Consider the following 1,153,433-nt stretch of genomic DNA (forward strand, 5'->3'; position numbering starts at 1 on the left):
TGGAGAAGGGCTCTTTAGCTCTCAGGTCACTTTGAGTATAGAAATCCTCTTACTCTCTCTGCACTGGATATTAGGATTCCTGACAGAGGCATAGATTGTACAATGCTGTGTATCCTGGATAGGAAATCTGGGTTCCATTCCAAGCTCTTCCACTGGCCTGCTGGGTGTCCTTTGGGCAAATCACTTAACCTCTCTGTATCTCAGTGTCCCCGTCTGTAAAATGGGGATAATGATACTGACCTCCTTTGTCAAGGGCTTTGAGATCTACTGATGAAAATCCTATAGATAAGTGCTAGGTATAACATTATATATCTCTATTAGGCCCTCTGTGAAATGAGTTTGGTGGTTCATCATCTGGACCATGGGAAAAAGGACCTTGAGGAATTCCACCAGGATTTTAACAATTTCCACCCCACCATCAACCTCAGCGTGGACCAGTCCACGCAAGAGATCCACTTCCTGGACACTACAGTGCCAATAAGCGATGGGCACATAAACACCACCCTTTACCAAAAACCTAATGACCATTACATCTACCTACATGCCTCCAGCTTTCATCCAGACCCCATCACACAATCCATTTCTACAGCCGATACAACTGCATTTGCTCCAATCCCTCAGACAGAGGCAAACACCTACAGGATCTCTATCAAGTGTTCTTAAAACTAAAATACCCACCCGCTGAAGTGAAGAAACAGATTGACAGAGCCAGAAGGGTACCCAGAAGTCACCTACTACAGGACAGGCCCAACAAAGAAAGTAACAGAACGCCACTAGCCGTCACCTTCAGCCCCTAACTAAAACCTTTCCAGCACATCAAGAATCTACAAGCTATCCTGAAGGATGATCCCTCACTCTCACAGACCTTGGGAGACAGTCCAGTCCTTGCTTACAGACAGCCCCCAACTGAAGCAAATACTCACCAGCAACTACACACCACATAACAAAAACCCTAACCCAGGAACCTATCCCTGCAACAAACCCCATTGCCAACTCCGTCCACATATCTATTGAAGAGACATCATCATAGGACCCAACCACATCAGTCACACCATTAGGGGCTCATTCACCTGAACATCTACCAATGTGATATATGCCATCATGTGCCAGAAATGCCCTCCTGCTATGTGCATTGGCCAGACAGTCTCTACACAAAAGAATAAATGAACACAAATCAGATGTTAAGAATTACAACTTTCAAAAACCAGTTGGAGAACACTTCAACTTCCCTGGACACTCACTCAATAACAGACTTAAAAGTGGCAATTCTTCAACAACAAAACTTCAAAGAACTGCAGAACTGGAATTAATTTGCAAACTGGACACCGTCAAATTAGGCCTGAATAAAGACTGGGAGTGGACGGGTCACTACAAATACTAAAAACTAATTTCCCCATGCTAATTTCACCCTACTGTTATTCACACCTTCTTGTCAACTGTTTGAAATGGGCCACCCGATCACCACTACAAAAGTGATTTTTCCTCCTTTTGATAATATCCCACTTTAATTGAATTGTCTTGTTAGAACTGACCCCCCACACACTTGTTAAGGCAACTCCCATCTTTTCATGTACTGTGTGTGTATATATATCTATCTTCCTACTGTATTTTCCACTCCATGCATCGATGAAGTGGGTTTTAGCCCACGAAAGCTTATGCCCAAATAAATTTGTTAGTCTCTAAGGTGCCACGAGTACTCCTCATTGTTTTTGCTGATACAGACTAACACGGCTACCACTCTGAAACCTAGTCTCAGACGGCCTCTTTGGCAGACACAGCAGAATGGCTTCAGCTCAAGGTTAGTATGTATTGGTATGGTAGTGAGGGGGAAGCTTATGCTGCTGCTGCCTGGGCTAGATCTGTACCTGTTATAAACAAACACTTCCACCAGCTTAGCAATCCTTTTCGTCTAGCAGTTTTAATAAGCATGAGGCTCCTAACATTTTCAAATTAAATGAATGCTTAGGAGAATGTAATTATACACATACACACTTTAGATACCCTAGATCTAAATATATATAGGGTGACAATTTTCATGCACAGCTCTAGCTAAAACTGTTACATGGATTCTGCTAGAAAAATATTTAGAAGTTTCTGTTTAAATAAGGAGCAGCAAGGGTCATCTAGTTCAACCTGCCTTTGAGCAGGGGGTGGGACTAGATGACCTCCTGAGGTCCCTTCTAACCCTGATATTCTACGATTCTGTGACCCTGCTTGCATATTGATAGTTTACTCTTTGCTTTGAAAAAAACCTGTCTGCTCTAACAGCAGAAGCAGAAGGGGATAGGGAACAAGTAAAGGAAAATCTGTCCCTCTAGAACATCTTATCTGAGGTTGAATCTGGTTTGTAAGTTCAGCAGTATGTTCAGGATCACAACCATCAGAGTCTAGAGAGGAGTGTGTGTGTGTGTGTGTGTGTGTGTGTGTGTGTGTGTGTGTGTGTGTGCACGTGCGCACGCACATGCATGCGTGTGTGTATACACAGACACATGCATGCAGGGGTGGGGTCATGTGGCCATTCGGAACTAAGGAGAAACAAAGAACTTCTGAAAAACCCACTAGTTGGTGAAATTCATTTTCCCTTAGATTTCTTTACTGCTTTTTAAAACCAGGATAGTTCAACACTCAAGCATATGACCCTTCAGCCCTGTCAGGAGACGACCCAGGGTTGACAACTGTCTTCATCCCTATGCATAGAGCATAAAACAAAACAACAAAAAGTACTTGGGTAAAAAGTAAAAGATAAAACATTTGTGACTAAGGTAAAAATATATCAGCTTATTGGATTGAGGAATCTGCATCTTTAGAATTAGTTAATTGCAGACTGCAGTCGGTTGTTTTAGATCTTAACACTGTTAACTAAATTAGTGTTATCTGACAAAGACAAAATAGAAGCATTAAGGAGACACACAAATGGGATTTATTCTCTTTGCAGTTATGCATGGATCTGCCAACAGAGGGAGTCCTTTATCTAGTGTAGTTCTGGACAAATGATTATGAGTAAAGGTTTAAAACAACACCAGTTGTGTCCCTACTGTGCCACTACCATGGCAGTAGTAGCAAAAAAGGTTTGTAAATAATGTCACATCATAGTGTTTAAAAGACTAACAAACCATGGGGTAATAGTAGCCATCCAATCACTTCAAGGGGACTGCAGAATTCAGTTGGTAAATTATATCTAGGGGCACAACTTGAAAATAGCTGAGAGAATAAACACTTTTATACCCATTTTAGATAATTATGCCATATAGCCAAAGAGCTCTTCTCTCAGTTGGCCAACACATACCAAGAGTCATTTGGGTTCTTTCCAGATGTAATTTGATCTTGTCCAACAGCTACAATTCAGTTAAACCACCTCACAGGCTGTTGTGAGGCTTAGTTCATTGATTTTTGCAAAGCACATTGTGATCCTAATATGGAAGGTGTTCTCTGCACCTAAAGACATATTATTCTACAGTCCTCATGTCATTATACAGGCTAAACTCACATTGACTTCACTGGGAAGTTTGCCTATGCAGAAATTCTGGGATCATACCCTAAATGATTCATTGTGTTTCTGTATTAAAACCACTGAAGCAATGGACAGACTAGTTCTGATCAAGTAAGAGCCAACTCTAAACTGAAACCAAGCTGGAACCAAACCTTTGAGAATCTAAAAATATCTGTTCACCTTTTCCCTCTTCAACAAGAGCAGCTCTTCACTTCCTGGTCTGTGTCAGGACCACAAACTGAAGTTACAAAACACAGCATGAGCTTCAATGGAAACAAGTACACAACACAAACACACAAGTGCACACAAACACGTTTCCAGCCCAGTTTTTGCAAGTCTGGCTATTTTGGATCAGCGTTCAAACTTTTAGATGCTTAAAGATAAAGATAAACTGCAACACTGAAGCTTTTGGTGTTTCACTTAGCACCATCATTCCCATGTTTAATTGAAAGGCTGCCAGAAATATTCTTCCCACAGGTAGATGCAGAAAGAAACCCATGCACAAATCCAAGTCTATCAAAGGAATATATAATTATAAGTCTCTCTTTGAATATTTAGCACACTGCTGTCTAACTAGTGGGATTTATAGTTGGATTATGTGGGATTTCCAAGTTTTAAGAGGTTTCTCTGTCTATTTCAAGTCCATTTAAGAAGAATGACTATTGATAGAACTCAAATGATGAGTGGAGCTTGGCTTTGGCGTTCCAAACTAAGATTTCCCACCAAATTCCAACACAGTAAAAAATCAAGTATTTGACAGAATTTCTTACAAGATTTCTACCTGCTTATGGTTTCTAGTCCATCACTCACTCCGTGCCCTCTGTTATTCAGTGTCTTGTCCAGTCTGGATTGAAACAACACAGATGTTGGGCTACCATCACTTTACAACACAAAGTCTGATTTTCCTCCGCCTTGTACCTTGTGACGACACCTAGGGCCTGATCCAGAAGTCAGTGAATTCAGTGGAAAGACTTTCATTGACTTCAACGGGCTTTGGCTCTTCCCTTCACACCTGCGCAGTCAGAGTGTAACATGTATTTTGATGTGGTAGCATTTCTTCACTCACTGTGTGCTGGTATAAGTCACACAGGCATAAGACAGTAGTGAATCAGGCCCAGTCGTTGGATACTAGGAACAATTTTCTCACCATTCTAATAGTTAAGAACTAAAACAGGCTTCCAACTGAGGTTGCAGAATCCCTGTCATTGTTTTTAAGAACAGATTGTTCAAACACCTGTCAGAGATGGTCTAGTTTTACTTGGTCCTGTCTCAGCACAGGAAGATGGACTAAATGACCTCTAAAGGTCCTTTCTAGCACTACGTTTCTCTCATTCTATTTATGCAACATCTAGAAGCACGCAGTGCTGGGAAATTTTGAGCATTGAGTCTAGCATTGTTCGGTTTCTTCTCTTTGCTCCTCGTTCAGACCAGTCTGAATTGCTCTGAACTAGACCTCTCTCTCTCCCTGGTGTTTATGTCACTCAGATCCTTTTGAGACAGTTGTCCTATTTGTCAGTATATAGACAAATGAAAATTAAAAGGCAAAAGACACAGACGGACCTAATCTAATTCATAATTCATTGAAAAAGCCAGTTCATTTGCAGAAAGAAAAAGTTTACTGGCCTATGATGCTGGCTGTCTATTTTGTTTTCATCTGTTTATTTCCTTTTTAAACGCCCTCAGGTACTAGTTGCCCGCATGCTGTGATTTGCTGCTCTGCTTTTATATAGAAGCTTTTCTATTTAAACCAGTATGATGCAGGCAAGGAAAGGGCTAAACGTCCACAGGCAACTTGTATGTTTTGATTCCATTGCCGAGTTTAGGGACTCACACATCCAACTGAATGTGCAGGATATTTAGCTCTAGAGCTTCCTTTGGGGCTCACGCCATCACGTTTCCTATTTTGTACACAACACAATGAGCTTTTTCAAATACACAGTTGTATGAATGGAGTTAGGAGTCCATGCTGGCAGCTGAGATGCATAGATGAGAAGAAAACACTGGGCCTGATTCACCACTCTGCTACCCCTGCAGAGTTACTCAGGGTAAACCTGGAGCCTGGTGAATCAAATGTGCTGATCTCTAATGAGACTAAGAACCAGATCTGAGTTCACAGCTGAAAGGGGCTGAATTCAAACACTAAATTTGAAAACATTGGTCACTTTGAGCTTCAGATTTGGATTGCAGATCTCTAGGTTCGGAGTGTCTGTGTCTGGGATTTTGGACTCAATCATTTTACAGGCAAGCAGCTGAACTCTGATCTCAGTTACACCACAGTAAATTCATGGCATCCCTCAAAGTTGGTGACATGGGGGCTATATTCAGACCTAGTGCAAGCACCTGCGTTTCATGGTCTAGTGGATGGCACTAGACTGGCATTAAGGGGATGTAGGTTCTAGTCCCAGATCCTGCCACTTCCCTGCTGTGTGACCTTAGTCTAGCTAGTTAATTCATCCTCTGCTCTTCGTCCCATCCTTGTCTGCTTAGATGGGAAACTGTTTGGGGCAGGGGAGCCTACAGGTCTGTATAGCGTCTAACACAATGGGACCCTAATCTCAGTTGGTGCTTCTATGGCGCAACTCCTAGACAATTAATAACATTCCAATCACTTGCACTAGGTCTGAATTGAGGATTCTGAGGTGAAACCTCTGAAACATTTGCTGAATGCTACCTAGCTGGAAGTACAAAATTCCAACACTGTATACAATAAAAGTGTATGCAACGATGTACAAATCTGCAGGATTTCATGCTAACTATCGTATTCTTTAGGTCAGGGCTTTGGAGCTGTGCTCCAGCTCCAGGCAAAAATCTGCAGCTTCACTGCTCCAGAGCTGCTCCGTGCTCCAGCTCTGTGCTCTGCTGGAAAGCCCTGCTTTAGGTAGTTAATTCCTAATAAGGGGTTTCAGAGCTATAGCAGTTTAAATTAGAAAAAAGATTGGCCAGAGTTTCTACCACATTTATAAGGAGAGGAAAAAAATATACCACTATTTTAGCCCATAGGAAAACTATCTGGGTTGCCGTTTTCTCATTTGAAATGATTCCAAGTGATAACCTATTTAGCATTGCCACTAGCTAGAATCACTGTTTGAAGGGTAAACGTTTGGCTCTGGGAGCACATTAGCACTGCTCCCTCTGATCACGTTGGGGAGCATCCAAGAGTTGACAAAGAACAATCTGAAATTCTCCATCTGTCCTTTTGTGCGATAAGCAGAGTTTCACACATATCTAAAGGCTCTGGGATGGGACACTGATCACCATGCAGCACCAGGATCAAAAGAGCAAAAATTCTCAATAAAATCAGTGGAATATGAGTGCACCAGAAAGCATGCCCAAAATGAAAAATCTTATTAACTGAAGTTAAATTTTAGGCCCTTTGTGAAGGAAAATACATGCAGTACCTATGAAAGAACACCAGGAGGAGATAAAAAACCCTTCATCTATAGGCAGCTGAGAACCTGGATATTTGGCAAACAGTGAATATCTGCTCCTCAGTAAATTAGGTCAAAGAGTATTCTCTCATAGTGTGTTCTTTACTACACGATAAAACAAGGAGCAAAATCTATTCTGCAAGGGAATTAGAAACTGCAAGGCACACATTTATGGGCGTTCTACAGCCAGGGAGGATGAGTTTAGGCAAAGCTACATGGGAAGCAAGACATGGTTCTGAATTACAGTGTGCTCCGAGCTCATCATGTAGGAGCTTAATTCAAAGACAGGGAAAAATAGGAATTCCAACAATTCTTGCTTGACTGGAGATTGGACTGGCCATTGGATATAGAACCTTTTCATCTCTAGGCCCCGAGTGTAAATCCAGCTTTGGCATGGACTACGAACCCATCTCACACCCTAAACAGCTGTCAGGCACACATTGATCTCAGCTCTGATCCTGCAATGGCTCTGGGCAGATGAATTCGTGAATGGGACTCTGTGAGGGTGCAGAGTCTGCCTATGCAGTGCTCAGCGTAGAATCCTACATCTGTTTTTTGCCTGACAGCAGTTCGGTGATGTGAAAGTGATGAGCTGATAGGTGTTTGCTGGGGAGTGGTCTGAGTACCTCTGGCAAAAGTTAGTCATTTCAGCAGAGAAGCTGCAGAACAATGTGCCATGGGGACTTCAGTACCATCTTACACCAAGTACTGCCATTGCTTTTGTACTATTTGTTCAAGGCAGAGGGCTTCATTTGCCAACGTTTGTGCAGTACTGTATGGTTAACTTTCTGTCCTTGCTATGGAATAAGGAAATATACCACAGCAGTGGAATTCTCTTTCTATCAAAGTGCTCTCACAAGGAAAGACAACACAATTACAGAAGTTAGAGATGGGGAAAAACATTCTAAATCATCTAGTTCTACTCCTTGCCAGTGCAAGATTGTTCCCTGTTGTACATTTTCAGGTGCTACAACCAGTCAAATGGTGTGTCCAGGAAGGAAGTTCGACAACTTCCACATTCTACAACCTAATATCAAGTTCACTGTCAGTGTAGCTTGATATTTAGTGTAAAATCTTTCCCTTTCTCAATTGCGTCCCATTATTCTTCATTATGCTGCCCTAAACAATACCCTCTCTCATTGATGTTTACACTCTTCAAATATTTGCAGGCTGTTACTATGAACCTTCTGCACTTTAGTTATTGCTTAATCAAGACATACATATTTATTTAGCCGTTTCAGGGCTTGAACCTGCCAGTATTCTATAGGAGACTCTCCCAGTGACTTCAGGGGGAATTGTGCACCCAACAACATCTGCAGTAATGGGCCTTTAATCTTTCCTCAGAAGACAATTCCTCTAGTGTTCTACACACCTTGATGCTCTTCTCTGGACATCCTCTAGCTTATCTCTATTCTTCTGGCAATTAGGTGCCCCAAATTGAATATAGTGTGCCAATGGCTCTCAACCTTTCCAGACTACTGTACCCCTTTCAGGACTCTTGATTTGTCTTATGCATCCCTGTCATAAACAGATAGCTAAGGGTTAATGTCTCTTTCACCTGAAGCACCTGACCAGAGGACCAATCAGGAAACCGGATTTTTTCAACTTTGGGTGGAGGGAATTTTGGTGTCGGAGGTCTTTGTCTGTCTGCCTGTTTTCTCTGAGCTTTGGAGAAGTAGTTTCTGCTTTCTAATCTTCTGTTTCTAAGTGTAAGGACAAAAAGATCAGATAGTAAGTTATATGGTTTCTTTTCTTTGGTATTTGCATGAATATAAGTGCTGGAGTGCTTTGATTTGTATTCTTTTTGAATAAGGCTGTTTATTCATATTTCTTTTAAGCAATTAACCCTGTATGTGTCACCTTAATACAGAGAGACCATTTGTATGAATTTTTCTTTCTTTTTAAAACCTGTTCAAGTTTTCTTTACTGGGAAATTTCAGGGAAATTGAGTCTGTACTCACCAGGGAATTGGTGGGAGGAAGAAATCAGGGGGAGATCTGTGTGTGTTGGATTTGCTAGCCTGATTTTGCATTCCCTCTGGGTGAAGAGGAAAGTGCTTTTGTTTCCAGGACTGGGAACGGAGAGGGGGAGTCACTCTGTTTGGATTCACAGAGCTTGTGTCTGTGTATCTCTCCAGGAGCACCTGGAGGGGGGAAGGGAAAAAGGATTACTTCCCTTTGTTGTGAGACTCAAGGGATTTGGGTCTTGGAGTCCCCAGGGAAGGTTTTTCAGGGGGGACCAGAGTGCCCCAAAACACTCTAATTTTTGGGGTGGTGGCAGCAAGTACCAGGTCCAAGCTGGTAACTAAGCTTGGAGGTTTTCATGCTAACCCCCATATTTTGGACACTAAGGTCCAAATCTGGGACTAAAGTTATGACAACCCCAAGTTTCACCTCACTAAAAAACTACTTACAAACCAAACAAAGATACAAAAGAGTGTCCCAGCACACTATTACGGAAAAATTGTTTATTTTCTCTTTTTACCATACAATTATAAAATAAATCAATTAGAATATAAATATTGTACTTACATTTCAGTATACAGTATATAGAACAGTATAAGCAAAACATTGCCTGTATGATATTTTAGTTTGTACTGACTTCGCTAGTGCTTTTTATGAAACCTGTTGCAAAACTAGGCTAATAGCTAGATGAGTTGATGTACTCCTTGGAAGATCTCTGTGTACCCCCAGGGATACGTGTATCCTGGATTGAGAACTATTGTAGTATGCCACTCGTGGTCACACCTGAGTCATCTTAACTCCTTCTTTCATTAGTGTAACACGTCCACACACACAGCCCAAAATTGTATTGGCCTTTCTTGATGTCATAATGCTTAGCAAATTAAAATCTAGTCTGCAGTCTGATATTACCCACAGTATCTTTTCAGATTTCTAAGCTTCTCCTTCCCATAGAATACTTGCCTTTCAGATTCCCCTCCCCACCCGCAGCTGTTGTAGTTGCTATTATCCATATTAAATATTATTTTATTATTCCCTGCTCATACTACTAATTGCAGCAGAGCTCTTATTTCTCAGCCCTCCATGGTATTTGCAACTTACTCCAAATTTAGTGTGATCTGTAAAATTTGTTAACTTGCCTCTTCTGTAGTGCCTCAATAATGTTATTCATTTCCATTCTACATTTGCCAAGTAGAAGTTTATCTATATTCTAAGGATTTAAAAAACAGAAAAATGTTTGCTAAGTGTTAGCTCTCAGTGTTCCTTGCATGTGAAATTATTTTAAATCCAGAGCTTAACTTCCCCATTATTGTATTCTGTTTTATTTTACAGCTGTTTGAAGCTGATCACTGAACTTCTGCAATTGGAGTAGTAATAGTAGCTTTAAAAAGCATTCACTTACTATCTGTGTCACACTAGATTCTCACTTCTAATTAAACTCTCAGAAATGGAAGAGTTAAGCAACTCTGTTTTTAAGTCTTTTAAATCAGGAAATGTGGGAAAAACACACACGGGCAACAGCATTGCAAACCAGTCTTTTGATATGCGATACCAATGGGAGTTAGCTATATAATAGCTCGATAAAGAATACGGTTTAAAAAACACTAGCATTTATAAGGCCAAATCATGCATGCAAATTAAGCAAGACTTCCACTGATACTGAGTCAAAAGACCAGGAAAGGGCTGCAGGACTGGGCTCATAGTATTTAGGAATGTAGTTCCAGATTGTTTCAAACACAGTTTTATCTTGTGAAATCTGCTTATAGCTCCAGCCAGGAGAGGCCTAGTGAAATTGTAGATCTCCCCTGGAGACAGCCCTTTTACAGTCCTCATGTGGAAATAGGATATGCAGGGGGTGGGGCTGGGGGGAATTAAGCACCAGGGAATGCATGTTAAGAAGTCTATTGTGGAATAAAATGAGAGAAAATACTAGCCAATGCTACAATGTAATTTATTTTGATTCATGGGAGTCTGTCCTGGAATCACAAAAAGCAAAGCGAACATTAAGCTCTTTATCTTTTGTAACTTTCTTTGTGAAAACAAAGCATCTGCCTACCTATCTATTTATAATTTTAAGTACTACTGAATGAGAGAGAAAGTGAGGGCAACAAATCATAGGAAAGCCATAGGGATTTGGGGTGGGATTTTGAGCATTGGCCCACCTCTGCTCCCACTGAAGTCAATGGAGGACCTAACCCTTAATAAGTGAGCATTTAAATTCCCACTAAGGCCCCGATCCTGCAAACAGTTATGCTCGAGTCAAGAGTAATTTTGCCCACATGAGTCGTTCCATGAGCACTGAACATTCCATTGAACGGGACTAATCACGCATGTGTTTGCTTTTAGAACTGGGACTTTGTAATGACTGGCAGAAAAATCCCAGTCCTTTCACACCAGAGTAATTTTAGGGTCTTGCAGTCAATTATTAGGGTATTGTTGATAATGAAAGCCCAAAGCAGGGTGGAAATAGGAGGAAGACCTACCTCTCTGTTCTAGGATAGCTGCAGGAAGACTCCTGAATAGATGGGTAAGAGAGGGTTCTGAACCCTTGGATCTCACAGATTTAAAGGGATTGGAGCATGAAGAGATCGTACTATGTGGATTTCTATAAGGCTTGTGTTGGATGAGACAAAAGTTATTCTCCTTCTCCCATGAGATGCACCCAGACAAGTGAGGAGAACACTGCCTCCTAAAGCAGCTGGGACAAAGAACCACAGCTGCCAGAAACAGGGAAAGTTTCCAAGGAAAGGGAAAAATTAAGCAAAGTGTAATCATTTTATCAACAAAGTCCTTAGGGTAGGGAAAGGAAAACCTATATGTATGCATCCAATCTAGTACACAGAACAGTTCAGAGATAGGGGAGCGTCAGGGATTTCAGCAACAGCACAGGGTAAGGTTTAGAACAGGAAGTGAAGGGAAGAGATCACATTACCAGCCTTTAGAAATGCATGGTTTTCATTTAGGGCCCAGCTGGACAGTAAAACAGTCTCCTAATTCTCTTTAAACTATCAAACAGGATTAAAACTGTAATATATAAATAGGACCAACTAATATGATTCATATTGTGCCATCCAAACAAACCACTCTCTTGTGTATTCTAGATGCCCTCCTCCTTGCTGTTCTCTCACCTAGGGCCCTGTCCTATTTCATTGTGGAAGTAACCTGTGCAGGAGATCGAGTACTTTACTCACTGGTAAAGTGCCATGAACCCCTATGAACCAACATGCAAACATTAAACAGAATCAGTCAGACAAATACTAGGTTATGGGTTTTTTTGATAACATGCGTATAGAAATACCAGATTGCTGAAGCTTGCATATGAAACTAACACACACTATTGTGGTGCTTCTCAGTTTTAACAATATCACTTAGAATTTTTTCCCCTGGTTTCTAAATCCCAGATGGGTGGGAAAAGTCAAAAGGCATCACAGACTCACCATTTCCAGACACCTCTGCAGAAACCAATCTGACTTTAGAAAGTGTAGGGTTGGGAGAAATTTCCCTCCAGATCAGATTGGCAGAGACCCTGGGGTATTTTTGCCTTCTTCTGCAGCAGGGAGTACAAGTCACTTGCTCATTTAAATTAAAGTAAATGATCAATTTTCTGTAACTTCAAATCCTTAAACCACGATTTGAGAACTTCAGTAACTTGGCCAGAGGTTAGGGGTCTGTTACAGGAGTGGATGAGTGAGGTTCTGCGGCCTGCAGGGGATCAGACTAAATGATCATCATGGTCCCTTCTGGCCTTTAAGTCTATGAAGGCAAGTATTAATCTTTGCCCCATGCCCCCTTCCCCCCCCTTTTTCTTTAATATTCTCATGGTTTGTGCATGTGGGTTTTTAAATAGAGCATGGGGGGTGGGGGGGGGAAGAATAATGTTGTGGAAATTTCTTTAGATTGTTTCTACTCTCTGCTTGTGTAAGCAGGACTGACTTCATCAAGAAGCTACACCCATAATTCCCAAATAACATGTTCAAGTAATCTCTCCACACCCTTCCTTAAAATACCCTGGAAGCCCACCTGTTCTATGACACATTTCAGCTATAATGGCCACATGGCACTCCCTGTTCTGTTCTTGGTTTGCACTGTATTTTACCACTGCTGGCTTTCCTTCACAAAGTTCTTCAGGTCAAGGACTGAATCCTGAAGCAACCCACCTCCCTACCCCACCAACCTCTCTACACTATATAAATAAGATTACATAGTCTGCTTTGGGACCCAGAAGCTGTACAGAGCAAGCCCCCTGGAATATGCATTGACTAGTAGGATGATGCTATTGAATTCTATGATATAAATGCAATCACCCCACCTGCCTTAAAGGTATACTGATTTTCAGAATGATCAGAGGTGAACATAGATGTTTAGTGTTAAGGGATCAATCTTACCTTGGTTTTATTTCTGTTAGGATATTTAGTGAGACATAGCTAAATATTGGGGACTGGGGATATTAAGTATTGCTGAATTTTAAAGAAGTTCCTTACCCACTTATAAGGATTTATTTTTTATTCATATACAGATCCATTTTTTTTGCAAAGTTACGCTCTTCCTTGAATTTGCAAAACACCTGAAGATTGTGCCCACACAGCAGAGAGCCTCACATGTGCAAAGGCAACAACTCTCACGCTTTTAAGATATGGGTTAGAAGCATATGAGGTGCTTTAGAAATAAGCCACTCAACCCAAAATTAGAACAGGGATGTAGAAAAATGGCGTTGCTGAAGCTGCGCCCCCTTGTGGTTCTCCTGGGCTAGCACCCCAGTCAACAACTGGTCTGCCTTTTCTCCTGACCAGGTCTCACTTGAGTCCCATCCCTCTGGGGAACTCCAGTCCCAAGTCTACATAAAATAAAGTTTCAGTCTGTTCAGTAACCCCCAGGAAGAAGACCCATGACACCTTGAATGTAGACCACTCAACGAAATCTCAGTTCGAGTATTTCTAGTCTCACTCAAATCCCAATATTTTGCTGAACCCTGTTTCGGGGTTGCCATGGCAAGAACTGCTCACCTCTCACCACCTTGGTACTTCCTCGGTTTCAGCTCCATCCTGAGCCCTCTTTCAAGGCCAAGGCAGTGAGAATCACCACCTCCTGTAGCCTTGGCGTTTTTAGCTCTCCCTTCCAAGGGTTTTCCCTGCCTCTTTGGCCTCCTCTGACACCCTTTGCTTCCCAGGTTTCCTTTCCAGGCCCCCCACCATCCTTCCTCAGGGCTTCTTGCTGGAGCTCAGCCTAATACCTGCAAAGTACTTTTCTGATCTTATTTCAGAGCACTGCCTCCTAGGACTTTCTCCCTGGGATCTCATTTCCTCAAGGGTGGCCACAGGAGCCAAATCCTTCCTGAAGCTCCTTGCCCGGTCCTGAAGACTTCAGTCCAAAACACTCTTAGACTTTACCCTAGCTGCCTTTTGGGGTTTACGGCCTACTCCTGGCTGAGGACAACATACCTTTTGCCTTTCCCTAGTTGCCCAGGCTTCCTCCTGGCTCCCTACTCTAGTTCTGGCTCTAAACCTCCCAGGCTTCTGTCAGCCATTAGCCCAGAAGAGGAAACTCACATTTACCTTTACTCATAGTCTCATAGACTTTAGGGTCAGAAGGGACCAATATGATCATCTAGTCTGACCTCCTGCACAAAGCAGGCCACAGAACACTACCCATCCACTTCTATAACAAACCCTTAACCTATGTCCGAGTTACTGAAGTCTTCAAATTGTGGTTTGAAGACCTCAAGCTGCAGAGAATCCACCAGCAAGTGATCCATGCCCCACGCTGCAGAGGAAGGCGAAAAACCTCCAGGGCCTCTGCCAATCTGCCCCGGAGGAAAATTCCTTCCCGACCCCAAATATGGCCATCAGCTAAACCCTGAGCATGTGGGCAAGACTCACCAGCCATCACTCAGGAAAGAATTCTCTGCAGTAACTCAGATCCCATCCCATCCAACATCCCATCACCAACCACTGGGCATACTTATCTGCTGATGATCAAAGATCAATTGCCAAAATTAAGCTATCCCATCATACCATCCCTTCCATAAACTTATCAAGCTTAGTCTTAAAGCCAGATATGTCTTTTGCCCCCACTACTCCCCTTGGAAGGCTGTTCCAGAACTTCACTCCTCTAATGGTTAGAAACCTTCATCTAATTTCAAGTCTAAACTTCCTAGTGTCCAGTTTATACCAATTTGCTCTTGTGTCTACATTGGTACTAAGCTTAAATAATTCCTCTCCCTCTCTAATATTAATCCCTCTGATATATTTATAAAGAGCAAGCATATCCCCCCTCAGCCTTCTTTTGGCTAGACTAAACAAGCCAAGCTCTTTGAGTCTCCTTTCATAAGGCAGGTTTTCCATTCCTCGGATCATCCTAGTAGCCCATCTCTGAACCTGTTCCAGTTTGAATTCATCCTTCTTAAACATGGGAAACCAGAACTGCACACAGTATTCCAGGTGAGGTCTCAGCAGTGCCTTATATAACGATACTAACACCTCTTTATCTTTGCTGGAAATACCTCACCTGATGCATCCTAAAACTGCATTAGCTTTTTTAACAGCCATATCACATTGGCGGCTCATAGTCATCCTGTGATCAACCAATACTCCAAGGTCCTTCTCCTCTTCTGTTGCTTCCAACTGATGCGTCCCCAATGTATATCTAAAATTCTTATTATTAATCCCTAAGTGCATGACCTTGCACTTTTCACTATTACATTTCATCCTATTACTATTACTCCAGTTTACAAGGTCATCCAGATCTTCCTGTACAATATCCCGGTCCTTCTCTGTGTTAGCAATACCCCCAGCTTTGTGTCATCCGCAAACTTTATTAGCACATTCCCGCTTTTTGTGCCAAGGTCAGTAATAAAAAGGTTAAATAAGATTGGTTCCAAAACTGATCCTTGAGGAACTCCATTAGTAACCTCCTTCCAGCCTGACAGTTCACCCTGCAGTACGACCCGTTGTTGTCTCCCCTTTAACCAGTTCCTTATCCACCTTTCAATTTTCATATTGATCCCCATCTTTTCCAATTTGACTAATAATTCCCCATGTGGAACCGTGTCAAATGCCTTACTGAAATCGAGGTAAATTAGATCTACTGCATTTCCTTTGTCTAAATAATCTGTCACCTTCTCAAAGAAGGAGATCAGGTTGGTTTGGCATGATCTACCTTTAGTAAAACCATGTTGTAACTTGTCCCAATTACCATTGACCTCAATGTCCTTAACTACTTTCTCCTTCAAAATTTTTTCCTTTACCTGGGTCTCCTCTCTGGCTTTTCCTACTGTCCTCTGCACCTTCCTTTATGAAGGCCCAGCTTCTCCCCTGATGGGTTTGATCACCAGTTATGCCTAACAGGTGACCTAACTGGACCTGCTAAGTGGTAAGCAGGGTGGGGTTTACACTCGTGTTTTCACAAGGTGTTTGCACTGGTATAACTCAGTTTAAAAACTGATTTAAGTTAAACAGTGCACATTTTTAATGTAAACAAAGCCACAACAGGGGTCTCTAAACACTACAGTAATTGAGAACCTAGATCCAAACACCTTTCCTAGCCCCCTAGATAGAAATTGCTCATATGATTGTAACAAGAGCTTTTTGTGATGTGTAATGTAGTGTATTTGCAATAAAGTATGTGCACATATGTCTACATGGTATTTAATGTCAACATGATAGCTCTCATATGCAACCTACTACTGAACCTCAAGTTTTCTATTTCAGGGTGAGGAACACATTCTCTTAACAGCATGATCCTGTTTTATCAGACAGAATATATGGTGTGTAAATGAAGAAGGGAAGTGGAAATTACATTAGTGTGTTTGCACATTCTGTTGACTTAGCCCAGCACCCACTTGCCGCATGCTGTATGGAAGAATACAAAAATGTAGAGTAGTTGGCACTGAACTCTATGTGGCAGTAATGTACCAGTTCAGTTTGCACAGCTTGGGCCCAGAATTATAGGCATGGAATACACACCATCAAAATGCAAGGTAATTGCATGGTACAGGTCCAGCTATCAGTATTAGGACTGAACCCCAGCAGATATATGAAAGCAAGAACCCAATAAACTACAGTTTGCCATCCTTTCGGGGAAATTGTAACCACTCTCTTCTGCATTCAGTCTGGCAGTAACTGCCCTTCACTTTTCCTGACTCTGTATTCATGCCGGGAAACAATAGTACAGTCTTAAAATCTACTTATATTTTGAGGTCATCCTGCCTGGCTTTGTAGGGGCTGTTGGAACAGAGCTTTACAATTTTCCATTCTAAGATACCTGATAGCTACACTAAAAATAGCCATGGACCAGTTCCTATGTTACGACCTGCCTTCTAGTAGGCATCATGTTGATCACAGTTTAGGATCCACTTGGGCCATCAAGCAGGGCACCCTGGACTGTAAATGACCACTCACACCCTCAAACTACAACAGTGTCATTCTCAGTGTGCACTTTAAAGCAGGGTGACCAAGGCAGCACTCCTAACCAAGAGATGTGTCTGTTCCTCTGCCTCAAGTGTATGTGATTTACAACAGTCTCTGACCAAATGGAGGGGGATGCAACTCAAGCAGGGAGAGAGGGAGTGCGAAGAACATCTTAGCATCATTTGCACAGCTGTAGTGTCATTCCTCCTCCTCCCCTGTCCGCATTACAGCTTCCAGCATTCATGTTCCAACCAGTGAAATACACAAGGAGATTTAGAAATGTCCTCCTGTGATTTGTTATGTGCTGGCGGTTAGAACAGTCAGACAAAAAGCTGTTCTATAAACATCCTTGGAGACAATTTATGGAGCTTTTGAGGGCTAGTCTTCCTTTGATGCATGGGGGGGGGGCTTACACAGATAACCCCCAAACAGGCTATTGGGAGGCACAGATTGCGATTCCCTCATAAGTACATCAATGGGAGAAAAGACTCCTTTGTATTCACTCTGTGGGTGTTAAAAGCAGAAATTCCTGCTTCTGACATAGGAACGTTTCTAGACAAGTCTCATTTTACATTTTCATTTCATCTGTACCAAGTGCTTGAATTCTGAGTGTCAGTGGAATGAGAGAAAGAAAACGAAAAACACATACAAGAAGTAAAACTGCTGATCATGATTTCACCCCAATGGAGGCTTCAGCATATGCTTGTCACCCTTCCGCCAGGAGGTGTCAGCAGCAAGAAGGGTTAGGTTCAATATTTAGGGGTTCTTACTAGCATTACAAAACAGACCCAATTAGAACCCACTCTCTCCCCAGGAATCTGGGGGAACAAAGCACCACTCCGAGTGCCTCCAAGAGGCAACACTTCCCCTCTCACAAGCACTGAGTCTGCTGAGGAAACAGCATTCATTTAGAAAAACACCATGACTCATAGACTTTAGGGTCAGAAGGGACCAATGTGATCATCTAGTCTGACCTCCTGCACAAAGCAGGCCATAGAACCCTACCCACCCACTTCTATAACAAACCCTTAACCTATGTCCGAGTTACTGAAGTCTTCAAATTGTGGTTTGAAGACCTCAAGCTGCAGAGAATCCACCAGCAAGTGATCCATGCCCCACGCTGCAGAGGAAGGCGAAAAACCTCCAGGGCCTCTGCCAATCTGCCCCGGAGGAAAATTCCTTCCCGACCCCAAATATGGCCATCAGCTAAACCCTGAGCATGTGGGCAAGACTCACCAGCCATCACTCAGGAAAGAATTCTCTGCAGTAACTCAGATCCCATCCCATCCAACATCCCATCACCAACCACTGGGCATACTTATCTGCTGATGATCAAAGATCAATTGCCAAAATTAAGCTATCCCATCATACCATCCCTTCCATAAACTTATCAAGCTTAGTCTTAAAGCCAGATATGTCTTTTGCCCCCACTACTCCCCTTGGAAGGCTGTTCCAGAACTTCACTCCTCTAATGGTTAGAAACCTTCATCTAATTTCAAGTCTAAACTTCCTAGTGTCCAGTTTATACCCATTTGCTCTTGTGTCTACATTGGTACTAAGCTTAAATAATTCCTCTCCCTCCCTAATATTAATCCCTCTGATATATTTATAAAGAGCAAGCATATCCCCCCTCAGCCTTCTTTTGGCTAGACTAAACAAGCCAAGCTCTTTGAGTCTCCTTTCATATGACAGGTTTTCCATTCCTCGGATCATCCTAGTAGCCCGTCTCTGAACCTGTTCCAGTTTGAATTCATCCTTCTTAAACATGGGAGACCAGAACTGCAAACAGTATTCCAGGTGAGGTCTCACCAGTGCCTTATATAACGTTACTAACACCTTCTTATCTTTGCTGGAAATACCTCACCTGATGCATCCTAAAACCGCATTAGCTTTTTTAACAGCCATATCACATTGGTGGCTCATAGTCATCCTGTGATCAACCAATACTCCAAGGTCCTTCTCCTCCTCTGTTGCTTCCAACTGATGCGTCCCCAATGTATATCTAAAATTCTTATTATTAATCCCTAAGTGCATGACCTTGCACTTTTCACTATTAAATTTCATCCTATTACTATTACTCCAGTTTACAAGGTCATCCAGATCTTCCTGTACAATATCCCAGTCCTTCTCTGTGTTAGCAATACCCCCCAGCTTTGTGTCATCGGCAAACTTTATTAGCACATTCCCGCTTTTTGTGCCAAGGTCAGTAATAAAAAGTTTAAATAAGATTGGTACCAAAACCGATCCTTGAGGAACTCCACTAGTAACCTCCTTCCAGCCTGACAGTTCACCCTTCAGTACGACCCATTGTAGTCTCCCCTTTAACCAGTTCCTTATGCACCTTTCAATTTTCATATTGATCCCCATCTTTTCCAATTTAACTAATAATTCCCCATGTGGAACCGTGTCAAATGCCTTACTGAAATCGAGGTAAATTAGATCTACTGCATTTCCTTTGTCTAAATAATCTGTCACCTTCTCAAAGAAGGAGATCAGGTTGGTTTGGCACGATCTACCTTTAGTAAAACCATGTTGTACTTTGTCCCAATTACCATTGACCTCAATGTCCTTAACTACTTTCTCCTTCAAAATTTTTTCCAAGACCTTACATACTACAGATGTCAAACTAACAGGCCTATAGTTACTCGGATCACTTTTTTTTCCCTTTCTTAAAGGTAGGAACTATGTTAGCAATTCTTCAGTCGTACAGTATAACCCCTGAGTTTACCGATTCATTAAAAATTCTCACTAATGGGCTTGCAATTTCATGCGCCAGTTCCTTTAATATTCTTGGATGAAGATTGTCTGGGCCCTCCGATTTTGTCCCATTCAGCTGTTCAAGTTTGGCTTCTACCTCAGATGTGGTAATATCCACCTCCATATCCTCATTCCTGTTTGTCATCCTTCCATTATCCCTAAGCTCCTCATTATCCTTATTAAAGACTGAGGCAAAGATGACAAAGATTCAAAAGCATGCCAACATCCCCTCAAGACTTAAAATTCACTAAACTCCAAACAACCAAAACTGATCACTTTGACAAAACAGGTAAGCAACCAAGTAAACAAAGTAGGTGTGTCTATGCAAATATGGTCTGCTCCTGGGGGATTTTCTCCTCAGTTCATCAGCAGATGGCAGGAGGGAGTTCATTCAGATCACCAGCTTACATACCCTATGCCATTCTGATATAAAGGTCTCCCTCCCTCTAAGAAACTGAAGAAAGCAACTTACTGGGCACAAAACTTAGGTATTGTTCATCCAACATTTTCTGCCTCATCTGATTGTGCTCCACCATGGTAACAAACATTTTGTCTCCCTTCCAGTTTATACGATGAAATACCTGGAGCAAACTTATCTTAGGTTTTTTTTTTTTAAATGTTTCTTCATTACTTTACAACCCCCATATAGGTATAAGGTATTAATGCAAATGGCTGGAGGCTAGGTTCAAATTAGTTGCCTGGTACCTCCACTCTAGACCCTCATTCAAGTAATACTGGAGTGATGAGATTGGACACATGAAATTACAGGGATGGGATGGACTGGGTTTTTGTGAAAGGATGACTGAGGAAAGACCACCAAATTAAAAGGCTTTCACCTATCCAGTGGGCTCTCACTAGATGGTCCTTTATTTGAACCAAGAGTAACTCTGGAAAGGGTTAACATGAAATATGGAGGATTAGTAAAAGGCAAATAAAAAAATATAATTACACATGCTCATGTCTTGTCTAACAGATGCACTGAACCAAATTCAGAGCTGATTTACAGCTGTTCTCTGTTTGAAAGCAGAAGACAGTGCTCCTGCTGGAAGGAGCACCTATTCTCCAGTCCATAATCCTTTGCCTGTTGTAGGAGAGGCTGAATGAGAGGTTATCCTGTAGTGGACAGTGATGAGGGACAGTTTGAATACAGCTTTACGGTGGTGGGATAATGGGACATAACCCTGGGCTGAAATGCCTACTTCTCTCTCCTTGGCAGTACAGGAATATATTTGGCTCCCTTCCTACTAGCAGTCTACCCATGGCATATAACTTCCCAACATTGCTGTGATTTCTGGAAGGAAGAAAAGGCAAACAGAAATTCCCTGCCAAGCAGCCTGCCCACACCACAGTTTTCCATGCATTTCAACCATCAAGAGTCATGGGGGTTACATTGTACTGTTCTTTCTGTGGCAGAGTAGGGTGTAAGTCAGTGCTAAATCTAGTCTTCTACTTGTCTGGCTATCAGAACTGATAACTCTGTGGTAACCTGGCATCAGAAACCTAAGGCTCCACAGGAACAGTACAGTCTAAGCTGAGCATCTTTCATTCCAATCACATACTTGGTGAAACTCCCAGAGACAGTGCAGTCATTGCAGAAGAGAATTTCTTGCATGGGGCCTGCAGAAAACAGTTCATTGTGACTCCTCAAAGGCTAGGACCCCTGTGGCCTATCATCTTTTCTCAGACACAGAGCAACTGTAGGCAGCTTTGTGTAGGGATTGGGGAATGGGGAGACCTGAAAATAAGTTTACATGAGAACACAAGGGAGACATAAGCCAAACAGTTTACAGGTCATAAGCTAAATCATTTTGAAATGTAATACGCAACCAAGTATGGAGAAAGGAATGGTGTGGGCAGTGCATGGCAGGGGCATGCTGGAAAGTGAGAGTGGGTCATTAATAAACAGAATTGTATCCGTCAGCATCTTCCTTTAAGGTGTAGAATGTCACTTCTATACCCCCGAACCTCACAACAACTCTCTTCAAACCTGAGTTGGGGGAAGTTCACCCACGTATATGTTAGGTTGATTGATTTTCTTTTAAGAGTTGCCTTGATTCTATATAAACACAACCAGCACAAAGTTAACAGTTACATGCATTTAAATACCATTAATCTTTCTATTTTTCCATAGGACTCTGGCAAATGTCCTGTGTTATTAGATAATGTTTGACTTTGAGTTGACACCATATAATAGTTCTGTCTCAGGAGTTGGGATTGAGGGGGAAGGGATAGAGAGCTAGGGAATGAAAGTACATGGAGGAGGACAAAGGGTTAAATTAAGGCTCTTATGCTTTACACTGAAATAAAGAAAGGGGTTTTTGGGGTGGTTGGGTTTTTTTGAGGGGAGGGGAAGGAGGGAAGTTAGGAGGGAGGGTTCTTGATATAGCTCCCATACTACAGCACTTTCCAATCTCTCTCCACCCACTACAAACTCTTATAAAAAGGAAACACTGAGACTCAAAGATTATGCAAAGTTACACATGTAGGAACAAGGAGTGTAGGCCACACCTACAGAATGGGGGACAGTATCCTGGACAGCAGTAGCTCTGAAAAGTAATTTGGGGTCACAGTAGACAAGAGACTCAGCATGAGCTTCCAGTGCAATGCTGTGTCAAAAAAGTGGCTAATGTGATACTTGGATGTACAAAGAGAGTAGAGAATAGGAGCAGGGTGGTTATTTTACCTCTACATACAGCACCAGTGAGACCAGAACCAAAATACTGCATTCTTCTCTTCTGTTCATATTTTAAAAGGGAAAAATTGAATATTTAAAAAAAAAAGTTGAGAAATAGGTGGTTGCAGAAAAGAGCCACAAAAATTATTCAAAGGCTGCAGACAAATGTCTTACGTGAGAGATGTAAACAGCTCAATCTGTTGGATCAAAAAGAAGATTGAGAGGTGACTTGATTACAGTATTACCTTCATGAAGAGGAAACACTGGACAGTAAAGGACTCCTTAAGCTAGTGGAGAAAGGCATAACAAGAACCAGTGGTTAGAAGCTGCAGATAGACAAATACAAAAGATAAATAAGGGAGACATTAACAACATTGAGGGTGATTAACCACTGGAACAATCTACTGAGGGAAGTGATGGCCTTCACATCAAGACTGGATGCCCCTTTGAAAGATATGCTTTAGACAAACACAAGTTGGGCTCAACATGGGGGTACCTTGGGTGAAACTGAATGGCCTGTGTTGTACAAGAGGTCAGATTACATGATGCAATTGTCCCTTCTGGCCTTAAACTGTATGAAGAATTGATTCTCAGCACGGTATTCTGGAGTGAGGTTCTGATTGAAGCTTCTACCACAAGTCACCCAATAAGGTGTCCAACTGGTTTTACTTTGGTATTTAAGACCACCCTAAATGAAGCTTGTGATGCTGACAGACCAGGTGCCTGCACATGCGAAGGCCCCTAAGCATCACTGAACACTGACAAATGCATAGCTGGAAACCAGTCTGTCTCACCAGTGTGTTAGTATAGTTAAGATATTGATATAAGTGCAATACCTATGTATAGTGTTTAGATTTTATGCAATGCCTGTAAGTTGCTGCATACATCATTCTCACTTTCACCTTTATATTCCATGCTATAAGGCGATACTTTAGTGTTTGTTTTATAACTGTAAATGTTTGTTCTGAAGCTATGTAACACACAGGAAAAAAAAGTAATCTAATAAAAATTGCTGGATTTCTACAGAAGGCGTGATCTCCTGCCTATCAAAAAGAACTATTGAATCCAAAAGGGCCATTGTGGAATAAAGACTTTGTTGATTGCTTCCCCTACAGCCTGAAGAGGGTACTACCCAAGCCCTCCTTCCATCACAGCTTGAACATTGAGGAAAGGAGGAGAACTGATTATGCCTACGCTGCTTGAACTCTGAGGGGCAATGATTTTTAAGCATAAGCAAGTGGTCCCTAGCTGTTTGGCTTGGGTTAGCTTTAAAGGACACAAAAAGTTTGCTTATTATAGAAGTTTCTATTATCTTTTGGATCCTAACACTCATTTGTTTGTGTAAATTACCTGCTTTAACCTTGTAAATAGCCAACCTCTTTTTTTGCTATAGTTTCCTATAGGACTGTCTACCAGCATTGTGTTTGGTGTACGCTCTGAGATGCAAATTGACCTTGAGTAAGGGACTGAACCTTTGGGAGTAACCCAAATATTTTGTGATCTTTGGTGTAAAGTGACCGTCTATCACAGAGTTAAGATTGCCTGGGCAGCAAGATAGGTCGGAATACCCAAGGGTACTGTCCATGTTAAAGATGCATAGTGCCTGAGGAGTTTATGCTTGTTACTTGGTTGGTGAAAAGTAAGTATAGAACTCTTCACACAATGCCAGAGGATGTTGTGAAGGCCAAGACTATAACAGGGTTAAGAAAGGAACTAGACAAATTCATGGAGGATAGGTCCATCAATAGCTACTAGCCAGCATGGGCAGGGATGGTGTTCCTAGCCTCTGTTTGTCAGAAGCTGGAAATGGCTGATATGGGATAGGTCACTTGATACTTACCTGTTCTGTTCATTCTCTCTGGGGCACTTGGCATTAGCCACTGTTGGAAGGCAGGATACTGAGTTAGATGGACCTTTGTTCTGACCCAGTATGTTCACAGTCAATTTGGGGTTTGTGCCCTGCTTCTTAACTTTCTAGCCTGAGTTTGGTATTCGCGTTCGTGGGCCACTTCAGAGATCATGACAAGGTTTATACTTATCCCAGGCAAAGAAGAAGAAATCTGACTAAGTGTCATGAAAATGGCTAACACACGGGGCTAAAACATGCAAGCATTACCCAGCTGGTGAACTGAAACATTTGTCATTCACATCTACAGGGGTGACAGGTCAGATCATTAGTTAACCTTTTCACTTTGTCTGATTGGGTCAGTCACACATGAAAACTGGGCTTTTGGACTCACCAGAAAAAATCTCAAGTGCCCTGGAAGGTAAAACAAGCTACATACAGATGAAAAAGACACACTGAGAAATACCCCAAAAAATGGGATATCTGCAAATCGCATTCTGTGTCAAGAGGACGTACAAGGTTCTGCAGGAAGAACGAAATACATGCAGTGTAAGACTCAGTTCTGGAAAGGACACTGATGAGACAAATACAAGCACATGTGTGCCACACATCTTAATCTACACATTACATTCGTTTCCAGCCTTGTAAACTCATCTGCTAGGCATTCTGATACCACAGTGATAGGCAAAGTATAAGAATCTACATAGCTGTATACACTATCCAAGGTATTATCAGTCATGTGGGGCATAGTAGGCCAGTCCTTGATTCAAAGAGCTTGCAAAGATGGGGGGAGACAAAGGATGGCAAAAGGAACAGAAGCAACATGGCTGAAATTGGATGAGAACACAGCTCCTCCTAACTCTCAGCCATTGCTCTAAACTAGCAGCTATTCTTCAAGAAAAGATTATTGCTTTATTCTGTATCCAGGGGCTGACAAACACAAAAACAGTTCAGAAGTGCAGTAAGATATCAATGGACCATTGTATATTTCTTTCCCAGTATCCATTGTGCTTTATGAGATGCTGTGGTACAAGATTTACGGGAGAGCTATAATCAACAATGCAGCCCTTCTTTATCAGAGCAGTACCATGCTTTTCAACATTTAATTTCAATTAAGATACTGTAGCAACTGAAATATTTAAAATTGTTTCATTTGCTAAGTGCTTTTGAGAAAGAAACAGATTGGCAGTCACAGGGGTGCATGAAAGAAATTCTCAGAGCTTCGGAAGCCGTCTGTGTAGGGAACAGTGAACAAAAAGGTAGACTAAATGTGAGTGACAATCACTTGCACTTCTAAAGTGTCTTCCCATCAAGGATCTCAAAGCTCTCTATGAACTCGAAGAAATTTAGATTCCGAATAGCCCTGGGAGGGAGGGAAGTATCCTTTTTCTAAACAAAGATTGGGAAACTGAGGTGTACAGAGGTTAAATACCTTGCTCAGGTCCTGCTAGTATTCTCTCTGCAACTTGCTGTCACTGCACTGGCTGAAGAGGAAAAAAACAAACAAAAAAAACCACAAAAACACCCCAAGCTTTATTCCCTATCTATCTATAAGAAAATATAACAAGGCACCCAGAAAGAGAAAAATTTAAACTGTTTCAGCCATCTGTCTTTGGCCTAAGTAACTTCATTGTTGGTATGAGGGGAAGCACACAACTGTTTATGTATGCAGTGTATTGGTAGCCACATTGGTCCCAGGATATTAGAGAAAGTAGATGAGGTAATATTTTTTATTGAAGCAACTTTCTTCTGAAACCTGTAGAAGAGCTCTATGTGGCTCTAAAGCCTGTTTCTTTCACCAACAGACATTGGCCCAATAAGAGATATTACCTCACCGTGTCTCTCTAATAACTGTTTATGGTTAGTTAGGAAACCCTCCTAAAAGGAATGGGCCAAATAATAGCTCCTTGAACACTAGGCTCAAAGACATGAACTGAAGAATAATGAAAGATGAAGGATGTCTCTGTCTCGGTTACTGAAGGGTGACCATGTCAGTCTGTACCCACAAAAAACAACGAGGGGTCCAGTGGCACCTTAAAGATTAACAGATTTATTTGGGCATAAGCTTTCATGGGTAAAAACCCCACTTCAGATGCATGTTTGAGGGGATGCATCTGGATGCAAGACTTGAGGACAGCGTTGACTTATGGATGTTTTGGGCCCTACCAAATTCACAGCTGTGAAAAGTGCATCATGGACTGTGAAATCTGATCTCTCCTGTAAAATCTGGCTATTGCAGGAGACGACTGGGGGTGCCCCAGCTGGAGGCTCCTACCGGGTGCCAGGCTCCAGCTGCGCCGGGCCAGGATTTCCTCTTCCCCTGCGGGGGCCACTCTTGGATCCAGGTCAGACCCACGTCCAGGAACTTCCCTTGGCTGCAGGAAGCTCCATGGCTGCTGGCTGAGAGCTCAACTCTGAAGGCAGCACAGAAGTGAGGGTGACTGTCAGCCCCGAACCCAGGTGGAGAGGCTACAACTCTAGCTGTCAGCCTCCAACCCGAGGAGAGAGACTGCTGGGAAAACCTGGACGTATGGTAACCTCCCCATCCCCCCACACCCTGCGACCCTCACTTCTGCACTGGTGCTGGCAGTAGTGCCTGGCCAGCAGCTGCTTCTCTCGCTGCCCAGCTCTGAAGGCAGCGCCCCTGCCAGCAGCAGTGCAGAAGTAAGGGTGGCAATCCCACAACCCACCTACAATAACCTCGGCTCCTTTCTGAGTCAGAACCCCCATGGTTACACCACCATGAAATTTCAGATGTAAACAGATCTGAAACCATGAAATTGACTATTTTTAGAATCCTATGACCATGAAATTGATCAAAATGGTAGGGCCTATTAATATTCATACATATTTGAGGAAAGAAGAAATGTATGTTAGCCATAAGATAAACTGAAAGCTGGAACTGTTACTGAAAAAGCAAGGCCCTTTTCTTCCTTGCTAACAACATGAGGGAAATTACTGTTGTGGACCCTGATCCACAAACTTCTCCAAACAGGTGCAGGGCTCCCATCTGTAGGGAACACTTTGCAGTATTAGACCTTGGGCTGGTCTTGAAGGCAAAGAAAGGGTAACCAAGCCTGGCCTTGGTATCTGTAGTATTTGACTAGACAAGTTTGTTCATAACTGTCTTCTATTATATATCATTTTTTCTATTTTTGTAAGCTAGCCAAACAGACTTCTATTTAAAGACCAGCTAGCTGGATCTCAGAATTGTTTGCTTCTGAAAGGCACTTTGGAGAGAGAAAACAAACATTGACGCTGAGGGAGGCTGAGCAAGGTACAAGTAATGAATTGGTTATGAGGCTCCAAAGACAAAAAGACACTTTGATTGTACAGTCCACTTCGTGCAAAAGAACAACTGGTGTGGGCAATTGTGGGCCTGAGGAAAGCCAAATGATCTAAAAGGTACTGAACATAATTACTGTGGTCCATCCAGAACAATGCTGGTGGGGCAACAGGGGAAAATTTGCACTAGCACTGCCCATACCATACACATTGTGCAGATAGAAAGAGAGCTTCCATTTTTAGGGCAGTCAATCTGGCTACAAATCCACATGTGCAAAAGCTTTAAATCAAAACTATTCAATAAAAATAATTCAAACACATTCTATGGAAAAATAAAGCAATTAAAAGGGAGAACTGAAAAGTGAGCGGATCTGTAAAAATAAGGTAGTGCTCAGTGATCAGGAACAGATTCCTACACTGGTAGAAAGGAAGTAGTAGCATGTGCCAACAGGTAATCACATGAGGATTTTACTGCATTAGCAAATATTTTGCAGTGTGTGTTTTAAGGATTTATAGAAATAGATACCTATATTTAAACTGTTTTGGCCAAAAATGTTGTATTTGTAATGTCTTTGGTACTGAAGATTGACTCCAACCTGATATTTTAAAAGAAACGAGTAGCCAGAACTCCAGAGCACAAGACCACCTACATACATTCAGTAAAATTATAATGCTGTGTGCATTATATGCACTAGACATAGTTTGGATGAAGACTGCTTTATTTTCATGTCTGGAGAGTTGGTCCTCTAAGGTTAGGGCTGAGATCAGTGGTATATGACAGCACTGGGGAAAACTCACTATGTTGCTAGCTACACAAGCTGTATTGTGAGCAGGTCAGTGAATAAACTTAAAACTCTGGTCTAGTGTCTCAGTCTCTTAATGTCCATAAACATATATACTTACAGATTTTTTTTTCAAATTTACAACACATTTCATTTTTCTTGCAAAAACATAGAAGATTCTTTGATGAGAAAGGTGAGTCTGGATGAAAGGCTAGAGTCCCTTTTCAAAGAAGACTGTAAAGCAATGGACATTAGGATATCCGTTTCGCAATAGTCTCAATCATTACTGAAAACCTTATGATTCATATAGACTGAATCCAAAACACCTCTAAAAATTGGGTTCTTTAAAATAGGAGCCTGGTTCTGAGTTTTGCAATTAAGTGTCTTAAAATTTATAAAGGAGCCATATCAAAACCTCCCATTTGAACACCGATGAGGTTTCATCTCTGAATTAAAATTTTCCAACTTCTGTAGAGTTAAATGAAATTACTAAGAAATCCAACTACTGGGTATTTTTGAAGTAATGGAGAATAGAGGAGACCAAGAAACTAGGCAAAAAAAAAAAAAAAAAGACCTGTTCCTGGATAGCGAATCCTTTTGTATACTCATACAGCTCACCAATCCCTTCTTCAGGAAGCCAGCCTATTGGCCACCCAGAAACATGCAACAGAACAACTGGGACTCGAGAAACTATTGTGCAAAGTGAACAATCATATCCTAGTTTGAAGGCTGCACTGGTCACACTTGGGACCTCTGTTTATCCCTCGATATGAAGTAAATATCCATGTTAGTGCTGTTAGGTCTTTCAACATCATTCAGCCAGTGAAAGCACTTGTGACTTACCTGATTGGCCAGGCAGAATGAAAAGAACTGTAGTAAGTTGATCTATTCAACCCTCTTAAATCCTGGAGTGTTGTCATCTGTAATTATGCCTGAGAACTCTTTTGTGGGGTCTGCAAGGCTCAGGCTTCTCCAGTCTCAACTTTATTGCCAGCATCATGCAGGTGACGCACTGCTTCTCCAGATCAAATGCAAACAGGCCCAACCCCTCAGGGAGAACAGCACTTGGATGAAGAACCGCTGCTTTGAACTAAACCTAAGCATTTTCCCATTAAAACCTTCATCACCACCAAGAGCATCTGACCTCCCATCATCAACATGCTGTGGAGTCTGAATCCTCTTGGACTCAAACCATTCTCTGGAAACTCAAACAGTAATTCTCCAGAAATGCCTTTCCACACCTTGGAGCTGGTCACGGGCCTCTGCTTCTCCTTCTCATACACCCACCTACATGCAGTGGTGCATATATTTATCATCTACAGGCTTGACCTGTGCACAAATGATAGCTGAGGTGAAAGAGGAAGCCATGAAGAAAGATCAGCTGGTTCCACAGACAGCAGCTCATCTACTTAGCAATACAGGTTGAAGAAAACATGTCACTCCATTGCTCCACATCCCTGTGATCAGATCAGTAAAATGGGGATACCTACTTACCTCAGAGGGATGTCTTGAGACTTTAATGCCTGTAAAGTGCTTTGAGATCTCTGGGTGAAGAGCTTTACAGTGCATCAGTGAACATTTGTAGACCCTTTTCTAATTCCTTCACTGCTAGTTACAATTCTGTTTTGTAGCATGTATGGGGAGTGGTCAAAATGGAAAGCTGTGGCACAGCTGCTGTCCAGTGGAGCTCCACAGGAACTATGATCCAATGCAGATGCCACTGTGAGTGGGAATCCCAATGCAAAGCACTGACAGTTGCTAGTAATTGCTAGTCTTCACAGTTGGAATTAGTTTCAAATCCACCTCCTGAGAAAGGCAATTCACATCTGGTGAGGTGGTGCTAGAACAGCACAGTCAGCCCACACAAAGCGCATGTGGGCCCCTGCTTTCCCTCCTAGTAGTGGGACCTCTTGTTGAGCAAAGACAGTCATGAGACTCTTATTCTAGTGAGAACTGCAGACTGACCAGAATGCTGGGAGGATTCCAGCAGCCTGACTGGCTAATGATGGTGAGGGTCACTCAATGGTTTCTGGCAATGGGCTGGGAGCCAGGGGTGAATGAGTTCCAATCCCCACTTTGACACTTACTCTCCCTGCGGGCATGGGAAAGTCCCTCTCTCTCTGCCATAGCTCCCCTATTGGCAAAATGGCAATAATATTCCTCCTTTCTATACCCTCATAGGGCCGACATGAAGATTAATTAGATCTTTGTACAGCATTTTGAATATGAATAACGGAATATACATTGAAAAACTCCAGTCTCTAGCTTAAAGAAGCAAATAAAAGGCTGTTTGATACCAGCCTTGTACGGAGGTTACATTGCTCCCTCTGAATTCTGGGCTTAGCCAGGCCCCAGAGTAATTCATCCTCAGTGGCTGCTTGGAATTATGGCAGCCTTCAATCCAGCCACCCTCTTTCTCCTCTATCCCACCACATACCTGCTCTGCCAGATTTACAGTGGGAGAACCCTTTGACCTGAAGCGCTATTCCCTGAGGGACCATTCACCCCCCCTTTACGCTACCACAGTGGTATACCGAGGCCAGAGAGGAGAGAACTGAGTCCATTCTATGTACACCTACGTACTGAGAATGCATAATCTATTAAAATCCAAAATCATATGAAAGCTTCCCCCTCGCACATCTCCATTTTCCAGTTCAAAACAGCAGGAGTGACATGGGCAGCAGGCATCCCCAGAAAGAAGTGAGAACTAATAAGTTTTAACACACTCAGGGGGCCATCCAGTTCATCTGTCATTCAGCTCCAGGAAGTGATCTGCAGTGAGAGGGCTACTGCCTAGATAATGGATGCGTTTATCTCCTCGCACAAAGAGTTTACACAGCAGAGTGCCTTTAGCTCAAACTCTGTTTAGGGAAGAAACAAAGCACAGCTGACCAGAGGATGGAACAGACGGTGGAAGGTAAATGACAAGGGAAGGATGAGAACGTCACCTTAGCTGGTGCTCAATAAATAAAGCCATTTGCTCAACTCTTTTGAAAGATAACAGCAATGATCACGCCTTCCATAATGTGAGAAAAAACAGTTCCCCATCTCCCTGCCAGGCATCAAACTTGGAAGAAAAAATAACATAACGTAGACTCATAGACTCTAGGACTGGAAGGGACCTCGAGAGGTCATCGAGTCCAGTCCCCTGCCCTCATGGCAGGACCAAATACTGTCTAGACCATCCCTGATAGACATTTATCTAACCTACTCTTAAATATCTCCAGCGATGGAGATTCCACAACTTCCCTAGGCAATCTATTCCAGTGTTTAACTACCCTGACAGTTAGGAACTTTTTCCTAATGTCCAACCTAAATCTCCCTTGCTGCAGTTTAAGCCCATTGCTTCTTGTTCTATCATTGGAGGCTAAGGTGAACAAGTTTTCTCCCTCCTCCTGATGACACCCTTTTAGATATCTGAAAACTGCTATCATGTCCCCTCTCAGTCTTCTCTTTTCCAAACTAAACAAACCCAATTCCTTCAGCCTTCCTTCATAGGTCATGTTCTCAAGACCTTTAATCATTCTCGTTGCTCTTCTCTGGACCCTCTCCAATTTCTCCACATCTTTCTTGAAATGCGGTGCCCAGAACTGGACACAATACTCCAGTTGAGGCCTAACCAGCGCAGAGTAAAGCGGAAGAATGACTTCTCGTGTCTTGTTTACAACACACCTGTTAATGCATCCCAGAATCACGTTTGCTTTTTTTGCAACAGTATCACACTGTTGACTCATATTAAGCTTGTGGTCCACTATGACCCCTAGATCTCTTTCTGCCATACTCCTTCCTAGACAGTCTCTTCCCATTCTGTATGTGTGAAACTGATTGTTCCTTCCTAAGTGGAGCACTTTGCATTTATCTTTATTGAACTTCATCCGGTTTACCTCAGACCATTTCTCCAACTTGTCCAGATCATTTTGAATTTTGACCCTGTCCTCCAAAGCAGTTGCAATCCCTCCCAGTTTGGTATCGTCCACAAACTTAATAAGCGTACTTTCTATGCCAACATCTAAATCGTTGATGAAGATATTGAACAGAACCGGTTCCAAAACAGACCCCATGCGGAACCCCACTTGTTATACCTTTCCAGCAGGATTGGGAGCCATTAACAACTACTCTCTGAGTACGGTTATCCAGCCAGTTATGCACCCACCTTATAGTAGCCCCATCTAAATTGTACTTTCCTAGCTTATCTATAAGAATATCATGCGAGACTGTATCAAATGCCTTACTAAAGTCTAGGTATATCACGTCCACCGCTTCTCCCTTATCCACAAGGCTCGTTATCCTATCAAAGAACGCTATCAGATTAGTTTGACACGATTTGTTCTTTACAAATCCATGCTGGCTATTCCCTATCACCTTACTACCTTCCAAGTGTTTGCAGATGATTTCTTTGATTACCTGCTCCATTATCTTCCTTGGCACAGAAGTTAAACTAACTGGTAAAAGCAAGGCATTTGAGAGGAAACTAGTACCCCAACTTTACAATACTTTGCCCTTTGAGGGCACCGCCCATCCAAAGCAGTCAGAATTCTTCTAGTCCAGAACTGGAGCGGCTGCCAAACGCGCAGATGGAGGTGTTCACCAATCACACCAGTGATGGTGCTTACTGCTCTGGCTCTACAGAGGGGAGGAGGGTAGGACAAGTTGCTTTATGTTGACAGACCTGGAAGCAAGAACTCAAAGCCCTTGGGAAATCAGAACCTCTCTCTTGGCCCTCACTGGGGTCCATAGTAGATTTCTTCTCCCCTTTTAATGCCAAAGCTCCAGCACTATTCTCTTTCCCCACAGTAGTTCTGGACATAATCCATTTTCACCTCATATTACCCCCCTTTCTCCTCAGCCAGCAGGATAGAGGAGTAGGGATACCATGGGATGTAGATGGTTGCTCACTGAATCACAACCCTTGCAGCCAATGCGCCCAGTCATGGCTTCACAAGAGGATGAGATTTGCTTGACCCAGCTATGGTAACACTATATTTTCTTTGCTTCAAAGGGTGGGGGTAACAAAAGCTGGTAAATAATTGTCCATCTAAAACAATATTTTCCATTGAAACAATGGCTTTTTGACAAAACTATCAGTTTCACTAAAAAATGGGGATTTTTTTTTAACCACACACACAGATTTTGAAATCCCGTTCAAAAAAAAAGTTTGGAAGTAGTTTGTGGCAACTTTTCATTGAGAAAATAATGATATTTCCCTGACCAGCTCTAGCAGTAAGCCCCATCCCTATGTACTACTGTTACTCAACTTAACATTTTACTTCAGCAAGTGGATGTCATAAGAGTATATGGCACTTTAATGGGATTTAAGTAAAATACATATTTTGCAAACGTTCGCCAGAGTTTGGCCACAGTCAGTTCAAGTATATATTCCATTAAAATATTCCCCATTAATCCTCCTCCCTCCCCGCCTTGCAGTTACATAGAGTGTATAATAAATTGCTCCTGTGTAATAACAATAGTCATTTTACAGGAAACTGATGGAGACTGTAATTAAGGAGAAAGTAGTACAACACTTGGATAAAACTATAAACTATTGGGTCAAAGCAGCGTGGCTTCTTTGAGGGAAAGCTGTGCCCCTCTATACTGCTAGAACACACTGAAAAAAAGTAATAGAAGAGTTGACAACAGCAAGCCACTGGACATAATTTATGTGGATTTTCAAAAGGCCTTTGAGGAGTTCGCTCTTAAAAGATTATTAAGGAAAATAAATAACCCTAGGGTTAGGTGCATAATCCTGTCATGGTTTAAAACCTGATTAAAGCGATAAGAAACCAAGAGGTATGGTGAACGGCTGCTCCACAGAATGAAGAGAAATAAACAGTGGGATAGTCCAGACACTACATTTATTTCATCTATTTATTAATGATCTGGAAGGGGAAGAGGATAGTGCGCTCACGAAATGCAGGGTTCTTGAAAGAAAGACTTCAGAGTAAAGCTGAGCAAGTTATTCTAATGCTACCAAATTTTGCCTATTTCAATTTGCTGCTAGTTGTCTAAACAGAACAGGATTTTCTCAAATATGTTCATTGTTCAAATTATTTGCCAAGTAATCTCCACAAATGTAAGTCATGTGGGAGCAGTTTGTTGAAGTTACTGGTTACTCATAGTTACAGCTGTTTCATTGGCAATGCAAACCATTTGGTGTTTTTTCTAATACATGAAGGAACAGGGGGGTTCTTGAGAATGTTGCAGAATATTAATAAAGCAAAATTCAATCTGGTTTTTCCCCTCCAAAAAGAGTCTCAGCAATATTCTAATTAAAATAGTAACATTTACCCAGCTGATGAACAGGAAGATACCATGTGACTCACACTGCCAGTCAAAAAAGACATATCCTGCTGCGCACTGCAAGATCACTTGCTGGATCAGAATCTACATCAGCTATGACTTTCTCAAAGCAGGATACTAAATAGGACTAAGGACCCTTTATATATTCAGTAAAGATATTGATCAAGAATGTAGATCATGTTTCCATAAAGACAAGCTGATATGAAAATGAAACAAACCCAAACACTTTAGCAGCATACACCAATCGATGAACACCAATGTATTTGGCAATGCGTATTGGGACAAACTCCTCTGAGTTTGCAGGACTGGATTACTAGTTCAAATTCAGCCTGTATTCAGTGGCAAGGTGCAACCCTAAGTCACATTCTGTTGGCTATTTGGTATCCCTTGAGAGATAAGTGGTGGTCTCAAGCCATTTCCCAGTGCCCCATCTCCTAAGAGTTCCAATAAGAGCACCATGTGTAATGCAGACAAGGACTGGAGACACATGAAAACTGAAGTGCCTACCTACTGATGGCCCCCTCAGAACAAAGGTTTTCCGGCAACTGCTACATATTCTGTGTACAAACAGAAGAAGTCTGGTTCTGGGACCATAAATCTGGTATCTCTTGTGACTCAAATTCTCATATTTAAGTTCCTGTTACAAATAGGAGTTGAAATCGGTAATTTTGCTTTGATATAAACTAACACAACTTAGCAACTCATAACACTTTTCAACTGAGGATTTCAAAAAAAGTCAGCATTATCATCAGAAGAGCTCTTAGACATAAAAATGTGGAAATACTTGTACCAAATCTTTTGAACAAATGAGCATAAAGATTTGTAAAGAAAAATAAAATAACCCTTGTACAGTATTAGGGAGGGGAGAACTAAAGAAAAGAAGTTGTACCATTATTATTGGGCTGTCCTAAATGAATAACATTGCACAAAGAGACAATGTTTAGGGCTGCTAGTTTCAAGTTTGTGAACTGATTGAACTAGCCAGTATGCTAGGGGCATCAAGAACAGGGCAATGAAAAAATCCTTGCTTCACAAACTAAACAGTACAGGGTGGTTGGAACCTGTGAATGCAGGGAAGTATTTTCCAGCAGGCCAAGGACTCTCATACTTCCACTAGCATATCTGGGAGAGTAAGTGCAGTGTGTTCAGAAGCCGAAGGTCTGAGCTGTGGTTTGCATAGCAAACAGTGTCCTCATTCCTGGAGATGGAAGTTCTCCAGGCAGATACAGGAGGCTAGGAATGATTAGTGGCAAACCTAAAAGCCATCCTCTTGTTAGGAGAAAGGAAGGTTTATTAGCTCTGGGAATGAATCACAGCCAACTTATGGAGGAAATGGGGGTTGGAGGTATTCCAGGTGGAGATGCAGCAAAACAGTTTGCAAACAAACACCTTATGCAATGAAATTTGCAAATCTAAACAATATCCCACAAACATAAAACAATACCTACTTGAAGTCTACTTGAAATACACTGCAGAAGGTGGTCAAATAAGACAGTAAGAGTAGAGGTTTTCATTGAAAAAGTATTTGAAGTTGAAAGCTCACAGTAAATTATTAGCTTATGTTTAGAACACGAAGGCCTGGACAGACACTTAAATACTATGAGCGCACACACACGGCGAAGCAAACCCAAATTTATCCTAAACATCCAAAACCACTGTTTCAAGATATGGATTTAATTACTTTCACTTGTTGATTTTGAAAACCCTTCAGGTTTAGAATAGGTTTTTAATGAAACCATAATAAGAGAATTTTGCATCCTCAGGAATGGCAGGAAATGCATTATTGGTGTTTACCACAAATATTCCAGATATAAACAGTCTGAACATTCTAACACAACTTCCTTCCACCTCACCCCCACTGATTGAGTGCCAAATGACAGCAAGGTTCTAGCTTTAAAGTCCCTGTTTGCAAAGTTGCTATTTCTCACTCTAAGTGCCACTTTTCAATTAAGTCTAAGCAGTGTGAAAATAAAGGAAGAATTTGTGTTGAGGCCTTTACAGTTCCCCAGTAGTGTCTGTCACTCAAATGCAGCCAGGCTTAATCCCAGCTCTGATAAACAGTGAAAACCATTCCTCTGGAGTCCATGATGAGAGGCAGGGCAAGGGGGATGGTGAAAGAAAACTACACAGACTACGATGTGTGCCAGGATCTCTAATCAGGCCAAGTCAGCTAACTAGAAAAAAGGGAAGGGGGGGAAAGGGGGGCGGAAACTGGCTCCAAACTAAAATATTATCATGGAATGCAGAGAGGATTTTTTAATATAAATGTTTGCATTTTAGACTGCTCTCTAAAGCAGACGAAAAGCCGAAAGGGCAAATATATTTTCATAAGTGGGTTAATCCTCAAGGATCCTGTATTGAACACTGTTCTTACATTTGACCAAATGACTCTTTCACCCTCAGTGCAAAGCAATGTTAGTCTACAGAAGGTATTTCTAGAGCATCCATCATCCCATGAGAACACACATCAAGTTATTGCTGTGGTTTTAGTGGTGGGGAGTGCAAGAGTGGAAGTCTACATTTCTGGGTTCCATTGCAGACTCTACCATTTATTCCCTCAGACCTGGGGTACAACGTTTTGTTACTCTGAGCATATGCAGCTGGAAAAATGGTTTCATACTATCTACCAAATGCACACTCTTTGTCTTAATTAAAACAAAGAAGTGCTTTACAGATATTTCTATGGCACTTTTCTCCCAAGGATCTTAAAAGAAAAAAAAAGTGTTATTTCCCTCCCCACACATACAAAAAACAGAACCTTAATCAAATTCAAATACAGGCAATCAAGTAAGGAACAAATTTTTCCTTTCTTTGACCTGTTGACCTCCTTTCTGTTCTGTGCCAATTTCTATTATGTTTCCTGCACATGGAACTCCCATTAAATGTCAATGTGGAATCAAGTCCAGAGAGTTTGCATGAAACATTCTCACATAGAAGAATTCTATCCAGATTCCTTTGTCCTGACCTTAAATTGAAGGGAAATATAAAGTTGAATACACTTCCAAGAATGCACTATCCTCATTTATGCTGAGCACAACTCATAATGCTATTATATGGGGGCAGGGTTAGGTATGGATAGGCTGCTGAAACCATTTCCAAAAACAAGTCATGAATAAATAACTAAGCACAGCCTATCTGCATATATATGCTGTGAGATTATTGCACTGTGAGTGAAATCCTTGTTGCACTGACCTTGACTTCAAGTAGGACTGGAATTGGACTTATGAGAACAGGACTGTGTGCTGGGAAATACATAAATTTTTAGTTAAAGTGAATTTTCCCCCCTTATCTTGTACTGTTTCTGAGAAAAGGCAGGTGACTTGTGCAAAGTTTAGCAAAAGTGAGGATTTGATGGCAAAATTTTAACCAATTTATTTTTCAATTTTGCATATTTAATCTTTATTTCTCTGAACTTCACAGCCTGGTTTTTTTTGTGGGGGGGGATAGAGGGGAAATAGTGTTTCAATAATTTATAAGAAAGCTTCAGTTTTCCTTAGAACACACACACACACACACACACACACACACACACAGAGCGCTTCAGTTTTCCTTAGAACACACTCACACACACACAAAATTACACTAGTAAAAAGTGAAAATGTGAGGTGTGCAAGGATATTTATAAAACTGGCAATGCTCAGAGCAACTACTAAATGTCTTGTTCAAGGGAGCCAATGGTAGAGTCCACAACAGAACCCAGATTTGCAAGTTTCAGTCGAGATGATGAGTTTGAAAAGAAAAAGAAAAAGGAGCCTTAAATTCCTCAGGCTGTTTCTGAAGCTCTCAGAGGATAATAAAGACTTTTTGGAAGAGGAACTGGATGATTTAGGAATATTGCTACGTATCTCTCCACATTGCTGGTTTACCTGGCCCAGATCAGCAGTGAATGAAAATTAGGACTGGAAGGCTGTTTGGTGGCCTCTGTCATTTGACTGGTGATGGCAATTCAGTTCCAAGCAAACATGTATACACTTGACAAGTAATGCAACCCCCTACAGCTGTCACTTTTTGGAAGCCTCAGTAGAGAAGGAATTAATGGGCATTTATGGACAATCATTGGGGGTGAGAGAATGGCAAAGGGGAACAAAAATATATTTGGTATCTTAAGGAGGACACAAAAAAGTGTGAACGTTTTACTGGGCTGCTTGTCCCCTTCCTAGCACAGGGCAGGGAGTAGGGAAAGCCTTGGATTCACTGTCCACAGCCAGCACAGAAGGGGAAATAACTGGTTCGGTTTATTTCCATATGACAATGGGAAGCAGAGTCACAGCATGGTTCATTTTCTGCTTCAGGGTTAGCACAGCTATGAACTGCCCTATACTTGGTAGATTGTTAGTGCACAATCCAGCCCTGAAAAAAAGTAAGTATTCAAACAAGGCAGAGGACAAGAGTGCAGGACAAGAGAAGAGACATGGGGCTTACAGATGAAACCCAGGGAGGAGAGAATGCTTTGAAGAAGTGGGTGGGAAGGAGGAGTGAAACCTCCTTCCATCTCTAGGAATCATTGGTGGTCATGCAAAGAAGGAAAAAGGAACCAGGTCAAGATATAAAATTCTTCTAGTTTTACATGAAGTCATAAATTGAACAGTTTCTCAAGCTCTAATAGGACTATGCAGGCACCCTGATTAAACACCCATCAAAGATTATAATGAGTGTGAGCTGTATCTAAATTAGCTCCGGCTAATTCAGTGGAATTTAATCACCCATCCCAGATTTGGTGTCGTTGTAGTCAAAAGTAAAATTATTTAGTTTAAAGGATGACGGCAGACTCCATGAACACAGTTCATGGTTAGAGGCAGCCCAGAAAACAATCTAGAAATCAGAGCTTTACAGCAGTATTCAGTGAAATTATTTATCATTTTGCTTTCAACAGCCATTTTACAATCATAGAATTACGATGGTGGAACAAACATATGAATCTTTAAAGTGTAGTTACGCTCCAAGATGTGACTCTGCAAAAACAGCACTATAATGTTCCTCATTTGTGTCTCAAAGATTTCTGGATTCAACTTGCTCATATCCCAAGTAAAACTTAAAAAAACAAACAAACAAAAAAAAACACAACACCTGGTGCCCAAGGGGCTGAACCTGGGACTTGAAAGTCATGCTGGGCTCTTTACTCGTCATATATCATTATCATCCTCAGAAATAAATTGCTCTGCAGACTAAGTAAGTAATACCTGTGCAACACTACTGTCTTCAGATTATACTCTCAATGATAACAGTGCAGCTCAATCTGGGTTTGCACAGGAGTAATTTGAGCTCAGTAAACAATTCTGCTGATGCAAGAAAAAGAACAGTCCAGCAAGATCTTGCCAAGCTGCAGGGGGTCTGCATATCTCATCTCAAAACAATATGGTGCAATAGGAAAGAAGTTTCAATAGGTCTGTACCATTTCCATTCAAGTCATTGTGGAACATGAGAGAATCAGACTGAAAAATGTGGGCATGGCTATTGTAGTGCCTCAGTATGGATTCAGAAGTCAGACTATTACCTAAATTTTGGCCAATATATACTGAAAATATACATGTTCAGACTGCATTGTGTGCAAAGTGAATGAAATATGTAATACTACACACTAGTCAGTGAATTTGAACACTGATTTTCCCCCCTCAGAAGCCACAAACATTATTTTAGTATTCCTCACTCCAACCTATAATCCCGAGTGACCCCAAAAAAAGACAAGACCCCACATCCCATCCTCATCATACAGCACAGAATTCAGATCTGTTTCTCAGCTTAGTTTGCCCTGCGCAGCGTCTGAATGCTCCAAAACATATGGATAATGGTGGGTTTGCAACTAAAAATACTGATTGTGCATTCTCTCTATTGATTTTTCTTTGCCCTGAATTCATGGAAAGGAAACATAAATAGAGGTCACCTTAAATGCAGCTCAACTCTCATCCTTCACCATGATTTTGATTCTTGGTACGTGACTGGCTGGGTACCAGTAGACTGCTGATATAGTGAAATGGTCCAATAACAGCTTCATTCTGGAAGTCTACCTAATCTAACTCTCTAGTCCAAAAGAAATAAGAACCTTCTTTTAAATTTAAAGGATGCATGTACTATAGAATTCCCATTAAAAAAAAGTGATGCAGTCATTATTTAATAGTCTAAAAAAATTTACCCTTTAGCCCAACTATGCACACCCATCAAAACCTTGCTAATTTGCTCTAATGATCACCATTTGCACCATTGCAAATTAGCAGGTAAGTGGATAAAAAAAGCAAAGATTCTTCAACCTGTCTTATCTGTTTTTCCCACTACGTATATTTTTTATTTTAACTATTTCAGATCAGTGTTATGTATAATACAATAAATATTAGAACTATTCAGGAAGTGATATCTTCCCCATCCCCTCCAACAAATTTTTTAACACTTTAAAAAAAATTTTTGGTGAAACTTCCTGTTTGAGAAACTAAAAACCAAGTTTTTGGTTTAAAAATGCTTTTACAGTGGAAACCTGAACATTTTCAAAGAGAAGCTTTCTTGCAAAAAATTCTATTTAGTCTAAGAACTTGACAAAAAAACCACAAAAACAAAAATATACTACTTGGTAGAGATAATTAAATCTTAGTCAAATTGAAACTTTTCTATAGCAGCCTGCTATTAAATTTCTACTGCAAGGTAGAAAAACTTTTTGGTGCAAATTATAATTAGCGAGTATGGCATGTGACAATGGTTTAGGCATGCAATACCATATGGACATAATCAGCATGGCATTTGCACACACACACACACGCCCTCTAAGAAGTTCGGCCCCTGCTGCTGATGCGCTTGTCTATTACACCTGTTTCCCTTTTTAGAGAAGGTTATTGAGAAAGTGATGGCTTCATAGTGCCAGTTACACCTTAGCACTATCATCATTCTAAGCATGCTCCAGTAAGTTCAGGCTCTTTTTTGAGACTTGAGACCATGCTACTCAGAGTCAGGTTATAGACTGGAGTCAGCTGGCCATGCTGGTAGCTCTCAGCAGCTTTTAAATGACAATGAATTCTAAGGGAGGTTGGTAGTGAACTGGGGAGGTGCTCTCCAGAGAGAAGTCACATTTAGAGGATCACAGTCAATTGGTGGGGACAGAAGTCATCACAGAGGGATGCGAAGTACAGGGTTCCTCAAGCATCAGTCTTACCTTTCCTGTTTTTTTCCAGGATATGACGAGCCTTTTCTATGTGCATAATCTCTTAAAAAAAAAAAAGTGTATCAGGACTAAATTGTTGTCCCTCAGTGGCCCAGCCCCATGGATCATGCTAGTTTGTGCAGCTCTCCAAATGCATAATTGGGGACGACAGTGAATTTTACACATCAGATCATACAGTCAACATTCTGGGGCAGTAACACTGTGGTAGGTATGCACTGGCTGTAGCATGCATCCATAGATGATCTGGAAAAAGGGGTAAACAGTGAGGTGGCAAAGTCTAGATCAGTGTTTCCCAAACTTGGGATGCCACTTACGTAGGGAAAGCCCCTGGCGGGCCGGGACGGTTTGTTTACCTGCCTCGTCTGTAGGTTCGGCCGATTTCAGCTCCCACTGGCCCCAGTTCACTGCTCCAGGCCAATGGGAGCTGCTGGAAGCAGCACGGGCCGAGGGACGTACTGGTCGCCGCTTCCAGCAGCTCCTATTGGCCTGGCGGCAAACCGCGGCAAGTGGGAGCCGTAATAAGCCGGATCTGCGGACGCAGCAGGTAAACAAACCGGCCCAGCCTGCCAGGGGCTTTCCCTAAACAAACGGCATCCCAAGTTTGGGAAACGCTGGTCTAGATGATACAAAATTACTCAAGATAGTTAAACCCAAAGCAGACTGCAAATAATTACAAAGGGATCTCACTAAACTGGGTGACTGGGCAAGAAAATGGCAAATGAAATTCAGTTTTGATAAATGCAAAGTAATGTATATTGAAAAACATAATCCCAAGTATGCAAACAAAATGATGGCATCTGAATTAGCTGTAATGACCCAAGAAAGAGATCTTGGAATCTTTGTAGATAGTTCCCTGAAAACATTGGCTCAACGTGTAACAGCAGTCAAAAAAAAGCTAACAATGTTAGGAGCCATTAGGAAAGGGGTAGATAAAAAGACAGAAAATATGCCACTATATAAATGCACGGTATGCTCAAACCTTGAACACCGCATGGTCACCTCATGTCAAAAAAGATATATTAGAAATGGAAAAAGGTACAGAGAAGTGCAACAAAATTTATTAAGGGTATGAAACAGCTTTCACATGAGGAGAGATTAAAAAGACTGGAACAGTTCAGCTTGGAAAAAGAGGCAACTAAGGTGGGAGATACGATAGAGGTTCATAAAATCATGAATGGTGTAGACAAAAAAAAAAGTGTTATTTACCCCCTCACATAACACATGAGCCAGGGGTCACCCAATGAAATTAACAGGCAGCAGGTTTAAAAACAAACACAAGGAAGTACTTCTTCATGTAATGGACAGTTAACTTTGTGGAACTTGTTGCCAGGAGATGTTGTGAAGGCCAAACTGAAAGTGGATTAAAAAATGAATGAGTTCACGGGGGATCAGTCCATCAGTGGCTATTAGCCAAGATGATCAGGGATGCAACCCCATGCTCCGGTGTCCCTAAAATTCAGAGAGATCTTGATAAATTGGAGAATTGGTCTGTAGACAACCAAATGAAATTAAACAAAGACAAACACAAGATGCTACACATAGGGAAGAAAAAGCAAATGCGCAAATACAGAATGGGGGATAATTGGCTTGGCAGCAGCACTGCTGAGAAAGATCTGGAAGGTGTGGTGGATCACAAACTCAACATGAATCAGCAATGCAATGCTGTTGCAAAAAAAAAAGCAAATGCAATTTTAAGTTGCATTAACAGAGGCATAGCATGCAAGTCATGGAAGGTGACAGTACCACTCTACTTGGCACTGGTTAGGCCTCAGCTGGAGTACTGCATCCAATTTTGGTCACCAATGTATAGAAAGGATGTGGAGACGAGTGACCAAGATGATCAAAGGGATGGAATGAAAGCCAGATGAGAGAAGACTGAAGGAACTAAGTATGTTTAGTTTGGAAAAGAGGAGATTAAGAGGGGAATATGATAGCACAGTCTTCAAATACTTGAAAGGTTGCCATAAAAAAAGATGGAGAAAAAGTTGTTCTCTGTTGCCACAGAGGGCAAGACAAGAGGCAATAGGTTCAAACTACAGGATAGAAGATTTAGAAAAAAGCTTTCCAACAGTAAGAACAGTAGGACAATAGGACAGACTGCCTAGGGAGGCTGTGAAACTCTCACTGGAGAGTTTCAAAAAGAAGCTGGATAGCCATCTGTCTTGAATGATTTAGACACAACAAATCCTGCATCTTGGCAGGGGGTTAGACTAGATGACCCTTGTGGATCTAACGCTATGATACTATGATTTAAACCTTTGACCACCAGATGCTGGGAATGGATGACAGGGGTTGAATCACTCAATAATTGCCTTGTTCTGTTCATTCCCTCTGAAGCATCTGGCATTGGCCACTGTCAGAGACAGAATATTGGACTAGATGGACCAGTTGGCTGACCCAATATAGCCAATATGCTCTTATCCATTGCATTCTGAGACATTTCAATAGCCATGTTCTGTCATGCTCTGTGGCACAACTTGGTGTATGATTATCCCACTTCTCATGCAACAGTAACATTGTTATTAAAAACGTTTAAAAAAGGTTATTTTCCAGTTTGTCAGAAAGTCCACATTCTATTCACTGGTTTCTCAGGCAAATAAGATATCCTGTGACACAGAAACATTAGAAAAAGTTAATTTTAGAGCAATGATAGCCCCACAGACTTCGTCACTCTGCACTTTTATTTTTTGTTTAACAGATGAATAATGTTGATACTTTTGGCTAGTCTTCCTTACAGGACCAGTAGGGCCGGCCCATGACGTTTTGGCACCCGAGGAGGGGTGCTCAAATGATGCCCCCATGTCCCCTCGCTTGAGCCAAAACTTTGAAAGGTCTCAATTCTGCCTTCTTCCTGTTCTACTCCTCTCATGGTACTGCTCTGCTACCTACCCCAATAAAGGAGAACTAACATCTTAAAATGCTTTGTTCAAAAAAATTAAGTAACACTTAGCTTTCAAAATGCCTGAACAGCAAATGTAACTTTTCTTGTCTGCACAGTAAACACTGGCATTTTTATCTGTTTGAATAATCAAAGTGGTGCTTTCCGTGCCTTCTTGGTTGCAAAGATTTCAGCTGCTTCCGGAAGGTCCACAATCTGGGCCAGCTCATGCTCTATTGAGATGGTTGCAAGGCCAGCCAGTCTCTCCTGTGTCATTGTGAAATGTAGATGTGTTATTAACTTCAGCTTGGAGAAGCTGCGTTCTCCACCGGCAACTGTTACAGGAAGTGTTAGAAGTGTGCGCAGAGCAACAAGAGCATTTGGAAAGAGAGTGGTCATCTTATTTGTGCACATATTTTCCAGAACAGACTTTGGAGTTGATCCTGCTGAAATACATCTTGAAAGGGCTTTCAGATCATTGCCTAAATCACTTGCATCAATATCACGCATGCGATCACGTGTCTCTGTCTCTAGTGCCCTGCATTGCTGGTGTAGGTCTTCTTCAGGTATAGTGAGGAGTTTTGGGATATATCATACAACATCCCAAATATACTGCTGTGTTCCTTGAACTGCATGAAATGTTCTTCAACTGACTGTATTGCACAATCTACCACCTGGTTAAAAAATTCAACTTTGAATTGTTGTTTGGGGTCTCTTATGGGATTATCCCGTGCCTTGTCATCAAAATGTCTTCTTCAGTGACTCTTGTATGGGTGGAAAAATAGCTTCAGTGTGAAGTTCCTCCGCCAACTTCTGTGCACTCTTCAGAATGTTTTGAAATCCCACATCTGACTAGTAAGACTATAGGTATGACTTCGCTTTGTCCCGTTGTTCCATTGGAGTCTCTTCCTTACAGCATTTATTTCCAACAGTATGTCATGCCACAACTCTAAGCCACACAGAAATTTGAAGTTATGTATGTTTCTGGTGATTCCATTTCCCTCTGCCACTGTTCTCCTACGAATGGTTCCTGTCATAACATTATCCTCCATAACGGCAACTATGGCAACACCTATCTTCCCAATTTGGTGTTTGATAGGCTTTATTGCCTCCACTCGACTGTCCCATCATGTGGCACTTAGTGGTTTCAGTGTCAGAGAAGATGTTCCCAGATGTTGCTTCAAAATTTGCCACTGATGAGTTGATGCAGAGAAAAATATATAGATGCTTTGAAGTACATTAAAAAATGCAGCAGCCTCACTAGAAGCTGATGCTGCATCACTGACCACCAGGTTCAATGAATGAGAACTGCATGGGACAAAAAAAGCTTGAGGATTTAACTCTCGGATTCGTGTCTGAACTCCTCTGTTCTTTCCTCTCATGTTGGCACCATTATCATAGCCCTGACCTCTCATGTCAGCTATCACAATTCCCATATCTTCCAACTTTTAAAGAAGCACATTTTTCATACCAGCTCCTGTAGTATCATCAATGTCAATAAATTCTAGAAAATGCTCTCTGACAGTCACCATCACAGGGACATTTTCACTAGGATCTCTTGTTGTTACAAAACACACCATTCAAGTCATTTGTTCTGTATGGCTGATGTCAAGTGTGCAGTTCAGAATACCAGAGTAATATCTTGCTGACTTCAGATCTGCCACAATCTTCTGTTTGACTTCTGTTGCCAGTAACTGTGTGATCTCATTTTGAATTGTTTTTCCAAGGTAGTGGTGTGTGTACATTTCTTGGGTGGTGACTCTTAGATGCTCCTGGAGTAAAGCCTCAAACTCAGCCATCAGCTCCACAATTTTAAGGACGTTTCCATTGTTTGGCACATACAGCTGATCTGAAGTGCCACACAGTGCTAGGTTTTGGGTAGCAAGCATTCTCACAATGGAAATGAACCTTTTCAGAACATTTTGCCAGTAAAGAGGCTCTGATGCAATCTTCTCTTGATGCTGATCATCTATGGTGGCATTTAACCTTAGTCTCATCTCAAGCTCTTTTCACCTATGGAATGCTCTTTGGTGATTTGCTGCCTTCTCATGGCATGCCAGATTTCTCCACTCCTTTGTTTGCAACAAAAACAGTATGCAGCATTTTGGGTTTTTGAGTGCATAAGCCATGGCCTCTACACTTTGTCACCACTGGGGATTTCACGCCAGTAATGTGTTGGATGGAAACTTCTATTTTCATTGTCTTTGGAGAACATGAAGTTTTACACTTGCTGTGGCCCACCCAGTACAAGGAAGTCCCTCAGGCTACTGCTCAAGTGGGTCCACAGTCCTGGATCATCTAGACTTAAGGAACTAAACTCAGCAGCAGCTGTTTCTTGCGCCTCCACACACACTTCTCAGGTCTACACTTTTCTTCAGGAGTGTGCATGGTTACATCCATTTGAGATGGAGATGTGGATGCTGCAGTAGCTGCCAGGTCACCTGCACTCTGACTAACTGGCTCAGGCATCTCCTCACCACTCAGATCCTCACTCGGGCCGGTAGGCTCACCATGAACATTTGTGTCTATGTATCTCAGGAGAGCTCCTTCCTGCTTAGATAGAAAAGCTTCCTTTTGCTTTCTTTCTTTTTCTGAATGCTGCCCCAGGGGGGCGTTTTCTTCTTTCACTCATGACTGCTGTTCTGTGCCAGCTATAGTGGCTCTCAACACTCAATTGAAGTAGGCTGGTAGCAGGGCCTGAGTGAGGGAAGATACCAACATCTCAAGGGCCTGAGTGGCTCCTACTACTTCAGTTGACTGCCTGTCCTCCTCAAGTCAGTTCAGGGAAGCAGCAGGAAACAGGAAGGTCCCTGAGAAGCTGGTATTAATCAGTCCAGGCTCCTGGGGGTGCCAGAGAGATATATAAGAGGCTCCTCATCCTCTCTCCCCCTGCAACTCCTACTGCTTTCTGCAACTCCTACTGCTTTCTGCAATTCCCTCTCATCTTTTCTCCTGCCTGCCTGCCTGCCATGTCTCTTGTGCCTTCCTTCTTCCAACACAGCACTCCATCATCTGTGTGCATCTAGAGCAGAGAGAATACATATGCACCAGCAGCAGACACAATTTTCTACACTGAGTCCTAGCGGTGCCCCCTCCCCCCTACATTCTGGCACCTGAGGTGGCCACCTCAGTTCACCTCATGATAAGCCCAGCCCTGCGACCAGGTGGGAGATGGAAATTGTGGGTATGTTTAAACTAGAGGCACTAGAGAGTTGCTCAGGACATTACACCAGATGAAGCCACTGGCCTAACAAACCAGGAAAGAGTAGTCGTCTACTGCAAAGTGGTACCAGCCTAAACAATATTGCAAACCCTTGTCATGGTCCTATTAAAAGTCTGGACTAACAACAAGTCAAAATAACGGAGAAGGTTGCTAGGGGAGCAAAATTTTCAGAAGAAGCAAGGTCAAGCAAAACATTCAGGTTTTACAGCAGGAGACTGAGGTGTATTTTTCCTTACATCAGAACTACCATTTTACTTATAGCAGGGTTCTCAAACTTCATTGTACCGTGACCCCCTTCTGACAACAAAAAATACTACATGACTCCAGGAGAGGGGGCCAAAACCTGAGCCTGCCTGAGCCCCACTGCCCCAGGAGGAGGGGGCAAAGCCAAAGCCCAAGGGTATCAGCCCCAGGTGGGGGACTTGTAACCTGAGCCCTGCCGCCCAGGGCTGAAGCCCTCTGGCTTTGGCCCCACGCCCCATTAAAATGGCGTCCCAACCCACAGTGTGAGAACCGCTGAGTTATAGTAATCCCCTGTGTAGATTTTATCTTTCCTTTTAGGGCTCACATGAAAAAGATACAGGAAACCTGCCTTGATAACAGTTCACTATTTTGCCTATGGCAGGATAAAACAGGACACTCATGCTGATGCAAACACAGATTTCATCAGACACAAGAAATCTGGCACAGGAGAATGCTTTGGAATAGCATCTTCAGAGCCTTTATACAGTGATACCATGGTGTTGCTTTCCAAAGCCCACTCCATGCTTACGGGGCGGCACTGTGTAGGGTACGTATAGCTACACACCACAGTGAAAAGCTGACTGTGTGCACACTGTTGTGTGTAGCTACACACGGCAGTGAAAGGCCGTGGGACACTATGCTGCTAAGAATAGCAGGGTAGAGGTGGGAGGCATCTGCTTGGGAGTCTAGAGAGCCATGTAAATAGGGTATATACCTTAAGGTTCTGGCATGTCTTTACTCATGCTAGCAGTCTCACTGTCTATCCTAGTACTTATACGTGTGCTAGCCAGGAGTGCAGTATATGCACTCTACATGGCACTGGTAGCATAGACACAGCAAGGGTACGTTAACAGAGAAAAGAATAGTGTTTTTCAATCAATATACCTCAGCTGAATTAACTTAACTTGCTCTAAGTCAACAACATGGGAGACAGATTTCAACTCCTTCTAGCCCTTGTCTACATACAAGAGCTATACTGTTTTAACTATACCAGTGCAGTTAAGTGGTGTGATGTCCCCTAGCGTAGATAGTTATACTAGTATAGAAGTGCTTATACTGGAATAGCTTATTCCACTATGGGAAGGGAAATAAGATATACTGGTGTAAGGCACTTTTATACCTGTATAACCACATCCATACTAGGGGTTGTACCAGGATAACTATTTTACCAAAATAAATTTTAAAAAACACCAAAAAAAAAACAAACAAACACCACCACCAACCCCCTAGCCAACTAAACTTCACATGTACGTAGGCCAGGCCTAAGACCATTTTAGACGGTTGCACTGTAGGCTAGGCCAAGGGTGTTTAGGTGAGTTTTCAACTGAGTTAAGCTAATTCAATTACAAATATTTTTGCTGATGTATACGTGGCCTCACTGGCATGATTAACATGGCCTAGGTCAGGAATAAGAGGACAAAGACAATGCCATTAAGAAACCCTTAATTTTACTTTCCCTTTTAAAATAATAATTAAAAAACCTAAGTGAGCCAGTAATTCAGAGCACCTCAGCAACACTGAGCTAGTCTGAATGGAGTATTCACCAAAACTGGAATGTTTCCATTCCTCTCCACTTCCTCACAAACATCAACATTCTCTGTCGGCCAAACATCTTTCACTAAAAACATCCATTTTCTGTCACAAGAGCCTTTAATTAGTAACCCCTCAATTTTATCTTTTAAAATTCCTTTAGAAAAAAGTTTCTACTCCCGTACTGATATTTGGGAGCAGTTTGGGGGCTGATCTGAGAGCATCAAATGTGACAGGAACTACTGCTTCTGCCCAACTACCTGCTGCTTTGCTACTTCTGAGCTTTGCTACTTCTAAGCAGGGGTGGCACTAGGTATTTTGCCGCCCCAAGCACAGTGGGCAGGCTGCCTTCGGCGGCTTGCGTGCGGGAGGTCCCTGGTCCCGCGGATTCGGCGGCAGGCCTGCAGGTGGTCCGCCGAAGCTGTGGGACCAGCAGACCCTCAGCAGGCATGCTGCCGAAGACAACCTGCCTGCCGCCCTCGTGGAGTGGGGGGGAGGAGAGAGAGAAGGGGGGCAGCCAGGGCTTCAGCGAGGCACTTGCCACGTGGCCCCTCCTGCCACACCACCTGCCTGGAGGGCTCTGTGCCACTCTGGTCGGCTGAGAGGGAAGGACGCGGGCTGCCCTGTCGAGTATGCTGCAGGGTGCTCCCCCTTCTCCACCCCCTACAAGCTCGCTGGAGCAGCAAACCAAAAAAAAAAAAAAGGGCGGCTGGAATGTCACCCCATGGAATCTGCCGCCCTAAGCATGAGCTTGCTCAGCTGGTGCCTGGAGCCAGCCCTGCTGGGATGTATTTGCAGGAGTGTTGTAAACAAGACACAAAAAGTAATTCTTCTGCTCTACTCCATGCTGATTAGGCCTCATCTGGAGTATAGTGTCCTGTTTGGGGCACCACATTACAGGAAAGATGTGGACAAATTGGAGAAAGTCTAGAGAAAAGAATAATTGTTCTTCTTAACCTCTGAGGCTAGGACAAGAAGCAATGGGCTTAAAAGTGTAGCAAGGGAGGTTTATGCTGGACATTAGGAAAAAGTTCCTAACTGTCAGGGTGGTTAAGCACTGGAATAAATTGCCTAGGGATGTTGTGGAATCTCCATCACTGGAGATTTTTAAGAGCAGGTTTGATAAACACCTGTCAGGAATGGTCTAGAATAATACTTAATCCTGCCATGAATGTGGGGGACTGGACTAGATGACCTCTTGAGATCCCTTCCAGTCCTATGATTCTAAGCATCTCTCTCAAGCTGCCCAGGCCCAAATGTGGGACACTGTGCGAGACAAAGACCCAAAATTAGGGACATTAAAAAATAACCCATTGGTGCAAGGAGTGGGGGAGCACACACTTTGGACAAAGGCATCCTTTAGAGGAAGATCTATTATTGGGGTTTCTCTATATCCAATAAAGAAAAAAGGATAGAAGTTGATATAGTACTGGTAGGAACTGAAGAGAAAACAGTCAAACGAAAGAGTCCCATTCAATTACATCACATGAAGGCAAACAACAAAATAATGACAAATTTGATAAGTGCTTGAATATTAATGCTTGAAGTCTAAATACTAAGATGAGTGAACTTGAATGCCTGGTATTGAATGAGGATATTGATGTAACAGGTATCACAGAAACTTGGTGGAATGACAATAATCAATGGAATGACAATAATCAATGGAACATGGTAATAAAGGGTACAAAACATATAGGAATGACAGAGTAGGTTGCACTGGTGAGGGAGTTACACTGTATGTGAAAGAAAGCACAGAGTCAAATACAGTAAAAGCAAATCAAACTATACATAAAATCTCTAGAGAGAGAAATTTCAGGATTAATAAAAGCATAGCTCTAGGTATATACCTCCGACCACCTGACCAGGATGGTGACAGAGAAACAAATGCTGAGGGAGATTAGAGAGGCTACAAAACAGAAGATCCAATAAATAAATAATGAATAATAATAAGGAATTTCAGCTATCCCTATATTGACTAGGTATATACTCATTCCCATATGCATAGGTAGACAAAATTTCTAGACACTATTAACAACTGCTTCTTGGAACAGCTAGTCCTGGAACCCACAAGGGAAGAGACAGTTCTTGATTTAGTCCTAAATGAAGCACAAGATTTGGTACCAAAAGGTGAATATAGTTGACCCACTCAACTATATTCACCACGCTGTAATTAAATTTAATGTTGTGGGGAGGAAAATACCAAAGAAACCCACCATAGTCGTATTTAACTTCATAAAGGTGAATTACACAAAAATTAGGAAGCTAGTTAGGTGGAAATTGAAACCAGTCACAAGAGTGAAATCCCTGCAAGCTGCATAGAAAACTTTAAAAAACAACAACAACCCACAACAGAGGCTGGAACTAAATGTGTACCCCAAATAAACAAAAAACAATCACCAGTAAAAGAACCAAAAAACAAAACAAACAAACAAAAACGCCATCATGGATAAACAGCAGAGTAATAAAGGCAGTTTGAGACAAAAAGGCATGCTTTAAAAATTGGAAGTCAAATCCTACTGAGGAAACTAGCAAGAAGCATAAACTATGGCAAGTCAAGTATAATTACGCAGATCAAAAAAGAATTTGAAGAACAAACTACCAGAAGAACTCCAGTGAACAGCAACTTTAAAAAAAAATTGCATCAGAAGCAAGAAGCCTGTCAAACAATTATTGGGGTTACTAGATGATCAAGATGCTGAAGGAACACTCAAAAAAGACCAGGCCATTGCAGACAAGCTAAATGAATTCTCTGCATCCATCTTCATCGGAGAGGATGTGAGCAAGATACTCACACCTGAGCATTCTTTTTAGGTGATGGATCTGAGGAGCTGCCTCAATCGGAGGCAAGAATAGAGGTGGTTTGGGATCAAATTGATGAATTAAACAGTAATAAATCACCTGGATCAGATGATATTCACTCAAGAGCTGAAAGACAGACAGACAGACAGAACCACTGTGGCTAAACAGCAAAGTAAAAGAAGCAGTGAGAGGCAAAAACGCATCCTTTAAAAAGTGGAAGTCAAATCCTAATGAGGAAGATAGAAAGGCACATAAACACTGACTAACAAAGTGTAAAAATACAATTAGGAAGGCCATAAAAGAATTCAAGGAACAGTAAGCCAAAGACTCAAAAAGTAATAGCATTTCTTTTTTTTTTTTTTAAGGAACATCAGAAGCAGGAAGCCTGCTAAACAACCAGTGGGGCCACTGGACGATCGAGGTGATAAAGGAGCACTCAAGGACGATAAGGCCATTGCAGAGACACTAAATTAATTCTTTGTATCGGTTTTCACAGATGAGGATATGAGGGAGATTCCCAGATCTGAGCCACTCTTTTTAGATGACAGATCTGAGGAACTGTCCCAGATTGAGGTATCATTAGAGGTGGTTTTGGAACAAACTGATAAATTAAACAGTAATAAGTCACCAGGACCAGATGGTATTAACCCAAGAGTTCTGAAGGAACTCAAATGTGAAATTGCAGAACTACTAACTGTAGTCTGTAACCTATCATTTAAATCAGCTTCTGTACCAGATGACTGGAGGATAGCTAATGTGATGCCAATTTTTACAAAAGGCTCCAGGGGTGATCCCAGCAATTACAGCCTGTATGCCTGCCTTCAGTACCGGGCAAACTGGTTGAAAATATAATAAAAAAAAATATTTTCAGACATATAGATGAACATAATTTGTTGAGGAAGAGTCAACGTGGTTTTAGTAAAGGGAAATCATGTCTCATCAATCTACTAGAAATCTTTGAGGGGAATCAACAAGCATGTGGACCAAGGGGATCCAGTGGATATAGTGTACTTAGATTTTCAGAAAACCTTTGACAAGGTCCCTCACCAAAGACTCTTACACAAAGTAACCTGCCATGGGATAAGAGGAAAGGTGCTCTCATGGATTGGTAACTGAATAAAAGATAAGAAACAAAAGGTAGGTATAAATGGTCAGTTTTCAGAATGGAGAGAGGTAAATAGTGGTGTCCCCCAGAGGTCTGTTCTGGGACCCATCCTATTCAACATATTCATAAATGGTCTGGAAAAAATGGGTAAACAGTAAGGTGGCAAAATTTGCAGATGATACAAAACCACTCAAGATAGTTAAGGCCCAGGCAGACTGCAAAGAGCTACAAAAGGATCTCTCAAAACTGGGTGACTGGGCAATAAAATGGCAGATGAAATTCAATGTTGATAAATGCAAAGTAATGCACATTGGCAAGCATAATCCCAACTGCACATATCAAATAATGGGGTCTAAATTAGCTGTTACCACTCAAGAAAGATCTTGGAGTCATTGTGGGTAGTTCTCTGAAAACATCCACTCAAACAGAAAAGCAAACAGAATGCTGGGAATAATTAAGAAAGGAATAGCTAATAGGACAAAAAATGTCATATTGCCTCTATATAAATCCATGGTATGCCCACATCTTGAATACTGCGTGCAGATGTAGTCACCCCATCTCAAAAAAAAAAAAAAGATATTTTGGAATTGGAAAAGGTTCAGAAAAGGGCAACAAAAATAATTAGGGGTATGGAGCATTTGCCATATGAGGATAGATTAATTAGACTGGGACTTTTCAGCTTGGACAAAAGAGTGACTAAGGTGGGATATGATAGAAGTCTATAAAATCATGACTGGTGTAGAAAAAGTAGATAAGGAAGTGTTATAACCTTCCTCATAACACAAGAACTAGGGGTCACCAAATGAAATTAATAGGCAGCAGGTTTAAAACAAATAAAAGGAAATATATCTTCATACAATGCATAGTCAACCTATGGAACTCCTTGCTAGAGAATGTTGTGAAGGCCAAGACCATAACAGGGATCAAAAAAGAACTAGATAAATTCAAGGAGGATAGGTCTATCAATGGCTATTAGACAGGAATGGTGTATATAGCCTCAGTTTGCCAGAAGCTAGGAATGAGCGACAGGGGATGGATCACTTGATGACTACCTGTTCTGTTCATTCCTTCTGGGGCACCTAGCACTGGCCACTGTCAGAAGACAGGATACTGGGCTAGATGGACCTTTGGTCTGATCCAGTAGGGCCATTCTTATGTTTTTGCAATTTCATATTTAAGACTATCAACCGTGGCATGTAACCCATTGCTTAAATCAGCCTCTGTACCAGATGACTGGACGTTCCAGGGGCAATCCTGGTAATTACAGGTCGGTAACTTAAGTACCAAGCAAAGGGGTTAAAACTATAGTAAAGAATGAAATTAGCAGACACAACAGAACACGCTATGTTGGAAAAAAGTTAACACAGCTTTTGTAAACTGAAATCCTGCCTCACCAATCTATTAGAATTCTTTGAGGGAGTCAACAAACATGTGGACAACAGTGATCTAGAGGATATAATGTACTTGGACTTTAAGAGCCTTTGGTGAGGGACCTAATCAAACTAAGCAATCACAGGATAAGAGGGAAGGTCATCTCACTGATCACTAACTGGTCAAAAGACAAAAAAACCAAAGGATAGGAATAAATAGTGAGTTTCAGCAATGAAAAAAGAGGTAAATAACAGGGTCCCCCAAGGATCTGTATTGGGACCTGTGCTGTTCAACATATTCATAAATGATCTGGAAAAAGGAGTAGACAGTGAGGTGGGAAAGTTTGCAGATGATGCTTAAATTACTCAAGAAAGTTAAGCCCAAAGCTGACTGCAAAGAGTTACAAAGTGATCTCACAAACCTGGGAGACTAGATTACAAAAATGGCATTTGAAACACTATGTTGATAAGTGCAAAGTAGTGTACACTTCAGTTGGAGATTTAAGTTCCAGCCTCAGGTATACATAGTCATGCTCGCTCTGATTGAGCTAGCATGCTGATAACAGAAGTGTAGCCCTGGCATCAGGAATGGTGGGACAGGCTAGCTACCGAAGTGCATGCCTAGAATCTCTGATGGGATCATATTTGGGGTGGCTTGCCTGTCCTAACATTCACGCCACTGCAGCTACACTTCTATTTTTAGCATGCTAGTTCAATCAGAGCTAGTGTGGGCATGCCTCCTTGAGCTTGACGTTATACCTCCAGCTCCAGTGTAGACGTTAGTTTCTATTTGGGGCTCTCCTCTGTTTCTTACCTTGTGATTGCCAATGGTAGTGGGAGCGATGGCAACCGCCCCATACTCCAGCACCCAGACTTACCACAGAGCTTGGATGTACAAAGAATGAATCTACTACTGGTGAGGAAGGGCAGAGAAGTGGTGGATGAACTAGGGTGTTGAAGGGGCTGCTGCAACTGGCAACAGTGGGGACGAATGGAGGAAAGCCTGCGGGCAGAGGTGACACAACAGTCAAAGCTTTACCACTGAGGCACTATCCCCACTTCGAGAACAACCAAAGACATTAAAAGTAAAATAAACAGAGCCCCTAGCACAGCTGCTCTAGTGCCCTAGTCTGCATGGTTATATAGGGCATCCAAGGGGCTCCAGAGAAGCAGCAGGACTTCATTTAACAGCACTGAGGAGTCTTAAAAATTCCCTCATTCAAGTTACAGAGCCACAGCTCAAATTTTCTACCTAAACCACAACAGAACAACCTACAGGCCATACTCCCTTGAGGTGGCATCATCTCCGGGCATAGAGGGCTCCTGTAGTGTGGCAGGTGGGATGAGGATGGGCTGTCTCTCTTGCCACTACGACCCTTGCTGCTTTGTTCTCTAGTTCCTGGCTTTTCAGCTTCCCCATACTCTCGTCCCTGAGCTTCTTCAGTCAATGAGACCATGATAATGCAGAGGATAGAAGGGGCAATAGACTTCCCTGATTAACATTCTGGCCACCGCTGCTGATCAGAAGATACTATCAGTTGTCAGAATCCAGTACATTTCTGAACGAAGCCAACAACCAGCAGAGCACCTTAGGAGCCAGTGCTGTACTGGACAAGTCATGGCAATAGGAAGGTCAGCTGAAAAAGCACAAAGGGCTGCCCCATGAACCCAAACTAGTGTTTATAACCAAGCTCTATTTAGATCCGTGGCAGTGTCTCATTGCAACTGTAAAGTGATATGTGGACAACTTGACATTGTAGTTTCTGTATAGTTAGGTGACATCTCAGCCTGTCAGATGCCAGGGACAAGCCGGGAGGGCTCCCTGGGAAGCCAGTCAGGGCAGGATTTAGTTCCAGAACCCTAAATGCTACACTTTAGTCTGCTAACGTCCTTCCTCCTGGTTAGAGGCTTGTCATTGGTGTATGAGCTTTGCCCTGTAATTATCCCATGCAGTGTATGTTTGTTATAATTCATTTTATTAATCAGTTATAAGGAGCTTAATTTATATAAACTCAAGCACCATAAATCAGTCACAGTAAATAACACCGGTTGTATCTGACACTCTCCTGATAACCTTTGTATGGCCTCTTGTGCTTGACCATCTGGGTTACATTTACACAGGTTTGCCACTGACTTGTTTTAAGATGGGGGTCATGTCACTTAAGCACTCTGTTCATGCTTTGATTTCAGTGGGACTACTCAAGAGAAAGGTAAGCAGGATTTGTCCCTAAAGGGTTCTTAGCTATCTCAGTGCAGCAAGGCTACATTAACATATAATATAGAATCAACATGTTTAAGTTTTCATCACACAACCAAATGAAAGAGGGGAGAAGTGTCTAGAGGCCTATAAGGAATTAAAGTGTCAGGGATGCAAAGCTGATTTTGAGAACCTGAGGGGAAGGGGAAAAGGGAAATGTTAGCATCAGTCATATCATTTAGGCCAGGGGTCGGCAACCCTTCAGAAGTGGTATGCCGAGTCTTCATTTATTCACTCTAATTCTAATTTAATTCGCCTGCCAGTAATACATTTCAATGTTTTTAGACAGTCTCGTTCTATAAGTCTAATATATAACTAAGCTATTGTTGTATGTAAAATAAATAACGTTTTAAAAATGTTTAAGAAGCTTCATTTAAAATTAAAATGCAGAGCCCCCAGACCAGAGGCCAGGACCCGGGCAATGTGAGTGCCACTGAAAATCAGCTTGCATGCTGCTTGCCTACCCTTAATTTAGGCAAAACCTTGTATTGATGCAGCGCTTCCCAGTTCCCATGGTGAGTGAACCATCTTGATATACCATTACAGAGAGTGTAGCAAACTCGCCCATCACCCAAGGAGGAGAGATGCCATAGCAGTGCCTCATCCCCACACCTCAAGGCCCCTGCTTCACTGTCTTGCGCCTCAGAAGAGGCAGAGGCACAAAGGGAGCAGTCCCTGTAGTCCAGAGAGCAGAGGGGCTGTAATTATACCTCATTTCTGTATAGAAGTGCAAGGCAGGAGTCCTTGCACCGTCCCCTCCTTGAGCACCTGGACACAATCTAGTCCCTATGCACCTGCAGCAAACAGTTTATAATGAGCTAAATCAAATGCATTTCTTTCCAGACAAGGAGTATGTCTGACTTGCCTTCAGTTGTTGGAGGAGAAAACTGCTGTATCTACATATCAAGGACTCTTGCCACTTGTATGTCAGACACTCCAAAAGCTACATATGAATTTGTTTTAAGGACTTAGATGTGTTTTGGAGAAGTCTTACAATTTCAAGAATTGTACATGCCCTTCCAATAGCATAATTAAATCATTTCATAATAAAATGAGAACTCCTGTCACATGAAACCCACTCGCTTGGAACATTCCATGTACATTTTGGCTGCAAAGCCTAGAAGAAGTGCCTAAAATCATATGTTTTATATATGCAAGTCCACAAATCAGAGAATTACTTTGTATCTTGTTTCTGTATTAGCACTGCTATGCTCACTTGCACATTTCAGGGTGCTTTATCCCCACCCCATTTTGTGAATCTGGTCCAGTCTGGAGCCAGACTAGAAATATAGATTGTGCATATTACATTTGGATGAGCAGCTCTTGTAAAGAGACTATAAGAATACTGCAAATGATCCATCTACAGCTGCAGATTTTTATCTATCATCTGTCAAAGCACATATAAGAGGATTAGCCTAACATTTGTAATGTCACAGTTTTGTATAACAGGCTGCCTAGAGTTTAGAGACCAGGATTAGAAATCCCCAAATCGTATTCCTGGGTCTGCCACTGACTTGTTTTAAAATGTGGGTCATGTCACTTAAGCACTCTGCTCATGCTTTGATTTCAGTGGGACTAATCAGGAGAAAGGTAAGCAGGATTTGTTCCTGAAGGGTACTTAGCTATCTCAGTGCAGTAAGGCTACATTAATGTTTGTTAAATTATTGCAATCCAAGGCTCAGACACTGCTTTCAGTCCACAGAATCATAGAAGATTAGGGTTGGAGGAGGCCTCAAGAGATCATCTAGTCCAACTTTCTGTTTAAAGCAGGACCAACCCCCAACTAAATCATTCCAGCCACGGCTTTGTCAAGCCAGCCCCTAAAAATCTCTAAGGATGGAGATTCCACCACCTCCCTAGGTAACCCATTCCAGTGCTTCACCACCCTCCTAGTGAAACAATTTTTCCGACTATCCCACTTAGACCCCCCCCTCACACTGGAACTTGAGACCATTGCTCCTTGTTCTGTCATCTGCCACCATTGAGAACAGCCAAGCTCCATCCTCTTTGGAACCCCCTTTCAGGTTGTTGAAGGCTGCTATCAAATCCCCCCTTGCTCTTCTCTTCTGCAGACTAAATAAGACCAGTTCCCTCAGCCTCTCCTCATTAGTCATGTGCCCCAGACCCCTAATAATTTTTGCTGCTCACCGCTAGACTCTCTCCAATTTGTCCACATCCTTTCTGCAGTGGGGGGCCCAAACCTGGACATGATACTCCAGATGTGGCCTCACCAGGGCCGAACAGAGGGGAATAATCACTTCCCTCGATCTACTGGCAGTGCCCCTATTTATACAGCTCAATATACCATTAGCCTTCTTGGCAGCAACGGCACACTGCTGACTCATATCCAGTTTCTCATCCACTGTAATCCCCAAGTCCTTTTTCTGCAGAACTGCCACTTAGCCAGTTGGTCCTCAGCCTGTAACAGTGAATGGGATTCATCCATGCTAAATGCAGGACTCTACACTTGTCCTTGTTGAACCTCATCAGATTTCTTTTGGCCCAATCCTCCAATTTGTATAGGTCACTCTGGACCCTATCCCTACCTTCCAGCGCATCTACCTCTCCCCCCAGCTTAGCATCATCAACAAACTTGATGAGGGTGTGTCATAACCTTAGTCCCAGATTTGGACCTTAGCGTCCAAAATATGGGGGTTAGCATGAAAACCTCCAAGCTTAGTTACCAGCTTGGACCTAGTACTTGCTGCCACCACCCAAAAAATTAGAGTGTTTTGGGGCACTCTGGTCCCCCTGAAAAACCTTCCCTGGGGACCCCAAGACCCAAATCCCTTGAGCCTCACAACAAAGGGAAATAATCCTTTTTCCCTTCCCCCCTCCAGGTGCTCCTGGAGAGATACACAGACACAAGCTCTGTGAAACTACACAGAGTGACTCCCCCTCTCTGTTCCCAGTCCTGGAAACAAAAAGTACTTTCCTCTTCACCCAGAGGGAATGCAAAATCAGGCTAGCAAATCCAACACACACAGATCTCCCCCGCTGATTTCTTCCTCCCACCAATTCCCTAGTGAGTACAGACTCAATTTCCCTGAAGTAAAGAAAAACTCCAACAGGTCTTAAAAGAAAGCTTTATATAAAAAGAAAGAAAAATACATACAAATGGTCTCTCTGTATTAAGGTGACACAATACAGGGTCAATTGCTTAAAAGAATATTGAATAAACAGCCTTATTCAAAAAGAATACAAATCAAAGCACTCCAGCACTTATATTCATGCAAATACCAAAGAAAAGAAACCATATAACTTACTATCTGGTCTCTTTGTCCTTACACTTAGAAACAGAAGACTAGAAAGTAGAAACTACTTCTCCAAAGCTCAGAGAAAGCAGGCAGACAGAAAACAAAGACTCAGACACAAACTTCCCTCCACCCAAAGTTGAAAAAATCTGGTTTCCTGATTGGTCCTCTGGTCAGGTGCTTCAGGTGAAAGAGACATTAACCCTTAGCTATCTGTTTATGACAGGGTGCAATCAAGCCATCGCTCAGATCATTAATGAAGATCTTGAACAAAACTGGCCCCAGGACCGACTCCTGGGGCACTCTGCTTGATATTGGCTGCCAACTAGACATTGACCCATTGATCACTACCCATTGAGACCGATGATCTAGCCAGTTTCCTATCCACCTTAGAGTCCATCCATCCAATCCATAGTTCAACTTGCTGGCAAGAATACCATGAGAGAGCGTATCAAAAGCTTTGCTGATGTCAAGCTATATCATGTCCACCTCTTTCCCCATATCCATAGAGCCAGTTATCTCTTCATAGAAGGCAATCAGGTTGGTTAGACACGACTTGCCCTTGGTGAATCCATGTTGACTGTTCCTGATCACCTGCCTTTCCTCCGAGTGCTTCAAAACGGATTCATTGAGAACCTTCTCCATGATTTTTCAGGTGACTGAGGTGCGCCTATAGTTCCCCAGATTCTCTTTCTCCCCTTTTTAAAAGATGGGCACTATATTTACCTTTTTCCAATAGTCCAGTACCTCCCCTGATCATCACAAGTTTTCGAAGATAATGGTCAATGGCTCTTCAGTCACATCAGCCAACTCCCTCAGCACCCTTGGATGCATTGGACTTGTGCATGTCCAGTTTTTCTAAATAGTTCTTAACCTGTTTTTTCACCACTGAGGGATGCTCATCTCCTCCCCATACTGTGCTGCCCAGTGCAGCAGTCTAGGAGCTGCCCTTGCCTGTGAAGACCAAGGCAAAAAAAGCATTGAATCAATATGCACCACTCCCATGGGGAATTGTGCACATGGGTTGAAGACCGTCCCTTTCTACAGTACTTTCTAGCAAAGACTGGGAGTTCCATTTTGAAGGGTCATGAAAGCCATTGCTCTTATTAATGAAATGTTGCTCTCCTTGATACTCCCTTTGTCTCCTCCTCCCACTTGTGATCAGGGTGGATTTATTTAAGTCAAGGCAATTTAAATCACCAAGTGGAAATTCTCCATTTCAATCACTGATTTAAAATAAACTTTTCCATTTGCACTTCAGTTATTTCCTAAACAAAAAGGTACAGTATCATTGGTCAATATAACTTCTAAAACATGTTGATTTACAGCTAAATATAGCCTTTACACTAGATGCGGTGCATCTTTTTGTTAACTAGGAGGGTACACTATATACACACACACAATTTAGCAATTATAGAGTTTAATATTTTAAGATTCTTATTGTATATTTTTAGTATATTAGAAAATGGCAAATGATATATTGCTTATTTACTAGATTTTTTTTGTTCATGATCTGTATGAAGCTGCATTAGGGATGGTAACTGGAATTGATTTAATTAAGATAAATTTTATGTGCTATTTGATGTGTTTAAACAAAACAACCTTAAGTGTTTTGGATAAACTTCTTCTATCAAAACATGTTGCACATTTACAACTAGATGATTTATTAAAGGAACAGAGGGATTAACTGTAGTCAGTGAATTAAATTGATTATTTCAGGTCAGAGTAAAAAACTTTCAAATATGCCTAAGTGAAAGTGACTGGAGCTTAAGTGCCTATTTGCCTAAGTCTCTTGAAAATGAGACAAGAGTCTCCTAAATTACTTAGGTTGCTTTCTGAGGAGCATTTTTCATAAGGTTGTTTCATTCTGACAAACAGGCCTTGCCTCTCTTTGCTATACAATTTACATTTGGCATGGGCTCCTTTTTACCCAGAGGTACAGGAATTTCTTGAAAATATTTCCAAATAGGGTCTTTTGTGACCTGCACCCATGGCAGTCTCTTTCTCCTGTTCCCAGGTGTTGAAATGAACACTAGAAGCAGCACGCTGAAGAATGTGATCCCTTCTTCCCACTGTCTTCTGCTTTGCCACCAGAGGCACTCCTTTCTAGTGGCACATTCTGCTCCTTCTCCCTTGTTACATAACTCCCCCACCATCCCACTCTACCCCAATCTCCTCCCCCCAAAAGAAAGAATTAATTATCCAAGATTTCTGCTCATGCAACTCACATATCTTTTGGCACTGCAGTGTTGAGATATCGATGATTCCAAGTGGTTTGTATCTCTGCATACACAAGCAGAGACTGCACAAAGCCATTTACTTCAAGTGCCCAGAACCATCCATAAGGAAGAACTGGTAGTTAGTGGGCAGATGAGTTTTCCTCATGATCTGGAGAGTAAATTTCCACAGTGGAGTTACAAATATTCATAATTTGAGAACTGAGCCAATCAATGCTCAGGTAGGGAGAAGCTATAAAACAGGAGTATGAGACCACCCAGGTGGACTCAGTAGATAATCCTGAGGATGCTGTATCTTTCTTCATGTCGCTGTGTAATCCTGGAATAGTCTCCTTTCTATATGCCAGGAACAACTCCTTCCCTCACGGAATACTCCTTCTATTTCCCTTGGAGAGCTTTGTGCATGTACTCTGAACAGCCACTTGATTGCCAAAGACCAACATTCTGAACAAGCCAGAAAAAAAGGAAGCCCTAAAGAGCCAGAAGATGACTGCAGTTGAATCTGTGTGTCATGGCATTGACTCACCAGTAGGGGATTAGCTCCTTCCAGGTCTGCATCCCTCTTCTGCTGCTCATTGCACATTCTTCTTCTGGTCTGTCTCTGCAACCCCAGCTGCTCTTCTTCATAGAGGAAGGCCAAGTCACTATCCATATTTCCCACTTCCGGGGTATCAAAAGCCTTCTGCACCAGCCATCTCAAGCAGTCTTCCCATGCACTGCCCTGATGATGCCATTACATTAGTGGCCAGTAGGGGAACCCTGGCCTGCCCACCCACTACTCCAGGTTCTAGTCCAGGGACCCTACATATGGCAACTCTGGCCTGCTTCTCCTCAGACCCTGTTGCTGCTTCTCTGGACTCCTTCCTGCAGCTTCTGGCTCCTCCTGAGTGTATTGGCTCAAACATCCTCCTAGGGAGTAAGTGCAGACAAATGAACTCCATTGACCTTCAAACACAACTCCCCACTCCCAGGCAATAACTACAGCCTACTTTGGAACAGCTCCTTTCTGCTGTCAACTTCCTGTCTTTATAAATCCAACCCAGTTCTTCCCCTAGCTGGACTTCATCAGCAAATTAGGCCTTAGCACAACCTGGAGGGAAGCCTTAGCACAACCTGGCTTCCCTCCAGGTATGGCCTATAGGTTAATTAGCCTAATTTACCCCTGTAGGCCTTGTGTGAGATGGACAACTCACCACACTGTACTACTCAGTCATATTCACATTATAAATACTACCATGTTCTATGCAAGGTACAGAATGATAGGCAGAGGAACAAGGTCAAATACTTGCTTCACCCAAAGTAATAGGAACTGACTTTGTCAAAGTGAAAGGAGGAGCCCATATATAAATATGGTTTGATTAAGAACAATGCAGATTCAATGGTTATAGCAGAATGGGGAAAAAAAACACCTCACTTCATTATGCAAGCTAGATTTTCTATTGTTCTGAGAACAGTAGGAAAATGACAGCAAAATAAGGGCAATATTATCCTCTCTGATCCTCTAGCAAGGGGACAAGATCTATTTCCTGGAATACATAGGTTCACTGTATATTCTAAATTCAGTACCCAGAACTAGCACTGACAGTAATGGGAGCTCAACTCAGGGAATAAGTGAAGACTGCACAGGGGAAAGAGTCTGGGAATGATGAAAGAAAAGATCCAGAAAGCCGATGTGAAGGGAAGATAGTGATAATGATTTGTATTGCACTTGCTGGAAGAATAAGGATAATGCCCACTGGTTAGGATACTAGGATGTGATCTCCACGATCCAGGTTTGTTTCTCAGCTCTGCCACAGGCTTCCTGTTTGACCTTGGGCAAGTCACTTACTCTCTCCGCTCACCCTCCATACAACGGGAATAATAGCACTGCCTTACTGTATGGGGGTTGTGAGGACAACTACATTAAAGATTGTCTGGGGCTCACACATTACAATAATAGGGGATGCCTAAGTACCAAATATAACAAATAAGCTGCCAATTGGCTCATTGTATGCCCCAGTGTATAATGTTATTCTATTATTTGGTTTAAAAAACAAGACAGCAGAGTTAGTGCAAAATTAAGTTTGACAAGCAGGTCAGGACACAATAAAAATTAAACAAGTGCAACATTAAATCAGTCACACTTGATATTTTTGATACTCATCACATGAACTATGTTGTATCCATTTTTGTTAAGGACTCTCATTACCTTCAGTGAGAGGCCTAGATGCCAAATGAGGGCTGGATCTGACCCATGAACAAGATCTGATATCTTTTATTTATCCAGGAAAACAGGGATTGAAAATACTCCCTTTGTGACATGGCAATTAACATGAACCAAAAAAGGGAGTCCATTACACCAAAGACACAATTTCAAGCCCTCATCTGGGCTTCCGAGCGCACCGCTCTGCCTGCCTGTTGAAGTCTGAGCACTGGAGGCAGGGACAGTATTTTGTGTCTCATTCAGCCTTATCAGCAGATCTCAATAATTCCTTATTCCAGAGATAATGGTCTTGCAGAACCACTAAAGCCTGCTTTTGTACTGGCATACCTATATTGGTTAAAGTGTGGTGTTTATCAGTACAACTGTTTGTGTGAACACAGTTATACTGGTATAAACATTTCTTATACCAGTATAGTTTATTGCTATCTTCTTAGAAAGGAAAAAGTTATACCAACATAAACCATTTTATACTAGTACAACTTCATCCAAAGTATGTGGGGGTATTGTTTTAAATATATCAGCACAGCAAAACTGATCCAACTTGTCAGCAAATGAGGCCTTTAGCATCTTGCTTCCTTTTACAAATTCCACCATCCATTGCTCCAAGTTCTGGACTTTACAAGCTCCATCTTCAGCAACTGAGTTTATAAATTCCTGTAGCCAGATAGTCGTGCAGTTAACTAGTTACTCCCATATGCAAAATACATCCATCTTTTGAGTTTGTAGCTGACAGTTAATGGTATTTTCTACTGTGCACAGTCAGCAATGCATTTCCAAAACACTTGTAACTTTGCTTTTTCCGAGCAACATTTTTCTTCCATGTGAACAGCACACATACCGCCCATTAAGGCCAACTCATGAGCCAACTCTGAAAGGTCAAAATATTGATGTTTTTCAGTTATCTAAGCAAAGAAAATGATGAGATTCTTAAAAACAAAACAAACCAAATACATGCTGGTAAGTGTGTGTGTGTTTTTAGCCTCTGATAACTCTATTAAGGGGTTTTGCTCAAATGTAAAAATTTACCTTCACATAGAGACTCTAGCTTTGAAAAGAAGTCTTGGTTTTATTGCCATGGGATTTCTAGTAAGAAATAGCTACAATCTTTAAACAGTATAGGGAAAGCAGGATGGAAAAGATTTGGGAACCGTGATTACCCACTCAAGCATTTTCCCAAAAGAATAACTCCTCTTCCTCTTTTCTGCTGTTGACTCCTTAAAAGGCCTAGGTCGTTATCCCTTCATTGTATGCTAACTGCACCAGGGCTCTTCAAGAAGCCAATCCCAGTCTACCTAGCTGGCTTTCCTAGGGGAAGCTCACACCACTCTCCTGCCTTATTTGGGAAACCTTCACTCTGCAAGGTCTTGGCACAGCCTCAATAGCCGAGGAACCTTTTGCGGACCTGGAGTTTTGACAAAGATCGAGTGAGACAGGCCCTCAAATAATGAGTTCTTAGCTCTAGTGAGAAACAGAAATAAAGAGGGGAATGCACGCTACCACGGCACCGTGAGAACACCCTCATGGGACTGGAGTCCTGGCTGGGAGGCGAGTCCTTCTCCAGGAAGACCACAAAGGAAACCCAGGCAGCGAGAGACAGGCCCACAAACGAAACGTAAAAGTTTGCACATACGATGCACTAACTCCCGCACTTCGAAGCCAAGCGGGGCTGTGTTCCGCTCTGTTCCGCAGCCACTCGTGGCGCGTCCCCACCCCGCAGGGAGGGAAGGAGGCGTCGCCGTCCACTGATTGGCCTATAGCCTAATACATATTCAAATTAGCCAGCCCATTGAGCTTTCCAGGTAGTGCCGGACTTCCATCTCCCCGCCCCCGCGCTCCATATGCAGCTAGCAGACCCGCGGACTGGATCGGCTGCTGTTGCATAGTCAATCAGCCCCGCCCCTCCAGGGCTGCCTGGGGGAGTGGGAATAAAGTCAGATAGCGGATCTGGCAGCAAAAGGAAAACGAGGGGGAAAAATACTCGCAAGAAAGTTTCCTGCTAACTTTGCAGCCGCGGCAACAGCTATGCCCGTGCGGTGCGGTGCCTCGGGACTAGGGGGGCTTGGATCGCCTTAGGGAGGGGAGGGAGGGGGAGAGACAAAAGTGTGGGGCTGGCCGGATTAAAGCAAAATAAAGAGCAGCACCCCTCCCCCTAAGCGAGAAGAACCCAGCAGAAGCGTGTGGGGTGGAGAAAACATCCTGGGGAGAGCTGACCGGAGGCAGTGAGCGAGGAGCGGAGGGAGGGGGCACAGAGAGACCCAGGCAGGCGGCAGAGTTCGGGGGAAAGATGAGCTTGTTGTCAGCCATAGACACCAGTGCTGCTTCTGTCTACCAGCCTGCCCAGCTCCTCAACTGGGTCTATCTGTCGCTGCAAGACACCCACCAGGCCAGCGCCTTTGATGCCTTCAGACCCGAGCCCTCTTCTTCTCAGCACCCCGATCTCAGCTACACCAAGAACAGCCCGGAGCTGGGCTCGTCCCTCAATTCCAGCTATCTGAACAGCTTCTTCCAACTCCAGAGGAACGAGGTAGGTGCCTTTCCCCCCGTGCCTGCCGAGTGGGATCGCTAGATTGGGTTCAATAGTTTCACACAGAGTCTGAGCTGAGCCAGGAGGGGGGACAGTCTCTCTGCGGCCAGAGGAGCCGAGCTGCAATCTGTGATCGCTTTGCAAAAAAATCGCAGAAAGTTCACTCTGAAATTTAGCCCCAACCGCCATGATGTTTGAGAAGTTTTTCCCATTTTTCTAGAGTTGGATTCCTGTTTTTTAAACAAAAGCTGTCCGGACCAAAGGGAGCCTTTGCTTTTAATAGTTTTTGTAAAGTACAGGGGGAGTACTTAGGAGCTGGAGAAAGAGTTCCCTTTTTTTAAGTCCGCGAAAAATAATCAGTGCAGGTTCTTTAACCAGTAATCCTGGTTTGTCGCTCCAATTTCGGATCTTGCCCTAAACCCTCAGTTTTGTTGGAAATGGCTTTTTATTTTTCCAACCAGTAAAAATGCAACTTTAGCCTGTAACTTTCTGCTGTTACTGATGTTGCCAAGTCTGCGCAAATGAACCGTGCTCGGCATTGTGTTCAGATGGGAATTCAACCAAAGTTGTAACAAAGTTTATTTCACTTTGAGGTTGGGGGGTGCGTGGGGGAAATTACCGTTTGCTTCTGTGGGGGAGGTATGGCCTATATTTAAATTTTATATATATTTAAACCCCCTCCCCCCGGAGTGTGCTCGGCACACAACTTCTGTTGACAATCTGGTAAACGATTACACTGATTTATTTGCATTGCTATCACGGAGCTGAACCAGATACGGTAGAACAACTAATAACAGGAGGGGGTGGGGGAGGTAGAGAGAAGGGGAAAGGACAGCAAATACATTGTAACATTTTAAGTGAGTGAAATTGCTGAAGTTCAAACATCCCTCTCATGCTTAAAAATAGGACTGGAAATAAACTGGTAATACAGGATAACATTGTTAGATACAATGTTTAAATAAATACCTTGCAGATGGTAGAACTGAACATTTTAATCAATAATGATGGGAGACTGAAAACATTGGGATTGTTTACTTTAGAAGAGAGGTGATGAAGGGATGTGATAAAAGTACATAAAATAATGGTCTACAGCAGAATCTTGTGTTCTCCTTGTTAATACCACAAGAAAAAGGGAACAGTCAATGACATTAAAAACTGATAGGGGAAATCTGTTGTGTGGGGGAAGTATTTAAACTGTGGAACTCACTGACACATGGAATCCCAGAGGCCAAGAACTTAATATTTAAAAAGGGTTTGGCAATTTATATGGGTATCAGGAATATGGTAAAAATTTGTTAGAGATATAAAACCTCCTGTTTCAGGTTTTAAGACCCTCTCTAATTACTAGCTATCAGAAGAACTCTTAAGGTGGTATCATTCTTGCACTTTCACCTGATGCTGGCCACTGTAGAAGACAGGATACTGGAGTAGATGGACATTGAGTCCAATGCACTATGGCAATTCTTAGGTAATGGAGTTTCAGAACATTCCTGAAGCCTAGGAACAGGTTAAAATGAGCTCCCACTTTAAAGTATAGGACTCTTTTTTATTTTGGCACAAGGACCAAAGCTAAGGAATCTTCAGTTAAAGTCAGCAGCCAGTTTTTGGCATAATTTTATTAATGGGTTACTACTGATGCAATTAAGAACCACCACCAAGGAAACAAGTTTAAAAATCAGTCAGACTTTATTCAATAATGGAATGTTTTGCAGAAGCACTGCAGTCCCAAATGGACACGTCTGCTATTTTTCAAAGGAAGTTATTCAACATTCAGAAGTTCTATGTCCAAATTCTTATTCAGTGTAATTCCTTTAAAAAGGTAAAAAAAATGCAGAATTCAAAAGCACGTTCTGTTAGCAAAGTCATCAGGCTGTGGGAGTCAAACACAGAACTGCACACCTGTCAGTTCCAAGTTGACAGATATTGTTATTTTGCATTTGAGTTGCACACATTCTGGTTTCGAGACAGAGCTAAGAATTCAGAGTTTCAGTCTTCGTAGACTTTCTCATTAGGGGGTTGATAACACTGTGCAGCTCAGCATTTGCTAATGTTAGAATCCATTCTGTTCAGAGTCAGATATTTTCCCCCTAATGTAAAACTAGCCAACAGTAATGTGTGGCTGCAGCTAGGGAGCCTGGGAAATTCTGTCCCAGGAACAGAGCCCGTGGTGGAGATTTTTGGTCTTTCTAGGGTTCCCTCTTTCTGTTCCCACTGTATGATTTGTAACTAGGGTTTCATCCTTCTATCAGAAACATCACCCTCTGCCTTCTGGGAAATATTTCTCTCCAGTTCTTTCTCTACATCCAAAACTTACTATCACCAACTCTACTTCAAGGCTCAGTCCCTAGGTTTACTAGGCCACTTCCAGATGGCTGCTTCTGTTGTATGTTACAAACCACAACTTTATCAACCCTATCCAGTGGTTTAAGCATTAACCTGCTAAACCTAGGATTGTGAGTTCAATCCTTGAGGGGGCCACTTAGGGATCTGGGGCAAAAGTCTATCCAGGGATTGGTCCTGCTTTGAGCAGGGGGTTGGACTAGATGACCTCCTGAGGTCCCTTCCAACCCTGATATTCTATGATACCTTTGAATTCCCTCAGAATCATCTCCAGAACAATCCTCACTAAGCACTCATCGTGAGTCTGACAGCTACATTTACCTGTGCTACATGTCTAAGGCCTCCACTCAGGTAGGGCGCATGCAGGGAAAGGGATAGTTCAGTGGTTTGAGCATTGGCCTACTAAACCCAGAGTTGTGATCTGGGGCAAAAAAAAAATCAGTACTTGGTCCTGCTAGTGAAGGCAGGGGGCTGGACTCAATAACCTTCAGGGTCCTTTCCAGCTCTATGAGATATATTATTATTAGATGCAATTGTGTTTTACTCCTTTCACTCTTGTAACAACTTCCTAAAGCACTTCAGTCACATCAGCTGAGAATGCAAACACTGTACCAAGTCTGTAGGATTCAACATCCAGGTAACATGGAGCCATGATTCCATGAGGATACTTCATATTTACAGAGGATCAAGCTTGTTTGCAATTTTCACAAATGCATTCTCCTGCTTCTAACTGCAATAGAGCAGAGCACACAGTTGATCTGAGGCACTTTTAAAATTTCACATTAGTGTGTCTATTGTACTTGTTAATCAATAATTTGCACTTCTACAGCATCTTTCATTTAAGATTCACTAAAGAATTTAAGCATGCTGTAGCTCAAAAAAGCGCAAATCAATACACTTCTCCACACAGTCCAGAAGTTGGAAGCTTGAATGTTTCTTGGCAAGAGAGACCCCAAGAGGATTTCTTCCAATGTCATATTCTTAATTCTTGAAGTTCTAATGTCTGTTTTTGTCAACAGTTTCAAATGCCATTAAGTACATACTTAGTAGTTAGATTGTTTACAATTATTTTTGGGAGTAATGGTGCCGTATATTTCTTTTACATCAAGTGGGTATGTGTGATGCCTTTGGAACACAAATAGCTTTCCAAAGTTAAACTGTTAACTGTTTTTAATATAGTGCTTACTTTGGTTGGCGTTTTTATCTCCTAGTTTTGAACTGCCTTGGCTTAGCCACAGGCTGAGCTGTGACAATGATTGACGCATAGCTTATACACAATATTTGGAAAGTGACCTAATGAAAGGCCAAAATAGCAACAGATTGAGAAATGACAAGATCATAGGGAATATAATAAGCATGTGTACACCATGTTGTCATGCAGCTGAAAAATTGTCAGAGGAGAGTGCTTGGAAAAGTAGACAGCTCATGAAAAGTTGCTATTATACAGGACTTGCAAGTCTGCATGGCAGTGCCTGTGTATGTGACTTGCATACTGACCAAAGGAACTGGACAGAAAAAAGATGCAGGCATCCACAAAGTACTCTTGCACTTAACCAAGATTTTTGTCCTCCAGACTTTTTTCCACTACACTGGATGCCTTCTAGATAAACATGATGAATACAGCTGTTTGGTGCATAAAAGCCCCTTGTACCAACAAAAAGGCAACAATAAAAGGTTTAAACAGTACATTGACAATGAATGTTTTGTTCCAGCTGGGAGACTCATTTTACAAAACAGACCTGGTTTAAATAAAATTTTACTGGAGCATTTATTGCCCAAGATATGAAATAAAGGCATTTTGGAACACAACGATGCTATTGAACTCAACTTAACTTTCATTATAACCTCATTCTTTGGAGCCAAGTATTTGAAGTTTGTTGTAGGATTGCTTACAACTGATTTAATGTATTTGAGAGTCAGCCAGGTAACTGTGTCAGTAAGTGGTATAATTGAGAAACCTAAGATAATGGTGTGTGTAATCAGGTGCAGATTCACCCGGCGGCACCTCTTGCTGGTCATCTCCAGGAAGTAGTTCTTTGACCCAGGCGCATCCTCTGTCAGCCGATGATCCGCTGCTACTACTACTGGCCCCCTGTGTCCCTCCCAAGACTACAGTGCTCCTTTAACTGGGTTCTGCCCCCTGGCAGTACCCCCACAGTTCTGAGTCTCCCCCTCCCAGGGGAATCCCCACCCACTATCTCCACTTTGCCTCAGTCTTGGCTACTGCCCAGTCTCCATCTAACCCCTGTTCAGTGGGGCACACTGCAGTGTAAATGCCACTCATCACCAGCAAGGGGGGTTTTGGACCTGCTGCCTCTGCCTACTCATGGGCTGTCCCTGCAACCCAGTACCTAACAGGCCTTACCAGGCCTGCAGCCTGGGGCTTTCCTAGGCCAGAGCTCCCTGGCTCCCTTGGCCTTTCCCCTGCCCTGCTCCACTCCAGATACCTGGTTAACCTCCCTGCAGCCAGTCCCTTTTCTCTCTGAACACAGAGAGAGATTGTTGAGCTCCTAGCTCCCAGCATCTTACATAGGGCCAGCTGAGGCTTGATTGGGGTGTGGCCCAGCTGTGGCTGCTTCCTCAATCAGCCTAGTAGCTGCTTTCCCTGCCACAGCCCTCTTCCAGGGCTGTTTTAAGCCCTTCAGGGCAGGAGCAGGGTAACCACTCCGCTACAATATGGCAGACCATTCACTTCCTCACCCTTGTGTCCCGCCCGGACACAAAGTGGCGGGACCGCCTGCCACAACTGGAGGGTGAGGAGCCCCGGTGGGCCAGCCTCTACTCCACCCTGGTCCCAAGGCCCACTGGGGATATCGGTTGGCGGCTCCTCCATGGGGCCGTGAGCACGGGCGTGTACTTGGCGCGGTTTATTCCTGTCCCAGACACCTGCCCCTTCTGCGGCGTGAGGGAGACCCTGGCGCACGTGTATTTAGAGTGTGCCAGGTTGCAGCCCCTACACCGGCTCCTCACAGCCATCATCTTACGTTTTTGGTTACACTTTTCCCCTCACCTCCTTTTGTATGCACTCCCTATCCGTGGCCCCACGAAGTCCCGGGACCTCCTGGTCAACCTCCTCCTCGCCCTGGCGAAAAAGGCCATCCACGCGACCAGGGAGGGGAGGTTGGCCGACGGAGACTCCGGTGACTGTGGGGCTTGCTTCCGCTCCATGGTCCGATCACGCATCCGGGCGGAGTTCCTCTGGGCGGCGTCCACTGGCTCCCTTGACGCCTTCGAGGAACAGTGGGCGCTGTCCGGGGTTCTCTGCTCGGTGTCCCCGTTAGGTTCCCTCCTTCTGACCCTTTGACCTCACTCCTGTCCCTGTTCTTTTATTAGTTGTCCCCCGCACTCAGTGGGTTCTGTGGCCCTGTGGTTCCTCCCCTTAGGCTGGGGGAGGATCCTTTAGCAGTGGGCGGGCTTCGCCCGCCCACTTCCCAGACACCCAATAGGTACAATATGGCAGACCATTCACTTCCTCACCCTCGTGTCCCGCCCGGACACAAAGTGGCGGGACCGCCTGCCACAACTGGAGGGTGAGGAGCCCCGGTAGGCCAGCCTCTACTCCACCCTGGTCCCAAGGCCCACCGGGGATATCAGTTGGCGGCTCCTCCATGGGGCCGTGAGCACGGGCGTGTACTTGGCGCGGTTTATTCCTGTCCCAGACACCTGCCCCTTCTGCGGCGTGAGGGAGACCCTGGCGCACGTGTATTTAGAGTGCGCCAGGTTGCAGCCCCTACACCGGCTCCTCACAGCCATCCTCTTACGTTTCTGGTTACACTTTTCCCCTCACCTCCTTTTGTACGCACTCCCTATCCGTGGCCCCACGAAGTCCCGGGACCTCCTGGTCAACCTCCTCCTCGCCCTGGCGAAAAAGGCCATCCACGCGACCAGGGAGGGGAGGTTGGCCGATGGAGACTCCAGTGACTGTGGGGCTTGCTTCCGCTCCATGGTCCGATCACGCATCCGGGCGGAGTTCCTCTGGGCGGCGTCCACTGGCTCCCTTGACGCCTTCGAGGAGCAGTGGGCGCTGTACGGGGTTCTCTGCTCAGTGTCCCCATCAGGCTCCCTCCTTTTGACCATTTGACCGCACTCCTGTCCCTGTTCTTTTATTAGTTGTCTTCCGAAATCAGTTGGGTTTTGAGGTCCTGTAGATCCTCCCCTTAGGCTAAGGGGGATCCTTTAGCAGTGGGCAGGCTTCCACCCGCCCACTTCTCGGACCCCAATAGGTACAGTATGGCAGATTTGTATGTTGTTTTCCATACTCACTTTCAACAGGCTGCCTACCAAATTGGTACAGAATTTGATCATGTAGTGATAGCCATCATTATGTAGGGAAAACTTGACTTATCAAGTTCAGTGTCCGAACTCCAGCAGAGGCCAATACCTACACTTGAGAGGAAGCACCATGTCTTTACGATACACCATCATGTCTTTATGATACACAACCATTTATGCAGTGCTGTACATGGCACTGGAGAGAGGGGAATTCCTTCCAGTAACCTCTGCAACAGCCCTGCTACATCTGGTCTATTTACCGGTATTTTAACATGCATAACTGCAAGTATTTACTGATTATAACAGTGTAATTAGAGGATAATTTGATACCCTGTGACCTCCCAGAACAAACTTCTTACAGATAAGGAAGAACCAATTGGTAATGAGAAAACATAAGCTACATGAATTCACCATTGTAAGGAACAGATTCACCAATTTAGAAAGGCAGTTTATTTGGGGGGAGGTAATGGATGTCCTGTGGGAAGTAGTACTAACACCTATTGTAATGAAAGAATGCTAGATGGCTGAAGACCACCAGCCCATCCTCACATTAGTGAGGTTCTCAAGAGAAAAGGGCTAATGTTAATGAAATTAACAGGTAATATTAAACTGGGAAATGTGAATGACAGTGAGGACAGAGACAATACAAAGGTATTTGAGGCCCTGTTTGCTTAAAATCTATTTTTTCTACCTAAATATCAACTTAAGTTGCCTCAAATCAGTCTGTATGTGCCTAAACAGAGATTCAGGTGCCTAAGTGTGGCTAACAATATGAGCAGAAAGTAACAAAATGAAATTAAACTATCGTAAAAGGTAAGTACATATACACTGGGAAAAGATTCTCCCATGCACTGATATTCAGTGGGAGGAAGAAATACAGGCATGATGGAGACAGTAGATGAGATGCAAACTGAAAATGTTACATGGCAACAAAATAAAACAAAAAAGCCTTTGTAATTTTGACTCCATACAGACAAGCTTTAATTACCTCAGGGAGTAGGAAATAGTCCTGTATATCGTGTCAAACCAATCTGATAGCTTTCTTTGATAGGATAATGAGTTTTGTGGATAAGGAAGAAGCGGTGTATGTGGTATACCTAGACTTTAGTAAGGCATTTGATATGGTCTCGCATGATATCCTTATCAATAAACTAGGCAAATACAATTTAGATGGGGCTACTAAAAGGTGAGTGCATAATTGGCTGGATAACTGTACTCAGAGAGTAGTTATTAATGGCTCCCAATCCTGCTGGAAAGGTATAACAAGTGGGGTTCCGCAGGGGTCTGTTTTGGGACCGGCTCTGTTCAATATGTTCATCAACGACTTAGATGTTGGCATAGAAAGTACGCTTATTACATTTTCAGACGATACCAAACTGGGAGGGATTGCAACTGCTTTGGAGGACAGGGTCAAAATTCAAAATGATCTGGACAAATAGGAGAAATGGTCTGAGGTAAACCGGATGAAGTTCAATAAAGACAAATGCAAAGTGCTCCACCTAGGAAGGAACAATCAGTTTCACACATACAGAATGGGAACAGACTGTATAGGAAAGAGTATGGCAGAAAGACATCTAGGGGTCATAGTGGACCACGAGCTTAATATGAGTCAACAGTGTGATACTGTTGCAAAAAAAGCCAACGTGATTCTGGGATGCATTAACAGGTGTGTTGTAAACAAGACACGAGAAGTCATTCTTCCGCTCTACTCTGCACTGGTTAGGCCTCAACTGGAATATTGTGTCCAGTTCTGGGCACCGCATTTCAAGAAAGATGTGGAGAAATTGGAGAGGGTCCAGAGAAGAGCAACAAGAATGATTAAAGGTCTTGAGAACATGACCTATGAAGGAAGGCTGAAAGAATTGGGTTTATTTAGTTTGGAAAAGAGAAGACTGAGAGGGGACATGATAGCAGTTTTCAGGTATCTAAAAGAGTGTCATCAGGAGAAGGGAGAAAACTTGTTCACCTTAGCCTCTAATGATAGAACAAGAAGCAATGGGCTTAAACTGCAGCCAGGGAGATTTAGGTTGGATATTAGGAAAAAGTTCCTAACTGTCAGGGTAATTAAACACTGGAATAAACTGCCTAGGGAGGTTGTGGAATCCCCATCTCTGGACATATTTAAGAGTAGGTTAGATAAATGTCTATCAGGGATGGTCTAGACAGTATTTGGTCCTGCCATGAGGGCAGGGGACTGGACTCAATGACCCCTCGAGGTCTCTTCCAGTCCTAGAATCTATGAATCTGTAGCTCATCTTAGATTGTAAAATCTTTGAGGCCTTTGATTATGTTTGTACAGTGCCTAGTACAGTGGGGCTTGGGCCTCTAGGCATTACTATAATACAGATAATAAACTGTAGCTGAAGTGTTGCATTTGCTGTAGTTAGGTGGCTCTGAGCCCCTCATTCATTACCAGACAGATAGCCAAAATGGAGTGAGTTCAGATGATCAGAATGACTAATTGTACTTTTAGCAAAGCAATGACTAAAAGGCTGGAGGAATATTACTGTATATTAATATGTGAAGGATGTAAATAGTAAGCATTGAGAGAAATTACTTAGGTGGTACACAGAAGAAAGTGGGATGAAATTAAAAAAAAAGGCAAAAATCAAGGCAGAATATCAAGAACAGCTTCCCCATAGTAAAATCTAAAAGCTGGTGGATTAGCCTTCGAAGGGAACTGATGGGAGCCCCCTAGGTTGGGACTCTTAGAATTAAACTGGACTGTGCAATAGTAAAAACAGTGTAGGGACCTAACTTGTACTTGCAGGGAAATGGATCAGGTGACCTGTTATCCATCTCTCATTTCTAGGAATACCACACACTGACTTCATACTTTGTGAAGAGAGATTTCCTTTTCTTCTAAACTTATCAATTTTGAGGGAGATGGTAAGAAAGGAGACTGATGGATTTTCACTACACTCTTTGTATCTTCTGAACATAAGAACTGCCATATGTGATCATACAGCACTGGTCCAGTAAGTTCAGTATCCTGTCACTGACAGCAGATACCTCAGCTCAAGGTGCCAGAAACCCTTCAATAGGCAGTTCTGGGATAACCTGCCCCTAGGGTAAATTTTCTCCTGATTCCCAATAGAAGTTAGTTTATGCCCTGCAGCATGGGAGTATATATCCCTTCCAGATTTCGTTTATTTAAAATGGTTACTATTCTAAATCTGAATATCCTCATCATCCTTACTAATGTATAATCCCTTAAATATTTCAGTCAGATGTGATAGCCACAGCCATGAAATTTAAAAAGGTTGTTTTCAGAACTGCAGAGGTTTGGTTTAAGACAACAAAAATAAGTATTTTTATTCATGTCAAATGCTTGTCATCTGTGAAGCAAATGCAAGAATTACCATTAGAGCAATGTCTTCAAGGCCCTAACCATAAAGTACCAGATTGACTTCAGTAGGGCTACTCATGTGAGTAACAATTACTTACATAAATGAAGACAGCAGGACTATGCCTTGTGTTGGGCCATGGCAATAAGCCTCCTTGGCTGCTCTTCTCTGGAGAGCTTTTCAAATTTCAGCTATGCCCATAACCTGTCTGTCGAGCCAGAGTAGTTTAGCTCTCCTCTGTGGAAAAAGAAATTTAAACGGCTGTAAAAAAAACCAAAACAAAACATGTTTTCACCTATTTCCTCTTTAATCAAATAGATTTGCTATAATTTCCAGGGCAGTGTGTGTGTGTGTGTGTGTGTGTGTGTGTATATATATATATATATATATATATATATATATAAAATTGTGGATATATTATGTTTATAACCCCAGAGATATCAGTAAGATTTGTAATACATTAAAAAGGCATTTAACACTGAAACACAGTCTATAGACCGACACATAGGAACAGGCCCATGTGCCCAAAATTATACTTTAACAAAACATACTGTAATGGTGGTGGTCTGTTTCTTATGCTTGGTTAATTTCCTCATTGTCATTTTTCTCACTGTTGTTCATGTAATTACTGGTACTTGGGAACTGCACACTTGACACGATAGGCAATAGCTCAACAATCCCCTGCCCTCCAACTCCTTTAAGAATAATAGGAGATGATTAACCATCATTTTTTTTGTAAATTACAAGTAGTTTATGGCCATTTAAAGTAACAGTCAACTTTAATTCTAGCCAATTAAAAAAAAAGTTAAAAATTTTTTCAAGTACACCCTTCTAGTTACCATCGCCTTCTATTTTCTATTTCCCCACATAAACAGGGGAATCTGACAACACAGGTGAAAGAGTGAACCTGACTAGACACACAAAGTATTGTCAAATAAACAAAGCAATCAAACTGGAACAAAATAACTTTTTGACCCTAACTTTTCAATTCTATCATTTTTATCTGTTACTTGTAACAATAGGTAAAAAGTTCCAGAAGGAAGTGATTGTTTTATACTGACTGTGTCCCTTTAAATCTTTCCTTTCAGTAACCCTAGGAATACTGAATTTGCTCCCCCCAAATTTTTTAGATTCCAAGAGACCAATCCCAATAATGCAATTGGGGTCCAGTATAAAGTTTATTTTTAGATTTTCTTCATCAATTAATGCGTGTGAAAGATTCCATTTTCCACATTAAATCCTCTGTTTATCCACAGGCATTATGGGGAAGGAGCCAGGAACAGTGCAAGCTTTCCCCCTATTGCCCCCAGCATGCCCCAATACTCTTTAGAAGAGATTACCTCAAGGGTGAGAAGGTCAGATTTCATAGTCTGTTCAGTGCTGAATATCTTTGTTGAGTTTTTGAACGAAACTGCCAATTAGTGCTAAATGCAGTTGTAACTTCTGTAGTGTAATACAAACCTGAACAGGACTACAACCATTCTACTTATGCCACTGTGTAGGGTTTGGGATGGTAAAGGATTTTGGTCATTACCAACTCAGAGCACATTTAAAACAACAGTCTAGAGATAGAAGGCTCCATACCCATTAACAGTTCCTTTACTTCATATTCCTGTGTTGCTACTTTGTTGTTGTTGTTCTTGTGTAGTCTCCTATGAGATGTACCATCCAGCCATGTTAGAGGGAGGCAGTCAACTTCACTTACAAAAAAAAGAGAGCTTGAATGAGCATGTCCTGATTTAAAAACAAATCTCTTAAGAGATTTATAAGGGTGTGTCTGTTTCGCTGTTGATTTTCAGAAGGGTGTTTAGGATGGTGGGGCAAAACCACAGCCCCAAACCTGCTCAGAACCATCTTACCTCACCCCCTCTTCATATGTTTGCTGCCGTCAGTTCAGTTTCAGTTTTGCTGCTGCTATCTTGGTAAACACCATCTTACAGAATCTGGGAAGGAGCATGCATGCAAACACCCTAAGGAGCATTACATCGGGGTCAGGTCATCATGCTGCTGCATGAGACAAGAAGCACAAGTGACCAAATTACTTATTATGGCACATGCCAAGTCTTCCTTATTCTTAAAGTAATGCCAGAATTAACCAGCAGAGTAGTTTGGCTACTAAAAGGAAATCCTGCTTGTTTTACTCAGTGGAGTTATCCCACTGAAGACAACTGGATTCCTCATCTGAGTAAGAACAGCAGGACACAGCCCTAAATTGGTCCCACTGATTCCGAAGTAGCTTCAGCTGCAAAAGCCCTTCCTCTGTTGCTCCTTTATCCTCCCCGTTTCTGAAACTAGCACTGCTGAGTTAAACAGTGCATATGCTTTTGCTTCATTATCTAAGCAGTTAAAGTTTACTTACAGTTGGGCATTTACATCATGGCAACAAAGGAGACATCCATACAGTGTTCCATAGCCACTTAATATCACATCAAAGGATGAGCCACATTTGGAAAACTGGAAAGGGCAAGAGAGAGCAGAATTAATTGCAAAGCCTAATTCAGCTCCCAGGAGAATAATATGGAACCAATAATTTATAGTAAAGTTCTTATTAATTAGCTTTTGAAAAGTCAGCAGTGGAGAATAGCCCAGTTACATGTATTTTCAATCTGACTGGTGGAAAAATCATTGGCTAACTCATATAAACGATTTGGAATTTTACATTCCCAGAAACCCCTCATTGATGCAGCCTTAGCACTCATTTTCTGTCCCAACTCAGACTCCCCAAGATAAACCTCATAAGATTTTTTAGTTAGGTTTTTCGCACAGAATATATAACAGTATTTATCTTACCTTTCATTCCAAAGGACCTGAACAAGCTGTTATTGTAGCTAAGTATCATGGAGTGATCTTTCTTTCATTCTTCCTATGCAGATCCCTATGGGGTGGAACAGTCTACAGGAAAACCACTCAGTTGTTTAGAACAGCAAGCAAAAAACAAGTTTGCTGATGAAATAGCACAGGTAATTTGGGTAGGCAGGTAGGAATTTGACCAGGACACTTGTTAACATGCCTGTTCTTGTGGAAAGTAACATGGATCTCAAATTCTCAAAACCAGATATAAAACCAAGGTCCTATCTCTTCCAAGATATGAAAACTTCTCCCCTGTTATTGTAAATGTTGGGGTGTGAGGAGATGAATGAAGGGAAGGGTAAGCATGGGTAATATGCAGCAACTATCAGTAGTTGTACTGGTCCTCAGGAAGAAAAATGGACTTTATCTCTGCGTACTAGGCCAGGAATATTGCTAAAAAAAAATGTTTTCTGGTTCAAAGTTTCTGGGCAGTGAAGCAGAGAGGACACTTGATTTAACACAAGTACAATGATATTGGATGCTTCCTTAAAACTGCTGGGTAGTTCCACAAGACACAAAAGTTAGTATTTGCACTTCCCTCTTTATGTGAAATCTGAGAAGCAATTTGATACCCATTTTGCCACACTCAGGCAGTTTTAAGAGGACCCACAATGAAATGCTTACATTAGGCAGAGAATATTAGGCTTTGCTCCTTTGACATTATATGAAGGAAACTTTATTCAGCGATTGTAGCTCCTCTTGAACATGAAAGTATTTTGAAGTTTTGCAAAACTATTGAGAGTCAAAAAATCTAGAAAGATAGGATTTCACTAAATCTGATACGATTTAAGCAGATGATGTTTCATTAATGGCATGAGTTAGATAATGCTTTGACATGTGAGGTCAGTCTAATATTTCATATGATACAAAATATTGATATCTACTTACAGTGGAACCTAATTAGGATTCACCTGGGGAAGATAAGGTAGAGAACTAAGAGTCTGTGAATTTTTATTTTTAATGCCCTAACCTATCAGGTCTGGAAGCAGATGTTTCATACTCTTGGGAATCCAAGATTCTCAGCTTTCCAAGGATATGACAGTTGTTTCTAGCCTTGGTGGCTTGTGAGATATCACACTTTAAAACGGTCACCGGTCTTTCATGGCCTTTTTGTCACTGGTTAAGTCTGAATATGTATTAACAACTCCCAGATTTAGAACCAGAGAAATCTGAAATCCCTGCAGCTCTTCAGGTCCCATTGAACTGCTGAAACTTACTGCATGCTCTTTACAACTAAGGAATTATGTTCTGCACTTCTTGAGACTGATCGTGAGCGAACTAAAAGCATTCTGCATGGCTCACAAAAGCGCTGCAGTCTCTTTGACTCCTACAGCCTATTTTGAGGACTGCTTCTGCCTTGTAGCAGCTGCATAATGCTGCTTTAGTCATTGCATGACCACCTACATCCATAACCTTCAGAGGGCAAGAATCTGTGATTTTGCCCCATCTGACAACCACATAACGGAGCAACATCTTAAGAGGATGTGGAGGCTGGTTCTATCTCAGCGACCTGCCTGCCAGCCAAGCATTTTAGAGAGGCTACATGGTTCAGAGAAGGCTTTTCCCCAAGCTAACAGCTCCCACCCCTCAAACTCTCCAGAGGGTGGGTCAGTGTGTTTGCAGGGGGAGTCCACATTTTTTCAAGTTAGATTAACTGCTGGATAACCAGGGTACATGTCTCAGAGCCACGGACACCTTGGGCTGGATAGACCCAAAGCAGCAAAAGTTACTCTGTAGTTATCAGAAAGCTATTTTATTTACTGCATCTTAAATTGTGGGAAGCCAAGCAAAAAAAAAAGAAAAAAGAAAACAAACAAAAAACAGAACAAGATTAAGATGTAAATGTGCACTTTCATCCACACTTCCTCCCCCAGCACCCCTGATAATTAGTTTCCATTTAATAGGACAGACTTCATCCCTCCAACAGATATAGAAAATAAACCTAGATTTAAAAAAAAATCTTTAAAACCAACTTGAAAAGGAGACTGCTTTTTTATTAACATGTAAATTAAGTGTTCGAGAGAAATCATACGGTAAAGGGCTAGCTAACTTGGACTAAAACTATGCAAAAACTGGAGTTACCAAATTACAATTCCAGCCTACAGCTTCGTAAACAGTTCTCTTTCTCTGTGTGTTAATACAACATTTATCTTACTCAAGAACTGGCATTAAACCCCAAACATATTGTGAAGCTCAATCTGGCCGGACGATATATTGTTTTCTACCACTGATAGTGACCTGAGGTTTGTCTCTTAAACTTTGGCAGCCGTTGTACAGGTTGCTGTGCCAAGAAGGCATTATTAAATCGAAAGTATATAAACAAAACTGTCTCAGATTTATGGGTTAAATTGAACCGTAGCAAAAAGTTTAACCATCAGATAACTGCACAGGAGGTAAATGCCTTCCTTAGTGTGTCTTAGAGAGTAATTATTTTTCTTGCATTTAGAGTGTCAGAAGACCCACCAAACGAAAGGAAACCTGATCCTTGTTTTTTTCAGACTATAGGTCAAATTGAGACAAAATCTCCTGCAGTAAGCAGAGACGTTAACAGAATGTGACCATGGGTATTAAAGTGCAAAAATCAGAATATGTCCATCCACTCCCCATATCACTTTTTAACCTCACATCTTTGAACAACCTGTCTTGATACCCATAAAACTCTGTGCTTATTTTTAACAGAGTAAGGAGGCACTTTTGAATCAAGCTGTTGGCCAGAGGTCTAATATGTTGCAATCCCTCTCCCCGCCCTAAAAGGTCAGGAAGATTAGTAGTCTGTAACTTGGGGAGATTCAGCTGCACGCAGTCCAGAGACAGAAGGAATGAAAGCTCCTGTGGGGATGCGTAGCAGTAATTTGCAGTGTGAATGGTCTCCCTTGTCCCTAATATAGTGCTCATGTGTTAGAGCGTCTCTTCAGTATAAGTGGGCAGTTGTTTAGCATTCAGAAGATGAAAAGGCTCCCTGCAGAGCTTGGGACAAGAATTAGAAAGCTCCTCCAAGACTGTATATCTGACCAGTGGAAATCTTTATAGTTGCCTTCTCATCCCTTACTCCTACCCTGAGGGCTTTTCCCGGGGTTACTGCTACACTATAATGGTATTTGGGGCTCAGTGCTACTCCCACTGACAGCAAAGGGAGCAGGAGCAGGCCTTTAGGTAGCAAGGGAAGCTACTTGGACTTGTGAGACATTCTGAGTACAACAAAATTTGTCAGAGGAACCCCATGTAGTTTTGTGGCCTACTAGGCTGTGCATTTCAGTAGGCCCCCAACCTCCCCAGCTGTTCTCTAGCCATTGGCACAGATTTAGGGGAGTTGGGTGATGAAATCTCATGCAACTCTTTGCATGCCTGTTCACAGGATGCACAGAAGTGACCAGTCTTGGGTAGAATATTTAGCTAGTCTTCGCCAAACCAAGAATATCACCCCCTTTGATTTACAGATGAGGAAACTGAGGCAGAGAGGGATTGGGTGGCTTCCCTAAGGTTGCACAGTGAATTATCAGCAAATATGAGACTAACTTCCATGCCCTTGCTCAGTGCATTAGGCTATACTACCCCTCTAGCTCCAAGTCTGTGTCTGAAAGCACCATCCCTCTAGAGAATTCTTACAATTCCTCTCCTCAGGAAAGGTATATCTAATTAGACACTGGTCTAGAATTCCTTTCCCCTCAAGCTGAGAAGCTAAGGGGAGGAACAGCTGTCATAGTTTTGGGTCAGACAGTGGTGCACCAGATTTGATAAAATAAGCATCCGCCAGAATCTGAAGGTAGACAAGGCCTCCTCCTTTCACCCAGTTAAATTCACACCTTATTCACTTCTGCATTTCAGAATTCTGGAAGAGAGAAACTATGGGAAAGGCTATTGTCACAAGAAGCACAGCTCACTAAAGAGGTTCAGATCCAGATATTTAGGTACTTCTCTGAATCCAGACCTGCCAGCTTTCTGATAGACATCCCTTGGGATCTACAGTTCTTATGCAAAACTGTTTGCCTGAAAAGGACCTAATATATCATTTAACAAGGATGTTTAATACCAGCAATACAGCAAAGACAACATTTTACACTTTACTCTCCCTCTCCCTCACCAAGGCAGCTGGAGCAAGATGCAAAGAGTACACATCCTTCCCTGTGTCAAAGTGAAGGCTCATTTGGGGTTTAGAATTGTTCATTCAGATGGTTCCCTTCCCCAACCCGCCTTCTGTATTCATACTGACTATTTAAACTAAATATTAGTTTCAAAAGTTTCTGGAGGTAACAGACCACCAGTGCATACTTTTTTTAAAGGGACACCAGCACTTTGTTTTAATGTTGTGTACATCTTGGTTTTGCATGTAGAGCTTGTCAGGGATTAGGAAATGGAAGTCATACCTAGTGATCAGAGCAGAAGTCAGGGGCAGATGCCAGAGACAGGAGTCAAAACCAAAGCCAGGAATCAGAGATGAGGGTCAGAGCTGGTATTAGGAATCAGAGGCCCATGATCAGAACTGGAGTCAGAGCCAGGTTACCTGGAGTGTGTGAAAAGAAGAGCAGGGCTGGAAACAAACAAGCACAGACACTATCAGAGTCTTAGGGGAATGTTTTGAGTAGCCAATGCCTTGTTCCTGCTGCTGGTCTTAAGAGCAGGTCTGCTGATTCCCTCAGCTAATCAGGCAGTTTGGCCAATCAGGTATCTCAGTTGGGGTCCAACTGTTCTTATTAGAGCACCTGGGCATTAAGCTAGCAAGTAAGCAGGCTAGCTGTGGTTCCTTATTCCTGACAGAGCTTGATTTCTGTCTCATTCCATTTTCATACTCATCAAACTGATCATGCAAAGTGTGGGAGGTAGGACAGGCAGTTTAATGGGACAAATTGAATGTTGGTGTAACCCCACAGTTGTCAACAGAGTAAGGCCAGGAATGAAGTTATCCTTGTCTTATTTTGATAACTTTGTTTCTGTTGCTTAGATGCACAAGCAACAATCACATGTAAGTTTAATCATGTTAAGTTATGAAGAGTGGGGGGTTTTTGTGGCCACTGATTCAGGGACAGGAAATCCCTCAATGGTTAATTGACCTGCATCAAATTATTCCAAATAGAATTCCAGCTGAAATTATGTTCATTACAGTACAGCCACAGAAAAATGCCATCCTGAAATACACTTGAGAGTAATTGATATAGCCAGAGCCAGCAGCCAAAGAGAAACTGTGAAACTCCTTTAAAATGTCTCCCCTGGCTTTTTTCTCATCACTCCCCCAGTACCATCTGATTGGACAGACTCTTAATATGTCATTACTCAGGTGTTTGTAAGCAGGTCTGGGATGATAAGTAGCTCTCCTTCTACAGAATAAAGAGTGGTTTCTTTGGATAGGCAGCCTAGGGTACCTGTGTAAGTTCTATATAGCATTAGCCATAGAGGTGAATTTCTTCTGAAACAAAACCTTAAGGGTCAGTTAATCTAAAATGAGAGTATAGGCTCTAGCAGATAGGGCACCAGACTTGGATTTATGAGAGCTGGATTCTATCCCTGCCACTGTCTGGCTTTGTGACCATAGACAAGTCACTTTACCTCTCTCAATTGCTCTCATGTGTAAAAGAGGCTAATGATATTTGCCTTCTTTTCTTTGTAAAGGGATTTGAGACCTACAGTGAAGAGCCACATAAGAGATGGATGTTTTTATGGATAATTATTAGGGAATTACCTCAATCACCTCTTGAAATCACAGCACTTCCAGGAGTGGCGCAGTGATTTAGGGGTAATTCTTCAAGAATCTGGTCACTCCTTGAATCCTATTTAGTGAGTCCATCTGCCTGCTCTGTTAATATGTATAGAGTTCTATGATTTTACCAAGTAATGGAGTAAAATTTGGTGAGTAATTAGAAAGGCTGCTGTCTTGAAGCCCATACTGGAGAGCCAGGTCATGCAATAAATCAGGCCACACAGAGCTCATTGCATGATGGAGGCCTAAATCTTCATTCAGGTGCAAACATTCCTGCTGAAGTCAATGGAAGTTGTGTATGCTTATCTGGGGCCAGAATCTGGCTAAACCCAAGTAAGTGCTTTCAGCTCACGTATTGCCAAATGTTTATTACTACTTCTGAATGAGAGATCTTTTTAAAAAATCTCTATTCTGACACTTTTTTGGCCTTGATAGCTAACATATCCTATTTTATTATTCTAGCCTGTTTGAACTGCTGCAGTTATGGTGATGTCACAATTTCCATTAAAACCCCTATGTTCAGGGGTTTATTACTTGGCTATAAAAATTCACTGTCCACTGAAAATTGGCATAGGAAAATGGAATAATCTCAGCTATTAAGAAATAGTAGGTGCATAAAGTCACAGGTTTGAGGTGCTGTTCCCCATATGCCAGTATTTCCAAATAGCTCTTATTTTTTTGTTGGTAAAAACAAGTTATTTTGGCTGTTAGTCCTTGTTGTGAGCAGGTGTTATTAGGTGAAGGTGAGGACAGTTACAACTGGTGAGTTAGTTCATCCCAAGAGGCCACTTGCATGCACAAACCTTCCCATCAACAAGAAAATCCAAACCAATTTGAGCATCTTTTGGCATTCAAGACATGTTAGTATAATCCTTCTAACTTCTGTGACATGTTATTCATCAGTTTGTTGGTATTTATCATTTTCAGTGTATTAGAACATGACAAGTGACAGGAAAAAACTTGAAGCTCTTTATTCAGCCAACCACAAGCATCAAATAATCCAAGTGGAATGACTTGCTGCTTGAAATTAAGCATGTGCTTTAGTATCTTGCTGAATCAGGACAAGGATAACATATGACAAGTGTTTTTTGCTTTTCAAATTGTAGTTTATTTTTGTTTATAGTGGAACAGGTAGCACACTGGACTATATTTTGTAGGAAAATTAGTTTTGACATCTCACTACAGCAATTAAGTCAAGCGTGCAAAGAGATTGCCAGTATTGATTATAAAATGGGTTATTTAGTTAGGTGCTACTGGAGTTCCATATCAGCCTGGACAGCATAAATCAATGGTTTTTAATTTTCACCCCCCAGGTTTCAAACTGCCACAGTGCATTTGTAGTCAAATATACCAAGATATGAGTACTCAAATCCCACCCTTCAGAGCATAAGGTGAGCAGTGCAGGAGTCAGGAGGTATTTTACCGCACATATATCTTAGTGCACTCTGGTGGATGAGGGGGTTCACAGGCAGGGCTGCCCGAAGTGGGGCAATTTGCCCCAGGCCGCACAGGGGCCCCGCGAGCTCTGGCCCGGCAGCGATTCGGGTCTTCGGTGGCATTTCGGTGGCGGGGGGCCCTTCAGTGCTGCTGAAGACGTGGAGCGACTGAAGGGCCCCCCACCAAAATGCCGCCGAAGATCCGGACCGCCACCGGGTGAGTACAAGCACTGCAGCTCCCCCGCCTCGCCCTAGTCCCCCTGAATCCTCTGGGCGGTCCTGGTCACAGGATCCTCTGACACAAGGTTTGGCCTACTGCTGGGGGCAGGATGCTGACTTGATGGGGTCACTAGCCCAACGGAATAGGGAAAATCCTATGTTCCCAAGTGCCCCACTTTTTTTATTTTGAGGAAGCCATTCGAGCATGAGGGAATTGCTTCTCTCCATGCTGCTGAAAAGATGTTGGTGCTTCTCTCCAATGTCAGCTGAGGAATCAGCAGTAGTGGTTTTCAATATAGTTAATGGTGCAGCCTGGGGACAGATGTTTTAACCTTGCAGCAGCACTTCTACAATGCAATGTCCAGTTTCACTTCTATCTCTTTCTGTATAATCAGATCATTGCCCTGTGGAAACTGTATTCTTATGATGTTGCACTGTAACTTCCCTCAGCACTCACATTTTCACTGAAAAATCCTGCTCTCACTCCTTCTCTGCTACCTGGGCTGTCGGAGAGCGGCTCCGATGATCTCTCAGCAGTGCCAGTTCCAAAAGGAGTTTTCTCATACTCGGTGACCTAACAATATAAATGGAATTGTAGGCAAAGTTATTTGGTCATCTAAGTGCAGTTCTTCATGTACAGTAGTTCACATTACAAAAGCCATCATCCCAACTGGCCCTAATTGGACTCGTGCTAGTCTTGGAAGATGATTGAATGTACATGGAGACTGAACTGCAATCTCGTTCCTGGAAATACTCCTCTAGGTCTGATTTAAGAGAGATTAGTGGAGAAGGGGAGGGGATGTTTGCACTGCCACTGCCTGTGCTGAACCTGTTCTGCAGAAAAAGTATTTTCTCGTCTATAGAGCCATTAATCTAGAAGCATTCTCAACAGCTACAAAATAAGATACTATTGTTAGAAGATTTTATTTAAGAAAAATAAATACTATACCAAAGAGAGAGAGAGACACCCTGGCAATGGTTTACACTGATTACAGCATGGGTGGGCAAACTTTGTGGCCCAAGGGCCACAGCGGTGTGTGAAACTGTATGGGGGGCCAGGTAGGGAAGGCTGTGCCTCCTCAAACAGCCTGGCCCCTGCCACCTATCTGCCCACTACCACTTCCTGCCCCCCGACTGCCCTCCTCAGAATCCCTGACCCATCCAACCTTCCCTGCTCCCTGTCCCCTGACTGCCCTGACCCCTATCCACACTCCTGCCCCCTGACAGGCCCCCCCGAGACCCCACCCCCTATCCAATCCCCCTTATTCCCCATCCTCTACCCCTCCTGAACCTCTGCCCCATCCAACTGCCCCCAGGACCCTCTGCCCCATATCCAACCCCCTGACCCCTTACCATGCTGCTCAGAGCAGCATGTCTGGAGCCGTGCCTCCTGGCCGCAGCCAAACACGCTGCCCTGCATGAGTGCACAGCCCTGCCACCCAGAGCGCTGCCCGTGTGGCTGCGGGGGAGAGGAGACAGCAGGGGAGTGGTCAGGGACTAGCTTCCCTGGCCGGGAGCTCAGGGGCTGGGAAGGATGGTCCCATGGGCCGGATGTAGCCTGCAGGCCATAGTTTGCCCAACTCTGAATTAGAGAGAATACCTTCACTAGTCTTAGATCTATTTGGTGCTCTTTAAACTGGTCAGTACTTGAGGGAAACATTAGTAGTAGACAAGTCTTCTGTTTAGTTGATATGGTTAAGATGTCCAGATTTAAACTTTTCATGACATCCAAAGTTCTATTTCAAGAACTAGTATTGCACCGAACTCATGACTTGAGACGGAACATTCCTTTGGAACTTTGTACGTGTACTAGGAGAGCTAAGCAATATAATAGGTCTAATAAATCCCAGAAGAATGTTTGCTGAGAGTCTGTCCAATAGCCAGAAGTCATTGGAAATCTATGGCATCAAATGGCCTAACTGCTGTAGGCTGGCATAGGAATCAGAATGTGCTGGCAAGTCTGGACACTTTAACAGTTTACATAATCAAACAGTGGGAATATTTAAAGATATGGTAATTCTTCTGGGAAGTCTGATTAGTACCTTCTTGAATTTTGTTCCCAGGCAAGATACTAGATATAAACTTCAGCATCATCAGATTTCGTCCACAGAATGGGTTCAACGCAAGCACGCAGCAACAATGAAAGCTTCCCTTCCTCTGTCCTTGTGACTCAACCCTGAGCTGAGCGGGTACTTTAGATTCCTATTTACCCATTGTCCGTGCCAGTGAGACTTCTAACAAAGGAGGTCAGTGTGAGTTGTGTGACATGATCACTTACACAGTAAGAGCTGGCCTAAACCAGACCAGTCTGACACCACCACCACAGACCAAAGAGACATCTAATGGTAAATCTACTATTCAAAGTGGACCTGACTAACAGGTGATATGAGACAAAAGGCTTCAAATCTCATAACCAATTCTGAGCTGTTCCAGACTGTGAGCCTTTTTTTCTCCTAAACAGTTATGGATGTTTTGTAGCATATCTATATATTTTGGAAATAATCCTTCAAACCAGCAAAAATAGACAGCTACAGTCACATAGGATCCCACTTGCCCAATATTCGCAAGGGAGAGAACCATTCCCAGTTCCCCATGTGCTATCCCATCCCAGTCCTGCAATGTGCAGCAAAGACCTAAGTTCACTACTTGCCCTAGTGCGGTGTTGGGCAACCTGCAGCCCACACTGCTTCCCACAGCTCCCATTGGCCAGGAACGGCGGAAATGTGGACACTGGGAGCTGCAGGTGGCCATGCCTGTGGACGGTCAATGTAAACACACTGTCTCGTGGCCCGCCAGTGGATTACCCACTGCCCTAGTGTCTTCCACTTCTCAGTAAATTGTGCTTTTAAACTTTTACTTATTCGCTCCCAGCAACTTTGGATCATGAAATGGCTGCTGGGGAGCACAATCTGCCTAGTGTGCCAGGAGCCAGCACGGCAGCCATGTCAAATGGGGTGAGTCAGTCATAGCCTCAGTGGTCAGCAGAGTTGTATCTCAGAGGTAGCAGTGACAAACACTGCATAGGCTAGCTAAATTTAAGACTATAAGACCTTAAAAAATGGCCATATGGGCCAGACCAATAGTCCATCTAGCCCAGGGGTCTCAAACTCAAATGACCATGAGGGCTAGTTCATTGGCCCAAAGGACCCGCCCCTCGCTGCCCCCAGCTCTGCCCCCACTCTGCCTCTTCCATGAGGCCCTGCCTCTTCCCACCCCTTCCCTGACCCCATTCCGACCCCTTCCCTGAAGTCCCCACCCCAACTCCACCCACCAGAAGGTGCATGAGGTGTGGTGGGGGCTCAGGGGAGGGAGTTGAGGTGCAGCAGGGGGTTGGGGTGCAGGCAGGGGGCTCAGGGTGCAGAAGGGATGTGGGATGCGGCAGGGTTGGGGTATAGGGTGCAGCAGGGGGCTCAGGGCAGGGAGTTGGGGTGCAGGAGGAGCTTGAGGTTCAGGCAGGGGGCTCAGGGCAGGGAGTTGGGGTGGGTGCAGCAGGGGGTTGGGGTGCAGGCAGGGGGCTCAGGGCAGGGGACTGGGGTGCAGTAGGGGGCTCAGGAGGGGACCTATCCTCCATGAACCTATCTAATTCTTTTTTTTTAACCCAGTTTAGCCTTCACAGCATCCTCTGGCAAGGAGTTCCACAGGTTGACTGTGCATTGTATGAAGAAGTGCTTCCTTTTGTTTGTTTTAAACCTGCAGCCTACTAATTTCATTGGGTGACCCCTGGTTCTTGGATTATGTGAAGTAGTGTAACGGGGTGGCACTCACCTCTCATGAGCGCCCCCTAGCCAGGTGTGCATCTGCTCCTCTCTCAGTCTGTGGTGATCCCTGCTGGTGGTTTCTCAGACAGTTTCAATGACTCAGCCCTCCAGCCAAGTCACACACATAGTTTGAGGGCTTTCAACAAAACAAACCTCTTCTGGGATAAACAGTAAAGTCTTGGTCCGCAGTCTTTAAATAGTCCTGGTGCTGGTATCGAGCCATATCTTCCCCCCCGCCCTTCTCTTCCTCCCTGGAGGCAAATCCCCTTTCTAGCCCAAGCTCTCCAGCTGAGATGCTAAATAGGCTAGGCCCCCTTCCTGGGTTATATCACAGTTCCATGTTCAGTAAATTGCTACGTCCTCTCTCTGGGATTAGGTTCAACTCTCTTCTCAGGGAGTAATCTATTCCACCTGTGGCTGGTAGTGGGATACTGGCCCACCCACTACACCAGGTCATGACCCAGGGACCCTATGAATAGCAGCAATGGGCCACAGCTTACTTTTCAGCTGCTCACTATGCTGCTATGATTCCCTGACTACTTTCCTGTTGTCTCAGGAACTTCACCAACGCTTCACCCTTTACTGTAGGGCTGAAGTTTTGTACTCAACCCCAGCAGCCAGCCAAGAGCTCCTTCTTGCTCTCCCAGTCCCTGCCAGGAACTGCTCTGTCTGTGATCCTGCAGCTCCCTCAGCCACTCACACTCCTCCAGCTCCAAACAGCAACTGCCTGACTCTAGCTCCTTTTATACCGGCCTGCAACCCTCTTACAGTCTCCCCCTGATTGGAGACTGTACCCCCCCTCCCCATTGCAGTCTCCCCCTGATTGACCATGTCTCATGCAGCCTCTCTGTGCAGCTTGGAAAACTCCTCTACTACTTTTTTCCTGGGACAGGTGTGGCAGGACTCTGAGGTCTCTAGCAGAAGGGCCTCTTGGGCCTAGTCTACCCCATCACAAGGAGTAAATAACCCTTATTTTTTTGTCTACATCATTCATGATTTTATATAACTCTATCATATCTGCCTTAGTCATCTCTTTTCCAAGCTGAATAGTCCTAGTCTTTTTAATCTGTTTTATACCATTAATCATTTTTGTTTCCCTTCTCTGTACCTTTTCCATTTCTTATTTATCTTTTTTGAGATGGGGCAAGCAGTAGTGCATGCAGTATTCAGAATGTGAGCAAAGCATGGATTTATATAGCGGCATTATGATATTTACCATCTTATTATCTCTTTCCTAATGGTTCTTAACATTCTGTTAGCTTTTTTGACGGTCGCTGCACATTGAGTAAATGTTTTCAGAGAACTATCCACAATGACTCCAAAGATCTGTTTCTTGACTAGGAACAATTAATTTAGACCTCATCATTTTGTATATATAGTTGGGATTATGTTTTCCAATATGGATTACTTTGCATTTATCAACATTGAATTTCATCTGCCATTTTGTTGCTGAGTCATCCAGTTTTATGAGATCCATTTGTAACTCTTTGCAGTCATTTGGGATTTAACTATCTTGAGTAATTTTGTATCATCCGCAAACTTTGCCGCCTCACTGTATATTCCTTTTTCCATATAATTTACGAATTTGTTGAACAGCACTGGTCCCAGTACACATCCCAAGGAGACACCACTATTTACCTTTCCTTCCTTCTGAAAACTGACTATTGATTCCTATCCTTTGTTTCCTGTCTTTTAACTAAGTACTGATCTATGAGAGGACCTTCCCTCTGATCTCATGACTGCTTAGTTTCCTTAAGAGTCCTTTGAGTGGGACCTTGTCAAAGGCTTTCTGAAAGTCCAAGTACACTATATACACTGGAGTACCCTTATCCACACGTTTGTTGACCCCCTAAAAAATTCTAATAGCTTGGTGAGGCATGATTTCCCTTCACAAAAGCTGTGTTGATTCTTCCCTAACAAATCATGTTCATCTTTGCCTCTGATGATTCTATTCTTTACTACTGATGATTCTATTCTTTACTGTTTTAACCAATTTGCTGGTACTGGAGTTAGGCTTACTGGATTGCCTCTGGAGCCTTTTAAAAAATGAGATTCACATTAGTTATTCTCCAGTCATCTGGTACAGCAGCTGATTTAAGTGATAAGTTACATACCACAATTAGTAGTTCTGCAATTTCTTATTTGAGTTCATTTTGAACTCTTGGGTGAATACTATCTAGTCCTGCTTAATTTTTTAGTTTGTTCCAAAACCTCCATTATTGACACCTCAATCTGGAACAGTTCCTCAGATTTGTCACCTAAAAAGAATGGCTCAGATGTGAAACTCAGCCTCAAAGCCTCTGCTATGAAGACCAATGCCAAGAATTCATTTAGCTTCTTCACAATAGCCTTGTCTTCCTTGCATGATCCTGTAGCACCTTGATCATCCAGTGGCCTCACTGATTGTTTGGCAGGCTTCCTGCATCTGGTGTACTTAAAATTTTATTGCTATTAGTTTTTGAGTCTTTTGCTAGTTGTTCTTCAAATTCTTTTTGGCCTGCCTGCCTGCCTTGTACTTTTACACTTGACTTTCCAGAATTTATATTTCTTTCTATTTTCCTCAAGAAGATTTGACTTACAATTTTTAAAGGATGCCTTTTTACCTCTACTTGCCTCTTTTACTTTGTTGTTTAGCCATGGTGACACTTTTTTGGTCATCTTACTATTTTTTTTTTAATTTAAGGTATATATTAAACTTGAACCTCTGTTGTGGTGTTTTTAAAAATTTTCCATGCAGCTTGCAGGCATTTCATTCTTGTGACTGTTTTTTTTAATGTCTGTTTGACTAGCTTCTTCATTTTTGTGTAGTTCACTGTTCTGTGGTGGGTTTCTTTGTTATTCCCTCTCCCACCAAGGATGTTAAATTTAAATTATATTGTGGTCTCTATTATTGAGTGGTTCAGCTATATTTACCTCTTGGACCAGATCCGGTGCTCCACTTAGGATTAAATTGAGAATTGCCTCTCCCCTGGTGGATTCCAGCACTAAGTACTCCAAGAGTCATTAATGGTGTCTAGAAACTTTTTCTCTGTATCTCGTCCTGAGGTGACATGCTCCCAGTCAATATGGGGATAGTTGAAATCCCCCTTTGTTATTGAGTTTTCTATTTTTATAGCCTCTCTAATCTCTGTGAGCATTTCACAGTCACTAACACCATCCTGATCAGGTGGTTGGTAGTATATTCATACTGTTATGTTCTTATTCAAGCATGGAATTTCTATCCATAGAGATTCTATGCTACAGTTTGACTCAGTTAAGATTTTTACTGTATTTCATTCTATGCTTTCTTTCATATATAGTGCATTTTCCCCATCAGCTCCACCTATTCCGTCATTCCTATGTTTTGTATTGTTTTGTATTACCATGTCTCATTGATTATCCTCATTCCACCAGTTTCTGTGATGCCTGTTATATCAATATCCTCATTTAATATGAGGTACTCAAGTTCACTCATTGTATTTAGGCTTCTGGCATTTGTAAATAAGCACTTACAAAATTTGTCACTTTTTAGTTGTCTGTCTTCATGTTATATAATTGAATGGAACTCTCTTTTATTGACTTTCTCTTCAGTTCCTACCTGTACTTTTCTCAACTTCTATTATCTTCTCTTTACTAGCATATAGAGAATCCCTGTTAATAGATCCTCCTCTAAGAAATGTCTGCATCTGAACCGTGTGTTCCTCTGTACCTCTTGGCTTTCTTCCTGCCCTAAGCGTAAAAACTCCTCTATGACTTCTTTAATTTTACATACCAGCAATCTGGTTCTAGTATGGTTGAGGTGGAGCCCATCCTTCCTCTACAGGCTCCCCCTTCTCCAAAAAGTTCCCCAGTTCCTAATAAAGCTAAATCCCTCCTTCCTACACCATCATCTCATCCACACATTGAGATCCTGCAGTTCTGCCAATTTAACTGGTCCTGCGTATGGAACTGGAAGCATTTCCAAGAATGCTACCATGGAGGTCCTGGACTTTAATCTCTTGCCTAACAGCCTAAATTTGGCCTCCAGGAACTCTCTCCTACCTTTCCCTATATATCATTGGTACCTACCACTGGCTCCTCCCAAGCACTGCAGATAAGTCTGAGTATAAGTTTTGAGAAATCTGCAGTCATTGCACCCAGCAGGCAATTGATCATGTGATTCTCCCGGTCATCACAAACCCAGTTATCCATATTTCTAATGATCAAATCCCCCATTACTATTACCTTTTTCTTCCTAATAACTGGAATTCCCTCCCCCAAGGAGGTATCCTCATTGTGAGAGGATACCATGGCATCATCTGGAAGGAGGGTCCCAACTATGGGATCGTTTCCCTTCATTCCAGTTTGATGATATCCTTCCCAAGACTTCTGTCCTCCTCAGCGGCACAAAGGCTGTCAGACTGGGGGTGGGACCGCACTATGTCCCAGAACGTGTCATCTTGTACCTCTCTGTCTCCCTTAGCTCCTCCAGTTCAGCTACTCTGGTCTCAAGAGCCCACACTTGGTCTCTGAAGGCCAGGAACTCCTTGCACTGAATGCACACATACGCCACCTGGCCACAAGGCAAGTAATCATACATGCTGCAGTTAGGGTTAGGCTGTCCCCCTACTCTGCTGCTGGACTTCTGCCTATATTATTTTTACTCCTTCAACGTTTTGGGGGGGAAGGAAAGGTTGTTTATTGCCTTAATGTTAGGTGTATCCGGATCTCATGCTTCCTCTCTAAACTCCCTCACAAAAAACTCTTCTGTTTGATAGCTCCTCTGGTTGCTTAGGACAGTGGTCTCCAAACTTTTTTGATCGCGCACCCCTATCAGTAAAAGATTTTTGAGCACACACCCCCTACCGTGCCAAAGCAAAACAAAAAAAAAACCTTGGACTCCTGCCCGAACTGCTGAAGCAAAAAAAAAAAAAAAAAGCTCCTCCTGCCGGACACCCCCAAGGATCCTCTTGCGCACCCCACTTTGGAGATCACTGGCTTAGGAGCTAGCTTTTTAAACCCCTGTTCTCCCTCAGTAGCCTTGCCCCTGGTTAATGGATCCTAAAAGGATGGGGGATCAAAGCTTCATCAAGAAGCCGTCAGCCTTGCTCAGAAGGCTGCTATGTGCAGGCACTGCCCCCCGAACAGGCCACACAATATGCTAAAATCAAACAGTGAGCACACAACAAACAAACAAACTAACCTCAAAGGTCATGAAGTCATTCTTCCTTCACCTGGCAAACTCTCTCGCAAAATTCCCCAGCTTGCCACTCTTGTTCACTAACTCTGCTGGTCACTTAGAAGCTGGCTTTTTAAAGTTAAACAGGGAGCTACTCTGGGGAACTCTGACTGCTGTTGTTTCATCTGCCTGACTGTTTCAGTCCCCAGGCCTTGACAACAGCAGGTTCTTCTCCCATGGCATTTCCCATTGTTTCTAGAACTGGCTCAGCTCCACCAACAGATGACAGGGCACTACTAGCACTTTAGCCACTGTGTTGTCCAGATCTGTTCTGAGCAGGACTAGCTGACATCATGGTACAAACACCAGTGCCTTGTCTATGCCAGCATTCCCATCTTCCCTCACTGCCTTGAGATCTGAGCTGATACTAGCACCAAAAGGAAGATTTAGAGGGAAAGTGCAGCATAGACACTCCGAGCGAAGGGCCTATTGATTATCGCCAGATAAGTATGCCCAGTGGTTGGTGATGGGATGTTGGATGGGATGGGATCTGAGTTACTGCAGAGAATTCTTTTCTGAGTGCTGGCTGGTGAGTCTTGCCCACATGCTCAGGGTTTAGCTGATGGCCATATTTGGGGTCGGGAGGGAATTTTCCTCCAGAGCAGATTGGCAGAGGCCCTGGAGGTTTTTCGCCTTCCCCTGCAGCATGGGGAATGGGTCACTTGCTGGTGGATTCTCTGCAGCTTGAGGTCTTCAAACCACAATTTGAAGACTTCAATAACTCAGGCATAGGTTAGGGGTTTGTTATAGAAGTGGATGAGTGGGGTTCTGTGGCCTGCTTTGTGCAGGGGGTCGGACTAGATGATCACATTGGTCCCTTCTGACCCTAGAATCTATGAATCTATTTTATTTTTATTATATATAACATAAATTAAATTGTGTTGTTGTGTCAGCCTGTTCTTATTGCTGCCCTGTCTCCATTTTTAAGTAACTGGAGAAGCAAATTCAGATTTAGTGGTTCCCTAGTCTTCCTTTTGGCATGGGGATCCTGAAAGAGCAGCATAGGAGGTGGTCTCTGCCAAGCAAGGAGCAACCCACGTAAGATTTTCAAGTGTGTCCAAGTGACATAGTAGCCCAGATCTCATTTTCAAAAGAGACTTTGGCTCTGAACACCTAAATCACGTCGGCATCCTTGAAAATGTTACCCAACATGTCTGTGTGGACTTGAATAAGGAGGCTGGATAGGACTACAGGAGGGGTGGGCAAACTTTTTGGCCTGAGGGACACATTGGGTTTCAGAAATTGTATGGAGGACCAGTTAGGGGAGGCTGTGCTTCTCTAAACAGCCAGGTGTGGCCCGGCCCCTGTCCCCATCTGACCTCCCCTGCGTCTCGCCCCATGATGGCCCCCCCCCCATGGCTCCTGCCCCATCCACCCCCCCGTCTGTCCCCTGACCAACCCCGGACCTCCCACTCCCTGCTGCCCCATCCAATCCCCCCCTCCTTCCTGACTGCCCCCGGGACCTCTGCCTCATCCAACCACCTCTTTTCCCTGACTTCCCCCAGACTTCCCGCCCCTAACTGCCCCAGCTGCCCCATCCAACCACCTCTTCGCCCTGACTGCCTCCCCCCAGAACCCCTGCCCCATCCAACCACCCCTTCTCCCTGACCGCCCCAGGAACCCCCACCCCCATTCAACCCCCCTGTTCCCTGCCCTCTGACTGCCCCCACCCCTATCCACACCCCCGGCCTCTGACCACTCCCCGAACTCCCCTGCCCTCTATCCAAACCCCTCGCTCCCTGCCCCCTTACCGCGCTGCCTGGAGCACCAGTGGCTGGCAGTGCTACAGCCGCGCCTTCCAGCTGGAGCCAGCCACGCACAGGGTCAGGCCGGACTCTGCAGCTCTGCTACCCCAAGTGCTTGCAGCCCTGCTGTCTAGAGCACTGCACCAGCGGGGGAGGGGGAACAACAGGGGAGGGGCCGGGGTAGCCTCCTCGGGCAGGAACTCAGGGGCCGGGCAGAACAGTCCTGTGGGCCGGATGTGGCCCATGGCCCGTAGTTTGCCCACCTCTGGACTACAGCCATCGTTCTCACACATGGGGTCACCAAATATACAGAGTTAACTCTGCTTCTTATAGCTGAGGAATGCACTCAGTTAACAAGCACTTTACAAAATAAGTATATGAGAGTTCTCTGACCAGTGAAGAAAGCCACACAACCAGACAGAACCAGGACACAAGGGACTTGAAATCTGATTAGACGGTGCCTCCACACTCTGAACACAAACTTTTCTCAAATCAGGGACTTAAACTAAGATTTCAAAAGCTTCCTGCAGCTTAGATCCCCATGATTCAACTAAAACAAGTCAAAGCTTTGCAGAGTCATTGAGGGAAAGAGGCAGACAGGTTTTGCCAACTAGCATTTTCATCCTCTCCCAACCAGAAGACACTAATTCCTAACACCAGTTAACCCACATCCCTAATACAGCCTGATAGGGAACTCCTTAATTCCCACAGCTGGCCCAGCCCTCCTACCCTCACAATCCTTGTAATTAGGACATGCAGCTGTGGTCTTTCCTCTGCTTGCAGAGTGAGAGTTAACCCTCTCCCTGCCAACATTTGATGGATTCTATACATCTTGGTGCAGCTCAAAGGGAATTTTCCAGTGATAGGTAGTGTTCGGTGATTACAAGGTATGGTGGTCAGTATTAGACCACTGACTCACTGTGGGACCCAGGGAAAATTGTATGCTCTTTCAGTGATATTCACTGTTGCAGCAGAGGGTACAATGTGGTGTTAGGGGAGTGGCCAAGTAGGCACCCTCTGCAAGACCTTCATTGGCCTTGAATATGTCAGGAAGGGTAGCGCCTGCCTTCGCCAACATAAAATATAGTCATGAGGCTCCAGTAGCTCATGGATGGGGAATGGAAAGTGGCCACCGTTGCAATCTACAGGCCCAACCCAATGCCCATGGGAGTCAAATGAAGGACTCCTCTTGCCAAGAATGGGCATTGGATTGGGTCCTATGAGAAATAAAAACACCCATGTGCAGATTGTACTTCAGCCTCATGTCCTGCCCATGTGTTGCAGAGGACTTGCATGCGACTCAACCCAAGGAAGATCTGTGGCTTTCTCCAGTGGGTGGCAGGAGTAGAATTCTCACTCTCCATATGTAAGGTCACTGATCTGTAAAATGGGGATAATATAGATATTTCACAAGGCAGCTGTGGAGCTTAATTACTTAATTCACGTGAAACACTTTGAGAGTCCTCAGTCAAAATGTGCTATTAAAAACATTTTGTATTATTCCAAGTGTGTGTAAGTGAAAGTGGATACTCAGGAGAGAAGAGCTTCTTGAAGTCTCTTAATTAACAACAATTTGGGTTCCATGGCACTTCTCCTTGCTCTTACCAATCTGTTGCCAAGATTTTCTCATTCCTGTGGAATTCCATAATTCTAGAAAATAAATGCTGATGACTGTTGAAGTATCTTTAGTCACTTGATGACTGAAGCAGTTAGAACTTTTCAGTCACTTGTTGAGATAATTTTCATTTTCAAAATGTACAGAATTAACCACAAAGACAAAGGTCCCAATTCTTCAGTCACCAAATTTATGCCATGTGCTATTACACTAATGTAGCTCCTCCTGGGTTAAACTGGTGTAAAATGAGGGGAGAATCAGGTCCATCAGCTAAGTATAGATAGCGATCCCCAACTGAGATTAGGGCTCATTGTGTGGGGCATTGTGCAAACACACAGTACAGACTGTGCCACCCCAAAAAGCTTCCAGTGCAATTGGACAAGACAAAGGATGAGAAGGAAACTGAGGCAGAGAGAGTTGCAATGACTTTCTCACGGTCCCAGAGCAAGTCACTGGTAAAGTCAGAAACAGAATGCAAGTTATTCTGCCTCCCAATCCAGTGCCCTATATACTAGACCCTTCATCAGTTGTGTAAGTTGGTCACTTTTGCCTCTGGTGTGGCTAAAGGAGACTGCAAAGTGTGACACCACTGGCCTGTTGTTTGCACCTAATTTTCACTTGCATATCCAAAGCCACTGTCCTAGGATGCAGTGATAGTTTCAAATTATGCAGAAATCCATGTCTGAGTCACCCTCATTCAGCTATCCCTACGTGACTCCTTTATTATTTGAGCAACACATCAGCTGGAAAGAAATCCTGAATATCTGAGGTTCTCAAAGATTAGTGGATTCATTTTACAAACTCACTAAATCTCAGTTTCTAGCATCTATTTATTTAAAGGATTTTTTAATTCATTTTTTTGGCCCTCATTAAAAGTTTCTGATTGACAGCACTGAAAAAATATAGCCACAGAACAGGTCTGATTCTGGTTGCACATCAGTGTAAATTAGAAGTAACTCCACTGAATCAGTGAAGTTACAATATCCGGGGGTAGCCATGTTAGTCTGTATCCACAAAAACAAGGAGTCCAATGGCACTTTAAAGACTAACAGATTTATTTGGGCATAAGCTTTTGTGGGTAAAAAACATGTGTCCAAATACATCTGTTAGTCTTTAAGGTGCCACTGGACTCCTTATTGTTTTTGAAGTTACAATAGTTTGAGAGGAGAACCAGGCCTAATAAGTACAAGTGCAAATTCCTTACGTTACCCTGGCAAATGTGTCCTACCCATACTTTGGGTGGGAACAACTGTCCATGCTGTGGTCCTGTCTGCAGAACTGCCATGTCGCAAAACCCAGAGAAAAAGGTGTTTTTTATGTTGTAAAGCTCCTATCAACAAGTTACTATTCTGTTGTGCCCCAGGGTATTAAAGAGAATGAATACTTGTTATCATGTAAAAGCAGCAAAGAATCCTGTGGCACCTTATAGACTAACAGACGTTTTGGAGCATGAGCTTTCGTGGGTGAATACTCACTTCCTCAGATGCATGTAGTGGAAATATCCAGGGGCAGGTATATATATATGCTAGCAAGCAAGCTAGAGATAACGAGGTCAGTTCAATCAGGGAGGATGAGGCCCTGTTCTAGCAGTTGAGGTGTGAAAACCAAGAGAGGAGAAACTGGTTCTCCTTTGGTCATACCAAATGGACTAAAGGTAAAAAATCCACTGCTATCTACATACTACACAGACCACAGTGAGAGATTATGCCACAGTCTATCAAAAAAACTGAGGAACCACCTGATCAGCATCCTATACAGCAAACAGGAAAACATCAAAAAAGAGCTCTCTAACCTGGAGACTCTCATTAATAACCAAACTTCTACACAAACGGACTTCACTAGAATAAGACAGGAGATCTACATTACTCACTTCACCTCTCTACAAAGGAAAAAGAACTGTAAGCTGTCTAAACTCCTACCTGCCACATGGGGCCACAATCGTGGTACCCCTAACCCACCCAGCAATATTGTCAATCTATCCAACTACACACTCAGCCCAGAAGAAAAGTCTGTCCTATCTCGGGGACTCTCTTTCTGTTCTGCCACCCCCACCAACATGATACAGTTCTGTGGCGATCTGGAAGCCTACTTTCGCCGTCTCCGACTCAAAGAATACTTCCAGGACAACACCGAACAGTGCACTGATACACAGGTGCCCTCCCACCAACAGCACAAGAAGAAGAACTCCACATGGACTCCTCCTGAGAGTCGAAATGACAGTCTGGACCTATACATTGAATGCTTCCGCCGGCGTGCACAGGCAGAAATCGTGGAACAACATTGCTTGCCTCACAACCTAAGTCATGCAGAACGCAATGCCATCCACAGCCTCAGAAACCACCCTGACATTATCATCAAAGAGGCTGATAAAGGAGGTGCCGTTGTCATCATGAACAGGTCTGACTACCAAAAGGAGGCCGCCAGACAACTCTCCAATACCAAATTCTACAGGCCACTTCCCTCAGATCCCACTGAGGAATACACTAAGAAACTACAGCATCTACTCAGGACACTCCCTACACTAACACCAGAAGAAATCAGCATACCCCTAGAGCCCCGACCAGGGTTATTCTATCTACTACCCAAGATCCAGAAACCCGGAAATCCTGGACGCCCCATCATCTCGGGCATTGGCACTCTCACTGAAGGACTGTCTGGATATATGGACTCTCTACTCAGACCCTATGCCACCAGCACTCCCAGCTATCTCCGTGACACCACTGATTTCCTGAGGAAACTACAATGCATTGGTCACCTCCCAGAAAACACCATCCTAGCCACCATCGATGTAGAGGATCTCTACACAAACATCCCACACACAGATGGAATACAAGCTGTCAGGAACACTATCCCTGATGATGCCACAGCACAACTGGCTGCTGAGCTCTGTGCCTTTATACTCACACACAACTATTTCAAATTTGATGACAATATATATCTCCAGATCAGTGGCACTGCTATGGGCACCCGTATGGCCCCACAATATGTCAATATCTTTATGGCCGACCTGGAACAACACTTCCTCAGCTCTCGTCCACTCACGCCCCTTCTCTATCTACGCTACATTGATGACATCTTCATCATCTGGACCCATGGGAAGGAGACTCTGGAAAAATTCCACCACGATTTCAACAGCTTCCACCCCACCATCAACCTCAGCCTGGACCAATCTACACAGGAGATCCACTTTCTTGACACCACGGTGCAAATAAGTGATGGTCATATTAACACCACCCTATATCAAAAACCTACCGACCGCTATGCCTACCTTCATGCCTCCAGCTTCCATCCCGGACACATTACACGATCCTTTGTCTACAGCCAAGCACTGAGGTACAACCGCATCTGCTCTAACCCCTCAGACAGAGACCAACACCTACAAAATCTCCACCAAGCATTCTCAAAACTACAATACCCACACGAGGAAATAAGGAAACAGATCAACAGAGCCAGACGTGTACCCAGAAGCCTTCTACTGCAAGACAAACCCAAGAAAGAAACCAACAGGACTCCACTGGCCATCACATACAGCCCCCAGCTAAAACCCCTCCAATGCATCATCAGGGATCTACAACCCATCCTGGACAATGATCCCACACTTTCACAGGCTTTGGGTGGCAGGCCAGTCCTTGCCCACAGACAACCTGCCAACCTGAAACATATTCTCACCAGTAACTGCACACCGCACCATAATAACTCTAGCTCAGGAACCAATCCATGCAACAAACCTCGATGCCAACTCTGCCCACATATCTACACCAGCGACACCATCACAGGACCTAACCAGATCAGCCACACCATCACTGGTTCATTCACCTGCACATCCACCAATGTAATATACGCCATCATATGCCAGCAATGCCCCTCTGCTATGTACATCGGCCAAACTGGACAGTCTCTGTGGAAAAGGATAAATGGACACAAATCAGACATTAGGAATGGCAATACACAAAAACCTGTAGGAGAGCACTTCAACCTCCCTGGCCACACTATAGCAGACCTTAAGGTGGCCATCCTGCAGCAAAAAAACTTCAGGACCAGACTTCAAAGAGAAACTGCTGAGCTTCAGTTCATCTGCAAATTTGACACCATCAGCTCAGGATTGAACAAAGACTGTGAATGGCTTGCCAACTACAGAACCAGTTTCTCCTCTCTTGGTTTTCACACCTCAACTGCTAGAACAGGGCCTCATCCTCCCTGATTGAACTGACCTTGTTATCTCTAGCTTGCTTGCTAGCATATATATACCTGCCCCTGGATATTTCCACTACATGCATCTGAGGAAGTGGGTGTTCACCCACGAAAGCTCATGCTCCAAAATGTCTGTTAGTCTATAAGGTGCCACAGGATTCTTTGCTGCTTTTACAGATCCAGACTAACACGGCTACCCCTCTGATACTTGTTATCATGTAACTCCTGTGTAGGTGATTATGGGTTTCCTGCTGTTCTGAAGCTTCAGAATGGCAAATTGGGCTTCCTTTAGTTTTGATTTGCCGGTTGAAGAAAGTGGAGATCCCATGCAGGTGAAAGACAAAACTGGGTATTTCCTATTTATCAGGAAATGGTTAAATCACAGCAGTTTTCCCCAGATCTGTGCACTTCTTATTGTTTGACTTTAAAACTCAGGACACTATGTTTATTGTCTTATCAAACAGCCTGCAAATGAATGTTTACGTTTTTATTGGTGTTCGTTTCCTTTCTTTGCTTTCAATATAGTCCTTCCAAATAGTTGTGGACACCAAAAAATGTTCCTTTTTGTGGGTCACTCTTCAGCACTTTGCTTGGAAGCTCTAACCACTCCATGACTGTGGTAGAGTATCACATAAGAAAACAATCATCGCTTAGTGGCCAGGCTGGGATGAGTGAATTGCGTCGAGCTCAGTACTTTCCCCACCAATGGGATAACCCAATCCATCGTGCCATCTTTAGGCTTACAATCAAGGGGCCTCTGTATTAATGACCCATATATTGCTTTCACAAAGTATGCAGCCCTTCTCCTAATGAAAATACTCTATTCAAGTTCCTGCTGCTATTTTTAGCCTGCTTCTGTTCAGCTCACTCTTAGAAGAACCTTTAGCACAATACTGTATTTCTTTCTTTCTTTTTTTGCAGGCGCTGAGTAGCAGTCTGTATAAGAGCGCATCTCCCTATGGCTCCCTTAATAACATAGTGGATGGGTTAAGCTCACTTACTGAGCATTTCTCTGACCTATCCCTCTCCTCGGAAGCCAGAAAACCCAGCAAGAGGCCACCTCCTAACTACCTATGTCACCTCTGTTTTAACAAGGGACACTACATCAAAGATTGTCCACAGGTAAGTGATGTGTGATGGTCTGTAAGAGTTTTCACCGCACCACTCGTCTAATGAGACAATTTCCTGAACTTGACTCACTTTTCTTTTTCAGAGTAGCTTTGCAGAAATGTCTTGACAGTTTACCAGGGCAGGCCAAGGTTCTTTTCATCCACCTGTTATCATGGGGCCTGTTACCATGACATTTTACTTGTGTGTCGGCTCCACCTACCCATGGATGCTGGAACTAGGGATGCGGGGGATGTCGCCTCACCCCCCGCCTCGAAGTGGTTTCCATCATATACAGGGTTTGCAGTTTGATTCAATAACTCTCAGCAGCCCCACTATACAAATTGTTCCAGCACCTCTGCACCTATCCCAATGCAACCCCACCCCCAAAAAAACCTTACTCCAGACACGTGAGTGGGTAGATTTTGGCAATGATAAAGGTTGTTACTCTGTAATTTTCCATTTTGAAGATTAAGCTAAATTCATTTTAAAGCTGCACATTTCTTAGTTATCTTGGATATAACATTTAATAAAAAATATAGCAAGTAATGGAAGTACCCAGCACTAAACACTGTAAGGAAAAAGAAAATGCTATATCAGATGAAAACCTTAAGTCACTGTTGCAGAAACCCAAGTTCCAGGCATAGCTAGTGCAAAATGTCCCTTGCCTGGTATATGAGACGTTTATGCTACTTGACTAGAGTTCATGATGGTGCTTAGCTTAGCAGACTGCCTTTGCAATAGCAAAACTGGTAACATTATTTCCTTAAAGATGTGGGGTACAGTAACGTGCACTAAAACCGTATACTAATTTGCATTTCTCCTCTGAAGAGTCAAATCCCAGCATGCCAGGTTTTCCCATCTTCTCAGGTTTCAGTTTGGCATTACTAAAGTTTGCTGGTTCCCATAGAAGTAGAGACGGTTCAAACTTTTCCAACAAGCAATCTACTTAGAGTCCTGAGGCAAAAAAATGCTGATGGTGTTCCAAAAATACAGACGTGCACATTAGTGGCATCCTCTAGACCACAGTTTTCAACTCCTGGCTTCTTAACATGTAACCTTTGTTCTCTCAGTAAAATTGACTACAGTTGATGGCAGCTAGGGGTGTCAGACATATAAAAGCCAGAATTGCAGGCAGAAGGAATGTTTGCCAACTAAGCAAGGTCAGCATGAAATTGAGCTTTAACTGAGTGTGTTCCTGTTGCATTTGGTCACAGAGGTGTGAACCAAAGAGGGGGTTATCTCCATGAAGTTTTAGCTGCATAGCTCCTTCTGATTTTAAGGGAAGTTGTAGGACAAAAACGCCTCATGCAGCTCTGCAATTGCATTTCAAAATATTGTACATTGTATTGTTTCAGAATACACTGAATCGAGCTTTGTGTTTAGGAATGAGACGAAAATTATTTAGAAATGTGTTTTAATTTTTAATTGACTCAGTCTAGCATATTCTTGCAAAATACACAGAAATGATCATGTGATAACATACATTGTTCAATACTAGGATAGAAATATACTAACTGTAACTGAATATATCCAGCAGTGGACTCCAATGCAATATTGTGTGAGATGACAGTGCAGTTCTGGGTATGTATGAGAGAAATGCAACAGGTTCCCTAACAATCAATACATATCGGGCAGTGGCTTGTGTAGATTGTCCCCAGTGAACGTATCAGTAATATCTTGAGTGGAGATTCAGGGTTAGTTAAGGAAATTAATTAAAAAAAGAAAATCAGTTAATGCCAATTAAAGCACAGCATATGCAAAAGTTAAGGTTGCTACAGCAAGGTTTACGTGACTGCATTGTACACTCTATCCAATTTTTGTACGCATGTTGGCCCAGATCTTCAAAGGTATTTAGGCATCTCACTCCCATTGAAATACTATTGAGGATCTGGGCTATTACGATTTAAGCAATAATATATTAAGCTATCCGTTGAACCAAAACAGGAATGGAGAATACTACCTACAATATGTGCTCTGTGGCTGAATTGTAATATTATATAAACAAATACATATATGTGCCTGTGTGTTTATGAGTACGTGTGTGCTATATATCAGTGTATACTTTCCGGGGAGGTAGTATGAAATTAGGTCAGTATTGTGTGCAATATCAAAAATAAACCCTGATTCAGGAAAGCACTTAAACACAAGCACTTTACTGGGACTCAAGCCTGCAGCTGAGTGCTTTGTTGAATAATGATGTACTTAAACCTGTGCTTAAAGTTAAGTGTGTGCTTAAGTGCTTTGTAGACTCAGGATCTTATTTTCAAATGCCTTGATTCTGGAATTGGATCCACATGGGCCCATATGGCACCCCACTGACTTCAGTGGGACTCAGTGCAAGCTTATGGGTCCAACAGCATGGATCCAGTTGCTGGATCAGGACCCATGTTATAAAATCCCTTCATTTTACTAATCCCTCTAACTGCAACTGATTTTGTTTTTTTAAATTATTAATATACTGTGTAATAGCTGTAGGGTTTGGTGGTTAATTCCTCCCAGTGTCATCAAAAACAAAAGCTATTTTGAATATGGTACAATGATTAAAAATATTACTCCATATTTTAAATTATGTTTTAATTCAGACGGGGGAGAGATAAAACAATCAGACTTGGACAATATGCGGAGCAGTAAATCACATGGTATTTATATTCTCGTTCTTTCTTTTTTATGTAATCGCCTAATAAGAAACAGGTTTTGTCATGGAGTTTATTATGAAGTTTTTCCTACATAATAAAAAAATTACCTAACATCAAGACTTTTTAATCCTCCCTTATTCTCCTTGTTGCAAACATAACAACATACTGTTTGCTTTTCCTGCTGCCATATGAGTTGACGTTATACCATTCTGACAGAAATGTAAGTACTTATTTCAGATCACACCTTGAGAGATGACCCAGTCCAGAAGCATAAATCACAACAGGTAAAACCTAATTTTCTAACACCTCAGATACCTAAAGCTTCTTTTCATTTGAAATTCCATCTCAGTGCATTTGTATCAAACCTGAAATATGATGTCATAAAGCTCTGATTTTACAAAGGTTTTTGGGATCCCTAAAAACTGTTGTAAAACCATGATTAATGTCACTTTTTTAGAGCATGTAGAAATAGGGTAATATACCTTTAAATAGTCTGTGAGCCATCTAGTGGCGCTCAGTGTATTCTATGTTTTAGAAGCTCCCTGAAACCAGTAAGAGCAGTAGTATGTATGCAGCTACTCACTGCAGATTTGTGTATATTTAGTAAAAACAATTATTTGGGACCCAACTGTTTCTGTGTGGTTTCATCACATTGTAATTGTGCCAAGAGGACAACACTTTCAACTAATCACTTTTTTCTGTATGCTCCTACACTTGCTCTGAACTAATTTTTTTAATCCAAGTAGCCAAAACAGTTAAACTTCCACTCCAGTAAGGCAGGGCCAGCTTTAGGCCAATTCCACCAATTCCCCCGAATCAGGCCCCGCGCTTAAGAGGGCCCTGCGCCCAGTGAGAATCTCTTCCCTGGCTGGAGGCACCTTTTTAATTTTTACTCACCTGGCGGTGCTCCGGGTCTTCAGCGACACTTGGGCGGTGGGTCCTTGGCTTGCTCTGGGTCTTCAATGGCACTTTGGCGGCGGGTCCTTCAGTGCCACCGAAGACCTGGAGCGAGTGAAGGACCCGCCACTGAAGTGCCGCCGAAGACTCAGAGCACCGCCCGGTGAGTAGAAGCCCCATGTGTTATTTACATTTTTTTTTTTTTAATATATATAGTCATCGCTCCTGGGGCCCCGTCGAAACTGTTCCAATTGGGCCCCGCACTTCCTAAAGCCAGCCCTGCAGTCAGGCATCTACTATTCTTTCAAATGCAAAACTCTCACTGATTTCAACAGGACTTTCAGTCATAAGAATGACTATAGGATTGAGGCCAAAAACATCACACCTCAATTTAATTTGGATCTCTGTAATTCTATCTAACAAAGGCAAACATTCAACATATTTAATTTAATTTAAAATGATAGGTAATGTAAGGAGTGAAATAATACACTTTTTTCATTGTTCACGCATGGGCATATGCAAACATATATTAATTAGTGTAGAAACTTCTTGTCCTTGTCATCAAGGTCCTACACAATTCCACCCTAACCTACATGTCAGATCTTGTCTCTGACCTCACCCACTACATCTTCCCCAAGACAGGTAATATTCAGTCTTGGACCAGTAACAGCTATCATATAGATAAAACATCATGATTTTCTAGTCAGATATCTCACAGCCCTGCAAGGCTAGAAGTGGGAGACAATACTCACTTTCCAACAGGGAAGATCCAGAAATACTGGAATTGAAAATCAGTCTGGGGGGGATGGGGATGTATAGAAAATCTATTTTAGGTCATTTTTAGAAGGTTTTATTCCTTCCTGTGTGGTGTTAGTTGTAGTCTCAATATTTTTTTTTTAATCTACAATATTTGTAAAATGGCATTCCTCCCCAGAGATATATGTGGCCTATACAAAATACATGATGGCATGTTGTGATATAAATACCTTATTGGCATCCATTTGGGATAACCTGGGTAACTCACTCACTGCTTCACCATTGCTGATTTATGCAGCTACCCCAAACTTAAGCCAATGAAACCGTAAAATCTCTTTACCACATCACACTATCATGTATTAAATATACTGGTTTTGTGTGTACTTTCACACACTTACACACACACACACAAAAGCATGCTATCCCAACTTCCAGGAAGTCACAAAATGCTTGGGCTTCTGGACTGTTTTAATTCCTTGGTAGGAGAGGAATGAGTGGATGCAGATTCAGGATAGTCTTTCCTAGGCTATATTTATAAAATGCATAGTTCCCTTTATTGCTTTGAGCAAGGGTGGATTAACAGCAAAGGCAGCAACAAAGCTAACAGAGATACAGTTCAATCTCAGGGCTCCAGCAAAACAGATCTGTGTTCAAAACTTCCAGCCAAACCCCTTTTCTGTCTGCTGCTTCTGCCAAGCACTGATTCCAGCTGCTGGGTCTCTGAGTTCCATCCCTACCCAAATGCCTGCAAGTCCTTTTGTAAGAATACATCCATGGTCTGTCAGTCAAACATCATCCCACATTTATGGCCTCAGCCATGTGGTTTTGAATGCTGGCCAAAGAGTTCTTCTGACCCCTTAGTCACCTCATTTCCAAGCTGTCTAGAATGGTCTTGTCAACAAAGAGGGAACCATTTGAACTCGTTTGAACTGGAAAGGAACTCGTATCATGGAGACACTACATAAGACACCCTGGAAAATATAGGTGGAGGTCTTAATTCCATACTCAGATACTGTAAACACTGAATCATTAATCCCACTCAAGGAGAGTTGGAAGGTACATAAACTTGTTTTTGAATATCTTCTACCACTTTGTCTATATTTTTGTGAATATATATGTATGTATACATAGATGATAGGTATATACATGCAGATGTGTATATTTATGTAAATATATACACACATGTACCAGTATAGACACAGGCATAGTGGATAATGACACTTGCCTCCTTTGCAAAACATCTTGAGATCTATGGATGAAAATCAGTCTATCGGCATGATTCAAAGTCATTGCAACTAATAACAGGAGTATTTCCATGGGTTTTGAATCAGACCCTATACAAGCTATATACATATTCAGGTCCATGAGAGTGACACTCAGTATATATAAAAAGGTGACAAGCTTTCAACCTAAGTGGTTCTTAGGCTCTTCATAGAAGAGAAATGTACTTTTGTTTTTAAGTGAAAGATGAGATCCTCCTTTACCTTTATAGTTCCCCAGAATCAGGTCAGGAGGTCAGAGACTGTGTGAGACCTTAAAACCAGCTCTAGGTCATGGAAACATCAGCTAATTTAAGGCTACAATCACCCACACATACCCTGAAGAAATCCTAAACAATTACATGGAGTCAAAGAATCACAGATTTTTAAGGCCAGAGGGGACCATCATGATCTCCTAGTCTGACCTCCTGCACACTGCAGGCCACAGAACCTGGCCCACCCACTCCAGTAATAGACCCCTAACCTCTGGCCAAGTTACTGAAGTACATGTTGGCAATGCACTGGGGTATTTTTAGGCATGATCATAGAAGGATCTCCTTTTGACTTGGCAATATATGTGTGGCTTACAAACAAATGCACACGTTCTTTCTGGCAAATCAGGGAGTGCAGCCCTGGGACTGTTATTCAGTCACGGGATTTGGGGATCAAGTACATTATCCCCACAATTCTGCTAATCCTCAAATGCAGAGCAAGGGCTTTCAAAGATAGCTGGCATAACTCCTCCATCTTCTTGGGTTGGAGACCATATGTGTGGGCATTTGTTGTTGCATAGGTCTGGATTTCACAAGCTGCAGCCCCCAGAATTTGAGAATCACAGGATCTGGATCATGCAAGCTCTAGTTAGAAACAAATGGCATTTGAACCACCAGCCCACGTAGTATTTTACTTACATTGGGTAAGTGGACATTCTGTGATATACATTCTACAGGAAGATAACAGTCCAAATTCAACCTTGGTATAACACTACTGACTTCTTTAAGACCAGGGATGATTTTGGTCCAGTACATCTCTATCCAGAAATGAGTGCTCTTCACCTGTACTTTATGGGAGTATATTAGCATTCTGGCAGAAATTAAAAAGTAATCTCCAGATCTGATTCTCTCTTCTACACAAGTCTCTGCTAACAAGCCTCTTTATGGAAAGCTGGGATATTTAAATGTCATACACGTGTTTGTATATAACGAATATCTGGTTTGTAACATAAAAAAAGTAGCCCCATTTTACATCATATAATATATGAGAGAGTCAAGGTGGATGAGGAAATCTCTTTCATTGGACCAACTTAATGATAGAAATAAACTTTTGCGCTTCACAGAGCACTTCTTCAGATCTGGGAAAGGTAAAAGAGAGCTTTGTGAAGCTCAAAAGCTCGTCTCTTCAACGAATAGACTTTGGTCCAATAAAAGATATTACCTCATCCACTTAGTTTCTTTCATATATCAGGGACCAAAATGGCTCCAAAACCATGCAAACAACATATATGGTAAGAAAACATAGCATACACTTTTAATAATGTGAATTAACTTGTTTTAGTTGTATATGTTATGGACCAGATTCCCAGCATGTCTAAATCATTGTAGCTTCACTGAGTTAAACAGAACCAAGCCAATTCACATCCGCCAAGGATCTGGCCTTATATCTTTAAAATATACTGTAAGCAACCATTTATGTAAGACATTTTCCTTCACATTTATACATCTCTGGAAGCAGAGATTAATTTGCAGATCGTGACCTTGAAAACACTTATGCACATGCTTAACTAAATACTGTGTTTACAATATCATGTCCTAGGTTTGTACATTTTAATGCACTGGAACAACATGCAGTTTTCAACCTTAAATTTCATTATTGCACATTAACTCTGTTCCACTTTATATCTCAATCATACTGTTTTTGTTTTAGGTGATTTGAAATTGGTTAAAGTTTTTTCACATGTATTTCTTTAAAATCTCTACTTGACAAAAGTAGATCTTAGTTTATTTGTTTATTTTTTCTCATAGGCTATATTTAACTTTGCACTGTGAGTTTTAGAACTGTTTCGAGATTGTTACAAGTTTTGTTATGAAGAGCTGCAGATGTCTTGTGTACAATAACTCAGTGCAGTGTCTATGATTTTATAACATCCCTTTCAACACTGGAAACTTAAGCTGGTTGAGGGTCTGAGGTATCGAAGAACACTCACTGATGTCTGCATTTTGAAATTCTAAATAACTTGTGTGTGTTGTGCCTTCAAACCATTTAGCAGCACAGCATGTAACTCAGAATTCTGTATGCAAGCAGAGAAGGGCCTATCATGGCCACATTTGATAGCACATTAGTCCAAACAGTCTGTGCTTTCATAGTAAGCTCACCGAGTTCCAGTTTGAAAATTGTATCTGTAGCAGGGTCCTTGAAATGTGGATTAAATGTTTGATATTGTTTTGAGAAAGGATAATGGATCCTAACACAAGCAGATGAGAGTGACTACACAAAGCGAAAGAGAAAATAAAAGACATCTCCAATCAACCCCTTTGATTTTATTATGCCACTTTCCTAACATACTTTTTGATTATGTGCATGAGTTCCAAAAAGTGCACAAAACCAGCTGAAAACAAACACTTTCTGATGTGCTGTCTCTCATACACCCACCTTACTTTCGTTCTGCTATTGCTATGAACTCTTTGTTTTGGGAAATGGAATGTAAACAGATATTACAAAGGCAAATGGTCTAAAAATAACATATGCAACTATTTTAGAATTCTATTTTTGAATTCAACGACAGGTTGTTCTAGCTCTTCCCTTGTTGGTTATGGTGCCTTTAGACTGGAGTTTTAGCCTTACATCTTAGTCTCTTTTTATTAGATTAGATTAGAGCAAGAGGCTACTTCACGGGCCCATTGTCACTGCCCCAGGATTTCCTTGGGGCCGGCACTGTGGCATCACCCATCATGGAACTCCCATTCATGTCACTGGAATAGTGAGTTCCATAATCACAATTTAATTTCAAAGCCTATTGCCCATTGACTGAAATCAAACGGGATGTCAGGAAAAGGACAGTGTTAAATGTAGGCCCTAATATATGCATCGTATTTCAATTGAGTAAGAGTGTTATCGTATGTTAATAAAATATGTGGTTACCATAAACATGCTGAATTAGATGTAAAAAAATCATACACCACAGGCCAGATCCAAATTCCATTGAAGTCAGTGGGAAGATTGCCACTGACCTCAGTGAGCTATGGAGCAAAGCTACAGGTGCATATCCATTGCACAATTCCTAACACTGTTTACTAACAAAATTATATTTGCTCAGTGTGCAATAAATGTCTCAATAAACCTGAATTAAGTATCCAGCTGGGAACTTAAATGTAAGCATTCCCTCTGAAAGGCACAGGGTTTTATCTGGTAGAACTGAGAAGTATCTGTTTTCTCACTCTCCCATAAGGTGACCTATAGACAAAGCATGAGGAATATGAGGGCAAAACCATGGCATTTATAAGTTCCTTATTAATGTTTATAAGAGAGATCAATATGAGCAAGGTGGAGTAGATCAGGCCTTCCTGCTGAAAAGCCTGTGGGATAGAGCTGGAAAGAAAAGCAACTCCTCCAAGCAGACTGTGGGGAGAAGGGTTGGGAATTATTGAATTCATTATCAGCATGAACTAATCTGTTTCAAATTAATCACAGCAACATAAAACAAGCACTTTCTATGCAACACAGGCAGGATAAAACATAACACAAATAGCTGCCAACACCAGAGGAAAAACATTCCATGGCTTTTTACCAAATAAGCAGTGGCTTTCTATGTATTTGTATGGACAGTGTGATGTATTTTGGTTTACGTTCATATTTAAATAACTAAATTTTCATACCTCAGTACTGGTAGTATGGACTGTTTTGAAAGATCTCCTCCTGTATCAGATAAAACTTCCACCAGAGCCTGACCCCTAAATTACACCCCTAGATGATAGTGCCTTTATATATAATAATTAATTACAGCGCAATATTGCAAAAACATAAAAGAGCAGCAAAACCCCATAAGCATTATAGCAAAAACACATAGACAGTAAATCCTGTGAAGAAAGTGGGTTGAAATTTTTGAGACAAAATGTTTTTCCATTAGAAATTGTAGTTTCCTTGACATTGACATTTAAAATGTCAATGAAATTTTCCAACAGGAATTTTCCATGGGAAAATGGTGACTTCAACAACATTTTTCAATTTTCCAATTGGGATAGCAAAATGAAAAGAGTTTGTTTTAAATTGATGCGGGGAGGAGTAACACTTTTCATTGGGAATTGAAGTATCATTTTGACTTGACAAATTGTTTTGTTTCAATTGAAAATGTCAATATTTTTGTTTTGATGGTTCAGATTTGAAACTTTCTGGAATTTTTCATTCATGAAATTTATCAGTATTTTGACACTGTTCTGATTTGGGATGGAAACTAATTTCAACATTTCTTATTGGATGAAAACTCCAATTCTACCCACAGATAAAGAACCCCAACGAGGCTTGGGCTTGGTTCAGATTAGCGTCATACAGCCTGGCTGTTTAAAAGGCGGGGTTGCCTTTTTAGGGGTGCCAGGTTTGTTTTCTCTCTCCTTTTCAGACTCACAACCCTTCCCAGAATCTCCTTTCTCTCATCCCCATCCCTAGTAACTCCCTGTACTGTGGACCATTTCCTCACTTCACCAGCTGTAGTGTCTCTCCCCTTTCTTCCCTCCACCCTAGTATCTCCCATCTGCATGGTCCCTCTTTACTTCTTTCCCTACTGAGTGACATCACCAGGATTTCAACCCCCCCCCCCGTCCCTGTGCCTCCTTTCTTCCCTTATCTCTTCCCCTGCAGGCTGGAGCTGCTGCCAAAGCTGAGTGGATGGGGGTGGAATGGACTGGCGCCTGCTCTCCTTTCCTCCTCCTATGCACAGAGCAGGAAGCTGGGAAATGGGTAGGGAGAGAACAACAGAGAAGCAGCAGAGGAGGCAACACCCCTCTCCTTGTCAGCGGTAGGACCAGCAGCTTCTAGTGGCTAGAGCTGATAGCTACTGCCCAAAACTTTTGTTTCCTTTCTGATTTGCCCAGGACAGTCTGGGAGATTCCAGGGACAGAGACAAAACCTAAACATTCCTCTCTATCCAGTTATCATCCCATCCCAGTGGGAGTAAACACCAAATAAATGAGTCAGTCATACCCCTCCCTCCTGTTGCCCTGTCCTCCCTAAGCAATTCAGACATTAAAGGTAATTCAATCAACTTTTTACCTCCTTCCTGATGTCCAATCTATTCAACCAGATTTTGAAATCAGAGGTAAACAGACACTCATCCAGCACTCTCCTGATGTTCTGCCACTCTACCTGAATTTGTGCCATTGGGACCCACAGACAATCATTCCCGTCTTGTTTGTCTGAAGCTGCACCACCCTGTCTGGATTATGCCATTAGAGGTAAAGGGAGCCACCACTTGGATAACCACCACTTTAGCTGTAAAATCCCTATTAATAATGGACATCAAGCACTAGTACATTAAGTATGAGATGCATCATATAATATACACCATTAATGCAGTATTCGAGGCAATGCTGTCTGGAGTAGAGGTATCACCTGTGCAGTGCACGTTTGCTCACATGCCAGTCAGCCTTCTTGTAGTTACAGAGGGAAACTCAGGGATTAAACTTTTTTTGAGAAATCATTGTCGATATTAGAAAATAAATGCTCTTGGCTGTGGCACTTCAAGGGCTTGTTTAATGATCATAATTTATAATCTTAAAAAGTCACGGTACATTTAAATAAAATCCTGGTCATCGGTCTTTGTTACAAGTTTGATTTAGCTGCAGCTTGCTTCTTGCACTGTGAAAATCACACTTTATAGTTTTAAATTAACAGTGTTCCATAGCAAAGACCTGATTGAAGGTTCTTTGGTGCAGCAGCACCACTCAGTGCATACCTTTGAAAAGGACAATGTCTCTGTAAACTTGCTGAAATAGATCCTTGAAGACCTGTCAGCCCAGCCATACTAATCTTCTTGTAAATCCAAATGCAATAATTTCATGAGAGTAGCTCCCGAGCTTGCTCTGACTGATTTTCAACAGAGGCCATTCTTAGTGCTCTGATCTGTCTTACTAAAATATTTGACGCCATCTTAATAGCGTTAAAAGAGTCACTCGTACCATATTTTTGCTTATATTATGGAGGGTCATTGTGCATGGAGAAGACTGAGTTCTATTTTGTACGTAAAACAGGGATTCAACCTCTTTGTTCTGTATGAAAAATACAATGCATCTTCCCTAAACTTACGGCACTTACTCTTTGAGTACGGAATGAATTTGTACAAATTTACAAGTCACTCTGTTAATTGGTTTGAGCTAATTAATTATCTGTCTTCCATCAAAGGATCTCATAAGCATTAATTAATTAATGTAACATCACAGCACTCCCATGGACGAGATATGTATGGTTATCCTTATTTTACAGATAGGCAAACTGAGGCACAGAAAGGTGTAGTGATTTGTCCACTCACCAAATGAAAGAGCTGGGAATAGAATACTGATTCCAATCTTGTGGTTTAACTACTGGACTATGTTTCCTGTTTGCATATTTAGTGAATGAAACTTTGGCAACAAGTCTGTCTGTATCTTCAAATTCCAGAAAGCAATGCTTAATATTCTCATAAACATCCTTTCCTGGATCCCAAGTAGCAAAAGTACACTAAGCAAAGCTACTAATCAAGCTTAAATTATAATCATACTGAGCAGTTATATAATCTTTTCATTAGCCTTTAACGCTACGTACTGGAATCAAAACTGATGTATTGTTAATGAAATATTGTAGTTTAAAAAGCCATTACCAAGGTTCATAGGCCCAAAACTGGGTCTACCTTTCCTTCCCAGATCTAGTATTTCCTTCTATACGTCTCTCCTCCCTGTAGAAGAGAGAAGCTACAGTGTTCTTTTGATAATTAAAGAAAAGTAGGGAAAAAAAGTTTATACTAGACACTAATCAATGCCAATTTAATAGCTAACACACCAGAAACTTGGGAGTGAATACTGATTAATACGCTAGGGAGTTTTACCATTATTACTGAACACTCTGAGGGTAACTCATTCTTGATTTATGAATTGATTCTTAAGCTTTGGTTCTTGATTTTCTATTAAACTGTTATGCACTTTTTGTTTCTAACTCACTTTCTGGCTGTAGCGAAATCTGAATAAGAGTGTGGCAAATTCTGCTGAGATCTTCATCTCCATTAAACAGAATTCAGTAGACTATAGACTTTTTTTTTAAAACACATTACAAGTTATAAGGAATAGCCATATTTTAACTAGACTTGGACCTTTGGATCTCAACTGAGTTCAGATCAGAATCAGAATTTTCCCCAGTTTCAGGGGCTTCAGATGCAAAGCATCAGCTTGAAGCTCACTGTTAATTTTAACCCATGTTGCAGGTGTCCCTACAAAGAAATTGATGAAACTCAGCAGTGGCCCAGCCAGTCAATATTGCCACTTTAGCGTGTGTATCTACCCACTTATGCAAATGGTGCAATGTCAGGCAACAAAGTAAGAGGCCCAAACTCAAGCCGAGATTCCGTCTTTCACCCTCACAAATATTTGTAGCATGGGTTTCTAATCCTGCCACAACACAGGGAGATGGGCTACATGAACTCAAGGTCCTTTCCAGCCCTACATTTCTGTGATTCTGTGATCTGCTCCGTCTGCTTCGTAAGGGTAGGTGACAGTTGAAATGGTCATATAAAAGACATATGCATATTCCTGTCCCATGCAATCACTACATGGTTTGGGAAGATCGGTGAAACAGTCGGGCTGATTCTCGGTAATCATGTGCATCAATGCAACCATTTTGATTCGGTAGCATTTTACTCTCACTTTTCACTGTTGCAAATGACTGCACAAGGCACAGGACAAAGGAGAATCAGGCCCAGTATTTTCCACTTTGTGTCACTACATTACATAGCATAGCTGTGTAATAGCTGCTTCATTTCAGCCCAGAGGTCGTTGCAGGATTGTGATGATTGAAGTGTTCTCTGTGTGCATGTATATAAAATAGCATGTCATGAGTTTTTAAAATTTGTTCAGCTCTTTGGAATCTGTGATTGAAAGGTTCTGTCTGTTTTTTGTTAGCATTATTATTGACATGCATGTCCTTGATACGATGGACTGTAGTGGTTTCCTCTGCTCCCATCGGTACAGCTGCCATGGATGCATGCACACTATGCCAAGGTGCAGAAGATCCTTTGGAAATGCTTCCTTCTGAAATGCATAGTGTAAACTGCAGTACAGGGTTGTTAGTGTGGGGTTCAGGCCTGAGCTTTTCTCCAAAATCTATCATTTGACCTTGTTTCTTTGGTGGGGCTTCTTTGGGGATTTGGTTCCTTATTCTAGACCTGTTTCACCTTTTAAATCTGGAGTGAACTTTTTGTTCTTGCCTCTTTCTCGGTGTGCTTCAGCTTGTGGCTCAGTCAGAAGCACATCCTTGAAATCTTCCCCCTCTCCTTCCCCAAACACACATGCTGATAGCTGTCTTTAGAAAATGGATCTCTCTTGATAAATGGCATAGTCAAAGGTGATGTGTTTGTTTGGGGGGAGGGACATGAATGTTGTATATCTGCAAGCATCAAAGTGGTTGACTAATCAAAAAAAGAAAAGATATAACAAAAGACGAAGGATTGCACAGAAGGAATGTTTGCATAGCATCACATACAGGCCTGACACAAAGCTCCTCTTTATATTACATTGCTGTTATTCAGTAACTAAGGTTATGGTGATTAGCAGTACTGTGACTATAAAGGCACTACTAAAATACCCCACGCTGCTGCCCATTACACTTTTAATTGCACAAATCCACCCTATTAATGATATCCCGTGGTATCATTAATATCCAACTCCTAAGCAGCAAGCCCTAGCCTAGTTTGGCAAATTAGTTCCTTTCATACTGTACTGAATCCATTTCTACAGGAGACAGGAGTTCGTAGCTACAGACTTGGGCATAAGCTTTCGTGGCTTAAAACCCACTTCATCAATTGATGGAATAAATTCGTTAGTCTCTAAGATGCCACAAGTACTTCTCATTCTTTTTGTTGATACAGATCAACATGGCTACCACTCTGAGACTTGAAAGGTGCCGCTATTAATATGAAATTGTGGCAAAGGCTTTTTAACAGTGTCGATAATAAATAAATAATGTAATAGACTCATAGACTTTAAGGTCAGAAGGGACCATTATGATCATCTAGTCTGACCTTCTGCGCAATGCAGGCCACAGAATCTCACCCACCCACTCCTGTATCAAACCTGCGTCTGAGCCATTGAAGTCCTCAAATCATGGTTTAAAGACTTCAAGGTGCAGAGAATCTTCCGGCAAGTGACCCATGCGCCACGCTGCAGAGGAAGGCAAACCCCCCCCCCCAAGGCTTCTGCCAATGATCTGCTTTGGAGCAATTTGGGGGACTGTATCCAAAACAGGCATAAATGGGAGCAGCTGTGAGGACGATTAGCTGGACCTGCATCACTTGATGGCGGGGCTGAATTTGGCCCATACAGTTGTGACTGTGTTTGCTGACTAGGTGGGGGTAGGGAGGGGATAAGGCAGTTTCTTCAGTGCTTAAAGACTTTTAATTCTCAATTGCGCTGGTCTGAGCTCCCATTCCTGATTCAGCACGCATGAGACTGCTAATAAAATCCAGATGTCAGACAAAAAACCCAATAAGCTGTCCCACCCATCTGGTGGCTCAGGTTTCTTGGAGATTGAGGAGGGTCGGGGGGGAGGGAATCAGGAGAGATTCCTAGAACAGCTGAAACTTTAGATTCCAGTATGTAAATAGTTTTCAAGGAGACGGAGCAGCTGGGGGAGGGGGCGGAGGTAGGCTGACAGCAAATCAAGTTTTCCCCATGAGGCAGGGAGAGAGGAAACAGAAAGGGTGATGGTTTTAGTTAATGTTATGAACCCTAATAGGCACAAATTGCCCACTCCTTTTTGTTACTCAATTTCTCTTGGGAAAGGGAAGTTTGGAAGTGTTGTAGGTTGGTTGTTGCCAGAGTCCTGGAAAATTACAGTGAGCACCACAGATGGCAATTTTGAGTCAGAAATAAAGGAGCAACATGAAGTAAACTAGTCCAACTATAAAACTGGCAGCTTGGCTCTTTTCTTCCTTCACTTTGCTGGTCGTGGGCCTGAATGCATGAACATGCTTTATACTCTACTATATTTCATTCCTGGGATGGTTGAAACTGTCACATCTTAAGCATGGCTGTGAGAAAAGCCCAGAAAATGTTGTACCAAAACTCTAGTAATGGGGGCGGGGGGAGATAATGGGGAAATTTTCTTCCATTTTTTCGGGGGAGGGGTAGACAATGCAAAAAAATCAATTTTACTTTAGTCTGGTGTGAGGCCACCACTTAACAGAAAGGAAGTAGGAGAAGACACCTTTTAGGAGGGGGCACCAACTTCACACATAAAGTAGGTGGGTAATTAAAACTGAAATCTTTGCTTTTGACTTTGTGCTGATGGATTTCCAAACAGGCTACAACAGATCTTCATAAGTATACCTCCAGCACATGATTGTTTATTTCAGTGGAGATCTACTCACTGCAGAAACATTCCAAAAATTACTTTATGCTGCTTTTAGAGTCCCTGTACTCTGGAGCTAGTGAGAGGCTGGTTTGTATCCTGATGCAATTGAAAGAAGTCTCAGGGCTGCTCAGACTTCGGCCTGGCTTCCCAAAGCCACCACTCTGCCAGCTGAGAATAGCCAGAATTCAGCAGAGTTCTGACCAACCTGATGGCCTCCTACTGGGTGAGATTGAAAGAGAGGTTGGCAGAGTTGCTATGCCAGGTCTCTTCTAGCTGGAAAATCCTCCTCTACAAGGACGTTTCCCAGAAAACTGGGTAAGCCAGCCTTACCGTGCCTTTGTATGTATAGCGTCGTATTTTTTTATGGGGCTTATTTTTTGTAGTGTGAGAAAAGGCAGGTCAAAGAAATGCCCTTTGCACTTGGCATGGAAGATGTTAATGTTTGTGACAGTCCACAGTTCATTCCCCAGTCTTGACAAGCCCCCAGCTAAACTTAGTCTCCTATACCAATGGGCTTTACCCTGCTGGTAGAAAGTGCCATTGTGCCTGAGGAGCAGAGCTGTTGACCACTGTGCTCTCCCATTTAGCTATGTTAGGCCCAGGGCCTTGAAGCAAAGGACCAAGACTTTGAACTTGATTCTGTGGGAAGCCAGTGTAAAGATCAGAAGGCAGGTCTGACGTGTTCATGGTAGACCATGTTGCTGAGGAGATGCACTGCGGCATTCTGTAGTAGCTCGAGTTTCTGAGGGCTGATGGCTTCCTGTCCAGGTATATTACATTGCTGTAATTCAGAGAGAACATAACAGCGTATAAGGCCAGGTCACTGACTGCCAGGATGGGACTGAGTCTCCTACCCCACTAAAGATGGTAGAAAGTGTTACCTGTGAATGCTGCTATATGAGAGCTTAGGGTTGGGGAGAAATCCAGAAGCACTTTTAAAACTATGGACTTGAATTGACCAATGGGGGGTTCCTTCAACCAAAGGAGACTGCACTGGGGCTGCAGTCTCTTCAAAGTGCTTTTCTCTGCCCACTAGCATCATCTCTGACTTGCTTGGGTTTAGCTTCAACCAGCCGTTCTTCATCTGAGCTGGTAGTTTATGGTGAAGATGAGGTAGATTTGTGTCTCATCTGCATATTGCTGGCACTTGAGTCCATGTTGTCTGACTGGTCTGTCTAGTGGTTGCATACTGATGTTAAATCCTTTAAGGACTCTGCAAGTGATGGGGCTAGTGGCGGAGGTGCAATTTCCCATCATTACTTGTTGGGTATGTGACTCAGACTATTTTAGTTCATTCCTTTGGAACGCTATCACCTCTCTCAGGAGGAACAGCAGTATCTCATGAGTATCTCTCTCACAAGCACTTCTTGGATGTCTTCTCCCTCTGCTTCCAAACCTCCTCCCATGTACACCCCTTATATGTTTGGTTGTTGTGTAGGTTCAAGACCAGAAACTTGTTGAGATAAGAGTGAGGGAAGTGTGAGGAATGAGGGGAGAAGGAGGTGCTGAGAGAAAGCTGCCGCTGACCAATGGCTCTGCACTGGTGTTAATTCTGTGTGTGCCTGAAGCCAGAAGATGCAGGCAGGTCTGTGTGTAACATTCATTCCCCAATGGTTACCCTCAATAAGGGCCCTACAAACTCCCATTTAAGTCAGCAGAAAGACCAATTGATTTCACCGGGAGTTGGATCCGACTTCAAGACAATTCTAGCTGGGTTAAATAACTGAATTTGGATGCAGGTAGTGAAAAGTATCCTGTTGTAGGGCACCCAGAAACAGAGCCTCATTGAGGTGACTTTTGATTTAAACCCTTCATTGCTGCTGTGCTTCCATCACAGTGACGATTTAATTGGATGAGTGATCAGGTAGACACATAGGTCTGGTCTACAGTGGGGTAGGGGGTCGATGTAAGATACGCAACTTCAGCTACGGGAATAGTGTAGCTGAAGTCGACGTATCTTATTTCGACTTACCTCCTGTCCTCATGGCACGGGATCGACGGCCGCAGCTCCCCTGTAGACTCCGCTACCGCCGCTCACCCTGGTGGAGTTCCGCAGTCGGCAGGAGTGCATTTGGGGATCGATCTATCGCATCTAGACAAGATGCGATAGATCAATCACTACCCGCCGAATCGGCGGGTAATCTGGACGTACCCATAGTATCATAGAATGCAGAGCTGGTATTAGGTCACCTTCGTCAAAACCCTTCTGTCAGCGCAGGTTTGTCCCAGCCAGGTAGAGCTGAGAGAACAGCTTACTGCAAACAATGTATTTGGTGAATTCAGCCTCCTTCTCATGGAATACCTGAGATCAGATTTTGATTGCCTCCATTTATTTGTTATTTGAAGAATAATAATTTTAGAGTGGAGGGAGTCCACCTCCCTGTTTAGGCTTTGGAGCCTGAGCCACAACTGCAAAGCACTGCCCAACACAGCTACATTTAGAGCACGAGTTGGAGCAGACAAGCCCAAGCCCGTTGTCCGGGACTGGAAAGCTCACTCCCGTGGGCTCCAAAATGCTGTTTAGACATACCCTAAATGTACTGCAAAGTAGGGAAAAAACCATGAATCGCATTACCAGATGGATGGCTTTCTCCTGGACCGGGGTATGGCCTTTGGGAGACGGTCTCCAGGTCAAGCCAAAGAGCTGGCAGAATTCAGCCTCTTTATATTGCTGACATGGGAACTTTTCTCTAGGCATCTAGTGAATCTTAGATCTTTTGGTAGGTGCTCCTGACATGCTGGGTATAACCAGAGGAAATACACAACTGACCTTGAGTAAAGTGATTACCCCAGGGGAAGTTTGGCCACCACAAATTCCACTTTCCCTGTCTCCCGTGTGGATTGAAAAACTCCACCACCACTCAGTTTTAACTTTTAAGTCATAACAGCTGCACTGGGGTTTGAATTTTAACAGCCTTCCTGTCTGTTCGACTCCTGCCAGAAAAAAAGTGCTTATGCTGCAGTTTTCAGACTGCAGGCACCCAGTTTTCAACTAGTTCTTCATTTTAAATGGAATCACAGGGCTAGGATTTCTGAAGGCTACTCCTCCATCACACCTGCTTCTCCTTCCTTTCTTCTACCTTCTACTGGTGTTACCTCAGAGCCTTCCCCACTGCCAGAGTTTTCACAAAGCTGTCTCTGTTCAGCCTTGACATGGCAGACTGACAGCTCTCACAGGAGCTGCTTCATGGGATGGTGTATATAGGCACAGTTTTATTTAAGTCAATGAAGGTGCATCTGTTTACACCACTTGAGGATCTGGCCCACAATTTGCATTACAAATAGAAAGAAAATTCCAGGTGACTCCTTCACTGAATGGGAGTCCTTAGCCAGGATGTATTGCCTTTTTTTTTTCCTGTTGTGGTTTAGCCATTACCCAGCTTCACCACCACACCGAGGGCTACATCCTAGTGGTGCTGTATGTATATAGTTTGTGAAGTGCTTTGAGATTGCATGTGAAAAGCGCTGTACAAGTGTAAAGTATGAATACTACTTCTATGAAACAAGCCGCCTTCAAAATTGTGCAACTAATACATTAATCTTATATCAGTTAAAAATGGCTACTTAAAATCAATTGTATTTTATTTTTTGGGTGGGGCATAAGCCTTACTTTATCTTGTGCATTCTCACCCATTGCTGCATGAAGCATAGCCATGGCAACACCATTGTGGCTGACACCAGGGATCAAAACAGGTACTTCCATTGCTAAAAAAGCATAAATTGCTACAGCTTGAGCTTGAGCCAGACTCCTAACCTGAGAGCGGAAACTGACTCGCATTTTCTGTTGATGAGACCCAGAGAAGGATGTCTAACGCATACTGAGTGCATTACAGGAGCGGGTCAGTGATTGATGCTCTATCCCTTTTCAGACATTTCCCCACCCGGTCTGTTTGTGATTTATATTTTACTTAAGTGAAGGTGGCAGGCTCAGTGTAAATTGATTGAGAGAATTTTCTCTGGCCAATAGTCTGCTAACAGGACTGGTTTGTGCCTTATTGTGGCTGCTGCTCAATATCATCTTTCTATAGGAAGCTAATGATTCAACCAGAGGACCAGATTCGGTGATGAATCCCGGTCACTTGCCACCTGAGGCATGTTACATATATGCCAAGAAGTAGTGAAATAAAGAAAAAATGTTGCCTCAACACTAAAATGTTCAGAACCAGTGTTAAACTTCTGCTTTAGGATTTGCTAGCCTCCCAAAAACTTCTTTAGGGAGCAGGAAAGGAGCCCATTACATCCAGTTCTGGTCTGTGTATGAATCCGGGAATGATTAATATTCGGCGCTGGACGAATCATCATTGACAAATCCTAAAATTGGCTGTTATTGCATCTTTAAAAGCTCCTGTATCTTAAAGTTATGATGAGAAAGGTTCAAAAGTGTTCTGGCTCTTTTCTTTTCAAAAGGTGTGAATGTTAAGTTGTGATTTACTGTAGCATCAATAAACCTCTTTGCACTCCATTATTTAAAATGCTGCTAACCTACCCTTGGTGATAGGACTTGGGCTTATATAAGCCGCTAGTAACAATATACCCCTGTAAGGTATGACCAGGAGAGCCAGTGAAAAAATGCATTTTCCACAAAAGAATTTAAATGAAACAAAACACTTTTTATTTTGTTCAACATATTTCATGGAATTTTTCCAGTGTCAATGACACTAATAAAAACTGATATTTGTATTTCCTCTGGATTTGAATCAAAATGAACATCTTCTGTTTAAATGGAACAAAAAAAATTGTTTTTATTTGTTATAGTGAACACTTGAAAATTTAGAGGGAAACAAAAATTTCCGCTAAAATGTTTTGTTTACTTTGAAAAGTCATTGTTTGTTACAAAAATCTTTTTAGATGAAAACATTTCAACTGGCTCTGAAGATCAGCTAATATGGCTTGGTTCTCATGATGTAATGCTTGTAACTTGATAGTCCAAAGAAGACTGTTGGTAGGTTGAGTTTCTCTGGAATTAGAATACTCTCTTCACCCCCCGTACACTCGTCTTGCTAATGCAATTTCAATCAAATTGGGTAGACTTAGGGGAAATCCTGGCCCCACTGAAGTCAAAGGCAAAGCTCCCATTAACTTCCCTGGAGGGGCCTGACCCTGCACACTTACACACCTGAGTAACTTCAATCACATGAGTAGCCCCAATGAACTAAATGTCAACACACACTGGTGTTATTTTTCTAACTTGCTTCTGGTCTCTAAAATACTATTAACACAAACCTAACATTCCTTTCAATTTTGTATCTTAATGAATGGTAGTTTAAAGGGATTAAAAAGCTCTGAGGACTGGGCATTGGGGAGTGGTTACAAGTAATTGTATTTTGGGCCTTCCTCCTCTTTTCCATCCCCTTTTTGGTTACAAAGTGCTATTTGACGTCTCTCCCTTCTTATTGCTCCTCCCACATCCCAGCTTCTCTTTTTACTAACACTGTTCTACAATACAGAAAAATGCCAAGAGAAAGAGTGAAGAAGAAAACTCAGAAAGAGCCCACCTGGAGCTCAACTTCAAGGAAGAAGTATAACTCAATTCAGTGCTTGCAAAAACCATTACAAACTAAGCATCTCCTCCCAGCATGAATCTGGATGTGTGCTCTGTTGAAGCCTTTTGCTCCTGAAGTTTTTTCTCACCCCTCATTCAAGTCAGCTCTTCAACCTCTAGTTGCTAGCCCAGTCCAGGTGAAGAAAGATATACAATCTTAGAACCTCTTTGTGGGTTATATAAGCCTGGTCTACACTGGGGGGTTGGGGAGGGTGGGATCGATCTTAGTTGCAGCTTCAGCTACATGAATAACGTAGCTGAAGTTGACGTACTTAGATCTACTCGCCACGGTGATCATGGCGGTGAGTTGATTCTGCCTGCACCTCTCGCAGCAGGAGTACAGGAGTTGACGGGAGAGTGCTCGGGGGTCAATTACTGCGTCTAGACTAGACTCGATAAATTGACCCCCACTGGATCGATCGCTGCCTGCTGATCTGGCGGCTAGTATAGACATACTCGGAGGTTCTCTGGGTGTGGTTAAGCCTGAAGCCTCTACAGGGATTCCTCTCACAATCTCCTCTTCTTGGAGGACTGCCCCTTTGTGCCCAAAGTAGTTGTGGACTCTGGAGTCATGACTTCAGCAATTGTGTGTGGGATTACAACTCCCTATGGTGTATCACTGATAATGCCACTTTTAGGGGTGGGAGGCACATTTTGGGAATTCCTGTCTGCAGGGACCCTGGTCAGTGGTGGAATGTGTTCTCCTCATCAACCTATAAAAAAGCAAGTGTCAAGAAATGGGGGGATGACCCACAGTAGCTAGGCCCTGACAAAGCTAGTCCGTTCTGTTTGTGTTCGAAATCACACTGGCTCTCTCTGTGAGCTATGTACCTTTAGACGAAGGACAGCTCTTGGGCAGCTATGCTTGGTCTTCAGAAACTCTTGCCTGGAGAAAGGAGTCTGAAGCCTTAGATATTTTCTTACCTGGGAGTGCGCTCACTTGGTTTTCCCCTACAATAACTGGTTTGCAAAGGGATGGTCGATGAAAGCCTTTGCAGTTATGTGCCATCATCTAGCACTTGTTCTGTTCACTCTCCAGGCAGGCAGAGACAAGGTCATCCAGATTCTTAATTAGGAGCAGACCCTGGTGAAACAGATCCACAGTGACAGGGAGACTCCCAAGGATCCTGTGATCTGGGTGCATGGGGTATTGGGTCAGACAGGAGATTGTAAATCACCCCCATTTCATCCTCACCCGTCTTTTTCAGTGTTCTCATCAGTACGGGAACATCATGTACACCACTTGTCTTTCCCTGGATGGTCTGTCTCTGTCTGCCTAGAGAGTGAAAGGGACAAGTGAATAGCTAACTAGTTTTCCTAGAAGGGGCAGCTCTTAACAAACCACATACCTGTCCTAGAGCACTCATTTTTTTCAGGGTGCTCTGACCACCTCTTCTTGTCGAAGAAAGCTGAATACTGAGGACACTTGCTGCAGGGCAGCCATGTTTTATCTATTTAAAGCTTTGTTTCCAATCACAAGACAGGCCTCTTTCCCATCTTCCCTTTACAATCAGATCCTCCTGAATTCTACCACAGCTGCAGTAGCATTTGCCAGATGTATTGTACAAGCAGCTAGTTTGATAAATCCCTTTCCTTATGTGGTTTTCTGCTCTTCCCACCCTGTGTCTCTTCCGTCCTTCCTTCACAGTGCGGTTTCACTGAGGGAGTATTTTTCTGTATTACTTTTCTGGAGTTGAGGCTGCTGGGGGAGTACTCAGGTTGTAGGGCATTGGGTGGAGCATAACCTAATGTAAAGCGGAGTGACTGACAAGTCTTTTGCTTCCTGGAAGGAGGAGTCATAGCAGCACTCTGTAAGTAACAGGAAAGATGGAGAAGAGGAGAAAACAACAGCAACAAAATTCACCAGTAAGTTACTCACCCTCCTTGGAGAAAACTACTCCAAGTCTCTTTTGAAACCCTGGCTCTCCTATGACTCAACAATTTGTTAATGGCTTCTGGAACCGGACCCTTGTAGACTGTAGGCTCCTGTGCTGCTGAACTTTTTGAAAGCTACAGCAGCCCTTCCATTTTGTAGGCTAAATGCATTTATTAGCCATCTTTATGAAACACAGTCTCTGACTGTCTCTCCTCCTCTCCCTGTTCCAAAGTAATCTCCTACGATAGTTAAGATCTGCACCACGTCCTGTTTTGATGATCCTCCCTCAGAAGTTAATTGAACTGGAGCACTTCTAGAGCGCTCGGGGGAGCGGGGAGAAATATAGTCCCTCGCACAGACCATTCCATCAGTGAGTCAGTAGGACTTTAAAATAATTCTGGGTCCTCAGTTCTCAGTGAAGTGGACCCTAGACATCTTCTGCTCCTACCCTTAGTTTGCAGGTGTTCTGCTAGCAACAAAGCAAGATGGGAGATGACTTCTGCGCTGGAGACAGGAGTCTTAGAATAAGATTGCACTGCAGAGAATCGTTGAAGTCTTTGGTGCCCTGTACAGTGGGAACAGTATTTCAGGCTGTGTCACCAGGTTCATTAACTTGTGATTAAACTACACAGTGCTCATGTGGTTTTACAACAACAAAAAAGATGATTTCATTATGATTTACCTGCCTCTAATGACATGTTTCTATATTTCGTTACTCTCTGGAATATTAAATATCAGAAACAGAGTAGGCGGAGTTCCTTCTTAGTTCACTTTAAAGAAATAAGTGTCCTAAGAAATGTAATTGTTTGTATAGCACACATTTTCATAAATCTTGCATGATTTTTGACTGTTAGGATTAGGATCAGTCACTGTCAAAGTAAACAAAAAACTTTAACAGCCTTATGACATCAGACTTTCAACTCTAACTGCACTATCTTACAGCCCAGGTTTGTTTATACTTCCAGTGACAGGCCCAAGTGGTTAAAATCTAAATTAAGAAAATAGACGACACCCAAGGAAAGTGGGGGGAGGGGGAGAGGGAGGCGGAAAAGGCAAGGGAGGGGGTGGGGAGAGAGCATGTTGACTAAACTTCCTTAAAAAGGAAATCAAAAGTTAAGAGTAAGAGAGGGGTTTCCTGCCAGCTGGGCTGAGTTATATAAAGGGGATGTAGCCTTCCTTGCAGTTTGCTGATCTAAGAGTCAGAGAACTTCCCTTTGGTCTAGTTCGCCAGCTGAGATTGACCTGCATACAAATTTGACCTATCTCCCTGTGAGGTACTTCAGTGCAAAACACAAAATTTCAGGGGAAGTCAAATTGGACTATAAAACATTTGTTGATATTGAAAAAAAGTGATTGGGATCTGATAGTGCTCTCTGGTGAAATAAGATTATGGTCTCAGTCCAGTTCCTAGTGGTCAGGTGTCCACATCACACATGCCATTGTCATGACTGGCACAAACTGATACCCTTATTGGCAGCCTCAATAGAGAGCCAAGCGTGGATCTGGGGCACAGAAACCCTTGCGCTTATAAGGATTGTCCAGCCAAGCTAACAGGCCGGTGTGGGGAAGTTTGCACTACCACAGCCTGTGCTGTACCTGTTATGCGGATCAAGAGAGAGCTTTACATCATTCCTGCACGTACCAGTCTCTCATTGCCAGCACTGCTGGGTATCATGTTACATTGTTGGAGGATGAAGGATTGATGCTATCAGATCTTTCTGGGAGATATATCTGAAATCTCAGGTACATTAGAAATGAGGTCAGAGCATAGCAGCAGCACTACCAAGAAGGTGGACTCCTAAGTGCACTGGATATTTTGGGATAGGGTACGTTCGAGATTTGGCCATCTAGTTTCAGTTATCACTGGAAAGGAAATCCACTTGGTTCAGATAACAGTGTGACCGGCCCATTGAAACAGTCTCTCCATCAAAATGATACTAGCTCAACCAGTACATCCCTCCCGTACTTGTGGCATCCAGCCACAGGACTTGATGGCACGAGTGAGTCCCATAGCCGCTGAGAGAAGAGATTGTGGAAGACATAACTGTTTTCTGTTTAGTCCATCAAAGGCAAATCTTATTTGTTACTGGCTTGGAGAAACTCTGCAGCTTTTTAGCAGGATCTAATGAAAAACATAGAGGTAACTGAGGGCCACATTGGAAACTGAAGGAAACTAAGGATCACACATAATTTGTATCCTGTTGCAGGGAAACTCCTCATTATGTGGAAGTGCACCCTGGGAAGACTATTATGATGATTATTTATTTGTATTACAGTAGCACTTAGAGTCCCGAACTAAGATCTAGGACCCGTTGTACTAAACACCATCAATATACATACTAATGAAAGTCCTGGCCCCAAAGAGTTTAAACTAGACAAATAAAGGACAGGAGAGCGGGTCCCTATTTTACATAACGGGAACAGACACACAGAAATTAAATACTTGCCGAGGATACCACAGGACATCTGCAACAAAGCCAAGGGATTGAACCCAGATCTCAGAAGTCCTAGTCTTAGCCTTAACCACAAGATCATCCTTCCCATTGACAGATCCCTGTCAACAATGCTTTAGCTGGCTACTTGAATCAAAGTGGGACATTACATCCTTCGATCTATGTGGGCTATCCCTCTGTTGAGGAGATCTGCAGGCCACAGAATAGAACTCCTTCTGGCTGCCTTTGGCCCTGTAACTGCTCTTTGAATTCCACTCACATATCAAAGCGTAGATGCTGTAATTTAACGGAAGCTATTGGGCTGTATAAAGAGGTATAATTGTGAGAGGTATGGGACAGATATACACCTAAGGAAGATAAACTCATTTACTATTCAGTGAAGATAGTTCCAGTTGTGTCCCATTCAGCTATTGTTTCTTGCAGTGTCACGTATTTGCCATAGTAACACAACAGAGACATTGTGTGGGGGCCTTTCTGATTTAGCTGTAGAGGGCAATATGCTAAGGAATTTCAGTCACAAAGAGCATCCTTTTTTTTTACAAGAAGGCAGGAATGTGCCCTTAGAATCCAGCCACATCACGTGAAACAGAGTCGTGTTTGTTCTGATTCATGGACTTTGCATGGGCATCTTTCTAGCACAGTCAGAAATATATTCCTTGGCTCTCCCAGTTTGCCCTGAGGTGTTGTAGTGCCCCTCACATTCTTCCTAGGCAGCACACGCTTTTCAAAACTGTAGCCAGCTCCTCCTTGGGAAATACTAGTGCCCAGGGAACTTCGGTCTATCCTGTTGCTACTGGCTACAAGTCCTAGCTATGAAATATATACTGGAAACAGCATGGGCTTTTTGTGTTGTTTTGTTAATGTAAAGATTGACTGGATGTGTTTCTGCAGTTCCCTCAAGGCTGTCATCTTTGTTTGCTGCTTTGAGGACTCCAAGGGGAAGAGACCTTTAAAGATTGTAGCAGTTCATTATAGCAGTCTCCTAACAGGAGCAGAACATGGGTTTCAGAAACTGACTGTGAAGTTATGGACAAATTCCTGTCCTCAGTCCCTGCAGAACTGAAGAAAGTGACTTAAATTGCTGAGTCAGCAAGCTGTTCTTTTTCTTTCCCCGTTTTGCAGCTCCAGTAGAAATTTGCAGTTTGACACTTTACAGAACTACAAATCCTGGAAGGTAAAAATCATGTCCCGTCCCCCCCCGGCAGGTCAGGTGCAGTCTTAGCAGGTTTTGGACCTGAAAGTGGCATAAGAATTAATGTTATGCATGGTCATTTCATAATGGGTTCTGCTTACTTTCCACCAGAGACACAACTTGAGAGCAGAAAGCTTAAATTGTTGAAAGGAGCAGGGCTAAAAGTGAGCTCAAAGGTAAGAGGCTGGAGCCCAGCCTGACTCCCTCAGAACTGAGTTTTTAAAGGTGTTTCCAGTTGACAGTTAGACATCTCACAATGTCTGGGTCATCTGTTTTGAGAAAAAGGATGGTTTTGGGTTAAGGCACCAGACTAGGACTCAGCCAATCTCGGTTCAATTCATGTCTCTGCCACGACTTCCTGTGTGACCGTGGGCAAGTCACGTCATCTCTTTGTCTCAATTTTCCATCTATAAAATTAAGGTAAATATAGCCTTTTCCCTACCCCTTGTCTATTTAGACTGTAAGTTCTTCGCAGCAAGGAGTGTCTTTTATGAGTTGAGTGTACAGCCCCTGGCACAAAGGGACCCCATCTTTGGAATTCTGTGCCCTACTCTAATATAAATAATGATAATACAGTATTGGGACAAAGGAAGAAAATAGCTTCTTCGCTCCCTGATTTTCATGAGTTTGGGGACAGTAGCAAGAAGTTAGTACATTTCACATCTCACCGATTTGCAGCAAGCTGACTGTTTACAGGAGTGATGGTGAACCTAAGAAAAGTTCAGTTAAGGTTCAAAACTTCCATACAGAACCTCTCTCAACCTTTTGGGGTTGCCAAGCAGGGCTGGAAGGCAAACAGGAACACACTCTTCCATGAGATTTTCCTACATCTGGTCCGGCCAGAAATTTTGCAAGAGCTGCTTTTCTCATGGTATTTTGGCACCTCTGCTTCTGGTCCCGGCTGGAACCCAGAGGAGCGGAGCCATGAGAAACTAAAAACTCACTGAGGAAGCAAATTAGCCAAAGTTTTTTGATCTTCAGCTACAGGCAGCAAATTTCACTCTAGTTCTTACATTTTATCTATACCCAGCCCTCATTTGCAGGCTCAAGTCTTTACATTCATGTATCTCCTCTTACAACTGGAATTATGGTACCTCCCTGGGGGCTTGATCCTGCCCCACTGAAATCAGTTGGAGTTTCACCATTAATGTCAATCTTTAGAAAAGTGGCTGCCTTTGGAGAACTGAATAGTTCTGGCTGTTCACCTAGCTCTAAAGCTGTCCTGCTAGTGTAGTGCCAAGGGAAGAAAGAGCTGGCAGAAATACCGCTTTGAAAACCAGTATTGTGCAACCCGGCTAGTGCATATTGCTAGACCACAACATAGGCTTCGTGCATCTTTTGCCGTCAATGGGAGCATTGCCATTGACTTAAATGAGCAGAGGATCAGACCCCAAGTGTACTAGCCAGCAGACTTGTAAAATGTGGATACTACTACTTCCTTTTTCTCAACCCTTAGTCCATCTTGTCTATCTAGCACAGCAGAGACTGTCCCTTAATATGTGTTTGTACAGTGCCTAGCACAGTGGAGCCCAGATCACATGTGAGACCCCTTGGCACCACGGTATTACAAACAGTAAACAATGAAGGTAATATCACGACTTTGTCCCCTTGGCAACTCAGTGGCTGGTCACCCTGCTTAGTCCTGTCAAATGGTAGGTAGGAATACAGCTCTGCTTCTGCATGAGTGAGCTAATGAAGGAAATAATAATTCCCCTCTCCCAGCGCATCCGCTTTACAAAGGACAGGATCTGGCCCCTGGTTAGCAAGGCCAAAAAAGATAATTTAGACTAGTCTGATCTTTTCTTAGGAGTACTAAATACACCATTCCCATGAGCATCTTATCTAACCTGTTCATTATTATCTGTAGCGTTGCCATAAATGCAGTGATGTTTTTGCCAGCGTGCCTGCCTTATTTCTCTCTGTCACCCCGTCCTCTCCTTTCTGTGCAATAATCTGCTAAAACAAAAGCTGCAGCATATCAGGTTTTATGGTGAGCTGCCTGTGAGTTGATCCCTTTTTTTCCTCCACAGCCGTTCTGTCTTTTTTTCAGTGTAGCACAGAGGGTTGTCCTCACCTAGGTAGATTCACCCAGGAACATATGTGCACATATCTGGATCCACCACAGAGACTCTCAGAGTGCACTCTGGAGGCAGGTGATAGTCAAATACCAGGCTACTGAAATTTAATTTGGTCTGTACTTTTTCTTAACTACAGCTTTTTCTCGGATGATAAAAATTGGCTGCTGCTAGTGGTACCTCTGTTATCTCTTTATTAAAACAAGATGCAAAAAATGGGCCCTCTGCTCAGCTGTGATATCCAACAGAGGGGAAACCAAAGCTTTTTTTCTTCACAATTTATTTTTAAATGTAAGCACAAAGCAAACTTTGAGGGCTCAAACCAGCCAACCTGTTCACAGCCTTATCTAGATGTGTGCTACCAGGCTGGATAGCAGGGATCAGAACATAGTGCAACCTGCTGAAGTTTACACTAGGCTCTCGTTTCTTTGATATGTTTAAATGAAACAACAATTTGTTCAGCAAGAAATCTGTATCTTAATGGGAAGAACAACAAAATAGTGGCTTCTTTGCAGTCCTTGATGACTCATGCCAGACAACCATTGCACATTCAACATGATTGCCAGTTTTCTAAAGGGGAGGTAAAGACTGGAATAAGTGGTGATGCTGTGATAGCTTTGTAGAGTAGTGTTTACACAACATAGTCACTGTCCTGGTGTCTCCAAAGGAATCACTCTGATTTTCTCTATTTTTTTATTCCTTTATTTTAAGAAGGCTTGGAAGGACCACATTTTTATCAGTAAATGTTAATTTCACTGTACGCACAAACCAACAAAAAAAATTTCCATTGATGATGATAGAAATGTACAGATAGGTGAAATAAGAAAAATGCTTTTTGAGAACTTATTTGAGCTTGATTTAAAGAATATTTATTTTGTATATTTTGACACACGATGTTGACAAGTGGTGTTTTAACAGCTCTAGAGCTTTAACTTTTTTAATCTCAACATCTTACTAGCACTAGTTCTTTCAGTGGGGTTCATGTTTCCTTAGCATAGTGAGCATCCTTTAAGATTATTTTGCATTATTATGGGGGCTTTGTAGAAATCTCCGTGACCCAAAGAAGGGGTTAAAGTTCTGGTTTAGACTAGCAATGAGAGTGTGTTCCACAATAACAGAGATTTCTGGTGACTTCAAGTCTCAGATGACAATATTTTTGTCTATCCCAAATATCATTAGCTGGCATGAGAAATTCTTCTTTTAAATTGGCTGCTGCCATCATTGAGGACTGTGCCGGGGATCAAGGCTCAGGAGGGAGTTTGGGGGCAGGAAGCATTGAGGAGTCTCTCACTTTTCCAGATTGTAAGGGTGGTGCAGCTCATGCTGGTTCCTTGCATCACTAGAAGATGGCTGGGGAAGCATTTCTTGCAGCAAGATGAGCCACAGCAATGAGTGTAGCATTAGGAGTTGGGAATGGTTGATGAACAGAATCAGGTAAAATAGGAATGTTTCTTCAAAATCTCTGTCTGAACCAAATCCCAACTGACCTTTTATTGAGGGTTGAAAAAGTTTGAGTACTTGGCTTTTTCTCATCGTATTTCATCTTCTACACCTCTGCTGTATTGTTCCAACAGGAATAAGAAGCAGACCTGCTGAGTACAGGAAAAGTTATTATGGTATAATCATCGCAGAAGGCAGGAGGTACTGGAAATCTGAAGAGAGTCCATCATCTAGACATCTCCATCTTACTTTTGCATATTTAAGGGGAATCCAGACTTGGAGGTGTTAATCTGAACCCAACCTCTGAACCTTTTTTGAATTTTGCCCACCATCAAATAGGATTAGATGAGGGAAACAGGTCAGCCCAGACTATAATAGGAGGTGGCAGTCTCATTACTTACCCCTGCCTGAGCTGGGCCAAATTCCTTCAGTCATTACTCTAGGGAAGAGAGTACCTGGGATGGCTTGGAAGTTAGTTTATACTCAAATACTAGAGCCTCTTGACAAGACGCATTAGAAAAAATGTAAACTGTTTTCTATAGACACTATACAAGTTTGATGTAACTGGAGTTCTTTTATCAGGAAGTACTCCCTGGCCCTGGAATCTGGATTAGTACTAAATATGTAATGTTGGGAAGAACGGAATGCATTTTTAAATCGTATGATCTGTGTGATGAAACTTAGTAGTTCACCTACCTGCAGTGTCTTTTGCCTTAGGCCAAGTCTACACTATAAATTTACATGGATATAACTGCATCACTCAGGGGGTGTGAAAAATCCACCTCTCTGACTGATGCAGTTATACTGACCTAACCCCTGGTGTAGACAGGGCTGAGGTTTTCCTATCAACATAGCTACTGCCCCTTGTGGAAGTGGATTAACTTAGCTGACAGGACAAGCTCTGGAGCAGCCGCACCACTGCAGCATTTTAAGTATAGACCTGCCCTTAATCTGGCACAGTTTTATCTAAAAACAAAGGTGTTAAAACAGCCATGAATGTGTGCACAATTGTGATGTCATGTCCCAGGCTGTAACAATACCTCCATCCTGTTGGATCACTGAGATCTCCCCTTGGGTCATCAGTAACTTGAAAAAGTTCTATACTATACACTGGAATGTTTTGTTTCACTTTGAGTTTACAGACAGCTTTGGCAGGTTTGTGGAATCTGTTTTAGAAGCTAATTTGTCTTGCAGAGTTACAAGTGAGCTGATCAAGAACACTGGATAAAGTGTGTATTTACAGAAGGCTGCATTAATGGATACTCATGGAAAAGGCTGTAGTCCCACTCACGAGGCCATGTCTACATCTAAAATTTTGCAGCGCTGGTTGTTACAGCTGTATTAGTACAGCTGTATAGGGCCAGCGCTGCAGAGTGGCCACACTTACAGCAACCAGCGCTGCAAGTGGTGTTAGATGTGGCCACACTGCAGCGCTGTTGGGCGGCTTCAAGGGGGGTTCGGGGAACGCGAGAGCAAACCGGGAAAGGAGACCAGCTTCGCCGCGGTTTGCTCTCGCGTTCCCCGAACCACCCTGCAAACCGCAGGGAAGGAGACCTGCTTGCTCGGGGGTTCGGGGAACACGAGAGCAAACTGCAGGGAAGGAGACCTGCTTGCACGGGGGTTCGGGGAACGAGAGAGCAAACCGGGAAAGGAGACCAGCTTCGCCGCGGTTTGCTCTCGCGTTCCCCGAACCACCCTGCAAACGGCAGGGAAGGAGACCTGCTTGCACGGGGGTTCGGGGAACGAGAGAGCAAACCGGGAAAGGAGACCAGCTTCGCCGCGGTTTGCTCTCGCGTTCCCCGAACCACCCTGCAAACCGCAGGGAAGGAGACCTGCTTGCTCGGGGGTTCGGGGAACGAGAGAGCAAACCGGGAAAGGAGACCAGCTTCGCCGCGGTTTGCTCTCGCGTTCCCCGAACCACCCTGCAAACCGCAGGGAAGGAGACCTGCTTGCTTGGGGTTCGGGGAACGCGAGAGCAAGCCGGGGAAGGAGACCAGCTTGATTACCAGAGGCTTCCTCAGGTATGCTGGGATACCTGCTTATTCCACGGAGGTCAAGAAAAGCGCTGGTAAGTGTCTATATTTGATTACCAGCGCTGGATCACCAGCGCTGGATCCTCTACACCCGAGACAAAACGGGAGTACGGCCAGCGCTGCAAACAGGGAGTTGCAGCGCTGGTGGTGCCCTGCAGATGTGTACACCTCCTAAGTTGCAGCGCTGTAACTCCCTCACCAGCGCTGCAACTTTCTGATGTAGACAAGTGAAAACAGAGATCATGCATGCTCATTACAGGTTTGGAAAGGAGAAGTTTTTGCTTTACACCTTTTCGTTCCATTCTAAGTTACTTGCAAATCAATTCCAATTACCTCCCAAATTCTCTATTAGACTTTGTTTTAATGGTTTGGTTTTTGTTTGTTTGTTTGTTTGTTTTTGGCTGTTGTTTAGGAGTTCCAGAGTCTGCAGTTCAAATTCTCTGCTGTCATAACTCCCCTGAATTCACTGAAGTTACCCCAGCAGAGAATTGCCGCTTCAGTTTATACTGTAGTCTTTTATTATTAAAGTGCTGCTGTCTTGTGCTTGGTGATGTATATTACCAGAATATAAAGACAGTACCTGTCCAGAAGAGCTTATATTAGAAAAGAGAAAAATAACAAGATGCCTGAGGAGACCGAGAAATCTTTCTAACCAATCAAATGTCCTTTCCTGGGGTGTGAATGAGGGTACAATCCCTTTTGAGTTGTTTCACAGTATCCTCTTGCAAGGTGTGACAACAGTAACTATGGCTGTAAACAGCAAGCTATAGAAACTGTTTCTCCAGGGTAAATTAAATACCAGTCAGTGTTGTTTGGCTGTCTTTCTCATTAGTTTATACACTAACATGAAATTCCCATTAGAGAATTACACAATGGTTCAAAAATGCTGCATTTTGGGAGGATGACCACTTTGAAGTGTTCATGCTATTCTTTAAACTCTCAGGTAGTAAAACAGATTCCTGAGTGTGTTACTATTTCAGTGAATCATAGATTCCTCGAAATGCTAAATGGAACATATTTATTGGGTCATCTAGTCCATACTACTTCCAGTAGTAGATTTTTCCCTGAACTACATTCTTTAACAATGTCCAGTTTAAATTGAATCATTGGCAAGGTTTCCACAACTACATTTTAAATCAATTCCATAGACTAATTAATTTATCTTTTTTGCTTTTGGCTTTCTACTGCTGAAAGAGAACTGCTTTTGTAAACCATAGCACAGAGCAACTGCACTATTCTGGCACGGAGAGATGGAAACATTTCTTTCATAACCTCTCTCTGGCTGTGGAGGTCTTTGATCCTGTAACACTTGCACGCTAATAAAAATAAAAGCAGAGGCGGGTTCAAACTAATGGGCACCAATACAACTCAGTAAATTAGATCATGCAAATCAATGTGACCTCAAAGACAGAGAAATTTTGATATTTGTACCGACAAACTTTTTTTAAAAAGAGCAATAGAAAGTTTCTTTGGTTTTGTTTTTGGCTGCGTTATGAACTTGAAACACAATGCCATGGTATTAGTGCAGAAGAAACTGAAAGTGTAATTGTCTAGAACAGAAGGTGAACCTGACTAGTCTATATTCCATGTCTAAGGCTCCATTTCAGCAAGGTACTTAATCATGTGTCTGAACTACACATTTGCTTAAAGGTTGGCACTTGCTGAAGTTGGACCAAAGCTGAGAGAAAGGCAGAAAGTAAAGAAATGGCATAAACAATGAGACAGTAGAAGAAATCCTTTCTGGTTTGTATCTCAAAGTGTTAGCAGTATAGGTAAGGAAATGTGTATTTCCTCATAAAAGACTGGAATCTCCATGACCCTTGTTGTGGTCATTAACACCAGTGCCAAGTAAGTTCCCTCTCAAATACCGAGTCTGGTGTCTTGGAAGTTAAAGCATGATCCCTAGCTTCTCTTGTCAGATTAAGTGCCATTTTTGGCAGCTCTTCATCTCTCTGCACTCATTGTGATATGGGGAAGCAAGGGGAAAACAAAGTATCTACATAGAATTTAACTTCATGTAGCCAAAGTAGTGGTTTAGCCACAATTTATGTTTTCAGCCAATGGTGCGGTGTATGTCTGACCAATATGGCAGGGAAGGGTGCAAAGAAGGAAGAGGAGAAAGAGCAATCACAGTCAGAAATGGAAAGGTCCTATTAAGTTATTTTGACTTCCTCTTGCTGCTGCCAAACTATTCCACATTTATTCTTAAGTCCCTTGTCCAGTATATCATAAGGAAGGGTGATTCTATCACTTCCTTTGGGAGATTATTACCCTAATTGATCTCAGTTATGATGAAACTGAGCAAAGGGAAATATAGGTTGAACACCAGAGTGGAAAAGTCCTGTTACTCACAATTGTAACCCTGGGATTGTCTTAAACAACTCCTCCACCTCCATGGAGTTTATACCTATAAATATATGTATAAGGGTACCGTAGCACCTCCTACATCCACTTTTTGTTTAGCTAATCACTGCATATTTAGACTGGAATTTTTGTTGCTTGCATCTAGATCCCCTCTAATATGTCAACAAAAGAGGTTCTAACCAATAGACATCTCTTGTAGCAACAAATCTCATCATTGCCAAATTCCCATCATCCCAAATAGGGATCACCAAGATGCTTTTTAACCAGCGGATCCAATAAAGTCACATGGCATTCCACTGTTTTGATGATGCTTTGGGACTCCATTCCTTTTGTGACTGCAAGTTACAAAGTTCCTACTTCAGTATTTATTTATATTCCCTGTTTCAACAGTATCCTTTCCCAGCAGGCTTTGTTTCTTAAATGATTAAACAGTCTTTATAGTGTTTGTTGAATCTCTGGCACAAAACAAGCAGATATGGTCTATATTCTAACATTTTACAGACAATTGCAAGTTTTCGCCACCCAGAGTGACCAGATAGCAAGTATAAAAAATCAGAACACTATTCCCCTCCAGGAGGGTTGGGGGAGGGGTAGAATAGTTGCATATATAAGACAAAGCCCCTAATATCAGGGCAGTCCCAATAATACCAAGACATCTGATCACCCTGTCCCCATCCCAATGGGTGAGCTTAGGTACTGAAGAGACTGGAGAAGGGTGAGAACAAAGAAGTAGTGGGAGAACTCACTCTTAAAACACAGCTGCATGTGCTTGGTTCTGAAATCACCAGTGATGTAGACAATAATACAAAAATAATTATGAAAGCTCTTGCTGTGAAACCTCTTGTCCCCATGTGTTTCTAAGAGTATATTCAGCACTGAAATATTTATGTGATGGCCAATGGTAGGCTGCACAGCTCCATGATCCAGCCAGAGTATGCAACTCTGTATAAAGACTTTTGTGTTTATTTCAGGGCAGTCTTTGGGGTCAGTGAGCCATATTTATTCATGGGGGTGCTGGCGGCTGCTCCTTATTAGGGCCCCTGCCTCTAAAGGCATATTTTTTCAGTACAGTCAGCGCAAACATTTTTAAACTATTACTTACAAAACAGCAATGACTTCCTAAAGGCCAGATCTTTGTTTCTTTGTACAGTGCTTTGATTGTGTAAATGTTCTTGTGTAAGCATTTTGGCCCACGCTGGAATTCATTTTTTCTCCTTTATGGTCTTTCACTGTTGTTCTTGTATGGCGTATTTGTCAATTCACTGGCTTCAATGGCAGAAATCCATTTCTGTTACAGGAAAGAACATGGTTAAGTCTGACCTTCGAGTTTGCAAGGGGTCTAGACTGGTCATTAGTTTCCTCTCTTCTTGGTGCTACTGCCAGAGACAGAGAGGTGGACAGCCTGTTTCTCAGTATTGTTACAGAACTGCAGGGCTCCCAAATGCATGTGGTTCAAAGAGATTGCTTGCAAATGTTGTGTCTTAAGACCAGCCCTGGATGTGCCTCATGGCTGAACAAATTATCCTCCAGATTTCTTTGTGATAATGCCATTGGGAAATGAGTCGTCATTAATGAATCCAGTGTGTAGCACAGAGCTGTGATGCATTATTTATGCTTCTCTTGGTATTATTTTTCATAATATAATTGCATTGCAATGTCAGCACAGAACCAAAATGATGACATTTAACTCATGACCTTTAATCACAATGTCTCATCATGGTTGGAGTTTGGATTGGCTGAGCTTTGCAACTAAAGCTTGAGCCCAAACTTCAGGTTTCCCCGCCACTTACAGGCTACCGATCTGAATACAGCACCAGAGCCTTCACAGCTCCTTTTGCAAGTGCAGGATTATCATTAAGTCTGCAAATCTTTCATGGAGGTCACAGAACTCACGGATTCTGTGACTTTCCGGGACCTCTGTGACTTCTTCAGCTGCAGTGGCTGGTGCGGCTGACCCGGTGGCCTACACAGTTGGTCCTGGGTGCTGTCCCGGAGCAGCGGTCCAGGAGCAGCATTGGCACTACAGGCCGCCCCTTCCCCGTCTCCCCCAGAGGAGCAGCAGCAGTGGTAGGGCCCCTGGCCACCCCCCACCCCCAGAAGCAGCAGCATCCGCTGGGGCACCGCCCCCTTCCCCCCCCCCCCGCACCCCTGCAGGTAAGATTTAGTTAGGGGTATTTTTAGTAAAAGTCATGGACAGGTCACTGGCCGTGACTTTTTGGTTATTGCCTATGACCTTTTACTAAAAATATCCGTGACTAAATCATAGCTTTAATTATCAACAGCAATAAAGATTCTTCAAGCCTGATTCTTCCATGAATTACCCTTCAGCAACTCCATTGTTTTCAGTGGCATTGCAGAGAACTAATGAGGAGCCAGATTAGTATCAACTCTGCTGCTGCTTTGCCAGAAGGAATATCATCCAGTTCACTCTCCTGTAGGTGTGTTGGTTGTACATTACAAACAGGAGCAAAAAGAGGTAAAATCCTATTGCTGTCACTCAGTTAACCAGGCATGCCTCTTAATACACCCATAACGTGTGATCCAAAGCCCATGGGAAGTGAATAGACTCCCATTGGCTTTAATGGGCTTTGGATCAGGCCCATTGAGGGCAGACCTGCTGAGTAAAGTACTATTTGAACATGGTAGAATCACCTTAACTATTGCAGCTACCATCCAAGAAACAGTCTATTCTGTGTAAATACAATAAATTATATTTTATAAATAAATGAGTTCTACTAATTAAGTTTCATCTGCAGCATTTTGGCTAACCTACAAAGAAAATCATACATAAAAAGTATGAATGCTCAGAGTACAGGTCAAATGTCATAGAGCCAGGGCCAGTTCTAGCAGTTTTGCCGCCCCAAGCATGGCGGCACACCGCGGGGGGCACTCTGCTGCTCGCCGGTCCTGCAGCTCTGGTGGACCAGCGGACCCTCCGCAAGCACGCCTGTGGGAGCTCCACCGGAGCCACCTGCTGCCCTCCCGGCAACCGGCACAGCACCCCCCGTGGCATGCCGCTCCAAGCACACGCTTGGTGCGTTGTGGCCTGGAGCCGGCCCTGCATAGAGCTTATTGAAACTGTATGGAAAATGACCTTTTCATTAACATATGGCATGATCGTTGACTCTGAGTAGTTTAGGAACACTTTGCATCAAAATATTCATAAATTATATAATATGATTATTAACAACAACCACCAGACTGGCTGATGGTGCCAAACCAATGTTGGGTTACGTTAATCTTGTCAAATGCAGAGGCATTAAGAAGCTTGAAGTGGGATGGAAATACTTTTCTTCTCTTTGAATGAGGTCACCCTGATTTCATCACTAATTCTCACACCTTTTTTTGGAAATCAAATCAAAGTGGTCAGCTTAAAGCACAAATACTGGATATAAAAGTAGGACCCACTGTTAGTAACAGTTGCGGACAGTGGGGTTTTTCAAGTTTTGTTTTGGTTTTTAATTATACAAAAAATTGCTCTGCATTTGTTTCTGGTGTGCTGAAAGAGCCACAATTAGCGTTTCCAAAATGCTTATTGAGACTCACAGTGAGAAATCCTCTTGCCAATAGAATTAAAACTGAGAAGAAATATACTGACCGGCTCTTCTGGCATATGTCAGCTTGATTGACCTTGAATAAATAGCCATGCTAAATGTTTTTGGTTCAGAACACAATCTGAAATCCAACATGATGGCATATCCCTTTAACTGAGCCCTGGTCTAGGTTAGTGTTTGGCACTGCTACATGGGAGACTTGAGTTCAGTCCCCAACATGTGGGACTTACCTCAGTGGGAGAAAATGCCTCATGCTGTTTATTGACAATCGTTCAGCACATCAGTTCACTGAATGTTATAGAATACTTGCTCTTAACTGACCTGATCATTACCTTAATCATGACAAGTGTCCTCCTCAGACACTGCCAACTAGCAACATTTTCTCACCCCAGATAAGCACCATGATGACAACTTTCCTTCACAACTGCTGGACTTTTCTGCTAACAACAGAACGACAACAGTTGTGGTTATAAAACACTGAGATTTGTTTTTATTTCTCTATCTTTGTTTGAAGCTTGGCCTCCTGTGATTCCCTAGTAGAGATTCTCACTTCCACAATTTGGGAGAGGGGGAGTGATTGGAATGTCTCAGGGGTGGGTGGGGGAAGAATTGGAAAAGCACCCATTTGGTCCCAATATGTTCTCCATAATTGTGAGAAGTTTGGAAATCTTCATTCTGTATATTAAAGAGACTCAAGCTACAGTAAAAATTGTAGCTTCTGGTGTTCATCTCAGTGCATAGTAAAGGCAGGAATGAATTTAAGGAAGTTGAAGTTGAAGATCTAGACTACACACACAAGAATTGGGGGCTACTGTGATTAGAATGATACTGAGGCTTTTGAGAAAACCCGAGGTGCCTATAACCAGGGGCGGCCCTATGTTTTTTGCTGTCCCAGCACGGCAGGCAGATGGCTTTCGGGCGGTCTGCTGTCACGCGGATTCGGCGGCGCTTCTGCAGGTGATCTGCCAGTGCTGCACCATCGGCATCCCCGCCACTGAACTGCTGCTGAAGCCGCGGGACCGGCGGACCTCCTGCAGGCATGCCGCCGAAAGCCAGCAGGCTTCCCCTCGCGGCTTGCCACCCCAGGCATGTGCTTGCTGCGCTGGTGCCTGGAGCCGCCCCTGCCTATAACTAACTAGTGACACGATCCCAAGACATGACGTGCAGAAAGCCCATGGAAGACAGAAATGTAGAGATGATAGGAGGATACAGGTCCACCAGAATCTGTTTCTCACTGCAGTGGCAGGAATTGGATACCATTTGATACATCTACTTAATCCTAATGGCTGCTATACAAGTTAGAGAAAGCAAATGCAAGTTGCACTGTCTCAGTAGTGCATTCCCCCTACAACCAGTTTAGTTTGGCACAGAATGGAACTGGGATAGCCTCTAACCCTCGCTTGGCATGCAGTGAGTGCAATGTACCCATGTACTAAATAGCTGAGCTAAACAGTGCAAGGGCAGTTTGCAAGCAAAGGTTTTTGAGCTCCTACTTATGAGCTAAAAACTGCCATCCAAGTAAATGTACAAAGCTGATTCCTGTATGTAACTGAAAGGAGGACCCTGGAATCGGGGAACTGAACAAAATTTCTTATCAACTTAATGGTCAAGTCTTTTTGGACTGAACTCAATTTGTGGATAAAGATGCAGTTGTAAAAGAGGCATTAGCACTTTTGATTGCTAGGTTGACGACTTTGCAGGTCTGTATTACAGAAGGGAGCTGACAGGAATGATGACATCTGAGGGATTTAAAAGGAAAATGCCGGCAATAATTAGGTGTTCTGAGGTATCTAGCACACAGTTTACATAATCAACTGCTGAATAGTTAATATGGTAGGTCACTATGCGAATTTTCCAAGCAGCAGAAAGTTGAGGAGTTAGACCCCCATTTGTGACAAAGAGCAGAAACAGATCTGCATGTTTCTTTTTTGCAAAATTAGAAACTCAGTTAACCCTAAAACAGATCTAAGTTTTCCAGGGTTCTTTGTCAGAGTGGTGTCCTGGAAGCTGTTGTAAAGAAATGGGAAGATTTTTCAATTTATGGGTACAAGTGGAAATTTAGAAAGTGGTATTTAATGTGACATGAAAATAGCCTGGTATAGAAGACTCTGCACTGATTTCAAATACACATGGCACTTTTTCTTTTTAACAGTCTAGTGAGACTGACTGTAGAAATTCTGACTCGTTTATTGTGAATAATTGAACTTTGGAAAAAGTAAGAACGCTGCAATCCGTTTTAGCAAGCAGTATGGTCATGATAACTTCAGCAGATAGATTTCTGTAACACTGACCTTGTTTAGAATTCTACTGCATCTTTAATCATTTTAAACATTTTACTGTAATGTTAAGTCAAGATTTTTGGAGGTCTGAGGTTCTCTTTAACCCCAGGCCCTTCCAAAATGTCTCGTGTGTGAGAGCTGGAAAATCACTGCTTTCTGTTAGGAAATACAAAATAGTAACCAGAGCTGATTCGTGAGCCACCAGTCCAGTGACCGGCCACACTGAGTACACTTGCAGGGAACTTCAAGCTCAGCATTTGTTTAATGTTTGGGGTAATGGTGAGGGAGAAGAAGCTGCAGATGCATGTACGTGTACATACATGTAAGCCTAAATTTCCAAAAGGGGTTGCTGATTTTGGGTGCTCACCTCAGCGATATCTGGGCCGTGGTCTTCAGCTGAGCTCCCATAGTCCTCTACCATGTTGTGGCAGTTTAGCACTTTGGTGGAGACAGAAACAAAGCAGACAGTGTTTTAAGTTGGGCTCTGAAAAAAAACACTCACCACTTTTGAAAATTAAGGCCTTAGGAGGCGTTTATGTTTTGTAAAGTTGGTTTGGTGTAAAGACATTGGCTGATTGGCATTTGGGAGGGTCGTTTAAATACAAAGGGCACAAACCCCATATGAAGTGACTGATTCTTCATGCAGATACCTGCAAACTGAACCTAGTGAACTTTGCACAGCTCTCATTCTTTACTGCCTCTGAAACGGCCCATCTTATTTGCAAAAGAGTGGCTAACAGGACAGCTTGCCAGCCTAAGCAACATAGAGAAGGATGGACATTTTCACATGTTAAATCCGCATTCTTGGAAACCCTGTAGCATTGCAATGGGTAGCACAGTTATCAATCAGTGTGCATCACCACTGCTTTGAATGGAGCATCAATTCTTAGAAATGGTTGGTGATTAAATAAAATCATTTCCTGCATGTGTGCACGTACGCAAAACAGAGCTGCCAACTGCCACACAATTCCCTCCCATGCCCATTGTGTCCACTGTGTGTAGGTGTGATTCCAAAAGGTATCAAACCCAAGAGCTGTACCTTCTGTCTAGATGCAGAGGAGGAGAATTGCTAGCTATCGCTTTCTCCTTGCCCAACTCTGATGCTATAATCTCTACACATGCTTTGCTTCTTCTTTAACATCCAACTGAAACATCCAGATGTCAGCAAAACCCACAGATGAAGCAAAGGGCTCAGAGCTGCCCCAAGGATAATTCCAACCCTCCAGGGAGCTTTCATTTCCCCAAACACAAATCTCTGTGTCTGGCCAGAGTCCAAAGGAGGGGCTTGGGAGGAACATAAACAGCACGCAGGAGGCTCGGCAGGCCTAGGGAAATGGTGGTGTCCTAACAATCTGTCTTAGTTGTGAGTAGCGGGGCTACTCCCTAGAAAGGCGAATAAGGTGACTTTGAGATCATGACCTATCAGCTCTTTTCTCCACTCTCTCTCTTTCCAAGCAGAGACTTCCTTTTAACAACATTTCACCTTCCAAAAGAAACAGTCCAAACATCCAGACTCTTCAAAAGTAATTTCATTATTGCATTGCCTGAGGTCTGGAAGAATACATAGTAGGCAAAGGTCTATAATCCAAGGGGAAAGTGGGTAATAAGATCATTTTAATTAAAGGGATTAACTCGGTGATGTCAAACATCTGTAAAATAAGTAAAGTGCTTTGGGGAATCAGGGCCTAAACTTTAGGCACACAGACTTCAGCTGAATCAGGTCCATGAGGACGTGAAAGCACTACGTGGGCATGAATGAATTAATCCTCACAACATCTATGTGAGGCCAGGGAAGTGTTGTCCCTGTTTTACAGATGGGTTAACTAAGGCATAGAGAGGTAAAGTCTCCTGCCTGAGGTCATATAGGAAGTATATTACAGAGAGGGGACCAGAAACCAGCACTCCCAGGGGTAAGCCCATTCTTTCCCCCCTAAAGGGTTTCCCCCTCATTGTAATATAAAAGTTTTATGTAAAATCATAAAAGCGTCTGTCCTTTGTAAACTATTGCACTTGTCTAACACCAGCCTACTGGCAAACTGAACAGAACAAAGAGGCCGGCAGGACAAGGAGACCACGGAGAAACTGTTGTTGTTAGATTCAGTGTTCTGGCTTTAAACCTTTCTTGAATGCCAAAAACATTGATAGCAGACCCTTGAGCAAGAACTCCAAATGCTGCAGTAAACTAAAGAGCCTCCAGTCCCTTTTTATACTGCAGAAACATAGGCAGAACTCTAAATATCTGCTTGGAAACTGCTGCATGCCAGAGTTAAGAGGGTGAAGGGAGGGGACATGCACGCTTATGGATACCTGCCTACCAAAAGAATGTTTAATACACAGAGGAAATACATCCCATTTCTTATTAAAGTCATAATCGTAGACACGGTGGTGTGCAAAAGCTTTTTGTACTATAATTTGGGCCTATACTGTGGCATTTCTATAAAGGATCCTCTCACTCTGGAATTGGCAGGTGGCCATGTAGGGATTCTTAGGGCTTCACAGATGAGTTAAGCTTACAAAGCACTTCCTTGTGAGTCCTCTTCCCAGTCTGAAAAGAGGACAGATATCTCCTCTTTTTGTTTTGTTCTCAAGCCCAAGCGCCCCACCTGCTCCTGCAGCTCACATCCCCTGAAACCAGACCCTGTCTGGCAGCTGCATAAATCATTAAAAACAGGCCTGTACTGGGGTGTCAGCTTGTTAGCAAAACATGGGGGAGGTTACACTCTTCTCCCTTGTACTCCCCCATCTTTCCCCAAAGTAAACAACCGCGGTCCCCATGGACTTTTAGCATTGTGACACTGCACAATGCTGAACTGCAGCTGTGTGCTCAGAGCCTTGCAGAGAGCTCACTTGAGAGTATCTAGCATTTTCTCTTTTCCCTTCCCAGTCTCCAGTAACAGAATTCTTCACACAGGTCATGTGTCCAGACTAGGAAAAACATCATGTTAACTAATATGATGTTAAACACTCTTAGCACTTACTGTAGAGATGGCCAAATTGTGTGTGGAAATGCATTTACCATGAGCTAACACATTTTTAAACATGACTGCCCTTCTCAACACTAGCGCATTTACTAGAGTTGTTCAGATGTGTTAGTTAACACAATTTAAAACATATTTGTTTTTTTGTTTTTTTATTTTAGCACAACAAGCCCTTAACAGTAAACAAAATACAAAAAGAAGCACCAATCAGTCAAGCTGCAAAGTTCAAATCTGGATCACTCTTAACTTCCCCATAGTTTAGTGATGTGAACAAAAATTTTCAAGTCCAGCCTGTTTCTAAACAACATGTTTTAGGGTTTGATGTATTTTTAAAAAGCTGGACTGTCCCAGGTTATCAAGGGCTACCCTCTGTCGCATCTGAGGAAACCATTCCCTTAGTGAAGAAATGATGACACAACATTAAAAAAAAAAAGAGAGAGATTTCTGTTGAATTGGTGGTCCAGAGATCCACGCTGGATCTGTGCATTACTACCCTGCAGACGCTTCACAGTCCCAGTCATGATTAGAGGAATTCTTCAAGTCTCACCCTCACAAGAAGTCCTGGGACAGCCAGCTCCAGGAAACAGCACTCTGCAATATTTCTTTCACATAATGGAAGACTTCCTCCCCTCCCCTTTCATTATAATGATTTTTGCAGTCAGAGAGAGGACCAGAAGCCAGCTCTCCAAGCCCCATGCCTTAACTACAAACCCATCCCTTTCTCCGAAAGCTTCCCCTCACCCCTATTGGCATGTTAAATCAGCATTGAAGTTTGTTGCACATTAATTTCTTAGACTATGACCAGAAATTAGCCTGCGCTGTTGGGTTTTTAAACTCTATGCAGGCCCAAACCTCCCCAGAGTGAGATGGGCACCAATAAGAACACTCCATCCGGAACTCCTCCCCTCCCAAAGTTTGAATCTAGATCTAAACTTCTCAGCTCAGGTCTATCATTGTAATAGGCTGAACCAAAACATCCCAGATTAGAGGAAGTTTGGCTCTGAATCCAGATCTGACGTTCATCACTTGGGCCTCTTTCTAATCTATCTGTCTAGAGATGAATATCTCTGCATTCCCAGGCTCTAAACAACTAAAACTAATGTGTGTCAAGGAACAGAACCTGGCAGGAAGAGCAAAAGAAGTCAAGCAGAGCTTGGAACAGAAAATGTAGCAACAGGCGAAGAATAACATCCTGTAACAATGCAAGTGTGAGCTCTCAGGAAAGTGTAGCAGTGCTAGTGGAATTTAAATTTTATTAGTGTCTGAAGCACAAATTCTGTGTACTGAATCTGAGCTTTGGTAGGTTTGAAAGCTCAGTAGTTGCAGGGTGTTCTGCTGACAGTGTCCTTTGGGCTTTGTGGAGGAAAATCTGTTTAATTGTAAGTGTCTAGACATTTTCTTGATATAAACTGATTGCAAAAGTGGATTGAGCAAGGATCCGTTCTGCAGCAGTAGCTAGGGGGTGGGGTGAGGAACGTAAATATTCCACCCACACACATATACATGCAAACATGCTTTTATGTAAATATGGGTTTGTGAGTCACCTCCAAAAGAACCATCTCACTAACCCTCCCTCAAATGCTAAGTGTGTACTGCATGCACACACAAAAATTGTTTTGCAGGCCCACTCCAAAATGCCAGCTGTTAACATTTATTAAATTGTTAAAATGTCCAGCCCTCTTTGAAGGTGGAATTAAGCCAGCTGCTGCTCATTAATACCCTACAACCACCACCACGTTGCTTCACTGGCAAAAATCTGCCTTCCCCCTTCACTGGCAACTTCAGTAGTGCAAGAGGAGAAGGGTCAAGATGCTGTTGCACTGAGTGGAAGCTCTGCATGCCCCAACACCATCGACCTCCGTCTAGGGAAACAACCCCACTAAAACCACCCCCTCTTCCAGACAAGAACAGTGCTGCCCTCACTGTCCAGGAGGGCCAACTCCTTAACTGACCCCATCAGAGAGGAAAGAGAATAGAACTGAGAGATCTTTTTCCCTCCTCTCAAGCAATTTCACCTTCACTGCCACTCAAGAGGGATAGTTTTTGAGGCAGCCCTTGTTAAAATGTTAGCCACACCTTGCCAAGTATCCCTCACCAGCTGCGCAGTCATTAGTTCTGTCATGGTGCTATGAGATCTTTGGCTAAAAGTCACTATACAGAGCCAAAGTATTGTCTTTATGGCATGTGTTACTCCTGCATTTTCTTTGATCAAAGCAATCTCATTGAAGGGCACTCCCCTCCTTCAGTCCAGTATAACGACTGACTGGCCACAATGGCTATGTGCCTCCAAGGCATGACCTCTCACTTGCTTCTAGTATATCATTCAAGGACTTCAGCTATTTTTGGAGCGTAACCTAGTATCAAAGATTACAGGGTACTCTAGCAAGTAGGCCAAAATGATCCTCTCTAACTTTGTTTTCCTCAAGGAGTTGTGGTTTCCATGTAAACACTTCTGTGAATAGGCCTCTTGAGATGGGCCTGGAAGAATATATGTTCTGCTAGGACATATCCACTGTGTCTTAGCAGTCTGGAATCCAAATTCTGCAGTCAAACTAAACATCACCTCAGCCTGACTGAGCTGATCGTGAGAATAAAGAACAAGGAAGTGTGTGTGTGTGTGTGTGTGTGTTGGGGGGAGGTGGTGGCTGATACCGTCATACCTTTGTTATTTCTTTGCATGGTGACAGTTTCAGTGGTAGACATGTTAGTCTGTATCAGCAAAAAAAAAACAAAAAATGAGGAGTCCTTGTGGCACCTTAGAGACTAATAAATTTATTTGGGCATAAGCTTTTGTGGGCTAGAACTCACTTCATCAGATGTATGAAGAAAAAGATACAGCATACCTGCTCCGCTTATGCCCAAATACATTTGTTAGTCTCTAAGGTTCCACAAAGACTCCTCTTTGTGTGTGTGTGTGTGTGTGATTTCTATATCCCTTCCCAGCCTGCTCTCAAGGTTAGTCTTTTAGCTTTAGAAAACACTGTGGTAAATGAGGCAAGAGATATCATAACTCCTTATGGTGCTGTTTCATTGCAGTGGGCATCTTATAGTCCTGGCTGAAGTTTGAAAGCAGAGAACAATTAAAAAGATGACTAGAGAAAGGTTGCACATCTCTCCCACTGAATTCTGAGGTGCTAGACATGCTCTTATTAATGAATTGTTCTTCCTGCAGTGAGTAATGTGTTTCATGTCAGGCATTTCTTTCACTCTTGCCTGTGCGTGAAACAGTATTTTCTTGATTGTACAGCACACACTGTAGATCAGATTTTTCACATTCCAGGCTCAAGATGCGTCTGTCACCTGATGTGTTCCACACTTGAGACAGGCTACAGTGCCCCAAAACAATGGAGCAACATCTAATGTGCATGCTGTACTCTGAAGTGACATGAGTTAACCCACTGATTGATGCAACTGATTTATAGAGGAGCCTCCCCACATCTGCTGAGTACTTGAGTGAGATCTCTGTATCATTGTGTACTGTACAAGACGATTAGTGCTTATGCCAGCATCTGTGAGCATTAACTGCCATGACAAAGCTTGTCCCTTGTCTTTGATTATACTTATTCTGATAGTCATGCAAAGCATTTCCCAATGAACTGTTCTCCTGTACTTAAGACTTTCTTTGTGCATGTCTGTACTGCTGTTATCTGCTACCCTGCTGCTTAGCATAATGGAGGTCTTTCCACTGGAGCTGACCGCTATGGATAAGTGTGACCTGCTGCATGTGTTTCCAGAAGCTGCATTTGCAGAGGCTTTTACTGAGATGAACATTTGGATTTTTTTCACAAACTGAAATCACAACCAGAATTTGCTGTTCACCTGGAACTGCTAGGTTGACTTTTACATGATGTTTCAGCTAAAATGATCAGCAGTGGAACTGTGAGTGTTGACATTTAAATTATCATTAGGTTTCAAAGTCAACGAACGGGGCAGTTTTCACCTCTCTGTGCTATTGTTTCAGGAGAACTGCACATTCAGGCAGTTGACACTGAACCATTTGACATTAGTTTCCTATTTGACAAGTTACCTTTGCAGCCATAAGGACTGTACAGCTCTTTCTTTTTAAATTGAAGCTTAGATTTTGCAGCAGAAGGAAGGTTCAATATAATATTCTGCAGCACAGTGAAAATTCAGGGGCAACATAAAATCAAATTGTTGAATAATACAGACAATACTGTCCCGGTCATACAATTCATTTTCATACTTAATTCAACACAAATCTGCAATTTTAAATTGTATCAGAAGCCAGTCTGTAGCACTAGAGTACTGCACAAACCAGAGCGCTTGGGGCCGAGTTCAGGCAATCATCTCACAATGTATGCAGGGCTTTGTTCCTACACATATATTGGGTACGGTCTGATATTACATTTCTTACCAGACATTACCTCCTTTGAAGCCCATAGGTGGTTCATATGCCAGAGCAATACAATCAGACCTATAGTGGATAAAAGGTGAAATCTAAATGCAAGCTATTGTCTGAGATGAGTTTAAAGCAAAATCCCTGATTTGAATGTCTCTGAACTTTGCCGGGTGAGGGGTTCAGAATCAGAGCCCTGACCCAGGTCTGAATTTCACAGCTGGCCCTGTCTATCTAATGGTCTGAATCTAAACCCTGGATTTGAATGCCCATGGATTTTGGAGCATTCAGAATCTCAGGATTTGAATTCTGTAGTCAGGGCCCACTTCTAATCATTTCACCATTATTCATACAACTCATATCACTAAATCTGTTAGTTGTTTTTTTTTCTCATGTGCACTCGGTCATAATCTCAGCTTGCTATTAAATATTAGTAATGCTTATTAAGCTAACTGGCCAGCTGTACATAGCTCCCATGACAAGTCTGGAAGAAAGCACTGAGCTCCCATCCAGAAACTCCCAACTGCAGCGCAAGGGAGAAAAGGCAACCCTGGGATTTACAATTGCAGGATGTTTGTCTTTAAGGTGTGCTCCTGCAGCAGGCAGGTTCTGAATTCATCTTGCACATAACCATTGACTTTCTTCCCTCATAACAGAATAGTAATTTCTTACGCCAGTTGCACAAAGGGGGACATATATAGGGCAAGAGATAGTGAGAAAACATGTGTTCCTGCAGTGGAAACTGAAAAAGCTCACAATCTGGCCATCAAGAGACATAGGGACTGCAGAGGAGAAGTTGAAGCCTAGCACTATGTTTCCACTGTGACGGGTGTGTTAAAGGTTCACTTTTGAGAGAGCAACATTTTGAATGTGAAATTGTTGTCCAGACAATGGCCTTTTGGCAAGTGACTAGGAAAGTTCATTTCCGGAGTGGAAGCACAAGCCCTGGTGCAGCTCAAATGGTCTATATTTCTTTTTTCTCTCTCTCTCTCCTGTTGGCCTCTGCTTTGCTGCTTCCTGGCAACGGCATCTCCGAGCAGGAAGCTGCACTAAACGGTACAGGGCAGGGGCAGGGTTTCCAAAAGAAAACTCACTAAGGCCATTTTAGGGTTTGGTTGTTTTCAAAAGAATGAGAATGAGAAGCTAATCCTGGGCCAAATCCTGAAACCCACTGAGCCCCTGGGCAAATGAGCACTGCTCATTCCTCATGCAGTCTGTGGAGGATGCAGGAACTGAGAATCTCTCAGGACTCGGCCTGTGAGCTCCAATGAAAGCTAAAGAAGGACTAAGATCCTGAAAGGGGTTGAGCACCTACAAACCCCAATGAAATCACCTGGAGGTGCATGTGATCACCATCTCTCATTATCAAGCCATGAGCAAGGACTTCAGTGTTTGTCCCTCCTCCTTACATTGTTTCTCTGATAGCGATTATATGCTTGGGAAGCAGGTGGAATGTCACAGGAGCTGACAATAGATTGAGCTGAGATTTTTCAAAGGAACCTGAGGGAATTAGGCTCCCGAGTCCCCCTGAATTTCCCACATTCCTTTTGCCTTCAGTTTGTCATTCTTGTGATTTATATGCCTCCCCCCCGCATCTGTGTTGTGCTCTTCCTGGGGCTCTGGGCATTTCAAGTAGCAATGCCCTTTCCTTGCACTGCATTGCACTCATCCATAAACAGAACATTACATGTGTTGCTGTAGTCACCAGTGATTTTATATCTGGACCTTCAAATCAGAAGTCTTAATATAATCTGATGAATCTATTGTAATACAACTCAAGACAGTTGTGTGACGGGTTGGATCACAGCAACCCTCTTGGGAACTGCCAACGGATGTGCCAAGACTACTTCTACCCCTGCTTTCCCTGCTAGCCTGGGGATCCAGCACCCTGTCTTGTTGAGCCAGACACTCCAGTCTGCTCCAGCACAGACCCAGGGTCTGAACCATGTACCCAAAGCTGCAGACTTAACTGAAAGCATCTTACGGAAGTGTTCCTGTCTTTAACACTCAGATGCCCCACTCCCAATGGGGTCCAAACCCCAAATAAATCTGTTTTACTCTGTATAAAGCTTATACAGGGTAAACCCATAAATTGTTCGCCCTCTATAACACTGACAGAGAGATACACACAGCTGTTACCCCCTACCCCCAGGTAGTAAAACATACTCTGGGTTAATTTATAAGTAAAAAGTGCTTTTATTAAATACAGAAAGTGGGATTTAAGTGGTTCCAAGTAATAGCAGACAGAACAAAGTGAATTAACAAAGTAAAATAAAATAAAACAAGCAAGTCTATGTCTAAGAAAACTGAATACAAATACAACCTCACCAGTTCCAGTAAGCTTCCTTTTACAGACTAGTCTCCTTCTAGTCTGGGTCCAGCAATCACTCACAGCCACTGTAGTTACTGTCCTTTGTTCCAGTCTCTTTCAGGTATCCTTGGGGGGGGGGGTGGAGAGGCTATGTCTTTAGCCAGTTGAAAACAAAATTGAGGGGTCTCCCAGCAGCTTAAATAGACTTTCTCTTGTGGGGGAGACCCCCCCTCCTCTCTCCTATGCAAAGTCCAGCTCCAAGATGGAGTTTTGAAGTCAGATGGGCTAGTCACATATCCATGCATGATTGAGTTTCTTACCAGCCAAGCCACATTCCTGGGAAAGCTCCAATGTGGACTGGCGTCTTCGAGTTCATTGTTGGCTTAAGAGGTTCTTACTGGGCATTTAATTTGCACATTCCTTTCTTAATAGAAATCAAGCAAGTATAAAGCCAATATTCCTAACTTCAAGTACAAAAATGATACATGCATACAAATAGGAGGAATGTATACAGTAGATCATAACCTTTACATAGATATGTTACATGGCATATGTAGCATAAAACATATTCCAGTTATATTATATATACATTCATAACCATATTCCCATGAAGCCTTACGGAGTACACCGTCACAAGTTGCATGTAATGTTAGCACAGAATTGGGCTTATTATCGGTCTGGTTTATTATCTATGTCTTTTTTTCTAGAAACAGGTACCTATCTGTAAAGATACACACTACACAGCTATAAACTCTTGCTTTCAAGTGGTGCATACATCCTGCTGTGTAACTACCCTTTTGATACTAAAAATATTTCCTGTCATATTTCCTTCATTGCCAAGTGTTGATTGTTGACATAAGTGTTTCATTTATAAATATTGCCAGTGTGTGTGCATGTGCGTGGATGATTCAGCAGTGTCAGGGGGCATATGGCACTAGTCTAACAGGAACAAAAAAGTGACTGCTTCATAACAAATAAATCAGTTGCCACATCTAGAGGAACAAGGGAGCTCACTGGGTTTTTTTGCCTGGGCTAAGTATAACTCAGGAGCACACACATAGAAAAGAAACCATTTTTCAGGTCAGGCTACAGTCCTGTTAACTTCTGGGCTTGTTTCTTAAACTCTAGACTGCTGTAAGTGACAGTGTAGAGATGGCCTCCTCCCCAGAGCTGAAGATTAAGCTGTTTTAGTTCATTTTAGTCTCATTTCCACTTCACTGCACATGACTGCAAGGAGTTCCGACAGGAGAGCAAAATCCTTGTGGGTGGTGGATTGCAGATGCAGCACTGCAGATGCAGCACTGTGAGAAAGTCACAAAAGTGGCAGTCTTCAGCCTCTGTAACCTATGCACAACATTCCCACAAGATAGAGAATTGGACATGGGTCTCTGACTAGGCTGTCTGTCTGATGCCAGCAGCAAATCATGAATTCTATAGCTGTCTCTACAGCTGCTTGCAAAGTTTCACTTTAGGACCACGCACTTGCTCATGGCCCACATTTAGCTGGCACTAAAAGCTACGCAGGTTAGAGGGCTTGCTACAGCTTGAGGGAGGTCACAGGCAGGTGCGAAGGGGCCAGGAATGCGTGGGCAACATGAACATGGGGGAAAACCTGTCACATATGGGTAAGGAGCTAGAGGAGATTGCACTTCTTTTATTTTGCATAGAGAGTCATGAAGCCAGTTCTACCCTTCCCTTCCCTCCCCCACTCCACACACACAGCAGTGGGAGTCGTAAGCAGCACCCAGCTGTTGAAGGAATTCATTCCTGAGGATCTTCTTCATGTAGGTTTACTCCACCAAAAGCTAGGTTTTAAGCACCAAAAAAATCTACCTAGGCTTTGTAGAAGAACAGGCCCACAGATAAAGATTCATGAAGGAACCTTCTGGAATTCACTGAGGAATGAATATGTGTTGGGCACAAAGGTTTTCGAGTCATTTTTTTCATTCTGTCAACTATAATTACTAGGATTGCCAATTTTGTTTGGATGTATTCCTGGAGATTTAATCACATGATATAATCTTTAATTAAAGATTAATCTTTAATTCCTGGAGACTCTAGATCAATCCTGGAGGGTTGGCAACCCTAATAATTACCAATGTTAACTAGTGCGTTTTCTTCCATTGGCCACAATCTTAATAACAATTTTAAGAATCTTTATTTACCAGAGACATTGGCCTATGCACAGTCCGTTAGGTGTCACAGAGGCTGGTTGTTTTTAAACCATTCTCTACAGTTAGGGTGACAGAAACCAGTTTAATTGGGACCAAGGCTGATGTGGCCTTTCGGACGTAAGGAAACATGCTGGACTTGTGGCCCACAAATTCATGGGCCTGTTGCTTTAGGGCGCCTATTGGGTCAGTAATGCTTAGAAAAAGGGGAGAGGCTATCAGAAAGAGAGGGTTACTTGAAACTTACTCATCCTGACAGCATTATACCAAAAGTACAATTAAACATGGGAAAACAAGTGTGAAGATGAGGCTACCCAAATATATTTAATACTCCTGAGTTCTGTCCCTTATTCTGATACCTGCAACCCCAGGGAAGTCACTTAATTTCTCTTCCTCCATTTCCTCAGCTGCAGTAGAGGGATAATAATATTTACCTAACCCCCAGGGGTATTATAATAAGAAATAAATAATTAGTTGTGAGGTTCTGTGGAGATGAAAACAACTACATAGGTGCCCAAGGATAAGTTATATGAAGGGCCAGGTTGTGAGCCCCTTACCCTGGAGAGCTGGCGCTCATACCAATAATCCCATTGACATCCTGGGAGTAATTGCTCACTAAGAGGGAGGGAGGTATTCATAAGCTGGCCCTAAATGAATCCCAACATTTAAAAATGAATGTAGATTGCAAGCTCCAAATGCATCGTAGAGTTTAAGGCCAGAAAGGCCCACCAAATCATCTCGTCCGACCTGTGTGTCACAGACCACCCAGCACCACCACCCAGGATCTGCATGCTGATGAGATGAAATACGTGAGTGATAAGGGTTTATTTCAAGATCATGTAAGGTAATTTTGCTACATTAACGTGGATTAAAGTTCCATGAAATCCCAACTGGAAAGTGGTTGAAGAATTAAGCATTGTTTTTATTAGGCAAATATCTGGATAAATATATAGCTGAAATCCTAACTGTTCACATCACCATTCCTCTCTCTGGTTCTTTCTTGGCATAGCTGGGTTATATTTGCAGTAGTGTTTCATGATTTAAGATGTGTTTTGTGTATTATTCTGTTAAGCACTCTGAAAAGTTGCAGAGCATCCATATTTGTTACCTGATGGAATTTCTGAAGCACCAGGGACTTTCTGGTCCAGCTTATTGTCCTGGAGGCGTAAAACATTCAAATCTGTTTTTCCAAATTGCATTCCTGCCCCCAACAGTGGGAGCCAAGTTGGACCTGTAAGATTACTCTGTGCTCTTACTTGATGAAAGTTCTGTTTTTAAAATTGATTTAGATATAAATATTTAGCTACAGGCTTTGGAGAGTCTTCATTTGTTTGGGTTTGTCTCTTACTCCACTGCGTCACAGTGTTTGGCAATTCTTGTTCCTTGGGGGTATCTTCCTACTTACAGTATTTCACAAAGAATGCATTTTCAGGCTGGCTTTCCAGTAAATTATCCTCTGGTTCCAGGATATGGACTAAAATAGAAGCATGCATGCAGTACAATGCCCCTCCAATTGAGTTCAAACCTTTCATGCAACCATTACTCTCTTTCACTATTCTGGCCACATCACCCTCCTCTTCCCCTCCCCCCACAACATCTGAATCTTTTCTGGCTTCCTCTTACTTCAAGCATCAAAGTTAGGGCTCCCTGTGCTCACAACTCCATCCTTGCTAACAGCTTTGCTCTCATCTCATCTTGCACCCAATTTTCGCTTCTAATGTTCTTCCAGCTGTTTCCAAAGTCACCTTTCTCCCATGCTCAGCTTTACATCTTTCATGTTGGCCCCTGTGTTTTGGACATCCCCCCACTTCAGACCTGTCAAACATCTTCGCTCAGGGATTTTCCTTAGAGAAAGCCTTGTTTAACATGGAAACATGGGAATTGCCATGCAGAATCAGACCAGTTTTCCTTCTAGTCTAGTACCTGACAGTGGCCACTCCCAAATCATTCAGAGGAAAAGGCAAGAAACCACCCAGTGGTCAATTATGGCATCATCTGAATACACGATAAGTTTCTTTCTAAAGCCCCAACAGTTAGTGGTTGACTTATGTCCTGAAGCATGAGAGCTCGCATCTAAAAATGTTTTTATCTTGTCTAATATAACTGACTATTCTCACTAATATAAATGTCAGATCCTATTTTAAATCCTACTAAGCTGTTGGCCTCAGTGATGTCTTGTAGCAATGAGTTCCACTGGTTAACTGTGCATTGTGTAAAAATTTATTTCCCTTTATAAATTGAAAACCAACACTTCTGGAATTTAATTGAATGTTCTGATATTTAAAAGGGCCAATTGGAGCGTGTGATTCACCTTCTCTGCATTATTTTATGTACTTCTCTCATATACTCTCTAATTTGTCATGTCTGTAAGAAGTTCCAATTACTTAAATCTCTTTAAAGTCATTCCAAGCCTCTAACCCTTTTTGTTGCATCTCTCTGGAGATGTATTTCTGGATGACCAAAACTGAACAGAATATCCCAGGTGAGTGGATCCCATTGATTTATACAATGACCTAGTCTCAGTTATTTTCTATCACACATTTTATACATCCTATCAGTTGGTTTACTTTTTGCAGAAGTTTTCATTGATCTGTTCACAATGGTGCACTGATGTTTTGTTCCCTAAGATGTTACAGTTAGTTGGGACCCAGGCAATGCGTACGAATAGCTCAAACCAATCTTTCCAATGGACATTACCTAGCATCTTAATTAATATGTAGAAGAGTGAGTAATCAGCAGGCCAATGAACTCTAGAGGATAATAAATTGGGCCACATTGTCAGCATCCAGTAAAGACAAAAACATCAGAAGTGGACCTCAAGAAGTTTAAAACATTGGTAGAAAATAACAAAATGAAAATCAGCTTGAAAAAGGGAAGCTAGTAAGTCTAGGCAAAAGCAATCCACAGCATATAAACTGGTGGTCTAAAGGATCTGGTGGTCCATTCTGGCCTAAAACTCTACATTTCAATGGGAGGCAGAAGCCAATATAGTACCAAGTTGCGGAGGGATGTTAAGAGGTGAGTGCCCCATTACGAGTACCTCTGAGCAGCTGGGTTTGGTTTCACAGTCCTTTTCTCACCCCTGATGCCCGTTGCAGACTGCCAGCCAACCTTGATGAGTCTTTATGACTTGGCCAGATGACCAAGTCACTAAAGTCCAAGTGATTCCGTTCCAGGGCAGTCAAGAATCCAATAATGGGCTCTTTAAATTCAGGCCTTTGTTTGGGCTCTCATAAGCCCTGTCCCTTTCTTGGGATTTATGCCACTGTGGCTGATCGCAGTAGTGGGAGGGCCCTGGTTCCCTTGTTTCCAACCCAGGGACCCCGTAAACAGCAGCTACACACTGCACAATTTCAGTTTGTTGCTACTTCTTCCCTAGGCCTCTTTCTGCCTGGTTTCTTTTAGCTTCACCCTTGGTTCAGGGTTAAGGTTCTCAGGTCTTCTCTCTTCCAGTTTAAGCAAATGCAGCCAGAACCAAACCCTGGTTATGCCTCATGCTCTTCTGGCCAGAGAGACACACCCTTCCTCACTCCTCTGGTTCCAGACAGGCACTGATCTGCTAAGGCCCTTCAGCTCCTTTTATCTGAGTCTGCTTGGCCTCTGATTGGCTGCTTCCATGAGGCCTCTCTAGGCATGCTTGGAGGACCCATATTCTCTGCTTCTTTCCCTTCACTTTGTGTTTCCTGGGATAGTAGGACCACGGGGCTTTCTGTAGGGAGCCAGAAAGGCCAGGTACACCCCATCGCAGATGGTAGCAGATAATAATGAGGCTGCAGATCAACTACTAGGGGAAGGAAATCTGCATAGCCAAAACAAGATGACGGTAGGCTGTTATCTAAAAGACTGTGATGAGCAACAGGCAGATTGTCAGCTTGTATAAAGTGGTGTAGCTCTTTGACAATCAGTGAAGCTATGCTAATTTGCACTGGGGATCTGACCCATCACATTTTTTTTCAAACTCCTGAATTTTGAATTTAACGAAATAAAATGACCCCTTGTCCCAAGAGAAGTCTTGGTCATGGTCAGTCTTTTTATGAGGAGTGAACATTTAAACTCCCCTTGCTTTGTGTTTATTTCCTTGGTCTCTCTCCCCTCCCTTTTTTTCCACCACTGCCACATGCATGAATATTACTGTTTAAAGAGAGTAGAAGAACTGAGTTTGAAAAAAGAGACATTACACAGATATTCCTGCCTAGCCCCACTAGCCACCATTCACTGAGTCCCTCCACTCAAACTTTAGCATAAATCTTTTCACATCCAGCTGGAACCCAGAGAATGGCATTGCATTGCTCCATTCTAAATGGAAGAATGTCACTGAGACTCCTTGCTCCTGCTGTTACCTTAGTCCCAGAGGTATGAAAAGAGAAGAGAAGATCAACAGGGAAATTGATTGGATTGCTACACACATTGCTGATAAAGAGCAGTAGAACTGCATGTGAATTGCTTTTACCACTGCCTGTCAAAGAGATGTGACAGCAGTAGGGTTGGGTGATCCACAGGCATCGGACCTATTCTGGACAGAGCAGAATGCAATTTCAAATGGGATGCTTGGCCGTTCTCAAAGCCAAAGTGAGAACAAAGCAGCTCGCTGTACAGCCAGACAGGCTATCCAGCCCAAAATTTCCACAATGGTCACAAATGTCTGCCTCACATCAGTAAACCTACAGGATACTGTATGACTACCCATCTCACCAACTGTTACAACTCTGTTTTTAATTGCACCCTATGTATAGTCAGCAGAAAAGTCTCTTATCTGAATGTCTAGCCAACAGGGCAAGGACAGCTTCTATCTGATACCAGCAAGTCTTGTCTCATGGTGTTGCTAGCTCATCCGGAAGCAAGACTTACAAGTTCAGTTCTTGCAGGCTCCCTATCCCAATGACCCGAACTCAATACCATGAGATACCTGGATCATACATTTCAGGTAGGCAGCCACATTTCTGTGGTTCTCAGAATCATAGCATCAAAATGTTCGCCTACTAATAGCATCCATTTGAATTTAGGGGATAACCTGACATGAAATATAAAAGCAGGCTTATCTTCAGTTAAATTCCTAGCCCAGTTTATCTCAGACACATTTATGGACTCTCTGTAGCATTTTATAAACTTGGCAGCTGTTCTTAAATGGGAACATAGATGCACATTTGTCTTGGAAGTTCCCCACTCCCCACATGCTGCACAGGAAAGAATGGGACAGGAAATTTCAGGGTTACTGGGCTCTCTTTGGTTGCAGCTGTCTTTTTTTTTTTGCTTTCACACATACTTTTATAGCAAGACTAGAGCTGTCTTGAGTAACGGAAACAGAGCCCTATTCACTTCTGATTCTTTTCTCTCTTGTCTGCTCAAAAACAAAGAGAGTATTAGGAAAAGTAACACACACACACGCACACACAGCTTAGATAAGGCTGTTTTCTTTTTTTTCTTTTTTTGACTATGTGAGGAAAACAAGTTCTAGTTAAAATTCCTTAAAATCAAATCTTCCTTCACAGCACTAAGGATATGAGCCAGCAAAGCACATAAGCGCATGCTAACTTTGACATCAGTGGGACTTCTCATGTGCTTAAAGTTAAGCATGTATGTTTAACTGCTTTGTTGGACAGGGATCTATGGTAGGATGGTTGAACTAGTTATACTAGACCCATGCATGCAAACTCCAAGTCGCTTTTAAATTCACATGGCTATAAGGTGGTCTAAGCAGGGCTACATGTGTATAACTTATTTTCACCTCCCAGAAAAATCGTAGGTGCATATAAGATACAAAGCCAAATTCTATGATTCTTAATTCAGCACCATGGGAGCTTTGCTTGGACAATAACAGAATTTGGCCCAAGTATGTACCTATGGTCTCAGGTAGGTATGGATTCAGTGTGGCTAGCCCCCCCTGCAGCTTGCACCACTGAGGCTACACTCCATTTTAGCGCGCTAGCTGGATTGCCATGGTATTTAGCACCTCACAATGATTAATATAGTTCTCCTTATAATGTTTCTGTTAGCCTGTACTGTTATCTCAGAGGCAGCGCTAGCATGTGCTAGAAGCCTCAGATATGTACCCCCAGGGTTTAGGCAGGTTTGTAATCAGGATGGCTAACATCATGCCACCACTCCTGTGGCCCATGCAACAACATTACTGTTTTTAGCGTGCTAGCTCAGATGAGAGCTTGTATGAGTGTGTTACATGAGGTGGGACTTGCACCCCTAGCTTGTAACACAGACATAGCCTAATGGTGCCCAAGAGGGCAGACTTGAGTATTGAACTGAGTTCTCCTAAGTCCCAGTCCAGTGTCAGCGATGTCAGTTTGCCATAGGCACCAACTCCGCGGGTGCTCTGGGGCTGGAGTACCCACGGGGAAAAATTTGTGGGTTCTCCGCATCCACCGGCAGCCAAGAGCCCCTTTCTCTCCCCTCCCCCAGCGCATCATGTCCATGCTCCTCACCCTCTCTCCTAGCACTTCCTGCCACCTACCAGCTGTTTGGTGGCGCTTATGACCTTCCAGGAGGGAGAGGGAGGAATGGGGTGCGGTTCAGGGGAGAAAGCAGAAAGGAGGAGGGGCAAAGGCAGGGACTTGGGGGAAGGAGTGAGATAGGGGCAGGGCAAAGGTGGTGCAGGGGTGATGCCAAGGGTGGGGGGCTGGGGTCAAGCATCCACTGGGAAGAATGGAAGTCAGCACCTATGCTGGTTCATGATCCCCCATTAAAATATTTTGTACTGTGCATCCAAAACAGATTGTAAATGGTTAATATGGGAAGTGGAAGATTATGGCACATACCGAGATGGACATAAGTCATTAGCTTTGGGCTTCATTCTCACAGTAAAAGAAATATATCATGTTGCTATAACTGTTCGTACATTAAATGTGTGATATGTCCTGGGGACAGACCTGGCTTGTTACTCTGGAAAAGGATAAATGACCAAGATTTCCAGACGTGATCAGTGATTCTGGCATCTCTATTTATGAGTGTACAGTTTTGGATACTTTAAAGGTCCTGGTATTCAGAGGGACAGTGCTCCATATTTTCCCAAAAACAGACCTTTTGGAGGCCTCTGAAACAAGATATCCAAAATCTGAGGCACTCAAATCACTAGTCACTTTTGAAAATTTTGACCATTAGTCAAACTTATTCTAATATTTTGTTAGGCCACTCAAAAATATTTATGAATTGATTGTGATATTTGTACAATGATTCAAAAAATACTGTGATAAGAAGTGCAAAGCATTATTATTTATAATATCTAAGTCAATTCCCAAACCCACCCTGGGACGAAAAATGTAGAGCCTCTAGGTGTTTATGGACCTATTTTCAGCTCCCCTCAAAACTAGCCCTGATTGTGAGCTGAAAAATTTGCTTGCATTTGCACACACATAAGGAGTGAAATCTTGGCCAATTGAAGCCAACAGCAAAACCCCCATTGACTTCAGGGAAGCCAGGATTTCACCCAAAGTGGGTAGTTAGATGATGCTCCCTTTCCTGATTTGTTCATGCACTTAGTTTGATGCTCAGATACATGATTTGCATGCACAATGACCAGTTTGCATATCTAAAATAGGAAAATGCACACTTCTGTAGATGCAAAATCATGGCCACAGTTGAAATGAACAGGACTTTTGTGCAAGACCAGGCCCTTATTGTGTTTGTGTGTTGTGAAACTACTAACGTTTGCAGTAAACAATTTGTTTGTACACCACAAAACACTTTAACACTTTCAGCAGAGATCACAGATTTCTCCATTTTGTGCACACTGATCAGACTGATTAGCATGAAAGCTTATTTTGTGCCCATCAGCCTAAGAGGAACCTGGAAGCATGAAATTAACCTGATTAATATGTCAAAATTGCTGACATTCTAACTGATGACATTTTGACCGCAATGTGCAATCCAGGGATGCGTCTCATATTGTGTAAAAATGTTTAGAGCCAAAAGGACAGAAGACTCCTCAGAACCATGGCACTATTACAGAAGAACATGCATTGCAGAAATCTGCTGCAAATCCTCCTCTAAATCTATGCTTGCAGCCAAATCCACTTCACTTCCTATGATACTGAACATGACACAGCCCTTTGAGGTCCACCACTAGCCATAAATCCTAGAGAGGAAACAGTTCTGAGGCCTAGGAGGAAAGACAGCATTTCATTTTCTAAAGACAGCCCAGAGCAGCAGGGTCAAGCAAAGCTTGGCATTGAAGCTCTCAAAATGCAGGATATAATTTTGGATGTTTTTGTATTTGTTTTGTTACCAGTGAACCATATGCAACAACTGAAACCATTTTCTGTTCTTCTCCTGCTATAACTGTCTCTTTGGGAGCTGATCCTTCTATAAACTATAGCTCCCTAATAATGAGGTGAAGATATCTGCTATGTCATTTGTATGTGAAGAGAGTCAGATGCTTGTGAACAAGCACATTTCCAGCAGACTGAAGTCATAGACCAGTGCTGAAGATAACCTCTCCCATTCGCTGCCTGTCACAGTGAAACTGTGCCCTCTCATATGCACCCTCACTTAATCAGACCCAGGTCTGTTGAGAATGGACCCAGAGCTGTAGGGCTGGATATGTGGTGCTGTTCAGCAGTTGGCTGCCTGCAGATCTAAAATGTTTAATCAATGCACAACGTTTAAGCTGTAAACTATGATCATTGCAGGAAAGTTGATGCGAGATAAAATGCTAGTTTCACATTCAAGGGATTGGGTCTCAAATGTGCCTCCTTCCCCCCCCCCCTTTGTAATTATTTTGTAGCTGTAGGGCTGGACATGTGGTGTCTAAATCATACAGGCCCAAATTTTCAAGAAATGAGTGATTTTGGGTGCCCAACATTTATATGAGGAATGGGTGCTTAGCAATCCCTGAAAATCAGGTCCCTTTAAGGTGTCTCAGATTGGGCACCCAAAAACTGACACCCAGATTCGCTAGTCCTGTTTGAAAACTTTGGAGACAATTTTTTTCATGTATCTTTTCTAAACAAATCAAATGTTTTGGTGATATGTGTATTAAAAAAAATGAATGCCAGCATTCACACGCAACCCTACAATAACAAAGCAGTGTGTATAGGTAGCAGAAGAAAAACATTTTTGGTAAGGAGACATAACTTGCTTTCAAATCTCCTACTGGTTATTCTGTACTGAACAGTGAGAAAAAACCCCTTCCAGACACCCTTTTAAGTAGCAAAAAGGAAATGTTAGTTTGAAATAGCAGCAGAAGAGCAGTGAATTTTTACAGTTAGGAAAATCTGCATGGAAGAACCACACAGTTCAGAATTCAAACCTTGCACACACGAGTGCCAGCTTGGCAGCTGTTAAAAGTAGAATGGAATTGAAATTTCCACACTGCCTTTAAGCTTTCCATGCTGTGTTTTACATGTTTCTTACTAGGCTGTCAAAGACAAGCAGCACCAAGCATACCATTCATTAGAGCCAGAGGGGGATGACCCTTATCCTGTACATGGACATGCAGAGGGCATATGCTACTTTCCACCATGTCTGGCACAGTGCGCATAAAGACCAGTCATGACTGCAGTCCCTGCACTTACAATAGCTCAGAAACTACTCCGTCCGTGCATCTAGTTCACTATCTTCCGTTTTAAACTTCCTTGGTCAGATCCTCCGCTAAGAACCAGGCCCCAAACACTTCTACCGCTCTTCTGAGCTTCTCACGTGACTACAGTACCTTATATTAAATATCCTTTTACATCTTGTCCATTTTATCCCCTATCCTCCCATCTGCTTTACTGATTCTCTTACACGTGTACCAAACTCCATTTTGAGTTACATACCTAGTTCATTTCAACACTGCCAGAGAAAACGGAAAACGTTAAGAAGGCTAGTTCAAAAACTCTCCAATCTGCACTGTGTCCCAGTGGGGCTATAAGGCTGTCTGTAACCACATTTACTGCAATAAACAAAGTTTAAAAAAAAAAGAAAGAAAGGAGAAAGAAAGAAATGTTTAAACAGATTTGGTGTGTTAATTAAAGCATGAATTATGGTCTCATTTCCAGAGTATTTTCCTGTATCATACTTTATGTCAAGCTACCAAGTCCAAGTACTTTCTCTCAGTTTTCTTTTAAGTGCTGGTGAAAGATGTTGGCTTGACAGCCTGGAGAATGAAGTCTTCTGTTTATTCACAGAGAAGGTATAACACAGACAGAAACTTTTCAAGTTTCCCCACTTCTCATGCCTGACCTGAAGAGACCCACCATAGGTGTCTCAGGCTCCATTCCCATTCTATCCTTGGCCCCTATATTAAGACCACTACAAAGGGAGATATTTATAGCAGTGGCTTTTGCCTTGGGAATGCTTGTCCTCTGGGAATTGGACAGAAACCACAATTCAACAGGCCACGAAACCAAGCAGTATATTTAAACCAAATAACGACCTGGTTGAACCTTTGTAGAGAAAACAGATGCCTCTCTAAACAAACTAGTGCTAAGCTGTGATCAAGTATACCTCTTGATCCCACTAAAGCAGAAGTCTAAGAAGAAAAACCTTTCTGCCCTGATTCTAAATAAGACACATTCTGTTTTGATCTGCAGCCTACTGTGTTAGAGGGAGGTAAGGTGAAGGAAAGAGATAATGATTGTAGGTGTTTTGCTAATTGTTTGGTACTGAGGACTTGGCTACACTGGAGAGTTGCAGCGCTGGTGAGAGGGTTACAGCGCTGCAACTTAGGATGTGGCCACACTTGCAAAGCACGGCCAGCACTGCAACTCCCTGGTTGCAGCGCTGGCTGTACACCCGGTCGAGCCTCAGGTGTAGGGATTCCAGCGCTGGTGATCCAGCGCTGGTCAGCAAGTGTGGACGCCCACCAGTGCTTTTATTGACCTCCGGGGTATAAGGAGGTATCCCAGAATTCCTGTCCACAACAAACCGGAAGAAAGTGAGAGCTCGGAGTTCAGCCAAACTGCTTATTTAAAAAACAAACACAGCTGTTTGCTGAGCGAGCTGAGGCAGTGCAGGGGAATTACTTTGGAATGTTCACACCTGTTTGCTTGAAGAGAAAAACAGCACTCTCACATGGCAGGGGGGGAGGGGGAAGTCCGTGTTCAGCAGTTGCTGATCTGGTCTGACGGGTATTTAGCAGTACATAATTTGCATTTAGTGAATGAGAGAGGAGTGGGGGAAGGGAGTGAGAACTTTTAAAATGATTGAAGATAAGCACAGTCCTTAGAACTTGCAAGGCAGGGAGCTGAGAACAGTGTCAACTCCAAAAATCCATTCTGTCTGTCTCCTCCACGCTCCCTGTCACATTCCACCCCACCCCCCTCTTTTGAAAAGCACGTTGCTGTCATAACCTTAGTCCCAGATTTGGACCTTAGCGTCCAAATTATGGGGGTTAGCATGAAAACCTCCAAGCTTAGCTACCAGCTTGGACCTGGTACTTGCTGCCACCACCCAAAAAATTAGAGTGTTTTGGGGCACTCTGGTCCCCCTGAAAAACCTTCCCTGGGGACCCCAAGACCCAAATCCCTTGAGTCTCACAACAAAGGGAAATAATCGTTTTTTCCGTCCCCCCTCCAGGTGTTCCTGGAGAGATACACAGACACAAGCTCTGTGAATCCAAACAGAGTGACTCCCCCTCTCCGTTTCCAGTCCTGGAAACAAAAGTACTTTCCTCTTCACCCAAAGGGAATGCAAAATCAGGCTAGCAAATCCAACACACACAGATCTCCCGATTTCTTCCTCCCACCAATTCCCTGGTGAGTACAGACTCAATTTTCCTGAAATTTCCCAGTAAAGAAAACTTCAACAGGTCTTAAAAGAAAGCTTTATATAAAAAGAAAGAAAAATACATACAAATGGTCTCTCTGTATTAAGGTGACACAATACAGGGTTAATTACTTAAAAGAATATTGAATAAACAGCCTTATTCAAAAAGAATACAAATCAAAGCACTCCAGCACTTATATTCATGCAAATACCAAAGAAAAGAAACCATATAACTTACTATCTGATCTCTTTGTCCTTACACTTAGAAACAGAAGATTAGAAAACAGAACTACTTCTCCAAAGCTCAGAGAAAGCAGGCAGCCAGAAAACAAAGACTCAGACACAAAATTCCCTCCACCCAAAGTTGAAAAAATCCGGTTTCCTGATTGGTCCTCTGGTCAGGTGCTTCAGGTGAAAGAGACATTAACCCTTAGCTATCTGTTTATGACACGCCCCCCAAATTGCAGACAGTGGGGAAGCTCACTGGCGGCGATTTCCTTCTAGAACTTGAAAATAAACAGATTAATACAACACATGCACCTTTACATATACTCCTAAGTATATAACTAACAGACTTCTACATTTTAAGAACACTTTTTAACTACTGAATTCTGGGAAACTCTCACGGGAGATTGCATCAGCAACTTTGCTAGAAGCTCCTGTGATGTGTTGAATTTCAAAATCAAAATCTTGGAGAGCTAAACTCCAACGAAGAAGTTTCTTGTTGTTCCCCTTGGCAGTACGAAGCCACTTTCGCGCAGCACGGTCAGTTTGTAGTTTGAACCGCCGTCCCCAAACATATGGGCGTAGCTTTTCCAGGGCGTACACAATGGCATAGCATTCCTTTTCACTGACTGACCAGTGACTTTCCCTCTCAGACAGTTTCTTGCTGAGAAACACGACAGGATGGAAGTTGTGATCTGTTGCTTCCTGCATGAGCACTGCTCCTATACCACGCTCAGATGCATCTGTGGTTACTAGGAATGGCTTGTCAAAGTCCGGGGCCCTGAGCACAGGATCAGACATGAGCGTTGCCTTAAGTTGGGTAAAGGCCTTTTGACACTCATCAGTCCACTTAACTGCATTTGGCTGGGTCTTTTTGGTCAGGTCGGTCAGTGGGGCAGCGATTTGGCTGTAGTGTGGTACAAATCGCCTGTAGTATCCGGCCAAGCCTAAGAAGGATTGGACCTGCTTCTTGGACCGTGGGACAGGCCACTTTTGGATAGCATCCACCTTGGCCTGTAGGGGGTTTATGGTTCCTCGACCCACCTGGTGCCCCAGGTAAGTCACTCTGTTTTGGCCTATTTGACACTTTTTGGCCTTAACAGTTAGTCCTGCCTGCCTGATGCGCTCAAAGACCTTTTCCAGGTGGAGTAGGTGTTCGGGCCAGGAGTCTGAAAAAATGGCCACATCATCGAGGTTGGCAACTGCAAATTCTCCCAGTCCAGCTAGTAGACCATCTACCAGCCTCTGGAAGGTGGCGGGTGCATTTCGAAGGCCGAAAGGAAGGACATTGAATTCATACACCCCCGCATGGGTGACGAATGTTGACCTCTCCTTGGCAGGTTCATCTAGCGGTACTTGCCAGTACCCCTTGGTTAAGTCTATTGTAGAGATGAACTGGGCACGTCCCAACTTTTCCAATAGCTCATCGGTGCGTGGCATTGGATAGTTGTCCGAACGAGTTACAGCATTTAGCTTACGGTAGTCCACGCAAAAGCGTATTTCCCCATCTGGTTTGGGTACCAGAACCACTGGAGATGCCCATGCACTGGTAGATGGGCGGATTATACCCATCTGTAGCATGTTCTGGATCTCCCGTTCTATAGCAGCTTGGGCATGAGGAGACACCCGGTAGGGTGGGGTTCTGATTGGGTGAGCATTACCTGTATCAATGGAGTGGTATGCCCGTTCAGTCCGTCCTGGGGTGGCTGAGAACAATGGGGCGAAGGTAGTGCACAGCTCCTTGATTTGTCGCCGCTGCAGACGTTCCAGGGTGGTTGAGAGGTTCACCTCTTCCACGCCACCGTCTTTTTTCCCGTCGTAGTAGACACCGTCAGGCCACTCAGCCTCATCTCCCTGGACTGTAAACTGACAAACCTGTAAATTTCTGGAATAGAAAGGCTTGAGAGAATTAACATGGTACACTTTAGGCTTTAGTGAGGAACTGGGAAATGCTATGAGGTAGTTTACAGTTCCCAGGCGCTCTTGGACCGTGAATGGCCCTTTCCATGATGCTTCCATCTTATGGGCCTGTTGCGCCTTCAAGACCATAACCTGGTCTCCTACCTTGAAGGAACGTTCTCTGGCATGTCTGTCATACCAGGCCTTTTGCTCTTCTTGAGCATCCTTTAGGTTCTCTATAGCAAGGGCTAAAGAGTGTCGGAGGGTGCTTTGTAGGTTGCTTACAAAGTCCAGAATGTTAGTTCCTGGAGAAGGCGTAAACCCCTCCCATTGCTGCTTCACCAACTGTAATGGCCCCTTAACCTCGTGACCATACACAAGTTCAAATGGTGAAAACCCTAAACTGGGATGTGGTACAGCCCTGTAGGCAAACAGCAACTGCTGCAACACTAGGTCCCAATTATTGGAGAATTCGTTGATGAATTTTCGTATCATGGCCCCCAAAGTTCCATTGAACCTTTCCACCAGGCCATTGGTTTGATGGTGGTACGGGGTGGCAACCAAGTGATTCACCCCATGAGTTTCCCACAGTTTTTCCATGGTCCCTGCCAGGAAATTAGACCCTGAATCTGTAAGGATGTCGGAGGGCCAACCTACCCTGGCAAAGATGTCTGTTAAGGCCAGGCACACAGTGTTAGCCTTGGTGTTGCCTAGAGCTACTGCTTCTGGCCATCGGGTAGCAAAGTCCACTAAAGTCAGTACGTACTGCTTTCCTCTGGGCGTCTTTTTTGGGAAAGGGCCCAGAATATCCACAGCTACTCACTGAAATGGGACCTCAATTATGGGGAGTGGCTGGAGAGGGGCCTTGATCTGGTCTTGAGGCTTTCCCACTCTTTGGCATACCTCACAAGACCGGACATACTTGGCAACATCCTTGCCCATCCCCTCCCAGTGGAAGGACTTCCCCAACCGGTCCTTGGTTCTGTTCACCCCAGCATGGCCACTGGGATGATCATGGGCTAAGCTTAAGAGTTTCCCCCGGTACTTAGTTGGAACCACCAACTGTTTTTGCGGCTGCCATTCTTCCCGGTGTCCACCAGAAAGAATTTCCTTGTATAAAAGTCCTTGGTCTATAACAAACCGGGATCGATTAGAAGAGCTGAGAGGCGGTGGGGTGCTCCGTGCCGCCGCCCAAGCTTTCTGAAGGCTGTCATCCACTTCCTGCTCAGTCTGGAACTGTTCCCTTGAGGCTGGGGTCACCAGTTCTTCCTCAGACTGTGGACTTGGGCTTGGTCCCTCTGGAAGCGATGTAGGTGATGGGGTTGTTTCCGTTGCTGGTGAACCGCTCTCCGCTGGTGCACCTGAGGTTATTTCAGGCTCTGGCTGAGCCTTTTGGGTATGGCTGTCTTGTGCTTCTGCCAGTTTTGGCTCGCTGGCACCCTCTGGCGTTGAGTTTGAAGATGTGGTTGCACTTGCTGGTGCTGGTTGCTGTTCCAGTTCCGGGCCTGGGACTGGAGATGCTGTGGCTGTTTCAGTGGTAGGCATGGAATCCGGGTCCACTACCTCTGTCTGGGTCTCTGGTAACACAGACGGGGTCTCTGTGGACGGCTCAGGAACAGGAATGAGTCTGGAAGCTTGCCTGGTTTGGCTACGTGTAACCATTCCCACTCTCTTGGCCCGCCTCACCTGGTTGGCCAAGTCTTCCCCCAGTAGCATGGGGATAGGATAATTGTCATAGACTGCAAAAGTCCACATTCCTGACCAGCCTTTGTACTGGACAGGCAGTTGAGCTGTAGGCAAGTCTACAGCTTGTGACATGAAGGGGTAAATTGTAACTTTGGCCTTTGGGTTGATGAATTTGGGGTCAACGAAGGATTGGTGGATAGCTGACACTTGTGCCCCCGTGTCTCTCCACGCAGTAATCTTCTTTCCGCCCACTCTCAAATTTTCCCTTCGCTCCAAGGGTATTTGAGAGGCATCCGGGCCTGGGGATCTTTGGGGTGATGGTGGTGTAATGAATTGCACTCGCATGGTGTTCTTGGGACAGTTGGCCTTGATATGTCCCAGTTCATTACACTTAAAGCATCTTCCATCTGATGGGTCACTGGGCCGAGGTGAGTTACTGGAGACTGGTGAGGTGGAAGGCTAGGGTGTCTGTGGCTTTACTTGGGTGGTATGTGGGGTCTTTGGCTGTCCTCGGTTGTAGGGTTTATGGTCTGTGTGCCCCCTGGGGTAATCGTTCCCCTTGACAGTAGCTTTCTTGCTTTCTGCCAGTTCCATCCATTTGGCTCCAATCTCCCCCGCCTCAGCGAGATCTTTGGGTTTTCCATCTTGTATGTACCGTGTGATGTCTTCAGGAACACCATCCAAGAACTGCTCCATTTGTATGAGGAGGTGCAGTTCTTCCAAGGTTTGAACGTTGTTTCCTGTTATCCAGGCCTCATAGTTTTTTGCAATGTAGTAGGCGTGTTTGGGAAATGACACCTCTGGTTTCCACTTTTGGGTTCTGAAGCGCCGACGGGCATGATCTGGGGTTATCCCCATTCTGTATCTGGCCTTGGTTTGAAAAAGTTTATAGTCATTCATTTGCTGCTTAGGCATTTCAGCTGCCACCTCTGCTAAAGGTCCACTGAGTTGTGGCCTTAATTCTACCATGTACTGGTCTTTGGGGATGCTGTACCCAAGACAGGCTCTTTCAAAATTTTCCAAGAAGGCCTCGGTGTCATCCCCTGCCTTGTAGGTGGGAAATTTCCTGTGCTGTGGAGCAATAATTGGCGCCGGGTTGTTAGGGTTGGCTGGCACATGCAGCCCAGCTTTTGCCAAGTCCAGTTCATGTTTTCTCTGTTTTTCCTTCTCTTCATTTTCTTTTTGTTGTTTTTCCATTTCTTTTTGGTGTTTTTCCATGTCTCGGCGGTGGGCCGCCTCTTCTTCTTCTTGCTTCCTTCTGTGGGCCAACTCATCTTCTGCTTGTTTCCTTCGGTAGGCCACCTCTTCTTCTTCTAGTTTTCTTTTGTGTGCTGCCTGTTTGATTTGTTCTTCTCTTTCTTTCATCTCCATCTCTTTTTGTTTTATTTCCAGTTGTTGCCTGTGTTCAGCTTCTTTGAAGTGCCCTTCAGCCTCCATTTTTGTCTTGGTAGACATGGTTCCTGTTTTCTTGTGTTGGGGTGCCCTCCGGTGTTTATCTTCTGAACTGCAGGTTCTCTGTTGCCTCCTGAAGTCTGCCTAGCAACAGTGCCTTTAGCTAATCTTCAGTGTTAAGTAAACCTGAAAAACCACTTTATTTGCATATATATAGTGCTGGTAATGACTCTCAATGGGAGTGCTATTGTGTGACAAAAGACTCTTAATAGTACCTTAATGATTTCTTGCTTAAGATGCAAGCTACAAACTGCCAGAGAGAGCAGAAAAAAAAATTCTCTCTGGTTCCCTTTTAAAACCAACTGTTTCTCTCTGCTAAAAAGCCCTTAGCAGAGAAAAGAAAAATATAATATTCCTACTGGCTTCTGGATTCTGTCTATATCCCACCTCTGCTACACCATGTCATAACCTTAGTCCCAGATTTGGACCTTAGCGTCCAAATTATGGGGGTTAGCATGAAAACCTCCAAGCTTAGCTACCAGCTTGGATCTGGTACTTGCTGCCACCACCCAAAAAATTAGAGTGTTTTGGGGCACTCTGGTCCCCCTGAAAAACCTTCCCTGGGGACCCCAAGACCCAAATCCCTTGAGTCTCACAACAAAGGGAAATAATCCTTTTTCCCGTTCCCCCCTCCAGGTGCTCCTGGAGAGATACACAGACACAAGCTCTGTGAATGCAAACAGAGTGACTCCCCCTCTCCGTTTCCAGTCCTGGAAACAAAAGTACTTTCCTCTTCACCCAGAGGGAATGCAAAATCAGGCTAGCAAATCCAACACACACAGATCTCCCCCCCCCCCCCCCGATTTCTTCCTCCCACCAATTCCCTGGTGAGTACAGACTCAATTTTCCTGAAATTTCCCAGTAAAGAAAACTTCAACAGGTCTTAAAAGAAAGCTTTATATAAAAAGAAAGAAAAATACATACAAATGGTCTCTCTGTATTAAGGTGACACAATACAGGGTTAATTGCTTAAAAGAATATTGAATAAACAGCCTTATTCAAAAAGAATACAAATCAAAGCACTCCAGCACTTATATTCATGCAAATACCAAAGAAAAGAAACCATATAACTTACTATCTGATCTCTTTGTCCTTACACTTAGAAACAGAAGATTAGAAAACAGAACTACTTCTCCAAAGCTCAGAGAAAGCAGGCAGCCAGAAAACAAAGACTCAGACACAAAATTCCCTCCACCCAAAGTTGAAAAAATCCGGTTTCCTGATTGGTCCTCTGGTCAGGTGCTTCAGGTGAAAGAGACATTAACCCTTAGCTATCTGTTTATGACAGTTGCAGCCACTTGAATGCTGGGATAGCTGCCCACAATGCATCACTCCCAACAGCGCTGCAAGTGCTGCAAATGTGGCCACACTGCAGCGCTGGCCATACACAGCTGTACGAACACAGCTGTAACTACCAGCGCTGCAAAACTGTAAGTGTAGCCATACCCTTAGCTTCCTCATTAACTCCTAGCATTGGAGCCGGAAAGACATATTGGTTGATTGTGCCTTTTTTTGCATACATCTGAACCATGACTAAATGCTGCCATTTAGTCAGTATATTTTTAACACCACTATTTACTCACTCATTCATTTCTTTATAATTTGTGCTCTCTGCCACCAGCACTCTTGGATGATATGCAAATGCTATTCCAGAATGCTGCACAAGAGCAAATGTACAAAATGAAGTTCTAGGGCCAAATTACTGCTGTCCATTACACTGGAGTAAATCAGGAGCAACTCCGGTGAAGTTAATGGATTTATAGCCGAGTAACTGAGAACAGAATTTGGCCTGTATTATATTGTAAAGTGGAAACCATATTAATGATTTTGAACTCTCTGGGGCAGTGTCAGAGTGGACTCACTGCTAGTATGTCCCCTCGTGGCTTCACGACATAGCAACCTCTCCTTTTCAAGTGCCCCCTGCCGACAACCACTCCCTGCAGTGGTCTGCCTCTTCTCTCTGGCCAGGTGGCTCAGTCCCACCCCTTCCAGGTAAGCCAAGAGTCCAATAATCAAACTCAAACTTCTCCCTCCCTATGCCGGCTCACTCCTCCACAGACTCCTCATCCCTTCCTAGGCTCTGCAAGGTTGTCCTCCTGCTCTCATGCGGAGCAGTACCTCCCAGGGCTTTCTCCTGAGAGGCCAGGCTCCAAACTCAATAGTCCTCCTCCACGTGTATCAGGGTGTTTCTGCATCACCTTTTCCAGTAGACCCGAAGCCCTTCATCATCCAGTCCAGGGACTCTGTGGCAAGCAGTTGCTGTCTGCCCCCTTAGACTCCTCACTGCCTTGGATTTCCTTCAGACCCTTTCCCACAGGCCCTCCCTGGGTTTACTATACAACTGCCTCTCTCTAGGCCTCTCTAGCAACTAGAGAGAGACTGCAGCCTCCTTCTTCCCTTTATGCTCACCACCCAACTCCTCTCCCATCTTCACCTTCACTTAGGCCTAGCCCACCCTCCAGGTATAACCAGGCATGCTAATTGCTCTCCATCTCCAGTTTACTCTTTCATTACCTCTGTGGGATAGATGGTCCCTGCCTGCGATGGACTATCTTCTTGTTATATCTTTGAACAGCACCCAGCACAGTGGGAATCTGATCTCTGATGGTGGGTATGGGGGTCATCTTTAGGCACTACTGTACTTCAGAAAAATAATAATAGATTTGCTCCACAGCTTGGGTGCAGAGCAATAAGTTACCAGTTCATTTACTAAATATTGTTTGAGCGCCAAGAAAGAGTCAAATATAAATCCCAGAAAACTCCCTACTTTCGAATATGGTTAAGGGTTGACGTGAACACACACAGTAAAAAAAAATTCAAGGCTGTGGCTGCCTCCCTTTGCCTTTTTTTAACTCTCCCTGTTGAGCTTTGCCATTTCGACACATGATGTGCCTTTGTAAGAGGATCACACACTTTTGGAACAGGGCTAGTTATGCAGTTCTGACTTTCACATAGAAATTCTTTGATGAACTCAGACCTTTAAAGTCCAATTTTCACATGTGGGAGAAGCGGGTATCCTCTACAAAAACCAAGCACATGCAGCTGCAAATTGGGTAACTGTAGGCCTTCTGACTGGTTTGTGAATGTGTTTACCTGGTGTGTATGTGCAAATACCTGTTAGCACATGCATTGATCTGGCTTGCACATACAATTATGAGGCTCACATTTGTCAGTGCACATGTGCCCAACTGTGGGCTTTTGAAGGCGCAAAGATGCATCCCACATTTTTTGCAGAGATGCCTATTTTGCCTCTTTTTGGAAATTCCATCTCTCATATCTTGTACTGGCATGTAATTTTCTTAGTGTGAAATACTCATTAGCTTCAGTGGGGCCAGGATTTCACCCTTTGCATGCTAGTGTTAGCACACATGAAGTAAGGAAGAATAATTCCCTTTTCATTGGAGGAATGAGTGGATGAAATGAGTGCCTGTTCAGCAGAAAGGTCAGCGTTGGTGATGATAATGGTTCCTTCTGGCCTTAAAAATCTATGAAATCTTAATGACAAACAAACAGAAAATCCTCAGAGGTTAATGTGTTTACATTAGTCCAGGGGTAGGCAACCTATGGCATGCGTGCCAAAGGCGGCACGCGAGCTGATTTTCAGTGGCACTCACACTGCCTGGGTCCTGGCCACTGGTCTGGGGAGCTCTGCATTTTAATTTAATTTTAAATGAAGCTGCTTAAACATTTTAAAAATCTTATTTACTTTACATACAACAATAGTTTAGTTATATATTATAGACTTATAGAAAGAGATCTTCTAAAAATGTTTAAATGTATTACTGGCACGCGAAACCTTAAAATTAGAGTGAATAAATGAAGACTCGGCACACCTCTTCTGAAAGGTTGCCGATCCCTGCATTAGCCCCTCTCCCTGTGGAAATTTGTCTCCTGCTGTCAAACAGATAGCTAAGGGTTAATGTCTCTTTCACCTATAAAGGGTTAACAAACAGTGAACTGCAAACACCTGACCAGAGGACCAATCAGGAGACAAAATACTTTCAAATCTTGTGGAGGGAAGCCTTTGTTTGTGGGTTTTGGGTTTGGCTTTGTTCTCTCTGGGTCCTGGACAGGACTAGAGGTGCAACCAGGTTTCTGCCAGTCTCCCTGCTACAGTCTCTTATCTATTCAGAATTGTAAGTAAGAAAAGGCGGTCATAGTCTTTTAATTTGTTTTTTTTTTTTCCATTTGCATATGTGTACTTGCTGGAAGTAGCTTAAATTGTGTTTCTGCTTGAGAAAGTTTCTATTGTTTATAGTTGAAAGACCCTGTAACTTTTTACCATCTAAAGTGCAGAGATAAACCTTTTACTTTTTTCTTTCTTTCTTATTAAAAGTTTTGCTTGTAAGACCTGTTTAATTTTTTTCTCCTAGTTAAGGTTCAAGGGAATTGGTGGGAAGAAGGGAAGGATAAATTTTCTCTTTGTGTTATATTCACGCAGCTTGTATTGCCTCTGGGTGAGGGGGAAGGTAACACTCCTCTCGGTGTGGTGATTCAAGAAGTTGAATCAGGCGATCTCCTAATGTTCCCAGGGCGGGAAGGAGCTGGGAGGAAGAAGGGAGGGGGAAGGGAATGGTTTATTTCCCTTTGTTGTGAGACTCAAGGAATCTGGGTCTTGGGGTCCCCTGGGAAGGTTTTGGGGGGACCAGAGGGTATCAGGCCCTAAAAATTCCTGATTGGTGGCAGCCTATCAGATCTAAGCTGGTAATTAAGCTTAGGGGAATTCATGCTAGTACCCATATTTTGGACACTAAGGTCCAGAATTGGGAATTATACTTGACACCTGCAGTGAACCACTTATATGAATTTCTGAGGCATAGACTGAATGAAAATCCATTTTAAACGGAAAACTATCAAATTCCAATAGGAACAGACCTGGGGTCCAGTCTTAAATGCTATATATCCATGATCTGTGACACAAAAAGAAAATCATTCACACTCTTACTGTACTTCAGTTCTTGGCTTCCTTGTTTTTGCTAGAAGATTATTTGGAGAACCGAATGACTGGAGTAGGACAGAGATATTGCAATAAGCTGAAATCTGCTTTCCCAGACTTCAGATGAGGGCGGAAATGAATATTGAATCAAGAGGTTGCTTTTACACAGGTGATTTTACCCACAGTAATGAATCGAGAATCAGGCTACAATACTCTGGTTAAAAGGCTTTATTCCATTTTGGAGGGCGACGTTTATTAGAGCCTGTTTAATGGAGACGCCTGACAATGAATGCTTGCAGGAAGAGATTTTCTTCCAAAAAGACACAACACTCCCTCTGTCTCAGTTGAGGGCTGGGAGAACTGTAACTATGATGTCACTATAGCTGTTCTCCAAAGAGGTCCTTTCAGTGTAACAAAAGAAAGGTCAAAGTCTGATATTCCCATTGAGTTCTATAGGCTTTGGCTCAGGCTCCAAGTCACCACACAATGTAGAGTCTTATACGTCACAAAGACTAGTGAGCTGCAGGAATCAGACCAAAAAATTCCCTTTTCCCTTTTTGTTCATTTTTCAGGCTCCGAACCCGTAAACAATTACCCAGGAGTAACTTTACTTCATCTCACATATTTGTTTGTGGGGCAAGGGCATTCAGGTGTCAAACTTAAAGGTTTGTTTCAATATAGTAGAGGTGGAAGATATGCTTTTACAGATCTCTCTCAGTAACCATGTAATGAGTTGAAGCAGTTATTTACAGGAAATTGGGATGGCCAGGCTATGTGGAGTTCACACTGCCTTGTCTCCGAACAAAATAAAAAATATGTTAAGCACATTTAATATAAGTGGAGGTCGGGAAATTGTTATTGCATGTTACAAGGCTTCATGAAAACCTGATGGTATCTGAATGATGCACAAACCCCAGCACAAAGTATTTCTTTTCAGAGCCATTGCAATGTAAGCCACGAAGGCAGATAAATAATAGTACGCACTCTGCATGTTCATAATATGGGTTGTATTTGGTATACTAATTTTAATATGCATTCAGCAGCATACAGTACATTGTCAGGGGGTGGTGCTCAGAATACATATTGATCGAGGACACATGTCTTTGTAGGGCCATAGTTCGCATTCACAAGTATCATGGGTACAGAAAGCGGAAGGCACAAAATCAGCATCCAACAAAGTCACTGCAGAAACTGTGACTGACGCTTTTGACAACACATTTTATAAAATCAGTTTTATGTAAGTGAGACTCACTTCCCCTATGGAAACATGCCCTAGGAGGTGGACATCCTCTTGAAGGAGAAGGGTCACAGCCGAACAAGGCTTCTGTAACTGCAATATAATCAGGAGCTCATAGCCAGCCAAGGCAATCAGAAGGGTGAATAGGGCGTGACTGATTCACAGGCTCTCCTGGGCAGACTCCAACAACTGGGCCATCACAGAGCCCTGACGGCAATTTAAAGTTGCCCCCACCACTGTCCCATGACACAGCAGAACTCACTTCAGAGGGAAAGGGTGCACTAAGGTGCAAATGGTGCATCAGGTCCCATTAACCTACAATGTGGACTGACGGTCATTTTCATTTGCAAATACTGTGCTCTTATTTAGCTTCAGGAGGTGCATTGTGGTCTAGTAGTCAGTGCAAGGGACTAGGAGATCATGTTCCTGGTTCTGTTTCCTGCTCCACTAATAACTATTATGTGACTGAGCAGGCCACTTACTGTAGCCTGTCTATGTATCCCTCTGTAAAATGGATGTAATAACATTTTCCTATCTTATGGGGATATTGGGTGGTTAACTTAATGTCTGTAAGATTCCTTGAGACCCTAGAAATATAAGTGGAAGATATTACGGTCTAAAATTAGATTATGAACTTTTCAAGGTGTCTTTCTGTCTTTAAAGCACCTAGCACACTTCTGCATGGCATAAAAAGAAGAAATAATAATACACAGGGGAAAGTATTTGAAATGGGTAAATGTTTCTTTCTTCCTGGACTCATGTAAGTTAAAAGTGGCTAAATTAATTTTGCAATAATAGTAATAATAATAAAATACACATTACCCTAGGTTGAGACCTTCCTTTCTGTCCTCCTCCTGAAGAGAGATTTTGTAATGTTTACTCTAAAAATCTTGCTTTGTAACATAAATCCATAGCAATAGCATGCTGCTGGCTATTCCAATAAAACTGGAGTACCTAAGTAAGGGCAATATTGATTGTACTGGGAAGATCTTTTATTGGTAGCCACATAAAATTCCAGCTTCCAGATGGAGATGCATAATTAACCTTTGTTTTATGTTTAAGAAGAATAAAGGATTTATCAGTCCTTCCTTATTCAGATCTTACTCAGGTGACTACTGTCATTGAAGTTAGTGAAGTTTGATTGGATTGTAAGCGCTTTCATTCAGAAGTTGCACTGGTTTAACTAAAGATGTATTAAATTGATTTAGGGAAACTGGTGCAGCCTGGTACACAAACACTTTTACATTGATTTAAACCTGGCTTATAGCAATTTAGCTCACACTTTATAAATTACAGGAGCAAGATGTACTGCTGTAAACCAGATTTAAATCCATTTAAGAATGTCCCCGTACAACACCAGTTGTACCAGTATAAATCAGTTTAACATCACAATTTTAATTAAACCAGTACAACTTGTGTATAAGTCACTCCTGTGACCGTGTTACAGACTGACTAAAGCAAATAAAACCAGAGTTACAGTTGATAAACTAAGAAATGTGAAATAACTAACAAAATCATCCAAAGCCCAAGATTTGGTGGTGATGGGGGACTTCAACTATCCAGATATATGTTGGGAAAATAACACCGCGAGGCACAGACTATCCAATAAGTTCCTGGACTGCATTGCAGACAACTTTTTATTTCAGAAAGTTGAAAAAGCTACTAGGCGGGAAGCTGTTCTAGACTTGATTTTAACAAATAGGGAAGACCTCGTTGAGAATTTGAAGGTAGAAGGAAGCTTGGGTGAAAGTGATCATGAAATAATAGAGTTTACAATTCTAAGGAAGGGTAGAAGGGAGTACAGCAAAATAGAGACAATGGATTTCAGGAAGGTGGATTTTGGTAAGCTCAGGGAGCTGATAGGTAAGGTCCCATGGGAATCAAGACTGAGGGGAAAAACAACTGAGGAGAGTTGGCAGTTTTTCAAAGGGACGCTATTAAGGGCCCAAAAGCAAGCTATTCCGATGGTTAGGAAAGATAGAAAATGTGGCAAAAGACCACCTTGGCTTAACCACGAGATCTTGCGTGACCTACAAAATAAAAAGGCGTCATATAAAAAATGGAAACTAAGTCAGATTACAAAGGACAAATATAGGCAAATAACACAGGAATGCAGAGGCAAGATTAGAAAGGCAAAGGCACAAAATGAGCTCAAACTAGCTATGGGAATAAAGGGAAACAAGAAGACTTTTTATCAATACATTAGAAGCAAGAGGAAGACCAAGGACAGAGTAGGCCCATTGCTCAGTGAGGAGGGGGAAACAGTAACGGGAGACTTGGAAATGGCAAAGATGCTTAATGACTTCTTCGTTTCGGTTTTCACTGAGAAGTCTGAAGGAATGTCTAATATAGTGAATGCTTATGGGAAGAGGGTAGGTTTAGAAGTTAAAATAAAAAAAGAGCAAGTAAAAAATCACTTAGAAGAGTTAGATGCCTGCAAGTCACCAGGGCCTGATGAAATGCATCCTAGAATACTCAAGGAGTTAATAGAGGAGGTATCTGAGCCTCTAGCTATTATCTTTGGGAAATCATGGGAGACGGGGGAGATTCCAGAAGACTGGAAGGGGACAAATATAGTGCCCATCTATAAAAAGGGAAATAAAAACCACCCAGGAAACTACAGACCAGTTAGTTTAACTTCTGTGCCAGGGAAGATAATGGAGCAGATAATTAAAGAAATCATCTGCAAACACTTGGAAGGTGGCAAGGTGACAGGGAATAGCCAGCATGGATTTGTAAAGAACAAATCGTGTCAAACTAATCTGATAGCATTCTTTGATAGGATAACGAGCCTTGTGGATAAGGGAGAAGCGGTGGATGTGATATACCTAGACTTTAGTAAGGCATTTGATACGGTCTCGCATGATATTCTTATAGACAAACTAGAAAAGTACAATTTAGATGGGGCTACTATAAGGTGGGTGCGTAACTGGCTGGATAACTGTACTCAGAGAGTAGTTATTAATGGCTCCCAATCCTGCTGGAAAGGTATAACAAGTGGGGTTCCGCAGGGGTCTGTTTTGGGACCAGCTCTGTTCAATATCTTCATCAACGATTTAGATGTTGGCATAGAAAGTACGCTTATTAAGTTTGCGGACGATACCAAACTGGGAGGGATTGCAACTGCTTTGGAGGACAGGGTCAAAATTCAAAATGATCTGGACAAATTGGAGAAATGGTCTGAGGTAAACAGGATGAAGTTCAGTAAAGATAAATGCAAAGTGCTCCACTTAGGAAGGAACAATCAGTTTCACACATACAGAATGGGAGGAGACTGTTTAGGAAGGAGTATGGCAGAAAGAGATCTAGGGGTCATAGTGGACCACAAGCTTAATATGAGTCAACAGTGTGATACTGTTGCAAAAAAAGCAAATGTGATTCTGGGATGCATTAACAGGTGTGTTGTAAACAAGACACGAGAAGTCATTCTTCCGCTTTACTCTGCGCTGGTTAGGCCTCAACTGGAGTATTGTGTCCAGTTCTGGGCACTGCATTTCAAGAAAGATGTGGAGAAACTGGAGAGGGTCCAGAGAAGAGCAACGAGAATGATTAAAGGTCTTGAGAACATGACCTATGAAGGAAGGCTGAAGGAATTGGGTTTGTTTAGTTTGGAAAAGAGAAGACTGAGAGGGGACATGATAGCAGTTTTCAGATATCTAAAAGGGTGTCATCAGGAGGAGGGAGAAAACTTGTTCACCTTAGCCTCCAATGATAGAACAAGAAGCAATGGGCTTAAACTGCAGCAAGGGAGATTTAGGTTGGACATTAGGAAAAAGTTCCTAACTGTCAGGGTAGTTAAACACTGGAATAGATTGCCTAGGGAAGTTGTGGAATCTCCATCTCTGGAGATATTTAAGAGTAGGTTAGATAAATGTCTATTAGGGATGGTCTAGACAGTATTTGGTCCTGCCATGAGGGCAGGGGACTGGACTCGATGACCTCTCGAGGTCCCTTCCAGTCCTAAAGTCTATGAGTCTATAAATATTAAAATTAAAATATTTTGGTTAAAATTAAAATAAAATACAAAAATTTTGCTCTTCAGTAGCAGCTTAATCAGAGGCTGTCAAAGCCTTTACCAAACATCAGTTAAGTCTCACAATTTCCAACACTATGAGAAAAGGAAATATCATTCCTGTTTTACATAGAGGAAATTGAGGCACAGAAAGGTTATGTGATTAACACAGGAAGTCAGTGGCAGAGCTAGGAATACAACTAGGGTTCCTAATTGCTAGAGTCTTGCTGTAATCAAAAGACTTCCTTCTCTGACTCGTCAGTGTTCTGGGGCTTATGAAGCATTCTCCTAGTTGTTCTCTGCCCCATTTTTTTTCTGTTTCACTTCTATGCGTCCTGGCTGTGCCTGGACCAGACGTGAAAGTGCCTGAAATCGTTTGTGGGGAAAACCAACTCTTTGTTCTTATGAGATTTCAAGCCTCCCCTCCCCATGCCCCCCAATTAAATGTTTGGGACAAGCTTTCGTGAGTATCTGAACTTCTGAGATCTTTGCCAAACCAAACTCAAACTCAAAGCTTACAGAGGCTTTCCCATCACTATTAACAGAGACGTGCCTGTCTCAATGTTTTACTGAGATTTTCAGTTCTCCATGATGTTGCACATACATGACACTACAATACACACACGCAGCAGGATAAGCTAGGGAAACGTCGCAAACACTTTGCATTGTCTTGGTTAACTGCAGTACAACTTTGACTACGCAGCTACTTAAGCGCAGAGAGGCCTATAAATGAAGGCGTTTTTATTGCAGTACTGTCTCTTTAAAAATAGAAATAAAACCCCCTCAATGTTTTCTTTAGTCTTTGCCATTCTTTGGCAGAGTCCCAAAGATTTCACTGCCCTTGTCTCCAGCATCTGGAAACCATCAGTGTAAACAATAGAGTGCTAGGAACTGGAACCCCTGCCTCAGCTCCCATGGGACTTCACTCCAGAGAACATGAGAACACAAACCGTTGGACACCATGTGGTCAATTACTTCAAACTAACAAATCTGTGCGCCTTCCTATTTTCTGTTTTGCTTGGCACCACATGACCCTTTCACAATGGAACCCAGCTGTTGGAAAAGCCAGCCGTTTTCTGTTTTAACCTCTTGCTGACTCTTGTGCTTTCTGTCCATCGCAATCTGAGGATTAGCATGTGCCCTAGGTAAAAGTGTCCCAGTTGTTAAAATTCTGGCTAGGTAGTAATGTTTGGCCGTATTAGTCAGTATAAAGGTTGACAGCATTAATGTAACAGGGCACTCAAACTATGTCACACTAGAGCATCGCGGGTGGTCATCTTGTGTGACATTGCATGCCAGCCTAGGTGAGATTAAAATAGAGCCTTAAACTGGTAGAGCAATTTTATAATCTAGCTACTTTATTCAGTCACTGTGTAGTGCAGTGAGCTATACATTTCTTTAATTAATGGGATTTTAGCATAAGCACCATACTGATGGCATCAGGGGATCAAAATCATCTCAACATTGGCAGGGTCAGTGCAAACTTTCCCTACACCTGAGCTTTTCCCCTACTCAGGAGAGCCAAATTCCAGGGCTGAGAGGGGACGTCAGTTTCTTTGCTCAGTTTTCCCATGCAAAAAGAAAAAATGTGTGCATTGCTTTGAGTTTTACTTAAATATTAGGTTGTAGCCTTTAGGGTGGTGTTATTCTTACATTACTTAATTTCCACTGGGGACAGGGAGACCAACTGGAAGTGACTGATTATTCTGAATTAGGGCCTCATCCTGTAAATTGCTGATTGCCCTTAACGCCCACTGAAGATTGAATGAAAATTTTAAAAACAGGAGCCTAGCGAACACCATATTTCTGATACAAATGATCATACATGGAGATTTTGGGATTTATAAACATTTTCATTGATACCTGGTAGTTGACTGAAAGCTTGCAAATAACATGACACCTTGAATAAAAAAGAAATGAATTTGCTCATTTGATTTGGAAAAATATAAGTGAGTCAGTTTTTTACTACTCATCCAGCTCCGAAACCTACTAGATTATTGTTCAGCATTAGGCTAGTTTATGAGTTGGTCACCTTGACAGATTTCATTGTGACACATGATGCGTTATTTACATATGGACCTATATTAATATATTTGTGCAATAAAAATAGCATATTATAGAAATTAATGTTACAGGCAGAAGCCAACCATAAAATAGGCGAGTGCCATACAAGTATAATAATCCAAAATTATGCAGCATGGCTCTCTGTTCTCATCTAAGTTTTCCTCATACCTTCTATGGGTCATCTCAATTATCACTTCAAAGGTTTTTTTTTTTGTTCCCCCCCCCCTCCTGCTGCTGATAGCTCATCTCAGTTGATTGCACTCTTACAGTTGGTATGCGTACTTCCACCTTTTCATGTTCTCTGCATGTATAAATATCTTCTGTCTGTGTGTTCCATTCTATGCATCCGAAGAAGTGAGCTGTAGCCCACGAAAGCTTATACTGAAATAAATTTGTTAGTCTCTAAGGTGCCACAAGTACTCCTGTTCTTTTTGTTCTCATCTAGTGTCTGGAGCACAAAGATTGATGTCTACTTTAAGCTAACAGAGTAGGATCTTTCAGCTCATGCAGTAGAGGCTCACGGTTTTAGACTCAGCGGTCCCAAGTTTGATCCCTGCTACTGCTAACCCACCCAGGCATGTGGTCTGACACATGTTTTGTCAGACAGCTCTATCAGGTGTGATCAGATAGTGTCCCCATAGTGACCCTCTTGTGCTAGTCTTCTGAGAAAAGGCTGCCAATTATGCCAGCGTGGGCAGGGCCCAGTGTCCGTGCTGCTGTGAGGGGCATGACTGTCCTCCAGGGATTTGATTGAGGGATTTAGTACACAAACAGTCATACTGTTTGTGTATTAAATCTAGTTTACACTCAACTCTCCAAACAAGAAGAGCTATTTAATTAACTGCTCTATCAATATTATTAGCTGAATTTTTACCTTAGATATGGGCTCACCGTAAATTACATAATACATTAGGGGGTAGGGAAGTCCTTATTTTTACATGTTTATTTCAGTGTTACAGAATGTTACCGAGGTGGGTGAATCTCAAAAAAAATTACCCAAAAATTTATTATGTCATTTATGGACAGCCCTGTAGGTTCAGGAAGACCAGCAAACCTGATCTCCAGGAAGCCAGTTTTGAGTTTTGTTGATATTGCATCACAACCCTGCTCCTGTGTCACTTTAATCCATCATTGTTCCCACCAAGGGAATCGCCTTTCGTTGCTCTTTACCAAGAGTTTAAACAACTTCTTACAATAGTGTTTTTCCCCCCTCAGTTAAAACTATAATTTGTGATTTTTTTAATAATCATCCTGAGTCCACTGGGAAGAGCAGTTTTGATGCAGTTAACGTTAGCGAATCCTGTGATTTGTGTTGTTTTCATTAATGCTGCCATCCTGCCAGCTTTAGGTGAGGCACTGTAAGAAAACAGTGAGCTGAAGTTCTAATGGGGGCCTCTCACAGCCCAAAATACTATGCAGCAAAGGGGCTTGAGAATTTCTCACTTTGCGGGAGGCTTGTATTCTCTTGCTGCTCTACAGCACTAAACACACTGGGCCAGCTTTTTGGCTGGCATTAGTCAGCACAGTTCCATTGACTCTAATGGTGCTACATCAGTTGCATCTGCTGAGGATCTGGCCCATCATTGCAGCCCTCAACAAATAGTAAAGATTTTCTTCCTCTTTCTTTCTTTCCTTAGTACAAACCACCAAGAACCTCTCCAGGGCTCTAGGCACCTTGGCTGTATGTTAACAATACAATCCAGCTAACATAAACAAATTAAACACAGCAATAATGTAATACACGCACACACATGCAGTATGAACCGCAGCTGTTCACTACAATCAAAAATGGGGGTAAGTCCAAGTTTAAAGAAACAAAGAAAACAAACAAACAGTTCTCTTTGGGAGACTGAAATAAACAGGGACAGTTGAAATGTTACCTCTGATTTTGTGAGAGCAGACACAACACTGACTGTGGTGGTGGTGGCTCCTATCTGGATATAGCCCTGGCAGCCAGCCTGCTATATTACAGTGGTGGCCAAACTGGCTTGTGAACCACATGTGGCTTTTTCACAGTTAAAGTGTGGCTCATGGAGCCCCTCAACCCCCCACCCATTCTCTGCCTACCAGACTGGGGAGGGGGAGCATGAGGCTCCTGCCCTGCAGCGGGGTGGTGGGGCTAGGTGTTTCTTCCTAGGGGGGAAGGGGGTTATGGGGCTTCAGCACTGCAGGAGGCGTCTGCCGAAGCTTGGGGCTTCAGTCTTCAGCAAGAGCAGGGCTGAAGCCCATAACCCCACCACTGTACCACAGAGCAGAAGCCCTGAGCCCCAACAGGTGCGCCTGACTCTCGGACTTCTGAAGCTTATTGTATGCAGCTCGGCAGATCAGTAAGTTTGGCCACCCGTTCTATATTATATAATCTGTTTTCTTGGTTGGATCATGTTCCCCCTCAAAATGAAGTGTAAAGTGGTGTTTACAGACTTGTTTTTATATATAGTTATGTTTCCTTTTAAAAGAGAGATTTAGATAGACCATTAAATTTATTTGCTGGAGGAACTCCTACTCCAGGAGCTAGGCTTTGAGCCATTTTGTTTGTATCTAATAACAATTTTCAAGATGTGGTTTGCAGTTCAGCAGTAATACTAAAGAATATTTCTTCCTTTTTCTTCCAGAAGTTGTTTATCCCAAGTGTCTGATTAGGATGACACCGAGGCAGGTTGAGACAATGCAGTAGTAACTTAAAATGACAAAACGCATATTTAATCTTTTTATAATTCTGGAAGATTTGTTAAATCAGCCTGATCAAATGTTTACAAGTGTATACCATGGATTGGACAGATTGAGGTCCGGTTGACAGAGTTCAGGTGCTCCACAAACATACATAGATCAAAAATGTAATTGCTCGAGGGAACATTTTGTCCATGGCAATATGTAATTTTCACAAGAGTTAAGGCTCTGTTCATTTATTTGACACTAATATTCTAGACCCAGCACAATCGGGATTCAGGCCAGGACATAGAACTGAAACCGCCTTTATGGTACTCAGACTTTAAGGCCAGAAATGACCTCTGGCACATCGCAGGCCACAGAACCCCTCCCATCCACCCCTGCAATAGGCCCATAACCTTTGACTGAATTATGGAAATCCTCAAATCTTGATTTAAAGATTTCAAGTTAGAGAATCCACTGTTTACTGTAGTTCAGACCAGCACTGATGGATGATCTATATCCAGTGGATAAAGGCAACCATCCATTCTCATCCTCCTGGACCTCTCTGAAGCATTCCGTACTATCTGCCATAAGGCACTGCTCTCTTACCCTGACAGAGGTGGCAGGGGCATTGCAGTGCAATGGTTAGTCATGCCTGGAGGGATGCACACAACGAGTAGTGATGGGAAACTGCACCTCCGGCTAGGCTACACACGTGTTGAGTCCCACAAGGATCAATTTTCTCTCCAGTCCTTTTCAACATCTAACAAAGCCAGCAGGTGAACTGGTCAGATGACGTTGACATAAGTGCCAACAATAAGCAGAAAATCCACTGCTGTACATATCCTTCACCACATACAACCCTACCGTTACCACCAAGATGGCCCAGTGCTTGGATGAGATCAGCTTTTGAATAAAGAAGAGCTGACTGAAGCTGCGCAAGACAAAGGTGATGATCCTGGGCAGAGGAAAACATCCTGAAAAGCTGAAGGTACAAACCTACCTGGGCATGGAGCCTTCAGCACTTAGGTAATTTCAGCTAGTAGAAAACATTGCCATGCATCTCGTCAGAAACACAGGCTCCCACACGCACATGTCTTCTGCTCCCTATGCTGGCTTCCCGTGTAATATTCAAGTGATTCAAGGTCTGACTCCTGATCTTCAGGTGCTTCATGCCATAAAGCTCCTAAGTGAACAACCCTGGTCAACAGCTATGCTTCTCTGGCACAATGGCACTCTTTGCAATAAGGATAAAGCTCATCTGGGTGGGAGACAGAATTTTCTCAAGAGTCTGTCTGTGACTGTGGAATCAACTCTCCCAGGAAGTGAGAAGCATTGCAGACCTTACATCCCCTTCCACTCCGAGTGCAAAGCAAATTTCTTTTACCTGCCTTCTCTACCAGAAATAAATAGCAACATGTATATTTATAAAAGGAAGAAAAAACTACCAAAATAAGATACTCCACTGCACATGCTTCTTTCACTGGGGAGAGAACGAGGGAACAAACCACATGTTACAGATGTTAGTCACATTGCTTCATGCACTACTGAAAGGTGCTTGGATACTACAGTGAAAAGTGTGGTGCAAAAACCTATATAGTACAGAATAAAACAGAATATGTAAGTATTTTTGTCCTATTCCTGCTTCTGAACAACTCCTCCAGCTTGCATACTTTTTTATACTGTGTATTTTAAAATGTGTGTTAGATTGATATATGTCTTAGCTGAATAAATACACAGGCATTTGTCTCACCAACCTGCTCTGAAGGAGACACTTTTCCATAAACTGAGAGCACAGTTTCGTCTCCAGCCAGGCCTAGGGAAAAGCTTGCAACTAGGCTGTTGTTACAGAAGGAGAAAAGCAGGTGCCCTTTTCAAGTTCCCTGCAGGATGTTTTTATTATAAACAAGGCTTCTGTCTACACTCGTTTAAGGACTGAAGTTCAAAAAACCCAAAGCTGCTGCCGCTGTGCTTGTACAATATTTCTCCTACTACCTCAGTTTCCGATTTCAACGAGAATCTCTTGATAAGTACTTAGTGGAACCGGGTGAACTATTCATAGCAAATAGCTTACTCAGTGGATTTTGGCTTATTTTTTCCCCTATTTGCAAATTGTACAATTTCTTTTGTGAATTTATTCATTATTCATAACTATTAGTCTACCCATGTATGCAAACAAATTCCAGTTAATGGGTTGTTGCTGAACGACTTTACTAAGGATGAGCTTTGAGTACATGCAAGTAATCACCAATCTGTGATTGGTGCTATAGCTTCTGTTTCTTAACTGGATGAATGCCATTGTAACAAAGAGAATGGGATATGATCAAGTCAATGGAGTTTTGGTTTTTTCAGGGTCAGACTGGGAGCAGCACATAGAGTTATGTTGACAGGACATGGGGATTTAAGGAAATGTTTAGTCTTTTTTCTTTTCTGGGCCACTTGAGTCAGACCTTATGTGTGACAACATTGCTACAGAAATATAAGGGTATGCTGATGGCATAGTCTGGAGCCACATTCATACAAATTAACTGCATGTGCCTGCCTGGTCCCAGCCATTGTCACCGTTCCTTCCCTGGGTTACTTAATCACCTCTGACTTGGGAAGCTAGTACTAGCTGAGAAGTGTGCAGTTGCATACTCTGGTTAGTTACACTTACCTACCTGAATCCCAGGGCTCTAACCTGAGGTTGGGGGAGCAGAGTCCCCAGATTGTTATATTGGTGCTAACCAGGTCCTGTAGATAGCAGAAATATTGCTGAAGGGAATTGATTGAATTTACCCATCTGAAGTTTCCTGTCCCTGATACCCAGTCACCACAGTCATTGTTCCAGACTAATGAATATTTGCACCATGGCTGTCTGTACATGTATGGTCCAAGTTGGTGGGATCACATTCTTCCAACAGCCTACATATCAAGACTCTGGCCAAGAGCTTGAGGAGTACTTTAAACTGTCTGTCCTCCTGTTGTATTAATACTCATTGTCCCATTGTGACAGCTTTTACTCATCATTAGCACAAGCAGTAAACAAGAGCATTGGCTGTGGAGGGAAAGAGACATCTCCCCAAAGGACACATTTAGGTCCTGTCCAGAGACCAAGTGACAGTCTAAGCATCAGAACTAGCAACCTCATGTCACTAGGGTGACCAGACAGTATGAAAAATCAGGACAGGGGGTGGGGAGTGATAGGAGCCTATATAAGAAAAAGACCCAAAAATCGGGACTGTCTCTATAAAATCGGGACATCTGGTCACCCTCCGTGTCACCCTCCCAGCTGGCACTTCTAGTGCTACACCGCTGTTAGTACCACACCACAGCAGTGAGCTGCCAGGGATCTGCCTAGCACAGTCAGACTGATATCAGCAAGTGATCAGAGATGGGGGTTCCGTAGCTAAGTATACAAGATGTGATGCAGACTGTTGTCTAACTGGAGAGAAGGTTTCACTTGCATGAAACGCATGTCACAGTTTTTCCACAGAGTAGAGCTGATCAAAAAAGAGGGGAGAGATTGTATTTTACTTTTATTTTTTTCTCCTTTTTTACATTCTAAACATTTCAACCAGCTCTGCTGCTGAAGAGGAGAAGGAAGAGGGGAGGAAGGACTGTGAGCATCACAGCAGGAAAGAACAGGACCCAGAATAGGTGCTGGAACTAGGGATGCTCCCGCACATCTGGCTTGAAGTGGTTTCCATCATATGCAGGGTTTACAGTTTGGTTCAGTGGCTCTGTCAAGGTTCCTTCCGCACTCTGAACTTTAGGGTACAAATGTGGGGACCTGCATGGACAGTTCTAAGCTTAATTATTAGCTTAGATCTGGTAACTCTGCCACCATCCAGAAATTTCAGTGTCTGGATCACTTCTTGTCCTCCCTCCGTCCCCAAACCTTCCCCTTCCTGGACAGCCTTGAGAGGCTTCACCAATTCCCTGGTGAACACAGATCCAAACCCCTTGGATCTTAAAACAAGGAGAAATTAACCATCCCCTCTTCTTTCCCCCCACCAATCCCTAGTGAGTCCAGATCCAATCCCCTTGGATCTTAAAACAAGGAAAAATCAATCAGGTTCTTAAAAAGAAAGCTTTTAATTAAAGAAAGAAAAGTAAAAAAATCATCTCTGTAAAATCAGGATGGAAAATACTTTACAGGGTAATCAGATTCTTATAGCCCAGAGGAACCCCCTCTAGCCTTAGGTTCAAAGTTACAGCAAGCAGAGGTAAAATCCTCTCAGCAAAAAAAGGACATTTACAAGTTGAGAAAACAAAAATAAAACTAACCCGCCTTTCCTGGATGTTACATACAATTTTGAAACAAGAGACTGATTTAGAAAGATTTGGAGAACCTGGACTGACGTCTGGTCCCTCTTAGTCCAAAGAGCGAACATCACCCAAAAAAAAAGAGCACAAACAAAGACTTCCCTCCACCAAGATTTGAAAGTATCTTGTCCCCTTATTGGTCCTCTGGTCAAGTGTCAGCCAGGTTTACTGAGCTTCTTAACCCTTTACAGGTAAAAGAGGCATTAACCCTTAACTATCTGTTTATGACAGGCTCACAGCTCCCCCACTATAGATGTTGTTCCAGCACCCCAGCCCAGAGGAGAATAACTTGGAGAGGCTCAGTGAGCACTAATATATGCTTTATTTTGTGGAGATTATTTAGTTTTGGTTTGGTGGGTGTCCTTACTCAGACGTTAGCACTTGGCAGACTGATAGCACAGAGATCAACCTAGCACCAGAGCCAATGAACATGTCAGAATTTTCTGTCCTTTCTCAATTCTCTCTCAATGTGTATGTGAATTTTTGTTGCTGGTTTGTTTTTCCTTTAACCACACAAACATCTTCACCTATGAATCCACAGAAGATCTGCAAACAGTTTAGTTTATGGCCTGTAGCATGAGATTGAAATGTATTCTATTGGAAGAGCTGGAGTCTGCTCCAGCAGTGTATTTGCCTGGCTTAATAGGCCACGCCACATTGGAGCTAGGAGGGAACCAGACCTTGAAGAAAAAAGGGTTTTGTGAGTGACACCTTCCCTGTATGAGGAGGAAAAATAGGATGTTTGTGCTGCTGCTTCTGCTGTCACATAATTAGGGCCTTCACAGTCATGAAAAATGCATCACAGACTGTGAAATCTGGTCTTTTGTGTGCTTTTACCCTGTGCTATACAGATTTCACAGGGGAGACCAGCGGTTCTCCAATTGGGGGTCCTGACACAAAAGAGAGTTTTGGGGGGGTCACAAGGTTATTTTGGGGAGGGGTCTCGGTATTGCAACACTTACTTCTGTGCTGCCTTCAGAGCTGGGAGACTGGAGAGTGACGCGTCTTGGCTGAGCGCCCAGCTCTGAAAGCAGTGCCCCACCAGCAGCAGCACAGAAGTAAGGGTAGCAGTACCGTGCCACCTCCCCCCCACAAACACATAGAACGCCTTTTTGGGTTAGGACCCCTACAATTACAACACTGTGAAATTTCAGATTTAAATAGCTGCAGTCATGAAATGTATTATTTTTAAAATCCTATGACAGTGAAATTGATGAAAATGGACTGTGAATTTGGTAGGGCCCTACACATAGTATGGTGTAATGTAATGTACAGTCCTTGCCTTAGACGGCAATCTACTTCCACCTGAAATGACCTTTATGTAATTGCAAAATGAATTGCAGCTCAGGGCCCAAAAATCACAAATATTCACCAAAAACCTGGCTCACAAAAATCCAATGCACAACCGAGGCAGATACTGCAAAGTGAAATTCAGGGTCAAGTTGGCTGAAATGGTAATGGATCATTAACCTTCACTATTTGCCAAGCTCTTGTACTGACAAACTCAGGGTAGAGTTTTCAAAGGGAGTTAATGAAAGTTCCTGGGACTTGGGTGCTTAATTCCATTTGAATATCCCATCCTCTGTCTTCATTATAAGGTTCTGTGTTGAATCTGTCTGTCACTTGGGTGTAGGTGTCACCACATTGCTTATAATTATATTAAAACTCGATCTGAACTCCCTAAAAATTCTACCACCTCATTCAAATACTTGAAATGCTCTGTGCTCCCCAAGAATGGTGTAACAAAAGGTTTGGTAATGTCTATTTGAATGTCTATTTCCTAGAAAGAAAAATCCTTTCTGTCTGCTATTTATATGCTTTTTACTGGCAATATCCCATTCGTCCCTTTCATTCTCCCCATTCACTGATGCAAAGGCTAAAATGATCTACTCCCAGCTGTTAGAATCACCAAACTGCTCCCAGCATGATCCACCTCAGGAACTAATTGCTTCTACCAGGCATGACGCAGCCATTGCAGTCTGAATTCCAAGCAATCTTGGTCATTGCTTTTCTTGGGATTGGCTTTAAACTGTTTTTGAAAGAGCTCTGTATGGCTAGCCGGGAGCTGTGTATGTGTTTCCACTTTTGTTCTTTGTACTAACCATGAGATGAGTTAGCCAAAAGAGATCTTTCTTGGTTGTTCGTTAATTGTAGCTTAACTTGCTTTTTGTGAACTCTGATATAGCAAAACTATTTATAGTGAAGCAGAATGCAAATCTCACATTGCACCAGTGCATTTCAGCAGGCCAATCACAATTCCAGTTAGAGCCAACTTGCACTTAGAGGGAAGTTGTTTGGTGAGGAGAAAAATAAAGTGACTTCAGTGTAACAGAGTTGCCTTGATGAACACAAGGCCCAGTCCTCCCTAAACCATGTTTAACATGATTGTGGCTAGCACAGTTTTCCACTTCCCTTAACTGAGATTTTTTCCTTGCCAAACAATGTTACACTGTAACCTTATGTGGTAGTCTGCAGCATGAATCTGTCCACTTATTCTGTAACATCGACTGTGTCAGGGTGGAAACTGAGTTATAATACAATTGTACCCTAATACTGTTAAAATAAGGTTTGGTCTTGTAGTATGGATAACTGGATTCAATACGAAGTTTAACAGTTGGGTTTAAACACTGGTCCAGGAAGGAAGCCATGCCAAACTCCTGCTGTATCCAAATACAGTTATGGCTGGTGCGGTTACCACCTTTCTGTAGACAGAGCCATGCAATGTATTTGCTCTAGGGATAGAAGTGATCTGCTTGTTTGCAGGCAGCATGATACAATGGGTTTTGTTTTAAAACTGGAAATCAAACAGCACAGAAAGGATCAGGGCAGCTGTTCTCTTTCCTTGGCATTTGCTGTGCATATCTTCTCTTTATGAAGCATTTTTATTTATTTTGTTGTCGCTTCAACAACATTTTGTTGTCAGAACCTTCCGCCAAATATCATTGCATCTCTGCCCTCCCATCACAGCAAAAAAGTTTTAATTTCTAACACACTTCTCATAGCACTCTAATGATTTGGTACAAGTGACATGCTCAATTGTTCACACCAATCTTTGAGGGAATCCGCTGATCTTGGCTTTCTGTACCTAGGGTGATCAAATATCTTGTTTGGAACAAGACAGTTCTCTTGTGTTGGTACAGTTTTCTGGCATCATAATTAGCTTTTCTCCAGTGTGATAAAATCCATCACAGTAGAATGCTTTTGACTGGCACAGATCCTCGGGGAGGTAAGAGAAACAAACCAATTAAGCAGTCATCTTGACTTAATCAGGGACTCCCAGGAATTTACCAGTCTGGGAGATGTGCACTTTATTTCACTAGCCTTATTCAGAGTCTGAAAACATTTTTAAAGTATAATAAAGTAAGATCAGCCTGTTTAGTAACTCCAGTAAAGCATAGAAGCAGCCCAAAGAAAACAAAGAGGGGCACGGTGGGAAATGCATTCTGGTAAACTCCAGTTCACACAGTTACCCGTGATTTGGTGCATACAGTCTAATCATTTAAAAGGGACTACACGCAGGCTGTTTATCTATTGTTTAGTGCCAAGGAAATATTTTTATACCACTCTGCAGCAATCAATGTAAATAAACAGATGTGTTGTTTATCAGGGGTGAATTCATGCTGTACTCCAACCTTGCCATCTCCTTACCATCTATCTTATAAACATATTTGGCCCTTGTTACCTTAGTATTTGAGCATCTCACAGTCTTTAATCCTCCCAATCATTGTCATTAGCTTCAATGGGAGTATAATTGGGCCCTTAATCCTTTGCTGTTAATACTTTTCCTTCTGTCTAGTTTTCTCTGTCTGTTCTTCTTACATCTCTCTCTTTTCTTCAAAGCACTGTTTTCTGATACTATCACTATTCATTTTCCCCATAAATATATTCCCTTCTCTCACTCCCAGTTCCCTATTTCCTTCTCCCCCTCTTTTTTCTTTTCCTATCTTTTTTGCCTCCTTTCCAAATGTTCTCATTCCTTCATCCACCCCTGTGCAGAGCTTAGAATGCGTAAGCATCAGGCTGAGAATGCATAAACTTCCACAAACGTAGGTTCAAATCTGATTAGGGTTAACCTGGCCATGCATCTTTTGCCAAGCAGATAAGAGAATATCAGGCACTGTATGTGGGTCTTCCAGACATGAGACCTTCTAAACTGAGGATTTCCCAGTACTACTGAACAAAATTTTCCCTTCCCCTAGGAGCGTGCAGGATACTACACCCTGGATGCTGACTGTTCTCTGCCCTAGACGTGGCTGCATTTCAATAGAGATGAATGTATTCTGCATAGTTTGCGAGGTGCTATGTAAGACTGAAATATTACTGTTATTATCTCAAAGTGTTTTATTTGCCAAAGTAAGAATCATTTGATCGTTCACTGAAATGCAGCCACCTCTGGTGTGAACCAAGGCACCTGTTTAACAGAACATAGCACCACTACACAACCATTTAGAACAGGAAGTCAAGAATACCTTAACTAGCAGAACCTGCAAGGGGAACACAGATTGCAACCTTGACTACCTTATACATGATCTCCTGTCATAGTATCTTTCCCCAATCTGAACCTTAGAGTCCAAAAGTTGGGGTACTAGCATGAATTCCTCTAAGCTTAATTACCTGCTTAGATCTGATAAGCTGCCGCCAATCAGGAATTCCGGTGCCTGATACACTCTGGTCCCCCCAAAAACCTTCCCTGGGGACCCCAAGACCCAAATTCCTTGAGTCTCACAACAAAGGGGAATAAACCATTTCCCTTCCCCCTCCTTCCTCCCTCCCAGCTTTTTCCTGCCCTGGGTACACCAGGAGATCACCGTGATTCAAACTCCTTGAATCACCACACAGAGATCAATGTTACCTTCCCCCCCCCATTCCCTTCACCCAGAGGCAATACAGATTCAAACTCCGTGAATCTAAAACAAAGAGGAAATACACCTTTCCCTTCTCCCCACCAATTCCCTGGTGAGTACAGACTCAGTTCCCTTGAGCCTCAACAAGGGGAAAAATCAGACAGGTCTTAAAAGCAAAACTTTTAATAAAAAAGAAAGAAAAAAGGTAAAAGTTATCTCTGCAATTTAGATGGTAAAAGTTACAGGGTCTGTCAGCTTATAGAAACTGGAGAAAAAGCCTCCTCCAGCAGAAATACAATTTAAAATACTTTCAGCCAAATACACATTAGAACTCTACCAGCCAGATACACATTTGCAAATAAAGAAAAACAATCAAAAAGACTAAACCGCCTTTCTACCTTTTGTACTTACTAAATTTGAACAGAAGATTAGAGAGCCTGTAGGTATGTGTGGTTACTCTCAGAACCCAGAGAGAACAAAGCCAAACCCAAAAAACACAAACAAAGGCTTCCCTCCACTGAGATTTGAAAGTATCTTGTCTCCTGATTGGTCCCCTGGTCAGGTGTTTGGTTCCCTGTTTGTTAACCCTTTACAGGTAAAAGAGACATTAACCCTTAACTATCTGTTTATGACATCTCCATTGTAGCAACTCTACTTATACCATCCCCACCTCAGGATAACACACCGAAGTGACTGGCCTCTCAAGGGTGGTGATTTCAAAGAGGACACAGTGTATTATTGTACCCATACCACTCTCAGTTTGAGCATTTTAAATTCCTGGCATCTGCTTGTAATACAACAGAATACTGCTGCTAAAGCATAATGCTAGCTTGGGTCATTTACTGTGATTCACAAGCAGCTCTGAACATTGCGTGAGAAACATCTGGTACTCTTTGTTAGAAGAGGGTCTGGTGATGTATGGAGAAAAGCTTTAAGAAGGCCTACATCTCTCTCTCTCTCTCTCCCCTCTCAGCTTAAGGTTGATGTCTTTGCAGTGGGAGTTCTCTGCTCAAGTTCCAGCTGTGCACATGCTTTTAAGCACTCTTGAAAGTATCTTGGCAGTGGTTGCCAGGTTGTTCAAAGAAGTGCAAGCAATTCTCCTTCAAGTCCTGCTCCCCATCACTGAGGTGTTGCTTTCTGAGCCCTTTTTATTACATCTTAGCCTATAAAGAGACAGCTGCACTTGTGATCAAGGAGCCCAGAATGCTGGCTCAGCTAGCTACTCTGTTTGGACCCCTCATTGGGGAGATGCAAGCCGTGTCAGTGTGAATAGAATAGGGTTGATGGTAAATCCATTTTACATTGCTTTAATTTTGCAGAGTGAACTAATTCCAGGGGTACACCAATGGTGGAACCCCTGCTGTGCATGTGATTTCCCAGAGTGCATCTGCCCTGTGAAAACAGAGACTTTGTTGCTAGTACTGACTTTCTGAAGGAGTTAAACCTCCGTTAGTCTTGCTGAAGACATGGTCTGAATGAGACAGCACACTGTCTTCAATTCAGTCAAACTTCAAGACAAATGGCAACTCCTTTGGAGTTCAGAGTTTGATAGAAGAACTTTTTTTTGTTTCCTCTTGCAGGGTATTTCCGGAGGCCCTTTTCTCTGTCTCCTGGCTAAATGAATACTCTCGTTGTTCCCAACAACTTGACAAACACCAGTCTTGCAGAATAATGATGACATTTCTTCTGTGGCATTAGGTTTTGAGAGAGGGGATTATTCTGACCAGAGCTGGCTGGGAGACAGTGCAGAAAGGGAGACTACAGGATGAGATTATTTGTGCTGTGACAAGGAGGCCCTTGGAGGAAGCCAAACACAAGACCTGTGTGTGGAGAGATGCTTCCCCCCCGCACCTCCAACTACCACACACAGACACACACACAAATGCATTATCTGAGGCCAAATTTCTAACTTCATGGCACACCTGTCATTTTGACAGTCTCCTTCTGAGCTCTTTTTATTACATCTTAGCCTATAAAGAGACAGCTGCACTTGTGATCAAGGAGCCCAGAATGCTGGCTCAGCTAGAAAGACCGGAAACCATGGCTGGCTTCTCCTTTTGTTTTCTTTTTTCAGTCAAGGGCTAGAGTTGAGTCTCTACTGGATAACGAGCCACTCGCTAAACACAAATGAACTGTGCACCACACTGAAACTTGCAGGGCAGATCAAACTAACCAGTCCTCGGAAACACAGAAATGTAAGGGATTTTTTTTAAAAAAGCATGAGTGCTAGTGACAAGCCATAAGTCTGGATTTCTCAGTGTGGATGCGGAACAAGTTCAGTGCCCAGGAATGCTACACCACCCTGTTTTGGAGGGATCACCCTTATGACTGAGAGAGTATTTCCCTCTTCCTGGACAAAGAAATGTGGGCTTCACTGATTGCCATTCATTCCCCACCACCCTCTCAACACGTTTCCTTGGATATGAAATGGTTTGGATTCCATGAGGCTTTAGGAAAGTCTCCTGTCCTGCCGGTAATAGCTAGCTCAGGAGGCATGTGTGATGCCAGAAGCCTAGGAGGCCAGCATCAAGCCCTGAAAACATTCTTCTCTGATATGAGCGAAACAGTCAGAGAATAACTGTGTTGCTCAGTGCTTAAGCGAAATCGTGAAGGTGCTTTTTTCAGACTATACCTCCTATGCAAACAGAACAGAAGGAGGTGTAAAATCTCAGACATCGGGCTCCAATGCTGTGATGTTGGGGAATGAAGTGCCCCAGTGCTGCAGATAGAAGGAAAGAGGGGCCCTTAATGTGAAAAGTGTGATCAAGGGAAGATGGACTCCTTGTTTTAAAGCAGAAGTCTCGCCCAATACCAAACATGGTTCTGGATGAGGAAGTGTTTATCAAAGATTTAAGGACAAATTCATTCCTGGAGTTACCACGGAGGCCAATAGAATTATTCCAGGGATGAATTTCACCCTTGTTTGGCATAGTTATAAAATCAGGATGTCCGAGTGAGACAGAGAAGGGAAGAAAAGCAGGTAAAGGCCAGAAGGGCAGGGGCTCATGACTCCCTTCTGCCTGCATCTTCACCCCAACTTCCCAATGTTGTTTTGTTTTCCTGTAGCATTGCTCTGACCAACATTTCAGATTTCTCCAGCTGAGTCCTGTGCAATGTCATTTCTGGTATATATTCTGGCGTTAAAAGAGAAATAACATCTAGTGTGGACAATGTGCAGTGGTCTGTTCAGTGTCTTTCTCAGAAATAAATGGCTTTTACTTCAGAGACGCTGGACTTGTTCTTGCTCAAAAACTTGTTCCCATACAAGTGCTGAATAACAACAAATGACCTCGTCATGCTTCCAGAACCCTGCAGTCATCTACTAGGGTCCTCTTTTTCAAACTTTTGTTATTATAAACATTTATTCATCTTTTCCATTGTTTAATAATGAAGTGTGCATGTTATCTGCTGACTGCTCTTCGGTAACAGAGCTGTGGCACAGTACGTAAATACAGCAGAGTGGATGAAGTATAATTAGCTGCTCTGAAACAAAACGAAAGCCTCTGGAAAGTTTATGATGGCTGACTAGTGCAGCTGTCCCTTGAGCTTTTTCAGTGCAGCATGTTCTCAGCTAGCAAGACCAGTACCAAGTTGTATGTCATTTTGTTCCTTAATAAATAGTGCGTTTTTCCTAATCTCTATGGCAGATTTACCTCCATGGTTTGCAGGGTGCAGGATAGAGCCATGAAATTTGCCATTGTCTTGAATTTTGGGGCATTTGGCAACTCTAACTCACAACTGCTCTTGAATGCCTGGGGTGTTCTCAGAATGTGGCATAGCCTTGGGTCAAGCTCAGAGGGGATGGGCACAAAACAGGAGAAGCTTCCTGGCATCAAACAGATCTTTCTTTCTGGCCTCCATTAATCTCTGCTTTTGGTTGTGTTGGGCTGTAGAAGTGACTCCAGTGTGCTGGGCTGTAGAAGTGACCTCTGAGTGCGATAGGATAGCTGCAATCATGGGTAAGGCAGAACCACACGAGAACTGTGGATGGTCACTTCCAAATCTCATGAAGTGTGCGTAGGAGACAAAAGGCTACAGGCAGGATCAGCATAAATCAGATCCGCTTCCCCCACACTCCTGTGGCCTGAATCAACAGAGGAAGCCATGTAACCTGAGGGAGCCTCTCCCTTTTAAGTCTGTGGTTACCAGCCAAGTTTGTAATCTTTGCCTAAGTAATGTAATGAGTGCGGGCACCAAAATCATCATTCCTGTTTTCATCAACCATAGGTCCTTAAAATGAAGGAAGTGAGGAGAGCCTGTCTCTCACTGTTTTATCAAAAAGACTCTAGTGTTTGCGAAGGGTGCCTGATCGCCACTGCTGGAGAATGAAGTCCTCTGGGTATCTACAGAACAGGTACAGCCAGACAGCTGCACTGCAAGCTGGCCCACAGCTCTGGCACGGAGGGGTGCCTCTTGGGACGACAAGGCTAGTTCATTCCCTATGGCCCATTTAACTCCCGGCTTCAATGTGTTTGGAACTAGACAAAGGTATTCCTACCACTACCAACTGGCCTCAGACCAGTGGCCCATTTTCACATAGGCCCCACAAAACAGTCATCAGCTGGCAACAACTATGGGTCACTACCACCAACGAAGCAGATTCAGAAGAGTGACCCAGTGGGTGACAGGCTTCCCATCTGTTTTGAAAGAAATCATATAACCTATGCATAAATGCAGAGTGGGGACTCTCATGCGGTCAGATTCTAGGTACCAACGGTAAGGAAACTATATGTGTCTTTGGGAAAAGTATGTTTATTTAACACAGGAAAAGCAATCTGGGCTACTGTCCAAATATATTTTGAAAAGTTAAGAGGTGCTGAAGTGGAGGGTTTTTTTTAAAAAAGGAGGGAGTAGGGAGAATAGCAGATGAATAAAAAGTACTAATAAGGAAATCTCAGCCCACTTGCTGCCAGGGTCTACAACTCAAACCTTTATCCAGGAGACTGAAGGCTGGTCATTAGTGGAAAGACTTAATACAAAATTGGTTCATCCCTTCTGTTTAATTCCTTTTCTGTTCCTTGGCCGTCTCTCATCCCCATTCCTGCAAACTCTGGCCTCCTCACTTCTCACCTTGCTCCCTTTCAGTCCATCCAGAATGCTGTTGTGAAAAATCACCTTATTTGCCTGCCATTTTGATCACGTTGCCCCACTCGCTACAGATCCTCTTACTAGCTTCTCTCCCTCCCCCTTTCCCGCCACCATCCACAGCTTCCTTCTCCTCAGCTTCAAGGCTCTCCATATCTCTGAATGTGACAGTGTGTGGAGTTACACTGGGAATTAAATTTGACCCATTGCCTTTTAACAAGTCTTTTATTGAAATTTTAAGAGTTCCTAAAATTCTATGGCTATCAAAAATTTTTGATGGTCAGAAAGCTTGATTAGTTTATGCAGCTGTCAGTGGACATTAGTAGCCTGACACAGACAACTCCTCAAAGGATACAGGCTCATTTTGTATCCATGCTGTGGTAAACTGTAGTAGAATATTTAACCGCAAGAACAGGAAAGGATGGGACAGAGTCTCCCAGCACTATGCTTGCATGCCTAGATATGGGCAAGTTTTGAAGACAGGCAAGCTTTTGAGACAGGGTGATCTTCTAACTAGTGCTGATGTCTATTGCTCCAAGCCTTTGCTGATGCACTCAACTAATAAGACGGTGAAAACCTGCCCTGCCCAACAGAGCAGTACAAGGGAATGAAGAGTGGAGAGTTGCCGAGCCAGCTGGCAACTATATGAAAGACGGTTCAGATGGGCTGGGGGCAACATGCATCTTGTTGCTACTCCAACAAGGAACTCCCTCCTAACATCTGCACCAGAAGGAAACATGCACTGGAGTCCAGGTTCGCCAAGCCAGTAAACCATGCCCATTAGTGTTGTCATGCATGCTAGCCATGACCAACTGCTAGGACTCAAGAAACTTGAGTTAGATTGTAATCATGCCTGGCAGCTTCACAGGGGGGGTTGAGTTGTGAAGGGAAGGGGCTTCCACTCTGAAGCACACTGTTGTATGACAGGACAAGGTTTTTCCAGAAGAAAGAAGTTAAGGGTAGAGGAAGATATGGAAGAAGTACTTGACTTGCATTGTTAAATGCCATAAACATTTACTCATCTCAGGATGATGGCAGGAGCCAAAGTCAAGGTTCAAATACTTGAGGTACGCGTAGCGTGTATTTTTCCAGGCTCAAAAAGAATGCTGTAATTTAAAGCAGCCTGACTGACTCAACTGGTGTTTTCATGTATTATCTCAGGGAGGGGGAAAAAAAGAAGGGAGGGAGGGAGGTTACTCATCTGGTCTTTATTTCCTTTCCTTTTTCTTAATCGTTCAGAGCAAAGGGCCCATTCCAGCTGGAAACAATGAGTGTCTTGCTCATTTCATCCTAGAGAAGGACAGGCTGCAGCATGAGTACAAGTATCCCAGCATGCACTGAGCCTCTGTTACATCTCCTTAGGAAGTGGAGACTAGGTGGGAGCTGGGAGTCTTTGTACTGATTTTGGGGGGAGTAGGTGAGAGGAAAGAGACGATACTCTGGCTTTAACATGAAGGACTCATGAGTAGGAATCCTTCAAAATGACCGTGTATCTACATATTCCAGCTTCTAAAATGGGAATGCTTGTTGAAGTGCTGCCATGGTGGACCTTGGGGTCTAGGGTTTAAAAAAAATGAGAGAGAGAGAGAGAGAGACAGACATCAGTGGAGATGGCATCGACATTTTTGAAGAAAATGACAGCCTCAGCTACTCCAATCAATTATCAGAGGGGTAGCCGTGTTAGTCTGGATCTGTAAAAGCAGCAAAGAGTCCTGTGGCACCTTATAGACTAACAGACGTTTTGGAGCATGAGCTTTCGTGGGTGAATACCTACTTCGTCAGATGCATCTTAAATATCTTAAAATATGCAATATCAAGAAGTGAGGTCAAGTTCACTGGTATCAGCCCTTGGCTAGCATTCATTAAAAAAAAATACCTGCCAGAACTTCACATAACTCAACAGTCTCTTCCATACTGCTCAGCTCCATAATACCAGAACACCTAGCACACATCAGTGAATATATTTTCACAACATGAAATAGAGACATATGCTGTTGTTACCCATTTTACAGATAAGGAACTGAGGCACAGAGAAATTAAGTGATTTGTCCACAAGCTCACAGAGGAAGTCAGTGGTCAAGCTAGGACTTAAAACCAGATCTCCAGAGGCCCACTCCAGGGCCTTAACCACAAGACTACCATTCCTGTTGGCTGCTTTTCTTACTAAAACTCTACCCTTTCATATCCTAAGTACCCAGGTTACACCAACTCCCACTCACCTGTCAATTTACCAACGTAGTTTAAGTAATAATTTATGTAACTTCTGAATCTGGTCCAGAATTCTAAACCCAGGACTTGGCAGATAAGAGAAAAAGGACACAGCTCATTTAAAAAGCCTAGGAAGGAAAAAGGCAGAACTCTTTTAGCGACATCCTTTCCTCTGAAATCCACCTGGCCCTTATCTTGTTAACGGTGTTTTCCTTTGCTTTCCAAGATTTGTTTTGATGAGATAAAAATCATTAAAAGAATTTGAAAATGTTTCTAATTCTAAATGGAAAGCAATCCTTGTCCTTGTAATAGTTAAATCAGATTTCTAGCAAAATGCACAGGACTAAAAGCAGCATTAGCTAGTGTTGCCATCAGACTCGGCAATCATCCTGTAATGTGCAAACCTTATTGACCCTCATTCTCAATTAGAGGGTCCACATACCACCCCTCCACATTTTCTGGAGGTTTCCTGCAACCAACCAGAAGCACATCCATCTTGCCTGGCTTGGACCTTCAGCAACCTCATTCTCATCCATCACCTAGTCTGCTAGTCTAGGCACTTAATAAGGAAAGAAACTGAACTGTTTGGGTCTAATGGAGACATAAAGATGTGTCATCAATATGCTGTTGATAAATTCCAACTCAAACTCTATTCCCCTGGTATATATACATTCTCTGGAGCAATGGCAGAGGAGAAGAAACTTCCCCTTTTTTTCCCTGTATAGGAGCATTATGACCTGCACTCATGTCTGGCTTCCTTCCTATCTGCTTTACCTCTGTGAGGGAACTGTGACCTGTAAGAAGGCAGGGGTGTGACTGAGCCCCTATATTGCTAGGTAAAAGAAAAAAAGATAGTCTTTATTAGTCCTACCAAGTGATCATAAGAGCAGTGTCCCAACTGCACCATATTAGACCTTGGGGGAATCTGAAACACAAATTGAGGCCACTGTTCTCCAAGCATAGCCCAATTAAACAGGTCGTATAAGACCAAAAACGTGATCCCTTATCTCAGTCTGGAGACAGTCAAGTTTGACTACAGCAAGGATGTTGTCTTCACCACTCCCAAACTCCGATGCCAACCATAAAGTCCCAGCATGCTTACCATAGCGTGCATGTGGGGTGAGGGATTGCCACTGTAAATATTCAAGCACCATATGAAGAAAGAGAGGGAAAAAAAAACCACACATCAGGAAGCTATTAAGGGGGAATGCATTTCTAGTTTCCTCATAATTAACTTGGTATGGGCCGTTTTGTATAAAAGAGGGGGAAAGAAGGATTTCAACTACTTATTGTTCCAAATAGCGTGAGATAAAAGTATGATTTTGTAACACTGAGGGCCCCCTTTAAAAAAATAAGAATATGCCTGACTTCACGCTAGTGTGCAAATACAGCATTAGCTGTTGCATGTACTAATCCGATACATGAGTCCCCATGTTTTATATGACACATTAGACCTAAATTATATGGCAGGACCCAGATTCATGTAAGCACTACCCCTTCCTCACAGCCTCCCCGCCCCCCGAAGCTTTCCTTATGAATTAAATATGAAAATAAATAACATAATCAGTACAGTATTTATTTTCCCTTAGAGCTGTTTTTTCAGGTTGTCTGTTTGCTTCACTGTGTCAGCTAAAATTTGGGTCACAGTTTGACGGTTATCTTCACATCCATAAGGGCCAGAGATCTACATTTTATATTATCATTGAAAATTTAGGATCTGGATTAAGTTTGAAAATATATAATTGAAAAGGAGGGTAGTTAGGCAGCCATTTGCATTCCTGGATATACATAGGGTCCTGCTGGTATGCATGCTAGATAAAAGCCAGTTGTGCATGAAACTGGCTATTTGCAGGCACACATAGCTGATTTGGGTGTTCATGTATAGTAACTGTACCTGCAAATTATATGTGGAGTTGCATGTACACAGTTTTGTATATCAGGTCCTAAATATCAGCACTTAATTAGATCAAATGGCAATGGTTTTGCATACAACAGCACTCAGTATCACTCATTCAGTGTTATTGATATGATATTAGAGGAAAAAATCAATTTGAGTTTTTATGCAAATAAGAAGGTTGTAGCAATTGCTGAGACAGGACATGACACACACTATCAGAAGCTTCATTTGATTTTAGGACATTTAAAATAGCAACCAGCATAAAGGTCTTGTTATAGGAAAAGGACACTGGGACATCAATGCATTTATATAGTACCTGCTACCAGACTACTGCTTACAGAGATTGTTCTCTAACAATTCCTGTGGCAAGTGATTCCTTTGTTGCAGAGTGCATGTCACTAGAGGAAAGGACACCTGCAGAGAGTAAGAAACCATTCCTTCCGGACATGTGGTTCCTTTAGCTTATTGTACTATGCAAGTTGTGGTCCAGAGAAACCCTAGTAGAGAAACACCTTGGAGAAGGTGTTTCCTCCAGCTCAGAATACAAGTCATTGCGGAAAGCATCTCCTGGGCAGAGTGATTCACCCTCTCCCAACTCCTTTTAGCTCATCTTCTCATGAGACCATGGGAGAAATCCTGCAAAGTAACACAAAGCCCACAAAATTAATGCAGATCACCACTATATACTGGGTATTGCCTCTCTCGGTTCTGACGACAGTTTGATGCCAAACACTATATTTTTGTTCTTCATTCTTAATTTGCTTACTTTAGTTACCTAACTTTGTTGCTTTACTTGCGCAATGGGTGAGAGGCGGTCCCCTTCCAGTCAGCTATCCGGGGCCAACCGAGGCTCTGCGGCGCTGCTGTATCGTTATGTTTAGGGGACCGGAGCGTGGCTCGAAGGTGGGCCGCCTCTCACCCGTTTGCGCACCGCATGTTCGTGGGGTACCCGGTGCTAAATCATTTGCAGACGACCTGATTCTGGGTCAGGGTTTCGTGCGTAGCAGAGCAGCTCCCTCGCTGCGATCTATTGAAAGTCAGCCTTTGACATAGTTGTTGCAATAGTAATCCTGCTCAGTACGAGAGGAACCGCAGGTTCAGACATTTGGTGTATGTGCTTGGCTGAGGAGCCAATGGGGCGAAGCTACAATCTGTGGGATTATGACTGAACGCCTCTAAGTCACAATCCCACCCTTGACACCAGTTGTGACAAAGTTCCTCCTCTACCTTGGTGGGTCCTGCGCTTATTGGCGGATTTGCTCACCTCAGTGATCTTCCCCTCTGGTGGAACCCACAATCTGGGTCAACTCCTCCTATGTCTGATCAGGAGTTGGGAGGTTTGGGGGGAACCCGGGCCCGCCCTCTACTCTGGGTTCCAGCCCAGGGCCCTGTGGATCGCAGCTATTTATAGTGCCTCCTGTAACAGCTGCATGACAGCTACAGCTCCCTGGGCTACTTCCCCATGGCCTCCTCCAAACACCTTCTTTATCCTCACCACAGGACCTTCCTCTTGGTGTCTGATAATGCTTGTACTCCTCAATCCTCCAGCAGTACACTCTCTCACTCTCAGCTCCTTGCCCTCTTGCTCCCAGCTCCTCACATGCGAATCTCACTGACTAACTGGGAGGCCTTTAACTAGTTCCAGCCAGCCCTTGATTGGCTTCAGGTGGCCCAATCAATGTAGCTATCTCCACTGCCTCCTAGAAAGATCTTAATTGACCCCAGGTGTCTTGATTAACCTGGAGCAACTACCATTTGGTTACCATGGTACTAGGGATTTGGTTAGCCTGGGGCTAACATACCCATTCCTTACTACTTTACTGTAGCCATCTGGCCTTGCCCCATCACACAAGATATTAATTCAAAGGGAAATTTTCAAAGGCACGGGGGGGCTCAGCCACCTCCCTTTTGTGCCGTTGAGAAACTTGTTCTTTATCATGGTAACAGCTCTCAGCCTTTGCCCACTGGACTATACATGCCATAAATGTAAGCATAACATCTGAGCTTCCAAATGAGAAGCACTAGGCACCTGTTCCCGAGAATGAAATGAAACCTGAGGTAAGATAAACTCTCTTTGAGGTTAGTTCATATTGTGAACCCTTGGAACTCAGCAAATGCTGCACAGAAGTCTTATGAAAAAAAAAGAGTTGACTTGCAGGGCTCATTTAAAGGGGTTCATTGACCGTGCAGGTTTATGGGCACTGGAAGGGAAAGATGATAGAAGAAGAATACAAGGCAGAGAACCAAGATCTTAGATGGATGATGTAGTAACCTGCGTGGATCAAAAGGACTGTTCATCTACTGAGAGATAAGCAGCGGATCATAATGGACTACTATGCTTTTACACCTCCAGTAATGGACATAGGCACAGAAGAAGAGACAAACCCTGCCCTGAAATGCTTACAGTCCAAGCAGAGGAGACACGAAAGCGAGAGAAAGAAAGTATCATCATTCTTATTTCACAGATGGGGAACTGAGACACAGAGTGATTATGTGACATGCCCAAAGTCACACAGGAAGTCTGGCATAAAGCAAGGCATTGAACTTAGGTCTCAGAAGTCCAAGACCTTCCCTACAGACCAGACTTCTTTTCAAATAATTGTCCATCTGTATTCATTGTGCAGCGCTTCCTTTGTAAGAGTACCTCCAGCTTTTCTTCATTATGAAGGCAGAGGCTTGTGAAAATAGCACACCACTGTACGATGGAGAAAACATTTAACCATTCTTCCTGGGGATTTTACAGTAAATTAGCAAACTACATGTCTCCCTCCCCTCAGTCAAGTTGTGGTGGGTGGGATTAATGCTCAACATCAACAGAAAAAACAGTATCCACACTCCCGACTTCTCCTAGCACTAGTGACACTTGTTAGTTGAGACGTCAGACAGTAACAAATATTTGGCAGCCCAGCTGCTGCAGCGCTTAGAACTGAACATTGTCTGAAAGTGGCTTGTATACTTTTCACCCTGGGATGGCTCTAATGATCAGCTCAATTGAAGAAAAATCTCCATTCCAAAAGCCTGGCTAGGATTTTGAAAGATCTGCTTCACAGATTTGATTTAAACGATAGAGCGTTTGCCAAGCCAGTTTCTTGGATTTCTAGGCTTTAATCAGCTCATCCGTCACAACTATGCCTATCATTTTAATCAGCATCAGAAAACATGTGTGTGCTATTACTGACGAACGCTGCCAAATCTTACCCATGGTTTATCATTGTGGAAACCAGATCCAAATTTCAGTTGTGATTACAGTAGGTTGGTGATTGATTTTCTAAGCAGCTGGCACTGCAAAGAGACATGCTTACTCACACGTCAAAGTGACCCTATGGTAAAATAAGTCTTCTGACATTTCAAAACTACCTGTAACGGGTCAATTGACACTGCTTAATAAATGTAATTTTCAATCCAATCCTAAAGAGAGCATGGATAGGAAACTTGTAGAAGGAAAATAAAAAGGAAGTTGCATGATGGATAAGTATCACATCCCTCTCTCTAAGGCTTTGCTCCTGGAACACTGCATTCTGTTCTGAGCACTACCTTATTAGAAAGACATTGACCAAGTGGAGGGATTCGCTACAAAAACAATAGACACAAACAGGGACTGGGGGGAATTACGGTCATAAGAGGAAAGATTAAAAGAACTAAGTATGTGTGCCTTGGGTAGGGCAGCGCTTGGATTGGGGATTTTGTGCAGGATGTGATAACAGTCTAAAGCTTTTTGAAGGGTGCAAGCACGGAAAAGGAATTACAGTGTCACATGAAGGTATAACTATGAGTACTGGGATGAAATTAAGAAAGAGATGATTTAGGTCAATACTTCCTTGCATATTGGGCTGTGGAAATATTTCTCAAAGGAAAAAGTAGACTCCTCATTGCATGAGACAACTGAAAAACTAGGTAGAACAACATGCTCATAAGTGTACTGTAGGCCAGTGGTTTTCAAACTTTTTCTGGTGACCCAGCTGAAGAAAATTGTTGATGCCTATGACCCAACGGAGCTGGGGGTGAGCGGTTTGGGAGGCGTTCAGGGCTTGGGCAGAGGGTTGGGGTGTGGGAGGGGATCAGGGCTCTGGGCAGGAGGTGCAGGCTGTGGGGTGGGGCTGGGGATGAGGGGATTGGGGTACAGGAAGGAACTCCAGGTTTGGAGGGGGCTCAGACAGGGGTTGGGTGTAGGAGGGGGGTCAGGGCTCTGGGCTGGGGGTGCAGGCTGTGGGGTGGGTCCAGGGAGGAGGGGTTTAAGATGCAGGAAGGGGCTCCAGGTTTGGGGGGGCAGGGCTGGGACAGGGGATTGGGGCGCTGGCTTACTTCCAGCGGCTCCCGGTCAGCAGCACAGCCAGGGTGCAGAGGCAGGCTTCCTTCCTGTCCTGACACCACGTACTGCGCTACACCCTGGAAGCTGCCAGCAGCCAATCCAGCTCCTAGGCAGAGCCGCACAAGCAGCTCCGCATGGCTCTCACCTGCAGGCACCGCCCTCCCTCCAGCTGATGGCCAATGGGAGCATGAAGCCAGTGCTTGCAGCGGGGGTAGCGGGCGGAGCCCTGTGGCCCCTCCCACCTAGGAGCCAGACCTGCTGCTGGCCGCTTCCGGGGTGCAATGAGGTGTCGGAAAAGGTAAAAACTAGCCTGCCTTAGCCAGGCATCACTGCCAACGGGAATTTTAATGGCCTGGTCAGCAGTGCTGACCAGAGCTGCCGTGATCCACTGCCTTACATTCCACAAACCAGTAAGGAGTCATGACCCACAGTTTGAAAATCGCTGCTTTAGGCAACAGTCCTGCACTGACAAGGAAGTGGACTAGAATGATGGCCTAATGTGGCTTTTCTACCTCTAATATATGAGATTCTGTGTGAGGGCCATGCAGCACCTTCAGCCACTCATTGCCCTTTTTTCTATCCCAACCTCTTGTCATCAGGACTGGAAGAGGTGGCCCTGCTAGACTGTTTATAATATGCAGGACTGGAGGGAAAAGCTCTGCTTGTTTTGTGGGGTGCCTGCCCTAGCTTCATTATATGGGGCCCCACAAATCAGAATATCATTGTCTGCACAGATCAGATTTTAAGAATGGTAATGGTAACTAGGGCAACATGAGGACAGCAGGAAACTGAGAGCAACATATCCAAAACAAGTTTCATGTCAATGATAACTAACAAAGCCAACTCTATCAAGTACCATAACTTCAATGCATTTAACAAACTAGATCTAGAAGACACGCAGCAGGGGCAATACACTTGTGTTATTAATGTGATTGTATAAGATCTCTCAGACATCCAGGGATGTCAAGAGCATACACCTGAACCAGTTATCACAGAATCACTAATGGCACTATACCACGATGTCATATATGGGATGAGAGCTGAATGGGTCTCCTCCTCTATTTTGCCCTCACAAAATACCTGAGGCCTCTCCTGTAATATTCCCTTTGTTTGTCACCCATGTTTTGCCCACATGTTGTGATTTAGTGTGTCAAACTCATAACTCATTCGACCGGCAATATCTGGATAGCTCACACTACGTGTTGTCCAGTGAATAGGATGATAGATGCTTACTATTTGAATAGCAAGGCTTTGGTTAATGGTTTGGTTTCTAGCACTTACCCCTCCTTTCCCATAACATTCCCATATCAAATAATAGGAATACTCATCATGCTACTGCATACCAGCTATGCCAAAAACTAGGATGCTCACTGCATTAGCCTCAAATTGGTTTCTGTAGCATGTCTCTTGTGTTATATACATCATTAAAAAGATATATAACTCAGTTAAATACTTCAAAAGCAACAATGTCATCCAACACAGACCTCACATAGCCACAGTAAATAGATAGATTATATCAGCGATATTTCTGAAAGGCACAATCTGTGCATCAGAGTATTTGTAACCTAGATTTAAAATAGCGAGAGAATCAGATAAGGATGAGGAAAAACATTTAACAAACTCATGAGCTAGGCTCATCTGCCATCTTGGCATTACTCTTGCCGAGCACAGCCATGGGTCTGGGGCTACACCCAGACTCCTCGCAGGAATGCTATCACGAGATGACTCCGAATGCATAGCATTAACACCGAAAGGTCATGTCCCATCCCAAAAGACTGTGCAGAGAAAAGTCAATGAGAAGTTTAGTGAAACATCCACAGTCACGCAAGAAATTGGGAACAGGACCCCTGGACTCCTGCTTCCCAATGCTGCAGTTTAATCACTGGACCATCCTTCCTCCATTTTCAATCCAATAGCCTCTGTATGTTCTATACCATGTTAGTTTCTGAACATGAGCAAGATCACTCTGTGCTTCCTCTTTTCCAAAACTATTCAAAGGAGTGTGAAGCAGAGATCTGTGGTGGTTTAACTCTCCCCCTTTATAATAATGTTGGCTTTATAGGTTGTAGAGAGCTCAAATTCCAAGATATAGCTCTGCCTTTACCCCCACTTCACAAAACACTGGTTTTCTTGGGCGTTAGTCAGTGAATCAAGTTTGTGGTTTTGTTATTACTCTTATGTTACAAGGAGAGAAATTTATTTGATCAAGGGGCCCCTGCACACAGATGCTTAAGAAGCCCTCTGGGTAAGTCACACATCCAATATCAGGCTGACTTTCTCTTGCTGCATTCTGTACCTTTTGGATATGTAACAAACTGCTGGTCCCTGGAGCACATGGCATTGGGGGGGAGAGGGAAGCAGAGCGGGAAGGAGTTTAATAAATTGCTCCTTTTACATTTTATTTTGAGGGAACTTTCTGCAAGTTGTTTATAATGAATCCAGTCTCAAAGCTGGGCACCGGGGCTGGGTGTTTTGTTCTTTGCTGACTGTTCAAACTGATACTTTGGCAGAATTGTCCAGGGGAAGCAAAGAGACCTTTATTGTATCCATCATTGCCAAGCAATTTGGCAGGTTCTTTCATGAGATGCATGATCTGATAGGTCCTGTTAGAGCTCCGCTGGCCAGTTACCAACAGAAAAGATTAACTTAAACACTTTTTAAATCTCATTATGGGCAATTTGTGGTTTTGGCTGAAGAAAGGAAAGAGATAAAAAAAGAAAGTGTGGAAGAGTGCCGGGAGGGGGGTTGTGAAATATTGATGCCATTTTCGTTGCTTATGCAGCACAGAATAAGAGGCCATGGATCTGTGCATATGCTAGATCTAGCTAAAGGAAAGACATTCATTGGCTTTTAAAAGCCAACATTTGAACCAGACAGGTAAGAGAATTTAGTTGGTTTCTGCATTTCTGTATACATCCTAGATAAAACATTATTGTTAGAAGTCAGCTGATGGGAAGTGTCAGGAGTCAGTGGGTCAGATCCCTGGGCCAGGCTAAGCTCTACTTGGCACAGGACCAGGTGGGGAGCAGGCAAGGTGGTTTTGCGACATCTTTGCTATTCCCTGATGCCAGGAGCAGCTATGTTCCCGCTCAGCCCTGGCACTAATGAGAACAGCTTGACAGCTACTCTAACTTGTGCCCGATTCTGTCAGCAACCAAAGGAGCCTGCTGGCAGGCAGGAATCACTCCCTCTGCTGGGGGCTGTGAAGGTGGTGGTGTCGCAGGGCCAGCATGGCAAGTATGCTACCTGGGAACCCCTTTGTACAAGGGGAATTCCCAGAAAATTCCTTAAGCCAGAGCAGCACAAAGGGGCCATGGTGGGGTGGTAGGACTTGGAGCCCTAACTAGAATGGTGACAACACATGAACGTCAACAGAAGCAAGTTGTTGTTACTTGTTAATCAGAGTTTGGATCGAAACATCCCCAATGCTCAGGAGGTGTTGAGATGCAGCTTATCCCTATGGGCAACATTAAATAATATTTGAAATGTTGGCATGATGGTGTATTTAGACCCTGCACAGGGAAAAAGTCAGATGCTGGGGGAAAGACTTGGAGATTTATGAGGGAGTAAGGGGTTTTTTAAAATCAAATTCAGAGTTTAAAGCCTGAGTCAGCTTCCCAGCTACCCAGATGGGAGACAGCTGAAAATACTCGGGCCTTGTCCCTGCTATTGCTTGAATTATTTTCGAACACTGTTAGAGTCTAACAGCTGTAGCATGGATTGGATTCCACACATACCATTTACAACCAAATGCAGAAACTATGCTACAGACTACCTGTGAGGAAGGGGAGAAGAGAGTGTGTCTAGCACAGTTAACACACAATCCATCTCCATAATGGGTAGGGGCACTGTGCTAGCTACACTTAGCCAAGTTAAGCCAGGGGCCATGTTTTAGCACAAAACTATCTGTAATAATAGAGAAGAAGCAGGAAGAGAAAGTAAAGTTTACTGAACAAACCACAGGATGGAAAGAGCAAAGTCCAAGATGATCATTGTGCTTAACTTAACACTATAATGTGCCTAGATACAACAGTTGTTGGTGCCCTATAAATACCATAGGATGGGGTGGGGGAAGAATTGCTGCAAATGCTGTTTGAACCATCATGGAACAGGAAATTAGTGTGAAGGGGAAATGAACCAGAGGCCAGCTGTCTAGGGAAGTCAAAGCCTGCTCTTTGAACGGTGGAACGGTGCTTTGAGCTAGAAAAGCCAAAAAGGTCCAATGAGGAGAAGCACATAAGTGTGTTTCTTGCTCCTTCTTAGCACTTGGCTAAGGACAAGCTTTGGATTCTGTTGGACGAGAGCCATTTACATGTTACCTTTGGACTGTGGTTCAGAGACTCTTCTGGCCTGGAAGGATAAGGAACTCCCAAGCCCCTCAGACATGAGGGAGCATTCAGTTTCTTGGAAAGTCCTGTTTGACTCAATCATCCTGCTCCCAGCACAACCCATGGACAAGAAATGTGTGTACTAATAAGAAAGAGGGCCTGGAAGTGACTGTCCCAGGACCTCTCTTGGTGGTTAGCATCTTATCAAGACCATCACATTTGGGTTTTGCCTCCACATAAGTGCTTGTTTGTGAGCATTTGCATATTTGTTTTGTCAACCTCTTAAGCTTGGCTTGGGCAGAACTGAAGACCGGAGAGGGCTGCTGCTGTCACTAGTTCTTAAGGCTATTTCTAACTGGAGAAAACTGGCTTGTTTGTTTGAACATCCAGATTTCCTTTGATTCAGCATTTAGGAAACTGAAGATACGGGGAGGAAAATAATATCTGTGATGGTATCAAACTATCAACATCCACACAAAAACAATATCAAAATGCCTGCAGAGAATGCTGTAGTTTTTCCAGCAAACTAAGTGAAATTACTGACAGAGAGGAGTTATGATGGTTTAAAGGTTAAAATAAAAATAAAGCAAATGTAAATGTTTAGCGATTAAAGCAGGAAATTACCACCGGAGTCAAGACTCCTGGGTTCATTTCCTGGTTCTGTTTCTGATTTGGGTGACCTTGAATAAGTTACTGAGGCCAAATTTCCAAAGTAGACTCTAAATTGGAGTGCCTTCATGTTTTGGGTGCCCAGCTACGGACACAGAAGTTCTAATTTTCCAAAGGACTGAATATCTGTAGACCCCCCTTAGGATTTTCAGGACTGCTGAGCCCTCACACTTCCAGTTGAACTGTGTCTAAAGTTGGCTACCTAAAATATGAACAACCCTTCATTAGAAGCTCCTTTTGAAGTTAACATGTCTATAGCTCATATTTCCCAATCTATAAATGTAGATAATACCATATGTTAGAAGAGTGTTGTGAGGCTTAATTAATTATTGTTTCTAAAGTGCTGTATTCATTGTAGAGTCAGTGGACCCCATTACCTGCACCTTACTGCCACAATTACTGCTCTCAAGGAACTATGGTGCAGATGTACATCCAGGTCTAAGTGTAGTAAGATTCTCTGGCTTAGTAGCGATGCTGCTGAAATTCAATGAGTGTTAGCTCTGCCTGACTTCCTTAAGTTCCTTTGAAAATCCCAAAATTAAAAACTAGCCCAGGTTAAAAAAAAATAGCATCATATGATTTGTTAAAATACATTAAGAAATTAGAAAATTAACTTGGGTTTCTAATGTTCAATTTAAAAAGTCCTAGCTGAGTCTACAAAGAAATGATTTATGAAACCTCTAGATCAGAAGAGATCTCACAAGATACCCTGGGCCCATCCCAAAAGAATTCTACACAAAGGACTCCTTTTGATTTCCATGAGGAATTTTGAGTGCAGTGAGCCTGCAGATTCACAACAATCTATTGACTTAACTGTACTACAAAGTCCTCTGGACACAATCAATTAAGTGTTCCAAATAAAGATCTTCAAACAAACTGACCCAAAAAACGGTAGCTGCTTTTGTTTTGTCAGAATCATTTTCTTGCCCCTCATTTAATGTTCATCTTCCTCCTTTATCAGAGGAGACTATGGATCAGAGGATTAAATTTTGGGTGCATGCCAGTACTCATTACACTTGGATGTCCAATGGTTTCTCATTACACACAGAGTTCTCTTTACAATACTGTTGCAAATTTACTATTCTGGTGTAGTGTCAATTTCATTTTTTTCTCCTGTTATATTTGCCAGTCAGATATCAGGGAAGCCCTGTTGTGGTGTTTAGCTGTTGCTTGTGATTATTAGAACTGGGAGCACTGGCTGTTGGGAGTCTGAAAGGACAGGAAACAGGAAGGAGGGGGCAGGAGTTGAGGAGGCAGAGTGAGACTGAGGGCTGAATAACGTAGCTGAAGTTGAATATCTAAGATCGGATTACTCACCCATCCAGACAGCGCGGGATCGATGTTCGCGGCTCTCCATGTCGATTCCAGAACTCCGTTGGGGTTGATGGAGTTCCGGAATCGATATAAGCGCGCTCGGGGATCGATATATCGCGTCTAGATTAGACACGATATATCGATCCCCGAGCAATCGATTTTAACCCGCTGATACGGCGGGTAGTCTGGACGTGGCCTTACAGAGGGTGCAGCAGAAGCTTGGTAAAGAGGTTTCCACTTTAAAAATAAAGTCCTGTTGAAGTTTGTTACTACCTTGCTGGTTGATACAACACCTGTAAACTGATTATTTTAGCAGCGTGGCTGTCAGTCAGTTCAGTTCATTCAGGTTACCATTGTTGTCTGATCTCAGAAGCAAAAAATTATTGCAACAATGAAGAATATAAATGTGTAAAGAGCAGTCAAGATTGTTCACTGATGATCTTCTCTTCATAGATATTGCAGGTAGAAAAGGTCAGGCTAGTTATGTGGTCCTTCTGTTCCCCTACCCATCTTTCTGCACTATGCGGGATGGAACATGTACTGTTCCCAACTGCTCACACATGCAATCATTGAAATAAAACAGCACTTACAATCTCTGTCAGCCATAGGAGCTGGAGTCCCAACGTTGTTGCCAAGTTCAAGTTTTCTGCCAAGCACCTGCTTTTTCTACATACAATTCTACATGCAGTATAACCTGCACACTGAGAAACTGTACAAGCGAAACAAACCCTTTCTCAGAATGATGGACCCATTTTAATTCTATAAATTTAATTTGGGAACTTTGTAAAATGTCTCAGGAGGGTAACAGAGGTCTAATCACATGAATGGATAACAAAGAACTGTAGGCTGCTGGGCTCCCTCAACCTCATTGCCACTCCTCAGTCTCTCTCAGACCCCTCCCTGAGGGCAGATTTTATTAATTCAAACTCAAAACTCACCAAATAACACAAAACAAAGCCATTCCCCGTCCCATGCAGGCTGTAGGGGCTTAGAGACCTTTCACTCTATATCTCCCTTGAGGCTCCAGAGCCAGGCCTAGGAGCCAGCTCCCCTCCAGATAAACTCTTCGAGCCCTTTAAAGACATCCCCTGACCCCTTCCTGAATGGGACTGGTAATCAAACAGGGCCTTAAATGGGCAGATTGCCCTATTACCCTTCGATAGTCACCGTTCCCTTCTGACAGAAAAGTCACTCCCATTAGGCAACAGTGGACAAAAGTTAGTGGCTACACAGAAAATATGCAAATATTTCCACACCTGTTTGAATTGCCTCTAGGAATGAGGCTATCATCTTTGGAGGATTTGACCGTATATTTTCAAAGCATGTGTATCCAATATTTTCATCTTTGCCTTAACTTGCACACATTATATGCTACTGTCCTTAAGTTAAATACATGTTTGTATTTTGCATTGAGTGTACTTTGGGGGAAAAAAAACCCTAATATTTAACCAAGACCATTCCCCAACTCTCAAATAGCTGCCCTCCCACAATTGTCCTGCGGAGCTATTTGATCAAAAGAACGTCTCTCTGGAAATGTTTAACTTTCACATGTCAGGACAGTCCGTGATATTTCAGCATCCCTTTTTATCACATATTTCTTTCTAGATGCAAAGTATACATGTATGCTCAAAGTAACAGAAACCTCACAAGTTAACCCTTTCATAAACCCACATTATTCCACTAATTAAACCCTTAGCTTCCCACCTCTTCCATGCCAGAATTACATTCTGTGTATGTAAAATATTTGCCCTCATATTTCTTAATTCCCCACTAGTATCTCAGAATGCTGGGAAATATTTTGTTTGGTTGTATTAATTCTGGTGCCTGCTCCAAAAGTAGACCTCAAAAACAAATTAAAATTATAAATACATCTATAGGAGCAGATCTTTCACACAGGCAATGGGATCACTGATGCCTTAATTTAGCCCACAGAACCTTTATAACACTTGATAATGCTTGAGAAGGAGAGAACAAAACTTCACTGAGCCCACGATAAAATTTGCAGGAATGGCAGACAGAAGAAGCTTCTGTTTACTTGCAATATGAGTATTTTGCCATGAAAATCATTGAGACATAATAAACATGCTACCTCAAAATGAAATTTTTTGCAAAGCTACTTTTCAGCGCAGAGCTGCATTTTAAGCTTTCTGTATTAGTTAGAATATTCATTGTGTGTGTTATCTTCCATCATGAGCCTGGATTTAAATATAGCCAAGGATTTACTGGCATTACTGTAACATAAACTTAGCTTAAACTGCAGCAAGGGAGATTTAGGTTGGACATTAGGAAAAAGTTCCTAACTGTCAGGGTAGTTAAACACTGGAATAGATTGCCTAGGGAAGTTGTGGAATCTCCATCTCTGGAGATATTTAAGAGGAGGTTAGATAAATGTCTATTAGGGATGGTCTAGACAGTATTTGGTCCTGCCATGAGGGCAGGGGACTGGACTCGATGACCTCTCGAGGTCCCTTCCAGTCCTAGAATCTATGAATCTATGAATCTATATACTTGAAATTTGAGGAAAACACAAAAATATCAGATGTCAATGCATAACTGAATATATCTAGCAGGATAGTCCAATACAAGTTTTGACACAAGTACCAGGCAGACATACTATTTAAAGATTGCTTTTGTTTGTTGAGTTTGTAATTTAATGAAACCCTATGTTGGAAGAGGCAGATGTCGTAAATTTCCCACACAGCCTGTCCAAAAATGACAGACAAAATTTCTCTCCCTAGTCTTCAGCCTTTCAAAATCAGAACAATACTATTGTTATCATTCCTAAATTGTTGCTTTTGCCTCTAATTCTTCACCATCCTGAGATTCTCAATACAGTGGCTTTCTGGTATTAGGAATGATACATAGTCATGGTCTTTGATACTATTTTCAAACCTAGTTACAGTCTAATGCTGTTGTTGTCACACAGTTTGTAACTGTGCTGGTCATGGATTCAGACCATTAGGAAATATTCTGCACAAGCCAGTGGGTAACTTAAAAAAAAGTTGATTAAAAAATATCCATCTTGGCACAGTTCATAATTATTGTACATTGAAACCATGCTTGCAGGACCATACTGGACAATTGTTATAGCAAGCATCTTCTGTTCCAAATGAGGTGATGACCTTATGCTACTGTGTTTATTCTGACACACTATGGGCTGTGCCATGTTCAACATCAGTTGTCAAACACTGTTGCATCCTCATTCCCATCCCCTCAAACTGGATTGAACTGAACTTAATATGGATGTGATGTTGCACTCCATAATGTTTTATGGAAATATGCTTATGAGTGTAAATATGATGTAACTGGAATATGCTCTTGTAAGGTATCATTACAAAGCTTATAATCTACTGAGTATGTTCATCCTATTTGTGTGTATGTATCATTCTTGTATCTGAAGCTAGAAATATAAAGTATAACTCTGAGGGACTATTGTAATTATGCAAAGTATGGATCATTGATGATGGTTTAGAATTTTGATGGCTCCCATTGACTTGGACAATTGGTTGTAAATGGTGCTGTTGACTTGCAAGCCTTCCTGTGTTTGTGTAAGCCAGCCCAGGAAGAATGGTGAAATCCATCTTAAACCTGGTGCTTTTCCATTTAGGAGGGGTGGGGATCCAGAGACACAAAAGATTCCCGCTTGTGCCAAAGCTATAAAAGGGGGTAGAAGAGAACAAAGGGAAGTCCCAGTCATGAGAACGCCCCTGCTTTTTACCTAAGATGCCCGCTGGAACTAACAAGGACTGTACCAGGGAAAGGATTGGGCCAGACTAGGAAGGAGTCTAGTCTATGAAAGAAGCCTATTGGAACATCTCTGAGGGTGAGATCTACCTGTATCAGTTTCTTAATGTATTAGGCTTAGACTTGCATGTTTTGTTTTATTTTGCTTGGTAACTTACTTTGTTCTGTCTGTTATTACTTGAAACCACTTAAATCCTACTTTTTATACTTAATAAAATCACTTTTGTTTAAAATTAACCCAGAGTAAGTGATTGATACCTGGGGGAGAAAACAACTCAGCATTTTTATCAGTGTTATAGAGGGCAAATAGTTTATGAGTTTACCCTGTATAAGCTTTATACAGAGTAAAACGGATTTATTTGCTGTTTGGATCCCATTGGGAATTGGGTGTCTGGGTGCTGGAGATAGGTGACCTGCTAAGCAGTTTTTGGTTAAAGTCTGAAGCTTTGGGGGCATGGACCAGACTTGAATCTATGTTGCAGCAGACTAGCTTGTCTGGCTCAACAAAGCAGGATTCTGGAGTCCCAAGCTGGCAGGAAAAACGGGCTCAGAGGTAATTCCAGTATGTCAGGTGACAGTCCCAAGGGGGTCTCTGTAACCGAACGTGTCACAATGGGTATGTCCAGGACTTGGTGTGGGGAGGTCCAAACTGTGTTCAACACCTCCCATCAGATGTGTGATTAACTTCTGTTAAAATGTGGGGTTGAACAAATTTTCTTACAGCAGATGCAGAGCATGTCTGATCAGACCAGCAAGACAGCCATTTACAACATCAGCTTGGAGGTGGGAAGCCCTGCTGCATACAACACTTAATACCAAACAAGATAGCTGTGGTAAAGTGTAGATAGCCTCTGATTTTTCCCTAATACAATGAAGGTTTGCTAGAGATTGCAAGGTCTGAAGCAGCAGAATTCCCTTTTGGACATTTGCACTGAGCACAGCTTCTGTCTCTTGTTTAAACTGGCATGATTTGAATTGTAGTGCTTCTCAAAATAAAAAACAACAACTGCTGAAACTGACTTGACCCAGTACAGACAAGTGTTGTTCAGGGTTCCCCACACACCAATACATGTCAATCCTAATCTTCAAATCCATCTACGGTTCGAGTCCTGGACCTTGCTGTAACAGCAATTATGAAATGTACTCGAATGAATGGTGGTTTCATGATAAGGACAAACAAGCATTTAGGATGAGAACATCATATTTTTATATTGTGACCTACTGTACTACTTTATTGGATTACATATAAATTAAGTGTAGTTTTCACTTGTAAATTGCAACAGTGGACATAAATAGATTATAATAAAACAGAAATAATGCTGCACTACATGAAACCTGCAAGTGAAAGTTTTCTGTAAATATCTGCAGCATATCAGTCACAAATTCTTGCTACTGGACATTATATCTGCATGGTTTGGATACTTAATGTTATGAATCCAAAGTTTCAGTACATTTTTAAACTAGACTCATCCAATAATGATATAGCAAATTAATGTATTTAGTGAAGGAACAGTTTAGGAGGACAAAAAAAAAAGCTATGGAATCCTACAGAGTAATTGATCATATGTATATACTCTAGTGTGCATGCATTTTTATACTGCTAAATCTTGCTGAAAATACTTAATACCATCCTGAGTAATAGCATATTTAACATGGTCACATTTTCGCAATATTGTAACAGACAAGAAGGCTTAATATTCAGCCATGTGAAAGAAAACCCATACCAGATCAGAGTTCATCAGCCTCTAAGTTCTGCAGGATTTCTACTGATGAGACCAGAAGTAAACAGATTCTGTGCACAGCTGAAGTTTTTTTTTGTTGTTGTTTTTTTTTACTAAGTACAAATTTTCTTTACTGGGATGTGTGTTGCCTAAAAGCATTTAAGTTACTCTGTGGCTATTAGAATCCAGCAGAGGATGTTAAGCAACCTTAAAAGCTTAGGCAAAAGAGTAAACATTATGATGAGAGGGAATAATGTAGTTATCAGGCTGTCTCCCACAGAGAAAAACATGATTCACTGTTTCCAAGATTTGGAGTAGGAGAATGAAAATGTAAAATAGAAACCACGTGGATCTCAATACTCTCTAGATGATGGACATTTCAATTATTTCTTTCTGCCCTTCCTCATGAGTCATGAAATGAAGGAAATATACTCAGGAGGGTAATCAAGGGAAATAATACGTTAGGTCACAAATTATATTAACAGTTCCTACGATACTTTAAGCCACTAATTATATTATTTAGAGTGATCTGTCATTGAACAAAACCTAATCAATTTAGTGATTTATTGTGAGAGCTAATTAATTACCTAAAGGATTTCTTTTAGGGGCACTGTAAGGCGGATTTACAAACGAAAACACACTATCAAACAAAATTAAAACTTTCCTAACTACAGCTAGCAAATAAATACAGCAATGGGGAATGGACCAGGGTTTAATAATGGGATATGGAGCTTTTCACTGCTAGGTCACCTATCCAAATCCCATCCATGGCTTATAGCGAGTTCAGATTACCACTGCTGACAATTTTGTGGCTAGTATGAAATAAATCCCAATCCAGTTCCTCACAGATAAATTATGCATTTCAATGTAATAATTGACACCCTTGTGCTTAGGGTCGGAAGAGAAGTCATGAGTTAAATAGGAATGGAGGCCCAACAGCCCTTTGAGGATTGAATCCCATTTAGGGCACCATCCACAAGAGCTGCTGTGTGCTCAGTGCTTTTGAAAAAAATAAGGCAATTTATTTAGGTGCCAAAGTTAGGAGCCTAAGTTTAGGCACCCATTTTTGAAACTTTGTGATGGGTACTGTGTAAGTGCTTAAGATATATGACATACTTTGGATAAATAATGCTGACTAGCAGATAATAGTAGCAATCTGGGAATTCAGATTTGTGGAACTCCAGCTTTGCCACGGTCTCATTACATGAACTTGGGGTTTCACTTAGTTTTTGTGCCTCGGTTTACCTGTCTATAAAATGGGAGCAATCCTCTCTCTCTTAATTGTTTTGGAAATGCTCTAGTATCTGTGGATGCAGATGCTGAAGATATACAAAGCATTATTATTATCGTAACATAGAGGATGCACCGTACAGAAGAGTCATAAGTGTGGTTTGGTTTGATTGACTGTTTCCTAAGAGAAAACTGAAGATTGGATTGAAAAGTTTATGGAGTATCACTGGACACTAGCCTTCTGTAATGGGATAGATATTGATATCAGAGCAGTAACTGCAGAAGATGCTGAACACAGAATTCTAAATGTCCTTTTAACTTCATTTTGGAGCTGTCTGGTGAACCCTTCATCTCTATTTAGCTCCCTCAAAACTGATGAAATTGAAGTTTTGTGTATGACTAACCATTTGTGGGGGTTGGGGGGAATGGGTCCAACTTATATGAACTTCCTGGTTAAATGTTCTTTTCTATTGATTTGTTCTCCCATCATTACTACTTATTTTTCCTTTTTGTAATTTAGGCTCGTCCAAAAGGAGAGGGTTTGACCCCATACCAGGGCAAGAAACGCTGCTTTGGTGAATACAAGTGTCCCAAGTGCAAGAGAAAATGGATGAGTGGAAACTCCTGGGCTAACATGGGACAAGAATGTATCAAGTGTCACATCAACGTTTATCCTCACAAACAGGTAGGGTAGCTGCTGGGCAGCATGGCCACTGGAGATACAGACATGGAATCAGGAGATTTTAAATCAGGATGGGCCCAAAATGTAACTTGGGGTAACAGTGTACCGACAAGCCTTACCAGCTGCAGGTTTTTGTTCCTAGTGAACACAAACAAGCAATTTCTATTCATCTAGGAAAGGATTTGCAGCACATGTGTAAGCAAATATTATTGTGGGTTTTATGCCAAGTTATATGCAAACAAGATACTGTGTCATAGAGTTTAAGGCCAGAGATCATCTGGCCACCAGATCATCTAGTCTGCAACCATTTGCTCACTATCTTGACTCGCTTGCCTATCATTGTCTCAGGGTTTCAAATTTTGGGTACCCTTCTCTTCACTGGAAAACTTCTCCAGATGAGAAACAGTCTGTCTCTGTACAACAACCAGCACAATGGCATCCCTACCATAGCATCCAAAGGTCCCACTCAGGGTTAAGCATAAGGTTTAACAACAACAAGCCTCCTAATACTAGTGATTCTCCTCTCTCTTATACCAATTTTATTACTGTTTAAATTCACTGACACCAGTAAAGTTATTCCTGATTTACACCATCGTTAAGGAACGTGATATTCTCATTTCCATGTCAATTCATCTGGACAATGTTTTAAGACTAGTGATGGAGACAAACACAGAGATGAGCCCAACATACTGTACCCCGGGGTTAACACAATGACACAGTAAAGCAAGACAGCCTAGGTGTAAAGAAAAAGTTGTCTTGTTTTGTTATTAAGCAAGCAGAGTTGTAGGAAAGAGAGTTTTAGTAAATACGCTGAGATTCTAGAGACAGCAGTAGCAGCCTGGTCCCAGCTTGTATTCCTGAGCCCCCAGCATCCCATCAAAATAGCATCCCATGAAAACTTCCTGAAATGTTACTCTCCTTCACTTCCACTCATTGCACTACACTTCCATCCTGTACAAATGCTACAAGTATGCAACGCAGTCAGTCTGCTGGCAGAGAATTACATTTTCAAGTGTGATATGATTGGACACAGATCTAATTTAGAGAGAAGGGTTGAGAAAATGGAGCTGAAGTGACAGTGAGATTATATCAAAGCTGCAGAAAGAAATGCTGTGAATATTTTCTGATGAAACTTGCTGGACTTGGAAACTATAATTTGCTTGATCTAGTAGAAACGAACATTTAAGTTGGTCGGGGAGACTGGAAATTCTATATTGTACCTCCAACATTGGAGAAATCAGTTCACAAAAGTCTCTTACATGTAAAATCATTTTCTCATGAACCCAAAACATTGATATGGGGAGATTTTGATTACTTTAATATCAAATAGGATACTGACTATGTAAAAAACACATTGTTAGTTTCCTTTTACAGCCGAACAGAATCCAAGGCTACTCCTGGCCTCATTCTTGGAAGTAAGTCAAGTATGAAAAGCACAGTTGACGCTGATCAAAATCTAGATCTAGTTATTCCAATATAATTAGACGTGAAATATTTATGAGAGCAAGTATACAGAGATGCAACACCACAGTTTCTTACTTTAAAATAGCCAATTTGGAGTAAATGCAAGATACCTCAAGGAAAAATGAGATTTTTTCATTTTGGAGAACATTTTTGTAAATAGAAAAATGGAATTAACACACTCCCAGGGAGGTGGTTTGCTGCAGATGTGATTCATCTTGGCTGAGTTTAAATGAGGAACAGAGCACTCTGTGATACAAAGAGCTGTATACAGTTTAAGCAGAATGTGGAACTATCTAGTAAGGAGGAGAAAAGGCATTTCTATAAAACAGATAGAACAAATTTGAAGAGCAAATCAAATTACCAGCTGTCCATCCAGAGAAGAATTGTTCAGACATATGAGATATGCAACAGGTAGAAAGGAACACTGATCCAATAAAAATGAGGTTAAAAAAAGATGCTCTGCAGTTAGCACCCTGTGATGTCATGGAAGAGACTCAGGCCCAGTTACACAGGCACTTCTCTTTGGGCCAGATTTTTAATGGTATTTAGGCATCTAGGGATACATCTAGGCACCTAATTGGATTTTCAAATCCAAGTTGAGCCACAGAATCATTTAAACAAAAATAGGGAGAGCTCTGGTTCCTAACAAGAGGTTATAAATGACTCATATGTAAGTGTTTTAAACACAGAGCAAGCAGCAAAAGACAGCTTAGATGGACTGCATAAGTTCAACATACTTCCTTGACTGATCCAAATACTGTCACCCCCATACATGACTTAGAGTAGTCAGTTGCTAAAGGGGCATCCAGGATATGTGGCAGACTACACTTCAGGAAGTGTAATAGGATTTGTAGTTGTGTAGTGGGTCCTTAATTATGGTACTTAATACTTTGTGGACAATATCGTATATACAGGTACTAATACTCTGATCCAAATAATCCAATAGTTTACAAGAGGTTCATAAACAATCAGTTGAGTTTTACTATTTTTTTAAATAAAAAAAATAAATCTAAATGCTGAGGACCTGATTTTTTTAAAATCCCATATTCCAAGGCTGTGATCTAAATGGTGCATTCTGTTTGCACACACAATTACTGTGTTTGAACATACAAACAAGCAGTTTGCAAATGGTCAGTCTGTGAGGCAACTGTGAATACACTTGTGACTGGCTCTGGGCTATTGAAAACTCAGCCCTCAGAATTTTAACACATTTCCATACAAGTAGATACTGAATGGGCCATGAAATACAAACACTAAAATGTTTTTATGGATGTAGTACTATTCAGTTGCTTTTTATTATTTAATTGCTTGCATACACACACTAAAATACCACTATTATAAATAATTTTACATTATTAAACCCATCTTAAGTTTGGTCTGCTGGTTGAAAAAAACAGGACTGGGAGCTAGCATTTTGGAATTTCATTGTTGGTTCAGACACCAATCAACTGCATGACTTTGGGCAAGCAACTAAAACTTTCTTGTGCCTTTAGTTTCCTGATCTGTAACGGGGATATACTGCTTACCTTCTACAAGCGTTGTTAGGCTTAAATTAATTAATATTGACAAAGTGCATTAAGATCTGTGGATTACATGGGATACATAGAACACCAGACTCTGAAGCCAGCTTTTTTGTCCTTTTCTTCCTTCCTGGTCCAGTTCTTGGTTTTTAAAATAGCATGAGATTTATAAATCACCATATTTGATGGCAGTTGAAGCAGCCTCCCCTCATGCAGAAGCATATGGACCTGTAATCACGGCTGTCATTTTTTGATCTTTGCTGTGCCATTCTGATAGAGGGATCATCATCTTAATAAAATTGTGACAGGATTAAAGTGATCTGCAGTTTCAGTAGCTAGTATAAAATTTGCAAGTGCTTTCAGTCTTCATGCTTCAAGACATAAGCAGATAGAGTGAGGATGAAATCTGTTCCTCCTCCATGGTGCAATTAGGTTCAGTGGGCCTGAACCTGTGCTCATTGAAGTCAGTGAGAAAATACCTATTGATTTCAACAGTGTAGGATCAAACAAATATAAGGGATTTGTGCCATGCTCTGAATCATTTAACATTGGCCATTATGAGTATGTCTACACTTCAGTAAAACACCCACAGCTGATCCTGTGTCAACTAACTCAGGCTTGCAATTGTGAGGCTATAATGTAGGCATTTAGGCTCGTACTGGAGCCTGGGCTCTGAGACCCAAACTGTGCAGAGGCTCCCTGAGCCCAAGCGCCTACACTGCAATTTTATAGCCCCGCAGCCCTAGCCCAAGTCAGCTGACATGGCAGTGTATACGTACTCTATAAGGCACAGACTACTGGGCTGCACTACTTGGGAAATTCTCTTGTGAAATTAGAGCTGGGTAGATAATGGATAACGGATTTTTCAGTTCACTGGCAATTTCAAAAAAATCATGTGGGTCAAACCAAAAATGATTTTTATCTACAGTTTCAGCTAATCAAAAGGGCAAAAAATATCATTTCAGGTCAAACAACATTTTGTTCCGCCCAAAATCAAATGTTTCATTTTAATTTAAAGCAAGTTATTACATTTCAATTAAAAAAAAAACCAAAGGAAATTTCAAAATCAAAAATAAATTTGAATGCTAAAATAAAAAATGTTTCTTCTGGAAAATGTCAGAACAAAATGTTACTTTTTTTGGAGGATTTTTTTTTTGGGGGGGGAACATGTTTTGACTGAAACAATTCACTAAGATTAATATAAATTTGTGAAATGTTTCAGTGCCACTGAATCTGCATTTTTTGCTGAAAAATGTTTCAGTCAAAAAATTTCACACAGTTCTAGTCCAAATACTTTGTGGTATTACTGGGGCAGATCCTGTATTCAAAGTGTGCTGTGCAAATGCTAGTTTATGCAAGCAGAAGAACCAAATTTACTATACTCTGTTCTTTCACTGAAAAGTCACCACACTTCAAAATGTCATTAGAGGGATATATCCCTATCACTTAGAATTCAATTTTTTAAGAAGAAGGTATGTAGCAAGGCTTAATAGCACCAGCTGTTTGCAGTCAACAACATCCAGAGGTACTGGCTCATAAAGGAAAAAGAATGGCCAGTGCTCTGCTTCAGTCAGTATTTGTCTTCTTTAATAATAAATTGTTGATGTTGACAAGATTGTTGATGATGCAAGAATCTCAGTATCTTTCAATGCTTCTTATCTGCAGTATGGTCGGGTTTAGCATCCTAATCCCCTGCTCATTCCTATCACTACCACTTGATAAATGTTTGATTGTGACCTACAAAGGAAAAGGGCATCTTGACATGAACATAATTAAAAGCACAAAGGGCCATATCCTCAGCTGGTGATATAGCCATATTAACATAGTCTCATTAATCAATGTACACCCACTGAGGACCTGGCCTGAAAATAGTTACACAAAATCACTCCTAACTTTCAGTAATTAGAACAGAAGAACACCATACTGGGTCAGACGGTGTCCTGTCTTCTAACAGTGGCCAGTGCCAGATGCTTCAGAGGGAATGAAAACAACAGGGCATTTTTGAGTGATCCATCCCCTGTTGTCCAGTATACCAGCTTCTGCTAGTCAGAGAGTTAAGGGTTACATCCCTGACCATCTTCGTGAACAGCCATTGATGGACCTATCATAAACTTATATAGCTCTTTTTTGAACTCAGTTATAGTTTTGGCCTTCGCAACATACCCTGGCAACAAATTCCAAAGGTTGACTATGCGTTGTATGAAGAAGCACTTCCTTTTGTTTGTTTTAAACCTGATCCCTAATCTTTTCATTGGGTCATCCCTAGTTCTTGTGTTATGTGAAGGGTAAATAACACTTCCTTATACACTTTCTCCACACCATTCAGGATTTTATAGACCTCCATCATATCTCCTTTTAGTTATGTCTTTTCTAAGATGAGCAGTTCTAGTCTTTTTAATATCTTCTTACATGGAAGTTGTTCATTTTGTTGCCTTTTTCTTTACCTTTTCCAATACAAATGTATCTGTTTTGTGATGGAAAGACCAGAACTGCACACAGAATTCAAGGTGTGGATGTACTCTGGATTTATATGGTGGCATTATGAAAATTTGTCTTATTTTCTATCCCTTTCCTAGTGTCAAATACAAACTAGTTGTTTTCAACTTCCAAGCTTGTCACGACTATTCCCACCTACATTTCTCTTCTTCTATCCCTTCCAGTGCCTCTGCTTGTTTCATATGCTCCACCGGGGCAGCTCTAGGGATTTTGCCACCCCAAGCATGGAAGGCAGGCTGCCTCTGGAGGTTTGCCTGTGGGAGGTCCTCCAAAGCCGCGGGACCAGCGGACCCTCCACAGGCACGCCTGTGGGAGGTCCTCCGAAGCCGCGGGACCAGCGGACCCTCCACAGGCACGCCTGTGGGAGGTCCTCCGAAGCCGCGGGACCAGCGGACCCTCCACAGGCTGTCATAAACAGATAGTTAAGGGTTAGTGTCTCTTTTACCTGTAAAGGGTTACAAACAGTGAACCTGGAACACCTGACCATAGGACCAATCAGGAGACAAGACACTTTCAAATCTCGGTGGAGGGAAGTCTTTGTTTTGTGTTGTTTGTTTGTCTGCTGTTCTCTCTAGGTTCTGAGAGGGTAACCAGACATACCTACGGGCTCTCTAATTTTCTATTCAAATAGTAAGTAACAGTAGAAGGCGGTTTAGTCTTTTTGATTGTTTTCTTTATCTGCAAATGTGTATTTTGCTGGAATGATTTTAATGTGTATTTGTGCTGGGGGGAAGGCTCCTCTCTAGTGTCTATAAGCTGAAAGACCCTGTAACATTTACCATCTAAATTACAGTGACAACTTTTACTTTTTTTTTCTCTCTTTTATTAAAAGTTTTTCTTTTTAAGACCTGATTGATTTTTTCCCCTTGTTGAGGCTCAAGGGAACTGAGTCTGTACTCACCAGGGAATTGGTGGGAGACAGGGAGAGAGAAGGGAGGGGGGAAAGGTGAATCCCTTTGTTTTAGATTCACGGAGCTTGAATCTGTATTACCTCTTGGGGAGGGGGAAAGGTGCATTCCTCTCTGTTTTAAGATTCAAGGAGTTTGAATCACAGTGATCTTCCAGGGTAACCCAGGGATGGAAAACCTGGGAGAGGCAACGGTGAGGGAAAGGGTTTACTTTCCTTGTGTAAGATCCATGGGGTCTGGGTCTTGGGGTCCTCTGAGAAGGTTTTGGGGGGACCAGAGTTTACCAGGCACTGCAAGTCCTGGTTGGTGGCAGCACTACAAGACCTAAGCTGGTAATTAAGCTTAGGGGGATTCATGCTGGTACCCCATCTTTTGGACACTAAGGTTCAGAGTGGGGATTTATGCCATGACACAGGCACGCCTGCGGGAGGTCCTCCGAAGCCGCGGGACCAGCGGACCCTCCACAGGCACGCCGCCAGGGGCAGCCTTCCTGCTGTCCTCGCGGTGCCGGAAGAGCACCCCTCGTGGCTTGCTGCCCCAAGCACGCACTTGGCGTGCTGGGGCCTGGAGCTGCCCTTGTGCTCCGCAATCTCTTTTTGTCTTCTCCCATGCACATGTTTCAGCATTTGGTCCTTTCTGCTTGGAACAACCTCAATTCCATGGCCTGGCCACCTGCTCTTTGCTTCTTACAACCCATTGAGTTCCAATGCCAGCTGCCCAGAAAGAAGGTCTCCATTCAATCTTGCACTGTTATTCCACACAACCTGTCCATCCAAATTAGATTTGAATCTCTTTGGGGCAGGATAAAAGTCTTCTCAATGTTTTTATAGCACCGTGTACAAATAAGGCATTCAAGCTCTGTAAAAGAAGGGATGGAAGAATTTGTATAGTGGAAGGTGTTGCCGATGCTCCCCAAATAATAAATTATAATGAATTATCACACAGAGTTTGGTTGGATCTAGACAGTCTCAAAACTTGTCACAGGCTGATGTAGCTTCATTTGATGGTTTTTTTGCTTTGTGTGAGGCTCCCCATGTCTTCTGATTTTCATTCCTCAATTGTTTCACTGCTGGTCCTCCACTCCTCCTTCCTGTGCTGCTGCCATGAAATCTCTATGGACCATCAAATGGCATTACCATAATGGAAGCCGAAAAAAAGTACCATCAAATGGCATTACTTTTCTCAACATAGCAGCACCTTAATTCCACAGTTATCAAGAGATAGTAGTGACATACAGCCATACTGACACAATAGGGCATTAACACAGCCATAACCACACCTCACCTTAGTTGTGCTAACATATGGCCTAACAGCATACTAATGTTCTGTTTTCCATACACTAAGGGCATGTAGAGCGCTTTGAGTTAAACCAGCCTTTGTAGAGCGCAGTAGGGAAAGTGCTGCAATCTATCCACACTGACAGCTGCAAGTTCACTGGTGTGGCCACATTAGCAGCTCTTGAAATGGCCACAGAGCATTGTATTGTAATAGCTATCCCAGCATGCAAGTGCTGCAATGTGCTTTTCAAATGGGCGGAGGTGGGGTGGAGTGTGACAGGGAGTGTTTTGTGTGTATGTGGGGGGGGAGAGAGTGGGTTTTGGGGGGGCTGAGAGCATGTCAGCATGATGTGTTGTAAGTTCAGAGAGCAGCAGACCCCCTTTCCCCCCTGCCCCTCTCTCTCTCACACAGCAGTCCACAGTAATGGTTGCTTTGTCTTGGAGTAGATAAGCATCCCGGTTGTCAGAAACAGAGCTTTCAAAGGGCATATCCGCATTTCTACAGTGATTCCAAAACAATGACAAGAGTGGCCACTTGACTGAAGGGGGTTATTGGACGTTTCCGGAGGCTGATCAGAGCACAGTAATGCAACACCTCGTTCACACTGACACCCGGGCGTTTCAGCCAAGGCATACCAAGAGTTAATCTTCTTGCCGAGGTGGAGTGCCAGGAACACTCTAGTCCTGAACTCAGAGCACTCTACATGCCTTGCCAGTGTGGACGGGTAGTGAGCTAAGGTGCCCGGGGCTGCTTTAATGTTCTCTAACTTGCAAGTGTAGCCAAGCCCAAAGAGTAACCAGATACTTCCAATCTGAATGTGTTATTTCAGCAAGGAACAAGACTAACAATTAAAGTAACCCTGAGAGAGCACAGTATGTGTATATAGCACTCAAAATTAAGAGACTGCATCAGCTCTGCCTCCCAAAATGCCAGTTTGGTTTTACACACAGCAGTTTTTTGTTATTGTTTAACCTTTTTATTGTGGTACTTCCTAACAGCCACAACTAAGTTGGGTTCGATTTGCTAGGCACTGTACAAACTGTACAAACATACAGTAGCCTCAAAGAACTTACTTCTACTAGTGCAATGGTGCAGTCCACTGAAAACAAGACTCTTATTCTAAAGCTACTTGTACCATTAAAAATGTGTCACCTTAATGCAGTGGTTCCCAAACTTTAACAATCTGTGACCCCCTTTCACTAAAATGTCAAGTCTCGGGAACCCCTTCCTAAAAATGAATATTTCCAGGGATATTCTCCTTGACCTGAGTATAAATTATGAAAGCACTGATCTTGGAAACAAACGTCGTTTTTATGACATGCTTATTACACACTATTTATTATTATTTAGCATTTATCGTGACAGTATTTTTATTACATTATGAAAATGGCAACACACTTCCAAGCTCTCGCTTTCGTAGCTTGTGTCACAAGGCTCCTAGGTTTCATCAAGGAGTATCAGATGTGAAACAGCAGGAAGGTATTTGAGAAGCTAACTCAAAGAGTTCCTCCTACACAAGCATTCAGGTCTTGAGCAGTCCAGGAAAACAATGCACATTACAACAAAGCTTAAACTTTTTTTTTCATACTAATTTTTAAAAACAACACTAGCTGCTTATTTAATTTTAAAAACAGCAAAAAATATTCACCTCCCTTTCCATTTCATATAAGGAGTCTTGAAGTTTAAATCTTCTCAGTATGATAGAGATGCTTGCTTTGATCTGCTTAGCTCTTGGAAGTCCAGGAGCTCTGCGCTGCTGACCCTGTGTTGCCCAAGGTCCCTAGGGACAGCTCTGTCCGCCATTAGGGAATTTTTTCCTGAGAACCCCCTGTAACATTTTGCGAACCCCAGTTTGAGAACCACTGCCCTAATGAGAGTGCATAATTACACACAGGGAAACTTTTTTTTTAATCTGTTAGTAGAAATGCAGCATTATGTCAGCTATATACAAACTGCCCTACTTTTTAATATTACTTAAACTTCTGATATGATTGATCATTCTCATTTTCTTTTGGCTTTAGCATAGGGTTGGGCAAACTATGGCCTGCGGGCTGGATCCGGCCCATCAGGGCTTTCAATCTGGCCCGCGGGATTGCCCCTCATAGCGCCACAGGCCCCATGCTGCTCTCAGCAGTGGCCGGCCCAACATCCCTGCAGCCCCTGGGCCCTTGTCTCCAGGCTCTGCCTGCCCCCCCCTCCCCCACAGCTGCCATTAGCTGGGAACAGGGAATGGGAGCTTTGGGGGAGGTACCTGGAGGCGCAGCAAGGGCAGTGCACACAGAACCTTCCACACCTCTCCCAAGGGGCCACAGTGCTTCCTGGAGCAGCATGGGTCCGAGGACAGGGCAGGCATGCAGGGAGCCTGCCCTGGCCCTGGTGCGTGTCGCTGTCACCCTGGAGCCCAAACCTCTCCTGCACCACACCCCCAACTCCCTGCCCTAAGCCCTCTGCCTGCACTGTGCACCCCTCGTGCCTGACCTGAGTCCCCTTGTACACCCCCCACCCTTCCTGCACCCCAACTCCCTGCCTTGAGCCCCCTGCTGCACCCTGCACCCCTGTGTACCCCAAACCCCTGCCCTGAGCCTCTCACAGTCCACATCCCTCCTGCACACCAACCCTCTGCCCTCAGCCCCCTCATACACCCCGCACCCTTCCTCTCCCCCAATCCCTTTCCCTGAACTCCTTTTTGCATACCGCACCCCCTCCCACACCCCAACCCCCTGCCCCAGCCCTGCATACAATTTCCCCACCCAGATGTCACCCTCGGCCCAAAAAGTTTGCCCACCCGTGCTTTAGCACAACACTTCATACTTTCATTCTCAGGGCTAAATTCATTACTGCATAACAAGACTGATGGAGATATACCAGATAGGCAAAATGTAGACTGACGCATTGTGTATACTCTGCATAAGATTATTAATTGCATTTAAAGTTCACATAGGAACTGCTGTCTTTGAACGGGCCAATGGCTAATGCTGGATCCTTCAGAGAAAAGCAAGAATAAACCTCTAATGATATACATTTAATACCAGTGTCATGGGGGAAATTTCTGACCACTTGAGGATCACAAACCCCTGTAACTGTTATCCTATCTGGTGTAATTGTAGAGTCTGTTTTAATTCATACATGTCTAATCCCTTTATTTAAACCATGCAAATCTATTTACCTCATGAAGACCTTGAAACAATTAATCCCATGGGTTTATTACATGCTGTTTGTTCACTTGCATTTGAATTTCATTAAGTTCCCCTTTCTATTTCCATTATGAGCCAGGGCCTGGCTGCCCTTCTCTCTCTGTGCTCTTATTATTTCATAGCATATCAGCTTGTTCTCCCTTCCAAACAAGGTAATTTTAGGCTTAAAAATACAACTCTAAGAACAGGGCAGGTCATTCCAGTCCATGGTACAATCTGTGAGGAGGAAAGTGAATGTCCATGAGGACTCCCATGTGGAGATTCCCTCACGCCATCCCATGGGAATGACCTTGAAGCATGCTTCCAGACAGGAAGAATCTCCCTGGATCTGCAAGAGACATTTTGTCTCCACATTGGCTCTGCACTTTAATTCTCCTGTCAACTCCGTCTTCTTGGGGGTACAGCTCCATTGGAGAGAAGTTGAATTATCTCTCTTAAGTATATTTCATTTTTCTGGACCAGCTTTGCCTTTCCCCTGCATGTGCAGTCTACAACCCTCCTGCAAACACAAACTTAGGGACCCATTGAGAAGCCTCCACAGATAGGGGGTGAGAGGGAAGACCTCTCTTTCCACACAGGAAGGGAAAGATCCACAAACAGAGGGCTGTGAATCTCAAAAGAGATGATCAAAGTCAGAATATGAACTCTGTACCATATCTTTGAGACATAGCACAGTGAGCTTAGATCTATTACAGTACATGCATCTGCGACTGCAAATTACCACTTGTAGACAGGCAATGATGGACAGTGGTGCACTGTCCCTGGTATTACTTCCATTGCTTGTGCAGCCTCGCCTTATTTTTCTAACTCCTAAGGTTTCTTTTTTTTTTTGGTGTTTTGTTTTGTTAATTATTTATTTACTGGGGCGGAGATTATAATCAGAAAAATGCTGAATGTGGCTTAGCAAAAGGCTTCAATTGAAAGTTAGTTTGGGAAGCAGGCCTTGCTGTTTAAATATAGAATCATTTCAACTTGATTCCATGCAGTGCAGGCAACAGCATAGTCGCTGCAGCCAAACACCTTCTCAGTAGAGGTGGTCAGAATTTCTTTCCCCCTCTCGCCACACACGCAAAGAAAACTTCATGTGAAACACTAGATTTTTTTCCATGTTTGTCAATTACAAAAGTGGGTTTTCATTGAAAAAACACCCAAAACCCAATTTTTTTCAGTTTAAAACAGTTTCAGTTTTTCAATAAAAACTTGAAAAAATTCAGTGAAAAAATGGATATTTTTTCCATGAAAGCATTCATAAACTGGAAAAGCCATTTTCACAATGGACATTTTTTGACAGTTGTTTTTTTGTTTTGTTTTACCATCACTACTTCTCAGTTTCTTACTTTTCCAGTGACCAGAACTTGTGACCAAAGAAACATAAGTGAGATTCCCTAATGGGCATCTAAGATGTGTGTCACAGAGCTTGCAGCCCAGGAGAAGGTGCTGTGATGTCTTTAAGCCACCTTTGTGCCCTCCAGATCTTGGGGTGCTGAAGAGCCTCTTGACATAACTTAGGCCTGATCTACACCTAAAACCTAGGTTGACCTAGCAACATCACTCAAGGCTGTAAAAAATATCTTTGAGACATGTGCAATGTAGTTAGGTAGAGCTAACCGCACTGTAGATGCACCTAGATCGATGGAAGAATTCTTCCACTGACCTATCTACCATCTCTCAAGTGGGTAGATTTACTTCAATGACAGAAAAACTCCTTCCATTTCTGTACTGTCTATATTACAGCAGTATAGCTGCATCGCTGTAGCACTTGTACTGTAGACATAGCCTTCGATAGCCCGGTGGGCCTGTCTATGTTACAGCAGCTAGCTCTGAGTCTCTGCAGCCTGCCCTCAATCCATCCCTCCTGCCACCAACACTTCCCAGAACCTTAGGAGGCAGCCTTATAGCTGTCCTGCACCATGCCTGAGCTAGAGGAATTCTGCTACAGCTGGACATGGGGCTTTTAGGGCCTCTTTACAGAACTCTGGGCCTTTCACATGGTGTAAGAAGAGTGGAGCAGAAATGCTGCTCTCATCCTATCACTCTCCACATTGTTTTTTTATCATGAAATATTTGTTTTATCATTACTAATGATAAAGGAATAATAGGAATGGGGCAGATTAATTTTTACAGCAAATATCTTAGATACACACCAAAGCCAAACCCTTCAGTGCATTTAAATATTGAAGCAACACTTTTTTTTTTTTTAAATTCCACCTCTCTATACACAGTGTAGTTTCTGGAGCTATAGCCCTCTAACCTCATCAAAAAAGCAGCCCTAACCCGGCTTGTGCCTTCCAGCTGGCCCCAAGCAACCTGGTTTCCTGTGTTCATAACCCTTCTTTCCCCAGCCTGTATGTTGTAACGTGCTGGTAACAATAACATTTCTGAAATCTAAGTGGCTCCCAGGCCAAAAAAGCTGAGCTCAGTCATCACAGGGGGAATGCAAACCATGGAGAGGTATTGTTTCTGACAGCAGTCCAAGAAACTCTTGGCACGCCGAGGCATTCCCAACGTCCTTTGCACTATTTCCAGGAAAAACGATTCCCGAGGCCTTGTGTTTAAAAAAAAAAAATTTTGAGAAAAAAAACCTGGCTTATATCAGTAAACATGATAACTGCTGTATTTTTCTCTTTAATCAGAGCACAGCTAGTATGTAGAAGCAATCAGAGCTGTGCCGAATGGCTGCTCTGTTTTAAGTGTAGCATTTCAAAGCTTCCAGAAGCTGTCCTCTTGGGGTACAAATTATCTCTTGTGGTGCCTGAACCTCAACTTAGACTGTATTGCAGATGGGGGGGCGGGGTCAAACTTCAGGGAAAACTTATTATCCAACACATCTCCTTGGGTGACATATGAAGGAAATATTTGCAGGGGGAGGCAGGGATGACAGGTTTTCTCAATTGAAAACCCACCTTACATTGCTTATTCATCTTGGTTTTATATCTGTTACTAGACTGGCAGAATCACTGTGCGGCCTAGTGGAATGAGCACAGGGCTGGAATCCCAGTTCTAATGCTCTGTTTTTAAGGAACTCGTTAATAGCCTGTTCGAAAGCCCACTGAAGTCAGTAGCAGTCTTTCACAGGCTTTGAATGCTGAGAACACTGTACTTGATCCATCTGAGTAAACTTAATCACAAACTTCAGTAATCAGGTGCTAGTCCCTTGAAGTAAACGGAACTATGCATGTTTACACCAGTTCAGAATCTGGCCCCAAGTGGACAAAGCATTGGGCCATGTACTGTAGAGAAAGGGACGAACAAACTATTGGCAATCTCCACAGAATGAATTCCATTTGCTATTATTATTAGCTGTGAAAAGCAATAAGTGAAAATGTTCATCTCGGCGGTCAGGAACAAGAATGAACACAGCAAGAAGTTGAGGGCTAAGTAGAATATAGTAGATTTTGGCTTATTTTATTCTTTTAGAATTCAATAAAAATGTACCCCTTCAACTCTGGGTTGTTACTACTTGCACAAAAAGTTTCAAACGGCCTTTTTGTTTTGATGCTCAGTGTTTTGAGAGGGTTACCCTGGAATGAAGAGCAGACATTTAAATTCATAAACTCTTACTTTAAGCCAGAAGGGACCATTGTGATCATCTCGTCAATTGTTGTTAATTTAGAAATCTTGATAATTTAGAACATCAAATGCTCTTAACATTTTATTGCTTCAGGCAAGATTGGAGCGAGGGTTTGGGAATGGGGCAGGGAAGTGAACAGGGTTAAATGTCTACTGTAAATTTCTCTGCTTCCCTCCTCAAGAACAATATTTTGAGACACTCAGCAAGAAGCTACTATTCCTAAAACAGTGGAAAATCTTTGGCTTGTTTTCAGATTTCACCCCATTCGCTGTCATTATCCACAGTACCGTGGAACACTCACTGCCACTTTTATTGCAAATCATCGTGCAACCAGACTGCCTTTCTTAGAAAGCCAGAGAAGTTGTATATTTTCATGGTTCCATTAGAAAGTGCACACTGTATTGTTTCATCTTTATGTCTCTGGCACCTTTGTACCCATCAGATCTTTCAAACAGGCAGCCTTGCTTTGATATACAGTGTGGGTGTTTTATTTTTTAAATGAATGTGAGAGCTTTTAGATATTAGGGAAATGTAAAGTACAAGATCTAGTAAATCTGAGGAATTTTTACTCCTTGTTTTACTGATTCCCTCCTCTGTCCCCCCAGCATATCTTACTTAACTCTTATTACAAATACTTAACCATGTTACTATTTGAGCAGTTTTCTTCCCCTACTTTGCAGCTGCTGTGTTTGGGAAATTCCAGCTCTCCAAATATGGAGGTGTGTGTCAGGCAAACCTCCGTCACTTGTTTCATAACCGTACATTGGCAAGATGGCTTGTTGGTATTAGCACTGAATCCTAATGGTGTTAACCCCCCTGGCGTGCCTGGGGCAATGGGATGCCTATGCTTTAAGTGCTAATGCCTTTAGGACATAATCACTGGGGCCAAGTGAATAAATGGAGTTGTTTTATAGCATGAGGTTATAAATTAAGTCTTTTTTTAGCAATATAGCTAGAATAAGGATTTACAAGACTTTGAGTGAAAGGGAATAACATTCATGTTGTCAAGACAGTTCCCACCATTGCAGAGCCAGGTAGCTGGCAACATGTTTTGGCTTTTCAGGAAAGAAATATAACACCATTAGCTGCACTGGGAGAAAGCCTAGCAAAATAACCTTAAAAGTTGGGTTTGTAGGCCTAGTCAAGATCGATTGTCAGTGACATTTACTGGAGCATATTCTATTCCCTTTCTTCTCTGTAGAGACCCCTGGAAAAGCCAGATGGCCTGGATGTTTCAGATCAGAGCAAGGAGCATCCTCAGCATCTGTGTGAGAAGTGCAAAGTTTTGGGCTACTACTGCCGTCGTGTGCAATAAACCTTCAAAGGTGGCCTCTTCTGTCTCCATCATCCTGCGAGATTCTTTGGCTGCACACGATCAAGAGCGACACAGAATCCAAGACAAAAAAAAACTAAAAAAAGATTGCCAATTTTGCCTATCTTTAAACTAATAATATGCCTTACCATTAATAGAATGTAACACTTTTCCTGTGTATGTGTATACATGCAAGATATATTTATAGGACTATGGTGTGTTTTATATATCGATCTATCTATATATCTATCAAACAGTGTTACTGATAGTGTTCACAGTGGAACCACTGCTGTGGTTTCTGTTGATTGTTTACACGGTTCCTATATCATGGCCAGGTGAAATGAAACGAAGTGCTGTGTGTTAGGCAAGATATAATGTTCACTGGGAAGTAAACATTATGAATGGCTTTTGCAGGACTTAGGTAACCTGCAAGGCCACTAATTGGGAGTGCTTGTTAACCCCATGAACATTATTTCTCTTATACGACAAGACAAAGGAAGGTTCAACAAGCCACAGCATTAAAGAAGGGAAACTATCGTGTTTTCTTTGCTTTGGAAGATTTGAAAGTTCCATGCTGCTGCTTTCTTGGACTTCCACTGCTTAATGTAACTTGAGTAGGGCATAGGTGGACTCAGTGAAGGTAAAACAAAGTGTATAATTGTTTGAGTGAGTAATTTTTTTGTATGGAAATGGAGAATAGCAACTGGACAGATTGTCAGTAAGGATTCCAGCATCTTTTGGAAGAGAATAGTGTTTGCTTTCTTCAGGCTGTGATTGACTGAAATCCTTCTCTTGTCATATAATTTCCTTTAAATGGGCCCTTTATGTGTATTTGCTATTCATTAGGCCACAAGCACACTAAATTTACTGTGAATAATGGGGAATGAGAATGATGAAATTTGTCCCCAAGCCCTAATTGAATGAGTAACCAGACTTAATATTTATACTAGTTTGAAAGCCACTTTCTGGAAATATTTTTATGTCCTGTTTTCTACTGTGCAAATTTATTAATATAAAAGTATATACTTATGTAGCCACAGGGGTTGTATAGGGCATGAAGAACATAACCTACCCTCTTCTCTGTCTTTCTAAAACATCTATATAGGTTAGGAGAAATGTAGTAATTGTATGTGGTTGTCCTATTTCAAGTAGAAGGAACTTTGTGCAGGAGGATCCTGTTACAAAGAAAAATATATTATCAGAGATTGGGGAATGTCATGAAATGAAAGTACCTCAAGACAGTAGCATGGTTTTGTATGTATTTTTAAGAGTAGATTGGCAAAAGGACAGAATGAATAAGACTTGTATGTGTCATCCACTTCTATAGAAAACTACAGAAGGGTGTTTTTTTAAAATCAATCATTTTTTATTTTCATGAAATTTTCTTTAAGAACTGGATGTGTGTGTTATTGATATGTGGTGGAAATGTTTTAAATTTGAAACGCTCATAGCAAGTTAAAGCTGTTTCAAAATTAAATTTGATAGATACAATCCAGAGTTATCGCCTGCCAAGGTAGGATGAAGTGGTACCAGTACAACCAGTCAGAGTCTTGTGAAGCAGATTAAAAACTCGTAGTAAGCATTCGCATGTGAAAAGTGAAGATCTTCACAAAGTTGATCTAGAGTGAAACTTTGGCATTTCCATGTTTTCCTGTGAACAGGGCAAAACACTGGTGGGGCAAAATGATTTGTTTAGAAACTTCACACAAAATTCAGTTTTCACAATTTATGGGGAACCCAAAAATTCAAGTTGTAAGTAATGGGTCTACTAGTTAGAGTAGTGTACTGGGAGAAAGGACACACGGATTCTGTCCTGGGTTCTGCCAGTGGCCTGCTGTTCAACACTGGGCAACTCTCTTAACCTCTCCATGCCTCAGTTTCCCCATCTGCAAAATGGGGGTAATAATACTTAACATACCTACCTCACCAGGGTGTTGTGAGGTTTATTTAATGTCTAAAGGCCTTTTGACATTGTTGGATGAAAATATTTTTTTGTAATTATATAGCAGTTAAGTTAAACACTCTGAGACTAATTTTGCCCAGTTAGCAGTACCATAATTTAAAACAAAAGTGACTGAAATGTAACATGAATCACAGATTTTGATTGCCTCAATCAAGTGAGACAGTTAGCATGTTCAAGAGGAAATGCATTCTTAGCCGAAGACTGAAAAGTACACTTAAGGACAGATTTTCTAAACAAATCTTCGTAGTTGGCCCATGAAATAAGAAATTTTGTGCATGCCAGTTTAGAGGTGGGTTTTTAAAACTTGGCCTCAGTGTTAATTTTGACCCGTTGTTTGGTGTGTTAGTAATGCAAAGGAGAAGATTGCAAGAAGGCCATACAATAAACTGCCTATAATTTTTTCCCTTGAGCACTCAGTGGTATATTACCAGCAATTTCTTCGACACTTAAGATCCAGCTAAAGGAAAAGCTAAGAAATAGCACCAAACAAAAGCTAAGAGAAAAGCCGTTTTCTTCACAAAGCTAAGAATATATCAACCAATCTGCCCCACCATTTCAAAATAATTTCAAATTTGTGGCAATCACTAAAAGAAGAAATACTGTTGATCAGGGCCGGCCCCAGCGTTTCTGGTGCCCCAAGTGGCCGGGGGCAGAGGGGGAAAAGGAGCCGTGATGGTGGCACTTTGGCAGCAGCTCTACCGCTGCCACTTCATTCTTCAGTGGCAATTCGGCGGCAGGTCCTTCCCTCTGAGAGGGATTGAGGGGGACTGCTGAATTGCTGCCAAAGAGCCAGACGTGCCACCCCTTTCCGTTTGCCGCCCCAAGCACCTGCTTGCTGCGCTGGTGCCTAGAGCTGGCCCTGCTGGTGATGAACATCAGAGCTGCAAAATATGTAGCTATATGTAGCTATAATTACATGCTATATTTAAGCCACTGCAGGATCTTAACATAGACCAGTTGAAGGACAATATTAAACAAAATTGTTGCCTTTTTCACATTAGTACCATTTTAAATGTTATTTGTTCGGGTTCAGTACTGCATTATGGTGCTTTTAGCTTATAGATTTCCAGGGAATGCTTTAAAGCAAGGTTCCCAAATATACATCTAATGTTGCTTTAATACAACTACCATTTGTATATGCACAGTATAACCTTTTTCTTCTTTTAACATACTTGTTGGAGGTTAAACACTCATGTCATCATATTATCCTACATGTTAGAATTGTCAGCACATTAACTGAAGACACAAATCAAATGCATTTGGGTCCTGGTCCAACTCCAGATGAAGTCAATGGAAAGACTCCCATTGACTTCCCCGGGCTTTGGAGTTTCCCCACCCCACCCTATTTTAGTTAGTGAAAGGAAAGGATGAATATTGCTGGCTGGAACCTGACAAGGACTATGCAAGCTTCCCTACACATCTCTGTCAGTGAACCCCTTTCATGACCAATAGCATCCCTCTCTTACTGTAGTCTTCCACCTGTGGTGATTAAGCAATTACCACTTATCTTGCACAATGTACCCAAATGAAGTGTAGAATGAAACCCACCAAATGTATTGTCACTGGTGACCTAGTAAGTACATCTTTAATTCATACTTAGTAAGCACATTTGAAATAATCAAGGGGCAAATAGGATCCTCCTCTCCGCTTATGCTGGAGAAGAGAGACTCAGAAGCAGGTAGCGAAGGAGTTAAGACTGTGGGAAAGCAAGAAGCAACACTCCCTGGCCTGCTCTCCTCTACCCAGAATCCACAAAAACCACTCCACATGACGGGGGCGTCACAGGTATAGAAGCCAGGAAGAGGGGGCAGAAAGGGAAATAGCATGCTTTTCTCTGAGCCTGGTAGGGGTAGATGTTGCTTCATGCAGAATTTATTCTGACCATGGTTTCCATCTGTATCAATGAAGCAAGATATATGGTGCAGTCCGTGGGGTGTGGAGGAAGAGCAAATAGCATGAAATGCCGGAGAGCTGGAGAAGTCAGCTCACAATGCTTACTGTCCCTACATCCACAAGGAAGAAATTTAGCATTCCCTCTGGGTTTTTTGGGACATCCAAACTCACTGTGCGTTGTAAAAACCCCCATCACCCCAAGGGGTTGATGTGGGGAAAAGTCCACATGGCCAAATAGAGTTTCAGGTGTACTCCTGCCCCCTCCTGATGGGATTATTTGTAGGAGTGGAATGTTCAGCTCTTGGTATTTATCTTTGTTGATAGGTATCCTTATTGTATATGGATGTACAGGTCAGTATCGGAACATATTTCACTGTTAATCTACAGTAGTTCACTGTCGTTAGTCTTTAGTAACGGCACAGTTTTTAGTAAAGGTTGAAATTTTCTGAATTTCAGATTTACACATTTCTTTATTAAAAAAATTAATTTTGAATAAGAGAAGATGATTTTTGCTCATTTTTTTTTAGTAAAAATTCATCAAATTTTTGACTAGCTGAACTGGCTGAAATTTTCCAGATTTGAAAACTTTCATCAACATTTCTGATTTTGACCTGGAAATTATGGGATTATAAACATTTGATTGTTATCTACCTGTGAATTGAACTGTGCACCACACCCTATTCCTTCTGGAGACTTTTAGCATTCATTTTTTCCATATAAGTCATAATTCTTCCTTCAGTCAATCAGAACTTCATGTATAACCTACCTTCTGGATCACTATTGCTCAGGAAAAAAAAAAGAAATCAGTTGACAGGGGTACAGCAGTTTGCACCAGCTGAGGATATTTCCTTCCCCCCTCCTCTCCCAATAATTTAAATCTTGGCCCCAGGTTACCCAGTTTTTACTGCTGCTTCCCCATAATACATTATGATGCCACCTGAGCAAAATCCAAGGCCTTGGTGTCTCAAAATTGTTTTTTTAATTGCAAATAAATACACAAAAGGTAAATATTATTTCTGCAAATAAGTGTATTTTAAAGTTCCCCATTATATGGGACCTAGTCTGTAAACTATAATGTGAAGTTATGTATATCGGAGGAGGCCATTTATAGAAGGATCCTCTATATTTTACCTTTTTGTACAACATGGAATTTAGACTAGACATGAATTGCAGACTCTTGAAGCTATAGCCATTATTCCAAAAAATGAAACTACTTAAACCAGTAGATGAAAACTAAGACCATTTGAAAGTATTAGAAATAAATAGATTAGTTCTCTATGGCTTGAAGTTAAATCATTTGTGTGTGTCCAGTACATATTCTAAGTGCTAGTCCGTGAATAGCATGCAATAATTCATCAACATACAAGCACTGTTAAAATGAAGTGACTAAGCATGTGTTTCTCACTTGCTTCCGCCAACATAATCAGAAGTTTGATGGAATTTTAGCCCCTCACAGTGTCATTTTTTAAGACATCACACCATTCCTGATTGAATATCAGCGCATATCAGTTTTACATCTGCAAAAACCACTGCTGTCCATTTATATTGCTTCAGCGCTCAGAGGGCTGATAGAGATTTTAGATGTATGGATGATGGTTTGTATTTTTAGGATGAATTTCAAAGGGACAATCGTGTGCAGTTACTAGATGTAGTTGATTGATATTAATGTTTACCCCCGTATGAAGTATTTCACAGTTTTACTTGCAGATGTGTATTTATCTTGAGTTATACTTGACAGAGTTCATTTCAGTTTTTGCTTGGTTTTTTTTGTTTTAATACTGTGTGTGTATTTTGGAAACCTTTTTAGATGTTAAAATTTTTGAATGGTTACAAATATTTCTTGTAATACTGAATTATCTTATCTGGAAACTCTTTGCAGTAACTTTTTTGTATATATTTGAGGGCCTTTTAAAAAAAGAAAAATATTATTGTTGGGGGGGGGGGTTAAAAGTGTTTTTACAACTTGGAAGCTTTCAGAAGGGCCTTGCTCTCAACTAGAATACTAACAGAGGTAAGAGTTTTCTTAAGTATTTTGCAAAACTAAGGGTATATCCTCAAGAAAATATTTATGGAAGTAATTTACATTTTTGTTTTTTTACAATGCTTTTGTTTGTATAAAGTATGCAACAGAACTACATTAAGAAGGAAATATTGTCTACATAGAATATTATATGAAAGTTGGTACATAATTCTGACAAAACACACTTGCAATTCTTTAAGCCATATTGTTTTTGTTTTCCTTGGATGAAAATATCAGTATTAAGTAACCAATGTATTATTCAAGTGCATAGACTTCTATTAATGAGCTTATGCAGTTTATTTATATGTGTATTTTGGGAAGTATTGCCTCTTTAGGCAAAGCTATAACTAGATGTATTCGTGAGTAAGGATCAGATAATATTATACTATCACTTTATGACCTTGTGAGAGACACAGTAACTGCTGAAAGCACAGTAACTATTCAGCTTTCAGAAATTCTGGAACACAGATATTCAATTTTTGTATTGTAGGGATTTTCTTTTCATAACGCAAGGTTAGGTGCGTGTGAAGGTTTGGTTGGGGGGGGCATCATTTGACAAACTGACATTCATGACAGTTTGCAGACAATAAACAGAGAGCAGCTACGCAGTATTGGCTAAAGCAGTATTGTCAATCAAAGGACATAATGGAAAAGGATCAAGGTAGATTGCTGTAGGGATTTTTGTCTATTTTAATTAGAATTCATAGTGTGATAGAATATGCATGTATTTGCAGCATTTTTACACTTTATGTTTCATGTAGCTTGATTATGTAATGGATTTTGTTTTTAAACCATGCTTAAATGGAAGGTTTGCCTAATCCTGTTCTGGACTTTTGTTTCCTTTAAAAGATTATTTAGTACAGCAGTCACTACATTGTATAATAGTGCTAAAACTGTATCTTATGGATTTCTGCAGCTTTAAAAATTAGCTTAATTATTATGACTTTTGTTTGTTTTTAACTGTCTATACCCACTGACCTTGTCAATTTTAGTTGCCAATTTGTATGATTTTCTTTTCTGTAATTGTTAATAAACTTGTACAGCTTAAAAACAAAAACCTATGGACACAGGCTCAGAAGCACCAGTCCTGCCTCAGCAACCAAGATGACAACTCACTCAACTAGTGACTGTGTTGCTGAAAAGACTGTAAAGCCTCTGTTGTGGATTGTCCATAAAATGGCATTCCGACATGTGCCTTATTAGCTGGATAGTATACAGCTTTCCTCTAGTATCATAGCATTTTAATGCTGTATTAAAATATTGCAACAACATAGTGAGAGAGTTGTGTGCTTTTGTTGAGAGTTGTTTGTTTGGGGGTTTTAACATAACTTGTGTTGGTTTCCTGGTAATAATGCACAGACTGGGTGCTGGCAGTCGTAGCGCGAGCTTGTCCCAGCAACCCAGACCTTAGAAAGAGCAGATCACCACCGCAGTTCAGTCCTTTAGCACTCTGCTAGTTTGGTCACATTGCAATTTAGCAGGGTTTCTCTTGTGATCAAGTCTTCTCTGTTGGGGACAGAGTTACAGCAGTGCATCCAATGCTCATGGTTGTATTGCCAATGTCACAGTCTCAAGTGCTTTTCTTAAAGCCCTCGGAATCATGTTCTTACCTAAAGAATCTTCACGTTCTTTAAAAAAAGAAAAGGGTACCTTTCTAGCCCTCACGGTTGCAGAGAAAAGCTGGAAAATGTGAACCCTAAAACCTCCAATGCCAGAAGGCAAATTAAAAAAACACCACCACATTATTTAAAATGTCTCACGACTGTTAAGCCAATCTCGTGATTGGGGGGGAGGGGCAAACTAATGATTTGTAAATGTAGGATTGCAACACTGAACTCCATTAAATTCACTGCTCATAAATAAGGCTACAATTTGCTCATGGAAGTCAGGGAATCCGTAACTTCCGCAGACCTCTATGACTTCAGCCTGCAGCCATGAGCTGCACGGTACCCTAACTCCCATGGTGACTGCCGCCACCAGCAAGAGGGAATCCCCCAGTAGCTCCCCAGTCGTCATGGCAGGCAGTGGCAGAGAATCCACTGGCAGCTCCCCTGTCCCCTCGGGCAGGTGTCCCTCCCGAGCTCCCAGTCACAGGGCCGCAGCTCCTAGCCATAGCAGGGCAGGGTGCTGGACCCTCCTCCATTCCCGTTTTGTCATGGACACTTTAGTAAAAGTCAGGGACAGGTCATGACTTCTGTGAATTTTTCTTAATTGCCAATGACCTGGTCATGACTTTTACTAAAAATAGCCATGACAAAATCGTAGCCTTACTCATAAAGCCACAAGCCATTCTTGCAACCTCAGCCAAAGTTGATTTCTCTATCAGAGTGATTTTCAATCTTTTTTCATTTGCGGACTCTTAAAAAATTTCAAATAGAGGTGTGGACCACTTTGGAAATCAGACAGTCTGCAGACTGCCAGGAGTCCACAGACCATAGGTTGAAAACCTCTGCTCTATTAAGCCTGTCAGAGATACCTTAGAGGTATGAAGTGTTAAAAATATAAATGTATCATTAAAATTAATTCTGTTAATTAAATGTGCTGCTTCAAAAATAAAATCTTCCCTTTATTTTTAATTCCAATTCATATTATTTTGAAAAACCTGTAACACCTTATAGAAGCATAAAGCCTCCAGTTGCCCTAAGAAACATTGTGCAGATTTGATATCCACAATATTATCCTTAGGGGATGCAATGTATACTGTAGATATAGCTTGATCTCTGTGGAAAGGCTTGCGCAGCTATCCGCATTCAATGACTTTGAACTCCTCAAACTTTAAATTGTAAGGAGTTTTTGACTGGCTAAGTAATTTCTACCATCATTTGGAAAACCAAGTGGTTCTTCATTTTAAATTAAGGTTATAAAATAGTGCTACTACCTGACAAAAGTGACTACAAAGTTGCCTGCTAATCTAGAATCCCAAGGAGAGTTTTGCCCTTTGATAGAAAACTTGCTCCTAGTACTCATAATGTACTACCCTAACAAAAACTCAGAGGTGAAATAAACCGTGTCGTAACCCAGCCCTCTATTTATACTCAGGAATTATGCAGAATCCTGCACCTTAAATGGCCAACATGCCCTTTAAACCAAAAAGCAGAAGATAAACTATGTAGAGTAGACAAACCATGCTGTTGCATACTTCCCTCTTACAATGCTTCATTATAGAAATGACTTCCTACGTTTAATACACCAAACACTAATACAACCAATATTTACCGTTGCATTAACAAAATAACACCAGACTACATTTTCCAGAGGACTACAGGATGGAGGTCACAGGTCAAAGTAACCCACTCCCAATTTACAAAACCCCCAAAGTAATACCTCTGTGGCCAAAACAAACAGGTAAGTAATAAGCTCTTCATATTAATTGTCCACCCTTTAGATAAGCAGCACAAATATATGAAAGAGGGATTAAAATGACTTGTTTAAACAACAACAAAACCTTATAATATTTGTTGTTACCAAAGCCCTTCGATTTTTAAATGCAGTTTTAGTACACAGAGGTCAAAACTCAAAAACATCTTTTCAAAACACAGTAAGATCACATTTTAATAAGTTTTTTCACTATTACTATGGTTTGTTCTACTTCACTAAGGGGTTAAGTATAAACTATATGACTTATGCCTAAATTTGCTGTCCAGTAAGAAAAATGCACATTCAAGCTTGTGCATCCCTGCGCATAGCAAACACATACAAGCCATCTAAGATTATTACTATCTCCAGTACCGCATAGTACATGCGGTAAATCAGCAAATCAAGAGTCTCCCTTTTATCTCTATCCCCAGATATGGGGAAGGCAGAGCAAGGGGTAGAGAGGAAAGTGAACCACCAGATCCCAGAATGTTGGTAGTGCTTAGAGTCTGTTGTGTTGATTCATAGCAGCGGCCCATAAAAAGTATCACATAAAGAACATATAAATATAACAAACAAATAACTTGCAATACTGAAAAAATAGTATCCCCTCCAACTCCATCATTTGCTAGCATGCAGTTCTGAGTGAATATAAACAGATATCTTTTGGCTCAACACATTGATAATTTCAGGGATCAGACTCACAATTGACCCCATAGTGCTTAGCTTGTTGAAAATGAACACAATTATCTTCACTTATTATCTTTGCCTCAAACACATCTTAAACAAAGGGTTTTGATGCTTGGCACAGCCTTCTTAGAAAGGACAGACCCTAAAACCATAATTAAAACAAAATTCCCCTTCAAAACATCATAAAATCTAAAAGGTTGGTGGTGGTGATGTAATGCAATGGGAAAACCTACCTCCATCAGTACTGTTTAGTTCTTTCTTTAATGAGCTGAAATGCAAGTCTCAGCAGTTGGATTCCTGGATATTAGAACCTCCCTGAGTTACACTCCAGGTCCATTGCTTCTCTGCAAGAAACAAAAAAAAGATTGACCATTTTAACTGTTTAAGCACAATCCAGAAATATAACAAACCCAGACTGGCTGATGAGCAGACCATGGGAACAGCTATGACCTTGGTCATTCTCTGCAGACACTCTGTGACCCATGCTGAGAAACAATGCAATAATTATGGACTTAAAATGATTTAGATTGCCTACCCATCAAACGTGGCCCTACTTTGGAAAACTTAGATTTATTTGGCTTCCGTTCTCCTTTAGACTAAACCTTCATAGTTTCATCCAGATTTTGTTAAAGCAGTATGACTTCTTTAAGAATGGGTGAGTTGAAATAGATTTTTAAAAGCCCAACCCAAGAATCAAAGAAAACCAGAGCCAAGCTTTTTTAGAGGTTTTCAAAAGTTTAACTTGCACCATTCACCAACTATTCTTCATTTTGCCTCTGCCCTTTCTGATTCCAGCTGAGATGAAAAACAAAAAAGGCCGATCTACCACAATGAACTGTTGCCTAGTGTTATTTCTGGCCTGACCTAAAGTGGCAGGTATTAGCAGTCCAATATTAGCCAGTTTTCATAGGTTTCCAGTCCAGTTTTGCAAACTTAATGGGCAAAATCCAGATGTAACATAAGCAAGTGCAACTCAGATGACTTCAGTAAAGTTGGACATAACTTACACTGTCTGAATTTGGCCAACTGCCGTCGGGAAATATGTGAGTATACTTCTGAACTCTGGCATATTAGTTTGAATCAAAGCCTTGAAATAAATTGGTTTATTGGTGTCAGACCAAATAGCTGGGCTGGCTTCTTGAAAGTACAAATAAAATGTGCCGCTATCGAAATAAGGAAAATTGCATATATTTGTCCTTCCTACCAGAGGAAAAGCTTCCAAAACACCACACAGCCTACTATCAATCAATCAATACTAGCACAAAGACCCTGGCTTAGCAGTCAGAGCTAGATACATGCTCGTGTGAGCCTTCTATCTTCCTTAATATTCCCTATTGCTAACTTATTGCATCTGACTCTTCCAGACATTGGAAGCCATCATCTGCATTAACTTGTCCACAGGTCTGTATGTTTTAAGTTGCCTATTTGTCCTTTGCTGCTTTTTCTTAGAAGGATAGAAAATACTGCAGTAAGAACAAAGACAACTACTATTTTTCACACTTCATTTATATCCCACTTATTCACATTTACAAACCACACAAAACAAAACCAAAACCCAGAAGAGCAAACCTGACTGCTTAAGGGGAACAGTGAGGTGAGACAGATCACTCTGTCCTAATCAGGGAATATTGCTCAGAAGCTTTCATTTTCACAATAATTACAAGCAACACAGACCAGGGTTGGTCAGCTATAGAATTTTCATCATAGGAAATATGCAAACATAAGATTTTTTTTAAAAAGGAAGTTGTACTGTAAATACTTTTTTAAATGAACAGACTCAAACTGCATCTAACCTCTCTTGTGCATTTTCCCCCCATTAGTGGAAAATTGGGTAGTTAATGTTCTCCACATTTACTGGGTCTGAAGTCTGCATGTGCTTTGTTTAACTTGGGCCTTTTTCCACAGGTTTAACAACAACTGTAATCAGCCAACATAGTTAAGTGTGTGCAACAAATGCAAAGGCAGTTATACCAACACAAGAGTGTTATATACCCTTTTCTTTCACTATAACTTCACGCACCACTTTAATTAAGCTAATTTTTCTTATAGATTTAATTAAATCAGTGCAAAATTGGCATGTTCTTAGACTTGCAACAGCCTTACAGATGAGGAAATCGAGGCACAGGTTTAAGGGATTCACAGGATCCATCTACACTGCAATTAAAAAACCAATGGCACTGACTCAGTCTCACAGGGCTTGGGCTGTGAGTTTAAAAATCACAGCATAGATGTTTGGATTCAGGCTAGAACCTGGACTCTGGGACCCAACCCCCTTGCCAGGCTTCAGCCCAAGGCCAAATATTTACACTACAATTTTTTGCCCCACCGCGCAAGCCCAAGTTGGCCTGGGCCAGCCACAGGTCTTTTACTGCAGTGTAGACATACTCTCAGGAGCTTAACTCTCATTGATTTTCAATGGGAATTAGGCACTGCACTGTCATTTGAAACTAAGCCTTCCCCCTAAAATTGACTTGCCCAAGGTCACACGATAAAGGTGTCTAGTTAAAGTTTGTGGTGTGGCATTAACTCAAGTTATTAAATGCTCATCTAGATATTTTACAAACGAGTGTACTGCAACCAACTTGTGTGGAGTGTCCAGATTAGTATTTAAAAAGTGTTAAACTGAGTCAATGAGCAAATAACTAATTAAAATAGCACTGTAATCTGTAGTCTAGAAATAAATATTGCACCAATTTAACTAAAGTAATCATTTAAAAAATCAGTGAAAGCCCTTGGGCAGACATTCTTATTTGAAAAATGAATCAGTTTAAGCTTAATGAATACAAACCAAGTTTATATCAGAAGCGTGTCCACATAGCCTTTAACTCAGTGCTATTTCTCAGGCATGGGAAGGGTGAATGATCAGACTGGGTGGGAAGAAGACAAACTAGCCTTTAAGGTTCTGCTACAGGGAAGATCAGTGCCTTCTTTTGACTACCCCTCCCTTTCCTGTATCTCTTTGCACATGGGGGTTGAGTGAACACAGGATGAGTGGCAGGGAGCTCAAACTCTTCTAGCCATCCAATTGCCAGTTCAGAGAGGGTGTGGTAGCTGACTGGCTCCACTAAACCCCCTTTCCTGGGTATTTAAGCATTGCTGGGCACACAATAGCAGAAAACAGCCTTACCCTATAGGGGTCAGAGTAGGGTTTCCAGGGTCACCTTTTGGAGTCAGGAAGGAATTTTGCCCTTAGGGAAATGTGTCAGGTGGAGTTTTATACTTTCCTCACCACATGCGGGAGACCTGGTAGGTAGGGTTAAGAAGGAAGAGATGATACATCTTAAAAAATAAGAGGAAGCATGTAGAAATCTTAAACACTGTCACAGCTGGCACCCTTTGTGAGTAAGAGGCTTCAAAGGACCAGTTCCTGAGGTAAACCTGAGCACAGACCCTGAGTTGCACCCTGTGGGCCAAGAGGCAATCTTAAATCTCCCTCAGACAGAACTCCCCTCATCTGTACTCTCATTCCCCTTCATTGGCCAGGAGGCTCATTAGCGGCATACTAGGAGGGTTGGCTCACTTAACCCAGCCCTCCTTCCTTGGTTTTATGGCTTAAGGCCATTCAGTCCTGCTCTGGACCTGATTAATGCCAGGCTGTTAGAAGGAGGGGATCAGACTCCTCCCTTTCAATGTTAAAGTTTAATAAATTGTGGCCAAACCACTTTAAATTCACTCACATGTCTGCCGTCAATCTCCTGATGAACGATCTTAAATCACACCCTTAGTTAAGCTGGTGGAACTGTGGGTGTAAACAAGTCTTTAATCTGCAGTAGAGGTGATAATGGAATCTATCTCTCCCAGTTCTATGCCTCTTTTGTATAGGCAAAAATGTACAGTAAATGTGAAAAAGCATACATGCCTGATATTGCAGAGACTGGAATAAGAAACCATTTAAAATGTGGCCTCTTCCTCTTCATAAATCTCTGTTCATCTCTGTCCTATGAAAGGAAGTGTCAGCCTGAGCCAGATAGAAGTGTTCAGACACAAGGAGTTACATCTGGAGGTCTCTGTAAAATAAACTTAGCCAAGAGAAGGACTTGAACTTTTTATCCCTGGCCACTTTCCTTCCTACATTCAGAGTCTGTATGCTTTCTCCTTAGAATTTATCACAATTGCAGAAGTAGACATTCAAATCAAGATTTATAAACAGTGAAGTTCAGTCTAAGGCTTGTGTGGTTTTATCCCCTCAAGGACTATACACATGAAATACAATTTAAAGATTTTGAAATAAGAATTGAATGTGTTCCATAAACTCAGTCTTCCTCTTTAACACCTTACCAGAAAAACCTGGTAGTCTTTAAAGAGCTTTCTAAATATTGCAAAGCTGGTGAAACAGGAGAAATTTGTCACCTGAGAGCAGGGAGACTACAGCTGGTATCATTTTAACTTTACAACAATGGGTATAAAAATGCAATTTAGCCTGTAGAAGGTATTTTTGTTTTCTTAGGAGGTAAAGCTCTCCTCCTCCACAGTGGTATATTTCTTAAAATTATTAGCAATTCCTTTCAGGAAAATGTAATGGTCAAATAAATAAATAAATAATCTGGTATTAATTCCATCAATTCCTCCCTCTCCCATGCAGGATTTCTTTGTAGCTAAACTTTTAAGTGAACATCTGGCTAAAATCTTCCTAACCACAGTAATGAGACAGGTAAATTTAGATAACGTTTATCAATTTCGACGAAGGTTCCTTTCTCTACAAACTTGCAGAGGGAGGTGTTAACTGAAACTGTAAACTCATAAAAGTCTATAGATGCCTCTTACCCATTTTCTCCCTGTACCCCCAAAATTATCTGTGCTTTGCAATAGTTGACATACTAACTTGTCTCTTGTGGGCCTCTGTACCTTAAATCTGAGGTTAGCTATACTCCCTGCCCCACAGATTGAAGGCTGAAGCAGCAGCAGCATTATTTGTTGTGCAGTAGTGTCATGATAGGCATCCCCATTGTGCTTAGCATTGTACATACATCATCCTAAGTTAGACCCTGCTGCAAATTTCTTATAATTTAAGTAATACAGTAGGGTTTCCTAGTGTCATGCTGAATATGCTGTTACTGTTAATAAATTGTATATTCTGCTGCATTTAAGTTATTTTAACAGGTTTGGGGGCTTTTTTTGGTAAGTCATAAAAATAAATCAATACATTGCTATTTATCTGAAGAGAGCTGAAAGTGCCATGTTTTGTACAATTTACATGTAGTTATAGAAGAATGGCTTTAATCTATTACTGATATGCAGCTACTTCTGGGATGCAGCTGTTTAACAGTACATTACAAAAATAGACAATATTTTAGGTCAGGAAATAAATTGTTCTGTATCCAATGCAAGCAGCAGAGAAGAGAAATGTAGGCACATAATGTAATTCCCTAAGCTGGAATTTTACCAGGTTAATGCTATGGCTTGTGCATAACACCTCATGATCATAAGTTATTGGCAGTTCTGGTGCATGTTCAAACCAAACAATCATTCCTCCCACTGCACCATGGCCTTCAACACTATGGCAGTCATTGGTACAGTATTGTTGAATCACTAACAATACTACTTTTTGTGTGTGATTCATGCATTATTGATTTCCTAAAGAAACACAAAGTACAAAAAGGTAAAGTCTTACAGCTTGTATACCGCATGCTTTATGGGATCTCCAATAGAATGATGGAATTCTACAACTAGTCAAAGCTGCAAGACTAGACAATACACAACCAGACAATACTACATAGATATGACATTTTAGGGTGTTGTAACAGTAATAAAATAGAAGACATGAATAGGAAAAGGAAAGAAGAAGGGGACCAAGGAGGAGCAAAAAGGATGAGTTAGAAGGAAGAGAGGTCTGGCATTCAGTCAGTCTGGTGCAGCATGTTCCACACATGCTGTAAATGACAGAAGAGATCTTTCCTCATGATGGATCCTAGATTTTTCCATTGAAGAAATATAAGTCAGTTTTGACAATTGAGTATACAGAGTAAAGAACAACTGGCTTCAGTCTGCACATTTTTGTGGGAACTCGCGATCTAATTTCAAGACCAGTGATTGGGATGATATGATTTGAAAGCCAGGTCAACAGAGAAAACCTGCATGTTGCCACATAATGTAGTATTGTGGTCCCATGTCCCAAATGTATCGATATTATGAGGTACTTGCTACAGGAACACAACATCAGAGTGAGACATGTAAGGGGGGTGGCATAGGAAAAAAACCATTTAAAAGTGGTTCAATAAGACCTCCATATACCAGTAAGTGATCTGCAAGATAAGACCTTCCGCTTCATTCCTGTAGTCAGTCATCTGTAAAACCTTAAGCTCTAGAAAGGGGTCCAAGTTCATAAGGGTTTGTACTGAATAGTCAAATCTGAACTTCCTAGGCTTCTCTGTCCCCTACAACAGTTTCCCAAGTAGTGGCAAATTGTTTGGAAAACCCCCTGCAGTTTGGGTGGGAATTGGAGACATGTTACAACATCTGGGAATAGTTTCTGAGCCACTCTCCCTCCCTGTAACCAACTTGGCTTGGATTTAGAACCTTGGAAACTACTGCTGGCAGTCAGCTTGAAATGAAAACCAGCCAGCACAACTCCTTTCATGAGGATGGTTGGTATGGACTAGGTCAAGCATTACAGATCTACAGCTCTGGAAACAAAAAGCTGGTGAATTTCATTATCAAACGATACTAAAATGTGGCTGGTCAGTTAGCATGCACCTCCATCAGAGAAGGGATAATTAAGTAAGGGTGTGAGATATTAGCCCCCATTGCACAGTAAACTCAATTAGAGGTGTGGTTATCACTAATAACACATGCACAGTAAAGTATTTTACTGCAATGCTATATATAGCCAAAGAAACAGCTATTGTAAGAGCATGTGGCAGTAAAGTAAACAGTTTAATGCCCTGAACTCTGTCCCTTCTTTGAGCCCCATCTAAACCAGTGGGTTCTGCCCACATCACTGGAACAGCGCTTTATCTTGCAAACACAACATTAACTCTGCCTCTCTATATGTTCACACTCCAGTGTGTTTTTCAGTTATAGGACTACTGCCTCATTCAATTGGCAATGGTTTGCAGTGATGACGGAAGAGTTGTCACTTATTTGTAAACATGTAGGTAAGAATTTCACACATTACAATTTTCTGCCTATCCAAAGTTAAACGCTTATTTTAAATAATTTCTTAACAATTAACAGTGAGGCTAAAAATAACGGAGTGCACTGCTGGCAGACGTGGTACTGCAGTGCTGCACAGCAGCAGCTTCTTGCCTTTGCAAGTTAGCGAAGACGGTTAGCAGCCATATTGTACCGTCTGCAGCTGTCTCCTGGTTCCTCCTGGCCGGCCTCAGTGAGGTCGGACGAGGGTGCCTGGGCAGACATGGGTGCTCCTGGCTGGCCTCGGTGAGGTCGGTTAGGGGCGCCTGGACATAAATAGGAGTGACTCCAGGTCATTCCCTTCTTTAAGTTTCATCTAATGGAGATTCAGTCCTGCCTGGAATATCAGACAAGCCTACCACAGAACCTGAGAGGCAAACGGCCACTCCAGGTCAGAGCCCCCGACATCTTGCTTCTATGATGAGCTGCATGCCACGCTAAGGGGTGCCACTACAACTACCCCACCCCTGTGCATCCCTCCTCCCCAACCCCTCCTGGGCTACCTTGGCAGTTATCCCCACATTTATGTGATGAAGTAATAAAGAATTCATTAACTTGAAACAATGACTTTATTGGCTCTGCAAGCGGAGACCAAAAGGGGGGAGGGAAGGGCAGTTGGCTTACAGGGAAGTAGAGTGAACCACCATTATGCACTTGCTCAGCCTATAGTTGAACTGCTTCTGGCTACTGTCCAGGCTTCATGAGCCATGGGAGCAAGAGGTAGGCTGGGGTAGGTGCGACCGCAAGGTGCTGCTGACTGGGAGAGCAGCCTGAGGCAGAAGCCTCCAGCTCACATGATATTCCAGGCAGGACTGAATCTCCATGAGATGAAACTTAAAGAAGAGAAAGACCTGGAGTCATTCCCATTTTTGTCCATGCACACCCGACCAACCTCACCGAAGCCGATCAGGAGCACCCATAGCTGCCCAGGTGCTCCTGACCAAGCTGAGGTTGGCCAGGAGCACCCATGGGACAACAACAACAGCTAGCAGTCGTATTGTACTGTCTGCCATCCGCAGGGCAAGGGGATGCTGCTGTGTCGCATTGCAGTACCATGTCTGCCAGCAGCACCCAGGAGACATATGGGGATGGTGAGCTGAGCGGGCTCCATGCTTGTTGTGGTATGGCACCTGCACAGGTAACCCAGGAAAAAAGGAGAGAAATGATTTTTTGCCATTGCTTTCATGGAGGGATGGCGGGGGGGCTGACGACATGTACCCAGAACCACCCGTAGCAATGTTTTTGCCCCATCAGGCATTGGGAGTGCAACCCAGAATTCCAATGAGCGGTGGAGACTGCGAGAACAGTACAGTGAGCCAACCATGTAAGCCATGTGTCAGTCGCCCCTCCCTCAGTGAGAGCAATGGCTGAGAATCGTTTCATGCCTTTTTTCTGTGCAGACACTATACCACAGCAAGCATGGAGCCTGCTCAGCTCACCACAGCAGTTATGAGCACTGTAAACACCACGCGCATTATCCTGCAGTATACTCAGCACCAGAACCTGCAAAAGCAGGCAAGGAGGCGACAGCATCATGGTTATGAGAGTGATGAGGACATGGAAACAGACTTCTCTCAAAGCATGTGGCCTGGCAATTTGGACATCATGGTGGCAATGGGGCAGGTTCATGCTGTGGAATGCCGATTCTGGGCCCAGGAAACTAGCACAGACTGGTGGGACCACATAGTGTTGCAGATCTGGGATGATTCCCAGTGACTGCGAAACTTTCGCATGTGTAAGGGCACTTTCATGGAACTTTGTGATGTGCTTTCCCCTGCCCTGATATATAAGAATACCAAGATGAGAGCAGCCTTCACAGTTCACAAGCAAGTGAAGCTTGCAATGCCAGACAGCTATCGGTCAGTCAGGCATCAGTTTGGAGTGGGCAAATCTACTGTGGGGGCTGCTGTGATCCAAGTAGCCAACACAATCACTGAGCTGCTGCTATCAAGGGTAATGACTCTGGGAAATGTGCAGGTTATAGTGGATGGCTTTGCTGCAATGGGATTCCCTAACTGTGGTGGGGCAATAGACGGAACACATATCCCTATCTTGGTACTGGAGCACCAAGGCAGCCAGTACATAAACCAAAAAGGATACTTTGCAATGGTGCTGCAAGCACTGGTGGATCACAAGGGATGTTTCACCAATATCAGCGTGGGATGGCCTGGAAAGGTACATAATGCTCGCACTTCAGGAACTCTGGTCTGTTTGAACAGCTGGAGAAAGGGACTTCTTTCCATACCAGAAAATAACCATTGGGGATGTTGAAATGCCTACAGTTATCCTTGGGGACCCAGCCTACTCCTTAATGCCATGGCTCATGAAGTCATACACAGGCACCCTGGACAGTAGTCAGGAGCTGTTCAACTATAGACTGAGCAAGTGCAGAATGGTGGTAGAATGTGCCTTTGGATGTTTAAAAACGCACTGGAGCAGTTTAATGACTAAGTTAGACCTCAGAGAAACCAATATTCCCATCATTATTGCTTGCAGCGTGTTCCACAATATCGGTGAGAGTAAAGGGGAGACGTTTATGGCAGGGTGGGAAGTTGAGGCAAATTTCTGGCCACTGATTATGCACAGCCAGACACCTGGGTGATTAGAAGAGTGCAGCAGGGTACGCTGCACATCAGAGAAGCTTTGAAAACCAGTTTCATGACTGGCCATGCTACAGTTTGAAAGTTCTGTTTGTTTGTCCTTGATGAAAACCCGCCCCCTTGGTTCACTCTACTTCCCTGTAAGCCAAATGCCCTCCCCTCCTCCCCCTTTGATCATCATTTGCAGACACAATAAAGTCATTGCTGTTTCAAATTCATGCATTCTTTATTAATTTGTCACACAAATGGGGGGATAACTGCCAAGGTAGCCCAGGAGGGCTGCGGGAGAAGGGAAGCACCGGGTGGGGTGACGGAGGAGGGGAGAAGGGAGAGGAAAAAAATGGGAGAGTAGTATTTAAAAAGACACATTTTAGAGAACAATGGATAGACTCTTGCATGGTGAACCAAGCTGTTAACATTACGTAGCATGTGTGCTTTCTTTACAAGGTTGCATTTTGCCTCTTATATTGAGGACTACTAGTTTGGTGTGAGAGATCACACATGCAAGGCCGGCGGGCAACAGAATTCGGCTTGCAGGCAGACATGGTAAGCCATAGTCTTTTGGCTTCTTTAACCTTCATAACATGTGGGAATGGTTTCAAACAGCAGTGCCCTCATGTCCCATACCAAGCACTCATTGGGTTGGCCATTTAAAAGGAGGGGCTGCAGTTTTTGGGTTAACGTGCAGCACAAACCCAACTAACGCCACACACACACAGCCTATGCTCTGGGATGATCGCTTCAACCCTCCCCCCACAGCGTTGTTAACAGCGGGGATGATTTCTTTTCAGCCACAGGCACACAGCCCCGCAGGAATAGTCATCTCTGAATGTCCCCTTAATAAAATTCCCCTGTTTCAACCAGGTGACCATGAATGATATCACTCTACTGAGGATAACACAGAGAGATAAAGAACGGATGTTGCTTGAATGCCAGCAAACACCGGGAGTATATGCTGCCATGCTTTGTTATGCAATGATTCCAGACTACGTGCTACTGGCCTGGCAAGGTAAAGTGTGCTACCATAGAGGATGGAATAAGACTACCCTCCCCAGAAACCTTTTGCAAAGGCTTTGGGAGTATATCCAGGAGAGCTGGATGTCCCTGGAGGATTTAAACTCCATCCCCATACACGTTAACAGACTTTTCCAGTAGCTGTACTGACCGTGAGTGCATCCCAAGTCTTCAGGGCAAATTAATCATGAAACATGCTTGTTTTTAAACCATATAGAATATTTACAAAGGTACACTCACCAGAGATCCCTTCTCTACCTTCTAGGTCCAGGAGCCCACCTTCAGTGGGCTGGGAGGGTACTAGATCCAGATCGAAAAAAAGTTCTTGGCTGTCAGGGAAAACGGTTTCTCTGCTTGCTTGCTGTGCACTATCATCTTCCTCGTCCCCAAAATCAGCATCCCTGTTGTGTGAGACTCCATTGATGGAGTCCATTCACAGGGCTGGGGTAGTTGTAGGGGCACCCTCTAGAATGGCATGCAGCTCATCATAGAAGTGGCATGTTTGGGGCTCTGACACAGAGCAGCCGTTTGCCTCTCTGGTTCTTTGGTATTCTTTGGATTTTTTCAAATGTTTTGGCATTTCATCTTTTAGAATGGAGTTCTGATAGCACAGGTTCATCTCCCCATACAGTGATCAGATCCAGCACCTCCCGTTCAGTCCATGCTGGAGCTCTTTTGTGATTCTGGGACTTCATGGTCACCTGTGCTGATCAGCTCACCACGGTGGCCAAACAGGAAATGAAATTCAAAAGTTCGCAGAGCTTTTCCTTACTACTTGGCTAGTGCATCTGAGTTGAGAGTGCTGTCCAGAGTAGTTACAATGGAGCACTCTGGGATAGCTACCGGAGGTCAATACCATCAAATTGCGTCCACACTATCCCAAATTCGACCCAGCAGGGTCCATTTCAGCACGACTCCCATCGTCGGGGAGGAGTACAGAAATAGATTTTAAGAGCCCTTTAAGTTGACAAAAATGGCTTTGTCGTGTGGACGGGTGCAAGGTTAAATCGATCTAATGCTACTAAATTCAACCTAAACTCATAGCGTGGACCAGGGTTTAGTCGCTTTTTTTCCAAGCCAAAAGGTTCCAGTCTTTTAATTTCTTCTCCTATGGAACCTGTTCCATACTGATAATCATTTTTGTTGCCCTTCTCTGTGCCTTTTCCAGTACTAATATATCTTTTTTGAGATGGGTGACCAGAACTCCTCAGAGTATTTAAGGTGTGGGGGGTACCATGGATTTATACAGTGGCATTATGATAGTTCTGTCTTATCATCTATCCCTTTGCTAATGATTTCCAACATTCTGTTTGCTTTTTTGGCTGCCATTGCACATTGAGTGAATGTTTTCAAAGAACGAACCACAATGACTCCAAGATCTCTTTAAGTGTTATCAGCTATTTTATCATTGTGTATGTATAGTTGGGATTATGTTTTCCAATACACATTAGTTTGCATTTAGCAACATTGAATTTCATCTGCCATTTTATTGCCCAGTCACCCAATTTTGTGAGATCCCCTTTGTAACTCTTAGTCTGCTTTGGACTTAACTATCTTGAGTAACTTTTGTATGGTCTGCAAATTATGCCACCTCACTGTTTACTCCCTTTTCCAGATCAATTGTTTGCAAATCAGGTATAATTTCACTGAAGTTAAAGAATAAACTGCTGTAAGTAAAGCAAGAATAGAGCCCCTGGCTGGTGCCCACTACCTCACTTCGGCTTTGTCCCCAGCTTTACCTAGGCTGCAGTGCTTTCCAAACAGTTTATGCTTGAAGCCAAGCTATTTAGGGCTTTTGTGTTTTATTACGAAAGACAGATTGGGAACATTTTCCTCATTACTTGGAACCAGCAATTGCTACAGTACATTCTTCACCCCTTATTGCAACGCTTGATTCATTACACTGTGTATTACTTTGCAACGCTAACAATGTGCCTTTAAAACTATGCACTTTCTGGGGCCTGTTATAGTTGCCGCCTCAAGTCTTTTTTTTTTTCCTGTAAATCAAACATCTTGACAGCTCCAGCACTATGTTATTACCTGCTCAAGGCTACATCAGCACAGTAGTGCTGTAATGTTTCTCAAGGAGACTTTTGCCAGACCACCCGGTCATGGTGTTATTCTAAAAGCCAAATGCAGTCCTGACAGGTACATTTACTTACAGTGTTCATGTATTTAGTTTGCCAGAATAAAATGATTTTCCTGTTGAGGTTGAGTTTTGAAGCAAGTTTAGATTTTTATTTAAGAGGCTGGAAGAATCCCTTGGAGGAGCACTTGGTGTTCAGCCGCTGCACTGCTATTGCACTGACGAGCTTTCCTGCTCCTAGCAGGAGAGATCTATCACTCCAGGACAAGTGACCAACTGGATTTACCAGACAGAGAGAATACTGCAGCACAGGGACAGGTCAAGATTCAGCAAGCAACTTTCCAAACCCCTCCTCTTTCTCAAATTCCTTTGCCAGACTGCCTGTGGACAGAGTTCGGCTGGAAATAGTAGATGTGTCTAAAAGTGCACTGTGCCTATGGTGAGGAGGGAGGACAGGCGTTAGGGAACTTTTTTATGCTGGGGATTCCAGAGGGCAGTTCCGTTACCACTGCAGGTTAGAGAAGTGTCAGGGGCTGCTTTCACTTGTGCCTGGCTACCCCTGGCATCTTATGTGTTTTTGCAGCAGCCAGGAATAGTCTAAGCATAGACCCCTCCGGCTTCTGCTGGGATAGCATGGCAACAGTTCCACTGACTCTATACCTGGCAAGTACTCCCTCTGAATCAAGGGAATTCATCAGGTAGCCCTTACAGCTCTTTACATCAGGGTAGCCAGGGTGCAATGACAATTCAAGCCCACGGGGCACAATTTCCTCATTCTTATTGACACAGCTGACAGCCGGTAGCTATACTATTGCTGCTGATAGTGTGAAAATAGTATTCATGGAACAGGATCAGGCAAATGGCATTTAAGTGGATGTAAGGTTCTCCGAGTTGTGTTCCTCCTGGTCTTACTACTTTTTGTAGATTATTCAGTCTTCAGTCACATACCACATGATGCATGAGGGACCATTTCTTCTGTGACTTAGCAACTGCCACATTGAGCTATTGTTACCACTGTTATTTCCTCTCCTAAGTACAAGGGAAAACTTTGGTATCATTGCAATATTCTGTGGAAATTATTGACAAATGCTGACTTCTTAATGGCAATGACTGTGACTAACTGCACCTGAAATCCATGTCTAGGTGTTATACTAATTTTGCCTGTTGGTTGGTTCTGCAACACTATATTTATAGTCTGAGTAATCTGTGTGTTTTGAGGAGAGCTGCTTCATAAATAACCACTGGACCAGATGTTGACATCAGTTCTGCTGCTGCTACCTAGTTCCCAGAGCTAAGAGATCAGATCAAAACAGAGCCTTACTTACTGGCAGGCTACTTGAGTAACAAAAAAATTAACATCTTTGGACATCTCCAGGAGCAATGGAAACTAATAATTCTTCTGGATGGGATGGATTTCCTGTTGACCTTAATAACAAAAGTTAGAGACCACAGTCTGGGTACTTGCTGCTTTGAGATAACCAGCCAGTAAAACAGCTTTGATAATTTTCACTGGAGAAAATTCATACTTGACAGCAGACATTTATTCTCTAACTTCTAATTATTGTTTTTCTTATTGCAAATATCTATAGAGCACCCATCACCATGGTATTTGGGCTTGGGGAATATTAACTAAAGATAAAAATAAAGAAAAACGCTTGCTCTCAGAAAGTACCCATTTTTGATGATGCCTTCAAAGCGGTGCCTTAAATACATTTAACATTAGATGTGAAATCAGCCAAGCTCAAGGCTTTAGGTTGGAATTTTCAAAGGAGCCTAAAAGAACTAGGTGCCCAGCTCCCTTCAGAACCTTTGAAAATCCCACACCGATGACTGCTGTAGCTCTGCTGCCCTAGCCCTCGCTGTAGATGAGGCTAAGTTTTGGAAGAATGTTTCTGTCAACTTAGCTACCATCACTCAAGGAGGCAGAGTTCCTACAGCAACAGAAAACCCTCATCCATTGTTGTAGTCCACATCTACACCACAAGGTTACAGCATCAGAGCAATTGCGTCAGAGTTATGCAACTGTAGCACGTCTACTGTCAACATGGCCTTAGTCTGCAGCAGAACAGGGAAAAGCTGGGACTTGTAACTGGGCAAGGGGAGAGAAGAAAACCCCACAGAACAGAATCAAGAAGAGCTAACAGGGAGGGATATTGAAGCCAACGTTAAGGGCAGAGAAGATGGCTGTGAAAGAGAATCTCACCATGAGATTCCAGTGCATTCTATGTAAGGGCCTTTTCTTGTGGAGTTTGCGTGTTGTTTTTTTCATGTCACAGAAGCGGAATTAATCTTCTGCATTGAGAAAGAGAAAAAGTGCCTTCTGCTTGGGTGCTAAGTCATTCCTCCTGATGCACAAACCTACAAATGTACTTGGAGATTATTCCCAGAATTCTACAGTATTTCATAAACTACCTGAGAGACATTACCACATGTCGTGTGAGTCTAGTGCAGTGTGTTACTGCAGTTATTTAGAAGGAAGCTGTTCACACAATTTTTTTTTGGAGGGGGGGAGTGGCCCCTAGTTATAGACACCAGCATCATCAGGAATAAATGTGAGGGTTGGACAAGACAGAGGATTAAATCTGAGAAAAATATGGAAGATTATCTCCCATTCACTACCTAGGATTAACTGCAATGAGAAGTGTATATAGAGACGGCTAAATTGCGACTTTTGGCTCAGCATCAAGCAAGCAGTGGTGTGTAAACTACAATGCTGTGGGAGGCATTCTGATTCCTCCTTACTTCCTGCTTGCCCTGCTGTGTAGCAATTTGTTCCTGGTTTATACCAACAAAAGTTCTAGCAGCCCCAGCTGCACTGGCCAGTGAGATGGAGAGAGCTGCATGCTGGCATGCACCTATTCACGGTGACTCACACATGACATCAACACAAGTACTCCTGGTGAGTATGCACGTACCTGAGTGATATGCACCCTTCAACAGCTGTATGCTGATGTAACTTGTGACAACCAAAGTTTGTAGTATAGACACGGCCTAAGAATTAACACTCAACCTGCAGAATATTATAAGCAGCAAAGAATCCTGTGGCACCTTATAGACTAACAGACGTTTTGGAGCATGAGCTTTCGTGGGTGAATACCCACTTCCTCAGATGCAAGAAGGTCTGTTAGTCTATAAGGTGCTACAGGATTCTTTGCTGCTTTTACAGATCCAGACTAACACGGCTACCCTCTGATACTTGACAGAATATTATATTAGCTGCAGTGATTGCATTAGCAGCAGAGAGTGACTGCGTAGGCAGATGATGACAATTTGTGCTCACTCTAACTGTAGCCTGTGCCCCCTGATGGGCCAGGCAACTTGAGTTAGAAGTGCCACTACATTGGAATTAAGGGATTTTGAGTGAGGATAGGATTCAAGTTAACTCTCTGAAGTCAAAGGGTATACACTAGAAATGCTACAGCTGTACTTTTGTAGCATGTCCAATGTAAACACGTACTACAGTGACAGAAGGGGTTCTTCCATCACTGTGGTAAATCCACTTATTCAAATGGCAGTAGCTAGGTCAATGGAAGAATCCTTGCATTGACCTATCAGTGTCTACACTAGGGCTTAGGTCAACTTAACCATGTCACATAGGTTGTGAAATTGTTCACAGCCCTGAGTGATGTTGTTAGGTTGAATTAACTTATAAGTGTAAACTTGGGCCATGTCTATACTACAGACGCTATAGTGGTATAGCTACAGAACCATACTTGTGCCAGCATAACCCCAGAGTGTAGACACACCTAGAGCAGGGGTTCTCAAACTGGGGGTCATGAGGTTATTACATGGAGAGTCACAAGCTGTCAGCCTCCACCCCAAATCCCGCTTCACCTCCAGCATTTATAATAGTGTTAAATATAAAATAAGTGTTTTTAATTTATAAAGGGGTCACACTCAGAGGCTTGCTGTGTGAAAGGGGTCACCAGTACAAAAGTTTGAGAACCACTGGCCTAGAGGGAGAAAAGGGTTTTTCCATCACTGTAGAAACAGACCTCCCTGAGCGATGGCAACTGTGTCTACATGAGGGATTACATTGACATAGTTACAGTGCTCAGGGGTATGAAAAATTCTGCCAGCGTAAATGTAGCCGATACCTTACTCCCTTGCCAAGGGACATTGTTAGAGTCACAATGTAGTCCTCAGTGTCAGATCCTGTCTTGAATTTGGAGTAAAGGGTGTGTGGGAAGGGCAGTTCTCATTGGGATCTACATAGATAGGGACAAGCAGAAAGAAAACCTGTTGGAAGGCTGGCAAGTGTAAGCTCTTTAAAACTGTGTGTGTTTCTTCTGATACAGCCCTCAGTTTACTGTGTAATGGGAAGACAATCAACACAACGTGCTGTGAGGCAGCTGAAAATGAACTGAAGCCTCACGGGGAAGATTTTAAAAACACACTGTACTGGGAGAATGGATGACTCAAAGAAACGTAAATTAGATTCCAACCTACTTCTAGACCAGTTGAATAGTCCAAAGAAAAACTGCCTTATTTTAAAAGATTAGAAGCATTTCTGATTACTGAACCAGACTCAACTCGCTCACTATCAGGGCCGTCCCTAGGAGGGTGCGGGGCCCGGGGCAGAAGTAACAGATTTGTTTCTTCTGGGACTGACCGCATGGGCCAATTGCAGAGGCCCATGGGGCCCCCCAGAGCGCGCGGCCTGGAGTGGTCACCCCGATTCTCCCTACAGAGACAGCTCTGCTTACTGTCACTCCTCTGGCATCACAAATGACATCTCTTTTCCAGCAGTAGGGTTAGAAATGCCAATTGCAATTTAAAAAAAACACTGCATAAACAAATGGGTTTCACAGTTAATTCGTTTTGACAAGGGCTTCTTACCCTATGACCCTTCCTATAACTGGTGGGGAAAAACAACCTACGGTTTTCCTTAAAGTCCAAAGACTTCTGCCAGCCTATTCAGTGAAGCCCTCTCCAAGTTTCCGTCTCCTGAGCAATCTGCTATGCCCATAAAAACAGCGCTTTGGGACAGATCTTCAGCTGGTATGCCCTGGAATTGCACCACCGAAGTCAGTTGAGCTATGCCACTTTACAGCAGCAGAGGATCTGGCCTTGCACGTTTACTTTTAATCATCTAAGCATTCCTCCCCCCCTTTCAAAATCCATGCAATGAGTTTGTCATGCCCATCTGTAGTAACCTCCAATCAAAATCATTGACTGTCCTTGTCAACAGACTCTGATCAATCCCAAAACTCCACTCTGCAAGAGTATTGCATTTGCTAGTGAAACTCAGTGGTGCCTTCCAGAGGCTCATCTCTACTAAGGCAAGGTTGCCCAAACTGCCGAAGCAAAAAAAAAAAAAAGCCGCTCGGACTGTGCCGCCCCAAGAATGGACGGAATGCTGCCCCTTAGCATGTGCCACTCCAGGCACATGCTTCCTCTGCTGGTGCCTGGAGCCAGCCCTGTACTAAGGGAAACTAAATGAGCTGGGGCTGAAGGACTAACAACTCTTTTCCATCTTGAGTCCAGGTTGTCCCAGGCTAAAATTAGCCCTTTGATTTAGATGAAGTGATCTCACTTTCTGTCATGTTATAATTGGTGAAAAATATATAAATAGAGGGGAATTTTGCCTAGCTGTAAATAAAAGTTCAGTTGTGTAGCAGCACACATGAATCTTCTTTAGGCCTTCCCAAATCTAATAACCACCATGTAATAGAACTGGCAAGATGCATTGTGCAAACAAGCATCTTGTTTGAACTTTTTCTCCTCCACTCCCTTTGCCTCCACTCCCTTTATCCTCCCCCAATGTCACATCAGATTGCATCCAAACAACAGTAGATATTCAGTGTCTAGGGGCAAAGGTGGTGCCTTTTTATGCTCTCTGTACAGCTCCATGCACGTCTGTGGTACTATGCAAGTGGTAACTAACTATGATAATAATTCATGATAAAGTTCCCCACAAGCTGAATCAAACAGCAGGGAATCTTTTGTTGAATAGCCACAGTTCCTTTTCCTAAATAAAGCCCCAATCCTGCACACTGCTTTGTACAGACAGACACATGCACATGAGCAGATCCCTAGTGAAGTCCATGGGAAATCTGTGCATGCACAAGGGGCTTCTCATGTTGATCATTTTGCAGGATCAGAGCCTTAATAACCATTAGCAACTTATATAGTAAGAAAAAAACATCAGTGATCTTCTTAGCAGTGTAGATTGAAAAACAGTAATTTCTGGATAAGCTCGGAGCATTTCCCACTACAGAGCTACCATCAAGCCTTTATTTATGACTGTCTTAAAAAAATATTGCATTTCAAGCTGTCAGCTTTTTTTTTTAAGCTATCTCAGTTTTGTTACCAAAAAAAAAAAATCTAGGCAGGAGTGCTGAATATTAAAAAAGTAGTGCCAATAAAAATTAGCCAGAAGACCAAAATTCCTCAAAGAATCCACAGTAAAAATAGTTGGACATGAATATGACATTTTGGAGCATAGGCAAGGGAAATTAATACTTTCACTGTAAATTATTTTTTCAGACAGAACAAAACATCAATGAATTATAAAAAAATAAAATCACTGATCCCTGCCTGGCCTGGGATGAGTTTAAAAGGAACCACAAAACTAGAACAGCTTCAGACTCTGCTCTCCACAGCAGGAGTTTTGTCATTTACTTCAATGTGCTAGGATTTCACCCACAAGTTTTACAGCAATGATGTTGTGTCTTAAAAAACCCCAGCATTGACGCTTATTTTAAACAAGCAGCAAAGTCTGCATACCGATCTACCCTTTCCAAAGTTCAGGGATGTTCAGATCCAGTGGTTTGGTCTAGGCCTATTTTGATTTTTAATAGACTAGTGCTTACAGCACAGGAAGGGGAGATGTAGAACATGGAGAACTAAAGTATACCATCGTATAGTTTGTCCTGCAAGGTAGATAATTGGTGTGCCACTGGTGAGTATTAGTAGTTGCTGGGATCAGAGGTGGAGAGAGTAAGGGGTCCAGTTTATTTTTTGTTTTTATTCTTTTCTGTTCCATTTTAAGGCACCTTTGCACTGCATCTTGAGGTGGCATAAACCACTACTAATCTGGTAGCGTTTTTACACCCACTTTGCACTAACCTTGCACTGATATAAATGACTACACACAGGGCCTGCCTTTACACTGGTGAACATTACTAACTTCCATGGAGTTGCTCTTGATTTATTGGTGTGAGAACAGAATCAGGCCCAAAGTGCAGATCCGTGGGAAGTGTCTTAATTGCCTTTCTTGTTTCCATTTAGTATAATTAGTTTATCATCCAGACACATTTTTTTTCTCCCAGAGCTATTGAGGGCTTGGCTGACTGAAGGATACATTTTGAAGCCATGGTTCTAGAGACAAGAGAAGTCAAAAAATTAAAAAACAGGATAACAAATGACATCACTGGAACAAGAACAATTTGGGATCTTGTTAAACCTAGGCCCTTAGTCAGCAATTTCATGCTGGGGCAATATTATTATAACCTGTTTGACTCCTTGATATAGTATTCAGTCTATTTTTTTTTAGGTGCCTACTCTCAAAAGAGTAACATGGAGTGAGTTTATGTATCTGGAGGCTGCTAATAGCCATTGCAAACCCGCCTGCTTCCTTTTTGGGAAATCAAGACATGACTGTCTGGAGGTTGACTTTAGCCAGCAAGGAAGGTGCTTCAATTCCTTTGCAATGTGAAAAGAAGGAACTGAATCACACTTAGGTGATGGCATACAACAATGGTTGCAACTGAGAATCCTCATGGATATAAAGGAATAGCCGTTATGCTGTACATGTAAGACACAGCTAAAAGATTAAAGGACAATTCTGCAAGCTATTCATTATTTCTAGTGCCTGTAGAAGGGATCAGGTTGACATTCCTTATATGTGAAAGAACATGAATCGTAAAGGCAGAAGGTGTTCAAGTTTCCCAGCTATGTACCTCAACCTTGAATTGAGAAACCACTTCCAAGGATGAGAGGATAGTTTCATGGCCATTCAATCCACAGCCTCTCTGCTGGGACTGCCAACAAGGGGACAGATATTTGTGATGTGGACCCATCCAGTAGGAACTAGATTGAGATCAGCATCACCACAGAGTTCTCACTTACAAGCTATGACAGTGCTATACGGCCCTAGCGTTTGTGCCAAGTTCCAATTAGCTGGGGGCACATTCAGTTTAGACATCAGGGCAAACTTTGACAAGAGAAAAAAAGGCATATTACAAGAAATATTTTAAAATACAATGGACCCAACTTAAATGGCCCCATAGGTGCATGTCTGTGCCAAGGCTCTGCTCCTGCATTGAAATCAATGGAACCTGAGGGGGCCACCTAAATAGAATTGATTACAGGAGCAGGGCCTAAGTAAGGAAGCCATTTCTGGTCTACTGGTTACATGCTATATATTGCTTGTGCTTGCCATGGTTTAGGGGGTCTTTTAAGATGCACTGCGTCATGCTGTCATCTCAATGTGTAAACTACTATGCCACAAACCATAGGGGGAACAACCCCCATCCAAAGTACACCAATCCAAAACACATGGGAAATGTTCACATAGCAATCAGCTCGAGGAGTACAGAATATGAATAGGAATATGCCCCTAGGAGTCATGAGCTCACTATACCCCACATATCCACATGGTCTGTCTACATTTCTTGTCTGCCTGCAGACTCAAACATGTATCCTGTTTAACCATCGAGAAGAATTACCAGCCAGCTTCAATTCATTTCTGTCATCCTTTTTCCCTATTAAGATACACAGCAGAGACCAGGTTTAAAGAGTGTATCTTGTGTTACTGTTGGCCCCTCCTCTTTAGCCATGACCACATCTCCTAATATCTCTTCCATTGGTTTAGCGTTACTTGTAATCCAGCAGCAGATTTGGCATATATTAATAAAACCTAACTCTTATGTAGCACATTTCATCAGTAGATCTCGAAGCACTTTACAAAGGGGTCAGTCTCATTATCCCTCCTTTTACAGATAGGAAAACACTGGCACAGAGAGGGGAAGCGACTTGCCCAAGATCACCCAGCACCAGACCTGGGACTAAAACACAGGTTTTAGGAGTCCCAGACTAGCATACTATCTTCTCCGTCATGTTGCCTCCGGAGTTCTAGCACAACTTGCATCAGCACCCTTCCATCTGTTCTGTGCTACTCATGGGAACATTCGTGCACACAAAATAGAAATGGAAAAAATACACGAGTCTTCCCTACCCTATAGTCTCATGTGCTATTGAAATAGCTTATATTTTTCACTAACAACAAAGGCTAGAGTTTAGATTACATTTTCAGTCTGTGATTAGACTGATGGAACGCATCCCGTGACCCCCTATTCTTCTGAGTCATTCAGAGGCTGGTGTAAGTGAGCAGCAGTGGGAGAACTATGATTGGTCTAGATTAAAATTCTAGAGGGATGAGTGGGCTGCAAAATTGAGAACCAAATTTTGAAACCCCCAAAGTTCGAGTATGTACAGATCTGGTCTTTGGGTCACCCATTATAGAAATAGAAGCTAGCTACAAATTTGAGGATTTGGCATTGAATATTTAAACACCCCCAGAGCAAAAGACATTCAGCTCTAGGGTTCCACTTTACTGAATTACATTAAGCTAAAATAAGTGACATCAGAAATATACACAGTAACTATAATAGATGGTGAGATGGGAGTACATTTTTTACCAAATTCTTTCAGGTCATTATATGGGTATAATTTATTTTCTTCCATTCATTCTGAAGCCAGAATGGTGTGGGGAAATAAGACTTGGAGCTCAAGTTAAAAATAATGTGCATTTCACTTTAATCGCTGATAGGCTAAATCCCAACCAAAATAAAAAATATCTTCACACCAGTTCCAAATCAATGTTCACGCATCCATAATAAAACACAACATAATCCCCTGATTTATGCCAGAAATGAGGTCTTCATTCCATTTAAAGGAAACATCTTGTTTTCCTTCATTATATCCTGCTGCATATGTGTGCATGAATATTATTTTCCAAAGCTTAGAAGCATCATGATGTCACAATACTTGGAAAGGCAATAGAATTAAGACAACTAGAAAATAAACTGCTATGTCTTGACCAATATGACTCAGTTCATTCCAATGAACTATTGGTAAAAACATCCACTGCAAAATAAAAGGTAAATAGTCCAACAGTTATGTCTCTGCTTTGTATACGACAAGACAACCTGCTTTTCTGCTCCCAGTGCAGGAAGAGGCCTTGCATTATAGGGCCAGTTCCTCAGCTGGTATAAATCAGTGTAGCTCCATTGACTTCAGTGACTTGGAACAATGACCTCCATTGAGCCATGTAGATTTACACCAAGTGAAGATTTAGCCCCATACTAGTTCTGGTGGGACTCTGAGAGATGGTCCTAAGCTACAGAGACATTCATATCTAAGTCCCTTGTCCAAAGCTACTTCAATGGCATAGATAGCAAAGACTGATTGTCTTTGTCAACCAACACACCTGCCGCCACCACAGCTGGCACCCTGAGGTGCCAAAGTCTGAAGGAGCTCAGATACTGAACCCCTCCTAGCAGCAGTCTCTCCAAAGTAAAGGGAGGAGGCTTGCTCAGTAATTTGTTATCCATGAAGACCCTGAGCTATGGGTAAACAGGATTTCAGTTTCCAACATTGCCAGTCCAACAGCTTCCAGGTGCACTAGATTTGCCTAAAAAAATTAAAATGAACTAATAATGGTAGAGTTGACCTGAGGACAGTGAGTCACAGAAGTCCAAGAATCTGTACTGCCTTTTGTCTTTCGGAAAGTAAGGAATTTACTTTAAAACAAAAGATTCTCATTAAGATTCAACTGGAAGTTTCACTGAATCAAGTGTACTTGAAGTCACCACAATTAATTGCATGTTTCCTTTAAAAAACCCAATGCTTTTAATTGACTTGTCCTATATCTAACTGTGAAGCTGCATCTGTTCCTGGCTAATCAAACTGCAATGGGAACATTCTGTACACTAGCAGCTGAGGGCAAGGATTTTTGCCAAACAGGTGGGTTTCTTCTCCCATCATGATGTGCTGCCCTTGCTGATCAGTACATGTAACTGCCTGCAAAGGAAAGACAGGAATAACTACAGTCTGCTACACCTTCCATTGTGAGATGACAGGGAACCACACCTGCCTAGCCAGAAGTCTTTACCCTTGGACTAAGGCCTCATGGGGATTCCTTCAGCCTGTCTCCAAACTCTCAGGGCTTTTGGCACTGCAGCTATGAAAATGATGCTGAATAGAAGAAAGGCTTAATAGAGAGAACGATGGCATCCGAGTACATCTGCGCTTCAAATAAGACAGTTCATGAAACTCTCCATTGCCCTTCCTTCTTAAGGCTAGGCTGGGTGGGTGTATTTAGGGCCAGATACAAAGCTGTGATGCAGCTAGCTTCTGGTGCCCTGTTGGTGTAGAGACTCCAAAAGCCAGCTCTCAGAGAATGATCCCAGCGCTGGAGGATCCTCTTGGCATATAAAGCTGGGGTAGCAGTGTCTACCGCGTTTCACCTCTCTGCAGCCAATGTAGAGAGATAGTCTGGGTGTTCCTGCACCCCAGTGATTATTGGCTGCCATAGCCACATACTGGGACTATTGGCAACTGGTGCAAATTAGAGTTGCTCTCAGGCTGCCTGCTTGGTCTTACCTCAGGGGACTGGCCGGCCCATAACCAGCCCAGGATCAAGAAAGCTTAAGGCCTTCTTTGCTGTCCCCTTCCTGATTTGTTCTGTGCACTCATTGGCCCCCTGACAATGATCTGGGCCATTATTGTCCAGATTTTTTAAAATGTTTTATCTTCTTCCCATATGAGAGAGAAACAGTGTGTGTTGGTGTGAGAAAGAGAGAGAAATAACAGCGGGCTTTTGGGCTAACCACAGAGAAATTTGCAGGGTACTTTTTCATTCCTCCCTGTAACAGGATACTGAAGAGAATTCAAAACAACTATTGTGGAAGAACTGTTACCATTAATGATCCCATGACTTTTTTCAGTGATATGCTGTTAGCATCAGTGCTGGACCAAATTCCAATCTAAGTTATAAGGAACTATTTGAAATACTGCTTTGGATATAGATTACTGTTCCTATACAATACCATTATGTTTTATTGCTCTGTACTGTAGGACTCAATCCAGTGTCTGCTGGAGTGAATGGAAGTGTTTCATTGACTCCAGTGGTCATAGGATCATAAGATTTGTTCATAAATGGCTGCTTTGTTCCACCACAGAGGCAGCTGTAATTTAGTGGTGGCAATTCCTGTATATATATGTTTTTGTGATACAGTTTGCAATTAACTTAAGCTACAATTAGCTGTTCATTCAGGTAAATCAAGTAGATAATGCCCGTTACCAAAAGTGGAATAATGTGTGGGTCTTGGTGCCAAATCAAGCTCTAATGTACATAATTTAAGGACTCCAGGAAGACAAGGTTGGTCTTGCTGTTAAGACAGTGGATTGGATCTCAGTGAGACCTGGATTTAATTCTGAGCTTTACCACTGGCTTTCTGTGTGACCCTGGAGAAATCCTTAACCTTTCTGTGTCTCATTTTCCCATCTATGAAATGGGGATAATAAGACCTCCATTCTCCCACACTCTTTGTCTACTTAGATTCTAAGCTCTTTGTGATGGGGCTATCTCTCACTATTCATAAATACAGAGCCCAGTACACTGGCACCCCGGTTCCAACTGGGATCTCTAGGTGCTACTGTAATTTAAATAACTGGAACAGAATGCGTGATCATAAAGAGTAATAAATGCACACACTGTTGTGTGCATGATGTAACAATATGCTTTGTTTTTACAGCATTGAACATGTGTTCAGTGTTCGTGAACACAAGGGAGTCAACAGGGCCACGTGTTAGTGGGTGAAGACATGCATAATATCATTTCAACAAACATTTCACACTTAGGGTGTGGAATATAGGGTGTAACTGAGCATTGGGTGTAACTTGAATGCTGGATCCAAGTTACATCTTCTATACTTCTTTATAGCCAGCCCTCTCACACCCAGCTCACACACATAACCATCCAAGTGTGGCTACACAGCCCTTGACATGCTCAAGAAAAACAGATCTTAAAATATTTCACTCATGCAATGTGAACAAGAACATTGGTAATACAAAAGGGAAGCATTGAAAGCTTTCTGAGAGTTTGGCTGTATGACCTTGTCCTGTGACAGTCTGCAGCAGTGTGGTTATGTGCTGGCATCCCGTGACTCTTAATGTACAGAGTTACACAGCTCTTTCAGAGGACTCTTTGCACTTTATTTGGCCTTGGCAATCATCAATCTAACAGTAACATCGCTTCCAAAAAAATAAAACCCTAACCACATACTGAATTTTGGCAGAAAAAAAATCCAAGACACTGCCTCATTTGGCCCTGTGCTGGTTAGCACTAATGTACAATTTATTACTCCAGCAAACCCTAAATATTAGCAGCTGCCTCCTCATCGCACTCCTCCATCTCTCAAAGGACCTCCACACATCAGCTGTGCCAGTGGTGGGGCTGGATTAGTGACTCCTCTGAGGGCTGTGCTAGGCCTTGTTCAGAACCCCTCCTATGGGCTGAGGTCCCCCTGGAAGCTCATGTTCCAGCTGACACATATCACAAACAGATTATGTCTGGCTCTTCCAGTGGCTGCTATTAGAGAGACACCAGCGACTCTACAGCTTCTCTGGAGGATACAGCAGTGAGTAGAGGGTGAGGCAGTGGTGGATAGAGAGAGCAGGAAAACCACAAAACACTTGCGCCTGCTAAAAATGATTTCCACTTGGTAATTTTAGTAGCTGTTGTGTCCCTCTTCCCACTCTGATGGATACATTTTAAGTAAGAGGTAAGTGAAAATTAGAATTGTGACAGGGTTTTTCCCTCAACCTCTATCTCCACACATTTCAATTTCTCAGTGACCTCTTCTCAAAGACACACATCCATCTTTCCCAGCCACATATTTTTAGTCCAAGTGGGTGAAAATAGCTGGATATTCAAACGCATGTGTCTCAAGTGTGGTTGAAAACAATGACACTTGAGCGTTAGAATGAGCTGAACAGCTGCTCTTGGCTTGTCCTTCTCCCCTCCCTCCCCCCACTTAACAGGAAATTTCAGTTTTAGGTGTTAAGACTGGATACAAATGAACAAATCTGGAGCTTTTTAAACATGGGAATGAATAAGTACAGGCCAAATAGACAGCATTATATCCTTATTGTGGTGCTTAATAATGGACTTGGTCTTCAAAATAAACAACACAGAACCATCTATGTCAACGCACTTGGATTTATTTTCTGCTGGTAACTAGTTCTAGCTTTAATAGCTATCTCCAGGTTTATTTCTTGTTGCTTCTTACCTGCTCTCTCTCAAATCCATAATACTTCACAGACGTGAGGAAGATTCCATGACATGTCTGTTACCTATGATGAGCTGCTATATGTAAATATAGATAGAGCCTGCATGGCAACTATATAGCGAGAAAGCCAAGATATAGTCCTCTATGTTACAAAGACTAACACACTTGCTTAACTTGGTTCACTGACATCAAGGCTCCCACACAGCTCAGGTTCCAGCTTCATCTACTTGATTTGCCAGGGAGCATGTCATGCCCAGCATGCTATAAAGCTCCCAGGGACCTCTAGTGGCTAAATGATATGCTACATGTAAACATTATTACCAGTCTCTTCTTGTTCAAGTCATTATATCCAAGGCAACTTCTCTCTTTTCATCTACCATTCTGAACAAAAGGGGGAGTGGGGGCTGGTGCTGAATCAGGAATCAGGGGATTCCTGTTCATTCCCCCGAGTGCTGGGCATCCTGCTTGGGACAGGTATCTCTTGGAAGTGGTGGTGGTCTCCCTCTCCAATGAGGACTGGATATCTGACAGGAAATTAACTTGCACATAATCCAACTCTTCCAAAACTGGTGTATGTTTTCAGCCAAGAAGCTGGATTAAGCAGAGCATATACAGCATGTAAAATAGTTTTCTACTAAGGACAGTAACTGAGCCTATTCTTCACCCATTAAACAAGGAGGAACTGGCTACAGGGGGCCAAAAGAGCACTGTTTTCAATGCCCTTTGGATGACAAGGTACTGAAATCCTAATGCATAGCTACACTTCAGCTTTACTACCTCTAGAACTGCACACCTCAACCCACTGGTGTGTTTTAGACTGCCTCCCTAATGAGTGTATATGTGCATAGAGACATACATTGTGTACACACACACACACAAATTGAAAAGCCAGAGATTTTTCTCCTAGTTATTTCTCGGACCTTTTCCCCCCAAAGTTTCTGTTTGATGTAAAGTATGTCAAATCTCAATAACCTATTCCCCTACTTCAGGGTGAGTGTGGACCACTGTCTCAGAGCTCAAGAACTGTCTCCTTAGTATTCTGCCTTAACAGAATTTGTTTGTCTATCCCTCTTCTGCTCTGTTCAATGTCACTTACACAGCTGTAGCACCAAGACTCCTCAGATTTTAGAGACAGCATGGAGAAACCTCTACAAGAGCCTGAATCTCAGACCAAAAGCCTGGCATTATGCAAGCATGGGGCTTAAAGGCACACACATTAACACAATCACAACAAATGCTACAGTTCAGATTGTGATGTGGTTTCTACTTCAACCCTCTCCCATACGCACTACTGTCATAAACAGATAGCTAAGGGTTAATGTCTCTTACACCTGGAAAGAAGTAACCTGAAACACCTGACCAGAGGACCAATCAGGAAACCAGACTTTTTCAAATCTGAGTGGAGGGAAGTTTGTGTCTGAGTTCTTTGTCTTCTGCCTGTCTCTCTCTCGGCTATGAGAGGATTTCTGTTTCTTGCTTTCTAATCTTCTGTTTCCCAGTTGTAAGTACAAAAGATCAGATAGTGATTTATATGTTTTTTTTGTATTTACATGTGTGTAGTTGCTGGAGTGCTTTGAATTGTATTCTTTTTGAATAAGGCTGTTTATTCATATTTCTTTTAAGCAATTGACCCTGTACTTGTCACCTTAATACAGACAGACCATTTTTATGTATTTTTTCTTTCTTCTTATAAAGCTTTCTTTTTAAGACCTGTTGGAGTTTTTCTTTAGTGGGGAACTCCAGGGAATTGAGTCTGTGCTCACCAGGGAATTGGTGGGAGGAAGAAGTCAGGGGGAAATCTGTGTGTGTTAGATTTACTAGCCTGACTTTGCATACCCTCTGGGTGAAGAGGGAAGTACTTCTGTTTTCAGGACTGGAAATAAAGAGGGTGGAATCCCTCTGTTTAGATTCACGGAGCTTGCTTCTGTGTATCTCTCCAGGAACACCTGGAGGGGGGAAGGGAAAAGGTTTATTTCCCTTTGTTGTGAGACTCAAGGGATTTGGGTCTTGGGGTCCCCAGGGAAGGTTTTTTGGGGGACCAGAGTGCCCCAAAACACTCTAATTTTTTGGGTGGTGGCAGCTTTACCAGGTCCAAGCTGGTAACTAAGCTTGGAAGTTTTCATGCTAACCCCCATATTTTGGATGCTAAGGTCCAAATCTGGGACTAGGTTATGACAACTACAAACTGCATCTATTTGTAAACCCCAACAAGGCTACACAGTGCAGCTAGGCTTGTGTAAGTAAAACAAAATGCACAGCACGTTGCTTGTGGAGAGGAAGAACTGCCTCTTGAATGGGTTATGCTGAGGGAGGGGGTGTACTTAATTTTGTTTACATTCAGTTTATCATCTTGGATTTGTTGCATTTGCAAAACAAACAGTTGTAAGCTGGGACTTTGACTGACTAAGAACATTGATAACAAGCAGTTTTGCTTTAGTACATTTGAGCTAAAACTGCTTGAGTTGTGTTTTTTTTTTTCCAAACAAACAATAATGTGGGGGCAGATTCATCCTTGGAGTAATGCCCCTGAAATCAGGTCCAAGACACAGAAAACATTTTGTTTCCAATACCAAGAACGGCCCAGGAGCTCTCCTGCTTCAGCCCAGATACATTAGCTACTACTATCTCTCTACAATCAGGCCCCACCCAGTCCTTCTCCACCCGGCCATATGATATGACCTCATCCTACCCCTTTCACCTACATTACCTGTGACAGAGAATGTTTCAATCCCCCCCATTTCCCTGTTCTTTACAATGTCCACAATAAACTTTCCAATCACACCTGATGCTGCTCCAAAGACTCCGCCCCACCCAAAGCTTAAAGATCACTCCCAGTTAGGCTCCCTTGGAACCTCCCCCAACCTGTCAAATTCCAGCATCTCATCATTAGCCTCTAAATCACATTCCTGCCAATAGATTCTCCTTCCTAGAGGCAGGGGTTTTTGTTGTTGTTTTTGCCAGAGTTGAGGTCAATCCACTTACTTTCTTGCTGCCACTCCCCACACTGCCTTCTGCTTTTTCCATTGTGCTGGGCCTTCTCCATCCACAAAGCATTGCAGTCATCCAGGCCTGCGTCTCTGCCATCTCCCACTGTTGGTGGCATCATGATGCAATATGAGGAGGAGACATCTTGTACAACAAGAGCATACTGAACACCACTAAGACATGAAGGTGGGAGTGCCCCTTCTCTAGGAGTTGGGTATGAGGTAAAGCCCCATTTGGGGGGCATGTCAACAAAGGGAGCAACCAGTTTTAATACACCATTTCCTGTCCATACTTTCTTTTCTCAGTTGGCTGAGAAACCTCTCTGCCTTTACTCCTCTCCATGTTCCTGTAGGGAGGAGCCGCTAGACTGTACCTCCCCTAGCATCAGCTGAATAGCATCACTGTTGTAATTGCTATTTGTTAAGCTCTCTGGTTGTATGCGTGGCACTGTATACTACCTGCATAGGGGAGGGGCAGCGTGACTCTGGGTTTGGGAGGTTGTCCTGGTCCTTGGCCTACAGAAGACTTACTGAAGAGACAAGAAGGAGACATTCTTAAAGAATGAGGGGTTTGACAGAACAGATGCAGAGCATGAAAGTCTAACCTAGCTCATCTTAAGCACTTGGGTGTCTGGAGCTGAGGTTTGGTCAGGTGACACCTACGTGGAATGGCTACTCCTGAAGGGAGCTCTCAGCCCTAAGGAAAAAAAGCACTTTATGCTGACTCATGGTAACTAGTGCCTGAGGTGAGTGTAGCTATGTCACTTCTCCCTGCAGACTGTGCCCCTACCCCTACCCCATGGCCTTCCCTCTTTCCAGTCACCTTGGTGCTCCCCTTCCAATCCAGCTGTTAATTGGTTCCTGTGGTATGAGAGAGAGAGAGAAAGAAACCTGCATTAACAGCTGGATGGGTGTGTCTGACTAGTGGTTAGACCTCATAGTAAAGTTTGTGAGGCTGTTACTGCCTCTGAACTAATGTACCTGGGTGGAACTTTTAGCTCAAACACTAGACACTCATGCTTTTGATCCAGAGGACCCATATTCAATTCTCACTGTTAATCCACACAGGAGGTAGTTAGGTGAGCAATGTTTATGCTGCTGTCAGTGCATCTGATTTATTGCGCTCCTGCTGATTGGCTCTACAGCTATTTGTAATGGGGGAGGGAAGCATAAAATGGATCTCATGTTGTAAAAGAATCTTGTGCAGTCTTGTTCAGAGGATTTAATGACAGCATGATGTCAGGACACCCTTAAGAGACTATCCCACAGTAAGAGTGTACTAGAAAATAGAGGGTATTCTCAGAAACATCAGTTAAAATAAGAGAAGGTTTTCACTAGGGCTTTTTAAGATTGTCATCTCGGTTCCCATTTGGATTTGACAGTGCCAAAATACTGTGGGATCTTCTAAAGATTTTGGCCCAAAGTTGCAGAAATCTTCTGAAATCAGTTGATCTCACAAGACTTCTGCCATCATAAATGGTGAAAAAATCTCATAAATTCACCTATATTGATGTGATGCCTTCCTTAAAACTGGAACTGGGAATTAGACTCTTTCTTGTTTTGGATCAAACTCCAAACCAGGTAGATTAAGATCTGGGGATTTCAACTTCAACTCTTTCAAAATTCAAAAGGTTGTAGATTTGAGACTCTAGTCTGAACCTATCTAGTTTTAATCTGTGGAGAAGTGCTTTTTACATTGGGAATTTTCAGAACTGAGCAAAGTGGGTTCTGTAATAAAGTGATCATTGCAAGTTTATATAAATACACTTTTCTGAAAGTCCTTAAATACTGAAGTTCTGCCACCTGCTGAAATCTTACAGGATCATAAGAAAGAACAATAGTTGTGTCTTGGGTGCCTCTTCTCCAAGTATTTTTAATTTAATTTTTCCAAACAAGAGGACAAATCCTCAGTATCACAACAGTAAAATCAATGTACATCAGCTGTGGGTCTGGAACAAATAATTATATCACAAGACTAAACAAAAAGGCTTGCTGAACAGCTGGAACAACTTTAAAATTGGATTTTATTTTAGTGGGGAATATTTGGTAACACTAAAAAAAAATAGAATCTGTAAAGAATGTTAAACACCTGTATTGCATTTGGAATTACATCCACATTAACAAATAATGCTGCCACTTGTATTCTTTCAATGCATTCATATCTCATGCCAGAAGAATTCAATGTTGGCTACAGAGGGCATAATAAAATCCTCACTATAAACATCAAGGTTTAAACTTCTGTCCTTAAGAGCATGGTGACCTTTCTTAGCACAGTTTATTAACAAAACTATCTACAGTGTCTTTTAGAAGCACTCTTTTCCTCTTCGAACAAGGAAAATTAGAATTGCTCAAGGCTTTTAGAAGATGAGTTGAATCAAAAAGACTCTTGCACATGTATTTCCACTGTTATAACATCTCCCATGTCATCTTTAAATTAGATTATGATAATGTAGTAGTGCGATTGCACTTAGTCAAATTTTATTAGATTAATAATACTGTCCGACACCTCCCATGGCAAAACACTAATCTAGGCTTCTTTTTAGCAAGTCATGCAAATCAATATGCGGTCACTTTTAGTACCGCCAGAGACTATATCAGTGGGATGAGATGAATGCAGTGTAACTGAGGGAGAACTACGAGCATTACATAGAAACAGTATTAGAATTTTACTTAGAATTCACATGCAGTTAATAAAAGTTGTAAAAGGTTTCTGCTCTGAACGTTAATGAAAATGCATTTGCAAGTCTATCATTGGGACTTGCTCTTAGCAGCTGTCAACTGAGCAATGGACAATCCTTTGGTGCCACCTAGTGGTAGAACAAGACAAAATAAAACATCCCTTTGCTTTCAAAGCCTATAGATTTAAGATCAGAAGGCGTTAATGGGAGCTCATGGCAAAGGCCTTGGGTAGTAAGTATCACCTCTTGAAAGAGTTATATGAAATGTGCTATGGGATAGCTCACTAAAAAGTAGGAGGGAAAATTAGTTTTTTTTATATCTATCTATATCTATATCTATATATATATGAAACTGATAGTTAAGATACAAGTTCTATACAAGATAATATTTTAGATAATTTTAGTCTTCTGCTAAAGCAATATTGTACCAATCCACTATCAGTTCATAAAAAAAGCATACTAATTGTGTCATATAACAATCAGCAAATTGAACATAGCATTGCAAGACTATAAAATGCACCACAGCCATAGAACAGATACAGTATAACTTAAATAATTTTTTTTTCAAGATTAAAACTCCAACTCAAATCTCCATCTTTGCAACTTCGGGTATGTTTACACTACCCACTGATCTGGCGGGTAGTGATCAATCCTCGAATGCGTTCCCCGTCGACTCTAGAAATCCACCAGGGCCAGAGGCGGAAGCAGAGGCGATGGGGGAGCAGTAGCCACCGCGAGGCCGTGAAGTTAGTCAATCTAAGATACGTCGACTTCAGCTACACTATTCTCATAGCTGAAGTTGCATATCTTAGATCGATTCCCCCTCCCCTAGCGTAGACCAGGCCTTAGATACAATGGGGAAGAAAATTCCAAGCCAAGACTCAACATTTTACTTGACAATTAAAATCTAAATACATGAAAAAATCATCATAAGTGAACAATTCATTAAACTAAAGTAATTGTGCACCTGTTATTCTGTGGAGTATTTAGTATTCCACTCTGTTCCCAGTTCTGCTGCAGGATTCCTGTATGATATTGCACAAGCCACGGTGTTGGGAGCTGTAGCTCCTTTGAAAAAAATCGTATCACACTTCAGCTCTGCTCTTGCAACACCTCACATGCCTAAGTTATTTGAGAAGGCTAATTAACTTCTATGAGACTGTTCACATACTTAAAGTTAAGCACCTGCTTAAGTGTTTTGGGGATCAAGGTCTTTTTCAGGTACTTGAGACACAAATCAGGACAGCATGCCTATCCAGGACAACACTTAAGGAAATGCTTGATGCCCATAGCTGGCCTGAATACAAAGGGACTTAAGCACATGCTTAAGTGCTATCCTGAAGTGGGGCCTAAATATTGATTTAGTACTTAAACTTTGCACACCCAAGTTGAAAATGTCTGTCTCTAAGCTTCCCCCTCCCTTTCCCTATTTGTAAGATAGGGAATAGTCATCTACCTGAGAGGAGAATTGAGGCCCCCATATTCATTGTCTGTAGAATGCTTTGGGATCCTCAGCTATATCTTTAATCCTCACCATATCACCACATCCAATATGCTTTCCAGTTAGGGATTTACCTTCTTAAGTGCATTTGAACAAATGCATGAGGTGGGGTTTTAGATCTCACAATTTAAATGTATCAATATCCATGTTGCACACTGGAGTGCTTTATCATGGTAACCACTATTTAAATATCCAAAATTATTTTTATTTAAAACTCCACAACAGCTTCAGTGACCAATAAAGCACATAATAGATCTACCACATAGGCCTTGGCCACACAAGAAAGTTGCATTGGTTTACCCTAACATCTGAAATTAAACTGATGTGGTGAAACTGGGGTGTGGACAGTCTTATTTCAGTTTAAATCCACCGGGAAAAAGTTAAAGCCAAATGCAAATCAGAGCATATACACAGGAATCTGCACCAGTTTAATTGCAAGTAATTAAGGTACTTGGGTGCTGAGGGTACTCTACACATCTGAAAATAAAGCAACTTTTATTTAGGTGCATAAATTTAGGTAGCTGTTTGAAAATTTAGGCACCAGTGTTTTATCTTCTACCATGCTGATTTCCTATCCAAGGCTGTTTGTATATAAAAATCAGACCATGATGATTGCATTCATCACCTGTAACAGATTTTTCTTTAATTGAATTTACATAATCATCTTTGTTTTCCAGTAATTTACAAGTGCAGAATTGAACTAATCTTGCCACATCTATTTATACCACATGGAGGCCTTGACAGAGTAATGAATATTTGTTGAACACTGAGCTTCTCAGTTGAAATATACATTCCTTAGTAACTGGCATTCTTTATTAAAGACACCATTACCTGTTTTAAATTAATTAGTAACTCAACCACAGCATCATCAATGAATAGGGATCAAAGTGCTAACAAACTAAGGCAGAAGGGGCCCTGGAGTCTGTTACAGACCACTGAATCAAACCAGGGAACAGAATGAGTTACCGCTTGAAGATGGGTCTATGTGGAAAGAAATACTGTAGTGTATTATAGAGGATTTCATTGTGGGAGACATATGTTGGAGGTCTCACACATCCAGTAGTAATTCATTAGCGTTTCTAAAAATTACAGAAAGTTTTACACAAATGGTATTGAGCCCAACACATGGTACCTCTTTTGAACCTCATTATGACACATGAAGATGAACTAATCACTGGACTGGAAGGTGGTAATTGTCTAGGAACAAGTGATCATGACCTGATTACATTCAATCTGGGCAAAGAGAAGACAGTATCAACTAGTAGTACATATACTTGGTGCTTCAAAAGCACTAATATCCCAAAGCTGAGAAAAATGAGTGAAATGGACTGGGAAGAAAAATGTAGACCAAAAAATATGAATAAAAATTGGGAGTTCATTAGGTTGCCAAAAAAAGCCACACTTCCACAATCCAGAAAGAGATCTTTAGCAAAAAGCCCATCTTGATTCAGTGGGGTAGTCAAAATAACAATTTAGAAATAAAGCAGCAATATAAATAAATAAGGGAAAGTGGAAATGGATAGTAATTAATATAAATTAGAAGTTATGAATCCCAGAAAACTGATAAGGGAAGCTGAAACTACATGGGGAGACATATCCATGGCTATCAGGGCTGAGCACAAATAAGGAGATTATGTATGTTAGGTGCAAAAGAAATCTTGGCAATAGTATAGGCCTATTACTAGATAAAGATAGTAAAATTGTTAATTATGTAGAACAGCGGTTCTCAAACTTCACTGCACAACAATGACGGACTGACGACAAAAATTACTACATGACCCCAGGAGTGGGGACCAGAGCCTGACCCTACCTGAGCCCCACTGCCCAGGGCTGAAGCCAAAGCCTACACTCTGCAACCCAGGGCTGAAGGCTTCATCTCAGGCACTGGGGCTCAACCTTCAGCTTCTGCCCTGGACCCCAACAAGTCTTAACTGCCAGCCCTAGTGACCACATTAAAATGGGGTCATCACCCAGAGTCTGAGAACCACTAAAATAGCAGAGAAGCATTCGATAAATATTTCTGCTTTGTATTTGGAAAGAAACAGAATGATGTACTTGTATGCAGCTGAAGTACTTTCCCATCCATTAGGAACTGAAGATGTATATCAAGTAGGGATAAATATTTTCATTTCAGCAGGCCTAAAAAGCTTGCACCCAAGATTCCTATTAGAACTGGTTGAGAAGATTGGTGAGCTATGATTTTTTTTTTTTAATAAGTCTTGGAATACTAGCAAAATGCCAGAAGACTGGAAGAGGGATAATATTGTGCCAATATTCTCAAAGGGTAAGTGAGATGACCTGGATAATTATAGGCTAGTTCAGTAGTTCTCAAACTGTGGGTTGGGACCCCAAAGTAGATCTCACAGGGTGACCAGATGTCCCAATTTTATAGGGACAGTCCTGATATTTGGGGCTTTGTCTTATATAAGTGCCAATTATCCCCCACCCCATCCCAATTTTTCACCCTTGCTATCTGGTCACCCTAGGATCACAACCTAGTTTTCATGAGGTTGTCAGAGTGTTAGCATGAGTGTTGTAAGCAAGATACAAGAAGTAATTCTTCCACTCTGCTCTGCGCTGATTACTCCTCAACTAGAGTACTGTATCCAGTTCTGGGTGCCACATTTCAGGAAAGATATGGACAAATGGGAGAAAAGTCCAAAGAAGAGAAACCATTATTAAAAGGTCTACAAAACATGATCTGAGGGAAGATTGCAAAAAATGGGTTTGTTTAATCTGGCGAAGAGAAGACAGGAGAACAGTTTCCAAGTACATAAAAGGTAAGGTAGGCCATTTCAAACAAAATGTGTTTGAATGCAGCCAAATGCAAAGTTATTCCTCTAGAAACAAAAAATGTAGCTCAGACTTACAGGAAGGGTAACTTTATCCTGGGAAGCAATGACTCCGAAAAGGATTAGGGGGTCATAATAGACAAGCAACTCCCACATGACCTTCCAATGGAGTAGTGTGGCAAAAAGGGCTAATGCAATCAGTGGATGTATAAATAAAAGTAGTGACTAGGACCGGGAAAATGATTTTACCTCTTCACATGACCGTAGAGAGACACATAGTGGAATACTGCATCAAGTTCTGGAGTACATATTTTAAAGAGGATATTGAAAACGGTTAAAAAACCAAATGATTTGAAGGCTGGTGAAATTCCCTCCACTGAGATAAACTAAACAAGATTGAGCCCTGTGGCAAAAAACATTAAGAGGTGTGTAAGTGCCTTCACAGTGTATAAGTGTATTAGTGTACAAGTACCTTCACAGGAAAAAAAGATACCAGACCTCTTTAATCTAACAGAGAAAGGTATAGCAAAGAACCAATGACTAAAGCTAAAATCAGACAAATTTCAAATTAGAAAGAAGGCACTTGTTTAACAAAAATAAAAAACAAAAAAAATTGAGTGATTAATTACTGGAACACATTGCCAGGGAAAGTTATGGATTCTCCCTCTCTTGGTATCTTCAAATAAATATTGGAGGCCTTTCTGGAAGTTGTGCTTTAGTCAAACAGAAGTTATTGAGCTCAGTAGAGGGATAACAGTGAAATTTTAGGTCTTGTGTTATCCAGATCAGGCCAGATGATCCTTTCTGGCCCTAATCTCCAAATGCACACACTAACCCATTTTAGAAGAGCTATCTTGCCAGTGTAAGATGATTATGAAAGTTTGACTTGCTGACTAAAACCAGTTTTGTGGCCCTGAGTATCTGCTAAATGAAGTGGCAGCTCTAAGGACCATTGACATAGACCATACGACAAAGGGGAATTTCAGAGAATAGTGCAGCCTGAGTAAAACCACAAATCAATGCTGTGATATTTCAGCTGTTCACATGCCAGTTTTCAGTCAGTCAATGGGCAACATTATACTCACATAAGAAAGACTTTTTTAAAAAACAAAAAATGTATTCAATGATTTTCCACATACAGATGGAGAACAATATATTTTATGTCAAAATTCAACATTAGCTAAAACAGTTAAAATTAATATTTAAAAAACATTTCAAAAGAAAAATCAATAGTGGAACTATAAGCAGCTGTTCAGTCCCATTTTCTGTGAAATTATACTTGAAATTCCATCACACACATACACAAATGTACATAATCTTCAATTACCTAAAAAGACATTGATCTAGTGCAAGATACATTTTAAACTTGCATACTGTTGTTCTATATGATGGACATTAACTCACATTTGGAAAGAGCCTTCACATTTTATTTTTATTTCCTGAATAATCATTGTACCAGACACCAAGGTGCTTCTTCCACCACTAATACATATATATTCAGCAATCTAAGTGACTCTAGAAATGTCATTATGAGGTTTACTATCATTTCTCAATGCTTCCCAATCAGATGTACACAGTTTACAAGTGAAAAGATGTATTTTCTAACTGCCAGCCCTGAAAACTCTTGCTGAACTCCCATCAGTCCATCTGGATTCTTTCCTTCTCACATATCAAGTCCACTAATAATGGTTCTGCAGATTAAACCAGGCCTCAGTTACACTGGAGTAACCAATTTTAAATTGGTAATTCTGTTGCTGATGCACCAGAAGAAACCGAATCCAGCTAATCCCCAAGATGAATTGGCTCTGACGGGCTAACAGAAACAAAAAGCAGTAAAAAACTTATTTTTCATTTGGGATAGCATTCTGAATACACACTGGGAACAAATCTATTCCTATTTTTACCTAGTCAGGTTTCAGAGTAGAGCTGCACTGCAGGTTAGTTTGCAGTTACAGTACAAAAAAAGTCACTTGAGCAGTTCTGGTTATCTCTTGATTCTATCAAGTAAATAACTGGAGCTGTGGTAGCATGCCCACCAACTCAGTTTAATATAATGTAAAGCAAAAAGTTAATTTGATCAATTAACTTAGACACAAGATACTTTAGGTCTTAAGTTTCCCCCCCTCTGTTGAAGAATTAGCAATGGTCCAAGACAACAGAAATTCATGGATTTAAGTTGTATTGTAAGTTTTGTCATCTTTAGCAGAAATAAGATTCTAGCCCTTCTGGTTGCAGAGATAGCCTTGAGAGCATTAAGTAATTTGCTTTATCAACATGACTTCAGGTCTGCAGCCAGACAGGAATGAAACACAGCAACAAAGGAAATGCAGCATTCTTTGTTTCATCTTAATGAAGCATTTTAACCCCAATTACGAAAGTTTAAATGCAACATCTTTAACTACTTCACTGTTGCCTGCTGCCTGAAATATCTAGCTAATGAATTTATCCCCTGTACCTGAATGTATTTGTCAAACACAAACTTTACATTAATTTGGAATAGAGAAGGGTGAAAACACCGACTAGCCAAGTCGACAACAAGATAATCTTTCAAATATTCTGATAAGGCTTACAATGTTTCTTATAACACATGACAATTAATATTCATATTGCTGCCAAATACAGCGTTGAATGACTGCACTTCAGCGTGCAGGATACTATGAGATTCTCTATCAAACTTGGCCTGATAAACTAAACTACCAAAATAGAGACTAACATGCTAATACATAGTTTAAGAAAATCCTCATTGTTCTTAGAAAATAATACTATACAACAATGTAAAAGTAAGGCCAAGTTAGATAGAAAATGTGGACCCTCTAGACCCTACCCATAATAAGATGAATAGATTTTTTAACTAGAATTCCTCACATTTCTACTGTCCCTGATCATAGTATCTTCAATGAATTATCTTGAACAGAAATAAATATATTTTCACATCAGCAATTAACAACCCTAAAAGTGAAATCAGATATGCTTCTTCCTCATTTTTCTTTTTCACAGCATCTAAGTTCTCCTGAGTTACTAGCAGTGGGTTATGACAGCTGACCACAGTCAGTAATGACAATCTTTTTTGATGTCTTTCCATTTTTGGAGCCAAAGCTTTCGATTTTTTTCACAACTTCCATTCCTTCTTTTACATGGCCAAACACAACATGTTTTCCATCTAGCCTGTAATAAATAATAAATAAGTGTAAGTAAAAGCAATATTAAACTAAATACACACTGAAAGTAAGGGGGATGCTGAATATGAACGCATATTCAGACTAGCTGATGACATTCTGACCAACTCTACTTACCAAAAAAGTAAAATACAATACAATACAGCTTTAGGACCTGATCCTACAGGCCCTTCCTCACATGAATAAAGGTTAACAGCATAATGACCTTGCCCTGCATAGTGCCCATTACTTAAAAACATCAAGCATATCAGGTTGCAAGCCTTAAGTACCAATAGCAGAGGGAGATGGATATAGAAGGGAAGTGGTATAGTTTGGGGAGGGTGGGCAAGGAGAAGGTCTTAAATATTGGAGCAAAACGTACTGACAGAATGAGGCAGAGAGCTACAGAAAATGTGTTCCAGATGGCAGGAGCAATAGACCAAATCACTTAGCCTTTCTATCTCCACTTGTCAATAAGCGTTCTATACATCATGGGGCTACAGTGAGAATTTGTCCATAGAATTTCTTGCATGGAGGGGAGGGGAAAGCGTACATTGCATTCGTTACTATCCTGCAGTTTTGTAGGATGTCTCAATACACTTACAAGATTGTTATTGAACTACGTGGCGGGATGGGAGAGGGTGGGGGTAGGGAGATGCATGAACCTTCAACTAACCAAGGTTTTATATTTTCTAACTCACATAATGCTTAGTGAAGTAGTCCCAGTGTCCAAAATCACTTGCAATTTCTTTAGAAGTTTAAAAAAAGTAAACTTTTAAATATGCAATGGAGAGCAGTCCTTCACCCATGTTCACCCATTAACTTATGTTTAGAGCTTCTGGATCAAACAGAATTTTCCTAGGAAGTGATGGAGAAATTTAAGGTCACAACTCACAGGGTAAATATTTGGTTAAAGCTGACTCTTTTTTCTGAATTGCCACTCCTGACCTATGGCTTCATCCTGCTCTACCAATGCTAATCAGTTTTGGACTTGTAAAAAGCAAAGTCTTGTTCCAGCAATGAGGGAGATAATACTGAAGTGTGCTGGAAACAGCAAGAGGTATAATACTGCATCCAAAGAAAATGAGAATAAAAAAATCAACATGATGCCTTCATTTTATAATAGAAAAAAAACCATCCTACTGGACCCATTCAAAGGCAGAGAGCAACATCAACTGTTTGATTTATCTCCCTTATGTCTTCAGTTTCCTCCAACCTCCCCAGTTTTGGAACAGCCTTCCGAGGGAAGTAGCTGGGGCAAAAGACTTATCTGGCTTCAAGACTAAGCTTGATAAGTATATGGAGGGGATGTTATGATAGGATAGTTTAATTTGGGCAATTGATCTTGGATTATCACCAGATAAGTCTGCTCAATGGTCTGCGGGGAGATGTTGGATGAGATGGGAACTGAGTTACTGCAGAGAATTCCTTCTTGTGTGCTGGCTGGTGAGTCTTGCCCACATGCTCAGGGTTTAGCTGATCGCCATATTTGGGGTCGGGAAGGAATTTTCCTCCAGGGCGGATTGGCAGGGCCCCTGGAGGTTTTTCGCCTTCCTCTGCAGCATGGGGCATGGGTCACTTGCTGGTGGATTCTCTGCAGTTTGAGGTCTTCAAACCAGTTTTGAGGATTTCAATAACTCAGTCCTGGATTAGGGGTTGTATAAAAGTGGATGGGTAGGGTTCTGTGGCCTGCCTTGTGCAGGAGGTCAGACTAGATGATCATATTGGTCCCTTCTGACCTATGAGTCTATGAGATAAATCATAGAAGATTAGGGTTGGAAAAGACCTCAGGAGGTCATCTAGTCCAACCTCCTGCTCAAAGGAGGACCAGCACGAACTAAATCATCCAAGCCAGGGCTGTGTCGAGCTCAGCCTTAAAAACCTTTAAGGATGGAGATTCCACCATCTCCCTAGGTAACCCATTCCAGTGCTTCACCACCCTCCTAGTGAAATAGTGTTTCCTGATATCCAACCTAGACCTCCTCCACTGCAACTTGACACCATTGCTCCTTGTTCTGTCATCTGCCACCACCGAGAACAGTCGAGCTTCATCCTCTTTGGAACCCCACTTCAGGTAGTTGAAGGCTGCTATCAAATCCCCCCTTGCTCTTCTCTTCTGCAGACTAAACAAGCCCAGTTCCCTCAGCCTCTCCTTGTAAGTCATGTGCCCCAGCCCCCTAATAATTTTCATTGCCCTCCCCCGGACCCTTTCCAATTTGTCCACATCCTTTCTGTAGTGGGGGGCCTAAAAGTGGATGCAATGCTCCAGATGTGGCCTCACCAGTGCTGAATAGAGGGGAATAATCACTTCCCTCGATCTGCTGGCAATGCTCCTACTAATGAGGCCCAATATGAAGCCCGTTAGCCTTCTTGGAAACGGGGGCACACTGCTAACTCATATCCAGCTTCTCATCCACTGTAATCCCCGGGTTCTTTTCTGCAGAACTGCTAATTAGCCAGGTGGCTAAACAACAGCTCTGCAGAACTGCAAGGCTTGTAATGACAAAGCAATTAATGTAGATACATTTTAAAAAACTGCAGACTCATGGGTTAAGAGTTACCACATGTATTTCTATGGAAAACTTACCAGTCAGTTTTGGCAGTGCAAATGAAGAACTGAGACCCATTTGTATTGGGTCCTGCATTGGCCATTGAGAGTATACCTGCAAAAAACAAACATATTAGCGATGTATTCATCTGAAAAACGTGCTGCAGAGAAAACACACTTTTTCTTTGCATACGTAAAGCTAGTAGAGATGTGGAATAGGGGGGAGGCATGTTGCTTCAACCCCGCTGCTAATGTTCCACCTTTTCCTTCGCCTGTCCTCTCTCCTCCAGCAATGGTAGTATGGGGCTAGTTCATCTCCCACTGGGACCCTGAAAGTGGCTCCTACCTTGTAAGTCTATCATGGCTTGCATGGTAAATAGGGAAAGCCAGCACCGACTTGGTCCCCATGATAAATGGAACTGTCAGATAGGAAATGTCTGTGCAATTCTAACCTAAGTGTATGTTCCTAGATGACTGGGTTCTGCCCCCCTCCCCCACTCCCACATCCACCTGCTCTTTTGGCTATAGTTGGTTATAATTGGTCTGTTGGTATAACTGAGCTTTTGGCTAAAAGCTTTTGTGCTCCCTTCCACACTATCTACCCGGTGGACAGCCAACACCATGGCGACCAGTCAGATAGACCCATGACCACTTCATTTCACTCTGAGTAAAAATTCAAGTCAGGAGATTCACAAAACAGAAAACTTAGCTAAATTCCATTACATTACAAAAAGAGTTGTTCCACATTTGGGAGTTTGTAAACATAAAATAGAACATAATCCCGTTAGGCTATGATAATTTGCATAGCAACCATGTAAAGCAAACTGCAGGTAAGAGGTGTCAGGATCTGACTGTCACCCATCATAGGCTCTCTACATGATCACTGTATATTAGCACAGCTGAAAAAGTAACACCTCATCACTTCAACACCACCTCAATGACCTTTTTTTAACGATCAAGTACCTCACCCACCTCACATATGTGCTCCTTAAAATGATATTTTCTACAGGTAACAATCATTATAGGTTAGTCAGCAGAAGGGAAGAGGAATGTTTATTTACCGGGTCCAACATGCTTAAGCATGAAATTTTCATCTGGAAATCGACTGCCGTAAATGGATTTTCCTCCTGTGCCATTGTGGTTGGTAAAGTCCCCAGCCTGAAACATAAGTGGTTTTTAACTCTACTAATGTACAGGTTGCATTTTATACTAGAACGGGTGCTATTAAAAATATACACACTGTCATAATTAAAATGTACATGGAATATACAGGCCCAAAGGAATTAATATGACCTGTCACCATCCAACATTAAACAACGCTAAGCAAGGTTCAGGCTTTAGTATACAGAGACCTCATCCTGCTTAGTACCACAGAAAACACATGATTAAACATTTTAAAGCTTTTATTAAAGATATAGAAATGAAGGAAAAACAGTTAACACATTTGAAATATAAAGTATTAAGTTGGGCTTTCATTTTAACATCTTTGTTCCCTTTAGCTATAGAGAGTCCTTAAAGGGAAAAAAACAAAACCATCATTCGACAGTCTTTTAGATGGTATTAAAGATGGAAATAACTGTCCTTTGTGGGGGGAAAAGAGAAGTTAATTGAGATAGGCTTGTGCTGTTTTTGTTAAAATCCCAGTCCTGTTTCCTATAAGTCAAAATAAGAAACACACACAACATGAGGGAGAAAAGAATAGCAAAGATAGAAAATACAGCTTCTGTCTTGGGTCAATGTTTACTTACCACCTCACTGCTGGAAAAACAAATACATGGCACTTGGTCTTATTAGCCACTCTGAGATCTGGGAAACTCGTACCAGCATTGACCCTTATTAGACAGAAGGCAAAAGGAGAGGGTTAGGAAAGAAGAAATAAAGTGGGGAAGAAAAAGGACACGTGTGAGAGTGGGGATCGGTGGCAAAGTCTCACATCCCAGTTAGCCAGAGCCACTGAAGGTGGCTAGGTCATCTGGGTCCCCCTCTCTCTGGCTTGGTCTGGTCAGGATTAGGATGATGAAGGCTCAGTGATGTTGTGGATCCCAGAGCACCACGAAATGATGGGGGTGGCAGCAAGGATCATACATCTTGCTCCTGTCTGTCTGCCCATTTCTCAGTCAGCAGTTGTCAGACAGCTGCTTCTGATAATTTCCCCCACAAAAGCCTTCTCATTTGTTATAGGTTCTTGTAACAATTTTATAAACTTTCACTCACTTTTTCCAGTTGAGTTCACAATTAGGATAACTTTGCAGGAAAGAAGGTCCCCAATAGATATTTTATTCACCACTTCAATACAGGGGTACTGAAGATTTACCTGGTGATTATGCAGTATTGGCAGACTTCCTACCCTCAATGGAAGAGATTCAGATACTGCGGGAATCTTAATCCAAACATTTTGCTTTTGTAGTTTTAAATTTGAAAAGATCTGATTCTATCTAGTCACACTCGGAGCTGAATGGGAGTTTTCATAAAGACAGCAGGATTATGACCCCGATAGCTTTTCTTTTACAGGACAAAAGTTGTTAGGCAATTAATCCTAATTCATAGGATCACCTGATGTGTCATCTACCTGACCTGTTTTATCTTCCTTGTAACTACCACAGTCTGAATGTTCCTCGGGACACAGACTGAGACTTCGTATGTATATATAGTGCCAAGCACACTGCTGCAAATGAAAGCTAATTCTTGCAAACAGAATGTTAGGAACTATTAGGAAAGGGATAGAAAATAAGTCAGAAAATATCATAATGCCACTATATAAATCCATGGTGCACCAACACCTTGAATACTGTGTCCAGTACTTTAAAATCCATCTAAAAAAGGATATGGTAGACTGGACAAGACTCAGAAGGGCAACAAAGATGAGCAAGGGTATGGAACAGCTTCCATATGAGCAGAGACTTAAAAAGAATAGAGTACTTCATCTTAGAAGAGGGATGACTAAGGGGGATATGATAGGGGTCTATACAATTATGAAAAGTGTGAAAAAAGTGAATAGAGAAGTGTTATTTACTGGGGTCACCTGATAAAATTAAAAGGTGGCAGGTATAATACAAGTACGAGGAGGTACTTTTTTACACAACAAACAACTCGTAGAACTCATTGCCACAGGATGTTGTGATGGCCATAATATAACTGAGTTCAAAAAAGGACTGGAAAAGTTCATGGAGAAATAGGTCCATCAGTTGCTATTGGCCAAGATGGTCAGATGCACTCCATGCTTCGGGCAGGTCTAAAACCTCTGACTACCAGAAGCTGGGAGTGGAAGAGAGGGGTGGATTACTTTATAATAGCTTTGCAAAGCTCCCCTAAAGCTCTGGAACAGGACAGTATTGGAGATACAATACTGGGCAAGATGGATCATAGTCTAACCCAGTATGGTAGCTCTTATATTCTTCGGACTCATAAGATATTGTGTATGACACTCACATTTTCAAGATTGCCTTGAGCAGCCCAAAGTTGTACTTTACATAATAGGTGACAATCCTTGTGTAATCCCAGAAGCATGCTTTACGTGCGGTGTATCATCAAGAGGCATTTGAATTGCAAAGTAAAGTACATGGCAACCTTTAATTAGGTGTATTCGTCAGGCTGCATCACACTAACACTGCATCTCCTACAAGTGGAATGGCCTTCACTATTCCCACCAGCTTTAGAATATTAAAAGGAAAATTGTCCTAAAATTATTATATCGGCCTTGAAGCATATAGCAGCAGTTACATATCTGTAACAAATACAGAGCACTGTACAAACACTAACTCATCATCTCAACACTTCTGAGAGACAGGCAACTAATTTTCCCGTTTTACAAATGGGCAAACGGGGGCAATAGGGGCTATATGATTTGGATAGAACTATGTAAGTTAGTGGTGGAGCAGCAATCAACATTTTTAAGTTTCTGACCCCGGGTCATAGTCTAGACTTTGCTTCTTCTCCACCACCATCAAAAGATCCAACATGTATTTTCAAAATAAAGTCAGTCTACTGCAGCATATTTGTCCACCTTCCCTTATCAAAAGTAGGACAACATAAGAACGTTTTGGTATTTTTTAAAAATTTTAAATGCAGTTCTTTGCTCAAGATCCAAGTGCCTCTAAGGTTGTCGATTAATAACAGCAATTATTTACATGTTTATAGAGCCTTTCATCTCAAATAAATAAAAGCCATTCAAAAACTCTATAAATACAGTACTGTTGAAATGCAGCCTTCACTGGGGTGAGAGAAAGCACCCAAGTATCCAGTGCAATGGAACAAACCCCTACTGTCATGCCCAGCATCATGGAATGTTAATACAGCATCCATAAAAAACAGATAGATGATTAATTTATCCTCCAAAAGCATATATACACTTTATTTTTAACAGGATCACTGTCATGTCTGTGTGTTATATATAGCAGTTTGGAATGATTCAGTCTTCAAATTAGACGTAATTGCCACATTCAAAATCTCTTAAGACACCAAGTATTCTTTTAGTGAGTCAGCCTCTTTACTTGGAAAACACCGTAGGTGTTCTTCTTTCCCCCCAGGTAAGGTGTTAATAGGAATCCTCTGATTGTTTTCTTTTAAACGCCTATATATCAACAGCAAATATAATATAGCTTAACAAGATGTCAGCAAAGAAAGAATGGGTACATTGTTCTCTTATCTCATATGTGCTACTTTACACTGATTATAATTCCACACACAGACTGTTTTCCTAACCAAGAGCCATTTTACTGAGCACACCACTTGTTATAATACATCACTACACAAAAGCACAGCTCCTGAAGTCAGGATTTCTAAAGCAGTCTGAGCGGTATTTGCATTTAGTTGCACAAACCAATGTTGCTATGGCTGTTGGGTAGCACAGGATCAGAAATGCAAGGCACATTATCATATCTTCCTTCTGCTGTTAAGAGGTTACACAGCAAAACTATTTAAAAGTCAGTGTTAAACTTGTGTTCTAATACAAATAAAAATCATTCTTAACCAGATATCAGAATTCAGTATAATAGATCCATCATAATATGTTTCCTAAAATAAAAGTTGGGGAAAATACTAAAGCTTACATTACCTGGCACATAAATAAAGGAATCACTCTGTGAAAGGTGGAGCCTTTATACCCAAAACCTTTTTCACCGGTACAAAGAGCTCTGAAATTTTCTGGTAAAACAAAAACATATATGAAGTACTATCATGTAACATCAGCATCATACAGTACCCATGTCATAAACAGATTGTTAAGGGTTAATGTCTCTTCTACCTGTAAAGGGTTACAAGCAGGGAACTGGACACCTGACCAGAAGACCAATCAGAAGACAAGACACTTTTAAATTTGGATGGAGGGAAGCTTTTGTGTGTGTTCTTTGTCCGTTGGGTGTTCTTCTCTCGGAGAGTCTGAGAGAGACCAGACATTACTGCAGGCTCTCTAAGTTTCTTTTCAAATAGTAAGTAAAAACAGGCAGTTTAGGCTTTTTGATTGCTTTACTCTATTTGCAATTGTGGATCTGGCTGGTTAACATTTATGTGTTTAGTTGCTGGGAATATTTTGATTTGTATTGGTACTGGGGGGAAGTCTCTTTCTGTTGTCTGTAAGCTATAGGACCCTGTAATATTTACATCTTGAAGTTACAGAGATAATTCTTTACTTTTTCCCTCTCTTTTATTAAGAGATTTCTTTTTAGAGAACCTGATTGATTTTTTTTCCTTGTTTCCCTTGTTTTATTCCAGGGGATTGGGATAACTCACCAGGACGGGTGGAGGAGACAGGAGGAGGGGAGAGATAGAATCTCTCTGTTTTCCTTGAATCTGTTTGCCTCTTTGTGGAAGGGAAGGGAGATGCTTCTCTGTGTGGTGATTTAAGAGGTTGGATCAGTATCTCTCAGGATAGCCCAGGGAGGGAAATTCTGGGAGGGGGAAAGGTAGGGGAATGGTTTATTTCTCCTTATTTTAAGAAACCACGGGATCCGGGTTCTTGGGGTCCCCAGGGAAGGTTGGGGAGGTCAGATTGCCCCAAAACACTATGTTTTGGGTGGTGGCAGTGCTATCAAATCTAAGCTGGTAATTAAGCTTAGAGGATTCAGATGCTAGTATCTCATTTTCTGAACTTTAAGGTTCAGATCTGAGAGGGAATGCTATGACAACCCTACAACCAAATTAAAATAAACTGGCAGGTAATTTAGGTCCCACATCAGCCCTCACACTCCAATCTTCTGCCCCAGCCCCGAGTCCCTCATCCCCAGTCCCACCCCAGAGTCCTCACCTCCTCCCTGTACTCCAATCCTTCACCCCAGCCCTGAGTCCTCCTCCCACACTCCAAACCCCTCTGCCCCCACTCCCACCACATGAATTTTATTATGTGTACCAATTCATTCCACATGTGTATGTAAAATTAGAGGGAACACTGCACTACAGTTAGGGCGACAGAAAGCAGTTTACTTCAACCTAACTCTGCAAGCGTCTAAACTAAAACGTAGCTCCCACCAATGTAACTCGCCAACCACAGTGACTTAAGTCCACATCTGTGAAAGATGTAGAGCTTAGGTCTACATAGTTAGGTCAATGCAGTGTCAGTGCAGATACTGTGTTGCTTACATCGACTGTTGCTGCCTTTCAGATCCATCCCACAATGCCCCACACTGACAGTTAAATCAGCAAAGGGTCCTGGTGAGGACACTCACTGCTGGCACAAGGAGAGTAATTTGGGCATGCAAAAGCAATTCAATCACTGAGGTGGCTGTACATCAAAATTACATCGACTTAATTTTGTAGTGTAGATATCTCCTTAATCTCAGTTTGAAATAACACCTCTAGGAGTGAGATTTCAGTCTCCATGCCTTTTAAACCTTTGCTCTTGCTACCAGTTGTGAAAGTGGTATTTTCCCCATGGATACTTGTCTACTAGGAAGTAGACCGAGACAACCAACTCAGACTAAGGTCAGAAGGGATCATCATGATCATCCAGTCTGACCTCCTACACACGGCAGGCCACAGATCCTCATCCACCCAGTCCTGTAACAGATCTATAACCTCTGGCTGAGTTACTGAAGTCCTCAAATCATACTTTAAAAACTTAAGTTCACTTGGGTCATCAAAGAGCCCTCAAGGAAAAAACTTATCATCACTAACAGGGTAGGAGGATTGAAACCATCTTAGAGGTGAAAGGGAAAAAGTCTATATCCCATTACCAATCTCTCAAACCACACTGTCCCTACTCCACAATTCCTCCAGTTTGCTGTTACTTTGGATTTCAGTGAAAGAAGTGCATATTTTATTTTTATTAAACATTTTTGTCCAGTGTTGGTAACCAAAACACATCACTACCTTGTGACAAAACATACATTAATATTTTCCTATTTTTCAACCAACTATTCAGCTAAAGTTTCTCTAAAGCTTTAATTTTGAATGAAACTGGAGGAGGAAATGCATTCCTCCCCCCCAATCTAATCTAAATCTTAAAATCACAAAGTATGAAACTTTCAAAACACTTTCTTACCAGCTGTCTTTGGAACCACATCAGCTTTCAGCTGTTAGAGAGAGAGAGAGAGAGAGAGAGAGAGAACTCAACAAGTCAGCTTTTACAAAACAAAATAGGCATGAACAAAGTTAAAAAAATACCTACATCAATTTCATGAACTAAATAATACAAAGAGGGGGAGACCTGTACTAAGGATGACCTTGTATTATACAATAAGCCACCCTATGTCCTAAAATAGCCTAATAGTTTCTACAATAATGTGGTTTGACCTGTAATTAAAGACCACCTCTTCGAAGCAACTATTTTTTGTTGGCCTATGGTCAGTCATTTAAGACTGACTGAAGTTGTATTTAAGAACTATAATTAACAATACAACATGAAATTCAGGAAGAATTTGAAATTTGACTGGAAACACTCCGGATCACTGACCAAAACTATTTTGGACTATCATTGCATTAAATTACTTCCAGCAGAGACCAAACTTTGAAACCTGCTTAAAAATAGTTATATTAGGGCAACTGAGGTAGCAGGAACTGAAAGAAGAGCAGACAAAGCACACCTAAAATTGATTCCCAAAATCTCTCAGTCAAATTAATAAGTCTTCATTTCTAAAGATTTCACAGGGAGTACTTTTGTATACACTACAAATCTTGTCACAACAGCCAGCATGCATTTTTTAGACCAGTGACCATCTGCTAAAAAGTGTACATGATTGTTCTCAGGTACATATTGTCCCTCAATCAACTTAGACCTCAAATTAGAGCAGAGACAGATATCCTTGTGAAGATGCAGGCATTGCCAGATCCACGCAGGGCACGTATCAGATCTGCAAGTGCAATAGCAGTTATCTTGGCTGACACACCAGGACTGAACTGGGAGCCTCCAGAACTAAAAGCATGACAAAAACTCTCTAGCTGGGGCTTTAACAGGCCTGGTCTACACTAGGAGGCGGGGTCGATGTAAGATACGCAACTTCAGCTACGTGAATAGTGTAGCTGAAGTCGAAGTATCTTATTTCGACTTACCTCCCATCCTCCTGGTGCGGGATCGACAGCCACGGTTCCCCCTGTCGACTCCGTTACCGCTGCTCACCCTGGTGGAGTTCCAGAGTCGACGAGAGCGTGTTTGGGGATTGATATATCACATCTAGATGAGATGTGATACATCGATCCCCGACAAACCGACCGCTACCCGCCAATGCGGCGAGTAGCGTAGACATACCCACAGACTCATATCCTCTGCAGTTCAACACAGAGGGGGACCCTGTAATATGTTCTCAACAGTTACTCACAAGGATAACACTATTGCCACACAAGTACAGTCACTGAAAGACCATGCAACTATGACCATGCTACAGCCAAGCATGCTGACTTCCTCTTGTTGCCTTAACATTCAGTCCCACAAAGGTGCTATCTTATAATCCCATCCAATTTACAGGGATGATTTTATGATATCAAAGAGAAGACTATCTGGTAATGATCTACTTGCACAATGGTATTTTTACCAGAAGTCCCTCTGGTCAAGACAATGTGAAGATGTTTTGGTTAGTTTTCACAGCAATACTTTTAACAAAAGGTTTTGGCCACATGGAAATCCTTCTTTGAGGGAACATTTGAACCCTCATGTGCTACATCAAAAGAAACTTAGGGATGGGTGAGCAAGAAAGTTGTGATGAACTTTCTATCAATATCAATCAAAATGGAACGTGACAGTCTTTCTTGTCTTCATATTCTGAAGCAAAAACATTTCAGTCCTCCTACACAATGTGTTCACAGGTACTAATGATATAAGTGATATATCACTATTATAGATTCAGTATTTGTCATGACTATCACAGAGTAATACGTGCCATGATTTTTCTGTTTCTATAGCTTTACTGGCAAAGATTTTTCAGTATCTGTGAATTATTATGACCTAGCAAGCAACCACTTGGGTGGTTGACGTGAAAGACAGCAGCTGCACGAACTTGTAGAGTGTAATCCTGCAGGACCCTAATGCAAAGCATAGCAACTGGGACAACACCTCCAGGAAACAACACAAGGAACCAGAATGGTAAACGCCATTCCCTTAACCTCAGTACAAAACACACAAAATAAAGGAAAAACAGGCAACCCTAAAAATGTATTTGTTAAAAATACATCCATAAAGCAGCTGAAAACTCAGAAGCCTATGAGAAAGAAAGACAATAGCTACATACCCAAAAGTCTCAAGTACTCTCAAGCTATACTGAGGACTGCAGCTGGAAAGGCTGAAATAGAGGAAACTGAAATAGAGTTTCTGCTGTTTTATTATTTTGGAAACACTTTGCTTACTATATGCAATTTAAGCCTAATTTGTTTTTAATCAATTTAAAAATTCAAAATTTTTCTTCAAAGCATTTTAGTCCAAACTTGCCTCTTAGTTCAAAGATTAACAGTTGAAGCAAACCAGTATTACTCATTTCTCTCTCTCAATGCATTATTTAACTTCTCAACAGAAATTGTGGGGGCATAATAGCCCAACAGAAAATTGAGAAAGCAAAAACAGATGGATCATTTTTTGTGTGTATTACAAACACACTCATTCCCAGGACCTTTCATAATTGTCCATCTCTCTACAATTTCTATGACTCTTACATGTATTTTTCATATTTCACCTTAAAGAAGCCAGCCTTAACAAAGCTCTTTAGCTGAAAGAAGACAGACAACACATATAATGCCAGAAGCCTACCACTGAAGAGTTCTCAACTGCCCTATCAGAGCATGAGAACATTAAACAATAATAGCCACACACAGGAAGTGGGCTGTTTTACTTTCATACTGAAATTAAGTTTAAGAAATAGGATTTTGGGAGGAGTGGAAGTGGGAGATAAGATAAGAGGACCCAAAGGCTGTGGAAGTTACTAAAACTGTACAACTTGAATTTCAGTAGATTGAGAGATTCTACAAAGGAGAATTTTAGTCTTAACTACTCCATTGTATCAGTAGTTATGTACTTTCTCATAGCTGAGTTCCTGAAGACAGAGCAACAGTTCATTGTGTGCTCAATATGTACCCAAACACCACCAGCTGGGGGGTTTGCTGTTTGAGTTTGGCTAGGGAGTATACACTTGCAACACCCTACTCAGTAACATTTCCTGTTCCTACATTTTGGTGCTCTCCCTTAGTAAATGACAGTTCTGCTCATGTGGTAAAGTCTGCTCCTCTGCCAGTCATGACCTTACCTGTGTCACTTTCAAAACCAGGCATTCATCTCCTCTAGGACAAGACTTTTTGTCCCCACCTCATCAATTTAGAGTAAATCAACATACAAATAAGTCTGGATATCCAGCTCTGTCTGAGCCACTTTATACTCTCAATATTAAACCAATTCCTTCTGGTGCTGCCTAGAACAGGCATTCAGCAGCAGGAGAGGGGACAGGAGGGGACATATATGGAAAGGATGCATGGTCTAGCAATTAAAGCACAGGACTGGGAGTCTGGATATCTGTGTGCACTCCCAGCTCTGAACGGACTTACTGTGCAGACCTTGGTAAATGCAAAGTAAATAATAAGAACTCAGCTTGTCAGTGACCTCTAAAGCGCAGCGATGAGGACTGATGCATAATTTGATACTAGACAATGTCCCTACCACACACTCCCTGTGCGTGCGAGACACAGACCTGGCAATTCAAAGGCGTTCGGGGAGAGTGTTTAGGTGGCTATTTGTAAGGCAAATAGTCCCGTAGCAGCTGGGCACGATACAGGTGGTTCAGATCTGGAGCAAACACTCAATCCTTATTGAATCCCGATTCCCAGCGGGCTTTCTACAGCTGCCTGCCCCCGACCTCCTTGGCCGGGCGCGCTCAGGGAGCAGCCGGAACTCGCCCAAGGTCACACCGCCAGCCAGTGGCGAAGCCAGGAACAACCCCCCGGCGGCTCTCTGGGATTCCCAGCCTGCTTCGGGCACCGGACATCACCACCCCGAGCCGGGGTCTCCCTCACCCCTCCCCAGCGCGCCCCAGGAGCCTAGATCAAGTTGGGGGCTGCTCCGGGCTGAGTCCCAGCAGAGCCTCGCCGGCCGGGAGCAGGAGATCTCGGGGGGGGGCGGGGCGGCTACCTCCAGCACGACGCGCCCCAGGGGCTGGTTGTCGGCTCCCACGTCCAGGTAGACCAGCGGGTTCCGCGGGCTGGCGCTGCTGCAGCCCCGGCTCGGGGCGGCCCGCGGGCAGGCGAGCTGCGGCGGGCGCAGCAGGAGCAGGCGGCGGGCGGAGCTCAGCGCTGACATGCTGGCGCGGCGGAGCAGTGCGCACGCGGCCGGCTCTCTGCGCTGCGAAAGGGGGCGGGCGGGGCCGCAAAACACTGCAGGGCCGCCGCCGCGGCGGCGCTTTTTATGGCCTCCGCCGGGAGCCTCCGCAGCGCCTCTAGAGGCGGAAAGCGCCAGGAGGAGGGGCCAGGTGAGAGGTCCCGCGCCAGCCCCGTGCTGCAGGGAAGAGGCAGGTAGGAAGAGGGTGGGGGGCACCAGGGAGAGCTGGGCAGCCTGGGGAGCTGGGATGAAGGGTCGAGAAAACACTGTTCTTGCCAGTCTGTGACGGCCCTGGCCTTGCTGCCTCAGCACCTGCTGGCCCAGCACCCAGCTGAACAACAGCCTGATCCTAGATAGACCCCTGCCACCCTGGGCTAGTAACTAATACGTGATTTAGATTCGACAGCACAACTGTTTAGATCTGAGATTCCCACACAGGAGGGTGTGGAAGGCTGGCGGGTCCCATGGTGCTGCCCCTGTCTGCCTCCATCTTTCCAACTGTTAAATTACATCCGACAGTTAAAAATACATTAAATACTTTCCTAATGCTACTTTTCTATAGAAGCAATTGCTAGAATTGCCACTGCGTTAGACCTTTGTGACTAGGAAAGGTGGTGGCAATGAGATAGTCTAGGTATTGAGGTCTGGGTCATGCTACAAAAAAAAGTTTGAGAACCTCAGCCTGAGACTGTCAGTGTTTGGAACACAGAATATGCCGGTACTCTGTCAGAACTGGGTGTAGAACTCAGGGTCATAAACCGACCATAATTCACCTCTAGAAAGAGAACCAGCACCACTTAAAGTGCTCAAACTAGGTTGAGTTTCTGGCTGGTTTCCACATAAAGGGGCATCGCCGAACTGAAATTTAGGGTCTGGTTCTCATTGCTATACACCTTTTTCTTCACCATTTCTGTCATGATCACAGGAGATGTTTAATTTCTTACCATACATACAGAACTACATTCTTAAGAGCTGCCACTTTTAGAAGGGCGAGTCATCATATTAGTTCAAAAAACTGAATAGCCATCACCATTAAGTGTTAACAAGAGAATGAATATACTCTGCCAACTAACACCCCAGTTCTGCAATTGACAGCCCACCAACATGCAGGGTCCGGGCCTAAACTAGTTTCGCTGATCAGTATGTTTATAATAATAATTATTTTTAGCGTGCTGAAAAGTGGGATATGCCCTCAGCTTTTTTTTTTTTTTTTGCAAACTTCCCCAGGAGGTGCTTTAATTTTGACATGCAATGACCAGCTCAAAGACAGGGTTCTACTTTCTTCTGAGACTATGCACAAGGGTGAAAGTGGATTTTGAGACAGTTAGCAATCTACCCACTAAGAGCTAAACAGAGGCCATCAACTAATTTCCCGAGTCCCAGAACAACCATCCGATGACACACACTTGGAGCACTGAGATGTGAAATGCAATTAAATTGGTTATTACCACATGCATTGGGTAGTGTGATGAGCCACAAGGTCAGAGACGAAAAGTAATTAGCTACCCATGATGTACAGCAACCTTTTAGAAATGCATTGACTGGAACATATTATTACCTATTATGAAACAGTATTTATAAATAGAAATAAGTAAAACAGTCACACCCAGGTGTGTAATGTGACTGTGACATCACAGACATCCAGAAGGCTCCACAGGTGCCCAGGATACTAAAGTGCTTTCCTAATCCTATGTAGTTTCCTGTTGTTACCTAAGAGACTATTACAATGATACAGTATGTCATTATACTATGTCATGATGCACCACGTTATGCTGGTTTATAAAGGAAAGTTGTGTTTCTGTTTAGTAAGATTAACAATTTACAAAATAACAAAAAGCCACCGTCTAGCAGCTTAGTTGCAGTTCCTCATCCTAAATTAGTAACATTTAGTTCAACAATATTTACAAATACATTACTAACTCTTTTTTAGCAAATTTCAGCCGTTATTTTAGAATTACTCCCATTGAGTTTCCGTATTCTGTTCATTTGCCAAAATTTCAAAATCTCCTGCTGCTACAAGCTCTTTTGGGATTCTGTTGTACTCTGTTGAAATCAAAAGCAACATTTCCAATAATTCTCACTGATAGCAGGATGCAGTCTTTAGTAAATCATTCCCCCACTTTCTTTTTCTCTTTTTTGCAGTACAGTTTCTATGAAGGGAAACAGTGATTCTTAGACCTGCTAGAGTTCTTTGAAAAAATTTAATAAAGTAATAGCTAAAGATGACTTGACATAATTTACCTGAATTTTCAAAAAGCTGTCAACAAAGTTTCTTTCAAAGTCACTCTGAAGAAAAAGATAACCATGGAATAAGTGGTAAGGATACAATATAAAACTGTGAAGGATTAACCAACTGAGAAATCCCTTATGAGCACATTTGGTCAAATTCATCCCTAGTTCACTGCCAGTTTCTTCAAGGCATGTATTCCCAGATACCATCATATAATGTAAAGTAAGTGAAGGGGCACCAGAGTGAATTTGGCTCATTGGGTCAAATGCAATACTACAGTTGACCTCATGCAATGGCAGGTAAGTAAACTTCATACTCCTCCTCCATAAGACAAGCCATACTGGGTTAGACCAGTTGTCCATCTAGCCCAATATCCTATCTTCCAGCAGTGGCCAATGCCAGATGCTCCAAAGGGAATGAAAAGAACCGGGCAATTATCAAGCGAACCATCCTCTGCCATCCAGTCCCAGCCTTTGACAGAAGCTTAGGGACACTCAGATCATGGGATTGCATCCAGAACCATCTTATAGTGTTGACCTTCACAGCATCCCTTGGCAAGGAGATAGTTGACTGTGTGTTGTGTGAAGAAGTACTGTCTTTTGTTTGTTTTAAACCTGCTGCATATTAATTTCATGGGGTGACCCCTGGTTGTTATGTTATATAAAGGGGTAAACAGCACTTCCTTATTCATTTTCTCTACACAATTTATGATTTTGTAGACCTCTGTCATATTCCCCCCCCCATTTGTTTATTTTCTAAGCTAAACAGGCCTAGTCTTTTTAATATCTTTTCCTATTGAAGCCGTTCCATACCCTTAATAATTTTTTTCCTTCTCTGTACCTTTTCCATTCCTAAAATATCTTTTTTGTGATGTGGCGACCAGAATTGCATGCAGTATTCAAGATATGGTCGTACCATGTAGTGGCAGTATGATATTTTCTGTCTTACTATCAATCTCGTTTCAAACATTGAATGTCATCTGTCCTTTTGTTGCCCAGTCACCCAGTTTTGTGAGATCCCTTTGTAATCCTCACAGTCTGCCTTGGACTTTACTATCTTGAGTAATTTTGTATCTGCAAACTTTGTCACCTCACTGTTTTCCCCTTTTTTCAGATCATTTCTGAATATGTTTAACAGCACTGATCCTTGTGGGACCCTGCTATTCATCCCTCCTCACTCTGAAAAATGACCATTTATTCCTGTCCTTTGCTTCGTATCTTAACCAGTTACTGATCCATGAGAGGACCTTCCCTTATTCTACGACTGCTCAGTTTGCTTAAGAGCCTTTTGAATGGGACCTTGTCAAAGGCTTTCTGAAAGGTCAAGTACACTATATCCACTGGATCACTCTGTCCACATTTTTGTTGACCCCTCAAAGAATTCTCTTAGATTGGTAAGGCATGATTTCCCTTTACAAAAGCTGTGTTTGCTCTTCCCTAACAAATCATGTTCATCTAGGTGGTTGATAATTCTGTTCTTTGTTATAGTTTCAACCAATTTGCAAGGTACTGCAGTTAGACTTATCAGCTTGTAATTGTCAGGATTGCCTCTGGAGCCTTTGTTTAAATTGGTATCACATTAGCTATTTCCAGTCATCTGGTACAGAAGCTGGTTTAAGTGATGGGTTACATACATATCAGTTAGTAGTTCTGCAATATCATATTTGAATTCTGTTAGAACTCGTGGATGAATACCATCTGGCCCTGTTGACTTTACTGTTCAACTTATCAGTTTGCTTCAAAACCACCTCTATTGATACCTCAGTCTGAGACAGTTGCTCAGATTTGTCACCTCCCTTACTAGAAACACACCGGATGCTTGCAAATGGCATCATGTCTGGTTATGAGAGGTTCTGGGTGCTGGCCCCAACACCTATTATATACAGTAATTGAACTGCACACCATTTGGACCTAGTCTACCACCCCGGACCCATTTTTGACACTAAGAGGTAACCCATTAGCAAGAAAATTTTAATTGCTGCCACATGTTAGGCATATATGTGGTGGTTATCACCAAGGTGGATGTAGATCTGGAAATGATGCGGTTTTTCTTTATCACCTAATGTTTAAACATTATTGAGCACCAAGTAAGAAAAAAATCATAACATCACACAAAGGGCCATAACTCATAAAAACTTAGTTTAATTTTGGCCGAAATTGGCAGATAGCTTCTAAATACAATTTATAATGCAACTAAGTACTCAAAGTAGTACATTTTTTGAAAGGTTGGGAAGTATTTAGCCCTGGGTAATATATTTTGTCCATTTTCCCATACTACTTTGTGTCCAGCTAAAGCAAAAGTCTGTAGTCATAGCACAGTATGAGCTTGTTTGTACCATGCAATGCATCAAAATATTTGTCATTATTTGTAGAATGGACTTATTTGAGAACAGTTTTTCCATCTGCTATTTTTATGAAGTTATGTAGATAATAAGACTCCTGCCACCTAATTATAGAACTTTTTTTATGTTATCTGCTCAGCTGGAGTCACAACTCTAAAGCACGCATAGTACACCTGTAATTATCTTCTTACTATCACTGAATAAAATGACAATACATGTAAGCTACTTATGTAACAGTAAAAACTCTTAATAGAAGAGCTGTAGAATGTCTTGTGTGAATATATCATGTGAATAACAAAATGTAACCATGTGTGGTTATGTAACACCTGTTGGGATGGTGCCGAATTGGTGTGGCCATACTGAATGAATGATGAGAACATGGTTTGATGTGACTGAATTGCGAAAGAGGATTCTGGGAGCAGAATCCTTCTCTTAGCATCAGGCAGGTGCCAGAGGTGAAACTGACTGGCTCCATGCTGCATGTATGATAAATACTTATCTTTGGGTCAGCAAATATATCCACTTGAAAGCAAGCAACACATGTAGAACATCCTGAGTGGAGTCTGGACTGACTGGGGCATCTGAATCCTATTGAAGGACAGCACACAGGGGGCTGAAGTGAATGACTGCTAAGGGAGTGAATGTGGGGTAATGTTCAGTAGGCATTACTCTGCAGTCTCCTCCTAAAGTATTAATTAGGTAAAAATTAGTAGCCAAATGCCCACTGGGCATGCTTGTAAGACATGTGACCCCTCTGAGGAAAAAGTATAAAAATGAAGCAAATTAAATTACTGTTGGGAATTTCTTAATTAACACTTAAAGAACCAACACTGCTAAACAGAGTAGCCAAAACTCTGCTCTGCGGCTCGAGTAGAACTGCGAGTCAGAGGGGTTTCCAGGCAGCCAAGGCCTTGTCTTGAGGGAATCTGAGACAGACCAGAGGGCTGAGGAGACCACATCTGGAGGGAAGAAGTCTTCCATAGAATTGGTAACTACCTTCTCTGTCTGCCAAGCAGGAACTGTGTGAGGCTAGCACAGGGCCTGTTTGTGTGTGTTTGTGAAAGAGAGTCTTACTAAGAGGAATGTATAGCTCTTACTGTATAGTTCTTTAATGTCTAACATAGGAGTTATGTGCTTAATGTAACCTTTACCGTTTGTGTAATTCCTTCTCAAATAAACTGCAGTTTATGCAAGTTAATTACTGTGGACCTTTTTCACTGGTATGACAGTAATCTGCTCTGGCAGGAGCCATTAAAGATCCAATTAGGGATAGTAGCTCCTGGTGCCAACAACCCCTTCATATAACTATGAGCTACTGAATGTCTAATATGACACGTCCTCGACCTATATTTACTCACAAAAATAGTCACAGTAATTTGCAGATAGTTGAAACATTTCTACTCACCCTCCGAACCTGTGTCTAATGAGTACATACACTTGTCACTGTCGCAACTGCATACATCAGAATATACCAAATCTTCCCTGTGACATTTGCATCTCCTTGTTTCACAGTTACTCGCACAGCCACACTGCACAAAGGTGGGGGTGGCTTTTGGAACAGGTGGCAGTGTGACAGATTTTTGTTACCAATCTGCCTGATCAGGCTGACACCGCAGGATCGTTTGGAGGAGATGACGTAACACACCAAGTATTTAAATTTTAAAGCTTTATTAATAAAATAAGAAAAATACAGCAGAGTGTGCTGGGAACACTCCCACGTCACTCAAGGGAAGAAAGAAAGCATTAGAGCCCCAAGCCCTAACCCACTTTCATACTCACACCCACACTACCCAAAGCTGGCCATGCCTGGGTACAACATAAGAAGAAGAGGGGAATGGGGTTGACGGGAGTTCTTGTCCTGGGCCCAGGTCGTCTGGGGGATCCACTGTAATCTCCGAATTGCTCCAGCTCTCAGGAGGGTTTTAAGTCCTGGGCTCCTTTGGGAGTGTTCCATTCCGCGACCTCTGTTCCTGGTGCTCCTTGTGCCAGTCCAAATCACTTTTTGTGGTCTCTTTCCCTTTCCCAAAACATCTCGGCTCCAGAGACAGTTTTCTTTTCTGTCTTGGCCTTCACTGATCTCGCTGTTATCTTTGCAGGTCTGTGTCTCATTTAGTTCTTCTTTTCTCACAGCTGGTTGGGGTGGTTGGACTTCCCCCCCATTCTGTTTTGGTGGGTAGCAGCTGGCCTTGGGCTGGAGTTCTTATCTTTGAACTGAGATTGTTAATTGCAGTGTTGAGTTAACCCGTTCTCTGCTCTTTTCTTTTTCTTCTCCCCCCTTTTCAGCCTCTTGTGACCTACAAAGAAACATTCCACTCTCCACTCACACATCTTTAACCCTCCCCAAAATGCTTTGCGATGCTTGCAACAGCGTTAGCAGTATACAGTGCTGATCTGCCTTCCCAGGGGTCTCCCTAAGGGGAGGGGACCATTGAGTTGTGACCGCAGAACCTTTATTTTAGGAACAAGATGTCCTGAGCTATCTATCACCTATCTGTTGTTGACAGGGGACACTTGAGAATACTGAACTGTTGCATGAGTCTATATATATGACTGATAATTTGCACGTTTCAGGTACTGCCTGAAGGAGTCCATTGTCAGTGGCAGTTTCTCACTTGTTTTGTTTTTCTTAGCAAACAACTCATAGTACACATTATCCAAAAATGTGTGTTTCTTACTACAGTATAACAAAGATATCAGGGAGACGAATAGACAGAAGCAGTCTGAGATGTCCTGCTTCCAAGATGCTTCAAACCCTCCATTAGCTCTGGGTGTTCATCTGCTGTCTTCAGCCATCTTTTTTTCCCATGCCAATGAAAGCTGAAGTAGAGTCACATCCGTTGACTGCATGAATGTTTGGCAGCATAAGACATGTCCATTCTTAGCTCCGTAGCCACTCCATGTGTGAGAATGAATCCCTTCTTTTAGCCAAAACCTCTTCTGAATAGATATGTACCCCAGAAACAGAGCAATATCTTGGGCACATAGATGCAACATCCAAGTCCAGTCTCCACATTAGCACCCTGTTTGCTCTGACAGTTTGCTTTGTGCTAATGTGCAAAAACAGACATGAATCTGCTTCCTCGTGAACTGCCTCGAGTTCTGCTATTGCAGAATGGTTGCCAGGCACTATTTTCACTGCTCATGCAATGTCGCAAAACCCAACAGCAAGGTTTACTTCACAATGAGGTGACAACCTCCATTCACACTCCATGACCAGTCACTGAGCTGAAAATTTGCAGTGTTTGGTTTATTCTTTGAATTTGATATCTTCAAATGTTGCTTTGATATGACGGAAAACAAAGTGGGTTTCTGAACGTCTTGCTATCATAACCTTATTCCCAGATTCTGGACCTTAGCGTCCAAAATTTGGGGGTTAGCATGAAAACCTCCAAGCTTAGTTACCAGCTTGGACCTGGTACTGCTGCCACCACCCAAAAAATTAGAGTGTTTTGGGGCACTCTGGTCCCCCTGAAAAACCTTCCCTGGGGACCACAAGACCCAAATCCCTTGAGTCTCACAACAAAGGGAAATAATCCTGATTCCCTTCCCCCCTCCAGGTGCTCCTGGAGAGATACACAGACACAAGCTCTGTGAAACTACGCAGAGTGAGTCCCCCTCTCCGTTCCCAATCCTGGAACAAAAGCACTTTCCTCTTCACCCAGAGGAAATGCAAAATCAGGCTAGCAATCCAACACACAGCTTTCCCCTGATTTCTTCCTCCCACCAATTCCCTGGTGAGTACAGACTTAATTTCCCTGAAGTAAAGAAAAACTCCAACAGGTCTTAAAAGAAAACTTTATATAAAAAAGCAAGAAAAAATACAAATGTTCTCTCTGTATTAAGATGATACAACACAGGGTCAATTGCTTAAAAGAATATTGAATAAACAGCCTTATTCAAAAAGAATACAAATCAAAGCATTCCAGCACTTATATTCATGCAAATACCAAAGAAAAGAAACCATATAACTTACTATCTGATCTCTTTGTCCTTACTCTTAGAAACAGAAGACTAGAAAGTAGAAAGTACTTCTCCAAAGCTCAGAGAAGCAGGCAGGCAGACAAAAGACTCAGAGACACACTTCCCTCCACCCAAAGTTGAAAAAATCCGGTTTCCTGATTGGTTTTCTGGTCAGGTGTTTCAGGTGAAAGAGACATTAACCCTTAGCTATCTGTTTATGACACTTGCATTTGGACAATGTGGGCTCTCTCTCACCAGATTTGATTGATTCTTCATTGGCGTAATTGTCACCACCCAACAGCAGTGTATTAACATTTTAGTCCAAGGATAATGGTCAGCAGCTGATTGGACAGTTCCCCAAAAGTTTTATATATTACAGTATTAGTGCACATCATCTGCAGATGATCATGAGGTCAATAATAGCTGACGTTGGTTCACTGGATGGTGGTAGCTCAAACATCGACAGATTTTTCTCCTGCTAAGACGGTGTTGCTTTTTTGAGTCTTTCTTAGAGATCCATTCAAGTTGAAGAGGGAAAGATGCCAACTTATATTTTATCAGACCTTGGCTGTCAACATCTCAGGACTGGGCAATAACTGTCAGCTGTTATTTCTTGTGCTATCTGCTGCAGATGAAACTCCTAAACAAGAAACTGTAAACACTGTGACTGAAAGAATGACAAATCCTTTTAGCAGTGAACCCGGAACAATCCCAGGCAACAGATTGCTACTTGTGGACACTGCATCGTCTACTGTGACCACACTTGAAATTGCAGAAAGTTTGTGCATGATAAGAGAGAATGTCACACAAGGAATGTGAAGTAGTTTTTAACCAGCAGGCCGCAAAGGAGTGAGAGAGACGTCTTTGATTCCATAAAAAGACATAATCTCAAATCATTTGAAAATCTCAACAAAACAATCAAACAAAAGTAGAAGCAGTTAGCACAAGAAATAATTTCTGAACAAGGACTGTGAGAAGCATCAACATCTTTGCATGAAAGATAAACCTCTGACCAAGTATTACCAGACAGCACATTTTAAGCCAGCTGTAACAGCTATGACATAACAAATGTGCAGAATGCAGCCTTCAGTACCAGATCTCCACAAAGAAGCTACCACAAAGTGCTTGATGGTCACATCATGCCATACACCACCGAAGGGGCAGGCAGTCCAGCATACTACTCCTTGACTATCAGCTAGAGCATGATTTTTATCCATTGTCTGCTACATTTATACAAATCACATGACCATAATGGAGGTCAAATGGAATAATCTCTGCAAATGTCTCATGCTCCATGGACTTGTTTTGTCTCTCTCTGCTATTATGTAATCCATCAGTGGTTGAGAAAAACCCATTACATCAGTGGTACCCAACACGTGCCCGTGGGCACCATGGTGCCCGCTGGGGCATTTATGTGCACCTGTCTAGTGCCCAGCAGGGGAGAGAAGCCACGGCCCCGCGTCTGCTGGGGACAGAGAACTCCAGGGCTGCAGGCTGCAGTGTTCTCTGTCCCAGGCAGGCGTGCAGCCTGCAGCCCCAGAGTACTCTGTCCCCAGCAGGCACGGGCAGTGGCTTCTCTCCCCTGCTGGGCACTAGGCAGGCCTTGTGTTCTCTGTCCCTGGCAGGGGCAGGGCCACTGCTTCTCTCTGGCTTTGAAGCCGCGGCCCCGTGCCTGTTGGGGACATAGAACACCAGCGCCTGCAGCCCCGGAGTTCTCTGTCCCTGGCAGGTGTAGGGCCGCAGCTTCTCTCCAGCTTCTCCGGGGCTGCAGGCTGCGGGCGCTGGTGTTCTCTGTTCCCGGCAGGCTCCAAGCCACGGCTTCAAAGCCAGAGAGAAGCAGCGGCCCCACCCCTGCCAGGGACAGAGAACGTCGGGGCTGCAGGCTTCATTCTATGTTAAATTAAGAATAATAAATATATTTGGCCTAGCAATTCAATGTTTTACTTTTTTTTAAAATAAATAAGATGAAAACTGTTTATGATATTTATTTTGTAAAGACTCCTTAATTTTTCTTATAGGTAGATAAAAAAGAGCAAATTCACATGGTAAGATGAAAGAGTAATTGCCTAATAATTTAATTAATACCTTTTACATGTAAAATTACCCTTTTTATGTTATGGATTCATATATTATGTACTATTAAATATGACATCTTTCGTATTATTTAGTGTACAAATACAAAATAAGCCTTGAAAAATTGTTGGCACCCACCACACTCTTCTGAAAACATGAATGTGCTACTGGCCACAAAAAGGTTGGGGATCACTGCATTACATAGTTTTTCCATAACAGAAATGTTTCTGAATAGTTTTTTCCTTAGGTAATTTAAGTGTCCATGAGCTGCTGGAGTGATTGGGTATTGTTCATGAAATCTGCCAGAGCATTTTAAACATCAAAAACATTTTATAATTAGGGGTTAAGGGTGTTTGTTGCATAACTTCATAAAAAGGAAGACAGAAAAACTTCTCAGATGAGTCCATTCTTCAAATGACAACAAATATTTTGATGTTTGCCAGAAGCTGGGAATGGGCAATGGGATGGATCACTTGATGTTTACCTGTTCTGTTCATTCCCTCTGAGGCATTTGGCATTGGCCACAGTTGGAAGACAGGATACTGGGCTAAATGGACCATTGGTGTGATCCAGTGTGGCCGTTCTTATGATATATTACGTATTGCAAACAAGCTCATACTGTTGTGGGACTACAGACTTTTGCTTTAATTAAAAATATTTAATTTAAATATATAATCTCGCCGTAGCTTACTTAGGGTGCAGTGCATAAGGTTACATCTTCAGTGCAGTGACCCACATGGGCACAACAGCACATCACAAGACAGTGATGTAGCAGTTACTTTCAGATCTTTGCCAATATAGCCTTCCCCGAACACACAGCAGGTTGCAACGTTACTATATTTTAACAGTCAAGGAAATCTGTTTCCTGCATAGGACTGGAGAATTCACTCTGCAGAGCTGGGGTGGGGAGATTTGAGGAGTTGGAAGCTTTTCAAGTAGGTACTGATTTTTCATTTGTCCTCCAACATAACTGGGTCTGCAGCCCAGTCTTTCACAAAGCTTTAGCATAGCAAAGCTCCGAAGCTTCACCAAAAGCAGAACTTGTCCTTACCCCAAACCTGAATATTGTGTTAGCCATTTTTTCCTTGGGGTAGGTCTTCCCAGCAAACGATGTGCACGGGCTGGCCTACCCAAGCTCACTTGAATTGAGCTTGCATGTGTAACACTGTTGTAAGAATAGGATTTTCTATAGCACTACAAGAATTAATGTATAATTTGATTTTATCCTGCTAGCCACCCTTTTTGAAAAGCAGAAAGAAATGACCTTCTGGGACTATGAGATTCTGTTTTCTCACATGCATTACAAATTGGGCCCTCTTTAACTCTTTGTTTTAAGATTTAGTGAGTAAGAGACAGGATTCTCTATTATGTCTATGTTAAGTATATTAGAGAAACATTGAAGGCCTGGGTCTCAATGTAAATTATCTTGGTTATTGATTGTAATTTGCAATGCCTTTTTGCTCGATATAAAATACTACTGTTTGTATTCTCCATCTGTTTGTGTGAATGAGGAATGTATGCATTAGGAAAAGATAAAATGTGAAGGCCATTGTTATAGCCAGAGTCAAGGAAGAAGAGGTAAAGAGACTTTAAGGACATCAAAGAATCATCAACGCACATCCATAATAAAGGGCAGATTGACGACCCTGAGGTGAAGGCTGGCACTCCTAAGGACAATTGATGAAATCAGAACAAAGGACAGGATGACCGTCTCGGAGGTGTATTGGAAAGTTTACACCAATTAAGAAGTAACCGATCACAAACTGACACAGCAAAATCCATAGACTTCAACAAAGAAAAAAACCCTATAAGAACATGGGACTTTGGGTTTGTCTTGCCACACTCCAGGAGCATCGGAGTGCAACCAACAAGAGCCCAGCTCCACACTCGTGCTCAATCTAACTGGCCATTAGATTGACTTGAGCTCCAACAAACTGGTAACTATGAACATCACTGGCAGGACTCTGTGTGTGTGTGTGTGTGTGTGTGTGTGTGTGTGTGTGTGTGTGTGTGTGTGTGTGTGTGTGTGTGTGTGTGTGTGTGACTGAAAAGCATATGCTAACTGTTGTATTTTCAATAAATGTTGCGTATTTGCCTTCCTCAATAAAGATCCTGTGTGCATTGTATGAGCATAACACTGTGAGCAAAGACAGAGCAGAGTGGGCTTCAGAGTAGGCTAGTGGGCTAAACACGTATCCATTGTCTGTGCCAGGCTTGTACTACCCGTTCTGGAGTCCGTGTTGCACTGTCTTCATGGTTGTTGTTACCCACGCTAGCTAAATTCAAACTAGCCAAGCTAGGCCAGTCTGTTCACAAATAGGACTCTGAAAAGGTAGCCTGCCCAAATGGCATCTCAGGGTTTCATATTTAACGTCTCCATGTTTTCCATATCACATTGCCCAGAAAGGAATTAATCTCAGTCTCTCCCAATTGTGTTGGCTCTGCAGTACTAAAAACTTAGCTTTATCACCCAAGGGGATAAATCTGGTTTTGAATGCACAGGGGGAGCAGACCTGCCCCTAAATGGACACTGGGAGACGAGCTGTTGAGTGAGAAGTCACTATTTCTGCATTGTCTATTTAAAGCATAGGCCACACCTTAAACATTCCTTTCCCCCTTACAATATGGTTCTTCTCTAGCTGTGCGTTTTGCCAGTATGTTAACTGGGTGTTTTCTCCTACAGTAACCTTACACTGTAACTCTCATTCCTTTTCCCTCAACAGGAATCAGCTATGCAGACAGTCAGATATTACACTTATCTAACTTACTTGGGCTCAAAAAATCTGATGCAGACCAATAAACTCTACCGCCAGCCATGCTGCCTGTCACAGCCCTGCCGGGTTCCCTAAAGGCAGTTAGCGATTCAAAATGTTTACACATACCCTTGCTCCCCAACCACTACATATACCCATCATCTTATAAAGTTAACCTGCCACGATCCAAAATACAATCTGTTAAACTTTAGATTCAACAATTGTTAAAATGCCTGATCCTTTGGGGAATGAAAGGGAAGCCTGTAAGAAATATTGTGCTTAGGAAATAAAAACGACTTTCCATAGTATATCTCTTTGTAAATATAAATCCAGAAGACTAAAAAGCTTTCATAGTTAACAGCAATGTTTATGTTACAGAGTGTTTAAGCATACCATACAGTACTTTTGAAGGAAAATATTTGGAGAACATTTCTATATATGTTCCTTAAAACAAAACACTATGTTTTCATATATTTAAACAGCACAAACAAATGCTGTTACTGCAAGAAACCAGCTAATTAAATATGCCAGATAGCTGATTTTATACTAATTGCTGGAATAATTGCTACCATGTTCCTAAGCAAAATTAGAGCATTTTGTGTATGTAATAATATAGCCAACTCAGTATTTACCCAATTAATTCTTGTTCTTGGCTCATATATATTTAATAGGAAGACTATTATACGAACGTCTAAAAGATAATATAGATATGTACAACACCAAGCTAATTGGCTCACTCAGCCATATAGGAAAGGTGGTGTGACCTCCATTATCCTAAACTCTGTTTATTTATAAATATAAGTTCCTTTTTGTTTTGTTTTATTCTAATCGCCCTCCCTTGTGCCTCACTGTGTTAGCCGGGCTCTTGAATGAATATGGACAGCATAGACAATGTCTACCAAGAAGGGAGTAGACTGGGAAGTGAGAGCTAGGGTCTCTTCCCACCTCTGCACTGACCTGCTGTGCAGTCACATCACTTCACCCCTTTCTGCTCCCACCTTTTGCTCATTTAAATTGTAAGCTCCCCAGGGTTTAATGAGCATCTTAATGTTTCTTAAAGAGCAGCAGTACAGGGTCTAGCACAATGGGGCCCTGGTTTTGGCTGGGGCCAGTGGCAGGGCACCATCTGCTGTGTGCCCCCTCATGGAATGACATGGCTCAGGTCCCTCCTAGTTCTCGCAATAACTTACTTGTGCCCCAAAGCACATTCCTTTTCTTCCCTCTTACGGCTTCATGTTCAATCTTGTTCCATGGCTTCAGGTGCACAGCACCCATACAGTTCTACTGAACAAGGAAGCTCTCCCAGTCCCAGGGCAGCCCCTGGCCCCTCTGAAGAGGCTTTCCTGCTGGCATGCTCATGCCCTGGTCCCTAGGCTCACAATTCCTCCCCCTAGGTTAAGGAAGTCCAGAGCCCTCTTCTTGATGGGGCTATGCAGGCTTCCCCAGCTCACCAGGATCTGGGATCCAGCCCCACTTCCAGGGGATAGGGGGGCAGGGGCGTCCTTTGTCTAACACACTTCTTCCCCTTGGTTCAGGGGCCTCACACCCCTCCTTGTAGGGCTGTGCTACAGTTCAGGCAGACTTCCCCCAGGCTTCCCCCCCTTTCATTCCCACCCCAGGGAGCCTCACTGATTCAGTGTTCCCATCTCAGCATTCTTCAGGTTATCTGTCGTCTCTCTCCTCTTCCTGGCATCAGCTCACCTGTGGGCTTTATCATGTTCAAGAAGCAGCTCCCTGATTAACACCTGTCTCCTAGTCCCCAGTTTGTCTGCTGCTCCCTTGAACACCTATTTCTTTAAAGGGGCCATGTCATGGAACAGGGTTTGATTGACCCTCAGTTCCACTTGCTCTTAATGGGGACAAACCATGCTGTTACAGGGTATTTAGATATTACAATAATAGAAAGACTAAATGACATTGTCCAGAGGTTCACAGGGGCAATAGGGTGGTATAGAAGGGCTTGGAAGAGGTATGAGCTTGAAATGTTATTTATCACCTAAAAGGAAATGGATAGTTGGATTTTATTTAATTGCATTTCAGTCTAAAAGGAACTCCACACCAAAAGGCACTCAGCCAAAGCTCTTGGGACCCTTGACGTGCCTTTAATAACATAGTCATACTGGTGTGTCACAAGATAAAATGGAGCAGGACTTCTCTTCCCTCCTAGCACGTATCCTTTAGTTACCAGTTATGCAACCCATACAGTTAATGAAGAATTATTAATGACCATTTGATTTCAGTGCAAGATAGACATGGGGTGTAGACAGTTGGATATTTGGAAAGGACACCCGAAAAAGCTGCATCCCATAATATCAGCAGATCAAAGGAAAGGAGAAGACTTCTGAACAGCTGGCCAAAGTGAGCCTATTGTAAGCTTGACATCTTTACTTGAAAGTTGGAGGAATTATAAAAGGGGTTGGGTGGCTGAGCAAATGTGACATGCTCCTCACAGCTCTGAGAAAGTGCCAAGGCTTTTACCATGTATGGGACAAGGAAAACTATCCACTTGATGCCTAGTCTACACTACGGGGTTAGGTCGAATTTAGCCACATTAGGTTGATTTAAAAATGACTGTGTCCATACACCCAATACCAAGGGCTCTTAAAATGGACTTTTGTACTCATCCCTGATGAGGGGAGTAGCTCTATAATTGACCTTGCTGGGTCGAATTTGGGATAGTGGAGACACAATTCGATGGTATTGGCCTCCGGGAGCTATCCCAGAGTGCTCCATTGTTGCCGCTCTGGACAGCACTTCAAACTCCCATGCACTAGCCAGGTACACAGGAAAAGCTCTGGGAACTTTTGAATTTCATTTCCTGTTTGGTCAGCGTGGCGCACTCAGCAGCACTGGTGACCATGCAGGCCCCCCAGAATCACAAATGAGCTCCAGCATGGACTAAAAGGGAGACACTGAATCTGATTGCTATATGGGGAGAAGCAGCTGTGCAGGCCAAACTCCGATCAAAAAGAAGAAATGCTAATATATATGTGAGCAGAGTCAGGATGAGCGCTACCCTTACATCTGGTGGTGAATTGTAGAGAGTGTGGAAAGAATTTCAGGAATTGCATTGGCATCCACCCCCAACTTAGCATAACCCCACAGCAGCTTGGGATGGTGATTTTAACAGCTCTGGGATCCCCAATTTCTTTGTTATTGAGGCAGAAAAAAAAAAGTTTGTCACCCTGATTGTGTGAATGGGGAGCTGTGGGACTGCTTTGTGACAGAAATGACTCAACCTCAGTTGGGTGGTACTTGCTAAACATGGGACATGGGTTCCAAAACCCCATGAATGGAGAGAGGTTGGGGGACTGGTGTGTGTACTTGTTGGTATGGGCCCCCTTTTGAGGGCTTGGAATACCAATTGCGTATTCTTATGTCTTCAATGTTGAAGACTAGAGCTAATTTTTTATTTTATTAGGAGTCCATCTAGAGATTGCTGAGCTGAATTCATGTTGGGCCAATGGTGCACCAGCACCAAGACTCCCCTACCAGGAGCTGAAATCACTGAAAGAGCTGACTTGAGATATGAAGTGCTGTGTTAACTAGCGGGGGAGCCTGAAGACCTATTGTTAAGCGGCAAGCAGAGCAGAGCAGTTTGCAGCATGTTGTAGCAGCCCATGAAGCGGTTTGCAGGGACAGCTGGAGGAGCGGCACAGCTGGTGTGGTGGAGCTGGTTGTGGTGAAGGCTGCAGCAGAACTCCATGGAGAGGTGGAGCAGTTGGCCCTGGCCCACGTAAGGTGCCCCTTAGCACCTGGTGTGGACTCCCCCCCCCTTTCCACGCAGGCTGGGGGGGTAACACTCTGCAGATAAACTCTCAAATTCTGGGGTGGCAGTGACCAGAGACTTTTGGGTTGTTGGACTTTGGGGTGATTGGACTTAAGACCCTAAGGGGAAAAGGACATTGCCAAACATACCTGAGGTTGGGTTTTTTTTTTTGTTTATGATTTGTGTTATAATCCTGTTGTGGTGTTTCTCCAGTGGGATGCCATATTGTTTCCTTCCTTTATTAAAAAGATTTTGCTACACTCAGACTCCGTGCTTGGGAGAGGGGAAGTATTGCCTCCTAGAGGCGCCCAGGGGGGTGTGGTATGTAAGTGTCCCAGGTCACTGGGTAGGGCATCGAGCCGGTTATGCATGGTGTTATTGAAACGGAAGCCCTGGATACTGAACCCGGCCCTTGTTGCTGCCAATTCAGAGGGGCAGAAGGGTTACATTTATGCCAAAATTGCACAGGGCATGATGGACAGAGGCTACAACAGGGACACACAGCAGTGCCATGTGAAAGTTAAGGAGCGCAGGCAAGCCTACCAAAAGACAAAGGAGGCAAATGGTCTCTCTGGGTCAGAGCCCCATATATGCCACTTCATAATCAGCTGCATGGCATTCTAGAGGGGGGACCCGACCACTATCCCACCACTGTCCGTGGACACCTGCAAGGGAGGAGTCTAATGCAAGAGGGAGGAGGATTTTGCAGGTGAGGATGAGGAGGAGAATATGCAGCAGGCAAGCGTTGAATCCATTCTCCCCTGGAGCCCGGACCTTTTTGTCGCCCTGGAGTCAATACCCTCCCAAGGCGGGATCCCTAACCCTGAAGCTGGAGAAGGCACCTCTGGTGAGTGCACATTTGTAACTACAGTACAGAATTTAAAAGCAATGGTGTTTAATGTTTGATTTGCCCTGAAGAACTGGGATGCATTTGTGGCCAGTACAGCTACTGGAAAGGTCTGCTCACATGTCTGGGGATGGAGCAAGAATCCTCCAGGGCCATTTCCATGAAGCTCTCCTTGAGGTACTCTAAAAGCCTTTGCAGAAGGTTTCTGGGGAGGGCTGCCTTATTTCGTCCTCCACAGTAGGACACTGCCAAGCCAGTAGCAAGTATTCTAGAATTATTGCAGCATAAAGCATGGCAGCTAATGGTCCTGTGTTTTGGTCACATTTAAGCAACATTCAGCCTAAATCTTTCTGGGTTAGCCTCAGTAGAGTGATGATATTCATGCCCACCTGGTTGAAATAGGGGAATTTTTGTAAAGGAACAGTAAAAGGACCCTGTTCATGCTGGGCTGTTTGTGCTTAGCTAAAAGGGATCATCCCAGAGAATAGCCACGCAGTGTGGAGGAGGAGTGAAGAGATCATCCCAGAGAATAACCATGTGGCAGGAGGAGGGGAGAAGGGGTCATCCCAGAGAATAACTATGTGGTGGGGTGGGAGTAGGTCTGTGCTGCACATCCACCCAAAAACCACAGTCCCGCCTTTTAAATATGAAACCCAACCCATTGCTTACTCTGGAAAAGGAGGATGCTGCAGTTTGAAAACTTTCCCGCAATGAAGGCATAAGAAGAAACCCCAGCATACCAAAAGGCTTACAATGGCTGCATGGAAACTAAATTCTTTTCCCCATCCATGTGTGATGTGTCACCATATTGGCAGGCACTCAATATAAAAGGCAAAATGTGACTTTGTACCTAAAGCACATGTGCTGTCTGCTGTGAATTGCTTGATTCACTGTGAAAGAGTCTCCCTTTTGTTTTCGGAAATGTATCATCTTAAATTTTACTCTCCCTTTTTATCGCCCCACTGGTGCAAATGTTTCTGTGCTCCCCCTATCATCTCCATCCCTGAGGTTATCGGAGATTAGAAGATTAGAAGGCAAAAAAAACCACTCACGATGACATGTTTTCCGAGCTCATGCAGTCCTCCCGTACTGATAGGGCACAGCTTAATGCATGGAGGCATTCAGTGGCAGAGGCCAGGAAAGAATTACATGAGCCCAAAGAGCAGAGGCAAGACACAATGCTGAGGCTAATGGGGGAGCAAACAGTCATGATGACGCGTCTATTTTAGCTGCTGGAAAGCTAGCAAGAGCACAGATCCCCGCTGCATCCATTATATAACCGCAGGCCCTCCTCCCCAAGGTCCATATCTGCCTCACCAGACAACTAAGAATGCAGAGGAGGAGGCTTCTGGCACCCAGCCACTCCACTCCAGAGGATGGCCCAAGCAACAGAAGGCTGTCTTTCAAACAGTTTGATTTTTAGTGTGGCTACAATAAACAATGTGGCCTTGTCCTTCCCTCTTCCCTCACCCCACCCAGGCTATCTTGTCCGTTATCTCATTTTGTTTTAATTAATAAAGAAAGAATGCATGGTTTCAAAACAATAGTTACTTTATTTCAAGGGGGGGAGGGTGGTTGGCTTAGAGGGAATTAAAATCAACAAAGGGGGCAGGTTTGCATCAAGGAGAAACACACACAACTGTCACACCAAAGCCTGTCCAGTCATGAAACTGGTTTTCAAAGCCTCTCTGATGCGCTGCGTGCCTTGCTGTGCTCATCTAATCACCCTGGTGTCTGGCTGCTCAGAATCGGACGCCAGGTGATTTGCATCAACCTCCCACCCCACCATCAATGTCTCCCCCTTACTCTCACAGATATTATGGAGCACACAGCAAGCAGCAATAACAATGGGAATGTTGGTTGCGCTGAGGTCTGACCTCGTCAGCAAACAGCGTCAGTGAGCTTTTAAACATCCAGAGGCACATTCTACCACCATTCTGCACTTGCTCAGCAGCCTATAGTTGAACTGCTCCTTATTACTGTCGAGGCTGCCTGTGTAAGGCTTCATGAGCCATGGGAGAAAGTGGTAGGCTGGGTCCCGAAGGATAACTATTGGCATTTCAACATCCCCAAATGTAATTTTCTGGTCTGGGAAGTAAGTCTCTTCTTGCAGCTGCTCGAACAGCCTGGAGTTCCTAAATATGTAACTATCATGCACCTTTCCTGGCCATCCCACGTTGATGTCAGTGAAAGGTCTCTTGTTGTCCACCAGTGCTTGCAGCACTATTGAGAAGTACCTATTGCAGTTCACGTACTGGTTGGCAAGGTGGTCCGGTGCCATCTATCGCCCCACCACAGTTAGGGAATCCCATTGCAGCAAAGCCATCCACTATGACCTGCACATTTCCCAGAGCCACTACCCTTGATAGCAGCAGCTCAGTGATCGTGTTGGCTACTTGGATCACAGCAGTCCCCACAGTAGGCTTGCCCACTCCAAATTGATTCCCAACTGACAGGTAGCAGTCAAGCGTTGCAAGCTTCCACAAGGCTATTGTCACTCACTTCTCAACTGTCAGGGCAGCTCTCATCTTGGTATTTCTGCATTTCAGGGTGGAGGAAAGCAACAGTCAGAGTTCCAGAAAAGTGGCCTTACGCATGTGAAAGTTTCGCAGCCACTGTGAATCATCCCATACCTGCAACACTATGCCATCCCACCAATCTCTGCTTGTTGGCCTGGCCCAGAATCAGCATTCCACTGTATCAACCAGCCCCACCACCACCAGGATGTCCCAATTGCCACAGCCTGTGGTTTCAGGAATGTCTGTGTCCATGTCCTCATCAAAATCCTCCTCGTGCTGGTGTTTCTCAGCTTGCTTCTGCATATACTCAAGGATAATGCACAAGGTGTTTATAGTGCTTACAATAGCAGCAGTGACGGTGCGCTGAGTGGGCTCCGTGCTTGCCGCGGTATGGCGTCTGCACAGGTAACCGAGGAAAAAAGGTGCAAAACTATTGTTTGCTGTCACGTTCACAGAGGGAGCGGTGGGTGACGACATGTATGCAAAACCACCCGTGACAATGATTTTGCCCCATCAGGCATTGGGAGCTTAACCCAGAATTCCAACCTGCAGTGGAGACTGTGGGAACTGTGGGATAGCTACCCACAGTGCCCCACTCCGTAAGTTGATGCTAGCCATGGTAGTGAGGACTTAATGCACTTAGTGGGGATATACGCACTAGATTGTATAAAATCAATCTCTAAAAATTGACTTCTATAAAATTGACCTAATTTCGTAGTGTAGACATACCCTGAGTCTCTAACCATAGTTAGCAACTAGGCAGAAGGTGCTTTTCACAGTAGCTGTATGTGTTATCTGACCCTTTTATTTCATCTGGTTGATAATACTTGCTGCTGATCACAAAAGAAATGAAGCTCTTATTGCTGTTGTATTACTTGTATCACTGCAGCACCCGGATTGGGGCCCTATTGTGTTAAACACTGTACTCATACAGAATAAAAGACAGTTCCTGCCCTGAAGAGCTTCTGATCTAAACAGACAAGAAAGAGGAAAGATGGGAGAATGGAGGTATTAACCCCATTTTACACATGGGAACAGAAACAGACACACATTAACTGACTTGCCCAAAAGTACACAGGAAAGTCTGTAGCACAACAGGGAAGAAAATGCAGGTCTCATTCCCAAACCTATGTTTTAACCATAAGAACATGCCTCCTTCCTTAGTGACTGCTCAGATTTGGAAGTTTCTGGTACATTGTTATTTTTCCGGATGTATTAAAACAATAAAACTGTCCAGTCACTTGGGATTATGATGTTTATTGTTGTGCAGCAGGCAGAGTTAAAAATAATATGAACTGATGAACTAGTTCCAAAGAGCTCACTCTCCAGTAAAGATTTCAAATGTGAAAAATTCCTCTGGAAACTCACTGTCAAAAGATTATCTTAGGTCACTAGACAATGAGGTCTAAAGCTAGCTGAGCTCACTCAGAAGTGAAATGAGTTTGGTGATGGTGTCAAGCCTCGTTGCTTGAAGACATTTGGCCACATCACTGAAACTCCACAGGATTTGGCTAGAAAATCAGCACAACTGGTGCCCTCTGCACCTGCAGTGATAAAAACGGAATGAGAAGGCTTGGTTACAAGTCAGGACAAGTAAGTTGGCAGAGTTATAAGGGAACTTTATATAAGCACTAGAAATTATATCTTTTCATTGGGATCGTGTCTAGTCCTGGCACACGGGCACAAGGTGGGAGGTAAGAGGGTGGAAGGAGCCTTACTTGCACAGGGTCAGACACATTTGGCCTTAAGAGACTTGCCCCAGATCACAGTGTTTTTGGCAGGATGGTTATTAGAAACTAGGAGGAGTTTCAGATTCCTGCTTCCTGCTCTATTCGCTAGCCTACACTGTGTTTACACACATTCTGCTTATGAGATGGGATTTTAAAGTTATTTTAAAATTACTTAAAAATTCAGTTCCCCTTTTAAAGTCTGCCTCCTCCTGCTTTGATATTTCCCCCTCTGTGGCACAGCCAGAAAAGTATGTGCCCTTGAGAAATGAGGCAAAGCGTATTGAACAAATGACAAACTACTTTCAGAAAAAGACATTTTTCCAGCACAATAAAACAAAACACAATAGCCATCCATTTAACAAGCCTTGTCCCAGAGTTTTTTTGTTAGTTCCAAGCCTCCATCCCCAAAAAGGCAATACAAAATTATACAGGTAAACAACATAAGAAAACAACAGGAAAGCCCTTACAGAGAGGGCTCATAAATGGACCCTGGATAAGACATATTAAAAAATAATCCCACAAGGAAAAGAAATCACAAGGAAATAATCCCACAAGGAAAAGAGATGTGCGTGGGGGTTTCCAGTTTTTTCATATGGTTATATCAGTATTTAGTATTTATACAGTGCTTTTGAAATTCCAGGCTCTTTACCCATGTGAGGTAGGTCAGTAAATGGTACCCACATTTTATAGATGGCAGACAGGTTAAGTGACTTGCACAAAACCACAGAGGGGGTAAATGCAGGAGCCAAGATGAGAACTCAGGAGTTCTAGTCTCCAGGGACTTAGATGTGGCAGCACAGTCCAGTAGACAGGGCAGTGGACTGATAAGAAAGGAGATCTGGATTCTATTCCTGACTCTGCCACTGACAGGCTCAAAATCTTGTCTCATTCACCAACAAAATTTGGTCCAATAAAAGCTATTGCCGCTCTCACCTGATCTCTCAATATCATGGGACCGACATGGCTACCACTGCACTGCATACTGACCTGTTTTGTGACCTGGGGCAATTCACTTAATCTCTCTTTGCCCAAGATTCCCCTCGCATACTTTGTCTCTCTAGTTTAGGTAGAATTTAGGCATTTCGGGTTAGGGGCTGCCACACGCTATGGGTGAATGCCTTACCTTATTGAAGTCACGGGGAGTTTTGACATTGATTTTAAAGGAATCGGGATTTCACCCTACAGTGCATAATACAATGCCCCCCCCAGCTTCAGATGGGGGGGGGGTCTATCAGTGGTACTGTAACAAATAATAATAGCAATAATCCTGTAATATGCTTAAACATGCTATGAACATAATTGTTACAACAGCTGAGAAAATGCACAACATCCTTGCCATACAATGGAGCCACACAAAGTTACGTTTATAACATGGTGATTCGATAGCTATTTTTTAAAGTTAAAATAAAGAATTACGGTAGTTTCATGTTTAGCCTTGTTGAGAAAGAAATAGGGCTACTAAAACTGACAATACCTGCTCCATAGCTCCCTGCTGAGTAAGAAGATAGGTACAATAATTGCATGTCTGAACAAAGACCTAGAACCTGATGTTACTTAGTGTAGTATAGTTTTAGCAAAGACAATGATACAAACCTTGGAAATCTGATGACAAAATTCTGGTGCGAAATTTAATGAAGACTGCCCGTCATAAATTCTGTATGCTTTGCAGGATTAAAACATACAATATTGCATACAAAAAAAATCTATAATTGACTTGCAATGCCTCTTTCTCAGTTCAGAACCCAAGACTAGCAGGAAGACCCACTGCCACATTTAGAATTTAGCACTAAAAATTAGAGATGGATCCAAACTGGAAAAGACGGTTACTCACCTTTGTAACTGTTGTTCTTCGAGATGTGTTGCTCATATCCATTCCAGTTAGGTGTACGCGCCGCGCGTGCACATTCGTCGGAAAACTTTTACCCTAGCAACTCAGTGGGCCGGCAGGTCGCCCCCTAGAGTGGCGCCACCATGGCGCTCCATATATACTCCTGCCGGCCCACCCGCTCCTCAGTTCCTTCTTGCCGGCTACTCCGACAGTGGGGAAGGAGGGCGGGTGCGGAATGGATATGAGCAACACATCTCGAAGAACAACAGTTACAAAGGTGAGTAACCGTCTTTTCTTCTTCGAGTGATTGCTCATATCCATTCCAGTTAGGTGAATCCCAAGCCTTACAAAGGCGGTGGGGTCGGAGTGAAATGTGGCAGAATAAAACTGCCGAGCCAGAGGCTACAGCCTCTCTTGACTGCTGAACCAGGGCATACTGCGAAGCAAAGGTAAGGACCGAGGACCAATGGAGCTTCGCGACAGGTCTCGTGGGTAGAAACACGAGCCAGCAAGGCGGCAGATGAAGCCTGAGCCCTGGTAGAATGCACGGTGATGTGGCTTGGGGAAATATGAGCCAAATCAGAACAAGTGGGGATGTCCGCCATCACCCAAGATGAGATCCTCTGAGAGGAAAACAAGCAAGCCCTCCCTTTGGCCCGCTACCGGGGCAGAGCTGGGGCACCTTAGGAAATGATTCTGTCAGCACAACATAATGCGAGCACTCCACAGATGTCCAAGGAATGCAACGGTTATGCCCATTGCGTTGAGCTGTGGGTAACATGAAAGGCCAAAACACCTTAGGGAGGAAAGCCGGGTGCGGTCACAACTGCACCTTGTCTTTGTGGAACCTTCGTAAGAGCTCTGATCTCAGAGACCCGTCTGGCCAAGACTAGGTTGAGGCCCCAGGGCGGGGCTGGGCGGCGCACCCGAGGGTGCAAGCGCTCCAAGCCCTTGAGGGACCTCGAACCCATAGAGCGTGGGACACTGAACGTCCATCTTAGCCTGCTGGAAGGTAGGGACGGCTGCTGAGAGTATCCTCAGCGATGATACCGCCAGATCCTGCCGCTGAAGGCCAGAGGCAGGCCAAATAGAGGGGATCGAGACCTCAGCAGGAGCAAGATCGAGTGTACTGCAGCTGTAAAGGAAACGCTTCCACCTGGCTCGGTACGTTGACCAGGTGGAAGGCTGCCTGTCACCCCAACTCAGGTACGCAGGAGCCACCGTGAGGCGAAGAGGCTGCAGGTCCGAGTGACGAAGCCTGTCATTGCCCTGAGTGATGAGGTCTGGGCTGACAGGCCGAGCAACGTGGTATGTCAGTGCTGCCTGGACCACTCTGGAGTGATCATGATGACGCACGCTCCGCCCCTGCGGAATTTGAGCAGGACGTAACGAACCAGTGGGAACAGCGGGAAGGCATAATGCAGTTGGCCGTTCCACGGTATCAGGAATGCGTCCAAGATCGATTCCGAGGAGAGACCTTGGAAGGAGCAGAACACCTGGCATTTCCTGCACTCGCGGTGAGCGAACAGGTCTGTGTGAGGAACCATTTCCACTTCCGGAAAGCGGGACGCCTCACATGGGGCAGAGTGATGACTCGTAAGACAGGAAAGACCTGCTGAGTCAAAGAGATAAGACGTTCCGAACGCCTGGGAGAAAGGACGTCGCCAGCTCCATCGAGCGGGCCATGCAAAAGACCCGGAAATGGATGGCCTCCTGACAAAAAAGGGGGGAGGACTATGTCCCCCCTGAATGCTTATGAAGCACCTGGCCATTGTGTTGGCTGTAAACACCGAGATACAACGGCCTCGCAGCTGCCGCTGGAACCCCTGGCATGCCAGGCGGACTACTCTGATTTTTGGGGCATTAATGAGGAATGCCAGCTCCCTAGAAGACCGAAGGCCTTAAGCTCGGAGGTGACCATGAGCACTCGAGCAGAGAGATGATGCGTCCGCCGTCAGGGGCAGTGAGGGCTGGGGCGGATGAAACCGCATCCTGTCCACACCAAGGAGGGGGTTAGCCACCACTCTAGGGAGCCTAAGGCGTTCGAGGGAACGGTGACTACCATGACCACTGGCTCCCTGTCCAAGCGGTACGCCGAGGTGGGCCGGACTTGGAGAGGACGGAGGCGGAGCTTGGCGTGTTTGGTTACAAACTTGCGGGCAACCATGGACCCAGGAGACTGAGACAAGAACGAGCTGAGGTCGTTGGGAAAGCCTTCAGACCTCAGATGATTGATGCCATCGCCTAAAACCGCAGTTGCGATAAGCAGGCTCCGGCTAGGTAGGAGACCAAGATAGCCCCTAGGAAGCCCAATCTCTGCGTGGGAACCAGAGTGGATTGCTCTATAGTAATCATCAGGCCTTGATCTGTGAATAAGACCGTGACGATGCCCACGGCTGAGTGGGTTGTGTGTCAGAGTCTCCTCGGATAAGCGAATCGTCCCAATACGGAAAAACGCATATCCGACATAGCTACGGTAGGCGGCGACTATGGCCGTAAACCGGGAGTATTCACCGCTGGCTATAAAGCGGAGGCATCTCCCGTGCGGAGGGAAGATGGCATTGCGAAAGTACGCGTCCTTCCTATCCAGGGCGGCATAGTAGCCCCCAGAAGGCAAGGATGGAATAATGGTTCCCAGGGATACCATGCAGAACTTCAACCTTATCCCAAACCGGTTGAGTCCATGCAGGACCAGGGAGGTCTGAGACCTGTGTTCGAGTGGGGAACTAGGGCATAACGGGAGTAAAACCCCTAGCCCCTTTTGTCCGCTGAAGGGGGACAGGGCTGGAGCAATTTAAAGGTGGTACCTATGCTCCATCGTGCGCAGGACCCAGCGATCTAAAAGTAACTGGGGCCATGCCAGGAGAAAGCGGGATCAGGATCCCGTCCTGCGACTGGTACACCGCCCTCCGACGAACCTTGGAAGGTCCGTCTTTGGTCCCAGTGGTAATTGCGAGGGACCTCGACTCTGGCTTTTTAGGGGGCCTGACGTTTGTCTGCGACCACCTTGGCCTTGCCGTTTTCCAGAGTTCTGCCTCTGGCTAGGCACAGAGTATGGCGGCTGGGGCCATAAAGGCCTGCGTTTGGTCGCAAGCGTATACACGCTGAGACGCATTAGGACCCTATTGTCCAGCAGGCTTCGCAGTCTGGGGCTGTCTCTGCCGCGAAGATGCCTTTACCAACAAAGGGTAAATTCTTTCCCCCGTCCTCCAAGACGGCAGCGAACTCTAGGTGGGAGGTTCGAGGGAGAAACTCCTCCACCCAGGTGCTATAATTATCGCAGCTAAGCAAGGCTTGTTGCTTTGCTACCCAGAGGCGCAGGGCCCCTGCAGAGTACACCTTGCATTCGCCAAGGCTCTTTCTGCTTCGGGGCTGGCGCCCGCTGGCCATGATATCAGGATCGTGGTCCTGAGCATAAAATCTGCGCATATGGGATGACACGGATGCGTGTCCGGATGGCCATGGAGGTACTAAAAGAAGGCACGGGCCGAGTCTCTGACTCACTCGGACCTTGCCCAACTCGGCACCGGGGACCGGCATCGGAAGGCGTATCGGTACCTGGAACGAGATCCAGACCCGCAACCAGAACGGTGTCGGGAGGTCGACCGAGATCTCGAGGCTCGGAGAAGAGCTACAGGAGTCAAGGTACCTGCCCCGGTGCCAGATGTCGGAACGGTGCCGATAGCGGGTCGGCGAATGGGATACCGACCGGTGCAGCGAGTGTGACCAGTACCGAGGAAAACAGTACCGGGACTGCCAGTGGTGTCCGGCGTGCCGACAGGACTTGGAGTGTCTGCGGGACCGTGATCATGGACGGTGCCGCTCTGCTGTACTGACAGGGGACAGTCCCTTGAAGAGACTGTATTACCCGTACCGGCGGTGCCCGGGTCAGGCAGCACTGACTCTGTCATGGCACTGAGAGCCCTCGCCGTTGGTAACATCTCCGGCGTGCAGGGAACAGCAGGCTCAACCACAGTGCGTACTGGGGAGCTGTCAGGCACCGGATTCGACGGCCCTCGTGGGGCCGGGATCCACGGTACCGAGGTCATCAGATCTTCGGTAGGTGCCGGTGCCGGGCGAACCGAGTTAGATAAGCTGTCTGGCTGCGGTGCCGTCAGCACTGAAGCAGCGGGAGTAATACGCTCAACCACGGCGCGTGCCGGGGAGCCGTCGGGCACCGGATTCGATAGCCCTTGTGGGACTGGAATCGACGGTGCCGATAGAAGCAGCCGGAACAGGAGCTCAACCACGGCGCGTGCCTGGGAGCCGTCAGGCACCGGATTCTACGGCCCTTGCGGGACCGGGATCGACGGTGCCGACGTCATCGGTGCCGCAGCAGGTGTCGGTGCCGGGCGATCCGACTTAGACTAGCTCTCTGACCGCGGTGCCGTTGGCACGGAAGCAGCCGGAGCATTAGCTCGACCACGGCGCGTGCCGGGGAGCCGTCAGGCACCGGATACTACGGCCCTTGCGGGACCGGGATCGACGGTGCCGACGTCATCGGTGCCGCAGCAGGTGTCGGTGCCGGGCGATCCGACGTAGACGAGCTCTCTGGCTGCGGTGCCGTTGGCACGGAAGCAGCAGGAGCAATACGCTCAACCACGGCGCGTGCCGGGGAGCCGTCAGGCACCGGATTCTACGGCCCGTGTGGGACCGGGATCGACGGTGCCGACGCCATCGGTGCCGCAGCAGGTGTCGGTGCCGGGCGATCCGACGTAGACGAGCCCTCTGGCTGCGGTGCCGCTGGCACGGAAGCAGCAGGAGCAATACGCTCAACCACGGCGCGTGCCGGGGAGCCGTCAGGCACCGGATTCTACGGCCCGTGTGGGACCGGGATCGACGGTGCCGACGCCATCGGTGCCGCAGCAGGTGTCGGTGCCGGGCGATCCGACGTAGACGAGCCCTCTGGCTGCGGTGCCGCTGGCACGGAAGCAGCAGGAGCAATACGCTCAACCACGGCGCGTGCCGGGGAGCCGTCAGGCACCGGATTCTACGGCCCTTGTGGGACCGGGATCGACGGTGACGACGTCATCGGTGCCGTAGCAGGTGTCAGCGCCGGGCGATCCGACTAGACGAGCTCTCTGGCTGCAGTGCCGCTGGCACGGAAGCAGCAGGAGCAATACGCTCAACCACGGCGCGTGCCGGGGAGCCGTCAGGCACCGGATTCTACGGCCCTTATGGGACCGGGATCGACGGTGACAACGTCATCGGTGTCGTAGCAGGTGTCAGCGCCGGGCGATCCGAGTAGACGAGCTCTCTGGCTGCGGTGCCGCTGGCACGGAAGCAGCAGGAGCAATACGCTCAACCACGGCGCGTGCCGGGGAGCCGTCAGGCACCGGATTCTACGGCCCTCGTGGGACCGGGATCGACGGTGCCGACGTCGTCGGTGCCGGGCGAGCCATCTTAGACGAGCTGTCTAGCTGTGGTGCAGCTGGCACAGAAGCAGCAGGAGCAGTAAGCTCTACCACGGCGCGAGCCGGGGAGCTGCCAGGCAGCGGATTCCCTGGTCCTGGGGGACTGGAATCGACGGAGCCGAAGTCATCGGTGCCTCTGCAGGTGACGGTGCCGGATAACGCAACTGAGGCGAGCTCTCTGGCTGCGATGCAGGTGGCACGGAAGTAGCGGGAGCAGGGGGCTCAACCACGGCGCGTGCCGGGGAGCCGCCAGGCACCAGCAGGAATCGTAGACTCTCTCGACCTCGGAAGAAGGGAGCGGTGCCGAGTCGACATCGGTGCCGGCGACGGTCGGTGCCGAAAGGCCTTGGTGGTACCGGCGGGGTCCGGTGCCGAGGAGGCGCTTCTGCCCGCCGCTTGAACATCGCTCCGCGCCCAAGGTGGAGGGGCAAGTGAAAGTCCCGCATCTTTTTGTTCTCGGCTTAAAAGCCTTGCAAATGGGGCACTTATCTGTCAAGTGTGATTCCCTGAGGCACTTCAAACAGGAGTCATGTAGATCTCTCTTCGGCCGCGGCTTCTGGCAAGCCGGGCCCCTTTTTAAAACCCGGTGAGCCATGCATGGCTCCGGCACTGGGCTCATGGAAGGGGCTACTTCCTGAACCCCGCTAACTAAACTAACCATACAAATATATATATAAAAGTGTTATAACTGCATAATTATATACGAGAAAACGAGTAGCTAGGGAAGTGGAGGTCAGCTAAGCCGCGCTCCACTGTTCCAACGACCGACACGGGCGGTAAGAAGGAACTGAGGAGCGGGTGGGCCGGCAGGAGTATATATGGAGCGCCATGGTGGCGCCACTCTAGGGGGCGACCTGCCGGCCCACTGAGTTGCTAGGGTAAAAGTTTTCCGACGAATGTGCATGCGCGGCGCGTACACCTAACTGGAATGGATATGAGCAATCACTCGAAGAAGAACAAGTGCATATGTACCTCACTGGAAACTTGAAGAATAATCAAATCTAGATCCAGACTTAAATTCAGACTAAGAACTAAACCTACTGAGAATATATTGAGATGTTTGGCTAGGAGAAAAGTAGATGGCAGCATTTTAGTTAACTTCTAAACAATGGGTTTGGCTAAGAAACTCTACTTATCTCCCTCATTTAAAGTGACACATCCACTGAGGCTGTTGCCCTATGAGGTAGTGGATGAGTATAGCTGGCGGCTCACCACCACCTCATCTACTTTCTTCTCTGAAGCTCCAGTTGCAGAGAAGACATGCTCTCAACTGAAAGGCCATGTATTCTTAGCAACTACTGAGCAAGTAGAAAGGATTTTCTGGTCAGAATACAGAGCCAGAATGAGTAGCGTTGACAAATAGATGGGCTGACTCAAAAGAAACCAAGAATTTTTTTTTTTGCATCAACCTGAAATATTTTGGTCAATTTGAAATGAATTTCTTTTTTAGTTCTTCGCCTTTTTTTTTTTTAAAGATGACTTTGGTTCAAATTGAACTGGATTTTTTTCTTTTAGTTTTTGATTCAGTTCCTGAAGGCTCTCTCTGACTCAAACTCAATATCTAGATGAATTTGGGGCTTTGACACAAACTAGGTGGCTGCAACTTGGTACAGCTAAGCCTAAAGAAATGTTGGTGGGTTGGATGAAGCATGCACAAGTATCGAAGTTCAGAAAACAAGAACTGCCATTTTGGGTTAGACCATGGTCAGTCTTGCCCAGTATACCATCTCCAACAGTGGCTTCAGGTGTGAACAGAACATGGCAATTATGGAGTGATCTATCCCTGTCTTCCACTTCTGGCTTCTGTGCTCAGAGGAATAGGGTCATCCCCACAATGAGGTTGCATCCCTAACCGTATTGGCTAATGGCCATTGATAGAGCTATCCTCCATGAACTTACCCAGTTCTTTCTGTACCCTGTTATGCTTTTGACCATCACAACATCCCATGGCAATGAGTTCAATAGGTTAGTTGTGTGTTGTATGAAAAAGTACCTCCTCTCATTTGTGTTAAACCTGCTATTAATTTCATTGGGTGACCCCTGGAATTTGTACTGTGTGTAAAGGTAACTAATACTTTTCTGTGAATTTTTTCCACACCATGCATGAATTTATAGACCTCTGTCATCTATATGATAGAGGTATCAAGACATCTAGATAGACTTATGTGCAGTGCTGGGGAGGAACTAATGGTTGCGGTACTTGTAGGTACCAGTGACATAGGAAAAGATAGAAGAGAGGCTCTGGAGGCCAAATTTAGGCTGTTAGGTAAAAGATTAAAGTTCAGCACCTTCACGGTAGCATTCTCTGAAATGCGTCCAGTTTCCATGCAGATTCAGTTAGACAAGGTCTCAGTGTGTGGATGAGACTATGATGTTGGGAAGAGGAATTTAGGTTTATTAGGACCTGGAAAACCTTTTGGGAAAGGAGGAGCCTATAGAGGAAGGATGAGCTCCACCTAAACCAAAAAGGAGCCAGATTGCTGGCATGTCAAATTTAAAAAGTTCATAGAGGAGTTTTTAAACTAAGGGCTGGGGGAATGCCAACAGGTGCAGAGGAGCACACAGTTTAAACAAAGACATCCCCTAGGGGACGATCTATTAAAGGGGATACTCTATAGCAAAGAGGAAAAAATAGAAGTTGATAAAATATAGGTAGGAACTGAAGAGAAAAAGTCAAATGAAAAAAGTGTCAATTACATCACTCAAAGGCAGGCAGCTAAAGTGACAAATTTGGTAAGTGCTAGAAGTTTAAATACTAAGATGAGCGAATTTGAGTGCCTGTTTATTAAATGAGGATATTGATATAACAGGCATCACATCTTTCTTGGGTGGTAATAGCGAGTTTAGAGTTTTTTGTACGTGTAGAGTTGGGGTATTCCCCCTCCCTCCCCAGTGTACATTACTTTTCACTTATCAATATTGAGCTATACTGGCACTCCTAATACAGTGAGTCCATCTGCTCTTTTGTAATGCAAATGCATATGTTAGGTATATTAATAGATCTTGGGTCATTCCCAGTAGCAGCTGTGTTCAAGAGCACGTTCTTCCACCTCTTGGTGGTGATAAGTGTGACCATTTAGCTCTAACATGGATGTAGCCCCAATTCTCCATGCCTTTTGCTGTGACGTGCCCTACCTTGGCCTACACATTTGAGACTCCACAGAAAAGAACCCTGAGGTAGACTGCAGAGATCTGTTTATCTTCTCTGTTTCACATGAGAAGAACATTACCTCTGTGACTTAGGGTCTGCACTGCCAGTAAGTAGGTTTCCAACTTATTGGTTTTAACCAATGGGTTGAGACCTCAGACGCTGTATCAAGGTCATGGCAGGTTCTAAAGTTGGCTGTTGGCAGAACTTTACCGTTGAAAGGTTCTCAGCTTTGCAATTACCCCTTCTTCTATCCTTAATCTGTCAGAGCCTAGAACTGTCACTTTGTGGGGCATACCAAAAGGGTAATTTTTCTCCCAATGGTTTGAGATGGATGGGCTGAGAGTGGTGTAGTATTTATGTCAGCTAGTTAGAGCTTTTATTAGCAGGTATGTAATTTGTTCATTCGTAGGTTTGGCTTGGGAAAAGAGGGTGAAATAGTGGTCCATCACATTACTAGATTGTGAAATTAAACTATGTAAGAGCCCCCAGTGCATGAAATGGGACACACATTTATAGATTGAAAGAAACACTAATAAATATTTGCTCTGATTAATAGGTGTATTCCTTGACTTCCTCTTACAAACATGCAATGACTTGTCTCGCAACATAAACCTTCTCTCAGTCACACACTGTCCAGAAAGAATGGAGTTCCCCACATCTCATATTAATTACCTGCAAAAAGGCATACGAGGAAAACCTCATCCTCCTACTCATGCTTCTTATTACCATGATTAGGCAGTCTGGTTTCAAGTGTTCTGAATGACGTATGCCTGGAATTCATTACTCTACCTGCACTATGTATAATTTTATATAATGCCTTTAGCTAGCCCCAGAATGCCTTACAGGGGTGCTTCCCAAATGGTGGTCAATGGAATACATGTGGTCTATAAAGCAGTTGCTGCTGGTCCACAATGAGCTGTTTGGTCACAAAGGGGCAGGTTTTAAAAAAGTTCTTCATTGCCTAAAGATACAGATAGGTGCCCAATGGGATTTACAAATACCCATTAACACCTACCTCCCATTAAAAATCAATGAGTTCCAGGATCACTTGTGGGAGAAGAGGTCTGCACAATCGTGAATGAGAAGGTCCATGAGATGATCCCTATTAAGATGAGGCCGCATTCTTTGAAAACGTTTGGAAATCCCAGTGTTATTGAATTAAAAACTCTACATCTATAGGGGATCCATTCACTTTACCATATGTAAAATACCACCTCAGACGCAAGAAGCAGCTACCACTAATTCTGGAACAGAATATGAACATTGCCTTATCCAGTTGAAGCAAGAGGGAATTTGGGGGACAGAAGGCAGAACGCAGTTAATCAAAATGGAAGTGCCGCAGGACTCTTACAGAAGGACAAAAAGCTCTTTAATGATCATGAAGACTCAGTTTCCATCCCACAGGATGGCACAGCCAGCACCACATTGCCCTCCAGCACCATACTGGGACATTACTACACTACTGGCTGAAATGGAAATATGCCATCTATTGCAATACCACTTCTTGCCGCACCTGTTTTTTCCCATCTGTCTCATCTGACAACTCTACTGACTGTGTCTGAACTTGATTATATAAGGATACCTGACTAAATCACAACTGGATGCTTGTCAACACCACAGGCTATATTAGTATCTACTATCAGAAACATATGTGGTAAGATAAAAAGTGCCAATATATTTTGAATATATTAAGATGATCAGAGTGGGGCTGTAAAATTGCAGATTATGGCAGCTGTGAGGAACTAATCTTGTTTACAATTTAAATAAACAAGACAGAGAAAACGTAGGAAGGGAAACAGAAGCACACAAAGATCAAGTTTTTTGCCCAAAGTCACACACATCTGTAGCAGAGCCAGAAACAGAACCCAGGACTCCTGACTTGCAGTAGAGTGCCCTACCCACTAGACTACACTACATTTTGCTAGATGTTGCCTTATATATTAAAACTAGCCAAAATTGAATCTCTGTCCTATGGGAAATTCCAACATTATGAAATTGTCTCATTCCAAACCAGGACAAAAAGTTGAAATCTTGGAATTTTTTGCCAAATGAAATGTCATAATATTTTATCTTGACCTTATTGAAAGGTTTTGTGTTGATAAGGTCAAAACATTTTGTTTTAGGGGATTGTTTCACCTGTTGTTTATTATATTATACACTGTATTACAACATAAGTCAAAACAATGTCAAAATGAAATCTTTTGATAATTTCCCATTGACAATGTGGATGAACTTGATATTTTCCCATACGTTTGATTTAATCAAATCAGCATTTTCCAATGGAAAATTTCTGACCAGCTCTACTAGATATCCAGAGAATATAATGAAATCCTTTATGGGATGGGTTTTGATACTACCCTTCCCCAGCATTAGTCACCCACTCTTTCCTCTCAGACCCCTCCTCAAATCTCATGTGGCCCCATGAATGCTAACCCATAAAGTATTTCATAAAAATATCAATCATCCATCTAAACAAAACAAAACCCTTCAAGATAGAATCTTCCTCTAAGCCTCCCAGTGCATTTTGCGTTGTGACTAATTAGACTGTAAGCTCTTTGAAGCAATTCTTCCACTGTGTCTTGTACAGCACCAGGCAGTCTGTACTAAACTAGCAATAACAATAGTTTTGAGGCAGCTGCTCCTGATCCCACGAAATCACAGCAGAAATCTATGAGCTAACAATGGCTAGTAAAATTAGTTACTAGTTTGGAGCAGAGTCAATTCATCTTGGGGAAACCTACCTTTTATTTATTAATTATTATTATTATATAAAGGCAGCGCCATTAGTCTTGCAACAAGACTTTAAAATTCCAACTAATTCTTTAACATTAAATCCATCCTAGAACAAACATATCATGATATCATCTCTGCTTCTTCTATACTTAGCTCCACTTTTTGCTATATAAAAGATTACCTTTCAGTCTTTAACAATGTTAGCATGCTTGCTAATGCACTGCTTTACGACATACCTCGATGACAACCACATGTGGAAATTCTGGATACATAACTCCTCACTTGTTATTCTGGCACAATTGTCCAGAGTACATTAGCATCTGTGCCACATGTATAATTTCACAACAGGTGATAAACAAGATTTTACAATGAAACGTTAAATGGAATATTTAAAAGCACAGGATAAAACTTCAATGTGTGTGTGACTCAGGAGCATAAAACATTTTGACTCAATATTTTTCAATGATATTTTTATCCTCAGTCATGAAATAGGAATCTGAAAATACTGTTTTTTCCACACGAGGACTGAAGTTCATACTTTCTATAGTCAGTGGAAAAAAATCAGTTTTGTAATCAACAAATAGCATTTATTTAAAACAAAAATTTTCCATTAAAAATTTCATTTTTCAAAATTTCCCAGTTTTAGTTTGAAAAACCTCAAACAAATTTTTTTTTAGTTTTTCATTGAAAAACAAACATTCCATAGAACATTTTGAAAAAAAGACCATTTTATTTCTTTCAAAAGTGTTCACAGAAAATACTGGCCCTCCCTGTCCTCACTCTTCCTCCCACCAAAATCCTATAACACATTAGAGTTACTTTTAAATTAACATACAAACTGGGTTTTGTTTGTTTTAAAAAAGAAACTTCAAATTTACAAAACAGCTGCCAATTAGCCAAACCTTAATTTTGTAAATTTATTTAGGAAAAAAATTAACATGAGCAAATGAGAATATTTCAGTGTTACAACAGAATATGTGTGTCTAGCAATTGTCAAATAATTTGATTTTTAAATACAAAATAACCACACAAACACCTAATATACAGGTTTCATCTGAATACATATTTATTAGATAAATATTAGGTTGTCACATCATCTAACTACATACAGTTCTGCAAGACTAAAAATCACAATTATTTTTTCTGACCAGTTTAAAGTATGAAATGATTGCATTGTACTGTACATACAATGTACAAACAAAGACAATGGCCATTTTTGCATGTTACTTCAGATTGTACTTTTTTTTTAATTCTCCTCTGATCATGATATCAAAAATTGTACAAAGTATGAATTTGGTTACAATTTTTTTAAATCCCCTTATTTTCTTCATTATTTCTGTAGCACCCTAAAAATACACAGGTGATAGACTAGTACACTTAAGCTAATTATTACATGTAGGTAAAACAAAAACAAAACAAAACAAAAAATTCTTTCCACAAAGGGGCAGAGTATATTACAGAAGTGAAAGTGAAACAAATGCTGAGACTTCACAAACGCTAACAAACAGGATTCATTTTCCACATAAGATGGCGCTTCAAGCTTTTTTTTTCTTGCAAAATAAAAACAATGCACATTCCAAGGAAAATGAATGCGTTTCTGTTAACATGTCTCTATTCATCATTTACATATGTACAGATGTCCCTTGAGTCTCCACTGCAGACATCGGTGTGTATCTGTCAGTCCTATAATAACGTCTTGGCAGACTGTAGATCGTTGTGGGTTCTTTCCCAGATGAGCTTCCATAAGGAAACAATTTTTAAAAACCTAAAGCAGATTAAAACACTACTGGGAATTTGATATAATAATTAAGCTTTAAAGGAAAAATAACAGTGATTATCCTATTTGGTAGGTCTTTCCCTACATTTTAACATTATGGCAGTGAACAGATTAAAAATTATCCATATTTTCATTTAAAAGTTTTTCATACTGAATCTATTGTACAGTACCTGATGTCAGCTGATGAACAGTCTTGAAACTGTCTCAAATTTCTGACAGTTTGATGATGGCTAAAAATCCTAGTGTCACTTTTGCTTAGGAACCAAGTGTTTCTGTAGGCTTAAAATATCCATTTAATTCTCTGTTATTAATGTATGAAGTAGAAAACCACCCCAACCACATTGCCATTCTCTGTGGGATTTTCTGTTTATGTTTCCCAACAGGTACCTCTACATGATACAGTTAGATGACTACCAATTAGCAATAGATTGATTCTTAACATATCTGGTTTAAAAAGCGTAGACTCATTTTAACAGACAAATCATTTCAGGTGGCAAATTTAGCCAGCTGCTCGAGCAATAATAGGGTAGAGCAATTAAATAATCATTAACAGAATCAATTACAGAATCCGAGCAACCAATTCCAACTCAGAGTGAGAAGTGTTCTTTATTCCAAGATCTATGACTAAAACCCCCCAAATACCTAAAGGCAATACAAAGTCAGTTTATCATTATCTGTCCATGCAAATGACTTCAACATCTATATAAATGATGCAGCAAAAATACAGAGGGAAAACTACTACAGTAAAACTGGCTACAAAACACATTGGTAACTGAAGGATGGTCTTTCCTACTAATTGCGTGAGAGTGGCACTACACCACAACCACGTCACCATGTATTATACCAAGATATCTTTAACATTCTGCAGAGATCCTCTACAGCTGGTCAAGTCTAGAGAAGAAAAAGAGAGTTCTAAGCAGAATAAAACATACTGTAATGTTTCCCTGCCCCACCCACCAACACCTTATGTGTTAGACAGCTCCAGTCTCAAAGGCTGGAGGAACAGAAGAGTGATGTACATATTGTATCTTATATACTTGCTGCTTGCTTTAATGCATGTTTGCTTGTTTTCAGGGCTGGCTTTAGGGGTTCTGCTGATGTAGGCAAAAGTCTGCCACTAACCAGCCCATAATCACCCACACAGTCAATGAAGATTATTATTATTCAGTTTGCATGACAGAGCTGGAACCTGATTGCCCAGGTACTGCCTGATGTATCAGTTCATTTGAGAAATGGATATGAAAGTTGGACTAATTTATCAAAGAAAACAATGCTCCCTCAGTCTGTTAAAGAACCCTACCATTTTTTTTTTTTAGGACCCATTTTTTTTTCCAGACAAGGTATTTAAAAACACCAGCAAAAGGATAACCAGATGATGAAAATGTTGAATATTATCAAAGACGATGCTAAAATATTCACAAAGATATTTACAATAACAATTCTTAAAATAACTGATTTTGCATAATGAACAGCGTCTTTTAAAAAAACGTAAAACAGGAAAAATATAAGCGTGGGAACACCTCTACATAAAATGTTTGACAAATTCAATACGCCTATTGGAAAATAAAAGAACTAAACCGCCATTTCCTTTAATATCTACAGCAAGGTGCTGCGGACTAGCATATATATATATCACAATGCATGTACAGCAGTAGTGGGAAATGTTAACAAAAATATGCAAAGAATTTACACATATTGACTTTGGTGAGGAAAGCAAATCCAGAACTGTAAGCATGTGTCATGCCATTTACAGCATTGCAAACTAAAAGGGAAATGGGGGAGGAGGGATTACATATTCAAACAGACAAAAAAAAAATCCTAACAAAATTCCATCTGGCACTTAAGTTTAAAACATATTGTTCAGAACAACTAAGGGACTATTTGACGGGATGTGGGATAGGGTGGTGGTGGTTAAATTTGCTTTTGTAATAAAGAAAGCAATAACTGTACAGTGGGCAAAAGCGGAAATGTCGCACCACCAGGGCAAAGTTGGCACACATGCACTTTTTACACAGCTACTGTACATAATTTATGAGAGCGCGAGAGCGAGGGCACAAAAATGGGCACCAAAGCAATAGGAAGCTCATGCAGGAGAAGCAACCACACGAGAAGCACAGATTACAAGGGCAAGACAGTGATTGTGGCAGAGGGTCTGTTGAGGGCAGTAGTAACCTACCAACAATTACTTATTCTCCCCATGCCCATCCTTCTTGAAAAATAAAACATCCTGGGCTGCTAAAGAGTTAAAAAAACAGGGCGGAAAAAGGCTTAATTACGTGTAACAGTCTTGTAAACAAAACACAAAGCGAAACAAAAGAGAAGCTCTAAGGTGTCTGTCCAATTTCAATGCTCCTTTCAAGCTCTTAAAAAACAAAAAATGCGAAGAGCGATGTTACTCTCCCCATCCAGCAGTGAGCTCTTCCCTGCCTTCAGCCAGCTGGTCCTGCTAGGTATTGTGCACTACAGAGGATCTAATGACACAGAGACTGAACACACTGAAGGCTCCGGGAGATAGAAAACTTTTTACACTCTCTCCCCGCTCTTTTTCTGCTTTGTATGGATATATGGGATAAAAATAATCATGTCAACAATTGGATAACGACACAGTCACAAATGGTAGTGATTTGAAACCAACCCCCCCACACCAAAAACCCCAAACCAAATTTAAAGGTTTTTTTCTGAGTCTGTGTGTCTGAGCAGAGAGATCCCTTGCAAACAGGTGTTGCAGATTCCTACGCTTTATAAACACAAACACACACTGTCTGCCGCCTGGAGATTCTCAGGGCTCCTCTACTGAAGACAGACATTTGTTATGCAGATGTCTCCCTTTGATGCATTTCTTCTCGACTTTTGATTTTTATTGTATTATTTGTGCTTTTTGGTGATTTAGATGTTTGTTTGTTTTCCTTTATGTGTGTGGCCAATACAATTTGTCCAACAAATCTGCAGTTGAGGCGGGAAGGAGGGAAAGCCGGGGAAGGGTTTCAAAAAAATGGAAGAACACTCGTTGGAAGGACATTCTGAGACCGGTCAATTAGGACAGTTCCATTCTTTTGCCTTTTGTTTCCTTGCCAAGATTGGTTCTTGCCAGTACACTTCACACTATGTGTATCACAGAACTCTCTCACTATAGGATTAACAATGAATGGGGTTTCCATTAGCTGCACTATTGTCTATGCTTCGTTGTGACAGGTAGCAGCAGTCTACGAGATCATTGCATTTCTTTCTATTTTCCCCCTGGCCTTGCTTTTCACAGTCAGTGACGCTGACAAAACCAGTTCTGAGATGAAGAAAGCAGGGAGTGCACCATTCGATCGAGTCTGAGTTTGTTGGTTTTTCTGTGGAAAGGGAGTGTGAAGATTCCTCTTTGTGCAGCTACCCATGTGTGGACAAGTGAGGGAGTGGGGAAAATATATAGAGTTTCAGTTGTTCTCAAAGAGAGAGAGAAGGTCATCATTGCTATTGCTTGGCAGGTCGGGAGGATCCAGGTATGAAAGCAGCTCATCTGGATTTGTGAGTTCTGGAAGCAGCTACAAAAACATAAAGTTAAAAGGAAAATTAAAGGTAATGGAAACAGATTGGCAGAACGAGGGATTAAAAACTGCACATACCTGGAAACTGACTGTAATGTATCTACATCAGAACAAAGCATAAACAAGACAAAGCATAAACAAGACAAATTAAGATGGTGTAATATCAAGATTTTTTGGCCACTTCATAAGAGTATAAGGCTAGAAGGAACCACTGTGATCATTTAGTCTGAACTCTTGACTGGGAAAGTCTATATAACCCACTTTTGGCATGAGAATTTCAGTCATCCCAGTATTGTGGCAATTACAGTCTCAAGGCCAACATCCTTAACGTGAATTCCTTTTGTGTAGGGAGTTTATTCTATGGGTTACAATTTATTCCCTGGCTGATGTATTTGCAAAGATTTTTCTTGCCCATGTATATGACTTCCTCATAGGGAGCACTCATAAAAGTTCTACGCAAATACATACTCTAAATATGCACCAAGTTTGATCAACAATTATCTCTCAGCTTTAAGTAGGCAAAGGAGGATTATGCATATCTGCATGGAAAGATGAATTGGCAGCAGTATCTTATGGATGACCCAAGCTGGGTTAATGACTCAGAGGCACTATAACCCTGTCTGACAGCAGAGTGCACTCACTATTCACTACAGCTTTTGAAGAGTAACTGCAGAAATATTCTGAGATATATTCCCACTGACATAATGCTTCAAACAGGTAAAATTTCTTCTTCAAAATTCCATTCAGATCCCTTTTTGGTCTGATATATACACAGGAATTGTAACGATTCAGTTTCACAACCAATGATATTTTACAGTTTATTCTGCTCCTAACAGTTTCTTGGTAAAAAGCAAAAATGACAAATTTTAACTACGGCAGTGAAAAGGACTTTTTACATTCAAAATTCTTTTAGTGCCAAGATAAAAAATATGGATTACTTCAACAAATGAAATAGCAGCTCAGATGCACCCTTGTAGTTGCTATGTGTTTATCCAATGCTGCAAAACTAAAAGCTAGACTTTAATATATTACACTTTATATATTAATATTACACTAATATATTTTTAGTATTCTTATGCAAATACAGTTTTCATTCCCTAACTTTAAACAGGTAAATTTATCTTGCAATATTTTAAAAATGAAATGTAAACATAATCTCTAAGTTTTATGAGAAACACAAAGATTGTACTTTTTGTATTTGCTTTTTAAAAGTATGATTCTGATGATTTAAAAAGTTGCATCTCCCAGAGGAAATAACTGTTATTGTTTTTAACAATATCTACCTTCTCTTCAGGAACATGCATTAAATGTAAAAAAAGCAATGTCACCACAAAGACTACTGGGCAATGAATGACATGCAGCCCTTCCATACGTGAGTATAATTTGTATTACAGTTCTGTATAGAGGGCCCTGTTCAGAACTGCGGCCTCGCCATGCAAAGCACTGTACAGAGTATAAGGCAGCCCCTACTCTCAAGACCTTACAGTTAATTAATGATAAAGAATTAACGTAATGTTATTGAGGCTCACTGTATGCATTTTTTGGAAGGATGGATTTAAACAAACAATCTCTCTCTCCACTATCCTGCAAGCCATACTTTTCCAAGTTTGGGGGGTGCATTTAAAATAAAGAGGCACTTGTAAAAGATCAGGGAGTCGTTAGTATGTGGCTGAAACCAAGCAGTTATACCTGTGTGGCCCTCCGTGAATTATTGTGTAAACATAATTTGTTTAGTTATTTGTGCCAGTTATTAGGTATCTTGGCACATTGTCTGAGCTTGTAAAAAGACGACTTCTGAAAACTAGAGTGTCTTGAATTGCTGTATAAACACAAGAACAGATCTACATCTATATCTGGATAATGTGGATCTTTGTACAAAAGAGAAATTCTCATGTTATGGGAATCATCATACTGAGCTACACCGAAGGCACCCAACAATGAGTACACCATGCTAGATTACTAGCCACTGCACATTTTGAAGTTATCTTTTAGTTCACTGATAACACTGCATGGCATTTTTATCCAATCATTACTTCATAACATGTTCACTGAAGACTAAAGTCATCACCTAATGAATTTCTAGCTATGTTTCAAAGAACTTCCACTGAACATTCTGTGGTATTGGTCTCATTACCTAGATAATTATCCAGATTTCTATACTATGATTATCCCCAAAGAATGAGAGCCTCAACCAAAAGAGCATTTTCTATGTTACCTAAACATTTGTATGAGAAGGAGCCTAGCTGTTTATGCGACCCATTAACACTATTTGAATGTGGTCTTTAATGGCTTTGTTCAGCAGCTGCCCCACGAAGTGCATCCCCCAATGGCTTCAGTGCGCTTGCTATGAATGGCAGCAAAATCTGGCTCACAGTAAGTCCATGTCTATACTAGCAGTTATGTGGGCAAAACTTTTGTCGCTCAGGGGGTGAAAAAACACCCCCCAGAGTAACATACATTTTTTTCAGCATTTAAGTGTTCGTGTGTACAGCACTATGTCAGCAGGAGATGCACTCCCAGTGACATAGCTACCGCCACTTGTTGAGCTGGTTTTATTATGTCAGTGACAGAGTTCCCTTGCGCCGGCAGAATGTGCCTTCAGGAGCGCTCTTACAGGAGCACCCATATCAGTACAGCTGTGCCGCTGTAAACTTGTAAGTGTAGACATGGCCTTAGAGCCTTACCTGCCTAAAACTTTCATAGTTATTGAAGGAGGAACGACCATAATGACTTGGGTCATCCTGTTTCCCCTACTTCCACCCTTCCTCCTTTTGTATGGCTATTTAAAGACACGGTGCTGTTCTGTGACAGAGAACATTTAAAAGCATGAGCAATAAATACATGTGCAAGACAGCTGCACAAGAGTAAGCACTTCTTTGGAAGTTATAATCACACCATGTATTGAGTTCACAACAGAGGAGGAAAATATGAGGACAGGAGCAAGGTATTTAAAACCAAACCAAACCAAACCCTAGCATTAAGAAACGTATGTCTGAAGAAGTGTTTGGCTGACCAAAAGGATTCCTGGAGACAGATAAACTAACTCCTTAACCTTGTTTGAAAGAGAGGATTACAGTTTGCCTTAAAACAGGATACAGAAGTAACTCAGGATTCAATCATGAGCTGCCTTAAGCAGCCAAACAGGGAAGTAAAGGGACAAAAGGCTTTCTCTTAGCTTGCTCCCCTACACTGGAACCCTCAGGGCTGGGCAGTGCATGGTGAGGAAGAGCAGCCATTGCAGAGCTGCTACTGCACAGGTGGGTGTGGGTGGAGACAAGCTTCCACCCAGACACCAGTTAGCATTGAAAGGGATGGTAAATGATGCCAGGCTGGAGCAGATTACTATGTCCTAGGAGCAAGGGGGGAAGTGGGCTCTGAATTGTGACTTTCTCAGTACAATTCAGTCCATGCACTTGGGGCAGGGCAACTGTGCTCTGCCCCTTACTTAGGGCCTGTGGTAACTTCAGGATCTAGCCCTTAATATGCAGGCTCACCAGTCCAAAGAAGAAAAACAAACCAGATGCTTAAACGATCTATTGTCTTGAGAAAAGCTTGGCCCCATGGAAACACCGTCACTAGAAAGAAGATATGGCTTGCGTGTCATGATGCTGCTTACAACAGAAAGGTTTTCTCAGCAGGCTAAGAGTGCCTATCATCTCAGCTTCAGTGATTACGTTCATGTAACAATGCATGAAACGATGACATGAGCTGTGAAAGCTGTTTCCCCTTCCCTCTCCCTGCCCTCCCTCCGCCATCTCTCAGAAATGTAAAGCACATTCCAAGGCAGGCAGATGATAGTATGACACAAACTTACATCCAGTGAGGGCTCCGGCATGTCAGATGCTCCCTGTCCACCAGCCTGACCTTCTAAGGCTGAGGAGGGGTTAAAAGTCAGGTCACTGTGTGGATGGTTGCTAGAAGCGGCCTGTGGCGGCTGCCGGGACTGCTGGGTAGGAGGACCACTGTGATGTAATGGCTGCCCTGACTGGCTGCTGGGGTGAGGTACGTGCAAACCTTGCTGCATGGAACTATGGGACTGATCAGTGCTGCCAGGATGAGGGATCTGCGAAGGAGGAAAAAAGCAGGAAAAGAAAGTGAGGCCACAAGGTACAGTGTTCAAGGTGTTTGAAGAAAATGAAATTCCTCAACTGAATGTTAAAAAACAAAACAATAAAAAAAAGCTATCAGAAAAGAGAATCCCATGTCCCAATATCAGAGGAAATGTTTGTCTCTTTAAAGGTTTTCCGCAAAGGGGGGAGGGCACTGAATTTGTGCTGTTTATTTGCTTCTTCATGATGGGTAAACAAAGCCTTAAATGTGAGAAAAGAGCAGGGTAGGAAAGTTCTGCTTATTTCTTTGCATTAATAATCCAGATATAGTTGACCCTGTTTTTACTGGAAGGGTCTATAGATGACTGGAGAAATAGTAGGAGGGTGACATCAAAAAAGCTAGGCAAGGGAAACCTGCTTAACTCAGAAGACAAGTGATCATTATTCCGACTATTTTGGTTAAGAAGGCAATGTTAACAACACTCTACTCCATTCTGGTTATTACTTAATTAAAAACACCTGGCAGAAAACCTCTCTTTGTCAGGGACCTCTGTCCTTCAGTTAAAGGCTGAGAAAGTTCCCAGTCCACCTCTGAGTCACCCAAGAACTCCTCTTTCAAAATCCAAGAAGGTGAGGACTTGCCAGTCCTAACATTTCTATGTGCAAAAAAATTCCAAACCTCCAAATTAAACAAATATTCAAAACTCTGTTATTGTGGTGGTGGGGAATGGTCTTCTGTTCTTCTATTCACATCATAAAGAAGCAATCAAAGGGCACAAGCCCTATTTCCCCCCTTCCTTTCCATGCTATATTTAATGTTGGAGTGTTCCTGGGACTTTGACCTTGGTGCAATGAGAAAAAAAGTGCATGAATGTTCATGGAACCAATGTGTTCACGTTAATTGGGTAGATGGATAAGCAAATGTGAACTTTTTTGAGGAATGCTACATATTGTCACAAAGTAGAGCTGAAATAAAAGAGCAAATGCAAACAACAGCATGAAAACAATCCAACACAAACCAACAAAAGCCAGCAAAATTCTGTCAGAATTGACCCTTTCGCTTCAAAGGGAACTGTCAGGTTATTTAGCTGGAACATTTTAATTTTGGAAAGCAAAAGGGAGCTTTATTATAAAAAGCCTATGTTAATAGAAATATTTTACAACAGTCAACAACATAACTGAAACCGGTCATTTTTATTCAAATATTTGTCTACAATTCTGTATTTTAATTTCCAGTGAGCCTGACTGTCATTTACACAGAGGTCCCTTTACAATACTCTGGCTATGTAAATGGTGCTGAAAGTGGATGTAACTGTAATTTAGGTCTCTTTATATTGCCAGAATAGTGCAAAGGAGCCTTAAGCCTTGTCAACACAAAATTAATTATACTGGTATCGTTCAAGGGGTGTAACCCACTCTAGTGTGGGCTTTTGTTATGCCAGTAGTTATTCTCATACAGGAAGGGGAATAAGCTCTATACTAGTTATAAAGCATCTTTATGCCAGTATAACTGTGTCCACAGTAAGGATGCTATTGGTATAACTAGATCAGAAAAAAAAAATTCACATCCCTCACTGATGTAGTGATACCAATACAGGCCTTACTGTAAATGAGTGTCAAAGCTAATAACGTTATGAAATGCAAGAGAAGTCGGGAAAAGTAAGCTAGAATTTTTAAAAATATATTTATTTTTAATAATTCATAGTAGTGTTGCTAAAATAGGAAAGAAGATTTTTAAAAAAAATATGACGACCTTGGACTCCTGTTTAATTTATGTCATTTAAACTCAAAAGGCACAACAGTATGCACATGCTGGAATAATTGCTAGATATTTATAAAACCAATTATTTAAACCAAGAGTCATTCTTATGTTCTCAGATAGACACACTTCAAAGCAAAGAAATATTTTAGGCAATGTGTGAACACCGCTGTTGACAAATGATATTTCTGGCTAGTCCAATAAATATTTTGGTGCTTGAGCTATTTGCTGGATGGACAATGATTGTTCATAACAATATCGCAGGAGAGGGAATCCAAAAAAGCTGCATTATAGACCAAGGTCTAACTCTACATTTGAATGTTGTTTACAAGAGGAACTTGTGTCTCAGAAAGACATTGGGGCTTTAAATCCACCTTATTTAGTGTATTATTTACTCAAGTGTATTATTTACCATAAAACCCCATAAAATCTACCAGTGAAAAAAAGCTCATGAGGATGCAAAAGCAGGATGCAGCATTTTTAAACATCACTCAGACATCTTTAATTTCTTCATGACCCTATCCTTGTATCTTAAAGACACTAATCCACATTATAAAAATGCTGGATGCACAATCTAACAAAACTGCTTTTGTTTTACAGCATGGCGTGCACACCAAAGACTTCTAAGACCACAAACTTTTCTGGGTTTTTGTACTCCTATAATTTAAGATGGAGATATACACAATCTATCCAATAGCAGTTTATACCAGAAATAGGGATTCAAACCTCTTCTCCAATTTAATGTCACAAAACAGCACTGACCACATTTATAAGACTAACACTAAGTTCCAGGAATCTTGGTGTGAAATATACCTGCTTAGCTATTTTGAAAATGTTAGCCAAAACCTAATATTCCTTTGACCTCAACAGAAAATTGATGGTGGGAAAACAACTAAGATGTAAATTCAGCAGCCCATCTTTGGATCTCACCTCAGAGAGCCAGAGTGCCGCTGAATGTACATTATTAATCTGGGAACCACATTCATATGGAATTCTCCTCCTCCTCTGCTTTTCAGAGCAATAGGCTTGAAATTAGTCTGAAATCACCTTCTCCTTAAAACTTATTTGCAACCTCTGAAATGTTATGAAAATATATAAATATGAAGGAATTGCACCTACTATGTTGCAGTCTTATCTTACATCTGAATAGAGCCTTTCCCACCATGGAATACCAAAACACTTTATAATCTGGGGGTTTATTTCTCCCCTCGTAGCCACATGCTGGATTGGGGATTGATTTTCTCTTCTTGCTACGTAGGTGGAACACCACTGTTGATAATGATATTTCTGATGATCGAATTCACTGTTACCAGAACCTGTCTGTATCTCAACACACTGTCTCTCCATTTCCTGGAGCGATCTACATGGTGTGTGAAGAAGGATCAAATTTCACTAGCTTCCCCTCTATGCAGGCTACTCTATACAGTCCATTAAGGGATTACTTGCATCTTCCTCTCAAGTATCCGGCATTCATTGGTCAATGTTAGTTAGATACAGGACACTGGGCTAGATGGCCATTGGTATGGCAATTTTATATTTCTATATTCTCAGTGAATAGCAGAATAATAAACAAGCTATCTGTACAGAGCTCAAGGTAAACAGCGTACAAAAACTACTCAGTGACCATTTTTTATGTTAATACATCTCTTATCATGCAGTGTGTTACTTAGTTATTTTAATGTATTGATGTCCAGTTCTGTCTGAGTCTGTGCAATGGAATGCAGTTACTGAAAAGCTGTGGGTTTAAAGTAATCTTTCCTGAATGCTTGCTATAGTCAAGCCAAGATTTATAATTTTAAGGGAGGGAAGAGAATGAGACAAAGGGATAAAAATGGATACTTTATACTACTCAAATAGCTAAATTAGAATCCTAACATAACCTCTTCTACGGGAAATATCTGAAGATTTAGGGAAAGATTCTCTAATCTAAGCTGATTTCCTTGTGCTATTCAGGCAGCACAAGGGAGATGGAAACTGGCCATTACTTGTCAGCTGAGAATCCCCCTCATGTGCAGGAAGGAACTATCAGCTGACATAAACCGCATGGAGCCAACTTTAATTCCATCTCCACTCCACTAGCATAGAGTGCATGTCATGGTGGGGAGGAAGTGAAACAAAGCAAAGTTCTGTTCAATCAGTTACCAACTAGTATGAGTAACTAGCTCGCAAACTGATCACAGAATCAAGAAGCGTAAATAGCTCCATAATTGCCCCTTCAGTCTCCTTCACCAAGTGAAGCCCAGAGAGTGGAGAGAATTTTGCCCTTCATATTTTCTCTTAGCTTACCGAAGGCCACACAGCTCCTCAAGCTCTGCATTCTAATATCAAGCTACTTGCCTTTTGAATCTTCTGCCACTTGTCACGTGAAATGTCACTGGCCAACCAGAGAAGCAGTGACATTGCTTAACTCTGATGACGTCAATCTGCACTGGCTGGCTTAGGACTCTTGTCTGAAGTGTTTCATAGCGGAGGCAAAGCAGAAGTCCCTGCAGCCTTTATATTAAGGGATAGTTGCTTTGCATGGATAGTTCTTGCTGATAGCAAATCCTCACTATATTATATTTTAGGGCTATTTCAGTTGGCTCTGATACAGATAGTCTGGATGGTTCAACAAGCTGATTTCCCAAGGCTTGTACATATACCTTGCATTATTGCTTATTAACCTACAATTCACAAAGTTGCTATGGTTTCTGGACTTTTCCTCTGCCTCCAGCCTTCTTTCACTGGGGCACTTGGACCTGTTCTAAGTTCCCTTTTCTCTGCTCCCTTTATTACCATATTCCTAATTCCCCACCACTCTCTTTCAGGAAAACCTGCTGCCATCTAGAAGAGACCTGTCCTAAGCTGCTGCCACATGTCCATGTTATACACTGTAAATGTGCTTCACAATACTCACTAAAAACGCGGCACATCTGACATGTCACGTTTTGCATTCTTCCTTTGCACGTAACACACTGTCAGATGATATACAGCCCCTACCCTGTTACTTAAACAAAGGGGGATATATGTACACACAATTAAATTGTACTGCTCTAATTAAATCAGATGATTAGCCAAGCCTAGGTGTTACTGTTAGGTTTTGTACTGCTGCTGTTGCTGCAGTGCTGTATTTTCTGGATATAAAGTTCCACACATGAAATAAGTCACAATCCAGTGTTCTGAAATGAACAAACTCTGTTCCTAACCTGCAGTCCTGTGTCTCCATCTGAGATCTGAACATCCTGTTTTTCTCTCTCAACAACTGATGTCCTTTCAGAGCAGAGTTGGCATCTATCCTTGAAATCCACAGGTCTACCTCTCCACATCCAAGGTACTCTCCTATGTCCTGCCAGACCAATTTTCAGGCTGTTTACCTCCCTCCCCTCAGTTTACCTTGGGAAGGATATAATGTCACAATACTGTGATGCAAAATTCTCTCTCAAAGGACAAAGGCAGACAAGATAGCACCCATGCGTTGAAGCTAGTCAGTGCCACGCTTTAACAGGCTCTCTGTTGAGGATGAGTATTTACAGACCCTGCTGCCTAGGGAATGAAACACTGGGAATGAAATCTATGTTTGCCATGTGCTAGCACAAACCACTGTGACTAACATACTGGACCAGGCTGCCTCTTTCAGATAGACAAGCTAAAGAGACAACTCAAAAAGCTCAGAACTGCTGCTTCACAGGCCCCAACCCAGACTCCAAACGTGGCACTTCTGACTCTATTACCAGGACATATCTTTTTTAAGAACTGACAAGGGGAAATTCACTAAGAGCTATGAACAGCTCACAGTCTGATACAGATTCCTCTAGTGCTGCAAGACCCCCACCCTGCATAAGGAAAAACAGAAAGACCTGGTGTAAGGTTACTTACTGATTCTTGCATCGGGTGACTGAGGGGTTTGTCAAGAGCTGCCATACTGCTCGGCATGTCTGGAGGGTGAGACAGCTGTGGCCCATGCATGAAGTCATTCATAGAAGTTCCACCAGGATTCCCATGAGGGAAATCAAAATTGCCATGACCTTGGTAACTGTTGCCTAAAAAGAGTCAAAAAAGAGTTACCGTGAAAGAGACTCTTAGCTTTCTCTCACTGCTCCCTCAACAGTGCAATTCACACTGCATGGCACTGCAATGCAGTGATTTGGACTCTTACTATGGAATTTTGTTCGGTGTACTAGAGCAAAGTAGAGGAAGAGAAACAAATACCAAAACAGTCTCTTATATGTCGTCTTCCACAGAAAGGTAACCATTCACCGATGGACACCACATAGTTCCTATTCTATGAATAAGGGGAAACTGGAGCAGCTCAAATACATTCATGTAGTAACTTGGCAAATACTGGTATTTTAAAAGGCAACCACTTCAACTTAGCACATTCATTTAAGAAAGGAGAAAAACAATACGCAGTAGTGAAGACATAAAATCCTGGAGGATATTCCACTTCTGGGGACATGGGTTCAAATCTGACTGATGTCCTACATCCAAAAGTGTGTGGTGGTCTTTGTTCCTAAAGATTATCATCTAACTAGGATTACACGCTTGTTGCAGTTCATCAGGAGGCTTATTGGCAGAACTGCGTAAGGAAGTTACTGCAATGCGTGCTCACAGCTGGCATCTATTTTACTGCCCCCTCTTTAGAGTAAACATATAGCTTCCTTTAAGATTAATACAGAAGAGGCCTCAATGTTTTGGTTCAAGCCTGTGCTATCATGTTCCTTGTTTTCACAAAACCTAATAAAATTCACTCAGTGATTTGGAAAATGGAACATTAATGATCTACTTTTTAAGGCATTTATGCTTTTAATTTGCAGTGTTACAATCTGACTGCAGCCAACATTTTAAAACACCAAGTGCACATTCTGAATGGAAGATTAATGAATTTCCAAAACTAAACTGAGATTGGTTTGAGTCTGAGTTCCTTGAAGCACAAAAGTTCCAGGGGTTTTCAAAATAAATGTTTTGGTTTTATCCCTCACTCACCTAGTTTTAAATGAAGTTAGAGCTGGTGTGGGATGGGGAATTGCCATATCTAGAGAATAAAATCCTCTGTTTGTCTGCAGATAAGGTACTGTATGGTCAGGACCAGTGCGTTTTGCTCCATTCCATTCCAGCCACTGTGCTCCAACTCTCTTCCGAACTGATCCTCTATAGGTGTACAGATAAGTTCACCCTTCATATCCTTTTCTATCCTGGGTGTCTCTGTTAAGACTTCCAACTGGGCTGCCAACTCTGGTGGTTTACTTGATATGAACAGTAGAAACTGAACTAAAGCTACCCAGCAATCGCATAAGCCAGGAATGGGATCATATTGAGCTCTGAAATAATACAACGGCTTTGGAGCTTGTTTTCAGTTTGTCAGCTGAAGTAGAGCAGCTTTAAACGTTCAAGTCAAGCAGGTAGTTTGACAAACTGAAGTATCTGCATCATTCGCTTTTCAGCACAGCTCATTTTAAGCAGAAGTTTAATCTCAGAGGAATAGAAGTCATTAGCCATGTAAGAGTATTTCTCAAACAAGTTGGGACTTTGATCTATCATGTAAATGCTGTAGAGCCTTTCTAATTCTCACTTTGCTAATCTGCAAACTGGATAAGTCTCATAGTACATAGCTGGTCTCACCCCACTTCTCAGGAAAGATTTAGTAGCAGGGAGCTGGAACGAGGTCTCATATTATTGACATACTGCAGTGTGTTTACTGCTATACTGGAAAATATTGCCATAAATAAATAAAACTAAGCTACGAACATCGAAGTGGTACTATTACTACTACTTTGTCCTTCTACAGTGCCTTTCATCAGTCTCACTGCCCGGCTATGCGTAATGAGAGGAAAAGAGGTCATTTGCCCCAGGTGTCACAGTCAGTGGGAAGAGCAGGGAGCAAAGCCCAAATTAAGTGACTCCTGGTCTCATGCTCCAACTACGCTTCCTCCCTATTGACTGAGTGAAACACACTTCGTGATGGAGTACCCATGATATTGTTATAGTGTTTGTTCACCTACTTGATCATTCAATATATATTTTCTCTCCAAAATGCCTGCAAGAAGCACATCTATTGTCTCGTAATGACATTTTCTGAAACTATTGAGAGTTGTACTAAGAGTCATATCATACCACTGCAAAGATAATTGTCTCTAGTTTTACAACAATATCATGAGAATTTGAGCGACAACCTGCCTGTATAATCTAGTCATTCTCAATATACCAGGTCCTTGAACAGATACCTCCACCGCCTGCATTTAGTCAAGTGTTTCCCAATATTGGGGCAGGAGGTGGTAGAGAAATTTGCATGACTCTAAATCTGACTTCCTAATGCAAAAACACTCCTGTGCTTCTCAGCAAAGTGGTGTATGGTTCTTTAAAAGTTGCCCACCTTCTGTCCCTACACCCACAGTGGCCCTTAATGAAGCTGGCCAATGGAGAAGCTTACATGTACAGGACTGCAGGCTCAGACGGCAGCCCACTGGCCCAAGCCTCTCCATGGTTATCACCCTCAGCAGTATGTGGCCTTCTGTAGAGCGGGAACAGGGAAAGGAAGTCACCAAAGGGACGGATGGAGGAAATGGACAGAAAGCAAGATGAAGGGAACTGTGTTGGGGCATGACAAAAGCAGACATGGGAGCAGCCGCTGCTCATCCATTGGAGGGGGAATAGAGGTGCTTTATCATAAAATGGGTAAGAATAATTGATTTACTTCATTACAGATTTTTGCCTAAATAAATTCTAAAGTGAAAGGGCTACGTTAGTGTTTCATATCAGTAGCTGTATATTTTCTTACTTGCTCAAACAGTCTTCCATGCAAGGGCATTCATAGATTACATTGCTACACATGTGGATCACAAAAACTGACTGAATCGCTCAATTTTTGGGATATGTTTTCTATGCTCTTGAAACAATAAAACCAACCTTGGTTACCATACTCAGTGGAGTTATTGGCCCCTGGTGGAGGTGGAAGGGATGGGTAAGGTGACGGGCCGGGACCCAAAGCTGCAATCATCTCCATCACATTTGGCATGATCATCTGGCTGGGACTCATGGTTTTAAATCTCTTGGAAGGAATGCCATCTGGATCATCTTTGATGTGAATATCTGACTTTATAGGGACTGGCCTCCAACTGCACGTTGGGTCGATTGTAACTTCTTCAAATTCAGAGCTGTAAGACAGAAACAACTTACAGTATCATTGGCTCTTGCTTTGCTATCAGTTCTCTTGAACGTCCCACAAAAAGCTGCATTGTAACTTGTGATTCCATTTGCCCGAAAGACAATACAATCTCAAAGTGTTTCCTTTGCAAAGAGTGTGTAGGCAGCACTCTTAAAAGGTGATCGTTTCAGAGCCTTGAAAAATGAACTCCTCCCATTGTCCACAAGTGGGTACAGTAGGACTGCAGCAGTGCAAACATCTCTGTATGGTCCTGCCTGAAGTGCCACCAACCTGAGTTAGATGGGTCGCTTCTAGGAGCGAGAAAATAGTTCATTCCCCATTCCATCCTTTGCCTGTCTGATGAGTCTGCCATCAAGAGTGCCAATTAGGAGCCAGGTCCATTAGCAACCAGACTGAGACCAAGTCACTTCACCTAAGCTACCAAAGAGCCATCAGATTTATAATGAATTTCACTTACTAGTAACCTGCCCTGCAATTGAACAGGTGACAAGCTTCATACTCAGTAACCCAAGCTATTCAGTCTCCCCCTTGCAACTTACAGATCTAATACCTTTAAAGAGCCCTAATCATTCTGGGGAAAATCTTTTTAACCCAAGCAGAGAACTGATGCAGCTGGTCAGAACCAAAACTGGAAATAAAGAGAGTTCACTTACTTTTGTATAGCATTCAGAATACCCCACATATACTGGTCAACCTCCAAGCCCTCCAGTAGAGCAGTTTTACTAGAAAGGAAGAAGCCTAAATTGTAATAGTTGCAAGTATGTATAGAGAGAGGAAGGATGGTTTGGGGGTAAGTCACCAGAATGGGATCTGTTCAGTTCCTGGATGTGCCACACACTTTCTTCAGGATCTTGGATTTTGCGACTAGCCTATCCCCAGGTTAAAACATTATAAGGAGCAGTGCATTTACTGTTTCAAGCTCAGTGTAGATTTCCTCCCTCACTCTACAGTAGATTGATTCCTACCTCTAAAACTTGACCTTGCCTATATTTCCCCAGTGGGTGTACTGAATGTGACCACTTTAATATCTGCTCATCTGAAGTTCAGTCATTTGTGAATTACAACATAGAACAGAAATGCAATCTCAGAATAGACCAGAAGTCCTTCTACGCTGGTATCTTGTCTCTGATTGTGGCTTATGCTTGATGATCCAGAGGAAGGCAATGAACCCACAATTCAATTGTCCAATGCCACTGCTGCTTGGTAGAGGGTTTCTTCTTGAATTTTCCTGGAGTTCATGCTGTGATGCATAAGGAATAACAGCCTTAGTAACTATTATCCTAGCTGCAATAACTCGGTAGGTATCAATCTTATCAATATAAAGGCTCAAACCTCTTTTTAATTCTGCACAACTCCTTGTCTCATTAATATCCCGAATCAGTGATCCACAGGTTATGAATTGCAGGGGAAAGTATTTTCTTTCATTCATTTTAATTTTGTCACCTTTTAAATATCATAGACATGGAGTGTCCCCACATTCTGATAACATAGAACAAGATAAACCAAACATTCTTAGTGGTCTTCTCCATTCTTTTCAACATCTCTCTCCTATTGCCTCTTATTTTTTGTTTCGGAAGATAACTTGGGACAAATTCTATGCAACTTGCATTGGATATAATGTTTCACTTACTTGCATACAGGACACCTCCAAGTTCCTCGTTCACAGTTCAGTTGCAAGTAAGATTCCAGATCAAAGCACTGCAAGTCAGACAGACAGACACACACGCAAAGAGATCATATTAGCTGAGCCAACTGAGCAAAAATAAAACTGTAGACAGTGGAGAAACAAGACTGCAAGCACTGAGATATAAATCTACAGAAGTAAGAAGGTGGCTTACGGGAAATATCCTTTCCCCTGCTGTATAAAGGCACATGAGACTTTCCAAGATTTCCCCCCTTGGTAAAAAAATGAAGAGAAAGAAGGGAGAACATTTTCTTGGATAGTGATTGGTAAGAGGAATTGTTCAAAACAAGCAGATGCATTATGTTTGTTTATTTACATTTACAAAATGCTAAAGACAAGTGCTGACCATATGCTCTAGGTACCCTTGATATGGCTTAAAAATACATCACAAATAATTCCTTGAGTGCAGCGGTACAATTCAAGAGGACCCACAACCAATAAAACTGGGTAGCTTAAAAACTCAATCCCCAACTGATCTCTCCAATAATTCCTCAGCCCATTTTCAAATGCCTGGAAATAAAGGTGAGCCAAGCCACCAGAGACTGGACACAAAGCATTTTGGGCCAAATCTGGAAGGCCTTACTTTTTTAGTTCATGTTCTTACTTAAGTCTTTACTCTGTCAATGAAGTCAGGAGCAGCTCGCCTGTTTGCCTACATAAGGACTCAGGCGCTGTTCCTACAAACACATACATGAGTAGTTCCACTGAGTTCAACGGGATTACTGATGTGTGTAAGTGTTTCAGGACTGGAGTCTCAGTAGCAACCTGAGGATCTGGCCAGTGATGGTATTATTCACTATTACAATTGAAATATTATGTGACATTGCTTATTTCATTCATCACACTCCATATGATTTCGCAATAGGATAGGAGGAATTAAAGCTTTCATCATCAACTGAACTTAGTATTTATTTAAAAAACAGTCACACCCTTTGGTTGAAATTAGACAAATGTAAAATATGATCTCGAACCACAAAATCCATATGATAAACAGAGAAATTCATCATATCTCCTACCCACAAAAAAACACTCAAAAGACATTGTAATGCACAGCATAGGGAAAAATATCAGGACACCAAAATGTACTCACTTGTACATGCTTGCAATCATGGCCTCTCGCTGGGAGCTGGATTCGCCGGAATGTGATTGGACATTTCAGAGACACTTTAATAGCTGTCTGCTCCACTCCATCCTCACCATTTAGTGTTGCGTTGCCAGAGGAGGCTGCCACGCTGCTGAAGTTCCTCTTGACTGTTTAGGAAGACGGTATATGTATGTGAAACAGGGTGGGTGCAAGGATGTTTCGCACCCTAGGCGAAACTTCCACCTTGCACCTCCCCCCCACAAGCCCTGTGGCAGGTCTCCGCCCCCCTCCTCCCTAAGGCGCCCCCACCACAGCAGCTCCCCACCCCCTCGCCCTGAGGCACCCTCCCCTGCAGCAGCTCCCCCACTCTGCCCTGTGGTGCTCCCCCACCCCCTAGCAGTGGCTTCCCCCAGCCCGGGGAGCTGTGCAGCAGCTCCCCGCCCCAGCTCATCTCTGCTCCTCCTCCTCCCCGAGCACATCATTGCGCTCCACTTCTCCCACCTCCCAGGCTTGCGGCGCCAATCAGCTGTTTGGCGCCTCGAGCCTGGGAGGGAAAGAAGCAGAACGGGGTGGCATGCTCAGGGAGGAGGCGGAGCAGAGGTGGGCTGGGGCAGGGAGTTCCCCTGCGTGTCGCACCCCCCCACCTCTTGCTGCAGGCGGCCCTCCCCGAGCACCCCTGTCCCAGCTCCCTCCACCTAAAAGCTGCTGATGACCAGGGTGGCAGAAGATCCGGCCACTGCAGTCGCTGCCGAAGGACCCGAAATGCCGCCCCCCAAATGCTAGTGCCGGAGGCAACCGCCTAGGTTGCCTAATGGGTTGCACTGGCCCTGATGTGAAAGAAACCACACATGTGCTATGGTTTTTAATGTAGCTGCTTGAAGTCTGGCTGTGCAAATAGCGCCTTCCCCATACCTGATAAACGGCTCTCATGAGATGGCATAGAATCCTATAAACTTAAGCCAAGTATTGTGTGCACAACTCAGTAGGAGCACAGGTATGATAAAAATCAAATTTAGAGAAATCATTACATACTGAAAAGTTATAGGGCTGGGCGCTCAGCCCCAGTTTGTCCAATCTGTGTTGCAAAGGGGATGAAAGCAGCCCTGAATGGACAGCCAGGGATTCCCCCAGCTTGGAAGGATGTCTGAGTGATGAAAATCTCACATGGCTATGGATTCCCCCAGCCTGACAGTTCTTGGTTGTGTAAAGCTGACATTGCTGGTTGCTCTGCCCTGTTTCTCACTCCAGAATCAGAGCATGCCAAATAGGTAGCCCAAAAGCATGATGCTCTGGCAAGCCCAGACCTGGTTATTAAAAATTTCAATAGGTGAATAAAATATTATAACTGATTATAAGGCACTCTGGATAATCTTGATAAATATAATTAATACAGTCATTGTTTGCAGTGTTGTTGTAGCCAGGTAGATCCCAGGATATTAGAAAGACAAGGTGGTGAGATAATATCCTTTATTGGACCAACTTCTGTTGGTGAGAGAGACGAGGATTCGAGCTTACACAGAGCTCTCCTGAAGCTGGGAGCATGCGGCAAGGAGACAGGAAGCTGCTGGATTGTAATCTTACAGAACACAACTTTGTTCCTGGTGCTTGTCTGAGTGGGTCTGGTCTGAGCTGAATACACACTGGCACCCAAAGCTGTGTAAAAAGTCAGAAAGCAGACTTATCCTGCCTTGAACAACCCCACCCTGGCATGGTGGACAGGAGGGGGTTACATTTTTTGTAGCTGAAGAGGAGCTCTGTGTAGATCGAAAGCTTGTCTCTCTCACCAACAGAAGCTGGTACAATAAAAGATAATCCCTCATCCACCTCCTCTCTAATACATTCTCTCTCTCACACACAAAACTCACTCTTAGTGATACAATGTTCCGCTGGGAGAAGACGTTTCTTTAGCAAGCCTTGAAGCACAGAACGAACTGATGGCCGGTGCACTAACTGCAGCACGAACAAGTGTGACTGAAAAAAAAAATCACCGAGTTACTAACAGAACCACGCATGTTACGATGTTATACACCACTGGATGGCGCAGAGTTCTGCCCTTGAATGGCACATATGCAGCTCTGCACTGACTCCAAGAGAACCCTGCAAACACACGCTACAGTGGACTTTGCTCATCTGAGTTAACACACTCCCTTTAAGGACAGTCTGAAGTTGCAGTCTAGGATTGCATAACACCTATCACCTGGTTACGTTGCTGTTAAGAAAAGGTAACATTCGCTGCATCATTTTCCCCTTGAAAGTCAAAAATGTGATGCGATAATCTGTTATTTATGGGGTTTGTCACAGTGACCTCTGGATTTTCTACCCCTGCCCTATTGCCCACTTGCCCTGCACTCATAATAGCTAGGAAGGTTGCTGAGATGACCTCTCCTCCTAGCCATCAGATAAGTGATCCACCACTGCACTGTGGGGCACAAGACAAGGAATGTGAGATTGTGCAAGGAAGAAGTAGTAAAACAGTGGGCATAAGCTTGAGGTCTCTCTTCAAATTGTCTCAGACTCTGACCCTGGGAAAGCTGTCCCCAGACTCTCTGTCCTTGCCAATGGCAACGAAATGGCAGAAAGCCCAGACTATGAAGTGTGCAGCCCCTCTCCATTAAAAGTACAATCTATGTTAATTGTAATTGAGAGCTAGCAGTGGGAGGCAAGTTGCATGGCTCAGTGGATTGAGTAACGAGATATGAGCCTTTCACCTTTACCTCACTGGTATAAACCCAGCCCAGAGTCACGGTGGCAAAGAAATGGCACTTTGATGCTCTGTGTGAAGTAAGATTTTAGCCTTAGTCCAATTCCCAGTGGACAAGTGTCCACAGCAAGAAAACCATCCAACGTCACATTACCTGCCTTGCTATCAGAACTGTTAGACAGGCAAGTATTGAATGGGCAGAGAGATCTGATGCATTTTCCCCTTCAGAGGTGGGTCTTTCTCGACATGTTGGCAAGGTAACTGCTCTGCCCATACGGCCCCAGTTCTCCAGCAAATTATGACATGGTTAAAATACGACATGATCTTTAGCACTCTCTCTTTGGCCCTGTCCTGTCACCCACACTAAAATCAGTGACACCTCCCTTCCCCCAACAATGAAAAATTAAAAAAAAAGTAAAAGTGAGAGAGGTAAGAACTGCTGGCCTAAGTGAACATTTCCAGACAGTTCCTTCCTGTGCCGCAGACCTTTAGAGTCAGCGGCAGCAGCAAGCCCCATGTACTTACACAACAACATGCTGTTACTGTAATTTGAATTGTGTTTCTTCCCGGCTGACAGACGTGCTTTAGGTGCAGAGGTTTATGAGATGTCTTGTTGTCGCCACGTTCAATGGTAAGAGGGGTTGCATTAACGCTGACCTGGACTGATGCCGGCCAGTTTGTGTTCATTTGTCTGTCTTCGTGGTGGTAGCACTTGAACTGCAGCTCCAAGTCAGACCTGTACCGCAAGGCACAAACCTGGCTTAAACTCTGTTTTCATATGACTAAAGGAATTTTTTTGGGATGTTAGAAATTCTATGCCATCCCACCCCCTTCACTTTAACTCTGCTTTGCTCAACTTTGATTTTTTTTTTTCTGGAAATGCCTCACAAATAATAAATGCATAACACATATCCTCCCCATAAAAGCCATTAACAGAAACAACATAGTATGACTCAGGCATCTGAAATTTGAGAGAATAATAATAATAATAATAATAATAATAATAATAATAATAATGATACTTTACGCTTCTACATGACTTTTCATGTGGAGATCTCAAAGTGCTTTACAAAGGTGGGTTGTAAGTCGGTGGAATGACTCAGCGGAAAGGAAAAAGTTGCAGTCAGGTAGGTCTTTCTTCAAGTGTTAGTGTTTATAACAAGAAAATATAGCAAGTAACACATTCAGAGAGTAAGGAGAACTCACCCAGCCTGGGGATCATCTCAGTAGCAGAATCCCTGCCTACCAACCTAAAAACATATGTCCACTCTATCTCCAAAGCAACTATTCTTGATTTATCACAATGACAGATAATACCAAACTGAGCTGAAGTTAACCCTTGAGTAACAGGATATTTCAGCCACTACAGGGACACAACTACACTTCTGCAATAGTGTCACAGTGTAGACAAGTCCCACATTGATGGAATTATTTTTGTAATCCATCTCTCTGATTTTTCATCAACCTAGTTGCATCTACTGTGGGGGTCATGTCGACCTAACCATGTCACACAAAGCACAATTTTTTTCCCAGCCCTGAGTGATGTATCTAGGTTAACCTAAATCTGAGGTGTAGACCAGGCCTCAGTAGATAGTAGCGCACTTTCACCCCATCACGTCAGTATTAGCCTCATTTTACAAATGAGTAAACTGAAGTACAGAGAGGTTAAAGAGGGACTGGAAAGTTAAACTGAAATTTTGGAGTTTTGTCCTTCACTGTTAATTTATTATGAACAAAGACGGCCACAAAGTCCATTGCTGACCATCTTTTACATAAGAAACATCAGGTGATAATTTCCTTCTCTTTGCTAGACTCTCCTGTAAGACCTTTGAAGGACATGAATAGTGATGTCATACGAGACCATAATCTGAGATGCAACTTGCTCTCTCCTCAACCCCCAACAGGTGGGAAGAAAATGCAACTTGTTAGAGTCTAAGAATGGAGGCCCTGTGCTCAGACTGTTTCTTAGTATCTGATAATTTTTTAAAAAAAGCAATGGGCAGCCTTGTGTTAGACTGCTTTTACTGAAGGCTCAGATAATTTATACTCAGTTTTTTCCTTGTAAAGGTCACGTTTATGTCCTATACTGGTGGCGTGGTCATGCTCAGAAATTCCAGAAATTTAGGTTAGAATCACAATCTCTATTTTTGGGGAAGGAAAGCATCTCAAGTGACATCGCTATTCAGGGCCTACAGAAATCTAGTTAGCACAAAAAATAAAATGAGGGAAGCGGGGGACTCGATATCTCTAACCTAAAATCAAGTAGATTAAAAAAAACAGGGAAAGTCTTTATACATTACGCAGAAGCTGTAAAGGACAAAACTGCCTCCCTGACCCCTCTTAAAAGTTTGTCCAGGGTGACATAGGGAGGAATAGAAATGTGGAGAATCTTGTGTTCTAGCTAGGCTGCCCCACAATGATAGATAATACATAAACTGTGGTGAGCAAAGACTGATCCATTTTTAAGGCAAAATTCTCCTGGTTGACTTTCTCTCCATTTTTTTCCTTTGTAAGAGCATGGAGTTCCCAGTAGAGAGAAGAATATTTGTGTCACCATCAGCTGTGTGACTATCAGAGGGATATTTTACTCAATATTTTACCTAGCATAAAAACCTTCACAACTGGCCCCATTCCATCATTCTCTATTCAAATTTAAAGGTTTGGTCTAGAATTTACGTGACTAATACATGCACTGGAATCCATGCAGTCCAAGGTGAACTTCATATTACTTCATTATTATTTCAACGTGCAAAATCTCTTAATGCAATCTAATATCTATTCTCTTTTAGCTGAGCTATTGTACAACAAATGCTAACACAACTGATGCTCCACACACAGCTGACAGGGTTAGAGACACAGTCTGGGCATTTTCCACGTGGGTGTAACTGTGTGATCAAGCAGAGAAAAATGAACGAGATAAGGATGACAGACACAAGACTCAGTTTTCTGCGTGTTCAGGCTGCCCCTGGCCTCCCATAATAAGTTTTTCAAGGTGGAAAACCTGAGCACAAATTACTGATGAGTCTTCATTAAAAGGAATTTAAATACAAGTCCAAGTCAGTGTGCTAAAGTAGTTTTTTTTTTTTTTTTTTTTTTTTTTAAAAGAACAGGTATTAAGAGACAGACTCATGGCTCAGTGCAGCTCTATAAATCTACAGAACTAGCCTGCACAATCCCCAGTGATTACTTATTAATAAGAACCAGCAAATAACTGCCAAAACTCCCTCTTGTTGTGAGTACTCCAGGATAATGAAATGCAAGTAGGCAATAACTGACCTCAAAGTTGGGAATTAATTATTGGATGTAGCCTATTTTAAATCTCTCACATTTCTAATTCCTAGGCTTGAGACTACCAACATCATGCAGGCAAATAAGTATCTATATTCTAGGTCAAATCTCAACCAGGAGTCATGATGCCCAGGCGGTTACAACCACCCACCCTTCCCACATTACAAAATGGGTGGGTGATTGCAATGGGTCCCAGTATGGAAAATCTTGAGGTCATAACATTATTAATCCAATGATCCACCTAGCCCAGGCTTGAAGGATGACTTCCTAGAGAAACTGGAAGAAGGGGAATTTTGGGCACACTGGAAAGGGTGTTGACGAGAAGAGGTTTCATTTGCTCAGCTGTTTCATGTATTACAAAGGAAAGTTCCATACAATAAGACAAGATAATGACAAAACTAAATTCTCCAAGGCACACAAGCACAGATTCAAAACAAGTCCATCCTACAGTATTTGGAAATGAAAACAAATCAAGGCTTTGATTTTGATTTGATTTAATGCCATTTCACTCCTTGTCCATATATCAAAGCCAGTACAGAATCTGGAATCATTTTATGCAAGTTTGAATTACAGAGCTGCAAAATATAATCCGGAGGGACTATTCGCTCTCTGTGTGTCTGATGAAAAGTAATATTTACTGTAGGTGAAAGAGCTATGTTGCGTGGGGAAAGCTGCACTTCAGTCGCTTGGCTCATTTCTGTTCTGGGTAAGTTAGAACAGCTCTCTAAAACCAACCTTCGTTCTGAAATTTGGGCCTTATCCTGAGAGGGGCTTAGCACCTATAACTGCCACTGAATTTACCATCTCTCTGAATCAGGTCCTTAATTTGCCTACTGTTTTTATTTTCAGATATCTTTGCACCTCTGAGTTCCAGCTGAAAATAGAAGCAACCTTGCCAAGGTACTGCGAGAAAGCTTATCACAGATTGTTCAGGCCAACTACCGACACAGTAACACCAGATCACCTCTGGATGATGCAAGGAGTATGCCTTGTTCAGAAATATTCATGAATGATCCTTGCATGCTGGTCTCAGCTACGCATGCTCCTAGCACTTTTACCAGAAAGAGCAGAAACAAATCAAAAGATACATTTAAATGATTATTTTACAGACATTGCCCTTTGCCCCATTCCCATTGATTCCATCAGGTTTGCTTGGAAGGATGGCATATAACTTAGCACCAGCCAAAGGGTTGGGAACTGAATGAGGAAGTATATTATTGCACTTTACTCTCTGGAAGTTGAGGGTTGTTCACATATATATGAGCTAAAGGGATTTTTTTCTATCCAGACCATATTTACTTATCTTGAAATCCATGACTGACTCAAACAAAGTTCATCTGCCCCACCATTTTGCTTTCAGCCATGCAAGATTGCCTCACAACACTGCTCAAACCTACCTCCACATCAGCGTCTGATGGACAGTTGGCCGCAGATGAAAGACATGGTTACTGACCGCCAGGTTGTGCTCCAGCCGAAAGGGCTCCAACACCACCCCATCTCTCACAGGGAATGTCAGACGCAGCTCATCGTTGTGGTTGGCTGGGATCGAAGAGGGAGAGAAAGTGTGAACTTTCCCTTTAGCATCTGCAGTGCAATAACAATGTGTATATTTATACAGAATAATGACAAATGATACAGTGATCTATTGCTGGGGTTAACCTAGTAGAGTCACATATAGAAAATGACATGACAAATAATTGTATAAGTGGATTTTGCGCAGGTGATAGGGCGCAGACTGACAGCTCTGGGGACTGATGTCTTCTACTTATATCCACAGAGAAGGTTTATGAAAGGAGCAGCAAAAGTGTCTCTCACTACAGTCATGCCTTCCACCTGATGTGAGGGGACCATTTTTCATTGTGAGAGATTAGTTCAGTTACCATTCAATCACTCTGCTGAGCCTGCCAATTAATGCCAGTTGTGGTGGTGCGTTGCTATTTGTTTTTCTGTGATGTGGCTATTTTCTCCCTAGAAATTGGAATTGAGATTACCAAATTCATTTTAAGTGTGCCAGTAGATGGTAACGACTCTTGGTTCTAATGGTCATCTACAGATGGAAGGCTCTGGTATTCTATTACTAGTTCCACAAGCCATTCAGTCTCTCATCATGAAGAGCTTTGCTGCTTGTTATGCACAATTTATGATGGCCAACTATTTTCAGCAGGTATGTTCTGGCTGAAAAAACAGGTTTGTTTGAAGTGATTCTGAAGCAGGAAGACCTGGAGTATTAAAAGGTTACCACTGTCCATTGTAATTACTGGATTTAAGATTGTGTTTCTTCTTTACGCATCAGAAGCAGAAGCTGCTGTTCAACTCTTACCTAAAATACTCTCCTCTCTCTGAGGCTGCTGAAGCTAAAACAGTACCAATAACCTTAATCTTTCAGCTCCCCATGAACCCCAAAATGCTGGTTGTAAAGAGCTAATACAACAGAGGTCTTTCTATAGAGAACATATTGCTTCTTCCAGTGCCTAAATTTTGATTATTCTTTAGTGACTTTTAGACCCTAGACAAATTGTATGAGTATACATCCACTGAGATGGTGTTATTCCTGACTCACTCTCAGCCAAACATAGCTGTGAGGTTGAGTGGCTTTGAAAGGAGTACAGTAATTCCTCACTTACTGTTGTAGTTATGTTCCTGAAAAATGCAACTTTAAGTGAAACGATGTTAAGCGAATACAATTTCCCCATAAGATTTAATGTAAATGGGGAGGGAGGGGTTACGTTCCAGGGATTTTTTTTTTGCCAGACAAAAGGCATTATATACATTTTAAACAAGCAATTTAATACAGGTATAAGTTTTAAATAATTTTTAACCAAGCAATTTAATACTACGCTGGAGGGTGGGGGGAGTAGTGTGTACGTGCTGTGTGTTTACAAACATATTCTACATACAGTACAGTTGGGAGGTGCCCCTGCCTTACCCTACACAGGCACAGCCCACTGACACTGGAGATGAGGCAGGCAAGGAGGCTGAAGGTGCTGTAGGATAGAGGAAGCACACTGCACAGCAGCAGCAGCTTCCCCTATTCTGCAAGCACGGAGGGGAAGAGGGGGGACTCAACCCTCATCCCGCCCACTTCCCTCCTTCTCCCAAGCCCCCATCCTTGACCTGCCTCTTCTCCCTCCCACCTCCTCCTCCTTTACTTCCCACGCTGCATCCTTGTTCCTCCCCCTTCCTCCCCTCCCTTCTAAACACTGCAAGCAAGCTGACTGCTGCTGGCAGGAGGCAGGGAAGGAAGGGGGAGCCTGGACGCTGAGTCCTCGCTCCTCCCCACTCCCTCCTGCCTGGGGCAATCAGCTGGCTTGCGGTGTTTAGGGGGCAGGAGGGCGGGAGGAGGAGCGAGAACTTGGCACGCAGGCTCCCCCTCCCTCCTGCCCAGGGTAATCAGCTGGCTTGCAGCGTTCGAGAGGCAGGGGAGGGATGGGGAGCCTGCGAGACGAGTCCTCGCTCCTCCCTCCTGCCCCTAAAACGCCACAAGCCAGCTGACTGCCATGGGCGGGGGAGGAGGGACGGGACAGGTGCTGATCCGTGGGGTCTGCTGGTGGGCAGGAGGCGCGGTGGGAAGGGGGGAGCGCAGGGAAGCTGTCAGCTGCGGAGAAAGCAGGCAGCCAAACAAAGTAAGAATGGAGCATTGCACAACTTTAAATGAGTATGTTCCCTAATTGATCAGCAACGTAAGGAAACAACATTAACTGGGATGACTTAAAGTAAGGAGTTACTGTATACATTATTATTTGGCATGCTATTGAATATTTTTAAGGGATCTGCATGCACATAATAGGAGTATCATTATAAATATTCACCCTTTAAGCTATTCTTTAGCAGTATTCAATAGCTTTGCCCTTGACCAAAACACACCACATTACCATTGATGGAGATTCTATGCAATAAACAAACCCAACAACATGAAACAGCTGAAAATTAAGAGTTTCATTCTGATAAATCAACTACAGGAATATTTAAGGGGAAATGTCCTTAAAAGTTTAACTTTAGAGAGAGTTTTCCATTTGGCATTTTCCAGTACTTCGTTTGGAAACAAATATTCTTCTTTCCTGTTTCCTTCCTCTCGGAGTAGCTTGCATAATGTGGTTGGTCAACGACATACATCAAATGGCAATCAACATTTCTCTCCATGTCAAAAAATAGCAATCAAGATGCTATTTTTTAAAGCATTACTTCTGGGTTGCGTGATATGCATGGCAGAGGAAGGAGAGACAGTAAAAGGCTGAGGGGCCGCTCCATTTGCTACTCACTTGGAGGTGGTGGTAAAGCATTGATATTTGGCTTAATGTCAGGTGGGAATGGTGGTTTGACATCCTGGTTAGGTGACAGGTATGGTGGAATACTGCTCCCTGGAGTCATGGGTGGTGTGGGGTTTCCTGGAACCGGTGAGTGAGGGTAATTTGTCACAGGTACAGGCCTTGATGGCTAGAAAATAAATAAATACCAAGTTATTATTGAATTTTGAAAAAAAAAAAAAAAGACAATCATATGTATTGCTATTAAACACTGAATCAATATCTAGGTACTGTGGCTTGGGCCTGGCACTATTTAAAACATACTGATACTTTTTTCTTTGCATTTACTTCTCCCTTTAAAAACATACAGTAGTCTAGATTTGAGGAAAGCAGTTGCAAGCCCCAGAAACTGCAGATGCTCCACTTTTTCATTCTTCCCTGCCCCTTTATCCGGCTTTCCACCTTTGATCTCTCCTATTTTTGCCCTAATTTCTTACTCTCCTCCTCTCTCCTCCTGATGTAGCAGTAAATATTATAGCACTTGATCTTTGGCTGAGAGCATTTTATCTTTGGTCACTGAGCAGTCACAGGTTGAAAGGCACTACAGACTATACCCATTCCTGTCTCTGCTGAGACCAAACTTCCTCACAGTTCTCAATTCATCAAGGCTCTAGTCTCCACAATCTTCAAACTCCCAAAGACCAGATCATCTATATTGCAACTCAGATCCTTGCCCCTTAGTTGGGAGAACTGCCTTTCTCCATGAGCTCATCTATTCATCCAGTTACCACATCAATCTATATTTCCATGAAAAACATGCAATGCATTTCGATAGACCAAGGGTTCCCCTTTCAAATTTCATTGTGATTTTCTTCTCAAACCAAACTAAGATTCCCTTTTACATAGCCACGGGTCACTCCCAGAAAAGGCTATTTTGTTCCTTAAACTGCTCTGGCTATAAAACAAAACAAAATTTTAAAAACCTAACAAAAATAAACAGGATAAAAAAGTATATAGAATCCTTCACCTTTAAAATACTCATGACTGATCTTCAGCTGGCATAAATCATTGTAACTTCCGTCACTGCAATGGAGCTACACTGATTTACACCGGCTGAGCATATAGCTCCTTGATGCATTCATCTTGACAGTGTGGGACAGAAGCTGCCACAGTGTAGTAAAAATTGCTTTAGAAAAAGCAATGTTTCTAGGCATCCCACATCAGGCAATGAGTGACCTTCTGTGGGAAATGATTCCTTATTCTTTTCCAGTAGTGCTGTCATCTCAAACAGTACCCACCTCCCATGCAAACAATGACAAAACAACCCTATTTCCAGAACCATATGCATCTTAATGGCCCTAAGATTCTTCTGGCTCAGAATCCAACACCAGAAATGACTTGGCTACTCTAATCTTAAAGCAATTTTCTCAATTAATCCAAGAACTGTGCAGTGTGTGCCTTCATTGTGCTTTGCCACAACTAGAAATGTCAAACCTCAAAGGCAGGCTCAGACTGGCAGTCATTTTTACTTTGGCCCACCATTTAGTGCCCCCAAGTTATGATGTGGCATAGCTTACTGTACTATGGGCTTGATTCTGACTCATTAAAGGCAATAGCATAACTTCCATTGCCTTTAATGGCGTATTATCAGGCCCTATCTGGGGATCCTATAATATTGCCGGATTCTCATTTTATCCACTAACAAGGAAGAAAGAACTTTCACACTAGGATGAGATAGCCACTGAACCCAAGGTCTCACCTTGTAATACTGTCCCATGTTGACTGTCGGAGGAGGGTACTGCCCCGTGTTTTGCTGGGTAGGCATCCTCTGTCCAGGGTAATTGGGAGATGTAAGAGGTCTTGGAGGGTTGGGAGTCGGATACTGACCAGGCTGGGTAGGAAACTGGCTATTTGGTCCATACTGTTGGTTTCCATAATTTGGCTATTTTACAACAGAGATGAAACAAAACGAGATAATTTTGAATGGAACTTTGAACTATAGAATTAAAATGAAAATAAAATTAGGCTGATGTCCCCTGTCTCATGAACTCTTTGCCCAACATTTTCAAACCTGGATGCCTGGAGTTAGGCCTCTGAGGGACAGGGATTTACGGACATTCAAAGGTGCTCAAATCTTATTAATGTTCAATCTGGGGCACCCAACCATTTGTGCCTTTGAAAATCTCCACTCCAGGATGCCCAACTTTAGGCACTTAAATAAGTAGACAGATTTTCAGAGGAGCTGAGCACTTGCATCCATCTATCTAAAGTACTTTTATGGTCCCATAACCACAGTATCTGAGGGCCTTACCATCTCAGGTGTGTAATGTTCACAACACCCCGGGAGAGAGAGAAGGGCTATTAACTCCATGTTTTGCAGTTGAAGAACTGAGGCATAGGGATATTAAGTCACAGAGCCATAGAGTTTAAGGCCAGAAGGGTCGACCAGATCATCTAGTCTGACCTCCTGTGTACAGCACACTACCCAACAACACACACACTAAATCAAACAACTGAAATGAAACCACAATTATTACACTCCCCAGGAGATAGACTATTATATGCCACGGGAAGAAAATAGGAGGGGCTGAGGAGCATCAGTGCCTGAGGCCACTTCAGTGGCAGGGAAAGGATTAAGTGAGATATACCCAGATAATCCTTGCAAGGACCCACACCCACATGCTTTTAGGATTCTTTGAGAGGGGCCAACAAACACATGAACGAGGGTGATTCAGTGGATATGGTATACTTGGACTTTCAGAGAGCTTATGACAAGGTCCTTCATCAAAGACTCTTAAGCAAACTCAGCAGTCATGGGATAAGAGGGGGAGGTCTTCTCATTGATCAGTAACTGGTTAAAAGACAGGAAACAAAGGGTAGGAATAAACAGTCAGTTTTCAGAATGGAGAGAGGTAAATAACGGGATCCCCCAGGAATCTGTACTGGGACCAGTGCCGTTCAACATATTCATAAATGATAGGGAAAAGGGGGTAAATGGTGAGGTGGCAAAGTTTGCAGACCATATACAACTATTCAGGATAGTTAAGTCCAAAGTAGACTGTGAAGAATTACAAAGGGTGACTGGGCAACAAATGGCTGATGAAATTCAATGTTGATTAATGCAAAGTAATGCATATTGGAAAACATAATCCCAACTACTCCTCTAGCCCGACATAACGCGACCCGATAAAACACAAATTCAGATATAATGCAGTAAAGCAGTGCTCTGAGGGTGTGTGCGCATGCGCGCACTCCAGCGGATCAAAGCAAGTTCGATATAACGTGGTTTCACATATAACACGGTAAGATTTTTTGGCTCCCAAGGACAGTGTTATATCAGGGTAGAGTTGTATATATATACAAAATGATGGTATCTAAATTAACCATTACTGCTCAAAAAACAGATCTTGGGGTCATTGTGGATAGCTCCCTGAAAACATCTGATCACTGTGCAGCAGCAGTCATAAAAGCTAACAGAATGTTAGGAACCATTTGGAAAGGGATAGATAATAAGACAGAAAATATCATAATGCCACTATATAAATCCAGGGTAGGTCCACAACTTGAATATTACATATAGTACTGAACACCCCACCTCCAAAAAGATGCATTAGAAATGGAAAAGGTATAGAGAAGGGCTAAGAAAAATGATTAAGGATATGGAACAGCTTCCATATGAGGAGAGATTAAAAAGACTGGGACTGCTCAATGTGGAAAAGAGATGACTAAGGGGAGAATAAAAAATCATTAATGGTATGGACTGCAAAAGAAAAAAAGGAAGTGTTGTTTACCCCTTCACATAGCACATGAGCAAGCGGGGTGGGGGCGGAGTGTCACTCAATGAAATTAATAGGCAGCAGGTTTAAAACAAACAAAAGGAAGCATTTCCTTACATAACACACAGTCAACCTGTGGAAGTCGTTACTAGGTGATGTTGTGAAGGACACCTAGATAAGCAACTAGGTTCAAAAAAGAACTAGATAAGTTCATGGAAGATAGGTCCATGAATGGCTATTAGCCAAGATGGTCAGGGATGCAACCCCATGCTCTGGGTGTCCCTAAACCCTGACAAGTGCTGGGACTTGACGACAGGGGATGGATCACTTGATAATTGCTCTGTTCTGTTAATTCCCTCTGAGGTATCTGGCATTGTCTACTCTCAGAAGACAGGATACAAGGCTAGATGGACTACTGGTCTGACCCAATATGGCTGGTCTTATGTTCTTATGTTGCAAAGAAAGGCTAAAGCCTTCCAAGACCACTGCCAATATGACCTGGGGAAAAATTCCTTCCTGACCTCATGTATCAGTTAGACCCTGAGTATGTGATTAAAAACGAGCCAGCCAAGCACCCGAGAGAGAGCATGCTTCATACCACGTCAGAACCTTGGCTCTTTCTGGCCAGTGTCTCATCCCCAGCTGTGGCCATTGTGGATGAAATAACCTTCCCCAAAACTAGAATACACTGGGACGTGGGGAAGGAATCTTTATAAGTCGCTGGCTGAAATACTGAAGCAAGTGACTTGCCCAATGTCAGAAAAGAAGTCTGTGGTAGAGTAGATGACTGAACCCAGGCCTCTGAAATCCTAGGCTAGTGCCCCAACTCCTGAGCCTAAGTTCCTTCCCATTTTCCCTGCAGTGACCCAACAGGAAGTCAATGGGCATGGTTATTGCTCAGCACCTTTAGGGTGAGGTCAAGAATATAACCATTCTGATGGCAAATCTATTTATGAATACTGATTACTTACAACAAAAACAAAATAATTCTGGAGCAAGCTAACTTATAACAACTATTCCCTTTAAGAAATTTTCATAAATCAATAAATAAGTAGCATTTACTAAACTTACCAGCACCCTTACAACAAGCATATGATTTTATAGCACTGTAAAATGCGTATTACTTGAGAACATTCTTGTATTCACTTGTGACGAAAAACATGCAATTGAAACAGCAAGGAGGGACTCCCAATCTTCCACAAACGTGTGAAATATGAAATGTAATGATGAAAATAATCATCTGAAGAAGTCACACATTATGCATTGTTAGCTCAATTGGAAAGGAGTGATAGCATTTACAGAGTAGAAAAGTCTTGTTGTTAGATAAGCAACTCCTGCAGCAGTAAGTCACTTTTGATGTATAAGGTAACAACAATAACACAATTCATTTACAGACCAGGAAACATTGCATTTAGGAAAACTGCAAGAAACTCAATAAATATTTGTTAAATGTTGGATATCAGTGTATATTTTCTGTAAACTTACATTGCCACAATTATATTTTGGCCAATAAAATGCTAGTGTAAACTCTACGGACTAAAAGCACAGCATCAATTTAGTATATGTTATGATTCTATCTACAGTTATAGACTAAGGGCTAGATTTATAAAGGTATATAGGCCCCTAAAGATGAAGATGGGATTTTCAAAACGATCTCGGTGCCTAACTCCCACTGATTTCAATAAAACTTGCCTGAAGTCATACAGAAAGCCAATGGCTGTGTGATTTTGATTACTACACCTTAGGAAATGCTCACATCCTACGCTTATTTTGGAGAAACAAATAGATACAGACGGATAGACAGGAAAAGAATTCAGATAATCATCACCCCAGATCAAAAGAAAATGAGTTAAATGACAACATGGGAATTTTCAGGGATTCTGAGCTCAACAGGAGTTTTGAGTTTGAGCACCTATGAAAATCAAGCCACAGGAGGTTTGGAAAGCAATGAGATTTTTAAAAGTTTTACACGCTTTTGGTGTTTATGTGAGGTACTGCCCCATATTTCTTTAAAACAATAAAAAACCCAGAGTTAATAAAGCTTATGCTCTGCCCATGACACATTTATTTTAAGCATTCAGGTTGAAATTCATCTCTGCGCAGAGAGTCTGTATAAGACCTATGAACTTAAGCTCTATTATGAGGGCTTCAAAGTGATGTTCTGAGGGCTCAAGAACTTCCCAGGACTGTGTGAGCTTGGTGGTGGCCATCTTGGCTGACACACCAGGGACTGAACTCTGGGGACCTCCAGAGCTAAAAGGCACAAGCAGCTATAGCTTGAACTGAAGCTCCATAGGCAGGGACTAATCACAGAGCTGACCTGCTACACACACTCACCAGGGTGTCATACAGGTTTTCTCCACAGAGTGAATTTCATCCATAGCATAACTGGTATCGTTTGTAAGACAAAAGAAATAAAGGAGTTAGAATACTCACCTCTCCTGGGTACGGTCTCTTCATGCCCTGGATAGGTAGAGACTGGGGGCGTGGGCCTGGGTAAGCTTGCTGTGGCATCCTCTGCCCATGGGTGCTGAAGGGGCTTATCCCAGGGGGCCTCGGCTGGCTCATACCCATAGGCGGCCCGCTCATGCTGGAAGGCGTCATTCCGGCTCCCATGCTCGCTGGGTTCATGCTGCCTGGCATAGAAGCAGGGCCACGAGGGCCAGGTTGATTCATGAACTGGCTGTTGTAAGCCTGAGTCGGACCCATCTGGAAAGAGGAACAAACCTTCAACGGAAGAAAAAAAGAAAAGAAAAGAAAAAAAAGAATAAAATGCGACATGCATTTAAAATGGGAGCGGGGAGCTGAACATGTTTGTAAGCAGGGGCTGGGATTATGTCGCATTTTCTTTTTATGTTCCGTAACCTTCTGTAAGGGTTTTTTTATGTGCATAATAATAATTCAACTGGAATTCTAAAAGCAACAAGAGACAAAAATAATAGTTTAGTAAGAGAAAAACTGCTTTAATATGAGCAAATAAAAATCCACTGATATGACCAGTCATCTTCCCCAAGGTAATGGGCCAGGATCCTCAGCTGGTGTAATTCAGCACCCCTTTATTGACTTCAAAGGAGCTTTGCTTATTTACGCCAGCTGAGGTTCTGCATGCGCCCCACCCTTATCCCCTATGTTTAGAAACACTACACAGAACGGAAGTGATGAGAAAAGCTCCTGCACAGATCAAACACTCATTCCTTTTTCATTAATAGTTATTACAGGAAATAATTGTGTGTTGAGCTTAGGGTCAGCAAAAATGTTTCCTTCAAATTGCTATTCTCACAGATAATACCTTAAGAGGTGTGTTTTTTCACTGTATTTAGAAAAACTGAGTTGATCAACATAATTAATTAGAGAAACAGCAACGCCCTAAAATAAAGCTTTAGGACACTTACCTGTGTGCTAAAGTTTGGAGGAGGGGAAGTACTAATGCATCACATTAGAAGTGGATATAAAACTTTGCATGCAATTTTTTTTTAACTAAGGGATGACCTCTTTGAAGTACAAATGCATTACTAGTGCAGATAACAGGGATTCATAAAGATGATGTATTGGCCACTCTGTGTCATTAAGTATACATACTTACACATGCTACAAGAGATCTCTTGTGCACACAGACACACAATACAGCGGATACCCGAATAGCTCACATACTAAACAGTGGCACTCACGTCTCTCTAAAGGCAGAAGTCAGAAGAATACAAGTTTGCAAGATCTACTTTCTTACCGGTCCATACTGGTTCATGTCCTTGTTCTGGGTTTCCTGAAGGGCTGCTACAGTGGCTGTAGCTGTAGCTGTTGCTGTGGCAGCTGCGGCTGCAACTGCAGCTGCAGCAGCAGCTGCAGCCGGCTGAGTGAAATCTGCAGGCGGCCTCGTGTGTGGAGGGATCCCCATTCCCGCAGGAGTATTTGGGCCACCAGGATAACTACCAGGGGAAGAAAGAAAGGAATATTAAAATGGACCTAGTGTTTTGGACCTAGATTTTGGGCCTCAGTCTGATGTCATTTGGAACAGTTCCAATATCATGTATAAGTTTCTATTGAAACAAGCACTCTGACAGGAAGAGAGAAGCAGCGATGTAAATGAGGATACAAGAGCTGCTCTGGCATAGAGTGCAGATAACGTCAGCACTTTTCAATGGAGTTAGAAACTCCAGACTTCAGGAGTTTCTAACTGATTTTTAATACTCTGTTCTACCAAGCTGCTAGACTCAGAGGCTGTAAACAAACGTAATTATCTGAAATTTAGGGGCAGCATGGACCATAGCATCTATTGTGAGCTTCTTCCACAATGAGCCATCTATGTGCCTCAACAGTGGAATATATCAGCTTTTCCAGGAGTAGAAAAGTAAATCTGTCCCCATTGAGGTCTGGTCTCAGCAAAGAGGCCGACGGGCCATTTATGATCGACAGTGACTGACAGCTGTCATTTGGTGCCTCTTCAGAGTTCTGCGTGAAGCAAGTTGGCTGTGCCTGCTCACTTCATGTACTAATCACAAAACTACCACAAAATAAATAAATGAATAAATAATCTAAAGTACTTCACACCTGTAATCTTTAAAGGTCTTTAAAAAGTGGGTCAACATTATGCCCATTTTACAGATGACCTGTACAGAAAGTTTAAGTGAATGGTACAAATTCATGTAGTGAGATAGGGGCAGAGATGAAAACAGAGGCTAGGTCTCCCAATTTCCAGGATAGTGTTGTTCCACTGTACCACGCTGGTATCCTTTTCAGCAGTAACAACAAAGGAACCCAGGGAATGATTAGGACCGGAGACAGAGCTACACTGTCACCACAGAAGTGCATTCAGGAAAAGCATTAGGAGCATGGGAAGCTTGCATGTTTACTGCCTGTGTTTTGTAGATAACCTGGGCTATTAATTTGGCATATTTCACAAGAATTGCACTTACCCCACAAAAATAAATACATACCTTAAAATTTAAGACCAAAGCCCTGCCTCTCATGCATACGAAGTGCTTTATAAATTCCTGTAGTGATGCAAACCTTCTGTAAGGGGTCTGACCATTAGCTTTGCAGGACTGCAGGACTTACTAATATTCAAGTTCATTTCTTTGTACAGACTGATGGAAGTTGTACCATCAATACTTCTCACATACTAACCCTACTGAATGCTAATCATGCCTAGGACCTTGGTTTGTGTCTTCTATTTGTGGTAATTAAAACTTTATTTTTGGTGTTTGTCAGGGGTAATTGATTGACCTAATTTCCAGGTACAGTGATGAATTTTCTGCTCTTTGGGTAGCCAATTCTTCAAGCAATGGACCCAGTATGCAGTTTAGCTACACCTGAGGAAATAACCACCAAGACTTGGAGTATTTCTAAGTAGCAGGTGTGATTACCAGCGCAAGTAAACATGTGCTAGCCCTGCTCATGCTAATAGCAGCGTGGCTCCACTGGCCTGAGTATGTACCCAGGAAGTTGGGTGGCTTGCCAGAGCAGCTGCAGCCATGCTGCTATCTTTATTACACTAGCCTGAGCAGAACTAGCCCATGTACGTCTACCCAAGCTGGGAATCACACCATCCAGCTGGTGTGTAGACTTACCCTTTAACCAAAGGGAGCCTATGGCACATCCAGTAGATTGCTATGCAAAGCTAGAACACCCTAAACTATTCACTTCCAATTTCCATCCCATACAGACTCGTCTTACCTCCCGCCAAAGCCTCCACTTCCGGGATAGTTGGGTCTCCCGTACATGCCCTGCTGCATATAAGGTTGTGTGGAGCCTGCCTTGGCTGAAAACTGCTGCTGCTGCCCAGCAAACTGAGGGGAATTAATGCCAGGGTTGCTGGTAGTCATCCCAGAAGCCATGGGGTTTCCTGCTGGGTTCATAGGGTTATTGGCATTTGCCATTGGGTTTCCCAGCACCTATGAGGATAAATATTCAAAATAAGGAGAAAGCCTTTAGAGATATGGCTGCAAACAACGTTAGTTTGCTGTAGACATTAAAGTACAATCAACTAACCTATATACTCTGTACTCAAATGAGTCCAGGGTTCATTATGCTATATGTACAGAGGTATGTTAACTTCTTATGCGCTCTCCCTTGCCATTTTCTGATCCCTATCATTAGATTAGTCTCTCACTGAAGCTTCTGAAAAGTTATAATAAGGAACAGAAGACATCACATTTTTTAATCATGTCGAGAATCCATCCAAAAAAAGTGAAGAAACAAGAAACAACCGTGTCATTTGACAATTTGTTGGTCTCCAAGATGACAATTTGTTTTAAAAAAATATATATTTTGCTCCAACATAATGTCTTTGATGTAAGACCTCAAAATGACTTACAAATATTAATTAAGCCTCACAACTACTATAAAGTTTCTCCATTTTACCGATGACCAAACCAAACCTCTACGTCTACACTATGAGCGATGCTGTGATTCCCCTGCCCATGTAACGTGTACTTGTGTTAAGTCTCTTCGAGTTATCACAAGTACAAATAGCAACATAGCTGCAATGGAGGCACAGCTGAGCCGTACTTAGTACATATGCACTAGTTTCAGGCATGTTTCCACTCGGTACAGATCAGCTGTGCCTCCAGTGCTGCTGCTTGTGCTACTGTGGCTACAGTACTATTTACACTCATGCTACCTCGATGAGACTAACACAAGATGCTCACAGGAGATGGAGAATCACACCTCGAGCCCATAGGGTGGACATAGTTAAGGCATAAAGTGGTTCAGTGACTTGACTAATGTCACATTCAGTGTGTGGTCCTGGATCCAGCTCCTTTTCAAGTCAAGGGAAGTCTTTCTACTGGCTTCAATATCAGCTGGATGGAGATTTGAGTTTTTGACACAGCAAAGTGGTTGGGAATTTGCCAGCTGAATGATTTTCCAATGGAAAATGGAGTTTTCACAAAACTGAATTTTTCTGTGGCAAAATGTAAATTTCTCGGAAAAATGTCAATTTTCCACTAAAAAAATTGAAATGACAGCTCCTCAGCTCAAGAGAAAGCAAAATGGACAAGAACACTCCATTCAGGCAGCCAGACAGATGAAGCAGTGCTGGAGGAGAGGTGGAGAGCCAGGTGCTTGGCCTTTGACTCCTTGTTTGGAAGGCTCTGGTCAATTTCACTTTCTGCCTGCAGGGAAAAGGTGAAATTGACAAGAACTGTCCAGGCTGGGTCCCTGCAAACTAAAAAATTCCATTTCAGTTCTCCTGAAACAGAATTTTGCGGAAGTCCCTACTGTGAAAAGTTTTGTATTTTGGACTTTTCATCCCAATATGAGATGACATTTTGTTCAAAAATGCAAATTTTTTCACCGAAATGGATTTCCATTTTCTGGACAGCTACACTCTGGCACTAACCACTTAGCTCCTGCCTCTGTCTCAATGCTTCAGAACATTGCACCAGGCTAAATGAGAAAAGTTTTCTATTAAGGACTCAAGAAAAATGCTATAATAAACGTTAGGTCTGATAATCACCCCTTTCTTGTACAGAAAGCAAGTGATGCTTGCAACTGCCACCAATATAATCTGACACTTCCATCCACATAGTTAAATGTGTTACCAGCTCAAAATACATCAAACCCTAACATGTAGTCATTGTGCTGCCAGAAGAAGAAAATAAGTGGGAAAAAATACAGTTTTATAACAGTCCTTTCCTTTTTTTTCCTCTAATTTTTTTTTTCATTTTACTGACAAACATTTAACCAAAATGCATAGCTCAGAGTAACGAGCATAAAATGAAGCTTACCTGGCTTTGGGAGGTATTAGTCACACCCCATACTGTGGTGACCACTGATAAAGAACCTGGTGGTTGGTTGGTGTTTTGCTGCCAAGGAACAGAGTCATAGGGGAAAGACCCATCACTGTAAAACACAAACACACCAGAGTCATGGTTTGAAACAGTTAAATGAATGATGGTTGGGGAAGAGGGGATTGATCTCTTAACAGACAAAGGCAGATGGAGTAACCTTAACTCCTCTCCAACTCATCAGCTTTATAAGTATCATAGTATGTTTAAGAAATGGGCATTTTCTGTTTGGTTACAAGCAGAGCAATCACCACAGCATCAAAGCAGAAGGGAAATTAAGTTAATTCATTGCACATAAACCCATGTGGTGATGGATAAAATGAAGAGTTCACCCCTAAACTCTGCCACCTGCAGAAGTAAAAATAAACTCTTGGCCACAGCTTTCAACAATAAGAACATTAAGCTAGCTGGATATTTGGATGCATTCATTTTGCAAAAGTCATCCATCTCAAGCTCTTCAACAATCATTGCTTCAGCTGTCTCATTCCAATTCAATTAGGTTTTGAGACTAGACTGCAGCCCCACTGTCTGCAGTTGGTACCAGCATGGCCAGAAGAGCCTTTAAAGGAATAGCAGTCCAACAATAATTTTCAAAAAGTGAATTAAAATCCAGATGGCGTCCTACCGCACGATGGATGAGCTGTATGCCAAAAAATATTAGCTAATCAGTATTCTAGAAAATCAACTACTGAAACTAAAAATGCATCCTTTCAGATAACTATGTGGTAGAGAATACTGGGTTTTTCCATAAACTAAATCCAACAGATACAAGCAAGAAGCCTGTCACATACAAGTCTTGGGGCATATTGTACAGAGAAAGAATATGTAAATGTATATATTTTGAACTAAAACATGGTGTACATGCAATATAATTACTGGATAGGTCAAACCTCAGTTAAATAATCGGAGGTATAAATACAATATTGTTTCCTACATATCCTATTTAGCATTATTTGGTTCATGTTTTATTATTTATTACTTTTAAAAGTTGATTCTACGTTTATGACTTTTCCAGGTCATAAACTATTTAAGGAACACACATATAGTCCTTTTTTTTAAAAGAGATACTGACAAGCGGTTTAGGCCATGAATTCATTTTTAAACTAAATTACAAATTATAACTCTGACCTTGCAAATGCTTATCTAGCTATCTAAGAAACTCATACAACTCCCATTATCGTAGAATCTGAGTGCCCCACAATCTTTATCCTACAAGGCAGGGAAGTACTGTTATCATTTTCCAGCTGAGACACAGAAGTGTCATGCGGGGGTCTGTGCTGAGTAGAGAACTGAACACGGGTATCCGGCTACCACTCTGACCACTGGATGATCTTTCCATTCCCCTATGCCTCAGGACTACTTGAGTGTAAAACTGAGTTAATATGTATGTACTTGAAGGATCAAAAGATATAAATATTTTTCTTTTCAAAACTTGGTGTGAATATTATGGGGACTGGGATGCCCTTGTGTTAAGTACTGTACATTCATGCTCCTTGCCCCCAACGAGATTACAATCTAGTAACAGTAAAATTAATAATATAAATTAAAATTAAGTAATTAACATACATTTTAAAAAAGGCAGAATATCTTTAAAACTGTGTTTATCCAATTTTTAAAAACACTTTCTCCAGACTAGACAGGAAGTCCACCAAATCTACATTTTCTGTCTCATACAGCATATCGCAATGTTTCCCACTGCACAATGTTTCAGCATGATACAATATTTCTAATGCATGCAGCAGCAACATCCCTCCATCAACATTGCAAAAACTCATATTCAGCCTAGGATGGGAGATCCTCAGGGTTTGAGATTAGGGACTGATTTGGACTTCTGTTTTAATGCCTTCCACCTTTTTCCCTCTACTCATGTGATGTTTGCCACTTTTACTTCTTTCCTTACTCCTTTTGATGGATGTCTACACTGGCGTTCTGTAGTCATCTATGGTACATTCTGACATTTAAAGAGAAATCCTCCCCACACTGTTCTTGTTGAACAGCACAAGGGTAATTAAGTCTCTTCATTATACCCTGGAGGGCAGTGAGTCAGCCAGAGGCCACTAAAAGAATACTGACTAATTTAAAATAATGTTAATGAACCCGCACATGCTAGGGGTCAGCAGAGGTGGGCCAAGCAGCAGAGGAAGCCCTCAAATGAAAAGGAAGAGAAGGAAGGCGATTACTTCTCAGGCTATGAAGTAGCGATGCTGCAACCCAGGGCCACCCAGGGGGCAAATGGGGCAATTTGGCCCAGGCCCCGGGCCCCACGAGAATATAATATTCTATAGTTTTGCAACTTTTTTTTATGGAAGGGGCCCCCAAAATTTCTTTGCCCAAGGCCCCCTGAATCCTCTGGGCAGCCCTGCTGCAATCATTCACCACAGTGCAAAGAAGAAAGATATTAAAAAAATATTTCCTAGTTGCTAACACATATTGAAGCCAATGCTGTTGTCAGTCAATGCTGATGTCAAAGAGGTAAGTGAGGCTTTACGTTTAAATAACTTTTTAAAAATTCAAAGAACAGACAAACTAACACCATGAGTTGGTTTCAGATTTCCATATCAGACCTGGATTCACTTCTCTTCTCGACTCCTCTTCCAGGTTGACACAGGGTCGCAGGTGCCCATGATTCTTCACCACGCTTTTCAGTCCATGGCACAGGTTCATAGATCTTGAAGTTCCAGTCCTTTTCCCTTGACAGTCTTTCCATCGAACCTTCGGTCTTCCATGTCCTTTCTTGCTGTCCTCTTCCTCCTATGTTTTCTTTGCTTGTCGTTCTTCCAATCTTATCACACCCAGCCTACCAGGTAGAGTCCCAAGTTCATTTATCCCCTAATTTCTCCCAGGCACATGCTCTACCCTCCACTTGGCTGACATTCTCCTCAGCATATTATTTTCTACTACCTATATCTTCTTTTCTTCCAACTCCATAAGGCCCACTGTTTCCAAACCATAGAGCAGGCAGGGACAAACACATGCAGCATAGATCTTTTCTTTCAGTTTGTTACTTACTTGCCAGTTCCGCAGTACTCCTGTCACCTTTTTCACTGCCACTCACGCACACTGGGTTCTTATTTTCAGTTCTTCAGCTCTCCCTCTGATAGCACAAAGTGTACTTCCCAAGTACACTAATTCTTTCTTATGATTCAGCTTCTCACCTGAAACTTCCATCAGTAGCTCTTCTTCCACTTCTTCAGTTTTCTTTGTGTTTAACTTTCAGAGTATGATCTTCAAACTCAAATGCCCACTCTGATACCAATTCATCAATTCCTCTTTGCCGTCAGCAAAAAAGGGCTAGATTGTCAACACGCATTAGTTTTCTCTGTCTCGTCACAGGCTCGAATCTTTTACTAGTTGCCTCCATAGCTAAGATGAAGTGAAGTGGACTCGCCACACTGCCATGTCTTAATCCCACCATCACCTCAAAATGCTTCAAAATTCCAAGTGCTATCACCATATTTCCTGACCCTCAATACAACAACTCCGTATCATCTCCACTTCTTGAAGTCCCGCTGCCATCCATCTCAATACTCCAAACACCAACTCCTGCAGAACCAACTCATGGGCTTTCTCAAGATCAATAAATGCAACTCAGCAATTACACCCTCCACTTATTATTCTTTCAAACTTCTGTCTCACTGCAAATGTCCTTCCCTTCCTAAAAACATGTTGCTCCTCTCCTACATTTTCCTCCACCTTACCCTCAAACTTGCCTGCAAAACTCTCTCAAGGAATTTGAGGGTAGACTTAACAAAGTGATGCCCCCAGTAGGCATTGGGATCATTTGCGTCACCTGTACTCTTCTAAAGAGGCACAATCAATCCTGTTCTCCAGTCTGGTATCCTTATTTGATCCCAGTAAACACACAGTAATCTATAAAACCTCTTTACTCTAGTACTTCCAGCTACCTTGATCATATCAACAATTATGTTATCTTCACATCTGCTTTACCATTCTTCATCTTATTCAGTGCTGCTTCTTCTTCACGTACAGAGACTGATATTTGTTGAAACATCCCCATAATTACTGACGGTGTTTGAGCTTGCAAATCTTCTTCTCATTTAATAACCTTTGAAAACATCTTTTGCATACCACTACTACCTCTTTAGACTAAGTCACTGATTTCTTCATCTCTTGTGCTTCATTGTTTCTTTTTTGCCAACCTAAAAATAAGCTTCCTGCCATCATCTTCCTTCAGTTTTCTGTACAAATTCCTCTTCAGCCTCCAATCTTGCGTTAGCAACTTCCTTTTTTTCCTGTTTGAATTTTTGATTGTTTCATTATCAAAACCTGCTTCCTCAAACTCTTTGAATAATATTTTTTTTCTTTTTAACTTCTCTGGTACATCACATTCTATCACCAACTTGTTCTCCAAAAGTACCCTATCTTTCCACTCATTCTGCCACATATTATCTCCATGAAAAGTTCTTCAAAATTCCTCTGTTCTCCTCCCACTTACTTCATTGCCATTGGCATGAAAGCCTTCACTGACCTTTTGGCAAAACTTTTTCTTCCTTCCTTATATAACCATCAATGAAATTTCTTCCTCAATTTCATCTTTCCTCAGGTTGCTGTCGGATTCCAGCTATTAATACTGTATGTTGTTCTGCTACATATTTACTTTATCTTTTTCACCATTTTCCTGCGTCTGATGACGTGGGTATTGACCCACGAAAGCTTATGCTCCAATACGTCTGTTAGTCTATAAGGTGCCACAGGACACTCTGTCAGTTTTTACAAATCCAGACTACCATGGCTACCTCTCTGATACATTTTCAAATGTCCTCTTCTTATCAAAGTACAGTCTACACAGTCTTTACTTTTTCCACTGTAGTACGCTACCAGGCAGGATTTTCTTTTTAAAATCCATGTAGTCATCACTGAAAACCCATTAAACACACACCACTCAATTCACTTCTTTCCTTCTGCATTTCTTTTATCAAAGCCAAATTTCCCAATTCTTCTTCTACTGGGCTCCCTTCACCAAAATTATAGTTAAATCTTCACCGACCACTAACAAAAATTATTACTCTCAACCACACCAGTCATCATGTCAGACAAGGATTGTTAGCTAAATTCACTATGAGAAGTCACTGCATGAAAAATGAGGTTTATGTAGTGAATAGAAACCAGTGACTTGCAATGATTCACACGATTTGTGGCATTTATTTGGAAATACTCTGTGTATGTGTAAATGAAGATTTATTTTTAAAAAGGGTTTACATAACTAACACTAATTTGTAAGTTCACTTGTTAATGCAAATAAGTGTATGTGTATCAGACACTCCATTTACACACCTCCACTTAATGAGAGAGGAGTGATTCACATTGCTTTTTTGTGCACGGAGAGGGTTAGGTTTGTTTAGACAATTACTTACCTTTATGTTTATAAACCATTTATCTTAATAAAAATAGTCAGTTTAAACATAGCAAATACATTAGCTACAGTATGTAAATGGGCAGCTTTGTTCATGAGGTAATAAACATATGATTTACATGGTCAAGGATTTGCAAAAGGTAATCTAACAAAGAATACTAATGAAGATGTATGAAAGATTCTTGGTGATGCATCTGTATTAGCATCAACGACAACTACTGAAATAAAGATGTAATACAAATCTCACAGCAAAGTTAAAGTGAAGGAAGGGGAAAGGACAGACTAGATAACCTTTAAAATGATTCCAGTCCATGTATATGCTGTGATGAACATACTTCTCTTGTTACCTTTTTCCTGTTTTATGGTTCTGGGGTTCCCAACAAAGCTCTAAAGACTGATGGAGACATAACCCACATGCACTTTATAGCACTAGGCATTAGCTTTTCTGAAAAAAAATCACTTTCACTTCAAAGTTAGGCTACGGTTATGCATAAACCCAGCTATTTCATGCAATTAGGCTCCCAGCAATTTCTTTCCATTTTTTTCCCCCAAGTCTGCTCTCCAGTTTTGGTTGAATCTCTGTTATTTGAGGCATAGGTGCTCTCCTTGGCTTAACTACAGCATCTGCAAAACGGCTAATACATAAAAACAGTCATTTAAACATACTATCGGCACCAGAGATCCTTGGAATGACAGTGATGTGGACAGACAACGGCCATCACAATACTTACTGTCATTTCTCCCATTTCCTTGTCCGTTAGTCAGCTATGAACACCTACAGAAACATTTGGTTGCAGAGAGTTGAAATTCCAGAGTTCAAAACTAGACCAACTTCCTTGGCTCCTTTTCCACGATCAATTAAATGAAACCAGTGTGGTCTACTAGATAGCATGCTGGACTGGGACTCAACAGATTTAGATGCTATTCCTGGATTTGTTGTTTGATTGACCTCGGGCACGTCGCTTTGCCTCTCTGTGCTTTTCTTTTGCCTTTCCGCAGTCTTATAGTTAGATTATAGCTCCTTGGAGCAGAATCTGCCTCTTACTATGTGTACATATAGTCCTTAGCACAATAGGTTCTCAACCTTGGTTATGGCCTCTGGGTGCTATTACTGTAATACAAATTAAATATTTATTATTATTAATAATAAATATCCTCCCCCCAATCCATAAAACAAAACAAAAACCATTACACCTACAATGGATAAATTGAGTGAGAAAAGGAAATAAACCCTCAAGCCTCTCTTGTACCAATTAAAGGATTTCTTATTATATGCCTATAAATTTAATAGCTTTATGACTTTCTACTCTATTTTATTTAATGTTTATCTGAGATTCTCTATAACTGCTATATAAGTTAACTAATGACACATTGCCATCAATGAGCCCACTTAGTTAGGTCACCATTGTAAATTTAGTGTAAACTTATTTCAATGGTTTCTTATTGCAGAAGATATGTTATATTACTAAATACACACACTGAATTCAAACATTCTTTAGATTTTTCAGTGTGCTCACTGCATAGTGTGAATTTTAGTGTCACCAGGCTTCTCTGCTTCATTCCTTTTGTCTACATGAATAGAACTATGTTCAGTAAAAATGAAATTACAAAAATGGACAGAACTCCATTAATAACTTAGTTTTGATAACAGTAGAAGACTTCAGAAAGGAAATCAGATTGTATCTCACCACAGCTCTGAAACTAGGGGTTCCGGTAACCTTTTCAATATATACTGAAGCAAGTCAAAAATTTTCTTCATAAATTATTTTTGGATGAAGAATGGCTTTTGTAGTGGTCAACACAGAAATTCCCATGGGAAATAGCTGATTGCGGGAAAATTTTGGGAACCCCCAACTTGAAAATCAAAATGCTTCTGCTTTTGGCAATCAAAACCAAAACATTCTCAGGTTTTAGTTTTTCAACAACCTCCCAAAACTTCTGAAGAAAACTTTTGATGTTTTCCACTTTATTGAAATTATTCACAGGAACAAAAACGAACTCCTGAGTAGCTGTAAGACACACACATGAGTTGTAACACATGTATGTATGTGTACAGTGCACTGTTCATTCAGCAGAATGTAGAGTACACACCTGCAGAGTCCCCCTAGCACAGGTATAAACAGCACGGTAGTTGATGGGGCATGACTGAGGCAAGAAAAGACACACCTCAAGGGTGTGGGTATGTATGCAAGCACATATCATATATGGTCTCTACTTGCCCAAACCATGTCTTTCTGTCTCCTCTGCAGCACTGTGGCGTCCTTCTGCCTCCCTGCGTCTGGATCCTTTCCCTGCTACAAGGAAAGACTCCCTGTGGTGGGAAAGGATCTGGTTGAGGGAAGGCAATGGAGAAAGGCTTAGGCAGCTCCTTGCCCTGGAGCCTTTCCATGCTGCAGGAAGAGGCTCTGCCATAGCCTTTCCTCCCCACAATGAGCTGCTGAAGCTTCCTCTAACGCCAGAGACTTTCACTGACACATGTAGCTACACACCAGAGCGTGGACACAGCCTGCCTTTCACTGCAGTGTGTAGCTACACATATGTTATGCCACTGCCAGTTGTGTGCAGTGTAGACGTAGGCCCTCCAACACCCCCACAGATGGAGTGTCCCAATTTGGAGCTCTTTTGGTTTAGAGTCAATTTAAAAAAAAATAAAAATAAAGCATTATTATTATCAACATTTTATCAAAAGCTATCACATGTTCATTTAGGCTATTTTTTATGTAGATTTTAAAAAACACTGCATACCGTACAGAAACATACAAATACATATTTACATATAAGCACAGATAGTCTTAACTTTGAATATCGATACATTTGAAGCTTGGCACTATGAATGCTGTGAGTTGTAATGGGATGCTTTTCTGTCTGGGGCTGGCCAGACCCTGGATATATGCGAGATAGGGACCAGAATGGAAGCAATGGCATGGGAATGGGCAGAAGGACCACATACATTTGATTAATTCATTTTTATTAACGATTTAGGGTGTAGCCCAGGCGATCCAAGCCAACAGGGACATCTAAGGAGTCAGTGTAAGGACAACAAATAATATCTCCATTTATGTAATATCCTCTAAAAACTGGTTTTACTTGTTTATATATATGATAGAGAATGAAATAAAAGAACCCAAGCATGATGGTGTCATGGTGTAAAGGTTTGTATTAGCGTAAGTTTGGGGTGGCTACAATACTTTGACTATTGAAGCTATAGTGAATTCTGCAGCTCTTCCTAAAATAAAAGTCAATATTTATTTAATATTGTCATTTGTATTATGGTCATTCTTAGTGGCCCTCATCATGAATTTGGACCCCACAGTGCATACAAATATATAATGAAGAGGTGGTCTTTGCCCCAAGCACCATAAAAACTTTATCTCATTCCACATCACTGACTAGTCTGAATATGTCACATGTTATAGAAAAGCTATTTTAGAAATGTTTCAAAAGGTTCTTGAGACTATTTTTTGTATAATCTCCACCAGACTTTCTTAGTAGCATGAGTATAAAAGCACAAACCACAGAGGGGAAGACAAAATATAATTTTTCAACTTCAAAAATTATCCCAAAGATGTTTTCTATACATAAAAACGTCTAATATGATCTCTCTCAAACTTCCCAACAAAATACATGTGTTGTGTCTCTTTTTGGAAGGCTCTGAATCTCCCATTTCCAATGGCATTAAAGCAGGCATTTCTAGCGCTACATGGTTGACAAAGACCTGCCTGAACCCCAGTGGTCCAGGAATGCTGACTATATTGGGCCATGGACCAGTGTAAATTGGATTGGAAGGGGGTTAGGAATTCCACTTTTGGGTGGAAAAAAAGGAAGAGTTTTTCTGGCTGGTTGTTGGTGGGGGAGGGAGGGAAGTAGCTAATTGAAACTGTTCTAGGCAGACAATTTGTCCGGTTTTAAGCGGGACAGTCCTGTTTTTAAATGGTTTGTCCCCTGTCCATTTCTGAGACAAAATCAGATGTGGCTTTGTCCGGTATCAAAGATGGGGGCTGCCAGTTTCAAGAGTGTGCTACTTTGCCTCTGCTGTGACCTTGTATACATCATGTGTGTAAGGTCACACCGATTGGGGCTTGGTGTGCTCTTCAAAATGGTGTCCTCCATGCATGCAAGGTCATGCCAGCATGGATGGACCCATCCATGCTGTTCCAGGAAGTACTGGAATGTCTGGTATTATTGGAATGCAAGAGTGGCCACCCTAAAACTGCTCTGAGGTTTGGAATGTCACTCCCCATAAACATTAGTCAGCGGGCAGAAGGCAGGTGACATAGTGAAGAGGTGCATGATAAATGCAGTTCATAACATGGCTCTGCAATTTAGCACATGGCTAACACCACCAAATGCACACAGATGTTCATTAACCACCATCGCTACTGAAATTCAGTTATTTTTAGGGTGGAATCTGGTGGATGTTTAACACTTCAAAATTAAACCTGGAGGTCGGAGGAGGTTGGTACCTCTGGATACTGTGTGACTTGAACATTTTTTCTTTGTGTGTGCAATGGACTGAGCCTGTGAGGCCTACATAGCCTATGTATTGCATTGGGGTTACTTGCATAGTAAGACACTACTCAACATGAGTTAGGGTATTGGGATCTGATTCTCTATATCTGATTATGAATCAGGCCCAAGTATTTCCCTTATAAATAAATACATGTTTCTTAACCTGAATACAAACTACACACAGAATCCTGTTATATTATATATTCCACATGTCTAGACACATGTGCATGCAAACATACACAGCTATATGCAACTTAGTTCTGGTTGTGTAGAACAAATGACAACAAAGCTATGCAGTTAAGAAACAAACACACTCCCTGCATCAAAAAGAAGCTGGATGGGGTTATCACCATATGACATTGTGGGACTACAACATCCACTCTGATTAAAGAAGAAAGATTAAAGCATCACATCCAATTCTGTCGTAGACCATGCAATGTGCTATCACAGTCGCAGATTACAGTTACAAATTCCACCACTAATGGCTGTTATTAACATGCCACCTGTTACCTTTTCTAAGATGTTAAAAAATATCTTAACAACATTTTCAGCTTGACAAAAGCAGTTTAATTTTTATTGCTTTTCAAAGTACAGCCAGACCCACGTCTTATTTATCTCACATGTGCCAGAATGCAAAACCAATTCCTCAGTTTCCCCCCCAGTCAGTTGCAAGGCATTAATTTTGCTCTGGTTTATCAATATACCTGGGATTCCATATCCGATTGCTCCTTTGCAATAAAAAAAAACAACAACACACACCCACCCAGTATTCTACCATTGCCTGTTGCCTTGGTAATCCAAATGCCTGGGTACTCGCTGATTATCGGAGAACGAGACTCGCATTGTTCACACCGCAGCGCGTCTGCTATGTTAATGTGAGATAATGGCAGCCAGAAGACTCCTTTTGTTCCCAGCTTTGCTGTTTATTCATAATGCCTGGAGGTCAGCGGCTGCTACAACAACCCAGGAAGGAACCGCTGAAAGCGTGAGCAGATTCCACTTCTGCTTTTGCTACTGAGACAGCGGGTGGGGGGATGCACAGAAATAAGACTACTGGAAGATCTGCAGAGAGTCTGACTCAGACAGAAGGTGCAGCAGCAACCAGGAGGGTTTGATGCAATTGCACTTCTGAGATTAGATACGAAGTTAATTTATTCTCCCCCAAAAAGCAGAAAAATTGCTTTCTTAAAAAAAAAATCCCTACTGTAACTGAGGCCGTTGATGAATTATTTTCGATGGAAAAATCACAATGAGATTAGCTTGGTTTTGAATTTCAGACGCGAGTTCAGGGGCTGATCGATTTGCAGTTCAGATACCTCAACACCTCTGAATAGAAGGAAATTACTGAATGAGCAGCTTGTGCCTTTTGATCGGAACCAATGAATATTTTTTTTTTAATTTCGATTTCTAGGACAGAACAAATTGGCCCACGTCCAGAGGAAGAGATGGATCTTTTAGAATGAAGCAAAGTAATTAAGTAAAATGTGTGGATGGATTTTCCTTTGTTTTACTTTGAGATGCAGTTTGTGGACTAATTCCTTAGTAGTCTAAGACAAACACAGCAGAGTGCTTCCACAGAGATCAGGGATGTGAGTATGTTGTGTTAACACAGAGAGTCAGATTAGCCAGGGGTGACTATACTGGAGTGGTTCAAACGCGGGGAGGGAGGTGGAAAGCCTTCCCTATGCAAATATGACTTCACTGTTCGGGTGTGACTAAACTTCATGGCATGTAAAGGACAGGTTTGAGAAATGTCAACAGAAGTCTTTAATACTTTGCCTGTCAAAATGATTTGGAAAATGCTATTGCTTTGAAACAATGACAGCGGCAAACAAACTATCACATCATATCTCCTTTGACATGGCAAGTGGTAAATGAGACCATGAACAGGAATTCTTTACTTAGCATGGTGGGAGATGAGTAAATTCAAATCTCTTGGCTAATGTGTTTTCCTCAATCTTTTAACAGCCTCTTTATTTGAAGATATAACCAATGCCCATTAAAAGCATTGTCAGTATCTAATTAATTTCACAGATACATCTGTACAGGTTGTTGATGTGCTCTGTCTTTTGAACAGAGTCTTTGTTGTTATCGCTAATGAAACACAGGCAGTGATTTTAGCTAGAGTTCCTACCCACTTTAATTTAGGGAACCATTAGAAAAGCTCTCCATCACTTCAATTACTAGTGACTACTTCCTTTTCTTCCCACTGTGAAATTTAGAGAAATTTGAGAGCCCAAGCGTATGAGAATGTTAAAAAAAAAAAAAAAAAAAAAAAAAGATAGTCATAGATCAGGAATTTATTCCTTTTATAATTGCAACCCTAACTGAGGTAACTTATTGAGGATGTAATTGAGGAGATTCATATTTTCATCCAAGTGAATTAACTACAGGGTTTTTTTTAAAAGAGAAGGTGTCAGGATAAAAATCATATTAAAATTCTCATAGGTGCTACTATTAACATTAGAGTGGGGTTCTCAAACTGGGGATTGGGGCCCCTCAGTGGGTTACGACGTTATTACCTGGGGGCATCATGAGCTGTCAGCCCCCACCCCAGACCCCACTTTACCTCCAGCGTTTATAATAGTGTTAAATATATTAAAAAGTGTTTTTAATTTATAAGGGGGGGTCACACTCAGAGGCTTGCTATGTGAAAGGGGTCACCAGTACAAAATTCTCAGAACGACTGCATTAGAGTATTAAGTAAAGAACTCTAAAAACCAAATGCACTTTCTACCATTTATGGCATTATTATTATTATTTTTAACTTTTTGCACTTCACTTAGATTTGAAAATGAATCTACACTGGTAAATTCACTTTCCATTCAGAGTCCTGTCACTTTCTGGTTTTCAAGCAAGAATGTGATGTTAACCAATTGTTCGGGTTTCCATCACTTCAGACAGCCCTTTAAATAGGTATCAAAGTAACAACCATTTCTATCAGTAACACCCTGTAAACCATGTCCCCTCCCACCAAACTTCACCCTCTGTTTCTCTCTCTTTTTTAAAAACAGACACAAAACTTAAGCTGGACCTGAAACTGTAGTTGTCTTTTAAATGGAAAATCCTGATTCTCAAAGGGCCTGATCCAAAGCTTAATAAAATTAGCTGAAAGACTCCCCAATGACTTTAATGAGTTTTGGATGAGGCCCTACATAAAGTGCACCTCACAGCATCACCATGCAGTTATCAGGCTGACAATCAAATTGGTAAAAACAAGGGATATGGACACAGCTGAATGATTTTAATCCAATGCCATCATAAAGGAGTTGGTTTCACCAAAGACAAGTGACAGAGGGAACCTTTCTACCACACTTGATGGGCACAAATAGAGTTGTACATTCAGCACCAATTATTAGCTTTGTACAGTCTTCATGTAAAGAGCATGATACTGTTATAAAGGTCAGTAAACTAAACAGTAAGTTACTAATTTATTAACTGTAAATAGTAAATATTCAGCAAAGTTTCTCCAGAAGCATTTTAAAACCCTAGCATAGGCAGGGCAAGCTGTATTCAACCTGAGGTGAACCCTAGCAAGCCACTCAAGTATCACCTCAAACAGCTAGCACATGTAAAATTAAAACTGCCCTATCAACACTTGGGTTTTAAAATGTGTGAGCTAACACCTTGTATTAAAAAAAAAAATCACCTTATATCCTAGCGTAGACAGTACAACATAATAATATTTTAAACACAATTCTAATACATATTCACACATGCACACAAACACATACATGTAAACTGTATGCTACTAATATCATCGTTATTTATTATTAACATTGCAGTAATACCTAGAGACCCCAGTCAAGAATCACTGCGCTTGGCATCGCACACAGAAATAATTAAAAGCTGGTATTTGCCCTAAAGACCTGGCAATCTAAGTGTACATGAAGAATGTACACTTAAAGGAAGACATAAGAAAGAATCTTCCAATTGTTCTTTGAAGAAATGAGGTCCTATTCCCCATGTGCATCATTAAGACAGATCTCCAAATTATATTGTCCAGAATGTAAACACCACTCTTTTACATTCTTTATTTAAAAGACAATATCTAGCAATTATAAATCATAAGATGCGGTGAACGGTGTCTCAAGACTTCAGTGCTAGAATCTGCATACTTATCATTTGGCTTTTGCTTCTGCACTTCCAGCTGCAACATGCATTCAAGACCTTCTTCCATCTCCTAAGACAACATGCTGACCCCAGATATTAATAGTGGTCTCATTTACAGAGCAGCATGTTGAGCAAAGGCAAGATTGCACAGAACATTTTGGGAAATCATTTCCTAACAATCACATCACAACCTTTTCTGTACAAAGTTTTCGAGCACGAGTGGCCACTTTTACCACAGTTTTAAGCAAACGAACTCGAGGCACCGCAATGCTTTCCCTAAGTCTTACTACTCGATCAAGGATTAATCATACAGAACTCAACAGATTTTGGACTACGAACTTTTCTTTAATCTATTTCCTTCTGACGGTGCAGTCCACCACCTCCCCACACAACAATAACCCCCTCCCCCCCTTGCAGAATCAGGAGTAGCATAGGTTGCCTTACTGGACATATTCCTTTAGTCCTGTTCAGTCCCTTATTATACATATTTTACAGTTTCATCACAAAAAGATGGACATTCTTTCAAAGTCTGCAGATGCCTCCTCTGTTTCAAGCCCAAGCTAGGTGTGGAAAGGACCCAAACTCTCAGAACAGAAGTGTACGTTTGTTTTCACAAAAAAATGGCCTCTGTTCCACTGCTTCTACTTTTAAAATTACTGGCCTTGGAAAGTGATTAAAGCAGTTATCTTCACTGTTAGTCAAAACTGCCAGAGATAGTGATGGAGGCAGACTTTCCAGTTGGTTCAGAAATGATTCTTCAATACTCTGGAACTGGATGACATCTGACCTTAAACCATGCACAGGGCAGGGCCCTAAACGTGCACAAAAAATTTAGCTGCAAATTATCTCCAACAAGCCAAAATTATCTCCCTACACCTCTGTTACTGGCTATATTTCAAATGGAAAAAACCCACCATCATGCTACCTACCTTAAAACAATTTTAAACACTATCGAAAGTGCTATTTTGGAGCCACGGCTTAGACATAAAATAATAATGATAATTAAGAAATAAAATGCCTAAAACCTAACTGAATTACTGGTTAATTTGAATGTCAGTTTAATTTTATCACAACCTCCAGAACCAAATCATTTATATTAAAAAAATAGCCATATCCCTTTATTTCAATCAATTTTGATTGCTCTAAGCAGGCATTATTATAAATCAATCACTGGCTATAAGAAAGCTGCCATTTAATTAATATGGAAGGCCAAAATTCAAAATGAGATAGAAGATAAAAAGAACCAAAGGAAGACTCATGGTAACATATGAAACTACAGCAGCCAGCTGTGTGGTTTCAGACATTGTTATTGACAGTGTAATCATAGATATGTGCTGTACAATCTATAATATGCACTCTGGCACTTGTACGGAGTCAAACTCAAAACAAGCAGCAGTAACATGTAGCTCCCACACAGTTTGAAGAAAGCTATGCCCATTTAAAGCTGGGATTAATAAGGTCCATGTAGAACAAGGTCAACCACTTAATTCAATAAATGCGGTAAGTATAGACTTGATCAAAATAAGAGGAAGATACTGTAATAATAATAATTTGTACTTACACAGCACCATTCCCCCAGGATCTTTAAGTACTCTACAAATATTAATTAAAACTCAACTACCTTGTGTGATAAGTATGTGTTGTTATACATATTAGCACAGATTGGGAAACTATGGTGTATGTCACTTGCCCACAGCCACATAGTTTGAAATTTACCCTATGCTGAGGGCCAACCCCAGGATTACGTGTTAAATCCCACTTAAACTCTCACAGGAGGGCTAATTTGGGATTTAAGTGATGGCCAGGTCTCATGTTGGCGCTCTGCTCAGGGATGGATTTTCATTAATCAACAATAGTGTTCGGAACAAAATTCATGAGTTTATTATCCAGTCTTGCACTAACTACCGCACCACACTGTGTTTACTGAAATATCAAATGAGTTATTTAAGAGCCAAGAGAGATCTCAGTGCTCCATAAAACACAAAATGACAATTCCTGCCACAAGGAGCTTACAATCTAACCACATTTCATGTTGAACCAAAAGCATGTCTTTTTTCAAATTGAAGTCTTTATTTTATTGAACTGTTTGGCTTGCATGCAACTGACTTCACACCCAGTTACTTTACTATTAGTGAAAAATATTGAATAAATAATTAGAGCACATAATTGCCTCTAACCTTTAAAAGACAACATTTTGTATTTATGAAAAACCCAAGCAGAGAGAGATTTTCAGGTTCTGTGTGCTCAGAACAACACAACCCAAAGCCAGTGCTAAAACCATCCAAATATATACCTTTTAACACAAGAAACTTTCAGCCTTGCTTTCTGCTTCCCTTTGCCCTATGTTTGACCTGAAATATTACTGTCAGAGCCCTCCTGGCCTAGTTGTTTCAATTTTTCACCAACCCAGCTTAAGCTTTCAAAAAACAGTTGGACTATACATGAGGAATGGGACAAACCTGGAAGCTTGTCCCTGAGTTCCTTTGAAATTCATGTGCATGTATAACACGGGTCAGCAACCTTTCAGAAGTGGTGTGCTGAGTCTTCATTTATTCACTCTGATTTAAGGTTTTATGTGCCGGTAATACATTTTAACATTTTTAGAAGGTCTCTATAAGTCTATAAACTATTGTTGTATATAAAGTAAATGAGTTTTTAAATATGTTTAAGAAGCTTCATTTAAAATTAAATTAAAATGCAGATCTTATCACTTTAGTGCAGTGGTTCTTAACCTAGGGTAGACGCACCCCCTGGGGCAGGGCCGGTGCAAGGATATTTTCCACCTTGCGTCCCCCCGACCCCCTTGAACATTGAAGGCAAATCCTAACAAGCCTTTATAGACCCCAGGAGCCAGCCTGCCCAGGGGCTGCTCCCCAGACCAGGTTCCCTCCTCCCCGCCCCCTGAACTCCCCTGGAGGGTGCGCAGCCCCACCGCGAGCCCTCCTCACCCCACACCGGTGGCCCTTGTCCTGAGTCCACTCACTGGCTTTGCCAGGCTTGGGCTGCTGCAGCAGCTCGGCAGGGAGGAGCCGCCTTTTCGAGGCACAGGAGAGCCAGAGAATCCCGCTTGTGGCAGCAGCATGCCCCAGGCATGGAGGAGCCGGCATGGTGCAGGGGGGCAGCACCCCTGCAAAGGCGGAGGTGCCGCTAGCAGGGCGTAGCTGCGCCCCCCGCCCCTCCTGCCCAGGCTGTGGCCCGGCACCCCCTTGGGGGCTCCTGCAGGCTGCTGTGGATGTATACGGGCGCCAGCCCCCATGCACTCCCCTCCACCTAGGGTTACTATATTTTCAACAATCAAAAAAGAGGGGAGAGCACTGCCCCAGCCCCGCCGCCATCCACTCCCTCCCACTTCCCACTCCGACTGCCCGTCAGAACCCCCAACCCCACCCGCTCCTTGTCCCCTGACTGCCCCGTCCTGGGATCCCTTCCCCTATCTGCCCCCCAGAACCCCACCCCCTACCTGAGCCTCCCTGCTCCTTGTCCTCTGACTGCCCCCTCCTGAAACCCCCGCAACCCTAACTGCACTGCTAGGACCCTACCCCCTACCTGTCCCCAACTGCCTCAACCCTTATCCACACCCCTGCACCCAGACAGACACCCGGGACTCCCATGTCCCATCCAATCACTCCCCACTCCCTGACAGGACCCCCAGAACTCCTGACCCATCCAACCCTCCCCCTGCTCCCTGACTGCCCCCCGGAACTCCCCTTACCATGCCCATGCTGGTCAGATGCTGGCTCCACGTGAAGGCAAAACTCCACGTGGAGTGCTGAGGCAGCGGGAGTAGGGGAGCTGCAAGAGGGGCAGTGGCAGCAGCGGCTCCCGCTTCCAAGAGCCGCAGAACCCGAGTGCGGTGAAGGGTGAGCTGGGGGGGTGTGCCTGCCTGGGCTGCGGTCCAGTGGGCCCCGCACCTAGGCAGCTCCTGCAGTGGATGCATGTGGGCAGAGGTCCCCATGCACCCCCTGGCTCCCTCCTCAGTGTGTTCGAGCTCTGCGGCTCCCAGGAGTGTGAGCCGCCGCCACTCCTCCCGCAGCAGGATCAGGGCCCCGCGCTCCAGCGGCTCATACTTCCGGGAGCCGCAGAACCCGAGCATGGTGAGGGGGGAGCCAAGAGGCGTGCCTGCTACTGGTCTGGGGTCTTGGCTGCCGGCCCCGCTCAGCCTCCTGCCGGCCACCTTTGGCATGCATACCGCAGGTTGCCGACCCCTGATGTATAATAATTGATAATTCAGATGAAAATTATCTTGAATGTTATGATTCAACATCTTAACAAATAAAAACACAAGATGGGGTAATAGTTGGTGTATGCTACAGACCACCAAATGACACTACAGAATAGGATGACTGCTTCCTTATTCATCTATAAGGTGTAGGGCAAAAAAAAAAAGCTGTATGATCATGGGGGATTTCAGTTTGACATAAGCTGAAGGGCTCATGCTGCCAGTGGTAAAACATCCTTGGAATTCCTAAACATTATAGATGACAATCTCCTAACTCAAAAGTGTTGCAGCCAACATGGATGGATTCTTTATTAGAGCTTGTCTGAAAGAGGAACAGATCACAGAACTAATAAATAATGGTAGCTTAGGTACAGGAGATCATGACTTGATCACATTTATAATGTGCAAGCAGAATAAATTCCAGACCATTATATATTACTGGTCTGGAATTTATTCTGCTTGCACATTATAAATGTGATCAAGTCATGATCTCTTGTATATACTTGGTCCCAAAGCTGAAAACAATTGAGCCAAATCAGCTGGAAGGAAGAATTTAATCAGAAAAATGTGAATAATAATTGGAAATCATTTAAGAAAGCTTTATTATATCCCAAAAAACCCATGATCCTGGAAGAAGGCTGTACTAGTTAAAAAACCAACCTGGTTTGGAGGGGAAGCGAAGGCAACTTTAAGCAATAAAATATATAACAAGAATAGGGAAGTTGACAGCACTGAATATAAATCAGAAGTTAGGAATTCTAGAAAATTTGTAAGGGAAGCCAAGGGACACAAGGAGAAATCTATGACCAGGATAGTTAAGGAATGAGAAGGAGTTTTTTAAACATTTGAGGAACAAAAAGAACCAAGACAATGGTATTGGTCCATTAGTAGATATAAGTGTTAGAATTATCAATAATAATGCAGAAAAGGCTAAGTGTTCAATAAATATTTCTGTTATGTATTGGAGGGAAAACATATGATATAGTCTCATCATATAGTGATAACACTCTTTTTATTCCACTAGTATCTCTGGAGGTTGTTAAACAGAAGCTATTAAAGTTAGACTTTTTGAAATCAGCAGATTAATGTGACTTGCGTTCAAGAGTTTTAAAAGAGCTGGTTGAAGAGCTCACTAGATCATTAAGGTTAATTTTCAGTAAGTCTTGGAGCACTGGGAAAGTTCCAGAAGACTGGAAGAAAGCTAATGCCTCCTCAACCCAGTTTGACTTTGTATCCTTGAGGGGGGATTTCATGATTGCTGTTAGTCCTCCATTTTTTTGAAGGGAAAAAAACAAAAAACCAAAAACCCAAAAACAAACAACAACCCAGTAAATCCCCACTCTACATTTAATTTATGTTTTATAGGTTCAATGCAGAACAATCATGGAAATGTACAGTTTCAGTAAGGACTGCAAGGCAGATGCAAACAAGCTATATCTGTCCTACTATCTGACATATAATTTACAGTGGCTAGATTAGGGTCCAATTTAGAGCTGAAATGAATGCACATTCTGAAGTGTTGATACAAATACTCAACAGGCCTCAGAGGCTGCTGCGTGCCATTATGTTAAATTTCACCACTACAAGAAGATATGCCACAGCAGTGACGTTTCCAGCGGGACATCACAGCATTGAACAATTCTGATTTAGGATTTACCTCATAGTGCCAGCCAAAGTAAAGCTTTTTTCCCCCCCAAAATAGTATTCCAGGAGAAAGAGAGAGAAGTGTGGTGTTCAACTGGATATGCCCACTTGTGAACATAACTGGAGGGTATGCGTTAGTACAGGCGGTGACCTATTATGAGTACATGGAATACCCAAAGACTATACTATTGATTTCATAAACATTATATGAATCCGTATGGGCTAGGGATTTTATTCTAACCCTGTGGAGGAGTTACAGGAGTTTCCTAGAGGAACAAAAATCACCGGGGGGTAATACAAATTCCTAGGCCAGTAACCTCAACCCTTGGGGGAAACTGCATGTACTAGTGTAACCTGGTTTAAAAGACCTGATACACAAAGAAAGGAGAACCGTGTTAAGTGACCAGCCTGACATAGAGAGGGAGGTCACTCTCACTCAATATAAGAAGTGACATACTGAGACCAACAAGGACAGACTTTGAACCCTGCCAGGCTCTCCAGGTGGGAGAGGGATGTCTGCCTTGTAAGCTAAGGCCTGCATGTAAACTGTTTATGGTTTTTAAGATAAGTTTTCTCTGTAATGTTTATGTTCTGAATAAATCATAGTTGCTTTAAAAAGCACTGGAAAACCCTGGTCATTGCTCCTGAGAGAACAGGACAGGAGATGGTGAACTCAAATCAGACTTGCTAAGGTAATCACTGTGAATGGAATTGTAGACCAACTCCCTGGTGTACAGGGAGTGTGTTGCAGCACTCTGCCTGGAAAAGGTGACAGCTAGAGGCCTAAGATTTAACTGGGATGCCCTCAGAGAGTCAAGGGGTCAGAGGTGCAATGAACTCAGGAACTGTGACATAAGTCCATCAGGTATTTCAAGACCTAACAATCTTAGAATCTAAATCTAGGCTTTGACACGACATATTATTTACACTATGATACATGATGGGCTGGTTCACTGGATGACAGCCATACAGGATTATTGCTGATTGCTTTTTTTATCTCTCTTAGCTACTCATATGGTCTCCATTACTGTACTATTTGAGAGCCTCACAATATTTATTGTATTTACCCTCAACACCCCTAGGAGGTAGGGCAGTGCTATTATCTTCATTTTACAGGTGGGGAACTGAGGCACAGAAAACTAAGTGACTTTTCCAAGGTCACATAACAAGTCTGTAGTGGAACAAGGAAATGAACTCAAGTGTCCAAGTCACATACTAATGCCCTAGACACTGGATCATTCTGTCTTTCCCTAGCTCTACTGACTAGCTCCTGCGGGTCCCAATAAGAGTGTGTTACTATGCAGACTTCCCATCTGATTTCATCTTGGATGATGAAAAGAGGACAGGAGTTTATTTAAAGTCCAAACAGCAAGAGCCCAACTATTATTTTTAGAATCAAAGGGGTTTTCTAGTAAGAAATTTGTTTTCATCAAGCTAATGTAATTAAGTATTTGATCCAAATCATTTCATAAGCTAAGTTAGAAAAGAAGCAGCCTAGTCACATATCACTAAGATCAGTTATATTAGAATAAGGGGTATTACTTTTAGTAAATGATGTGTAGCTTCTGTATTTTTTCCATTAATGAAATAGAAATATACCAAAACAAAAACAAAAGGAAAACCCCAAACTCAAACATGAAAATACAGAGCCAAACACATTGGCATAAAGTGGAGGCATAAAGTGGCAATTTGAATTAGTGTACAGTGTTATCGTGGTTTAATAATAAAAGTTTCATATCCTGCATGCTTTAGTCTCTCCTCAGACAATCCTTGGGGCTCACTTTTCCACTCAAATGTGATCATTCTTTTATGAATTTCTCCTGACTGATGACATTAGAGTGCAGTGAAGGTTCTCATTTCCCTGATTAACCCCATAATATTAACACCTTGATACAACATCCAATCTACTCTAATCTATACAGATATTTCTAATGAAACCATCATCTTGGAACCTAAAAGGAAAAAACCTTCAAAAAAACATTTGCAGCCCAGAGAAAAAGCAGTGTTCTTTAAATATTCCATGGGAAAAAATCTGAGAAGTGATGCACAGCAGTGTTATTTTAATTAACGTCAGTACAGTTTGCCTCCTTAGGGTGGGGCTTAAGGCTTGATGTCTCAGGGTGCCAATTACATGCTTCTTTGCTAAACCTGAACTCAGGTTGGGAAATGGAAAAGTCACATCACCATGTACTGGGTAGTTAGCAATGCGGAAAATTTAGCTTATTTAGTATTGCTGATGTCTCTAGTTCCAATCGGTGAATGAACCACTTTAGCTATCCTTCGTTATAGGATCATAAAAGTGTAGGACTGGAAAGGACCTCAGTAGGTGATCTAGTCCAGCCCCCCGCACTCAAGGCAGGACTATGTAAAAACTAGACCATTCCTGACAGGTTTTTGTCTAACCTGTTCTTAAAAACCCCCAACGATGGAGATTCTGCAATCTGCTATGCAATTTTTTCCTGTGCTTAACTACCCTGATAACAATTTAAACCCACTGATTCTTGTCCTATCCTCAGAGGTTAAGGAGAACAATTTTTTACCTCCTCCTTGTGACAACCTTTTATGTACTTGAAAACTGTTATGTCCTCCCTCAATCTTCACTTCTCCAGACTAAACAAATCCAAGTTTTTCAATCTTCCCTCATAGGTCATGTTTTCTAGACCTTTAATCATTGTCGTTGCTCTTCTCTGGACTTTCTCCAATTTGTCCACATCTTTCCTGAAATGTGGTACCCAGAACTGGACACAATACTCCAGCTGAGGCCTTATCAGTGTGGAGTAGAGCTGAATTACTCCTCATGACTTGCTTACAACAACTCCTGCTGATAAATCACAGTATCACGTTTGCTTTTTTTTGCAACAGAGTTAAACTGCTGACTCATATTTAGCTTATGATTCACTATGACTCCCAGATCCCTTTCCAGAGTACTCCCTCCTAGGCAGCCATTACCCATTTTGTATATGTGCAGTTGATGTTCCTTCTTAAGTGTAGCACTTTGCATTTGGGCTGATAATCCTATTTACTTCAGAACATTTCTCCAATTTGTCTTGATCATTTTGAATTTTAATCCTATCCTCGAAAGCACTTGCAACCCCTTCCAGTTTGGTATCATCCACAAACAGTTATACACCCACCTTACAGTAGCTCCATCTGGGTTGTATTTCCCTAGTTTGTTTATGAGAAGGTCATGCAAGACAGTATCAAAAGCCTTACTAAAGTCAAGATGTACCACATCTACCACTTCCTCCCATCCACAAGCTTGTTAACCTGTCAGAGAAAGCTGTTGGGTTGGTTTGACATGATTTGTTCTTGAGAAAACCATGTTGACTGTTACTTATCTTGATTGCTTGCTTATTTGCTCCATTATCTTTCCAGGGACTGAAGTTAAACTGACAGGTCTGTAATTCCACGGGTTGTCCTTATTCCCCTTTATATAAATTGGCATTATATTTTCCCTTTTCCAGTCCTCTGGAATCTCTCCACCCTTCCAAGAATTTTCAAATAAAAATGCTAATGGCTCAGATATTTCCTGAGTCAGCTCCTTGAATATTCTAGGATTTCATCAGGGCCTACCAACTCCAAGGCAGCTAACTTGTCTAAATAATTTTTCATTTGTTCTTTCCCTACTTTAGCCTCAGATCCTACTTCATTTTCCCTAGTGTCCACTATGTTAGATGTCTGATCTCTACTAACCTTTTTGGTTAAAACTGAAACAAGAAAGGCATTTACCACTTCCGCAATTTCCATATTTTATATTATTGTCTTTCCCCGCTCACTGAATAATGGGCCTACCTTGTCCTTGGTCTTCCTTTTGCTCCTAACATATTTGTAGAATGTTTTCTTGTTACTCTTTATGTTTCTAGCTAGTTTAATCTCATTTGGTGCCTTGTCCTTTCTAATTTTATCCCTACATGCTTTTGTTCCTTGTAATCTGACCTAGTTTCCAGTTTTTGTAGGAGTCTTCTTTGAGTTTCAGATAATTGAAGATCTCCTGGTTAAGCCAGGGTGATCTCTTGCCATACTTCCTATTTTTCCTATGCAGTGGGATAGTTTGCTTTTGTGTCCTTAATAACGTCTCTTTGAAAAACTGCCAACTCTCTCAAACTGTTTTTCCGCTTAGACTTGCTTCCCATGGGATCTTTCCTACCAACTTCCTGAATTTGGTCAAGCCTGCCTTCTTGAAATCCATTATGTTTATTCTTCTATCTTCCCTCCTACCAGCTGTTAGAATCAGAACTCTACCATCTCATGATCACTTTCACCCAAGCTGCCTTCCACTTGCAAAGTCTCAACTAGTTCCTCCCGATTTGTCATGGTAATAAGCATTTCAGTTAAAAGATTTCTCACTGAATTTGTATATGCACATACTCTCATAATAGCAGGCTTGCGTGACTCACCTATGAGAGAGTGTGGGTTTCATGGAGCTCATAGAGTTCATGGGGGGTTGCATGGGTAGCTTCCCGGGAGGATCGTTTTGCCGGCTTTTCTGGTGACGAAGCAGCAAGAGCCGTCCCAACTCCTCACACCACGACGAAAGCAGCGCTGTGCAAACAGAACAAAATGAAGGTGTACAAATTAATGAAGAGTGCAGCTGTGTTGAAGTGCAGGATATTTTAACCACATTAGTCACTAACTGAATGGACATACACCAGTTCTGAAAACTTTCCCCATGAGCCACTACCATCATATGAAGAATATGTTGCTATACTAAAAGGGGGAAAACTATGAGAAGGGGAGAAACAGAGATGAGATCATTGGTAGATAAGGAGAGGAGAGCAAGAGAAATCAAGATTTCTTTCTACAGTCTCCCACATTCCCCCTCTAATGTTAATAGGCAGCAGATGATAGTTTTAGTTCTGCAAGTTATTCTAGTTTGGATTTAGTTTATTATAAATAATCTCCACAATCTGCACAATCAGCATTTCTTAATATAACCAGTCTTATATATGATTTATTGTGATGACTTTTTTTCGCCTTCTCACATAACTAAAATAGTATCATTCCGTACGACTAACAATACTACAATTTTTTTCTATGAAATTTTATTGCAGAAGACAGATTGCAAAAGAAAAATCAAGTGTTGGATTTAATTTGCAACATTATATTACCTATCCCAACTGTGAATGAGCTTACAAAACAGAATGGCCAAGATATTCAGATGTGGGTACTTAGACACCTGGATCCATATTTGGGGCCTAATTCAGCAAAACACCTAAACATATGCCAAACTTTAAGTATGTGAATATTCCTTTGGTCAATGGGACTACTCATATATTCACAGATCAGCACATGCTTACATGCTTTGATAAATTGGGGCCTTAGGCACCTAAATAAGAGGCCTGATTTTTAGAGGCACTAAAATTCTGGCCTATGTTACAAAAAGCACACAAATTCTGATAAACAGAGCCTCTACAAATGACAGTGAGCACAATCTAGGCTCCATTGATTGCAGTGAAGCAGGATTTTATCTAGTACATCTTCATAGAAAAATGATTAAACCAAGGAGCTGCCCTTTTAAATTCCGATATGATAACTAACTGTTGTGAAATGTAATTCAAGATCTTTTGCGCTAAGTGGTGGGTGAAGAATTCCAATAAGATACAGCTCAGACCAACTGCAAAATTTTGTGGTTGATACAAACAACTTTGTCAAACAGAAGGGTCTATTTTGTTCTTCCTTAAAAGAGGGTTTTGCAGCTCTTCATGCCGATAAAAAATGGTCTTGAACGTCAATTAAAAGGTTTTAAATGTAGATGCTTCCCTACAAACAACAATTTGTTGTGTACCCAAACAACAATTTGTTCTAGTGGGCAAAAACCAGAAAGCCAGTCTAAAATATACATGTGGTATAAATAGTCAAAAGTAGATGAGATTTAAAACATGATGTCAGGTTTACCAATGTAAGTGACACAGGTGAGGAGATGTCCAATACATGGATGTTTATTTTCACTTGTATGCTTTTTGTAATGATGTGATACCATAATTACCCATCATTTAAAAGGACCTCACCTTCTTCTTCCATTATACACTCAAAAGTGGTGTCATTGATGATTATCAGAACCAGTTTCAAAGGATGTAATTGGAAAGTTACACTGTGAAAAGTGTAAGATTCTCAGATTTTGACAGGAACACAGAAAAATGTGTCTCTCTATAAAAATACAAGAAATTAAAAAAAAAATCTGCTGGCCAAACCAGAGAAATATTTAATAAAACCAATTCTATTACAGAAAAGTAAACGCACATCGGGGTGTTGAGGATGGAGTAATTTCTTTGTATTTGCCACATGCAAGGTCAATAATGGTGCTTTGCAAGGTACTTTAGAATCCTTCTATGACAAGAAGGGGATACTGATTCTTTATATAACTAAATATGGTTACTCTGAAATTGTTAGCATCACATCTAGCCTATAGAAAGCATTCCCACTGAGCTCTGTGCCTAAATGTTCTAGCAACGAGTGTCATTTTAAGCTGCTTCTCTATAGCCAAGGAATCTGTCAACAAGCATTTGATCAAATTATACTCACCTTTTATCCCTGGCATGTCATTACTTATGTGCCAGTGACAAAGGGTCTTTCCCTCCCATTCCCTTTTCAAGCCGCCTGCAGATAAAAATCACTGCCTAACATAGTCTCCTCATGCACACTATGGCTACTTGAGTTCTGAGAAAAATGAACAAAGTGTTCTGCCGAACTGTAAATGCAGCCATGTCAGAATAATAGCGGATGCTGAGCACTTCCACAGCTGAGTGTAATTACTATGGTGTCGAATGGAAACCGTCCATCTTAAACGTGGCTTTGATGTGAGGAGGGAGCTGTTCCTAGTGCACACATATAAGTGCTTGACAAATAAAGATAAAAAGCATCCGCCTAATGGATTTGAGGACATGAATCTGCAAACAAAGCCAGTACCTGCTTTGAAAAAACAGAGTTAACTCCTGGCCAAGTAATTTGCAATGGAAATGAGATAACATCGCATTGAGTAGAGAGGGAAGGTAAGATATTAATGAGTTATTATCATTACTAATATCAAATGCTCACATTTGTAAAGGTGAAATGTAAACGTCAGAGAATGGCCAGGCTTTTGAGATAAGGGAGACAGTTACATGCTACAAATTATCCAGAGGTGACTTACATTTTTGGAAAGTAAGAATTTGAAGGTATAAAATATAACAAATGTACTCATCCCCATCTCACTGCTCATTACTGAGGCCATGGCTACACTGGTGCTTTACAGCGCTGCAAGTTTCGCGCTCAGGGGTGTGAAAAAAACACACCCCAGGGGGCTGCAAGGTACAGCGCTGTAAAGCCTCAGTGTAAATAGTGCCGCAGCGCTGGGAGCACGGCTCCCAGCCCTGCAAGCTACACCCGTAGAGGATGTGGAGTATGTGCAGCGCTGGGAGACCTCTCTCCCAGCGCTGGCGCTGTGACCACACTCGCTCTTCAAAGCGCTGCATACCCAGAGAGGTTTAACCTTTCCTCTTCTGGGACATTTCCCAGTCATGTACAATGTATAATAATAATTTGTGTTTGTGCATTGAATGAAAAGAGACTGGTTCAGAACTGTCTCAAAAAATGTCAAATCCACCATTATCTCCATCAAAGCGGAGGGTGGGAGAGAGAAAACCCCTCTGGGTATGCCTACACTGCAATGGAAGCCTTGGGTAATTGGAACTTGAGGTAGCCGATACTGGGTTTGTTAAGCTAGGACTTGGGCATCTACATTTGTAACCCTAGATTAGGAACTGCAGAACCCTTGGGTTCCCAGCCTGAGGCTACAGGATCTACATTGCATTATGCAGGCCTGACTCCAACCACCCGTACCCCTGACTGCCTAGCACTCTCCCAAAGTGTGGTCACTCTAGCCTTGTGTTTGTGATGCAGTGTGACAAAAAATTGGCCTGTGGGGTTCTTTTGGTGGACTCCCACATGATGAGTCCAGTGGGGTTGTGGCAACACTGCAAAGCAGTTGCTCTTAAACTCTGGGTTCCAGCTTGACTCTGGTTTGGACCCTCCAACACCATGGGGTCTTTGGCCCTGGGGTCAAAGCCTGGGGTTAGTGCAATGTTTGTGTAGACTGAAGAGGGGTTAGGCTTGAGCCCAAGTTCAAATCCTGGGTTTACATTGCACTGTAGACCAGGGGTTGGCAACCTTTCAGAAGTGGTGTGCCGAATCTTCATTTATTCACTCTGATTTAAGGTTTCGCATGTCAGTAGTACATTTTAATGTTTTAGAAGGTCTCTTTCTATAAGTCTATAATATATAACTAAACTATTGTTGTATGTAAAGTAAATAAGGTTTTTAAAATGTTTAAGAAGCTTCATTTAAAATTAAATTAAAATGCAGAGCCCTCCAGACCGGTGGCCAGGACCAGGGCAGTGTGAGTGCCACTGAAAATCAGCTCGCGTGCCGCCTTCGGCACGCGTGCTATAGGTTGCCTACCCCTGGCGTAGACATTCCCTCAGCGATTTTGCCATTGTCTGTTTGAAATGTTGCAACTTCCTCCCAACCCCCCCTTATACTGGTTTGCACTTAGTATGGTGAGATGAAATGCGCCACACACGCATCTGGTACAGCTGGATTCTGAAGAACATTACTTCCTTTGCCTATTCAAGTAAGATGAAAATGAATTTACAGATTACACTATTCATCTTTAGCGTACTTAGTTTCAGCTTTTTGTGCTGACAGTATTAGGCACATCTCAGCTCATTGAAACTCAAAGCACGAGAAATTCAGCATCACTATAATGAACAGATAAAGAAGCAAACACAAAGGACAGCTACAGATGGTGCCAACAGTCAGTCTCTCCCTCTCAGAGAACAGCCAAGCAGCTGCTTTTTCTCTCCCCACACCCTCTAAAGCCTCCTCCTTGTAAAACAGGAGCACAGATTTTGCAGATGGACCATCCACACTGCCCCTCTCAGCCTCTTTCTGCTGCAGTTTAATGATTGATTTAAATTGTGTTCCTATGCTGCATTGCTACAATGCCCCTTGAATATAATAATGTAGCTTGCTTGTTAAAATAAAAATTCAACGTTTGCAAGGGTAGAACAGGAATTCTTTATGCTGCCATATCCCCATCCCAAACCCAAATATAAAGGATATTCTGGTTAAAATACTAAAATTGACATTTTCCCACAATACTAAGTCACACAGGCTTTGCCAGGTCATACCAAAGCAGCATATACAGGCAACCAAATGATGGGCTGACAGTTTTAGTGTATTCCCCATTTATTTTTCTTAAAGGGGCATTCTCACTCTTGGGTCCCTGTAGGTTTGTTAAGTGTAAGTGACTTTCAGACCATAGCAGTGAGCAGGAAGAAGAGGTCTTTAATGAATTGAGTAGCTTGGGGCCACAGACTTACCCCTCTCTTCTCCAGCTCCCCCAAACCTGGCACCCTTTTAAATAAGAGAGAGACAACAATTTTGCTGTATTCCAAAATCATGACTGAAGATGATCATCAGACTTCAATCTATGTGTGTTATGTGACAGTTAAATATTGATTTGAAATCTGTCTAGCATTCATATAGATAGATATGTGACTGTATCTTCTGCATCCTATTTGTCCCTTGTGAGGGTAGAAATGAAATAAATAAATAGCCAGCACAATATTCTTTCTCCCCCAATGCCACAGATTATCTGCCAGGATGATTTGTCAAAAGGAGTGTTGCAGACTCTGCTTGTACAGCAGAAGATACACCACCACCTAAAAGGTCTAAAAAATTCTGCATAAAATAATGTGAATTTGCCTTTAAAGCTACATATACTTTATTGGTGTAGATCTGTGAAAGGTGCTGCATATGCCACAAAAGCCCTAGCACCTTACTGCATTTCTTGCTGAGTTTAAAAAACAAAACAAAAACTAGGGGATGGTACTCAACAGATATTTCTTCACAATTTTCATTGCACTGAGTAAGAAATTTGAGTCTGCCAAGCTGCCTATTGAACTATCTGCTGCAGCTTAACTGCAGCAAGAAAACAGTAATCCTATTGTGCTCCTACAGCAATCTCTTGGGAAGCAGAAGGCATTGAAATTACTGAGCAGTTGTCTTGTCCCTTCCTCACCTGCCTTTGTAGCTGTAAATATAGTGTGTGCCTATAAATAACAGTTTGCTGCACCTTTAAGCATGTTCCCTAACAAGAGGAGGTGATTTACTGAGGTGATAAGCTGTAACTAATACTAGGGTATCATAATAGGTAAATAGATTAGCACAGTGATTCTCTGTATTTTGCTTTCTAGGGAGTCCACTGGCTCATTCATTCATTGTAGATGCTTACTACAGCACATTGCAATACGTCGAGTTAAATCGGTTCCAGGATTGTTGCTATTGATGGTTGTATGTATAAAGCTAATGAAATGCATTAGTGAATCTATCGGACAGCATTGATTGTTTAGGATCTCTTCTTTTCTCCTTCAACACCTCTTCCCAATAAAAAGGTTTTAGTGGTCAGAGTCCATTATTCAGTATCATGATTATATATTTTGAAATGCATCATCATTTTGTTTTGGGGTTTTGAATGATGTGGAGTACAGTAAGTCGGATCATTTGCAGCAAGGTGTTAAAAACTGAATATGCATTCAGGGTTTCATCCATGGATTCCCCATCTTAGATTAATTACTTTTACATTCTTAAGAGTCTGACTTTTCTGGAGACTATGGATCTTTAATTAGCCAAAGCACTGTTGATCTGTTCTGTGTTAATGACCTAAACCAAGGCTGCCCTGAGGGCAGGTAATGATGCATTCTTCAGTCCCGAGCATCCATTGTCTGTGTAACAGGTGATTGCTCTGGGCTGAGCCAGGACCACTAAACTCATTTTCCTAATTAAATTGTACTAGTCTTTCAACCTGATGCAGAAGTATTCATTTTACCCATGAGCCCTTCCTGTTCTGTCATTCCTCAAATAATTTCTCTATTCTTTCCAAACTGGCTGCTTCCTTTCCCCATTTCTCCTGCACCACCTAGTGACCGGTCTTTCGAATGGATTCCCTTTTTTGGTATATATGTCAGCATATATATAGGCACTTGCAATGACTGTGCTACATCCTGGGTCCACATGAACAGCACTTTCTAAGATCGTAGTTATCAGTATTTTATTAAAATGCTTTTGAAAAACATGTTTTTAATTTCAAGACAATGATTGATACACTTATAATTATGCAATACTTTGATCAAATAAACTGGAGTATGTTTGGTGGAAACAATGTTGCACTGTGTGGACAACATATCAGTATAAAGGAGGCCTAACAAGATAGGAGCAATATTAAGATATGTTGCCAACTCTCATGATTTTTTTTTATCGCAAGTCTTGAGCTATCGAGTGCTTTCTTTAAAGCCCCAGACTCTGGACTCAAGTGATTATACAAACATCTCAGTGTTTTAGTAAGTTTGTAGCCCACATGGCTGCAGAGAGATGTTATTCAAGTGTCTCTTAAAAGTCAGAAGGAAATTAAAATAACACCATATGAAGGTGTGTGTATTATATAATGTTTTTAAATCATTGTTCATGATTTTTTGAGGCTTAACTCATTTAAATATGAGGGTTTGGCAATACTGGATCTTAAATATGCAAAAGGCTATAAAATGGATGTAATAGGACTGATTTTAATATTGAGAGGATATGGGTCAAACTCTGCCTTCAGGTATGCACATGTGAAGGCATCATGTGGCACTATGTTTGTAAGTCTCCCTGGAAGAATGAAAGTAAGACCATAGGGCTAGGTAGCAGGAGCTGACACCATTGAAAGTACCTTTCCTAACTTTCAAATATATTTTTCTCACTTTTTCAACATCTCCTTGGCTGCTTGTAAATGAAATTGCCCCCCTCTCTTCTTCCCCCCCCCGATTCCATTTTTCTCCATTTCACAAACATACAGGCCTGTTGCTATGGGTTTTGGTATTGGTTTGCTCCTGTCATCCAATTTAGCAAGCTAGCATTAATTTGTTTTAATAAAAATACTGAAATCCTTAAAATAAAATAATCAAATGAAGAATTGCACGGGTTTTACAAAAGAGAAGTAGGTCAAATATTGTGCCAATCAACAGTGAGAAGCTGTGTTTCCCATTATCAATCCTCTGAGCTAGCCAAGTACCACAAAAGCATCTTCTGAGAAGGATTTTTGTTTATGCTAACAAGTGTGAGGAAAGGTGTTTAGATGCTTATTGTATAGCTTGGGAAATCTATGCTCTGTCATATTACTTTACACAGCTATTCAAAACAAAGATTTTGCATTTGAGCAAAGTTAAGTTTGAATTCCTTCTTGTTTTCTGATTTTAAAGAATAATAATTTTACTTGAAATATCTATAACATTTCAGTTAGGGAATAAACAGCTCCTTACAAAGATCAGTAAATTAAGCCACTCAACAAACTCTTGGTGACTAAATTTTAAAGATGGAGAAACTACAGCATAGACAAGAGGGGAATTCCTCAAGGTCACTTTGTTAGTGGCAGAATCAAGATGAGAACTCAGGAGTCCAGATTCCTAGGAGACCACACTCCCTCCTCTCAGTGGAAGGAAAAACCACACCAACCACATCAAGGTCAGTTTTCTAACCCCATATTTTCAGTACTGGCCCTGGAACATTTTCATACAACAACCATAAAACATCTGTATACGCTTTCAAAAAGGGAGAAAAAAATATGAAAACCATGCCGCCAAAATTTACGGCGCAAATGTATTTCGTAACTTAACATCATGCTGCCAGATTCCCGGAGAAGACCCAAAAGCTATATTAAGAACTTCTGCTCTTGGGTTTTGCTTAAGGCTCAACTTAACTTGAATTTTACACTTTTACCGTGTGTGTAAAAAAAAAAAAAGTTTTATTAATAGATACCTATAGAAAATATTATTTTTGAGCAGAGAGAAGAAGGATAAGATTATTTGGTCCTAGCCAACTTTACTGAAACTGTTAAAAAAAAAAAATCAGTCCTGAAATCTGTCAGCTGTGGAGGTATTTTTTTTGTGACATGGACACCTGACTGCTTGAACTGAGACCATCCACCCAGTTCACTGTGGACACTTGATTTGACCACGAAAACCCAGTTTCCCCCTTGTCTTTCATATGCATATAACTGCAGAAGACTATTTAGCCTGCAAGAGATTTGAAGTTAATCATAATCCTAATGATGCAAGGTAGCTAGAATGATGCAGAACATGGGTAAGAGATATATAGAACAGATATGCCTTGATTAATTACTACTGATTTCTTCTGGCCCGTAAAAATTAGAAAAGCTATTCATCTCTGTTTATTCCTAAAATAAGATCCACCTAGGAAGAGAAGAAATGGCATGCATCACATGAGACACTTTGTCTAAGGACCCACAGATCCGCCAAAGTCAGGAGTTCTCCCCAAGAATAGAAACTAAAATGGCTAAACGAGAGCATCATTAATCACCTAGACAGGAATCTCTCATAATTTGCATATGGATAAAAGCTCTTTAGCTAGATTGGGAGAGAGAAAAAGGTCTCTAGGTCTTTCATCCCAAATTAGAATCTGTACATTTGTTTGCCTTGTGAGTCAGATCAACATCCTTCTACATGTGGGAAACGTCTATTGTAAGTCCTAAATAAAATGTACTTGTCTTAATATAAGAATGGCCATGCTGGGTCAGACCAATGGTTCATATAATTCAGTATCCGGTCTTCGACAGTGGCCAATGCCAGTGCTTCATGCCAGTGCTCTCCTGTTGTCCAGTCCCAACATCTGGCAGGCAGAGGTTTAGGAATACCCAGAGCATGAGGTTGCACCACTGACCCTATTGGCTAATAGCCAATGATGGACCTATCCCCCATGAATTTCACTCATTCTTTTTTGAACCCATTTATAGTTTTGGCCTTCACAATCATAAAATATCAGGGTTGGAAGGGACCTTAGTAGGTCATCTAGTTCAACCCCCTGCTCAAAGCAGGACCAATTCCCAACTAAATCATCCCAGCCAGGGCTTTCTCAGGCCTGACCTTAAAAACCTCTAAAGGAAGGAGATCCCACCACCTCTCTAGGTAACCCATTCCCGTGCTTCACCACCCTCCTAGTGAAAAAGTTTTCCTAATATCTAACCTAAACCTTCCCCACTGCAACATCCTCTGTCAACAAGCCTTCCAAATTTAGAAGATTATAAGGATTGTGTTGGTTATCACTGTAAATAATTGCACTGTAGAAGTAATAGCAAAAGTGAAAGTAAGCCAGTACGTCGTGCCGGACTGGACTGGCTTCTCCGGTGGTGATTTAAAGGGCCTGGGACCTTTAAAGAGCCACCCGAGCCTGGTTGCCAGAGCTCCAGCGGTGCTTTAAAGGGTCCAAGGGGCTCCTGCAGCTGGGTTTGGGCGGAGATTTAAAGGGGGTGGTGCTCCTGCAACTGAAGGGAGCCCCAAGCCCTTTAAATCACCGCTGGAGCCCTGTCGCCGCTACCTCGCAGTGGCAGGAGCATCGGGCCCTTTAAATCCCTGCCCGAGCCCGGCTGCCCTGGGATAGTGGTGGCAGGGCTCCCGCGGTGATTTAAAGGGTCCGGAGCTCCGCAGCGGCCGGAGCCCTGGGCGCTTTAATTCGTCCCTGAGCCCTGGGGGTCTCAGCTGCCTCTGTAGCTGGTAGCTCCAGAATGATTTAAAGGCCCTGGGGCTCCCAGCCACAACCCCAGGGCATTTAAATCGTGAAAGGCCACACCTCTTCCGGTTAAGGCCATACCCCCGCTCAGGACTCTGGCATACCGGTAAGTCCTTTAAGTTACTTTCACCTCTGAGTAATAGGAATTGTCTGGCACTGGCACAAGGAAAAATAAACGTTAAAAGATACAAATGAAGCTATAAACTTTGGGATATTAAGATAAATTGCTTCAAACGAGGGATCCCAATGGATAGTAGTGGCTAATGATGAAATACAGTCCTTGACATAGATGAGACTTAAAAAGCCTCTGATAAGAAAAGGATTGAAAAAAATCTGTCTACACTATCACCATCTACTGGATTCCAATGGAAGCTGCAAAGAAACTGAAAACTCTAAAACCGGAGCACTCTCTTAGGGGGTGAGGGAAGGTGTGTGTGTGGAGGAGTCCCTCCTACAAGACCTGACACTAGGTTATATAAACTGAAGTCACCATGTGCTCAAGAAAGTTGCCTGGGAACAATGCCTGTGGGAAAGGCCCCTTCCCCCATCACAGGGTGAACAGGATAAGAAAAGGGGAGATTTCATTTAAAAGACTACTCGCTCCTCTCCTTTTTAATATAAATAACTAAATGTTATCTTGCTGAGTCTACCCTCTCCAGTGATACCTTAAGTAACCATATTTTAGATTTTAACTCCTTTATAAGTCCAAGCAAATTGGCCTAAGAAATACTGAAAACAATAACTTTAAGCAATTTGTTTTAATATTCTAAACTTGTCCCTTTGGGATTAATCTAGTCAAAGAGACACAACCATACACTTCAAAGCTCCTTAAAGACAGGTATATCCATGGAAGTGTGATAAATGTATTAGGCATTAAAAAACTGGGAACTCATGATCATATGTACATGTAATAAGAAATCTTGGTAATTTGCATTGTTTCTTGATATAACTGCTAAGCCTCAACTCTAGTCTGTGATAATTGCTCTCAAAACTGTATTTGTGCATGTAGTACACATGGTTGCATTTACTTTTGAGTGGTGAACTGCTGATTGTATATTAATGTGGTTCTGAGTGAATTAATAAATTGTTGGTTGGTACAAGTGTACAAGTGTACTGATTTGAGAAACACTGTTCCAGTTAAAAGTTGACCTGAAAACCCCCCAGCATTAAAACTAGTAAGACTAAGTGTCATTTTATTGGATTCAATTATGTATTGCCAAACCGAGTTTGCTAGATTTCAGCTTTAAAAATCTAAATGACATCTTGGCAAATTCATAAATTGACCCTCTTTCATGCTTACACATGCATGCATGAATGTTTATCTACTGCAGTTAAACAGCTTCTGTGTTTCACCTCTGAAGTGGTTGCATTATACTGGTGGGGTACTGAAAATGGAATATATGATTTGTTATATATTCCAAAGCTTAGTTTCCACAAATATGTCAAAGAAAATAAAGCTATTATATTTTCTATTTAGGCTTAAATTTTCAAACCTGGGAACTAAAATAAGGAACCAAAAACCTAAATACACACCAACAGATTTTCTCAGGTACTTAGTGAGCACACACAAGCCTGAGTGAAATCATTGGGAGCTACAGATACTCAGCACCTTGGAATATCAAATAGTTATTATTTGGGAGCCTAACTTTAGACAGCCTGATCTGGAAAGAGTTGGTCTTTGTTTTCAGTGGAACAGGCAGTTTTCGCCCTCGGGTTACAACAGGTTGTACGGGGAAATGGAAGAGAAGAGAAAAAGAATGATCACTTAAGGACCAGGTGATTCAATTTTGTTATGCACGTCCAGAGAAGAAGCCAGTGATAATCACAGCCCATTCTAATTTTTTACAATACCCTTTATTTCCTGCCTTTGAAAATAAAAAGATGGGGAAGGCTATTCTGCAATCATCTGTTAGTTGGAACATTTACAAAACGAGCCATCGATCTGAATTCTTGTGGAGGGCATCTGGCCCTGTATCACTGCAGAAGAACACTATAATTTCAGTTCTGAACAGTGCTAAAAGATAATGCCATCACTACCCCTACCATCTATAAATAACAGCTGCACTGGATTCAACAGGGTCACATGGAAAAGCTGACTAAGGATAGATGTATGTGTGTGGGAGCACGCATTTGGAAACCAAGATTTAGTGTTCCAAATTTAGCTCTGGTCCATTCACTCCCTCTGAGCTGCAGAGAAGTACCGTTATTTATTTATTTATTTTCCAATCCAGCTCTTCCCGAGGAAGCTGCTGAGTACGATATTAACTGGGTATTGTGTAAAATCATATCATGTGCTGCTGTGCACACAGACCGCTTAGAAAGGCAGACAAGAATCAATTCCTGAGGCAGCTTTGTTAACCCTCCCGCCCCTCTAATTGACACAGTATCTCAACCACTGAAAAGGCGAATGGGCCTGAGAGATGCAGATGAAGGAAAGGAGTGGGTGGCATAAAAGAGCAAGCATGCACAAGACAGCACAGAATGGATGCCACACAGTAAAACAATTTTGCAGTCTTGCACTGAACTGCAGTGTGTCTCCCTCCGCCCTCCTGTGAATATTTCAGAAGCAGGATTAGGACAATGCAGAAATGAATAAAATTTGAATGAGTCAAGGAATCAGATCTTAAGACCAATTTCATATGGCAAAACTAGCTGTAGAAATGCAAAAGAACCAAATGATTTTATCTGCATTGACTGCTTAAGTAATTCTACAGTATTAGTGACAAAGGTAGATAGGAAACCATTTCAGACAAGTTATACACGACTCTTCAGGGTTTCTCTTTGAAAATGTTTGGAATGCAAGCTGACATGGCCAATATAGAATGAAAAAAAATGTTTTGTTTATCTATCTGTAATAACCCCGAGTTGTTATCAGGAGGTAGATTTTGATCTTTGGAAGCAAAATCTGGGGGGGAAAAACAAAAACAAACAAACAAAAAAAGGATGTTCCCAAGGTTTCGGTTCTGTTATTTCTACAGAGCTGTTGTTGTGTGTGGAGGTGTGGGTTTTTTTGTGTTTTGCTTTTTAAATATAAATATGGACAACCTTTCTGATATCTTAGTCTGCAGAAAATCAACAGCTCACATCACCACTGATCATTCTATTGTAATAGAAACTAAATATGTGAGACAATTCCATGGCATCCGGAGAAAAAGAAACAGAGAGGACAGCAGAACACCAAGTATTGCTACATGACAATCTGGAGGATGCTATACAAGAACACAAGATGGTGAATAACAGTTCCAGTTTCTTCTTGATCAGCACAGTTCTGGATTTGATCCTGCTCCTAGTGAAGTCAGTGGAAGTTCTGCAATTGACTTCAGTGGTAGCAGGACCAAGCTTTCTGTTACCTCTGTACAATGGCTACAGTTCTGATCCTTCTATGGGAATATACAGTCAGATGCCATGTTGCAAAAGACATTTCTATTCTTCAAATTAGAGAAAACTAATCTGCTGGTATGACATTTTTTAACTTTAGTGATAAGATCATATAGGTTATGGAAAAAATGACTGAAATGGGGGTGGGAAAAGAAGAGAAAAGAGAGTGGAAGGTAAGAGCTCTATAAAAGTGGAGAAACGTAGATTTTCAACAGTGTTTGGAGATAACACTCCAGTTAAGTTATCAACTGTCTATGGACTGTTGTGAGCATACATGGTCCTTTGCAAATACAAAAGACTTGGTCCCTATTCTGTGAAACTTAAAAAAAAAAAATGCATGTGATAATAGTTCAAAACTAGATGGCTTGGACAAGGAATTTTCAAAGAGTCTAATGCAGGAAAGTTTCCTGGGGTGGTGGTGGGGTTATTAAAAGGAAGAGGGCTTTGGAGACAGGAAGTGGAAAACTCTCCCAAAGGTACGAGTCAGCTTTGAAAGGAGTGAAACTAGAGAAAGAAATGAAGCAAGCCTAAAGAGCAGAGAGGAAAATAAGGAATGAGAGTAGTAGGAAAGTAAAGTAGCTACTATAGGCAGTGGTGGAATGTTAAAGGAAAATAAAGGATATGTAACTAAACCTGTCAAAATAATAAGAATTTAAAAGATTTCCCCCAACTTTTGGGTTTGCATTTTGTTTTGACAACTAGATCGAGAGGGCAGGGACAGGTGTTCCTATCTGGTAGAGTGGGCTCTGCCTCAAGAGACCTAGACACCATTTGACCCTTCCCTCTTCACTGTTTAAAGACAGAGCAGATTAGGCTCAATTGAGATATGTCCTCTTCTGAGCCATTCATCTAAGTTGATATGTTTCCTTACTCATGGAATAGAGGCCAGTAGTAAATACTTAATCTGCCAAAATGCAGCCATTGAGATAATAAAGACACAAACACCATTCTGTGCTTATCTTTTATAACCTAACCACACCTATATCATGAACCTGAAGTTTGGAGCTCCCAAATGTCTCGAATAATGCCCAGAAGCTGGATACTGCAGCCATTTACAAAAGAAAGTGGGCGAAACTGCTTCAAATATCTTGTGATTGACCTGGGGAAAGTGTTGCACAATAGAATTACTCCTGCTCTTATTCCAGATGATCTGTTCCTTTTCAAAATAGCCAAGAATAAACTGTACACAGGCAATCTGCCCACGCTCTCATATTGGTGTAGTCCCATTAAAAGAGAAGGGCAGGGCTGACACCTAGATTCTTCTTGATGATGACATAAGGAACATGTATCTGCACATATACAAGCATCTATTACATGTGGGTGGAATGGGATCAATGCAGAATACCAGCTGAAGTTCAAGTACCTGTCATTCAAAGTCTAAGAATTAAAATGAGAAAAGCAGTTTTTATGTTATTATGGTACAGTCACTGTGGTTTAAATGTTGCTATGGCCAGAAGACTAGTATCAAAATTACCTTCCTGCACAACATACCTTCTCTCCCTGAGTCTTCTGACTCGTCATCTGCTCATGCTACTGGCAAAAGCCTTGCAGGGTCAAAACCATCAAGGAAGAAAAAGATACATTTTGTGCTCTCTCCTGCATTATCAACAAAATTATCAACTAAGTTCTAGCTGCAAAATCTTTATTGCTAGAAATGATAGAAAAAGCAGACCATCTTGGTTTCAGGTTCCAGTGTGACTTTGCAGGACTGGACAGCTGGGAAAAAATAACCTCTGACTTATAAACAAGGGACAACTGATGTGGAAGATATTGAGGACAATGAGATGCCCAACTAACTACTTTTTAAGGTGATCAACACTTTAGCAAGGCTGGGACAGTGTCCACTTCTAGTTTTGCACACCACTCATCATAGTGAGACCAGAATCCAAACTGGGACTCTTGGTATTACCATAATAAAAATATTAAATATCAGTAATAATGTGGAATGTTTTCAAATTAGAAAAAATACCAGGATTAAGAGGGCCGTATTCAATTCTGCTAATACTCAGCATCTCTCTTTTATTGTTCTGTAATATTTATACTGCAGCAGTGTCCCAAATTAGGTACTTTCTAAACAAAGGAATGCACAGTGCCTCTGTCAAAGAGCATGTAGTCCAACAGATATATATGTACATAAAGCACTTTTCATCTTTAAGTCACCTGATGAACACTCGCTAAGCTGCACCTAACCTGTGAAGCATGCAACATCCTAATTTTACAAAGGGAGAAACAGAGGCAGCAAGGTTATCCCTTAGGAAAATGGTCAGAGGACTGTGCTGTAGGGACTAGTTAATTTCATGGGGGATATGGTGAGAACCCCACAGTGGACACAGCACAAGGGAGAAACGAGGTCTGTGGCTGCTAAGTGGCGGTTCTGGAGCAGGACTCCTGCCTACAATCTGTTTTGTCACATTCTGCTGATGGGAACCATGCTGTCTCCCTAGCTGGGTAAGAGTGGACATGAGGTGTACAAAGGAGAGCTAGAGCTTGGCCATGCATATAGGGGAGGAAGCTTCAAATTTCTATAGCAGGGCCATGGAAAGAAGGGAGGGAACTGTGCTGGAGGATGATTATGCTTCAAACTCAGTATCTCAGTGTCAGTTACTGAGGACAAGCATACTTGACCGTGGCATCCTAAAAGGCAGACATTGCTTAAATCAGCATCAGAGCTCGAGTAAAGACTCAAACTCCTTTGAAGTCTGTGCTGAGATCACTAGACCACACTAAATTGTTTTTAACGTCTTGCACTATCACTGGGAGAGATCCTCAGCTGGTTGAAATGGACGTCACATCATCAACTTCAATGCCATTCCATTCGACTCCAATGGAGTTATCCAGCTGAGGATCTGGCCCCTCTGTTTCTTTGGCGCAATTTAAAATATATGGACTGATAATTATATGGGATAAAAGAGAAAGGTATAGAAGAAACTGAACCCTGCATGGCACAATGAGTTTTGCAAAGGCAGATGGAAACGTCACATGTAATATTTCTATTCCATAAAGGAATAATTGCAAAAATGTTCCTAGTATGATAAGTACACCAGTAAAGACTTTTAAAGAAATAAAGGCTGGGACACCAACCTTCCTTAATGGGTGGGATTCTAGGAATACCCTGAAATTAATGGAGGTTTGTTCATGTTCTTGGTATAATGTATAGACTTAGTTATACATTTTAATCAACACCAATAAAGATCAATGGCTATTCTGGTTTTAGCCTTAGAAAGTAAGTCAGGTACATTAAAAAAAAAAAGGAGTAGAGGCTGAGGAACAGGCTCTAGTAATCAACATATAAAATGAAGTAGGCTAGTTCACTGAAGTATACATGAAAGGCAACACCTCAGGAGGCCTGGACTCAAAGCTTTCATAAAATACAGAATAAGCTCATGCTATTAAACTCTGGAATAAACTAATATAGAAAAGTAGGATATGTTTAAGAAGGCATTAGAATGGCAGCAGCATAAATTCATCCCAGTAAAATCTAGGAATAAAGAAAGATAGCAGGACGCAACATGGCTAAGCCAAGATGGACCTATGTAAATTAAAAGGAATGCATAGAAAGGGTACAAAGGACTTGGTATAAGGGAAAACTTGAAGAATGATATGGTCTACAGCCCGTAAAACTGGAGATGACATGATGAAATAAAATTAACATTCTAAATAAGAGAACGTCTTAGCTAACTATATAGTTCATAAAGAACAGACAATAGACAAATAGTGATTTTTTTTTTTAAAGAAAAGAACTGGCCCTTTGAGGACTAAGATGAGGAAGAAACTGAAGATATGAAAAATAGTCATTAAGCAAGAACAGTGACTCTCTTTATAAATGGAGAACACTTGTCTAAGTCAAGGGTAAGGTGCTTAGGTAAGGAGATGAGAAACTATTATAACAAGAGATAGAGCAATTAACAAAGCTGGAAGTTTTTAAAACTGATAAAACTTAATGTTTATAGAGCTGACGTTCCACACAGCAGTCTACAAGACAGAGGGTCACTACTAGAGAAATCTTTGCTCATATGGGAAGCTATAATGAATCAGCCAATTGGTTCAATAAGCCCAGTTTTCTTCATTGATAAGTGGCCAAACTTGATGCTTCAGAGGAACGAGAAAATATTTCAAACATGTTTACTTATTCAGTTGTATTTTCCAGAAATGTCCAACTCCTGTGGTGAACAGTTGAAGCCGGGACAAATGAGCTTTGATTATAATTTTCTATGCACACAGAACTAGAAATATAACTGGTCACAAAATCAGGTAAATTAAATCTAAATTCTAAACAGAGTTTTGAAATATATTAAAAATTCCTTTTTAAGTGGATCATGCAGCAGTTGCTTCTAGAATATTTTTTATCAGTTTAATTGTAATCCTATTTGATGATGTCCTGGAATCTTTTTGATCTAGTGCTACTATAACTACAAAAATGCACAAGTGATCTACCGGATAACCAGAAGTGGGTGGTCAAAAGAAATCACTGTAAGTAAGTGAAAGGACTAAATTAGAAATCTGCTTAGCTCTTTGGAGCAGGGAATGCGTCTTGGCCTGTGTTTTCATGCTTAGCACAAGATGGAAACTCAGCTGGGGTTGTTTAGCATGAACACTAAACAAATAATAAGTAACAGTGGTAAATATTATAATCTCAGGAAAGCAGTGTATCTGTGACGGCATTTGTTATAGTAGAGATATTACAGTGATAATATCTGGTGCTATCAGGTAAAAGATATGGTGATCTTGCATAAATTATGATAGTTCACAATGCAGTCTACATTGCTACAGAAAACTTCTAAAATCCAATGGTGCCCTGAATGAGCTCACAAACTACACCATGGGAACCCAGCAATGTTGGCATGGCATGCTGAATAGTGTCTGAAGCCTCACATAACTCAATATTTAACTCTTAAGATCACAAAAATTAAAATCAAAAGCAAGTCAAAAGTGGCAAGGGGAACAAGCCGCAAGCCACAAACAGTTTAAGCAGGAAGGAGCCGACATGAATGCATCAGGTGCATCAGTTCTGAGAGCCAGTCCCATTCTTCTACATGAAACCATGTGGCTGCTGGCTACAGAAGTTTGGCATTTGACTGCAGTTAACTTAGTGCCTGAGTCAAAACAAGCTGAGCTGTATATTTAAATAAGTGGTTTGGCTGTTGGCAACAAAAGGAGAATACATATTAAAGTTTCAAAAGAACATTCATTAATCGGGAGGCAAAGCAAGAAATGAGAAACAAACAATCTAGTCAGCTACAGGAGAACTTTAGATAATTATGTCACCTAGCTCAGACGGTACATGCAATTGGAGAAGGTAAATATATATCTGGGAACTATATGTCAAAAGAGAAGACAGGTTGGTGAACAAAGCACTAAAAAGAAACGACCTGAAAGCACAGTGGTTAAAAGCATGATTTCCATGTGCTTAAAACAAGCATATTGTGACAAAGCACAAGTAACAGAAGGGCAATGTTTGGTTTATGCTATGGTTAGATTTTGCAAACAATGATACCACTTGCTTGGAAAACTTTCCTTTTTACCCTTACCAAGGAGGAATGTTCAAGCCCTGCACCAGGAGTTCATTACTATGCTGTATAAAAAATTCCTTAGACATTCAGTTCCACAGGACACTGTTGATTAGCATGTTATACACTTTGAGGCAATGTAACAATCAGGAAAACAGTTCAAATATTTCAGAAGAGAAATGTTGCTATTGCTTCTAGAGTTGTTTCTCAGTGAAAAGAAACGACTTAGGTGAACTAAATAGTTCTACTACTGAAGATGATAAATGTGATCTAGGCAAACATTTTATATTGCAAAACCTGCTTCCCAAACAAATTGGGAGACATTGCCCAATTAGAACCCTGTAAGCAAATAAGATTTATATATAGCTCGGGTCACAAAATATGAGAGAAAGAGTCACCACAAGGGGCCGTTGAAGCACCAGTAGTGTCAATCAGTTCTTGAGACCTACCATAGATGTGTTTCTAGACAAATTAGCTTTCTCCTCCAAAACCTCCTACCCTTGCCGCTTCCTCTCCCCCAGACTCCCAATCCCAGTTCCCCAGATTCCCCTCCTTGTCTCTCTTTACTTCTTTTCCTTCTTCCAGTCCAGATTTTGTCCTCGCTGAGTCCAAATAAAGTGGCTTCCTCCTGCCTGCTGCCTGAGTGCCAGCAGGGGGAGTTGAGATCACAAGAGAGACAAGCTCCCTGCTCTCACTTGTGGTTGGTACCTGTCCCCCAGCCCAGAGCAGCAGGAACCGTTCAGCTTTGCCTGGGTAGCCCTGCACATCACTGTGGGGATGGCACATACAAAGTCCTGTTACAGACAGGAGCTGTAAAGGGACAGAGCTGGCAAAGGGCTTGTCTACGCTGGCACTTTACAGTGCTGCAACTTTCTTGCTCAGCACTGTAACGTGCCAGTGCACCAGCACTGGGAACTGTGCTCCCAATGCTGGTAGCTATGCCCATCATGGAGGTGGGTTTTTTAAGAGCTCTCTCTCAGCGCTCTGCTGCGACTACACAAGCCACGTTAAAGCACTCCTGCGGCAGCACTTTGATGCTGCCAGTGTAGACAAGCCCTAAGTCACTCTGTGGGGATGAGTCATGCGTTGTCTGGTCAACACTAGGAGCTGGGAGAGGCTTGACATGCTCAAGTGTGGCCAGAATCTTTGGAGCTTTAGTTGCTAAAATCGAAGTAGTTGCTACTGAGCCTCTGCAAAATGCATTCTTTCAAAGACATGATTAGTCAAATTTGGGGAGATTTTCAAGGGGATGGCCAAATGCGCACACCTCTCACAAAAGACCACCTCCTGCCAAATTTCAAATCCCTGATTCAAAGCATGGGGTGTTAGAGCTGTTCAAAAAAAACAGAAAGAAAAAAAACTCACTAGTTTTTGTTTTTTAACAAAACAATGTATTTTTGTCCTAGCTTTGTTCACAGAAATGGCTGGACCATTTTGGCTGAAATTCATATAAGCCTGAGGTAGACACTCATCATATAAAATTTCAACCCAAATGGTTAAAGTTTGGCAAAATTCTAAGAAACTGGAATTAGGGTCTAATAATAGGAAGTGACAGGATACCTTAACGACAGGCAGGGCCTACCAGCCCTATCTGCAAAATAAATATATGAATTGAATGCTCAGATTTTACCATTGCACCATGCAAGACTAAAATGATGCAGATGATCTTTTGTCAAAAACTTTAAACCAAAAAAAGCTTGATGAAATTTCCCTCTGTAACTGCTAATGTCATTTGGGTATGAAAATTCAGCCTAAAGCATATGGCATAAAGCATTGATACAGCTTACAATATGATGATTTATTTTGGTCAGGTCAGCCTTTTCCTGCCTACATGAAAAAACTGGCAATGAACAGTGTATAGGAGGAACACACACACACAGAGGATTTAGTTTCCTAAGCAACACACAAACACACAGGATTTAGTTTCCTAAGCAATGAAACTCTTCTACTATAGGATGATTTTTTAACAAGGTGAAGTTATTATTCCAAATATGTTCTTTCTAGACTCATTCCCCCCACCTTTCCCCGCATAAGTGAAATGGAAAATAACTTGAATTCAGGTAGTCTAAAAGCCCCATTTTTCTTACAGGCTATGACATTTAGTACCACTATCAGCCACCCTCAAGGGTGCCAGAGTCACTGAACTTTTTCTTAATGTGAATTTAGTGGCTCATGAAAGGTTCTGGAGCGACAATCTTGGGAGACTAAGGCCCTCTATTTAACCACAGAAAAGTTACAACACAGAGAACACACATGAGCTTTTCCACACAGCCCACCAATATCCCCTTACCTAGAAGAACCCTGCACTTTGGGAGGGAGGGCACTTCAGTCCGATGCCCATTTAATCACTGGTCTCTTTATTGAGACTACAACCCGAGTGCCAATTGTAATGGTAATTTAGGAGCATGCAGACACCTGTTCACTAGCAACTGGAGTGATATCAATGGCTATTTGAAAGAAAGCATAAAATCGCTGTCAGAGGTCAACTACTTGAATTAACTCTCTCCTTTCTGAGAGAAGGGGGAGAAATTTCAAATTGCTTGGTGGGGTTTTGTTTTTTGATCAGGAGCTCAGATGCTCCAAAGAAGAGTGGATATAAGTAACACGATAGATTAGAGATCTTAAAGTTACAGATAATGATGATAAAAGCGTCTTTTTTTCTTGTAGAACAGTTCATTCTTTTTAAGTGGCATAAACTGTTTAGGTGCAATTTTTTCAGCTTTAACAAATACTTTTATTTTTTCCTTTTTCAAGAAGTTCTTTCTAATCTTCACGCATCTTCACAACTGTACTTTGCAAATGAATGGGATATTGAAAACCAGTTGGCCAAAGCCTACAAAACTGCAACAAAGTCAATAAATACATTGACCCTTCCCCCACCCAAATCAGCACTCACTGAAAGCATCATTAAGTGCTTCCCCATGTAGTTAGAGGAGAGTGTAGTAAAAGTTAGCAAATGGTATCTTTTAATGGATTATGTTGCATATGTTTCTTTAAATGAAAAATAATTAATTCCCATCCAGATGAGATAAGAAAGTCTTTTTTTCATTCCCATTTTAAAACTGGGAAAGCTAAGATGCAGAAAAACAAATTCAAACTTGGAATAAGCAGGAAGGTGCAATTCCACTGAAGTCAGGGATGAATTTGCCCCACAGGCTAAAAATCAACATTTTCTAAAGTGGCCTCTGATTTTAAGTATCCGAACTCAGATGAGCAGGGCCATATTTTCAGAGGCACTAAGTACCTATAGCAAATTAACTGACTTCTGTTAATTCTGGATGGAACCAGAAGAGGAGATGATAACATTTTGTGAGAAAGGCTGTTCTTGCATTATTTACAACTCTGCCAAGAGGCAGCAATAACTGGGAGACAATAGTCTGGAGACCCAATTGCCTCTGACTTCCTGTGCAATCATGAGCCAGCCACTTGGCCACACTATGCCATAGTTTCTCTGTCTGAAATAGACAGATATTTGAAATTTACTCTGGTGCAATGCAAGAATAACTAGCATTATCATAGCTGTGAAGTACTAACTATCTCATTATGTGAGACAACCTGTTCTTACAAGGTACCACATTCCAGGGTGCCATTCAGACCAGTAAAGGGCTATGTCATGCTTGCCCTGCAACCTGGGGTGCCTCATACAGCTTTGCTCCTGTAGCTCCCACCAGGGCCTCTCACACCCTGAGTATCTGCGTACAGTCACATCCCTGATCCAGCAGCTCTGACCCCTGCAACCTGTCAGCAAACATCAGCCACACTCTGGCTTCCAGCTGTCTTGATTACTGTTTGCAGGGTGACCCCAACACACTCCCAGTCTCAAATTTTCCCCCCAAAACATTTGTTCTGCACTGTCCAGCCCTCTCCTGGATAGTTTAGATATATTAAGTCTGTTGCTCCTCTAATAGGATCAATATTCAACAGTCTGCTACCTTAAACAGAGTTATCCAGTGTTGTGAATTTGGGGTAAGTTTTAATTATTTAACTATGAGAAGATAAGTTTGAAGTGAGTACAAGTAAAAGGCATTAAAGTCACAAATGCTTCTAAGAGAAATAAAGTAGGGCTGTTGATTAATCAGTTAACTCACGTGATTAACTCAAAAAACTAATCATGATTAAAAAAATTAATCGAACAATAGAATACCAACTGAAATTTACAAAATAATTTTGGATGTTATTCTACATTTTCATATATTGTAGTCTGTGTTTCAATTGAAATCAAAGTGTATGTTATTTTTAATTACAAATATTTTCACTGTAAAAATGATAAAAGAAATAGTATTTTTCAATTCACCTCATACAATTACTGTAGTGCAATGTCTTTATCGTGAAAGTGCAACTTATAAATGAAGACTTTTTTTGGTTACATAACTGCACTCAAAAACAAAACAATGTAAAACTTCAGAACCTACAAGTCCACTGAGTCATACTTCTTGTTCAGCCAATTACTAAGACAAACAAATGTGTTTACATTTACATGAGATAATGTTGCCCTCTTCTTATTTACATCATGAGAAAGTGAGAACAGGTATTTGCATGGCATGTTTGTAGCCAGCATTGCAAGGTATTTACTTGCCAGATATGCTAAAAATTCGTATGCCCCTTCATGCTTCAATCACCATTCCAGAGGACATGCTTCCATGCTGATGACACTCGTTAAAAAAATAATGCATTAATTACATTTATGACTGAACTCCTTGGGGGAGAACTGTATGTCCTCTGTTCTGTTTTACCCGCATTCTGCTATATATTTCATGGTATAGCAGTTTCAGATGATGACCCAGCACGTTGTTCATTTTAAGAATACTTTCACTGCAGAATTCACAAAACGCAAAGAAGTTACCAATGTGAGATTTCTCAAGATAGCTACAACACTCGACCCAAGGTTTAAGAAGCTGAAGTGCCTTCCAAAATCTGAGAAGGACGGGGTTTGGAGAATGCTTGGAAACTACAGAATCCGAAACACCAAAAAAGAAAATCAACCTTCTGCTTGGGGCATCTGACTCAGATAATGAAAATGAACATGCGTCAGTCTACACTGCTTCGGATTGTTCTCGAGCAGAACCCGCCATCATCATGGACATGTGAAGGGACAAATGAATCTTTAGCGCATCTGGCACGTAAATATCTTGCAACACCAGCTATACAATGCCATGAGAATGCCTGTTCACACTTTCAGGTGACATTGTAAACAAGAAGCGGACAGCATTATCTCCTACAAATGTAAACAAACTTGTTTGTCTGTGCAATTGGCTGAACAAGAAGTAGGACTGAGTGAACTTGCAGGCTCTAAACTTTTACATTGTTTTACTTTTGAATGCAGATTTTTGTACTTAATTCTACATTTGTAAGTTCAACTTTCATGATAAAGAGATTGCACTACAGTAATTGTACTAGGTGAACTGAAAAATACTATTTATTTTGTTTTTTACAGTGTAAATACGTATAATCAAAAATAAATACAAAGTAAGCACTGTACAATTTGTAGTCTGTGTTGTAATTGAAATCAATAGATTTGAAAATGTAGAAAACATCCAAAATATTTAAATAAATGGTATTCTATTATTGTTGCTCACACAATTAATCGCTATTAATTTTTTTAATCGTTTGATAGCCCTAAAATAAAGATAAAATGCTCCCTAGGACTAAAACTTAACAAGCTAGACATGGTTCAAGATAAAATTCTTACCACATGCTCCCAAATTTCAGGTCAGGATCTCTCCCAAAGTCAAATGGGCTGGTTTCTTTAGTGTTCTTAGGTGAAAGAGAGAGAGATGGTATTTTTGTCCCTTACGTTTATAGTTCAGTCACCCTTTAAAATGCATTTTCCCGAGGGTTACCCCGAGATAAAGTTAATTCATGCTATGAAGATGAAGACAAGGAGTCTGTAAAAGAGGTTTCATGCTGTTGTTAGCTAAGATGCAGATCTGTTTGCTCTTGCCTTCCTTCCTTGCCATAGAATGGCTACTTGACAGGTCGTTGCCCATCAACATTGAGGACATCTGGCTAGAGGCATTAGCTTGTCCTTTATCTTTAGGCTTGTCTACATCACAAAGTTGCAGCGCTGGTGAGGGGGTTACAGCGCTGCAACTTAGGAGGTGTACACATCTGCAGGGCATCACCAGCGCTGCAACTCCCTGTTTGCAGCGCTGGCTGTACTCCCGTTTTGTCTCGGGTGTAGAGGATCCAGCACTGGTGATCCAGCGCTGGTAATCAAGTGTAGACACTTACCAGCGTTTTTCTTGACCTCCGTGGAATAAGCAGGTATCCCAGCATACCTGAGAAAGCCTCTCTGGTAATCAAGCAGGTCTCCTTCCCCGCGGTTTGCTCCGGTGTTCTCCGAATCCCCCCCCAAGCGGGTCTCCTTCCCCGCGGTTTGCAGGGGGGTTCGGGGAACACGAGAGCAAACCGCGGGGAAGCAGGTCTCCTTCCCCGGTTTGCTCCAGTGTTCCCCGAACCCCCGTGCAAGCAGGTCTCCTTCCCCGCAGTGTGCTCTCGCGTTCCTCGAACCCCCTCCGTGCAAGCAGGTCTCCTTCCCCGCGGTTTGCAGGGGGGTTCGGGGAACGCGAGAGCAAACCGCGGGGAAGGAGACCTGCTTGCTCGGGGGTTCGGGGAACGCGAGAGCACACCACAGGGGAGGAGACCTGCTTGCACGGAGGGGGTTCGGGGAACGCGAGAGCACACCGCGGGGAAGGAGACCTGCTTGCACAGGGGTTCGGGGAACACTGGAGCAAACCGGGGAAGGAGACCTGCTTCCCCGCGGTTTGCTCTCGCGTTCCCCGAACCCCCCTTGAAGCCGCCCAACAGCGCTTCAGTGTGGCCACATCTAACACCACTTGCAGCGCTGGTTGCTGTAAGTGTGGCCACTCTGCAGCGCTGGCCCTATACAGCTGTACTAATACAGCTGTAACAACCAGCGCTGCAAAATTGTAGATATAGACATACCCTTTGAGAAACTGGTCTACCCACTATCCAGACTTCTTTGCTAAACACACTTAAGTCATGATTGGAGCTTATGTTCATAACTTTGCATATAATGTTGCTACATATATTTCACCATGATATTACTGATCCGTTTGTTATTCACTTTCAAACAATACCGCTCAAGGCTTATTTTGTACAAAGATGATTACAATAGTCAGTGTGTAGGGTGTGAATACAGGGGTCCGCTCAGTCTCACCAAATACTTGTCAGGATCTCAGCAACCTCTGGGAACAGCTCCATTGCAACAGCAACAAAGTGGCTGGTCAATGCGTTCCACACCCATAATTGTGCCAGACCTGCTTCCTATCTGGCACTTGCTCCAACCTTTGACTACTCTGGCTCCAGCCCTAGTCCCTGCCTACCTCTCAACTCCTGATTCTTGGCTCTGACCACTGTCTTGTCTCCTAACCATGACTCTGGTTCTGCTCTTTGGTTCTGTTCTGGCTCCTGGATCCAATCATAGATTATTAGGGTTGGAAGGAACCTTAGGAGATCATTTAGTCCAACCCCCTGCTCAAAGCAGGATCAATCCCCAAATCCCTAAATGGCCCCCTCAAGGACTGAACTCACAACCCTGGGTTTAGCAGGCCAATGCTCAAAGCACTGAGCTATCCCTCCCCTCGTATGTCCTGACCACACCTCTGATTCTGCTTCAAACATGAGGTCAGACTCCTGCTCTGACCACTAGGTCGCACTGTGATGTGTGACACTATGCAGCTCAAAAGAGGATAATCTTTGTAGTTGGTTTGCAGCTAGGGGGGTCATATACTGGCATGGCAATCTTCCAGCTCAAAAGATATGGTGTAAGCACCAAAGCACATCAGGCACTGTGTCATGTTACAGGATCATGAATGGCTAAAACACCTCAATTCTTGAGCAATAACCCTTGTCACAAATACTGCAGGCATCAAATGAAGCCACCACACTATGAGACCCTGAGGGCTGCTGTGCTTTCCTCTTTGCTTTCCTCTCTCTCAAGCACCTTTCTTCATCCTCTTTGACTCCCTGGCACAGTACACTTTCCAGTGTGACCTGTTGCTACCCATATCTTTCCAGCTTGTGGTGTCAATGTTGGAAGTTCTCAAATGCCTCTTCAAAATGTCCTTGAACATGAAACCTGAACTTGGGGTCACACACTATGAAAGGGTCTCCCCTACTGCTACATGGGAGATGAATATCAGAGAGATCCTGGCTCTACGAGAGGATGATCCCAGTATGGGAAAGTTTCAGAGCCAATGATTTAAGGTAAAGATAAACATAAGATCGACTGGACACTTACCCTGTCGAATCCTCAGACCTATTTAAGTCCATCTGTTATTATGAAAACAAGTTTTGTAGGCATACCTGGGGAGAAAAAATCTAGCTACATAGCTTTGTCTGCTTGTCCAGAAGTACAACCTAGTTTGCTTGCAAGAGAAACTATTCATGGATAGAAAAGGCAGTGAATGATTTGTAAGTGTTTCCAGGGTGTTCCCTCCCCCCTAAGATTCCCTTTTCCTAGAAACAGCATGAGCCAGACAGAGCTTTGCTCCCCCCTACTAGTCTTTACTATTTTAGGTCTTGTATGAGTGAATCGTGAAGAGCTCTAGACACAAAGTCCAGTTTAAGTAACTGCCAAGATGGAAAGCACTCATTACTAGTTTAAAAGCACCCTTTGTGTGAATGACTACAGTAAGAAATGTTGAATTAAAAAAAAAAAAAGCCCACACATGCAAAATGAACAGAGTCCATCTATCCAATTCAGCATAAACAGCCAGCAGACACTACTTTCTCAAGCTGACCTTGTTGAACCACTAGACCGTAAGTCAGTGCACTGTATTTATAACAGAGAGCGCCAGCAGCCAGTTGACTTCTACTAGAATGTCAGCAAAACGCCAGCTTTTCCTTTGCCTTCAAGACTCCCTTCTGACCGCCATGCAATTAGAGCCTCAGGAATATAACATTTTAAAAGTTTGCTCAAGGAGTGCCAATCAATTAATACTTAGTACTATAGACAATTACAGTATCATAGAATAGCTCCAAGAAGAAAAGGAAGGTTTTGTATTGCAGTTCAAACCCAGTGACACCCATCAGTTTACAATTATATACTATAAATCAGTGGTTCTCAAACTGGGGGTCAGGACCCCTCAGGGGGTCGCAAGGTTATTACATTGGGGGTCACGAGCTGTCAGCCTCCATCCCAAACCCCGCTTTGCCTCCAGCATTTATAATGGTGTTAAATATATAAAAAAGTGTTTTTAATTTATAAGGGAGGGGGGGTCACACTCAGAGGCTTGCTATGTGAAAAGGGTCACCAGTGCAAAAGTTTGAGAAACACTGCTATAAATCATTTATATTCTGTATTGGCAACAATCTGATTATTATGCTTTAGACTGAAATGAAGTATCAACACGTTTTCCTCTTCTCCTCACGTAGAGTCTGTTACGTATACTTAGCAGGACATTTGATCTAAATCCTCCACTTAAAAACAAGAAGCAGCAGAGGTGTTAGGGGTCATCCTGGGAATTTCAGACCAGTAGACCTTACTTCGGTGCCAGGGAAACCGGTTGAAATGGTAATTAAAAATACAAGAATAAAGCAACCAGATGATTAGCATATGAGAGAGATAAACTACTAGAATTCTTTGAGTATGTCAGCAACATGTCAATCAGAACATGCTCAGATAATTTGGGTTGGTACTATTTAGTTTAGAAAGCAGATGGATAAGAGGGGGCAGAGAAATATATACAAAATAATAAATTGTCCAGAAAAAGGAAGTTGGGCACTCCTGTTTCCCCTTTCACATAATCCAAAATGCTCGTGTGTGGAACTAACATATATCACTGATGCCAAGAGCACAGCAGAATTCAAAAGATGATTAAGCACTTATGTGAATAATGAGCACATCTCCAGTGACATTTGAAAGGACAAAAAATAGGAACATAAGGGGCCATTGGCATTGGCATTAGCCAACCACTAACTTGCTGGGGGGCCCTTATAGTGATCCCAGTGTGTGTGCGCATGCGTGCACACATTCTAACTGTGGGGTGGTGTCTGTAGTTTTTAAGAACTTAAAGCACGAAAGAGAACAAATTATACCATTTTATCCATTTGATGAAACATGGAATACCATGGGAGTTTAGACCCATCAAACTAATGTTACTTAATATTTTACTTTGATTTTCACCTCCACGATGAAAGTAGCATGTCTAAATCTCTTGTATGACTAAGAGCTATAAAGAACAACAAATCAAATCAGAGGATCAGAAAAAACACGATTAGCAAATCAAGGGTCGGAAAAAAGAACTGTGTTATATAAGACTGTTGTCTGTACAGTGTGCTGGACTGGTGCATTTCAAAGTAAGCTGTTCATTCCAGGCAGCGTGTACATCAAGACAATTATTTGTTTTCATTTCTCCAGTGTTTAATCACCATAAAAATGTAACTCTGTGCCTTACATTTCTGATGAAGCTCATAAAAAATTAATAGAAAGAGACGAAGGGAACATGATGTAAGGTGATATTACGTCCTCATGACAAGACGACAGTTGCAAGCCTTGTATGCCCATCACAAATAGTAACACTCGCTTCATTTTTAAAGGGAAGGCAGGTATCATTTTGAAACTAGAAACTGAATTATAAAACACACAGCAAAAGTTGTTAGCCATGATGACAGAAGTATATGCACTGGTCAAATACACTGATTTTATTTGTTAGGTTCTTTATAGTTTAGTTTTTGGGAGATACAAATATAGGAGAGAAAAACTCTTGTGGTGACATCCCAACTTCATTGAAGTCTATGGCAAAACTTCCATTGACTTCAGTGGGGCCAGGACTTCACCCCTTTGGATGAGATTCTGATTGTGCAGCCCAGAACTCATATTCTAAGGTGGCTTTAAGCCAACTGCATCCTCCTGATCCTGGAGTGCTCTACAGCCCCCAGCATAATTAAGATAACTTATGGGTCCACGGTACTACCCAGAATCACTGCAGATCTGTGTGTTGTGGCCCTGCCCCTGCCCCAGCTCTGCATTTCCTTGCAGAATTTCCTGGGTCAGGATTTGCAAGGGGATCACTGGAAGTTTCTATCAGTTCTGTTATCTTCTGATGAAAGACTGGCTAGTAACTTAGGCTATGTCTACACTACTGTGGTAAGTTGACCTTTGCTACGCAATTCCAGCTACATGAACAAGGTAGCTGGAGTCGACGTACCTTAGGTCGAGTTACTGTGAGGTCTACACCACGTGTGCGTGGGGGGGTGTCCTTACCCTACTCTCCTCGTCGGGGATAGAGTACAGAGATCGACTGGAGAGCATCTGGAGAGTGTTGATCCCTGCCATAGTGTAGACCTGCCCTTATTTACATATCAGTGATGAGCAAAGATACTCCTTTCACAATACTCCTTCTAACTTACAGCAACCTAATACAATAGGTGGGCTTGCTGTACTTTTTCCAGCATACTTAAACTATACTACTCTTGCAATACTGTGCTAAATCAGAGCTGCGGAGTTACTGTTTACCTTCATAGCAGTAGGCCTGCACATAAGAGTACACTGAAAATGTTATTTCCTCCTGAAATAAAAGTGCCAACACATAAACCTCAACAACATCAGATAAAAATCAGTCACACAGAATATACATTAGAAATGAACTTAAATCATAGGACTTAACCTGTTTCAATGAGGGGATTTAACTCAACTGTGGAAAGGAGATGGTTAGATTTCTTATTTATTCCCTGCCTGTGACATTCAGATCAAATCTGATCAGTTTACAAGTCAAAAGCTGATTCTTACAACTGTTCTGCAATCTTGCCCTGGGATTTCAAAACTCAACTGTGTTTTTTGCTCATTAACATCACTGCGAGAGGGAAAAAAAAATTAGAATTTAGTTGGTGATTCATGAGGCTAAAACTCAGTTCACTTTTCAAAGCTGTATTTTATCTTCAAGGCTAACAGTAGTAAAGCAAGTAGGTAAGAACCCAAAAGAGAACAGCTAAGAAGAACTGGAAGAAGCTGTTTTCAGTTAGTGACTTTTCTGACTAAAAATTACAGTTTAAAGTTTCAAGCATTAAATCTAATACTAATACAGAAACATTTCTGAAACGAAAAGACCTACCTTCTCGAATGGAGAAAATGGCATGTTTAAAATGATCTGCCCTATCTCCTCTAACATTTTGACAGACTTCTGATACACATTAAGTACATTTTGTATTCTTCCACAGTAAATCTTGCAATTGTTTTTGGATTTCTTGCTGTATTGTACTTGTCTACACAATTACATCTCTGGCTGATGTTTTGCTACTGTAATTGTATGTAATTCCCTGTGCATTTATGATTGGTGCTTATAATGCTATTGTTTTCTAAAGCACTATTAAAAAAAAAGAATAAGTATTTACCTCAGTGAGTTTGTACCTCTCATAAAAATTAAATTAAATTGAACGAAAACTTGTTGTACTGATCCCTCTGATGAAAGGACTGACTGGGGCTGTCTACTAAACAGATCAGCAGCATTCTTGAATCATATTAGTAAGCAATATAACAAGCCACTAAGCTTAAAAGGGATGGAATTATAAATACTAATGAATTGTAAGAAGACAGATAGCAACTGAGATTACAATTTGATGAACACTACCCTTCCATTAACAAGGACAATGGAAGAAAATGTACAGCACATACTAATTCAGTCCTCTCGCAAACTGGTGCTCTGCAAGACTACTTAGAGTGTCAAGATTAATCATTTGATTCTGGTTCAGAATCATGACTCTGCTTATGTCATTTTGCTTTTCACATCTGTCCTAACTATTATATACCTGTTTATTTAAAGAAAAGAGCATATGGCACTGGAGAGACTCAAATAGCAAATGCAGACTAATGGGTACAGCTGTGATGCAGAAAAGTCGCTCAGGTACGTTCACCCATCTGTCGACGCAGACCTAGCATAACATCGGACAGCCGCCTCCAGCAAAAAAGAACAGTTCTGAAAATGGGAAGGTTTCTTAAACTGTAGCTCGAACTGTATTCACCTTTCACATTTTAATTCAACAAAGGTTTTGTTTCCAGGCTAAAATGATAACCAAAGACTCATTGTTTCCATTAAGTATTAACATGTGCAGCAAAAAGAGACACTTGGATACCTTATTATGGGCTTGATTCCCATCTCATCTGCACTAGTACACAGTTGCTTTGATTTAGGGATTTATTCCTGATCTGCACTGGAATAAATGAGATCCAAATCTGGTGCTATCTGTTCCATAGTTGCGCATTATTGGTGATTACCCATGTACGTGCGTGTCCTCTTGACTTCAACCATTATGACTAGTTTTGTGGGTGCTCCATTGTTAATTTAGCTGTGATTATTTTGGAATCAGATTGCTAGCAGAACCCTTTTTATATAGTGCAAATAGACTGGGTTACAGATTTACTGCATCAAACAATTTTCTTCACTATATTTATTCACTTAAATGTTGCTTTTCTCTATTTCCCTATTTATTTTGTATTGTTTTCTTGCTGTGTTTTAAATACATTTTAATGGAGCAGAAAACATCTTGTGTTGATTTTTCTAGTGGAAATAAAGTATTACTAGCAAAAAATAATTGAAGATTTACATACAATCTTACTCTCTCCTGCTGACACACACAACCTTACTTTAGTGCAGAGGAATCTGCATGCACAAAGATCCCTGTGACTTCAGTGGGACTATGTGTGGGGATAAGGGCACCGCAGGGTCAGGATTAGGCACCAGTCCTGCACTGAATTCCATTTGCTTTCAGTCCATTGCACGATTGGTGCTTTAGTTTTTGTCCGCTATAGTGAAAACAGAAACTCCTAACATTCATTCATGGGAAATGAAAGATGGGATGTAATTTACAAAACCGCGGAAGATTTAAAATAAAACAAAAACATAAAACGAACTACTGATTATTTCAGGAGTACTCAAACTGGGACTCAGGACCCCTCAGGGGGTCGTGAGGGTATTACATGGGGGTCCCGAGCTGTCAGTCTCCACCTCAAACCCCGCTTTGCCTCCAGCATTTATAATGGTGTTAAATATATAAAAACATGTTTTTAATTTATAAGGGGAGGTGTGTGTGGGGGGGTCACACTCAGAGGCTTCCTATGTGAAAGGGGTCACCTGTACAAAAGTTTGAGAACTACTGGATTATTTGATTTTGTTTTACTCCAAGATGTTATTTTGAATAAATGATGCCCAAATAAAAACACAGAATTAATTTTCAGAAGGAAAAAAATACTGAAAGCAAACTTGCTAAGATAAAAATGGTTTGAATCTGCAAGTTTATATTGTTGCTGCATGCAGGAGAAGTTGAGCACAGCTCAAACAATGCATGATTGGGTTTACTGCAGATAAATGGATTAGCTACGCTGAAAGTGGACTCCTTGATAGGAAGAATTCTAGTCCTATCTGGTACAGTGGGCTGGTCAATCATTATATTAATATTTTATGGCTTGGATTCACTTAACTGTAACATCAATAGCATATTATTGCTGGATTAATGAGGAATTTAAAAAAAAAGGTAAATGTGATATTCCAGGCAGAGATTATAAAATGCTAGAAATAATGATCACGCTTAATTGGACCTCCTGAATATGGAGAGAGGTTCTACCAAAGATTAAATACAAACAACTGATATTTACTAATCATTACAAGATAAGTAAAAGGTACACGATTACATTTTCTAGACAAGTAAGCCAACAAAGAAAATGGGCAAGAAAGAAATGTTGATCTTTACAAAGATCTTCCAAATATATATTTTTTAAACACAGCCGAAGAGAGTCTGGAAAAATGGACCACATGAATTTTGGTCTAAAAGGCATTACTGCATTTCTATACATTTACTAAAGCTCCATAGATGTGGTTTAGACCAGTGTTTCTCAAGCTGCAAGTATGTCTTGCCCTCATAAGCATCTATTTCTTCCAAGAGGTGGGTCTAGGTGTGGGAGTGCAGAGAAAGCACAGGTAGTACAGGGTATATGTGAAAGCATTTTCACTCAGGGCTATAGCAATGCGTATTTTCTTGAAACCTGACTTAGTTTTCAGTATAGTTATCAAAGGAAACTCAGTCCAGGTTGGCTAAAGAGCAAGAAGAGATTGAATGACCCAGGGTCAAGTCTTGAGTGACTACAAATTCAGATAAAGAGAATGTGAAACTCACTAGTTACAATCATTAGCAGAGCCAAGCCTGTTTCTGCTGAGTTCTGTTAAGAATTTTTTGTGGTTCTTTGAACCAGAAACTTGAAGTGAAACTTAGGGTGGGATCAAATCCATCCAAACTGAAACCTCCAAATTATGCTCAGCTCTGCTAGGACTGCAATGTGACCTGCAAAAGGAAAAATAATAATTTTTTTTTAATGCTTCTTTATAATGTCAGGAAGGGAGAACAAGTCTGAGAAGCTGCTCCAGTGTAGTTAAATCACTTAAAATCTACAGATCTTTTCTTTATCTCTTTGCAAAATTGCAGACTATTCAGGTTTACTGGCACAATACCATTATACTTGTGACACTAAAGGGATGTCACAAGATAAAGGAAAATATAATGCCACACAGAGAATGGCTGTTTCTAGCTAGATATTGAAGAGTGTCCACAGGAGACTTTCTGGGAATGAGTTTTATTTTTCTTTTGTGGGAACTTGAAGAAACAGCCTGAACTAACCTCACAAGCTTTTAGAGTATATTCATAATTCTGACATTCACGAACGAACAACAGGGAAGATCTCGGTATGATTACTCAGTGCGAGAGACAAAGAGGAGTATAGAGAAACCAGTGATCGGTGAGACTGCAAAAAAAGTTTGCAAATTCAAATCAGCCCTGAGAAGTTTAGATACTCCCAGAATTTTAATGCATCTTGCCTTTTTTGCTACATGAGACCATTTGAGTGGATCAGTGGTTCTCAAACTTTTGTACTGGTGACCCCTTTCACATAGCATACATCTGAATTTGACCCCTCCCCCTTATAAATTAAAAACATTTTTTATATATTAAACACCATTATAAATGCTAGAAGCAAAGCCGGGTTTGGGGTAGAGGCTGACAGCTCACAATCCCCCAGGTAATAATCTCACCATCCCCTGAGGGGTCCCGACCCCCAGTTGGAAAACCCCTAGAGTAGATCTTCCATCCACCCAACAACTCTAGAAAAGATTTGGTTTAACTATACCAGCAATTCCTCCTAGTGTAGATGTAGCTTAGGCCGTGTCTACAGTGTCACTTTAAAGCACTGCAACTTTCTCGCTCAGGGGTGTGAAAAAAAACACTACTCCCCTTGTGGGGGTGGTTTTTTTTACAGCGCTGGGAGAGCTCTCTCCCAGCACTGGTGCTGCATCTACACAGCCATATTCACGTTGGTAGTGAAGACATACCCTTAGACTGTCAAAAAAGTGCTTTTTCTAGTATAGTTTATACTGGTTCCTTTAGCAAAATACCGTATATACTCGATCATAAGTCGATTTGTTTATAAGCCAACCCCCTCAAGATGGATAAGTAAAAACGGAAAATTTTTATAACTCATTCATAAGCTGATGCTATAATTCAGGGGTCAGAAAACTTTGGCTCTCAGGCCATCAGGATAAGCCACTGGCGGGCTGAGATGGTTTGTTTATCTCGCGTCTGCAGGCATGAAGGTAAACCTAAGTAAACAAAGTGTCCTGGCGTGCCAGCTGCTTACCCTGACAGGCTGGGACAGCAACTGGTGGGGAAATTTTTTTTGGGGGGGGGGGAAGGGGAGAAACTGGGGGTCAGAGGAGTAACCCCTGTGACCACCCCCCACATGACCCCACCCTAGGGTGACCAGATATCCTGATTGTATAGGGACAGTCCGGATTTTTGGGTCTCTTTCTTGGCTCCTATTACCTCCCACTCCCATTCCGATTTTTCACATTTGCTGTCTGGTCACCCTACCCCACCCCTAGGGACCCCCACACTCTCTCCATCCCATCCCTTTCCACTCAGTCTGGAGAAGGCCAGGGGAGGATGTGTCTGGCCTGGTTGGAGCTGCTCCGGCAGGCTGGGCAGCATGGCTGCAGCCTGCTTCGGAGGGCCAGACCGGGTGGCGCGGCCGCAGCATGTTCCATCGGACTAGGCCGGGAGGCACTTCTGCAGTGTGCTCTGGCAGGCCGGGCGGTGCAGCCACAGTCTGCTTTGGGGGGGCGGGGCCGAGGGCATGGCTGCAGCCTGCCAGCCCCTGAGCAGCTGCTTCAGAGGCTGGGGGGAGAGCAGAGTGGCCAGAAGCAGAGAGACTCTGGCCCCACCTCTTCCCTTCTGGCTCTGCTGGCTGTGCTGCCTTGCTGGGGGGAGGGGCTGTGTCCCACATCTCCCTCTCTATACACATTCATAAGCCAACCCCCTTCTCTGGTGCTTCCCTTTTTTACTAAAAAAAATTAGACTTGTGAACGAGTATATACAGTAAGCTATATCACCAAAAGCACTTTTTTGCCAGTATAACTGCAGCTATACTAGGGCTTAGTCAGTATGGAAATGTCATTAAAAAAAAAATCACACCCCAAATCAACATTATTATATTGGCAAAAGTTTTAAGGGTAGACCTGTCTTCTATTCTCCACACTGCAAAACTTACCGCCTCTGTCCCAGGCCTTGGAGACATCACTTTATCAAGATTCAAAGTACTCCCGAAAAAAATCCATATCCCAAACCATGAAAAACTAGAGTTCAGTGGTGAGGTACAGAGTTTCCAGAGCTGGGGAAAGGAATCTGTAACCCTGTTGGAAGTTATGCAGAGGCAGGGTGGATGTGAGGTGAGCAATCACTATCATATTGGTGGACTGATTCACTGACAAACCTATTATGAATTTAAAAATGGTAGTAAAATCCCATATTTCCCCTCAGGATGTAGAACTGATCTCTCACTCTGATTAGAGCTATTCATCAAGTCTGGTTCCATAATACCGAGCTGCGATTGGAATGGATCATTGTTTTGGTAGTCTTTCTTCTTTCACACCTCAGGGCAACTACTCCAGTATTTCCTCTGAAGGGGTCAGCAAGGGCACCTGCTCTCAGACATTCAACTCCCTAGCGGTTGCCATTTTTGGGTGGAGACCTGTGTCTTGCTGCCTTCTGACTGAGGGTATGTCTACATCTACAATTTTGCAGCGCTGGTTGTTACAGCTGTATTAGTACAGCTGTATAGGGCCAGCGCTGCAGAGTGGCCACACTTACAGCAACCAGCGCTGCAAGTGGTGTTAGATGTGGCCACACTGCAGCGCTGTTGGGCGGCTTCAAGGGGGGTTCGGGGAACGGGAGAGCAAACCGGGAAAGGAGACCAGCTTCGCCGCGGTTTGCTCTCGCGTTCCCCAAACCCCCCTGCAAACCGCAGGGAAGGAGACCTGCTTGCACGGAGGTTCGGGGAATGCGAGAGCAAACCGGGAAAGGAGACCAGCTTCGCCGCGGTTTGCTCTCGCGTTCCCCGAACCCCCCTGCAAACCGCAGGGAAGGAGACCTGCTTGCACGGAGGTTCGGGGAATGCGAGAGCAAACAGGGGAAGGAGACCAGCTTCGCCGCGGTTTGCTCTCGCGTTCCCCGAATCCCCCTGCAAACCGCAGGGAAGGAGACCTGCTTGCACGGGGGTTCGGGGAACGCGAGAGCAAACCGCAGGGAAGGAGACCAGCTTCGCCGCGGTTTGCTCTCGCGTTCCCCGAACCCCCCTGCAAACCGGGGAAGGAGACCTGCTTGCACGGGGGTTCGGGGAACGCGAGAGCAAACCGCAGGGAAGGAGACCAGCTTCGCCGCGGTTTGCTCTCGCGTTCCCCAAACCCCCCTGCAAACCGGGGAAGGAGACCTGCTTGATTACCAGACGCTTCCTCAGGTATGCTGGGATACCTGCTTATTCCACGGAGGTCAAGAAAAGCGCTGGTAAGTGTCTGCACTTGATTACCAGTGCTGGATCCTCTACACCCGAGACAAAACGGGAGTACGGCCAGCGCTGCAAACAGGGAGTTGCAGCGCTGGTGATGCCCTGCAGATGTGTACACCTCCTAAGTTGCAGCGCTGTAACCCCCTCACCAGCGCTGCAACTTTGTGATGTAGACAAGCCCTGAGTTGTTTCCAGCCTGCAGTTCTGTGCCTTCATTGTGTTATTCTCAGCAGAGACAGGCTGTCTAAGCACACTTGCTTTCTCTTCAGAGATAGTTAATACGTGTAATTGCTACAGTTATAAGTACCACACTGTTTTTATGCATTCTTAAGGTAAAAACATTACAGAGAAAACATTAAAAACAATAAAAGAACCTACACACCATGCTAATATGTTTACCAGAGATCACCCCAACACTAACATAGATTCTGGTGGGCAAAGTTCTTCAAATCCCTAACCAAAGCGATTCCTTGTGGTAACACGTTCTTTACAGTTTCAATACCATGGGGCCAAGGTAGGCCTAGTTCTTCCATCCCTAACCTAAGGATTTTGCCCTCTCAGGACCAGGAAGAAGGTCCTGAGCCAATTTAAAACCAGAGTATTTATTTTATATTTATATTTATATTTATATCTATCTATCTATCTGTTGGTGCCTGGAGAATCCATTTTGAACTAATATGCACACCTCCCTGAAGGGAGTGGGGGGAGGGAGTTGTGGCTACCAAGGGCTGATGGTGGCGTAAGTACATTAGCAACCCCTTCCTCCTAGAGAAGGTGCATACAATGCCACAATTGCATTTTTAATACAATGTACCCCAAAGGTGTTAACCCAAATTCAATTTGGGGCCACCAAATGAAATTAATGGGCAGCAGGTTTAAAGCAAATAAAAGGAAGTTCTTCTTCACACAGTGCACAGTCAACCTGCGGAAATCCTTGCCTGAGGAGGTTGTGAAGGCGAGGACTACAACAGGGTTTAAAAGAGAACTAGATAAATTTATGGAGGTTAAGTCCATTAATGGCTGTTAGCCAGGATGGGTAAGGAATGGTGTCCCTAGCCTCTGTTCGTCAGAGGATGGAGATGGATGAAAGGAGAGAGAGATCACTTGATCATAGGTTCACTCCCTCTGGGGCACCTGGCATTGGCCACTGTCGGTAGACAGATACTGAGCTAGACGGACCTTTGGTCTGACCCGTTACAGCCATTCTTATAAGGTTTAACTTCACTCAATAAAGTTCATTTTAATTCCACAAGGTTTGTTGAGGCTATTACAGGATATTGTCACAGTCTGTCACAATCTCCTATACGAATTTACACCAAAAATTAAGTGGAATTATTTTCAAGATGGTTAGAGGGACACTGTCAACATGGAGGAATGAGCAAGACTAACACCAGCAAAGACAAAAAGACTTGAGAGTGTCCTTTCATACAACAAAACTACATTATAAAAACACGACAAGTATTTTCAACATGGGAAATGTAAAGGTGGATGACCCTGTATCTTTGATTCATCCTGGTGTACATAGATATTGCAGCACATATGGAATGTAACACTTGCTTTGACTCCTGCCCTAACTAAGTTAAACTGGGTAAGTAAAGGATAGGCTGGACGGGTCTCAATCTTTGATGAAATATGAGCAGAAGCTTCTGGAGTTCGCAAGTCAGATTTTCTCCCAGAAAACTTAGTTCATGCATAACCAGTTTCAAAAGAGATTAGCAGGAGGTGGCAAATATAAGTGGGAAAGGTCTGCTGTAGGTTCTTGTTATAGATTATGGGTAAAACTTTCAAAAGAGTCTTAGTAACTATGGAGCTTGAGTTCTACTGACTTCAAATATTTTGTACAGTTCCACTGCTTGCGCTGGGTAAAATTTTCCAAGATGCCTAAGTGATTTAGCAGCCTATCACCTAATGGAAGTTGGGCGTTTTTCAGAATTTTATCCAGTGTTGCCAATGGAATTATACAAAAGATCTAAATGGCATAATTAGGAAGGTGGTATAATGACATGAAACTGAGATCCACAATTATCCACAGCTAAAAGTATACTAGGGTGACCAGATGTCCCAGTTTTATAGGGACAGTTCCGATATTTGGGGCTTTGTCTTATATAGGCGCCTATTGACTATTATCCCTCCACCCCCCGTCCTGATTTTTCACACTTCATGTCTGGTCACCCTAAAGTATACAGATGCTTTCAGAAAGAGATTTTGTGAAATTCTGAAACTTTCTGATATGCTATTTGAAGATTAAAGACTTTTCATTGTCATATTAACTGATTCATAAATGAATATTACTTCCACTATAAGACACTGGCTGCTATATTTCAGCCCCTAAGACATTTTTACAGCTAGGTTACCATATAAATGTAGGCAGAATCTAAAACTAAAGCTGTATGTAGAAAGGACTGAAGTACAAAAGAATCACTCTGGCTTTATTTAGGTCTTCACTTTAAAAATAAAGTGTTTAACTCACATGGTATTGTTAAGCAATCAGATTCAGCCTTCTTGAAATAAATTCTCCTATTTCAATCCGCTCTGGGTCACCCTGACACCTTTTGCAATTTGTACATCCTTAAACTGATTAAATGGCTGGAGAACAGAATGCATATTTCAAGTAAAGTACCTGTCACCCAGTATTTCGGATGATTTAGGCAAACCCTTTGAGTGTTCAAACAGGCTGCGTGCATGTGGGCTAGCTGCAAGGAGAGCATTTATAATTGAGAACTGTGAAGCAGTGAGTGAACACTGGGCTCGTGTTGGGTGGGATTTCAGATAAAGAAATCTTAGTACCTACAGTGATCTAATACATGGTGCATATCAGCCCTGTTGGCTTCTATTCTAAATAGTCACCATGTTGCCAAAATTATAAATAAAGATCCTGTCTCCAGTGGTAATCTACAGAACTATAATTCTCCTTCTAGAAATGCTGAACATAGGCTGGGTCACATTTACAACAAAGGCTTTGACTAATATACACATTTTAAAATAATGTATTTGAAAAGTCTCACTGATCGTTTTCTTGGTCATTAATAAATATGAAGCATGTGAGACAGGGAATACCTGAATAAGATGTAGGTCCAGTTCTCCACTGGGTTACACAACTGAGGTGACTCCAGGGAGAGTACAGTGGACAATCGTGAATTTGGAACTGAGGAAAGTCACAGTGGCAGTGTGCAAGCATCCACAATGTCTCACTATAACAGTTCAGCCATATTTGGGCACGCCTTGGATTATGTGCTTGTGTGATCTCCCTTACAAACCAGAGAGTGCCATTTCAATTTTCACTCAAATCCTTGGTATCTCAGCTATGGCTGTCAACGAGGCTGCCAGTTAGTGCAAGCTGTGATAGTGGTTCTTGTTGGCACACAAGGAAGCCGAAGAACAGCCATCAGATGGCAATGAATAATTGAGCCAGGACAGATTTCAACAAATGACAGAGACGAATGGCTCTACATACTGCACTGGTAGGGACAGTGGCTCATTGCAGTAAATTACATGAGAAGTAATGGTCTGATCATGGGGAAGAAAAAGGTACAAATCAGAAAATGTGTAGTTAAGTCATAGATTTCCTGGTTTCAATCAAAACACCCTTCACTTTGCAACTTGGGGAAGAAAACCCCCCACAAACAAACAAACCAAAAAATAACCGCAGAACACCCCTTTGTTAAGCCCATTCCATTTGATAACATTTAAGCAGCATCTTAAACCCATTGAAAACCACTAGCCTGGGGTTTGGTTGTCCAGTACTGTAGCAGCAGTGTGGTGAGTTCTTTTTCAGAGCTGCTTTCCTGTCATCTTTGCAATGGAAGCAGGAGTACTGCACAGACCCCTTTTATGTAAGCTCTGGGTCTGTATTTACCATAAACCTGAGATATCACAGAAGCCCAGCAATGGCAACCCATTAGTCCCTATTCATTTGGGGAGCGAGCTGGGTCCATCTCTCTGTCAGCTAAGTATTTAACTCTAATCCACACCCAACATTCCCAAAATATCAAATGTCACAGACAATTGTGTTTAAATACAAAAATCAAAGAGAACACACTATTCTAGTGACAAAAAATGAAGCAGTAGCCATTAGCTAATCCCCTGATACAGTCAGCCACCCGGGAAAATATTGTACAGTTTTGGGTACTGCCTCCAAACATCAGTTCTATCAGCTAGCAGCAGCAGACGATGAGCTAAACTCACTCCTGGACTGCCAAGGATTGAGAATGCTGCTTTGGCAGTGTATCGAAGGGGTACCTATCTCATAATACTTGCCAGTGTTCCTTTCTGGTGGACTTCAGTAATGTAACCCCATCCAGTCGTACACTGTAAGGAGGGTTGTTGTATAGTTAAGTTTTGGGGGCTTAAGGAGAATCCTCGGGACTAAGACTCCCTAGGGAAAAGCAGCACATCTGTTTTATTTTAAAGGTCAGGCCCTTGAGCATTCCTAGTCACCATCATAGGACTCAGAATTGAGCCTGAGTGCTCTTGGAGGCTCCCAAATATGATTTTGGTCAGAGAAACAGGAGGGACTTCCCCTCCAGAAGGATGCAAATTCTTCTATTTGTTCTCTCCGTTTAAAGGCCATTTTGTGCCATCCCCAGCCCCAATTAATTTTGCCTTTAAACAGACCCAAGCTGGCCTTTTACTGCCCCCAAAAATTACATTGGATTAGAGTTCAAGTGTAAGGACCATATTTTCTTTTTCACATCTTACTGTGCCTGGCTGTAATGTTATATCAGAATAATGTAGATGTGAAAACTCACTAAAAGAGAAAGTCTTTTCCATACGAATGCAAGGGCTGCAGGACATTTCCTTCCATCAGTTATACATCAGGTCTCAAACAAGGCATATTTTCGAACAGCCACATACAGTTCACCCTCCATCTTTGCCTTGAGTCACTCTCCTACTTAGTGTTTTGAATCAGCACAGCACTGTTCCTTCACATGTCAAAGTCAGATTAATCTTTAACTAACCAGAACAATGTTAACAAAATCCAGTCATTTGAGACTGATCATGTCACATCTACAACCTCCCTGTAAGTAGAGAAGATCATCTGTGGATAGGGCACTATACTGTGACTCCTGAGACCTGGGTGCAGGTGAAGTGATTTGCCTGGCTTAGCCACAGACTTTGTGTGTGACCTAGTGCCTCAGTTCCCCACTTGTAGATGAGGATAATACTTCCTACCTCACAGACATGTTCTAAAGTGCTCCAGCACTGTGGTGATGGGGGCCATAAAAGTGGCTACATAGTTTCCAATGTTGCAATACAGACAAAGTTGGGTTGTCAGCCATCCATCGAATGAAAATTCAAATTCAATAATGGGGACTGGGTGGCTTGGGAACTAGAAAGCAGAGCTACTCACCTCAATGACACCTATTTGAAAATATTCTACTTTGGTAGTGACTTCAAGCTGTCACCAGCCGCTTACTGGCTTGTGTGCAAGGATCCAGTAGATTCAGTCTATTTCTAGGTGTAAACAACAAGGTGGGACTGTTTTTTATGGGCAGTATCGGCAGGGAAGGAAGGGCTGAACTAGCTAAGAGTAGACTACCCTGTACCTGCAATTTATTTCCTTGAGCTCAGGGTGAGGCACACTGGTGATGTAGTGTGGGGAAATCTGCACTGCTACTGCTATACACTTGCACTGCAGATTAAGCAGATGACATCAGTTGCTGGACTTGTCAGTTCAACACCTTCCATGAGCACAAAATTGATTTAAAAAAAAACATAGAAAGCAAGACTGACATTCCATCCTAAGTCATGTCATCATGTGGTGTAAATTGACTGACAAATGCATGTGCTGGAGTGTGGTTATTGCTCACGTAAGGGGCTATGCTTCCATTGAAAAACCTGCAGAACGTCCATTACTACTAATGGGAGCTCTACGGGTGCAGTGAAGGGAGAAGAATAGGGAATCCAAAAAATACTAGTGAAACTGAACCAAGGAGAGGAAAGCTGTACAGTACTTTTTCCTCTATATGGAAAGGAAACTGGTTCTTACAAGTTTTTAAATAAGAATAGGGGGAGGGGACCTTTAACCAGGTCAAATGTATATTCAAGTGGAGGTAGGAAACCACTTAAAGCTCTTATAGGATTCCCTTTGACAGCTCTGATTATTTTAAAGGCTTAATTCCATTACAGTATCTGGCAGCCTGCAATGGCATATTTTACTAACTATAGGTCATATGGTCATGATAGATGTTGACAGAAAACATTAAAGGTTAAGTAGATGCAAGATTATAAAACATTTCAAGCTGTACTATGCCAAACACATTAACTGGAAAACATGCAGCTACTTAAGAGAAAAAAACTATTAATGTTTTCCAGATTTAAGTTACACAGACTTCTAGAACAAACAGTATTTCCATGAGGGTTTGCAATGGTTCTTGATGTGTGCATATTTAGTGTAATATATAGGACATCCTTTTACTTAAGTAAATACATTCTTCATTACATTTAGATGTGTGGCAATACTCCACAAAGGATCGTATTTTTACAGTTCAATGTACCCATACTACACACACACACACACACTTAAAAACCTTATTTTAAGTACATTTAGATGAGATAGGAGGTTGTCAAGGAGATGAGTTCTCAAGTAGTGCCATAACCCTGTAGGCAAGGTGAAAAAATGGTACCCAAAACTGAAAGGAACATTTTTTTGCAGACTTTCAGAAACACGGCAATATGATTAGTACTACAGTGTTTACTATTTAAGTTCATGTCAACACGTTAATATGGTGTTTATTGGTCAAAGCTACCAAACAACAATGTATTAAAAGATTTGTATTGGTTTTGCATGGGCAAGTATTTTTTCTTCCAGAAATGATTAAGCTATTTAGCATGTGGCAAAAAGGATAACAACAGTATTATCAATGCACTAGTATGAAATGCTTTTACATTGCATATTCTTAATTGTAAAAGTATCTCACAAGTGATTTGAATAATATTCTGTACTTTTAATTGTAATATTCTGACCAGATCAATTAGTCTGAAGGTTGTGTACCAGAAGCAGTAGATTGTATGCCCACAGTTCGTAATGCATAGTGGGTACATATAAATGTACATCAATTCCTAATGTAATACTTCTCTATTTGTAAGCCTTTGTACATACAACGTAGCATCTAGTCTGCCCTAGGCATGCAGTACTAGCCTTTGAAATATTAGAGAGACTAGCTTTTAAATTCAGTGACACTTATGCACAGGTTAATATTATGTTAGAGATGACAATACACAGCTTCATATTGGGTTTCAAAGAGCTTACTAAACAAAAATGCTATTTTGATACTAATCTATTAATCTAATTTATATCTAATTTAGCACAAGTATGTATATGTGTACAAAATGAAAAGTGGTGGTGGTGGGCATGGTAATGCTAACAATATACTTCAAGAATTTTCCTCTACAGGCAAGTTACTGCATATGAAGGCATGGAGGATACAAGCCCCTCAAAGCTTACATCAAGGAGAAAAAGACTCTCCACAAACTTTGAAATGTGTTTTGTCAAGAAATTCAAAAGAATGCAGAAACTGTCAAAAGCCACCATGCTGGACAGAATTCTGTCATGCTGGCAGCAGTACTGGCGGCTACTGGATGAGTTTTCTAGTTTAAATGATGTGTCACCAATATTCTATCGCAGGGGTTGCTTTCAGAAATACACAAGCAAGTTGGATTTGGCACATGTCAGAACTGTATTGAACCTAGGAAAGAAAACAGAAATCAGAAATCTAATCAGACAGCATCATGTTGACCTGCTTTTATAGCCACCAGAACAAGCACATCCTCAAGCGAGTAGTCCTATTGTATTGTTTGCCTGAGAAACACACACAAAACAGACAAGAACCTTCATAAACCAGAAACATTTGAAAGAGCAACCAGTCTAAAGAAGGCAGCTCTTCAGAGAAAAGATGACATGCTGCGCAGAATATCTGTGGAAGACCTGATTGCTAAGAAACATGTGGACAAGGGGGGATCCAGTGGATATAGTGTACTTAGATTTCCAGAAAGCCTTTGACAAGGTCCCTCACCAAAGGCTCTTACATAAATTAAGCTGTCATGGGATAAAAGGGAAGGTCCTTTCATGGATTGAGAAGTGGGAACAAAGGGGTAGGAATTAATGGTAAATTCTCAGAATGGAGAGGGGTAACTAGTGGTGTTCCCCAAGGGTCAGTCCTAGGACCAATCCTATTCAATTTATTCATAAATGATCTGGAGAAAGGGATAAACAGTGAGGTGGCAAAGTTTGCAGATGATTCTAAACTATGCAAGATAGTTAAGACCAAAGCAGATTGTGAAGAACTTCAAAAAGATCTCACAAAACTAAGTGATTGGGCAACAAAATGGCAAATGAAATTTAATGTGGATAAATGTAAAATAGTGCACATTGGAAAAAATAACCCCAACTATGCATACAATATGATGGGGGCAAATTTAGCTACGATGATTCAGGAAAAAGATCTTGGAGTCATCGTGGATAGTTCTCTGAAGATGTCCATGCAGTGTGCAGAGGCGGTCAAAAAAGCAAACAGGATGTAAGGAATCATAAAAAGGGGGATAGAGAATAAGACTTATTGCCCTTATATAAATCCATGGTACGCCCACATCTCGAATACTGTGTACAGATGTGGTCTCCTCACCTCATAAAAGATATTCTAGCACTAGAAAAGGTTCAGAAAAGGGCAACTAAAATGATTAGGGGCTTGGAGAGGATCCCATATGAGGAAAGATTAAAGAGGCTAGGCCTCTTCATCTTGGAAAAGAGGAGACTAAGGAGGGATATGATGGAGGTATATAAAATCATGAGTGATGTAGAGAAAGTGGATAAGGAAAAGTTATTTACTTATTCCCATAATACGAGAACTAGGGGTCACCAAATGAAATTAATAGGCAGCAGGTTTAAAACAAATAAAAGGAAGTTCTTCTTCACGCAGCGCACAGTCAACTTTTGGAACTCCTTACCTGAGGAGGTTGTGAAGGCTAGGACTATAACAATGTTTAAAAGGGAACTGGATAAATTCATGGTGGCTAAGTCCATAAATGGCTATTAGCCAGGATAGGTAAAGAATGGTGTCCCTAGCCTCTGTTCATCAGAGGATGGAGATGGATGGCAGGAGAGAGATCATTTGATCATTGCCTGTTAGGTTCACTCCCTCTGAGGCACCTGGCATTGCCACTGTCGGTAGACAGATACTGGGCTAGATAGACCTTTGGTATGACGCAGTACGGCCGTTCTTATCACTCACCATGCCTTTCTTCCTACTTAAGTTAAATGAATCTAAGCAAAACCATCTAGTTACACTGCAACAATACAGTCACCTTATGCATTTTATCAGCTGATTGAAGACCTAGACAATGATCTTATATAGAAGAGGCTCTTCTCCTGTCCTAGCTGCTACCAAGGTATAAAACCTACTTCCCTCAGATGTAGAAACTGCAAACTATTCCAGTAGCAAGTTACAGGCTAGGTCAGGAAAACATTGTAGTTCTGCAATTTTGTTCCATTCACAACAACATTAGCCGATGCTATCCAAGCTGCTCGTAATCTGAAGCAAGAACTTAAGTCATCCAAATGTTTATGGATTTTTTCTGGGGAGTGAGCCTGATAAACAGCTTTCAAGTAAACAAGTGGTTTTGTACAATGTTGCTTCAATCCTTTGGTCTGCAATAGCCAAAAATGAAAGCCTCAGAATATTATCCAAAGCCAGGCGACTGTAGTTTACAGAGACCAGATACTTTTTTGCCAAAGTTTCTCCTTTGGTTGATATACAAAGAGGCACCTAATTCAGCCAGCGATGTGTATCACCCTTCAGAAGACATTCAAAGAAGGTCCCTTTCAGTTGTGGAGTATATAGTATGTAACAGTTGCAAAATTATCACACTATTGCACATAAGCTACACCATGAGTTTGAGTCTTGCAGTGTAATTGACATACAAGAAAGAAGTTGGCCCTTGTCAGATTGACCCTCAAAAGCCATATTCCGTGTGAATACGCAAAAGTTACGAGAGAAAGAAGTGACCTAAGAAGAAATAGTAAAGTCAAAGTCCAAGAGTATTACTGAAAAAAGCAGATCTTGGTGAAGAAGGAATGGGAGATTTGTGATAGGTGCACGTGATTCTGGTGATTAATGTAGCTTCTTCAGGCCCAGTCAAGAAACCTAGCAGGAAAACATTTGCTGCCATGGCCAAGAGGATCAAATTTAAGTCTGGCAAGGAAGGGACAATCACAACAGCCAACTGTCCAGAAAATTGTTTTTTTGCAGAGCCCTGTCCTTAACAAGATGCAAAGATGATGTTTCAATGGCAACTGTTCTTATTCATCCCATAGAACCTGTGTGATGATGGAACAGTGAGAAAAACAGACAAAGCTGAATTAAGGCATTAAGCTGGAAGTGTCCTTGAGCTAAGTATATGTAAAAAGAAACCACAGTGTACATCAGAGATGCCATGGCTGACATACAAATGATGGCTGGAGACAAATTCCACACATCTGATGAACTAGCTGCTGAGTACTTGAGGCAAGGTCCTAAAAGGATTTGATAAAGCTAATTCTAGAATTGACTCTTTGACAGATATGACAACAGTAACTCTGTGAAAACTGCAGAAAGAAGAGCTGGACAGGATCTAAGATTGGATTCAAGAAATACCAGGTGGTAAGTGGACACCCTGGAAAAAATTTCTATGTGTGGCATCCAACAAGCAGTCACTTGTAAAATTCCTCTGTGAATATATGGTTCAAAATGCACCTGAGTGTGTAGGAGTACAGCTAACAGAAACACTCCTCCTTGCTGGAGGTTTTTCCAATAGTGAAGTAGCAAAGTCCATCACCAGCAGAGGTGTTGAAGAAACCGAAGTCCTTTACAGTACTCCAGAGGAAGCAGACATAGGATATTTCTGCCTGCTATATGTGCCAATATGACTTTTGGGTCCCTTGGTGTCAGAGGAACCATATTAATTAGGTCACTAAATACAGATGTTTTGGTTCTTGCTGTTCACTACTTTCCAAAAATGGAACACAAAGATAACATGTGGTTTGAAACAGGCACCATTACCAGCACCAGTGACAAGCATTGCTTCCTACCTATGTGTGCAATTTGTGATCCACTCACTCCTGACTTCTACAACATACTTTCTGTCATACACACATTAACAGGACGTGACTATGTTATCCCTGTTTGGTACTGGGAAAAAAATCTGTGTTTAATGTTATCAGAACAAAGGGAGCTTACCACTTCAGCAATCTTGCCAAATTAGGAGAGTGTGACAGACAAGCTACAATTTCTCCAGCAAGGAAGTTGGTAGCAGTTCTATCTGACCAGAGGGAGAAAGAAAAGGAGACCCACAGAGACCTGAATTGCTTCTGCCTCAGTCTAGCTATCAAAAAGAACAAGTCACTAGCCAAACTCCCAGCATGTGAGGATAGTTTTGAAGAATATGTCAAAGGAGGATCTTGGCAATCAAAAAGTTAGATGTCTTCACGCATAGGTAAACCAGATATTGGATTACCATTGCAACATACATGGAAAAATGTGGATGATGAACTGCTTCCCGTATTCTTCAAGGGTCCAATGGCATCTGAGCTTCTACAAGACCCCATTCATGCCTGTATCAGTAGGAATCACTGCAGAATCAACTGTGTTTGTAGTTAGTACAATCTCCTCTGCACCAAACTGCGTACATACTGAAGACAGTGGTAACCCCCACACACTCAACAGAGATCACAACGATGAATAAGATGATAATATTGACTAAAAATGTCACCAGTACTATTACATTTCACGGATACCTGGATAAATTTATTATTAGACTTTGATTTACCCTTTAGATTGTTGTAAGGGGTTCATTGAGGTCACAAAGGAATCCAATTTTATGTCTTGAAATAATACATAGAGATTTTAAACTAACAGAAGCAAATGTAAATATTTCAAAGTGGTCATTTTAACATGTTGTTAGTGTCATTGTTTATCCCCATTTCTATGGTAAAGGCACCACTTGACAGCTCCATATCATCCCTCATCTTGAAGTAGACATAATAAGCTTTCAAATGCATGTAGACAGGGTACATTAAGTTCATCAAATCGGTGATGTCTGCCGCTTGACTAATTGAAGTCTGAACACCATTTTAAACTCATCGTGTACAAGTACAAGCTTATATTCACTTTGCACAAACCACTATCAGACACTTATTCAGTTGAATACACCAGTTTGCTTCAATCTATTCTTGAAGATGGGCTTGTATGAGTAAATTAGTAAATTGATTAGAATAGAAATGCTGAGCTCCCACAGCAGGGAGTTGTAGGTTCTCAGAACTCTGAAAGGCCAGAAATAATACACAACCAGCACATAGCCAGTGAAGATACTTAGTTGCAATTTTCAGAAAACATGTATTGTCTCTATTGCTACAATAAAATCATATCATTTTACCTTGGAAAGGTGAAGCTTAGAACAACACAGTGATGAAAGAAACCATGTTCATTTTTCCACACTACATGCACTACAGAACTATAAGTGTGAGTTGCACAGCAAAAGAACAGTTTAACAGATTATAGAGCACGGAATGTCAAATTGGGGGTCGGGACCACTTAGGGAGTCATGAGGTTATTACATGGAGGTGGGGTGGGGCTTGCGAGCTGTCAGCCTCAACCCCAAATCCTGCTTTGCCTCAAGCATGTATAATGGTGTTAAATATACAAAAAAGTGTTGTTTTTTTTATATTATGGGGGGGGGTCCACACTCAGAGGCTTGCTATGTGAAAGGGGGTCACCAGTACAAAAGTTTGAGAACCACTGTTATAGAGCACACCTCACACCTTTTGTACTTGCATAATAATAAATAATATAATAACAACACTTCACACTACTAACACAACATTGACATCATCATTTTGGTTATTGTCTCTTGCAGGTCCTCAGATATAATGGAAATGGGCACCATCATAAGATGATGAGATAGATAGAAAGAATAAATGAAGCTGAGCCCTTCTAGTACCCTGCTCTAACCAACTATCTATTAAAACTAACATTTCAACATCCCAAATGGGTTCAAGAAAAAGAAAGCTCCTCAGATAGTCTCTGTCTCGTTTCAGAAATGCTGTAATGTACATGTAAGAGGCAGTATTTTCATCCATCTTTACTTATGATCATATTAACAATTACTTCAGTTTTTGAAAAAAGTCCTCTTCTGATTGACACCTGTCCAGATAATAATTTGCCTCCATGATAAACAATTACATTAAAAGCTGTTCAAATGTGGGGAGTGTGGGTGAGAGGGGGAGGTACCACCCATACCTAATGTGCAAATAGGTTGTTAATTTGTCAATCAGCCAAAATAAACAGAATGGGCATGCAACAGATTTAGTTAAATGCCTGAGGAATAGATGTCAAATAAATCACTTAGTTAGCCCTATCTACCATGCTAAATTATAGTCATTTAACAAGGAGGAGGATTTCTTTTGTTAAAACTTTTTTCTTACTCAGAATCCACCAAATGTAGTTTGTATCATTTTGAAGTCCATATTAAACAGCAGGAGCAGTTGGTGTACAGAATGGCTCTTTTATGCTATCTTACAAACACTTAAAAAAAAATCTATAGAGAGTAGTGTCTTTATGGGCTTTTTCAATAGTTAGCTCGTATTCTCCACCTAGCTCCTTGGCCCTGATTGGCAACTTAAAAGTTGTGGCTTCTCACTGTGGTTCTTGGGAGCAAAATACATGGTCCAAAATTACAGCAAAGGTGTGCATTAAACTTTATGAATGCTCCAGATGTGACACAGTCGTGAGAGCCACAGTAAGTTCTCTACGTGGGAAGTGAAAGAAAAAGCCTAACACAGAGAAATGAAGGCAGTATTTTGGTCTGATTGTGAACTTTGAGGAGCTCGCAGGGGAGGGACAGGGACGGACAGCAGGATACAAGCCTTCAGGGCACTGTGGTACATTGCCGACCTGGTCTTTTTTAGACCCTCACAATTCTATAGCTAAAAAAACCGCTGCAGAAATCAGCCCCTGGTCACAGCATCTCCCTGCTGCGCTAGTATCTTCTCTGCCCTCACTCTCCTTGTTGTTACTCTCCACCTAAAGGGAATGTTTCCCTCCAAGCCCACAAACTCATGTTCTGCCTTCTTTCTCCCTGCTAGCCTCTATATAGTATGCATCTTTGCAGCACCTGTGATAGGTTCTTACTGTCTGAGGCAGGATCAATAGCAGGTCAGCACATGGAGATCAACATATATGCATTTCATGTGGTTCTTGTGTCCGGAGACTCTTTGGCTCCAAGAGGCAGTATATGGAATTGATGGGCTAAATTAAGAATGCAATGGCAGTTTTAACTCTAAATATCTTGGCTTTAGTGGATTTAAAGTTGGCTTCAGTATAATTTTCCAGTTTTCTCACATTTCATTTCAGCTGATAGAGCTCTATGAATAAAACACTCAGTAGTAAAGACTCTTGTGTACCACTAACTAGGCAATGTTCCATGGTTATCTTGCTGATTCTGAGCCATTGCCTCCTGCCCAAATTATGGTCACAATATACCAACACTGTATGATCACTAACGGCCATAGAACCTCACTCACCCACTCCTGTTTAACAAGGCTAAATGAAGTCTGGTGGGGCAGTGGTGGAACAACCAGCCTCTAATAATATCAGTTTGTTCTTTGAAAAAAAGAATGACAGTAAATAAAATATTACTAGTGTGATTTTTACACTGAGCACTGTCCTAACTCTGCTGCCATTGAATTCAATCGGAGCCAAGTGAGGCCAAAGCTGAGTGCTGTTGAAAATCCCACCTGAGAATTTTAAAATGTCAAGTATTTGAAAAAGGAAAGGCCCTACTGATGTTAACACAATCTGAAAATAAATTACATGCAGCTCATATTTGCCAAGGCTTGTATGTTTTTGTTCACTTCCTCAATGGTGCCAAGGTAAAATATAACACTCATAGATGGATGAGCTTCAAGGAAGAGGTCAAAAGATATTAGGAGTCATAGCTAGAAGCCTTTAAACCTGGTTTGAGGAATTAGGCTTCAAGAAAAAAATAATGGGTATCAAGGTTTGGTTTCTCATGACATTTTTGGGAGTTAAACTTGGACTACAACAGACAAAAATTAGGGACATGAATGGGTGGCTGAACGTTTTTTGTATTAATACACATAATTTATGCTTTGGCAACAGGTGGAATGCGCTAACTCTCTACAGAAGGAATCTTAGGGTATGCCTTCACTACCACCTGGAGCAGCAGGCAGAGATCAATTCCCGAGCACTCTCTCATCGACTCCTGTACTCCAGCTCGGCGAGAAGCACAGGCAGAGTTGACAGGGGAGTGATAGCAGTCAACTCACTGTAGTGAAGACATCACGGTAAGTAGATCTAAGTACGTTGACTTCAGCTATGTTATTCACATAGCTGAAGTTGCGTAACTTAGATGAAAACACACACACACACAGGCAGTAGAACAGGCCTTAGTGAAGTGGGCATCAGGATAAAAAGTGCTGTGGAGGAATTGTAAAATATCGGGAATGACCTATGTTAGTGAAATGCAGAATGATTACAGGTATGCTGGTCGGAAACATTCAAAACTGATGAAGTAACTAGTTTCAACGTCATTCATTTTCATCCCTCTGTTTTCAGGGTTACTTTGTTTTGATACTGAAGGAGAAATCCTTAAAGGAACTTCTAATTAAGAGTGAAAAGATGGTATAAGTGCTCATTCATTCAGTGAGTCCCGAATGAATGATCCTAGGTGTGTGCCAGATGGGCTGGCTTTCACACTGATGATGAATGATAGACACTCTTCACCACGATTTAACAGCAATTACTGCATGACTTAATTGTGCACTTGTGTACCTCTTATCATTTTCGAACAGTTACATTTCATAATGGCTCAACCATCTCTTAATGTTATGTGGATTTCCTGGCTGAAGGGTTTGTTCAGCCAAACACATTTGATTCTTGGCCAACAGTTTGCAAGATTTTATTTATCCTGATAAGCCTTGATTGCCCTTCCCCAAGCCCTATTTGGGCTCTGTCCCAGAGTGACCCACAGATGCCATTTTGATTGGGGTATGTCTGTGGGATGACAAGGGCAGATGGGGGCAGTTGATTCTCATTAAATCTTTAAACCACAATTTGAGGATTTCAGTAGCTCAGACATAGGTTACGGGTTTGATACAGGAGTGGATGGGTAAGATTCTGTGGCCTGCGTTGTGCAGGAGGTCAGACTAGACGATCATAATGGTCCCTTCTGACCTTAAAATCAATGATTCTGTGATCTCCAGTACCCGTCACACAAAAGGCAACTTGGCATGACCACATTCACTTGCATTATCTATATATCTCTGGGAAGTCAGGATGCTTATTCCAAGGAGAACCTCCTGGCATTATCTACAGGTGTTTGTCTCTCTCCCACACACTTTTGCACACACTAATCATGAGGAGTTTCTTGATCGCAATACTGTTTTAACTGAATAGAAGGGCCTTAATTAGAGTAGCAGAGGGGGAAGATCTACTCATCTGTGCCCTGTCTCCTATTCTGATTTCTATCTAGGATGCTTATTAGGTAGGGAATAACGCTGCCATAGTTCTAGAAAAGCTAAGCAATGGATTAGTGTTGTGTAGCAGTATTTCTTAGGCATTGATGAGAAAAGATGTGCTCACTTTACTCATTTCATCTCCTCTCCTTGTCTGTGTAAACTGTCTTTGTGTGTCACTTTTCAAACCCTGCTACAAACTGGAATGGGAAACTTTGCCATCTTTTCTGATTTTTTTTTCCTGTACTTTTCTATCCCACTATTGAAGCGCTACAGAACAAGGGATTCACTGGACCTGAAGATGGTCTGGAGAGAAGGACTAGGGGAGGGGAGAGCGGCCATAGCATGCTCTGGCAGGCTGGGCGGCGCGGCCACAGCCTGCTCTGGAGGTGCGGCCACTTTGGAGGCTGGAGGGAGAGCAGCATGGCCAGAAGTGGAGAGACTTTGGCCCCACCTCTTCCCTTCTGGCTCTGCTGGCTGTGGCTGCCTTGCTGGGGGTAGGGGCTGTGTCCCACATCTCCCTCTGTATCCCCATTCATAAGCCAACCCCCTTCTCTGGTACTTCTCTTTTTTATTAAAAAAATTTGGCTATGAACGAATATATATGGTAATTTTAAATGTTTATAAGCAATTTTTCACCTCATTTTTAGCCCAAAAGCTTTGCTCCAGATGCCTTTTTGATATACAAAATAAACCAAAGGAGAAATAAAAAAATTGCAGAGCAGTGTGGCATGAGGTAGGAGGAGAATGTATGTTTTTGTTACTTTAAAATGCAGCATCTACTTCTATGTATTATAAAACTAAGACAAAGTCAAACGACAAGTGATTTCTGTGATGGAACCCATTCACATCTATAAAATCCACAGCAACAGATGCTTAAACAAATCTTTTTAATAAAACTCTAATAACGCTCTAGGCAAAAAGAAGAATGGGTAACTATGAATAATTTCATTGAACTTTATTTTTAGTTTAAGTACTATCACTTTTCAAATGGCATATTGCTCACACAGATAAAGTCTGTGATCTTGGCCCAATGAACTGTCTAACCTAACCTAATCAAGATATCACTTCTTAAAATAAACCTGGCTACCTCGTTATCAGGCTAGTTCACTGCTTCATCCTGCACACACAAGAGAATACATTTCTACTTACTTGTCTTCAAAAACTAAATCCATAGGTTTTCATAGCAATCTCCCTTTCTACAGTTGTGTCATCCTGGCATAGTGCAACATGTAAGTGGTTGACAAGAATCACTATAATTGCTCATTTCAAGCCACTCTGGACTGAAGGCCTGATTCAAAGCCCATTGAAGCCAATGGATTTTGGATCAGGCCCTAAATGAAAACAGTTCAACTGCATGTCTGACTCTAGATGATTGAAATCAATAGGTGCTTTGCTGCTAACTTCACTGGACACAGGATCAGGCTCTAAAACTACTCAAGACAAAACAGATTCCACCGAATCAGGAGAGTTGTTACATACTGTACTACTCTCCCTTCAGTAAGTAGCTGGAAGCATGCTATTCTTTACACCCATGTTGCTGATGTTTATTAGATACACAATTTTGAGTTCCGAATTTATACACTGCTTCATTCCAACCACACCTCTGCATGCCTAATTTCTATTCCAGATTTAACTGAGCCTGGTTTATTTCACTCTAAAACTATCACTTGCTCTGCTCCATGTAATTAAGAACACCAAGGGATTATTTAGCAGGACTTCAAATGCTTCAGTGTTACTAGTTTTAATTTTCGAACTTTTGAAATACTCTTTCAAACGTATCAATGGTGTCCTGTATCTTTTTTAAAATATCACAATTAGTACTGAAGACTGCATTCCACTTGGGACGAAAAAATACCTGTCAACTTTAGTACCTGAGATTGCTATTGAGACCATCATGTCTGTGCCAGTTTCCTTGAAACTACTTGCCAGGATGCATGTTAGTTGTAAGTTACGTACAGCAAGGTCTTTAGGAAAGCAGCGTAAATGAAATGGTGACAACACTTACAGTATTTGTTGTTTCCAGAATCTCTTTTGGAACATACAACATTCTGACAGTAAAGACAGTTTAAGGAAATGCCATCAATGCTTGATGCACATTCTGTTTTTATGGTTGCAGGTAAAAAGAAGCAAAAAAAGATCTTGTGAAATGTCTGCTTACAAGTCAACATTTCACCCTCTAAAATAACAATGTCCTAAGGATCAGTTAATCAAATTAGTAAGATCTGAGTATCCCCCAGCTTCCCGAATTCTCTTCAGGGGCAAGCACAAGGAACGGTAACTGTATGCAAATATGTTCCAGTTTCCTACTCAGTCTGCCTTTCATCTCCTTATTCTGCCTTTTCCAGCTGACAACATGCAGCACTGCTTTACCCACAATGCTCTCTCTCTCTCTCTCTCTCTCTCTCTCTCTCTCTGTCACACATACACCACACATACAGTCTCAGACAGATTGGAGCAAACACACACGCGCGCACGCTCACACACATCCATACACACTCCCTCCCCCCAAAAGAAACCAACTTACCCACAAGTTATATTTCATTCAAAAACTAGTCCTCCTCTGCTCCCCCTCCTCTGTTTTTCCTGCCTCTCTTCCGTTGCAGAAAAAGGCCACATATGTCTGAAAACACTTCTAGGCAGAAACCATCTAGTGCAGAACAAAGACAGCCAGGGTTGCCTTAATCTCAGCATAAGGCAGCCAGTAGCTATTTTCAAGCTTGTTCTCTCTCTCTCCCCCCTCTGAGGGCACCCTGCACTGCTCTCTCTCTCTCTCTCTCTCTCTCTTCTCTTTGCCTGTCCAGCCACTGCACAACACACATCAATTATTCATTGCTTGTCTCCCGGTTTCCAGGCAAAACCAATCACAGATGGAGTCTTGCTAATGGGCTCATGCCGTACTTGCCAACAGGCTATTTGTGCTCAAGCTACAACCCTCCAGAGACAATAAAGAGAATCAGGTTAAGCTTTAAAACTTCACACGTACACAAACAGACCTGAAACAGCGGTGTGCATGTCAGCATCCATATGACATTGCTTAGGAGCATGTCTTCAGAGCACAGGATGCAAGAAGGCTGCTTTAAATCTTCTAAAAGGGTTTTAAGAAAAATCAAACACTCAGAAAATCTCACCTCAGCTGCATGTTACTGATATGGCTGGTTTTCTTTTGTCTCTACTGATCCATCTCTCCCATTACACACATCTCTCTCATCCATATACACATCCACTTCTCTCTCTCTCACACACCCCCCCCCCACACACAAGTAATCACAGCCACTTTGCACAGAAGAGAGAGAGAAAGGAGGAGGGGAGGGGGAAAAAACCCAGGCAGCTCACATTTCAAACTTGCAAGGAGGGGTGGTGCTTAGAGCACTAGGACAAAGCCTCTTTATCTGGCATCCAGCCAAAATACTAAAATAAAATCCCTTGATCAATTAATTTGAAGCAACTCTTGTTTGAGTGTGTATAACAAATCATTAAGGGCGCGGAGGCTGAAAAGTCTTCAGAATTGGAAAAATTAATACACTTGTTTCCCCCCTCCCCTGCTCGGAATGCTGTTGACTAAATCCATCAAACTAGTCATGCTAATTAGCGCCAAGAGAAGCCTCTGCATTTAGGCAGTGCTGGTGGTTTCCTATGAGAAGAGGAATCAGTCCAATGGAGGCAGAGTGGGAGGAAGTGAATGGACAAGTTTTCTAGTCGGATGAATGTTAAATATGCATCAGGAGCATGACTGATCTTAGTTACTTGTTGAAACACAGGAAGGTTGGTTAGTGCCATTTGATTGGCACCTATATCTGAATTTGTTTTTTGGAGAGTGTGGGGTGGGTTGTGAGGAAGGAAGGATTGTGTTACTTTAGCCTTCATTTTTATTTAGCCTTGATAATCCAAGATACTGCAATAATATGAGCATTTATGTATCATTAAATATACAAAGCACCATCCGAGTATTTAGCCCTGCTAAATGGATAGGAAATATTATCCCTAATTTACAGATGGGGAAACTGAGGCACAGATAAATTAAGACTGTGCTTTCAAAGGAGCCTAAGGGAATTCAATGGAACTTAGGCACCTAATTCCCATGGCCTTCTCTGAAAATCTCACTCAAATGATTTCTTCAAGACCACAGAGAATGACAGGATTAGAACTCAGTTCGAGCTCCCTCAACTACCTTACCTGTGGCTCATTCTTCTTAATAACGCCAATAATTTTCCATGTAACATAACTAAAACTGTTTAAGTTTAAAATTAGACTTGTGTGCATTTTAAATATGTTCAATACTTCAAAAGTACTCTTTACAGAGAAAGATATTTCAACAAGCTCTTCTGTGTAAAGGCTTTCTGTAAGGAGCTGACAATATAAAAGACAAGAAAAAAATGTACAGGAAGTGTGTGTGACCTTTTTTCCTGCTCTGAGGGAAAACTGGCAGTTTAAGTTGTGGCTGACCAAGAATCAGCCTTTTCCTGACATAGCATCCTGTGGTAAATAGCCGCTTCCTTCCCAGGCACAACCTTCACAAATGTTCCTCCATTTCTTAAAGGGGCACTGGGACATTTTATCACAGAGCTCACTGGGTTAATATGCTGCTGCTTCCATTCCAAAAAAAGAAAATGGACTATAAATTTAAAAAAAAAATACTAGCAGATCCACCTACGTTCCTTTTTGTTAAAGAACCTAAAAAGGCTCTGCACTTTTTCCCCAGTATTCACAGTTACTCACCAAACCATGTTTTAAATAAATAGAATAAAAGTGTCTGCAACATGATCGATCAGGTCAGCAGGGCCGGTGCAAGGCGCCTAGGGTGCGAAACTTCCACCTTGCACCCCCCCAGCCCTGCAGCAGCTCCCCGCCCCCCCCCGCCCTGAAGTGTGCCGCCCGCCTCTGTGGCAGCTCCCCACCCCCTGGCCTGAAGAGCCCTGCGGTACCTCCCCACCCCAGCTCACTTCTGCTCCGCATCCTCTCCAAGCAGGACTGCACAGTGGAACCCCTGGGTTGGCGGCTGCCGGCAGCGGCGTGCTGACTCAGGGGACCTCCCTGGGTTGCCAGCGGTGGGCCAGGGCAGCCCAGAGGATTCTGGGGGTCTGGGGTCTTCGGCAGCAGGGAGCCCCCACTTTGGCGATAATTTGGCGGCGAGGGGCCCTTCCGCTCCGGGACCTGCCACCGAAGTGCCCTGGAGACCTGCCGCAGGGCCCCCCCACCGCCAAATTGCCACCGAAGCGGGACCAGCTGCCGAAGTGCAGCCGGGTCTTCAGCGGTAATTCTGTGGCTGAGGGCCCCCGCCGCGGGTCTCCGGAGCATTTTGGCGACTGGTCCTAGAGTGGAAGGGCCCCCTGCCGCCGAATTACCGCTGAAGACCGGGCTGCATGTTGGCAGCGGGCCCTGCCTCGGCGGTAATTCACCGGCGGGGGGTCCTTCCGCCCCGGAGCGGAAGGACCCCCAGCCAGTGAGGACCGGGAGCAGAAGAAGCTCCAGGGGCCCGGGCCCCGCGAGAGTTTTCCGGTGCTCCCGGAGCGAGTGAAGGACCCCGTCCAGGGGCCTCGAAAAACTCTTGTGGGGGCCACTGTGGGGCCTGGGGAAAATTGCCCCTCTTGCCCCCCTCTCTGGGTGGCCCTGCTGGGGCGCTGACCCAGAGGAAGCCCTGGGCTGCTGGCAGCCGCAGCGGCACACTGACCCAGAGGAAGCCCTGGGCTGCTGGCAACTGCGCCCCCTGACCCGGGGGATCCCCTGGGCTGCGGGCTGCAGTGGCGGCACCCTGACCCAGGGGACCCCCTGGGCTGCCGACTGCCGTGGCGGCGCCCTGACCCGGGGGACCCCCTGGGCTGCCGGCTGCCGTGGCGGCGCCCTGACCCGGGGGACCCCCTGGGCTGCCGGCTGCCACGGCGGCGCCCTGACCCGGGGGACACCCTGGGCTGCCGGCTGCCACGGCGGCGCCCTGACCCGGGGGACACCCTGGGCTGCCGGCTGCCGCCGGCAGCTCAGACTCCCTCTCTGTCCCAGCAGCAGCGGCTGCTCAACCATTTAAAAAAAAATTGGGGGGCGCTTTTTGGCGCCCTCAAATCTCGGCACCTAGGCAACTGCCTAGTCCGCCTAAATGGTTGCACCGGCCCTGCAGATCAGCAAACTACCAGAGATACCAAAGTGTGGTCTGCTCTGAAAAGTGACCCCCAAAAATGACATTGTCAAGTTCAATGTTTATTTTTTTCTGTGAATCCAGGTCAAACAAGTAAAAATACATTTTATTCTCACTAACTTCCATCCCTGAAGACATAGCTTCAGGTTGGACAGTCAAACTGGGTTCTCGCCTCCTCTCACAGTTCTGCCAGTGTAAAAAGGTGCTGCACGTCAAATTCTCCTCTCAGTTACACCTTTGCAAACCCCAGAGCTGCACAAGTACAACTAACAGCAGAATTTTAAAACAATATGGCTTGCACAGGTGTCACAAAAGGCATAATTTGGCCTATATAAGCATTAGTACTGATGCATGCATGAGATGGAAGGAATCCAGCTAGATTCTCACAGCCCAGAGAGAGCGTCTGCAGGGCTGATAGAAAAACCAACCAACCTCGAAACAACAAATATTTTAATTTGCAAACTGATCAAACTTGAGATGGAGGCAATGAGAGAAACACACAGAATCTCATGAAACTATTTTTATCACTTTTCAGAATAGAACTGAACTTTAAGAAAATGTGAATTATATTGACCGGCAGGCAGAGAAACTGATAACATGCATGAGTTTCAGATGACAATGTTATTCGGAACAAGCAAAACTACGAGGGATTTAGGATGATAATCCCGAACAAAGACCAAATTCCTTGCTGGTGTAACTCCACCGATTTCAGAGTTTGAAGTTATGCCTGAAGAAAAAAAACCCCAAATATTCACTTTATTTATAAACGTATATGTACAATTTAAATATATAAATTTATATATACATACATACATACGTACATACAGAGTGTTGTGCTAGTTTCAGATTTTATTGCAATCGCAAAACTTTCACATAGCTTTAATCCCAATGTTGTCATATTGCATACTGAAAAACAAATAGGACTTTTTAAGATCTGGAGCAGCCTTTTCAAAATCAAGATTGACTGCTTCTCTGCATGAAAACTACACTGAAATCTGAGTTTTTCAGAAGAAAATATATATAGAGATATAATTTCCACTTTGATATGTTTACACTTTTTTTTTTTAACTTTCATTTAAAAAAAAATCACTATTTTTTTCTGCTCTTATATTTACTTTCCAGTGCCACAGTGTAGGTTTCTCTTTAAACTGCCTGTCTTTTCAATGGAAGTGATTTAGAGTAGACAAATCATTTATCTAAAAATTATGTACTTACTTCTCCTTTGACAAATCTTCAGCAGTTTCTAATCCCACCCTGCCACTTGAAATAACACTTTCTGTGATGACTTTTGAGTCACAGTTGTCAGAGGAATCTGGCACTGTAGTTAAATGGATTAAATCATACTTCATAGCCTACCGTATTTTGGCAAATAAGTGGTTTATCATTTGTAGAAATTAATCATAAGAGTTTTTTCTGCAGGGCAAATTCCCAATCATTTTTAAGATTACTATGTTTAAGCCCCAATGACAGCAGTATGTCAAATTACAACATAGGAAGGATTGTCTCACGCAGTGATAACTGTTAACAAGACCCACTAAAGTCATTTACTACTGGGAGGAGCGTGTGTCTGTGCTGGGGAAGTCATTTTAAAAAACTGGTGTAGGAGAGCAAGCCCAGTGGCTATGCTTTGTGCTGCCATTTGAGAAAACATGGATTCTACTTCCAGGAAAACCACCTCGCTGCTGTGACTAGAGAAGACTGGTGTCCTTTGGACTCTCCATATCATTCAGCCCTTGAGGGAAGACCAAGGAGTGCTTTATTTGCAACACATCTAACAGATTAAGGAGAGATGGTGATAGGCTCCCAAAGGAGTATTGCCCAGCACTTACATCTACCTTAATAGTTCAAGGCAGGGACTGTCTATTTTTGCATACTGTGCAGTGCCAAGCACATTTCTAATGCTAAATAAAACCTAAAAATTAAATAATAATAATAATATTATTAAACAAAAAACAATGATAAACATTTCCCAGCAAGCAGAAGAATGAAAAGAAGTGGGCTGCAGAAGGGACAATTAACCAATCTCCAATTTAAATGCTTTAGTGCTAATTACAGTGTCAGACACACACCACCAGTGGTGCCTGATGTACTGGGTATCATGACATTTCAGCGTGGTTTCATAATCGTGGCGGGGCAGACACTTATGTGGAGGGGAAAAGCAGTTTAGAGACGTGAAGGAACCACTCATGCTCTTTGTCAAATAGCAACAATGTCAGTTATTCCCAATTTTGGAATAACATGACACTTTGTATAACTAAAGTGTAAGGGCTTGTCTACATCAGAAAGTTGCAGCGCTGGTGAGGGAGTTACAGCGCTGCAACTTTGAAGGTGTACACATCTGCAGGGCACCACCAGCGCTGCAACTCCCTGTTTGCAGCGCTGGCCGTACTCCCGTTTTGTCTCGGGTGTAGAGGATCCAGCGCTGGTGATCCAGCGCTGGTAATCCAATGTAGACAGTTACCAGCGCTTTTCTTGACCTCCGTGGAAGGAGGAAGCCTCTGGTAATCAAGCTGGTTTCCTTTCCCGGTTTGCTCTCTCGGTCCCGGAGCCACCCAGCAAACCGCAGGGAAGGAGACCTGCTTGCTCGGGGTTCCGGGACCGAGAGAGCAAACCGGGAAAGGAGACCAGCTTCGCCGCGGTTTGCTCTCGCGTTCCCGGAGCCAGCCAGCAAACCGCAGGGAAGGAGACCTGCTTGCTCGGGGTTCCGGGACCGAGAGAGCAAACCGGGAACGCCGCGGTTTGCTCTCTCGGTCCCGGAGCCAGCCAGCAAACCGCAGGGAAGGAGACCTGCTTGCTCGGGGTTCCGGGACCGAGAGAGCAAACCGGGAAAGGAAACCAGCTTCGCCGCGGTTTGCTCTCTCGGTCCCGGAACCCCGAGCAAGCAGGTCTCCTTCCCTGCGGTTTGCTGGCTGGCTCCGGGACCGAGAGAGCAAACCGCGGCGTTCCCGGTTTGCTCTCTCGGTCCCGGAACCCCGAGCAAGCAGGTCTCCTTACCTGCGGTTTGCTGGGTGGCTCCGGGACCGAGAGAGCAAACCGCGGCGAAGCTGGTTTCCTTTCCCGGTTTGCTCTCTCGTCCCGGAACCCCCCTTGAAGCCGCCCAACAGCGCTGCAGTGTGGCCACATCTAACACCACTTGCAGCGCTGGTTGCTGTAAGTGTGGCCACTCTGCAGCGCTGGCCCTATACAGCTGTACTAATACAGCTGTAACAACCAGCGCTGCAAAATTTTAGATGTAGACATGGCCTAACTGCTGACTTGGCAAATTACCCATAATGAAAGAAATAAAGCATCTAAAATTATCCAAGGGCCCAATCTGGCAGTCCTTATTCAATGGGAGTTTTAGTGGAGTTAAGTCTTTAACTGCAGGATCTTAGTACATTACTTCAAAGGTTATTTATGTAATGCAGACATGAATGCCATCGCTGTGTGTACATCTTAGCACTGAAGCAATGGTTTTTAAAAACCTTTTAGAAGAATTACAATTACATGTTAAAAATACAGAGACCCCACGGGTCAGTGGCCTTGTGTTTTTTTTTTAAAAATGTCTCACAGTAGATTGCATGAGTAGAAGCTGTTATAAATCACAAGGCTGCATCCTAGTCAGAAAGCAGCAATATACTTTAAAAAGAAGAAGCTCCTTTAACTCAGCATCAAGTGCCTTTCATGCATAATCCACTTTTCCAAGATCAAACCAACTCAATCCAAAGAGGTGGGAGAGGAAGCCTAGCATATTAAGCAAGGAAAACAAACTCTGCAATGTGGTTAAGTCCTGTTCTTTTGTTTAAGTCAAAGGTTGCTACACTGCACAGCTCACTATGCAGCTCACCATACCCCTGAAGTCCCCATCTCTGCCAGGTGTCTCCAACAGCCAGGCAGAAAATGTGATGTAGCATCTCGGCTCACACAGGCTTCCTCTTTTCACTACTGCTACCCTGTGCTAACTTGCACGGACTCTAAAATTTTAATATTTGGAGGCACCAAAGAATAAAGGAAATACTGAAAACACTGCCCTGTGGACAAGCACACCTTATATCTGTTCAAGTGGATTTGACCTTTTCACATTTTCTTTGACAATATCAGGTGCCATTTTTAATGTTTAAGATCTTGGACATTTTTATGTGCTTGTACAAACCCATTACGAAAGAACCTTCTCTATTCCAACCCTACAGATGAGGTCAAGATGGGCTGTGATTATGGAAGCTCATAACTATTGCAATGAGGAAATGCTCTCACCTTTCCCCTTTATGATCACCATCACCTTCGGAAGAGGAAGCCCACCTTACAAACCCATGTCACGTATTAGTGTAGGATTTTGCTACCTTCTCATTCTATTTCTTTTTTATTAAATGTCTTTACCATACATAGACCCAAAAGAGCTATGACAATTACAACGAAATATGGAAAACTACAGAACAATAGAAAAAAAAGCCAAATTCATCATGTTCATACATTTACATTTTATTCGCTGCTATCCACTGTAAGAAAACAGAGGGGAAAAGGAACCAAAGCAAAGAGAAAGGAGGACACAAGGGAAAGATTACACTCCCAACATAGTGTGTCAGACAGAAAATGTACCCTGCAGAACCAGAAAATCATTATATAATGACACCATCAGTCTATAACTATCTCCAGTGTCGTTTCACCATTCCCCTCAATAGAGCTCCCTGTACACACCACTATCTGTCAGTTAGAGAACTCTAAAAAGAAAGACCAAATATTCTCAAATCTGTGGAGTTTTTCCCCTTCTTTTAGTCTTTCAAGAGCTACTACATCATTTAACTCACTGGGACAGTTTTCTACCCTGGGAGGTGTAGGTGACTTTCAGGATTATAAGATCAGACTCCATACCATTAAGAATAATGAGGCTCACAGGAACCAGCATTTTTGTGAATTCATCATGTGGGAGATTTAGGCTGAGGAGTCCAAATATAAATATTTCTGGTTGCAGCAAAAGAGATGTTCCTACTAGTTATTACATTCTTACATGTCCCTACTCCCCAATGCTCCTAATTTGTAGACAGTCCCATACAAACCACCATATAGATGGAAGCCAGGAATGTACATTTCCAATGGTCATTTGCATCTTTAATGCATCCTTTGGACACAGCAGTTGGAGTCCACTGTATGCAAAGCACTTCTGGCGAATTAGACAGAGACAGAGGCCTTTTTGTACCAAGTCCAATTTCGTTACACTGTTACGTGATCAAGGGGATTCCCAAAACTAGGTTCCATTGATTTTTAACCATCTCTGTACTTTTTTCAATAGCCTTCATTAAGTAAGCAGATACTTCTGCAGCGGGGCTGGCAAGCTGCCCAATTTTCCTTGTTACTTCAGTAAGTCTAGAGATGCAGGAACTACTTTTGGATGGGGACAAACCTGACTGACTAATTCTAATGGGCTTATATGTTATTTAAAGGGTAACGCCCCCTGTTTTTGCCTATATTTATTTCACAAGATCATCTTTTTGTGTCTGCCTAGTCTAGCATTGCATATTGATGATAATTCAAGCTCATTAGAGGCATCACTTGTTTCACTTTCATCTTGTACCTTCTCCGGCATCTAAGCACAGCTCAAGCCCCACCATGCCTCTCCATAAATGGAAGACCAGTCACATCTATGAGGTAGCTTTGTCTGTTTGTTAAGCACTTGGGGATTAGAGTCACTGTCTACTGACTTCAGCAGAAGCAGAGTTACGTCAATGCTATCCAGGCATTTACTATTATTTATTTGGTTCCGTTCCTCTATTTGTTTTGGACTTGCTGTGTGACAGTGAACTAAAGCCACACGTTGGCACAGGCATGCAGGGGGTTAACTATAGCTAAGCTTCTTCCTCTCCCTGCAAAAGGTGCTGGGGGGATGAGGCAGTTCTGAAGACGGCAAGCTAAAAAGAAAGAGGACAGGAAACTCCACAAGGAGATTGTGGGTGGGGATACCTTGGAGTAAAGAAAATTCCATCCCCAGTCACTCCATGTCTGACAGTAAAAACCCTGGTCTGGGTTCTGTTTTTTCCTGGCACTGTAAGACCAGTTTGTTTTGTTTCAGCTCCTGTCAAGGTTGCTCTCTAAAACCCTCAGGAGATAAAAGCCTTCAGGAAAACAAGGTCAGCCTAAATGACTGTGTTTACTTTGATTCTTACAAACATTCCACTACCATTTATCATATCATACCTTGTATCACCAAATGTCATCTCCTCCTCATTCCATCTCCACTCCCTCATGTCAGGGCCATTCAAATGGCTCTGTGAATAGGGCCCTCAGGGTTTGCTTGTACTCTTCCCCCTTGAGCCTAAGCATGTCACTTTCTGATGCAGCTGAGCTCCAACAGTCCAGGGGAATCAAATCCAACTCATCCGCATATAGCCACAAGAATGAGGCCAAAGTGTTAGAGGAACCAGAACTGAGAAAGAACAAGTGATGCAAATGCACTGAGTGGGATATGAATAACATAGGAAAAAGTCCTCGTCTTCCCACAATGGGTTTGCATCTTCTGCACTGGAAAGTCAACAAAAGAACACTAGTCCCATGGTGGACATGAGTTGTTACAGCATTAGAATTCAAATGTAATGAGAAAGCTGAGATGAAACCAACTGGATTCCATTAAAAAAAACCGAGGACAACGTTGTGTGCCCCTCTCCAAGACCACCGTCAAACCATGAAAACCATCACAAATGCACATAGCTCTCTTGCTGCTGCCATACCGCATATGCTAGAGGAAGATGCAGAAGTTGTCAGAAGGCAACATTATCCAGAATCACTTAAGGAATGGCATTGGTGTTTTAGACCAGAAAAACTGACCTATCTTGAAAGTGGACCAGTCTGGAAAATCTTTCCCTTCTACATGCAAAAATGTGTGTGTGCGCGAGCGCAATCTGTTTCAGAAATACCACTACATGTCTTTTGCTAACTATCTAAACAAACCTGTGCACATATGCCATATACTTGTTTTTCTTATTAATCTGGCAGAAAGCCATCCAAAATTGCGTTTAGTGGATACTGAGATGTAGCATGGATCAGATGTTTCAGATCAATAAGGAAAAATTTTCTCCATGTGGACCAAATCCAGTTATTGTCACTTTTTTTCTCCTTGCACCAATCTGACTTTAAGAGCATCCCTCAATACCTATATTTGACTATACACTAAGGAGGATTACAATATTAGCAAAACCAAAATAGAATTATTAAAGTTTTGTGCTTTTCTGACTATTTTGAAAGTGAATATATGCAGTTACTGCAAGAGAAGGGGAATGGACCTGAATGGAAAGCGGTGTAGCTCAGAGGAATACCAAGTGAACACTGGTAGGTAATCGTTACAGCTACATAAAGAAGAGCTTCAGGGATAACAGATATTTACCAAATTTCTCTCTACAACACTCTGTTCAAAGCAGGTAGTTCTCCAAAAACTGCAGACCCTTATTATAAGAAAGCCCACAGCTTAATCTTGGAATTTCAAAGGTTACTGGACTATGGACTCATTCAACTCTGAATACTATGGGCCTGATTCTCATTTACACTGTACACCACCTTAGCAGTGTAGCCTCAGTGAGTGTGTTTCAATACTGGAAAGGCATCTCTTATAGCTAAAAATGTCTTAGACCCCATTAGCTTATTCAGAATCTGAAAAAAAGATTGACTTCATTTTTTGCTGAGGGGAAAAAATATCTGTAACAATTTATAAGAACAAAATTAAAAACAGCAATTAACACAGGCTTCTGTCTTTAGTAATTATTCATATACCTGTTTAGCTGATAATAAGTAGTAGCTCCAGGCTGTCTGCCTGCATTGCTAGGACGCAGACAGCAACCTTTGCTAAATTGACTCTATTGGTTACACTCACGCTGCAAGAGCTGTTTTCAAGGACAGATGTACAATGCTATATGGGTAAAGAGACAAGCAAATTAGAGATGGGTGCTCTGTCAGAATTGGACTGAAAAACTTGTGTCAGCATTTCCCTACATTAATAAGGCCTTACATTTTTAACTCTTCACCTTCTGGCTATTACAAGGATGCAAGAAGCATCTATACTCATAAGTACAATATATAACAGAGTTTTGTCTTCTAAAATACATTTATTTATTTAATCTCTGAAATGTAATGGAGGATCAAAAACAAAACAATAGCAAGAGTATGAAAAGGTGTACTATGGCGATTCATAAGGAGTATTTAATCCCAATTAGCTCATGGTGCATATTATGTCACAGATCATGGATTAAGCAAGGTTAGAACAGCTAAGCAAAGCGACAGCAAATTGTGTTTTTGCTATTAACCACTAAAATACAATGAATTAGAGATGGACAAAAAATATGACAAACATTTAGTAAAAATTTTTGTAGCCAAATTTCTACGAAAAAGATGAATCACAGTGTTGGACATTTTTGACCATCTCTATTCTAAAGTCACAGAAGGCCCTATGCTGCCTAGTGGATAGAACACTGGACTGGGATTCAAGAGATCTGATTTCTATAAATGACTCTCCCACTGGCCCGCTGAGTGGCCTTGTGCAAGTCACTTTGCCTCTCTGTGCCTCAGTTTCCCCATCTATAAAATAAGCATGATCGTTACCTCCTTTGCAAAGTGCCTTGAAATCTACTGATGAAAAGCATTATATAAGAGCTAGATATTATATTATTATTATTATTTATGAACAAATGAAGGCAAGCAACAATCACTTAGGCCTACACTAGAAAAGGTTTGCCAGTATAGCTTGCCGCGGTCCCTCCCTAAGACATATAACAGCAAAAAAGAGTGCTTCTGCCAATAAATAAGCTATACCACCACAACCACATTTTTGCCAGTGTAATGTGCCTATAATAGAGCTTTTGCCAATATAGAAATGTGGTTAATCACCTCCCTAACAAACATATCAGCAGAAGTTTGTATATAAACCTGGCTTAAATGGACGATGACAGCATGAGAGACTGAAATCCCCTGACAGACTGGTAACGAATTCAATGTGATCAGTGGAACTGGAGTCAGAGGGCCCACATTCTCTGGAGGAGCTGCTATTGACAAGACACTAGGAAAACAGACACCGTGCAGAGTTGGACTAGAAGCAACTCAGCCACATGGAGAGGGCTGTGCACAGGGCTTAATAAAGTTCCACTTGTTCAGCTTAGCCTGCATTCAGCTTCACTCTTTGCAAATGAAATAGGATAGCATCTTTCATCTGTGCAAGTTTTCATCATCATGTTCCTATTATGCCTCTGGCATTTAGGGCAGTGACGAAGCTCCTCCACTCCGGTCTGTTTCTGGCAAGTCTTTCAATGGTTCCCCAGCTGTGCCCTAGGTTTTTCAGCTCAGCTTCCACAGCTCTTCACCATGCGGTTTTCGGGCAGCCTCATTTTCGCTTGCCTTCAAATATCCATCTTATTGCTACTCTGGTGATGGAATCAGTTTCCATCCGAAGTACATGACCGATCCATCTCCAACACCTCCTGGCAATGATGGTGCTCAGATCCTCTTGGCTGCATTGTGTCAATAGATCTTGGTTTAAGATTGTTCTGGGCCAAAAGATACAGAGGATTTTTCTGAAGTAGGTTGTATGGAATGAAGACAGTTTGGACATGTCATACTTTCTCATTCTCCAGCATTCTGCACTGTAAAGTAGTGTTGAAAGTACGCAGCTCTGATAAATCTTGAGTTTGGTTTTTGTGTGTATTTTGATGATTTCCAGACTGTATTTAAGCTCCCCAAAGTGTTCCTGGCTTTACTGATTTTGTTCCAGATGTCTTGGCTTGTTCCCCCGTCCTGGCTGATGGTGCTGCCCAAGTATGTGAACGTGTCCACATTGGTAAGAACATATCCTCTATCCGTACTGGTGATGGTGAGTGTAGTGGGACAGCTGCCCCACTCCAGAAGAGCAGGGGTTAAAAGTAGCCCTTGGAGAGGGCTGTGGCTGGTACCCAATTAGAAAAGGGATTAAGAGCAGCTGAGGGAGGCTGGCTGGCTAGCGGGCCCCAGGTGTGGTTAGCTCAGTCAGGGCACAGCTTGCCCTGATAAAAGGGCAGTGAGACAGGAGACCGAGAGTCTCACTCCAGCCTTAGAGTGGGAAGGACCTAGCTGCCCAGGAGCACAGGGCACCTGAAACAGAGTAGTGCTGAGAAAGGACAGGCAGAGCTGGGGAGCTCTGGCCTGGCGAGTCCCCACACTGAGGCTTTGCTGAAGGCCAGAGGAGGTACTAGGGCTACAGAGAGACAGCTGGGCCAAGAAAAGCAGCTGGTCCAACCCCCTTGCCAGTGATGAGTGGCCATTACAGACTGCAGTCTGTACCAGAGAAAGGGGGCTAGATGATGACTGGCAGTAGCCACTGAGGCAAGGTGAGCTTAGAGGGTTGGGGGTTCCAAGGGAAAAGGGCACTGGGGTCTTGGAGGGACATGAGGCCTGAGGCAGGAGAGACACCGTTCAACAGGGGGCGCTCTGAGTGCTGGAATCGAGCTAATTCCTGGATGACCGGCAGAAGGTGCTGCGGCAATGAGTTTGCAATCTGCTACAGTGAGCCAATATTAAAGGTCATGATATATCTGTCTTACTGTGGTTGATTTTAGTCCAATTTGCTGGCTGAATGTGTTCAGTTGAGTTGTTTTTTCTTGTATATGGTGTAGGGTATGTGATAGGAGAGCGACATCATCTGCGAAGTCCAGGTCTTCAAGGGATGAGAAGAGTGTCCATTTAATGCCTCTTGGTATGTCTTCTGTTGTACGCCACATTACCCAGTTGATGGCAATGTTGAAGAGGATTGCAGACATGACATATCCCTCACGTACTCCCGTTTTAACTTCAAAACTGAGCTCACTGTGATCACCACTGCATGTAAAGTTGCAATAGAAGCTTTTGATTATGTTGATTATACGGAAAGGAATTTAATATGCTCGCAGAGTGCGCCATAGGCTGGACCTGTGAATACTATCAAAAGCCTTCTCAAAGTCTATGAAATTTATGTACAGTTGCCTCTGCCATTCTAAGTACTGTTCTATTATGTTTTGTAGAATGAAGATCTGGTCTGTGCATCCACGCCCTTTCTGAAAACCAGCTTGCTCTTTTCTGAGAACGCTATGAACTGCCTCTGATTTATGCTGGACAATGATCTTACACAATACTTTGCTTGGCACAGATAAAAGTGTGATACCATGCCAGTTATTACAATCACTGAGAGTTCCTTTCTTTGGTATCTTTACTATAACCCCATTGGTCCACTCATCTGGCACTTTCTCCCTTTCCCAGACTGATGTAAATAGAGGAGCCAGGATAGATGCTGCTAATTTAGGATTTACCTTGAACAATTCTGCATTCAAGTTATCCTTGCCAGGAGCTTTCCCATTGTTTAAGGATTTGATGGCTTGAATGATCTCTTCCTTAGTTGGGGTGTCTGTGTTGATACCAGGATCATCTTCTGCCTCCGGGATGCTTGTTTCCTCTTTAGGTGGCTCCCTGGTCAGCAATTCTTTGAAATGCTCTCTCTTTTTCGGTTGTTAGTAGGTGTCCTTGTTTGTTCCTGATGAGAGTGTTTGTTGGTGTCTGCCGTTTACCACTAATAAGCCACATCATTTTGAAGACGGTTCCTTGTTCACCACGAGCAGCTGCATCCTCTGCATGTGTTGCCAGATTATCAATATTATGCCACTGTCCGCTCTCACAAGACATTTGACCTCCTGGTGCGCCTTGCTATACTGCTCACAGTATTTGTCCTTCGGCTTCTGGGATTTTGTGTCTAAAACTTTTTTCTTCAGGGCTTGTCTGATTTCTATGGCGTTCCATGTGCTGGGTGTAATTCACTCCTTCCTTCTCTTCTGCCAGTAGCCTAGACAGGCTTCACTGCTCTGTTTATAAAATGCTGTTACTTTGTCCCACTTCTTGTTGATCTCATCTGCATTCCCCTCTTCATCATCAAGGTCTGCAAGTGCCTGAAACCTGTTCTTTAACTGCAGAACGAAGACTTTCTGTATTTCAGGAAACTTTAGCTTGTCAATATCATAATGTCTATGTCCCTTGTTTGATGGATCCACACTTCTCAGTTTCAGCTTGAAGGAGGCTGTCACAAGGTGGTGGTTGCTGCAATAAAATCAACAAGCCTTTCTCTGTTTTCATTCATGGTGCCGCACCCAGGTCTTCTCAGTGCTCTGTCGTTGTTTGTGTTGTCTTTACTGACCTTGGCTTTCAGGTCTCCCATAACGATAGTTAGGTTGTGGCGTGGTTCTCTCTCTAACTCTGCCTGTAGTGCAAGGTGGAATTTGTCCTTTACTTCTTCATCACTGTCATTTGTTAGTGCATAGCACTGAATCAGGGTGATATTATTATGTTTCCCTTTCAGTCTGGCTCTCATAAGTCTGCTGCTGATGGATTTCCATTCAAGCAGGGAATGCCCCATTCCCTTCTTCAAAAGGAGGGCAACACCCTCATGTTGTTGTCCATCATCCCATCCAGAAAATAGCAAAATTTCTCCCAAGGCTGTTGTTAATCTTCCTGATCCCATCCAGCCGCTCTTGCTGACACTTAGGATGTGTAAGCTGTAACATCTCATCTCTGCTAACTTTCCTGTTTCGTACATTGTCCGTACATTCCAAAAACAAAGTTTGGTTTTGTCTTGGTGTTGAGTACTTTAGTCTTCGTGCCAGTGGTTTCCTTTCAGCTTTTGCCACTGGCAGTCATACAGGTCAATGACTCCTGAAGGCCATCACACACAGTAATGGGCAATTTCTCTGTCGCTGTTTCCGTAACATTTTTTTTTTTTTTTAAACGGGACAGGGTTGTTAGCCCTGTGCCTAAACCCCAACCTGGAGGACCAGGATGTCTGCTTTGTCTGGCCCCTCCCCTACAGATCACTCCAGCATGGTTGAACCTACCAGCAGCAAAAATCCCCACTGACACAGACTCTGGGGGATCGTTAGAGCACGCAAGCTGTTCCACCACGACAAGGCATGGACACCAGAGGACAGTCTTGTTTACAGGGCTGGCGCTTCCATTAGGCAACCCTAGGCGGTCGCCTAGGGCAACAGGATTCAGGGGGCTGCATTTTGTGCGCTCCCTATGGGGCGCACGGGAGCTTCCGGTTCCACTCCTGTCGCGCCGCTGAAGAAGGAGCTTCTGCGGACGTGCCGCGGAAAACAGCGGCAGGCAATTGAGTAGCTCCATGACTGCTGCTGTTGCCTGCGGCATTTTGGCGGAGGGCCCTTCTTCGGCAGCGCGATGGGAGCGGAACCGGAATCTCCCACGCGCCCCGTGGGGAGCGCACAAGATGCCGCCCCTCTGAATTCTGCCTAGGGCGCCAGAAACCCTGGTGCCGCTCCTGCTTGTTTACCTGGCATTATAATACTGCATCTTTTTATTAAACAAAAAATGCTATTTTATTTGGAGCAAGTAGCAAGTGTGCCAGTTTTAACTCATGCTATTTCCATCTGATCGCTATTCAGGGCTTAAGTGAAATCAAAGTTGTGATCTTAGTCCATTTTCTAGTAGACAAGTATTCATATCACACACAACCCTATTCTTGTAGATGGCACCTCTGATTAGCACTTTAAGGGTCTCACAGGTTTAAGTTCATTGAGGCAGTGTAGTCTAGCGCATAAAGCGTTAGACTGGGACTCAGGAGCTGTGGATTCTTATCCTCAGCTCTGCCACTGGATTGATGAGTGACCTCAGGCAACTCACTTCATCATCCTTTGCTCTCAGTTTCCTCATCTGTAAAAATAGAGATAATGATGACTACTTCATCTGTAAAGTACTTCGAGATCAGTGGATGAAAAATGCTATATAACAGCTATATAATATTATATAGATGTGTATTTTGTGCTTGGCGATGTCTACAATGCAGCTGGGAGCATGCTTCCCAGCACAGGTACACAGACACACGTTAGCATACTAAAAATAGCATCATGGCTAGGGGTACCACAGGCAGCCTCCTGAGTACAAACCCACTCGCACCCTGTGGGTATGCACTTGGGGAGTTAGCCCAAGTCACAGCACATGCTATCCCAACTACGCTGCTATTTTTAGCGTGTTAGGTCAAGGAGAGTTAGCACGTACCTGTCTACTTATGGTGAGATGCACGCTCCCAGCTGCTGTGTAGATGTACCCTGTGTGCACCTGTAAGGACTCTCCCACATCATTCTGAAATGGGTTACTGTACTTAGGTTTTATTTGTGCATGTGAATGAGCAGCTACAAGCTAAACTGCTGTAAGCCAAGTTTTACTCAAGATAAGCCTGTCAACACACCCCTAACTATGTTGTGCATAGACAAGGTGTAAGATCAGGCAAAGAACAGAATTGGCATTGAAACTGTGCCATCCTTCCATGATTAGAAGTTGTTTCTGTAAGTCAAGGTTTACACAAATTGGTACAGAATAGAGGGGAAGGTGAAGTTGCAGATACCTACATTTTACCTCTTTGCATAAAGAGAAAATTAGGAAAGCTTTTCAGGTTTTCACCTGGGATATCTTACTTCCTGGAAATAAATATGAATCTAAGACACATTAAAAATTACAAAGTAATAATACAAAAGTCATAATGGTATGTTCCCAATAACTATGATTAATGCAAAGCTGATGTGCAATAGACAGTCAGAAGGTAACACAATATGAAATTTTCTTCTAAATGAAAATGGGTTTGTGATAAGAGAGGTAAATTTCCTGTGCCGTTTGTTTTTAAATATTAAACAACAGAAACAACCCAAGATGAGGTAACTCTTTAGGGTAATTCAAAGGGTAAAACTAGATTCCAACCAGCTGGTATTAAGAATTGAAAATTTAGGCTATTAAGAAAAGAAACCTTCCTAACACTGTGATTGCTCAGGTTTTGGAATAATCTGCAAGAAGAAGTGATAAGAACCCCATGAATTTATGGTTTCAGAGAGTGAAGAAGCCACTCATTAGGAGCTTGTCTTAACTTCCTCCTCTCCCCGGCCCCTCCCCTGCAAAAAACAAACAAAAAATACCTTGTTTAAAGATAGAGAAATAAATATTCAAGTTCCTAGTTCAACATTTTGAGCATTTTCATCCATTTGTTAAATAATTTATGCGTTGCATGAACATGTGTCAATAGCATAGCTACAAAAGTACATATCATGCTATACCCTGGAAACTATCCATCAGTGTTTAAACCATCATTTTTACCTCTCTCATGAGGCCTGCACAAAAGTAGACCGTTAATGATTTACAGCTACTGGGCAGGATTCCTGTCCATAATAAGATACTCCATTCAACTGGCTTGAACAAGTCAAAGAGTTCTTGCACTCAGACTAACTGATGTTAGCTGGTATTTGTCCCTCCTGTCTGGCATATACACACAATACAAAGCCCTAGCACAGTGATGATCCACAGAATGAAACATTCTGAAAACCAAGCAATAGGAGACTGGATCTTGGGAGGAGAGGCTGGATCATGAAAGGATGTATTTTAAAACAGGCCTGCACAGTGAATGTTGGAGAATCACACCCCTTGCACATGCAACTCTTTCAAACAGCTTATGTGTCTTTTCCCTCTTGTTTTGTGTTCAAACTTCTTGTAAGTGATCACTACAGAAGAACGTATCCTACATTAGTTAGAACAAAGACACGGAAGACTTCAACTACTCAGAATTTGGGTTAATAAACTACGCCATTTTTGGCAATAAAAACTGCCAGATACAGTGCACTAACCACAGTCTTGAATGTTGGGAGCCTTTGTCTGGTCAGGGAAGAAAAGAGGCTGCAGCTCCTTTAAGGGTTAAGAGAGGGGCAGTGGGGACAACATCTGAGCCGGGGTGGACTGGAAGTGGCTCAGGTAGGCCATTGGACCATGGGCACCTGTAGAAGGGAGGGCATCTATACCATGCTGCTGACAGACAGAGCCCTGTTTCATCCCAGAGCAAAAGCACCCTGCCTTCCACCCACGGAATCAGAGTAGGACTGGGGGGTTTCAGGTATGTGGGGCTGAGAAGAAAATTTTCCGTCCAATTTGTCACCTTCTCTGTAAGCAAAGGGAACTGGCGGGTGGCTAGTGCACTTATTCCTGTTGCCTTACGTTCCTGTCTCTAATCACTTGGTGTTCTCTCAGTGAGCTTGGGATCCTTAGACCAGGAGACACGGAGGAGGGAAATCTAGGGAACGGTCAAGTTGGTTTCCTCATTTGTAACTGTATTTCTCCCATGTAGGTACCAGCTATTGTCAGTCACTCTTGAACTAGTGAGTTTCCTGACCCTAATCCCATGCCACAAAGATGCATCTCTTTTTTGGGTGCCATTAGTGGTCAGCTCCCTCAGTAGCACACTGGGATAAAACTGCTGAAATCCAGAACCCAGCCATTCACATTAGGAATGCATAGGCTCTGCACATTGGGCTTGCCATGAATCCAGGCTGTATCATGGGGCTTTTTTTTTTTTTTTTTTTTTAACTTCTGCTCTTCCTTTTGGCTTGGCAGCAGTTCTTGTAAGGAAGGGGTACATGGAACGATTCTGAGGGAAGAAGGCAATTTCCTCTACTCAGTGCTTTTTTGGTGGCTTCAGTGGAGCCCAACATAAAATGAAAAGGCCTCTGCTCCACACTCAGCTCTGTGCACCTGTTATTGGTGTATTGTGGTAGTGCCTAGGAGCCCATGTCCAGCAGCACCCCACTGTGCTAGGCAAATAGAACAAAAAGACAGTCCCTGGTCTAAGGAGCTTCAATCTAAGGGTATGTCTACACTGCAGCTGGGAGCATGTTTCCCAATGTGAGTAGACAGACACGCACTAGCTCTGCTCAAGCTAGTGGTCCAAATATAACAGCGTAGTCAGCATAGCAAGGGTGACAGCTCAGGCTAGCTGCCTGAGTAGATATCGAAAGGGTCCAGGCGGATCTGTACTCAGGTGGTTAGCCCAAGCTCCTACTGGCAGCTACACTGCTATTAGCTAGACATAACCCTAAGTATTCATAGTTTGGTTTTTTATCCTGCAACTTAATCTGCCCATTACTCAACATGGCTTCTAAGAGCAAGAACAGGGGACGGGGCAATCGAGGAAAATGAAATGCCCACGGAGTTGGAAGCAGCTGAAGCAACAAGACACATAAGACTAGTTTCCTGTAATGTAGGATTTGAGGTGCAAACCCCCATCAGGTCAGGTCTGACAGTCAAGCAGTATTCACATGGGACAGGACAACGAGCAAATCCGTTTTTAAAAATGAAATAAAAAATCTCCCAGGACGGACACCAGTTAAACTGAAAGAATTGCAGGTGTGATTTAATTATTAGTAGTATTAGCACTATTGCTGGTATTGTAGTAGTGCCTCGTAGAGGCCCTAATGTAGATTAGGGCTCTATTATGCTAGACACTGGAGCGCAAAAAGGAAAATGTAATTTAATAATTTTTACTCTTAAAACACGGACAGACACAAAGACAGTATCTAATACAAATAGAAGAATCATTTTCATGGATATCTAATAATTTAAGAAAGAATTCCAACAGGAAAACTGTAATTCATATACTGAACTTTGGAAGATAGGACTCATGTAAGTTATCAAATATTTCTATTCTGTTATACTAAGTAGAAAGCAAAGTATTGATTGTGATGTCTGATTATTTCAAATAGATAAAAGCAATTCTTGACACAGTTGCACTGGATTACAGAAGTGATACTTTTGTGATTCAATCTGTTTTTAGAGTAGTCAGTCATCTTCTAGAAAGAAAGATGCAAAGGTAAGACAAAACACGGGCAGTCACCACTTCCATATATTTATTACATAATCATCTTCACTGGTATGTGCATGTCAGCCAACTGCAACGCTAACTGGAGGATACAATCCAACATGAATTATAAATCGTGAACAAAATCCACAATCTTTTCCATTTATGCCTGCAGCGCTTAGTAGCAGCAAGTGGATTCCTTTGTACAAGCAACAAAGACACAGAGATCAGCAGCAGTACTCTGCTATCAACACTGTTCACTGGCCAGGGTGAATCAAGGCAACAGTGATGTGTGATCTACTCAACATGGAATTCCTGGGGGTGGTACTCAATCCTCCAGGGTAACCTGGCATGTTTTTCACTCTAGTTTGTCAACATAAACACCTACTTCAAAGAAAGTCGCAGGAGAGACGACATTTTTGCCCTTAAACTTTCCCTTTAAAATACAAAAAAATAAAGCCAATCTCCCTACACATCCCCAGTTTACAGGCAATAACCAGATGCAATACCTTAAATTATACACAGAGTCTGAGAACGGGGGTGGGGGGAAAAGAAAGACAAGAGCAAGTAAAAAATCACTTAGAAAAGTTAGATGCCTGCAAGTCACCAGGGCCTGATGAAATGCATCCTAGAATACTCAAGGAGTTAATAGAAGAGGTGTCTGAGCCTCTAGCTATTATCTTTGGGAAATCATGGGAGACGGGGGAGATTCTGGAAGACTGGAAGGGGGCAAATATAGTGCCCATCTATAAAAAGGGAAATAAAAACAACCCAGGAAACTACAGACCAGTTAATTTAACTTCTGTGCCAGGGAAGATAATGGAACAGGTAATTAAAGAAATCATCTGCAAACACTTGGAAGGTGGTAAGGTGATAGGGAATAGCCAGCATGGATTTGTAAAGAACAAATCGTGTCAAAATAATCTGATAGCGTTCTTTGATAGGATAACGAGCTTTGTGGATAAGGGAGAAGTGGTGGATGTTATATACCTAGACTTTAGTAAGGCATTTGATACAGTCTCGCATGATATTCTTATAGATAAACTAGGAAAGTATAATTTAGATGGGGCTACTATAAGGTGGGTGCATAACTGGCTGGATAACCGTACTCAGAGAGTAGTTGTTAATGGCTCCCAATCCTGCTGGAAAGGTATAATAGGTGGGGTTCCGCAGGGGTCTGTTTTGGGACCGGCTCTGTTCAATATCTTCGTCAACTATTTAGATGTTGGCATAGAAAGTACGCTTATTAAGTTTGCGGACGATACCAAACTGGGAGGGATTGCAACTGCTTTGGAGGACAGGGTCAAAATTCAAAATGATCTGGACAAACTGGAGAAATGGTCTGAGGTAAACAGGATGAAGTTCAATAAAGATAAATGCAAAGTGCTCCACCTAGGAAGGAACAATCAGTTTCACACACACAGAATGGGAAGAGACTGTCTAGGAAGGAGTATGGCAGAAAGAGATCTAGGGGTCATAGTAGACCACAAGCTTAATATGAGTCAACAGTGTGATACTGTTGCAAAAAAAGCAAACGTGATTCTGGGATGCATTAACAGGTGTGTTGTAAACAAGACACGAGAAGTCATTCTTCCGCTTTACTCTGCGCTGGTTAGGCCTCAACTGGAGTATTGTGTCCAGTTCTGGGCACCGCATTTCAAGAAAGATGTGGAGAAATTGGAGAGGGTCCAGAGAAGAGCAACAAGAATGATTAAAGGTCTTGAGAACATGACCTATGAAGGAAGGCTGAAGGAATTGGGTTTGTTTAGTTTGGAAAAGAGAAGACTGAGAGGGGACATGATAGCAGTTTTCAGGTATCTAAAAGGGTGCCATCAGGAGGAGGGAGAAAACTTGTTCACCTTACCCTCCAATGATAGAACAAGAAGCAATGGTCTTAAACTGCAGCAAGGGAGATTTAGGTTGGACATTAGGAAAAAGTTCCTAACTGTCAGGGTAGTTAAACACTGGAATAGATTGCCTAGGGAAGTTGTGGAATCTCCATCTCTGGAGATATTTAAGAGTAGGTTAGATAAATGTCTATCAGGGATGGTCTAGACAGTATTTGGTCCTGCCATGAGGGCAGGGGACTGGACTCGATGACCTCTCGAGGTCCCTTCCAGTCCTAGAGTCCGTGAGTCTGTAAGAGTTCACTGTGTTGCCATTTCAGCAGAAATTGAACATGTTAACTAAATCAATTATATTAACTCACCTTCATTTGTAATCCTGATAAATAAGGAATAAATGAACCAGGTCTATTGACAAGTCTGATAAGTAGTGGGTTGGGAAGTCACCTTGCTCTGGGAGACATTTGTAGTTGGGCACAGATCAGGAGCTCTCAGTTCCTGTGGGTAGACGGGCTGCCTAACTCTATGTTACCAGGAGCTGTAACTTCTTGTTTGTGAGTCCCCTGTTGACAATATCCCTTCTGTTGGGGTGGCATCAGTGGAATCTTTCCCTTACAGTGAAAACTGAAAACTTCCTTCTCCACTCATCTCTTAACATAATTCTAAACTAGGTTCCAGGAATCCACACTCCTTAGACATTTATAATGGGCTATCATAGAAATACCCTGTAGTCTGTTCTCTATCTCCCATCTTCAGACAGAAACTCACAAGGGTGACACATTAGTTACAGTCACCCTAAAATCTCTCATAATTAGTTAACATTATCACATTGAACAGGAGTCTCCAGTGCAAATGCAACGTTTCCATCACTGCCACAGAGGGACTGTCAAATTCAATGGACAGCTTCAGGACTATAGCAAATTCTTTATCCCAGTCCCCCTACAAAGAGATAAGATCTCACCAGGGAAAATATGATCTTGTGGTTATAGCATTAGACTGAGTCTTAAGAGATGGAGTGAAATGCCAAGCTCTACCACAAACTTTCTGGGTGATACTGGTTAAGTCATTTAACCCACTCTGTGCCTCTTTCCCTCATCTGTAAAATGGAGATAACACTGACATTCTTCCACTCTTTGGCTGCCTGGTCTATTTCAATTATAGACTCTTCAAGGCAGGAGATTAACTATGTATGCATACAGTACCTAGCACAACAGGGTCCCAATCTCACTGGGGCCTCTAGGCATTATTAACACACAAATAAAAAACAACAACAGCATAACAGCCAAGAGATTCTCTGCATAAGATAGGATAGAAAATATAGCAGGCACTGTTATAATTTTCCAATTTTACCTTTGATAAATGTGGAAGATGTTATTGCCTTAGCAGATGCAGTATTCCCTTTAATTTCCTTATATCACTTATAGGAAATACTCGGATATTGCAAATACTGACATAATATTATTTAGTTATCTACGGAATTGACTAAAGGCAAGCAAATTTTGGTTGCTTGCCTCAAAGGGGATCACTACATATTTAATAGTGATAGAAGGGAATTAAAAATAATTTGTAAAAGAGGTTTCATTCTAAGGGTTTGTCTACACAGCACTGCAGTCTATGGGGGTGTGAACTGAAGAGTGCTCTAATGTGTTGCACTCCAACTGCCCCATGTAGACCAGCCGGAGCAAACCAAAAGGTGTCTAGTGTGCATTAACCTAGTCCTGTTTAAAATGGGACTATATCAGAGTGAACTAGGTACCTTGTAGTTGTGCCAACATGGTCTACAGAAGACAGGGAGAGTGCAACACGAAAGAACATTTTATAGTTTGCATCTAAGGGCTTGTCTACATCAGAAAGTTGCAGCGCTGGTGAGGGAGTTACAGCGCTGCAACTTAGGAGGTGTACACATCTGCAGGGCACCACCAGCGCTGCAACTCCCTGTTTGCAGCGCTGGCCATACTCACGTTTTGTCTCGGGTGTAGAGGATCCAGCGCTGGTGATCCAGCGCTGGTAGTCAAGTGTAGACACTTACCAGCGCTTTTCTTGACCTCCGTGGAATAAGCAGGTATCCCAGCATACCTGAGGAAGCCTCTGGTAATCAAGCTGGTCTCCTTTCCCGGCTTGCTCTTGCGTTCCCCGAACCCCGAGCAAGCAGGTCTCCTTCCCTGCGGTTTGCAGGGTGGTTTGGGGAACGCGAGAGCAAACCGCAGCGAAGCTGGTCTCCTTTCCCGGTTTGCTCTCTCGTTCCCCGAACCCCCGAGCAAGCAGGTCTCCTTCCCTGCCGTTTGCAGGGTGGTTCGGGGAACGCGAGAACAAACCGCGGCGAAGCTGGTCTCCTTTCCCGGTTTTCTCTCTCGTTCCCTGAACCCCCGAGCAAGCAGGTCTCCTTCCCTGCAGTTTGCAGGGTGGTTCGGGGAACGCGAGAGCAAACCACGGCGAAGCTGGTCTCCTTTCCCGGTTTGCTCTCGCGTTCCCCGAACCCCCCTTGAAGCCGCCCAACAGCGCTGCAGTGTGGCCACATCTAACACCACTTGCAGCGCTGGTTGCTGTAAGTGTGGCCACTCTGCAGCACTGGCCCTATACAGCTGTACTAATACAGCTGTAACAACCAGCGCTGCAAAATTTTAGATGTAGACATGGCCTAATACCCTGGACGGCAGTGCCATGCCATGTAGAGAAGCCATAAATCCCATTTTTTGTTAACTGGGATAAAGCAGCCTTTCAACTACAGGTTGACTTGAATCCCGTCCAGGTTATCTTGTTACCATTGATGGCTATTCAGTGGCCTATGTGAAACGAACATGGTGGCTGCAGTCTAGTTGCCAGTGGACAAGTGTCCACATCACCAAAACACTTCATCTAAATTTGGCAACTTTGTTGTCAGCCTTGAAGGTCTGAATGGGCCTGGATACTGAGCTCTAGAGATGGTCTCTCCCAGATCAGATTTGAAACACACTGGCAGGAATGATAAGGCTAGTTTGCAATGCCTTTGCCTATGCTGTACCTGTCCATTGAATGACTAGAAGACTGCAATCCTAGGGGATTTTGCTTTGAACAACATTATATTCACACATACAGCGTGGGGGGGGGGAAGCTGTCTCATTTTTAAGATGACACCTAATGCCTAAGAAGCTTGTGAAACATCCATCAGCCTTAAATAAAAGCCTTAAAATAGCTACTTAGAAGGACAGACACACAGTGATGGTCCTGTCATCATTCTCTTGTAAACCATTTGCACTTCTGCAGACTAAGATCTATGGGTATGTCTACATCTACAATTTTGTAGCGCTGGTTGTTACAGCTGTATTAGTACAGCTGTATAGGGCCAGCGCTGCAGAGTGGCCACACTTACAGCAACCAGCGCTGCAAGTGGTGTTAGATGTGGCCACACTGCAGCGCTGTTGGGCGGCTTCAAGGGGGGTTCGGGGAACGCGAGAGCAAACCGTGGGAAAGCAGGTCTCCTTCCCCGGTTTTGCTCCAGTGTTCCCCAAACCGCCGAGCAAGCAGGTCTCCTTCCCCGCGGTTTGCTCTCGTGTTCCCCGAACCCCCGAGCAAGCAGGTCTCCTTCCCCGCAGTTTGCTCTCGCATTCCCCGAACCCCCCTGCAAACGGCGGGGAAGGAGACCTGCTTGCTCGGGGGTGCAGGGAAGGAGACCTGCTTGCACGGGGGTTCGGGGAACGCGAGAGCAAACTGGGGAAGGAGACCTGCTTCCCCACGGTTTGCTCTCGCGTTCCGCGAACCCCCGAGCAAGCAGATCTCCTTCCCCGCGGTTTGCTCTTGCGTTCCCCGAATCCCTCTGCAAACGGCGGGGAAGGAGACCTGCTTGCTCGGGGGTGCAGAGAAGGAGACCTACTTGCACGGGGGTTCGGGGAACGCGAGAGCAAACCAGGGAAGGAGACCTCCTTCCCCGCGGTTTGCTCTCGCATTCCCCGAACCCCCCTGCAAACCGCTGGGAAGGAGACCCACCTGGGGGGGGATTCGGAGAACACCGGAGCAAACCGCGGGGAAGGATACCTGCTTGATTACCAGAGAGGCTTCCTCAGGTATGCTGGGATACCTGCTTATTCCACGGAGGTCAAGAAAAGCGCTGGTAAGTGTCTACACTTGACTACCAGCGCTGGATCACCAGCGCTGGATCCTCTACACCCGAGACAAAACGGGAGTACGGCCAGCGCTGCAAACAGGGAGTTGCAGCACTGGTGATGCCCTGCAGATGTGCACACCTCCTAAGTTGCAGCGCTGTAACCCCCTCACCAGCGCTGCAACTTTGTGATGTAGACAAGCCCTATGTAACAAAAGAAGTAACACACTGTGGAATCTTATTACTAATCTGACACCACCACTTCTTGCTATTAAAACACACACACACACAAACACTTTAATTCAAGATAATTTGCCACCAGACAAGCTTTTATTTGCAAAGCTGCTCAACTTCCATCTGCAAAGGTTTATGTTCATGTCTATTTGCTTTTTTTATTGGTTTCTCCCTCATAGGATAAAATTAAGGTTGTTCTCCAATTTCCTCATGAATGCAGCGCTCCTTTTAATCTTCCCTCCTTCTCCCCTAAGGCAGTCACCACTCAGTATTTTACTTCAGCAAGGGAAACTACAAAAGCATTTCTAGCTGCCAACCTCACACTCTCTCCTACCAGTTAGAAGAGTGATGTCCTAATATGCCATAGCCCCAATTCATACCCACACAAAGCCCATGCCCCCCACTTCCAAGACCTCTATGAATTCGGTGGTCAAAGAATGTGACTGTCATGGGAGTCACAATTTGCTAGCATAGTCTCATTGCACCATGCTCGGATTTTTAATTTTTTAAAAAGCAAAACTCTCATTTGATAAAACAGTCGAAGCTAACAAAACCAGCTAGCTAAAATTGCCCTCCTCCTTCATAAAAAAATTACCACATAAATCCATGTTATCATCTCTCTTAACCTGCCACGGCCCAAATACAGGATGCTATTTGTGACAAAGACCTCAAAATGAGGGAAACAGACACTATCCATTTAACTTTAAATGAGGTGAGACTCATTCCTTTAGCCTAAATAACATTCTGTATCTCCAGTTTCATGATTCTTTATTTCCAATGCAAGTAATTTTCAATCATAAAAGTGAGGAGAGGCCAAATTTGTGTGACATTTGGGAACTTTGGGACTACTGAGTAATATCCCTTGAAATCAGAGACAACTGAGACATGTTTTTGTCACTAACAAAACACCACAGAAGATTCACAAAAAAGAACCTTACTTTTTAAAATGTACTTAAAACCACCACTCTGTTTCCCCCATGGAGTTCAATAAGTGGAGCAATTTCTCACCGTCTGTGCATTAAAAGCCATGGCATAGGGAGAAGTTTTCATTTTATCTAGTAAAAAACCTGTCTGCGCATACATGGGCCCTTCAGATGTATGCAGCCCTACGCTTCAACAATTCATGGCAGATGTTTAATTGGAAGGAAGTGATTTTAAACATCTGCAAACAACATCTGAGAAGGTGGTTGAGGACCACACAGAGCCTAAAGGAAATTAAATTGTATGCAATTATGTCACTTCCTAGACTGTGTATTTAGGAGAATGAACATAATAAACAAAAACAGAAGTTTCAGTGATGAGCCATCAAGAGCACCCCCCCTCCCGCCCTGGCAACAGAAAAATGATGGTGCTTTAAAAGATACAGAGGCATTGAATCACAGCCACATTTGATCCCAGCCAGTATTTGACAAATAGAAGATGTTACCATCCAAGGAAAAAGGAAAATATAGACTCAGAAACAATTTATTACCAGGCCCTTAATCCCTTCAAGGTTTGGATGGCTGAAGATGTAGTATACATAAATACTGTCAGGCTTTTCACCAAAAAGGCAGGAGACAGTGTCCTACTGCAGTTCCCCAACCACACTGCAGAACCTTTTCTGGTGGCACACACAAAACTGGCAACCTACATGGTACTTGCTCCTTTCCCTTGTTGTTTCTAGCTACACCTAGAAAACTTTAGGCTCTTTCTTACAAAAAAGCACCCGGGATACTTGTAAAAGCAGCTAGTAGCAAGGAAGAGTAATCAGCCTAACTTTCTCTGCTAGGGTTGATGCTACCTTGGAGTAAAAGGACAGGAAGTGACAGTGGATCACAAGTACTGGAGACAGCAGCAGGATAGGGGCTGCTAAACAAGTAACTGTAAAAAGTATCCGCAAGACAATTTTAAGAATTGGTCCACATTATACAGTTTAACAAACCCAGGTGTAATAAATTCATCTCCCAGGAAACATTTTCTGAAGTTTTCATTTTTCAGCACTGCTTTGAGGATTTACTGTAAGGTAACTAAACACAGCAACATTTGTACTGACGATGTTGGGATGGTTTTAAATGAAGAATATGGATGCTTTCTTGGTCCTTCCTTTATGTCAATAACTTCAGAAGTCCTTTGCTTGCACCTGTGTTTTACACTCTTAGGATCTTAAGTTACTCTTAGGATCGTAAGTAACTCCTTGCTTAACGTCGTAGTTATGTTCCTGAAAAATGTGACTTCAAAGCAAAATGATGTTAAGTTAATCCAATTTCCCCATAAGAATTAATGTAATGTAATTTTTTTTCACCAGACAAAAAACTATATATTATATATATATATACACACACACACAATAGGTTTTAAACAAAATTTAACACTGTTCACAGCAATGATGATTGTGAAGCTTGGTTGAGGTGGTGAAGTTAGAAGGTGGAAGAGGGAGGGATATTTCCCAGGGAATGCCTTGCTGTTAAATGATGAACTAGCACTCGGCTGAGCCCTCAAGGGTTAACACATTTTTGTTAACGTAGCCTCTCACACAAGGCAGCACAAACACGAGGGAAGGGAGGCAGCATATCAGACAGAGACAGACACTCACCTTGTGTGTGTGGGAGAGAGAGAGATGCACACTGCCCCTTTAAGTAGGCTGACACTCCTCAGTGCATTGTCTTTTTAAGTGGATCAGGAAGTTGAGACAGCAGCTGCTGCCCCAAGCTCACTCTGTCTCTCTCCGTCCGTGTCCCCTCCCTGCTCTATATGGAGAAGGGGTAAGCGGGGTGCAGGAGCAGGGGGGAGGCGGACACCCTGACATTAGCGGACACCCTCCCTTCCCCTCTGCACAGCAAGCAGGAGTCTCAGAGCAGCTCCAAGGCAGAGGGAGGGAGCAGCACATGGCAGTCGGGGGAGGAACAGCTGAACTGCCGATTGATAGCCTGCTGGGTGGCTGCAGCACAGAGAACTTAGGGTAACGGAGAGCCGATAGGGAGACCTGACGGGAGGCTGTCGGTCCACCCTGGTTACAAGACCCCACCAACTAGCTGCAACGGGCTGCTCTTCCTGAAAGCAGTGGACCAAGCAGCCAGCTGCCAAACAATGTTAGAAGGGAGCATTGTACAACTTTAAACGAGCATGTTCCATAATTGATCAGCAACATAACAAAACAATGTTAACCGGGACGACTTTAAGTGAGGAGTTACTGTATTTTAAAAGAGAAGAATATTCTAAGCAACTTATAGGCCTACACTCGAGTCTCAACCACAGCGTAGAAGTTACTCGGTAATATCTGTATTAGAGTAATTTTTAAAATAAACATTATTTCACCAGGAATGTATAAAAATAACTGTCTCATGGTTGGAGGTGACAGGAGTTAAGAGTTGCGGGAGCTCAGCATCTCTGAAAATGAGACCACTTACCTAAGTGTCTAATACAGCCCTAAATGCCCAGTGTGAAAATGTTTGCTTATCATTCCAATAGTTAAACACATCAATAATTAAATAGCATCACTGTGAAGTTTTGATTTGATTTTTGAGTCTACTAAAATGCTGACATCTTTAAACTCAATTAGGATCAAGCCAACTGAATGGCAAAGACTGAACTTACACAGGGATATCATACAGTTTCATAAAAGTAGTAAGTGACCCATAAATCTTTTCTATAAAACCGTTTGATCACTTAAACGTTCTGCAGGGGGAAACCAACCCTTTTGATTGGCTCATTGGGAGCAATGAGCTACTACTTAAGAGTGCCCTGTAAATAGCACTGGTGGTCTTCTGGAACTTGGTAATAGCAAAAGAACATTTCAGGATATGTGACCTACAAAAATACTGGAGTGATGCCCAGCAGAATCTGAAGGAATGGGAGGCGAGTATGCTGTGCTCTTGCTGCAATATTCTCCCCTATATAGCTGATATGCCTTGCCTTCCCACTATAAATCCTTTCTTAACCTAATGGAGTCAAAGACTTTGAAGATAAAAGGGCAACCCAAAAGGGAGGGCATTCCTGATGAAAAGATGACTCCACACCATTTGTCAGCCCCCGTCTTAACTCTTTTATGCAATACACTTTTCTCTGGAAGATAGTTTTATAGTTTGGAAAGAAAGCCGCTAATCCATTTCTGGGCAACTTGAAAACCTTTACAGGCCAGTGGCCACAGGTTACCAAGCTCACACATATTGGACAATGTGAAACACACTTTGGTGGAAAGCACTGTCCACTCTTTATTCTCTAAATGCAATAAGCTGGAACTGTGCCTGTCTTCCTCCAGGAAAAAACACAGTCATAACAGAAGCAGGGAAAATAATTGCTTAAAGTGATGTAAAAACATCTCATTTTGTCACACACAGAATGCATAGTACTTAGCAATGGTGGTGTTGCCCCAACTTGTGGCACGTACCTTCATTCTGAAATATTAAAAATATTTTTTTAAATAAACCGCTGAGAAGGAGCAACTCAAGATGGAAAAGTGAGTGCTTTCTCCCCCTCCAACAAGTTACAGTGGCTCACTCAGAGCCACCTAAGGAACTAATGTGGTTGTTTTAAGAAGCAAGATAGCAAAAGATTAAACCTTTGCCAGCTGTTAAGCCATCAATTTCATCACTCCTGTTCTGTACTCCATAATTTTCCCAGATTATGGGTTTCACTTCATTTGTGGCAGAACACAAACACTGTACTTTTGGAGTTGGGGAGAAACAGTCTCAAAAGGGAGCTGTTGAGGAAAGAAAAGGGATCAATATTTTTGTGCATTAAAGTGTGTTAAACCAACTCCTCCCCTTACATGAGGAATTCTGTGTGTGTTTTGAAGCAAAAGCAAATTGGAATGCGCCACACTGACCTGAAAAATGAGGATGTGGGAAATAGCTGTTAAGCACTTTACTGAGGCAGTACAGTGGATCTTATCATTACTTCCAAAGGAAGACACTAATAGTACCTGTTGCTCCTCTAGGAAATCTATTAATAGTGAAAAGGGCAGATTTCTTCAGATCAGAAGTTGTAATTTTTCCATGTAAGCTCTTAATGTTACAAGAAACAGTGGGTATAATAATGGTCAGTGAGTAGTCAATGAATAAGAGCCGGTCTCTCCCAAACTTCCTCTCTCTCCCTACCATGAACAAACAACAGGCAGTTCTCTGAGATCATATGTTCACAGAAGAAGCTAGTCCCAGTTAAATTCACCCATCCAATCACTTTTTAACACCTATTATAGGGTTTGTCTTCACGGCAGAATTAGCCCAGACGATCAGCATCTGGCTCTGATTCCTTCCCAGTGAATAGTGGGAGAACTTGTTTGTCCTCTGGGCAGACAGTAGGAAATTGTGGGATGGCACTGGAGTACTATCAGCATTGCAGTGGTTTAGCCTGTCTCCTCACTGCAAACTAGGCAGGTTACCAGCCCAAGTGACTGTGGAATGCCAACATACCCCAGCCAAACTAGCTGGCCTATGTTGAAAACACTACTAAGCTTTGCGTAAGAAATTTTGTTTGCGAATGGAAGGGAGTTAGGGGCAACACCCAAATAAAAGCCCGGGCTAACTCTGCAGTGAAGACAGAGGAGGCCAGCCAACATGAAGCACCCTCCTGCTGCATGATCTGCCAAGGATCCTGATAGTAACTCACATATATATCATAATTATTGATTTCAGTGGGACTACTTCAGGGAATGAAGTTAAGCACATGCATTAAATGTTTGCTGAATCATGACAGAATCTAACAGAATTGGCCAGCAAATGAGGAAATAAATAAACTGAAATAAAATTCACTGTCACCAACATTTTTCAATCAGTCCCTTATAAATAACTTAAATTTATCATCTTCTGCAATAGCCAAAACTAAAAAGGGAAAGGTATATATTGATTTTAAAGTGAGCAATTTGAATGTGTAAGCAATCTGAATACAAGGAGAAATGTGCAGAACAGGACTTTTGATTGGATAAATGCCCTTTACAATATAGTGTTGTGCTGTTTAAAAAATTCTTAGTTGAATTTTACATATAGATAAAAATACATACAAAAAGAAATAACCAAATATATAATGAATCAAGAGCTTGACTAAAACGTAAAATTGGCCAACAGAGCATAAGAAAAATTAGTAAAGATTTGTTTTATACAGTCTCATACAAAATACTTCTATTAAGTGTGCTATATTAAGCTGTCAGATTTGCCATATTGAGGCAAAACATAAATCTGTATGTTCACAGTGGACAGCATAACATCTCTCAAAGGAGTAAGTCTAGAAGATGGAATGGATCCAATGGTTTATACAAGGTTGTGTATTAACTTTCCATTAATGAAGGATTATTTCAATGGATTCATCACCTTTCATCTCTGCACACTCAGTTGAAGTGTAGCAAAATGGTTACCACAGGAAAACTTTTCTTTTCTCAAATCACTTGAAAATACTGTGAGGTATATTTCCTTCTTTTTAAACTTTAAAGGCCTGATTTTTAGAGGTGCTCCAATTGAAGTTAATAGAAACTGTAAGTGCTCAGCAGAAGACACCTTTAGTTTTTAGCCCCACACTAGGGTAGGCATGGTCAACAATATATTCCTGGGCTGTAGTTGACCTGGCCTAGTTCACATCTTGATAAAAATGACAAGTGTCTTGTCTCCACTAGGATTTTACAGCAGGATAGATAATGCATATTAATTATCCTGCTGTAAAGACCCCACCATTTCTGCTGTGAAGGCATAGCTTGAGACTGTGAACACAGCTGCTAGCTGGCACGCAAGTAACATTTCTGACAGAGATCACATTTGCCGAGAACCTCTCCTCCATCAAGTCATCTCATGAAGACAACGAAGCAACTTCAGAAACCAACAACTTTCAGTGGGTACTAACCTAAAGAATTCAGTGCAGAAACCTAGAAGGGAAAGGTGTTTATTTTCACTGTTTAAACATACACACACGCAATCATCAAACATGGTGTTTCATTTCCAGTATCTTAAGGCAGCCTATATTTTTAAACTTGTAGGCTCAAGCAATTACCAGGAAATAAGGATTAGAAGATGTGTGCATCTGATCAGAATATTAAGCACATTTTAAAATAGAAATTGTGATTTATTTAGCCCTCTTACCTGCTTTTCCTTTCTGAATTAATTGCTGTTGATAACTTTATTAACTTCCTGCGTAGCCCATCAGTCCCCATGGCAGGAGTTTTACCAAGTGGAAGAAATCTGATCTTTTGCAATATACCTACTTGATTAATCCCCTGCTAGTACATCAGGGCAAGTTTACTGTGTTATTTAGGCAGGAAGTATACTTAAAAGCTCACAATCAACCCAAGTCATTTAGGAAGCTTTACTGAAGGTCCCACGTGAACATCTCCATGTAAGGAGTATCATGTTGTCCTTTACATCCCTTTGGGGAAAATTCCTACTAACTCCTTAATGATCTAAAACCAGCAAATGCTGGCTTCTTTATTTATGACATTAAAAAAAAATCAAGCATAGAAAACCAAAAGAATAAAATCGTCTCACAAAAGACAATGAATCTTCCTTTAAATAATTTCCCCCCTTAAACACTTTCCTTGGTTCCAATTTTGTAATAGAGGCGGCTGGGTAATTTGGTTTCAAAGCACAGGCAAAAAGAGACTCATTTCAAAAAGGATATGAAAAAAAATAAAAGTTGAACAGATCAGTGTGTCAGGCAATACTAGGATACTATGAGGAAAGGTGTGTTAAAAATACCTGAGATCAGACAGACACACGTTTCATTCCGTCTTTACAGTATTGTTGACTTAAATTAGGAAAAACTCAAAACCACAGATGTTTAACATTGTTTCACAAGGGAATTAACTCCAGAAATACATCACAGGGACTGTTAGAGACTAGGAGAAGGTGTTTGAACACCTTCCCATTCACAACAGTGTACGTTTTACCAATAACCATTTCCTGTAACTCAGTGGCTTGAATACACCTGATCATCAAAGAACTTAAGCATTTGCCTAAATTTAAGCACTTTAAACTAACTTTGATGTCAAGGAAACTACTCGTATGCTCAGTGTTAGACATGTTCTTGATGAATCAGAGTCCATCTCAGTAGAATTTCATTGATTCTGATTTGGCCACATATTCCCTTCTGCTGCCTCCTCTCCTCTATCATTTGCAATAATTGAAGGGAAGTGAGGTTTTTTTTACCCATGAAAGCTTATGCCCAAATATATCTGTTAGTCTTTAAGGTGCCATCAGACTCCTTGTTGTTTTTGTGAATACAGACTAACATGGCCACCCCTTGATACTGAAGGGTTAGTATTAATGTCCTGATTCAAGAAAGCACTTTAAGCAAGTTCTTATCTTAAAACCCACAGAGTTCAATGGAAACTAAGCGTGTGCTTAAATCTAAGCAAATGTTTGAGTTTTTCTGAGTAAGGATGATTTTAAAAAGACGGGGCAGCTTGCCTCTAATGAAAATAAATTGACAAGTGAGTAAATACATTAGATAGAATTTGATTCCTACGCAGAAATCCTTTTCTAATTTTGGCGTGTACCAGCCTGCTGTAAACCTTTCATTTACTGAACAGAATTATGTGTAATTCTAGATCCATAAATCAGAAGCACTTCAACAATTTAGAAATAATAAAGTATTATTAAAAAAATTATTAAATTAATTAAAAATTATTAAAAAAAAGCAAACATTTCTAATAGTGCTGAGAACATAAACAAACTGTATCGAGACAGCAGAAATAGCAACGGGAGTCCCTGGACGTCAAAATACAGCTAGCTGCCTCTGCAACAGAAAGCACCAGGGCAACGCAGCAGAATCAAAACTCAGACTCCCACCAGACTGTTCTGCTAAACACTTCCACAAGAATATCTGATTTCTTTTAACATGCCTGTGCAATACTATTCAGCACACAGAGAGCAGCTCAAACAAGCTTCTAAGGCTACATCTACACTAGAGAGCTTATAGTGGCTCCGCTATAAGATCTCTCGTGTAGCCGCTCCATGCAGACACAAGAGAGCTCTCCTGTTCACATAATTAATCCACCCTAACAAGTAGCAGTTTATGCTGGCATAATTTATGCTCCACCCCTGAGCGACATAAATTTTGCTGACATAAGTGGTAGCATAGACATGGCCTTAGCTTTGATAATTCAGCTCATTCCTCTCTCTTTATGGCCATTTTAAATTTAATTTGATGGACTATATGACAACCATTATTAAGTGTTGCAATTAAAGGTGGACGTGGAAAGAGGCGGAGGTACAAGTAAACATATCAAGCAAAGATGTAACTTCTAGACTGGTAAATTTTGGTGCAACTGAGGACTGTTTAATGAAAAACATTACAGAAATACAACTATTTTCAAGTATACAAAGCGGAACCACCCCCTTTGCAACAAACAAATAGGATAGTTATGCAGTGCTACATCCTCCGGTGATCTGCAGATTGTCCTCAGAGGCCCCAACTCAGCAAGGTACTTACACATTAGCACATGATAGGATTATCATGTGCTTACTCACACATTTAAAGTTAAGCACATTCTTCACTATCATGCTATATCAAGACCACAATGCTGATAGTACTACTGTTGTGTAGACCAGCAGTTCTCAACCTTTCCAGACTACTGTACTCCTTTCAGGAGTTTGATGTGTCTTGCATAACACAAGTTTCACTTCATCTAAAAATTACTTGCTTATAAAATCAGACATAAAAATACAAAAGTGTCACAACACACTATTCCTGAAAAGTTGCTTATTTTCTCATTTTTACCAGGTAGTTATAAAATAAATCAACTGGAATATAAACATTGTACTTCTATTTCAGAGTATAGTATATAGAGCAGTATAAACAAATCATTGTATGAAATGTTAGTTTGCACTGATGTTGCTAGTACTTTTTATTTAGCCTGTTACAAACCTAGGCATATATCTAGGTGAGCTGATGTACCCCTGGAAGACCTCTGTGTATCCCCACAGGTACGCGTACCCCTAGTTGAGAATCACTAGTGTAAAGGAATCAAGCCAAGCAATCACTAGCTGTATCCTCTGTGAGACTGTCGCATTAGGTGTGCATGTGGTGGGGGGAGGGGACATACAGATTGAGATTTTTCTGTAGCGGATTTAACTATGCATCTTTAGTGACTTTTAATGGCAGACATATGGCTAAATCCCCTACAAGGCTTTGAAAAACTGCAATCACAATTCCCATAATCTTGTGATAAAAAACAGAGTGAGTAAAGAATATACCAGCTGAATTTTCAAACCAACTAGCTTTAAGCAGTCAAATCCTTTTCAGGCCACCCAATCTGCAAATCTGGGCCAACATTTTCATCTTGGACGGTGATGCGAAATGAACTTCAGTTAACTAAGAATTCTGGTTAATTGGTAGTTTTGTTTGCTTTTTAACCCGAGCACATGATAGTGAGAGCCAGAAGATTAATTGCAGAGCTAGCAGCTGATAATTGCATTTTTCACGTATCTTTTGACTACGTCACCTGCACTCTGCCCACTAATCCATCTTCACTGCTCCAGGGCCTGTTCAGTTGATCTCATGGTAGATAAGGCATGTGGCTCTGCACACTGATAGGGGGTGGTACCCCAAAATAGTACATTTACAATCCTCTAAGGACTTGACTATATGAACATTTAGTTTGCAGTAGGCTGGGGCATGACTTTACCCCGCAGTAGCCAGCCTTCCATTCACTGACTGTCCATGCAGATCCTGCTGACATGCATTAACAATTCCTTAGTGTGCTTTAACTAAGGTAGGCTAGTGAGGGGTAGATTCACAATCCAGCTTGATGTGAACTAAGTGTTTGGCCAGACAAGCCGTAAAGCATTGCTATCAGAGTTTTTTCCTCTAGCATAAGCAGCATATTCAGAATAAGAGCTTTAGTGGTATGGAATATGTAATTTACTCACCTGAGTAGTATGATCATTCAAAATGTACAGCATGCTTATAGAGGTTTCATACACCATACTCAAGCATAGGGTATTTACTTTATAATACACATACATACACTTCTACAAATCCCCAGATTTGTATCCAAAATCCTAATCTGTTCCCAAGATTATATTAAGGGTATCACCAACTTGTGCATCTCCACATTTTGAAGAAGGCAAAGGAATCTCTTTGGAGGTACCAATTACATCACTCTGTCATCATTCTATCGAGTCTAGAACACTTACCTAACTGTTCACTGATTGGTGAGCTAAGGTTAAATAAATGTATTCAGCACATTTATCCATCTTCCCCCATGACCACCATACATACCCCTTCCTGTTTAGTGCTTGAGCCTCCCCTGCACAGGGCAGGTTTTGAAAACAAATCACCCCACATTGAACAAACCCAGCCTCTCTCAAACCTGTACATTTCTCAGTCGAGTCCCTAAGGGTATGGCTACACTCAAAACTTCAAAGTGCTGCCGCAGCAGCGCTTTGAAGTGCGAGTGTGGTCGCAGCGCCAGCGCTGGCAGAGAGCTCTCCCAGCGCTGCATGTACTCCACCTCCTCATGGGGATTAGCTTGCAGTGCTGGGAGCAGCGCTCCCAGCGCTGGGGCACTGTTTACACTGGCACTTTACAGCGCTGTATCTTGCAGCGCTCAGGGGGGTGTTTTTTTCACACCCCTGAGCGAGAAAGTTGCAGCGCTGTAAAACGCCAGTGTAGCCAAGACCTAAGACATGAATTCTACCAGATCACAATTAAATGAGAGAGAGACACAAGATAGTCTGCCTTTAACAAAACAAAAGGCTAGCAGGCTCTAGAGCTCCGTGAATCAAAGAGGGCTGCGTCACAGGAAATTGTCAAGACAGCTCAGACTGTTGGGATTTCTTCTCCATTTCCCCATGTATCTATCATTTTTGGTGTTTCCTTTCCCCCTTCTCATAATCAAAGCTGTCAAATATCTTGATGTCCTTCATGTTCCCTGTAATAGGTTCTAGAGGTGTACGTGCTCTCACAGAAGTTTACACACTTAGGCCAAATTTCAGGAGCACTTTGGAAAGAGGTACTTTGATGACATGTGAGTCAAAGGGGAAGAAAAATGCTGATGTGCCAGAGAACACCCAGCCCTATATGGAGCCTGTGTTGAAAGCTGTTCCAATGAGGAGTCTGCCTCCCAGTCAGAAGAGAATGCTGCCGCACTTGAGGAGCAGCTAGTCTGCTTGGGGGTACAAGTGTGACTTCCACAAAACGTGCATGCACTGGAAGGACTGGCTGCTGCCCTTTGATGTGGTGTGGGTTCCCATATTTGCACATAAGGCTATATACTGTATCTGAAGGTACAGTGCCCTGAATTAATTTTAACATGCACACGTGCGGGTTAATTTATATACAAACATATACAGAGTAATCAAAGCTTCCCTCTGAGCTGTAACTAAGAAGTATCTACCCTCTTTTTATAGTATTATTTATGTTACTGTAGAGGTTTAACTATTGCAATGGGGAGCCAAGCTTTCGCTACGCAGCATTCCAAGGGTGTGGAATTTGCTCCACTCAGAGCATCTGCCTCAGTCCATTCTTCCTCTCTTTGGAAAATAAAAAAAGGACAGTCTCTCTCTCTCTCATACCCTGGGACACTGTTAGCCTCTCCTCCCTTTGCTCACTGACGTTTCTCACCTTGGTGTTTTTACTTGTGCCATGGGGATTGTTTTTTTATATATTGTGTAATGTTTTAACATAAGTGCTAGAACTAGGGGTGACACCTCTTCCCCCTTGGTTGAAGTGGCTTCCGTTATATACAAGACTTACAGTTTGGTTCAATGACTCTCAGCTCCCCCACTATACAAATTGTTCCAGCACCCTTTGTATTTTAAACAACATCCCAAACAATTTAATGTCAGGGCCATATATTTAGCTCCCTGTGTAGCACTCCAGGTGACTGACGTGGCCAGAGCAGGAAAAGTACATTTTGTAACTGTACTTTTGTTGTAATTATTCTCTGGAAAGATTTTGTTCCCAAGAAAACCCTGTCCTCTCTCTGCTCCTGCCCCAAACGCCTTCCTGCTTCGTGGTTTATACTTTGGTCAATTCACAGTTCTTGGTGTTACCACTAATTATTTCAAAGAAAGACAGATAAACATTTGACTGCAGTATTTAAAAAAAAAAAAATGCCAAGAGTATTCCAAAAAAAAACCCTTTCACACTGCTGTCTGGCATTTCAAGGCCAGAAGACCTGCACAATAACAGCCAGTGGGAAACAACGACTGTTACAAATTCCCAACAATTTACATCTACCAATCCCATTTTAGATCTGCGGTGAATCATTTTTCACACTGAGAATCTAGAGGCCACTACAATTCTTTGTCTTAATGAAATTGCCTCTATAGTGAGCACACTAAATAATGTGATTTGTTTTTCTTATGATGAAAAGGCCTTAATTTCCAAAGCAAATAAGATGAATATGATTTGGGTCCAGCCAGGCAATTGTAGAGGAGACCATCACACAAAACCTAACCACTCTGTTCTCAGAAGTTCAATATTACTTCCTGGGGACCAGTCTTGTTCAGATTTGTATGTTTAAAGGACTCCAAAGTAAAGTAAGAAATAAATAAAATTGACTATTAAAAATATTTTAATATATGAAGCACTGCAAGAGCCTACATTAGAGGTTTTCAGGGCTCAGAGTGATCAGCTGGAATTCAAGGTATTGGTTTCCATTTGTAAAGCCCTAAATGGTTTGGGAAATGATTATGGGCTTAACTTCTCTTTCCTTGTGTGAAAATGCCACTGCTGGGATCAGCAGAAATGCACAAGCCGGTGCCTCCTTGGTTTAGCCAGGACAGCAAGCGTTAGCAAGCATTTTCAATGAAAGCACTTAAATTTTGGAACTTGCTTTCTCCAAACCTGGGATCTGAGTGCCAGGACTGATCAGCCTCTCAGTTTCCATTCTATCTGGGGAGGGAACGGGTTTGATGGGCTAATGAGACTTCTGTGTGGGGGTTGATTTCAGAGGGGTTTATGGCAGCTTCATGAATTTGTTCACATTTAACATTACTGTATGGAGTAAAGTATAACATTTTGTAAAGTGCTGAGAGTGTGAGGCTGGTGCTCTAGAATCCACATACAGACATGACTCAGCTTTAACAAAGGGAAGCAATGGCTCTTCATACGCCTGCCTAATTGTTGCAAACTAAGAAATGAACTAATAATAATATTTAACATTAAAAAAAACACTTTTACCCCACATACAAAATGTGTTACAAGCCTTAAACAACTCATTCTCACAATGTCCCTGTGTAGATATGTAGGTAATAATCATCCTCACTTTACATATGGGGTCAAAAGTCTTGTCTAAGGCCTTATCTACACTACAAAGTTGCAGCGCTGGTGAGGGGGTTACAGCGCTGCAACTTAGGATGTGTACACACCTGCAGGGCATTACCAGCGCTGCAACTCCCTGTTTGCAACGCTGGCCGTACACCCGGTCGTGCCTCGGGTGTAGAGGATCCAGCGCTGTCATCAGGTGTAGACACTCACCAGCGTTTTTGTTGACCTCCGTGGAATAAGCAGGTATCCCAGCATACCTGAGGAAGCCTCTCTGGTAATTAAGCAAACTCCACTGCCCTCCAAGCAGGTCTCCTTCCCCGCGGTGTGCTCTGGCGTTCCCCGACCCCGGCTCCAAGCAGGTCTCCTTCCCCGCGGTGTGCTCTGGCGTTCCCCGACCCCCCCCTCCAAGCAGGTCTCCTTCCCCGCGGTGTGCTCTGGCATTCCCCGACCCCCCCTCCAAGCAGGTATCCAGCCCCGCGGTGTGCTCTGGCATTCCCCGACCCCCCCTCCAAGCAGGTCTCCTTCCCCGCGGTGTGCTCTGGCGTTCTCCGACCCCCCCTCCAAGCAGGTCTCCTTCCCCGTGGTGTGCTCTGGCGTTCTCCGACCCCCCCTCCAAGCAGGTCTCCTTCCCCGCGGTGTGCTCTGGCGTTCCCCGACCCCCCCTCCAAGCAGGTCTCCTTCCCCGCGGTGTGCTCTGGCGTTCCCCGACCCCCCCTCCAAGCAGGTATCCAGCCCCGCGGTTTGCTCTGGCGTTCCCCGACCCCCCCTCCAAGCAGGTATCCAGCCCCGCGGTGTGCTCTGGCGTGCCCCGACCCCTCCTCCAAGCAGGTCTCCTTCCCCGCGGTGTGCAACAGCGCTGCAGCGTGGCCACATCTAACACCACTTGCAGCGCTGGTTGCTGTAAGTGTGGCCACTCTGCAGCGCTGGCCCTATACAGCTGTACTAATACAGCTGTAACAACCAGCGCTGCAAAATTGTAGATGTAGACATACCCTGAGGCAGTTCAGCCACACTTCAGCTTCAGTTCCCCCCCCCTCTCTCACACACACACACACACACACACACACACACACACACACACACTCTCTCTCTCTCTCTCTCTCCATTGACGTCAGATTTAGAACAACCAGCAGTTGGAGAGTGTTGGTTAAAAGCAGGGGTTTGATTCAGGCCCCATTTCTAGTTTTAGGTCCCTACGTTTTTGACTGATCCAAGTCAATCTTCATGCTGAACACTAATTTATTTTTGTAAGTGAAAAGTTATTTCTCCCCTTATTCCTTAATTTATTTCCTACCTACCTATAACTGCTACATACCATGATTTAGCATGCTTGGATGTCGAGAATACAAACGAACAAGGGGATTTGTTAGAAAATTAAAAGAACAGGTCGACAAAAATATGCAAATCAAGTAAACAAATACACAAATAAATAAAATAAGGCAGTTTTCTCTCTACCTGGAACACCTGTAGAGGAAACACACACTGATTGTTTTCTTTATGAGTTATTAAAAACTGAAGTAACATGGAAGAAAAACAATGTGTATAAGGAGAACAATCAAGGTGCATTTTCAAAGATGGACAAATTTACCTCCACTGAGTTTCATAGAAAACATACATTTACACACGGTAGGGAACAATCTTGCACCAATGAGAGGAATATATGTTTTAAAAGGTCTCTTCATATCTACTCTTCTATTACTGTAGGACATTACTTCTATTACTCTAGGACATTGTTCCTTGACTTCCACTTCCATATGATGTCAGAAAGATATAGTTTAAAAATTAGCATAAATTTATTAGACTGGATCTGCTTGATTCTTTGATTATTCTTTAATTGATGTTTAAAATTATGTTTTATCACACAGCACTTAATCCAAATGCTTTGTTGTGGGTCTATGATATCTGGAAAGAACTAAAAAGAATGAAAGGAGAAGTAATAGTAAAATCTATTCAAGAAAGTAATAATACTCTGCATGGAAATTAACCTAATTCATAATACTTCTCTGAAAATAAACATTGTCTACTAACTTTTATACTGGGACACACTAGTTTCCTTTGCAAGGGGTTAAGAGCAATAACATTCTTTAAGGCTAAGACACAGGAATACAAGAATTAAGAAATGGATTTGGAATTTTGACCAGCAGAAACTCAGTTGCATATACTGATTGCACTTGTTATCTTGGGATAGAATGAGCTAATTTGCTCATTTAATTCATGCTCCTGCTAGGGGGGCACATCAGTGGCAAAAAGCTATCAATACCAGCAGAAGCGGCTAATCCTACTGTCCGGGTGGCTGGACTCCCCATGAACTTCATTTAATGCTCTCAAGACATGCAGATCAACAGAAGGGCAAGGGAATGACCCAGATGTGTCCATCTGGCTGAAGCACAGCTGGAAAAGAATAACATGCCAGGCTGTATTACGGCTCAGAAAAGGCAACTTGTGATGGGCAAATGCCACTATAAAGAATTTACTTACTTCTCTCCTCCATATGCATATATGCTGTCGTAAACTGATAAGTAAGAGTTAATAGAACAGAAGTACTTCATATCCCTTTTGCCTGTAAAGGGTTAACAAGATCAGTGAGCCTGGCTGTCACCTGACCAGAGGAACAATCAAGGGACAAGATACTTTCAAATCTTGAGGGATGGAAGTTTGTGTATGTGCTGTTAGATTTTGGTGGTTGTTCTCTCTGGGTTCTGAGAGCGACCAGACGTGCAACCAGGTTTCTCTCCAATCTCCCTGATACAGGCTCTTATAAGTGCAGAATAGTGAGTACTAGGTAGATAAAGCGAGTTAGGCTTATGGCCTTGGGGTTCCCCAGGCAAGGTTTTTGGGGGGACCAGAGCGTACCAGGCACTGAAATTCCTGGTTGGTGGCAGCGCTACAGGTTCTAAGCTGGTAATTGAGCTTAGAGGAATTCATGCTGGTACTCCATCTCCTGGACGCTAAGGTTCAGAGTGGGGAATTGTACCATGACATATGCATTCCCCCATCTTCCACCCATTTTCCTTTCAGGTTTCTGTTGGACAGTTACGTCAACAATTTCTTCACTTTCAAAGTGCTTTACAAGCATTGGGCCATAGTCAGCTCAGGTTTAAGTTTATCTTTACCTCCAAAAACCCAAGGACAGAATCACTGAAGTAGAGGTTCCACTGAGGGAAAGATACAGTAATAAAAAGGGGCTGAAATCTTTCCACAACCACTGTCAGCTCCAACCTAGCCCCAAAGTGGATTGTGCTCATTGGGAAATGAATGACAGAATAAGCTAATTCACTGTATCCCTTCCATAGTCTATGCTGATGGGGTGCCCATGGAGCACAGACATAAGCTACAGCTGCTCCCCCTAGGTAGAACTAACACTGGCTGCTCTCCCACCAGGGGCTACTCTAGGAATTTTGCCACCCCAAGCACAGCAGGCAGGCTGCCTTCGGCGGCTTGCCTGTGGACGGTCCGCTGGTCCTCCGAAGCCGCGGGACCAGCGGACCCTCCGCAGGCACGCCTGCGGGAGGTCCACTGAAGCTGCGGGACCAGCGGACTCTCCGCAGGCAAGCCGCTGAGGGCAGCCTGCCTGCCGCCCTCGCAGCGCTGGCAGAGCGCCTCCCTCCCCCCCCCGCGGCTTGCTACTATAAATCGTTGAGAAGGAGATTAGTAAATTTAATAGAGCTATATTTCTTGGATTTGTACTCAAGCATATAATTATTATTATTTGAATTCTAGTAGTGCCTAGGGGTCCCACCTGTGATCAGGGCCCCTTTGTGCTAAGCACCGCACAAATACAGATATAGAAACAGTCCCTGCCCCAAAGGCCTCTCAATTTCAACAGACTAGGTGGGCCATGGGTGAGAGAAAGGGGGTATTTTAATGCTTAATTCACAGACGGAGAGCTGAGACACTGAGAGATTGACTGACTTGCCATGGGGCCACATAGTGAGTGTGTGGCAGAGCTGGGAACTGAAACCAGTCCAGCGTCGTACATACAAGACAACCTCAAAAGGTGAGACTAAAAGCAAATACCACCCTACCACCCTTATTTAACCACCCATGATCGATGTTCTCTTTTAGGATATTGTTTATCTAGACTAGAATCCACATGTTTGCTGGAAGTGTAGTGAAGAGCCAAGAGTTCTCTGACTAGATAACTTGTATTAAAATACAGCTCGCCCTGTCCACGCTAATGTTTTAAGTCACATTAGCTAACACACTGAACAAGAAAAAGACCTTTTATTCTACTCAAGACAAACCCTTTGGCTCCAGCATCATGTTAAAGCTATGTCTTAAAACTGCGACTTGCCAATTCACTTAACTGCAGTATAAATTGGTTATCCCGGTCCTTTTTACTGATAACTTTGGTATCTCACCCACTAAAAGCACAGCTTAATTACTCTTATGATAAGTCATTATGGTCTTAAAAGGACACCCCAAAACCAAACAAATCTTAATATACAAAACCCTAATGACACGAAGCTTCATACTTTATTTAATAAAGTCCATAATTAAGAAGATTATGGAGTGTTATTGTTTAACTGCAATACTAAAGAAAGCCAAACAGAGCCAATTGTGGTTGAAAACAAGCCAATCACAGCACTCTATCAAAGAGAAAGAGTTGCTATCTCTGCTATCAAATGTCTAACACTTAGCCACCCATCCAGGCTGTCACAGGATTCATTTGCTGCAGTTTCTCAGTGACAGCTGAGGTACTTTCTCTGCACAATACTGCCCTCAGGCCTCTCTCAGTGCAGAGATATCGAACACTGTCTTTTTCTGACAAAGCTCCTATATGATCTCATCCTGTCGTCCCCTTGTCTGGCCCCAGCCTGGCCTACTGACAAAAGCAAAAGCTACTCTGGGAGCAAGGAAAAGTTCAGTAGCTTGTTAAAGTATTTATGAAAAAAAACCTTAGCAAATTATTTCCTTCCTGACTTACCAAAAAACAAAACAAAACCTACCATGATCTGTGAACTCCATTTTACTTGCATAACAGGCCTTAAAATAAATGTATTATAGAACTGAAAATGCTGGATTGGAAGGACAAAATCAGCAAAGCTCATGCTCCAAAGAGCCTTCATTTAAATTCCGGAACCTCTAGGGGTCCCAATCAGCACTATGCTTGGAGAACTCAGACAGCACTGAGGGAGGAGGCATTAAGAAGAGAGAAAAGACAGGCAAACACAAAGGCACACAGGTAGCCCTAGTTCAGAAGCAAATGAACATGTTGCTAACCTGCTGGGCCATTCCCTATAGGTGTCAACAAGTCAATGGAACTTACCCTAATGTTTTGGGAGAAGCTGTCATGAAAAGACTTAAATCTGTTTTTAAAAGCTGTGTCATCTGTTTTCAGGGTAGGAAATACTGCATTTGACCTGCTACAGAGGCAGTGGCCCAGACACAGCAGTATGGGCTTTAAGAGTAAATGGAGGTGCAGCCATTATGACAGGTTAAATGCCAAGAAACAGAGGCAAGAGGGACAAGTCATTAAATCACCATTACTACTGAAAAACCACACAATAACTTTTTAATACTTTTCAAGCCACACAGGTCTCCCTGGGCACCCTCCAGAACAATTCACATTAACTACTTGGATAGTTAAGGATTAGCTAAGTAAAATAAATAAGGACTTAAAAGGAGCACTTCAGACCCAGTCTCAGCAACACAGAGCAAGAATGGAAGAAAACTGATGCTCTGAAGCGCTGACAACTCCACACCCAAAGGGCTTAGGCCAAAAAGTGGGACAAGAAGCTACACAAATACACTACGCAGGAGCTGTGCCAGTAATAGATGAACTTTAGAAGGGTTTGGGGCAGATATTTTCCCCAACAATAACCTAACAGGCTTTGTTTTCACTAGGAAAAAACATGTATTCTCACCTTATGGCAGCTAACACATGGCAATGAACATGGAAGTAAAATCCTAGTGAAGACAAGGCCGTTTTTCAACCAACATGCGATAGCAGATCACCCTGACTGCTAAACACATGTGAAAATTACAAACTGCCTTCTCTTCACTAGGACTTTACATCCTTTTAGTGGCAATGCATTAGCTAAGACAATGTAAAAACACACTTTTTAAAGACGCAGCCCCAGAGAAGCCCCTCCTTTCCACCACACCCAATGAACCATCTTCTTTCATCTCTGTCCTGCCCCCTGCCACTTCCTCCTCCCTATCATTTCAGATACGCCACCAGGTCTGAAGACCTCTACATGCTGCTCACATCATTACTCTGGCAATGACTGGACCCTCCAGAGCACACACGACATAAGCATAGTGCTATGGGGCACAAGGAGGGGTTTAAAATCCAGTGGGCAGCTATTCAGGGCTAAGCAGAGAAAACCTAAGGACTGATTTGCCCCACATTAAAATGTTAGGCGGATGGAACAGTAATCGGAAGAAAGACATATTGGCTGCAGGACTTAGAGAAGAGAGGAGGTGGTGAATGACACTGATCTGGATGAATCCAAGCTTCCAGAAAACTTGGGAGATGACTGACATTTGAAGCCACTTGTTACTTGGCACAAAGTCGTTTGTTCATCCCTACAGTATATACAACTCAATGAGTAGTTTAGCAATTGATTTTATTTTAGTATGCCATTTACCAGCCCCTCTCCCCCAAAAAAGAAAAATAATAATAGTTCTAAGAAAATGGGATAGATATTTACAGTTGGCACTCTCAGTTTTTGAATGCATATTGTCTTATTGCCAATGTAACAACAATCTCTCTCTTTTTCAGGGTGGGGTTGGACATGGGGGAAACAGAACTTTATAAAGCACATTAATGTTTGTGAAAAGTAGCAGAATGAATTTTCTCTTCATCCACAGAAAAGCTGCACCACAAACAGCAACAGTACTGGCTTCCCAACACCACCTCCTCAAAGTCCCTCAAGCATATTATGGAGGGTCTCAGTATAAGTTACAACTCTGACCTTAACTGCGATCTTGATGCTAGTGTAAATTGTTATGCACTTCTTCTACAAGAGTGAGGGACTTATGTATTGTAAGAAGTCTTGTATGGCACACAAAAAGGCCCATTTATACATCGGGGTGATATCCTGCTCCCACTGAAGCCTATGGGAACTTTCCTTTTCACAGAAGGAATGAAAGATGATAGCCAGGTCTTGTGGGTCTGATGGGTTAATCCAACTGTTCAGTTGCCTGCACAATACAAACCACTCCACCATACATTCCACTGCATTGTCCCAACATCTGCTCTCTTGTCTTTACTTCACAAACTCCTGTGGATCCTCTGGGTTTAGAGCCCTCAGGTACTGTGCCTCTCTGATTTGCCAGTCATTCTTTGTTAAGGGGCTATCAAAGTAGAACAGGGAAACTAGACCCTTAAATAAACTAAATACAAATTCAATACAGAAAGAAGATTTGCACACCTTCCAAATCTAGTCCCACAGTTAATGCTTGCAAAGTGCTTTAGGATCCTAACATGAAAAACATTACTGAAGGGCAAATAGTTAACAGTCGAATTTTTTCTTAAATCCAATGCTATTAAAATATTACCCTTTGTGTTACAACAAATGGATGGATCAATACTGTTAAGAATTTGCATGTGACAAGTTTGCTCTCCAAAATTCCATTTTGCAGTGAAATCATTTGGAGTCTCACCATACTATATGAAGTACTCATCAGTGTCAGGGCCAACTCCAGTCACCAGCCGAGCAAGCTCGTGCTTGTGGCAGCAGATTCCAGGGGGCGGCATTCCCTCCAATCCTTTTTCTTTTTCTTTTTTTTTTTTTTGCTTCGCCGCTTCGGCCGCCCCTGCATGTTTTTTCTTTTTGGTTTGCTGCTTCGGCCGCCTTGCAGGGGCTAGCAGCGTGGAGGAGGAGAGTGCCCTGCTAGGAGCCGTGCCAGGTCTGTAGCAAGCCTGGCAGGGCAGCCCGCATCTTTCTCTGCCCGCCGACCGGAGCGGCGCGGAGCCCTCCTGGCAGGCAGCGTGGCGAACGCCCCGCTGAAGGAAGCCCTGGCTGCCCCCCTTCTCTCTCCTCCCCTCTCCTCCCGATAGCTGGAGCACGCACTCTGCCGCCTGGGGCACGTCTGCCTAGCCGGGAGTCCTCCTGCACCCACACTCTGGCCACTCTGTAGGTTCCCCCCCACCTTCACCACTCCGGCCGCCCTACATTTCCCCCACCCCTTAGCCGCCCCACAGTTTTTTTTTTTGTTGTTTTTATTTATTTATTTATTTATTTAATTTTTTTGCTTGGGACAGCAAAAGAGCCAGAGCTGGCCCTGATCTGTGTTAACTGTAAAGAAGACACTCTTCGAACAGGAAATACTTTCCTAACTGACAGGAAGTACCAATACCAGCCCCTTTAACCAGAACAAACTGACTGATTCTAGTAACGCAATTCCAACTCATGAAAAAAAAATACTGTTTCTACAAAGGGGAATGACATAAGGGAAAAGAGTTCAAAATCTGTAGAATAATAAAATGCAGATCTTCAGCTCAAGACATTGGATTGCAAATACAAGAAAATGCCTCTGTGAAAAGGCCATTCTAGGGTACCATATTTAGTCTCTCAATTATATCCAGATTAATTCTGCTCATCTTAACAGGAAAAAAAAAAGATGTTTATTCTAACTACCAGCTCTGCAAACTAAATCTGATAACTGAAAATCAAGTTATTCCCCCCCTCCCCTTACATCATCCCAAGAACAAAGATTCTGCCATTAAAATTTAGCTTACAATTTGGCCACTGATGCATGAGTCAGAATACACTCCTAGCTTGATCGCTGAGATATGTATGTCCTGTATGACAATACTCTTTCACACCCACACAAAAGAGGTTTTCAGTAATGTTAGCAGGTATGGTTTGGGGGATACACATGCAGCAAATAAGCTGAGTAAGGGCAATTTTAACACTTACTTTTCTAACTAGAACCTCATTTTAAAAAAGATTAAAATAAGCCACTTTAACTATAAAAAACATTGGCAATAAATTACTACTAATGCAAATAACTTTCTTTTTTAAAGCAACACTTGACTTTCCTGATGATTTGTATGTAACGCATATAGAAACAATAGATAGGGGATACATAACAAACCATTTAAGAATCACTGCATCTCATACTTTTGGTCTTTTACTCTTAAAAATGAGGGTCATATTCATTTTAGACCAAATAAGTAATCTAGAAATTATGGGCTGGAGAGGGGTTCACAAAAATTTCTGAGTACCTCTCTTTAATAAAATTTTGCTTATCTCACATCTCAAATAGGACAATATGGAATACCAGCATTTATAGAAGTACCTTTCCTTAATAACATTAAAATGTAATTTGTAGGAATGGACTCAAACCCTTGTACATTCCTCAGCATTAAGTCCAGAGAAAGAAAATACTCAAAAAAACTATTTGATTAAAAAAAAATCATGCAGGATATACATCAGCACATATTGGGAGTAGGAAAGAGGCCAGGGAAAAAGAAAATGTTATTCAGAAACTACACATGCAAGAATTCTCGACATAATAACTTAAGTGAGTCATGTAGGGAGCTATAAATACTGAGGAATATAGAGTACTTAGAAAGATCCAGAGAAAACACTGAAGGAGAAAAGGTAGTGTCAAAAAATAACTGACAGAAGATCTTAGAGGAAGTTGAATGAGGGAGTAGAATCGTTGTGGCTTAACAGACCATAAAACAGTAGGGATATCTGGAATTTACTGTGAACCCCCTCCTGTCAGAATGATTAGGAGTGACCTTACTTTTGTAATTCAGGTCTGCTCATCTTCCAATTTCCCCACTTATTGTAGTAGCTCTCACATGTTTGTCATGTGAACATAAGCCCTTCTGGGCAAGGACTGCGTCTACCGATATGACTTTTCACAGATTCATTAACAGATGCCCATGGTTATGCTTCTATTCTAGCAAATTTGGTAATAAGGGTGATTGTGAAAAGTTGATGTTAATGGAAAAGGAAATGCAAGATTATTGGTGAAACACAGGTAGATAAGACAAAACACAGGCACGGGTGAAAGCAAACAAACACTTAAGGTCATTGGAATTACTGTCACATATCACTACCATATATTAGAGGGGTAGCCGTGTTAGTCTGGATCTATTAATGCGGCAAGAGTTCTATGGCACCTTATAGACTAATAAATGTACTGGAGCATGAGCTTTCACGGGTGAATACCCACATGCATCTGACGAAGTGGGTATTCACCCACGAAAACTCATGCTCCAATACGTTTGTTAGTCTATAAGATACCACAGAACTCTTTGCCACTTTTACTATAATTGTTAAGCTAAAATAAAAGATTTTTATTCCCAAATACAGAAGAGATACAAGCAGCTAATGATAGAGACAGCAGTACCTTTCTGGGGTGGCAAGGGAAATGCACTGAGTGAAGACAGATATGACTAAAAAATAATTATTAGCAGCAGTCAAATACAGACATAACATTTCCCTAGAAGGAATGAAAAACTGGAGGTTGTCAAGATTACACCAGAAAAGTAAATCAAGAAATGAAAATGTCTGAAGACTGACAACCTTCCCTCTGCCAGCACTGTGATGGGATCCACGTCAAGAAAAAAGTAGCAAAAGAAATGACACAGAACCTTTAGTAGGTCTATTTTAAACATATTTAGAAATAGAGGAATCTTAATGCACACAAAGGTGGACTTAAAAAGCCTCTGATAAGATTAATCAGAGAAAAAACAGATAGCTATCACTGGAGATAATTCATAACTGGGAGATCATGCCTAATAAATTGGATAGAATATTCTGAGAGCCAATAAGTATTTCATGGAGGTGCTTAGAGGAGTGAAAATCATGGACAATTTATTGGACATTTAGCAAAATCAATAATCTGGTAATCACACAAAAGGCAAATCTGTGAAGTCAATGAGTACAACATAAGGCATGACCCACTATTTGATAAGGAACTGCCTTGAACACTGAAGGCAAAAGTTACCCATGAATGGAAGTTTGGCATCGATAAGAAACAGCGGCATAATCCAATCAGTTCACTATAAGAATTATTGTCTTGGAAGGAGGTAACATTTGCTAAGGTTGTGTCAGTGGTGGCATGGCAGCCGATACTAAGCACAAAGGTAATACAATTAAGTATGTCCAATTCTGAAAAGGAGCAGTTATCTGCTCATTTTCCTAGATTATGCATGTTATATTGACATTCGTCACCTAATAGAATAGCTGAAAATTAAGCACAGTAAATAAATGTAAGCAAGTGCCACCAAAAGACACAAAACAAAAGACACAAAACAATGGATTCTTCATCTTTCCCACACAACAGTGACATGTTGAGGGTCCATTATTGCTACTTTGGTAGCAAGCTGTGGTACATTGGAGGAGAATGCATTGTTTGCCAGACTATTGGAATGGTGGTTGCATGGTATTACACAGGTTAAGAATAGGTGGGAATACTACCAAACAGCAAGAATTACAACAACAAGTGGTATTTTATACAGACACCTATGGCCACACAACAAAAAGTCCACACTAGATAGAGTTAGGATTATAGGAGGAATTTGAAGCAGTGAGACAAATAGACACATTATGGAAAGGCAATGCGAGAGATTAAGAATTCACTAAAATGGTGTGATTCGGTGTATAGGTTCTCCCTTAGGCCTTTCTTTCCATCTCAGGATTACAGAATATTAGGGACCTTGTTTCTGGAAGTAACACTAACTAGAAGGTGCAGCAAGTGACACTTTTTGGAGAGAATGCAGGGGTTTCCAGCATCAGGTATCCCTGGTTCATGGCCAGCACATTCAGTGGCTATGGTGGAGCAAGATACTTGGTGATATTTGTTCAGAATCTGACCCTCAAAGAACCATTGATAAATGGAAATAGCCTTTTCCTACCAGCTGATTTTGGAGTGAATTTGTCCCTGTTGGCTGCACATACGGCCAGTAGCCTGTATCCAAGATCCAAGTCAAATCCTTGCTGTGCTGCCACTCGACTAACAACCTGCGAAGAGAAAGAGAAAGCTTCAGTGGGGGTTACTTCTGGCTCCTTGCAAAGTCACATTAACCTGCTTATTGACACAAATGGCAAATGACTGTCAGCTGCTGTGACATCCATAGCATATACATGGGTATGAGGCATTGTTCTCCAGGAGATTTTCAAGCAAGCACAGAAACCTGCACTTTTGCATCTGTTATCTGTTCGTTCCCCTAGGGAGGCAAAGCTTAATACAAACAAACAAACAGTAAAACTTTTATATACACTTAAGCATGACATGTTTTATTGTGTGTAGGAACTATCAGACCAGACCTTAAACACTGCTGCACAGACATTAACAAGCACAAATCATTGTTTGTAAGAATACTGTCTTGATCTTCGTGATTAAAAAATCCTCCCACCTCACTGCTATGCAACATGCTATGTTCTAGTCAGCTGCCACCCTCCACCCCTGAGGTGATTGCAATTCAGTAGCACTGTCTACTGTCTGGGAAATATCTTGGGATATCTTCTGGATAAACAGGACCTACGATAAAAGGTGCTATATAAACAAAGTATTATCCAAACATATATCATACAAGCTGAAAGGAGAATGTAAGAAAGGTGTAGGCAATATAGACAGTTTATTTATTTGTATTGCAACAGTACCAAAAAGCCCCAGCCATAACTGAAGCTCTATTGCACCAGGTGCCATGAGAGACAATCTGTGCTCCCAATAGCTTACAACCCAAGAAAGAAAATATTCTTTTTCCTTCCTTGTCTCAGAATCAAAGCCACTAGTTAAACTAAAAGACAGCACACATGAGTGTGCAATTATCTGTGTCTAGAACCGACTCTCAAAAAAGCAATGGTACAGAACTGAATTAGAAACCAAGATACACCATAACCTATAAATGGTAATGAAATGTACCATTCTGTGTTAAGTAGTCAGTTCTATCACATGAATCTTCTTATTCCAAATTGTTTTCCAGTATCTAATTAACAATAAAGAATCAGATTTCTTTATTAAGAGAGTATTACTACAGATAATGCTGCAGTTTATGGATAGATTTTTGTTGATGTTAATTTGGAAACTAAGATTTATGCAACTTCTAATCTCAAAATTGAGCACCAGTGATCTTCATGACAAACAAAATTAAATTTGGAACAAACAACACAATAACACACAGGTCTAGAACACTGCAGCTAGCCCTTGTACATCCAGTTTATCTAAGTTTGTTGCAGTTATAAAGTAAAATTTTAGATAGGAAGAGAATTATCATTTAGGAGAAAAGGCCTGTTTATTTTTTGATAAATCATGAAACATTTTGAACTCAGTAAAATAATCTTCAAACCCCAAACAGTACAGTTGTTAGTACTGGTGTATTTGTTAAGATTCAAGGTCTAGATCTTGCAAAAAATTGATGCAGTGGGACTACTCACCTGCATAAAGTTAAGCTCATACACAAGTCTTCACACGATCAAGGACCTGGAGACATTAACAAGACCTCCAGATGGCTCATGACCCGTGAGTGGTGAGAAGCCCAAGCCCTTTTGGGATGGAAGGTTGTCAGACTGATATTTGGAGTTGGAGGAAACTCACATTTGGAAAGCTCCAGATGTTTGTATCCACTAAACTGAGTATCACCAGAATCCAAATATTAATCTATTTGCCCATTCATACCATCAGGTACATGTCATGAAAGAGATCTGGAAAAAGCAAACTGGAAGCTCATTTTTTAATCTTGTTAAAGGCTCCTGAGAGGGATGCCCTGTTATTATGCAAACATAATTGAAACTCATTTAGGCACCATCTACTCTAACATCACACACTAGCTAATTTAAAGCACGGCTCACTTCACTGAGATAAGAAAGGGAACCTACCTCCCTGCCTTTATTAAAATGCTGTTTTGACTGGCACATTATCTGCAAGCTTCAGATTTTGAAACTGGATAGGAATGAAAGCAGATACGTCTGCTCATCAATGAAACTGGAGTAAAGTGTGTTTACTTGCAAAATACGTTGACATTTTTACACTTGGTTCTGTTTAAAATATGGATTTATGGACACAGATGCTGCTGGCCAAAGGCCAAATAAGGACTTCCAACCAATATCTTGCTAATTATGGAAAAAGTTCTCCACACTAATTCAAGAGACACAATCACAGACCCTGACCCATGACACACAGTCTATGATTAAGGTAACTTTATTAGTCAGATGAGAAAGTCAGGGTCAGTTTCAGCCTAAATACAGACAAGGCACAAGCTGTTATGCTCACTAATTGCAATCAATTTTTATTTTATTTAATTTATTTAACTAATTACAGTAAATATTCTTCTATCATTGGCATGATCTTGATCTCAAAAAAAGACTAGGCTTTTTAGGCCTCCAGACTCATCTCTGACACTGATCATCTCTGTGGCCCTGGGTAGGTCATATTGTCTTGTCCGGGCCCTACCCAAAAGTGATGTATAAAGTAATTTCAGTAAGTAGGAGTCTGTACATAAGGGAAGGTGTGAAGCAATCTGAATCTATGGACATCTAAATAATAAAATTGGTCCAGAAATGCTGTTCCCACCACATAAGAAATTTCATTTAAAAATATTTTTTCCAACAACAAACCAGCGTAAGTAATCAAAAATGGACATTTACTGTGGAAATCTCCATTTTGACAAAGTAGCCATTTTCTACTGGGGAAATTTTTTCCCCTTGTTAGTTGTACTAAGTAGAGGGACCACCCATTCTGTGTCTGATGGTGGATGCCCTGCTGGGGTCTGCAATATGGCCAGCTCAGATGTCCCGCTGGGCTCCCCTCCTCTCCTCTGCCCTTTTGGCTTCACAAAGGCACACCTATGTCTCTATTGGGCATCTAAGTTAACATGAATAGGGCAGTTCCCAACTCTTACAGATTCATAGATTTATAGATTCTAGGGTCAGAAGGGACCAATGTGATCATCTAGTCCGACCCCCTGCACAAAGCATGCCACAGAACCCTACCCATCCACTTCTATAACAAACCTCTAACCTATGCCTGAGTTATTGAAGTCTTCAAATTGTGGTTTGAAGACTTCAAGCTGCAGAGAATCCACCAGCAAGTGACCCATGCCCCACGCTGCAGGGGAAGGCAAAAAACCTCCAGGGCCTCTGCCAATCTGCCCTGGAGGAAAATTCCCTCCCGACCCCAAATATGGCGATCAGCTAAACCCTGAGCATGTGGGCAAGACTCACCAGCCAGCACTCAGAAAAGAATTCTCTGCAGTAACTCAAATCCCATCCCATCCAACATCCCATCACCAACGACTGGGCATACTTATCTGGTGATAATCAAAGATCAATTGCCAAAATTAGGCTCTCCCATCATACCATCCCTTCCATAAACTTATCAAACTTAGTCTTAAAGCCAGATATGTCTTTTGCCCCCACTAGTCCCCTTGGAAGGCTGTTCCAGAACTTCACTCCTCTAATGGTTAGAAACCTTCGTCTAATTTCAAGTCTAAACTTCCTAGTGTCCAGTTTATACCCATTCGTTCTTGTACCTACATTGGTACTAAGCTTAAATAATTCCTCTCCCTCCCTAATATTAATCCCTCTGATATATTTATAAAGAGCAAGCATATCCCCCCTCAGCCTTCTTTTGGCTAGACTAAATAAGCCAAGCTCTTTGAGTCTCCTTTCATATGACAGGTTTTCCATTCCTCGGATCATCCTAGTAGCCCGTCTCTGAACCTGTTCCAGTTTGAATTCATCCTTCTTAAACATGGGAGACCAGAACTGCACACAGTATTCCAGGTTGGGTCTCATCAGCGCCTTATGTAACGGTACTAACACCTCCTTATCTTTGCTGGAAATACCTCACCTGATGCATCCTAAAACTGCATTAGCTTTTTTAACGGCCATATCACATTGGCGGCTCACAGTCATCCTGTGATCTACCAATACCCCAAGGTCCTTCTCCTCCTCTGTTGCTTCCAACTGATGCATCCCCAATCTATATCTAAAGTTCTTAATATTAATCCCTAAGTGCATGACCTTGCACTTTTCACTATTAAATTTCATCCTATTACTATTACTCCAGTTTACAAGGTCGTCCAGATCTTCCTGTATGATATCCCGGTCCTTCTCCGTGTTAGCAATACCCCACAACTTTGTGTCATCCGCGAACTTTATTAGCACATTCCCGCTTTTTGTGCCAAGGTTGGTAATAAAAAGGTTAAATAAGATTGGTCCCAGAACCGATCCTTGAGAAACTCCACTAGTAACCTCCTTCCAGCCTGACAGTTCACCCTTCAGTACGACCCGTTGTAGTCTCCCCTTTAACCAGTTCCTTATGCACCTTTCAATTCTCATATTGATCCCCATCTTTTCCAATTTGACTAATAATTCCGCATGTGGAACCGTGTCAAATGCCTTACTGAAATCAAGGTAAATTAGGTCTACCGCATTTCCTTTGTCTAAATAGTCTGTCACCTTCTCAAAGAAGGAGATCAGGTTGGTTTGGCACGATCTACCTTTAGTAAAACCATGTTGTACTTTGTCCCAATTACCATTGACCTCAATGTCCTTAACTACTTTCTCCTTCAAAATTTTTTCCAAGACCTTACATGCTACAGATGTCAAACTAACAGGCCTATAGTTACTTAGATCACTCTTTCTCCCTCTCTTAAAGATAGGAACTACGTTAGCAATTCTCCAGTCGTACAGTACAACCCCTGAGTTTACTGATTCATTAAAAATTCTTGCTAACGGGCTTGCAATTTCATGCGCCAGTTCCTTTAATATTCTCGGATGAAGATTGTCCGGGCCCTCTGATTTTGTCCCATTAAGCTGTTCAAGTATGGCTTCTACCTCAGATGTGGTAATATCCACCTCCATATCCTCATTCCCGTTTGTCATCCTTCCATTACCCCTAAGCTCCCCATTAGCCTTATTAAAGACTGAGGCAAAGTACTTATTTAGATATTGGGCCATGCCTAGGTTATCCTTAACCTCCTTTCCATCCTCAGTATGTAGCGGTCCCACTTCTTCTTTCTTTGTTTTCTTCTTATTTATATGGCTATAGAACCTTTTACTATTGGTTTTAATTCCCTTTGCAAGGTTCAACTCTACTTGGCTTTTAGCCTTTCTCACTTTATCCCTACATGTTCTGACCTCACTAAGATAGCTTTCCTTGCTAATCCCACCCTTCTTCCACTGCTTGTAGGCTTTCTGCTTTTTCTTAATCACCTCTCTGAGATGCTTGCTCATCCAGCTTGGTCTACAACTCCTGCCTATGGGTTTTTTCCCCTTTCTTGGGATGCAGGCTTCCGATAGTTTCTGCAGCTGCAACTTAAAGTAATTCCAGGCCTCTTCCGCATTTAGATCCACAAGTTCTTCAGTCCAATCCACTTCCCTAACTAATTTCCTTAATTCTTTAAAGTTAGCCCTTTTGAAATCAAAAACCCTTGTCCAAAATCTATTTTTGTTTATCCTTCCATCTAGTTTGAACTGAATTAGCTCATGATCACTCGAACCAAGGTTGTCCCCTACAACCATTTCTTCTAGGAGGTCCTCACTGCTCACCAAAACCAAATCTAAAATGGCATCCTCTCTTGTCGGTTCTTCAACTACTTGGTGAAGGAATCCATCAGCTATCACATCCAGAAAAATCTGATCCCTACTATTCTTGCTAGCACTTGTCCTCCAGTCTATATCTGGAAAGTTAAAGTCTCCCATGATCACATTTCCCATTAGTGTTTACTTCATTAAAAACATTAAAGAGGTCTCTATCCATATCCAAATCAGATCCCGGCGGTCTGTAGCACACCCCAAGCACTATCTCAGGGGAGACTCTAGTAGCTTTCTTTCCCAGTGTGATTTTTGCCCAGACAGACTCTGTCTTGTCCATTCCATCACTTCTTATTTCTTTACAGTTAACCTCCTAATTGATGTACAATGCTACTCCACCACCTTTGCCTTTATTTCTATCTTTCCTAAACAGCACATAGCCTTCAATACCTGTACTCCAGTCATGACTACTATTCCACCACGTTTCTGTTATCCCTATAATATCTGTTTTCACTTCCTGCACCAGTAGCTCTAGTTCCTCCATTTTGTTCCCTAGGCTCATCGCATTAGTGTACAGACATCTTAATTTTTGCCATTTGGCTTCACTCACATTCTGTAACCTGTCAGGCACGGACATTCTACCACCAACATCACCTGTTAGTCTGTTATCTACACTACCCTTCCTCCTTATGCCAATTCTTCTGTCCATGGCTGTATCCCCTCTTACTTTGTTTACTTCTCTCTCAAGGTTAAATTCCGGCGTGGAGATCTCCCGAACATCTCCCAACCATCTCCCTCAAATTTCTAGTTTAAAGCTCTCTTAATCATGTCGGCGAGCCTCCATCCTAGAAGTCTATTTCCCTCCTTGCTCACAGCTTTTGTCTTAGGCTCTCTGCAGATTCACATAGACATCTCTACATTGATAACATTTGGTTCATGTTTTTTATACCTTCTTTGCAACTGTAACAGCTAGAGAACTTTGAAAGCTGCTGCCGCCATCCGAGCTAGAGATTTTCCTCTTTTCCTCCTTCTATTTTAAATCAACATTGATTCTGGAGAACAAGACAGCAGTCTCAGAAAGATATACTAATTTGCTGACTGGTACAATCCACCCAATTTGAATCAGTTTGTCTGCATTACAAAGTTTTATTGTGTTTGAACCCAGCTGCAAATTAAAGTGAGCAGATGTAAGTTAGATTACACAGTGTGACCACAAGTTAGTGGTTAGGTTAGGCCAGGATGAATTGTGATCAGCATCAATTCAGCTAACTGTGCAGGGTACAGTCATGATTAGCTGATACACAGCACCAGCTGCAATTTGTCCCTGGCCTACGCAGACTGCAAATTCATGTTCTACAATGAGTCAGCTAACTCAATTGTTTACCACCACGGTCAAACATGATGTAATTTTATAATGTAGAAAGCCTATCCCTGCTGGGCCAGGTATGGTGAGCCATAAAACTGGATTTAAAATGCGACCCATCTCTTATAAAAGAGGCAGCTGATAGTTATGCCAAAACCAGAAATTAAGCCCAGAGTTTCCTTCATGGCAAAGTAAAGCACTAACTCAAAGACATTTGGCCAGCCCAAGGTTTATATTTAATATTTTTCTATGGAATTTTATTGAAGTCCTTAGGACATTCATAGTTTGCTACATGAAATGGTGAAGTTACTTTAGTTTAGATGTATTAATTTCAAAAGGTGTTTTTAGGTGAAGTATACACTATGTTCAGATTCCTGCATTATTTTAAATGGTTGCCTACAGGCAGATCTGACTGCCTCCAGTACTTAAAAACCTTTAACCTACACCATATTGCATTCGTGACTAAAACACCACATTCAGCCGCTGTGACATAGTTCAGCAGGGTTCCGGCAGGCTGGAATCTCATGAGCATCAATAATGAGCAAAAAGATATTAGTGTTGGGTTCTACTAATGGGAAACTGATACCAAGTAAGCACAGAAATGCAGCTATCAACTTCTCTCATTAAAAAATAGCACTGCTTTTCTTTCCCCCCATCTCCTTTTTGTGAGGCAAAGGGCATGACTTGCTGTAGCTAGCTCCACTCTCTGCCCTGCTTGTCATCGCAACATGAAGTACTGGAACAATTCACCTCTTAACCTAACAGGCCTGTTAATCAAGAGTGCTTTATGACTGCTTATTACAAAACTCCTTTCCCATTATGTTGCACTTTCAATGAATCTCTTAACTGGCAGCAGTCAAGAGCACCCCCCCTGCTGGCATCAGAATGAATTTTCCCAATTCAATTTGCCAGCTTCTCAAAAAAAAAAAAAAATGCCAACTGATTGCTAGTTCAGAGAGCTGTGTGTCAGCCACTTGTGTGCCCTTGAAATTATCTGAATACAGTTTGAAGACTACAGCAGAAATTTTGTAATTACAATTCTGCAATGTAGATGGTAATTCCCCCCCAGTAGCAGAGGAAAATCAGATAAACAAGAAGCAAACAGGATTTTTGCAGTATGACTAGAAAACTGCTTTAAAAAGAACAAGAGGGAAGGGAGGGGAGTTACCTTAGTGATCTCAGCGCCTGGTTTGACTAGACTCACAGATTCAAATCCCAGCAGGTTTGCCTCAGCAATTCAGATAGCCAAAGTAGGTAAGTAAAATGACACAAATGTATTAGTCTTTCACAATGGACCTTAAAACAGAGATCGTGCCTGTTCTCTGTGGACATAAAAGAGTCCATAAAGTCCCCGTTCCTTAAAGCAGACATTTTCCACATTTCCCTCCCCCATCACATGGATAAGGATCATGTTTTGAAAATCAGACCCTGCAACCCTTGTGGAAACAACAATTAGCATTGTGAAATATGTGATTGCTCTGCATCCTGGCTCCTTTTTTCAATCTGCTTCATTTGGAAAAGTTCCACCCAGAGCAGTGGAGTGGAGCTCTGCTTTTGCCCCACATCTGTCTCTCTCTTCCCTGCTCTCTATGGTTTTGGCAACCATACAGATTAGTTATGGAAAGGCAGGACCTAGGATCATGTTCCCAATGTTGTCCCCTAACGGGCCAAAGCAGGGATTTTTGACTGATTAGACAGGGTAATCAACTCACTGGACTCATTGCAATATTGTCACCTGCCACGTTATGACGAGCTTTGACCTTGAAGAGTGGTTAGTGAGTGATAAATTGGGTTAGCAGTCTATCTCAAACACTTTCAAGTGGTAAAATATACAAACATTTTGACTGACAAAGTGAAAGAACAAAATAAGTGCACAGGAAGCCAAGATCTCATAAGGAAAGCCAGGACTGACCCAGTAAAACTGGGATTTATGGTGGTCTTTATGCTCCTGCTTTTATGCAGGGTGTTCTGTGCCTGCTGGCTACCTTTTGATGGTGCAGTACGTTCAAAGCAATAAAGTGCTTTGGGATCTTTGGGATGAAAGGCACTACATACACCTGAGAAGTCTATATAACTACGTGGTTCATTTGAAAACCTCACGGGTAGGTAGCACTGACATGGGTAGCTCCCCTTCTTTTTATCTCTTCCCTCCTTTTCAATCCATATGCATTAGGGTTTGTACAATATATCTCCTGTAGACTGCAGCCACACATTTCACCCACAGAAGGCAGTGAGTGCACTGTATACACACACATTATGAGAGATCAGACACAGATACAAATCTGTTCTAGGACAGATAGTGCTCTGTGTTCTCTCACCATGTGTATGTGTCCAGCTGGCATCTACTGAGTGGAATGTGAGCATCTGCATGATCATGTGAGCGGCAGCAGTCTACAGAAGATATGAACTCTAAGACTACTTCACAAGCAGAGCGGTTTCACAGGTGGTTGGAGTATTATAAAAAGTATATTAAATAAAATCTTAAAAAAAGAGAAAAATGGATGATCACATGTCTCAAGTCTGTAGCAGTGAAGCTAGCTATGAGAATCCTGTGGTAAAACTCAAAAATGCCAGGGGGGAGATATGAATTCCTTTGTTGACCTCTGCACCTAACTACCTGGACCAGCAAGGAGCAGGAGTGCCAATAAGGATCTTCAGCCCCGCACTCCTTACCCCTGGAGGAGGTGTCTGACATTGCATATACACTAAGCCAACTTCCAATGATGTAACTACATTGATGTAGCTACTCGAAGCGCAAACCCCAAATGTAGATGAGCTGCACCAGCACAAAGCAGGGCTTACCTCTATGTAACACACTGAAGTCAGAGCTCAGAAGCAACTCCTGCAGACAGTTAAAGACTGAATGAGCATGAGGGAAATCTTCCTATCTAGTCATCCAAGGATGTCAGAATGGTGGTCATGACACACACCCCTGAGAGAGATCCTGAACTTGGCTGAACACAGTTCACCATTTGAAACACACAAAAATATTTGTCTAATAAATGTGGGGAGAGGACAGGATGGAATCAGAAATTTCTCCACAGAAGCTTTAGAAACAAGTAGGTGTGTGCCATCCTTAGGGATCTGCAGGCTGTCTCCTGTCCTTTCACGGATATAGATATGATCTCCTATCTGTAATTACTGTGATCCTGATCTGATCTGAAATCTGATTTTAGAAGTGTCACATGTTAATTTTCGATTCTGTACTTCTTTGTATTAAACAGAAAGCGCCCAGACAGGCATGAAGTCAATTTAGCAGCAGATACCTTGCAAACATATTAGCCTAACTTTGTTGTTTCTGCCATCTGAGGCATTCTGTATCAGAAGGGTAGCCGTGTTAGTCTGGATCTGTAAAAGCAGCAAAGAATCCTGTGGCACCTTATAGACTAACAGACGTTTTGGAGCATGAGCTTTCGTGGGTGAATACCCACTTCCTCAGATGCATGCATGCATCTGAGGAAGTGGGTATTCACCCACGAAAGCTCATGCTCCAAAACGTCTGTTAGTCTATAAGGTGCCACAGGATTCTTTGCTGCTGAGGCATTCTGTTTTGGAAACCTGACCTCATCCAAACGTATGGTTCTTGTCCTTTTTGTTTTTAATTAAAATTTTTAATTACACATTTGATGAGCTAAAATGGGTTTCCATATCACAAAACGGACAACAGCTTTCCTATTCTTAAAATTATCTGAAAAATGTCAAGACTTTGCTTCAAAGATTTTTTCAAGGAGAAATGGAACTCAGAAGGTTATTTTGCATTGTAAAATGACTGAGCATATGCAATATCACAACCACAAATAAGTGGCCCAAAGCATTGTTCCTTTGGACATTTTAATACAACCATTTTTGAGTAATGCTTCTCTTTAGAGTATATAGAGAGCCTCAGGTTACAGAAAGGATACAAATGAAAACCTGGAGTTTCAGATACAGCATGACCAGAGTTATCAAAGAATTTTATGTCTAACAATCTTTCTGACACTTTAGTGCAGTCATATCACCTTGGTTATGACTCCATCGGATCACAATGGCTAAGCAAGGTTGAGCGGAGCCATTATTTGGCTAGAAAACCTCCAAGAACACCTAGATGATGAAAGAAGTGTTGTGACTCATGAGGTATCACTTCTCCTCTATCAATGTTTAACAAATAGCTCAGCATAGTGTTTGTGGTCAGGGTGGCAAGCGAAGTGACATTTGTCAGATGAGATGAGAAACCAAGGTCCTGGCGATCTGTGGTCAGCAATCCCACAACCCTTTTGATAAGCAGGGTTGCATAACCCCAGTGTTTTGACCAACGGACCATTCTGGTAATTACATTCAGCCTATCTAAATTCCTCCTGCCAACCAAACTGGATGTGCTATTCCTTTTCATAACCTATCGTGCACTGTTAAACTGCAATATTCTATACCGGAGATGACTGCATGAAGCTACGTATCCCTCTCTTTGAATTGCCTTGCAGGCATGTTGTGAGGCCTAAATAATGTAAAGTACTGTGAACTCTCATATGAGAAGTGCTATAAGAGTGCAAAAGTACTGCTGGTCAAAGACAGGCATATTGATATGTCCAGTGGTCTTAGCTTTCCTCTTCTTATTACTACTGCTCCATAGCATGACAAGATGGAAATCTCCACAACACCATCATTAATATGCCAGGACATTTGTCAATGGTAGAATAATGCAGTGGGATGGGGATGGATTTAAGAATGGGTGAAAGGGAGAGTTACAACTCTTGACTAGATTTAAGTTCAACTTGATATAGTGGCCTGAATTATTTTACTTTTGGCTTTTTTTTATCTGGGGGGAGGAAGGAGTAAGACAACAACCTTCACATGGTGCTCCTGTTATGTGTTACTGATTAAACACAATGAATATCGTCAATTTCTTAGGAGTTCTTGTTTGGGACGTTATTGAAGAACCGCCGGATCAGTTCTACGTATGTACAAACTCATTATGAAGGTCGGTCACATGCCAAATATGCAGTGTAGTTGAAGCCATATTGGTCCCAGGATATTAGAGAGACAAGGTGAATAAGATAATATCTTATTGGACCAAGCTCTGTTGGTGAGAGAGAGAAGTTTTTGAGCTGCACAAGCTTGAAAGTTTGTCTCTCACACCAATCAAATTTGGTCCCATAAAAGTTATTACCTCACCCTCTTTCTCTCTCTAACATGCTAAATATGAATATCTTTCAAGAGTTCTCAAGGTGAATAACACTGATGTTGCTCAACAAGAAACTAACACTAACAGGCTATAAGTAAGCTGCAAGATACAAAATTCTTGCCTATGAATTAACCTCCACTGTGAACAATGCAAAGTATGGCCTCACCATGTACATCAGGCATGGTCTTAAAGATGTTTCCTTCCTGGAGCAATCCAAGACCATGAGAATCTCTACTGCTGCACCACAAATTGAAGAAATGACTATAATGAACATCTACAAACCTATACACTTTGAATGGTCAAAGGCCATGTTACCGTCTTCTCTCCACCCAGCCATGTATGTTAGAGGGTGTGTGGGAGGGGGCTCAGGGCAAGGGGGTTGGTGGGTGCGGAGGAGTGCTTACTTTGGGGTGGGGGGCTCCCCAGCTCTCACTGGCATGGCCCTGCAGATCCTAGGTGGCAGAGGGGCCGGGGGCTCCATGCGCTGCCTGCTCCCACAGCCCCCATTGGCTGCAGTTCCTGACCAATGGGAGATGCGTAGGTCCCAGGCCACCTATCCCAGCACCTATGACACCCTGGACCAACACCTTCCTGAGCACCCGTGGACCGCCGCCCAAGTTTTAGTCATGGGTATTCTTAATAAAAGTCATGGACAGGTTCTCTGCCATGAATTTTGTTTACGGCCTGTGACCTGTCCATGATGTTTACTAAAAATACCACTGACTAAAACGTAGCCTTATTTATAGCTACCACTCACAACAGGGCTATGATGCACCTGGTGAGTAACTCACACATAGGTCTTGTACACAGCTGTCCATCTTCTTTTCAAACATAAATGATAAGGGAACTTTTGTTCAACCAGAGGTACCACAGTACACAACACTGAACTCTGCTTTCTGATGAAAAACAATAATGCAAGCTTCACGAACAGTGGTTGGTAACTTTCCTTGCTCCACTATTCTGCATGTCAGCTGTTGAATTTTGCTGATTGAATTAAATCCAAAACCTTCATTGAAATTTTCTCAAAGCAAACTGGATTGCATATACTGCATAAGTTGAAGACTCGTACATTGTATCCAGTTGAACCCAGAAAACTATGGCCACTTAGTTCACTATCTTATCAAAGCAACCGTGAAGCTCATTTCCCATGGCCATCACAAGTCTACACTCCTTGCTTGGCAGATGGAGACAGAAGCACTCTTCAAAGAGTATGAGAGGAGTGGAGATCCAGACACAGCTAAAGTATTAAGTCATTGAAATCTGCCCATGTGAAGCTATGGAATGAGACAGTGGAGGGTCTTGACTTCATGCATTCCCGTTGCAACTCTGGCACCCCTCCATAAGCTTAAAGTTGCTGATCCAGCAAACACTGCCAATCAAAAGTGATGGTCAGTGCTATTGCCTCACACTCTCTCTGTAGCTCAAAGACAAAAACCTGATAAGATGACTAGAAAGAAGATTCAAAAAGAGCTCTTCCTAAAAGTCTGGCAAAGTCCTGCCTCTATCATCCCCATATACTAGAGAAGAAATAAACAAGGCCCTCATGGCCACTAAAAGCAGAAAAGCGGGTGGCAAAAAAAATAAAAAAAATTCTTTTATCCTAAATTTCTTAAGAATTTGGAGCCAAAGGGATGAGCATGGTTGTCAGCCCTATTCGCCGCTGCACATTTGATGGAGGAAGACCCCCCAAAAAGGTGATAGTCATGAGGCGATCATCATTGCCCTCCTCAAACATGGGAATCCATCAAATGATGCCACCAGTTATTGCTCAATATCACGCCTCTCCATAACTTGCAAGAAAGGGTCTCACTGGCTCATCTCACCCTATCTTTGAGATCATCCTGCCAAAGGAACAGGCCAGTTTCAGACCAGAAGGGAAATTTCTGCGAACAAGCTCTCATCATTACTAGTCATACTGAGGCTTGCTTCCAGCTGAATCTTAAAACCAAAACAGAATTAACAGATTTATCTGCCACCGACAACAGTATAGAGATATGGCCTGTCGATCAAGGGTCATCCAATGCCATAGCAGTGTGCAACTCCTGGACATGGTGTTGAACAACCGTACATACCATGTCCTTCTGGGCCATTGTCCAATCAGCAAAACACACACCCCTAATGATGGTCTACCTCAAGGATCCATGCTGGATTATTTACTAGTCAACATCTACAGTAGTGACTTATCTGATACAATTTCACATAACTTCACTTATGCCGATGACATTGCTCTTGTGGTATAAGGCAAAGAACTTGCCACCATTGGTGATATCCTTTCAACACCTCAAGATAATGGTGGCATACTTTTAATACTGGAAGCTCTACCCTAAGGCCTCCAAAATTTTGGTAATAGCTTTTCACCTAAACAACAACGCTGCTAAGGAACCACTCAGTGTCACCTTTTACAGTCGACAGGTCTGAAATGAGCCCTATCTAAAGTACCTGCATGTAACCTTGGCCAGAAGCTTGGACTTTTAAACTTTATTTGAAAAGGACATGCAAAGAAGTAAAAGAAAGAACTAGTTCATCCAAACACTTGAAAACACAAAATGAGGTGATGATACACACACACACAAAACAGCGACTATAGCACTGGTATACTTGATTGCTGAACATTACGCACCCCAGTTCACATATACTAACTTTGGAGGTGTAGTTTAATGCCGCAAGGAGAATCACAACTGGAACATTAAAATCAACACTCCTTCAATGGCTGCCCACTTTGGCACATATAGCCCCACCCAAAATCTGGACACACACACACAAACAGCTGGTGCATACAATCAAACCATGGCCAACTAGAACTTACCAATTCATGAGGACCTCCAGAACCTTCGAAAGACATGCCTGAAATCTCACAAACCTATTTGAGATTAGGCTAAAACTCTTGAAGCAGACTCATTCAATCCTGAAGCACATTGGAGAGAATTCTGGGATAATGCTAATGTCTCAAAAAAACACCTGATTGCTGACCCTACAAAAGAACTTCCAGGCTTCAACCTGCCCAGAAACAATGATTCACTTTGAACCATTTCAGAACACTGAATGGCAGATGCTGTCTCATCTCTACTACCTCTAGAAAATAGGAGATAATGCACAATGTAACTGTGGACACCAGTCGCAAGCTATGGACCATACCATAAATCACTGATGCTTTAGTCATGTGTCTGTGTTATCTCATGAAGCCACTTCTAAAGGTATTCACTGGCTCACTAATCTGGACCTGGTTATTTGAGCTTGTCAGTATTTGAGAAGATAGTAAGTACAGCTGCATATATAGTATACTAATATGTATAATACTAATGAATAGTCTTATGTTTACAGAGCATAAAGATTATTACTCACATAATGTAACTTTAGTTTTATAAAGCGGATTTAATTCCAAATTGCTTTACAAATTTCACACCCACTATGATTAGAAAATATTTCTCCTACCAATAAAATGCAGCCACTCTGGGTTACAAACTGGCAGCTATTTAAATCAGTTTTTTACAACTGTATGCAACAGTTAGTGACAGACAGAGAAGAATATTTCATCCAAATGAAACTTCAGGAATATTAATAGGACAGATACAATTTCATTTATAGACAGAATTCAGGCTTCAGAATAAAGATTCTCAAATCTGATTTGCCAAGTAACCCTTGTGGAAAAGCAGCAAAGAATCCTGTGGCACCTTATAGACTAACAGACGTTTTGGAGCATGAGCTTTCATGGGTGAATACCCACTTCTTCAGACGCATGTGATGGAAATTTCCAGGGGCAGGTATATATATGCTAGCAAGCAAGCTAGAGATAACGACGTCAGTTCAATCAGGGAGGATGAGGCCCTGTTCTAGCAGTTGAGGTGTGAAAACCAAGAGAGGAGAAACTGATTCTGTAGTTGGCAAGCCATTCACAGTCTTTGTTCAATCCTGAGCTGATGGTGTCAAATTTGCAGATGAACTGAAGCTCAGCACTTTCTCTTTGAAGTCTGGTCCTGAAGTTTTTTTGCTGCAGGATGGCCACCTTAAGATCTGCAATAGTGTGGCCAGGGAGGTTGAAGTGCTCTCCTACAGGTTTTTGTATATTGCCATTCCTAATGTCTGATTTGTGTCCATTTATCCTTTTCCGTAGAGATTGTCCAGTTTGGCCGATGTACATAGCAGAGGGGCATTGCTGGCATATGATGGCGTATATTACATTGGTGGATGTGCAGGTGAATGAACCAGTGATGGTGTGGCTGATCTGGTTAGGTCCTGTGATGGTGTCGCTGGTGTAGATATGTGGGCAGAGTTGGCATCGAGGTTTGTTGCATGGATTGGTTCCTGAGCTAGAGTTATTATGGTGCAGTGTGCAGTTACTGGTGAGAATATGTTTCAGGTTGTGGAAAAGCAGCTCACATAGCACCTCGTTTTCCTTTGCAAATTAGAAGACAGGTACTCGCTAGAAGAACACAAATATATGTTTGCATTTTAGGTATGTTTCTACTTATTTCTTCCAAGCTCATTTCTGTAATTTCTCTCTGGAGTCTGTAACTTGCAAGAAAAAAAAATGTATGCAAGATTTACCTCCACCTCCTTGCATCTTCTCTATCTGTTTAAATGGGTTTCTGTTTAAAAGTACATTAAGCTCTCATTTCAGGAGTTTTCATGGGTTAGATATAAAAATCAGTTCTAGGATTACTGTGAGACTGACATTATTTTGCATGGTGGTGGTGCTCATAGGTTAGGATTATATCCCCAAAAAGGAAGTGTCCTTTAAAGGGTCTTATTTAACAAGGGAAGGGTATTTCACAAGCTAAATCTAGCTCACTATGGGTTTAATAAAAACCTGTCCATTTTCTTTTCTGGCAAAGTTTCAGTAGCTCTGACAAACTCTGAGTTTATTCTTAAAATAAGAAAGCCAGACCTGTTATCTCCAATATATTCTCACTGGCTCCTATAGGAGCAATTTCAACCTGAATAATGCCAAGTGCAGGGAATGCACAAAGGCAAATCTATTCATTAGCCTAAAATGTGGTCACTGGGAGAAAAGTGATACTGTGAAAATTATGTTTTGATGTTCCACACATGCTCTGTATCCGATTCACGCAGTTTACCAGTCAAAACAAGATTTCCATAACTGCTGGCACTTCAAACTCAATCTAGGATCTGAAAATCATGCTGTGATGGCTTTCTGTTTCTTACATCAGCAACACTGATTTCACAAAGCAGGCAACTTTGCAGATGACGCACAGAATGATATGCAGCATGTTCTTTTGCAGCTATATTGATTCAGTGGGACTGGCAGAAGGAGAAAATAATTGCTTTTGTTATTAAGCTAAGAAGAGCTAGCTAAGACTGTACACAGGAAGCTGGGGTGTAGCCCCAACCTACCATTTCCCAAGAACGACTGTTTGGATCAAAACCACAGTATGAGGGATTTGAAGTAATCCATCTTATGTAAGGGTAGAACTCTTATTTGTTATTTCAGCAAAAATATTAGTTTTAAAGTGAACTACCCAAGGAAGAAAACTGCTGTTCATGCAGATCTGCCAAGTACATTGGACAGACTTTTCATAACAGCACACAGGCCTGTGTTGAAGACCTGGTCTTCCATCTCACATTTCTAAATTTTGCAGTTTGTGAATGGACACTCTGCTCATTTTAGAGAGAGCCTGCCCTTTGTTCGCATTCTCTGAATACTTTAGGATTTAGATGTTGCCTAGTGTCTCCTGAGTGCTATCCTATAGCACAAAATCTACATTTATGTGCTGGAAGGAGTAGTTTCATGTTGAACATTTTTTTTTCTCTTTCTTTCTTTCTTTCTTTCTTTTTTTTTTGCAGTTTGCGCAGAAAATCATGTCTGTGTGTTGTCTGAAAAATTAAGAAAATAAATTTTTCTTTACACACGGAAAAAGAGGAGCCGATACTGCAAACCCTTCTAATGTTTTGTAGAAATTCCTGGGTCATTTATCAGCGTGCTAGCTGCTTTGGAATCCAGTGTAATGCAAATGTTCTAATGATGCCAGAGGCTAAGTGCTTTTTAATTTATATCCCAAAAGTAATGAAGTTCTGAAGTAATTTGTTTTCAAAGGTCATTTTAGGGATTGGAAAAATAAAGAATTAATAATCCTGCTACAATGGAATGAATAGGCTTTTATGCTTTTTGGGGGGAGGGGAATCATAGTATAATCCCCCACAAGGTAAAATAATTGATAAACATTTCCAAAGATAAGCAGCTTTGGCTCTTAATATCATAGAGCATGCAGTTGCTAAATTAATATTAATTTTGCTTATGACTAAGGCTCTACTTGAATTGCGGTATGATTGTCAAATAATTGCAGCTGAGTTGTGGACAAGACATGGAAAATCATGGAAAGTAATAATGGACTTTTATTAATTGCAGTAAATTGGAAAAACCAGAAAAGACCTATTTGTTTAAGAAAAATTTGCTGGAACAATGTGCCTGCTAACTTTTTTGATAACCCTTTTGCTGCAACTATATTACAGTCAACGCGTGGGGCTGACAGCCCGAGCCCCAGCCACCAGAGCTGACAGCACAAGCCCCACCCACTATCAGCTCGGATAAACGGGCTTCTAACTGTACTAATGCACAAAGAAGTGTGTGTTGCAAACCTCAAAAGGTAAGAAACTATGCAAAGTAAGCTCATTAAAATAAAAATTGCAGTGGAAACCTAATATTACGGGATCCACACTTTCCACAATATTGTAAATTAAGTAGGGCCTTACTTATGACGGTCCAATATACAATTTGTTTTCAGTTGCTCATAACTTTCTGCTGCTTTTCCCCCCACCAGAACACAGCAAGCATGAGAGCTTTGGGTTCAGAAGTGGAGCATGCAGCAAGGTTTCAGTCAGACCCAAGCCTGGGAGATGCCCCCATGTGCATTGGCCAGAGTTGGCAAAAGATAGGAGTGCAGAGGGAAGGAACTTTTGGCTTGGCCATCTCATTAGAATAAAGGGCACTCTCACAGTGTAGGAGGAGAGATCCCTTCTCAGCCCCATCTAAGTGGGGTGGGCGCTCATACCGAAGCCATAAGGACTTAGGCACTCCTAAGTCGCATGATCGTGTTCAAAAGATTCCAAGGAGCAAGTCTTCAGTACTGGTCTCTGCATCTAACTTGACACCAGCTGCTGTACCACCTAAATAAAACACTGGGACCTGAAGGACTGGGAACTGTCGGTATCACTGAAAACTGTGATATTGGTGACTCATTCACTGGTGGTATCTTCATGTTCCTGTAAGGGGCCGCTGTCTATACCTACTCTAGTGGTATCAAGTGACAAGACACAACCTTTCCAGAGGATATCTTCATCCTCCTGGTCCCACAATCTCCCTTGTTATTGGGACCAGTCTGCACCAGGGAGATATAGGCATTCCTTTTCTTTCTTGCTCTCTTATTGAGCTGTCTTCAGCCATGAGGTCAGGAGAGCATAGTTAACCCACAGACACAGGAGTCTACGTGGGTTCACAATGCGCCAGTCTTTCATTTGTCTCCTTTTCACAAACGCCAAACTCAGACACAGTGTTTTTCAATTGCCAGATACAACATAAACATATAGGGACACATTACATCATGTGTATATTTTGATAAATTGGGGAATTTGCTAAGACAACTTACAGTTTAAACATCATCAGAAGTCTGTGGAGCCCAATAACATTTATAATTCTCTCAAAAAATATTTCCTGCTTGGAAGGATGATACGCAATTTCTTACAGATCACTAGATTCATTTCATACCTTGACAGAGTTCTGAGAGATGCTATACACTTGAACACATTAAGATGGAGCCATTCCTTAACATTTGGAGTATTACAGCTGAATCTGGCTCTTAGTAACTGCTATATGTATGAAACCAATTTGTGTATTTTTGCATGGATAACAAGCATCTGTCAACACTTACGCTGAAGGATGGAATAAGCTATCTAGGTGATCTATTTGTTTCTCTTGATATTTGGTAAGCTTTTGTTTTAATTTACCATTATTATGTAATGTTATGAAAATAGCAAGAAAGCTTTTGAGTACCCCCGCTGCACAGTATTTACTTGACTCTCTGAATATTTCTGGCCTGGATCCTAAATCTGCAGGGCAAGCGGCACCATTCAGAACAAAAATTGCTCATTGTAGGCACTGAATTGTACATTCTGCATTTGATAGTTGCTCTAAGACCAATCTCCGCTCATTTGACTCACACAGGCAATCCATTAAAGTCAACAGCACTCACACAAGTAATAAGGTAGGATTTGACCCACGTCAGCATATGTAACAGGCTAAGCCAAATGAAACGGATTTCTCTAGAATGCTCATCAGCTGATGGACTAGCTCTGGTTACCTCAGAAGAGTGCCCTTCCACCCACTTCCTCAAAAATAAGCAATAGGGGAGATTTGTCTGAAATTTCGATGGCTCTCCTAATTAGTGGCTCAGTTAGTGTATACAGAGAGATGAAGTACAGCTATATAAGATTTTTCCCTCCAAATGATTAATTTCCTATTGCCTTCTTATGTTGCATGTTAAGTAACATTAGTCACCCTGATTGCTATGAAATAAATATATATTAGTATGTGGGGATTAAGGAGCCAAGTGCTGTATAGAAACAGTGACTAACAGCAGACTCATTTACCAGTCTTTGACAGACAGCACACAGAGAGGAAGAAATGCCATCATGGAAAGAGTTGACGTACCGTCAAACAGCCCATCAGACTCTGCTCGAAAGGTCTCTGGAAAGCTCTCGGGTCTCCACACCAATCCAGGAGCTCTGTAGCTGCATTATGGAAGTTTGCAGGATTCTGTAAGTGCTGAAAAGGGGGGAAATTAAACAATATGGTAAATAAATAATGTTAACTGCTGGATGCATTCTCTTCATCACACTATTTGAAAGCCAAAAAACCCAGGAAATAAGAGATGAATAGAGTAGACCAACTTAATTTATTCTCTATTATCTGTATATTGCTCCTAATTTAATTTTATTGCACAGAGGTAATAACTCAACTGAAAGTCCAGATCCAGTTCCCCAAAACTTCATGAATTGTGCCCAGAGATGTAATGAGTTGAACTAGGCCACCAAGGCTCACCAATCCCAACGCAGGGCAGGCTTGAATCTCATTCTGCATTTCAACTCTTTGCCTCAGGCCCAACTCCAACTGCTGAAAAGGGGGACACAGACCCACAATGCTTTTAGAACAGCTAGATTTCAGCATCTGCCCGCTTACTTACTGGCCCGACTGCCTTGCTATGGACATTGCTGATACTTATTAAACAGTTTCCACAACTGTAGCTAGCCTGTGGTTGCAACAAATATTGAGACATTTGCGGCACCGTAGTTCAGGAAAACAGCACACGGAGGAAAACACTGACACCAAGATATGGCTGTGACATTGCTACAACTGAAAATACAAAAGCACATAGAGTGTTGAGAAATATCCAAAGGAAATCTCACAACCCCTACAGGAGCAGGATTTCATTAGCTGGCAAAACTTGGAAAAGGAAACCCACTTAACTGCTACTCTCTTGGGTTCCACTGCACTGGCCAAAATACAGTCCTGTTTTGGGAGACATTTAGTAGTATTATTTAATACCATAATGTCTACTGTCATATTTCAAAGTACTCTAAAACCAAAATGTTCCAAATTTTTAGCGGGAAGAATTCAATGTATAGCAAGATAGTGGCTGTTAAATCCTCTGAGAAGAAAGCATTATTTGTCTGGATTTTGAAAAAAACTGATATTTACATATATCCCATCCCGATCCGGGTTTGTATAAGGTCACCATTAACATGATGCCTGTGTGCCTACGTACTGTACAATGCTCACACCCAGAATGGCGATACATTATGGGCACAAGAAAGCCACATAGTAAAAGTCTTTGCTTGTCGAGCCTTCATTTGTGAGGTCTTTGGGGCAAAGGCCATTTTTTATTTGGTGTAAAGCACCTAGCAAACATCAGGCACTATAAGAGTTTTTGCTATTGCTGTTAAAAATAAACTAATATATACTATTATTAAAATAGAATTAAAAGAATAAAAAGAATTTCTTACTCATGGAGACAATCGTTACCGCAGCATATGAGGTGTACAAAAGGTTTCCACTAGCCTGTGGTGAGAGGGCCTTGCTTGTTAGCTGTGGCTGTAACAGACTCATATCCTCTGCACACTTGGCATAGAGAAGGCCCTGTAACATACACTCACCAGCAAGTTACATATTTTCTCTGATCAAAGAAATCTCAGTCTGAGGCTCATAATCATCTGAATCCCGGACAAGCCCCTATTTACATGATGGCTGCCAACTTCCTATACTTCCCCCTTTTTATGTATTCATTTATCTAAGAGATGGAGGACACACTCTATGTCCTGGAGAACAGCACCTGGTTATACCAAAGTTCTGTATTTTAGATCTGTCCTTCATACCTTGCAATGGAAAATGCAAAACAAAAAAAACCCAAACCAAACCTCATTATTGAAGGACTACACCCTATATGCACCAGGAAATTGTCAGCAATTCCTAGAACTGCCATTTTCAGGAGATTGGACTAGCCCATACGGTTCATCAAAAAGGATGACCCATTGGCGTCCTCTCTGGCATATGCAAATATCTAACATTGAGAGTTAGCTGAATTTTTGCAAGCTCTTTGGCTTTTTGCTTCACAGATTTTACATAAAGGGGATTTCTGTCAATGTAAAACTTGGAGAACTCTCCAGCTCAACAGAGTCAGCAGTGCAGACAAAAATGAGATGGTCAGTGATGACCCAAAACTACTTTACTCAGTTTATATAGATTCCAATAAAACTTCACAGTAATTAAAAACACTGATCTTAACTCTAAAGATTCACTTATTTCCTTTCCCATGTGTATCATCATAATCTCATGTAAGTATTTTCCCCAAACAGGCTACATACACAGTAATGCCAGCTCTCACAATAGGTGTGATATTTGACTTAAAGCCCAAACTTCTAGAGACAAGAGCCTATATGGGAAACTCAGCTTGATTTTTAAAAAGGTCGTAGCCTTTGTGGTTGAAGAGAAAAATCTGAAAATGTGCACCCAGAAGGCTTAAAACCCAGAAGGCAAATAAAAGGAAACCAACAATAGAAGGAATTTATTAAATTATCATTATTTTTAAACCAATCTGATGAACTTAGGGAAGTTGTTTGACTCATGATTTTTGAATTTTTGGAGTTGGCATTGCTATAAACATATGTCCTACATTCAAAATCTATTAACATTAAAGGATATTCAGTTCTCTCCCCCTTACTCTCATGCCAGATAAACCAAATAAATTAGCTCCAAGACCGCGGAGTGAAAATGAGTATCCTCCCACACCAGGGTGTGACAAGCTCTTATGTCTGTGACCTTTTGGATCCTGTTACACTAATCCTTGTTCTATGGAGGATCTTTGTCAGAGGCCCTTGCACTGACAAGAGATGACTGGTATGTGGGACAGCAAGTTTCAAAACAAAGGAAGAATTTAAAAAAACAAACAAACATTATGCAACATGGTATCTTCCCACTTAGCAACATGGAGCCAAATTTATACCAACTGCATGACTTCCTCTGAGTTGTATTTTCAAAGCAACATTTCCATGCCAGCTCAATGAGAGGAGTCAAAGCTCTTTGTATACTTATGAATATTAGCATCTCCAACTAAACAAAGATAAGAGGGATCTTTTATGTCTGTTATAAAAATCAACAGGCCCAGTAGTTTAGGTTATTCGTCCTGACTATAGCAAGCAGAAAGGTGAGAGATTGGGAGCCTTCAAAGCTGCGAATGTCTGCTGCAAAAGCTCTCATTATCTACTGTCATTTCAATTCTCCATTCTCATTTAGCTGAAAAAACACAAAAACCAACTCAAAACCCTTTAGAGCATCATACACCAAAGGCAACTTCTCCTGCTATAATGCATCTGCAAAAATTGGAGAGAAAGAAAAATGTGAGCATAACTGGAGCACAAATCATACTGTGATAATCACATGCTGCAGGGGCAGCAAAAAGATTGCATGTTGCAACCTCAATAACACTCAGAATATGGAAAAAAATATTTTTTTTGTTTTATGGATCATCAGGTGAGTCTTGTAGCTCAACTTTTGGGTGCTGAACTTGAGATATCTTACAGGGCCCTGATTTGCAGAGGTGCTGAGCACCTTCCTTCTGAAAAATCAAAAGCCAAGTTAAGAAATCAAGTTGGGCACCCAAAAATGGAGGCACTTAATCATTCACCATTTTTGAAAATTTAGGCCACCATTAAAGAGGCCTTAAACATGGGTTTAATTTTCACTTCATTGTGTCATACCCTGACACCTACTTAATGTGAGACTATCAAAAATCAATATGCTTTGAGACAAGTAAAGGACTGAAATAAGTTTGTTTCATTTTTAAACTTCACTCTAGAGATATATACTCATCTCAATGGGATACATCAGAGCAGAAACGATGGTGACTTGGACTTCGATTAATTACGCCTTATGCAACTCTCACTCAAGTTTCCATCTCATCAACCCATTGCACTTGGGCTTTTTTTTCCTTTTTTTTTTTTTTGGCATGGTCAAGCACAGCAAGGGCCTATCATAAACCAACCACTAAAAGATGGGTCCTCTACAAAAAAACCAATTGTATACACACACACAGCATGCTGAAAACTTGACATCCTACACAGCAACTGTGCTACTGAAAATTAATTTATACATTAGTTAAGCAAGATGAGTAACCTCCTCTCCTCTCCCCCCGCCCCCCCGCCTTTGTCAATTCTGTCAAAGACAAAAGTCCCAACCAATCTAAAGGAAGAAAAGAACTTGCCAAAACATTAATGGGTTTGATCTCCATCCTCTTTATGTTTGAGTAGTTTCTGGAGCAAGAGAGAAAGCTCATGCTGTACAAAGTAGGGAACGTGTTGTACAGGTTGCATGAAGCCTTTCATGCCAAAAACCTATTTCTCATCCCTTTCTAATTTTCTCAGTAAATAATTTTTAAAATAAGTAAGGGGAGGGAGGTTGCCTGAAATTTCTCAGGATTACAGAGACCAAAGCTGTTTTCTGTGTGGGGGGATGGGGAGCTGAAAGGAAACCACACATGAATCAAAACACACATATGAAGAAGAGATTACATCCTAGGAAACGTTGCCTTATGCAAGAACTACTAGTATAAAACTACTACTACTACAAAAAAACTGAAGACTTCAGCACTCACTTTGGGCTATTACATCTAATGCAATAACCACACAAGACATTAACAGGCTGGCAGAGCTCAAAGCCCAAAGGTTCTACAAGAGAACCACAATATTTAATGTACAACCATGATGTTTAAATACGTTACTTATTTTTTTTTATCACCAACAATGTGCTCAGCATTGCAGAAGACACTTGTATCAAGGTAGTCGCAGGGAACTCACAATCTAAAATAGCAACAAACAAACCAAGACACACTGTAAGAATCAGTTATTTACAAGACTGATCTTCAGTATTACTTAATTTTACTATAAAACAACTATTGAAAAACATCACAATTTCATTATTTCACAACCTATCACAGAGGTGGGCAAATTATGGCCCGCAGGCCACAACCAGCCTGCAGGACCCTCCTGCCCAGCTTCTGAGCTCCTGGCCCGAGAGGCTAGCCACTGGCCCTTTCCCCACTATTCACCCAGGCGAAATGCTCTGGGTGGTGGGTCTGTGAGCTCTTGGGGCAGCACAGCTGCAGAGTCGGGCCTGACCCAGTGCTTGTGCTGCGCGGTGCATGGCTGGCTCCACGCAGGGAGCAAGGGGTTTGGATAGAGGGCTGGGGAGTTCGGGATGGTGATTAGGGGGCGGGGGCGTGGATAGAGGTTGGGGCGGTCAGAGGGCAGGGAACAGGGGCTGAATGGGGGCAGGGGTTTGGGGGGGCAGTCAGGAAGGAGGGGAGCTGGATGGGGGGCAGGGATCCTGGGGGGGAGGAGTCAGGAATGAGAGGAGGGGTTGGATGGAGCGACGGGGGGCAGTCAGAGGTGGGAGTTCTGGGGGCTGTCAAGGGACAGGGAGCAGGGCGGTGGATGGGGAAGGGGACCCGAGGGGGCCGTCAGGGAGTGAGAAGCAGTGGGGGTTAGATAGGGGGCAGGGCCAGGCCACACCTGGCTGTTTGGAGAGGCCTCCCCTAACTGGCCCTCCATACAATTTCCGAAACCCGATGTGGCCCTCAGGCCAAAAAGTTTGCCCACCCCAGAACTTTCAAGAGAAGTTTCTAGAACCAAGTTGTTATAATGAAATGCTTCTTAGGACTCCAGCTGACTTAACGGAATGAAACTGAGAGAGACAAATGCATAAAAATCAGCGACGTGTGATTATATATTATTATGGGCAGGAATCACCAGGTGGTGCTGCCAGCCTCCCAAGTTGTTGTTGTTGTTGTTGTTGTTTTGCAAGCAAATTTTATTTATTTATTTACTGATGCAGTATTTTGCACAGGGGAACTATGGCAAGAAGCAAGGGGGTTCTCTCTCTGCCTTAATCTCACTAACTTCTTGAGGCAGAGTTGTTCCCTGGGAAGCAGGAATTGGTGGTTGGGCTGAGACCCCTGAAAGAGAGGATTATTTACATGCTGTCTGTGAGGATCTCTGCTTTGTAACTGGTATATATGTGTAAATAAAAGAAGCTGCATTAAGTTTATACCTAAACTCTGCATCACTGATTTTTCCTTCAATGGGAAGTCAACTTGCAAGGCCCTGACATCGACACCCTCATCTGTTGGCCTGCAACAGGGTAGGTAATTATTTTTGGTCAAGGTCCAAATTTCTTGGGCAAGATACAGTCAAGATCCAGACTCTATAGAAAATAATAAAAAAATAACCACAAGGATAAGTAAATAAAAAGGTTTTGGGGTCTGTTCAAAAGCATCTGGTGATCTGGATTTGGCCCACAGCTGACCTACTGACTATCCCTGACCTACAATATGTAATCACATGCACATCAACCTGAACACACACACACACACCAGTATTTGTCAGTTCATGCACAAATATGGGCAAGACAGGCATATGTAATATAGATTTGAAATTTTCAAAGGATTCCAGAGCACTGTAAAACAAGAAGTCATATACTCTTTATATACTGAGTTCTCTATACACCCACACCAAAATGCAAGCCTTATACAACTGAAATCTTGAGGAAAAAAAATTTAGGAAGACAGAAATCAGTTATCTGGAATGAAATATGGCTAGGATACCAGGTGTATCACCTATAAATATAGAAGATTACAACCCAGATGTATACCAACATGTTGTAGATATAGCAATGCAGTAACTTCTGGGACAACAGTGCAAAATTAAGAGTAATTACAGAGGGTTAATGTTATCATGCATATATCAAGACATCACTAACATGACAACAATAATATGGAAAACAAAATAATCTCAGTACAGACTGTGTTTTTATATGTTGCTATGGAAATTAAATGTGGAATTTTAATTTACAAATGCATATGGGGGGAAGTATTTTTTTTTCTTTTCTTTGAAACATGCCAGGCTCTGAAGACACAGAACTAATTTACCATATCTTAACTGCTGCTCAAATGGGATGTCATGCAAATAGGATGCTTTTGAGTAGCAAACCGCTTAACTATGCTAAACAAGTTATTGCATGTATTTATGTGATGTCGCACCAAATTATGAAAGCTGACTCAAGTTGTCTGTTTATTTTGCCCAGTTACAACTGCTCTGTGTCTTATGTCTTGCTTTAATTGAACTGCTGAATGATAACATAACTAATCACACAGACGCTAAGCCATGCTGCTAGATTCCAGGTTAATTAACAGTGGCCTACAGTCACTGCATTTCTCACATGGATTGCCACTTCGGCCCCTGCCTAGTCTCTGGCTTCACTAGCCACACAAAGCCTTGCAATTTTGTATTAGAGTAGAAGAATACAACTACCAACAAATGGAGATTTTCACTGCTTGGAAAAAGACATACAGTATCAACTTGCTCCAACTAGCCATATGTTGCCTTTTCTACACTAGAAAATTAACCCATGACTCCAAGAACTGGGAATTAAAAAGATATCCACCAAACATCACGAGACCCTATATTAAAATCTCAAGAATTGGCAACACTGAAATTGGGCTAGTTCCTTTTCAGAGAAGTCAAGTAACACCAGCTGACAATCTGGCCAAAGTTATCTACCTCTAAAAGCATCTTCTTCATCTCTGGCAATCCCCAAATCTATTCCTTTAGTATGAAAGATATGGGGTCCAGCTGCTTCTGCAGAGTCCACCAGCCAAGAAAACTTTTTTTGCTGCAAATCAAAAACTATCATTTCTATTTAAAATCAGTCAATGTGTTCTAATCATTTACTCCATCTTAAAATTCACCTGGACTTGCTTTTCGCTGTGTTTAATGAAAACATACTGCAGCTTTGAATACGCACAGAACAGCAAAAGACAAAACAGGAAAGATTAGAAGGATTCTCTGCAACTTAAACAACACTGGAGCAGAATTAGTGTGGTCCTGTGTACTAGACAAAGCAAGCTTAGCGCTGAAATTAAAATAAATTGCCTGTCTAAATAATGTAAACATAACTCTCATTCAGACACCATTGACTGACTGATATGAGACCAGGCAGTTCTTTGTGTATAGCATACAAATATGTGGCTATTAGACCTAAATTTGATAAGTCATTCCCACCACATTCAAAAAGCAAAGGACCTGCATATCAGCCATGATCATTCACAGTAATTTATTAATACAGCCTTTTATTAGTCTAAATGCTCAAGAGGCTCAGCGAGTAAGCCCAGCCGTGATCTCCTCCCTCTCATGCATGGATAACTGCTATGGTTCTTCATTCATGAATTCAGTCCCTTTCTCACTCCCTGACATGCCCTTCATTGGCTCTTATGGGACTAAAGTGGTGTTGTAGAAATATGAGCCACTAATTGCTGATGTGCTTCTAAAATGGAAAAAGCCATGACCCAAAATAGGTAGTTTTTCTCTTTTGTGATGGTAAAGTAATGTGATTATACATCTGAGAGTCTGTATACGTCAGGAACTATACTTAGTAAATTAAAAACACAACTGAAACCAAGAATCAAAATGTCCTTTCTTTCTTCAGGAGGATAGAGGGGAATATTGAGCTATTTTCTTTCTTTTAGGGAATTGAGCTGTGCTTATCGACATATAGTGATACATAGTGCAATTCTCTAAAAGGAATAGCTCTACAGACTCCTTCTGTAACAAAGATTGTTTTTTATATAGGCAAATAAAAAGGTTCAAGCTGTGAACTCTGCATCCAGATAGAAACTTTTTCAAATTTCAAATGCTTTTCTCATTCACTAGTCTTTAAGAATACCTTGCACTTATATGGAGCATCTTTCATCAGGGGCTCTCAAATTGCCCTACAAATGTTTATTAAGCTTCCAAACACTCCCTATTATCAATGGATAAACTGAGGAACAGACAGATTAAATTACTCATACAAGGACACAGACCTAGGAATAAAATCTACAGCTACTAAGAGAAGATACACTTGAAAGCAGGCCGCCTTCGATACATTTCAGTATTTCCAGTTCCCATTTCAAGGGAAGGAAAACAATAAATAGTGAGCAAGGAAAGAACATCTTTATCCAGAGTATTTAAAAGAAAACAGGGAAAATATCAGCACAGACAAGCAGTGTCCAGTTCAGTCCCTGGATACGTAAGTGCCACTCCCATGGAAATCCATGAGCAAAATTCAGTGTACATGGGCTGAAAATAGGCGCAAGGAATTGTATAGTAATCAACGAGGCAGCATAACTTATACTGATGCAGAATTCAGCAGACATGCAGAGTGTTCTCAATGTACACACCAATAGACCATACTATGGGTTAAAGGGAAAAGCAACGAGAGTGTACCAAATAAAGCAGTGCTTCCAAGCTTAATTATCTCCCTGCTTTCCTTTTACACCTCTTCTGCTTCTTAAACTTATACTAACGTGTTTATTGCAAAGCCCCGTTTGCTTCCCCACCATTTGTAAGTGACATGCTTTTTTTTTTTGCATGGCCAGTGCATACCAAATCAATTTCTAGGGCTTCACAAATATTTTGGAAATTTTGACAAAGAATTTTTCAAATATTGTTGCTGGGTTTTGTTCAGTTTATAGAGTAGTTGAAATTTTTTGAAAATTTGACATTTCAGCTAAAGAATATTCATGGGAAAATGTTTCACTACCTTTTTTTCTGAAGTTTTCAACAAGCTGTTTTCCAACCCGCTTGTCCCCAGACAGGTAACTGACCCCACTGTGTAGGTCAGAACTGAATCTGGCCCACACTGAGTCTTTCCAACTCATGTTAAATCTTCTGTTCACATGAGAACATTGTCCCCATGGGCAGGAGATCACTTGCAAAACAAAGGCCACTCTCTGGGTATGGCCACACTTGAAATTTCGGAGAGCTGCTGTGGCAGCGCTTTGAAGTGTGAGTGTGATCAGAGAGCCAGCGCTGAGAGAGAGCTCTCCCAGCGCTGCACATAAACCACATCCCTTACTGGTGTAGCTTGCAGCGCTGGGTGCCGTGCTCCCAGCGCTGCGGCACTGATTACACTGAGGCTTTACGGCGCTGTATCTTGCAGCACTCAGGGGGGTGTTTTTTCACACCCCTGAGCACGAAAGTTGCAATGCTGTAAAGCACCAGTGTAGCCATGGCCTCACAATGATACACAGATGTTTGCAGAATTGATTCCAGAATTTATCCAATTCATTTTTCAAAATTTAAATAGCAATGTCAGCTAAACTACTTTGCAGTGCTGGTCCCTTAATTCAGTGATCACAAGATTTGCTTTTGAATTGCGGAGGAGGAGTGGGGGTGAGGGGGTAGGGGATAATGTGTGTCTGGGAGCAACTCCATCTTGTCCACCTACTTTAAAAAGCCATGTTATGTGTCAGCAATATATTCATCATGAGGCTGTTCTTGAAAACCATTAGCAGAACCTAAAAGAGCTGAAATGAGGATTAGTCTGACTTTGCTGATCAGAATTACATGGGCTGCATCTCTTTTCTGGGTTATATGCTTAGTATATAAATAGCTGCAGTACATGCGGAATATTTACAATAGAACTTTTGTCTCCTAATAAGGCAGAAAACAACAAATACACCTTCTCTATAACAAAAATTATAGCTGTTGTGCTATACTCTGCCCTGCCAAGCTGGCCAACGTGCCTTTGCAATTTAAGACCTGAGCCTGGTATCTCATTCTCATAGCCAGCAGAGAAAACGGGCTCACTTTAGCGGCAACAGCTCATTTTGCTCAATAGTAACGTATATATCCAGTTACAACAACATTTGCCAATCCAGTCTTTAGCCATGTCACCATCACCACCTGAGGAATGGTAATACTAAACCTGGAGCTCTCACATCACTGTGGTATACATAAGGAAGACCTGATTTGTGCTTCCCCTTCTGCCTATTCTAAAGTGGAACAAGAGCGATGTCGATCAAAAGAACACTCCATGACACACAAGGCCCCATGGAAAGTGCTGGACATCTGGATTATCATTATGGACACTGCTTCTTGAATCCTTCCTTCAGAGAGGAGAAAAGTACCTTGGAGTGGGAGTGTGTGACGAGTGAAAGAGAAGCAAGAAGCCACAATGAGTCTCAAGATAATCAGAGCATAGTTATTAAATTGATTGTTTAATCATATTTTCCTGACCAGGCATAATGATACAAAGCTTCAGTATTACAATGCAAACTTCAGTGTGTAAAGTTAGGATTTCCTGGCTCTCCAGGACCCTTTTTAATGATTATATGGCTCCTCACATCTTCATGTCTAAACATCACTGCCTAAGGTTATTAATACCAAAAACATTTATGAAATCTAGTTAGTCTAACTGGTGCACTGCACTCATATTGGAGACTTTAACTAGACTGATCAATTTCATTTTCTAGCCACCTTGACCTGGTTCACATGTGCTAGCTCAAGGCACGAGTAATTGGGATTATAGCGCTTCTGGAAACCTTTTTGTATACTTACAAATTTACATCCAAAATATATTAGAAATAAAATGCCTGTACATGGCTTCTAGGTGTCCCAATAAAAATTAATCGTACGGTCTCTTAGAATATCACTCGTAAGTTAAAATACCCACAAGAAAACACACAGCAAAATATACTGCCCCTTCCTATTCCATGCAAAGCCCCAAAACTTCAGCAGCTCCTATCAATTGTGTATGATTTTGCAGTGTCCCCAGAAAGTCAAGAAATTTGGGCCATTTTGGAGCAGGAGGGATGGGGGAATGAGTTCCAGAGCTAATGGGCTTTCAAATAGAACACACTCTTCACTACCACCCTCTGTCCTATTCTGGGGGACAAACTAGAGCCAGAACTGTGATATGGGGGAAGGGGTGGGTCTCTCAAGTGGGTAAGTTCCAAGCCATTTAGATCTGTGAGATCCTGTCTGCTGTGAAATTTAAGTAAGACTCATGAAAACATCCGTACTCATATTGGATTTTATATAGGTTTCTCCCCCTTCTCCTCCATTTGATTTCCAATATAAAAGGTTGTAATAAAATACAACACCGTGGGTGGGTGAGTCTAACATTTACCTCTTTCTATTCTGGGTGGATGAATACTGGATATTGCCCACTCTAGTTAGCCAAACTGTTTACACAAAGAAACCCTGGGCAAAGGTGTTGGGACCAATTTAATGATATAGGAACTTCCATCTTCAATGCCTGTGCCATTTAGCAAGGCCGTTTGAGTTTTTAAATATCTCAACGTGTTTCTGAGTTACCATTCCCAAGGTAGCAAAGAGTCCTATGGCACCTTATAGACTAACAGACGTATTGGAGCATGAGCTTTCATGGGTGAATACCCACTTCAGCGGATGCACGAAAGCTCATGCTCCAATATGTCTGTTAGTCTATAAGGTGCCACAGGACTCTCTGCTGCTTTTACAGATCCAGACTAACACGGTTACCCCTCTGATACCATTCTCAAGGTATGTGTCAGTCTTTCCCTCCAAAATATACCAGGTCTCCCTATGTGGATGACAATCTAAACCTTTTACTTCAGGAAAAGTTGTTAATGGATTTTATTGCTGGAAGCTGATTTGTTCCAGACACATGCTTACTTATCTTGTTTAAAAGAAACTACTTGTGCAATGTATTTTAAAATAGGATATGCGGCGACCACAGGTCAGTAGGTCCTCGGTCTGCAAAATTCCACATTAGGAACAATTATATAATTTGAAGCTGAAATGACAGCATTTTGAATTATCTGAGTTTATTCATAAGTAATGTCTGAATAGTTCTTGGAAAACGTAGATTGTTACACGTGCAAAATACAATTGATAAGTAATTCTACAGCACCTTCCACCGGAGAATCTCAAACTGATTTAATGAAATCAGTGAAGGTCACAATAACCCGAAAATGGTTGGAAAGTATTAATCATGAGTTACTGCAAAAAGGGCAGCTGAGGCACAGGGAGATTGAGTTGCCCAACAGCACTAAGGGAGCCAAGAACAGAGTTGGCAAAAGTAAGCAGAAGTACTGATTCCCATTTCCTTGCTCTTTCCAATGGACCAAACTCAATTTTTATTCTATTTTCTCAATTCTAGTGGCATAAGGGCAGAGATTTCCTTAAAAAAAAAAATAAGAAATCCACAGCCAACTGTCAAATTACATATACTGTATTGGGTTTGACATGTACTTTTTCAAAGGTTTTTTGCTCATTTACTGAACACTTAAATATTTATCATGTGTCTTCCTTATATTTCTGTGTTTTAGCTTTATTATTTTAATCTCATAGTCCATATAGAATGAACAGAACTGATGCCACTCTAACAGCACATACATCCAAACATGTCCTACTTTCACCAGCCCCCATCAGCAAAATATACATTGTATATAAAATGTCTGCACGGGAATGATTTTTCAGTATTCCTAGGAAAGATGAAATTTGCAATACTCATTGCAATAAAGATAAATATGCATTCAGAAAGCTTCAGAGTTATATTTAGCAAGGGCCAGGTATAGGAAGAGGTGCGTCTAATTGATTAACCTCTTCATTGTCTTAAATGGCCAACCTGAAGGCTACAACTAACACTGGAAATTAAAGTTCCATTGCCAACAGCAATTTTACAATTTCCAATAGGAAGGAACATTCAGTGATGATTACCCTGAGAAACAACACAAGCCATCTGAATGTTCAAAATTTGTTTCAAACCATATCCTGATACATTTAACTTAATTTTCCACACTATGATCACTTATAGGGTGACTGTTTCAGAGATTCAATTTTGAGGGGTCAAATCCCCCATAGCACCAGATTCATAACTCAGTCCTTTTTTTTTTTTTTTAAATCATCGTCTACTTCAGTTTCAGGAAGAATATTTGTAACTGGCATTGCAGGCAACTGTTCAGAGTTCGATTTAGTCTTTAAAAAGTCATCAATTTCCTTTTCATGAAACCCTGAACAAATATTTAAAAATGCTTTTGTTTGCCCACAAACATAAGACAAATACCCCATAGAACCATTAATTTTCCAGGACACAAGAATGACACTCGCCATCTACGTTCTTGAAACCTAGAGCCCAACCATTCACTTTCCTTCTCCTCTTCTTGTTTATCCCTATCTTACTCTGGAAAAAATAGGACTGATAATTCTGAAGGGAAAAAGATTTTGCAGGCAGCAATACCAGACAGCAATGAACAAGTTTGCAGGCATATAACCTGTCTGTTCTACTCTTTCTGTACCTCCAATAGACAGGGCTCTTTTAATTACCATCCTATACATCTTGCCCACTTCCATCTGGGTTTACAGTTTCAGTGTAGGGCTGCTTCAAAACAGACTAATAAATAATTTGGGATCCTGGCTTTTTATATAAGCTAAGCATCCCAGTAAGCATCATATTCAAAAAATGATGGATTCATTTCAGGATTCATTTCAGACTCTCACGTTTGGAGTGAAATGAAAAATTGTCTTTTTCAACTGCTAAAGCTCTAGCAGGCACTGCACTGTTGCTTCTGAATCTTACTTCTGCTTTCAGACAGGAATAGAGGGAAACTGACCGTTAAGACATCCTCTCCCTTCCAATCCTACTGCCAAAGGGGAAAGCTGGATGGCCCTGGAGATCCTGAGCTAGAACAGGAATGCAATGTCCCTAAAGACCATGACACCTGGAGGTCTCTTCAGTTACTTGTGCCACAGGGCTGGGCCTGTTGCGATATGTCCCTAAATAACCCTCATATCCCACTGAGTCACCAAATGATGCTCTCCTTTTAGTTGCTACCTTGTTTCTGTCCTCTGGCTTCAATTTCAAGTTAAACAAAATGCTTGTTTATTAAACTAAACTGGCTAGACAACGTTACCTGTCCAATGCACTGCTCCAAAGCTTGAATTGTTTGTAGTATCACCTCCTCCTCATTATCTGGCTGTGAGAGGCTGACCAAGAAGGGATAGTCAGTTGTCACCATACCTCTGATTCCGACTCCCGTCTCAGCAAGTCTAGACTGCTGTAGCAATAACTTTGTAACCGGAGTAACCGCCGAAGTTCTGATCTCAGATTCCTGAGCAGCCCTACTGACTCTCTTCTTGGGAGCCATAATGCTTCCCACAAATAGCGAGAAAGGCAAGAGGAAAACCAGGAATCTTCAAATGCTTAGAGTAGCAGAACTGCACCGCCTGGTAGGTAATTAGACAGCTAAGGACACAGAGACCCACCCAAAGAAAAACATCTGCTGTTGGAAGTCAAAGTCTCAGCAGCACTATCTCAGCAGCTTCTGTAACCAGTTCATCCAAATAGGAAGTGACCCTCCCCCAAGGAAATTACCCTTCTCCCCTCCCTTCCTTACCCCATGTACTTCTGTGTTTTATGCATTTGCGGGAGAAGGGCAACTCTGTCATGTCAGCTTCTTTTTCAGTTAGAAATCAAAGAGCTCAAATGCAGGGAGGAGGGTGGGAAGATCTCTGGCAGCTAGCCCTAACCAGCTAAGGAAGAAAAGCTCCATTATGCCACGGAGCACCGTGATGTTATTAATATAAATGGCCATTATGTCTGCTTGGAAATAACAGTTTCTTCCCCCTACCCTGATCCAATATTTAAAGAACCTGATGGAAAATAAGTTACTTCAATTGGCATCATAAAAGCTTCTTCCCTCCTTCTTAGCAGAGAAGGATGTATGGGCTGATGGGAGACTTTTCTCAGGGCTTGTCTATATGGAGAGTTAGCGCATGGCAAACAGATGTGAATCTGTAACACTCTGGCCTGCCACGCACTAACTGGCCATGTGGACTCTGCTACGCTGAAGCAGACTTTGGAATTTTTAGTGCACAATAGGAGGGTCCACATTTGCAGCAGGCTAGAGCATTGTAGATTTACACCCGAGTTTGCTGTGCACTTACACTCTGTAGAGACATCCCAATAAGCATTCGTGGAAACTTACAGACACGTGGGGACTTGCCAGAGCAAAAAGGAACATAGGGTAACATTTTCAAAGGTGCCTTAGTGACTCGGGAGTCTGCTCGCCATATTTCAAAGGTATTCAGGTACCTAAAATGAAATCAGTGCTAGATGCTTTTGGAAATCCCACTAGGTATTTATCTGCATCTTTAAAAGGCACCTAAGTATCTTTAAAAATGTGGTCTTAAGTCCCATTTCCAAACATGATATAGGCACTAAGGGGCCTAAATCTCACTGAAAGTTAATGGGATTTCAGATCCTAAGTACTTCAGTCACCTTTCAGAACAAGACTTAGAATCCCAAGTCAATTCTGTGCTTTTAAAAATCTGACTAGCAGACTTTTAGCAGGTTACCATCTGAATACTGGAATGGCTCACACAATACCAGTTATTAACAGCAACAACATAACAGATTTATGGACTTAAACGATTCATACATTGATTAGGTTTGAACCATTAAGTAAATGAAAGTCAGGCTAACTTCTCACCTAGCAAGCAGGATATATCCCATAGCTGTGCAACTGACTTCCTCACCCAAAGACCTAAGTCAGGTACACAAATCATTTAGAGAAAAACAAAGGATAACATAGTAAACAACCAACATACTCTGGTGCAGCTCAAGGCTCAGATACAAAGTTCAGTTTGAAGATGCATGAACATGGTGAAAACTTGTGTTCTTTTTTAAAAATCTAATCTCTCTGGAGTTACCGACTTTCAGAACCGCAGCATGTCCTTTGCTCCAGCACATGCTGCTGTGTGGTTTAACCAACATTCTGAAACTACATTCAGCATCACAACATGCTGTCTTGGTGCACTGCACATTAATAAATGAGAATGGACCTTCCTAGCTGGTGTACAGAAGAGCACATTCTACCACCACCGACAGAGTTCTCCTTCAGTTTTAATGGCAGAGTTGTGTGAAATGGAAGGACCGGGGTGCTAAAAGAGAGACAGTAAGAACATTTTGAAGAAAAAAAAATGGTACATAAAATTATTCCGTATTTACCCCTCCCCCCTATTTTTGGACAGATCTAATCTAATCTAACTGTCCATAGATAATATATTAATTGTATCCATTGTCTGAAGCACATGGATTCATTACTCTACTAACACGTGTAAGCATATGAAAGGAAATAAGCAGAACCTTGCTCCTGTAAAGATATTCAACTTGACAGACAAGGCAAAAATGTGATGTCAAAAATCAGAGACATGCTACCAGTTGTATCACATATTCAATGCAGAGCAAAGGCCAGCTGCTAATCAAAGAATTCCATGTGCATGATTGACCCATAGCCTTTTGGATTTCCAGTATTGTTAAAATTATAGCCTTTATTTACCCATGAAAATCACATGCCATTTTTAGCAGTAGGTCAGATGAGATAATTATGTGGAAGAGTAATAGTCTTCCTGATATTGTAGACTTCCAGGATTAAAAGGTTTGAGAGAATACAATCCCTCTATGGAAAAATCATTCATCCCTTAGAAACAGGTGCTATGATAAGGCAATTGATAGAACTTGGCACACTCACCACTAGCCCAGATCAAAAAGTGGAAGGATCATATTCAAGAGGCTGCACCTTTCATAAACCCAGCCAATTCTCAAGTAACAAGCCACTCCAATTCTGCCTTTGACACAAACATGGGTAGAAAGCATGTGTTTCCTTCCTCAAGCCTGTTCATACCACACCATATCCTTTTCCCTTTTCCTCACATCCTGACTGCTCATATCAGAAGGGCAGCCTACCAAGATGAAGGATCAAAGATGGCAGAAATGTTGATGGATAAAGTCTACAAATGGTCTTGAGAAGCCAGGAAAGCAAGTCTTTTCCTAAACATATTTACCCACAGCAGAGAGATGTTCCAATGGACCGAGGAGGGAAGCAGACAAAGAATTTGTAACTATACAGGCCTCAGGAAAAATAGGAGCAAGATAGATACTAGGACACTTTTGATGAACAGACCAACCAATAATCTATAAAAAACACAACTTTTTTTTAAGGTAAAGAAAGGGCCCTTTTCAACCTTATCTTTATTGGTATAAGCCACTGATAATTCAGTACTAAAAAACAGCAGTAGCTACATGGAACTACAACCACTAATAAGAAGATGTTTCTGCCCAAACGGTCTCTATGGCAAAATGCCATTTATTTTTAAAATTAGTGAATTATGCAACTTTCAAGTATCTTTATTACTACCTTTACACCATTAACCCACACCAGTCAAAAATACGTTAATAGTGCTTATGAGTTGGGAACACCGACATTCTCCAATAAGAGATTTTGGAAAGTAGGAAGATTTTTTTTCAAATGGCTTCAGGATTTTCATGCTAACAGAAGTTATGCAAATACGTGAAGAATCCAACTTTCCACTAAATGGCAAGTTACAAAAAAATCCAAGCACTGAAGGCAGAAAAAGAAAAAGGCTGTTCCCAAGGTTAGTTTGCAATTGCAGAAAGAAAGAAGCAACACAAACACGTACAATTAGACTTTTTAACATACATCTGCCGAATGGCCAGCTAGGCAATAAAATGCATTCAAACCACAGCAATTCAGCAAGCTCCTTCTTTGAAGAGAAGGGGAAGAAATACTAATCTGTTTCTAGAAATCAGTAATATGATGTGTGCTTTCCATTAGGAGTGATAGAGCATCGCTTGATGTGATATTGTTCAGTGCACCCTGATGTAACATGACACATGCAGCGGAAACAGCACTCTCCACTCCCACCACAGCAAAGTACCCCAGATACCAGAGGACCTCCAGATACTTCCTTTAACCTATTACTGGAAATAAACGTGGCTATTTCAACACAGCTTTAACATCATGAAGGCAATCCTCAATCCAGTATCAAGATATCAGATGTATTTTGTAATTTTTACATGGAAAGATTTTCTGACCTTTCTCACTTCAAGAATTTCACAAAAGCCATAAAAAGCTGTATGCAAACAGAGCCAGTTCAGAAAGCAGTAGACAGCAGCCAGGAAGTCTCAGGGTTGGGGCAGCTCTACATTTCGAATTTAGACATTTTTAAGGCCACAGGGGTCCAATCCAAAGACTTTGCAGGAGGCCTGGAATTTGCTTGTACTGCCTAAGAAAAATAATGGATGCTATGACTCAAGTAATTGTTTACTTGGCTGAAGAATCACAAGGGTATTATGAGGAATGAGTAAAGAGCAAATACTACAATGGGGATGACAGGATTGCTGGGGGGGACTGGTCATAGGATATACAGTCAGTCTTTTATTATTATTATTCTCCTAGTGGCTAGCTCAGGGGTCAGCAACCTTTCCAAAGTGGTGTGCCGAGTCTTCATTTATTCACTCTAATTTAAGGTTTCATGTGCCGGTAATGCATTTTAACGTTTTTAGAAGATCTCTTTCTATAAGTCTATAATATATAACTAAACTATTGTTGTATGTAAAGTAAATAAGGTTTTTAAAATGTTTAAGAAGCTTCATTTAAAATTAAATTAAAATGCAGAGCCCCCGGACCAGTGGCCAGGACCCAGGCAGTGTGAGTGCCACTGAAAATCAGCTCATGTGCCACCTGTGGCACGTGTGCCATAGGTTGCCTATCCCTGGGCTAGCTCATATCCAGCCCAGTTGTTTGGCAGTTACTGAAAGTTACCAGTGTGAATAAGACTACTGGGTTGCCTCCCAAAATATACCACAGTGTTGAGCACTCATTGGGCAGTCCCAGCAGAGGACTGAAGGAGAGAATGGAAACTAAACTATCCTCTCACCACTGCGTGGGCCGCTCAGGCTAGTGCTTCTCAAACTTTAGCAACCTGAGGATCCCCATTTTGATTTTGAAGTGTTTGCGGCCCCCCAAGCCTTCCCTGCTCAGTCTCTCCCCCAAGGTCTCATCCCACCTCACTCTACTGGGAGGGAGGGGGAGAAGTTAATCAGCGGGGCTGGCGACCGCAGGGATGACTCACAGACTCCCTAGAGTACCCTTGCAGACCTCCAGGGGTCCACAGACCCCAGTTTGAGAAACCCTGGGCTAAGCTATATTAGCCAGATGGTGTGGGGGATCTGTTTGTGCTGTAAGTGTTCTGTGAACAGAGAACTTCAGTTTGCAGGGGCTATCAGTCCTGCACCTTTGATGAGCACTTCGCTTAAACAAATGTAAAAATGTAACTAAGGTCAATAAGGTCCACCTCCTCCCCCGCAGTTCATCTACAACTCTCTTTTGTGCTATGGTGAACTAATTCTACATACCAAGGAAAGAATATCACTTTAAGTTTTTCTTCTGAACACTGAAAAATATGTACCCTTGATTTTAGAGAACATACTCCTGTGTATGCTGTAGTATTCACACTGAGAGACCACACAAGCTGTTACAGTTTCACAGAAGGCTGGTAATTTTTTTAAAGAGCTTATATATTTCCTTATCTGCTGTTTGTCCTGTTTTATCTACTCTGAAACATTTTTGTTACTAATACACCTCATTTGCTCGCTAGTGGATCAATATACAGGTTTTTGTTTCCTTTTTAAAATGCAAAAATTAAGGAGGAAATCACAACTTTAATCCTGAAACAGGAGTCAGTGGAGTCAGAAAAGGATTGTCTGTGTCTGAGAGACTGGGAGAGCTGGGAAGAAAGAAACCTGCGCTGACCCTCTGTTGTAACCTGATCCAGTTAAAGAGGCACAGGGATTACCATTTATAGTGTTTCTCAGGGGTTGGGGTGGGGGGCAGGGAGTGCAGCAGACAGTTCTCAGTCTGGTTGCATGGGCCAATAGCTGCAGCAAGGTTATAAAATGTGTAGACACTGGACGCCAAGGAAAGATTTAGAGAGAGAGAGAGAGAGAGAGAGAGAGAGAGAGAGAGAGAGAGAGAGAGTGTGTGTGTGTGTGTGTGTGTGTGTGTGTGTGTGTGTGTGTGTGTGTGTGTGTGTGTGTGTGTGTGTGTGTGTGGCCTTTCATGCTCCTGACATGTTAATCTCACAAAGCACACATATTTCTAGGAGAGAAGGGCAATGTTTCTTTTTGTTCATTAGGTGGTGGGGTGGGTGGTTGTGGTGAAGTGGAGTAGATAAGGTGGAGAAGGATATCTGACACAGCCATGATTCCCAACTGTCAGTACATAGCACAAAGTATGATCAGGCTCCCTATATCAAGGGAGGTGTATGTAAGTAAGAGCAAGGGGCTGCTGTAAAGCAACACAGCTCCACAGATTTACACCATCTGGGGATCTGGGCCAACCTATGAGCAAACGCAGTAAACGTTTTCAAGCAAGGACTCTATTGATACCAGGAGGGCATTAACAATGCATGGGCCAAAGATTCCCAGCACTGAACCAGTAGGGTGGAGTCAATTTATGTGATCTTTTCCCACTCTCATAAAAGACATTGTATAGGATTTTAAAATTGCCATTACTAAAACTGTGATAAACTAAGGGTTTTTTTATAGGCTAAATGCATTACTCTACATAAATAAAGCCCAAAGCAAAGAAGCTTCTGCTGAGGAACTGAACTCGGTGTGCATTCTCTGCATTCAACTGCTGGCTTGCCAGGCTACAGTTGTTAGTGGGTGAGGGTAAATAAGCAACCGTGTTCAAATTTAGATAGCCAGAACTCTTCTACTTTCTCCCTTGTAGGAGGTGGTGGGCCATTCTCACTTGCCAAGATTGCCACTTATCCTCCTGGTGTCTTGCAAAACAAAAATCACTGTGTTTGCTGCGCTGTGGCACCGTTCCCTAACCTACACAAATGGAACACAAAGTCCTCTGTTAACTCATCTTCCAGCCAGCCTCCATTCCACACACAACTGGGAACGTCCTATGAATGCTGGGAAGGTTGCTGGCTTTCCTTCCTTCCTCCTCTTCCTGAGATTAGGTAACTAAATCAAAGTAGCACTGTTTGGGTGCAGTATTAGTGGTTTAACTAACAAAGTATTCACTATGCAGCTGTAGCAGGGTGGACCACTGTTCCGGCCTTGAAAGGGTTAAAACAGCCCTGGATAAGGGCTGGGGCTGGAGAAAGCAGCCTTTTAGGCTGGGCTGATTGGGGGAAGTGGCAGCAGCTGGGGCCATGCCCCAAACTGAGCAACAGGCCCTTATATAAGGCAGAGAAGCTAGGAGTACAAACAAACAGCCTTCCTCTGCCTGTAGAAGGAGAAGGGCCTCGCTGCAGGGAGCTAGTACTGGGGGTTACAAGGTGCAGCCCAGGGGTAGGCCAAGGCAGCAGGTCCAAACCCTCCTTGTCAGTGATGAGTTGGCTGATACTGCAGTCTGCCCCAGGGTGTGGGGCTAGACAATGACTGGCAGTAGCCATATACTGAGGCAAGGTGGGAATAGAGGGCGGGGGTTCCCTAGGGAGGGGAGACCCTGAGAACAAAGGGTCACTGCCAGGGGGCAGCACCCTATGTAAAAGGGCACCGGGGTCCAGAGAGGGACACGGGGCCAGTAGCTGGAAGGTGGATCACCGGCCTGCAGAGGGCACTCTGGACACTGGACTGAGCTAATTCCCAAGGACGACCAGTAGGAGGCGCCACAGGGGTGAGTCTGCCCGGTTACAGCAGCCAAAAACTGTTCTTCTGAAAAAGCTTTATTGTGTTTTGCCTTGGATTATTACAAAAAATATATGTGAATTCTGTGCATATGAAAGGCTGGCACCTCTGGAAAAAGAGACCCTTCATTTACCCATGGAATACCCAGAGAACAGCATCTTCCATCCGGCCTCATCTGTCTCTCTCAACCTGACCTGGAGGTCTGCTTCTAGGGTTGGGAAAGCAAGGTTGCTCCCAACGCTCCACCTGCTCTTGGCCTCTTGGTTGTGACTGTCAGGAAGCAGGCCAATTAGTGCCAAACAAGATTGATTTGGGGAGATGTGGATACTTATCCCCAAGGAGCGGGGATGAGGCCCCACAACTTAATTTCACTTGGGCCTCTGTACAGCCATGAGATAACTTTCAGGTCACTTGACTTGGAGTGGATTTGGACCAACTGAATTCCATGAACCAGACTCATCAGATTTGTCCCAGCATCTGTGCTTATTTTAAAAAAAAAAAAAAAAAAAAAAAAGGGAGGGGGGATCAGCTGTTTTAGACAATCTTCTAACCTTCCTAAAAGCAGCTTTTTTCAGCTCACCACGTCAGTAACACCAGACTAGCAAATAAACAAACTTTCAGAACCAAAGCTTTCAGCTGCTTTAAAATAATTGATTTGTATGAAAAAAAAATCCTTTAACTTAAAAAACATAATCCTTTGCTAACAGCCACACACCAGATAGTGCTGCATAGTGTGATGCTAAATAATGGTGGCTATTTCTAAAGCTAAGAGCAAGGGAGCAGACAAAAGCAATAGAAGATGTTTCAGAAGTCTCAGTGTAGCCAATATACCACCACTTGTTCTTACTTTAAACTGAGCTTCAAATGAGCATTTAAGCTAGGGCACTAAATTCTCACTCCACTGTGCAAAAGAAAGTTGTGAGGGGAGAGAGGACCACAGCATAATGTATGTTTTTAACAGAGAGAGATTTTTATGCTATGAGGGCAAGATTTCATACTTAGTTAAAACAGACATTTACTGGGGATCCTACTAGAATTATTTACTATTTGTATCACAGTAGTACCTAAAGGCTAGAACCCCATCATGCTGGTACTGTATAAACATATAATAGAGACCAACCCTGCCCTGCAGAGATTAAAAAACTGGAAGCAAATAATCTATACTGGCCTCTGGACCATCATGGTCCAAATTGTTCAGCAAGTAGTACAAGAGGTGAACAAGTCAAAACGGGGGGGAAATTGTGGAAAGTGTTATGAAAAACATGTCCCCTTTTTTTGGCTGTAATTTGAAATTTCACTGAAACAAAAATTCACAACATTTTATCCAACTCTAATGAGTGATATTTTAGAGTTCATCTCATGGATCCAGTTGGGTTAAGAGATCTCCCGAATACATTTTACACATTTGGGGGGCGGGGGAGAGGGGCATTTGAATTGGTTGGAAACAAAATACAGCAACCTTTAGCCTCATCTCAAATTGAGAAACCGCACCCCCACTATCACCCACCCACATTGACAGATTCCTGTCAGAGAAAGTATGCAGCTGGAGGTCGGGAGCCAGGCAGCACAGCTCACAAGGAGGAATGAGCAGGCAAAGATGGTGTCAACTTCTGCCATCAATTAGATAAGCATTTGGAACTACTTCTTTCCTCGCCCAGTAATGCAGAGAGGGTAACAATTTCAAAGCCCCAAAGGGATTCTGGAGCCTAAATTCCATTTTCAAAAGTGATTTAGGTATTAGGGCCCAGATCCTCAAAGGTATTTAAGCAACTAGTTCCCACTGGAATCAGTGGGAGCGAGCCTAAGTCCCACTGACTTTCAATGAAACTTAGGCTCCAAAGTTCCTACGTCATTGCTGAATGTGGGCCTTAGATGCTTATAGACTCATAGACTCTAGGACTGGAAGGGACCTCGAGAGGTCATCGAGTCCAGTCCCCTGCCCTCATGGCAGGACCAAATACTGTTTAGACCATCCCTAATAGACATTTATCTAACCTACTCTTAAATATCTCCAGAGATGGAGATTCCACAACCTCCCTAGGCAATCTATTCCAGTGTTTAACTACCCTGACAGTTAGGAACTTTTTCCTAATGTCCAACCTAAATCTCCCTTGCTGCAGTTTAAGCCCATTGCTTCTTGTTCTATCATTGGAGGCTAAGGTGAACAAGTTTTCTCCCTCCTCCTGATGACACCCTTTTAGATACCTGAAAACTGCTATCATGTCCCCTCTCAGTCTTCTCTTTTCCAAACTAAACAAACCCAATTCCTTCAGCCTTCCTTCATAGGTCATGTTCTCAAGACCTTTAATCATTCTCGTTGCTTTTCTCTGGATCCCTTATGAAAATTCAGCCCCAGTCTCCAGTCCCTAAAGCTCAGCTTAGTTGTTATTTAGCAAGAAACCTTTTTAAAAACCACATATTAAGAACAAACATCTACTAACATTTGGTTTGTTCACTGCTCTCTGCTTCTAGGGAGCAAACTTATTAACCCAAGCAGACAACTGACTCTCTGGGGAGTTTGAAAGGTTTCGTTCTGTGGTGATCCTTGCAGGAGACATTTGTCTACTCAGCCAGATTAGAATGTTCCCCCCATGCCCCTTACAAAAAGGCAAAGATGATGATCATTATACAGGCTCTGAGGGCAGCTATGTGCCATGCCAGGCAATGCGATGCAGTGGCTGCTCTAGCTTTACTCCTAGTAGCAGTTTCCAGTTTCAGCTTACCTGTTTTATGCACTGCAGCCGGTCATTGGTCTGCTGTATGTGCCTGTCCATAGAATTCATTTTGATTGTCTCCACTTGGCTTCTACCTGAAAGCCATTAAAATCCCTCAATCTGCAAGATAAAAAGAACAAGAAAGATCACTGAACAAAGTTCATGCACTTCTGCCAACTATACAGTCAGAGAGACCACGGATGTTACACCTCACAGGTTTAACCTTCCTTCCTGAGGATGATTTTTTTTCTCTTCTGGTTTGGGAAAGGGAGCTGTCAGGGGGCCCGCGAAGTATGCACAGGCAGAAGCTCTGTATTTTAAATTCAACAATGACATTCCAAAGTCACATGACGACACCTAGCTAGGTAAACCAAACTCCACTAGGAGCTTTTGTGAAGCCAATAACAAAGGTTCCTTTTACACAAAGAACTACAGAACTATTTCACCAAATGCCACTAAAATGAAACAGCAGAGCTGCTGGCAACATCCAAGAAGTCTGGATTTTAAGACAACAAGGACATAAAGGACTTGCCGTTCTATTTCTGTGGGAAAAAATACCTCTTGCTCTCACAAGTATTTCAGATGCACTGTACCATTACATGGCCAGCAAATAAGGACTGAGATTACACAACTGAGCCTAGCTATACTTGCCTAAGTATTAGTTAGGAAAGCTTTGGATCTCGGTACTTTCAGTTAGAATGATAAGTATGCCTTGATAAAAAATGTCATTTAAAAATGGTTCTGGAAGAAGTTGTGATGGCAGTAAGCACAGCACTGGGATTCAGGATTCAGGCAAGACTTTCAAAAGTGACTAGTGATTTTGTGACATCTTGACATACCTTAAAGGAGTCTGATTTTCAAAAGTGCTGAGCAACAGCCACCCTCTAAAAATCTGGATCTTTTAAGATGTCTTTCTTTAAACCACAAAAACTACTAGTCACTTTTGAAAAATCTTGGCTTCTGTTTTTATCCCCAGCTTTGCTACTGACTTGCTATGTAACCTTAGGGAAGCCACAAACTCTCTGAGCCTCATTTTATGCATCTGGAAAATGAGCAGCATATTCCCATCTGAAAGAGGTGTTGAGAATTTTGATTTGCATGGGTATAGCACTAGGAAATCACCACATGAGAAACGACATCAAGGAATTATGATGATAAAAACAGCAAAACTGTGATCTGTTGGCCCCACCATCAACACTCAGCAAGAGGAGCAGAATTAAATAGGTTTGTTAATCTCTTTTCCGAGTCAGGCTTCATGCTACCCTGCACCTGCACATTAGCATCTCTGGTCAAAATAATATATTAGCACAGAATTGTTTTTCAGCAGTGGTGAAATGTAAGTAAAGAATTAAGATTAGTGACCAAGCTAGGGACATGGAAGGTACTGGGTTAGCAAGTAACCTCTACATCTCATTCTGAATTCTGTTTTCTAAATCCCTTTTATCTCTGCCTCAGCCCATCCCACAGCTGAAAAAGTGTCAGCTATGCCACTTATGGGGCTCCATTCATTTTAGAGACAGGGATAAATATCCATTTGGGATTTTGTTCTGACCTTTCAGCTACTGTAGTCAAAACTAGGCTTGGCACGTAGGCCAACTGGAATGCAGTACAAACAAAGGTAACCCACTGAGCCCTGCAGCCCATGCGCACTGTCTGTGGATTGAGTTTAACAGAGTCCCTCTTGGCTTTATCTGTTCTTTTACTTTAGTGGCAAAGCAGCTGCTTGGAAAGATGGAAACTTGGATTCCAACCAGCAATTTCTGTCCATAATTCACAGTATCAACTGATACGCACTATAATTTGTTTAAAACCAGAACTGTGACAAGGCTCCAGCTATGTATAATTCTACTTAACAGGCTTAACAGTTTTAAAGGCTTTTTTCTAATACTCCTTTCTCAGGCAAGGGTGATGAGCTGCCCCCGCACCCCTCCCCCACACTCCTCTTTCTCCCAACCCCTTTCATGACACTTTGAAGCCAACATGGAGTGAATATTGTGTCACAAAACTGGTCTTTGCCTATATTGATTTCTCTGTCCTTGAAACACTGTAAAAAGCTGCTTTCTCACACCCAATGACTGGAGGGGGGGAGGGGAGGGGAAGAGGAATATTAGGATTTTGGATATTAGGAAACACTATTTCACTAGGACGGTGGTGAAGCACTGGAATGGGTTACCTAGTGGAATCTCCATCCTTAGAGGTTTTTAAGGCACAGCTCGACAAAGCCCTGGCTGGGATGATTTAGTTGGTGTTGGTCCTACTTTGAGCAGGGGGTTGGACTACATGACCTCCTGAGGTCTCTTCCAACCCTAATATTCTATGAGAGGGGAAGGACAGATTCTGCAAGACACATTCTCATGGTATATTTACATGAGTGCAAACTTTATACTGGCACAACAGGATTCCAAGTTTGCACTCCAATGTCTGCCGTTGTGAATTGTAGTTTCATTCCTATTACACCTAGCAGTTCGTTTTGTTTATCATAGCTCTGTCCCTGATGGAATATCATCTCGCTCTCCACACTCATATGAAAGAGAGGGTGGATTTGTCTGATGCTAGTTCTACTAGGGAATCTAAAACCCTTCCCCACTCCCACCTCACATCACTTTAAAGCCCTTCAATTAGAGCACCTCTAAAAGCCTGCAGTATGAATGCCCAGCCCTCAGAAAGGGAACTGTGCTTCCCTGAATGGATATGCTGAATGCATCACTGTCACAGTACGATGGATTCCAGACCATGGCATCCGCGTGTGTCCCACGCACCCGAGCCATCTGAGATTTCTGTACCTAACTGATAACATTCTCTCATGGCTCCTGCTGGATTAGACTCTGGGAAAGAAATCTTTTCTGCTAGACAGCTAAATGAGGTCTTACAACAGCAGCTCAAGCGCCTCATCCCCACACTCCAGATACAAGAGGGTTCAATAAAGCACTCCTGTCAATAAATTATGATACTCATGGAATGGTAAAGCCAGTTTTGTGTACAAGTATCATTATTAGACTTTGCCAGCGCCACCTTCTCAATGGCAGGCACTGACCAAGGACCCTTCAGAAAACACAGATTGATATATTTTATTAAAAACGAGTAACACATTCTTATCTGCTTACAAGACCCCAAAACAACCTCAGTAGCCATGGCGTTTAATCTTTCAGTGGACAGCAGAGGTATTTATCATGAGATAAGCTAGCCCAGACATGACACCACTTCAGCAACAATCCATCTTAAGAACTGGAATACATTATCTGCATTTTAATTGCGTATTAGGACAGAAGGTAAAGAGCATATTACAAAAACCCGCTCCCCACCCCCCAAGTGTTGCTAAACATAACTAAGGAATTAAATCACTGGCTTCATTTCTCTTTACAAACAAAACAAAACAAAAACAGTAGAAATTTTCTCAACCAGCCAGTAATCACAATGCTGTGTTTAAGCTGCTTTTGGAACAGAGATAAGTGCCCTTTTTTGGCATTATTTAATTAACCCTCTCACAACTATAGAACCCTGTAGAATCCAATCTCAAAAACAACTCTACTCCAGGCAACAGATTCAAGGACATCCCCAATACCTCCAGAAAACATGACTCCCCTGCAAGGCTGGATGTACCAGGCACTGAAGCTGTCAGCTGATAACAAAAGAAAACTCCTGTGGTGGTGTTGGCAGTACAGTGTGGGGTTGGGAGACTGCAGTGGGATTCTATAGAGATAATGAGTCGTGCCAGACGACTGCAAAGAATATTACAAATTGATTTATAAACTGTGTATAATACACCTCCAATCATCTGACTTCCAGTTAACCACATGTGTAAATGAAGGTGATCTCAGCTACCTGAACCGGGCATTACTCTCCTATTTGTCCAAAACCCCATTTTTCCCAAGAGCGGTAAATTTCTCAGAAACTTTTCAGAAAATCAGGGCTATACAACATACAGAAATAAACCACGATAGTCATGCAGCTACCTCCAAGAGTAACATGGAAGATGTTTCATTGCCCATAACAACACTTAATGGTTTCGGAAGTAAAGAATACCATATGCACATGAAATTGCACAGAGAATATAGAAAGCTGAACAAGGTGCTAAGGGCTGGCTACAAGCGGAAAATTAAAGGCACGACTATACTAGTATAATTACACTGGTATAGTTATACCAATAGATCTCTGTGTGTGGACCCTCATTCTGGAATAAGAGTGCTCTTTTCTGGTTTAGTTTTATGTCTCTTTGGCCTGGTCTACACTATGAGTTTATGTCGAATTTAGCAGCGTTAAATTAAATTAACTCTGCACCCATCCATACAATGAATTCCTTTACTTCGATATAAAGAGCTCTTAAAATCAATTTCTGTACTCCTCCCCGAGTAGTGCCGAAATCGACATTGCCATTTCGAATTAGGATTAGTGTGGCTGCAATTTGATGGTATTGGCCTCCAGGAGCTATCCCTCAGTGCACCATTGTGACCTCTCTAGACAGCAATCTGAACTCTGATGCGCTGGTCACGTAGACAGGAAAAGCTCTGGAAACTTTTGAATTTCATTTCCTTTTTGCCCAGCGTGGAGAGATGATCAGCACAGGTGACCATGCAGAGCTCATCAGCACAGGTAACCATGCAGTCTGAGAATCGAAGAAGAGCTCCAGCATGGACCGTACAGGAGGTACTGGATCTGATCGCTGTATGGGGAGAGGATTCTGAACTAGCAGAACTACGTTCCAAAAGACGAAATGCCAAAACATTTGAAAAATCTCACTGCAGGGACTCACTACAGTGCCACGTGAAAGTTAAGGAGCTCACACAAGCCTATCAGAAAACCAAAGAAGCAAACAGAAGGTCCGCGTCAGAGCCACAGACATGCCGCTTCTACACTGAGCTGCATGCAATTCTAGTGGGGGGCGCCACCACAACCCCACCTCTGACCGTGGATTCCAAGGAGGGGGTAATCTTAGCCATGCTTGAGGATTCTGCAGATGGGGAGAAAGATGAGGATGACGACGACGAGCTTGCGGAGAGCACACAGCACTCCGTTCCTCCAAAAGCCAGGATTTTTTTTCTCAGCCTGAATGAAGTACCCTCCCAACTCTCCCAAGGCAGTATCCCAGACCATGAAGCCATGGAAGCAACATCTGGTGAGTGTACTTTTGTAAATATAAAACATGCTTTAAAAGCAAGCGTTTTTTAATGATTAATTTGCCCTGAGGACTTGGGATGCATTCATGGCCAGTACAGCTACTGGAAAAGTCTGTTAACGTGTCTGGGGATAGAGTGGACAGGGACATCTCCATGAAGCTCTCCTAGATGTTCTCCAAAACCCTTTGCAGAAAGTTTCTGGGCACTGCAACCTTATTCCATCCTCCATGGTAGGACACTTGACCACGCCATGCTAGTGGCAAGTAATCATTGTATGGCAAAGCCTGGCAGCGTATGGTCCCAGTGTTTGCTGGCATTCAAGCAACATCCGTTCTTTATCTCGCTTTGTTATCCTCAGGAGAGTGATATCGTTCATGGTAACCTGGTTGAAATACAGGAATTTAATTAAGGGGACAGAGGTGGACATTCCTATCGGGCTGTTTGCCTGTGGCTGAAAAGAAATCCTTCCCTGCAGTTAGCTAAGCCCGGGGGAGGAGGGAGGTGGCATTGGCGCTGAGCTTTTCGCGTTTGGCTAGCAGGGATCTTCCCTGATACCAGCCATGCAGTGGGGGGAAGGGTAAACTGATCATCCCAGAGAATTGGATGCGGGGGGTGGGGGTTAGTTTGGTTTCTGCAGGGATCTTCCCTGATACCAGCTATGCGGTGGAGGGAGGGATAAAGCGATCATCCCAGAGAATTGGAGGGGAGCAGGGGAGTTTAGTTTGGTTTCTGCTGCTCCATGTTAACAGGAAAACCGCAGCACTCAATGGGCTTTGCTTGGTATGTGGGAAAGGAGGGCGCTGCTTTTATGAATGCTGCAGAAGCCAAAAGACGATGGCTTACCATGGCCGCATGCAAGCTAAATTCTGCTGCCTGGACCTGCGTCTGTGATCTCTAACACCAAAGCTGCAGGCACTCAATATTAAGATGCAAAATGTGACCTTGTACTGAAATCATATGTGCTATGTAATGTGAATAGTGTTGTTCACCGTGAAAGAGTATAAGCATTGTTCTGTAAAATGTATCTTTTTAAATACTTCTCTCCCTTTTTCCCCCTCCTTCCTGCAGCTGCAAATTTTTCAAGCCTCCTTCCTCCGTCCTGAAGGCCATCTCAGATAAGATGGCAAAAAAAAAAACAACGGACGTGAGACGAAATGTTCTCGGAAATCATGGAATCGACCTGCAATGAAAGAGCTCATCTGAATGAGTGGAAGGTCACCCTATCCCAGTACAGGAAAGCTGCCAGTGAACGTGAGGCCATGAGGGACAAACGGGAGGAGAGGAGAGACGCTCGAGATGAGAGGTGGCAGGATGCAATGCTGGGACTGCTGCATGATCAAACTGACGTGCTCCGGCGTCTGGTGGAGCTTCAGGAACGGCAGCAGGATCACAGAGTGCCGCTGCAGCCCCTGTATAACTGCCCTCCCCCCTCACCATGTTCCATAGCCTCCTCACCCAGACGTGTAAGGGGGAGTCTCCATGCACCCGCCCACTCCACCTCGGTGGACAGCCCAAGCAAAAGGCTGTAATTATTTTGAACTTCTGAAGTGGCCTTTTCCTCCCCTCCTATCCTCCTCCCAAACCCCACCCGGGCTACCTTGTCAGTTCTCTCCCTCTTTTTATAATCAGTTAATAAAGAATACATGATTTTTAAATGATAGTGATTTTATTTCCTTAGAAAGCAAGCCGTGATCAAAGGGGGAGGGTGGGTTGCTTACAGGGAATGAGTCAATCAAGGAGGGGGGTTCATCAAGGAGAAACAAACACAACAGTCACACCATACCCTGGCCAGTCATGAAACTGGTTTCCAAAGCTTCTCTGATGCGCAGCACTTCCTGGTGTGCTCTTCTAATCGCCCTGTTGTCTGGCTGCGTGTAATCAGCAGCCAAGCGATTTGCCTCAACCTCCCAACCCACCATAAAGGTCTCCCCCTTACTCTCACAGAGATTGTGGAGCACACAGCAAGCAGCAATAACAATGGGAATATTGGTTTGGCTGAGGTCTGAGCGAGTCAGTAACATGTGCCAGCGTCCCTTTAAACATCCAAATGCACATTCTACCACCATTCTGCACTTGCTCAGCCTGCAGTTGAAGAGCTCCTGACCACTGTCCAGGCTGCCAGTGTATAGCTTCATGAGCCATGGCATCAAGGGGTAGGCTGGATCCCCAAGGATAACTATAGGCATTTCAACATCCCCAACTGTTATTTTCTGGTCTGGGAAGTAAATCCCTTGCTGCAGCCGTTTAAACAGATTAGTGTTCCTGAAGACGCGAGCGTCATGAACCCTTCCCGGCCATCCCACGTGGATGTTGGTGAAACGTCCCTTGTGATCCACCAGTGCTTGCAGCACCATTAAAAAGTACCTCTTGCGGTTTATGTACTGGGTGCCCTGGTGCTCCGGTGCCAAGATAGGGATATGGGTTCCATCTATCGCCCCACCACAGTTAGGGAATCCCATTGCAGCAAAGCCGTCCACTATGATCTGCACATTTCCCAGAGTCACAAACTTTGGTAGCAGCAGCTCAGTGATTGCATTGGCTATTTGCATCACAGCAGCCCCCACTGTAGATTTTCCCACTCCAAATTGATTCCCGACTGACCGGTAGCTGTCTGGCATTGCAAGCTTCCACAGGGCTATCACCACTTGCTTCTCAACTGGGCTGCTCTCATCTTGGTATTCTGGCACTTCAGGGCAGGGGAAAGCAAGTGAAAGTTCTGTGCTTGTTTCCCAGGCCCAAAATTGGCGTTCCACAGCTAGAACCTGCCCCATTAACAGTATAATCTCCAAAGCGCCAGGGCCCGTGGTTTGAGAGTATTCTGTGTCCATGTCCTCATCACTCTCGTTGCCGTGCTGCCGTACCCGCCTCGTCCTTGCCTGGTTTTTCAGGTCCTGGTTCAACATAAACTGCACAATAATGTGCGAGGTGTTTACAACGTTCATGACTGCTGTCTTGAGCTGAGTAGGCTCCAGGCTTGCCATGGTATGCATCATCTTCCCTCTGCCCACAAATTTTGTAATATTGCTTCCTCCAAAAGCAGGGAATTTGTTTGTCCTGCAAAATGATTTCAGTGGGCTTTCAGTCAGGGCCTTGAAGAACATATAAAGTCGATTCCCTTTGCTCGCATGCCGAAGGGGTTGCCTACCTCTTCTAGTCTCTTATATATCAGTGTTAGCAAACCATGGCAGGATTCGGCACAACAAGAAGCCTCTACTCAGAGGGATAACAGTGGGGTCTGCTGATCAGGATTAAAGGGCATCAACAGAGCTGTGGGGAAGAGAAAGCTTACTTGGTGCCTTCAAAAACAACAAAATCTCACACACACACACACACACACACACACACACACACACACACACACACACACACACACACACACACACACACACACACACACACACACACCCCTCTACTGTTACATGCTAACTCCATCTACAAGGATGAAAAGAACTGGTCTTGTTCCTCTTTGGTTATATTGTTCCGTGCACAGAGAATGTATTCTCCTGTTCTGTTTCTGAGGCATAGACCTGCTCTCTTTTAAAGAAAATATTATGTACATTATTCTTGCCTTCCCTCCCCGCAAGCATGCGAGTTTATAGCCCCAGGCAATAATTAAATAGACCTCATTTACATATTTATGATGCCTCAAAAGGGGAAAAGGTTTTTTTTTTCTTTTTTTAAGGAACAGATGTATTGACCTATTAGACAATGATTTTTTTTTAACCTTAAACGTATTGAATCTTTCTCTGGTGAACTACAGTTAGAAGTATGTTCTTAAGTAGGGATCATGTAGTGGATTATAGAAAAAATGGAAAAAGGAATTTCACATCTTGCTGTTATAGTCTGTTATATTGCTTGAAATTCCCCACATTTTGAGTTTTCTGTTCATTTTTTGTCAAAAGTTTGATTTTCAATAAAAAATATTTTCAAAAAGCATTTCAGAAAAAAAATTCAAGTTTTTAATCAGTTTTAGAGCTGTTTGAAACATTTCAAAAGTCACACATTTCAACATTTCAAAATTTTGACATTTTTTAAAATTAAAAAGAATGGTTGTTTTGAAAAAAAACTATTTTTTTTATCATTTCTACGTCATATGGTAGATTATGACATGAACCGCTATTAAATCAATCACAGAACAGATTCAAACTTCAAACTTGCACGTCATTTGTGACATAACTGAGAATTGCTGGCTAGTAACGTTGAGAATGACTAGGGTGCCAAGTAGGTTCAAAAATATTGAACCTTCGCAACACCCCTGTAAGATAGGTACCTGTCAGCCATATTTTACAAGTGGCAAAACACAATCAGAGCTGATTGACTTGCCCATTGCCACGTGGAGAGTCAATGGCATCTAAGAGTAGAATTCCTGAGACTCCTGGTCCCAGGTATGAAGCTCACTGGCAGATTGGTGGTAGGAAGTTGACACAGATTTTGCTTTACAACTGGCACTAATACATGTTGTCAACCACTCACTTTCATGAGCACTCAAGCTGCTGACCAAATTCCTTACTCTACATATACTCACAAAGCAGCTACCATCATGTACACTACTGTATCAGACAACATAAAGAGTAGACAAACTGGACTGCATAAAATAAGAGCAGACCCAAGTCATCAGCTAAAACCTGAATCCAACCTTTTAGAGATGTTTTGGTCCCTTCTCCACTCAATGCTTGTGCCCATGCACACTTTCATACCGCTCCACTTCCTGGTTTTGAGATGCAAATTGCTTATGCCTGGTCAATGGAAGTAGAAGGAACTGAGAATGTCCCAAGAAAGCCTATTCAGTAAGTTTTGGCCTGATTTCTAGACCATAGAGGCTCAGATAATACTTACGCACACAGCCTGGGAACCATTAGGCCCAGCATATAAACCAAAGGGATCATTTGTAAACAATTACTAACTGATTAGTTTCGGCAAATAGAATGGAGATCCTTTAACATACAGGAAGAAATAGAGGACTAGAACCTGTCTTGAAAGTAAATAATGTGTCAGCATGTATGATGGGTAATAAATAATACATCATTTTGTAATTTAATTACTTAATTCATGTAATTACCTAACAGTTGATTAGAACATCACTGACAAATGAGATGGCGTTTTTAGACTCAAAAGATTAGTGGTAATGTAAATAAAATAAATAAATAAGTACAATGGAGTGATAACTGTGAACATAAAGTAATTACCTGAATTTAAAGTTCATGTTTTAAAATTAAAGATGGAGTTACAAATAGATAACCAGATAAAGGAGAAGTAGTCTGGCAGGAGTGCACTCCTCTTAACTCACTGCATCTCATCTATTGATTTTTATCCCTTCTGCTCTCCGAGGGGTAAAGGAACATCCACCACAATGTATGTGCTAGGAACAGCTAGTGTCTAAAAGGCAGAGAGAATAACTGCCATGGGGCAAAGAACAAGGGCCTAAAGATGTTGCCAGGTGAGAGCTCAGCAGGTCAAGATACTTGGTTTCAATTTTAGAAGTTGAGGGTATAAGGAAGATGCACACTAGCAGCCACCATCTGGGAAATCATATATTTGTTATCAATAAAAGGGTCAGACTCGGAGCCACTTGGAACCAGTCGATCAAAGTGGAAAATTTATTGAGAAAAGAAATCACACTGCTGTGGTGTATTTCATTTCTTTGTTTGAACCTTAACAAGGTGCGAGAAAGGGAAAGAAAACAACTTCCAAAGCAAGAATTCTACAATACATTTAAAATAACCCTGTCTCCCCTCAGTATCGAATGGTAGCACAGGATGAAGCACAAACAACCGGTGAATGCTGTTCTATGTACTACTGATGCTGTTTATTCAATCAGATACAATGGAATAATTTGTTATATGTCTCTAATATGCTGAGAGTCATGAGAGAGGGCTGAGAATTTTTTTTAAATCTAATAAGTGTCTTTGATCAGGCTATAAAGCAGGCTATGAACAGGGTGGGAAGGGATTACATTGGCTAATTAATCAATTAAGTCATCAGCAAAGAAGTGGCCCAAGATATGGTGTTGGAGTTTAACACAGAGATGATTAAGATGAGACATTTGTATTGTACCATTAACACATCAGGGGGGTTAAAAACAATTAACTTGGCTGCTCTCCTGAGAGATGGTATGTCAGGCAACTGAGTGCTTTACCTATGCAAAAGTTTAGATTCTGCACAAAAACTTGGCCAGGGAAGATCATTACATATTAAGATGGAAGCATGTAAGCCTGGAGGATTTAGCACCATTCACGATTTCACAACACTTGCTGTTCCAATATCAAAGTACTCTATTTACTGAAACACACCTTGAAATGACATGCACTGTTTTCACTTTATATGCACACATATCCTATATTGCTATTACATATGTTGGTTTGTAGTATACATCTATATTAATAGGAAGAACAATGCTAAATGAAATTATTTCATTTAAAAGTACTTAAAGAACCTTGCTGTTGATTAGCTGGGTTGAAGTGAGGTTGTAGGTCTATCTTGATTAACAAAACTACTGGACAAATTTTTCCCCCCATCCTAGACAAGCCAGCAGATGTCTCCCTTTTCTACTAAAGCGGAGAGAGCTCCATTCCTTTCTCACACAGCAGTCTTGTGTTTCTTTAAGCCTTTACAAGCCCCTACAAATCCTTTGCTGCTGCTTCCTAACAGGGAGCACTAAAACTGACACTGTCTGTCTGACCTTGTGGTTATTGATTAACTATCTCCCCATTCGCTGCCATCTTTCGCACCTCCAGAGCTTGCAAATAGAGAGCTAAGGAGTTGCAGTCATACTCCATGACAGCTATTCTCAAAAAGGGCTGCCTTTGGAGATGCAGAGAGAGAACACTGCGGTTTGATCAAATGCTTTAATGTCAAGATTAAATACCAAACAGGTTCTGACAGTGTGTAGCGTTTAATATAAATTTGTTACAACAATTCAACGCAAATAAGAGAAGGGGAAAAAGGAATCCTAAACGCAAATATTTATTGGTTAAAAAAATATCCACTGCACTTTCTTTTCAAAGCAATATGCTCCCCTAAAATTCAGGGAGTGGGGAACAGGGCAGAAAACCACTTGCATGCTAAATACAGAAAACAGTCCTGGATACCATATTCTAATCTATCGATCTTTAACAATACTAATCTCAGAATAGTTTCCAACATTTTAAACACTGTGTTATTCCATCACTCATAAGCATCATACAACCATCACTCATAAGCATCAGAATTAATAATGCTTTCCATAGGTTCTAAACATACTTTCCAATCACAGACCCAGTAGAACTGTTTAAGTGCTCAGGTAGTTCTGTTTCCTTATGCAAGACACTGAAGAAAAGCCCACGCCTTACTAAATATTTTATAAGCTATAAAATTGTATAAAAGGTTTCTGTATGCTTGGGATTATACACATTTTAAATAAACTATAACATTTTTCTTTATTGAAAAGCAGATTTAAAAACAAAGTTACATCCTGAACTATAGGTGGGGGGACAGGGTTGAGGAGTGGTGGTGGCGTATTCACACAGATTACATATTAAATTCATTTTTAGGTACTTATGCTAACGTCCTTAGGTATCATAACAAAAAAAATGATGACATATAGACCTTTGGGCATAGGCACCTAAAAATAAGATATAATATATAATGCTTTGTGCATACACATATGCACAAAGACACCTATATGCTACGGTACTGCATTAAAATAGCTTTGTTTTTAAATCTGCTTTTCCAAAAAAATTCAAAAATGCACTTAAACATTGTTTTCATCCCAAGAATAAAACTGCGAGAAGTTTAATATCCATCCATGACTATTATTTTATTTCCTTTGCTAGATCAGTTCTTCAAAAAATTAGAAGCATGAAATGTCAGGTGAAAGGCCATTTAATCATTAAACACTTGAAAAAGGAAGTAGTTTTAATAAAGCTTTATTTACCATAAGCTGCTAAATAGCTACTGCTTTTGGCTTTGAGCTATTAAAAAGGGCCAGATGTGAGACAAAGCAGCGTTTGTTATGCTGGGCGAGGAAGAAAAGATATTTGTGCAGTACTGCTTTCCATTGTTGCTCTACAAATGTGCAATAATCCCCCAAAGACTTTCTATCATCTTTGACGGAGAGAAAGCAAAAGAGAGAGAGAGAGTTTGTATGTTTGTGTGCATGCATACTGCCAATACGCACAGCTTCAGTTAGGGGTGGAAGTGGATTTATTTAATTTATGGTGGCTTGAACTGTGAGCGCTGGCAGTTAGGTTGGGTTAAGAAAGCTTTTTCTGCAGCCATGTGCTTGAGAACATGTCTATATACATGGTCTATTATAGACAGCCGTGCACACAGACACACACAAAAAACAAATCCACACGTTTTTGAAAAAAAAAAAAAAAGAAGACATGACAACTTGCATAAGGGAACCTGCTGGACTCCTTTGGGAGGAGAAGCAGTGGTGCGGAGAAATTATTCAATCATCAAGCACATCTGCAGCCTGATTACAAAAGCAAAGGTGGTAGTGTTGTCCGTGGAGCGCACAGAACTATGATCTGACCTGCGTGGGGTGGGGGTGGGAAACCACAGATGGGTGGGATCAGAGGGACAGAACAGTATCACATCTCTAACCAAGTGTCACACTTCTTAAAATCTCTACACACTGATCATTGGCCAGTACAATAAACTTAAAGCACATGAGCAATCTTTTGCACCTCTGGCCTGCTGGCTGAAATGACTGGTTTCCCCAGGCCAAATACAGTATCTCTGCACATCCACTTTCAAGTAATCGTCCTGCTGCATGCTTATATTATAAGGTTGGTTTCCCTACATTCCACCTAAGCACAAGCATCAAAAACTCTGTCAAGCTTGTTATATTTAGAGAGGGTAGGAGGAAAGACAGACACTGCAGTTTATAACAGCAAGAAGTAATAATACAAAATTAAAGGCAAAAGCGCTTAAACGTGTGCTTCTAGGGAGCAGGAGCTGACAGACCTGCTGTAGCATTCTCAGAGGCTTTGCACATATAGACAGATCAGCCAGCACAAACATTGACAGTTCCATGGCAAAGTCCACTGATCCAGTGGTTTATTAAATATACAGTAGCTTGCAGGAAAGAAATGCTAATCCGCACAGGGACAGCTACAAGCAAATGAGCCATCTCTAACTAGTGACCCTGATCACTCAGTTAACACCACTACCATCAAAAGAAACTCCCCAGGAAACTTGCAAATGCCTAGAATGACAGGGGACCAGACTTCCCTTTCTCCAATCCGTGGTCCCATTCCAAGAAAGAAAGTAAGCTATTTTGAATAAATTAATTGGAAGTTTCTATGCACTGGAATGGAGTGTCTGTTGAGGCAATGGGTCCCTTTAGGAGGGGAAGAGAACAAGGAATGGGACTGGTATCCAAACAGGACACCCTTCACCTGACATTCAGATCTCAAGTTAGGTCTGTAATGACAATGTTTTTACCATCCTGTGGCCTCCCAGATTTCTCAACAGAGTAGCCTCCCAGAACCCTAAGCAGAAGATAGGACTGAGCAGACTAGCTGCCTAGCTGATGATAGTATTGCATTTTCTCTCCAGAGACCAGCCTGCTCAGTGTCTGAACACTACAGCTGAGGCCCCCATTGGTAGGCTCAGTGGTGAGATTAAGGATGGAATAACTATAGAGACCAATCTCACTTCTCAGCAGGTGAGGATGGATCATAGGCACACTGGAAGAGGCACAGGGAAACTTTTGCTGCTGCCGTCACCTGTGCTGTACATGTTCCGTGGGTAAGGGCCCCAGTCTTTAGGAATGTCATAGAATATCAAGGTAGGAAGAGACCTCAGGAGGTCATCTAGTCCAACCCCCTGCTCAAAGCAGGACCAATCCCCAGACAGATCCTTAAATGGCCCCCCTCAAGGATTGAACTCACAACCCTGGGTTTAGCAGATCAATGCTCAAACCACTGAGCTACCCCTCCCCCCAAAAAGGAAAAAAAATCTAGTCCAACCCTCTGCTTGAAACAGGACCATCCCCAGAAAATTGTTTTATTTTTTTTTAAGCCCAGTTCTCTAAACAGCCCCCTCAGAGACTGAACTCATAACCCTGGCTTTAACAGGCCAATACTCAAACCACTGAGCTATCCCTCCTGTCTTTACACTGTGGCTATATAGGTTGTCTTGCTGGGCAGTAAATTACAGTAAATTACAAATACAACCCCAACTGGGTAGGACAGGTTCACCCAAGTCCTTTCTGGCTACAGGTTTACAGGATGTTGGGTATTGAAACAAGAACAGAAGCGAAAAAAGCAAATATTTTTCTAGGTACCAGAGTGACCAGCAGCAAGAAAAGCTTCACAGAGAGGACCTCAGAAACAGGAGTGAAGAAAGATGGAAAAGAGTTAGTACTAGCAGCAAATATTAGTAACAATTTAACAATTACCTATCAAAAACTGAAGATGCTGCTTTGTGTTTGCTCTGCTCTGATAATATCCCTGCTGGACCAGACAGTCAACAATATATCAAGCAGAGAGAGGTCAAAGCCTCCTGGGCCCAGCCAGCAGAAACGCTCCTAGCAAGGTAAATCCCAAGTCCACCAAGAATGAGAACTGAGAAGGATTCCACTTTGACATGAAATGCCTTCGTGTTTGTCTAATGTAACTAGGCATGTTTTGGAAGCTGCATCATAAAATTTGAAGGGAACATTTATTGACATGGAAGGTAGCAGTTGTTAAAAAATAAAAACAACATTGTACCATCAGGCATTTTCTTGTATTCCCCAGAACCCATTAGCAGTACAGAGCACTTGATTATTCTCTTCAAAACCATTTTCCACACCCCACATGTACACACAAATGTGGACAGATTTGGATCCCTTTTTTTTTTTTTTTTGGTTGCTAGAATTAAACATAACCCAGAAATATATATAATTAATTAAAGTAGCCAGCAATTTCCTTTTATGGTCCATAAACACAATACACTTTTATTCTGTTGCTCTTTCATTCTAGGAGAACTGAAAAACTGCTCCCAAGACCAATACTTTCTGGTTAACCACCAGGGATTGCTTCACTCTTTCAGAGAAAACCACCAGGGGTAAAAAAGAAGAAAAAAGAAAAGCATTGCTGCAATTAACAAAATCTCTAGAGAACAGAGAGAACTGAATAGCTGCTGTGGGACATGGACTCTAACAACTTAAATCTACTATTATCCTGGTCTCTTCTGATGAAATTTAAGTAAAGATTTACCCAATTTCCCAGAATGGAAGCACAATGAATTCCAGGGGGATGGGCAAAACCAATAAAAGCTAAATATAGCTGAAGGAAGAAGGTAGAAATTAGATGGCTGAGCAATTTTTTTTTTAATCCAGAGAAACAAAGTAATCACTGGCTGCTGAATTACATTTTCGACATTGCCTTCCAGTATTTATTGGAATGTAACCTATCTGTACTCCACATGTATCTTTGCTTACTAGAAGTTCTAGCATTTGGGGTGGTGCTTGTTGATAATGACCGAAGCACAAGATATTAAACATCTATACTTGGGCTCTCACAAGAAATTTTTTGGTAGCCTCAGAGTGCAGCCAACAACTTCCCCACATCCCCAAAAATACTTAATTAACTTTAGAAAAAAACAAATAAACATGCATATCATTATTTATTTATGTAGGTTTTTATTGCAGACTCAATAATAAAAATATTGTAGAGTTGTATCTATTCTTTACTAGACCTAAACAGAATAGAAACAAATAATTGGCTTTGCAAGATCCTGTCTTTTTGTTGTTGTTTCTTTTGCTTTTTTGGTAGGTACTTTTTTTTAAAGACTTGCTAGTTAATAAGTCTGTTTCTGTGAAAAGTGTATATTAACACTGCTTTGCCTCCCCAGTGACCGCCCGGGAGGCTGTGGCTGCACAAAAAGCTCCTGGTGGCCACATTTTAAAAATGGTGTACCTAGACTTACAGTTTTGATATCTTGTGTGTGTGTATATATACATATACATATACTTACATACACGCTGCTTAACCCTTCATCCTTCCAAGGTAGCTGTACCTTGCAGTTTACCATGTGGAAGTTTTTGGAATAACACATTGAAAACAATGGTCATTGGTCACAGTCCATTTCCTCATATACGAGTGGCATCTCAAAAGTCCCATCCCACCCAATTGACAGAAACTGGCAGCCTTGTTTGCAGCCTTTGCAAAAAAAACAACAAAAACTCAAGGGTTGAATGGGCAAGAAGAGTAACTAATAACGTCCTTAATGGTGGCCCTTGCCAGTCAGGAGTGATGCACACTATCAGGACAGTCCACAGGATGCTTGAGCTGCCACTGTCACAGTCATACCTATTCTATGGATAAAAGATTTCAGTCTCCACAGCTGTCATTCAAGCACACTAAGGGCATGGCAAAATCCAAGATCCTGCCTGTTCTGCATAGAAATTAGGATCCTCTGGAACTTTTTCAAGAGAAATAGCTCCCCCTTGATGGTCCTTGGTCAGACCATCCCCTCCAGCCACTCTCTAATTTGCTGTGTGTTGCATGTCTCTTTCCACCTCATAATTGTCTCTCTCTTCATAGAGAGTCCTCTGTGTAGATAGATTTCAAAACTTCTGAACAGATGCAAGACATTCTAAATATCTTCAGTTCCAAAGCATTTTCCAAATGTCACAATGGGTATCTTCTGCTTCAGGAACAAAGGTAGGTCTCTAACCACTTTAACTAAAAGAAAAATCTCATTGGGCTGTAAGTACCAATAGGGCTATCTTCTCTAAGCCCCAAGTCACTGAAGGGCAGTGGTACACATGAATCCTCATGGCACAGATATGCTTGATAAGGTTCCTCATTCTGTAGAAGTGAGCATGTACAGAAGCCTACTACCATTGTGAGTAGGCAAAATAGGTAGCCACAGGAATAGCGGAAATTGCTATGGTTCCTTTTTGGTGTCAAAGGGGGTGGGGTGGAGACAGCAGCCACATCTACACTACCCGCCGGATTGGCAGGTAGTAATGGATCTATTGGGGATCGATTTATCGCATCTCGTCTATACGCGATAAATCGATCCCCGAATCGACGCCCATACTCCACCTCAGCAGAAGGAGTAAGCGGAGTCAATGGGGGAGCCATGACGGTCAACCTGCCGCCATGAGGATGGCCAGGCAAGTCGAACTAAGATTCTTTGACTTCAGCTACGAGAATAGCGTAGCTGAAGTTGCGTATCTTAGATCAACCTCCCCACTCCCCTCCAGTGTAGACCAGCCCAGAGGGAGAGAGAGTGCTGTACAAAATCCCATTTATTTGTCTACTTTCCTTTTCACTATGCCTATGGACTTGACATTAATGTCAAAAGGAATTACACACAAGTGTGCATATAGACTCGTAAGAGCACAAGGAAACTCCCAACAAGTATGAACTTCTCGGTTTACTTGCCAAGCAATGACTGGCCCAGGCATTTTTACAAGAAAGTGCTTTCATATGTGAGATTCCACTTTGTGTGACAATATATGAGGGCACCTCACCAAACTGGGAATACCAGCCCATGAAGCCGTTGCACATGCTGAGGTTACAGTTCACATCACCAAATGTCTATTGAAATAATAAAGCATTTCACATACAGATACTTCTTTTTATATAGAGCCGAAATTACCATAGTGCAGATGATTTGTATTGTGCAGCAATTTTGTGAAGGGGACTGCTTTCTAGAAGGAACTGAGAAATTAATTTCATCTCTGACTTCTACCAGATAAGAATTCATTCTAAGAAATTTAACTAATTCCCCTAGTAAGGTATAGATGCCACATGTATCACTACTAACACATGTCCTGTCTTACATATCCTCTAATCTGATCTAATAACACACAGTATAGACAGATATTAGTGTTAACAAATAGACTCCCTAATCCAAGATGTAGAATTATAGTGAAAAACATGATATCTGGTAAATAAATTTCACAGACAACTCTGTTTCTAGAAGTCTGAACAATTCCATGGCAGCGGACTTCTGTCACCTCAACTGGTCACTGCAGCTGCATAAAATTCTGACGCATGATCAGGTCTAGAATTCAGAACTTTTTGTTCCAAGAGGACAGAATGTGTAACTTCTGTAACCTGCATCACATGACCATGAAGGCAGATCTGAGACGATATGCAGCAGAAAACTAGTGTAGACAGACACAAGCATTAAAAAGCGCACAGTCATTCAGAAGCATTGTGATGGGGAGTCCACCCTACATAAGTCTGATGGAGTAACATTAGGACAATTAACATATAGTCCATTCCTAGAGGAAAACCAGGGAGTGCTAAGGCCTCATTTGCTGATGAAGTCCAGCTAGGGGAAGAGCTGTGTTGGGTTTATAAAGCCAGGAACTTGGCAACAGATGGTGGCTGCAGGGAAGTAGGCTGCAGTCATTCCCTGGGAGAAGGGACATGTGTTGGGGCGAGAGAATAGCAGCCTATAGTTACCCCCTGGGAAGAGGGAGTTTGAGTTAGTACATCCAGAGAAGTGCGGGAACCAGACACAGTAGGAAAGAATCCCAGGAAGGAGCAGCAAGGGCTGAGGGAAGCAGACAACAGATGCCAGGTACAGGGTCCCTGGACTGGAATTCGAAAGCAGTGGTGGAGCCAGGATTCCCCTGCCGGCCCCTGGGAAAGTGGCACCACCAGAACAGTGCTAATGGAGACTGCCTGAGACTGTACAGAAGGACTCTGGTTAACATCCGGAAGGGGACACCATGTAGTGGCCCGATTGGAGGGCCAAGTCACAAAAAGGAGGCTGCGGTTCCTGGAGCAAGAGGGGCGGCAGGATGAGACAAGATGAGTGAAGATACTGTCAAAGGAGGGTGTGATGCCTGGTAGAGCTAATCCCCAGGATAGCCGGGAGGAGGTGCAACCTGCAGTGAGTGGCTCTTGTCACAAGCATTAATTGTACAAATGCCAAGTTAGGTCTTGAGCAAAAAATGGCACAATGGAAGAGATCACCGATCCCCAATTAATCCCGTATCCTTTCTTCAGGAGGTGGCACAACCACCACCACTGACCACCACCATCTCCATCGTCCCTGAAAGCCTCAGAATTCTAGTTCAGAGGTTCTCAAACTGTGGTCCGCGAACCAGCTCCATTCAGGTGGTCAACAGATAGTTCCCTCTAAGGTGTGCGCCTAGGCAGCTGCACTTGAGAGAACAAAGGGCCACCCACCTAATTAGTGGAGCCGTGGAGGTGTAGCTCCACTAATTAGGTGCCTGGACTCTGAAGAAGATGCACATGTAAGGTGAGATGGTTGCCTTGGGGGCAATAAGGAGTAGGAGGGAGGGGGGTAAAGGGGTGAGAAGAGGGGTTGGGGGGAATTTTGGACATGCAGGGCTGCGGTGGCCAGAGAAAGAGGTGACTTTCCCCAGCTCCAGGGCTGTGGCTGCCAGGGCGAGACGGCCCTCCTTCCTAGATTCAGCACTGTGGTTGCTGTGGTGGGGGAGATAGCCCCCTCCTTCCCAGCCCCAGCTTGGGGGCTGCCAGGGCGGGGGAGAGAGGCATATCCATCACATTAGAAAGGTGAGACTACTGATATTAAAATATGAGTTGTGTGCTTTTATTTGTAGAACAAAAAATCATTTATTATTTAAAAAAATTGTATAGCACTTTTATCCAAAGCGCTTTACAATAGTTAGCTAATGGTACAAACAACATTTGGAAAGATCATTAAGTGGTCCGCCAAGACCTTCAACAATATCCAGGTGATCCATGAAAAAAAAAGTTTGAGAACCACTGTTCTAGTTGATAATCATCTCATGTCTTGAAGCATGAAGACTCGTAACTGTTATAACTGTTATCCCAGCCAGTATATATTCAGTTACTATCTTAATGAACAATGCAAAATAGTCTATGAGACCAAAATACCTTTGCTTTTTTATTAATTATTATTATTATTAAGTAGCTACAAAGACAGAAGCATGCAAGCTTGCACCATAATTACAGGACAACAGTGTGATCTAGAAGATAGGAATCTGGAATGAGAGTCAATGGACCTAGGTTTATTCCTAGCTCTGCCATAGACTTCTCTTCTCTGCACCAGTTTCCCTTTGTCAGTCTTGTCTATTTAGATGATAAACTCTTCAAGGCAGAGACTGTCTCCACCACATGCATGAACAACACCTAACACTTGTGAGCCCCAATCTCAGATGAGGCCTCTAGGTACTACTGTAGTACAAATAATTAATAATACGATAATAATCAGGGTTAAATATGGATGGAACATTCATCTGAACATTACCTATGCTAATAGAATGTAGCTTCTCATCCTTCCTACAATTAAGAAAAGGACAAATTTCCAAATATAGCATAAATTAATCTGTTAAACTCATATTACACATGCATATGACACCTGGAATAAAGTAGTCTGGGTCCAGGTGGCAGTTTCTTTTTCTCTTCCCTCTACCCCTCCCTTTCATAGGATTTCCTTTCCTTTCCTTTTTCTTCTCTTTTTTCTTTCAAAATGCTCATTATTGAATGGCATAACAGGCCTCAAAACGCTGAACACTTTTCTTTTTTGTTCCGAACAGCAACACTATACACTCCAGAGGTCAGCTTTATAGCCTTCAAATTTTTCTGAACCCCTGCTTGATTAGACAAACACTGGAGTGAGTGACATGCATACAAAGTTGGTAGTGCTGTAGGCATAAGCAGGTGCAGCATCTTATTATCTGAACCAATACACAATTCTACCAAATATAGTAACGAGGATACCCCTTTGAATTAGAGCTATCTGTACAAACACAACATCACATACACTTTGTACATAGACATATGTACCTGGCCTGTAGTGCCCCCTGCTGACCTCGTGTGGTACTGCAGACACTCCCTCAGTTTCGCTTCTCTCAGAGCCCCTGAAGAACTCCACACGGTCCAAAAGGGAGTGAAACAAAATTTCCTTTCTGGGGTTCTACATTATTAAACACATTACTTTGAAACAGACTCTCTCCTCTTGGGTGCAGAGATTGCACAGCCTTCCTTCTTGGGGCCTGGGGTCTCTGCAAGCTCCTCTCCCTTAGGTGAGTTTCTGTCTCTGTGAGCACCTGGCTACAGTTGAGCCCTGATGGGCTTTTATCAGGCCCAGGTGCTCATTATTCATGTAACTGCTTAGATAGGTTTGTTTCCCTTAAATTAGATCATCATGGGTCCAGACTCCCATTAAAGGAGTGGCTGGAGGTGGGCAAGACAGCTTCATCTTCCTCTTTAGGAGGTAGAGTTCCCAGCCTCCCTCGCCCCACCGTAAGGTGAATATTGCTGGTGGTTTCTTCTTTTTCTCCCTATAACCTTCCTAGACAGAAAGAGAAAGGACACTGCAGTTCCAAACGAATCATGTTGTTTTGCCCAGTGCTAAACTTCCAATTTGGCTTGATACAGATGTCAGAAGCAAAACAGAGATTCTTTCTTTGACTAACACTCGTCTTGACCATAACAAGATCAAGCACAATGTACTCAGTTCACAGGTCTCATGAAGTGTAGACCACTGCGTATTTGACAGAGGCCTTTGAGACTAGTCCAGGAGGGCTAAACCCAGGAACCTACTTTGCCCCAAGTCTAACTCTAAGTAGCTGCAACTTTAAGATTAGAGAATGTCCATGAAAAGTCATTATATGGCTGGAGTGGAGTTGCAGAAATATTAATATTTAACAGGAATATTAATTTACTGCCCAGTTCAGAAATCATGGGACAGTCCTGTTTTACATTTAGTTTGGCCAACATCCTGCGAGCATTCACTTGCAGGACAATGAAATAGACTGGACTTTATTTTGGACCTAAGGATATTGTGTCAAGACGTATGGAAGAAAAGTTATCATATAGCAATTCAGAATCACAGAGCAAGGGAAGCATCATCATGGTACAATTATTTTATCTCACAGAACAAACAATGATAGAGTAGTTGATCTCTCTTCCAGTTCTGAACTCTTAAACTTCTAATTTCACCTTTCAATCTCTAGACAAGCAGACACGTCACAGGCACTAAGACAATACCTACAAGGTAGATTTTGCATGAATCTCTTCCATTCACCTGCCAATGTCATGGCCATTTGCAAATAGCAAATGGCTGAGAGATCAAAACAACAAACCACAATCTGACCTTCAGCTGCAGACAACTAAAATATATATATTTTTTAAAAGAGGCAGTAGGAACCAAACAGAACACAGTAGGAGAGGTATAAGCAAATGGAAGATCTATGGTACAGTAAGTGACAACAGGCCAACTCTTTTAAACAGTGTTGTGAAAAAAAAATCTTCTATTGTAAATCACCATTTATCCAAAGGTGGGACACTTCTCTCCTTTTTAAATGATACTGAGTAGATCTGGTTGACATTTTTTGATTTTTCAAAAGTGTGTTGAAAATTGCCATGGAAAAATTAGCATATTTTTCAACTTTTTTAAAAAGCATCAAATGATTTTTTTATTAAGCGTTCCCCATTTTTGACCAGCTCAGCTACTGAGTTTGACTATTGTATGTGGGGATTTCATATTCAAGATTTATGAGAACAACATTTATGTTTATTTTTCTATATTGAGCCCAGGCACTTTACCAAGAATTTTGGGGGAGGAGACAGAAGAAGAGGCGCTGTTTTACAAACAAAATTATTAACACAGTCCTATGCTTTTCAAAGGCTAGGAACAAATGCTCATTCCTCATGTGTTAGGTACGTAAAGTTGGGGATGACTCTCATTATAAATGCTTAATCACAAAGTCCTCCTAACACAGGGGTGGGCAAATCACAGCCTGCGGGCTGGATCCGGCCCCTCAGGGCTTTGGATCTGGCCCGTGGCGCCACCAGCACCACCTCCCTGCAGCCCCCGGGCAGTGGGGGCAGAGGGCTCATGCGATGCCTTCACCCACCACCCCCCGCAGCTCCCATTGGCCAGGAACAGGGAACCGTGGCCAATGGGAGCTTTGGGGGAGATACCTGGAGGCGCGGCAAGGGCAGCACACGTGGTGCCCTCCGCCTCCCCCACCCACCCCCCAGGGGCCACAGCACTTACAGGAGCGGCATGGGACCAGGGACAGGGCAGGCATTCAGGGAGCCTGCCCTGGCCCCAGTGCACGCCGCTGCCACCCTGGAGCCGCTGGAGGTAAGTGGCGCCAGGCCGGAGACCAAACCCCTCCTGTACTCTGCCTTGCAACTCCCTGCCCTAAGCCCCCTGCCTGCACCTTGCACCCCTCCTGCACCCCAGCTCCCTGTCCTGAGCCCCCTCATATACCCCACACCCCTCCTGCACGCCCTGCCCTGAGCTCCCTGCTGCACCCTGCACCCCTGTGCACCCCAACCTCCTGCCCTGAGCCCCCTCATACACCCCACACCCCTCCTCTGCCCCAATCCCTTGCTCTGAACCCCTTCCTGCACACCGCACCCCCTCCCACATCCCATACTCCCTCCCGCATCCCAACCCCTTGCCCCGGCCCTGCATACAATTTCCCCACCCAGATGTGGCCCTCGGGCCAAAAAGTTTGCCCACCCCTGTCCTAACACCTACAACAAGAATTCAATTGGTTGGGTGCTATATCTGAGCTACAGTATATAGGAGCTGGCATCACAGAATATCATAACCATTATCCCTTTCCCTTAGCAGTTTTGAATTCTATATATAACTTGTTTAAAATGACAGAAAAAGGTCAGCTTACATTAGTTGTACTTTAAATTTCCCCAAAATTCCATATCACTTGTGTAAGCATTTTTATAATACCAATCCCTGTGCTGCAGTTCAAGGAATAACTCATGGATGACATCCAAACTAGTGTTATGAAACGAACACATGCAAAATCCCTGTGATCATGCTGGGAAGCAAAGTTGTACAAAGCATTCTAATTTGGATGAGAAGAACACCTTGTCCTTTTAGTGTTTTCAGCATAAGTTGCACACTCATCCTGGGGCTCAACCGAGTTTAGACTAAATGTCGGTTTTGGTTTAAAAAAATACATCTGGATGGATGAGTGAAGAAGACAGGTATTTGTAAGAACAAATATAAGCATTACAAGGTTGAATACCCAACTGTAATAGCATTTTGGTAGTATCCTAAAGACTGAAGTTTACTCACATGAGATTGACCAGATTTTTTTCATTTCCACAATGAATGGAATGCATACAATGAAGCAACCTAAATGGTTTAAAAGTACTAGGGCCACAATCGTACACACTGTTCTGCCTGTGCCAAACAGCTTGCAGAACGACCTAGATTTTTGCAAATCATCCAATGTGTTAATAACACAAACTAAATTTTGAAGACTGTATGATAAATATATTTTTATATTGTCAACATCCCAATTTTTAAAATCTGGGAAAAAAGCATAATATGTTTTAATCTTTTTAAACACTAATTTAACCAACTATGTTCAGAACTTAACGGAGCAATGTTAAAGAATATATATAATCCGCAAACTCAATTTACCACTGGCAATGACCTGGTAGGCTCCTTTATGGATTCAGTGAATGATAAGGAATTAAGAAATGATGGTGGTGTCCGGAAAGGAGCCTTTTGCAACACTTACTGGCATGGAAAATATCAGAGTTGGAAGGTCATATAAATTGCTAGACAAGATCTGTCAAAAAGACAAACTATCCAGCAATTTTAGCCTATTGACTAGAGCAGTCCATGTTGATATAATGTTAACATATATTACAACCCCATCACAAAAAAAAGCTGTGTAGTGGGAAGAGAAGCTTCATCCCCTCTCTTCATATAGAACAGACCTGCTAGTAAGAAGTGGCTTAAGGAAATATTTTCTCCTCAACCATTTGATTTCCCCCGCCTCCCTAAAATTTAAAGTTGTAAATGGAGATTTATTACTGAGGTAAAAGCATCAAAGCTTAGTGCTTTTACCACTACAGGCTCAGCTGGGGCTTCCAATATGAATTCATCTAAGTGTAGATGACAATTAAAAAAAAATTAATAATAAAATATTTAATAATATGAAGCACTCCATTTTGTTGCCAAGACATTAAATAATTTTTCAACATTTTTAATTTATTTGCAATGTATTTGTCAAACACACACACAATGTAAAATTCAGCTATGGAGCTATAACTGGCGTCTCCATAATATACTGCTATGTTGCTGATGTCTCTACTGATTCGTAATGGATGCCATTTGATGGTTTTACTTATACTTTATTAATGAACTGCAAATCTGTCCAGATTGTAACAGTCCTTCACCTGCAAACAGATTGTCCTAGTCCTCCTTTGTTGAATATCATTTTATTACTTTTTGTCACATCTTCCCCCATGCCTTGTTTGGATCAGTATTTGGAGGAGAGACCTCCAGGAAGGGCTAAAGGGAGTAGTGTAAGTGATTTAATAGTCAGATTCTTCCCTGGGAATCAAAATACTAAACAAGCTCTCCGGGGGGGACTGTAAGGGGTACTGTGCTCTGAGGGTAGTTTTAGACCATGTGGGGGTGTGTGGATGGTTTTTGTGAGAAAAGGCCTCTCCACGCAGGAATTCATTGATCCAGCGAGCCAGTTAGTTGACCTTCAAGAGGGGGTGAAATCCTGACTCCACTGAATTCAATGGCAAAACTCCCATTGACATCAGTGAGGTAAGGACTTCATCTATGCCATACAGCCCAGACTGAGTGAATAGTTTTCCTAATGGTGTAATATGGGATGCATTTTAATCATTACAACTTGATTTTAGCATCAGTCTGTAGATCAGCTGAAGAACGGAAACACTGATTTGTGAATGTTTTTTGCACATAAATAAGAGCACTGAGTTGAGTTCTCTAGGATTCATGCGGGTATATTATGTTACCAAAGTATTCAGACAATTGCTAGGCATTTGTGAATCCCAAAAGTTACACATATTTGAGCATGAATGACTATTCATCCCAAAATTCATGCCAGCGGTGCATTATCCACTGTCACTTTTGCTTCTGGTATGAAGTTTCAATTAGCTGTTTGGAAACAGTATTGTGTGGCTTAAGTGCAGGGCCAGCTCCAGGTTTTCGGACGCCCCAAATGATGGACAAAAAAAAAAAATAAATCGGCAGCACTTCGGCAGCAGCTCAATCGCGCCACTCCATTCTTCGGCAGCAGTTCGGTGGCAGGTCTTTCACTCCCTCTCTTCCTCTTTGGTAGCAGCTCAAAGAGGAAGAGAGGAACTTGCTGCCGAATTCCCAGACATGCCACCCCAATAGCGGATGGAGGGCTGCCCCTTTGTATTGGCCACCCCAAGCACCTACTTCCTTAGCTGGTGCCTGGAGTCGGCCCTGCTTAAGTGACCAGCTACACATAATGCAAAACTAATAATGATATTTCAAATTAAAGTGTTCATGAAAAAAACAGGTTGAAAACTATTAATCAGAACTATGGAACTTGTAAACACCTAAGTTATAAATTAAAAAAGCAGCACTAGCATAGGCACAATTTCCCCTTAACCCCATTACCTCTATCCCCAAACTCATAAATCTTTTTTGATGCTTGAAAACATCAACTACCACATCTGGTTAGCTACTGTTTCATGAGCCAGACCTTATTGCTGTAAACGTACACAAGTTACTGTATAGCTGACAATGATAGGAGTTTCTTATACTTTCTTCTGAAGCATCTACTATTGCCCACTGTCAGATAAGTTACTACACTAGATGCACCCCTGGCCTAAACCAATATGGCAATTCCTACCATTTCTATCAACCTTTTGACCTCGCAGTGTGTGACAGAAGCTACTCAAATGTGTAGCAAATGACTGAACTGTGGATCCTTTGGCTTTTGTGACATGTCTGCCACAATTGGCAGGTAACAGATTTTTAATAGTAAAACCTGCCTTAAAGATTATTTCTCTCACTCACTGACCCTCTCATGCACCAGTTTTTTTTTCCCCCTTAAGGAAACTGGGAAAATGGAAATTCCATCATGGGATAATTATAAGTACCTCTGTTCTGGACAGTCAGCAGAGTTTGAACTCTGGATCTTCAGATTTCCAGAACAGATCTGTACCACTTAAGCTACTGGTAGAGCAACATTTCACCAAACACACCCAAACCAACAAAAACCAAATTTCCACTGATGATAATTAACATTTACAGATCAGCAAAGTGAGAAAAATGACGCTTAAGAACTTATATTAAGGAAATTTACTTTGTCTATTTTGACATGTGGTTACAAACTTTTAACTTTTAATATATCAGTGTTAAATAACTATTGTCTGATCCCCAACTCCCTAAAGTTCCTGCACACATCTCTGGAAAGGGCGTCTAATCAATCTACTGGGTTTTGGATGATGGAGACTACACTGACTTAGGAGCCTACATGACCTAATTTATACCTAAAACCATTTCTGTGAATATTTGTTGAGGGGGGAAAAATGAATCCACTTCATTTGTATTTGTTTTATGTTAATATTATAGCCAACAAGTCTACGGTTCAATAGCACATATTAAAGGAATTTTAGAGGGTATTGAACTCCCATCTCCTGAGAAAGGCAAATTTTTGGTACTTGAGTCAGACACCATATTATATGCTGCTCTTCACAGATCAGGAGCACTATGTTGTCTAAAACCCAGACTGTGGGGCCATATCAACAGTAGAGGAATTTCTAAGAACTTCCCACCAATGCTAATACCCATTCAGTTGCATCAGTGGTAGTCTTAGCAAAAAGGGATCTCTGGATAGCAAAGACACTTTATAAACTACTGTGTCATGTTCTTCTCTCTTATGTGGAGTAAAAAAAATACATGAAGCCTGTCTATACTAGGGTTGCTAATGATGTTAACCCCAGTGGAGAGGAACAGATATTGGTGATGGTACAAAATTGTGACAACATGGCCTGCAAGGCTTCACTGATCTGACCTAATTTAAACCTCATCTTTACCCAAGTCCAGTACAGACAACTCAGTAGCATGTCTGGAGAAAGTTGATTTGACTGAGTTTATATCACTGAATGGAAATGTTGTTTAGGAGGAAAAGCCCTATGGCTTAAAGCTTCCAAGCAAAATAATTCTAAAAAAAATCTTTATGTTCTACCATATACATAGCATGGTAAAGAAAGCAAAACTGGCTTATTCAAAAACTAAACAACAAGGCTTCACACTGCTTGGTTTTAAAGATATCATATAAGACAACAACAAATAGGTTGGGCTTTACACTGATTCTTTCTTGGGAGAAAAGAAACAACAAAGGTATTTAAAATTAAACAGGACATTCACAATTAATCTGTTTTTTAATTAACTTGCTCTGCTGCTGTAAGTGATTCTGCATTGACTCTCATTCTTCCGAAAATTCCAAGTGCTATTTCTGACCTATGATTTATTGTTGCTGTACATCTTTATAAGCAGTGCTTTAGTTTAAGTGGCAGCTGCATATTAATTACAAAGTTAATTTTGTGCTGTGTAATCATGCTGTAATTCATTAGTTTACTCTACAGTGTGAAAGTATAACGCTAAACAGAAGACCTGATGCAAAGTATTTCAGTCATTTCCATTTCCATATGAAATATTCAAACTATTAACTAGAGAAAAAAAATGTTCATTCCTGAGTAATTCTCCAAACAAATTATCAGCCTGACTCTGCTAACATTTATGCATGTAACTTTTCTCATGCAAGAAGTTACTCACATGTGTGAAAGTTAGCAGGACTGGGACCTACATCTGAAATCAATGAGTTTACTTCCTTACTGTACAGAAGATCAAGGGACAAAATTTTCATTTTAAGTGCTCAGGTTGAGATGCCTTACACAGGCCTGATTCTCAGAGGATGAGTGGTCAGGGCTTTCTGAAAAACCAGGCTCTTTGACATCTAAAAATCACTGGCCACATATGAAAATATAGGTCACAATCTTCTGTCATTCTTAGTTGTTCAGCTTTTGCATATACATCTCTACCCCAATATAACGTGACCCAATATAACATGAATTCGGATATAACGTGATAAAGCAGCAGCGTTCCAGGGGGGCTGTGCACTCCGGTGGATAAAAGCAAGTCCGATATAATGCGGTTTCACCTATAACACAGTAAGATTTTTTGACTCCCAAGGACAGTGCTATATCGGGGTAAAGGTGTAGTACTCACCACCAGATACTTTATTAGTGGGCCTGCCTGGAATGCACTAACAATTAGCATTGACGTTTGCAATGGTTTCTAATAGGTCTCTCACCACAGATCTCTGTTTGCCAATAGAAATATTGAACACAAAAGTAAATAAAATGTATTTAAAAAAAAGATAATGATTTCTGGGTGAAAAATTAACTGTGCACAATGCTATAAAGCTCCTTCTCTCTTCTCCTCACTTTCATTATCTTTGGAACTCTCTAACTCAACTTAATCAATAGCCACAGAAAAAATTAATTTTTACAAAATTACTCTTAGTTACAAAGGGGAGTTCTTCAGCTTTGAACATTTCCCTCCACTCCCCAAAACTAACCCAATATTTCCTATTCTTCCTCAAGCAGTGCTGTTTTCCAGCACCAACTCTTCACAAGTTTTAGTCTTTTTCTTTCCCACAAGCTATCACTGCTTTGCAAATGATGCTCTTCATGTGGCATTTAAAAGCAAACATCAGTAGGAGTATTTCTTCCTAAAAGAACGACCATAAAATCCACAATAAAAAGCAGTTCTGACTCTTTTTAGTAAACCATCACTTAGTGTAAGACTACAGTCAGAAAAATTACTATATCAGACAGTGACATTCTTACATCACCTGTCTGCTCTCTCAGTGTTTGAGTGATCGGTGCTTACTTTACTAACAATAAATTAAAAGCAATTTTTACTAGTATTAGCCCTGCAGAATCAAAAGCACCTAGTGAGTGAGCTGGATTCTATTCTGGCTCCTGCATCAGGAACAGAATTCTCAGCTAACTTTTGATTGCAGAATCTTCATTCCAATGACTATTTTCGAAGGCCAAAGGAAAGTCAGCTTGATAATCAGATCCAAGGTTAAGTTTGCAGCACTGGAAGTTAGAAAAAGCACTTTTTCTCTTTTGAACTGAATAAGTTTAATGTTTATCACTGAAAAGAGATAGAGAACCTGCACTGGTTTTAATAGAGGAATTATGACATTTAAATGTAGACTGTAAATGGTTTCTATCTTCAAATTGTTATTGTTTGATGTAGGAAATTACAGCTGGGATCTAAATACACCGCTACCTCGATATAATGCCACCCAATATAACATGAATTTGGATATAATGTGGTAAAGCAGTGCTCGGAGGGTGGGGGGCGCACACTCCGGTGGATCAAAGCAAGTTCAATATAACATGATTTCACCTATAACGCGATAAGATTTTTGGCTCTCAAGGACAGCGTTATATCAAGGTAGAGTTGTCTACATATATATATATATAAATATACTCTGTGTGTGTGTGTGTGTGTGTGTGTGTGTGTGTGTGTGTGTGTGTGTGTGTGTGTGTGAGAGAGAGAGAGAGAGAGAGAGAGAGAGAGAATTAGTTGCTGCCAACACAAAACACATAACTGATTTCTTATTTTTACTTGCGATCTATGCAAAAATGTTTTGTGCTCTGTAGCAACAGGCAAAAAATAGATGATTTTTTTCAGATGTTAGTGAACATGGATGGTATGTATCCCAGGAAATACTTTTAAAAAATTGTTAATTTTAAGCTCTGTTAGAAAAAGGAAACTAATTGTTTTGAGCAATACAGAAGAAAAAGGACAAATCTGTACAGAAATTAATTTCACTTTCACAGTTGAATTAAATATCAAAACAGCTAAGAAAAATGAAAATATGGGACAGTCTCATTTAGAAAAAGCCACAAAAGTTTCAGATTTATATATAAAGTAGGTATATTGCTGAACTGCGTAATGTAATTCTGGTATACACACAGCTGGTTTACTACATATTCAATGCTGCCTTTAGTTTGTATTTTGGATCAGATACCTGCTGCATATTCATAGAGGGCACATGATATGGAAAGGTATATATCTACATTTCTAATACAGAACCCAACGGTGTGTGACCTAATGATATGACGCATGATGATACATCCAAAGAATACCAAAACCAAAACCACATCTTTTAAACGACCTAAATTGTCTATAACAGGAGACATATTAGTTCATTATCTTGCAAACGATGAAAGTAAATGGATGAAATCTGGGGTGTTCAAACAAGTCCAGGGGAGTTGGGTGAATTTCAGTGGGATTCGGGTGTCTAACTCCCTTAGGCTCCTTTGAAAATCCTGCCCCCTAGTGTTTACTAAAAGTGACAAGTTTTCATTAATGAATATTTCCCACTACCTTTGTAAGAAGCAAGTTTATAAGAACTCTAGGGAGGCTCATGAAAATCATTTCACAAAGAGCACCTAATGAGAAGTTATGTGGGGCAACTCAAGAAGCTTTTATATTCATCACAATTTTCCTTTTGGACATTGTAAGCTGTAGCTAGAATACTGATACTGTCTCTTAGCAAACTCCAACAGTGACATTCCAATCTAAGGCAAGTTGAAATATAGTTTCAAACCGTTTCAATGTACCAACGTCAGCTGTAGGTATGGTGTCCTTCCACACACGGAGCAAATTGTTCTATAAAATCAAAGAGAGATTATACTCTAAAAGAGGAATCTCAATGTATTTCTACTTAAATTATTTTATTAAGAAATACACACATAAAGAAGCCTCAATTCTAATACTACTGCAGCCATAGCTTCCTATGTATTTGGGTTCTTAAACTGTACAAAGCACTGTGATATCCAAGCATATAAAAGTTTCAAAAACACCTAAGTAACTTAGACGCCTATGGGCTTGTCTACCTTTACAGCGCTGCAGCGCACCAGTACAGCCGTGCCGTGTAGCACTTCATGAAGACGGGAGTCGTCATAGGTACTCCACCTCCGCAAGAGGCAGTAGCTATGTCAACAGGAGAAGTCCTCACTTCAACATAGCACTTTCTGCACAGCAGGTTAGGATGGTATAACTACGTTGCATAGAGGTGTGGATTTTCCACACCCCTGAGCAATGTAGTTATACCGACATAAGTTGGTACTGTTGATCAAGGCTAGGTGTTATTGACTTTCAATGAGATTTAGATGCCCAAGGCCCAGATTTTTAAGGATATTTAGGTGTTGCTGTGCTGAGACTTGCAATGCCTAACTGAATTAGGAGCCTAAAACTCATTTAAGTACCTAAATGACCTTTGAAAATGGGAATTAGTCTCCTAAGTAATTTTTCTGCCTTCAGATGGTTACCCATAGTTCACAAAGGAAGTTGGGAAGCATTGCTACATTCATTCAGTAAAATTAGCTCTACCAAAATAAACATTAATAGAATAAAATTCCTGAAAGAAAAGGATCCTAAATTATTGCATGATCCTTGGATTTCAGTTAAAGGGAATTAAACCCCAAACCTGAAAAATCCTTGTTCACTGATGTTGCCTGTTTACAATTATAGAAATATTTCTTTTTTAAATATAAATGAGCAAAATTATATTTGCCCACTAGTGTAATGTAAGTATTGTATATTTATTGCCAACTGTCATCATGCTAACGGGCTGATGACTAGACTTTGTTCAAGAGGTGCTAAGTTTTACAAGGCATATACACACACACAAGATTGTCATATATTATATGGTGAGAGGCATCTGTCCAGTGGTTAGGATGCTAAAGCCAAGGATTTGGGAGAAAAAGCTCCGTTCTGAACTCTGCCTTTCTTTGTGACCTAGGGCAGATCTGTACAGCGAAGCAACGTGCACTACAGGCATGTGATTTGTAAAGTCCACTAACAAGTCCCTAGAGCACTTTGAACTAGGGAACTCTTTGAATGCACCAGCAGGGTCTATGTGAACCAGTTAGTGCTCAACACATTAGTGTGCATTAGAAATAACACCACCATCATGTGCACTGCCACACTATGCAGACATGCCCTCAGTCTTCCCGTGCCTCAATTTCCAATCTATAGAATGAGGATAATAGCACCTTCCTACCTAACATGGGTGTTATAAGAGTAAATACATCAAAGATTGAGCCACTCAGATACGACAGTAATGGGGGGATCTGTTAAAAATAGATACAAAGTTGAATGACAAAAATTAATTTCAACAGAATTTCCTACAAGAAAGTTTTTAGCCAAGAATGCCACCCATACATTTTTGTAGTCCCTTATGCTTTATTAATTACCTTTAATTACCCCCAAATTGAAGGCACACAGATTATTTAGACCCTTTGCCCCCACCAGGGAGGTGAGTCTAGTACAAATTTCCTAAAAGCAGAAAAAAATATTAAAATTTGGGCATAACCATTAAGACGTTCTATTTTTCCCAGACAATACTCTTAACAGAGGACAGTACTGCTGATTTACAACTCTAAAAGTAAATAGAACTGCAAATCTCTCACACAAATCTTCCTTATCACCCTACTAGGGATGTGCAGGCATGTAATGAATTCCCTGGAACAGACAGATCACCACCTCTTCTCACCTTCCCTAACACAACACTTGCGCTTCTAATTTGCTGGCGGATTGCTGCTTAACTGTCCTTCTGTGTCTGTTATGCTCAAACGGTTTACAGCTCATTCAAAGGAAGTCTAATATACACCAACTGCTGTTTACAAAGCAATCTTTAGCTCTGTACTGATTACCAACCACTGGGCAATCAAGATGATACACTCTTTTACTTAATTATTGGCAAAAAGAACAGGAGTACTTGTGGCACCTTAGAGACTAACAAATTTATTTCAGCATGAGCTTTCTTCGGATGCATAGAATGGAACACACAGACAGGAGATATTTATACATACAGAGAACATGAAAAGGTGAAAGTACGCATACCAACAGGAAGAGTCTAATCAATTGAGATGAGCTATCGTCAGCAGGAGAAAAAAATTTTTTGAAGTGATAATTAAGTTGACCCATAGAAGGTGTGAGGAGAACTTAACATAGGGAAATAGATTCAATTAGTGTAATGACCCAACCATTCCCAGTCTCTGTTTAGGCCTGAGTTAATTGTATCTAATTTGCATATTAATTCGAGTTCAGCAGTCTCTCTTTGGAGTCTGTTTTCGAAGTTTTTTTGGTAGCAAAATTGCCACCTTCAAGTCTGTCACTGAGCGGTTAGAGAGGCTGAAGTGTTCTCTGAATTATTGGTATCTGGATGAGCAGCGTTATTGTTAAACAAGAAAGGGCTTTTTTTTAGCAGTTCACAGTGAATCTGAAATGTTAAGATTTGTTATTAAAGACTTATTTCCACTAATGAAACTCTAGAACCAATTTTCCCCTTCAAATATTTTGAATGTTAACTAGAGTTAGGCCCAAACCACAAATTTGGATCTGATCGCCTCAGAATTGAACAGTTTGGGTCCATTTCTGATATTGAACACGTGAGCTGCTGCAACTTAATTTCTCTCCACTATGCATCAAGTTTTTATTCGCATTCAGGTAGTTGTTGCAATGCAAAACTAGAAGGAAGATGCAGTACCTGCTGCATGGAACTTAAAATCTAAATTATATAGTTGGAATTGTTCAGACAATATGCAGGATATGGAGAACTGGCAATATTGTACTCCAAACAAGAGCAGCACAACAAGAGCAGCACATTTATCATCAATTTAGGAAGTCATCCCTTCTAGGATGTGATTTTATGTTGAAATTATTTTTGGCTAACACCACTGCATTAATCTCCCAGTCAAAGCCTTCCCCATAGGCCTGACTTTTCCTAAACTCTTCCTATCATGCTTGGTAGCTCCTAGGGTTCCCTTCCCTCATAAGCCACTTCTACCTCAATTTAATTAACCTATAGCCTACTACAGAACTTCCTCACCTGCTAAGAAGGTGATGCAATAGGAGAAACATTTCACTCTCAAAATGTGTGAGTGCCCTCTAGTGAGAGTCCCCAAAGATAATATCAGACTCTTCACTAGTATCAGCTGAATGTGTATTTACATGGCAATGGTCTGCTCTGTCGGGTATGCAATTACTATAATATTGTCCCATAATGCACCATCAAGCATGGGAAAGCATTGCCAGTCATCAGTGGACTCTGTAGATAGTACTTATAGCTCAGAAAATTGGCATTAATATCTTTTGTCTGGTTAAAGAAACCACCAAACTAATGCAAAGTTAAAAAGAATCAACATGGACCCATTTTACTGCTGCTTAAGGGCTATTTGCTGAGAATTGTTGCAAGTCTAAACTCAGAATGTACACAGAAACACAGGGCATAGAACTGGAAGGCATCTCCTGGGTCACAGAATCCAGTCTCCTGCTAACATAAGCAACCACATGGTACAATCCCACTCATAAATTTATCAAACTCCATCTCAAAATTAGTTAGGTGGTTTACACACATTACTCCTATTGGAAGACTGTTCCAGAACCTCACTCCTCTCTCTGGTGGTCCATATTGGTTAACATTAGGCTTGGCAGAATTTGATTTTTAAAATAATTTTGATGGATAATAATGTTTACTTTTAAGCCTTTTTATTGTTATTAATTTGAATTTTCTCAGATGTGTGAAATTATTGGGGGGTGGGGAGAGTCAGACAATGACAGAATGCATTCAAAAGGTTAAAGCTCTGTAACCGTTAAAACACAAACTGTCAACATTTTAGCCAATATTATACCATAGTAAGTTCTCAAGCAGTATTTTTCTTACTTTGCTTACCTGTAAACTATGGTTATTATCAATGGAAATATTTTTTCATTCGTTTTTGTGTGCATGGAAAATTGCCATTTATCGACATTTTCCAATAAAAATCTAATCCTTCCAAGCATAGTTAATGGGATGTAGTATTAGTTAATACGAGTAAAAGTTTAATAAGAGTCATACGCACAAACTGGTACAATTCTTGCCTTCATACAAAACATTTTGTAATGCTCAACTGTAATCTATCAACATACCTGATTGTGTTGTGCAGGAAAGTGAAATTATTATTGTGTGAACAGATGCAGATAACACACTAAGGAAGTAAGATGTCGTGTATGACTACAAATAGGTAAACTGAGAAATTCAGGCTCCAAAACTGCTGATCCATCTAATATACACTTACTGTAATCATGAATCTTGTAGCATGCCTGGCAGTACTACTTGCAGTGGACACTTCAGGGTACTATTCTAACTTACTGTAGATCTTTTTCGTCAGCTCGTAATGGCAGTATTTTCTAGACTAAATAGCATCCATATCCGCCCTTGTTAGCAATATATAAATAAAAATATATGAATATTTTAAACGGAGAACTTGGATGGATTGGGGAGTACGTTTATCCGTTTGGACTGGGATCTAGAAGAAACATATGAAAAAAAATCCTTATCTAATGGCCATTAATAAATATACCCATTCTCTGGGAAGGGCAGTTACACCATTTGCACAAAGGAGCAATATAAGCCATTATACACTGACAGTCTTTATGCTCTGCATTTTATGGGAAATCTTGGAGTGCCAGGGAAAGCTGAATGACAGCAAGCTGTCCACTGAAGAACATGGAATAACTCACATGTAAGTGGTGGGTGTTGAATCGTTGCACAGACAGAATCTCACAGGCCGTTGTGCAACTGTATACATGGTGCTGTCCGGAAAGTTTCTGTGCAAACGATTTTCATACAGAAAGTGCATTTTCCACAAAATCAAAATATTCCAAAGGAAATATTCAATTCTCCCTTGGAAAATTTTCCCCAGCTCCACAGCTCCTCATTAGCCCACCTAGACTTCCACGCTGCCTGACTCCAGCGCAGCCACTGGATGGACTGACTTGGAGCCATGGTTCTCATTGCTCCCAACTCCTTAATATCTTGAAAGTCCTGGGAGCCCCAGCTCCCAAGTTCTGGAGCCTTGGAAACATTTTAATGGGGTTAGATGAAATGTTGTTTTAGTTTTTTCTAAACAAAACTGCAGATTTCTTGTTCTTTAGGAATTTTCATATTTTTGGTTTTGTGTTCTGTTTTGAAATGGGTTTGTTGTTGTTTTTTTTGAATTTTGGGATTTCCCATATAATGGGAATTCCAGTTTCTGTCCTGGTCTAGGTGTAAACCACTTCTCGGGAAGCTGTTGTATAATGATGCAAACTATCAACTGGATATTTACTGGAATGACTTAAAGGAAGGCATCCAGAAAGCATCGTCACTATCAGAATAGCAAACATAGGCAAATCCCCAAAATACTGAATACCTTCTAAAAATTGTAAAAAATAGCTAAGCTTGTTTTTCTGAAAATCTCCTTTTCAAAAGGCAGGAGAGTTGCTCTTTAGATGGGACATTTTGCATCAAGCTCTCATCAAACGGGAATGTTCATTTATGTGTAACAATCTTACAAAGGGAGGGCTTATGACAGGAAAAGTTGACAATTTTAAACTATAACCATGGAATAAACCAGTGGTTCTCAAACTGTGGGTCGCAACCCCCTTTTAATAGGCTCACCAGAGCTGGCTCATACTTGGGGCCTGAGGTTGGGACTGAAGCCAAAACCCAAGGGCTTCAACCTTGAGTGGCAGGGCTCAGGTTACAGGCCCCCTGTCTGGGGCTGAAGCCCTTGGGCTTCAGCTTTGGGCTGCCCCCACCCCAGGAGGGTGAGGCTCGGGCTTTGGCCCTGCCACCCCATGCAGCTGGGCTCACACTTTAGTCCCCACTCGTGGGATTGTGAAATAATTTTTGTTGTCAGAAGAGGGTCATGGTGCAATGAAGTTTGAGAACCCCTGGAGTAAACAAAACAAAACAAAGTCTTTACAGCTGAAGGAGAAAATGCTTTCCTGCACTGCACACATTCATGCCCTATTTGGTGCTATGTATTTCCTAGGCTGGGTATCATAATAAATGTATTCAATTGATGGCTCATGGGATCTTAATGGGAGATGGCGGCTTTCACATCTAGTTCAAATGCAGCCTAAGTCAGCAGTGACCAAACATTACCATCTGCCTGTTCAGTGGGCTATATGAGATGAGTAGGGTTGATGGCTTCTGTTCCGTTCTTAGTAGAACGGCATCCGTGTCACAGAAATCACCATCACAAGTGGCCCTAATTGGGAGTTGCAGCAGAGAGGTCAAGGACTGAATGGATGCAAAGGCTAAATGCACAGATTAAGGATGCAGGCTGTGACACATGGCTAGAAAGGGTTAAACAGCTTGCAGGCTGAAGGACCCAAAGCCCACCTTTAAAGCCATGTTAGAAAGGTATGTGAATGACAATTAGGGCCATTCATGTTAAATAGGCTAGAACTTTGAAGTGCAAACCTATATTGTTTGAAATAATACTAATTGTGTGCATCTTAGATGCTACCCATAAAGAGAGAGTTCCTGTCTCTCACTACAACTATTGATTCAGAGATCAAAAGGGAATATTAACATTTAGCTGAATCTTGGATAAAATAATGTCATTGTCTATATGTCTCTTTCAAGTTTGTAATAGACTACCCAATGGATAAATTGCCCTTTGTTAATGTGTGTAACTTATTACTGGTGGTGTTAGGAAGCAAAAGGTTACATCAAAAGCCTATTGTTTAATGAGAATTGTGTGGTCAGGTGGATGTATAAAAAGACCGTTGGGTCCTGATCCTGTTCATCTCAGATCTGCTTAAGCTTCATCAGGGGAAGTTTGAGTCGCAAGACTGAGGTCCCAGTTACACTGGTATGCCCTGAATATGAATTTTGGACATTGGACTATAACCTATTAACTAAATTCTAAAGGAACTCTTTGCAACTAAAAGCTCACCATCTCTGCTATGAATCTGAACCTCAATGGATTTAACTCAAATGGATTTAACTCATGTCTGTATGTATATTGATCTTTTAACCATACTCTGTTGGTTTTTTAATACATTTTAGTTTAGTTAATAAGAATTGGCTGTAGGATGTATTTGGGTAAGATCTGAAGCATTCATTAACCTGGGAAGTAATGTGTCCGATCCTTTGGGATTAGTAGAACATTTTCTTTTATATGATGGATCACTTTAAGCCTTAAAGTTTAAGGGAATGGTGTTGTTTGGACTTCTGAGTAACCAGTGAGGTGATATAGAAGCTGTTTTATGCTGGCTCGGTAAATCTAAGTATTGGCATATCCACCAGTCTTTTGGAGTTTGTCTGCCCCATTCTTTGGAGTTCAATAATTGAATGACCATAGCTGGCCCCCATTAGGACCCCAGTCACACAGGCCCTTTAGATCAGGGTTAAGGTACTTCGGTTCTTGTTCTCTGGATAAAGAGCACTTCAGTCTCCTGAGCTTACAATGACATGCCTATCACAAGAACTAAAGTCATTTAAAAATGGAAACAATCGAATAAAGGATGTTTATAATTTAATTTAAATTAAGCCATTCAGTAGGTATCCATTTCCTTTATAACCAGCTGGAGATATACATGTGCATAGGCCCATTTTATGTCTTACAAAACCACATCATTAAATATCAATATCGTGCCTCAGATTTCATCCAGCTTAAAGGACAGACAAATGATGCTACAGACATGTAAACATGGCCACTGCCATACTACAACCACTACAAACCAAAGCCACTAGGGTTTTATGTAGTAGGCACTGAAAGTCACATACACAGCTGAGATTTAAATAGTCAGTCTTGGAAGGACTGGTAGTGAAAATACTAAATATTGAGCCTAAACTATTTGTCAATCTCCTTGTAAAATTTACTGTAAGTTGCTGCTTATTGAAGTTTCACTTAACACTGATACAAAACTACACATAAAACTAGGGGGGCTGTATTCCCTTAGGGAAGAAAGAAACTTTTACTCTAATTATATTTTTTTCTATCTGTATTTGAAGCCTGTAATTCACTTCCTGAAAAACGACAGCCTTTCAAAGATTTGCACTGTCTTTGGTGTGGCAGCAGATGGATGAGTGCACATGCTGGAAGAAAGATGAGCCAACAAAGGCAGTCAGAAGAGGTCCTCACAAACAATGGAAAATTATTTTAGCCAACAGGTTTTAATCTCCAGTTAACTTGTATTTCAAGACCGCCTGTGGAGCAACTGCGATGGATAGTTCAGATCCTTTAGAGCAGATCGTAAAAAGAGAGTGGGTCAGTCCAAGGATGCAGGTAAATCACTAACTTTTTAATGTTCTGCCCATGTGAGTACCAACCATGGTGTAAGTGTGTCTTGTCCACAACAAACATTGGAGGCTAGGTCACTCCTTCCCTTCAGCCTTTGAGCCACTTGCTGTGCAATTCTTCCTTACCTCACTGAGTGAGCAATTCCTTTCCCAGTATCATTTACCTACTATGGCACTATGGTTCCTAATTTTGGTTGGACGTATTCCACATAATCTTTAATTAAAGATTAATCTTTCATTCCTGGAGACTCCAGGCCAATCTTGGAGGGTTGGCAGCCCTATATGGCACCATCTGTCCTGCAGCATCACCCTAGTTAATTAAGATGTCCTAATTTCCAGGAATGCAGTATAGTTTAGTGTATAGGACATGATACTGGAAGTCAGGAGACCTGGGCCCTGTTCCCAGGTCTGCCACTTACTTGCAAACCACTTCTACTCTTCACCCTTATGTTTCCCCACCCACCCTTTGTCTTACCTAGAGAGACTATAAGTTCTTTGGGCTCAGGACTGTCTTTTGCTAGGCCTTCAAACAGTGCTTAGCACCATGAGACCCTGATCTTAACTGAGGCCACTTGGCACTAATATACTATGAACAATAATGTTACCTGTACACCACCTCTCCATGGTAGGTCACAGCATAACCAAAATCGATGCCCATAATTCATTGCAATTACTAGGGTAAAGAGAATTGTGAAAATCCCTGCATCTTTAGCAACTACCCCCAAAAGACTGTCTGCGGGGCTTTCAGCACTCTAATGCTTACCTTACACTGAGCTAAGCAGCCCCTCTAAGATTGCCGGCTCTCATTCTGTGATGAACCCAGCATATGCTACTGCTGGTAACACCACATCAAACTGGGAGCCCCTCTGAGTAAGGAGTCAGCCATTTTTAATCTGGGCAATACAGCATAATAGTGAACACAAATGAACCCCATCCAAATAAGGGACTGTGTTTCAGCAGGGGACTATGGCGGCTCAAATTGTCATCAGTGCTCTGCACACTGGAACATTATACTGAAGTAGGAGATAGTGAACCAAGTGAGATCGGCTGTCACAGAACCTAGGGAAAGAAAAGTGATTTTATGGGAGTGTGTTGAATTGCCTCACTTAGCTTGGCTATTGGGAGATAGTCAATATGTACTGCTAAAGGTGAGGGTATTCAATTTACGGGCCACCTTTAGAAATAAGAGACACTTCTACCCTTTAAAATTGCTCCCAGGAAGCTATCTCTTCTTACAATGTTCATCACTCATTACCCAAAGTTATGATTTTCTCTCCTCCAGTAGCTGTACCAGGTAGCCCCTTGCTAAATCACCAGGAAAAACACGGTATTAAAGGTTATGTTTAAAATGTTCATCTATTTAAACATCTTTGCCATTTTAGAAAAGAAAACGAAACCAAAAACTGCACACCTAACTAAGAGTGCACCATCAGCTGAATATAATCCAGATACAGACCCATTATCACACCCCTAAAGACACATAAAGCTGCTGCAGGTGAATCTATCAAGTTGTTTTGTTGTAGTCTGCTTTTGTATTCATTGGGAGTTAGCTCATTGAGGAGCCAATGCTGCAGTGCCAAAACAAGCAGAACATGTGAATTGCTGAAGACATGAGTTACAAGCTGGTCACTTGTATACAGTCAAGGTCCAATCTACGCTACACAATCAACTGTGTTTGTAGGCTGCAGCATGTTAGACCAAACTGTGTCCTCCAAACTGTGCTAAAGTCTTCTAGTCTAAGAGACAATATAGTTGACCACAGCACATTACATTTGCCGATCTACCACAAGCAAAATGCTTAATGTGACTAAATAGGAGATAACTGCATTATTTTTATGAATATAATTGGTGTATCAATTTGCCTGCCTGGGTGCACAAAGTTTAATCAAAGGAGACTGTAATGGGGTTGCAAGAATCGAGCAGAAAAAGCGAAACAATGACACAGATTAAAGCACCCTCAGGTACACTGAGGGAACAATGGGGCTATCCCAATGTCTGAGATCCTAAAGATCAAAGGATCTTGACCAGATAAAAGGTAACCTTGGCAGAGAAGAAGGGGGAAGAGGAGTGGTCAACATTCCACGAGGTTGATACAGAACTGGGATAGAGAAAGGAGCTGCAGGTATGCAGGCTTTCTAAGCAGGGCTTCAAACTGGGGGTCGGGACCCCTCAGGAAGTCGCGAAGGTAATTACATGGGGAGGTCACAACCTGTCAAACTCCACCTCAACCCCGCTTTGCCTCCAGCATTTATAATAGTGTTAAATATATATTAAAAAAGGTGTTTTTAATTTATACGAGGGAGTCACACTCACAGGTTTGCTATGTGAAAGGGGTCACCAGTAAAAAAGTTTGAGAACCACTGGTCTAGGCCAGGAGAAGCTAAAAGGCTGTGTAAGGTCCATGAGGTTAGGTCTCTTTTTGTGCTGAACCCATGTCTCTCAATACTGTAGTCCTACGGGTAACATTAAACAATACTGTCTGGGAAGTCTATGTAATCCCTATATATTTTGCACTAGGCCAAAGAGAAGTCACCAGCACAGTTCAAACACCAGTCGGAACTACTGAAGTAGGCCTTGTTGGTACTTAGACTGAGAACTTAGCATCTCCTGTGCCTAGTGGCACAAGCCATTTTCCTCACAGCAGTCTGTCCACAGCAAGATGTTTGACTGCATCACAAGTTCTCTCGATGATAACAACATCCTTTTAGATTGTTCTGTGATAGGTCCGTCTTTATCCTCCATGCCTTCTCTTTCCTCTAGGTGAAATCCAATCTAAGATGTACCTTGTGCTTCTGCCACAGGCTAGCCCAATGACGTGACCAAATGACCAAAGCCATTCCTTTCTAATTACTGAATCTACAGTTTGTTAATCCATGCAGGGCAGCACTTCCACAGTGGTTACACAATCTCTCCAATATGTTTCCAAGATTCTTAACACTGGTGGAACCCATTCAGCTTCCTGTTGTGTACTTCCACCTTCTGCCATGTTTCCGAGAGATACAATAGTATTGGAAGGACCATAATTATTTTAGTGTGTGGATGTAACTTCTTACGCTTCCAGATGTTTGACAAATGGAGAAACGATCCACTGGATTTACTGATTCCTGCCTTCACTTATTTAGTGAGCTGGCCTTTAGCAGCTTTGTACTTCCAAGACAAATAAAACTCTTTCGTACTCTTCTCCATCATTTACACATACACCAATGTAAACAACATTCTCGCCTATCTCCATGTCTTTGGTCTTCTGCATATTGATTTTAAGTCTCACTTTAGCAGCTTCTGCTTTTATGCTCATGAAGAGTCTTTTCCATCCAACTTGGTATCCAGTATGACTATATCATCTGCCAAATCCAAGTCTCATAGCTTATCTTTTGCCTGAATACCACCAGTGTCTTGGCAGCAGCCATCACTCTTCTCATGACAAAGTCTATGACAATACTGAAGAGAAGTGGGGACAGTATGCAAATTTGTGGTACGCCAATAACAATCTTAAACCATTCTGTGTCTCCACTCTGTTCTGACGTAGCACACAGACTCATCATATGAAACTTTTATCAAATTAATCATCTTTGATGTAATTCCATAGTGTCTCAGGATCTTCCAAGGTGCTTCTCTGTGGACAGTATCACTCGCTTTTCTAAAATCAAGAAAAAACATCTTCTGCTGAGAATCTAAGCCTTTCTCAATCAGTCATCTCCAGATGAAAATCTGGTCTCCACATGACCTGCCAAAGTGAAATCCAGCCTGTCCTCCTCTGAGTATCAGAGTACTATCACCAACAGTTTTCACCCTATTAAAAATGATAATGCAACACACTTTTACAGGAAGAGATAAGAATGTCATCTCTTTTCAGTTATCACAAATAAGCTGGTCCTCTCTCCTCTTAAGAAATTTTGTGGATAACACCTCTTTTCCAATCTTTAGGAGAAATCGCTTTCTCCCAAAACAGTCCACACAACCTGCACGCTTAATTCATCATCACTTCCTCTCTAAGTTTTAACAGTATAGCATCTCTCTTATCACAGCCTAATCCTTTACCATTCTTCAGTCAGTTTATGCCCTCAGTTACTTCCTCAAAGGTGATTACTTCTAGTGATAAAGATAAGTCCTCTATTTTTTCACATCTCTCTCAAAGTGTGCTAGTGGTTCTGACTGGCTGAGCACAGTCTAGAAATATTCCATCCATCGGGCTCTCTGTCCTTCCTCTGTAACACAAAGTATACCATCTTGAGCCTTCAAGTGCCACAATGGTTTGAGAACAATGACCTCTTTTTAGAAACTAGAAAAACCTTTTTAGAACTCCCTCTCTTCTATGTCTCCTCAGATTCTCTTGCTTTAATTTCTATCCATTCTTTCTTATCTTTTCTAGTTGTTCTTTTAAGTTCCATGGTTTTGTCTGCAATATTCTTGTTGCAGAATAGCTCTTTTACTGCTCTCTCATTCTTGTAGAATTCTCTTCTTTAATTTTTGCCTCTCTTCACCAAGCCTCCATATATTTGGTTGGAGACATTCTTCTTTCTTAGATCTTCTCAGTCCCACTGTGGTCCTAGCTGCATCCACACTCATTTCTTTGAAAAACTTCCATTTTTCTTCTTTGTCCTCCATCAGTGTCTAACTCTTCAGATCTATTGTTAAGTTTCAGCTTGAAATGTGCCTTAACTGCTGGATCTACTTACTTCTTAGTATCATACATATCCTCCGCCTTGTGTGGTGTTACCTTCCTTAGTTTTATTTTGATTAACCCAAGATCGTAATCACTTCCAACATCGGCACTTTTACACACCCTCGGATCCAAAAGTGAACTTCTCCCGTGTCTATTCATGGCAACATGAGCTGTTTCTGGATAAAACCATCATGTTTATGATTCTAAGTTTATGACTTTCCTTGGGTGGAAATAATGTACCACCAAAGCAAAGACTGCACAGGCCACAGTGTTCAACAAAACATTACCCATTGGCAACTTGTCCTGGGATGCTATATCTGCCCATAATATGATCATATCCCCAGTATTATAACGACTAACCCTGTGCATTTAGATCTCCGATGAGGATAACAATGTCAAATTACTGATCCTGCCAAGGATGCTCTGCAATCTTTCATAGAAATAACCTTTGACCTGTTCAGCGCTTTCATTTGTTGGTGGATAAAACTGAACCACCGGTTCCTTTTTCGTGGTTTGTCACAATAATGTACCTGATTGACACCCAGCATGTTGTAACCCATGTGCTGCTCTAAGAGTGGGCAAACTGCAGAATTCCATCCCAGAAATGGCAAAGAACACCTGTGAGGGTAAATTTGGTGAGACCCTGCGAAGGGAGAGCGATGCAGCTAACCCAGTAACTGTGACGCACAAATCCCATGCCATTTAGTCTAGTATCATGTCTCAATAGTGACCAGAACCACAAACTTCAGCAGCAGGTGTAAGAAACCTTGTAGTGGACAATACTAGAATAAGTAGTATAAGCCTCAGGGAGGGTGAGCAGAAACTATCACAGACAGAATGGCATAAGCCATGTGGTTTTATATAAACTCAAACTTTTCAAAAATCCTACCTAATGTAACTGTACATGTCCATATTACTGTTAATGTCTAACCAGTTTCTGAATCCAGCTAAATTCTTTGACTAATAATCTTGTGCAATGAGTTCTGTGTTAACTATGCATTGTGTAAAAGTGCATTCTTTTATCAGCTTTAAATTATTTTGCCTTTCAGTTTCATGAACTGTGCACCTTTGTATTGTGAGAGAGGGTAAGCAGGAGGGCCTGATTTACCTCCTTACGCTCATTCATTATTTTGTACATATCTATCATATCCCAGCTTAGGTGTCTTCCTTCTAAACTAAACAGTCCCAATCTGCTATTTCTCTCAGTTTATCACTAATCCTTTTCTACTACAACTTTTTGGTGACACGATGACCAGAACAGGACACATTATTTCAGGTGAGGATGTACCATTTTTTATTAATGTCATTATAGTATTTTCAGCATTATTGTCCATTCCTTTACTGAGTTCAAAGTCACCTAAGTTCCATTTTCACTACTTTCTTGTAAGGTTTTTATGTGCTTTTTTAAACTTCTATTCTTAATTAAGAATCCAATTACATTAACAAAAACCCCTCTTCATAAACACTCACCTTACTACAAGATTCACATGCTTTTTAATGGGAGACTTGAACAAACAATGGAATTTGTCTTTGTTGACAACGACAACCTGTGACCACATCATACTTCCCCTCTATATAGCTAGTAATTATAATGCTACAAGTACTATATCACTATTTATACCGGAAAGCTTCTTTGAAATCTGTGTCTGGCTACTAATTATGATTTCCCCTCTAACCTCGGACATACAGAATCTATGAAATATGGAAGGCAAACTAATTAAAATTTGACAGATTCCATCTTCAAGACAAGCCTCCCAAGATAACAATTTTCCTATTATTAGTGAGGAGCTTGATCTCTCTTTCACAAAGGCACCTTGTCTCCAACTCCCCAAATGTCATAGCAAGTGGTTTATGTTATCATGCCATCTGATTTACCTATGCGGTACCATGTGGAGAGACTTCTGTTTTTTTTAAGCCTACCTAATATTAAAAAAAATTGCTTGGATACCTTCCAGAGTGGGATGCAGGGGTCTGTTTTAGCTCTCAAGATAACCTCCTGCCAAGAGTGGCCCCTTTAGATAAAGATGACAAGTCCCTGAGATAACAACTCTTTCCAAGTACAAAGGACTCAAAAGCAGATCCATTTCTGAACTAAATGCCTGTTCTTTTGATTCTATTGCTGAGCCTGGTTACTGGTTAGTGCCTGTGATACTTTTATATACTACAGCTACTGCATTCTGTTAGACCCAAAACAGAAGCCAGCAAGGACCCCTTCCTCACTGTCTATACTCAAATGTGCAACTCCCGCAGGAATCTTTACAGCATGCTCCCAATAGCATACACAATCTGCCGACGTTTGTTTTCTAGCTCACAGTCACCCCTCCCATCTATAAATTAGACAACATTTGGCTACCAAATACCACTGTAGTTATAACATTACCAGTGTTTATTTAAATCTCTTCCTATAACTAGGAAGAAAGATTATTTTCTCTCTCACATGCGCGCACACACACTATTTCTAATTCAATATGAACATTTCACACACAGCTCCTTGGTCTGCCTTTTATTACATCAAGGCCTTTATCTCAACTCCTTGATTTGTTTGTATTATATCAAGGCATTTATGTGGTGTGTATTAACTCTAAGCAAGGTTTATGTTGACTATTTCAACCATTTTATACACAAAACAGTCATTTAACAACAAGAGAATGGTAAGACAAACACATCTGGACTTTGGACTTAACTTGAAGAGTTTTCCAGTAAATTGCTAAGGTAGAAGATTGAACTCAGATATTTCAGCATCTTTGGTCATAATCTAGAACTCAAAATACATTCCTTCCCCACCCCAAAATGAGCTCCTCTATTATAATATGCTTTCTGAATGGGACTACTCTACTTTGGGTTCTACAGCGCATTCAATGACATTATAATTGCCCTGGTTATAACAGTGCCTTCTTTCAAATGTTCAAAATGCTTGGCTTCCTGATTGCTGGGGTTATAAATAGGGTGCAATGTAATTGCTAATACTGAAACCACGACACCAGCTTGTGTAGACAAATCATAGTTGTCTGTTTCAGCTCTCTTTAAAAAAACTACTTTTTTTTTAAAAAGTCCTTAATGCTATACCACCAGGCAGAAAAGTTTAAGATTATGATAATTTTCTGTTACTATTCTATGTCCATGTCTGATACTTTCTTATCTACATATATCTTGCTAAAGACATTTGCTGATCTTAAACCTGGCTTGAATGAATAGCAATTGTTCCCTTTTGGTTTTGAAGGTACTTTGTTTGTCTACCCCATTCACTGGCCTGAAATCAGCAAGGCCTCAGATGGCTGTTGCTATGGTAACTCTGTTCATTCAACACTGGCATATAATGAAGACAATGTGTTTTCCATTTAGATGAGTTTTAGAGCAAAAGAGAGGAGACTCCTGCTTAACAGCCCCCTAGAATGCCAGAGCAATATAATCGGGTTTTCTGTAGTACCAGTTAAAGCATGATGTGTGACTGAAAGAGAGAAAGTTACACTGATATTCAGCAATAATTACAGCATTGGCCAAATTAATCAACAGTGCTTCTGCAGTTATGTTTATGTTTTAAAGACTTCTCCCTTGAGAACAGAAGTAAAATGCAGTCACAACCAGAAAGCAACAGCTGTGCTCCTACTTTTTTCTGTTAATATGACATTTTATACCTCACTGATTTGAAAATGGACTCTTTGGAGCTTCTCTTTAACCCCTATTACTTTCTGCTTCTTTAAGTGGAAAGGATATTTTAAAATACAATCAACATGTGATATTTTTTTTAAAACACAAACTTGCATGAATACTCACTGAGGGAATAAATCTAAAACACCAACTTTTTCTGCATTACACTATCATCTGAGTACTGAACAGGTAAATTGGAGCTACAAGTTAGTGAGCCCAAAAACACCCTTTATGAAGTGTAGGAAATACAGGAAAGTTTCTTAAAGGGAATTCTAGAAAGACAGTATTATTGATAAAATAGGAACCAATTTTGCTTGGATCAATTCAGTATACAAACAACATGACTCACCCACGAAAAGAATAAAATCAGTACGGGCATATATATTTATTTGATTTGATGCATTTTTCATATCTATGCTGTAAACTGTCTTGCCTAGTTTGGTTTTGTTAATAGTGAATTGAAGAAGAGAAAAAACAGAGTTTCATGAGAAAGGAAGAAATAGGGACTCTTCCCACAAAGAGCAACAAACAGCAGGAAAGGCTGTTTATTCAATCCACTTAGTATTTGCATGGGATATGCAGCTGAGTATTGTTACTCCAAGTCTCCTACTAAATGGGACATTTTAAAAGGACATTTGCAAACACAGACACTTGCTAACTCAGCCTTCCCCTGCCGCAAAAAAAATAATTATACAGCACAAACTAGTTTAGTACCTTGATAGATTAGTTATAGACACCTCCCGCCCCCAAATGAAAGCCTTTTCCCAGCTTTTATACTACAGCTTCTTGTCTGAAGTCCACAAGGGATATAAAAACAATTACTCTGGAAAGAAAAAAGGGACTTTGTTATTACTGGGGATCTCAAAGTGGAAAATGGAAACGAGACATAGTTTTTCTTCTATTTACAGTGGAAACAGTGACTTGAAAATGTTTCACTTTTCCACTGTTTTTGCAGAGCAGTAGGGAGCAAACACTTCCTGAAGGGAAAGCCAGTTTTCCAAGCTCAGATGAAGTCCAAGATTTTACAATTCACAAAGGAAACATCATGTTTCCAATTTACAAGTTCTACACTTAATCAAGTAACCGCTCCCTCCGTCCTCTTATTTCACTCCAGAATGGCAGTGCTGGTGGCAGGAAGGTTTTATTTCTTTTATGAATCACATTCATGCCATTTTTGTTTTAAGAAAATAAAGTGGGATTCATATAGAACAAGAATATGTGTACAAGACTCATATTTTTCTACCTTCAAGTTTTGTTCCATACACTCTTTCAAGCCTCACACATGTAAGTAATCTTGACTTTGCCAAGTAGCCCTCATTAAGTAAATTTTGTGTGTGTGTGTGTGTGTGTGTGTGTGTGTGTGTGTGTGTGTGTGTAAGGGTTACAGAATCATACTCCAAGTATTGAATGGTGTGAAGGCAGCAAATACTCTGCTTGGTTTAAATAGCCAGTGTGCACAAAGACTCAGGTTTTGTGAAGCTATAGACATTTGATGAAATACTATAATAGTACCAGAGTTTGGAATGTCAACAATTACTGTGTCACTAGCTTGTTTAAAATTCCTGAAAATAAAAAAAATATTCCTCACCCCCCCATGTCCAATTACTCATGTCAAGCCAGGCCTACAAAATACACACAATTGTCTCCACACTGAAACTTCTGCCATTTCTAATTGGCTCCCAAATATAAGGCCTATATGAATGGATCTAACTAGTATTTCACACTGTTTTCAAGGGAGCTGGCTTTGATAAATTAGGAAACCTAGTGACTAACAATATATTTTGTAAGACTACCTGAGGAAGAGGAAGATGTGTGTCATGATCTGTGTTCATTCCTTTGCACTTCTACAGTTAAAGAAAGCAGTCATGTTAACGTCTGTCAGTTCTTTTCTGGCTCTTCATGCGAGCTGACAGTCAACAGCCTTACTTCAGCCCCTACAAAGCTTAAAAGCTGCAGCTGCACTAGCTGACATGCCTTTTCTAGTTCTTCTCCCTCCCATTCCCCCACCCTTTTATTTCTAACGTTTTGTGGCTAGATCAAAGGAACAGTCACGAAACCTGACTGAGCTCCAAAGCTCAGACGAAGAGTAAATTTTAACAGATGACTGTGTGTACATTTTTATATATAGTCATTTTTTCCTTTTCTCCCAATTTCAAACAAACATTCTCATTTCTAAGGGGTGAGCACCTCAATGATCTCAGATACTGACAGAATACCAAAAAGCAGACACTGCTTACGCAAGGAAGACAGCAATATAAATCAAGGCAACCTCAGTGTATTTGAACATAGAACTATTGTCATTTCAGACCTTGAAATATAGTCCTTCATCTCCTGCCAGCTCAGTCAAGATTCTACGCTATGACCCTCTGGATAAAATGTCGGACAAACCCATTCTGTAGAACCATCCTACTGAAAATATATTTTGGTTTAAAAGCAATAGCTACAATTGCTTACAAATAATTTAATACTTACTTTCTAGAAGAAAATAGGGGGTTGAATAGGTTACCTGTACTTATGGGTCTACAAAGCCAGGTGTTTTTTTAAATTTCAGTGTCCACATGAAAATCTGTAATGTTTAGATATAAAAATAATTATAGCTTGAAATGAAATTATGGTGAATGTAGCTTGCTCAGAGCTAGAGACAAACTTTCAATCTAGCTTGACAAACTAGCTTTAAAATCCACCCAGAGTAACATTGTTCAGGCCTGGTAAACTATTCAGTACAGGATTCATTTTCTCTCTCTTCATTTGTGGAGAAATGACTGCGGCTTTACTATACTAATTAGAAATAAAAAAGCATACGAAAAAACTAGACAACAGCATATGGAGGATATCAGCAAAGAAGTTGAATGAAAAAATCACAAATAAATGAGAAGAGATGAGAAGAAAATTTGAAAGGAAAAAAGACTAGAAACATCTCCTTACTCAACAAACGTAACCAAAACAACAGCCACAGCAAAAATCCTTCACCAAAAAACATTTTAACAAAACAAGTTTGAATTGCTATATTCTAAAATGGGACTGCATATATTTAAGCTGTGATTCAGCAATGTGCTTAAGCATTAAGATCGTTTGTATTGTTTTAACACCGAGTTAGGTACACTAGTCATGCCAGGACCTGGTTGTGCTAGGTGCTGTATGGGCCGAACCCTAAGCACGTGAGTAGACCTTTGACTTGACTCACAAGATTAATGGTAGGTACATGCTTAAGTACCTTAGTGTTGAAAAACTACTCCTGAATTTTGCAATTCATTGGATTATTATTGCTAAAATGTTTAGCGGAATCTGGAGTCTGAAAACTTCCTAATTTTAAGAAAGATAACGGGCAGCCTCTCAGCTGCTGTAAATGATTATAGCTCCATGAAGACAATGGAGATACAATCATTCACACCAGCTGAAGGTCTGACCCAAGTTACTTTAACAAAAGAGTACTTCCCTATTTTAATATAAATATACCTCTACCTCGATATAATGCTGTCCTCGGGAGCCAAAAAATCTTACTGCGTTATAGGTGAAACCGCGTTATACTGAATTTGCTTTGATCCACTGAGTGCACAGTCCCGCCTCCCCGGTCCACCGCTTTACCACGTTATAGCCAAATTCATGTTATATCGGGTCGCGTTATATCGAGGTAGTGGTGTGTATGTATATATTTTACTTTTCATCATTATGTGTATGAACAGCAACTAGCACCCTGATCTTAGTTGTGGTGCTATTGTAACACAAATAATAAATAACTGGAAGAATTTGTACTGCTTACTTATAATACTTCATTTAGTTTGGCCAATGAAAATTAACTAGTCTATCTGCATGTTCTGGTTTTGATTAACTGATTAACAGTAACAACAACAATTAATAATACATAATAGCAGCAGCTCCATGGTGCAAGTTTCAGATTTCAAATGCTGCAGGGAATGTTTAAACATAAAAGAACATAATTTTTAAATTCATTTTCCCTGTGTGTCCCTTATATAGATTAGGCCCCCACCCCACATTGGCTTCTGCTAGCACAGATCCATGCAGCTTCTCACAGGCACAGAACTACATGCTAGTGGATCCTTTTGTAGAACAGAACCAAGGTCTTCATGTGCAAATGGCTTTGAAAAAATAATTGTGTCCACAAAACATGTAAATAATAGTTTATCCCGTTATAAGCTACCTTCTCTCTATGCTCCTATTAGCTTACAAACACTGTCATTTTTAAAAAACCTTCCTCTTGATTTATTCAGTATTTAAAATATATCAGTATAGAGGCTGACAAGTTATGCATGCTTGTTTATGACCTATTGACAAAGTTTAAGCCCTACACATAACAGAGTTCTTCACACTCTAGATTTTCCCTAACCATAACACAAAACTATACACATTTTCAGCAACAGAATGGAATTTTATGGGAGGAGATTTACTTTGCTAAATGTCCAGTAGTTCTCATTTTGCCCTTTCTATATTACACAATTGTTTATCAGCTGAGAAATACTGTTTAATAGAAATATTATAGCACTATAGCAAACACCATGGCTAAACTAAATCCTAATGTAAACTCCAGTTAGAGGGCTTTTACATTGCTTTCATTTGCTGTGTGTGTACAGTTGCAGACTTTAAGATGATAATATTGCTCAGTAATAGCAATAGTTTAATTTCATGTTGTAACACCCTAATGACTTTATTGTTTCACTCCCATTTGAATTCCAATAGCTATTACCATTTAAACACCTATATTATCGAAGAGCTGTGCATGAATGCCTTCTGGATAATTTACTTAGGTTACAAAAGACTAATTCAGTGGAAGGCTATATGTTTCTCTAACTGTTGCACCATTTATCTTCTCTAGCATAACTGGAATCCATCAGAAGAGCTGCCTAAGATTAAAACAAGTCATGCTTCAGCTGATATACAGTATGTATTTCCTTCCATCAGATAACCAGACAGAGCCAGAAAAATAAAGATCAATTTTAATTTTGGAGACATTTATAAAATTCCATGGTGGCAAATTCATTGCTACATAAAATTAAAAAAATCTAAGCTTCTCAGACTGTACAGCTAAACAATACATTTAGGCTGACAATTTAAGATTAACCAGTAGAGGCTCAACTATCATTTAATATCTGAAGAATGTAGTTGACTCCTCCACAGAGTTAGCTAATAACTCAAGACCAGTCTAAGTTTCAATGGAGGGCATGCAAGTCAAATGTAGGGATGTCGCTAACCAATTTACACTGTCAGTGTGACATCAAAAGAGAAAAAAATGACCAATGAGATTAAATTACACTCTGTTAAAAAGTGACCCAGCAATCTAACATCATATCAAATTATGAAAGCTAGTCAAAAAATGAGCCATAAGCTTGATAAAATTTTTGTCCCATTTGTCAGCAAAATTCAAGCATTTAATGAAAAATGTAATTGAAATTTCAAAAATTTTCAACTGGGTCTACAAATTATTGCTCGACTCCCACTACTATCAACATTAGATAAAGAAAACCTCCAGAAGAAATGTGGAAATCATAACTAGACACAAGTACTTGAACTATATTTCCATACATAAATACTTTCCAACAAGTTAACTCACTGATACTTCTGTGTATTATCAGGGCGTCCAGACAACTGAATGTGGAATCTCCTGGGGCATGAATGGATGGAATGACAACATTTAATGACTTGCAGCAGCCAGGTTACACGCAATGTGATCTTTTAGGCCCTGTCTTGAACAAACACCGCCATGTTAACCTGGTTACCACTCAGCTGTCTCGTAATCTGGTTAGAAACATGGTTCCAATTTTTACTAAAGTCTAGACCATAACAGTGATTCATTATCAAGCTGAAGCATCCTTTGCTAACACTTCAGTAAAAGCTCTTTAGAGTGGTTATCAAATGGTACTATGGTCCAGACTTCACTAAAAATTACATCCAAACCCTTGCTCCTGCAATGGAGGTAATTGTGGGACCAACACTCATAAACAGGTTAGGAGGCAAAAGAGTTGTAAGCAGCTTTCCTGCCATGGTGGTGCTTCTAGTCATAATCTTTGTTCCTTCTGCTCTCCCATGTGCCTTTTTATTCATGACTGTCTTGGTACCTCAAATGATTCTCATTTTACAGATTACCATTTATTTACACAAATACACTATCTATTTTAATCGCAGGTGCGTTGCCAAGTGTTACATCAAACACACTTTCAACAAACAAAACAGGGCACTCCAACACAGCAGCACACGTAGCTCTTACACAAGAAAAAACCTCATGCCAGCTCTTCCCAACCCTTCATGTTCCACCCATGTCTGACACAAGGGCCGCCTCTATGCTACTTTCCTGAAGACTTTTTCCATCTACAAGACCAGAGTTCATATCAACAACAAATCTACACGAGGGAATTGTTAAAACATTTCTATAGTTAGCCTTAAGTGTAACAAAGTATTTTTTAATTTGAAATTCTCTCTTAATTTTTCCATTAAAGATAACCAAGACTCCTTTAATAAAACAATTAACTATAAACACGTATTTCTCTGACATACAAAACTCTAAAGTGTATTTTTCATAGCATATAATGAAAAATATGTCTGCACTGAACCAGCTTCCCATGAAATATAAAGCATCTCTCTCTCAACCGCCAAATATTTGGTGACGCAGACAAAGACCTTGATTGTCAAAATTCATTAAAAACAGGCATGCCAACATAATTAGTCTAGCCTTAGCACGGGTGGGATTGCTTTTTGAAGTCTCTTCTAGCCCTATATTTCTTTGTTTCTATAATATGCATATCCTGGATTTCTGAATCATGGAGGAAATAATAAAATATGTCTTTTTTTAAACAAGTTTTTCACCTATAAAAAGAAAAGCAAAGGTTGAAAATAAGAAATATATATTTCAACCACCACAAGGAAATGCACAATATACTGATAATTTTATTTTAGGGTTAAGATGATCCATGGGTCTGGTAACACTATATGGAACTTATCTGGTTTAATTTCCCTGGCCTAAAGTTGGTCTATGTTTCAGAAGTAGTAGTGACCAGCCATTGTGACTGTTCTAAAGATGTTTCATGGCCTGTGTGAATCAGCGTGTGATCTCAGTCCAACTTTTAGTTACAGCTATCTGCAATTCAAGAAACCAACACCACAACCAAGACACGTGTTTGCTGTTTCAGCCAAGACACCAAGGACTGCATGGGAATAGAGACTGAAATGTCATTACACCCTGAGGTGCAGGTACCTTTGAAGTCAGAATTGATGATATTTGGTAGGATGTTTGTGGGAAATTTATACCACTAGAGTTGAATCTATTCTGTGGATACTTCAGGGATGTGAAGTTAAATTTTGACAGTATTGTATATACCAGAAGTGGGCAAACTAAGGCCCGTGGGACCCTCCTGCCCAGCCCCTGAGCTCCTGGACCAGGAGGTTCACCCCTGGCCCTCCCCAGATGTCCTCCCTCCCCCGCAGCCTCAGCTCGCTGCGCCGCAGGTGCAATGCTCTGGGCGGTGGGCTGCGAGTTCCTGGGGCAGCGCAGCTGCAAAGCCCAGCCTGACCCGGCGCTCTGTGCTTCGCGGTGCGTGGCTGGCTCCAGCTGGGCGGCATGGCTGCTTGTCCTGGTGCAGCCGCGCCATCTGCCACTGGTGCTCCAGGCAGCGCACTAATGGGGCAGGGAACGAGTGGTTTGGATAGAGGGCAGGGGTGTTTGGGGAGTGGTCAGGGGCCAGGGGTGTGGATAGGAGTGGGGGCAGTCAGAGGACGGGGAACAGGGGGGTTGAATGGGGGCAGGGGTTCCGAGGGCGGTCAGGGAGAAGGGGTAGTTGGATGGGGCATGGGTGCCGGGGGTGCAGTCGCGGGGGGCAGTTGGATGGGACAGTGGGGGGCAGTCAGGTGTGGGGGTTCTGGGAGCAGTCAGGGAGCAGGGGGGGTGGATGGAGCAGGGGTCTCCAGAGGGCAGTCAGAAAGGTTGCATGGGGCGGCGGGGGGGCAATTGGGGCGGTGGAGTCCAGGGACAGAGAGCAGGGGGGTGGATGGGGCCACGGTCCCAGGGGGCGCCATCAGAGGCGAGAAGCGGGGGGCGGGGTCAGGAGCCGAGCCATGCTTGGCTGTTTGGGGAGGCATAGCCTCCCCTAACTGGCACTGCATACAATTTCTGAAACCCGATGTGGCCCTGAGGCCAAAAAGTTTGCCCACCCCGGTATATAGTGTATACACATAAGGCTTTATCCTGAGAATACTATAGCATTTGTGAGATATGGGGTTGAAATGCATCCTAAGTAAAAACAGAAATGTTTTATTTTTTAATATAATTTAACATTTCAAGCATTGTTCACTAGCACTAGGTGTTAATGAAGAAACCCTCATTAATGCAAGATTTAGATTCAGTGTTAACCCTAATTAAGAATGACACTATATTTTTTCCCCTTAGAGGAAAAAATTGATACCTGCATCCCCTGTGTATTATAAATGTAAATATATGTGCTTGAAAGCAGATCCCCTCTGCTGATGGGAATCATAATGAAGTCTTGCTTTTGTAATCTTAACATAGAATTCATTTTCCCTGTGATACAGAGACACATTTTCCATGTGAAAGACTAAAGTGGTTTCCCTTCTACAGTCTGTGTCATGTTTGAACAGGGCATCTATTTGCCAATATTGTGCATTATTTTCTTGAAATAAATAAATATATATATATGGAAAATAAAGGCTGTTCAAAACTTGAATGTTTTAAAATACCTAGGAGGTGATGCTATATTTTAATGAATCAGGGCACTAGAACAAGAAGTCTCTGGCTTGCCTGAAGCATTCAGCACATCATCAAGATAAATGCACATGTGAAGGGCTTGAGGGGGGGATTTTCCAAAAAGTTCCTACTTTGGACAGAATGCGCCTGCTGCTACTCTGGCCACATCCAGACTACCTGCTGTATCGGCAGGTTAAAATCGATTGCTCGGGGGTCGATATATCGTGTCTAATCTAGACGCGATATATCGATCCCCGAGCGCGCTTATATCGATTCCGGAACTCCATCAACCCCAACGGAGTTCCGGAATCGACACGGAGAGTCGCAAACATCGATCCCGCGCCGTCTGGACGGGTGAGTAATCCGATCTTAGATATTCGACTTCAGCTACGTTATTCACGTAGCTGAAGTTGCGTATCTAAGATCGATTTCCCCCCCCTAGTCTGGACCAGCCCTCAGAAACCTCTCATCAGCAACAGTCATCAGGCTTCACCTCCATCTTCATTGTAGCCCACAGAGGTATACGATGCTGCATTATTTTTCCTAGAGGGCATTCTTATTGCATCTATGATCTCTGTGTAATTCATTTTCTAACACCTGAAAGACTCACAAAGAGTATCTCATGGAGAGATTTTAAAGTGGTTTTTACATTTGATTTTTTTAAAAGGTATAATTGTGAGAAGCAGTGCTTTGTACTGGTGCAACTGGGGGAGCTGGTGTCAGGACTTTTGGGATGTATACCTACTTATGCCACTGACTCACAGCATGCCCTTAGGCATGTGGTACAATTTCTCTGTGTTTCATTTTATCTTTTGTGACATCCACCTTACAGGAGTGTTGAAAAGAACTTCTGAGATCCTTGGACACAAGGATGCACTCAACAACAGACAGACCTGAAATGCCTAACCTTGGAATCTGACTTTTGTTAGGAAATACTCTTAAATTAACTAAAATTAAATTATTTCACAATACAAATGGGAAAAGATTTGGTCTTCATTGAACTATGGACACAAAAACTCTTCTATGATACTGTTCCTTTCCAATACTTTCTTGATACATATTTGCTTGCTTTTCTGCTCTCCACCAAATATTCCACAAAAAAGAAATAACATGGAATTTATTATTAATTATTATTAATGATGGTAGCAGGGAACACACATACACACACACAATGGCAAATTAAATTATTTCAATGCATGAGATACAAAAGACTTGACATTAATTTGTCAAGACAGAACCAGCAGCAATGTCCATTAAGTATTATTTCAACAGCAGAAAAATGACCTACATAGTATTTTTTGAAGAAAAATTCTTTTAAAACATGACTAATAAATTCCATTGACAGGAACTGCAATTAAGATTTTTGTCTGTGTATCAAAACTATCATTTAACAGACCTCTTCTTTAACCTCTTTAAGAAGTCAATGTTCCAGTCTATTTAGGAGGTAACATGAGTGGAACAGCTCTCACAGTACAATGGTCTGCTTTTCCAGAAATGCTCAGTATTTATGGAGAATTAATAGCCCTAACACTAAATCTCTCCCACTTGGGCTCAGAACTAAGGACCTTGAACCCTCGGGGGCTTGAGAATTCAAGCCCAAGCCAAGCTGGGACCCACGGTTCAGGTCTATTGCTTTGTAGGGTAAACACAGCTCCCCGACTCAGGCCCTGGGAGTCCACCAAAAGCAACCCACAATCCCATGGGCCAGCTTCCTTTGTCCTCTCTATCCCAAGGAACTTCAGCAGACTCCAGGGAAATGGGAGACGACCCCTTGGTGTAGTGCAGCAACTCAGTAGGTCAGTGTTTAACCCTTCCATTGTCTTCTGAACACCAAGCTGCTAACAAACCACCAGAGCTTTCTGTGATTGTAATGGAGATTGAAGTGAAGTCTTCTGCAAAGCACGCGGCTTCAGAGTCATGGGAGCACAGCCAGATTTTGGTAAATCTCTGGTGCTGAAACTCAGAGGAGATCTTGGAGCAGAAGCAGCAATAGAACATCCTGGGACCATACTCAGAAGAGCTGTTTAATGCCCACCCTCTAAGGAACAGCTGACCGCAGAAACTGCAGCAGACACGGAAGGGATAGGAGCTGCCCCTGAGCCTAGTAAGTTTCTGGCTCCATTTTAATGTTTCTTAACACAGTAATGGGAGGGATTTTCATTCTATGAACCAATGCAAAATTAGAGGCCTCATCTAGCAACATTTATCAGCTAATGCCAGACTATATACCACCAGCAGCTTGGCACCCATCACTCCCCATTAAAATGGTGACCACGAAATGCAAAAGAGTAAAAATGCCTTGAAAGGGGATTTTAATTTGAGATGGCATACATTTTTGCTAGGGCATTCCTGTTTCTTAAAAATAACCACCTTACATTGCCATGCCTGTAAGTACACTGTGCTGTAACCACTCAATAGTGTAACAAGCCACATGGTAACAGTGAGTCGAGGTGAGGGGAGGTGGAAATGTTTTCCATTTACAATCTTGTCCATTTCAGTTAAAGGCAGTCCATTGGTGACAAAAATCGTTTCTGGACAAAATTTCAAACTCCACTTGAATTTGGCACAAACGTGGTGCAGGAGAGGGAAGGGAGTAAGGAGGATGGCTGTGGAGTTCCTGTTTGCATGTCTCTATAACCATAAGTTTCAACCATGTGGAAGCTAATGCATCCTCCCGTTGATTCCATCAAAAATTGTGACCCAATTCTGGGGGCTGAGCACTGCAAATTTTTCCATATTGAAGCAAGAACTCTAGATAGATAGTCACATTATGGGGAAGGGCAAATTTTTCAGGCTCAACTCAATAGCTGACCAGCTCACTCCACTCTAGATGTGCTGTTCAGTCATTATACATTTGAATACTTGGGTTGCATCCACTACAGGTTTTCCAACAGCAACTTGGAATAACATCTCCTTTTGGCAATCAGGCACAACAAGAACTGTTACATCTTCCAAAATGCAGAAGTCCTGAAATGATAGAAAAAGGTTTTGTAGCACAGCCATAGGCAGCACTCCCCACACAAACGCAAGTAATTTTGCAATTTTTAGAAAACAAAAAAGTTTGAATATTAAACTTACCATTGTCTCTGCACTTCTTTCACTGCTATTAACCAGGCTGTGTTCAGGTAGCTTCTGTGGTCTGAAGCATCCCTCTCACAATGTACAGAAGTTCAGTTTGGAAAAGTAACACTTTATAGCCTTGAAATTTAACAGGGATTTATTCTGTGCTCCTCCATTGAGCTATTTAAGACAATAACCTTGTCTTTTTGTCGTCCTGTTCCTCGCTCCTCAACCTCTACTGGCTGCAGTACCATCACAGCCTGCCCACACTGCAGCAGAAGTCTGGGACAACATTCCTTCACGGATCATTCCAAGAGGAAGCATTTCCATGATGGACATATGGTTGAAGTTCTGAACAGAGCCAAGCAGGACAAGTACCAAAAATAGAGACTTGCGGCTAAAAAAACGGCCTAGCAAGAGGTAAGAAGAAAGGCTTAAGCTGGTTGCACAGCTTGAGGAGAGAGTTTCAGCAAGGGAACAGGCACTTGCTTTGCAGTTCTTGGAACTGCAACAGTGGCTAAGAGAGGACGACAGAGCTCAGCAGAAAGAACTGCTTGAGGGGTTCATCTCACTATTGGCTGCAAGAGTATTGACTCCCGCTGCATCAGCCATACCACAGCCCGAGTCCCCTACCAGTACTCAATGAAGAATTCCAGAAACTGGTTGGAAAACTCCATTACTGAGTGACTCATGCAATCAGGCCCCATATATGACTGGGAAGGGCAACCTTGCCCCTTGAAGTTCTCCATATTGACCCCCTCCCCTGTGGATGCCTCCATCCCCCTCCCCGGGGCCAAGTGCATGGCAAACAAGGAAAGAAGAGAAAAGAGAATGGGGGGCTAGAAGATGTGCAATGGTAGGGAGCTTCTGTTTTGCAGATAGTATAGGTGTTTGCACATCTTCATGAGCTTGTTTGTTTGTTGTTGTTTTTAAGGTTCTGTTGTTATAGGTGTTTCAGTGTCGTAATGGCAGATGGCTTGCCTGACAATGAGTGAGTGATGTACTTTTCTAATCCATGTTTATAAATAAAACTTTTTATTTCATCACCACAGCTTATTGTTATCACTGTATCACAATGAGCATTTAAAATAATAAAGTTAAACACGTAATCAGGGACAATTGGTAATTACTTTGCAAACATTATTCTTCAGTACAGTGGCCTACATCACTCCAGACATCAATCACTTCCTTACATCAATCTATACTGTGAATTAACTCCCCCACCCTCCACATTTAATAAGTGATCATGTTATTCACAAAGTACTTTGCAATCAACCACCCACAATCAAGGAGACCCATTCCCATGCCCCACAAGCACATTCATAAAGGTACTATTCCCCCTCTTCCATTGGGCCATGCAAGTCCTTGATGTGGGGAGCATCAAGCATCCCTAACCTCTGTTGCCTGGGTGCATCCAGCTCCACTTGTGGTAGATAAGCTTTCTGGCTGTACCAGTTCAGCAGCCCTTTGCTGTTACAGGTCCATTCAGGGGGAAATGATTCACCTCTGGCTTCACAAAGATTGTGAAGAGTGCAAGAAGCCACAGTAATACATACAGTACTGATGATACTGGACTACAAACAGGTCCATAGATATCTCCAACAGGATTTCAATCTGCCAAAAGCACACTGAACTGAGAGTGTAATTAAGCCATCTTTTTCCAGAGCCTCTTAAATCAGGATACAGTTTCATAATCCAAGCTAAAAGGATGTATTGTGGGATCCCCCAGAATAATGGTGGGTACAGTAGCTCTATTTATGTTAATGTCATTTGGTAGGAATAGTATCAGAGCCTGTCCATGAATTCAGATTCCCGATCAGCAAAAAACCCTGGCACCATGAACTTTCCCAGTGCAACCCATGTTGACATTCATAAATGGCCCTCTGTAATCCATGGTGGTCTACATAACAATGGAATTGTACCCATTGGATTTTATGTACAACAAACCACGGGCACACCACAGGCACGAGTCCCATCTATGGGCCTGGCGCAGTTTGGAAACCTCCATTGTCTCAAAGTCAGCAATTATATTGAAGTAGCAGAGAGGTTATGTTGAAAAGGAGATGCTTCATTAAGCATATATTTGATTACTGCAAAAAAAAAAAAAATTGTATATCTACCCATAAAAAAAAATGTAATAGTTTCCCTATCCACTTTCTCAGGGTGTATTTAATGGATAAGCAGCTGGTGTGATGAGGCCATTGCATAACCTGGTGACCAGCACTGTCATTTTACTTTCTTGTGCTTCCCCACATCTGTTTGTTGTATCCTCATCGGTTGTCTCTTGTCTTAAGACTTAGATTGTAAGCTCTTTGGGGCTGGAACCATCTAATTGTAATGTGTTTGTACAGTACCTAGCATAATCCATTCCTCCATTCATGACTGGAGCTTCTCAGTCCTACTGAAATACAAACAAATAATATGCAAGTCTGAACATGTTTGTGCCCACACTATGTAAATTGCAGATGTCGGGAAAACTTATTTCATGTGTTATTTCCTCATTATAAGAGGAAAACTAATCAATTGAAGTTGGTCAATGTTAAGGGATCAGTGAATGGGGTGGAGAACAGTTCTAATTAGAGCAGCAACATTGTTTCTACTTCTTATTAATAGAACAGAAAAGTAACACCATGCTATATTGAATGGAAAGTGTGGGAAATGTTACTTATTTGATGAGAATTTTGTCTTTCATTAGAATGTTACTGAAAGACTCCACTAAGATTCTGGATGAAATACATGCCCACATTCAATTAATTACTTTGAACAGAATAGCACTTAAAGCAGGAGATCTTATCAAGATGTAGAAGTAAGAGGATACTATCTGTTTAGGGTGAGATTGAGTTAAATATAAGATCAATAAAAAGAATAGCATTAGAGCTCCTGAGCTCTGGAATACTAACACTGCTACCCCATTAGCAACGATATCAATGTCAGCACCCAAGATTTCCAATAGGGGAGTCTCAGCCCAGAAGCAGTCTGCTTATCATTTGGTTGCTTTGCCTGCCACTGCACTGGGAGATGGCTGACTTTAAAAACAAACAAACAAAAAAACCCACTAAATTTAGTTTGCTATTGTTTGACTGACGTCACTTCTAATGATTTTTCCAGCATGACAACTCTAAGGAAACTAACACATACTAAACCGTGTACTGTAAACAAAACCAGAGTCAAATTCCAAGCAGGGCACCACATCCAAATCTGCAGCTTTCCTGCTCTCCCTGAGCCAATGCAAATATTGGATTTCAAGGTATATTTACTAGTCACCTTGGCACACCCATCAGAGAGGCCTGGTTAAGCTTCAGCTGAACTTTATGATGGGATAATCTATACAGAATAAGTAATTCAATCCAGGAAGCACATGGATGTGAAAAATTAGTGTATACTGGTAAGACAGGCTGGGATAAAAACATAAGGAAATCATAAGTGAATATGAACATGTTACACTAAATCTAAGCATGGAGACAAATGGGGGGTAGCGGAAAAAGGAAGAAGGGGAGGAAATAACCTTGATATTGATAAATTCCTGATTAAGGATGTATACTCTTTTCTCCTCCCCTTGATCCCTAGAATAACCACTGTCATAACAACATACAACATGTCTGCAGGTGGCAAAACACCTGACAAACACACTCATTTCTACAGCACTTGAACTATTCATGGTCCCCCTTCCTGATTACAGCCAGTCCCAGTAACACTGGAAAACTGAGACGATGATTATAATTGCTGGTGCTTCTCAAACCTAACAAAATACTTGAGTGACCACATATAACTAGCCAGTGATTCAGTTATTTCAGAAGGAAAATGCATTGACATTAGAAGCCCAGGAAACCACCACAGGTAGGAAAGCCAGGCAGAACTTTAAATGCATGATTGTGTTAATATCAACCAAAGTATTTTTAAAAATGCTGGATTCAATTTAGCCAATGCATCCAAATAGATATGACAGTAATTTATAATACAGTAGCTGGAAAGGACAAAAAGAGAACAATCAGAGACAGTTCAATGATTACCTGTGTAAACAGAAATGGATCTTAACCTTGTTGTAGCCTCATAAAATGCAAAACAATGTTTCCTCTTCAATTTACGTTACCCCTGCATTCTCACACAGCAGACCTATAATGCAGCATGTACACAGCTGTGCTTCAAGGTCAAGTATATTATTTAGTAGAAGATCCAGGCCAGCAAGGACTCTACCAGAAAACAGTTCAAAGCAGTGCACACTTGACAGAGAAAGACTGACCTGACTGTAAATGGTTATTCCTGAGTAACAGAAGCCTTTTGGGGGCTGTGATTTGGTATCATAAACCCCACATTTTATTCAAGAAGCAGTCTGGGTTTTCCCAGAGACCGAAGAATCATTTTGTATGGAGTGAACATTTATTTCCCCCTTTGGCTTGCCAGACTGGCAGTCATGGAGGCAGAGCCCTTAGTAGAAAATGTAAAGCACAGGTACCTACAGTGCAGCACAGAGTGTTTCAACCCAATTGTTTGAAAAGCATATGGAGAGCTTTGGATGGTAAGAGCTGTGTAAATGCAATGTATTACTATGTATTATTTAATTATTGTAAGGGAATCACTGACAGCGCTGATAAGGCACTTCAGTCCGATTCAAACTTCAATCTCCCTGGTAAGACAGACAGGCTCCTTGGTTTGCAATGGTAGTGTCTGTGACATGGATAGCTGACCACTAGCAATGGAATCAGAACCATACAATCATTTCACAAAGACCTAAGAACAGTCAGACAGTGATAACATTTGGTTACTATCACCATGTCTAGGCTACGGGGATTATAGCAGAATAGATATGGCACCATAGCTGAACCGGCATAACCCCTTAAGTGCAGATGCAGCCTACAGCAACGAAAGGGGGTTTTCCATGTAGGGACACTACCTCCTCTTAGTGAGGATAGCTAGGTTGACAAGAACCATTCTTCCATCAATCTATCTGCGTCTGCAGCCAGGGTTAGGTCAGCATAGCTAGTCGCTCAGTGATGTGGATGTTTCGCACCCGAGTGCCATAGTTGTCAACCTAAATTTCAAGTCTGGACCAGGCTTTTCTTAGAATGGATTTCAACCAGTGAATCATTTAGAGGTGAAAAGCTTCATAGCTCCTTGACTACTGAGCCTTCAAGAACTGGACATTTTTTATCTGTTCCTTAGAAGGGCACTTCTACTAACTGGGGGATACACAATGGATATCGTAAAGTGGTTTGATAGTATTAAAATTTCATTTTTAAATGCAGGTACAGCAGAAAACAACAGTAGGCAGTGACGTAAATACAAAGATGTGGTTTCCTTACCAAGGCCAGATGTGTATATCTAGAAGCAGAATGAAAACTGAACAGAAATGTCAGTGTATATCCCAAATAATAAATACAACTTTTATTAAGATCACATAACTTGAAAAAAATTAAGGTGTTTATAAGATGATAGCTGTTTGCTGTTAGACATGACACTTACTTACCAGGCAACATTAGAAGAAACAGACCACCTTAACAGCTCCCTTAATACTTTAAGTGTTCTCTTAACCCTTGGCAAAGACAGTTCATTTCTCAGTGCCTGGTAATATTTCCGTAGGCTACCGAACCCTTTATCTTTTGACATAGCTGAATTTTTTTTATTATTACCCTCAATCATAAAAAATGCACTTTCTCCTCCTCATTTCCCATTCCCAAAGAAGAGGTGGAGATAAACTGCATACCTGTTAAAAACAACATGATTTAAAACTTTACGACAGAACAAGGTTCCTGTTGTACCATATGGTTAATAAGCTGTCTGTTCGTTTATTAAGAACTGTACAGATCTGATAGAATTTGGGGGAAAGGGCTGACAGCCCATCATATTTCTAATGGTAAGGTACATCCTGTCTTTCAGTTCATTTTGAATAAAAGACAATTCCACATGCCAGCTTTGCAAGTGAGTTGCACAAAGAACAAAGACACTCCGAGGGAGGCTTGTAAAGATTTAAGGCTTTGCAGTGTCTAGAGAAATTTATCTGTAACGAGGCACTGAAGCAGATTCTCATTCTTCCCCCACCCTGTGATTTCTCCCTTCCCTCCTCCACTCCGTACCACCTTCTTTAGAGCAACTGTCTGAAGGAAGGTTAGCAGAAGGTAATCAGTCTTCGAGGTTGGGCGGAGTGGGGGATGCCTCATCTGAGTGGCTAAAGGGAGGAAGCTGATCTTAATGGATAGCATCTGTAACTGTTCTCCGGTTGGCTTTTTCAGACTCACTGAAGAACAAAAACAACTCTCAGCTTGATCTGAAAGAAAATGGAGGGGACATAGGGGAAGAGAAAACCCTTAAGAGTTGTGTTTCAGTGCAGCGTAAAGTAGTCTTTGAAAAGAGTTCTTGCAGCACAGAAGCTAAAAGTAACAAAGGTAGCTTTTAGTGCCCTTCCTGGATGTTTTACTACCTCCTCACCAGGGTCTCCATTAAAATCCTATTTAAGTTTAAGTTGCTGGCTGGTTGCAATGGTAAAGTGGCACCCCTGGGATGCTGCCCGATGTGATTAAAAAGCACACCACAGAGTGTCACAAATTGCCTCTTTTTCAATTGAAAATACTTATGCTCAAAAAACCCCTACATTTAGATTGAAATCTATTGTGTGTAAAAAAAAAAAACAACTTGTGTTACTTTGGAGGAGGTGGGGGTGCACAGCACTAAGTAATGGGACTCCAGCAAAAGACTAGACAAGTGGTTTGCTTTGATAAAATACCATTTGCCCACTGAAGAGCTTATCTGACAACCAATAAAAGGGAATTTTCAACATCAAGAAAAGGCAGCCCTGGTTCTCTCCAGTCTGACTACCTTCTCTTCCTGGATTTGGTTGCGACCTTCTGAGACTCGAGCAAAAACACCATAGTATCTAATTATAATTATTTGTTACTTTTATTACAGTAACCTTGAGGGGCCTCAACTGGACATTGTACGAACACACCATAAGAAAGAATCCCTACCCAAAGAGCTCACAACCTAATATGATGATCCTGCAAAGGCTTAAGCACAAGCTTAATTTTATGCATTAAGAGCAATGCCAGCCCATACCTATCTTTGCAGGATTGCGGTTTAAATAGACATGTCCATCAAAGGGAGACTGTGAGAAAAGATGTATTATCACAGATGGAGAACTCAAACACAGAGAGGCTAAGTGACTTGATAAAGGTTACACAAGGAGTATGTGACAGAACCAAAAACTGATCCCAGCGCTCCCAAGTCCCAGTCCTGAGCCTTTCTTATTTTATTTATAGTTTCACATTAAAATGCAGCCATATTCAGAAAAACATCTTTCCTCTTAGTTAATGTTTAGTCAGCCCTGTTTATGAATTCTTGGCTGTGAAACACCTTGAACAGTATAGGTTGTGCAACAAGTTTAACTTAAAAATGTTACAAAAATGTCCCCATTATTAAGGTTGATCTAAATCAGCAGTTCTCAAACTATGGTGCTGGCCTACCTAGGGTGGCACAGGAATGTGTCAAGGGAAGCACAAGCTGTGTGCCTTTATTTTTTAAGAATGCTGGCTGTCAGCCCCAGGTGACTAGGGCTTGTGCAGAACAATCGCACACATCTGGGAGGCGAGGATAAAGGAGACAGCCAGAGCCCCGACAACCTGGGGCTGACAGCCAACCACCTAGGCTCTCTGCCCCCTGCCCCAATCCCCCATCAGGAGGCAGCCTGGACTCAGGGTCTGCCCCCCAGCACACACAAAATCCCTTCAACTGTGGCCGGCAGGGCTCCGGCTGTGACAGCAGCAGCATAGAAGTAAAGGGTGGCAATGGGGCGCATAGTCTGCTGTGAAAAGTGATATGATAAATATTGTTCACATTGCTACCCTTGCTTCTGTGCTGCTGCTAGCGTGGCACTGCCTTCAGAGCTAAGCGCCCCAGCCAACAGCCACTGCTCTCCACTCTGTCTTCAGAGGTGGGTGGTGGTATATATACTTGTGGGGGCGCAGTGTGTGTGTGTGTGTGTGTGTGTGTGTGTGTGTGTGTGTGTGTGTGTGTGTGTGTGTGTAGGATTAGAGACACAAAGAAGGAGGGGCGATCAAATAAGTTTGATCTAATTGATAAATGTACTCGATTTTTATTTTTTTTCTTTGAGGGGGTGTGGGAAGGGAAGGGATAAGAACCCAGTACTGGATTCTTATCATATCTATCTATCTATATAGATATAAAGGTACTTGATTCTCCCAATGCCTACTCTGTTACGTAGGTATTATTGTATAGCCATTTACTGATGAATAAACTGGAGAGCTCCATGAAATAGAGTGAATGAGGGGCAGAACCAGAAACAAGACCCTTTATTCCAGAGTCCCCAAGCCCTGTTATTGGCTCTTAATTAATACTCTCCAAATATACTAAGGCCATGGTAATATTTACATAGGCCCCAAGCACAGATTTAAAAAGGGTCTCCTACACAGCTTTGAAAATCCTTCCATTCTTCCTAAAATGTCTATTTAACCCTTGCCCTCCTCCTGGTGGCTCCTCACCAGTCCCATCCTACGAGTTCCTGCTGGTTTTGTCCATCACCCAAGTTTCTCTGCTCACTTGCATTTGAGGTTAGTAAAGGAAGCTGCCATCACTGTTTACCACGCCCTAGTGTGGGTGGCTGCCTTCCTATATGTGCTAATCCCTTGGCTGGCTGCTCTAGGGGCCACCGCATGGGCTGGTGCAAAGGAAAAACATGAAAGCAGCTACTCAATTTTTCTGGCAGTGTAAGGAACTTCCTGCAGTGACAATTGAGATCTGGCAGCTTTCCTCCACTACTTGTGGTCCTATCCTTCCCCTCCACCATTCCCTGCTCTTCCTCCTCTGCCACAAAACTTGGTGAACTGGGCCACAAAATGGCAGATTAAATTCAATGTTGATAACTGCAAAGTAATGCTCACTGGAAAAAAGAATCTCAACCATATATACAAAATGACCGAATCTAAATTAGCTGTTACCACTCCGGAAAGAGATCTCAGAGTCATCACGTCTAGTTCTCTGAAAACATCTGCTCAACGGGCAGTGGTAGTCAGAAAAGCTAACAAAATGTTAGGAACCATTAGGAAAGGGATAGATAATAAGATAGAAATTATCATAATATCACTAGATAAATCCATGGTACAACCACATCTTGCATACTGCATGCTGTTCTGGTCACTCATCTTTAAAAAGCTACCTGGTATATTAGAATTGGAAAAGGTACAAAGAAGGACAAAAAATTATTTAGGGGTATGGAGAAATGTAAAAGATTGGGATTGTTCAGCTTAGAAAAGAGACAACTAATTGGATGAGGGGGGAAGGGGAAGATATGATAGAAGTCTATAAAATGGTGAATGGTGTGGAGAAGGAGAATTAGCAAGTTTTATTTACCCCTTGCACATAACACAAGAACCAGAAGTCATCCAATGAAATTAATAGGCAGCAGGTTTAAAACTAACAAAAGGAAGTACTTCTTCACACAACACAGGGTCACTCACAGCCTGAAGACTTTGTAAGAGACATAGTAAAGGCCAAAAGTAAAACTAAGTTAAAAAAAGAAGTATTTAAATTCACTGAGGATAAGTCCATCCATGGCTATTAACCAGAATGATCACAGATGCAACCCCATATTCTGGCTGTTCCTAAACCTCTGACTTCCAGAAGCTGGGACTGGATGACAAGGGATGGATCACTCAAAATTGCCTTGTTTAATTCATTCTCTCTGAAGCATCTGGCACTGGCCACTGCCAGGAGACAGGACACTGGGTTCCACGGTCTACTGGTCTGACCCAGTATACCCATTCTTATTTTATGTTCTTTCACCACAAGCAGTCAGCTGTAGAGGAAGTGGCAGCCTTTCTGCAATTACCTCTGTGGCAACAGTTGCTTTTGCAGGGCTCCCTGGACTGGCAGGTGCCCACTCGCCACTGGGGCTGCTAGAGCAGGGTTTATTCCCCTGTATCTAACTTGTACAATTTTTCCTAATATTACACCTCTGATTCAGCATAGAACCGAAGTATGCAAAACATGTGGCCAATGTTAGGCACGCATTTAACTCCCATTCAAGTCACATGCTTAAAAGCTTGGCTGAATACAGCAAAGGTTACTCTTATGCTTCAAGTTAAGCATGTCCTTAAGTCCTTTTCTGAAACAGGGCCTATCCTGGAAATTTTCCCACCATCTCACGACTTTCGGGAAGCATGCTTTATATCTCAAAATCCATTCACTGGTTATATATAGCACCTCAGATGTCTATAATGGGCAAGCTTTGGGTGTGCAAAACGTGTTTTTAGAAAAAATCTATATTCACCAATTCCTCACTGGCCAGACACAACCACCATGTTTGTTTAAAACACAGACAGTACTTGTTTTGTAATAAAGATCTGAGCATGGCTCCCTTAATCATAACCATAAGGAATACACAAGGGACTAAAAATGTAAAATCATTTTTATCACTGGGCATTATTTTCCAACACATTGCTCTACTCAAAATTGCAGTTTATTCTCTTCCTTAAAAACAGAATAAATGGTAATACAGTAGAAAGGAAAATACATCAGCTCTCCCTTAGGTATTTGTGTTTATATTTCAAATGTAAGCTTTGTAGCAGAGAGCTGATTTGTGGAAACACCCAGCATCTGAACATTTTGAGCTGAATAAATGTAGAAATAAGAATCAGCAAATTTGGTTTTGGAATTAAAATTAATGGTAAGTCTCGAAAAATGTTAATTCCAATTCTAAAGTTCCAGTAAAGCAAACAGGCTTACCAGAAGCCTTGTAAAACCTGCAAGGAGCATGTCGTGGTGGGGGAGGGTTTTCTTGGAGTTATATTTTCTCTTCAAATCCACTGGGACCTACAAGACTCAGACTTCAATCAGAACACTATTAAATAAAACTCGTGTTATATCACACTAAGCTGAAGGTTCCAGAGTGGCTACAAAATCATTCATGAAGTACGATAAAATGGCTTTAGCTCTCATTTTCTAGACACTCCTGGAAAGCCACAAGGCATCTCAACGTTGTCTTGTCCTTGTTCTCTCACCAATGGCATGTAGCTCTGGGCCACACAGCAGCAGCAGAAACATGATGTTGGGTCAGCGGCACATCTGTTTGCTTGAATGAGAAAATAGGCAAAAGTTCTAATACCAATAATCCCACTCCACAAATATTTATAGCTAATCTTTTGGAAACTAGAAACCCGAAATACGAATACTGCTCTGCTTCCAAGAACAGCCCATTTCTTTTCTCCAAAATTAAAAACAAACAAACAAAGCAAAGGGACTCTCTGGTCAGGTGGCTAATGTCTGAAAGGCAGGTTTTTTGGTTAAATTAAAATTTTGAAAAGCTTAATATCAATTAAAACTCTTTGATAAACATCTTTTAAAATCTGTGATGATAGTTCTTACTTCACTTGCAAAATTTGCAAATAATATAAAATTTTGCTAGTGTAGAAGAACCAGAAAGATAAACTGTTAAATATCTAAACTGGAAGTCAACTCCTAGTGAGGAAAATAGAAAGAAGCATAAACTCTGGCAAGTGAAGTGTAAAAGTATGCTAAAACTGACCAAGAAAGAATTTGAGGAGTTTGGGGTTTGAGGAGTTGAGGAGTTTGGGGTTTTTTTTTTTAAATTTGGTTTGGCAGGGCGGGGCAGGGCGGCGCTCAGGGTTTTGTTTTTGTTTTTCTGGTTTGGCGGGGCAGCGCTCGGGTTTTTTTTTCCTTGGGGTGGCAAAAAAGTTAGAGCTGGCCCTGTGCAGAGCTCGGTGTTAGACTGGGTGGGGCCTAAGATACTACTAGTGACACAGGTGAAGAAATTCCTTATGCTTGAACCAGTCTGTGTTCCTGAAGCAAAACCAGATTGCTAGTGCAAAACTGGAATTTCTTAATCAGATAATGGATATGGTCAGCATGTTTTTATACATAAACAAAAATAAAACAAGGTCAGTGGAGAAAGAACCAGCGGCCAACCCTGCACCATTCTACCCACTTGCCAGCAGTAAACTGGGGCCACTGTTCTGTTTGAAGACAAACGTAGGACCTGGATTCATCCCAGAAGATGTGCATGCAGCTCCCAATGATTTCAATGGGAATTGCATGCACAAATCTCTGGAGGGTGATCAGGCCACTTATGCTCAATTAACTCTGACTAGCTGGTACAACTCAAATGAGCGCAATCAGAACTTGGGTCCAAGACACAGAAAGTACTAAATATATAGTATCATCTTTTATTATTTTATAGTAGTAATGGGGTTAAAGATTAAAAGAAAATACTTTCTCGAATAACAGAGAGCAGAATGCTGCTTTGTGTCCTGTGCTTAAATATAGCTGGCTCTGTTACTGCACTGCAGTAGACATTTCTTAGAAATTTCTCACCAATGTGTCTGGTGCAGCTCCACTGATGGTATGAACAATAAAGAACCAGGGCAGATTGCCTGGTGACACTTGAGCCTTCTACTCAAAGCCAGTGGCTAAAATGCAAGCAGGCCAAGATCACCCTTGCGTTCACTGGTGCAGCTGTATCAGATATAGCAAAAGAGGAGATTTTTAAAGAAAAAAGCCTAGGGTAGGGAAGACCCAAATTGATCAGTTTCTCATCTCCAAACCAGTTTAAAATCCAGTACATTTGAGATACTGTTGCAAGTTTCCTGTTTTTCAGAGACAAAATGTGCATCAGCTTTTTTTGACATAATTAGTTGTGACTAGCTTTGGGAAAACCTCAAAATTCTCAGAGATTTGGGCTTGTATCCACAGCTGACATACCTGCCAAACATCTTTGATCTAAAAATCCTGAGAGATTTCCAGTTCTTCCTGGTTCCAAACTGGTAAGAAAAATTTCAAGAATACACCTTTCTGTGGCATTTCTCTTTCTTATTCCAAACAGAATCATTAAGTTCAGAGGCATATTAAAAATGTAAAAAAATATCTATACCTTTTTCAAGCTTCTAAAAAGGTTCAGCTAAATTTTTGGATGAAGGCTTCCTTTTAGAGTAGGGCATACATATGATTATTAGGTGCTGTAGAAACAGAAAAAAGTTACCTCTAAGGACTTACAGTATAAGTTTAAGACAAAAGACAACAGATGGATACAAACATGGGGGAGTACAAGGAAACTGTGGTACATTACTGGTTAGCATGATAGGTACAGATCGTGCCAGCAGCCTAGTCGTCATCACATACAAATGTGACCCATAACGACTACAAGGTATGTTCAATGCAATTGTTTATTCTATTGAGCAAACGGGGTGTCCATGTAACAGCCCTTTAGGATTAGTCAATGCATTTAAGCCCTTCTACAACAAAGGTCAGAATCTCAACAGTGTCAGCAACTACTCTGCATCATTTACAATGCAGATGTGTTTATGTCCATACTTTCCCAATGGAGTTACTCAAACCAATAGCTGATCCGTCCCTTTAATTTTTAGTTAACCTTGTAACAATGCAGGCACCCTGAAAGCAACCAGGCCTTGCTATTCATTGATTTCAGAGGGAAGTAAATTTTGCACAAGGATGCATTGTCATCTCAAGGTTGAAAAAGACTTATATAATGAAATTTTGATAAAAATCAACTTTTAAGAGTAGTTACAGGAGAAATCAAAGGCTCCAACTATTTGAGGCAGCAAATAGGTTTCAAATTATGTTCAATTTAACACCTGCTGGGGCCAGACACTGGATGTGTATCTCCATTAATTTCTACAGAGCTGCATCTGCTTACACTCCGGCTAAGTCTGGAGCCCTATATTAAGGGATGACCTAATGATCCATTCTGGCACTAAAATCTATGAAACATTACATCTATAAGAATAACTGCATTTTGTTTTACAAATGGCTAAATGTTTGGGGAAATGGTCAATTTGTTTTTAACAGTGAGACTATTCCTGTTTCTGATTACTCTACATTCACATGTTGTATACTGATGGTGGTCGGTTAGTAGCTTGTTGAAATGATTCTTGGTCTCAGTTTGGTTGTGTCCTCACTGAAAGGCTTCATCACACTGGAATCCTAAAAGGTAGTCTCAGGCCAACAACTCAATGGACAAGGCTGTTAGATGTCTTCTCCCCTTTAAGGATTCTCTTCACTACAAAACACAACCCAAATTAGAGGGGCTGAGTTTAAATATGTAGCTTCAACAGTGTTGCAGTTGGGTTGTGTTCCCAGATAGGCATGAACCTTAGACACAACCAAAGCTTTAGCTCAGTTATGTAATATGGATACACATTAACCACGACATAGCCGGGTCAGGGAACAACTGTGTTGTAAAAGGGTTCCCCCAATTTTATTGTACTGCAGACAAACCTGCAGAGGAGGTCTATCCCAAAAGAGCACTGGGGCACATTGCCAAGACTGTGAAGAGAAGCTGAGATTAGTTCTGCTGCATCTGTTCTGTGGTCAAACCGCTGACTTTGCTCTCCAGGCCTGTTGAGCCGGTACTTTTTCACATGCATGTAATTCATTCAAAAAATAGTCACCCTCCTTGCGCAAGACTAGCAATGCTAACTTATGTTGTTATAGCAGCAAAGAGTCCTGTGGCACCTTATAGGCTAACAGACGTTTTGGAGCATGAGCTTTCGTGGGTGAATACCCACTTTGTCAGAGGGCTCTTTGCTGCTTTTACAGATCCAGACTAACATGGCTACCCCTCTGATACTTACGTTGTTATGTTATTTCCACAGCCTGGTTACAGAAAACATTTACTGCTTACATAAAAGCTCTGAAGAAAAGTCTTAGAAGAAATAAGGTAGTTGGGCTTTCTATACAATAAGGACCTGTCTAAACAGGCAAACTGATCATAGTTTTAACATCAGTGTTATCACTATAACCATTAGGGTGTGGTCCACCTACATCAAACCATATTACAGTATGGTCAGGCACAATCTAAAGAGATGAGGGATAGCAGAAAGGATGTACTATTGTCCCCCTTTTAGACAAGGAGGAACTGAGGTGCAGTAGGATTAAGTACAGTGTCCACAGTCAGATAAGAAGTTTGTGGCAGGGCCAAGAATTGAATCCAGGTTTCCTGAATGCCTGAACCACAAAACCATCATTCTCCCTGCCATCCACAGGATGGTCAGTCTACCTAGGTAAACTTTTCATATCTTTCCAGTTTGATCACAGGTCTCCACTTCTGGAGAAGTGTTGTATCAAATGCTCTAATCTGATGGTCATGGGAAATCTTAAGTGAGGAGACTGTAGTTTATTAGTAAACCAATTAGCACCTCACTAGCACCATGTTCATATTTAATTGTATTTTGGAAGTAATTATCAGCACAGGCCTTTGCCAATATCCTCAGCACTGTTAGCAAAAGAATGCCCAGGGAGATGATAAATTGAACACTATTCAACAGTTTAACCACTTGACTATTACTTTTTATGCCTGCCTTCTGCAAAAATGTGCAGAGTGTAACACTGGCCCTCTGCACATGTGTTTTTTTATTGCTGTATCCTGATTGATCTTTTTAAAACATTGATAAATAAAATATAAAGTTGATGCAGAAATTACTGCTTGAGGTTCTGTGACCTGAGTTGTGACTAGATGATCACAATGCTCCCTTAAAGATCTATGAATTGATGAATATCAGACTTTCCTCCCACTATTAAAATATACACAAACTTTCTAAAGCTACCACCGAGGCCTCACCTGCACTAGCGATTTGAACTGGTTACATCTATCGGTGCTAGCTTCCGGGGCAAATGAACCAATCTAAACCTTTAACGGAAACAGGTACAGCTACAGTTTGCCCCCATCCAGCTTGCCTGCTTATCCCGCAGGGATGAGCTACTCAAAGTGCAAAACGCCATTTATAGCAGCTTTGCCCGTCTGCACTAGGGGGTTTCCATGAGGGGCTCCCATCACTGGCTGAAATCTCCAATGCCAACAAGGCCTCAGAAGCAGATTTCCCACAGTGAGGAAGGAATCTGCTCATTCCCCTGTAGTATGAGCCCTCAAGATCCCAGGAGAAGAGCTGATCTGTCCTATCTACCCAGGACTCTGCACTGTTAAAAGGGCGAGCTGAATTCCCTGTGCATGCAGTATGCTCCAAAGACTGTACAGGCTAGTTGTGACCGTAGTTTGATACGGCAGTAATAGCAGTCATTAGCTGAAAAAAGTTACTGAATTGCACTGGTCGGAGGGACTGTGATTGCATCATGATGTTAGCAACAGTTGATATTTACTTATGTCACAACTCCTAAAGACAAGTGATTCTTACACAGAAATCTCAATCTTTATTAAAAAAAATTAAGTTATTAACCCACATAATTGTGGAGAAAGGCTTGAATATATGATTCAAGCAAAGTGTAAAGGCAAATAAAAGGAACCCCAAATGAATTTTATCTCATGATTTTTAAAGCAACCTTATGATATTTTGGCATTTGACTCATGCATGACATTTGAATTGTTGGTGCTGGTAACTCTGGGATTATTAATTTTATTTTTTAAAAAGACATATTAAAGCATCTCATTGATATTAAAAGTTCTAAGTCTTTTAGTCAAGTTCTTTCTATAAGTGTAAGAAGTCAGAGAAGGTACAAGCAGCTAAGATTTTTCTCCCCAGTGAAACATCTTTGATGCTAATGCTGCAAAACCCAGGGCTATATTTCCACATGAGCCACACACATTGCAAGTTAAGCTCTATGTGAGGCAAGAGAGCAATCTTCTAATAATGGCTGGTTGTACCGGTAAAGCATTTTGACATGACCTGTTATGCAACAGGCTATTTTTCTACACAGGCCATGGGCTAAATAAGAACAGCTCAGCAGCTACACTGCATCACAACGTAAGTGAGTGGCCTGGACACAAGTCAATCATCCGGAGAGGCAATTTCCCTGTGAAGATTCTTCTCCGGCATCAACACAGGCAACAAATTATCAGCTCGAAAAGGGAAAGTGTTTGGAACCAGAGCTTGAACATGTATAATAATCTGGTTACTACGCGTAAGTAACAAAAGCCAGGCTCATTATGATGTTTATATGAATGCAGGTAAAGTTATGACTGGTTGGCTGCCTTTCTCAGAGTGGCTGCCTTCCACTGAGAATGCATGCATTGTGCCTCCAAGTCTAATCACCAGTCAAAAGAGGAAACTGCCAGTAAAAACTGCTACATTAGTAGAAAACACTAGTAATAGTTATTTTTGATGTACTTTTGGACGATCACTCAATTATCCCATTTATTTAATGCAATCAAGTGGCTATGGAAATATCTTTAAAAATGACATAAGCAGGTTCCTCTCTGGCAAAAATCAAATCAGGAAAGCAGCAGTATGTAGAAGTCTCTATGTAGCTACTTCCCACAGCAAAGCAGGGGATCTAGGATGACACAGCAGCCTTGAACTCCATACAAGTCAGAGAACTGCAAAGGTATATGGCCAATCAGAGGGGAAGGTCTTCTGAGCACCGCTTGACAATCTAAGCAGCAGTTTTTAAAACATGCCCAAACCATCACTATAGACAAGAAGATACTGGGAAACAGATGATCATTTCCAAGAATGAAGTGTTCAAGTGTGTGACACAAAAGGGCCACCTTATTATTGTCTATATTACAGTAGCACTGAGAGGACCCAACTGAGACAAAGGCCACGATACACTAGAACATGTACAAAAAAAATACAAGACAGTTCCTGCCCCAAAGAACTTACATTCTAACTAGGCAAGACAGAGAGGGAAAGTGACTTGCTTGCAGTCACACAGAAGGTCAATGACAGAAGTGAGAACAGGAGGAGAGGTTACTCACCTTGTGCAGTAACTGGAGTTCTTTGCAATGTGCATCCCTTTGGATGCTCCACTCCAGGTGTGCATGTGCTCCATGTGCCTTTGATTAGAAATTTTTTGGTAGCAATGCCCGTTCAACCCACGCATACTTCCTACGCATCCTTGTGCCCCGAACCAAGAATATATACGGCTGCACTGGAGAACTTCCCTCAGTTTTTTCTCCACCACAAAGACCCAGAGAGGAAACTCCAAAGCAGAGAGGAAGGAGGGTGGGTCCTGAAGCACCCCAAGGGCCACACATCTCAAAGAACTCCAGTTACTACACAAGGAAGTTCGCTCTTCCCGTCTTCTTCCAATGGCATTCCTATGGGCACTTCACTTCAAGTCACTTCCTAACGGTATCTCATGTTACTCCTGTTAGGGGGAGGGGGCTTCAGAACAGAATCCGACACTCCATAAAGGACTGCTATGCCAACAGCCACGTCTGATCTACAGACAGATATCAGAGCACAGTGTTTGGAAAAGGTGTGCACTTATGCCCATGTTGCAAGTCTTAGCACTTAGAACATCTTTTCGCCCAGCTGGGTATCAGCTGCAAATTTTATAAGCATTCTCTCCACTCCATTATCCGAGTCATTAATGAAAATACTCAACTGCACCAGACTCAGGACCGACCACTGAGGGACCCCACTAGATATACCCCTCAATCTGACAGCAAACCATTGATTTTACTCTTTCAGTATGGTCTTTCAACCAGTTCTGCACCCATCTTATAGTAATTGCATCTAGACTATATTTCCCAGTCAGTAAAAGGTCCGCATGTGGAAACCTCCATGTCAGGAATATCTGAGTATTCAATTCCCACTCATAGTCCAGAGAAAAATGTCTGCTCAGAATATTGCCCATGATATTCTGTATGCTTGGAAGATAAGAAGCTGAAATGAGAATGTGATTGGCTACACACCAGTTCCACAGTTTTATTGCTTCATCATATAGAGAAGGGAACTTTGACGAGCTGCCGGTACCAGAGTCACCTGCTGCTTCAGCAGTAGCCTTTCTGGAACATGAAGTCTCCAATTTTGACTGTGACACAGGTTTCTTTGAGGTAGGTTTTCTGTGGGGAGATGAAGAACTTATTTTCTTGCAAGCTCTAAGAGAATTATCAGAGCTCTTACCCAGTGAAGGTCTATGTTCTGAGGCTGATGGGGCACTGTGTTTGCTTGGAGGTCAATGTCCAAGGGTGGAATCCAGGTCTGGACCTCAGTCTAATCTGAGGGAGCATTGCACCATGAGACGCTTAAATTTAATCTTCCAGTTCCTACAGGATCTGCTTTTAAAATCTGAGCAGATCTTGCTCATCGATGGGATGTGGGTATCACCCAGATAGTGGACACAGTGGAAATGTCCACTGCTGATGAGGTAGCTTCCAAGCAGTCAAGACAGCATCTGAATCACAGAAATCCCAGCATACCAATAGAAGAGGACTCTCGAACAAAACCCCTCTGAATGAGAGGGAAGGGGAGGGGGGCAAGGCATGGAAATGGAGTCCATAAAATCAAAGTTAAATCAAGATAAACTAAACTACACTGACTAAAAATCAAATTTTAAAATTACAATTTGAGGCTATAGTTATGAAGTAGAAAGCGGTCACTGCCAGACACTCCATCATAGGCCATAAGTTGGTTGAAAAGGAACTGAGGGCAGTTCGCCTGTGCAGCCCTACATATAATCAGTATGGAGCACAATGATGCATAGGACCCATGTGCAGGCTGAATGGGCACTGCTACCAAAAATCTCTGACTAAAGGCGCATGCTCACCTGAAGTGGAGCACCCCAGGGGACACTATTCAAAAAGAACTCCTGTCTCCTGACTCTGAGGTCAGCACCCTATCCACTAGACCACCGGTCCGCCGCTTGCTGGAGGGTTCACTGCTCCAGGCCAGTGGGAGCTGCAGGAAGCAGTGTGGGCCAAGCGATGTGCTGGCCGCCCTTCCTGCAGCCCCCGCTGGCCTGGAGTGGTGAGCCTCAGCCAGTGGGAGCCACGATCGGCTGAACCTGCAGACATGGCAGGTAAACAAACCGGCCCGACCTGCCAGGGGCTTTCCCTGAACAAGTAGCAGACCAGCTTTGAGAACCACTGCCCTAGACCATATTGCTTCACTGAAGCTTGAAGGAGGAGTGAGCCAAGAACCCATTCTGGCTGGGAAGGGAGGTGGGTGAGCATCCGCCCGACATTAAATCATGTTAAATTGTGCCCTCACTGCTGCTGAGAACATAAATGCTTTCAATGAAGCCATGAAGCTAACATCTCTGAGGTGATGTGGAAGGGCTGGAGGTAAGGTTCTTGAATTTTCACTATTGCAAGATAAGAGTGAAAGTTCCTGAATTACATCCATAACATTACTTTCAAATGGACAAAAGAAACCTTTAATTAAAACTTATGACCCTAAAATCATAAGATCTGACAAATTGTTCCTCTTGAGATGTTTATTGCTGCTCATCTTCTATGAGCAACATTTTATGGAGAACTCAAGTAATAAGAAGCATAAGCAGAACTACTATCCTTCTTCCCTGCTTGCCTTTGTTTACCATTTAAATTGCCACCCACACACTTTTCCATATAGAACACTGTCGGGTGTTATTCACCAGCACAGAAATTCAGCAAATGCAGCTCCTGTCCCCAGCAGGAATAAGGTTGTGCCTGGCGTTTCCTCTCTTTAAGTCATATAAATTTATTTGGGGGAACAGAAAAGAGGTCTGATAACAGTCACTGAGCTAATCTGACTTTCGCCTAATGGACTGGGGGAGGTGAGAATAGAAAATACATTGGAATTAGATGATTTCATACAAAGTCATTTTTAGTCACATGAATTCTCATTTTATTTGGTTCCTTACCAATATGTATAGCCTATATATTTCATTTAGAATCTGACATAGTTTAAATAACCCAAAAATCCAGAATCACATAGGTTTCAATTCCTTGAGCAATGAGTATAACATCTTTCACCTTCAAAAAGTGCTTTAATAAATACTACATTTCACAATAACTTTGTAAAGTATTACCCTACCCATTTTGGAAATAGGAAACTGAGGCACAATTTAATCAACTTGCCCAGACAAGTCAGTGGTAGCTTTTGCATCTTCTCCCAAAGATTTAGTACAGTGGTCAGCAACCTTTCAGAAGTGGTGTGCCGAATCTTCGTTTATTCACTTTAATTTAAGGTTCCACATGCCATTAATACATTTTAAACCTTTTTAGAAGGTCTCTTTCTATAAGTCTATAATATATAACTAAACTATAGTTGTATGTAGAGTAAATAAGGTTTCAGAATGTTTAAAAAGCTTCATTTAAAATAAAATTAAATTAAAATGCAGAGCCCCCTGGACTGGTGACCAGGACCTGGGCAGTGTGAGTGCCGCTGAAAATCAGCTTGCGTGCCACCTTCAGCACCCATGCCATAGGTTGCCTACCCCTGATTTAATATATACTAGACACACTCATCCACTGGAGAAGTTTGGTCTATTGATTAGGATGCTCCCCTGGGACTTGGGAGACCTAGATTCAACTCCCTGCTCCACAACAGACTTCCTGCATGACCCGTGGGCAAGTCAGTCTCTCTGTGCCTCAATTCATCATCTGTAAAATGGGGATAATAGCACTCTCTTACTTCACAGGGTAGCCTAAGTACTTTAAATTTGGCAAGGCCTAGACACTTGTACATTGTAGCTTAGGGGGGAAAATAACACTTTGTGCAAAGAGCAACTTTCATCCTAAAAGCACTTCATAAACTTGAGTTTTTACAGATGGGGAAAACTGAGACCGAAAACCAAAAAGCAAACCACTGCAGAGCAAGAAACATGATCATTACCTCCTACAACTGACACACTGCTGCTTTTACAACCCTGAACACATGTACCCAGAAAGTCCAATATATCTATATTTATTTAGATATAGATACAGATATATACACACATTATGTATGTTCTGCTTTAGTAAACCCCTAGCGTTATTGCTTTCCTATAAAATTGTGTGATGAAACACATGCCACCAGGGCTGGAAAGATCCACAAAGCAACTTAATTACTATTAATGGAGTAAATGTTTGTACAATGAAATCATGCTTGTGTCTGCAAACAAAGCAAGACAACGAGGATAGCCTTCCCCATTACAGATTTGCTACTGTGTAGCCTCAACTATTACAGGAAAACAATTTAGAGTGAAGGATTATCCTCCGGCTCTTGATTTGGTGTTGTGTTTACTGGGAACAAACAGGGGCAATATTATCCCAAGTGACATGCTTAGCATGTTCAGAACTTCCTTTCTTATTCTGCTGCCTATTTCCTTCCCTCCCTACCACCTTCTTAAAGAGATCTTGTGGAATACTTCAGTATTTTTAAAGGTCTGTTTATTCCCATCACAGAACAATTGCCAAGCTGATGAAGTACGGTGTTCAATACCTAGTATAGCCTGTTTCAATGGGATCCCAAATTTCTCATTTTACAGACCACTTTATAAGAGTAAGACCCTCTTCTGAGACACTTCTCCTTTCAGTCCCAATCTCCCAGTACTTGGTTCTCAAAACATTCCATTCTATAGGCCACCTAAAAGAGATTTTTGGCCAAGCGTGTGTTCAAATTTTACAAGAGTACTATATTTTCAAGAGCCAAATTCTGCCTCTGATGTACATAAGTGCGATTCACATTGAAATCCAATGGGAGTTGTCAGGACAGGATTCAGCCATAAGAAAAATTCAAAGAGTTTGGCTGATAGAAATTTCCTGGGAAACTTTTGCAATTGAAGCTGTTTTGGAGAATTTTATTCAGATGGGTTTACACGCGAGTTAAGTTCTGAGTTGCCTTGTGATACAAGGGCATGATTTTTCACAAATAATTTACTAATTGCACAGTTATTCATACAATTGCCATGACATTTCATAAAATATTAGATCACTTACTTCAGTAGTGACATGATTTATCCTGAGTTAGTGAGTGTATATCAAGCTATAGCTATAGAAATAGATATTACTCCCAGACATAATATTATATCAAAAATATGATTAGGACATGAAGAAAATCAGATTTTCATATTATGGATTACTGTGCACCTCTCTAGATTGTAGATCTCAAAACAATAAAGAAAAACACCTGGTTCTCACTACTCTGGTCATACACTGTAATGAGACAGTCATGCCTAATTTTTGACTCAGTGATTACTTACATTATTAACAACACTTTTAGATAGTTAAAACAGACATTTAAAAGTCTAGTTTACTTCGCATGGTTTATGCCAGTTGCTTGTGGCATTTAATTTGGCAGTGAAACTAGACTGGTTTATGTTCAGCTTCATGCCCTGTCCCAATGTTGTTGTTTTTGGAATCCAAACTCTGTAAGGGGATATTTAACGGTATCTCTGGGGCCCTTTCCTCCACAGCCTATGCAACAGGACTCCCACCCTCCAGTTTGGCCAGGGCTCCTTCCCTTCTTCTTTCCGTCGTCCCCTGCTCCATTTCTCTGCCTCCTTTTCCTAACAAGGAGATGAGACAGAGGGAAGGGTATGACACTGGGGAACTCTCCAGGAAGGGAGACATGACACGCACTGGGAAGTGATTATGGGCAGAAGTATGGGTGGTGCTTAGAATATGGGCCTAAGATGGGAGATTATCACCATTTTCCCCAAAATGTGAACCCCTTTTTCTTACATATACACATACCTATGGAGTGCATGACAATATCCACATGCATGTAAATAGAGATTTGCCCTCACATATCAGAGGTCATAGCCCAGAGAAATCACTGAAGATTACCCTTCCATGAAGTCCTTACTGACTCAGTTCATGTTCAATCATGCCGTATTTCCTCAGATGCCGTGCCTTCAGTTATTCACAGGTGAGTACTGCCCCCCAAATGACATCAGTGCAATTACTGAGCAAGCAGCTGCACCAGACTTTCAATAAGGGAAGAATTATGTCAGTCTTGTTTGCTATGTAGAATGTAATGCTGTGCTTTTCATTAAAGACCTTCCTTTCCAGAGTTGAGTGACAGCAGTTTGTACTTATAGTAGAGGTTCTATTATGGAATCTGTTAGTAGTTCTAAGATGTCTGTATTATTTAGGCAACTGCACCTGTGGATTTGACTGGTCAGTATAGTTAAACCATTTTAATTAATTTATTTTATTTTATTTTTTTGACAGAAGGAACACAGTCAAGGAGATGTAGATGCTATAATCTTCCAAAGAATCCCTAGCAGAGCTCAGGAAGCAGTGAATAGGGGGATACAGTGTAATAAGAGGAGAAATTAAAAGATAAAAGGAAAAAAGGAGTTTCGCTTTCTTATCTTTACAATATTAAACAAACCTTAGAAACAGACATACAGTATAATGTAAAGGAAAGTCAGACACTACCCTTCTAAATCTAAATCAATATTGCTACCATTGACGTTTTAAAATGTGTTCTTAACGATCTTTACAGCCTAAGGCTCAACTGACTTTTAAAAAAAAAAAAAGTCAATTTTCTGATCCTTGGAAAGATTGGTTATGTACAGTATTGTATCCTTCATCCATGGCTCCCAGTTACTGCATCTCACTGTTAGTTAACCTATTGTTTGGTCCCTTGTGTGCTGATAATGTCTATCCTTTCCTCTGTGCAAGTGTGGGAAGCATGATCAAAACATTGTATTTTAACTATACAAAGATCGCTGTTCTGCTAAATCACATTTATGTCTCAATTGAGTGGCAGAACTAACCACCATTTTTACCTTATAATCAAATATTTCACATGTATTTTAAAAAACTAGAAGGCATTTTTGAGCAAAACTCATTACCTCCTTCATCCCTGCCTCCCTCTTACCTCCTAAAGAGCCAAGAATACATAGACTCTACAATATTAAGACAAAGATTTGAAGGTTTTGGGCTTGTCCTTGCACACATGCAAGCGACACTCCACTCATGCTTTTAACTGATAAAGTAATACAGCTGTCAGAATAATGGGTCAGCCTGTAATAAATTTCTTTATACAATACTTGCCTTGGGACAAGGTACAACATACCCCAGGCTGCAATTCAATGTCTGGTAAAAAGAACTTCCAACACATATAAGAGAATGGGCAAAGCGGGGATGGACATCGTGTTAAAAATGCTTGATTTATCCTCTAAACTATTGTAAACAATTTTTTCCCCTCAAGGAATCCCAGAGATGCACCTACACTTAATTATACTGACAGCATCCCTGGAGGTTTTATTTATTGGGAATGGTGTGATTGGAGTGAGTAGAATTTCCTAATGCTTTCATTTAAGGGTAGTCAACAGTAATATTACAACAAGTGCACAAAAACAAGGACTGACCTTTTTATGGCAGGTCCAAGATACCATCCTATCACCCTTACTGGTGAAGATGGGTCCATGCCACAAAATTCCCCGAAGTCCAGGGGCATTAATGTCTGAGGCTTTGGTTCAAACCCATCCTTCGTAATTAATAGTTAAATTTTAACTGCCAACCTAACACACATGCTCTCAGATGTTTAATGGAATGGTAACATGGTCACTTTAACAAAATTAGATTATACTTGTGCTGTTGCTTAAATTTGGATTTGTTCAATAGCACATACAGAAGGGCAGCAGTTTGTATCTGATATCATCACTGATATCCCAGGTGTACAGCCTCAAGCAGGCCAGACAACATGGCAGCTGGCTCCCCTGAGTCCCCTATAAGAGAAGCTCAGCCAGCTACCCCCAATGAAACCAACCGTGGGAGAAGAGACTGTCAGCTGCCCCAAATTCTCCCACCACCAAGAGAAGCCTGCAAGCAGACTGCCTCCTGTTCCCCATGACAACTTGGCATAGACATGTTACTGTACTAGTGTTTAGGCACTGACGGGCCTATGAGACCAATGAGATTAAGGACTTCAAGGTATTTAAAGAGAAACAGATATATAATTTTTTTTTTTGTAACTGCTATTGTCTTCTGAACTATTCACTATTTTCTGGGTCAAATTATTTGTTGCAAATACATGCTTTAACAAATTTAGCCAATATTTTGCAGACTGTTCATGGAAAGATCCTGATTTCTATGAATGCATTTGTTATTCATCAAAGAACAAATTTCAGCCCATGTATGACCTGTTCACCTCTACTATATGCTATTCACGGTATTCTTGCTGCTCTCTGATCTGGCAATCAACTAAGGAAGAATAGCAAATAACATGCTTCCAACATGAATGTTCAGGAGAATAATTTGTGCTAAAAGTCATGGATCTTTCACATTCACTAACATTTTCATGAAAAACCCAGTTTTTGCCCAAACATCTGAAAAAGGTAATAATGTGACCCCAGAAACAACAATAGAATCAATTTCTTACATTTATTCACAGATCACTTTTTTGTATCCTTCACCAGCTTCATTTTACATAAGTATATATTCAGATACTCATATACAGCATATTATTGTTAATTACTCTGTCTGAAAGTCTGTAAAATTCCTCTATCCTTTTATTTGTAGCCATTTCCAAGTACTTTCTGTCAGAGTTTGAACACTGGCAAAAGGTATGTAAATTTTTATTAATCAATCAGTGATGGCAGTGGTGGTGTGTTCTAGTTTTTCATTCTGACTGCAAAACAAAATTAAAAGCTGCATTTTGCAAATTTACGCATTATACATTGCACTGGCAGCTGGTGGACTGCTGCTGAGACAGACCGTCTTTTCCTTTCCAGTCCCCTGTGACCGAGATGGAAGAATTACAGGACAGCAATAGCAGCTGCTACTGCCACCCCACAAGCAGCAAGCCAAGGTCCCGGGAGGAGGGGGGGGGAGGAACGGCAAAAAGGAAGAAGTTAGTGCCAACACTGGCAACACAAAACATTGCCTCTTGCTCACAAAAGAAACAACAATGGAACTGGTTTTGGCCTCCCCTCAGCTGACACAGGGGCTCTTGCAGTGCTATTGACTTTGAAAACACTATCAGAGCTTTCAGGAATCAATGGCATTGTTCTCTCCTCTAGACGATTGAAGCAGCTTGTTTTGGGGCCCTCGGTCATTCATTGCCTAGAGTTGCCACTTCTGGTTGGATATATTCCTGGAGGTCTCATCAGATGATAATCTTTAATTCAAGGGTAACCTTTAATTCCTGGGGACTCGAGGACAACCCAGGAAGGTTGGCAACCCTAGCATAGCCCCTCTATTAAAAATACAACATGGCATAAGGAGTCACCCTTTCTTTACACAGGACAATTCAATGGCATGCCACTGAGTAATGATGACATGAAAACCACATTAGGTGCATCATTTCAGCCATCATCTCCCCCGCTCCAATGACAGGTAAGCCACACCACTCCCCCACTGCAATAGTGGCGAAGCCCTTTCAGCCATATCATTACTCTCCTGTAGTAATGGTTAAGACATCTTGCCCCTACCATTCCTCCCACATCCCCCCACAAAACCCTCATGTCCATGTTTGGTCATAGTTGCAGTGCCTTGGCACAGGGAGACAGCACCTGCCTATGCTGTTCAGTGCACTGAACGCCAACAGCATCTGGCAGAGACAAATAGCAACCTGCACAAACACAGTGACCAAGCAATGCTGGCAGCTCCCTGTGCCTACAGTCCAGACCCAAGTTTTAGCCCAGAGCATTCACAGATCTTAGTGGATCTGCCAGAGGCCACAGCTTTCCATTCACATTGGAAAGCTATCCCCACTTCAGGCAGCTGCAGAAAGAGACCTCCTGGAGTGTTGTCAAGCAAGTAAAAAAAAAGAATGAAGAACACATTTTCCTAAGGTCTTTTTCACTATAGCACAACTGCTCTAGTGATTCATATTTTCACAGAGATAACGGTTACAACTTGTATTACACAGGACAAATAAGGTCACTCTTGCCCAGTGTTGAAAAACAATGTTCCTAAGTGCTCTCTACACATCGGTAACTATGCAAATTCTAAATACTGTTGTGTGAACTGAAGACTGCTTCATTCCCACATTTTTGAGGACAAGGAAAAAAAATATCTAGACTAATCACAAGAGTGTCAAATTCTAGGAAACATTAGGTTATTGCTTTCTTTTTACATACACCTCTATCTCAATATAACACGACCCGATATAACACGAATTCGGATATAATGTGATAAAGCAGTGCTTGCGCAAGCGGTGGGGGGAGTGAGCTGTACACTCCGGTGGATCAAAGCAAGTTCAATATAATGCGGTTTCACCTATAACACAGTAAGATGTTTTGGCTCCCAAGGACAGCGTTATATCGAGGTAGAGGTGTACTAGGATTGTATGCAGGATCTGTGTAGGCAGACGAGCATAAAAAACATTCAAATTGTCTAAATAATTTTTGGCTGCATAGAAGAACCGATTTGCTGTTTAGGTGTTGATTTTGTGTCCTTATCTTTTAATTGCAAGAGCTCTTTTTCCCAGTATGTTTGGTCACTCAAAAAAAGAAAAACGTCAAATCCTCTTTGAATGAATCCTATATATATAAACTAAAGGATACTTAAGGTCACAAGAAATCACTGGTGGTTGAAACTTTTTTTTTTTTTATCAGTTTTGTTGTGTGTTAGAACCCCCTACAAGATAAGCGCAGAATTCTGAATACAGAACAGGCACCATTATAAGCGGATACAAGCTCAACGCTCCAACTCCACATTCATTTTGGGAAGCTAAGCCAACGATTACTATCTGGTGAAACAGCTTTTGAAATATCATCAATTTCCTGAAGAATGTATCAGTTTATTGAGCAGAGTTTTTCAGACTCCTCGTATCTCATTCGATAGGATTATGTCCCACAATTTTTTACGAACCGTATTTAAAATATTGATATGCCTGCACAAGACACTTATTTCCCCAACAATCTAACCACTGTTATCTGCTCTTAAGACTGTCAGGGGCTCAGCCTGTTAAAAAGGTAAAAAAAAATTTTTTAAACCTGTCGTCTGAGCGTATTAGATTAAATCCTGTCCTGTATCTAAATCCGAAGAATATCTATCCAAAACACTTGTTCATGTGTCACAAACTCAGCGTATTGCATTAGTTTTTAAATATACATACGGAAACACTCTCAATTGCATTAAGTCTTTTTTTTTCCTGCCACAAACCCTTCAGAGCTCCTTCCACACATACAGGACTTTACTAAATACACCTACAAGGTTTTATCCAGCAGCAAAAATTTCAGCCTCCTGTCTGCACAGTGTTCATTATGAAACATCCTTCAGATTTAATTCTGTGGTAGTACTGGAAGTTAGCAACCCAAAATCGGTAGCATTTGATGTCTGTTGTAGGGCCACTCAAACAAATTGCTCATCTCTGTCCAGCTTCCAGTGGACACATGACCACATCACAAACTAGTCACACAAATGGCAGGAACCAACATCCTTTCTGGCAGTCTTCGAGTGAAGAACTGAATCACTCTGTTACTCGTAGCAGGGTCTCTCACAATCAGGACTGAAGCACAATGAAAGGGCAGAATGGGGAATGCTGTTCCCCACATTATCACAGTAAGACATTCTGCTAGTCAGCCCAGTTTTAAAGATTGGGAAACAAAGTTCAAGTACAATAAAAATATTTGTGCTCCTGAGGATGCAGACACACTAAATTTCCACAGATATCCTAACCCGGCCTCACTTGCATTTTTCTCAGCTCTCCTGAAAACATAGGGAACTTTGTTTCATACCTCATTCTTACAATTTGCGTTTTCAGAAACATAACACTTGCTCACATTCTTAGCTGAAGTTTTGGAAAGATAATGGGTTTTGTGCGTGCATGCAAGAGAGAGAATTACAAAAAGCATTCAACTAAAATCATTTGTAAGACTGAAAAAGTTAAAAAAATATAGAATCTCAGTGACACAATGAAGTTTTTCTAATACAAGGAAACACCTTTCGGTGCTTCTCACATTATAGCAGTGATGATGGTAACTTATGGTATTTCATTCATGCTATAAACACAGACACATGCAGACATGGAAGACTGAGGCATGTCAAAACAAAACAAAAACAAAAACAAAACAAACAATAAACCAAAGGTTGGATTATACTACAAGTATATGCTGGGCCATTACACAATCCAGATTCAAGTCTGCTTTCTTCAGACAATCCCTAATGGCTTTATTTAATAAAATAGATCAGTTTGGTTAATTCTCTGGGGACACAGAATCACAGAAGTTTAGGAATGGAAGGGACCGCAATAGGTCATCTAGTCCAACCACCTGCGCTCAAAGCAGGAATAAATATTAATTAGATCATTCCTGACAGATGTTTGTCTAACCTGTTCTTAAAAACCTCCAGTGAGGGAGATTCCATAACCTCCCTAGCCAATTTGTTCCAGTTCTTAGCTACTCTGACAGGAAGTTTTTTCTTAAATTCCAACCTAAACCTCCCTTGCTGCAAATTAAGCTCATTCCTTCTCATCCTATCCTCAGAGGTTAAGAAGAACAATTTTTCACCCTCCTCCTTGTAAGTACCTTTTACGTACTTAAAAACTGTTATCATTTAGCCCCTCGGTCTTCTCCAGACTAAACAAATCCAAATTTGTAATTTTTTCCTTATAGGTCATGTTTTCTAAACCTTTAATCATTTTTGTTGCTCTTCTCTGGATTTTCTCCAATTTCTCCACATCTTCCCTCAAATGTGGTGCACAAAACAGGAAACAGTACTCCAGCTGAGGCCCTATCAGCACAGAGTAGAGCAGAATTACTTCTCATGTCTTGCTTACAACATTCCTGCTGATACATCCCAAAATGGAGGGTGGGGTTTTTTTTGTGTGTCTTTTTTCTGTTTGTTTGGTTTTGGGTTTTTTTTTTGGTTTTTTTTTTTTAACACAATGGTGTTAAATGGTTGACTCATATTTAGCTCGTGATCCACTATCACCCTCAGATCCCTTTCCACAGTACTCCCTCCTACGCAACCATTGGCTATTTTATGTGTGCGCAGTTGATTGTTCCTTCCTAGTGGAATAGTTGCAACCTCATGTGATGAAACCTCCAGGAATACATTCAACCAAATCTGGCAAACCTATCAATTTGTCCTTATTGAAGTTCATCCTATTTACTTCATATCATTTCTCCAGATCATTTTGAATTTTAATCCTACCCTCCAAAGCCCTTGCAACCCCTCCCAGCTTGGTATTGTCTGCAAACTTTGTAAGTGTACTCTCTATGCCATTATCTAAATCATTGATGAAGATATTGAACAGAACCAGACCCAGAACTGATCCCTGTGAGACACCACTCAACGTACCCTTCCAGCATGCCTGTGAACCACTGATAGCTACTCTCTGGGAACTGTTCTCTACCCAGTTATGCACTCACCTTCTAGTAGCTCCATCTAGGATGTATTTCCCTACTCTGTGTATAAACTCACAAAGGCAGCAGAACAGAAACCAAGCTAGTCACTGGTTAGCCAGTGTCTGTAATGAGCCATAATTTGTTATTACCTTAACACCACTCACACTGAGCAACTAAGGGATAAACATTCAAAGATAACTCCAAGGAGGCTCCTTACTTCTAAAATGCTCTGAGGGTTAACCCATAAGGATATCCCCTAAGTAAAGCATCCTCCGCCTCCAAGTATGAGCTGAAAAGTTAACTTGGGAACAGTGCAGACAATAAACTTAGTTAACATTCATACTCATTTAAGAGGACTACCAGTCTTGTTGCACACAACTCCCATACACTAATGGGTATGACCTGGTTGTATCAATGGGGGAATTTATGCCTCTTACAGTTCAAAACCTTTTTAAGAAGCTCAGTAGAAAATGAGTATATACAGGGCTAACCTAGCCATATTTTTGAAACATTGAAAACTAGATCCTCAGTCTTAAGTGTTTATAACTTTTAAATGGAGGCTTTAATTTGTGATGTTATAGCAGTGGTCAGAATCTGAAGTGGGGCAGCCTGTGATCATACCAGACACAGTCAGCTGGCACAATGTGAACCACACTACACATTGGAACCTCTCCAGAGTAAAGTTGCATTGAGGTGTGTACTTAGGGTGACCAGATGTCCCGATTTTATAGGGACAATCCTGATTTCTGAGGGCTTTATCTTATCTAGGTGCCTATTATCCCCCACTCCGTCCTGATTTTTCACACTTGCTGTCTGGTCACCCTATTTGTACTTACAAAGGTGGATTCAAATCCCTCTATTTTGTGTTTTAATGATCAAGTTCTGTCTCCAAATATAGCACAATAATTTTGCAGAGGATGTATGACATCTGCATGTGATTTTTGGGGTAATATTGTTACTAACTTTTGTCAAAGATATATTGGGGCGCCCTCATGCAAAGAATCACAGTCCATCCAAACTTCTCTCACACACATATTAGTACTTTAACAAGATCCCAGACATTGGCCACTTTTCAAACATTTAACTTAGTCATAAGAAGACTGAATTTAAAATGCTAGATTTTAGCTTCTATTTTAACATCTAGTACACCTCTACCTTGATATAACGCTGTCCTTGGGAGCCAGAAAATCTCACCGTGTTATAGGTGAAACCGCATTATATCAAACTTGCTTTGATCTGCTAGGGAGCGCAGCCCCGCCCCCTGGAGCACTGCTTTACCACGTTATATCTGAATTTGTGTTATATGGTGTCTTGTTATATCGGGGTACAGGTGTACCTTTAAATATAATTGTCCCCAAACTCTAATAATTCTTTTATGTATCCATCACTATGCAAGTTGGGTATAATATGTTAATATAAATGTATCAACAAGACTTCACTTCACAGAAATATTAAACATTGCAGACATATGTAGACTTGCACACACCTACCCACCCTTCAAGTCCAGAAACTTATAAATTATAAAATTGCCAATACAAACACTATTCTATGTAATCATCATCCAATTACAGAAGGAATCAAAGGTAATTAGTTGCAGTCCAAGTGCAAGAGCACTTATCCATAATTTGAGTAGCATTTATTGCTACTGGTAACCTAATGTTTTTTGCTGTTTGTATTAAGCTACAACTGCAGAATGAACCTAGGATAAACTGCTATATTTTGGGGGAAGGGGAAGAGGTGGAGGGGCAGTATTTGCTATAGATGTTCCTCTTCCTCAAAGAATAGGCTTAATTTGTACTTGACAAAGTACTTTTCCCAGGAATAAGACCCTTCATCCTTGGAATCTGCATGTTGTGTAAGATACCAGAAAACAGAAACATGCGTATCTAGCAGCCTTTATAATGTACCACCAATATGAATTTGCATTGTTATTACTATTACCTGTATTCTCACACTGCCCAGTCAGCAGCGTACTAGGTTCTGTACAGATGTATAATTAAAGACTCTCCCCGCATTGCCCCACCAGTGGTCTGATGTCATTTCCGCTGACCCCAAAATCTGCCTATAAACATACTGTAATACTTTTACCAGTGTAGCTCTCAGCAGGATAATAGCTAAAAAAATTCCATCACATTATGTTGTCATGGGTTGCTGCCTGGCAACAGATATGAAGACATATGATAACATGACATAAGTCCCAGTTTCTTACATAAACCTCTATATACTGCCTGGAAAAAGCCTTAATTATATAAACATATGATCTTAAATTATTTAGTAACTTCACTTAGAAACATTTTTTTTTTTAATTTTGCCTCAGAGCCTTACAGATAAAATGTTAGAAATCTCTTGGATGCCAGCGGAGCATTGCACTATCCACTGATCTGTAAATAAAGATAAATTAAACTGACAGCATAGTCAACAAATTTTACCAAGGCAGCACAGGGCATGTGCGCTACCCTCTCCATATCTACATAAAGAAGCATCCAATCGACTCTGTAATAAGTAGTAAAGCCTGTGAAATATGTATAATCTTATGTAGACATTTGTGTTTGTTATCAGCCATGCTATGCTCACTACCTCCCTAACACTCATAAGGGCTTAATGAGCTGTAGGTGTAGCTGGTTTAGTTTATTGCACTCAAGCTTCATTGAAAGTCTAGTTTTAACAGTCAGACAAGGGAATTTAAGCACAGTGTGGCAAGTTTCCAGACCAAATACTAGGCCAACACAGTTTCAAAATTAGTCTATCCAAACAGCCCACAACGGGTGAAATTGCATGTCACAGAATGCCAAAGGAGTCTGTGTTCCAGATATCTGCCTCCAGTGAACTAGGGGAGAAATAAAAGCAGCAGAGTCCTGTGGCACCTTACAGACTAACAGGCATGAGCTTTCATGGGTAAATACCCACTTTGTCGGATGCATGTCCGAAATGGGTATTCACCCACGAAAGCTCATGCTCCAATACGTCTGTTAGTCTATAAGGTGCCACAGGACTCTGCTGCTTTTACAGATCCAGACTCTGATACTAGGGGAGAAATGGTTTTCAATTATTTACCATCATTGAGACTGGCAAGATTATTTCCTGCTTTGACTGAAATTTTCAGCTGTTGGATCATCCAAACCCTAACTACAAAACTTGAAAACGGGAGTTGATCCTGCCATAGATATGCTGAAAGGGCAATTGAATTGGCAGGGTGATGTTAAGCAAATAAAAGCATGCTTTAAAAGTCTGGGGTGGCACAGGGTTAAGGTTTCTGCCCAGCCTGAACTCTGTGTTACTTCTATTTCACCATGTATGCCTGGGCCCTTCAGGCAGGAGTAGGGCTAAGAGAAGGTCTCCAGCTTTATTTCAGGCTAGTGCAGGAGTTATCAAACTTCATTGCACTGCGACCCACTTCTGACAACAAAAATTACTTCATGACCCCAGGAGGGGGAACTGAAGACTGAGCCCAGCCAAGTCCTGCTGCCCCAGTTGGGAGGGCCAAAGCCCAAGCTCAAGGGCTTCAGCTCAGGCAGGCAGCTTGTAACCTGAGCCCCACTGTCCAGGGCTGAAGTCCTCGGACTTCGGCTCTGGCCCTGAGCAGTGGGGCTCAGGCTTTGGCTTCAGCTCCAGGCCCCAGCAAGGCTAAGCCAGCCCTGGAGATCCCATTAAAAGGGGGTCGTGACCCACTTTGGGATTCCAACCCCACAGTTTGAAAACCACATCATGTTACACTTAACCCACTTAGAAATCCACTTTAAAATATATCAGACAGACAATCTAATAGCAGTTTCTGGACACCCATTTGCTTTTTGAAATGGACACGGGAAATATTTATTGATCCAATAAGGGGAACAACGTAAGATAATTATGTATTTTGCCCTATTTTCTCCTAAGAGATCACTATGCTGACACCTTTCTTGCATTTTAGTTTTACAATAAATATTTTAAGTTCTCTATTTTTACTTTAAAATGACAGCTCATGATTAATCACCAGCCTCCTAGGTCACTAGAGACCAATCCCCAGCTGAGATCTGTTTGTCTAGGGAAATTTCTGGGAAAATACCCATTGACTTTCACTTCAAAAACTCATCCAACACGAGAGCAACGTGGAGCAGAAAGCTAAGCTCTTGCTGCTCATTTTAAAATGAAGGATGATTACTTTTAAACCAACACCAAAACTGTGAAATGACCATCTGCTCTGATTTGGGTGGAAATTACCTCTGTGCAGAGGGCCAGGACTAGGTCTATTCATCACTTAAGTCTTACTTAACTTCTGTTATAAGTGTTTACATGGTGCTTACGCCATTCATGATACTCTGACATGGATGAATTTAATCCATTTGCAAACCCAAACCATTAACATGATCAAACCCAAGGTTCACTCCCCCCACCCCAAGTGCGCGCGCGCACACACACCCACACACAATGCATTCCAAATTCAGAGAGCCCTCACACACAACACCCTGTCAGCATCCCCTTGCCTTTACATCATATTCAATTCTATCAACCTTGAACAGCTGTTATTAGTTTCATATATAGGTTTATACTAAGATACCACCATCTCCATCACATTTGGAGCATGCAGTGTCTCAGACATGCAGGTGTGTTAGCTGCTGGTAAATGCTAACTTTCTAATGGTGATCATTATATAGCATCACAGCTTGCACTGTATTCTGTCCTCAGTGCAGCAAAACACTAGCAAAAACTACAGGTGCTTGGCAAGGATCACACATTTGATAGGCGAGGTAAATTTGCCAAGTTCTTTTGCAGAGGTTAAGCAACATAGTGGATTTGGGTGGCAAGATCTTGCCATCACATTAAAAAATATGAACTTTTTAAAATGTTACCGTATCTCATTCTTCTAATTTATTATTGCATCTTGCTTTAGGCTGCAACCTTCTCAACCACCAGCACTATGCACTGTTTATAGGATTGGCAAGTTGCCGTCAGCATCGCTCCTGCCATTTTAAAAAATTTCCAATGACATGGAACATAGCAAGAGGGAAACAGAGTTGCCATACTGTACAGAATCTATCTACTTAGGCCAAGATAAATAAGTAGCTGGATTTTCAGAACTGCTGAGCATCTAATATCTCTCAGCCCTGGTTCACACTACGCAGTTAAATCGATTTAACGCTGTACCCGTCCACACTACAACACATTTTAAATCGATTTTAAGGGCTCTTAAAATCGATTTCTGTACTCCTCCCCAATGAGAGGAGTAACGCTAAAATCGATATTACTATATCGATTTAGGGTTAGTGTGGACGGAAATCGAAGTTATTGGCCTCATCATTTTACAGTAGCTCCCCACAGTGCACCGCTCCAAAAATCGACGCTAGCCTCGGACCATAGATGCAGACCACCAAATTAATGTGCCCTAGTGTGGACGCATAAAATCGATTTTATAATATCGGTTTTATAAAACCGGTTTTAGTTATTTCGATTTTATGCTGTAGTGTAGACGTAGCCTCACTGAAGTCAACAGGGCCTTCTGGTGTTCTGTGCTTTTGAAAAATAAACACACTGATTAAGCTATCTAAATATGAATTTAGAGGGAGATTTTCAAAAGGCACGAAGGGGAGATAGATGCCCACTCCCCATTGTGTTTTCAACAGGCAATGGGGGCCTAATTGCCCGTTGTGCCTTTCAAAATCTCCATATTTAGCCTTGTATGTTTGAAAGTCCTGGCCTTCATTCTGAACCTTGCCAGTATCTGATGCTTTATAGGAAGACCAAATCTTCAATTATGCACCTAGCCACTGGCTGCTTAGATTAGATCAGACAAACTCTCAATAAATGTAGAATTACCAGTTGGCCTCAACAGAGAAAATCTTTAAGGAGATATTCTTTGTAAAACTGGTCTGTTCCCCATTATGCCATCTACCAGATGAACTCTGTGTGTGTGTGAGTGTGAGAGAGAGAGAGAGAGAGAGCAGTACAAGCAGCAGACAGATGATGTTCTGGGCTGAGGAAGAGTAAGCGCTTTGGTCCGTTAGGTGTAATTGTTTTTATAAAACCTCTAATCTATGTATTTGGAAAGGCAAAGTAAACACAGTTTATACAATTCACCCTTGACATTCTGCCAAATATCCTCTATCCTATAAAATGCCTCCTAATGACTTGAATGTAATACTGTGGTGCTATAGTGTCATTTAACTACTTTAAGGTTCTTTTAGTAGCAGCACTATCTGCAGACTTAATATGAAACGTACAGGATTATGCTGCCACTAAAATATTGTTCAATGCTGCTGAAATTTCAAATTAATTCCAAGAGACAAATTATTATTCAGCTCTGTCTTTAGCACAGATACAATCCCCCAAGTTAGTTTAATAAAAGCAATTTTACAACTAATGAAGGTTGATATTGTCTTTTTGAGGATACTGGCTAAATGGAAAAATTACTTTTTAAACAGCAAGTGAGTTAGTATCAGTGATGCATTAAGGTCTGTGTGCGACACAGAAAAACTTTGGAGGGAAGAAATAATTTGAGGACCATTGAATCAAGTTACAGAAGAGTTGGTATGAAATGTGCTGAGGAAGCATTTTGATATTTCATTAAAAGACTAGACTGGTCTAGCTTTCACTAGATATTGCAGAATTTTCTCTCTCTCTTTCACACACACACACACACACACACACACACACACACACACACACACACACACACACACACACACACACACACACACACACCCCTTCTCTATGCTGGCAACTCCCCCACTGTGACTAACACTGGGAAATATCCCAAGAATTACAGGCCATATAATGTCTCAGCTTATGTAAATACATATAGTTGCCACTAAACCTACTGAAGTCAACAGAACTAGGCCAATGTACAGCAGCTGAGGATGTGGCTTGTAGGCTTTGCTGTGCTATGGTTTTCCAAAGTTTAATACACAAACTCTGGCTTTTCAGTTTTGTTTTGACATAATTCCTGTTTCTAGATGAGTATTGCATATCTTTAACTTTTTTCATAACTACTGGCACTGAGGGATACCAGTCTGATACTCTCCTATAACCAATGTATAATTCAACAGTGAACATTTGCTAACCAACAAGCAAGGGCATTCGTCACCAGAAAGTGATTGGGGCAGCGGGTTGAGATCAAGAGCAAACTTTCCCCCTGTGGAATTCTGTGGGTTTCTAAACTTGTATTTAAGGTTAATTTCTCTTTTCATTCCCCAGTTAGGACACTGGGCTACTCATCTCCCTCATAATGAAGCAGCTTAAATCTGAGAGAAAATACTCTGGAAAAATTAAAGAAAAAGAGTGTATTTTGGTAGTATTCTAAAGAACAGAAGAAAATACACTACAGGAAATGAAAACCATTTATGGTGGCAAGCCTACATCTGGAATAATCAGGCCTTTTCGTCTTTCATACTGCTACTCACCTCCTCATTCAATAGTACTGTCCTAGTCCACCCACTCACTCAGACATAATACTTCCCCCTCCCCGTACACACAGTTTCCTACTATTGACAGGCCCTTTCACATCCTGATCTCCTGTGCATCTGGAGAACCTGGCTATTTTACAGCCTGTTTCTTTTCTATTGCCTGCCAAAGCATAGACACTGAAGTGCTCTGAATGCTACTACAGCATGATTGATAAGAGAAAAGCTTGCAGGGCTTACTAGTGCCACTACAGACAGCAGATGGAAGAAACAGGGACCACTGGTACTCTGGGGATTTCAGGGGAGCTGCAAGAGCTAAGGCAGCAGATAAACAGCTGTGAGTGCAGGGATGGGAAGGAGGAGATGGCTCTAAGGACTGGTAATGGGAATAAGGAGCATTTCACCTTTAAATCATCAGTTCAAACCAGGTCCAGGATGTTAATGTCTGAAAGGCACTACCATCTGACAGATGTTCGATGGGCTCACGCCAGCTCCTAGTGAGCAAGAATCAATATGACTAAACAAAGGAAAACTACACCCTATTTAGCAGCCCTACTGGTAGTCTCAGCAGAGAGACCAAAGGTGGAATGAGTATGGAGAATGAAGTATCTCATATCACACTGCAATGGAGGTTCATACAGAAAGTATTATAATGCCACTATGGAAATCAGTGGTGCAGCCACACCTACTGTATTCTGTGCAATACTGGTCACTCCATTGCAAACAGAATATTACAGAATTGGAGCGGGGAGGGTGTCAGAGAAAGAAAACAAAAATTAATAGGGCCTGTGGGTCTCTCACAGGCTCACATGTTTTGGAACTGTCCCAGGTCAGAAGTAGGCAGGAGGAATAATATAATGGAGCCCTCCTAAAAAGTACAGCCCCGAACTGTGTTTTGGGATGTATCTAAGGCCCTACCAAATTCACAGCCGTGAAAAATGCATCATGAACCGTGAAATCTGATCTCATCTGTGAAATCTGTCAGGGATGGCAGGGCAGGGCTAAAGATGCCATAGCCAGGGATTCTACCATGACTCGGACTCCAGTTGTTAGTCCTGGCTGGGCTAGGGAGGGATAGGACTTCCTCTTCCCCTGCAGGGACTGCTCTGCACTCCTGTCCCACTTCCTGCCCCATCACTTGGGCCGCTGCACAGGGAGCAGCAGCAAAGCTTCAGAGTTAAGAATGAAATCGCAATGTGTCTATGTATCAAAGCTTATATGGTATAAAGGTGGTGTGAACAGAAGTACATTTCACCATCCAGAATCTAGTCCATGTGTTTGTATTATGCCAGTGGCTCTCAAACTTTTTTTTACTGGTGACCCCTTTCACATAGCAAGCCTCTGAGTGTGACCCCTCCCTTATAAATTAAAAACACTTTGTATATATTTAATACCATTATACATGCTGGAGGCAAAGCGGGGTTTGGGGTGGAGGTTGACAGCTTGCGACCCCCCCATGTAATAACCTTGTGACCCCCCTGAGGGATCCCAACCCCCAGTTTCAGAACCCTTGTATTATGCTTTGTTTAATTTTATAGAAACATATGCCACACAAGTCATACTATCCAATTGTCCCTTCAACATGCATTTCACTAAAACATGCCAATTCCTAGAACAGCTTATGAAAGACCCCTAGAACAATACATTTCTGATAGCTGGAAGAACACTCTGAACAGACAAACAAGATTAAGAAAAAAAGTAAAAATGTAGCCAATGTTAGCCAATAAACTGTTTTCATATAGGAGAAAAAAAATAAGACACGGACAGTATCTTATTTATTTCTCTACACACAAAGAAAAAATGCATGCTAACACCCTTTAAAAGGGCACAAAACTATGCTTGGATCTTTTCCATAGCAAAATAAAATGTTTTCTAGTACAGGATACAGCAACAAGCATCCTGAAAGGTTACATGATGATAGAGTATTTGAAAATTCCTCTTAGTTTGCTTTAAAGCAGTGCAGACAAAAAAAAAAAGCCCAAACAGAAACAAAAAACACCCCACAAAAAGCCCTATTTTCAGAGGAAGGTACACCAAACTAAGGGCCTGTCTATACTGAGATTTTCTTTTTGCACTTGCGTAACACAAATTCCTGATGTGGAAGTGCTACACAGTATAATTTATCCCAGGCAGAATGGAATCAGGTCGTAGCGTGTCTATATTAGGGGGTTCACACTGGTGCAGTTATGTCAGTATAACTTCCACAGTTCTAAGAATGGAGTGTCAAAAATAGAACCTATTCTGCCCGCTTTTCGTTACCGGGAAACTCCATCTTTCCCAATCACTGTGAAATTCAATAAAAAAAGTGTAGCCTGTGAAAAGTTTGTTTAAACTGTGAGTCCCTTTGGTCTACCATATACAAGATTTCCTTACAAAGGTCTACAGGGCTTAAGATGACTTTCGATGGCTAAGTCTGTGCATGAAAAATAGCCTCCCAAAAATAAACTTCCGTTTAAAAAAAATGAGCTGCAGAAACTCCCTTTGGATTCTCAGATAATGGCAAGATAAACTAAGAGACAAGGGAAAGCACTGAGACATTTTACCTCCAGGAAATGAAACTCACATACAATGTTCGCACTATCTAAGAAGTCATGTTAGTGTCTTTTATTCCAATTGGGCATTTACCAGGCTGTTACATGTGACAGCCTTGAAGACAACTCAAGCATAAGGTTAATAAAGGTTTATTCAGTTCTATCCAATACAGAGTTAGTTGGATATTTCTCTATATTTATCTGTGTTCATTTCTCCTCTGTTTCAACTTTTTTTTTTGAAGGAAATACACCTCTCCCTCGAAATAACGCAACCCAATATAACACGAATTCGGATATAACGTGGTAAAGCAGTGCTCGGGGGTGGGGGGGAGGCTGTGCACTCCGATGGATCAAAGCAAGTTCAATATAACGCAGTTTTACCTATAACGCAGTATGATTTTTTGGCTCCCAAGGACAGCGTTATATCAAGGTAGAGGTGTACATGCTTAAAAATCTGGCACACTTATATTTAACCTAATTAAGACACTATTTGTTTCCAGTGTAAAAAACTAATATTATTTAAGGAGTCATTTTACCTGTACATTGTTTTTCCTGTCACTTGACTTCTCTAGGCACAGGCCGATGGGTTCTAGTCTATGCCACCCCAACGGAGGCAACCTTCAAATGATTTTTTTTTTAATGACTCAGGACACAGTAGTTTGCTCTGGATTCCTCAGCTGCAAATCCTTTGGGGTTTGAAGGAAAACTACAGTGTACACTTCTAATCTCTAAATGAAACTCCACTAGTGTCTGGGGAGTAGTCTTGCAACAAGTTGGTAAGACCCCCCCCCCCCCCCCCGCAAAAAATACAGCATTAAAAAACCTAACCATTTTTAGGTTCAATGCAGGTATCAACCCAAACTTATGGGTTTCAAGCCCTGATGCATGGTAGGCTAAGGAACCAGACAGTGCTAACACTGCTGCCCAAGGTAGCACTTGCTGCAGCCTGTCCAAATTTACAAAATTTAATGAACGCAAGAGAGCACTTCCTAAATAGTCACTGTGTACAAAGGGAATACACAGCGCAGGTGCAAACTACTCTTCAGTTTACAGGAACTACATAGCTTTCTGACCTGCACATCTGCCTGTTGTTGGCTTCTATTTCTTCGGTCACGACAAACCTACAGACATTGTCTCTTTCTTGAGATGTCCCTAAAGGACAAACTAGGCATGAGTTTTTACAGGCCAATCAAGAGCTTTGGAGTAAAACGGAATATCAATTCATGGAGGTTAAGATGGAGATTAATTCACTGAAATTGCATTGTATGCCATGTTCCCCTTCCAAAGGGGAACTACAGTCTCTTCCCAGGCAAGGAGACTTTCTTTTCTTCATTCCAAGCTACACTCAGGAAAAGCAGAGCAGGACTAGTTAGTGGTGTGCTGTAAAATATGGCATCCAGTTTCTTTATTCTCACAACCACTATACAGCTGCTAGAGGATAAAGCCTTCATAGTAAGTGCAACAAGCCCTACAGTTTCCTCCAAACCAGGCTAAAGTACCCAAGAGAGGCCGAAAAGTCACTGAATATAACCTGCAGCCTGCGCTGAGTGTGGAGAGAACTCTTCTGATCTAAAGGCATTCCTGGACCATTTCCATTTCCTGAATATGTCAATTGCTTTTCAGGGACCAATCTACAGGAACAGTTAAACACATCTGCTGTGGTGACCTCTTGATGGTAAAGGGGAGGAGAGATAAGAAACATCTGCTTATCAAGGAAGAGTATTTGACCTAAGCCCTCTAGTATGCCTGTAGATCTTTCCAAACACCCACAGATCTGGCCAGCATACTATGGCTAAAAATAGCCTCTCAGAAGGCCAGAGTGACATGCGGGGTTTTCTAACTGCTCTCTCACATTGAATATGTACATCAGAGATCGGCAACCTTTGGCACGTGGCCCGCCAGGGTAAGCACCCTGGTGGGATGGGCCAGTTTGTTTACCTGCTGCATCCACAGGTTTGGTCAATCACGGCTCCGGCTGGCTGCAATTCGCTACTCCAGGCCAATGGGGGCTGTGGGAAGCAGCACAGGCCAAGGGATGCGTTGCCCGCCGCTTCCCGCCATCCCCATTGGTCTGGAGCAGCAAATCACAGCCAGTGGGAGCCACGATTGGCTGAACCTGCGAACGCGCCAGGTAAACAAACTGACCTGGCCCGCCAGGGTGCTTACCCTGGCGGGCAGCTGGCCAAAGGTTGCCGATCCCTGATGTACATGTTTATTTGGGTCTCTTTGTTGATCACTGATCTTTAACAGTGACGTTATCACACGATCCCTTAACGCTTAAGGCTCGCCTTAACAATTCAATTCATCCAATGGTGCATGCTGCAGGACGACCTAGTAAGACCCTATTCGCTGAGAGGTAGAGCTGTGACCTGTACTTCCATTTGGTCTTGGGGAAAATAATGGAAGAAAAGATGAATAGCGTGTGACCTCCATTTCCAGTTCCAAAACCCAGAACTGCTGTTACTTCCCACCCACACCTGCTGCAGCCTTGAGACCCATGGTTTGGTACATTTACTTCTCCCTAGACAGGTTACTGGCTCCTGCCTTTCCTTTCATGTAATATTTTCCTTCTATGAGCCCTGCTTTTTTCTTAATCTCTTCCGTTCCTTTCCTCCCTCACAGCTCCTACTTCTTCTTGTCCTCTTCTACTCTCCTCCTTTCTTTGTCATCCACTGTTGTCCTGGGTTTTATTGTTTTCTCACCTGCCAACTGGAAGATTGTATCTCCTCCTCTTCCCCTTGTAAGGGTCTTCTCCACCCAGTATCTTTTACTCCTTTCTGTCAGACTTTCCCAACAGATCCTGGACACAAGTCACAGGAGTTCAATGCTAATAGCTGAGACAGAAAGGTGGCACCTGGTGTGATCAATATCCCAGAGTTTACTGGAACAGGAAAATATTCTGGTTTCAATAAAGCCACTGAGACTGCATTTGCAGACCAAGATAGTCTCATTCAATAGGAATATCCATTCACAAGATAAACTGTTGAAGAAAAGCTTAAAAGACAAGGATGGTTTTTGGTTAATGAGCTGGTCTGGGATGCAGGAGCTCTGGGCTCAATTTTAGATTCACTTACAGACTTCCTCTTTGACCTCATGCAAATCACTTAATCTCTCCTTGCCTCAGTTCCACAACCATGACATGGGGGTAATGCTATTTCTTTTCCCTGCCCTTTCTCTGTCTTGTCTCTTTCGAGTGTATGATCTCCAGGACAAGGACTGAGTCTTACTATGTGTAGCGTCTAGCATAATGTGTCCCAGACCTCTGCTGGGGCCTCTAGAAGTTACCATTTTATAATTTAAAGGAGCATGTCAAAAGCATTTTTTGTTCATGAAAAATGGCCTTCCATTTTTAAAGGTGAGTATTTTCACAGAATTGTTCAAAATTTTCTAATTTCAATGAAAATCTGAAAAGTTAGGTTTTTTAAATTTATTTTTTTTCAAACAAAAAAAAAAACCTGACAATTTCAGTAATTTTTTAACCAAGTTCTTTTCATTTATTTCATTTTTTTCATGGATTATACTTACCATTGTCCAAACAGCATTAATGAGAGATTAAAAGAAGACGGAAAGTTTTCAGAGAAGTCCATAGAACTCCTTTTTAACAGAAGGAAGATTACTTCCTCTACAAGAAGCCTGTTTGCTGTTTTCAGGGCTGATGGCTCTTCCCTGGCTAAATGCATCTACAGTATGAAATTTTGCAATGCTGTTTCAATACAGTCCTTGAAAGCAGGTATATATTTTTGAAGTTTAAACAAGGCCACGGTGTCACATTGTGCAATTGCAATGGGATTGGTATGTTCGCCTCTAATTTCATCAATCACTACTCTCACTCATGTATAAAGCTGTATCGATATGGCTATAAAGCTTCCACTAACCAGTCACTCGAGTGGAATGGCCCCATCCTGTCCAAGACTGAGGCCCTCACACTTCATCCTCCAGCCCAGTCTGGATTGGTGTTTACAGAGTCTCAGTGCTTTTCTTACAATGAGAAAGAGCAGGTTTGCCTAATCTTAACTGCAGGATCCCAGGAGCCAGAACTAATTCAAAGCTCTCCTAATTTGACTTGGGGATTCTTCACTGTGACAGCAAGACTTAGGGAATGGCTCTTCCCTCTAACCTTGTTTGAGTGATCATCTTTTGTTTCCATTACTCCAGTTTGCAAGATGACAGCTATCAAGACAGATTCCAGAATGCCTTTTAAAATGACACATGTCAAAAGGAACTGTTAAGAGCATCTAAACAGAGGGGTTTGCGTTAATATTTAGCTTGCCAAGAATCACATTTCAGTAACAACTGATTTATTCTCTCACACATGTGCAACAACAAAAACATTGCCTGACATTGTTTTTCTGATTTTTCTTTAATTAAAAACATGCACTGTAAGACACACTCGCACAGTTTAAACAGAAACCCTCATTATTTGAGCTCTTAGCACTCTCAGATTGCAATGTCCTTGTGCTGGCAAAAAATAAAAAAAAGCTGCTCTTTCTGTGAAGCCTCCGGAAATACCATAGCAAACATTCCTGCTCTACAGCAGTGAAACCATGTGACCTGAAGGCACAGCCAGGAACTTCTTTCCCCTGAGTTTCTTCATGGAATGGAAAAAGGAAATTTTTCCTTTGAAGCCAGAATCCATGGACAGGACAGCATACACAAGGTTGTTTTTAAAGATTATTTGGCTGAATTCTCTAACCCATGGCTGGACACATCATATTATTTTGCACTGAAAGGGTCAAGTCTTTAGACATATACGAACCTTTTGGGACATTGCTACAAAAATATTCCCAGGGTATTCTAAAGCAAGGTTTTATCATTCTTGTTCTGCACTATTCTATTACTTGGTATAACTAATTAAGAGATCTTTCCCTCCAGCGAAGACTTGGTTAATTGCTCTCTCTTTTTTTTTGGTCTTCCCATTTTTCAATTTGGTTTTTGTTAGTACTGTTAATGAATGGATTTGTCCATGCAAGTTCTGCTAAGTGTGATCAAAGATGACTAAAAGCATAACCCTGAATAATAGCCTTCCATTTTTATCAGTATTTGTAAGCAATCATTCATTATGTAGGGGGAAGTGGGAGGGTCATACAATGCTAGTTCTATACCAGTGAATATTTGGTTTTCTTGATTTAAAAGAGAAAAACACACAAAAAGGAAGGCAGCACTACAGTAAAAAAAAGTACAGTAAATGGCAGGAACACATCACTAACCAGTTCTAGTGGCCATGTCAGAAATGTTTCTAATTATCGGAGGCAAAACTGGGATGGCATTTTCTGCTTGAAGCAAGATTTACACTATACCCTCCCCCCACACATACTCACCCAGCGTATAAATATTGGTCAAACAGTTTTTTCTCATTTGGTTCTTGAAATACGCAGTGGGTGGGAGCAGGGGGCATTTGGAGGTGAGACTGGGAAGAAACATTGATGAAGAAATGCTTCAGGTCAATCGTCTGCACCTCACCAAGATGTATCATTGAAATGCTAGGGAGCAATATTGGTAGTAATAGATAAGGGAAGTCTATTCTATAATTAATGTCAATCCCTCTCAACACTGGCTCTCAAATTATGATCCTTGGACCATTGGCTGGTGAGCTGCAGCAAGCTGGATGGTCACATGGTACTAACACCTCCTCCTCATTTCCAGCTGCTAATTTGCATTAAAAACAACTGAAAATACATTAAACATTTCCCTAAAGTCACTTCCCCACCTATGCTGTGCCATGTAGACATTCTTGAGAGTTGAAGTGGAAATGGTCTACATGATAGCAAGTGAGAGGGCAGTTGATTCATAAGACAAAACGTGAACCACACTGCGAAAACACTTGAAACCCACTAAGGTACTCTGGATCTATGCCAAAGGCCGAGATGCAACAACCTATCATCTTGTGTATTTTAAATACTATAAAAAATAAAGTGAATCAAACAAAGAGTAGAACAAGTTTGAAGGAAATGTCTAAATATGACAAAAACAAATAAACAAAAAAATACTTCTTGTTACTTTTCATTCCTCACTACACCTAGATATAAATACTAAACACTACTTCATTGAAACTCCTGTTGAATTTCTACTAAGGGACTGCTAGTTTGTTTATTATAAGTGCATGTTTACTGGGAGTGTGCAGAACAAACTATTTTACAGCTGAAAAGGCCAGTGCAAGCATCATTTGTTTGTACTGTATATTAAATCAACAGAATTAAACCAAGGTAGCCAATGAATCTTTATACCGAGGGGTTTGCTAGCAGTGTTTTGTCATTGCCATCAATTGAACTACTTCTCAAAAGACCTGATGAACCTTGATAGCAACCAGATGAGTGGTTAAAGCATAAACCATGATACACCGGCTAGAAAAGACAAGAGGCCCATATGTATTTTACCAGCTGAGAATAAAAATCTTCCTACCTGAGTTCCACCAGTGCCTTCTTACTCTCAGGAACTGATGACTACTTCCTCAGTGCCTTCACATAACACGATTCATTTTCCTACAATGAAATATAGATGCGTTACTCACACATCCTCAAGGGTACAATGCAGCAGCATTTAAGCTGAAAGAGCAGATCTGCAAAAACTCACGGAACTTCAAAAGTTCTAAAAAGCAAGCTGTGGGGGGGAAAGGATTAAGATTTGGGACCCCAGGTTCTATTACCATCAATTCCACTGATTCGCTGTGAGACTAGGGTGAACCACTTCACCAGTTTGAACCTCAAAGTTTGCTCATCTGTAAAAATGAAGATGAGAAGCTGACAGTGAATTCTACTAAAGTGAGTATCCAGATTTATTAACCTGAAAAGTAAATATTTTTTCTTCAATTAAATGCCATGCTAAACTCTCTTTCATTTTCTTTATGGAGAGTCTTTGCTGAATGTTATGAACTGCCATTTGAAAAAAACCACAACAACAACCCTGAACTTTGCTTAGGTGGAGACAAAATACCACAAAACACCACCTTGTCTGAAGCAAAACAAAGCAAATTTACAGATTACTTTGGCATGGCCCCTTGACGGCGAGGAAATGCTGTTTAAATCCTAAAAGAAATACTATAAGGGTGGAGGAGGAGGGACAGTGGAAAGCTTACTGTCAGCATGGATTCTGTTACATGCTGTCTCAGCAATCAAGCAGGGTATCCTTATAGGCTTCTGTTAATAAGCACTAAAACTCAGAATACTGGGCAGAAAAATGAAGAAAGTTCACACACAAATATAGTTTGTAATCCTTTTTATTCATTTTCAACTAACTTTTACACAATGATTTTTTGTTTGCAAGAACATTCATGAAAAGCCAGTCTTCCAAAGCAGAAAATATCCCATGTGATTTCAGTGCCCACTCCATCAGCAACCGCTAATGATCAATTATCAGGAGTTGAAGCCAGATAGTTAAGGAACAACTCAGACACCGCAAAATACTCACACATTCAGAGTTAGATGACAAATGTAGAATAATGAAAAAATGTAAGTTATAATTACTTCTTATTTGGATGGCAGGAGCATTTAGTTTGTTAACAGATAATTCACAAATAGTAAAAAAGCTAAAAATTAAATTGTTTGCTAAGAACAGCATTCTCAGCAGAAATAAGTATATTGTCATGAAGCCACAATCTGCCTCAGAAACTGATTTGGCTGTATTACTTGTCCTAGTGAAAAATAACCATTTTAGGAAGCCTGCATTTTGGAAGACACTATTGCTGAAAAATTGATCTTTATGGCTCCTGACAATAATCTCTTCAAAACTCCATTATGTATTTGTTCTCTTCCACAAATTCCTTCCCTCTCCCTCCCACAATTTTAATTTCTTTCTACTAGAGGTTAAACTTTTGTTTCACTCAGCAGAGGAGTCAGGAGTCCTGGGTTCTATTTCAGGTTCTGCCACTGACACTATGTGATTCTGGGTAAATCACTTCACTGATCCTCAGTTTTCCCGGCTGTAAAATGGGAATGATGATACCAATCTTCCTTTTTAAAGTGCTTTCAGATTAATGGCTGAAAAGCACTATGCAACAGTTGATCGTCATTATTATTAATGATCCCACATTATGGATTCTCCATTGCTTTTTTTAAAAACTGGCCCAAATGCATCTCTTCCGTGCTGTCCATATCCTATATCTCTGCTGACACTCATTATCACCAACTCATTGATTCAGTATCCCAAACTTCTCTCTGTCCTTCTGTCACTTTCCTGTAAGTACTGCATATGCTGTGAGGCAGTTATATAAGCAGTGCACCATGAAGAGGAATTGTGTTATACAAACATGGACAATCTCTCCCAACAAAGCTTCTAGTTTGCATATCAACATTGTCAGTGCAGTCATGGCTTGGAGAAGACAGTGCATGTCTGCTGCTCCTGCAGAGCGAGCACAAGAACCAGTTTGTGGGACCCAAAGGAATCATTTTTTTTAAATAAAGTTTCTTGGCTATGAAATGCTCGATCATTAAAATCCAAGGCACTTGGTATTAGATTATTTCTAGTACCAAAGGCATGTGTGGTGCATTACAAGTTATAAAAGACTAAAATCTCTGCTCTGAGACAATGGCACTCTAAGATCAATAAGTGAAAAGACAACCACCACACTACATACAGACTAGGAACATTGTGGGGGTGATGGAGAGACAACAGTGTTGTCTGCCAACTATTGTGATTTTATCACGAGTCTGACAATATTTGGTGTTTTTCTTTAAGCCTCAGCTCCTGGAATCCTGTGACTACATGAAAATCTGTTTCCATTTAAAAAGAAAAGCAGTTGTCCAATTTCTAGCTGCCAGTGTTGTGCAGAAAAGTTCAGAAACGTGACCCAAGTGCACACCCCAAAGACTCGAAAAACAAAAGACAAATAAAAAGAACCCAAAATATGGGGTGGGGTGGCAGCGCGTGGTTTTATAAGTATAATGACTTTTAAGCCAATCATAATTTTGGGCGCCTAATTCATGTGTTTTGAACACTTGAGGTTGGTAATTAGCAATTCTGTAAGAGTAAACAAAAGAAAATATAGCTTGAGATTGTGCAGGACACACACAGAGCAAACCATGCACGATGGCCAGTTTAACATATTTCTCATTTAAATGCATCTCCTCGGTGGCTTATTGTCAGGCTTATGGAGCAGGGTTTTTTTAAGGCGGGATTAGATCAAAGCCTGTCCCAAGCACAAAAGGACAGCAAGGAAGAAGGCAAGACTGGGAGCAGGATACACAGGGAGCTCTTAAACAGGAGGGGCTTGTGCAGGGGGAAGAAGAAAGAGGTGAGCAGAGAGAAATAAGCAGTGATTTAGCCGGAGAAGAGCTGAGCAAAAGCTTGGAAGGTTGAGGGAAGCCAGTGAAAGGGTACAAATAGGGAAGTGACATGACCCAGTGTTGGATCTTAAAATCTGCAACCACTGACTCTGCTCACAAAAAAAGAAGACTTTCCCTTCCTTCTCACATACACTGGCCCGACATCACAGCTATCAGCCTTTTGACACAGGATGGTCAAGACTTCTTTTCAGAGCCAAGCAACTCTGCTCTGTGGTCATCTGGAGAGGTCACTGCTGAGAAACACAAGATATTCCTCCTCAGCCCAAAAACAATCACATTGCGTCCCCTTGAGCTCCCAACTCCATTGGCCCAAGGAAAAAGAAGAGAAGTTGTGACCAGGAGTCAAACCCCCATCTCTTGAAAGACAGTATAAAAAACTGAAAGCAAAACCCAGGGAAAGTGAAAGCAGGAGAGACCAAACAAGTGAACCCCTGGCAAACCAAAATGGCCTCAATTAGCTCCCGAAACTGCAAACACTTACATGTGTCTTAAGCACATGTCTCACTGAGGCCTAAATTATGGTGGATGCAACTAAAAATTTCATTCTAGTTTTAAGAGTTATTACCTATTCCACTAATATTCTCATTAAAATGGATGACACCTTTCAAGTCAGGAATACTCCTAATACCAGAATGAACAGTTTAGTGTGCTAGAAGCTTTGCATCCTCCTTCATAAACATCGTATCCAGTATTATAATTGTATCCTACAGGGGAAGCATTCAACAGACACGCTTCCTAAATAAGATTGTTAACTCACAAGTGTACTATACTACTCAGGAAAACAAACAAACATGTAAAAAATAGTGTGTTTAAACATCAGATATAACCTTCATTATGCAGCCAGTGTTATAAAAGTTAGTTAACTGAGCCCTCTATAGGCTTGTAAAGTTTTTGCAATGTTATTGCTCCAAAATTTGGTGTAGCAATTTATATTCAGCATCATTTAAACTCTCTACATATTTTTTAGGCCCCTACGGAGCTCCCACCGAAAAAAGGGGCCGGGTCTGCTAGTTTTATAGTGAAGAAAAGCCTAAGAACTAGTGGTAAAGATTTTAAGTGCCATATTGCTAACGAAATAATGGATATAGATCAAAGTGCCCTGTCACAGCATAGATGTAATAAGACCATTTATTTGATTTAACTAACCTCGTTAACTCTTCTTTCAAAATGCACACGGGTGCTTCCCTGTATAGCAGCACATCATCAGTCTGTGCTCTCTCCAAAGCACAAACACTGCTCCCTTTGTGTACCCCCTGTACAACACCTTAAAAAGAGAGAACTGGCTTAGATAACCCCACACATCAGCCAAAAGATCTGGCTGGCTGCACGGGACCACAGTCTGTTTCTTTCCCTGTAGTTGTGGACAGATCCCTGCTGCATGCTTGTGAGCTTCAGGGAAGCCGCCTGTTTTCCCTGAGCTCTCACTGAGGGCAGTGATGGCTCTATATCCATTATTTCTTTACCAGTATGCCCCTCCTCCCAGCAGAGGGCTGGTGCCCTAAAGGCACAAATGAACCCTTTGTCAACAGCCACGTGCTACATAATTTCTCTTCCAACAGCAGCACAGGGTTCTGTAGGTGCAGATTACACAATGAGGCAATGATTATGAAGCTGCCTTAGGTGTACACTTGGGTGGCTTATCCATGCTATCAAATTTGCACTGTATTATGTTCACACTGTAACATGTTGCTTAAAAACAGCTTACTATGTACTTTTCTCCTAAATGACTACAACAGATTAACTAGTGGGTCCAGTACCAAGAGATTACAGCTGGTCAAGAAAGGATTTATTTCCCCTGTAAAAAACTGATGAATTTTTTTAAATTTTGTCAGCATTGTCAGGTTTAAAACTGGAAAATTTTTGGTTTTCAATGGCTGGGAGGTGGGCAGTTTTGTTCCATTTTCAACCAGCTCTATACAAGATGTTTCACGTATGTACAGAAGTTTATACATTAGATTGTGTTATTTGAGAGAAAGCATCAAATCACAAACTGGACTGGACTGCGTATACACTTAACTTTGCAAATTCCTGACTTAAGTGCCTAACAGTGCAACCTTAACATTCTGTTACTTTCTTATGAAAGCGCATAAATCCTCAGAATTCTCCATGTCTCTTATGTGGCCAAGTACCTCCCACAAATGGAAGTAGCCTCCTCTAGCCCATCAAAATACCCAGACTCCTTTGCTGCAATACAGCCACTCCTAGCCTGTTCTGCAAAGATCCCCATATTAGAGGGGCAGGCTTTTCAAATCTGTTCCCTGACCCCCTGCTGTTTGAGGACCTGGAGGCCAGTGATCCAAGACCATGACCCATGCAACCTGGCTTTGCAGTTCAGTCAGATCAAAATGCCATGTACAGATTACCCCTCCACGAACCACCAACCTGAAAGGGCTACCACTAGGGTGACCAGACAGCAAATGTGAATAATCAGGATGGGGATGAGGGTAATAGGAGCCTATATAAGAAAAAAAAAAAATCGGGACTGCTTCTATAAAATCAGGACATCTGGTCACCTTAGCTACCATCCGGTCAGGTGCAGTGTGCGTGGAGCACCATTTGTGTGGAGAGCACTCTAATACTGACTCACGAGCAACAGACAGTGGTCACTACTAGCCTGGGTTCAGCATTTTTCAATGGCATAGATCTGAGAAACAGAGAGACATCCCAGAATAGCTGACAGCATGGTGGTTAGGGCACTCGTGGGATGTGGGGGACCCAGGTTCAAGTCCCTGCTGAGAACCAGGAAGAACAAGAATTTGCATTTGTTTCCCTCACATCCAAGGGGAGTGCCTTCATCACTGGGCTATTAGCTATTCTCTCTAAAAAAAAAAAAAATTATTTTGGTCTCAGCTGCACATAGAACAGGGAAATTTCGGAAATTCTGTGAAAATTTTCACACGGTGGCAAAAATGTTTCCTATCCATATCTAGTCATTATGAATCTTGGCTGGAGCTGAACCACTGAGATGGGAGAGCCCGCTTTGTATCCTGTTACCAGGAACACCAGCCATCCAGCTCCACCACAAGTGTTCTTAGTCTATTTCATATTTCTAATTTAACTGAATCCTCACCCTCCCCAAACCCAGCTGAAGCTAAACACACAAACTATCACTCTCTCTAGCAGAGCAACAGAAGTGGTCTGTAGGCACAAAGGTTCTGCCTCTGTCATTATTAGAGCATCAGATTCTTCTTTACGTATGGCCACTTGCCCGCTGAACACATTTGCAGAGAAGCAGAAGTAATTGATTTTTTTGGTGCATGTGTTGGATAACAAGAAACTTTTGGCAGAAAGGGGGTCTCTTAAAACTACACTTAAAGCAAAGACTAATGATGTAGATGAATCACCAGGTAGTTCAGCAGCTATTACTGCTAAGAGAAAAGGTCTGAGCAGGATAACAAGGATAGAAAGCAGTATTCATGAACAACACTTACATACAAGACCAAAATACAGGGAGGAGGTAAGGAGGAGAGAAAACGTCTCAGGTTCTCCTAAAGTAGATTATTGCCACATCCAGCAACGAGCCTCCCACCCAAATGTGTGCTATAAACTTAATTCTCAAATGACAGTATCGCTACTGGGTGCATAAACACTGAGACAAGATTAGACATGCTTGTTTTTAACCATTCATTTCTCTCTCCAGTGAAAACCTAACAGCATAACTTTGCTATCAAAATTACTACCCTTCAGAATGTATGCTTTTAGCTTTATACATAGCAATTATGTCTTAGTGGGTTATTAATGTAAAGTGGCAAAAAAAAAATCCAAAATGTTTCAAGAAGGACAAATTTACTTGGTGAGAGTCCAGAGACAATCAATCACGCACAATTCGTAGGATGATTCTGTAATCTGGACAGAAACTGAGTTGACACTAAAGCCATTTTAATTGTGGTTTAAATGAAATTTAAAGATATAAAACACCAACATCTAATGAATTTAAGACTTTATTTGCTGGGTCTAGTAAATCTATCATAGTAGTTCTGGCCACACATGGACACATTTTTAAAGAGAACTGTTTGCCTCTGGGATCTCCACTCAAAGACTATAGAGCAAAACAGTGTGGACTCTCCAAAGAGTTTAATATATAAGTGCAGTTAGCCAATGTGTTTTATTATAGCTGACTGAAAGAGAAGTATATTTCATTAAAACTATTGAAAAAAGAAACATGTTTTTTCAGACGTGACTGAAATAAATGATTTTTCATTTTTTTTTAAAACAACTTGCTCATCAGTGGAAAAATTTGCTTCATTTTGGTCAGAAAAAAAACCTCTCCAACTCTTAAGGGGGAATGAGATAGAGAGGAGAACTGGAGGGAAGGGGTGCAATAGTGAGAGAAAACAAGAAACTAAACTAAAAAGGAAACTAAAGTGTTTTGGAAAACTGCCAAATTTTCCATCAAAAAATGAAACTCTGAAAAAAAATCAAAATATTTTCACAAAACATTGCTATTTTGGTTAAATTGAATTTTTCAGCCATTTATGCATGTGGGGAAATACTTCAGCCAGCACGAGGGTTTTAGTTTTGCCTCAGATAAGAACAGGGATTCTTTATTTAGGTGAATTATTTATCTGGAATTTATTTGAAGGACCAAAAGATCCTGTTTTAGTTCAGTCTCTCTCAAATAATGATATGAGGAGGTTTCATCATTTTGAAGAAAGTTTAAACTCCTTCATTCTTGTAAAGAAAAGAAGAGAAGAGAATGTTCCAGGTGGTAAGCTAAAGGCCTGCATCAGCGAAAACAAGGCCTACCTGCCAGAAGAAAATCATAATTTTGATAACCCAATTTTGTCACCAACCAATATAGATCATTAAAAGTCTACATATCATACACTAATCTCACTGGTTAGCAGATATGTAAAAGCCTTGAGATATCAAACTGTATCCTAAAGCTGAGTATTTAACACAACAACATCCAAACATTGCTCACATATATACCTGCACAGCCAAGACCTTTTCCTTCTCATTTTTCTGTGTGGCATCTGCAACTCCGGCTCACCACAGCAGAAAGTATTTTAAGTTACAATACTGTATCCATCTCCTTCTGTCACTATACAAAAGCTGCAACATCACAACTTAAAGAAGATACAAGCACATTATCTAGTTTGATTATACAGCTCCAAGCCCTTTACGCTGGATTCATGTCACTCAAATCCAGCACTGAAGAAAACAACTAGTCACACAACCACACCTCAAAGGAAAAACCTTCATATACAGGGCTTTGTTGGCAAGAAGCAGAAGGCTTGAGGGCTTTTTTTCCCCACTGCCTTCCAATTTGTTCAGTTACAACAGATGATCGTCAAGAGCTCCCCTCACTGACTGACTCAAATAAGCAGTTATGCAAGTACCCCCAAACCGGTAGCCCTAGATCTTGGTTTTCTGATCTTTGGAGATCTTTGGATTTGGAGAGCTTTAGACTAGGATCCAGGGCCTGCACTCATGACAAACCCTGTCAGCAGGCCCACGCTGAAATTCGAAACCATCAACAACACAGAGAAGCAGTTAAAAGCAGAAAACATTGCAAAATTTGTGTCCAATATGCAGAACTGACTTGAAAGACAACCTGAAGTTTGCCTCAGGATCTTTGAGGTTTAAAAATTTTACTAAGATGATGTTAAAACTACAGGCTCTTCCTAAACTCTGCCACTGATGAGGATAGCAAAATTCAGTTAAAGTGCTGTGGCATTTATGGGGAAAAGCTACATCCTTGCACCCCACTACTCACACCCACCTAAACAGTTCATCTGTATCATTGTCTATTTCCTCCCCAACAAAAAAGGGTCTGATCCTGAAAAGTGACGAGAATTTGTCACTCTCATTTAAGTCCATGGAAGTTACTAGTCCTTAGGACTCCTCAGATCAGCAGCTCTAGCAGCAGAAGATACAGCTCAGCTAAGGTATATTTCCATAGAATTAATACTCCCTATTCAGGGGATTCCTCCCCACCCCCACTCCCTGAGCAAACAAACATATAAGGGGGGTTGGGAGGGATAAGTGAGAGGAAAGAAACAAGCAAAACAAGACCCAAGCATTAAATATTTACATAAGAATGAAATGTTTCCTTAATTACATACAGAATCAATTTGCAGCTATTTTCCTTAAATTTCTCAGTCAAACCCACAGATTTGCAGCACTTTGAACTGTGCTGCACCAGTAATTGTGGATGAATATTTTAAATCAGTTTTGAATCACTGTATTGCATTCACCAAATGAACTAATAAGTTGCTCATGTGTGGACTACTAATGTCTTTTTTCTTTCCTAAACAGATGGAGTGCAGTCCTGAAATCAGATTCATTTGCTGTTGGGAATCTTCAGAAAAAGACAAAGAAATTCTTAATTTTTCTGTTTTATTAAAAAACACAACTCTCTAGCCTGTGTTAAAAAAGGAAATTATAACAGATTAAGAAAAGCTCAAACAATTTGCAAAGATGGGACACAAGTTTTAGAGTGATATAATTCATCAGAACATTGCAATCTTCAGAGAGAGGCAACTGTGAAATACGATTATAATCTATCTAAAGGACGGACATTATTGCCAACTATGGCATATATATTACAATATTTCTATTTATGGTCAGATAGTTAAAATGACATACACTGGCAAACCAGTTTCCCAAATCTGACAGATATGTTCTAAGCAGTTTACCAAAAGAACAGGATAGTTAATTGTGACTATTTTTGAGGTGGTTTCAGAAATAATAATCTAAATCCCCAAATTTAAAGCAACTGTAAAATTCCCCATAGATTAACCTCCCATTCTTAACGAGAATTAGGATATCCACCCATGCTCCAGTCATTAAATGTAAGTGTGAACAATACAAGAAAACGAAGAAATGCTTTGCTCTGCTCTTTGTAAACACACAGTCTTAACTGCGATGCAAAATAATACAGTAGAAAAAACAGCATATGACCCTCTGCATAATTAATGCCACTTCTATTGACTTGATACATAATGCAGGATATTAAGCTTCAAAAAGGAACTTCCTTTAAAATAAGGGACAGGTGAATACCCTTACATCACATCTATAGAAGGGTGATATTTGCTTTTTTTCACTAGGTGTCTATATAATGCTCTCAAAACAAACACACAGGGGGCCAGATCCTGCCTAGTGATAGGGAAGTTTTGAGCCAGGCCCTCATTCAAAGATGCCACCTAAACCCATCAGACCTGAACCCTTGAAAAGACCCATATACACATACCCCTGTGAAAAGGTGTGGGTTTTTTTTAGTGATACAGAGCCATCCAATAGCAGCTCCCATATTACAAACCATCCCCCATCACTACTAGCTCCCTAGCAACCGGAGTAGGAGATGAGGGCAAGTGTCCCTCTACCTGGATAATCTGTAGGTGCTGTAAGAAGCCATTGTAGATTAGGAGAGTCTTTGGGCTGCTCTAATTTATACCAGCGGTTAGACCATATTTACTCGCCCTCCTCCAAAGCTGTGCTGACTGCTCCTTGATGGCATCTGAGGATCCGGACCAGGATCTCAGTTTCTCTCTCTCTCCAAATGGAAAATTATTAAAAACTTAAACTCAGTACACGCACCGTGTTGTGTGAAGCCTATATGAGTTTTGCAAATCCAGAGGGGCAGCCTGAATACCTCCAGTGCTCCCAGCCCCAAAGTTCACTAGAAACTTTTGAATTCAGTTATATCTTTATTTTCACACTGGGTTAGCAAATCTAATTTTCAAGAGAGGGTTATAAACCCTAAATTTAGAGTTTAAACCAAGTCAACAGTAACTTTTTAACAAGATGAAGATAGGTGCAATCCCTGTATTTATTGGACATCACTAAATCTGTGTGCTTTGTGGCTTACAGATCACTGGGTTTTCATGACCAATTTAAATCAACCTAATATTTATTTCACTAAGTGATCATAAGGCTCAGGTGTTACTTAGTAACCAAGAACTCAAGGACAGAGATACCAATCTCCCATCTGTCTTTTGTTTTTTCTATAAAACATAAACTGACAACCCATCTTAACCACTGTAACAAATACATTATTCTTGAGCACCGGGGAAATCAAAACTAAAGTGAGAGTATAAAAGTTGAGACAAGTCCTGTTAACATGGCCAAGCTTTAAAGAAGATACCTCATCATTTAAAAGTTACTGCATATCCTTTCACTGCTGAATTAAACTAAGACTGCTGTCTCAGTTGCATTAAATTATTAGCTAATTAGCCCTGACTAAGGACAACAGAGTGTTTGTGCTGGCAAGCTGTGAAAAGAACACTTCAGCAAAGAAGATCAATGGCATTTTTGTCTGGCTCACCATAAGAAAACTGCTGGCCCGGGTTATGAGTTTAAGCCATCTTTCATTTGGCAGACAAGACAGCCCTAGTGACAGATCAATACAGTAACTTTATGATAGGCTGCTGCTCCTGCAGATGGTAGAATCATAAACAGGCATCATTTTTAAAGCCATGAGCAGTGTATTACTTGGACAAAAACTACCTGACCTTTTGTAATACTTACATATTTTGTTTCCTTTTTATGTAGCAAAGAGATAAAACTAGTATGATTTGTATCCAACGCAGCACAGTGATGTCCCTCCAAGATCAGATGTCCTTTGGGGGGTAGCAGTGGTGTTAGGAAGTCTATCTTTTTGGTTGTGTGCATGTGTCTTGCTCCTGAGTTATTCGATCTGATCTGGGGTCACTGATGGATCTGTTTATTCGTCTATTTTTAAAATATTACCAAGGTTCCCCACAGTTCTAGAGGGGCACTCTTTCATTGTTGTTTAGTCAAAATTTGACTAAAGAAATTTTCACATGGTCATTTTATTCTTCACTGCTCCATAAGTTAGAAGCATTTGTATGTTAGTTATTGCTCCACATCAATATTGGGGTTTTACTAGGTATGTTGCTGCTTTTTCAAAAAGATGACTGAAAACAAAAGAAGGAATTCATAATTCTATTGCATAAATGATTAGCTCTGAAACCAGATAGATAGAACATAAACGAGAAGACTTTAATAAACTCTGTAGGCCAGATTTTCAGCTGCTACAAAGTGCTGTCATTCCACTTAGGTCAATGGCACTACAACCATTTACACAAACTGATCATCTGGCTTTTTGCTGATAGTAAGTTTTTTACTGTAAGTATGGCGTCAACACAGAATATGGTAAATAAACCCTACATACAGATGGATTTCCTTTGCCTCCATTCCCATGACTGTCTTCTTTTAATAACAGCATCTGCCCAAGAGGGAAATGTTCTAAAAAAGCACACAGACACTGTACTTTTTGGTCCCTGCAAGTGATTACCATTAGCCTCAATACAAAGGTGGGGGTAGGGAAGCTATTAATGAGCACGATGCAATAATTGAGCTGGCTGCTTCTTCACATATGGCACTGTGGTGCAAAAGGAGCCAATTCTATACTGCATCCTGGGCACCTGAAAATGAATTATTAATTTGATAACTTATATTAGCTCAAACCTGAGAGAAAACAGCACTGTTTTCCCCTAGATAAAATTACTTAATGATCATCTATTAAACTGTTAACTTTATGAAAACATTGGAGAGATAAGGCACTGTTTTTCTAAAAATAACGCTGGTGGCCAAGTCACCCAAAACTCTACTTAGCCCAAAAACTAAAACATCAAGGTCTTCTGTAAACATTACAGGAATCAGGTTTCATTAAGGCAGGGACAACCCATATTTAACGTATTTCAAAAACAAATCCAATTTCATTACACTAAAGGGAGGGGGGGGAAGGTTTGAACAAAGTTTCACGTTTATAATCTCACTTCTTTGCAATCTAAATTTTCCATGGTGCTGTCAGAGTGCACAAGGGCTCTTTATACCCTGCTGCAATTAAACATTCTGGCTGCCAAGCCTGCCAACCACCGACATTTGGTTTCAACCCAGAGACTCTGCCAGTCTACCGCAAAATTACTGACACATGACATTGAACTGGCACAAACACACAAAACTGTGGCCCAGAACGCCGGTTCAAAAGACACCAAATACACTTGGACAAGATGCCTTCATGTCTCCTTAAAAAACAAGACATTTTGAACTAGCAAGTTTTGTTTGTTTGTTTGACATACATCTTCAGGTCTCTCAGAATCTAGGTTTTTGTATGTAACTGGTATACACATTTGAAAAAAAAATACAGAATATAGCATTTAGAAATAAAGACTGATACAATGCATCAATAATACAGTTTGGCTTTGAAAAGAATAAAAATTTTCATTGATACCAAAAAGCTTCAGATACTTAAGTCATATTGAGGCAAGAAGTGATCCTGCACTAAGAGCTCCAAAACCATAAACCATTGCATTAGCCCTTCCCCATCCTTCCCAACTGACTGAAGCCTCAAGCTTAGATCTAAGAGTCACTATCCACGATCGCCAAGCTACGAATGGGGTCTGAAAAAAGGTCCAGTTATCCAGATCATACCGCTCCGAATCTCCAGAGGACCTGACTACATCAGAGGAAGCCTACTGTACTTGCCTAGAATACCATCAAGATCAGTAAATGGCAATGCTGCAAAGGCATAAAGAAATCACATGATCAAACCAAAATATAAGGATACATTGCCACTTCCTCCTACCACTCCCCTCATCATATACCCTCTGCAGGAACACCTCAGTGTTTTAGTTGTTAGGACAATGATCCATAAGCATTCAAGATCCTTTTCTTCTGAGTCACCAGTGACTTGGAGAAAGGTAATGCTATTTTTGACAAAGTGCCATTCCCTCTCCCCTTTTCCCACTTGATCTTTCCTAAATAGATTATAACCATTGACTTTAATATTCCACTCATGCAAATCATCCCACCAGGTTTCAGTAATACCAACTAGTCTGAAACTATGCTCATAAATGAGCAATTGCAATTCCTCTTGTTTGTTACCTAGGCTCCTAGCATATAGGCAATTCAAGAATTTCTCCTCTTCATGTGTTTTGGTTCCTTGATTCATTTAGTTCTCAACATCTTGATGTTGTACTGAGTGTCCATATCTTTCTTCTTTTTACCCTCCCCTTTGGTTCTTAGTTTAACCCACTCCTGACTACTGTAGTCAGCCTACTCCCAAAGAGATTGGTCGCCCTTGTACGGAGGAGGATGCCATCCAAACTATTCAACCCTTTCCCAACAGAAGATGGGCCAGGGTTCTGCAAAACCAAAACCTTCCACCCTATGCCATTTACCTAACCAGCAGTTCACATCCACAATCCACCACCTTCTGTCTTCCTTTGCTTGTGGGACAGGAAGTATGTCAGAGAAGATTGCTTCGACATTCTTTTTCTTCAGCACGCTTCTGAATTCCCTGAAGCCATCTACTGTCTATGAGATATCCTGCAACACAGTGTCATTAGCGCCGATATGAACCATCACCAATAGATCTTTGCCCATCGATTTCAGAAGCCTATACAGTCATGGAGTGACATCTCTTGTCTTGGCTCCAAGAAGGTAGCACTTACTGTCCTGTAACTGGCCTGTTCCTTGCAAAATGTTCTTTCAGTTCTTCTGAATACTGAATCTCCAACAAGGATTGTCTGTCTTCCTCGGACAGCTGGATAACTCTTTGCACACAAGCTTGATTTGCTTACAGATTAGCCTAACCTGTCATCCACACATGTGCCCTGTATATCTCTTCATTCCCTTAGACCTACTTGATCTTGAAAGGAATCTTCCAAAGTTTCCAAGTTGATGCCCTGGTATAGATCTGAAACTTCTGTCTGTGTGGAATTCCTCCTGTTCCTATTCTCTTTGGTAGCCTCCCACCCTCATCTGTCTCCAGCTGTGTAGAATGCCGCCATGACCCACTGCCTCTGGTGGCGGCCATCTGCTCTTATCACTTATTTCCCTCAAAATCTCATTGAAATCAGTGCAAAGATTACACTGATTTCAGACGAGGCGTTTAAGTGTTCATAATATTTAAGATCTGAAACTAAACAAGAATCTCCTCCATATCAAGGAGGAGAAATAATTAGTACATTTTCTCCATTTCTTCTTTTAAAATATTGTTTCAGCATTAACTATTTAACAAAATACGATTTGGGGAAGCTTCTCCCCTTCTTTTCAGAGCTACAAAACACTCAAAAAAAGAGATTTTTAATACATATAAAACAAGTACAAATTAAGTACACAAAACAAATAGCAGGCTAAACAGTTTAATCCTCACAAGGCAGATAAAGACCATAAATCATGGCTTTCATATGGATGAGATGTGGGTCTATTCTTTATCATTGGAGATAAATGCTCCCCTCCTCAATCTGTAATATGTTATTCTTACATAACTATGGGGTACATTTCCAGGTCAATCTGTGGGAGATTTAGATACACAATGTTAATCCCAGGGCTGAAAACTGAAGCAACACGAGCACATTTTCTAAGTGGTGCACAATGTTTTAGCCACAAGCAGTAACTCCCATTAAATAGGACACCATCAAGATAAAAATCATTTATTACTAACCTCCTCAGGGCCTGATCCTACCAACATTTAAATACATATAAAACAAATGCAAATAGCATTGCCTACTAGCATATATTGGCTGGATCAGATCGTAAATAAGGATTTTATATATTTTAAACCTTACATTCAAGTGAACATTTTTTAAAATTCTAATAACGTGTTCATCATCTGTGCTGCATTTCACTAAGACTGCACAATGACACTAATCGGATCAGTTTCTCATCAATTTCATCACCTGGTTCTCATGTTATTACGATGTTGTTCATGTCTGGTAGGAACTTTTACACTAAAGTATACCTTAAATTTTCAGAAGTGACTCGTGACTTTTAGTGCCCAAATTGAGACACACTGAAGACGCCTGGCTTTCAGAAAGTACAGGGGAGCAGCCTGCTTTTGAAAATCAGGCTCCTTCATGGAGTCACATGCTGGGCACCTCAGAACAAACACTCAAAACTGGTCATTTTCAGAAGTGCAGACCTATACTTCTGACATTAAAATAAATAATCTGTTATCACACTAAACCTAAATATTAGGCATTTATTTGCACAGGGATTCTGTTAATTTATATGCCACAATGAAAGCCAGATACAGCATGTGAATCAACAGGGTCCTAAACTACTTAATAACGTCACTTTAAAATGAATGGGAGTCATGCAATTAAATACACTGCACAAGTCTGAAATGATGTTCTTATGTCCAATTTTCCCCAAGGCAAAGCACTAAAATAATCACCATTTTTGTTACATTTGCTGACAATGACCCTCACAAGGTGATAACATTTTGATCTCACTTGATTAAATTCTTGCTAATAGATCCTAATAGAAATACAAGTAAATCCTCTTTCTTATCACTCATTCTCATTAACTTCAGCAGTCACTGCAACTTAACCTCTCAAGAGCCTTAGAGCATACCTTGAGCGTCACTGAAGGGGAATTCGTACTGCCTTACATTCTTCATAACATTCTGAATTAGGATACCTTTAAGCAAAGTGCCCCCAAGTATCCAGATAAAGTGGGGTACAGTGTTTCAGGAGGAGATAATCCTAGTAATTATTGTTTGAGTACTGAGAGTGTGCTCAGCACTGTACAAGAGAGAAAAAAATCCAGCCAGGCCTTCTACCAAAGAGCTTGCAATATAAATAAGACAGACTCAAGAACAGACAAGATGCACTGGGAAGCCCATAAAAGAGAATAAATAGGATTATTATTGATTTATTTCTTGTTGTCATCATGAAAGAACTGAGTCTTTAGGACGGATTTCAGAAAAGTGAGGCTACAGTGGCTTGACTTATTTGAAAGTGCATTCCATGCATAGAGGTTGATGTAGACAAAAACGAACAAAGACTGCTGTAGGAAAAATGGATGAACGGTGCACCAAGACTTGCACTGCCAAAACGAAAGACTTCTGGCAAGTACAAGTGCAATGCATTCACAGTGTCCAAGAAAGGTATTGGAGAATGAAAGAAAAGTGCAAACCACATTGAATGGCTGCTGGTTACACTTAAGCCATCCCTTAGAAAGACATCCTGACATCAGAAATCAGACTGGCCCATAAATGAAACAACTGTGCTGAAATCTGGTTTAACTGCCAGGGGAGGCTCTAGCCATTTCGCTGCCCCAAGCACGGTGGCACGCCGCGGGGGGGGCGCTCTGCCGGTCGCCGGTCCCGCGGCTCCAGTGGACCTCCTGGAGCCACCTGCCACCCTCCTGGCGATCGGCAGAGAGCCCCCCGCTGCATGCCGCTCCAAGCACACGCTTTGTGTGCTGGGACCTGGAGCCGCCCCTGTTAACTGCACAGGTCAGAGAAGCTCATCAGACAGCTATTCTGCTATGTAAGTGTAACAAGACACCCGCAGCTCCCTGCTCCTCTGGCGTAATTGTGCAATTTTGTCCTTTGCAATAAAACTTACCACCTATGCAGTGCTATAGAGACATAGCTAATCTTCACAGATCCCACTGAGAGGCAGTAGATATATATGATCATCCCCATTTTACAGATGGGTAATATATATAATAAAAAGGAATACATTTGTGACTGGCATAATATGATGTAATTCAACAGACTTGTAGTCACAGCAGCGCTAAAATTGGCATGAAGAGGTTGCATGATTTGTCCAGATCCACAGAGATGTTTAGAATGTATTCCTGGCTCTCAGATCTGTGCTCAAGCCATTAGACCAGCGGTGGGCAGCTCCCATTGGCTGGGAACAGTGAACCACAGCCACTGGGAGCTGTGCCTGCGGATGGTCCATGTCAGCAAAATGTCTCGCGGCCTGCAATCAGATTACCCTGATGGGCCACAGGTTGCCCACCACTGCATTAGACCATGTTACCCATCTGGAAAATACCTTTCATAAAAACAAGTCATAATGAATTGTATAAAAAGTTGTTTAGGCTAAAATAAAGCTAGAACTTCGCTCATTAGTCTCACAATGGATAGAAATCTGATTCTTCCCCAGCTCCACTTATTAAAGGTCTATCCTGCAAACAATTATTTGTTTTTGGCAGCACTCACAAAATGCTATGGTAGACGATCTCCAAGTCACAGCCTCTGACAAAGACCAACAGTAAGGGGGAAAAAGGAAACATACAAGTGACATGCAAGGGGAGTACCAGGCTACATTGGCTAATTGGTAGTGTTCTTGCTACACTGTATTTCTTTACTTTTCTTTTCCTTGGTTAATGTTGAACTATACTGATTATCCCCAAATGCCCAGGACTGTGCTATGATCACCTGGTTAGTTTCTTACTGACAATGCACTGGGTCTGGATGGAGCGGAGGGTAGCTCCCTGGCAGACTAGCTTAGGAGGGGCATTCCATGACTGGAGCAGTATAGAAGCAGATGCAGAGGTTCCTGTCAAAGCAGAGAATCATAAAAAGTACTTTGAGGCTGGCAATGGGAAAGGGACAAAGATAGTGAAGCCAGGACTTGTCCTCAGTCATGAACACTGTGCCTGAGAGTATGTGCGCGCAGGATTGTGCCCTTGATCTGTAAGTTCTTTTCACGATGGTGTGTGTCTTACTGTGTGCCTGTGAAGTGCTCCAAGTTTAAAGTGTTGGACAAGTGATTTTTATTATCAATAATGTTTGCTTTTCAAACCTCAACAGTCAGCATGTAAGCAGACTGTAATTTGAAAAAAGTTTATAATTTTTCTATTTTATGGGTTTAAAAAAAAAAAGCTAGCTATTTCAGTACTAGCAACCTCAAAAGTTCATGAATAATGAATCAAGCCTCATCCCAAATTTATATTATTAGAAAATAATACATTTGAGCTGCTTTTTATTTGCCTTAGTTTTTGAGCCTTTGGGATGTATTGGGGTCATATTTTCAATCTTTTCTCTGCAACCAGACTGGTTAGAAACTTCAGGTTTCTTTAAATAACAGCTGATAGTCTCTTATAGTCACATGACTCCAGGAACTGGGACTTTAAGTAAAACAAAGCATCACAAGACTAGTGTTCACTAGTGTTGGCAACACACCAGTCCAGCTTTATTTACCAACTGGGGGTTGGTTATTTATTGTAAAACCTTACAGTGATATAGTTTTATTGCACTGTTTTTATGATCAACAGACAAAATCTGCAAAGCAGTTTTGAATCACAGCTTGATGTTCTAGATGGATTTGCATAAAGGAATTCCAGCATAATGGCTATCCCCTGCTTTTCATTAAGGCAAGTCTTAGGGTACATCTACACTGCAAGTGAAGGTGCAACCCTAATGCATGTAAGTATTGAAGTGCTAGCTTTAATCTAGCTAGCATCGGTAACAGTAGCAATGAAGACATAGCAGCATGGGTTAGCAACCAGAATATAAACCCACCAGGGGGTCCTGAGTATATTCTTTGGTTACTAGCCCATACTACTACATCTTCCCTACCTGTACTTGCTAGATTAAAGCTAGCATGGGTATACCTACCCAAGCTGCAATAACACCTTCACTTGCAGTGTAGACACACCCTTAACCATGTTTACTTTCAGCCCAGTGGCATTTCCTTTATCATCATCATCATCAAAGGTTTTCCACCAAAATTTAAAATGATTTGAGAGGAAGAGGAGGGAAAGAGTTTTGCTCCAAAAATTTAAGTGTTTCCTATTATCCACCAGTCCTCTGGGGAAAAGTGGTGGCTAGAACTAGGATTGAGGTTCAGGATTTCAATGTTCTTGTCCCAGCACTGCCACTGGCTTGCTGAGTAAGTGGATCATCAGCACCTATGTGTCTCAGCTTACTCATGCATAACACTGACAATGCCACCTAGCCTACAGGGAAATCATGATATTTGCATGTTGCTTGCAAGAAACTTTGACATTCTCTGTTGAAAGACACGATAAGGGGTTCTTATAGTATAATTTAGTGTCACATTGCTGCCTATTCTTTGCTTGAGGATTCCAGCTAGACTGACGTCTTTTTTGATTGTTAACCAGTTTACTTTATCTGTATGTCAAAAATATATTTTCCTTCTCCCTTCGTAGAGAACACAGGATACAATACACTTGATGCAACTGAATTTAGCAAAGATATGAAGGTAAATTATGTGACACCATACACACCAAAACCAGCATTAAAGCAAAAATAACTGTTTTGGGTAATCAATCCAGCCTGCTCACTAAACTAGCTGGCTAACAGCCAGAAGTTAGTAGTCTGAAGGGGATTTATACAATCACTTCTCCTACTCACCCAAAAAAAAAAAAACACAAAAAAAACCACACACCACTTTTCCAGAAAGCATTCACAATTCACCAATTCCTTCTCAATCGAAAGGAACAAGTAGAAATGCTACAGCAACCTTCTGTTCATTTTAGAATTTAGACAGTTCTTGTGATCAATCTCATCTCATGTTTACCCGTCTTTTAGGTTTCTGAGTTACAATTTACCCACAAGTTTTTATGAATTATGTAAACAGTTATTAATAACATATGGTTTCAACAAGCACAGGAAAATCCTAGATTAAACAGTTTGCCAAATGACCTTTTTTCTTCCATTACATTCAAAATTAAGTCTTCTAATGAGAATATCTGCTTTTTAAGTGACGACATTCACTAACAAAGAAGACATCTATTCACATTTAAAAAAAAAAAAACCAGGTTCATACAAAATACGATGGATTAGATAGCTGCTTTAGAGAACATCTAAACAAATTAATACCAACATACATTAAAAACGGATGCACAGACTTTAAGACCAGAAAGGCCTACCATGATCATGTAATCCAGCCTCCTATGTAACACAATCCATAGAATTTCACCCAGTACAGTAATTCCTTACTTAATGTTGTAGTTATGTTCCTGAAAAATGTGACTTCAAGTGAAAAAATGTTAAGCGAATCCAATTTCCCCATAAGAATGAATGTAAATGGGGGGGTTACGTTCCAGTGAATTTTTTTTTTTGCAATACAGTACAGTACTATAGTTGAGAGGTGCTTACCCCACACAGGCACAGCCCACTGGCTCTGGAGATAATGAGGCAAGTAAGGAGGCTGAAGTTGCTGTAGGCTAGGAAAAGCACGTTGCGCAGCGGCAGCTTCCCCTACTATGCAAGCAGCGGGGCGAGGGGTTCAACCCTTGGCCCGCCTGCGCCACCCCTTTCCCCAAGCCCCCACCCTTAACCCGCCTCTTCTTCCCCTCCTCTTCCCCCTTTACTCTGCACATCGCGTCCTCGCTCCTCCCCACTCCCTCCCCTGCTTCCTGCCCGCGGCAATCAGGAGGCAGGGGGAGGAGGGGAAGGCGCTGATCCGCAGGGTCTTCCGGTGAGCGGAAGGTGCTGGGGAGTGGGCGTAGAGTAGCTTATAGGAGGGCTGCCAGCTGTGGACAAAGCAGACAGCCAAACATTATAGCGAAGCATTGCACAACTTTAAATGGATCATGTTCTGTAATTGAGGAGGGACATAAGATCGAAACAATGTTAAGCGAGAGGACGTTAAGTGGGGAGTTACTGTATTTATGAATCAAGCCCATGACTTCTTTCTGAACAAGAGCATGGTAGGGTCACTTTATATTAAGTTTCCATTTATAACTGGGTTATGAAGCATTAATAAATGGTTAACAGATGTTATAAGTATGTTACAGACACACACAGTATGTTTTATTGATGGTTATAAGCCAAGCTGGTCGGAAAATTGGGTTCTACCCCCCACCCCCACCCCCAATGGAAAATTTCAGTGAAAACAAATTTTTCATTTTTGTCAAAATTTTCAGTGGAAAAAATTAACTTTTCATCAAAAAATAAAACCATGAAAACCAAGTATATTTTGGGTTTTGACAGCTGGACCAAACATTTGAGCCAAAAACTGCCAGAAGCCAAAATAAAAAAAAAATGGTTTAAACCAAAACCTACTTTTCTGTTGAAAAAATGTTTTGATGGGAAAATGTTGACCATCTGTAGTTATAAGCCATGGTTACAAGAAACCAACCGACATGTTCGTCTGTATAACTTGAACCATTTATTAAAATATCTACTAACCATTTTAGTTTTTATTAACTATTTACTATTTTTTAGCTATTTATAAATGGCATCTGAATATAAATGTGACAATATAAATTGTAGAAATGCCATGTTATATGCTAGTATCCAAAGGATCCTATGTGCTAGATATTGATCTCAAGGCTCCTAGCTACTGTCCAAGTGGGCTCTACCTACTGGTGAAAGGGAATCAATGCCCCATATCGCCAGCCCCAGAGGTGATTTAGACCACAGTGACAAAACCTGACATTGCAGTAGGGCTCCCAGGTTATGGAGATACACAACCCAGGGACAGATTGAAATGTTAGGGTGTGGAGACTGTGGCCCACTCTCCAGAACCAACTGAGGTACAATACAGCCTGCTTTGAACTAACAGAGCTCTTGAGACAACTGGAAGTTCTTGCGCATTCAGCATCTCTACAATTTTTATCATACCCTGAGTGGGGGACAGATTCCTTCCTTTTGTGTTAAAACACACAGCACACTTCTGCACGCATTCTCCCTTCTATTCCCCTTCCCAACAGTTCTTCACATTTGGGGCAGATGGGAGGGAGGAGGTATCTTATGGAATCCTGGGCCTTGATACTAGCAGACAAGCACTGAAACAGCTTTTTTGTCCTGTGGTCAAAGTGTAAGAGAATGGTGTAACCTGAGCACAGGAACTCCTGGCTCAGACTCAGCTGTCTAAGGACACAAAAGACAAGTCACATACCTTCCTGCCTCGGTTTCCCCAATTACTAAACTGGGACAAAACTCACCTACTTCTGAAATTGTTCAAAGTGCTTTGCACACATTTAATTAAGATGAAATACACTTTACTTCTAGGCTCTGAGCTACTGCCCTCTACTTCACAGAACTCACAGCAGCTGGGAGCTTCCTATTCAACTGGATATAAAAGAGACGCCGCTCTCTTGACAGCTCTGTGTGACCCACATCTCCCCCTTGAGCCAGCTGATGTAGTATCTAAATGTCAAAGAGTTTATCAGTACGTAATTGAAATGCTGTGGGGGGTGGCAGGAAGTGTATTAGTGAAATTATGAGGCAAAATTTATGATATATAAAAAGTGCAGCTTATTCACACTAAATTTATTATAGACCATTTGAGATGAAACATCAAGTATGCATGAAATCTTAACGCTAGCATAATCCAAAAGGGAGACAAAGAGAACAGAAGTTACCACACGCTTTTAAAGAATCTAATTCTGCAGTTTACCAGGTAAAACCATAACTAGCTTCAAGTTTATGTTATATTTATCCTATCCGGGTACCTATAGCATATAAATAAAGATTAAAAATGAAGCTCTGGAAATTAATGGGGGGGCGGGAAGAGATGACTATAGGAACAAGCCAGTAAAGAGTGGATATCAATGGTTTCAAATGTATTTTCTATTATAATCTGTGGGGTAAAAGCATAATGATTCACAAGAGATCAGGACTGGGACTGTGTCTGTGTCTTATGTATTTGTACAGTGTCAAGAAAAAACAGATGGCTAATCTCCACTGGGATTTCCAGGCACTTCTATAATAAAAAAATAATGTCAGTTTCCACATCAGAGGTGTGTACTTCAAGTTGTTTTCAGTTGAAGCTTTTCTGGTCCATTCTACAAGTAGTGCTGAGAAGCTCTGTTGGCTGCTGTCTTAGCCCTCCTCTACTTGCGGTTATGATTTGCCACACTGCAAGGTCTCTGAAGGCAGGTGTGTAAAGGAAGGAGAATAAGGGACAGAGAATAAGGAGAGCAATCTGATTAGTCTTCAGTCATGGAAATAGCTTCAGTAGGTGGTGAAAGAGGAGCAAAAGAAACACAACTGTGACCACCAGTTGGCCAGAAACTGAGCTGCCTTCTCAAACCTAGAGGGGTCCATTTAGGGTGTGACTTCAGGGTCTAGGAATGTCACTCTCGCCGGTATCATAAACAGGGCCGACTCTAGGCACCAGCAAAGCAAGCAGGTGCTTGGGATGGCACATTTGCGGGGGCGGCCAGGATCCAGCATGGGAGCTGAGAATCAACATGGGACTCTGGGAGCTGTAGTTCCTTGGTTAGCTCCCTGCCTATATAGCCAGCCATGGAACAGGGAAAGAACTACATTTCCCGGCATTCCCTTGGCAATGATCAATAGGAAAGGGGGGGGAGGGAGGGAGGTAGCTGAGACCTCATGTTGCAGCTTGCTGTCAATGGAGAGCTCACTGCTAGAACAGGGTGGCACTGTGAACGAGGAACAAGTATGCCCAAAGAGTAGAAGGCTTTGGCCCAGATATCCCCTTCAGAAGACTTCCCCAGACTGCTTTAGGGATACTGGTGTGACCTCATCTTGCAGCCCCCAAAGAAAGAATTGGGTGCACCTCTCTACCTGAAGCCTAGCAAGGGAGGTACATGGATCCCACTAGAATTTAAAATGAAAAGTAAGGAAGGAGAGGCTCTACTAGAGGACCTGGGCAGCTTTAGATACAGTACTAGGCATGTAGGAGGATTTCCACTTCTGAGCCATGGAAGCAGAAATTGGCTTTTCCTTCTCAGATTTATCTAATATTCAAAAAGGGAATCTAGCACCTGCCTTCCAGATTTGAACACCTCAAAATTCAGGAGTGCTGAAGCTCAATTTGGGCAGCTGTTACTTCATTTCTCCCAAATAAAATATACTGATCCACTGTAACTTGCTGTAGAAAAGGCAGGATAAAATTGAGCAAGAAATGCTTCCCAGTGGTTATTAGAACTGGAATTGCTATTTTCAACAGCCATTGCCTTTTTTTTTTTTAATGTTTTATTTGTTTAAAAGGAAGACAGTGATATTGCATTGGCAAATTCCCCATAGAAACAAAAGTGGAACGAAAGAATAATAAAGGCACCTCAACTTTTCCTCATTTATGTAGGACAGTCTCATAATATACATCCAGATATCCTCCAATCACACAAGCTGAACCACTTTACTGCAGTTCTGTAACCATATGGGAACCAATCCTGTCTGTGTTCTGTGCACATCAAAATTCCTGCTGAATTACCTGCCCTGGGAGCGAGTTACCAGTGACCCAGGGCTGTGGCGGAAGGAGGGTGCAGTTGGGGAGGGGAGGAGAGCCCAGGGCTGGGGCAGCAGGAGGATGTGGGTGGGGGGCGGGGCTCACAGCTGGGGTGGCAGGGGATGCGGGGAGCACGAGTCTGGGGCAGCACAGGGGTGTGGGGGGAGGCCAGGGCTGGGGTAGGGGTCAGTCAATTTTTTTGCTTGGATCAGTAAAAAACCTAGAGCCGACCCTGATCATAAATATTACAATCTAGTTCCCAGCACACATTCCATTCAGCCCCTCTCTTACCTCAATATTTGCACCAGATGAATACATCACAATTTTAAATACTGGTTTACAAGGGACTAGATCAAAGCAGACAATATAAATTGACCAAGTCACTGAGGCATTTTAAATGATATCCTTTTTTAATGCTTTGTTTTCCAGATTAAGCAACAATCGAGTACATTGGCATGGCAAACCAGAGCAGTCTTTGGTGCTAGTTAATTAAGGAGTCTAAAGAGGAGGTGACACAACAGACATAGAACTGACTGCTGTGTCAAAAATCCATACACTCTATTATGGCCAGCCAAAGCCTGGACATCAAAGTGTAATAGTTCCAACCACCAATATGATTGCATCAACAGCACTCATGTTAACAGCTCCTTCAGAACTCAATAGTATAATAGGTCTCACCACCACCATTGAGTTTTGTTTATTTATTCGCTTTAATAATAGTACAGTACTGGGAAAAATAATTACCCCACAAAGTTGTATTAAAGTTAAGGGTCTGAATCTAGAGAAAGCAGCAAGTAGGACATTTGAAAATACATTGCACAAAGAGGTGTGACGGGGCAGAGGGTAACTGAACTGTGATTCCCCATTTTTATAGAAGTGTGGGTTTTTTTGTTTTTTTGTTTTTTTTTTTTACAAAAGCCAGTATGAAAAGAAATATCATTAAATGTAAACACACAAAGCAGGTTTGTTTTGGTTAAATTTAAAAGTCCTCCGCAGCATTGGAAAATATGAAACTGCCACCATAGAACTAGTATTAAAAAACAGTAAATAATAAATTTATGATTCCACAAAACTGTAAATGTACAGTAAATTGCTGCTAAATAGTAGTTCACATTTTTTTAGTAAAAATTAACTAAGTTTTCCTAAGTAACTAGTGATTTTAGGTGTCCAACCTCAGAGACCAATTCCGGAACAGCTGCCATCTCGCCATAATACCACCTGCCTTCATGGAGATGTAGTGAGGCTTAATGTTTGTATAGCACATTGAAAGCCCTGGACAGAATATACTATGTAAGTGTTCTGGGGGTGGGGAGGAGAACGATGTTTCAGCAGAAAACAGCGTTCTTTGGATTTAAATTTAGAACCTTCATACCACTTTATTACACAACAACATGTAATGTAGGATCTGCCTCAGTTTAATAACTATATTAATTATTGGCTACAGTATGAAACTTTATATCAATGTCAGCTAACAGTGTAGAACTGCAAGGAACAAGATGTTTCATACTTCAACATGCTGGTTTGGGCAAGTATTGGTCAAGCAAATACAAAAATCCAAATCAAAAACACAATGAAGAAAGTTATGGTTAAGTAGCTACACAAATTTTGGGGTTTTCGTTTTGTTCTTGTTGTTTGCGGGGTGAGGGGGTGTTAGTTAAAAAGAAATCCATACTTCTTGACCAGTTTTCTCTGCTGGAGATTTCCTAATTCACCCCCAGGCAAATCATGCTTTCTTTGAATTTTCACTGTGAAATTAACTGCTCAGAATTTTATCACGATGTTTTTCTTAAAGCCCTAGCATCTTGATTCGGGTCATTATTTGAAAATTGCAGCTTTCACATGTTTTAAAAAATAAGATTTTAACCTTCATTGTTAAGAAATGTTTTTAAAGGGTCAAAAACCAGGCAGCTAATATAAAGGACCCCAACATGTGTTTTCATTAAAATGGGTCTGACTTATGATTTTTGAATGCTTGGGATAGTGATACTATTAACCAGAGAATGCTGAACCCATTTACATAGTACAGGAGTGGTAAACTATGGTACTGTTGTAAAATGCCTAAATGGAGTAAAGTGTCAGCCTGCTATTTAATTTGAGGCTTTACTGACATTACAACAGCAGATTCAACCATGTTCCTAATTTAAGGATCACAGTCAAATAGGCAGCTTATAACTACTCTTCTAATTTTAAATGCACATATATGAGACCCTATCTTTTTTGGTGCTCTTCCTCAAGCATGTCAACGCTCCCTCTTACCCCACATACGCAGATACTATGATTTGTGCTAAAGAGACAGAAATAGCAGTTTGACAGAGGCCCAAGTGCATGATCTGACACGTGCAGCTGTCTAAATAGCACCACTCTTGGCTTCACTATGTGCTAATGGCATTCCTTCTGCTTGGTCTCTTCTCTCCCCTTTTCACTGGAGCTTAAAAAGTCAGCCACTTCCAACTCCACCGGGACTGAAGTGCTTACTTAAACAAATAGGAAAAATAGTCACACAACTGGGTAAGATTTCATTCACTTTGGAAGAGATTCAAAAAATCTTGGGTCATATGGCAGCAACCCGACTGTCTGACTTCTGTAGCATTATGGAGTAACTGTTTGATTGGGTGGGGTGGGGGGGGTGGGCTAATTTTCTTTCCATCCTTAAGGTCTCTTTAGAAAAACAGCAATTTTATTACCTATATTTGAATGACAAATGCAGAGCTCTGAAAATAATGGCAGAGAGATCTTAGATGTCTAGCTGTCGTTTTTGGAATCAATTTTTTACAGTAAAAACAAGACTTCTGTTTTTGTATATGCATGCTTTTCTTAGGTGTCCCTCTTAAATGCTACATAGTCTGGAACAGTTTAAAAAAAAATAACATGAACTATTCCTGCTAATTTGCTAGCCTGGCAAAGATATGTCTTTGTAGCTTTGTAGCTGTTGTTAGGTAGAGAGACTTTACCTAGATCTACAGTGGTAGGCAAGAGAATAAGTTCCAGCATTCCCTCTTCTCATATATTCAGACATATCCTCCATCATTGGTGGACTTGAAATCCTGACACAATGTGGTGGCCCAACATTCCTGTCATTTAGCTTCCCTTTCCACAGCAGCAGTGCAACTGGTGAGCTTCGAGAGCTAAAAATATCAGCCAAAACATTTCTCTTCTCCAAAGGATTAGGTGTACAGAGAGAAAACCCACTGGATGATAGTTAAATCCAGGTAACATGAAATTGTATGTAGGCCTTGGGAAGCATTTAAAACTTGTAAAATTGGGAAATCATAAAAATGAATTTTGGGTTGGATGTGAATTTCAGATACTGTTACAGAAAGGAGTGTCAGACAATACAGATATCTGGGGTTTGGGAAAAAAAGAAAAAAGGGTTTATCTGTGATATTGTACTCATGGCTGAGAATTCACTAGACATGGGTTAGCTTTGCAGGAACAAGCTACGAGGAACCACCAGCATTCTTTACCAAATGATAAGAGGGAACCCTTTCAAAGAGTTGACAAGAATATCAAATGTAATTTCAAGCGATTGCTAGCAGAATACGAAGCTCTTATGCCTCTATCACCAGATGGAATCCAGCCTAGATAGCAAACAAAAGTTATCCAATCCTATTTGGTGACCTCAGCACAATTCCTAGTGAACAACTATTCACATCACATAAACCATCATCTCACTTAACAATAGTACATGCCCAACTTCAGTGAGAGGAAAACTTGCACCATAAGTGTTCTGTGAATACAAAGGAGGCTTTAGTCTCCAGGACTGTCAATCTGGGACTTTTTACCAGCACTCAATTCACTAAAATGGAAACCATTCCTTCAAAGAAAATTAATCCTAGTTATCAAAAGAGAATGAGAAGAGAGACAGAGAACATCACTATTACAAAATAAAGTGATGGAAAAACATTGCTAAAATGCTTCTAGAGTTTATAGAACTGTGGTAGATTTATAGATTACAGGGTGATTAAAAAAACCTTACATGTGGCTTAAATGTTAACTAGTGTACCTAGTATACTGTTAAAGTTGAGCTGATCTAGCTTTAGCAATTAAAAAAAAGTCTTCCCTGTGTTTGCCAATCTGAGCACAGAGCCCAAGATTTCTGCTTGGCTCCACCCAAAAGAAGAGTTTATACCACTGATGAGGAAATTAACAGGTGTAGTGTTGGGTCTGAGTTAGTGATGGTTTGGGGTGTGGCCTCATCTGTGGCTGCTTCCCCAATCAGCCTCTCTTTTCCCAGCTGTAGCCCTCTCCAGGGCAGGAGCAGGATGGCCACCGTGCTACAACTGCCCATGAAATATTGTCATAGTTCCCATCTGAAACTGAGTATATTGTATATAGAAATGTGGGGGTTTTGTAGGGAGCTTTGGTTTTCTCATCTTCCTCCAGTGCTCCAGTTCCATTGTAAATGAGGTCTGATGGACTGGCAGTGATATACGGCAGCACTGGAATAGTAGCTCCAACTCAGGATGAAAGGTATACAGGCATTCTATTGGTAGGATTCTACAAGAACTCATCACACTGGTATAGCTCCCATTAACTTCAATGGTAGAAGAGTTAGGCCAACACTTTGAAAGACTACCCCATATCTAAGAGCAAATTTATGAGTATACAAGTAACCTCCACAGAATGGTTAACTCATGGTAACCTCTCTCTGATACTGAGACAGTGATCCACATTAAGCACACGTAAAGTCTATCCAGTACCACTCTGGATTCAAAAATATGCCAAGTAAACACAGGGACTTTGGTGTAAGATAGTTGAGCTTACATCCTGGGTGGATAATCTGTGGTCTCTTCTCTCCCCTTCCATACTCATGTACTGTTGCGGGAGACTTAACCGGAAGGCAGACACAAGAGTGTAACTTCTATTCCACCAATCCATCATCTTATTTTAATACTTGAACTATTTTTAAATGTTAGGATTTATGCACAGTCTGGTGAAGTAAAAAGGGGAGGGTGATATCAGCATTTTCAAGAAAGGAAAAAGAGGCCAAACCCTAAATGGTGCCATGTAACCTGGGAGTTAATTTCATAAATTTGCCTCAGAAATAGAATGAATAAAAGCAGACTACAACATTAAACAGAAATTTGTGTTTCACACTATGTTGTTAGAGCAAAGGTTTTCAAATGTCACTCGTGATTTTGGGTGTCCAATCTGAGACACCCTAAATGGGCCTGATTTTCATGAAGTGCCTACAACTCAGCTTCTGAAAATCAGAGCCCTTTAAATCACCTTCAGTTGGGGACCCAAATATAGAGTCACAATACACAATATCACCAGTCACTTTTTAAAATCTTAGGCTAGATGGAAGAAGAATGCTAAAACTTACCCTCCGCTGCACATTTTTGCTGAATATATTTATTAAAAGGTCTTGAAGAAACTACATAAGTTATATTTTTGTTTCCTGGAAGAGACTTCCTTCCTATCACGAGTGCAAACAAAAAAAACAGTTAACTCAACTCTGAACATTTCAGGTTCATTTTACCCAATACGGATGTTTAAAAAATGCAACTTGACAAGTTCTATCTTCACCAAAGTGATTTGTAATTTGACTGGTTGCCAAAGAAAGATCCATTTATCCATCAGAGCCTTGTGTTGGGCAAGTGTTTGCTGGGACAATTGTTATCCGTGTCAGAAAGCCTCAACCCTAATCATTAAATGCATTAAGTGCTAAAACACATTGATATTTCAAATGAAATCCAAGCACTGTTGGCATAAAAGGCTCACTGAACAAGAGCAATCAGATAAAAGAAGGCCATATGAAAAGAGCACAAAAGCTGTCTTTGGAATAGCACAGTTACGCCTGTTCAATCAATTTTATTTCTTTCCTAATCAATAGATTAACTACAATATTGGTTTTGTATAACTTTTCCTCATTCCATCATGCATGCATGGAAGAAAATCATACTCATCCAGTCTAAAAGTGAAGAGTACATTCCATGTCAGGTCAAAAAGTGAAAAGGGAGGAAAAGAGGAGGAAAAAACCCACACCCTACACAATGTTAAATACCTAACAGGAAATGACAAATCAAATGGGAATTACTATAGTAAAAACATAATTAAAAACTTGATTGAAGTTAAACAGAATTTACATAACACTGCAAATTAACTTTACACTGAAAGTCTTCACTGAGAAAGCAATAAAAAGGCATTTCATTAGTAATCTATATTTAAACAATATGCACAATAGAGAAACATAGGGTTTTTAATAACAGTCATTTCCAATGGCTGCCAAGAGACACTACTATCACTAAGACTGCTGTGTATTAGCAAACAAGCTTTGGGGATATCATTTGTGGACTGTAGCCACAAGAAACCAATGGACAGATAAATGCAGGTTCTTTCTGTATAGCTATTATAAACGGACTGAGTTGAAATCACAAGTACAAAGCCCTGAATTTAATAATGCACTGTGTGAAATCCTGGTTCCATTTTAGTCAATGGTAACTGAGACTTCAATGGAGCCAAGATTCTACCAATTTTTCTTAAAAATAAGCCTTCAGGAAACCACATTTCTATTGGCTAAACATTACATTTTACTGTAAGTTCTTTGGGCAGTGACTGCCTTTTTGTTATATGCATAGACAAGTACATTCCACAATGAGGCCAGAAAACAAATATTAAATGGAAATAATACCATTTTTATGAAGTGCATCTAATCCCTGCACAATGTTAAGCTAATGTGAATTTTTCTCAGATTAACAGGACTCGTCACCAAATGAAATAACTAAAATGCCAACAGGATGAGTAAGAAAAGAAATGTATTACAACTACCCAGTGAAAACCAACCTGAAAAACATGATGCAGGACATTAATTCATCTTATATTTCATTTGATTTTGTGGGTTTAGTTCATTTTAACTTTTGTCTTATTCTTTACAATGGAGGAACACTGGGTCAACTTTTATTTAGGCAACTCCAACAATTCTTTAATGATGTTCATTTTGGCAGTTTACAGCAATAGTTTTATCTCATTTTTTCTGAATAAGTCCTGATTTTCAATGTTTTTAAGTGCCTAAAGACAGAGATAGGCACCTTGTGAGATTTACAAAACTGCCCATGTGTTTAATTTCCATTTTGAGCTCTTTATCTTTAGACACCTAAAAACTAAAAAAAAAAAAAATTGTCCCTGAGTACCATGCAACAGGGACTATAAAAATGAAGAATCCTAATCAATACATCAAAAAGCAAAGACAATAAAAAATGTCTTCTATAGATTTCAAGGGTTCTGGGTCCACACCAGGCATTTTTATGCCTTCTGTAAGATGCGTGGCATGCTGCCCTTCAGTTGTTATCGAATAATGATCCAGCCATAGGCAGAATTCAGCTGCCCAGCAGGGGTGTGAGGAAATAGATAACCACTTTATCATCATAGCTGTAACAGACACTGAGGTTAAAATGGAGGCCTAGAGTGAGAAGAAAAAAGGGAACTCATCTTTTTGTTCCACTTGTTTTTACGTGTTATTGAAATATGCTTACTTCAGATAAAGCATGCAAATTATTTTAAAAAATGGAACTTCTACTTTTGTACCCATTCCTTTCTGTCCCGAATGGCATTTCACTTCATGGTCATGCCAGTTTCTACCCTCTAAAAAGTTAGCAATTAACATCAGAAAACTACTAATTCTCCCAATTTACTTTTTAAACAACAAATGTAAGCTAAAAACCCAGCATAGCCACAGGGTTAAGTGCCAATTAATCTTATAGCTTTGCAATTAGTTCCTTTAGTAGAGCAAGCTAAGAGGGAAAGGAAATTTTGTTTTAAATAGTCACCCAGGCAACTTCATCTTCCCATTGACAGCCATGATGAATTATCACCTTCACAAAGGAAAAGAACACCCTACAATTGGAGAGGTTCAATAATCATGAGAACTACTGTCTATCTTCTCCCCAACCTGCTTAAATATTCATCCAAAACATTAGCCCTCGTTATTTTTCATTTTCAGGGTCGTCTTGATTCTTAGGCCTATTGCCACCTGACAGCAGTGAGCTAAGCTGCTGGTAAACTGGGTTTGCTGTAACTACTGTGCATAACATGTTCCTGTTAACTGGTTCCAGTTTCTATTTTGTCTGTGTCATCCACCTGCTGTACTTTGCCATAATTCTGGATGGTGAGATGTGAGAGGCTGGGATGGTCTAATTTACAAGCATCTAGTATAATGGGGCCTGGGATCCTGGACTGGGGCCTCTAGGCACTACTGTAAGACAAAATACACAACAATGAAATAGGTTCTTGCTGGGGAATTTATAGTACACACAAGCATACTTAGTACATAACTGCAAATATGGAATGATATAGTCCCTGCCTTGAAAAGCTTCCACATTCTATATTCCTAACAGGCTAAAACAGCAGAGGATGACAAACAGTGGAGATGGAATCAAGTTAAGAACAACAAGAAGTTACGTAAGAAGGTTCATGTCACTGCTCAAAATATAGTCACATACACATCCACGGAGGTGCTCCTCTCCGTTCACTGACATTAGTGGAAGTAAGTGACTCATTTATTGTGGTCACCCCAGAGGAAATGCTTTCATAACAGACTTAAATGATGAGAGTGCGGTGGTTAGCAGATAAGGGTTGGAAGGGCATTTCATTTATTGGTGGCTGGATAGCCATCTGTTTTGGATGGTTTAGACACAACAAACCCTGCTTCTTGGCAGGGGGTTAGACTATATGAACCTTGCAGTCTTTTCTCACCCTATGATTCATATAGAGTACCATGAACAATGGTATGGAGCTACTTGTAGTAGAAACAGATTAAGGTATCAAGGCTCATGTTGCTAGCAGAGCAGAGGGAGTGAAGACAACAGTCAGACTAGGTGGGATAAATAGGAAAGAGTCAGAGTGGCATAAGATCTTTAAAGCAAGGGCAAACCCTTCAAATCAGAGGTGATGTAGAAAGCAGAGTCAGTGGAGTTATTCAAAGACAATGATAATGTGGACTATCAGTAGGCAATTTTACAAGCTACATTTTGTATGGCTGAGAGGGGATGGTGCGGATGTCCAGAACACCAAAGATTAGGAGATTGCAGTAATCAAGATTAAGATGATCAATGCATGGATGAAAGATTGTCTGGATAGAGCTAGAGAATAAAAAAAAATATCTCATTAGAAAGTGCTGTGGCAAAAAGTGTACTCATAGTTGGCACAGCTGGGAGACTTGTTCAGTTTAACAGATTGGGATCCAGATATGGACTAGCAGGTTGGTGCTCCACCCAGATAACACCTAAGTAGTTCTTATAAATGGTGAGATAGCAACTGGAAGGAGTGTTGCAGATTATGGTCTCATTCCTGATATCAAGAGTATGTCCATTTGTTATAGTAACTCTCAGTTTATGGGTCTTGTTGGATTTCCATATGCTGTTGGATGACCATATCGGACCACTTGCCAGGAGTGTCTTTTCATCACTTGCAGTTGCCAAGGAGGCTGAAACATTTTCCTTTGAATGAAGACCATGCCTTTGTGACTCAAGGCTAGATTACTGCAATGTGCTCCACACGGGATTAAATGTTTGGACTATTCAGAAGCTTCAGCAAGTGCAGAAGAGGGTCGATCTTGCATTACATGGTACTCCTCACGGAACACATTACACCAGTGCTCTGTGAACGGCTACTCTTACAAATTGATGTAGATCATAGCACATAGTCAATATTAAGAACCAAAATACTGGGGCGGGGTGGGGGATGTTACCTAGAGGTCTAACCAAAATTGGCACTGCCAACCAAAGTGGTCTGTGAACGGTTGTATCTGAGATATCTTTTCAAGTCTTTGAAAGACAGCTATTCATCAATGTCAAGGGTTTTCTCTTCACAATGGACAATCTCCTAGAAGGTAGAGAATGAAACTGTTTTACTAATGTCTATTGTATGTGTTTGTCTCCAGAAAAGAGCTTGGAAAAACTTGTTCCATTAAAAAAATTTAATAAGGATGTCCAGGGGGAAAATTGAGGTTTTGTTGGTATCTGGACAGTAACTGATGCTGACAGTCAGACCAGACTGGTGAGAAAGGGGATTGCTTTCAAGAGATGTAAGCAATTCACTTTTTTCTCCACTCTAAGATAAGAAGACCTTATCCTGCTTACAAGAAGTGTAAATCTAGAGATGTTAAGCAAACTATTTATTTTGTTTTAATTCCACCTCCTCTCAAATAAATCTTGGTTTTGCTAAGATTACCGTTGAATGGGTAATTTCATGTAAATGCCCCCAATGAGAAAAGAGAGTAATCCATCTCTAAAGAGATGCTGGGAGAAGGGAGTCACCTGAACCTATAATCAGGCTTGAGAAGATTAAATTTTTATCAGTAAATATTGGTAAATGTAGATTTCACTATGCATATACAAACCAACAAAAATATTTTGATCGATAATAGAAATTTGCACAAAGACAAATACTCCTTGAGATTATATTAGAATTTAAGGATATTTACTTTGTATGTTTTGACAATTTGTGTTTTAATGTTTATAAACCTTTAATGTCTTGAATCTCAACATGTTATTAAACAATTATTGTCTGACTCCCCCATAATTTCCAGAAACTCTGCAAATTTAAACTTGAAAAAATATTGAAAAATGCTAAAAATAAAAATTGATAGGTATCAAAATTATAAAAAAATAAAAATTGAATTATGCCAAGTCTACCTATAACACACCCCCTCAGTCTCAATCAAGGCATACAGACAAACGTGTCCTCTCCCAGCCATTTGTTTTGCCATCAGTCTGCAACAGGAGAACACAAGGGGAAAACCCAAAAACACCAAGAGATTTTGCCCTAGTGACTGTTCCCTGCTGATTTCCGTATCATGAGTAAGGTGTTGGTTTTATCCGAAAAAAAACTTAAGCAGTTTGGGCCCTGCCTATTGTAAAGGCCTCCTCTCTTCATGAGAGATTCCATGGCAGTTGTGATCAATGCTAAGGTAATCAAGCTTTTATTCCTTTTGTGTAAATGAGAGGCGGATGAGGAGAGGGCTCTCTGCAAATAGGACTTCGCTCTGGATATTAGTTCTCTTCTTGATCCATCAGAGCCCTTTTTTTGATAACTTTTAGGGCCCACTTGTCCTTCTGGTCTTTCTTGAGAGATGTGATGTTAGAGAGTTGATCGTTGGGAGAGCTGACTGTTGGCTTTCAATATGTAAATGGTTTTGCCCAATTAGTTTTTACAATATCGGACAATGCTTGACAGGGTTATGAGCCCATTTAAAATTATTTAAATGAAGTAAGATACAAACTTTCCAACACCATTTGTTTAATAATATTACCCACCTCTCAAATCTCCTCCTTTTCCCAGACCCTAATGCACTCTAGACCCACTGGTTATTACAATTATATCCTGTCCTACAGGAAAGCACATGACACTTTCATTAATAGAACATGTGCACTTTAGGAAGTGGTAATAAACCAATATCTACAGACTGATTCCTGTTCCTCTAGGACAGCGGTCCCCAAACCTTAGAGGATCGCACCCCCCTTACCCGTATCTGTGTCCCCCCAGAGCCAGCAGGGCCAAAGCTCAGGGAGCGGATGGGGGTAAGAGGCTGAAGTTGGGGGTGGGTCTGGGGCCGGGAGCCGGGCCATGGCCAGAGGCAAGGCTAGGGGCTGGAGCAGGGCCATCAGAAGAGTCATGCCAAGGCTGGGGATGGAGCCAAATGTGGAAGCAAGGGGGCGCACCCCACAATTTGGGAAGCTCTGTTCTAGGGGGTGACACTTAGAAGACCTCTCTGACAACTACTCCCCACCAACTCAAAAAGCAATCACATTCTGTTAAATATGATGTGGAGCCTAAACTAACTTGTGTTCTTGCCAGCCATGTGTACTCCGTACAGAAAAGTCATCTCAGCCTTTCTTGCTCTTGCCCACTGAAAAATTGCTAGCTTAAAGCAGCGCAACATTATGTTTTATTCTAAAAGGGCCTATAGCAAAATAAAAAATATTATCTAGAGAAGGAATGTTTGGTGAAAGGCCTAGTAACTACTGAGAGTGCTTAAATCATAAAACTGACAGCACTGAAAAGAAAAGCTCTAGACAAGTGGTTTCCAATCACTATTACACAGATACTTCGGCTTCTTCTGATTAGTGCTCTGTGCTTCCCCCATCCCCACCTTAATCATCTACTTCTGTGCTAGGTCACCCCAGCGCCATCTCCCAGTTCAGCAGTTTATATTCTTCCCCACAATGGCACACGGGATGCTCACAAGAGAGGTATGGAATAGTCCAAGCTCATTTGTGGGTGGTAACTGAATGGAAATTGGTGGGCACTGACTGAGAAAGTTGAGCAGAAAAGCTATGAACCAATGCTCAGCATAGTATGTCATGAAGTACTTGTACTGCTACTGATTTTGCCACTGGACAAAAGATACATAGGGGAGTATTTTCAAACAGCACAAAGGCACCAAATTCCCACTGAAAATCTGGCAGCCAGAGGCCTAAAGCCTACCTGTGCCTTTGAAAATCTCCCCCTTACACTCTTCAGAGAATTGCAACAGTTTTTCAGTAGCAAATAAAGTGCCTTTCTCTCATCAAGGAGAATTCTATAGGATAGCTGAGGAAGAGGAGCAACATTGCAGAAAAACCAACCAACCAACCATGTGGTGGCTGGAACCCTAGAATTTCTATCTTTTATTTGGATTTCTGAAAGATAAAATGCACTAGGTACATGTTTACTAAAAACTCCACAAAATATGTAAGTAACACATGTTTTGGACTGACTAATGTCACATCCAAAGATGTTTTCTGAAGCAGAAAGCTTACTTTAATACCATGGTGATGAGCAACCTTAGAAAAAGATAGATTAGATAAGAAAATCCACCTAGGTCTCGTCTCCCTGGCACAGGGAAGGAGCGTGCATGGAACTATTTGAAAAATTATACAAGCATCAGTGACTCAAGTGGCCAGGTTATAGGTTGCTGCTTTGCCCTGGGTAATGTTTCTTGAAAATCTTGGCACACAATAATCTGTTTATTACAAACACTTGTTTTTATGTGGGATGGAATAAATTAAGGATTTTTCACCCCACTGAGATTTAGTCAAATTAACTTCTCTGTTATTTCTCCATTTCACAGTCATAAAATGAGCTCCTTTTGGAGGAGAAAATAAAACAAAGAAGCTATAATAAAGTTCAGGTGAGAAGTAAAACAAGTGGAGCAATAAACCTAACAAGAATCTATGTCTTGGCAAGCAGGTAATCTTGGAAAGTCTGCTTGTTACTCCGAGAGCTGATTTCTCCAATTGGCTGGGGGTAGGTATTGTCCCTAGACTCACTCTGGAATGATGATCTCAGGAGAAAGGAATCATCACCATCAGTTCCAAGAACAGGATCAACACACCAGAAAGCAAGCTGCTCTCAGTGCTTTTCCTTTTATACTGTGATATATTTATACCCAGGAGAACGCTGTTCACATGCAGCATCTGCTCTGGTCAGGGAGGTCCCTGCTGTTACCCAATTTTACAAGGAAGGCACAGGGAAGTCTTATGCTTGCTAAAATCCTACCACATATTCTATAACCACAAGGTCACACATGAGCCAAGGAGGTTTGGTATCAAGAAGACGACTGATTGTTTTCAAAAATATTCCTCGAGTCCTGATTAAGCGCCCTTTCCACAATACATACATAAATAATAATAAATGCTTTTCATCCCTAGATATCTCAGTGGTTTACCAGGAGATCTGTATCATTATTTCCATCTTATGGCTAGGGCAACCGTGCCACAGACAAATAAGTGTCTTGCCCAAGTTTACCCAGCAACCCAGTGGCAGGAGCTGGCACTAGAACGCAAAGCCGATGGCCAGCACTCTATCTATTAGAAGACACTGCCTCTCTTACCAATTTACATTTATATGGTGATCTGTCCATAGAAGAACCTTGCAAAAATTCTATTTGTTTAGTAATACATAATTAGTCATTTACATAATCATCATGTTCCTCCACCTTGGGTGGGCAAGCAGATTTTGTCCCTGGGTGTTCATTATAATTTTACAAGGCAACTGAAGAGTAGGCTTCCAGGATTTTATGTACAATGGTGCTTTATTTTAGCTCATCGCTTTTCTAGCCTCTGCCCCCTCATTCCATGTTTTAGACTCTAATCTCCTTAAGATGCGGCCCATGTGTCTTTCCTATGTTCTATAAAAAGTGTCATGTACATTTATGGCAAATATAAAGGTTTAATTAAATACAAGACAATGAAAACAAGATCAGAAAGGAGTGCTGCCCTCATGCTGGATGCAGTCCAGCTCCTCAGGGTCTGGAAAAGGAATGCTCCAATAAGAAATGCTGGAACACTGGTCTAGTGGTTAAACATTGGATTGAGGAAAAGGAGATCAACAATGCATTCTTAGGTCTGTCACTGATCAGCTGTGTGACTTTGATCAAATCAATGCATCTGTCTGCTCCCGTTTCTACTCCCAGCTTTAGTGTGACTTGTCTATTTGGACTGTGAGTCTTTTGGAACGGAAACTGTCTCTTACTATGTCTGTACAGTGCCTAGTATACACAGTGGGGGGCTCTCAACAGAACCCTGCCATCCTGACCCCAAGCCTCTTGCTCTGACTAGTAGAAAGTGTTCCTTTAAAAAAATTAAAAATTTACAATTCTAAATATTCTAAATAAACTCTTCCAATGCCTTACACTAATTGCCCTCATTTTTTCTCCTTATTACTACTGCACATTTGTTCCCCATTTCAGAATGCTTGTGATTTTTTCCATAGATTCCTAACTCAAGACAACATGCTTCTAAAATCCTGACTGTAATTAATCAATACAAATCACCAGCTAAAATCTAGCCAACCTAAACAAAAGAGCATGAAATATTTGCTTTACTACAATATCAACATATTAATAAGACAATCTGGTGTAGACTTTGGGGATTTTTCCTCTTTTGGAGAGAGTTAGGCAAATTGTCAGGGAAAATTAAGTTTAAAAAACTGCAAGCTAGACAAACCAATATACCTCCAGCTATGAAAATCCTACCTTTGAATTACATTCAACAATAACATTTAAAAGTATTGATTGAACCTAAATTCCCTCCTACATGAAAACAATTAAGAGAAGTTGGAGCACTAAGAAAAATACTAGTTCCTCAAGAAAATGAAAGCAAGAGCAAGATCCTGACACCCTCACCCAAGTAATAATCCCATATGTTAATGAGACTACTCTGATAAATAAGGTTTGCTAGAGTTTCATTTTGGATCTGAACTAAAGGGCAGATCTATATGGCAATCAGATACAGGTGGCTTGGTTGTGCCAGCTGACTCAGGCTTGTGGGGCTCAGGCTTGAGGGCTCTTTAATTGCGATGTTGCCCTTTGGGCTGCGGCCGAGCTCTGGGACTCTCCCACTGCACAGGGTCCTAGAGCAGTGGTTCTCAAACTTTTGTACTGGTGACCCCTTTCAAATAGCAAGCCTCTGAGTGTGACTCCCCCCCCCCCCCGCCCTTTATAAATTAAAAACACTTTTTTATATATTTAACACCATTCTGGATGCAAAATGGGGTTTGGGGTGGAGGCTGACAGCTCGCAATCCCCGTATAATAACCTCCCAACCCCCAGTTTGAGAACTCCTGTCCTAGAGCCTGGGCTCCAGCCCCAGTCTCTACAATGCAATTAAACATCCTCTTAGTCCAAGCCCCGAAAACCCAATTCAGCTGGCACGGCCCAGCTTTGGGTTTTTAATTGCAGCATGGACATACTGTGAGCCCCAAACTTACTCCTGAGTTCTGATATGAACACAACAGAATATTACGCTTTCTGCCTCATTCATTTTACATGTAAGGGGTGTGGTTGGGGAGGTGAGGGGGGCGGACTGGGGAGAGCTTTGTATGAAATCCTGCTCTTTCATTAGAACCTATTATCGTAATTTACCAGTGGGATGCGATCACACAATTCACATTACAGCTGATGTGACCTATGCACAGAGAGAGAAAAAACAGACATGAGAGCATGCAAGTGATGCCACACCAGGCAATCTCTAACTCTCAGAGGATGACGTTTCTGATGGCTACTGGGCAGATGCCCTTGGCTCTTCATTAGGGCTCTCATCATTATTAACACATTGCTTGATATCTTTAACCTGCTCAATCATTGCCCAGCTTTTAACTAATGGCAGGTCTACCATGGGAGGAGCTGGAGGTGGGGCAGGGTAAATGTGGTACCTGGATCAGCCAATGTGGCGAAGCACCACACTCCTGTGGCACCAAAACCCCTTGGAAAAGGGTCACCTGTTCTTCACCCCAGACCTGACAAACTCATGACAGCAGACACACGTCTTTCAAGATATTTATCCATAAAGGGTAACATGTAAGGTATCTACAGAAAGCTCATAACTTGCCAAGATTCATAATCATGGTGAGATGTCTGTACAAATAATATTTAAGGAATAATGTCTTTCAATATAAAGTATGCTTTATGGACTTTGAAGCAACTGGAGGTAAAAAGGAACTTTGCAAGACAGCGGTTCGCCCTCTGTGAATGGAAACATAAGGCTGTTTTCAGTATAACACAGAGGAAGAAGCAGCCTGCTGAATCCTTTCATTGAGGAGACATCTTGAGAAGCAAGGTGTTCTCATGAAAAATTGGATCCCAGTTATTGAGAAACCAACCAGCTCTGTAACAGACTGAACTTGATGGGGAAAACCTACTTTATTAGAGAGGAAAGGTAACTATTAATAAAGTACAGATGCAGGTTCACCTTTTATGATTTTGTTTTGTATTGTAACCATTTGTTTCCATCACTCTCTCTTGTTTCTAGATAATCTTTATTGTTTCTTAAATAAACTGACTTTTGTTTTATAAATAAGTGCTCACAGACACTATGTGGTTCACAGGAGCGGTGGTCTGAGGTAAAACCAGTAAACTTGGGTATGCTGCACCTTGGGGAGCAGAGGATCTGGGATCTCTGTGAGTAGCCAGTGTCAGGTGCTAGATAGCACAAGGGAATGATTCAAAGGCACTTGGGGGTGGGGGTGCTCCTATTGTTAGCCTGCAAGGCGAAGGTAGGGCTGGCTTAGCCCAGAGGAGAGTGTGTGAGCAGATTAAAGGATCTGACATTCAGCCAGACACAGGCAAGACTCTCTCGTGCTGGGGTAAGGGAGTAACAAGGTGACCCACGGTCCTGGCTGCCCCAAGAACTGTCACGGTTCCCATTTTATTAGGAGGGAAACTGATCCACAAAGCAGTTAAACAACTTGCTGAAGGTCGTGGAGTTAATTGGTAGGATAGCCTGGAATAGAATTCAAGTCACCTAATTCCCTGTCCTGTGCTATTATTCAGGCTGAACATCACTGCTTCCCTCCTTTAGGGCTCACCTCTGCCAAGTGCTGAGTACCTTCTGCAAGTTGCCATGTGCTCTCAACTCCATTGACTTCCAGAGCAGCAGTCAGGTCACACAGACATTGTTCAGTACCTTGCAGGGCCAGGCACCTCATTAGTATCTGAGCCAATCCACTCCCTCTCTATCATGCTGGCGCTCATATCACAGTTTGCATTACTACTGCTTGGCACTTAAAATAGCACTTCATATTTTCAAGGCTCTGTACAAGCACTAACTTGTAACTAGCTCCGTGTATGTACTAATATCAAAATCAAGACCAGCCCACACCCAGTCACAGCTAGCAAGAATATAGTTTCCTCTGCGATCCAAAGGAATAGATATTTAGCAGAAATCCGAAGTCCTCAACAGACTTTGCGTAAAGGTAGGTCTGATCAGTGGCAGAGCAGATTAGAGAGTTCCCGCCATGTGTCAATAATGACAAAAGAACAAAAGGTATTTGACGTAAACATTGCTTCCAGAAAATTAGCAAGTATCAAGTGTGGCATCTCTGAACTCTCAAAATCCCAAGTGCTTTTCTTTTCCTTTTTATACTAAATCTGAACACTACTGCAGCAAGAGACAAAACATAGCATCCACACTCGCCAGTGTGCAAGTGAGCTACTTAGATGAGGAATCAAAATGGACGTGGAAACATAACCCAGGCACTTTTATAACTTCTTCAAAAAGAGAAAGTTTTACCTTTGCACTGTTCAGCACTTAGGAATAAACTATATGTCTGGTTCGAGTCATTCGTTGGATACTGCTGGCCAGACGTGTAATTTGACGACAAGTGGATCTCGTACAGCAAATTACTCGCACTCTCTCTGGAAAAAAAATTTAAAAGGAAAAGCAGATTTTTCACATAAAGTAAAAAAATAAGTCTTTGAGAAAAGTGAGAGAAAAAAGCTAGACTTGTATTCTCAGAGGAGAGAGATCTGTTTGGGACTAGATTACACTTCATCTTCTTATGCAGATAATCTATGTTTTCACTGAGCAACTCATTGTGCAGCAAGCACTTTTGCATGAATTGAAAGAAACTTTGATTCATCCAGCTTGCCAGGTTTTGTTTAAGAAAAACAAAGCAATATCTTGCCTGTGAAGATGACAGTCACTATGACAGTGAAAGGCCAGTATTTTTAGCTGAATATACAAAGCCCTTGCTGTCTGGATCTCTCTCCACCCCTTTCCTCCCTCCCGCAATCACCAACCCAGCTTCAGAAGTATCTCACATAGCATTGGTTGCAGCAGCTGCATCAAGCACTGCACTTTGACCTGCTGTTAAGTACTTTACTAGATATGAATTAGTTAGTCGATTCCTTACTGAGACTGTGTGTCTGCTCACACACACGTGTGTGCATGCACATCTGTACTTCCACTTTACACAAGACTTGCAAAATAAAACATCACTGATGTGGCAAAGGCTGCTTTTAAATTAACTCTCCCCTCGGAAAGCTTACAGGAAATCGTTTAAACTCAGCAATCCTTAGAAATCATGTGTATGAGTTAGTGCATGTTAGTTAATTCAAAACGTCTTCTGCACAGTTTAATAATATTTAATGTTGATTTTATATACATTTTTATCAAAAATGTTGATTTTTAATTAAAATCTGTACAGTTTTACTTTTCACAAGATTGATACTACCAGAGTATTTCCTGTACTTGGTATAAGGAATACCACTGTAATGTTAATTACCTGCAAACAGCAATTGCACAGATTTTAATGGGGAGCACTGTCGGTCATACAAGGTTTTAACCAACTCATGCATACTCAGGTCACTTATATTTTTCTACATTTATGTAGAAAACCTTCTTTATGCTCCAAACCAGATTACATTAGATCCATTCAACACTGAGCTTAATTATTACTAGTTATGGGGGAGAAAAAGAAGCAGAGAACTGTACTAAAGGTCACAAAATGATATTGCACCTGGCTAGTGTGGTGACATAGAAATCATATACACCGCTACCTCGATATAATGCCACCCGATATAACAAGAATTTGGATATAACGCGGTAAAGCAGTGTCCAGGGGGACGGGGCAGTGCACTCTGGTGGATCAAAACACAAGTTCAATATAACAGTTTCACCTATAACGTGGTAAGATTTTTTGGCTCCCAACAACAGCGTTATATTGAGGTAGAGGTGTAGTTTCCCCTAAAACTAGAAATAGTCCACAAAGCCCTGACTGACAATGCTGCATGCTTGTAACGTAGTTTCAGACTATTGAAATTAAGACAGAGGATATAGTGTCTAATGCCTTCCAGTTGAACAGAGAGAGAAATGGCAGGGGGGAAGGCCCCAGAACTACAGCACCAATTTGAAATACAGACAGTATACAGCCAATACTTATAACTTCAACTACAAAATGATACAGACATACAGACAGCATAATCATAACCAGTAACCCATAACCTGGTCTTAGACACCTTATATGACCCCCTTTACATAAGATTTGGTGCCACTACAGGACCTTGGTTGCAACCATGTTCTATATGGCCCCAGTTTATATAAATAACGTCACAGGAGGTATTTCAGAATACCTCTCTCCCAAAGGCAAAACCCAAATCCCGCCACTCCTGAATTCTGGATAACAGAACAAAAAAGCGTCCCCTACTGAATCAAGCACATATCTGCTTTAAAAACCTTTACAAAATGCAAACATCCATAAAATCAGGAGATGCACAACAAACACTGATCTTAATCCCCACTGGAAGTCAGAAACACCCTCAGTTTCAATTTACGAGTGAAGCAAACCAGAATGTTACACCAGCAGAGCTCCTCATTTTCATAGGCCATGCTATCACTGTTTGCATTAGAATTAAAAGAAAAAGACATTGAGGCAATCAAAACGAGTATGGGGTGGAAGCTAGGAGTTCCCTATCTCAAAGTCCTAGTTCTTCAGTAGACATGACCAAGTCAATAAACCTTTCTGCCTCAGTCTTCCCCTATATAAAATGGGAGTGATAATCCTTACCACATCCGGACATTGGGAGGAATAATTAACAAACATCTGCAAAGTACTTTTAAAAAATGTCAAGCACTACCTAAATGCTAAGTATTTTCATTATAATTATTTAAACTGCTAACACTGGTTTAATTTTAATAAGGGGGAACATACAACTACAATTTCTTTTTTTTCCACTTGCACAACAGTCAAAGAAAATCCTAGCCAGAGTCAAGCAAAGTCTCTCTTACTGCTCTACCAACCAGGATGGAGGAGACTACATGCGCACATGTGCAGTGAGAGGTGGTGGCGAGGGGAGAGGGGAATGAGGAGAAGGAATGTTGCTTTCCAAGGGCCAGATTGGTTTACCACACTAAGCTGAGTCCTGGACCGCACAGCTGCAAGTTATAAATGTCCAGGCAGGCAAACATGAGTGGCATCCCTTCCAGTCTGCCAAAATTCCAAGCAATTAGAACAGCTAGCACTTTCAGCTCTTTTGCAGGTTGCCTAGATGGAGCCTCAACAGCAGGGAAGAATGAAGGGAAGGAGCGTTGTTTTAAGAAAATATGTTAAATCAATTTTATTTTTTTATTTCCACTGCTGAATATTATTTGGCTCTCTCCACAGCCTTTATGAATGTTTGCCTTACACTGTAATGTGTTTGCCAGAAATCAATATCCTCTTATCCTCACTAACTAGTAGCCAGTGTCATCACTTGCCCAGTGTAGCCAGAACAGGAGAACTGGTTTCTTACTTGTCTTATTTCAGACAACTCACAATGTTCGACTTAGACACCACAGATAAATACTCCTATTGCAGCTGGTTGCCAACAGCTTTTAAATCAAATTCTTTGTCTTTCAAATGCACTTTTCCACTGAGTAAATATGGAGGGGCCATTCCAGGACCTATTTAAAAAATAGCTCATGACTAGAACATGGGGAATTTTCAGTTGACCCACCAGGAGGGCTGATGAAGGCTTCTTACCCTCAGGAGATGTGGGAGAAAGGAAGGGATAAAGCAAGAGATTTAAAGTGCTCCCATGGAGTACAAATGATGGAAACAACAATTATTTGTATTATTTGTACAACTCACAATCTGAATAAACAAGAGAAATGGTGAAAGGGCACAAAAAGGAGAAATGGTCCCAAGGTCAGTGATAAAGCCAGCAATCAAAACTAGTCATCCTATGTCCCAATCCCTTGCCCTAATCACCAAACCATCCCACTCCCTCAGACATTCAATACTCCCTCAACTCCAGCATTTCTGACCCTCAATGCAAAAATCAGAGTAAGTTCCCTAGAAATGAGGGTTACAAATTTTATAAAAGTTTAACTTTTTTTCCTCTGCTACAAATCTTCCCAACACATGAACAAATGGTTTCTAGATTAGATTTGTGATATAACAATATATCCCCTTTGTATTTTAATCTTGCCTATGCTCTGCATTTTCTGTCTTGTAAAAGAGTGTTAATAAGAAGCTATCATTCTAATTCTCTGTAACTGCATGCTGGGTATGTCTACACTAAGGATGCAAAGCTCCATAGTGTAGCAAAGACGCAGTCTAAAGTGACAAAACGGGTTTTCTATCAGTATAGGAGCACCACCTTCCCAAGTGACAGCAGCTAGGTCAGTGGAAGCATTCTTCCAGTGACCTATCTGTGTCTACACTGGAGGTAGGTTGGCATAACTACTTTGCTCCTGGACATGGATTTTTCACACCTGACTGACACAGCTAAGTCAACCTTAATTTTAAGTGTAGACTAGACCTCTATTTAAAGTTTATCCCCCCAGAGCACTGAAGATGGAGTTATTTCAACACCCATCAGCTGGGTAGCATCTGAAAGCAATTCCAGACCATTGGGACAACAGTCTGACTCAAGATAAGCTGGGGAGATTTTACCGCAGAGCAGTGCAAACCTGGATGCCTTTTTGAGTGCCTTCAGGCTCCACCATCTGACAATCACTGCATGGAAATAGTATCTATGTGCCAAGGAGAAAAGTTGGGACACTGCTTCAGACACAGATACTATTCCTCTTTTGGAAAGGACAATGCAAAAATACAGCTGTCTGAAAAGCATATGTGATTCTACAATGGAAAACAACGACTATTAATGATCAGGTAGAAGAAATCCCAAAATTCCAGATGACCCAATATCTTGCTTCCGGGAAGCATGTGCGACACATCTTGGTATATGCCCCTTGGATTAGTCCAATCAGTAACAGAAAGCCTATATTGTTAAAAAGTGGAGAGTGGGAGCTATTTCCTCATCAGCACCACTAGATAAACGAATTCTCACCTAAAACACCAGTGACCCAGCCACATAAACACTGCCCAAATTAGGGCCAAAATAGCAAGTAGCCAGGAAGCTGAGAGGGAGCTAGTGGTTATTTTGGGGGAGAAGAGGAGGTTGTATAAAACCCATCTCACTTAATACACAATTGTCCTGTGAAGACTGTGAGAGTACCAGCATGCAATGCTTGATGTTGCCACACACCGCATTATAGAACTGTCTTTGACCTACACGCAGTAGAGTACAGGCTGCATGGAACCCACACCCACTCAGGGTGGTGCTCTGTCTCCCTTTAGTGGTGGCTGAGCCATATATACAAGCTGATGACCCTGCTGCAGCCTTGGTGAAAGGAGCCATGTTTTAGATCAAACAGCACAGACTCACACTTTCAGATCCTAAAAGTCCCCATTTTGATTCTTGCTGCTGACATAACTCAAGGGTGCAGTGCATTATGCACACTGGCCACCCCAACAGAACATAAAACCTTCAAGACATTATAAGCTAGTCTGTTTATATGCTTGCCTCCTCACACTCATCTCTTGGAATTAAATTGATCAGTTGTAACCTTTATATCAGTATTTCATCATACAGATGCTGGAACGGAAGTGTCAGAATGCCGCTGTTGGAAATGCCCCCTACCTTTTCCTCCCAAAGGGATTTAGTATTGCAGTCTAATACATTCTTCTAAATGGGAAAGTGCCAATTTCAACTCTGTTAAGACGAGTAGTACATTTTAAATTTGTAATGCATGCTTGGTAAAAAGACAACAGGCTTGTTCATGAAACACCAAGGTTGGTAGTACAAAATAGTGAAGCAAGAAGTTACTTATAGTAAAGCTGGATCCGTCATTCTGGTTTTATATTACACCTCTTCAAAACCGTAAAGCTTACTCTACGGGGAGAGATCCATCATTCAAACAATAGCTTGAAATAAACCACAATCTGATGACTGTCATAGCCCCTTTGACACCGCTGCCTACCATCTCCCAGCGTTTATACACTAATCAGTTTAGTCTTCCCACTTGGATGCATGTGAGGCAGCTGTTTCTAATGGCTTGTATTTTCTTAAAGCCTCATAGAGCAGACAGCCAGGGCTCTACAATTTCCTCTGCTCTCTCGGCACAGACTGCCCCAAAGGAGGAACAAAACAACAAGAAAGAGGGCATGGAAAAAAAAAACAATTCATTTTCATGTTTCCTGAATCATGGAAAATCGCAGCTCATTTCTAGTTAAGGCTCAATTGTTCTTTTCCAGTGTTTTAAATAAAAGCCTTTCTACAAATCTGACAGTTATCTATTACTGAAGTTAAAATTCAATCGCTGGTCTCTTTACAAATAACATAGGGTTTTCTCTTTTTTTTTTTAATTAATATATTCAATTTTTAAAAGATCTTGCCAGCAGCTGAAGTTGATGCACTTGAAGTATGTGTGTCACTCTTATTTGTAACTTTGTTTTATAAATAAATTATATAAATAGGCTTCTTTGATTGCTCAGAGCATCCAGCATTAAGTACTGGGGCATAGCTTTAGGCATAATTGTGCTACTGAATTCATCAGCTGCCTAATTATCATTCATTTTGCATCTATTTCTGCTAATTAAAAAGAGAAAAACTCTTAACAACTTTTACATAAATACTATATTTGTTCTCTGTAAAAGACATGAGGTTAATTTACCAGTTATTAACAGATTATTTAATTTTATAACTGTCATTCTGCAGAGGCCAGTACCCCACAGTCCTGGCAAAAGGAAGCAAAAAAGGAAAACTGAAGTTCTCTCTCTGTCTCTTGCTATAACCCCTCCCCACCTAATCTGAGGGTATGTCTACATCTACAATTTTGCAGCGCTGGTTGTTACAGCTGTATTAGTACAGCTGTATAGGGCCAGCGCTGCAGAGTGGCCACACTTAACCAGCGCTGCAAGTGGTGTTAGATGTGGCCACACTGCAGCGCTGTTGGGCGGCTTCAAGGGGGGTTCGGGGAACATGAGAGCAAACCGGGGAAGGAGACCAGCTTCGCCGCGGTTTGCTCTCGCGTTCTCCGAACCCCCCTGCAAACCGCAGGGAAGGAGACCTGCTTGCACGGGGGTTCGGGGAACGCGAGAGCAAACCGGGAAAGGAGACCAGCTTCGCCGCGGTTTGCTCTTGCGTTCCCCGAACCTCCCCGCAAACCGCAGGGAAGGAGACCTGCTTGCACGGGGGTTCGGGGAACGCGAGAGCAAACCGGGAAAGGAGACCAGCTTCGCCGCGGTTTGCTCTCGCGTTCCCCGAACCACCCTGCAAACCGCAGGGAAGGAGACCTGCTTGCTCGGGGGTTCGGGGAATGCGAGAGCAAACCGCAGGGAAGGAGACCTGCTTGCACGGAGGTTCAGGGAACGTGAGAGCAAACCAGGGAAGGAGACCAGCTTCGCCGCGGTTTGCTCTCGCGTTCCCCGAACCCCCCTGCAAACCGCAGGGAAGGAGACCTGCTTGCATGGGGGTTCGGGGAACGCGAGAGCAAACCGGGAAAGGAGACCAGCTTCGCCGCGGTTTCCTCTCGCGTTCCCCAAACCCCCCTGCAAACCGGGGAAGGAGACCTGCTTGATTACCAGACGCTTCCTCAGGTATGCTGGGATACCTGCTTATTCCACGGAGGTCAAGAAAAGCGCTGGTAAGTGTCTACACTTGATTACCAGCGCTGGATCACCAGCGCTGGATCCTCTACACCCGAGACAAAACGGGAGTACGGCCAGCGCTGCAAACAGGGAGTTGCAGCGCTAGTGATGCCCTGCAGATGTGTACACCTCCTAAGTTGCAGCGCTGTAACCCCCTCACCAGTGCTGCAACTTTGTGATGTAGACAAGCCCTTAGTTACACTCATTTGCTGCATCATTTCCAACTTTGGATTGTAAGTGGACAATCACCAGGGACTGACCCCAGGAGCTCTCCCAGAGCTAACAGCGTGAACCTCCACACCCTGAGCAAAAGAGGACTGACACTGAATTCAATGATTCTTGGATCAAGCCCTAAGGGTTTTCACAGCAATTAAAAAAACACAACTGGTCCAGACCATCTGATTCAAACTCAGGCTGCGGGGTTGTAAAATTGCTGTGCAGATGTTGAGATTTCACGAGCTCTGGGACCCCACGAGGGGAACATCTCAGAGCCCAGGCTTCAGCCTGAGCCTGAATGCCTACACAGCAATTTTTACCCCTGCACTCTGAACCTCAGTTAGATGACCTGGGCCAGCCATGCCATGCCATGATCTTTAATTCCTAAGTGGCCTAGCTGGGAGCTGTAGTAATCTCCTCTTCACTAAAAAGAATGAGGAGTACTTGTGGCACCTTAGAGGCTAACAAATGTATTTGAGCATAAGCTTTCATGGGCTAAAATACAGAAAATACAATAGGAAGATAGATAGATAGATATACACATACATGGAGAACATGAAAAAATGGGGGCTGTCATACCAACTCTAATGAGACTAATCAATTAAGGTGGGTAGTATCAGCAGGAGAAAAAAAACTTTTGTAGTGATAATCAGGATGCCCCATTTCAAACAGTTGACAAGATGGTATGAGTAACAGTAGGGGAAAAATAGTTTTTAGTTTGTGTAATGACTCATCCACTCCCAATCTTTATTCAAGCCTAATTTAATGGTGTCCAGTTTGCAAATAAATTCCAGTTCTGCAGTTTCTTGTTAGAGTCTGTTTTTTAAGTTTTTTTGTTGAATAATTATGACTTTTAGATCTGTAATTGAGTGTCCAGGGAGGCTGAAGTATTCTCCGACTGGTTTTTGAATGTTATAATTCTTGATGTCAGATTTGTGTCCATTTATTCTTTTGCACTGAGACTGTCTGGTTGGGCCAATGTACGTGGCAGAGGGGCATTGCTGGTACATGATGGCATATATCACATTGGTAACTGTGCAGGTGAACAGGCCTCTGATAGTGTGGCTGATGTGATTAGGTCCTATGATGGTGTCCCTTGAATAGATATGTGGACAGAGCTGGCAATGGGCTTTGTTGCAAGGATGGGTTCCTGGGTTAAGAGAGCATGACACAAACACACTGGGCTCTTTGGAGCAAGGTCTCGCTCTTTCTTTCTGTATGTCTACATGGAAAAGATGTGCTCTTGACTTGCATTAGCTAATGCATTTTAAAACAGCAGTAAAAACAATGAGGAGTCCTCATGGCACCTCACTGTTTTTACTAATACAGACTTAACAGGGCTACCCCTCTGAAACCGGTCATAAAACAGCAGTGAAGACATATCACTGTCCTATAGGGCAGCCTGGGTGTGCTTGAACTGGAACTGCTAACTCGAGTTAAAAGACAAGTTGCTGTATCTTCACTGATATTTTAATCCAAGTTACTTAACACGGATTAAGATAACCTGACTTAAATTTCCGATTTCAGGAAATCATGGAGAGGCTCAGACAATAATTATTTAATGACAGTAGACACATTCAAACAGTTAAAGCTTTATAACTGTTAAACATAAATTGTCAACATCACGTCAGAAGATATAAAGTAAATATCTTTCAAACCAAAAACTCTAATACATTCTCAAGAAGCATTTTTCTTATTTTACCTCTCTGTAAATTGTGATGATGTTCATCAATGGAAACATCTTTTTCGTTGGTTTGTGTGCAATAGACATTGGCCAACATTTACTGACAAAAGTCTACTTCTTCTAACCCTGTATATAGATAAAGAGTAGCAGCATTCCCATTTTGCCCAGGGGCTGTCCCTGATCCTACCTAGCCACTCCAGGCAATGGGCTCTCCAGCCAACCTCACTGGTCTTGGATGGGGACCCAGCAGCACCTTTCCCTGCTGTTCAGTAATCCTCTCCCCACCTCCTCTGATTACTACCTTAGCTGCAGCAGCAAGAGCTCCTGCCTTCCTGAGGGCTGCCTCTCAGCTGTGCTCATTGGGAGCTCTGACTGAAGGTGACAATCGGCTGCTAGCACTTACTTTAGGCTGAGAAGGTTGCAAAGCCTGCACTCCATGCTGGCATAGAGGACTGTCCCAGTTCGAAGGAAGGGAGAGAGAAACAGTGCAAGAGCACAAGTGATCAGCAGTGAAAGTGAATGACTGGGGTGAATAGCCAATGTAACAACACAATTCTGCTTCAAATAACCCAGGGATCGGGGGCAGGTGAGAGACTGCACATTCAGGTTAATTTTAGTTCTCTCTGTCTTTCTGCCTTTTCCTATCACCAGTCTAAGGGGGAAAAAAATAACTTAAAACACACCCTAGTGCACACAACCCCTTAAATGGTTGGTGGTGAAGACCACCATGCCTTCCACCTAGCACTTCAGCTAACTTGGAGAACTGTCAGCATTTAAAACCAAGTTCCTTCTCTGAGTGGAGAATGCACATAACCTGACAGAAGTAGAGGGAAAAAGGAAAGCTATCTCAGGGCTTGTCTACATCAGAAAGTTGCAGCGCTGGTGAGGGAGTTACAGCGCTGCAACTTTGAGAGTGTCCACATCTGCAGGGCATCACCAGCGCTGCAACTCCCTGTTTGCAGCGCTGGCCGTACTCCCGTTTTGTCTCGGGTGTAGAGGATCCAGCGCTGGTGATCCAGCGCTGGTAATCCAATGTAGACAGTTACCAGCGCTTTTCTTGACCTCCGTGGAAGGAGGAAGCCTCTGGTAATCAAGCTAGTTTCCTTTCCCGGTTTGCTCTCTCGGTCCCGGAGCCAGCCAGCAAACCGCAGGGAAGGAGACCTGCTTGCTCGGGGTTCCGGGACCGAGAGAGCAAACCGGGAACGCCGCGGTTTGCTCTCTCGGTCCCGGAGCCAGCCAGCAAACCGCAGGGAAGGAGACCTGCTTGCTCGGGGTTCCGGGACCGAGAGAGCAAACCGGGAAAGGAAACCAGCTTCGCCGCGGTTTGCTCTCTCGGTCCCGGAACCCGAGCAAGCAGGTCTCCTTCCCTGCGGTTTGCTGGCTGGCTCCGGGACCGAGAGAGCAAACCGCGGCGTTCCCGGTTTGCTCTCTCGGTCCCGGAACCCCGAGCAAGCAGGTCTCCTTCCCTGCGGTTTGCTGGCTGGCTCCGGGACCGAGAGAGCAAACCGCGGCGTTCCCGGTTTGCTCTCTCGGTCCCGGAACCCCGAGCAAGCAGGTCTCCTTCCCTGCGGTTTGCTGGCTGGCTCCGGGACCGAGAGAGCAAACCGCGGCGTTCCCGGTTTGCTCTCTCGGTCCCGGAACCCCGAGCAAGCAGGTCTCCTTCCCTGCGGTTTGCTGGCTGGCTCCGGGACCGAGAGAGCAAACCGCGGCGTTCCCGGTTTGCTCTCTCGGTCCCGGAACCCCGAGCAAGCAGGTCTCCTTCCCTGCGGTTTGCTGGCTGGCTCCGGGACCGAGAGAGCAAACCGCGGCGTTCCCGGTTTGCTCTCTCGGTCCCGGAAACCCGAGCAAGCAGGTCTCCTTCCCTGCGGTTTGCTGGCTGGCTCCGGGACCGAGAGAGCAAACCGCGGGGAAGCTGGTTTCCTTTCCCGGTTTGCTCTCTCGTCCCGGAACCCCCCTTGAAGCCGCCCAACAGCGCTGCAGTGTGGCCACATCTAACACCACTTGCAGCGCTGGTTGCTGTAAGTGTGGCCACTCTGCAGCGCTGGCCCTATACAGCTGTACTAATACAGCTGTAACAACCAGCGCTGCAAAATTTTAGATGTAGACATGGCCTCAGGTACATATCTAACCCCTCCAGTCGGCATATGCGCTATCTGGATAAAGGATCAATACCAGCCAGCCTCCACCAAAATATAGGGCTTTAAGATGGGCCAACGAGCATTTAAAATAGGGAGCCAAATGGGATGATCCTCAGGACGACATGAAAAGTGCAGATAATCCGAGGGGAAGGAAGTTAAATACCAAAACTACAATTCATTGGTACACCCCCAAAAAAAGGTTTAAGGGCCAGATCCTGAGCTGGGGTAAGTCAATGTAGCTCCACTGACTTCAGTTTACGATAGCTGACAATCTGGCCCTTAGTCTTTAAAGATAGACAATGCAACCAAAAGTTCAGGCAAGAACAAACGAGGCTGATCCGAGCAGCTCAGGTTTTGTGGGCAAGCAGCATTTTAGCTCCCCATAAATCTTCTATTGGTGCATTGATCATCAATATTACCACTCCAGAACTCCTCCCCTCCCTGCAGGTAGTAGCCAGGTAGCCAAGTAGCTCAGTTCAAGAAGCATGGGTAGAAGTTTTAATTAAGATTAGACACTACTACTTAGGGTTAGTCACTCTGTACATCAGAAAAAGGGGAGGAGTGTAGACATTCGCATATTGACTTCTAACGGATTCTAGTGGGAATAGATAGCATTTAATTTTTTTATCTGAACTGAAATAAAAAAAATATTCTATTTAATATCTATTTAATATCCATTAAAAGAAAAAGAATCCCACCAGACCACAGAGATGTGTAGACTACTATACTATTAACAAACTGTACATGCAAGAGCTAACTGAACATTCAGGAAGATGTTAAAGATTAATTTCACTACTAGCAGGACAGCCAGTGCTGGCCTAGAAGTCGCCAGCCATACATACGGAGTGTTAGATTGAATCATTCAACTGGTAATAGCTAAACATTGGGTTGGCTCTTTTTATTTGCCTAATGTTTGAGCACCTCATGAGTAGCTCCTTTTTGTTTAGGATCCTCTTAAATTTCAATACATTATTCAAATTTGAAAAATACACAGCAATAAAATGGAAAATATTGTCAGAAGAAAAATGAATTCTCTTCACCAGTATCTGGAGTTCTACTGATTCAAAATAACCCACCCTATTAAGTGTGGTATGTTCATTGTTTTAGGTTTGGTTTTAGAGTGGGTTATTTTTTATGTTTCTCTTGAAAAATTAAGGAGTTTAAAAATAACTGGAGATTACAATTAATAAAAACTAGGTTACATTGTTTGATCTAAGCTAGTCCCTTATATTACAAAAACAAAACAAATGAATTGGCTAAGTATTTCTTTACCTTGGAATTTTATTGAAGGAGTTCATGATATTAAAATGACAAACGAGATCATAGAGTTCAAAAGGCAACATATACTTTATATAAAAATAAAAGTGTTACCTTCATCCCCATGGTGTATTGAGAGGGCTAGAATAAATTTAGATAAGATATCCACCAATGGAAACGGAATTTGTGATTACAAAGCCAAATAATGAGACCCACTTCTGCCAAGACTTACATGTGTACAAGTAACTGGATGCACTGTGAGTAGTCCCATTAAAGTCAGTGGAACTAGTCACAGGGGCCGATCCTCAGCTAGTGTAAACTGTTCCAGCTCTACTCAAGTCAATGGAACTGTAATAACTGAAAAACAGCTGAGGATCTGGCCCACGGTGCATAAACTTAAGCACACAGATAAGTTTATGCAGGATCAGAGCTAAGGATTTATATTTGGAAAGGCGATTTGTTATCCCCCATGTTTAACCCTACCAATGAAAACTAGCTCACTTTAATAGCCAATGAAACTACTAGCCCAAATGAATGCACGTACACCCATCAAAGCTAAAGAAAGTGGACTCATGGTGGAATCTGATTAAAATATGGAACAAAGCAGTAGGTTCTCTAAAATAAATCCATTTTTTGACAATATAAAATATAGAAATTATTCCAGTGAACCTTCAAATGAGCATTGTTAACTGATAGGAAGTAATATCTTGTCAGTTAGATTTAATTAATACAGGACTAAAATTATTTCAAAAGACAAAGAAGAGTTAAATTTAGCATTTCATCAATATTTACAGATGAGAACGCGCAAATATTTTGGACCAGATTTATATACATGTTTGGACTGCCCTGTATTCCATTGCACAGAAATCTTCTCCATAATTTTGATGAATAAAAAAGCCCTAAAACATTTACCAAAACGCAAACTAGCAATGGCCTCAACAAAACAGATATTTTATGGATGAAAGAGTAATGACTAAAAAATTAACTGAAGCTATATTGCCTACATTTTTCAGATCAATTAAATATCCTCTACAGATACTCTAGATGATTAGTACACTTTTCTAGATTCCTTTTTCTTATCTACAGATGTAAAGTGACATTGGACACTTTATGTCATATGCTGTGTTCTTGTGTTTCATTAAGAAAACGTTCACATATTCTGTGAACGTGCTACACAAAGTATCAGAGGGGTAGCCGTAGACTACATGGCTACCCCTCTGATACTTGACACCATGCAAGGCACTGCATTTAGCCATATGGAGTGGAAATCCATCAACCTCATGAAGAAACTTGCACAAATACAGACAGATATCATCTTCCTTTCCAAATGCAAACGGATGGACATCATACCAAAAGGACTAAAGGTAAAAAATCCACTGTTATCTACATACTACACAGACCACAGTGAGAGATTATGCCATACTCTTTCAAAAAAAACTGAGGCAAGAATCTAAATACAGATTATGGAGCTGAACTCACTTTTGGCTAATGGTGCAACTAGCACTGAGGTTCCCCTACTAAGAGCTGAGATCACAGAGTTGAAATCACTAAAGAGCTGCTGAGAGCACTGAGTACTGTGCTAGCTAGTAGGGGAGCCTGAAGCTATACTGTGGAACTGAGCAGCTGGCGGAGTGGAGCAGTTGTGGGGACAGCTGGAGCCCCTGGATATTTCCACCACATGCATCTGAAGAAGTGGGTATTCACCCACGAAAGCTTATGCTCCAAAACATCTGTTAGTCTATAAGGTGCCACAGGATTCTTTGGTGCTACACAAAGTTACTCAAAAGCAGCAAAGAGTCCTGTGGCACCTTACAGACTAACAGACGTTTTGGAGCATGAGCATGCATCCGACGAAGTGGGTATTCACCCACGAAAGCTCATGCTCCAAAATGTCTGTTAGTCTATAAGGTGCCACAGGACTCTTTCCTGCTTTTACAGATCCAGACTAAGACGGCTACCCCTCTGACACAAAGTTACTCAAGTGGTCAGAACTTTCATGCCAACTGGATGTGTGTTTTTGGCACCTATGTAACCATGCTAGAACGAAGAACATAAGCAGAAGTTTTTTCCTATGGCTTAGTAGGTGGCCAATGAAGCCGCAACACTCGCAGTTCTGTGGTAGAATTCTTGAGCAGTATTGTCTAGTGGAAAAAGCAACATCTTATGACTCAGGAGACCTGGATTCTAGTCCCAGCTCAGCCACTGGCCTGCTGAGTGACCTTAGGCAAGTAACTTCACGTCTGGGTCTCAGTTTCCCTATCTGTACAATGGGAATACGATGGTTGCCTCCTTTGTAAAGGGCTTTTGAGATCTACTAATGGCAAGTGCTATTTTTAAAGAATTAGGTACTATTAGCAGTAATATCACTGTGCCTCAGTTCCTGCAAAATGGGTGAAATATAATCCACTCTCTCTCACTCATCTATTTAGACTGTAAACTCTTTTGTGCAGTGACTGCCTCTTAGTACATATTTGTACAGGCCCTAATATAATGGTGTCCTGACCTCAGCGGGGGCCTTGAGATGCTATTGGAATATAAACAAACAATAAATGCAAAATTGCTGTCATTTGGAAATATGGCAGATTGCCTAATATGCTTTCTTGATCGAGTTAAAATATTTACTATTTCTAACTGGAAATAATGTGACAAGGCATAAGGCTAAGTATATTTTACTCATCTGGCACCCATAGATAGCCGCTTAATTTAAAGATTATATGGTGTAATTGTGACTTTACTCAATGACAAGAACAACAGAAAGGAAATTTTGGACACAGGTGGTAGAATTTTTGGTTTCTGTCACTCCCCCTTTTGTGGGTGTGTGTGTAAATGATAAAATTATGTAAATAAATGCATTACAAATAATTGACAATTATGAGAGGTACACACACTTATCGCTGGCTTTATTATAACGGTATATAATCTGTGAAGGGAGGGGGACTAGATGATCTTTTGAGGTCCCTTCCACCCCTACATTTCTATGATTCTGTAACAATTATAAATTAAGATATTTGAATTTATATGTAATTGATCACAAGTAATAATATTCATGAGTCTTTTATTACAATGTTCCTTAATGGACAGAGATCACATTTAATATAACATAATTTGAAATTGAATAATTGTATTGTTAGAATTTATTCCGAATGGTTAACAGAACAATTTCTGCCTCAGGAATTATTTCAGTAACATTTTATGTCATAAGATATTCATACACCCCCTTTTGTATTTTTATTACTAAGTTTAAAAAATGTTATAGATTGAACAGCCAGGCAAAACCAGAAGCTTGTCAGTGACACAATAAAACACATTCAGTGGTGAGTAGTCCTTTTCTCACTAAATTTTGCAGAGTACAGAGAAAGGGAGGAGGGGAGAGAGGCACAAACATCTGGAATAACTTCCCCCTTTCTATTAATCAAGAAACCTTCTTAAAACCCTCTTCTTCTACCTCAACCTTCATCTCTCAGATCAGTCTGCTCTCACTTTCCCCCTCATCTTTTATTGCTTGTGTTGTAGCTACCTGAATTAGTCTGTAAGCTTCTCAGGATAATAAAGGGGTTCCTTTTGAGTTTGTATAATCTAAATTTGAAATTCTGGCTCACTGAAGTCAATGGCAAAACTCCATTGACTTCAGTGGGGCCAGGATTTCACCCTAAGTTCTCTGTAAATAGTCATGCTCTCTCCTCTCTTTGCATTATTTACAAGTGGCAAAGCCATTCCCGGGTTTTGCATGTCTTTCCAAAAGTGGTAAGAGAAACCCCCAAAATTTTATAGTAGCCCGCTCCCCCCTCACAGTTATCTATGTTGTTAAAATCACTGTCTCCCGCTGAATTTTCCCATTTGAAGTCTGTTAGTTAGCGGAACAGTTGGGGCAGGGGGCTGATGCTGCTTAGCAACATTTGCAAGTGCAGCACTAACTCTGTTTTTAGAATCATTTGTAATTTAAGCAACCATTTGTGAAAGAAAAGAACCATCATAAATGCTTACATCCATAGACTGGTATGTGGAGAGCAAGTATACACCCGCTCCTACACATTCAGTGCGGGGAAGCACAGAGGAGCAATCAGAAAGATACCAGGGTTACAAGGGTTAATATATCTGCTCTTTATTTAGATAGACTGAGAACCAGCAACACCCTTGGCAACATTTAGAGTAAATCTGTGAAAGGCACAGGCATCCATAACGTCTCTTTATATTCCCCTTTTCAAAGCACATTTTATGTTTTTATCATTTTGTTTTTAAATAGAGTTCGCTTCCAAATATCCCCCCCAGCCCCAACGCCCCCTCCCCCACCACACACACACACACCCCTTTATTGCCTGGTTAATATCGTTCATACACAAGGGCAGGCCTGGGAAGCATAATTACATATCTGGTACCTGGCTGTATGTGAACACTCCCAGTGATAGGGGGTTCATTGCCAAATCTAATTTGTGAAGAGCACGATTTGCAGCAGATGGATAGAAAAGGCCCCCGCATGGGGTTGCCTTTCATTCTGCCCACTGGCCTCAGCAAGAAGCTATTCACTGCCTCTTCCCAAGACTAATGATACAGAGCATTCTGCGCAAGACTGAAATAATCCTCGTCCAAAGATTCCAGCATTAGCCTTCCCTTGCAGAAGAAGCACCGTCACATTATACGACAGAGAATGGCCGTATCACAGCTATGATTTAAGAAGATTCAGTATACAGTATATTAGTCACCTTGCATTCCTTTTCAGCCTCTAATAGCTCTCTTTAGGCATAACTACATTGCAATTAAAAAAACGCTGGCTGTCCCGTGTCAGCTGACTTTGGTTCATGGGGTGCAGGCTAAGGGATTGTTTAACTGCAGTGTAGAAATTCAGGGACCATTACAGGACCCTAGAGCCCAGGCTCCAGCCCAAGCCAGGAGGTCTACACTGCAATTAAACAACTCCTTAGCCAGAGCCCAATGAGCTAGAGTCAGCTGGCACAGCCAGCCATGGCCTAGAAATCCCCTTTGTGTCATGCTTCCTTTTGACCTCTCAGCTTCTTCCTGCCAAAACGCTTGGAACAACCTCTAACTTTTGTGTTCCAAATACCTTCCCATTTCTCTAAATAAATTCTTTAAAAAAAAAAAAATCAGCACATCTTTTGCAAACACACAATGAAATCACTGACATGTCTGATCCCTTGTCTTGTGTATTTTTTTTTCTGCATTCTATTATAAGGAACTTGGGGCAGAAATTTGACCTTTACATGTCTTATAAGTCACTGCATACACTTCTTTTCAATTTTAGAATTGCACAAAAGGTTCCACATGTAAAATTCTCCCACCAGTTCCTGTTTTTAGTTCTCACTGTTCATACCATGGTTTCTCTACGTGCAGATAAGCCAGATGGGATTCCTGCTTTCCCCCTCTCTCTGCAGCCCTCCTTTTGGTGTTCCATTTATACAATGATTGTTAAAAGATGAAGCAGAGAAAAACTTGTATGGCTCTTGCTTTGCCATAAAATTGACAGGTGGGCCAAATGCACATTTGCTGTGAATTGCCATTTGCTTTTCATAAGTTCAAGCTTCATGATACTAGACATTAGGGAAACACTTTCATTTAGTTAAGTGAGCGGCCTTGTCTGGAAGTATCTTTAGCAAAAGGAAACCTATGTTTCCTCTTCACTTTATCTCATTACCCAAAATACCATGTTCCTTTTTATTAAAGTAAGAAGCACTGGCACTTCCAGCACCCATACTGCACTCTACCAATTGATTTTTAAGGCTCACGGGGTACCAACAAATATTTAAGCAAAAATAGCAACCCCCTTGGGTAGTCATATATTCAAGTGTCATGTCTTTACTTCTGTATTTCAAGCAGCAGAGTAGTTCCCTGCACAATATGCAATACTCCATGACTTGTTGCAGATGAGAGGTAGTCTATTCTTAGAACTCCTGGTACTGGTATACTGTGGTTAAGCAATGTAAGCTGAAAAGATCTCAGTAGCAGGATTCTCTACTGGAGTGTAAGGATGGGTCATTTCAGATTGGCATCCTCAGTGTGTAAAAAATATTCAGTGATTGGAAATGAAACGGTACCTTACATGGATGATTGGTGGGACACAGTAAGCAATGGCCAACAGCAGCATAGCAGTGCAGTCAGAACCTGCACAGAAGTCCCAGTGCTACTATATTCATGTACTGCAGTGTTTAGACAAAGAAAGTAGGAGGAGGGAAAGGGTAGTGAAGGTAGGAAATTCACCTGAATCAGATTTTCAATCACGCTAACTATGCCTGTCATGTATGCACAAAGCCTAAGCTGATACACTTTGCATAAGGGTAGCAGAAAAAGGAGAAAATCAGAACATAAAACAAAAGCATCTACTGAAGATCAAGTAAGAGTCAGTGCAAGTTCACAGACAATTGGGAGAAGTTTCCTCTTCCTCATCTTGTTTTTTTATGTTTTCTAGAAGCTAAATTTGCCAAGAAACAGTTATGAAAATGTCAGGGGGAGGAGAAGAGTTAGTCTCGCACACCAATTATTCTGACTGAGTTTACAAAATGTAAACAGCAAGGTCAGATTGTCAGAGCAAGTGCAGGATGCTTGCATGCTGATCAGCACGGCTGCTGAGGATTTGGTTCTCTTTGGTGAAAGATTCAGGTCTAATGAAGTTCACGCCCTGGTTGATAGGGCAATGCTGACCTCAGCTGCAATATTCTCCTAGTAGGATAGAGAGAGTGTCTCTTCCACTTGTCCCCATCCTTGTGGGTGCCATTTTATTGCAATCAGGAGCCCAGCTTGTTCCACCCAGTGCCTAGGCTTGATGCCGGGAGGCGGGGGGGAGGGAGGGAGGAAAAGAGAAAGGGGCAGGGGGGTGCTGGAAAGAGGGCAGGGAGAGAAAGTGAGGTGGGGGTTAGTCGTAGTTTCTCCAAGTTGCCACAAAATGCATCTCTCCAGAGTTATCCCAGTGCTATCTGTCAACTGTTTTTCAGGGCTGTGAAAAATCAATGAGATTTGTGCTGCAAACTGATCATTATGACAGTAAAAACTCTGCAATGAAATTGATTTGCTTAAATATAACAACAATTTAACAGTGACTTGTAGGAGAGGAAAACCCTCAAGATCTCATATAAAAAGTGAGATAAGCCATAAACCTTGCTATGCTAACTAAACGGATGTTTAAAAAAAAAAATAGGCTTCAGACTTGTTAAAAAGGAGATTCCCCATTTAAGCCAACACAATGCAGAAAAAGAATAGCCAGAGCAGCTGAATCACAACATGCTTTTGGCTGGGCAAACTAATGCATTTATAAATTACATGCAGCAGCTACGATTAAAGACTGTGAGTTGTCCCAGGCTTTTGGCTTTATTTCACCCTTTTGTAAGAGCGTACAGAGCATAAATCTAGCAACATTTCCATGAAATCCCAACCTGCCCTTCTGCAGGGCTCAGCAACCTGAAATCAGTGGTGGTCTTGCCAGTCAGGGTCAGGAGAACAGAAATTCAAATAGGACAAAGTAAGTTTTTACCTCCATTTCAATTCATAGCTAACATTGTAGCTCTTCTCAATCACAAATCCATTGTAGGGTAACTGCTGCAGTGATCTGGATGGTGTATAATACACATTCCAACCCAGTGGATAAAGCTCTGGACTACTAGTCAAGAAATCTGGTTTCTATTCTTGGTTCTTCCACTATACACTTCCTCTCTCTAGGCCTCTATCTCCTCTCCGGCCTGGTCTACACTACACGTTTAAACCGATTTTAGTAGCGTTAAACTGATTTAACCCTGCACCCGTCCACACAACGAGGCCCTTTATATCGATATAAAGGGCTCTTAAAACCAGTTTCTGTACTCCTCCCCGACGAGAGCAGTAGCGCTGAAGTCGATATTGCCATGTCGGATTAGGGTTAGTGTGGCCGCAAATCGACGGTATTGGCCTCCAGGAGCTATCCCACAGTGCACCACTGTGACCGCTCTGGAAAGCGATCTGAACTCGGATGCACTGGCAGGTAGACAGGAAAAGCCCCGTGAACTTTTGAATTGCATTTCCTGTTTGCCCAGCGTGGAGCTCTGATCAGCACGGGTGGCGATGCAGTTCCAAATCCAAAAAGAGCTCCAGCATGGACCGTACAGGAGATACTGGATCTGTTCGCTGTATGGGGAGACAAATCTGTTCTATCAGAGCTCTGTTACAGAAGACGAAATGCCAAAGCATTTGAAAAAAATCTCCCGGCTATGATACAGAGTCCACGGCACAGTGCCGTGTGACAAGCATAACGGAAAGCCAAAGAATCAAATGGATGCTCATTGAGGAAGGGAGTGGGGACTGAGGACTCCAGCTCTCCCACAGTCCCAGCAGTCTCCGAAAAGTATTTGCATTCTTGACTGAGCTCCCAATGCCTGTAGGGTCAAACACATTATCCAGGGTGGTTCAGGATATATCTCATCAATTTACCCCGCCTCCCCCCCATGAAAGAAAAGGGAAAAAAATCGTTTCTTGACTTTTTTCAATGTCACCCTATGTCTACTGCATGCTGCTGGTAGACGGGGTTCTGCGGCACTGAACAGTAGCATCCTCTCCTCTCCTCTCCCCTCCCCTCCCCATTGGCAGACAGTACAGTGCAGAAGGACTGGTAGCCGTCCTTGTCATCATCCCATGAGTGCTCCTGGCTGGCCTCAGGTGAGGTCGGCCTGGGTAAAAATAGGAATGACTCCCGGTTATTCCCGGCAGACGGTACAGAACAGCTGGTAAGCGTCTTCATCATAGCAACTGGGGGCTGAGCTCCATCACTACCCTCCCTTACATGTCTAAAGAAAAGATTCTGTACTGCCTGGACTATCATAGCAGCGGGATGTTGGGCTCCTCTCCTCCCACCGTTTAATGTCCTGCCTGGACTATTATAGCAGCTGGAGGCTGCCTCCCTCTCATTTTATCTCACTAAAAAGTCAGTGTTTCTTATTCCTTATTACTTCATCACACAAATGGGGGGACCCTGCAACGGTAGCCCAGGAGGGTTGGGGGAGGAGGGAAGCAACGGGTGGGGTTGTTGCAGGGGCACCCCCTAGAATGGCATGCAGCTCATCATTTCTGCGGGATCTGACATGGAGAGGCTGTGCTCTCTGGTACACTGGTTTTCTAGTACACTTGCCCCATATTCTAGGCAGGACTGACTATTTTTAGATACAACAAAAAGGAGGGAATGACCCGGGGAGTCATTCTCATTTTTGTCTTTGTGTCCCCAGCCGACCTCTACGAAGGTCAGCCAGGAGCACCCATGACAGCAGCAGACGGCACAGAACGACTGATAACCGTCATCTCATCGCCAATTTACAATGGCGCAGCAGATGGTAGAGAACGACTGATAACCATCTCTGCTACCTTGCAAAGGCAAATGAATGCTGCTGTGTAGCGTTGCAGTACTGCCTCTGTCAGCGGCATCCAGTACACATATGGTAACAGTGACAAAAGGCAAAATGGGCTCCATGGTTGCCATGCTAAGGTGTCTACCAGGGCAATCCAGGGAAAAAGGGTGCGAAATGATTGTCCACCGTTGCTTTCATGGAGGAGGGAATGAGTGACGACATTTACCCAGAATCACCAGCGACACTGTTTTTGCATTGGGATCTCAACCCAGAATTGCAATGGGTGGGGGAGACTGCAGGAACTATGGGATAGCTACGGGATAGCTACCCACAGTGCAACACTCCAGAAATCGACACCAGCCTCGGTACACGGACGCACACCACCGAATTATTGTGCTTTGTGTGGCCGCGTGCACTCAACTTTATACAATCTGTTTTACAAAACCGGTTTATGTAAAATCAGAATAATCCTGTAGTGCAGACGTACCCTCTCATTCTGTATTATTTGTATTATCTTAGCTCCTTTGTTTGTCTTGTCTATGTAGATCGTAAACCTCTGGGCCACAGACTGCCTCTTATGACGTATTTGTACAATAACTAGCACAATGAAACCCCTGCCCCAGTTTCAACTGGATCCCCAGGCACTAGCGAAATGCAACTAATAAAAATAAGAAGAAATAATTCCATTATATGGTTCTATATTAGCATCAGTTGAACTAGAAATGTTACTTATGTTTCATTCAACAAGTTAACGAGGTCAACAGTGAGAAGATCAACTCTTCTCCTTTTCCCCGTGCGAAGGAAGAAAAACAGAGGTAGATCATACTGACACCACAGCACCATTGCTTTTAGTGGCTCAGCGCTTTTATGTAGAAATTCAATAGTTTGCATAAAAGTCAGAGCATTTGGGGGGGGGGACACTCGCATTCCACTATGCACAAAAATAAAGTCTGCACCCAGAATAGGTGCATATTTGACTCCATGGCTAGAAATAGAGCCACAAGAAGCACACAACTAACTGCTTGATTTACAGGCACAAACAGGTAGCTTCCTATCAAAATCAGTTCTACCTCCACTACCCTCCATGTAGATGAATTTCAGGTTATGAAATGCCATGGTGAAGCACATTTCATCACCACAGGTGACCACGTGCAGCTTAATGAGTTGATATGCTTCTGATCTGCTTCACTACCCCCACTGTAAGCATCCTAATTTCTGGGTCAGTTTGGGGTCATCCTCAGAGAAAAATTGCATGATAAGAACAGAGTAGTTATGGTCATATGATACAAGTCCCCTTTCCATCCCACACAGTATTCTAGTAGAGCTATTTTATTCCAGAGATTGCACCAAACCCTCCAACAGCAGCCACATGTTGCTCAGAAGCGGTCAATCATGTAGACTGACATTCAATCTCCACTACAGATCCTTTATTTAGAGAAGTGAAGGACAACACTATCTGGGCACATTACAATGGATGAGCTGAAGGACTCATTTCTATGAGCCAGTCCAATTTTTACAAGAACAGAATCATTGTTTTCTTCCCCCACTGCAATCTTTTTTAAACATATGCACTCTAGTCTACTGGGAAGACAACTTATTTTTCTGCAGGCCACTGCCAGCAGCCTGTTTGCATCATCATGCTATGCGATGTTTCTTAATATAACAATAAGGGATTAATCGTTGTGCTTGAAAAAGGAGATTCAGATAACCATGGGTGAACACAGAACCAACAAATGAGCGATCAGCAATGTAAAATGAACTTCGTGTATAGCAGATAGAGAAAAGTATTTAGCATACAGCTCTCACGAGTGCAGCACACTTCTGAAAAGGAACACACTGCAGGTGGAAAGGCAACTGTAGTCAACAAAGAATTATATTCACAGCTATTTCTCAAATTCAATCCCACCTACAGTAAATGCTTGTAATTGCATCAGTTTTAAAACTGCAACCAGGCAATCGACTGGGATTCAACTTCATGCAGTATTGTGCCATCACTGCCACTAAAAACAATGGCTATAGGAGATTGAGAAGTTATAGTTCAATATGCCCAGTGACAACAAAGAATAGAGAAATTGCATGCAAATTAAGGGCCAAGATTTTCACAATTTAGGTGCCTAAGTGAATTGTTTTTCTCAAGTGTTCAGCACACAACAGACAGACTTCAAAGGCACTAAATGGGAGCTTCCAGTTGCTCAGCACTTTTCAAAAACAGGATCTTCATGTAGCTGCCCAATAACAGATTTGGGATATTCATTTTTGGTGCCGTTTTTTTTTTTTTTTTAATCTTGACCAAAGAATTTATCTGGTAATCAGGCCAGCATAAGGATCTAGCTAATTCTGCCTTTTCATTTTTAAATTCTTTGCAAGAGTTTGATTCCCCTCCAGATATCAATGTTCTTCAGGATCTATAATATAGGTCCAATTATTCAATCTACAGGTGAGTCCACTTCTACAGGTGCCAGAAACAAAATGTTCGCATCTTCTCATGAGCGCATGCTGTAGTTACACGTTGTTTTGGGAAATGCGGGCGGAGTTTATACAGAGGAGATCTGTACAGCCACAAGAGGCAATTGCCCAAATCCCGTTGGCTTTCATTAGACTTAGGGACCTAAGTGCTCTTTTTGAAAGTCTCCCCATCAGAAATTAAATTATATTATCAGACTTATAAAACTATTTTCTAGTGAGAAAAAAATGCTCCTGCCTGCTCTTGTTTCTTCTGCTTCTCTTGTTTCCTGCAAATCTTAGCTTCACCCAAGACCTAAAACACAATACTTCATTATAATGCAAAAACCTCTTATTTCTCAAATCTAATCATATACTTTCTTACTTCTTAAAAGTAAAGAAATATGGTTTTGTCAATCTGGACAATGCTGACAATACTGATTCCAAAAATGAGCTGACTTTTAAAAAACCTGATTGTGATTTAATATTCAGTTAATGATTATTCTGAAAGTAATCTGAACTATAATTAATGTATGAGATTAATATTATGGCTGCAAGATATGTACATTTCTCTGTTCTTCAAGATGTTTGAAGACTATTTTTTTTTTACACAACATGTGAGTATGAACTATTGATATTATAATCTTTCAAAATTCTGTCCTTTGCTATCAGTTGATGTCAGAATTGGAGTAAGTGATCTATAATAAGATATCCAAGTTACATAACCAAGGTGACATCCTAACAGCAAAGTTCATACTGCTTACTAATTTTTATGGTTTCAAAAACCAAATGATCCAATAGTTAGGGTGTCAGCACGGATCTGGAACACCCAATTGCCAGCTCTGCCATACATTTGTTTTGTGACCTTGGGCAAATCATTAACGCTGGCCTACATTGGGAACTTAATATGGAACTATATTAAAAGATTCTGAGGCACTCAGATGGTATTGGGGGCCACAGAAAGTATCTAGGACAGATGGACACTACATCCTATTGACCAGATTGGTGCTACCACAACAACAGTAATAGATAGCTTTATTTCCCTATTTTCTGTGGGAGCAATTTCACTGGTACGCTCCCCACCCTACATTCTCTCCCTCACCCCAGTCACACCTCCTTCCTTTACCTTCTTATCAGGGTATTCTTTTCTACAATGTGAAAAAAGTAAGTGCCTCTCCTGAGTTGCCTGATGCCTTTGTTAATCTAATACTCAATCACCACACGTGGATGCCTCCAACAAGGAGTGGCGAGAAGTCTTTATACAGGTCTGTCCCATCTTAGGTGCATTTAACATACGCAATTTCAGCTTTACATGGTCATCAAAAACAAGAAAAAAAACAAACAAAAAAAGAGAAAAATAACAATTTAAATACTGTTTCTGTAGTGCGGGCGATTCCACCCACCATTACACTCAATGTAATTTTGACTATACGCGATTTTCGCTTTACGCGCTGACTGCGGAACATAACCCTAGCATAAGATGAGACATTCAGCTTGGAGAATCCTCCTTAAAACCACAGATGATTTCTCTTGTGGTTGCTAAAGTCCACCTGGTAATAAGCAGCTAATTTCTATGGTTGAAGCCCATATTGCTGCTCCACAGATGTCCAACACATACCTATCTTACTAAAGCCCATGGGATCCAACAGCCAGCCATACTTTCAATAGAATAACTGTTCATTCAAACACGTGGAAGTCTGTCATTGCCATTACAGGACTAGCTGCACTGACTCCTTAACCTACTGAGAATTAATAATCAAAGATCTTTGAAGCATCGCTGTCTCTCTTTGTGGTGTGAGTGTTTTCTTTCTCTCTCTCTTTGTCCTCTCTGAGCAATACAAAGTCTTCAATTTCCTGACAGGAAACATGTCAGACCAGACATACAAGGATGGTCCACAGTGGACACAGGAAGTGTTAGTGAAACAATATGTTCACTGGCACGTGTGGCACGTATGTACACAAACACACACAACCCCCCCTTCACCAAAACAAAAACAAAGAGAAAAAATTCTGCATGTGCTCATTGGTCACGAAATCCAAGAGTAGAAAGAAATTACAATAGTTTACCTCAGAAAATTAAATGAAGACAAAAAGGAATCACTAAACAGAGCTCCCTACTCCCCAAAAGTGTCCAGCTTTCCTGGCCAATATAATGCAATGTTCAAGACCATACTGCTTTAACAAACAACGCTGGCTCTCAGATGGTGCCCTGGCAGCTGTGCTCTTCACCCAAATCTGGTCTAACTCTGGTTTATCTTTTCTGAAAGGAGATTATTCTAAATGAAAAAGCCTGAACAGGATAGCTCCTCTGAGTGATTTGAGCCCTGCATGATACCCACCTTGAAAGATGACACTTCAGCATGGTAATTTCCAAACACACAACCAAATTCCAAAGTCACAGGACAAAGAATCACTATCCTGCTTGCTCTTCCATACACCACTCCTCAAAACATATATAAAAGCAAGAGAGTCCCTTGCAAAGATGGGAACCTATGGAAGATGTCACCAAAATCCTCCACAAGGTCTCTATAATACCTTTCTTGAAAGCAATGGAACTCTTTGTGGTAACATCTTAGTTCAACTCCCTGCTGATTTCATTTGGCTGACTGACAATGGTGTACCCCTTCTGCCACGTGTATTGGTCACAGGAATTTTGCTCAACACTTCTGAGGGCTTGTCTACATCAGAAAGTTGCAGCGCTGGTGAGGGAGTTACAGCGCTGCAACTTTGGAGGTGTACACATCTGCAGGGCACCACCAGCGCTGCAACTCCCTGTTTGCAGCGCTGGCCGTACTCCCGTTTTGTCTCGGGTGTAGAGGATCCAGCGCTGGTGATCCAGCGCTGGTAATCAAATATAGACACTTACCAGCGCTTTTCTTGACCTCCGTGGAATAAGCAGGTATCCCAGCATACCTGAGGAAGCCTCTGGTAATCAAGCTGGTCTCCTTCCCCGGCTTGCTCTCGCGTTCCCCGAACCCCGAGCAAGCAGGTCTCCTTCCCTGCGGTTTGCAGGGTGGTTCGGGGAACGCGAGAGCAAACCGCGGCGAAGCTGGTCTCCTTTCCCGGTTTGCTCTCTCGTTCCCCGAACCCCGAGCAAGCAGGTCTCCTTCCCTGAGGTTTGCTGGGTGGTTCGGGGAACGCGAGAGCAAACCGCAGCGAAGCTGGTCTCCTTTCCCAGTTTGCTCTCTCGTTCCCCGAACCCCCGAGCAAGCAGGTCTCCTTCCCTGCGGTTTGCAGGGTGGTTCGGGGAACGCGAGAGCAAACCGCAGCAAAGCTGGTCTCCTTTCCTGGTTTGCTCTCGCGTTCCCTGAACCCCCCTTGAAGCCGCCCAACAGCGCTGCAGTGTGGCCACATCTAACACCACTTGCAGCGCTGGTTGCTGTAAGTGTGGCCACTCTGCAGCGCTGGCCCTATACAGCTGTACTAATACAGCTGTAACAACCAGCGCTGCAAAATTTTAGATGTAGACATGGCCTGAGTCAATAATTCTTGTCTCCCTGTGGTACATGCTATCTAAAGCTGGCAGAGTCTTAATAGTAAACATATTCACTAACTTTCCTCACTCATGCTGCCAATGGACATTGGTCTCTAGCCATCCTAACCAATGAATCATATTCAGTCTCTTCTGTGGTCTCAGAGTTTTCAGGCCCTAAAATATTATGTTATTCCATTTGGGGGAATTTTTTCAAATGTACCCATGAAAGTTAGGCACCTGAAGGAGAAGGATAATTAGGTACACTATTCCCATTTGTGCTTTTGAAAAATCTCCCCTTTCCTTTATTGGAAAGAATATCATCATCTCCTACTCCATTCTGTGTATTTTCTTTTTAATAGGAAAAATTATTTTCAGAAGTCACAGCAACTGGGATTTCATATTTACAATCACAATAGGGTAAATTAATTCACCGTGTTATTTCCCCCAAGTAGGCAGAAGCCAGAGGCATGATGGAGCAGTCTTGTCTTATAGTGGCAAAGCATGCCTTGCTGAATAACTGCTCCAGCAGCTGCAGCCCATCTATTTGTTTTATTTGGCCTCTTGAACATCTGCATAACTTGCATGCTTCAAATACTGTGTTACCGTTTTCCTTCTCTACAGGAGGGGAAAAAGGGCAAAAAAAAGCACAGCCTTGGTGTTTACCTGGCTTTCAGATTCACAATAAGTGGGTGAAACCCTATACTCAAACTAATGCCATAATATGCTTTAGAGGCTTTGTTTCCTTATACAGAACCAATGTATGGTGTTTCAACCTGGCTTAAGTTACATCCATCAATTACAAAGTTACTAGAAAGAATGATATCCACATAACTAGATTCTTTCCAACTTAAAGACTACCAATCATTATTATTCAGCCCCTTAGCTTACTTGATAACATGTTTGTAGAAGATAAAGACCTTACTACAGACATATTATTTAGAACTATTGAACCCATGTTATCACTTAAAGATCAGATCAAATAAAGTCACCTAAATTAGTTTCTTACTTCCCTCCAGCCACTCCTCCATAATGGCTGTACTAGCTTTTCCACTCTGTCTGGTGCAGTAAGACTTGAAATGTAGGGTCAACCGTACCAGACTGCCAGATACATTAAAAAAAAAATAAAGGGGGGAAAGGAGGAAGAAGGAGACCAAAAGTGAAAATGCATGTGTCCTGCAGTGGCAAAAGAGGATGACATCAACTGTGCAGTGAAAAGTTTGTGTGGTATAGAGTTGTGTCACAGAACCAGTCCTTGAGTTATGGTGCCCACAGCTCTTGTCCCATCCTGAAATCTGCACCCCAGCCACTGCGTAAAGCTGCGCCTGCATAGAAATCAGTGTTGCATTAGAGAGCACTGCTTAGCTGCCTTAGAACTGGGTCACCATGAAATATACTACTATATGCTGAAGTAAAGTGGAATTTAATGAGAAGAGTTGTAGTGGCCAATCTGTGGGTCAGATTCGCAGCTGACGTAAACTAAATTGAAGCCAGTGAAGCCACACAAATTTACACCAGCTGCGTATCTAACCCTGTAGCTAAGTGATGCACAGCTTTTAGAGTCCCTGAGATGGACTAGCAAACACGCCGTGAGCAAAAGCCTTAGGCCAGACAATGCTGGCAGTGAAGGAAGGATCAGAGGCATACCATAGAAATGAAGATGCTAAACTAAAAACATTTGTCATTTTTAAAAAAAAAGGTTTTGATCTTGTTTAAACTGGTTGTAAAATTAAAATGCCCATACAAATTATGTTTCCCAGTATAGTCTCATCAAATTGATCTGTTCGGGAATAGTGACTATTGCAGTGGTTGTAACCTTTTCTATACCATGACACACACCCCTTCCCATTTGAGCATAAATGCAAGGTGGTCTTGAGCCACCGAATCTTTGAAAAGGGCTGCAGCATCCAGGTTCAGAACCCACAGACTACTGAACTGTGATTAAGAAATGTAACTGAGATCAGTTATACCAGGAGCTGGCAACCTACGGCATGTGCGCCAAAGGTGGTACACGAGTCGATTTTTTATTTTTGCCAGCCAGGGTCCCACGGCCGGTCCCACTCAGCACCCGCTGCTGGCCTGGGGGAAGGAACCCTAGGCTGGCAGCAGGCTGAGACCCTGGCTGGCAGGAGCCGGCGGCCGAAACCCGAGCTGGGCAAGCTGAGCGGCTCAGCCTGCCGCCGCCTCTGGGGTTCCCACTGCTGGCCCCTTGCCAGCCAGGGTCCCACCGCTGGTCCCACTCAGCGGGACCCCGGCTGGCAGGAGCCAGCAGCCGAAACCCCAGAGTGGGGTGGGCTGAGCGCCGCTCTGTGGTTCCCGCTGCTGGTGCCTTGCGAGCCAGCATCCCACCGCAAGTCCCACTTAGCATCTGCTGCTGGCCTGGGTGAAGAAACCCCAGGCTAGCAGTGGGCTGAGACCCCGGCCGGCAGGAGCTGGCGACTGAAACCCCAGAGCGAGGGCGGGCAGAGATGCTCAGCCCACCGCCAAAACCCAAGAGCTGGGTGAGCTGACCCACTCAGCCTGCTGCCGCTCTGGGGTTCCAGCTGCTGGCCCCTTGCCAGCCGGAGTCCCCGCCGCAGCCCCACTCACCTTTCTTCCGATTGGAGTTCCAGCGCAGGCCCCTTGCCAGATATGGTCCCAGCTTCCGGCCCTGCTCAGCCCTACCAGCCGCCAGCTCCACTTACCTCAGCTGCCAATCTGGGGTTCCAGTCGGTTAACAACTGATCACTCAGAAGCCTGCGTGCAGCTTAAAGTATCCAAATACATGCCACCAGACACTGGAAAACTCAGCAAGGAAAAGCAAGGGCAAGGATCACACTAAACTAATAAGATCTGCATTTTAATTTTATTTTAAATAAAGCTTCTGAAACATTTTGAAAACCTTGTTTACTTTACATATAACAATAGTTTGGTTATATATTATAGACTTATAGAGAGACCTTCAAAAAAACGTTAAAATATATTACCGAAAGCCTTAAACTAGAGTGTATACATGAAGGCTCGGCACACCACTGCTGAAAGGTTGCTGACCCCTGAGTTAGACTATAAAATGGAAAAGAATTACATTAAGCTGTTGTATCAAAAGTTATTGCGCTCACATGCATACACACCCATTTTAAACTGAAGTATTTGTTTTGGATATATTTCCAAATAAAGCAAGGAAAAGTGAGCCCAAATTCTTCCTAAATTAAAAACAAATGTATTACTACTCATTTCCCAACAATCACTTCAATCAACTTCAATCTAAGAAAAAATGATAAAGCAATCAGGTGGGAACATATCAAAATAAAATATTATTCCTGACTCTTTTCATCTGGCAAAAAGGTAATGATTTCGTAAATGTATTTTTTTTTCTTACAGCCCAAGGGAACTATGATGGAATTTAAGTGAAACCATCTCTGGATATTACTGAAAACTATCAACAATTGTACACTCTATTTTGGTTCCATTCACTCACAAATGAACATTTTTCTATAATGGCTGTTGAGACAAGCCCTGCTGCCTTACAGAAAAAACATTGGTATTAAATGTATTTTAATTAGGCACTTAAAGCATACCACACACACATCACTATATCACAAGTACAAATCACTTGGATAGATTTGGTGAAATTTACATGAATGTCAAAAACATCTGAAAGTATCAGTCTCAAGAGCTTGCATCAAAAATCAGTAAAGTAAAACCTACAAATAACCCTAAAACCAGTCTTCCAAGCCCATGGTGCACCACTCTGCCTGGAGTTTCCTGTATTTCTAAAATAATAATAAAAAATTTCTAAAAAAAGCAATTCTTATTCCCTCCCCTTTTGGGGGCGGGGGCAGAGGGAGAGCAGGGCAGAAGAAAAAGTAAGAAAGAGGGGGAAAAAAGAGAAAGCAGAAGGAAATTTAACTTCACAGGCAATCAATTCACCATCTGCAAAGCAAGTGAAATTCAAAATTTCTAAATGGGCTACTTCCTTCAAAATGAAAATGGTAATTCCCCCATTCCCCCCTCCCCCCATTAGCAAAACCTGGACCTCAGTGCTGTCTGTTAAACACATTCAGACATTAGCATTTTGACTTATGGTATACTCAACAAACCTCCACTCAGTAACACTTAGGGAATTAAATAGGCATTTTAAATAAATTGTAATAATTTAATTATAATTTTAATTAAATAGACACATCAGTACATGTCAAGTTGCGCTTTTCTGCTTCTATAGAATTTCCTCTCTTTTTGCAATGCACCATAACTGGGGACCTTATCTTTCTGATTTCTTGTTGTAAAAATCTCTATATGGCTAATTGTAACTATTTATATTCTGCTGCGTGTCCGGTTCTATCTATCTACTATAACATCATAAATGGAAATACTTTGGAAGGTTCCACCTAACAGCAATATATTTCATTCAATAATTTTTAGCTAAGATCAAGTGTAATATCAGATAGAGACTTCAGTTGATGAACTATATCCTGTACATATACAGAGATGGATTTGACTATCTAACAAGTCTGTTTAATCTCTAGCCACGTTATAAGTTTGATTAAACTGTGTTCCTGGTTGCAGACTTTCACTAAATGAAATTTATAAAGGATTTTCAGTGTTCCAGTCCAACTGAGTATAATATTTTCTAACGTGTGTGTGTGTGTGCGCGCGTGCGAGAGAGATTGACATAAAATATAGAATACTGACAACCCCTCATTAAACAGATTCACTCTGCATTCTACAAGAGAACTATGTTCTTATCTGCAATCACATTAAAAAATTGCATGTCATAGAATTAATATCAGTGTGTAGTCCATAAATAGAAAAACAAAATCAAAACAGCACACGGTGTCATGAGCACTATTTTACTAGTCTGCTATCAGCCCACACCAGAAATTATCATCAAATCCATTAGATGGTAGGATTAGGCTCACAGTTTAGTGGATGGAGGCCTGACATGATGATGGTTGTTACTGGGGTTAAACTTCTAACAGATTTATCATTTGGCACAGGTTGTGGAGCCGCTGCTTTTTGGCTATAAGGGACTTTGTTTCCAATTTCAGGGACATATTGCACGCAAATTAATGAAGACTGAAAACCCTGGTGCAGTGGTGTGATCACAGTTCTCTTGGGAGTGGGGTGAGGTGGAGATGCATCTAACCAGGTATTTGTACAGTGCCCTACCAGTATACTTATCGGAGCACTCGGTCTCATTCAGATACCTTTTGTCCTGCATTCTATGAGTTTCTTCATTATCAGCCAAATTTTGCTACAACCGATCATGCTAAAAGTGTTAAATACTGACTAGAAGGATTAAAGAGCCATAGAATAGATGAATAGAAGGGGGATGTGTTCTATTTTAAATGCTATCCAAACAAAATCATCTCAGCTATTGTAAATTTCCGCCAGTTATACCACCACTAAAATATAAGGGGTGGAGGAAAGGGAATAATTATCAAGAAAGTCACGCCAACTCCTGGCAAGAAACTTTTTACTCCATTTAACTAAAAGGACTTACTACACTTCTGATCTACACTGCACATTTGACACTAGCTTGAAGGACAATATTATGAAACTTTGCACCTATGAATGTTATTTAATCTAATGATGAAATAAATTTCACAATATAAATAATTTTGGGCTCTAACAGGATTCCATTTGTAACCCTAAGTACTGTAAAATACAAGAGTTAATTGCCTGTGCAAATATTTCAGGGTAGTGTTTACATAATCAACAGTACATTAAGTACCAGAGTTGTGCTCGCTGATAGGTGAGAGTTTGAAAGGCAAGTGCACTGCCAATTAGCTTGCAACAAATATGTACACAAGCTGTGCTTGCAGGCTTATACTTTTCTCTGTAGGAGGCCAGGTTTTAGAATAACTGGTTCTTCGATCTGTGTGAAACCTTTAGTTAGCATAGGAGAACTTGAACAAAAGAGGGTGGCAAATTTTGATCAACCAGAGATCTAAAATGTCAGACTTTAAATTTCAAGTCTGGAGCATGGTTTTGGGTAGATTATGGTCATGAATTTTGAAGCCAAGGTCTGGCTGGAACAAAAACCCAAACCCGAGAAACTTGTGTCTTCGGATTACCTTAATATCAGGACCAATTCAAAGAGGAAGATTGAAAATTTCCTATCCATCCAATGCCTTTCTATTCACAGAGAAAAACACACAGATACTCTGCTTTCTATAGGGCCTCCTGCAATCCTCAGATCTCATGAGTCTCCAGGTACCCCCATTCAAAGCACTATATCCCACCTGTGGTCAACTGGCCGGGCCAGATGTTTTTCTTAAAACGCACACCACAAGACTTCCATGGATGGCAAAGAGACATTTCATTGCCAAGGTGATGCTCCACATTCCTTCTACCCTTTCCCCACATTCCTAACTCCTCCCCACTCATTAGGGCCCCCCTTAGAGATAGCTCATGGAAGTTGGTGGGTGGAGAAAAGGTAAAAGGAGAACACCCTTCAGATGGTACAACTGCCTATCAGGGTATGGCTGAAGTTTCGAGTGTGGTCGCAGCGCCAGCGCTGGGAGAGAGCTCTCCCAATGCTGCACGTACTCCACATCCTCTACGGGTGTAGCGTGCAGCGCTGGGAGCCGCGCTCCCAGCGCTGCGGCACTGTTTACACTGAGGCTTTACAGCGCTGTATCTTGCAGCGCTCAGAGGGGTGTTTTTTTCACACCCCTGAGCGCGAAAGTTGCAGCGCTGTAAAGCGCCAGTGTAGCCATGGCCTCAGAGCAATGGAATAGGATCCAAACACCATCCATAAGCCTAATGAAGGAAGTCCATGTATGGAAAAATGTAGCAATTTCTCTCCCAGGCCAGGTACCTTGAATGCTGTGGGTGTGGGCAGAGATACAAGGTATAAACAGCCCAGGTGTCCTGCAACAGAACTGTTTCCTTCGAAGGAGGACTCATGCTCACAGAGATTTATATTTGGATCCAAAACTGCCCCCAAACTCTGCCCAATAGAACTATTAGACTCCATGGAAAGACTACCTGACTACTTGTTTCTAAATAAACATGTCCAATTGTAATCACAGACTAATCAGGAAAGAGGTTTTCTTCCATACAGGATGTCATTGCTCTGCATTTTGGAATACGTGCCTTTTTCCACATGGCATCACAAATGCCATCACTGGGAAAAAAAATGCAAAACGACCTGTTCTACCCAAACATTTCAACTGCAAATATTTTATAGTGAATACGGTTCTCCAGCTTATTAAGGGATTGAAGGTATTCCATTCATGATTCAAAAAAATGCACTTCTGTTTGGCCATGTTTACAGATTGTAAATCCAGTATATCAAGTTGGGGAAACAGGGAAACCCAGCTATATACCTAAGCAAGTCCACACACAAACAGATCTTTAAACTCTGAAGGGCTGTATCAAGTTTTAAAAGCTCTGTGTTACTCTAGCAAATCTTTAACAGCCAGGAATGGTGACAGTGAGTAAACAAAGGATTTTTCTAGTAATTCATTAGCTGGGTTATGTGGCTAACCAACAGATTAACAACAGTCTATTTTACCCACCCCCTCCTTCCCCACAGAGCCTCCATGGGGGCAGGGAGAAACATTATAACAGACTCTTCAAGCCCAAATCATTCACACACTGCTATTTCCACTGGGGATGTAAGATGAAGATGACAGCTTATGTCCCACACACTATACTTGCCACAGGAAAATTTATTTAAAATAAAACTAACTGCTTTGATGCCCTGTTCCAGATAAGAGGCTTAGCCCTATATCCATAGTTGCTCTTGATTTAAACACACACACACAGCTTGCTTTTTCCAGTGAATACCTTCAAATACACAAAATTCTACTAACCAGCAGAAAGAAAAATTACACACATCAGCAGTATATGCAGCTCCCTCTCCACAAGGCACCAGAGATGTTAAGAATGTTTTCGCCTGCAAAATATTCTTTACTCTGCTCTCGATCCTCTTTGCAAAAAGGGGACTTTCTACTGAGGCATGTGCAATATGCAATAAAAGGCTCTGAAATGGGCCATCAGCTCTAGACCTAATGGTAGCAATTTGGCTACTACTGTGCAAGGGTTCAGGGATTGATTCGCAGATTAGGGACCTTGCTCCCATGTCTGGGAGGCTCATAGAAACAAACAGATTGAACCAAGGGAGGGAACGGATAGGATTAAATAATAGGATCTCTGCCTCTCTTGCAGTGACCCCCACTGGTTTATCAAGAATGACACAAACTCAGAGACAGAGACTACAACCAAAACAGAAATTGTGGGACAAAATATTTTATATTATCTCTAAAGAAAATTAAAATGTAAACAAAACTAGTTTCACTAGTTTCATTCTCCCAAACTTCTTTGCACTTTTTGTTTTGCCCTTTTATAGCAGTAATTTGAAAAAAAAAGAGACAAATAATCTCTACCTTTAACATCAATCTGAAAGTCACGATTGAGTCCTGTGCACCAGATTTGCCTGTCACTGGGATTGTTGGGGTTTTATTTTATTTTTCTGGTGTGCACTTACACTCACTCATGGGTGGTATACCATTTTATTAACATTGGTCTCTGTACTATACCAGTATGAGAGGCATTTCAAAGCCAATTCCTAAAATGGAACAAAACAATTGAGAAAAGGACTGCACAGTTTTTTGAGCTAAGTAAAAATGATGTGCTGTCTTTACTAAATTACATTGAAACCACGCAGCTCATCAATATTATAGATTAATATTGGCCTTTGCTCTTCAGTTCACAGTATTTCTCCAGATGTATTTAACGGCTATTATCAGACTTTCATCTGAATTTCAATTTATCAGCTTTCAAATTTTCTACTATCACCCCTTTCTCATAGTGTCCATAATCCGTGGAGAAGAGATTGCTGATGGTGTTATCACAGGCAAACAGAATGAAGTTAATGGTAACAGGCACTCCTTGCTAGGTAATTATTATAGGAGAAAGAATGCAAATGAGACCTAATCTGTCTCTCACAATGGCAGAGGCCTTGGATTTGCATTAAACCTTTTTCAGCTCTCTGACTTTACAGATAACAATGCATCTGGAGCACAGACTGCTTCCTCGACTCACTGCTGTTTATTAAATTGTGCCCAAGCAGGTACAGTTGTCCCTGAATGCCCTTCCCCTCCTCCTGCATTTCACTGCAATATTCCCCCTACACAGAGACCTTTGGTGCAAGAAGCTGATTGTGCATGCCATTTCTGAGCAAGTCATGTCCACACTGCATAAGAAGAAAACATCGTCTTCTAATTATAGCAGGAGACTGGAAATAAGGAAATTGGGATTCCATTCCCAGCTATGCCATTTACTTGCCACGAGACCCTGGGCAAGTCGTTTAAGCTTTCTGTGCCTCAGTTTGCTCATCTATAAAAAGGCAGAAGTAACATTAACAAGGGCCTAGGGCCCTCCTGCACCTGAGAATGACATCCACCAAAAAGCTCCCCAGACTTCCTGGAAGGGTTCACAACCAGCTCAATGGAATGAGGACTAAGGGCCCTGTAGGAAGGGGTACTCCCTGGCTTCTCTAGCTATTAATTGGTTTCAGGAGAACAGTGGCAACTCCCATATTTTCATATATATATATACACTGCTTACTGAATTTTTCACTCCATGCATCTGATGAAGTGGGATTTAGCACAAAAGCTTATGCCCAAATAAATTTGTTAGTCTCGAAGGTGCCACCAGGATTCCTCATTGTTTTTGCTGATACAGACTAACATGGCTACCCCTCTGAATCTTGTCCCTTGTTTCACAAGAATGATCCTCTAGACCCTTCAAGGAGGATTTCCCCAACATCCCCAGTGACCAATTTCGGTTACTGTATACAGCTGTCCCAGTGTCTTCTGCTGGAGTTTTCCTGGGAAGGAATTGGGAGTAGTTAAGACATGCTGAATTCCTCACCAAGGAGCCTACTAAACAGAGAGTGAGTTCTCTTGGGAACAGTCAGAGGCAGCTACACAGTGTAGGTGTCCCAGTCCCATTATTGTCAACCTCAAGAGATAAACAAATCTGTTGTCAGCCCCCGCCCTCCTAACCCCCAACATCATGAGATTTAAAAAAAAAAAAAAAAAAGTATAGAGTGTTTTTTAATCTGTTCTTTTGATTTTTGAATTCCACCTGCCCCTCCCCAGCAGCAATGTATGACTGATAGCGAGTGTTGCCACTCCAGAGTTATTAGGTAAAATGGCTTTGGTCCCTGCTGCAGTAGCACCCCTTCACAACATCTGCCTGTCTCCTGACCAGCAACTTATGTTGCCTCCCAACCAGTCCTGTCCCACTAGACCCTGCATCAATTCCCCCTCTCAGCTTCAACTTGACTGCTCCTGGCATTCTTCCCCGCTATCCCAGGCCTGAGGTGGGGCCTAGCATCATCCCCGGTCCCCAGGCTGGGTGCTGCAGGGGGGAATGGGTAAGAGCAGAGGAACTCTCCTGACCTCACTGTTCACAGGAGAGGTAGAGGTAGCAGAATCACCCTGAGCTACTGGGCTCTTAGCTCCCTCTCCCCTCTTTCAAGCATGCTTTTGGGTTGCTGAGGGGAAGGGGAGGAGACAGAGCTCTTCCTATAGCAGCTCTGATTGGTAGGATGCAGGCAAGGGGGGCAAAGCAGCCAATCAGAAGGGGCTCCCTCTTCCCCCACAGGCAGAGCGCTCCTGGTACATGGCCCCTTGTTTCCTCTAGAGTCCTATGCGTCATGTGACAAAAGGTATTATTACTTCCACCTGTAATAATACTGGAGACAGCAAAAAGTTTGGTGAGCTAGCAAATCCCTGCCATACAGGGGGATGACTTTCTCAAGATGAGACAGAACACTGAATCTGCCTCCAATAAACTAATATATATTTTGAGGACAAGTAGAGGCAGAAGGGATGGCAATCAACAAATTATAAACACTGATATTCTGTACTGGGTATTGCTGCAAAAGCCAGCATAAGCGACAATTCAATATTACGTCACCACCTATTGTTGATGTTTCACCTAAAGGGCTCACAAAAACAGTACATGTTTATTCTTTAGTTTGTATCTGTAAAACTAGCAGTAGGGAAATTATTATTATACTTTTTAAAATTTAGATTTATAAACAGGCAGGGGACATGCACTGCAAACCTCAGGTTAAAATATTTTTTGAAATATGAGTTGCCCACCCCCAAGTCACTGGTATACAGTATTGCCTTTAAGACAGACACATGGAAAATACATTATCAGCAACAATTCAAATGTAGCATACCCTGTTTCACATTATTTATATTAACAAAATAAGAAACTTAAATTTTTGCTAACACTAGAAATTTAATTATTCTAATTTCCTGTACAGTACGCATAATTAGAGCTGTCACCTGTGTAGGACTATGCTAAATGACTTGTTTCCTTGCCCTTCAAGCCACAGATATAGAGTCTCTCATGCTCAGTCTAACTTACAGCCTGTTGTGGGACCTCACGCACAGAGTTCAAGTAAGGAGAAGAAATTCTAGCATCCACCTGAACAGACCAAGCTGTCAAATTCCATTGATACTGCAACTATGAAATACGCCATTCTGAAACACTAATCACTTACTAGCTTCACATGGAGATCACATGCATTAGACATTCAGCCTATGAAATACTAGCATTTTCCCCTACATTTTTTTTCATAAGACCCAGTTTCAAATTAGTTGCAGACTTCTAGGCTTCTTCCCTTCTTTATGTTCAATGCTCTTCAATTTCCCACTGATGCTATTTTCGTAGGTTCAGTGGCTTTTATCCTCCAGCTGGCTTTAATTCAGCCAGTTTAGCATGTACTAAAGTAGAGTTATAGAAGGTGTTAAAATGTTAGCTAGCTCAGGCTAACCCAGTGGTTCCCAAACTGTGGGTCGCAACCGCCTCTGAATGGGGTCACCAGGACTGACTTTGACTTGCTGGGGCTCAGGGCTGAAGCCCGAGTCCCACTGTCCAGGGCCGAAGGCAAAGCCAGAGAGCTTCAGCCCTGGGCAGCATGGCTCAGGTTGCAGGCCCCACGACTAGGGCCTGAAGTCCTTGAGCTTCAGCTTTGACTCCCCTTCCCAGAGCAGTGAGGCTTGGGCTTTGGCCCCTTCACCCGGGGGATGGGGCTCTGGCAGGCTCAGGCTTCAGTTCCTCTTCCTCGCCCCGGGGTTCTGAAGTAATTTTTGTTGTCAGAAGGAGGTCACAGTGCAATGAGGTTTGAGAGCCACTGGTGTATCCTAATGTCATCCTGTTAGATCCAATGCAACACACGTCCAAACAGGTTGCATGCACTTTTTCTTGCTTTACAGGAAAACAGACCATTTTTTGTTCTGAGTTCTACTTTTAAAGCTTTTCCTCCATAGCTAGCAAGGAGATTCTTATGGCAAAATTATTTAAAAACCAAAATGATGGTTTAGATGCAGAAATATAAAGCAAAAAAAAAACCCAGAGGTAGTTGGTACATTCTTTGAACAAAATAGTTGGACAACAATATTGCCAAGCTGGGTAGCATGGTCTCTTCATAAGAGAATAATCGCACACAAAATGCAATTCCTGAATTACTGAATCCAGCTTCTCCTGAGTAGCACCTTCTCATTTCCCTGGTTCAGCCTTGCTTTCAAGGCTTCCCCGGGCCTTTTCCCTACCATTCTAGCTATCTTTTTGAGAGTTTGACTCACTATAGTGGAATTCTTTCGTTCGGTGATTCAACCGTTCAACTTAAGCCTGTAATATCACTTACACCCTTGAGCCACTAGGGACGTCAGTTTCTCCTTTGTTGCTAGGGAATTCATACTTGACTGACTGTAGGAAGTTTAGTCTTTTAAGTAAATTTTCTTTTACTTGCTTATGTCTTACTATCAAGCCACTCAAATCCATTGGATACATTTCTCTAGTTCACACAAGCGAATTAACTTATTCCTACAAAACTTTGCGTGTAAAGGGACTCAGGAACAATTTAATAGCATGAGTGGTGCATTAAAAGCCCTGCTCATTCAATTTTTACACCAGTCTGAAATATAAATATTTAAAACAATGTAGGAGAGCTCACAGGAAATTTGCTAATTCCACCAAGAATACAGTTTTCTTTTTGTAAAGGGGAAAGGGTTCATTTGTTATAACTGAAATACTGACTTTTCAGTAGATGGCAAAGATTCTCAGACATTTATTTGCCTACTGTAATTTGCATTATCATTCATATACCAGAACACTCTCTTACAGTTTCCACAGCATTTCAGGTGACACCACAGGAACAAGCTCAATAGTTTAGAGGCACTTTTGATGGCAGACGACCATTTGGAAGGGACTAAGCAAATCTACTTCAGTGTAATAGCCAAACACACACTGGCTCATTACCCTCTGAGTCTAGGGGTATAGCTACACTTACATTTGTGCAGCGCTGGGAGTTACAGCTGTATTCGTACAGCTGTGTAGGGACAGCGCTGCAGTGTGGCCACACTGACAGCTACCAGTGCTGCAGTGTGGCCACATTTGCAGCATTTGCAGCGCTGTTGGGAGTGGTGCATTGTTGGCAGCTATTCCACAGAGCACCTCATCCCATTTTGGCGCTGTGGATTGTGGGAAGGGGACGGAAGGGTGCGGGTCATTCCGCTTCCTGTCCCAATGTCCCGTGGTGCATCGCTATACATCCCAGCAGTTTGGCGCCATTGTGAATCTGCAGCACGATTTCTGTTAGAAATGGAGCCCAAGCTGCTGAGGACCTTGCTGATGAATGTTGCCAGCACATCACGTTTGGCAGTTGAGCTATTCCTTCAGCTCCAAAGTGACAGTGAGGAGTCAGACGATGATATTGATTCGCCTGACGCGCAAGAAACTAAATTGCTTGTGGCAGTAACGGACGTGCTCAACACCATGGAATGCTGCCTTTGGGCTCGGAAACAAGCACTCAGTGGTGGGATCACATCGTCCTGCAAGTCTGGGATGACGAGCAGTGGCTGCAGAACTTTCGGATGAGAAAAGCCATTTTCATGGGACTGTGTGAGGAGCTCGCCCCCATCCTGCGGTGCAAGGACACGAGATTGAGAGCTACCCTTCCAGTGGAGAAGTGGGTGGCTATTACAATCTGGAAGATGGCAACTCCAGACAGCTATCGGTCACGAACCAGTTTGGAGTGGGAAAGTCGACCGTTGGAAACGTGTTGATGCAAGTTTGCAGGGCCATTAATCGCATCCTGCTAAGAAGAACCGTGACTCTGGGGAACGTGCAGGATATTGTGGATGGCTTTGCACAAATGGGTTTCCCTAACTGTGGAGGGGCGATAGATGGGACACATATTCCTATTCTGGCACCACCCCACCTGGCATCCGAGTACATTAATCGGAAGGGGTATTTCTCTGTGGTTCTCCAAGCGCTTGTGGATCACCATGGGCGTTTCACTAACATTTGCACAGGATGGCCTGGAAAGGTGCATGATGCACGCATCTTTCAGAACAGTGCCCTGTTCAGGAAGCTGCAGGCAGGGACTTTTTTCCCAGACCGGATGATCACAGTAGGGGACATCGAAATCCCCATTGTGATCCTTGGAGACCCCGCTTACCCCTTAATGCCATGGCTCATGTAACCGTATACAGGGAAGCTTGACAGGAGCAAGGACTGGTTCAACTACAGGCTGAGCCGGTGCAGAATGACTGTGGAGTGTGCTTTCGGCCATTTAAAGGGATGCTGGAGGTGTCTTTATGGGAAGCTAGACTTGGGGGAAAGCAGCATCCCTGCTGTTATATCTGCGTGCTGTACCCTCCATAATATTTGTGAAGGGAAGGGTGAAAAATTCAGTGAGGAATGGACCTCCGAGGTTCAATGCCTAGAGGCTGAATTTGCACAGCCAGAGAGCAGGGCTACTAGAGAGGCCCAGCACAGGGCTTCCAGGATTAGGGATGCCTTAAGGGAGCAATTTGAGGCTGAAAGCCAACAGTAATGTTTGGTGCCTTGCACGGGTGTGAAGTGCAGTGGTTACAATGATTTGCAGTTCCTGTTTTTCCCTTGGGGTACAGTATTTTTCACTTTCTGCAATAATAAAAAATGTTTTAAAAGCCAAGAAATCATTTATTCAAAATACAGTACATAAAAGGGCAGGGGGGTAGGGTGCTGAACTGTACATTCGGAGGTTTGAATATGTCCTGCCTGGATTGCTGTGCAATGCCTGCTGCACTTCAGGATTAATATGCTGCATGGTGATGGGGATTGAATGCATAGGGTAAGGGTCGTAGTTCTCAGGGCTGGTAGGTGAACGTACAGGTGTTGGGGGCAGCTGGTGGTGGTAAGAACCAGGCTGCTGGAGAAAGGGGTTTTGAGCAAACACTGGGGCACAAGGGAGAGAGCTTTGGGAGGGAGCAGGGTTAGCACGGTACTGATCTGCCTGCATGGCTATGAGAGACTGCTTATCAGCTGCTTTGTGCTTTTCTTGGTCGCCAATTCCTTTCTCCTGCTTTGTGTTTCCCTCCACTGATGCATTTTCTCTCTCTAGTCCTGCAGCCTCTTATTCTCTCTGGCATACTGATTCATAACTGCTTTCACCAAATCTTCCTTGCTTTTCCTTGGTTTAAGCCTCAAGTTTTGTAGTCTTTCAGCAGGCTGTGAGAGGGCCGGAGGATTCAAGGACACTTAAAAAAAACAGAAATAGAAACATTTAATACAGAGGCTGCATTGTTTATTATCACAGTGATGGAGTTTGTAGACTATTTGTAGCATCATTTACACATAGCAAACATAGCACAGAAAGGCCACAGCAGCGAAGACATGGTGAGTAATGGGGTGTTTCTGCCGCGACTCACCTGGGAAGGGGAGCTGCTTGAGTCAGGGCACACTGAGGTTTCTGTGCATTGGGGAAAGCAGAGAGCAGCTGGGGGGGGGGGGACCTGCACTGAACACTATCTCTACATTTTCAACTGCCAGATATATCACTGGGAAGAGAGGGAGGGTCTTCTACAGCAATGTGGATTCCGCCCTGGTCCCTATGTAGCTTGCCTGTGTGCAGCAATGGTCCCCCCACCCCTCGCGGCACAGTGGCGCGGACGCGTTAGCCTGACTGGGACAAGGACCACGGTGGCTCTCCCTATAAACTTGCGCAAGCGCATTGCCCACGCTCTGGCTGAAACTTTTGAAGAGATTACCGATGCCGATTACAGAGATGTGATAGACCAAATCAATGTGCTATTCCACATCTAGGCATGCATGCATACAGCCATAACACTCCCCTCTCCTCTCCCAAAACATTTCCATCCTTAAAATAAAAGCTGCTTACCAGGAACCCGCTCCTCTGATTCTTCTTCACCAACAAGTTCCAGCTGCTGCGACTGGCTAGCTTCCTCCCAGCTTGAGAAGAACTCCTGGCTGCATGCCTCCTGGGACTCCAGGTGTTTCCCTCCACCCCAGTAGCCTCATTCTCGGCTTCCTCTACACCCTCCCCCACTTCTCCCTGCTCTGAACTCTCCATCGTGGTCCTTGGATTGGCAGTGGGGTCACACCCAAGTATGGCATCCAGCTCCTTGTAAAAACGGTAGGTCGTAGGGGCAGCTCCTGAGCGGCGGTTTCCCTCATGGGCTTTGCAATAGGCACTCCGCAGCTCCTTTACTTTAACTCTGCACTGCAACGCGTCCCGTTCATGGCCCCTTTGCAGCAAGGACTTTGATATCTGCCCATAGGTATCATAATTTCTACGGCTGGAGCGCAGCTGTGACTGCACAGCTTCCTCACCCCAAACACTGATGAGGTCCTGCAGCTCGGAAGTGTTCCATGCTGGGGCTCGTTTGGGGCGTGGAGGCATGGTCAGTGATTGATTGATTGCACTCCACACCTGGCTGAGCAAACAGGAAGGGGATTTTTAAAATTCCCGGGGCATTTAAAGGGCACGTCACCTAGCCCAGGGCAGTGGAGTGCGAAACCATGAGCAGAGTGGCTGAAAAGGTATGCTGGGATACATCCTAATACCCTGGAGGCCAATAACAGCGCTTTTGGTGGCCACACTTGATGACCAGCGCTGCATCACCAGCGCTGGAATCGCTACACCCCAAGCAGACCAGGTGTACAGCCAGCGCTGCAGCCAGGGAGTTGCAGCACTGGCTGTGCTTTGCAAGTGTGGACACAGAGTGAGTTGCAGCGCTGTAACCCCATCACCAGCGCTGCAACTCTCCAGTGTAGCCAAGCCCTAGATAAACAGCAGGTAAGTCCCTTGTGGATTACTATCCAGAGGGTGCAGATTACTACCCAGAGGTTGCTAACTCCCCTAGATTATTCAAGCAATCATGTTTTGCACCAGTTTGGGGTACACCAACATTAACTAAGCAATACCAAATTGTTTACTTTCACATATTCTTATTTCATTTGTGAAGCTGTGTATTTTATTTTATTTTTTGTGAAAGCCCAGTTATCGCCAAAGGCAAAATAAGTATCTGAATTATCAAGGCCAGTAATTATTGGCCTCTGGCATACAGGAAAATGTACAAAGGAACTATTTATCTGTTTTTAATTTAATTCCAGTCCCTTATTTCCCAGCAATTGCACATGGCCACACATTCTAAACACACACCCCTAACTCAGAGTACAACAAAAGAGGCTAGTAATCTCCAAAGCCAATGCCTCGCTACAGGTCCAATCAAACCCACATGTGGAAGAGACCAAATATTTTGCATTTTGCTTACTGCTAATAATGCCACTACACTTCATTAAGAGCAGCTTATCATTTTATCTACTCTCTCTGATTAATTAACCTCTGGTTAAAATGAATGAGCACTTGATTTCAGGATGCTATTAATGTATCACTGGTGAGCCATTGCTTGCATATTTCCATTCTTTTCTTTTTATTCCCTGATCATTCACACCACACTAACATCGTTTTTCAGACCTCTCTGCTTACTGTCCCTCCTCCTCAAATATGCCACAAAAATTATTTCTGCCCCCCCACCCCTCGGGCGTGGAGGGGAGAGAGAGAGAGAGAGAGAGAGAGAGAGAGAGACAGACAGGAGCTGTAACCTGAAACTTTAAATGCCTCAGCAGGAAAATGCAATTTAATAGTCTGCATTTTAGTATAATTTCCATACTAACCACAAGAATAGAAATAAAAGAATGGGGAGAAAGACTAGGCTGGTGAGGGCAGGTCAAAAGATACCATTAACACATGCAAATCATTTAGCTATCAGGAGTAGGATATAGTTTTACACGGTAATCACAAACAGTAGCTCCATTATGAAAAACCTACATTCAGAAAGAAGGAAAGAATTCCCATTCTCAGCCAAATTCCATGTGCTATATATGAATAGAGATCTGCTACCATATATACCTGCAAAGTTCACCATGGCACGTGATCCCTGTATCTAGATTTCTAAGAGGAAAATAAATAAATGAAATCACACCACCACACTTAAACTAAGTATTTTAGAACTGCAACAATCCCATTCAAACCTCTGGCTGATAAACAGGACTTCCCCTCACACCACTAAACCCAATTTTACTCTTACCTACAAATCAGGTATGCATTTTCTCTCCCCTCGATTGATTTTATTAATACTACAAAATGCCCTTCTTTCTGTTCACTGAAAGGTTAAGCATTCCTTCCTCACACATAAGACTCACGGTGCATTTGACCACTGAAGGGAAATCAGCCCCCTAACAAAACCTAAACAATGGTCTCATGATTTCAGTGAGGAAAGGGGGAGGAAATTCCTCTGTTCTCCACCAAAAATTAGATATGAAACATTTTAAAGATCATGACTACTCAGGTAAGTAATCTACCCCAGCAAACAGACCAGGATTTTTTTAATACTTTGTTTCATTACTACCTAGAGGTCTCTTCCAAGACTGGGGCTCCATAGTGTTAGCAGCCAAACAGGAGTAAGAGAGTCCCTGCCCCAACAAGCTTACAGTCCAAATAGATAAGACAAAGGGTGAGAATGGAAGGGAAACAGAAGGACTGAGAAGGACAAGTAATTTGCCCAGTATTACAGAGCAATTTGGTAACTGAGCTGGGAAGAGAACTCTACCCAGTCCAGTACTTTATCCATAAGACCACACAACCTATTGGGTTAGTTTATGACTTCTGAATCACACACTACAGTTCCCCTTTGATTTTCTTTTTGTGAATGGGCAAGTTATTGAAATGTACAAGACTCTCACATACATGTATATACAGAACCGAAGAATGGAGAAATGTGTATATACATCAGAGCTTCCTTAACAGCAGGGAACAACTCTGCACCTGAAGGGGAAAAAACCCTTTTCATTGCTAATTTCCACAAATGGGATTAAGCCTGATTAAACTTTCTCATTAGAAGTAATGTGGAACATAGGCAAAAGTAATGATAAACTGTCATACACACACATATGCACATATAAACACACACAAACAAACACACTTTTCCTCCCAGTCACTGATTACAGATTAACTCCACAGGTGCACTTTAAAAACTCCATTCTGCAGATTGTTAGATTGCTCTCCCTCAACTCTTCTGCAGCCACTGCAAAGCATACCAGTCACAGCTCCTCTTAGTTAGAAGAGAATGTACAAGAGAAAAGACTTCAAATGTATAGCTCTGCAGGAAACTCTTTTCCTGGCCTGGAAAATGTTAAAAATTTAGGGGACAAGCATCTCATTCTAAGTGGGACAAAAAGTTGAAATCTTGAAAATTTTCAAGAACCGACAATGTGAAAAAATTTATTTTGATAATTGCATAATGTTTTATTTTGACTTTTTTTACTGTAATTAGTTAAATTGCAAAAACAAAAAGTCATTTCAAACAAAAAAAAATTTAAGATGAAAAATTAAGTATCTAAATTGTCAAAACAGCCCATTAGAACAATTTCAAAACATTCCTCTTCTCCCCCCAAGTTTTTTCTAAACAACATTCATCAAAATCTATCCTTTCCCATTAACATTTTTTGATTTGATGAACTGGTGTTTTCTGACAAATTGCATTTTCGAAAAATTCCTAACCAGCTCCTCTTGAATGTAAAGTCTGACAATATTTGTTATTTTGTACTGCTTTATTTAGAAGTCTACTTAGTTAAGATTCATATAACAAATGTAAGAGACACAGATCTATTCCACTAACTCTGTACCATGTAGTTTATGATGCTGATGTCCAGCCATCATATGTCATGCAAGTAAAAAACGTAGCTCATCTCACAAATTGCCTTCCTCCATATTCTGTGTTCATTTTCTTCTCTTCACTCCAAGTTTTCTCCCTTCCATATATCTAGGACCTGTCCCCAATTCCACAGACTACAAAGGGGGTCTCCTCTTCTCTAATATCAGGGGCGGGCAAACTTTTTGGTCCAAGGGCCATGTCAGGGAACAGAAATTGTATGGCAGGCCATGAATGCTCACAAAATTGGGGCTGGGGTACAGGAGGAGGTGAGGGCTCTGGTTGGGGGTCTGGGCTCTGGAGTGGGGCTAGGGATGAGTTTGGAGTGTAAGAGGGTGCTCTGGGCTGGGAACAAGGGGTTTGGAGGGTGGGTGGGGGGGATCAGGGCTGGCGAAGGGGTGCAGAAAGGGGTGAAGGTTCCAGCTGGGGGGTACAGACTCTGGGGTGAGGCTAGGAATGAGAAGTTTGGGGTGCAGGAGGGTGCTCCAGGCTGGGATTGAGGGGTTTGGAAAGCGAAAGAGGGATCAGGGCTGAGGCAGGGGGTTGGGGCATAGGGTCTGAGTGGCACTTACCTCAAGTAGCTCCCAGAACCAGTAGCATGTCCCTTCTTCGGCTCCTATGCAGAGGCGCGGCCAGACAGCTCTGCACACTGCCCCTGCAGCTCCCATTGGCGCACCAGAGGCAATTGGAGGGTATAGGAGCCAGAGCAGGGCCATGCCGCCGCTTATGGGAGCCGCATGGTGCAGCCCCCGACCCAAGGCCGTGGCCGGAGCAGAGTGAAGCCACATGATGTGGCCGCCAACCAAGCGACCCGGCTGGATCGCTGGGGCAGGGCTAAGCCGCGAAATCCAGTCCCTGCCCCAGCGGGAGCTTGCGGGCCGGCTTAAAATGGCTCGCGGGCCAAATCCGGTCCACAGGCTGTAGTTTGCCCACCTCTGTCTTATATGGTATAAGAAGACTTGGCAGACTGATTTTTTTAATATAATTTTACATTATCAATTTTTATTTTAAGCATTTTTATCAATTTAAATTTTCAAAGCTGTGCAGAATTATGGGGGAGAGGGTCAGCCAATGGTTATTTAATGACTGTGGACATTGATGAGAATCAAGATGTTAAAGCTTTGTAACAATTAAAATGTAACAACAGCTGGTCAGCATCACCTCAAAATATACAAAGTAAATCTTCTTAAATGGTTCAAAAAATTCTCAGATAGCATTTTTGTTACTCTGACTATCTGTAAATTTTTATTACTATTGATGGAAATATTTTTTCGTTGGTTTGTGTGTACAAAGTGAAATTGACATTTACTGATATTTACCAATAAAAAACTAATCCTTCCAAGCATAGGCATAACTAGCACTTAAAGAGAGCTCTCCAGGAAAAGAAAAAATGCAAGCCTCCATGAAGCGCTCCTCCTCCCATCCAAGGAGTGCTGCTGAAGTATGACAAGGTCAATGTGTAGAAAGGCCCCAATTCAGCAAATCATTTAAACATGTGCTTAAGTCCATCCCTATTCATCAAAGTACTTAAACACAAGTATGTGCTTAAAATTTAGCATAACTTAAAGTTAAGCATGCACTTAAGTGGTGATGTACTGTTTAATCAGGACTTAAGGCCTGTGCAAAGATTAGGTCTCCAGAGACTGGAACCCCTGGAAACACAAGCTCTGCTGTTAATTCATTCGGACTCAGAGGTCTGACTCCTGACTGGGTGCTGGATAGCTTCATAGCTTTGACACTGGATATGTTTGCTGTACTAGAAATCCTAACTCAAAATCTTTTTTTTTTTTTAAAGAAAAGAAAAAAAAAAGACATTAAGCAAATATCCTGTTGAAACACTGCTCAAAGTCTTGAAAACTATTAACTTGATTTATGTGTGAAAGGAGAAATACAAACAGAGTAAGCTTACCACCAGTAGATAAGCTATTACAGACACCGCTTAACATACCACAGCGTCACCCACCTGAAATATGTTAGCTAGAAGCTGTATCACCTTTTCTCTGGAGATGGGTTAGGAGAAAGGGAAAAAATAAAATAAAGAGATGACTTTGCTCCAATCTTGAAAGCACTTTCATCTTCTTGTTATTCTAAGCGTATCAGTTATGAACAGGGTCTCACCTTTGTATATGATTTATACTTTCTAGGAGCCAAAATCTTTGCCCAAGTTTAATTTAAGAAAGGACAAAAAAAAAAGTAACTCCACGTATAGCAATGAAACAAACATGAAACTTCAGCAAATGTTTGGCTATTTAACAATCAGACATTCCCTCTTTCCCCACCCCCTCAAAAAATACTTCAAAGTCCAGCAAGAATACCTTTCCTTCTCCCCCTGCTTCCTCCACTATCCAAAAGGTTTCAGCCCAACAAACTTGGAAGCATTTTCCTTTTGCTTTGTTTCCAAAATATCACTACCATGTCCCACCTCTTCTCCTAAAGCTTTTCACCCCAAGGGATAGAGACTGGGTGATAGCATTTGATAGCAGACTGCTGCTTAAATACCATACATAAGCAGGCAGTTAAAAGCACATGCTGCACTAAGGTACTGTAGAGGGGCTTAACAATGTAAATTTCTTTGTCTGACCCATGGAAGCAGTTGGAAAAGGACATCACCCAAAGCTAGCATGATCTCCCCAGACCTCTGGCATGTTGGTCAGGTGAAGAATGAAGAAAAGCGGGGCATATAGGGACAAGGGCTATGCCTGAGCTCCTGGCGTAAGCAACAGCTGAGGAGGGGGGAAAATATCTCTGACTTGTTACAGTAATGTGAGCCAGCAACAGGAAGAGAGGGGGTTATCCAAGGAAAAACGTAGAGGCACAGACCGAGTACTCTGGCCTAAGAGAAAAGGCAATAGTCCTGAAGCAGGGCCTTCACAGAAAGTGACTGGGAATATAGGGTAAATGCAAAGTTTTCAGTTAAAAAATATAATTGATTAAATCAAAAGAAAAACACAAACAGAAAACCCCCCACAAGGCTAATGAGCAGAATCTCACCAAAAAAAACACCACGCCACAGCCCTGTGAGGTTTGGGTTTACAGGTTTACATTAACCCAATTCCTGTGAGTTTTGGGGTCTGAAAGAACCCAGAGACTGTAAGCAAGTTCAGCTGGAACTGCCAGGTTTTGCAGTGTCTTTTGCCCAGAACTCCAGGTCAGACCAGGCTTGCAAATCTCAGTCAATTTGCTCCAAGTTCTGGGTTTGAAATGAACATATCCCATAGCTCTAATAAGAATCTGTCTGGAGTAAAGTGGATTTAGGGATTGTGAGGTGGTTTCTGCTAGCCTTCCTTCCCTATCAACTCCCTCTTATCCGTATGGCTAATTCAGGGAATACATGCCTGAAGCAGTCAGGAGATTCCTATGATTTAGTCTGGCAGCCAGGGAGAAAGGTTATCAGCCATTTTAAAACAAGATTTAGAGAGCCAAGCCAGCTGGGTAGTTGGTGCCATTTTTCAAAGGTGAGAAAGGGAGGAGTGAAACTTACCTTTCTACAGTAATAAGGATTAGTGGTCTGGGAGTCTAGCACTCCTCCCTCATTAAAAGATAGGAGACAAAGTGATGGACAGGTAATTACCTAGAAGGAGCCCTAGGGAAATTCCAGGAGACTCCATTAGAATGCTTCAACTGGTCTGTAGGTTTCTGCTTGTCTCTTAGGCCTTGGCTACACTCACACTTTACAGCGCTGCAACTGGGGTGTGAAAAAACACCCCCCTGAGCGCTGCAAGATACAGCGCTGTAAAGCGTCAGTGTAATCAGGGCAGCAGCGCTGGGAGCATGGCTCCCAGCGCTGCACGCTACACCCGTAAGGGATGTGGTTTACATGCAGCGCTGGGAGAGCTCTCTCCCAGCACTGCCGCTCTGACTACACTTACACTTCAGAGCGCTGCCACAGCAGCGCTTTGAAATTCCAAATGTAGCCATACCCTTAGTATCAATTGAAGCTCCCCAGAAAGAGTAACCCAAAAGGTCCATTGCTTTGTTTCAGAAGGTAATCAGTCACCCAGTAGGGGCCCTTCTAAGAAAGGATTTGCTTTCTTCCCCACTGTCAGCAGCACAGTGGCAAGCATGGGACAGAGCTACTCCAGGCAGATTTGCCTACCTGCAGTTTGTCATTTGGTCAGCAAGTTATACCCTGCAGTATCTGCACTTAGTCTGAGGTTTTACATTTTGCATCAAACAGTCTATGGGACTGTTGTCCATGGATGCCCCAGAATCACTGGGCGAATGATTCCTTTAGGAATCGGTTATCGTAGGATACAGAGAGCTAAAGAATGAACAATGGGCTTTCCAAAGGAGCCTAAAGAAATTAGGTGCTCAAATCAACTTGGCTTTCAATGGAACTTCAGCACTTAACTCCCTTAGCATCACCTGAAAGTCTCAGCAGGAAGTAACAACATTTAAAAACATGTTCTAAGATAGGTTCATCTAAAATGCTTGTAAGGATAGAAACTGCTTTGCAATCATTAACTTGCAGGGTATTGGGGACATGGAATATAAACCACATTCCATATAAACCATATTCCAAGAAATAGAAAGATGAGTGAGGATTACATAAGGTCACATCATCATCTATGGCCATGGAATTTATTACATAGAGGTGCACATATACCATATTCTGGCAATTCTGCCTGGAACTAGAAGCATTTAAATACATGAAAAACAAGTTCAGTTGGAAGGAAGCATAGTGTAGAAGATAGGGCACTGGATTTGGCCTTAGAAAACCTGGGTTCAATTCTTGGCTCTGCCACCAGCCTCCTGGGTGAACTTTGGAAAATCACATCCGCCCATGGCTCACTTTCCTCATATGTAAAAAAAAGGATACTGATATTGATTTTCTTTGTAAAGCGCTTTGACATCTATTGATTAAAATTGCTATGTAAGATCTAGGTATTAAGATTATTAACCAATCTTTTCCAAATCTCAAGGAAAGATGCAATTCAAACGTAGAATTATTCAAATGTAGGTCATTTTACCTGAATGAGTATTTTGCCCAATGGGAGGCCTTTCTCCCCTGGTATTGATTGTAGATGACCACAGAGGACCTGAGATGGAGGGCAGGAGCCCAGGAACTAAGCTAATGCAGATAAGTCACCATTCCACCAATGCACTGGCCATTTTTTTAAAAATTATGTTTTCTACTAACATTTTAACCAAACCTTTTCCTGCAGTTGCTCAAAATTCGCTCTCTATCCTACATGTAGAAATAGGCACATGACAGGACTGTATGCATGAATGAACATACACAGAAGCCTCTCTTTGCATTAGTACATTGAAGAGGATGGAAAACCATCAACTTGGAGATGATCTAAGAAAATAAAAATTCCACATTGACAAGCTTATTCTAACCTTACCCTCCTTTCCCACCTGCTCCAAAAGAGGTTTAGGCAAGACACCTAAAGCAGGCAGATAATAATTACCTTTTACTTCTCTGAAGAGGCCGCCGCCAATTAGCACATTCCTGGAGCTTCTAATTCAGTCAAGAAAAAAAAAGGGAGGGTGATCTGGGATTGGTGTCTCAGTCTGTAACACACAGTACTTCCTAAGAGAGAGAAAAAACAGAAAAGGGGAAGGTAAATATCAGTTTTCTTGTCCTTTGAAGGTACAGCAGATTACAGCAACTCCTCAGCATATCTACAGTCCCTCCCCATTTCTCCAGCCCCAAAATTGCCATCCCTAACTGTACTGATTCACACACACACGCACACACTTAAAAATCACACATACAAATGCTTGTGCGCTCATCCTATCGAAGATCATTAATACCAACGTAACGTATCTGAATAACCACTACCCCAATTTTAAATATTTTTACTTTTTATTTTCATTCCAGTGTATACGAACTCCTAACCCAGGTTACGTTCTTAAACAAATACTTCAAAATACAATCCAAAAAGATGAGGCACAAATCAACAACCCTTCTCCACACTGAAGAAACCAGTTCACAAAACAGAAACTTTCTCAACTCAGCTCCCACAATAGCTTAATCCCTCCCCTCAGAGGGATCTCTGGCCCCATCTGCCACAACTGGATGTCCAAGAAACACACCTCTGACTGACAGAAGTTTCCCCAAGAAAGGCACTGGTGTGGACAGCGCTATGTGAGCAGGAGATGCTCTCCTGTCAACACAGTTACTGCTGCTCATTGTGGGTGGTTTAAATATGTTGGTAGGAGAGCTCTCTCCTGCTAGCCTAGGGCAGCTACAAAGGAGACCTTACAGCGGCACAGCTGAAGTGATACAGCTGTGCTGCTGTAAGGTCTGTAGTGCAGATATAGCCTTAGGCAGGCTTAGCATAACCCTTAGCCGAAAGAGAAACTTGGAACAAGGAACCCGATGCTCAACCTCAGCCTCCACCACCTAAATAAGCATCTTACAGGGTTTCACTCATTTCGTTATCCCAGTCAGGACTAATTTGTCCTCTCCCTCCACATACCACTGTCTGAAAAAGAGATGTTTTTTCAGCCTTCCCATTCCTTCCCCCACAGCTACCACCAATGTTAGGAAGTACTTGAAGGTGTCTCAAATTTCATTGTCCTCTTCCTCTCACTGGTGGCTAGCCCCAAATGAAAGGCAAACTAGTTTTTTTTTGTTTATTGGTTTGTTGTTGTTTTTTTTTTGGGGGGGGGGGGGGAAATCAAAGAGATATATATGAAATAAATTTGCCTGACTAAGATATTTGAGGAAATGGCAAACTGCTTTCTGCCCTTCTCTGACTGAGGGTTTATTTAAAGAATTGTCCCTGAAAAATCTAAGTATGAATTGTCTGAACACCGAAGAAATTAAGATTACCCTTTTCCCCAAAAAGAAAAAACAAATGCATCTAGTACCAAACAGTAGCTAACTGTGCCACTTGATCTTCATCTCTCTAAAGAGGTCATTTTTATCTGATGCTAGGGACCCTAACAGGGAGAAAAAGGAAGGTAACCCCATCATAAGGAAATCTGTTCTTAAAACCATTCAATGCACAGTACAGTTTCTCCAATTCCAAAAGGCCACCGCTTCTGCATCTGCCAGGGGGACTAAACCTACACTCTTCACCCTTTTCTGCCTGCTAGGCAGATTTAAAGCTGCAAGGATAATTCTGACCGGCTTCCCCTCTAGACACGATGGCCTAAAACAGAATTCACAAAGTAACAACAATAGTGTAAATAAAAAATGACAACCTCAACAAAGATCCTAGAGGAAAAGACACAGAGACTGCACGCAACAGGAGTGAGAGAGAGAAAGAACAAAAAAGATCAGTGGCACAAAATGTCTCCTGTTCTGCCCTGCTACATCTGCCCATTGAAGTACCCAGACAAAATAAACCAGTGATCCAGAATAATAGATCCTGAGATACAAAAGAATCATCTATCTTAAAAAAAAAAAAAACAAAAAAAAAAAACCCTCCCCAACGGCAGACTCTCCCACATAGTAGAAAAGCACAATTATATACAGTTTCCCTATTTGCATCTCCTTTACACATCAGGTACCACGGCTGTTTGCACTAAATTGCCTTCAACCAATTTCAGAAGTACTCTACTTCAACCAATTTCAGATAAGAAGTAGAGTACTCAAAATGTGACACTTTTTCATGCAAAGGGGAGTAGGCTTAGAGCCCTGATTGTGAAGAACTGAAAAGAAATGACCCTCAATGAACTGGTTGTGATATATGTACTTCCTGAGGCAATGCACTAATCAATATTTACTGACAGACTCACCACAGACCATGTCGGGAAGGACAGCAAAAGAAATACACACACTTATTTTGCATTCATCAGTGATACAAATCAAATACATCCTTCTTTCCTTTTTAATTATTAAATCAAAGACATGCTTTAGGCAGCATTATGATGAAAAGTCTGTACGGATTATTATAAAAACCACAGATACCAGTCAGGTGGAGCCTGTTAGGAGTTGCTATACTAGTTAAATGTCCTATGTTTTAAATATATATTATACATAAAAATCATACACATAGTTTCACTCTCCTAAAACAGAACAGGGACTTGAACCTGGGTCTTCCACATCCCCGCTAAATATCCTAACCACTCAGCTATAGGCTATTCTAGATTGGGAGAGTGGGGGGCATCTCTTGCTTTCACAATTCTATCCTGGTCCTGAGAAACCTTTCCTGATGAATGTTTCCCCTAAACTCACCCTTTTGCAGGAAAAGCTTTGGATTGGCATTTTCAACAAAAACAGTTTTCTCAAACATTTCCTGACCAGTTCTAGTCACTAGCCCCACTGAGGGCCACAGCCAGGACTCGACAATCACTGCTCTTACAGAGACAGTTGTAGTCCTCCTCCCGCCATGAACAAAGAGAGAATTGGGACCTACAGAAAAGTAAAACATCTGCAAAGCTCTCTCGTTATCCTCCTTTGCCATAATGCTTACAAAAAACTTGACATGGAGAAAAAAGGGAGTTCTTTTTATAAACATCATATTCCCCTCAGGTTATCTGTGGTATTAACTTGCCTGAATGCCAGGAGCCCAGGCGATTGGCAAATGAGGTACAGCCAAATCAAGAATTCCCAAAAGCCATGAAATACATTTTGCATATTTTTTTATTTCATTGATAAATATACACGGATTTAAGGACAAATTGTCACTGAGCTTAAATGTCATAACTCACTCTTTCCAGTGGTGAATCACAATGCCAGAAACTTTGAAGAACATAGTGCCACATGAGACTCAAATCTTGGCATACCTAATAGTGCCTCAAGAAGTTGTCTTGTTACCATGGCAATTTACAACGCCCAGGAGTCACTTTATAATGCCGTTGCTGTGGTAACCACTGCTTGGTGAGGCCATGGCAGGTTTGTAGCAGCCTGGGACGCAGGAGGGTTGCGGGCATGGGGCCTACACCCTGTGAGTTTCTGGTCCCAGGTGTGCGCGTGAGGAGCTGCCATTAAGCCCTGTGCCTGCCTTATGCTCTTCCCCTCACCCTCCCATGCTGGGCTGGGTAGCGGCTCCAGCTCCTGGGTTCACCTGCTGCTTCTTCACTGTAAATAAGGACAGCTTTTAGTAGCTATTCAATGAAACATTGGGTAGCCTATTTTGTGATTTATGCCTCGCCCGTCAAAAACCTCATGAGCAACCAGTGGCCAGGAGTTAAATCAAAAGGAGGCTGTAAAGGGAAATGAAACAATGGCAAAGACAAGGGTCTTTGAGGGAAACAATTTGGACAATACCCCGTCTGGCTCCTTGCAGCCCAGAATGGATGACTCTTCCCAAGGGTGAGCCTAAGGAGGCTTCTGTACTCAGAGAAGTTGCTTCTCCCTGCCAGTTAGATGGAGTTAGATAAGCTGAGAGGAACTTACACCTTAAACTTTCTTTGCCAGCTCTTGGGTCATATTTACAAGAGGCCTTTTATTGTTTTTATCCTTTGCTCTACATGCTTTGTAGGTTAGATGAATGAATAAATGATGCGATGTTGTTTGTGTCACTGCATACTTAAGATATGCCTGCACTACAACAGCCACACGGATACAGCTATTGTCATAGTACCATAGCTGTAGCGCCATGGTATAGATGCTTCCTCCGTTGACAGAAGGGGTTTTCTTGGTGCACTAGTTAACCCATTTCTCTGAGAGGTGATGCTTAGGTTGAAAGAAGAATTTTTCCATCAACCAAGGCTAGGTCTACAGTGTGGGTTAGGTTGAACTAACTAGGCTGCACATGGCATGACATTTTTCACAGCCCTGAGCGATGTAAATTTAGACATTAGACTAGGCTTATTACTGTCACAGGCTCCTGAAGGTAAGCTATTACAGGTGGCAAAACCAAGTTGGGCCTGTGTAATTAACTCGGTTGGAAACTGGGTGGCTGCAGTCCACATATCCAGTCAGAGTGGCTGGACTAGAGTGGTTCCATCCAGTGAGGTGCGGGAAGCCAGGCTTGTCACATAAAAGCTGCATTCCAGAGGGACTAAAGCAATCTAAGGCACAGTTCATCCTGTAGCCATGAAACGTGACTCCCCCATGTCTGTCTACAACTGTTATCACTAGTCTTCTACTTCCAGCATGAACTTTGGGGGGGCAGAAACCATCTTCTTGTTCTGTGTCTTGAATAACACTTTTATCAGTCAGGGGAGTGAAAAAGTAACAAAAACAAAGCCACTGACTGACTTAAGTTACACTGACAGAAGCACCGGTGTGGATAGCGCTATGTTGGTAGGAGATTCTTTCCCACCGACATAGCTACCGTCACTCACTGGGGCTCTCTCCTGCCAGCATAGAGCGGCTACACAGGAGACCTTACAGCAGCACAGCTATGCTGCCATAAGATCTCTAGTGTAGACATAGCCTCAGTGACTTGCTCAACAGCACACAGGATGTTTATGAGCCAGGATATGAACCCAAATTTCCCAAGTCCCAGACCAGTGCTTTAATCACAAGACCATCCTTCATCTCAGGCACTCTTTCCTATCATTTTTCTTGTTCTGCTTTTCCCCCTCTCCCTTAGAAATGAGAAACAACAGATCTGGTTTTCTTTTTTTTTTTTCCTGGAGGACTTCTTGAGGGTCTCAGATGTGTACTCAAATGGACAAAGATTGAATTTTTAGCAAAGTTATCTCTTCTCTAAGTGATCACTGGAAGCACTGGAGTTAAACAGACGCTAAAAAAAGGGGGAAAAAAAACCAAGTTTTTTTACACAGAGTAAGTAAAAATTCCTTCCCTTTTACTGCTTATCTTTCAGCCTCTTCACCTACAAGACACAAAAAAATTATTACTTCACTAGTCACCACAGAGCCTTCCAGGGTAGATGAGACCATACGTGCCAACTCCGTGGATGTTCGGGGGCTGGAGCACCCTTAGAAAAAAAAATAGTGGGTGCTCAGCACCCGCCAACAGCCACACGGATCAGCTCCTTCCCCTTCCTCCCAGCTCCTCTTGTCTGCATTGATCAGCTGTTCAGCAGTGTGCAGGAGGCTGGGCGGGGGGACAGAGGGGGAAGGGAGTGGGGGCAGAAGAGGCAGAGTAGGGGGGATCTGGGTAAGCCCCACAGAAAGTTGGCGCCTCTGGACGAAACCGAAGTTTCTAACTGTAAAACATCAAGAAAGAAAAAAAAAACACACTAGGAGGAGACACATGATGAAGTGGCAAAAAGTGCATGAACGATTCCCCAAATTCATACCCTTACAAGTTGGAGTTCAGTGTTCCTTACAACATTATTTCATGTATCTAGGAGATACTCTTATTGAATTTACAAGTCTCTGCCACTATTCCCCACATCCACTGCCAGTCACAAAGAGCAGCAGCCATTTCACAAGCACCAGACAGTTAAGTATCTCAGGCCTTGGCTACACTGGTGCTTTACAGCGCTGCAACTTTTCTCACTTAGGGGTGTGAAAAAACACACTTCTGAGCGCAGCAAGTTACAGCGCTGCAAAGTGCCAGTGTAAACAGTGCCCCAGCGCTGGGAGCGCGGCTCCCAGCGCTGCAAGCTAATCCCCACGGGGAGGTGGAGTACATGCAGCGCTGGGAGAGCTCTCTGCCAGCGCTGGCGCCACAATCACACTTGCACCTCAAAGTGCTGCTGCGGCAGCGCTTACGCGGCAGCGCTTTGGAGTTTTGAGTGTAGCCAAGCCCTCACTACGAAACCATACACACAGCTCTAGTCTGTATGCAGAGTTGGTTCCATAGGACAGTTGTCTCTAGTGTGACCAGATATCCTAATTTTATAGGGACAGTCCCAATTTTATAGGGACAGTTCCAATTTTGGGGGCTCTCTTATATAGGTACCTATTACCCCTACCCCCATCCTGATTTTTCACACTCTGGTCACCCTAGTTGTCTCTAGCCACTATTCTCTCCTACTTCCATGGCTGTCTACACAGCAGACACCTTTCTTTACCTTATAAGGTTAATACACACTTCACATGTCTCCGATGAAGGGATCTTCACTTTCTGGAGCATGTTCCCTCACTGCTGATTAAAACGGAGGGTGTATTTATTTTAAAATCACTGTCCTAGTCTCTCCTTATTTTCTAAAGCCTACAGTTTGGAACAGGTGTTTCCAAACATAAAAGCTCCACTACAAATATCTTTGCAAACAGAAAAGTTGAAGAAATATTTACTGAAATGAAAACAAAGGGAAGGAGCATGGTCAGATAAGTCATGAGGATTTCATTAATAACCGTTTCCCATAATCTGACCAGCTCCAGTGAATACACAGGTTTGCCCGTTAGTGGAAATCTATAAGCCACTTTATTACAGATGAAGTTTAATGGTTTGAATTGAGTAAGTTCTGGGTGTAGTAAGTATCCTTCTACCATTTTCTTTAGGGCATTTGAAGAAGTAGGAGTGCTTTTAACTAGGGCTGGGCTGTAAATTGTTTTCCTATCCCAGGAATAATGTTCAAGATGACAAAGATTTTTCCCATCCTGAACGGGGATGAAAAGTCAAATCAACAACTCAACAACTTCCACAAACAATTCAAACAAAAATTTGGTTTACATCTCTCAACTGTTGTTTTTATTTTAATAATTAAAAGTTGTTTCAGACCTAAAACAGAACTTTTCATTTTTAAAGCATCAAAACAACATCATCATTTCAACTTTTTTTCAAAACTGGAAATTTGTTAACACTGCAGAAAGTTTCAATTTTGTTCAACCAGCATTTTTTGACAGAAAAACATTTCATTCAAAGATTCCCAATCAGCTCTATTGCTTACATCATTAAAGGTTTATTTGGGTCATTTTCATGTTATACCTATATATACTTCCCCCAAATATGCCCTAAAAACTATTGTCTCTTTCTTAAATGTATTCTAACCTGGAAAAAGACAAGAAAACCATTTGTCAATGTGAAACAAAGTTTAATACTTATATTTATACACACACATTTATATAACAGACATTAAAATTTACTATCCCAGGCACTAAGTTTACTCGCACAGCCTTTAACCACAATGACCAACAAGAAGAAAGCAAATTATATTGGACTATTTCATCAATGTAACTTATACATCCAGGGCAAGTAGAATTCTGCAGTGTGTGTATATTTTATACACAAGGCCTGGAGGACCAAATCTAGCAAGATGCCAAGTGCCTTCCACTCCAAAAGATGACTATGGATGAAGACGCTCAGCACTTTATAGGATTGGTGCCTTCCAGAGAAGCAGAGACCCAGTTATATCAGTCCAAATATCTGTTTTCCCTTCTCTTTAATTCAGGGTTGCCACCTTTCTAAGTGCTGGTAACCAGACCCCAGAAGCCCCACCCCGTTCCCTGCCTCTTCCCAAGGCCCTGCCCCCTTTTCTGCCTCTTGCCCCAAGATCCCGCCCCCATCGCTCCCCCCACCCCCCGCACTCCATCTGTTGCTCGCTGGATTGTCTCAAAGAGCCTGTTTGCAGGTTGGAGGTGGTTCCAGCTGAGAAGGGGCTGGTGCAGATTAATGAACTGGTGCCTCCCCCTACCCCACGGCAACCAGACTTTTGGTTTGGGTGCCATTTACAGCGGCGGCTCCAGGTACCAGCGCTCCAAGCATGTGCCTGGGGCGGCAAGCTGCGGGCAGCGCCCTACCGGTCCCTGTGAGGGCGGCAGTCAGGCAGCCTTCAGCGGCTTGCCTGCAAGAGGTGCACCGGTCCTGCAGATTTGGCTGGAATTCGGCGGCGGCTACGCCGAAACCACGGGACCAGTGGACCTCCCACAGGCAAACCACCGAATCCGCAGGACTGGAGACCTCCCGCAGGCAAGCCGCTGAAGGCAGTCTGCCTGCCTTGCTTGGGGCAGCAAAAAAGCTAGAGCCGCCCCTGGCCATTTAAGGTTGTCAGGTCCCCTTTTCAGTGGAACTTTCCAGTCAAAAACTGGGCAGCTGGTAACCCTAAATGGCACCCGGACACAGAAGCCAAAACTTGGAGTGTCCAGGTAAGAACTGGACAGGTGGCAACCCTACCTCAATTTCTGATTTGCAGTTTTCGGTACCAGGCTCAGGCAAATGATCCCAAGAGTTACATCTAGAAGTAATCCCCTCTCTGTTTTTTGGTTTCTATAAATGAATTTGATTATTGGATGCAGATAAATCAAGTCAAATGACATTTCTGTGTGACTTGAGCCCTGGGTTAGAATATAAAAAGCAGGAATGTCAGGCACATGGATACACTCTCTAGAATGGCACTCTCTTGGGGATCCCTGTTAGTTACACCATGTCAGGCTCCTGTGCTTTCCATTATCGATGAGCAGCATGCTAACGTAACAGCAGACACAGGTTCTTATTTAGCTTTGAAATGGTTTTCAGCAATTCAGAAAACCAGCTACCTTCCTACAACCGAACTAAAGGATACTGAAAAACCAGAACCATTTGTTTCAAGAGAAATGCCTCTACTCATGTCCCCAGATTTTTTTTTAATTAAAAAGGGAAAACCTCTAGCTCCTCATAACATTTGTAAAGCTTGAATCATTTAACCTGCGAAACCCAAGCCTGTAAAATGGGTGCTATTTCTTAAAAACATACAGTAAGTGCATTAAATTGACAGCCATTAAACAGGAAAAAAATTAAACAGCTCTCAGCTTTTATCAATCATTAATGCAGTTTCCAGGGCATCTCACTGGGTAGCTATCACATAGCGCAGTGCAAAGACTACAAATCCTGAAAGCATGAATTCATTCTCTGTGGATGGAGAAGAAAAGAGAGTTCTATTTGGATTTGGAGGGGCTGAAGCAGATAGGGAAAAGGGAGATTTTTGCCATTAGCAACACAGGGGACTGGATGATTTCATAGAGTGGTGACAGGCTATCCACCTCCCCTCATTTAAGGTCCAATGTGTAAGGTGGCAGGCACCTTCCACTCTTATTAGCCTCAGTGGGTGCTGAAGGCACTTGGTATCATCCAGGAAGCATTCAGCAACTTAGAGGTTCAGGCCCTTTGCTCTCTAGTTCAAATCTAATCTATCTCAGTAGCAACCAGGGGTGAAAACCTGAGCCCACTGACTTCAGTGAGGCCAAGATTTCACCACACACTGATAACTAGCTGGCAGCCAATGTAAAATGGGTGGTTCACAAAGCCAGGCCACCCCCACCAATAGCAACTGGTTGTCTCAGTACAAAAGCCAAGGGCTGATCTGCATGGAGACTGATCTCTTTTCCAGATACAAGTCCTCTGCCCTCAAGGCTGCAGCCTACATCTGACAGAAAAAACTTCAAGGGATCCACCATCCATTAGAGAATGCAAGTAGGTCTAAGCTGAAATGCTACACAGAACTGTCCCTTTCACTAACATTTTGTTTGAGGTGGAAACCAACATTGTTTGGTTTTGTTTAGACATTACTGTTAATGAAAACCACGGAACTTTTCTCTCTGAATTTTCTTCTGGATAATTCTTAAATTTTCGGGTTTCATTCCTAATCAGAACAAAGACAAATGTCTAAATCTTTCATGAAATGCAATTTCCATCATCTGCACAGCTCTAATTGTGATATACTGGCCTGGCAGCGATGTTAAGCCTTTAATGCCAAGGCCCAGGTTGTGAATAAAAAGGAAGACTTCGATATTCCGTCAGCCTCCCATCTTTCAACCAGCACTAAATAGACTGAAGTTCTTTCTTTTAAAAATTCAGTAAATTAAAGCAATTAAGAACTACATCCAGGCTTAACGCACATTGTTGTTTGTGAGCCTCTGTTCCCATTATCCAGAACCCAAGTAGAAATTACTGCCAGGAAAGATTCCTGATGATCAGAATGCTGCATTGTACATATCAGAGTAAAAACTGAAGTAGAACATTTCTTTCTATGTAAAAAAGATAATTTAGATGTTACAATAGAACTATGCTTAAACACACACGATTTAAGTTTATTTCCTCTCAAACCTGAATCCTAAGGAGTTTTTTGTTGGAAGCAATTAAAGAAAGGAGAGTCAAGCAATGAAATGGTGCCAAATATTGATATCCAACTAGCCAAGAAAACCTGCTGTACAAAATGCTTTGTTATGACAATCAACCCCCCCCACCAAACACTTTTTTTTTTCAAATTGGTGCAAGAATGCATCAAACTTCTTTAATTTCTCTTTCCAAACCAGCTTATCACTCGTATGATAATGAGTCTCATGGAAAGTAATACAATAATATTGGCAAAAATGAAAAGATATGACAATACTGAATTAGTGATTTTATGTTGCATCACAAGCACTCATTTGCAATCAATTTCAGTATAACTTTGCAATCAATTTCAGTATAACATTTCATCTTCAGCTCTACACTTAACTACAAGAGTAATAACTCAGATTATTAATATAACAGGCGACAACCGCAAGCTTTCACACTGAGCCAGGCACCAGTGTCAACCTCAGAGTAATGCGTTAGCCTACCCTCAGGCCATAAGCAGTATACCACAATGCTAGCTAACTTCAAAGATAAGAAGGATAAAAATCAGGGTGGGTACAGCAATTCACTATGCTTCTAACAGCTCCACGGCATGCATGCCAACAACACTGCAGTTAAATCACACACAAGCTGAGCAATCAAGCTGAACAAGGAACATTATGGATGGCTATATTCCTGTCATCCCAGGCCTTGCCTCCTAGACCTATGTGATGAAATCAACAGGGCCTGCCTGTCTAGAAAGGTATCTTTTTGTCCTGTGCCACCTTTGCAGCTCATGAAGTCATTCGTTTAAAATGGACAGCCCCTGAAGCTGTGGCACTATTTACACCTTCATGTCTATGTACTTCAGGTATGTGAATTTAGACATTCTGCATTACTCTTCTTTGGATGCAATACATTTAATTTACTGGAAGCAGAGAAGCCAATTATTAAACAAGTCCTGGGATCTTCAGAGGGACGGGGGACACCTCATGTTCCTACCATGAGCCAATACAATTGACAGCACAGTATTCCATGCACCTTCTCATACATTACCTATTACACCACTACCTTGATATCACTCCACCCAATATAACACAAATCTGGATATAACGGGGTAAAACAGTGCTCGGGGGGGGGGGGGGGGGCTGAGCACTCCGGTGGATCAAAGCTAGTTCAATATAACATGGTTTCACCTATAACAAGGTACGATTTTTTGGCTCCCAAGGACAGCGTTATATCAAGGTAGAGGCTGTACTTTGATCCATAACAGGAGAGAGCTTTCTGTTCCCATTAATTTGTAGTATTCTATATGTTACCCATCATAGCTCATCTGTATTTAAGTTTCACTGAGAATGCATGGCTCATCGTTATTATTTGAATGCATCTGACTCATTAGGATAAGCTTCTTGCACCTATTTTTTTTCTCAATTTCATGTGTCTAGGTTTATCAGATTTGTTATATTATACCTTTAAAATTACGACAAGTACCACCATAACTGATCACCATCTCCTCTGTTTGCTCTTATGCTTTTGTCTTGTATATGGTACTGTTTAAATGCTGTTATCTATCGCTAGCATTTAAGTGCCTTAAAAACTGCTTTAATATTCCAATATGACCCCAAATAAGTGATACTGATCTGCACAGGTATGCCATGGGGAAGCCTACCAACCTCTACCAGTTCATCTACAGGAGATGGTATATTTAGTACATGGTGAGTTTTCCATCATAATGTTTTTTGAATGGAAATTGCAATTTCTGGAAAATTTAGGTTTTCCCCTCAGGAAAACTTTCCATTTGGAAAATCAAAACATTTTCGTTTTGAGTTAGCGCAACAATGAACTGTAGCTGCTTGAGCTGCTGTATAATGCCTCATGGGAGCTGCAGTTAGAGTACCTCATGCCTCAGTTTCTCTCTACAGGCTGAGTTCCTCTAGATTAGAATAGATGCATGAGGCATCAAAACAACAACTCACATCAGGCACTGCGGAACAGATGAATGTTGAACCAAACTGGAGAACAGATGAATGTTGAACCAAAGTAAAATAAAATTTCTTGATCTGAGAATGTTAACACAATCCGTTTCAACTGGCAATGTCTACATGAAATGTTTAGACATTTCCTAATACATATTTTTCAGAACTTTCCATTCCACAAAAGAAACGGATACTTTGCATTTTTACCCCAATTCAGGTCAAAAACAACATTTTGAAATATCGGTTTCCTGTAGTACAGAAATTCCAATTTTCAAGCAGCTACAGTGCTAAAGTTAAAATATATTATCACCGGAGCCCATGCCCACTCTCCCTGTTTCACAGAATACACATTCAAAGAGACCACAGCTCCTCTCCATTCTATGCTATATTTGAGATTTCCCCTCACGGGGACCAGCAGGTCACCCCCCACAGCTTGTCGCCCCAGGCACGCACTTTGTGAGTTGGTGCCTGGAGCCGCTCCTGGCCCTTGGAGTCTGAGCAAATCCAAAAACAAACCCATTGAGTTTCTCTGAAGCACGCTTTTTTTTTTTCCAGCCAGCCACCACAGCTCTTCTGCACTAGCCTTTCCCCTATATACCTTATCATTCCACTCTCCTGGTAGTAGCAACAATTGAGTGATATAGGGTAGACAGTGCTCTGGGGTTTTACTAGTGTCAATTAGGCCTGCTCTGAGCAGTGTTAGATAACATGGTGTTAAAAGGGCTTCCCCACTGGTCACAAGAACCCCTCTACTCTAGCATTCTGATAGTGGCAGTAACAATAGGGACATTTTGCAGGGGGAAAAAGACTAGTGTAGATACAGAGTAAGATGTTCAAAAACACTTGAAACTTGAAACCCTAAATTCCAAGTCATTTAGGCATTTCTGAAGTTTCACCAGTAGCCCATATTTCTTGTCTGCCTCCCCCCACACTCTTTTAAAACCTGCCAGGATAAGGTATTAGGACAAATTCTACCCTTTATTTATTTAACCAACAGTCATTGCTTGCTAAAACTATCCTTTTTTTTTTTTTTTTAAGCGTGAATTTTAACAGCCACTCTGAGGGAGAATTTCCCATCACGGTGTGGTGTGTATGTAAAGCTTCAGAGCAGATTGTTCCATGACAATGGATTTGCGAAGCAAGAATGGAGGGATTATTTGATTCGGCTCCTAGTCAAGTGGCCAATTCCTTCAGCAATCAATACTAATCAAGAGGCTGGCACCTTGCAAGAGAAATCAGACAGTATCTGAATCCTTCCTGTGGCAGGGAGCAACTCTCCGAGTAAACCTTAACCTTCTATACAGATACTTCACTGCAATTAAAGAAAATTGATTTTACTTAGGACTGTTTTAAAAAAAACTGAATCCAAGCAGAACAAGTAACTCTATATTATGCCTATGGAAGGTATTTCTTGCTCAGCACCTCCAATCTATATTTTTATGTTAAAACATCTAGCCAACTAATGGCATCTATTTCTAACTGGCAATTTGGTTTCACAAATGAAACCTTGAGGTGACTGCAGAGGGAAAAATTCTGGAAATGTACTGTTTAAAAAAAATATGTATCTTACATTAGAAACACTAGGGATTTAATCTCTTCTGTGGTTTTCCTAGGAGTCAGATGTGGACAGTACAGCTCTGTCAGTTCATAAAGGGAAGGAAAGTGCTGAATCTTCAGCAATTTCTTCTCCTCTCCCCCCACATGTTTATAGGGTGACGGAGTTAAACTGGTATTTTAAAATACCCAAATAAACCCAAACCACAGTTTTAAAAGTAAAAAATGCCATCTCTCATGTAAATAGATTTCATTTCTTTGGGATCATCCTATGTTATCATAACTCCATTAGTGATCCACTATGCCAAACAATCTCCCATGTTAGGCAATACCTAAGAATAAAGATTTGCAAGTTGTTCCTTATGTAATTAAGAAGTGAAGAGAGGCACAAATCCATTTTTCCCCTTTACAGGTCACTTATAAAACTTGTTGCAATTATTAAGTTATCCTTCGCATAACTAAAATCATAATGACTGAACCACACTGGAAGAGTCATACAATTGGGAGGCAGGCTGTCTATGCAGCATTCTCTCCTCCTCACTTCCCACCCCTAATCCAGCAAACACATTACTTTCCTGAGTACGATATACAGAGCCGTCTCTTGGGTAGGGCGAATTAAGGCGACCCGCTACTGGGCCCTGCAGGCCGATGCAATTGCCAGCGCATCACTTCTCTCCTCCCCACCCTCAACCCCCCGCACTGGGTCCCACGCTTTGGGGACCATGCAAGCCGGTGCGATTGACTGGCACAGTCGGTCCCGGAAGAGGACCAATCCATCGCTTCCGCCCTGGATACTGCGCCCCCATAAGGACAGCCTGACCATATACCATCATGTACATCATTGTTAGAGGATAACTTTGGATAACAGGACTTTTTAGCTAACTGAGATCATATTGTATGGCTAAATGAAGTAAAACACACTAACATTTGGGATTATTAAAAAAAACGGTTAAAGAAAAAATGACAGTGTGATTTTACTAAAAAAATATAAAACATTTCAGGCACACGTTTAAGTCGAGGCTCTAAACACTAGTGTTCAGCTTCTATTCTTTACAATGCACCATCACTAATCTGATAGTACTCATAATATTCAAATGTCATACCTTTTCTTCTTCAGCCACACAGAATACTAACTTCATTCCTGCCATTCTCCGCTACAATGCTCGTTATGCTGTACTACAAATAGTCTCTAAAACAATGTATCAAATCTCTTAATTATATATATGAAATTTAAAATATAGCTATGGAACATCCTTTATTTGGATCACTCTCCATATAGTCAGACTTGTTATGTAAGTAGAGTAAACATTTTAGGAGAGACTGAGTTACAGTTCTTCTACTAGGCCAACAATGATTAAAACTGAATATTTCATATTGGTGGATCACATCACCAGGTCTCTAGGGAGTCGAGCAATTTGAACTGGCAATAACTAATGTTTCCCCTATCTGCTGCAGCTTGTATAATGAGTTGTGGTCCAGCCCTGCCAATCATCTCCCTGAACACAGACATCCTCTGCAGCTTGATAGCCTAACCCTCCCCACACCAGCGCTGGGAAGGCTGTGCCTTCACAAACAGAAACGTCTGTTTCTGTTTCTCACAACCGAAGCATAAGCACTTTAACCCTTCACCTGAGCCTCCTGTGCACTTCCTCAAAGCTTTTCCAGCTTCAGCTCCACAATGCAAGGACAGAGAGAAAGAAGCCACAGTTTAAATCCCCTGCCTTGTTTCAGTTACCTTCTTAAATCACTGAATACACAATTTAGACAATTTCAATACAGATAACAAGATTAGCTTCGCTCTGGCCTGCTGGGTTTTTCCTGGGAGAAGGCTCCACTGAACAAGCCCCTAGAAATGTAACACTGATCTCAAAACACTAGTCTATTCCCTCGCTGAAATAGGTTTACCTCACCAGAAAGGGAGGAAGCAAGCTGCCATGCACAGATTACAGGGGTTGAGCAATAAGTAATGATTAGAGAGCTGTGTCAAACTGTGGTTACAGCAACTTTTCTTTTTTGGTGTATGTGGGTTCACACACCGAAGTTTTGCTTTGAGTTTACTGTTTGAGTGAACTTGAACTTCAACCAAAATTCAGCTGAGAAAACAAGTTGGGTTTGAGACAAACCTTTTCTTCCTAGCACCCACAGAGAAGGATTTCTTCTCAAGGGTATGAGAAATCCTGGCAAACCTAGCCTATTTTCAGGTAATAACCATACCATCTGAGGTGGGAGTTGTTTTGGAGTTTTGTTATCAAAAAAAGATGCATAACTGAGCATTTAGACTAACTAGAGCTAACAGATGTTAAATCAGACATTGCTAAAGTGAGTCAATTGCTTGGTCCCCTCCCAAAATATGACATCTGGCCTGTGATGCATGGCCAGGGAAAAACACCTTCCAAAATCCAGACCAGATCTATTGCATTTATACAGTTAACCAGTAGTCACACAACACACTTTGTTTCTATATGGGCTAAAGTAGCAGAGACAGACACTGCAAACTATCTACATTTGACTTTCTGGAAAATCTCCCACAGTTCATCAGCTACTACTGCTAACATAGACAGGGTCCGGCATTTTTACCACTGTCAGTTAACTCTGCTCAGAGTTAGCATAAGCAACATGGTGTTAAAAATTCTGGCAGCCACATTACCATCAGTGCAACTACATTGGTGGGAGACTTAAAATAAAAGAAGCGAGTCTCTGGAGACACCGAGCCAGAGATCCAGAATGCAGTGATGATGAGGTGGAATGTAACATGCAGGCATATAATATGGACAGGGCACTTAACAGTATGGCACTGTGTGGCATGTAGCACTCCAATAAGTGGTCTTTTGGGACCCAATCCAGCTGCCATTGAAATCAAAGGAAGTCTTTCCACTGACTTCAATGGGAGCTAGATCAGGCCCTGGAAACTCCAAATTCAGTATGTAAACTGCGCAGAAGTTTAATTTTATTAAATCCATACAAAAGAAAGGGGGATACCTGCAATTAAAACCACCAGAAAAACACCTAGCAAGAGAATGAGAAGCCTTGTTCTTTTACACCAACTCCCAATATCACAAATGCAAACCGCTGTCCATTACCCACTGATTCCAACTCCCTCTCCCCCCGACACACACAGCCATCTTGACTGCTCCTACTCCACCAGAGCTATGTAAGGGGAAGAATTTGGGATGTCCCAAATTTTCCCAGGTGCTTAACTCCACAAATGAATTTTATTTTAATTTCTTCATTACTGAACCACTTTGAGCCCATCTTCAGACCATGCTTTTGAATAGATTTTCTCTTTGATATCTTTTCAGAAGGTGAAAAAAACCAATAAACTAAAGCAATACCACTCTTGGGGGAACTCTAGAAACCAAAACAACACAAAAATCCTCAGCAGGCGGGGTGTAACCCAGTCCTGCACCTACAGTTTTCGTTCTCCCAAGTGCTAGTCTTTGAGTGAGTTTATAACAGCACTGGATAAGAAGAGTAAGTGGCACTATTCCAAAACATGCTTCGGGACTTTGTTCGTACATTAACCATACCAGATCGCTCCCTCGGGCATCCCCTAAAGCAGAATATTTTAATTATTATATATATTGCAGTATTGCTCACACTTCTCAACGAGATCAGGGCCCTCGCTGGACTGGGCACTAAAAACCATGGTGTATAACGAGATTTGTTTTGTTTTTTTTATTTCAAAATCAGACGGGGGGGTACACATTGCTAGTTCCACGAGTATAAAATTGCTAACCTAAAATTGCTAGGTTTTGTTCTTGTTTCTCTAATCAATCCTCATTATTAGCAAAATTTCTGATTTATAGTTTCTGCTAAGAAGTTTCACACTCAACATCTTCAGCTATGCTGAAAAGGGCAAGTGCAATGCCTCATTGGCATCCTTACTGCAAGAAGACCATAAACTCTAAACTCATAAGCAAAAAGCCTGGCTATATTTGCAACAGACACCACCTTCCAATATATTGAATTGCCACATGTCAAGAAAGCTGAAATGCTACCACCAGGCTAAACTCTTCCATCAGGATTTCCATCTGAAGGTCAATGAGATTGGTGCTCAAATCAGTTTGGGCCTGTGGACAAAGACATGCACAATAACTTTGCAAGTTTATTGAAAATCTAAATTGCTTTTCACTGTTAATGCTAAAGCATTTCTGTTTTGGAGTGACAAAGACAGTATGCCACTAAGTAAAAAGTTTTTAATAAACATACAATTTTTGCCTCTGATGCTGCTAACACTTATGCACATTCTTCACTTTGCTAACAAGGACAGCCCTGTTGACTTCAATGTACACATGTGATTAAATTAATGTATCAGTTTAACGGTGAAATCCTTTCAATAATTACATTGATTTCAAGTGCGTAGAGGATCAGGATAATAGTTTTTAGTATTTCTTGTGCGTATTGCAGTTGTGTAAAATTCAAACAAGATATCACAAAAGTCGTGGCATTTAAAAAAAACCTTACATTATATTTTAATTAATTGTAACTGTTAATCTAAAGTGGCAACAGCACAAATTCATTTTACAAAGACTCATTCTGATTTAAACAATTTTAAAAAATAGTAAGATTAGATCATAGTTTAAATGGCCTTAATTCAATTTGCCCTACCCTAGTACAAACACATGAAGACACAAGACATCCTTGCCTTGAAAAGTTTTCAATTTAAACAGATCAAGGGCAGGAGGGTAAATTGAGGCACAGAGCGGCGACCATGACTAGCAATGGTCACACAGGAAGTCAATGGCAGAGCCAGGAATAGAAGACTGATCTGGGACCACTGCCCTATCCACCAGCTAGGCTATACTGCCTCATTTCTAACACTGTAAGCACCCACGTTTTCAGCATTAGTAAATAACACCCATTAATGAGCCCAGTCAGCAGTCCCAAGTCAGCGGAAAGAAGGTTTTTTTGAACCCTCCTATCAGTATAATTCTACAGGATTTTAGAGTAAGTTTGTGGAGCTTTATTTCCACAGTGCCAGTGTAGAGGGTGCTGACTTAATTTTTGCCTTTACAACAAACAGTTTCTGGGGCCTGATCCAAAGTCAGTATAAATGGAAATACTCAGACTGCCTTCTTTGGGCTTTAGATCAGTCCATCTAGCACTCCTTTGCTGGCCTTGGAACGCACGCTATTAACCCTTTTTTAAACTCCACCAGAAGACTTGTTTTGTTGTCCAAAAACTCTGGTGCATTTTAAAATTTTAACAGGCTCTGGAACTATACAAGTAAAAATTACATGTACCTGTCTTTTTTGGATAGAGCCAATGTTTTCTCTCTGTATAGCACTGAATGCTTCCCCCATCAGTGCTCAACAGATATTATGCCAAACTCTCCTACTCTACCACTTCCACCATTAAATCAGTATCTGCACAAAATATTATCAGCACTGATTATTTTCTTGGAATACAGCGTGGGAAATACGGAAAAATATCTAATCTAATAAAAATAGAATAACCCATGATTTAATAGAAGGAAATTCTATATAGAGGTTCTCAAAGAATACTGCAGATTTTCTGTTTAGCTATTGTGATTCTAGCAAGTCACCAGAGCCCCTTAATGAAATTGTTCTGCTATAGAAAAGGAATTAACAATTCGAAAGGAATAACAAGAATTAGCTGTTTTTACTGTGTGTGTTCACATATCTTTTTTTGGAGGGGGAAGAGACCAAAATGTCACCAGTCATTTTCAAAAGCCCCCTCAAAAAAATTATGTTGCCAAAAAGCCCAATGGTTCTTTGAAGGAAAATAAAAATAATCTCAATTTTTACAAAAATTTTTGCAGACAAGACTTACCATTTTTCAACCATCCCTACTAAGAAAGCCAATTTAGGCTGATGTGGGTTACTTTAGTTGGACATTCAGTACTGTGATTAGAGAGCTTGGTGGACAAAAGATACTTAGATATTTGGTTATTATTTATACCATACCCAAAGTGCACTTCCCTACTAAAAACAAACTCACACACTTGTCCAGTTTTTTTTTTTTAATATTAACATTTAAAAGGCATGCCTGGTTTGTTAAATATAAGAGATTTCATTCAATTTAGTAAAATGACTAGAAACAACGTGTGTGTCATGAGCAGAATAAAGATGCTCACTCAGCAATATTGAAACAACTGTTAAATAGAGAGATCTGATGATTATATTCCTGTATAATATTTCTCTGAATACAAGATTACTGTTACAGTGATATGATTATTGTACTGTCTCTGATGTTTACATAACAAGAATTTGTAAACCTATTAAAACTTCCTAAATATAGTTAAAAACTTCCTAAATATGTGTGCTGGGAGCGAGGCTGAGCCCTGAGTTGGAGGCGGGGCTTACCTGATTAGGGGTCCTATATAAGGAGCCAGGCACAGTCAGCTGCAGCGGCACAGGAGGCGGCGAACAGGGGAGTTTCAGGGGGAGGGTACAGGGGAGACCAAGGCAGAGGAACCAGGAAGGCAGACTAGGGAAGAGGCAGGTCTGCCAGCAGCCCAGCGCTTGCTGGTGGCCTGCGGTGCGGTGTGAGGCGTGGATTGCCAGGCACAGAGTTGGAGCGCTATGATGGAGGCGGAGGCAGCAGGTGCAGACACACTGAGGATGACCGGATGCGGTAGCTGCGGCATGTACATGGTCCTAGAGGGAGCACCTGAAAGGAGTTTCATCTGCATGAAGTGCCGCCTGATAAAGCTGCTGGAGGAAAAGGTAACGGGACTGGAGATGCAAGTGGAGACTCTGGCTGAGTTCAGAAGGGGATTTGAGCAGATGATGGAACACAGACATGAGGAGGCACAGGGGACAAGCTCAAACGAGCGGATAGAAGCAGGACCAAAGGACTCTGAGGAGGGGCTGCTGGGTGAGGAAAGTGGACGGTGGAAGCATGTGACTAGGAGAACCAGGCAGAGGAAAAGACGGGCCAGCGATGGAGAAATAGAACTCAGGAACAGGTTTGCTGAGTTGGGAAATGAAGATGGAGCACAGCAGGCTGCTGAAGGACAAAGGGCGAGGAAGAAGAGGCGAGCAGCTAGTCCTGCAGAAGGAGGGGAGGAGTCAATGGAGGCGACACCAAGTATGAGCCCTAGGAGGACTGTAAGGGCGAATACAAATCGAAAGGAATTGCGACCACCTGCTGTGGGGGATAGACCGCAGAATCGCACTGTCGCCAGGAAAAGGCAAGTCTACGTGATTGGAGACTCTTTACTGAGAAGAGTAGATAGGCCTGTAACTAGACCTGATCGGGAGAACAGAAGGGTGTGCTGTCTGCCAGGGGCTAAGATACAGGATGTGGACCTGAGGCTGAATACGATCTTAGCGGGAGCGGGAAAGAATCCGTTGATTATCCTTCATGTGGGAACAAATGATACGGCTAGTTACTCGCTGGATTGTATCAAGGAGGACTATGCCAGACTGGGGAAAAGGCTCAAAGACATCGAGGCTCAGGTGATCTTCAGTGGGATTCTGCCAGTTCCTAGAGCGGGGCGACAAAGGAGTGACAAGATTATGGCGATCAACAGATGGCTTAGGAAGTGGTGTTATAAGGAGGGCTTTGGGATGTACGGTCACTGGGAAGCGTTTACGGATAGACGACTGTTCGCTCAGGATGGACTTCATCTAAGCAAGGAGGGAAATAGAATTCTAGGATGGAGGCTCGCCGACCTCATCAAGAGAGCTTTAAACTAGGAAGTTGGGGGAGATGGTTGGGAGATGTTCAGGAGATCTCCACGCCGGAATATAACCTGGAGAGGAAAGTAAACAAAGTGAGAGGGGATACCCTTGCGGTCCCAAGATTTGATCCAAGGAGGAATAGTGGAGTAGAAACCAGAGTAACGGGTGATGCTGGTGGTAAAAGGTCTCTGCACGACGGAGGAAAGAATGTCACTGATGCCAAACGCCGAAAATTAAAAGGTCTGTACACTAATGCGAGGAGCCTAGGTAACAAGATGGAGGAACTGGAGTTACTGGTGCAGGAAGTGAAACCAGATATTATAGGGATAACTGAAACCTGGTGGAATAGTACTCATGACTGGAGCACGGTTATTGAAGGCTATGTGCTGTTTAGAAAAGACAGGAAGAAAGGCAAAGGTGGTGGAGTAGCCTTGTACATCAATGATGAAATTAACTGTAGCGAAATAAGAAGCGATGGAATGGATAAGACAGAGTCTGTCTGGGCAAAAATCACACTGGGTAAAAAAGCAACTAGAGCTTCCCCTGAGATAGTGCTTGGCGTGTGCTACAGACCGCCGGGATCTGATTGGGATATGGATAGAGACCTCTTTAATGTCTTTAATGAAGTAAACACAAAGGGGAAATGTGTGGTTATGGGGGACTTCAACTTCCCGGATATAGACTGGAGAACGAGTACTTGCAAGAATAATAGGGGTCAGATTTTTCTGGATGTGATAGCGGATGGATTTCTTCATCAAGTAGTTGAAGTACCAACGAGAGGGGATGCCATTTTAGATTTGGTGTTGGTGAGCAGTGAGGACTTCGTAGAAGAAATGGTGGTAGGGGACAACCTTGGTTCGAGTGATCATGAGCTGATTCAGTTCAAACTAGATGGAAGGATAAACAAATGTAGATCTGGGATTAGGGTTTTTGACTTCTCGAGGGCTAATTTTAAAGAGTTAAGGAAATTAGTTAGGGAAGTGGATTGGACTGAGGAATTAGTGGATTTAAATGCGGAGGAGGCCTGGAATTACTTTAAGTCGCAGCTGCGGAGACTGTCGGAAGCCTGCATCCCGAGAAAGGGGAAAAAAAACCATGGGCAGGAGTTGTAGGCCAAATTGGATGAGCAAGCAACTCAGAGAGGGGATTAGACAAAAGCAGAAAGCTTACAGGGAGTGGAAGAAAGGCAGGATCAGTAAGGAAAGCTACCTTGGTGAGGTCAGAACATGTAGGGATAAAGTGAGGAAGGCTAAAAGCCGAATTGAACTGGACCTTGCAAAGGGAATCAAAACCAATAGTAAAAGGTTCTACAGCCACATAAATAAGAAGAAAACAAAGAAAGAAGACGTGGGGCCGCTATACACTGAGGATGGAATGGAGGTTAAGGATAACCTAGGCATGGCCCAACATCTAAACAAGTACTTTGCTTCAGTTTTTAATAAGACTAGTGAGGAACCTTGCAATGATGGAGGGATGATAAACGGGAATGTGGATATGGAAGTGGATATTACCGCAATTGAGGTAGAGGCCGTACTTGAACAGCTCGATGGGACGAAGTCGGAGGGCCCGGACAATCTCCATCCGAGGATATTAAAGGAACTGGCGCGTGAAATTGCGAGCCCGTTAGCGAGAATTTTTGAGCAATCGATAAACTCGGGGGTTGTGCCGTATGACTGGAGGATTGCTAATGTAGTTCCTATTTTTAAGAAAGGGAATAAAAGTGATCCGGGTAATTATAGGCCTGTTAGCTTGACGTCTGTAGTATGCAAGGTCTTGGAAAAAATTTTAAGGGAGAAAGTAGTTAAGGACATAGAGGTCAATGGTAATTGGGACGAATTGCAACATGGATTTAGTAAAGGTAGATCGTGTCAAACCAATCTGATCTCCTTCTTTGAGAAGGTGACGGATTACTTAGATAAAGGAAATGCGGTAGATATAATTTACCTAGATTTCAATAAGGCGTTCGACATGGTTCCGCACGGGGAACTGTTAGTCAAATTGGAAAAGATGGGAATGAATATGAAAGTTGTAAGGTGGATAAGGAACTGGTTAAAAGGGAGACTCCAGAGGGTCGTATTGAAAGGTGAATTGGCAGGCTGGAAGGAGGTCACTAGTGGAGTCCCTCAAGGATCGGTTTTGGGACCGATCTTATTTAACCTTTTTATTACTGACCTTGGCACAAAGAGCGGGAATGTGCTAATAAAGTTTGCGGATGACACGAAGCTGGGGGGTATTGCTAACACGGAGAAGGACAGGGATACTATTCAGGAAGATCTGAACCACCTTGTAAACTGGAGTAATAGAAATAGGATGAAATACAATAGTGAAAAGTGCAAGGTTATGCATTTAGGAATTAATAATAAGAATTTTGGATATACGTTGGGGGCGCATCAGTTGGAAGCGACGGAGGAGGAGAGGGACCTTGGGGTACTGGTTGATAGCAGGATGACTATGAGTCGCCAATGTGATACGGCTGTTAAAAAAAGCAAATGCGATTTTGGGATGCATCAGGCGGGGTATTTCCTGCAAGGATAAGGAGGTGTTAGTACCGTTATACAAGGCGTTGGTGAGACCACATCTGGAATACTGTGTGCAGTTCTGGTGTCCCATGTTCAAGAAGGATGAATTCAAACTGGAACGGGTTCAGAGACGGGCTACAAGGATGATCCGAGAAATGGAAAAACTGCCTTATGAAAGGAGACTCAAAGAGCTTGGCTTGTTTAGCCTGGCCAAAAGAAGGCTGCGGGGGGATATGCTTGCTCTATATAAATATATCAGGGGGGTTAACGTTAGGGAGGGAGAGGAATTATTTAAGTTTAGTACTAATGTAGGCACGAGGACGAATGGGTATAAACTTGATATTAGGAAGTTTAGACTTGAAATTAGACGAAGGTTTCTAACCATTAGGGGGGTGAAGTTCTGGAACAGCCTTCCGAGGGAAGTAGTGGGGGCAAAAGACTTTCCTGGCTTTAAGACAAAGCTTGATAAGTATATGGAGGGGATGTTATGATAGGATCATTAATTTGGGCAATTGATCTTGGATTACCACCAGATAGGTCTGCTCAATGGTCTGCGGGGAGATGTTGGATGGAATGGGAACTGAGTTACTGCAGAGAATTCCTTCTTAGGTGCTGGCTGGTGACTCTTGCCCACATGCTCAGGGTTTAGCTGATCGCCATATTTGGGGTCGGGAAGGAATTTTTCTCCAGGGCGGATTGGCAGGGACCCTGGAGGTTTTTCGCCTTCCCCTGCAGCGTGGGGCACGGGTCGCTTGCTGGTGGTTTCTCTGCAGCTTGAGGTCTTCAAATCAATTTTGAGGATTTCAATAACTCAGTCCTGGGATAGGGGTTGTTATAAAATTGGATGGGTGGGGTTCTGTGGCCTGCCTTGTGCAGGAGGTCAGACTAGATGATCAGATTGGTCCCTTCTGACCTATGAGTCTAAAGCTTGTTGGACTATATTTTCAAAATAAGTTATATGTGAAGACTAATGCACATATGCCTCTTTCCAGTCAAGATTTTAAGCAAGTGCTCAATTCCTAGCATGTGAATCGTCATCCTGAAGTCAAGGGGGCTGCATGTGTGATTCAAGTTAAGCATGTGCTTACATGTTTTGCCTGAATGGAACTACAGCTCCTAACTATACTTTCTTTTTAAAAAATTAGTCTCAGATCCTGACACTACACAGAGAGAAAGGAAAATCCTCCCACTAAGGGACCAGGACATTCTAGTGTTCCCTTCATTGTCTTTCTACCATATGGTTTCGTTACACAGGGAAAACAGAAAGTTTGCTTCCCAGCTTACCATAAACTCAATAAACACCCTAAAAAACTAGAACATAACAATGGCCATACCGGGTCAGACCAAAGGCCCATCCAGCCCAGTATCCTGTCTACCAGCAGTGGCCAACGCCAGGTGCCCCAGAGGGAGTGAACCTAATAGGTAACGATCAAGTGATCTCTCTCCTGCCATCCATCTCCACCCTCTGACAAACAGAGGCTAGGGACACCATTCCTTACCCATCCTGGCCAATAGCCATTAATGGGCTTAACCTCCATGGATTTATCTAGTTCTCTTTTAAGCCTTGTTATAGTCCTAGCCTTCACAACCTCCTCAGGCAAAGAGTTCCACAGGTTGACTGTGCACTATGTGAAGAAGAACTTCCTTTTATTTGTTTTAAACCTGCTGCCCATTAATTTCATTTGGTGGCCCCTAGTTCTTGTATTATGGGAATAAGTAAATAACTTTTCCTTATTCACTTTCTCCACACCACTCATGATTTTAAATACTTCTATCATATCCCCCCTTAGTCTCCTCTTTTCCAAGCTGAAAAGTCCTAGCCTCTATATTCTCTCCACATATGGGGCCCACTCCAAACTCCTAATCAGTTTAGTTGTCCTTCTCTGAATATTTTCTAATGCCAGTATATCTTTTTTGAGATGAGGAGACCACATCTGTACGCAATATTCAAGATGTGGACGTACCATGGATTTATATAAGGGCAATAAGATATTGTCTGCCTCATTCTCTATCCCTTTTTTAATGAGCCCTAACTTCCTGTTTGCTTTTTGACTGCCGCTGCACACTGCATGGATGTCTTCAGAGAACTATCCACGATGACTCCAAGATCTCTTTCCTGATAAGCTGTAGCTCAATTAGCCCCCCATCATATTGTATGTACAGTTGGGGCTATTTTTTCCAATGTGCATTACTTTACATTTATCCATATTAAATTTCATTTGCCATTTTGTTGCCCAATCACTTCGTCTTGTGAGATCTTTTTTGAAGTTCTTCACAGTCTGCTTTGGTCTTAACTATCTTGAGCAGTTTATCATCTGCAAACTTTGCCACCTCACTGTTTACTCCTTTCTCCAGATCATTTATGAATAAGTTGAATAGGACTGATCCTACGACTGACCCTTGGGGACTACCACTAGTTACCCCTCTCCATTCTGAAAATTTACCATTTATTCCTACCCTTTGTTCCCTGTCTTTTAACCAGTTCTCAATCCATGAAAGGATCTTTCCTCTTACCCCATGACAACTTAATTTACATAAGAGCCTTTGGTGACTGACCTATCCAAGGCTTTCTGGAAATCTAACAACACTATGTCCACTGGATCCCCCTTGTCCACATGTCTGTTGACCCCTTCAAAGAACTCTAATAGCTTAGTAAGACACGATTTCCCTTTACAGAAACCATATTGACTTTTGCCCAACAATTTATGTTTTCTATGTGTCTGACAATTTTATTCTTTATTGTTGTTTCAACTAATTTGCATGGTACTGATGTTAGATTTACTGGTCTGTAATTGCCAGGATCACCTCTAGAGCCCTTTTAAAATATTGGCATTACATTAGCTATCTTCCAGTCATTGGTTACAGAAGCTGATTTGAAGGACAGGTTACAAACCATAGTTAACAGTTCGACAATTTCACATTTCAGAACTCTTGGGTGAATGCCATCTGGTCCCCGCGACTTGTTACTGTTAAGTTTATCAACTAATTCCAAAACCTCCTCTAGTAAGACTTAAATCTGTGACAATTCCTCAGATTTGTCACCTACAGAGGACAGCTCAGGTTTGGGAATCTCCCTAACATCCTCAGCCATGAAGACTGAAGCAAAGAATTCATTTAGTTTCTCCGCAATGACTTCATCGTCTTTAAGTGCTACTTTTGTATCTCGGCCATCCAGGGGCCCCACTGGTTGTTTAGCAGGCTTCCTGCTTCTGATGTACTTAAATATTTTGTTATTACCTTTTGAGTTTTTGGCTAGCTGTTCTTCAAACTCTTTTTTGGCTTTTCTTATTACATTTTTACACTTAATTTGGCAGTGTTTGTGCTCCTTTCTATTTACCTCAGTAGGATTTGACTTCCACTTTTTATAAGATACCTTTTTATCTCTCAGTGCTTCTTTTACATGGTTGTTAAGTCACGGAGGCTCTTTTTTAGTTTTTTTACTGTGTTTTTAAATTTAGGGTATACATTTAAGTAGATTGCCATTCATCAGTACAACAAACTCATTAAATAGTCTTCATTTCAAACCAACACCGTTTTATATAAAACTAAAGCTTTCAAAGTAACAAATAAGTAACATAAATTAACTTTAAGATGTGCATTCAGTTAACAGCTTTATTAACTTCATTACAAACATTTCTGTAGCATTCACCAAGTAGCCACAACTGTACCATGACAGCCAGTCTGCAGCTGTCTAAGCCTCTGCTGAAATGTGCCCACATCTTAGTGCTGCATTTGGCTATGCTAACAAAATTAATGGTCCCATTTCCCTCCTCTTCTCCCATTCATGCTTTGAGGCAAAACTGTACCAACTACAAAACCAAAAATATAATCATTTATTTTTAGTAAGATCTAGAGCTAGTACAGATAAGAAGAAAATAAAGCTTTCACATGCAGAATCATCACATGCTGGTAGTTTTAAAAGATGCAAAATAAATTTGGAAAGGGCTGGCAGTTGTGTGTTAAACCCCCAGACCTTTTTGAAGGACAATCACACAAATACCTGGAGCAAAAATTACAGTGAAGAGGCCCACTGAAACATAGAATAGCTCTTTTTAGGGTGCTATTAGAAAAAGCCTCCCATACGGTATCTTTAACAATGGTCATGCTCTGTATTGTCAGTAACTGATTAACTGAAGATACCGCAAGGCAATTTTTTAAAAAGATATTTCATGTCGAACCAACTCTCTAAACATTAAACACAACTGCATCAATAAACACAAACCTGATGTCCAGAGGAGGGGAGATTCCCCAAACTGTACAGGGACAGGATTAGTCTCTCTCGCAGAGTGGTTCTCAACCTTTCTAGACTACTGTACCCCTTTCAGGAGTCTGATTTGTCTTGCATACCCCCAAGTTTCACCTCACTTAAAAAGTACTTGCTTACAAAATCAGACATAAAAAAAGATGTAGAAAGTGTCACAGTACACTAGTACTGAAACATTGCTTATTGTCTCATTTTTGTCTGTATGATAGTTTGTACTGACTTCGCTAGTGCTTCTTATGAAGCCTATTGTAAAATTAGCCCAATATCTACAAGAGCTGATGTACCCCCAGAAGACTTTTGCGTACCCCAAGGGTATGGGTATCCTGGCTGAGAACCACTGCTCCAGCACATCTCACAAAGTGAGGCTGGATGATGTGCCCAAAATGAGACTTCTGCCCTTCCTCCCAAAAGCCAAAGTGGAGGGTAGCAGTGGAAGCAAGCCAAGTGAATTCAGCAGTCCATCCCTATTTAGCGCAGCATGTATGCTTTTCTGAATAGGGATGGAGTTAAGCACGTGTTCAAATGCTTTGCTAAACTGGGGCCCTTACGCAGCTCTAACCAACCACTGAGGTGGCACACAGTGGCTGGGTTAGTGGCAACGTAGGACGGAGGAATGTTCATTGCAGCCTTTACCCTGGGATCGCATGTACATTTCACCTCTCCTACCCTCTCCCACTTCACCCACAGAAGTGAATTGCACCAACTGGCTGTTAAGTGTTTAAAGGGAAGTATTTTCAACCTTATGGGAAAAAAAACCTGATAAGATTCCATATCAAGAAGGATACTGGTCCTAAGGATTATTAGATCAAGACAACAATCTACCTTTTAAAACAATAAGCCATTTTACGACTACAATCCAAGGGACTCATTTCTTGAAGAACAAACCTAAAGAAACCAACTGACCCAAGTCAGCATGTTATAGTTGGGAAACCCAAGTAAGGTCTTACAGGTCCATCATCAAAATTAATCTCATGAAACAAAGTGGAAGCAAACCAAAGCAATGCTTGACTACTGTGGATGTTAAACAGGTTCTATCGTCTGTATGATTTTAACAGAAGTACACTCAACTGAAAATTCATTCCACATAATACTCTTCATTTATGGAAGAGCATGCATTATTTCACCAGTTGGGCAGTATCTGGAAGGCACACTCGAAAGCTGTCATAAGAACATAAAGGCGATACTGGGTCCATCTAGCCCAGTACCCTGTCTTCCAACAGTGGCTAATACCAGGTGCTTCAGAGGGAAAGAACAGAACAGGTAATCATCAAGTGATCCATCCTCTGGTGATCAACACAAATGAAGCAAATGAGACGCCAAAGCTATTCCTCATCTTTGTCAAGTATGATCATTTAGTGGCTGAACATTAAAGAAAAGATTATTCTATCTTCTGAGAGAAAAAAAAACTGAAAAAAAGTAAGCCATAAATAAAGCAAAGCTGAGTCTCATCTTCCTCCACCTGTTTTTTCTACTGGAGAAGTTGAGTCTTTAAACAGCTCAGCCTCTTCACTTGTTACCATTCCTTTTGTCTTCCCATATCAAGCAGATATGAAATCAGATGTAATTCAAAGCTAAATCAGTCTCTAATTAGTTTTGGATCTTAATGGTCCTGATCCTACACGTTAATTCTAATTTTTATCATCATGTTAGATATTTCACAGAAGTCCCAAAGTCTTGCTAATCTGGATCAGCTCTTTTCAAGAATTTTTAGTAAGAGGAAAAAATTAGGCGGCGGCAAAAAAGTTAAACAACAAATTTGCTCATGATAATGCTCTAGAGAGCAGATAAATAAATGAAACCACTTGTTTTTATCTAAGGGATAGGATTTATTTGTCTTCTGGAAAGAGTTTTAGGGAAGATAATCTATTACCATATTAGCCACTAAGGAACCCTAACTCTATGTCCTCTTTTAAACCCCCAAAAGGAAGGCGAAAAAAATTAAATAAATGGTGATTATTGCAAGTGGTTAGACACTACATTTGAGAAAGGCAGAAATAAAAACAGTTACTTTTTAAACCAGAAGCTTTTTTGGTGGAGCAAATTTATAACAGAGTAACTGAGAGCAGAATTCTGCAGATTAGATGAGCTATAGCAGATACATGAATGAATGGGATAAAGGCTCTAACAGCAAGAATTATGCAAGCCATGCCAAACACATGCCAATAAAACCTATAAACCACAGCAATCTGCATTCCCTACATTTAATCACATCTATCAAATTCTGCCCTCAGTTATTCCATTGTAAATTAACTCCAGATTTATACCAGCATATCTAAGGGTAATATTTGGATATATATATATATTCAAAAATGTAACATGTTCTCTACAGATTAATGTTGCCTCTGTGGAGCAGAGAGTCAGTGTAACAGCCAAGCTCTTTGCCTCTGGGGAAAGTTTATATCCTAGAGCTGACCAGTGGAAGCCAGTTTAATGTCTAGGTCTTCACCAACACCATTACAATACCACCATATAGTTATCATGATCTTAGAATCAGAATATCAGGGTTGGAAGGGACCTCAGGAGGTCATCTAGTCCAACCCACTGCCCAAAGCAGGACCAAGCCTCAGACAGATTTTTGCCCCAGATCCCTAAATGGCCCCCTCAAGGATTGACCTCACAGCCCTGGGTTTAGTAGGCCAATGCTCTAAACCACTGAGCTATCCCTCCCTGCCTTCATAAAAGGGGACCAAAGTTTAACAATATAGATGGTACAGGCCAGAATTGAGAAGCATTGGCAGAGATGTTACAGTGAAACTAGCCCAGCATCTGCCCCAGACTAGACCTGGCTCAAACTAATGCTATTAGTTTCCCATTTTTTGGGAGGAGGATAATTACAACTGGGGGGAAACTGGACTCAGCGATTAGAGCCAGGAGCCAAGAGTCAGTCAGTACTCCTGGATTCTATTTGCAGTTCTGCCACCCACTCACCTTTAGCAATTTGGACAATACCTACTTCGTGAAGTGAGACTTAACAGTCTAAATCAGCGTAGCTCCACTGAAGTCATGGTGCTACAACGATTTATACCATTATAAGATCCAGCCCTACACATTTTTAGAACAACAAACACAATGACATGCTGAATTTCTGTTAACCAAAGCCTTAACTCTAACAAAACTAGGGTCTGCAGACCCCTGCAAAAGGAGGAGGGGAAAATGAGTATATGTACTCAACTGAATTTGTTATTAGAAGCAGAATGGCGTGTTTTCCTATACAGAACATTCACAACCGAGTGTACATTTTTAAAGAGTGCCAGAAGAATATATTTCCCCTTATCTGAAACACATCACATCTAGAGAACGTGAACGACAGTTTGTGTTGAGTATCTACAATAAACTAAGAGGGCTGTCAAGTTTGATGGCATATTAGTTTGTCACTTGTAACAGGCAAAGCTGTTTGAGCAGATTAGACAATGCTACATAATTTAATAATTTTATCATCTATTCTACCTGACATCACCAGCTATTCCTCATCACTCCTGCTGCCTATAGTAGCCTAAGTGCCAGATGCAGAACCTCCTTAGCCCTGACTAAAATAAATATGTTCTACACACATACAGTTGCCTATTACACAGAAACCCCATTTAGCTTCACACACTGTCAGAATACAAACTCTGTAATTTCTGGAAACTATCAAATCTATCAGATCAGAGCAGCTCCTTTACACAGCTACTGTGCTCAACTCATGCAACTCTAATCATATTAAAATATATCACATGTACTATAACCCCCTAATCAAATTCACAGGAACAGAGCCTCAAATGCTCAACCTCTGCAGGAGAAGGATACAGGTTAAATACAGTGTGTAAAAAAAAATTAAAAAACTCTGTGGAATGAAAAGCATTCATTTGGCAGCAATTTGTTCCGAGAAAGCCAGCTACCTATGAGGTATCACTAGTACCATGGATATTCTATTACCCTGAACTAAGAAGAAATGTAAGTATCAACAAAAGGAGGATTAGGGTGGGTATCTACCTTTGGGCCAGCAGGGACATCTGAAAAACAAGTAGAAAATCAGCCAAGTCACCTCGAATGAAGTTATCTGGTTCGCTTTATAGTTTTCTTTCTAAACACAGCTGCTAATTCTACAACTCCAGGGAAAGTAGGAACAGATATGTATATATTTAGGACCACAGGTGGAGTCAAAGATACTTTGATTAAACTAGCTGGAACCAGAATTAGCCTCTTTTCCTCTATGAAATCCAAAGTTTCTAAGTCTGATGATGCTTCCTGGATCTCTGCCTCCAGTTTCAGGCTGTAGAAGGAGTAATAATCAAATCTCTCACCTTAAGTATCAGGCATTCAACATAATCTGGGAAACAAACTTTTATTTTTATTTGTCAACTATAGCTGCGCTCCTTACTTTAATAAAACATCTCTAAAAGGCGCTGGGGGGGTGGGGGGAAGAGAGAAGGAAAGCTTCTTCGATGTGTTTTTAATAGGCTTACAGTCCTGTATTTATTACATATTTGTAGAATTCTTGGGGTTGACCAGTACCCCAAATTCATAGGCCAGCAGCCTTTAGAAATTGGGTCATCTACCCAAGCTGCCATTTACAGAAGTAGCAATCTGTCAGGGATCAGAGTTTCAACTCTGCTTTAAGCCACCTTTTAGTCCTGGGCTGGCTGTGTACCCAGTCAATCCTGAAATCAACAGAGCTGTTCTAACTCGGATGAACCCTAATCACACCCCCTAAGGGACATAGGCATTTTAGAAGCCATTAAGCAGCTCTGAGCCACTAGTCGATCCCTGCCTACACTGAGGTGATCTCCCTATACACCAGCTAGAACTAGGGTGACCAGACAGCAAGTGTGAAAAATCAGGGCGGGGATGGGGGGTAATAGGCGCCTATAGAGAAAATGCCCCAAACATCGAGTCTCCCAATAAAATAGAGACATCTGGTCACCCTAGCTAGAACAGCCTTATATCCACAATCTGCCACAGGTGCAATGCAAAGCGACGGCAGCACAGGAAGAATTCAGGCCTACAGATTTTTAGAATAATTTTTTACTAGATCCCAATTAATTTTCTATAGTACGCTATCATTATTAAATCCTATAGGACTTCACTACAATGCATACCACTCATACCTTCACGAGGAGGTGGGCAGGAGTGATGCAGGGGGGACAGGGGGAGGATAAACAGTTTTATAATTGAAGTTTTATTCACACCTGGGCTCCCTTGAGGCTTTATCCATTTCTTTCTGAGAAATGTTATATTTTCCAAGGACTTTGGCAGTTCCTGCCTTTTTATTATTATTTGCTGTTTGATTTGATTTCTTCACCCCATCAGAGTGGTTATCATCAGGGTGATCTTTTAGTAATGTTGTCTGTGAAGCTGGGCCACAAGTTTGTTTACACACAATTCAGAGTGTGCAGATTCAAAGTATCCGAGGCTCCTCTTTTGAAGTTTTACCCTCAGCTAAGTTTACAAATTTTGACAGAGCTTCACAGCACAGAAACAACACCACTTTCCCCTAATCCTGTCAAGATTAAAAATCACTGACAATCTCATGCTGTAAACCAGAGGGGGAATGCCATCCCTGACTTTAGTTTCAAAATGCAACAATACACCTGCCTTAAACGGCCTTCAGGTAGTTTTAACAGCAAACACTTTTAGGCCAACTGTGGCTCAAAGCCACCCAAAAGGCCCCACTGCCGCAATACACAGTTATAAACTTTTCCCCTCTGGTGGCAAGGACCCCATTTTTGTTTATGGAGACCTCTCTGTGTTATTGGATAACAAGGGTGAACAAGGCTTTAATGAAAGTATAAATCAGAGCAATCCCTAAGGGGAGCAAATCCACCTGGCTGTGTGTTCCTTACAAGCTGTAAATGGATACTAGCTCTCTTATCAGTATTTGCTTTAAGCAAACTAGTTTGTTTATTTTTCCTTAAAGCTGCAGATATTTGCACCACTTTCCATCCATTTGTTCTCTGCAACGTACCCATTTGATTTTTGAACTAATTGCATGGAGGAGTAGGCGCTTTAAAATGATTTATCTAAAAGATAAATCAGAAATTATCAGTATCAGACAGTTCAAAGCTTGAATGGAAAGAAAAAAATTCAAAGGCCAAATAAAGAGGAGCCAATACATCAATCAGTTCTTCGGGTGCCTCTCCTAGACAAGGTGGCTAATTAGGATACTAAATAACTGACTTGCTGTTCTAGATGTGCCACTGGAAGTTCTTAGCTGGCAAGTTCGGCTTCCAATGTCCATCAAAAGTCTTATTACTGACAACAGATACCTAACCACTGCCAATTATAACATTACATTCCTAATGCTATGGTACTGGTATAATCAAACAACATATTGAAAACGCAAAGCTGGTTCTTCCTTTAAACAACGTTCCTAACACTAAATATTAAATAAAGCACAGTTAGCATTTCAGCCACCAACAGAAACGGCAAGGAAGACCACAGATGTAGTGAGCACAAGAGACAGAAAGGACAAAAATTGATAAAAACTTCATCACATGGCTGACACCCCATATATCAAAACCCTAAATCTCATTCTCTCTGCTTGCCTCCAATTTCCATCAAAGCCTGCCAGCTGCACATTTATTGAGAAGTTTGTGATCTGACAGCCACTGTATTACCAACATTAATGATGCATCAGTCTCTAGAATTACTGGGGAAACAGTCCAATTGATTTTATTATTATACAGAGTTCCTCACATTTCATTTCAGGCAGCTTCCTACCACAATTTTTAGCAATACCTAAAAATGCGACACAGCTGACACACAATACACTGAGGCTAAATATGGTTAGCGTAGCTTTATTCCACCCCCTTCTCTTGCCAGAAGAGCGTGGAATCATTCATACACCACTGTGTTACCTATGAGTTATTGTTCTATATACGCTTATCACTTATACGCTGTAATATGACAAATGGTACACACTAACATTCATTCATTTGGCCAAGAAAGCCAAAAACGGACCCGTGATGCCTTCCTGCACCAAGGAAGCCAGGTTTACTAAGTCCTATGAGATGAAAATTATGGAAAATGAAGAAAGGCATACATAATGCTTGAAGTTAATCTGCCACGGTAGAAGAACTGCATTTGCCCCATTTTGCCTCTATATTCTATAGAGAAAGCCTTAAAGATTTTCCTCAAATTAGAAATTCAAGTCTTGTCTGCCCTTTTCTCCATGGACAACTATGTATGAATGGTGAACAAATAGCGTAACACCACCCCCAACACCAACAGGGCAATGCGACATGTCTGACCATTAAAAGCTACTTTAGTTAACAACTATTTTATTCAACATTCTGATCGACATTTGGAAGGCTAGATCTCTTTGTGAAAGTTCCAATACCCCTTCCTGTTGAATTATGAGCTCTGAAATCTCCCATTCCAGTTCCCAGTTCTCTGGTCCTCCAAGGGGTCCTCTTAACATAAACACCTAAGATAGGACTTGCTATTCCTAATACTTCTCAGGTTAAAAAAGACACACACAAAGTATTTTTGTGAGCAACACTTTTTAGGATTTCATCTCTCCTAAAAAAAAGGAAAAAAATCAAAATGGCACTAATAATTTTCCTCCCCCATCCTGCAGCACTGCTTTAAGCTAGTTCTGATTTTCAATATTCAAAAGACAAAAATCTCTCTCAATATAAAGACACTCTCCTTCCTTCCCCAGACCTGAGGAATATCTGTGTAGCTCAAAAACGTGTATTTTTCACCAACAGAAGTTAGCCTAATTAAAGATATTATCTCACCTAACTTGACTATCTCTACATACATACATAGATAACACGATCTGATGCAACACAAATTCTGATATAATGCGGCAGTGCTCCGAGGGGGGGGGGGCGGCGGGGCTGTGCACTTTGGCGGATCAAAGCAAGTTTGATATAACGCAGTTTCACCTATAACGTGGTAAGATTTTTTGGCTCCCGAGGACAGTGTTATAATTGAGATAGAGGTGTATGTGTAATTAATACTGGTTTACTCATATGTTTTCAATATTAGGGAACAATCTACAACATGATAGTAAAAGTGTGCATATATTGAGTGGAATAAACAAGACAGAAGCAAAATGACATTCTTTCCTACTTTACAATACAAAGGTCATTTACGTGACAAAAGGAGGCCAAAAAATTGTGACTGCATTGAGTGCCAATAAAAATTGAATCCAAAGAATTCATGTCAGATATGCTTTCAATCAAACCATTGCAATTTTGTGACGAATGATACCATTATCTGCAGTGGCAGATTAACAAATTTGGCACCTCTAGGCCCTCAAAAAATTGCTGCCCCCCCGCCAGCTCATCTCTGCTCCCCCATGGTAAGCCTGGGAGGGAGGGGGGAGACAGGGAGTTGCGGCATGCTCGGGGAATGGCAGCAGTGGAGCAGATGTGAGCTGGAGTGGGGAGCAGTTCCCCGCCTCCCCGGGTTACTCCCCGTGCCGGCGGGCCCCAGCACACCTCTGCTCTGCCTCCTCCAAGCACATCGCTACTCACTTCTCCCTCCCTCCCAGCGCTTTTGCGTGGCAAACCTGGGAGGAAGGTGGAAGGAGGGAAGCACGGTGCACCTGGGGGGAGGAGGCGGGCAGGGGATTTGGGGGAGGAGCGGAGTTAGGAAGGGATCACGAGCAAATTTGCCGCACTAGGCCTAGGCCTTGTTGTCCTAGGCAATAATACGCCGCTGATTATCTGTTACTCGAACTCCAGCTATCTGGTTCCACAGAAAGCCCTCCCAGCTCTGCAGCAGGATCTCAAATTACAACCATTGTATATTGGAAACAGCAAACTCTCATTGGCCAATTGATTGAGAAGGCAGGAAGCTGTTTTCAGCTGCCTGCGGAAACACTGGCCTTATGCAAATTAACTCTAAGGAATGTCACACCCATTGTTTCTCTTAATTTAATATTTATGAATGGAGCGATACATGCATGCAATTAGATTGTTTCTTAATTGAGAAATGAATGCTGCAGTATACTTATTCTCTATTTTCCCCCTCCACAAGGCTCACCTCATTCTCTCCCCAAGCATGCGGCTAAGAAGGTCAATAGATTTGGGTTGAGGTCTTGTCTCTGCTCATATTCAGGAAGAGAATTTAGCATATACCATTGAGTAAGGGCAGCTGAATTACTTTGTTTACTCTGAAGCTATTAACATATTTAGCAAACATTCCCCTAGATTCATACTACTCCTTCAAATCGTATAACCATACACTTTATCATTCACTTTTGTGACAAGTATAATGACAAAAAGTTTTCCCCTCATAGATATGATGAAGGTTCTTTGGCTGATGTTCACTGATAACTGGGGAAAGTTTTCAAAAGGAGATTGAGTTTTCCTATTGCATGGGATTTTTATTCCCTTGTATTCACTCCTGTTAAACAGAGTAACTTAATATGCTGGGACTCCCTATAGAGAAAACAGTCTGTATAAAGGAATGCATTTTCACCTCTTTTCGTGGGGTGCGGGGTAGGGGCTGTTATAACCTTATTCCCAGATTCTGGACCTTAGCGTCCAAAATTTGGGGGTTAGCATGAAAACCTCCAAGCTTAGTTACCAGCTTGGACCTGGTACTGCTGCCACCACCCAAAAAATTAGAGTGTTTTGGGGCACTCTGGTCCCACTGAAAAACCTTCCCTGGGACCCCAAGACCCAAATCCCTTGAGTCTCACAACAAAGGGAAATAACCCTTTTTCCCTTCCCCCCTCCAGGTGCTCCTGGAGAGATACTCAGACACAAACTCTGTGAAACTACCCAGAGTGAGTCCCCCTCTCCGTTCCCAATCCTGGAACAAAAGCACTTTCCTCTTCACCCAGAGGAAATGCAAAATCAGGCTAGCAATCCAACACACAGCTCTCCCCTTGATTTCTTCCTCCCACCAATTCCCTGGTGAGTACAGACTCAATTTCCCTGAAGTAAAGAAAAACTCCAACAGGTCTTAAAAGAAAGCTTTATATAAAAAGAAAGAAAAAATACAAATGTTCTCTCTGTATTAAGATGATACAACACAGGGTCAATTGCTTAAAAGAATATTGAATAAACAGCCTTATTCAAAAAGAATACAAATCAAAGCACCCAGCACTTACATTCATGCAAATACCAAAGAAAAGAAACCATAGAACTTACTATCTGATCTCTTTGTCCTTACACTTAGAAACAGAAGACTAGAAAATAGAACTACTTCTCCAAAGCTCAGAGACAGCAGGCAAGCAGACAAAAGACTCAGAGACACAATTCCCTCCACCCCAAGTTGAAAAAATCCAGTTTCCTGATTGGTTCTCTGGTCAGGTGTTTCAGGTGAAAGAGACATTAACCCTTAGCTATCTGTTTATGACACGCCCCCCAAATTGCAGACAGTGGGGAAGCTCACTGGCGGCAATTTCCTTCTAGAACTTGAAAATAAACAGATTAATACAACACATGCACCTTTACATATACTACTAAGTATATAACTAACAGACTTTTACATTTTAAGAACACTTTTTAACTACTGGATTCTGGGAAACTCTCACGGGAGAGTGCATCAGCAACTTTGTTAGAAGCTCCTGTGATGTGTTGAATTTCAAAATCAAAATCTTGGAGAGCTAAACTCCAACGAAGAAGTTTCTTGTTGTTCCCCTTGGCAGTATGAAGCCACTTTAGTGCAGCATGGTCAGTTTGTAGTTGGAACCGCCGTCCCCAAACATATGGGCGTAGCTTCTCCAGGGCGTACACAATGGCATAGCATTCCTTTTCACTGACTGACCAGTGACTTTCCCTCTCAGACAGTTTCTTGCTGAGAAACACGACAGGATGGAAGTTGTGATGTGTTGCTTCCTGCATGAGTACTGCTCCTATACCACGCTCAGATGCATCCGTGGTTACTAGGAATGGCTTGTCAAAGTCCGGGGCCCTGAGCACAGGGTCCGACATGAGCGTTGCCTTAAGCTGGGTAAAGGCTTTTTGACACTCATTAGTCCACTTAACGGCATTTGGCTGGGTCTTTTTGGTTAGGTCGGTCAATGGGGCAGCGATTTGGCTGTAGTGTGGTACAAATCGCCTGTAGTATCCGGCCAAGCCTAAGAAGGATTGGACCTGTTTCTTTGACCTTGGGACAGGCCACTTTTGGATAGCATCCACTTTGGCCTGTAGGGGGTTTATGGTTCCTCGACCCACCTGGTGCCCCAGGTAAGTTACTCTGTTTTGGCCTATTTGACACTTTTTGGCCTTAACAGTTAGTCCTGCCTGCCTGATGCGCTCAAAGACCTTTTGCAGGTGTAGTAGGTGTTCGGGCCAGGAGTCTGAAAAAATGGCCACATCATCGAGGTAGGCAACTGCAAATTCTCCCAGTCCAGCTAGTAGACCGTCTACCAGCCTCTGGAAGGTGGCGGGTGCATTTCGAAGGCCGAAAGGAAGGACATTGAATTCATACACCCCCGCATGGGTGACGAATGCTGACCTCTCCTTGGCAGGTTCATCTAGCGGTACTTGCCAGTACCCCTTGGTTAAGTCTATTGTAGAGATGAACTGGGCACGTCCCAACTTTTCCAATAGCTCATCAGTACGTGGCATTGGATAGTTGTCCGGACGAGTTACAGCATTTAGCTTACGGTAGTCCACGCAGAAGCGTATTTCCCCATCTGGTTTGGGTACCAGAACCACTGGAGATGCCCATGCACTGGTAGATGGGCGGATTATACCCATCTGTAGCATGTTCTGGATCTCCCGTTCTATAGCAGCTTGGGCATGAGGAGACACCCGGTAGGGTGGGGTTCTGATTGGGTGAGCATTACCTGTATCAATGGAGTGGTATGCCCGTTCAGTCCGTCCTGGGGTGGCTGAGAACAATGGGGCGAAGCTAGTGCACAGCTCCTTGATTTGTTGCCGCTGCAGACGTTCCAGGGTGGTTGAGAGGTTCACCTCTTCCACGCCACCGTCTTTTTTTCCGTCGTAGTAGACACCGTCAGGCCACTCAGCATCATCTCCCTGGACTGTAAACTGACAAACCTGTAAGTCTCTGGAATAGAAAGGCTTGAGAGAATTAACATGGTACACTTTAGGCTTTAGTGAGGAATTGGGAAATGCTATGAGGTAGTTTACAGCTCCCAGGCGCTCTTGGACCGTGAATGGCCCTTCCCATGATGCTTCCATCTTATGGGCCTGTTGCGCCTTCAAGACCATAACCTGGTCTCCTACCTTGAAGGAACGTTCTCTGGCATGTCTGTCATACCAGGCCTTTTGCTCTTCTTGAGCATCCTTTAGGTTCTCTCTAGCAAGGGCTAAAGAGTGTCGGAGGGTGCTTTGTAGATTGCTTACAAAGTCCAGAATGTTAGTTCCTGGAGAAGGCGTAAACCCCTCCCATTGCTGCTTCACCAACTGTAATGGCCCCTTAACCTCGTGACCATACACAAGTTCAAATGGTGAAAACCCTAAACTGGGATGTGGTACCGCCCTGTAGGCAAACAGCAACTGCTGCAACACTAGGTCCCAATTATTGGAGAATTCGTTGATGAATTTTCTTATCATGGCCCCCAAAGTTCCATTGAACCTTTCCACCAGGCCATTGGTTTGATGGTGGTACGGGGTGGCAACCAAGTGATTCACCCCATGAGTTTCCCACAGTTTTTCCATGGTCCCTGCCAGGAAATTAGACCCTGAATCTGTAAGGATGTCAGAGGGCCAACCTACCCTGGCAAAGATGTCTGTTAGGGCCAGGCACACAGTGTTAGCCCTGGTGTTGCCTAGAGCTACTGCTTCTGGCCATCGGGTAGCAAAGTCCACTAAAGTCAGTACGTACTGCTTTCCTCTGGGCGTCTTTTTTGGGAAAGGGCCCAGAATATCCACAGCTACTCGCTGAAATGGGACCTCAATTATGGGGAGTGGCTGGAGAGGGGCCTTGACCTGGTCTTGAGGCTTTCCCACTCTTTGGCATACCTCACAAGACCGGACATACTTGGCAACGTCCTTGCCCATCCCCTCCCAGTGGAAGGACTTCCCCAACCGGTCCTTGGTTCGGTTTACCCCAGCATGGCCACTGGGATGATCATGGGCTAAGCTTAAGAGCTTCTCCCGGTACTTAGTTGGAACCACCAACTGTTTTTGCAGCTGCCATTCTTCCCGGTGTCCACCAGAAAGAATTTCCTTGTATAAAAGTCCTTGGTCTATAACAAACCGGGATCGATTAGAAGAGCTGAGAGGCGGTGGGGTGCTCCGTGCCGCCGCCCACGCTTTCTGAAGGCTGTCATCTGCTTCCTGCTCAGCCTGGAACTGTTCCCTTGAGGCTGGGGTCACCAGTTCTTCCTCAGACTGTGGACTTGGGCTTGGTCCCTCTGGAAGCGATGTAGGTGATGGGGTTGTTTCCGTTGCTGGTGAACCGCTCTCCGCTGGTGCACCTGAGGGTATTTCAGGCTCTGGCTGAGCCTTTTGGGTATGGCTGTCTTTTGCTTCTGCCAGTTCTGGCTTGCTGGCGCCCTCTGGCGTTGAGTTTGAAGATGTGGTTGCACTTGCTGGTGCTGGTTGCTGTTCCAGTTCCGGGCCTGGGACTGGAGATGCTGTGGCTGTTTCAGTGGTAGGCATGGAATCCGGGTCCACTGCCTCTGTCTGGGTCTCTGGTAACACAGACGGGGCTTCTGTGGACGGCTCAGGAACAGGAATGGGTCTGGAAGCTTGCCTGGTTTGGCTACGGGTAACCATTCCCACTCTCTTGGCCCGCCTCACCTGGTTGGCCAAGTCTTCCCCCAGTAGCATGGGGATAGGATAATTGTCATAGACTGCAAAAGTCCACATTCCTGACCAGCCTTTGTACTGGACAGGCAGTTGAGCTGTAGGCAAGTCTACAGCTTGTGACATGAAGGGGTAAATTGTAACTTTGGCCTTTGGGTTGATGAATTTGGGGTCAACGAAGGATTGGTGGATAGCTGACACTTGTGCCCCCGTGTCTCTCCACGCAGTAACCTTCTTTCCGCCCACTCTCAAATTTTCCCTTCGCTCCAAGGGTATTTGAGAGGCATCCGGGCCTGGGGATCTTTGGTGTGATGGTGGTGTAATGAATTGCACTCGCATGGTGTTCTTGGGACAGTTGGCCTTGATATGTCCCGGTTCATTACACTTAAAGCATCTTCCATCTGATGGGTCACTGGGCCGAGGTGAGTTACTGGAGACTGGTGAGGTTGAAGAGTAGGGTATCTGTGGCTTTACTTGGGTGGTATGGAGGGTCTTTGGCTGTCCTCGGTTGTAGGGTTTATGGTCTGTGTGCCCCCTGGGGTAATCGTTCCCCTTGACAGTAGCTTTTTTGCTTTCTGCCAGTTCCATCCATTTGGCTCCAATCTCCCCCGCCTCAGCGATAGTTTTGGGATTTCTATCTTGTATGTACCGTGTGATGTCTTCAGGAACACCATCCAAGAACTGCTCCATTTGTATGAGGAGGTTCACTTCTTCCAAGGTTTGAATGTTGTTTCCTGTTAACCAGGCCTCATAGTTTTTTGCAATGTAGTAGGCGTGTTTGGGAAATGACACCTCTGGTTTCCATTTTTGGGTTCTGAAGCGCCGACGGGCATGATCTGGGGTTATCCCCATCCTGTATCTGGCCTTGGTTTGAAAAAGTTTATAGTCATTCATTTGCAGCTTAGGCATTTCAGCTGCCACTTCTGCTAAAGGTCCACTGAGGTGTGGCCTTAATTCTACCATGTACTGGTCTTCGGGGATGCTGTACCCAAGACAGGCTCTTTCAAAATTTTCCAAGAAGGCCTCGGTGTCATCACCTGCCTTGTAGGTGGGAAATTTTCTGTGCTGTGGAGCAATAATTGGCGCCGGGTTGTTAGGGTTGGCTGGCACATGCAGCCCAGCTTTTGCCATCTCCAGTTCATGTTTTCTCTGTTTTTCCTTCTCTTCATTCTCTTTTTGTTGTTTTTCCATTTCTTTTTGTTGTTTTTCCATTTCTCGGCGGTGGGCCGCCTCTCTTTCTCTCTCTCTTATTTCCATCTCTGCTTGTTTTATTTCCAGTTGTCGCCTGTGTTCAGCCTCTCTGAATTTGTCTTCGGCCTCCATTTTTGCCTTAGAAGTCATGGTTCCTGTTTTCTTGTGTTGGGGTGCCCTCCGGTGTTTATCTTCTGAACTGCAGGCTCTCTGTTGCCTCCTGAAGTCTGCCTAGCAACAGTGCTTTTTTCCTTTTCTCTCTCCAGCTAATGTTCAATGAAGGGAAACCAGAAAAACCACTTTATTTGCATGCATATGAGTGCTGGTACTTTGCCTCCTAATGGGAGGGCTATTGCATGACAAAAGACCCTTAACAGTCTTCTCGCTTAACATGCAAACCACAAACTGCTAGAGAGAGCAGAAAAAAAAAATTTCTCTCTGGTTCCCTTTTAAAACCAAACTGTTTCTCTCTGCTAAAAAGCCCTTAGCAGAGAAAAGAAAAATATAATATTCCTACTGGCTTCTGGATTCTGTCTATATCCCGCCGCTGCTACACCATGTTAAACCTTATTCCCAGATCTGGACCTTAGCGTCCAAAATTTGGGGGTTAGCATGAAAACCTCCAAGCTTAGTTACCAGCTTGGACCTGGTACTGCTGCCACCACCCAAAAAATTAGAGTGTTTTGGGGCACTCTGGTCCCACTGAAAAACCTTCCCTGGGACCCCAAGACCCAAATCCCTTGAGTCTCACAACAAAGGGAAATAACCCTTTTTCCCTTCCCCCCTCCAGGTGCTCCTGGAGAGATACTCAGACACAAACTCTGTGAAACTACCCAGAGTGAGTCCCCCTCTCCGTTCCCAATCCTGGAACAAAAGCACTTTCCTCTTCACCCAGAGGAAATGCAAAATCAGGCTAGCAATCCAACACACAGCTCTCCCCTTGATTTCTTCCTCCCACCAATTCCCTGGTGAGTACAGACTCAATTTCCCTGAAGTAAAGAAAAACTCCAACAGGTCTTAAAAGAAAGCTTTATATAAAAAGAAAGAAAAAATACAAATGTTCTCTCTGTATTAAGATGATACAACACAGGGTCAATTGCTTAAAAGAATATTGAATAAACAGCCTTATTCAAAAAGAATACAAATCAAAGCACCCAGCACTTACATTCATGCAAATACCAAAGAAAAGAAACCATAGAACTTACTATCTGATCTCTTTGTCCTTACACTTAGAAACAGAAGACTAGAAAATAGAACTACTTCTCCAAAGCTCAGAGACAGCAGGCAAGCAGACAAAAGACTCAGAGACACAATTCCCTCCACCCCAAGTTGAAAAAATCCAGTTTCCTGATTGGTTCTCTGGTCAGGTGTTTCAGGTGAAAGAGACATTAACCCTTAGCTATCTGTTTATGACAGGGGCGGGGAGAGATAAGGAAGGTCCTGAAAGCAGAATTTCCCAGTATTGTTTCCATGGTACTAGGTATGCATTTGAGCCACCATATTTGGATAAACCTAAATGTACCTCTGAGGATTTTGGCCCCTCTTACATTTTTAAATCACTTAATACACCAATTGTCTAAAAAAAATTCACAATGGTTTTGCAATACTTGTAATGGCCCAAAAGTGTGCAACTCTAATGGATACTCCACTCAGCTGGTAACAAACAGTTCAGCAGACACCCAGCATGCATTTACAGGTTTATTCTGGACTTACTGAGTACAGCCAACTCTAGGCAATAAGAATGAAAGCCTGAAAAAACAAGTAACTTCGGCATTTCAATTACAGTCTGTTACCCAGTTGTGTCCAATGTGTTTAAGAGGGCACATTGGATGTATAGTCTATCCTCAAATTCTATATTTAGTATCAAGAACCAAAAAGACACGCTTTGCTCATGCTGTTTATTTGTACATGCTGCTGACTCTGTGCGGCTTTCAGATTTAGCGGTTTTCCAAAATGCAAACTGACTTATTCTATAGGTCAAACACTAGCACATGGAAGCTGATAAAGATCACCCAAAACTGGGACTTTTTTCTCCCCATACAGCTTGCATGGAGACAGACATAGTAACTAATGTTTTGGACTATTTAAAAAAAAAAAAAAAAAGAGAGAGAGACTGCTTAAGTGTAAATTATTTAATAGTCATAACATCTCTTTAGCATCTGATTAGTTTTCTGTTTCCCTGACATGCTTGATTTACTGCATTTTTATCAGGTCCAAAAGAAAGCTATGTAACACACCTTTTATTATGTATTTGCCATACACTCACATTACCATCTAGGAAATGGATGTATCCTATTGGAAGTTTATTTGCCAGAGAACTGGCTGAAATGCGGTTATGTGCTTTGCTTTCAACTCAACCACTAAGTTCAGTTAAAAGTTAACATATTAAAAGCAAGTTACACCGGGATAATCTGGTCTGATAAGCTATCATTACATATTATAATAATAATAGGCCTCTAGGGAAGGAACAGGAAGGATATATAAATGGAAAATGAGCCCTAAGAGACTTCATAAACTAATAAAAGCCTTAGACTTACATCTTTAAAGTTACAAGTTCAAATGCTGTCATGACAACCATATGCAGATAATCTGATGTCACATAAATGACGTCACATAAATGACATCTTATGTCAAATAACTGACATAAGATAAAAAGCTAAATAACCCTGGTCTTTGAAAGATGCAAGAAAATGTTTATCTTGTGAGAGTAGTCTCACTGAATTCTACTGAACTAGTCACATCAGTAAAGTTACACATATATTTAAAGTATTTACAGAATTCATGTACTAAGAGCATTTTCTCCCCTTTTAATTACGCCTTATAATTTAAGCTTTAAGCAGTGTTTCTCAAACTGGGGTCGCCGCTTGTGTAGGGAAAGCCCCTGGCAGGCCGGGCCGGTTTGTTTACCTGCCCCATCCGCAGGTCCGGACGGTCGCGGCTCCCACTGGCTGCGGTTCACCGCTGCAGGCCAAAGGAGCTGCTGGAAGCAGTGGTCAGTATGTCCCTCGGCCCAGGCTTCTTTAAGTTCAGGCAATGGAAAAACAACCAAGTCAGTTTCATATTGGTTTATGATGTTTCTTTACTTGGTTTTAAAAACAAAAACAAAAAACCCCTTTCCATTGGAATTTTTAAAACTCCACATCAGCATTAGGCCCTATGTTAGTAAAATTTGTTATCAATAGGATGACTTGCATTAGTAAATTGTGCATAAACTTGAATGTTTGCAGGATCAGGCCCTTACTTACCACTACATTAAAGAAATAAGCTTCAAAAGAAAAAAGTGAACATAGCCTACCTTGTTTTTGGTCCTCAGGTACCACAATTTTTATTAGAGATGGCATTCAGAAGCACACATGATTTTTATTGATTTATTTTTATTATTAAAGGCCTAGTTTTGACCTCTGACTATTTATACTGAGTCTATGAAATTATTTCCTTTCAGAAAACCTAAAACATTAATAGAACACTGCGCAAACTGTGTTCCATTCCTAACAATTTACATTCACCCCTAAGCCACACTTTCGTTGTTATATTTACTTTTCCAACCCAATGATGATAGAATTAATTAAAATATCTCAAACTGGCTCCAGATAATCCCCTCACATGGAAAGGTGGTCCGTGAAGAGCTTGCCATGCTGTAGAGCACAAGATAAGTTTCATTAGCATCTATTAAAAATAGAACTGGACCATATATAAAAGAAAAAGCCATAGTTGTTGTTCTTTATTTGAGAGTAAAGAGCCTTTATCCTATATTGTCATGTCTTCTTCAGGGAAGAGAATTAGCTAGAACAGTTTCATATTTTGAACTCCTCAGTGGTACTAAATAAGGCCCAAGAGTGTTGGCAAAGTTAACCACAATTCTGGGACCTGATCCAAGTCTCCCATGACAATAGGAAAAACATTAGAACTATAACATTCAAAATATTATTTAACTTTTAAAATCTTTGCACAGTTCAAATTCTCCTTTGTTCCAGCTTCACCTTTGAAAATGTCACTTACATTCCGAAGACAAAGTATTTTCCTCCTAATCGTGTACAATATTATCTGAATAGTCATACGAACCACCCTACTGGTTTAACTCAATTGCCTACCTAGCCCCGTATCCTATCTTCCAACAGTGGCCAAAGCCAAATGTTCAGAAGGAATGAGCACAATAAGCAATCTGTCAAGTGATCCATTCCCCATCATTCAGTCCCAGCTTTCGGCAGTCAGAGGCTTAGGGACACCCAAGGCATGGAGTTGTGTCCCTGACTGTCTTGGATAATAGCCACTGAAGGACCTATGATCCATAAACTTCTCTCATTCTTTTTTAACCCAGTTATAGTTCTGGCCTTCACAACATCTCCAGGCAATGAGTTCCACCGGTTGACTGTGCGCTGTCTGAAGAAGTACTTCCTCATGTTTGTTTTAAACCTGCTGCCTATTAATTTCATTGGGTGACCTCTGGTTCACATGTTGAAGGAGTAAAATAACACTTCCTTATTCACCTTCTCCACACCAGTCATGATTTTCTGTAACTATATCAGATCCCTCCTTAGTCGCCTCTTTTCTAAAATGAACAGTCCCAGTATTTTGAATCTCTCTTCAGATGGAAGCTGTTCCATACTAGAGATGTGAATATCCTTTTTAAAAGTACCCATTTAAACTATTAAAATTATATTGGTTAACCATTTAATCGTTAACAAGTTCACAATCTACCCCTGGCTTGGGAGGAAGGGCCCACCTTGCTGTCTCTCCTTGGAGGTAGACTAAAGTGGGTTGGGGCATGGTTTTCATGTGCATGGCTGGGCACTGTGCACCTTGCTCTGATCCTACCCCTCACTCTCCCAGTTACTAGATGCTGCCTAGTGCAGTTGTTCGTTGGATCACTGCCGGGAGAGCGGTGGTGCCAGGGCAGAGCCAAGTGTTCTAGCAGAGCCAGTAGTTCCCAGGAAGACCCATTGCTACAGCCAGCTGCAAGACAGAAGCAGAGCCAGGGGAAGATGGGGAGGGGGGTGTTGCAGAGCTGCACCCCAGCAGTGCCCTCTCCACCGGGCAGGGGCTGATGCTGCGGTGCCCTGAGCTGCGAGAGAGTGCTGCAAGCTCCAGCACCCCCCAGGTATTGCTGCAATGTTTTTAATGTGCACATTAAGTATTACAGTGTCATGAAATCATTTTACCAATCTGTTTTAAACGTTAACTGCAATATATTAACCGATAAGTATTAATCTTACTGTTAACTATTTAACTGTTTAATATTTTACATCTTTAGTCCATACCCCTAATCATTTTAGTTGCCCTTCTCTGTACTTTTTCTAATTCTAATATATCTTTTCCAAGATGGGGTGAAGAGTCAGGATTTCTAATAAGAGCACTAGACACTCAACAGGGGGAAAGGGAAGGGAGGGGAAAAGGGAAGGGAAGAGAAGGTGCTTAAAATGATTGCAGAATTCTTAAAAGCTGGTAAAAGGTTTAATCCTGTGTAATGATTTACAAAGTGACAAGTAAAATAGATTTACTTTGACAGTTTGAAAGGAGACCAACATAAATAAAATTACCACTCACGTGGTACAACCTCTGAACCACCCTTTTTGCAGCTAAAAGCATACACAAAAGGAAGTGCTCTACCAACCTATGTAATGATTTCCCCTGCCCCCTACACACACACAATCCAGATCAACAGGGGGAAAGAAAGGAAAACCCAATAATGCATGAAAGCTGTATTGAGTAATTGCTTTTTAACCTAATGAGAGAGGGGGAGGAAATCAAAACACTGAACTGTCTGTTGATCACAAAAATGCTGCAATTCAAAAATAAAAGATATCTATATACTATATTCCTAAATAAAATACTACCAATGCCCATCCCCCCCAAAAATTAATACTTAATGGGATTTGAGGATCAATGTTTTATCCATTCAGTTGTAGATGAACTTGAACATTACTGTAATACTTGTACTGCACAAAAGAGGCAAAACAGAGCACACAATATTCATAGATTAAGTCCTAAATGCTTCCCTGGCCAGCAAGTGCAATACAGCCACAACACAGCTCAGAGCCTCTGGCATTGTTTGCATTACTTTTACCACCAAACGCCAGCTACCAATGCTTCAACGCTTGCATTAGGTACCCTGGGCCAAAGATACACACAAGGTCTTACACTGTTTACTCCTGCCACTCTAGTCCCTAGAACAGAGCCAACGTCTTTCACTGAAACACAAAACATAAAAAACTTTACCAACTTGTATAAACACAGTTTTCCCTCACACTGTACTTCTGATGTGCAAGTCACATTTCAGTTTCTTTGTGGAGGCTGTTGTCTCTCAAACTGTGTTTATACAAGCACCAAGGGCTGAGTTTTCTTCCACTGAAGCAAACTCGTTCAGCTTCCAGCTGTGCAGCAAAAAAGAAAAAAAAGAAAAAAAAAAGAAAAAAAAAGGCATTTAAAACACACTGGCTAGAGACCAGCTGCTCTTCTCTGCCTGCATTGAATTTCTGTCAGCTGCACTAGGCTTCACAACCTTAATCCACAAACAGAGCAGATCGCAGGGCCCCAGAAGGACCTGATCTTCAGCCACAGAGCAAGGGGACGCTTCAGCTTTCGCGATGCCATTTCTCCTCTCATTAATCCCTCTGCCTTGCACAGATCACGAGGAACTGAGGCCATGTCTACATCTAAAATTTTGCAGCGCTGGTTGTTACAGCTGTATTAGTACAGCTGTATAGGGCCAGCGCTGCAGAGTGGCCACACTTACAGCAACCAGCGCTGCAAGTGGTGTTAGATGTGGCCACACTGCAGCGCTGTTGGGCGGCTTCAAGGGGGGTTCCGGGAAGAGAGAGCAAACCGGGAAAGGAAACCAGCTTCGCCGCGGTTTGCTCTCTCGGTCCCGGAGCCAGCCAGCAAACCGCAGGGAAGGAGACCTGCTTGCTCGGGGTTCCGGGACCGAGAGAGCAAACCGGGAACGCCGCGGTTTGCTCTCTCGGTCCCGGAGCCAGCCAGCAAACCGCAGGGAAGGAGACCTGCTTGCTCGGGGTTCCGGGACCGAGAGAGCAAACCGGGAACGCCGCGGTTTGCTCTCTCGGTCCCGGAGCCAGCCAGCAAACCGCAGGGAAGGAGACCTGCTTGCTCGGGGTTCCGGGACCGAGAGAGCAAACCGGGAACGCCGCGGTTTGCTCTCTCGGTCCCGGAGCCAGCCAGCAAACCGCAGGGAAGGAGACCTGCTTGCTCGGGGTTCCGGGACCGAGAGAGCAAACCGCGGCGAAGCTGGTTTCCTTTCCCGGTTTGCTCTCTCGGTCCCGGAACCCCGAGCAAGCAGGTCTCCTTCCCTGCGGTTTCCTGGCTGGCTCCGGGACCGAGAGAGCAAACCGCGGCGTTCCCGGTTTGCTCTCTCGGTCCCGGAACCCCGAGCAAGCAGGTCTCCTTCCCTGCGGTTTGCTGGCTGGCTCCGGGACCGAGAGAGCAAACCGCGGCGTTCCCGGTTTGCTCTCTCGGTCCCGGAACCCCGAGCAAGCAGGTCTCCTTCCCTGCGGTTTGCTGGCTGGCTCCGGGACCGAGAGAGCAAACCGGGAAAGGAAACCAGCTTGATTACCAGAGGCTTCCTCCTTCCACGGAGGTCAAGAAAAGCGCTGGTAACTGTCTACATTGGATTACCAGCGCTGGATCACCAGCGCTGGATCCTCTACACCCGAGACAAAACGGGAGTACGGCCAGCGCTGCAAACAGGGAGTTGCAGCGCTGGTGGTGCCCTGCAGATGTGTACACCTTCAAAGTTGCAGCGCTGTAACTCCCTCACCAGCGCTGCAACTTTCTGATGTAGACAAGCCCTGAATCTGCCCTTAAGAGGCTCGCTCTCCTTCCCCTCCCCCCATCCCTAACCCTTTTCCAGCCTCCTTCCCATCTTTCACCCACTCGGCTCCCCTAGCTCTAGGGCACATCACAGCCGGCTGCGGGAACCCAGCTGATGCTAATCATGTTTCCATCAGCGGTCCCAGGCTCCCCCTCTGGGGGGGCGGGGAGGGGAACACACGCTGCAGACCCTTTGCCAATTACATCAAGCCCCAGACGCTTGCTGTAGCTGCTAGCACCAGCAGCCCATCGATGGCTTCAAAGCCCAGCCTAAAAGCCACACAAGCCAAGCGGGTCTCCCCGCCCCATCTCTTTTCTGGTGGGGCATCATGTAAAGAACACCCTCTCCCTCCCTCCAACAGGTGCTGGAACTGGTTTGAAGTGGTTCACATCAAATACAGGGTTTATAGTTTCTTCAATGGCTCTCAGCAGCCCCGCTATACAAATTGTTCCAGCACCCTTGCCATCCCCACCCCAGATCAATTCTCCCCTGGATGCATGGTCCTTTTATACCACCTCCTTCAGCGGCTTCTCAAAACTAGTGTCAAGCATCTGTTTCCTTTATCTGAATGTATGGACTCAACATGGATAATGCCCGCTTCCTCCACAAACCACACCAGAGACTGTAAACAGGTCAATAACCGCCAAGGGCATCTTCCTTGCAAAAAAAAAATAAAAACGTGAACATTAAGATTCTAGTACACAGAATTATTTTAAGAAGCAGCTTGGTGTTTACAGCAACCCTGGGCTTGAGGACACATTGGAAGTCATCTGATTCAACCACATGATTGTGTAAAATTACTCTTCATTAAGCAGATTGTGGAAAAATTTCAGTCTGATTTCATACTTGCAGGAAACACACACACACAGAAAGAGTTCTCTGCAGAATTCCCTTTGTTTAACATAGTCTCTAAATAGAAAGCACTGATTTGAACTGACGTTTGGAAACTTGTAATCAAGCCTACCACCATTCCCTCCTCTCCCTCACCCCTTCCTCTGCAACTCTCCCCATCAGCTCTGGTGGAACACACAATGCTGCATCTCTATAAACTTAGGTAAAGAGAAACACCTATGTTTCTCCAATTTCCCACTCTCCCTCCTGCGAAGAGCATGAATCTTCATCTGAGTCTTAACCACTGTTTGTCCACAGATTTGTAAAGTACACGCAGAAATGCGTAATGGGAATCCAATCTGGAATCCAAGTGCTCTCCCACCATCACTCTCCAGGGTGGGCAGCTGCCTATGTAGCACACTGGTTGATGTTATAATTTGCTTACCAATCCTCCAAGGAAGGAAGCAAAGTGAGGGATCTAAAATTAGTGTAACATCAGCAAATGGCTGCTGGACTCTCAGGCTTTCATGTACTGACAGCTTTTCTCAAAGCACATAACAATAACACTTAAGAACTACCCACAGAAGCAGTTCCACACAAGTCTTTCCTTGAAACCCAGGGCACCTGAGTATTCTTGGTTCTAAATTGACTGAATTGAGATAATTCATAAGGAGTTATTTTACAATAATACCTTGAGGCCCCAACTGAGATTGATGCTCCATTGTGCTTGGTGCTGTACAAAAAATGTAGGAGGGCAATCCCTGCTCCAGATAGAGAAGTCAGAGGATGGGACTGGTGTTTCCTTTTTATAGACAGGACACCAAACTACAGAGAGTTTAAGTGATTCACCCACGTCTGTAGTGCAGCACAGAATTGAACCCGGATAACTGGAATCCCAATTCAGTGCCTTAACCCTGAGACACTCTTTTCTCACTCCATCCAGTAATAATCTTTTATAGGCTGGGTCCATTGTTTTCAGAAAAAGGTATATATACATATTTCTTTAACTTTGTAAATATGTACGGCTCAAATCCTCCAAGGACTTATGGTGCCTGGTGCTTAACTTTACATACTGAGTAGACCCAACTCCCATTGTGGGATCAGGGCCTGGTAATATATTGTGCATTTGACAGCGCACTGTAGAATCAGTTTTGCCATTTCATATGTCAGTTTCCACTGTTTGTGTCTTATACATACAAATGGAAAAGAAACACTTTTTTTCTTTAAGGGGGAAAGTATGACTATAACGCCATGCAAATTGGTATCGTAACTCAGTAGTAAATGAAATACTTGAAACTAATTTTTTACCTGTGCCATTAATAACTCGTTTACAATATTAAAGAGATACCAACCTGAAATTTAGTCAGTTAACAAAAATTATTAATAATTTTAATTATGAGTGCCACTTTAAATGAATTTCCTACTTTGTGTTATATAAACAATAGTATAGTGAATCCTTAAAAGTAAGATTTTGTAATAATTACAGATTACCCCACTCTTTTGGGGTGTCCAACTTGATTTACTTAAAGTGGCCTGATTTTCACAAGGGAAGTGCTTAGGACATACTAGATTTGGGCCACTTTTACAGCATGTCATTTAATGCACCCAAAAAACTAGTCACCTGGGAAAACATGCTGAATTGGTCAGAAAAATGTTGTCCAAACCAAATTTTGATGGAAAATGATGGGGGACTGTGTGTGTGTGTGTGTGTGTGTGTGTGTGTGTGTGTGTGTGTGTGTGTGTGTGTGTGTGTGTGTGTGTGTGTGTGTGTGTGTGTGTTTCAAGCAGCTGCAATTAGTAAAAAATAAATTAGTTAGTTAAGTTTGAGAAGCATGAATAATTCAAGGCTCTGTGAGAGGTATGGGAGGCTTTCCTGACAGCAGCTACGGAGAATGTGTGACAGATTCATTCTTCTGCGTTGTTTTATAATAAAGGCTGAAAAGAGAAGACTGTTATTCTGTTTGCAGCACTATTCCAGTCAAAAATTTTACACAGAGATGAGCCCTAGCTCTGATCCCTAAACACTTGTACACATGCTTAACTTTATTGTTGTTAATTAATGTATTGTTATTTATTATTTGTATTACTAATGTGCCTAGCACTCCCAATCATGGAGCAGGACTGCATTGTGCTAGGTGCTGTACAAACACAACATAAACTAGTTCTTATGACTTCACTGAGACTACTCAGAGTGCCCAACATTCAGCATCGCACATAAGCATTTGCAGGACCAAGTCCCTAGTTTGTGCACATTTGTTCCATCTATTTGTTCTTTAGGAAGCTGAAGACATTTATTTAATTCATTTCTATTCTCCATTTCACATATGTATGTACCTCCCATTATGCACATCAGTGGGGGAAGAGCCCCTTAAATCTCTATCTTGCTCTCTCTCACACACTCACACATTTTATATAAAATTGAGAGAAATATTTCATTCCCAAGGATTATAAAGCACATGACAGATATATTACCTAAGCACCCACAGAGTAATCCTAATGACTTTATCCACCACTACTAAACTGATGCAACCACCTCTAGGACAAAACTTGGCAGCTGCTTAAGAATACACAGAAGCAGTGCGTAGACTACACAACAGTATTAAAAATCAGGGAGCAAAGAATATTGCACTGAGTGTTTCTTGGGGAAATTAAACAGATAATTTACGATCAATTGGATATTAGTCAGCACTAATTTCTAGGTAGACACTAAAGATTATTATTTATTATGTGTATTACTACAGTGCTTAGAAGACCCAGTGAGGGACCAGGAATCCATTATGCTAGGAACTGTACAATGGGCAAAATACCAAAACCTCGAACTCCTCCTACAGCACTTCAGCCCCCCTAACTAAGCTTTAAAGCTTCAAAAATTGAGCAGGGAATTGGTCAAGCAAGCAACTAGGGGATTCTGCCAGTTGGCCTAGCTGACAGCTAGTCCCTCCCAAGAAGCAACTGACTGCACTGTACTGGTTTTGTATGCATGAGTGAGCAACATTGATAACTAGAGGCTGGCCCACAGGGAGGCTATGAGAGCTGCTGGTACTACAGTTCTCCTTCAGTTCAGTGGGTAGGGGCCTGTGTTTCTGGAGCATAAGAACCAGGGTTCTAGTCCCAGCTGTCCGTGTGTGGTTCATATATTGTAACAGAGGATTTAAATTTCACGGTGTTGTAACAAAGCATGAATACGTATTTAAAAACAGCAAAATATTAAGATGTAAAAGACGTTAATGGTGTTTCTCAAACTGGGGGTCCCGACCCAAAAGAGCTGGGCACCCAGCCAACAGCTTTGCCTCTTCAGATGCCCAGCTCTGAAGGCAGCACAGAAGTAAGGGGGGCAATACCATGAGCCTTCTGCTATACCCTTACTATAACCTCTTATGGGTTGGGACTCCCAGTTTGAGAAACACCATTAAATCTTAAGGTCTTTTACATCTTAATATTTTGCTGTTTTTAAATATGTATTCATGCTTTGTTACAACACCGTGAAATTTAAGCTTTAAATATCTGAACCCATGACATTCAGGATTTTAAAAATGCTATAACCATGACATTTCCAAAAATGGACCGTGAATTTTATAGGGCCCTAGCTATACCCTATCTCAAAGGTGTCAGGACCTGGCCTTCAAAGTCATAGCGCTGTCTCCCACCAAATTTCTCAGGGAAAAAGGTCCCAGGATGGGGAGGCTATCTAAATAAAATTGCCAGTTTTGTAGCAAAATCCAATATGTTTAATAAGCTTCACATGAAGATTTTGGATCTGTGGAAATATAAACTTCGTCTGAACCACGGGAACTGAACTGTTTGTTCTAGAGAAAACTGAATGACTAAATCTGTGTTAACTAATTCTACACTTGCCAAAATTGTCATGAAATCTTAAGTGGCCATGGATGCTCAGGACCTTGGCTCTATGGCTCATCTAAGGGTATATCTACACTTAAAATGCTGCAGCTGTGCCACCGTAGCAATTATGGCCATCTACACTACCACTAACATCGGCAAAACCTGTCACTCAGGGGTGTGAATATTCCAACCCCTAAGCGACATAAATTACACCAGCATAAGCGTTAGTGTGCACAGTGCTATGTCAGCCAGAGAGATTCTCCCACCAGCATAGCTACCGTCACCTGTTGAGGGTGGATTAATTATGTCGACGGGAGAGATCTCTCCTGTCGGCACAGAGCAGCTGAATGAGAGGTCTTACAGCTGTGTAGCTGTATCAGTAAAGCTGTGTCACTGTAAGCTCTCTAATGTAGACATAGACTCAGTGTAGACACTAACTACGTCAACAGGAGGGGTTCTGTCGACCTAGTGCTGTCTACATTGGGGGATAGGAAAGTATAGCTACATCTCTCGGGGGTGTGAAAAATCTTCCCCTCCGAGAACAAGTTCCTAGTGCAGACCAGGCCTTAAACTCAGTATCTTATAGTACCATAGTGTAGCATTTGTTGAGTACTGACAAAGGGAAGAATGACACATAGTGAAAAACCGATCAACTTGCCCTGCAGCACCAGATGGAGGGAAGAGGAGGTTCTTTGGAGATTTCTCCTTTGTAGTGGCCAGGCTAATGCTGTCTACTTTCTGAGGCATGATCAGATCACAGCCTGAAGTGGTATGGCTTGAGGCAGAGTGTTTCCAGCATCATTTCAGTTCTCTGAATCACTTCGTTGAAGATCAAAAGGGTTTCAGCCTTCTAAGTTCATAAACTGGACCAAGGGCTTCGAACAGGAATTGGCTACCAACACCCAGCCTCACTGACTGGCAGGGTTAAGTTCTTTGTCTATGTTTGTTTTGTTCTTGTTTTTCTTGATCCCTGATGATTTCCATTAGCAGAAAGGGCTTCTTAGCATAGATTTACTGTGACTTTTATTTATTTCCTAATAATAATGATGCTAACAACCAAGTTGAAAAGTTACCCTTGTTTAGAGCTTTATACCAGAGCTATGTTAGGAAAAGAAGACCTCTGTTTGTCAAGGCTTACATGAACCAACTACACATGAATGATTGTAAGTAAAGCAAGTCTTTTGAAAGTTTCTTACCCTGTTAGCTTTAGAAAAGAAAAATATGTTAAAGGAAGAAAGTGTTTCTTCCCTAGAAAATCTATCACACTGGATTTAAAGACCTCCAAAATCTACCTTCTTCAGAGATTTGACAATATTCCTTTGATTTTTGCTTTGGGAGTGATGTGAAGTGGCTACAGGCTGACTATGGCTATTTCTAGACCTTTTTTTTAAGTGCATCTTGGGAGTTGTAGTTTTGAGCACACATTGTTCAGTCTGCTTTAAAGTTGTCTGTTTAAAAGAAACATTTCTCTTAGGATATATTGTTTGCACTACAATACTGAAAAAAAAAATTTATAAAGACAATCTGGCACCTTTTATATGATTTCCTTAACAGACCTGCAGTCCAGTGTCCTGAAGCCACAGAGCAGGCGTAGCAGAATTTAAGTATCCTCACATCTGCTTAATTATTGTACCTCTACCCTCTTTGGAGGTATGGACTGAGAGGTCAGGAGAATGCATCTAGGGGTAGTTCATTCTGGCTATATCTACACTGCATACGCCACAGCAGCTGGGCGACTGTAGCACAGTAATGCAAATATTTATTACAGAGACAGAATGGGTTTTTCTGTCTCTGTAGTTAATCCATACCTCCAAGAGGCAGTAGCTTGGTTGACAGCAGAATTCTTCCATCGACCTTGTGCTGCCTACAATAGGGCTTAAGTCATCTTAACTTCCTCTATTAGGTAGGCAGCCCATTCATCCAGTTTAAGCTAGACAGTTTTGTTTTTGTATGGTTTGTTCCTGTCCGGTACTGATATATAACCGAACATCGTTTTATCTTGTATCATCATGGACACACTGAAGATGCCATTTTGCAAAGTGCAGTCTCAACCCTTGCTACCATGATCTGCATGGCGCTCTCTTCAAAATGGCATCCTTATATGGTGTGACCTTGCACTCACCATGCATATGAAGTAACGCAGACTGGGGTAGGCCCATGCCATCCCAGAGGTTTGTGCAACTGAGATGATGTTCTGTATTCTGGACATACATCAGTGGGCATCCGAGGGCTTGGCTGCACTGGAGAGTTGCAGTGCTCGTGGTGGGTTTATAGCGCTGCAACTTACTCACCATCCACACTTGCAAGGCACATACAGCGCTGTATCTCCCTGGCTACAGCGCTGGCTGTACTCCTGCTCTGCCTGGGGCATAATGATTGCAGCGCTGGTGATACAGTGCTGCTCCACCAGTGTGGCCACCAAAAGCGCTGTAATTGGCCTCCAGAGGCATTCAGAGGTATCCCAGAATGCCTGTTCAGCCACTCTGCTCATCAGTTCGCACTCTACTGCCCTGGCCTCAGGTGACCCGCCCTTTAAATGCCCCAGGAATTTTAAAAATCCCCTTCCTGTTTACTCAGCCAGGTGTGGAGTGCAATCAGTGAATCTTTCCAGGTGACCATGCCTCCACGTGCCAAACGAGCCCCAGCATGGAGCAATGGCGAGTTGCTGGATCTCATCAGTGTTTAGGGGGAGAAAGCTGTGCAGTCACAGCTGCGCTCCAGCCGTACGAATTACAATACCTATGGGCAGATCTCAAGGGCCATGCTGGAAAGGGGCCATGACCAGGACGTGGTGCAGTGCAGGGTTAAAGTGAAGGAGATGCGGAGTGCCTATTGCAAAGCCCACGAGGGAAACCGCCACTTCGGCGCTGCCCCTACGACCTGCCATTTTTACAAGGAGTTGGACGCAATACTTGGGGGTGACCCCACTGCCAATCCGACGACCACGATGGACACTTCGGAGGGGGAGGGGAAGGGGAAGGGGAGGAGGAAACCAAGACTAAGGGTACTAGGGTCGGGGGGGAGACACCCTGGAGTCCCAGGAGGCATGCAGCCAGGAGCTCTTCTCAAGCCAGGAGGAAGCTAGCTAGTCGCAGCAGCTGGTACTTGGTGAAGGACAAGCAGAGGAGAGGGTTACCGGTACGCGGCTTTTATTTTCAGGATGGAAATGTTTTGGGAGAGGAGGAGGGGGTTAGGGCTGCATGCATGCATGCCTAGATGTGGAATAGCCCATTGATTTGGTCTATCATGTCTCTGTAATCAGCCTCGGTAATCTCTTCAAAAGTTTTAGCCAGAGCACGGGCAATGCGCTTGCGCAAGTTTATAGGGAGAGCCACCATGGTCCTTGTCCCAGTCAGGCTAACGCGTCCGCGCCACTGTGCTGCGAGGGGTGGGGGGACCATTGCTGCACACAGGCAAGTTGCATAGGGGCCACGGCAGAATCCGCATTGCTGTAGAAGACACTCCCGCTCTTCCCAGGTGACCCGCAGCAGCGAGATATCTTCCAGGATTAAATCCTGTGGAAAATGTTGGGAGACTGTTCAGTGTAGATGCCCCCTGCAGAAGTTTGCTTTCCCCAATGCACAGAAACCCCTGCACATCTCTGAAGCAATCAGTCCCCCTTACTCACCATTTCGTGGCTCCTGTGGGTTATGTGTGCTCTGTTTGGTATGGGAAAAGTATGCTAAAGTAAAGACTGTAAACTCCTTCACTGTGTGGGAATAACTGTCTGGGTGAGATTATAAACAATGCTGCCTCTATTAACTGTTGCCATTTTTGCCTTTTGAAAAGTGTCCTTGACTACTCAACTGCCCGTATCATCGACTGCTCAGAGGCTACAAAACCTCAGGAAGAAGCCACGAAAAAGCAAAGAAGACATGCTGAAAGCAGTTATGGATCACTCTGCCAGACAGAGTAAAAAACTGCAGGACTGGAGGAAAAAACTGCAGGACTGGAGGGAAAGGGAAAGCAGGATCCGCCAGAGAAACGCAGCGGCTAAGAAGAAACGCACAAAGCAGCTGATAAGCATCCTGGCATGCCAAGAAGACTCTACCCAGTCACTTGTAGCCATGGAGGCAGAGCACTACCGTGCCACCCCCCATCGCCCGTCCCAAAGCTCTTTCCCTTGTGCCCCAATGTCAGCTCCAAACCCCCTTCCCCAGCATCCAGGTTCTTACCACCACCAGCTGCCCCCAACACCCGTACGTTCACCAACTAGCCCTGAGAACTACGACCCTTACCCTCTGCACTCAACCCCCATCACCATGCAGTATTTTCATCCTAAAGTGCAGCAGTCATTGCACAGCACTCCAGACAGGACATATTCAAACCTGTGACTGTACAGTTCACCACCCCCTTGCCCTTTTAGGTTCCCAAAATGTTGTGTGTCTGTCAAGAAAGTTATTTTCTTTTCAATAAATGAATTCTTGGCTTTGAAAACAGTCTTTATTATTGCAGAAAGTGAAAGATGCCATAACCCAGGAAAGGAACAGGCACTGCAAATCATTTTAGGAAAAACAGATTCCTACTAACGTTGTAACCACTGCACTTCACTCTCATGCAAGGCACCAAACATTACTGTTGGTTTTCAGCCTCAAATTCCTCCCTCAAGACATCCCTAATCCTTGTAGCCCTGTGCTGGGCCTCTCTAGTAGCCCTGCTCTCTGGCTGCGCAAATTCAGCCTCCAGGCGTTGAACCTCGGAGGTCCATTCCTGACTGAATGTTTCACCCTTCCCTTCACAAATATTATGGAAGGTACAGCACGCGGATATAACCGCAGGGATGCTGCTTTCCCCCAAGTCTAGCTTCCCATACAGAAATCGCCAGCACCCCTTTAAACGGCCAAAAGCACATTCCACAGTCATTCTGCACCGGCTCAGCCTGTAGTTGAACCAGTCCTTGCTCCTGTCAAGCTTCCTTGTATACAGTTTCATGAGCCAAGGTATTAACGGGTAAGCGGGGTCTCCAAGGATCACAATGGGCATTTTGACGTCCCCTACTGTGATCTTCCGGTCTGGGAAAAAAGTCTCTGCCTGCATCTTCCTGAACAGGCCACTGTTCCGAAAGATGTGTGCAACATGCACCTTTCCAGGCCAGCCTGTGTTAATGTCAATGAAATGCCCACGGTGATCCACAAGTGCCTGAAGAACCATAGAGAAATACCCCTTCCGATTAATGTACTCGGTTGCTAGGTGGGGTGGTGCTAGAATAGGAATATGTGTCCCATCTATCGCCCCTCCACAGTTAGGGAAACCCATTTGTGCAAAGCCATCCACAATGTCCTGCACGTTCCCCAGAGTCACGGTTCTTCTTAGCAGGATGCAATTAATGGCCCTGCAAACTTGCATCAACACGATTCCAACGGTCGACTTTCCCACTCCAAACTGGTTCGCAACCGATCGGTAGCTGTCTGGAGTTGCCAGCTTCCAGATTGCAATAGCCACCCACTTCTCTACTGGCAGGGCAGCTCTAAATCTCGTGTCCTTGCGCCGCAGGGTGGGGGCGAGCTCAGCACACAGTCCCATGGAAGTGGCTTTTCTCATCCAAAAGTTCTGCAGCCACTGCTCGTCATCCCAGACTTCCATGATGATGTGATCCCACCACTCAGTGTTTGTTTCCCAAGCCAAAAACGGCGTTCCACGGTGCTGAGCATTTCCATGAATGCCACAAGCAATTTAGTGTCATACGCGTCAGGCAACTCGATATATCATCGGACTCCTCACTGTCTCTTTGGAGCTGAAGGAATAGCTCAACTGCCAAACGTGATGTGCTGATGACACTCATCAGCATACTCCTCAGCAGTTCCATTTCCCACAGAAATTGCGCTGCACAGAAACCGTTGGGAGAGTCACAATGGCGCCAAACGTGGATGGAAAAACAGTGACTGCTGGGATGTGAAGCGATGCATCATGAGGGGTTGGGACAGGAAGCGGAATGACCTGCACCCTTCCGTCCCCTTCCCACAACCCACAGCGCCAAAATGGGATGAGGTGCTCTGTGGGATAGCTGCCCATAATACACCACTCCCAACAGTGCTGCAAATGTGGCCACACTGCAGTGCTGGTAGCTGTCAGCGTGGCCACACTGCCGCGCTTTCCCTACACAGCTGTACGAAGACAGCTGTAACTCCCAGCACTGTACAGCTTCAAGTGTAGCCATACCCCCACTCTCAGGGGCAGTGAATTTGTCAGACCTCTAAATGACATAACTTGGTTGATCTGTGTTTTTGGTGTAAACCAGGACTAAGAGCTTTGTAACACCTGTTAGCAATCCTAGTGCAAACAAAGGCAACTGTTGTTGATACACTGTGAGCTGGTTGAGGTCAATCTTAGGCCATGGCTACACTGGCGCTTTAGAGCGCTGCAACTTTTGCACTCAGGGGTGTGAAAAAAACATGCCCTGAGTGCTGCAAGATACAGCGCTGTAAAGCCTCAGTGTAAACAGTGCCGCAGCGCTGGGAGCGCGGCTCCCAGCACTGCAAGCTACACCCGTAGAGGATGTGGAGTACGTGCAGCGCTGGGAGAGCTCTCTCCCAGCGCTGGCACTGCGACCACACTCGAAACTTCAAAGCGCTGCCGCGGCAAGTGTAAACATACCCTTGCACTCCGTGCAAGTGTGCCATACCCTTAGGGGTTGGGAGCCTACTGTTTCCCTCAGACAGCGAACAAGTTAAATCTACAATTTGCCTTGTCTACGTTAGGATTTTAACAGGTGTTAGTTAATATGTTAGCACCTTTTTTCCTAGTAAAGACAAGGCCCTTAAGCATGAATACAGACCATTAGTCTGCTGAGATCTCTGTCAAGGTTATTGGTAAGTAACAATTCTAATTTTTTTTTTTTATTGTGGACATATAGGTCTCAGAATTAGACAAAGATCAAGCTCATTGTAAATAGGTACTAAAATGAGACAGCAGTAAAGTAACTTTTAGGCACCACGGATCTGGACTAAACTTTAAACCTACGATCTGGCAAGATGAAAGTAAGGTAATTGACAACAAATCGGGAGATTTAGATTTAATTTAAATATAAACATCTGTATGTTAAAGTCATGTTCTGGCACTGTAATCCAGTATGTAACTTATGTATGTAATCTCTGTGTGTAACTTAATTAAAGATTGTTTTATATTGGACATGCATTTTGATACTCCAGTTTGTGAGGTTCAAAAGAGACATTCTAGTCACGTAATCCTTTGACAGACAACTGTTTTACACCATCACACACACACACACACACACACACAGTTTTAGGCTTTTTTAACAGCAGAATGAACACTGGCTTTCTATGGGATGCATATTGCCATTTCATTTGCCTACATGGCTGCATTTTCATCTTTTTCTTACCAAGGCAAAAAATAAATAAATAAATAACTAACACTCATATGTGCACTCTCTCTCCTCTTCCTCCCCCACCCCCATGAGCTAACAAAGTAAATTGGTTTTAAAACAGTGGAAAACAATCCATTCTCTCCAGCTGTCAAGAACTGTTCTCCAAAGTCTCTTAGGAAATTAAGTAAAATAACTTCTCTTATGGAAAGGCATTAGGACTTTCCTCATAGAAAAAGAAAGCTCACACCTGAATATGCCTTGGATGAAAATGAAAGTCCACAGTACAGTATGTATATGACACCCTGCAAAACAGTTACCACACATAGGGTATGTCTACATCTAAAATTTTGCAGCGCTGGTCGTTTATACAGCTGTATAGGGCCAGCGCTGCAGAGTGGCCACACTTACAGCAACCAGCACTGCAAGTGGTGTTAGATGTGGCCATACTGCAGCGCTGTTGGGCGGCTTCAAGGGGGGTTCGGGGAACGCGAGAGCAAACCGGGGAAGGAGACCAGCTTCGCCGCGGTTTGCTCTCGCGTTCCCCGAACCACCCTGCAAACCGCAGGGAAGGAGACCTGCTTGCTCGGGGTTCGGGGAACGCGAGAGCAAACCGGGGAAGGAGACCAGCTTGATTACCAGAGGCTTCCTCAGGTATGCTGGGACACCTGCTTATTCCACGGAGGTCAAGAAAAGCGCTGGTAAGTGTCTACACTTGATTACCAGCGCTGGATCACCAGCGCTGGATCCTCTACACCCGAGACAAAACGGGAGTACGGCCAGCGCTGCAAACAGGGAGTTGCAGCGCTGGTGATGCCCTGCAGATGTGTACACCTCCTAAGTTGCAGCGCTGTAACCCCCTCACCAGCGCTGCAACTTTGTGATGTAGACAAGCCCCAAGTCAAACTACCTGAACTCTACTGATTACATGACCGTGCCTAGCAATGCAGCAGGGAAGTCATCCACATATAAAGGCTAGAGGTGTATTCTGAGTACTTATCAGAAGCCAGTGCAATAATTCTTACCTGGAAAGTGCTGTTTGCAGCTGCTCCTTGATTTGTCAGCACACATTCTGCTCTCTTCTCCTGATTTATGATGTTCTAGCATTGAGACTTCTATTACTGTCCTCATTTATTGCCTGCAGCTGTCATTCTTACCAGCAATTCTACAGTTGGTTTGTAGGTGAAATACCTAAGGTATTTAGAGCGTACACCTAGAGATGCAATTTTAATCAAACCAATTCACAGGCTGCATTTAGATGTTGGAACGATGCACGGATCATAGCAATTAAAGTGGACTTGACCGACAGAGATAAAGTCCTCTCTCTCTCTCTCTCTCACACACACACAAGCAATTAAATACCTGGAACAGTATTTGTATCTAGCAGCACTATGGATTTATGTGGATTTGTTAAATAAAGGTAAACGTTTCCACAGCTCAAACTCTCAGAGCCCTTGGCAGATATTTAAAAATGCAATACATATGTTACAAATCCAGCATTTTCACTTCACCCTTTCTCTTCTCCCGCCCTCGCCCAAAATGACCAAGCAAAAGGTAAATAAACAAAAACCAACTCCACTCACCATTTACTATTCCCTCACTATTCTTCCCCAGTTCAAATAGATGGACTTTCCAACATGTCCTAGGAAACAACCGATTCAGGCTATTTCAGACTAATGCAGGTGGGGCCTGAACTACATTATTTCCTCATATAGAGATCCTCCCATCTGAGGAAGCATTTTCTACACATCAAGAATCTGAGTTTCAAAAGGTACCCAGCTGCCACTTAAGTCAGTGGGAGCTGCAAGTGTTTTGTACTTTTGAAAATTAAGCCCCCAGTTTCATAAATTGTTCATAAATAAATGTTTTAGAGACAGTAAACTGAGGTAAAGTGTGAGATAGTGGACTCAAGCAATAATGAAAATCTCTGCTTTCATTTAAAAAGGGGGGGGAAAAGGACATTTCTAGCACTGATGGTTGTGAGAAAAACTTGTAGGCATGAATCCTAAAGGAACAAAAACAGGAAGGCAAATAAAAAGAACCCCAAGTGAATTATTTATAACCTTATGATTTTCAGCAGCCTGGCTCATAATGGAGGAATGTTGGAGGTCATCAGCTCTGGATTCTTGACACCTAGTTGTCTGCTTTAATCACTAGACAACACCAGTACATTCACGCTTTCAAACACTATGCAAACGACACAACCTAAAACTACAACAATCAAGTAAAAAATGTTAATTATCAAGTTACAGAAGGAGGGTGCCTGATGGCTCCCATTTCTGTAGTCAAGCATTATTTACATTTTAAAAGATGATAAAAAACACAAAAACCAAATTACAAGTAACAAATGAAGGCTCTTGACCTACACCTCTAAAAGCAAAAAGAAAAACCATGCTTTGACTCATACCATCATATTAAGGTATGGCAGGACAGCTAGAGTGTAAAACCATGTGGTATTCAGATATTGGTCAGTCACATTTCTGTAATCCCATTATCACCCTTAGGGCTTGTCTACATCACAAAGTTGCAGCGCTGGTGAGAGGGTTACAGCGCTGCAACCTAGGAGGTGTACACATCTGCAGGGCATCACCAGCGCTGCAACTCCCTGTTTGCAGCGCTGGCCGTACTCCCGTTTTGTCTCGGGTGTAGAGGATCCAGTGCTGGTGATCCAGCGCTGGTAATCAAGTGTAGACACTTACCAGCGCTTTTCTTGACCTCCGTGGAATAAGCAGGTATCCCAGCATACCTGAGGATACCTCTCTGGTAATCAAGCAGGTCTCCTTCCCCGCGGTTTGCTCCGGTGTTCTCCGAATCCCCCCCCAAGCGGGTCTCCTTCCCCGCGGTTTGCAGGGGGGTTCGGGGAACGCGAGAGCAAACCGCGGGGAAGCAGGTCTCCTTCCCCGCAGTTTGCTCTCGCGTTCCCCGAACCCCCGTGCTAGCAGGTCTCCTTCCCCGCGGTGTGCTTTCGCGTTCCCCGAACCCCCGTGCAAGCAGGTCTCCTTCCCCGTGGTTTGCAGGGGGGTTCGGGGAACGCGAGAGCAAACCGCGGGGAAGGAGACCTGCTTGCAGGGGGGTTCGGGGAACGCGAGAGCAAACCGCGGGGAAGGAGATCTGCTTGCAGGGGGGGTTCGGGGGAACACTGGAGCAAACTGGGGAAGGAGACCTGCTTCCCCGCGGTTTGCTCTCGCGTTCCCCGAACCCCCCTTGAAGCCGCCCAACAGCGCTGCAGTGTGGCCACATCTAACACCACTTGCAGCGCTGGTTGCTGTAAGTGTGGCCACTCTGCAGCGCTGGCCCTATACAGCTGTAACAACCAGCGCTGCAAAATTGTAGATGTAGACATACCCTTAGAAAAATTTGGTCTGATCATATCAGTGTGTATTTCAAGAAGTGTACAGAATTGAACCTGTGGAATAATAGCCCCTAAGAAAACAATTAGTTTCTACTCAGTAGTCTGCTATCCAGGTTAAAAAACAAAATCAGCTTTTAAATAGTATGCTAAATAGAGAACCACATGCCATTCAAAATTGTATGACACTCAAACTATTTTTTCACCAAACCGACATTTACATCTGTATTAAACCCCTCACCCTCCAACTAACAACATTTAGGGGGAAAAAATCAGTCTAAAATTAAACCTGCAGTTGTTTAGGGATAAAAGTAGCCATCTAAAAACTAGCCTAGCTTTTAATCTTTATACTGTATTCTTTACGAATGAAAATTCTCTCACATACACTGTCGTTCCCTTTTCCTCCATCTCTGCGTGTAACTGGAAGACACTCTAATTATATCCTTCTCTATGGATGCTACAAGACACAAATATACAAGCACACACAAATTTAAAGGCTGCTTTCAGGCCGAGGCTGTCCCTGTGAGTTTTCAGCTCCGTGCAAACGTTTCCAATTAAATTAAGAATATCACAAATACTTAGTCTCTCCCCCATGCCCTCTTAAGTACACTGGGAGCCACAACTGAAAAGGGGAGTTTGTTTCAATTGCCTGCTAATCACTTGATGCTGTCCTGATCCATTGATGTGGCAGAAAGACATAGGTAGAGAACTCCAGCTGTTGAACTGATCTCTTGAAGTTCCTCATCTTAGTCACTCAAAAATAGCAATGAAAAACTAATAACATTTGGAGCATCCCTCAATCGTTACATTTTCTTAACACTGGGGCAGGAAGATTTAAGCATTATCAACATGGAAAAAACAAACAAACCTCAAAACATTTTCAAACCTGATTCACTTACAAGTACACGTCTACCTTGATATAACGTGGTAATGGGGAGCCAAAAACCCCTACCGCGTTATAGGTGAAAAGCTGTTATATTGGGGTAGGGGCGGCAAGGCTGCAGTGGTGATTTAAAGGGCCCAGGGCTCCCCGCAGCAGCCGGAGCCTTGGACCCTTTAAAGCGCCGCCGGAGCCCTGCTTCTACCACACTACAGGAGAACCCGCGTTGTATCGGGTGGCATTATAGCAAGGTAGAGGTGTATTGTTTAAGCCACATTTGTTTTCAAGACATAAATCACAAATCTGATCTTACTTCCTGGCATGAAACCTTTAGGACACAACCCTGCAAACACTTAAGTACATATCTTTACTAATGCAAGTATCGAAGTGTACTGTACGTGCAACGTAAGTTAATCATCTGCATGTGTGGGCAAGGGCAGGCCAATATACATTAATTGTAAGGGTTGAGACCCAGATTTTTAAAACAATGTAGGTGCTGCTGTGCTCAGTGTCCCGACTCTACATGATATAGGAGCTAAATCTCATTTCAAAAGGGATTTAGGCACTTGGGGGGGTCTAAATTCCATCAACATTTAGGCTCCTAAATCAGTTAAGCATTGCAATGTTCAGCACAGCAACACCTTAATGCCTTAAGAATTCTGGACCTTAGACCCCTTAGCTTTTAAAGTAAATTGAAAAGAGTACGGTGGTTATATCAGGGTATGTGTTTGTATTTCAAACTAAAAATATTAAACATTCACAAAACAAGCCACATCTAGCTTCAAACACAGCAGTTGCCAGAGAATACCAGCCTTTTCAGTGTTGTTTATTAGAGTTTTGTATTTATTGAACAAAGAAGCTAAGCAGTCTTTTAAAGGGCATTGGCATACGTATAGCTCATCTTTAGCCTCCTTTGAAAATGTTTCCAAATCCACATTGGAAGTGAGGAAAGAAACTTGGCTTCCAAATTCTTTGCTTCCTCCATAAAAACATTTCAGATCACTCTCCTGCCTTACCAATTTCTGCCACAAAATAAAGCGAGAATTCACAAGAGCCTGAGGGGAATAAACAGAAAAATATAAAGTATTTAAAAATATATTTAATGCGCCAGGAGATATGAACTATGTTTCATCATTTTGTGACTTAATACACTGGGAAATTGCTAGGACAAGATGCTGGCAAAACTACAAATATTTTTATTTCCATTTCTCTCTACTGAGAAAGACAGTTTCAGACAACAGGGAGCTAAAAATGACATGCCAAACCCATTTTTCTTTGTTTAAACCAAGTTCAGTGAGGTACAAAGTACTAAACTATACAGCAGTGTCAGAAATACTTGAAATTCTTCTGCAAAGAAGTATTAGAAATTTTTGTAGCGCTTTCATGACAGGACTATTCCCAGAATAGTAACTGGACACAAGAATTTTTCAAACATTTATAACGAAGTTTATTAAATGAGAAAATAATTTTCATATCATTTCAGGTCATGTCACATCATAATAAAGTTAATAAGGATTGGAATGGGCAAATTACTTGGAACCTATCAGGGTGTTTTCACTTTCTGCATTTAAGTGTGAAAGGAATCTAGTGAAACACTTACATGAAGCCATGATCAAAAACCTATTGTTAAGCATCTCGCTTCACCTTAATAACGAACTGTTGTAAATGGAACAAAATTAGTATATATTCATGTGCTTTCCCCCCCTCTTTACTTCCATAATTACATTCACCTAGGGTTCCAAAGCGTCCAGCTTTCAACCGGAATGCCCAGTCAAAAAGGGGCCCTGGTGGCTCCAGTCAGAACTGCCAACTGGGCCATTAAAAGTCTGGTCAGCGGTGCAGCAGGGGCCCGGGGCTAAGGCAGGCTCCCTGCCTGACCTAGCTCCGCACAGCTCCCAGGAGCAGCTGCCAGGTCCCTGCAGCCCCTAGATGCATGAATGGCCAAGGAGGTTCTGCGCATTGTCCCTGCCACAAAGGCCAGCTCCGCAGCTCCCACTGCTCGGCTACTGTGACCAATAGGAGCAGCACATGTGTCCAGGGTCTGCAGAGACCTGGTGGCTACTTCCTGGGAGCCATGGTAAACGCTGCCAGGACCCTGTACCCTCTCCCGCACTCCAACCCCTGCCCCAGCCCTCTCTTGCGCCCCTTATTTCTGGCCCCACCCAGAGCCCCCCCCCCCCCCACCAGCTCCCTGAGCCAGCCCGGTGAAAGTGAGTGAGGGTGGAGGAGAGCGAGCAGCAGAGGGAGGGGGGATGTAGTGAATGGCCTTGGAGAAGGTGCAGGGTGGGGCCTCAGGGAAGGAGTCGGGCATGGGGTGGAGAGGGGCGTTCTGTTTTGTGCAATTAGAAAGTTGGCAACCCTACATCACCTGTGTTTCTAACAGCATTGAGCAGAGCCAGGCAGGGTACTACCAGATACAGCACAAGCTTGTAGGACAGTTGTAGTACATTAATCAGTGTTGTTATTGTATCTAACAGGTCTAAGATCAGCTAAAATCAGCAAGGACCCTGTATGGCTGCAGGTAGCACTGAACCCAGATATCCAAAGATTAAAGATAATGTATTAACCCACTGCACCAATCAGTCAACTTACATTCTAGCCCAACCCATGGAAATATCAGATCTTCAATACAGAAGCTTAATGTCTCTGTGTTTTAGTTAAGGGAACTACAATAGTAAAACCCAGACTGAGTATATTAAATATTTCGTTGCAGAGCTCTTCTTATTTCTGAGCACATAAGGTATTTTCTGGCAAGGCAGGCTGAGAGAGAAGTGGAGGGGGAAAGTTGTAAGAGCCAGTGGATCTGTACATATTTTGGCAGATTTACTTTGCAAGTTGATCTGGATAAACATTTAAGACATATTATTTACTGTTGTTGCATATGACAACTTAAGAGCATGGATAAATGGACTAGGATGTCATCTATCCACACTACAGTTCCTATGGAGCAGTTTACTTTCAGACCCTCTGCTTTTAATCTGTGTCAATGATACTACCAAATCAGTGCCACTCCCACTTATTTAAATCAATGCCAGATAAGGTCCTAGTTTTTTAGCTTCCTAAATAAATGCTTCTGAGCAAATTTTTCTCCATCTTCTACAGCAAAACAAATTATAATAAAACTGTGATATACAAGAACTATGGCCTTTTCTGGTCCTGATCCTGGAAGTCTACCTTTTGCATGCACAATTTCCTTTAAAGTGAATCGGAATCCTGCATAGAGAACTTCCAGGTCCATGAAACCAAAAGATCCAGAGTTAAAAGCACAAAACATACATAATGCAAAACTACATACACAATACTATGTGCATGCACGCAGGGAATATATGATGTTGTGTGGTCTGACTTACAGATTTTATCAGCAGGTGGTTAAGATGTCCTCATTATTATCAAATGGCTTTGTCACTGGTCAGTTATGTAGGACAGGTCAATTCAAACCAGTGCCAGTAAAAGCTATACACCACACCATGTATTCTGCATATGCCACAGACTTGACAGAAAAATATTTATTAATGTTTCAGGGAGTTTCAAAAGAAAGTTACTAGAATTACTATTATACCCCTCTTCCTGTCAAACCAGTGTTCTCAGTTAAAAGAGGCCTGATTTTCAAAAATACCAAGCGCCCACATCTATTTTAATCAACTGCAAGTTCTCTGGGGCAAGGACTGTCTTTTACTATGTGTTTGTAGTGTGGCTATCATCATGCAGTCCCAATCCCCAATTTCTACTTTAATACAAATCACAAACAATAATACTAAAAATAAGTGCCCATCACCTCTGAAAATGAAACCCTATAAGTCCTAGCACACAGACCTGACATGGAAATTACAATTCAGTCACCGGCACAGGATTTAAAAAAATATTGGACTTGTGTCTGCCTCATGCTACTTTATGAAGTATAAACAAAGTCTGAATTGTTTTTATTTTGCTTGCACTTATACCTTACACGCTAGGTTCCCTGTAAGCTGCAATGCCGTGCAGCAAGCTATTTAGGGCCACGCAGGTCCCCCAGCGCAGCCTCTCTGAAGCTGCTGGGGGGGCGAGGAGCCCCTCCCCCGGCCCAGCCCAGGCCCAGCGGAACTGCCGCGGTCTGGGAGAGGAGCTTTTCCCCCAGCCCAGCCCAGCCAAGCCAGAGCTGCTGTGGTGGGAAGAGGGGCCCTTCTCTCCCCAGCCCAGGGGCTGCTGGGGGGAGTCCTCTCTTCCCACCATAGCCCCAGGGCAGTCTACGCCCCAAACCCCTCATCCCCAGTCCCACCCCAGAGTCTGCACCCCAGCTGAAGCCCTCACCCCCTGCACCGCAACCTTCTGCCCCAGCCCTGAGCCCCTCATCCCTGGCCCCACCCTGGAGCCCGCACCTCTCTCCACACCTCAACCCTCTGCCCCAGCCCTAAGCCCCCTTGCACACTCTGAACCTCTCAACCCCACGCCATGAATTTTGTTATGTGCACCAATACAGAGGTGTTTTTTTCACATATCACCTCCATATTGGTGCACATAACACAATTCACTCTGTATATGGGTGGGAAAAATTAGAGGGAACACTGCTTAGAAGTATCAGATATGCAAGGTCTGGTTTTGCCAGAAGACTTTTTGTAGACCTTGGATGACTGAAGTAAACATTTACACCATAAGTGAAAGATGTGGGTGTGAGATAGTTAACAAAGATGTCGTTTCTCCCAACTGTTCATTGCACATTAGAGCTTTGTGTGTGTTAACAAAAAACAAAAGTTTCAAAAAGTCTGACCAAATATTTCTTCCCCAGTCTCTTGATTTGCAACACTCCTTAAACAGGTCATTTGAAGAACTACCATCAGCAGTTTTAAAATCTTGTCAGATTAGAGAGCTATTGGGGAGGAGCAGCAGAAAACAATTGGTGAGGAGTGCACAAAGATGCAGATGTTATTATGGTGGAGCAGCAGGGAGTCCACAGTTAAGTTGCCTTAGAGTTTTCAGTAAGCGTATGCTCTGTCTGCACCCAGTATTCACAAACAAGGAACTACTTCTCAGTGCCTCAGTTTCTTTATCTATAAAATGGAGATAATACCTACATAACAGTGCCATCATGAGCTGTACTTAAAGTTTATAAAGTACTTTAATAAGGTTGTATTGAAGAGATATAATAATCATAGAAGAATTGTCAGGAGAAAGTTCACTAAACCAGGTTCCTTTTAGAAGGAACATTCCAATCTTAGATTCAAGATGTTAAATCAAATGTAAAGTGCAGCAGAACAAAAAGAGGAAGCTTTCTTTGAAAATGCTTGGGGGAGGCATAGGGTTGTTTCAAGGGCAGCCAGCGTAAGCTGTGCACCTGTTGTAAACAAGTTATCTTCTGTGATCCTATTGTTGGGAAAGAGAATTATAAGAGCATTAAACAAACATAGAAATTGTAGAAAGGACACAAAGAAATGAGGTAGACCTTATGACAGTCACATCATTCTTCTTTCCCTCTGCAAACTGCAGCAGAAGAACCCCCCACCTCTCATTTATAAATTGTTCTATTAAGAATTTAATGCCACTGAGGAGTCTCAAAATTATTTTTAATGCTTTTTTTTCCCCCTTGGGAAGAGGAAAAGGTAGCCAGATGGGATTTCTGTTGACCTATGAACACTTTCCCGCTTTTAACAGTGATGGCTCTTTACTGTCACACACGTCTTAGCATGAGAATGCTGGCTACCAGGGTCTCTCTTAACCAGAAGCACACTCTAGGCAAATTTTCCTTATAGATAAGCATTCCAATTTCTGGTCACTAAGGCAGCCAAAATCTTATGAGCAACTACAGTCCCATGGAATCCTTAAGGTTTGTGCTGAGGCCATGCTGTGTGTGACACTTAATTGAAAACATTACAGCTCCTGAAAAAAGAGCCTGTTTCAGACTATAAAGGCTTTGTTTTGCTTTAACATTATTAAATTGGGAGGCAGAAAGGGGAGCTCTTAAAAACTCACTGTGAAAAAGGAATTCTCTCATTAAACCCAACTTAAGTCACTGCCCAAAAGCTTCCTTAACACACAGTTAAGGTTGCCTGACAGTGCCTCATTCCTTTCCAGAATGCTGAGTGCACCTATATCGAAACCTCAGGAAACCAGGAAATACATAGTCAAGGTACACACCAATCCCTCCCCACAACCTCAGTCCTGTCCCCTGGAGTTGGCAAGAGCCATTGGTGATAAAGTGTAAGTATGTTTCAGCCAGGGCTGCCCTATAATAGGAAGATACTAAGAATAACTAAATGAATGTGCTATTTTAAGTGGTTGGTTGTGTCCAACATAACTGTATTCTCTCATTTGTCTGCATGCTGTGCCAACAGCTCTTCAGTGTGTTATTTACAGCTATACTGACTGGTGCAGGGATCCTTGCTGTAGATTACCACAGCTCACACTCTGATATGAGGAGAGGTGCATCTGCACCCAAATGTATCCCAGACCCCTCCTTTCTGTGTTGGGTTGTATGGGCAGAAAAGCACAAAGGTCTGTTGTTGCCATAGGGATTTTTAGCAAGCTGCAAGCATACATGACAATACACTACAGGAAAAAGGTAAGTTGGGGTGATGTTCCAGAGGGAATCCTTAGGACAAGGGTCAAAGGGAGGTAACAGCTGCCAACTCTGAGGTGGCTTGTGCTGAACAGGTGAAATGCTTTGGTACAGGCCGGGCATAGCCAGTTGTGTTCACTAAACCCACCCTAAATATAACTTCTGCCTTAATGAGGAAACAGCCTGACATTTTCTACTGCTGTACTTAGCTACCACACCTGGAGTGTTTCCTATCATCTGGAAGGACAGAGTGCTGCAATATTATCTGTTGGGGTGGGCTGGGGTATCATTCAGAAGAGGGCAGAGTTAAGAGTGCAGGGCACAGCTGGCAGTACTTTAACTCTGTAGTGTCTGTTTTTCATAGATTAAAGTATAGGTGCATTTGACTTCCTGATGGCGTAAGAGGCACTCCAGTCAACCTCAACCCTGCATTAACCATTTCTGGGCAGTGAATTTCCCTTGTTTTTTGAGGAAATGATAGTAATGAGGGGACTGAAGGAGATCACCTGGGGAACACCTTATTGCTATTCAAACACTTTGTATCTGTAACATCCTGAAACTGGCATGGCTCCAAGAACATTGCATACCTTACTGCCATTCACCTACCTGCTCTGCACTCTTCCTGGCTCCTTCATGCCTCCTGCTATAGCAGGAGGGGCAATAAGGGTGTCAAACTGAGATCAACTGCAAGTGGATGATACCAGACTGGGGAGGATCAAAGACATCATTTGAGCTTCAAATATGTGTGCGGGGGAGGGGGAAACATTAAGAACTGTAAAATTTTGAATCGTGATTTTTAGGAGGCAGGGTGGGGATTGTATTTCAGGAACACCTTGATCAAAAGATCTCAGATTTGAACCATTAACCCTCCCTGGATTCTCATGAGGCACACAATTTTCAAGACAACCCAAGTAAGGATGTGGATTTCAAAGCACTTAGAAAAATTAGCCGTTAAACAGTAAACTAGTCTCAACCTTAACTAAACTCAGCAAAAAACTTCAGGACCAGACTCCAAAGAGAAACTGCTGAGCTTCAGTTCATCTGCAAATTTGACACCATTGGCTCAGGATTAAACAAAGACTGTGAATGGCTTGCCAACTACAAAACCAGTTTTCCTCCCTTGGTTTTCACACCTCAGCTGCTAGAAGAGGGCCTCATCCTCCCTGATTGAACTAACCTCATTATCTCTAGCCTGCTTCTTGCCTGCATATATATACCTGCCCCTGGAGATTTCCACTACATGCATCTTGACCAAGTGGGTATTCACCCATGAAAGCTCATGCTCCAAAATGTCTGTTAGTCTATAAGGTGTCACAGGACTCTTTGCTGCTTTTACAGATTCAGACTAATACGGCTACCACTCTGATACTTAACCTTAACTATAGTAGCACTATCACTCAGTCATGACCTATTAACAGAGGAAGACAGAAAGCTCAGGCTAACTTTGGGAAGGGTGGGTGTTTAAACAAGGAAAAAATAAGAGATGCTTACACGTTAAAAACTGCTGGCTAAGGCACTGGTGTACATTTCAGAGCAGGCTGAAAAGCTCTTCTGTTCTCAGAGGGTAACAGGAGCACAGCCAGAGACAAGCAAATATTTATCAGAGGAATTGTTTTTTCCTACTAAATGACCAATTGAAGCCCTTATCATTCTGTCATATATCTGTGTCACTGTAGCCCCAATAAATAAACCGCTCTGATTAGTTATGAGACTATCTGGAAACCCCTAGGAGACTGATAACACTGGCTTTGTCAGCCAGTCAATCATCATACTCTGCAGTCTCACAGACATACACAAACAAATAAACCCCAAACTTGCTCACAGCTGAGCTGCGCTTCTCCATTTATTTCACCCTCTCCAAGTCCCCTCTGCCAACAAGTGTGTTAATCTGTTAAGCAAAAGGTCCTTACAAAACAAAGGCAGATAATATTTCACCAGGTACAGAAAACTGTAACAAGATCAGGGCACAGTTTATCTACACTGTATGCATTTGTGTATTAAGCAGATCGACCTGTTAATATCTTTCAATTAATACCATCCTGGCCCAGATTGACTTATGCTTGTGAAATAACTCACCAGGAGATTGTTTACACACACAGCTCCTTACCTTCTCCCATCCATTACCTCCTCCAGTGATTTCTTACACTTGGTTTACAATAGCAGAGGCAAGAAACAGTTTCAAGAGGCCAGACACAGTGATTAGAAAATTACCATGTTGATTTCATATCACGCTGTATGGAAGGTATATAATGTCTGTTGGCTTCATTCTGATGCTAATTTCCAGTAGATACTTTTATTAATATCTAGTTTGGAATTGGTCCCAGTTCCTACCTTACTTTAAGCTTTCAGGAAGTAGCGGCTGCTGTGGAGAGTACTAAGATAAAAACATGTGCCCTTCACAATCAACAAAAAACTGAGCAACTACTTGAGTCTACACACACAATATTAATGGAAGCTGGGGCCAGCCAAAGGTAGTTCTACCTCACAATGGCCTTAGCCCCGTAAAGAAGGCTCAGAGTAACCAAGAATGCCTCCAAGCTTGCATTCAATACAGTACTGAGAAATCTGAAATATCGTTCTATTGCAAAGGAGATAGTAATGGTACTGCCAGCCAGGGCAGGGAGCCACAGAATACTTTATGAGTGGTGTACAAAAAAAAAAAAAAAAAGAGAGAGACACAAAATTCAAGGCTGCATAGATCTGGAGAAGAATGTCTTAGTATTATGACATCTGTTTTATAAATCGACTCTCCACCATCCGCTGACATATAAACATTTAGTCAGGAGAAAATCAAATAGCAAGCTCCTTACGCAGACAAAAACAGTGAACAGTAGGGGCAATCCAAATCCACAGATTTATGGTACTCCCACAGATTTCTGTAGTGCCATGAATAGTAAAGGGATTTTATATTAAAAAAAAAATCCTACCTAGACTGAACCCATAGGCTACGCATTTTACTTTGTGAAGCAATTCACTGCAGCTTTGTAGAGTCAAAGAGAGACAGTGTCAACAGAAGGATAAATTTCCCATATTCATTTTAATGAAGTGTTAACTTGATAGTTTAGATGTGATCACTTGAATGCTCACTTATTAAATAACTAAACAAAATACAAAACACCCAGCCTGAATTACTGAACTATTATTACAAAGGGCATGTGGGTCTATTTTGTTTTTAGCCCTTTAGAGACACCTTTAAAAAGTAAGCTATCATTTCTTTACCCCAGAAACAATTGGATCCAGCTGTTCCAGAATTGAATGATAGGAATATAAGCTATTGCTTTTACCCCCATATGCAGGTTTGAAAGGTATAATTATCTCAACTGATGCGAACATAAAACAGCTTGAATCAAATGAACATTTCTGAGTTAAACAGAGGGGTATGTTCCTTGCAGATCTGGGTTGTTCCCACTGATTAAAGTTAGTTCTATTACCAGGGGCTGGATAATTTAGCTAGTCAGACTAAGGACTACAAAAGATAGTTTTCTCTCTCTCACTGGAAAAGTACTGTCTACATTATTTTTCATCCTTCTCTCTTTGGGAGAAAGTTGTACCACTGTGCTCATATAATCAGAGCCCAACATTTGCAAGTAGTAAAAACCACTCAGTTTTCAATGCATCTCAACCTATTAGAAACAAAAGCATCACATGACAAAGCCTAAGACCATCTCTACTCTCATAATACACTACTGCCTCCAACAGTCAAACTAGGATGATCCATTACACCTCCTCGCCTGGACATTTCTCTTAAAACCTACAGCCCTTTTAAAAACCTCCTAAAATTAACCAACCTAAATGCAGATTGTTCTATAAAATCCTATGTAAACAAATAAAATGAAAATTGCTACATAAGAAGTTCTTACTTTGGGAGAAGAGAGAGAAGAATAAAATCATTATGACAAAGTAACACTTGGCTTTGCAAACCTTTTGTGTTAAACTTAAAAAAAAACCATTTGAAGAATAAATTCTAGCTCCACTAACACTGCCTACCCGTATGTCAGCAGGGAAGTTTAGATCTACATAAAGTTCAGTGAAATAACAAAACGCTCCTACCATATTGAACTACTGGATATACCCCATGCATATTTGCTTTGTACTACATCTTGATGAAATATGCTTCCTCTTTAAAAAACAAACCAACATCTTAAATGGATAAAGAAATCTTGTCAGCACAGTAGCTGCTGAGTGCAATCATAAACCAATTCTCAACTCCGCAACAACATTCTCTCCATGTCTTTACACTAATACTGTATAGAATTTCAAAGAAATTGGTATAACTAGGAGAGAACAAATTAGTCAGTTGCATAGTGGCCAAATTCGCTACCACTCTCTGCACTGTTTGATTCCCCAAGTTGTTATGACATGGTGACTAAAAACTGGTAGATACTGAGTCACCCTTATGTTCACTCCTCAAGTCACACTGTACTCTGTATAACTTGGAAATGCAGGGCCCTTGTTGCCTCCAAATGCTAGGGCACATATTAGCAAGACAGAAGGCAAAACAAAAAACAAAATTAACAAACTTGTAAGTTTTTCCAGTTTACAGTGAGAAACCAAGCTTTCCTGGCAGATACCACACATGTCAAGTTGCTAGGGACCAGATAACTTTGGATCAACAGTAGTGTCACTGATGTAATTACCATCCATGAGTTTTGTTGTGGACACAAAACCTTTGGAACCTATAAAAGTGGAAGAGATATAGGGTAAAGGGCAGGCAACTCCCAAGAAAAGTTATGAATGGAAACATATGTTACCTAGAATTCCATCACTTCAACTCCTTGTAAAACTTTCTGATTATTAAAAAAAATCCTTTAAGTAATGGGAAAAATAACTAACTATTATCTTTTGTGTGATACAATATTTTGGAAAACAAAGTTCTACACCACACTCATAGCCAGGTTTCATGATCTCAGACACTACAAAACATTCACTGTATAGATGTGCACCAACATGGTTCTTTCCCCGACAAAGTTTTAACTGAGCCTTTGCCATCATTCAATTTTATTTAAGGTGTTGTGAACCTTAGCCGCTGTAAACAATGAAAGCATCCATTCATGTTGACATGAATGAGACAGACAAGTAAAATACTAAATTCATTGGCTCTGCTTTTTATTTTTAAATGAAACTAAAATCTCCTTTAAGCTTAGCCTACAAAGTAGACAAGAACTACTTTTGATATAGGGCAAAACCACAGATTTGGCAATTAAATCCTGAGCAATTTTTTATTTTGTTCTTTTTACATCCTAAAGACAATTCTAGAACTTCAGTTCTCATGTTCTTTAAAACAATTTTTCTTTAAAAAAAATAAACAGGATAGATACTTCAAAACTCATATCATTTTTGCACTCAAGAGAAAAACATTGTAGTCTCTTTCCTTAGCCTCAGAATTTTGAAGAAACTAAAAAGATGATGATTTTAAAAAAAGCAAAATTGTGTCCTCTAATTAGAGGTGTTTAGATTATTTAAGTCATTTTTTCCACAATCTCATTTTAATAAATGGCCTTTTCTCCCCTCCCAACCCCTACCAGAACTCAGAAGAAAACAGTGTCACCAAATGCACTCAACCAGCCTCAAAGTCACACGTGCTCTATTGCAGATCTTGCTTTCAATGTGTCTTTTGTTTGATGGCTGGTGTTTCAACATCCTCGAGTTGAACAGAAAAAGGTCAGCGCAAGTCTTCTGGCATTCATAAACCTGAATCAGGCCCCGCCAAGAGAAGATTGATGCCATAGTAAACTTCCCTCGATCAAAAGAAGGGGGTGCAAGTTTGAGGCAGAGACCAGCTCTGTGTCTGCTAGATTAATCCTAATTCTCCCAAAGACTGTCAGTAGTTCTAAGTATATAATTTTGCTGAACCTCTTTGTCAAACTTTTTCTTGGTTGCTTGTACATTAATTTTGGGTTAGAACTTTTGCCACAGTGCGAAATGATTGCACAAGTATTAAAGCTGGAATAGTCTTTCATTAGCAACAGCCCTGCCTAATCATTTATCGTGGGGCTTTTTTTTTTTTTTAAACCCTTGTATCCGTATCCTATATCCACCTCTCATTCTCGTGTCTGGAAAGGAGGAGACTGCATCATTAACCTTCCAATTTACAAGGCCAAGTTCCATATTGCCACTATAGAGAAGCTGTTGCAAAAGATTCCTTAAAGGCTCTGGCACTTCAAGGCAGTTGGAACTACTCAACCAGAGCCCAGAGCCAAAGCTTTGCCAAAGCATTAATGGACTTTTGCCCTTTTAAATTTTATAAGCCTATCGCCTTTCTGATGCACACAGTTCTATTCAGGTTTCTAAATGGCCATTTCATATTTAAAAGAAAGCTTGCATAGGTAGCACCCTAAAACTACCCCAGCTCATTCGTCTCTCACCAACTCTCTTACTGTCTCTTAGGAAACCTTTGATATAGCATTTGTTCAGGCTGCCAAGTTAAATCCTCCTCCCTCGTGTCAATGCATTGAAAAAAGCAGTCAGAATACCAGCTTCACTCAGGCCTGCTGAAGTAAATGGACAAAACCAATTCCTCTGTCACTACAGAGTCATTAAGCCGTTTGCAGATTATTAACTGAAGCAAAAAAACATACACTGTGCACAATCAAACAGTAATGCAGGGCTATTGCTTAAGTTAGCTGCAGTCTCAATAAATTACCTATATGTGGTAGTTGCTAATTCTCAGTCCAGCTGCCTGGACCAGTTAGTGAGACCCACAATCAGAGCAATTTGTCATGTTTTTGCCATTATACATGTCAGTTTTATTAAGGATATGAATAAGGTCTGCAACAGCCGAAGGAATTTAACACAAGAACTAGTCTTATGCTCCCCATCACAGACTCCAAAGTAGGATTGAAATTAAACTATACACGTGTAAAACAAAAGTTTGCAGTGTAGAAAAATGGGTATAGTAACAACTTCCCCGTTCCTCCTTTTACCTCTCCACTTCTTCCCCCCCCCATGCCAAAATCAGGCTAGAGAACCCCATCCCAGATGATTAGAGCAAGGAATACAACATGACTAGATGGCTCCTATTTTTATGTTTACATTCCTTAAGTGTCTTTTAACTGGCTGCCATTCTCCCTTTTACTGCAGCTAGCTCAGCCAGTCTCCCGTGAAAACGATTCCCTCCTTTTTCCTCTCACAATGGCAAGAAAGCAGGAGCTGGGTTCTTTCAATCGGCCCCTCCCCCCCCCCCCCCCCGCTTCGGGCTTCCTGGACAGATGTACACAGGAGAGAGAGAGCCTACTTCTGCCTTGTGATTGAGAGAGGCCCCAGTCCCAACTGGCTTTCAAAACCCAGACACAAGGAATTTACACTCAGGCAAGCTTCCCAAAGCCCGGAAAACATGCCCAATCCCCCCTCCACACACGCCCCCCTCCCGGAAAAATACTTTGCTATTGCAACCTTCCTCTCCCCACCTCTTACCCCCAGCGATTCTCCAGTGTCAGCTCGATTGATTACGACCCTGTCGGTGCACAACCGGAGCAGGCAGGAAAGGTAAACTGGCCAGAAAACAGAAGCTATCCGGAATATTTTAAAACCTCCTTTGTTTTTATGGTACAAGATCGCTCGCTCTCTCTCTCTCTCTCAGGCATGCCTAATTCGCCTCATTGTTTCAGCTTTTAAAACTTAAATCTACAACACGAAAGAACCGCCCCCTTCCTTCTGCTATAATTTTCAAGGATTCCTCCTTTTACAATCACCTCACACAAGACACCTATTTCCCCAACACTGTCCCCTTCCCTCCCCAGCTCAAAGGAGGTGAGGGAGTGATCTGAGCCCCACATTCATAATATAAAACACTGGCTCCTTAATCTCTATTCGCTACAATCACAAAAAGGCAAGGAATTTCCTTTTCCGCTGGATCTCCTGTTTTCTTTTTCTGTCTCATTCCCCCTTCCCCTCTCCTCCTTTTCCAGACACACAGATACAACCTGTCCCTTTAAGAAATCTTCACATTTTCTTGTCTTGCAAAAAACAAATGTTCTCTCTCTCAATATATATACATATATATTTCCTTAGCTTGGTTACTCCATTGTTTCGCCTCATTCAAGATACAATCCTTGCCCGGTCACAAACACAGGGAGGTGTGAACGTAAGACTGAAATAGACACGAAACTTACCTAGATTGCACAGCAGGCTTGCAGTAAGAAATATAATAAGGAAGCAGGCAGGCAAAAATCCTCTTTCCCCAACTGATTGGCAGCTCTGTTCAGGTGCTTTTAAAAATATTTTTCATTTAAAAGCGGTTTCTCTCTCTTGCTCCCCCCCCCCAGACAGTGAAAAGGAGCTCAATGTTAGTGGGTGAGTAAGTGAATCAACTAGCAGAGAGCACAGCAAGTTGAAGTGTCAAATTACATTGGCTATTCTATTACCAAAGGGCCATGCTTTGTGGCTGTTGGCAAAATCTGTCCCAGATTCCTATCTGAAAGGGAGCTGCCTCCTGTAGGGATGTTCTGTCCCTCGCTTTCTTTTCTCGCCCCCTCTCTTCCCTCCCCGCATCACATAAAGTTAAAGTTAAAAATGCAAATATTGTTTTACAGGATTAAAAAAAAACCCACAAACTTCCTCTTAATGCTAGTGAATGGCGTGCAATGCAAACCATCCCAGATTAGAGAGTGAACGCATGGGACTATCCTCCCCTCTGGATTTAGATGTTGCTGAAAAGGGGGGACCCCCACTCTGGAATTTATATAATTAAAAGTGTGCGATGCTGCCGCAGTTTATGTTCTCCTCAAAGGCGATTATTGCTGGGGTTTTGGGGACTACGGGTTGGGGGGTACGACACAGACTACTGAATGGCTGGTTGCAAGGGTCAAGCTCTTTTGCCTTTTTGATGCGTTTCACTTTATATTAGCTCTGTGGGGTTTTATTTTCAAGGCGAACAGCACTAATGATTCAGGAAGGAAGGGATAAAGGAACCAATAGAGAGGAGTGCCGGATTCCCCTTCTAGCCCCACGGAGAAAAGACTCTCTGTTCTGGTCGGGAAGGAGAGAAGCTTTTCTAGGGCTAGCAAGAGAACAGAATCGTCCCTTAAGAGAGCTTTCTGACTGCCTATAGCAGCCCCAACCAACACCATCTCCAGTCCGAAGAGAAGGGGCGGTATCACTACACGCACAAGCTTCCCCAAAGAAGGAGGGCTTAAGGAAGAGGGAGGGGAAAACAGGAAAAAAAAAGAGGAGGGGGTGTTTTTTATTTTAATAGCAATCACTCCGGATGCGGGTGTCCAATTGTCTCTGAAAGTTTGATCGTGTTCCTTGCCATCAATTCAGTGAGCTATCCTCCCCCCCCCCGACACACACACACACACACACACACACACACACAAAAGCTTACACACTTTTTGACGATGTCACTGCAAATCTCGGGGCTTTAAAATGGGCTCTCAGACCTTACTGCGAGGCGGTTCAATCGAATAACAAAAATAATAGAGGGTGAGTTGTGTTTGGGTTTTTTAAAGAACAAATCCAGCGTGACTTCCAATAAGAAAAGACAAGGACAAATTCTTGTTATTACCAGCACCAATCTTCTAAAAACAACTCCTCCGACTTCTCTTCCCCCCCAATAAAACACTTCCAGGATGATCAATATTTTATGATGAGTTGTTAATAAGCCTAATATAGTCATACCGGTTCCAACGGGGTTTGTTAGATTATGCAATTAAGATAAGCAATTTAAACAGTGCTATAGAGCTCTTCATCGGCTCAGATTTATTTTGCTGTTGAGGAAGGAGAAAGAGATCTAGTATTTAAAGGATGTCAGGTTACTAGAAGGGGGAGGGACTATGTTTTTATCAGTCAAACTGGAACTCTATTCACATTGCACTATTTACGGTGGGAACACTTTTAAACTTATGGGGCTAACGACTGCAATTGTTTCCCTGACCCATTTAAGTGGTGCTCGCTTATTTACGTGGGTGTTCCGTCTGTAAGGAGAAGGGCGAGTACGAATTCAGGGTTGATTGGTAGGGGAGGGGTCATACCTTAACTGCTGCCTTCTCTTTTCCAGCCTGCTTCCTAAAACATAAATCCCTCGTCAAAGCAGAATTTAATCTCATCATGTTCTTGTTGCAATTACCACCTCTCAAAAATGTAGCCCCCTCAAATCTGTCTAACCTAGTGTTCTTCCTGCTTGTCATTATCACTTTAACTAATGCTCGGAGGACCTGATCCAAAGGCCACTATTGAATTCAGTGGAAACCTGGCCATTAACTTCGGGGGGCTTTTGATCAGTCCCTTGCTGATTTTTTTCCTGTTCCTCAGTCTAAAGTAACCTCCCCACCTCCTCAGTGCTTTTCCCACATTCCTCTCCCAAATCTATCCCACTAAAGGGTCTTGGTGCTTTCCCCTGATGTCCGAATCCCAGCCCAGTGTGCTTTCTGCCTCCTCTTGCCCCTCTGACCGTGTTTGCAACAGCCCAACCAGATGGCGTGGAGCGCTCCTTTCCTTCACAGAACTAGAGCCCCTTCGGTCAGGGGCTGTGTCTCCTGACGCGCCTGCAAAGCACCAGCCATATGCAGCTGTGTAAATAATAAACCCCCGCCAGCAGGTCACCTCTATAGCTATGGAAACAGATCCAGACTAACACGGCTACCCTCTGATAGGGAAAGGTGGGGAGACATAGAGGGGCGCAGATCTGCGGGCTCTGGCAATGTACCACAGGCGGGGCGATCCGAAGGGCCCCCGCGGGGGGAAACGAGCGGCACGTTGCTAGAGGCCAGCGCCGTCGGTAACGGGGAGGTGCTGCAGCGGCGTGCGCGGAGCAGGCTCCAGTCCAGGTGCTGCGGGGCCGGCTCCGGGCGCCGCGTTTTGCAGACAGCCGCCATGTCAGCCGGAGAGCGCTGAATAACAAAGACAAGTTTGAGAGCAGCGGCAGCCGCAGCCGCGGCGGCAGGGCTGGCGGAGTGACGTCAGGGAACAATGCCAGTGCCAGCCGCGCTGACACACGCACCGCGCCGCCGCCGCCGCTCCCCCCCTCGGCTCCACCGCCACACGCAGCGCGGGCCTCTTCGCTGCTCCGCGCCTTAAAGGGGCCGCGCCCCGCTGCAGGATCAGCCCCGCTGTGCCTGGCTGCCACTCACACCGGGGTGCGGGAACCGGCCCGGCTTGGTGCTGTTTGGAGCCTTGCTGGGCTTGGCTCAAGGCAGGGCCTGGGGGCGGACACAGTCCTTGCCCCCAACGGGGCCGCCCCTGCAGGCTCTTACTCACGAGCGTAAGCCATACCTGGGAGCGGGGGGCAGGATCGGGCCCCACGTCGGCCACCAGCCTAGACTCCAGCCACCACACACCAGATGGCCCGATCATTAGTTACTGGATTATTTGATTGTTGAAAAAAACCCATTGCAGTAGTTCCATTAATTGCCATGGAGCTCATTACACAGGGTGCTTGCCCTGAAGGGCCAAGCTCCCTTTTCCATGTTGCTCTGCTGGGTCAGGAGCAGAAGGGAAGGATGATTCATCTTGTGGTCAGGGCATCTGAGTAGGGCCTAGAACAGGGGTTCTCAACGGGGTTGAGACCCCACAGGCAGTCGTGAGGTTATTACATGGATGGTCATGAGCTGTCAACCTCCACCCCAAACTGCACTTTCCCTCCTGCATTTATAATGGTGTTAAACATATTAAAAGGTGTTTTTAATTTATGTGGGGGGGGGTCACACTCAGAGGCAAAAAGGGTCACCAGTTAAAAAGTTCAAGAGCCACTGGCCTAGAAGATCTGGGCTCTTATTCAGTGTCACTCTCCCCATGTGAGAGTGACCTTGGGCTTGGCACTCAGGAACCACTTGAGATAGCCCCACTACCTTCGGACCCCTTACACACCCATTCTGTTTCACCTGGGGGCGTAGTTGCTTATTGACTTCCAAGGGGAAATTTTCCATGCATAACTGTGTGCAGCAGCAAATATAAATTTTGAAATGGGTCCTCTGAGTTTGGGCTTTGCATCTGCATCAGCAACCTGCAGCTCCAATAGGCATCAACTGAGATTACTCAGCCCCAGAGAGCCAGATTTTTAAAAGGTATTTAGTAGAGTTGCCAATTTTCTAATTGCACAAAACCCAACATCCCTGCCCTGCCCCTACCCACTCCCTCTCCCCTACCCTCCACTTACTTTCACCAGGCTGGGGCAGAGGGTTGGGATATGGGCTCTGGGGTAGGGCCAGGGATGAGGGGTTTGGGTGAAGAAAGGGGCTGTAGGCTAGGGCACTCTGGTTGAGGATATGGGCTCTGGGGTGGGGCTGGGGATGAGGGGTTTGGGATGCAGGAGGGGACCTAGGGCTAGGGCTGGGGCAGGGTGTTGGGGTAGTGAGGGGTCCCAGCGGCACTTAGTGCAGCTCCCAGAAAGTGACCGACAAGTCCCTGCATCCCCTAGACACATAGGCAGCCCAGGAGGCTCCACGCGCTGCCCCCACAGCTCCCCCACAGTCACATCAGGGCTGTCATCAGATTAATACTGAGCTGGATCTCTTGGGGGGTGAGAATGCTCATGTCACACATTTGCAGAAAGCCCCATATGATTTTGGGAGAGCCAAGACAGGACAAGACCATCAGCCCCAACATGTCTTACCTTCCTTTAAATATGTTAGCCTTTTATCTATCCATTTTTATACTCCATTGCCCTTCCTTTGAGATCCCTATAAACCCCAATAATTTTACCCAGCAGTCCAGAGATTAAAAAGATGGATACTGTTTAGTCAATGCAGCCCATAAATCATTCTGCTCCTGAGCCTGCGTTTGATGCCCATTATTGAAACGTGGGCTGCATAAATCCAGCCTTCTAAGTAACGGATGATGACATTGTACCCATGCAGTCATTTCATTATAATCACATAGATGATATGTCATTAGCATCACACCTTAATAGTGGATTAATTAGCAATTAATTTCCTCTTCTTATTAAATGATCAGCTTGCTAAGGAGTCAAAACTTTTGTTGTTAACAGTCCACAAAAGCAAAGGCCTGAACTAGGTTTAATGTTTCACATTCTAACAATTAATGGTTTAGAACTGTGCTGGTCGAAGGCAAAAGTATTCTAAAATTAAGAAATGAAATATCTCTCTGGGATGGAAAAAATGTTTACAAGGCCATATTCTAACCTCTCTACTTAAACATCATTTCCACTGATGTCAACAGGATAGAAAATGGTAATTGGAAGCTGTGTTATTGGTACGCTGTGTAGTAACTGGTTTAATTCTTCAAGATTCTTTGGGACTTTGCCACCAAAGAACCCCCATGTCACTGTATTGTGTGGGGTTTTTAATCAACCGTACCATCTTGTGTTGTGCTCCTGCAGTTTTCCGCAGCTAAGCAGATGTGGATTGGATCTGTATGGGGCTGGGTCCCGGTGTTGCAGGAAGTGGGGGTGGTGTTGATTTAGCAGGTGTCGTTCTACCCTCCCAGTCTGTACTAAAAATCAATTGTTCCAGTACAGGGTTAGGGGCAGGGTGATGCCATGTGCAGAGAAACAAAACCGAGGTCCTGGCCGCTTGCAGTCATTGGAGATCAGACTCTCTTGTAAGAGTCTGGGTGTAAACCACAGTGCCTGGCCAAAAGCCAGCTGTTACATTCTGCCTAAGAACCACCTGAGAATGCACTGGAGTGAGATATCATCCTTTACTTCCTCCCCAACAGTTGCTGTATTTAACACCAGCCATGTTCATCCCAGAGAAGGTTTCAGGGGTCCATTTGTAAGGTATATTTGGAGATTATTTTAAGTTTGTGAAGTTCTTTGGGATGAGAGGTGTTATATAAATGCAGACTAAGAGATAAAACTGAGAGCTGGAGCTGGTCTGATCTGTGCTCAGCCTAATTCAGGAAGCTGCAAAGGTGGCTTTACAACATGGTATACGCTCTACTTCCCATCTTTCTGATTCTGGGGCCATCTTGGGGGACTGGGTCAGTTGTCAGCATGAAGCAGAGCAACCTCAAAACTGCTCAAATTTACATCCAGTTGCCCAAGGGACAATTCTGGTAGTTGAGGTTTACTCAGGCATAGGAATATCATGGGGGCTCAGGAGAAGGGGCAATGTAAGAACCACTACAGTGGCCTCATGTCACCTGGAGATTTCCAGTGTAGGGAGCAGCAGCCTTTCCAACTCCTTTGCACTGCCAGAGCAAGACAAAACAGCATTTGCAGGGCCAAGGCCTAGGCCCAGTTTTTTGGTTGGGTGGTTTTTACCGTGGAGGCTGCATTTAGTGAATGAGTGCTCTTGACAATTAAAGACTCATAGCAGTGGCTATAACCAGCCTTCATATAGAAACTGTGCAGACTTCAACAAATGCACCTCAATCCTGGCTTAACGTTACAATGCTGAAGTACTAAAACCTCTCCTGAGAAGAGAGAGTTGTTCTGAATCGTGTTGCACTATGCGGTGGTCCTGTCCACAGGTACTGGACTGAATCTGCTAAATTCATTCCTCTTCTATAACCCAAGGCAGATTTGAATCCATTCTGCAGAGGATCTAGTACTAAACTAGTGTATCACCTCACCCTCTACAGATGTAGTTTAATTGTTAGTTTTTGATGCACTCATAATTCACATTGTAATGAAAATGAAATTGATCATGATTACATGCAGGAACCTAGATCATTATATGATCTTCTCACAACACCACTCCCTATTTGATTTCTTTGCTCTATAACTCTCACTGCTGATCATTTCTCATTGTCCAGCATGGTTTTAAGTCAGGATTGCTTTATTTTCTTGTTCGTTCTTTAATATTCTGGACCATAGATTCTAAGGCCAGAATGGACCACTGTGATCATGTTGTCAGACCTCTTATGTAACAGGTCATAGAACTTCCCCCAAATTATTCCTGGTTGAATTAGAGCAGGTCTTTCAGGCAAACATCTAACCTTGATTTAAAAAATACCAGTAATGGAGACTCCACCAGAAGTAGGGCACCATTATGCTAGGTGCTGTACAGACACATATGAAGATCTTTGCCCCGAAGAGCAGTGCATTGTTCTTACCCTTCGACCCAGATTCCAAGGGACAAAGTCTCATCATGTATCAACATCTTTCATATGTTTCTCTAGTCCAGCATTTCCCAAACTGTGTTCCGTGGAACACTGGTGTTCCAGATGATATTAATAAGTGTTCCGTGAAAGAATTGTAATTAAAAAAAGGATCTTTAAATTTTTTTTAATTTTAAATTTGGCATATTTGAAGCGTAGTTTACAATTCTTTTTGAATGACTATAATTTAATATAAAACTTTTTCTGGTTATTGATAGATCTCATATTGAATATCATGGCATAAAGAGAACATGGCATGCAAGAATGTTGACATCTACCCCTTTCGGGCATGTTTCAGTTAGTGACGTCATACCCCTTCCTCTCGAGGCTGCACGAACTGCAGTGGTATGCACACACCATTCTCTTTACGTCATGGTGAATATAACATATTCACTCAACACGTTCAAACCTGTGGGTCTTTACCGTGTGTGCGATAAACACAACTAAACTAGCTTCGCTTGAAACAATATAAATATTTGTGAAAGAAAATTTGACAAAAATCAGTATTTTTAAATATTGTTACTAAACCTAGTCACCATGGATTTGTGGCTAAAAGAAGGAACTTTGCAACAAAAAGCAAGTTCTTCTGGTACTCCAACTGTGGCGGAAATAAATAACCAAAATATTGTGACATTTCAAAGTGAGGATGAAGAATCGCAGTCTTTTGTTGCTGAAAAATCTGTTAGTACTAGAGAGTTATCCAAGGTGAAAGAATTTCCACCACAGTATATCAAAAAAACAAGAAGCAGATGTTAAAAGACCAAAACAAAAGTATGATGAAAGTTATTTGTCTTTCAGTTTTATGTGTGTTGGAAATAAAGATGTTCCTGATGCGCAGTGTGTTGTGTGCAACAAAATACTAGCAAACAGTTCATTGGCTCCTGCTAAACTTTGTAGACATTTGGAAACCAAGCATGCTGAACACAAAGACAAAGATATACGTTTTTTCAAGAGGCAGCATGACTCACTTGGAAATTGTAAACTTCCAATGATTAAAATTGCTAAAACAGACAACAAAAGTGCAACAGAGGCATCTTATCGAGTGCTTGCTGGAGAAGCTCACACTATTGGAGAAATGCTTATCAAGCCTTGCGCGAAAGATATAGTAACGTGCATGTTGAGTGAGCAGGCTGGTAAAAAAATTGATGCTGTACAGTTGTTAAATAATACTGTTGCACGCCTTATTAAAGATCTTGCCTATGACATAGAAAAAGAGCCAGTTTGCCGACTGAAAATTTGCCATGAGTATTTATTGCAGCTAGATGAGTCCACCGATGTTTCAGGACTTCCTGTGCTACTAGTATTTGTCCGATACAGATTTAATATATTATTGAAGAGGACCTGCTCTTATGTGAATCTCTGCAAAGCAACACAACTGGAGAAGAAATATTCAACTGCATCAACAATTTTATCAGAAAGCATGAAATTAGTTGGGGAAAATGTATTGATGTATGTACTGACAGTGCTTGAGCAATGATTGGGAAGATGAAGGGAGTTGTAACGTGAATCGTAAGTGTGGCACCAGAAAGCACTAAGATCCATTGTGTTCTACACAGACAAGCACCTGCAGTTAAAAAAAAAAAAATACTAGCATATCTGAAAATTGTGCTCGATGAAGCAGTACAAATTATCAATCTTGTCAAATCTCAACCACTTCAATCCAGGTTATTTAAAATTTTGTGCGAGGAAATGGGTAGTCAGCACAAAGTGCTTCTTTTGCATGCGGAAGTGAGGTGGCTATCCAGAGGAAAAAGTGCTTGTGAGGCTTTTTTAGCTTCATAGTGAACTACTGGTATTCTTCACTTCAGCTAATTTAGGATGAAAATTTAATTGCTGTCTGACAAATTCCTCATGGCTAATGAGACTTGCGTATCTTGCAGATATTTTTGCAACATTAAATGAAATTAATCTGTTGCTGCAAGGAAAGAATGTGACTATTTTTACTACAATGGATAAAATTTTGGCGTTAAAAAAGAAACTGCAATTCTGGGCATCTTCTGTAGAACAGAATAACTTCGACTGCTTCTGTACAGTACATGAATTTTTGACTGAAATAAATTCTACAGTCCATGAAGAAGTTTCCAGCACCATTTTACAGCACTTATGTGACTTGCAGGCTTCTTTATTAGAATATTTTCCTACAACTACTGTTGATAATGGCTGGGTTTGAAATCCATTTCTAATTACAGCCAAACCAGTCGGCTTTACTGTGCATGATTATGAAAGCCTAATTGACTTAATTTCTGACTCTGATTTGAAACAAAAGTTTAAGGATCTTCCGCTGAATAATTTTTGGAGCAGCCTAATAGAAGAGTACCCTAATGTGGCTAAACGTACAGTTCGAGTGCTCCTTCCTTTTACTACCACTTATTTGTGTGAGACAGGATTTTCGTATTATACTGCAACAAAAACCAAATATAGGAATAGACTTGATGCTGCGCCTGACATGAGGATTCAACTTTCAGCATTATTCCTAACATTAAGCGAATCTGTGATAGAAAAATGCAGAAACACCAATCCCATTAAATGCAAATTTTTATTTCTGTTTATAAAAATAGATTTTCCTAGTAAAAATCTAATTTGTTTGGTGTTTGTGTATATATAAAAACAGGGTTTTTTTAAGTAGAACACTGTTTTTAATTTTGACCCTTGCACTTGATTTTTGTACTACTTCATACATGCTTTCCAGTTAGAAGTTGTTAGTTCAAGTTATTTTAAATTTGTATTTTTGCTTTATTTTATAAAATATATTTGAGCATAAATAACACAATTTTTTATCTGAAAACCAAACGACTACAAAATAATATTATAAGTGTTCTGTAAGAAGCTAAAAAGTGTTCTGTGGCCGAAAAAGTTTGGGAAACTTTGCTCTATTCATTACCAACCACCTGCAGAGGCTCTCTTGCAGATACTTAGGGTATGGCTACACTTACAGCTGAACAGCGCTGCCGCGGAAGCGCTTTGAAGTGTGAGTGTAGTCGCGGCGCCAGCGCTGGAAGAGAGCTCTCCCAGCGCTGCAGTACTCCACTTCCCTGTGGGGATTAGCTTACAGCACACTCCCAGTGCTGGGGCAGTGTTTACACTGGCGCTTTACAGCGCTGTAACTTGCTACGCTCAGGGGTGTGTTTTTTCACACCCCTGAGCAAGAAAGTTGCAGTGCTGTAAAGCGCCAGTGTAGCCAAGGCCTAAGTCATGTAAATACTCCCACTAAGGTTCAACTAACATTTCCTCAGAGAAAGGATGTGGACTCAGAACCTGATTCTGATCTCATCCCAATGTAAATCAGATCTAATATCATTGAAGACAATGAAATTCCACCAGTGTGAAAGTAAGGGTATGTCTACACTGCAACTAGACGTGTAAAGTTGTCAGCTTGAGTAGATGTAACCATGCTAACTCTGATTGAGCTAGCATGCTAAAAAACAGAAGCTTAGTTGCAAAGATGGACAGGTTAGCTGTCCCAAGTATTATCCCATGTGAAACCTTAAGTAACTACTCAGGTGACTAGCTGTTTCAGCAGCTCACGCTGCTGCAGCAATACTATTATTTTTAACTCAATCAGAGCTCAAATGGGTAAAGTTGGAAATTGCACCTTCAGTGTACACATACACTGAGACCAGACTCAGGCCCTGTGTGTTTCACTGTGGCTGTGAGGTATATAGTTCCTGTAGTGACAAATGTCTGTATTTTTGCCTTTGTCTTAATAATATAGAAAATGGGGCTTATTTAGATTTTTCAAGGAGAAATTAAATTGCAGTGCAACAAACATTAAGAGTCCTAGAGGAAAAAAAACAAACAAGTTTGTAGAGAAAAACACATTGAAAATGATTACAAGACATTAGGAGAAGAGTGGTTGAAGTTCCCTCCCTCCCTTTCCCTTTTGAAGCTTAAAACGTTTGCATATTCTCAGAGATTGTGTCCTCCATTTGTTCTTTTTAAACTACACTACCTGACAGTCAGCCTTCAGCAACAAATACAAGGGACCACATTTCTTCAAGAGGGCTCCAAGGGTACAGGGGAGGCGGAATCTGTTGACCAAAAGAGCCAGCAGATAACAGGTCCAGTCCAGCCCAGCTTGTACAGAGAAATTAAACTTCTGCATCTGCCCCTAAACTTGATCTTTCTGAATTTGGCATTTAAATCCCAATGCCACACATTGCTTCACATAGATGGATCCTTGCACTCACATGGAACCTCCCTGGCTTCACGGGTGCCTGTGTGGAGCAGTTTGCAGGACTTGCAAACGCGTATGTATGCGCTTAACTTTTAGACATGAGTAGTTCATGAGTAGTTCAACTGAACTCATTGAGACTGCTCATGTACTTAAATATTTGTGCATGTGGGATTAGGGTCTCAGTTTGGATCATGCTTAGGGTTGCCAACTCTCCAGGATTGTCCAGGAGTCTCCAGGAATTAAAGATTATGTTGTGATGAAACCTCCAGGAATACGTCCAACCAAAATTGGCAACCCTCCTCATGCTACATTAGATGTGAAGATTTGATGCATTTGGCAATAAAATTAAACCATTTTATAAAACAAATTAAAAACTAGGATGTGGCAAGAAAGCATTGAAATCTAGGATTTGAATGTTGAAGATTTAGGATTTCCATTAAAAAAAAAATTAGGAGTACTTGAGTAAACAGGAAAATAAGGCAATTCATTAGCATATGAGAAGGGGCCTGGCCTATGTGCACTGGGTAAATTCAGTGTTACTAGGTCACTCCTAGGTGCATAACAACCCACTGCGGCATCCCCTATCAGGTGTAAAAGACAAAAGGATTTTTTTTGACGGTAGCCCCTTTCAGGCAGGGCACTGCCTACCATGGTATTATTCAGCTACAACAAGCAAGTCACCGGTAGCAAATTAAATAATAGTCCTGTATCAGGCTACCTTCCCTCAGAAAGGCTCCAGCAGCAGCAATGGCCTCCACTCAGTTTTTGGCCCTTGCCAGACTTTTTTCCACAGAATGAGACATAAGAGTCTGTTCTCCCTCAAAAACTGGTCCCAAATATGCTGGACTCTCCCCCTTTAACTCCTCTATCTAAGACAGACACCTATTGCAGATGTGGGACACGCTCTGCTACAGCGGCTCATTAACCCTTTTCTAGCCTGTGTGGGATTTGTAGATCCCATCATGTGCGGCATCATAAACGTTATTGGTACAGTGTCCAAGATGTACATTTAAAAAAACAACATCTACAATAGTGACTGATATAGTCCCTAGAATCCTTCATTCTAAAAAGGATCTCAACCCACACTGTCAGCGATTTGGGCAAACCAAAGTTTCAGATCCAAACACCTTCTCAGCTTAAAAATTTAAATCTAAATTTGGTACTGGTTAAATCTCTTCACTGGCTCCAAAATCTTGGTTCCAAACACACCTGAACAGTAAGGAAATTTGGATTCAGACCTGAAATGAGAGATTTGGACCCCTGTGATGAAGTGGGACTGTTCTTAATATTTCCTCTGACTACTGTGTGAGTGCCTCAGTTTCTGGCTGACATTCTGTCTCCTGGCAACAAGAGGCCCGGGCCCTTCCCCCCCTGCAAGGGGATGCTAAAGGTGTTGGAGAACAAAGAGGTCAGGTGACCTCCTGGCCTGGGAAAGGAACTCAGCAGAGAAGGAGGGGCTGGAGGGGATTTCAGTTGGGAGCTGGCTGGGGATGGGAAGTGAGGGCAGACAGGATTGTCTGCCTCACTGGGCAGCAGAATGGACCTGGCTGAGGGGTCCCGTTCTCTGTACCTACAAGCTCTGTTTTAGACCATGTTCTTGTCATCTAATAAAGCTATGTTTTACTGGATGGCTAAGAGTCACATCTGACTGTGAAGTGGGGGGTGCGTGAAGGATCCTCTGGCTTCCCCAGGCCCCAGCCTGGGTGGACTTGCTGTGGGAAGCACATGGAGGGGCATATGCTGAATGCTCCAAGGTCAGACCCAGGAAGGTGAAACCGTATGAGCTGCTTGCCCTGAAGACAGCCTGCTCCAAGGGAGAGGAGGCTCTCCAAAGTCCTGACTGGTTTTGTGGGGAGCAGTTCCAGAGCATTGCCCGGGGACTCTGTGACAGCCCTACTGGTACTATTTCACTTAATTGTTTCAATAACACTTCACAACTTTGTAGGACAGGAAGTGAGGGAAAATACCTGATGCGATTGAAACTCAGGCCAATATAGGCAAGCAGAATATAATTATCCATACTGGAATCTGGCCAGGATGCTGTGCCTAACAAGCCTACTCTTGCAGGAAGTGCCAGAAAATCTTTAATGACCACAAGTGTCAGGACCTTGTTTTTAATCTCCTCCAAATGATGCGATCAGGTACCACCCACAGAACTAGACATGCATGTAGCTTTCTTGAAATCATTCTAGTTACTATGGACCCAATACTCAAAGCTGTTTAGGCACCTGAATCAATGGGAGTAAGGTACCTAAATCTCTTTGAGGAGCTGGGCATGTATATGAGGTGCCTGTGATGTATGTTCTCACTTTTGAGAGGGTAGAAGGAACGTATTGTGTCTGTCTCTGTGACACCTACTGTCTAGCTGGAAAAGGAGTAGAGCTTCTCTGGACAGCCTGATTTTTAATGGAGAAAGAGAATGAGATTTAAGAGGAAACAGACATACATTCTTGCTTTGCAAGTGGCTGTAAGTATGAGAAGTTCTTGCGTCTGCTCTGGATCCTGATATATGACCTGGATCAGGCAAAAAGGCAAAATTACAAGAAAGAAGCCAGATGATGGTTGTGGGAGGTTGTGTTGTGAGAATGGAATAGGAGAAGGGAACTCCCTGGACTTTGGGAGTGTTTAGATCATGTTTTGGTCACAGCTAACACCTACTCGCCATGACATAATGGGATATCAGACTATACAAAAGTGAACCAACATTGATGAAGCCTAATAGTGAATGAGGATAGTCTCATTTAAAACAGAGCCCCAAGATACATTATTTCAGTGACAAGGCTAATTGTGCTAAATAAAATGCAACCTTATCAGTGGAGGGAAACTTGTTTATGACTTGCTTTCCTATGGGTATCTCTATTTATCATCCTTTACATTTTTCATTGCCTGTATTTTGTGCCACAAGGGAGATGGTTAGTCAAATTTGTAGGAAAAAAGCACTTCGCAAAATCTGAACAAACAAACAAGTTTTTCTGAGGCATTAGGTTTTATGTAATAGCTGCCTTCATGCGGATGAAGCACAAAGTCCGACTTTCATTGAATCTAAAACTGTAACAATTAGCTTCCCTTAATCTTCAGTGCTTCAACAAATACTAATGGTTTTCTGTTCGCAGGCCAAATAAAAATGACAACTTTCAAGTGTGACAAAACTCTTGATTGGCATGTGTTTGGGGGTGTGTGCCATATAAAAGCGTTAAGGTTGAAATAGTTTCATGGAGTCCAGTTAGTATAAAAAAATAGGTTCCTTTCTTTATGAAGATCCGATAGGCTGTATAAGTCAGCTAGGGTGAGAGTGAGTGATGAAGGGTTGTAGGGCAGTGAGCGCCTTTTCAGATTCTTTTCCAAGCTTCCAAGATGAGAATGAGATGAAGCCTGCACAGTTTTAGTTTTAGTGACACTGGTTTCTTTCCAGGCAGGTTACGCTAGATGGGGATTGAAAATAGGGTTTACAATGGGAAACCAACTTTAGTCCTACCTCTGGAGTAACTAATATTGCTATACATTTCTCACAGAGACATACACATCCATGCACATTCAGATCTGGCACTTTAAGATACTTGTTTAAGAGCAGAACAACTAAGTTACTTAAGCACTTCTTTAAGTAATCAGACTGCATACAGGGGGTGAAATCCCAGTACCATTGAAGTCAATGGAAGTTTTGCTCTTGACTTCACAAGAATCCAGGATTCTATCCTAAATCTGTTTCACTTACTGAAGAAGCCTTCTCCTGCTGAAAACGTCACTGGGAACTGTTTCTTCTGTTTTCAAAATGGATCAAAAGATCTCAGTAAAACAATGTATTTGACAGACAGCTCACGCTGGTAGGGACTGATTACTTTTGGTGTCTTGAAGTTCCAGCTATTTTGAACCAGGAAAGAGACATGGAATTTTAAACAGTGTATCTGAGCACAGGAAATTTCCCCTGCTGAAGTTTAATAAGGATTGTTAGTACATCATTGTAGCTGGTAATTGTATAGGTACACATGGTAATTGCATGTATTTGCACTAATTATGCAAATGAACCATAATTGAAGCTCCAGGGTTTTCATGGTAAATTTTTGAGACACACATGGATTTGTCATGGCAAAAATGTCAGAAGTCATGTAAACTGTGTGAAAAATAAAGAAAACCCTGGGATCCAGGCCCCTTCAAAATTGAAGGTAGAAAAGCTCTTATTAAAAAACAACAACGTCCCACATGTTTCTTTGGGCACATGGATACTGCTACTCTTTAAAAAAATGTCTTTTCTGAGTTGGGTTTTTCCCCCCATTTTGTTAAAACTTTATGTTTGAAATATTGGGGGGCACAGAACTTAATCTTTGGCCCTTTTCCTCTGCTGAGTGTTCTAGTTCTTCTGTTTGTTTAGGGAAAGGCAGCAAGAGGAATTTTTATTGCTTTTTATTACTACACTCATCCCACATACTCCCAATAGCCGCCCATCTCTCCCTAAGGAACTGATCCAAGTCCATTGAAGAAGTCAATGGAAGGACTCCCATTTACTTCAATGGGTTTCAATCAGGCCTTATACCACAACCCCAGCAGGCAGTGCTGGCTTTTGGATGTTGTGTAAAAACAGGAGGTTCATCTCACTTATGGTTATTATAGATATCAAGGTACTTTTTTCAAGAGCAGAAGTTTTAAACTTTGGCCAAATTCCAACTCCCTTTTCCTACCTAATTTCTAGAAATGGGCTTGGAGCAAATTTCTAAAGAAAAACAGCCCTGAAGACTGGGAGGAACGTGGGTCCAAATTTATTGGGATTTCCTCTTATAATGGGTCAAACTCAAGCAACATATGTGCCTCCTAACTTCATGGGAGTTGAGATCCAGTTTTGCAGCAGAGGCCTTTAGACTCCAAAATATTGCAACACTAGTAACACAAAGATGCTTTTCACTTGCCCTCTAAACACTATTGCATAGTGGTGCTGAGACAATTGCTGCAGAAATTAACTCCAGAGGTCAGTAAATAGCAGAAAAAATGATCCTAGGATGGAGCCTTCAGGCTCAACCTTGAACACAGGGTGACATGTAACTGCTCCATCCCAGAGAGGAATTGGGACTCAGTGAACTGAAATTCCTCCCGTAATCAACTTGTCCAGATATAGGAGGAATGCATGTCATTGCAGCTCTTAAAAGGGCAAAGGTTCAGGTCCAGATAAGAGAAATTTGGGGATCTGCGCACTATGGAAATTGTCATATACCCCCTCTCCCACCTTCCGTTCCTTAAACTAGTCAGAGCACAGGATATAGAAGACATACAATCACCACCCTTGGCAAAACTTCAATATGCCACCCCACTCCACTCCTACCCCCTAGAACAGAATTTCTCAAATGGCAGGAGGTGGGCACACACTCCTGGGGCAGCATGTTGGATTTTCACAGAGGTTGTGGCTAGTCTTCTGATAGTTTGGTGGTTGGGTAGAGGAGAGTACAAATATGGGGGACCTGCATGGACCCTACTAAGCTTAATTCCTAGCTTAGAACTGGTACGCTGCCACCAGCCAAAAGTCTGTGTCTGGCACACTTTCTGTTCCCCCAAAACCTTCCCTGGGGAACCCAAGAACCAAACCCCTTGGGTCTTAAAACAAGGAGAAATTAACCATTCCCCCTCCTTTCCCCCCACCAATCCCTGGTGAGTTCAAACTCAATCCCTTGGATTTTAAAACAAGGAAAAAAATCAATCAGGTTCTTAAAAAGAAAAAGAAAGAAAAGGTAAAAATTATCTCTGCAAAATCAGGATGGAAAATGCTTTACAGGGTACTCAGATTCATATAGACTAGAGGGACCTCCTCCCCCGCAGCCTGAGATTCAAAGTTACAGCAAACAGAGGTAAAAATCCTTCTAGCAAAAAGACACATTTACAAGTTAAGAAAACAAGCATAAGACTAGTCCGCCTTGCCTGGCTATTACTATTTTGAAACATGAAAGACTGATTTAGAAAGATTGGGAAAGCCTGGGTGTACGTCTTGTCCCTCTCAGTCCCAAGAGGAAACAACGAAAAAACACAAAAAGCACAAACAAAGACTTCCCTCCACCAAGATTTGAAAGTATCTTGTCCCCCTATTGGTCCTGTGGCCAGGTGTCAGCCAGGTTCACTGAGCTTCTTAACCCTTTACAGGTAAAAGAGGCATGAACCCTTAACCATCTGTTTATGACAGGGGGATTGCCAGTCACCAGGTCACAGCGCCACTTGGGTTTGACCCCTTATGACGGTGGGACAGCCTGGCCAAATATGAGTGAGTTGTTGTGACGAGGCACATGGGGTTGCAGCACCATTCAGTTTTTTCCCTCCATTTGTCAGGCACACTGGTTAATCTAGGCTGGTGCAGCTTCCTTGCCCAGCCTCCACACCTGGCTAGTGAGCATGGAAGTACAGAGGCAAGGCTCTACCTAATCCACACCCTCTCCACTAATTTTTTGCACCCTCTTGCTGAGGGGGGCATAGGAAGTACCTGGAATACAGAGACTGTATTGGCACTAAGCCTGGGCCAGGGCTGGCTCCAGGGTTTTTGCTGCCCCAAGCAGCAACAACAACAACAACAACAAAAGACGCGATCGCAATCTGCGGCACTACCACCATCGCTTCGTTATTCGGCGGCAGGGCCTTCGTTCATAGAGGGAGTGAGGGACCTGCCGCCAAAGAGCTGGACATGCCGCCCCTCTCTGTTGGCCATCCCAAGCATTTGCTTGTGAGCTGGTGCCTGGAGCAGGCCCTGGCCTGGGCCCAACATCCAAAGTATGCTGAGCCAGGCAGGCTGCATGAAGCCTTAGTGGGTCAACTAGCGCAGTAAGAGAAGCACTGCATAACCCTGTCTGAGTAGTCTGGACAACTTTGAGATCCATCTGCATGACAAGTGCTCAAAAAATGAAATTGTGATCAACCCTCAAGTGTACTGGAATTTTGACCCTAAACAAACACCTTAGTTGTTATGAGCTTGATCATCTTGCGGACAAAATTCTATTCACCTTTTCCCCCACTGTAAAGTAAGTCCATTGAATTCAACAATTACTCCAGATTTACACCAGTGAAAGCAGAGCAGATTCCTCCCCTTCCCCCCGTTATGTCGCTATGCAAAAAAAAAAAATTACCTTTGGTCTCTCTTTTCCTGCATCTGAAGTGTGCTTACCGATCAGCATAGCACCATTGGGATTGCATGTTATTCAGGTAAACATGTCCATAAGTAGGTCCTTCTCAAACTATCAGCTCTGTTCTCTCCTCTTAGAGAGTTAGGAGTCTGTTAGAGACAGAATTGGGCCCATCATGTGGATCGTGATCATGTATGTGGAGTTGAGGTTGACTTCTACACAGGTTGGTTGTCCCACATGGCACTGGGAAGGGAATTTACCCTAGATTTGGAATAAAGTTTTGATTCGACCTGCTGCATTACTTTTGTGTCACAAGGAATTAATGACCTCCTTCCAGGTAGACAACTTGAATAGGTTTGTTTAGACTGAACTAAAGGACCAGGAGACACTAAGGCCTAGATTCTAACATCCTCACTACCACTGACAAGTAAGTCATTCCACAAATAGTCCCATTTCTAGCTGTGGAACTACTCACAGAATAAGCGACTATTAGGTGTGCGTAAAAGCAGCTGTCTGGCTCTAGGTAAGTAGTAGCGATTACTAACTAGGACTCTTCAAAACAAAGAATTTGCTGGAACTTCAGCAAATTTAAAAACATGCAGTTGTCTGATTTTGTTATTTTCCACATTTTCTGTGTTTTATTTAAACAAAATCAAAATTTTTGAATTAGAAATTTTTGAAATGAGTTTGAATTAAAAAAAAATCCACCATGTGATTAATCTAAACAATTGCAAATGGCAATGCTGAAAAAAAGGGAAAAAACAGTAATTTCTAGCAATTAATGGGATTACCTTAAGAGAAGTGAGCTCTTTGGGACAGCAACTATGCTGTGTTTGTGCAGCACCTACCACAGTGGAACTCCATTCATGGTTGAGGCATAGACACTACCATAAAACAATATTTGACCTGGTTTAAGTGTAGCAATATATAATCCTAAATATATTTACTAAATTCAATAATTTCCTAATTTTTCTCTTAACTTAAAAAAATTAATAGCAGGTTTTCATACAAATACAGTTTTTGTTTAAAAGAAAAAGTTATTCAAACAAAATTCTGACCAGCCCTGTTAATTTCCAGCACTTGATTCACAACCAAGTTTACCTGTTCTTCAGCTGGGTTGTACAAGAAATCGCTTCATTGCTAGAATTTAGAGGAAGTATGGTTTGTGGTTAAGGCACAAGACTTGGACTCAGGAGACCTGGTCTCTGTGTGTAGCTCTTCAACAGATTTCCTGTGTGACCTAGGACAAGTCACTTCAGTTTCCCCATCTTGAAAGTGAGGATGATAATAGCTTCTCACAGAGGCATGGCAAGGCTCAGCTAATTAGCATCAGCACTAGAGAAGAAGAGAGTGTTTTTGTTTCTCTCTAGTATGGTCTGCAAGATCTCACGGATGTCTATCTGTCGGTGCAGCTTTGGTGATGCTAAAGCAGGGGTCTCAAAACATGTGGCCCACAAGGTATTTTCTGCAGCCCACGAGCTCCTCGCGGTCCCCACACTCTCCTCCAGAGTTTACCTAGAGCAGCTCTGGACCGATGCACACATCAGTGGGAAGAGGGACACAAGGGTGTGTGTGTGTTCCCCGTTCCCAGCCAATGGGGATGCTGGGTGCAGTGTCTGAAGCAACAGCAACCCAAGGAGGCGCACAGGGCCTGATCTTCCAGCGCTTTGCACTTGTGGAAAGTGGGTGAAAAATGCTACCACTGCATTTGGGAACAAGCTTAAGAGGTTACAAGTTGGAAAATAAATCTAGCTGGGACCCTGGAAGTATTGGGAAGAGATTAGAGACCCTGGAAGTGTTTGGTGAAGTCCCAGAAATCTGATGAATCCAGACCTTATTCATCCTTAAGCCTTTACTATCATATTCATAGATTAGTAATAATACCCAGTTTACCTATTACTTTCTGTCATAAACAGATAGTTAAGGGTTAATGCCTCTTTTACCTGTAAAGGGTTAAGAAGCTCAGTGAACCTGGCTGACACCTGACCAGAGGACCAATAAGGGGACAAGATACTTTCAAATCTTGGTGGGGGGAAGTCTTTTGTTAGTGCTCTTTGTTTTGGGGGTTGTTCGCTCTTGGGACTAAGAGGGATGAGATGTCAATCCAGGCTCTCCAAATCTTTCTGAATCAGTCTCATGTTTCAAAGTAACAGCCAGGCAAGGCGTGTTAGTCTTATTTTTGCTTTCTCAACTTGTAAATGTTCCTTTTCGCTGAGACGATTTTTACCTCTGTTTGCTGTAACTTTGAACCTAAGGCTAGAGGGGGTTCCTCTGGGCTATATGAATCTGATTACCCCGTAAAGTATTTTCCATCCTGATTTTACAGAGATGATTTTTACCTCTCTTTCTTTAATTAAAAGCTGTCTTTTTAAGAACCTGATTGATTTTTCCTTGTGTTAAGATCCAAAGGGATTGGATCTTGACTCACCAGGAATTGGTGGAGGAAAGGAGGGAGGGGGGAAATGGTTAAATTCTCCTTGTGTTAAGATCCAAGGGGTTGGATCGGTGTTCACCAGGAACTTCGTGAAAAAGCCTCTCAAGGCTGCCCAGGGAGGGGAAGGTTTTGAGGGGACAGGAAGTGATCCAGACACTGAAATTTCTGGATGGTGGCAGTGTTACCAGATCTAAGCTAGTAATTAAGCTTAGAAGTGTTCATGCAGGTCCTCACATCTGTACCCTAAAGTTCAGAGTGGGGAGGAACCTTGACACTTTCCAACTCTCAAGTTATTTTACAGAGTGGATTATCACCGGGGGGGAGGGATAGCTCAGTGGTTTGAGCATTGGCCTGCTAAACCCAGGGTTGTGAGTTCAATCTGGGGGCATTTAAGGATCTGGGACAGAAGAAAAAAAAAAGAAAGAATTGGGGATTGGTCCTGCTTTGAGCAGGGGGTTGGACTAGATGACCTCCTGAGGTCAGGGGCAGCTCCAGGCCCCAGCACACCAAGCACATGGCTGGTTGCCAAGAGGGTGGCTGGCAGGCAGGCAGGCAGCCTTCAGCAGCATGCCTGCAGAGGGTGTGCTGGTCCCTCACCTGCTGGAGGTTCACCGAAGCAGAGGGAGCGGTGACTGGCAGAGTGCCCCCCTATGGCATGCCACCATGCTTGGGGTGGCAAAATGTCTTGAGCCACCCCTGCCTGAGGTCCTTTCCAACCTTGATATTCTATGATTCTGTGACCACCTCACTTCTGTAGACTGAGAAACAGAGAGGTGAGGGGACTTGCCTAAGGTCACCCAGCAGGCCAGTAGTAGAGGTTGAAATGGACCCCAGGTCTCCTAAGTCAGAGTCCAGTGCTCTGTGCACAAGGCCACACTGCTTCTTGCTTTGCAAACTTGTTTTTGTTTCATAGAACTCCAGGCAGTGGATGTAGTGTTACAAGTTAGGCCAGGACTGACATTTCAGTTTCTGGTCAGCTACCTGATTTTCAGTGTTTCTCAGCCACAGCCCATACTGATCTTTGTTCTTTCAAACCGGGCACTCACAAACTGAGACATCTTCAGTTAGTGGCCATTTAAAAATTTAGTCCCTGACTGATGAATCTCAACTGGCCCATCTGAACAATGGAAGTAATAATGCTTATAGTTATCACACATGGCCTTTGTGAAAATAACTGCTTGCTCTGAGAACTTGGCATACAAAGTGCTAGGGTGACAGGTTGTTCAATGCTCAGTGACAGAATATTTTAACTGTGGCTGCTCAGCACCTCTGTTGCTCAGGCATTCGCTGTCTCAAGTTGAGTATCCAAAATTAGTGAAAACTTGAAAATGTACACCAAACTGATTTGCTCAAATTCATATAGCAAGAAAACAGCCGAGCCAGGAATAGAACCCAGGAGTAATGATGACCAGGCGCTAGTTCTAACTACTAGGCAACTCTTCCTCCCACTTCCCCAGGCGCTTCAATTCCTACATTAAAGTTACAGCAATTTAAATGGAGGTGAAACTATGCAGCATCTTCTCTGATCTTCTGCAAAACTATTATTTTTCCTTTGCTACGCTGCAAATTCAACCCTTCTCTTTTGAAACAAAGTTAGGTGGTGATTTTCCTATCCTCTGTCCAAAGGAGAGAGTACCTGACCAACATATTTTTGCTCACTGATCTCTGCTTGTGTGGAAGAAGAGAAGTGATGCTAATGTTCCAAACTAAACTCTACTTGTTCCACTTTCCCTCACATTTCAAAAAATTTCAGAGCAGAGAAAGCCATCCCTTCATCTTCCTCTTCTGCTTTTAGGGTTCATTCTATTCGTTCATTTTAAAAAGTTATTTTGCCATGTATATTCTGACAGCACCCATTTCATTTCCTGTGATTGTTAACAATTCAGTTTTGTACAGAGACTCTTTAATTGATGGCTTCCTGGCTTTTGATGGTATTCTTTTGTACCAACCTTACTTCTCCACATTTCCGTTCTAAGAATTTTTCTTTTGGCAACTGGCATACTGAATGCCTGTCAAAGGCAATAACACTCTCCCCCACATGGAGAAGTGGCTTTAAGAGCACTGGCAATTGCCTAGATTTGCCTCTTACAAAGCTAAAAATCCCCCAATGCCCATCTGAACCTATATGTTTAGCTATTATGTATGACCAATGCCTTTGTTTTCTTCATAAATGTAACCCTTCTGCCAGATGGAGCTGGCAGCAACCAGGGCTGGGTTCAATATTTAGGGGTTCCTTTTTGACAATACAGCACAAAACTTGTTTGAGTCCCCACCCAGTAACCTGGGAAAATTACATACCACTCCTGGGTGTCTCTGAGAGGCAATACTTTCCCACTCACAAGCACAGAGTCCGTGTGAAGAAAAGAAACTTTTAATGAAAAAAGTCAATCAACATTAATTAGGGAAAATGCCACAAGCAGGATTCATAAACATAAAACTGTGAGCAGGACACCGATGCCAGAGTGCGTGGGGCAGAATCTTCTGCCTCGTGTTCTTGAATTCTATGACCAAAAGTTCCTTTGCTCCCTCACCATACACCACTCAGGGTGGTTGACCTTGGTCAGTGAGGACCCAGGGTTCAGAGGTGCATCTGTGTGAGTTCATCTCCCACCCAGGGAGGGAGGCACCTTGCTTGCTCTGCCATCTGATCACTTTGTCTGCCCTGCCAGCCACTTGTTCCTCACCACCTTGCAGCCCTGCCAGCCAGTCGACTGCTCCTCATTTTCACCAGCCACTCATCTGCCTTCTACTGCCACTTGCCTCTTTGCTGTGACCTCTGTAAATCAGTCTCTGTGATTTTTAGCTCTTACCAGGCTGGGCAGAAACACTGCCCCACCCCAGTGATTTCAGCTCTTGAGTACTTGAAATAACAAAAGGCTCCTAATGAAGCTTATTTAGCTCTATCTTTGAGCAGTGGGAAGGAACAGGTTAAACTAGACTGGGAGGACCCTTAGGGAGAGTCCATGCCTCCTGGCTGCAACACTTTTTATGATGGTATAACAACCCTGCCTTTCTTGTTCCTGTTTTTCACCCTTGAGTCTGGCTAAGCTGTGCTCATTGTAGTGCCTAGCTGGGAGGGTGACTTTGCACCACCTTTGCATGCCCCTTACTCCACTGTTGTGTGGCTGGACTGTAGCCATTTCAGCCTCCAACACACCCTACACTTGTCCACACCCTCCCCTCATTTTCACAGCCCATGGCTTAGCAAGTTCCTTTCAGCTGAGGGTGACCCTCAATTGGGACAAGCTCAGCACAGTTCTGCTCTCTTTTTATCATACAATGAAGATAACAGTTCACTACCCCATCCAGTACTAAAGTGATTTGTAACCTAACACCAGCCAAAGCTGATCACTTGGAGCTACACAGCTCCTGTCTGCTAGATACCTATGCAGAGTAGGTGTGTTCATGTAAATACAGTTTACTCCTGGAGTCTCTCCGCCTCCCCAACTAGCTGCCAGAGGATAGTTCATTCATTGCATATAGCTAGGACTCTGCAGGGAACTAAACACAAATGATTACCAAGCACAGACTGCAGGTAAGGAGATGAGCACTCTGTGCTCTTTAAGGGAGATTTGGCTTTTGTCCTTTGTGTATAGAAACATACTATTTAAAACAATTTTACTGACTTCTGTCATGCTAGCCTCACAAGGCTACAATATACTTTCACAGTAGGCAATAGTGAGTTCACTGATAACACTACAGATACTGGGCTCAAATCCTCCAGCCCATGCCAACAACATAAATGGACTGCATTGCTGGCTTCCACAGCAAGTTGATGATTCCTCTGGGCTGGCCAGTTCTAGGCCATCCCCTTGCATTCTTCAGCACAGAGATCATGGCTGGAGCACTACTGTACTTTAGAAATCCTGAACTGCTAGAATAGAGACCAACTGCAACTGGACATAACTCAGAGCAGCCCTGAGGCTGCTGTAGGGTGTGTTGGAGGCTGAAATGGCTACAGTCCAGCCACACAACAGTGGAGTAAGGAGCATGCAAAGGTGATGCAAAGTCACCCTCCCAGCCAGACACTACACTGAGCACAGTTTAGCCAGACTCAAGGGTGAAAAACAGGGACAAGAAAGGCAGGGTTGTTATGCCATCATAAAAAGCCACCACAACAGTAGTGTAATGGGGTATACCACTCACTCCTCCTGGTTGCTCTGGGGACTAGCTCATCGGGTCAATGCCCTTTTACAGAGTTACATGCCATCACTCTGTTACTCTCACTTCAGGAACCGCAGCACCCTTTTCAGGACTCAGCCCTCTGGGTAGGTCACTCAGTATCCTCTCTTCCAGCATATATCCAAGTCTTTCCTTCAAACAGTCCTAGGCAGTGTTCCCATTCACTGTCTCACATGGTGCTCCTTTAGTGGCTGGTAGGGGAACCCAGGCCTGCCTCTATTCCAGGTTCCAACTCAGGAACCCTTTAGGCAGCAGTCAAGGTCTGGCCCACCCCATATCTTGCTGCATTTCCCTAAGCCCTTTTCTAACTTTCTGGCTCTCCCTTCCTTCTCTGGCTCTATCGGCTTTACCACTCCACGGCCGCCATACACTCTTCCCAGGGAGTGACTGCAAAACTTTCCTAGCAGATTTTTCTGTTGCCAGTTTCCTGGCTTTATAAGTTCCATCTATTCCTGCACAGCTGAACGTGCTTGCAATCAATTCTCTGCTCCCTTTTCTCTTCCTCCAGGTGTAGCCTGTGGAATTAATAGGTCTACCTGGCCATCTTATCCCCTTCCAGTCCTGTATGGATGCCCCATCAGAAGTAGACACAAGTTACCTAGCAGCTTTATAATGCCAGACATATTACAGAGGCTGAAGAGTGAAGGTGCATGGCGACGGAACTGTCCTATCACCTTTACAGGTGACAACACACAGGGAAATTTGCACTGCTGCAGCCCATGCCATTTCCTTCCACTGTTGCCAGATCTCGTATTTGAGGTTTCTCCAGAAGCCCCAGCTCATGGAGTCATGTGATTATGTGATTTAAGAAGAAGAAGAAAAAGCTGAAATAAAGTTTCTGGCCCTCAAGTGTACAGAGAAAAGCCAGAAGGCTTGTTCCCTAAAGCCTCAAAAAAACAGAAGGCAAATAAAGATGTTGTCCCTGTGACACTGGCAGAGCAGGTGCCAACTCATGGCAAGGTTCCCAGGCCTCAACTGAATACTGACAAATTGTTAAAATAGGCTTTAGAATTATAAGAATGCATTTAGCATTTAGACTAATGCTTTCAGCAACTGACAAGCTTTCCATAAGCTTACATTTAACATCTGTAGCCGATAATATTTTAATGTTTGCATTGTAACCCTCTGTAACTGTGTAACTCAGACAGGAGAGAACACGATTAACTAGTATAAAGTGCTGATCACCAACAGAAGGTGTTTCATCTGGCCGACACGCAAGTCCCAGTGACACCAGACAGACTAGAGTGGAACATTGAAGAGGACAAAAGACTTTGTTGTTTATTTCCTCCTATCCTCTATGAAGATGAGTCTTGCAAGGAATTCTTTCATCAGCTGAGTTTGCAGCTCAAAGAAGTGAGTGAAGAGAGGGATCGTATCTTTATGATGCTTGGATTCAGGGGGACAGGACAAGATTAGGCAGAAGAAAGATCCCCAGTGCTTGGCCTGGGTTAGCCCTAAAGGCCATAGAGAGCTTGTTTATCGTAGCAGCTTTTAGTAGATTGGAAACTTAAGATTCTAACTCATTTGTGTATGTATATTTACCTGCTTTAACCTAGTACATAACCCTCTAATTTCCTTTTCCTATGTAATAAATTTTGATATAGTATATTATAGGCTACAAGCATTGTCTTTGGTGTGAGATCTAAAGTGCAATTGATATAGGGTAACTGGCTGGTCTTTTGGGACTGGGAGTAACCTGAATATTGCTGTGATCCTTGGTGTAAGAGACCATCTATCACAAAGATACTCTGACCTTGGGGGCAAGACTGATCAGAGTACCCAAGGGGACTGTCTGTGACTCTATATTAAGGCTGGTATAGTGCCCGAGGAGTTTACACTTGATAATTGGTTGGTGAAATCTAAGTATAGCCCTAACAGCCAGTGTTGGGTTTGTGCACTGGTTCCTAGCAGCCTACCTGAGGTAGGTACTCATGCTGTTTGAGAGCCCCATTGTCCCCAAAACATTTTTTCTCCCAACTCTTGATTTTTTAGCCAATCTTATGATTTCTATGGGCCTTGCCTCATGCTTTCTGAAATATGGGGCTGGCGAGCCTGCCATTTCTTCAGTAAGTTGAGCTCAACCTGAGTGCCCTGAAGACTTGACACCTTTCACCACAGCTGAATACATTTAGTGTGACCATAACAATTAGACACGTAAGGGGGGAAAGGGTTGGATACATCTTTGTTTTAATTGGGAGAGTGCTGAGCCTCTCAGGCTAAATATAGTTGTTGCTAAGATATTTTGCAAAACATCCTTGTTTCTCTTAGGAAAATATATACCAGGAAAGCTGGCAATTTGTCCCAGTACTATATATTTCAAGCACTGTAAAATGTACATAAGAATAGACTGCTTTCATCCCCAGGAAAGCAGGAAGAGCAATTCCATGGGGGAGCAGAGGGAGGACAGTCAAACTTTCTTCCATTTTTTAGTCCCTTTCCATTTTTGCTTCAGGAAATTAAGTCCCCAGTCCTGCGTTGCCAGCTTCACAAGCAGACACTGGCCCCTACTAACTTCAGTGGAACTCGCGCTTCCTTGCGAATAAGGGCTTGAGTTACTTATCCTCCTTCCTGTACTCCTCCCTTCTGTTTTATTCAAGTGTTTTTATATTGTGTTAATGCAATTATTGTGGGCATTTTTGGCAGGCCCGTGATTGCCCCCTGAAGATCAGCATTCACTTTATAAATACATAGATGATTGGGTCAAAGCGCTGCACATGTAGCACATATTAACAGCAGTGCCATGATCGGGCCAATTATTGGTCATAGAAAAAAAGTTACCAATTTGAGTTACACAAGGAAAATTCCTGTATACTCACAATTGAGCCTTAAGTGAATTGCCCAAAGGTACCCAGAAAAGCTCGGATGTCCCTATGGCAAAGAACTCAGAAATGCTGAATCCCAGTAGGTAGCTCCAACCACTAGATCACATTTCCTCTTCCAAGATCAGAGACCATTAGCTTGTTGGAAAACAGAATTTCAAGAATTTCTGTAATCAGGGCAATTCTGACATTTTGAAACCGGTTTATGTTCTGAATAGCAATGAGAAGTGGACATGTAAAAATTTCTGGGCAAAATTAACCAGTAAAAAAAAAACCACTTAGATAACGTCATAATTATGCAGATATTAAATATATTTACATGTTCAACATGGAATGTAGCAAAATGAAAAAAAAGTCAAAGTGAAGCATTCTTTCCTTATTGTACCGGAGTTTAAAATGATTAATGTAGATTTTCTTCAATTGACAACTGTGTGGAAATAAACACGTTATTGAAAAAATGTCTAGATTAACAAAACTACATTTTTCTGAGCACATATACTGTTGCGCCAAAAACACCTCCATTTGATACCACTCTGTACCCACTTTGTTTACTTTGCACTGGGGCAAGTGACTGCATAAGAGGGAAAGGAATAATATATCTGGTCCTCTGGATTTACACCTGTGTAAAGGAGAGCAGAAGAGGTCTAATATATGTATTTATCAACACACATTTGCAAGCTGTAGGAATTTCAAGATGTCCAACTTCTTTAAATATGGGTTAGGCACAATATGAACATATGAAAAGCTGGAGTAGAAAAGCCAGTCTCACTACAAAGAAATGCTTGTGTCTCTTTAATTACCCTTCTTCACCTATAGGTGGATTTTTCCACTCAAGCTGTTTCAGAAATAAGGATGTTAACCTGGGAAGAGATTTCTACGTTTGTCTTTGCACAGCAGACGCCGGCTCTGTTATGTGGCTTGAGTTTCTGATTCTAATGATTTCCTTGGTTCATTCTCTTTTATACCTCAGGAAAAGAAAAGGTGATCCTCCTGAAAATTCATATAAATTGCTTTTATTTAATTTTTATTAAACCTCACTCAAGAATAATATGATGGCTTTCTTTATTATCTTGTTCATCACTATGGCATTTTAAAATTTGCTTTTATAACACACAGTTTACTGAGCCAAAGATATAATTCAAGGATTTTAGTAGAGATGGGGTGAACTGAGAGTTGGGTGGGGTTATTTTGTTTTGTTTTTCACGCCAAACCTTTTACAAAAGGGACACCTATCATCACCCCCACTTTGTATATCAATATGCTTGCTTCTTTGCAGGCCCACACCAGCTACACTATTTTGCCAGTTACATAATACTTTACACATATTAAGAGCCTGCTTTGCCTGTCTGCACAGGTAAAGGCTGCCTGTATCACATAGCCTCAGCAGAGGTACTACTCCCCCCGCCCACCCTGCGCAGACAGGACAAATGTCCTTACCCAGGGGCGGCTCCAGGCACCAGCAAGCCAAGCACATGCTTGGGGCTCTCTGCTGGTCGCCGCGAGGGTGCTGAATCCGTGGAACCAGGGACCTCCTGCAGGCAAGCCGCCAAGGGCAACCTGCCTGCAGTGCTTGGGGTGGCAAAATACCTAGAGCCGCCCCTGTCCTTACCTTACCCAACTCTGTGCCAGCACACTAAGGGGGATGTATGATGTGCCAGGTATAGGGCTGCTGCAGAGGACCTCCCCACAGCGTGCAAGGGCCTTGCCCCCAGAGGTAGGTTGTGAGTGAATCAGTCTGCTTCCCATGCAACTCAACAATAGGCTGCTCCTTTCACAGGGCTCATGGAAAAGCCATGATTGGGCTCTAAGTAATTAATCCTCACGACAGCCCTCTGAGGTTGGTAAATACTATTATTCCCATTTTACATATGGGAAATGGAGGCAGAGAAGCAAAGTAACTAACTCAAGGTCACTCAACAAGTCTGTGGAAGAGCCAAGAGTAAAAACACTCCATACTCCTAGCACCAGACCATGACCTCTGCAAATAATCTAAGGCTACATCTACATTACAGCACTTACAGTGGCACAGCTGCAGTGATGCGGCTGTGATGGAGACATTCTAAGCAGACAGGCAAAAAGCTCTCCCATTGGCTTAATAACTCCTGCCTGTGCAAGAAAAGTGGTAGCGATGTTGCTGTCTATACCATCACTTAGATCAGGAGGTGGATTATTCACACTCCTGAGTGATATAAATTATACCAAAGTAACCTGTAGTGTAGACAAGGTCTAAGATACCTTTCTCTTCACTTATGAGGCAATCACCACACAATCTAGTTGTACAGAGATTATGTGTTATGTATTACACTGAGATCTATTCAACTTGACAGACAGAGACAAGGCGGATGAGGTAATCTCTTTTTCTGGACCAACTTCTGTTAGTAAGAGAGACAAGCTTTCTAGCTGCACAGAGCTCTCCTTCAGCTCGGGGAAAGTTTATTTTACATCAGTCTCTACTAAAAAGAGTAATGGTGACGAGATACTCATCCCAATTAAATACTAACAGTAAGGGGGAAAGGAACACAAGCCAAAATGGGAAAAAAGAAACCAGGTAAAAGAATATTTAGTTAAGTATTCCAGTTGCTAGTTAAGAAACTAGCTGAAGCCATCTTGGAACTGTTTTAGCAGTTATTTTTGAGAACTCATGGGTTGGAGACCAGGGCTGGTGCCTGGGGCGGCCAATGAAGGGGAGGGGAGAGGCACATCCAGCCATTCGGCGGTGGGGCTGTCACTCCCTCTCCTAGCGAAGGACCTGCTGCCGAACTGCCACCAATCGCAATCGCGGCTTTTTGTGTGTGTGCACGCTTGGGGCAGCAAAAATGCTAGAGCTGACCGTGTATGGGACTTATCTTTAAGAAGAGGAACTATAGACCAGTCAACCTGAAAGATACTGAAACAAGTTATTAAGCAATCAATTTTTAAGCACCTAGAGGATACATAGGGTTATAAGGAATAGCCAGCGTGGATTTGTCAAGAACAAATCATGCCAAACCAACCCAATTTCCTTCTTTGGCAGAATTACGGGCCTAGTGGATCAGGGGAAGCAATAGACGTGATATAACTTGATTTTAGTAAAGTTTTTGACACACACCCATGTGACATTCTCATAAGTAAACTAGGGAAATGTAGTCTAGATGAAATCACAATAAGGTGGCACAAGGGGTTTAAAGACTGTACTCCAAGAGTCGTTATCAATGGTTTGCTGTCACACCAAGAGGGTGTTGTGCTGCTACCTCAGGGGTACGAGGCACCTCCCCATCACCCGCCCTTAGTCTGAAAAAGTCTCATCTGTGTCTGCTGTGGATCATTTCTCTGAAGAACATAAGCCTCTGGCAGCACAAGTACAGTCTTCCAAGCCTCCACAGGCCTTGCTCTGTCTGTGTGGGTTAGAGATAGGCACACACCAACCCGAGTCCTCTGAGCATTGTTGTAGTGCTTGGCCCCTGTTCCACTGAACACGTGCAGAACTCCTAGATCTGTTATTGCCAAAGGCATAGCGCACACCAGCTTGTAAGAGTCAGCTGAGGATCACCACTTAAACACACAGCACTTCACTTTTTTTATATATTATGTACAGTGAAAACAATATGTTTATTATTGAAGAACAGAGATTCAAGTGAGAGAGAGTTAGAATATTGGAAACAAATGGTTATATAGAAAAAATCCTAACTAACTTTTTTTTCCTAGAAAGTATGCGAATAACAAGGCTTTCCCCTTTCTTCTGCAAGATAGCTTACCCAAAAGTCCTTTCCCCAGCATTTTCAACCAGTTTGGCTGAGACATCTTCTCATAAGATCTAGCCCCCTGGCAGCTTGTCTTCACTGATTGAATGAACCAAGCTGTACCTCCATACCCCTTAGTTATACCCCCAAAAGTTCATTGTCCTTACTTGTAAACAGGATTCTACCCTGCTGATGAACTTCTTCCTGTAAATTTACTCTTTAAAGATTTCACAATCCTTCCTTAGCACTTGGCTCAGACTGTAAATGGAGGCCCATTGTGAAGCATACAATACTTAATTTACATGTAAACAGACAAACATTTCTTGCCTGAAACAAGAAACTGTACAACTAAATCAAAATGCCCAAATTTAACTCACCAGTGAACTTCAATTCTCTTAGCATGTTTTCACATGGCAGCTGAACTCCATGTGGAAAGAGGAGTATGTAGTTTGTGCCAGTTTTCTGGTCAATATAAAAGGAAGGGAAGCAGGACATAGTCAATTCCCTTGTGTTTAAAAGGAACTCCACAAGAAAAAGATGCTGTCCAATGGTTATGAATATTGTATGGAACACAGTAATATGTGCAGTTCTGCCCTCTGTTGGATGGATTCAGTACAGCTCAGTTGTGTCAGAGGCCCTCTACTGCTGATAGCCAATGGAGAGTCGTCTTTAACTTAAAGGAGTAGACCCAATGTTTTTAAGCAGAAAGATTCAGGCTCTACTTCTGCTGACTCTTTGAAGTTCTGAGTGTCCACTGCCTGTAGCATTCTTGCAATCATGAAGTTCCCAGAGACTCAGATTTGTTAAAATAAGCCAAGTGTGATTGATGAAACATTATTTTCGTACCAGAATGTTGAATATGTTATAGACTCTAGGGAATCTTTTCTGAGGCCTGTATGATTTGGGAATTTGATAAGATCTTGACCCCACGCACAGAAGCATTCCAGACAGGGGCATCTGTGGGGATAGCTTTGCAGAGCCATCTCTAGACCTCTTGAGATTACATCATGCAAGAATGAGCAGCTCCTGTTTGCAGCTGCCTCATTAGGATGCAAGGTAGAAGTCATTTATTATTTAAGGCCTTAAATATGAATGAACCTTGAGTAACCTGCTGGATAACAGGCAAGTAGTACAGTTGGTGGAGCACAGATGCCAGGGGCACTCACAGATGAAGGCCTTTAAGTCATGAAGCCACTTCCAATAGCTATCTGTAACCTGTAACACTGCTCTACAGCCAAAATGCTTCTGAAATAAATGTAGTCCAGCTTTACTAATTCTGGGTCACTGAGAACGAAAATGATGCTTAAAATTGTTGATTGGCTCTAGTTTTCAAGATATGCTATTGGGTCAGTATATACGACCCTTGACTTGAGAATGGCGGAGGATATGTGAGTTATAAAGGGAAAGGATCTCAATTTAAACCAGAAATGACTAAAATACATCTTTGACTGGATCTATGAATAAATCTATGACTGGTTTTGGACAGTACTTGCTTTTTAGGAAAAACAATGCATGATGCAATCTGAAGCTGGTATTGCGTCATACATGATATGAATTGCATCATGCTATTCCTAGAAGTCATGGATGATGCAATCATAATGAAGCTTATATCACTCTGCTGAACAAATTGCCCTATATCAGCTCTAGAAATCATACAGTGTCATGCTCTCTTCTTTGTCAGTGTTTGATTTTGCAAAGGGACACATTTCTGTTTAGCCAAAGTGAGCAGAGATGCCTCGTACTTGTGTGGACAGTGCAGATAACTTCTGCTATGTTTGTGGTGAAGTGAGTTTTGCATCACAAAAGCGCAGTATAAACACTATGGTTAAGAAAGCCTATCACCTTTATTTTGGCTGCAAAATTGGAGATCAGGACAAGAGGTGGGCTCCACACATATGCTGCAACAAATCTTCGCCAGTGGTTGAACAGGAAAAGGAAATCTATGCTTTTTGCAGTATCAATGATTTAGAGAGAGCCAACAGATCATACCAGCAATTGTTACTTCTGCATGGTGCCTCCAGTTGGGAAAGGTGTGTCAAAGAAGAAAAAGTGAACTGTGCATTATCCAAACATTCCATCAGCTATACGGCCAGTACCCCACAGAGAAGGACTGCCAGTTCCTGATGCACCAGAATCATTCTCACTTGAGTCAGACGAGGAAGAGGAAGAGGATGAAATTTCTGGTCCTGAACCATCAATGTCCCAGGACCCACATTTTCTCCCATCCGCCTCCTCTGAACCACACCTCATAACACAAGGTGAACTGAATGACCTTGTCATGCATGAGTAAGGCAGAGCTGTTGGGCTCCAGACTACAGCAGTGGAATCTCCTGGCAGGCTATCAGGGTGAATGGAGCCCATCAATGCTTGCAGACTATTGCTGGACAGTGACAAGAGATGCTTCATTTAAGGAATACAAGAGACAAGCCAAGAAGCGCCGAGTAGACACTGAATAGGACTAAACTATGTACAGAATAGTTTTTTGCCTTTTGTTTCATAATAAATTTTATTTATAGAACCCTTTTGCTGATTTTTAAAGTGTTACATAAACAGGACAGTTGAAATATTATCATGTAAAGCAACCATAAACACATGAAAAGACCTAGGTTTACAATTTATGATTAAAACTCTACTATCTACACAATATACATAGACATAAAATGTAAAAACTTAAATATCTTAGAAACAGTAGCCAATCAGTTGTTTTAATTGTCATATTTGAATTCATCATATCAAAATACATAATAAATATCACATTTTATCTCTGAAGCAGACGACTTCTCAAAAATTGTAGACCAGTGTAATTTGCATAGAAGGCATGCTGCTTTAATACCTGCAACCAGGCATTGGTTTAAGATTGAAAGAGTAAAGACAGGGGACATTATTCTGGAAGGCACAAGGCAGCAGACAAAGAAGAGTTTCTTTATGTAGCACCAGCTACTCCAATATCATCCTCTTGGACTTCCCATGGGGAAAGAGGCAGCTATTTCATACCACAGAGGTATGAAACTTGCTCTCAATCATCTTCCATCATACATATTATCAGCAAAAGGAGAAACCCAGTGATACATTTCTATTATGATATCACCCAAAGGCCTCTATTGAGATTGATGCCCCATAGTGCTGGGTACTGTATAAACATTCAAGAGAGAACCCCTACCCAGATTCATCAAGAACATCCACACCCTGGATCATGTTCCTTACATTACTTCTTAGATGGTGTACTGAAAAAATAGGACTGCTGCAGCCAAAATAAGGAGGTAAAGAGGAGAATAAATATAAACAATGAAGTGAAAGAACACAACAGAAAAACACTGAGTGCTAACTGGGATATTTCAAAGAACTTAGCTGGGGATATGTTTGTATTTCCATAAGAACAGCATAGGTGTTTGCTAGCAGAGATTTCATGAGCCTCTTCCTGGTAATTTGTTTGTTTTCCCAGTCAAACACTTATTCTAGGACACCTTAGTCTTAAATAGCTTAGTGCTAATGAAAGTAACCTTCAGAGAGACTTAGACGTTCACATCATGTAATAAATTCCTTTCCATTTAGAAAACTGCTGGGTATCTTTCAACTTGAGAACTGAATTGAATAGTCTCTACAAAGCAGACAATTCTGAAAATAAAATAAAAATCTATGGATAGTTTACAATTTATTGTCAATAACTTTTTAATTTCAAATCCAAGAGACCAATATATGAAGAGACAAAAACTCAAGTGCTGAGAATCTTATATGGAAGACTTTCTTTGAGGTAAATGTTATGTTTTCTGTGTAACAGACATTTGCTGAAAGTTAAAAAAAAACTTTTGCCAATTTGTGTGTTTTAAATCCTTTAGAAACAGAAGCACTGAGATTTGATTAATACAGAAATTGTACATAAGATGAAGGCAAGAAAATCTCTTTGCTTTGAATCTAAATGTTTTGCATGTTAGCCTGATGTGATCTAATGGGTCTGGACTCCTAACCTGCTGCAAGGCCTTGGACAAGTCATTTCACCTCTCTGTGCCTCTATTTCCCCTTCAACTCTTTGACTTGTCCATTTAGACTGCAAGCAATTTGACGTAGGGACTGTAATTTACTGTGTGTTTGTACAGCACCTAGCACAGTAAGCCTGATCTTGGTTGGGACATCTAGGTGCTACTGTAATAGACATCATAAAACAGACTAGAATCACAGAATCATCAAAATGTAGAGCTTAAAGTGACCCTGAGAAAACATCTAGTCCAGCCCCTTGTGCTGAGGCAGGGCCAGGTAAACATAGGACTTCCGTGACAGAGGTTTAGTTTTGAGATTTTAGGGCATGGCTACACTGGAACCTTCAAAGCGCTGTCACAGGAGCGCTCCTGTGGCAGCACTTTGAAGTGCGAGTGTGGTCATGCACGAGAGCTGGGAGAGAGCTCTCCCAGCACTCCTGGTCCTCCACCTCCATGAGGGGATTAGCTCCCAGCACTCGGAGCCGGTTTACACTAGCGCTTTAAAGCACTCTGACTTGCTGCACTCAGGGGGCTGATTTTTCACCCCCCCTGAGCCAGCAAATTAGAGCGCTATAAAATGTAAGTGTAGCCAAGCCCCTAGGCTCTTTTCTCCAAAAATGCAGAGAAACAGTTTTGGATAACAAGTGAAGAATAGTATCGGAGAAGTCGCTGTGTTAGTCTGGATCTGTAAAAAGTGGCAAAGAATCCTGTGGCACCTTATAGACTAACAGATGTATTGGAGCATGAGCTTTCATGGGTGACAAAGTGGGTATTCACCCACGAAAGCTCATGCTCCAATACTTCTGTTAGTCTATAAGGTGCCACAGGACTCTTTGCCGCCTTTTAAGTGAAGAATATCATCACACCCCTTGCTCTTGAAGGGGGAATTTAAGGAGGCAGAATATAACTACTCAGCCTGGAATTTAGCCAGGACATTGGGACTATCATCTATCATGTAATCACCAATGGCTGTTGTAGAAAACTGTAGATTTAATAGCACAAGGTAAATATTCTCTCTGACCAGGGAGTATGCTCTTTGCAGAACACATGGCTGAAGTTATAACAGAAAGTTATCTGAACTGAGATTAATGCTCATGCACATTTTTATGTAACCACACTCCAGCACCAATATTAATAATTTAATGGTTACATGGTTGCATTCAAGCTCTGCCTACATTTAAGAATGAAGTTCGTGACATTTCTTTTTCTCCTGACATTAGTATAGCATCATATGTAACTGCTAGAATTAGCACAGATGTATGAGCATGGTGGCCTGTTTTGGGTACTATAGAGATGTAATGAGGCAATCAATCAAAGCTTTCAAGCAATGTAAGGTTTGAAACATGGCTTGTGGATAACTCCAGAACCGAGGAGCTGGTCTTAAGATTTCATGGAGACCAGGTTGCTTGTCCCTTTAACAATCGCTGTATCATCCATCTTGTTTTCTGTCATTCCCCTAAGGACTGCCCCCAAAAGCAATAAAAATTGTTTGCGCTTGTGTAGTGCCTTTCATGCACTTAGCTTACAGTTGAACAAACATTAATGAATTGAGTCTCCTAGCACTCCTGAGTGGCAAGATAAAAGATATACAGAGATGCCTACACCTACTACTGAAATGCAGGAGGCGTTTAACAGCACACAGCAACAATAAAGATGTGAGAACTACTGTAGTCTTTGAAACACTGAAAGGTGAAAGTAGATGAGAATTCAATTTTTGTGCTAACATTTAACCAGGGCACTGAGCCTGAAACCCTAGCCTTATAAAAATGCCATGTGATATTGAGGGCACAGTTCATCAGAGCACTAAGCATATGTTAAAGATAGTGGTTCTCAACCCTCGGCCCAATCAGCACACAATTGCAGCCCATGTGACAACCCCTGGGGCATAGAGGTACTATATGTATTGTATGGATGCAGCCTACAAGACACAAAGCTGCATATGTGGCTAAGAATGGTAAATAGGTTGAGAACCACTCGTTAAAGGCTTGTACTTAAAAGCAATGTACTTAAGCAAGCCTCTAAAGAGTGTAGCCTCTTATATTCTACACGTGTGTCTGGCCTAGTTAAGGGATGCACCAAAAGAGAGCCAGAATACCCAGAAAATCATCTAATAATGAGACAAGTCCAGCCATGGCAGAAGTTGCTACCCCTGTTACCATCTCCTAAGAGTAAGCTACCAACAAAGTGGCTAGGACTTCATGAAGTCCTGAGAAAGGCATGCCCTCTCACCTATGAAATCTATGCTAGGCAGAGTAATGAAGCAGCTGTCATAGCATATGACCTTCCTAAAAGAGGAGAAGAAGAGAGAGCTCCTATAATTATTGATAGCTAAGGAATATTTTTCTTTACTCATTATCAGTAGAGCTGCCAATTTTGGTTATGAAAGTTGATAGATTGAGTCTCAGCAGAGAGAAACTAGAATTTGTATGGGCAACACCCTGAACTCTAAAATTGTTCTCTCAGATTAGTATGTTTGAGCCCAAGGTTATGTATAATGCTTCTCTTATTGACATTGATTAGAGTCTTGTGCATCCAAGAGCAAAAATTAGGCTTCTAGACTGTTAGTTGGAGAACTACATTGTCTTACAATTTTTTCCCTTCTATCTTTCCCACTAGAGGTTCACTACTCTAGCAAAAAATCTGATATTAAAGTAACCAGTGCAGGTGCAACCTGGTGTTAAAAATTCCCCAAGTCTTGGCCATACTGTACCTCCTACTGTTACAATTACCAATGGCCTCACACTGGTAATGAATTCTACGTTCAATTTGTCAGCATAAACACATCCTAGAAGTATAAGTTGGTCTTGATTCAAATGTGAGAGTTAAACTGTATTGTAGTTATGTACCTGATGTAAGTGTTTTGTAATTAGAGCTGGTTTAAAGAGATGCATTTGTGTGTAAAAAACTTGTCCCTGTTATTCAGTGAAAATTTTTCTACCAGCTATACTTATAACGGGATTTATCATTTGCCTTATTATATTATCTCCCAGAAAATATCACTGGAAAAAGAGGATACCCCCCAATAGAACTTTCATGGACAGTAATGTTAGCTGACGAAAGTAAGAGGGTTGCTGCTACTTTGAGGAGTTCATAGTTGGTGCAAGTCATTTGACACCGACTTAAATGGGTATTTCAATCCTGTGTGGACTGAGGACTTGTCTACAGGAAACTGACCTGAGGAACCACAGCAATATAATTACAGTGCTATAGCTATGCAGGTATAACTCCACATGTGAACACTCCATTTTGCAATCAGTGACTTTCTTTGGTATAGTTTATTGCTATAGGGCAACCACCATCTGGGTCATCCTCCAACCACTGCAGCCTGACAAGTACACCTGCCTCAGTTTCCCCTTTATTCACTTAGGCTAAGGAATGCTGACTCTTTCGGTAGCAAATTCAAAACCTTTTATTCCTATAAAGAGCTACATTTTGCAGATCCCTCATAGTAACAACAACTCTTCTCAAAATCTCAAAGGAGAACAAAGTTACAACATAGCAGCTTTCTAATCCTATTCAAAAAAGTCACTACTCTCAGGTCACTCATCCGAGAGTCACTAACCATTCCATCCTGGCACCGTTAGCTTCTGTGCCAGGGACCCTCTCTCCTACCTGAAAGTTCCAAGACCCACTTCTGTCCCTTGAGTCTTCTGCAGCCACAAGTCGTATCTGTCATAAGAAAGCTCCCTCCATGGTTTCACTTCCCGAGGCCTCCTTGCTTGGGAGTCCTATCCCTGCTCCTGGGGACCTCCCTCCAGAGTCAACTCCTTGCTTCTGGGCCTGGCTTACACTGACCAAGCTGGTTGGTCTTTGCTTCTTTCTAGTGGTCTCTGTACAAGCCTTCCTACAACACAGCAGGATTCCCCAGCGCTTTGAAGTGTGAGTGTGGTTGAAGCACCAGCACTGGGAGAGAGCTCTCCCAGTGCTGCACGTAAACCACATCCCTTTGAGTGTAGCTTGCAGCGCTGGGAGCCGCGCTCCCAGCGCTGTGGCACTGATTACATTGAGGCTTTACAGCACTGTATCTTGCAGCGCTCAGGGGGGTGTTTTGTCACATCCCTGAGCGCGAAAGTTGCAGCGCTGTAAAGTGCCAGTGTAGCAGACAGCTCTCACCTACCCCTCAAGTCTCCTCTCAGGCAGTTTGTACCTTCTCCTTCCTGCCTTTTCCATTTTCAGACCCACCATGCTCTGTCTTAAATCAAATTGGGAAGCAGCTGATGAGTCACAGGTGCACTGGATCCTGCTTCATCTTAAAGGGGCAATTCACCCTCTGATACTTACTTATACTCATGCCACTTCAAGCATGAAGATAAATAAACAATTGAACAGAGTAATGGAGATGAGACATCTTTAAACTCACTGTACCAAATTCACCCTTGGTATAACTCAGAGTTAAATTAAGTTAAATCAGGGATGAATTTGGCCTGTCTTTAGCCTCTAAAAGGAGACTAATCAAGACATATAATCCCTGCTTTGAAGAGTTTACAAGGTAAGGGTTAGATCCCGACATGGGCCTATGCAAGGATTTAAGGGGGAATAAGAACTCCCTTATAGTCCTGTGTGGGTCACTGGACTTTTGTTCTGGGTGTTCAGTAGTAAGTAGGCAGTAAAATCTGGAGCAGGTGGGTGAGGGAAAGGATGGAACTTTTGTTCTAATTCTCAAACCAAATCCTGCCCTGTTGTGGGAAGGCTTGTACAAAAGCCCCTAGAAAAAAGGGGAAGAATCAGCTTGGTCGGCATAAGCCAGGCCCAGAAGCAAGGGGTTGACTCTGGGAGAGAGATTCCTTGGAGCGGGCACTGGACTCACAGGCAAGGAGACCTAGGGAATGTAATTCTTCAGGGAGCCCTCTGGCAGAAGGCCTGAGTGGAGGACTGCAGGAGGAACCCAGGAGCAAGGGGCTGGTCCCAGAGGGAGGTTCCCTGGAGCAGGGGTAGGATTCAGAGGCAAGGATACCTGGGGGAAATGAAGCAGTACAGGGAACTTTGTGGCAGATGTGACATGAGGCTACAGAAGACTCATGTGAGAGAAATGGGTCATGGAAATGGTGAAGAAACAGAAGTATGTGTTGGCCTGAACACCGTTTTACAACACAATTTCATACTCCTGGAAGTCAAATGAAGTTTATCATATTTAAATCTCCTGTATTATCAGTGACCATATTGTAAATTACCAGGTTCTGAAGCTCCTCTCATTTCCTGGCAGATAAACATGCTAGTTTTATAGAGATACTGAAAAAGTCATACAGTAACTGACATTGCATACTCCAGCATTGACAAACAGTGGCATTCAGCTATATCTTCTACAACATGCAACACACGGAACACTAACTAGATGTTAGCACAAACCACTACTGCTACTCCATAAATCTTATAGTGCCATTCACAAGTAAAGTGAGGCATAACGGCTAGATGCAAATGAGATGCACTATCACATTCAAACAGAGCTGACGAGCAGAGTGACCTTTGAGCAGAGACTGAAGCATGTGTCATGTATGCTGAAGTTTGTGGCAAACAAATGAAAAATAATCAAATACAAAGGTGACATTTAAGTTTGGTTTAAAAAGCAAGATCCAAACCAGGGGCACAAATATCCGAGGGGAGGGAATTCTAAGGGAACATATTTTATTTTGAATTGGCTTCCATTTTGTAAGCCAAATTCAGTGACATGTGTCCTTTGCAGGTTATTGATCTGTGTCTGCTTTATTAATACAGATACGTTCTCCATACATTGGATAAGATTGTCTGATCTGGGATAGCAGAAGATCCCAGTGTAGTGCTGTAACTCTAAACTAGTCAGGTGACTGAATAGAGGAAGCAAGATTTCTAAAATTTAACCTCATTTTAACTTACATAACATTAGAGGAATCTTTTTGCTGAACCTCTATTTACTGAGCGGAAAAATACAAACAGATAAGTGGAAATTTTCTGGTAACAAATGTAAACTCTCAGGGTTCCATTTTTAAAAAGGCAATTGGAAGTCTGCACTCCTGTAATGAATCTGTATTAGGGACAGGGGCTGAAGTTACTGTGATTGCATATGCAGATAAACACAGTCATCTAGACAGTTATTTTCATGCACCTGCAATGATTAACATGTACGTGCACAGTTGTACATGGCTCCAGAATCTCTCTTTTTGAAGCTTTGGTCCTACAGCTTTCAAAAAGTGTCATTGTCCATACTGCTGTCATCACTGTGGTGCAACTTAAAAACAAAAGAACCCACTCTTGTATCAGTTACTTTCACCAACACCAATGCCACATGACTGTCACTAGAAATCCATGGATCTCCGCTTTATCCGCAAAAGCGGTTGACAGATAATGGATTGGATGTGGCTACAAATTGTGTGTCTGTGCAGGGCTCTATCTGTAACAGGCAGAAAGGGTGGACCAGCCTCTAATTTGTACAGGCCACACCCTGTTTCCTGCCTGCACTACCCAACTCTGTCCCAGCCCTGAGCAAGGGGATTTAGCGCATAGTTGCACTTGCACTGAATTGCATCAGCTTGCACATTGCACTTCCATCTCACTTACTATATGCGTCCCAGGTAGATAGTTTGTCAACAACTAAGTCATTACACCACTCCTTACATGGTGAATGAAGAATCAAGCCCTTGATATTATTTATGATCTTTTCCTCCCATCTCACCCTTCCCAAGGTCAGTGCAAGGATATTTTGCACCCTAGGTGAAACTTCCACCTTGCACCCCCCTCCACCGCTCCCCACAAAGCATCGCTTATGATAAGCTTTCAAAAATGAATACTGTGTAATATGGCATTGTTCATTAGAATTAATACACATTTGGCTTGAAAGTTTGTTAATTTCATGATTTAGTCTACATATTTAATGAACATAAAGGAATAACTTGACAGGGTGTGGGGCTGGCTGGCTTTGGGCATGGTGGTGCAGCAGGGGCTGGCTGCAGGCAGGGTGACGGGTACCAGGGCTGTCCCTAGATATTCTGGGGCCCTACACAGCCCCCCCATAGAGGGTGTGTGGTGCTCCAGGCCTCTGGGGGGCGGGGCTGGCTTGGGGGGCAGGGGGGAAATACCCCCTAGCACTCACCAGTGGCGTGGCTGGGGCCGGGTCTCTGCACTTCCCCCTGCCGGTGAGGGCAGGCATGGCCCTGCTGCAGAGCTCAGGGGAGTGGGGGCGGGGTGGGGCTGAGCAGGGGCGGGGGCCCTGGAGAAGAGCCAGAGCAGCAGGGAGCAGCGCAGCGCCCCTGGTGGCTGGAGGAGGAATGTCAACTTCCCAGCTGGCCAGAGCTGATCAAAGCTGCTGCACCCTCTCACACAGCTGCAGGAAGAGGGTTACATGTTTAGCTGGCACTGGGTGAGCATCCCAGACATTTTAGGCACTGCTTTTTGGCACCCTCAAATCTTGGTGACCTAGACGGCTGCCTAGTTTGTCTAGTGGTTGCACCGGCCCTGATCCTTCCCCCTGCAGAGTGTTATGTGAAGGATTCTAAAGCATCTTTATCAAAAAGAAACTAACTTAAATTGAATTGCTGCAAACAGGTCTGACTTTGACTGATGAACTGCAATTTAACTTGAAATAGTACAGAGGCTTTAGACCGACCTGAGCCACGAGATCAAGTCAAGAGGCTAATCTGCCAGGCTTTTACTAAACCCATTGTATGCCTAATCCATTTAAAATTCCTGTAAGTAAATGGGTTTTCTTCTAGTATGCTCAGATCTGTGAATGTTTACATTGATACATATTGCTGGTATCTCAAAGACTTGGAGTTCTTGGAGCACTCCCTTTTAATGAGTAGGTCATAGATATTCATTGTGTTTACATCAACTTTGGTACCTTTTCTAAAGGTAAATAGTGACCCCGCCCTCTTGAGGAAGAACAGTAATGTTAAGTGAACCGAGACTTCCCATATACCATATCTTTTTATATTCCAATTACACCAGCAAAACTCTGATAGCTTCTCTGCTAGTCAATGTGCTTTCCAAGAACTACTAACTCATCTGTAACCTAATCATTTAAATCAGCTTCAGTACCAAATGACTGGAGGATAGCTAATGTGATGCCAATTTTTAAAAAGGGCTCCAAAGGTGATACCAGCAAATACAGGCCAGTAAGCCTGACTCCAGTAGTGGGCAATCTGGTTGAAACAATAGTAAAGAACAAAAATGTCAGAAACAGATGAACATAACTTGTTGGGGAAGAGTCAACATGGTTTTTGTAAAGGGAAAATCATGCTTCACTAATCTACTAGAATTCTTTGAGCATGAATCTGTTCTGTGAAGCAGAGTAGTACCAGAACAAGTGGGATCCAGTGGATATAGTGTACTAGGATTTTCAGAAAGCCTTTGACAAGGTCCCTCATCAAAAGCTCTCAAGCAAAGTAAGCTGTCATGGGATAAGAGGGAAGGTCCACTCATGAATTGGTAACTGGTTAAAAGTTAAGAAACAAAGAGTAGGAATAAATGATCAGTTTTGTAAATAGTCGTGTCCCCCAGAGGTCTGTATTGGCCAGGCCCAGTCCTATTCAACCAATTCATAAATGATCTGGACAAAGGGGTAAACAGTGAGTTAAGATAATAAGACAGAAAATATCATATTGCCTTTATATAAATCCATGGTACACCCACATCTTGAATACTGCATGCAGATGTGTTCCCCCATCTCAAAAAAAGATATGCTGGAATTGGAAAAGGTTCAGAGAAGGGCAACAAAAATGATTGGGGTAGGGAACAGCTGCCATATGAGGAAAGGTTAATAAGACTGGGACTTTTCAGCTTGGAAAAGAGATGATTAAGGGGGGCTATGATAAAGGTCTATAAAATCATAACTAGTGTGGAGAAAGTAAATAATGAAGTGTTATTTACGCCTTCTCATAAGACTAGGGGGTCAATAAATGAAATTAATAGGCAGCAGGCTTAAAACAAACAAAAGGAAGTATTTTTTTTTCACACCACACACAGCCATCCTCTATAACTCCTTGTCAGAGGATGTTGTGAAGGCCAAGACTATAACAGGGTTCAAAAAAGAACTAGATAAGTTCATGGAGGATAGGTCCATGAATGGCTATTAGCCAGGACGGACAGGGATGGTGTCCCTAGCCTCTGTTTGCTAGAAGTTGGAAATAGGAGACAGGGGATGGATCATTTGGTAATTACCTGTTCTGTTCATTCCCTCTGGGGCACCTGGCATTGGCCACTGTCAAAAGACAGGATACTGGGCTAGATGGACCTTTGGCCTGACCCAGAAATGCCATTCTTATGTCCTTAGGCCAATGTTGAACCTTTTCAAAATTACCACTGAACTCTTCACATATTTATTTCTGCACATCACATAGACATCACTATACAACCATGCTATTAAAGTTATTTGTCATTAGTTTTTTCAAATAGCAAGAACAGACAGCAGCATCCACTTCCATAACAATAGGCTAATTCTGTTTCCTTGTGATTTCTAGATATTTTCATTTTGGTGGCTTTTATAGTACATAGAGAAATTGTTTACTTGCTCTAAATTGCTGTCTTCACTCTCACTTGGAGTCTCTATTTATTCAAATGTGGATATGTCTTTTTCCCTCTTAAAATAAGGTTTTTGGATTTGCCTTCCTAGTAGCTGTACCTTAACTTCCTCTGCACATCCATCCAAAGTGCCTGTTTGCCTGATCTTTTGTGATAGTATCAAACGTCAGCTGAGCAGCATCCTAACTTGCTTTAATTTTTTCCAGTGCACTACCTGCTTTTAAACTTGTAAGTTCCTCTGCTATCTTCCCATAGCCATATCCATTACCTTTCTCAGTGTATTGCCATGTACCAATAGCTACAGTACTGGTATGTTTCTTGTTCATTTCACCCTTACTTGAATCTGTTCTGTGAAGCAGAGTAGTACCAGGAGCAGAGATGGACCTAATCTTGGCCCTGATTTAGCAACATCCTTAAGTTTGTTGAACATTAAACACAGGAGTAATCCACTGACATCAGTAGGACTAAAGTTACACACATCAAGACCCTGGTGAATCAAAGTTCTTCTGCAGAGGGTTTATGCAGATACTACTAAAGCCCTGTAGCGATGGTGCATTGGATTGGAATGGGGGTCAGGGCACACTTCTGAATCTCCCACATTTGTATAACTTTGTGCAGAGTCTATGAGTTGTGCTGTTTATAGGGATCAGGATTTGGCCCTTGATGTCCAGTGGAGTGACTGCTTGTTATTGACTGATAGACCTGCAGTCAGGATGAAGTGCTATAACATTGAAATGCTACTGAAGAACTATGTTCCTAGAGTTCAACAATTTTTTAGTAAGTTCAATCATGCTTTCTACCAAGTTTGTTCTTTCAGAGAAGCCATGGATTTCTTCTGTGAAAAAGACACAGTATTCTCTGTTCAGCAGTTTGCGTTGGAAACCATGCTTGCAAATGCTTGCTGGCAGCTTAGAAAAACACAGCAACTTGTTTACATTCACTCAATATGCATCATGGCCCTGCCTTTAGATATAATAGTTTGAGAAGTTATGGGACTCCAAAGTTTTAACCAGAAATACATTAACATTTAATAAGTTTTAGTTAATAGATATGTGGGACTCTGGAGCTAATGTTCTGATAAGATAGACAGCACCTCCACCAACAGGTGATAGTTTACCTTAGTTTTAAAGTGGTTGTCTTGTTTGTTATGTTGTATATGATTGGGAAATGGGGTAGTTCTGTAAAAAATTATATCCTGTCTGGTCTAATGGAATTATTTGTAGTGTGTCAATAAATCCCTAGGATTTCTATGAGCAAGTTTTACACTAAAGCCTTCCATAATCAGTGGTGCCAACTCTATTTTGTCACGCGTCTCATGGCATTTGGTGACTCATGAGTTTTGGTGGCTTGGTGCTGGCCACACTGCATCCTTTTCAAGCAGGTTTTGGGCCAAGGTTTGACTGAAATTGAAAATAGAGGTGAGTACATGTTGGCCCACTCTATCAAAGCTAGATGGATATAGCTGGCAGGTGGACAATAATCTGCTTTGGAGAAAGACAAAGTCCTTCAGTAATCATTCTGAGGGGAAAAAAAGGTGTAGCAGGAGAAAATATCAGATTATCCTGGAGGCTTCCAGATCCTAAACAATGTAATGTCTGCTTAGTGGTTATGTAGAAGAACTGGATGAAAAATTGAGGAACAAAAGAAAAATCATAGGTGTTTCCATCTGACAGTTTAAAAGCAGATCCATTTTTCTCTTTATTCTTTTGCAAAGTTTCGTTGAAGTTGGTCAATTTTATGTCAAAACATCAAGAGGATTATTGACTGTTTGCTGAAAAGCAGGTTCAGGTAAACAAGTTTAGATGACCATTTCTACATTTATCCAAACTGTTCAGTATTTTGGGAAATTTCTCATTCTTACAACCCTCCCTACCATTTCATTTGAAAAATTTTCAACCAGCTCTACTCTGTTAGGGGCTTGATCCACAATCTATTGCACACTATGGGAAGACTTTCATTGACTTAAGAACCTACTGAAGTGTGGTCTAAGTGGGCAGGTCCAGGTAGGACGAGGTAGTTTAGAAAAAACACTGAGCAGCTTTGGGGCAAAGGTAACTGACCACTTGAATGGATTCTCAGGAGCTGGATTAACTTCAACCCTGGAGATTATCCGTTTTAGATGTTTGTAAGATGTGGGTTCTTGTTACCTCACAAATATCTAATAGATAGGTGGTTCTGGTCCCTTTCTGGGGCCATACTGCTACAGTTACAGTGGAAAGTGAGAGGTGATGTTTGAAACTAGTAATTCTCATACCTTTGTTTTGTGTATTGTGTCTAACATTTTAGTAATTGTACAACCATTTTGTTCTCAAATGTTGTACCCTGATAGAATATTTACTGTACCCTGTCATGACAATTTTTTCCTCTTGTTTTTCTTAAGAAACTTTAGTGTACAAGAATGTTTTGCTACCTGTGTAGGAAAATTTAAGAGCAGTAGAGCTGGCTAAAAATTTTATTATATAAGCATGCAAATAATCTCTCTCTGTCTACAAAGATTTAAGACTGGCTCTGGTTAACTGGTGAAGTTAGTTGGTTCTTGTTATCAAGTACTTTGACTTAAAGAGGTTTCTCACAATGAACACGAGAATAGAAAAGGGACCTACAGATTTCCTCTAAAATTCAAGGTTTTAGGTTTTGTAAATAAAGAAATGCAAATTTTTTCAGATGACATAAAAATCATCCTTCAAACGCTTGCCCCAAACTCACATGGAACATTGAGGTTCATAAAGATTTCTCCTTTGCTTTGCATACAGATTATCGGAAGTAGTAATCCGCATATTACAAGAGAACCTGTTCTCGTAAGACCCAGCAAGGCTGGGGTGAACAGCATACCTTTGAGTGCTTTTCTTACACCAGTTGTATGAATTTGAGGCTGTTATATTTTTATTACCTTTTAATATGCTATTATGTTTGTGACTTACAATAAAAAACCCAACCAGTTAATCATGCAAAAAAGGCTTATACTAAAGAATTACTTTAATCAATCACATCCCCAGCTTCTTGCTTTGTTTTTATTCCATCATTCATGATATAAGGCTCTGCTGGCAGTATGTATGTTAATTCACTCATCAAGTGTAGAACCCAATCATTGCATAATTAAGAAATAGGACTTGTATTGCAAGTCACCACACTATACAGGAGTGGCAAATATACAAGGGATATTTGAAGTCATTTATTGTGCAATTGGTAGCAACTAATATGGAGATTTTTTTCAAAGCACTTGAAAGATGTCTACAAGGGCTTACTTTTAAATATTGGTGGTTGAAGTTAATAAGTGTAATGATTTAAGTGCCTTTTTTCCATTTGATTTAAATGAATTCCTCAAGGTTTTTCTGAACAGTTAAGCACTTCTTTCCATTGTTTTTAAAAGGAGGCCCATAATATATTTATTATCAGAGGTGTAGCTGTGTTAGTCTGGATCTGTAAAAGCAGCAAAGAGTCCTGTGTCACCTTATAGACTAACAGACGTTTTGGAGCATGAGCTTTCGTGGGTGAATACCCACTTCGTCAGATGCATGTAGTGGAAATATCCAGGGGCAGGTATATATATGCAAGCAAGCTAGAGACAATGAGGTTAGTTCAATTAGGGAGGATGAGGCCTTGTTCTAGTAGTTGAGGTGTGAAAACCAAGGGAAAAGACCTGGTTCTGTAGTTGGCAAGCTATTCACAGTCTTTGAGCTGATGGTGTCAAATTTGCAGATGAACTGATGCTCAGCAGTTTCACTTTGAAGCCTGGTCCTGAAGTTTTTTTGCTGCAGGATGGCCACCTTAAGGTCTGCTATAGTGTGACCAGGGAGTTGAAGTGTTCTCCTACAGGTTTTTGTATATTGCCATTCCTAATACCTGATTTGTGTCCATTTATCCTTTTCTGTAGAGACTGTCCAGTTTGGCCGATGTACATAGCAGAGGGGCATTGCTGGCATATGATGGCGTTTATTACATTGGTGGACATGCTGGTGAATGAACCGGTGATGGTGTGGCTGATCTGGTTAGGTCCTGTGATGGTGTCGCTGGTGTAGATATGTGGGCAGAGTTGTGTTTATTGTGGACGATGAAATACAGTACCTATGTCAAACATATTATCTGGTGTTATCCATCCATGGAGAGAGAGAAAGGGAGAGAATTTTCTCCAAGTCTGCCTAGTAGAGCACCCTCCTCCAGGCTTTGCAGCCAAGTTTCTGTTCCTCATGGCTTAGTTTCCTAATTCACTTAATGCAGATTTATCAAAGTCTAAGGGAGCACTCCCGCGGCAGTGCTTTGAAGTGCAAGTGTGGTCGCAGTGCCAGCGCTGGGAGAGCTCTCTCCTAGCGCTGCAGGTACTCCACCTCCCTGTGGGGATTAGCTTGCAGCGCTGGGAGCCATGCTTCCAGCATTGGGGCATTGTTTACACTGGTGCTTTGCAGCGCTGTAACTTGCTGCCCTGGGGTGTGTTTTTTCACACCCCTGAGCGAGAAAGTTGCAGCGCTGTAAAGTGCCAGTGTAGTCAAGGCCTTAAGTGTTTCATTTAAATGGTGTTAAGCTAAAGATATTATCTAGTATTGATGTGGAAGTAAGTAAAGTGACAATATATGTCACTCAAGCCCATATAATATGGAACAAAGAAACATTAAGGACCAGGAGAAGAGCAACACCCCGTAAGCACCAGGCAGCAATATAGTACTGGAAACAAAAATGGCACCTTTTGTCCACGAAGCTTTACAGTGAAACTAAAATGGTCATTACTGTAATCTGGATGGAAAAAAAAATATGAGTCTCTTCAGCAACTAGCAAAAAAAGAAGGCAAGTTGGGAGAAATATGCACTTGGGAGAGAGGGGATGGGTAAGGGAAGCAAGTTATTTAAGAGGCATTAAGTGTCACATCAGTGAACAGAGAAGCAAGGTGAAGTTTGTGACATCACTTTTTAACATCATAGGCATTAACTAATCGAGTAACACTGAAATCAATGGGAGCTGTGGGCTTTCAACATAATGGGTTTGGCCCAACAATAGACTAATATTTAATACAATTTAATAAAATTTACAATACATTTATCCCAATGTGCCTAGGGCACTCTACATACAATTAGAGATGCTAATAAATTAGGAGCATTGTAGTTTTTTATTAAAGTTGAGTCAATAAGATTTTTTTTTTTTTTTTTGCTTAAAGAATTGTCTCTAAAACGATCCAATCTTCTTAGGGACATCAGGGTCTCTGGTTCCAGTTCAATTGCTGAACTGCTTTTGCAATTTTCTATCTATGGACTGATTGCAAATAGTTTATGAGTATTCAACATTTGGGCTGTGTTGGCTAGAGTTGCTGAAGAGATCATTCCTTGATAAGTTAGACTTCTTCGGTAAGATGCATTATCTGGGTGCAGAGCTAAAATTTAAGTTTGTCTTGTCAAATTAATATAAAATGATTACATGCGTTTATGGTTCTAGCTATGACAGGTACAGTCAGATGTTTGTGCCAGGGCTCCGGGGAGAGGTTTTTGGGATAATGCTGTCTGTTGGGTAGGTTCAACAGAAAGCATCCCATCTCATATAGCCTATACTAAGTGCATACCATTTCCTGATTTGCAATCCACAGCACAGTCACTGACAAATTAACTGCCTGTGCATATGTAATTCTAGCTGCAAAGCCGTGAAGTGACCTCTTAAAAAGAGTGGTGTCAGTTTATCTGATCAAACATACCAGGAAGCAGTTCAAAGGGGAGGCCTTGCTTGATTAGGAGTTTCAATTAAAAACAAAAGCTGAATACTCAGTCTGGGTGTTCACCTTCTAATATCACTGGAACAAGCATGAAGATCTAGCAGATAAAAGAGGGGAATCTTAGGAAGGAAATAGTGTTCTGGGAATGATTAGCTGAGACAACACTGAACATGATTTGCCCTGAGCTGCACTGACAGCCGAGTTGTGGTCAGCAGTATATCTGCCAGCTGGTCTCTACACTGTGTACACAGTAACATTTTTTAATTAAGAATGCCCTAGAGAGGTAACATGCACTGTGGTATAACTATGGCCAGTGAAGGAATTTGTTAGACCTGCTGAGGTTCTTTATATGGCACTTAACCTTTAACGGCACTTACTTTATTTTATTTTTGAATACTTTGCTTTATATTAAACAGAGATCAATTGAATCAACATCGCCAAACTCTGGGGTGGAATTGGGTGTTTTGAAATCCAAATTTAGATCCCAATATGATCTATCTCTACGATGAGCCAAAACAAACCCTCAGATCCAGTATCAGAAGGGTAGCCGTGTTAGTCTGGATCTGTAAAAGCAGCAAAGAATCCGGTGGCACCTTATAGACTAACAGAGGTTTTGGAGCATGAGCTTTCGTGGGTGAATACCCACTTTGTCAGATGCAAAACGTCTGTTAGTCTATAAGGTGCCACAGGATCCTCAGATCCAGACACCCCTGAATTTCAGAAGATTCTGATACCCTGGCCCCTGGCAGAGTGTTCTGAACAGAGTCCACATATTTAGACTCTCAGCTTGGGCTATAAATTGTTCTCTGTTCTAGACAAGAGTATCTTATTTTGCCCATCACAAAACCCTATCTATGGCAGGGAACAGCAATGATGATGCAGTGAAATTCAAGCAGTAAGAATGTCCCATATTGTTTCAATGTCTGTACCAGTTGCAGTTCTGGTTACAGTTATGTTGTTCTGTGAAGGCAGGAAAAAAGTGACTATGCTGTAAGTGTAATTATTCAGCCAAGAGATGCTTCTAATTTTTCATCTTGGATAAGCTATGCAATGTGATTAAATTAGATTTCTTATATTGTTCACTGACTTTTGGTAAATTACACCTTTGATTTCTGGTCCAATGAAAAGGTGCTAATTACCTTTTTAAGTGCTCATTTAATGTTCTGCAGTGACATAAACCATTAGTGCAGCAGAGTGCATGCTGGAACCTTCAAGAGGTTTCCCTCTGGTTGCTCTCTTTCATCAACTCTTCCCATTTTGCCCCTTCACTTTTTTCTTCAGACCCTTCAAGGTCCCCTGAGTACTAATTCTTCTGCAGATGAATAAATCTACAAAAAATTGTTTGCTGCAACTAGCTATATTTTAACCAAGTGAAAAAAATTGCATCCCGTCTAGAAGTCTCTCTGTCATTGCTCATCTCAAATTGTGACTTTTCTACTAGCAGGAGACTAATGAACCCCACACTGTCAGTGCAGCCACCTCCTCTCACTGCAAGGAAACCCTTCACTCCAGCCTTGCACAGCCTATACTTTCTGCCATTTATGAACGCTTCCCCTACTCTGGTGCTGCCTGTATCTGAGTCACTAGCACTGTAAGGTTGGGATATTTACATGAGCAAATCCCATTGAAATTAATGGAAGTTGTTAAAACCATCTGGCCCAGTCCTCCTTCTTGACAGTCACCAGTTTATTGCAGGTGTATCCAATTGCTGGGTTCCAACTTCCACGTGCTTCCAAGCCAACTGGATCTAGGCTGAGTCTAAGTACTGTTTCTAGCTCTGGGTCTCTAGGGTGCACTCCCAGGCTGAGAACTCTTGCATGAGCCCTTCCTGGGAACATGGGACTCTGCAGTCCAGCTACTGCAAACCCTGTAACTAGTGCCTCAGGCCTCCCAACCCCCCTCATAGTTTACACATGCTTTCTCAGCATCCCACCTATGCTGGGGCACTCTGGATTCTCATTTAACCTTCTGGGGACAAAATAGCTGGCAAGCAAGGAACAGCAAAGGAATTTCTGAACAATCACATTTACTCTTAAAAGTACTACAGAGTAACAGATATTTGCAAATAACAAAAAAGGTCCAAGACGCACCCCTCCTTGGTCTGACCTCACCTCAAATATCTCACCACACTTACCTTCTTAGGTCCACTGACCCTCCTAAACCATTTGTTATCTACAGACAGGCACTCAAATACCACAGAATATGCTCTGAGGAGAAAGTTTGGGATATACACCATAACTCACACAAAACTGCCAATCGCCAAAGACACTCCACCAGAGAAGTAGATTGCGTCATGGAATGGGCCACCAAAATACCCCAAGAGAACATGCTTCAGGTTCAGAACTAAAACCCCCCTCCAACCTCACACCCCTAGTTGTCACCTACATACAGTGCATCAAACAACTATAACCCATACTCAGTGAGGACCACATCCTGAAAGAAATCTTCCCTAAACCTCTACTTCTGGCCTTCAAACAGCCTCTGAAGCTAGTCACCAGAAGCAAGCTCCCCACAGCCCAGCACAGACCAAATCAAAGCAGAACTAGACACTGTCACAACATCAGATGCAAAATCTGTAGAGATATCTCCACTGCTACAATGATCAACACCTCCCACAACACACCTTTCAAGATCCATGGGTCCTACATATGCCAATGACAACATGTGGTGTAGCTCATCCAGTGCACTAAATGACCCCATAACTATGCGGGTGAAACCAGACAGACAATCAGTACACTCTTGAATGAGCTCACACGGGAAAGTGATAAAAGACAAAACCACCACATTGCTTGTGGGTGAACACTTCTCACAAAGTGATGACTCTGTATCTGACCTCTCAATCGTCAAAGGACACCTGCACAACAACACTTCCAAAAGACGAGCCTGGGAGTTTAAATTCATAACTTTGCTAGATACTAAAAATCATGGACTGAACAGAGACACTTGATTTATGGCATATTACAACACTATAAAAAACTACTAACACCCTCCCCCAGCTCTTTCACCAGTCTCCCCCCACTTCCTTTCCTCCCTATGACTGGAGGGATGTTAACGGGCCACTTCACCTTGATCCTTTGAAATGTGTTAACTGCTTATGGCAAACAAACAATCTGCTCCACATTGTATTTAGCTGTGACCTAATCACATTTCCTAGACTTGTAGAACTCTGTAAGCTCCAAAGCTTGGCTCTCTCACCAACAGAAGGTAGTTCAAAGAAGGTATTACTTCACCCACCTTGTCTCTCTAGTATCCTGGGACCGACACAGCTACAATACCACCGCATACTTACCCCTTCTGTGAGTCTGAGAGCTTCTCAGCATTTCAGATGAGGCAGAGTCCCTCCTGCCTCCTCTCTCCAGCCTATTTTTCCTTGTACAAGATGATGGAAAACTGCTATTTGCCCCGCCCCCACCCCCACATACCCAGATAGAGACACTACAGTTTCTCCAGCCTTTGTGATGACTTTTCAGTCATTCAATTACATGTCAAAACACCTTTTGTGGGCAGGATGACTCTCTGGAATATATCGTAACAGTATTGCTGTAGGTGAGGTTAGACTATGGTTGCCAACCCCCTAGAACTGGCCTGGAGTCTCCAGGAATTAATCTTGAATTAAAGATTAATCTTTAAGTCATGTGATGAAATCTCCAGGAATTTGTCCAACCACAGTTGGCAACCCTGAGTTAGACATGAGTTCATTGCATAATACAAAATGGTTTTAGTACATAACTAAGGTCACAATTTGTCCCAGACATATCACACTCTGTCACAGTTGTGTTTTTAAATCTTCTAGGTGATTCTGGGTTCCATGTGTCACTATGCCTCCATGGGCCACAGCTAATACCACGAAATCTAGGACAAACTGCTAAGAAATAGGGCAGACACCGCCCCAAAACTGATGGTTATCCTTCCATAAGATTTACTGAACCAGCAACAAAAGTAAATTTCTGTCTCACCATATTGGTTAACATGAAGTCAGAAAAGCAGTCTTAGGCATTCCAGTCCTTGTACCACCACCAAAAACACTAGACTTAATGACAAGTGGTTATTTAAAAGCAATTTCATCAAACAAAAGATTCTACTGGCCCAAAGGACCAGCCACACACCAAGGTCAATGTATCACTCAGATCTTACCCAATAATCAGGGCCAGCGCTTCCATTAGGCAATCTAGGCAATCGCCTAGGGTGCCAGGATTATTAGGGGGCGGCATTTTGCAGGGGGGGTGGCAGGCGGCTCTGGTTGACCTGCCGCAGGCATGCCTGCAGAGGGTCCGCTGGTACCGTGGCTCCGATGGAGCTTCTGCAGGCACGCCTGCGGGAGGTCCACTGGAGCTGCGGGACTAGCAGATCCTCCACAGGGACGCCTGCGGCAGGTCCACCAGAGCCGCGGGACCAGCAGCGCGGGACCAGTGGGCCCTCCGCAGGAACGCCTGCGGCAGGTCCACCGGAGCCACGGGAACAGTGCGTGGGTGGCGAAATGGCCGTGCACCTAGGGCGCCAAACACACTGGCGCCAGTCCTGCCAATAATCATACTGTTACCAATCCTTTAGTATCTAAAATCTAAAGCAGGGGTCCCCAACATGGGGTTTGGAGTCACATGGGAAAGTCACATGTCCATGCATGATTTTGCTTAGTCACAGCAGGTGCCATTACCTATACTCCAGATAGAATGTTCATAGGAAAGTCCATTAAGTGTAGATAGGCATCTCCCATGGTCTGTTATGAGTTAAGTGTTCCTTGATGAGCCATTTAACTTGGATAGTCCCTTCAACATGTGCAAGCTAAATAGCTTCTCCGTGTTACCACAGGAGCAAACATTTTAAATACAGGTATAGAGCCAATACTCCACTTCCAATACAAAAAATATACACATGAATACAAATCATAACCTTTCCATAGACTTCTTACTTGACGTACTTAGTACAAGATTTGTTGCGGTTATATAACAGTGGTAGCAACAATGATCTACATGGTCATATTTTATCAGATAACATCACACCAAATTAAAATTTTTTAATTAGTTTATAAAAAAAATATTTTTTCCCCTAACTGCCAGCCTCACAAATGCACCCTGGAGTCTTGTCGGGATCAGGTATAACCAGCAATAATAATCTGGGAGTCCAAATGACCCATTCATTGACAACCCATTACCCTTTAGTGCAAGGGTTGGCAACCTTTCAGAAGTGGTTTGCCGAGTCTTCATTTATTCACTCTGATTTAAAGGTTAGTGTGCCAGTAATCCATTTTAATGTTTTTAGCAGGTCTCTTTCTATAAGTCTGTAAAATATCAACTATTGTTGTATGTAAAGTAAATAAGGTTTTTAAAATGTTTAAGAAGCTTTATTTAAAATTAAATTAAAAAGCAGAACATGCCCCCCCCCCGACCAGTGGCCAGGACCCAGGCAGTGTGAGTGCCACTGAAAATCAGCTCTCGTGCCACCTTTGGCACCTGTGCCATAAGTTGCCTACTCCTGCTTTAGTGGGATTGATGGGTATTGCTGAGGGTAGGGTTTGGAGACAATGAAAGTGCGCAAGTGTCATTGTGGACAATTGGCCTATGGAATCTTTAGTAATAGTGTTGTGTGAGAAATGAACATCCAAGTTAAGAAGAAAAAAAAATATTCTACGTATAAACTGCAAAAATCAGAGGTGGAGTGATTGACACAAGTATTTTTTCCAAAGCAAAAATCATACCCAGAGTTGTAACTCTATGTTTTAAACACCACGAGTGGACCGGATCCCCACTGTTTTCCAGTAGATTTTCCTTCTTGTTAAACATATTTAGGGCTTTATCAGCACAGTTGTCAGACCATGACCATGTGGGCTTTGTTCACAAGGAAGGTGCACAGCCAGTCATTCTCTTGTGAACTGCTCTGAAAACTAAGGCATGCATAAGTCAAACATGGCAATAGTTCAGCAGAACTGACTGGTGTCTGCCAATGTCACTTCAATTAGAGTGCCCTTTAAAATTAGACCAGCTTATTTTTTGTTATTACTTCCAAAGAAGATTAAACATGAACTGGAAGAATTATTTTAGTTGCACTGAAACGCATCCCTTCCACTATGTAAAAATCCCAGGATTGTGAAGCTGTTACAGGAGACCTGGAGTTTGCTCCTGATCTCTGCACCACAAAACCCCACTTTCCAAAGAGTCTAGTCCCTTGTCCGTAGCCAGAACATACATTCCGAAGGGCAATAGCAAAGTCCATTAGAAAAGCAAAATCAGACACATTTCAAATGTATGCATTATTCTGCTTGAGGACAGACCCAGCCAGGATGCTTATTTTTATCTTTTTCCTTCTGATAGTTTTTATGGAGTAGAGCCTAGTTGCTCAGTGGTCACCTCATGCCCTCACAGAAACCCCTGCAGGAGGGTGCAAAGTGAGGTCGGGAAGAAAAATTCCTTGGTGTCTCTTTGGCAGTTTTCCATGTGTTAGTATTATGTAATGCCTATATGCCTCAAACCGGAGGACAGGTACTGGGCAAAAACAAGAAACGGTCCATTGAGCTTAAAGAAAAAAAAAAAAGCAGGGTAGATAAAGGGTGGAAGGAAAGAGGTACAGAGAGGTGAGCTGACGTCAAAATTTCCACAGCAGTCAGAGGTGGGAATAGAACCTACGTCTCCCAAATTAAAGCCTTGCACCCTATCCCTTAGGCTAATGCACCCATCCAACTAGCTTCTTCCCATTGATGTGATTGGTTAGGGGAGCTATGGAATTTGGCAGGCATGCCCACACAGCTCCTGTGATTCATAGAGGAAGGAACCCACAGCAATAGCTCTTACTCCAGTCAACACCCATCCCCCTCTTCCCTCTAACTGGCAGTATTGCTTCCAGTTTAGATTTCCTTGTGGACATCTTCCATCCTTTCCTGCACTTGACCCTTGACTCCTGAAATCCATGGTGTCCCTTCTGCCAACTGTCAGCATGGTGGCGGTAGGAGACACATGGATCAAAGTGAGCAAAGGAATGGTGCTTCAGAGACAGCATGCCCTCCCCTTTCCCTACCCCCTTGTCATGAAAAGAAAAGGAGACGAGACCCATGAATGGGAAGCTCTCTCCATGCATGGATTTCTACAAGATGATCCAGACTTTAACTTCTCATTTTGGTACTTGCTTTGGTAATAATGCAGCTAAGTATTTTTTCTGAGGTGGGAACAGCATGGAAGAGTTATTTCCAACACTGGTCACTCCTTAGTACTTATTAACTTAAACAAACAAACAAAAAAGAGCAGTGAGATGGGGTGGAATGGTTTTAGGCATAATTTTCTTCACTAAAAGTTTCATGCTATGCTTATCTATTAAATTGAATGACACAATTGAAAGGGATACCATGAAGGCAATTCATTCTTTCGAAATAATAGTTCTACTTCTCATCAGGGTGTTGAGAGAGCTAGTTCATTAAATACTCATCAAGTGTTTTGAGATACGAATGGGAGACACTATGGGCTCATTCCAGTTCTCACTGTTGTGTCATTTTGTTTTATATATTAATACTTTGCTTTATATAAAGGGCACAACAAAACATTTGAAATCTATGAGAGTCTCTCTCTTGTCATCAATGCAATTGGATCGGGGCCCTCTAGATGGGCAAAATATTACTGAAAAGCAACAAAGTCCCTGTGGCACCTTATAGACTAACACAGTGGTCACCCAACCTTTTTGTGGCCAGTAGCAATATTCATGTTGACGCCCGCCACACCTCTTCTGAAAACAATTTTTCAAGGCTTATTTCGTATTTGAACATTAAATACAAAAACCATTTATTACATAATATATGAATCCAGAGAGAAGAGAGAAGCCAGAGAGAAGCCACGAGGACAAAGAACACCAGTGCTCGCCAGTCCCGGAGTACTCTGTCTCCAGCAGGTGGCAGGCCCTGGCTTACCTCACTGAGGTACAGCACTTTTCATATCCATTTGTTTTCTTTCAGTGCCCTAGATTTCCTCTAGCTGTTTGGGAAATAGTCAATTTTTACACTGAGAATGTATATTTTAATAAAGTGTTTAGTGAGGTTTGGAGAATTGTTAAAATCGGTTTGTGGCAACATTGTGTCTCCATGTGTTTATATTTTGGGCCAGAAGCTGGGGGGATTACGTTTTGCAGTCAGGTCTCTTGTTACTTAAGCTGAGCTAACTAAACAGGGTTTGCAGAATCCTTGCTTTGATATTTCCAGCTGCCATCTAAGGTACATCTACATTACAGCTGGAAGCAGGATTCCCAGCTTGGCCAGACATACATGTGTGAGCTTTGCTTGGCTAGCATTGCTACAAAGTGCCATGTGGCTATGGTGTCATTAGAGCATGCTCAGGCTAGCCACCCAGCTACCTACCCAGCTGCTTGGATGAGATTGTACTTGGGTGCTAGCCAACATCACTGCAGCCACATTGCTCTGTTTTGCATATTAGCTCACATAGAGATAACTTGTGTCTGTCTACCACTCTGGGACACAAGCTCCCTGCTGCGTGTAGATATACCCTAAAACTGAAGGGAATTCCCTTTGGATCCTCATGCTAGAATGTCCCAACAGGTGCATTTCTCCCAGTGAAGAATTTCATCTTGCCCCCATAGGGAGTGAAAACCCTCTGCAATGCTTCTACTGGCCTGGGCAGAATTCAGCTGAGCCAAGGGAACTATCTGGATTTTCATATGAGCCACAGCTCACAGAGTTGCTGTTAGTCTGTGATGCTTCTAGTTTAGACTCTAATGGGCCTTGTGATGATTTATTCCAGCTGCTCAGCTCACTTTGGATTCAACAGGTAGGATCCTTTTGTCTTCACAGAGCACGAATCAGACCTTAAGTACTGTATATTCTTGGAAATTAAATGTAGTTCTGGTGGAGGGTGGTGGATTGGCAGCGTAGGGTATTAGAGACAGGTTCTGATACTCCTTGCATGCGTCTCAAAACATAGTAGCTGTGTTAACTTTTGTAGGGTTATTCTGGCTTTACATCAGTATAGCAGAATTAGAATCTGGACATGCTGCAAGCTGGTAAGAAAAGGCAGTGGTCCGTAAGTGCAGGTCGCTGCTTTATTTGCACTAATTTGGCATTTAGCAGGAATCTAATTTAATCTTTGGGCAACAGGGGGCAACTGCAACTCAAGTAAGAGATTAATCATAGCAATCTCCCAAAGGGAAGTCCAACACTGGCAGGCCAGTTGCCAGCTCATGCCAAAGTCCCCATGTCTCAGCTGGACACAGAGATACAGAGCTGGAATCTGTCCAGCTCACTTGTGGGTTAATATTGATAAAATAGGTATTAGAATGATAAGAAAGTGTTTAAACTACGAATGCTTGTGAGTTGCTGCCTGCATTAATTTTACTTGTAATATATGTGTTCCATGCAATAGTGTATTATTTGAGCAGTTGTATCATGAGCCTCTGACCCTATGAATCACCATTCAGGTAAGGGCCATTAATTAGCACGAAGAGCTGCTCTTCTACAGAAATTATGCCCCCACTGAAAGAGGAGACCCACTGATAGCAGACAGGCAGATCTTACAACTGGAAACTCCCCACATCTGCTTTGAGGAATCGTCAGCCAAATGACTGAAGACTTATGTTGTCGTTCTGTTCTTCTCCCCATGAGGATGAGTTAAGCAAGTGGATTCCTCCCATCAGCTGAGTTTGCAGCTCAGAGCACTTGGCAAGAGGGGATTAAAAACCCCAAACAAAAAGGAACTAGATATTTCTAGGCTGCTTAGACTCTGCAGAGACAAAGTGTTTCCAGGCATAAGAAAGATCCCCAGATGCTTAGCTTGGATTAGCCCTAAGAGACAAATTGAGCTTGCTGAGTATAGAAGCCTATACTACCTCCTTCATGTGTCTGTGTTTGATTGCTTTAATCTTGTAAATAACTCTCTATTTTCCTTTTCCTATTTAAGGAATCTTCATATAGTTTACTATGGCATTGGCTACAAGCTTTGTCTTTGGTGTGACATCTAAAGCACAATTGACCTGGGGTAAGAGTCTGGTCCTTTGGGATCAGGAGACACCTGAACATGGCTGTGATTCTTGATCTAAGGGGCCCTCTCTCACAGGGTACACTCCCCTGGATGGCAAGACAAACCAGAGTATCCAAGCAGAGGCGGCTCTAGACATTTCGCCGCCCCAAGCACGGTGGCGTGCCGCAGGGGGCACTCTGCCGGTCGCCGGTCCTGCGGCTCCAGCGGACCTCCCACAGGTGTGCCTGTGGAGGGTCCGCTGGTCCCACAGCTCCACCGAAGCTGCAGGACCAGCGGACCCTCCGCAGGTACGCCTGTGGAAGTTCCACTGGAGCTGCAGGACTGGCGGACCCACAGCAGACATACCGCTGAAAGCTGCCTGCCTGCCACCCTCCCGGCGACTGGCAGAGTGCCCCCTGTGGCTTGCCTCCCCAAGCATGTGCTTGGCATGCTGGGGCCTGGAGCCTTAACAGGGAGTCTCTGTGACTCCCTGTTAAGGCTGGTATCGTGCTGAGGAGTTTGCACTTGGTGAAGTTGATTGGTTATGAGTTCTAAACTTAGATTTCACCAACTAGAAATTTGTGCCCTCTTTTTTAAGAGTCTGCATTGGGGTTGATACTCATACTCTCACATAACCTTTGGGAGTGTTACAAGAAATAATGTCAACAAGTATTGCACCTGATTACTCCAGAGCTGAATTTGGCCTGGAACCATCTTGGATGATGAAGCACAAGTTAATGGTCTTCTTAGCTGTTTTTTCCTTTTGGAGTGTAACTTATGCATTTTGTACACCCCTAAATGCCAAAATGGTGCAAGTTACAGTGTTGCCACATAAACCCTTTCTGATAATCTTACACTGAAGTGCATTTCTCACTGTTTACATGTCTGCTGAGTTTGGCCCAGAAATGTCTAATGAAATTCCACTTGCTAATGCCAGGTTTCAATTGGCCCTATATCTTGCTGTCTCTGATTCCGGTAAGAATTTGTGATGGTGAAACTGATCAAGACTCTTAAAACAGAAACCACAATGGCTGTTTATAACAGTTGAATCAGAAGACCTAACTGCTAGAGATTATATTGTGGCTTTGAAGCCACAGCCTGCATTGAATGGGAGAGGAAGGCTTAATCATTCTGTCTAACCTAACCTGAGTTCCTCTAGGGGTTCTGAGAAAGAGACACATACACTTGCCTGAGAATTCCATTATGCTATGTAGTAACGTGAGAGAAGGCTTCTTGCACACTCTCCCCCTTTAGGACACCCATGCACAACCAAGCCGTATGATTTATTTCCTGTGTGAGCAGTGCTTTGAGTTTCAGTGCTTACGAAAGCCATATCAGAAAGATTGTTATACTGTACTGCACCGTACTTACTGCTCCGTGGTCCCAGCACTCAAAGCTTTAAGTCCTCAGCTGTCCCTTTTCTGGGTAGAGACCTGCATATCTCCTCCTCCTGATGGGTTTTTTCAGGCTGCACATTCCCTGACGCACTTGCGAGTTCCCCACAAAGTCAGGCTTAGGCATTCTCCTCAGAGGCTAACAGTGCAATTGCCCACAGTTAAAAGTTACCACACAGCCCTTTCTAAGCCAGCATATTAAGTCTTAAAAGTGAAAGCAGAGGAAATGTTAAAAATAAATTTAAAACCTACACACATGCTGAGAAGCTTACAAGGATCACCCCACAACTCCCAGTAAGGACTGTGGTAGGATATTCAGTCCTTCAGACTTCAGCAAGGGTTTTTTCTGTGATCACAAGTTCTTAACAGCCTTAGCTCAGAACAAGAATTTCCTATGCATAGGTTAGCCTTTCCTTCATGCAACCTGGGGCTTTGATCTGCTGAGACCATGAATAGGTAATCAGCTAGACAATACTTCTCGCTTCTGGGGTGTAACTTCAAAAGATTGATCTGGAAGTGGGAATTTGCACTACTCTCCCTGAAAGTATTTCCTAGGAACCCCATTTACCTTTGTTGATCCTGAAAGTTCCTTCTTGTCTGGCACATTGTTTTAAATAGTTCTTTGATTACTCCTAACACTTGCAGGATTACATTGGCCACATCTCCCCCACTAGAGAAGTACATATAATATTACAATAATACATAAACTTTGCATTTCTACTGCAATGGACTCCAAAGCCAATTCAACTTAATTCAATATGATCTCCCAAAGATACCGTAAGAAATTGCCGTATCTGTTACAAATTCATCTCAGTCTTTAGCAGCATGACATGATTCTTTTATTGCTCTGTTATCAGGTGCTGGCTTCGTACAAAGAGCTGCAGTTTAGCAACTATGGATGCTGATGTGGCTATTCAGATTTCATCCTGAAGACAAAGGCAGGTCTCTCCATCTGAGGTGAGGTTACTGTGGCCTTAGGACTAAAGAAGCCTGGAGAGAAGGCTTAGGTTCGGGTATATGTAGAGTTTAAGTGATCTTCATGTTAATATACCCAGACTCCAGGAGGGGATGGCTGTGATGGCAGTCCAAAGACCCCTTTAGGACTGCCACCTGAAGTGCTGGAATTACCTCTGAGCCCATTTTCCCTGCCAGCTTGGGACTCCAGAACCCTGCCTTGTTGAGCCTGACATGCTACCTGCTGCAACACAGACCCAGATCTGGTCCACTCCCCCATGCTGCAGACTTTAACCAAAAACTGCTCAGCAGGTCACCTATCTCCAGCACCCAGCTCTCAATGTGATCCAAACACCAAATAAATCCGTTTTTCTCTGTATAAAGCTTACACAGGGTAATCTCATAAATTGTTCACCCTCTGTAACACTGATGGAGAGATATGCACAGCTGTTTGCTCCCCCAGGTATTAATCACTTACTCTGGGTTAATAAAATCACTTTTGTTTAATAATTAAGTATAAAAAGTAGGATTTAAGTTGTTTCAAGTAATAACAGCCAAAACAAAGTAAGTCACCAAGAAAAACCAAGCAAAAAACACACAAGTCTAAGCCTAATACATTAAGAAACTGATTCCAGGTAAAATCTCACTCTCAGAGATGTTCCAATAAGCTTCTTTCACAGTCTAGACTCCTTCCTAATCCTGGGCCAATCCTCTCTCCTGGTACAGTCCTTGTTAGTTCCAGCTCAGGTGGTAACCAAGGGTTTTCTCATGACTGGCAGCCCCTTTGCTCTATTGCACCCCCTTTTATAGCAGCAAGACGGGAATCCTTTGTCTCTCTCTGGGTTCCCATCCCTCCTTCAAAATGGAAAAATACCAGATTTAAGATGGATTCCCGTATCATGTGATAAGATCACATGTCCTGTGAGACCTCATTCTTCATTACCCACAGGCTGGCCAGCACACGTACCCCAGAAGGCTTGCAGGTAAATAAACCCATTCACAACCAATTGTCCTAGTTAATGAGAACCATCAAGATTCTAAGCCATCATTAATAGCCCACACTTTGCATAGTTACAATAGTACCTCAGAGTTATACTTAATATTTCTAGCTTCATATACAAGAACGATACATACATACTAATAGGATGAACACACTCAGTAGATTATAAGCTTTGTAATGACACCTTACAAGAGACCTTTTGCATAAAGCCTATTCCAGTTACACTATATTCACACTTATAAGCATATTTCCATAAAATATTATGGAGTGAAGCATCACAATGGCGTTTATTCTTTGCAGAAAGGCTGCAGTTTGTAGGATTCCACCAGCTGCTGAAGGTCATCAGACTGATGTGCATGGCTGCACTTGTACATATGGAATCTCATGGAACCTGAAGAGAGCTTGTTTTTGCCGGTTTTTGCCTAAAACATGAATATTTACATTTGTATCTCTCCCTGCATTTCAGCTGTATACACCTGGGATAGTCATTTCCAGAGTTACTAATCCTTATGCTTCAAGATCTGAATTACTACCTTGGATCAGGAAGGAATTTACACCCTAATGGCATAATATCCTGCTAAGGGCTTTGTGGGATTTAGTCTTTATTCAGAGTATCAGCCATTGGCCAGAGTGCAAGACAGTGGATCAGATCCTCAGTGGGCCTAAACCAACATTGTTCCCCTGACTTCCATGAAGCAATGCTCATTTACACCAATTCAGGATCTGACCCAGAATCTACAATCTATGCGCCTGGTTTAGCAGTTCCTCAGCACCTCACATTCCAGCAGCATGAATGATCATTTAGTAGGCACTTTGCTTCTTACTGCCGTGGCTTCAGCGCTCTGTTGGAATGAGCACAAAAGGGCAAAGGGCAACTGCAGAGCACAAAGATGACAAAATAAAATAGGGAGAACCTGTGGGCTGTTAGGATCCTAATGGAGAGCCCTGTGACGAAATGCAATCAGACAGAAAGGACAGATGTAAAGTAAGCTACATAGGTGAAAGTGTTCACTTTAAACTGTCAGCACTAATTTAAGCCAAACTTAAATAAAAAAATAAACCAGAGCAGCTGGATCTAGGAAGTGGTTGATTGACCTCAGCATTGGTCATTTTCCTTTTCTGCTCTTAAACCATTGTTCGTCAGCTTCCACTTAAAGCAAACCAAAGCTGTCAGTCTAACCACAATCAAAACCAGTGGGTTTGCATTCTTATATTATTTCTCTGCATATTATTTGACATGCATTAAGAAAAAGCACAAAGCGTTACTTAAAAATCTTTCCTCTCCATGTAAAAAGGTGCTGTGTTGTGCTGCTTAAGTGGAAGTCCTACCAAAATAATTTATACTAGCATAATGCTCTGTACCCTAGAGAACCTCAAACTGCTGAGCTCACTGAAAATGACCTGCCGATTATAGATGAGGGTCAGTGCAATCATTGTACCGGGGAAACAGTATTGTGTGGTACTTTGGGTACAGGATTGTGATGCAAAGATGACAGATTCTACTTTTGGCTCTACAAATGAACCTGCTGAGTGAACTTGGAGGAGTTTAATCTTCTCTCTCTTTTTCCTCCCATCACTTGTCTTATCTAGAGAGAATGTGAGCTCCTTCGGGCAAAGATTATCTCTTACTATGTGCTTGTATAGTGCCTAGCACAGGGGGTCCCCAGTTGCAGTTGCAGCCTCTCTAGGCACAGCTGTAATACAAATAAATACTAAACTCAACTGCAACTTCCTTTGAAGTGAAACATGGCAACTGTATAGAAGTATACAATAGCATATACTCAACATGGATGGTGAGGTGGGAGAGCTTAAGCAGAACATGAATTTGGCCAGGACACTGGATTTAACATCCCACCTCTTGTGGAAAAAGCTGTAGCCCCTGGTTTTATTTCTTAGCTTAATCAGCACTGATGATTAGAGAGAAACACCCAGCTCCTCAAAAGGTATTTACGTGTCAAATACCTTTGAAGACTGAGCCAAATTTAAAAAAAATTGATGTTATTCATCACATCAGTACCGTAAAGCCTACCCAAAAGATTAACATAACACTGGTGCGGTTGGTGATGGCCTTCCTTAATGGTGATGGCCATCATTCAATCTAATTAATACTGCAGGGTCAATGATTTCTTTACACCCATTCTGAGAGCACCTTTTCTCAAAGTATCTGGGCTACCTGTGGGAAAGCCAAATTGTGTTTCTTCAAAAATTCTGTCACATGATCAGTGTCACTGCCACTGTCACTCATTCAACCTCCTGCAGGGAACTCACTCTGATACTGAAAAACAAATATGTTCATTATGTTTATTTTCTGAGCCGTTTCTCAGAAGCTACTAACGGATGACATATGGTTTACTTACTCGACTTTCTATTGTGGGATTTCCAACATTCCCCCATATAGGTATAGAGTGCTGGTACGAGGAGCATTTATCAATACCTGAGTGGGCGACTGGATGGCTCAAGAAATTACCAACATAATACCTCTCACTCCTAGGTTACCAGATTAAGTCCAAACCATGGAGTAGTGTCTAAAAGGTGTTATCCCACAGTTTGTCAGCAAACCAGTTCAGTTCTCATTCCTGTGTGGATAAAGACACGTTAACCTCAGATTATTAACAAGTTTAAATTTAGGCATGTGATTAAGTCACTTGCTTAATCAGGGCCCAAATCTAGTAACAGACTTTAGAAAACAACAATTATCTGTCAAAGTGATTGTTCATATAGTGAAACAGTATCTGGTGCTGAGGGAGCTTCTAAAATCTATATATAGGATAATTTTGCAACGTATAAAGCCAAAATTTTCAAAAATACAACCTAAGATCAGACTTCTGAGTCCATATTTAACTTTAGACTCCTATTCATAAAGTTTTGCCTAAATGTTTTGATTCACTCATTTTTGTTATTTTATTTGACCCTCATCCGGAATACCACAATAGTATTGAGAAAATGAAGTGTACGGCACTGGCGTTCTTAATGGCTAACTGTACGGAAATCTGAGCAATATAATTAATGAAGGTGATTTATCATTATCCCTCTCCTTTAAATATTAGCAGGACATTGTGTCAGTATTTGTATTAGAATAAGAAATGATTAGTTCGTTAATTGTATTTGGAAAAATATCTAATACAAGTAAGTGTTGGCTTTTGTTTTCATGGAAATCTGTTGATTTAGTTGAGCCATTTCAGAAACCATGTGATGAGCTGGCCTTATTTCACTTTGGTACTTCAGAAGGAAGCCTAAAACTCTGGGGTTGATTCTGACCTCACTTACACCAGTGTAAGTCAGGCGTAACAGCATTCAAAGTCAAGTGACACTGGTGAAAGTCAGATCAAAATTAGGCCCTCTCCCCCTATCTGTATCTGCATCCAACATTCAAGCCAAACAGCCACATTTGACATTCGAAAAAGTTTGGCTAACTTTTTCCTTAGTGTTCATGGTCTTTACATTTCTAGATTCTGTCTAGCAACAGAAGTTCCCAATTGCCAACATAAAGGCTATTCTTGTCAGATTTCTGGTGCAAGTGGTTCATATAACTGTAATAAGCATCTCTCACCCTTTGAGCGCTTATCAGAAACAAATTGAATTAGGCACCTGAATTCGAGTCAGGCCCCACTATGTTCTACCACACAAAGAGTAACACCATTCAACCCTGATGGCCTTTATTTCAGTTTGAGAGAACAGGGGGAAAACCAGGAAAAACTAGCATAAGTTGTCTATGGGAGAGAGGCCGCAGTGACTCATGAATCAGAATGACAAAATGGTGGCAGCCTCACAGCTGCTTATGCATCAGGCAGGGAAACTTGCAATTAAAGATGACATCTTTTGCCCCTGCTGTCTACATAAACCGCAGCTGAACTTTGCTGCTGACTCCTATTTCTATAACCACCCAAGCCAAAACCTCTAATCCAAACAACCTCAACTGCTGGAAAAAAGTTTGGCTCCAACCTGGGTCTATCTCTGCTCTAAGCCTTTCAGTTGGTTTGCTAGTCTCACTATAGCAAGGGAGTAAGAGTTTTAGTCATTTCAAATTTTGAAAGAGTCCTCTCTCTCCCTTTCAATTTTGTCTTAATGCATTTTTCGTCTCAGTGACACTTGTCCCAGACCACCGTTGTGGCCTAACAGAATTGTCTAATAGCTTTGAAGAGCTATAATTTGATGTCTGGATAGTTTGACATATTTAAAAGGCTTTTCTATTAACCTACAATTTAAAAATTTGAGGGACGTTTATATAAAAAACAAATCCACCTAGAACCTGTGGCAGTGCATTCATATAAAGTGTTCAATCTCTCCATTTTATTACGTGCCACTGTCTCCTACATTCCTGTCGTATATGCCTGTCTCTTCCTTCTTCAGCATTATGGTTGTCCTGCTGCCTTTTCCTCTAACAATTAAGAGATCAAGCCAAAGATACTGTAGATGAACTCAGAAATGCACAATATATGGTAATGAAAGATGGCCATGAGAGCAATTTGTACTGTAGTACTGAGATTTTCCCACCTCACTACCTTGGCTGTGAGCCGCCTACAATGGGACCAGGGAGAATTTCCCTAATGCAGGTATGATGTTACCATAGGTGACCTTACACTCTCCTGCTCACAAGCTCCAGCAGAGGAGTTATGCCAGGGAATGGAGTGGCGCTTGAGGCATGGCTATAACACACACCACACTGTGGCCATTCTGGCTTGTGCCAGTGGTAGTCCTGGAAGAGATGCTGTAATTTAGAGCTGCTCCTCACAAAGATGCCTGCTTTATAGCAGGGTTTGGTCTATACTATCAACTTGTGTTGGTACAGTGATGTTGCTCAGTGGAAACTCCACACCCCTAAGTGACGTAGTTATGGTATAGCTACCTAATCCCGAGCGTAGATGGACTTCTTCCGTCGACACAGCTACTGCCTCTGGGGGAGGTAGAACACCTATGTTGATGGGAGAAGCCCTACTGTTGGCGTAGGCAGCATCTTCACTAACTGCTGCACCAGTGCAGCTGTACCACTAAGTGTCGACAAGCCTCAGAGCTGTTTCAGCACTGTGAGCAACCCAGAATCATGACAGCAAAGGTGACAAAACTCCCTTTTTTCTTCTCCTCCTATGGGCTGGGCTGGGCTGGGCTGGGCTGTGCCTGTTGTACAGGTCTGAGGGCTTCAGCCTATGGCTATAACTTCCCCTAGGGTGCTAAGAAACAGAATCCATCTGATAGCAGTTTGATGTGAAGTGAGAGTGTCGTCTTAGAATATCAGGGTTGGAAGGGACCTCAGGAGGTCATCTAGTCCAACCCCCTGCTCAAAGCAGGATCAATCCCAAGACAGATTTTTGCCCCACATCCCTAAGTGGCCCCCTCAAGGATTGAACTCAACCCTGGTTTTAGCAGGCCAATGCTGAAACCGCTGAAACCACTGAGCTCTCTCCCCCCCTTGGCTTGAGGATGGAGAGATTTTTAAAGCTGGGTAAAATCTTGTTATGGATTGAGTTAAAACCCCTTTAAACGGATGTGTCAATGAATCTGTGATAGGTTGAACCTCCCCTCCCACATCTGGGATGCCACCTGATGTATTGGGGTTTCACCAAGCCTCTCCTGCTCCACCAGCCTAGATTCCCTCTCCGTTCTACTGAATTAGGCTCTTTGGCCTCTTGCAAAACACACATAGGTAGGGCCACACCCAGCTGCAGACACAGACTGAAGTCAGCTCTGTGTGAGAGGACTCCCCCAGTACTCACGCACACACCCCTTTTTGGAGACAAACCCAAAATAATACTGTCTTGCACTGTATAGAAAAAAATCGCACAGCGGAAGTTCATAAAAATTCACCTTTTTCCTCAGTGTGAAGAGAGATAGCCACAGCTCCTTGTCCCCCTAGCCCACTTAGAAATTGCATAAACTGGGTTTAATGATAAATAAATGTTATTAACTCTAAAAGGCAGGTTTTAAGTGGTTAAAGGGATAGCAAACAGAACAAAGCCAATTACTAAATAAACAAACAGAACATGAAAAATAATCTTGATTCACTAAAGAAATGGTTTACAAGTAATAGATTTTCTAAATATTGTTACAGTCAATTACAGAGAGTCTTGAAAGCCAGCAGGACTGGCCTGCAGCTTGAAACTTCAGCTATTTCCATTCCCTCCCAGCCTGGGCTCAACCCTTCTCCCCCAGTTCAGTTCTTGCTTCCAGGTGTTTTTCAGTATCTCTTCAGGTGGGGAGGCAGAGGAGAAACACGATGATGTCACTTCCCTGCCTTATATAGCTCTTGTGTATGGCGGGAACTCTTTGTCTCCCAGTGGAAGAACACTGGCATTCCAAGGTGGGGGATCCAGTACCAGGTGACTCAGACCCATGTCTCTGCACCGTTGTAGCAGCCATTACTCATAAGCTGTATGGAGCATCCACAGGAAGATTAAGCTTTCACAGTCCATTGTCTTTGCTAATGGGATATGTTGCATAAAGTATCTCTCAGTTATGTCATAGCCATATCATAAGCATATTTCCATAAAGAATATCGAGTGTAACGTGACAGAGTCTGCCACTTAAGTCAGTCGTAAGAAGCTATACCTAAAACATAACCTATTAGCCTCTGCCCAGCACCATGTGACAGAGGATTTGACAGGGTATTGTGACTGGGTGTGTGCGCATAGGGGAGAGATTCAGAACAGACTGGGTGAGAGAGAGGCTGAAGGAGCAGTTGAACTCTTGTGGCTGACCCTGAAAAATCTGAAGATTTTTTGGGAGAAGGAGAGTCAGAGGTACAGGCTGAGAACACCACTTTTGGTTCTGTGAGTAAAAGAAGCTGTTTCCTCCTTTTTGGTTCCCTGTGGTCAGAGACACAGGACTTTGTACATGTTTTGAAAATTAAACCACATCAACCAAAATAACCTATCACCAATTTCCATTCCCAACTAGGAGCCACAGGGCTCCAGCGTTTGACTAGCTGCTTGGGTTGAAAAGGGGCAACAGTATATAGGCATCTAAATATGCAGATAGGCTCCTAGGGGGATTTTTAAGGCGTTAGATAGCTAGGTGCTGTTTAAAATGATAAAAGTCCTATCTGCATCTTCAGGCACTTAAATACCTTTCAAAATCTGAACCTGAGCATCTTTTGCAATAGGATTAAAACTAATATTGCTAATATCCCTAGACCTGCCTGCATGAAGCCTCTGTGAGGAAACCACCTAAATATCTGCTAGTAAGCAAAGGATAAATCTGACTGTAGGAAGTAATTCATGACCTCTTTTTGACCCTATAAGACAACAGTGGTAGTGGAATTACTCCCTGATTGCAGACTCAGCTTCCTGCTGGAGAATGGAGCAGTTTTCTTAGAGCTAAACATTTTCTAGATTTAAACAAAACAAATTAGCCCCCCTCCCTCCAATTCAAAATGGACTCCACATACTGTCAGACTCCTCTGGTCACTCTGTATCTCATGATAAATCTAGGAGTGTTTGCATCATCCTATTGACATACAATACACTGGATTGCTAGTTGCTTTTTTCTACTATGTGTGGGGGCAGCCATTTTTAATTGTTTCCATAATGACAAACAGAAGCATGAGGGCTTATCATTAGATTAGCAAGATGAATATATCAACATTCAACTTCTATTCCAAAGAACCCAGTAAAAAGAGAGCTTTTCATTTTTGTATTGCATATTTTACACTGCAGTTTGCTTGTATCAATCTTTAATAAAAAGAATATAAAGTGTTTTCCACATGGTGCAAATTAATAGTTATGGTACCCCAGAAAACAAGAGACTGCACTCCCATAATTAACATTCCCTAGCACAGAATCCAGGAGAGCTTGCTGTGGAAGTAGGGCTTAAAATGCATTCTGATAGCAGTATCAACACCACATATAACTGCCATGGCAATCCTCCTCTAGTTCATGCCATATGCACTGTAGCACTGCCTGTTCCTCTAACCAGTATTGTCTCATGGTTTCCTTGTATTCCCTATTATCTGTTGTCCTAGACTTAGACTGGAAACTCTTTGGGTCAGGAACCAACTCCTTGTTCTGTGTTTGTTCAGCACCCAGCCCAATGGGGTCCTAGGCCTCCCCTGGGCAGTTATCATAACAGCAGCTTAGGATAGGGTCTTTGAAACACAGAGAGAGGGAAAGACAGAAATCATGGCATATGACTGCAATTTCTGTCCGAGTCTGGGAATTGAAGAGGGCCACTATTTCTTATTTGTGCTAGAAATAGCATCTGGAGAGCCTAACCAAAACAGCTGTACATACACACAATAAATGGAGTCCTTACTCCCAAAAGCTTACAGGCAAAACAGAAAGACACACAGAGGAAGCAGTCTCCCTATCTTAGAGAGAGAGGACAAAGGCAGAGATAGTTGAAGCAATTTACCAAGGGGGACATAGAAAATCTGTGGCAAACATAGGAATTGAACGCAGAGATCTCCAGTTTCACAAAGTCATCTCTTCCTCTAAGGAAACCCTCTAAGAAGTGGGCCTTACATATTTATTTTTTTAAACTTACCCTTCAGTATTTTAAGTTCAGGACAATCATAATTACACCTGGTGATTAGCTCATTTTTTTAAACAGGGAATTAAAAAAAAGTAGCCTTGAACATAAATTACACATTTATTTATTATTTTTGGAAAATTACTGAGTTTTTCTTTCTTTGTGCCAATTCAGGAAGTTGAAACAAAACTACCACCACCATTTTACCAGAAAGAGTGGAATTGGGCTTTGATAGCACATACACTAACAGTTGGTGATTATGCTGCAACTGACTAAACTGTCTTATGATACCTTTTTGTATACAAACTAAAATGTGGAGAGTGCATGGATCCAAAGCATACTGTAGGAGGATGGAATGACTCAGGATAAGGGAAGGAACCACCCCAACACAGCTACAACAAGCAAAACCTTTTTTCTAGAGATAATAGGCTAAGCAGAAGCCAAGTAAGTTATCAAAAACGAACAGACATTCCCTACCTTAAGAAGACCCCACTTGACAACTGCAACCAAACTGGCCAGCCTTCCCCCAAAATATACTCACTCCCAGTGCTTTTTTAAAGCAACCAATTTACAGTCCTAGTCCTAAGCACCTGCGCAGGTAAGTAAGCAGCTGAACTGAGCTCAACGCTTTGTTTGCTGGTAATGCCCCTGCATCCTGTTACACAAATCAGAGCAGCAGATTGTGTCAGAACTGTACTCCTCTTTCTTCTCAGCGCAACTAATAAAAGGCGAGCAAGACAATATCTGTTCATGTTTTGTTCAGAGATAGGTGTAACATGGTCACACAACCTAGGCTATATTTATGCTACAAGCAAGGGGTGTGATTCCCCTGCTTGTGTGCACATGCTTGTACTAGCTTGATGAGAGCTATCACAAGCTTACATAGTAGTGTTGCTGCGGTAGCAAGGGTAACAGTAGCTTAGCCATGACGAGTACAAACATGCCTGAACCCTATGGGTACATAATTGGCTTAGCTAAGCTGTGCCTCCACTGCTGTGATCCATGCCTTCGTGACTATCCTGCAATTTATGCTCATGCTAGCTCAGTGACAACTAGCGTATGTGTACATGAGCAGAGGAAATCATACCCCTAGCTCATAGCCTAGATGTAGCCACAGAACTGTCCCAGTCCTGATTTCTCACTCTGGCCCCCGATTATCTTTCATTCTTGTGCGGCTCTTGACTTGCAGGATCTGACAGTGGACATGCCAAAATAGAATGAAAAAAAAGGTTATTTATGGGTTGAATGCACTCACAAAGTACCGGGAATCTTGCAAGAGCTCCCGTAAGCTTGAGATTTCTGGATCAATTCTGGAGAGACAAATTCAGCCCTTGTGTATGCAGGTTACTTCATTGGAGTCATGGATGAATATGATTCAAAATTTTGCATAGTTCAGATAATCAGCTCAGCTTCTGGATGCTGAAACCAAAATCAAATGCAAAACCTTCTGGGATCTACAGTATTTTTCCTTTGCCCAATAGCCAAAGTGCTAATTCACAAGTGAATTCCAGCTATTGGTCTAACTCAGGACAACCACAATTTGACAAGTAGTTCAGATATTCTTTGTTTGGATTTATTTAGAGATGATCCCAAACTAAATTCCCAGATCCAAAGACCCTTGAACTTTGGGGCAAGGTCAGCATCAGAGATGGAGCTGAACTTTGTGTCTCAAACCCATCTTTAGATTCACAAGATGAGTTATAATCAAAATATTTGTTCAGTGTTGGCACCCTAACCACCCTTTTAAAAATACCCAGCTACCAGACTAGCAAGATCTAGATTTCAGACATATGGAACAGATCCTCCACTGGTGTAAATCAAAGGGCTGTGCTACTTTCCACTGGCTGCAAATCTGGCACTACGAGCCACGAACTACTAAATTAGTTTACAGTTCTTATCAGATGGATGTAAATATATTTGTTTCTATGTTTAATATTTATATCAGGATTAAAGGTCTGAGTCCAACTGAGCAACTGCGACTCGTATTTGTAGTCAATGAAAGCTGCGAGTGTTCTGCACAAGTCTGTGGCAGTCACATTTCACAAACTTTGACAAAAAAATGTCACTGATTCCCCATTTGCGGGATTTCTGGGGTTACTAAACCAAAGGAGTAATGTAGTGCTGAGTGACGTGTTGAGTGTGTGTGTGTGTTGAGAGAGAGAGAGAGGGATGGGGAGAGGGCATCAGCAGCTTCTAAATATACCTGATATGCTATTGCGCAATTGCAATTTGCTTTGAGATTTAAGGAACCATATCCCAATGGGCCAGTGTTGGATACAGCTATGTGGTTTGGTAGATTAAGACATGCTGGATATCAGTCATGCAGACAGAGGGTTGTCATCCCGGTGGGGGGCTGGAGCAGGAGGAATGTTCTCCTAGGGAGGAGATAAGAGCAGTAAAGCTGTTCTGCTCTTATTGTTCTGTGATTCAATGGTCAGGAGCTATTTCCACTACTGAATGTTCAGGACAGACAAAAGCTTCTGGCAGTATTAGCCCGTGACTTCATGACGGATTCTGCCAAGTCCTTCCCTTCCGATGGGTTGAATTGAACGATCTGGCAAAGGAAAAAACATCAAGTCAGAATTCAATAAAGTACCAATCAGAGCGCTTCCCCCCGCCCCGCCGTTTTTAATGAATGAATAGTTATAGGGTGACTAGGCTAGCTCACTTTTCTGGTGTCATTAGCTGAGAGGACAGCTAAAAAAGTGTCCCCACAGAAATCTTATTCATATGTTTTATTATATGCTGTAGCAACAGGCACCACTTTAGTTTATGGTGTGTTGGATGATGGTACAAATTTATAGCCAAAGGTTTACATCACAGACAGCTGGAATGAATAACAATAAATTAATTTAAAGTGCTACAAAAGTGCTCCCCATAGTATATGGTGCTTATGTGCTCAAGGCTAATAATTTATAAATGCACGTCTTTTATAATCCTGATCTAAAGTCTTGAAAGCAGCTAGTTAAAAAGCAGTCACATGACATAAATTATTTTTATTCATATTTCAAATGCATGATTAGGGTGGGCACCATGGTCATTACCATTAGATGGCTTTCATTTATGACTCACGTGCAATGAAACTAATAACCACGCACAGACACACTAGTGAAAGCAATGACACAACCACCATTATGGAACTGGGGCTATAATAGACCTATATTTTCCCACACGTTCTATATGTTAGCAATCCTCTTGGCTGTTACTACCTATTATTTCCTTGTCTAAGGGTCCTTTTCCTTTTCCTGATGTATCATGTTCGGCCCATCAAATACTCACATGGCCCCCACATAAAATACATGCTATTTCAGCTAGCCAGAAAACAGTAATGGTCTGCTGCGTAATATTAATTCTGTCACAAAAGCTGAACATCAACAGTGCATAATGGAGTTGGGTGACCAGCAGATGCATTAACAGTAGCTATGTTAACTTAAACACTGATCTAAAAATAACGCATATACACAAGGTAAGCAAACCCTGCTTGGCTGAGAAAAAACTACTTTAAGGTATTTTGACATGCTTTGAGAGGGCAACACTATTTCTGGAACAATGGCAGAAGATTAGAGAAAAGTCTTGCCTGACAGGCAAACAACTATTTGCAGGAAAAAACTGAGGGACTAAAGCCAAGTCAGAAGTTTGCACTTTTTTTTTTTTTTTTTTGGTGGAAGTGTTGGTGTTTTTCTAAAGTAATCAAATACGAATTGCAGTCTTTCGGTGACTTCTCTAGTGAAAGAGTATGTTGACTAATGCATGCCATTGTAAAAGAACAGCTAACTGAGGTCTAGATTCTGCTCCCTTTACTGACATGGAATAGCATCTTATTACACTACTCTGAAACTTATTACACAACGTACTTCTCAAGTGTACTGCACTTGAGGGAAGTCACTCACCCATGTTAATCCCAAAATTACCTTCATTCCACACATATTTGCCATTCCCTCATTCTTCCCGGGGGAAAATCATTTATATGTGAAATGTAAAGTCATGAAACTGAGGTTAGAGACATTGACACTAAAAGAAGGGATCTGCATGAATTATTTTTGCGTCCTTTATTTTGGGCCTTTGCCACATACATTAGCATACTCATTTGGGCCCTGACAGGTTGAGATGTATGCTTCTAAAAGCAGTCCTGTTCACTTCAGTGGTGCTTCCGGTGGAGTAAATTGCTACACAGTGTGTGTAGGCAGGTATCCTAAAATGACCCCTCCACTTTCCCTTGGCAGAAAGATAGAATTCTGCTTTCTTCATCAAATTATGAACTTTTGAACTTGGATCCTCTATTTATTTTACAAAGCTTGGCAAAATCTTCTTGTCCCTTTCACAAAAGTGACACTTCGACAATACACTGTAATACCAGACATTTCCCCCCTTCCATATGTGCACCTTGGTATAAGCTGAACTCTTACCCCTAGCAAGCCACTCAAATGCAGAGGATAGTATAAATTAATCAGACCCATGTAATTATCTCCTAACTACTTTAAGAGCATGAATGGTCAGATAAAAGCATTAATAAATGGAGAAAAAAAGTGAGAGAGAAGTATATGAAACTTTAAAAAAGGATATGATTATACTACCTAGAGAGGTTTGAATTGGCAAACTAAAGAATTCTGCATGGAATAAACAGCTAATGTGTTTATGTGCAGCACTGAGGTGATAAGGGGATTCAGAGGACTGTTGAGCTGAACTGACTGTACTCCTGGAGCTTCTGTTTCCCTGGGACATACCACTTGTAAATCACTACCCTTAGATGATAAACAAACACTTCCGAGGATGTCTTATGCAATCAGTGATCAGAGCAAACCATAGTCAAAATTATTCAGCGTCTAGAACTATGGGACAGTATTGAGTTCTGTTCTGAATTGAGTTTACCTGCATTTCAGTCCATGCTCAATCAGAATTTTGGGTGGCCTTTCCTTTACAGGAATAGTGACATGTTTGCTCTCAACAGTTCCTGCTCCTAAGGGGTGGGAAAAAGATAAAAAGAGCAGAGTGCACTCAGATGTGTCATGGACTTTTTTTTTTTTTAAAGCTAGAAAATGTTTGCCGTACAAAAGCACCAGGAAGCATTAGCATTTCATCATTAACTACTACACTGGAAGAAAAACTCCTGATAAGCAGATGTTTTGCAAACAGCTCAGTTGGGCAATATGATGAGCATGCACACACGTGTGTGTGTGTGTGTGTGTGTGTGTGTGTGTGTGTGTGTGTGTGTTGAGATAAAGGGTATGTGAGAGAAAGAGAATCACATGTGAAAGCAAATGTGAACTCGACTATTTTTGTATGTGTGCCTAGGTAAGAGGAGGAGCTAAAGAGAGAGAGAGAGCACCCGGCTGAAAAGAGGAGGTAGGAATGACCAACTAACAGAAGGACTGGAATGGCAGCAGTGCAATGTAAGAAAACTAGACAGCAGGGAAATCAGTTAAAGGCATATTGATTTGCTTTAGAGGTGAGAAAAAGCAGCTGCACTCAGCTGCCATGGAATGGCTTTTACAGGAGCTGTAGCCTCTTGATGTTTTCTTTTTTAAATGACTCTCATTTCACTAAGAGACCACAACGTAAAAACGAACCCGCTCACACCCCTTGCTGCGTTTCCCCCCACCCGTTAGTAATAGGAGATGCAATCAAAGCATCCCCACAAAAAGGAAATGCATTCAGAAAGCCAACTGTGGCCTCAGGCAACAGAGGAAAGAAAGACAGGTAAAGGGAGCAAGAGAAGGGGATGGTAATCAATGGCTCAAAAGCAGATTTCCGTTAGCACTGTTGTCGTAATAAGCATTCAGCGCTGGGTACTAGAAAAGAGGTACACATCAAATCCAAATCTTTTGCTAAAAGATATGTTTTAATGAGAAATACTCTCAAAGCTTCATTTCTTCTTCAGTACATATGGCAGGCTAGGAAGGAGGGTTCCTAAATCATGCACTTACTGTTTAATTCTTGCATCCAGTAGAGGCCCAGCCAGAAATATTAATTAGTTAAACACACTTGAGCATGTTCTGCTTTCAGCTACAGGGAAGTCACACCAGATTTATGCTGAGTGCCAAATTAGCTCCATGTTGTTTATTTTCGGCATGTATTTTTAACAAATATTTATTTTGATGAAGAAAAGTAGCATTTGCATACATGGGGGTGAAAGCAGACTCTTTCTTTACTACCACAATTGGGGCTCAGTCCAGCAAAGAACTTAAGCAAGCGCACAACTTTAAGCATCTGAGCTAGCACACACAAGTCACTGATTTCCTTCAAAACTTGGCTAACTGGGGCCTTGGTATCAGGAGCACCACCAGCTTTTTTGCCACCCTAGGCGGCGGAAGGTCACCCCCAAAATGCTGCCCCCAACAGAGGTGGCGGAAGGTGCGGCCACCATGGTTGCCACCCCCTAAATGTTAGAGCCCTAGGTGACTGCCTAGGTCGCCTAATGGGTTGCGCTGGCCCTGTTTGGTATCGTTACATTTATGTGTCTGAAAACCTCCTAATCTTTAATATATTTGTCCTCACAGCAGCCCCCTGTGAGGGTGGGCAGTGCTATTATCCCCATTTCACAGAGGGGGAACTGAGACACAGAGAAACTAAATTACTTGTCCAAGATGTGTCTGTGGTCTATCAGAGAACTGAATCCAGTTCTCCCATGTCCCAGGCTAGCAATCTAACCCAGCGGTTGGCAACCTTTCAGAAGTGATGTGCCGAGTCTTCATTTATTCACTCTAATTTAAGGTTTTGCGTGTCAGTAATACATTTTAACATTTTCAGAAGATCTCTTTCTAAAAGTCTATAATATATAACTAAATTATTGTTGTATGTAAAGTAAATAAGGTTTTTTAAAATGTTTAAGAAGCTTCATTTAAAATTAAAGTAAAATGCAGAGCCCCCCAGACCAAGGGCCAGGACTCGGGCAGTGTGAGTGCCACTGAAAATCAGCTCATGTGCCACCTTCGGCACACATGCCATAGGTTGCCTACCCCTGATCTAACCACTGGAACATCCTTCCTCTTCAAATTACAGCTGTCCTTGAATGTAATCTCATGAGAAAGGGAACACATGTGAAATGGGGTTCTCACTATCTCCCTCATTCCTGAATTTTAGCTTAGCACTGTTTTATTTGCGTGAATTATGAGTCAGATTTAGAGCTGGTCAAAAATTTGCCACCAACACCTGTTTTTCTACAGAAAATGGCCTTTCAATTAAATGGAAAATATGTGCAAAAAAGCTTCAATTTCCATCAATTTTTTTGGGTTTTTGTTGAAAACCCCAAAAGATTTTTCCCTCATCCTGGTTTTTGAGTTTTTGATGAAAAGGCCGCTTCCCTCTCCTCCCCCCAACAAATTAGAAGAAAATAATAATAAAAAAGTTTCCATCTTTTTTTTTTTTTACAGAAAAAAACAGAAACAAAAAAAAGATTTCCGACCAACACTAATCAGATTCTCCTCTTGGTTACACTGGGAGGTGTAAATCCAGAGTAACTCCATAGGCCTTAGTGATGTTACTCTGGATTTATACTGCTGTAAATGAGATTAGAATCCAGGGCCACATGCTTGGATTTTGCGACATGTATCTTTCCCTTCTGGATACATCTCAGGGAATCACCAGATTAGATGTTTTCAGGGTCAAGGCCATCATGAGGTGGTTTATTTTAGCTTCAGCTGGAAAGGAAACTTTGAAATGTGAATTTTTAATGAAAATGAAAAAAATTGAATGTTTTTGTGGAAATTCACTCCCCCACTTTTTTTTTTTTTGACCAACTATAATTTGAACAGCCTGTGACCTGGATACCACTATCCATCCCAGTTTTCATAAAGCTGATCCATGTCATCCTGGAGTACACTGAAAGCATACTGAAATATCTTTTGGGCTGATGATGGATGGTAGTATTTGCCTTACAGTGTCACATATCACAACGTGTATCCCATAGACCAACCTCAAAACTGACCTCCACAGGTCCTTAGTTCATTCATGGGCCAACACCATCTCTCTTTCAGCCTCTTATCCCTTTCTTGTGACTTAAAAAAAAACCCTTATATTTCAGATATTGAAATGAGAACTCTCACATTATAGGGATAAATTCCCCACCTTCAGACAGCCATGAGCAACTTGCAGTGAAGTCAAACATAATATATGCACAGGTACAGGAGGACAGACTAGCTGTAAGCCAAGTCTGTACATTAAAAAATACCACTTCTCTGTCTGACGTACAAATGCATGGGAGTTCCCATACACCTCTGAGTAGAGAATTTAGGTTGTTAGTGTGCATATGCTACTTCTTCATTTTAATTCACTCAGTTCAAGGCCAGCTCATTTCTGCTAGAATTATCAGTTGAAAGCACTATCAGAGTTGCACTACTTTTGGCTGACAGGTACAAACACAAGCTGGAATTCTTCAGCTTAGCTTTTAGTTGCTTTTTTCATGTTGGATGGCAATATTTTTAGAATTGATCAAGAGCTAATTGTAGGCAATTCTGGTTTCCAACGCAAATAATTAATCTATAAAAAACACCATAAGGCCAAATTCATCCTTGATGTAATTCCACTGGAGTCAGTGAAGTCAAACCAGAGATGGTTTAGGAGCAGGACCTATTACACAGAGAATAACACTAATTGTATTAAATAAAAAAGTAACTTAAAGCATGCCACAGGCACAGTAGTTTAGTTAAACAATCTTAAAGTGTTTGTTGTGAGAAAATTCTTTCTGCCTTCCCCCAGAGTTCCAGAGAACATAGCAAGTGGTTTATTTAAAATTTTTCAAAGAATTTAAATAAATTCTCCCCCTTAGATCAAAACTCAGATTTTTCTTGTGAAGCTTTTTATCACAATAAATTTTCATAAAATACATGCTCATGGGATTTGGGGGTCACTTAGTGCAAAACTCCATGCTGGATTTCTTTGAATCCTGAACCCTTGGCCATATGAGCATACTGCCTCCATGCATACAAACATGTGATTCCCACCTGAGGCAGAATTTGGTCCTTAATTTAACACAGATTGACCCTGATTTTGCTTCCACTGAAGCCAATGAGAACTTTCCCCCACACTACAATAAAACAGGATTAAACTCAATATGTAAATCCTAATGCATAAAGCTGTGCAGGAACTGGAATTTCCATTTTGTGGGAAATTCTGTGACTCTGAAATTTGTTTTTGTTCCAATTCAGAACATTTGACCAGCTCTGCTTATTAACATTGATAGGATAATCAAGGTTTTTCATTCACAAATTTTCATGAAGAGGCAGGTTGTGAATTTCATTCCCACACTGATAGTACTTTACAGGATGATGAGCATTTCCACTGAAATCAACACAGCTATTTTTGCAATATGGTGTTACTTAGGGTTTCACAATCTGTGTCTGACATACAGTATTTATGATATATGTAGCTAAGAAAAATAAAAGTGCAGTTACATATTAACAAAATAAATACAGATGGGTTACATCAAGTATTTCCAAATAATGGGATGGAATGCCATGCATTTGTTTTACAATATGACACCAAATTTTATAATTACAGGTCCAATCCTGAATTTATACTGGGTGCAATGCTTACTGCTCTTAGGGCTTCTCTACACTGGCAGTTTATAGTGCTGCAACTTTCTCACTCAAGGGTGTGAAAAAACACCCCCCTGACAGCAGCAAGTTTCAGTGTTGTAAAGCACCAGAGTACACAGCGCATCAGCGCTGGTAGACATGCTCCCAGCGCTGGTAGCTACGCCCCTCATGGAGGGGGTTATTTTAGAACACCGGGAGAGCTCTCTCCCAGCGCTGCGCCGTGACCACAAGGAACATTAAAGCACTGCCATAGCAGCGCTTTAGCGCTGCCAGGGTAGACTAGCCCTTAGTAACCTCTGTCCCCAATATCAGTGTGACTACTCTTACTAAAGCACTACTCTGGGTAATATGTTTTGGCAGTATTGGAATGTTATGCTTCAATCCTGCATACACGCACACACGCTTTGTCCATGTGAGTAATTCCATTGAAGCCAGTACGCTCTGTGGGCAAGGCCTGTGTCTGTCCCTGTTTTATACAACACAAAGTACACGATGGCTATCAACAAAAGATAAAAATAGAAGTTTTTAACCAGTCTCTAAGCAATTTTTGACATAAATCAATCACCTGTTCATTGCACATTGTAAAACAAGTAACATGTTTTGAGTAATAATTAAGTTAGCCAAATATGTGCATTAGAACTGGTCAAAAGTTTTGAAATTATGAAATGTTTGATTAAAAATTTCACAAACGGATCAGGGCATTTTTTACTTTTTCACAAAATGTTCCCTCAATTTTTAATCAATTACTGAGCAAGTGGATTTTTTTTCAATTTTAAAATTTCTGATTTAAGAGGAAAAAATAATTCTAGTTGTCAATATTTTTCATGATCCCAACCACACCCTCTTTTTTGACTAGCTCAAATGACCATGTTTGCTGAGATTAGTCTAGCAATACATCTAATATTGCCAGCCCCCAACTCTGATGAGTCAAGTCTCTCAACAATAAGAGATTAGCTCTAAATGAAGAGATTTAAAATAAAAGAACCCAAACGATTTATTTATTTAAGTTGCATTCTAGTTTCTGAATCTTTTGGGGGTGCATTGAGATCATGTTCTCACGATTTCCTCCACAACTCTAAGGACCAGAAATGTGTTTCCATTTGATATAAGTGAGATTCTCACATATTCACATGACTCTAGAAGCTAGGACTTCAAGAAAAATTCCAAATACCATAAGACTAATGATAAAATTGTGAGAGTTGGCAACACTGGAAAACACTACTTCATTCATGAAAGTCTAACACAGAATTGCAAATAGATACTGCCTGTTTTGGGGCTGTTGCTCCTTCATCCCTTTTAAGAAGACTTTGTCACATAACTGCTAACTTAAATATCGACAAATTTTCAGCTGCTAAGATACATGTATTAGCTGCTTTGATACCATGATGAGGTACGTGGTGTAAGTATATGAAGGGAAGACAACACAATATTCTTTTCAAGTTAGCTCTGCACCTACAGTTGATTTACAGGCTGGCATTGCGGAAGTCATGTCATTGTGAGCATACTCAAGGAACAGCTTGGTCCACTTGTGGCTAGCAGTGGACTCCTATAGTCCAAGCTTTGCCCCTCTATTCTACAGGTCTCTTGACAAATAGGCCTCTTTTCAGAGTCTGTCAGCCTTCGTGTCAGCATGAGGGAGAAAGTCTGTTCATCATTCCACTCACCACTTCTCCTGGTCCCTCATCCCCCACTTGTGTGCACAAAACTGCAATCACAAATGTAAAGTCTATTTCACAGATGGTCCCTAATGCACAGAACTTGGCAGGACCAGATGCAGCAGCCTGCACCCAGTCAAAACTGTTGATCCCAGTGCAAACTGAATATAGCTGAATAAGAACAGTAGGATTTGGATCATAGTGATTTGTGTATATATTTATATATAATAACTGGAATGGGTGGGGGGGGCATATATTTAATTAGCTAAATAAGTATTCCAGTTCACCCTTTAGTTCCAGTGGATCCCATTAGTCTCATTAAAACCAGAGGAATGCGACAGCATTAGGAGCCCTGCTTACAGAAATGCTTTTGTCGATTCCGTTCAAGACCCCTAGGTACATTGTGTATTAGTTCAGCAATACTTCCTTCCTTCCTTTCTTCATTGTCCTGATCCTACTGACCTACTCATGCCTCGTTTTCCTTTTATCCTTTAATTTATTCTCCCGGTTCAGCCTTCAAGGTTTATAGATTCCGTTTTGATTGACAGTTGTGTATGTAAAGTTGATTTATTCTATTGGCATAGCTCTGAGCCAAAGTACAAGCCCTCCAAATGGCCAAGTTGTTAAGAAACTCATTGTATGATGAACTGCAGTTAGAGTGGTGCCTTTGCTGTTTGCTTCATCTAATCATATTTACTACTAAGAATTTCTCTTCTTTGTGCCCCTCCCCTCACTTTCCATTGTTTGAATTGGAAACATACTGGAGTTACATCAGGGATGAACTTCGCCTATTTGTTTCATGTCCTTTCTCATCAGTCTGTAGGTGCCTTCAGTAACCATAAATGTTTCCTTATTTTCTCATTTTTGCCTGGAAAGTTTTTTACCTGCCAGGCTGTGTTTGTTCTGCTGGAGTTGATGAAGTCACTAATTCCACAATGAAGGGCAAGTAGCTTTAAGGGGTAATGATTCCATTATCTGTAACAAGGAAAACACAATCTCTGAGAAAATCATTTTCAGTTGTTTTGGGTTCAGATGTATCTAAACATGGATCTAAACTAAAACCTTAGGTCCAAAGACCTTAGACTTTAGGAAAACAGAGACCAGGGTTTAAAATTTATGCCTCAATTTAATCTCTAGTCAGGCCTTGATTTAGCCTAGGTCATACAGAGAGTATTTTCGTTTGCCCCAGCCCGGAGCTCCCTCCCACAACCTGAATTCATTTCTAGACCCATCCCAGAGCCTGCACTTCCAGCTGGAGCCCTCCCACACCCCAAACCCCCAGTTTCATGAGCATTCATAGCCTGCCATACAATTTCCATACCCAGATGCGGCCTTTGGGCCAAAAAGTTTGCCCACCTCGTATTATCATTTGTGATTAACAGTTATGTGAAATTTCCTTTACCTGCAATTGATGAGCACATTTCCAGTCTTAGATAGGGTTTTCACCAAATTTCACTCTGAGATACAGGTTCATATGACTCAATCAAAACTAATGAGCTTCCTATCAAATCTGAATTTCACATAATTCCAGTGCAAAATGCAGGATCGTCCTAGAGTCACTCAAAAGCTTTTATGGGAAATGCGCAGTGAGTTCTGAGTCCCCTCCCAAAATAGGTGAATTTTGCATGATGGCTAATTTAACTATGACCATTTGGCACAACTTGTATTAGAGATGGTCTTAGAAATCAGTCCAGTTGTTAAGTCATTTCAGTTCCCTTTAACTTGCATAAGCATGTTTCAAATTGGACATGTAATTTAGAACTAAATTCCCAGCTGGGGTAAATCAGTGCTCTCTCTTGCAGGCAATGGACCTACCTTGATTTACATTGGTCCTTAGGTCCGGATCCAAAGCCTATTGAAGTCCATGAAACACTCCCATTGACTTCACTGGGCTTTGACTCAGATCTGAAGTGTCTGAGAGGTTTTTTCCCCACTGTGTTGTCCTAGTCCATAAGGATGCATTGAAAGTGCTGCCCTTAGCAGCATTCCTGAGGATGGAGAGATACAAACTGTCAAAAGCCACAAGCTTCAAAGCAGACTCTGGCCTTCAGGTGCCTATGAGAAAACACCACCACCAGAGGGATGACAGCTTGAGTTAAATGCAGAACATTAGCCTTAAATTTGTGTCACATTCTTAAAAGGAAACTCAATCCAAAACTTTTGACAGCTAAGACCTTATTTCTGCTCTCTGTTTGTTCTGCAAGGGTAGAACAACATCCAAAACAGCATTTGCCACTGGGAGTTGTGCAAAATATTCACATCAAACTCACCTGAAACTGAGCTTTGGGCTTACAGTTCTCTAGATTCATGAATTTCAGCCCATGCTTGAGAAAGTTTAGCACATGGGTTGATTTTCCCCTACACATTCTTCTCTTCCACCACACATTGAGATGGGAAGCTGGCAAACCTTCCTTCTCTCAGCCAATTTACCTCTCTTCTGAAGAGCGGCCCTCTTTCCCAGCAATAGGTTACAGGGTGAGTTGGACAATGGAAGTACTTGTGAAACAAGGTACTTCTCCATGTGAGTAGAGTATCAGAATCCAGCCTGTTGAAAGCATCTGTGTAAGAAATGTATCTGCAGTAGGGATTAACTCAGGTGAAGCTCCGGGTGTTGGTTTCCTTTGAATCACTGCAATTTGAAGTGCAAGGACTGGTTTGTAATCCCCTTCATGAACTGAACTCTACAGGGTTCTCACTGCCTTAGCTGTCAGATTAACAACACTTGGAGAGAGATATATTGGATAAATAGGCTATCGCCAGATATGTATAGCAGAAAGCCAGGATGGAAAAAAAGATCCATACTTGCCTGAGGAGGTCAAGATAGCAGACTCAGGTTTCCTGGTGACTGGGACTTGTCAAGTCACTGTAGGCTACCCTGCAGGAATTGACCACCAGCCATGCCACTTTACTGAAGCAGCTTTGAAGAAATCTGATCAATATATTTGATTTTTCCTTCAAAGTTTGCACCAAAAGCCCAGAATGTGTGGACACAGACCAGCTCATTTTCCACCACTGACTGCAATGCACTCTCCTCCAGCCCCAGGCACAGGATGAGCTGCACATACCTTCCACCTCCCAAAACACTTATTTGTGGGGAGAAGTCTTGATACTGCTCTTCTGCCTGCTTTCCGGCCTTCTGCAAAAGTAGATTGGCACAGCAACAGCAGTTTTCCCCCCTCTTTGACATAAGGGGGACAAATTCATCCCTGATACAGTTCTCCTGAAATCCAAAGAATTAGCAGGGCTGCTTTTGGCCTGAAAAGTGACCCATAAACCATTACTCCAATTCCAGTGTCACCTGCTCTGAAGAGCAACAGGAACTGGTGTAAAGAATTTTGAGCTGCATCCAAAGATAAGTTGCGAGTAGCCAACTGTGGAAGCAGGGGCGGCTCTAGGAATTCTGCTGCCCCAAACATGGCAGGCAGGCTGCCTTCTGCGGCTTGCCTGCGGACGGTCCGCTGGTCCCGTGGCTTCGGCGGACCTCCCACAGGGACCAGTGGACCCTCCACAGGCAAGCCGCCGAGGGCAGCCTGCCTGCCGCCTTCGTGGCGCCGGCAGAGCGCCCCCTGCAGCTTGCCGCCCCAAGCACGTGCTTGGTGTGCTGGGGCCTGGAGCCGCCTCTGTGTGAAAGATCCAGGTGTGAAAAAGTTTGAGAAGCCCTGACCTAGAACCAGGCAAAATAGGAGTAGAAGTTTCCCCATTTTCCTTCCCCCTCCTTACTCCACACAAATACAACACACTGCATCATAGCCTTGACCAATAACATATTCCATTCCTTGCAACTCCTGATAACATTGCCAAAGTGGGGGGGTGATTTTGGTGATGTGGAAATATAAATGTCCATTGGCAGGGCTACTGAGAATTCTAAACTCATCTCCACGCGTAGGAAGAGTGTGAACTATTGATTCCTTGGTTAGTTTGTTATTTTTTTAAAGAAGGAAGTGATTTCTAGAGGAAAGAAAAACCTAAGCTGCCTAGACTTACATTGCCTCTCAGCAAAACCTGGTCATATGGAGAGATGAACCATCCTTCTTAGAGTTTGGAAAGCTAATTGAGAAGTAAAGCCCTGGAAGCTCATCAGTGCTACGGTACTTGCACATTACACTCTGCCTTGTCTGTGGCAACAGGGCAGTTCCTTTTTTTTGTTATGAGGGGGTAGGGCGGGGGAAATCACCACAGAAGCCAACTCTAACTGTAGAGAAGTTGAGATCAAGGTGGCCAAGTGTCCACCATTATTCAGTCACTGCTCTATCTGTGGGAACAGTGTATTCCTTTAAACTAATGAGTGGTGCCAGATTCAGTGTAGACAGGCCTTCATCAAAGGAAATCCAGGCACTTCTTTTTGAACTAATGTGTTCTCTTTCCCATGGGAACACAGCAATTTATTTTTGCACACAAGGAACCTCGTCTTCCACTGACACTAGCACAATAATAATCCTTCTTCTCTTTTTCATTTTCTTTTTGACTTTCAAAGAATCCTTTCCGCCCCATGTCACATGACCCTGCTCTTCCTGTGACGTATGTACAATGACCTCTCTTCTCCTGGATCCCATGCAGCCTAATCCTTTCCCTCCAGTATCATTTACACAGTAATCCTTTTCCTTCTGTGACACAAGCACAAAACTTCCTTTCTGCCACTGTCACTTGCAGAGTAATCCATTACTGCTAGTGTCACACAGAGTAACCCTTTGTGTTCTATGTTGCCTACAAAACAATCTTCCTCTTGCACAATAATCTGTCTTTCCCTATGGCATGTGCCCAGAAACCTGTCCTTTATGCTAATTCTGTTTGCTTCAGTGAACCCACACTACAGTCCTTTTCCTCGGTCACTCACATATTAGCCCTCATTCCATAAGCTAGTATCAGAAGGTGTGGGCAAGACAACTCTTTGGAAAATGTGAAGTAGATCAGTAACATATTTTCATTATTTTGAAAATTTTCAAGAAAAAAAATCGAAAGTTTTCAGATTTTTGGACAGAAAAATAACTGAAAATTTGAACGTTTGTGTTTTCCCCATTTCTCTTCCTTTTCCCTCCTTATGCTTGCCTCCTTTTAACCTTTGTGTGGATATACTTGTACTGATGTAGAACCACCTTTACAAATGTACAGAGGCAAGTTAAACCAACATAAGGCAGGTTTCAATAAGTTTACATGTGTCAGCACACACAGTGGCACCAGTTTAACTGAACTGATTTAACATTGCAACTTCAGTTAAACCAATGCAACTTTCTTGCAAGTCCCAGCTATATCTGCATTGCAATCATGGCTCACGGTTGCAGTTTGTGGGTGTAGAAATACCCAAGGTAGCTGTAATTTAACTAGCTGAAATACTAGAGCAAAGAAGAGGAGCAGCATGGACTTTACTGCAGGCTGTACAAGCCATCCTGGGACTTTGGGTAATTACTTGGGTAGCCAGCCTGCACTGATGCGTGTCCTATTGCAGCATCACTGCTTCAGTATCCAAGTTAGCTAGATTAAAGCTAACTTGGGTATGTCTACATGAGCTGCTATCAGACCCTGTTATTGCAGTGTAATATATAAACTTACTCTGTTCATCTCTAAAATGCAAATAATACCTCTCTGGATCCTATGGGAACCTGTGTTCATAAAATGCATTAAGATTCCTGGATGAAAGATGCATTAGAAGCTTACAGTATAATTATGGTGATCACCTCACCTCAGTACTATTCTTCCCTGGATTACAAAAACATCACATGACTCTGTATGAATTAATTCTTGGCCTGGGATAACGGAGGTGTAAGTGCAAGGAAAGGTCAAGCTTGTGAGCTGGTGGGTAAATATATTTTCTCTAGTATGTCTGCAACCCTGCACTACACACGGACCATAATTCTTTATCTCTGTTGTCCTTTGCATGGCAGTTTTTTCCCCCTTCTCCATTCTTTATATCACATGTGCATTAATTTTTTTTTAATACAAGCTACATAAACTCCCCCTCCCATGCTTCCCTCCCCCATTCCCTAGATATGCTGGCCTGGATTATGCAGTTAAAAAAATTCTTTATCACTAATAAAAAACCCCCTAATAATTGATGTTGCTGCTATTGTTGCCTCCATTTACTATCAAACATATGCCTCAGAACTGAATAATCAAACTGGTATTCTGTGTCGGCATTTCAATGCTGATTAAAACCCATTAACTCAATAGTGGGGCCTTCCGCTAATAGATGCAAGGACCTTGAATTTCAAACAGTGCTGAGAATGAACTGCCGTGCACCAGGACTGAATTACGGGCCAGCCCCTTTAAAGAAAATCTGGAACACTATTTTGGCACTTAAGGTTTTGCACTGCGGTGCAAGAAGCTTCTGCTATCCCTTCACTGTTTGGCCCCCCGATCTGTCCCCCCTCGTGGAAAATGTTGAAAAACATTCTACCTAGATAATGTTTTGATCATATTTCGTGCTATTATTTTTTTGTACTTTCTTCTCCTTTTCTTTCTGTACACTAAGGACATTTGTATGAAAGAGGATCTTTGTGGTTTATGGGCTTGTCTGCTCATGCTGCATTTCCACACTTGAAATTACCATAATACTCTCTCTAGCCCTATCCATTCTACAAATAAAACTATGTTAACTGTAACCAGCCTTGAACATGCTTATGAACAAGGATACAGCTGAGATAACATGTTTCCATGCACCTGATTGGCAGCAATATTCCTGGCACAACTATAGGTCAATTGTGTTGCCCTGTCCACACCTACTAAGCTGTACAGCCAGTTATGGGAAGTTCTGCGAAAATGTGGGCAGCTATCCCATACTGCTTCAGCTGCTGGATTTGGAGGCAGAATTCTGTGGGTGCTTTTCATATGGTGCAGTGTGCTTTGGGATTTCCTCCTGGACAGCTTCCTAGGAGGCAGGGTGGCAGGTGAACTCAGGCTATGATTACATTTTGAGCTCTTATTGAGCTAGCATGAGTGTAAATAGCAGTTTATCTGTGGCAGCATGGGTAGCAGCAGCAGAGGCATGGCTCTGAAACCCGCCTGAACCTGGTGGGTACATACTTGACATAGCTCAGTCATACTTCTGGTGTCACTCTGGCTAGATCACTATTTATACTCACGGCAGCTTGATGGGAGCACGGAATCACATCCTAGCTCGCAGCATAGACATAGCCTCAGTGAAACAGACATAGTTGGATGCCCTTTCTGCACAAAAGAACAAAAAAACCCATTTGACACACTTATGTGAGATCAGGGGCAAAACACCCTACCTACTTATGGAATATAAGGCCAGATGGGACTATCATGATCTTCTAATCTGACCAGCTACATAACACAGGCCACTGGATTTCACCCAGTGATTCCTGAGTTAAGTCCAGCCTCTTCTGGTTGAACTGGACTCAGCATCTTTTTTTCAGGAAGACATCCAAACCTAAATTGAAATTGATGGGAGAATTTTACCACATCCCTTGGTCATCTGTTCCAAAAGCTAGTCAATTAATTTCTCACTGTTCTCACGGCTAGGAACTTTACTATACAGTAACGAGGCTGTATGGGGATACAGACTGCATGTGGTGTCAGCAATGCTCAACGGGGTACTTACATGATTAACAGGGGTGGGATCAGGCTCTGTGCTAGGCATGTTGATTCAGGAGTTATGGAATCTCAATCCAGGAATTGAGGTTTGGAATTGTTATACTGGAGAAGGAGTGACATTATTGCTTGGTTACAGGTTGTTCAGTGTGTAAGAATTTGTATCCTACTGAATCATCTCCGCTCTTGGTCTGTGAAACCACAGACTGTTTCTTAACATTTAAATCTACTTACCTAGCAGTCTGGTAGGTTAGGAGATTAGAAGAATATAAAGGCTTTATTGATAATTGCATGGGCACACCTAAGATGTGATGTCACTGCTATCTACTACTAGCTGTGTGATGAAGAGGGAAGATCAATACCACACACCAACCAAACCTGAACTCATTAAAGCCAAAAAGAGTTTTGCTATTGACTTCTGTGAGACCAGAGATTTGACCCTATATATTATTTACTCTTTAATATTCTTTATACATTTTAAAAATCTCTCTAAACACAAAGTGAGAAAATTAAATATAGGATCAAAAATGAGAAGCATAATATGAAAAAATCATGAACATATTTGGGATTCTGGGCATATGTTCTCAGTCAAAAACAAGAGCAGGAGAAAATTTTACATTAACTCACCTACATATGTATAGTCAAACTCCCTATGATATAACTCCATTAACTTAAGTGGCATTATGCCAGCAGGAAGTTTGGCCCATCGTTTAATTTTTAATTTCAAGACATATTCCAGGATACAGCGTATTAATATTTAGTTCAGATGCTACCACAAGAATATAATCACTGCCATAAAAAATCTTTTTATAAAGAGTCTTTTGGAAACCTCAAGGACAAAATCCCAAACAAGAGATTAATTAAACCACTGTTTTAAGCTCAAAATGCCAGATAAGTAGGAGTTGACAGCCGATGTTCAAATTTCCTGTTGGTACCTTTAGGAGAAAATCAGTTTTAGGGCCAGACCCTGTTCTGAGCTGTCCATGGGCATAGGGCTGCACTAGAATGGAGCCCTATTTGCTATGCATGGAGTTCAGTGCAGGAACAGAGCTTAGCTCATGAAGTGTGGAAATATTTGCAAGTTTGGAGCCTTTGATTTTAAGAAGTCTTTTGCATCACTCTAATTAAGAGATCTGTATTTTACATTTCCTAGAATAACTTGCAATTGAATGTGAATACATTCTGATTTTAATCAATCTCATTTCCTACTCTGGTATTTAACAGATCTTTGTTATTCCTTAAAAAAAAACCCAAACAACTTGTTTATTTCTCTCTCTCTCTCTGGCTTTGTCTACACTGGCAAGTGAACGACAAAACTTTTGTCATTCAGAGGTGTTAAAAAAACAAGCCCCTCCCCAAAAGACAAAAGTTTTGTGGAGGAAAAGCGCTGGTGTAAACAGTGCTTTATCAGCAAGAGTACAGCCGTGTCCCTAAAAGCAGCATAGTGTAGACAAAGCCTTTATGCCATAGACCAGTCCTGTCCCCTAGGAAGATACAATAACTGTATACTGACCTGTATGTGGAGAATCACCTTCTCTCCCAGAAACTCTTCTAGAACCAGAAATCTTGGCTGTGTAATGATACATTTTAGGGTCACATCCTCAGCCCTGTTAAATCCCCTTTGTGCAGCTCTGGCCTTACTTTAGTGGTCCTTGGAATATATTCAAGGTCTCACTCCTTAAACCAAACTCAGAGATGATGTAGAAAGGTGAAAGAGAGGACTAGAAATTCCTGAAGATAAGGGAAGGCTCTTTTCTTATGAGATGCTCCCAGAATTACAACCGAACTTGGCTTTAAAAAGAATTCCAATGCTTTAGCCCCAGATCTTTTAGCTTGAACCCCAAGATCTTTATAGGGACAGTGACACTCAGACTCCGATACAGGATGAAGGCCTCATGGTATTTGTTTCTAGTTTGGAACAATTCTGTCAAACTGTCTTCTCAGAAATAGAAACCCTATAGTTAAAGAGGCAAAGGCTAAACCAACAGAGATTCACACAACACTCACCAGAACATATCAAGTTTACTCACTTGCTGCAAATCGTTGAAACGTGTTCTGAATATTTCTAATTGACTGAACAAGCATAGAAACATAATTCATAAATGTAGCTGCTATACTTAATCTGAGTAGATGTTTGTAGGGCTCCCATCGCTGTCCTCACAGCACTCCTGTGAGACGGGAGAATTGTCTCTGTTTTACAGACAGGGATCAGAATTGCTTAGAGGAACAGATCCACAAAGATTTTTAGGCAACTCTCTTCAGGCACCCAATTCCACCATTTTGGTGCCATTGATTTTTTTCCAAACCACATCTCAGCTGTCATCTAGCTCCCTAGTGCCTACATTTCCACCAGTCAGCCTTTGCATAGCTGCCTAAGCCCTAATGCTTGCCCCCACTACTGAGCAGCTTGGAGCCCTAGATCAAGCGGAAGCTCTCAAACTAAATGGGGGCGAATGCCTTTCTCACCAGCAGGGCCCAATCCTCTAGCTGTGCTCTGGGCATGCCTGATACCAATCAGACCCTACAGCTGCAGGGCCAGATGCAGGACATTGATAAGCAGAAGTGCTGCAACGCAGCCCCACAAAAGACTGCCAGTGGCACAGGGAAATGTAGGAGGAGTATGAGAGATATGAAGCATGAGCTGGAGAGAGAGAGAGAGACAGAGAGAGAGACAAACACAGTTCTGGCTCCTAGTACATGTGCTAATTTACCTAACCTGGCTTAGGGTATGGCTACACTTGAAACTGCAAAGCGCTGCCGTGGGAGTGCTGTCGCGGCAGCGCTTTGAAGTGCGAGTGTAGTCGCAGCGCCAGCACTGGGAGAGAGCTCTCCCAGTGCTGCATGTACTCCACATCCTCTACGGGTGTAGCTTGCAGCTCTGGGAGCCGCGCTCCCAGCGCTGTGGCACTGTTTACACTAAGGCTTTACAGCGCTGTACCTTGCAGTGCTCAGGGGGTGTTTTTTTCACACCGCTGAGCGCGAAAGTTGCAGCACTGTAAAGCGCCAGTGTAGCCATGGCCCTAGATGCTTAACTCCATGAGAGGGTTTGTGGCTGAGGATCACAAGCAGAGGGAAGTACCTCTCTGTCTCATCAGCTAGGCACACTAGGTCAGCTGTTTAGGTGCCTAAGCCCCTCTTTTCCTCACCACCTCTCCTTGGCATTTCACTCCTGGAGAGGCAGCTCCCTGGCTTCTGAAGATCCCACTGTTAGGCATTTAACTGTCCTCAGACCTTTTACAGGGACGTTGAGAGCCTCACCCAGGGCTGAGAATTCCATTGGGTGGCCACCGGCCTAGTGGTTAGGAGTTGCAGTGGTGAGCAATGCTTGAGTGCCTTTGAGGAGTGGAGCCAGAGAGACTAAGGGTATGCCTAAACTACAACCCCACCATGGCATCGAGTCTCAGGGCCTGGGTCAGCTGACCTGGGCTCATGGGGCTCAAGTTACAGGGCTAAAAATAGCATTGTAGATGTTCCTGCTTGGGCTGGCAGTTGGGCTCTGAGCCCCATCCCTCACTGGGCTTCAGACCCTGAGCTCCAACCCAAGTGGAAATGTCTACACTGCTATTTTTAGCCTTGGTCTGTTGACCCAGGTTCTGAGACTAACTACCATGGGTTTTTTTCTTTGCAGAGTTGAAGTACTTTAAGGGTATGTCTACATTGCACACTAAGGCTAGACTCTGACTCAGGTTTGAGCCCAAGCCCCCTGCTAGTCACACACAAATCAGTCTGACTCAGGTCAGCAAACACTCAGGATCCAGATCCTAGCACCCTACTGGGGGTGGGTGAGTCACAGTCCAAGTCCCACTGTAACTTGGGTTTAAGTTCTGTCATTTTGCAACATGGACACCGTTCAGGTCAGAAGGCTTGTATACTACAATGTGGATACATTAGCCTGGCTGTAAGACCCAAGTCAAGCAATTGTTAACCGAGTTTTACAATGCAGTGTGAATGCTCAAGCATGGGCTTGCAAACATTAAGTCCCACAGATCCAGATTTACAATACAATATGGACATACCAGAAGTGACTCACCCAATGCCACACACAATCAAATCTTTGACATAGAAAGGAATTGCATGCTGGTCTCCCAAGTCCCAGGCCAGTCCCCAACCACAGGCCAAGGCTGAGCATTTCTCTCTCAAAAACAGGTCAGCATCACCAGACAAAGGGAGGCTAGACAGCTACAAGGAGAACCACAAATTCTCACATACACAGATTCTCTTCAAGAATCTCACCAATCCCTAAAGAATATCACTCGTGGCAGACTGCAGTGACAAAGCACCTCAGCTGAACAAAAGGGGACCATGTTGCAAAACCAGCACTTTCAACAGGGTGCTGCTTATTTCTCCAAATCACCTATTCTTATTAAAAACAATCAGCTTCAAATAACGCCCTAAAACAGCTGAAAGAACTAGAGACTGATTCCTGAAGGAAGCCCGGTTTCTATCCTCCCAATTGAAATAATGTAAATGAAAAATGGACAGTGAGATGTTTTAAAGGGAGTCTCAACAGGCCCCGGCTTGAGAGCAGTCTTAGTCAAAGTCCATTCAAGTCAGTGGGGAGGTACCTATTGACTACAATCATCTTTGGATCAAGCCCTTGACGAGGGAACATCCCCTTTCAGAAACAGGAAAAAAAACAAAAGAAAATAAAAGAATAACTGAAACAAAGAGCCTAAAAATTATTTTTTTAACACCAAAAATAGAACTAGTGTCTTAAAAGTCACTAATAGAAATGGGTAGATTAGGGGGTTTGACTGTTTTAGGCAGGGAGCCCAGCTCATTATATGTTTTAAAATAACACATTTATTGAGCCCAATTCATCCCTGGCAGCTGCAGGACTTGGTCCTTTGGCACAAACTGTAGTGTCGTATTCTTTTAGCTCCTGAGGTCCTTGGGTTTAATTCTTTGCCAAGATGACGGTTGTGGCACTTCCACATCTGGCGATATCACAGATGTTCTTGATAAGGTACTGCCAGGACACAGGGATGCAATGGGTGCTCTGCAGAACTCAGGATCAATGGTAGGTGCCTTAACCTATGGAAAGGCGACATATGGTTCTGCAGGACAGAAGATGAATAATAAGAGCCCCAGCATTCTACATCACATGTTCTAATGATGGATTCGGAAAAAAGAAGCAATAGTAGTTCCTGCATATTTCATAAAGGTAGAGTTACAATCTGGGAAAGCATTCTATAGGGCGGAATGCCTATAAACACAATCAGCAAACAGTGAAGGGCAGAGGCAGTGGAGAGGAATCACAGCACAGTTGCACATGCAAATTAATCTGGTATCAAAATATTAAAGATTAAAATAAACTACCCCCAACTTTAAGGACTATAGATAATATGCGGCAATAAAGTTTTTATCTGTGCTGAAGTACATATTTTTTTTATGCAGCTAAAGCTATGTCACAGATGGTCTTCACTAGAATAGATTTTGCCTTTGCTAATCCTGTATTAATCTGCTGGTAGAGCTATGTCTGCATTATTACCACTAGGTTCCTTACTGAGAGGAGCTATTACTCACCGATGGCAAAGTCCCTTTGCATTTTAGCTTCTTGTGCTTTGGTCCTGAATTCAAGCTAGCTTGATTGTGCCTGGGGTGCGTGCAATACACACACACAGCCCCGGAGTTCAATTACCACTACAACAGTGCTCTGCCAGGAGAGGGAGCTGGAAGTCTGATATTCTGTAGCCTTTTATGTTTTCTGTTCACAAATCATGAAGGTGTTACTGTTGTCTAATATACTGTACAGAGCTTCCTTTCTGCCTGGATACTCCAGAGCCAATGATTTTGCACATAGGATTGAATTGGGTGGGGAGAAACATTGTAAAAAGGATTTCACTTTGCTCTAGGATCCCAAAGCACTTTGCACATTGTGGATCAGATCCTGAAGCCCTTTGTCATTTTTGCTGAGCCCTTTGCCAGGTCAACTCCAATGAGAATTTGAGCTCAGGAAAAAGTGAACATAGAGCTCAGAATTTGGTCTAATGCTATGATACACATACCGGACCAGTGAAATGCAGTCACCTCTGAGGCAGTAGGAAGCAACCAACCAACCCATGAATAGCAAGGTAAGCAATACCTAGGAGGAGAGGAAATTTTGGTTAAGGGCACCAGGTGGTATATGGATGTTGGACAACATCTATTTTAGTAGGAGAAACTCAACCTTCTCCTTCCCCCCCCAGTGTATGTTTCATTCTGAACAGGCAACCAGCAGCTGTAGGAAAGCATTAGAAGATGATAGGTCTAAGTATCCAGCACTTGCAATAGCAGCAGAATTACCTGCCTCATATCCCAGTCCAACTTCTTTTTTATTTTGTTGGCTTCAAATCAGAATATGCTGAAGAGATGTGCCAGCAAGGGACTAATCACAGCTCCAAGCTGTTTAGCGTGTAGAAAGAAGAGTTAAACCCAAGCTGGCATAGGTGCAAAGCCACTTATTATCCGAGTCCTGGCTGTGGTTGGACTACCAGTAAGAATGCAGGAAATGAAACATTAAAAACTTGAAAAACAGCTGATGCTCTGATGCAGCACTCCCTGTTCAAGTGTCTGTGAGTGCTGATAAAGGAAGGCATGCGAAGGGAAAATGTCCTATCAGTATTAAAGTCCCTTCAGTTTTAATTTTGTTTTATGTTACTTTAGCAGCTAGATTCTGGCCAAAGGAGGGAGAACAACCTAATTTTTTTTTATTGTTGAAATGTGAGCATTTACCATTTTCTCCTTCTGTTGCACTGGGTGTTCAAGGTGATAATTTGGAAATGATGGGACTCAGAGCTCTGAGGTGCTTCTGAAGTACTTGTAATATTTTGCAGTACAGCTGAAATTAGAAAGAGAGCTAATCGTCATATAATCCTCCTCCTAGAATGTTCACTTCATTGGGTACTGTGGGGAAAGTGGAAAACTTTGCCTGGCTTCATTCATTTCTAGGATGGAGGGATAGCTCATCAAAAGCTGCAATGCAGCAATAGGAGCAAACACCCATCCAGGCAATAGCTTGGTGTGACAGCTGGCTACATTCAGAACTTTTAGGTAAAGTTGGCAGTGTTCTGTATCATGCAGAGCAGTGAAGGCTTCTCAGTTTGAGGAAGTAGGTTCTGCTGGGTCTGTTTAGAGTCAGATACAGTATGATCTGTACTCTGTCCCTATGTAGCTCTAGCCCCTACTTTCTACAGGTCAGTTTTGGCTGCCTACTTTGAGGACTCCAGCAGCTGTTGCAGAGCACTTGTTCACAGTTTTAAAAATGATTCTTTATTCTGGTTCCCAAGAGGACAGAGATTGGGGTGGGGATTGCTTGGGAGGAAATGTTTGGTGGTAAAGGCTCATGCAAAATTTGCAGTTATCATTATGGGAGCTTCCCTTTGCAACTCCCTCTTCTTTGCAAGGGATCTATGACAAAGAATGGATGATGCTGAATTTTGCTGCTTCTGGCTCCTCATTGCCACACCAGCCAACAAGTTATTACATAAATAAATACATCCGTGGCAGTAGCAGTATCAATCCCAGAGGCCATTTAGTAATACTGGCACAACTCATCCCTGTTAAGGAGCCCAAGCCAAATCCTACAGAGACAAGTGGGAATCTCTTCAGGCTTTTGGAGATGGAAGTGTACTCAATAGAGAAAACAAACTTTGTTACTAAGTCATATTTATCACCATGTCAGTTAAAACCTGTCGGCAGTTAACACCTTTTCTAATACAACATGTTTTCTAAGCCTGAAAGGAGACAAGTTCCATTTTTCCCCCTTCTCTATTCCTCCCCCCCTCCCGAGATATAACTCGTAATTCTGATTTACTTCTGAAATTGCACAACATACACAGTGAACGGCTGTCTGTGGAACGTCAGGGGATCAATTACCCTTTCATGTGTAAACTGATCTTAACGCATCTATCAATCTCCAGGAGATGTGTCTCACTCTGAAGGACAGAGAGAACACAGGAAGGTGGGAATGGGAGTTACGCTCTTCCTTAACTTGGTTTCTAGGAGCATGTGTGTGGGGACTGGGAGCGGTGGTGAGGTTACTTTTTATAAAGGACAACAAAATCACAGCCATCACGGACAAGATAAAATATACCTTCCAATTGACTTCACTCATTTCCTTCATTTGCACACACCTTACTGTAACCCATTCTTTTGCTTGGGATGCAGCTATCCAAGGGGAAGGACAGAAAGGTATTTTTCTAAAGGCCTTCTCTATACAGAAAAGTTGTACTGTTTTAATTGTACCGGTTTGGATGTATAAACGTGTCTATAGCAGTATAGATTATTCTCATATGGGAAGGGGAATAAGCTGTGTACAGATCTAAGGCACCTTTCTCTCTCTCTCTAACTGCTTCCACTTTAGGGGTTGTACTGTTATAAGTATACTGGTGAAAAAAGTCACACCCTAAGGAACAATGCCAGTACAAAAATTGTTCTTAGGCCAAACCTAAGAAAACTCTGGATTTTATTTTTGGGGGATAAGGGGTTCATGGATTGATCCTTCCCTGCCATTAAAAGTTTCATGCTTTGTGAAGACAAGGCATTTCCCATGCTGATGCACCTTTCGTAAAGTGAATACATGGGGCAATGCACAATTGATCAGTTAATTCATATTCAGCTACTAAAAGTGACATACTATAGACAATAGGCTCTGTTCTACTCCTGTTAATTTAGGGGCTAGTCTACACACAAATCCTGGCTTCAATGACGTCAACAGAAGTTTTGCCATGGACTTCTATGGGGCCAGGATTCCACCTAGGTTTTTGTACCACTGTAATTATATCAGTTTCAAAATCACTATAATCAAAGCAATACAATTTACAGTGTAGGTGCAATTAAACTGGTTTAAAAGTGCTTAATATGGTATAAAGTGGTATAGCTTAATAAACTGATACAGTTAGAATGGTAATTCTCAAATAATACAGCCCCAGTGGTCCCAGTTCCAGGTTCTTAAGATTTCAGTCAGTTCCCTTTACAATACCAGGTTTGCTTGTTTCTAAAATCTTCTGCTCCCTGAATGTTTCACAGAGCTTCTCAGTCCTAAGTCCTGGCTGTTTCTTGCCCTTTGAAAGTAAATAGTAAGGAATTCAGCTGGTGACTGACTATTGAATTGTCCTCTCATGTCCTTTTCCTCTGCTCCTGTTATATTTCTTTCACTCTCAAAGTGCGCAGGATATACTCTCTAGTTCTTTTTTATTTAAGACAGATAAAATTTAAGTAGATAAAGGGAGTTTATGTTTACAAACCCCAGGGAATGGTTTGTTATATTTGCATTATATTTAAGCCATGGAAAAAAGGTTACATTTTTTACTAATTCAAAGCAAAATTACCCTGCAATACCACCTAGTGATAGAGAGAGGAGTGAACTAGCAGCAAGCATCCTAAGCTTTCATAGTAAATTGGCACAGACAAAAAAAGTCAGCCCCAAAGGCCACAAGAAACACACTGGGTAAGAACCCTAATGTTTGTCAATAATTTTTTTTTAAAGATAGAGAAAGAACATTTCCAAGTTATATCAATGGAATGGAAGTATAAACTTAAACCAAAATCTGTCTAAACAAAAAACAAAACAAAACCCCAAACCCTTTGACCGTGTCCCATTAATAATGATCCTGATAATGAAGATAATTGACTGATATTAAATTATCATTACAAGACTATTACAAACAAAAGCTGATCTATGGTTCCTCTTACTTTTAACTTTGTTAATTTCAATGGAAGTTCCTTGCACTCACTCATAGTTAGCCCCTCATTGCTACTGCCATTTTTGCTTCTTTATAATTGTGAGTTGAATTTAATGTGCTTGAACAGTATCAGATTGACAGCTACAGTGCTTGAGGAAAAACCTGACACATTTCTCTGTATGCACCTTTGCCTGGTCACGTAGGACAACAGCGGCATTTTCATCCTTTCTGGGGAGAAGTGGTATCTACTTTTGCCCTTGCTCTGTACACTCACATCCTTCCCACTGCTGGGTGGGCCACTCAGATGTGATCTGAACAAGAGAGCACATTGGCTTTTGTGCTGAAGTCAATTGGATAAGATGGAGCAAACAGCTCGTGGTCTCCTAGTGTGCTTCAAACCCGATCTGGAGGGAGCCCATCCTAGGGTGACAAGATTTCTGTTCTCTATGAATCTTTGGCTTTTTTGCAGATGCTGTCCAATAAGAATGCTAAGTGTAATGGCAATTTCTTGTGGTGTGGACACCAGTCTTACACAAACTGTACTGATATAATCAACTTGTCTCGCAGAGGTCTCTAATAGAGCTCAGACGGTAAAGACCAACATAGTCTGGATTAGAAATGGTGCTTTAGGTGTCACAAAGGCTTCGTATCTCCAGTTCTAATCCTCTGAGCCTCCAAACCATAGCAGCATACTTGGCAAAAGTACCTAGATATCTTCAAAACAAGATGGAGAGCAGGAAATAATTGTTTCATTTAAACGAGTTTTCCTGTCACGCTTGTGATGATTTAGACTGTCCACAGTTCAGTCTTTCAGGAAACATGCAGGCCAGTTTTTTAAACTGATGTTCCCAAATTAAAGTCTGCAACATTTATATCTGATAACTTTATAGCCTCTTTTTGTAATACGTGAGCCCATGAGGTGTATGTTTCCTACTGGAGTGTATGTCTGGCTCTACAGAACATCAAGAGATTTTAAATGCTGTGTGAAAACCAACCCATGTTTTTCCAGCCTTTTAATTCCATGATCACAGGAAGACAGTTGCAATATGTCACTTCTTATTAGCCTTTGGGCATAATGTAATGTTGAAATTGGGTACATGTCAAACCTCAGGATGGGATGCATAGAAAAAATTTCTTGACCCCATAAATGACTGCTTCTTGGAGCAGCTAATCCTGGAACCCACGAGAGGAGAGGAAATTTTTGATTTAGATCTAAGTGGATCACAGGATCTCATTCAAGGGGTGAAGATAGCTGGACCGCTTGGTAATAGCGACCATAGTATAATTAAATTTAATATCCTTGAGGGGGGGCACACCAAAAAGCCCACCACAGTAGCATTTAACTTCAGAAAGAAGAACTACACAAAAATTAGGAAGCTAATTAAATAGAAATTAAAAAGTACACTCCCAAAAGTGAAATGCCTGCAAGCTGCATGGAAACTTTTAAAAAACACTGTAATAGAGGCTCAAATTTACTGTATACACCAAATTAAAATACATAGTAAGAGGACCAAAAAAGTGCCATCAGGGCTAAACAACAAAATAAAAGAAGCGATTAGAGGCAAAAAGGCATCCTTCAACATTTGGAAGTTAAGCCCTACTGAAGAAAATAGAAAGGAACATAAACTCTGGCAAGTCAAGTGTAAAAGTATAATCAGGCAGGCCAAAAAAGAATTTGAAGAGCAACTAGCTAAAGACTCAAAAACTAACAGCAAAAAATGTTTTAAGTACATCAGAAGCAGGAAGCCAGCTAATAAATCAGTGGGGCCACTGGACGATCAAGGAGCTAAAGAAGCACTTAAGGAAGATAAAATGGAGAAACTAAATGAATTCTTTGCATCAGTCTTCATTGTATAGGATGCAGGGGAGATTTCCACACCTGAGCCATTCTTTTTAGGTGACAAATCTGAGGAACTTTCCCAGATTGAGGTGTCATTAGAGGAAGTTCTGGAACAAATTGATGAATTAAACAGTAGGAAGTCACCAGGACCAGATGGTATTCACCCAAGAGTTTTGAAGGAGCTCAAACATGAAACTGCAGAACTACTAACTGTGGTATGTAACCTATCACTTAAATCAGGTTCTATACCAGATGACTGGAGAATAGCTAATGTGACACCAATTTTTTAAAGGGCTCCAGAGGTGATCCTAGCAATTACAGGCAGATAAGGCTAACTTCAATACCAGGCAAACTGTTTGAAACAATATTAAAGAAAAACAGACACAGATGAACACGGGTTAGGGAAGAGTTAACATGACTTTTGAAATCATGGCTCACCAATCTATCAGAATTCTTAGAGGGGGTCAACAAAGACGTGGATAAGGGTGATCCAGTGGAGATTAGTACTTAGACTTTCAGAAAGCTTTTGACAAGGTCTCTCACCAAAGGCTCTAAGGCAAACTAAGTAATCATGGGATAAGAGGGAATGTCCTTTCATGGATCAGTAACTGGTTACAAGATAGGAAACAAAGAGTAGAAATAAATGGTCAGTTTTCAAAATGAAAAGAGGTAAATAGTGTTGTTCCCCGGGGGTCTGTACTGGGACCAGTTCTGTTCAACATATTCATAAATGATCTGGAAAAAGGGATAAACAGTGAGGTGGCAAAATTTGCAGATTATACAAAACTACTCAAGATAGTTAAGTCCAGCGCAGACTGAGAAAAGTTACAAGGGGATCTTACAAAACTGGATGACTGGGCAACAAAATGGCAGATGAAATTCAATGTTGATAAATAAGAGTAGGTTAGATAAATATCTATCAGGGATGGTCTAGACAGTATTTGGTCCTGCCATGATGGCAGGGGACTGGACTCGACCTCTCAAGGTCCCTTCCAGTCCTAGAGTCTATGAATCTATGAATCTATAAAGTAATGCACATTGGAAAACATAATTCTAACTATACATACAAAACGATGGAGTCTAAATGAGCTGTTACCACTCAAGAAAGAGATCTTCAGAGTTCTCTGAAAACATCTGCTCACTGTGCAGGGCAGTAAAAAAAGCTAACAACGTTGGGAACCATTAGGAAGGGGTAGATAATAAGACAGAAAATATCACTGCCTCTATGGTACGCCCACATCTTGAATACTGTGTGCAGATCTGCTCGCCCTCTTTCAAAAAAAGATATGCTAGAATTGGAAAAGGTACAGAGAAGGGCAACAAAAATGGTTAAGGGAATAGAACAGTTTCTGTATGAAAAGAGATTAAAAAGACACAGACTTTTCGGCTTGGAAAAGACAACTCGGAGAGGTATGATAGATGTCTGTAAAATCTTGACGGGCATGGAGAAAGTAAATATGGAAGCGTTATTTACTCCTTAACATAGCACAAAAACCAGAGGTCACCCGATGAGAGTAATAGGGTTCAAGTTTAAAACAAACACAAGGAAGTACTTCTCTACACAATGCAGAGTCAGCCCATGGAACTCATTGCCAGGGGATGTTGTGAAGGCCAAAACTGTAACTGGGTTAAAAAAGAATTAGATCAGTTCATGGTAAATGGTTATTAGCCAGGATAGTCAGGGATGCAACACCATGCTCTGAGTGTCATTAGCCTCTGTTTGCCAGAAGCTGGGTGTTGTCAAAGTTAGACTCAGGACTCACAGTTTGTCAGACCACTCTGTTTTATTAGCGCAGCGCTCCGCCAATAGCTCCCAGATAATGTGAGTGGCCATGCAAGACCCAAACAGTCTTATTTATACAGATAAAAGAACGGGAATTAGACAAAGGGACAAAGAAAGCAAAACAGTAAAATTCACCTGGGGCACAGCACGCATATCCTACTTCCTTACTAACTCTTATCCATCTAAGGCTAATACTTCACCAATTGCCCTTAAACGTTGCAATTGTTCTATGTTAATGTCTGTATTCCCGACACCTGGATTGCAGCATTCCAACAATTTTGCTTAAAGGTACAGACAGCATTTCTTTAATCCTTTCTATTTTCATAATATAATTCATTCTACTTTCATAATCCCTCCTTTTGGTCAAGCGCACACCATGACCAACAATTACTGGGTTCCACACATTAATCATTCCTTATCTCTTTGTTCATCAGTGATATTCAAAATCATCATATTAGCACTCTGTTTTGGGACAGTCACCTGGGTGACACAATTCTGGATACAACAGGAGATTAACTGAAAGCATACAAAAATCACTAAGATTCCAAACAGGATAACTAGGGCTCTCTGAAACAACCAGTTTCCTATGCCAGAGAAATTGAACAGGTTACTTAGCCACTTCCATAAAGAACTCGGATCTTCATGGGGAAGATATGCGATTTGTTCTAAGTGGCTAGCGTGATCTATTACCTCATTGGTATCGTCAGGTATAAACAGACAACATTGTTTTCCAATGAGAGCACAGGTCCCTCCTTTGGCCGCCAGCACTATGTCCAATGTCTGACGGTTCTGGAGGGCCACCTGTCAGATTGCCTCTGTTTCTTTGGCCAAGGCTCCTAAACTTCCTCTGGTTTTATTTGCCATTATTTTAACTACTGCTTGTAACCTCAGGAGCCTTTTTGCCTAGTGTATTACTCCCCCAAGTGGGATAAAAGAACTGCCAATAGCCTCTTCCCAGGTGTCATTATGATTCCATATTGTGTTAAACGGACAAAGACCTCCAGTGAGGTCTGGGGAATTGAATGGGTAGCCAGGACAGGAACACCAGTTTGAGAGTGGGCTGGGATGTGGCTGCAGAACTAGCATTTAGAAATATTAAGGGTCTGAGCTATCCACACTTGCTGCTGGATAAAAGAATTATCATTGTGGACTCCCCAGACCTTAAGACACCAACAGCCAAGGAACAGGCACCACCAGAGGTGCATGTTGGAGGCAGGGCCCTTCTGGTTCTGACAACCTCAACTGAGGGAACTGCAGTCACAGTTTTATGTCCACCAGACAGCAGGCGCTAGGCTCACTACTGGTTCTTCTTGGGCCTTGCTTTATGTAGTCATCTGCTTCCGGCAATGCTTACGAGAGCGTAGATTGTAAGGTATTGCAGGCTGTTCCTCTACGTCTTCTTCTGGAGTCAAAATTGACTCTGCGTGGTCCTGAGGTGATGATTGGTTCACTGGGGGTGGTGCATTTTTACACGGCGAAGCATGTATCCACTCTGAGATGCCACACAGTTTAACAGCCGTCGGGGTAGTAAGTACTGCCTGGTGATTCTTTGATGTTCTTTAAGTCTCTTTACTACTTCTTCCTTGACTCTGGCTATAACAATGGCCTTCACACCTTATCTTTTCCTGATGCATACATTCCTCATTCACACAAATAGATTGAGAATACAAACAGTAGTATTTTATATCGAGCAAAAAAGCATTGTAAATTAAACCTTGCAAGTTTTACAATTAATAACCAAGACAATTTACATTGAGACCCAGGCCTTCAATGTTTCTCTAATTTACTTAACATAGACACAATAGAGAATCCTGTCTCTTACTACTTAAATCTTAAAACAAAGAGTTAGAGAGGGCCCAATTTGTAATGCATATGGGAAAACAGAATCTTACAATCCCAGGGGGTCATTTCTTTCTGCTATTTAAAAAAAAGTGGCTAGCAGGATGAAATCAAATCGTACATTAATTCTCATAGTACATTATAAAATCCAGCTTCTACATATCTCCCTTTTGACACTAAGATTATTAATCGCCAGTGTCACTTCTTATTTAGTCCATGTAATAGAAAATACTGGGAGGTGATTTGAGCCTGTGGCTTTAGCTTTGCATACATTTGTTTTATCTACCAGCACATTTTAAACATTTTAATTAAACACATACAATTTAAAACCAAAAACAATTAGAGGTAGAAACATTAGTATGCCAGTAGTTGTGGGAGACCATTCAGAAAATATGTTATACCAATGGTAAGTTGTTATGTTTTTCTGCAGTGGCAATTCTTAACATGTCCCCATTTGTGTATATAATATGAATGGTCCAGTTCCCCCCTCCTTTTTTTTTTTTTTTTTTTTTTTTTAGGAACTATATTACCTTTTTACCTTTTAATAGATGATTGGTAACTGTTTGCCATTCAATGCCAAGATTGAGAGACAACTCAGCTAAATCAATGCTTACAGTAAGCTGAGACTTTTTGTTGTTGTTGTGGCAAATAGTAAATTCGATTATTGGTAAACACAGTACTTACATTACATTTACATTTGTCTTCTGGTAGGTTGCCAACACTTTTTAAACACTTTCCCCCAAGAATTAACACATACACATAGCCCATTATACAGTACTTTGGATTATCTGAAAGACAAAAATAACGTTTTTCTACCCCTTTTGGGGTGACATTGATTATTGGTTAAAGATTCCGTTCTTTTACAAAGACCCTTGTTTGTTTTATAGGCAGGCCAGATTTTAATGGCTTCTACATTTTAAGGGTTATGCAAAAATTATTCCACTGTTTAGTTATTAAATTCATGAGGTGGTGTACCTCAAGTTTTTCCTCTTATATAGCAGACCAATTTTGTAATGTTTTTCCTGCTGTGTTAAGCTTTAAGTTTATTCACAGGTAATAGCTGAGAAGCATCATTACCATATTACTTTAAAGGATTTTTCCAAAAATCATACACTCTAACTTGTTACAGGGGTATTACTAACATTAAATTTATTTCAATGTTTAATATTAACAATATCATTAGCATCAAATCTATTAAAGGTATCTTGTTATACCATGCCTTTTATGTAGGCAATTTGTTTGCTGACCAGGTATGTTATTTATTTGCAGCTTCTTTTGTGCTGGCAGTTCTCACCTTTCTTTATCAGTTAGGTAATTTGCATCAACACAGGCTTGACTTCTGGATTCAAAGCCATCAGCAGAGCTCAAATACTCTGTTTTAACACACAGGAATCTGAAAAAGAAAACACAGCCTATTGCGGCTCTTTTTACAGCCCTAATAGGATTTTAATTCAGCAGCACGTTTCATTTGCATTTCTTTTACCCCTTTCTACAATATACACTGCACATGTCCTAGGGGAAATGTACATTCACTCTATACTATAACTTTTTCAAAAACATTAGCCATATCAATTTTGTTTGTTTATTTGTTTGTTTCTTTTGTTCTTAAAGGGTTTTCATGTACCCTTATCAAAGTGACAGTCTGATTACACAGAGCTATTTTAAGGCTCAGTGTTTTTAACATTCTTTTTTTTGTTTTGTGCACCTCACCTTTGGTGTTGCTTCAGAGGGTCACCGTTAATTTCTTATTCTTTCATTATAGCTCTTATCTGCTATTCTTACAAAAAAACAAAAAACAAAAAACCCCAAACAAACAAAAAGACTCCAGAATCTCTACCTATTCTCCTGATTTTCACTGCCCTACCTCAGCCATGACTTGGTCTTTATTTAAAAACATTTTAATTTTTGTAAAGAATCAAGTTACCCCTTAAGGGTTAAATGCTAAATCCCAAAGCCAAACAGCACTAATTACCTGTGTCTTGCAAAAGTATCTGTCAGTTTTGCAACTCTGAATTAAAGAGTCAAATGAATTTTTAGTGGCATTAAAAACAAAACCAAAACCAATTTATCTCACACCTAGAAAACAGGAGTTTTACAAACCAGATGTGTTGGTTTAGATTCTTAGAACTTTACATATTTTTACAGACAAACAGATACATACACTTCTTCTTTTCCTTAACATTCCTTTACACTGCTTTGTTTTTACATAGCTGTATATATATTTGGATTATTTACAAGCACTCTTCTGGAAAAGGGCCCATTTACCCTTCAGAATGGCTGCAAAGAAACCAAGAATTCTGGTCCTTTTTAACATTTTCACAAAGTTTAACTGCTTAATTCTCTCCAGCCTCTGTAGAGTTAACTTTTCACTCTCTTTCCTTAAATCACTTGTTTATGTCCCAAAACGACACGTTTATCACCTCAGATTTCACCATTTTAAGTATTGTTCCAGGGGTTCATGCCTACACTTACTGCTTTTCTTACTCCTGACACTATTCCCTTAGGGCTTTCAACCTGTTTTTCAGTTTCTTTATCTGTTGCTTGCCTGCTTGTCTGGGTCCGATCCTGCTTTTTCCAATGAACCATTTGTGAGTGCTATTGTGGTCACTTCACAATTTTGAAAGAAATGTTCAAGGAAAGGGACCAGGAAGGGTGGGGGCTAGTTGAGGAGACTCCTCCCCCCTTGCTGAATTGATAGTGGAACACTAACGAATTAGTTTCTGAGGCAGGCAACAAAGGGGAACAGAACAAGGGGCTTGTTGTCCTTTTAACAATGAAATGGGAGTATGAAGGGGGTTGGATTGATCCGGGGTTTGGAGAACGGGATAAAGGGGAGTGCTTGGTCTGGTGATGGGAGAGGAGGCTTTTAGTAAAGCTTTTAACTTATTATTTGAATAATTGAGAGAAGCGAGTTTTGATTTTGTCCACCTACGATTTCCCTCTTCCCACCACTGCATGAAACAATTAACCTCTCCTTTAGCCAATTTAGTTTTAGGTTGGCCGAATTTGTCCTTTAAGACGTCCACTCAGTCTTTGTTCCAAGATTTTAACCGTGGCCACTGAGTTTTGGGATCCCCCCGAGTTAGTCTAGACCATTTTCCCAGATATTTATGGGAGTCTGGACCCTGTTTACAGGAGTCCGGACCCATCCTAAATACATAAAATGAGCCAGCGTTCATTTAGGGAACTGTTCCGACTTAGACGTCTGTTTACCAATACAGGAGGACTTCACACACCAATCACACAAGAAGGAAATTTGAGTTCGTCAGAGCAATGCCCAGTGCAACACACAAAAGGAGCCCACAGGCTACTGCCTCAATCGCCCTTGCTTTCACACCAGGGGTTTTACCCAAAGTGCGGTGCGGCTGCGATTGTGCAGATTCCACTCACTCAGACTGCGGGGACAGGAACCCCTTGGTCGGCCGATCCCCGGACAGAGACAGCACCCAGACTCAAACACTCCACAAGAGGATGGATAGACACAGACACAGGACAGTCCTCGGTCTGGACAAAACACAGAAATAATTACCTGACCAGATTCCTGATGTCAAATCCCAGAATCCCTACCAGAACAGAGTGGGAACCAACAGGTTCGATGGCATAGACTTCATTGTGGTCTTGCGCCTTTCTGTTCTAGTGGAGGACCGCTCGGGCCAAATGCCCAGGTGCCGGCTGCCTACAAAAACAGTCAGGAATCACACAGCCCCAGTGAAGATGGTTGCCATCTCGGTGGAACCTCCAAATTGTCAAAGTTAGACTCAGGACTCACAGTTTGTCAGACCACTCTGTTTTATTAGCGCCAATAGCTCCCAGATAATGTGAGTGGCCATGCAAGACCCAAACAGTCTTATTTATACAGATAAAAGAGCGGGAATTAGACAAAGGGACAAAGAAAGCAAAACAGTAAAATTCACCTGGGGCACAGCACACATATCCTACTTCCTTACTAACTCTTATCCATCTAAGGCTAATACTTCACCAATTGCCCTTAAACGTTGCAATTGTTCTATGTTAATGTCTGTATTCCTGACACCTGGATTGCAGCATTCCAACAATTTTGCTTAAAGGTACAGACAGCATTTCTTTAATCCTTTATATTTTCATAATATAATTCATTCTACTTTCACAGTGTGGACAGCAAGGGACTGATCACTCAATGATTGCCTGTTCCATTCATTCCCTTTGAAGCACCTGACAGTAGCCACTATTGGAAGACAGGATACTGGGCTAGATGGACCATTGGTCTGATCCAGTATAGCCATTCATATGAAATTTCCAGTCAGCCTGTCTGTGGTATCCTCAATTAATACTAATGTGGGTAACTATATTCTGCCTATGATAGAGACATTTCTCCTATAGTTTCTACTAGGCATAGTATTATTCTTCATTGCCTGGCCTGAAGACTTGTGCAGTTTGAGTGTGCACTGTCAAAAGGCTACCATGCTCCAGACCAGGATCACCAGCATCTAAAGATGCCCTAGATGTGACCCCAGCCATGCTCTTGTGATAAAGGCTGGAGATGCTGGCACAGGAACATGTCTGGTAGCTCTATGACTTCCACTGATCCCCTGTGCAAAGCAGCCAGGAGAGTGTCAAAATCTGGCAGGAAGTGTTTTGGGGTCAATCCTCCAGTTGAAATATATTAATACAAGTTATTAGTACTATTTTCAAGCCAACATTCCTTCCCCAATAATAAAAGTTATAACAAGGTCTTCTTAGCATATGTGCAACATGCCTCAGATTGCATGTGACCAGGATTCATCATCAAATTTGGTCCTCTGGTTGGATCATTGTCTTCCTCAGCCCGGGCTGGGTACTGATGGGGAGCACGATGTGATCGCTGATCCATGCCCCCCTACAACAAGGTTGTGTGTGGTCTTTTGCTCAGAGGACAATTGTGCTCTGTTAGCCCAGAAAGCCGTTGTGGGAGGACATCTCTTCTTGTCATCATCGCCTGCAGCCCATAAAGCATCATTCATCAACATTTCTTCCTTATTCAGTGCTGCAGTGTCCTAGTTATCATAGAAACATCGCAGTTCAAAAGATAAACTCCCTCCCTCCCTCCGCCTTGGAGATCCCACAATCCAAGGGCCCAGACCTGTGAAGACTGAGACCTGTGCTTATCTAGTAGCCCCACTGAAGTCCATGAGACTACTCAGAGTGAGTAAAGTTAAGCATGTGCTTAAGTCTTTTCTGGATTGGGGCCTCAGTACATTTGAGCAGTACAAAGGAGCCCAAAACCCAACCGGTGGCTTTGGTTGCTACCATAATACCAATGATCGAGTAATTTCTTCACAATGAATAATTTGACCAGTTCTACTGGGACAGTAAGAGCCTCTCTGTCTGTTGCTACCCATGTATCTACATGGGAAAAAAGTGAAAAGCAAGAAAACACAGTGTTTCTAACACAATTTAAAGGGATCACTGTGTAGAAAAATTCTCTCAACATGAAAATCAAAAGGTGTGCAACAGCGGAGAGGCAGCGCCTGCTCTGTAGTGACAGCTTCAGGTTTATTTATTCCTAGAAAAAAATAAATAAAAAGGAGATACTAACGTAAAGACATGATAATTTTATTTTCAGATCAAAGAAAGAAACCCAGAGTGTGTTCTCATCAAAGTGATTACTTCAGGGGGAACTAATGCAATGAATGTTATTAAATGAAACAACCTCTTTATAGAGCATCTCACATTAAGGATTTTAGCATAAGTAATATTTGTGTCAGCCAAACTGACATGAGACAAAACGTCTTTGCAGAAGATATCGAAAGTCCTTTGAAAAGCCCTAATGAACAAGGGACATGTAAGCTCTCATGTCAGATGGTCCTTTTCCAGTAGTGGACTTGCATTTGTACATCTTTATAGATGTTTTTTCATATTCAAACAAATCAATTCCTGTGAACCAGCCCCTCAAAAAACTAGATAGTGCTTACTATGCTTCTTCTGTAGCAAACAATCCTTGCTCCACTCCAAATGTAGCTCTGAGAAACAGAGACATCAGGAGCAAAAATGATAGCCCTTTCTTTTGTCTGTCCAAAATCTTTAGGTTGAAATTTAGCTTTCTGAGGCTGGTATACATAAAACCAAAATCAATGATTAATCAATAGAAACCTCAGCTCTGAAAGAACATAGCTGGGAAAGAGTTTTATGTATCTCCCTCCACGTGCCTGAGTGCCATGTGGAGAGGTGGTAGCTCTGCAGTTCTACCCTACAACAGGTGAAACCCTGAGGAGGCAGAGCAGTGTAAAGGAGCTGTATCCGGGCCAGGGATTAGGCTCTGAAAGATATTGGGAAGCATAAGATAGAGATTTTTTATACATGTATAGTGTCCTGTCTATGTATATAGAACAGTATCAATGCAAGGTTAAGGTTGCATATAATCAGGTAGAGCAAAATCAAGCAATATCCCCTTGGCCATAGCACTCATTTGTACATCCTGAGCAACACATCTATGTTTCAGCACACACCTGAAGACCTGTGGTGATTTTCTACTCTGATAAGAGTCTTAGGGGTCGTCTACATGAACTATTAGTTTGTAGAAAGCGGGGTGTCAATCTACTCCTGCACGAGCCTGCTACAGGATCACTGTCTGGTGGATCCTGCTGACTTGCTTTTACAGTTTGTTAATGTGCTTTGATCTAGACCTCTTTGAAATCAGAGTAGATCAAAGTGCATTAACAAACTGTTAATGTGCGTCAGCAGGGTCCACATGGACAATTAGTCCACAGCTGGCTAGTGCCCATTAGATTTGTACCATAGCTTGTGTCAAACTAAAAGTTCATGTAGACAAGCCCTTTGATGCCCAAGAAGTGATTATATATAAAAAGGTTAAAGGATAGTATAATAAAGTCCAAAAATATCCTAGTGCCATTGTGATGGACTTGTGTGAACTTCTGAAACACCAAGGCCTATGAAAGTTAGAGATGGAAAAGCCATGTTAGGTCATCCTTATAGTACATTTTCTAGTGTTTTCTCCACTCTAGTTTTATCTTAGGTACTTACATAGGACGCCTATTACAGTACTATCTGAGTACCTCACAATATGCAGAGTATTTATTCTCAAACAGGTGACTTGCCCAAGGTCCTACAGGTAGTCTGGGGAAGACCAGGGAATTAAAGGCAGAACCCTCAAATCCCTGCTTAGCACTCTAATACCATACTATGCTTCCACTGTCTAGTGATTTAGTGAGTCAACAGCATGGCAAAGTGAGCGCACTCTGGGGCCTGTGACCCAGGCGTTGATGGATCAAAACTGTCCCCTGCTTGCTGCTACTTGGCTCCACAACATATGGGGCTCAGAGAAGGGATTGCACAGGTTATTGAGCATGATACAGGTATCACTAAGTGAAACTCTATGGTCTGTGTTATGGAGGTCAGATTAGATGGTCATTATGATCCCTTCTTCCCTCAGATATCTAGGAAACTTACACGCTAACTGTAATGGACACATTTTATATTAGAAGTGTGTGCGCTCTCTGGGTGAGGAGGGAATTTTAGGTTTCCCCAAGCACTCGCTGCAGTTGAGTCCAGCTGCTTTTTTGCTTCAACCCTAAGCACTGCGTGGCACTTCAGATCAGCTGTATTTGCCAAACAATGGAAACTTCCTTAAAACTGTGGAGCTGATGGCTGAGTTAGATGCTGTACACCAGGAGCATCTAAGAAGAGTCACCACTCAAGAAATGTATTGTGACAGGGCAAGGCCAGATGGCTATAGAAAAGTAGTGGGAGATATATTAGCCCCAGGCTAAACAAATCCCTGGTACTAGGATAAGTAAATGACAGCTGCTCCAGGTCAATTAAGACACCTGGGGCCAATTAAAGAGATTTCCAGAAGGCAGAGAGGATGCTAGGTTGATTGGGACACCTGAAGCCAATCAGGGGCTGGCTCCCAGTTAGTCAGGTGCCAGCGCATGTCAGGAGCTGTGAGAGGAAGTTGTGCTGTTGGAGAGACTGAGCTGTACACACCATACTAGGGCACAAAGAAGGAGACCCTGAGGTAAGGGTGAAGTGGAGCTTAAGGAAGTGAGGGCTGCTGTGGGGAAGTAGCTCAGGGAATTGCATGTGTCCTGTTCCGAAAAGGTCAGCTACCATAGCTGATACTATTAGGGTCCCTGGGCTGGAGCCTGGAGTAGAGGGCGGACCTGGGCTCCCCCCCTTTGCTCCTTGATTAATCACTGAGACTGGGAGACAATAGAAACTGTGCAAGACAGGATTGCCTCCCTTGTTGGCTTATGATGAAAATGGCTCAGTACACAGTGACCCTTGTCTCTAGAGAGAGAAGGGTTAAGTGGAGGGTCACAGTGAGCCTCTGAAGCTAGCAAAATCCAACAGGAAACGCGGGACCCACGAAGACGAAGACAGAGCTTTGTCACAGTATACACACCACTACTTTGGAAAAACAATTCAAAATGAGATCATACAGTTACTGGCAACAAAAGTCAAACCGAAGATTGTGGCAGATCTGAAGTCAGCACGATATTACTCTGTTATTCTGGACTGCATACCTGACATCAGCCATATGCAACAAATGACTTTAATGGTGCATTTTGTAACAACAACAAAACCTAGTGAAAATGTTCCTGCAATGGTGCCTGTCAGAGAGCATTTTCTAGAATTTATTGACATTGATGATACTACAGGAGCTGGTATGAGAAATGTGCTTCTTAAAAAGCTGGACGATACAGGAATTGCGATAGCTGACATGAGATGTCAGGGCTATGATAATAACGCCAACATGAGAGGAAAGAACAGAGGAGTGCAGGATCCGAGAGTTAAACCCTCGAGCTTTTTTTGTCCCATGCAGTTCTCATTCATTGAACTTTGCTGGTGCTGCATCACTAACCACTTCTAGTGAGGCTGCTGCATTTTTTAATGTAATTCAAAGCATCTATGTATTTTTCTCTGCATCAACTCATTGATGGCAAATTTTGAACCCACATCTGGGAACATTCTCTCTGATACTGAAACTACTGAGTGCCAAATGAAGGGAAAGTCGACTGGAGGCAATAAAACCTATCAAACACCAAATTGGGAAGATAGATGATGCCATAGTTGCCATTATGGAGGACAATGCTATGACAGGAACTGTTCGTGGGAGAACAGTGGCAGAGGGAAATGGAATCACCAGAAACATTCATAACTTCAAATTTCTGCATGGCTTAGTGTTGTGGCAAGACATACTGTTTGAAATAAATGTTGTAAGCAAGAGACTCCAAGGTGTTGACCTTGATATATCTGGAGCAATGGAACAACTGGACAAAGCAAAGTCGTAAGCAAAGTCTTATTGGTCAGATGAGGGATTTCAAAACGTTCTGAAGAGGGCACAGAAGTTGGCAGAGGACCTTCACGTCGAAGCTATTTTCCCACCCATTCAAGAATTCAAGAGTCACCGAACAAGACGACGTTTTGATTATGAGGCACGGGATAATCCCATAAAAGACCTCAAACAACAATTCAAAGTTCAATTCTTTAACCAGGTGCTAGACTGTGCAATACAGTCAGAGGAAGAACGTTTCATGCAGCTCAAGGAACACAGAAGTATATTTGGGATGTTGTATGATATTCCAAAACTGCGCACTATACCTGAAGAAGACCTACTCCAGCAATGCAGGGCACTAGAGACACTGTTTACACATGGATGACGTGCGATATTGATGTGAGTGATTTAGGTGACGAACTGAAAGCCTTTCAAGATACATTTCAGCAGGATCAACTCCAAAGGCTGTTCTGGAATATATGTGCATAAATAAGATGACCATACTCTTTCCAAATCCTTTTGTTGTTCTGTGCATACTTCTAACACTTCCTGTAACAGTTGCCAGTGGAGAACGCAGCTTCTCCAAGCTGAAGTTAATAAAAACACATCTACGCTCCACCATGACACAGGAGAGGCTGGTCAGCCTTGCAATCATCTCAATAGAGCATGAGCTGGCCCAGACTGTGGACCTTCAGCAGGAAGCAGTTCAAATCTTTGCAACCAAGAAGGCACTTTGATTATTCAAACAGATAAAAATGCCAGTGTTTACTATGCAGACAAAAAAAGTTACATTTGCTGTCCAGGCATTTGAAAGTTAAGTGTTACTTAAAATTTTTAACAAGGCATTTTAACTTGTTAGTTCTCCTTTACTGGGGTAGGTAGAAGAGCAGTACCATGAGAGGAGTAGAACAGGAAGAAGGCAGAATTGAGACCTTTCAAAGTTTTGGCCCAAGCGAGGGGGAATGGGAGTGTCATTTGAGCTCCCCGCCTCAGGTGCTAAAATGTTGTGGGCCGGCCTGGGTGTGTTTCACGGTACCATAACTTCCACATTTTTTGTTGTAATAGGATTCTCCCTTATCAGAATGCAAGTCCAACTGGGTAATGAACAATTTCTGACCAAATAAACAGCACAGAGAAAAAGTAATTTAAAAGCTTACAGTAGTGAGTCTCAGAGTGTTGGCAGCTTAGAGAACTAATGCAAATATTCAGTAAATTTATTAGACATATCTATCAACATTATCTGCATTTTCTATCTAGAACTCACTGAAAAAGTCCTGTTCCAACTTTCAAAGGCTCTGTGTAAAACCTAGGGCAGATGCTTCAGGGAGATCTTTCTTCTGTTCTAATTTTCCTTATCGTGACCAGACAGGGCATCTTTCCAGGACATCTTTCCAGGACATTACATTGAGCATTTTAAACTTCTCTCATATGGTAAGTGGAGGAGAAAACAATATTTTGGCAATTGCCAGGCTAGCTTTAACCCAGAATGCCTCTGACACTAGTGATATGGTCAGACTATTGTTCTTAATGTTCATCAGCATGAAAATGAAAACATCATCTCCTTATAAGCTTCCAAATTCAAGCAAGCGCTCAGAGGAAGGAGCTTCATACAAATCCCTAATTAAATTCAGGAAGGTGAGAACATTTGTGTATGTCTGGCATCCAACCTTACTTCCTAACTTTCTAAGACATTTTTTCAGTCAAGGGTTTCAAATGTGATTTAGATGTAACTCTGGAAAAATCCAGTAATCCAGCAACCTGGGAATCCAGCAAAAAAAGTGTGTGTGAGAGTGAGAATAAAAGTGGAAAAGGTCCAAAGAAGTGCAGACACAATTAAGCAATATGCATAATAAGGACAAAAATCTCCACATTCTGATTTTGGAAAATTTAGACACTAACTTGAGAAAATGAACTGGAGAGCAAAGCATTCAGTACCAAGTTAGAATGGAGACAAAAACCCGCCAGCAATCGCAAACCCTTCTGTTCTGCAAGGCTTTGCATGTGCCCCAGTGTCAGTCTTGGCTGCTTCCCCTTCTTGATGCTCACCAGGCAGCTCTGTACAGACCCACGTGCTGGATCAGTATGCTTCTAAGCTCCTCTAGGAGTCTCTAGCTAGTCTCTCTGGTTCTGGCCTTGCAGGTAGACTCTGCCTGGTAACACTTTTAGGGAATGGGGCCCCATGGTCTAGCTGTCCTAGGGCCCCAAGACCAGTACTGACCCCGCAAGCCACCCCAATCACTCAAACACACCCTCCCCAGAGCTTCACTGATGTACAGTGCAGTTTATAGTTTAACCCTTCAGGGACAAGTGTAAGCTGAAGCAAGTAAACATTTTGCAGAGGAATTTCTAACCCAATCACACTTTACTCAGATAATGCATATGAGAGACACAGATCTAAGCGAAATAAAAAACAATGCAATTCCTGCTTCAAAGTCCTCACCACTCTTGAGTTTTCTTTAGCTTTTTGTTGGCGCCTTCAGGGATCCCCATATATCATCTCCTGGGTCCTACTCCCCAACTTCAGTCTTCTCTCTCTGCTTACCAAGTCAACTCTCACTCCTGCAGCAAGTTCTCTTTAGCTTGTTAGGTCCAGCATCGAAAGAGTCTCCAGCTAACAAAGCACGTCCCTTTGTCAGTGCTCCCTGAACCTCCCAGAGTCTGTCTCTTTAGAAGCCAGTTCTAACATCTTGTATTGTCCTTCTTTATTCTTCTTGGGAATTTCCCAGTGATCCAACCCCTCCTCCTGCAAGCAACCTGGGGAGAATTGATTCTTCTGTAGATTACAGCAATCCCATTGTTCTAAAACCCTCCAATTTGAATGGAAGGCTATTCAGGTTAAAGCATCTCCATTGTTCCAGGCCTGGGAGTTGTGACACTAGCCCTGGTAGCAAATGACTGATTCAATATACAGTAAAAAAAAAAAAAGAAAAAAAAAATGAGGAGTCCTTGTGGCACCTTAGAGACTAACAAATTTATTTGGGCATAAGCTTTCGTGGGCTAGAACCCACTTCATCAGATGTATGAAGTAAAAAATACAGGAGCAGGTATAAATACATGAAAAGATAGGGGTGCTTTACCAAGTGTTAGGTCAGTCTAACAAGATAAATCAATTAACAGCAGGATACCAAGGGAGGAAAAATAACTTTTGAAGTGGTAAGAAAGTAGCCCATTACAGACAGTTGACAAGAAGGTGTGAGTAACAGAGAGAAATTAGTATTGGGGAAATTAAGTTTAGGTTTTGTAATGGCCCAACCACTCCCAGTCTTTATTCAGGCCTAATCTGATGGTATCTAGTTTGCAAATTAATTCCAGTTCTGCAGCTTCACGTTGGAGTCTGTTTTTGAAGTTTTTTTGCTGCAGAATTGCCACTTTGAGGTCTGTTATTGAGTGACCAGAGAGATTGAAATGTTCTCCTACTGGTTTTTGAATGTTAGGATTCCTGATGTTAGATTTGTGTCCATTTATTATTTTGCATAGAGACTGTCTGGTTTGGCCAATGTACTTGGCAGAGGGGCATTGCTGGCACATGATGGCATATATCACATTGGTAGATGTGCAGGTGATGGTGTGGCTGATGTGGTTTGGGCCAATGATAATGTCCCTTGAATAGATATATGGACAGAGTTGGCACCGGGGTTTGTAGCAGGGTTTGGTTCCGCGTTGCTGTTTTTGTTGTGTGGTGTGTAGTTGCTGGTGAATATTTGCTTCAGGTTGGGGGGATGTTTGTAAGCGAGGACTGGCCTGCTTCCCAAGGTCTGAGAGAGCGAGGGATCGTTCTTCAGGATAGGTTGTAGATCCTTGATGTGCTGGAGAGGTTTTAATTGGGGGCTGTAGGTAATGGCTAGTGACAAAGCAACTTCACAAAAATCAACCAAAATTCACAAATTTCACAAACAGATTTCTCAAACTATCATATCCAGCAACATGATTACAGAACACCCACTGAGATCCAGGTAATGTAAGACTGTAAGTGGCACATGCAGCTACATTGGAGATGTTTTGGCCCTGGGAAGTATCCGTGTACCTAGTCCAATGTGTATGTATGAATGTCAGGGGATCTAAATATTTAACTGACAGAAAGTACTGGTTGAAGCAGAAGCCTTGTTAAAGGAATGCGTCTCTTTCCAGGATTGCACTTCAGGGCCTAGTCCGAAAGGGTGCTGAATACTCAAGTCTGATTGGCTCAGGCCAAAAGCCTCTAAAATTCTCTGTTGTAAAGTTGTTCAGGGACTTGTCTTGGGAAAGAAGGAATCAGTGTCTAGGAAGCTTTTAGTGACAGACTTCATAAATGACAAGAGTTCACTGTTGCATAAATATCTAGTGGAAATAAAAGAGGGAATCTTAGTTTCATCACAATACTTACGAAAATAGGACATGTGGAATCTTGTGCTCTAGTGCAGAGCAGAGAGGCATTATGGAAAGAGTATCCAGGAAGACTTGAGAAATGTGCACAGGGTAAACTGAGCTCTGTTCTATATATGTTTTTATACCACATTGATCACTGTAGTAGCTGAGTGCTTTCAGTGGTGTGTCAAGCAACGTGACTAAACATCTGTCACTTGTTTGCTCTCTCATTCTTTCCCCAGAGAGAGAACTGTGTTCATGGGAGTGACTTGATTTGGTAAAATATATAATTATACCTGTTGCTGTGTGTTTATATTAGAGAAAGCAAGGTCAAAGAAATGTGCCTTGCACTTGGAGTGGAAGATGCTGAGGTTTGTGATGGTCCTCAGTTCCTGGGAAAATTCATTCTAGTCTTGGACTGCCCCTGGAGAAAGTTCTGTCTCTGGCATAGATGAGCTTTAATCTTACTGTTGAGAGTGTAGTTGTTGACCATGGTCTTTGTCCCAGAGCTTTAAGTGGATTTTCAGATATCTTGCATACAGTGAATGGAGCACTATGAGGAACTGAGACCTGGAACTTGATTCACAATACTACAGGAAGCCAGCACAGAGTGAAGAGGACAGGCTTGATAGGTTTATGGTAGTCTGTTTTGCTGAGCAGATGTACTGCAGTTGGAGTTTTCTAAGTACTGAATTAGTTGGAGTTTCCTCAGTAAGTGCTGAAGACTTCAGATGTACTGCATTGGTGTAATTCAGACAAGAAGTGACCAACAGAATAACTGAAGCCTGGTCTTTGTCTGCCAGAATGGAATGGAGTTTCCTAGCCAACCAGATATAATAGAAATCATTACTCGCAGATGCTACTACATGAGAGCTCATCATCAGCAAGGAATCCCAGATTACTCCTAGACAACATGCTGAACTGACCAATTGTGGGTGGGTATCTTTAACTAGTATGAAACGTTTGCTTTGCCTCTTCCTTAGCTAGAATTATCCTGCTCCAGCCAATAGTTATAGAACCAATCATGGTTCAATCTTAAAACTCACCGTCAGAAGCAGTTGTAAGGGCCTCATTTTGTTAACTGGGTTTCCTGTCCTGCCCTGGGAAAAAATCCCCACACCCTTTTCTTCTCCGTTATCGGGTTGTGTGCTGAATCAGGACTTTCTGGCTTACACAACAGAAGCACGTGGTTTGCCCCTTGGAAACAGTCAGCCTGTAGGAGGATCCTTTACAAAAGGTTATGTGAGGTAATTTTGTCACAACTTGCTGTGATGAGAATGGAGCCAAAGGCTGCAACTGCTACATCTTTCAGCAAAGATGCACAGCAGTTTTTCTTCTTCAATTTCAATTTAGTTTTTCCAACCATTATGCAGACACAGACATAACTGGTTGTACAGCAGGCTCTGCTCCTCATGGAGAGGTGTAAGTTACAACTCCCTGCATTAACCTGACCCACTGCAGCTTAGGAGGATGCATCCAAGAGGTAATGCCACCTATCCTACTGGTCAGTAGAGGGTAGCTTTAGTTTTTGCTGGGGCCCTGACCAAGGATGCTGCTCAGGGGGTAGAGTGGAGGAGGACATCCCTTGCTACTATAGCACTGCCTTCTTCCAGTTTGGTGCTGGCTCACTCCATACCACTTTGGAAGACATGGAGGCCACTTTTCCCAACTGCATCCTCCTCCCTGGTTGTTTTTCCACTGCAGCTGTGGTTATGCCATCATAAACCATGCGGGATTTCGGCTCTCCAACTGCTCCATCACATAAAACCCAAACACGCACACTCATCATAGTGGGCCATATTTGGCTCTCAGTTACATGGGTAACTCCAAATCAAGGCAGTGAGGCTGCTCCAGATTTACACCCATGTAAGTAATACAAAGATTGGCCCAATCTCTTAATGCCCAATTTGCAGTATGCCTAAAAGTGGCCTAGCAACAGTCACATTTACATATCATTTTTCTCCAGGATACTTCTAGCTCAGGTGCTCCAAAGAGGTATATTTTTTTGGAATCATGGTAGTTGATTCATGCTACCACCTAGCCCCATGAGTGATTGATAGAATAGTTATCAGGAGAGGAAAAAAATCCCGGTCCACAATGACCAGAGAAACTTCCAGCAATAGAGGTGATCAATATTGTTTCAACGTCAAAATTTTATGCAGTTTTCCATCCAAATATTGATGAAAAATGTTCACAATTCCCACTCTCAACACGTTTTCAATCAACTTTTGCTAGCAACAGCCATGCTTAAACATGGTTTCAATAGTACTGTGGCAGAGCTATATATTTAAATGATTTTTGACATCCAGACAGATTTTCAGAGATTTTCCTCTTCAACCGTAGAAGGTTCCATGGTGGCTTGTATTGCACTGTGAGGAATGGCACATGTCCTGATAATGCTCCTCCCTACAAAGTTTTCCTGGAATGTTAACACCATATACCTTGATATATAGGAATGTACTTGAATTACTGTTAGATCTTCCTGGGGAAAAAAAAAAACTTTACAGTAATGACTGTGACAGGGTGGAAGAAAATCTGAGCTCTCTAAATTGAAACTCCAGCTGGGCATTTGGTTTTAATACATCTTGGGTGTTCCTCATGTCTATATTTGCTTCCCATGTCTGCACTTGCCTTCACCCCATGTCAGTGCCAGCCTGTATTCCATGTGAGTTGATAACTTTCTTTACGAATGGTGAATATGCTCTCTGAGTCATAAGTAAAAGCAACGCATATACATCCCCCCCACAACTCCAATCAATTCAAATGTGTGAAGTCTTTTGCAATGCAGCAGTGCTTTAATCATGTGGTTAAGTTAAGAACTCAAAACTGACATTCTAAAAGCCGCTGCAACTATTCTTTATCGTAAAACTGTGATGTGTTTCCATAGCTTCTTGCTATACCTGACAGAGAGAAGCCTCTCAGACTTTGTCTTCCCCCTTTGAAAAGTTCAAAGTAAATAAATAAATTAAAAGTGGAATTAAAAATAAAAATCAGCCACCCTCAGCAATTCCTCTCTCCTACCCAAACTGGCCTAACCTACTTCTGACTTATATATAAAAAATGTACACACTTGGACTGAGGTGGAGATGGACATAGGAGACGGAAGTGTTGAGAGTCTCTGGGTTAGGATAAAAGGGGTATAAAACAAGGGTGATGTCGTGCTAGGAGTCTACTACAGGCCACCTAACCAGGTGGAAAAGGTGGATGAGGCTTTTTTTAAACAACTAACAAAATCATCCAAAGCCCAAGATTTGGTGGTGATGGGGGATTTCAACTATCCAGATATATGTTGGGAAAATAACACTGCGGAGCACAGACTATCCAATAAGTTCCTGGACTGCATTGCAGACAACTTTTAATTTCAGAAGGTTGAAAAAGCTACTTGATTTTAACAAATAAAAGCTACTTGATTTTAACAAATAGGGAGGAACTCGTTGAGAATCTGAAAGTAGAAGGAAGCTTGGGTGAAAGTGATCATGAAATCATAGAGTTTGCAATTCTAAGGAAGGGTAGAAGGGAGTACAGCAAAATAGAGAACATGGATTTCAGGAAGGCAGATTTTGGTAGGCTCAGAGAGCTGATATGTAAGGTCCCATGGGAATCAAGACTGAGGGGAAAAACAACTGAGGAGAGTTGGCAGTTTTTCAAAGGGACACTATTAAGGGCCCAAAAGCAAGCTATTCCGATGGGTAGGAAAGATAGAAAATGTGGCAAAAAACCACCTTGGCTTAGCCACGAGATCTTGCATGACCTACAAAATAAAAAGGAGTCATATAAAAAATGGAAACTAGGTCAGATTACAAAGGATGAATATAGGCAAATAACAGAGGAATGCAGGGGCAAGATTAGAAAGGCGAAGGCACAAAATGAGCTCAAACTAGCTATGGGAATAAAGGGAAACAAGAAGACTTTTTATCAATACATTAGACGCACGAGGAAGACCAAGGACAGGGTAGGCCCACTGCTCAGTGAGGAGGGAGAAACAGTAACAGGAAACTTGGAAATGGCAGAAATGCTTACTGACTTCTTTGTTTCGGTCTTCACTGAGAAGTCTGAAGGAATGTCTAACATAGTGAATGCTTATGGGAAGGGGGTAGGTTTAGAAGATAAAATAAAAAAAGAGCAAGTTAAAAATCACTTAGAAAAGTTAGATGCCTGCAAGTCACCAGGGCCTGATGAAATGCATCCTAGAATACTCAAGGAGTTAATAGAGGAGGTATCTGAGCCTCTAGCTATTGTCTTTGGAAAGTCATGGGAGATGGGAGAGATTCCAGAAGACTGGAAAAGGGTAAATATAGTGCCCATCTATAAAAAGGGAAATAAAAACAACCCGGGAAACTACAGACCTGTTAGTTTAACTTCTGTGCCAGGGAAGAAAATGGAGCAAGTAATTAAAGAAATCATCTGCAAACACTTGGAAGGTGGTAAGGTGATAGGGAATAGCCAGTATGGATTTGTAAAGAACAAATCATGCCAAACCAATCTAATAGCTTTCTTTGATAGGATAACGAGTCTTGTGGATAAGGGAGAAGCGGTGGATGTGGTATACCTAGACTTTAGTAAGGCGTTTGATACGGTCTCGCATGATATCCTTATCGATAAACTAGGCAAATACAATTTAGATGGGGCTACTAGAAGGTGGGTGCATAACTGGCTGGATAACCGTACTCAGAGAGTAGTTATTAATGGCTCCCAATCCTGCTGGAAAGGTATAACAAGTGGGGTTCCGCAGGGGTCTGTTTTGGGACCGGCTCTGTACAATATCTTCATCAATGACTTAGATGTTGGCATAGAAAGTATGCTTATTAAGTTTGCAGACGATACCAAACTGGGAGGGATTGCAACTGCTTTGGAGGACAGGGTCAAAATTCAAAATGATCTGGACAAACTGGAGAAATGGTCTGAGGTAAACCGGATGAAGTTCAATAAAGACAAATGCAAAGTGCTCCACTTAGGAAGGAACAATCAGTTTCACACATACAGAATGGGAAGAGACTGTCTAGGAAGGAGTATGGCAGAAAGATCTAGGGGTCATAGTGGACCACAAGCTAAATATGAGTCAATAGTGTGATACTGTTGCAAAAAAAGCCAATGTGATTTTGGGATGCATTAACAGGTATGCTGTAAACAAGACACGAGAAGTCATTCTTCCGCTCTACTCTGCACTGGTTAGGCCTCAGCTGGAGTATTGTGTCCAGTTCTGGGCACCGCATTTCAAGAAAGATGTGGAGAAATTGGAGAGGGTCCAGAGAAGAGCAACAAGAATGATTAAAGGTCTTGAGAACATGACCTATGAAGGAAGGCTGAAAGAATTGGGTTTATTTAGTTTGGAAAAGAGAAGACTGAGAGGGGACCTGATAGCAGTTTTCAGGTATCTAAAAGGGTGTCATCAGGAGGAGGGAGAAAACTTGTTCACCTTAGCCTCTAATGATAGAACAAGAAGCAATGGGCTTAAACTGCAGCAAGGAAGATTTAGGTTGGACATTAGGAAAAAGTTCCTAACTGTTAGGGTAGTTAAACACTGGAATAAATTGCCTAGGGAGGTTGTAGAATCTCCATCTCTGGAGATATTTAAGAGTAGGTTAGATAAATGTCTGTCAGGGATGGTCTAGACAGTATTTGGTCCTGCCATGAGGGCAGGGAACTGGACTCGATGACCTCTCGAGGTCCCTTCCAGTCCCAGAGTCTATGAATCTATGACTTGAAGAAACCTTTCCTTATAGCATAAGATTCTTGCCGTTGAGTTAACACCTGGATTTCCTTCCCGGTTCCAGGGTTTAAGGGTTTTCTTTGTGCACCTAGAAAGGGCTGCCTCAGTGTCCTCAAAGATTTATTAGCCAAAGTTGAAGAGACAGCAGGGAGGTTAGCGATTTCCCCCTGAACTAAAAGAGTGAACATTAACATTAACAACTATAATACTAGTATAGTAATTCAACACTAGCAATGACTGCAGTAACTGAACACTAGTAACAACTGCAGTGGCAATAGACTGAATACTAGTTATGATTCTAGTGGTGCTAGTTTTGGCTTTGATCCTGCTGAGTATTCTGTCTCTGATCCAGCAAAGCCCTGAAGCATATGCTTCAAGCCTGTGAGTCATGCCTGAATTCAAGCATGAGCTTAAGTGCTTTGCTGAAGCAGGGCCAGGTGCACCTTGTAGAACCATGTCCCCATTGTAATTTTAGTAGGGTAAAATTAATCTCAAAGCCTTCTGCACCAAGTAAGTTCCACACAGAGAATGCATAGTGGGGTTTTGCTGTTCAGCCTGCCACATGAGCATGTATACAGTGCATATAAGTGGATAGAATGCTATAAATTTACAGAACAACTTACTACTCTGAACAGTTTTTTATCTAAGGGCCTGATTGTGCAAACAAGATCGGAGCATTGCCAGCTATCATGAAGAGTCCCATTGAAAAGCTGCATAAATTCATAGCAAAATAAACAAGATCCTTAATAAATTAAGTTAATGGGTAGTAGGCATTGCATTAGATGATAAATGCTTGTAGGGTTGGGCTCTAAGGCAAATATAAGACAAAGACAAGACAAGACACGTTGCAAGTCCCTCATTAAAGGATAATGTGTATGCTCAGCATTCCAGCCTATATGTTTACATATGCTACACTTTAATCTTACAAAACATCTCAGCCTATATCTTCAGAAGTGACTAATGATTTTAGGTGGCTCCATTCTCAGGTGTCAAACTTAAAACACCTTAAAGATCATCTGGTTTTCAGCATGTTCTGACCAGCCACTATTTGAAAATCAGGCCCATTTTGAAGCTGTTCAAGTTGAAGCATCTAAAAATGCAAAAAGTTCATCACTTTTGAAAATGAAGGCTCCATCTTTCAGGCTTAGTTATACAAAATCAATGAAATACAGACTTGGAACAGAGGAGTTCCTTACACTGCCTCACCCTCCTCCCCTCCCCCCCAAAGAAGAAAGAATAGTGTGTGTGTTTGTGAGTGCAGTACTGCCACTAAGCCTTCAGCAACCAGGAGTCAGTCCCCTAAAAATGATGAACCTGACTTAAAAATAGAGAGAATTTTAAAAATAAAAAGACTCATGTTCTGAGTGTCCAACCCCCCCGATTTGCACACAGAAGTAGCATTTGCGCACACAAATCAAGCTGCTTGTTACGGAGAGGGGCTCCACAGCCCATCACCTGAGACAACATGGGGACTTTGCATTCTAGCATCGGCTAGGGGACATCCTGGGCTCAGGTGCTGAAGATGTGTTCAGGATGGGACCAGGGGGCAGCACCCCAGAAGCATGTGGAACCAGAACCTGGTAAGCGGTGCCTGCCATCTTTGTTGTTATAATGGTCAGAACTGCAGATTTCTGGACTATGACCAATGCAATTATTGTTATAGTGGATATTACATACAGGGGGTTTGATTTAGTTTCAGCTGAGGGTGGAAGCTATGCCATTTCCCTGGCCTCTCTTCCCATAGTATGGGATTCAAGTTTTATTCCAAGTGAGGGGCAGGAGGGGAAATCTAACAAGCCGCTAGTGGTTAATTTTTACTAAATATCTGCTCATTGTTAGAAAAGGGGCTCAGGATTACAGCTTATCTTGAGCTCATATTTCTGCATGTACTGCTCTTTTTATAACTGTTGTCATGCTGGTTTGACAGCTGCTAGCATTGCTGCAAGGTTGCAGTGGCTGGAGTAGGTGAAGAAGCTCCTTGGAAACAGCGATGTTTGGTTTCCAGAACTCCTGACTCATCGCAGCATGCTGGCGAGGGTCGGTAAGGGAGATCAGTTCCAGCTAGCAAGCCTCTGGTTCCTAATTAATGTTTGTTTGAATTTTCACCCACTGCTAGCTGGTGAGACTTGCAATCATCAAGATTCCTGAACAGGACAAACTTGCAATGGCTGCCTCTGTAGCTCACTAGCTCCCTCCATTCAATGATATGCTGTTAGGTCAACTGATGCAAAAAATCTCCTTTGCCTAGATAGATGGTATTTCTGGAATAGGAATACCCTCTTCCAGTCTGGGACCTCAAGCAGATTTGTGTCTTTTAAGGCTTCCTAGCCTGAAATAATATTGAAACCAATATTAGTAAACGGCCGCTTGATAGGATCATTGCCTTCCACCCAGGCTCCCCCTTTTTTTTGCTTCAAATCATTAATTATGTAATTCTTCCCATAACGTATTTGTGGGTTGGCAACACATCTAGCTGGTGCTTCTTAACAGGCCAGTGAGTAATGAATGGATTAAATATACCAAGGTGATAAAATGGTCAACTTTGGGCGTTGGCATGAAGCAGGACCTAAGCGTGGTGATGGGGATTCATTTCTCCCCCCCATGGACAACAAATACTATGATCTGTCATTGTGTAAGCAGGCTCTTCCATCTCTGATGGACTGAGGCATCTACCAAGGACTTGAGCATTGGACTCAACCAGCCTGGGAGAAGGAGATGGTTCAGGGATTTAATGTTGCACGACCCTGTCGCCAAGGCAGACAGCCAGATGGAGTACCAGAGAGGGAAGGAGGAGTGGAAGGTGCAGAAGGAGAAAGAGACAGCTGAGCAGAAGGAGGGAATGGTACTGCATTTCCTCCAACATGAGGTTGAGGGAGGAGGACAGAGCATAACAGAAGGACCTGGTTGAGAAGCTGCTTATATTCATGGCCTCCAGCTTCAGCTTAGTCCCCCAAAATGCTTCCACCTTCTTCAGCCAATAGACAGCTCAGGGTTGGGAAGGCTTTTGAATCACTCAGTTGAGTGGAACAGCCAGATGTACAATTATGGACAACTCACACAATGTGTTCTAACAGGGGCAAGGAGAACAGGCACACAGTAGACATTCAGTTCCACCACCAGCGAGACTGCACCAGTTGCACTGTACATAGTTAACCAATTTTACAACTTTTTGCACTGTTTTTGTTTGCTTGCTTGCAGCTGAGATGCCCGCAAGAGACAAAATCTTTATATATTAACAAATTGTTGTGGCTGCATTATGTGTTGGCATCTCAGTGCACGGTTTAAAAAGGATGAGTCACAAAGTTGTATAGAAGTTTTGTTAAAGTATCTGAGTCCATAGAAATCTAATTCCATATACAAGCAGTAGCAAATAAACTCCACTGCTCACCTAAAAGATACACTGAGCAAAAACTGCAATGCCCACAAAATTTCCCATCCCCTCACACACGTCACCCTGCAATGCTAGGATATTGGCACACAAGGCAACACTGATTTTTCTTGCCCAGCTGGAGTCAGCCCTAGTAATGGTTGGTGCATTTATTCACTGCCTGCACCAAATCTGCAAGCAAGTGGAACCACTCCATTCCATGAGCTTTTTCCCTCACCGATATTGTGCAAGGTGCAGCATTCCACAATAATACCGATGAGATTAGACACACTGGCATCCAAACAGTTTTATAGACAGCACCATCTTGCTTTGAGCCAAATACACACTCCATCATCATCCTGCAACTGCTAAGTGTGTATTTAAACTTTCTTTTATCAGGCCCTCTGAGGTATGGTTTCATGAGCCATGGGAGTAGACGCTGGGCAAGTTTTCCTAAAATTGCAGTGGGCACTGAGACTTGATTACTCTGCAGCTTGGAAGGAATAAGTTCCCTTCTTGTCTAAAGAAAAAATGCCAGATGTCCTCAGCCTGCTAGCATCATGCACCTTACCAGTACATTCCACATTAGTGTCCATGAACCTAGCCCTATGGTCAGCCAAGGCCTGCATTATGATAGGAGTAGTACCTTTGTGGTTAATATACTCGTGTGCTCCTTGTGGTGGGTGAACTATGGGCAGATAGTGCCATCCATGACCTCAGTGAAGTTTGGAAAGCCCATTTTCTCAATGTCAGCTGTTATTTCAGGCACATTAGTTATGCCCACTACCTGTAGGCAAACCACAGTTCTAACCGCCTCAACAAGCCTCCACTACCAGACCACCTCCACAGTTGAGTTACTAACACCAAACTGGTTAGCCATGGACCTGCATCAGTCTGTGTTAACCAGCTTCCAGGTGACTATGGCAACCTGTTTCTGGCTTCCCTCATGTATCTGTCCTGGTGCTGGAGGGTCGGGGCAAACACCTCACACAGCTCCATGAAGGTCTCATTCCTCAGATGGAAGTTGTGAAGCCACTGCTATTCATCCAAGTTCTGCATGATGACGAAGTCTCACCACTCTGTACACCAGAAGCTCTGGTTTACATATAGGGCACGAGCAGCTAAGACAGCTAAGTTCAGGCACCTCAATTGTGCCACGGCTGCCATGCCTGCATCCCTTCTCTGACAACCACTGCCACTACCTTCTAAAGGATAGAAACTGCTGCTGAAAATGTCCAGCACTCATCTCACAGACCCTATGTGGCTCCTGCTATGACAGTGCATGCAGGAAAATCGTTTCCACTGGTGCTGGATCCATGGCTAGTTCCTGGTTGGAACAGGCAAGAGTGGGAAGCAGAAAGACCTGAAAGTGCATCTTGTAAATGTGTTGGCAGGCTAAAAATGCTTCTGCACGGGGGGTTTAGGAAGGACAGACAAGTTCTCCCATGATGCACCACATACCAAGCCCAAGCACTTCAGGCAGTGAGGTTCTAAGAATCCTGGAACGTATCGCCCAGAAATTCTAGCTCCAAACGTGTCAAAGCAGTACCAGTGTGGACACAGCCACACAAGTGTGAGATGTCTGCAGTTCTTGCAGTATGGATGCTCAAAGGTGGTCTTGGAAAGCATGGGTTTGCAGGCCCAGGAGCAAGTAGTATCCTTTGCTACACTATGCCCTAAAGGCCTGATTTTTAAAGAGGCCTTAATCAGGCCTCTGTTTTTGCACATATCTTCACCTTTGTTCCTACAGGATGCTAAATGGAAGGCTAGGTTTTAAAAGATGATAGAAATTAGCATGATAGGTGTTGTGAGCTGTAGTTTAACCTTAGAAAAACACTGTTGTATGGTACAGTTTTATTGATTAAGGTAGAGATTTTCAAATGAGCCCAAGGGATCTGGGCACCCAATTCCTTTAGACTCATGTGAGCTATAGACTCAGTCTATAGCTTTCGAAGCACTGCTGCTGGAATAAATCAACAAAGTTTCCCAGCCTCTGCCCCGCAAACTATCTGATATGTCTTCTCTGTAATTGTATTTGTTATCCAATCACAATTCATGACAGGTATTCAAGATGGGACACATCTAAGGAAAGAGTGGATTTGTAACATGTCTATTATTCATAGTACATGGGCACATTAATGGTAACAAGATCTGAAACATGCCCCAAGAAATATTGTAATATATTTCAAGTTAAATGCATTTTATAGGGTTTTTAAAATCATTTTAATCAGTTTCTGTGATACAAAATATTGTTGGCTTTGTGAATCACAATATTCTCAGATATGCTCAGAAGACAGCACTATAACATATAACAATCGCTGTATGTATCTGCAATACAACCTCATGTGAGTTCACTAGACATTGGTCACTCTTCTGGGAATGCACAAGGAAAGAAATATTTTTTTCCCCCTTTTAAATCTGTATTACGGAATTATACAATTCTCTAATGGAGCCTCTAGTCAGTTTCATGCACCTCTTTGTTTCCTGGCTCAAGAGGGACAGAAAAAGAGCAGATAACAAAAAATGAAATATAATGAGGGGGATAGGGCCTCTTAAAATATTCATTGTTCGGGGAAAGAGGGAGGGAAGGGACTCATCTGACCCTGATCATCCAGCTTTTAACAGTAAAAAAGAATTTCAAGCCTTTCTGTTGAAGATTTACAGTGTAAAAGGATCATTGGAATTATCCATAGAGGTGTAAGTCATAAGATCACCACAGAGGCATAAAGGAGTTGAAAATTCCCTTCCTTCTTCCCCAAACACACCACTGTCGCTTTTGAGTTTCTAGAAACATTATCTGAATTAGTTTTGGAATTGCATTCTTGTTAGTATCTAAGGAATTCCTGGCTGAACACAAACAACCTCTCTCCAGATTTCTCCTATTTCTCTTATATGAGCTTTGCTTCCAACACTCATGTTTTCAGCCAGTTCTGTGCTCTTTTTAACAAAGGAGCCCATTACAAAGAATCTGTGAATAGTGTAATTAACACATTGAAGTGATAGTTTCTTTTGAACCTATATATACCTAGCAGGTTTTCTCATTTTGAGAAAAGTAAATATTGTGGGCAGGTGTTGCAGTCCTTGAGCTCCTGAAAAGTTGCCAACGTGGCCAAGTTTGGGTGCCTCTGTATGGGGATGGTATTATTTGGTGTACTGTAGCATCACTTGCAAACTCCAAACAGGATCAGAGCCCAGTTGTGCTGGGTACTGTACACAGTGACATGCTTTATATGATGTCAATAAATGTGCCAACACTTCCAACTTTATCATAGAACAGCAATAATTTCTAGCTCCTGAATCACTGATAGGATAAGGACTTCCCCCTGTCACAGCTGAATTTTCCTAGAACTCCTTGGGGGCAAGGCATGGCTGTTTATACACAAATTTGTTTTAATCAAAGACTACTTGAATATTGAGGAAACTATTGCAAAGAAGAGACCTAAAATTCTGTAGTACTTAACATCAAATTCCAGTGTCAAAGATAGATTTACATAGGATTATGCTAGTTGTGAAAACAGTTTACTGCAGTTCATTTCTTCTTGGAAAAATCATTGCTTGCAAAAACTTCCAGATCCTTGGCGTTCCAACCATCCTAGGGGAAACAGCATAATGATGCAGTGCCATGGGGTATGTATTCACCTATTTGATACAGTTAGATATGCAGCATGATGAGAAATGTTACATTTTCTTCATGCTGTATATTTGACTGTTCTAAACTGGTGAGTACAGGTATTGCTGGATTTATTTCAGTTTCTCTTTTGAAGTTATTGAAGACTCATCATCAGCTCCATCAGCGAGTTCTCTCCGTCTCTCTCTCTCTGGTTTGATTTATCTTGGACTCTAGCTCAGATAAATAGAGATGAATCCAGACCCAAACCCTGGATCCAAGCACCCTTGAATTGGTCTGAAGCACACTTGAGTCTGGATCTGTCTTTGCAGATGAATCCTACCTTTATAAACCAAACTCTCAGATCTGCATACCTCCCTCAAACTTTGGAAATGTTCATATAATCATTCAGATGTGAACCGTAGAGTTAAGGTTTCTCTCTAAATGGTTCTATTCTGTTGCTTCTTCTTCATCATCAGTATGCATTTTGAAAGTCAATAACATATGGAATGTATCAATGTATTCAAGTGAAGATGACATTCATAACTCACAACGCTTTTTTTCCCCCACACCTGAGATGATATAAAGCAGCACATCGGTGCTTATCCACAGCTGTAACACACAAATAAAAAGAAGGTAAAAAGAAATGGCTGACCAAAAGAAAACTCAGCTTTCTGACAGCAAGTTGCTGCAATACTAGATAAACAATTCTGAGTTAATTAAGGACAATTATGAAACATTATTGCTTCCAAAATTAATACTTTCCTAGGGAACTCCAGAGTCACTGATTTTATGATCATATGATCTAAAGTGAGGGATTTAAGATTGCATGAGTAAAATAAAAAGGTTCTAGTATACTAGGTGGAAAGACAAATGTTCTGTGCCCAATATACTTCGAGATGTGCCCTTGGCACTAAGGTTACAAGAGAGTTTTCATTTAGACACCTCAATAAATACAACTTGTCTCTTGTAATTAGAGCAGAAAATTCTGATGGGACAAACTCCTCCTTCATGATATTGGAAATGAATCTTAATGACATTTTGCAACACTCTTAGCATATTTGCCAATGCATCAGGTGGCAAGGGATTCTGAAGTGGTTTTGGGACTCAGGATTGTTCCACAAGACCTGCTTATGGACCATGGAATTCCCTTGAGAAATTAGATACAGCTTGCAAATCCTAACTTGCACCTGGACTAAAAGCGCTCATTTATTTCAGACAGATCACCAATGCCATTGGCCTGAGACAGCTTTTGAGCACCACCATCCTGGTCTTTAATTCAAACCAAAAGGCAAAATATTCTATTAATTAAAACATACTTGTCACCATGGTGTGAGTGCAACAATTCTCTGAACTCTGTAGCACCCCTGGCTTTTTTGCTAACTTTATTATTTTCATGGAGAAAATTTGCTCATTTCCTTAAATCTCACTATTAAATATGTATGTATATTTGGTTCTTCAGTTCCCTTTGTCATGTCAATATGAAAGTCTAACCTGAGGATTGCTTCTTTGATCACTTAGGACAATTCATTAACGAATAGAAGCTGCAGCAGGGCAACTGTTTCCATGTGTAACAAAAGACGTTGTATAACCTTCTGAGGTCAATTTAAGGTTAACAGAAGAACCAGCAAATATAACAATGCAGAATTATAACTTGATATTCATTCACTTTTATTTGTAAAATGCATCCATTTAAATCCTACCATGGCAGATAAGTCCAAAAGGCTCTGCCATATTGCTCTGCCATGGATTTCTCACTCATCAGTGTATGAATGTAATTTTCTTTTCTTGCCCAGTGTCTGCTAATATCTCATTGTACTACTCTTTGGAGAGTTTGTCAGGTTTAATTTCTCTTTCAGGTTGTTACAATTTTGACTCTCGAGTATCATAGTGATTTTTTTTTTGTAACAGTTTCAGGATCACTCAGCATTTTTGTTTCTAGTTCCACCATACAATGACAGTTTTGGAATATGCTACATTAGGACACAATGGAATACTCTGTCATGCCTTTCTCATGCAAGTTTTCTCAAGCAACCAAAATGCTTTAGGAGAAAGCTGCAAGGTTCTGGCAGTGCAGTAATGGCGTAGGCAAACTGAGGCAGGTCCTGCCTCTCTCACTTTGTTACAGAACACCTCACCTGCAGCCTACCATTGCATAATCTGAGTAGATCGCACAGAGGTTTTCTCCATCCCTGCCTGGTTCAGAATCCAGCTCTCTGCATGAATGCTTAAGAGTGGGGTATTTTAAGAAGGCCTGGGGCTAGGTCAGAGGTTCTGCTGCTACCTGAAATTTCCCATATTCTCCAAACGCCTGGAGACGGCAAGGAAGCGATTGGTGTAGAACCTACTCTGCTCCTACTTCACAGCCTGGGTCCAGCAACTACCCAAGTTATTTGGCTTCAGCATTTGGCCACAGAATTTGGGCCTTAAAGCAGAAATTCTGGCTTCAGCTGCATAGAACTTCCACTTTACTGAGAGCTCACTTATGTCATCAAGTCATGACTCTAAATTGCACTGCTGCCAGGGGAGCACCAGGAAGAATGATCTCCTAATATACTATGAAACGTGTCTGTTACAACATTCCTCCTGAGAGTGCAACACGCTTGGCACTTTCTGCCCAGCCACCTCTACTGGCTCCTGAGAAGGAAGGTTGGAGCCATGCTGGCCCCTCCTCTTTCCCTCTGACTCTTCTTTTGGGGTACATTGATTCCTTGGGGATTCACAGATTGAACAGCCCCTGTGCTCCAGGTCTGACTCCTGCATGATGCAGCTGGGCACAGTGTATGTGCAAGAGAGGATGCTGGCTAAGAAACTGATGTAGTCTCCCACTCTATGCAGCAAGTGCTTAGGCATCTATAAGAATCATCTTGGCAGCTACCTGAGACAAGGGGTGAGGATCCTGACTCGATGGCATCCCTAGTGACAACCACTTTAGTGAAAGTTGGGCAAACTTAATTCTATTTGCCATCTCCACTTAACATTGACACATCTCTGACTGATTAAGTTTTCTGAAGTCTACTGCTTGTGTTGTCAAAGTTAGAGGAGGAAAATGTGACTGACATTTGGAGCTGGTCAAAATCGATATTTTAACCAAAAAAGAGAAAAGTTATTTTGGCTATGATCCAATAGAAAAAAATATAAAATTTTAAATTCTATTCTTTGACCTAAATAATAAAGCAGTTAACATTTTTTTGTGAAAATTATATACTATTCTCTACTATTCTCTATAAGCTCTGCTTATAGTAAAAAGATAATCTGGACGGGAGGAAAAAAGGTGTTCCCCAGGCTGGAAATCACCCACCATTCCAGGTCTAAAAAATGAAAAGAAAAAAGTAGCAGCCACTATTTACATCAGACCTTCACAAAAACAAAGTTGCGTGCTCTTGTGGCCATGCAGAAGCAAGGTAAACTAACAAACCTTGGTCACAGAACAGTGTCTGGCCTTTGCTGATCAAGCTAGCGAACAACTGAAATAGCAAACAAAAAATCCACATTAACTATTAAGCTCCAGTAGGAACATAAGGCTGAAGGGCGGGTCGTGGAGCATCCATATTTGCCAAATGGACTGGGGCATAATTGAAACTGACTTTTGTTTTCAAACTTCTGAAAGGGTGTGACAAAAAAGAGGAGGGGGGAATAACTATCAGGGAATCCAACTACTTTAAGAACTTCCTAGGTAACTCCTGCTTGTCTATAACAATTTCCCATGGGACTGTAACTGCATTTAAGAGTTTGATGCCCATGTAATAGAAAGCTGTCATAGGATGATGGTCTTCTGCTCCTAGATAAATGCCCAGGATTAATGATTAGACGTTATCTCCTTTGCCTGATGGAAGATGCTGTAGCAACAGTTTTTCACTGTACAGGGAGGTCACCAAAAGGTACTATCTGCCTATGGTAAATTTACTGTGTGACCATGACAAGGCTCATGGAGAAACATCAGCTACCTTGCAGCCTGGTACATTGCAGATGGTACATTTATCACACAGGAGGACTGTTTTTTCTTCTGACCTTCACTCAACCTCACCTCTATGCCCTCCACATTGGCTCATGACACTGTATCCCTCTCCCTGATGCAGCAGAACTGCCCTGGTTGTTCCATGTGAAAGGCCCTCCTCACCTAAGGGATTGTAGGCTGGGGCAGCAGCTGTATCTTGGCATACATAAATCCAACTTCTTGCACATGCAAAACTGAGAGGTTTAAAAAAAAATGCCAACATTTTTAGAGAATGTTTTTTTTTTAAATTTGACCCTATATGTTAAAAAAAGGATTTTTAAGTCACAGCAGCAACACTCTGCTCTAATATTATATCTAGTGTTACTCACTGCTTAATTTCAAAACCAACTCCCACTCTCAAAACAATTAAAATCTAACATACAAGATGACTATTTGTTAGAATGGACTGTTTTTAACAGGCCATATTTCTCTCTATATAGCCCATAATTTACTTCAGACACTTCCCACTACTTGAGCTAGGATTTCTTTTAGATCTAGAGAAGTAGTAATGGAATATGACACTAATATGCAAACAGCTCTGTTAATACTTACAGCTCATAGCAAAGGTCTGGTCAGTGTTTCCTTAGTTTCCTTGGATAGTTTTTTTCATTCAATAAATAAAAACTAGACATCCTTCTTATTAGAAATGCACCTTGCAGTGTTAGGTCATCACCAAAGGAAAGATTATTTTTCCTTTTCATTGTTTTCATCTCTATTTTTTTACATGGGAATAAATGTGCCATAAGTAGAAAAATATGCGAAGTATTAAAAGGTTGAAGATTGAAACAGATCATTTTTAGATGAATGTTTACAACAAATGAAAAGAAAAAAGATGTATTGATGGGATTAAGGTAATTTGAAATGTGGTTGCTTAAGGACTTGGATTCTGGTTCCATTCACACTGGTTTAACATTCTATTATCTTCCTTCCAATTTGCACAAGTGTAAGTAAACTCAGAATCAGGTCCTGGTTTTCTTCTGATTGATTAAAGGAGGCTATCTTGCATTTTATCTCTAACTTCACTTTGGATTGCTTTGCTGGCCCATAGCAGTTGACATAAGTTTGCTGTTATTATCATTTTTAAAATGATAAAGCTTATTCTCAACCCTTTAAATGCAGATTTCATTTTCAGACCCTGCCTGTCTCTTGGTGGTAGGTACTGTCTGTGCATCACTCTATTGATTACATGCATAGAGCAGCTTGCAAGCAGTGTCCCAGCTGGTAGAATGGGACATTGTCACATGTAACTCACAAAATTCCCCTTTCAGCTTCTCTCCTCTGAAGATTAGATTGTGAAAAGGGTATTCTAAACATGATCTGGTGTGGGGGAAGATGTTTTTTGGGGAAATACTTAGTGATGTGAGGAGTAGGCTGTACAAATAGCGTTAGCGAAATTCCACCGTGAACCTGATCTGATGTTTACAAGTTTGCCTGTAACCTGACCAAACCTTGGTTTGCGGGTCTGGGTTCTAGAATAATGGTTTATACTGCTCATGCACCAATTCCTACTGCAGAGGAAAATAAACATGAAGGAACAAAGAAAGAACCAGCTTGGGAAATCATTGACAATAGATATAGTAACCTTAAAAGCAGCCTCCTGGGATTAAATGTATTTGATATGCTACTTCAAGGCTATTTTGCACTTGAACTGAGCTGTCATGAGACCATGGCTAAAAGTTCCATGTCTACAAAGCAGGCATCCACGAGCATCACTGACCTCAACTGAGCAATGTTGTTATAAAACCATCACAGTAAGCTAGGGTGACCAGACAGTGTGAAAAATCAGGACCGGGGTGGGGGGTAATAGGTGCCTATATAAGAAAAAGACCCCAAAATTGGGACTGTCCCTATAAAATCGGGACATCTGGTCACCCTACAGTAAGCTATAAGATATTAGTTACCCTTATTATTGGCTAAGTTCAGATAGTGTGTTTATTGCTGTGGGGCATATGGAGAATGACATGGATCCTGTCCAGAGGAATTCCTACTACAGAAAATAAAACCCTCCATCACAAAATATTTCATCAGAACAAAAAAGTAGTAATTTTTATAAAGACTGACCAACCAAGGCAGATTACATCTGTAAACAGGCCTCAAAGTTTGCCCTCCACTGAGATCAGATGTGAGTGTTTTCTCAGGTGAAACAGGATAATTGGTAAAAAGTCATTGTTGTTATTTATCATTTAGATTATGTTAACACTTAATGCCTGCAGTCAGGATTGGGGCTTTCCAGTATGTGCTGTACAAGCACAGATGGTCTCCAGTCCCAGAGAGTTTACAATCTAATTTAAGACAAGACAGAACAAGCAATTTTAACAAATTATAGAAGGAAGATGGCAACATTGGAAATCACTGCTGTGATAAGATGGTGAGAGAACTAAGTAGAGGAAATCATTTCATTTTGCAGAGTGAACATACAGCTTTCAGATGCTTGTAAATCCTCCTTGTTATAATTGATAAAACTAAAAATTCAACTCAACCCAAAACAAATCTCAAGAACATTTATTTTCTTAATCAACATACACAGGTAAATCATGATTCCTAAGAGAAGGAACTCACTTTTATGCTAGATCTTATTGTGGAAATGAAGCATATTAGTTTAACAGTAATCATAACAACAAGAGATAAAAATGCTGCTACCTATTCTCCATAAGCACGTTAGTTCATTGCTGGAGATATCGGTTTCTCTCGCTGTATGTGTGTGTGAATTTGTATTATATAGCACTATTTAACATCCAACAACTATCAGAGTTTACCATGTGGATCTTCAAAAGAAAAAAAAATTATACGCAGTATATGCAGTATTATATGCAGTAGTAATTGATTTAGATAAGTAATTTTGCACAGATCAGCCGGCATCACTTAGATTCTAAATACATCCCAATCTTGTTGTATCATCTGGAATCAATACTTATGATAAAAGCAAAGCAAAATGAGTCATTGGAGAAAAAGGTACATACTAACAATCAAAAATGTTTTAAATTTTGAACAGTGTAAGTGAAGAGTGAGAACAACAATTTGTCAGAAGATAACTGGTAACATTTTCAAGAGATTTAATTTGTGTGTGTCAACTCCTTAAAGGTTGCTGAGAACTTCCAGTCTGTTACATTGACACAAGGTTCTAAGCTATTTCATCTGACTTCTGAGTTTTCTGAGGCATTAACCTATCCCAGGTAAGTTAAATGTTCTGACATGGAGATATTGGCTAATGGAGACATTTGTTACGTGTCACAGAAGTAATTTGAGCAGATATTCTCTGTAGCACTAGACAGGCTATTTTAATGCCACACATAATATAAAGCTTTATGAGCTCTTAGAGGTCAGGGAGGCAACGAAACATTCAAGGTAGAAAGCTGGAATCATCGTTCACCTTGAATTTATTTCAGGTTTAGTCATTTCCCCCAGGTTTCAATCTGTCTCTTCCCATCTTTCAAGCCCACCAATGAAACATAGAATTAGTGCACATGACTAGTTTGATATAACCATACACCAGTATGTGAAAGCAAAGGTCAATAGGAAAAACCAACATGACACGAATACACCCATCTTTGCAACTTAAATGCCATATATTCCATAGTTTTGATCTAGTGTTAAATTATGGTAGTGTGATATTCACCAGCTTAATTCTTCTATTCCACCAATGTATCAATGATCTGCTCAGACTTTCTCTCTCATGCAATTTCATGTTGTAGTGTCATACTGCACTTTAGATGTTTTATTTTGTCATTTTCAATATAGTTTTGGAAACTTTTATAGATTAGAAGAATGAGATCTTTGTCAATGCAGTGAGTCCAGAATTTTTTTTGGGGGAAAAATCCTCTTTAAATATATTATTATGTGATTTCTAATATTCTCCCCCGCCCCCCAAGAAAGATTGACAGTGTTGGAGACATAAGACCTTTGTTCATCCCATGTAAGTGTCCCCATACTGCGGCCAATATACCTCACTCCTTACACAGAGTACATAGGCACAGATATCCTTACACACCTGTAGGTGTAAGATGTTTGTTAATTTCCATTTCATCTTAAGCTTCACAGCTGAACCTGCCAACAAGGAAACTGGCATGACCCAACCATTCCTGTATGACAATTGCAGTTCCTGCAGTATTTATTGGCGGTGTATTGTTTCATGTCTACCCTGCTGTGTTAATTAGTGGTAATGTTCTCAGAAGTTTGTCCACCAGTCCACATGTTTGTAGTCAGATGTCTGTGCCTGACCCCAGGAGCCTGCCATACAGCAGATCTGAATTATTGGCAAACCCATGGCACAGCCTTTTCATTGGGGAAAAGCTATGGCATGGCACTTGCCACTGGGGCTCAGCAGCAGCCATCAATTTCTAGAAGCTTTCTACCTTTAGATGGGGGGGAAGGGCAAGAAGTCACATGCCATCATCCTTGCATAGATGATACTCAGGAAGAAGCCTGAGTGTACATGGAGCTATATGGTGCCCATTCTCAACAGTGGCTTGCCATCTTGCTGCTGCTCAGACATCAATATGTTTGCCCTGACATGAAGAAGTCTCCACTTCATCTGAGCCATACTGGAGCCCACCTTTTTTTCCTGTATATTCAGCTAGAATTACTTAACATGATTTAGGGAGAGGAAGGTATTTTGAAGAGGTTGTAGCCATGGTGCAAATCTCCATTGGCTGAAGCTACACACCCACAACTGGTCAATTCAGTCTGCAGTCTAGGAGTACTCTTGGATTCCTCACTGACGCTAAGCTCTCACACAGCAGCATACAAGAGAAACACTTTCTACCATCTCTAGCTGGTAAGAACACACCATCTTCTGCACATGAAGACCTGGCTTCAATTGTACATGCCTTCATCACCTCTTGGCTGGACTTCAGCAATACAGTATACCTGAGCATGAAGCCTTCAGCATGCAGGAAACTCCAATGAGCACAGAATACGGTACAGCATCTCCTCAGAAACACAGGCTACTGCAAATGGATCAAACCTCCAATCTCTATACTGGTTTCCCTTAGAATTTCTAATCAAGTTCAAGGTCTCCAGTTCTGATCTTCAAAGCAGTGCACAGCCTGGGCTCAGGGTACTTAAAAAACCTCAAACTCCAGGATAAGATCATGGTAGACAACTACACTTCTCTGGCACAATAGAACACACAAAAATCATTATAAAACTCTTCTGTGTGGGAGGCAGAATTTTCTCTAGTGGTGGTTGGAGACTGTGGAATGAATTCCCCCAGGAACTAAGGACCATCACAAACCAGACCAACTCCTGATCCAAGTGCAAGACAAATCTCTTTGACTGCCTTCTCTAATAGAAACACAGAACAGCAAGTATATTTATATTAAAAACCCCCAACAATGACAACAAAATCCACTACCAACCCAAAATATTCCATTGTTCACACTTCTCTCTGGGGAGAGAATGAGAGAACAAATAACTGTGACAGATGTTAGTCACATTGTTTAATTGACTACTGGATAGCATTCAGATTCCACAGTGATGGGCATGGGATAAGATCCTAAACAGAAGAGAAGAGATTTTGCAGAGATAGGGTCCCCAACTGCTTGGGATCAGTTACACATTTAAGTGTCTGCCATCATATCACATTGAGTATGCGGTTTTGCATCAAAAGTATTAATGGAAAAATAGTGTCACTTACTCAGTGCTGCTGCTGGTGGCTGCCTGTGTGGAGCAGTAGAGATAGCACCAGCGGGCATCTTCAGTGCCCTTACTAGTCCTTGTACCCTGTCATCTTACAGTATGCCTAGAAAGAACTTTGCACACACCCCACCACCACTATGGCTGTATGTGTGCCTGTATGTGTGCCTAGATGCTAGTAACACACAAAGATTATATTTATGTAGGTATTTACTTTGGATTTTTAAAGTGAATATCCTAATCCTAGGTGCTCAGACTGAACATTATAATTATGCAACCAAATAAAACTTTAAAAGACAAGTTATTGCTGCCTCCCAAACTGCAATAATAATTATAGTGCAATCCAGTTAAAGTACCTTGACAAATCCAATAATTAATGCCTGCGTATGGCTCCCCACATACCCTTATCTCATCTTTCCAGAAAGAGATGAGCCTTGTAGTGTGTCCTGAAGGTCAAGGGATCTGGGTTTCGTTGAACTCAAGAGGAAAGCAAGTCAAGTCTAGCAGACTTACACGGATTAAAAACTGGTTAACTGATAGATCACAAAAAGTAAATGAGGAATCGTCATTCAGTTTCTAGTGAGGTCCTGTTTCTAGCTCAATATTATTCAATATCTTCATTAGTGATCTGGAAGAAAACATACAAACATTCCTGGTAAAATCTGCAGATGATACAGAGATTGGTGTCTGTTTCAGAAGCCACCAGGACCCTGCTAGACTAGCAGTATATATTGGTAGCTAGTTCTTGCATGTTGTATATAAATTAGTCAACACAGTTATTTGGAACCCACTGTGACCATAGCATTTCTTCACATTATGTTTGACAGCAAAAAGATGCACCAGGGGTAGGTGGTAAACAACCAACTAAGCAGCTCCCAGTGCAATGCTGTAGATAATAGGGTAACACACCCCTGGGATGCATAAGCAGGGAAACATTAAATAGGAGTAGTGATGTGGTATTATTTCTGTACACACCATTTCAGACTATTGCTGGAATGCTGTGAGTAGTTGTGGCATCCACATTTCAAAAATGATGTGGAAAAACTAAAAAGGATGAGAAGTGAGCTATGAGAATGATTTGCTGTCTGGAAAACATGCATTACAGGGAGAAATTTAAGAAACTCAGTCTATTTAGTTTATCCAAGAGAAAGTTATGACTTTGTCATAGTCTTCAAGTACCTACATAGGGAATAGATTTCTGATAGCGGATAGCTCTTTAATCTAGCAGCAAATGGTATAAAAAGATGAAATGGCTGGAAACTAGAAAATAGAATCATTTTGTCTAGAAATAAGATTTACATTTTTAATAGTGAGGGTAATTAACCATGGAACAACTTACCAAGGTATGTGGTGGATTCTCCATCATGAAGTCTGAATAAAGACTAGATACTTTTCTAAAAGATAAGCTAGAGCTGAAAGAGAAGTTATAGGCTCCATGCAGAAATTATTGAGAGTGAGATAGAATAGCAAGAGCCGAGAGTAGATGATAACGTTCCCTTCTCGTCTTCAATCTGCCCAGTTTCATTTCAGTGGCTCCTTGTGCTTCCACCTGCTGTCTCATACGTAGCTCTTTGGGATAGTGTCCATCTCTTAGTTACATGTTTGTACAGTGCCTATCGTTACGGGGCCCTGGCCTCTAGGCACTACTGCAATATAAATAATAAATAAAAATAAGCGTCGAGGACCATTCCTGGGATTTGTTTTCATTAGAAAATTAGGTAGTGGTAGAACATGACCTTGAGGAATCATCTTAACTAACATGCCATTAAATATGACTTTGCATGTTGTGTCAACCCAGCAGGAGGCATGAGCTCAAGTGTCTCCAATGATAGCAATTGGCATGGTGGTTCTCAGCCACTGCACAAGTCCCTTAGATAGCCAGAGCCCTATGGAATTTAGAGCTTTATGCTGGGATTGTTGAAGGAGCCTAAGGAAGTTCGGCATCTCAATCCTGTTGCATTTCAGTAGGGCTGCGGCTTTGAAAATTCCAGCCCTGTAGGTCAAAAACAGCTTCTTAAATTCTACTGCTATGACTTCCTGAATAAGAACACCTTGTATTTATCTCAGATCTTTATGATCTAATTGGTAACATGAGCAATATAAGTTCTATCCTACAGCAAAACCATAGAATGCTGGACACATGCAGTTCTCTATAACAGCATTATTGTGTGTTCCAGCTTTTGTACTGAAATATGCTACGGCTTATCTGTCTTTTGCCTTGAAGACCTAACTCAGACAAAACATTTGAATAAAATATATCTTGTTTATCTTCAGGAAGATTGTGCTTTAAGGAATACAAATTAATGTGAGGCATCAATAATCTGAAGGAAATTTGTGAAATCTGGTCACATTTGTTTCAGGGGATTTTTTTTTTCTCAGTTGATATGGGGATGTTATTTCGCATTTTAAGTTTGTAGATAATTGAAGGGAAATAACCACAATAATGAAAACACTGCTGGATCACATTCTGATAGGTGACAAATCAATTCATTTATGATACTTTCTTTGTCATACTGAGCCATTTTACTGCTCAGTGGAAACCTCTTAAATTAATAAAACTGTTAAATCCATAAAATCCTATGTACCAAATAGCATACCATGGAAAAAAGAAGTTTGAGTCATTAAAGGAATAAAACTGATAAATGCTTGCTTGAGATTGTCTGAAAAAAAACCTTGCTTTTAAGGATACGCTATAATAGTAATAAGCTGCAATATATCCTCACTATGTATAGCAGAATGGTTGGAAGAAGGTACCATTTTGCATATTACTGAGAGAGTGAGCATAGTGAATTCCAAGCAGTTGCATCGTATGCCATTTTAATACTGTTTTGCAGTGGGTTTGCTTTTTAAATAGAATATGATTTAACAGCAAGAAATAAAGCTTTCATTAGACTCCATCTAACATGATTGAGCTCAGTTGGGATTTTCTAAAGTAGCTACACTTGTGTACAAAGGAAAGAGATTAGAGAGACTTTAAAATTACATAACACCACATTAATTCAAAGTCCCCCTCTAGATGCTATATACAGAACACTCATTTATGTTGTCTGTTATACTTGAAGACGCTGATGAAGCTATGACTCTAATTCTCTAGTCAATGATACTGACTAGACAACTTTGGCAGCGAAGAACAAAGCAAGAGGCACCAAAATGTTGACCTTAGTATTGAAGTTATTTCTTCTTCCACCACTAAAATTCTGCCACTTTGTAAGAGTGAAACAAGTAACTTGTTTAACAGTGTAAAGCAAAACTGCACAACAGTGCTAGGATGGGAAGCGGAGGGATACTTTCTCCAGATGAAAGAATGGTGAAAATTTCTGATAGAGTTGAAAGAATGAAAGTCTGGCCATGATATCCAGTTTAACACCTTTACTGTTTTAAAAAATGCTATTGGATCTTCAATGAACCCAAAGTGCTCAGGACAACAGCTAGTCAACATTTTTCAACTTTCTTTCCCTCATTAAATACCCTGAAAGTTTAACAAAAATATTTTGTTTTTTTTTTAAATGTTAAGTATTTCTAACAAAAACTGAACAGTTTTTGCTTTTTTATTTTTCAGTTTAGGATTTTTTCCTTTTTTAATTGCAAAATGGAAATAACGGTGGGAGGGAAGTAAAGGTTAAAAAAATCAAACCCAATCAAAAAATTTCAGTAAAACTTTGAGAAAAAAATTATTATTTTTTTTTGGTGTGGATATGGATAGAGACCTCTTTAATATTTTTAATGAAATAAATAGTACTGGGAATTATGTGATTATGAGAGATTTTAATTTCCCAGATACAGATTGGAGGACATGTACCATTAATAATGGTAAAGCCTAGATATTCCTGGATGGGATAGCTGACCGATTTTTGTCCACCAAACAGTAACTGAACCAACAAGAGATGATGCCATTTTAGATTTAGTATTGGTCAGTAGTGAGGGCCTCATAGAAGAACAGGTTGTAGAGGCCAACATTGGTTCAAGTGATCATAAACTAATTCAGTTTAGAGTAAATGGAAAGATAAACAAAAAATAGGTCTAAAACTAAGGTCCTTGATTTCAAAAGACCAAACTTTAAAAAAAAAAAAATCAAGGGAAGTAGTTATGAATTAGACTGGACTGATGAACTCAACTCTGAATGTAGAGGTGGCTTGGAATTACTTGAAGTCAAAGTTGCAGAAACTATCTCAAGATTGCACCCCAACCAAGGGGAAAAAATTAGTAGGGAGGGGTTACTGACCAAACTGGATGAATAAGCATCTCAAGCATATTATTAAGAGAAAGCAGAAAACCTACAAGGAATGGAAGATGGAGTAGATCGGTAAGGAAAACTACTACTTAGAAGTTAGAAAGTATAGGGCAGAAGTCAGAACTGCCAAAAGCCAAGCAGAGTTGGACCTTGCAAAGGAAATTAAAACCCATAGTAAATGGTTCTTTAGCCATATAAACAAAAAAGAAAAGAAGGAAAGAAGAAGTGGGACCACTAAGCACTGAGGATAGAGTAGAGATTAAAGATAGTCTAGGCATGGCCCAATACCTAAATGAATATTTTACCTCAGCTTTTAATAAGGGTAATGAGGATCTTAGAGGTAGTGGCAGGATGGCTAATGCAAACACAGTTTAATGGGACCAAATTGGGAGGCCTGGATTATCTCCCTCAAGATTATTAAAGGAAGTGGCTTTTGGCACATGAAATTGCAAGTCCAATAGCAAGGATTTTTAATGCATCTGTAAATTTGGGAGGAGGCGGTTGTACCCTATGACTGGAGAATTGCTAATCTAGTACCTATTTCTAAAATAGGGGAAAAAATGTGATCCAGGAAACTACAGGCCCATCAGTTTGACCTCAATTGTATGCAAGGTGTTGGAACAAAGCTTCAAAGAGAAAGTAGGTAAGGAGTCAAAGGTAAACAGTAACTGGAATAAAATATGACATGGTTTTACAAAAGGTAAATCATGTCAGACCAACCTGATCTCTTTCTTTGAAAAGATAACCAAATTTTTAGACAAAGAATGCAGTAGCTCTAATCTATCTGGATGACAGTAAGGCATTTGATTCATTTCCACATGGGAAATTATTAGTTAGATTGGAGAAGATGGGGATTAATAATATGAAAATTGAAGGATGAGTAAAGAACTGGTTAAAGGGGAGACTATAATGGGCCATACTAAAAGGTGAAATGTCTGGACCACCAGACCTTTTCTTAGGCCACTGGGCTTGTGCTGCGTTCTTCTGCCTGCATGCAAAGTTAACATCTGAGCCTTTCTCTGCTGCCTACCAATCACAGCCTGTGAAGCAGGCCTGACTCATTCAGGCAGCTCACAAGGGTAAAAGAATCTGCTAGTGGTTATTGCTCATTCCTGCTCTGCAGGATACCAGAGCTGATGAAGCCATCTCCTCTGCTCCACAACCCCCATGGAGTCCTGCAGCCCACAGCCAACACACAGAGCAGAAGTCTCCCTCCTCCACAGCCACATGTGTGCTGGAGAAATTTTCATGGGGATTTGGAGATCAAATTGTGGAAGGACACAGATGGTTTGGAGGGGGGATAGATGGAAAAGGGAGGAGGCAGGAGAAACCAGATGGATTATGGTGAGGTGAAGAGAGAACATGGATTTTTGTGGGGACAGTTGACAGAAGCAGATGAATTTCTGGAGGTCTGGGGGTGGAGGAAGAGATTACTTTCTTCTGGGGACAGTGGGGAAAAAAGTGATGTATTTCTTAAGTGGGGATGGGGTGAGGTGGGATTTGAATTATATTATTATATATCTCCTCGCTCATATTGTATCTTTCAAATGGTTTGTTTGGACAGAATTTTGGGGAAGCTCAAAGGACTTTCCCTTGGCCCTGCTTGCCCAGCCCTTCATGCAATAGCTTCACTTCCCTGAGGCACTTCTTAGGGGTTTCCCATCTGAAATGCTGTTTGAAGGCAACACAGCTTACCTACTGTTCACAGCATAAGGTGGTACACAGCTGTGCTAACAATAAATTAGACCTATTTTTGAATAAACTTAAAAATGGTTTAAGATGCACTGGCTACATCATTATACTATTGTCAGAATATAAAAGTTCAGTACTGACACAAAACATTTTCCAAAATGTCATTGGGATAGGGTATACAAACCCCACACTGGGCAACAAGGGGTTAAAGAACTGTTCTGGGCCCAGCCAGTCCCACCCTGCCCCACCACACCTGCAGTAAATGCACCAACTAGAGGAGCAGCTGCTTATTCCGTGGCAGCCCAGGAAGAGAGCAGACCTGTGACCTGATGCCCCAGGAGAGAAGAGCTAAGGAAGGTAGAATCTCTCCATAAACAACTGCCCAAAAGTCCCTCCCCTCAGGGAATGTGGACCTGACACAGAGAGAGCCTGAGAGGAAAGCATTCCCCTCTCCCTCTTATATGAAGCCCTGAGATGGAAGGCCATACTGCAGGAGGTGGCAGTGGCTGCCCGAGAGAGAGAGACCTCACTACACGCAGCCACCAGAAGGTGCCTTGTGGTGAGTAGACAACCCTCATGCCACCTTAACCTCGAGAGCAACCTTGGGAGAATTGCAGCGGGGATAGGAAATGGCCCAGGGAGAGCAGGCTTAAGCAGCGCCAGCTGTCACAGCACTGACAGCCTTCAAAGGGCCCTGGGTCAGAGCCCAGTGGAGTATGAGGGTTAGGGCTCCCTAACAACAAGCCCTCTGTATGTCACAGGCCTAAGCCCTGACCGCTAAGTGATGCTACCCTACCAACCAACCCCTGAGCCAGGACTGTCACAGTCATCAATATAGGGAGGAAGAAATAATGAGCAATCTACAGCTAGGCTGTGGAGTTGTAGCGGGGTGGTCACTCCAATCCTGCATGGAAAGGCTTAAAGCTGCCCAGGAGAGGGCTGTGGCAGAGAAAAGCTGGGCTGATGGGGAAAGCAGTCACAGCTGTAGCCAGTGCAATCAGGGCCCAGCTGGCCCTTATAAGAGAGCAGTGGGCCAGAAGCATGGAGAGACTCTCTCTAGCTTTGATAGGATGGCATCTGGCTGCAAGGAACTGAGAGAATGTACATGGAGTGGAGCAGGGCTAGGGGAAGGCCAAGGGAGCTGGGGAGCTCTGGCCTGGAAACCTCCCCCATCCCCACCCCAGGCTGTGGCCTAGTGGAAGGCCAATTAGGTACTGGGGTTGCAGGGGGCAGCCCACGGGTAGGCAGAGGCAGCAGGTCCAAACTCCCCTTGCCTATGATGAGTGGCTTTTACACGGCAGTTTGCCACAGTGAGCGGGGGCCAGATGGTGACTGGCAGTAGCCCACGACTGAGGCAAGGTGGGGATAGAGGTTTGGGGGTTCCCCTGGGTGGAACAAAGACAAGGGATGTCAGGGTCCTGGGAGGCGCTCTGGAAGCTGGAAGAGCTAATTCCCTGAGACGACCAGCAGGAGGTGCCACAGGGGTGACTCCCGTACCTTTACAGTGTTAATTTCAGTTTACATGTTTGCCAAATTATTATGTATGAAAGTTAAAATAAGTTCTGTAAATCAAAAATCCATTTTGTTTTGGTAAAAGGACAAGGCAACCTCCATTTTGGGTCAGGTTCTTGTTCCTCAGTACCTAGAAAAGGCAGGAAAATGGGAAGAGCAGGAACCTGACCTTGCCCAACAACAGCTCCCTATAAAGACCAATGAGGAGAGGGGCAAGGGGCACTGGCTCTTGAGCTTTTGAGCTGTCAGAGGTTCAGGTGTCTAGCTCTCTTTCGTAGTGCGGTACAATCTTGGCACTGGCTATTGGCCTGCAATAGTTACTTACTAATTACGTTGGGGTTGTTTACTTGTTGTTTTGGGAAAGCAAACTTGCATACACAGATCTGGTCCGATTAGTTAGATCAATCGTGCACCCATAGACGACGCAAAGTGGGTTAGGGTGGGAGTTAAGTTAGGGATACGTACTTGTCTATTTCATCTGTTGTTCACGGTCGGTGTTCATCGCTGGCTTCTGTTATCTGGATCCTGCAGGCTCTTCACCAGTGGCATCTGTAAAGGTAGAAGAACATCTTGTATTATAAGTGCATGTGTGTGCCTGTGTGTTACTCCAAATCTCCAGAATCATTAATCCATTCCCCTTTCCCTTCCTATCTCTCCTTTAAGCAAATAAAGTGTTGTTGGTTGTTTTACATTTGTGCATGTGTTATTCATTTGGGGTCAGCTCTGATAGATGGGTTTAAAAGGGGGACTCAGCCGGAAGTAAACTGTAAGGCTCCCCAAGGTCTTTTGATCAGATCAGCCTAGAGAGATAAAATCCTTACAACAGGAGTCCATTGTGCTATCAACTGATATAGGATGTATCAAAGGGTATGTCTACACTACGAGATTATTCCGATTTTACATAAACCGGTTTTGTAAAACAGATTGTATAAAGTCGAGTGCATGCGGTCACACTAAGCACATTAATTCGGTGGTGTGCGTCCATGTACCAAGGCTAGCGTTGATTTCTGGAGCGTTGCACTGTGGGTAGCTATCCCGTAGCTATCCTGTAGTTCCTGCAGTCTCCCCCACCCATTGGAATTCTGGGTTGAGATCCCAATGCATGATGGTGCAAAAACAGTGTCGCGGGTTGTCATGGTACAATTCCCCACTCTGAACCTTAGCGTCCAAAAGATGGGGTACCAGCATGAATTCCTCTAAGCTCAATCACCAGCTTAGTACTTGTAGCGCTGTCACCAACCAGGAATTCCAGTGCCTGGTACACTCTGGTCCCCCCAAAACTTTGCCCGGGGACCCCCAAGACCCAGACCCTCTGGATCTTAACACAAGGAAAGCAAACCCTTTCCCCCCCGTTGCCTCTCCCAGGCTTCCCCTCCCTGGGTTACCCTGGAAGATCACTGTGATTCAAACTCCTTGAATCTTTAAACAGAGAGGAAAATTCATTTCTCCCCCTCCTTCTCTCTCTCCCTCCCAGACTCTCCCTGAGAGAGAAAGTAATCCTAACACAGAGAGAAAATTAACCTCTCTCTCCCTCTTCCCTCCTTTCTCCCCACCAATTCCCTGGTGAATCCAGACCCAGTCCCCTGGGGTCTCACCAGAATAAAAAAAACAATCAGGTTCTTAAACAAGAAACTTTTAATTAAAGAAAGAAAAAAACAGTAAAAATTATCTTTGTAAATTTAAAAAATGGAATAAGAACAGGATCTTTCAACTATAGACACTGGGAGTACCCTCCCAGCCTAAGTATACAAGTAGAAATTAAAATCTTTTCAGCAAAATACCAATTTGAACTCCTTTCAGCCAAATACACATTTGCAAATAAAGAAAACAAACATAAGCCTAACTCGCTTCATCTACCTAGTACTCACTATTCTGACCTTATAAGAGCCTGTATCAGAGAGATTGGAGAGAAACCTGGTTGCATATCTGGTCCCTCTAAGCCTCCCGAGTGAACAACAACCAAAAACTAACAGCACACACAAAAACTTCCCTCCCTCAAGATTTGAAAGTATCCTGTCGCCTGATTAGTCCTCTGGTCAGGTGACAGCCAGGCTCACTGATTTTGTTAACCCTTTACAGGCAAGAGAGATATAAAGTACTTCTGTTCTATTAACTCCTACTGTATATGACATGGGTGATTCTGGGTAAATGTCGTCACTCATTCCCTTCCTCTGTGAAAGCAACGGCAGACAATCATTTCGCGCCCTTTTTCCCTGGATTGCCCTGGAAGACGCCATAGCATGGCAACCATGGAGCCCGTTTTGCCTTTTGTCACTGTCACCAAATGTGTACTAGATGCCACTGACAGAGGCAGTACTGCAGCGCTGCACAGCAGCATTCATTTGCCTTTGCAAGATAGCAGAGACAGTTATCAGTCGTTCTCTACCATCTGCCATGCCATTGTAAATTGGCGATGAGATGACGGTTGTCAGCAGTGTACCGTCTGCTGCTGTCATGGGTGCTCCTGGCTGGCATTTGTTGAGGTCAGTCGGGGGCGCAAAGACAAAAATGGGAATGACGAGTCATTCCCTCCTTTATGTTGTATCTAAAAATAGAGTCAGTCCTGCCTAGAATATGGGGCAAGTGTACTAGAGAACCAGTGTACCAGAGGGGTAGCCGTGTTAGTCTGGATCTGTAAAAGCAGCAAAGAGTCCTGTGACTAACGGACGTTTTGGAGCATGAGCTTTCGTGGGTGAATACGAAGTGGGTATTCACCCACGAAAGCTCATGCTCCAAAACGTCTGTTAGTCTATAAGCTGCCACAGGACTCTTTGCTGAGTGTACCAGAGAGCACAGCTGCTCCGTGTCAGATCCCGCAGAAATGATGAGCTGCATGCCATTCTAGGGGGTGCCTCTGCAACAACCCCACCCGTTGCTTCCCTCCTCCCCCAACTCTCCTGGGCTACCATTGCAGTGTCCCCCCATTTGTGTGATGAAGTAATAAATAATGCAGGAATAAGGAACACTGACTTTTTAGTGAGATAAAATGAGGGGGAGGTAGCCTCCAGCTGCTATGATAGTCCAGGCAGGACATTAAACGGTGGCAGGGAGAGGAGCCCAGCATCCCGCTGCTATGATAGTCCAGGCAGTACAGAATCTTTTCTTTAGACATGAAAGGGGGGCTGATGGAGCTCAGCCCCCAGTTGCTATTGATGAAGACAGTTACCAGCCGTTCTGTACCATCTGCCAGGAATGACCGGGAGTCATTCCTATTTTTACCCTGGCTCCCCTGGTCAACCTCACCTGAGGCCAGCCAGGAGCACTTACGGGATGACGACGAGGATGGCTACCAGTCCTTCTGCACTGTACCATCTGCCACCGGGGAAGGGAGGGGAGAGGAAACTACTGTTCAGTGCCGCAGCACTGAGTCTACCAGCAGCATGCAGTAGACATAGGGTGACACTGAAAAAAGTCAAGAAATGATTTTTTTCCCTTTTCTTTCATGGGGGAAGAGGGGGGTAAATTGACGAGATATACCCTGAACCAACCCGGACAAATGTGTTTGACCCTACAGGCATTGGGAGCTCAGCCAAGAATGCAAATGCTTTTCGGAGACTGCTGGGGACTGTGGGATAGCTGGAGTCCTCAGTACCCCCTCCCTCCCTCCAAGAGCATCCATTTGATTCTTTGGCTTTCCGTTACACTTGTCACACAGCACTGTGCTGTGGACTCTGTCTATCATAGCCTGGAGATTTTTTTCAAATGCTTTGGCATTTCATCTTCTGTAACAGAGCTCTGATAGAACAGATTTGTCTCCCCATACAGTGATCAGATCCAGTATCTCCCGTACGGTCCATGCTGGAGCTCTTTTTGGATTTGGGACTGCATCGCCACCCGTGCTGATCAGAGCTCCACGCTGGGCAAACAGGAAATGAAATTCAAAAGTTTGCGGGGCTTTTCCTGTCTGCCTGGCCAGGGCATCCGAGTTCAGATTGCTTTCCAGAGCGGTCACAATGGTGCACTGTGGGATAGCTCCCGGAGGCCAATACCATCGATTTGCGGCCAAACTAACCCTAATACGACATGGCAATACCGATTTCAGCACTACTTCTCTCGTCGGGGAGGAGTATAGAATCTGGTTTAAAGAGCCCTTTATATCGATATAAAGGGCCTCGTTGTGTGGACGGGTGCAGGGTTAAATAGGTTTAAAACTGCTAAATTTGGTTTAAAAACGTAGTGTAGACCAGGCCCCGTTGCTCCCATCAATACTTGTGTGCAAAGACACTGATACTCAGAAATGCCCAACACTATCTCTAGATGGAAGGCACTCACACATCTGTTAGAGGCTCTTCATGATCCCGGTCTTATCAGGAGTTCTTGTATTCCTTTCCATGTCATGGTTTTAATTTCTTAAAGTACTCTTTGAAACTGACATGTACTGTTTGACACAGGCACATACCTAAGTTGAGGTGAAAGAGATGAAGCAATTACAAGAGCAGTTTTTCTACCATATGTGCAAAAATTCTCCATGCTAGTAGAAACAACAGTAATAAATGTTTCAGTGAGCTTGCAAAGGCACTAACATTTTTCATAAAGAGAGTACACCCATTTTTCACAACTATATACTTGTAGAAAACCTGATAGCATCACACTGATCAGTTAAAAGGTGCCTCGCCTGCACCGAATCACTCAAGCACAACTTTCAATGAAGCCAACGAATGCCTCAATAGAGACTTCAGAATCAAGTCCTGAATCAGGTAAATAGGACTACATTCAACAGGTAAAGGAACATCAGAAAGATTAGAGAGTTTTGAGGTGGTTTGTTATTAAACTGACTGACTGTTGCAAACCAGGCTTTATGCAACACTAAAAGAATCCCAACCTAGTTTCACAAAAATTGACTCAATTCATATTGAGTAGAGGGGGATATTGTACCTCCAAGTATCAATAGGCACACCACAGAGGGTCTCATTTGGAGAGATGGCTCTTCAGCCTTTACTGCAGTTTCACCAAGAGAAGACAGCCTGAATTTCCACAAAGGCTGCCTAAGAGATGCTCTGGGGTTGTGATCCTGCTTCCACTAAAGTCAACAACAAAACTCCCATTTAATAGCCCTGGATCTTCACCCCCCTACCCATTCTGGTTACACCCTTCATCCTGAGACAGTACCATTCACTTTCCAAGCCTGCTAAGACCCTGGGCAAGGCAGAGCATTGATTGCAGATACTTTGCATCTCAGGTGGACTGGTCACAGAACCTTGCACCTTCGTCCATAATCTGTGGTTTGACACATCCCCATTTCCAGATGGCATCATAATAAAGGACGTCTTTAATATTTGCTCATTTATGCAAAACAAACATTTCTGAACACAGTTGAATACAACCAATCATTAGGTATTTCTCACATGTCTTCAGCTGATGATGCGTTATTGGTAATTGATTTGATTTATTTACAAGAGTAAATAGGTACATACTTTCCAAATTCCTCTCATATAACCACTGAGCTAAGTGTTAAAAGAAGTGGAAGCTTCACCTGCATCACTCATGACAGTGATCTGAAGAGGAGCTGGCAAATCGACATATAATGAGACAAATGATTTTATACCTGACAATCTTTTACATAAAAAAAGTGTCGAGTATTTGACAGCATGAAATGAGACTAAAATGTTAGCATTAATTGCTAGTCAGTGCTATATTACCAGCCCCACAATCCAAATCAATTATAAGGATTTGTACTGGTTGTGAGACAAAAGAGATTTTGGAAGCCTGTCAGCTCTAGGATGTCATTACTTAATGCTGATATGACTGCTCATGGTTCTGATGAGAACAATGAAAGTCATAACCACCCACTTTCAGGATTGCCACTGAAATTGGCACAATTGGAATGTTTTAAAGGGAAGTTGACAGGTGTACTGCTAAACATCATGTGTTTGAATAAAAGCTGTACTTCCCACATAGGGATCTCAGTTTGCTCACTTGAAAAAAAAACCCACATCAGATTAAATGGGAGCTACTTATGTTTTCTATCTCAGCAGTTAACAAAAATTAAAGAGACTTAGGTTTATTTTTTTTTAAATTACATATTTTTGGTCCATTTCCTTGCAGGAAAAATTATTATGCCTACCCTTCATTCAAATATCTGCCTTAATGAATTAGTAGGATGGTTACTTATTAGTCGTAGTAGCAGGAGAGACTTACTAGAAACTGGAAAATTTGACAGTGTGTATTTGTTAATGAAAGGTCAAGCCATCCTCTATGTTGAAAACTGTCCACCAAGGGACCAGCAAATGGAATTTCTGCATTTCATTCCATAGGGGGAAGGGTACTATGTTAGAAGGGAAGATAAGGGGAGGGTGCTGCTGTGTGCGTAACAGATCTAGGTATCCACAGGAATATGAATATTAAGGACTTAACTCTCAGAAATGCCTCTGTATATAGTTCATGACTGTCCATAAAGGGATTTCCTATGCTTTCCATGATGCTACAGAAAGACACACAGGGAAATGATCAGGGTTGAGCTCTAAGTGAGACAGGTACCCCAAACAGAATACACAGTGGACTATCCTTCACTACAAAGAGTGCCCCCTTACCACCAGGGAATGCAACCCATCCAAGTTGCAAACATCCCAAACTGTTACTGCAGATGTTGATCCAGATCTCTGTGGGCAGATGCCTCCACACTGCTCTCTCTCCCCATCTGCCTCATCTCCTTTGAGGGACATGTGTCTGAACTAGAGGGAACCAGGGGGAAAAAATACTGATTTGGGCAAAACGATTTTCTGAAAAGAAATCCTGCAGAATGATTGGGGTGGTGGTCATGGTTGCAGTAAAGAGTCATCTACTGGTCCTATGCCTCCCACTCTGAACAAACCCTCCTTCATAACCACTGAGTCTCTGTGAGTAGTCATGGAGTGACTGTGTAGAGCAGCTGTCACTGTTGCGAAAGGATGCGGTGTATGGCACAGAGACAAAAGTTCATCTTCTATTTTGGAAGTCTGGGCTCCAGACTGCCAGGAGAGATCAGGGAACTGTAGACAGCTCTGTTAAAATGTTCTATGATATTAACTGGAACAAATTGTGATATACAAGCTTTTTGGTCCTTACCAAGACCAACAAAGATCTCTCTCTCCATCTCTCCCTGGATTTTGGACCCTCTCACTTTGGTGCGGAAGCAAGCATTTGGGCCTAGATATGTAATATGATGTAAAACACATTTAGAGAATTTGAGCATTTCTGTCTCAGAACAAAACCAACTAAACAAGAAAAGCAGAAAACAAAGGAGCCATACAAGAAGAGGATGACCTAGGACCAAAAATTCTCTCTCTCTCTCTCTCTCTCTCTCTCTCCAGCGTAGAGGGGTTTGTAATTTCTGAAATAAATATTTTGCTAAGAAAAACTGTTTAACTTTTTCCTTCCCCAGCCTCAAAGGAGCTATTGATAATTTTTAATGGGAAGACAAGAAGAACTACTGTGTGTTGTTCTTCTGGACTCTGCTTCAGTCCGCCACCTAAGGATGTCATTGGGTTGGAAATGGAAACAAACAACTCCAAAGCAGAATGCAGAATTTCCCTAAGTGGTTTGATTCTTGCTCCACAGGATGGGTCCTGATTTGTTAGCTGTGATTGGGTCATAGAATCATAAAAGATTAGTATGGGAAGAGACCTCAGGAGGTCATCTAGTCCAACCCCCTGCTCAAAGCAGGACCAACACCAACTAAATCATCCCAGCCAAGGCTTTGTCAACGTGGGCCTTAAAAACCTCTAAGGATGAAGATTCCACCATCTCTCTAGGTAACCCATTCCAGTGCTTCACCACCCTCCTAGTGAAATAGTGTTTCCTAATATCCAACCTAGACCTCCCCACTGCAACTTGAGACCATTGCTCCTTGTTCTGTCATCTGCCACCACTGAGAACAGCCGAGCTCCATCCTTTTTGAAACTCCCCTTCAGGTGGTTGAAGGCTGCTATCAAATCCCCCCTCTCTTCTCTTCTGTAGACTAAACAAGTCCAGTTCCATCAGCTTTTCCTTGTAAGTCATGTGCCCCAGCCCTCTGATCATTTCCGTTGCCTTCCGCTGGGCTCTCTCCAATTTGTCCACATCCTTTCTGTAGTGGGGAGCCCAAAGCTGGATGCAACACCCCAGATGTGGCTTCACCCGTGCTGAATAGAGGGGAATAATCACCTCCCTTGATCTGCTGGCAATGCTCTTACTAATGCAGCCCAATATGCTGTCATCAGCATTTGTCCCATTTGTCCATTAACAAGTTGCCTACTTTACAAATGTTGGTATTCAGTCCTGGAGGACTCTAGCAGGAACAGTTTTTGAAGTTCCCCTGGAGTGAAGGATCAGTAAGTATGTTCTGTCTGCCTCACTGTCCTCACCGCTCTCTATAACTGAGGTTAATAGGATTTATTATTAGCAGGTAGTTTGGTCAGCCCCTCCTCCCCCCCAAAAAAATTCAAATCAAGAGCCATATAACTTCTTATGCTCTTCAGCTCACAGGATGGAGCTAAGTTAATGCTTATGTACTTTCCAGTGAGTTTCTTTCCATATGGAGGCTGTATAACAATCAGGCCCAAATGATTTGATTTTTGCCCCTAAAAGCCTCTAAACAGACTAGCAGAACAAAATATTGATTGTTGAGTCCTTGTGACAGCTAGGCTCAGAGTTTACTACCAACCTTGAGCCCTAGTGAAAATTGTGTTTATCGAGCTACATAAAAAACAGATTTAGCAGGCTTCCCAAGTTCTGAACCCATTTCTCTTTCTTCGGAAAACACAGCTCTCTGAGGAAATTTCTCTCACAGGAAAGAACAGGCAGTTCATGGGTTTGAACGGGGAATTTAGTATAAGGGGAAGGGTCATGGAGCCACCGGGCGATGCTCTGGAACTACTCTGTATGAAGCCAGCTGGGTCTCTGGGGGAAGCATGCCTACCTCTCTCTGACCGTACTGTTACCAGGGCAAGAAGCTTACACAGCTCTGACCTTCTTGGATCTGACCTTCCCCACCCCTTCTCTGAGGCCCTGCCCCCTCTCACTTCATTCCCCCCATCGCTCTCTCTCCCCCAGCTGGTTCAGGGGGCTGGGGTGTGGGAAGGAGTGAGGGCTCCCGCTGGGGGTGCGGGCTCTGGGGTGGGGAACCTTTTTTCTGTCACGAGCCACTGACACAGAAAAAAAAATCAATTGCGAGCCACACACTGGCCTGGAGCGGCCTCAGAGGCTCAGGGCTTCCCCCTGCAGTGGGTCTAGTTTGTGGCTCCAGGGGGCCCTGGTGCTTGGGGCTCCCACTAGGGAGAGAGGCTGCTGTCATGTGTGTGGGATTTATCACACCTCCAAAAGTATTTGGGATGTGGGTGTAAAGCAGCTTGCCCAAGCTGGGGGAGAGGGGCAGGCTCGGATGAAGCTCCCACATCCCACTCAGGAGGAAGGTGCTGTGGGCGGTGGTGTTGCTGCTGCTACTACTACTACAGGGGAGTGATATGTGTGCAGGGTGGATTAACCTTTTGTGGGCTTGGTGCCAAACGTATTTGTGGGCCCCAATGGAGCATGGCGCGGGGACGTCGGTCTCCGGAGTGAGGGGCCAGTCAGAGGCAATACAGCATGGCATGGGCAGGGACAGCCCCGCTCCGTCCAGCATGCCCCTTCCCGTGGGAGGTGGGCCTATGCCACACCACACAGCCCCCCCGCCCAATACTCCGCAACTCCCTATGGCCAGAGGACCCCCTGGTCCCACTATGCCCAGCACCCCCCTAGACCCACCCACATATGCACAGCCCCACTCCTGCCCACAGCCCCACCACAACTACCCAGCACCCCCCACTCCCTAGTGCTCCAACACACACAGATCCTCCCTGCCCCTTCACAGGCCAGCACCCCCCCTACGCCCCAAAGACCCACTCCTCCAAGTTCTGCCTCCCAGTCGCACTCACCGGTCCTGCTGGGAGATAACTGTCTGTGTCTGCCGGGCTGAGCCAGCAGTGCAGCCAGGGCTTGTCCCAGGGCCAGGAATTGCTCCGTCCCCTTGGGAGTGGTGCAATAAGCCAGGCCAGGACCTGCCCCGGCCAGGGTCCCTCAAGATGCACTTGCCTGGAGGGGCCCAACCAAGCCCTCTACACTGTTCCCCCTCCCTATCCCCCCTCCCGACACCTGGCTGAGACTGGCTAGGCTTCTGCACCAGTCCCAGGCAGCTCAGCTCTGGGGAGACAGGTGGGGCCTCGCAGGTGGTGGGAAGCAGAAACTGCCCAGAGCTGGAGGTGCACTGAGGTCTGGCCAGTGGGCTGAGAGGAGCAGAGGGTGGAGCCAGGAGGCAGAGAGGAACAAGTGGTGGGGAGCCAGCGGGGTCTCAGGGCACAGTGCAAGTGGAGAAGGCCAAGGCCCCTTCTGAGCATGGGCCCGGCTCCATGGAGCCACTGGTGCCATTGTAAACTCAACACACACACGTGTGTGTGTGTGTGTGTGTGTGTGTGTGTGTGTGTGTGTGTGTGTGTGTGTGTGTGTGTGTGTGTGTGTGTGTGTGAGAGAGAGAAATCATTGCTACAGCTGGTGTCTGTGTCTGTGTGTGATACATCACTGCACACAGTGGGGTCTGAAGTTCCCATTCCAGGGCAAGGGGCTGTGAAAACACACAGCAGCTGAGCATCTCGACCCTTGGAAAGAACTTGGTGGGTATGAGCCCAGTTATGTGCCTCCAGCATGGTTGCAATAATTTGGTTGGAAGCAGCTCCATATTGCGTGTGTTTGTTCCTTACTGTACTACAGGCTTTCAGATTGAAATAGCTTGTCCCCTATTAACCCTAATTTCTCAGCCCTAATATGGCTGTATCTTACTTTTGGAGGATTCTCAGTTAAATCTAGTCTCTGAGGAATGCTGCTGTGTGCAAAAGGACTTCAGTTTACCTTTGCACAGAAAGACCTGAAAGCCAGCAATGAATCCTGCTCATTAGTGGTTAAGCACATAAATTGTTTTAAAATCCAGGTGGTTTGGCAATAAGAAGCCATGGTGTAGGTTAGTATTTGTGCTTGAAGCTCCTTCCAGCTAAAAAGTCCATCTGGATTTATAGTGGAGGGTTTGGGAGGGGGGGAGGCAGAGGCTCAGGGCTTCCCCCACTTGCGGCTGCAGCCCCCCCATGGGAGGGGGGCACGGAGGCTCAGGGCTTCCCCCCACAGTGAGATGAACCAGCGCAGTGGCTCCAGCCCCACGGGGGGGAGGAGGAGAGGGAAGCACAGAGGCTCAGGGTTTTCCCCAACAGTGGGACAAGCTGCAGATCGCGGCTCCTGCCCAGCAGGCCCTAGGTTTCCCACCCCTGCCCTATGTGTAGGAGCCAGAAGGGGGACATGCTGGCTGCTTCCAGGGACTTGGAGTCACACGGAAGGGAGGCTAGCAGGGAGTCTGCCAGCCCTGCTCCGCTGCCAACCAGACAGTCTGACCGGAGCCCCCAGGCTCCCTTTTCAACTGGGTGTTCCGATCGAAAACCGGACACTTGGTTACCCTAGGCAGGCACCAAACATGGTGATGGCATTGAGCTTCCACCTGGCCACACAGAATTGGATCGACCTATCTTTCCTGAGGCCCAGCACCACGGGAGAGTCCCCGGACTGGTGCATGGATGGATCACCCCTAAAGCCAGCATGACTCTGACCCCTCTCTCCAGGGCCTGGGCTGTGGTCCCAGTTACTCTGAAAGGGGAACAACTGATAGGAGGCGCTGGCTCCTGTCTCCATCCAGTGGACAGCTAGATTAATGAGCCCAAGCCAGTGTGAAAACAGCTGCGGGTAGAAATGCAGCACTTCTCAGATCTCTGCGTGCTGGGCAGGGGTTAACTGGTCCAAGAGAAGAATTGATTCCAGGAGGAGGCTGGCTCCTGTCTCAGGGAACAGACCCACTAAGGGATCTTCCCCCATCTCCCACTGCCCACTCATGGCCAGTACCAGCCTCTGCCTGTCACAGAACATCTTCATCATGTTGACATGGTAAACTTGGTGGCTGAGAGCACGGTTGGGCAGTTCCACCATTTAGTTCTCATTCAGTTGCCTGATGACCTTGAAGGGACCGTTTCTGGCAACTTGCAGCTTATTCTCTCTCATCAGGATGAGAACCACCACCTGGTCCCTGGTGACACAGAATATCAGTGTTGGAAGGGACCTCAGGAGGTCATCTAGTCAGGGGTTCTCAATCTGGGGTTCAGGACCCCTCAGGATGTCGCTAGGTCATTACATGGGGGGATCATGAGCTGTCAACCTCCACCCCAAACCCTGCTTGCCTCCAGCATTTATAATAGTGCTTAAAATATTAATCAGTGTGTTTAACTTACTGGGGTAGGGGGATCACACTCAGAGGCTTGCAATATGACAGGTGGCACCAGTAAAAAAGTTTGAGACCCACTGATCTAGTCCAATTCCCTGCTCAAAGCAGGACCAACCCCCAACTAAATCATCCCAGCCAGGGCTTTGACAAGCCTGACCTTAAAAACCTCTAAGAAAGGAGATTCCACCACCTCCCTAGGTGACCCATTCCAGTTCTTCACCACCCTCCAATTTAAAACTGGTGCTGCAGGTGAAGGACAGAGGACATAGGAGCAGGCATGTGCTGAGAAGTTGTACCAGACCTGCCTCCCTTGGGCTCTGGCTAGGTTTTCCCTGGCCTGATCCATGAGCTCTGCACGGTTTTCCCAGAAAGTTAGTACATACTCCACCATTGATTTTCCATCTGAAGAGGTCTTCCCCTCCCTATTGGTCCCACACCAAGTCCAGGGGTCCCTTCACTCTCCTCCCATACAGTAACAGCAAAGGAGTAAATCCCATGGATTCCTGGGGCACTTCCATGTCTGCAAACAGCAGGTGGGGTAAACACTTGTTCCAGTCCTGCAGATACTGGCCCAAGAAAGTCTAGATCATCTTCAGGGCCTCTTAAATCTCTCCACCAGCCCATTGGACAGAGGGTGACAGGCTGAGGCCCAGGTGTGCTGGACACCACAATTCTCCCACAAGCACTGGAGTGGGGCTGACATGACATTGGAGCCGTGGTCTGTAAGAACCTCCCAGGGGAACCCCCCCTCTACTGAAGATGGTCAGCTTTATGTCCACCACAGTGTCTGCCTCAATGGAAGACAGAGCCACCACCTCTGAGTAAAGAGTAACAAAACGTACCCCAACTAGAATGTATTTCTTCCCTGCCTGGGTCGCCTTGCGGAAGGGCCCCACTATGTCCACCTTCTGAAAAGGCTCCTCTATGACAGGCAGGGATCTCAGAAATGCTTTTCCCTTGTCCAGAGCCTTCCTCACCCTCTGGCAGAGGTTGCAGGACCTGCAGTACTGCTGGACAGCATTGCAGACTCTGGGCCAGTAAAAGTCCTATAGCAGCCTGTGCCTGGTGCACTGGATCCCTTGGTGTCCTGAGAGAGTGACATTGTGGGCCAAGTACAGTAGCCTGCAGCAGTACTTCTGGAGGACCACCAGCTGCCTCCAGACCCCCCCCCCAGTTCCACTTCCCCTGGGGGAGCCCATTCCCATACAGAAATCCTTTCTCCCCGAGAAATCTTTCCCTGCAGCCTTCCCCAAGGGGTTTTGCCATGTTGTGGTCAGCAAATTCCCTCAGCTTCTCTAAGGAGGGGTCCTTCTGCAACTCAACCTGTTATTCAGCAGCTGGAGAGGGGAGTGAAACCAGTTCCCTTCACTGCCTGCAGTCCCAGCCCTCCAGATTGGAGTGCTGGGATTTGGGCTCTTTTGGTGAAGGGGTTGGAATTGGGGCAGGTCAAGGGTGGGTGGGGGCGTGGCCTCACTGAAGGAATGGAGTCAGTGCCAGGGCAGAGGGAGGTCGAGCACCCACTGGCGGGAGCAGAAATCAGTGCCTATGTCAAGATGAGGAGGGAGGGCAGCTCCTCAGAGAGATCATCCTCTTCCAACTGAGCAATTAGCTGTGCCTTGATGAACTTTCCAATGCACATCCCCCACTCTGCGCACAGCTCTACAATGTCCTTCTTAAGGAGAAGGTTATAGGCCATCTCTTTGCTCTTCCCAAGTTGTGGAGGACTCACAGGCCTGTGCTCTCTCAGCTCCCCACAGTCCCTGGGAGGAACCCCTTCAGTGCAACAGCCCTTTGTAGGGGTCCACTCTCTCTCTCAGGTTTAAGCTCTAGGTTCCTCCACCTCCTGGAACTGCACCTCTCTGAGCCTTCAGCACGCATGTCTCTCACTAACCCCCTTTGGTTTTAATGCTCGCCAGTCACTTATTGCAGGATGCTCTTTCCACAGGGTGCAGTTTATCCCACCTCTGTCACCAGTTGTCATGGAGTCACTGAGCAATGCTCTGGAACTACGCCTTATGAAGCCAGCCAGGAGTCTAGTGTCTACATCTCTCTGGGAATACTGTCACCAGGGCAAGAAGCTTACACAGCTTCAACTTTCCTGGATCTGACCTTAGGAGTATTCAGCATCCCTTTCCACACTGTGCACTTCCCACAATGAGTCCACCTGGGCGGGGCTCCTGAGGAAGCCATAGGGCCCTGCACCCCAACATAACTCTCACCCAGCATGTAGAACAGAAGGAACACAGCATAGAACACAGCTTGTTAGCACAGAAATCAGTGAGTTTCAGCCAAGTCCATTTTGGGTAATCCCAGGCCAGATGCCCTGGACTCCCCCTCTTCCAGTCCCCTGCAAGCAGACTGAGAAGCTTCCAGCGACCCAACCTCAGACCTCCCCGTTGCTCCTCCTCCTTGTCTTTGTCTTGCTTCCCAGGCAAATAGTCACTTGATCATCACCTTGTTGCATCCCCCTCCTGGGTCCCAGGTTACGAAGGGCACTGGCCATAGCATACATGCAGGCAGCTGGAGCAGCCTTATCTGCCCCAGAGGGTCTTAGACAAAGTCACACACACTTATTCCCACCACTGAGGTATTGGTGCAGCACCAGGGATGAAAGTAAAAATTTCTCTCTTACCAGTATGGGGGAGGGGGAGCTTTGCCCCGCTGGAAAGGGGGAGTGGGCTTGGGATTCAGTGTCCCCCAGATAGCCTGCCCATAGTGCCAGGGGCTCCAGTGGCAATTTAAAGGGCCTGGGGTCCGATCACTGCTGCTCTAGCAGCAGCAGCTGGAGACCCGGGCCCTTTTAAATCACCAGTCCCAGGATAACTGCTCTGGTGGATAGGGGGTGGGGTGGGGTGGGGCAAAAGGGGCAGGGACATTAAAGCGCTGGTGCAGCAGTGCTTTAAGCAGGGTCCTTTAGAGTGCTGCTGTGGCAGCGCTTTAAAGTCAGTGGTACAGGCAGCCACTTTTTACCGGTACATTGTACCGCCTTACTTTCACCCTATGCAGCACTCAGGGAAACTGAGGCACACACTGTATTCATGCAAAACAGTAAAAGACTCACATAGGCTCAACAGTAAGGCTCACATGCAACATAACAAGGGAAAATCCCCACTTCGTCACAGGGGATGGGGGAAAAAGGAAATCTCAGAAAAAGTGTGCATGCTTAACAGCCTTTGAACTACAGCTACAGGAAGTGTGGAAAGAAAGTTGTAACCATGAGGGAAGAAAAGAAAATTCACATTTGTGGTTTCAGAACTATGTGATTAGAAAATAAGTCTAAGGGTGAAATCCTGGCCCCAGTGAAGTCAATGAGGCCAGGATTTAACTCTACACATAGGCTCACCCGGATCCTGATTAGGGTCTGTATACACTAATAACCCCCAATACTATTTCCACTAAACATGTATCTATATCTTTGCTAGATTTGGTCCCTCCTTTTATAGTTTGTCCCATGTGATCACTATTGTCCACATGTTTTGCTAATACTTTCTTGTTGCCAAATGAACAGGAGTACTTGTGCCACCTTAGACTAATAAATTTATTTGAGCATAAGCTTTTGTGGGCTACAGCCCACTTCATCAGATGCAGTGTTGCCAGTACATTATGGTTCTTTCCTCCTTCTGGAAAAGTAGTTAAGAACCCATCCCCAAATTACAGTGAAATTCTTTCCTGAGTCAGTCTAAGAACTCTATGGTCTTTATGATAAAAAGTTTTTAATCGTTATTATGTGGTTTATTGGGTTATACTTATCTTATATGCCTTATGAGACTAGTATCAGATGTTTTTAGTAGTTCATAGGCTTCTAACCATTCTCCAACTATCTCTTTAAATAACAATGGTCACTAATTACTTTCCCCTGTGTCTGAGTTTGTGACACTTTGCTAATCAAGGACAACTCCAGGCAGAGTAACATCTTGTTATAGACTCACAAAGAGTTTAGTGTATTGAGTTACAACTTCTCACCAGTTATTTTGTGTACACCTAGTTTCATCAGTAGTTCCCAATCCTCTTTAAGGCTTTCTTTAGGCACTCTAAATTTGTCAGTTTAGTTCATATCTCAAGGCTCTGAGTTTTTTTTTTAAAAAAAGCCTTACACTATGATCATTATGAGGTAGAATCACTCAATTCAGTAATTTTTACTTGCAATAAGGGGGCAGATTCTTTGTAATATAGTATCCTCTCTTTATTCTTAAGGTTAAGGAAGAGTACCAGCTCAAAAGTACAACTTTAGATTATGTTTTCCAAAAGAAGATGAGCCATCCATGCTATGGAACAAAGTTCACAAGTATGTCCAGTTGCATGAAATTGACACATAATACAGTTTACAAAGTATGGAATCTCAGACATAAGAAAAAGAGTTTGCCTGTAATATCCAAGGGGCTTACTAACAACATTACAAAGGAATAACTACACTTCATCTTTTCATTATGTTGAAGAAACTCCTGCATCCAAGGATGCTGGCTCTTCCAGTATCTCTGTTCTAAAACAAGACAGAGGGTATGGCTACACTTGCAGCCATACAGCCCTGCCGCGGAAGCTCTCCCGCTGCAGCGCTTTGAAGTGCAAGTGCGGTCGCAGTGCCAGCGCTGGGAGAGCGCTCTCCCAGTGCTGCAGGTACTCCACCTTCTTGTGGGGATTAGCTTACAGCGCTGGGAGCCGCTCCCAGCGCTGGGGCAGTGTTTACACTGGCGCTTAGCAGCGCTGTAACTTGCTGCGCTCAGGGGTGTGTTTTTTCACACCCCTGAGCGAGAAAGTTGCAGTGCTGTAAAGCACCAGTGTAGCCAAGACCTTAGTTATGCTGTTAGTGTCAAGATACACCTAGTATTCATTTATTTACAAAATCTAAGATTTCTTCTGCTTTCAGACTGAGTATTATTTTCCCCTTTCTTGAGATTCTTGTTTCTCTAAAACTTGGGGTCTGTTGCAATGCTCAGCTAAGTCAATTGGAGGTTTTCCATTGCTCCCAGACCTAGGCATTATGCAAAGTAAAAACTGTTTCCCCATGCTAATTTTTTCCCCATACTGTTACCCACACCTTCTTGTCAACTGTTAGATATCATGGAATGGCTATTTTATATGCTGACTCCAATACCTATTCCATTTTGTATACAGTAACTGAGGAAACTAGCCAACTATTAAACCTCGGGCTGAAATGATGGCACATTGTAAGGATCCCCAGACTTTTGTTTGCTGGCAAGGCTCTGAAGTGTTTAAAAAAAGAGCAGAGATGCTACCATACTACTCAAACTTTGAGGAATCCAGGTGACTGACACACACACACTCACAGTTACAGCCACACTACAGAGAAATCTCTGAAAGATGATGTATTCTAAATGTATAGATGTGTAAGTGTTATGACAAAATTTTGCATTTAAATATATGCAACGGCAACACAGTGGGGAAGTTTATATACGGACTGGTAGACTTACTACTGAGTAGCTTGTTTAAAAATTATTCATAAGTAGTTAAAAATAGTCTTTATAATGTTTATGTATATTAAATGCATGTTTACTAAGAAATTGCATGGTACTCTCTCTCTCTCTGAAGCTGACTGAGAACAGTTATTAACAGCTATGGGCTTGTCTACATCAGAAAGTTGCAGCGCTGGTGAGGGAGTTACAGCGCTGCAACTTTGAAGGTGTACACATCTGCAGGGCATCACCAGCGCTGCAACTCCCTGTTTGCAGCGCTGGCCGTACTCCCGTTTTGTCTCGGGTGTAGAGGATCCAGCGCTGGTAATCCAATGTAGACACTTACCAGCGCTTTTCTTGACCTCCGTGGAAGGAGGAAGCCTCTGGTAATCAAGCTGGTCTCCTTTCCCGGTTTGCTCTCTCGTTCCCGGAACCCCGAGCAAGCAGGTCTCCTTCTCTGCGGTTTGCTGGGTGGCTCCGGGAACGCGAGAGCAAACCGCGGCGAAGCTGGTCTCCTTCCCCGGTTTGCTCTCTCGTTCCCGGAACCCCGAGCAAGCAGGTCTCCTTCCCTGCGGTTTGCTGGGTGGCTCCGGGAACGCGAGAGCAAACCGCGGCGAAGCTGGTCTCCTTCCCCGGTTTGCTCTCTCGTTCCCGGAACCCCGAGCAAGCAGGTCTCCTTCCCTGCGGTTTGCTGGGTGGCTCCGGGAACGCGAGAGCAAACCGCGGCGAAGCTGGTCGCCTTTCCCGGTTTGCTCTCGCGTTCCCGGAACCCCCCTTGAAGCCGCCCAACAGCGCTGCAGTGTGGCCACATCTAACACCACTTGCAGCGCTGGTTGCTGTAAGTGTGGCCACTCTGCAGCGCTGGCCCTATACAGCTGTACTAATACAGCTGTTACAACCAGCGCTGCAAAATTTTAGATGTAGACATGGCCTATGTTCAGGGTTTTACATACAATAGGCTAGAGGTTTAACTCTGTGTAACGATTTCTGGAAAGATAGAACTCTGGCTTGTACTTCAGCAAAAAATTCAACTGAAGGGCTAAAAAAAGGGATTGTCAGAGTTGTACCTAATATTACCTCAGCATCCCTCTCTTTATCCCAGTATACAAATACAAAACATGGTTCCTGCTAAAAAGCTTACAGAAATTTGAGCAACCAGCAATTTTTTTTAGCATTTTCCTCATTATTCAACCAGCTCCAGTGACCAATATAATTTTATAATTCCCCACATATAATAAAAACAGTGAAATTGCAATTCATCACTGTCTATATTGGTTACTTCTGTGAAGGTCTGGGTATATTTTACTTGGGTAGCATCTGTCAAGTCATGAATGAAACATATTTTAAATTCACCCTACTACTTACCATGTTACTTACCACTATCATCTAATCATACCGAAATTGTGATGTCACCAAAGCTACTGTGATTGAAAGGACTACTTTGAACTATCTGGCTAGAAACATTTGTATGAAGATATGCAAAAAAGAAATCCACTCTAAAATTCAAGGACCATGAATAAGGAACATATAGACCCTTTTGAAAAAAAACAAGAGCTACTCTGGGCAGATCAACATCATTTTATTATTTTAACCATGGAAACCATATAAATTCCCATCTGCCAAGGCAGTCAACACACTATACTTGATAGTCGGTATGAAACAGTAATGGACTCAATAAGTAGACAGAATTATGATTCTGTTCAGTATAAAACTTAGAAGAGAACTCAGAGTATGAATGAAATTAAACAAAACCACAAATTCTGGGACATTTGCCTGATTCTTAAGTTTTGTGACAAACTAGAAACTCAGATTGTCCATGTGAAGGTTCATGCTCAAGTTTCTGAACCCAGGGCAATGTTGGACAGTTTTATCGTAAGTGGATATGAGAGAATTTTGCCATGCCACATGATTTTAACGTAAATCCACATGAAACTTAGTGACTGACTTTTGGGCTCACTCAAATTAGAGACAGGTCTGAACTGGAATGTCAGATCCAAACTGCAGGCTCAAGTCCCAGGACTCTCAAACCCCAGTTTTGGATTTGAACTTTGTGGATTGAGCCTTTCTGTGCAATGGATTGAACTGGAAGAGTTAACCAAGCACCCAAGGATCCACATCCAAACTGGGGGATGTAGGGCTATTTCTGGATCACAGCTGAAATGAAATCTTCAGATCTCTGTTTATTTATGGTAGTGCCCAGGAAGTGTTAGGCACCTTCCCAGAATTCAAGAAGGAATCATCTGTGCTCACAGTCTAAGGACAAACAGGTAGACAGAGGTTAAAGGAAGAGCAACAACAAATAGGAATTGTTTATACAACCTACTAGATTCACTATAAGCAGCATGGCAGAAAAGGGTGTTTAAGAGAGACACTCAGTTGGGACAACGTAGGGGGCCTTGTGACTGAACGCAGGGAGATCCTGCTATGCATGGGACCCACATGGAATGAGACAGAGGAGGTTGAGAGAACTTTTTGCAGCTTTATGTGCACAGCACTGACATCATTCTGGTTAGTACGCAACAGGAACAGAGGTTCCTGTTGGATGGAATTGGCAAGATGACAAATTCAGGGACATCACCATCAAAGTGATAAATGATCACAGCTTTCAAATGTACTGCTCACTAGTTTTAATGGGTAAATCCATACTATTAACACTTCCTCTACAATAACTGTCCCATATGAGCAGAAGAGTAGTGAGTCGGGAAGTATTCAGAGGGTGCCGTGCTTAAAATGACACCATTGAAAAATCAAGCAAACACTTGATTTTCCATGCTACATTTATTTAAAATACCATCTTTCTTACGATGCTTTTATTTGAATAACTCCTCTCCCATCTCCCCATTCACTGATGCTATTGAGTACTAGAGTTGTTCTTAGATTTTGTTCAGTCTTCCCTTACATACTTTCTTTCAGTCAATGTATTTCTCTGAAAAGTAGACTAGGAAAGTATAGCAATAGTCAAGAAAGCAAATATGTAAACATGGCACATTACATGCACAATATTCTGCTCCCTATATTACTTTGAGTAATAAGTGAGAAAAGATTTTACTCCTGAGTTTTGAGTGATAACTGAGAAAAACACAATTTTTCTCATTCGCCACACAGAGCCAAGACAACTATGGACAAGTATGCTGGATTTGGTTCTGTCTCCCACACCAAAGGAGCTGCCAGCTGAGATCTGACTGCAGAATGAACAGTGTTTGTTTTTCAGATTCTAGGCTGAGTTTGCAGAGCTGGGCAATTAGGAAAGATCTTTGGAATGGAACACATTTGATATGGAAGCTATTGAGAAGAAATAAAATGGGGAATCCCACATATCACTTGGTCATATCTGCACATTAAACAAATAAAATTGTCCATTTAATACTAGCCTGGAAACTACTCTTGGATTCACTGCTGCAGTATAAATTGTTAAATTCAAGCCACCAGGGTACTAACCAGTTTGAGTTTGACATCTATTACTTGTGGCAATGTTGAGGATTTTATTTTTGCTCTAGCTGGGTACTCACAAATATTTCAAGCTGTTCCTGGTATATTTTTGTGTGCGTGGATGTTGGGATAGATCACAGGATAGAAATTACATGGTGTTTCTCTTATAATACTGGTTCTTTGAGACATTCTGTGCAACCAGAAGGGTCACCACAGTTCAGCAGAAGTAGTTTTCAGATGGTATCTCATAGATAAAGGCTGCATACGTATCCCTGAACATCCAAATGCCAGAAGCTGGGACTGGGCAACAGGGGGTGGATCACTCAAAACTGCCGTGTTCTGAGAGTGGCCAGTGCGAGATGCTTCAGAGGGAATGAACAGAGAACAGTATACCAGGCTAGATGGACCATTGGTCTGATGCAATATGGCCACTCTTATTTCACTTGAGCCCATGAACCATCTAGAAAAGTCTAGTGGGGAAAACAAAATTATTTTCTGCTTAGTCCCTGTGTTTGACTGACAAGAACTGGCCTCATATATTTATTGCCTTTTTTAAATTACCATGGAAACCATCTTATTTTTATTTTATATTTGGCCTTAAACAAGCTGAAATCTATTTGTTTTACTGCTATCGGAGCTCTCTTGTGACATCACACAGAGGCCTATACTGGATTTTTCCTGGACAGAGGCCTATACATACAGAACATTCTTTCTGTAATTCCCCCAGTCAGTGGGAGGTCACTTTGTTTTCCTCTCTCTTTAATATTTTGTCTCAGTTTGACAAGGGGAAATTTCACTGATACTGGAGTTTTCTTGTGTCACCACTTACTAAGATTTGGCATTAGATGAGGAAAAAATAGCTTACACACCCCATAAGCTTGCAATAAAATGAAATCTGGGTGAACAAGTGCAACAAATTTCCCACAAATACTCATTTCAATTTTTGAATAAATTCACTGTGGGCTACATTGTAGCACCCTCACAGTGAGTACCATCTTCCTCCACAAGTAGCACCATTCCTGTTGCTCTGTTTCCTGAACATGGGGAGATGCCATATCCAGAGGACAGTCCCAGGAAGAAGTGGTGGAGCCATCCAGATGGCATGGACTCCATGTCCCTGCAGAATTTTGGAGATCCACAGCCAGGGTCGTCTTTGAACACAGATGCCCTTGGTCTAGTGAGACTCTGTAGTAGGGTGGTCACCCGCTCCTTCCCTGAGGGGTTTAAAACAGCCTAGGAAAGGGCTGTGGCTGAGGCAAGCAGCTCTCAGGCTGATTGGGGAAGCAGGCTCAGCTGTGGCCACACCCCAAACAGATCTCAGCTAACCCTTATAAAAGGGCTGTGAGCCAGAGGGTAAGAGAATCTCTCCTCTAGCTGTGTGTGTGTGGGGGAGATGGGCCTGGCAGCGTACCAGGGTACCTGAAGTGGAGCAGGGCTGGGGAAAGGCGAGAGGAGCTGGGCAGCTCCTGCCTAGCAACTCCCCAGGCTGCCGGCCTCCTGTAAGGCCAAATAGGTACTGGAGGTGCAGGAGGCAGCCCAAGGATAGGCGGAGGCAACAGGTCCAAACCCCCCTTGCCTGTGATGAGTGGCCTTTACAGACTGCAGTCTGCCCCAGTGAACGGGGGCTAGATGGTGACTGGCAGTAGCTTTATACTGAGGTGAGGTGGGTATAGTGAGTGGGGGTTCCCCTGGGTGGGGAGACCCAGAAACCATGGAGGGTACTGCCAGGGGGCAGCTCCAAAAAGAAAGGGGCACCAGGGTCCAGGAGGGACCCAGGGGCCAGTGAAAGGCGAGACACTGGCTGACAGGGGGCGCTTGGAGGCTGGAAAGCCAATTCCCTAGATGACCACAGGGGGTGCCACGGCGGTGAGTCTTGCATCATTCCAGACTCATGTAACTTAAGGTGAACAAAAAAAGTTACAGTAGACTTGTTTACACCCTGCACTTTTGCCATCAAAATACTTCCAGCCCTATGAGCGGCGTTAGCTTTGTTGGCAGAAGAGTGCTCCTGCTGACAAAGCTGCATTCACACTGCCACTTGCGTAGGCAAAACTTTTGTCTTTCGCAGTGGGGCTTTAAGTACGCGCAAAAGACAAAAGTTTTGACGACAACTTTGCAGTGTAGACATACCCTTAGATACCATATACCCATTAGGAGATCAGAAAAAGTTTGCCTTTAATCATTTGGCAAATTTTACATTGGGCCTTCCTGAAAAACTCATAAGTATATATTTCTACATTTTGTGCACATGCAATATCAGTGTTTATATGTGGTAACTTCAGTTTAATGGGGAAAGATGCATCTGGTGAAGTAACAGCAAATTTTGTGGGCATATTTAAGGATGCTAATTTAAAAAGCTGTGCTATAACCATTTTCTAATTTCAGAACAGAGCACAGAGAACACTAAAGCATCAAAACAAAAACACTTAATAAAAAGGAAACCAAAGAACACATCAGCTACACCTAATGAACATAAACAAGTCCATTATACATTTGTCCTAGTAAAATTGTTTCCAATAATTTTCCAAGACTGAATCAAAGAGCACCTTGAATCCACCACTTAGCAGCCAGTCAGGATTGGTTTATTATGTGAGGGAGGTCATGCTTAACTAACTTTGTAGAGATTTTTCTTTCCAGTGATATAGCTGCTACGGTAGACAAGGGAAGCATACTGTATACTTTGATTTTCTAAAAGCATCTGATATTTAGTTCCACACCAGAGATTATTGGCTAAGGTATGAAGTCATTAAGCTGGAGATAAGACTGCTTGTTTGATAGGAAATTGCCTCAGAATTACTTTTAGCAGCAGCTTTCTTGGTAAGAGATTAAAAGGAGTGTAATATCAGGTCAACCTAAGAACCTCTCCTGTTCGTAATATACATCCATGATTTAACCAAGGATTAGAAGTATGACAGAGGTGTAAAGTTATAAGGATACCAACATTCAAGATGTTTGCTATATATACAGTTTAGAACAACAAACACTGAATGGGAATCAGGATTTTAGGAGACAAGGCCTGCAAATGCAATTTAATGTCACAGATGAAATGCGAGATGTCTGGACCCCAAAATATCTTCAGTAAGGGCATCATCCATGCATTGGAGGGAAGTAGGTAGGCCCAAAGATATTCCGTACCACTTTTCATCCAAGGATCTCAAAGCATTTTACAGAAGTAGGTCTGAAGAAACAGGCACAGAGAGGTTAAATATGATCAGAGAGCCAGTGGCACGGTGGGAACTAGAATCAGTGGAAGCTTTTTAGGAAAGGCACTGACTGCCTTGAATTAAACATAATATGAACTTTTTCTGCTGCTGTCAAATAGATTCTAGTTTTGAGTTCATTCTTACGTGCCAGTTTCAGCTATGCACTGTCACATCTCATCAGCCTTGAGTAAACAGAATCTGAGTCCCTTGACTCTCAGTCCCCTGCTCTCGCTGTGGTCTCTTAAAAAGGTTTTCTAAGAGTCTAAATATTAGAAATAAAAAGTAACACAACATTCCCTAGAAACAATTTGCATTTTACTCCACTGAAGGGTCATGAACATGGAGGGTTAATAGGAAGTTGTGGTTTACCATGCCTTGTCCCATTTTGACTGACTGACCACCTTGTTTCTTTCTAACTAGATTTTCTCCAATTTCATAAATATATTTGATTATCTCCTAAATCCATTCGTATTATGTCTGAGTGGCTACCAGTCGCTGTTCTTTCCTATTTCTGTACCATACATGACAACTATTCAGCTTTTAAAGCAAAAAGAGTGCCTTTTTTCACTCTGTGTACTCTATAAAAGTTTTGAGCATAATATTTCAATTGTCTAACGTCTACTCCTCACCTTAAGGGTGTTTTTATTAATTACCTTCAAATATTGACACTTGGACTGTATCATTTAGAGAATGAACTTTCATCCCTCTCTCTACAAGTGGCATGTAGACATTAAACGAGAGAGCTGTGAAAGACTGTCATAAAATCCAAACACAGGTAACATTTGGCTGGATTAGAGTTTGACTATAAATGTGAAGCTTGGCCCAACTTCGGACTAAAACAATCACAAAAATGACAAACGGCGTATCAGGCAAAGCTAGCATATGTTTAAGCAAATCCATTCTTGAGTTTCCTGGTAGAATTTACTGTCTTTATCAGAACCACCCAAAACAGCAGTTATACAAAATGTTGACATGAAAATAAGCAAACTTTAGCAGCTTTGGTTTAATTTCACTTTGAATTGATAGGTGTGAGCAAGCCTAGCTAAGCTACAGGTAGCTCCTGACAGACTATTACAAAACTCAGGGTATGTCTACAGCACACCACTGGTGGGCAGCGTGTGGGATACATGTGCTACACGCTGCAATGAAAGGCAAGCTGCATCCACACACATGAAAGGCTCTTGCACGTGAGCAGTGGTAGGGAAAGAGTCTTTCTCCACTGCTGGAGTCTTTCACTGTGGTGAGGGAAAGCTCTGGCATCTCACTGTGGTGGGGAAAGGCTTTGCAGCAGGACACTACATTGATATTTTTAGCTGTGTAGATGGGAGAGGTGCTGCTTGGGGTTGTACAGAGCCGTGTAGGGTACATACCCATCAGATTCAGCCACACTTTTACCAACCTAAGTAGTGACTCACCATCTACACTGCTATCTACACCCGAACTGGGGCTGCATGTGCAGTATCTGTACTCTAAACACCACCATAAGGGGTATGCAACATAGATGTACACTCTTACAGATCTCAAGCTACTGTATTTTAGACAGATAATGTTAGCAGAATACTGAAATCAAAGAAAATATCCAGAGATACTGAATGTATCATAGCTAACATCCTCACATAAGCATATACTACTACAAAACAGGAGTCCAGAAACATATCTGCTCTACTCAGTCACACACTTCCCTCTCAATTCTACAAACAGCCCTTTTATAATTCCTAGATATTTCCCAAGAGTCTCTGACATTCCTCTGTTCCTGTGGATAACCGTAAATCAACTGTAAGCAGTTACTAATTTATGGTTTTATCTATTGCCTTGTTTTCGGGCTATTCACTTTCCTACAAGGATTTCTCAAACAAAAAAACCAAACCAAAGAAACAGTGAAGGCTTCAGGGGTTTATTTCCATAGAGTGACACCCAGTGTGTCCTGTATCTGTCCTTTCCAGCTAGACAAGGTGTAAGGGTTCGCTTGTCGGGCGAGGGGTCACTCTTCGCCCTCCGGGGCGCCTGGGAACCAGGCTGCCGCACTACACACCCAGCAGTTCAGTCTATAAGTCCTACAAAACCAAAGCCCTAGCTCAGGGTGGGGCAACAAACACTGGTACAGGGCTCAGACCCTCAGGCAGGGCTGAGCAGCAGTTCAGATAAGTCTATAGGCCTCCTCAGACCAGGGAGCGGGGGGAGTCTGCCACCCCTGGAAGGGTGGCGGGGGGGACGCAGGCCCTCCGACTCCACTGTGTCCCAGCCCGGGGCCCTAACAGCGGCAGGCAGTCCGCTGCTGGGTCAGTGGGGATCCTGGCCGCAACACACTGACATCAGTTCTGGCAGTGCTGCAGCCAGACTGGGGTCAGCTGCCCCCGGGCTACTTCCCCTTTCCCCCTCCTCGAGTACCTGAGTCATCATGGTGTCGGCAGAGGGGTCAACCACCATCAGATCCTCAGGGTAAGTGTCCACAGGTGGGCTCAGCGGGTCCTCCGGGTAGAGGGCCACCGTCCGGCTCGGCCAGTCCTCCTCCGGGTAGCGGGAGTGGGGGGAGGCTGGGTTGGCCGCTGCGTTCTGCGGCCTCCTCAGCAGGAGCTTGGTCGCGGACATCTGGCCTGGCTGACGGCTGGGGCCTTACTGAGCTTGGAGGGCCCGCCTTTGTACTTCCGGGTTGGTGCTTGACCCTTTGCGGGGCGGGCCCAGAGCCCCGTAGCTCCGCCCAGTCCGGCCTCCGGCTGGGCTCTTGGCCCTCTGGGGCCCCTGGGAACCAGGCTGCCACACTACACAAGGATTTGATTGTACTCTTACATAATCGGTGGGAGAAAGAAGAATAGAAGCTCTTCATAGCACTCCAGCTCGTAAAAAAAAATATTATAAGTGAAGAGTGGGTAAACATAACTCTGCTGCCTGAACCCATAAGAGCTCCCCTGAGATGGGGGTTCTTCCTTACTTTGAACATCTCCTGCAACACAACCCAAAGCTTTTTCCTGCATCTCAGTGGATTATTCAACTCTTATCTCAAGCCTGAAATTCAGAGTCAAACAGAGGGGCTACAAAGCAGCTGATTGAGCCTCATGCTGTGTGGGACCACTGGATTTGGCAGAGTACACTAATTGATGGGTGGAATTTCTCTGCTGTGCTGAACTGTCTCTGGTGAGTCTGCCAAGCAGGAAGGACCAGATCCTCGATAGTATTTGGGCACCTAACTCTTCCTGAAATCAACCGATGTTAGGCACCTAAATACTTCGTAGGATCTGGTCAAAGCTCCCATTCCATACACCGCCTTCCCTAGTGACCTAGAGTCATGGTCCACCTAGCACTCCTGTGTATTTTATGAACTTTGGTGCACCGCAGCACTGACCTGTATTAAATACACAGCTGGAAGAAGCAGATACTGTCACATTCCAGGTGGGATGAGACCATTTCGTGGTATTGGCTGGTAGAGTTTACAGTGCAAGAGCCATAGGTATTAAGTGACAGAGGGCTACCTAGTGGATGGAAATGAACAACTCAGATAACCCAAGTGTTCCCAAGTGTCCCTCCTGGAGGAGGAGATGGGCAGGTGTATGTGTAGGGGAAAATGTGGTGACCCATATTCATGCCCAAAAGATATATTGAGGATGGCTGAACTGAGCCAACTGGACCAACCATTCTGAACAAACTGCAAGAATAAGTGGCTAGAATGAAGCCATCAAGATGACCTTTCTTGGTCTGCTGCTCCAAGACAAAACACAGGAGGCATTTGAAGGATGGACACAGGATACCCAAGGGGTATATGCCTGTCAGAGGTGCCGTATAGTGGTCTCTGGACCAACCCACAGACTGAGTGAAACTGAGCAGCCTTCAACCACTGGACACAGGATAAAGACAAATCCATCAGTCATTTTGATTATGCTCTCTGACAGCTGGCTACTAGTGAATTTCTGTAGTGCCTGAAGTACTAGCAGCACGGCAAGGCACTGGAAAGGAGGGAGACACTAAAACAGACTAAACATGGGAATGAAACAAGTGGGGGGAAGAGAAGATCTTGGGGATTTGGGGTTGAGGAGAAGGGTGTTTTTCACTCAAGCTACTGAGAGCAGCTCAGAACCTTCCTAGACAATTACTGCAATGCACGAAGCTGACATAGCAATGGACAGATTGGAAATACCAAGTTTCGTATCAGGACCATGGAGGATCCCAGTCCACCACTAAGTAGAGGTCAGCAAACAACTGCAACAGATAGTGGAAAGAGGTATCATGTAGCCCTCCATGAGTCCATGACTGTACCCACAGTCTCAATAAGGAAGAAGTATGGAGGGACACAGATGCGTGTGGACAATCAATGGCTGGCTGACATTACAGTGAGAGATCTCTCATTCCTAAGACTGAGGAGATTCCAGAATTGCTGGAGGAGGCCTGTTGGTTCTCCAGCCTGGACAGTGCTTACTGACAAGTAGAAGTTCCTCCAAACCAAGGATAGAATACTGCATTCACCATCTGACAGGGCCTCTGAGTATAACATAATGCCTTTGGACACTAATGCTTCTGAAATGTTCCAAAGGAGCTTTACAGAGCACTTCTTGCCTGGCAACCATAGGTGCTCTGGGGGAAAAATGAGCCATCCAGAGAACTGTCCTCTATAATGGGTATCAATGCCTGTCACTGATGGATAAGTCAGTACATTCTCATGATAGCCGATTCATCACAGATCACTCCAGTAATATTCTTGCTACTACAATATTGTATTGACTCATTACATCAGCCTCTCTGGTTCCTGAGCTTTCCTTTTATTCATTATGGAAAAGGAATGAACTAATAATTACATGTGCTAGAAATGGCTCAAAGTAGCATGGCTAATAACTAACCCCTCATTACTGAATTACAAAGGACTAAACTTCATAGGGCTGTTCAAGATTTATCAGGCCTGGCATCAACAATTTTTTAAAATGGGCCTCATAATCCCCAGTCTATTTTGTTTAGACACAGAAGTGGTTCTTTGCCTAATTAATTTGTTAGGACAATATGAGATTGGAGGAAATATTACCTGTGCAAAGCAGGTAAACACTTTCTCCGAGAGAATGGAAGTCTCATCATTACAATCAATAAGCAAGACCAATGACTATGTTACACTGCTTTTATATCAGTGTAATTTTAGAATTAAAACCAGGACCCGTGACTTTTCCCATTTGACCTTATCCATTATCAAACCCACCTTTTTATTAGACATGAATACAAATGGGTAGAATATGGGAGTAAGAAGAACTTGAAAACATGATGGCTTGTTATTTCTGAAGCTTGGCAAAGAGATAGTATGATATCAGAGGGAAGGTATTTTTTGACATAATTAAAATTTATTGACCATTTCACCAAGAGAAAAATCTATGGACAAAATGGATTACACAATTTTACAATACCTCTTTAAACTGAAATACTCTGAGGGAAAGCTACATAGTTAATGGAAATTTCAGGTCACACAGTCTTGGAAACATGATCATGCAAGTACTCTGCCCAGACTGGCCTATCAAATTTTGGGATTAAGGGGGGGGGGGGAAAAAAAAGTTAGCAATGCTCAAAAGAATGATTTCCATTGAGGAAAATACAGCTGAGAGTTCCACAAACAACAGCTTTGTGTCTGGATCCAGCTCTGGAGGAGTTTACTATGTTCCCCTGCCTCAAATGATTCTCCTTCTGTCACAATGGGTTTATGGAATGGCATGCCACTATATTTTGCAGTCTTGATTAAATGACTTCTTATGTATCAATTTCTGGTGGTCATTTCTCATGCAACACACACATTTGTTTTCATATATACACATAACGGACTAAAGTTTAATGAAAAAAAATCACAGGTGCTTTTCACCTAAGTACCCACATCAGCGTTGAAGGAGGCAAGCCAAAACAGCTAGACATGTCAATGCATTCAATGTACTGCTCTCTTGAATTATGTGGTCATGCAAGTAGATCACAAAATATACTAGCATGCTAGAGAGTGAAAGCCTGATCCAAAGTCCACCGAACTCAATAGGAATCTTTCCATTAACATAAATGGGCTTTGAAACAGGCTGTAAGTCCACCGTACTCCACTGACTTTCAGTAAAGTCATGGGTCACGATACCATTTAATGTGTTAAAACACATGGCGACCAGGATATTGTCTTGTTTAATGACGATTGTCTATTTTCTCGTGTGGTACAATTACTCTCTAGTTTGCTCTTTGGAATTTCTTCAAATCAGGCTTTTGTATGTAGACCTTCCAGTTTTTCCTTAATTCATGCTGGTGAACCACCATATTTCCATTTATTTAACATTAGAGAGATCCCTTATAAGCCCGAGAGGTGACTAAATAAGATTTAAAGGGGTGGAAAAGTGAGTTGTGCCAGTGTAATTTATTAGCTTTCCCCACAGACAGTTTCTTAGATCATTTTTCTTGGCTCCCAAGTTGTTTTCAAAACTGACTCATCCCATAGTGTTTTAGGTATATTTCTCAAAGTGAAACAAAGCTGTTGATTGCATCTCTTGAGGCAAACTTTCCATTCAATTCTCCATAACTTTGGAAACAGCTCATTTTAAAGGCACTCAGGACATTAAGTATCACAACACCTAGCTACTTTTATTACTACTATAATACATTTGCATTTTTTAAAAGGATGCACAGAAGGCACATGTACTAAATTTATTAAAATATTGGGGTTTGGTCACACTGTTTTGAGAAGGTACCCTGAATTAATTGTACTGTCTTGGTGGGAGGGATAGGATCCAGTCACCACTTTCCAAACTGAAGACTCAAAGAAAGTAAACATGAACTCCATCACTCTATAGCAGCACTCAATATTTAGAACAAGATTTGAATTAAAAACCCAACAGCCAGACCTACATGGAAAGCACTAGCTTACTTCACTTTTTCTTTAAAAACAAAATTATTTTAAGTTTTTAAATCAGTAGACATTGTGTGAGAGAGTAAGAGTGTTGGACTGAGACCAAATTTGACTCCAGATCCAAATTAGATTAGGACTAGAGTTTAAATTCAGGTTCAATGGCACTGAAATCTTACAAGCTATTCTCACATGCTTTTGTCCCACCAGGCAGACATTTCGTAAGATCAACGTGGCAAAACTTTTGACAAAAATCAGCTGGACAGAGTCTTAACAGAATCTGGAAAAGAGACCTCTTCTGTTCTGGTTTTGGCTCTGACCAGGGGATCAAAGTTTTAGGGTTGGATTTGGAGAGAAAGATTTGAGTCTGTCTTGCCAACCCACTGGTGAAGTTAAGTGTGATGGGGCAGTCAATTCAAGGTTCGCATTCTCCGGAGTCTAAAAACACGCATTTATTGATAACAATGAGTTGTTCCAGTCATTTGTCTCCATAAATCTACAGCTAGAAGAAACAGACTCTATACAAACAAAAACATGAAGAGCTAGCTTGCACCTGTTTGCCCCAGTCCTTCCTTGGGTGGTTGTGCAGCCAAGGGTTAGGGGTTTGGGGACGGGGGGTGGAAGAGGAGAGTACTGGAGACATTCTGCCTTTCCTATCCTCTCCCTTGAATCCCTGTACTGGCTGGTTCCTTTCCAGGAAAAGGGGAAGAAAAGCTGACTCTCTCCTGTGTCTGAGCACCAACTTTGTTTTAACTTTAGAAGAATGGTTATAATGTGATAAATTATTTGCTACATAGAATTCCTCAAGGAAACACAGAGTTTTCCAGTCAAAGGGAAGTCCTGCCCCACCCTCCTCACTCCCCACATGACTCTCTATGATATATCTATACCTTTAGGACTTGAACCTGTTATCACTAAAGTCAGTGTCAAAATTCCCTGCAAGGAGGTGAAGTTCCCACCCTATTTTCAACAGAATATATGTTCACCATGACTTGTCCACCCTTACTCTATTCCTCAGGTTTGGCTTTGTTGTTTACTGATATTAAACACCACCATACACACCAGCCTAAGCCTTCCCCTCAAATGTCATTGCTCTTAAGTTTTTCCCTCTATCTCAGTCCCAAGTCCTCTCTGCTTCTGAATGGGACCCATCAATCAGGTTTAGTTCTTGGTTAGCATTAGAGATCCACCTGTTGGCATGACTAAGCTAAGCTACTTCTAAATCTCTGTGTAGACTTAATGCACTTGACTCAGAATAGGCATGCAGAATGCTCCTGCTGAGTCAATCAGGGCCCTATAATCTGCCACCCTGTTATATCCCCTGTGGCTTCCATGGCAGGATCAGAAGTTAGGGTGAAATGGGAACAGGTGGAGTGTTGCATTGACATTTATCCCCAACATCACCTGATTATTAGGTAATAATGTCTGCTTCATCCATTCAAATGACAAAAAAAATAGTGTAGTCTCTGCATTTGGAAATGAAGAACAAACATTGCTACAGATAGTCTCACAGTGTTGAGCTTCTTAGTAATTGCTAGTGCACATACTGACAGTGTTATGATTCATTTCAGATTGCTTGGTTAAAGCAGGTCATTTATTGGCAGAGGGCAGAAAAAGCAATTTCTTAACATCCCACCATATGGAAAGCAGTCAGGAATAAAATAATGAGGCAACATCTCTCTACAGTAAATTCTGTTGCAAACAACTGCAGAGCACCTGTTTACGGGTCAGGCAAGGCTACTAGAATGATGAATTTCAGCGGATGATGGTGTGTCCAAAAGATTCAGCCTATTTTCCCTTGGCAAATCCTCTTAGACTAGTTATTTTGAAAACGGTCAAGTCAACTTTTTAAAGAGTGGCCAGTTAGTTCGGACGCTCAATTTGAGAAATGATAAATCATTTTCAGATGGTGGGACTTCAGCACTGTCTGAAAAATCAGGTCCCTTCAGGGTGTGTCAAGATGGGCACCCCAAAACTAAGTCAGCCCAAATCTCTAGTTACTGTTGAAAATGTATGACCTAACTGCAAGGGAGGAGAGTACAGGAAGTGCTGTCTATAGACCTTCTTCTGGTCCACTGAAGTCAATGGAAGTTTTATCATTGACTCTAACAAGAGCTAGATCAAGTGCTAATTGGACAATTTAAAGGTGACTTAAGTAATCAGGAGCAATCTTCAATTACACAAAGGCCCCTTTACATCATTCTGCTAGTGCAAAGGGTCTTATAGTAGGTGATATGCATATAATTGACTTAAAGTCCACTTTATACTGCCAGAGTAATGTAAAGGGGCTTTAGTGTAAATAAGAAACACGCCCCAAGTGTGGTGGTGGTGGTGGCGGCGGCGGAGGGAGATAGAGGAATTTAATTAGACCTGGCCTGACTTCATGTTGTGTACTCATGCAAATCAATCCTTATTTAAATTCCTCTAATTTTTCATAACTGGGGGAGTAAATGAGCACTAGGTTATACTGTTCAAAAGCGATGGAAGTAATTTAAGCTTCAGTTAATAAAATCATCAAGGAGAAGGAAGCTACTGCTGCTACTTTTCTGTGAGGGAAGGAGGATGCACCCGTACATTGGTGCTCAAGTGCCACTGTGATGAGTGCAATATAAAAATAAGTGCTAAGATAAGTAGTAGACCACAGATTGAAAACCTCAGACTTAAGACCCCAAGCTACAATAATATTCACTTAAAACCACTAGGAAATGGTAGTGTGTCTGGCTGGTGAGGGCAGAAACATTTACAAGAATTTTCCATCATCCAAGATGGAAAGTGTGTACATTAAATTATTTTCAACCTTAGAGCTGGTTGAATACTGGCCAGAAGTGTTTGAGAACATGTTTGAATTCTTAATGACTATTCATTTTGGTCATGCTTGTGCCTTTCTTTATTCTATATGTACAAACGGTTTAGGGAATGGTTAATATTTATACAAACTCTTTGTCTGTACATGAATAAATATATTCATTTTTACCTACTTAGGAGAATAAGATGGAGAATATCTTATTGCCCTTATACAAATCCATGGTACGCCCACATCTTGAATATTGCGTACAGATGTGGTCTCCTCATCTCAAAAAAGATATACTGGCATTAGAAAAGATTCAGAGAAGGGCAGCTAAAATGATTAGGAGTTTGGAACAGGTCCCATATGAGGAGAGATTAAAGAGGCTAGGACTTCTCAGCTTGGAAAAGAGAAGGCTAAGGGGGCATATGATAGAGGTATATACAATAATGAGTGGTGTGGAGAAAGCGAATAAGGAAAAGTTATTTACTTATTCCCATAACATAAGAACTAGGGGCCACCAAGTGAAAATAATGGGAAACAGGTTTAAAAAAATAAAAGGAAGTTCTTCTTCACACAGCGCACAGTCAACCTGTGGAACTCCTTGCCTGAGGAGGTTGTGAAGGCTAGGACTGTAACAGGGTTTAAGAGAGAACTAGATAAATTCATGGAGGTTAAGTGCATTAATGGCAATTAATCAGGATGGGTAAGGAATGGTGTCCCTAGCCTCTGTTTGTCAGAGGGTGGAGAAGGATGTTATGTTATGTTCTTATGTACTTCAAGCTTGTCAGCTCTTTGTGGACAGGGGCTGCCTTTTTGTTCTGTATTTGTACAGCACCTAACACAATGGGGCCCTGGTCCATGATCGGGGATCCTAGACAGCACCTCGGTACAAGTGATAATGCTATTAATGAACACGAGTGTTCACTATTGACCTTTTGCTTTTCAATTTCACTAAGACAGTTGTCATTCTCCTATTTAAAAAAAAAAAGTTTGCCATTCCGTCAGGAAGTAGAAATAATACCATGTGATTCAAGTGATATATCAGCAAGATAATAATTCACAATTAAAGTGAGGCTAGATATGATGGAAAATGCAGAACCAGCACATTAAGAAAAGGATTATTTTCTTTATTGCAATGATGGAATTCCTTCAATGCCACAAAAACTGTGCTATCAATCTCTCCACGTAGATATTAATAGGTTCTCAGATACCCTTCTATGGGGAGAGTGCAAGAACCCAAACAGAACTGAATTCAAACCCCAGTAGTAGCAAAATATTTCTTTTTTATATTATCTAGAGGTTGTGTGGCTCTATGGCGTATTTATTATTTCAGTTAGAGATGATGGATGACAGTAATGGATATTTACATCTATGCCAAAGGCACTGGGCATCTGATGGAAAACAGAAAATGATTATAACTAAAAAGGTCAACTGGCCTAGTGGTCAATGGGAAGGTTAACGAAAAGAGAAAAAGCAAAAATTCAGACCTACTCCCAAGCTTAGGAGTAAAATGCAGCTCTCTTCAATTGGACATTAACTACAAAGGAAACCAAAATGCAAAAAGCCCAATACAGAAGGATGCCATATGTCTTTAGTTTGACTACAAGAGTCATGGACCACTGATGAAGAAGGAGCTCTCTCTTGTCCTTTCAGGATTATACAATGAGATGCCAGCAGCTCCACCTTTACTGACTGCAGTTGCCATACTGGGATATAGTTCCCTCAGAAATCACTAAGACCTATAGGAGCGCAAAATGGATAACAGACTGCCAGTGGAGGTGCATGAAGGCCTTTGAGAAGTCTTGTTGCCAAGTAGCACTAAAATGGTTCCCAGATAAAGTACATAACAAGCCAAACCCCCCTGCAACAGCCACGAAGGCATGCACCATTGTGGCTAAGTCCATGTCTGAAATAGAGAGCTCAACATCTAATATTTTTTAAAGTAACACAGCCACCATTTGACCACTGTTAAAACCTAGACTTCAGCCCATGATGAAAAATGGCCCGTAACATTTTGCAATATATCAACTTTCCCTAGGCATGCCCCATTAATCAACAAGAATTGATTAACAAGTGAGATCCTCCAGCTTTTTTCTCCCACCAGTAAGACCTCCTTGTCTGGGTTCAACATTAACCCACTTTTTCAGACTCGCACAGCTATCCGATGCACAACCCTACATTTTATGAACAGTTCAAAGCATTTAAAAACTAAATGATGAAGCTAAATATAAAACAAGCAAACAAACATTTCTTGCAGAGAACGAGCGGTACCTGAATTATGAGAAGAGGCTTTAAATGATTTTTAAAAAAAATAAAAAAGCTTTTATAAAAATTAAAGGTTGATATTTATGCTCCTGATATGTTGAAGAAACATCAATACCTTTGGCATAGATGTGACCATTAAGAAAATGCACTAAGATCGTGACATACATCAATGTTCCGTGTGATAAACATCAATAATACATTCTCTGTATTTCTGCCCAAATGGCTTAGCACATGTTGCACGGCTAGTGCATCAGGCATGCTATTTTCTCTTGCATGGTGTAAGAGATCAAGCTCAGAGGCTAATGGCCAGATTCTGATGTCAATTCCAGAAGCATATGATGGAATAACTCTGCGGACTGCAGAGTTACTCTGGATATGCATCAGAATGCTTGAGATCAATATCTGTCCTTACAAGTGCATCCAGGGATGATTTTCCTTCACTTGATGTGCAAAGCAAAAGGGGTCATGCTAGGAGCAACAGTCTCCTGAGGGAAGGCAAGAGCAATGGGGAAGTGTTCAATCTTGTAGCATTAAGGTGGCACATCAATTTGCTAAGCACTAGTTGTCACAGTGTATGAGCTGGCACTGGTGCCATTGCTTATCCAAACAGATGCAGCTTATTTTGTGAAAAATAAGGATTCTCACAGCACCAGGGACCCCATTCTGTATTCTGAGAAATCTATTATTTCTATGAAAAGAAATATCTGTCTAAGGTATGTTGGATAAAAGTAATGGTTCAGGTTCCAGGATTCCTTTCTCACTTGTATTAAGCAATGATGGTCTGTCCAATGATGACGTCTCTGAATAGCTAAGAGTCAAAGCCTGTTCTTTAACAACTTGGGATCTGGAATTAAAAATCAGGTTTAATATGGAACGCGGGAAGTTTGTTTGCTGGATTGGTTGGGGGAGGCTGTCCAATTTACAGTGGGACACACACTTCATCCTGCCCCTGTGTGTGCAGAAAGACCCAATAGACAATGGTGGATTCTTTGATTGAACGCTGTACAAAGAGCAGATACAAAAGGACATTGTGAGGGAGCTGTGGGGATGGACCTTCTGTGATTGCACACATGCCATGTACTCAGAACAAACCTTGATGGGCACAGACTCAGATTTACATTTTGCTTTAGACTTTCTGTGACCTTAATGAATTGGACTTCAGATACCTCTCTGAACTCCTAGGTCCCATTGTGCCCTCCTGGCCCCTGGAGTAGAAGGGGGTGAGATGGATGGAGTGGTATATTCTCTGCAGCCCCAGGGCTGTGGACTGGCTCTGCCTTTCACTGGAGGAAGACCCATGACATTGACCTCTTTTAGAGCAGGTTTAAAAATCTTTTTATTTATAGAGGGTTTTAGCCTGTCTCATTGGTTTTAATCTGTGGCTTTACGCAATATTCATTCATTTATTTTTCTAACGATTGGACTCATTTTATCTGTATTTGTTTTATTGCAGAGCACCCAGGATGGTTTAGCAGATATGCAAACTGTTGGAATATAAATAAAATTATGACATTTCGATTTTGTTCATTATAACAAAAGGGAACATTTGCAAAATTCAGATCCAGATGTGCATTTGGATTCAACCAACCCTTTAAATTTGTATATTGTATATAGCCTCTGGGTTTGATTCAGGGCTCTGATTATTACTGTTATTAATTATATACTAGTATTTAAACCACAGACATGGTAATGAAATATTTAATTTGCCATGCATTGTGTTTTAAAATATTGGGAGAAATTAATGGTTTAAAAGAAGCGACTGAATTTAATCTTGTTAATTTCAGACCACTTCTCCAAATTATCACGGTCCTTTTGAACTCTCATTCTGTACTCCAAGGTGCTTACTGACCTTCCCAAAGTGATGTCATCTGCAGATTTTATAAGTATGCTCTCCACTCCATTATTCAAGTCATTAATACAAATATTGACTAGTAGCAGAGCCAGGACACAGAACTCAGGGATCCCACTAGACAAATCCTCCTAGTTTGATAGTAAACCACTGACAACTACTCAGAGCACATTTTTTTTTCCCCAACGAGTTGTGCACCCACTTCATAGTAATTTCATCAAAACTACATTTGCTTAGATTGGTTATGAGCAGGAGAGGCTATATGTAATTTGCTTACAAATTGATTGTTTAATAATTTGTTCCTGGTATCAAAGTTAGGCTGACTGGTCCATAGTTCCCTGGGTCCTATTGATTCCTCTTTTAAAATATAAGTATTCGCTTGCCCTTCTCTAGTTCTCTGGGATCTCACCCACCCTCCATGAGCTCTGATCATTGCTCATGGTGTTGAGATTTGGTTCAGCTAGTTCCTAGACTTGAAAAAGGAGAATAGCACAAAAATGAGGAAGCTAGTTAAATGGCAATTAAAAGGAACATTCACAAGGGTGAAATGCCTGCAAAACTATTTAACCACCATAATAGAGGCTCAAACTAAATATATATCCCTAAGAACCAAAAAAGCCACAATGATACCCAGCAAAAAATAGCAATTATTATATATAAAACCATACTATAAAGACTATTAGAGTTACAGCTAAGAGTTTGACTTTTCAGAATCTTCTTGCTTTGAGTCTGAAGCTCTGTTCTGACTGTCCTTGTCTCTGCCTAATCATTGCAGCACATATGGTATGTAAAAATCACCCACTGCTTGGAGATCCCTACCATCTAGGCCCGACAGGGGAGCAAAGGACAATGTCAGAACAGATATTTAGCTTTAACTTTGTAATGCTGCGCTTCTGTGAGTTTAAGACTGAAAATCCATTCCTCTACTCCGTCTGCAATTCACCACATTGCATCTATTTCTATGTATTTCAGGGGACTTCAAACAGTGGGTGATCTTACAGACCATATGTGCTGCAATCCCTAGACACACTGAGGCACATTAAGAATGAAGAATCAGATGGAATTTGCAGTCTGAACTCAGTCGTCTTGTTTTTGTAGATTCAGGCTAGACCCAAAATGTTACTTTCGTGTTGCTTTAAGAGGGTTTTTACACAGATGGCACAGAGTTAATCAATCAGGAGCTTATGTGCAATTTCTCAAAATGACTTTACGAAACAGTTGAGACAACAACCCACCAAAGTATCAGGATTGAAAACAAACCTCAGTGGGTTTCCATTCTACTTCATTTTAGATCACTGGGAATGTAACCTGTATAAAGGACTGCTGAATCAGGTTATTGTTGAAAAAAAGTCACTTCCCTGGAATAGCTCAGGTGTAAACTGCAAAATAAAATTGAGGAATTTCGTCAAGTTTGGAACATTTCCATCTCCTAAATTGACACAGTGGTGCAGGATACCTAGTATATAGTATTCACTTATTGTGAGGTTGTATCCTGGCACATATGATTGACCAAGGGTACAAAGTGCCTGTGGCTTTGTACTAACCAATTTGAAGGAATGAGTATTTCTGTGAAGCCTTGTCCAATTATAGAACCAATCTGTAACCAAACAGCTTCAGATACTTTCCATAAACTTTAGAGAAGTCCCTAAATTGTGCAGCGTCTCTGAACTGACTGCAGCTTAAATATTTTGATTATTCTAATCCTATCATTGCATCATCTCTTTAAAAAAAAACCAAAACCCGCCCCCCAAGAGAAAAATGGGCTAATCAACTTCAGAGATAGATAAATATTGCTCCAAGTCTACGAGTAGAGCCTTAATACACACGTGTACATGCACACTTCTGATGGGGGAAAATAAAAATTCTAGTAACAAGTTACTTTTAAAAGATCAGCAGGGCACTATTGTTACCAGTTATATTACCATAAATGTACTAGGCACTGTACAGACCTGCAGCTAGTTACAGTCCTTGCCCCACAGAGTTAAAACACTCTGTGGGTGAAATCCTGGTCCTATTGATGTCAACAGCAAAACTTTTCAGTGGGGGCAAATTCTGCCACCCTTACTTGTATTAACATCTTGCTCCACCAGTAATCTCCTTGATTTCTATGGAACTCTGCTCAAAGGGGGCAGAATTTAGTCCCATTAGATTACCAGTAGTTAAGAACATATTTAAAACAGCAGTGAACCTATTCCTTTAATCAGGTTTACATGTCAATACAGACTGCGCACAGTGAATAGTGAGAAGGAGAGAATTCCTTAAGGGACGAATATACAAACAGAATGTTCTGGGTGATATTGATATGAGATTATAACCTGGTAGATTAAGAAACAAGATAATTCTGATATAAATGAATGTTCAGGAGTAGGGGCACTTGCTAATTAAACTAGACCACATCCATGGAAGGACAGGAAGACAAATTGAAGAATTTTAAGTCAATATGTAACAAGATAATTTTCAAAACACAGGTTTAAGAGTTGGACACGACAAATAATTTTTCATTTAATGTTTTATGTCTCATGGAAGAATATCCTACTAAACAATGTCAACATTTTAATGGTCTGACAATTTTTTTACTCTCTCTTTCCACCCTCTCCCTCTATGCAGAAACCTTAATCTGCACAAATTTATCAGAATAGCAGAATCCTACATTACTGAGATGATATAATTTCCCCATAGTTTTGATTTTCAAACACTTCTAAAAATCCCAATGAAGAAACCCTTTGTGGTTTTTCATTCCAGGGCACTGGACAGGCTCACACCACTAATCATACTGGGAATTACACAAGGGCCTGATCCAAAGCCCATTGAAGTTGGCGGAAAAGCTTCTAATTGGGTCATGCCCACAGTGAACATGCAGTATATGTAGACAAGATTAGAACTTGATTATATCCACTTTCACACACAATGTGTCTGAAAGCACTTTACAAAGCAAGGAGTTAGATACTAACAACACATTGACTATGTAGGTAAATGTGGCACACTGCATGAACACACCTAACACCTTGCTTATTGAACTTGTTCTTTGGAAAGCATTTCTAACCATGATATAAGGATTCTCTTACTCTTTTTATGAAGTGCCAGGGGATTATTACCTTCAGTCTCAGTAACCATGGTTACAAGTGTGGTATAAGAACCCAAATAGAATGAACAGAATAGGACTCCTGTTCCATGTTTCTTCTGTAGGGAGGCATTCCTACCAATGCAGAACTACACTAGGATTACATTTCAACATCCACACAACATATAGGAACTGAAGACTTAACCATATGACCAAAATGCAAGAGGCCCCTCAGCTGACCTACTGTACACTGAACCATAACCTCTCTCTTGCTTTGGCAGCTACATACATGGAGATTTGATGAAGCTGTTTCAGTAGGCCAGAAGAGTTTTACTAAATGAAGCCTTAGTCAGTTTATTACCATTTAAGAACTCTACTGTGTATTCAATTTTTTAACGATGATCCTACGCACTGATAAATGTACGGATTTAGTCAGCATCCATTTGGTTATTACTGAGCACCGTGGGTATTAGTGCTAAGGAGCCAATCAAATCTACATATGGTAGACCGTGATCTAAACAGGACATTTCTCTCCCGCTTAATTATTTATAAGGCATTGATCACCTTTGTATCTAAGTGCTGCATAGATATTTGGGAGTCCGTCTTATTTACAAAAGTTGCAACAGTAATTTTTGCTGAGTGCATGCACTTTGGCAAGATGCCTTAAATACTCTGTATCTGACCCCCTCTCTGTCCTCCCACAAAAAAGAATGGGGCATTTCACTTCTTTCCAGGGCAGAATGAAAAAATCGAATGGATATTGTCAACTGAACATTTAACACATTGTTAAATCATTAAATCAACATCTCAAGCATTCCAAAATAAACCAAGTGAAGAGACAGACTGTGCCTTCTAGTTTCAGGCCTCAGTCTGCAAGCTGCTGTATCCTCATAGCTACATGCAGCTTGCTGCTGTATGGGTTTGTCCTGGCAGACTAGCACTTTAATTCAAACATCACACAACAAATGAGAGTTGAAATCTAGATTGAAAAACGGGGAAGAAGAGGGGAGAGAAAGGACAAGGGTACAATAAATAGTGCCACATGGTTAACTGTCAAGCCCTGCACACACCTCGGCAATTCCATTAAGTTTGCTATATTTTATATATAAACTTTTTGAAGGCAAAACAACCTAAGTTAGCTTTTAGGAGGGACCTGAGGCCCTACTTCAGCAAAGCACTTAAGTGTTTGCTTACATTCATCAATAATAAGCAAAGCACTTAAACGTGTTCTGAAGTACCATCAGGGGCGGCTCTATGTATTTTGCCACCCCAAACATGGCAGTCAGGCGGCTTTCGGTGGCATGCCTGTGAGAGGTCAGCCGGTCCCACTCCTTCGATGTACCCGCCACAGGTGCTGGACCGGCGGACCTCCCGCAGGCATGCCACCAAAAGCAGCCTGATTGCCACCCTCACGGAAACCAGCAGGCTGCCCCCGGCACGCACTTAGTGCGCTGGTGCCTGGAGCCGCCCCTGAGTACCATTGAAATCAATAAATGACAGTCAAAGTGTTAGTTAAGTCAATAGGATTTGAGCAGGTTTAGGGAGGTCACTCCATGTATAGGACAGCATGGAAGAAAGCATTGGATCTGGCCAAGGCTGATTTTAAGTAACAGTTCAGTTCTTAAATTCATGGTATCATAAATAACTTTATTCAAACTAGCTATCACAGACACAGATCCTAAACTGGCCTAAATTGTCATAGCTCCATTGGAGTCAATATGGCTATGACTGTTTACACCAGCTGAAGATTTGCCCCATATACAAGTTGAAACTAGATAAATTTAGACAGGAAATAAGGCCTAATTTTTACCAGTGAGTAAATTAATCACTGAAACAATTTACCAGGAGTTGTGGTAGATCACTGGCAATTTTTATATCAACACCTGATTTTTTTTTCTAAAAAGTTCTGCACTGGGAATTAGTCTGGGGGATAGTTTATGGCCTGTGTTATACAAAAGGTCAGACTAGATGGTCACAGTGGTCCCTTCTGTCCTTGGAATCTATGACTCTATATTCTGCTTTAACATCCATGTAATATTCAAAACTATTCTGTTTAGGGTTTTACTTTTAGAACATTGGCTTGTGACAATTGTTAGAAGAGTCTGCAAGCTCCCCCAAGCCAGGTCTGGTGAATAAACTGTAACCTTTTAAGATTTCCAACTCATGTGATAAATACAGAATTACTAACACAGAGAAAGAAAGGCAATGTTTAGCTTATTTTTCTGCTTCAGGGGGGAGAAGAAGCTAGGTAGCAGATTGTCATCTAGGTGAGCTTGTTGCTCATTTTTAGGTTTTCAGGTTGTGTGTTTGTTCTTATGGGTCACAATGACTTTTGCAAGAGAAATAAATTGCATTTTCATGGGAACGCAGAGCCAGGATGTTAGGCCAATGCAAGAAGTGAAATTTGGATTGGGCTCTCACCATGCTTTAAGTCTTGAGGATTAAAAACATTCCTTTAATATTACAAAAATTCAGTCCTTAGGTGCAATCCTGGCAAACTGGGAGAAAATAAATTGTACACAAAATTATTCTGATTTGATTTATAGTGCTTTTTCCTATTGGAAAACTTTACTGTGAAACGCTTGTCAAGGTCAGTGCTTCTGTTTTCAGATTTCTTTATGAAAAAGAAGGAAGCAAACTACATTTTCAATTTTTATACAGTCTTTGGCACCAGGCCAGCCAGTAGGCATTCAAAAGGCATTCTGTAATTCATTCAACTATAACAAAGTTTTGTTAGAGGTATGCTAGCAGATTCTGTTCTAGGCTGTGTTAATAAGTAATGTTCCATTAAATCGGCCACTGTCAGGTTAAAGGAAGATCTATGCGTGCTGTACACCCTTGTAACAATAATACTTGACAATAATTATAGTGACACCTAACTGTAGGTGGTCCAGTTAGCATGAATAGCACAATAGTTCTTTTTTACAGATGCTTGATCAAACCTGTTAGAGCATTTTACTGAAGCTTGAAGGAGAACACGAGAGGCTAAAATCTCATCTGTTTTCAGTTCTCTCTCTTTTAAAATTATCATTTAAGAGAATGCCTATTCCTGCATATATCCGCGAGCACATACACACAAAATACACACTGACAGAACTACAAAGGCAGAATGCTCATCCCCAGAGGGAAAATGGAATGTGGTGTCATGCTTTGTAATGACTGTACTAGGCTTTTTAGGAAGCACTATCAATAACCTAGAGAGCTATGTTAAGTGTTTATCTGAAGGGATGGCTGCCATGATGCTAGGATTCTAGCATATGAGATTGCAAATCATCTTGGGAATTTTCAAAAAGGGAGTTAGGCACCCAAATCACATTGAAGCTGAGTGGGAGCTGGGTGTTTACCACCCTGTAGCACCTTTGAAATTCCCAGCCATTTATTATGCTGCCAGTCGGCCAAATTCTTTTCCAGTTTAACTCCACTGATTTTAATCAGCAAAGAATTTGGCTCAATATTTCTAATAGGTGATGTCTGTGGTCCCGATCATACTTCCTTCCAGTAGATATATACATGGATGGGACCTTCTGCACTGGCATCCTGGTCATTTTGGTTTTCAGCCATGTGAGACAGCTGCTTATGAGGCAGAAGCCTCTAGCTAAGGGACAGCACAAAGAGCTGGAGTGAATAGTGGGGGACTCAGGAGCCAGTGCAGATTTTAGGGAGAGCCACACTGAGAATAGAAGCCCTTTTTGGATTCCATGATTTTGGGGTGGGGTGGGATTGTGAGATGAAACCAAGCCTCTGGCAAAGAACACAGAGGAAACCTTGAAGCTAATCTAGCTGGGTGCACTGCTGACTTCTGTGACACTATGCATGGACATGGGGATTGGCCAACATGGAAAAATTGCAGACTTAGAGCCTTTGTGAGGGGAATCAAGTTTTCCTCTGCCATACTCTTCTGTTGATTTACCAGGAAGGCAGAGTCTGGGCATCCAGTTTTACCATTGACTTCAACAGGGACAGGATTTTCCCTAGATTATGCCAATATTTCTGTTATATTTCCCTGGCTGCACTTGAGGGGTGTATCTATCATAACACTACAAACTTATTAACTTGCTCTACCAGTTCACAGCCCAGGAATGAATTTGTATAACTCTGGTTTAAATCAGCTAGCACTTCCGATTTCAGAGGAGGAATCAAAACTGTATTCCGGCAAGTTCCAGATGCTCTTTCCTCTTCTTAAATCAATCCTGTAACTAAAATTGGCTGTGTTGTTTGTTTAATGAAATTTTGTATTCCGTAGTCAATAATGCAAGCATGCTGCTTTTAGCATTCTCTGAAATCCAAAACATCTGAGTTATTAATGTCAGAAAAGCAGTTACTGCTCAGACTAAGCAGCTAATACTCCTCATGATGTTCATTGGCACTAACCATATATTATGCAATCATTAAGAATTATGATATTGTGCCAAGACTTTGTCACTTCTTTGCATGTATTTTCTCCCATGGCTTTGTATATACTGCATGGAACTCGCAGCACAGCATACTGCTATCCAGACATGTACAACCCCATCCTACGTTAATGCAGTGTTAAGACTGAACTGAAATGGGACAGTAGCAGTTCTCACCACAATGTGAGAGCTTGTCCGTATGGTGCATAGCCTCAATAATGTCCCTCTGACACACTGTCCATAAAATCATTTTCTTCAGCCCTCTTTCTGACAAGTCACCCGTATCATGGAAACCCTCCACTGACTCCACATTAGCTTTCTACATCAAGTTCAATTTCCTGTTATTGTTTTCAAGGTCCTGAAGCATTCCACCAGGACTCTCATCTCTGTCCTTGTCTGCTATCATGTTCCCTCTCACATTCTTCACTTCACCCATGACACCAACCTTGTTTTCTTTCTCACACCCTTCCCTCCCCACTGCCTTTGGGGATGGAACATTTTTCCAGTCCCTGTTCACCAAGATTCCTCCCTCTCCTCATGCAATTCCCTCCTAAAATCGCATTTCTAAAGACTCACCTACAATCAGTGAGTTCATTCACATACCATTTTTTTTGCACAATCCCCCCCGCCCCCTCCCATCCCCAACTCTTGAAATGTTGATGAAGTCAAAGCCAGCTCTAATCTAAATGGTGACTGGTTGGTTATTTCAGACAGGGACATACACATGCTCTTCCTTCCCACTTTTAGTGGTGTTTTTATAGTACACATCAGGTGAAGTAATTTATTTTAAACATAGGTAACAGCTTTTGAAGTTTGCTACCCATCATGCCTGTAATTAGTTTTTTGGTTTTTTTAAACTAAAACATATTTTGAAGTCTTTTTTTACATTACTTGCTTTGTTCCCTATTAATAATTCCTTTTAAGATCAACAGTATTTTTTCCATTCAGCAACAAACCAAAAAAGTCTGAACAGAGTCTCTGTAAACTTTCCACAAATATTTCCATTGGCCTAAAACAAAGAATGGCAAGGTCTCCTAAAGGAGATTATTTAAAATGGGATAGCTATGAGTCACAGAGAAAGAGATAGTTTAACTACTGCATTCACTGTGGGCTCAGTTCTAATCTTGTCAATGGGCAGCAAGTTAAGTTAATGGGAGTCCCATCACTGACCTCAGTGGGTGTTGCACTGGGCCCACTGAGCAGTACTTTACTCTGTAAATATATTGATTGACGGGACCACTTGTAGAAAAAGATACTACTCATCTTGAGGATGGCTATCAGAATCTGACCCTGGATCACTTCACCTACCACAGAAATTAATTCAGCTACTTATGGGGTGGAAGGTGAAAACCCAGGAACACTTCAAGAGAGAGTTTTAACAAGATATTGAACAAAAGTAATTTGTTCAATTAAACAAAAGAAAATATAAATGTCTGAATAGAACTTAGCCAGCACATGCACTCTGAAACAGCCACTCTTGTGAAGAGGGCCATGAGATCATCAGTGACTAAAAGGACTCAGTGTCTTGATTTTCCTTATCTGAGCCGGACATGTCTCTAGCACTATATCAGGGCATTGGTTCAATACAGATTCACAGGGAAGAATTCCACATGCTGAATCACTGGGCCCCTACTTCAGCAGCATTTTTGCTTCCACTGGAGTTCTCCCACCCAAGTGCTGATCTGGACTGACCCTGCTTAGTTTATGAGACCTGACAAGTTCACAGCCTGAAGTGATGTGGCCATCGGCACTTCTGCATGAGTGTTCTTTCCTCCACCCCCCAGCATTCAGTCCGGCATAGAAATCATCATTTAAGCTTGTGACAAACTGACAAAATCCAGTACATTTCAAACCAAGCCTTCCATTCTGTCCTGAACTCACCCTATTTTGCCCAAGCATTACAGTATATCTGCTGCATCAACCTCACTCAAATATATTTTTTTCTGACCACAACGATTTAACATGCAACTTTCTATGCCTCAGGATAAGAACAACACGTTTCCTTGCAATGTTATGCAGCTGTAACCAAAATGGGTTATAAACCCACTGGTTGTAGATGAAGTCAAGTCACGTTATATAGTCAGATTAAAAAAAAACAAAAACCCACCTCATGTTCTTCCTTTAATATTGATATTTTATGATCAGCCAGAATTCCACTGGTGATATTGAATTCCTGATGAAGTAGATCCACCACCATGAACAAAAAACGTTCACTACTCTGTGCTCTGTTGTGTTTGCTGGCTAGTGAGGAGGTAGAGGCAGAGTCCCTGCCCTTTTTCAGACAGATACGGACAGATTTTCAAAAGAGCTCAGCACCTAATGTGAACATCTGTTCCCAAATGTGGTGGCTGAACACTTGAAAATCTGCCCCCGAGTGCCCAGAGACACTATTCTATTCCCTGTATGGGAATCTAGCCAGCTTCTGCACTAGCATGCTAAAGAGTAGGGAGAAGGTCCTTGAACTCATTCAACCACATGGGAACCAGTCAGTGTTCTGCCCTGCTTATAAAAACAGTCCTGCTAGCTGTAACTGGATTTCACATAATGTTTCATGAGCATTCATCTTGTTAAAGAAAGAAAGGAAAAAAAAAGCAATCTTGTTTGAACACTTTAAGGATCACCCTTTACTCCTCACCACCACCACTTCAGTCCACTCACAGGGCTCAAGACAGCCATCTCAATTTTATTTAGCTAAAAGGCAGGTGTGTGGGGGGAAGATGCACTAATGATTCAGGAAACCTAGTGTCTATTCCTGGCATTGCCATACATCTTGTCTATACAGATTAGCCCTGATTTTCCCACCCCTCCTGTAGCCAGCAATTGGTATAGCTGCACCAGCACAAAATCTTCGTGTACACATGGAAAACCATGTTTTGTGTCCCTCATGTTTGAAAACAGAATTAGCTCAACTAGTGCAAATCCTGGATTTCCTTTGGGTTTGGTCCTTTGGCGCTGCAGTGCCGGTGGCTATCTACCAGTAGCGGCAATTGGGGTCAATGCTCAATTTACATAAGGCCACAGACTTCCCATTCTGCATTCTGCCTCATCTGTAAAATGGGGATTATAGCAATTTTCTGTGAAACTTAACCAAGTCTGTGAAGTGCCTTGAGATCATGAGATGCAAAGCATTAGAGAAGTGCATAAAGCCTTTCAAAGATAAATCAATGTCTAGGTTTCCAAAAGCATTAATTTCCAAAGCCATTTTTAAAAGAAAGTGCGTTAACTTGCATCTTGAAATACACTATTTGTCTCTTTTGATAATAGCATATTATCTCCCTACCAAGAGAGCTCAGATTCCAATTAGATTTCCACAATTTAACAACTTGTGAAAAACCTTAAATGACACATTTTACACATGCATATTTTGGATATTGTTTAAAAACTGTCACCTCCTAGCATATGATCTCAATACATTTTATGTCAAGGAAGCTAAACATAAATGGCCCTATTCTCCACTCAATTCGTGCACGTAACTCCCACTGACACGAATGGCTGCCGCATGCATATCTGACTGAGCTAACTATAGCGCTAACAAGAATCTTACAATTATAGACAATTACCTTGGGTTTCTTGCACCTGGTGTTTACAAGAAGCCTTTGTTAGCTGGATCCCTTGAAGAAGGGAAGATTTCCCTGTATGTAGAGGCTTCCACGCACCTCAAAATTCAAAAAAGTCCTATTAAAAAACCCCTCAGCTACCTTTAATTGCTTGAGAGAAGGATCTCAGGCCTTCTCAGCCCAGGAAAAACAAACATCCTTTTCCAAATGGCACCGAAATCCTTATTGAAATTATGAGCTTAATTGCCACTAGTCCCGTGCAGGTGTGTGCAATGGAGACATTTTCCCACATTCATGCCCTGCACATGGCTAATGACAGTGTCGAGCCCGAGTACTGAGGCAACTCAGAGCTGCCCTATATCTGCAGAGTAGGCATGGAAGAGTGTGGTGAAGGTAAGGCGATAGCCATGTTCCTGCCCTCTCATTAGTTTATGGGCAGCTGGTAGTGGCCCCAACATTTAGGTTGTATTATACTTTCCATTATAAAAGATACTTATAACTTTTTTGGAGAAGCTATAAAACCTCTCATTGTTTGCAGCAAGCCTTTGAAAGTCAGTAGGGCCAAAGTGCAGGAGTCAGAGAGTGCCATTTGCTTCTCATATGAAATCCTGTTCAGGTTTGACCGACTTATTCACTTTTGAAAAATGCCAAGTCCCTTCTCTCATGAGAGTGCCTCAGGAAAGTTTTGGCAACAAGCCAAAATAAAAATCCAACAGGTTTTTGATTCCAGGGCCAGGCCACTGCCAAAGCAGCAGCAGCACCATAACCAGGGATTTCCCTCCACACCCACCTGTTCCCCCCTGAATTTCCCCAACACTCTCCCCTCCCAGTTTTGTGAATTAGTTGCATGCAGTGTTGCTAATTTAGTGATTGTTGGAAATTTGAATGGAAATTGAAACATTAATACATACTTTAAAAGCACATGAAGCGTATGATAAAATACATGTATCTGAAAAAGTATAATAGAAAAAGAATAATAGATTTGAAAAGTATGAACATAGACTAGATTCCTTACACAGCTTTTGTTTTTATGACGATGTCAGTGAATTCATTCGGTGATGTTGGCCAAATGATGATTTGTAAGCAAAGTCTAAATGAACTCTTCATGACATCTAGTGATAAGCTGGGACTGGGGGGAAAGATTTCAGGACCAGATTGCATTTATAATCACACCTAATCTACCTAGGTATCTGGCAAACAGAGCTGTGTTACCCAAGTGATAGATTTTGGCTGGGGTTGGGTTACAAATCACTTGAATGCGGGGGTAGCAGGGGAATGAAATGTTGTTATTCTTATTGTATGAGAAAAGGGCAGTATAACTGTTCTTAGCCTGTGCTGATTGAGGGCATCAAGAGAGAGGGTGGGGACAGGTGTTTTGCTTGGTGGCCTGCCTGAGTCACAAGTACTATTTGACCTGCCCCTCTCCACTGTTTAAAGATAGACCTGATTAGGCTCTATAGATAGTCTTTTGTTTTGTTAAATAACCATTACAACTGAAAATCAATGATAATCAGGTCTAAGTGGAAGAGAAGGCCCAGTCTGCACTAGCAGTAAGGTTCCCCCATTGAAAGCTCAGCTGAAAAAAAATCACTGTGAGCTGGGTGAAACCTCAAGAAACATGCGAACAAATGTGGGTGTGGCATAATACTTTCTATTTAAGCAAGAAATACCACACACTACAAACTGAAGGCCAATGTTAAGTGCACTGTCACTTGTTCATCCTGAAGTTGAACACTGGCTCCGAAGAAGACCAGCAAATGCTCACCATCTTTCTGCAAGAAACTCAACTGACTGGCTAGCAGCATATGGTGCAGTCAAAGACTCAAAGATGAAAAAATGAAGACCTTTTTCACCACATTCAAAACATTTGCATACATGGCTAATGAATACACCAAAGCAAATAGGCAAGTATTTGTCGTTGTGTACATTATCTTGATGTCAGTGGTAGGCCAGTAGATGCATATCTAGATGTTCAAGTTATAGAAGACACATTGGCTGCATCTGTGACAACCCACATCTTAGTGTTAAATGCTTGTCAATTGGACCCCAGACAAATGGCTGCTTGTGCATTTGATGGAGGTGCAAACTTCTCTGGAAGACATGGTGAAGTTAGGGTGACCAGACAAGAGGAAAAAAATATCAAGACACATGGGGGGGGAGTCCTCCAGGGGAGCGAAAAAACAAAAAAAAGCCGAGTGCTGCCAGCAGAACAAAATATCGGGACAAATTGCGTCCCAACTGATCTTTGCGGGACAAACACCTAAATATCAGGATGGTCACGATGTTATCGGGACGTCTGATCTCCCTAGGTGAAGTACAAGCTTTGCTCAGAGAAAAGCGTAACCCTAATCTCTCCTATACACACTGCAGAGGCCATCTACTCCAACTAGCGCTAGTACAAGCTGCAGTCTCTTCAAAAGCCATTTAAAAAGCTATAAATTTAATGTCTTCATCATATCCTTTTTTCAGCAAGAGTCCAAAAAGACTGAATATCTTGGAAAATATAGAAGACACATTGGGACTGAAGTTCAAATTAGTCCAACCTGGGAAAACCCTCTGGCTTTCTCATGAGCGATCCTTGGCTGTTGTCTTAAAAATTACTTTAACCGTTATTGATTTTGGAAGGTATCTGCCAAGATTGGATGGATCTAAGTAGTGAGACTGGTATATTACTTTTGCTGCTACGTTCAGAGAAGACTATTGCTCTTATCCTTCTTGCAAGTCTACTGTTGAAACCACTTAGGTCATTAAACAATGCCATCCAGGCATCTGCTACAACAGTAGTAGATCTTTGTCCAGCAATAGAAGCTACATTTGGATCAGAGAACTATCCATTGAAAATAGTATTGGAAGAAGCAAAGACTTCAGTCCAGAAATTGACTAATGAAGGCATTTATATTGAATCCTTAAGTGACGAGGACAATAAGTGCTTAAGACAACTGAAAAAGTACACAGACTTTGTTGTAGATTTTTAAGAATAGTGACTTCTAGATTCTACTCAACCTCTACATAGCTTTTACAGATCCCTGTCCTATAAAACACTGACAGTTGAGTGAAGTGAGGCACTACCAGCAATGGGGCTGCCATGTGCTCAGGACAGAATAGAAAATTTGAACACAGAGTGACGAATGAATGAATATTTAACTTCAACTTCTTATCATCACTAGTGGCTTGGCCCGATGTTAATGCTATGTTTTCTGGGATGAAAGAAGTAGAAATTCATCTCTTGCTACTCCTAGTCACAACAGCTACAGCTGAGTGTTCTTTTTTTATCATTGAATAGAATTTTGTGTTCTGAAAGAAGTCACCTTCTGCCTGATTATGTGAATGAGCTAAATGAGCAGATCAGTTGAAGGAATGGAAGTACTGGAGACACAAGAAGCTACCAAAGACGAACACATTGCATTCAAGAAGTTCATTAACAGGAGTTGTGCAAAATTATAACAAGAAACCAAGAAGGATGTAGATGTCATGCATCATAGAATGCTTAAACACCCCCCAGCCCCAATTTCATTTCCTGGGGAAAACACTGACCACAACCACGTTACACTGAGAACAACAGGAAACTGCTGGAACAGTGGGAAGAGTAGGGGGAAAAAAAAGTCAGAGAAAAGCTGGGCTGAGCTCTCACCTCTGTTTCAACACCCATAAACTTGGCACATGGCACCAGTGGCCCATTCCTATTCCCACATAGGGCAGAAGACCCCACTCATGCGAGACAGAGCTGGCTTCCCCGATCAACCCACAAACCCAATATACAGCCTCAGTGACTCATGGACTCCTCTGGGATAATATTCCTTGTACGTATGGATTATGGTGATATGAATCATAGAAAATTAGGATTGGAAGAGATGTCAGGAGGCTATCTAGTCCAACATCCCCAGGCAACGAGTTCTATAAGTTGACTGTGTGTTGTGTGAAGAAGTATTGCTGATGTTTGTTTTAGACCTACTGCCTGTTAATTTCCCTAGGTGACCTCTGGTTTTTGTATTATGTGAAAAGGCAAACAACACTTCCCTATTCACTTTCTGCACATCATTCATGCTTTTATAGACTTCTATCCTATCCTCCCTTAGTCATCTCTTTTCCAACCTGAACAGTGCTATTCCTTTTAATCTCTCCTCTTATGGAAGCTGTTCCATACCCCTAATCATTTTTGTTGCCCTTTTCTGTGCCTTCTCCAATTCTAATGTGTTGGGTTTTTGAGATGAGGTGACCACAACTTCACACAGTATTCAAGGTGTGCGGATACCATGGATTTGTATAGCAGCATTATATTACCTATCCTTTTCCTAATGGTTCCTATCATCACTAGTTTTTTCAACCGCCCCTGCACATTGAGCACATGTTTTCAAAGAATTATCCACAGTGACTCCAAGATCTCTTTCTTGAGTGGTAACAGCTAATTTAGACCCCATCATTTTGAATGCATAGTTGGAAAATACAATCCCAATGCACTTTACTTTGCACTTAGCATTGAATTTCATCTGCCATTTTGTGCCTAGTTTGCAATCATGTCCGGGATATGAGAGGTCTGATCTAGTGGTCAAAGCAGGAGTTGAGCCAGGTCAGATACTGGGAGGTCATTTTTGAAAATTCAGACTTCAAATTTCTTCACAGACAGACATGAATTTATAGGCAGATCCTCATCTGGTGTAAATCAGCATAGCTCCATTGAAGTCAATTAGTAGTATTACCAGAGTTCTAGGTATTGTATGAGCACAGACTGCAGCTAAACCAGTTTGTGTCAGCTGAGGGTCTGCCCCTTAAAAGTTTGCATATTATGGTTATATTTTCATATATTAATTCTCTCTCTCTCTCTCTCTCATTTATCTATCTATCTATCTATTATTCCTTGAGAAGTCTTGCCACCATAAAAAGTTGAAGTTGTTGCTATACCTTGCAAAGCCAGAAAGTTGAATAAGAAAATAAGAAACACATTTGGTCAAAATTGGCCTATTTAGATCTTTTATTGCCCTTTCTATTGAACTCCTGGCTCAGAACTAGCATTTTTTAATGTGACTGTCTCAGAGAAATTGTCTGCAGATTCCAGGTCGAGATTTTGAGTTTACAAACAAAGCTTGAGGCCCACTCAGTGTTTAGTCCACAGCTTTTTGTTGTGGTTGCCAGAAATGGAAAGCTCCATTTTTGAGCTAGCCAGCCTAAAGGGATTTAGCCATTCTTTATATTCAGTTCACACATTTCTGAAAATGGAGGCAGCTGGTATTATTAGGGTATAAAAACAGGAGGCAGACATTTACAGAGCTAGCAATATCCTAGTCTTTATGGAATGGATATTAAAAAAAGAAGCCACCAGAGGAAAGTCACTAGGAGAATAGTACTGGATGCAAAGTTCTGCATCCAACTTCAGGATTAGTTTAAAGCAGGGGTTGGCAACCTTTCAGAAGTGGTGTGCCGAGTCTTCATTTATTCACTCTAATGTAAGGTTTAGCGTGCCAGTAATACATTTTAACATTTTTAGAAGGTCTCTTTCTATAAGTCTATAATATATAACTAAACTATTGTTGTATGTAAAGTAAATAAGGTTGTTTAAATGTTTAAGAAGCTTCATTTAAAATTAAATTAAAATGCAGAGCCCCCTGGACCAGTGGCCAGGACCTGGGCAGTGTGAGTGCCACTGAAAATCAGCTTGCGTGCCGCTTTTGGCACGCGTGCCATAGGTTGCCTACCCCTGGTTTAAAGTGATAAAATGTCTGAAGATGTGTAGCTACTCGTGCTCTCTCTCTAATTACGTGTGAACCTGAAAAGTTTTGGGGGTTCAATACAAGTGAGCATCCTACATTTCTAAACTCCACCCAGTCTGACTTTTCAGTTTGAAGAGTTGGCCTAGAAATCTTGCAACAACAAGCCTTTCCCCTTCCCATGGTCAGAATCATGTCCAAGGCTGCAGCATGGTTCTGGAATACATGTGTCAATACTGAAGGAAAGCGTGTGTTGTAACTGGGTTCTCCAGTAAGGAAATAGTTGTAGTGTAGACAGGACCTCTGTAACTTTAAACTAGGACTTTAAACTAGACCATCTTCTGCTCAATAGGAACTAAGAAATGAATTGCTATCAAATACAGTTTATATTTTGTACAAAATAACCTAAAAAATTACATCTTTGTAGTAATGAAATCATACCTCTGTCTTTAAAAGCTGACTGTGTTTCTGCCTGTCATCCTTCATCTCCTGTTGACATTGAAATAGCTGATCACCCCCAACTATTCAATGTAAATATGCTTTCATACTTAAGCCAGATGAGCAGCCTCTATTGTTTTATACCTACTGGTAATTATCTGGTAAGGAATCACATAGCTCTGAGGGAAATACAAATCTGTCCATGGGAGAACAGTTTGTGTTCTCCTGTCTGTAAAAAGGACTTCTGTTTCTCTGTACACAGGGTCACGTCTATGGATTTCTGCTCAAATAGCTATGTCAGTGAGGGGTCTGACCAGGTGTGCCAGCAAAAGCCCCAGTATAGATGCAGTTATACAGGAAAAATAGTGCTTATGCTCAGGGGAGGTGGGGAAGAGGGCTGGAATAAGTGATACTGAGAAAAGTACAGCTTTTGTCAGTATAAGTGGCACTACGTGTGCTATGCTGGTAAAATATGCTAGTATAGTTATACTGGCAAGGTGCTTAGAGACCTACCCATAGACGAAGTACACATTCTGCTTTCACAGCTAAACATACATCAGAAAATCTCAAAAAAGAATTTAGGGCCAGATTCTACCACCTTTACTCATTTTGCACATTTAAATTTTTACTGTAATACAATGACATAGGATATGCAAAGAGCATCCCAGAATAGACAGGCATGGTGGACCCTTCTTTGTACCCTAAGCAATGTTTGATGGCATATGAAGGATTCAGATTCTTTAAAACCAATAGGCTCCCAGCCATTACCTTCCACGATATTCTCCTTTGGTTATCCTGGCTCTGTTTCAGCTCTGCAATCTCACAGTTGATCAAGGGGAGCAACTTTTAAAATTATTTATTTACCCATAAGGAAAATAGAAGCTGCTAAGAGAAAGCATTGGTTGTCACTAGCACATTAGTATAACCTACAATATGTAGAGATCTGTAACCTAAAGTTAAGTATTTATTTGCTGTCATCTTGGGGATCACAGTGTATGTGTGTGTATGGGGAGCAGGCTTCAAATGGATACAATTTGTGCTGCTAATTCCCCCCAAATTCTCTGTCCTGTGCCTTCCTTTCAGCCCTTGTCTCTGACCAAATAGCTAATTCTCCCTGCTAAAATAACTTAAAAACATGACAGTGGCAAGACAGTCTTTTCCCCTCAGCTGAAATTCATTTTAAAACAATAAACGATGTAACTGGATTTATGTTTCTATTATAAGTTAAAGTTCTATTCCTGACAGTGGATATGAGGGAAATGGGCTACTGAAAAGTAAAAATATAATTCTTCCCTTGACCTTAGCCCCTTCAACTTTCCCTCCTTTGCTACACATTACAGAGTGATTCAGTGCAAAAGTAATACATGCAGAGTCAGAAAATCTGAATTTTCCATGTAGGAGTATTTGTATATGAGCAGTAGCGAATATTGGTCAGGTGCTGGGGACCAGCCTGCCCGTACCTCTGCTAAAAACCGTCAGACAGCTGATGAAATAGGAATTCCCTGCTGCTTGTCAAATACAAAATCTTCTGGGGAACATGCTTTCCTGTAGAGGAAATATGAGATCAAGTGACACCCTCCGTGATGTTACGTTATTCCAAATATCGATTATAGCACAACAACCACCTCTTAGGCTAGATTCAAGAATAAATTCAGGAATAATTCCATTTAAGTCATTGGAGTTACCAACTGATGCTAGTGGGAGCTGAGGCCTGGTCTACACTACGCGTTTAAACCGATTTTAGCAGCGTTAAACCGATTTAACGCTGTAGCCGTCCACACTACGAGGCCCTTTATATCGATATAAAGGGCTCTTTAAATCGGTTTCTGTACTCCTCCCCGACGAGAGGAGTAGCGCTAAAATTGGTATTACCATATCGGATTAGGGTTAGTGTGGCCTCAAATTGACGGTATTGGCCTCCGGGCGGTATCCCACAGTGCACCACTGTGACCGCTCTGAACAGCAATCTCAGCTCGGATGCAGTGGCCAGGTAAACAGGAAAAGCCCCGCGAAATTTTGATTTTCATTTCCTCTTTGCCCAGCGTGGAGCTCTGATCAGCATGGGTGGCAATGCAGTCCCAAATCCAAAAAGAGCTCCAGCATGGACCGTATGGGAGATACTGAATCTGATTGCTGTATGGGGAGACAAATCTGTTCTATCAAAGCTCCGTTACAGAAGACGAAATGCCAAAGCGTTTGAAAAAAAAAAAAATCTACAGGCTACATAGTGCTGCATGACAAGCGTAACGGTAAGCCAGAGACTCAAATGGACGCTCATGGAGGGAGGGAGGGGGTACTGAGGATTCCAGCTATCCCACAGTCCCCAGCAGTCTCCGAAAAGTATTTGCATTCTTGGCTGAGCTCCCAATGCCTGTAGGTTCAAACACATTGTCCGGCATGGTTCAGGGAATAGCTCGTCAATTTACTCCCCCCGCCCCCCGTGAAAGAAAAGGGAAAGAAACAGTTTCTTGACTTCTTTCAATGTCACCCTATGTCTACTGAATGCTGCTGGTAGACGCGATGCTGCAGCAGTGAAGAGAAGTATCCTCTCCTCTCCCCTCCCCAGTGGCAGATGGTGCAGTAGGACTGGTAACCATCCTTCTTATCAACCCGTGAGTGCTCCTGGCTGGCTTTAGGTGAGGCTGGCCGGGGGCGCCTGGGTGAAAATAGGAATGACTCCCTGTCATTCCCAGTAGATGGTACAGAACGGCTGGTAACCATCTTCATCATAGCAACTCGGGGCTGAGCTTCAATCAGCCCCCTCCCTTTCATGTGAAAAGAAAAGATTCTGTACTGCCTGGACTATCATAGCAGTGGGATGCTGGGCTCCTCTCCCCTGCACCGCTTAATGTCCTGCCTGGACTATCATAGCACTGGGAGGCTGCCTCCCCCTCATTTTATGTCACTAAAAACTCAGTGTTTCTTATTCTTGCATTCTTTATTACTTCATGACACAAATGGGGGGGACACTGCCATGGTAGCCCAGGAAGGTTGGGGGAGAAGGGAAGCAACGGGTGGGGTTGTTGCAGGGGCACCCCCCGTGAATGGCATGTAGCTCATTATTTCTGCGGGATCTGACACAGAGCAGCTGTACTCTCCGATACACTGCTTCTCTAGTACATTTGCCCCATATTCTAGGCAGGACTGACTCTATTTTTAGAAACCATGAAGGAGGGATTGACTTGGGGAGTCATTCCCAGTTTTGCTTTTGAGCCCCTGGCCGATCTCAGCCAGGGGCACCCATGATAGCAGCAGACAGCACAGAAGGACAGATAACTGTCATCTCATTGCCAAATTACACTGGCAGCAGACGGTACAGAACGACTGGTAACCATCTCTGCTATCATGCAAAAGCAAATGAATGCTGCTATGTAGTGCTGGAGTATCGCCTCTGTCCGCGGCATCCAGTACACATACAGTGACTGTAAAAAAAAAAAAAAAAAAAAAAAAAAAAAAAAAAAAAAAAAAAAGCTTAACGGGCTCCATGGTTGCCGTGCTATGGCGTCTGCCAGGGCAACTCAGGGAAAAAGGGCACGAAATGATTGTCTGCCGTTGCTTTCCCAGAGGAAGGAATGACTGATGACATTTACCCAGAACTACCCCCAACAATGATTTTTGCCCCATCAGCCACTGGGCTCTCAACCCAGAATTCTAAGGGGCGGGGGAGACTGTGGGAACTATGGGATAGCTATGGAATAGCTACCCACAGTGCAACGCTCCGGAAATTGACGCTAGCCTTGGACCATGGACGCACACTGCCGAATTAATGTGCTTAGTGTGGCTGTGTGCACTCGACTTTATACAATCTGTTTTATAAAACCGGTTTATGTAAAATCGGAATAATCCTGTAGTGTAGACGTACCCTGACAAGAATACCTGGTACCACCCCTGCATTGTCCATAGTGAAATCCAACAGATCAAGATACATTGGGTGATCCTATCCACATGGAAGGTTTCAGGAAACTCTTACCATTGCTTTTGTACCCATACAGTTCCACTGGTGACACACAACAGGTGCACTACAGTAGTTCATTTGCTGGCATTTTTATCACTATGCTGACAACCCTCAGATTAAGTCTTGATGGTAGGGTGGTAAAACCACCAGTGGTTCATCTCAGCGAGGGCTCTCACCTTTGCTAGCATGATGCTGGTGTTCATAGCTGACATCAAGCAGGTCTGACTGATGGACAATCACAGATTATGACCAAGTCTACACTCTAAACTTACAACAGTATTGTAGTAGGAAGACAGCCTGAGACACAAGCCCTTGTATCAGAGGCCTGGTATGAGGCCTGAGCTAAAGTAGTGGGCAAGCTATACTGATATAAAGCAAAGTTAGAAAAAGTCAGGCTGTGAGCAAAGGTCAGGCTCCACCTGCTTGCAAGCTCACAGAATCTGGCTGATATTGCAGAAACACACATTCCTAAGAAGTTCTGGGCACAGAGCACTCTCGCAAACACATTCCAGAAGAGTGGTACCAGAACACCTGATATCAAGGATGGTACAAAAACATTTCCCAAGGATAACAAGAACACACTGACCCCTCCTAAAAGATAAGGTCAGGATGACAGTATGATGAATAAAGATGCTGGAATCAAACCAACGCGTACAAGGAGATGGGTAATAGTTACTGCCCCCTGACGTGGCTAGTTATGTCAGAGGGGCAGTACATAACTTATTTGTATCAGGGTATAAAGAGATATCTCTGAAAATGTGTCTTGGTGTAGCTGAGAGGAGAATAAAAAAACTCACCATTCAATGAGCTGCATCCATTGTCACAGGCATACTTGTTTTAGTAGCCGCATAGACTCTGCCAGGTGCTATCATTGTGCTTTGTCAAGAATAAATCTGGCCTGGTGCCTTTGTACCTTAACAGATCTTGTGGTCATTTGGCAGTTCACTCGAGGTCTGCTGTGCTGGCTGTCTGCGCAGAGCTGGGGCAGTGCTCAGGGAGAAAACAGGCACAAGCTGAACATCTAACAACAAGTATAAGTACATTGCTCAAGGGTGTGAAAAATCCACCACCCTGCATAACAGTTATACCAATTTAACCCTGGTGTAGACAGTACTATGTCAACAGGAGGGCTTCTCCCATTGACATAGCTACTGCCTCTTGGGGAGATGGATTAACTATGCTGATGGAAGAAACTCTTTCATCGGCATAGTAGCATCTTCACTGAAGTTAGAGGGAGAGAGAGAGCACAGTCAGCGAAATAAACAGTTTTGATTATGGCTCAAAGAGGGAGCAGAAAGAGAAGGATCCTTGGGAAATAACACTGACTGGAAAGACAGACTTAGAAATTGTGAGCAAAGAAACTGCCTGCTGTTTGTTTCCACTGTGTCCCAGAAACAGGACTTTGAGTACATTCTTTGCAAATTAACAGGATTGAACCAAAGAATATACCTGTCTCTCATCATCCACTTTGCCTCTCAATGGGAACAACCCTTCCAGGCCCAAATATTGGCTAATTGCCTGGCCAAAAAGGGTAACATTAGCATCAGTGGAGTTATGCCTGCTTCAGAGCAAAGAGTGGTGAATTCCCTAAACCCTAAGTATTCTACAGCTTGACTGAGGAAGCAGTGGCTTTGCAAAACTTGATGTACCAGGAAGAGGATATGCTGTTGCTGTGCAGGCTACCCAGAGTACTTATTCAGTTATGCTTCCTCAGTCAGTGAAGCAGGGAAAACCGAGGCTCCTGGCTCATTTGTACCTAAGAATCCTGTGTTAACTAGCTGTCATTATTTCAAATAGAAAGTCTGACCCATGGGACTGTATAGTAACTTGCATTGGGCTGTCCTGTTTATGATGAATGTGTTATCTTGCAACAGTGTCTATAAATAATGTTGCCCTCCAACTACAGTTATGTCCAATACTGTGTTAATCCTGGCATCCTAGCATAGTAATGTTATTGGAATAGTGCTTCTTTTTCTTTTCTTGAAGGAAGAAAAATCAGAAAGGAAAAAAAATGAATATGATAAGGTTTCTCTTTTCCATCTTGACTTATTTCTGTCAAGCACAGTGAGTTGTTTGTATTCCGGAAAACTGGCCACTACTAGCTGGTGAGCTCATTGCTGTTTGTTCTCTGAAGAGACACTGAGCCAGATGTGCAGCCTGCGCCGATCAGTGAAGCGTCACTGGAGTAAATACAGCTATGCTAAATTACACCAGCTAGCAACTGATATGTACTCTCAGCCATTGCTGCTGCTGAGCATTCCAACATGGAATCCCCTGCAGAAGCAGTTTGCGAGCAACAGATAAAGCAGCAATTATCCGGGAAAGAACACTATGAGAGTCCCCAGTGCACAGAGGGAAGAACCTACAGTTCAAGGATATGTTGTGAAGGGGCTGAGAGGTGGGAATCTAGTTACACCAATGAGCTTGCTTGGCTCCTGGAGTCTTCAAAAAGGAAAAAAAAAAAAAAACCACATGCGGCTACACTCTGCCTGGCTAATACAGTCCTGCACTGGAGTGTAGAGGGACACCACCCAGACGGGCATCAGAGGAATAAAACCACAGAGATCAGAATGCCTTAATACACTCATTGGTGCACTGGAGCTGTGGGGAACAAGGTAGAGTACAAGCTTCTTCACCTTGCAAAGAATGCAGCATACTTCCACCCATGCATGGAAGTGAGGGAAAGTAGAGTCCCAGCCCAGCTTATTCCTCCCCTCTGTGGGACAGCACATTTTAGGAGCAGCTCTATACCCCCACAAGGGCACAGGCTGTCCTACTGTCCAGACCTGACGTGGCACGAGGAGATATAGAGAAGCTACTTGTTCCCTTCAACAGCTCAGCTGCCGGAGAGCTGAACAGAACCTTGCCCGGAATGGTTTTTTGTTATTTTTGTATTTAAAAAAATGTTTACCTTTATTAAAACCAGACTATTAAAAACACAGATAGAATTGTAAACAGATTTTTTTTCCTGTGTTTGGGCTGTGTGGTGACGTTCTTTGTTTGTTAGAAGCTCATGTGGTCAGCTACACTGCCTAGCGTTCATGATCTAGCAAGATACTATTGGATAAGGTTTTCTTACACTGCCAAAAATTAAATGTAGAAAAAAAAAGTTTTCATTTAATTAAAAAACAATTAATAATCCTTAGCCATGCAGATTTGCTTTCCTTAATATGTCAGCATTTGAACTTAAAATTTGCCTTCACAAGTATGAACAACTAATATAGCTCACTTGCTAGAATAGTCACCCAAAAGCAAATGGAAAAGGATTATGAAAGTGAATTTATCTAAAAATCCATGGCAACTGTGATTTTTATCCAATTCCTGCACTGAAACAATATTTACACCAGAACAGAAATGGTGTTAATATTGCTATATTGTAGCATGACAGCATCAATCTGCAGCATGATGTAATATGACAGTGTCATGATGTTGCATCCCAGTGTGGTGACACAATGTGAGTAAGTCATGATAAATAATCACATTTTTTGTGTAGGGTTGGAAGGGATTGCAAGAGGTTACCCAGTCCATTCCCCTGTGCTGAGGCAGGATTAAGTATACAGTTATGAACTGGGTTAAACCTTGTTTTGGGCTGAGTTAAAACCTCATTGAAAATGAAGTGTGTACCTGCCCTTCATTTAAGATTGTTGTAAGAGACAGCTAGTGGGACACACCTAACACAAGGCATAGTGGAGTTTTACCAGAAACCAGAGGTTTGGGGCTGTAACCTACAAGAGTATTCTTTTGGTTCCAATCCCTCCTGCATTTAGAGAAGCAGAACCACACATGTTCCTTGTAAATAAGATTGCAAAGAAAATACGAGACTCCATCATCAAGTTAGACTCCCAACTGGAACATCTCCAGAACCCTGAACTTTGACTAGCCACTCAGGTCCAAAAGGGGCAACAATATCTAGACCATCTCTGTCTAACGGACCTGTTCTTAAAAGTTTCTAGTGATGCGGATTCCACAACTGTCCCAAGTAACATGTTCCTCTGCTTAAGTTTTAAAGTTAGAAAGTTACTTCTAATATCTAATCTGAATCTCCCTTGTTACAAACTAAACAGATTTCTTCTTGTCCTACCTTCTATGGCCGTGAAAAACAATTGATCACCATCTTTTTAACAGCCTTTTACAAATTTGAAGACTGAAGTCCTCTTGCAGCTCCCTCATCTCCAGGCTAAACATGCCCCAGTTCTTTTAACCTTTCATCAGATCACGTTTTCTAAAACTCATCATTTCAGTTGCTCTCCTCTGAACTCTCTCCAGTTTGTTCACCTCCTTTTTGGAATGTGATGCCCAAAACTGGACACAGTTCTCTAGCTGAGGCCTCATCATACAGTGGTAAACTATGTATTTAGGCTTCCAAATATACTGAAAAATGCTCTAATTAGTAGAGCTGGTCAAATACATATTTTTTTTTATCAGAAAACAGTTCTAACAGTTTTCTATCAGAAAATGCAGTTTAATCAAAATTGAATAATTTTACAGGAACACATCGATTCAACAAAGTTTCCAACGGGAAGAAGTCAAATAATTCTGACTCCCATTTCATCTCACTTCATTTTGTTTGGCTTCTATTACATTATACCATAACATTGAAATGTTATCAAAATGATTACATGGTTGAACATGAAAAGATTTTATATTTGTTTTGTTGAAAATTTTGGCTCTTTGTTCCAAATTGGAGCAAAGACATATGAAATTCCCACAGAATGGAGATTCTTATTTCTGATCAACTCTAATTATCTCCTAAAAGCGCTTTCAATTCCTTAGTCTACCACAGATTTGTTGAATAAATTCACACAATTCACATAAATACTCTGTACCTCAGAGCTTTTCTAGACTAGAGAAATTTGTAGACCTTGAAACTATATATAGTTGCACCTCTACTGTAGATAGATGGCATTGGTACAGTGTCTACATTAGGACGTTGCACCATTAATTCACACCAGCGAGCAATCCCCTGAGGTAGATAAGCTTTCAGTTTTCTCTGCTGTAGTAAAACAAGGATAAAAATGCTCCAGAGAGCTGGTCAGAAAGTTCTGATGAAAAACAGTTTTTCCAGCTAGCTCCTATTCCCTGAGCTATAGGAGCACAAATGTAATCTCCTCTAAAGATGGTAGGTAACTGTATTGTCTCTTTATACTTTTCTGTGGTAGATAGTTCACAAACCTACTGTACTAGGTGAGAAAATAGGCAAGGAAAAGGTAAGGAAGTTCAGTGACTCTGTGCAATTCCAGAATTAAAACCACTGAAATGGCTAAAAAACAGGAACAACAATTCCTTACCAATGGATAGGGTGTGCATGCACTTGCATGTGACAACACATGAGAGAGCGTGCTGAATGGCTGATGGTATTTAAATATAGTTGTCAAAATGTGTTCCTTTCAGCTGCCAGTGAACCGTAAGGATGTTATAGCTAAAATGCACCCCCTAGTTGTTAGGATTCCCCTCTGGGAACACAGGCAAGAGCTGCAAGTTTAGATTGGTTTTCCAGCTTGACTGAAGACTTCTCCTATTAAATAATGCTCTACATATGTGTTATCAAATGCACCTTGGTGAAAGCACTTCACCTATTAACAAAAGCATTAGCAAACAAAGAACAGAAGCTCGTGAATATTGTACATATTAGGATACCAGACATTAACTACACTGAGTTTATGCAGCATATCTTCCCACTGTTTGCCTTCTTTAAATGCCTTCCTTGAAGTGGCAGGCTTCCATTCCACAGCTACCTGATAGAGATGCGAGCAGGCAGAGACCCTTGAAGTTGCCGCTCAGTGCTAGCCATATGTTATTTGCAGTTGCAGAGGACTTACCTATTAAAATTCAGAGCAGTTGTGTTCAGTGATAACTGCATACAACTAGCATTACTTCTTTTCCTGGGAGCCATGCCATTGTCAACTCTATCAGGTGAAACAGCAGCCAAAGGGAAAGAAAGTCACAGGCCGCTGAAAGACAGACATGAAACCCCAAGGACTGGTTTCAACTGTAACATTTATTCAGCTCAAATAAAAAATTGGAAGACTCCTTAGAGCAAATACTATTTATCTAGAAGTCCACACTATTGTGTTAAACTAGCCTGATTTTCAGAATGGTTTCACTTCTCTGTATGTTAAATGAAACAGCTCTCAAAACCAGTTTGGAATTTGCCTTTCTAGCAGCCATGCCACATGCGCTAATCTGAAGTAGAATCATGTCGGGACTCATATCACACAGCTCCAATAGAATTCAGGAACCAGTGATAGGACAGTTGAAACATGTCGTGCGGATACAAACCAGGCTCTCAAATTTTATTAGGTGTTACTGTGAGGCATTCTTCCACACAGAACAGGATCAGCCTCTTCCTGACAGGTCGCCATCACCTTCCCCATCTTTAAAGACTACAACAGCACTATGGTATTCTCATCTCAACCATACTCCCATATTTTCTCCATTCTGGTTGCATCTCAGCCCACCATGCTTTGTTGGAGTTTGATCCTCTGCTGCTGTCGAGGGGCCAGGAATGATCTGCCTGCCTTCTGCTCATCATACCCCTTTTAAAAATGGAGGTCAGAACTGGAGATTCTGACCTGGATGTCAAATCTGCAAGTGTTTGGGTGTATATAGATCTGGGGTCCCAGTTCAGACTACTTTAAAAGTCCAGCCAACCCTAACCTTATGGCTGGGCTGCATGTGCTCATGGGCTGATCTATCTTCACTCCAGTTGTGTGGTTTTCTTTAAGGATTGTCTCTATTAGCAGAGAAAGTTGGGAAAATACAATAACCTCAACAAGTCTCTTTTTGTACATTCCCGCATTTAATTCCTCTGTTTACTTTCATTAAACTCTCAAAACAAAACCACTTGGGCTTACTCAACACATGCAGGTGATATTCCCAAGATGAATCAAATCAAGAAGGAAGTTGCCATAAAAATCACATATTGTGGGCATGTCAATGTTCTGTCTATGAGCAGGCCAAATACCAGGCACACTGCCATGCCATACCACAATGGTCCAGACTGAGAGAGGTCCTTGCATGGACACACAGTGCTGAGGGGTTGGCCAAGAAGCTTCCCCCCTAGAACAGTTGCACAGGAGCTGCTCATAGTAGCTCTCCCTTTGCTCTTGGAAGCTTAGGGACTACTTGTCCCTGTTCCTCCTGGGAAGCAAATCCACGAAACAGGGCAGGGAAGAGGCTAGATCATGTCCCACCTTGCACTCTCCAAGCCAGCCTGCAGTAAGCTGTACTAATCTAATGGACAGAGCAAATTGCACCCCTATACGTGAAAGGGGCAGGTCCTAGCTACACAGGTGGCTCAAAAGCCCAAAGCTGCTTAAGGACCTGAGCCAATGGTTGCTGAAGTCAATAGTTGTCTTTCCAGTTACTTCAAAGGGTTCATAGCCTAAATAAATTGCTATAGCTGAAGGGAATGAAGCCTCCATTGCATACAGCTGCATTTCAGCAGTCTCAGTGGCTATGTCTACACTGCAGCTGGGAATGTGCCTCCCAGCCAGAGCAGACTAACACATGCTAGTTCTGTTCTAGCCAGTGTGCTAGAAACAGTGCAGACATTGCACCATGGGTAACTGCCTGAGAACAAGCCTGTCCAACCGCCTGGGTCCACACACAGGTGGCCAGCCAGCTGCCACAGCTACACTGCTATTTTTAGCATGGTCTCTCTTGAGTGGAGCTAGGGCATGCCTCCCAGCTGCAGTGCAGTAAACATACAAGCGTGAAATGCTTCAGAACAGCTAGGCACAGAATCACTAGCTGGATTGTATTCATGTCTGGGAATCTTCTTGTTGTGTTACAGAGAGTATCTCAGACTTCCAAACCTCTCTTCATTTAAATCCCTATCAAACACCCTGCTTGCACAAGGCCTTCAAACAATAACCCATGCCCACTTGAGCACCATATTGCCACTCCTGTCTCCAGATTAAGATACCACCCCATTCTCCAAAACCCTTCGTGCACAGTTATCTGGCATTTATCTTTAAGATTGTAAACTCCCAAGAGCAGGGACCATGACTTCGTCTGGGTCAGTTTTTAACCAAATAAATACCTTATGAACCTAGGAATTGACGGACGCATCAGATCTGTGGTCCATCTAATCAGGGCCGGCTCCAGGCACCAGCATTCCAAGCTGGTGCTTGGGGTGACAATCTGCAAGGGGCAGCAGTTCCTGTTGTTTTGCCCCCAAGCAGCGCTCCGAATTGCCGCCACGGGGGGGGGGGGACGGGACACACAGTCCGTGTACCCTTAGGGCGGCAGGCGCGTTTCCGCGGTGGTGGCAATTTGGCAGCAGCTTCTATGTTTAGCTGTCCGCGGCGGCTTCAGCTAAACATAGAAGCTGCCGTCAAATCACCGCTGCTGTGGAAACGCGCCTGCTGCCCTAGGGGCACACGGACTGCCCCCCCCCCCCCCGTGGCGGCAATTTGGAGTGCTGCTTGGGGCGGCGAAAACTGTAGAGTCGGCCCTGCATCTAATCTAGTATCCTGTCAGACTTCAAGCAGTTCTAGATGCTTCAGAGGGAGATGTGAGAACCCCACATGTAGGCAGATGTTGGATAATCTACCCCCCTCAGTCCCTGAAGCAGGAGGCTAGATCATGATTATTCATAATGATGCCCACACAGGCTTAGTGGGACAATGGCCTCATTACTGTCAGAAACTTGCTGCATCAGAACCTTTGAGCAGTCATTAAAAACAGTCAATGAATCATCCCCCACTCTCGGTAAGTCCCGAGCAAATCAACAGGAGTAATTTACAGTTTGTTTCATACTCTTTGGAGTTAGACATCCAGCCCCTGCATTTGCTACCCTCTGCCTCCATACTATAGATCCCCAGTCCATCCAACTTTCCCAGCACTTTGGAAGGATGTTGTTTCACATTCCGTGTGTCAATTAGGAACATTTGTGGGGTAGCCTCTATTCTATGGCCTTATGCTAATAGGCCCCAGAAAGCCATGCTGCAGATTGACAATGAAAACTCCTTGGCTTTTTTTAGCTCTCACTAGGAGCTTTATCGCCTCACTGTGCCTGCATCAGACAAGCAAGGAAAATAAGAGTCCTTCATCCGTGCCTTATAGGCAGGGCCCAGCATTGTTGCTCATACAGCGATTCACTATCTGTTCAGAGAATTTTGTAAGGAAAGAGGAAGAGACCAAGAAGTGGGTTTAGAGCAAGGGTAGCAATAAAGGCCAATCAAGTGAACAATTAAGCTAGTCATTGCAAAGCATGACTCATGTCGGAGCACAACATGCATGTTGAGAAATGCACTAAGTCTAAGAATATATATTGGTTGGGAAGGGAAGGAAAATGCTAATTATAAGTTTGATCTCTTACCTTTCTTGGCTTTTAATATAAAGACATTTGCCTTGCAAGTTCAATAATGTTCCCACCTCATCCCATTGATATTTAAACAAAGTTCTAGTTAATATTGCATTTGATACATAGGGTTGCTGCTTAGGAGGGAGAGGAACACTGCAATCCTATAATAGACACAAAGGTTCAAGTGCCTAGGACAAGCTGAAGGCACTTCAAGGCCCTACTGTCCACAGGAACAGGCCACTTTTCTTGCAGTGAATGCATAGCATCTGCTTTCTTAAAAGTAGGAGGAGGATCCACTTCAGAGAACTTGATTTTCATGAGATGCATGACTAACCAAGAAAGGAAATTTGAGGTAGCAGCATGGAAGAAAGGATAGGACATCAGTCCTGCTCTCATAGTCTCATGATGTAGGATGTGGAAAACAACATGCTGATTATGCATCTTTTAATATCCCTGACCATCAACTTCCTCTTCCACATTGTTCAACTGTATACATACAGAATAAAAATATACCAAATAGAAAGGTAAGTTAATGGATAAATTTCTAAAATCTCTACATTTCTAAACAATGTCTAGTGTGACAAGATCTCTACTTTTGCAGTGTGTTCTCTGGTACACACATAGTCAGTAAAAACGGAATTAAAGTAATAAATAGGTGAGGTTCAGATCTAGGACTTATAAATAGTGAAAGAAGATGGATCAGCTTTTCTTATATGGGTCATTACAGTTTTACTACACAAATACTGTAAATTAAGCACTGGTATGTTCCAGTGTTCATGTTAAGTCAACAATTTTATAACCTATACTGTGGCCCTAGTCTTTTGTGAAGGATGTTGTGGGGCAGTTGTATCATATTACCGTATTGCATTAATTAGGTGCAAGTGCTCTGACTTGAAGAAAAGATTATTTCTGGTTTTACAGTGATCTTATATGATCTGACTGACTTATTTGTTTAGCAATGTAGCTGTTATGTACACAATACAATGTAAACCCAATTTTATAGAAGTCTTGGGAGACAGCCAAATCTTTATTAAAAAAATCAAGTGTTTGTATAATCAGAGTACCGCAGCTACAGCCTAGAGAACTGGCTAGCTAATCAGAATTTGGCTGACTGGCCACCAAGGAGTTTAGCTTTGTGCAGGGGGTCGGACTAGATGATCACATTGGTCCCTTCTGACCCTAGAATCTATGAGTCAATCAAACCCTGCTATTGCGGACCTTAGGCAGTTTTCAGAAACTTTGATCTGTGACATGAAGAACATAGTCTTTGGTTACGGAAGTAGTACTAAGAGACTGAAGTCAATAGGAGACGAAGGTGCCAAAACAAGTGGTAAACAATGCCTCAGATTGGGTGTCCAAAATTGCAGACACCCAAAATCAGTTGCCATTTTGAAAATCTTGGCCTTAAGTGCCTTGTATGCCTCAGTTTCCCCATCTGTAAAACAGGGACAACAACAGCAACCCTTATTTATCCCCTGGGATGGGAGGAGAGTGGAAGGGAGATTTAATCATTGTTTGAAAAGCATTTTGATATTGTTAGGTGACAGGCACTATGAGTATGAAGCTGTCATAAACAAATAAATAAGAGTTAATAGAACAGAAGTACTTTATATCTCTTTTGCCTGTAAAGGGTTAACAAGTTCAGTGAACCTGGCTGTTACCTAACCAGAGGACCAATCAGGGGACAGGATACTTTCAAATCTTGAGGGAGGGAAGGTTTTGTGTGTGCTGTTAGTTTTTGGTTATTCACTCTGGGGGCTCAGAGGGACCAGACGTGCAACCAGGTTTCTCTCCAATCTCTTTGAAACAGTCTCTTATATGTCCAGAATAGTGAGTACTAGGTAGATAAGGCGAGTTAGGCTTATGTTTGTTTTCTTTATTTGCAAATGTACATTTGGCTGGAAGGAGTTTAAATTTGTATTTTGCTGAAAGGATTTTAATTTGTACTTGTATACTTAGGCTGGGAGGGTATTCCCAGCATCTATAGCTGAAAGACTGTGTACCTATTCCATCTTAAATTTACAGAGATAATTTTTACCTTTGTTCTTTCTTTAATTAAAAGTTTTTCTTGTTTAAGAACCCGATTGTTTTTTTATTCTGGTGTGAGATCCCAGGGGACGGGGTCTGGATTCACCAGGGAATTGGTGGGGAGAAATGAGGGAAGGAGGACAGAAAGGTTAATTTCTCTCGGTGATAGGATTACTTTCTTTCTCAGGGAGAGTCTGGGAGGGGGAGAGAGAAGAAGGGGGAAAGGTGAATTTTCCTCTCTGTTTTAAGATTCAAGGCGTTTGAATCACAGTAATCTTCCATGATAACCCAGGGAGGGGAAGCCTGGGAGAGGCAACGGTGAGGGAAAGGGTTTACTTTACTTGTGTTAAGATCCAGAGGGACTGGGTGTTGGGGGTCCCCGGGCAAGGTTTTGGGGGGACCAGAGTGTACCAGGCACTGCAAGTCCTGGTTAGTGGCAGCGCTGCAAGTACTAAGCTGGTAATTGAGCTTAGAGGAATTCATGCTGGTACCCCATCTTTTGGACACTAAGGTTCAGAGTGGGGATTTATACCATGACAGAAGCCCTCTGTGGTTATCTATTATGCTAAAACAGGGGTAGGCAACCTATGGCACATGTGCCGAAGGCAGCATGTGAGCTGATTTTCAGTGGCACTCACACTGCCTGGGTCCTGGCCACCGGTCTGGGGGGCTCTGCATTTTAATTTAAGTTTAAATGAAGCTTCTTAAACATTTTAAAAACCTTATTTACTTTACATATAACAATAGTTTAGTTATATATTATAGACATAAAAAGACACCTTCTAAATACATTAAAATGTATTACTGGCACGCGAAACCTCAAAATTAGAGTGAATAAATGAAGACTCAGCAACCACTTTTGAAAGGTTGCTGACCCCTGTGCTAAAGAACGCATTATTTTTCCTTCAAAGAAAGGACTGAATTGCTCTTGAAAGAGCATTTGTTAACTATAATAAGTTCATAAGAGTAGCAGTTCAAGATGGAAGAAATCCTTGACTTTTCAGAGTATAGTCAAATAGCCAAGGAGCTTCTCACATTCAAGATTTTAACTGAAAACCATGGGCGTAGGTTGGGGTGGAGGTGGGGGGGCAGAAAGGAGTGGGTTTGACCCCAAACTGCAAGCTTTGGACAGGCATCTAAATTGCCCCTGTCATGGTATGCACCCCCACTCTTAACCTTAGCATCCAAAAGATGGGGTACCAGCATGAATTCCTCTAAGCTTAATTACCAGCTTAGATCTTGTAGTGCTGCCACCTACCAGGACTTGCACTGCCTGGTACACTCTGGTCCCCCCAAAAGCTTCCCAGGGGACCCCAAGACCCAGACCCCCTGGATCTTAAAACAAGGGGTGGGGATAGTCAGTTCCTCCCTTTCCCCCTCTTAGACTTTCCCTCCTTGGGTCGTCTGGAGAGACTTCACCAACTCACTGGTGAAACAAGATCCAAATTCCTTGAATCTTAACACAAGGGAAAATAAACCCTTCCCCCACCATGTCCTCTCCCAGGCTTTCCCTCCCTGGGCTATCCTGGAGAGATAGACAGATTCAAGCTCTGTGAATCTAAAATAAAGGGGAATTCGCCTTCCCCCCCCTACTTCCCCCACACCCCATTCCCTGGTGAGTTTAGACCCAATTCCCTTGAGCCTTAACAAGGGGGGGAAAAATCAATCAGGTTTTTTTTAAAAGAAAAGCTTTTAATAAAAGAAAGATATAGTAAAAATTGTCTCTGTAAAATCAAGATGGAAATGTTACAGGGTCTTTCAGCTTATGGACACCAGGGAGAAGTCTCCCCCCAGCACAAATACAAGTTGCAACAGAGATACAATCCTTCCAGCAACCTACACATTTGCAAATAAAGAAAACAAACAAAAAAAGACTAAACCACCTTTCTAAATGGTACTTACTAAATTGAATAGAAGATTGGAGAGTCTGTATACCTGTCTGGTCCCTCTTAGATCCCTGAGAGAACAGAGAACAAAGAAAGCAGCAAAAAACAAAGACTTCCCTCCATTGAGATTTGAAAGTATCTTGTATCCTGATTGGTCCTCTGGTCAGGTGTTAGCCAGGTTTACTGGACTTGTTAACCCTTTACTATCTGTTTATGACACGCCCCCCCCCCCCCCGTATGGTCCCATTGGCCTGACTGGAGCTGCTACCACACCCTCCCCCATCCCCAAATATAGAAGTCAAACTATGCCAATGCACTTACTCCTAATGTGGGCTTTGATTGACACCAGTAAAATTCTGCACAGAGTAAGTGCACGATATGCAATGAAGATCCAAGGAGCCAATTGGAGAGGAGACCTTTGTCCTATACACAAAGGATTCACTTCAGCACCCACTGGACTACAGCTGCCTCAGAGATGGAAAACACAGCTGCTTAGCAGAGCACAGCAATGTTATGCAATAATTTTAGGACAGGAAGTTAAGAAAATTTGAATTTCTATCACCTTCCAGTTTACACAGAATGATTTCTTCACTGCTCCCAAAATGACATGTTTGACAGTGCAACATATTCCACAGCAGGTATCTGTGGCACATCATCAGTCCAACTGGAAGGGCACCAATTTAAATGGTGACTAATACAACACTAGATGAAATAAGATCAGATTACTAACTGCATTAGCATTCTTTCCTCTTCTTCCAGAGTGAGGCAATTTCTAATTAGTGACATATATTTTAGTAATTTACTAAATGGAAGCACACAAATCAGTTTAGGTGCTCTCTGGTTAAGACTTGTGGTGACTTAAACACGCTGTATCCCTGCCTTATATCACACGGCTCAGAAGAACAAATGAGCTGTGTGATCTCTCTAGCATGCAGGGTAAACTCACAACATCTGGCTAAGCAATGAGATATGCTCCCATCAGAACCTCATCATGCAAAGAGCTTGCAATTAATCCAATCTGTTTTACCTCAAAACTGCCATAGCTCAGTCCCACTGTTATAGTCCTTGTTTTGTTTGTTTTCTTTTCATAGTTGGTATTTAGTTTCTTCATAAAACGGAATCTAAGTGTATTTTGCACATAAGGGAGGGCTCGCTTTTGGGAGGGGGAAAAATCAGTGTCAGATGGCAAGAAAGCAGATAAGTAGGAAAGCAGGAGGACAAGGATAAATTAAATTACACACAAAACTGTGTTAAAAGAATGTTATTTAAGTTTGCAAAGTAAGCACTGAATTGTCAGGAAATGCCATAATTATGATTGCTCATTCATCTTTAATTTGGCTCCAAACAAAACAACACCCCAAAATAAAGAGTCAGCTAAGTCCACTGCAATGCTCTGCTTTCAGCAAGCCACTCCCAGCCCTACCTGACAGGAGTCTTGTTCCCATAGTGTCTCAAGCTCTTCCCCTTTTTCAGCCTGCAGGTACCTTCCAGCACTTCCCTGCCGTTTCCTGTTCCTCTCTGTCCCTTTACAGAAGCCAGCTGCCCTCTATCAGCCCCATCATGAGGCTCTTAATGAGTTAGACCAGTTCCCTCTTAGAGGGCTCAGTCCAGGGTTGGGTATTTGACTAGTCAATTGACCAGTCAGCTATTTTAAGGCACTAATTTGTTAGAAGAGTAACAAAGTCTTATTCTTATTCTATGGTCTTCAAAAGACAGCCTCAGATAAATACTTACGCCTAATTACAAAAAAAGCCCAACCAAACAAACAAAAAAAACCCCTTGTTACCTGAATGTTTTCTTAAAAAAAAAAAGAAAAAAAAAGAAAAAAAAAAAGAAAGAAAGATTAGCATGAGACAATGAAAAATGCAGGACACTGCCTACATCAGGGCATTCTTGCTGGAATATTTGACTGAGGTCAAACAGGAAGTCAATTGACATTGTTTGACCAGCTTGCCAAGCCTAGCCCAGTCCACCCTGTGACAGGAGCTAACAAAATGTGTTCTGTGTGCTTCCTGTGCAACCCTGGATAAGTCACTTATCTCTAGTCCTCAGATCCCTCTCTGTAAAAGGGGGATAATAATGTTGTCTTTATTTAGATTGTGGTCAGGGACTGTGTTACGTGTTTGTACGGAGCTCAGCACAATGGAGCCCTGATCTCAGTGGAAGCTGTAGATGTTACTATAATACTAGTGATAATATGGCATCTTCACTTCAACTGCATCTCCCCCTTTGTTGTACAGGGTGAGAGAGCTGAAACTCTTCAATCAGGTGGAGGGAAAAAAAATGAACAAACTCTAATGTCCTATGTTGCCAAGTAGATGCCCATGGAATATGTGTTTGCAGGAGCAGAGGCATGTCTACATTGGGGCTCGAAGGGATCAGTTCTAGCTTGAGGACACATACTTTTGCTAGGTCTAACTGAGCTAGCACACTAAAAACAGAAGTTTAGCTACAGTGGCACAAACCAGCAGCAAGGCTAGCTGCCCAAATGAGTACCTACGGTCTCTGATGATATACTCAGGAGGGTTAGTCCCTCCTACTGCTTGCACATCCATGACTCACTTCTATTTCTAGTGTGCTAACTTGATCAGTACTAGCACAAGTATGTCTCCTTGAACTAGAGTTACACCTCCCAGCTCCAGTACAGACATATTCCAGTACTGCCTAGAAGCATGCAGTTAAGGGGGCTCGATGATGAAAGGCATGGTCCCAGGGCAATGCATATAATTTATGAGACAATTTGCCATGTAAAAAGGTAAAAACTTGAAAGTGCCAGCTACTGTAATTCTTATTCAATAGCTTCTGAATATCGTCAGAGAGGGCACAAATGCCAGCAGGGAAGCCTATGGCAGGTCTGTAGAGGAGACAGCCATACAGTTGGCATTTGAAATTATAGACAGATCTATGGGTTTAGCACATAAATTTCCCTATAGATCGTCCACTTCCAATTATGCATCACCACTTGCTGAAAGAGCAGGGACTAGGGTCTGGCCTAAAGCTTCTATTCTGAAAATGCTGCATTGTTAACATAAGAGGAATGAATAGGATTAGCCGCGGGTTCTTACGAGGATAGTTTGATGGTTCAAGGCTTATCTTCATTCTGTGAAACATTTCATATTCGAAATGTGGCCAATTCTCGCTACTGTATCACAAGTCTTGTGATATTTAGTAGTCCCCCCCCCCTTCCTAAAATCCCAGCTTCTGGAGTCATGATACGCAAGAATTTCAGCTTAAATTTTTTAAGCTGAAATTCTTGCATATCATGACTCCAGAAGCTGGGATTTTAGGAAGGGGGGGGGACCACTAAATATCACAAGACTTGTGATTTAAGCTGAAATTCTTGCATATCATGACTCCAGAAGCTGGGATTTTAGGAAGGGGGGGGGACCACTAAATATCACAAGACTTGTGATACAGTAGCGAGAATTGGCCACATTTCGAATATGAAATGTTTCACAGAATGAAGATAAGCCTTGAACCATCAAACTATCCTCGTTTTTTATAAGGGTTCTAGCTTTCATGGCTGTAGAGGAAAACTTTCAAGAGTGTCCCCTAAAGGTTAAACAAGCAGAAGGAAATAGAAAGAAAGAAAGAACTTAAAATGTATTGTGTTTAAAATGGCAAGATTTTCAGAGGCTTGACTTATGATTTTTGAGTGCTTGGTGTTGACAATACTGTGGTCTTAATCCAGAATCTAGCATAGGAGAGTTATTACTAGAAAACATGACACACAAAACAAAAACCTCTGACAATTTTTTGCTGACGCTGGCCATCTTGTCTGGTGGAGAGACTAAGGGATGAACCAGCAAAGAATTATTCCCATCTACTAGTCTTCCACCCTGAGATAGAGAGAAAAAAGTCTCTGTCTCCAAGTCAAGACTGAGGTCACTGAGAGGATATTAAGAGAAAGCAAGTTCATATTGCTGCAGTCAGTACTATAGCTGCCCAGCAGATCAGAGAGGGTGGCTTCTTCCATCCCAAACCCTGATAATTTAAGGTGATTAGGGGTCAGATCATATTCTGAGGACATTACTCAGTAATGGTTGAGTAGCTTTTGCTTCATGCTGAGGGACTCTTCAAAGTCTCGAGGACCTCAGAAATTTTCCCCAACACTCACTCAGGCTAAATTAGGACTTAAAGCACAGCCTGGAGTGCAGAGTGGTAAGCAAGCAGCACTAACCCAGGATCAGAACTGGGAGCCACTGCACCCCCGAGAGACACGATTCCCTTCTTGCATTCCCTTGTCTGCTGGAGTTGTAATGTACTGCGGGCCTACATTACGGAATCAATGCTGCCTCAGCTAACTAGTCTGACCAGTCCGTAAGAAATGGGTGGAGACAAGGCTCAGCTCAGTTCCTGCCCACTTGCTCCATTGAGAAAGTAAGCAGGTGAATAGCTATATTTACTCCTAGAAGGGCAGACAAAGACCCAGTAGTCTGTATAAAGGGTCAAAGGAGTTTCTCTCTCTCTCACATGGACAATTAGTCCAAGTCAAACCTAGCCCTCAGAGTTTCCAATACAGTAACTTTCACCTTGGGAGAGGAGAAAACTCTCTTCGCCCGTTCTCCCTAAGCAGCTCAGTTGGACACCGAGTATCAAGTTCATTTCAGGTTCAATGTTCACTTCAGCTTTGAAACCACGTTCTCTGCACACAGAACCCCAACCTATTTATAGACAAATGATTGTACTATTCCTCTGGGCCTTATATGGTTAATTTCTCTAGGTACAGTGATTGGGTACAGTGTGCTTGGGTAGTCCAATGGTTAGAGCACTAACCTAGCACTTAGGAAACCTGTGTTCAATCCCCTGCTCTTATAGACTTCTGTATGGCTATGGTCAATTCACTTATGGTGAGACTCCCATTGATTTTATTGGGAATTGAAAATTCCACTCAGTCTTTCTGTGCCTCGGTTCCCCCTCTCTAAAATGGGGATAAATGCTTCCCTTCCTCAGGGAACTATTGAGAGAGAGAATAAATACATTAACTATATTTAAATAAATTGAAGTGCTCAAACATTATGGTAATTGGAACATAGGTAGTGATAGTAGATAAGTAGAGATTCATTTTTGAAAGCATTCTGTAGACATTATCCAGTCAAGTCTCATCTTGCTCCTGTGAGTTAATTATAGCAGAAATCCAATTAGCCAGACAACTGGGCATCCCCAGAAGTGTAGGTGGAGTACTATCCCCACTTTACATGTGGAGAAACTGAGGCACAGTGGAGCTAAGCAACTTCCCCAAAGATTAGAACTCAGCAGTTTGACTCTAAGCACCACCTGCCAAACCAAAAGACCTCATTATTTAGCTCTTCACATACATTTTTGAGGAAAATGAGAAGAATGTAAGTATTGTTTTTTTTTTTAAAGGAAACACTACAATAGTTTTTGAATCAGCAGTCTTAGATTCCAAAGTCTAGCACAGAGACAAGGACAACACAACAATGTGAACAGAGTTGTTCAAGCAGCTGCAGATTATTTAAGCAACACATTTCCAGAATCTATCATGTAGAAACACATGCAGTGCTTATAAAATATTAAACAGTTGACATTTTTTCCACTCTGTGAGCTAGGTCTGATATTTCCTGTTTAACATGCATTTGGAAGCTTATTCATATCGTAGGCTTGTCTACAGTCACGCTGCACTCGGTTACTTAAGTAGGTTTTAAAAAAAAACCCACAACAACCTGATTTAATTAAACGAGGGCAAACCCTCATTTGGGCACACTTGTATCAGGAAACTTTGCCTATAGTGGTTTAGCTTGCTCCTGTAATGGCTGATCCAGCCCTTCTGAGATTTGCATTTCAGGTTCTAACTGTTCCAGACCAATATAAACCAGGTTTAAAATTGATTTAGGAATGTCCACATTCGCAGTTGCACGGATTTAAAACAGATGTAACTTCCTGTACTGACCAAGGCTGTGAGAGAATCTCCTTTTGAGAGATTCCCTCTAGACTGATTATCTGGCTCATAAAGAGAGTGCTGCTAACAAATCGGTTCCACGTCAAATTTTTATTACTGGTACATCGCTGCCTAGCTCCTCTTGGTTTGAGTCTTCTCCCTATCAAACCGAGTTTCTGTTCTGAGATCACCACCAACATGCCAACCAATTGTGCATTGTCTCATCTTTTTGGATCTTATGCTATCGGGAATTCCAGTCTCACGAGATTTGGAAAGCTGCAGGATGTCATTAGATCCTGGTGGCAGATTATAATGCCAATCCAGATTGAACCATGAAGTGCTCCAAAGGAACCTGATTATTCAGGTGCACCACAGCCATTGGATTAGAGATGAACAGGAGGCTACTGGAGACAATGCACTGAACCTCAGAACACAGGCTGGGCACAAAAATTGTTATTAATATAGGGAGTTTGAGGATGTTTCTGATGATAAGGGATGCAGAGGTTGCTGGCTGGTACTTTGGGAAGACTGGAAACTATTGTGCTAATATGCATATTTTTCCTGGTCATTCCATTAGACACCTAAATCAATTCCATCTTGTATTGGAAAAACACATGACTCCAATAGGTTACACAGCAGTAAACACATGAGACTAAATGCTTCTGTGAGTCTACCGTGAAAAAGATGCTTCTGGAATGTTTTTCTGCATGAAATATTGTGTCTTCTATGACCTTAGCTCAACCCCATACCTGCTGTGCAGTGAATCTAGGCTTAGTCACCTCCGCTCCATTTAAACTTTCCATTCATCCCAAGCCAGTAGCCTGTTGCGACATACCAAGGTACAATCCAGACTAATGAGCACCTGCCCTCTAACCTGGAGTGCCCTTTACAATGCCTTGCTGCTATAGCCTCCAGCCTGGACTGCTCACAAACAGCTTCCAGAATGCAACTCACTCCCAGCTATGTCTATGTGTGTGCTGCAGCCAGCCAGCTGCATCATGGATCTTACCAGCCTTGGTCATATTGCAGGATGATCCCAACACATTCCCAGTCCTAGATTTCCCCCCCAGGAGTGCATGTCCTGTACAGCCCAACCCTCTCCTGGACAATACAAGTTTATACAAAGCCCATTTTTGAAAATAAAAATAAAATGCACACTCAAAATGGGTTTGAGTTTTGACAAGGTAGCTCATAGGGTATGAGTAGGATTTCTAAAAAGCCTTTTAAAGCCACTAGAGAATGGGAGCCAAAACAGCAGTGAATATATACTGCCTTTTGGCCCAACTTGTTATACAACTAATTTGATCCAGATATTAAGTATTTACAGGGTAATTTGCAATCCATAAACACAAATGGCATTCTTAAGTCATTAAACACAATTCACTTTCATTACAAGCACAGTTGGGATCCAGGGATTTCTTTGTGTATGTGCATGAGCTGGGAAAAAATGGTTGTTGTCACAAAGATAATTTCTATAGAAGTTAATGGAGACTAATACCAAGTACAAGTGATCAAAATGATGTTTGAGCAACACCACCACCCACAAAATGCTCCTTCCTAACAAGAATCTGGTATAACAAACTAAGCTCATTAATGTACTGTGACAGACCCAGACCAGTGGGGTACAGGAGTCTGGTCCTATTGGCATCCAGCGGGGGTGGGCGGGCAAAGCCCGCCCACTTCTAAGGGGCCTCCCCCCAGCCTAAGGAGAGGACCCACAGGTCTGGGACACCAAATAATTACGGGGGACAACTAATAAAAAAAACAGGATCGGGAGTGAGGTCATAGGGCTAAACGAAGGGAACCCGATGGGAACACCCAGCAGAGAACCCCGGACAACGCCCACTGCTCCTCGAAGACATCAAGGGAGCCAGTGGACGCCGCCCAGAGGAACTCTGCCCGGATGCGTGAGCAGATGGAGGAACGGAAATAGGCCCTACAGTCGCAGGAAATCCCGTCGGCCAACCTCCTCTCCCTGGTGTTGTAGATGGACAGTTTGGCCAGGGCCAAGAGGAGGTTGAGAAGGAGATCCCACGACTTCGTGGGGCCACGGATGGGGAGCGTGTAGATAAAAAGGTGAGGGGAAAAGTGCAACCAAAAACGCAGGAAAATATTCAGGAGGAGCCGGAACAGGGGCTGCAACCTGGCACACTCCAAATAAACGTGCGCCAAGGTCTCCTTCTCACCACAGAAAGGGCAGGTGCTAGGGACAGATGTGAACTGCACCAAGTACACACCTGTGCTCACGGCTCCGTGAAGGAGCCGCCAACTGATATCCCTGGTGGGCCTCGGGACCAGGGCAGAGTACAAGCTGGCCCACCGGGGCTCCTCACCCTCGAGAGGCGGCAGGAGGTCCCGCCATTTGGTATCGGGGCGGGATGCGAGGGTGAGGTAGTGAAGGGTATGGAGCACGAGCGAGTACAGATGTTTCTGTGGCGCGGTCTGGAACAAAACCGGCTGCAGATCATGCAGCCGGCTGGCAGTGAAAGGGTGAGGGGGCCGATTGGGTCCACGGGGCAGGGGCCCGATAAAAATGTCCACGGGGCCTGGGGTGGAGGGTGGGTGGGGCGTGCCCTCTCGCAGGATCCGGTCGAGGTAAGCCCGAGCAGCAGGCAGTAAAGCGGACTTCACCTCCTGAAGTACGCGCTGGGGAGTATGAGGTCTGAAGAGCCCCATGCGCTGAGCGAGCGTCAGGGGATCCAGCCAGTCTCCCCGGTCGTAGTCCAGGAGGTCTCCGACCCTGGTGACTCCCGCCGAGACCAACCTCTGGCACACCGTGGGGGACTCCGCCACCTGCACACGAAGCTGGGGATTGTGTAGCAGGGGCTCCGAGAGGAGGTCAGCCCCCACGGTGGCCGCCACGGACCTGGTCGTTGAAAAGATCTTCCAGGTCCGCAGGAGGTCTTGGTAGAAGACCGGCAGCCCGGAGAGGTCTCGCGGAAGACCTCTCGGATGGAGGTAAAAGAGCTGCCGGTCGTATCGGAGCCCTCGGAAGCGGCGGAGGAAGGCGTGTGCCAATACGCTCCACGACGGACTACCCGCACCAAACAGAAGCCTCTGCAGGGCCTGGAGGCAGAAGACATGGACCTGAGCGCGTAAGCACTTCAGGCCCTGCCCCCTCTCCTCCAGGGGCAGGTGGAGGATCCCTGCAGAGACCCAGTGCGTCCCTGGCCAAAAGAACTCCAGAATCACCGTCCGGAGGTTGGCCAGGAAACCCGGGGCCGGGACCAGGGTGTTGAGTCGGTACCAGAGCATGGACAGGACCAGTTGATTAAGCACCAGTGCCCTCCCCCGAAGGGAGAGGCACCGGAGTAGTCCTGTCCATTTCCGGAGCCGCTCCGTCACCCTGCCCTGCAAATCCTGCCAGTTCTCCGGCGGAGACGGATGTGTGGCAGAAAGGTAAACGCCGAGATAGAGCAGCGGACCCGCGCTCCACCGGATGGCCTGAAGCGCAGGTGGGAGGGAGCTCGCCTGCCACCCGTCCCCGACCACCAGGCCAGAGCTCTTGGCCCAGTTGACCTGGGCGGAGGAGGCCGCCGAGTACACAGCCTGGCAAGCCTCCACCCGCGCCAAGTCGCCTGGATCCTGGACCACGAGGAGCACATCGTCAGCGTATGCCGACAGGACCAGCCGCAGCCCCAGCTCCCGAAGCACCAACCCCATCAACCTCTTGCGGAGGAGACAGAGGAAGGGCTCGATCGCCAGAGCGTACAGCTGGCCCAAGAGGGGGCACCCCTGCCGCACTCCCTGCCCGAAGCTGACCGGCTCGGTCAGGGTCCAGTTGAGCCTGACCAGACACTCCGCAGAAGCGTACAGCACCTGGAGAAAACCCACAAACAGGGGTCCGAAGCCGAACGCTCGCAGAGTGCCCAGGAGATACCCGTGATCCATCCGGTCGAACGCCTTCTCCTGATCCAGGAACAAGAGGGCGAACGACAGACCATCCCTACACCCCAATTCCAGAAGGTCCCGGACCAGAGACAAGTTATCAAAGATGGTGCGGCCCGGGACGGTGTAGGTCTGGTCTGGATGGACCATGTCCGCCAGCACGGACCCTAGCCGCATCGAGATGGCCTTCGCAACAATTTTGTAGTCCGTGCTGAGGAGCGAGACGGGACGCCAATTCCGTAAGTCGCGGAGGTCCCCCCTCTTCGGCAATAAGGCCAGCACGGCTCGCCTGCATGAGAGAGGGAGGACCCCGCTCTGCAAAGCCTCGGCCCAGAGAGTGACCAAGTCTGGGCCGAGGACGTCCCAGAACACGCGGTAGAACTCCACGGTCAGTCAGTCCAAGCCCGGAGATTTATTGGTGGGCATGTGACGGAGGGCCTCCGAGAACTCAGCCAGAGTGAGAGGCAGCTCTAGCCGGTCCCGGTCGCCCGTGCTGACCGTCGGGAGCCCGTCCCAGAGCACTCTGCAAGCGTTAGGATCGGTCGGATCCGGGGAGAAAAGAGTGGCGTAGAAGGCCCTGGCCCTCTGGCACATCTCCGCCGGATCCGTGAGGGGGGTGCCGTCCTCCGCCAGGAGGCAGGTGACGTGCTTCTCGGCCCCCCTCCTTTTCTCCAGGGCGTAGAAGAAGCGGGAGCCGCGATCCATCTCCCGAAGGAGGTGGATGCGGGATCGAACAAAAGCACCCCGGGCCCGATGGTCTTCGAGGGCCCGGAGCTCCTCCCGCTTCTCCCGGCACACTCCGCAGAGGGATGGATCCTCGGGGCTGGCGGCCAGACGCCTCTCCAGCTCCAAGACCTCCCGCTCCAACTGCCCTATAGCCGCATCCCTCTGTCGGCTGGCACCCCGAGTGTAGTCACGGCAGAAGAGCTGGCCGCGCACCTTCCCCAGATCCCACCACCGCCGCGCCGAGGAAAAGGCGCGCCTCTGCCCTCGCCAGGCCAGCCAGAACTCCCGGAAGGACGCCACAAAGCCCGCATCCTCCAGCAAACTATTATTAAAGTGCCAGTAGGCTGGCCCCGGCCTCTCCGCGCAAAGAGAGGCCGTCACGGTCGCAAGGTGGTGATCCGAAAAGGGGTCCGGCCGAACGCTGGAGGAGTGGGCCCGTGAAAGGTGGAAACGTGACAGGTAAATACGGTCCAGCCGGGAGTGGCACGACCGATGGGCCTCCACCCGGACGAAGGTGAACGTCGAGACGTTGTCTGGGTGGTGGTCGCGCCAGACATCCACCAGGGAGTGGCGGTCGACAATCTCCCGGAGGACGTCCGCAGCTGCCGGGCACTGCTCGGTCCCCGAGCGGTCCCGTTCCTCGAGGGTGGTGTTAAAATCCCCTCCCAGGACCAGGCACTCACGAGGATCCAGGGAGCCAAGGAAGGCGGACGCCTGCTGATAAAAACGTAGCCTCTCCGGGGCCGATGTCGTGGCGTAAACGTTGACGAGATTAACCACAAGCCCCTCCATGCGGATCCGGAGGTGCAGCAGGCGACCCGGCACAGCCTCGGCGACCCCTAGCACCTCGGGCCGTAGGTCGGGGGAGAACAGGCACGCCACTCCAGCCGCGCAGACAGAGAAGTGGCTAAAGTAGGCCCCGTCCCCCCACTCCAGCCGCCAGCTAGCTTCAGCGGCCGGATCCGTATGGGTCTCCTGCAGGAAAACCACAGAGTACCCCCCCTCCCGGAGGAAGGAGAGCACCTGGCTCCTGCGGAGACCCATCCTACAGCCTCGGGTGTTTAAGGTGGCAAGGATGATCGGCGCCATGAGGAGGGCTGGGGGTGATCCTTGCTGGCAGACATGCCCACGGCCTCCGGCAGGCCGCGCAGCAATCCGTGACCAACCCCGAAGGTGAGTAAGGAGTCATGGAAGACACGGACCCGCCGGTAGGCTGCGGCGGCCTCCTTCCAGGTCCTCTTACCCTCCCCCATGAGGGCCCTCGCGGCCCGGAGGACCTGATGGAAATCCCCCCACCGCTGGAGCGCAAGATGGACTTTGTTCCGGGAGCCACGGACGTCCTCGAGGAACTCCCGCAGCTCCTCCCTCAGCGCATGGGGGGGTGGGGTCAGTGATCGATGACTGGCCCCCAGTGGGGCCCCCGTCACAGCCCCGTGGCTCACCAAGACGGGTAGGCAGGGGGCAGATCCCCAACGTGGCAGCAGATGGACCAATGCCACACGACCCGCCCTGCTCCCAGAGTCAAGAAGGGGCGGTGGAAGAGAACAGCAGCCCCTGGGGGGTCGGGACAGGAAAGAACTAGTGAACCCGCTCCCTGGGAGGTATTGCCAGGGGCGGCACTGGCATCACAGGAAGTGGGGGGGACAAGGACAGAGCCAACAGGAGTAGGGCGGGGATCAGGGAGAGAATCCGGGAAGGAGGTAGAGGCAGGATCCGGAGCCTCCATAGGTGAGATGCCGGAAGGTGGCTCCTCCTGGCCAGGCTCAAGAATCTGGGAAGTGGGCAGGGGACCTCTAACGATGCCGGGCTCAGCCACTGTGGCACGTGCGGCAGCCTCGGCATCCAGAGAGAGATGGTGGTCAATGGGGTCCCCGCTGGGGAAGGAGGGCGGGTCCTCCACACCCAAGAGGGACACCCCCTGGGAAGCGGGGCTCGGCAGCGAGGCACTGGCCATCGCCCCAAGGGGCTCGGCGGCCGTCAACAGAGTGCCAGCCGCAGCCAGGTCGATAGAAGATTCCAGGGGACCCTCAGAGGTGGGAGTAGAAACAGCGGGTAGGGGAAGGGAACCCAGGGACAGGGGGGATGTAGGGAGGTCACCCACATTGAGGTCCGCCGGCAGAGGGTCGTCCTCCCCCTGTGTGACCGGGGTCAAACCCAGGGCCTCGATCTCCGCGTAGATGGGAGGGAGATCACCGTCCACCACCCCAGGGCCCTCCCCGCCAGCATCCGAGGCGATGCCTCTGAGAGCGCCGCGGTGGGTGTCAAGTGGGAAGGGGGCGAGAGAGGCTCCCTCGGGGGCTTCCACGGGAAGGGACCCTGGAGGAGGGGCAGTGTTACCTTCCGGTGCTGCCACAGCATCCCCAGCCAGCTCCACACAACGGGAGTCATCAGGGGGCAAGGCAGAAGACTCGTCATCGGTGCCCCCCTTCCTGCTCTTCCGGGGGGCCTCCGAATCCGAAGGATGTAAGCAAACTCGAGCCTTCCGCTTGCCCCGCTTTCCCTGCACTAAGGACCAGCCCTCCATGGCATCATCCGGGGGCCGGCTAACAGGGGTTGGCTCGGGGGGCAAGGGCAATGGCTCAGGGACTCGGGGAGGCAGTGGTGGGACAGCAGAAACCAGGGAGGATTCCCCCTGGGATGAGCCCTCTCCCACGTCCGGCGGTAGCCCCGCCACACCCTCCTCCACAGAGGTGGATCGAGAAGGAGGAGGAGGGGCAGCTTCGGGTGCTGGGCAGCCAGGGTCACCGGCGATGACAGGGCCGGTGCCTTGCCGGGGCTCGGGGGTCCCGGACACTCCTCCGTGCTGGGCCAAGGGACAGTCCCTCCGGACGTGCCCCATCGCCCTGCAGAGGTAGCACCGAGCCTCCCCCGTTGAGTAATGCACCCGGTAGTGGGCTCCCTGGTAGGGGACCAGAAAGGACCCCTCGAGCGCCTCTCCGCCACGTGCCGCCGGCGGCAGAAGCTGCACTTGCCAGCGGAACGAGAGAACATGACGGAGGGCGGGGTCCTTGCAGCCCAAGGGGAGAGGGCAGATGACAGAGACGGGGCGTCCCAGGGCAGAAAGGGTGGGCAGCAGGGCGGCATTGGGCAGGAAGGGAGGGACGGAGGTCAAGATTAAGCGGACCCCCTGTCATAAACAGATAGCTAAGGGTTAATGTCTCTTCCACCCGAAGCACCTGACCAGAGGACCAATCAGGAAACCGGATTTTTTCAACTCTGGGTGGAGGGAAGTTTGTGTCTGAGTCTTTGTTTTCTGTCTGCCTGCTTTCTCTGAGCTTTGGAGAAGTAGTTTCTACTTTCTAGTCTTCTGTTTCTAAGTGTAAGGACAAAGAGATCAGATAGTAAGTTATATGGTTTCTTTTCTTTGGTATTTGCATGAATATAAGTGCTGGAGTGCTTTGATTTGTATTCTTTTTGAATAAGGCTGTTTATTCAATATTCTTTTAAGCAATTAACCCTGTATTGTGTCACCTTAATACAGAGAGACCATTTGTATGTATTTTTCTTTCTTTTTATATAAAGCTTTCTTTTAAGACCTGTTGAAGTTTTCTTTACTGGGAAATTTCAGGAAAATTGAGTCTGTACTCACCAGGGAATTGGTGGGAGGAAGAAATCAGGGAGGGGAGATCTGTGTGTGTTGGATTTGCTAGCCTGATTTTGCATTCCCTCTGGGTGAAGAGGAAAGTACTTTTGTTTCCAGGACTGGAAACGGAGAGGGGGAGTCACTCTGTTTGGATTCACAGAGCTTGTGTCTGTGTATCTCTCCAGGAGCACCTGGAGGGGGGAAGGGAAAAAGGATTATTTCCCTTTGTTGTGAGACTCAAGGGATTTGGGTCTTGGGGTCCCCAGGGAAGGTTTTTCAGGGGGACCAGAGTGCCCCAAAACACTCTAATTTTTTGGGTGGTGGCAGCAAGTACCAGGTCCAAGCTGGTAGCTAAGCTTGGAGGTTTTCATGCTAACCCCCATATTTTGGACGCTAAGGTCCAAATCTGGGACTGAGGTTATGACACCCCCAGGTCTTCCAACGGCTCCAGGGGGACGAACACGCCCCCCACCGCCAGGCCTGTCTCTACCGCTTCCTGGGCGGTGGCCTCCGATGCCAGGAAGAAGACCACCTTCCCGTACATTTTGGAGGCCGCCACGATGGCCGTGGGCCCCACCACCCTCGCCAACGCCCGCACGTAGGTCTCCACGTGGGGCGAGGCGGGCACCAGGAGGCAACGGACGCCGTGCTTCCTGGTCAAAGTGGGAAAGGGGCCCCGGCCACTGTAGATGTTGGCGGAAGCAGCGGTCGGAGGAGCAGCAGCAGGCGGGGGGGCCGCCGCCACCTGGGCGTACGCCCTGGGGGCCGAGGGAGGGACACCTGCAGCGCTGGTGGAGGGAATAGCGGAGAGGGATGCCGCAGCCGCTAGCGGGGGCTGCGGCAGCGGGGGCAGTCTCCGCCATGGAGGGCCTGGCCTTTCTAGAGGGGCCCTTACCCTTCTTCCCACCCCGACCCTTCCCACCAGCTGAGGGGGGGGGCTCCCTCCGAATCAGAAGGGGTGAGAGAAGTGGCAGCAACGGAGGTCTCCCCAGTACTCGCCGCCGCCGGTGCCCCAGCAGGGGCGGTGGTAAGTGGATCGGCAGCGGCGGTCGAGGTAGAGGCTTGGGCAGTGGACACGGGGGCAGGTGGAGGAGGGGTAGTGGGAGCATCGCGAGGGGTCTCCCCCGCCGCATCCCCCGCCATAACGAGAGCGGGGAGGGGGACAAACAGCGAGGGGAGGGGAAGGAGAGGAGGCGGCCACCCTTCCCCGCTAGGCTGCAGGCAGGGGAGGAGGGCGCCAGAAGGGGAAGGCTAAAGGGGCGTAGGGAGCAACCAAGGACTAAGGGTGGGATTGTTGCAGGGCACCAACGCAGAGGGGGGTTCCGGCTCCTCCAGTTGCACTAGGGGAGCAGGGGGGCAACGGCAGAGGAGGGAGTGCAGTGAACAAGGGGAAACCAAATGGGGAAGGGCACAAGTGCCTGAGAGGGGGCGTGGGCGCATAGGGGGGGAACCGATCAGGGCTGGGGGAGCACAGGGTGGGGGGAAAGGGCGAGCTGGGATTGGGGTAGAGGGACCACGGGGACAGCTGCAGGGCTGGGGCAGAACTATCAGGCGGCAGAGGGAAATAGGTGGGGTGGACAAATGTGGCAAAGGGGAGGGGGTCAGTCCAGTATGAGGGGGGAGGTGGTGCACCCACAGGCACTTGTGCCAAAAAGTCAGTGGTTGGCTGCTGCTGCTGCAGGCCCAAATGGTGGAAGTGGGCGTGGTGAGCCAGGCGAGCAGCTCAGTCCCAGAGGCAGGAGTCCAAAGCAGAAGGAAAACAGCCAGCAGGGGTGGTGGAGGGGGCAACGATGGTGGTGGGGGCGAAGGGGGACACGGATGGACTGGGGGCAGGCTCCACGCCACACCCCCGGTGCCCCAGCAGACACAGTCCAAACCCCCACCACAAGAGCACAGTTCGAAAAAGACTCAGTCCAGAAAAGCCCCCTCCACAGTGGTCTTCACACAGTCTCCAGCAGCAGGTGGTTCTCTTCTACTCCTCCTCCTCCTCCAGGCACCAACAGCTCCCCAGCAACAGCCCCAGCAGCCCCAGCAGCTCCAGGTGGTGGTGGTCTGGCATCCAGGCAGGAGGGACCCCGCTCAGAGGGTGGTGTCCTCAGCAACAAGAGCCGGGGTCCCTCATTCCCCTCCTCTCTGGGAAGCAGGCCAGCAGCCCCCCCCTCCAAGGGGCTGTAGGTGGAATAACAGCAGTAACTGAGGTGGGGGGGGGAACCACCAGCCAGCCAGCAAACAGACAGCAGAGAGAGGAGTGGGTGGTGGTGTCTAGCCCAGCCAGGGGAGCAGCAGGAGCAGGAACAGCAGCAGAAACAGCAGCAGCAAGGGCCCAGTGCCCAGCAGCAGCAGCAGCAGTAGCCCTCTCCCTCCTTCCTCTACAGCAGAGCAGTAGAAGGGAGAGCCAGTACTGGCCCCAGGAGAAGCAGGCTTCTGCTCCCTGAGGGACCAGAGCAGGGGCTGCACTAGAGTAATCAGTAACCTGCTAGAACCAATTAAGGCAGACAGGCTGATTAGATCATCTGCAGCCAATCAAGGCAGGCTAATCAGGGCACCTGGGTTTAAAAAGGAGCTCACACCAGTCAGGCAGAGGAGAGCCTGAGGAGAGGAAGTGTGTGTGAGGAGCTGAGAGCAAGAGGGTGTGCTGCTGGAGAACTAAGGAGTACAAGTGTTATCAGACACCAGGAAGAAGGTCCTGTGGTGAGGATAAAGAGGTGTTTGGAGGAGGCCATGCGGAAGTAGCCCAGGGAGTTGTAGCTGTCATGCAGCTGTTACCAGAGGCACTATAGACAGCTGCAATCTACAGAGCCCTGGGATGGAACCTGGAATAGAGGGCAGGCCTGGGTTTCCCCTAAACCTCCCAACTCCTGATCAGACACAGTAGATGTTGATCCAGACTGTGGGGGAGATCACTGAGGTGAGCAAATCTGCCAATAATTTCAGGACCCACCAAGGTAGAGAAGGAACTTTGTCACAACTGGTTTTAGAGGTGGGATTTGGGGTGCACAGCATGGCAGAAGGAGAGTGATTTGAAAAAAAAAAAGGTAGAGGGTTTATTATTTTTTTTTAACCACAATGGATGACTTAGTACAGGCATTGATACAAGCTATGGGGGCCCAGCAGGAGGCTACCTGTGTCCAGGCAGCTGCCCAACAGGAGGCAGTGCGGCTGCAGCAAGAGACTTATCGCCTGCTGATGGACCAGGCTTCTCAAGACCGAGCTATGTTGCGGGAACTGGTAAACCAGGTAAAGACCCTTACAGAGCTGAACTGCGTCCATGATGGGACGCAGATCATACAGGCCAGCCATTGGCTGCAGAAAATGATGCGAGAGGATGATGTAGAGGCATACCTTCTGGCCTTTGAGAGGACAGCCCTACGGGAGGCCTGGCCTCAAGATCAGTGGTCTGGCATCGTTGCCCCATTCCTGTATGGGAAGGCCCAGAAGGCTTACTATGATCTGCCTGAAGAGGCTGCAGCAGACTACCCCCACCTGAAAGCAGAGATCCTGGCCAGATCTGGGGTAATGACTGCAGTGCAGGCCCAACGGTATCACGAGTGGAGGTACCAGGAAAACAAAACCCTGCGGTCCCAATTGTATGACCTCATCCATCTCACACAAAAGTGGTTGTGAACGGAGTCATGGAGTCCAGAAGAGATACTAGAGGTTCTGGTCATCGACCGATACATGAGGGGAATAACCCAGGCACAAAGGTCTGGCGGAAGCCAGAACCAACCCTCCACCTATGATGAGGTTGTTGCACTGGTAGAGAGGCGGAGGATGGCGAGGGAGCTGACCCAACCAATTAAGGAAGAGGCACCCTGAGTTAAACTAGCAGCACCAAGCCCTAGAGCTCAGGTGACTGGGCCACCAGGAGGGCCCAGGTGGAAAAATACAGGGGGTGAAGGCCCACCAGAGGCCACAAAGAGTCGGAGCATGGAGAGAGAAGAGGATCATGATGTTAGATTGCCCAAACCAAGAGACCAGGAAATGCCTAGGGCTCCATACAGATGTTATGCCTGCGGGGAATGGGGACATATAGCTGCACAGTGTCCCAATGCTGAGGAGCCGATGCAGTGTAACCGGGGGAACTGGGCAGACCCATGCTCCCTAATCCACCTTGTGGGGGTCTCACTAACCCCACATTTGTACACCAGACCAGTGAAACTAAATGGAGTAGAGACCACGGCACTGGTTAATTTGGGGAGTGCTATCACGCTTGTCTCGGGGAAGCTCGTCAAGTGTAGTCAGCTGCTGCGGGCTAAGCGTACAGGGATAACATGCATCCATTGGACAGTTGGTTATTACCCACCTTCCCAGTAAAACTCGAGATTCAGGGGAACACTACTGAGGTAGCAGCAGGTGTAGTCCCTAAACTCCCATATCCGGTGCTCATAGGGAGGGACTTCCTAGGGTTTGGAGACTTACTCCTAGTATGAGGACTGGAGGAAAAAGGGAACCCTGAAGTTAGTGAGGTTTCCACAGTAGACTGTCAAACCCCAGTCTTCTCTGAAATATCCCCAGATTTATTTTCCATTCCCAGACAGGGTAGAAAGTCAAAAAGGGAAAGGAGGGCAGCTAAGGCCTTGGGAACCCGAATACTGACTCAAAGCCAGAGGGTCGCTCTCATAGGTAAGCGGACCCGAGCAGCTGAAAAGGAAGCCACCCAGGAAGGAGAAGCACCCGAGTCTGACCCCCACCCTAATGCTTCTGAACCAGTAGAGGCAACAGAGACTGGGCCCCTAGATCTTGGGCAGATTAGCCCTGGGAGAGGAAACTTTGGACGGGACCAGGCTGAAGACCCAAGGTATGACAACATTAGGAAGGAGGTGACTGAAATAGATGGCGTCCCCGTGGAAGGGAAAACCCAGGGACCATGACCTTACTTCATAATGAAGAAGAAGAATCTCTTATACCGGGTTGCACCAGTACAGGGGCAGAAGGTACAGCAGATCCTAGTACCTCAAAAACACCAGAACGTTGTATTAAGTGTTGTTCATAGTCATCATTTTTGGGGGGAATTTGGGGATAGAGAAGACCCTGGCACAAGTCCTACGACAGTTCTTCTGGCCCAGAGTACATGAAGAAGTGCGGAAGTACTGTGCATCCTGCCCGGAGTGTCAGCTGCACAGTCCCCGTCCCCACCCAGGGCACCTTTAGTACCCCTTCCCATCATAGAAGTCCCCTTTGAGCGACCCCTGGAGAAGACGGCTCGGGGCCACGAATATATACTTGTTGTTTTGGACTATGCTACTCGCTACCCAGAAGCCGTCCCCCTGTGGAACACAGCCTCTAAAACGATAACCAAAGAGCTGGTGGGGATCTTTGCCCAAGCGGGGCTACCAAAGGAGATATTAACAGACCAAGGAACCCCATTTATGTCAAAGCTAATGAAGGACCTCTGTACGATGCTCCATATACATACCCTGAGAACTTCAGTCTACCATTCGCAGACTGATGGGTTGGTAGAAAGGTTTAACTGAATCCTCAAGGCTATGATACGGAAGGTGGTAAGTCGGGACGGGAAGGATTGGGACACCCTACTACCCTATCTTATGTTCGCTATCTGGGAGGTACCTCAGGCCTCAACTGGGTTTTCCCCTTTCAAGTTATTATACGGGTGTCACCCCCGTGGCATACTAGATATTGCCAAAGAGATCTGGGAAGAGGAACCCAATGAGAAAAGGAATATAATAGAACATGTAATACAGATGTGAGACTGGATAGCCCATGTCACCCCTATTGTACGGGAACATTTGGAAAAGGCACAGGAGGCCCAGAGAATCCATTACAATCACCAGGCAAAAGTCTGACAGTTCCAACCAGGGGATCGGGTGATGGTGTAGGTACCCATGCAGAAAGCAAGCTTCTGGCCCAATGGCAGGGACCCTATGAGGTGGTTGAACCCGTGGGGGAAGTAACCTACAAGATGCAGCAGCCAGGATGCCGAAAACAAGAGCAGATTTATCACATCAACCTTCTGAAACCTGGCATGCACAAGAGGTGTGCATAACTGTCCAAAAAGACCTAACTCAGGAAAACAAGCCTTCCAAACAGGTGAGAGTGTCTCCCGATTTAACACCAGACCAGAAGAATGAGGTGTCTGAGATGATCTTCCAGAACCAAGATGTGTTCTCGACAAAACCGGGTCAAACCACTGAGACATATCACCACATCATCACGAACCCTGGGGCCAGAATAACTGAGGCCCTATCGCGTGCCAGTGGCCAAATAAAGAGGAAATAAAAGCAGATGTAAAAAAAATGCTGGAGTTGGGGATCATCGAAGAATCCCACAGTCAGTGGTCCAGCCCAATCGTGCTGGTGCCCAAAACTGATGGCACCACAAGGTTTTGCAACGACTTCCGGCGACTAAACAAGTATCCCAGTTTGATGCTGTCAAGGTTTTTTCCCCCACTTTGAACTTTAGCGTCCAAAAAGTGGGGACCTGCATGATCACTTTTAAGCTTAATTAATTGCCAGCTTAAATTTGGTACGCTGCCACCAGCCAGAAGTCTGTGTCTGGTGCACTTCTGTTCCCCCAAAACCCTTCCCTGGGGAACCCAAGAGCCAACTCCCTTGGGTCTTAAAACAAGAAGAAATTAACCATCTCCCTCTTTTTCCCCCCCCAGACTCTCTCCTCCCTGGGTTGCCCTGAGAGGCTACACAGATCCAAACTCCTTGGATCTTAAAACAAAGAGGAATTAACCCTTCCCCTTCCATTCCCCTCACCAATCCCTGGTGAGTTTAGACTCAAGCCCTTGGATTCTAAAACAAGGAAAAAATCAATCAGGTTCTTAAAAAGAAAGCTTTTAATTTTTACCTTTTCTTTCTTTAATTATCTCTGTAAAATCAGGATAGAAAATGCTTTACAGGGTACTCAAATTCATATGGACTAGAGGGACTCTCCCCCAGCCAGAGATTCAAAGTTACAGCAAACAGAGGTAAAAATCCTTCCAGCAAAAGACACATTTACCAGTTGAGAAAACAAACATAAGACTAATCCACCTTTCCTGGCTATTACTTACTATTTTGAAACATGAGAGACTGATTCAGAAAGATTTGGAGAAGTCTGGGTGTACGTCTTGTCCCTCTCAGTCCCGAGGGCGAACAACGAACAAAAAAAGACTTCCCTCCACCAAGATTTGAAAGTATCTTGTCCCCCCATTGGTCCTCTGGTCAGGTGTCAGCCAGGTTCACTGAGCTTCTTAACTCTTTACAGATAAAAGACACATTAACCCTTAACCATCTGTTTATGACAGATGCATACCCCATACCTCGCATAGATGAGCTAGTGGACCGTCTGGGTAATGCCCAGTATTTGACTATTCTAGACTTGACAAAAGGGTACTGGCAGATTCCCCTTGCAGAAGACACAAAGGAAAAGACTGCATTCTCTACACCAGAGGGTCTTTTTCAATATACTGTCCTCCCTTTTGGACTACATGGGGACCCAGCTACTTTCCAGCTCCTCATGGACAAGCTATTACGCCTGCATAACAGTTATGCTGCTGCCTACTTGGACGATGTGGTCATTCATACCCCAGACTGGGAAACCCACCTAGAGAAGGTGGAGGCAGTTCTTGATACCTTCAGGCGAGCTGGCCTTACTGCAAACCCTGCCAAGTGCGCTGTAGGGTTTACAGAGGCCAAATATCTTGGCTACATTGTGGGAAAAGGTCTGGTAAAACCCCAAGTGAACAAGTTGGAGGCCATCCAAAATTGGCCCCGACCATGTCGCAAGAAAGAAGTCAGGGCATTCCTAGGTGTAGTGGGGTATTACCGATGATTTATCCCCCACTTTGCCACAAGGGCAAGCCCCCTGACAGATCTAGTGAAAGCCCGTGGATCTGATCTGGTGAGATGGGCTGACGCAGCAGAGGACGTGTTCACCGACCTATGGACTGCCTCTACAGTAACCCCGTACTGATAGCCCCTGATTTCACCAAGGAATTTATCCTGCAGACAGATGCATCGGAAGTAGGCTGGGGGGCCGTTCTATCACAGATGGTCGGAGAGGAGAAACACCCAATTCTCTACCTCAGTAGGAAACTCCTTCCGAGGGAACAAAAATATGCAGTGGTGGAGAAAGAGTGCCTCTCTGTAAAATGGGCAATGGAAGCATTGCGCTACTACTTGCTCCGGCGCAGATTTGTCCTCATGACCGACCATGCCCCTCTTCAATGGATGCAGCGGAACAAGGAGAAGAACACAAGAGTGACCAGGTGGTTCTTATCCCTTCAACCTTTCCAGTTCGGTGTGCAACACAGAGCAGGGAGCCGTCACAACAATGCCGATGTCTTGTCACATGTGCACTGTCTGGCTTCCCAAGCTGCCCAACCCCTTGGTGTTGAGCAGGGGAGAGGGATATGTGACAGACCCAGACCAGTGGGGTACAGTAGTCTGGTAGAGCGCAAATATACTGGTCACTGGATGAGTAGTTTTCTGTTCCGTGAGTGACCAGAGCAGGGTTTGCACTAGAGTAATCAGGAACCTGCTAGAGCCAATTAAGGCAGACAGGCTGATTAGATCACCTGCAGCCAATCAAGGCAGGCTAATCAAGGCACCGGGGTTTAAAAAGGAGCTCACTCCAGTCAGGCAGGGGGGAGCCAGAGGAGAGGAAGTGTGTGAGAGGAGCTGGGAGCAAGATGCACAAGGAGCTGAGAGAGAGGGTGTGCTGCTGGAGGATTAAGGAGTACAAGCGTTATCAGACACCAGGAGGAAGGTCCTGTGGTGAGGATAAAGAGGTGTTTGGAGGAGGCCATGCGGAAGTAGCCCAGGGAGTTGTAGCTGTCCTGCAGCTGTTACAAGAGGCACTATAGACAGCTGCAATCCACAGGGCCCTGGGATGGAACCCAGAGTAGAGGGCAGGCCTGGTTCCCCCCCAAACCTCCCAACTCCTGATCAGACACAGGAGGAATTGATCCAGACTGTGGGGGAGATCACTGAGGTGAGCAAATCTGCCAATAATTGCAGGACCCACCAAGGTAGAGGAGGAACTTTGTCACAGTACACAGGAATTCATCTTTAAAGTGTAACTTCGGGAGCACAAAACAGCTAATTGATCACAGTCAAATAGCAATTTGGTTTCATCAAGACTGAAATATTAGTATTTTTCTTCATGCAAGATAAATTGTTAGTTAAGGGATTATCATTTTTTCACATGCCCTCTGATTTTAATAAGCAAAGCATACAGACTCTAAGAAACTCAGTAGTGGGTGCTTTTCGGTATGTTTAAATTGTCACAAGTAGTAATTTCTAAATCAATGTCTGAAAAAGTACACACTCTTAACTCTTCTGTTGCAGGATTTCAGAACAGCCAATTCTATTTCTCCCTTCTTTCATGCAAACATACATAAAAGGCAAAGCAATATTTTTCCTAAACAGCAAGGGCCAAAGAGTTAGACTGACATCAGGTGAAGTCCTTGCAGCTATGTTGATTTACATCAGCTGATGATCTGGCCCAGACGCCTACTGGTAGAGTCCCACTTGTGTTTTCTGGAAATGTCTGGGATAATAAGCATCCTCATTTGTGTGTACAAGTCTTTTGTACATATTGGGTAACTGCATGTACAAACAGCCAGTTAGACATCAATTAATCATGAAATCACATGCACCAGTTGCTGGGTGCACAATCTAAGGGCAAGATCCAGGAGCTCCCTATGACTCATTTTTAGAGCAGAAACTTAAAACAGGATACTCACCCTCACTAATTCTCTAGCAAACACCACTTGTAGAAATTCTACTTATGGATGAGGGGATAAACCCTGCAGAACAAACTAAAACAATAACAGTTTTTATGACACTCGGGCAATTTTTCTAAATTTGCTGCCTGATTTAGAAATGATTTAGTCATGGAATTCTCCCATAACAACTTGTATTTCTCTGAAATACCAATGGAGTTTGGATGAGGGTTTCTCATTCCGTGATAGGAAAGAGTGGATATAGAGTATCTTTATTTCCCTCTTGCCGTTTTGTGGCAGGGATTATTTGAATGACCCTATAACAAGACCATTCAATACAATTTCAAATGATTGTCATCCCCCAAACCCCCTGTTCATTAAAACAAGGCAGTTAAGTTACCAAGATATTTACCTTTCATCGTTCACAGAACTCAAGCACTTAAACAGAAGTGTCTGGATTCTGGTCTTACCTTGTACTTGTTTTACAAAGATGTTACTTCATTGAGTTCAGAGACATTATTCCCAATTTACACTTCTGGAAGTGAGAGCAGGATCCAGCTATTACAAATTCACAATCCCCCTTGCTGCAAGACCTGGCTTTGCAGTGCTCTATCACAATTTCCCACTCCTCAGGCTCTTGAACAGGAATTTCCTAAACTCCCTATTTCAACAGCACCCTTCTTCAGGCTCCTTTATTAAGATAAGTCTTCAAAGTCCAAAGATAAAGTCCTCAGAATCCAAACTTGACAACGTACAACAGATCACAAATCATAACCAGAGGCTCTTCCACATTCACCTAGGCTCCTTTTCCACGCTAACCTGCAGCAGTGTTCTAAAACCATATCCTTCCTAAAAGCAAGAAAACAAATTTTGCTCCTTTCCTGGGCACCTTTTTTATATGCTCTTTGCCCTATTCTTGGGCTCTGTGGAGTCTTTTAACTGAGCACTCAGGGAGTACTACAGGAGCTTATCCTCTTCTACAGCTTCTCTCCCTGTTTCCCTTTCCCTGCACCTGTTTATAAGGAACACCTGTCCACTTCTCAGCACCATCTAATCAATGAACAAGATTGTGTGGGCCACCCTGTTACACTGGCCCTCTGTTTAATCCATGTAGTATGCAGTATATCACATGCAGAATATGAATGTTCTCTGTTCATACTCCTGATGCAGGTGGTATTTTAAAATAAGAGAACTATGTACTATTCTAAGGAGTTATTTAGGGAGCCAGCATCTTCATTTTAAGTGTAGTGGCACTAAAAAGATTTGCTATGACCTGGACTATTATTTACAAACAGTTAATTGATTGACCCAGATTTGCATAGGGAGTCCACTGTAAATAGGGATAATGATAAAGGGGGGACTCAGCCTCCCCCCCCAAACATCTGTAATTGGGGTGAAATGGGATGGGGTGAGGCAGTGAACATGATGTACCAGCACCCCAAATTTCTTTCAATGGAAATGACTGCAAATTAAACTAATTCTAGGAAATTAATGAAAAACAAAAGACTTTTCCTTAGTGTTAGCAACTGCTATCTTCTGGTTCCATTGAATACTCCAGTGTAGGTTTCCCCTTGCCTACTTTCTAGACCTTTTCTAAGATGGATTTGATCTGGCATGTTTAAGTTAACCAGATCCAAATAGTACAATTGGTACAATCTTCTTGGCAGTATCACCCCTTGTGATTGTATTGCAAGTCTCACAATATTTAGTGGATTGGTTTCTTTTAAGCTTCAGCTCAGGAAACATTTAATTGAGAATTTCAGCTATCAATTTTAATCCAAGTTGCTAGCTCCCATAGTTGCAGAGAAAAGCTTGAAACCCATATGGCAAATAAAGAGAAGCCAGTTTTTTCCCATCAAATCTCATGATTTTTAAGCCAACTTCAAGAGTTTTTGGGGCCTGACTCATGACTTTTGAATGGATAGGAGTGGCAATACTTCAACTGTCAGGAAAGAAATAGCAGCTATCCCTTACACAAAATATTATAATTCTCAACAACAGAAGTTCATGTACAAGGATGTAGTAACACAGGAAACAATTATATATTCTTCAAATAATACTGTAGTGCAAGAATATTATCTGTTTAAGGATCAGAGATAGCTAAAAGGAAACATAAAACCAGGGGTCTGGGTGATAGGCTGTGCAACTTAGAAGTGATTCTTGCTTTTACATTTACATAGTAGACTGTTGTTGATGTTTAACAGGACACCACTAACTTGAAGTCTAGTTAATTATTTGAAAGTGGTGAATGTAGTTTCAGCCACCACATCTGCCCCAGGATTCTTTCTAAGACAGATTACTTCAAGACTCAGAAGCATTCTGTAATATTTTACCCTTTTACTGTGCTCCATACATGGACTAAAAATTCACTCCCGTGAGGTAGGTATAATGTTATGACTGTGTTACAGAGAGGTAAACTGAGGAACAGGGAGGTAAATATCACCCAATGCATCAGGAGCAAAATAAGAAATACATCCAGTATCCTCCATTTAATCAGTCAGCCACATTTCCTCTTTGTGGTAAAAAAATAAACCAGAGAGCTTCTTTATTCACTCTATTCTTCCCGATAGCCTAGAAAGAAGTTTGGGTGAGGAACTGGACTTCAGTCTCTTGCTATGGTTCTCTGTGATATCATACAATAAGCACAAATATATTAGACCTAAGTCTCACCTATCTTTACCAAGCCTAGCAATTTCGGGTTAAGATCCCTCATTGTTAATCTCCACTCCCCCCCAGACATCTACAGGAGTTTACACAGAGTAGGGGAAATAATAATAAATCAGTACTTTACTGCTGCTATAGATAGAGCTTCTGAGAATGGTCTCATGCAGTGTTTGGTTCTTCCAGCTACTCATGCCACACCCAGCAATTGAAGGGAGAGTTTGCTATGCTAATAAGAGGCAAAAGTTTCCCTTTAAAGTAACACATACCCAGAAAAGATTGAGCTGTCATCACCAGCAGCTAGTAGACTGCAAGTTCTATTCATCATCAAGTTCTGCTATGTACTCAGTCTGTTTACGCAAAAACATTATTTTTAGACCCTTTTGTACAGCGGAATTAATAAAGCCTAGAAATAGGCCTTCCTTAGATGCAGTTGTACTCTTTGCTACTTTAAGCCCCTGATTCAGCAGTCCATTCCTATTCAACAAACAACATGTGCCTAATTTCAGGCACATGCTTAAATCCTGTTGAAGTCAATGTGCTTAAGTGCTTTGTTGAATTGGGGCCATATTTTCACCTAACACTTTTCTAGAGGCTTTTAAAAGGTGAAAGTTTGTTCAAAGCATCAGAAAAAGTGGTTAATTAACTGGGTCTTCTATGACCCTGTAAATACAGAATGTAAAATTAATTTTCCTGTAAACCAGATGCTGATTTTGCTTTTGAATCACATTACAACCGTTTTTGTCATCCCAACCAAATTCTAGTTGGTGTAACTACCATTTGTTGGTCTAAATACTCCCTGCAATTTCAAATGTGGCATTCTTCACTCCCTGTCCTGAACTGTTGTCTGACATTTTTGTTATGTTAAACAGCTGCTTTTGCTCTAATATATCACTCTATAAAGAACTTTGGGATGTATAATGTTAGATTTTACTGTGTAGCCTTAGTTCACAATATCTATCATCTTATTCAAAGTTTAATACATTCTAGTAATAGCAGATTCTGTGAAAAACATGTATAAGCTCTGAAGCCTCTGTAAATATCTCATGTCATCTGGCAAACCCTTGCTATAACCCAAATAAGTAACTAAATGGGCTGTTAATTCATAGAGCAGGGTGTGATACTAAAATGCTCTTAAAATAAGAGTCAATGTGATTGACTGCTTTTTACATTTTAATGAGCATCATTAACTTCTTATGACGGGTTATATAAACATTTACTCTGAAACCTAGTGTGGAAGTTTTGCAATGCATCTGCCCAGTCTTAAATGTTTTGCTCAGAAATAGTGAACTAAAAGTGATCAACTTGCAGCTCAAAATTAATTACAAAATGAATCTCAGTACCATAACTGAGTATTGTAAAATATTCACCATTCCTAGTGTGACACTGTACCCCATAACGCTTTACGGGAATATGACATTACTGGAATATGTTTTGTGCTGCCTGTGCCATGTAATATATCTCTGTAAAAGTTATGGTCTACTATATCTATTCATCCTATTTGTACACGTATATCATTTTGTACCTGAGGTTAAGAATATTGGCTGTATTCTTGCTTGATTTCTAAGTAAGCTTTGTGAGGCATTTGGTCAGTTTCTTTACGAAGGAATTCGCAAGGTTATTAAGTACCCGATCAGGAAGCACTTGGGGAACAATACATCTTGGAATGCTCCAATCCACATAAGAAGTCTTCCTGGAGACATACAAGATACCATGTGGACATTGGCTTCTGACTCTAAAGACTGTGAGTGGTGCATGGACATGCAACTTGCCCAGGTGACTCCAGAACTCCATCCTGGACCTGGCCTTTGCATAGGAGTGAGGAGGGGGTCTCCACCCACAAGAGAAAGTCTGTTTAAACCCTGGGAACCCCCTCTATTTGGTCTTCATCTGGCTAAAGAGAGAGCATCTCCACCCCCCAGGATACTTGGAAGAAACTGGAGCAAAGGTGTGTGAGTGATTGCTGGACCCAGGCTAAAAGGAGATTAGTCTGTAAAAGGGAGCATTCTGGAACTGGTGAGGATCTTATCTGTATTCAGTTTGATTAGACATCGATTTGCGCATTTTATTTTATTTTGCCTGGTGACTTACTTTGTTCTGTCTGGTACTACTTTGAACTTAAATCCTACTTTCTGTATGTAATAAAATCACTTTTTACTTATTAATTAACTCAGAGTATGTGTTAATACCTGAGGGAGCAAACAACTGTGCATATCTCTCTATCAGTGTTCTAGAGGGCAAATAATTTATGAGTTCACCCTGTATAAGCTTTATATGGGGTAAAATGGATTTATTTGGGCTTGGACCCCATTGGGAGTTGGGCATCTGAGTGTTAAAGACAGGAACACTTCTGTTGGCTGCTTTCAGGTAAACCTGCAGCTTTGGAGCAAGTAATTCAGACCCTGGGTCTTTGTTGAAGCAAACGGGAGTGTCTGGCTCAGCAAGACAGGGTGCTGGGATCCCGAATTGGCAGGGAAAGCAGGGGGCAGATGTAGTGTTGGCACATCAGGAGGCAACTCCCAAAGGGGGTTCTGTGATCACACCTAGGTTCTAATTACAACACTTACCGTAAGATGATCCCTTACATTCACTGGAGTTTACTTCACTTTGGGTATTTTCTTCCTTTTTCTGCATCACATGGTGCAGAAACCCCTCCACTTGAATGGGATAAACCTATTAGACGTCAATCATTAATTCCTAAGGGCTCAATTCAGTAAAGAAGAAATTACCTCCATAACTGTCTGCTGTGAGAGGTCCTGCATGTCTTCTGCAGCTGAAGAGCCTAATCAAAATAACTTACGTGGAATTAATAAAAAGAACACTTTGCAGTTATATGGCACTTTCTTATTTTGGATCTTAGAGTATTAATTAGTGAAGCTTCACAACACTGTATGAAGTGAGTAAGTACTATCTGCATATCAGGCACGTGTAAACTGAGGCACATAGACTTGAAGACGGCTCTCCAAGGTTACACAGCAAGTCACTGGCAGATTTGGGAATAGAACTTTTTGGGAAGATTGCTGGTCTGACTATGAAACTATCTAGTTTTTAATATGGCACCGATCTCTAGTTAGTATCTGAGCAATTGAAGTTGATTTTCAGGTCCCCTACTCTAACCGCTACAGATGCACCCTTTTCTTTTGTGCCCGAAAAACCCCAGAGTAGATATTATGTGCTATTCTCTCTCCTGCGCCCACCCCCATCTCCAACCCAGTGCATACTTAGTTCCATCCTGCCATTGGTCATGGCAAGTTGCTAACTCTTCCAGATTAATGTCAGGCCAGCAAGGAGGAGATTTCAAGGCACACAGAGTTCACAGAATGAATTAATATTAATTATACCTATTTATTCACACTGTGTCCACAACCAAAGTGTGAGAGGTACTCTACAAAACAAATCTAGGATGTAATCCCTGTTCCCCAAGAACTCAGACATAAAAGGCAGGTTTTTCAGATGTATTCACCATTGGCCAATCTCTGGTCCCACTGAAGTTCATGGTAAAATACTCATTGACTTCAACAGGAGCATAGTTAGGCTAACACTGAGCAAGTTACAGAGGCCTGGTCTACACTACGCGTTTAAACTGAATTTAGCAGCGTTAAACCTATTTAACCCTGCACCCATCCACACAATGAGGCCCTTTATATCGATATAAAGGGCTCTTTAAACCAGTTTCTGTACTCCTCCCCGACGAGAAAGTAGCGCTGAAATCAGTATTGCCATGTCGGATTAGGCTTAGTGTGACCGCAAATCGACGGTATTGGCCTCCGGGAGGTATCCCACAGTGCACCATTGTGACCACTCTGGAAATCAATCTGAACTCGGATGCACTGGCCAGGTAGACAGGAAAAGCCTTGCGAACTTTTGAATTTCATTTCCTGTTTGCCCAGCGTGGAGCTCTGATCAGCACAGGTGGCGATGCAGTCCCAAATCCAAAAAGACCTCCAGCATGGACCGTACAGGAGATACTGAATCTGATCGCTGTATGGGGAGACAAATCTGTTATATCAGAGCTCCGTTACAGAAGACGAAATGACAAAGCATTTGAAAAAATCTCCAGGCTATGATACAGAGTCCGCAGCACAGTGCTGTGTGACAAGCGTAACAGAAAGCCAAAGAATCAAATGGATGCTCATGGATGGAGGGAGGGAGGGGGTACTGAGGACTTCAGCTATCCCATGGTCCCCGCAATCTCCGAAAAGCATTTGCATTCTTGGCTGAGCTCCCAATGCCTGAAGGTCAAAAACATTTTCCCGAGTGTTTCAGGGTATATGTCGTCAATTTACACCCTTCCCCCCCCTGAAAGAAAAGGGAAAAAAAAGTTTCTCTCCTTTTTTCTATGTCACCCTATGTCTACTGCATGCTGCTGATAGATGGAGTGCTGCAGCGCTGAACACCAGCATCCCCTTCCCGATGGCAGACGGTACAATATGACTGTTATCCATCTTCATCATCAGCCCGTGAGTGCTCCTGGCTGGCCTCAGTGAGGTCGGACGGGAGCACCTGGGTAAAAATGGGAATGACTCCCGGTCATCCCCAGCAGATGGTACAGAATGGCTGGTAACCGTCTTCATCATAGCAATTGGAGGCTGAGCTCTATCAGCCCCCCCTTTCATGTCTAAAGAAAAGATTCTGTACTGCCTGGACTATCATAGTAGTGGGACGCTGGGCTCCTCTCCCTCACCACCCTTTTAATGTCCTGCCTGGACTATCATAGCAGCTGGAGGCTTTCTCCCCCTCATTTCATCTCACTAAAAAGTCAGTGTTTCTTATTCCTGCATTCTTTATTATGTCATCACACAAATGGGGGGACACTGCAATGGTAGCCCAGGAGGGTTGGGGGAAGAGGGAAGCAACGGATGGGTTTGTTGCAGCGGCACCCCCTAGAATGGCAGGCAGCTCATCATTTCTGCGGGATCTCTGGGGCTCTGACACGGAGTGGCTGTGCTCTCTGGTTCTCTAGTACACTTGCCCCATATTCTAGGCAGGACTGACTCTATTTTTAGACAAAGGATAAAGAAGGGAATGATCCGGGGAGTCATTCCCATTTTTGTCCGTGTGCCCCCGACCGACTTCAGCGAGGCCAGCCAGGAGAACCCATGACAGCAGCAGACAGTACAGAACAACTGATAACCGTCATCTCATCGCCAATTTACAATGGCATGGCAGATGGTGCAAAAGGGATGGTAACCGTCTCTGCTACCTTGCAAAGACAAATGAATGCTGCTGTGTAGCGCTGCACTACCGCGTCTGTTAGCAGCATCCAGTACACATACGGTGACACTGATAAAAGGCAAAACGGGCTCCATGGTTGCCATTCTATGGCATCTGCCAGGGCAATCCAGGGAAAAAGAGCACGAAATGATTGTCTGCCGTTGCTTTCACGGAGGAAAGATTGAGTGACGACATTTACCCAGAATTACCCGCGACACTGTTTTTGCATTGGGATCTCAACCCAGAATTCCAATGGGTGGGGGAGACTGCAGGAACTATGGGATAGCTACAGGATAGCTACCCACAGTGCAACACTCTGGAAATCGATGCTAGCCTCGGTACATGGACGCACACCGCCGAATTAATGTGCTTAGTGTGGCCGCATGCACTCGACTTTATACAATCTGTTTTACAAAACCGGTTTATGTAAAATCGGAATAATCCCATAGCGTAGACATACCCAGAGTCTGAAACTTGCTGTCTTTCTGTCTGGCCCAATGATTCTTTCATTATTTAGCTACAAGTTATTATTTAGCTTAGATATTAGGCCAGAGAGAGTGGGGAAAGAGAGAAAGCACGGGAATGACTGTAGCCAGGGGGTTAGAATGCTCTTGTGGGAGACTCAGGAGCCAGTCCCCCTGCTCCAATGACTTTACTCATTTAACCACAGTGGAACACCTTCAACAGGAGAAACTGAGACGCCTAGTAGCTAGAGCACTCATATGCTTTGTGGCAGAGCCCTGTTCAAATCCTTTCTCCACTTTAAGGAGAGTTGAACTGGAGTTCTCCAACATCCCTAACTATTGGGCTAAAAGTTATGATGGAGGTTGTCACTCCCACAGTGTTCTCCATAGGCTCATCTACAGGGGACTGATCCAGTAGATGAGCTCCAAGCCGGCTCACTGCATTGGGTCCTGCAGGTGAGGTAGGTGGAGGAAAACCTATCTTCTGGTTTGTGCCTCGCTCATTTGGATGCCTGGCATCAGGGCCAGCTTTAGGACGTGCGGGGCCTGATTTGAAAGAGCTGTCACCGAAATGCTGCCGAAGATAGCGGTGGCAATTTGGTGGCAGCTCAATCGGTTGCCGGCAGCACTTTGGCAGAGGGTGCGGGGCCCCCTCTTCCAGATGCTGCAGGGCCCTCTTAGACATGGGGCCAGATTCCTGGGAATTGGGGGAATCACCTTAAAGCCGGCAGGGGGCCACAGTGTGCATGCGTAGAAGCAGAAACATAGGTGCCTAGGTAATTTTTACTGCGAACATTAGATGCTGAATGATTTTAGGTGTCTATAGGGTTGAGGCTCAGCTCCGCAGGGATTTTGTGAATCCCACTGGGGCCTGATTCTGGTATTTAGGTGCCTAAAATGAGAATTTGGCACCTAAGTCCTTTTCTGACTCCAGCCCCCAAACAAACCGACATAAATGGGGTAGAGGAATAAGCTAATGCAGTAATTTAGGCTTCTTATGAATCTATCATTGTGGGCATGTCTTTTTGTGGGTTTTATTTTTGTAAATTGCACTTGCAATCTATGAGCTAATATGTTCAATTATACCAATAACCACTTACTTTTTAAAATAATATAAAATTTAATAATGAAATAATAATTGTAGGCCTGATTCTCCTTTCACTCACATTGATATAAATCAAGCAGTGGAGTTACTCTGATGTAAACTATGGTAGTAAGAGGAAAATTAGGTATTTTTTTTCTTATTATTGATAAAAATAACAATAATAGTGAGCATTAGCACCAACAGAATTCCCCGGGAGAAGGGTAGAATAGCCTCTCTCTTGCTAGACATTTAGTTATAGGTATAGCCACAAAGCTAAAATCTACATCCTAGTTGTTAGATGCTGGGGTTTGCATCTTGGAGTTTATCTCAAGTTCACCTGTAGAAGAAGTAAAGCACTTCGGTCCCCATATCAAATAAATGTAGCTATTCTGGGGTACTAGAATAGCACAGAGTTGGCAATATAAAGTGATAATTAATTTTTTGATAAAAGAAACTGCCTAAGTATTTTCTTGTTTATCTGGCAATAAACATGTTAAGACTCACTGTCCACAGTTGCTCCCTATAATGTCGATAGTTGCTGTTGGGTTGCTAGTTTTTTCTAGTAGGCAAAATTAGAGAGGAATGATTTGGAAATATTAGAGAAACTTAAAGACCCTTGATTTTCGTCTTCTCTTTTCCTTGGGGGTAAATAAGCAATGAATCAGTTCAGATAGAAGTAATAATTTAATGATTGATCTAAACACCAAGTTTGAAATACCTATCACAGACTCCTTGAAACTGCAAGGTCAGCTCAGCCCTTCCTCCTTTGAAGGGAGATAAATTGAGTGTCAGGACATTACACTGTACGTGGGATTCTTCCCACCTCCCTGTTAGGACTTAGCTTACCACTATAACCTCCAATCCTCCACGGAAGGAGAGATCCCACATAGAGTGATTTTAAAAGAATGACATCTATCATCCAGCTAGCAGCACTAAAGACTGGTACAAAATTTACTATGAGCTTACAATATTAATTCATCACAACAGTTTCCTGTTGATAAACAAGAACTCCACATATCACTCTGTCTCTTGCATTTGAGTTACTAGGCTTTTTGGGCCAGATAGTAAAAAAATATGTAGGTGCCTAAAAATGAATATTCATGTTTGGTAGGATTTCAAAAGTGCCTATGTAGATTAGTAAAAAGCAACAGGGAGTCCAGTTGCACCTTATAGACTAACAGACATATTGGACCATAAGCTTTCGTGAGTGAATACCCACTTTGTTAGACACATGTAGTGGAAATTTCCAGAGGCAGGTATAAATATGCAGGCAAGAATCAGTCTAGAGATAATGAGGTTAATTCAGTCAGGGAGGATGAGGCCCTTTTCTAGCAGTTGACCTGTGAACACCAAGGGAGGAGAAACTGGTTCTGTAATTGGCAAGCCATTCACAGTCTTTGTTTAATCCTGAGCTGATGGTTTCAAATTTGCAAATGAACTGAAGTTCAGCAGTTTCTCTTTGGAGCCTGGTCCTGAAGTTTTTTGGCTGCAGGGTGGCTACCTTTAAATCTGCTATTGTGTGTCCAGGGAAGCTGAAGTGTTATCTTACAGGTTTTTGTATATTGCCATTCCTAATATCTGATTTGTGTCCATTTATCCCGGTAAGTAAGGATTGTCCTGTTTGGCCAATGTACATAGCAGAGGGGCATTGCTGGAACATGATGGCGTTTATTACATTGGTGGAGGTACAGGTGAATGAACTGGTGATGTGACAGATCAGCCACAACATCACCAGTTCATTCAGCTGCACGTCCATCAATGTAACCTGCCTCTGGAAATTTCCACTACATGTGTCTGAGGAAGTGGGTATTCACCCATGAAAGCTTATGCTCCAATACGTCTGTTAGTCTATAAAGTGCCACAGGACTCTTTGTCGTTTTTTACAGATCCAGACCAACACGGCTACCCCTCTGATACTACACAGATTAGGTGCTTAATTCCTATTGAAATTTATCTTGAGGCACCTAAATACAGCTTTGAAAAGCTGTCCCTTTTAACATAAACAACAATTTACATTGTAGGGTATCAAAACAACAGTGAAGGGATTGACTGGTTCACAGGGGTATAAGAACACAGTATAAGGCATTTCATCTTTGGGCTGTTCCTCTGACTATAACCTAGATGGTAGCAGAGAAAAGTCCTTACTATCTGACAGGAGTGTAAGGTGACCAGGCAGCAAATGTGAAAAATCGGGACGGGGGTGGGGAGGTAATAGGAGCCTACATAAGAAAAAGACCCAAAAATCGGGGCTGTCCCTATAAAATCAGGACATCTGGCCACCCTAGCTGAGTGACCTATATTAGATTAGATGACTGTTTTAATCCACCTCACAATGACCAGATAAAAACTGGAAGTGTTCGAAGCAGTCTCAGGAGACTGGCCAAGGACTCAGGGTGAAGTTCACCCCTGCACAAAGGGCCAGCATGAACCACTCAAGCCCACTTTTTAGTGGGGCATAAACATTGTTTTGGCCCTGAACATATATTGAATTTCTCTCTTGACAAGCATGGAGATCGAACTCGATGTGGTCCCTCCACTTAGGGGTCAAAGACACCAGGGTGGGGCCACTTGTACTGCTCTCATCCTCTAACTTGCTGCTTAACTTGGACTGTCACCTCTTTCTGAGGGCAAGGCCTGTCCATTTGTTCCATTTGTACACAGCCTAGCACAATTGAGTCCTGGTCTATAACTGGGGCTCCAATGTGCTACTGCAATAAATAAATAAATAAATACATACGAGGAAATCAGTCTCTAGAGCTGCCAACCCTCAACTTTTTCCTTCCAGCAGTAAATTCACTCATGACTGTTTTTTTTATATATATATAAAGAGAGAAAATCCACACCCAACATCCATTTCCCACTGAAAGAAAAACAAAGCATCCCAGTGCAGGAAAATTAATTTCATCCCATTTTTGTAAGGAACTAAACAGTGGAGAGAGTTAAATAAGCAAAGAACACTTGTCATAATCTCTGCCATTTAGTTTGTCAAGAAATCAAAGCAAGTTTGGGAAGTGTATTTCTCCATTACTCGGAGTTCAGCTGAAGTAACTGTTGCATTAGCCAACACAAATCAAGAAAGCCTCCAAATCTGTGACTTGTATCCATATGTCAAAGGGAGCATCTGCTCCTGTGATTTGCCGAGAATGAAGAATATGGCTTAGTGCGGGGGAGGTTTATAAGTGAGTCACGAACACAGGATACAACTATTTGAGTGCAGGAGATGTCTGGTCTAGTTTCAGTTTAATCTTTGATCTTGTGACTTTTTTGTTTGAATCTATCACTGCAGAGGGGGAAGAAAGAGCAAGCAAGCTCCATTTAGTTAAAAAATAATGAAAATCATCTACCGCTGAAATTCATTTAAATTGCAGTCTGCAGTACAGAGGAGGTGGCTATAGCATCAGAGGGACATGTTAAAAGGAATCATAGCAAAGATGTGTATACTTTTGATCATAGACAAGCCCTGAATTTTTTCCACATATTGTCTGTACTCTGTGTAAATGTGCTACTCCTGAATGCAAGAGACTAGGAACATTGATTTGAGCCCAGCAGAGAGCAGATAGATGCTGCGCAAGTTTCCCATATACGCAGCTCTGCAGGAAACCTGCATCAGTCCTGTTATTCTAAACACAGGGTTCTGGAGCTGAACGCAGGGCTTCTCACTATCTCTAAATCAAATTCAGAACTGCTCTTCTTGTTTTCAAACTCATTCTATCCCCTTCTCTTTGGCCCCCATACCCACCTTCTTCCCCTCCTGCTCAAGGCCAAGTGCTAATTCTGGCCTGCCATCTCTTTTCCGAAGACCCCACAATTACTGATCATTGCTGTTGTGTTGTGCATTCCCATTTATCTGGAAGTGGCCTTCTCATCCCTTCTCTCACTGAGTTATTTTTCATTTAAAACATTCCTGTTTGCTTTAACCTATGACCGAGTGACCCTATTCATCTTTTCTTTCCCCTTCCCTCTATAATTAGCTTGCAAGAAGCCTGCTTACTTGCATCTTTCCCTCTTTGAAATTTCAGTTTTCTTTCCTTGCCCTCTCCTCTACTGTAAACTATCTTCCCCTTTCTGGTGGTATGAGAGTTGCTGAACCCAGTGCTGCACACTTTATGTATTAATTGATTTTTATGTTATGACAAGGTAAAGGCAGTCTGCAAAGGATTCACAGGTCCTGGTCTGTCATAGTGTTGCTGAGGGAAGAGTATAAAGAGAAAGGAAACCTGGTGGATCTTGGAGGGAGGAGCACAGGTTGCAGGAAGGAAGAGTTTGGAGGAAACACAAAGAAGTCAGTCTGTGTGCACATGACTAGAATGCTAGCTGCAAGTTGCAGCAATTCTGTAAATAGTTCTCTTAATAAAGACCCAGCTTAGTTTTAAAAGCATGGAGTCTTTTCATGCTAATACCCAGCATATGGTACATAAAACAGATGGGTCAGAGATGAATTAAGTAGAAAGCTGTGTCCTCTCCTCCTCTTCTCCTTCTTCAAAACCTCTTAAAACCCCCCAACTACTTCAAGATCCACAAGAAGCAAGTTTATGACTTTTATAAATCCTGTTACTCACTAAACCATCCCCACTTCTGCATTTCCTACTGTCTCCTAGGTCGGAACTTGAAAATCTTTAAATAAATAAGTTTATTTCTAGATGAGTTGTCTCCTACCTCTACCTGTCTATCTCTGCTTTTGCACAAGCCCTTAAAGTTCTAATCTGAGGTCTTCAAAGTTTGATGTAGCCTAGTTTATGCTATATATTGGAATAAATTAAAATGTAAGAGTAGGTATTAAAATACTTCTGTCATACAGTGACCTGGGCCTGTAAGGGGTTAAGGCCCTTGAATGAATTACATATGCTGAGTCAGTCAACGCTGCTTTCTGATATCTATGGCCCTAAACATCCTATTACCTTTATTTAAATGTATTTCTGTATTGTCTAACCAACATGTAATTAATCTTGCTTTTAAGCAACAAGCTATCAAGAAGAAATGGACAAATTAAAATCAGGGAAAGCTCTTATTTTAAACTGCTTCCAATCACAATCAATTAGTGCCAGAGACTGAAGGCCAGATCTTCAGCCGGTGTAAACTGGTGTTGTTCCATTGAAGTTGATGGAGCTATGCCAATATATACCAGCTGAGGATCCAAATCTAAAACAGAATTGGCATCTTAAACTGTGCAGCACTGAAACACGTGCACATCTCCTGATGTGCATTGATACAGATAGAAAAATATTTTATGTGCTTTGAAGATACCATGACTTGAGCAAGAGGCGCACATAATGCTTTTGAGTTTACATATGAAACTGCTTTCTGGACTCATTTAGTTAGATTTATTTCACTGCTGCCTCCCATCCTGTACTTTCAGCCTAATACTATAAAAATCAAACCTATCTTATTGAAAGAGTTGATGTCCTTCAAAGACATACCTGGAATAAAATATGATTAAAAAGTCCTCTCCTCCTCCTCGAAGCAAAATGCTAAATGGAGCCCACATTTATTTTTAAACTTATTTTTTTCCAGGCAGCTCCACCAGTTGTTTTTATAATATCCTGTGTGAGTAGTAAATTTTATAACCACAGATGGCTGTTATTCCATTTGAGTCTGTTTTAGGGAGAAAATAAAAGATAGCACAGCCTAATTGCCAGTAGGTTAGCAAACACTTCTACTAAGTAAATAAAGACAAAGAAATAAAATAATGGAAAATAAGATGATAGAAATTCCCCATTAAGTGGGTTCTTTCTGGACTTTGAACATTAAACTAATGTGTGATATTTTGCCAACACATCAGTTGACTTGAAATGAGACAGGAACACTCAGTCTATAGAATGATAACAGATTAGCAGCCTTTCACTATCTGCATTAAGGATGAGTGAACTGGTTCAGAGACTAGGCTCACCCTCAGACCTCTCAGTTTGCCAGTGGATGCAACGTATCACAAAGATCCAAAACACAGGTTTTAAAAAAATCATTCCAGCCCCACTTTCAGCAAAGTAATTAAGCAGGTGACTCATCCCCATCACTATTCAGTCAGGCGCCTAAGCACATGTTTAACTTAAGGGGAAAAACCTTGCTCTACTGCAGTCAATGGGAGCTTTGCCTTTAACTTCAATAGGGCCTGTGTATCTCCCTAAAGTACTTTAAAGTTCAGCATATGGTTAAGTGCTTTGCTGAGTCATGGACTCTTTATGGAAATGTAAATGCTCTGGGATTCATTCTTTTGGTGTGAAGAACTAGTTTAACGATTTTCCATTTCTAGTGTATATAATTTTCAACAACAACAAAAAACAAAAAACCCCAAAAGCGAAGGAGACACCAGATTTGTGTGGAACATAGGTACTTCTGAGACTAACATGAGTCATGTCCCTGAGACTGAAGAACACTTGAGTAATGGTTACTCACATACTGAAACTCGAACCAAAGTGAACTAGACTCCTTTTTTTGTGCATGAGTGAGTTTGTGTACGGTTGAGAATTGTTCTGTTTTATGGCAGGAGTTTTACAACTTATGTCATGAGCAGAACCAATCAAATAATAAGAACAGCAATTTGTGACTATTTTCATTAATAAACCAATCACGTGGACTGTCCTGTTAATTTGCTGGTTCATATTATTGATTCTACATGAGTAGTCAGATAACTGACAGTTTATTTGAGAAAATGTTGGCACGTGGTATTAATGTATTCTAAGCGTGAGTAAAAATTAGGCCCAGGAGAGTGCTGTAACAGGGTGGGCTGCCCCTTTAAGGGCCAGGGAGCAGGTGGCCTAGTTCTGAAGGGAAACCCAGCAGGTAGGTCCTGGGACTCACTTGAAAAGGACTTAATGAGCAGGTCATATTCCTAGCTAGAAGATACAAATGAGGCCCCCAGCTCACTGAAGGAGCCTGAGAGCATACTCTTCTGTGGCTGCAGCAGAAGATGGCCAGAAGGCAAGCAGGTCCTGTGGATCCCCCTAGGCTGGACAAGTCCAGACCCTTTAATTACTGGAGACCAGTCCAGAAGAGGCCTATTGCTTTTGTTCTGCACTTCCGTATGGTTTTGTGTTGAAAAGTAAACGGACAGAGCCCTGAAGAAAGGGCCACAAATGGAACTGGGCATGGCTGACTGACTGTCCCAGGCTGATGATAGAATCTACCAGTTTACATGTGCTAATCACTATTCACTATCAGTTCTTCTATAATCAATAGCCCACTGTTTAAAATATTCAGTTATTCTGTCAGGGAATAGAAACAAAACCATGACCAGTCACAGGCTGTGAATATTCAAAGTGAACAATTTGCAAACAACTGATATACTGGAATTTGTTTGGATAAACTTCTTGGCAAATACAAATAATGAATAAATTCGAAGAAATCAAGCTACTTATGAGTAGAAAAAAGAGCCATCTTCATGTAATAATTTATTTGCAACGAATAATTCAACCAGAAGGTAATGAAGACAGATAATAAAAAAATGGTTTTTTGTCTTAAAGAAAGACTGCATGGTTAGTGCTTCTATAAATTAAAAACAAAACAGCCCTTGATTATTCCCTGATGTCCAGTCAATGGCAGCAGTTACTGTAAAGTGCATTAATGAACTAGCCATATCATAAGTAAAAAAGAGAAAGATTTCACACAGATATATACTAAGGCCATCATATTGCTTGAGTCCAGAACCAAATACATCTGTTAAAGTATGAAAAAAGAAGAGAGAATGGAATGAAAAATTCCGGGGTTTTTTATATCATTTTATCATAAAACCTAGTGAGATGAATATTCTGACTTTGTAATCAAAACATGCTATAATTGCAAACAGATTCTTTTAAAGGAACAAAGAAAAAGACAGTGAACACATTAAATACCTGCTGATCACAGCTGGATCATACTTTACTATCTTCCAAACTACACAGTCCTGTTATTGCAGATCAATTCTTGTATCCTTTCATTCAAGCAATGCACATCATTAAGCTGCCCCTGTACCATTACGTTGCTCTAATTACTCTCTAAAACTACTATTCCAGCAACATATGTCTAGTTCTCAAAACACACCCCTTTACAAAACAGTGACCAAATGCGAGCTAGGAGATTCATTGTGTATATTTTATTTGGAAGTAAAACTCCATGCTGAAGAATGCCCATCCAGAGTTCTGACCACCGTTGGCATAGATTTCGAGATACAACACAGGAAACTTATACATTCCAAGCAGCAGCAGCAGCAGCCGTTCTCCTTCCTGACCCCCTTCCCTCCTCCAGCCATGTCTCATACCAAGCAGCCGCTGGCAGACCCCCTAGCAACTAAAACTGCCACGCCACAGCTGAAGAATCTGTGTTGTACCTCTTGGAGCTAGAGGGAAGGCAGCACAAAAATGGCTTTAAGCCACCAATGTGCTTGACTGACTCTGGGCTGAGACTGTGCTCTGGGAAACAGGGATGCTGGAAGAAATGTGATAGTCTGGGTGCTGATCATGGAAACCATGTATTTGTTTGTTATTACTACTTCAAGCCAAGGGGTGCAGCAGCACCCCCACCCCCAGTACCCATGCTTCAAGCACCATTGCTGGGGGATGGTTCAGGTCACAGAACTCCTCACATGCCTAGATGTCCAAGGGTTGGTTTTTCAGCTCAAAGCAGCTGAGTGTCCTCATAGATGTTTGCTATAGAGCATTGGTTTTCAAATGGTAGAGCTCACCCCCTCCCAGAGGTGCAAGGAGGTTATCGGGGAGGCATGAGGTAGGGCACAGGGCTGTAGCTGGCCTGGTGTCCGAGCTGCTATGAAGAGAAGGCACAGGGAGCCCCCAGTGGTCAGGAAGGGGGGTGGAATGCAGCCCAGCCCTCCCCTCCCTGACTGCTGGGGACTCTCTGTGTGCTCTCTGCATACCTGCCCTGCCTTGGCCTGGCCACAGACCTGCAAATTTTAAACCTTCTGGCATAGGTGCTGGAACTAGGGATGCTGCCGCACTCCATAGCTTGAAGTGATTTCCATTATATACAGGGTTTACAGTTTGGTTCAATGTCTTTCAGCAACTCCACTACACAAAGTGTTCCAGGATCCCTGGCCTCCAGAGCGTACAGGAGCCAGAGGTTCTGGGGAGGGTAAGCAGAAATGTGAGGAGCCCTGATCTGCTCTGTGCTGTGCTGCCATGGGCTTCTTTGAGGATGGAGCCAGCCAGGTCCTGCCACCATCCTGGGCATGAGCTTCCCACTCCCCTTGGTGAGTCACTTCCTGTCCCAGACAGGTGGCAGTGTGGGGGTAAGGTGACTCCTATAGAGAAGGGGGGCACAGCAAAATATGTTTGAGAACCACTGCCTCCCTCCCCGGCACACTCCCTATGTAACCTATGTGTAACCCAGAGCCTGCACTAGAGAAATCTCCCCAGACTGAGAAAAGGGCTTTCGTGCCCATTTTCCTTTGCAGAAAGTCAACAGGTTCAAGCTATTTTTGGATCAAAGGGCAGAGCATTCAAAGTAAAGGGGCCCAGATGGAGAACACCAACCCTAAAGTGTGTGTTCATATACTAAAGCTTCTTTCTTTAAGACAAATTTCTTCTATTTTTATACCCTCTTTATTTCAATACATCCAAGTGATGTTTGGAACGCACAACTAATTTCTTATGGGATAAAGATGGATGAATTTGAAAAAGCTCAGAATTAGCCATGCCCTACCTTCCTTATGGATTGCACAATCAACAAAGCTCCCATTGTGTTCAGGGTAGATTTTGCCTGATTAAGGATGGAATATGAACTGCAGAACTTGGCCTATGGCACTCAAGTTGACTTCACAACATAGCTGTGATCCAAGAACACAGCTGGTTGAAATTTACCCCAAATTTGGAAAAAAATCCAAATTATTGAAGTGGGAATTTAAAAAAAACAACCATGAATTTTTTCCTCTTTTTTCAAACAGCTCTATCAAAAATGTGCCTGTATTAAAACCAGGAACTTCCTCCTCCTCCTCCTATTAAAGCCAGTAGCAAAACTCCAGTTGATTTCAGTGGGAGGTTGTGTGCCTGTCTTGGAGTTGCAGCTGTTTACTTTTCCTGACAAAAACAAAGGGCCTGATTCTCTATAGTCTGCCACTAGTGTCATCATTTTCACCAATGCAAAGATGCAATCAAGCCACCACAGGAGTGTTTTATACCCTCTTTGCACTGGTGTAAGTAACTACACAAGGTAAGGGAGCTCCTGTTAGCCCAGCTGAACCCGTTCAGTAAGCAGTGAGCTAGGGCTTTATTCTTGCCTCCTGCATCAGCAGCAAAACTGTCAGTGAAGATTTTGACTGAAGAATTGCTCTTACTAGGTGATGCTGTAAGAGGCACTAAGAAAAGAGCTCTGGTTTGCAGATCACTGTTTGAACTGGATTATTATTATTATTATTTTTAACTTCTAAAGTGTCAGAATCCTGGGCAAAGGAAGGCAGGGCTAGTGGCAGGAGTTGGGAACCAGGAACAAAAGTCCAGGGTTACAGCTGATGTCAAACTCAAGTTAAGACTCAAGCCGAGGGTCGATACCAGGTATCAGGTCAGTGTTAGGGTTCGGGGGGTTCAAACAGGATTCAAGTCAGAGCCAATGTCAATACCAGGAATTCAGAAGCAGGACAGCAACAACAACTAGTTAGAGATCCACATAATTGTATGGACTTATATTGGATCCAGGAGCAAATCAGGGATCTCTAAAACAGCTGTCAGTTGGATCACTCAAGCAGAACTTCCTGTGGCATTCAGCCTTTGTGGGTTGCACGGAGAAACTAGATTAGAGCTGTCACAGGGCACAAGTGAGAGGCAGTTGGTGGCCTAGTAGTTCTCTAGGCCTGCGTTCAAGTCCTGCTGATCCTTGGATAAAGAAATGGAATTTGATGTTAAAAGTAGTTGAGAGAAAATAGCATGGAGAAGGAAAAGATCTTGCTCAGTTCATCAAGCTCACAAGCTTTGGGTGAGATAAAGTAAGCAGAAGTCAGTGGAGAAACATAAAAAGAGGGGAAATAACTAGGCTGCTAAGAAAGGTAACCTATTCAGTCACGTTCTTAAAACAATATGAATTTTGCACCAAAACTGGCAATATGTCTTAAAACCGGCCCAACCATCAATAAAGCAATTAACATATGGCATATTCTGTGGGAGGATCACCAGTAGAACATAAATTCATGTGTCTTTTTAGTACAGCAGCAGCTGGGCAAAGAATTGGGAGATCACTCATAGTTGTTGCAGAATGAGACAGAGAGAAAGGAAGACACTAGTCCACATCCACTGGGATCAATAATAACTTCATTTCATAAGAAACTCATTGCTTGAGCCAGAGCTGTTCCATATGCCACTTCCTATCCTCCCCCAATTCTGAGTCTTTTATAGACAACTGAGGAGGGTAGCAGAGAAATAGTTTTTGGACAAAATTTGAAGGCTATAGCTATTTGGGGGGAGGGTTGTAAGTTCACTTCTTAAAGAGGCAATTTGGTGGGGATTGGTCCTGCTTTGAGCAGGGGGTTGCACTAGATGACCTCCTGAGGTCTCTTCCAACCCCGATATTCTATTCTATATTTCCTGTTGTGGAAAGGGTTTCAGTTCTGAGAACATTTTGCTCAGTATCAAAGGAAGTGGAGACAGGAGCAACTTGCCATGGGCAGGTATTAACGCAGATCCGTGTTCCGTTTTGAACATTAGAAACCAGAGGGCTGTTGTACCAGATGTACTGATGTTGCAAGAGTGTAAATATACCATTATGGCTTATAGTGCTATGCTCACACTTATACTGAGCACAGAGCCAGATCCTGTTATCACTTATACACACAAGTATCTGTACCCCCACATGCAGCCCCAGTACAGTCAATGGGACTACTCCAATGAGTAAAGTTATCCAGGGGGTGTTTGCAAGATCCTGTCAGCCAAGTGAATGCACTTTAATGTAAAGTATGTGCCACATCAGTGATATAAGTTCCATACAACTGTTAATTATTTATAGGCCTGTAGGCTTGGATATAGAAAAGGATTGGTAGAAGGGCTCAGCCGAGGCTCGTCGCTCCACGGGGCAGTAGGGGATCCCACTGCCTCACAATAGTTCACTATGGGCCCAGCCCTGGGTCAGGGCAGGGCAGCAAACAAACAGTCTGGAGCTCAGGCCCTTAGGCAGGGGCTGAGTCAATAGTTCAATAGAAGCCCAGGCTCTGGGTCAGACGGGGCGGCAAACAAACAGTCTGGAGTTCAGGCTTCTGAGCATCTGGTGCAAGGGGGAGACTGCCACCCGTGAGTGGGGTGGCTGAGGGGACGCAGGCCCACCCACTCCGCTGCGTCCCAGCCTGGGGCCTTAGCAGCAGCAGGAGACATGCTGCTGAGTCAGTGGGGATCCGGACCGCAACACACTGACATGGGTTCTGGCTGAGCTGTGGCCAGACCAGGGTCAACTGCCCCCGGGCTACTTCCAGACTCCCCATCGTAGGGTACCTGGGTTAGGGCGGTGTTCTCAGAGATTTCCAGAACCATCGGTTCCTCCGGGTAACGGGCAAGGCGTAGGCTCAGCTGTTCCTCTGGGTAGGTGGCGAGGGGTAGGCTGGGCTGCTCCTCTGGGTAGCTGGCCAGGGGTGAACTGGGCTGGCCTGGCTAGTCCTTGTGTTGGCCACAGCCCACCAGTGTGTCCCAACCTTGAGCTAGGCCACAGGCATCTGGCCTGTCTGGCAGCTGGCTTTTAAGTGAGCTCTGCAGTTGGGCTTTTCTACTTCCTGTCCTGCGCCCTGCCCTCTGGGTGGCGGGCGCAGGACCCGCTGGCTCTGCCCACGTTGGTGCTAAGGGAGGCTCGTCCCTCCGCGGGGCTGTGGATCGGTTGGAGTTCTCCCTTCCCTTTCAATACAGCATAAAAGCAAATTCAATTTAAAGAACTACTTCTTAAGGAAATAGCTGAATAGAAATCACCACGCAGAAGGGACAAATTTTCATAAATAAGATGTCTTCCTTTCCCCCTTGACTACATGCATATTCTAGTTTGTATCTTTCTCCTCCACCCCTTAAAAGTAGTTTTCCTGTTATTTCTATTGTGCTAACTTCCAGACCATTATCTCATACCTTAGCTCGTGTCTCTAAACCATTTGTGATTTAATGCAGTATATTTCAGTTCAAAAGACAAACCAATTGATGCCCACCCAGCAAACAACAATGTCCAGCAAAGCCTTCCCCCTGTTGGTAACAGACTCAGTGTCCCAAACTCTGATTCAGCTGAGAAAAAAGGTTCCAAATCACATAAACATTTAACAGGTTTCACAATGCTTCATGGATATGTAGCTATAGCTATTTACAGTTAAAGAGCTAGATACATAGCTTGTTTATAATGTAAGTTCACATGCAGTCCACCATCACTTTATTGTAGAATGTGATATATATTGGTATTTATAGTTATTTATTGAACAAACCATGGACTGTTCACCCTGGCACAATTGCATATTACACACCTAATCAGAGTTTCTTATTATTTCATCGCTTTAGAAACACAATTTGATTTTCCTCAGGCCTGTCTAAGAGCTACCAGCCATCAGAATATAATTATTAGAGGAAAAAAATACATCTTATTCCCAACAGCTTCTTCATTAGACAGCACATCAGCTTTCACTAGTAAAGGAGACACTTTATTTTGGTTAAACAAAACAATATACAATATTTACCACTCTATTACGTACACAGTTTTAGCACATCTGATAATAAAAGGACCTTGAGGGGATCCCAGAACTTGCATAGCATATTTATGCATATTAAAGGTGTCATCTGTCTCAAAAAATCCTTATCTGTATAAAGATAGAGAGGATGCTGGGAGCTGAATTTTAACAGTCTGATATTTAGTGTCTGCATTTTATATCAGACAATATTAATTAAGCTTTTTTCTTTATTTCTTCTCTAGTAGTTACTAGGAATTTCATGTAAGATTTTAAATCTAAACCCAAGAGAACGTATCCTGGCACATTAAAACCATGATGTTGCAGATGGTTGTGGATTTATACTTTACTTGTTATAACTACTTATCCTGTCTTTTGTGTCTCAACATCTTGCAAATGATAAGTGACCGTGTGTGAAAATGTTCACAGAACTTTTAAAATTATTTTGCCATATGCCCCTTATCGCAGACCTGCCTTTGCAAGACTCACTTTCTCCTTAAATAAAGTGCCTTGTGATGGTGCCTGTCCTATACATCAGAACAGATCAAACTTTTGAAGGTGTTTTTAAATCACATTAAAATTCAATTTATTTTAAAAACAGTTACATGGTCAAAACCAAATGACAGCCACAAAGGGACTACTAAATCTAACACTGCCATGCTTCCAGGGCCGGTGCTTCCATTTAGGAGACCTAGGTGGTCGCCTAGGGTGCCAGGATTTGGAGGGGTGGCATTTTGCCGCCCTCGGCGACAATTTGGTGGCTGGGGGTCCTTCCACGATCCAGGTCTTCGGCGGCAATTCTGCGGCAGGTCCTTCTGGGAGCACGGAAGGACCCCCGCCCGCTGCAGAATTGCCACCAATGACCGGGAGCACGGAAGGACCCCCGCCTAGGGCGCCAAAAACCCTGGCGCCACTCCTGCATGCTTCAGTATTATATTGCCAACTACTGTATTTGTATCAGTTCCAGTCTTCAAATTATAGAAAAACTTCTCTTACTCCTGTGAGAATGACAGTCAAGCAAAACATGAGCAACTCCATTTTCAGGTAAAACTGTAATAAACAGCGTATAGGGTACACACACTGGCAATAGCACTCCAATCCCCAAACCAGCTTCTAGTTTGCACCCTTTATACTACTCGGTCATGCCAGATTCACTTGACATAACTTTGTAAAGCTCTTGATACAGCCTGGCCTAGATTAATTGGCTCTTTGGAAGTGCCTGCTATTGTTATCATAGCTACTAATCCAGGATAATTTTTTTCTTCCCTGTAAAATCTCTCCCTTCCTTCCTCCAATGAGGCTCTATTTGCTAAGTTAACTCCAGAGAGGGAGATCCCCAGGCCTCTGTGTAAATTTAAGTTTCTGCAATTTTGTTATTAATAGAGCTGGATAAAATAACATTTATTTTACTGAGAGAAATTTCATAGGAACTATTTTAAATTTTAAAATTTCCCATTGAGAAATTTCATCCAAAAACACATTTTCCCCATGAAAATAATATTATTTTTGACAAAATCTCATTTTTTCAGAGGGATAATTTTTCAGCTGAAAAATTTCAATCATCTTGAGTTATTAATACTAATCAGATGGTCTCACCCTTCCAGCATGGATGGGGTACAGCATCTAACTTGAGACTCTGTGATACCGTTCCTCAACATAATACCCCATGAAAGCTGTGGCAGTTCCATGAAAACTCTGTGAAAGTTGTCCCCGATTTCCGGGGTTGGGCCAGTATTAAGGAGGGAATGGAGTCACTAAGATCCCATCCTTCTATGTCCCCATCCCCTGCTCTGCACTCATATTTCCATGGCCTTTTCTGAGGTGGGAAAGTGATCTGGCCAGAGAGACTGTCAAACAATGAGGGGGGAAAAAAAGGCTGATGAAATTTAGAAGTTTGATTCGCTTTTCAATAAAAATACAAGTAAGGACAGGCACAAAAATTCTGAGGAAGATGAAAACATTCAATAAAGAAAAGCCATTTTTTTGATGACATATAAACCAGCTCGGCTAGCCCTTTATTTGCACTCACAATAGGCCTAAATCCAACCACCAATGAAACCATCAGTAGTTTATCCATTCATTTCAATGAGTGCTAGATTGGGTCCATTGGATCTTTCATCTGAGCTTCAAAACTTTTCATCAACATTAAAACTTATGAGTCAGGTAAGCATTATTATACCCATTTTATACATGGAGAAACAGAGAATAAGAGACAGAATCTTCCCGCTTACTAACACTAAATGGTATCTGACTCTACGAGGAACCCTACTGATTTCAGTGGGATGACTTTCAGACTATGTCCAATGTAGATAAGCGTGGCAGAATCTGTCCACAATTGATTTTCCTAGGGTCACATGGAGCCAAGAATGGGCCCCAGGACTCCTGCCTAGAACTGGGCAAATGTTCACAATTTTCAGTTTAATGGAACTACTGGTACATATCAAAATGGTTGCTGTTTTGTTCTGTGTAATTTGACATCACATAAACTCTACTTCGAATGGATATTTGCTCCATTTTTGCTCAACCAGACCCATTGCTACTTGGAAAATGGCAAATGGGTTTTTAAAGAAATTAGGTCCATTTTTGTCTTTACAGTGAAATGAGGAAAAACAAGCATTTTTAAGAGGTTTGCATTTACCATTCCTGGCTTTGACACAGATTCTGTGTGAGCGAGAGAAGTTACTTAACTTTTTTAATTTCAGTCACCCTTTTATAGTGATTCCATTTATAAAATTGTTTATAAAGGGTTAATAATCCTGGCTTATAATAACCATATATAACACATACTACTCATATCTGCAACATGCTTGTAATGTGTATTAATCTTTATAAACTGAATATTAATATAAAGTGTGACTTTTATGTCTATTACAGTAGAAGCAGCAGTCAAGGGCTGGTGCCCCACTGCTGTAGTATACTGACAGGTAACAAAGAAGACAGCCCCTGACCCAGAGAACTTGCAGGTTACATGTCAGACAGGACAAGTCAGATTGGCAAAACAGACAAACAGAGTGGGGGGATGGTGGGAGACTGAGGTAACAAAAGAAAGAGTTCTGTGCCTCAATTTCCCCACCTACAAAATGGGGATAATACTTTCATATCACACAGAAGTGTTGTGAAGTTCAGTTCATCAAGGTTAGTAAAGCACTCTGAGGTTCTTGGATGGAATTTGCTATTGAAGGACAAAGCTGACTTCATTATGACAGTTTTGCAACCCATTGGTTCTGAGCCCCAGTCCTCTGCTCTAACCACTCCTTCCCATATTGAAATTTTTCTTTGCACAGTACAGTCCTGACTGAAATTTGGACAGAAGAAAATGACAAGGAGATGTATTTGTTAAGTGAGGATATAGGCTGCTGAAATGTCTCAGAATTTTTACAAGTGTTCCAGTGGTGGTTTGAGTCTAAATCTTCCAAACTCTTTCTCAGACTGATTTCTAAGGGTGGCATAAATAACTGGCATTCTGGTCTCTTTAAAAATGTTAATATAATTCTGATCATAGGTGCCGACTCGTGGGTGCTCTGCACCCACCAGCAGCTCCCCACCCCACCCCCGCTTACCTCAGTCTCCGTCTCCTCCCCTGAGCATGCTGCGTGCCCGCTTTCCCCCCCTAGCTCCCAGCGCTTGCACCACACTGTTTCGCAGCAGCAAGCACTGAGAGGGAGGAGGGATGAGGGGGAATGCAGCATGCTCAGGGAACAGGCGGGGCCACGATGGCAATTTGGGGAAGGGGTCCAATAAGGGCAGGGAGGTGGCAGAGTTGGGGCAGGGACTTTGGGAAAGGGGTTGGAATGGGGGCGGCACAGGGATGGGGAAAGGGTGGAGTCGGGGTGGGGCACCACCTATCCTGGGCCACCCCTTTCTCAGGCATAGATCCCTGGGCCTGAAAATAGCCCTCCTCTGAGTCTTAGGACTGTGCCACATATACGGCTAACTCCCCCAGTCCAGCTTACAGATAGGATGGAGACATGCCCTAAGATAGCTGCCTCCGTGCACAGCCTCAGACGGTGATCAGTCTCTCACACTGTCCCACCCCTGTAGTTATTTGACACTGGGAAATCAAAAAAAGTACCTTTAAACATGATAGCAGTTGCAAAAATTACAGGACAGATCCAAAACCTAATGAAGTCAATAGGAGCCATTCCAATGACTTAGTGGACTTTGGATCAGGTGCTACATAAACTCAATTCTCCTAAAGTTTTGCAAATGTAAATCAGTTCTTTCTTTCCCCTTAAAAATAAGCTTCTTTCTCAGATCTCTCGTTAAGTGGACCATAGATGTCATGTCAAGCCCTTAATGGAGATATGTTATAAATCATTATTCTAAATTGCTAATGTAAAATATTATGAAATTTGACCTGTGGGCAGCATGGGCATGTGGGACAGAGCTATTTGGACTATATGTTTGGTGAGTTTGCTCATTAAACACATCAATATTCATGAGTCAGTGAGTAAGAGCCAGAGGAGAGTCAGTGCCCAGGAGAATGATGGTGAAAGTTTAGATTTGAGAAATTAGAAGACCAGGAGAGCATATGAGACAATCTTTTGGGTTGGATGACCCCATCCGCCAGCATTGTTAAAAGAGAGTGCATTCATGGGGAAAACCAATCGTATTGTAAAGGTATTAATGACAGTACCTAACTGAAAATAATGAATATGTATTTTTTAACATGTCTATGACATTTAAGTGCTGGGCTACAGTTACTTTAAAGTTCAAAGCAATAATGTGCCCTTACAGGGCCAGATTCTCTGCTGCAGCCAGAGGCGTGCAAGGGGTGTACAAAACGAGCACATTGGATTGATACCCATTTTAAGCCAGTTGCAGCTTAGTTGGTTCCCCTCTTGTCTGCTGGCTGGACACTACTGAAATGCAGTATGGTCTGGTCAGACCCTGCTCGCTGGCCACTGCAGCAGTGGGGGGCTGTAGGAGCTGGCTCCATCAGTTGTATGCCACCCAGTAGCTCCCCCATGCCAATGCAATGCCTAGCTGGAGTGAGCTACTAGTTTTCAGTGCCTTTGCACCACTGCTGTGACACAAAAGTGTAGGTGTGGGGAAGAAAATCTGACCCATAGAGAACCTTCTGCTTAATGCTACATATATGAGATAGGTAGAAACTGAAAACCCAGAAAAATGGCTTAAACAATATCTACTTGCAATGTAATCTCAATGATAATTCAGAATTTTATGACAAGTCCAAACAAAGGATATTGCTAACAAAGAGTTAAGGCTGAAAGAACATTTCAATAGAGTCCGGCAAACATCCAAACTTTCTACCTTTTAAAGAGAATCACAAGTATTAGAATGTCTGGAAATGCAGTTCAACACCTAGGAGCCCCAGTCATGGACCAGGACCCCATTGTGTTAGGCGCTGTCCAAAGAGAACAAGAAGGCACTTCCTGCCCCAAAGAGATGCCAATCCAGCCACTTTCCCATGTCCAGAGAATCCTTTGTCATTTATTATTGCCCCACCTGCCTTACCCCTTCATTGGTACTCTCAAGTTCCCTAACAAAGGGTGGAAATATTTGTGGGAGAAGGTGGCAGGACAGCTGCATTCAAAAGCACCTATAAAGAAGGCAGTCTTGTAGGAAGGGGCTGCTGCAGTGGGCAGAAAATTACTCTTCACTTCCTGAAGGAGTACTCCAAAGGTGTGTACTTTTGTTTGTTTATTTGGCACCGTGGACCTTGCTTAAAGATGCAGCCCTAGGAACTCAGAGCTTTTATGGAGGGGCGTTATTGTGTTATGGCTCTAAAATGCACAAACAGGCTTCTTTGCCAGCAATATTTCTTTGTTCTGTGCCAGACAAGAGGTTTTCATTTGAGGGAGGGCCATGGGACATGGCTCTGCACCTCTCCTCTTCTTGCCAATACCTGTTAAAGGCACCAGTGTCATAGGCAAGACTTTAGAAGTGGTTTTCTCTGCACAGCTGAGTGGAAATCATTATTTGTTCTGAATGTTCCTTGCAGATGCTTTCTTTGTGTTTCCACAGTCTGTTTACAAAGCAAAAAACAAAAAACAAAAAAACAAAAATCCCAAGAATTAAACCTAACAGCTGTTTGTTTAATTGGCTACAGGGGCAGTCTCCAGTCTGGTGTTTATCTGCCGTGTTTGTGTACACAGAAGGCTTTTAGATTTGCAAGTGCAGGAGTTTCCTGGTCAGAGAAACCAGGTGCAGTATTTTTTGCAGCTGGTTGCCAGGTAACTCTCCTAAACAGTGTTAGTGACCAAGGAATCCACTGGAAGTTCAGCAGGCAGGCAAGGATCAGAAAGTGGTGCTCTCTCCCAGGGACTATTTACATTGCACCACAATCTCTGATCTCTGCTCAGGTCTCCTGAGGTTGGAAAAAATAATGGTGTGACAACTAGTTCTCTCCAGTAAACAGATTTTAACGAGAAGAAAATTAACCATGTTGTTGCAGTGTGCAGCTAGGGTTAGGACTATTCATACATTTCTAGTATCACAACCACCAGCATCCAAAAATCAGACAGGCCTCAAAATATCACGAGTATGGGTTAAAAATCATCAGACTTTTCCTTTGCCTTCTAGTTTCTGAGCCATTAGGTTGCACTTGTGTCATGTTCTCAGCCTTCCATTGCATCACGCTGACTCAACAGACAATGTAGACTGCAGAGTGACAATCCTGGAATCTTATTATATAGATAATATGTATGTGATGTAATTATTTTGGGGTAAATGTCAAAACTGCTATTAGCAGTGATGGATGCTGAATTGCAGTGTTGTTAGCTCTTGTGATTTTACTGTGATAAACTGCAGAGCATGCCAGTGACTTCCCAGATGGCTAATTCTCCACAGTGCCTCTCAGGGTAGATTCAGATGACAGTGAAGAAAGTGAATAAATTAATGCTAACCAGTATTGTATTGCTGGCTAAATTCCCGGGGATTTGGGGATGATATGAACATGGTGTGGAGAGTGGCCATAGACTCGCAGCACCAATCCTCTCCTGCCTCAGCCACGGAACCTGATACCCCCTGGAAGGAGGGGGTTCTCCAGGGTCAAAGTGCGCTGTTCACCAACCCTGAGCATTCAATATGAGATTTTTAAAATATCATTCTGTTTAAATCAAACAATGAAGTGGGGATTCCTTTTATTTTCCTTCTGGATTTTGAGCCTCATTTTCAACTTCTGTCTGCAGCCATGAAGGCTAGAGATTTACTTTTTCCTTTTGTAAATGTAAGTTGAGATGCTCATGTAACCACATGCTTCGGAGAGGTAGGCCTTTAAGAAAAAAGCCTAATGATTGTGGGACTCATCAGCAAACTCACAACTGTTTTCACAAACAGTGAGATTGTGATGGAACAGGGGTTGTTAGGTCCATAATCAGTAAAACTAAATGAATAAAATAATCCTCTTTGTACCTTTGGATAATTGAGAAACCCTATGGTATTTGTATAGCATTCATAGCTGGGCACTGATTTTTAATTTTGCAGAATAAATTACTTTCAACATGTTTAATTTACTTTGTTTTTTTTTGTTTTGTCCCACATATGTAGCATTCTTTATATAACATCCCTCTCTCTTGCTATGAAAGCAGAAGCATTAGGTATATAATAGCATTTTTAGCCTGTGGTAGAGACAAGATAGGATTATTTTTCAAAGGAATACACAAAATGGCTATGTACTGTACAACATAGCGTCATTGAAAAGGCAAGAAGAGCCGGGATTTTGGGAATATCTTGGTAACACCCCTCACTCTGAAAAACTTGAACCGTGAGTGCTATCAGTTTAGATTTCCAGTTTCTTTTATCTGGATCAATGGCTGCAAGCATGCCCCCCCACCACCTTTATCTTATAGCCATCTTCTGTGCTTTCATCCAGATATAACTTCAGCTACTGGTTTCCATGAGAGATTTTCCCTCCCCTTCACCCCCTTTTCGGTGTAGAGAAAGACGCTAAATAAGAAAAAAGGCTCTGGGCAAATCTATGAAGCTCAGATTAGTAACTTAAAACAACAAAACAACCCCCACCCAAAAAAGCCTCCAACCTGACACCCCCCAAAATCCTCTAGAACTTACACTACTAGTTCATTGTAAGTTACTAGTTTGTTTCCAATGTCCATGCAACTATCCTAATTATCATGGCAACAACCCTAAACAAACAAATATTATCCATCTTTCTAGTCCCAAAATTCACACATTTAATGCTGCTCTAATAACTAACAACAGCACCAGTTCCCCAGCTGTTGCTCACAAAGACATACCATGGCAAACATATTTTCACTGCACCTCCCAAAATATGCAAGCAATTGTTGGCGCCTAATAAATAATAATAATATACATGGATCTAGTCAAACAACTGCATTTCATTTAGTAACACAGGTACTTTTAACAGTAAGTAATATATGTAGAAGAATTAGCATTTCAGCCAGAGAGGGTTGGTGAACTCATTGGCATGGCTTATCAGTATGTCTGACAGTATGAGAAATTAAAGAGCTGTTTAGCATGTGCATGAATATCTGTCAGAAGCATATTATGAGATTAATTTATGATTGTAAGGCAAATAAATGCCTTTACAAATTATTCTAATGGAATTTTCTCTCCGATCACGCAGCTATTTGGCTCTTTTCACCTTGATCTGTTCAGCAGTTTATTTACGTATTTCATAATTTGCTCCTCCACGCGATTTTTGTTTGGTAGTTTGGTCATGTAAACCATTAATTGTCTAACATGAACACACAGCCCTTTACTTCTGCTTGGTTGTGCAGTGTGAGCTTTACAAAGGGTTTTTATAGTTGAGTGCCCACCCATCCCTGCATTCCTCATTCCCATCTAAGGGAAATACTCCACAGGAGGTGTGGTCTTTAGCCGATAGTTGGAGAGGGAGGCGAGGAAAGAGACCAGCTGAGGTTTAAAGGGTGCAGGGACTGGGTTGCAGGTCAGAGGCAAATATTCTGTTTAGTTCTATTGGGTAGCTCCTTGGTTCTGGGCATGACATGATGTTCCTGCACAGCAGTTTTGCATGACCTCATGTTGTCTAGAAAATGCTTCATTTGCATTCTGGGCTGGAATGAGAAAGTTAGTACAGAAAGGAAGTATTTGTTACCCATGATTTTTTTTCACTGTCTGGTTCAGTTTACCAAATGTTGACAGTTATTGAGGGAGAATCTGTTGTGCTGGCTTTCAAAGGTAACAACCAGGAAGAAATTTCCATTGCAATAGGAAATGAACTTCCATCCAGGCAAACACCCTACTATTTTTATAGAATACACTAGCAATAAACTATTGACTCAGCATATGTTCCTATACTAAACATTATGCAAATACAAACCAGGAAGGAACTTACCAATGTCATATGGCCATTGTCACTTCAGTTTTAAGTGGCTAATGGCCAACTCAACCACCTGCCATTTGGTGAGTCACACTGCAATGTTAAATAGACTGAAAAGCCTTGAAAAAACAAGCAGCCTAGACATGGAAGATTATTCCTTTTATTTCTGAAGTTTCTTATCCTTTCTCCCTGGTAGACAGTTACAGCCAACTGAGGCACCTGCTCATTGTCCTTAAGTTCTTGATCATGTCAGAGCAAGACTCTCACTGTCACGGATCCTCAGCGATGGATTGTTCCCCACTGGAGTCTGACTGGGGCTATCTGTTGAGCCTGGTGCTTGTCCTGCTTATTTCTCCAGGCTCTCCTTTGACTGTCATTTTGAGCTTCTTCCCCTGTTCCTTTGTACTTTGCAAGCAAGGGCCATTGAGAATTGATTCATTTCACCTTGTGGGGCATTCTATCTGAGGGCTATGGTGTTTGCCAGGACCAGATCCTTTGGACTGCTTGACATGATATTTGGGCTTCTGCAATTTTAAGGCTTTGTATGGATTATCATGTGTGTTTGACTCTTTAGTGACAGACATGTGCTTTGCAGCTCAGACTAATGTGAAAAAGATAGAAGGAAGGAGCACAAGAACATAAGAATGGCCATATTGGGTTAGACTAATAATCCATCTTGTCCAGTATCCTGTCTTCTGACAATCACTAGTGCCAGATGCGTCAGAAGAAATGAACAGAACTGAGAAATTATCAAGTGATCCATCCCATTATCCAGACCTAGCTTTGGCAGTTGAAGGCCTTATTCTGATATCAGGATGATATTGTGATAGGAACTGTACAAATAGAACAAAACCAGCACATATATAACACATACATAACTTTTGTAATGGATTTTAGTTTTTATTCGCAATTATCTGGTTTTGATTTCTGTCTTGGCAAGTCACTAAATATTAGTTATGCAATCCAACCCTAAAACTGACTCAGTATTGATTTTAATACAGAAGCAGTGAAAGGCCCCAGATTTTCATAGGTAGCAATAATAAAGAAGAACATTGGATTTCCAGACAAGAAAGTCACAAGCTTTCACTCTATTGAAGCTGCATTCCTTGAAAACGTCACTCATCAAGGTCTCTAGCAACTTCTTCCTGGCCAAATCCCTTTGTCTGTAGTCCATTTTCACCAGGTAACCTTGTAGCCTCATTGGTGCTCGTTCTGAGCATCATGTCCTTACTCCTCCTCACTGTCTTATTATCTTTCTGGTAAGTCTGTCAAGGAAAGATATTGATTATCTTTTGTCTGTATTGTGAGGTGGTCAGCATATGCTTAGTAGCACTGTACTAAAACAATAATCATCCATGGTAAATGGCTTCTGTGAAATTGAGGAACTGAAGAACAAGAGGAAGACCCAAGAACCTGAGGAATGGGATAAAAGGAACATTTTGAACACAGATAAATTGAGGCTGCAAAGTGAACGGAGAAACACTTGAAAAGCTAGGAATGGGGAAAATGGGGATAAGATTGTGTCCTGATTTGACTTCATGGAATTAAGATTTAATCTTTAATTGATGCAACTGGATTTTGTATCATCCAGGGGATTTTATGATAATCTGCTGAGAATCTGGTATATTTCAAAGTAAAGTATTTTGCTCTGAAAATCTGCAGCTTTAACTGAATATTTTTATTTTCAGCTCTTTCCAAGTTATTAAAGTTCAAGTGAAGAGGGCAGCATTTCTTGTGTACATTACTTTTATTAACCACCACCAGGAAATCTTAACTGTAGGAGAAACAGATTACCACATGAAAGAAAAGTCAAAAATGAAGGAAGAACTGCATCATTCAGTATTAGCCACATTTTAAACACTGTACCACAAAGAAATCTTCTCTAACACTTCTCCTTTCCAGACTAATCTCCCTGAGATCTTTCTATAACCAGTGCTGGATTCAAGAACTAAGATAATAAATATTCATTCATTATTCATCCACTCATTATAATGTCATTATAATATTGTCAGAGTTTGAAAGGCTTAGTGAGGAGTCACTAACACCAAGATATGTGGTGTAGTGACTAGTAATTATTTTTTATGAATAAGAAGCTAAAATAAACAGTCTAAGAAGTCTAAGAAATTACCTGCTGATATAGAATTGCATTCCCTTTTGCATAGGGCTTGCTACTAAGTAATGCTGCTCCCACAATCCTTGTGCCTACAATACAGACACAATTCAAACAAGGGATACTCCTCTGAACCACTACCACAAGCCCACTCTTTATATCCATGAAATTACCCAGGATCCCAAACCTTAAAGAACCAGCTTTTCCCCCCCAACATAAAGCTGAAGATAAACTCTATGCCACTGATGGGAGCTGTACTCAGTGTAACAGAGGGCAAAATTTGGCATCTTGAGCATTATAGACAAGATACAGTTCATGGCACCACTATATGACCCAATCATAGAAATAACTCTTCTCCTTCCTCTCCCTTTACATAGGTGCATGGGAAAGAGTTATGGCTCCTGGTCACAGTGACAGATGGGAATAACGCCCCGGGGGAGGCAGGGCTTTGCATTAATCAACTGAATCAAATGCTAAGTTGGTGATTATTGTTCATGCCAGATTTCCTGAGCCACAGTCCAGGGGAAACTAAATTAAATGATTAATAGAATTCTGCTGTATCACCTCACCAGTTTACTAGCATCCATCAACCAGTGGGCCACATTCACCAGACCACCACAAAGCCAAAGGTGCAAATAATTTCCACAATCAGGATTCAACTTCCCCTTCCCCCTGCTAGTTTCCATCTATTGCCTGTTACAAGGAACCCCAGTTATCAGAGAAGGGAACAAATTAAATAGTAAGGCATTCTAGATGTCACTGAGCATTTATTTGCATAAAGAGAGACAAACAAAGAGAGAAAAAAGTTAAAACATTCTACATGTGGTTAGAGAAATTAAGTCACCATAATCCTTCTGGGCGTTAAAGGTAGCTGTAACTGCTTACCTGTGTGGGACATTGCTGGTACAATGGAACATATCTTGTACTGGTGTGAATGGGTACAGATCCACTTACTTCAGTGGAGCAATACCCTTTTACATCAGCTTCCATTGAATCAGGTCCATTACTTCTCCAAACAGTGAAAATGCAAACTCCCACAGACTCAAAATCTTCTTAAAGGAGTGGGATCTGTTCATAATGGCCCTTCCCAATGTATTTCCTATCAGATGTTAAGGAGTTTTATGTTAACATAACTCAGGGACACTCAATAAAGTAAACAATGTTTGCTGGCTAGCAAAAGAGCAATCTGCATTTCCATGAATATTGCATACATACAAACAATGCCCTGAGATTACATTCAATACTACTGCACACAAGGAGGGATTTATAAGCATAGTGTACTACTACCCTTACCTATAAGGTAAAGTAAATCCGGGATGGGAATGATTGCCTCACAGCATCCTTGAAGCCAGAATTCCTCTTACATTGTCAGATAGCAACAGCCTTAAATGTACTGTTTCTCATGATCTTTTACTAAGTCTGTTTGCTCTGGAAATGGTCATAAACTCTCATATTTTAAAAGATTCCTAAAGAAAACAAATACAGTTAGAAGCAAACTAGCAAGGTGGAGACCAATACTCTACAGTTACTTTTGAATCTCTTGTTTAATGCAATGGATATGCTTTTTCAAATGCTGCTGCACATAGGGCAGATATCTTTATTCAACTAACTGTGATGTCTCTTAAGTCTTTTCCCCCACAGAGAATCATGTAAGTTCTTAGCCCAGTAGCATGTAAAAGTTCGGACTATTTTTAGCAATGAGCTTCACTTTCCATTTACCCAAGTCAAATTTCACCTTCCATTGTTCTGCCCACTGCCTGTGTTCAGCTCCATCTGTTTAATCCCACATGTTTCTTTGCAGCCTTCACTGCTATAGAAGAGGTGGGGATGACATGGGCCTATTTCTGCTCTGGCATGTTGCTGAAACTTCATATATCAGATATTTAATGGCCTGTTTTTTGCAGCAGTGTCAGCATGGCCTGGCTCCTCTGTGGGGATTCCTTAGAAACGCTCCAATGATTCATTGTTGGCAAAGTTGCAGGAGGTGGCACATAGGTTTCAAAGGTGGACCACAATGCCGTCCCTGGAACCACCCTTCCCTAAACACAGGGCTGACTCTTGGCACTGACACCAGATCCAATTTGTGCTTTCTGTCACTGCATAGCCAATGCCATAGAAACAGCTAAGAGAGATGCCGTTGCTGTTGTTATTTTGGCAGTGGCTGAGACTTTAAATTTGCTAGCACCAGCTGCTAATGCTTCCTCTGTTATGAATACAGAGGACGCTAAGGATTCAATCCTGTGTCCACAGGAGTCAGCCACAACTCTCATTGCCTTTGGTACAACTGGGAGTAGACTCTAAGTTAGGGAGTCTGCGATCTGATCATCCTCATGTGAGCTGTTTGACTGTAGTTTTTGTAGTAATAGATGCTCCATTTTAATCACAGAGGCTTTAGAACATGGACGGAGAGGCTGCTGCACCTGCTCCTCCACTCAGAGTTTTGATTAACATTCAGACTTTTCCAGCCTTTGGGAATGAATCTTGTTGCCTGGCAGTTTCCTGAGGAGGGAAGCATGAGAAGGAACTTCCAGGCTGATGGATGATTAGGATTGGTTTTCTCCTTTTCCCTTCTCTTTTGCCCATCCCAATGTTTTTGGTCTATTTCCAAAACGACAAGTATCATAGGCTGGAGGAGGCTGAACTCTCCAAACAGCCTGATGTGGCCCCACCCATGCTCCACCCCCAGGAATGCCTGTGAATTCTTGCTCTTTCATGGCCCAGGCTGGGGCAGGGCTGGGGCCAGACAGCCTGCTGCCAGGACTTGGGGAAGCCAGGGCTGGTGCCTGCCTGGTGCGCCAGCCAGGGATGCTGCAACGCCACCGCCCTCCTGGTACTCCAGGACTGGGGTTGGGGCACTGCGAGCACGCTGCCTGCTCTGTGCTCTGGGGCTGCGGACAGGGGTGCTGGCCTGGGGCGGGGGTGCCAGAGGCTACAGGGATCTCTGCCACTCTGAGCTCCAGTGGAGGAGGGGGCAGAAAGGGACGATGGGTGGGGCCTCGGGAAAAGGAGAAGGGGTCTCGGGCGGAGGGGGATGGGACTAGCTTCCCCCAACTGCTGGTTCACCCGCTGCCCATGATAATCACCATTCATGCCACTTACTCCCACTTCCTTCCTTCCCCAAGGAAGCAGATACCATATCTTTTCCTGCCATGCCCTAACTAGCATATACCACAGCTTTCTCTGACCCCCTGCTTTACCGTAAACTGCATCCCTACATTCTCTCTTCTCCTTCATGGAGAAACCAAGACAGCAACATTTACAAGACCACTATGTCTTAAAATGGTGATTTTGCTAATGTTTACACCATAGGAACAGATAATGATGCATAGTATGGTATTCCCCAATAGCCTGATTGCACCACCCTTATTTTGATGAGACAACTCCTGTGAGTAAGCGATGACTGGGGTGAGTAAGGGTTCCACATTCATAAGTTCCTACAGCTCCTAACACAGTGCAGACCTGTTCTAGGTGCTACTGTAATACAAATACATAAATAATAATCCTACATATTTTCTGACAAGATGTCAACCTGAGCTCCCTCCGACATTTCCCCCACCTTGTTATGATTTGAATGCTACATGTAACCAAAGTAATCTCCCTGGTCACTCAGTAACAGACTTAAAAGTGGCAGTTCTTCAACAAACAAACTTCAAAAACAGACTCCAAAGAGAAACTGCAGAACTGGAATTAATTTGCAAACTGGACACCATCAAATTAGACCTGAATAGAGACTAGGAGTGGATGGGTCACTACAGAAACTAAATCAATTTGTTAGTCTCTAAGGTGCCACAAGTACTCATTGTTTTTACAAAAACTAATTTCCCCTTGCTAAATACTCACACCTTCTTATCAACGGTTTCAAATGGGCCACCTTGTTTACATTGGCCTCATTAGCATTACAATAGTGATTTCCACTCCTTGTCAGCTGTTGAGAATTGCCTACTTCCAACTTAAATTGAATTGGCTCGTTAGCACTGACCCCCCACTTAGTAAGGCAGCTCCCATCTTTTCATATGCTCTGTATTTATACTCCCTACTGTATGTTCCACTCCATGCATCTGATAAAGTGGGTTTTAGCCCACGAAAGCCTATGCACAAATAAATTTGTTAGTCTCTAAAGTGCCACAAGGACTCACTGTTGTTTTTGCTGATACAGACTAACACGGCTACCACTCTGAAACTTGTAACCGGAATAAGATTTCCCTCCAGGAACTCATTGCAGCAGATCCTTGACCTCCTCATTCATATACACAGTGTAACACAAAAGTTATGGCAAGTTTTCAGTTTGTTTTTTTTTTTGCAAGGAGCTAAAAGAGCAGCTTCATTGGTGTTGGTGGGGGTACAGAATTTTTAGGTTTATAGCAAAAATGAATGCAACCGCAACTGTCTGAAATGCATGTCTGTGACTTGCCATTTTGCACTGAGGACAGAAAGGCAAGCTGATCTTTGTTGCTTTTCCTTTGCTTATCAAACTTTCCTTTTGGCTGCCGCTCCAATTGTTATGCTGTTCCTTTAATAATTACATTGTGTGTGTGTGGTCAAAAGGTGAATAAAAATGTTCGATGTTTGGAAGGCGTATTGCTAGCTGGGGATCAGGGCTCATAATCCACACTAGAAACAGTAGTAAAATTCGAGACCATCTGGCCTATTTACCTGCTCATGGAGAAGCAGCGGTCCCCAGGCCAGCTGGAGCTCTGCTTGCCAGCATTGCAGAAGTCCCAAAAGCTGAGATTAATGGCCAGATGTTCATGGAAGTTCAGCATCACCACCCTCTGCTTCACAGTCCTCACACCTTTTGGTCACAGAATCAGTTGCCTTTGGCTGCATGGGATCACAGAAAAATAGCCAGAAACGGACTTCCTGAGCTACACTTTGTTTCTTCCTTGAATAAACTGATTTTACACAGTAATAGGGAATGGCTGGACTGTATCAGTGAAGCTGAGTGTCTGCTGGAACAGGCCTTTGGCAAACTGCAGTCTCTAAAGTAGGCTGGGTATTTTGAGGGCTGTACCTTTGACCTGGTGACCAGACATTGAATGATGCAATTCAAAACCATGCCTAGCAGCAGCAGTTTTGTACATATAATATCAACAATTCCTGTTTAATTCCTGGAGACGTTTTTCTCCCTCAGACCTTCTAGTTCCTGCTTGGGAAGCCTGTCACCTGCATCACAGAGCTAAAGAAACTCAGAGAACCGTAGCTTGCATGTTATCCAAATGCCTTTTCAGCGGCATCAATTCCTTCCGGAGACAGTACATCAGTGATGATATAGCTCCTGGACAACAAGCATGCCATATCTTGCAGCAGTAGAACATCAGCTGCAAAGCTGGACTGCATTTGTTTTCTCAAGGCAAACTTTTGGCAAGTACTGTGTGCGCACCGTCATAGCACTAGCCACGCTGTGGGGACTAATCTGCCATGCCATTCATTGTAAGGAAATTTAAAAAAGAACAGGCCTGTATGTGACTTGTAAGGTGCGGAAGGGTCACTCAGTCTGTGGGCTTTTCTGTTAGCCATTTCCTTGGAAGCTATTTCTGGTAGTGTAGAAATTCCTACCCCGTGAGAGGCAGAATCCAGTGACTGCTGAGTGACCTTGACTGCTGCTGTAAATCAGTGAGAGGTGGATGCTCAGTACCTTCTTGGATCAGGCCGATAGATAGCAGAGCAGGATCTTGTGGAAATCCTTGGGCAACTATGCAGTGTACCTGGACAATTCATGTTTTCTTACAGAACAATCTAGGAGGAAGGCTCCCCTAAACCTAAACTTGGTTTTCACAGATTCATAGATTCCAAGGCCAGAAGGGACCACTGTGACTATTTACTGTGACCTCCTGTAGAACACAGGCCAGAGAACTTGCCCCAAATAATGCCTCTTTGAACTGCATCATCTCTATTTCTTGGCACAAGTTTGGTAAATTGTTCCAATGGTTCATTACCTTCACTGTTAAAAAATTACATTATGTTTTCTTGTCAATTTTGTCTTGGTCAAAAGAATCCGGAGACTCTGTAACTTCCCTGTATCTTGATCAACAATCCAGACAAACAAGGTACAAAAAATCCCTTGCTCCTGGCCATCAGCCAGCCATTTTTTTAAATGTAGGAGCCAACCAAGGTCAATGTCTGTTGTTAGTTTCCTATTCTGTATTTAATTTTTTCTGTTATTTCAATGAGATTTTTAAAGCCCTTAACAACTTTGTGTTTAATCTACTGTTGCGTATTTTGCTGTTTTCGAGTACTGTAGTAATCCCTCTCTTTTGGGATTTAATAGACTCAGTGCTAATTGATTCTTATTCTGAATGAAGTCATTTTACCTGATTTGTCTACCAATGCCACTTGCATGCCTGTAACATAAATGTGAATGTAAGCTGGGAGTGTTAATGGCTCAGGTGATTATTAAAGGGTGTGGAGCCTTTCCTGACTGCTGGTTTGAATGTGGCCTGGATTAGAAAAAAATGAATGCTATTACCACATTTAATGGCCTATGGACAGTGAGATGGTGGTCTTAAACCAATTCTTAGTGGACAGGTATCTCGACCTTCACAACAGGTAGCACGATTGTTGGCAATTTCATTGGAGACACCAAAAAATGAATGGACCTAGAAAAAGATGGTTACTCACCTTTGTAACTGTTGTTCTTCGAGATGTGTTGCTCATATCCATTCCAGTTAGGTGTGCGCGTGCCGCGTGCACGTTCGTCGGAAGATTTTTACCCTAGCAACACTCGGTGAGTCGCCTGGGTCACCCCCTGGAGTGACGCCATTATGGCGCTGGATATATACCCCTGCTGACCCAACGGCCCCTCACTTCCTTCTTGCCAGTTACTCTGACAGAGGGTAAAGAGAGTGGGTTTGGAATGGATATGAGCAACGTATCTCGAAGAACAACAATTACAAAGGTGAGTAACCGTCTTTTCTTCTTTGAGTGCTTGCTCATATCGATTCCAATTAGGTGATTCCCAAGCCTTACCTAGGCGGTGGGGTCAGAGTGACATGTTGCAGAATGCAAAACTGCTGAGCCAAATGCTGCATCATCTCTAGACTGTTGAATCAATGCGTAATGTGAGGCAAAGGTGAGAATCGATGACCAGGTAGCTGCCCGATATATTTCCTGGATGGGAACTTGGGCCAGGAAGGTGGCAGATGAAGCTTGAGCCTGAGTAGAATGGGCGGTGAGGTGGCTAGCTGGAACGTGAGCCAAATCATAGCATGTACGGATGCAAGATGTTACCCAAGATGAAATTCTTTGGGATGAGACGGGTAGGCCTTTCATCCAGTCTGCCACAGCTACAAAGAGCTGAGGTGACCTTTGGAAGGGTTTTGTTCTCTCAATATAAAAGGCAAGAGCCCTGAAAACGTCTAGGGTGTGCAGCTGTTGTTTCCGACGCAATGGGTGTGGCTTCAGGAAAAAGACTGGGAGGAAGATGTCTTGATTGACATGAAAGGTGGACATCACTTTAGGGAGGAAGGAGGGGTGTGGTCGCAGCTGTACCTTGTCCTTATGGAATACTGTATACGGGGAGTCCACTGTCAAGGCCCGAAGCTCAGATACTCGTCTTGCCGAAGTAATAGCGACGAGAAAGGCTGTCTTCCAGAAAAGGTACAGCAGTGAGCCGGTGGCCAGTCATTTGAAAGGGGCACCCATAAGCTTGGCTAGCACCAGGTTGAGATCCCAGATAGGGGTCGGGCATCTGACTTGAGGGTACAAACGTTCCAATCCCTTGAGGAACCTTGAAACTATGGGGTGAGAGAAGATTGATCGGCCATTTTCCCCTGAGTGGGAGGCGGAGATGGCTGCCAGATGCACCTTTATGGAAGAGACCATGAGGCCCTGTTCTTTCAGGGACTAGAGGTAGTCCAGGACAGTAGGAACGGACACCTGCCTGGGGACTGAGTTACGCTGAGTGCACCTGCAGGAGAAATGCTTCCACTTGGCGAGATATGTCATCCTAGTGGAAGGCTTCCTACTGCCCAAGAGCACCTATTGGACCGAGGCAGATCAATGCAATTCAGACTGGCTCAATCATGCAGCAACCATGCTGTGAGATGAAGAGACTGCAGGTCTGGATAGTGAAGCCTGTCGAAGTCCTGTGTTATGAGATCCGGCCAGAGTGGCAGGGGAATCAGGTCTGCCACTGAGAGGTCGAACAACGTGGTGCACCAGTGCTGCCTCGGCCACGCTGGAGCAATCAGGATCAGGTGGGCACTGTCCCTGCAGAGCTTGAGTAAGACTCTGTGGACGAGCGGAAATGGTGGGAAGGCATAGAGTAGGTGCCTCTTCCACGGGATCAGGAATGCGTCAGAGGGAGCCTGGGGAGCGTCCCTGGAAGAAGCAGAACACCTGGCATTTCCTGTTCTCTCGGGAGGCAAAGAGGTCTATGTGGGGAACCCCCCACTTCCGGAAAACAGAATGGATGACAGGTGGACGAATCAACCACTCGTCAGACAGGAAGGATCTGCTGAGGTGATCCACCAGAGTGTTCTGGACTCCTGGGAGAAAAGACGCTACCAAATCGATCAAGTGGGCTATGCAAAAGTCCCAGAGGTCCCAAAGCTCCGCCCTGCTTGTTTATGTAAAACATGGCCGTTGTGTTGTCCGTGAACACTGATACACAACGGCCTTGGAGATGTTCTCGAAACACCTGGCATGCTAGACAGACTGCTCTCAGCTCCCGCACATTGATGTGCAAGGCCAGCTCTTGAGGCGACCAGAGGCCTTGAGTGAGAAGGCTCTCGAGGTGGGCACCCCAACCCAGAGATGACGCGTCCGTGGTTAGGGCCGTCGAGGGTTGAGGTGGGTGGAATGGCATCCCTGCACAGACTAGAGTGGGGTTTCGCCACCAGATTAGGGAGCCCAGAACCTTCCAGGAAATAATGAGCACCGAGTCCAGGTTGTGTCTGCGTGGTTGGTATATTGAAGCAAGCCAGGTTTGAAAGGGACAGAGGCATAGCCTCGCGTGCTTGGTCACAAAGGTGCAGGAGGCCATGTGACCTACTAGGCTGAGGCACATGTGCATCGACGTTGTCGAGAAGTTTGAAGACCTAGAATAATTGAAGCCATTGCTTGAAAACGCAACTACGGGAGGCAGGCTCTGGCCAGACTGGAGTCCAGAACCGCTCCTATGAAGTCTATTCTCTGCGTGGGTGTCAGAGTAGACTTCTCTGTGTTGATCATCATGCCTAGGCTCCCGAAGAGGTCTTTGACGATGTGCAGGTGCTGCGACACTTGTAACTGGGAAGTCCCTTGAATGAGCCAATTGTCAAGATACGGGTAGACGTGTACCCGACGACGCTGGAGGGAGGCGATGACTAAAGCCATGCATTTTGTGAACACACGCGGAGCTGTAGAAAGGCCAAATGGAAGTACAGTGAACTGAAAGTGTTGATGGTTGACCACAAAACGGAGGTACCGTCTGTGTGGTAGGTAAATTGCGATGTGGAAATACGCGTCCTTCATATCGAGTAGCTAGGGACGTGGAGATCAACAAAGCCACACTCCACAGTTCCAATGACCGTCACTGGCGGTAAGGAGGAACTGAAGGGCCATTGGGTTGGCAGGGGTATATATCCGGTGCCATAACAGCGCCACTCCAGGGGGTGACCCAGCTGACCCACCGAGTTTTGCTAGGGTAAAAATCTTCTGACGAATGTGCACGCAGCGCATGCACACCTAATTGGAATCGATATGAGCAAGCACTCGAAGAAGAACTCTTACTCTCCTTCTCTCAGGACCTCCAGATCAAGGTTGAGGCAAACTGGAAAGATTAATGTGGGAAAATTTGTGCTCTCTCTCATTGTTCTGTAACTATTCAGTGAAAAAAAGGAATAATTTATATGTCCAGGAATGTCACTTTGACACCTTTCACTAACACCAAGGCAGTCTCTTGGGATGTACCATCCAGTTGCCTCCTCACCTATGAAGGAGTCCTCCCCCAGGGCATAGCCATGAAAATCTCCATGGATGTCCACTGGCTTGCCTACGTGATCCCCATTCCCTAGCCACGCAAGTTTATCTATGTAGCTTATATTGACCCACCTCCCATTCATGGAGCAAGAATCCAGAATGAGGAACCAGGAAGCAAACTTTCCAAGAGTTCAGTAAGTCAGGAAATTCAATCTATGTTTGGCCTGATGGTCCTACAGACTGATGGCACTGAACATGAGTAACTGGAAATGGCATACCAGCTGCCCACTCACTTGCAGTGCAGGATCCCAATATGTCTACACAGATTCTGGTCACCATGAAGTTGACTAACGAAGATGCACCCAAGATATGAACAATGGCTCAGACTCTTATAACCCACTGGCTTCCCCCAAAAAGTTCAAATCCCACAGGGTTGTCAATATATACATCCTTCTATATGTAAAACAATATGAATGATTATACATTTATTACAGCAACCAATGGTTGTTAGTGAAGTATATTCTGGATCTCAGAAATTCCATCGTAATATAAACCAGATTGTATTACTAAATACCCATAGAGAGCCCCCAACTTCCCTCCATTTCAATCAGTTCCAAATGTTCAGAACTTATCAGAAGGCACATGGGGCATCTCAGCTTTTTCCCCATTTGGTTGTATTTATCCAAGTAAAACATGAAACACTGGCAGATAAATCAATGTAAGAGGGAAAAAGACATTAGTAACGCCAAAGCAGCTTGTTTGTATTTAAGTCTGGACATTTTTCCTTTGCCCGTGCTTGCTGCTTCTTTTGTCTAGGCTAGATCAAGATGTGAGAGATTTCAGAAGCTGGCCTGAAACTGCATGAACTGGAAAATATTCTATTTGTCTAATCATATCACTATGTCTGTCACGGTAGCCAAAAAGATACTTTCTGCAATATTAGTGTGAGTGGTTCAACTTACCTAGGGCCTGATCCACAGCCCAGGGAAGTCAGCCGGAGTCTTTCCACTAACTTAAGACCCAGACCGATAAAGTGGTGAATTATCATGCGTATCATAAGCCACCATTTAGGCATACGTTAGCAGTGAGTGCAGTCTTATATTGCAGAAAAATATGCAGGATGTTCAGTTGGCCTCATGGTTGTGCTGTGTGTTGTTTGCAGGTTAGATATGTCTGTATTTCATAAGTGGCTGAATATCAGTGGTAGGTAAAATGATTCAGACTCTGCCTGCCCTTATGTGGATGCACGCTGTCTAGAGAGGGTACCAAGATGGCAGGGATCTGTGCTCTGTGTCCCCTGAAGGTATAGTGCCCCCAACAGGGTGTCAATAGCAACTTGGCTTCTCCCCGATCTCCACATCAGTCCTTGGGATGGAGCAGAACACTGTGGGGAGCATGATGTGCCCCATAAAGAAGTGCTTCAGCAGGTCTGATTCCCCTGCATGCTGGGGAGCTCTGGCAGACAGACATTCTCCTCCCCTACGGGTCTCCCCTTTGGTGGTGCTGTTCCTCTCTGCCTCCAGTGAAGGGCTTTGCCCTAAAGAGACAATTGAGCTGCTGGTTGGAAAGCACTTTGATCTTAGGGAAGAAGGGCACAAGAAGAATGAAATATATTCATATTACTCGATTGTCTTATTTTCATCTGCAAATCGAGGGGAGGGGAGCTAAGATTGTGCCTACGAAACTTGCCAAATGTTGGATCAAAAGAGGAATCTACTGTCAAAAAGATGAATGGCCTGAATTCAGGATCGACCCCATTAGCTCTACCAGGCATTATTAATGTATTTTTTTCTGTCTTAATTTATTTCACTTAATAAAAGTGCATGCGAGTGCCTGTCCTGTGCTCTGGCTGGCCCCTCCATCCCTGACTCAGTTGAGACCAGACAAGAGCGCGCAACCTGCTCTTCCCACATAAAAAGAAATACTATTTAATAATCATCATAGACATGAATGCCCCTTATAGCATAAAGAAGTCACCAATGTGAGGCATTTAGTAGTTCACAACAATCCCTTCTGCCCACCTCCCTTCAGTTGGGGTCTGCAGCATGCCTGGAAGATTAACACATCTGAGCACTGGTAGACCAAAGGGGAAAATTCATTCCAGAGTTGCGGGGTCTTCAGAGAGATTATCCAGAGGCCAACCCCCTCTGTTTAATATTGAGGGAGCTCCAGCTCAAGTGCCTCTGCTGATCACAACTGCAGTAGTACGGCATGGTCTCAAATCCTTATGGGCTTTAGACATCAATATTAGCAACTTGAATTCCACCCAGAAAGGCAGCCTGGGCAACCCCTGAAGCACTGGTATTATGTGCAGTCATTGTGAGCCCCAGTTAACAAATGGCATGGAAGACGACATCTGCTTAGGCATCTGATTGGACATAGCCCCGTATAATAAGTGCATAAGAATAGTCTCATCTCGATGTGACAGAGGCATTGAGGAGTGTAACAAAGTCTGCACACAAGAAGTGGTTGCACTTGCTTCACCAAGAGCAGATGGAAAACACGGGGAGTTGGAGTTGGCAAGAATAACATTTGGTAGTAATTAATAAAGTGTTTAATCTTACAAGAGATTGGTTAGTTCTGCCCTCTAGGGAAATTCGTGGTCTAACATGGGCCAATGAAGAAAATTAAAGATACATAACATGGAATTCTCCAGAAGAAATATACATTGATTTATACACATTACATGTGTACATACACACACACATAACAGTATTTAATATTTCAGCCTGAAATTCTACGTCAGACTCCAGTTCATCTATTCTCAGGTCATCATTTCTTGAAACACAATTTATCATTTTAACTTTAAAAAAAATCAGCCAGGAGAAAAAAGTTGCAATGGATGAACATTTAAGTTCTGTTTCATTCAGACATTTCCTTCCTGGATGAAATCCAAGTATAAATTCTCTAAGTGTTATAAAAGCTTTAACAAGGCTATTATCGGGTTAGTATGTTTGTTTCACACATACACACACTAAGAGGTATGATCAGATTAGATATAAAGTTGGAAAACGTGGAAAGAAAATCATAGAGGCCTTTGAAGCAGCAGCAGCAGCAGACTGTCAAACTGAACAGAGTAAAGTACCATATGTGAGACAAGAAAAAGGCATGGAGTTGAGATTCTCAAAGCACACCAAGGGTATGTCTGTAATCCGATAAAAAACTCATAGCACGGAGTCTCAGAGCCTGGGTCAATTTACTCAGACTTGTGGGCTGTAGGGCTAAAAATTGCAGTGTAGACATTCAGGATCGGGCTGAACCCCAAACTCTAAGACCCACGCCCTCTTGTGGGTTTCAGAGACCAGGCCCCAGCCCAAATCTGAACATCTACCCTGCCATTTTTAGCCCTGAAGCCCAAGCCCAAGTCAGATGAATCGGGACAGTTGCAGCCATGCCATGGGTCTTTTATTGCAGTGTAGACATACTCCAAGAGGTTTAGCTACACAACTCCCAATTAAGTTAATAGGAGTAATGTGGCTCAATCTTCTATTTGTCTTGGAAAATCCTCACTCTAGCTTCTCATGGTACTGTTGTCTCTTATTGTGCCCACTGACTAGTGAAAGTTTGGGGCAACAGTCGGGTATTTCTTTGATGCAATTGTGTTTATTTACAGAAAATATGTCTCTGAACATAGAAGGAATCAAATAGCAGGAAACAGCTTCTTTTACTCACAGCGCCAAGAGTGCTCTTTCTTTTCTGCCTGGACCTCTGAACCACAAGCCTCTCCCCAAGTTTCTTCCAGAGTCAGCCACACATTTTTTTGCTGCTCCTTCAGGCTGCCTCTGCATTTGTCTAACATCAGCATGTGTGTGTCCTTTCTTTCCACACATACATAACATACCTACCAGAAACAATACTTTAGCAAAAGCTCCTGGGGTGTGTGTCACACACTTTTGTCTTAGGTGGGGTCTTATGTTTACAGTTATATTAAGTGAAGGTGAGTTCACGCCTACCCATCTCAATGAGGTTTTATCCAGCTCACAGCAATACCTAGTTAAACTTAATTTCCAATTGATGTTTTAAAATAAAATCCAAAACAAAATATAGATTCTCAAAAAAATTCTAGGAAAAAATTGAATCAAAGCTTCTAAAAACCTAGCTTCATGTTTATAATACTCGTTACCCCCCCCCTTTTTTTTAGTGGACACAAAAATAATAATTAAAAAGTAACTTAATATTTTTAAAACATTGGGCTCCAAATGTGCTTGGCAGCAGTAGATATGAATTTACTTTCACAAACTCTTTTTCCATTCAGTAATTTGCATCTGTTGGTACTCATTAGAGGTACATGATCTCAACACATCTGCTGTACCCAGTCTCCACTGGCTATAATGGCAGCGGAGCTCAAAAAAGCTGGTTGTTGGCTCTCTGCTGGTCATAAGACAGTTTAGAGCAGTCCGTGGGAGGCTCTAAACTACATCAGCCAGTAATGGTCCCTAAATTGCTGTCTACCTGCTGAAAATGGCCAGAGCACAGGGACATTTTGATATTTTCTCCTGCCCTGGCATACATCCTACACTAGGGTTGATAATGAAGGAGCGGCCTTGAGGTCAACTATACCATTTCTGTGCCAGGTGAGGACTGCTCCACACCAGAGGAATTCTCAGATGTTGAGATTTAGATTCCTCAATGCTAAGGAGCCAAGATATTTTTTCAAGTTTGTAAAGGTAAATTTTATAGTGCTTGTGGAATGCACCACACTGCCAGTGCTGAAAAATCAAGTTCTGTTCTTTTGACAGTTCTACTATGGCTGTGGTAGCAACAAAGTAAATTTCCTCATGTGCTAAGTAATATTATTTTATTCTCCTGCCAACTCTGACCTGAAACAGTAGTTCCATCTCCAGGCCTTTTCAGTATTTGGCCGCTCTGTTAAGACTGCCACCACATGATGTGAGTTAGTGTTAACTGTGGTGGTGGTTTATGTGATGTGGGCAGCTGCTCACTGGGAACTGGACTGAGACGAACTCATTTGTCACCTAGGGTACTCAGTGATTATCAGATGAAAGGTTCTGTGTCCTTTGTTCAATCCTCTGAGCCCTGTCTACTCACATATGATATGCAGAAGAGGCACCAGAAAGATCCTGGCTCTTTGCAGAACTTTTAATAAATTCTTTTCCAACTTTGGTGTCAATGATACCCTAATTGTCTTCCTTGCACTTAAAGTCCATTGCTGAAATTTTGTTTTCAGAGACTTAGCTTTCACAACTCAAAGCTTCCGTCTGTCTACTTTGCAGTACTTTTATCTAAAGTAAGGCAATATTAAGTTTCATTGATGACTAAGAGACCCTTTGCAACATAGTTGAATTTACCAACAAATAAATACATTAAAATGAAACTATGGAAAATGCAACTCCGGGCAAAACTTACTTTATCATGCACAGATAGTATATGAACATTTAGAGGAGATGAATGCATTATATTAATTTTCAAGCTTTACAAAAGGTTGTAAATTAACAGGGTCCTGAAATAGTAAACAGTGCATTCATCTTTTGACCTCTAACAGGATGCACTTTTATGCCTTTTTTTTTATATGGCCTCTGCTGGTGATAGCTAAATGTGGATAAGCAAAACAGACACAAAAGTGGGTCCAGAGCCACTTAATAGCAGCTGGTAAAGACCATGCCATATCTGCCTCAAAACTGGATAGGTAATTACCTATTACAAGTAACCTTCACTGGCCTGTTGCAATAATGTACCCTTTTAAGGCTTCAAACATCTGTACTTCAAGAACTCTGGCATTGCTTGTATTATTACTTATATTGTGATGGCATGAGGAGTTGTCAATACATACAGAAAAATACTGTCCCTACTCCAAACAGTTTGCAGTCTAAGATGATGAGCAGTTTGTACAACAAGAATCTGGTCACCTCTCTGAGTAAAAAAAATACCAGGAAATTGACTCCTGTGCAACACAGCCAAGACATAAAGAGGTGTATGGAAAGCTAGTGAACCTACTAAATGCTTGGTCACAAAGAGGATGGACTATCACAAAAGAACCACAGAGAGAAAATGAAATAAAAAAGCTTTTACTTTTAATGGAATACCCTTTTGCCAATTATATGAGTGAGGTCAATCTATAATAGGATAATATGTTATATATGCAGGCAGGAATAAAATTTTGACCATGAGGATAACGGCTACATGCTTCAATTTAACAAAATGCAATGAATGCTTAGAGTCTAATTCTGCCCTTGCTTGGGTGTAATATCCATTGAGTTCAATGCACAGTGTTTAACCTGTAGAATCCTTTCTTCTAACACATACCTGATTTTAACTCTTGGATTTATGGTGAAATCTTCCAACTGCTGCCGGAAGAGTTAGGCCTGGGTTATTAGATCATATGTATGTCCTACTTTTCTCCGTCAGGGCTTGGTTTAAGCCCATGATGGAATTTTATCCCTCCTGTACAACTTTGCATAATTAGCCGGATGTTGGCCACTGCCAGTAATAGAATATTGGATTTGATTGTCTGAGCTGGCTTGGCAAACCCTGGGTTCTCTCTTCCCAAACATATAATAAAAACCAGTTGCCTTGTGGTTCTTTTTTGTTCAAAAGGATCTTTTTTTTCTCCTCCCCTCCCACCACCAAAACTGTTCCCTTTTGTGTCTCTGGTACAAATGTACAAAATCTTTGTGGCTTTATATCTCAGATCTCTCACTTACCTTTTTTCAGTTCTCATAGGTTCACAGTATCTTAGTTTCATTTGTTACCTGAAGCTGAAACCACCAAGTTGTATATGGTTTGGGGTTGACACCCTGAAAAACCACTGAGTTTGGTATGTTTTCCACCCTAAATCATAAATTGTTGCTGGTTCAAGGAAAGAATCTGGAATTGCCGATCTTTTTACAAACCTTGTACGTCTTTTTTTTTTTTTTTTGGTAACTAAATACCAAACCAGAGAAGTTTCATGTGATTTGTCACAAGTATTTTGCACAGGTCCATTAATTATCAGATCTAATTTTACATTTGTTTTACCTTCACCTTCTCAAAGGAGAAGGCTTCTTTTTAGTTCCTTGCAGACTCCTGAAAAATGATTCTTTGTACTGCAGCTAAAATTCACACCAACTCACATTCATCTTTACATTTTAGAGAGAGAAAATAAATTTCCATGTTTTGTGGAGTTCTTGGAATGTAATTGTTAATAAAAATCTAATGGCAGGGTTGTCAAATGAGGAATATAAATCCCATTGAGTTTCCATGTGCCTAATTCCCTTAGGTGTTCTTGAAAATCATTTAAATCTTTAAAAGCAGCAAAGAATCCTGTGGCACCTTATAGACTAACAGACGTTTTGGAGCATGAGCTTTCGTGGGTGAAAGCTGTCTGTTAGTCTATAAGGTGCCACAGGATTCTTTGCTGCTTTTACAGATCCAGACTAACACGGCTACCGTCTGATATTTAAATCTTTAACATTACTGATAAAAATCTAAGAGTTCTGTAAGATATTTTTCTTCATTCTGAACAGCAATATGCTTTGAGCTTGTTTAAAGGGATATTGGACTTAATGGAATAATGACACAAATCAATCTTGTGCTGTTAGTGTCCAGAAGTTATGGCATCATTGGAGGCAAGTGGCCATGTCAGCAGGTTTTCAGGTATTAGTCTACATCTGGAGAAGAATTATTGCACTGCAGGACACCAGAGACAGCTGTGAATGTTTTCCTTTGTATGAGGTAAGGACAACTGAGGAAAATGGATGAGATTTTTCTTCATTTCTGTCAAAGCTCATGCACAAAGAAAACATTTCATTTTTGAACAGGGTATGAAGCAACCTGTCTAAAACAAACAAGACTGGTTCAAAAAGAAAATCAGGCTTAAGATGGCAGAGACTCCTGCTGGTGTCTACAAGGAATGATTCTGTAGAGTGAGTAAGGTACATCTGAAATGACAGGACAAGATAAATCTAGCTGGATCACACCCATCTCCACTGGCTCAGAATATTAAGCTTTAGAACAATATTTACCTCTCCTGTTGCTACAGATAGTCTAAAATGAACCCTTTTATGACCAAATGTTTAGAGGAAAGGATTGGGAGAGGGAATTATTCTGCTTATGAATAACACACTTGTTTTTCCAACTGCAGTGATCTCAATTAAAATTCCTCTCCCATGAATGAGTTAATTGTTTTAAATTTCATGGCAAAAAATAAACCCTTGACTTTAAGATTTCCTAGAGCAAGGAGCTTACTTTAGGGTTAATGGGAGTTATGCACATAAAATAAATTCTCCAAAAACATCAAGGGGACAAGAAACTCCAACATTAGCCTTTAGGGATAGTTAGTTAGTGCCTTGTTGTATAAATTTTCCTGTTATTAAGTTTAAGAGTCTCACATACAACCAGTAGTGTGATCATAGCATTGAACTGAGATTATGCCAGACATTTTGCATTTTCTACAAGTAGTGCACATCCAGATGCCAACAGCTATGAACTGGGATTTTGTGGCTCACAGAAGGCCCATAATGAACAGAGACATTGGATAAAAAGAATCTTCCATCCTTAGTGGGAATGATTCACTTGAGTGCAGAGCTAACTGGTATTAGACTATGAATCCCATCGTAATTGCTTGCACCATGCCCAAAGTGTGAATAGCTCTCCAAGAGAAGCAAGTCTGTTGATCTGCTATAGTATTTGCAAAAATAATCACAATGTCAGTAGTGGCGGAATTTCTTGATAGATATTGCAAGGCAATTTGATATTCTAGATCTATGCCTGGAGTGAAGCAATGACTTCAGAAGACCAAAGAGATAACTTGATCACTGTCTATAAGTACCTACCCAGGGAAAAGACAGAGAGTAAAGAGTTCTTTCATGTGACAGACAAAGGCATCACAAGATCTACTCGCTGGGCATTATGGGTCAGATTCTCAATAATGGCCAAAGTGCACACAGCACAAATAGCTTCAAAGGTGACTTGAAGTGAGGTAGCTGGATGAGACACCACATGAATGAGTTTGACAAAGCCTAGGGCCAACTCTATGTTAATGGCTCAGCGAGAGTTAGCTGGAGAAGTTATTTTTTTAAGTCTCAACCTCTCTCTCCTTTCAGAATATCTTGTGATACAGAATTGAGAAATGGTTCATTTACATGTTTATTCTCCATTTGAAGTTGGCTGTGATTTTGTATGAAAGATGCTCTGAGATTTGCGTGAAAGCTGCACAATTGGATATTTCACAGCTTTCTGAAATTGCGGACATTTAAGGTTTCACTTCAAATTTGGGGGAGAAAGAAAAGGGGAATTTGTAGAGAAAAATACTTTGTGTAATGCGGACGGGGCGTCTTTGGTCTTCTGAAGTCATTGTTTCACTCCAAGAATAGCTCTGGAATTTCAAATTGCCTTGCAAATGTATCAAGAAACTCCGCGACTATTGATAGTGTGATTACTTCATTTTTGAAATTACTATAATAGATCAACAGTAACGCTCCCGACCAGGAAAATGGGAATTTGAAAAAAAATAAAAGTGTGGCCCCTATCTCCTCTTTGGGCTACTCTTGCCCCTTCCCATTTTACAGAACTTATTGCAAGAGCACTGGCTTGTATTGTGCCATGAGAGACCCCACTAGCTTTCTCTGTTGTCAGGTAGATCTAGGACTTGTAGAAAGAGAATGAGGCTCTCTTGCTTCTTCCTCTCTGTGACGATGTGGTTCTGGCGGGACCCAACTGAGAGTGCCAATTCAGGACCAATTGCTCAAACAGGGCAGTCACAGCCCAAGGCTGGGGTTTTTCCACCTCTAAGGCAAACCAAACCAGCCAGACAAAAAGGACTTCGGTTTTACCCCACTGGCTAACCACAAGTCACACAAGCAATTTCCTTAGACACTCCAGTCTCCCAGTGTCACCACCAGTGCCACTCGTCCTGGGGATGAATGGTTATGAAAACCAACACCCCAGTAAAAGAAAAAGGTTCTCTCGATCCTAAAGGACCAAGCCCCAGACCCAGGTCAATATACACATCAGATCTTACCCACAAATCACGCTGTTGCCAATCCTTTAGAATCTAAATCTAAAGGTTTATTCATAAAAGGAAAAAGATAGAGATGAGAGCTAGAATTGGTTAAATGGAATCAATTACATACAGTAATGGCAAAGTTCTTGGTTCAGCCTTGTAGCAGTGATGGAGTAAACTGCAGGGTCAAATCAAGTCTCTGGAGAACATTCCCCACTGGGATGGGTCATTCAGTCCTTTGTGCAGAGCTTCAGTTTGTAGCAAAGTCCCTCCAGAGGTAAGAAGCAGGACTGAAGACCAAATGGAGATGAGGCCTCTGCCTCATATAGACTTTTCTAGGTGTAAGAACACTCCTTTGTTCCTGCTGTGGAAAGTTACAGCAAAATGGAGTTTGCAGTCACATGGGCCAGTTTCTGCACACCTTGCTGAGTCACAGGGCGTAACTGCCTTCTCTCGATGGGACAATTGTGTAGGTGATGGTCCTTAATGGGCCATCAAGCAGGCTAAACAGAGCTGACACCAACTTGTCTGGGATCTTTCCCAGTAACACAACACAAGTTTGAAATACAGACAGCATACAGCCAATATTCATAACTTCAACTATCAAAATGATACAGACATACAGACAGCATAATCATAATCAGTAACTCATAACTTGGTCTTGGACACCTTATATGACCCCCTTTACATAAGATTTGGTGCCACTACAGGACCTTGGTTGCAACCCATGTTCTATATGGTCCCAGTTTATATCAATAACGTCACACTCTCTCCTCCAGATATTTTATGTGGGCCCCAGATCTACAAAGCTGACTAGAGCTGGGCTTCACACAGGTTGTTTAGCTGAGTAATAAGGGATGATGAGAGAGAAATATTCACTACAAAAAGCTGCATTTGTGACTACAGACCCCGACCAGACCTACACATAGTAAGAGACACATATTAAGCGGTTGCAATCCAAATGCACAAAGAGTGGGAGAAAGGAAGCTTTATTCCCCATTTAATGGATGGGCAACTGAGGCCCAGAGACTAGGTATCTTGTTCCAGGTCACACAAAGGGTCTGACACACAAATGGGAATTGAACTTATATTTCCCAAACTTCCGGCTAGTGCCTTAACCACAGGACCATCCTTCCTCATAATCACACTCAGGAATACATGAGCTGTTCCATGAAAATGGTCTCAAAGAACCTGGTGATCAATTTGCACAGGAGGTACATGCTACCAGATGGGCTATTCACACTAAACACAGTGAATTCTGAATGCAATTTTTAAAGGAAGATTTAGAATGGCTGATTCAGTTTCAAATTTTCTTACGCGTGGCCTACAGCAAGTTGGAGGAAATGAGCAAAGATTCAGTTCTGGAGAATTCAGACACACTGCTTGAAAGAGAAACCTCTGCTGAACTTTTCATAAAAGGTAATAGCAAAAAATATTAGTCGTGTACTAAATTTAGTCACATACCCTTTTCACCTTAAAGAGCTACTAGCTAATTGAATTTAGGGTTTTTAATGTGCGTATTTGATGTATTCTCTCTCTACCACTAACTGCTACAGTGATAGATAGCAGAGAACAACTTGGCTTTGTTTTAAGTGACAATGCTTCTTTTAAATATAATTCCCTTCCTTTTTAAAAAAAAATGAAAACCATCCTCCAGTCATAGATTTCTGTTCACAAATAATTTTCTGCACACATAATAAATTACCCCCTTCTTTTTCTCCCAGCTAACAAGTAATAATAATAATAATAATAATAATAATAAAATATAATGCCATAGCACTAAGAGATGGACCCATAGAGAATTTAAGTCAATGGAAAGACTCCCATTGACTTCAGTGGATCAGGCCCCAACTGAATTAGAAACAAAATGTTTCTTGTTATTTGCATCAGGACACATACGTTTGTTTTAAAAAATATATATAACTATTCAGTAAAAAGGAGTTTAAAAAATTGAGATAAAATAACCTGGAACTTTGCTCAGTTCTCTTGACCTCAATGCTTTTGGGGACTTGGGAAAAAAAAAGTCAGCTTATGCCTGCTCATTTTTTTTCACTAGGGCTGTTGATTAATCACAGTTAACTCACACAGTTAACTAAAAATAAATTAATCATGATTAATTGTAGTTTTAATCACATTGTTAAACAATGAAGTGTATTACATGTTTTTGAAGTTTTCCTACATTTCTAAATATATTTGATTTCAATTACAACACGGTATACAAAGTGGATAGTGCTCACTTTATATTATTATTTTTATTACAAATATTTGCACTACAAAAATGGCAAACAAAATAAATGGTATTTTTCAGTTTACCTCATACAAGTACTGTAGTGCAATCTTTTTATTGTGTAAATGCAACTTACAAATGCAGATTTTTTTCTGTTACATAACTGCACTAAAAAACAAAACAATGTAAAACTTTAGCACCTACAAGTCCACTTAGTCCTACTGCTTGTTCAGCCAATTGCTAAGACA

General features: G+C 42.3%; 3 protein-coding genes, 2 long non-coding RNA genes and 1 pseudogene across 22 annotated transcripts; 3 read left to right on the forward strand and 3 right to left on the reverse strand.

The window, feature by feature from the left end:
• The first annotated feature begins 67,036 nt into the window (after nucleotides 1–67,036).
• On the forward strand, nucleotides 67,037–242,254 carry ZCCHC24 (zinc finger CCHC-type containing 24). Its single transcript, XM_030570758.1, has 4 exons — nucleotides 67,037–67,692; nucleotides 105,276–105,476; nucleotides 226,253–226,417; nucleotides 242,047–242,254. Exons 1-4 carry the CDS (start codon nucleotides 67,453–67,455, stop codon nucleotides 242,158–242,160), a joined length of 720 nt encoding a protein of 239 aa, XP_030426618.1. The 5' UTR covers nucleotides 67,037–67,452; the 3' UTR covers nucleotides 242,161–242,254.
• A 48,049-nt stretch (nucleotides 242,255–290,303) lies between these two features.
• Nucleotides 290,304–306,725, reverse strand: PPIF (peptidylprolyl isomerase F). Its single transcript, XM_030569476.1, has 6 exons — nucleotides 306,400–306,725; nucleotides 302,341–302,371; nucleotides 299,920–300,008; nucleotides 295,928–296,024; nucleotides 294,906–294,981; nucleotides 290,304–292,328 (listed from the first exon to the last, which is right to left on the reverse strand). Exons 1-6 carry the CDS (start codon nucleotides 306,565–306,567, stop codon nucleotides 292,193–292,195), a joined length of 597 nt encoding a protein of 198 aa, XP_030425336.1. The 5' UTR covers nucleotides 306,568–306,725; the 3' UTR covers nucleotides 290,304–292,192.
• Nucleotides 306,726–342,977: 36,252 nt separating this feature from the next.
• On the reverse strand, nucleotides 342,978–851,390 carry ZMIZ1 (zinc finger MIZ-type containing 1). 18 transcript variants are annotated; one of them, XM_030569247.1, is made up of 26 exons: nucleotides 851,172–851,389; nucleotides 769,305–769,426; nucleotides 716,170–716,294; nucleotides 673,414–673,493; nucleotides 597,580–597,641; nucleotides 565,099–565,209; nucleotides 540,167–540,280; nucleotides 519,361–519,466; nucleotides 409,010–409,154; nucleotides 384,694–384,808; nucleotides 382,640–382,857; nucleotides 380,694–380,892; nucleotides 379,406–379,696; nucleotides 374,953–375,135; nucleotides 373,209–373,383; nucleotides 370,347–370,533; nucleotides 366,187–366,397; nucleotides 364,826–364,931; nucleotides 362,967–363,127; nucleotides 361,823–361,890; nucleotides 360,846–360,914; nucleotides 359,934–360,181; nucleotides 359,458–359,538; nucleotides 356,907–357,070; nucleotides 351,058–351,306; nucleotides 342,978–347,240 (listed from the first exon to the last, which is right to left on the reverse strand). In XM_030569247.1, the coding sequence occupies exons 6-26, from the start codon at nucleotides 565,156–565,158 to the stop codon at nucleotides 347,133–347,135; spliced, it is 3,258 nt and encodes a 1,085-aa protein (XP_030425107.1). In that variant the 5' UTR covers nucleotides 565,159–565,209; nucleotides 597,580–597,641; nucleotides 673,414–673,493; nucleotides 716,170–716,294; nucleotides 769,305–769,426; nucleotides 851,172–851,389; the 3' UTR covers nucleotides 342,978–347,132. The 18 variants fall into 18 exon arrangements, with proteins under 18 accessions (XP_030425107.1, XP_030425113.1, XP_030425115.1 ...); XM_030569253.1 differs by lacking the exon at nucleotides 597,580–597,641 and having other exon boundaries at nucleotides 379,406–379,678; XM_030569255.1 differs by lacking the exon at nucleotides 597,580–597,641 and having other exon boundaries at nucleotides 370,347–370,488.
• Nucleotides 851,391–858,597: 7,207 nt separating this feature from the next.
• LOC115655490 lies at nucleotides 858,598–860,586 on the forward strand (annotated as a pseudogene).
• A 49,513-nt stretch (nucleotides 860,587–910,099) lies between these two features.
• LOC115654694 lies at nucleotides 910,100–917,967 on the forward strand. The gene is made up of 4 exons (XR_004001239.1): nucleotides 910,100–910,387; nucleotides 911,513–911,590; nucleotides 913,824–913,923; nucleotides 915,221–917,967. It is a non-coding gene; the product is annotated as an uncharacterized LOC115654694 (long non-coding RNA).
• Nucleotides 917,968–930,290: 12,323 nt separating this feature from the next.
• LOC115654693 lies at nucleotides 930,291–937,982 on the reverse strand. Its single transcript, XR_004001238.1, has 3 exons — nucleotides 936,384–937,982; nucleotides 935,453–935,543; nucleotides 930,291–931,945 (listed from the first exon to the last, which is right to left on the reverse strand). It is a non-coding gene; the product is annotated as an uncharacterized LOC115654693 (long non-coding RNA).
• Between the last annotated feature and the right edge of the window lie 215,451 nt (nucleotides 937,983–1,153,433).

The sequence above is a fragment of the Gopherus evgoodei genome, chromosome 7 (genome assembly GCF_007399415.2).
Source record: "Gopherus evgoodei ecotype Sinaloan lineage chromosome 7, rGopEvg1_v1.p, whole genome shotgun sequence".
NCBI classification, from domain to species: domain Eukaryota; kingdom Metazoa; phylum Chordata; order Testudines; family Testudinidae; genus Gopherus; species Gopherus evgoodei.

What these genes read in the sequence shown, in the direction of transcription:
- ZMIZ1 (XM_030569249.1), bottom strand. Translation starts at nt 565,158, where the DNA reads ATGAATTCTATGGACAGGCACATACAGCAGACCAATGACCGGCTGCAG. An exon ending in GGCTGCAGTGCATAAAACAG is followed by an intron (nt 540,281 to 565,098) that starts GTAAGCTGAAAC and finishes CCCCCTTTTCAG; the next exon opens with CACTTACAGAATCCTGCAAA. An exon ending in CACTGAGTATGGTAACCAAG is followed by an intron (nt 359,539 to 359,933) that starts GTTGGTTTTATT and finishes CCCGCTCTACAG; the next exon opens with AAGGCCACATACTGCTGAGG.
- ZCCHC24 (XM_030570758.1), top strand. Translation starts at nt 67,453, where the DNA reads ATGAGCTTGTTGTCAGCCATAGACACCAGTGCTGCTTCTGTCTACCAG. An exon ending in ACATCAAAGATTGTCCACAG is followed by an intron (nt 105,477 to 226,252) that starts GTAAGTGATGTG and finishes TTTGTAATTTAG; the next exon opens with GCTCGTCCAAAAGGAGAGGG. An exon ending in ACGTTTATCCTCACAAACAG is followed by an intron (nt 226,418 to 242,046) that starts GTAGGGTAGCTG and finishes TCTTCTCTGTAG; the next exon opens with AGACCCCTGGAAAAGCCAGA.
- PPIF (XM_030569476.1), bottom strand. Translation starts at nt 306,567, where the DNA reads ATGTCAGCGCTGAGCTCCGCCCGCCGCCTGCTCCTGCTGCGCCCGCCG. An exon ending in TTCCTTTATTTATGTGCCAG is followed by an intron (nt 296,025 to 299,919) that starts GTAATGTAAGCT and finishes CTTATGTTTCAG; the next exon opens with GCTGGGGACTTTACCAACCA. An exon ending in TGCACTGCCAAAACTGACTG is followed by an intron (nt 292,329 to 294,905) that starts GTAAGTTTTCCA and finishes TATTTATTACAG; the next exon opens with GCTAGATGGAAAACATGTTG.